Consider the following 1,153,433-nt stretch of genomic DNA (forward strand, 5'->3'; position numbering starts at 1 on the left):
TCAGGATGTGGATTCACCTCCCCGTATTACAATCTCTGCACAAGAACTAGAGGTCGTCCGTGATTTTGTGGACCTCGGCTCAACTATCTCTGACACTCTCTCTTTAGATACTGAGCTGAATAAACATATTGGTAAAGCGGCCACCACATTTTCCAGACTTACAAAGAGTATGGCTTAATAAGAAACTGACGGAACATACAAAGATCCAGGTCTATAGAGCCTGTGTCCTGAGCACACTCTTGTATTGCAGTGAGTCTTGGACCCTTTACGCATGGCAGGAGAGAAAGTTGAGCACCTTTCATATGCGCTGTCTCCAACGTATTTTTGGCATCACCTGGAAGGACAAAGTTCCAAATAGTGCAGTCTTGGAACGTGCTGGAATTTCTAGCATGTATACACTACTGATACAGCGACATCTACACTGGCTTGGGCATGTCATGAGAATGGCTGATGGTCAGATTCCGAAAGATCTCCTGTATGGAGAATTAGTGAAATGAAAACGCCTCAGAGGGAAACCACAGCTGCAATATAAGGATATCTGCAAGAGGAACCTAAAGGCCCTGGGAATGGACATTAACAACTGGGAAACCCTGACCTCTGATGGTTCAGTTTGGAGGCTAAAGACACAGCATGGCCTTCTCCAATTCAAAGAGACATTTGTTTGGCAGGCTGAGGCAAAGAGGCAGTCCCAGAACCAGCAAAATCTGGGAGCTGGGCAGGGAACAGAAATTGTTACAAAGAAGGAGGAAAGAAGGATGAAGGGAGAGAAAACTCTGACTCTGTAAACCGCTTAGAGAAGCACTGTGTAAAGCATTGTGAAGCGGTATATAAGTCTAACCGCTGTTGCTATCTTTAGAACCTAATCTCAAGCATAAACCCCAACATAATCAATCAAACAGGGAGGTATAGAGTGGTGGGAAGGAAGAAAAACTCAGATATAAAGAACCCAGGGCCAGCCATAAAGGACTCAGATGTCTATAAACTAATGCTCAAAGTTTGGGGAACCAACAGGGTGAACTTGAAGTACTAGTATATGAGGGCACTTACGATATAGTTGCCATTACTCAGTGGAATGAAACTCATGATTTTGGAATGTACTGCTGGAAGGGTATAAATTATTTAAAAGAAACAGGCCCAAAAAATAGGAGGTAGAGTTGCATTGTATGTGAAAAAAAATTACTACACTCTACCGAAATACATAAAACCAAGGATGAAAGCCTCCTTGAATACATATGGATTAAAAGAAAAAGAAAAAAGAATAACATTGCCATAAGTGTATACTACCAACCAAGCGGAAGAAATATATGAACTTTTTGCTAATCAGTTAACTAATGTACTGCATGTAGAAAACAGCACAGTGGTAATGGGGGACTTTAACTCCCCTGACATCAACTGGGAAACAAACTCTGCATCAAGTGGGAGATCAAACAGATTCCTTATGAGCCTAGCTGACAACTTTGTCATCCAAAAGATAGAGGAGGGAACTAGAGGATCAGCTATACTGGACTTAATTCTTACTAACAGAGATGAAATGATAGAGGGGGTTGAAGTTGCAGGAACGTTGAGGGAGAGTGACCATGTCATACTGGAAATCAATATACTGCAGACACAAGCAACAGAACAAAATCAAACTTGTATCTTAGACTTTAAAAGAGCTGATTGCACAAACTTAGAGAGAGCTTGGGAAGGATTCCATGGATGAAAATCTTACAGGGGAAAGCAGCTCAAGAAACTTGGGAAACTCTAAAATACATAATCGTAAAAGCCCAATCCAGCAGAATGAAGAAGAAAAATGAAATGAAAAAGAAAAATAAGAAATCCAAAAAGAAACCAGCATGAAACCACAAAGAACTCTCTGATAAACAGAAAGACAAAAAGGATAAATATAAAAAATGGAACACATAACTAAGACAGAATACCAGCCTATAGCCCAAATCTGCAAAGATAAAGTAAGGAAAACTAAAGCTCAGAATGAACTAAGACTTGCAACAAATGTCAATAATAATAATAATAATAATAATAATAATAACAATAATAATAATAATAATAATAATAATAACAACAACAACAACAACAACAATAATAATAATTTTTTAAAGTATAAAAAACAAGAAAAAGTCAAAAGGAAACAAACGGTCCACTAATGGGAGTAAATGGCAAGGAAGTGACAGGCAGCAGGCAGAAAGCAGAGCTGCTTAATTCTTTCCTTGCATCTGTCTTCACTCAGAAAGGAAGAATAGCCCAACCAACCAAAAACAGAGCCATAAAAAACAGACTAGAAATACAAATTAAAATAGGCAAGAAAATGGTAAGAGAACACCTGTCCATTCTAAAAGAGTTCAAATACCAGATCCTGATGCATTATGTCCCAGAGTTCTGAAGGAGCTGGCTGATATGATCTTGGAACCACTGAAGCATATCTCCCAAAGATCCTGGAGCACTGGGAAACTACCAGAGGCCTGGAAAACAGCTGATGTGATTCCCATCTTAAAAAGAGAGAGAGAGAGAGAGAGAGAGAGAGAGAGAGAGAGAGAGAGAGAGATACAGAAAACTACAGACCAATCAGGCTGACATCAATACCTGAGAAGATCCTGGAAAAGATAATCAAGTAACAGATTTGCGAGCATCCAGAGCAGGGATTTCAAACTCAATTTCATTGAGGGCTGCATCAGGGTTGTGTCTGGCCTTGGGGGGTGGTGGGGTGGCGTGGCTGGAGTGGCCATAGCCTGGGTGGGTGTGGCATTTGGGCTCTCTTCTATATGACACCCTTTCAGGTATTTCAGGAATGCTATCTTATACCCACCCCCAGTCCTTTTTTCTCAGAGTTGTAGATACCATCCCTTCTTCAATCTCTCTTTATATGATTTAGTTTCTAGTCTCTGATTGTCTTTGTTACCATCATCAGAAAATGTTCCAATTTCTCTGAATCCTGACAAGAAGAGGGGAAAAAAATACTTGACATTGGTTTGACTAAAGTAGCAGAGTTAAATTGCTTTCTGTGGTTTGGAAAACATACGATTGCATTTGCCTTTTTTGCAGCAGTATTATGCTGCAGGCTCCTATTCAATTAGATGGCCTCCTGAAGCTCCATTTTCACTGGCAGAGGCACCATGGGCCGGTCCTTCGCTATTTTCAGGGCTGCCCCATGGGCTAGATTTAAGCACCCTGTGGGCTGAAACTGGACCATGGGCTTTGAGTTTGACACCTCTGATCTAGAGGCAAAAAAGGTTATAGTCAGAAGCCAACATGGGTTTGTCACAAACCGATCATGGCAAACAAATCTTATTTCTTTGACAAAGTGACTAAATTAGTGGACCAGCGTAATGTTTCAGACATAGTATACTTGTATTTCAGTAAGGCATCTGACAAAGTAGACCACAATCTATTTCTTGGTATCCTAGAAAAATGTGGGATAGACAGCATCACCACAATATGGATTTGTAACTGGCTGAAAAACTGAATTCAACATGTAGTCTTTAATGGAATTATACTATATCTACATGGAAAGAAGTAAGCAGTGGGGTACCTCCAGGTTCTGTTTTAGGCCCAGTACTCTTCAATATCTTCATAAACTATTTAGATGAGGGAATAAGATGGAACACATCAAATTGGAAGACAATATCAAACTGGCAAGAAGAATCAACATCCCAGAAGATAGGCTCAAGATCCAGATGGATCTTGATAAACTTGAACCTTGGGCCCTATCTAGCAAAGTAAAATTCAGTGGAGAGAAAAGTAAGATTTTACATTTAGACAAGAAAAACCAAATGTACAGGTACAGATTAGGTGAAATTTAGCTCAATTGCAATAATTGCTAGAGGGATCTTGAAGTTCCAGTGGACAATCATTTAAATATGAGCCAGCAGTTACTGTAGTCACAAAAAAAGCCAATGCAATCCTTGGCTGCATTAACAGAGAGATAGAATCAAGATCTCGTGAAGTGTTAGTACTGCTTTATAATGCCTTGGTAAGACCACACTTGGAAAGCTACATCCAGTTTTGATCACCACAATGTAAAAAAAATGTTGAGACACTAGAAAGAGTACAGAAAAGAGCAACAAAGATGATTAGGAGGGCGGAGGCTAAAACATATGAAGAATGGTTGCACGAAATGGGTATTTATTTTATTTATTTTTTATTTGTCACAACAGTATATATATGCATAAGCATGAAAATAACTATATAATATATAAGCATATATATGAGTATGAGTATGTAATAACTATATTAATTGGATATAATGAAAGGAAACAATAGGACAGGAATGGTAGGCACGTTTGTGCTCTTATGCACGCCCCTTATAGTCCTCTTAGGAATGGGGTGAGGTCAATAGTAGAGAGTTTTTGGTTAAAGCTTTGAGGATTTTGAGAAGAGACCATAGAGTCAGGTAGTGTGTTCCAAGCACTAATAACTCTGTTACAGAAGTCATATTTTCTGCAATCAAGATTGAAATGATTAACATTGAGTTTAAATCTACTGTTTGCTCTTGTATTGTTATGATTGAAGCTGAAGTAGTCTATCTAGCCTAGTGAAAAGAGGGTGACAGGATAGCAGTGTTCCAATATTTGAGGAGGTGCCACAAAGAAGATGGGATCAAACAATTTTCCAAAGCAAGACAAGAAGCAATGGATGGGAAAATCAAGGAGAGAACCAACTTGGATCTGGGAAGAAATTTCCTGACAGAGCAATTAACCAGTGGAATGGCTTGCCTTCAGAAGTTGTGGTGCTCCATCACTGGAGGCTTTTAAGAAGAGGCTGGACAGCTGTTTGTCTGAAATGGTATAGGGTCTCTGGCTTCAGCAGGGGGTTGGACTAGAAGACTTCCAGGGTCCCTTCCAACTCTGTTATTTGGTTCTGTTCTTTTGATAGAAAGCATCCGAGTTCCTTCATCTGGTGTCTGGTGGCATCAAGCAAATGAAACCAGAGCTAAGAAGAACCTTAATAGCCAGAGTCTCAAATTAATTAAGCAAAGAAGTAATGATGTATTTACTAGAGCAGATTTCCAGTAACTGAGAAAAAGTTGTAAAAACAAATAACAGGAAACAGTTCAGTCTGATGATTTTACTTTTATTATCTAGCTCAGAAATATCCAACATGACTCTCAGTCAGACATGAAGGATTAATTTAGTGATTAATTAATTGGAAAAAAGTATATTTATCAAAAACCACTTCAGTTTTATTTCATAACTAATATAAGTATTATTTATCACATCACAAAAAAGATGTTGAGACTTCAGAAAAAGTGCAAAGAAATGAGGACAATTAACCAGTAGAACCATTTGCCTTCAGAAGTTGTAGGTGCTCCATCACTGGAGGTTTTTAAGAAAAGACTGGACAGCCTCCTGTCTGAAATGGAATAGGGTCTCCTGCTTGAGCAGGGGGTTGGACTACCTCCAAGGTTCCTTCCAGCTCTATTCTGATTTATTTATTTATTTATTTATTTATTTATTCGTACTTTTATACCGCCCTATCTCCCTAGGGACTCAGGGCGGTGTACAGCCATATAAAAACACATAAATATACAAAGTAAAACATTCATCTAAAAAACTTATTATATAGGCCAAAATTTAAAATAGACATATAAACAATAAAACCCAATTTAAAACCAAATCTAAAATTTAGACATTTAAAATTTTAAGAATTTTAAAAAATCTAGTCCAGTCCTGCGCAAATAAATAGATGTGTCTTGAGCTCGCGGCGGAAGGTCCGAAGGTCAGGAAGTTGACGAAGTCCTGGGGGAAGCTCGTTCCAGAGGGTGGGAGCCCCCACAGAAAAGGCCCTTCCCCTGGGCGTCGCCAGTTGGCACTGCCTGGCCGATGGCACCCTGAGGAGTCCCTCCCTGTGAGAGCGCACGGGCCGGTGGGAGGCATTCGGTGGCAGTAGACGGTCCCGTAAGTAACCCGGACCTATGCCATGGAGCGCTTTGAAGATCATTACCAAAACCTTGAAGCGCACCCGGAAAACCACAAGTAGCCAGTGCAGTCTGCGCAGGAGGGGTGTTACATGGGAGCCACGAGAGGCTCCCTCTATCACCCGCGCAGCCGCATTCTGAACTACCTGGAGTCTCCGGGTGCTCCTCAATGGGGAGCCCCATGTAGAGAGCATTGCAGTAGTCCAGGCAAGATGTCACGAGAGCATGAGTGACCGTGCATAAGGCATCCCGGTCCAGAAAGGGACGCAACTGGCGGACCAGGTGGACCTGGTGAAAGGCTCTCCTGGAGACGGCCGTCAAGTGATCTTCAAAAGACAGCCGTCCATCCAGGAGAATGCCCAAGTTGCGTACCCTCTCCATTGGGGCCAATGACTCGCCCCCAACAGTCAGCCGAGGCTGACTGATTGATTGAAGTCTCAATAAAGAAAAAAAATGTATTAACAATTTGGCTAGCTAGGTTATCACTATTAGGCAGTGGTGAAATCCAATTTTTTTTACTACCAGTTCTGTGGGTATGGCTTGGTGGGCGTGGCAGGGGAAGGATACTGTAAAATCCCCATTCCCTCCCCACTCCTGGGGGAAGAATATTGCAAAATCTCCATTCCCTCCCCACTCCATTCCCTCCCCACCCACAGGCCCTCTGTGGCTCAGACTGGTAAGACAGTCTGTTATTAACACAGCTGCCTGCAATTACTGCAGGTTCAAGTCCCACTAGGCCCAAGGTTGACTCAGCCTTCCATCCTTTATAAGGTAGGTAAAATGAGGACCCAGATTGTTGGGGGCAATAAGTTGACTTTATATATAAATATACAAATAGGATGAAGACTATTGCTAACATAGTGTAAGTCGCCCTGAGTCTTCAGAGAAGGGCGGGGATATAAATGCAAATAATAATAAAAAAAAAACTCGGGGGCCAGCCAGAGGTGGTATTTGCCGGTTCTCCGAACTGCTCAGAATTTCTGATACCAGTTCTCCAGAACCTGTCAGAACCTGCTGGATTTCACCCCTGCTATTAGGGTGCTTTTGAACTAGTTTTGTCCTGGCAACAACCTGGACAAATTTCTGCAGTTTTGGGAGCACTATTTTCAGCAGTGGTTTGTCCTTCTTTCCTTCCTAGGGTTGAGAGTGAGTGACTTACCCAAAATCACCCAGCTAGCTTTGTGCCCAAGGTAAGACCAGCATTCAGGATCCTGATGTCTAGCTTGGTGCTTAAACCACTACAGTGAAGTGGATCTCAGTACCAAGCTATGCATAATGACCTTGTTTTAATCTGGAAAAGATTTGTATTTTTCTATAAAGAAAACGATGAAAGGGAATCTTTGCTGCAGAAAGTTCTCTGAAATTTTGTGCATTTTAAGATGAACATATCCCAAGGAATTTTAAGAGGTACATTAGTTCTTCTACAGACATCTGGAACTGATAAAGTGAAACAGGGACACTTTAGAAAATTTTTAAAATATAGGTACAGTGAGATAGCTATAGTGCAAAGGCTTGTGTCTTAATGAGGTTGCTGTTGAATCCATACACTTGTGTGGGGCACGTCAAATTTTTCAATTTCCAATTTCCAAACATTAGGGTGCTCAAAAGTTGTGACATGCCTTGGGGATTGTAAAGATATTTTGGTTACTTTAATATAATTTAGATGTGCTTGGTAGGTAAATTTATGCTGCATAAATTTATGAGTAGTTAAACTGCAACAAATCTCTACATTGCCTTTAGCAAGAAATGTACCTCAGAAGTTAAAGCCAACAATTGTTTAATGGAAATATATATGGAAAGAATGTAATGTCTCCCGTGCTGTTTACACTTTTTCAGGAGTTGGTTTTTTTGGTCCCCAAAGTAGTTTTTGCCATACCTGGAGTGACTCCATTTTCATATTGTTGCTGTTGCAATATCTATTGTAATGTGCACTTCAGCCCCTACTGTTCTTGTACCACTTGTGATAAAAAAATAACTTGCCTGGAAGGAAAAACTTCTGGAACTGTTTTGCAGCAACTCAGAAAGTTAGTTACATCAACAAAATTATAGCAACCCTTAGATGTCTCCCAACCCAGGCAAACATTATTTATACCCCAACATTTGCTAGCCTAAAAATAAAAGTAACTTTAGTTTTAGAGGTTAAGCTTTCAGGTTTGCCTTTGTTTTCCATCTGTTCTCTTCTTTCTTCTTTCTGTCAGGTACTGACACATTGATGGCTGATTTATATATCTGTTGCTCATAGCTGGAATGTGATAGCTTTGAAGCCATCAGTCATAATTTAATAAGGCCCTTTGTCTTTAGTTTGAATCATTCTTCAGCACAGCTATCACCTCCAAAATTCCCATGGGAACACTAAAACAAGAGATAAAGGGAAAACAGCCTTCATAGAAGATTATGGTGTCAAAATAACATGCTGGGATACTGACATAGCTGAATGAAACTCTGGCATATTTAGGCAGACATCTGAGAAAATATGGGATTTATACCATCAGGCCTACAAATCCCATAAAATTGGCTGGCATGAGTTGTGATAGCGTAAGTGACAACAAAAACAAGGAGATGGTGTGACAAATCAGGAGTGCTTTTATTGTACTGTCTTCCTAGCTTGATTTCATTACAAATGAATGGTTGTGGATTTTCCCAGACTGCTGGTATCTTCTCCATAGGATGAAAAATTCATGTTCCCAACCATGGGCTTCTTCAGGTCAAAATGGGCCATCTCGTGAGGCTAACTTCCTTTTAATCTGATATTGACCTTGGAGAAGATGAGTTATTACCTGGTTTTGGGGTACATATCACTTCCTCTTGACTGGGATTAATTGGAGCTACTAATCTTTGCAGGAAGTAGGAATCCATTAAGATGACACACCAGATGGTGCTTGAGGGGTTTCCCAGAAATGTTGAGAGTACCTGTCTGGAATTATTTTCAGGGAAATGTAGTGCCTGAAACTCAAACAATCGTGTTGGTATTACGATTAACTTCATCTATTATGAGCTCGTGGAGTTTCCATGGTGCTTATGTTCAATATTGAACAGGGTTGCAAATTTGTCTTACCTTTTGGGTGATACCTCTTCATCTCCATTCATGCAAATCATGGGACTGAAGTAATTTGACATGTCCAATTATCAACGAACTGTGCAGTATAAAGAATTTGGTTACAAGAATGCTAGCTCTCCAAGCTTCTTACCTCAAAAAATAAATAAATAAATACCTGGAGTAGTTATAATAAATAGTTGAAGGAAGCTAGGGAAAATCTTTATGTGTTGTGTACCTCACCTTTTGAGGTGATTAGCAGTTTTTAAAATCTTTTTTTGATCTGACTGACCAGGAACTTCCTGTCGAAGACTACTTCAGCTTCAACCACAACAATACACAAGCACACAATAGATTTAAACTTAAAGTGAACTGCTCTTGATTGTAGAAAATATGACTTCAGTAACAGAGTTGTTAATGCCTGGAATCACTACCTGACTCTGTGGTCTCTTCCCAAAATCCCCAAAGCTTTAACCAAAGACTATCTACTATTGACCTCACCCCATTCCTAAGAGATCTGTAAGGGGCGTGCATAAGAGCACCAGCATGCCTACCGTTCCTGTCCTAATGTTCCCTTTGGTTGTATTCAATTTGTGTGGCTATTTCATGCTTATACTTATATATATTGTTGTGTTTGACAAAATAAATAAATAAAATAAATAAATAAAAACATGCTTGGTCTTGGTCTTACAAGCTTTGGTGGGGCTTGTAAGACACTGGTGAAAACGTGACAAAACTAGCTGGTATAGTGTCATGCGTGTGGTATGGATACAAGTGAGACTGGTAATCCAGGATAATCTTTCTTTCACTTATTAAAATGTGTTATGTGAAACTCATCTAGTAACAATAATGTTACTGGAAACTACACTACATTTTCTTTGCCTTGCAGCAAATTATTAAAAAAACTTCCCCAATATGCAGATTTAACCAATACATGTACCACCATATTATTTTTTTCAAAATATACATATGCGATCAGGTCAATTAAAGATACTGTAAGGTAAGATGTAAGTCTACTACAAAATCATGAAGAAATCCATCTACATGGTTGCTTAGAACTGTTACCAACTTGATGGCACATAATCATATTTAAAGCAGATGAAAATCAAGGATTTAAAAGAAACATTGATTTTCAACATAAGGATAAAGTCTTTTATTTTTTAAGGGATAAAATTGTTATTATTGCTATAAATAATAATATTTATAATAATATTATAAAACCTGAATGAGGATAGACTAAACTTGTGGAATGGATTGAAGTAAAGATATGGGATTAACCATGAACAAAAGGGCTAAAATGTGTATCAGAAAATATGAATTGGTTTCATTGAGATTGTTATGAGACCATATGAAAATAGAGGCTACTAGTTTGGTTCCAGAATATTTATTTATTTTTTAAATTTTGACTTATGGTTGTCACAACTGAGGAAACCTTAAGTGATTTACAGTGTGTCTACAAACAGTACAATAAAATATCCACATTATAATAATATAATATAATATAATATAATATAATATAATATAATATAATATAATATAATATAATATAATATAATATAATATAATATAATATAATATAATATAATATAATATAACAACAGAGTTGGAAGGGACCTTGGAGGCCTTCTAGTCCAGCCCCCTGCCCAGGCAGGATAAACAAAATAAAAATGACAGTATAAGAAAATCAGCAAAACATCCATAATACACAAAGTAAGATGAAGCAGTCGGCAGCTAACATATGAACAAATTTAGAACCAATAAAATCAATGATGAGATTGCATATCTGAAATGCTGTCTGCAAAAATAATTGGTCGTCAGGTGGGTCAACAGTCAGGTGGGAAATTTATTTGCTGATTTGATGAAAGATTGAAAGAATGAGGCACAGGATATGTGGTTCATGAGAAGTTCTCAATATGGGAACAAACCGCATGATTCGGTAATGTAAGGAATAGGCATGTGGGGGGAAGTAGACAAAGAATAAAAAAGGAAGAAGTGAAAGGAACTAGAATGAATATTTCAGGAAGAGAAAGTACAAGCTCTGTATGAAAAGCTGTTGGAAAATAATCTCCCAATAGAGTGAATGAATGGAAAACGGATGCCAGAAAAGAGGAAATGTGGAACAGAGTGTAATGTATTTTCTTACAAAGTGCCACAGAACACTACTGTCGTGTCCCACTCCTCCGCTGACGGCCGGGTCAGGGAAATCCGAATCAGGCTTGCCTCTGCAGCTCTGCCCAAAGTCCTAGCAAAGTCCTCAGAGCAGGCAGGAGACCAGTAAGTGACTTCAGCAAGATAAGTTCGACTTTGCCTGACTCAGAGACTGCCAGAAAGCAGATCCTTTATATAGGCCATGGGGTGTGGCTCCATGACTCAGCACTCATTAAGGCCTGCCCCTCCCTTCCTTCTGTTGCCTCCGCCTATCCAATCTTCTGATGCGAGGGTCACTCCAATCAGCTGTTGGAAGTAAACTTTCCTCAGGCTCACATGCTGTGGAGGAGGGGGAGGGGTCTAGCTGCTCTGTTTGCCTGGGCATGGAGCCAGGGCTGGGGCCGGGGGATGCTCCCTCCTCTGCAGCCTGCTTGGGCATGGAGCCAGGGCTGGGACCGGGAGGTGCCCCCTCCTCTGCAGCTTGTCTGGGCATGGAGCCAGGACTGGGGCCGGGAGGCATACATTCCTCCGTGTTCGGGAGCAGATAAGCAGACCCCGGCTGCGGTGAGAGCGGACAAGACACAACAACTACAGTAATAGCAAATATGAAAAGTTCGATGACGTATGAAATGAAAAAGACTATGGATAGTGGAACGAGAAAAAAAAATGCATGCAGACCAGTGGTGAAATCCATATTTTTTTTTTACTACCAGTTCTGAGGGGATGGCTCAGTGGGCATGGCAGGGAAAGGATACTGCAAAATCTCCAGTCTCACCCCACTCCAGGGAAAGGATATTGCAAAATCTCCATTCCCATCCCACTCTGGGGCCAGCCAGAGGTGGTATTTGCCGGTTCTCCAAAGTACTCAAAATTTCCGCTACCAGTTCTCCAGAACCTGTCAGAACCTGCTGGATTTCACCCCTGATGCAGACCAATGAGTGAAGCAAAAAAAATTAGATGAAGATATGATGTAGATCTCTATAGCACTTTGGATTTGAAAGCAAAAGCTGTATTGGAGAGATTGGGAATGTCCATGTAGGATCCATTTATAGGCTTTTTAAACCGAAATCATCTATAGATGATAGTTGCATCACTTCAGGAACACAATCATGATGATTTATTATTTATTTATTTATTTATTTATTCATATTTTTATACCGCCCTATCTCCCTAGGGACTCAGGGCGGTGTACAGCCATCTAAAAACAACATAAATATACACAGTAAAACATAATCTAAAAAACTTATTAAATAGGCCGAATATTTAAAATAGACATAAATAATAAAACCCCAAGTTAAAACCAAATCTAAAATTTAAACAATTAAAATTTAAGAATCTAGTTGCAGACTGATGTTACATGATGGGCAGACTGGCCAAGGTGAGCAACAATCTAATGGAAAAGTCGTGGAACATACGACTCCAAGCAGCTTGTCCATGTAATTGAGTACTGGAACTGAAATTCATTGTGACTAATTATATAAGAAGAATCTTACTCAGTGTCAAAAATGTCATCTACACAAGCCAAATTAAAAGAGATTTTATCTATAAACTGTTCAAGTGTTCTAACAAACCTCTTGAGGTCCTTGTCATAGAACTTGAGGAGGAGAAGGCAGGAGTACCAGTAGGCCTCCTCACATCCTTGCAGAGCATGAGTTGAGAAAATTAGCTCCTTTACATCTCACTATACTACAGTGTAAGCCTCCAAATGGATTTTAGTTGCTTACCTTGCTGCTTTAGTTTGGGTGGCTTATAATGCAAAACCTATACAAAAATTAAAATAATAAAAACATTTAAAAAACAATAACAACATTCACAATAAATATACCCAGCAGAAGTCAACCCAACTGCTTCTAAGGGCCCTCTTCAGTGTCAGAGATGGCCCCATGCTGTGCATATTTACTTGGCCAGTTAACAGTAAAGCCAGGAAACGAGGCCCTTAGCACCTTTAGCATTCCAGGCTCAGGAGCATAGACAGGTTTTTAAAGCTTTATAAAAGGCCAACAGGATTGGGGCCTTTCTAATCTCTGAGGGGAGTTCCTGTACTTTATCCATGTGCCATGGGATCACCTTTGAAACTGAAGAGGTCACTTAGAAGCAATTGGGCTGACTTCTTGATTGCTGAATTTACCTGCAGAATTAACCAACTCCTCTGTGGATAGAGGATGTCTGTTTTATTTGGGACAAGTTTGGCATTAACAAGAGAAAATTAAAGATTTTGAAGGGCTTAGAACCTTACTTCAAATCTGACATAGCGGGAGGGAAAGGGAATAATCTTTAATATTCTTATAACAGCTTGTTTGCTTGTCAACACTAAATTGATGTATACCTCCATCCCCATGTCTCAACGAGACAATTAAATGCTTTAAAATGATATCCTATATACATAGCAAATAAATCCCGCAGTCTGAAATCTGTCAAGGATCCTTCTTTCAGCATCTACCAGACAGATTGGGTATATCCTCTGAAAGAAAAATCACTTTGGGGTCATCATTGACCAAGTAAGGTTCTTCAAATGCATTTCTCCCAATGTGTAGCTACCAAACTTTCTCCAAGAAAGGCCCTCAGCTATTTCTGAGCTGGCAAACAATGAGGCTTCCATTTCAAGGTTGAATAGGCTTGGTTCCAATTTCTCCTTCTTTCTTGTGCATTTTTTTATTTTCTTGAAACACACAGGTAAGTATTTCTGTAGAGCTCAAGCTCCAGGCTTCCAGTTCCCTGGACTTTTCATTAAATTGCTCCCTCCCTCGCATCCCCAGTTATTGCCATTCTACATATCACAAGCAATTTTTGAAACACCTCCACTTCAGAACTAGCAGCCATGCAGGAAAAATATGAGGGGGGGAAAAAAAGCAAATTCCCATAAAAATCCCATGCAATTTGCTTGTTTAATTGGAAGCAAATCCCACTGTATGTTGGTGTGAGTTTCAAAGGACCACTTGCTTTAAATGAAGCATCAAGCTGAGCAGCCCCACTCCATCTCACTGGATAAAAAAAACGAAGAAACTGAACAGAAGGGGTGTGGTGGTTTGCTCATACAAAGTGGTTTTTGTGCATGATTACCCAACATCTTGATTTTGACATCTTCCTCTGTGTGTCCCACTGCCTCCCCCAGATGTGTCTTGAACTTGCATCTGATGCTACCTGTGGTGGGAGCATCCCAGTGGTGAAATCCAAATTTTTTTACTACCGGTTCTGTGGGCATGGCTTAGTGGGCATGGCAGGGGAAGGATAATGCAAAATCTCCATTCCCATCCCACTCCAGGAAAAGGATGCTGCAAAATCCCCATTCCCTCCCCACTCCTGGGGAAAGGATATTGCAAAATCTCTATTCCCACCCCACTCCGGGGGCAAGGATACTGCAAAATCCCCATTCCCTCCCCACTCCTGGGGGAAGGATACTGAAAAATCTTTATTCCTACCCCACTCCTGGGGGAAGGATATTGCAAAACCTCCATTCCTACCCCACTCTGGGGCCAGCCAGAAGTGGTATTTGCCGGTTCTCCAAACTGCTCATAATTTCCTCTTCCAGTTCTCCAGAACCTGACAGAACCTGCTGAATTTCACTCCTGGAGCATCCCATTTAAAGATTCCCCTGCTCTCAAAGAATTCACATGATGACATCATCTTATCCTGTGTTCCTCCCAGGTGAGGGAATCCATTCTTGGAAAAGTCACATTGTAATCTCCCTCTTTTTTCTCATTGTTGGACAAAAGATAAGGGTGCCTCTCTTTCATTAGCTGTTAATTGTTGGCTTTGGGGGACATTTCTTCTATGTTAATTTTAATCAGCATTTTAAACTTTTTAATACTGTTTGTGTTTTAAAATTTTAGTTAGCCACTTTGAATGTTCACCAAAGCAGAAAGGCCGATATTACTGAAATACTGTAAATGCACAGCAGCTGTTTCTTTGAGGCAAAGCTGCTGCTTTGTCCAGAAAAGCACTGAGCACAGTCTGCTTGTCTGCATGCCATGTGGCTCCTTCCCAGATCACTGAACACAGCAGTATTTACTTTTGAGTAAACATGGACAAGTTTGCACTGTAAAAAAAAAAAAATCTGCCTAGGAAACTAATTTCAGGGTTTTTTTCCTTGGCATCTTGGTTAGCGCTCTGCAGAAATCAGACTCAGACATATTTAGATTTTTAAAAAAATACACTGATTAAGAGCGAGTTGGCCAGCAACTCTGCTGTTCACGTGGTTTCCCAGATCAAATTTTGAAGAACATCCAGAGATCCTAGATTATTCCACTGCTATTCAGTAGCAAGATGGTTAGTTTTGATGCACATCCTTTTCTGTTTTAATTAATGACTAACAGTAGAGCTAGCTACTTAAGCAGCTACAGTATAGAATTAGCATTTACAGACTGAAAATAAATAAATCTAAGCTCTACCACATCCTCAAAAGGGATAAAATGTTTGGCCCCTAACATTTCCTGGTTCCTACTGAAATGATGGTTTAGGCGGTATTTCTAGAAAAAAAGAAGTGTTTTCAATGTTTCATATTTAATGAAAAGTTTGAACTGCCTACATACTTGGCTTTTCTTACATGCTTTTATGTGAATGGCATTTCAAGATATATATTTCCATGCATTATAAAATATTACACAGTTTATTAAGCTATATAATCAGACTGATAAAAACACCTGCAATGCTTTGTGTATAAAATAGTCACTGTAAAGAGAAGTATTTAATCACAATTAGGTATGGATATTTCATGCTGCTGTATGACTATAAATAAAAAGAATAGGAACTTTCCATGTTTATATTCATTGCCACAGAAATGGTTGCTGCCTCATTATAGTGAAAGCTGTCTCCTTGTTTTCTTCATAAATAACATAAGGTTGAATGAGACAGAGGGCTGATTTTCATATCAATATTGATTTCACCTGGATATCCAATGCATATATTATTCGTTCTGCAATTTCCCCCCCGGGATCAAAATGTAACATTCATGAATTTTTCCCATTCTTAATTTCAAGGGGAAGAAGTAAAAACGTATGAAACTTCAGCAAAAGATAGGTCGTTTGAAGATAACCTTATTTTAATGTACTGTAAATAACAAGCATTTGTGCAATAAACTTTGTAAAGTTTAAAACACATGAACAAACAAAACAAAATCTTGCTAATCATATTAGCAGAAAAGCAACAGTACAGGCCAATGAATATATTGACATATTATAGAAAAAAATATATTTTAAAGCTTATTACAAAATAAAGCTCAAAATAACACTGATGTTCCCAGACTTCAATCCTGAAGGATAATGTGCCCTAACATAGTTGAGTGGTTTTTTTTAATCATTAGCCGATGTAAATCATCCCAGCCAGTTTGCACATATGGAAAGGGAAGTTGAGGGTGGCCTTGGACTTATCCCCTACTACGAATCATCCCCTTTGCAGCTGCCAGTGGAACTTTTCCTACAATGAAGAGCTGCTATGGTGATCCAGTTCTCTCCTCTACAATGTTTAACCTAAAAAAAGAAGAGAGAGAGAGAGCGAGAGAGGGAGGGAGGGAGGGAGGGAGGAAGGGAGAGGGGGGGTTCCTACTGAGGGATGCACCTCTCTATGTAGTTTGGCATTGAACAGATGTATAATTCTAAAACAGACTGTTCAATTCGTGTTTCTGGGTTTGTGTGTATGTCCCTTCGAGTTAGCATTGACTCCTGTGGGGCTACCTGGACAACTCCCTGCAATTTTCTTGGCAAGATTTCAGAAGTGGTTTGCTCTTGCTGGCTTCCTACGGCTGAGAGACAGTGACTGGTCCAACGTCACTCAACTGGCTTTGAGCCTCAGGTGGGACTATAAGTCATGGTCTCCTGGTTTCTAACCTGGCGCCTTAATCACTAGACCAACTGGCTTTCACCTGAATCATACCCTCCAAATATGTTTCCAGAATTCCTAGTGGCTTTGAATTGTGCTGGCTAAGAATTCTAATTCACACATCATCTCTTGAGATATCATCAAGTTGGCAGCAGCAGTTTTAAAGCATGCTACAGTATAAAAGTTCTCAGTATGAATTTCCTACATTTCAAGTCATGTCAGAGCTATGAACATGTGCTGAAAAATATTTTCCTAAAAGATGAGAATATTTTAACTGGCAAAGTGCAGGGTGGAAACAGATTTGCTTTTCTAGGTTAAAAATAAATCTTTTATCAACAGCTAAGTTAGGAAAGCTTTGGATTCATTAGAGGCAAAATCTCAGCACTGCTGTGTCAACTAACAAACTTGGAAGATACCTGAATTAGTTTGCTTTAACTGAAAGCCTTGCCAGACTAGGAGAGAAAGTTAGAAAATTAAAGTTTGGACCCATAAGGAAAAATGTCATAGCAGAAGTGAAGGTGAGAAAGTAAAAACCATAGTAAAAACCAGAATAATAGTTACAAAACAGGTTCCTGTATCCGTGTATGTATAGATATAATGGTACATTTATCTTCAGCAGTTAACTCCAAGACAACAGCATGCAATTGTTAAACTAAGTTTCAAGTCTGGGACCTGGCACACAAAATATATACGACAGTAGTATTTATGGCACCAGAATGTGCTGCTGCTTCCTCTTTCAGCACATGCCTGACATCCATTCCAAGCCCATTGTTTTCTAAGTCTTGTTATCTAAAATAAACACCAAAATTTGGAAACTAGTGTGACTGAAAAAAAAGCCTAATCTCAGTCATAACCTAAGAATGTCTAATAAAACATTATTTTTGAGCGTGCTTGAATGTGAACCTCTTCTTTATAATGACTGTAAAGGCATTAAAGTAAGTGTTACCAGCACGGATGATGTTACATAGCTTGGGTAATGAAACATCTGTGAGACAAGAACCAAGCTGAGAGAGCACCAAGAGACCCCTCAAACTATTTTAGTTCAGTGGAAGAAATATTTGAGGCTGTCCAAGAGACTCATGGGAGGCATGACATGGACCACAAGGAATGCTGCATCATTTCCCACCAACATGGTACATCTTTTTCTGAATACTAATTTTCACACAGTACTTGAACAAAAGATACTTTTACAATGGAGTTAAAACTGCTATAGTTAACAATTAATTTTTGCTTTATTCATTTGGAATATCTTTTAGGCGGTGTCTGCTTCTAGCACAACAGTACTCTAGGCCTTTGATTTCATCACCCCAAAACCACACTTGTCCGCAAGAGGATCTATGTATCAATGGAAAGATATGGAAATGATTGGAAAGTTGCCCGTTTCAGAGGTTTTCATGCATGCTGCTGAGTTTCAGGGATCCCTTGGACATATCAGTGTTCAGAGTTGAAAGGGCAATGTTCTCATATAACTTTTGAGATTCAAAGCATCTGAGGTGATGGAGCATAACAACTGCATCTTTCTGAAAATTCTTGTTGAGGAATCCATAAAAGACGGGATTGACACATGTGGAGATCATGGCTATCAAATGGCACAAGGTAAAGACCACGTTGTGATGGCAATGCATCAAGGTTTCATAATTCCAGTCAAACACAATGTTAAATATGTGCAGAGGTAACCAGCAGGCGCCAAAGGTCACAACAATTGAAACTAAGATAACATTAATCCTTCTGCTTTCATTTAGCCTGCTCCCGTTCTCCCTTACCTTATCCACTTTACTGTACCGCCTCTGCAGGCACACAAATATTTTTAGGTAACAAATGAAAATGAACCCTAGTGGAAGGAAGTACTGGAAAATTAATATGGTGGTGGTGAAGCCCAGCTGCCCTTCAATGGACGGCCACACCTCAATGCAGACCATTTTGCTGATGTAGCCCTCGCCGTGGGAAGAGAGATTTTTTAGGGGGTCATCAGAGACCTGATAGAATATCAAGAACGGAGTAGATATTATTAGAGAAAATGCCCAAATGAAGACAATTCCCCAGAACGCATGTGAAACATTGGGCTTCCAACCACGGGGGTTCACGATTAACTGATGCCTCTCAATTGCAATTAACACAAGCGAAAATGTAGAAACCGAGACCGACATACTTTGTGCAAAAGAAGTTATTTTACACATTGCCTCCCCAAAAACCCAGTAATCCATCCAAGTATATGCAACCGTAAAAGGAATGCACATGACGCAAATGACGATGTCAGATATGGAAAGATTGGCAATCAAAACATTAGTCACATTTTGACTCTGTTTTTGTTTCTTGATGATGACAATTAGGCAAAGATTGCCCAGAAGTCCGACCAGCATGACCACAGCATACGCTATGATGAGCAACAAGAATGGAAGGAGAGATGGCTGGCAGGATTCAAAGTGCAATAACTGTGACTTACTGCTGTTTGCCACAGATGAATCCATGCTGGGTTCTGGAGTGGTTTTATCCATCACCAAGTACCTGTGAAACCACAACACAATTAAGAGTGAATCCATCCTTATTTTACCTTTATAGCTTTAGGAGCCCTCCCCTCTTCAGAATAAATGATTTAGAGAAGATTTTAAATTCAGATATTTAATATTTTTGAACTACCTGAATCCAATTTGGCTTAAAACAAGGAAACAAAAATCACCTACCGTATTTTTCGGAGTATAAGATGCTCCGGACTGTAAGACGCACCTACCTTTTTTGGTGAGGAAAACAAGAAAAAGAAATCTGCCTCTGCCTCCCAGCAATTTTTCCTCGTTGCAGCAAACAGCCTGCTTTACTTTCATTTTTGTTTTAGCGTAGCTTGAGTAGCACAAGAAAAAAATATCTGCTCCCAACAATTTACCTCTTTGCAGCAAGCAGTAGAAATCCAGGCAGCAATAGCAATCCCTGGCAGCCTGAAACAGCTGAGAGTCGGGAGGCCATCCAACTGACAATCAGCTTGTGCTAATTAGGCTGTGCTGAAGCAGAAATGGGCTGTTTCTTCTTGCTGCAAGGAGGTAAATTGCTGGGAGGCAGAGGCCAAAGGGTGGGGGCTAGTGGGTGGGAGTGGCTACATTCGGTATATAAGACGCACCGAAATTTTCACCTCCTTTTAGGGGGGAAAAAGGTACGTCTTATACTCCAAAAAATACGGTACTTAGACAGAAACTTTATGCAAATAATCAGTAGTAGCTCCAATGCATAGATTCTCATGTGAAATAACAGACTGCACATTCTTATAGTCAGATAACTGACATTGTCAAGGTGATGACAATGTCAAAGCGGTGTGCACAAACAGAATTCAGCAAAAAGAATCATATGTGTAGAGTCCAATACCAAAATTTGGCTCTGTGTTTTGAGTTACTGTACTATAAAAGATTAGGCAGATCCTATAGTTACTATCTTCTTTATATCTTTTGTTTTGTTTAAAATCATGGCTCATGTTAATATTTATGTATTTAGGAAAGTATAAGGCATTATTTGAAATGTGTTTTCTATCTTCTCTTTTCCTCATCTTGTAAAATTATTTCATTCCAGATTCATTTTGCAAAACAAACTGCAAAATTACACTTGTTCACTTTCTGCATTGGAAGAAAACATTGATACAGGCAAACATTACAGAAACCGTAATACAGAATGGAAATAACCAGTGGGATATAGTAATCTCTGCATATAACATCTAGAAAAGATAGTGGAACGATGGGCAGAAAAAAAATGCAATGGCTGAACTCCTTCGGCACAGAGCACAGAGCCTTGGATAAAGAGCTACACTTGAGAATTGAAGCATCTAACAGATGGAACAATGTGCTTGCACTATTCTCTAAGGGAGCCAACTTTACATATCTGACCTAACTACCCATGTATTCCCATGTCTATTCTTTAATTAATTGTTAGACATACCTTCTTATCCTAAGAGCTATAAGTTCTGGTCATTAAAAGGCTATTAGAAAGCTGAAAAAAATGCAAGCAATGCAAATGCAGAGCAAACAATATGATTAGAAAGATGTAGTATCTTCCTTAAGATGAAATAGTTCAGCAACTAGAGGTCTTTAGCTTGGATCAAAGAAATCTAAAGGTAAAGATGATGAAGGTATATCATGACAGAGATATTTGGATAGAAATCTTTTTCCCACATTCACAATATTAGAGCTCAGAATCATTTTCTTGAAATGAAATGCAAGGAAATTAGAGACTAATAGAAGGAAATCCTTCTTTTTTAACACAGAATATTTGTTAAACATTTCTCCTATGGAAATTTTATAATACATGCTGATCCTGACCCCACTGATGGCTTCTCCAGCATGCAGACTGCTTGGGAATTTGAACAAGCTTATATTTGATACTTGTAGCCTGAGAAGTTTGGGAGTGCAGCTGAAGCTATTTCAAAACCTTCCCTACAAGTAAGTTGCTCCCAAGGTTAAAAGTAGGCACCATGCTAAACTTGTGATTGCATTTGGGCATCTTTTTTTTTCTTAAAAAGAAAAATAACCTGGTTGTATTCTAGAATAAAGCTATGACATGGGGAAAAAAGGATTGATCTTTCCCTTATGGTAATCTGACAAGTTGTTTCACCAAACCTGCTATTTTTAAAAAGAGAACATTTGGTACTCTAATTGTTATTTAACCAGAAGCCTTCAAGTGAGTAGTTGTCTGCTGGAAGAAGAGTGGATTCTCTTCTTCTTGAGGATAGAAAAATGGCAGGATAGAAATAATTGTAGTAAAATTTTTTGTCGTGTTGGCTCTAGGGAAGACTCTGCATAGCCAAATGCCTTAGACCAGTATTTCTCAACATTGGCAACTTGTGTGGACTTCAACTCTCAGAAATCCCCTGCCAGCACTTGTTGGTTGGGGAATTCTGGGAGTTGAAGTCCACATATCTTCAAATTGCCAATGTTGAGAAACACTGCCTTAGATGGTTTTACATTGTTTTAAGTTCACATATGTCAGTTGCTTTATGATGTCTCCTTAGCAAAAGGTGTAGTAGTTAGGAGACTGACTAGTCTCTAGATTAGAAAACACTTGTTCTGAATGTGTAGTCTAGCTTTAATAAATTTCTTTACACTATCAGAAAATGAGGGTGAGTGCAGTGGTTGGTTTTTAAAATGCATCTAGGAAGAAATACAAGAGACTTTGCTGAGCAAAATTTGGGAAGTGTAATGTGGCTTTATCCTGGATTGTAGAGTTTAGATTTTTACTCTTCTGCAAGTCATTGAAAATTATGAATCTAAAAAAGAACATTTAATGGAAGTTAATTGATTTAGGGAATTGTATGATAAAGTGAATGGGTCTGAACTATGGAATGTGTTGCATGATATGGAGTTGCAAGTTGTTTGCTAACTGTGATAACAGTAGTGTATGAAGGAGGTAAACCTTACATGACAATAAATGGAAAGTTTAGTGAATAATTCAACAGTGAGTAGGAAGTAAGACAAGGATGTATAGATACCATCTTGGTTCAGTAATGTATTGTAGACAAATGCATTAAGACTGTAGCAATATTAGAATCTGAATGGTTTCCAGTGAATGTTAGGTAGATTGGATGATGGAAAGAGGAGACTGGATAAATGGATAAAAATTTGATACAAGACCACAGTTTGATAAAAAAATTTAGAAGAAAGAAGGAAAGGAAATCAAATACATGAATTTGTGAATCTTGGTAGACTGTTTAATAAAATTGCAAAAATTGTGAAATTTTAAGGAATGCAAATACCTTAAAGGGTAGTGGGGAATATGTGGTCTGTTGCAATGAATGAATCTTTGTTGAAAGACACAAAATAGTTATGCATAAGAGCATTCTTCTGCCCATTTTTACATGGAAGTGGGAACTTAATTATTAAGAAGTTTGTATGATAAAAAAGAAAAGAAAGTTTTAAGAGTGATCGGCTGCTGAATGAAAGTGGATTGAATAGAAAAGTAAATGACCCTATTAATTTCTTTGGTTTATGAATTCACACTAGTTGCGCTTTGTATAATACTTCTTACTTGAAAAAGGTATGATTGATATGTCTCTCTGTCTGTCTGTCTACTTGTATGTATCTCTCTTTCTCTGTGTGTATACAGGTATACTGTAAGACAACGGTCTCCAACCTTTGTGGCTTGGTGGCTCAGCTGGGGGTGGGGGAGAGGTGAACTGGGTTGCACAAATGGTGGCCCAGGGCATGCACAGCTTGACTTGCACAAACTATAGGCAGGTGCACACGCAGCTTGACTTGTGCAAGAAGCGGACCTGTGTGTGCATGCACACACAGCTCAACTTGTGCACGTTGAGCTGTATGTTTATGTGTGCTTATGCTGGCCTGCCGCTCATGTGGCCTAGTTCCGAATATGCCACATTAGTGGGCCACAGCCTAGGGATTGGGGACCCTTCCTGCAAAACACATTGATGGAAAAGACTTCATAAATTTACAGGTGTTGGAATTAATCAGTCTTGACACTTTCAGTAAGTATCATTATTAAAAATTAAAGCTAGGGTGAACAAACAAGCAAACGAAAATCTAAAAATTAAAAGGAAATACAAATTAAAATGATTATTCTCCTCTTTTCTTTGTTGGACAATTATTCATGGACTGCATTTTACATTATCAGTGTTAAGTGTCACAAATGTTTTTGCCTCTGCTGGGATTTTTTTTTCCAGAGCCCTTTTTCTTTGCATGGTGTGGGCAACAATAATTAGGGAGAACTGAAGACATAATATTGACACTATAATATATGGCATTCCAACATACATAGCTAGAAAAAGGTGAAGGGGAAATCCTATAACACAAAACACTGCAGGGTCATAGTCCTATGCTTTCAGCAGCCCTATAATTCTTCCCCCCTGTCCTTCACTAAATAGAACAAAGCTACAACCAAATTGGCTTCGCTTTTTCAATCGTTTGTTTTTTAAATATTATTTCCAATTCCCAGATGTACTCTGAAGCTTCTTACCTGCAAACCTGGTACCTGGGGTGACCTAATAGCTCATCAGCTGCCCTCCAGATGGATGACTCAACTCACCAGATACTCCAGGAGAGAATGCAGTCTCTTGATATTGTTCTCTGTCCTGCTTTCTCTCTTCCTCGCCAATGAAGTATAAATTTTCTTCCACCTAAACCTTCATTCTGAGTCTCTTTTTGTTTTTTTCTTCCTATCATATGTATTTGCATAGCCTGAGAGAGGTATATTAACCTCTGTTCAGATCATGAGTTTTCAGTGAAATAACCCAGCTCCTTTATCTGGCGATTGATTTTATTGAGATACTTTTAAATGGTGTTGTTGTGCTTTTCTTTGGCAACAAGATTGCCAAACTGGTTTAAATTCAACAGAAATCAAAATTCATTAAAGAAACAATTCAATTCAATAAAAAGGCCAAACATTTTAACCCTCTTCATGCCACTACTGTTTGGAACCAGAAGGCCCCAAAACCCCAGAGACACTCAGTGTGGTGGCCAGGATTCAGCTGAAGCCTGTGTTCCCCTTCTAAACACTTACAGCCACTGGGACAAGATGTCAGTCACATCTTACTTTGCCAGAGACAGAATCCAATCTGAAAGAAATCCAGATAATCTGCTTCATACAAGGCCCACTGAAGCTGCCTTGAAATGAAAATTGTCCAGTATGGTGAGATCCAGCCATGGCTTAAAAAAAGGAGCAAAGCAATACCTTCTTAAGTGGTGTGTGTGTGTGTGTGTGTGTGTGTGTGTGTGTGTAAAACAACCTCATCTCCCAAAGAAGAATGAACCATTTCTTGGATCCAGCCAAATACAGACAGACCTCTCCCTGGATAGCCTTAATTAGCCAGGAGATGCATGGATCTAAGCAGCAGGTGGATCTCAGTCATTAGGACCCTGTCCACTTCCTTAGGTGCAACAGATCAAAACTGATCCTAGAGAACTGGAAAAGACTACTCTGGTAGATCATCTGCCCGGGATGTGTACCAAAGTTGACATCCAACTTGGAAGGAATGCAAGTAATTTCATCTGACAGATTCTCTGCAAACTCCACTGCACAGTTTTGCACATAGACCTCCAAGTACCCATTCCATAAAAAAGGCCAGTGGTTGGCTATCTATGGACGTTGTAAGAGGAGAAAAATATTGCTATCCTTATTGCCACAAGGTAGTGTCAATAGTGGCTCTTATTCATGTTTGGTCAAGTTCATTCTTTGTTGTCCTCCAGCATTGGTCTAGACATCTATTTTTCTCATTTAATCTTTTTCAGTTTCTGTGTCAACCACAGGGAGTGGTGGGATCCATGAGAAGAGACAGATCCCGTGAGTGCAATCTGATCCAAACCTAAGCCGCTTTGTCAGTCCAAATGGCAGATAAGAGTTCGGTTAGATCATGCAGCAGACCATCAGGAATAACCTGCAGTTCCCTCTAGAAGTCATCAGTCCATCAGTCAACGGGGCAGACCAACCTAATAGATTTTGCCTCCCTGTGGCAGAGGGCAGCACCAGACAATCTCGTAGTCAAATGGTGTATTCTGACCAATAAGTGAGATGCATCAAGAACACCTCCAATTCCAGATCATGTTGCCACTGCTCCAACAAGAAAATCAAATCAGGGTATGACCACTGTCCCATGTCGAGTCCTGAATGATGACCATGAACTTTCAACCACCTCAGACTCCAACCCCCAAGGAAGGCAGATTGAAGAACCCCAGGATCAAAAGCCTGGGGAGCTCCATTGCCAATCTCAGACTGCGTCGAGGAATTTAGGCAGGAAGGTTGCTAACTCAGCAGGGAACTGGTACAGAAGCAATAATCCCAACTGATTGCCAACTAATATGCAGCTTGAAGTGATTCATTTTTGATGCCTCAACATGCAGGTGATCATTCAGTACAAATAATTAGCACAGTCAATGAGTGCTGAAGATGCATGCATTATCTAGCCTTATGAGTCAAGAGCATTTATTTTATTTATAGAATTTAGAGGCTGTCCAACCGCAAATGATTCTGGAGACATGTCTCCATAGTATTGTAAAACTGCACTACTTTTTAGATCATGATTGCCATGTCAAAGCTTATCTATTGAAGGCTAAACAGAAGGGAAAAATATGGTGGCTACTGCTCTATTCTCCTTTTATTTCCAAGGAACCAGATATAACACATATAAGTTTATATGTTTAAGACAGCTTTTTTCCTTAAGATTTATTGCTTGAGGAAGGATTAATATAGAATGGGGTGCATAATCCTTTCTACATTTAACTTCTCCAATATGGATGACAATACAGGAGAGAAGCAGCAGGCAGGGAACACGTTAGCCCTTTGGCATCTGGCTTCATCAGTCTACATGTTCATTAAAAATCATTTTATAATGTTCTGCTCAGGAATCCTACTTTTGACTGATGCTGCAGAAACAATTGTATTTTTGTCTTTCTTAATGTCGTATTAAAAATATTTCCCACAGTTTATATCAATCTCTTATTTCTAATATCCAGATACCACTGGTTGCAACAAGCTAAGAGTTTTTAGTTTTATCTTTCTTGTTATGCAATGATAATCCAGGTTATTGCAAACCAGATATAACAGCTCTATCCTCTTCTATATATCTGAGAAAGGACTTTCTGTGCATGTACAATGTAAAGGAGCATAACAATCTAATTCTTGGACAGCAAGAATTATTCTCCTTTCTAGTAGAATAAAAACAATTCCATAATCTTAAAGATAGGCATTGGATGGAATCAGGACAGGTTAAAGGGTAAAGTAGAGTTGATATCAGCAATCTTTTCCCCTTCTTCATATATGCACAGAGGTGTAGCTAATGTATTTGCAAACAAAATATTAAACCTCAGATTCTCTTCTTTGGACGTTGGTTTTGCTAGCCTCGATGCCAGCAAGAACATTAAAAATAATGGCATATAAATTAATTCATATCAGTGATTAAATAATGACTTTGGGGGAAGAAAGGGTGACGTATGATCAGCAAATAGAATGCAAATGAGAGCATTTGTTCAATTAAAAATTAGTTTTCATGGAGTTTTTATATTAGAATTTATGTAGTCAAACTTTTGCACTTTGCTTGCATTAATTTATAGCAAATTTTTGTTCTATTTTCTTGTTTACTTTTTATCATTGTTACATTTGAACAGTCTTTTTATTCCATTTTCTTATACACACGCACACATATTCATTATATATGTTTGTGTCTCTGTGTGTGTATGCATATGTTTCTCAACTTAATAGAATAGAATAGAATAAAACAGAATAGAATAGAATAGAATAAACAGAGTTGGAAGGGACCTTGGAGGTCTTCTAGTCCAACCCCTTGCCTAGGCAGGAAACCCTACACCATTCCAAACAAACGATTATCCAACATCTTCTTAAAAACTTCCAGTGTTGGAGCATTCACAACTTCTGGAGGCAAGTTGTTCCACCGCTTAATTGTTCTAATTGTCAGGAAACTTCTCCTTAGTTCTAAGTTGCTTCTCTCCTTGATTAGTTTCCACCCATTGCTTCTTGTTCTACCCTCGAGTGCTTTGGAGAATAGCCTGACTCCCCCTTCTTTGTGGCAGCCCCTCAGATATTGGGACACTGCTATCATGTCACCCCTAGTTCTTCTTTTCATTAAACTAGATATACCCAGTTCCTGCAACTGTTCTACATATGTTTTAGTCTCTGGTCCCCTAATAATCTTTATTGCTCTTCTCTGTACTCTTTCTAGAGTCTCAACATCTTTTTTACATCGTGGTGACCAAAACTGGATGCAGTATTTCAAGTGTGGCCTTACCAAGGCCACACTTATTATTTGTAATAAACTTTGAAAAAGAAAATGGTTGTCTGATTTTACATATAAATGTGCCTGTGAGTTGTCATTATCAATTACGATCTTGAAATTACTTACTTCAGAAGTAATGCTGAGATTCTGAAATTCCACTATAATTAGTTATCAGATATGTGTGACATCTTAGAGCCATCTTATTCAGTAGCAGCTGGAGACCAAAAAAAGAGAAGTTAAGCCATTAAAGAACGTAAGAAAGAGAGAAGCTCTGTTATAACTTCTTGCATCAAATATGAGGGGCATCAATTCCTTTCTCTGAGCCATGTTTTTCTAATATTTAAGAATTCTGATATGAACAAACACTACCATACTTTTGAAATACATTTCCCAAAATTAATTAGAAGAATCAATATTCCATTTTTAGAATACGGAGGATGGCATCAATTATAGTTTTTTTCACCTAGTGTTAAACCGATGAAGAATACAGAACAACTTGCTGGTAAGTTTGATATTAATGAAATTCCCATTTCTATATAGAACAATATTGGGTATATCTAATCCAGACAATAGTATTATATTGTACTATTATGCAAGATAAAAATATAGCATATAGCTTTCATTCAAACAGCTAAAAATTAATAATACCATCTCCCAAAAGAATCAATAATTTTCAAACGAAGCAATGAGAAGTTGTTAAATTTTAATCATTTCAGAATATGTATGCTTTACAATGCATATCTAACAAACTAGAAAGAAACAATTAATATTTAAGTCATTAAAAAACTTTCCATCTCCTTCTTTCACCTGTAACTTACATGACAGGAGCAATTCCATGAGGCTTGCCAGGGGGGAAGGAAATATCACAGCAGGATTGAACGTTGATCAAGACCCAGAGAAAAGCAAGACACGCATAACTTACCTCCCTGGAAGTTCAAATGGAATGTCTCCACTGGTTTGCTGGGTCTTTTCTTTTTTTCTTTCTTTTCATAATAAATATCAAAAACAGTATATTGGGGGTTAAAAGAGATCAGTGGTAATAAGGACCTTGCAAGATGCCAGAGGTGAAGTTTTCTCAGTTCTCCGCAAATTAATTGATTAAGACTTTCCAGTGAAAATTGAAATGCCCCACTGAGGAGAAGCTGAGCAATAAAGCAAGCTCTGGAGTCTGAGAGGAGGGGAAAGCCAAGGAGGAGGGCAGATGACAGAAGAGACCAGTAGTCATGGGGACCACATTTGTTATTAATGTTTTTCCAAACATCATCTTGCAACCTGATTTGGAGTTATCTATTTCATGGCACATTTGTTTACTTTAAAAAAACAAACAAATTATGCTGGATTGAAATGTGTAAATATTTGCAAATGGCTCACTGTTCATTATAGAATGTGACAGTGTTTAAATATGAACCTATACAGTAGACTGTTTATTTCGGCTCTTTTTTGAGGCACTTTTGGAGACATAATTGAAACCATAATGTTCCCTCCCTCCCACCCTCTTTATAGACTTATATATAAAGTGTTGAAATTGACTGGGTTTTGATCAAACTGACTTCTTAATCATGTAATATATTTCTACCATTTGTAGCCTACAAACATTCATTCATTCGTATGTTATACAATCCTTTGAATATCCATATCTGCTTTGTGTACATTATCTTAGCAAATTTTGTATTGGTGCTTTAATGGAAGAGAGTTATTATCTCTATGCTAAAAGAAAGTTGGTCATTTTTGTTATAAATTTGTTGGATGCGTTTTTTGTCGCTATTCCCTTTCCCCTTTCCTTATTTATTGGTTTTTATTTTCATGTATAATGTTGAAATTTAATAAACATATTATTTATAAGAAAAGGAAGTGAGTAACCCGTTCGTACCACAAAAAGCTATTTAATTATTCTGTCAATGTACGAAAAATTTGTGTACATATACATCATGGCTAAGCAATCCATAACTTGCAAGCTATATACACCCTGTCCAATGCTATCAGGCTAAGGTGTGGCCCCTTGGAACTCCTTTTACATTTGCCACCCAAAAACTTTGAGGGGTCCATGCTGCCCCATTTCCAAGTTGTTTGGTAACAGATGCTGTATAATAGGTTAAAAAATACCTGCACAAATTAATATATCAAACTTGTCCTAGATATGAACTCAAGACTCGGGATTGACATTTATATTACGTTAAACTCAGGAGTAGTTTAAATTGTTTGCTTGCGTTGCTTCCCCCCCCCCCCAATATTTCATTTAATGACAAAAAAGACTGAATTTTAATTCTGAACCGTTAATCATTTTACTTTAAAGGGAAAAAATGATAGCAAAGATAAATAACTTTTGCTTCCTTCGGTGGTTTTCTTTTGGATTTTTAAAAGAATTGTAATTGGCCAAGGGAACATTTATGCACACTAGTTATTTGTACATGTATGTGTGCTTATGTGTGAGAAAATGGGTGTGCATGTGAGATAGATAAAACAGTGTGTTTACATGTGTAAAACAGACATTGAGTTGAAAAAAACTATATCCCTGTTCTTTGGTTTTGAAGATACTATGTGTTGTGTTATCTGCCAAAATAGCACATAAGGCAATATATAAATGCTACTAACATCTCTGGAAAAATCAGTAACAGCTAGCTCAATAAGTCCTATTTCATCACATTCCTGGGCCAACAGCCACTTAAAAATACAGCCTATAAAAAGATATACCTTGTGATATTGAGTATCATTGTCTTACTCATTTTCTATTGAAAATAGCTTCCACAAATAGGTTTTTTTTCTCAGGGCTATATTGGTTCTTCCAGTTCTTGAGACAAGAAAAAAAGTATGCTTGAATACTAAGCCTTGTCCTGTCTTGGATAAAATACCATAATATGGTGTTGTCCATACACTTTTAATGTGGAAGAATTTAAGGGAAACAGTTTATAGATTTTCCCAACTTTGTTTGGTCTCCCACTAAATGTCATCAACCGGCCGAAAAAACATCCACCAGTCATTCTGTTTAAAGTGGGGTGGGAAGGAGATAAGTTGACAGATGGCCAGATCAGTGGGTTTAGCCACCTGTCAAACCATGCTCTGGTTGTCATCAGACTTCTTTTGATTTACCCCAAATTAATTTGAATTGTCTCGATGATTTTAATGCACCAGACTCTCTGCAGAAAACAGAAACAGTTTGCAAGTTGCTCTCTCCAAATAGCCATTTTTGTAACACTGGAAAATAACAAAAACATGGATGTTAATTTGAGGCAACCTACTTGTTGGCGTGTCAGAGCATTTATCTTTTAAAGTACCATCCAACTAAGCATTTTAGGTCCTTGGAGGATGTGTTTCAGAAGTAAAAATATGACCCACATTTCAACATAGATAGGCAAACGTTCTTTCCCATTTAAAACATGAAATCCTCTGCATGCCTATTTAGAGGTAAACTGAGACTAACGGAGGTTTCTCGTTTATTTTAAGAGGAATCTTTTAACATTGCTTCTTCCCTTTCACCCAGATGCCTCTGGAAGCAAAGTGTCTGATCTGTTCTGCAACCCAAACCACAATGCCCATGGAAAACAGTGCCAACCAAGTAAATGGAAGGGAGCAGTAGTCCCACTTCAGACTAAAGAGACCAATAGGAATTGGGAAAATCCCAACCTCTGGTTGCATCAGCAGCACTAGGAGAAGATTTTGTATGACAAGATTTGTGTCCCGACATAAAATTTGCTAAATTGAAAGTATGCTGCTTTCACAATGGAATAAAAATGTCATGAGGATGCAAACTTATACAGCAGTTAGTGAAGGATCTTGAAGCTATAGTTAGCAGGATACGAGGATTATCCTTTACCCATTTCTTCTACTGAATGGATTTAGAATAGAATAGAATAGAATAGAATTTTATTGGCCAAGTGTGATTGGACACACAAGGAATTTGTCTTGGTGCATATGCTCTCAGTGTACATAAAAGAAAAGATACGTTCATCAAGGTACAACATTTACAACACAATTGATGATCAATATATCAATATAAATCATAAGGATTGCCAGCAACAAGTTACAGTCATACAGTCGTAAGTGGAAAGAGATTGGTGATGGGAACTATGAAACGATTAATAGTAGTGCAGATTCAGTAAATAGTCTGACAGTGTTGAGGGAATTATTTGTTTAGCAGAGTGATGGCCTTCGGGAAAAAACTGTTCTTGTGTCTAGTTGTTCTGGTGTGCAGTGCTTTATAGCGTCATTTTGAGGGTAGGAGTTGAAACAGTTTATGTCCAGGATGCGAAGGATCTGCAAATATTTTCACGGCCCTCTTCTTGATTCGTGCAGTATACAGGTCCTCAATGGAAGGCAGGTTGGTAGCAATTATTTTTTCTGCAGTTCTAATTATCCTCTGAAGTCTGTGTCTTTCTTGTTGGGTTGCAGAACCGAACCAGACAGTTATAGAGGTGCAAATGACAGACTCAATAATTCCTCTGTAGAATTGGATCAGTAGCTCCTTGGGCAGTTTGAGCTTACTGAGTTGGCGCAGAAAGAACATTCTTTGTTGTCCTTTTTTAATGATGTTTTTGATGTTAGCTGTCCATCTGAGATCTTGCGATATGATAGAATCCAGAAATTTGAAGGTTTCTACTGTTGATACTGTGTTGTCAAGTATTGTGAGAGGTGGAAGTATGGAAGGGTTTACTTCTGAGGGGTGTATAATATATAATATATTTATGTTTTATTAATTAGATTGCTCTTGAGATGTCTTCTCATTGCCAATATTATTTTGTTCTCAGATAATTGTAACCATAAATAGCCAGCTCTGAAAATGGCCCAGGCAATAGGCCTTGTAGCTTTCTTAAAAAGCAGAAGAGGACAACCAAAACCAAGTCATAAAACATGCTCACCAATGTTCTCTACTTCCCAATCCATTAATTTAGATCAAAATGATTACATCAAGATTACATAGGCATCATAACTCAACTGATAATAATGGCACTTGTTATGTGACCTACGCCAAAAAGGATCGCTTTCAATTTATCATAGAAAAATCTAATCAATGTAGCTTCTGCCCAACATTTTTGATTAATCATCTGTGCATACCACGTAGCATTAATATTTTAAGGTACCCTATAAAATTAACATGTGTACTTGCAGCATTTTGAATATTTATTGATTCCCCCAAATAAGTAATTTTTCTGCTTAGTTTTATGAATGAGCAACCAGGTTAACAATGAAATTAGATAAGGATCTTTTAGAAGAGATGATTAATTTCTGAACTGCAGATTGTAATGCTATATACATTGTGCTTTTAAATGCTATTTCCTACAACCAAAATTAGAATATATACCTACTGTATATGTATAGATAAATCCCTAAAATATATGTAACATTAGCTATATGTTAACCATATGTAATTATGTCCTCCATACTCTCTACATGGATTATGTTTGCTAAAAAGGTTAATGAATAGCAGAATTATGTTTGCATTATTTGAATTTTCATGGTACGACACTTTTAATTGCTGAGTAAAAGTCGATGCAAGGGGCCTTTAGCACTAGGTAAACATTGATTAATTGCTGAATAGGAGTAAAGACTGTGGCTTTATTAGGGAGCTAATTTTATAATCACTGTAACACGATAAGAAAATATTGTGAGTATATTGTAGATAGTCTTGCAAAACAGAATGAATGCAATATGGTAGATAACAGGCTATTTACTTCTCTCAAATGACAGTAAAGGTGAATTTACATTTCAGAAACAGGAAAGATCTTCAGCATTGTCTGTGGATATTTTCAGTCATCTAGGTCATAGTTGTCTCAAAGGTTCTTTTTTAATCTTCAAAAGGAACCTGGACTGTTTTTTTTTCTTTATTTTCTTCTTTCCTCTCCTTTTTTTTTCTTCCTCAAAGAAAAAAAACCAGTCTGATTGCCTTTTGAAGAAAAAAAAAACACTTCAGCATTATGTTCTTAGTATTTCATTTCTACTTCACACAAATATGCACGTGGAATGTCCAAATTCAAAATGGTAATATATAATTTAATCAGACTTGTACCATAATTGTTTGTTTTTGGCACTAAACTGCCAGGTAAATACCTTAAGTAATGGAAGAGGCAGTTGTCAGCTTTTACTCTATTCCCTTTTTTAAGCACCTTTGTTAGAAATACTGTGTATTACACTGATGGAAACATTTGGAGATCTTCTTGTCAATAAAAATCTTATCCTAAATTTTCTTATCTAATGTTCATTTTATTCATACCATCCACAATGAAATAGTTGATAGTCACCCAGCTAACATCAAGGTTCATTTAGCATAATTTCCCAGAAGTGTACTTTTCAGAACAATGACTTAACTAGTAATTCATAAGCCATTATTTGCCAGAGCAGAAATTTCCAAATCACTGAGCTTTATTAGACTTTTAATCATATTGCTGGTGAAGTCCTCAAATCTTAGCTTCCGGCTGCTTTGAGAAGCATAGAAATCAAAATCTGGAATGGACTTCACTGAGCTTTTGTTTTTTAAGTTGAGCTTTGTTTTGCAGGTAATATTGATTGTAAAAAAAAAGAGCTAGGAACTGATAATAGTAAATAAACCTGTTACCAATTGTGGCATTACAGAATTAATCAATGTCACTTTTGTATGTTATCCTCATGATTATTTTAGGATTAGATATAAAATAATTATGAGTGTAACTGCTTTCTGAGTGTAAATTTTGAATATCATGATTTCTCCTACTGAAATCCATTGTCTCCATAAAGTTATTGTCATTCTTATAGTTAGTCCCTCTTAGTGGTTTTATACATATGGAAAATTATAGAATAAAAAGAACCATAACAATTATGAGCAGAGCAAAAATCCCCTATAATCATATTCTAGAACTATTTAAGTATGAATGGAACCTTGCAACATAATACTTCCATATCCTAACTTGGTATTCAATCCAGCAGGTGGTCAATGCTACCAAAGGTTCTCTTCATCTAGATAAGGCTGTCAAACTCGCGGCCGCTGGGCTGGATGCATCACATGCTGGCCACGCCCATGCCCGGTTTAGTGAAGGGGGGAAAAGTCCCGATACGTCACGTGACATCGCCATGATGGCGTGAGTTTGACACCCCCAACATAGATTATCCACCAGGGTAGTGACAACAGCTCTTTAATATAGGGTGAACCCAGCAACAGGCTGGGGAAAAACCTCTCCTTTTATATAGTTCTGTTGAGGTTTTGACCAATCAGCAACGTGCTGATTTCCCGCTCAAATATTTAAAGGTACAGCATTAATACATAACACTCCTCCCCTCCCAGAAAACACTTTGCCTCTATTTACATAAATATTTACATGTTATTTTTCGACGTAGTCACGCAAATAACCTGGGCGTCTCCTAGTCCTTTCTGACCTGCGCGGTTCAGTTCTGGGTGGTGTTTTGAGCTGGTCGGAGGGGCTGTTTTCTCCTCCCAGCACTTTCTCTGGGCCAACGGGCTCCGGATTATTGGCCGACTCTTTTTCTTGGTCATCGGGCCTTGGATTACTTTTTTCAATTTCCCTGCCGCTTCCCTCGGGAACCTGATGGCGTCGCTGGAACTCAGGGACCTCAGCTAAGTCTTGCGCCTCCCCCGGGTCATTGTTGGCTGTGGAATCAAATTGGTATTGATCATGATATGTTTCATTTGGTTCAGTTTGGTCGGTTATTCGTTTCCTTAACTGATCTATGTGGCGCCTCCACACTCGGTTGTCGGGTAGCTCTACCACGTATGATTTTGGGCCAGTTACTTTAATTATTTGTCCTGTGAGCCAACTAGGGCCGTCCCCATAGTTTCGAGCCCACACCGGGTCGCCTATGCTCATTTCCCTGGTCTTTTCTAGTTTTCCTTTGTAACCCTCTGGTGTGTAATGGGGATTCAAACGGTCCAGTGGGCACCGGAGTTTCCGTCCCATTAGCAATTCGGCTGGGCTTTTCCCGGTGGCCGTGCTTGGGGTTCTGTGCTGGATTGCTAGGAAAAAGTCTATTTTGCTTGCCAACTCTTCATTTTCCATTAAGTTCAACTTTTGTTTTTAAGTTGAGCTTTGTTTTGCAGGTAATATTGATTGTAAAAAAAAAGAGCTAGGAACTGATAATAGTAAATAAACCTGTTACCAATTGTGGCATTACAGAATTAATCAATGTCACTTTTGTATGTTATCCTCATGATTATTTTAGGATTAGATATAAAATAATTATGAGTGTAACTGCTTTCTGAGTGTAAATTTTGAATATCATGATTTCTCCTACTGAAATCCATTGTCTCCATAAAGTTATTGTCATTCTTATAGTTAGTCCCTCTTAGTGGTTTTATACATATGGAAAATTATAGAATAAAAAGAACCATAACAATTATGAGCAGAGCAAAAATCCCCTATAATCATATTCTAGAACTATTTAAGTATGAATGGAACCTTGCAACATAATACTTCCATATCCTAACTTGGTATTCAATCCAGCAGGTGGTCAATGCTACCAAAGGTTCTCTTCATCTAGATAAGGCTGTCAAACTCGCGGCCGCTGGGCTGGATGCATCACATGCTGGCCACGCCCATGCCCGGTTTAGTGAAGGGGGGAAAAGTCCCGATACGTCACGTGACATCGCCATGATGGCGTGAGTTTGACACCCCCAACATAGATTATCCACCAGGGTAGTTTCTGTTAAAAAATTAAAGCCACTCAATATCATATTATATTCAAGTCTCTTTATTGCTGCCGTTCCCTTTCTTTTCCATTTCACCCTCTCACTGCTTCTCCTTGGCATTCTTACTTTCACTGGTAGAGTCTAATTTTGCCCAGTCTGTTAAGTTCGGGAAGTAACGAGGCTGGAGACCAGGGTAGTGACAACAGCTCTTTAATATAGGGTGAACCCAGCAACAGGCTGGGCGAAAACCCTCTCCTTTTATATAGTTCTGTTGGAGGTTTTGACCAATCAGCAACGTGCTGATTTCCCGCTCAAATATTTAAAGGTACAGCATTAATACATAACACTCCTCCCCTCCCAGAAAACACTTTGCCTATATTTACATAAATATTTACATGTTATTTTTCGACGTAGTCACGCAAATAACCTGGGCGTCTCCTAGTCCTTTCTGACCTGCGCGGTTCAGTTCTGGGTGGTGTTTTGAGCTGGTCGGAGGGGCTGTTTTCTCCTCCCAGCACTTTCTCTGGGCCAACGGGCTCCGGATTATTGGCCGACTCTTTTTCTTGGTCATCGGGCCTTGGATTACTTTTTTCAATTTCCCTGCCGCTTCCCTCGGGAACCTGATGGCGTCGCTGGAACTCAGGGACCTCAGCTAAGTCTTGCGCCTCCCCCGGGTCATTGTTGGCTGTGGAATCAAATTGGTATTGATCATGATATGTTTCATTTGGTTCAGTTTGGTCGGTTATTCGTTTCCTTAACTGATCTATGTGGCGCCCACACTCTGTTGTCGGGTAGCTCTACCACGTATGATTTTGGGCCAGTTACTTTAATTATTTGTCCTGTGAGCCAACTAGGGCCGTCCCCATAGTTTCGAGCCCACACTGTGTCGCCTATGCTCATTTCCTGGTCTTTTCTAGTTTTCCTTGTAACCCTCTGGTGTGTAATGGGGATTCAAGCGGTCCAGTGGGCACGGAGTTTCCGTCCCATTAGCAATTCGGCTGGGCTTTTCCCGGTGGCCGTGCTTGGGGTTCTGTGCTGGATTGCTAGGAAAAAGTCTATTTTTGTTTGCCAGTCACCTGGCTTTAGCCTGGACAATGCCTCCTTAGCGCTCCGGACGGAACGCTCTGCAAGGCCATTCGACGCAGGGTGGAAAGGCGCAGAGAGGGCATGTCGGATGCCTTCCTCTGCCAGGTATTCTTCAAACTGGGCTGCCGTGAATTGCGGCCCATTGTCGGACACCAGAGTGTCCCGCAATCCGTGAGTTGCGGATAGGTGGCGCAGGGTTGCGATTACTGCTTGGCCGTAGTGGATTTCATGAGTATGACCTCCAACCATTTAGAAAATGCATCCACAACTATTAGGAATGTTTGGCGTGCAAAGGGCCAGCAAAATCAATGTGGATTCTTGACCAGGGCCCTTGGGGCTTTTCCCATTCTCTGACTGGGGCCGTTGGGGGTAGAGGTCTGGATTCTTGGCAAGCCTGACATTTCCCTACCCTTTCAGCAATCTCTGCGTCCATGAGTGGCCACCATACATAGCTTCTGGCTAACCCCTTCATCCTTACGATCCCTGGGTGACCCTCGTGGAGGTCCAATACCTTTCCCCTTAACTTTTCAGGAATTATTACACGATCACCCCATAACAGACACCCCCCTTGAGCTGAGAGCTCATCTCGTTTTTTGACAAATTCTTTGAACCTTTCGCCCGGCGCAGCGGGCCACCCTCTCTGTACCCAACCGAGTACAGTCCTTAACACAATGTCCCGGTATGATGCCCGAGCCACTTCCTTAGATGTGACTGGGCCAGAGTCCAAAGAGTCAATAAGTAGGATGGGTGTCCCTGGAGTGGGGTCTTCGGTCGCCCCAGGTAATGGGCATCGGCTTAATGCGTCTGCATGCCCCACTTCTTTTCCTGGTCGATGTTGCAGCTTGTACGAATAAGCGGCTAAGAATATAGTCCATCGGGTCAATCGCGGCGAAAGTGCCACAGGCGTTGGTGATCGCCAGCCAGTATTCCTAGTAGCGGTCTGTGGTCAGTCACGATTTCGAAATTCCGCCCAAATACATACTCGTGGAATTTCTTGACCCCTGATACAATGGCTAGTGCTTCTTTGTCTAACTGGCTGTAGTTCCTCTCTGGGGAGGACATCGTTCTCGAATAGAACGCTATAGGGGCTTCTGTACCGTTTGGAAGTCTATGGCTGAGTACAGCCCCCACCCCATAAGGGGAGGCGTCGCAAACTAACACTAGGGGTAATGAGTCGTGATATTGGATGAGCAGGCTATCACTTGAGAGCAGGTTCTTTACTGCTTCAAAAGCCCTATTTTCCGACTTTCCCCAAGACCAAACAGTATTTTTCCCTAAGAGCCTATGCAGCGGTTCCGCAACGGTTGCTTTGTTCTTTAAAAAGACCGCGTAAAATTAACCAATCCTAGGAATGCCTGCAGCTCTGCTTTGTTTTTGGGCGCTGGAGCCTTTCTAATTGCCTTAACCTTGCTCTCAGTAGGGTGAATTCCTTTCTTGTCTATCCGGTAGCCCAAGAAGTCGACGGATTCGACCCCGATCTGGCATTTGTTTGTCTTGACTTTTAACCCGGCTGTCCGGAAAATGCTCAAGACCTTTCTTAACCGCTCCCCCAGTTCCTCCATGTTTTCCCCTGAAATTAGGACATCATCGAAGTAAGGAACTACCCCTGGGAGCCCCTGCAGTAGTCGTTCCATCAGGTTTTGGAACAGCCCTGGTGCCACACTGACCCCAAATTGTAATCGGGTGCACTTGAAGGCACCCCTGTGCGTCACAATCGTTTGGGCTTCGGCTGTGCGGGCGTCTACTGGCAGTTGTTGGTAGGCCTGGGCCAAGTCTAACTTTGCAAAGACTTGCCCTTGCCCCAAAGAGTGCAATAAGTGTTGCACTACGGGAACCGGGTAAGCGCTTTTCTGTAAGGCTTTGTTAAGCGTCGCCTTGTAGTCAGCGCAAATTCTAATTGACCCGTCCGGTTTTATGGGGGTGACGATTGGCGTCTCCCACCTTGCGTGATCGACTGGCACCAAGATCCCTTGATTAATGAGCTTATCCAGCTCCTTATCAATTTTTGGTTTTAGGGCAAAGGACTCTCCTCGCCTTAAGCCTAATGGGGCTACCTGGGGTCTAAGTTGAAGGAAATAGGGGTCCCTTGTACTTGCCCAGGCAGTCCTTGAAGACATCTTGAACTCGTTAAAGAGAATGTCTTTCAGGTTACAGTCACTTCGGTAGATGCCAGTCACTCCCATGCCCAGGGCACGAAACCAGTCTAGTCCCAACAGACTGGGCAGAGTTCCTTCGACGATCGTGATGGGCAGGGTCTTTTTATGTGGACCATACTCGACTCGGACGGGGGTGGTCCTCGAACAGGGATGCGATTTCCCTGGTAGTCGTGCACTCGTAGCCGCTGTGCTTGCAGGTGGCGCTTCGCGACGGACGGCAGCGACTTCGCCAGAGTGTCCCAGGACATGATGGTGATCGCTGATCCCGTGTCTACTTCAAGCCTGCACCGTACTCCCTCGATCTTGGGCTTTGTGAAAATCTTCTTTTCCACTTTGGTTGAGGCGCGGCCTATAATGACAGTCGTTTGGTTGGACTTGCCGCCTTTCTTGTTTGAACCAATCGCGGGCCGCCTTTCCGGTTCCGCGTTTTGATTGGCCGATTTGAATTTTCGGCGGGAAGGTTGGGCCGCTCTGCAGACCTGAGCTAAGTGCCCTTTCTTCCCACACCGCCGGCATGTTGCGTCTTTAAACCTGCAGCGTTGGCGCTGATGCTGCCCTCCGCAGCTTCCGCACTCGTCACGGTCCTCAAAGTCGCGTTTCTCAGTCCGGCAGACCCCTTCCTCCTCCTCGCCCTCACCGTCGGATTCGGACTGAATCTCCTCCTGGTGTACTGGCGTTGGCTTTGAGCTCGCCTTGGATTGAAGAGGCTTTTGCAGGGTCTCTGCTGCTTTAGTAGACATTTCGTGTGCTCTGGCTTCGTCCAGAGCGTTGGCTAGTGTCAGGTTGCTCTTGGCTAGCAGCCGTCGCCGTAGACGGATGTCCTTGACCCCTCGGACGAGTTGCTCGAGTAGCACCTCGTCTAGGTCTCGGTATCCGCAGTCCTTGGACGCTCTTCTTAAAGCGGCCATGTAGTCACCGATGGATTCGCCCTCCATCTGTCTACGTTCTCCGAATTCAAACCGCTGCACGTATTTGGACGGCGTCGGCGCGAAATGGTTCTTCAGCAAAGTCTGCAGAGTCGGCCACGATACCGATTGTATCGGCGTTGGCTCTGCCAGGGCTTCCGCAATCTCGATGACCTCCGGCCCACAATGGCTTAAGAAGTAAGCCCGTTTGCGGTTATCCGGGATCCCCTGTAGTTCGTTGGCTTCTAGAAAGCTTTCGAAACGGGTCATATACGTTCCCCATTTCTCCTTGACCGGGTTGTACGGTGCGGGTGGCGTGTTTGCCATTTCCGCGTTTCTGCCCTGAGTTTGCTGGGTTCGGAACTATCGTGCTTCAGCTCGGTTCTGGTTCTCCTTAGCCTCGAGATCCCACCTTCGTCGCCAATGTTAAGTTCGGGAAGTAACGAGGCTGGAGACCAGGGTAGTGACAACAGCTCTTTAATATAGGGTGAACCCAGCAACAGGCTGGGCGAAAACCCTCTCCTTTTATATAGTTCTGTTGGAGGTTTTGACCAATCAGCAACGTGCTGATTTCCCGCTCAAATATTTAAAGGTACAGCATTAATACATAACACAGTCATTCCTTTTTCTCTCTACTTTTCTTGCTTAGGGTCTCCAGTCTGTTCTCTTCAATATCGCTTTCCCCAGTTCTCCAGATCTTTTCGTCTGATTCTCCTCTCCTTCCAGAGGAGCTGGACAAATTACAAACTAGTGTTGGCAACTCCAGTTGACTGAAAACCACCCCTTTTTTCAAAGACATTGGAATTTTTCTTAAAAGAGGATAAAAGGCAGTCTGTACCTTTTTAAAAGTGCATTTCGTTTGTTAACCATCTTCAAGAATACATACTATTTTTAATACTACTCTGCCACCATGTGGTTCTAAAAGTTTTATTTTTGTAAAATATAACAAGCAGAAAATGTTAACCTGTTTTAGATGCAAATTATTCAAAAAGTCAATGGAATGTGTTGCATCTTTATGTAAAATCATGTGGTAAAAGAATTTAGTTGAAGGGCTAATCAGAACGGGAGATACATCACATAACATCGTAATTCATAAGTATATATAATAAACATCAATATATTTGGAATGTTTGAAGTAACAAACTATGTCAACTATGTTTTGTTAAGCATTTGCAGATTTAGTATATAACTGGGCAACCTTAGGGTATATTTACAGTACATGTTATCATCAAAGAAGCAGATGGGATTAAAAAAGAAAAGAGTCAGGAAACTACATATTTAAAATATAGAAAATCGTTTAGAGCAGTACATGTAATATTACACACTATAACAATTAAGCAGGCATGTAACATTTGGGAGACAAAAATGAGCTATTCCGTCATAGGATTGTTGAAATATATTTAATGATATCACAAGTTAGAGGAAGGAGTAGGCAATTGGGAGGAGGGATTTTTTTCCTATTTGGTAAAACATACCTATATTTTAGTTTATTTTGAAAGTCAGTTGGGTTACATGTATTAGGTGGAACAGACAATTAAAATTCAAAAAGCTCCTGAGACATTTATTTTATACTTCTTTCATAAATGTCAGTGAAGAGCCAACTTAAAAGTTGATTCTTAGTTTAGAAATTTCTGCTACATCCTATTTTTTCCCATTATCCTCAAATGTTATTTGAAGCAGCTGATATTTTATTTATTTATCATATTTATATGGCTACCATATTACATAATGTGACTGCCTAATAGAGGATATGGGTATTGTAAAGTAATTTTTAGGAATGGATTTGGGAGGGAGACTAGCTCATAATTCCATTGAAGCAAAAATTGGGTTATTACAGTACTAGAGGTGAAAGACAAGCCCTAATGTGGGCAAAATATATTCAATCAATAGAGCAAACATTTGACTGGAAAATGGCATGTGTGGGAATCAAGTCAGGATGGAGTGGTAATTGAATTAATATAATGGCTTTTTGTGTTGAACAAAGCTAAGAATGTGTCTGGTATGTCCAGTGGAGGCATAGCGAACTAAACATATTTCCGACAGAGAAATGACAACGATCCTGGCAAAGACTGAAAAACTGGTCTGTAAACCAACCTCTTCTGTGTAAGGAAAGGACCGATCGGCCACAGAGTCTATGAATGGCTGCTTCTTGTGAAGACACAAGGACAAGCATCTCCTATGGATCTGATGCTGGGAGATGAAAAGATCGGCTGTGGTGAAGCTTTTTTAAGGAAACTGAATTTGCCAGCCTCACTTTCTAATCAGGTTTCCAAACAAGTTTAAAAAGTAACCTGGTGAGTTTACCTTCCTTTTTAAGCAAAAGAAAAATCAATTATAAGTTTAAGAATTTAACAAATTGGAAATAAATGGCAAAACGCTAAATAAACAAAATAAAATAAAAAAAAATAGGATTTTGACCTAATAAAGTTATGTGAATTAAATATTCAGAAAACTTTGGAATATTGAGACTTTTTTTGCTATAAAATTTTGGAAATAAAGAAAAAATAAAGCGCATTTCACTATCTTGACTATCTTGAGTTAAACAAGAGCTTGAGACTTTGATTTCAGAAACTGAAAGAAAAAAAAACGTTTAAACACCTTTGCTATTTGGTTACCATGGGAATTTACAAAATGGCACAAAATATTATAATACTATATAATTCAGGCAATTTTCAAAAAATGGATCTGTTGGAAGAAAAATCCATCTGGTTTAGTTCCAAGTCGGGAGAAAGGCACTGGAAATAAAATGAAGGCTGGAGGCTGATTAGAAAGAAAGGTTGGATTTATTGATGAAGCAAAACCGCCAACTAGTGATTTTGGGACAGCTGAAAAAATGGAGTTGAGAGTGGGTGGGTTTTTATACCTTCTTTTGGCTTTGTGCTTCCTGTTCTTATGCAAAAACATGTCCTTTACTATTCCATTGGCTGTTGTCAGATTCCTATGGAGTTGTCATGCTACAACATATAACTTTATATACTGTTGTTGCTCTCTAGCCCCATCTAGTGGCCAGAGAGACAAATATGCGGCAACTATATTGTTTGAAGCTGAACCCGCCCATTTACTCCTCAACCCACACTTTCAAATCAAGTACATGCTGGGAAGTCAGACTCCATTTCCTTTAGCATTTGAAGAAGGCAGAAGCACAAAGAAGCAGCCATTTTAATCTGTGGCATATGGTCATCCAAGGACAAACCCACATCCCGCACACAGAGCATCGCTGGTGAGATTCAAACTGCTTGTATTTATTAATTGTTATGTTCAGCAGTAACTTAATACTGTCTATCTTACATTTGATTCTCACGGTATGTATCCCTACTTTCCTGTTTCACCATATTCTGTTCTCCCAATAAAGCATTCAGATCTATGCACATGGTCCATTTTATTGGAGGATAGGTGGGTTTAGCTGCATGTTGAGCTGCACACAGACTAACGTGTAGTGGGGACAGAACAGTGAAACAGCGGCTACCCAGCAAGTGGGATCAAGGATAAGGACTATACTCTGCCACTCTGCCAACGCAGCTACCTACATATGGCCATACAGCAGTCTCTAGACAGTCAAGCACCACCGGAAGACACTATGTCACAGAACTGGGCGTCTTTACACGAGACAAGGTCTCAAGTCTCTAATTCTTCCAAATGGTCATTAGCGTGTGATGCATTAGCCATTGCCAGTGCAGAGGCCAAAGCAGCAAAAGCACGACCAGCTTTTGCTGAGCAAAAAATAGAAATAAAAAAAGAGAAAGCCCTGTTAGAAGCGAGCCTAGATAACGACAGAGAAAGAAGTCACAGCTGCCACAGCGGAAGTCAAAACCTTAGAGAGAGACGTATATTCTGACGATGAATGCAGTAAATGCAGCAATGTGAACCCCAAGATCCTCTAACACACTTCAGAGTACGTCTATCAGCACTTCAGGCCAAGCAGCAATGCCCACTTTGATAGGGAAGACAATCTTCAAGAAATAAGCCAAAGATCCTACTCAGCACCATTACAGGCTAATGACAAGCCCCGAGCTGACAAAACGAGAAAGCTTCAAGCAAAGCTGCACCTGTGTTAGCAGATCCCTCACACCCAAGGTACTTGATCCTGCAATTTATCCCACAGGATCAGCCTTCATGACAGAGCAGCATAGAAAGGACCAGCTGAAACCGGAGACTCCTAAAAGGTATGACTACTCCACACCTTTTCACCACAGCAATGCACAATCGGCTAATCAAGCCACCATAGACCTTGCCAAGTTCCTTGCATGATGTGAGCTAGTCACACAAGGACTTGAAAAGTTTAACGATCGTCGTGAAAGCTATAGAGCTTGGCGATCTTCCTTCCAAAATGCCATCAGAAGCTTAGATCTGTACTATAGTGCGGAGATAGATTTAATAATTAAATGGCTTGGAATTGAATCTGCTGAGCATGAAAAGCGAATCAGGACAATAAATATAAACTGCCCTGAAATAGACCTTAAAACAATCTGGGACAGACTTGATGAATGATATGGCTCAGCAGAAGCAGTGGATAATGCACTGTTCGAAAGACTAGATCGGTTTCCCAGAATACCTAACAAAGCCTATCAAAACCTTAGGGAACTTAGCAATTTACTAATGGAACTTCAAGTAGCTAAGTTGGAAGGGGACTTGCAAGGACTTGCATTCCTTGATGCATCCAGAGGTGTCAACCCTATTGTACAAAAGTTACCCTATAACTTATAAGAGCACATGGTTCCAAATACAAAAGAGAGCACAATGTTCCATTTCCCCCCTTCTCTGTTTTTATGGATTTTGTGTGCCAACAAACTAAAACAAGAAATGATCCTAGCTTTGACTTCACATTGTCATGTGCTGCACCTTCAGAACGTAATCCTCGTGAGCCTCCCTTAGCAGTCCACAAAACTAATGTGACTCTTCCAGATTCCCTTCACAGGTCTGCCAGCTCCTCTCACATAGAAACAGAGCTCAGAGATCCTGGTGAGCAGTGTCCTCTACACCAGAAGCCACATCATCTCCTAAAATGCAGAGCCTTCAGGGAGAAGTCCATAGAAGATCGCAAAGCTTGCTGAAAACGAACAACATCTGTTGCAAGTGCTGCTCATCAGTCTCCCACTTTGCCAATGACTGTAAGGTCAGTGTAAAATGTATGGAATGTGGCAGCACAGGTCACAACAAAGCCTGGGACAACACCATGGACTTTACAACACACTTACAGTGGCAGCGAGCATGGCATGGAGGATGAGCACACAGCTACAACCACAGCAGAAATCAACACAAAATGCACAGAAGTCTGCAAAAAGATTGCTCCAAAGTCTGTTTAATCAAAATCTACCCAGCAGACAAAAGAGACAAATCCATTAAGCTTTATGCCATTCTAGATGACCAAAGTAACTGTTCTGACCTAAGCTCCCTTAAAAAGCAGGAAGCAGAGACTTTGTCCTGGCCAAACCTCTTTTATTTACATGACTGTGAATTACTTTCATTCACAGTCAGCAAGGCTTGTCCAAACAGTTTTTCAAAGGAATATCTATCACATACCTTATCTCGGTTAGCAAGCTGCCATGTAACTTGTTTCCAAACACAGTATAAGGTAAAACTTGGCACAGAGTCTCTTAGAGTCACGAACAGAATTTTCATTCTTGAAACGACCGAATGAACAAATTGTTTTCTGCAAAAGCCCACTCCCCGTTCGCTCGTCTTTTGTTTCCTATGGGAGGGGCCAGTCATCTCTAAGGTGTGGCTCCCAAGTCGATCCTGCTTTCTGAGTTGTTCTTGCTTTCTGACAGCTCTGCACATGCGCACGCTGGGAACGAGCTCCAGCTGTTCCTCTGCCTCATTGCTGTCTAGCTCCCTCTCTGCCTCCGACACATAGCCCTTTTCCGAGCTTTCCCCAGCCCCAGCACTGGCCCATATTCCTTACCAACCTCCTCATTGTCCAACTCTGCTGCCAGCTCTGCTGGCCACCGGGGGGGGGGGGGGCACAACAGTAACATGTTTTTAGCCAGCCCAGCCTTCTTTGATGTTTTGGCATTAAAGGCCCCAGCACTCCATATTCCTTTTAAACTTGTGCAGGAATTGTGGAGACGGTGGGGAGAAGAGGATCTGGTTATCAAGTCGAGTCAGTAGATGGGAAAACATGTCTGACTTTACCAACTCTTATCGAATGCAACCAGATCCCTGACCATAGATCTGAAATCCCTACCCCAGATGCAGTGATTCATCACCCACATTTGAACCACATAGCGCATCTGATACCCAAGCTCGATCCTCAGACTCAGATACTCTTGCTCCTAGGGAGAGATATCTTACGAGTCTACAAGGTGAGAGCTTGTATCAATGGAGCCCACAATGTCCCCTATGCTCAGAAATTAGACCTAGGGTGGGTCATTATAGTAGATGTCTGTTTAGGAAGCATGCACAAACCAATCTCTGTTAGCAGCATGCGACAAGCACATTGGAGAATAGACATCCTTCTTTCAGCCATGCCACAACCAACTCCTCTTAAAGGAACCACTGCACATTACCCATTTGCCTTGCCCTTTCATAGAATCCTTTAGTGACAACCTTGCCTGTGGCAGTGACCAAGGTCCTTTGAAGCCGTACGGGTCTGGATGGGGAGAAACAGGCTCAAGCTCAATCCCTCCAAGACGGAGTGGCTGTGGATGCCGGCATCTCGATTCAGTCAGCTGCAGCTGCAGCTGCAGCTGCAGCTGCAGCTGCAGCTGCAGCTGCAGCTGCAGCTGCAGCTGCAGCTGCAGCTGCAGCTGCAGCTGCAGCTGCAGCTGCAGCTGCAGCTGCAGCTGCAGCTGCAGCTGCAGCTGCAGCTGCAGCTGCAGCTGCAGCTGCAGCTGCAGCTGCAGCTGCAGCTGCAGCTGCAGCTGCAGCTGCAGCTGCAGCTGCAGCTGCAGCTGCAGCTGCAGCTGCAGCTGCAGCTGCAGCTGCAGCTGCAGCTGCAGCTGCAGCTGCAGCTGCAGCTGCAGCTGCAGCTGCAGCTGCAGCTGCAGCTGCAGCTGCAGCTGCAGCTGCAGCTGCAGCTGCAGCTGCAGCTGCAGCTGCAGCTGCAGCTGCAGCTGCAGCTGCAGCTGCAGCTGCAGCTGCAGCTGCAGCTGCAGCTGCAGCTGCAGCTGCAGCTGCAGCTGCAGCTGCAGCTGCAGCTGCAGCTGCAGCTGCAGCTGCAGCTGCAGCTGCAGCTGCAGCTGCAGCTGCAGCTGCAGCTGCAGCTGCAGCTGCAGCTGCAGCTGCAGCTGCAGCTGCAGCTGCAGCTGCAGCTGCAGCTGCAGCTGCAGCTGCAGCTGCAGCTGCAGCTGCAGCTGCAGCTGCAGCTGCAGCTGCAGCTGCAGCTGCAGCTGCAGCTGCAGCTGCAGCTGCAGCTGCAGCTGCAGCTGCAGCTGCAGCTGCAGCTGCAGCTGCAGCTGCAGCTGCAGCTGCAGCTGCAGCTGCAGCTGCAGCTGCAGCTGCAGCTGCAGCTGCAGCTGCAGCTGCAGCTGCAGCTGCAGCTGCAGCTGCAGCTGCAGCTGCAGCTGCAGCTGCAGCTGCAGCTGCAGCTGCAGCTGCAGCTGCAGCTGCAGCTGCAGCTGCAGCTGCAGCTGCAGCTGCAGCTGCAGCTGCAGCTGCAGCTGCAGCTGCAGCTGCAGCTGCAGCTGCAGCTGCAGCTGCAGCTGCAGCTGCAGCTGCAGCTGCAGCTGCAGCTGCAGCTGCAGCTGCAGCTGCAGCTGCAGCTGCAGCTGCAGCTGCAGCTGCAGCTGCAGCTGCAGCTGCAGCTGCAGCTGCAGCTGCAGCTGCAGCTGCAGCTGCAGCTGCAGCTGCAGCTGCAGCTGCAGCTGCAGCTGCAGCTGCAGCTGCAGCTGCAGCTGCAGCTGCAGCTGCAGCTGCAGCTGCAGCTGCAGCTGCAGCTGCAGCTGCAGCTGCAGCTGCAGCTGCAGCTGCAGCTGCAGCTGCAGCTGCAGCTGCAGCTGCAGCTGCAGCTGCAGCTGCAGCTGCAGCTGCAGCTGCAGCTGCAGCTGCAGCTGCAGCTGCAGCTGCAGCTGCAGCTGCAGCTGCAGCTGCAGCTGCAGCTGCAGCTGCAGCTGCAGCTGCAGCTGCAGCTGCAGCTGCAGCTGCAGCTGCAGCTGCAGCTGCAGCTGCAGCTGCAGCTGCAGCTGCAGCTGCAGCTGCAGCTGCAGCTGCAGCTGCAGCTGCAGCTGCAGCTGCAGCTGCAGCTGCAGCTGCAGCTGCAGCTGCAGCTGCAGCTGCAGCTGCAGCTGCGCGGGTGATAGAGGGAGTGTCGCGTACCTCCCATGTAACACCCCTCCTGCGCAGACTGCACTGGCTACCTGTGGCTTTTCGGGTGCACTTTAAGGTTTTGGTTATGACCTTTAAAGCGCTCCATGGCTTAGGGCCTGGGTACTTACGGGACCGCCTACTGTTACCATATGCCTCCCACCGACCCGTACGCTCTCACAGAGAGGGACTTCTCAGGGTGCCGTCCGCCAAGCAATGTCGGCTGGCGGCCCCAGGAAGGTCCTTCTGTGGGGCTCCACACTCTGGAACGAACTTCCCCCGGGTTTATGCCAAATACCTGACCTTCGGACCTTTCGCCGCGAACTGAAGACACATCTTTTTATTCGTGCGGGGCTGGCTTAAATTTTATGGATTTTATAGTTTTTATTATTAATTTTAAACGGGGTTTTAATTTCTATATATTTTAAATTTTTTAGGCAAATTATAATAAGTTTTTTAATCTTGCACTTTATAAAATATTGTCTTATCTGTTTTTTATTTGCCTGTACACCGCCCTGAGTCCTTCGGGAGAAGGGCGGTATAAAAATCAAATAAATGAAATGAAATGAAATGAAATGAAGTGCACAGTCTTCCAAAAGACGGAAGATGGTAATCAGATGGCAGCATCTACTGAGGACAAGTTCCCTTTAGAAAAGACAGGGCAGGGATTAGCAAAAAAAGATAGTGACAACCGAGTCATCCATCTTCCCTTCAAACCACAGAGAAGACGCCTACCTAACAATATAGAACAAATGCTGAAGCGCTTCTCTTCCTTTAAACATAGTTTCCAAAGAAAGCCAGAAATGAGACCACTTCTTTTTCTTTATGGGGAAAAAACTCTGAGAATGGTCATGCAGAAATAGCTCACCTCTCAAAGACTATTAGGAACGCTGGTACCTACTACTATTTGGGGTATATCGCCCTAAAAAGCCAGGTTAGATTAGAATTGTATTTGACTCTAGTGCCAAATTTGAAGGTGTTTCCTTAAATGATGTGCTCCTGTCGGGTTCAGACCTCAATAATAAATTTTGCAGAGAAATAATAAATTTCGCAGAGAAATAATAAATTTTGCAGAGAAATAATAAATTTTGCAGAGAAATAATAAATTTTGCAGAGAAATAATAAATTTTGCAGAGAAATAATAAATTTTGCAGAGAAATAATAAATTTTGCAGAGAAATAATAAATTTTGCAGAGAAATAATAAATTTTGCAGAGAAATAATAAATTTTGCAGAGAAATAATAAATTTTGCAGAGAAATAATAAATTTTGCAGAGAAATAATAAATTTTGCAGAGAAATAATAAATTTTGCAGAGAAATAATAAATTTTGCAGAGAAATAATAAATTTTGCAGAGAAATAATAAATTTTGCAGAGAAATAATAAATTTTGCAGAGAAATAATAAATTTTGCAGAGAAATAATAAATTTTGCAGAGAAATAATAAATTTTGCAGAGAAATAATAAATTTTGCAGAGAAATAATAAATTTTGCAGAGAAATAATAAATTTTGCAGAGAAATAATAAATTTTGCAGAGAAATAATAAATTTTGCAGAGAAATAATAAATTTTGCAGAGAAATAATAAATTTTGCAGAGAAATAATAAATTTTGCAGAGAAATAATAAATTTTGCAGAGAAATAATAAATTTTGCAGAGAAATAATAAATTTTGCAGAGAAATAATAAATTTTGCAGAGAAATAATAAATTTTGCAGAGAAATAATAAATTTTGCAGAGAAATAATAAATTTTGCAGAGAAATAATAAATTTTGCAGAGAAATAATAAATTTTGCAGAGAAATAATAAATTTTGCAGAGAAATAATAAATTTTGCAGAGAAATAATAAATTTTGCAGAGAAATAATAAATTTTGCAGAGAAATAATAAATTTTGCAGAGAAATAATAAATTTTGCAGAGAAATAATAAATTTTGCAGAGAAATAATAAATTTTGCAGAGAAATAATAAATTTTGCAGAGAAATAATAAATTTTGCAGAGAAATAATAAATTTTGCAGAGAAATAATAAATTTTGCAGAGAAATAATAAATTTTGCAGAGAAATAATAAATTTTGCAGAGAAATAATAAATTTTGCAGAGAAATAATAAATTTCGCAGAGACTCTGTTGCCTTCATGGCTGACATCCGACAAATGTTCCATTGCTTCTTTGTCAGAGAGGAACACAGAAATTTCTTAAGATTTCTTTGGTTCAGGGACAACGATCCCTCCAAAGACATCATAGAGTACCATATGAAAGTATACATCTTTGGCAACAGCCCTTCCCCTGCAGTCGCTATCTATGGACTAAGATATTCTGCCAAAGAAGGTGAGACAGAGTATAGCTCCGATGCCAGACAATTCATAGAAAAGGACTTCTATGTAGATGATTGTTAAAAATCGATGCCTTCAAACGACACTGCAATCAGTCTCCTCAAAAGAGCACAGGAAATGCTTGCCTGTTCAAATCTCAGGCTTCATAAAATTGCTTTAAAAAGTTATGAAAGCCTTTCCTTCTCAATAATATTCTAACAATCTAAGAGGCTTAGATTTAGGGACAGATTCTCTACCAGTCCAACGCAGTCTTGGTCTTCTTTGGAACTTGAGAACTGGATTCCTTTACCTTCCAAGTAAGTACAGAAGAGAAACCTTTCACTCGTAGGGGTGTCTTGTCTGCAATAAATAGTCTGTATGACCCATTAGGATTTGCAGCCCCCATCACAATTCAAGGTAAAGTGTTACTCAGTGAAACATCTGATTGGGACGCTCCACTTCCTTCTGAAAAAAGGAACTCCTGGGCAGAATGGAAGAATTCCTTAACAGCTTTATCTGATCTTTGGGTCGGACATCCATATGCCTGTATACCTTCAACAGAGGTACAAAGGCAAAAACTGTATATTTGCTGATGTTTCTATCAAAGCCATAGCTGCTGTTGCCGTGATGTTATGCAACGCACGGTCCGTGGCCAATAAGGCCCCCCTAATACATGATCTGATTCAGGGGGGTGCCGCGGATATTATAGGCGTTACGGAGACCTGGTTGGGCACTGAAGGGGGTGTGCCCCTGGTCGAGATGTGCCCACCGGGTTTCCGTGCATTCCATCAGCCGAGGGCCCAGGGTAGGGGTGGAGGGGTGGCGGTTGCTATCAAAGAGAGTCTAGAGCCGAGGGAGACCACTGTACCTCAGATTGCCGGGTGTGAATCCCTCTTTGTGAGGTGGGGTCATCGATGTCAGATGGGCTTGCTGGTCGCGTACCTGGCTCCTTGCTGCGTGACAGCTGCCCTGCCCGAGCTCCTAGAGGTGCTTGCCGGGGTGGCAGTGGAGACCCCCAGACTTTTAGTCATGGGGGACTTTAACCTGCCATCTGCCGGCTCGTCATCGACGGTAGCTCGGGAGTTCTTGGCTTCCATGACGGCCTTGGACCTGACTCAAGTAGTGGATGGCCCCACTCACAACGGGGAGGCACACTGGACCTGATTTTTGTCTCTGGTCAGTGGTTGAGAGATCTGGACTTAAAGGAAATAGTCATTGAACCTTTGTCATGGTCAGATCACTCTCTCCTTCGCCTGGACTTTCTGACCGCTACCCAACACCGCAGGGAGACAGAACCATTACGTTGGTACCGTCCCAGGCGCCTGATGGACCCAGAGAGGTTTCGGACGGAGCTTGGGCCACTTCCTGAGGGTCTGGCTCACGGCACGGCAGAGGAACTAGCTGCAGCCTGGGAACGGGCTGCGGCTGGGGCTTTAGACCGTGTCGTGCCTTTGCGGCCTCTGACCCGGCGCAGATCCCAACCGGCTCCTTGGTTCTCCGAGGAGCTGAGGGGGATGAAACGCCGGAGAAGACGCCTAGAGAGTTCCTGGAGGTCCAGCCGTTCAGAGGCTGATCGGACACTAGTTAGATCCTATACTAGGACCTACCTAGTGGCACTGAGGGAAGCGAGGCGCTACGCCTCCTCCTCATTGCGCCGGCAGATAACCGCCCAGCTGCCCTGTTTGGGTGACCCGCCCTCCTTCGCCAGGGGAGCGGGATGACCCGTTGCAGGGACATGCTGAGGAGTTTAACGGTTATCTATACGATAAAATCGTTCAGCTTAGGGACGGTCTGGACCAAAATTGTGGCGATTCGGACGGGGCATCTGAGGGCGGTCTTGGTGATGTTGTTTGGGATGAGTTTGACCCTGTGACTCCCGAGGACATGGACAGGTTGCTGGGTAGATTGAATGCCACCACGTGTTTACTGGACCCGTGCCCCTCCTGGCTGGTGCTGGCCACTCAGGAGGTGACACGAGGCTGGCTCCAGGGATTACGAGTGCTTCCTTGTTGGAGGAGTCTTTCCGGCCGCCTTGAAAGAGGCGGTGGTGAGGCCCTCCTCAAGAAGCCTTCCTGACCCGCTGTTTTAGGTAATTATCGTCCGGTCTCCAACCCGCCGCGCGAAGGTTGTAGAGAGTATGGTGGCATATCAGTTTCCCCTGCACCTGGAGGAAACTGTCTATCTGGACCTGCTCCAGTCTGGCTTCCGCCCGGTTACAGCACTGAGACGGCTTTGGTCGCGTTGGTGGATGATCTCTGGAGGGCCAGGGATAGGGGTTATTCCTCTGCCCTGGTCCTATTAGACCTCTCAGCGGCTTTTGATACCATCGACCATGGTATCCTGCTGCGCCGGTTGGAGGGATTGGGAGTGGGAGGCACCGTTTATCGGTGGTTCTCCTCCTATCTCTCCGACCGTCGCAGACGGTGTTGACGGGCAGAGGTCACCCGCGCCTCACTTGTGGGGTGCCGCGGGGGCCGATTCTCTCGCCCCTTCTGTTCAACATCTATATGAAGCCGCTGGGTGAGATCATCAGTGGCTTCGGTGTGAGGTACCAGCTGTACGCTGATGACACCCAGCTGTACTTTTCCACACCGGGCCACCCCAATGAAGCTATCGAAGTGCTGTCCCGGTGTTTGGAAGCCGTACGGGTCTGGATGGGGAGAAACAGGCTCAAGCTCAATCCCTCCAAGACGGAGTGGCTGTGGATGCCGGCATCCCGGTACAGTCAGCTGAGTCCGCGGCTGACTGTCGGGAGCGAGTCATTGGCCCCGATGGAGAGGGTGCGCAATTTGGGCGTTCTCCTGGATGAACGGCTGTCTTTTGAAGACCACTTGACGGCCGTCTCCAGGAGAGCTTTCCACCAGGTCCGCCTGGTGCGCCAGTTGCGCCCCTTTCTAGACCGGGATGCCTTGTGCACAGTCACTCACGCCCTTGTGATGTCTCGTCTGGACTACTGCAATGCTCTCTACATGGGGCTCCCCTTGAGGGGCATCCGGAGGCTACAGTTAGTCCAGAATGCAGCTGCGCGGGTGATAGAGGGAGCCCCTCGTGGCTCCCGAGTGACACCTATCCTGCGCAGGCTGCACTGGCTACCTGTGGCCTTCCGGGTGCGCTTCAAGGTGTTGGTGAACGTCTTTAAAGCGCCCCATGGCATAGGGCCGGGTTACTTACGGGACCGCCTGCTGCTACCGAATACCTCTCACCGACCCGTGCGCTCTCACAGAGAGGGACTCCTCAGGGTGCCGTCGGCGCGACAGTGTCGTCTGGCGACACCCAGGGGAAGGGCCTTCTCTGTGGGGGCTCCCGCCCTCTGGAATGAACTCCCCCCAGGACTTCGTCAACTTCCGGACCTCCGAACCTTTCGCCGCGAGCTTAAAACCCACTTATTCATCTGCGCTGGACTGGGTTAGTTTTTTAAGTTTATGGGTTTTAATGGGTTTTAGTCCTAAATTTTAATCGTGGCCAATTTAATAAGTTTTTTAACTGTATTTTAATTGTATTTATAGTGTATTGTGTATTTTTACTTGGCTGTGAACCGCCCTGAGTCCTTCGGGAGAAGGGCGGTATACAAATTTAAATAATAAATAAATAAATAAATAAATAAAAACAATAGATGCTAAAGCACAGTGTCACATAGGATTTGTTATGGGCAAAGCAAAACTGATTCCATATCCTGAACATAGTATACCCAGACTAGAACTTTGGCCTGCAGTATTAGCTGTTGAGCTAGCTGAACTTATTTCATCAGAAATGGACATTGAACTTAAAGCTATCAAATTCTACACCAACAGCAAGGTAGTGCTAGGCTACATCTACAATGAGGCCAGGTGATTTTATGACTATGTTAACAAGAGTGGTAAGAATTAGGAGATCTAGCTGCCCTATATAGTGGCACCATGTACCTACTGACCACAACCCCGCAGATCACGCTACAAGAGCTGTTGCTGCAAGTCACCTTAAAGACACTACCTGGTTATTGGGGCCTACATTCTTGTGCAACACAGACTAGACTGTTTCTCATGTTGATACATTCAACCTGGTAGATGCAGACTCAGATGCTGAAGTCCGTCCTATAGTTCTTACTATACACTCTTTCGAACAGTGGCCTCGGAGGCTTGAATTGAATCACATAGATTTTGCAGATTCTTAGCCTGGAATTCAGTCATTCAGGTTATTATTTTCCTCACATAGCTCAGTCATTTAAAGGAGCCACATAGCAACTTCAAAGGCTGGCACAGTGACACCACTGCCAACACATATGTTTGGTAATAGAACATCAGCAATCTCAAAATATCATCATTTGCACTGTGCAGTATGAAACTCATGCACGATAAATTAACTGTATACTAAACAAAAGACTGAAGAAACTGTACCCGTTTCTTGATCAAAATGGCCTATTAAGAGAAGGTGGCTGCCTTAAGGAAGCAAAGGCAGAACCAGAGGAAAAAACCTCTGATAGTTCCTGGCAATCATCACAGTGCTTCTTTGATTGCGCTATACTATCACCACCAAGTTAAACATCAAGGACGACTATTTACAGAAGGAGCTATAAGAACTGCTGGTTTGTGTATAGTTGGTGCTAAAAGATGTGTGAATAGGGTAATCTTCAGGTGCATCACCTGTCGCTCCATGGTGGGTTGCAAATGCAGAAGAGGGCCAATCTTCCAGCCGACAGACTCAGCGCAAATCCTCCTTTCACTAATATGTGTTTTACTGGACATCTTTGGTCCTGGTCCCTGCACTAGAGGGTGTCAAGCAGGAGGTAAGCAGTGGGCCATCCTTTGCACCTCTATGATCATTAGAGTGATCCACATTGAAGTTATTGAGTCTATGGACACTTCTAGCTTCATAAATGCCCTCAGGAGTTTTATTGCTATCTAAGGTCCTGTAAAACACATACATTCAGACAGAGGCACCAACTTTTTTGGAGCAGGCAAAGAACTATGTGTTTCTTCAAATATTGACGCCAACAGCTTAGAATAGAATAGAATAGAATAAAATAGAATAGAATAGAATTTTAGAGAGATATCTAAGAGATATCTTAGATATATTTAGATATCTTAGATATATTTAGAGAGATATCTAAGAGGCCAAAGGGGCACATGGACCTTCAACCCACCTCACTTTTCTCAAATGGGAGGGGCCTGGGAAAGAATGATAGGCATAGCCTGCAGAACCCTTGGTTCTACCTTTCTAGAAGTAGGAGCTACTTCATAGGACTCACCTATGACACCCTGACAACCTTCATGGCAGAAGTATCAGCTATTATTAATGCCAGACCTCTAACTGCTGTCCCAAACGATGCAGAGACCCTTTCTTACTCACTCCAGCAACTCTCCTCACTCAGAAAACTGTAGCAGTCGGTGCTCCTTCTGGAGATTTTGGTAGCAAAGACCTATACTTGCACCAGTGGAGACAAGTACAGTCCTGCAAATATATTCTGGGACAGGTGGAAGAAACAGTGTATTTCCACCTTGCAGACTAGGAACAAATTGCAACTTGAGAGACCCAACTTGAAATCTGGTGATGTTATTCTTATAAAAGACTGCCAGTCCCAGAGGAATGAATGCCCCCCAGGCTGCATCATGAAAACTCTCCCAAGTAAGGATGGGAGAGTCAGGAAAGTGGAAGTTCGTAAAAAGAACAGAGCTTAGTTGTTCTGCGGACCAGTTTCTGAACTGGTTTTGCTGTTACCACCTGAAGACTCAAATAGGGAGCGTCATGCCACAACATATAACTTTATGTATTGTTTCTGCTCTCTAGCCCCTACTAGAGGCAGAGAGACAAATGTGCCCCAACTACATTGTTTGAAACTGAAGCCACCCATTTACCCATCAGCCTGCACTCTCGAACCAAGTGCACGCTGGGAAGCAAGACTCCATTTCCTTTAGAATTTGGAGAAGGAAACACAAAGAAGGAGCCATCTTAATCTGTGGCATATGGTCATCCAAGGACAAACACATTCCACACTGGTGAGATTCAAACTGTTTCACTGGTGAGATTCAAACTGCTTGTATTTATTAATTGTTATGTTCAGCAGTAACTTAATACTGTCTATCTTACATTTGATTCTTACTGTATGTATCCCAATTTTCCTCAATTTCACCATATTCTGTTCTCCCAGTAAAGCATTCAGATCTACACACATGGTCCCTTTTATTGGATTTAGCTGCATGTTGAGCTGCATACAGACTAACGTGTAATGGGGACAGAACAGGGGTCATGTAGGGCAGGGATGGGTTCCAAATTTTTTTACTACTGGTTCTGTGGGCATGGCTTATTTGGTGGGCGTGGCTTGGTGGTCATGTGACTGGGTGGGTGTGACCAACTTGAAGTCACTCAGGGCAAGATGGGGCGGTACCTTGCTGTGAGTGACATCAAGTTGGCCACACCCACTCAGTCACATGACCAATGCTGCAGAGACAGGGCGATTTCTCCTGGGGGACAGCCAGAGCTTTGCCGCCTCCTCTTTTCCTCAGAGGAGCTGCCTCCAAGTCATTGCGAAGGGACACACACACACACACAAAACACAACAGACTCACACACAATGTAAAAGCAGCCTGCACTTCACCCAAAATGGCCCCTGCAACAAGCAGGAACTTCACACAGCCACAAAAAGCTCAAAAACCAACTTTCACACTTTACACACAAACACCAAACTGACTCTCACACACACACACACACACACACACACACACACAATGCCATATACAGCTTTGTGAGATTTTGTGTGTTTGTGTAGTTAGAGTGAAACACTACAGAAACACACCAAATCTCAGAAAGCTGCACAAATATTTTATTTTATTATTTTATTTTATTTATATTTTTTAGATCAGGGGTCTCCAACATGTTTTTCTTTTAGCCAAGGTCGTTTCTTTTGGTATGCCAGAACTTGCCTTTTCAGCAACCACACAATAGAAAGAGTATTCTGAAAGTCCTTGACACTTGCAACTTTCAAGAAAGATATTAACCTAGCTAGGAAAAAATAATATAATCCATAAATTTATCACTTGCAGAATGCTATCAAGAAGCAACGTTTTCTATTATTCAAACATCACATGCAATCAATGTATTTTGTTTGATCATTTACTTACTGACATATCACATATACTGGAAGTTATGTATCATTTGTTTCTGTACCCTATAAAAAGACTTGAACTCCACTCCTCCCCAATAAATGTTTTTTGCTTTGTGTGAATTACTTGGCGATTCTTATTTTGAGGAAGCAAAGAAGCCCCTTTGAAATGGTAAAATTTTCTCTTCCCAAATTCAGGGAATTGATCTTCAGTTCCGTGCACCCTTGGGATGCCTGAATTTTGAGGCAGCACCAGGACTAAATTTATGGACTTGCATGTTGATATGGGATGAGTTATAGAAGAGATATTTCACCCTCATAAAGGGTGAAGTTATCAAATTTGTTTTTACTTTTTGTGATTAAGATTGGAAGTCACTTCTATACTGATATATATTTTTCTTTTTCTTACTTCTTTGCACTTTTTATTCTTTTTCTTTTTAAAAACTGATCTGCTTTATGACCTATCAGGAGAAAATGCTGGTGGCATCCCATTTTTGTGAAAGAAGACAGAGGCTAATTAGTATATATATTACTGTTGACCAGCTTTTCCTCAGAAGCTAGACTTTCATCTACTGCCTTGTTGAAACTGATTAAAAAGATGCCTAAAATCACTTTGTGCGAGATGGATGAATATATAAATTTGACGATAACATAAATAAAATGGAGTTCTCCTGCAGGATATTTAGGAATTGATCAGTTGATGCCATATACTCAATGCATATATTGAGTAATGAATAGTTTTCTTGTACTGGATTATTTTTTTGTTCCGATACTCCTTTGTAAATTTGAAACTACTATCCTTCCTTTGAAACTTCTAAGGTTTCAGTGTTGTAAGCTACTAAAGTGTCAGATTTGGCAGCACGCAACTAAAATAAAGTTCCTAATTGAGGGCATTGGAATTTTCTGCTTTATGCATGAATAGAAGATAAAATTGTAATTAATGTTGCAAACAAACTTCCTTCACTATAAATACAATCTTAATCTGAAATATAAACTAATCTAACAATTTAGATAAATAACAATTATCTAATAATTTAGATAAATTACGGATAGACAAGTGAAACATTTACTATCTTTATCTATATTTCTTGACATGACTGGAATAAATCTACAATACACAAGTATAAAAACTGTAGTAGAGAAACACTATTAGATAAGCTTTTATTAGCTTCAATATTCTGAAGTATTGCAAAGGAAGTATCTTTTTCAATATGTAATTTCCAGATAGACAAACTACTTTTTTCCTTTCTTTTCTCCCTCTAAATTTTGGGAGTCTTTCTTTACCCTAAATTTTGAGAGATTATTTCTTCACCCTTGGGAAGAGAATATGTATGCTTGTCAAATTCTACCACTCTAGTTGGGAAAGATCCAGCTGTATTCCTCCCGCCTCTTCCACCCCAAAGGAATTATTTTTTCCGAAAAACTGAACAATAGTTGTATGTTATGTATGTTTTAGCTGATCTAATACAGGCACGGCCTTAATATAGATTTTTTGGTCAATGCAGGTGCCTTCGCTTTCATTCGTGCTCAAGCTTGCTCTCATAAATCTTGCTCGGAAGGAGCCTAGGGAAATGCAGAACGCGACATCACATAACGGCCAAACGAGCTCAATCTTTCAAATAAGCCTCGTTATCTTCATTGCGCTATCAACCCCGCCCAAGGGAGAAGGGATCTCTCCAAGAGAAAGCGCGCGCTTACAAACGGGACAGCCTATTGGCTGAGTGCCTTTGGGCATGGGCTTATCGGAGTGGCTTTTGTCTCCTTTGGACTTCGGCTCAGTACGTAACCGCTTGTTTCATGCGCGGCTGCTTAAAAGCAGAAATGTGATAGGTTCCTTCTGGACGTCAATTAAAGGATTCGTTCCACCTCATACTTTTTAAAATGCGCCTCGTCGCTCGGACGGGAAAGTTGATTGGTTTTGGGATCTATCATTCAGTAGTAACGTAAGAGGGTAATGGCGGACGGTTGTTGGCTCAGTCGGTACTCCAGGAAAGGAGGTGTGTCTCGCACTGCCACGGAAGGCGGGCCCTTTGGCGTTTCCTTTGTGTGTGGGCACCAGTGGCTGGCTGCGAGCGCGCCTGAGGAGGAGTAGAAATCGCAGACGCCATTTTGTACGTTTCCTTTCCCCACCCCCTTTCCCCGTTCTCTGCCGGTGGACCTGGGCCGACCTGTCCCACGACCAACATTGCCTCGTAGGGCTTGACGATTTTTATCCGGCGGCAGCTGCCCCCTACCGGCAGCAACAGCAGCGAGGAGGAGGAGGCGTGTGACGGCCGCGGCTCCGGCATGGAAAACTCCCAGCTTTGTAAGCTGTTCATTGGCGGCCTGAATGTGCAGACGACGGAAGCTGGGCTGCGAGAATACTTCGAGGCCTACGGGACCCTAACCGACTGTGTGGTTGTGCTCAACCCGCAAACGAAGCGCTCCCGATGCTTCGGTTTTGTCACATATTCGGTTGTGGAAGAAGCCGATGCCGCCATGGCTGCCTCCCCGCACGCTGTCGACGGCAACGTGGTGGAGCTGAAGCGGGCCGTTTCCCGCGAGGATTCCGCCCGGCCTGGCGCCCACGCGAAAGTGAAGAAACTCTTCGTCGGAGGCCTCAAGGGGGATTTGGGGGAGAACGACCTAGTTGAGCACTTCAGTCAGTTCGGCCCCGTGGAAAAGGCCGAGATCATCTCCAACAAGCAGAGCGGCAAGAAGCGGGGCTTCGGCTTCGTCTACTTTCAGAATCACGACGCCGCTGACAAGGCGGCCGTGGTTAAATTCCACCCCATCCAGGGCCACCGGGTGGAGGTCAAGAAGGCCGTGCCGAGAGAAGACATTCAAGCAGGAGGCGGCGGCGGCGGCTCTTCCAGGTCGAGTTGGGGCGGACGGGGAAGAGGAAGAGGCGGAGGTGCCGGCAACCGGGACCACAACGGTCTCTCCAAAGGAGGTGGCGGTGGCTATAACAGTTACGGAGGCTACGGAGGAGGCGGCGGCGGCGGCTACGGCTCGTACGGTGGCGGCTCTTACGGCGGAGGTGGCAGCGGCGGCGACTATGGCAACGGGTACGGCGGCTTCGGCAGCTACAGCCAGCACCAGTCGTCCTACGGCCCTATGAAGAGCGGCGGTGCGGGTGGAGGCGGTGGCGGCAGCTGGGGCCCCCGCAGTAACAGTGGACCATACAGAGGCGGTTATGGCGGGGGAGGTTATGGAGGCGGCTCTTTCTAAGCGGGAATTCCCACCGATCCTTCTGGGGGACGTTAGTTTTGTCTGCATGGAGTATGCTCTCCGTTTGTACCGGGCCAGGCCAGGCTTTCAATACTTCCCCTACACTTCGCCTAAAGGCACCTTCATACAAAAAGGTTCCAGTGATGCGAAGCAGATCTCGAATGTTCCTGGTGGGGTCGCTCTGCTGCCTGTGTCACTTTCTTGAAGATGTACTGGGTCTTTTCACACAACGATTTTGTGTTAGTCATTGATGGACTCTATTTTTTTATTGCTTGGACATTAGTCGTTTTTTATACTAGGAACAAGATATTGTTTTAATTTTGGTTTATTTGGGGTTGGGAGGGAAAGTCATGATTCTGAAGTAAAACTTGGGAGGGAAAGGGATTAACTTTGTAAGGACTTGGAATATCTACACATTTTTTTCTACAATGATTCCATGGCTGTAAAAGGGGTTAAATCGTTTTTACATTTTTATTTTTTAAATAAATCATTGTGTTCATTGACCTTTACATGTCTTTTTTCCTAGGGTTCATTCAGTACATTTCAAACAAAAGTTTTTTAAGCCAGTAAAACTTACTGATGCTTGAGCTACATGTGTTAAAAAAAGATTGCTTTATTTCAAGAGCCCAGCTCTTGCTGCCTCACTACATTGGTTTTCTTACTGCTAAAGAGTTTGTGCCAGTTTTTGAAATATGTTGGTGGATGAAGTTGGTTAAAATACCTTATTTTACATCCACAGTTTTGCAGTTGGGCATTTGCCTTGCAAACACAGTTGCTCTGTTCTTTTATATAGGGAGTTATTCATAAAAATGTTCTAACACATTTAAAGCATGTGCTTTTTTTATATATACATGTTCAAAATGTCAGATTTCTTAGTTTCACATTGTGTTATTTATTGGCTTGTCTGTAACAATCCATTTTTAAAGGGGAGAATGATTTCCCTTATAAATATTTTGTTTGCATAGTGAAGTCATTTCAATTGGATACTATCTTAATTGTTCTTATTAAAAACGCGAAGTATTAAATAGAGTGCCATCTGCTGGCAGACTAGTTGACTTTTGTGTAAGTTTTATTAAAACAAATTGGCTCTCAGAATTGTAGACCATTAGATCTTTAGATGGCAAGGATTAAATTAACATGCCAATAAAATATATTGGCTGAAATGAAATATTAAAATACAAAACAGTAAAATTCTTGATTGACCAATTTAAGTATTCAATTTTTAAAATTTGTGCTCAGTGAACAATAAATGAGCCAATAACTTAGGCCAATTGTAAATCAAAATTTCTGTAGTCTGCTTGATGTATTTGTAGCCCTTTCACATAGTAGAATTAACGTTTGTTGTTCTATTAACAATGTTCTAGACAGAAACTGACTTCCTGAATAGAAATATAGAATAGTTATGAATATTGCAAATAAAAAATTGAATTCTTCACATGCTTCAGTGAGTATGTATGAAATGACTAAAATATTGATTTTTTATTAGGATTTCAACCAAAGTATTTTACTTGAGCTGCTTTATATTTCAACATTTGCTAAATCAAAATTTTACATAGAACTAAGGTGTTAAAGTCAAAACTAGGTTATATTTAAAAGTTTATTTGACCCAGTAGATTTTATTAAATAAGGTTTGGTAATTTTTAATAGGTGATAGTTAATGGTTGAAGATAGGAGATAGCTACTGAATGTCCTGATACATTTTTAGTGTCATTTACTCTGGAAGGTCAGTTATATTAAATTGAAACATAACAATAAACTGGCTTTATTTGATGCCCTACACTTTTTATGTGTGTAGTTATCCATTTGACTTCTACAGCAAATATTTGTTCAGTGTGATGTGGAATTCATTACATTATCTGCGGCTTTGTTCTGCATAACATTACATTATTTTTACATCGGGGGTATGTTTGCCTAAAAGAACAGAACTACACACAGCTCTCAATATATATTTGAATACTCCCCCTTAAGGGGTAAATTAAGCTGTATTAACAGATTTGCTAAAGATAATGCAGTGATGTTCTTAGAAATTGTTAGTTGCAGACCTTTGCAAGCTACTTTTTTGGACAGTAAAATTTAATTGCTGCTTATAATGCTTTTCTGTTTTCCAAAAGCACATCATGGTGATAAAACACTGTTTGTTATAATAGTAAAAACAGTTGTATATTGCCTATAATGATGTCCTCTCATTATGACCTTTCAAATCTTCTGTGAGGTAATAATCTCATATAATGAACTACAAACTTAATGCATGGTGATTCTTAAATAACAGGTGCTATACACCCACATGGAGGTTGGGTGTTTACTAGCGGGAAATACTTTTGAGTCTTGAATGTATAAAATCTATCTATATATTTGGAAATATGTACATGATTCAATCATACTGTTCATTACTGTTTGATTAGGTCAGAATATCTGGTTTGGTCTAGTTTTCGTATGACAGGCAGAATTTGCTAATTTTTATACATTATAGCTTGCTCTTGAATATTGCAAAGATTAACAAAGAGTAAAAAGTTTTAACAAAACAAATTTAATTTCCTCTATCTGAAACTTCAATGATGTATTTTATTGCACATACTCTAATTAAATAAACTTGCCTTTTGTATTGGGATGCAAGAAGCTGACTACCCTAACATTTTGTACTTTATGAAAGAATGAGTTAACATAGAACATTGAAGACCAGCATTTGGCATTAATAATGACAAGTCTAAGATTTGTAGCTAACTTGAAACTTTTTTTTAGTATGTGAACAGTATCATAGAATCCAATGACACTTCACTTAATTCTTTTGGCAAGTGTTTCAGGATAAGCTGTTTAGGCTGTTCATGTATCACAGTGTTCATTGCAATGAGGTCTGTGTCTTTATTGATCATAAATTTGAACTGTTATTCTTTTGGAAAATAAGCCTGGTGATATTGAAATAATTTGCCAATCAACCTTAATAATTCTATTTTTAGGCCTGTGACTGTTAATGTCTACCCAGTGAATTAAGAACAGCACTATGTTTTATTTATTATGTTTGCTTTCTCTGTATTTTATTTTAAAGCTGTGTTGAGAGAATATGCAGATCTTTTCACAATTTTGTACTCCAGATGTTGTGGACTTAAGCTCCAGTGATTTCACAAAGTCCAACATATCTGAAGGCAGAAGGTTAGGTAAGTCTGGACTGCAAGAATAAGTAAACTATAATGATACCAGATTGAAATCTCTTATATGTCTAAATTATATGAGTCTTTATAATCTCTGACCATAATGTTTCTTCAGTTTTGGACACATGTCTGTAGTAGCAGTAAAAGATCAGCCATGGAAGTACTGTTTTCTTCTAGTTTGAAACCCCAAATTTGTAATCTGCATGTCTGTATGTATGGGAGAGAAAGAGAGAGTGAGTGGAAGTTTCCTACCCAATGAATTATGCAGAAAAAGTTTTTATTAACAGTACATTGTGACACATTTCATACAAGATGATGTAATTTCAACATCCTGTCATGGCATCCTGAAAGAAAGGTACAGTTTAAGCTCAGAAATTACGTGAAAAATCTTATTTAAAACTTAACCTATGCATTATGTGATGTAAAGTTGTATCTTTGAATTATTTATTATGTCTGAGTAGCTTTTAATATTTTTAGACATTTTAATTTCAGATCTAATATAACCTGATGGCCTTACGAGAGCGTTCACAAGATTGGCAAGTTTAATTGCTCAAAATTCTATGAGTGCTTGTATATGTTATTGTGTTGAATTAAATACTTCTGCTTCTCAGAGGCTTGGTGAAATAGTCTGGTGCTTGTTCATATAGTTGCACTCTAAAATTCAGGCACCTTTTGATCACATTGTATGTTTCAATGACTCCCTAAGCGATAAGTGACACAGCTTCTAAATAGTACAAACAACAAACTTTTCTAAACAAGATGACAAATATCAATGAAGAAAATTGAAGCCCAAAAAATTCAGTAATAAATTACTTGAAGTATATATGGAAATAGCCATGAAATGGAAGAAAAAATAAATTCAGTCTGGGGAGATCTTAATATTTATAAGGGAAAGTGCTTCTGCAAGAAAGAATGAAAAATTCCAAAAGCCATTACAGAGAGACTTAAACGCAGTGACATCTGCATGTAAAGAGTATTTAACAAAAGTCAAGATCATTCCAGTGGGCCTATCAAAGCCCAGTATAAAATGCTGTATGTGTTGTGGTAAAGCATTAAGGTATGGTTTCATTTGTGTTGTGACTGACCGGGACTTTTATGTGTTTATATTCTTCCCTCCATCCTCCGGCATTGCATCTTAACTGGCTACCAGACATTTTTATTAGATTTTTATTCTGCTTTTTTTTCTTTTCTTTTTTTACTTTATAAGTAACTCAAGGTAGTGAGCATACCTAATACTCCTTCCTCCTATTTTCCCACAACAACCTTGAGAGGTTGATTGGTTGGACAAAGTCACTGGGCCAAAGTCACCCCAGCTGACTTCCATGCCTAAAGTGGGATTAGAATTTAGTCTTTCGGTTTCTTGAAGTTGTTATTTCTGCCAAAGGAAGGTGTTAGAGAGTATTGTCTGAAAGGATGTCCAAACCTTTGCACCTGACATACTGCTAATACTCTCAATACACTATTAAGTCTTCCAATTTGCAGAATGATTTAACTTGACTTCATAGAGCAGGGGTGACAAACTGGTGGCCCCATGGGCTGGATGCATCACATGCAGGCCATGTCCTCCCCAGATCTCTGAATGCGAAAATCGTCGCAAAACGTCATGTGATAGCAATGTGATGCTGAGAATTTGACACCCATGTCATAGAAATATCAGCCTCTTTTCAGTTAAGGATCACTGAAACAGGATTTTATGATGGTGCCTAAACTTTTGCCTGAAACTACATATGGAATAAAGTTACTTGATTCACTATCCAAGTGATTTATAAGGAATCTAAACCTGCAGGTAATGGGCATTTTAAAAGGAAGCAATATGGGCAATCTGAGGTCCCTATAAAGGAATTCATTTAAGTTGTTTTACTAAAAATGTAAAATGTATTCTAAAACTTACTAGACTGTATAAAAGCAACTCATTACACAGGATGGTTATTGACAAGTCTCCAACTACTTATATTAAATGCTGTGCTCGTATAACATTTTTAATGCTACATAATTTAACCATATTCTAATGCTAGAAGTTAGTATTACTAGACAATATTTATTTATATCCTGTCTTTATTATTTTTATGAGCATCTCAAGGCAGTGAACATATACAACACATCTTCCTCCACCTTCTTCCTCCAACAACCCTGTATAGTGGTTTGGGCTGAGAGAGTAACTGGCCCAAGATCACCTAACTGGCTTCCATAACTAAGGCAGAACTAGAACTCCATGTCTCCTGCTTTTCAGTTTGCTGCTTAACCATTAGACCAAACTGGCTGAATATGAGGACAATATCAGTAAATCTTGATTTCAGTTCTCTAGCAGTAGTAATGTATTTTAAAAAATCAATATTACACAGAAAAATGGATTAAATCAACATGACCTATAGCCTGTTCTGCTTTATAGATTTTATTATATGCTTGTATGGACCAAACTTCACTGGCAGCTCAACATTTCTACATCTGTAATCTAACTATTGGGCAGTTGCTAACAACAAACAGCTTGAAGATGCTTCTGCAGGAAGGACCAGAATATTATTTTAGAAAAAATATAGAATATGCTTCAATTTACATTACATTTAAATTTAATTTAAAAATGTGAAATTTGTAGGATTCTAAGATACCGTATATACTCGAGTATAAGCCGAGTTTTTCAGCACATTTTTTGTGCTGAAAAACGTCCCCTCGGCTTATACTCGGGTCTATACGGCTTATACTCGAGTTTTTTTTTTTTAAGCCCCTCGGCTTATACTCGAGTATATACGGCTTATACTCGAGTTTTTTTTTCTTTCTTTTTTTCACATTTTACCGGACGGAAGCCCTGCCGGTGCAGTGAGAGGGCGGGGCGGGGGAGCCGCCAGCCTTCTCAGCTGAGGGAGGGAGGCTTTCCCCAACCGGTAGGTTCCTCATTTCCCACCCTCGGCTTATACTCGAGTCCCCAGTTTACCCGTTTTTGGGGTAAAATTGGGGACCTCGGCTTATACTCGGATCGGCTTATATTCGAGTATATACGGTAGCTTTATTTTATCCAAATCTTCCCATTGGAACCAGTATGATAAAAGTAGGGCATATGTGTATTAAGCTTTTATTTTTCAAAGATTTGGGGTATTAGTAAATTCTATTGTTGAATTTTACTATAATGCATGTTTCTGCCCATGTGAAACATGTTAATGAAGATTTAAAAACACATAGGTCTGGTCAGGATCATATACTGAATAAAATTTGAATGAATATTCTGTGAACTACCAGGACCGATAATATTTTAATATTGGTACATATATATGTGACCTGTTTGTTGATGGTATCTGGTGATTGTGGCAAACTGTTACCAAAAATTTGGTGAGATTGCTCACTGCCACCCCACATTCCCTTTGTTTTTTGGGCAGTTGAGCACACAAAGCACTGGGTTGTACTCATCTTTTGTTATTTTTAAAGGGGATCTATAGGGTACACGCGCTCAGTGGCATAATAGCAAATGAAGATGCCAGAGGGTGATGCTTGGTTGCAGTATGTCACCTTTCCTTAGGAAAAGAATAATAGGACAGAACTTAGCAATTACTAAGGTTTATATTTATTTCTGTACTCAGTTATATATAAATACTGATTTTGGTTAATTCACTTGCTATGTTTCTAGAACGACATGATCCACATAAATGTAATTGTTAGAAGGCTAGAAAGCAGAAGATTGCAGAAATGCAAAATTCAGTAAATTTGCTTGGGAGACATAAGGTATAATTTCCTCCAGTTCTTATTCCTAACTAGTGAATAAGCAGCCCTACATGGTATGTATGGACTGTCATTAGTTGGAGAGAGCAACAGAAGATATTAGGCATGTAAAGGTCACATTTGTGTACAGGTAGTCCTCACTTAACAGACTGCAACTGGGACTGGGCACTTCATTGGTAGAACATGCAGTTGTAAAATGAAGCATCATTTGACCATGCCTAACTTACATTGTCACTTTCAGGTGTGGTCATTAATTGAATCACTGTTAAAGGCACTGTCACATGACCACAACTTGTGACTGCCTGTCAGCTTCCAGACTGAATTTGCCTGTTGGATACCAGCTGTGAAGGTTGCAAATGGTGATCACATGATTGGGATGCTGCTACCATTGTAAATGTGCGCTGGTTGTCAAATGCCTGAATCACTATTATGTGATTGCAGGAGGCTGCAACGTTTGCAGTTTCAAGGAGCCATCATAACTCATCCTTTTTCAGCACCACTGTGAATGGTCACTGAATAAGTAGTTGGTAAGGGAGGGCTACCTCTAATAGTTAAGGGATAGGCTGAAACTGGGAGGTGGTGCCTTCTGGTCCTGCCTTAGATACAAAACCAATTGTGTGACTCGGGACCACTCTTGGCCCCTGGAATAAGATAATGGCAATACACATTTGAAAATTGCCAGGGAATCTACAGCGGCTAATCTAGAAAACTACAAGAAGTCAAACTGACTTAAAGACAAAATAGAACAATGGGTAAAGCTGGTTTGTTTGGCTGGCTGCAAACTCCAAAGTCTAAAAGCATGCCCCATTATGCTTTTTTCCAATAGTGTATTGATGGAAGTCAACATGTTAATATAAATAAGGTCAATCAATATTTTGGTTCTGCACCCATATTTGAGTTGGTTGGTAACTAGTATATTTTCTAGTTTTATGATTGTTCAGCTAATACACTAATATATAATAACTGCATGAGATAGAATTATGAGTGATTATAACTCACTACATTGTGCTAATTCAGAGCTGTTTTTTTAAAAACCTGGGTTAGTGTGTCGATGTAAGAATTATAACAACAATTTTAAACAATAATTTCCATCTTTATATTTGATGCTGGCAATCTCTGCATTGAATATGAAAAGCATATATCAACTAGCAGTCTTGTTTATCATTTCTATGATCATTTCTATGATTCAGTAAACATTTAAACTATTTTTCAATCTCCATTCCATTGCTTTAAACCAGCCTGAAGTACAGCAAGACATCAATATAATTTCAGTTGAACATGTGGCATTTAATCTCTGCTATGCCATGTCACTTGGAGAGTAAAGGAATTAAATAGCCTATAAATCCTATTTTGATTCCACATCTTGGTGAGGCTGCACTTTAATTGAGCTTAAAATGCACACATTCAACTTTTTTCTTTACTCCTCAGACTCTATCTGAAAATATAAATTATGTGTATAGAGGATGAAAAAGATAGTTGGTACTTTACAATTGAAATAAGAGAATATGGTTTTTTTAAAGGAAGTCCCCTCCCTCCAAACCGTGCTCTATATTTAACAAGGTGTATACAGCGCTGACACTTTACAAACCGTTAAGCTGAAAACTGGCCCTACTAAGAAGGGAAAATGGATCGGTTTTTAAAACCAAAGAATCCCTTGTTAAGACAACCTTTAAACGTATGGGTTAAATAGATTGCCCTGCCTAGACCTTTGGAATAGGACGAGAACGAAAGCCAAATAAGGGCGATGCAAAGAGTGCGTTCCGAAGCACGCCTCCCCTTCCCTAGCCATAAACCGCGGGATCAAGACCAAAAAATCGCTCCCTTCCCTTTCCGCCCTGGCTGCATTTGCTTCGTTCCCTTGGTCGGTCTTTTTAAAACCGAGCAGAACCCCGCCAAAAAGATGCCTCGGGCAAATGCAGCAGCCGGGGTGGTGCAATGTACCTATCCGCACAGCTGGTGTTGCCAGGAGACCGAGTCGCATGCTCGGAGCGGGAGAAAGGAAGGCAGAAGGGAGTGGGCTGCCGAGGCTGGAGGCAGAGTAGCGGCAGCGGGGACCTCTGGGAAGGGAGTGTTCTGGCTGCTGCAAAGTTAACCTGCCGCTGTTGCTTTAGGCGTGAGAGGAAGCGGCGCAGGGGCGAGAAGGAAGGCGGCCAGCTGAGCGCAGCCAGATAAAGGGGGCGCCGAGCGGTTCGCTGCGGCAGCGCTGGAGAAGCGAGCGGGCAGGAGGCGAGAGCGCATGCAGCAAGGGCTCCGGCTCCGCTCCGGCGGCGCACAATGGACGACGAAAGGTTGGTGCGGTGCGGTGCGCTCGACGAACAGGGCAGGCGCCTTTTCTTTCTTTGCTTGCGTCGGGCGGCAGGGGTGGGCGCGTGGGCGCGGAAGCCTGGCGGAAGATGTCGCCGGCCGGATTCGCTAGCATCCCCCGAAAGTTGGCTGCGGTAACCTCCCAAGCGACGCCGTTTATTTGCGTCTGTTTCTGGGTTGCGGGCCCCGGAGGTTGCTCCGCCGCCGCCCCTCGTTGGAAGACGCTCCCTCTGGTGAATCTTCCCCCTTTATTAGGGGGGAGGCGGTGGCGTTTGCGCCGGGTGACTTTTTATTTATTTATTTATTTTTAAAAATCAAGGGTTCATTCATCGCGAATCTCTTTCATCAGTTTTCCAAATCCCCTTACACACGCACGCACACAAACACACACACTTCCTGTCTCCGGTGGCCCTTCTTTGAAAGTGCCTCCTTTTCTCCTTCCGTTCCTCTGGCGAGCCTCAATTTCTAGGCTCTGCTTCGAAAGCGGGAGTCATTTTGGCAAGCCGATTCCTTTTCGGCGGGGCAAACTTCGTGCTCCGAGTTTTAATTACGCTCGTCGGAAAGATGGTGAGGTGAGGAGTGTATGTGCGTGCGTGTTATGGGTGTGTTTGACCTGTGGGTGAACATCCCGGGCATTAAGAGACGAGAGCAGTGATTAGATTCGGTCCTGCCGATTCGTGCACGAACTCCGCTTTCTCTTTTGCCTCGGTTCCCCACCTCCACCCCACCCTGCTTTCCACCCTTCTGCAATTCGATTTTTAATCCACACATACAAGCCTGCTTAGTTGCTTGGCACGGCAATTAAACACAGGTGAAAAAGGTTAAATTGTTTGGGTTTTAATGAATCTCAAGCTGCAAGAAATATGTGTGAGTGGGTGCCTTTGCCGTTGCTATGGGAACATTTTTGTACAGCTACACCGGGGAGATTCACACAATCTGCTCTCTTAGTGTGGGATGCTGCTGCTCTTTGAGAGTTATGGTGGTAGTTGTTGACTAATAGCTCCGAAGTGGGGAGCAGTTTCGTATATTCGAATTTCTAAGAGGAGCTTCTGTATGATCCATTGGAGAGTCCCGAATATTTAACCATAATGACAAGTTATGACTAAAATACCTTATGTATCACAGTGAGAGTTCTTGCTTTGCACACTACTCAAGGATAGTAAATTATGCAATTCATTACATAAGTAAAAAAAAGCTGAACTCTGGTTTCCAGCTGAGTGCCAAATGATGTCTTCGAAAACATAGTAATTGTAATTTTTCTATTGTTTTTGATGTTTGGCATTTTTTGATGTTTATTTGTGATCTTTTTTAAGAAATCTGAGAAAAGTACAATTTTACAATTTTACAATGTTTTACAATGTTTACAAAGATATTATTGCAAACACAAAGCCGACACTAGTTATGACTTGTAAGAGCCAGGTGAAGATTAACATCTAATAAAAAGATGACTAACCTATATCAGAATGCATGAATTTTGGGGCCCAAGGCCAGAGTTATGAACTCAGAACTAAATCTAAAAGTTTGCCAGGGCCAGAACAATGACTAAATTTGATGTAATTTATGCTTACATTTAATTACAATTAAATTTAATGAAGAGCTGTTCTTATGATTCAAGCACTTCATTAAATTTATTTGCCTGTATTTAACGTGCCCTGTCACGTTGCACTTTTGGAGGATCTGAAGTCTGAAGGATCCATTTAAAACTTTTGGGTCTGTATGCAATTGTGGGAACTTATGTTACAATGCTATTAAATACTCAAGGTGTATGAAATAAGATGGGAAATTGTATTATTATTTCCTAGTAATCAAATTAGAAAAGTGCTTTCATCTCACTATGGGAGAATTCAGATTGATGACACAGTGGCCATTCCTAACCAATGCAAACTCAAATCTTGCTATCTTGGAAAAAACAGGATATGTCAAGCACTTCCTTTTTACATTGTAACCGGACTTGTTCTGGAAAAAACAACACACAGAGACCGCTGTACAGTAAGGTAGAACAGCAACTGCTTGCCTTTGCTGTTGTTAGTATGGGAAAGAGTGCTGCTATTCAAGTTATTTTAATGCTTGGGAATTAGCTCTATTAAAGTGGGTGAGACGTGCCCTCTTTTTCTCGCTTTCTGTGGCCTAGTTCACTAAGCCAAAAGGAGAGTGAAAGTGTTTTGGGTTCAGTATATTTTTCAAACCTAGACTTTTTTTTACTTCTAAAGTATAGTTTGTGACAAGGTACAGTGTGCAAACCCAATCAGTTGTGGTTTATTTGGCAAACTCTGATCTATAGTATTAAAACTATGGTTTGGCACAGGAGTAAGCAATATTTAGAAGCATATTTAGAATTTCAAAAGCACATAATTAGGATAGTTAATCCTTGACTTACAACCATTCATTTAGTGACAGTTTGAAGTTACAACAGCATTGAAAATGTAATTTATGACTAGTTTTCACATTTACAAGCATTGCAGCATCTCCTTGGTCACATGATCAAAATTCAGGTGCTTGGCAAACTGGCACGTATTTGTGATAGTTACACTGTCCCGGGATCATGTGCTCACCATTTGTAACCTTCTCAGCCAGCTTCTGACAAGCAAAGTCAGTGGGAAGCCAGGTTCGCTTAACAACAAAAAGGTGGTAAAATGGATCAGGCTCAATTATGGTCTTAATTTGTGGACTATCTGTATTTACGAGACAACTGTAGTCTATATAGTCCATCACAAAATTCCTATTTACCAGAAGAGCCAATGCAGTATATTGATGAAAGCACCAGGATAGAAACGGGGGAACTGAGGGCTAGTCTTTCCCTAGGCACCAAGCCAGCTGGGTGACCTTGTGTTAGTCCATCTCTCTCAGCCCGGGGAAGGAGGCAGCGACAAGCCACTTACAAAAAAAAAAAAAATTGCCAAGAAAGTGGCAGGGACTTGCTTAGGCAATTTCCAGGAGTCAAAATTGACTCAAGGGTGTGCGCGCACATACAGAAGGCAAACTGGCATCCTAAAGTGATCACTCTTAAGAGAACAATTAAACATTAAAATGAACGATCATAGATTGAACCATGCCTAAAAACCCCTAAAAGCTTTTGTGAAATGACAGGTTGAGGATTTCAGGTCCTGCTTCTGAGTGGGGAAGGGTGTTTATATTTATGGAATGGTCTTCTCTGGAAATCAGATTGACCACACACACTAGCTTTTCCTAAGCTTTTAAAAATCAAATTGTTTTGGAGATCCTAAGGAGGAAGAAATTATCCCACTGATTTGTTCCTTTGATTCATTTTATTTTATAATTTTAAATTTTATAGTGATTTTGTTACTTTAAGTTTATTGTATTGTTGATTTCACATGGCTTTTGTTAACTGCTGAAAGTCAAAATAGTGCCAGGGATAAATCTACCAATCTAGAACAAGCAGGGACCGCCTACTGCTACCAAATACCTCTCACCGACCCGTGCGCTCTCACAGAGAGGGACTCCTCAGGGTGCCGTCAGCTAGGCAGTGTCGTCTGGCGACGCCCAGGGGAAGGGCCTTCTCTGTGGGGGCTCCCACCCTCTGGAACGAACTCCCCCCAGGACTCCGTCAACTTCCGGATCTCCGAACCTTCCGTCGCGAGCTCAAGACACATTTATTCATCTGTGCAGGACTGGCTTAGATTTTTAAATTTATAGGGGTTTTAAATTGGTTTTAATATTTGTATTTATATTTTTTAATAATTTGGCATTAGAATAAGTTTTTTAATGATTATCTTAATTTGTATATAAATGTTTTATGTGCCTGTGAACCGCCCTGAGTCCTTCGGGAGATAGGGCGGTATACAAATATGAATAATAAATAAATAAATAAATTTGACAGTTATACCATAGTTAACTAAATATATAATTAACATGAAACAATAGGCATATGGGCACATAAATAAAAAGCAGTTCTCTACTTCTCCGTATAACCTCAAAATCAAATAGCTAAATGGATTGGTCATTTCAGTGATTAAAATAATCTTTTGCATTAGAATGATAACATTCATTTCTTTGAAAGTACAATATAGGATAATCGTGTTTTAATCTGATACTAAAAAACAGGTTCCTGTCAAATTCTGCTTAGGGTATCAGAACTGAATCTTATTGTTGTCCACTCATTTTTTTGTAGTTGATGGCACCTTGAATGTACCCCTTCCAAAACTGGCAGGAAGAGCTATTGTATATAAACGGGTAGCAAATCCTATACTCATTTGGGAATTAAAATGTTATCCTTATTTTTATGACTGGCAAGGTAAAATGATATAAACAGTCAGCAAACCTCTTACTTATTTACACTAATGATGTTACCTAGTTGGGCAATGAAAATGTCTGTAAGCAACAACCAAGCTGAGAGAGCACCTAGAATACCACAGTTCAACCCTGAGCTATAGATATTCTCTTCTCTTGAAGTTTAATACCCTGATCATTTGACATGGGTAGAAATTAAGAGTGTATTGGAAATGTCCTTGCTCTCTCCCCTCCCTCCCTCCCTCCCCCACATACTGATAACTCCTTCCCTCAAGAGCCTGTAGTTCATTTTCACCAACTGGCTTTTCTGGTTTTGGTGGAATTGCTTTCTTGTCCTGTCATTTACTCTACTGACTGAGGACAACAATTACTATAGCATGTTACACCTGATTTTATATTAGCCTGCAGGTAAGGATAGATGACTTGTCCTCTAGCATTCACATTTTAAAATTCAAATAGCATATTTTGTAGTAAAAAAGCATTCTTAGCATAGAAAAAATGGTTGCCCTGTCCTCTAGCATTCACATTTTAAAATTCAAATAGCATATTTTGTAGTAAAAAAGCATTCTTAGCATAGAAAAAATGGTTGCCCTGTAATATAGCTTGACCTAGATCAGGAGTCGGTAACTTTAAATACTCAAAAGAGCCACAAAGGTCCTAACCGGAAGTCCCCTGTACGGAGATCCGGTTCCCCCACCATAGTCTCCTCCTAGTGTGGCATCCTTTTTCCTATGCTGACTGGAAGTCTGGTTCCCCGCCCTCCCCAGTAGAGTCTCCTCCTAGCACGGTGTCCTTTTTCCTATACCTGTCCTAACTGAAAGCCCTATCAATTGTGGAGCTGACTGGTGACAGGGAGCCGCAGCAGAGGGATGAAAGAGCCACATGCGGCTCCAGAGCCGTGGATTGCTGACTCCTGACCTAGATGGACAAGTCCATGCAATTTTCATGGCAAGGTATGAAATGGCTTGACATTTGCTTTCTTCCAGGATCATCAGAAATGGGTGGTTGGTTTTATTTTTGTTTTTTACTCTAACAATTCTACTATCATTTTATTAATGGAACTTATTCTGGAGGGGAACAATTTCCATTTATAGATAATAAATAATAAATAAATAATATAAATCTACATTTAATCAGTTCATGGCAAGAATCCTGAGCTTGTAGAAGTGTAATCCACTCTGGCTTCTACCATTTCATGTTACTCTGATCTGACATTCCAGTGGAGTGTCTCTTCACATGGTTTATTCCAATAGAAGGTATGCATAGCATGTAGATTGTTTTAACGCATCTGCTATCCTTGGAATGTGCTTAATAGCCATACATGCATAGATTCTATCCTTTATTGAATTTTCCGTTGATTATGCATTATGTAGTACAAAGTATATTTTAATGTTGTCATAGATATTGGCAGCTTCCCTGATTTTCACTGTTGAAAGCAAGTTAATTTTGCTTCTGGCAGTTTGGAAAACTGACCAGTGCCTAAACTAAGATTTTTCCTTTTCTGGTAATTAATAATATATTGTGACAATTAGTGAATGCAGGAAAAAGAAGCAATAACCATAGCCTCCTCATTTTTAATGAAAGCATTTTAAAAATTTAATGTACTTTTAAATTTATTTGTTAGATGGGTATCCTGCCTTTTGTTCAGCAGCTCAGAGTGGCAAAAGTAGCACTGGGTGAAAGATCTTCGGATTCAGATTTTAAAAAATAATATCTTCTCTAAATCTTTTTTAATCTTATCTTTTTAACAGCTTTTTTTTGGTTTTGCAATCAGTTTTCAGTCTTTTTCTATGTTACTTGATTAGCAACTGATTAACTGAATTATACCAGTTAATCAGTTATATATTCCTATTAAAGGCAAAGTCATTAATATAACATGCATCGTTTACAGATTAATTCTATGATTTTAGCAAAATCTAGGACCTAGCCTATTAAGAATCTCTTAAGAGAATGCAAAGCACCTACTGGTAGAAGAAAATAAGCACATACTGCTTTTTCTACATATCCAAATAACACAACAGAGTACTCATAATTGTTAATTTCCTTTGATTGTTAGATTTGTTTACTAAAGCTTTCCAGTCTATGATTATCTAATGTCTGGGATATGTTTATTGTCATCCCACGTTAAAATATCTCCAAAAAACATGTTTTTCCATTGTTTTTTAGTCATGTTAGTTTGTTAAGGAGGAAGAAATCTGAAAAATTGTTGTAAGGTGGTATTTCTATTAGAGCTGATTAAATCATACAATACCAAGAAACCTTTCAAGTTATTCAGAAGCACATATAAAAGGAGAGGGGAGACAAATGCTATAGAAATCCCAGTTTTTCCATTGGAGTGCTCAGTTTCCTCTTGGTGCAATAAAATGTAGTTAAAAGACAAATCTTAAAAAATACTAACAAGAGAAAAGAGGGGGCGGGGAAGTTTGAGCCAGCCAAGCATATATTATTAGTAGTTGAGAAGTATTAAGTATTGTCCTTATGGTTTTAGACTGAAACAAAAAGAAGCAAAAAGAAGGAAGGATAGACTGTAAGACTCAAAAAAATCCAACTACCCCAAAGCAGAAAACTTTCTTTTGTGGCTCTTGGGAAAAAAAGTTTACTAAAATGTGTAAAAGCTTCTTGCCTTCATTCTGGATCTAATCATTTTAAATAAACAATACAATAAACCTTTGATTTAATGGACAATCTCTGCTAGGTTTTTTTTTTCCAGTCTGTAATACTATTCAAACAATGGACAAAGTTTGTTGTTTGGTGGATTGGAATAGATCGGGGTAGTCAACCTTTTTATACCTACCGCCCACTTTTGTATCTCTGTTAGTAGTAAAATTTTCTAACCGCCCACCGGTTCCACAGTAATGTGCCGTGTATCATCGTCTGTGCGTGCCTCTCGTGCATCGTAGATTGGGATTCGGGGGGGGGGGCGCCGGCTACCAGCTCTGCTTATCTGTTACAGCTAGGTGATGGGGGAGATGCTTTTAATGGTAATTTTATTGGGTATTTTATATGGTCAATTGACGGTTTTAATTTTGGCCTAGTATTGAATAAGCTTTTTAATTGTTATTTTAATATGTATATTAACTGTTTTAAATGAAGACTGTACACTGCCCTGAGTCCTTCGGGAGAAGGGCGGTATAGAAGTTTGATTAATAAATAAATAAATAAATAAAAGATGCACAAGCTATTCTGGGACGAGACTCTTTGGTCTGCGATCGCACTATAGCACCACTAGTTTTACTTATGTAACGTGAACTAAACTTATGCGCGGGCGATACAAATAGTATATTTTCAGAAATTTAAAATTGTCACGGGGAATTTTATGAAAACCTAATGAAAATGTTTTTAAATAATGCTATGAAATTTTTTAAAAAAGCCAATTAAATTAAAAAAAGGAAAGTGCTTCAGTATTGGACAAAACCCCTACCACCCACCATGAAAGCTGGAACGCCCACTAGAGGGCGGTAGGGACCAGGTTGACTACCACTGGTATAGATGGTGTGGTCTGTTTATTTTCAAAAAGTTATTAGTTTTTATCAGTAAAACAGGCTATTTCAGGTAAGAGCATGTTTTTGTCTTTAACAGGCATTTTAGTTTCTTTCCATTAGTCCATTATTATATTAGTGATTATTTCTGACTTTGGGAACTGAATGCTTCTCCTTGCTTTTTAAGTCCATTTCTAAAACAGCAATGGTTTTGATACACTAACTATAATTTTTAATTCAACTTATGGTTTTATTTTACTCCATTTCTTGCTGTGAGCCTTGAATGCACTGTTAGAAAAGTATTTAAAGTGTTTTGGTTCTTTGTTTTACTTGATTTGAAATTCACATGGACAGTATTTTGATTTGCTTGCTGCTATCATTTTTACATTTTCATAAAACATTTTGAGAAAAAAATAAATCCCAATTAAGCCTAGGTGCCTATAATCTCACAGCATATGGGGATTTTGCAGGAGATGAGATTGTCAGAATCTTGCAAGATCGGGGCTATTTTAAAACTGGGTTATAGGAGGATTGGTACTTGTTAACAGGAAAAATGTCTAACTGCTGTTGTAGGATATGGTAAGGCTAGGCAACTATTTTGTGGCAGTCATGAGCTATTCTTTTAGTATTTTTTTCTGCCTACATTGTGTTATGATGGAGTACATCATAAAAGAGTGTGAGGCTGATTTTTTTCAACTTTTTATATGATGTGTGTGGGAGTCTTGGTTCTTGTTTTTTAACAGTTGAAGCTTAAATCTTAAAATATTGGAATAATATTCAAATGATGGACCACCACGCTGCCAATTTTCAGTATTTTCTAGTTGCATTTCAATAGTGTTTGTGAGCTGCAGATTGATTGAGATTAAATGCTTCCACTCTAAAAAGAGGCATATTTCTATTTTAATACCCTTTGTAACATTGCTTCAAATAAGCCTTGAGGTGAAAAAGTGAATTGTACTGCAGTCGGCAATGGAACTGAGTATCCATTATGAATTCGGCAGTATAAACATTAGGGCTGTCTCCATTCTGCAACCAAAACAATCTGGAACTGAACACACTCAAAATCGTAGAAATGGTGGTAGACTTTAGGAAAAACCCTTCCATACTTCCACCTCCCACAATACTTGACAACACAGTATCAACAGTAGAAACCTTCAAATTTCTGGGTTCTATCATATCGCAAGATCTCAAATGGACAGCTAACATCAAAAACATCATTAAAAAAGGACAACAAAGAATGTTCTTTCTGCGCCAACTCAGTAAGCTCAAACTGCCCAAGGAGCTGCTGATCCAATTCTACAGAGGAATTATTGAGTCTGTCATTTGCACCTCTATAACTGTCTGGTTCGGTTCTGCAACCCAACAAGAAAAACACAGACTTCAGAGGATAATTAGAACTGCAGAAAAAATAATTGCTACCAACCTGCCTTCCATTGAGGACCTGTATACTGCACGAATCAAGAAGAGGGCCGTGAAAATATTTGCAGATCCCTCGCATCCTGGACATAAACTGTTTCAACTCCTACCCTCAAAACGACGCTATAGAGCACTGCACACCAGAACAACTAGACACAAGAACAGTTTTTTCCCAAAGGCCATCACTCTGCTAAACAAATAATTCCCTCAACACTGTCAGACTATTTACTGAATCTGCACTACTATTAATCGTTTCATAGTTCCCATCACCAATCTCTTTCCACTTATGACTGTATGACTAAAACTTGTTGCTGGCAATCCTTATGATTTATATTGATATATTGATCATCAATTGTGTTGTAAATGTTGTACCTTGATGAACGTATCTTTTCTTTTATGTACACTGAGAGCATATGCACCAAGACAAATTCCTTGTGTGTCCAATCACACTTGGCCAATAAAAAATTCTATTCTATTCTATTCTATTCCTGAGATTACAAATAGTAAAGTGTAATTTATTTATTATATTGTTTCTTTTTGTATTTTCTTCTTATTTTCGTATGTTGTGGATTCCTGCTGGGTAGATCATGGACGTAGGGTCAAGGCTTGGGTGGAGTCTATGAATTCCAATCCCACCAAAAAAAATCTCTTTGCTCTGGTAGGAAATGGTTATACTCTATAAATCATTTCTTTTTTACCCATTAGGTGCTACACTTTGATAGAAAATTATGGGCTCAGAAAATATGTTGCTATCGAAATAGAACAAACTGCTTCTCAATTAGTGTTCCAAAAAATTAAAAATATAACGTTCATATTGTACTTGGCATTTCTTATTTTAGAACTCATCCTCATTTGATTCCTTCCAATTAGTTCATCTGTTCAGTTCTTTTTCATTATATTCAGGGCCCAGGATGGAAGCTGTTCAGTTTGTTATGGACAAAGCAGCACACCTTTAAAGTATGTTTACATTTGCACCACATAAACTGGCAAAGTTCCTGCCATTGAAATGGTCACAATTAATTACAGGTAGTCCTTTACTTATGACCACAATTGAGCCCCAAATTTATGTTGCTAAGCAAGGCAGTTATTAAGTTTTGCCCCATGTTATGACCTTTCTTGATACAGTTGTTAAATGAATCACTGCAGTTGTTAAGTTAGTAACACGGTTGTTAAGTGAATCTGACTTTTCCCATTGACTTTGCTTGTCAGAAAGTTGCAAAATGGGATCATGTGGCCCCAGGATAGTGCAACCATTATAATTACATGCCAGTTGCCCAATGTCTGAATTTTGATCATGTAACCCTGCGGATGCTGCAATGGTCTTGAGTGTGAAAACCAGTTATAAATCATTTTTTTCAGTGCTTTTGTAACTTTGAACAATCACTAAACCGACTGTTGTAAGCCAAAGACTACCTGTAATGAGCAAACCTGTTGAGATCAGTTTGAAGAAAAAAGTTTTGTATGTTAGCTTTACTAAAATATTTGATCTAATTGGAAGGGTGTTTTACTTGCCCTTCAGGGAAGTGCCATAAATAATCTGAAAACACATAAACGTAACTTTAAAGCTTTCAAAACATGAATTGGGGGAAAGAGCTGTTTTTCTATTTCTTGGCTAAGTGATAACATTTTCCCCACTTTTCTGAACAAGCAAAACGTTCAAAATGTTTTTATGGGTTAGCAATACTGAAAGATGTCCCATTTCTTCTCATGCTTGGGTCTTGTGTATTAGTTGCTTTTGGGCCAATAGGTGTAATTTTGCTTTTAAAATTCTACTGAAATTTTGCACACAGCTCTTCGAACATCTTGTCTGCCTTCGTTATTGGTGTTGACTCACCAGCAAATAAGAGCCAGGTTGGTCTACTGATTATAAAGTGCTGGCCTAAAAACCACAAGGGTGTGAGTTGTAGTCCTGCCTTAGCAGTGGTGGGTTGCTACTGGTTTGCACCAGATCGGGCGAACTGGTAGCGGTGGTGGTGGTGGGAGGCTCCTCCCGGATGCTTCTGCACATGAGCATGTGTGCGTGCATGAGCAAACCAGTAGTGATGGGATTTGGAACCCGCCCTTGCGTTTTAGGCATGAAAAATCGGCTGGATGACCTTAGGCCAGTCACTGTGTCAGCCCAATTCGCTCCACAGGGTTGTTGTTGTGGGGAAAATAAGAAGAGGAAGGAATATTAGGTAACTTTGCTAGCTTAGATTACTTACCGTATATACTCGAATATAAGCCGATCCGAGTATAAGCCGAGGTCCCCAATTTTACCCCAAAAAACTGGGGTAAACTGGGGACTCGAGTATAAGCCGAGGGAGGGAAATGAGGCAGCTACCGGTCAGGGAAAGCCTCCCTCCCTCAGCCGAGAAGGCTGGCGGCTCCCCCGCCCCGCCCTCTCACTGCACCGGCAGGGCTTCCCCGCGGTAATGCAAAAGCCCGCCAAGTTTGCTCCATCCGGTATAATGTGAAAAAAAAAAAAAAAACTCGAGTATAAGCCGAGGTCCCCAATTTTACCCCAAAAACTGGGGTAAACTGGGGACCCGAGTATAAGCCGAGGGGACGTTTTTCAGCACAAAAAACGTGCTGAAAAACTCGGCTTATACTCGAGTATATACGGTATAAAAATAATAAAGGCGGGAAACAAACAAGCAAGCCAACAAATAAATGAATGCTTCTTTTCTAAAGTTTTGAATGTCCAGCTGCACTTTCTTTTTCCCTCTAATAAATCATGATTTTATTTGCCATTGCTTGCCATCCTTTTTTTCTCCAGTCTAAAACAATCATTCTAATCCTACCAGCCTAAGTATATAAAAACCACTTTTGATTGCTTTTCCCCCACCCACTGAAAAAAACCCCGTTGTTGGGCATTTTGCCCGGTAGCCTGTGCTAATGCATTGCACAAACCTAGGAAGGGTGAAGGGTGAGAGTTGGGAGATGCTATAGAAGTTACCTGATTGTCAAGACTGTTTTCTTTGATTAAGGAGAAGCCTTGAAGGGAATCTGGCTTCCCCATTGACTTTGCTTGTAAGAAGGTCGCAAAAGGGATCACATGACCCTTGGACACTGCAACTATGATGGTTATGAGTCAGTTGTCAAGCATCCAATATTTGATCACCTGACCATGAGGATGCTGCAGCGGTTGTATGTGTGAAAAAAACGGTCATAAATCACTTTTTCCGGCACTGCTGTAACTTTGAACAGTCAATAAATAAATAGTGTAAGTCAAGGACTAAATGTATTCAGTTCCCACAGGCTCAACAGAAAACCAGGCATTCACTTAGCAACCGTGTTACTAACTTAATAACTGCAGTGATTCACTTAACAACTGGCAAGAAAAGTCATAAAATGGGGCAAAATTCAACTAAGGAATGTTTCACTTAGCAACAGAAATTTTGGACGCAATTGTGGTCGTAAATTGAGTGGGATTATTTGCAGGGGAGACAAGTTTTGGAGAGTATATGAAGTTGTATCTGAAAGGATAAGCTGGATAAGAATGAAGGGAAGGAGCAATTGCTTTCCTTAAAAAAAAAAAAAAGCCAGAGGAGCAGCAGGAAGGGTTCCAGTATCTTGTATACAAAAGCAAAATCACCCAGTTCTCAGCCTCTGTTGATGGTGGCTAAAGGCCCAGTTTAAAAGTGAAAGCTGGCTTTGTGAGATGCTACGTGGGTAGGTTTGCTGCTTCCCCCGGCTCATGAGGCGTCTCTCTTTAGGGAATGGTTCAATTAGCCTTCTGTCTTTTCAGGAAGCGTTTACCTACAGCTGAATTGGCCAGCGCTGCCAGTGAATGTGTTTTTTGTTTTGTTTTGATGAAACTGGTTTGGCAAGATTCTGCGTTTGTTTCTGGCCTGAGTGTAAGTAGAAATGGCCTTGCCTTACAGTTATTAACAGATGCTTTTGGATTAGGTCGTACATTCATGCCAGTAGTCCTTTCCATTTGACCTTGAGAGTGCACTGAAATATTGGGAAACAACGTATGAACTGCTTTTTTTTATATCCATAAATAAAGTGCTGAATATTTTATTTCAGGTTGTGGCTGCAGAGTGATTGTTGTTAACTCTATTGCCATTAAAATTTAGGAATCCTGGTTTCATACACTGGATGTGGGTATTTCATGGGGGAAAAACAAAAACATTTCTGATAGTGTTTTTCCCCCAGATGCAATAAATAGATCAGTTGTAATTCCAGTGGTTCTGACTTTCTACTTTTTAATCCAGATGTCATACTGTATTTATCAAAAAGGATGATGACTTCATTTCCCCCAAGATTTAGATAGAAAAATCTGCCTAATGATCAGCCTTCATTACCTTATTCTTACTATATCTAAGAGTCAGAGAGTTAAATACATTACTTTCCATGCGAATATTTTTTTAATTTCAGATACATGTGCATAGTTCTTTAAAACCTCATGCGTGCTATTCACAAATGCTTGTGTGCAAACAATTTGCATGTGTTCTGAGCACATATTTCACATAGTTACATCAAAAGCATTCACTTTGGCACAGTTGAGATATTAAAATAGGATTCCAATTACACTAGGCAGACATGGTATGGACAGCTGGTTGTGCAAACTAAACACTTGCAATCACTTATAACATGTAACAACAAATGAGATGATGATTTCATGTTAAATTTTTAGGTCATATTTTATTTTGGATCTTGCAAATTAAAAGGGAATGTTTACTTGCTTTTCTTCTTTGCCTTCAGCATCAAGAGGTGCCCCCAACCACCTGAGGCAGATGGAGATAAGGATCAGCGGACAGTGACCATCAATCCTTGTCATATGGGAAAGGCATTCAAAGTCATGAATGAATTAAGGAGGTACTTCTTCATGTTCAGTTTGCCCCTCTGTGCAATTATTAAGCACTTGCTGGCTGGAATTGGAGGCATCTAACTTGTAGAACGCTTTGTTCAATTCAAGCATGATCTTCAAATCATTTGCTGTACATTGTATGAAGTTCTTCATTTGGATTGTCCAAATTGTATGGTGCTTCACAATAGAACACAATCACTAGTGCTGTTGTACAAAATAGCAGGATTGTTTAAGCAGTTTGTTGGACATTGTATCTTAGTAATATAGATATATTTATTTATTCTATTATAAAAAGTAGATTTGCTTGAGTCAACAGCCTAACTTTGGGAATCTACAAACCAGGACTTACTTCATTTTTACAGGGCCCTGCTAGCTGCCTGTGCCTTCCATCTCTGCTACTGGATTTTCTTCCTTCCCCACTTCCACCTCGCTAAATACATATTTGCTGCTTCTCTTTTCTCCCTGTAGCTAGTTTGATGTTGGTTGTAATAAACTACAGAACCCTAGCAAAAGGGGCAGGGAGATGCTCATCTAGAATGCAACATGATGGCAAGAACAGATTTCTCAGGTGCTGAAAGGATGTGGGGGCTGTTGTGGACAGCAGCAAGCACTGACTTGGCTCAGGAGTATCTCACATAGGTCTGACAGGAAAATTCAAACAGTAAGACATTTTTTAAAAAAATCAAACAAAGGACAGGTACTCTATACCACTTTTTTCCATTCCAAGGTAGTGCAGTTAAACTTCAATAGTGTGCAGTTGAAAAGAGCAGGCAAGACAGTTTGGCCAATAATGCCAAGATGCATACTCTGCAGCAATCACAGGTGTCTGCCTTTATAGTTAAGTGCCGTATTGTAGAATGGTACTAGCTGAGTTGGCGCATATTGTCCAAGAAAATGGCCAGGACATGGACCTAGTCCTTTCCAGAGGTACCTCTGTTGCATTCCTTGACTGTGTCACCCACGGAACCACTGACCTATGTATTCACATAAAAATCAGGAATCTAACTCCCATACTTTTTAATAAGACATTTTTTAAGAAATCTTGTTAGTAGGAAAAAGTATTACTGGGCTCCTGTTTTGTTTTTTTGACCCAAGAGACTAACATAGCTCTCTTCCTACAATGAGTTCACAGGCGTGTAGCTGAAATGTTGAACAGCTCATCATTGGCCATTACTTAGTGATACACAGACCTTGCTTTATAACACAACAGCCATGCCATGAACTCACGGAAAATCATTCACATGCCCTGTTTAGGAAGGCACCAGTCCTGAGTGAATTATTTTGCCCGTGTCCCTTGGTAGCAAGTAGCTTTTGCCTCTTCTTTGCTGGCATAGAACTTGAGAGGCTGGAATACTGTTGATCGTTTGGTACAAAGCAGATTAGTATGATAAAATACTAGATTATTCTATTTGTAACTTAATGCTATGGGGGATAATGGGAGAAGACTTATCAGCTTTCCTCTTAGAGGAACTAATAATATAGGCTGCCTGTGACGCCCTTCTAAACAAGTTACATTGCAGCTGCTCTGAAATCCCTCTCATTTCTTCCCTTTCCTGCTTACCACTGATTTATTCTCACTACTGTTGTTTCTGCTGCTGCTGCCGCCACTGCTAAGCCATTGCAGAACTAAGGTTTGGCATTTGTTGAATACTTTAAAGTGGTAGGTGACAGCTGATTGCCAATATGTAGAAAAGGTGTTGAGGGTCCACTGAATCAGTGTAGGGACAGGAAAAAAAGCCCATCTGCCTCCAGTAACATTCTTTAAGAAGGGGATATACTATACCCATGAAAAGAGGAAGAGTCTTAGCTGGCGAGACTTGATGCTACCATCTGACCATAGAGCTTGGGATTCCATAGTGCTGTGACATTAAAAGTCAGCTGCACTCTGGAGTCTTCCCTGTCAAGCGATCTAGTCCAAGAATGGATGGTTGATTTGACCTGCCATTTTGTTAGCTTTGGAGCTGGAAAATTCAGACATCATTAAATTATGTTTACTTATTGATTATTCTGATCTGTTAATGTTGGCTGATCCCCAGATGAGCCCACGCAAATGCATGTATATGAAACAGGTTTTTTTTTTAGTGAACACTTGAGTCTTTATGTAGCTAAATAAGAGGTTGAGTATTGGTGTCCTTGGGGTCATCCATTTTAGCTTGCAGCAATTATGCAATGCAAATTCAAAATTCAAATTCAAAATAATATTAAAAAGTGGATGTTAAATATATTGATGGTAGTACAGGTAGTCATTGACTTAGAACATTCCATTTAGTGACTGTTCAAAGTTACAATGGCGCTGAAAAATGTAGCTTATGACTGTTTTTCATCACATGATCATGGGGATGCTGACTTTTGCAGCATCCCCATGATCATGTGATCAGAATTCAGATGCTTGGCAACTGGTTCATCTTTATAATCTTTGCTGTGTTCCAGGGTCACTTTTTGTGACCTTCTGAACCTTGTTACTAACCTATCAGCTTCAGTGATTCGCTTAACAACTGCGGCAAGAAGAGTCGTAAAATGGGGCAAAATTCACTTAACAAATGTCTCACTTAACAATATAAATTTTGGGCTCAATTGTGATTGTAAATTGAGGACTACCTGTATCAGTTTAAGGAGGGAAGACCAGACAGTCACGGAGTTGGATAAGGTTGAAATTAGCTTCATCTTTAGTTTTGGCCAATTGTTCTGCTCTAAACTAAGCTTTAAAAACAAAACTGGTAACTAGAGGATTTTTAGAGACAGATGAGGGTGAGCTAGTGAAAAATTAGCCCAAAAAGACAGAGATTGTAGAGATTGGGAAACTACCTCTTTTGGAGTGAGTTTTATACCGTATTTTAATCTGGATTGTATTTCTGATGGGCCAAATACTGAGTTCTGGATTCAACACTAACTGGAAAGTCTAAGATACCAATGAAAGTTAAGAATGCTTTTTACCAGCTAAGATTGATTTTAGCTGTCCATAGTTTGTAGTACAGCCTTCTCCAACCTAAAGGTCTTTTGATGAATTGGAACTGCTGCATCACAAATTCTTTGTTGAAAAACTAGAATCTGAACATTTTAGGAATTGTTTTCAATAATTTTGAAAGTTTATCAACAATTTTTAAAGTTTACCAACTTGAGTAGGCTGCTCTGGGTTGTCATACTGTGATGTGCAGGTAGGTCTATCCCATTCTGAAAATTCAAATGTTGTGTCACATTATATCACTTTCAGATTCTGTGCAACCACTCTCCAGTCCACATTAAGTTACCCATATTTGTAAAGAGAGAAGCAGTTTGAGTTGAGAGATCAGTTGACCAATTTGCATGATAAATAGTTGGCACTGGAGGCCTGCTTTTGTAGCTCATTATTTGTTTCACCAGATTGAACAAGGGAGTACTATTTCTCAGTTGAGCCTTGCTTGGGGCATTGTTTTCTATGGGATGTTTGTTAGGCGTTATCTCTCTAGTCCTCTAAAAGCTTACATGACTACTTTAGCCTGTAATTGAAACTGAATTTGGGCAGGGGCGCTGCATACGTGACACTGACTCATTGGAATTGGGGATGGGTGGGTTATTGTATGATTGTTTTTCTTATTATTTTGTTATATTTTTGTAATTTTTATTATCTGGGAAGATTTATTTTAATAGGTGGCATATACTATAGAACCTAATAAAAATGTAAACAAGCATGGCAACTATAGCCTACATTTACTTAGCATTAATTTAATAGTTCTGTATTTGCCAGATTGGTTCTAAAACCATCACTGTTGATATGTTCACAGCAAGCGGCTTCTTTGCGACGTGGTAATTGTTGCTGAAGACATTGAAATCGAAGCCCACCGTATTGTCCTAGCAGCTTGCAGTCCATATTTCTGTGCAATGTTTACAGGTAACTTTGTTTTCCAAACAAATAACTATTCTTATTTAAGAAAGAGTAAAAAGAGAACGTTAACTTGGTGGTGTTACGTGGGATGCGGTTATATGGATGAGGGAAGTTAAATGGAGGTACGGCCTTCATTAAAAAGTGTTGTGCTGTGGAGCTTTATGTTGTGGATTTGATTGTGGAGATAGAGCAAGTTAAAATCAATATACTCCTCTTCCTGTAGGTTTTTTTTGGTCCTTTGCATAAAGGTTGCCTTTGGACTGGCTTTGATGGTAGAGCATAGATGTCCAACCTTCTGGCTTGCCTGGGCCACATTGACTGAAGAGGAATATATACAGGTAGTCCTTGACTTACAACAGTTTGTTCAACATTACAACGGCATTGAAAAAAGTCACTTATGACCATTTTTCACAGTTACGACCTTCGCAGCTTCCCCACGATCATGTGATCAAAATTCAGATGTTTGGCAACTGGCTCATATTTATGATTTGTTGCAGTGTCCCAAGGTCATGGGATCCCCTTTTGTGACCTTCTGACAAGCAAAGTCAATGGAAAAGCCAGATTCACTTAACCAACTCCAGTGATCCCCTTAACAACTGTGGCAAGAAAGGTCGCAAAATGGGGCAAAACTCACTTAACAAATCTCTCATTAACAGCAGAAATTTTGGGCTCAATTGTGGTTGTAAGTCGAGGACTACCTGTAGTTAATGTATATAAATCACATAATAGTATTAAAAATTTACAATCTGGGTTGTAAAGAGCCAGGGTGGCACAGTGGTTAGAATGCAGTACTGCAGGCTACTTCTGCTGCCTGCCGGCTGCCTGCAGTTCAACAGTTTGCGTCTCATTGGTTCAAGGTTGACTCAGCCTTCCATCCTTCTGAGGTGGGTAAAATGAGGACCCAGATTGTTGGGGGCAATATGCTGACTCTGGAAACTGCTTATAGAGGGCTGTAAAGCACCGTGAAGCAGTATATCAGTCTTAAGTGCTGTTGCTATTGCTATCTTGTGATACTGCATTACTAGATTTCTAGGGTTATGGGCTGGGCACACCTGTGATAGAGCATCAAGGTGATGTCCGGTACTCATCAATTTAGAACAAATACAAGCTCCATTAAGTTTTGTCTCCCTTCCCTTCCCCATTTTTTGCCTTACATTATCACCCTTTATAGAACTGGGGTTATGACTTTTAACCCCAAAAATAGAAAAAGTCATTTGAACTATAAATGTCACTCTTGGTGTGAATCCTCTGCAGATCACAATTCACTAAGTATCTTACTTGTGTTACTATGTTCCATCAGCATTATATTTTACAATTAATAATAAGCTCTTTTGACTTTTTGATCACAGTGATTAAAAAGGCATGGTTTCTTTTTGCTTGAGCAAATGAAGAAGTGGAAGTGTGCGTGTGCACATGTATGACCTTTAATAGACACAATCCAGACTTTTTAAACATTTTGTTCGTATGAAGCGATCTTTAAAACACTTAAGTATTCTTTAATGTTTGTAACATTGCGATTGTACAGACTGACTTGGTTGCCTGCAAAGCGCTAAATAAGAGACCAATCTCCATTTCTTCGTTGTTCGAAGTACATGAGTACACAAGTGTTAATTGATCTACTGCTAATTAATCCTACCTGCCCTATAAATTGTTACAGTGTTTTTCTACCAGTGGGGGGATATTTATGAAAGCAGATTATATTCTTGCTATTTTAAGACATATCCTAAATGATAATGCTTGTAATTCTTTCCAAATTGTATGCGCCAATTTTATAAGGTCTTTTAAAAAACAAACACTAGTTCTTTTTTGTGCATGTGCCCATAAAGGCTGTGCAGATTCAAAGGGAGAAAAAGCTCTGAAACATATTCAATGCTCTTGTTCATTTTATCAGCAACTCCTTAAAGTAGATGTGCCTTTTCCCTCCCGCCCATGTATATTCCCTATTGCCTTTTTCTCAAATCTACATGTGCCATCCTTTGAAAATGAAAAAGCCTCCCCAGATAATTACATAATACATTACCAATCTTCAGTTGTTGTTTTTTTTCCAGATAAGGCAATGTTGGCTGGATGTTGCTACACATTACAGGTGACATGGAACACAATAGTGAACAACAGGGATAGTTTCTGTGCTGAAATGCTTTGCTATGATAATGCAAAGTACTCCATGATAAGGCAGATTATACAACTGTATGGGCAAATATTTTACTACTCGGTGAAAAGCTAAGGATTTGCTACATATCTGAATGTGTGACAGAAAAAGAATAAAGTTCACATTTCATATATATTAATGATTTGGTAGAATATTTGCTGAGGAAATTCATTGCCAGTGATAGGTTGGAATTATGTTGTCCTCCATGATTAAAACTTACTAGTGATAAATCCAAAGGAATTATCTACTGCCTGGAATGCAGGGATTTTGTTTTATTCATGGCATTTGGCCTCGTTTTGAATAATAGACAAAATCGCTTTTGGTGTAGGAGAGACAAGAAAATATTTTCCTCCTTCCTAGGAACATCAAGCAAGAAATATATTTGGGAGAAAAAGGAAAACATTTGGGTAATGGATAAGTGCACTGACTTCTTTTTCAATTTGAGATGAGGACTGCAAATAATAAAACTCTTCATTTATGAACCAGAAATTACAGACCTTGGCAACCTTCATATATAGGGATAAGAATTTATAATGGAAAGACACAGGTTGGATTTTCAGATTTTATCATACTATCATCAGTTTTTTCACCTCTAGCTAATTAAAATCCATCCCAAAACATATATGGAATACATCCCCAAATGCTGTATTCTTGTCCACTCTGGCTTTACTTAGACTATTTGTTCTGAGGTTCGGATATAAAGGAATACAGAAACTGAAGAACTTTTCACTAGACAATCATATTCATTATGTTCTTAATCAGAGGATAAACAAAGTTACCTAGTTTTGCAGTAGACCCCCCCCCCCCACACCCAAGGAATAAAAACTGTGTTGAGGGCATTAAAAAATACTCCATTTATCATTTTCGAAAAGAAACAGAAACATGTTGGTTTTGTTTTGTTTTTGTACAAAATTAAGTAGAATACTACAGATTGTAAAGAGATGGAAGGGATTTGGGAGATTGCCTAGTCTTAACCTCTGACCATTCAGGCATTCTCAAAACAATAGGTCCCTAATAATTGGTTCAAAAAGAGATCTGGTCACTTTCCCAAATGTTTTTTGGCTATTCAAAAGGTTTGTTTTTAAAATGATGATAAACTGATGGAATCTAATGGGAACTCTCCCAGCTCAGACTCTAGACTGCCTCTTAAAACTGCCTTCCATTGAGGACCTGTATACTGCACGAATCAAGAAGAGGGCCGTGAAAATATTTACAGATCCCTCACATCCTGGACATAAACTGTTTCAACTCCTACCCTCAAAACAACGCTATAGAGCACTGCACACCAGAACAACTAGACACAAGAACAGTTTTTCCCCGAAGGCCATCACTCTGCTAAACAAATAATTCCCTCAACACTGTCAAACTATTTACTAAAGCTGCACTACTATTAATCTTCTCATCGTTCCCATCACCCATCTCCTCCCACTTATGACTGTATGACTGTAACTTTGTTGCTGGTAATCCTTATGATTTATATTGATATATTGACCATCATTTGTGTTGTAAATGTTGTACCTTGATGAACGTATCTTTTCTTTTATGTACACTGAGAGCATATGCACCAAGACAAATTCCTTGTGTGTCCAATCACACCTGGCCAATAAAAAAATTCTATTCTATTCTATTCTATTCTATTCTATTCTATTCTATTCTATTCTATTCTATTCTATTCTATTCTATTCTAAAATAATGTCTAAAATTGCATTTCAGGAGATATGACGGAAAGCAAAGCAAAGAAGATAGAGATCAAAGACGTTGATGGACTAACCTTAAGCAAACTAATTGATTATATCTACACAGCAGAGGTAGAGGTCACGGAAGAGAATGTCCAGGTGAGAGGGAAGCTCAGAAGAATCTCTGGGTTACTCTGTGGTTTTGGCAGATCCTTGAAGCTCCCTGCTTTGCAAATTATTTTTGAATCAGCTGTAGAATACCTTCTATCTTACAAGGCTTTTGATGATGATTTTCAGCTGATTCTTAATTTTATTATTTAACTAAAATAAACAATGTGTCAATATCTCCACAAGTATGAAATATGACAACATAAGAAATCACTGAAAACTATTTAAAAGTATAAAAACTTTGAAATCTTAAGAAATAGTGCCATTTTAAATTTCCATATTCAATATTACTGTGCAAAATAACAGGAAGCTTAGAGATAATATAGTTTCAATCTTACTGATATAACTAAAATGCAGAGATCAGTTTCAGTACTTTTAGTGCATTTTACTGTATTATCTTGTATATATCTCAGTCAAAAGATCCACTAATTTTCAGGACAATTTATCCAAGGTAGAGAAAAATATTACTGCTTTTCTTATGTAAGCCACTTTGGAAAGTTTTCATTTTTAATGATGGGCAGAAAAATAACAAAGTACAGGATACATTTTAGATTGAAATTTAGAATGAATCATTGCCATTTTATTTATTATAATATGTGCATGAATGTACACATACAAAGTTGGTATTGTCTTTTGAAATTGAGTATCTCTGAAGAGATTAAAAATACAGAATGTATTTTTGGAGCACTGCATTTGACATGACAATGAAAATATAATAGCTTCGTCTAGGTTGGTATCAAGATTTCAGTTCAGGCAGCATTTAATGAGGATAATGAAAGTTGAGAGGTAAAGATTTGAAATGAAATTTACAGTCCACTGCAGTATGATTATTGATGCCCAAAGGTTAGCGTTCAGTTCATATTGTCTGGTTTTGTGCATTCCACCACCTGGTGTTATATTCTAGTTGAGATCATTTTGAAACCCTCTACGGGCATTATAAAATAGGAAGAATGGATAGGAGCATGATAAGAAGACATCTCCATCTCTTCCTGCTCCCTTGAATTGGCAGGGAAAGTCTGTAACTGTCTCCATCTTCTCAGAGTCATTATTCACCAGAGAGTCAAGAACTCTCAGTTTAGGATTTCCAGTTCCATGAAAGATGATGAATAAGAGATGAAACACCTTTAAACCTTTCCTCTGTGAAGGGGTTTCCAAAGGATAAAGTCTTGGGAGTCTAGTTTGCCAACAAATTTTGAAAGTGCTGGCTCTTGTTTGCTGATAATCAAATAATTTAACCATTGAAATGCAACATGGATGTGGATGCTCCCATTCCTGGGAAGCGTGCTGTTAATTATATTTACATTTTGTCCTTCATTGTTTGTGGAGAATATTAAAACCTTGAAAAACTGATGTTAGCTGAATTAAACCAATTATTATTAGTTTCTCTTAACCAATTATTATTTAGTTTCTCTTTTCTAATCTATTCTAAGAATCAAAGTATATTATTGAGGCCTAGAGACTGATAGTTTAATTTTATTGATGCCTGTTGGGGTTAGTGCTCTCTAAAATAGTTACTGATTTGTAATATTCCCGTGTGATCCAGCTGGGTTGGATTGTTCTTGCTGGAATAAGAGAATGAATGCACCCCAGGGTATACTGCAGTTTTATTGTTCTGTTTGGCTGATGTATATTAAAGAAGTAGAGAAATATACTTCTTTTCTTGCTCAGGTTATAATATGGTTAGCCTTTAATACTTTTAAAAATCATGTTTCAATATTGTTTTTTTAGAGGAGCCAACATATGGGACTTCAGTTGCTAATTCTTTGTTGCCTTTTCTTTTTCAAATTTCAGGTTTTACTGCCAGCTGCCAGTTTGTTACAGCTAATGGATGTTCGACAGAACTGTTGTGACTTTCTTCAGTCTCAACTCCACCCCACAAATTGCCTTGGAATTCGCGCCTTTGCAGATGTGCACACGTGCACAGAATTATTGCAACAGGCCAATGCCTATGCAGGTGATTGTAACAGCCCTCAAGATGTTCCTGGCTTTAAAATATGAAAATATTGACGTCTTGGATACTAGTACACATCCTTCAAAACAACGAAGGGGAAGATAATTAATTTGCTGTGTAAGCTTGTAGGTGATCCTCTTGCGTAATAGAGGACTTTTAACATCTATAAAATGCTAATTCTTACCTGTGAAATTCCGATGAACTGAATGTATACATGATCTAAATCTAAATCCCTCAAGTGAAGAAAGGCAACATGGCATCTCCTACATATTTCAGGATGAATTTTCATAATTCTAGAATAATAATCATGTTGGAGGAAGTATATCAAAATTGTAGTTTGGTAGTCAGTATGTTTCATACTCCTAACCTAGAACAATCACCTCAACCTAGACCCTTTTCAGAAGTTGGACTTCAGCTGTCCAAATTCCTTAGCCAGCATGCTGAAATGTCTGGAGGGACAAACATTAGAAAAAGCTGCCATTAAGCTATTACCTAAATCTACATCTGGTATTTTAAATACACCTTTTCATGCTAGATGTTCCGAACAGACATAAGAATTACAAAATGCTTTCAACTTACAAGCAGGCAATTTTACAGAATCTTTTACAAAAAATATTATACCAATGTTTCGAAGCAGCAATGTTGAGTAAAATGACCATTGCATATTTAAGATATACTGAAACAACAATCAGCCTTATCCTTCCTAGTAGTAATTGTCTGCTTCCTAGCCAACTCTTAAGTTAATATATCATTAACTAAAAAAGAATATAGGGCAAGTTAGGTAGAATATTGAGGTTCTGCTTGGGCTTATATCTTTGCTCTCTTAGACATACCTTTCATTACAAGAGCACCACTGAATTTAAAAGTCAAGGAACATTTTATGTTTTGAACAGGAAGGTGGTGGAGTCAATAGGAAAGAAGCACCATGATGTGTTTTTAGGAAATGGCCTAAAAACTGAGAAGGTTAAGAGAGCTATGGAAGGAAGGAAGTTTATAAAAGTAACAGAAAGAGCAGATGTAAGTAGAGACAGCAAGCTACAATGAAGAGTTTATATCATGAATAAGCAGATATTGAAGGAGTTACAACAAAGAAGAGGTTTTTATCATGTGTAAGTGGTTGGTTGAGTAGAAGGAGTTGAATAGAAAAAGTATTAGGAAAATATAAAGTCAGGTTGAAGGACAAGTTTTTAGTGAAAATATACTCTTCTTTTTCTGCTGCAAACGTGTCTCAGGTATTTTGGAATTGAGAAGATAGTGGGAGAATAGGGAAGGGAAGTGGTTTTTGCCCCACTAGGTGCCTTTTAGTTGAGGTTACAACACTTGAAGCCGCTATACTCTGCAGTATAATATTAAAGACTTTGTACTCTATTTGCTGGAAGTGAGCATACAATATTAGAGAGAAGTTTTAAGAAGGTAGTCCTGTTCAGTTTCCAATTGGCAGGTTTCTGATATGGGGAGTACTTGAACCACATGGTCTTGTTACATGCTCTCAGAAGAATAAACAATTATAGAAAGTTATGAGTCAAATAGTGAAAAATACAGTAGTGAATCTTAAAGTATCCTCCCACTATTGTTATTTATAGGCCCTAAAGTCAAATACTTCAAGCAGATCTGCATAAAATGCTTTACACTGAAGCAAATTCTGTTTTTCTCCAAAGATTTCAGATATATTATGAATTGGTGCATTGGTTGACTGCTTATCAATAGGAATTCTTATTCTGGCTTCATTACATCAGTAACAAGACCTTACAAAAATGTATTCCCTAGTCACACCGTAGCTTTCATCATAATTGTACTTACCATGTAGTGCCTTACCTGAAGCTTTCCTTAAAGGAATGAAAGAGGTGTCCATATCAATGACACAGTCTTCTTTTTTGATGATGATAACAGTAGTACACCATAGGATGATTCTATATAGCTGCAGTTCCGTTTCTGTTCTCTTTGTCCAAAGAAAGTGGATTTGGCTGGTAAATAGGAAATTTTCAGTTTGAATCAAATTAATTTGCAAATCCAGGTGCACATCTTTTCAGCATGATTTAATTGATGAAATAAAGTGGGCATGTGCTAAGGAGACAGATGCTCTGATATAGAAAGAGACAATTTGCATATACCAGGATCTCTTGAAGACTGACTAAAAAGGAGGATTTTGCAACATGACAGATAGGTCTAGGCAAACATCGGTGCATTCTGTGATAAGTGTAGAAAACAAAAAGCAAATTCCAGGCTTAGGAAAGGAAGAATTGAAAATGAAATAGCTCATACAGGAGCTATCCCTTATTAGCACAATTTGTTATCTGCACTTTTGTATTGACATGGTCACTAAACAAACCAGATCTAAAGGTTTTTACATATCTGCAAAGTTGATCTTATATTTTGTTTCTTTACTTAAGCGCAGGCGACCTTTTTCACATGCATAAAATACATTTTTGTAAGGTCTTGTTACTGATGTAATGAAGTGAGAACAGAATCCCTATTGATAAAGAGTTCAGCCAATGCACCATTTCATAATTTATCTTTGGTGATACTGTTCTTAGAGCATGCATACAAGTTTTCATCAAACCTCAGCTAATTTGAGAGCTGGGAAAGATATAACCAAGGTCAGTTCAATATGATTATGGGGCTAGAGCAGCAGTTTTATGAAAACAAGCTACAGTGTTTAGATTTGTTAACTTGCAGCAAAGGCGGTTAAAAAGAGACCTGTTAAAATGGTGTTTTCAACCTGAGCAAATCCAGATCTTGTGGACTTTCAACTCACAGAATTCCCTATCCAGCAAGATCATTCCTGAGAATTTTGCGAATTGTTCACATATTTGGATTGTAGCTAGGCTGAAAAATACTATCTCTGAAGATAATAGGTATCTATTATCCAGGATAGTGGATAGTAAAATTGTTTATAGTATAAACCTGTGAGTAGGGAGAGGGTTTTTTTTTCCATTTGTTTCTTACAATGTCAGAATTGGGGATCATTTGATACAGTGAGGTTGAACCTAATATGGAGAGATTTAGGACCTGTAAAGAAAGCACTTGCTTAATAGCACTAGCAGTACCTTGTTTCCCTGAAAATTAGACCGTCTTATATTTTTTTTGAATCCTGAAATAAGCACTTGGCCTTATTGCCATGCACTCAAAAGCCTGATTGGGCTTATTATCAGGAGATGTCTTATTTTGGGGGGAAACAGGGTAGCACTTATATACCACTTCACAGTGCTTTTTAGCCCTCTCTAAGCAGTTTACAGAGTCAGCATATTGCCCCCAACAATTTGGGTCCTTGTTTTATCAATCTAGGAAGGACAGAAGGCTGAATCAACCTTGAGTTGGTCGGAATTGAACTGCTAGCGGTGGTGGGAATGCAGAGTCAACCTGCAATACTACATTCTAACCACTGAGCCCCCACAACTCCTTCAACCTTAGAACTGGTGATGATGGCTATCAGTTTTTTTTATGTTTATTTATTTGCATTTATATCCCACCCTTCTCCGAAGACTCAGGGCGGCTTACACTATGTCAAGCAATAGTCTTCATCCATTTGTATATTATATACAAAGTCAACTTATTGCCCCCGACAATCTGGGTCCTCATTTTACCTACCTTATAAAGGATGGAAGGCTGAGTCAACCTTGGGCCTGGGGGGACTTGAACCTGCAGTAATTGCAAGCAGCTGCTGTTAATAACAGACTGTTTTACCAGTCTGAGCCACAGAGGCTCAGTTTGGGTGGCTGTACAGGTAGTCCTTGACTTACAACCATCATTGAGACCAGGATTTTTATTGTTAAGCCAGGCGGTTTTTAAGTGAGTAGTACCCAATTTTATGACCTTTTTTTTTTTTTTTGGCCATAGCTGTTAAGCAAATCACTGTAGTTAAGTGAACCATGTGGCCTTTTAAGCAAATGCAGATTTGCCAGGTGACTTTGTTTGTTGGAAACTGGTTGGGAAGGTTGCAGATGGTGATCACATCATCCTGGGATGCTGCATGTGTTGCAAATACATGCCGGTTGCCAAGTGCTTGGATTTTGATCATGTGATTGTGGGGACGGTGAGTCGGTTGTAAGAGTGAGAACTGGTTGTAAAGTCTTTTACAGTGCCATTGTAACTTTGAACGATCGCTAAAGGAATGGTTGTAAATTGAGGACCAGTTGTAAAAGATTCCAGAGAAATTATGGGTTACCATTCATTGCCAACAAAGATGTTTGTTGCCACAAACCTGCCTTGAAAATCAGTGGCTAGGTTTAACATTTTTATTGAGTTATAAAATATTGTAAAATACAAAATAGAAAAGTAAATAGAAAAGCAGTCGGGGGCGGGGGGAGAGAAAGGGGAAAGAAAAATGAGGAAAGATAAGAAAAAAGAAAGAAAAAGAAGCACTGACTTCCAACTCTCTGTTACAGTAAAATAAGGCAGTAATATCAAATCATAACTTTTTGCTATTTCATAATAATTCAAACAAGCCATTTCTGTAAAAATCTATCAATCTACTCGGTAAAACCCAAAATCAAAGTTACATTCTTTTCCACATCAAGCACGAAGTTCAGAAGCTGTCTCCATGTGGAGACAAAAGTAGTTATATCCTTTTCTTTAATCAAAGTAGTCAATTTTGCCATTTCAGCCAACTCCCATCAAAATCAGCGGCTAAATGAAGCCTGTTGCTCTCTTGTCCAGTCCACATTTCCGAACTTGAATGTAGGGCATTCAGAGCTTTGCTTACTTTCTTATATCTGGGACAAATAATTACCTTTAAATGCTTGATTTTAAAAACCATTTAATCTTTAACCAGACCAGCACTGAACAACGTTTAATTTAAATCTGGTTTAATTGCAAGCTCTTGAGGTTTTGTTGCCCTTCATGAGGAATATATTACTTTAACATCCCCCTATGAAATGTTAATGAAAATATTCCAGAAATGCATTCAAGATTCCTTTGGCTATACATTAACTGTGTACAGTGAAATAATTTGCATTTTAAAGCAGCAGAAAGCAACCTATGAGCTCATTGAATACCTTCTTTAAGAAATGCCTAAAGCTGATAACTTGTGTTATCATTGTGATTTGTTTGATTTTGGTTTAGTGTGCTGTATGGTCTACAGTCTAGTTACCACTAGAGTGTAAATGTTTGGCTTCATACAATTTTAAATATTTCTTCAGAACATTACATTTTCATTTTAAAAATTGTTTCTGTAATAAGATATTGAATAACCTGCGATAGTTCATTATAATTATTAAAGTTGTGTTGAGATTTATGTTCTCAAGAGCCACCTGCTGGTGAACAGAAGTATTGTACAGAGCCACTTTAAAGAAATATTCAGAACTGATATTGTAAATGAAACGAGCTGAAAGTAATATTTATATTGCAGACATTCTGTATATATATATTAATATGATAGCAACAACTTCATTATCAGATTGCTTTTCAGATTGAAAAACAAGCTAGATTCCAATCTATTATGGAGTACTTGTCTAAAGAGAAATTCAGTTTCTTTGTGCAGTTTTCCACACTAGTACCAGAAGCTGTCTTCTTGGGCCTGCCCTCAGAAAACATTATTGTAGAGTTATTATTTTATATACCGGTATTTAAACAATCTTTACAATTACAGTTTTTACAAACTTTTTCCAACCAAGCACTTCCAAGATCTGTTGAAGTACAGTTATATTACCTACAGTCAGTGTAACAGATTGTACATTGGTTGATGGTTTCAGTTAAATGTTTCTTAGTACCACTAGTACCAGAAGCTGTCTTTCTTGGGCCTGCCCTCAGAAAACATTATTCTATCAATGTAGAGTTATTATTTTATATACCGGTATTTAAACAGTCTTTACAATTACAGTTTTTACAAGCTTTTTCCAACCAAGCAATTCACAGATCTGTTGAAGTACTGTTATATTACCTACAGTCAATGTAACAGATTGTACATTGGTTGATAGATGCTCCTGCAAGGTTTCAGTTAAATGTTTTGTCTTGTTGTTTTCTAAACATGATTGAACCTGAAACTCCTTGCATGCTGAGTATGTTCTAAGCCTGCAGACCCCCAGCCAGCACCTCTCCCCGGTTCTGTGGAGAGAGGTTTTGCCACGGACTGGAAGAGATGTGGTTTCATATACAGCTTGTATCCCGTGGATGGGACTTCCCTTGTTTGCACGGCTTGGTTTCTGGCATGTCGTGGCCCAGTGCCGGTCCATGGACCAGAGGTTGGGGACCCCTGTTCTAAGCTCTGGCTCTTCTACAATATGACTATGAATTTTAGAGTTTCACACACTCATAGCAGTAGGTGATACATTTCCTGATGTGACAGTAGAGTTCCTTTTCTTTATTGGTGTCACCTTTGAACACCAGTCAGTCTGGTTTTTTTTCTTCATACACTGTAATCCCATTGTTGTTCAAGTTATTGTTGCTAGTCCTTCGTGTTGAGTGAAAACTTGGATTTTCATTATAATCTTCCTTTTCTTAATTTCCAATTCTTTGGAACAGAGCAGCATTTTCCTGAAGTGATGCTTGGTGAAGAATTTCTTAGCCTAAGCTTGGACCAGGTTTGCAGCTTGATATCAAGTGACAAGCTCACAGTGTCATCAGAGGAAAAGGTATTCTTGATTTGTGTCTTCTGTACATGCTTGACTGCGTAGACAGAGGAGAAAAAGAAAGATCTGAGTGAGCATTCAGAGAAATTACAGCTTTTGCTAGCTGTCACATGGCTATGAAATAAATGCTCTTCTTTGAGAAGAGCCTCCCTTGAAGTTCCCAAGGCACAGATATACTGCCATAAATAGGAAATGATGTTTCTTTAGGTATTTGGATCCCAAGCTAATTAAAGTTTTAAAGATTGGCACAGTTGTGTTCAAAAGCATCTGCAAATGGTGCTGTCCAGAACTAAGAAACATTGGAATAAACTCCAGCAGGCTTTGAAATTCTCTAACTTAAAAAAAAAAAATCAGTGTGCCTAAAGGCAGAAGACTTCTATGATCCAGAAAGGGATACAACAAAATGGCCACTAATGAAGCTGAAAAAATAAGAAGGCATACAGATCAAGGCTTACAATTTAAAACATTGCTAAATGAGTATTTGATTAACCTTTTGTAGAAAGTATAACAAGCTGAATGGAATGCAATTAGTGACACTTGCAATTTAATGTCCCATCTCTAATTTATACTGGCTGAAGGATTTGGTTTTTTTAAGCAGCACAAGCATACAAATGTAAGAGCCATAATCACCTTTAATCTGGACGTCTCACTGGCGACTTTTTCCTACTGCACATTCATTAAATGAAGCTCCTTTTTTTCATTAACATTCTTTCTGATGCTGTCAGATGTTATTTAGATCTCCAGCCTGGAGGTTCCTTAGGTACAACTCCAGTATTGAAAGAAATTTGCAGTTGCTGGTGATTGGATGATTTCAACACAAACCAAGATCTGAGATGTACAATTGTTATAGATATGTGACTACATTTGTGAACTAGATTATTTGATTTTCTTTCCCTAACTCTCATAATCTATTCTAAACTAAAAAGTAGAATTTCCAATTGGTGATGTACATCTTTGTTCATTTCATAGAACTCAGTGATTTTTCCATGCCTTTTTTTGGGTAGCCTGCTGTCACATACTGTATACTCTAGTATCCTCTTTCCTGTTGTTTTTTAGAACACTATAGTCATGCAAAAGACTCAAAACAGGCAAATTAAGTACAATGTCCAAGCACATTTTTATTCTAGTGAATAAAATATACATATTACTTATGATCACAATTGAGCCCAAAATTTCCATTGCTAAGCAAGACAATTGTTAAGTGAGTTTGTCCCACGTTTCTTGCCACAGTGGTTAAGTGAAGCACTACAGTTGTTAAGTTAGTAATACGCTTGTTATGTGAATCTGGCTTCCCAATTAACTTTGCTTGTCAGAAGGTCACAAAAGGTGCTCACATAATGCTGGAACACTGCAGTCATCATACATATGAGCCAGTTGCCTAGTGTCCAGATTTTGGTTGCGTGACCACCGGGATGCTGCAATAGCCATAAGCGTGATAAAACGGTCACCTGTCACTTTTTCAGTACTGTTGTAACTTCAGACTGTCTTTAAACAAATAGCTGCTGTAAGTCAAGGACTACTTGTATTGCCCTTGAGGTTTTAAATTATATTCAGAATGCTAACAGTTATCATGTATACTTATTGCACAACTTGCAAACAAAATTGAGATCTCTCTGGACTGGAAGTGTGCTACACAATTTGAAGTCTAAAAGTGTGCAAGGTATGGCTTAAAGGACTGTATTTTCATCCTGCACATGATCACCTTTTTTCTGCATTTATAAATCTTATTATGTCACTATCCTCTGCCTTTTAAAAAGTGTTTAAGTCATTTCTGCAGACTTAACTGTTACATAATTTATGAAATCATTGCTTCCAAATGTTTGCATCCGTAATGACAAATTAGATTCCTTTTAGACAAAACAGATTTTGCTGTTCGCAGGTCTTTGAAGCTGTCATTTCGTGGATAAATTATGACAAAGAATCTCGCTTGGAACACATGGCAAAGCTGATGGAGCATGTTCGTCTTCCTCTCTTGCCCAGAGACTATCTTGTACAGGTTAGTAGTCATCAGATCTTTGCACAATTAAAAATAAGCTCCAGGTGCTTCTTTATGACTTGACATCCATTCATTTATCTCCCTTAGGAATCATAATCTTTGCAGCCTTCCAATGCTTTTTTCACATGAAGGCTCAGGGATTGCATTTATCTACAAATGGTGCAAGAAGGGCTGCCATTTGGTATTCTAACGATACATGAATTTGGAATTTTTAAGACCAACTTCACGTTGTACAGATTTTTTTTTACTGACGTAATCACTGAGAGATTATTTAGGGTAAAGCTGTAGCCATATGCTGATGATAATTATTTCTACATCTCCACCTCTGGCTGAAGAGGCTATCAAGATTCAGTTATAGGAAGCTGAAGTAGCTGTGGATTTAGAATTTTAGTATTGAATAGTTTGCAGTGGCTAAGACGCTGAGCTTGTTGATCGAAAGGTTGGCAGTTCAGCGGTTCGAATCCCTAGTGTCCTGTAACGGGGTGAGCTCCCGTTAATTGTCCCAGCTTCTGCCAACCTAGCAGTTTGAAAGCGTGTAAAAATGTAAATAGAAAAATAGGGACCACCTTTGGTGAGAAGGTAACAGCATTCAGTGTGCCTTTGGCATTGAGTCATGCTGGCCCCATGACCATGGAGACGTCTTCGGACAGTGCTGGCTCTTCGGGTTTGAAACAGAGTTGAGTACCGCCCCCTAGAGTCGGGACCGACCAGTACATATGTGTGAGGGAACCTTTACTTTTACCTTAGGGGTGTGCTCATGTTCAAAATTTACCCATAATCGGGGGGGGGGTGGTCCTCTTGGATTCATGGCTTTTTCTTGAAGAGCAGGTGGAGACCATGACTTAATTTCATCCTGTGAACCAATTGCAGCTATTTGTGGATTGAGATATTTTGAGGACTCTAGTCATTTCATATTTGGATTACCATACTTTGATTTAGATCAGGGATGTCAAACTCACGTGATATACAGTATCGGGACTTTCTTCTCCTTTGTTAAACCAGGCGCGGGCATGACCAGTGCGGGACGCATCCAGCCCACTGGAGTTTGACAGCCCTCATTTAGACGCCCCAGGATAGAAAGCGGAAGATGGTGAAGTCATCTGGTTAATCATGAAAGGCAGCTGGGTGACTTTGGGCCAGTCACACACACTCAGTCCAGCTCATCTGACAGGGTGGTGGTTGTGGGGAAAATAGGAGGAGAAAGATGTGTTAGATATGTCCGCTGTCTTGAGGCATTTGTAAAAATAATAAAAGTGGAATACAAATAAATAAATGCAGGAGCCTGAGTAGTAATGGGCACCACCTGATTGCCCTGGCCCTCCTTTAAGAGCTATACCTGTTGCCATCGGGCTTCTCAAAACCTTTTATGCCCTGGAATTTTCATATCTACTTTGTTCGAGTGGAAACTTCCTGTTCAATAAGACCAAGTTGGGGAACCTTGCTGTAGGTTCTGGCTCCAGTAGTGTACTGTTTTAGAGGGGCTCAAATACCTCTATGCATGTATATATGTATGAATGTATGAATGTACAGTATTGTTCTTGCTGCTGTTAGTTGCTTTTCAGAGAAAATTTTTCCAAGATAATGTATAGAATAAGATAATAGAGATTTCAATGTTAATAAAGAGCAACTTAATCTTTTCCCAAAATTTGAAACATTAAGCAAACGCTGTTAAAACAATTAAGATCATAAACTTCAAATTAAACTTTTAATCTTCCTAAAGAGGCACTGTTTGAGAAAGTTCCAATATAGGAGTACTGTAAAAAAAAAAAAATCCTCTGCCTTGTGCCTGCTATCTGGCTGCAGCTTACAATTTCATAGGTAGTCTTAGGATTTTGAAGGTAATTCAGAACTTTCCTATTGTGCACAATTTTTTTCCCCTTCTTTTGTCCAAAATCTCTTGTGTATCCTATTTCAGTGTTGCCCTTAGCAACTTTTAAGTTGTTTGGACATCAACTCCCAGAATTCCCCAGGGTGAGAGTTGAAATCCACACATCTTAAAAGTTGCTGAGGTTGGCAGACACTTAATGAGATAAGATTGTTGCACAATTTCATGCACAGAATATGCATCAGTGCTAACTTGAAAATAGAAGTAATATTGCAAGGAATGACACATGGGAATCGCTTAATGAACTAGATGTTGAACAGGCAGAATAGCCTATAGCTTCATACTGTTACATCTAAATCCTTCAGAACAGATCAGATCCAGCAAACATCTTTTGGCTCGTATTTTTTAATGTTCACTACCTATCCCAAAGGTGCTAATGTTCATCACCTATATTCATTAGTGAAATGCAGCCATTGCGCTAACCTGTTTTGACATTTAGACAGTTGAAGAAGAAGCTTTAATCAAGAATAATAACACATGTAAAGACTTCCTCATTGAAGCCATGAAATATCACTTACTTCCTCTGGATCAGAGACAGCTGATAAAAAATCCTAGAACCAAGCCAAGGACTCCAGTCAGTCTGCCAAAGGTAAATAATGTTTCCTTGTTGAAAAAATGCAATTTTTAGTTAAGTATTCTAGTATATACAACAAACACTGGCCGTGATTTTCCAGCCCAAGCGTAAAAATATGTTGGCATTTGTATTCCAGCAATTTTTTTTTTTACTTTTTTTTAAAAAAAAAATATTTTTGTTTTTTATTATTAAATTTTTTCCAACCTCAACTGAGACATTAGGTCATAAGTTACTATTAAAATACAATATTTCTTGTGGCTAACACTATTCCCAACCATATTTCTTTTTTTTTTTTTAATTTTTTTATTACTTTTTTGCAACAAACAAAAAAAAGAAAATACATTATTACACCCTTGTGCTATACATAAAAAAAGGAAGATTTGGGTTTTCGGATATATCCTCACGATCGCCAAAATCCACGTTCTCGAGGTACAGGTACCGAAGCGTCCAATGTTCCAAGCGCAAAGTCCACAAATGGTTTCCAAGTCTTCCAGAAAATATCTTCTTTATACACACCACTTCTAATTTTAATATTGTATTCCAGCAATTAACACTTTTTCTACCCAAATGTTTTTTCTATTTAGTATTGATATAATTTAGAATATATTTACCCTGTTATAGTACAGTGCAAAGAAAGCACAAAGGAGAGGATTAGATCTAGTCTTCCTGTAGATGTTAAAAGTTGGCATGTAATTGGATGGCCATGAATATCAATTCAGATTAGCCAATTTGTGGAGGAACTGTTTAGTTTTGGGCAAATGTGAATTTTTGAACTTTTTTGTTAGATATATTATTTATTCATTTATTTGATTTCCATAGTACCTATCTCAACAAGCGACTTACATAAGAATGTAAACAAATATTAAACATAGATTTAAAATGTGAAAATGCTTAAAAAGAAGGACTAGGGGAGACATGATAGCAGTGTTCCAATATCTCAGGGGTTGCCACAAAGAAGAGGGAGTCGGGCTGTTCTCCAAAGCACCTGAGGTTAGAACAAGAAGCAATGGGTGGAAACTGATCAAAGAAAGAAGCAACTTAGAACTAAGGAGAAATTTCCTGACAGTTAGAACAATTAATAAGTGGAACGACTTGCCTGCAGAAGTTGTGAATGCTCCAACACTGGAAATTTTTAAGAAAATGTTGGATAACCATCTGACTGAGATAGTGTAGGGTTTCCTGCCTGGGCAGGGGGTTGGACTAGAAGGCCTCCAAGGTCCCTTCCAACTCTGTTGTTATATTATATTATATTAACTTGATTTCATTCTGTCTTCTTTCACATTCTAAGTTCCTGTACTACTCCTCTTCTGATATTAATCACCATTGCCAGGCATTCATAGAATTGTCATATGTTTCCGGGCTGTTAACAAAAACCTTTGTTTTAGATTCTAAATTACTGGCCTTTTACAAAGCAATATAGTTTATTAAGCCAAAGTGCAGATGGCTCATCCAAAGATAACAGCAGCAAATTTCTGGCTGTACTTTAATTTTAATATTTTGCATATGTCAAATTGCCATGCTTCTATCATAAAATATCTTTTTCTGGAGCAATTTTTTTTACTCCATTTAATGCACTGAGTTATTTTGGGAGATAACACAGTTTAAGAATTCTTTCTCTAAAGGTGTACTTCTATTGAAAAGGTTGTGATTCTATGGGATTTTTAAAAAAATAATAATTTTTCTTTCTCACCAAGATAATGATTGTGGTGGGTGGGCAGGCACCAAAAGCCATTCGAAGTGTAGAGTGTTACGACTTTGAGGAGGAGCGATGGGATCAGATTGCTGAACTTCCTTCTCGGAGATGCAGAGCAGGTACGTTTTGTTCTTTATAATGGCCTCGATTGCTATTTCAATAGTATTTGTTCTATTATTTATATATTCTGCCATCTGTAAGTAGTTACGTAATATATCCATCACCTTACTGCCTTTCTGAGTAAGCAATATTATGCAAAGTACAAAAAAATGGTAAATTTTATAAGAAAAGAAATTGGACACGTGACAACAAGACAAACGGCTCATTCATTCTTGTTTACAACTGAACCATTTTAACCTGGTTCATTTGTTGTGGTCGCTCACTTTTTATACTTAGGCTGCCTTCAATCAATATTGATTCATTGGTTCATTCTATCTGTTTTACACACATACTTCTTAAATAAGGTTACCACCTTTAAAGCGCTCCATGGCTTAGGACCGGGATGCTTACGGGACTGTCTTCTGCTACCACATGCCTCCCACTGACCGGTGCGCTCCCATAGAGAGGGCCTCCTCAGGGTGCCGTCAGCCAAACAATGTCGGCTGGCGGCCCCCAGGGTGAGAGCCTTCTCTGTGGGGGCACCTGCCCTCTGGAATGAGCTTCCCCCAGGACTTCGTCAACTTCCGGACCTCCGGACCTTCCGCTGCGAGCTGAAGACTTATTTATTCTTTCGCGCGGGACTGGCATAAAATGGGTTTTATTTGGATTTTAATGGGGTTTTATATTGCTATGTATTTTATATTAATTATCAGCCAATTTGAATAAGTTTTTTAATTTTGATTTTATTGTATTATATTTTTGTATGCTATTTTTACCTGGCTGTAAACCGCCCTGAGTCCTTCGGGAGAAGGGTGGTATACAAATTAAATTATTATTATTAAATTATTATTATTATTATAAGCAATTCTTAGTGCATTCAGCTTCTATGTTGTTCATGACACATCTAGCTATTGTTTCTTTATCATAAAACTATTTGCTCTTACAGACAGCAATCTTATAGATTGCTTTTATCAACAATCTGCATAATACCTCCAGCTCAACCACTAAGATTTACACATCTTAAAATGCCTTTATTTATTTCCCCAGAATCAGCATGCGAGGTACACAGATTCATTTACTTACTGTAGTGTTTCATTTTTGACTTCATGTCCTCTGTTGAACACAGCTGTCTTGACATTTAGTTTCTTAATTTCTGAGGTTTATCAATCAGCCCCAGAGTGGAGGGAAAGTTCTCTGTTCCGGAACAGAACAGAACTCTGTTCATCCTCCATGGCTGAAAATCTTGCTTGGATTTCAGTAGGGAGTTTTTTCAGCCAGTCTCAGAGTCAAGCGGCTTCCCTGTTACCTTTGGGGGCTGGCTGAAAAAGCTGCTCATGGAGTCCAGGCTTCTTATCACAGCCACCTTTAACCCAGGGGTGAAATCCAGCAGGTTCTGGAGAACCGGTAGCGGAAATTTTGAGCAATTTGGAGAACCGGCAAATACCACTTCTGGCTGGTCCCAGAGTAGAGTGGGAATGGAGATTTTGCAATATCCTTCCACCAGGAGTGGAGATTTTGCAGTATCCTTCCCCTGCCAGGCCCATCAAGCTACACCACGCCCACTAAGCCACGCCCACAGAACTGGTAGTAAAAAAAATTTGGATTTCACCACTGCTTTAACAGTTTTATTTTACAAAAAGTCAAGTTGCAAAGCCAGACCCAGAGGTTCCAGACCATTCTTAAAAAATAAAACTAGTAGTGCTTTATCTATTTATTTAAAGAATGTATGTGACTGCTCACTTTAACCAAATAACTCTGAGCACACAATGAAACAAGTTCATAAATCACACATTTATGTGAAACGCTACAAAGCAATAGCAGTTAGACATATACCACCCCATGGTGCTTTTACAGTGATCTCTGAGTGATTTACAGTGTCAGCATATTGCCCCCAACAATCCGGGTCCTCGTTTTACCAACCTTGGAAAGATGGAAGAATGAGTCAACCTTGGGCCTGTCAGAATCGAACTCCAGGCTGTGGGCAGAGTTTTCTTGCAATACTGCATTCTTACCACTGCGCCACCAGGGCTTCTTAACCTAATTACCTAATTACAAATAACCTTATAGCACAGAACACAACAAAATGCGCATGCCAGGCTTCACTAACATCCTGGCCTCACTGCCTGAAGGAAAGCCAGATCTTCAGGGCCACCCAGATTTTGGTGGAAGGCAGTTCCATAGGACAGAGTGCTGTGACAGAATAGGCAAAGCCATTTGGGTCCCACTGGATGACATTGCTTCATAGAAGGGACACTGACCCTGCCGGGTCTGATGGGACAGGCAGAAACCAAGGGAAACTGGAATCTTGCGAGTAACTTTCCCCTGAGCCATGCAGGGCATTAAAGGAGAAAATCAGCGGTTTGAATTGTCTCTGGGAATCAGTGCAGTTCATTAGCCGTCGTGTTATGTGAGCATATTCATGTACCCCAGTGGTAAAGCCAGATTACACATGTTACTGCTTTCTGAACTAGTCCTGGATGATCATCTATTTGGTGAGGATATGATTTCCAAACTTGCCTGCTGCCCCCCCTCCCCCAATTTTGGGAACCACTGTAATGAACATCAATAATAATTAGAATTGAATTAGCTTCTGCTAATAAAGTCTCTAAATACATTGCAGCAGCTGCCAAAAGCTATTTAATACACTGCTAAAATCTTGTTGAGTGTAACCATCGAATATGCAATTGCAGACACTTGTACATCATTCAAAGAAAGTTCATCAGAAATTACAGGTGCTTGTTAAGACTACTTGGAGCCTAGTCCAGATTTATATCTGTATAATATTTGAAATAACTAATACTGGTTGTTATCAAAGGTATCTGTTGACTGGTGGATTATACCTATTGAATATAGATCATGTCAATGCTAAAAGCTGCCAGAAACTGATAACAGAAAAGATTAACATGGTGAATCATGCAATCAGAAGCTGTTAGATGAACAGACACTCTCTTTTATTTTATTTTTTTAATGATCCCTATCCTTGCATGTAAGAAGTTGGAATAGGAGTTTTGTGGTAGGCAAAGGTTGATTTGCTTAAAGCTTTGCTTTCTTTTCATTTATTTTGAACAGGGGTCGTATTCATGACAGGCAAAGTCTATGCAGTGGGAGGTTTCAATGGCTCTTTGCGGGTTCGGACGGTCGATGTGTATGATGCAGTGAAAGACCAGTGGACATCTATAGCTAGTATGCAAGAAAGACGAAGCACTTTAGGAGCTGCTGTGCTCAATGAGCTCCTGTACGCTGTTGGTGGATTTGATGGAAGTACTGGTAAGCTGATGCACAAAAGCCAGCCTCAACTCTTTATTCTTAAAGACTTTCTTCTGGAGTAAGTTTGGTTTGGCATTCTATACCTACTTGTGTGACACCCCCATTTATTTTAATAATGATCTCTCAGGAAAATGGATGGAGCTGGAGCCTAATTTTTAAGGGTGGTTAATTTTGGCATGCCCATGGGAAGAAAAACTAAATGTTTACTTAAGAAAATTCACGGCTTCCAATTGCCACCATAATGTAGTTAATCAGATCCTACAAAAACCCTTCATTGAACTTTTCTTCCCTGTTAGGGAGTGGTTTTAGAATGCCCTGTTAAGCATAGATCAATAATAAGAACTGGGATGTTATTCTCAGGGGTGACTTCTTATCGCAAAAAGCTCATGATGATTGCAATGGGATAGTGTTAATGCCCGAGAAAGAAACTTCCTGATTAGCAAAGGAGCGCTGGCTTGCCTCCTTCCCTTTGTTTGCCTGAAGGGAAATGATCATTATGAATTCTGTGAAAGGAAAACAGTGTTATGTGTGTTTCCCCTTTTCATGTTTTCAATCTAGGTCTGGCATCTGTGGAGGCTTATAATTACAAGGTCAATGAATGGTTTTTTGTGGCGCCTATGAACACAAGAAGAAGCAGTGTTGGAGTTGGAGTTGTAGAGGGTAAGAATTTTCTGTTTTGAAGTCACTCATATTTTATTTACGGCGGTGCACCATTGCAACTACTAGTATCACAAAATCACATCCAGCCAATTGAGCGAGTCAGAGGATGCTTGATGTTTTTTCTCTAAATACATCTCTGCCATTCTATAAGTAAAACTGTGTCTGAAAGCTTAGCTGGCCACGTTTTCCACGTTCTTATATTTTCTTCTTATTAAGAGTGGCCTGTGGTTCCCCCCCCCCCCCGTCCTGGAAAGAAATCAAGAAATTAGTGAAGGAAAAAGTTTCTGAACGGTTAATATGTGTCATGTAGGCAGTCCTCAACTTAAAACCATTTCATTCAGAAATTATTTAAAGTTACAATAGCACTGAATGAGGGGAGCTTAAGGTCCCTGAGTTTTGGCTGATTTTAAAGTGTCAGTAACTACTAATGCTTCCATTCTCTACTTTATAATAAGAAAAAAACAAACTCTGAAATGATTGCTGCTTGTAGCTAGAGCTTTTGAAAAGCTTCTTGCTTTATAAGAATTTCTCATTGCCTTGATATTTCATTGGAAATGCCCAATAGAAGCATATTATAACTACTACCACCAAATTTGTAGATATTCAACAAGCTTATGTCTATTATGTGATAATCAGATGAGCAGTGATTAAAAACTGGTTATTAAATATTTGCCATATATTTTCCATTAATTGATCCTGTGGATGGCTGATGCTAAAATTCTAGGTAAACTCTACGCTGTTGGTGGATATGATGGAGCATCACGCCAGTGCCTTAGTACTGTGGAGCAGTATAATCCATCTACAAATGAATGGTCTTACGTTTCTGATATGAGTACTCGGCGCAGTGGTGCAGGTATTCTATCCGAAATCATTATTATTTATTCACTTAAAGTGTTAGACTTCTGTAATGCACAGCAATATTTCCGTTTATGTTGTTGTTGTTTTCTCAGTTCTTTGTGTCAATCTCCTTATGGCCAGGTTGATAGGCATTCAGGTCAAAGCAGATAATCTCATAATGGGCTGGAGTAGATAAATATGGACCATCTAAAGAAAAATAGAATGTAGTATTGATTAGCAAGTTGGTATTTTCAATGGACTTAGTTCTATAAACATCTGTCATGATTATTGATGACTAGCTTGAAGTCTGCTTCAGATTGACAATTCAGTCTAGACAGTATTATGTTCCGGTAGTAGCCAAGATTGACATATTGACATTGGACGTGGAATATTTATAGCTACAGCAATTCCTTTTCACAAGTGCCCTTGCAGATGTCATGAACATGATTAGAACGTAGAAGTGACTGTCTACTTGCCTCATGGCTAAGGCTGCTTCTAGAGAATTGATTTTTTCCCCATATTATCTTCACTTTTCATGGTACACATAAGGAAATGGATTACTAAGGGAAAACCTGTAGTTGGCCACTCTAGGAAGCACAGCACTTACTGATCATAACATCTCTTAATGGTTAAAAATAGTTAAAAAAAAAATACAGGTTGTCGTGCTATTTCGCCTCTTATTTCCTCCCAGATTGGAAACATCAGCCCACTGTTGAGAGGGTTTGGGCAAGGGTTAAAGCTCCTACCTCATCCTTCCAAATGCCTAAAATGTCCCCACAAAGAAAGAAAAAAAAGGAAAAAAAGAGTCTAGAAAAATCAATTCCCAGAGGTTAGGGTTAAAAGGGTGCTTAGGTAGCCTCAGATTTTCTCCCCATTCTAGGCCAATTTTGTTATCCTTTCAAGGGGATCAGACTAAATGTCTATGGCACGGGTGTCAAACTCAATCACGTCACATGACGTATCGTGATGTATCACAGTGTTTTTTCCATATGCAGAGCTGGGGTGGGTGTTGCCTGTGTGTGATGGATCCGGCCCACGGGCCACCAATTTGACAGGTCTAGTCTCTGGAGATTCTCAATCATCCAGGTCATGGTTGTCCCAAAGGTGCTTTTTCAAGAGGAAACTGGACTTTCTGGTTGCCTCTTGAAAAAGTACCTTTGGGACGTGGACCAGACTAGAAAACCAAAGTTATGGATGCTAATGCTATTTTTATTATAAAAGTACAATTACAGAAACTTGCAAAACTTTATGTGCTTCCCTTTTCCTCCCTTTATTTTTATGAGAACTAGAGAGGGTTAAGTCAAATGCTTTCTCAGATTACATTTTTGCCCTGGACTCAGATTACTTTTTTCTGACCATTGTTTTGATTGTGGCTCTTCCTCCTGTTCCTCATGGTTATTCTTTTTGCCTTTTCCAAGCTCTTAATTTTGGGTAATAGCTACTCCGATGGATACTATAATGTTTACTGTTCTGTCAGGGCTATGCTCTTGGCACAGCGATTTATCATCCCTGACTAGAAGTTGATTTACAATAGATCCTGAAACTCCCTGTTTGGCTTTTTAGGGGTTGGTGTTCTTAGTGGCCAGCTATTTGCTACTGGAGGGCATGATGGTCCTTTGGTGAGGAAAAGCGTGGAAGTGTATGACCCTGGAACAAATACATGGAAACAAGTAGCAGATATGAATATGTGCAGAAGAAATGCAGGTATTTTCCTCCAAATTTCTCTATCACTATTCAGGTATAAACAAAGCAGTTGAGGGAAATATAAATACCAAGGATATACAATAATAAACATGTGAGTCTTTAAAGCACTATAGCACTTTTAGTTACTTTAGTAATAAAAAGGTCATGATGTCTTATTTTAAATTAATGTTTCATTAAGAGTATGTACTTTAAGTCCAGAAGATTTGAAAATATTTGTAAAAATAGTGTCAAATAAATGCAGGACATTTAATACCCTTTTAAATTACAGGTTTCTATATCTAGAATTTCTAAAGAAGTAGAAAAAATGCACACACAGAGAGAATATTAAAATATTTTAAAATCACATTTTACTTTTATAAATGTTAGGATAGTTTACAAGAGGTGCAACTGAAATAGTGGCAGAACTATGGAAATTACAGTAAAATGTAATTGAAAAGCGACATGTACAGAGTTTGGTAAGAGAAGGGATTAAGGAGAAATTTCCTGACAGTTAGAACAATTAATAAGTGGAACGACTTGCCTGCAGAAGTTGTGAATGCTCCAACACTGGAAATTTTTAAGAAAATGTTGGATAACCATCTGACTGAGATGGTGTAGGGTTTCCTGCCTGGGCAGGGGGTTGGACTAGAAGGCCTCCAAGGTCCCTTCCAACTCTGTTGTTATATAAGCTACAAGAATAAATATATTTATTTTAAAGGGTTTCTAGATATCTGAAATTTGACACTTTTTGTCCTGTAAATCTCATCACTTGCCAGGTCCCAGAACAAGCATTTTAAATAGGGTATTCTTGCTTATTTTTAATTAATTAAATGTCAAACATAAGGGGGATATAGTTCAATTCATATTTATTGCAGACTGGATGTCATGATTAAAGCATATAAATATCCTTTTTCATTTTTATTATTTTTCATTTTTATTAAGGATTACAAACACAACTATTGGTTGTCATCATTTGTTATTCAGGCAGGTGGGCTGGCTTTTCACAAATTATATCTTCTTAATGGTTAGAAAAAAAGCAAAAAAAAAAGTTACAAGCAGAAACCCACTAGTATGACTGACAAAATGTGTGTGATTTCAGTAAATAGTGAAATTACAGGTGTTAATAATAAAAATCAATGTTAAATTTGCCCTTCTGTCTTGCCATGACAGCAGCCGATAAAAATTAGGACTTCTACTATACTGTTTTTGTTCTCTGTAGGTGTGTGTTCAGTGAATGGACTTCTTTATGTAGTTGGGGGAGATGATGGTTCTTGCAATTTGGCCTCTGTAGAATACTATAATCCTGTCACTGACAAATGGACACTATTACCAAGCAACATGAGCACTGGAAGAAGTTATGCAGGTGAGCAGTGCATTGATATAGACTGGCATAGAATGACAGGCAAGTTGATTATATGTTGTTTAACTTCTTGCTATGGCTCTTGTTGAGTATTGCTTTTCTTAACTGAATCGGATAGGATTCCAGATCTTTGCTACATGTTTGTGTCTTCATTAGATTTACCCATTGGTGATTTAGCATTGTGCCATTGACATGTATGTAACTATGTAATCTCCACTAACAGGTATATTAAATTGTTCTGAGTAGTGTTAGAATGTATATACTTAAACTCTCAGTGACATGACTTTTAACTGGTTCGAATGAGACACCATGTGGCACCAATTTTTGAACCAAGGTACTTCAGATAGGCTAATTTACATAATGTGTCCAAATCTGGGACTCATGATTGCTAAGGGAATGAAATGTGGGTAAGCTATGGCTCCTTCAGTGCTACTGGCTGCTGCAGTCACATGATCTTCATTTTCAACATAAGTGACAGTTTCCCAGCCAGTCCTGCAATCCCTTTCTCCATCCCCCACACAGCAGCAGGCATTTATTTATCCACTAGGAAAAGGAAGAAGGGAGGAACAGTGAGGAAGGAAGATTTCCCGGCCCATGCCACCTTCTTGTGGACTTCCCCAACCTGTGCCAGCTCTGATTCACATCATCCCACACATCATTCCTGACTCACATGTGCCATGACCCACATGTATCCTCACAAACCCACTCCACCCCATGCCTGTCCTGTGTGCCTTCCCTGACCTATGCAGCACCTCTTGGGTACACCACACATCCTTTCCAAATCACATGGCACCTCTTGTGCACCCCCACATACCATGTCTTATTTGCCCACACCCCAGATGCTCCCTCCCTCCCTGAGCACCAGCCACTTACCTGCCTGCTGGCCTTTCACAGTCTCACCTGGTTCATATGGGAGATCTTGGAAATTCTATCTCTCAAAATAGATAAAAGGGAGAAACCATTAAGACAGGCTCTAGAAAATGCTTATGAAACTCAGGATAAAGTACATGATCTTTTGACCTTTCAAGTCCTAATGGCAATCGTTTTGGGAGAGGCCCTGTCAGAGCACATGACCTACAGTATATCATCTGACCTATAATTGTCCAATAATATTAATAAGAGCCCAGTTGAAGTCTACTAAATAAAATGACAAGCCAAACTATAGTTTTTGACTTTCAGCAGCTCAGTTTCTGTGTCAGAATGTATTAAGGACATATCTAGGAATATAATAAAAGACATCAGAAAAAGACTGCACTTTTTTCAAAGGAAATGAAGTTAGAATAAAGCCCAAAAAAAGAGATCTTAAAAAGGACTGATTACAGTTTTTCAAGGGGGATGAAGTTAAATAAAACTCTTAATTGTACCCCATGTGGTAATTACATGACGGCAGTTGGAATGAATAATAATTTGATGGCAGCTGGAATAAAATTCTCTCCTTGCATCCACTAAAACTGCTTGGGTGCTTTTGGGGTCATGGAGAAGGTGTAATTCATTGTAGAGGCTTGAAAAATATCTCCCACAATTTTTAAAACATCTTAACCTGCTCAATGAAGGTCTAGAATCATGTCCCATTCAGGTCTGTCACTAACACGTGGTGGAGATGTTTTCAGACCTTTACAATAAATTACAACTTCTCCATGATCCCCAAAGACCATATTTTTCTATTTTTATTAAAAATGCAAATTCTCAATTAAAACATAACTTTTTTTTTCTTAGCAGTAACAGTATAATAGAGTTGGCAGGGACTTTGGAAGTCTTGCAAAGCCAAGGTGCTGTCCCAGCCTAGTAGCATAGCACAGAGAGGATTTTTTGGTGCACCATATCTGTGGGGCTGCCAGAAGCCCCTGACCTGCAATGCAAAACCTAGTTCTGCCTAGTGCAAAGCTGCACCTGGCCCTGGAAACCACAGCTGCCACAGTCCCGCTGCAGTCACTCTTGCCACTCTACACTCAGGGGGCCCCTGCCGTCCTATACTTTGCCACCCCAGCTGACTTTCACAGTCTTTTTATTCCTTCTGCTGTCAAGGCTTGCCTGGCCTGGCCTTTCACAAGGCAACTCTGGCCATGTGAGGCCACCTTCTCCAGGTTTCTTAAGGAAATTGCTGTGAATGACCCGGGGAAAAAAGCCTCCTGTGGGCAGCAGCTGCCTCATGATAGGCCAGGCTGAGCAAAAAAATGGTGGCTTAAGGCAACGGGCTGAGAAGTGCAGGCACCCAAAAGGGCATAGATATGGGAGAGAGGTGGATAAGGGGAAGTTGAAGAATACAAATTTGTTGGGGAAAGGATTAGTGTAGATGGGCTTCCAAGCAGCTGAATTTTGATCACTGCAACAGCCAAAACTTCAGGGACTGGCTTGTTAGCACTAGCATAATTTTGGCCGATCACTGAACAAATGGTGATAAATCGAAGACTATCTGTATGGTTGTTTCTACTGTTTTTTGTTTACCATTTTATAACCAAACAGTGTATTTCTTAAAGGAAGTGAGTTAGCAATTTCTCATAGATTTTCTAGTAAATTACTGTATTTTTTGGACTATAAGATGTATCAGTGTATAAGGCGTACCAAGATTTCAAAGTGGTAAGTAAGAAAAAAAAAAGGTTTTTGTCCTCCCCAGCCCCCAGGAACACTCTGCAGGCCTCCCAAACCCTCTGCGCGTGGGGCCATTTTTCGCAAAAATGGGATGAGCGGGGTAGGGCTTCGGGAGGCCAAAAATGACTGTATTCGGTATATAAGACGCACCAACATTTCCACCCTCTTGGAGATGTGTGTATAAGTGTGCCTTATACTCTGAAAAATACGGTATCCAGTGATTAACAACTTTTGCTGATTACTTCAGGACAGGGTACAATATTATGCTTTCAGTCAATAATAACTTCCATCGGTGGTATACACGTGTCAGAATAATAAGCTTGTTTGGAATCTATCTGCTGTAACAATGATAAGCAAAGGAGACTTCATTTGTGAAAGACTCACTAGTTAAAGGCTCAAGAGCTTGAATGTTTCATTGAAGTGAAAATTGGTCTCTAAACAACTTGAATAGAATACATTGAGTACCCGTCTACTTTTCTCCCTTGCAGGTGTAGCTGTGATCCATAAACCATTGTGACACCTATCTGTGTGACTGCAACACAAGAAATGATGTCTGTCTAGTTGTGTTTTGGAAGACACTGGGGATTTTTCATTGCCATACTAACGCTGCACTACTAGCCTGACAAGCATATATAATAAGAGCATCCCTTTCTTCTCAACATGCCACTGCTGGGAACAAATTCCAGAAATAAGGTGTTGCTTATTTTGTGGGTGTTCTGTTCTGTTTTTGTGTGAGCTGTTTTATGTACAGCCAGGATTGAGATTGGAGTGAATTTCTCAAGAAAGAGGAAATGTTTCTCTACAGCTTGTGACTGGGAGAAACTTTTTTAAAAGGATTCTTTACTACTGACAGTGAATTAAGTATTAGACATAATTTTTTACTGGGTTATAAATACTTAATTACACTCACAGAAACTAGAAATTTACAAAATACCCATAAAAACTGTCTGGGAAGCCGACCAGAAGTTTATTTGCTGTATTGTATCCAATCTGTGTACATATCCTATTTGACTACTGTAAATGTATAATTTTTGGGTGCTGGAGGTATCCACTGTATGATTTTTCTCTTGTGGCAAAAATCCAGATTCATCAAATTGACTTGATGAGCCAAGTAGTGTGTTTCTCTGAACTTCAAATGCCCAAACACCAGAAACACCGTTGAAATGCAGTGTTCTGCTGCTTTTTGAACAGACTTTTTTTTCCCTCAAGGTTGACTTTGGTGGAGTGGAGTGATGGGGGAATGTAATGTATTCGTTGGCAACAATTGAAAAACTAATCAGAAAAAGCCAGCTGAACCTACAGTCTGTTTTTGGTACTGTGATATGGTATCATCTTCAACAGTGTAGAACAGCCCTGTCAAACAGGCGGCCTGTGGGCCAGATGCATCGCATGCAAGCCATGCCCACTCCAGTTCTGCAAAGGCAAAAAAATGTCACAATACATCAAGATGCAATCGAGTTTGACACCTGTGGTATAAAATGATGGAAATAGGCCACAAAGTTCCACACTGCAACTTTTATGATGATTTGGGGATTTCAGGTGGGACCATAAGTCACTTCAGGAACAGACGCAGTATTGTGCCAGGATGGTAAGAGCAGAGGGAATTTGGGGTGAGGTTTTCTGTGGAAAGGCATCTTCAGAAGACCAAAGGGGATATCAAGAAGACTGGAACAATCATCTAGGAAATCCCAGCTAAGCTTTGATTAGAAGGAACTGGATTCCTGCATATACCTCTCATGCATTTGACCATACATTATCGGTTGCCCAAGATATTTAGAACTTTTAAGTGTCTTTCACTTCATCATCGTTTAACTCTTCTAGCCAGAGCTCTCTTTCTAAATGTTATCCATACATTTGCTGTTCTATGTGTAAAAAAAAAGTTATTTGGAATTAATTTATTCTAAAAAAAGGAAAAGTAAGTGACTTCTCAGAATAGAAAAAATGTCCAGCTATACAACTTGATCTATCCCATTCTATCTATTTTTTTTTTAAATCAAAACTACCACTACATGGAAAATAATTCTGTTACTCAAAATATAGTCTTATTTACTTCCAATTTTTCAGTCAGGTAACATTCCTCAAAGCACCTATTTCCCTATTCTCCATTATCTTTTTCTTGAATATTTTTTCCGTTTTATTTTGATTTAAGAAAAGCATTTAAATCAGTTGTCTTGCTTTCAGTTTTTCTGTCACTTAAAGCAACTGAAACATTAGTGAAGCAGAAAATGAAATTGAACATAATTTTCAGTAAGTGTTTCTAAAGGCAAGACTTAAGATATTTCTTAAGGTATTTCTTTTTAAAAACAAACTCTTTACATCTTAATATTCTTTTTTGTATATTGGCAGAGAAGGTATAGTACCAAAGGGTAAGAATGCACATAGAACAATCCTATCTGCTGTTTAAAACTCTTTGAGCAGTAAACTGATTATTGTCTGTTTAACCCATACTTTAAGGTAAAATATATGGCATTTTCTTCATTTGTCTTTCTTTCTTTTTACTATTGTTGCCTGTCACTAAGGAATTGTTTTTCCAAAGCTGGGAACAATAAATACATTGCATCAATTGCATTTTCTATACTGAGTTTGAGGGTGAATACAGCTTTCTTTTCTCCACATAGAAGTTCCATCCAGAGCAGGTGTCTCCAAACTTAGCAACTTTAAGACTTTTGGACTTCAACTCCCGGAACTCTGGGAGTTGAAGTCCACAAGTCTTAAAGTTGCCAAGGTTGGAGACCCCTGATCCAGAGCATGGACCTCCTGTGGCAAATCTCTAGTCCTTCTGAGGAAGATTTGATAATGCCATGAAGATTTTAACAGGGCTTAGCCAGGCTTCGCTTGGATGTTATTGCTGAGCAATAAATGAGTTGAGTTGACATTTAGCTAAAAGCAAACAAGTCTCATCCTGCCTGAAAGTTAAATTTGAACTAGGGCTTTGTATGTGATGATAATAAATAACATTCACTACTTTATAAACAAGTAGACATGGAACAGGATTTAAACCTCATATTTTTCCCTCACTACCCACACAAACCTCCCTAGAAGATCTGGACACCATAGATTTTGCTCAAAAATCTCTAGGATGATGTCTGAGTATAAATCCTGTCATCCTCATTAGGGAATCATCTGGGTATGATTCTATTAATCCTACCTGTAGCACATGCGAATCACTCAACAGATGAAAAAATGCTTCCAGTAATCTGCACGTGAAGACCACAGTATGTAAATTGCAGGGTTTGCTTTATGAATTGTCTTTGAAATACGATGAGATTTTTTTTCTTTTTGCTCTGTGATGTTAATTGAGGAATTTGTGAAGTAGTAAGATGCCATGTTTACCTCATTTGATGATGCAAGTATTTCTACAAATGTATATGCACTAAAATCCAACTCCTTATCAAAGCTATATGCATGCTACATTCCACCACTGACAGGCAATGTATTTTGCTGTCTAGCTCTACTATAAAGTGGTCCTTAGATTCCCATGTGACAAGCTGGGGTGGGTGGGGGAATTAGAAACTTATATGCTGGCTGTTCATAAATGGCATTGGTTTCAGCTAAGAGCCACTTATCACTAGCAAATGGTATGTGTCACTTTTCTGTGGGTAAACTTGCAGGGTTAATGCAAGTCAAGTGACCTCATTTCTCAGCTATGCAATATTAATAATTGTGACACAACAACCAGCTGCAATTGCCCTTTCAAAGCGCTTTTGAAATAACTTTCATTTGCACCATGCCAATTTTGAGCCGCAGCTTTTCAAAGATTGCCTTTTTATAGGGCTTGGAAATACAGCTTTAGAGCTGACAAATTTAAATGTAATTATTTTTGTAAGATAATTCTTAATGAGTTCTTGGATCTCTTTTGATGTTGGTGGCAATTATGATTAGTGTCTAATCCTTACACCATGGGCCCAATTCTCACTAGCCATTTATTTATGATGGCTTATGAAAAGGACACAATCCTGCTCAATGTTAATTAACAGTGGTTTGTTACCTCTATATTAGTAAGATTCTGAACTAAGGCACGAAGCTATGACCACATGTTCATCTATTGGCTTTTTTTCCCCCCTTAAGAACATGGACATAATTTGGCTTCAACTTGTACATCAGGATTGCTTTATTTTTCTCTTTGGTTCTCTAGTAACAATATGCTCTGCAGCTCAGTGCTAAAGACAAATTTAGAAGCAGAGTCTCTTTCCAAGATGGCTTTGAGAGAGCTAATCTTGTTCAAATATTATTGACCGAAGCTGTTTTACAATCTCTTGTCCAAAAGCTGACTCATTTGATTGTGAAATGATGTTCCATAAATCCGGATTATAGATGCAAAAGTTAAAAACCATTGCGAAAGACTGTTTTTATGTCTGTGCTCAACATATGCTCCTAAACATAGTGCAGATTTTTCTTCTTGGAAGCTTCTGGCAGAGAATCCCGACCATCCCCCAACATTTTAAAGGAAATCTGTATGATGCCAACTAAATTAGGATGGATATACTATTAATTTTCTCATTTTCAGTTGCTGTTGTAGTTCATTAGACAGTACATAAGCGGGGTGCAAAAATCCAAAGTTTTCATGTGTCTCTGTTGCCATCTGCTTGCTGCCTGGATATTTTTTAAAAAACAGAGATCAATGAACAGCCCAACTCCATTGATATTTCAAACTTAAGAATTTCAGCAATTGAGGTTTGTAACCAGGCAGCTTATTGGACAAGCTTAACATAACATAACATAACAGCTTATATCTAGATATTAAAGCACAAAGTACTACTGTATTTAAAATGAATTCAGAACCAAGTGCTGTATTTATGTGGCATAAATGGGGCAAGGTTCTCTGCTCTAGTATTACAAATTAGCTGCTAGTTTATTTGAATTTGGGTATAAATTGGCTTAAATAAAGTTCAGACAGGTTAGCTGGATTTCATTTTGTATGTAACTAGCTTTAGCCAGCTTCTGTTTTATATATATCCAGTAGACCCTCAATAACACTGCATGATTAAGCAGTGAAAAGGGAATTATTTTTATTTTTTGCACTATATGTATATTGAAGACTTTGGATATTATATTATTTACCATTTCAATCAAACAAATGCATGTGTCCACTACTTAAATGGGCTTGTTTCCTGTTTATGGGTAGGAATCAAGAATTACTTGAAGGCACTGGGAAAAAAAAACCTTTTAAAAGAATTCACATTTAGAGCATAACTGAATTAACAGATTAGGGCCTTGATGGCGAACCTATGGAATGTGTGCCACAGGTGGCATGCAGAGCCTTATCTGTGGGCACTTGAGCGTTGCCCTAGCTCAGCTCCAGTGTGCATGCGCGTATGGCCCAGTTGATTTTTGGGTCTATTTCTGGCCTTCGGAGGGCCTCCGGGTGTGTGTGTGGAGAAGGCCGTTTTCTCCCTCCCCAGGATCCTAGAAACCTCTGGAGCCTGAGGAGGGAAAAAAACAGGCTTTCCGATCCCACCAGAAGTCAGGAAATGGACAATTTCTGGCCTCCAGATGGCCTCCGGGGGTGGGAAAGGCATTTTCGCCCTCCTCAGGCTTCAAGAAAGCCTCTGGAGCCTGAGGAGGGCGAAAAATGGGCCTACCAGGCCCACTGTGCCATTGCATGCCAAAAGCTGGGGGTCATGTGCACATGCGCATGCGGGGATGTGTGTGTGTGAGAGGCGCATTGAATTATGGGTGTGGACACGCACACACACAACCCCCCTGTGCTCCCCCTGCTTTTGGCACGTGACAGCAAAAAGGTTAGCCACCACTGGATTAGGGTAATATAAAGGGGCAGATTGCCAGTAGCTCTTGAACAATGTTTGTTTCTGAATACATGAAATGATTACTTTCGGTTGAATGTCAGGCATTTAGAGATTGTCTTTTGCAATTTAGTTTCCAACTGGATTCCATTGTTTGTTCCTAAATTATCACTTCAAGTTAGAGTTTAATCCTGGATTATGGATAGATGATGATTTGTTGCCATGCAAAATCAGAAGGGAGCCTGTAAGATGCTGCTGGTGCTTATAATGGTTTGGTTAAGGCTGACATCTGAATGTCCTCAATATGTGATAAGTATGTCATATGATAAGAATCCAAAATACTTTGTTTTCAATATCCTAAATTATTTTATTTTTCTGTGTGCTAGCAATAAACACTAAGAGAGTTAATTTATAAACATAATGTTTAAGATACAGTTTAAGACTAACAAAATTATAAAGGCTTTTGTTAAAAAATAAAATAAACTAGACTGAGATACTGTAGCTGTGATCCTGTACTATTTACAGCCTGATCCTCTGCATGTTTGCCTCTGCATACTCAGAAGCAAGTTTCACTTTAAACCCGGGCTGTTAAACTCTCGGCCCATGGGCTGGATGCGCCACACGCTGGCTACTCATGCCTGTTTTAGCGAAGGGGGGGAAGTCCCGATACATCACGTGACAACATGACGCTGTGAGTTGACACCCCTGCTTTAAACAATGGGAGTTAATTCTAAATAAAGCTGCACAAGATTGCAGCTGTAATAATTTTCATGACCCTTCAATCACATTGCCCATGATATTGATTTGATAACTCTTTATACCTGATTAATGCTGAAGGAGGAACTGTTTGGTAGTGCGATTCTATTTCCCCGCCTTTCTTTCAGCTTCAAGACTTCATAAAAATGTTCACTTGTCAACAGGAAGTTACATGTATTTTCTAGCACATCGAATTTTGGTTGAATAAAGTTGAGCAAATGAAACTGATCTTGCATTTCTTCTCATCCCGTCAAGGATTTCAGTGAGAGAAAATGTGTGGAAGTGTATTTTTTTTTCTCCCAATGATGAAGCTTCAATACTATCGCTTTCTGCAACTCATGCAGTTACAATACATGCACATTATAACTTAGCTGGGTGTATGATTAAAAAGTCAGCCTTTCCTATTCCTTCAGATGGCTAATAGAAACATCTTTTGGGGAAAATTATATTAAAGGCTTGGTAAGGTGCCTATTGAAGGGATGCGGTGGCTCAGGGGCTAAGACACTGAGCTTGTCGATCGAAAGGTCAGCAGTTCAGCGGTTCGAATCCTTAGTGCTGCCGTGTAAGGGGGGGAGCTCCCGTTACTTGTCCCAGCTTCTGCCAACCTAGCAGTTCGAAAGCACGTAAAAAATACAAGTAGAAAAAATAGGGACCACCTTTGGTTGGAAGGTAACAGCGTTCCGTGCGCCTTTGGTACTGAATCATGCCAGCCACATGACCACGGAAGACATCTTCGGACAGCTGGCTCTTGAGCTTTGAAACGGAGATGAGCACTGCCCCCTAGAGTCGGAACAACTAGCACGTATGTGCAAGAGGAACCTTTACCTTTAAGGTGCCTATTGTTTGGAATAAGTAAGAAAAGGCAATTAAAATGTTGGCTGAAGTGAATTCTGCCTGCAGGAGACATTCAGGAAAAACTGCTTAAAGTTGTATGGAAAGTAGCAAGCTGTAACTGCACTGCTGTGGGAATTAATGGTTGAAAAACATGGATACAAACAGCCTGAGAAAGTTTACAATCCAATCTCTTGAGAGCCGAAGTTGCTTCAAATTTCATTGCTTGTGCAACTTGATCTGCAGACTTCCACAATTCTCCTTTGGGTACATATTGAACTGCCTATGGCAATAAAAAGCAATTGTGTGAATTGAGCAGAATAACTTATATATTTACTCATAACTGATACCCATTCAATGGGTCTTATGCTCAGATGTGCATAGCACTGTAATCTACATACACAATTGTGGAAAATAACAGGTTGGGAAGTAATTGAGGTGATCTCATTCTGTATATACTAGTCCTCGACCTACAACAGTTTTTAATTTTTAAATTATCGGCCATTTATTAATAGTTTCTTTTAATTTCTTTTAATTGTATATACTCTGTATTTTATTTCGGCTGTACACCGCCCTGAGTCCTTCGGGAGAAGGGCGGTATAAAAATCTAATAAAACTAAACTAAACTAAACAGTTCATTTAGTGACTGTTCAAACTTAAAAGTGGTACTGAAAAATGACTTATGACCGTTTTTCACAGTTACGACCTTTGCAGCATTCCCATGATGATCATGTGATCAAAATTCACATGCTTGGCAATTGATTCATATTTATGACAGCTTGCGGTGTCCTGGGGTTGTGTGATCCCCTTTTATGAGAAGCCGGGTTACTAACTTAACAGCTACAGTGATTCATTTAACAACTGTGGCAAGAAAGGTCATAAAATGACAAGCAATATGTATACTAAACCAGGGGTCTCCAACCTTAGCAACTTTAAGACTTTTGGACTTCAACTCCCAGCAAAGCTGGCTGAGGAATTCTGGGAGTTGAAGTCCACAAATCTTAAAGTTGCCAAGGTTGGAGACCCCTGTAGTAAACAATATTCATTAGGGAGGGGCTCACAAAACTACCCCAGAAGAAATATCCAGAGGAATGTCCACCTGTTTGCAGCGATCTTGTTTCTTCTGTTGATTAAATTGAAGGTGGTTGTCTCAGAAAGATTGAAGGTATTGAAGATTGAAGAAAGATTGAAGATAAATGCCAAGACTACCACAGAGTTATGAATAAAATTCACCATTTAAAACATTTTATTTTAAAATCATTTTAAAAGAATTTTACAAAATGATTGGTTAAAAATAAAGATCCTTTACCAGAGGTAATTTGAAAACCAAAGGGCTAAGAGAGATTTATGTCCCTTAGTATTTTTAAAAACACATCATAATATATTAATCCAGTGAAAAAGTGACGTGTGCAATAGAATATACCTCCCTCTTCTTATTGAAATTACAGTTATGTAATATGATTCCTTGGAAATAATGTCAAAGGATAATTCAGTACAGTTTTTCACACAGAAGGGTGGTGCAGGTTCAAGTCAAATTCTTTGCCATTCTGTGAATCCAGGTTTGTGTATCTAATTTTAGAATTCAGAAGTTGTGTACCTAAACCTAATTTTGACAAGAAGTAACAATTAGAAGTCAACTGGACAGACGATCAATCAATCAAAAAATGGATCAAAAATAGCCTTTCCAATAAAAATAACATTCACTTTCTAGCATGACAGCCAGGAGAAGATTGCAGTACTGTAGTTTTAAGGAGAAAGAATTTGCAACCAGACACTAGAGGTCGCTAGAGTCAAATAGAAAAATATGAAGCTCAGTGTTTGCTAACTGCTTTCTCAAAATACCTTGGAGTTGGAATATAAGGTATTTGCAGAAATGTGATGCTCTGTAATTATGGGTTATCATAATAGCCTTGGTGTGAACTAGAATTATCATGTCCATGTTGGTTGCTGTGTCTGTTTTCTCCAGCTAGTTTAAATGCCAGCTAGTGAAAGTGTGAATTATGAAAGAAACGCTTGTTTGCATTCAGTTCTGTCTTCATTGCCAGTTTATAATTTTTCTAAAATTTCTGTCAGATCAATGGGTAGAAAACTTCTGTTTTCAATCATTTCACCTCTTTATTGGCAAATGAGTGATTGAAAGCCAGGGGTGTTGTCTCTTTAAAAGTCTTCTTGTATGTAGGCATGTATTTCATGTCACAAAGGGAAGAAGTCCTTTTATAAAATGTGATGCATGTCTGTACATAACATGGCAACATGTGGAATTATGAAAGAAGAAAAGATGGATGCCGCCTCTGTAGCCATCTCTCTATTAATTCTGCAAAGTGTTACATTATGCAACTAGGATGTCTTTGATTCTTTATGTGTAGTTTTCTCGTATTGAAATAGCACATAGCTTCCTGACCTATAAAAAAAGAAAAACACCAGCTAAATCAATAATTGGAAAAGTTTCAGATCCATTCAAAACTTTCTGACTTATGGTATTTTTTTTTTCAGCCGGAATATAAAACTTGGATGGAGCCTAGCTTGCCTTTAAGAAGGGTAGTGTTATACTATATTGAAAATAATTTTTCCTTGATAAGAGAGGAGATACGAATCCTTCTTGGCTGGCCACAGTTATTGAATTTTTTTTTTAACTGAATATTTTGCAATACTATGCCAGACTGAAATGACAGGCTTTTGGATTTCAATTACTGAATCCATACCCTGTTCCATCATGGGAAGTAACTTCATTGCTATCAATGCTAATGCTTGGACTTCTTTCTAATACAGGACAAAAAGCAGGAAAAGGGAGACAAACGAGCCAAGAAAGATAAATTATAACCTAAAGGGGAAAAAAGCGGTAGGTTTTTTTGGACTTTCATACTCTGACATCTTGCACTTTTTCTCCCAAATGTAGAAGGAGGTTGGAACCAGTGGGCAGATTTGTTTTTTTAAAAAATACATCTAACTTCTTTCTTCCAAATTGGGACTAATGGACTGCTTACTCTGATAAATGGACTAAATACAGGAGCTTGAAACCATGACTGCATCAGGGTTGTTGCTTTTTTTAATACAGTGGTTGGGTTGCAAACAAAAGGAGGGAAGTTACTCAATGGATCAACTCATCTGTTGCCCCCTCTAGGTATTGAAAATTCTGTTCTCAGGAAATTGTTTAGACTGGAGTGTGGTTGTATTAGGATTTTGTAATATAAATTTGAGAGCCAATTTGTGCAATGGTTAAGGCATCAGGTTAGGAACTGGGAGACTGAGTTCTAGTCTTCCTTAGGCACAAGGCCAGCTAGGTAACCTTGGGCCAGTCATTTTTCCTCAGTTCTCAAACCACTTTTGTAAGAAACCTTGCCAAGAAAACTGCAAGGATTTGTTCCAAGAAGTTTCCAAGAATCAGACACAGTTGAATGGAAGGAAACTATAACTCCTCCTTCCCTCTCTCTCTCTCTCTCTCCCCCTCCCTCCCTCCCTCTCTCTCTCCCCCTCTCCCTCCCTCCCTCCCTTCCTCTCTCCCTCTCTTCTATCTATTGCCAAGTTGGGCAAGATCCATAGATGCTGCTTTGGCACATTCAGTTTCATGGCCCTCAGAAGTCAGCTTCTTAATTTGTTTCTGTCAGCTGGTGAAGGCTAGGTAGATGAATTTTCATTTAAAAGCAAGTGTTTATATTTATTTGCAACATATTTATTTCAGAAGTCCTTTATATTTTGGCTTAGAAAAATCGATTATCTTTTAGTGCCATGTTACTCTTATAAGGTAACTACAGTAAATAGGTAGGAAGGTAAATATATCTATTACTAATCATCATGTTTCCTTTTACTGCAATTCACTTAAAGGGTGAGAGAAACTTCTCTCAGTCAGGAATATCTGCAGATTATTTCGGGGGTGGGGGGTGGGAGAAGAGACTCAAGGTAGCAGTCAGAAGGATACCATCAAAGCATCAGACCTCACGGGCTACCACCCTGCCTTTTTCTTTTTAACATGACAATATCTCTGGATTTCATGCATGGGTGAAGAAAAGAACTATTCTTTAAAAACAATAATGGAGGAACCTCTTAAAAAATGGAAAATGTGTCCGGTTGTCATGACTCAACCTTCACACAATTTTACCTGAGCATCTTTATGGAAATAACAGGGGAACTTATTTTGGGGAGCATAAGAAAAATCCCTAAACCTAAACCTACAAAGTTCCTTTGGCATCTGAAGACAACATGTACCATTTCAAGTGCAGCTTGAAGCAGCCTTCCAAGTAATTTTGGACTGTGCCTTCCTCCCTTTCTAAACATCGGTCACACTGACTAAGGCTCATGATCAGAATGTTTGTTCTCACTGAACAAAAGGAACATAAAGCTGCATTGCAGCAAATCTGCCCAGCAAGTAAAAGTATTTGGTGGCTCGTGTCATAAAGGATTTTATTCAAACATTTTGTCTGCCTCACCTTCTAGGGGGCTCCTATGTCTCCAACTGAGGGAACCTCAAATATTGTTTGGATCTATTAAATTTAATTGAAAAAGATGGTTTGAAATGATAGATGCTGTGTCCTAGAAATGTCTGCAGTTCTTGCACTTGAAAGAACTAATGACCGAGAAGCCACCAAGAGTGGATCGTTGTATCCTTTTTTAAAAAAAATCTATGAGTCTAGGAAACTCAGTATCTATCACCTTCTCAGGATACTTGTGACTGGGATAATTGAATATTGGTCCTGACCCTTTGCTTATCCATGGAGAACAACTTCAGAAATAATCTTACATTTCAGTCTGGTGTGTGTGTGTTTTAATATTCCATCACCAGAAACAAGTTCATGCCTCTGCAGTGCTACTGACTATTTCTTGTACTTTATAATGCAGAATTATTAGCTTGCCAGACCCTGGAAGCTGAATATTGCAAGAAATATCTCAGCATGTAAAATGAGTTCTAAACTGGCCCTGCTTTGATAGGGCTTTTTAAAAATGGCTTGACTAATTCTGTGCAGCCATTTCTACAGAGCTTGGAACCCACAGTGGTGCTGAAGAAGCACGGTCCTGTAAACATGTAAGCTACTTCCTTCCCAAAGATAGTCATGCTACTGAGGCCTTTGCGTCTTCTGAAAATTAGACCATATTCAGGCCTAGAGTTCCACTGCTGTCATGCTGTCAGTGAAATAAATTTTAGCTGTAGGTTGGACAGCTTAAAAGAAAGGATTTATTGTCCCTTTTCGAATACAGGTATTCTCAATTTATAACTGTTCATTTAGCAACCTTTCAAAGTTGAATGTCTATGGAAATACTCAGCCATCCAGGTCATGGTTGTCCCAAAGGTGCTTTTTCAAGAGGCAACTGGACTTTCTGTTTGTTTGTTTTTTTGTTTACATTTATACCCCGCCCTTCTCCGAAGACTCAGGGCGGCTTACAATGTATAAGGCAGTAGTCTCATTCTATTTGTATATTTTTTTTACAAAGTCAACTTATTGGTCCCCCAACAATCTGGGTCCTCATTTTACCTACCTTATAAAGGGTGGAAGGCTGAGTCAACCTTGGGCCGGGCTCGAACCTGCAGTAATTGCAGGCTCTGTGTTCTAATAACAGGCTTCTCTATAGCCTGAGCTATCCCTGAGCTATCCCGGCCTCTTTGAAGACGTTTTGCTTCTCATCCAACAAGATTCTTCATAGGAGAACAAACCCATCAGGACTAGATTCAGGAGTCCATCTGCATTTAAAAGACAAAGGCCATTCTGTCGAACACAGCAAAGTCCACATTTTGGGCAGAGAGGACTGCTAGTTTGAAAGAGCGATTAAAAGGGGCCATCTATGTCAAAATTGAACAACCCTCTCTCAACAGAGGGGGAGGGATATGACATCATCTATCTCCAATCTACAGCACAGTCCTTTCAACAGTTCCAGGAAGGCTCCACACCCATTTGCACCACTCAGGTGACCTCAATGACTCACTAAAAGAATGCAAATGACCAGTTGTCTGGAAGGAGTATATAAATCCTTCCATTGCCCACCATTCAGTCAAAGCTGAAGAAACTTCTTGATTGAGAAGCAAAGTATCTTCCAAGAAAGAGAAAAAAAATCCCAGAAAATCCAGTTGACTCTTAAAAAAGCACCTTTTGGGACTGAAAAAATTGATTTACAATCAGCCTTTGCACATACAAGTGATTGGTTGCTTGATCAGATGATCAAAATTTGGGTGTTTGGCAACCAGCCTGTATTTAGTGATGGTTGCGGTGACCCAGGGTAACTTGATCACTGTTTGCAACCAGTACCACTAACAGAGTTGGAAGGGACCTTGGAGGTCATCTAGTCCAACCCCTTGCTCATGCAGGAGACCTGTACTAGGGATTCGAACATGTGAACTGCCAACCTTTCTGATCCTTCCCAGCTGGTCAACCATGGCAAAAACAGTCATAAAATTGTGTCCAACTTATTTAACAACTGCCTTGCTTAGCAATAAAAATTCTGGTCCCAATTGTCATAAGTCAAGGACTACCAGTTTTTAGACATATTAAAAGCCTTGCACTTCATAGTTTTGCTTCCTGTTTCTGATAAAAGCTTTTATATTTTTGATAGTTGCATGATACATAGAGATTCAGTAGGTGAGGCCTCATACATTTAATTTATTCAGTTTGCTTTTCCTCAGGCCCAAAATTCCGTCACAAGCTTCTCAGCAGGCAGAGCAGCATAAAAAAAGTGAAGAAGGCAGCTGCGCTTGTGCAGTTAAAGCTCCACCCCTTTTTACACATGCAGGTAGTCCTCAACTTACAATAGTTCATTTAGTGACTGTTCAAAGTTACAACGGTATTGAAAAAAGCGACATGACTATTTTTCATACTTCCAACCATTGCAGCATCTCCACGACTACATGAACAAAATCCAGATGTTTGGCAACTGACTCATATTTATGATGGTTGCAGTGTCCTGGGGTCATATGATCATCTTTTGCGAACTTCTGACAAGCAAACTCAATGGGGAAACCAGCTTCACTTAACAATCATTAACTTAACAGCTGCAGTGATTCACTTAACTGTGGCAAGAGAGGTTGTAAAACGTGGCAACGTTCACTTAACAAATGTCTCGTTTAGCAACAGACATTTTGGGTTCAATTGTTTTACATGTAAAATGTAGATGGAATTTCAGTTGTGTTGCTATAGCCCCATGCTTGGTTTGACTTTCCATGGATATCCTTGCTCTCCCCTCTTAGAAACCATCTAAGATTACATTTTATTCTCTAGCTTTAACATCAAAATTGAACAAGAATGTTGAACAACTGGTAGATTTGACACACTTTTTAATAACAATCCCAAATTCAGAAAGAGCTAAAATAATTATCCTTTCCGCTTCTAGTACCACTGCATCATTACCACGTGCCCTGTAGCCTTTCAGAACAACACATATGAATACAAACTGCATTCACCATACTAGTAAATTGTGGTTGTAGGTCACAAAAGGTTGACTTAATCTTCTTGTAAAAGGCTGTAAGAACGATTTCTGTTCTTTGGATGCAATACAAATGGGTTGGCCAAAGTAATCTGTATAGAGAGGGTGCTCAATCTTCACCAAACAAAAGAAAACAAAAGAAATGTGTCTCCATAAGATGCCCTTGTCTTTAAAAGCTAACATTACAGGGGAGATTTTATTGTGATGTCATAATGACCCAGAGTTGATCTCTGCTCCTCTTGCCTTTAAAGACACAATTCTATAAAATAACCAATCTGATTAAAATACATAATTGGCTTGATAGCATATAGAATAGAATAGAATAGAATTTATTGGCTAAGTGTGATTGGACACACAAGGAATTTGTCTTGGTGCATATGCTCTCAGTGTACATAAATATAAACATAAGAAAGGCTATTAAACAGGAAAGAGTTTTATGATGAGCAGGAAATTAGCTTAATGCTCACCATTTACATGAAGTTGTGATTACCAGACTGCTGGGAGAAAGTGTATGGCTGCAAGGTAAGACCTAACAGCTGAGGAATGGAGAATTACTCTGGGGCATACAGCCTAGATGCCACAGGCAAGGAACCTTTGTGATAATGACAACTTCATCATCTGCAGATGTGACCGTTAATCTTTTAAGTAAATAACTATCCTACTACTCGAACAGCTTTGGTGGAAAAATGATTTGCCCTTCCGGTGACTCTTTCTATATTATCTCAATTTAGATTTCTAGATGGACTTCTTCCCATCTTCATATTTGGCAGAGGAAGCTAGTGCCATGACATCCAAGAATCTGGTAATGGTTAACGGTCCAAATGCAGATGACACATGTGGAAGCGAAGGGCAGTGAAGAAGGCAATCTGTTCAGGATATGGAAATTGGCAGGATAGAGTTGAAATTTTGCAAGCCTCATGGTCTGTAAATACCATTAAATATGTTTGGAGCAAGATGGCTGAATTTTAATACAGGAAAAGTAGTTTTGAATCTGGAAGTTAACCGCAGTGGGAATCAAATAATACTTTTGCTAGGAGACATTATTGATTCATTGTGATAAATCACAAGAGACATGAGCAGAATGCCTTTACCAGGGTTGAAATTTTACAAAGCATCAGGTATAGTAGGTATCTTTCTGGTTTTTGTTTTGTTTGAAATGAATATAATCATGGCCACAGGGTGGCTGCTATCTTATTTAAGCTTTGGTTGACAATTATAGACAAGCCTAAGAAAAACAACAACAAAATATTGACAGCTGGTATTATTGACATCATATCCCACCTTCAGCTACAATTACACATAATGCAGTTTGTTTCGTAAAAGGATCACAGAAGTCACAGATAATAACTTTACAGAGAGATCTCAGCAACCTTATTTGAAAGAAGCTTTCCTATTTATTAATGCAAATGTTCAGCCAAATGCTTTTATACCTCTATATTTTGCTGCATACATGTTAAATCCTTTGCAGCAGCTGATAAAGTGAGATTCTCGCAGATTCAGAGGAGACGGGATTATTGCAAAGCAAAACGAGTTCAGTTATAGAAACTTGGAAATTGGCTAAGTGTATTTTGGTCTATGTTACCAGTGAGTATGATAGAGTGGGGATTGTGTACAGATGGTTGTTGACTTACAATTAATCATTTAGTTCGACATTCCAGTGGCATTGAAAAAAATAACTTATGACCAGTCTTCCCATGATTCTCACAGCATCTCCGGGGACAAGCAAAGTCAATGGTGGAACTGGATTTGCTTAATGATTGTTTGATTCAATTAACAACTGCAGAGATTTGTTTAACAGCTGTGGCATAAAAGGTCCTAAAATTGGATACAACTCACTTAGCAACCACCTTGCTTAGCAGTGGAAACTCGGGTCCCAATTGTGGTTATAAGCTGAGGACTATCTGTACTGTCTTCTTTCCCCCCCACAGGCAGTCTTGATTTAACGAAGAAAATGCCAACTGCTGATTTCATGCTACAGAATATCCATCTGTCCCTGTTCTGCAATACTTTAAAACCGTCCATTCTTGTTCCACAGAAGCTGGTGTGGTTGGGGCTTTGATTATATTTTTCCTTTTAGAGAACATACTTTTTCCTTTTATCTTCATATAATAGCAATATTTCAGAACTTATTTTCTCACATACACACTAAGCTTTTAAATAGTGTTTGTTTCAGTTGACACTGTTGTTAGGATCTGTGTAAAAAATGCCTTGTTCTAAACCATTTTAAACCAGCAGATATTTGAAATTTTAAAACAAGATTCAGAAGCATAAGAAAGTTGAAATGAGAAGAACTTAAGATGCTGACAGGAATAAGATGTCCTTCACAGAACAAAATAAAAGATATCTTTAGGGTGAAAAACAAATTTAGATTATGAGTGTTGTTTTTTTCCTGGGCTGCACCACAGCATAATAGCTATGCATACAATGCTTTATTGTGGGTCACACTAACCAAAAACAGGCCCATTAATTCCATTCTTCTAGACTTTGCAAGTTGATGTTGCCTTGTAAATATAACTAATATATTTACATGGCAATTAATCAAGGAGAGAAGCAACCTAGAACAAAGAAGAAATTTCCTAACAGTGAGAACAATTAACCAGTGGAACGGCTTGCCTTCAGATGTTGTGGGTGCTCCATCATTGGAGGCTTTTAAAAAGAGATTGGACTGTCACTTATCTGGAATGGTATGGGGTTTTCTGCTTGAGCCAGGGGTTAGACTAGAAGACCTCCAAGGTCCCTTCCAACTCTGTTATTCTGTTAATACTCAGTCTCAATCTAAAGTGACATAAAACATTTGCCTCCCTCCAAAAGGTCCTGCATTTGTTTACATGAGGTACTGTCTCATTGTGGTTGGTCCTTTTCTGGTTGTTGCCAAGTTCCAGCTAAAGTCCTGAGCTTTGCTCTTAAGTGTGGTTGCTTTTGAACACTCCATCTTAACCTCCTAAGCCAAGCTCCAGGCAGGAATCCCACCCGGATTTAGATCTTACTGTAGCTTGTAGTTCTGGCAGTTGACTGATAGCTCTCTTGCCTGCGTGTAATAATTGTCAATCTCCAAAGTCACTTCTTGCTTCCCTATTTATTTGCTGTTTTCTTATATTATTTTCTTCTACACAACTTTACATGCACTGTCTTAGCGCTTGTTTTTATAACTCAGTAAGGTGAGGCTGCTTCTGGATGTCTGCACCTTCCTGAAAACATCAGGGTGTGGCTGAATTAGCCAGGCAGCTGGAATGATGGCAGGGATGTTTGTGAGTAGACTATGAGTAAGTGAATGAATGAGCCCATCTCTCAAATTTCTGGGTTGCAAATTTTTACAGCTCTTTTGGAAAAAAACACACCCCATGAGTTATGCTAAGTCTTGGGGCAGTGGGGGTGAGCAGCATCTCTGCCTGTCTGCCCTTGTTTTTTCCAAACACAGATAGCAATCCCAGCTTCACTTCCTCACAGAAACATACACAACATACACCATATAGCTCAGAAGCAGTACATTGGAGAAGACCCTGTATGTGGCCATTGGCAACAATCTGCACATGAATTGTCAGAGGGAGATTGCTGCTAGAAAGGGTAATATAATTCCTGGTTGCATCAGAAGAAGCATTATATCAAAGGTGTATGAAGTCCTTGTGGTTTTTTTTTACTCTGCACCCCCTGAGACTGCAGTGTTATATACAAATATAGGCACCACATTTCCAGAAGAATATTGACAAGTTCAGAACGAAGCAGCAAAGATGATGCAGGGACTTGAAGATGTGCATGCCTTCTGAAGACAGTTGAAAAGAACTGGGAATATTCAGTCTGGAGAAAAGAAGACCGTGGGGAGATATCAGTTTTCAGGTACATAACCAAGAGCCACATGGAAGATATGTGAAAAATAAGTGAGAACAGTTAACCAGTGGAACAGCTTGCCTTCAGAAGTTGTGGGTGCTCCATCATTGGAGGCTTTAAAGAAGAGACTGGACAGCCACTTGTCTGGAATCATATAAAGTCTCCTGCTTGAGCAGAGAGTAGACTAGAACAGGGCTCTCCAACCTTGGCAACTTTAAGCCTGGAGGACTTCAACTCCCAGAATACCCCAGCCAGCAAAGCTCTGGGAGTTTCTCATTCTGGGAGTTGAAGTCCACCAGGCTTAAAGTTGTCAAGGTTGGCGACCCCTGGACTAGAAGACTTCCAAGGTCCCTTCCAACTCTGTTATTCTGTTATAGTCATTGTCACAAACAAAAGAACAATAATGAGTGCAAATTGCAGCTACTTAAATTTGTATTTAAATATAAAGAACAACTGCTGGTAATATCTCCACCCCCCCTCTCCTTAAACAGTCTGCTCACAAAAGCTGTGGATTCTCCATTTCTGGAGCTTTTAAAGAAGAGGCTAGCCAGCCGCCTCTACAAGGACGATTTAATTGCTTTTTCTGCACATTTTGGAGAGTTGGACTAGATGATCCTTTTGCTCATCTCTTCTGTGATGCTGAAGAAGAAAACTCTTTTGTTGTCTGCTAGTAGAGCGGCATGTTTCAGAACTGCTTTGAAATCCTAGATGAGATTGCTGTATTGCTCCACTGGATCCTGTCCCCAGCAAGATTCAGACTTCCTCTTACAACCTAAAGTCAGGGGAAAAACTGTTGTAGGAAGGCATGTATTAGTTGCATCCTTCAGTGGTGTGCTGGATTTTTTCAAAGGTTCCCCATACAAAGGGGAAAGACCTCATTTGCTTCTGATCTTGACAGAAGCTCTGGGATGACAGGAGCTGCAGAGCAGGTTGAAAACTCACCGACTGCAGCTTTCTCATAAGGCTACGTCTGGTTGCCAGATGGCGATACAGCTGCCTTTGTTACAGCTCTGGATGGAGTGGTACTTTTGTCAGGGAAATTGGTAGGAACAAGGTTTACCCATTCTTTATTGGGAGGGTATATAAACTATATGTTCACAAGACTCAGTTAATGGAAACAACTGCTCTGCATCCAGTTTGCTGCCTGTTCCTTCTCTGTCATTTGGGCCACAGGCAATAAGAAACCCACAGAGAGAGGAGATAACATAACTATGTAAGTGTACATAAAATATTTTCATATGATAGAACAAAGCTCCTGGGTGGGTTTACTTTTGAAAAAAAAAACACTTTTGTACTGAAGCAAAATATACTTTAAAAAAAAATGACAATACTTTCAAGGTTTTCTTCGCAATGGCTAAAAACATGCCCTAAATTGTGTATTCTGTATATAGTTCCATAAATCACGTTTCATGAAGGCTTGGCATAGAGGCATGTTTTTCTTGGCCCCCTTGTTATGCTCAAGGATCAAGAACCCCCTTAATTTAAATCATGTTTTCTTTACTAACTCTGGAATTATGGCTTTGTCTTGTTTAAGAGGTTGGAAGATTTTATTAACCATTGTTAAATTAGAGTTCCTCTGTTCACATGGGAAAATCTGGCTTGATGCAAGCCAGGATCTCCACAGCAGAAATTAAAGGGAGGGAAACACATATGACCATACAAACCATGCACTTCACAGCCAGGTACAAATGTAAAATGAACACTCCTCTGAATGTAATTTTGATTACATTCTCATTGTTTATAACAGGGGTCCTCAAACTACAGCTTGTGGGCCACATATGGCCCGCCGAAGCCATTAATCCAGACCGTGCAAGACCACAAGGCTACCCCGCCCACATCGTCCTACCTACCCACTGGCCCCCATCCACCTTCTGGAGGCCAAGGAGGCCAAAAATGGAATGTGTGGAAGCCCCCAGAGGCCAAAGACAGGCCCATTTTTGGATAGCAGAGCAGTACTGGAGGCCAAGGTTGCCAAAAACAGGCCCGTGTTTGGCCTCCCTGGCCAAAAGAAAGAGAGAGGGAGGGAGCGAGACACATCACACAAACACACATACACACACAGATCCCGCAGCCACATCCCTTCATTATGCTCTTTTTAAGTTTAATTTGTGTGTATTGTTTAATGGACTGCTAAATTGGCCATGCCCATCCAGTCACATGACCACCTAGCCATGCCCACCCAGCCGTTCTGCCCCCACCCACCCCGACAGTCTGAGGGATCATGAATTGGCCCCCTGTTTAAAAAGTTTGAGGACCCTTGGTCTATAACATGATATGTAGAGAGATTTGTGAACAATTTCCACTTATTTGCCTTGTCTATAACGGCCAGTCAGCGTATTTTTTCAAAAAACACTTTACATAGGTGGATGTTTTAAACTTAGTCCTGAAAGTGAGAAGCCAGCCTCCAAAAGAGAATGACATTGAGCACATCTGAACATATTTCATGACTGAGAGAGCACAGCAAGCGGTGTTGTTTCTCAAGTGGAATATGTTCAGCCTTGGTGGACTCTTATAGCTTTTTAAAAAGCTTATGGGGTTCCTGTATTTGCTGAAAAATAAAAATCCAAATATCTTTTTGGTTTCTTAGAATTTGTTATAGTGTAGATTTTATGTAGCCAGCCAGTCAGCCAGTAATTTATGTGTTATCTCTATATGTTATGGTGTAGAACCTTGAAATATCATGAATGTGAATAGAAGAGCTCCTAGGTACTTGCTTTCAGGTATTTATTCTTATTGTCTGACAATTGCTATTATTTTCAGTCTGCCTCAGTATCAGTCCATCAAGAGGCGATATTATTGCTTCTGCTTCCTCACAGCATTTACTTCAAATGCAGAACATATTGCTTATATAAATGCTTCTCGCCTCATTTTGAATAGCTAACTAAAGGCATACTTTATCATGACTACAGAATTATGCACAGTATGTAGAAAAAGAGTTGATCATGTCTGGAAAAACAGTGCTGGGATAGATGTTCTTTTCAGTTCTGTCTTCGAGCAAAACAAATACAGGAAATCTACCCATTTTCTTAAGTGCTGCTGTCGGCCATTCCTGCTGTTTTACAAGTGAAAGTTGTGATTAATGAGTCACCAGTAATGAAGGTATAAATAGCAAAATGACTGGTACGGCTGCAGGCTGATCAAGCGTTTCAAATATGGTCATGGTCTACTCTGGGATTCAGATTTTCTCAGTGGCATTTTAAATACCCATGTACAATAAACTCAAATGGATCTGTAGGCAATTAATTAAACAAAACCTGGGTAAACCTTCATGAAGAAAGTCATATGTATATGTATATGTATATGTATATGTATATGTATATGTATATGTATATGTATATGTATATAAAAATTAGGAAAAGCATCTTTTATCACAATCATTGTATATGAAACCGATTTTCTTCTCCTATGTTGGATTATTATTAGCAGCCTCCTGATGGAGTAGATGAGACGGGTGCTACCATGGCTGAATTTTCCACATTTATCTTTGACATGCAATTTATCTTTGTCTCCTATGAATGAAGCAACCATCACAATAGCTGCCTTGTGAAAGGCAATACACATAATGCCGGTAGTTCTGCTCCAGGAGAAATCTTAGCCGTATGAGAAGGATATCTAATGATAGCGAATAAAAAATTCAGCTCAAGTGAAATGCACCCAAGGACAGCACTTACTGCCTATACGCATATTTTCCTTGGCTTCATTGAGCATGGAGTGAATCGGAATTGGTGACTTGTGTATATGAATGATCAAGTGCAATACAATAGGTGAAATGCGTATACCAGGGCTGTCAAACTCCCAGGGCCCGCGGGCTGAAGGCATCAAACATTGGACACGCCCACACCCTGTTTAGCAAAGATGAAAAAAGTCCTGATACGTCATGTGATGCCACTGTGATGACATGAGTTTGACATCCCTGGTATATACTGTTTTTTTTTTTTAATGAAAGCAATTCATAAGTTATATCAGGCTCCAAGAAAAACACATGGTGATTTTTTCCAAGCAAATTTCTTTATTTTTTCACATCTACAGACAGAAACATGCCAAACTGAAATACCCTACTATCTGCAACAAGCATATACTCTGACAATTATTACAGAGGGGCTGTCTTCACCCTGTTTCTTTCACATAAACTTTCTGAACTGAGCTGCCTCTTACTCAGAATAACAGAATAACAGAGCTGGGTGGGACCTTTGAGGTCTTCTAGTCCAATCCTCTGCTCAGGCAGGAAATCCTATACCATCTCAGACAAAAGGTTGCCCAGTCTCTGGAGCACACCCTCTCCCTCCTTGAAATCCAGACTACATATCCATCACAGATTGATGATTAAGTGATGATTAAATCAAGTGATATTTAAAAGTCACAAATTAAGAATTTAAGAGAACCCATACGAGATCAAACCCGAGCTGTAACTAGTTCAATGCTGTATTCCCATAGCAATGATTGTCTATGGAAAGGTCGCAAGTTAGACAGGAGCACTATGGTTCTCCTCCTCCATTTTCTGATATTTTATTTATTTATTTTCGTCAAGCATGTATTTTATGACAGATACAAGTGTAAACATAATTATAGATACACAGAGTTATTTTGGATTTATCTGGTAATCTTTATCTTGCATACTATCATAACCAACAAATTTCAGCCCACAGGGCTGAAGAACTCTCATCTATTAGAAGCATCTCTCATATAAAATATCATATCAAATTATATAAAATAATGCATGAACACACAATAGATACAAACTTAAGGTAAACTGCACCAAACTCGATTGCAGAAAATATGACATCAGCAACAGAGTGGTCAATGACTGGAATGCACTACTGACTCTGTGGTTTCATCCCCAAACCCCCAAAATTTTAACCTTAGACTGGCTACTGTTGATCTTACCCCATTCCTAAGAGGTCTGTAAGGGGCGTGCATAAGAGCACCAGCATGCCCACTATCCCTGTCCTAATGTTCCCTTTACTTGTATTCATTTTATGTATTCAGTTCATACTTATATATATTATCTAATATGTACTTGACAAATGAATAAAATAAATAAATAAATATATTAGAAGTATCTCTACTAACCCTCTTGCTGGAACTAGGTGTGTCTAGTTTGATGAAAAGAAGGACTAGAAGTGACATGATAGCAGTGTTCCAATATCTCAGGAGCTGCCACAAAGAAGAGGGAGTCAAGCTATTCTCCAAAGCACCTGAGGATAGAACAAGAAGCAATGGATGGAAACTAATCAAGGAGAGAAGCAACTTAGAGCTAAGAAGAAATTTCCTGACAGAACAATTAATCAGTGAAACAACTTGCATCTAGGAATTGTAAATGCTCTAACACTGGAAGTTTTAAAAAAGAGGTTGAATCAACATTTGTCTGAAATGGTATAGGGTTTCCTGCCTAAGCAGGGGGTTGGACTAGAAGACCTCCATGGTCCCTTCCCACTCTGTTATTCTATTTTATTCCAATGCTACCAATAGATTAAGAAAAAGCTAAAATGTCATAGTCTTTATAATATTATTTAGGGAATTCTTCTTCAAGTAGTCCTTGTTTAATGAATGCCTCATTTAGCAACCATTTGCACTTACAATGATGATGAAAAAGTAACTATCATCACTCCTCACATTTATGACTTTCATAGGTCTGTGAAGAAAGGAAAGCTGCAGTAAGATTATAAACACAGTCCCAGTTGTGGTTGCTAAATGAAGACTACCTGTATTTACATTCCTCTCTATTAGCACCTGTTTTCTATCCATACATGCACAAGAGGATCTTTTTTAAATATAAGACTACTAATTCTACTCTGAGGAATCCCTTCTGGATGTCTCCATATCCTCAATTGTTCACATCCATAGAACCAAAATTGACTAATGAAACTATTGCAGCACTACTACTTAATGCACCAAACCTAGTGCACAACACACAAATTTATTTTGGAAACTTCCCCATTTACTTCCATTTTGATGGACAAATACACAAACAGGTCAGAGGAACAGAAGTGGGATTGTCCATGTCAGGATTCTTAATAGACCTAGTGATGTAATGTGTTCTTTTTTTTTCTTTTGTCAATCTGATTCAATGGAAAACACTGTTGATGGTTTTCTAGGAGATGACCGGGCTTAGCCCAAGGGAGGGGTCAAATGCATTATCAGTCTTGAGTTCCTTTGTGCCCACAGGAGATCTAAGTCCAGCTTACCTTGAATTCCATTGACTTTTACCTATTGCCAATTTGCTACTGCCATTAATAGTTCAGTTTCATTTTGATTGCCATTGATTGCCATCACTCTGCTAAACAAATAATTCCCTCAACACTGTCAGACTATTTACTGAATCTGCACTACTATTAATCGTTTCATAGTTCCCATCACCAATCTCTTTCCACTTATGACTGTATGACTATAACTTGTTGCTGGCAATCCTTATGATTTACATTGATATATTGATCATCAATTGTGTTGTAAATGTTGTACCTTGATGAACGTATCTTTTCCTTTATGTACACTGAGAGCATATGCACCAAGACAAATTCCTTGTGTGTCCAATCACACTTGGCCAATAAAAATTCTATTCTATTCTATTCTATTCTATTCTATTCTATTCTATTCTATTTTATTCTATTCTATTCTATTCTATTCTATTGTACAGGAATAATTGTAGAATTAAATAATTTGGAATGGTGTAAGGTTGGGGCTGCTCAGCAAACACTCCAGAAGGGAAAGGGTAGGGAGAAAGGAGCAGAAGGAAGGAAGAATGTAGGTAGGTAGGTAGGTAGGAAAGAAGGGAGGGGGAAGAGAGGGTAAGAGGAGAAGAAGGAGGGGAAGAGAGAGGGTTAGAAAGGATGGAAGTGGGAAGGAGGAGAGGAAGTAGGAAAGTGAGGAGGAGGAAGGTTGGGGAAAGTAGAAGATGGTAGAGAAGGGTAGAAAGGATTGGGGAAGGTAGTGGTGGCTGAGCAGGCCCGATTGAGCATAATTTGTGTATAGGATTGATGGATGGATAAGAGATTGTACTGTACACTGGTCAAATTGTTGGAATTATTATGGAAAATAATTTTTTTTTGAAAAAAATAGTTCAGTTTCATAGAGAGCATAACCTTGCAATAAATCTTTATACTCATTCGAATTGCCTGGAACTTCTGATTTTTCCATGCTTGATAGGCTTATGTGTATATTCTAGTTGATTTTTATTTTGTTAATGATAAATTTGTCATTCACATAATGGAGCCGTATTTGGTTTGTAGCTATGGGAATACTGTTTTACCTGAACAGACATACATATCAGCAGGGAAAATAGCAAACTAGGAACCCAAGCGTACTGCAGAACAAATCATACTGATCGAGGTGTTTTAGTCTTCGTCAAATCAAGTAAATAATAAAAAAATTTAGAAGCCAACATTATAAAAGCTGTATTTTAGAAACATACTCTGTTAGTACGAGTTGGTCACTTGGCTAATAAAAACATACTTGATCTACTATACAATTAAATATCGCTCAAGTATTTAAAATATTAATTAAATAATACGTTTAGTATCCAGATTTGGGTTAATTAACTGAAGCTACAGTCCAAGCATAACTGTAGTCAATAATTGGCAGCAGCTAACAACATCCATATAAATGTAGATGAGGGTAGAAAAAGCAAAAAAAAAAGCTATAAATCTAAAATGAAATCAAATAATAACTCATATACTCATTTCCATTTTACCCTCTTTTTGGCAGCATTTGATCTCCCAGGCTCCTCTTACTTTGAGTTAAATACTATTGACTGTAAAAAGGCTTTCTTTAAGCAGAAGTGTATGTGTTTATATGTTGGTCTCTTGCCTCTCCACCACATGATGGCACCAGCATACAGGAGCTATACCTGCCATATGAGTAGAAGTCTATTTTTTTTTTATAAAGAAGAAAATTGAAATAGGCGATTTACTTATAGTATGGATTTCTCTGTAAAACTGGTTCCTGTCTCTGTTATTTTTAATGACATGTTTTCATTAAAGATGTTTTTTAAAAATCATATGATTGGTGTTTGTCAAAATAAAATGGGAGTGGACAATCTAAAGCACAGGTGTCAAACTCGGTGCATCACGTTGCTGTCACATGATGTATCATGATGTTTTTTCCCTTTGAGAAGCTGGGATGGTCTGTTCGTGACGCATCCGACCCATGGGCCACCAATTGGACACCCCTGGTCTAAGGAGTGTATGAAGACTCTTTTCTTTGAAACCTAGTACCCTGAATTTATAAATTCAGCAGCAAAAAAAAAAGAAAGCAGAAAACTTCAGTGATCTGGAAATTTTAAATGTGGGGTTAACGGCAAGATACCCCCTGCCATTCTCAGTCTTAAGGCCTCCAGCTGCCGAAATATGGGATCCCAGGCACATCTTTTGGGGTGAAGATATCATATCTTGACATAGGCAGCTGTGTCCTCACCTCTGGACTAGCTCATCCTACGATAGAATGCTATCTGCTTTGCAATAAAGACCAGTCATGCATTGTGGAATCACAACTAAGTGATATGAATTGATGGCTAGTCCTTCAATATTATTTCAATAATATGCTTTGGTATTGTTAAGATTGCTTCATAGTATGACACTAACACTTGCTTCAGCAGGAGCTTTTTCAAAATCATACTTGCTTGTGGACAGGTGATGACACTAGGCTGACAAGCAAGAGATTTTAGATTAATGAGGCTACAAAAGCCAAATTTTTATGTTTGTTTTTGAGAAAGTCACTAGTCAAAGAAGCAACTACCTTTTTTAAAAATCTTTCTTCAATCTTTATCCCAAGTGCTAAGGCTTTTTAGACCTTAGACTCAGGTCTCTCAGATTTCTTCCTAAAGATATTTTACTCTGGCTTCCTGGGTCAACATGTTATCCTCTAATCTTAAAGGGTATTATTATCTTGGAAATGGTAAGAATTGTTTTAAACTTGTTTTACAAAGCCAGATTCTTACTGTGATACTGTTCCCTGTAATTAATCCTGCAGATGCTGAGAATCCATGAGGCATATTTACTGATTATCATGCCTCAAAATGTTTAGGCAATTTTGTGTTCATGCCGCGAATGTAAATGTTTATTCATAAATATATGTACAGCATGGAGATAAGCTACTTTCATGGGCATGCTGTGCTTGCTTAATATGTCTATAAAAAGCTTAAAGAACAGCTTCTTGAAGTCTGTATGCTTATGTTTTATTTGCATTAAGGGTAAAGCTAATAGAATGTCTCTCGGCAAATACGAAGTATAAGATTATTCTTGAAAATAAAACACATCACACAATCCAGACATGTATAGGATAATAGGGTACCTTCTAAAGATGTCATTTCTCTTGCCCTCCCTCACTCCCCTGCCCACCACATGGTGATCCAGCTCTAACCATGAAGTTTATCATTTATTATGAAACGAATTCTCCTCTGGGTAAGGACACATCTGGTTAACCAAAGGAAACGTATAAAAGTCTCTCCTACCATGATTATGAGATAATTACTCAGTATCAGTTTTGGATCAAGGGGAACCTAAAATGCAAATCTCATCCCTCAGGAGGCGTGCAACCCCGGGGTGAAATGCTCCCAGTTCGGACCAGATCGCATGATCCGGTAGCGAAGGGGGGGGGTGTAGTTCGGAGAACCAGTAGCAAAAATCCCTGCCCCCCCCCTACCCACACCTCGGTGTTTCTCTTCTCTGTCCCTGAAGCTCTCGGTGATGATATAGCTGCAAACAACCTTAAATGACTGCTGCGGTGCTTCAAAGGGCCACTCTACAGCTGATCAGCGCTGTAGGCAGCTAGTAGACCGGTGCCTCTATTTTTAAAGAAGGTAGACCGGTGCGCTCCCCAAAAAAGGCAATTAATAGACCGGTGCCTCTATTTTTAAAGACATTTCTGAGATTTCTGTATTTCTGTAGTGTTTCACTCTAACTACACAAACACACAAAATCTCACAAAACTGTATGTGGCATTTTGTGTGTGTGTGTTCAGTTGTGTTGTTTTGTGTTGTGTGTGTGTAAAGTGTGAACGTTGGTTTTTGAGCTTTTTGTGGCTGTGTGAAGTGTATGAAGTGTGAAGTGCAGCTGCTTTTACATTGTGTGTGTCAGTTGTGTGTGTGTAAAGTGTGAAAGTTGGGTTTTGGTACCTCTTATTGTTTTGTATACTTTGTTTATTATTTTTATTATTTATTGTTACTGGCCACGCCCACCCATCTGACCACCAAGCCACACCCACAGAACCTGTAGGGAAAATTTTTAGATTTCACCCCTGGTGCAACCCCATTCAGGATAGCATATTCTCCAATTGCTGGACACCAGGCCATGGAAACAGCAATAACTCTGTTTGGCTGAATTCATCTTGCTCTGTCACCTCCATATTTGGTTCTTTACTTCCTGGAGGCCTAAACGTAAACTCCAAAGAAATGAGAATTGCAGCTGTGCAGCTGTGAGCATAACAAATAGTAAGTAACTCCAAACTTCAGAAAGACTTTTCCCAGCAGCTTCTTACAGGTGATGAATAACACGATAGAATGTTAGACATGATATAACCCACCAAGGCAATTCCCAAATAGATGCTTCTCTGAATCATCTCTTGTTCAGTCCAAAGAGAGAAGAAGACAAAACTGAAATGGGATTCCAAAAGAATACTGAGGTCAATATTTTCAAAAGCTGCTGAGAGTTATAAGAGTTTCTCTCATACCATTACAACGATTAAGACACAGGCAGACTCTTCGTCCTCATCTAATTGGTCAGAATACATACCTAAAAAAATAGGACGTTCCAAAGATGGAGCCTGGAAAGTGAGATAGCAATAGCACTTTGACTTATAGACCAGTTCACAGTGCTCTACAGCCCTCTCTAAGCAGTTTACATAGTCAGCATATTGACCCCAACAATCTGGGTCCTCATTTTACAGACCTTGGAAGGATGATGGACCCTTTATGGAACATTTGTATGGGGAAAAATAGTCATAGAGTAGAAAATCTCAAGGAATATAGACTGGCCTTAAAGTTTCTTGCCTTTCTTAAAGCATTACATCATTTCTCTTGGTTACAATTTTACACATCTTTTAAGCTAAAACACAAGTTTTAGATATTCAGATTTAAAATAGTTTATCAGAATTATTGTTCTTTTAAGATGACTAATGGTCCTTTTAGCAACATATCCCACAATTGATTGGCCCTTCTGGGTAACCTTAAATATTAAAGATTATTTTTAATAATATTTCAATAATTAATAATTATTTTATAATTAATTATAAATAATTAATTAATATAATAATTATATTATATTAATTATAAATAAATAATTAATAATTAATTTTAATAATTAAGATTATTCCCATAATCCTAAAAGCTTTAACCAAAAACTTTCTACTATTGACCTCACCCCATTCCTAAGAGGACCATAAGGGGCGTGCATAAGCGCACAAACGTGCCTACCATTCCTGTCCTATTGTTTTTCTTTTTCTTCTTCATATATATATATATATATGCTTATTCCTCCTAATATTTACTCATATATATGTTTATACACTATATAATCTTTTTGTATGATGCCTACATATATTGTTGTGACAAATAAATGAAATAAATAATAAATAAAAATAAATAAAGATTATGTTAAAATTTTCAAATTACACAAATTGCTTCCAAAATAACTCCTTATTGTTCTCACACTTAGCCTGTTTTGCAACAGAACAGGCAGAGAATATAGACTTCAATATATGCATTCATTAATTCAGACCATACATTGTTTGTAAAAAAAAAAATCAAATCAAATCAACTCACAACATTATCATTTGAACATTGGTTGCAGTCTGGTGTGCTCAAACTAATAAGCATTTCCTTCTCAGCCAGCAGCAGAACAGAATAATTGGCATCAGGAACAGCACTGCTGTGTACCTGTCAAAAGGCACAGGCTAACAGGTGATCCACCTGGTTCTGTTGCTGGCTAGAAAAGTATGGAGGAATACTGTAGGAAAGTATGGAGTATGAAGGTCCTCCAGCTGCCTTTGAATTATGACTCAGAAGCAGAATGTAGATGATGGCTTGGCCTTCCTGATGCTAGCATACCCCAAATGGTTAGAATTAGAACTAGAAATCATTGGGGACCTTGTAACCCCCATCCATTTTCCCTTTCCCCCTTAGATCTGTAATAATATAAAATACAGGATATGACCCATTTTTCAAAGTTATGAATTCATTAATGACTGTCAGTGAAACCGCAGAGATAGACAGGATACTTGTGATATGATCAAAACTGCTAGGGAGGATAATTTAGTTTTCCTGTAACTGTATGATTGCATTGGATATCCTGCTGAAGATGAAATTATCCAGAATTATAAGGAATTTGAGAATTTTTTTTTATCTAGTAAGAGGGGAAACCAATCCTCAAATTTAACTTTTCCTATATATTACAGTATTTTGTTGATTGCCCATTATGGCAAAATGGTGAGTTATTTATTCTGGAATAAGTGCAAAAATTAGAGAATTGGTAGATGCACGCATAAAATGCATGTCTTTGATTTGTAGGGCCAATGTTTAGCTTAACTAGCGAGTTTGGTTAAACTAACCAAGCTCTCTCCCATTCATCTGAATTCTGTGTATTTTTATCCAGCACTTATTGAATCTCAAGTACAGTTAGTCCTCAACTAACAACAATTTGTTTAATGACAATTTTTTAGACTTGCAACCATTGCAGCATCTTCATAGTCATGTGATCAAAATTTAGACACTTGGCAACTGACTAATATTTAGTCAGGGTCACAGGGTTATATGATTCATCTTATGCTATCTTCTGACAAGCGCAATGATTCACTTAAAAACTGTGTCCAAGAAAGATTGTAAAGATTGTAAAATGGGGCAAAATTCACTTAACAAATGGGTCACTTAGCAACAGAAATGTTGGGCCCAGTTGCGGTTGTAAGTCAAGGACTACCTGTATTGGACAAAGGCTTTATTTAAGGTTGATTATTTTTCGTCTCTTGTTGAGAGAGGAACATTCTCTTATCAAGAATGTTAATGATGTAAATTTTCTGTATCCTATATAACCTCTATACTCGTCAGAGTAGATTTGGAAGTTTCTTAACAATTTTTATTTTGTGAGAATTATCCTCCAGCATGCTAGAGCATGCTTTGCAACCATGGATCAAAAGTTTGATTAAGTCATACGCTCAAGTCATTCTAGAAGCCTTTTCTCTATTTTGTAGAATATCCATCTTCTAATATAATGCACAAATTTCTTCACATCCACTCAAACCATTCTCATCGCTTTGAAGTCAGCTGTCCCAAGTAAACAAATGTAGACAAACATAATTGTTTAAATAGGGATAGATGAGAGATATATTCTGTGTCCTTTCACCTACTTTGGGTTCAAGCTATTTGCTTTCCATTTTGGTGCAAATTTCCTGAATCATTTCAGCTCTGTCAGTATGTGGCAATTGAGTATGTAATTACATTGTTGGGAAACTATGTTTTTTCATATCATCTTAAATTGGGGTGGGGGGTGGGGGGAGGGCATGCATTGAAGATATACTGTACAGTACAGCCCTTTCTGGATCGTACCATTTCAAACCATGTTGGCAACGTCTCATATTTAAAGATTCTCAGAGAAAGCAAATCTTAATGGCCTTTTTAACCAAATGTAAAACTCTTAAATGACATTTCTAATCAAAGAAATGTTTATGGGACTACCTTAAACAATGCAGAAGGAAAGTATTATCTGTAAATTTTATGTCGGTGTATTCTAGATTGTCTAAAAACTAAGTGATGGTAAAAAAAAAAGGATTAAGTGGCTAGAACAGAAGCAAATAATCAATATAAAACCTTGCTGGGCACCTGAATCCAATTAAGAGTAGTGTTTTGATATTATATAAATTGATACTAGGTAACAGCATAGTCTGCTTTCTTAGCTCTGTATTCTGCCCTCTGAAAAATATCCTTTCCCATACTATTTCAATATGCATATGAACTGAAGTGATTTGATAGGAATGGATTTTAATTCTTCAGCATTTTCCCTCTCAGAGGTCTAAATGCATTTGCATTAACCGAAATGGGCATATATAATGGAGAGCAATGCTGTTAAATATAGCATTTTATAATAATAATATTGAAGAACATTGTATTTCATTCCAAAGCCAGCTCATTAATCCAGCAGTATCTTTTACATAAATTGTGAACTTATTTTTACCACCACGGGACTCACATGCCTATGTATTTGAGATAACAAAAAATAGTTTAATTGATTTAAAACCTTTAAATTTAATTCTTATATTTATTGTAACTTTTTGTGTGAACTTTATGCTTGAGTTGGTATATTTCTTCTTAAACTGATTTATAGGCAATGATTAAGAGCTGCTTTACACAGTCTGGTTTTCTTTTGTGGATAAGAAATTTCCATATAAGGAAAACATATTAAATGAAAAATAGGTTTCTGTCATTATGAACGCAGGGCAGTGGATAGATACGTAATTAGGAATTTGGTTTTTTCCGTATGTTAGGGCACTATAAGGCTCTTGTTTGAGGGAGTTGGGTAGTTTAAAAATATGAAATATAAATTACACACACACACACACACACACACACACACACACATCCCAGAAATTCAAGCCAGCTTCACTTATAGTAGAGACATTGTATGCCCACAACAGACAATGGTTAAGTGCCTTGATTTTTAGATAACACAATCTAAACTAACTTAAATACATCATATGAGTCATCTATTTTATGGAAAGTTTTTATGACATGCTGTTTGTACTAAAAAGCAAAACGATAAACCTTTATTTGGAAATAAAACTTCAGGTACATCTATGCATTTTTAAAACTTTACATAATGACTTTTGTCCTTTTTACTAGCAGAGTTTCCCTAAATCTCTCCTATGGCAGACATGGTACCTTAAATCATCATCTTCCATTTCTCTCCAATGAACCACATAAATCATTTACCAATCCGCTCCTGCATGGTCCAAATCATTTTCAAGTTTATTACTATTTCCTCTTAAATTGACAACGATTTGCCCCTCCAGTTTGTGCCATTATCATGTTCTTTATCACCTTCCTACATATTTTTTTCCAGACCAGTGATACAAAAAAAAAATGAATAAAACCTGCCTTGATAGTAATCTTTATAACATTTTCCAAAAGAGCAACTTCCATCCCCAAAATGCACTGAAATGAATGTCAGTGAAATGGATTCTGTCATACATTTAAAAAAATCTGTTTCATTGCCAACAACACATTAGCCTTAGGTTTTACATGGCAATGTCGCAGAAATTAGAATGACATAATATTAGAGACACTCACAAAAGGAAATGTGGACATACATCCATTTATATTTTCTAGTTAGGGTCAGTCTCTTCTGATCATAGATGATAATGAGTTCTCTTCTGTGGAGGACAGGGGAATTCTATGGACAATATGAATTCTGTTGCGAATAAAGATCAAAGAATCAAAAAAACCTCTAACAAGTAGAAAGCTGCACAATAATATTGCAATATGAGGGGTTACCCACTTCTGTCTACCCAGGTGGGGTTATCCTGCTAAACTTGCAGGGGTATCGAACTGGTGACCCGCAAGTGGGATGCATCATGCCTAGGCCACGCCCACATCAGCTCAGTGAATGGGAAAAACATCGTGAAAGGTCATGTGATGGCAACATGACGCGGTGAGTTGGACACCCATGTGCTAAAGGATAACACCACTTGGGACTTTGAGAATAAAATTGAAAATTTTATATAATGCAAGGAATTACAATAGATTTGGGAAATGAATTAATCTGTTGCAGATTAGTAGGGATTTGCCAGGCAAAAAGTTAGCTTGGTGAATATCCAGTAATCTGCACCAAATTCATTCAATTATATAAAAATATAACTGCAGAGGTCAGTATTAGAACTTGGAGGTATAGGAAAGAGATACTAAAATAAATAGGAAAGAAAGTTAAATAGATCAAAGGGAGGAAATAAGGCAGGACTTTATCAGTTTGTGTAAAGTCTGCAAGGCCATTAACATTTGGGAAACCCACAAGGGGCAGGGGATGTTGTCTTGAAGAACTGAGAAGAAAGAAATTAATTCAGGGTGGGGAGATAAAAGTTGTACAGCTGTAGGTGCAAGGTACCTCATTATATTTTGACCGACATATTGGAGAGAAAGAAGAGAAGCAAGCATTAACCGGGAAGCAATGGGTGCTAAAGGAAACCATTGGCCTAGAAGAAGAGACAGATTCAACACTCAAGGAGAGACAGAAAATCTTGTGACTAAGAGAGAAAAGAGAGAAGGCATGAGGGTTTTGTATATAACAAACTGGATTTTTCATCACTGAGAGCACCCTGGACTTGTCATCTGGGAGTGAATTGTGTCTGAAAGAGATGAAGAAGAAGTGGAGCGGACTTGATTTGAATGGACCAGCAGGGAGGAGGTTTCAAGAAGAATCTAAAAGAGGTGTGTAAGATATGATTCTGAGCGACATGGCAAGGGCACATGAATTAACAAGATGGGGTGGAGGATAAGTGAGAGTTGAATTTGTTTGGTTCTATAGTGTGCTCTTGAATTGTTCTGCCTCTTTACAAAATCTTTCTAGCCTATTGGCACCGGTGGGATTCAACCAGTTCGCACCACTTCGGCTGAACCGGTTGTTAAATTGCTGGCTGGTCCCGTCCCTCCATGCCCCTCCCCTTCCAGAAGTCCCCACACGCCTTGTTTTGGCTCCCATGTAAGTGCAGGGAGGCCTACTAGGCCCAAAATGGGGCATAGAGGGGTATGTGTGTCCCCCTGCGGCCTGTTTTTGCTCCTAGAGGGATGCAGTAGCCAAGTGCTGCTTGTCACCCCCCCGGCCACGCCCACCATGGCCATGCCCACCCAGCCAGTCATTAGGGCAGAGAACCAGTTGTTAAATTATTTGAATCCCACTACTGCCTCTTGGGTAAGAGAGAAACTGCTATCCCTGAAGCAACCACCTTAATGAATGGGTTTATCATTCATTCCCATTGAGTTCAATAGTTACTATTTGGTTAAAAAAAAATCCTAAATCCCTGTTCAACAGGCAAAACTGCAGTGATGAAAAACTAGGCTGCGTTCAAGTTAACATTTTGTTTGTTTTGCCTTTAGAGTCTCATGGAACCCACTCAATTTTTTGCAGTAAACCATAGGGTTCTTCGAAACACAAATTGAAAACTCTGATTTAAATAGACACCGTGGTAGATCTGTGATTTGAATTATATCTACCTTCCTTCTTCTTTTTTGAGACCCCCCACTTTTATTATGTTTATAAATAACTGAAAGTGGCAAACATACCTAATACTCCTTCCTCCTCCTATTTTCCTCACAAAAGCAATCCTGTGAGGTGTGTTGGGCTGAGAGAGAGAGAGAGATTGGTCCAAAGCTGGCTTTCATGCCAAAGGCAGGACTAGAATTCACCGTCTCCTGGTTTCCAGCCTGGTACTTTCACCACTAGACCAAACTGGCTCTCTAATAAATTTTGTTGTTTTGAGAAAACAATTTTCCAGGTGCTGCAATACCTGTCAAAGATATTCCATCATACATGGATAAAGAAAACAAATTATTAACTTTATGATTAAGAATCTGAGATTATGCTCTGCTGATTTCATGGATAAAAGATAAATACATTTTGCAATGGATAAATCATATCTAAAAATCCCCCACAAGTGTAATAAATATAATTTTGTTTTTATTAAATTTATATGCCTCCCATATCACCAACAAGCTACTCTGGGACTCTCTAATCTGGCCCATGGGCTGGATGCGTCATGCGCTGGCCATGCCTACCACCCGTTTAGCAAAGGGGAAAAAAGTTGTGATCCATCATGTGATGTCATGATGTCACAAGCTTGACACCTGTATTCTAATGCGATGGTTATAATGCAATCAGTGATTAAATAACACCAATTAGACTTTGTGAACTACTTTTTCATATGATATTATTCAAATTTATGACCAACTGCTGATGCAGTAGAAAAGGAATGGTCAATGTTATTGGTTAATTTCAGTGTGAAATAGACAGAACATGCATATACGATGTGTTAGTTGTATTGACTGGAATGCCAAAGTCTAAAATGCTGTAGAGAACAACTTAATTGGATGGCATAACCTTTAAAAGAGAATGTAAGCAGGATAATGGTTTGTTAGTTCTCCTGATAGGAAAGAGAAGAGGATGGCCAGTGGCAAGGTGAATGGACTAGATTACAATGGCAATAGTTCATTGTTGGGAGATCTGAAGGACCAACTTGGGGATAGAGCATCTTGGAGATCTATCTATATCAGGGGTGTCAAACTCACATTGTCATGGTGGCATCACATGACATATTGGGACTATTTTCCCCTTTGCTAAACAGGGTGTGGGCATGGCCAGTGCATGACGCATCTGGCTCGTGGTCTGCAAGTTTGACAGCCCTGATCTATATGGTTGTTAGGATTTATCCACAACTTGATAGCATAGATTTATTAAATTATTCTTATTTTGTTTGGGGGGGGGAGTGTTTTGTTATCACACAAGGGGAAAAATGGGGAACAGTAAGAAAAGGAAAAAAGGGGAATTAAATGTAAAAGAAAATACTAGCCTGTAGTGAACAACAAACCCATAGCTCGATATTCATCATTCTATACTTTATTTTCCATTCAGTCCTATATGATTGCACAATTTGATTGCACAATTAGCTGAGAGAACAATAGAACAAAGGATGCATTCACAAATTCAGTTCAGTATAATTGTAAGGTTGGCTGAAACAAAACCCAAATGAAATAAAGTAGCTCTGAATGAGAGCTGGCATATTGACCATGAATTTGGCTGGGAGAAAGTTTTATGATAAACTTATCGAAACTCAAAGTGAGTGCTAAAATAAAGTTTCAGGTAGTTTAATTGTTAGTTTAGAAATATTATTACATAGTGGGCTGATGTTGAGAATGAACATTTCCATCTCTGCAGCTAAACATAACATGCAAGTTAGATTTATTGGAATAATTTGCAGCAAGTTTGCAAAGCAGGTCATTGTTACCCCTTATTACATATCTGAAAGAGATATGTAATTCTGAAAGAAGTCATTCTGAACGAGAGTAATTTGCTGTGCCTTTATAATGCATGGTAGATCTCTCTAGGTAGATATTCTTCCACTAGTGAACCTGTGAGGTGACACCAATAGGCTACATTTAAAAGTACATTTTAAATTTTGAGTTCTTTCCAGGCCAAATCATGTTTTTCATTAAATGCTGTTTGGGAGTCTAGCGTGGTGTAGTGTAGACTGGCTGTAAGAGCTTTATTTATTTATTTATTGCATATGATATATATTAAAGCAAGGATTCCTACTGATGATGCCAATTGTTTTCAAGCTCTTTGAGACAGAGACTTGGGTTGTTAGCAGCTTTAGGGAAAGCTGAAGGATTTTCAGAATTGCATGTTAGGAGGTTTTGGGGTGTGTTTTAGAGAGAGACAGCTGTGAGGGTAAAATACAAAATGAGGCTAGAATATTTCATGAAGACATGAAACACTGATGGTTGGGGAAAATCTGTGGTACTGTTTAGAAAAGGAAGTGGAATGTAGAACTGGAACACTGGAAGAAGCGTATGACATTCTAAACTTTTGCTGCTGACCCCACGGACTTTTTACAACTGGTATCAGTCAAATATTAATGTTTGCTCAGCCCCCAATCTGTCCACCCTACTGTTATAAATAATTTTGCAGCTTTGCATGCCGAAAAGTTCTTTTTCAGTTTCTCAAGTGTGTTGATGCAACAAAAATGATAATGCATTCATTAGAGTCTATCTGAAGTTGGTAGATGTCCATCCATGTAGGACATTTATTATGTATGAAGTGGTACTAATTGAATTGAAATATGCCCTTATGTAAAGTGAAATTGCATTTATTCTGTAAATCAAGAATACTCATGTCTTTATAACGTTCTCATTTGTAACTACAGGAAGAAAAAAAGGTGGAAGTGGATTTGAATAATTCCCATTAAAGTTTCTTGCCTGGCTGTTCCTGTCAATATTGAAGCAGTTGTTTTTATGCCAGCTGAAAGATTCTGAATTCAGGATGCTGTAAATCCTAAACAATGCATTTGTTAAAAGAAGGGTATTTACATTTGTTTTAAAAAAATGTAAGATTTTCCCTGGCCTCATTCTATTTTTCTCCTTTTTCTTTGGTTGGAAAAAAATATTTTCTAACTCACTTCTTGAAAGAAAACAAAACCACAAAAAGATATTTCCTCTAATTTAAGCATTTTCTTCTGCTACGTAAACATCTTTTATAGCAATTCATGATCTGAAATGCATTTCAGCCATGCTACTGCTTAGGAAATAACATTTGCTTATAATGATAGTAAAAGGGATACAGTAAGCTTTGATATTTCATATAATGCTGAGCTAAGGAAACAGATTATAATTATTTTAGGAAAACAGGCTGTATGTATTATGAGAATAAGTTAAAAGAGGAAGCTAAAGGCTAAACATATTGAGTCAGGAGAACAACAAGTAACAAGAACCAAAACAATACAGATTTTTTTTTTTAAAAAAAATGTTTTATTTATATATCAAATTTAGAGATTGCCCATCTCATTCACAGAGTGACTTTGAGTAGTGCGTAATTATGTTAGTTATAAGAGATCTCGAAGAAATCTGGCAGTTGTTAGGTTCCTAGCCATATGTTCATTTTCAGAATGTATCTGACTCTTAGAATGGGGAAGTTGGTCGGTCCTAAGAGCATTACCACTTATAAAGAGTGAAAACTAAGAGATTGAGAACTCAGCCTTCCATCCTTTATAAGGTAGGTAAAATGAGGGCCCAGATTGTTGGGGGCAATAAGTTGACTTTGTATATAAATATACAAATAGAATGAAGACTATTGCTAGCATAGTGTAAGCCGCCCTGAGTCTTCGGAGAAGGGCGGGATATAAGTGTAAATAAAATAAAATAAAATAAATAAATAAATTGAGCAGAGGTAGCATAATTGTGTCATGCCTAAAAAGATCATTCTAAAAGGTAGCAAACAAAAGTTTAGGGATAGGCAAAATATTTCAAATTCATTTTGGGCTGGTTAGACTACTTTGAGATCAAAACACTATTGAGTTTGAAACTTTTCCAAAATGGATGAAACAATTATTTTCATCTGGAAATGATTGGAATTCAAAATGTTCACCCATTCCTAAATATTATACAAAAGAAACAGTAGAACACTGCATCCAGTTTTGTTCACTGCATTACAAAAAAGATGTTGAGACACTGGAAAAAGTGCGAAGAAGAACAACTAAGATGGTTAAGGGTCTGGAGAAAAACACATATGAAGATCAGTTACAGGAATAGGGTATAGAGAACAGAAGGACTGGGGGGATATGTTCCAGTATTTGAGGGACTGCCACAAAGAAGAGGGGGTCAACTTATTTTCCAAAGTATCAGAAGGCAAGACAAGAAACAATGGATGGAAACTAATCAAGGAGAGAAACAACCTGGAACTAAGGAAAAACTTCCTAACAGTAAGGACAATTAACCAATTGTCAATTAACAGTTTACCTTCAGAAGTTGTAGGTTGAACGTTTTTAAGAAAAGACTGAACAGCCACCAGTCTGAAATGATATAGGATCTCCTACTTGAGCAGAGAGTTGGACTAGAAGACCTCCAAGGTCCCTTCCAGCTCTATTCTGATTGATTCTTAATAACTATATTCTTCACTCCTTTGAATTCATCACCTATCACATGGCATTAGAAATTGTGTTTATATAAAGTACCACGCAGAGCAATAATAGAAAACAGGGAACTCTACTTAGAACAAAGAGCATAGAGCAGGGGTGTCAAACTCAGGTTGTCACAGTGGCATTATGTGACGTATTGGGACTTTTCCCCCCTTGGGTAAAATGGCGTGGGCCTGGCCAGCGTGTAATGCTTCCAGTACCTGGCCTGGGAATTTGACAGCCCTGGCATAGAGTATATACCATAGATTGAAACTTGTAAACACTGCTATCTACTGGCTGAATTCTACTGTACTTGTTGCATAAAAATGCATTCCAACAATGAATTCCAACAGACAGGTGGGCATAAAAGATTTGTTGTTCTTCATGAGGTCACAACTCTTCACAACCCCATAGACCATAGCACAGGACCCCTGTCCTCCTCTGTATCCTGGAGTTTGCCCAAATTCATCTTCATTGTGTTGATGACACTATCTAACCATCACATCTGCTGCTCTCTCCTTCTCTTTTGCCTTCAATCTCTCCCAACATCAGGGTCTTTTCCAATGGATGCTGTCTTGTCATTTGGTGGCCAAAGTATTTGAGCTTCACCTTCAGAATCTGCCCTTCCAAAGAGCAGTCAGGGTTAATTCCTTTAGGTTTGACTGATTTGATCTCCTTGCAATGCAAGGTACTCTCAAGAGTCTTCTCCAGCATCACAATTCAAAAGCATCAGTTCTTTAGCTCTTAGCCTTTTCCTTATGGTCCAATTCTCACATTACTACTTGGAAAACCATAGCTTTGACTAGATGGACCTTTGTCGGCAAGGTGATGTCGCTGCTTTTAAATATGCTGTTTAGGTTTTCTACAGCTTTCATTTTAAGGAGCAAGCATCTTTTAATTCCATGGCTCCAAGTTGCATAAAAGATTGCAGAGCAATATTAAAACATTTTGTTTATCTTTTTGCATGCATACTATAAGGTTATCGGTTAAATTACTTGGAAAGTATGCAAACATACATTGTTTGTCTGTTTATTTGTCTGAAAATCTTTTAGCCATCATGCTAAAAAGAAGACTGTTCAATCTTTTTATCTCCTAGCTTCTTAGCCTGGCCAGTACAGGGAAAACATAAACTATGGAGAATACAAAGAGAAAAATAGTATTTCACTATACGCTACAGATGGGTATCAGCCTCATGGGATCAGAACATTGTGGCTGGGAGGTATTACATGGAAACCCTCAAATACACATAAAGACTTTTTGACAGAGGCATCCAAATATTTGTGGGAGTAATGTTTTTTCCTCATTTTTCTCCTAGTCAATAATCTGCTTTAATATATCAAAGCTGACATATTTGCTTTAATATATCAAAGATGACACATTTATCAGGTTTAAAATTCTGATTTTTTGAAATTAAATATATCAAAAGCAGTATTCAGGAAGGTAATTATTTCAAGCACATGATGTAACTCATTAGTTACAAAAACTCTCCTGAAAATTGAGTGTTTCCATTTCTAAACTGAAAGGATCAATTACACCGCAGTGCAAAATGGATTCATATAAAATGTATTTCTGTTTCAGGAGTGCTATTATAGAAAACAATATGGCCTTAAGGCAGTATTATAAATTATCTAATGATAGTGCATAGTTCATATTTGCTAGTTTCTTTGTATAATACAATAATACTGTAATATAACAACACATACAATTCTAGGTGCATTTTCAAAGCATACTCTGTTATTACATTTTAATCCAAAATTCTTCTAATGTTGTCTGTAAGATAAATAAACCATTTTCAGGTCTTTCTTTATCTTCAGACCTGAACAGGAATGTCAAAGGGAGGGGAGGAATACTTACCTTGGAGATTGGCAGTGTTTATGAAGTACTACTACAATATTTGTAAAATGTGGGTTGGATCCAGACTTGGTTGATCGGATTGTAATAAGTCTTTCAAAAAGTCTTTAAATCTATTTCCATTCAATCTGCATATCTGCTGACTTACTAAGTGTGATTCCAAATTAGTTGTTCCATGGCAGAGAAAAGCACATGTGATCCATTGTTTTCACCAACAACTGAATCCCATAATCCAAAGTTCGCTCAGGTGAATCTTTGTATCAGGATGCTCTCAAAGTGAAGACATCAAATGGACAGAACACTAGCAATTTCCACATTCCTTTTATTCTGTCACCACAACACACACAAACATGTTGGGGGTCTAGAAAGAATGCAGAGAAGAGCAACAAATATGATCAGGAGTCTGGAGCAGGGGTGGGTTCCAATTTTTTTTACTACCGGTTCTGTGGGCGTGGTTTATTTGGTGGGTGTGGCTTGGTGATCATGTGACTGAGTGGGTGTGGCCAACTTGAAGTCACTCCGGGCAAGGTGGGGCAGCACCTTGCTGTGAGTGACATCAAGTTGGCCACGCCCACTCAGTCACATGACCAATGCTGCAGAGACAGGGCGATTTCTCTTGGGGGACAGCCAGAGCTTTGCCGCCTCCTCTTTTCCTCAGAGGAGCTCCCTCCTAGTTGTTGCGAAGGGACACACACACACACAAAACACAACACTACAGACTCACACACAATGTAAAAGCAGCTGCACTTCACCCAAAATGGCCCCTGCAACAAGCAGAAACCTCACATAGCCACAAAAAACTCAAAAACCAACTTTCACACTTTACGCACACACAACACAACACAACTGACTCTCACACACAAAATGCCACATACAGTTTTGTGAGATTTTGTGTGTTTGTGTAGTTAGAGTGAAACACTACAGAAACACACCAAATCTCAGAAAGCTGCACAACTATTTTATTATTTTATTTAATTTATATTTTTTAGATAAGGGGTCTCCAACCTTAGTAACTTTAAGGTTTGTGGACTTCAATTCCCAGAGTTCCTGAGCCAGCAAGGTGAGTTGCTCACTGAGCAAGGATTGCAGGTAGGCAGATTCAGTTGCTAGCTGATGCAACTGATGTAAAGCATGGCTTTGCCAGCCTGAAAGAAGCAGTAATGAGGTAAGTGAGGAGGGAGGATTGGGTGGGCCAGAGGAAAAAAAGATTTTAAAAGGCTCCTCTGACGATCCCAGCTGAAGTTGCTTAATCGCAGCCCAGAACCTCTTAACTCAGCTGGGATCGCCAGAGGAGCCTTTTAAAACCTTTTGTTTTAACAACCTCTTCGGCCGAAAAACCCAAAATCTCTGATGATCGGGGAACCAGTTCAGGGGCGTGGCCAGCCAGCCATTACTACCGGTTCTCCGAACGCCAGCAGATTTTTACTACCAGCTCTATAGAACCGGAGCGAACCAGGAGCAACCCACCACTGGTCTGGAGGCTAAACCATGCAAGGAATAGGTGCAGGAAGCAGATAGGTCTAATCAAAGAGAAGATTAAGAGTGACATGATCACAGTCTTCCAATACTTGAAGGGCTGCCACAAAGAAGGGGGGGGGTGTGAACTTATTCTCCAAAGCACTTGAGAGCAGGACAAGAACTAACAGATGGAAACTTATCAAGGAGAAATCCAACCTAGAATTAAGAAAAAATTCTGACTGTGAGAACTATAAATCATTGGAATGGCTTGCTTGCAGAAGTTGTGGGTGCTCTATCACTGGAGATTTTCAAGAAGAGATTGGAAACCCATTTATCTGGAATGCTATAGGGTCTCCTGCTTGAGCAAGGGGTTGGATTAGAAGGCCTACCAGGTCTCTTCCAACTCTGTTATTCTATGATTCCATTTTGACTTGGCAAAAAGTCCTGGTAATTGTATAATGTTGTTATTGTCCCTTGATTCTCAATACAAGATTACATTGAAACATCTTCAATGTATCTAATTTCTTTCCTTTACAACTCAATTAAAGATATGGTATGGAAGTATTGCATACAATAACATCAATATTCTTGTTAAAGTTCAGCAGTTTCCCCATCCAAAGGCTGTTTTTATTATCTGTTTTCATCTTTATTTCTATTCTTCGCAGGAATCCATCTCTTGATATGTGCTGGGTGAAGCTAAAGGGAAAAGTGAGGGCTTCACAAAGAGTACAATGTACAAAGTACAAATGGGGAACTCATCAAATTTGCAGATGACACCAAGCTGGCAGGAATAGCCAACACTCCAGAAGATAGGCTCAAGTTACAGAAAGATCTTGACAGACTTGAACATTGGGCGCTATCTAACAAAATGAAATTCAACAGTGAAAAAAGTAAGGTTCTACATTTAGGCCAAAAAAACAAAATGCACCAGTACCGTATATGTGGTACCTTGCTCAATAGTAGTACCTGTGAGAGGGATCTTGGAGTCCTAGTGGATAACCATCTAGATATGAGCCAGCAGTGTGCAGCAGCTGTTAAAAAAGCCAACACAGTTCTGGGCTGCATAAACAGAGGGATAGAATCAAGATCACGTGAAGTGCTAGTACCACTTTATAATGCCTTGGTAAGGCCACACTTGGAATATTGCATCCAGTTTTGGTCGCCACGATGTAAAAGATGTTGAGACTCTAGAAAGAGTGCAGAGAAGAGCAACAAAGATGATTAGGGACTGGAGGATAAAACATATGAAGAACGGTTGCAGGAACTGGGTATGTCTAGTTTAACAAAAAGAAGGACTAGGGGAGACATGATAGCAGTGTTCCAATATCTCAGGGGCTGCCACAGAGAAGTGGGAGTTGGGCTGTTCTCCAGAGCACCTGAGGGTAGAACAAGAAGCAATGGGTGGAAACTGATCAAGGAAAGAAGCAACTTAGAACTAAGGAGAAATTTCCTGACAGTTAGAACAATTAATAAGTGGAACGACTTGCCTTCAGAAGTTGTGAATGCTCCAACACTGGAAATTTTTAAGAAAATGTTGGATAACCATCTGACTGAGATGGTGTAGGGTTTCCTGCCTGGGCAGGGGGTTGGACTAGAAGGTCTCCAAGGTCCCTTCCAACTCTGATGTTATGTTATGTTAGTATATAGCCTGCATTGCCTTATGCAGCTTAATGCTAGCCATTGTGTGGCTTGTTCTGCTTCAGTATTGGCATAAACAATATACATACTGCACTGTCGACCTCAGGGAGAATCAGACTGCTGGAGGCTTGATAAAGATTTTATTTTCTCCAAAAACAGAACATATACAAGCCCTGGAGTAGTCCCCACAGATCTGAAGAGTATGGAATAAGCAACAGATGCTTGTGTAAAACTGAAATCTAATTAAGCCAAGAACAATCTAATATGCCAGAAAACACAAGATTCTGAATTGCCATAATCATGTGCTTTGGGTTTTAAAGTATGGAACACATGGTGTGTTTAGTGTTATTTTTAACTTAAGATGAAAATGCTGACCCTTTTTGACTTGTAGAACATAGACAAATGCCTTGCTTTATAAAACAGCTTCATTGCATTAACTTATTCTATCAAGTTTCATTTGAAGAGCAGATATATGTTGCAAGAATAGAGGCTGGTCTGCTTTGTTCAACAAATGTAAAAAAAATGCACTAAAAGAGAGCATGATTGTTCTGTTCCCCACCCCCCTCAGTCTGGGAGGCACGAGCGATGACTTAATTAGCCGGCAGTTCAGTCCACGGCAGCTATCAGCTCTGGCAGCAAACTAGCGAGCGTCTGCCAAGTTTCTCTGTTATCTTTTCTTGATGCCAGCGAGTCAACCAGGAAACCAGGAACAAACAGTACTTCAGCTCAAGTTCTCTCTAAGCAGTTGATTTGTTCACCACAGAGTAGTATAGCAGCCCCTGCTGCTTTTATACCCTGTGGGGTATGGCTCTGTGACTCAGCACTTCCTAGGCCTGCCCCACACCTGCTTCTGTTGTTCCCGCCTCTCCTGTCTACGAAACCTAGGGTCCAAAACTGATTGTCCTCAGCTGGGTGTGGGAGCATTGCCTGGATGGGGGGAGATACAGGAGACAGAGGCCTCATTATTTTTTTCACCTGGCCTGCCTCTGGCTCCTGGGGCAGAAGGGAGCCCTGACAGCCCTTCCCCCTCACTCTCTGAGTCACTCTCTGGCAGGGGGCCAGGCCCGGGGGGTGGGGCTGGAGCCACAACAATGATAAACAAAATTCTGAAATATTTTTGTAGAAAAGTTTACATTGATTTCTTTTAATGTGCAATTTCTTTCAGTTCTATTACTATCATCTACATTCTACCGCAACAACTGCATTTTTAAAATTCTGAAGTAGAGATTAATATGGCATTTCCATACCTCATTCCATTATACCTATATCTAGTTTTTTCAATTTGTATATAACCTACAAGCAAGTGAATTTGCTTCCTCTAGTTGAAAATAATCTGCTCACAACCTGAAGTGATGCTTTAGATCAGGGCTTTATGAATTTGGATTAGAAAACAAACATTACTTTTTTCACTAATTTCTTATTGAAATTTAATTTTCATTCAGTAATATAAAGCATGTAAGCAATGAAGTAATTTGTGGCTTCTTGGCTCCAAAAATGTTAGGTTTAATAATTCTCACTATCTAAAATTGTTATACCCTAACAAGAGCATTATTTTGTTATTGATTGAATAGATTAATAAAGAAGCACATATATTACTACAATGTCATATTTGATAGCAACTCAACTCTTTGATAGCAACTCAACTCTTTGATAGCACCCAATCTCACATTTCCAGGCATTGATTATTTCTAACCATCTGATCTGACATAATGGTTAAACAAGAGGAGTAACAGTGAAACATTGATAAACCCATTAGTGTAACTGCTAAGGGGACAACTACTCCTCTAGCATCCTTTTTGGAGAGCTGTTCCCAAAGATGCCACTGCAAAATTTCAACCAGGATGCTAGCAAGACGTCCCAACAGGAATACTGTGATTATTAATTTAAAGAACGATTAGGAGATTTATAGGAATCCATTCTCCTGTCTACGAAACCTAGGGTCCAAAACTGATTGTCCTCAGCTGGGTGTGGGAGCATTGCCTGGATGGGGGGAGATACAGGAGACAGAGGCCTCATTATTTCTTTCACCTGGCCTGCCTCTGGCTCCTGGGGCAGAAGGGAGCCCTGACAGCCCTTCCCCCTCACTCTCTGAGTCACTCTCTGAGTCACTCTCTGGCAGGGGCCAGGCCGGGGGTGGGGCTGGAGCCACAACAATGATAAACAAAATTCTGAAGTAGAGATTAATATGGCATTTCCATACCTCATTCCATTATACCTATATCTAGTTTTTTCAATTTGTATATAACCTACAAGCAAGTGAATTTGCTTCCTCTAGTTGAAAATAATCTGCTCACAACCTGAAGTGATGCTTTAGATCAGGGCTTTATGAATTTGGATTAGAAAACAAACATTACTTTTTTCACTAATTTCTTATTGAAATTTAATTTTCATTCAGTAATATAAAGCATGTAAGCAATGAAGTAATTTGTGGCTTCTTGGCTCCAAAAATGTTAGGTTTAATAATTCTCACTATCTAAAATTGTTATACCCTAACAAGAGCATTATTTTGTTATTGATTGAATAGATTAATAAAGAAGCACATATATTACTACAATGTCATATTTGATAGCAACTCAACTCTTTGATAGCACCCAATCTCACATTTCCAGGCATTGATTATTTCTAACCATCTGATCTGACATAATGGTTAAACAAGAGGAGTAACAGTGAAACATTGATAAACCCATCAGTGTAACTGCTAAGGGGACAACTACTCCTCTAGCATCCTTTTTGGAGAGCTGTTCCCAAAGATGCCACTGCAAAATTTCATCCAGGATGCTAGCAAGACGTCCCAACAGGAATACTGTGATTATTAATTTAAAGAACGATTAGGAGATTTATAGGAATCCATTCTCCTGTCTAAATTCTGGTTTAATCATCCAACAAAAGATCCAGTTTAGTAATCAATGCTGGGTTTAAACTCAGATTGGAAGCAGTAACCATGTATTCATGGTTATTTGTTCAGGATAGGGGATAACAGAGATTATCGTTTGGAGAGTGGCACATAATTTGATATCTTCACATTTCCAGAATTTCTCGGAGGAGAAATCTAATATGGAATTACATGGCATCAAAGGAATTGCACAGTACTAACAGAGGATCATCAACCAGAAAGTACAAATGACCAGGCTCATATTATCTTACTCTGGATACATTATGCAAAGACCTGTTAGCTCTCTGGAGAAAATTCTAATGCTGGGAAATGGGGAGGCAAAGAGAAGAAGAGGAAGAGCAGCAAGCTATGTGGACTCGGTTACAGTAGCAGTGAGTGTACTGTTGGAAGACCTAAAACAGGGCTGTCAAACTTGGGGCCCGCCAGCTGGATGTGTCATGTGCTGGCCACACCCATGCCCAATTTAGCAAAGAAGAAAAAAGTTCCCATATGTAGAGTGATGCCGCTGTGATGCCGCAAGTTAGACACCCTGACCTACAAGATCAGATTAGGAAGAGAGCATCATAGAGACAATCTATGTGTGAAGTTTCTGAAAGATGCCCTAATTAGTTCATGAGCCACAAGCCAAACTTCTGGCAATGCTCTGATGCAGTCAGAACTGACCTCACATAAATTTACGGTCCCCCATGACCCTGTCTCCCCCCTCCTCCCTGGGCATGTCACAAATCATATTCTCCAATTGATCACGTTGGTAGGCTGTGAAATCCACAGCCCTCCAGTTGACTCCCGTAACCTAGGACACAATCTATAGAAAGGCATTTGTGGAATGTAGTTTCAGTTAGGGCAATCAAGCAGCTCCGTCAGTTCTCTCCCCCCCCACCCCCCCTCCGCTTATGACAACTTGAAAGCTTTGCAAGTTGACATTATGCATGTGTTGCTAAGACTTGATAACAATTTGATTGTACATAATCAATCAACGGGCAAACAAAGGCTTGGAATCTCTAAGCATTTGTATGCTTTATTTATATCCTTTGATAGCAACTCAACTCTTTGATAGCAACTCAACTCTTTGATAGCAACTCAACTCTTTGATAGTTATTTTAATTGTATATAAATGTTTTATGTGCCTGTGAACCGCCCTGAGTCCTTCGGGAGATAGGGTGGTATACAAATTTGAATAAATAAATAAATAAATAAATAAATTACTACAATGTCATATTTGATAGCTGTATTTAAACATAATTGGTCTTACTTGTAATATAATATATAACTATGTATTCCATTTTATACATGTAAATCTACTTTGTAAGAAGAAATCCATAGGCTTAATCAGATCTTCAACGGGTCCATAGGGAAAAATGGTTAAGAATCCCTGTTATAGAATCCCTGTTGTGCACATAGATTTTGTATAACCTTGTACAGAAAACTGGAATGAGTTTGGTAGCATTCTAATTAATATATGGAATGACAGAATATATGCAACATTCCTGGCTTCAGATTGGAAGCAGTAACCATATATTCATGGTTATTTGTTCAGGATAGGGGATAACAGAGATTATCGTTTGGAGAGGGGCACATAATTTGATATCTTCACATTTCCAGAATTTCTCGGAGGAGAAATCTAATATGGAATTACATGGCATCAAAGGAATTGCACAGTACTAACAGAGGATCATCAACCAGAAAGTACAAATGACCAGGCTCATATTATCCTACTCTGGATACATTATGCAAAGACCTGTTAGCTCTCTGGAGAAAATTCTAATGCTGGGAAATGGGGAGGCAAAGAGAAGAAGAGGAAGAGCAGCAAGCTATGTGGACTCGGTTACAGTAGCAGTGAGTGTACTGTTGGAAGACCTAAAACAGGGCTGTCAAACTTGGGGCCCGCCAGCTGGATGTGTCATGTGCTGGCCACACCCATGCCCAATTTAGCAAAGAAGAAAAAAGTTCCCATATGTAGAGTGATGCCGCTGTGATGCCGCAAGTTAGACACCTGACCTACAAGTCCAGATTAGGAAGAGAGCATCATAGAGACAATCTATGTGTGAAGTTTCTGAAAGATGCCCTAATTAGTTCATGAGCCACAAGCCAAACTTCTGGCAATGCTCTGATGCAGTCAGAACTGACCTCACATAAATTTACGGTCCCCCATGACCCTGTCTCCCCCCTCCTCCCTGGGCATGTCACAAATCATATTCTCCAATTGATCACGTTGGTGGGCTGTGAAACCCACAGCCCTCCAGTTGACTCCCGTAACCTAGGACACAATCTATAGAAAGGCATTTGTGGAATGTAGTTTCAGTTAGGGCAATCAAGCAGCTCCGTCAGTTCTCTCCCCCCCCCCTCCGCTTATGACAACTTGAAAGCTTTGCAAGTTGACATTATGCATGTGTTGCTAAGACTTGATAACAATTTGATTGTACATAATCAATCAACGGGCAAACAAAGGCTTGGAATCTCTAAGCATTTGTATGCTTTATTTATATCCTTTGATAGCAACTCAACTCTTTGATAGCACCCAATCTCACATTTCCAGGCATTGATTATTTCTAACCATCTGATCTGACATAATGGTTAAACAAGAGGAGTAACAGTGAAACATTGATAAACCCATTAGTGTAACTGCTAAGGGGACAACTACTCCTCTAGCATCCTTTTTGGAGAGCTGTTCCCAAAGATGCCACTGCAAAATTTCAACCAGGATGCTAGCAAGACGTCCCAACAGGAATACTGTGATTATTAATTTAAAGAACGATTAGGAGATTTATAGGAATCCATTCTCCTGTCTAAATTCTGGTTTAATCATCCAACAAAAGATCCAGTTTAGTAATCAATGCTGGGTTTAAACTCAGATTGGAAATAATGCAAAATATGAGTATTGAATGGAAAAGAATTCAGATAAATAAGAGCTTCTGTTTGTATTTTTATCTTAGCAGATGGAACCATCTCTCTGATTTATTTAAGCTAATAGTTCATAGTTAAGGTGTTGTGGCCGATTATTGCTTGCATGAGAGACTGTAAGAAAATACCAAAGCTATATGCTAATCTGGGAAGCCAAAAAAGCAAAAGAAGCAGAACCAAACAAACCCCAAAACCATCTTGGAAGAAAGCAATAGCAAACGAATTTCTTCACTGATGCCAAGACAACTTCATGTCCATGTCCATAAGCCACCAGAAATCAATATTGACTCACAGAGTTGGGGTTTGGTTACTGAATATTTAACAAGGATGGTTGGCAAGTTTGAAAAAGCAGAAGTACAGATGGTTTCAGTCTAAACCAGATTAGCTATCTATTCTTTTTCATTGCCTTAGTTTCTTGGGTTTATTATCTCTTTTCTTTTCCACTGCTTTTTTTTAAGCACCAGTTCACATTGACCTTACTCTAGTGGATCTGCTGGCAGGACCCAGAGAGCTTTAAATTCCCCAAATAAAGTTATTGAGATAGTGTTCTTATCAGGAAGGACTATGCTGAGAACTGTAGTTCATTACTCAAGTAGACTTCACTGAATTGGGTTCCAGATGCAGATTCCTATCTAACAAATTATTTCCTTCTCTGCTACCATCAAATTATTCGAATTGTATTTCCTTCAATGGAATTGTGAGGTGAGCTATATTGAAGCTAGCTACTTTTTTCACAGATGCCATTAAAAGATGAATGAAAAAAAACTTTGTTTCTTGAGGCAAGTAGTTCTTACACTCATGGCTCAGAACCAGTGATGCAATCCAATTTTTATTTACTACTGGTTCTGTGGGTGTGGTTTGGTGGGCATGGTGTGGCCTGGTGGGCGTGGTAAAGAAGGATACTGCAAAATCTCCATTCTCACCCCACTCCTGGGGGAAGCGTATTGCAAAATCCCCATTTCCTCCCATTCCTGGGGAAAGGATATTGCAAAATCTCCATTCTCACCCACTCTAGGGCCAGCCAGAGGTGGTATTTGCCGGTTCTCTGAACTGCCCAAAATTTCCGCTACTGGTTCTCCAGAACCTGTCAGAACCTGCTAGATTTCACCCCTGCTCAGAACTGAGAACTAATTCGATCATCTAACTGGCTTGAGCTCTTTAATGAAACTACAGAATAATTACAGAATAGGGTAAAGCCATCAAATAAACTAATTAGTGAATCTATGAGCCAAGCAGTTCAAATTGATTGAGCTGACGAAGCAAATTCCTGTTTGCAAAGCAAGCCAGTAAGTCACAATTACTCATTCTGTTTTTCCTCAGCTGTGCAAAGCATATGTTGAATTGAAGTTGGTGAAATTCATTATTCCTATTAGCAAAATGAGAAAGAAAGCCAATATCATTGAAGAGAACTGGCTTACCTGGACAATTGTCTTTAAAATCATTCCCAGTAAAAGCTTCCTGACTTCTGGGACTTAAATGGCCAAAGGATTAATATCAACTCAATTCAATTAAACTTAAAAGATCAATATATAGTATATATAGAATGACCCCAAATTTCACTTCCTAAGTAAGAACTATTTTGGATATTATTCATTTTCTATATGGATGTTTTTAAATATATTTTTGAATTGAACTCTCTCTCCCACATGAATGCCAAAGTGATTTACAACTAGTAAAGGAAGTGCAAGACCTATTTCACAGACAAAAGCCAGGAAAAGCACCAGGGCCAGACAAGATAACTCCTTCTTGCTTAAAAGTCTGTGCTGACCAATTGGACCCCATCTTCACCCGAATCTTCAATAAATCACTAGAGAGGTGCAATGTTCCTTCTTGCTTCAAACGCTCTACCATCATCCCAGTGAGGAAGAAGCCCTCCATCAAGGAACTGAATGACTACAGACCAGTTGCTCTAACATCTGTAGTTATGAAAACTTTTGAAAGGCTAGTGATGTCCCACCTGAAAACTATCACAGATCTGCTGTTAGACCCCTGAAATTTGCATAGCAAGCAAATAGATCGACAGATGATGCAGTTAATATGTCTCTGCACTACATCCTACAACATGTCTCTGGTCAGTGGTTGAGAGATCTGGACTTGAAGGAAATAGTCATTGAACCTTTGTCATGGTCAGATCACTCTCTCCTTCGCCTGGACTTTCGGACCGCCATTCAACACCGCAGGGAGACGGAGCTGATATGTTGGTTCCGTCCCAGGCGCCTGATGGACCCGGAGAGGTTCCGGACGGAGCTTGGGCCACTTCCTGAGGGGCTGGCTCACGGCTCGGTTGAGGAACTTGTTGCGGCCTGGGAACGGGCCACGGCGGGGGCCTTAGACCGTGTCGTGCCTTTGCGGCCTCTGACCCGGCACAGGTCCCAACCGGCTCCTTGGTTCTCCGAGGAGCTGAGAGGGATGAAGCGCCGGAGAAGACGCCTAGAGAGTTCCTGGAGGTCTAGCCGTTCGGAAGCTGATCGGACACTAGTGAAGTCCTATAATAGGGCTTACCTAGTGGCACTGAGGGAAGCGAGGCGTAGCTACGCCTCCTCCCTCATTGCATCGGCAGATAACCGCCCAGCCGCCCTGTTTCGGGTGACTCGTTCCCTCCTTCACCAGGGGGAGCGGGATGACCCGTTGCAGGGACGTGCTGAGGAGTTTAACGGTTATCTATACGATAAAATCGTTCAGCTTCGGGATGGTCTGGACCAAACTTGCGGTGACTCAGGTGAGACGGCTGAGGGTGGTCTTGGTGACATTTTATGGGATGAGTTTGACCCTGTGGCTCCCAAGGACATGGACAGGTTATTGGGTAGGTTGAATGCCACCACGTGTTTACTGGATCCGTGCCCCTCCTGGCTGGTGCTGGCCACTCAGGAGGTGACACGAGGCTGGCTCCAGGCAATTACAAGTGCTTCCTTGGTGGAGGGAGTCTTTCCGGCTGCCTTGAAAGAGGCGGTGGTGAGACCCCTCCTCAAGAAGCCTTCCCTGGACCCGGCTGTTTTAGGTAATTATCGTCCGGTCTCCAACCTTCGCTTCGCGGCGAAGGTTGTAGAGAGTATGGTGGCATATCAGTTTCCCTTACACCTGGATGAAACTGTCTATCTAGACCCATTCCAGTCCGGTTTCCGGCCCGGTTACAGCACTGAGACGGCTTTGGTCGCGTTGGTGGATGATCTCTGGAGGGCTAGGGATAGGGGCTGTTCCTCTGCCCTGGTCCTATTAGACCTCTCAGCGGCTTTTGATACCATCGACCATGGTATCCTGCTGCGCGGGTTATAGAGGGAGCCCCTCGTGGCTCCCGTATGACACCTATCCTGCGCAGACTGCACTGGCTACCTGTGGCCTTCCGGGTGCGCTTCAAGGTTTTGGTAACCACCTTTAAAGCGCTCCATGGCATAGGGCCGGGTTACTTACGGGACCGCCTACTGCTACCGAATACCTCTCACTGACCCGTGCGCTCTCACAGAGAGGGACTCCTCAGGGTGCCGTCAGCTAGGCAATGTCGTCTGGCGACGCCCAGGGGAAGGGCCTTCTCTGTGGGGGCTCCCACCCTCTGGAACGAACTCCCCCCAGGACTCCGTCAACTTCCGGACCTCCGAACCTTCCGTCGCGAGCTTAAGACACATTTATTCATCGGTGCAGGACTGGACTAGATTTTAAATTTATAGGGGTTTTAATTGGTTTTAATATTTATATTATTTTTAAGAATCTGGCTTTAGAATAAGTTTTTTAATGGTTATTTTAATTTGTACATAAATGTTTTTTATTTGCCTGTGAACCGCCCTGAGTCCTTCGGGAGATAGGGCGGTATACAAATACGAATAATAAATAAATAAATAAAACATCTTGAATCTCCAAAGACCTATGCAAGGGTCCTCTTTGTAGATTTTAGTTCAGCATTCAATACCATCATTCCAGACATTCTTCTAACTAAACTAAACCAGCTAGCAGTACCTGATCACACTTGTAAGTGGATCATAAGCATCCTAACATACAGCTCTACAGAGGAATTACTGAGTCTGTCATCTGCACCTCTATAACTGTCTGGTTTGGTTCTGCAAACCAACAAGACAGACACAGACTTCAGAGGATAATTAGAATCGCAGAAAAAACAATTACTACCAACCTGCCTTCCATTGAGGACCTGTATACTGCACGAGTCAAGAAGAGGGCTGTGAAAATATTTACAGACCCCTCACATGCTGGTCATAAACTGTTTCAACTCCTACCCTCAAAACGATGCTATAGACTCAGAGCATTGCACACCAGAACAACTAGACACAAGAACAGTTTTTTCCCAAACACCATCACTCTGCTAAACAAATAATTCCCTCAACACTGTCAAACTATTCACTAAGGCTGCATTACTATTACTATTAATCTTCTCATTACTCCTATCACCCATCTCCTCCCACTTATGACTTTATGACTGTAACTTGTTGCTATATCCTTACGATTTATATTGATTGTTTACTAGTATGATTTGACTGCTTATTTGTACCTATGATTATCATTAAGTGTTGTACCTTATGATTCTTAATGAATGTATCTTTTCTTTTTATGTACACTGAGAGCATATGCACCAAAGACATATTCCTTATGTGTCCAGTCACATTTGGCCAATAAAGAATTCTAATCTAATCTAATCTGAAAAAAAACCCACCAGCAACATCTTGAAACAAACAAAGCACATTACAATAAATGGAGAACCCTTCTAAACTCCCAAGAGTTTACATTACATTTTCCCCCTAGCAATAATTCCATGGTCTGCTGCAGAGAAGGATTTTATTATATACTCCCAAACATGTCTGGGAATCAAATACAACAGGGACATACTTATTCAGCTAAGTTTGAAATCATGTATGTTATGTTTACAAAAGATAAATACATAGATTCTTGAAGGAATAGAATAGATTAAAAGCAAATTATTCTCTCTCTGGAAGAGGGGTAACTTCTCTCCTTCCAGTGGTGAAATCCAATTTTTTTTACTACCGGTTCTGTGGGTGTTGCTTGGTGGGCATGGTGTTGCTTGATGGGCGTGGCTTGGTAGGAATGGCAGGGGAAGGATATTGCAAAATCTTCATTCCTACCCCACTCTGGGGCCAGCCAGAGGTGGTATTTGCTGGTTCTCTGAACTACTCAAAATTTCCACTACCGGTTCTCCAGAACCTGCTAGATTTCACTCCTGCCTCCTCCCCAGAATTCATGCATGCCCAGATGGCCCCAGGATAGGGGCCTGTAGACCATAACTTACTCATCAGCTGAGAGGAAACCCATTTTTCATTGGTAAACATCTCACCCTTCTCAAACCATTGAAGTGAATAGAATAGAATAGAATAGAATAGAATAGAATAGAATAGAATTTTTTTTTTATTGGCCAAGTGTGATTGGACACACAAGGAATTTGTCTTGGTGTATATGCTCTCAGTGTACATAAAAGAAAAGATACCTTCATCAAGATATGATGACATTTACAACACAAATGATAGTCATAGGGTACAATTTAACACCTAATGATACAACACTTAATGATAAGCATAGGGTACAAATAAGCAATCAGGAATAATCAATATCAATAATCATAAGGATTACCAGCAACAAAGTTACAGTCATAGTGTCATATGTGGAAAGAGATTGGTGATGGAAACGATGAGAAGATTAATAGTAGTGAAGATTTAGTAAATAGTTTGACAGTATTGAGGGAATTATTTGTTTAGCAGAGTGATGGCCTTCAGGAAAAAACTGTTCTTGTGTCTAGTTGTTCTGGTGTGCAGTGCTCTATAGCGTCATTTTGAGGGTAGGAGTTGAAATAGTTTATGTCCAGGATGTGAGGGATAAAATGTCCAGAATAAAACATAATGTTAGGAATGTCAGGATAGCGGTAAGTTGATATAAACGAGCTTGGCATATTCTAAGTTTATTTTATTTTACCAACACTTGGACAACAAATAACTCATTTTTTGAGGGGGGGAAATACCCATGGGTTATTTATATTTCTCAGCATAGCATATATTGGAAGTACTTAAGAAAATGTGGTCTTCTTCACAATTTAGCAGATCTATGATTTAAAATAGGTTGTATAATGAAGAAACACATGCATATACATCTGCTATTGTTTGACATAGCATAGGCCGTGCTCTTTCATGCTTCACTGCAATCCTATAGATTGGTAGTTCAGTCCATCTGTGTTCCTTGGGGCTTAATGCCAGACTGCTGCCAGACAAGATTACAGTGAAACATTTAACAAAACTTTTTGAGCAAACTCCTTAGTGGATGCCCACATTCCTAGAGTGCGTATGGAGAGCTGAGCCATTTCTTTAACGTATGTTTAAGATGTCTACACTCAGTGAAATTAATTCATATTCCTTTTTTAAAAGATCACAACATCATAGAGTTGAAAGGGATCTTGGAGGTCTTCTAGTCCAACCCATTGCCCAAAGCAGGAGTCCTCATAATATCCCAAACAAATAGCTTTCTAACCTTTGCTTCAAAATCCCTAGGCATGGAGCCCCATGACTCTAAGAGGCAGGCTGTTTCATTGCTTAATTGCTTTCACAGTCAAGAAATTCCTCTTTGTTCAATTTTGGATTTCCCTCCCTCCCTCCCTCCCTCCCTCCCTCCCTCCCTCTCTCTCTCTCTCTTAAAATGTCCACCAATTGGTCCTTGCCTTATCCTTGGGTGCTCTGCAAAAGAACTTGATACTCTTTTCCCTGTGAGCATCCTTCAAATACTATTCTAAGTTGACTATGTGTTTCTAAACCTTTCAGTAGAGAGGAAGTTTGTGCAGCAAAAATAGTAAAGAAAAGTACTTTATTACTGTAGTGTAAATTAAAGAAAGAGTTAGAGCATGAAACAAGAGCTTCGTGCTCTAACTCTTTAACTTACAATATTAAAGTACTTTTAATATTTAGTATATGTATATTGGATTTTTATTGTTTTTAAGCTGCCCAGAATCACTGAGAACTTTTTATAATAGCTAAAGTAGAATGCAGTTCCTGATTAGAAATAGAACCAGTTCTTTTGTTTCTGTCCAAAGCTATAGCATTATAATTTATAAATAGCACTGAAGTTTGGTCACCATAGCATTGGCTTTCACAATTTGTGAAGATCAGAGCTTTGATTTATTTATTGGCTATAAATTTTAGGCAACACAAGTCACTTAGCTTTTGTTTTCTATTCCCCTTCATGTATTCACATTTGAGATGTATTGTAATCAGAATGTTGGCTTGCAAAATCTTTTTTCAGTAGAAAACAGCAGCTTTTAATAGCTTTTCTCCACTGAAGTCAGAATAAACAAAGGGTGCAATTCAGTACAAATGAATGACTAGGAATGGCCAATTCCTTTTTGACAAAGCCAAACTGAGACAGTCAAGGAACATAGCAAAGAATGAGAATTTTCTTTGCTGCCAGTAAATGATGGACTCGATTTTTGCAGCCCGTTTCTGATTGATCACATTTAACTCTTCATTTTGAAACCAGAAGAAGAATCCCACAGAACCTTTCCGTAACAAACTTGCAATTTGCAATAACAGAGAGAAACTTCTATAGCAAAGTAGCCAATGTATGAATGTCTAAACTTTCAATAATGGAAGCTATCACGCATGGAGTTGCTGTTAGTTTCCTGTCTCTACTGCCTATAAATTCAATTTTAGCTTCAAGGCTTTGTTGATCAGTGGATTGCTTCTCCTACACCATCAGTAATGGTGTTATAAGTATTCAAACATTTGCAAAGGCTGGCTGATGTCAAAGGACCTTCTGTTGATTGGTGTCTGTCATGTATCCTAATTTTTATGTAACATCTCATTATATGAGATTGTTTTGTAATCATGCTTAATTTTGGTTTACCCATGGTGGAGAAATCTAGCTGCAGGCTTTTATTTATGCTTCATAGTCTCTGACTCTGTTTAGAGTTCAACTCTTTTGCTCGCATAACATTTGATTTAGCATTTGTGCAACAGAATCTGGCATGGCATTGTGAAGGGCTTGCCCTCCATTAGATCTGTTGATCTTGAATAGAAAGAGGCAGAGATGAGAACTATGATCAAAAGCAGTGATCAGGATAAACATAGGATTATAAAGAAACAAACCTGGGTATTTGATCTGGGGCCAATTAGGGTTAATATTTGGAGTGGTATGGGATTGAAGCAAAGGTAAATTTTCTATGAGTTGATTACAAAAACAGTTTGTTAACAGAGGGTTCTGGATCTTCAATCTTGTCTTTCTCTTACTGTTCACAATTTTTATTACTTTTATATAATATGTTTATTGTTGTTGTTGTTGTTGGTTTTTTTTCCTTTTAACTATTTCATTATTAATATAGTTTATAGATGACAGGCTAATAATTTGTAAATAGATTTAGTAGCTTTAATAGTTTAAAATTCTTTTGGCCTGTTTCACAAGTGGTGGGAAACCAACGTTGCTGTATTATATTAGTCAGCATTTAACTAGAGAGGATGTTATGTGTATATGTGTTAGTCCTGTTTTCTTTTTTAAAATGATATTTTAAAATGTCTTCCTTGTGGGGTTTTAAAAAAAATTCTTTTATCCTTTTTTTAAAATATCTTGGCGTTTTGTATTTTAACCTTCTTTGAATAAGTTAAAAATTTCCCGGGGGAAAAAAAATGACTATAAGATAAGCACAAACACACTCTTTTTCATTATTGAATGAAAGGACAATATAAAGGTTTTACCCATACTCATTCCTCAGCATAAGCAAAAGTTTTAATCTATGTCCTTATAACATTCTGATTGCAACCTGTGAAAGTTTTGGGGGAAAAAATGATTTTTTAAATAGAGTTATATACCATGCATCGAAGGAGAGGGTGTGAGACAGGAAATATTGTATTCAGCGGCTGCCAGATCTATCTGTTATGCTGCTTATCCTCTGGAATAGTGCCCCCCCACCAGGATTTCTATGGCTGAAACCCTGCTGATGTTCCAGAAAGCATTAAAAATGCAATTATTCCCTCAGGTTTGGGGGAAGGATGGTGGCGAGCTCTTATAAGATTTAGTGTGTTTGCTACATTTTTTAAAAATGCACAACTCTTTATTCTCTTATGTGATTTTTCAGGCTTTTATAATGCTGTAAAGGACCCAGAGTCACTAGAAGTCAGATATTTCTTAAATTTATGTAAATTAATATATAAAGCGTAATCAGGTTAGAGTGACCACTGTGATCTGAACATTCTAATCAGCCCCTTGTGAAGAATTAGGTCTTCTTTTTTGAGAAAAACTTGTTTTGCACTTGCCAAATATTGTTTTTCCATTTCCATTTGGACTAGTTAGTTCAACTGTTCATTCTATACCAGCTCTACACATGGAAAAATTAAAGGCATTTATCCTAGGATCGGGGGTGGGGAGGGGAGGAAGTTCCAGTTTTCCAAATCCTATGTTTGATTTTCAGTGGAAAATTAATTGGACTTCCATCAAGCTCACTCTAAGCAAATCAATACTTTTTGGAATTCTGAATCTCTCTTCAGGCATTTCCAATGATTTCTGTACATAGTATCTTTGCCTGAAATTTATATTTTGTTATCAACTGTCAGTACATTTTGCATAAAATGATATAGATAAAACTAAGGACTTCCCAGCTATGTGTCTTCAGATTTTACCTCAATTTGGAAATTACTTCCAAAATGAATCCCAGAAATTCTTGAAAAAAAATAAAAACAAATACAATAAGCATCCTATAGTTTACGAACATAATTAATGAACATGAAATCCATAGAACTTTGACATAATACCAGATAATTTTTCCATTTATTTAAATCTGAATTCTGTATTAAGCAATTCATTTCCACAACAGAAAAGGTAGTATACCATGTGATGACTCAATTATTGCATTGCTTAGCAATGTAGCTTCTGGTTTAATTGTGGTCATAACAGCCATAGTGGCGCAGTGGTTAGAATGCAGTGTTGCAGGCTAATTCTGCTGACCGCCAACTGCCAGTTCAGTAGTTTGATTCTCATTGGTTCAGGATTGACTCAGCCTTCATCCTTCCGAGGTCAGTAAAATGAGGACCCTGATTATGGGGCAATATAATGACTTTGTAAACAGCTTAGAGAGGGCTGTAAAGCACCTCTCTAAGCCAGGGGTCACCAACCTTTTGGACCTCAGGGACCACTAAATTTATAATTTTAAATCCTGTGGATCACTAATATGATCTGCCTAATGACCAGCTGGGTGGGCACAGCTAGTGGTCATGTGACTGGATGGACGTGGCCAACTCAATGTCACTCACATTGAGGGGCACCTCGCCAACCTCTAACCACCTCTGCCCTGCCAGGCACTCCTTGCCTCCCCGCCCAGGCTCTTTAGGGACCCAATAGGAAGCAGTTGTTGGAGCTAAGCAGCCACCATGAGAAAAAGTTGGCAAAAGAGCTCAGTTCAAATTGGATCTGACCAAGAAGGAGGCTTAGTAGAAGCACCTCACTGAGGACTGTGAGCATAGGCTTTCCAAGCAGAGGGAAGACCTGCGGGAGTGCAAGGCCAGATACAGGTGCCTGGAGGCTCAGTGGGCTGAGATGGTCAGCCAGTTCCAGGCCATGATGCAGTCCCATTGGAATAAGGTCCTCTGGCTCTTCGCCACCAGCAGCACTTCCCAAAGCCCCACACCAGGAGGCTGAAGCAGACCCTAACCCACACAAAAAGACCCTTAAGGGGGAGACTCTCTGAAGCAACACGAGCGTTCATTGCAAGTATCCAGTCCAGGGGCCGTAGTTTGAGGACCCCTGATTTAGTGCAATATAAAAAATGCAAATAATTTTTCTGCACCACCAAAATTTTCTCACGGACCACCAGTGGTCCATGGACCACCAGTTGGTGACCGCTGCTCTTGACTATAGACATCGAATGCATGAATTAAATAAATGGAAAAATTATCTGGTATTATGTCACTGTTCTATGGATTTCATGTTCATTAATTCGTAAACTATAGGATGCTTATTGTATTTGTTTTTATTTTTTTTCAAGAATTTCTGGGATTCAGGAGTGCAAGGCCAGGTACAGGTGCCTGGAGGCTCAGTGGGCTGAGATGGTCAGCCAGTTCTAGGCCATGATGCAGTCCCACTGGAACAAGGCCCTCTGGCTTTTCTCTACCAGCGGCACTTCCCTCCAGCCTTTGCCCAAAGCCCCACACCAGGAGGCTGAAGCAAACCCCAAGTCAGAATTTCTGATCCCCTCCAACCCACAGAAAAAGACCCCGAAGCAACACAAATGTTCATTGCACATATCTGTCCCTGAGGCTGTAGTTTGAGGACTCCTGATTTAGTGCAATATAAAAAATGCAAAAAAAATTTCTGCGGACCACCAAAATTTTCTCATGAACCACCAATGGTCCATGGACCATCAGTTGGTGACCGTTGCTCTAAGCAGTATATAAGTCTAAGGGTTATTACTATTGCTATAAATCAAGGATTACCTGAGTAGCTTTTTTAATGTAGTTATGTTAGAATCCAGCTGATACCTATTAAATTCTTGGGTCAGAGGTAGTCATATTGTATTGTGTTCTGCTTAAAACCATAGATATGTGTGTCCATTATCATGAAAGGAGGAAGTACTCCTTTTCTCAGTTATTATTTTGGCAACATTATTTGCACAATGTTATGTGCACTGCTTTAGAAGTATGATGTGCAGGAACAAATAATATCCAACTATTATCCGATCTGAACTTGAAATCTACTACAAGACGTACATTTGTTTTCCTTCTCCATTGTTCACTCTCTCCTGGAAAGCAAGCTCTTCCTTTTCTTCTCTGACATTAACAAATTCCTTTAAAAAAACAGCTAAATAATTTAGAGCCCCCCAAATTCATTGGGGAGTGAAACTTTTAAAATAATCTTCTTAGAAACTTCACCCTTGGCTGCTACCACATGTAGTTACTTTTCCCATTAACTGTCATTGATTTTCCCTGATTTATGGGAATGATGCATCAGTGTTCTTCTCTGATGGACAAATTGCTGTCTTTCCAAAAATTCATTTTCAACATTTTTCTTTAGTGCCACAATCTTCTTTTCCCTCTTCCTCAATCTTTAATCAAACCCTTCTCAGTCTTGCACATAGACCTTTTACTAAACCTTTCCCCAAATTTCTTCTCATTTTGAATTTTATAGTCCAAGTCAACATCTCTTTCATCTACACAGATAGATCAACCTGGAATAGGTAACTGTGTGATTGTTGAGCACATTATTTTTTTCATATAGCTTTTCCCATTCTTGGACAATGCTATCAGTTCACTTTTCTTCAGTCCACTCTAATATGGGTCTTTGCTGATTGAGAATACTTTACAATGATAGATAGTTCCATCATAACTCCTACTTGCTTAAGGCCTGATAATATGCTTTAACATTTGACTCCAAAACATAATGTAGTGTAAGATAATTCTATTTTGTTATTGCTCCAGAGGATACATAAATCGTACATGTAGTCCATTTCTAACAGCCTGCTTTAAAAGTAGTGGTGATTTGCTTTACTGCAGCTAAAGCAGCCTATTAAGTTTGAAAGGGATGGAACATTGCAACTTTGTCTTATATGCAATTTTTCCACACACATCTAAACTTACTTTGAAACCATAAGAATAGGAAGTTAATGATGTTCGGTGGATTTTTGCACAAGAGGTATCAGAACTCTGTTTTTCATGAGAGATCTCACAACAGAGATATTATATTTGATTAAAGATTGAGGAAGAGGGAAAACAAGATTGTGGCACTAAAGAAAAATGTTGAAAATGAATTTTTGGAAAGATAGTTCGGTATGCCAGAAGTTGGACTCCGGTGCAAGAATAGTCAACCAAAAAATATGCTTTTTTCCAGCTGCTTCTAGGCAATTAAGTGAACATAATCAAATCTTTCAGAAGTGGGCCTGGATTGGGGAAAATGAATATGTACATTCCACATACCCCCATGATATTCGAATTTGGGGTAGCGTCAGTGGTGGGATTCAGCCAGTTCGCACCACTTCGGGAGAACCGGTTGTTAACTTTTTGAGCAGTTTGGCGAACTGGTTGTTGGAAGAAATCATTAGGGCAGAGAACCAGTTGTTAAATTACTTGAATCCCACCACTGGGTAGCATGATAAAATTGATTGAAAGAAGATTCAGGGCAATCAAAGGAAGGTATTTCATTATAGTCTACATAATATGATCAGGAGTGGGATTTTGTACTTAAATAAAATGAATGAATTAATGTATTTATAGAATTCCTTGAATGAGAATATAGTGTTACTATCTTATCAATCGAAAAAATCAATTTATGGAAGATAAATCTGCAACGATCATTTTGCTCCTGGGCTTTGTGGAAATATTTTGTTTACTTTTAAAAAGCGATTTAACTATCTATTATAGGGCACTTACTTGCAGTGTGGTATTTATTCAGCTACCTATTTCAGATTCAGAAACTTCTTTCACGTGGAGTCTAGCTATTATTTCAAAATCACCTGGAGCTACAGAAGAACAGAGCACATAAATCCTAATCACAGGTACAAATCTTCCTTCAGTATTTTCTGAGCACTAAATCAACTCGCTATCTTTTCCTTTATTATTTTTCAGACCAGACTCAGAAACTGAAAGCAAGACAGAAAGAGATAGGAATAGTCTGATACAATCTACTGTAAGCATATTTGTCCATTTAAAGATTAAAGTCTTGCCCGAAAAAAATGTCCTTAAAGTTTATCTGAACCTACCTTTTTCAAAACTTTAAAATGATTCAGAGGTGGCATTAAAGCCCTGAGGTCAAGATCAGGTTAATTTACATAATCTGGCCTCCATCTTTTTATCCTAATTAGACATAACCAAAATTTTCAATTAATAGGTATCTTTGATTTGGACTCATTTTTTATATTTGGGATAGAAATCAGCAATCAATGGAATCCTTAAGTCCACTGATACAAGATAAAATCTCTAGAACAATCCTACTTGGCCTGAAACTTCCATTTCCAGTCTTTTGACGCGCTCTAGAAGTTTGAACCAATCTCTAAGATGAAACAGCAACAATCACATAAGAGGGAAATATGTCTAGAAAAACAGGATAGATTATAGCAATAGCACTTAGACTTATATACTGCTTTACAGTGCTTTACAGCCCTCTTTAACCGGTTTTGCAGAGTCAGCATCTTGCCCTCCAAAATCTGGGTCCTCATTTCACTGACCTCGGAAGGATGGAAGGCTGAGTCAACCTTGAGCTGGTGAGGATCGAACTGCTGAACTGCAGGCAGCTGGCAGTCAGCAGAAGTAGCCTGCAGTACTGCACTCTAACCACTGCGCCACCACAGCTCATTATGGTAAACTGGCACCTACAATTTCTTCTTCTACAAACCTTCCATGGGTAGGTTTAGGGAATTTAATGGCAGTGAGATAAGTAGTGAGAATTGATACTCTTCCCTCTAACAGTCCTGAAGTTGAATCTATTGATGGTTAACTTGCATTCCTGTTTTTTATCTAGGTGATTTATAAGTTAAAAAAATCCTTTGTATCCAGATTCCCCCCTCCCCCACATGAACTAGGTGCTCAGTATGCCTTATTTCCCTTAAAACAGCAATATTGCTGACCAAGAAATGCATAAGTAATATATGCCCCTATCATGCTGATGGTTTCTCAGTCCACTAGTCCACTGAGGCTGACATAATTTGCTCGGGGCAAATTTTGACTATTCTATCCCAACTACTTTTTAATGCTGATTTTTCTCTCCTTTAAAATGGTAATTTTCTTATCTTGAATTCTGATTTATTGCTCGAAAAAGTTTTATATCTCAGAACTATGCCTTTTTCAACCAAAATGTTGAGAAAAATAATTATTTCTCTTTTTAAGTCAAATCTTTACTGAGGTCTTTGACTGACTTGAAAAGGCTTCAAAAAAGAATTTAAAAAAACCCAGTATTACTAAAAATCAGTTTAAAACTACAAGATTAAAATTAATCACACAGGACCATACCTACTGTAGAATAGAATACATGGAATAGAGAGCCATAAAAAGAACCAGTTTGGCCTGGTGCTTAAGGCATCACACTAGAAACCAGGAGACAGTGAATTCTAGTCCCACCTTAGAATGCTGGTTGCGACTTTGGGCAGTCAATCTCTCTCAGTCCAATCTACCTCACGGATTTGTTTTTGTGGGGGGAAATAGAGGAAGGTGTGTTAGGTATGTTTTGGTGCCTTGAATTGACCAAATATATTTTTGTTAAAAAAGGGATAAAAATCAAATAATAATAGTTTATTTATTTATTTTTATTTTATTTATTTATTTTGCCAATCATATATAAGATAACAGGTAAAAGTAAAACATAATTTGGAAACATGATAAGAGTAAGTAAAAAGGAATATTTGGACAGGGATGGTAGGCACGCAGGTGCACTTATGCATACCCCTTACAGACCTCTTAGGAATGGGGTGAGGTCAACAGTAGACAGTTTAAGCTTAAAGTTTTGGGGGTTTGGGGAAGAAACTACAGAGTCAAGTAGTGCATTGCAGGCATTGACCACTCTGTTACTGAAGTCATATTTTCTGCAATCAAGTTTGGAGCGGTTTACCTTGAGCTTGTATCTATCATTGTTGTGGTTGAAGCTGAAATAGTCATTGACAGGTAGGACATTGTGATAGATAATTTTATGTACTATGCTTAGGTCAGACTGAAGTCTGCATACTTCTAAATTGTCTAAGCCCAAAATTTGGAGTCTGGTGGCATAAGGTATTTTATTGTGAGCAGAGGAGTGGAGGACTCTTTTTGTGAAATATCTCTGGATTCTCTCAATTATATTTATGCCGATATGCAGTGTGGGTTCCAGACAGAGGAGCTGTATTCAGGAACGTTAATCCAGTTAGAGTATTTAGCTTGATACAGAACTCCTCAACCATATCAACCAGATGAACCACAAAGGGCTATCTACAGAACTATCCCCAAGAAGAGTCTCTGAGATAAAATCAGTTAAGAAACAGGAACTCCGATATAATCCTGCAGCGCAACAACTGGCTTCATTGCAAACTGAATTGGATTTTCCAAACTTTCATAAGGAGCAACCTCAAAAAAGTGTCAGCGAACCTTAGAGGACTAAAATTTTGTGAAATTTGCACATCAAGCAATGGAAACAGAGGTTCTGTATCTCTTTTTATTTATTTACTTCCAAAAGAGGAGACATTTTCTTAAAAGCTTGATGCGTTAAAGGAGAGTACCTAATTTTTTTGTCTTTTGTCAGTTGTTTGATTTTTTTTTTTTTGAATCTGTTTTGGACTAAATCTCATACTTATATTTTGCATGCAAAGGAGAGCTTCACAATTTACAGCTTTCTGGAATTAGACTAGTATTTAAACAATGGGGCAAAAAAAAATATTAGGCAATAAATTTAATAAAGGAGAAGGTTGTACATTATAATGATATTTCACCAATTCATGCTTCTCTTTGCCTTTGGCTCTCCATTGAAAGCTTTTCCAAACGGAAGCAAACCTTGGACATCTGAGTGGGGCTTTGAGTCTCATTAAGATGCAATAGAGGAGTCTCATTTAGAGGAATAGAAATCACATTTTCAGTATTTGTTTCAGCACTATGAATGAAACATTAACCACTTAGCAGGATACACATATTAAATTTGAAATTGCCTTGCATGGGCTGAATGGGCACAAAGCTTGGCAGAATACTTTGTTATACTGTACACTGTAATTGGTCATGGTTACTATAAGCATGTTGATGAATTTAGAAAGTGGCCCTCTAATGAAATTAGAGTCATTATTATAGCAGAGGTCACACTATATAACCATCTGAGAAAGCAGCCCAGCTTTATCCAGACCAAATTGCAGCCAGAGGAAAAAATACAGCATGCTCTGAAGAGAGGTTACACCATGGGTGTCAAACTTGATCATGTCACATGATATATTGTGACATATTGTGATATTTTTTGCCTTCACAGAGCCGGGGTGGGCATGGCCATGTGACATATCTGGCCCTTGGGCTGCCAGTTTGACACTCTTGGGCTACACCACTGATATAATATTCTCTCCGTTAGATTTCTACTGGTCACTAAGGTATGGCCACCTCCTCAGTCAAATGAAGACAACCAACAATTGCAGAGTATCCTGAAACCATGTTTGAAGACCTGAAGTAAGGACAACTTAGCGAAGAACATTTGATTTCATCTTGATGCAATGGTAGGAAAGACAACCTGGTTAGGGTTTTTATTCCCCAGACCTTCCTTTTGTATGCTGTAAATGAATTTTTTCAGCAATACTGAGACTATTCTGAATGATCTTTGGGTCCAGATGAATTATCAATAAAGGAAGAACTGAGAAAACAACACAAACATGAAGATATTGCATTTATTGCATTTAAGGAACAAAAAGGTTGCACAGAATTATATTTACTATAGCACAGATCTGCCTGGCCGTGATGTCCATTGCACTTCAGGAAGAATCTAGGGTTTTTTCTTATTGTACAGTGCGAAAAAGAATCAGAATCATACTTCCTAGTATGATTTGATTGCTTATTTGTACCCTATGACTATCATTAAGTGTTGTATCTGATGTTTCTTGACGAATGTATCTTGTCTTTTTATGTACACTGAGAGCATATATACCAAGAAAAAATCCTTGTGTGTCCAATCACACTTGGCCAATAAAGAATTCTATTCTATTCTATTCTATTCTATTCTATTCTATTCTATTCTATTCTATTCTATTCTATTCTATTCTATTCTATTTCAGTGCTTTTCTTTCCTTTTCCCTCTTCACCCTACATTTCTTTCTCTTACCTTTTCCCTCCCCCAAATGAACATTTTCATTTTCTTTTGTATTTGATATCATGATAAGCTTAATAACACTTTAGAAATAGCACTTGGACTTATATACTGCTTCATGGTGCTTTACAGCCCTGGATTGAAGCCTGCATTCTACCAAAGGAGCAATTTACAAACCTATTGATCTAGATCCAGCATATGCATACATAAGAAACCAGACCATTCGAATGACCAATCAACAAGAGAACCAATCAGCTGCTCAGAATTTCAGTATAGCTCCAAATGAACAACAATCAAATGACCACACTGGCACACAAGACATTTATAAGTTAAGGAGAATAGTACAAGGAAATCCTGCTGGTGATGTTACCTACTCTGGTAATGAAAAGTTCAGAAACTAAATTGAAACAAGCTTGGAGGGCAAACCACTGCCAAAATCTAAAACCTGAGCTATGTATTTTCTATTATTTCAAAGCTTTAGAGCCCTCTCAAGTGGTTTACAGAGCCAGCATATTGCCTCCAACAATTTGGGCCCTCATTTTACCAATCTCAGAAGGATAGAAGGCTGAGTCAACCTTGAACCAATAAGAATCGAACTGCTGAATTGCAGGCAGCCAGCAGTCAGCAGAAGTAGCCTGCAGTACTGCATTCTAACTACGGTGCTACCATGGCTCATAATACAATTATTATTATTTTTTTTAAAAAGAATCTAGAATCACTCAGGACTCTGGTTTAGAAGACAAGTCCCTTGATGTGCAATTAAAAATGAAATGAGTAACAAGTCAAAATCATAACGTTTGTCAACTGATGGATTTGTGTGTGAATACATCCTTAAGAAACCTTGAACTTTGAATGTGATGGATAGTTTTTAAAGTATTGAGCCCATTGAGCCCAAATTTTCATAATGTTTCTTATGAATATCAAAAATATAAAGCAATATATATGCAGCAGCATATTCATCTTCAGCAAGATCAGCTAACTCAGGTGCAGGAAAACTTATTTTGAGGCTTCTGTTTCTCTACAAATCAGAGCACAGGTAATAAAATGAATACAATTTGACTGATATCTTACATTATGCTGAAGTAGGAGTGGCATCTTCTATTTTTATGGGATCAACATTTAGTGGTTGAATAATGAACTGATATTGCCTGAAAAACACAATACAGCATATGCAGCTTTTACATGCCTGCATATATATTTGGTGTTTGGTAGAATAATTGTTTTCTCTAGATAAGGATGACAATATCCTTTGTGTTGTTATTCCATGCTCTCAGTGGATTGAAAGAAATTACTTTGTGATGTTGCATGCATATAATGACTCCTTTCCAGCATATGATCTGACTTGGTTGATCACTGTGATTTAGGACCCACTATTTTTGTTTGATGGAAATGGATTTAGGAGAAACAAGACTGAGTGGCAATGTTTCTTGTATCCTGTTTGCTAATGAGAATGATGTATCTGGGCCAATAGACTGTATGACTGTATGACATTCAAAGACTGTGAATGACAAAATTATGTGAATTAGAAAGAGGGCTTGTAACAGATCCCCTTGAGTAAACTTGAATGTTTAATTTGTAGTTATTTAAATAAAAGTAAATAAATCCTCTTATGTCATTGGTGCTGTACCAATTTGTGATCATGGCTTTTTCAACTGGGAACTCGAAACAGATTGTGTGATCTTTATCAGTAGTTTTATTTAACTTCACATTATACTAATTGCATACTTCTCCAAGTATGTAAATAGTAATAATAATTAATAATAAATGTATTAGTAATAAAATTAATGGAATAATATACACCAACTGCTTTTCAGTAAAGAGAGGAGAGGAGTAAAAGAGCCCTCTGTAATGTATTACTGTAAGTTTTGGCGGGAGTTTTAGGCGGGAAATATCTCGTTTCTGATTGGATGCAGCCTCAGGCTGAAGTGTATATAAGGAGAGGTTTTTCTCCAGAGTTTTGCTGGGTCACACTATATTAAAGAGCTGTTGTCACTAACCTGGTCTCCTGCCTCGTCAATACCCAAACATAACATTGGCGACGAGGATGGGATATTGAGGCAGAGCACCAGAACAGAGCTGAACTCACTACGAGAATCAAACCCAGCAAGGTGACGGCGAATGCAGCGATGACCGGCTACACGCCACCCACTCCGTTTGACCCTGCCCAGGAGACATGGGGAATATATATGACCCGTTTCGAAAGTTTCCTGGAGGCAACGAGCTACAGGAGTCTCCGACAACCGCAAACGGGCTTACTTCATAAGCCACTGTGGGTCAGCAGTCATCGCCGTCAGAAGCCCTAGCGGAGCCAACACCGCTACACTCCGTGTCGTGGCAGACCCTTCAGACCCTCCTGAAGAATCACTACGCACCAGCCCGTCCAAATACGTTCGACGGTACGAGTTTGGGGAGCGCAGGCAACAAGAAGGCGAGTCTATCAGCGACTACATGGCAGCCCTGAGACAAGCCTCCAAGCATTGGAGTACCGCGATCTGGACGAAGAGCTGCTGGAACAACTTATACGGGGGGTCAGAGACATCCGTTTGAGGAGACGGTTGCTAGCCAAGAGCAACCTGACATTGGCAAACGCTCTGGACGAAGCCAGAGCCCATGAGATGTCCAACCATGCAGCAGACACCTTACAAAAGCGACTCACGCCGATGGCGGGCGCAAAGCCGAGCACAGTCCACCACGAAGAAACCTATCGTGAGTCAACCAGCGAAGAGGAGGAAGAAGTCCACTACACCGGAAAATCGACAAGGAAGACCCGGAGGAATGCGGAAGTTGCGGGCGACATCAGCGCCAAAGATGTAAGTTCAGGGGCGCCATTTGCGGCGGTGTGAAAGGAAGGGCACCTGGCTCAAGTCTGCCGAGCACCCCAACCTTCCGCCGAAAATTCAAATCGGCCAATCAGAGCGGCTCTGAGTCAGAGATGCAAACCCCACATTCCGCGAAATTTCAAACCAGCCAATCAGGCGCGAGATCGGCGAGGCGACCCGCGATTGGCCAGGAAAGAAAGAGCGAAGTCAAACCGAATGACTGTTACCATAGACCACGCAGCTACCCGCATCAAGAAAAGATCTTCACAAACCCGACAATTGAAGGCGTACCGTGCCGACTGGAAGTAGACACAGGATCAGCTATCACAATCATGTCCTGGGACACTTTTGTGAAAGCCTTGCCGACATCGCAAAGCGCAAGCTACAGAAACAACGGCTCCGGGTGCAGGATTACCAGGGCAACCGCATCCCTGTTCGAGGGACAACGACCGTCGAGGTCAAATGGGACATACGAAAAGACCCTGCCCATCACGTTAGTCGAGGAACCTTGCCAAGCTTGCTGGGGCTAGACTGGTTCAGGCGTTGGGAATGGGGTGACTGGCGTCCACCGGAGCGGATGCAACCTGCAAAACGCCCTACTGGAGGAATTCGCAGACGATTCGAGGACCGTTTAGGCAAGTACAATGGGACCCCTATCTCCTTCAATTTAGACCCCCAAATAGCTCCCATTAGGTTAAAGGCAAGGAGGGTTCCTTTTGCACTCAAACCTAAAATCGACAAAGAGTTAGATAAATTAGTCAGCCAGGGGATACTAGTGCCAGTTGACCATGCCAAATGGGAGACGCCAATCGTCACCCTATAAAACCAGACGAGTCCATAAGAATTTGCGCTGATTACAAGGCTACCTTGAACAAAGCATTGCAAAAGAGCGCCTACCCAGTTCCAGTAGTGCAACACTTATTGCACTCACTAGGGCACGGACAAGTTTTCGCCAAATTAGACTTGGCACAAGCGTACCAACAGCTACCCGTAGATGCTAGCACAGCTGAGGCCCAGACCATTGTAACGCACCGGGGTGCCTTTAAGTGCACCCGGTTACAGTTCGGGTGAGTGTGGCCCGGGCTATTCAAAATTTGATGGAGCGGCTCCTACAAGGGTTACCGGGAGTCGTACCCTATTTCGATGATGTGTTGGTATCAGGGGAAGATTTAAGAGAACTGGGGAAGCGATTAAGGAAAGTTTTGGCCATTTTTAGGTCGGCAGGATTAAAAGTCAAAGCAAGCAAGTGTCAGATAGGGGTCGAATCTGTTGAATTTTGGGCTATAGAATAGACAAAAAGGATTCACCCACTGAGAGCAAAGTCAAGGCGATAAAGAGAGCCCCAGCACCCAAAAACAAGACAGAACTCCAGGCTTTCCTGGGTCTGGTAAACTTTACGCCGTGTTTTTAAAAGACAAGGCAACCGTTGCTGAACCGCTGCATAAATTGCTTGGAAAAAACACTGCTTGGTCGTGGGGAAAGTCAGAGAATAGGGCATTTGAGGCAGTAAAAAGTTTGCTATCAAGCGATAGCCTGTTAATACAATACAACAACAGACTGCCGTTAGTATTGGTTTGTGATGCGTCCCCCTATGGAGTAGGAGCTGTACTTAGCCACAGACTCCCAAACGGCACTGAAGCCCCTATAGCGTTCTATTCACGAACGATGTCCCGGCTGAGAGGAATTACAGCCAGCTAGATAGGAGGCTCTCGCAATAGTGTCAGGGTGAAAAATTTCACGAATCGTTTTTGGGCGAGATTTCGAAATTGTCACTGATCACAGACCGCTATTGGGGTTACTGGCTGGCGACCGCCCAACGCCAGTAGCACTCTCACCTAGACTGACCAGATGGACTATTTTTTTGACCGCATACTCCTACAAGCTGCAGCATCGGCCTGGAAAGGAGCTGGGGCATGCGGACGCATTGAGCAGATGCCCATTGCCAGGAAATCGAGGACCCCACCCGGGCACCCGTTCTACTAATTGACTCTTTGGACTCGGGGCCAGTCACATCGCAGGAAGTGGCTCGGGCCTCCTACCGGGACGTTGTTTTAAGGACTGTAATCAGTTGGGTTCAAGGGATGGCCCTGCGCCGAGCGAACGTTTTAAAGGAATTTGTAAAGAAAAAGGGAATTGTCTGTGCAAGGGGTGCCTGCTCTGGGGGATAGGGTGGTAGTCCCAGAGAAACTGAGGAAAAAAGTTCTGGAACTCCTGCATGAGGGTCACCCAGGAATTGTGAGGATGAAGGGTTTGGCTAGGAGCTATGTCTGGTGGCCCCTAATGGACAGGGAAATCAGTGACAGGGTTGGCCGATGCCAAGTATGTCAGGAATCCAGACCACTACCACCCACGGCCCCAGTTTTGGAGTGGGAGAAACCCCAAGGCCCTTGGTCCCGCATACACAATGATTTTGCCGGCCCTTCCACGGCCAAACATTTCTAATTGTGGTGGATGCATTCTCCAAATGGCTGGAGATCATCTAATGAAATCCACAACCGCTGGAGCTGTCATCTCAGCACTAAAACACCTTTTCGCCCCGCACGGGCTACCGGACACCCTCGTGCCCGATAACGGCCCACAGTTCACCGCAGCATTATTTGAAGGGTACCTGGCTGAAGAGGGCATCCGACATGCCCTCTCAGCGCCGTTCCACCCTGCGTCGAACGGCCTTGCTGAACGCTTTGTCCGGAGTGCGAAGAAGCGCTATCACGAAGCGGCCCGGCGATTGGCAGGCACAAATCGACGCATTCCTAACCGTCCAACACAGGACCCCTGTGTGGCCACCGCCGCAGCCCAGCCGAGCTATTAATGGGCGGAAGCTACGGTGCCCGCTAGACCGGCTACACCGAACTACGTACAGGACGGGTTCAAAACAAAACCAGATAGAATCCGAGAGTTAAACATAGGAGACTCGGTGTGGGCACATAATTACAGCGACGGCCCTAACTGGAAGAGGGGGATAGTCATAGACAAAACGGGCCCCAAATCTTATCTAGTGGAACTAGACGATGGCAGAATCTGGAGGCGCCACATAGATCAATTAAGAAACAGATTGAGCGATAAGGCAGAATTAGGCGAGAACAGCCCTGACTATGATTTAATTAACCCCACAGCTGACTGGAGCCGAGAACAAACAGAAAGCGTAAGCAAAGAACCAAACAGAGACTTATCTGAGTCAGGCGAGGTCCAGCGACACCCTCCGGTCCCTCTAGAGGACAGCAGGTCCGAGCCGGCGAATAATCCAGGGCCGGATGGCCGGGAGGAGGAGCTCAGAGGAACGAAAAGTCCCTCCGGCAAGCTCGACTCAACTCCAGAAAGTGAACTGCGCAGGTCCGGGAGAGTCAGGAGACGCCCCACGTACCTGCAGGACTACGTAGAGAAGTAATATGCAAATATTGGCAAAGTGCCTTCTGGGAGGGAAGGAGTGTAATGTATTACTGTAAGTTTTGGCGGGAGTTTTAGGCGGGAAATATCTCGTTTCTGATTGGATGCAGCCTCAGGCTGAAGTGTATATAAGGAGAGGTTTTTCTCCAGAGTTTTGCTGGGTCACACTATATTAAAGAGCTGTTGTCACTAACCTGGTCTCCTGCCTCGTCAATACCCAAACATAACACCCTCCCTGAAAAATTTAATTTGCATGACAATATTAGGAATCAAATAAGGAAACTAAGAAAAAGCACCTGTGTACAGAGACCAATGTAATGAAAAAGATTCTGGGGATAATATACATTTAGAGAGGAAGTTACAGAATAATTATTGAAGAAAACACCATACATATTCTAGCTATGGGGAACATTTTTTTCTTTGGTAAATCTATTTTGTAAATATGTAGTATATTCCAAAGATTTAACAGTAAAACATGTTCAGATTTAACAAAGAAGAAAGACAGTGTTATCTCAAGGAACCTGTTCATAAATATCTGTCAAATGTGAGACACGAACTCTTAAGTAAATATGAGATTAGGAGAAATGTAAATGGAAAACTCATGCGGAAACCACTTTAGTTACCCTAACTGGATATTTCAATTCCTTTTTATTCACACTTTAAATTGACTGTGTAAACAAGTCAGAATGAAACAAGGAAAAATAACATATGAAAAGGCGTTGTATGATTTTGTAAACCAGCTTCCATCAAAAGCCTTTATTTCTTTTCAACCCTTTTTTTTCCATTTGAGAATTCAAAGGACTCTGTGCAAAAACACCCAGTCAAGATCTTTTTGCTTTGTGGATTACTTCCTCAAGTAATTTGGGTTTTTGGGTTCAGGTAGAGGTAGCTTTTGGGGAAGTAGCATGGGAAAGACATTTTTCATTTTTCTTAATATATTTTAGTAAATTCACTCCACACACTAATCTCTAATAAAAAATATACAGTCTGCATCATTGCATGATATAAACTGGGGGTAGGGGAATAACTGTTTGAATACATCTGAAAGCCCATTGGGAATTGAATTGCTTTTCAAAAAAAATAAAAATACTAAAAGAAAATGTAAATCTGCTCCTCTCCACGTGTTCAGTCTTGCCACTCAGTCTTATTTCTACAGGGAAAGATTATCACACAAAGTTCCTCTTTCCTTGAGAGAACTCAGATTACCAAGATCGTTTTTATTTTCTTTGATAAAACGTGACTGTAACAAGCAAAGCATATTTAATCTAGATTCCCAAGCATGTTGCTATAAATAAAATGCGAGAGGTTTTATTTACAAAGCAATGCGACACTTTTACACTTGCTCGTTTTTTGTCTTAGCTGTGCTCTGCAGTTCTAACGGCTTTCCTAATTGAATTTTACTGGCGTTCTACTTATCATTGTGATTCATATTGTAACAGGGCCTGAGAATCTCCAGTATTAGAACAGCATCCATCAGTTTACACAACTGGCACTCCCACCATGTCCTAAGGCTAATTTTCTCAAAAATATGGTTAATAATGGGTTCAGGAAAGAAACTGCATTGTGCATCCGAAAAGGGTTACACGACCAATTCATAGGTCTTTCACCAGTTCCAAGTTAACACCAAAAGAGTGGTTTCTTTTTTCAGATATACACCCACTCACTGGATTTCTCTGAATGTGTATGTACGTGCTTTTTTATAGAGAGGCAGATGAATAAATTGGAGGTTTGAAGTGGACAATGGAATTCCTTAGCTATTTTCCACTTCATTGTGTTCAGCAGATGTAACTGTTGTAGTAAAAAATTTCAAGAGTTGCTTCATGAGGGAAGTTGATCTCTGTGTCATATGTAATGAGTACATTGGGAAAAATTGGAAATGGACTTTAATTCATATCAACGCACAACTCTTGGATAATAGGATAGGATAGGATAATATTTTGTAGTAACACCGGAGTCAAATCCAAAGTTTTATGTCTTGGGTCACATCAAGGAATATTACATCCCACATTTTTTTTACTAGTACTTGTTCCCCTAAGAACTGTGAAAATATAGTTTTCCTGAAGTACTGGATGGAAAGATGAGCACCATGATGCCTCTTCAGGCCCAGAACACTTTAAATAGCAAAACAGAGATCAATATACGTATCTTCCATTTATATTCTCCCACTGTGTTCCAGTAATGATGATATGAAGCTACTGATACTATATATATAAACCCAAATGGGAGATTCCACAGAAAGTCATGGAGAACATCAGAGCTAAGATCCTGTGGGACTTCCAGATTCAAATGAACAGGTAGGTACTAGCTGATCAACCAGACATCGTGGTGTTGGAAGAAATGTCCATCTGGGTTAAATTCCAAGTGGGGATAAAGATACTGGAAACATGGAGACTGCTTGGAAAGATGGTTTAATGGTGGTCAGGATCACATGGCTTGAGTTCCTGAACAGAAAAGAGGGGTGAGATCCTGTGCGCTCCCTGGCTTTATGCTTTCTCTGAGCTTTGAACTTCATGGGGCACAGGAAGAGTATCCTGATTGGTTGTCAGACTCCCAGGGGGTGCGGGTTTTAACTAGCTTTGCTGGCTGATGTAATCTTCCCAGGTGTCATGTGGCATGAGTTTCTGTTGCTAGATGGGTCCTATTGTGTTGCAGATGATGGACCATTGACAAAGGTGGAGGGGAGTGAGTTTTTGCCTCTGGCCCATTGACAAATGTGGGGGGAGACAGGAAGCTGCAAGGAGCTGCTTTGTCTTTAAAGCATGTTTCTCCATTTCTCATCCAGGGAAATATATTCTGCCTTTTAAATATTTCCTAAAATATTTCATTCTTCTAGGAGGGGGATGGGTGCTAACTTCCTACAGTGGTAATAGACAAGGACTAGAAGACAGCAGTGGTGACAGATGTAAAAGTTCCAAGGGCTCAACATCTGGAAGAAGGAGTATGAGAAGCTGGAGTAGTACCAGGATCTGAAGGAACATAGAGGAACACAGAGAGACTGGGGAAAGTAAAGGTCAAAGTAGTTTCAATGATGACAGAAGCAGACAAGGCTATGACTTCTAAGCTGGGAGGGTGGCTCCAATAGATCTCCCTCCCTCTACTCTTTCTTTCTCTCATCTATCTAATCTATCTATTTTCTCTCTCTCTCTGTCATCTATCTCTATCCATCTACCATCATCTATCCATCTATATGTCTCTGTCTATCCGTCTATCCATTTATCTGTCTGTCTATCCATTTATCATCTATCTATCATCTATCTGTCTGTCTGTCTGTCTATCATCTATCTATCTATCTATCTATCTATCTATCTATCTATCTATCTATCTATCTATCTATCTATCTATCCTCATCATCTATCTATCTATATCTCATAATCACATATATGTATATCTCCTAAAGCTTCTGAATGTTTCAAACCCTGACTGCAATAATAAGAAAAATCATATCAGGCCAAAGCCTATCTTATTCCAGAACTGTTTCTTATAGTGATCTTTCTGAGATGATTACAAACAAGAGATGGAGTCATATCCTTCTCCTGTCTTTATTGCCCTGTGAGTGTTATTTGGAGGCATGCCTCAGCTCTCCTCCATGAATGTATTCAATCCAGTTTTCAGATCATGAAGAACCTGTTAGATAAGTGAACAATTTATGACTTGAGATGCTTGTATTAAAATGATTGAAAATTTACAAATCGGTTTATAAACTCCTTGTGAATTTATTATATAAACAAATGATAAAGTCTTCCTAATTTTAGTAAGTTTCTAAACTTTTTTTGGGGGAAACTTCATCTTGACAATGGAATCAACCAACAAACCAATATATAGTAAGATTGCCCTCTCCATACTTCATCCCCTTTCCCTCCACCATCCCCAATGGTTTTGATTTTTAGTTTAAATCTGAATGTTTCTACATGCACATTTACAAAAATGCTTTTTTTATCCACCATAAAACTTTTAAAATATATTCTCTTCTATAACTGTCATCACATGGTAGCAACTAATTCTTGAATAAGCAAGTCTGGGTGAACTGGACAGCATAAAATCCATCAGTTCGTCAAGAAAATCAGCTGTATCCACCTTATTTCAAAGCCCTCTATAAACTTCTGAGGAAACTATATGAAAATGATATGCCCAGAACTAAGGAAGTCAAATTATTTTCTGTGCTTTGATAGCTATATATATTTTGCACTGTAGGATTCTTGTGAAATTTAGAAAGAAAAGCTAGAAGAATTGATAACTGCCGCTTAGATAATCAGAATGGTAGAAATGTCTCTTTGAACTCAGAATGTGTTTCTTCTTTTTTAAAAAAGAAATGGAGTTCTATTTATATGTTTACCATGAGGTATCTTTATAAAATGTACTTTTCACACAAAATACAATATGCAAAAGAAGAGTGGAAATAAATAAGTTCTTGGTATGCTTTTAGACTTGCTAAACCTTGGATCAGAGGCAGAAGTTTCCCATGTATTATTTTTTTCATCCTATAAAGGGGCTCAGGACAAAGGCACAGTTCTTTCCCCTTTTATCCTGGAAAGAATCCTGTGGAATAAGGTAAAGTTTCCCCTGCACATGCGTGCTAGTCATTTCCGTCTCTAGGAGGCAGTGCTCATCTCTGTTTCTAAGCTGAAGAGCCAGCGCTGTCCGAAGACGTCTCCGTGGTCATGTGGCCGGCATGACTAAATGCCAAAGGTGCACAGAACACTGTTACCTTCCCACCAAAGGTGATCCCTACTTTTCTACTTGCATTTTTTATGTGCTTTCGAACTGCAAGGTTGGCAGAAGCTGGGACAAGTAACAGGAGGTCACTCCGTTACACGGCACTAGGGATTTGAACCGCTGAACTGCCAACCTTCTGATTGACAAGCTTAACATCTTAGCTACTAAGCCACCACATCCCTTCCACTGAGCCATCGCGAAATAGCCAGCAACTAAAAGAGATTGATGTATCTCTCACTTTTTATTTTCATGGTTATTTTAAAATCTTCATGGGCTGTTTGTTCCTGAACTACTAAATGCTAAGAACAAGTATCTGGATCTTTTCAAATGATGGAGCTTTGGCTAGTTGAGCACATTTACTGCCATGTACAAATATGTTTATAATTGACTTGCTCCTCTCTTATAATCATGTTATTGTTTTTAGAAAAAGATGGAACCTTCCATCTTTTTTTTTTAAATGGTTTATGGGTGGGAAAGCTTTTGAAGATGTCACAGATACTTCAATTAGTGGAGAATATGTCTGAAAAATGGTTGAATACTTGATAGACTGATTCTAGGGCACCACACCAATTGTAAGAGAAGCTTGTTGGCAGTGTATTCATTTCTGAAACCAACTTCTGACTCAGTTTCTCTAATAACATAAATGGCAAAGAATCTGACTCCTTCATGGAGCATCTCTTTCTTTAGCAGTTAGTTCAGTAAGATCTATCCCTTCTCCACAATATCAATTTATTTTGCAACTATAAAACAAAAAGCTTTTTTCAGCATGGTGGAATTCCCTATCTTAACATGTGAAACGTTGTTATTAGAATTATCCAGAGTTTGGCTGCCAAAAATGCAGGTGACCACATGAGGACAGCAGAGTTAGCGTCTTTACCCCACTTGGCGGTACCTTCAGATTTTTGCTGCTCAAAACAGAGAGCTCTAATCTACATTAAGATGATAGATTTTCCTAATTACATTTTTGGTGCCATTCTGCAACATTTTTCTCTTCCCAAAATCCCCAAAGCTTTAACCAAAGACTATCTACTATTGACCTCACCCCAGGGGCATGCATAAGAGCACCAGCGTGCCTACAGTTCCTATCCTAATGTTCCCTTTCATTGTATCCAATTCATATAGTTATTTCATGCTTATGTTTATATATATATGCTTATATATCATATAGTTATTTCATGCTTATGCTTATATATACTGTTGTGACAAAATAAATAAATAAATAAATAAATAAATTTGCATCTTGGGGATGCCTTGTGATTTCTAGTTGCCACTCTTATTACCGTCATTAATCCTACTGCAGTCTGCTGTAAATCTTGCATTATTTATGTTTTGTAACACTTTGCCCTAAAATCCAAATAGGATGAAAGACAAGTACTGTATGTGAATGCATTAAATAATAAATACATGCAATTATAGTCCCTCAATTGGTCTGATAGTTCAACATTGTGAAATGTCTGAAAGAAGCACTGAATTTGTAAAGGATCTTTGAGTGTTGTTAAAAGTTTCCCACTACTATAGTGGTGTGTTTCCTGGATACCTCAGCTAACTGTTTTATAAAACGTTCATCTATATTCAAGGTCCTTTTGGGACCTGGATATATTTCAGAGACATTTTGGAAAATTATTGTCATGAAGCCTAAGAAATAAGCCACAAATGAAATTACTATGCCTGGATTTTTAAAGCTAAAATGGTGTGTCTTTTTTGGGGGGGCTGAACTTGGTAGCTCTTTCTCTTGGCCTTCAAGACCATCCCCTCCACCCTCTACAAAACCCAGTAGAGTCCATCAGGTATCTGGAGTGGACCAAGTGAATAGGGACCACCTTCCTGTGCCAGTGTGCAGCTTTATTTGCTCCAGAGCACTAACAAAGTATTCCACTTTTAATAGAATAACAGAATTGGAAGGGACTTCGGAGGTCTTCTGGTCCAACCCACTGCTCTGGCAGGAACCCTATTTCATTTCGGATGAATCATTGTTCAATCTCTTCTTTAAAATACTCCAATGTTGGAACATCCACAACTTCTGGTGGCAAGTTGTTCCACTGATTAATTGTTCTAAACTGTCAAGAAATTTCTCCTTAGTTCTAGGTTGCTTCTCTCCTTGATCAATTTCCATCCATTGCTTATTCTCATATATATTTTGCTTCCATCATACACCATTGTCACAGCATTCAGCAATCAACCATCCGTTTGACATAAGCCTATTCACTTTCACTTAGTTTTTCTCTAGAACAATATGGCACAATAAACTTTATTTCTCACATGTATACAATTCCCAATCACCTACTGAAGGCCAAACATCTGTTTGGTACACAAACACACTTATACCAGACAGTGTCACATAAGTGACACTGCATTTCCTATATTTGGCTTATTGTTTCTTTGCAGGATTCTGCCAAACATCTTCCCAGGTACATACATTTAACAAAGCAGTTCTCCCACAGTTTTTGCATGCACCCTTGGTACCTTTTTCTTTGTGTAGGAACAACAGCATTCTTCTAATTATCAGGCAAGATGTGCTTTCACACACACTCACTTAAACAAATCACACAGCTAATAATAATAAATAATACTATTATTATTCCAAAACTTATGCAGTTAAAGAGCTAAGACTTGAGTACAATGGCTGGTGATGGCTTAATTTATATCTAAAATTAGTCTCCTGGGATGTTAGAAGTAAGCTATTGTAATTAAGTCTTAGCTTCCTAAATGCACTGAGTTTTATGATAATAGGCTAATAGGACTTGCCAAAACTCTATTTTGCCAAAAAATCATTAACAATAGAGTTATTAGCGGATTCTTCTTTGACTCTGAATAAGAAAAGAGGAATCAAATGTTGCCTGCTCTCAAGAAACACGACTGAGACAAAGGTGTGTTTTTATTTTTCACAAATGGAAAAATGCTGTGGAAGTACTTGCCATTAAACAGGTGGACAAATTACAGGCAGGTGTTCTTTCTGTTCTTTGGTTCACATATGCTTGAACAATGCTTCCTTATTTGTGCCCTCCATGCCTTCCTTCCTTTCAGTGTTTGTGAATGTGGTAAATAATATTTAAAATAGACTGCTCTGTCCATCTTCCCAGACTCTACCAATCTCTGTACAATGTAGAGACATTGAAATTATGGCTGGCATTTGAATGGACTCCTAAGAGCCCAATCTAAAGCCTATGCTTTCACACTAAACCTACAAACCTGCCCTGTCCTGCATCTCAAGTGAAGATTTGTTTGCATGTACAGCTATAGCTTGTTCTCCTTTAAAATACTCTGGGTTTCTAAACAAGTGTCACATAACAAATCATCTCCCAACTGAGCTGTTCCAGCATTTTGGATGAAGCTTGCTCAAACCCACCTGCCGAATGCAAAAGCTTTTACTGAGCAAAGGCGGTCCAGAGAATTGTCAGGACAAATGAACATCAGATATGTTCAAAGACAGCATTCTTATTGGGGTCTTGCAAAAATGGTCTGTACCAACGTGGCGCAAGTTTGAAAAGGGAGAAGGAAGAAATTGTCTTCTGGGTGAGGGAAGGAGGGGAGACAGGTTGCAAGACTGAAAAAAATGATCACAATATTGTGGGGGGGAAAATGAATTTGCCATTCTGTTCCTTTGAGAAGAAGAATGAGGGTAGCTAACGTTTTGTCTTAAAAATCCGTGTTTAAAGAATGCTCGTTAATTCCTCTAGAGGAAAAAAAGAGATTGATTTAGGAGAAAGAAAACAATCCTTCTAGATCTGGTAATTTCTTCTCATCTCTATTAAGGAAAAAAGAGTTTTCTTCTTCTCCTCCAGACTTGAGCATTAGATGAAGTTCACTCATTCAGAGCCACAGTCATTTGTTAGTGGGAGTCAGCTTCAATAAAACCATTTGTTTCATTTGCTCCTTAATTTCTTCTGCCCAAGTAATTTCAGTCTGATATAATTTTTCTTTATTTTTATCCGACTATGTTTTTAGTGCTGAATAAGCAGCTGAAAACCCTGTACCCAGTGGTGGGATTCAGCCAGTTCGCACCAGTTCAGGAGAACTGGTTGTTAATTTACTGAACAGTTTGGCAAACTGGTTGTTGGAAGAAATTATTAGGGCAGAGAATTGGTTGTTAAATTACTTGAATCCCACCACTGTCTGTACCTAAGAAATGAATTGTGTAATGACTAGGTTGAAAGCCTCATGTATGGTACATTGGGAGTAAACCAATCTGTTCTACTAAGCTGCGGTATTGGCTCCATCCACACAGCTGGATCATAGTTCACCACTTCCTTCTCTTACAAGACTTGTTCAAGCATACAGGAAATACATAATGTACATCCCAGTCTAACCATCTACTATTTTACATGATACTGTAGGACAGGGATCATCAACCTACAGTCTGTGGGATGGATGTGGTCCACCATCCAAAATGGACACAAAATGCTCCACCATTTTGGTGAAGGCTTCTCCAGTTGCCTTGAGGTAGTGGAACAAAAATGATCCAGAAATGAGGATGGCAACAGCATGTCTCTGGCTTTTATGCAAGAGAAGGTTGTTAACCCCTACTGTAGAGGAGAGCTATGTTAGTCTATGCAGAATGATTTTATGTGTCATTACTTCCCTTTGGCTAATACCACTTTCTCAATAGTGTGGGGTATGATGAAAGCACCACCCTAGAAAACAGGAGACCAGGAGTTCTAGTCCTTCCTTTAGCACAGATCTAATTGGGTAATTTGGGCCTCTCTCGTTCTCTCTATCCTAAGAAGAACACAAGAGCCAACCAGTCTATCCACTAGGAATGATGGTGGAAGAGAGGAAGTTGCTCGATGTAACTTCCATGGGTTCCAGAATGAAAAGCAGGATACAAATCTAACATGAAAATCTAAATGAATACATGTATGGAAATTTAGCCCAAAGGTGTCATTTTCAAGGAAGGTGACATTTCTAGATTCAGGGCATTTTATACCCTATTTGGAAAAATAAATGAATATTTTTTAAATGTTTTTTAAGAATGTTCTTTAAAGAAAATCAATGTTTTTATTTTCTTCATTTTAACTGCATCATCTTGCTTCATTCACTACAATGAGTTTATTCACAGGAAAAAAGGCACAGATACTTGTTTCTTTCTGCGCTCACCAAAAGGATGTGTCCATTTCTTGCTTGAAAGTATACTAAGTCAGCTAAGTGCAATTGCTAATCAGTTCCCTGAGTTGACTAGAGAGCTGAAGCAAAATACGTCTTAGTATTCTTTCATACCAGCTGGGGAATTCTGGGAGTTGAGGTTTATACCTTTTAAAGTTAGGAAGACTCAAGGATTCTCACATTAGCTGTGGTAAAGCAATTGGGTCCAACAAGTCTATCGGTAGCTATGGGCAAATAAATAAGCACAGACTCTCACACTTTTTCCTTCTACTAATTAGTAATTAAACCTATTTTTTGAGGTAGGTTGAGTAATAATAAACCTATTATTAAACAGCTATTTTTTGAGGTAGGTTGAGTCTGGTTCAGAGTCACCCAGTGAAGCCTTGTAGCTGAGAGTGGATTCAATCTGGATTTCTCTCACCCAATCCAGCACATTCACCTCTACATCATATTTTAATTGCATTGCCGCCCATGTCTCAGAACATTGTGCTGGGAATTGGAGAAGAAAGGGTACCCTTACAAAATGTGGTGGAAAAGACTCAAGAAAAGCTGGCTTTTTCATGAGAATAATAGGATAAGTGTTATTTTTCATGCATTTATGCAACCAAGCCAGTTTCTGTATTTGTTGCAATTGTGAAATAATGATATATGTATAGTTCTGAATATTGAATATAGAGCATATACTCTCAGTGTACATAAAAGAAAAGATCATCATGAATACTTAATGATAGCCATGGGGTACAAATAAGCAATCAGAAAGCAATCAATGTCAATATAAATCGTAAGGATACAAGCAACAAAGTTACAGTCATACAGTCATAAGTGGAAGGAGATGGGTGATGGGAATGATGAGGAAATTAATAGTAGTGCAGATTTAGTAATACTTTGACAGTGTTGAGGGAATTATGTGTTTAGCAGAGTGATGGCGTTCGGGAAGAAACTGTTCATGTGTCTAGTTGTTCTGGTGTGCAGTGCTCTATAGTGTCATTTTGAGGGTAGGAGTTGAAACAGTTTATGTCCAGGATGTGAGGGATCTGTAAATATTTTCACAGCCCTTTTTTTGACTCATGCAGTATACAGGTCCTCAATGGAAGGCAGGTTGGTAGTAATTGTTTTTTCTGCAGTTCTAATTATCCTCTGAAGTCTGTGTCTTCTTGTTGGTTTGCAGAACCAAACCAGACAGTTATAGAGGTGCAGATGACAGACTCAATAATTCCTCTATAGAACTGTATCAGCAGCTCCTTGGGCAGTTTGAGCTTTCTGAGTTGGCGCAGAAAGAACATCCTTTGTTGTGCTTTTTTGACGACATTTTTGATGTTAGCTGTTCATTTTAGATCTTGCGATATGGTAGAACCTAGAAATTTGAAGGTCTCTACTGGTTTTTTTTTTTTTTATTGAAAGAGTTTTTAAAAAACAAAAACATTTCCCCCCCCCTTTTTTTTGTTTACATTTATACCCCGCCCTTCTCCGAAGACTCAGGGCGGCTTACAGTGTATAAGGCAATAGTCTCATTCTATTTGTATATTTTTACAAAGTCAACTTATTGCCCCCCCAACAATCTGGGTCCTCATTTTACCTACCTTATAAAGGATGGAAGGCTGAGTCAACCTTGGGCCGGGCTCGAACCTGCAGTAATTGCAGGCTACTGTGTTCTTAATAAGCCTTAATAACAGGCTTTACCAGCGTGAGCTAAACCGCCCTTTTTCCCCTCCTCGCAAAAACCCCTTCCCCCTCCCTCCCCTGGCTTCCCGGGTCAATCACAAGGTATTGTTATACATAAACCAAACATAGAATAAAATTTTCCCTTCCAATCCAAGTAACCACATCCAAAGCTTTTCATCTCCTGACCCCCTCCCCATTACATAAAATAACTTTCTAATTATTCAAAGGCAATCTGATATTTCTTAATCTGATATCTATTTTGTAGATAATCAATCCATTTTTTCCATTCAATTAAATATCTTTCCTGCGTATTGTCTTTTAAAAAAGCTGAGATTTTAGCCATCTCAGCCAAATTAATAACTTTCAGTATCCATTCTTCTATTGTAGGTATTTCTTCTTTCTTCCAGTATTGTCCAATCAACAGTCTTGCTGCTGTTATTAAATTCAGAATCAATTTAGTCTCAATCCCTGTACAATCCGTTATAATTCCCAAAAGGAAAAATTGTGGCAGGAACTTTATCTTCTTCTTCAGAAGGTCTCTACTGTTGATATTGTGCTGTCTAGTATTGTAAGAGGTGGGAGTATGGAAGGGTTTCTCCTAAAGCAGTGGTTCCCAACCAGTGTGCCGCGGCACTAAGGGGTGCCGTGAGATCTTTTGAGGGTGCCGGGAACTTTTGAGCTACGGAGATTTTAAATATCTATTTCCTTATAAGGGTGCCGGGAACTTTTGAAAGGCTTTCCAAGGGTGCCTCAAACAAGAAAAGGTTGTGCCTCAAACAAGAAAAGGTTGTGCCTCAAACAAGAAAAGGTTGGGAACCACTGTCCTAAAGTCTATCACCATTTCTATGGTTTTGAGTGTGTTCAGTTCCAGATTGTTCTGGTCGCACCACACAAGGCTAGTTGTTCAACCTCCCGTCTGTATGCGGATTCATCATTGTCTCGAATGAGACCGATCACTGTTGTGTCATCTGCAAACTTCAGTAGTTTAACAGATGGATCGTTAAAGTTGCAGTCATTGGTATACAGAGAGAAGAGAAGTGGGGAGAGCACACAGCCTTGGGGGGGTCCCTGTGCTAATTATACAGGTATTTGATGTGATTCTGCTTAGCTTCACCTGCTGCTTCCCGTTTGTTAGGAAGCTTATGATCCACTTACAAGTGTGTTCAGGTACCTGTAGCTGGTTTAGCTTAGTTAGAAGACTGGAATGATAGTATTGAATGCTGAACTAAAGTCTACAAAGAGGAACCTTGAGTAGGTCTTTAGTGATTCAAAATGTTGTAGGATGTAGTGCAGAGTCATATTAATTGCATTATCTGTTGATCTATTTGCTCAGTATGCAAATTGCAAGGGGCCTAACAGTAGATCTGTGATGGTTTTCAAGTGGGGCATCACTAGCCTTTCAAAGGTTTTCATGACTACAGATGTTAGAGCAACTGGTCTGTAGTCATTCAGTTCCTTGATAGTGGGCTTCTTCAGAACTGGGATTATAGTAGAGCATTTGAAGCAAGAAGGATAATAGCACATTACCTTACAGATGACCCCCACCCTGTTAAAGACCTTGGAGTTTTCATATCCAATGATCTAAGTGCCATTCTATTCTATTCAAAGCCCACTGCAACTACATCGCAAAAAAGGCTTTAAGAGTTGTAAACCTAATCTTATGTCGCTTCTTGTTCAGAAACACTACACTACTAACCAGAGCTTATAAAACATTTGCTAGACCAATTCTTGAATACAGCTCGCCTGTCTGGAACCCATACCACATTTCAGACATCAATACAATTGAACATGTCCAGAAATATTTTACAAGAAGAGTTCTCCATTCCTCTGAATACAACAAAATACCTTATGCCATCAGGCTTGAAATCTTGGGTTTAGAAAACTTAGAACTCCGCTGCCTTCGACAGGACCTGTGTTTAACTCATAGAATCATCTATTGCAATGTCCTTCCTGTAAAGACTACTTCAGCTTCAATCACAACAAGAGCAAACAATAGATTTAAACTTAATATTAACCGCTTCAATCTTGATTGCAGAAAATATGACTTCTGTAACAGAGTTATTAATACTTGGAACACATTACCTGACTCTGTGGTCTCTTCTCAAAATCCCCAAAGCTTTAACCAAAAACTGTCTACTATTGACCTCACCCCATTCCTAAGAGGTCTGTAAGGGGCGTGCATAAGAGCACAAACATGCCTACCGTTCCTGTCCTATTGTTTCCTTTCATTATATCCAATTAATATAGTTATTACATACTTATGCTTATATATATGCTTATATATTATATAGTTATTTCCATGCTTATGCTTATATATACTTTTGTGACAAAAATAAATAAATAAAAAATAAAAAATAAGATGGGGTCCAATTGGTCAGAAGAGACTTTTAAGCAAGAAGGAGTTATCTTGTCTGGGCCTGGCACTTTTCCTGGCTTTTGTCTGTGAAATAGTTCTTGCACTTCCTTTTCTGTGATCACTAGGGGTTGTGAACCCAATGGGACGGGGTCAGTTGTAGGAGGCTTGGCTGTTGTTGGTGTGTCTGATATGGGGGTTGTGGAGATAGGTGGCTGTAGTTTCCTTTCAAACCTGCAGTAAAACACGTTCAGGTCATCTGCCAGTTGCTGATTTCCTTCAGCCTGGGAATGAGGTTTGCCGTATCCAGTGATATAATATAATATAATATAATGAAAACTGTGCTGCTGCTGGTAATACTACTACTACACACATTAGAGAATAAGTTAAACTTAATAAGTGGTAGATATTTGGGAGGGGAAAGTCAAAATGTTTAATCATTGCAACTTTGCTCAGTCACTCATAAAGTTATACAATCAATCTATCCACTTATACCTAAGTACATATGTAAGAATGATCATTAATATTCGCTCATGTAGAATAATCCCACTACATTAGTTGCAGTCCTAAAATAATAATAATAATAATAATAATCACACTACATTAGTTGCAGTCCTATAAATACAGCCGGTTCTCCACACACATCACATGAATTATGGTCCCGTAAACAGATAGTCATTGATTTCTGTAATGCCCCTACACAAAAGACATTGCAATATAAAAGGAAAGTCCCAGCATTTTTCCTCCTCATGTCTGGTTATGGATACAGTCATATATATGAGTGCTGGTATATTAAGAGTGATTTTATTTAAGAAGCACCCATACATTTATATACAATGAGATTGATTTTTTTTATGTTGCTGGGTTTTAATATACTGAATCTTTGCACAGAGTTTGGAACATGGTGTTGAAAAATAAGTCCAAATAAATAAAATTCACAATTGCATGAATTGCATCTAAATTATTAGTTTATGCTTCACAATAATTCTCCTCAAGAAAAATGGCATCACTTTGGAATCACCCCCCTGCATTATATTTGTTTACCCTCTAAATATCCTGAATGCTTTGAAAACCAAATACATATAGGAATCAATTTGCAATAGCAACAGAAAAGCTTTGCAGAATTTGGAGGCTATAAAACCAGATTTCTCCTGAGATTTTATGGTGTTGTTTTCAAGAACCCAACCTACCTACTTATATCCTGCTGGTTCCCTGTGGTGTCCTTGTTTGTGTGTGATTAGAAAAATCAAAGTGGCAGATGTGACTGTGTGATTGTTGCCCATTTGTATGTGCATTGCAAATTTGAAAGAGTTGGAGTTTGCCGTATGATCTCACATGCTACTTTTGTCACCTTGATCAAAGTGTTTCAAAATACCCATGACTGCATTAAAGAACTGCTGGCCTTCTCATATAAAATAATGCACACACACTTACACACACCATAGCCCCCTGCCTTTTTATTATGTGCCATCAAGTCATACAAAGAATTTCTCCAGGATAATTTGACCCCAACCTGGTCCAAAAATCCTTCAACATTGTTCCCATCACTACTGTAACTGAGTCCATTCACCTTGTCCTTTAATTCTCCTTGCTTCCATCTTTCTCAGCAATATAGACTTCTCCAGAGAGCTAAGTCTTTGCAAAATACCATGTGAGTATAATAATTTGAGTCTGGTTATTTGTGCCTTGAATCAGTATTCTGGATTGATTTGTTCAATGATCTTTTTCCCCCCTGGCTACCCATGGTATTCTGAGGAGCCTTCTCCAACACTAGAGTCCAAAAACATCCTACTCTTTCCATTCCATTTCTTCAAGGTATACCTTACTTAAGAGGATATGCTGTATGTAGTACCTATAAAACAAATAAACTAAGTTTAGAAGTCCGTACTTATGCCCTTCATTGGAAAATGCCATCATGGAGTGATAGAGATAACTCCTGTGATAATTTTGTATCATTGCAACTATAGCATTCAATGTGGTTGTTGTCTGTTAGCTGTTATGCCAAGGTCCATAAAGACATGATATAGAATAGGGCAGGAGAATGCACAATCCTGCCAGTGTGAGATAGTGAACCAATTGGCTAATTCATCTCATTAAAAATATAGGACGGGAGAACTAATATAGTGTGAAATATTTTGCTGATTCAGAACACGGTCTGTTTGTGAACATGGTAGCAAATATTAATGATGATGTGAAAGAGTGTTTGAGCTAAATAGATAGTTTGAGAGATAGCAGAAAATAAGGGAAGAACCTATGTGACTATAGCCCCTTCCTCTTCTGATTGTCTGAGGCCTTTTCACAGATACACAGACATAGCCTACTAATATACTCCTAAGAAGGCAAGCTATTTTCAGACTTCTTTTGAAAGATAATAGTAGCCCAAGTCACCTTACTGAATTTGAGAAATATCTGAAGATTGAATAGTCATGTCAAAGTACAGGTAATGTTTGACTCAGAATAGAACCAGCTTTCCAGACCAGAACAAGCTATATTGTGCATGGCACAGAAAATTGATGTGCCTTCAGAAATGAATTTGGGAAAGTACAGTACTTCCAGAAATATGGGTCTATGCTTGCATAATACAATCTTCATTTGCCAGGTGAAGTTCAACTCCCTCCAGAGCAAAAGGTATCAGTGTTACTTACAGAACATGACACCTTTCTTCTTAATAATGAATAATGGTGGTGGCACCAGCATCAATAATTGTTTATACCTGCTTTTCTGCAAGCTGCTTTTTAAGATTAATGTATGTAGTAGAGCTTGTTCTTCAGAGCTCAAAGATAACTGAGCTCTGGTGAAAAGATGGTCACTTCAAACACTATTTTCCAGTAAGAAAAAGTAGTTTCTATAGGATTGAGTAATCATACAAGTAAAGCAAGTGGAGATCTTTAAAGATCTTACTTTGAAAAAGTGATTGAGAAGCTAGTTGTGCAACAGCTTCAGAGGATTTTGCCTGAAGCAGATTGATCTGGATCCTTATCAGTTGGAATTCAGGCCTGAGCATGGAAAGGAAACAGCGGTGATCGTACTTTTGGATAATCTCTGGCATGGATGGGATAGTGGGTGTGCATTCATCCTTCCTTTACTTGTCCTTTCAACTGTTTTTGATAGCATCAACCATGGTGTCCTTCTGCATCAACTCAGAAGATTGGATGTGGGTGGCTGGTTCTCCTCCTGTCTCTGGGATTGATTCCAGTTGGTGGTGATTTGGGAAGAGAGGTCCCACCCCAGCATTTACTATGCAGAGTGCCAGAGGAACTCTTTTCTTTCCTATTTAACATTTACATCAGTGGTGGGTTTCAATTTTTTTTACTACCGGTTCTGTGGGTGTGGCTTAGTAGGTGTGGCATGGCTTGATGGGCGTAGCAGGGGAAGGATACCGTAAAATCTCCATTTCCACCCCACTCCAGGGAAAGGTTACTGCAAAATCCCCATTTCCTCCCGATCAGCTGGACTTGGGAGGCAGAGAACAGATGGGGGCAAGGCCAGTCAGAATTTTTACTACCGGTTCTCCAAACTACTCAAAATTTCTGCTACCGGTTCTCCAATACTGGTTAGAACCTGCTGAAACCCACCTCTGATTTACATGAGATTGCTGGGTAAGTCAATCCATCACCATAGGGTGAGATCACCATCAGAATGCTGATGACACCCAACTGTATATCTCTGCCCCTGGCAAATTAAGTGAAGTTGTGTTGTCCTGGTGTTTGGAGGCTGTGAGGGTCTGGATGGAGAAAAATAAATCTCAAATGACCCCTGGTAAAACTGATTGGCTTTGGAATTTGAGGCCTTCTGGTTCTGTGACTATACTACCTTTCATGCCGGAGGGGTTGCATTGCTTCAAACATACCCTGTGCACAATCTGGGTGTCCTTCTGAACTCAGGACTCCTACTCAGTACGCAGGTGGAAATTGTTAGGAAGGCCTCTGCATAACTTTGCATTGTGTGCCATTTGCACCCATACCTAGAGTGCGGAGCTCTACTCATGGTCACTCATGCCTTGCTCTACATGGGGCTGCCCTTGAAGACTATTTAGTTTTTGAAGAATTATCCTACTGATCAGGAATGGTATTCCCTTACCTTTGCTACTGGTTCGAAAAGATGAATGCACACGCTACCTCTGTGCATGCACAGAGCATCAAAAATGGGACGTGATGACATCCGGGTGGGTGGGCAGAGCCTCCTGCGGCCGCCGCTACCGGTTTGCCCAAACTGGATAGTGGTACTGATAGACAAACTATCCTGAGACCTTTAGATTATTTTCTAACAAAACAATGCTAGGTTGGATAGAATAAAAAGAAGAAACCTTTTAGTGAAAACTATTTGTGACTTGTGATTTGTGATAAATATCTGTTATGTGTAAAACTCTGGTGTGTGTAAAACTCTGGTATGAGAGACTAAAAAAGCAACAGAGAATTCCACTCTATTCTTGGCATACAATTCTTGCTTCTCTTTTCTTGTCCTGCAGACCAATATTTGTAATGCCACATATAAAAATTCATTAACAATATTGACTTAGTTTCTTTTACCTATCTTTTTCAAAACCAAAAAATTAAACCAAAATTAATTGCTCCAGTAACTAAGGACCTTAGTTGGAACTGAGCAATGTTTCAACTTTCACAAATTTACTGTGCCTTAAATCTGGCTGTCATATTTTCTATAATTGGCACAATTTCTTAGATACAGGGCTGGGCAACAGAGCGAGACCAGACAACCTTTGAATAGTCAGGATTGCAGCCACTGAGTTTTCTATCTTTCTGAAGGGATTCAGCAGAGGCCACAGTTGCTGGAGGTCGACCTTCTTCTTTGTGCCATGTGATATTAGATTCCTGCTCTAAAGAAGAGGAAAGGATTAGTCCCAACTCCACCTGTTTAAAATTACATTGCTGAAACTTGGGCATTGGTCATCAGATTTCAGTGGTGCAATATAAGGGTGCTTGTGGGGTTGATAGGGTATAGTCCACTGAGATGTAGTAAAAACTGCTGATTTTAAGAGTTATTATGAATATTTTTTTTAAAATCCCATTTTCTCCCCTATGCTAAGATTTAACAACCTTAACAATGAAAATAGACTTTTGAAAACTCATGCCATGATTTATGTTTGATAATATTGAGGAATATTATTTATTCTTTACACATCTAGGCAAGGGCACAGGAAGAACTTCATCCATTACTGTAATAAGAGAAAGGTGGAAAATGTTCCTCCTGTCCCAAAGAGATTAATGTTTAGCCTCTTAGATACCATGGAGAGAAGACAAAAGTGCACGGATTTGACCCTTGATTTCACTACATTTTAAAATTGTATTTAATGCAGCTCCAAAACACGTGAACAAGGATATATGAAACAAACAGAAAGGAAGGAAGAATCTGAAGAATATAGAATAATTAAATTATGTAAACATTATTACAGTTTACTTTTTAAGCAAAAAATTGACTACAGGAATCATATTATCCATTTTTTCCATTACTCCAATGACAAGTGAATTCAGTTGCTGAGAAATGACACAATTCATCAAGCCAAACTTTGACACTGGGTACACAAGTATCTTATGATGATCTTTTTGGCAAGGTCCCAGGCACAATTGATCCAATTTTTTTCAGAGATACATTGCAAATTTGAAGGACATGCATTTAGCAATGTATGAATATCTCTAAATTTAGCCAGAGGGATGGAAGGTGTCAAGTCCAGATCCAGGATGACTCAAAGAGTGAGCAGACTTTAGGAGCCTTTTTATCCTCTAAGGCAGTGGTGGGTTTCTACCGGTTCACCCCGGTTCAGGCGAACCAGTAGTGGCAGCGGCAGGAGGCTCTGCCCACCCACCCAGACGTCATCGTGGATGTTCTGCACATGCGCAGAAGTGTCCTGCGCGCTCACAGTTCCGAATCGGTAGCGAAGGTAAGTGGAACCCACTACTGCTCTAAGGTTTTGTTGATTTACAAATCTGGTAGCTGTCAATAGGATTGGTGGCTTTTCTAAATGCTGAGCATCCAGCCTCCTTTGACTGTCTTCTGTTAACATTTATTCTTTCATCCTTAACAATTCATCCTTAACATCTTATCTATCTCCTTAAAGAACCTTTTTCAAAAGATTCCTGGTTTTTGCCTTCTTGGCATCCACGCCTGCTCCATTTTTAGGGTATGGCAACTTTAGCCTGGTCTCAACCCCAGGGCTGACTTATTTTTCATACCAAACTATGTTACAGCAACATTTCTGAGTTTAAATAAAAATAATTGGAATTCATAGAGATCCTAACATTTTCAAATTAGCTATGCTGTAGTCAGGGCTTCAATGAAAAATATAATTTGTAATTCTACGTACCACTAGAGGAAACAATTAGTTTATTCCTCAGTTTGGTGCTCTCCCTCTTCATCGTATCATAAGCTAGTAGGGAAAACATTTTGCCAGTCGTGAAGCTGCAGAGTCCGGTGTGGCTGCAGGATTGTGCCCATCATCTGCATATCCTTCACGCGTTCCTATTTTCCCATCTGACTATAACCCAAATTGCACACATTAAAAAAAATAATCAGTTTGAAATCATAAAGTGCTGAGTCACAAACAACCCTTTATTGTTCAATTCTTTCCCTTTTCTTTCATTTCTTTATTTAGGCACCAATATTGACTTTGAATTTTCTCCATGCCCTATCTGGGAGGCAATGCAATGGCAATGAGTGGTTTTTCCACTGTGTTGTTTTTTCGTGCTTGTGTTAAACCAATAGGGGCCACAGAATTCAAGCAGGTACTGCCAATTGAACAGAAGTGCTACTATGCAATTCTGGTAGACCATCTGTGCATCCAGCTCTTTGGAGATGCAGATTGGAAGCTAACAAGGCTGTTCAGGGACTAGAAGAGAAAAAGCATGTCGCATTAGTCTGAATGACCAATAAACTTTGCTCTGATCTCACCCAGCATTAGTCAGCTAGTTTGCCTCCAAAATAATATGTGGGTGAAACATAATTGTTTTTATTTATTGGGTGAATTGATATGCTGCCCATCTCACTCTGCAAAGAGATCTATATTGCAAGGGCCGGTTTAGCTCATGCTGGTAAAGCCTGTTATTAAGAACACAGTAGCCTGCAATTACTGCAGGTTCGAGCCCGGCCCAAGGTTGACTCAGCCTTCCATCCTTTATAAGGTAGGTAAAATGAGGACCCAGATTGTTGGGGGGGCAATAAGTTGACTTTGTAAAAATATACAAATAGAATGAGACTATTGCCTTATACACTGTAAGCCGCCCTGAGTCTTCGGAGAAGGGCGGGATATAAATGTAAACAAAAAAAAAAAACAACCTCTGTTTGGGTACGCTTGACTTAGATGGGAAGATACTCCTTTATTCATAGGACTCACGGGCTGAGAATAAGATAAGAGGATCTTAGAGGCATGGCAGAAAAAAGATTGTCAGAACACTTTGTACCATCGTTAGGTTATCAACGAAAATCCCATTCTCATTTATGCTATACCTCTGCTGATCCAAGACAATGTGAAAGACTAGGATATATGTGGTCTTCATCTGGAAGTCAAAGGTAGCATACAGAAGATTAAGTATTTTATTTATTTATTAAATTTATATGTGACCCATCTCACAGTTCAAGGCAGCTCTGGGTGCCATATAAATTTTTTTGGTACTATTTTAACAGAGATTAAATATATTTTATCAAAGTTAGTAAAATAAATGTCATAACATATTCATATTTTTCAATACAGAAAGAACTGCGTATCAATCAATCAGAATAGAACTGGAAGGGACCTTAGAGGTCTTCTGGTTCAACCCACTGCTCAAGCAGGAGACTCTATACCTGTGATGGCAAACCTATAGCACGGGTGCCAGAGGTGGCACACAGAGCTCTCTCTGTGGGCATGCATGCCATTGCCAGCTGTTCTTACTGGTTCCAGCAAGTGCATGTACGCCAGCCAGCTGGTCTTTGTATGAAGACCAGCTGGCTGACACACGTATGCACACACTGGAACCCAAAAGAAAGCAGCTGGCTGGGACGCATGTGTGCCGGACCAGCTGTCTGGTATGCATGTGTGCAACGGAACCCAGAAGAGCAGTTGGCCTCCACACACATGTGCACCATCCAGCTGTTCTCTTCCGGGGTCTGATGCACATGCTCCAGTTTCGGCACTCGGTGATGAAAAGGTTAACCATCACTGCCCTATACCATTTCAGATAGGCCACTGTCCCAGTGCCCAGTTCTTAAAAACTTCCAGTGATGAAGTGCCCACAATGTCTGAAGGCAAGCTGTTCCACTAGTTAATTGTCCTCACTGTTAGGAAGTTTCTCCTTAATTCCAGGTTGTTTTTCTCATTGATTAGTTTCCATCCATTGTTTCTTGTCTTACTTTCTGATGCTTTGGAAAATAACTTGACCCCCTCTTCTTTGTGGTAGCCCCTCAACTATTGGAATACTGCTATCATGTCCTCCTTAGTCCTTCTTTTTTCTACACTGGCCATAACCAATTCCTGCAACTGTTCTTCATATGCTTTTATCTCCAGGCCCTTAATCATCTTACTTGATCTTCTTTGCACTTTTTCCAAAGTCTCAACATCTTTTTTGTAATGTGTGACCAAACTCCAGGTGTAATCTTACTAAGGATTTATAAAGTGTACTGATAAGGTAATAATAAGGCAATAAATATATTCTATAGTGGGGGATCGGCTAAGATAAGAACTGAGACAGGCACGTAAGTGTTAAGCTTTGAACTAAATACTGTAGCTTTATGACCTTATTTTTATTTATTTATTATTTATTTTATTTGATTTTTATACTGCCCTTCTCCCGAAGGACTCAGGGCAGTGTACAGGCATAATAAAAAACCAGCAATACAATATACAAATTTAAAATACGATTTAAAAAACTTATTTAAATTAGCCCAATGATTAAAATTTACCATACTAAAACCCCGTTTAAAATTAATAAATTTAAGATTAAAATCCCAATTTAAGCCAGCCCCGCGCGAATAAAAAGGTGAGTCTTGAGTTCGCAACGAAATGTCCGAAGGTCAGGTATTTGGCGTAAACCCGGGGGAAGCTCGTTCCAGAGTGTGGGAGCCCCCACAGAGAAGGCCCTTCCCCTGGGGGCCGCCAGCCGACATTGTTTGGCGGACGGCACCCTAAGAAGTCCCTCTCTGTGGGAGCGTACGGGTCGGTGGGAGACGTATGGTAACAGCAGGCGGTCCCGTAAGTACCCAGGTCCTAAGCCATGGAGCGCTTTAAAGGTCATAACCAACACCTTAAAGTGCACCCGGAAGGCCACAGGCAGCCAGTGCAGTCTGCGCAGGAGCGGTGTTACATGGGAGCTACGTGTAGCTCCCTCTATCACCAGCAGCTGCATTCTGGACTAACTGAAGCCTCCGAGCGCACTTCAGGGGGAGCGCCATGTAGAGAGCATTACAGTAATCCAAGCGAGAGGTAACGAGCGCATGAGTGACTGTGCATAAGGCATCCCGATCAAGGAAGGGGCGCAACTGCCGAACCAGGCGAACCTGGTGGAAGGCCCTCCTGGAGACGGCCGTCAAATGGTCTTCAAACGACAGCCGATCATCCAGAAGGACACCCAAGTTGCGCACCCTATCCTTTGGGGCCAGTAACTCGCCTCCAACAGCCAGCCGCGGCTGCAGCTGACTGAATCGGGGTGCCGGCATCCACAGCCACTCCGTCTTGGAGGGATTAAGCTTGAGCCTGTTTCTCCCCATCCAGACCCGTACAGCCTCCAAACACCGGGACAGCACTTCAACAACTTCATTGGGGTGGTCCGGGGTGGAAAAGTACAGCTGGGTGTCGTCAGCGTACTGCTGGTATCTCACCCCGAAACCACTGGTCCATACATTGTGAATCATTTGCATTGAGTGCAAAATGAAAAATGTTACTCAGAACAAATCTTTTTTTTTTTTAAGGGAGAGAAGAGAGAAGAGAGCTGAAAACTAGAATCAGAAAATGTGACTGAAAGGGCAGAACCGGCATTGATAACAAGTATTTAGAGATAGGTTTTCCAAATCCCTATGATATTTTTTAGATCCATGCAAAAGATGCATTCTGCATTCAAGCTTCAAAAGCATGAAGGGCAGAAATCAAAACACAGGAACTTGCTGCCTGAGAATTTAATGGAGGTCAATATGAGGAGGCCTTATATACAGTTGAGGAGCCCTCATCAGTCTCTTCAAAAGCCAGTTTATGAACTCTGCGCCTCTCCTCAACATCAGTGCATATATTTATAATGCATGCAATCACATCTGTCAGCCTAAGGTTGGTCTTCCATCTTATGAGGGAAGCCATAAAAAGGAAGAATTCAAGCTGACAATAGCTGTACATCTGTCAAAGAAATGGTGATGGAAAGACGTGGGGGGAAGAAAATTACCATTTCTCCTTCATTAGAGTAGGCTGGCAGCTGCATTAAAGCGAGAGCCAGATGCCTCTTGGTATGAAACCAGGAGGTAAAAGGCAATGTACCTACAAGACTTCACCACATGAGTTTCACAAATTGGTAGTTGGTGCAGCCATAGGCTTCATTTACATTTTTATTGGTATTAGACCAATTTAGCTTTCTGTCAATCATTGAATGACTTATGGCCTTTTCTACATTCTCCTATTTCTTGTTATCGTAGAATCTAAAGTGACCTTCCTGGTGCGGTAGTCCTGAAGCAAAATTATGTTTTATAACAAGGAACTGCTACAATATATTTTGGAAAACACATCCTTGGACTGGAATACATACTTGTACATCTGCCAGTCTTGGAAGTTGACTTGATTATTTCTCCTTCAAGCCTAATTGTTTTATTCATTTGTGCTATATTTTGTGATGTGAAACCAAATAGGAATCCTTGCAAATTCTACTTAATTTTATGGAAATAAACTGATGAAGGGGTTCCAGATTCGATAAGAAGACTTGAGGCAATAACAGCATTTCAACAGGATAATTTCAAAAGGCTTAACAGTTCTTATTTTCCCCAAATGAAATTGTGTTTGGCACTTGATAAAAGCGGTCCTGTAAAGTTTAAAAAGTCTAAATGGAAAAAAGTGATTCCGGTGGCAAGTTGAGGCAAGTTGAGGCAAGTTATATTACAACTCTGAGATGGTTTCACCTCTTCTTTTCACTTAAGGTATGATAAGCTCATCAAATAGTTGCAGAGATGAAACTTCCAGTTTCTAGCCCAGCTTGGCCTATTTGGCTTTATTAAATCTTTTTGTTACGAGATTTCCGTTTCCAATTTTAAACTTCCTAAACCGTATTTTCAGAGGAATGTAGGTTCATAATAAGTTTCTGTGGCTAACTTTTCTAATGAGAGTAGAGAAATATTGACATTAGCTAAGCTTAGTTTTAAGTGATAAACAACAGTTATGGGATGGAGATAAATTAATAAATTAATAATTTAAGAAGAGACTAGACAGCCCCTTGTCTGAAATGGTTGAGGGTCTCCTGCTTGAGCAGGGGCTTTTTCTAAAACAGGGGTCTGCAACCTTGGTCCCTTTAAGACTTGTGGTCTTCAACTCCCAGAGTCCCTCAGCCAGCAGAGCTGGCTGAGGAACTCTGGGAATTGAAGTCCACAAGTCTTAAAGGGACCAAGGTTGGAGACCCCTGTTCTAAGAGACCTCCAAGGACCTTCCAACTCTATTCTGTATAATCACCAAGATACCTATAGATGATTGGAGTATCTTTCAGTCACTGGATATGAAAGCTGAGGAAATCTGATCAGTCACCATCTACCAGAAATGAACTTGCATTCATGGTGACGTGCCCTTGCACTAGCATTCCATCTAATCACAATCTTGCCTAACTGATCAACCCTGCTTTATCCCCTAGAAATCAGATGTGTGAAACAGTCATTCACTTTCATCAGAATGACACTATTCCTCAATTCTTTGTCTAAAAACACAGAGAATAATTCTGTGAAACATTCTAAAAACTCTAAAAATAAGTATTCGAAGGTGGCTTGTTTTGTTTTAAAGTTGGTACCAAGCCATGTTTAAACCATGGTTTGCTGAACAAATCCCAGTGGCTTTCTTAATATATAGAACTAAATCAAAAACTATAATTGATTATGGCTTGAGTCACACAAGCTCTCCAGCTAAACCCAACCCAATATAACATGGGTTAGTAAATTGAGTGAATTTTCATACTGAGATTGGAAGCTGACAGTTCATTATTTGTCATCTTTGCTATAGTCCATAGAAGAGGGCAGCTAGCTATGAATGTAAACCATCTCCTGGTTTACAGTGAGCACTGACTGAAGTTTATTGTTTATGTTCTCAACATCTTTTTTATGTTTGCCCTGGTGTCAACTCTTTTGTTCCTTTATTTTCATATTTTCAAAATTAGTACAATATTTACAGCTTAGTTAAATAAATACCTTCCCTCTCATTATTTCAGAGCACAAAGGCATCCAACAGTGCAGCCTTTCAAGAAATTTGAGGAAACATTTTCAAACATTTTCTGCTTTATTATCTAGTGATATTTTAAATTCCAGGTTGCTGCTTCAATCTTCCCTGAAGCAGTAATTTGCTCTGACCTATCGGTGCTCCTCATTTTCTTTCAAGCATTGATTTTCTTATGTTCCTAAGAGAGCTTGAAATTAACAAAGCTGAACTCATGATTAAAATACAAACAACCTTAGTTACTGCCTTAGTTAGAATTGGCAGCAACTATAGCAAAGCTATGATGACTCTCCTTCTGCCATGAAATCCTTGCAGAAAGGCTGCCACTATGCACTCAGAACACTGTCGTTATCCTGATGTTTGCTGCAAGCTGGTAACTTGGTTTTTTTTTTTTGCAGCATTTGCACTTTGATGGTTTGTCCATTTGTATCTTCATTCACACAATACTGAAGTCTATATGTATACCTTGTTAAACCTTTTGCCTGCATATATGTACATAATTAAGTAGGGCTGGGCTGAATAATTGTTCCAGGATTCCTTATCAGGCAAGTCTTTTTTTTTATTTTTTTTTATTTTTTAGAAACATACAAACATAAAAACATCTTCCATTCAAATTTCAAATACAATGTGTCCGAGTGTGGGTTACATTTTTTTGTGCAAACAACAATTACCTATCATTAATTTATTTAATCATCCATTTTATCATCTGACTGTAGTCAAATATTTTAATCACTTGATCCCTAATAGTAATTCTGGAACAATATTTTATCTTACCTTGTACCTTGTACCTTGATGAACGTATCTTTTCTTTTATGTACACTGAGAGCATATGCACCAAGACAAATTCCTTGTGTGTCCAATCACACTTGGCCAATAAAAAAATTCTATTCTATTCTTATTAGCCTATTTTATTCCATCATTTTAAAACGATTATCTCATTCAATAATTTTTACCTTATTAAAAACTCTAATCTTCTTTATCATAATTTTCCTTCTAACCATTGGTTCCATATCTTATAAAATTGCTTATCTTCCTGTTCTCTAATTTCAAACATCAATTTACTAATTTCTGCACAATCCATTATTTTCTAGGGCAGGTCTGTCAAACTCCCGTCCCAGGGGCCGGATGCATTACACACTGGCCACACCCACACCCGGTTTAGTGAAGGGAAAAAAAGTCCCGATATGTCATGTGATGAAGCTGTGATGACGTGAGTTTGACACCCCTGTTATAGGGTAACTCTTTGCACTTTGATAACTCCATTTTGTGGGAGGTCAAAACAGATGGGAGAGGGTCAGTTTGGAAGGAAGTTGTTTTAGAGAAAAGGAGCAGCAAATATCAAAAAAGAAGACTTCCCCACTTTCTCCATACCCTGGTTTGTAGTTAAACTGGGTATCTATGAAGAATTGAGGTTTTAGAGGTTAATGGAGACACACACTTGAACTGTTTTCTATCATGTGAAATCCATAGAAATCTGATGGGAGCTATGCTTCTGAAATAGTTTTAAGTGCAATGTGTATATATGAGTAACAACATCTCCCCTACATTGTGAAATGCCACTCTAGATGTTTCCAGAAAAGCATTTTATTGTGCAATTGTCCCATCTCTTTAATGATTTCCTTGCAGTGTCACAGAATTTTCTTTGTTTAGAATTGAAAGCAAGAGACTGAAAAAGCTGAAGATCAGAATGGAACAGAACAGAATAGAATAGAATAACGGAGTTGGAAGGGATTTTGGAGGTCTTCTTGTCCAACCCCCTGCTCAGACAGGAAACCCTACACCATTTCAGACAAATGGCTATCCAAGCTCTTCCTAAAAACTTCCAGTGTTGGAGCACTTACAACTTCTGGAAGCAAGTTGTTCCACTGATTGATCTAACTGTCAGGAAATTTCTCCTTAGTTCCAAGTTGCTTCTCTCCTTGATTAGTTTCCACCCATTGCTTCTTGTTCTACCCTCAGGTGCTTTGGAGAATAGTTTGACTCCCTCTTCTTTGTGGCAGTCTCTGAGATATCAGAACACAGCTATGATGTCTCCCCTGGTCCTTCTTTTCATAAGACTAGACATACCCAGTTCCAGCAACCGTTCTTTATGTGGTTTAGCCTTCAGTCCCCTAATCATCTTTGTTGCTCTTCTCTGCACTCTTTCTAGAGTCTCTACATCTTTTTTACATCGTGGCGACCAAAAATGGATGCAGTATTCCAAGTGTGGTCTTACCAAGGCATTATAAAGTGGCACTAATACTTCACGTGATCTTAATTCTATCCCTCTGTTTATGCAGCCCAGAACTGTGTTGGCTTTTTTGGCAGTTGCAGGATCACTTCCCTGCAAGATCAGATCCACAAATCTGAGTTGGACAAAACCTGAAGGGCCTACGGAAACCTAGGAAGCAAAGGTGTTTTAGGGAGCAAGTTCCAAAGTCCAGGGTAGATTTCAATAACAAATCTTTTTAGGATAAGGAATGCAACCCTATTTAAAAGAAGCAGTTTCATCAATGGCAGTTAAATAACTGGCAGTGGAATGGGTAGAAAATTTTGATGTTTCTTCCAGTCCTAGAAATAACATTTCTTCACCTTGTTGTCTTCACTTATCTCCTAATGGATACTCGGGTACTTGAGACAGTGATGACTTTGATATTGGTTCTTTGTTAACCACCTGCCTGAATTTCAGGGAAGGAACCTACTTTGCTGCTTCTGATATAAATTACTGCTCTTCTGTCTTTCTGAGTTAACAATTAGCTTGGAAATTTACACCCTAGCCAGGATATGTGGAACTTCACAGACAGCCCAGATGTTATTGTTGATTGGTATTTGCAATCTTTGCATTTTCTTTACTGTTGTTCCTATTTTTTATTTTGCAGCAACATCCATCAACGAGGAAACATTTTAATATTTTTGCAATTTATTCTGCTTGATAGCGGTAGAAGCCATCTGTTGGCAGTAGCCGTCTGCTGACTGATTCTAGAGAGACCATATTCAGGGCAAAACTGTTTTGAGTTTTCAGCATTGAGAGTTTTGGGTCAAGCTTTTTTGATTAGAAGCGACTAATCAAAGCTAAACACACAGGGCTGTCCTCATAATTCTCATTTGGCTCACAGTGAAGATCACATTTTGTAGTGATTGGACCTGCCTCCAGCTTTGGTGTGACATTAACCACTGGCAATAGTTATGCTAGGATCTTCCTGATATATTTGGCATAAATGTATGGATTGAGTAACGGGGCAGGAAAACTGGGCTGTCCATGCCATTGTAGCATCTTTCCTCAAAGGATCACAAGAGGTTAGTGCTTCCAAGGAAAGTCTTGAGTCAAAAGATACTACCCAGAATCCTTCCTTGCCGTGGTTCACCCAAGTTCATAATGCTCAGGCAAAAGCACTCCACCACATGGGGAGAAACCTAGAAAGGATAATGGGGTCACGAAGGTTAACTTGATGGAAATTTTGTATCTCTATCATTGTAACACAAAATATTCATTTGCTGGCATTTTGCTAATTAGCTTTGAGCAAAAGGATGGCTTTGAATCAAGCTGCTTTCAAGAGTTAACACTGTTTTCTTTCCCTTTACCCACTCAAGAGCGTTCATTGCTCAAATAATAATGTTTCTCTCCCCCTTGACATGGTGCAGTACATGAAATACCACCCCAGACAATCATAGTCATGTCTATTAGTTTCCAAGGCAACCATCTTGGATACATTTGTCTGAACCAATTTTGGAAGGCTGACTAAAAACCAAATAAGAAAATTAAAGTTTCTTCTGCTTTGCAAAATTGGGGAAGCCAGAAACCACCATTACACATTGTCTTCCTTAGCCCCACAGATTCTGATGGAAAAAGTGAGGGGAAGAGAAAATATACTTTCGTGCAAAGAATCCAAATGCAGGAGTGAAAGTGAAATAAATTATGTATGATAGCCAAGAATACAGAATGATGACTGAGCCAAGAGCAGATGAGCTGGTAAAATTGTTTATGGGTTGATAGACTGAAGGGGGTAGAGGTGAATTGCCTGAACTTTGCCCCATGAAATCTGTGGAGAAACACAGAAAACTAACGTATCTTGAAAAAGGCTGTATGGGTAGTGTTTGTTTAGATGTCCTTTGGTCTATGTTAGCTATCTTGGCGAATTTGTCTTACATCCATGAATACATTGATACATTCATAAACCAACCACCCTCATTCTAACTTGAACTAGCTGGTCTCTTCTCTTCTCTTCTCTTCTCTTCTCTTCTCTTCTCTTCTCTTCTCTTCTCTTCTCTTCTCTTCTCTTCTCTTCTCTTCTCTTTCCTTCCCTTCCCTTCCTTTCTTCTCCCCTCCCCCTCCCTCTTCTTTCTCCTTCTCTTCTCTTCTCTTCTCTTCTCTTCTCTTCTCTTCTCTTCTCTTCTCTTCTCTTCTCTTCTCTCCCCTTCCCTCCCTTCCCTTCCTTCAGTTCCCTTCCCCTCTCCCTCCTCCCTCTTGTCCTGTCTTGTCCTGTCCTGTCCTGTCTTGTCCTGTCCTGTCCTGTCCTGTCCTGTCCTGTCCTCTCCTCTCCTCTCCTCTCCTCTCCTCTCCTCTCCTCTCCTCTCCTCTCCTCTCCTCTCCTCTCCTCTTTTTTCTTCTCTGCCCTCCCCTCTTGTCTTCTCCCTCTCTTCTCCCTCTCCTCTCCTCTTTCCCTTCTTTCCCTTCTTGACTGGGAATAATAAAGTGCTGGAGCTAAAAAACTGGGTAAAAATATCCTGGGAAAGAATCCAGCTTGTGGAAGATAAGGCAATTAGGAGAATTATGACAGTAGTAAGTTTGAATTACGGTACCAAATGGGGAATAAAACAAGGCTCTGTTACTTGGCCACGTTTGCCATGTCTTACTGAGACCATTAACCTATGAATTTATTCCATGCCAGTGCTTTTTTGCCATCGCTTGTGCCTTTTGTATCTCAGTTAGAACAAGCTGAATCTGTTCTTTGTTCAAATACGCACACTCTTGCCTGGATTCCTGACCTAGCAACAACAAGACCATGTATAACTGTGCACCATATTGCTCAGCCAGAGGAGAAAATCCAGTGACATTACAAAGCATTAGCTTTAATTAGGTGGTGAGGCGAGAGATCGCTGGCGCAGTGTGGGAACTACTGAACGGCATGTTCAGCTTGTCCCAGTGAAGGTCACTGTGGCCCAAGTATTCCACTGATTTTAAGGCTGTACCTGATCAAGGCTAAAAAAATTTTACGCTCTGTGAAGTGAATGCTGATTTTTCTTGAAAGGAAATGCCGCTCAGCATCTCTTCATTCAGAAAGTGTTTCTTTTTCTTTGAGAACAGCAACTTTAAAAACAAAAAAGAAAGACAAAACAGAACTTGGCTACTTTAACTTCAGCCGCAATAACACAAGGGCTATCAATAGATACAAATGAAATGTATTCCATTCTAATCTTGATTGCAGAAAATACGACTTCAGCAAAAGACATAGTAAATGTCTGGAACACTCTACCTGATTCTGTTGTTAGTCCCTCTAACCCCCATACCTTTTAACTTAAACTGTCTACCGTGGACCTTACACATTTCTTAAGAGGTCCCTAAGGGGGCACGCATAAGCATATCAGCATGCCTACCATCCCTGTCCTACTGTCCCCATTTATATGTACTCATTTTATGAGTTTATGGCTAAGTTTTGCTTATTTATATCCATTTATTTGGATATATATGGCACAAATCCATTTATTTGTGCCATTTTTTCCATGTGTCCATGTCTATATGTATACTGATACTTGTTTCCTTGTACTTGTTGACAAAATAATTAAAATAAATAAATAAACTTAGGGATTGGATGTTCTATAACTTAACTTTTTAGGTTTTGGTGGATCTGCGAGACAGAGGATTTTATCAATAGTGATCAGATCCCTACTTGGAAGAGGTTCTGCTTCCTTAGGTTATTAGGCCCTTTCCCTGCTTTACTTTGTTTTGCCCCTATTTTCAGGAACAATGTCATGTTACCTACCAATGTATATTACATTTTATGTTACACTATACAGTCCTCAACTTACAAGAGTTCATTTAGTGATGGTTCAAAGTTACAACAGCACTGAAAAAAAGTGACTTATGACCAGTTTTCACATTTGCAACCTTTGTAGCATCCCCGCGGTCAGATGATCAAAAATTCGGATGCTTGGCAACTGATGCATATTTATGATGGTTGCAGTGTCTTGGGGATCATGTAATCCCCTTTTGTGACCTTCTGACAAGCTAAGACAATGGGGAAACCAGATTCACTTAACAATTGTGTTACTAACTTAATAACTGCAGTGATTCACTTAACAGCTGTGGCAAAAAAAGTCACAAAATGGAATAAAATTCACTTAACAAATGTTTCACTTAGCAACAGAAATGTTGAGCTCTATTGTGGTCGTAAATTGAGGACTACCTGTATTATATTGCATTGTATTGAATGTAGAAAGGTTGAATTAACAGATGTTTGTCACAGTAGGAATATTCATAGACTGGAATAGGCAATAGATCAGCCAATGGGGACTGTTTGGATAGACATGGTCAGCCAATGGGGACTGTTTGGTAACTGAAACTTAGTATTTGTTGTATGGGGCCATAAGAGACAGTTTGGAGGCTGGGCGTGGCTTAACTGTTCTGTATATAAGCTTGAGGGCACTAGCTTCTCTCTCCTCCATTTTTGCCTTCTCCATTTTGTGCTCTGTTTGTACTTGCTATTTCTCTTCTCTACAATGTGTAAAAACCTGCAAGGGTATTGTATGCCTTATGTGTTGTTAAGTATATAAAGACATGTTGAATCCTGCTTAATAGTCTGCTTATGTGTGCTGCAACAAACTCTGACAACGTTTAATTAGGAATATGAAGACTTATCCCCTTCCTTTCTAGCCTCCCAGAGCTATTCTTAGCTGGGTGGCACCAAAACAGAAATAAATAAAACAATCTTATAAATGACAACTGACATATTTTAAAATGGTACAATACACTACTTGTGGCACTCATGCAATTATATTTATTCTTTTATATAACATAAGGCTGCAAATATTTGCAATGTTCATTCAGAAAAATGCTGTTTTGCTTTTAGTGAATCCAACCAATTTAAGGGCTTTTCTCACTGTGCGGTCAATCTATTCCTAAAGCAATGCAAATAGACATATATGTTATTTTGGAGAATGTAAAGTAGCTGAGGCCAAATTAGATGTCATTGTTAATTGATTGAATGGTGTTTTTTTAAAAAATAAACACAAATAACAAGGCAGCCTAAGTAGCAGTGAGAATATCTCAGAGAAAGGGAGATGCCTTATGCATGGTCACTCATGCTCTCGTCACTTCTCGTCTGGATTATTGCAATGATCTCTACATGGGGTTACCCCTGAAGTGCACTCGGAGACTCCAGTTAGTCCAGAATGCAGCTGCGCGGGTGATTGAGGGAGCTCCACGTTGCTCCCGGGTAACACCACTCCTGCGCAGTCTGCACTGGCTACCTGTGGTCTTTCGGGTGCGCTTCAAGGTTCTGGTTACCACCTTTAAAGCGCTCCATGGCTTAGGGCCCGGGTACTTATGGGACCGCCTGCTGTTACCTTATGCCTCCCACCGACCCGTACGCTCTCACAGAGAGGGTCTTCTCAGGGTGCCGTCCGCCAAGCAATGTCGGCTGGCGGCCCCCAGGGGAAGGGCCTTCTCTGTTGGAGCACCTACCTCTGGAACAAACTTCCCCCCGGTTTGCGCCAACTATCTGACCTTCGGATCTTTCGCCGTGAATTAAAAACTTATTTATTTATCCAAGCGGGACTGGCTTGATTTTTAAATTTTCAAATTTTTAATTTTTAGTAATTTTATATGGGGTATTTTAGTCTGGGTCAATTTGACGGTTTTAATTTGGCCATTATTGAATATATATTTTAACTGATATTTTAATTTTGTATATTTAATTGTTTTAACTGTGGCTGTACACCGCCCTGAGTCCTTCGGGAGAAGGGCGGTATAAAAATTTAAATAAATAAATAAATAAATAAATGCTCATCCTTTGTTCCTTCATGTCTGAAAAAAGAACTGGTCTATTAGCAATATGTATCAGAAGTGATTCCCAGCTGGTATTGCATTTTTAAAAAACTGTTTGTATACAGACCTATAAATATTTCCCCTCCAAAGGGCTATTGCATTATTTAGCTCCAGTGTTAGCTCCTGATGATATCATCTGGAAACCTGGAGATTCCTTGTTTGTGGAATCAAATGAAAGGGTTAAACTCTTCTTTTCCATCTTCTTTTACCTAAGTATTGCCAAGGCTTCTCCTCAGCAGCTACTAACGAAATAAAAATGGTGTGTTGTTGCTCACTGGCATTAAGAAAATGAGCTGTAAGTTTTAAACTCTAAACTTAGCTCAGCTGTAAGCTCAATGCTGCATACTTTATGCAAGGCACCATCTGGTCTGGCTTCAGGTTTGAGAAGGCCCTCAATAAATTGCTTTCAGAGGCCTCATCAGTAATGTTGGCAGAGGTCCCCAAGTATGAATTTAAATCAGGGCAACAGGTAATGTATTTTGAGCAAGAATTATGAAACATTGATGGACCAATCAAGAATAGATGGGATCTGGAAAATTGGAGATTCAATATTAAGGGGTGAAATAGTGACCCCGTTCCTACACTTTCAACCTCCAGTCATCTGCAATAAAGGAATAATAAGCTTCAACAACTGCACTGGGTGCTTGGTGAAATTTTTGAAAATAATATGAGATATCACAGGTGTGTTTTATTCCTTGCCATTCCCTTTATAGAACACTTTACCCCACATTATTTTACTAAGAAACACTTTGAGGTGCTCACTACGATTTTTGTTTTTTAGAAGTGTATTTCCTATTCAGGGTACTTTTATTTTAAATTGTTTAAAATTACCTTCAATCAGTGTACCGAATAAGGTTGTATGAACCTAATAAATATAATTCCTTAGGAGAGCAAAAGCCTGATCCATAGCATAAGACCTAAGCTACGAATACTGAATGATGAATGTAGTTTTATTTTTTTTATTTTGAATGGCCCTTTGAATTTTTGAAGCAAAAGAGCAATGACCACCTGGACAGATGAGATAATTTAGAGGCTTCCCCCCCCCCCCCAGCCATTAAGTTTTATGACTCTTGTAAACTTTTGTGTTGTTTGGAGAAATTTTATTTTAATTAAAGCAACAGTCCAGCAGAGAGTGACATATAAACAGATACGGTTACAAAAGAGGAAAAATAAGGCTTAAGGGTTTGTCTACTGGAAAATAACAGCTTTGCCCACATCTCACATTCTGGCAAGCACAAGCAATAGCTTTGTTCCAGTATAATTATATACTTTCCCCACATGCTTTTCTTTCAATTAAGTTCAAGTGCATGGCCATTTGACTAGGTTTAACGTGTTCATTGATAGTGAGCTATTTCAGAAATCCAGAATTAGTGTGGCAAACCACTGTAATACTACATGGCTCGTGTGTCTGTATTACAATGCCCATAGCCTTGCTTTTTTTTTTTTTTTTGCTGTTGCCTCTTTTGAAAATCTGTAACAATGGAATATTTCTTTTCATAGCTTTATAAAGGAATTGGGGGGAAAGGAGTTGGCAGAATTGAATGCACAATGACCTTTTAGCGATAGGCAGAGATGTGTTAATATTGAAAGACAATTATCTGAAGTGCCTGTGGCTACCAGCTTCCTGCTGATAACCTGAAATGCTAATTACCTCTAAGAATCCAGGGCTGATGTTTGTGACTTGAATTAATTGGCACTCACAAAAAAGTATTTATTGTGGTCACTAGCAGAAAAGAATGTAAGAAAGAGAACATAATGCTTAGAGATACCATAGGCATTTTAGAATTCTGATCTTCTCGAATCTTGAGTAAGCTACAATGATAAAATTCATTTTAGTGGATTGAAATTACTGCTTCAAACATTACTTAGAAGAAAGGCTTGTGCAAGCCTAGGATCTCTTTGCTCTTCATCAAAGCAGAGCCTCAAAGAGGCCAGAAAGATGCTAGGCTTGAGTCAAATCCAAAGGACTTCTTCATTTTGCTACAGGCTGCATTATTTCAGTTTAGCTGTGATTCCTAATCCTTGAGGGTGGGATTTATTTATTTTTTCAGTTGGAAGAAAGGCTTAAAATGATGTGATAATCTTTTCCAAGATAGAAAGATGTGATTTCCCAATTAAAGAGGATGGTATTATAAGTCAGACTAAACAAAAGGAAGGCTGTAGAAACAATGCTGTTTTGTGGAATTTTTGACTTGTAAATAGGGGTCAGTGGAATTGGGTGTCAGCAGAGGGTTTTTTTTCCCTGACTTGTTTTTCTGGCTTTTACTGCAAGCAGCTGGGAATATTGTAGTGCTTCAGAATTTTAAAAAATGCAAATAAATGTATAGATCCGTGATGGCGAACCTATAGCATGCGTGCCACAGGTAGCACACGTAGCCATATCAGTGGACATGCGAGCTCAGCTCCGGCGCACATGTGCGCTCCAGCCAGCTGATTTTCCGGCCTTCTGGGCCCACCAGAAGTAGGGAAACAGGCTGTTTCCTGTCCCCTGGTGGGCCTGGGAGGGGAGGGAAGGCCCATTTTTCTCTCTCACCTGGCTCCAGAGCCTCTATAGGAGTCTGGGGAGGCTGAAAACGGCCAATTTGCCAACTTAGAGTTCCACCTGAAGTTGGCAAATGGGCATTTCTGGCATTCGGAGGACCTCTGTGGGTGGGGTGGGGAAGGCTATTTTCACCCTCCTCAGACTCCTAGAAAGGCTCTGGAGCCAGGTGAGAGAGAAAAACGGGCTTACAGGGACACCACATGCCAGGAGCAGGGGAGCGGGGGGTCAGGCACGCATGCGCAGGGGTAGGGCACATAGAATTATGAGTGAGGGCACATGCACATGTGACCCCCTCATCCCCTGGGACGCAGTGGCAAAAAGGTTAGCCATCACTGATATAGATCAATCAATCACAGATGTAAGCTTACGCAAGTTCAATGGAGCTATAGTAAGTAGAGTCTTGGAACTTTAAACAAACCTTACCAGGGGTTTTCACCTCCTTATTGCCCTAATAAAGGGAAGAGTGTGAAGAATGCCCTGCTAATCAAAATGAATTTCCATTTCAGTCGGAATATCCAGTATTTTCAGTATTTAATTTAATTTCAGTCTTTCTAAGTGGGGTTTAAAGAGGCATAATTAAAAGTAAAACTAGCTTAAGAAACAATGACAGAAAAGCCTAAAACAGCAACCAAAAAACCAAAAATCAATGCAACTGCAAATAAAATGGCAAATGAAAAACTATCCAACAGAGTTTTTAATAAGCCCAGTCATTGTAAAATTAGCAAACACAATCCAATAACACTAAATTAAACACCAATAGCCCAGGAAAACATGAATGTAATTTGCCTGGCACCTAAAATAAATAAGATTAGGTGCCAGTTATTTTGGTGGGGGAGAGGGAGAAGAATCCCACAAATGGGATCATGAAATAAAAGCCAGAACTTTTTTTAGTAGACAAATGGAAAGCCTGCAAGAAAAGTGCCGTACTACTTTAAATACAATTTCATCTAGTAATGACAAAATATTATAGAGAGTAAGGAATATGACCTTGATAGAAAGATGCAGGAACCATTGCCTAGAAGAGGTAAAAGATAAAAATCTTTAAAGTCCAAAGCATCAAGATAACATTCAGAAGCAATTCAGGATGCTGTTCCCTTGAATAACTGAAATAAAAAAATTGGTAAGACAGGCCAGCACAAACAGATTTGCTAGATTCTGTTAATGTAGTGAATTTCAATAAAAGTAGTTTTAATCTTCCTGTGGAATGAATGTTCTGGTCTGCTCTATTTAGTAGTTCTGATAAGTATTTTCTTATACATTATTAGTAGCAGGGGTGGGATTCTACTGGTTCAGACCGATCCGGGTGAACCAGTAGATGTGATAATCAGCTGAGAGCGAACCGGTTCGCCCTGATGTTTAGATGGGCCTACCCATCCACACTATTTTTTGACCTTTATCTTCTCAGCTGATTCATGCACTAGAGGAGATTGCTGCGTGAATCAGCTGTGTTACTCCTCCAAAGAAACCAGGAAGTGAAGATTTCTTGAAACTGCACACGCGCGCATAGCACGTGTCAGGTGCACGTGCGCGTGAAGCACGCACGAAGCACAAATCGCACAGTGCTTCGTGCGTGCCACTGATTAGTAGAATAAAAAGTGAAGAAAAGAAGGAGGAATCTTGAGAAAGAATCTGAACTACTTATAAGGAATCAAGATCATATATTGAGATGTACATACAAAGTGTTAAGAAATAGTACAAAGTGTTAAGAAATAGATCAGCGATAGAATGAAATAAAAATTGCATGCTACGTAAAATGAATGCAACATTTGAAAGATGTAATTACAATGAATAATGAGAAAAGCTATAAGAAAGAATCAATAACATTCCAACCAAGCTACAACTTGAATAAACATAGGTACAAATATTTTATAGATGGTACATAATGCCATCAATTGCTCAAGATGGTCAAATTGTACAATAACAAATGTTAGGAAAATCAGAATAAACAAGTAATATTCTACTACATGTGTTGGCTATGTAAACACACATTCACTCACTCACACACATACACATATATCTATACATGTATCTACATACACACATAGACATATACACATATATACACATAGCATATTGGAAAGAAATACACCGAAACAAGTAAAATTTCCTTCCTTCCTGCCTGCCTGCCTTCTCCATTATCAAATTCTGAGGCTGCTTCCATCTCGTCAAGACTGAATTTCAACTTGCTTGGTCCTTATTCCACACAAAACGCTCCACTAATTAAAATGATTGTACATCCATTTAATCTTTCCTTAAATGGATTTTTTTCTGGAAAAAAAAAAACATTGTGGGAAGGGATAGAAGGGTCACTAATGGAGAACAGGGTCATCTCATAATATTCTCTGAACAAGGCAAGGCTAATTGTACAGTCAAAGCCTTGTCAGGAAACATTTTTTCTGACATCAGAATGTGCTCAGAAAAGCCACTTTCTTATATGGTTCAGCAAGAAAAAAGAGTATATTGATGGTATCTTATTCAAAAACTCTGGAAGAGTGTTTCTCAACTTTGGTAATTTTAAGATGTGTGGGCTCCCAGAATTGCTCAGCCAGCTAGAGGACTTTTCAGAAAATATGGAGACTTGCAAAGCATGAAGAACAAAAAAACTCTCCAGTAGCTCCGTTTCATGAACCCTATGAGACACAACAAAATCACCTGATCTTCCCCCTGGATTTGATTTAATAGAAAGGAAGCAAAATCATGAGATCAGATGCTTTTTCCTCATACTCCTGATAGGATATCTGGAAAGAGCATCACCAATTTGGGAGAATCAACTACTGTATTTGATCGATACATGGGGAAATCAACAGATTATATCCATCTCCCTCTTAGTGAAATCTGTCAGACATGTAAGCCACAATCCTGCAGAAAGATGGATTGATAAAGAGCTAAAATTGTCAGAAGGCAGCAGGGAAGCACAGGTATGATTTAGGTAAAAGACCAACCACAGTCAGCTACCCTGGATCCTGGGAAAACAGTATGGAGGAAATTGATCTGACAGTTGAAAAGGAAGGTAGCTCATTTTCCTTTCTCTTGTTCCTATGAAGAAGTGTGTGAATCCAAACTTTGCTTAACAACAACAACAACAACAACAACAAGAAGAAGAAGTTGGAAGGGACCTTGGAGGTCTTCTAGTCCAACCCCCTGCCCAGGCAGGAAACCCTACACCATTTCAAATGGTTATCCAACATTTTCTTAAAAATTTCCAGTGTTGGAGCATTCACAACTTCTGCAGGCAAGTTGTTCCACTGATTAATTGTTCTAAATGTCAGGAAATTTCTCCTTAGTTCTAAGTTGCTTCTCTCCTTGATTAGTTTCCACCCATATCTTCTTGTTCTACCCTCAGGTGCTTTGGAGAATAGTTTGACTCCCTCTTCTTTATGGCAATCCCTGAGATATTGGAACACTGCTATCATGTCTCCCCTAGTCCTTCTTTTCATTAAACTAGGCATACCGAGCTCCTGCAACTGTTCTTCATATGTTTTAGCCTCCAGTCCCCTAATCATCTTCGTTGCTCTTCTCTGCACTCTTTTTAGAGTCTCAACATCTTTTTTACATCATGGCAACCAAAACTGAATGCAATATTCCAAGTGTGGCCTTACCAAGGCATTATAAAGTGGTATTAACACTTCATGTGATCTTGATTCTATCCCTCTGTTTATGCAGCCCAGAACTGTGTTGGCTTTTTTAGCAGCTGCTGCACACTGCTGGCTCATATCTAAATGGTTATCCACTAGGACTCCAAGATCCCTCTCACAGGTACTACTATTGAGCAAGGTACCACATATACGGTACCTGTGCATTTTGGGTTTTTTGCCTAAATGTAGAACCTTACTTTTTTCACTGTTGAATTTCATTTTGTTAGATAGCGCCCAATGTTCAAGTCTGTCAAGATCTTTCTGTATCTTGAGCCTATCTTCTGGAGTGTTGGCTATTCCTGCCAGCTTGGTGTCATCTGCAAATTTGATGAGTTCCCCATCTATCCCCTTGTCCAAGTCATTGATGAAGATGTTGAAGAGTACTGGGCCTAAAACAGAGCCTTGGGGTACTCCACTGCATACTTCCCTCCATGTGGATGTAGTTCCATTGAGGACTACACATTGAGTGCGGTTGGTCAGCCAGTTACGAATCCATCTGGTGGTGGTGCTGTCTAACCCACATTTTTCTACTTTATCTAGTAGTAGGTTATGGTCTACTTTATCAAATGCTTTGCTGAAGTCCAAGTAAATTATATCGACAGCATTCCTCTGGTCCACTGTTTTTGTCCACTTTGTCAAAGAATGCAATAAGATTAGTCTGGCATGATCTGTTTTTGACAAACCCATGTTGGCTTTTGGTTATTACTTTGTTTGCTTCTAAGTGTTCGGTGATTCGTTGCTTGATTATCTTTTCCAGAATCTTCCCCGGTATTGAGGTCAGGCTGATAGGTCTGTAGTTTCCTGGATCTGTTTTTTTCCCCCCTTTTTTGAAGATGGGAACTACATCAGCTCTTTTCCAGTCCTCTGGCAATTCCCCTGTGCTCCAGGATCTTTGAAAGATATAGTTCAGTGGTTCTGAGATTTTGTCTGCCAGTTCCTTCAGAACCCTGGGGTGTAATCCATCCGGTCCTGGTGATTTGAACTCATCTAGAGTAGACAGATGTTCACTTACCATTTCCCCCCCTATTTTAACTTGTGTTCCTAATCTGTTTTTTGTGGTACTGTTTTTGATAGGTTGGATTGTTTTTTATTTATTTATTATTTTTATTTATTATTTTTATTTTTATACCGCCCTTCTCCCGAAGGACTCAGGGCGGTGTACAGGCAAAAATAAAACAAGCAATACAATGTACAATTTAAAATGCAAATTAAAAAACTTATTTTATAATTAGCCTAAAAAGTTTAAAATATATAATAAACTAAAACCCCATTTAAAATTATTAATAAAAAATTTAAAATCAATAAAATTTAAGCCAGCCCCGCGCGAATGAAAAGATGTGTCTTCAGTTCGCGACGGAAGGTCCGAAGGTCAGGTATTTGGCGTAAACCTGGGGGAAGCTCGTTCCAGAGTGTGGGAGCCCCCACAGAGAAGGACCTTCCCCTGGGGGCCGCCAGCCGACATTGCTTGGCGGACGGCACCCTGAGAAGTCCCTCTCTGTGAGAGCGTACGGGTCGGTGGGAGGCATGCGGTAACAGCAGGTGGTCCCGTAAGTACCCAGGCCCTAAGCCATGGAGCGCTTTAAAGGTCGTAACCAAAACCTTAAAGTGCACTCGAAAGGCCACAGGTAGCCAGTGCAGTCTGCGCAGGAGCGGTGTTACGTGTTACATTTTTCCTTTTGTGTAAAGAGACTTGCAAAAAATGAGTTAAATAGTTGCTTGTCACCTTGTTGCCACTTTCTCCCAGCAATGGGCCAATTGTTTCCTTGACTTTTTTCTTGTTTTTAACATGGAAAGCTTCTTGGAAGAAGCTTTTTTTGTTATTTTTTACTTTTGTTGCTAGCCTTTGTTCATTGTGAGCCTTAGCTTTCCTCACTTCATCTTTACAGGCTCAGGCTATTTGCTGATATTCTGCCTTAGTTATTTGCCCCTCTTTCCACTTTTTATACTTGTCCTTTTTGTCTTTCAATTTGTCAGATAGTTTTTTATGCATCCATGCTGGTTTCTTTTGAGATCTGTTATTTTTCTTCTTCATTGGTATTGTGCTAGACTGGGCTTTTATAATCTCACTTTTCAAAATTTCCCAAGCTTCTTGAGTTGTTTTTCCCTTGAGGATTCTCATCCATGGAATCCTTCTCAAACTCTCTCTGAGTTTATTAAAATTAGCTCTCTTGAAGTCCAAGAGTTTCTAGTTTGACTTTGTTCTACTACTTGTGTTTGCATAATGTTGAATTCCAATATTGAGTGATCACTTGCCCCCAATTTGTGAGTAGATAATTTGTGAGTAGAGCTGATAAGGTAAAAAGTCAAAAAACATTTTAACTTAGGTGATAAATTCCAGTGAGAAAAGTGTATTTCTCAGTGGAATTTCACTGAGTATTTTTCTCAGAGAAAAGTTACATTGAATTGTCACTTTCCAAAGCAGGCTGTACTTTTTTAAGCACTACGTTGTTTTTCTAACAGAAGATAAGCAAACCTACATTATATCGGAAGGTGCATCTAGGTTTTGATTTGTATAAAAATGATTTTTTTAAACTTTTAAACACATACACAGTGCCATATGCCAAATAATAATAACCCACAGAGTAAAGATAATGTTAGTTGCAAATTTAGTTTGAAAGACAATTTAGAGTGAATCATTTTCCTATATCACATTTCTACATGTGGATTCAGCACCAATTTGAAAGCAGACCGGGAATCTGCTTTCCAGGTGTACAATTGCCTTGTACTATCCAAAAATATCTAGGGTTGGACTGTCAATTTCCTACCATAGCATCTACAGTATTTTCTTCTTCACCTATTATTAATACTGCACATTTCACACAACTGGGATTAGTGGAAAGAATTTATAAGTGGAAAGATGCTCCTTTCTTTTTGCTTTTGCTACACTCTGTGTATTACCTATAGAAAGTACTTAGAGCAGTTAAACACTAACATTCTGTGGTATTTGGGAAGGAGTGTAATGGCAAAAGAAAAAAAAAGAACAAGAAATCAACTGAAACTTCCCACACATATTTCAATTAGGATGAGTAATTGAGCACAAAGTTAACTACCTGAGTACTGGTCTACTTTCATCTTATTTAGAAAGCACCATTGCCTCAAAATACAAATAGGATAGGAGGCAAATCTTAATCCAGCAGATGACACTACCATTAATTCTTAATGGTTGTTAAAGAAAAACTGCTAGTCCTAGAAACTTTGCTGAGAACTTAATCCAGCAGATGACACTACCATTAATTCTTAATGGTTGTTAAAGAAAAACTGCTAGTCCTAGAAACTTTGCTGAGAACTGAGGCTGAGAAGCAGATGATAACTCTGTTCAAGCAATATGTGGGGTTTTTTCAACCCTAGAGAGCAGAGAGCTACTCATCTCTCTAAATTGTTGGTGGAGAACATGAGTTTGCTGTCCAGTCCTAGAAAGAAGAGAATTAAATATCGGGGGGGAAAAAAACAAAAGACACGTAATTAATCATGAAACAGTTGCAGAATGCAGAAAGGGCAACAATAACTTTCTTTGTACATATATGTTATATATTTAATGAAAAGAAGGACTAGGGGTGACATGATATCAGTGATCCAATATCTAAAGGTCTGTCACAAAGAAGAGGGGGGTCAACTTATTCTCCAAAGCACCTGAATGCAGTATAAGAAGCAATGGATGGAAACTAATAAAGGAGAAAACCAACCTAGAACTAATGAGAAATTTCTTGACAATTAGAAGAATTAATAAGTGGAATGGCTTGCCTCTAGAAGTTGTGGGCATTCCTTCACTGGAGTCCCAAAGGTGATTTTTCAAGAGGCAACTGGACTTTCTTGTTTTTCTTTCACCTGCTCATTTGCATTTCAAAGTTCCAAGTTCAGAAGTTCCAAGAAGGCTCCATATCCATTTGCACTGCTCAGACACAGATAAACCTCCAAGTGGGCTCAATGACTCTCTACAAGAATGCAAACAACCAGCTGTCTGCAAGGAGTATAAATCCTTCCATTCCCCACAGTCCAGTCAGACCTGAAGAAGCTTCTTGGATGAAAAACAAAATGTCTTCAAAGAAAAACAAGAAATCCCAGTTGCCTCTTGAAAAAGCACCTTTGGGACAACCATGACCTGGATGACTGAGAATCTCCATAGACATCCATCACTGGAGATTTTTAGGAAGAGATTGGACAACCATTTGTCTGAAATGGTATAGGATTTTCCGCTTGAGCAGAAAACTAGAAGATCTCCAAGATCCCTTCCAACACTGTGATTCTGTGATTTTGTAACTTGATATGTCTATCTTGAGAGATCCAATTTAGTGTAGTGGTTAAGGCATCAAGCTAGAAACATGGAGAGTTTGAGTTTTAGTACCACCTTAGGCATGAAGCTGGTTGGGTCACCTTGAGCTGGTCACTTGTAGCTTTAGGAAGAATGTAATGGCAAACCATTTCCTAAATCTTGTCAATTATACTAAGGGGACTTGTCCAAGCAATTGCCAGGAGGCAATATTGACTTGAAGACACAACAACAAAAGCTCCCTTTTGCTGCTTCTGCTGTCATTGTTACACATTTCATACTTTTTGTATTTTTATTACAATTTCTTCAGAACCCCAGATTAGATGATTTCACAACTGAATTATGGTTTGGCTCTGGCTTATTTGTCTCTCCTCACCAGTTTGATTAGTGGCCTGAAATCAGAACTCTGAACTTTATTACACTTTGACAGAAACTTCTCCAGAGACACTGTCAAATTAAAACCAACATTAAGCAATTAGATGTTTTCTACTTATCTGAAGAAATTGCACAGAGGACTGTATGGATATGAGGGAATTCATTTTGTTAACAGACTCTATCCTTCTGTTGTTGGAAGGACATTGGTGGGTACTTCCCTCTTTTACACGATATGTTTAAATTTAGCAAAAATAATTTTGGAAATTAATTTGAGAAATACTACAACAATATTTGTAAGAACAAAAGACACCACCACAAATCAGTATATAAATAAATCCAATTCACACACCTGCAATGCTTCATAGACATCAATAGTTTGTCTATATCTTCGAAGAAGGACCGTATCTCAGTTTGCAGATTGAGTATCTGAATGGAGAAGCTGAATCTAGGAATTAAGAATTTTATTTGGTTTGGGCAAAACAACAGTTCTGCTAACTGATGGCTTGTAGCCTCTGCCTGCCTCAATGAAAACAGAAAAAGAGAAAAAAAAGCAGTTTAACAAATGTAATTATCTTGGGTGGCAAGGGGAAGAACAGAAAACAGCATCAAAAGCAGGATTACATAGCAGGTTTGGCCAGATCACTGCTGTTTTGGACAGTTGAACTGGTTCCTGTGGTTCCTGTTTTAGCAAACTATTTAAAGGGATATTTAATTTTAATGAGCAAATTAAAACAATTTGGGTCATTAGCAAGATTAATAAACAAAAGACAAAAATGTTAACAAAAACAGAAGGAATGAATAAAACAGGTTTCAAGGCTGAGAAGGTATATAGGTAGAAATATTTGGGTATAATGGTGATAATTTTGAATGGTTTGTTATTTCAAAACAATTATGTTAAGACATGGAATGAAATTAAAAAAGATATGCCAAGACAGGATAAAGTACAATTATCACTGTTGGTGAAAAATTCTGTGATTAACATTTTGCCCAGAATGTTATTTTTGCTCCAGCTAATATTTGTTTTGACAACTGATGGGAGAAGGACATATCTAAATTTGTATAGCAAGGGAAAAAAAACCCTCTAACAGTTAATAGAATAGAATAGAATAGAGAGCATTTCACCGAGGCAGCCTTCGTCGGTGCCATCTTGGAATATAAGGATATGACAAGATGTGAAGGAAAGAGGGGGATTGAGTCTATCAGATTTGAAATTACATTGCTTGCTGTTTTGTTGGGACAAAAGAGTGGGTGTAGTTAAGAAATAGAATGTTACTGGATTTAGAAGATCATGATTTGAGATTTGAATGGCCTGGATATCTATGGTATGATAATGTTAAGGTGAATGTAGACTTTAAAATCATTGTGTTACTAAAAATACCAAGAATTAAATATTGCAAGATACCAAAGCAAGAGGTGGGCTAGGATAAGCTGATTTAAAATATTACTTTGCCCATTGTTGTCTGGTATGGATGAAAGGTTGGGTGAGTCTGAGGAATAAGAAGTTACTGCAACTGGAAGACTTATGATCTGAGATTTGGGTGGTATGGCTATTTATCAAATGACAAAGTAAAGCTCAATACAGGTTTTCAAAATCATTTTGTTAGGCATGTCATAATGATGATCTGGAATAGCTATAAAAGAAGACTGACTCCAAAATTCCTTTATAACCCCTAGAAGTTTTCTTTAGAAGAAAAATTATAGCTTCACAAGCATGATTACCCTATGCCGGGTTACTGACTTTCTTTGAAGGAAACCTAAATTAAAAACCAGAGGAAAACTGGAAAAGGAATGTTAATTCACCAATGGTTTACTTATGATCAATTGACAGATTCAAATTGAATAAGAATTTTGTTTTCATGAATGAGATAACTGATTTTGACTTAGATTTATGTACTAATGATGAGCATGTTATTGCTAAGATATATACAATACATTCTTATTGAAAATGAATACAGAAGATAAAGATGTTAAAGATTGTATGACTAAAGGGACAAAAACTTTGGTTAGATTTAAGATTAAGATTAAGATTTATTGGATTTTTATACCGCCCTTCTCCCGAAGGACTCAAGGTTACAACACAATACTTGAGTAAAGGGTCAACTTGTGGAGTAAGGGTTTGAAATGTAATACCAGATAAATTGTCAATGAGTGTGTCAAATATGTTGGAAATGTAACCAAATGTTGGAAATGTAACCAATATGAAGGTACTTTTTATTAACTTTGTGAACAATAAGAAAGCCAAAGAATCATTGCAACCAGATTTATATTTTAATTCTTAAAATAAATGTACAATTGACATTAGAAATTTTTTCTTTTAGATGTGATGGACAAACAGATTGAGATAAAAATGGGTCTATGTTTTGATATATGATAACAGCAATGAGATTTTATACGAAAATGCAAGGATGATGAATAATGAAAGGATGGGTGATAAAGTTAATGGCAAAGATGGTAAAATTAACTGCTTTGATTAAAGAAAATATTTTCTCTAGCTTTGTTTCAACCTGGAAACCAGTTTTGTGCTCTGCTTGAAATGGAAAGAAATGAAATTTTAAGTTTGGGATTTGGTGATTAGAATTGGTTATGATCAGTGGTGAAATCTGAACCAGTTTGCTACCGGTTTGCTGGCTGCACACGTGTGCTGCATGCCAAGCGTGCACTGAGCGTGTGGATGTGCAATTCGCACCAAACGCGTGCTACATGTGCATGCACACTTCGTGCCAAAAAGAGGCTTGGGAAGGTAAGAGGGGGAGAATCAGCTGTGGTGTGCGATCTTGGGAACCTTTTAAAAAACTTTTTAAAGCATTTTTAATGCTTCACACAAATATTAAATTAAACATTTAAACGATCACAGCTGTGCTGTGCGATTGTCAGAACCTTTTTTTTACTTTTTAAAGCATTTTTTTACTATCTATTCGCCCGAACCTGTAGTAAAAAATACTTTAAAAAGTTTTTTAAAAGGTTCCCAAAATCGCATGGCACAGCTATGATCTTGGGAAGCTTTTTTTAAAAAACCTTTTTAAAGCATTTTTTACTACAGATTCAGGCAAATAGGTAGTAAAAAAATGCTTTAAAAAAGTAAAAAAAAGGCTCTGATGATCACAGCTGTGCTGCACGATTGTCCGAGCCTTTAAAAATTTTTTAAAGCATTTTTTTACTACCTATTCACCTGAACTGTTAGTAAAAAAAATGCTTTCATAAGGTAAAAAAAAGGTTCCCAAGATCACAGCTATGCCACGTGATCTTGGGAACCTTTTTAAAAATCTTTTAAAAGCATTTTTTACTACCGGTTGTTGTGGTCTGCCAGCAGCCTGCGGAGCAAGGGCTATCTGGGAGTGATGTGTGGACTCTGGAGCCTCCAGAGGCGGACAGCAGAGTGGCAGAGGAACAGGAGGCGCCTGTTCCTAGTGCATGCATGTGAAGAGCTGCCAGAAGGCAAGAGCAACTAAAGCAAAAAGGATGATTCGGGAGTAAAGCCAGGAGATGATTGGCCACTCCCATAAGGCTTAAAAGAGCAGTAATGGCTCTTGGGCTCTTTGTAGGAAAGCAACATTGTTACATTTGTTTTGAGTCAGTATCCATTGTTTCTGAACTTCATGGGGCTTTGCCAAGAAAAGCCTTTGGCAGGGTACCAAAGAAGACAAAGGTTTGTGATAAGGCCGAAAGACGTTTTCTTGTTTTGGAATTAATTTGGACTAATTACTTCATTCCCAGCTGTTATTATAAAATAGGTTTGTTTAAGACTAAGTGTGTCTTTTATGCCTAAGTGAGTCTGGTTCTGGAAAACTGGTAGTAAAAAAACTGGTTCTGGAAAACTGGTAGTAAAAAAATGCTTAAAAAGTAAAAAAAAAAGTTCTGACGATCGCGCGTCGTTCAGCTGATCGTCGGAACTTTTTTTTAAACATTTTTTTACTGCCGGTTTGGTGAACCAGTAGCATTTCACTCCTGGTTATGATTATAGAAGTACCCTGTGTTATAGTTAATCTTAGAGCAAAAGGTTATTCTATTTTATACTTGTATCTGTACCAAGAAAATTGGAAGTTATTCTTTTCTATATTTTTCTTCCCTTTTCTTTTTGCAATCCCAATTTTGTTTTTTCTTCAAATCCCTCTCCCCCCCTTTAAACTTTTTTTTTCTGTTTCCTTGTATTTTATCTTCTTTTGAAATTTAATTAAATATTGGTAGAAAAATCATTAGCTTAGATGGGCTATGCTTAGAGTATGAAATAAATATAAACTTGGGTTTTGCCATAAGACACTTTTATGATTTTGAGCACAAGAAGCATTCATAGATGAAAAATATTATATAAACAGAAACTGTTAAGCTACCAATTTATTAGAATTTTCTCATGGACATTGTAAAATAAAATCAAGAGAAGACTCAATAACAAAAGAATATTCTTGTTAATGGTTTTCTTATATGTACTGTAATTAACAGAAAGGTTTAAAGTGGATAAAATATTTTATGGTTTTCAACAAAGTTAAGACTGAATTTGAAATCACATTAAGTACTAATGATGAACATGTTTATTTATTTAATTTCTATAGTTGCCCACTTAAATCAGAGACTCTGGGCAACTTTCAATTCAAAAACTATGCAATTAAATCAATAAAAACTTTTTAAAACAATAGAAACAATAGAAAACTAAATAATTTTTTAATGCAAAATAAATATGCATAACACCTGAGATGCTTGGCTAGTTAACAATAAAGCCAGGAAATGGGGCCCTTAGCACATTCAGCACCCCAGTCTTGGGACAACAGCCAGGTTTTTATGGCCTTACAAAAGACTAAAAGGGTTGGGACTATTCTAATCTCTGAGGGGAAGATATTCCACAGAGAAGGGGCTACTAGAGTAAAGGCCCATCTTCAAGTCCCTGACAGCAGACACTCTAATGAATGGGATCTGCAGCATGCCCAATTTGCTAGAGTGAGTTGGACAAAGGTGGTCCCAAGCCAGTTTTAGCTGTATTGTTAAAATTTGTAAATTTTTGTTGAAATATGAAACAGAAGAAGAACAAGAGAAAGAATAAATGATAAAATGGGCTAAAAGTTTTGGCTATAATATATAAATGGACCAATGGGAATACATGTGGTTGAAAGGATTGAAATTTTCATGATGTTCCAGCCTTTAAGAGAATTTTTAATAAAATTATATATCCTTGGTATTTCTCACCAAATAAATTGTCTAGCAATGTATAAAGGTATTTTTTAAATCTTTCCTGAAAACGTGAACAACATGAAGGGGTACTTTCATGTTTGATGAACATGTAAAAAGCCCAAAACATTTTGGATACAAATACATGGATTAATTCAGAAGATCTTAAAGGTTGAAGTGCAACTGAAGCCAAAGTCTTTGCTTTTGGGACTTCTGGATAAGTAAAAAAAAAAGTCACATAATTTTGTTTTTATTTTTATATATGACAACTGCAACAAGATTATTATATGCTCAAAAGTGGAAAGGTTTGATACTGCCTACATCAGAAGAATGGTTTGGTGAAGAAATGGAATTTGTGCAGATGGTTAAATTAGCTCTTTGATTAGAAAAACAGGAATATCTACATTTATTGTTGAGCAGAAATCTCTTATATGGGGAATAAGGAGAAGGAGAAAAAAGAAAGAAAGAAAATTTGGCTGATAAATAAAAAGAATGAAAAAAAATACCCAACAGGCTTAATGCAGAATCCCAGTAAAAAACTAATAATTTTTTCTTAGCTTTGCCCAATTGCCAAGTAACAACTATGCTAATCAGTTCTACTCTTGAATTGTTTTCCAAATTAATATTCCAAGACAGGAGTGGGAACAACATAGAACAACTTCCCAAATGATATAAGGTACCATTGTCTTGCCGATGCCCCCATTTTCCTCTATACTGCTTTTATTATCTAATATAAATTCATTTTGGGGTTGCCAAGTTGTGTGATCTGTTGTCATCACTATTCCAGTGCAATAGTCATTGTGTTGAGGAAATAAATTCAATTGTGTTGAGGACAGGGGTGTCAAACTCAATTTCATTGAGGGCCACATCAGAGTTGTGTTTGACCTTGAGGGTGGGGGTTAGGATGGGTGTGGCCAGCTTGATGTCACTTGTGTCAGGAGCACCTGTGGTGGCCTGAGTGTTCTGCCAGCAAAAACGGGCTTCCAAGCTCCATTTTTGCCTGCAACAGCTTCCTGCAACCCTCTGCCAGAGCTGCATGCAACCCTCCTGAGCTCCATTCTCGCTGGCAGAGGTGTTGTGGACTAGTCCTTTGCTGTTTACAGGGTGGCCCCATGGGCCATATCTAAGCACCCCACAGGCTACATCTGGCCCCTGGCCTTGAGTTTAACACCCCTGTCATAGGAGAAATGGCTGGTTTCTAGTTTAAGCCAGTATAATATAATGTGAAGGACTGAGTGTGGAACATCTCACTTTGGATATTGCGCTAAGGCAGGGGTGTTAAAGTTGCAGCATCACAGAGGCGTCACGTGATGTATCAGGACTTTTTTCCCTTTCACTAAACTGGACCGTGGGAGTGACCAGTGTGTGATGCATCTGGCTTGTGGGCTGCGAGTTTGACAGCCCTGTGCTAAGGTTATTAGCTGGCTACAGTGAGATCAGTGCCTGCTTAAAGGAACGAAGTCTATTTTAGTACACAGAGAGGGGGTACTTTGATTATAAGAATATTTTAATTCTAATGACTGTGGCTCAAACTGTATTTTTATACTGAGCAGCTATGCAGCTTCACAAAAGCAAATATGCAGAATGTCATTTTGATTGTGGCTTTAGCATGGAAATAGGGGACTTTAATTTTTGCCAGAGGTTGAAGTCCTAGTTTCCCAGGTCTAAAATCTGCATCTCCTGCCAAATTTTGTTGAAATAAATGAATCTATAGAACAAAGGGTGTTGTAACTGATAAATGCAGTTCAGTTTCTGGGTGAAAAAAAATCTTAGAAATGCAGTGTTTAATTGTGTTATCTCATACACATACACATTTAAGCAAATTGGAGATAAGAAAGGAACGTTTCCTGCAAAGATGGGCATGATAAAGGACCAAAATGGCAGGGACCTAAAGAGGCAGAAGAGATTAAGAAGAGGTGGCAAAATTACACAGAAGAACTATACAAGAATGAGCTTAACATCCCTGATAACCACGATGGGGTGGTCACTGACCTCGAGCCAAACATCCTAGAATGTGAGGTCAAATGGACTTTAGGAAATCTGAGCAACAACAAAGCTAGTGGAGATGATAGTATTCCAGCTGAGCTATTCAAAATCTTAAAAGACGATGCAGTAAAAGTGCTACACTCAATTTGCCAGCAAATTTGGAAAACTCAACAGTGGCCAGAGGATTGAAAAAGGTCAGTTTACATTCCAATTCCCAAAGAAAGACAATGCCAAAGAATGTTCAAACTATTGCACCATTGCACTCATTTCACATGGTAGTAAGGTTATACTTAAAATCCTACAAGCTAGGCTCCAGCAATATGTGGATCGAGAACTACCAGAAGTACAGGCAGGATTTCAAAGAGGCAGAGGAACTAGAGATCAAATTGCCAACATTTTGGAGAAAGCTAGGGAGTTCCAGAAAAACATCTACTTCTGCTTCATTGACTATGCTAAAGCCTTTGATTGTGTGGATCACAACAAATTGTGGCAAGTTCTTAAAGAGATGGGAGTACCAGACCATTTTATTTGTCTCTTGAGAAACCTATATATGGGTCAAGAAGCAACAGTGAGAACTGGACACGGAACCACTGATTGGTTCAAAATTCAAAAGATGCTTGCTCCTGGGGAGGAGAGCTATGGCAAATCTAGACAGCATACTAAAAAGCAGAGACATCACTCTGCCAACAAAAGTGAATAAAATCAAGGCTATGGCTTTCCCAGTTGCAATGTATGGCTGTGAAAGTTGGACCAAAAGAAAGGCTGAGTGCCAAAGAATTGAGGCCTTTGAATTACGATGCTGGAGAAGATTCCTGCGAGTCCCTTGGACTGCAAGTCGATCAAACTGGTCAGTCCTAGAGGAGATCAATCCTGACTGCTCTTTAGAAGGCCAGGTCCTGAAGATGAAACTCAAATACTTTTGCCACCTAATAAGAAAGAAGGACTCACTGGAGAAGAGCCTAATGTTGGGAAAGATTGAGGGCAAAAGAAGAAGGGGACAACAGAGAATGAGGTGGCTGGATGGAGTCACTGAAGCAGTAGAGTTTAAATGGACTCCAGAGGATGGTAGAGGACAGGAAAGCCTGGAGGAACATTGTCAATGGGGTCGCGAAGGGTTGGACATGACTTCACAACTAACAACAACAAATACACATATACTTATGAAGTCAGTATGAATACGTTCAACAGAAAGCTATATGGAAGAGAATATCTGCAATGCTCTCTACATGGGGATATCTGCAATGCTCTCTACATGGGGCTCCCCTTGAAGGGCATCCGGAGGCTGCAGTTAGTCCAGAATGCGGCTGCGCGGGTGATAGATGGAGCCCCCCGTGGCTCCCGTATAACACCCATCCTGCGCAGGCTGCACTGGCTACCTGTGGCTTTCCGGGTGCGCTTCAAGGTGTTGGTGACCACCTTTAAAGCGCTCCATGGCATCGGGCCGGGTTACTTACGGGACCGCCTACTGCTATCGAATAACTCTCACCGACCCGTGCGCTCTCACAGAGAGGGTCTCCTCAGGGTGCCGTCAGCGCGGCAATGTCGTCTGGCGACGCCCAGGGGAAGGGCCTTCTCTGTGGGGGCCCCCACCCTCTGGAATGAACTACCCCCCGGTCTTCGTCAGCTTTCGGACCTCCGGACCTTCCGCCGCGGGCTTAAAACATATTTATTTAATTGTGCAGGGCTGAGCTAAATTTTAAATTACTGGCTTTTAAATTGGCTTTTATTCTATATTTTTAATTTTAAATTAACAGGCTTTTAGAATAAGTTTTTTAACTGTTTTTATATTTTTTATATTGTATTTATGTGTTTTTAAATGCCTGTACACCGCCCTGAGTCCTTCGGGAGATAGGGCGGTATATAAATTTGATCAATAAATAAATAAATAAATAAATAAATAATCTTTCACAATTAATCCAGGATTAATTTCTAGATTGATAAATTGCCCATGACCTTAAGGAAAGAACAGACAAAAATGTAAAGATAGATAACTCCATTTTTTTCTTTTTAAATAAAATATCAGAAACAGTGTCCAAACTCATGGATTTTCCTAGATAGCTCATGAAATTATTGCCTTATAAAAGTAGCGACCCAATGTCCCTGAACTATTTGTTATCTGAATATCTTACATATCCCTGGGGGAAGTGAATAAATGAGGTTGTACCATAATTAAAATTTTACTAGATCAGTTATGCTTTCAGGTTACATGTGTGGCATATGCCAAAGTTAACTTGAAATTGAGAAGGATTTACAGTCCTTAGATTATATAGTCCCCAACTGCAAATAAATCCATCTGGACTCATTTTTACAGTTTATCCCTCACAACTGATGAGTATTAACCCTGCAGTTCTTAATTTGACTGTATTTTTATCATCTGCAAGTTAAGATTAGACAAGTTTAAATAGAGTAGTCACACTAATGTGTGTAAATATTTACTGTTGATGTTGTTACCCAGCCAAGTGTTTACATAGTCCTCCTCATTGGGGTACATACATTTGTTTCTCTCCCATGAACATCAATACCCATCTAAATGTGTGTCCTGAATATGAGCATTGGAATCAAGTTTGCCATTCATCTTGATTATTCTGCTGTCAATGAAATCAGATTCATAACTTTTCAAAGGTTAGATGGAGAAAATCTTTACATCTTGTTAGAGTGATTAATTGATTGGTTGACTGGCTGACTGATTGATTTAATACAGTCCAAGATCAGGGATATAACTGCTGGAAATAATTAATCCTGTCTCTTTAGTATTGTTATTTTTTTTACATTTTTACACTTTTACACTTCACTGCAAAAAATAACCGAGAAGCAAACTTATATTGAAACAATATTGAAACAATCATGAAGAAACCAGTTTTGTATAGAGAGAATATTTCAAGTTACCAGAAAAATGGTAAAGCTCAAAGGTGTCAAAGAAAGTCTTTGGATTGTTGTAGCCCGGGGTGTCCAAACTTGGCACCTTTAAGACTTGTGAACTTCAACTCCCAGAATTCCTCAGCCAGCTGGCTGAGGAATTCTGGGTGTTGAAGTCTACAAGTCTTAAAGTTGCCAAGTTTGGGCACCCCATTTGTAGCCCATTGTCCCTGAAAAAAACCAGGATACTGCAGGATGGCCAAGATTCTTAGATCTAATACAGATTGTGTTATCTGCATTCCACAGTACACAGCTATGCTATGCTGCTTCTCTACAAAGAAAACTTTGGTAAAAAGTCCTTGTGAAACTTGCACTGGAGCACAACAAGGCATTGGTGTATAACCCACATGGAAAGCTAATCTGCAGTCTCATCCAATGTGTATGCACAGGAGTGAAGTTGAACTTTAGAAGTCTTAAGCCTCTAAACTTCTAAAGTGTCTCTTTTGGCCTGTTTGTAAGCACAGGAAACAGAGGAAACAATCTTGGAAGGAAGGTTAGAGTAGGGTAGAGTAGAGTAGAGTAGAGTAGAATAGAGTAGAGTAGTGCAGAGCAGAATACAGCAGAATGCTTTATTTGGCTAAGTGTGATTAGACACACAAGCAAGTTGTCTCCAGTGCAGAAGCTCTCAGTGTATATGCAAAGCAACAGAGTAATCATAATCATCATAATAATCCCAATAAGAGGGGGTAGAAAGAAAATAAGGATAATAACAATAATGCTATAGCCATACAACATGGATAAATATACATAGATATTAGACAGTACTGTGAGAATTAGATGTTCAGCAGAATGATGTCATGAGAGACGAAACTGTCTCTGTGTCTAGTTGTTTTGGCATGCCGTGCCCTATAGCAGCTTTCCAAGCGAAGGAGTTGAAACAGTTTATGTTCAGGATGTGAGGGGTGTGTTTATCTGTAAATATTCTGTCAGCCCTCTTTCTGACCTGTGCAATACTTCTATGGAAGTCAAGATGGTTGCAATTGTTTTTTCCTTGGTCCTAACTATCCATTGGAGCAGGGATCTCCAACCTTGGCAATTTTAAGACTTGTGGACTTCAACTCCCAGAATTCCTCAGCCAGCTTTGCTGGCTGAGGAACTCTGGGAGTTGAAGTCCACAAATCTTAAAGTTGCCAAGGTTGGAGACCCCTGCATTGGAGTCTGTACCTGTTCTGTTTGGTTTCTGTACTAAGCCATACAGTTATAGAAGTACAAATGACAGACTCAATAATTCCTCTATCAAACTGTATCAGCAGCTCCTAGAGCAGTCTGAACTTTCTGAGTTGATACAGGAAGAACATTCTTTGTTGTGCTTTTTAAATGATGGTTCTAATGTTAGGTGCCAATTTCAAATCCTGGGAATTATAGAACCCCCAAACTTGAAGGATTCTATTGCTGATATTGTGCTGTATATATAGATATAGTAAGAGGTGGTAGAATAGAAAGGCTCCTCCTAAAATCCATTTTCGTCTGTACATTTTTTAAATTTTATTTTGTCACAACAGTATACACAAACATAATATATAAGCAAAAGTATGCAACAACTATATTAATCTGATATAATGAAAGGGAACAATAGGACAGGAACGGTAGGCATTTTTGTGCTCTTATGCATGCCCCTTATAGCCCTCTTAGGAACGGGGTGAGGTCAATAGTAGACAGTTTTTGCTCTACATGTGCCATGCCACAGAGTTTTTTTTTTTTTAATTTACATTTATATCCCGCCCTTCTCCGAAGACTCAGGGCGGCTTACAGCGTGTAAGGCAATAGTCTCATTCTATTTGTATATTTACAAAGTCAACTTATTGCCCCCCCAACAATCTGGGTCCTCATTTTACCTACCTTATAAAGGATGGAAGGCTGAGTCAACCTTGGACCTCATGGGTCTAGAACCTGCAGTAATTGCAGGCAGCTGTGTTTTAATAACAGGCTTCTTACAGCCTGAGCCACACCGCGGCCCAGTTATCACCATCTTGAATGAGACCACTGGCTGTTGTATCATCTGTTTTGTTTATTTCTTAAAAACAAACCTGAACAGAATCAGCCTGACAAACCTGACTGATTTCATTTGTTTTCTGTCTTCATGGCTGGTCTACCACGTGCTGGTTTCCAGAGTATTTCTTGATTGCTTGTTCTTTAGCCTTGATCTTAAAAGGCTTGTTTCTTATCATACATGTTATAGCTAGTTGACACCATTGCAGAATAGTGTCTATATTATTCCAGGTGGCTGATTTTGTTAACTTCTGATTCCTGCCTGAAAAGCTGAATAATTATTGTAGTTCAGTGATGGAAATGCATGCAGAACCACTCAGATGCAGGTCCTGTTCCTTCAGGAATGTCATGAAAAACCATTTAAGTCAGGGCTGTTCAACCTTGGCAACATTGTGGACTTCAACTCCCAGAATTCCTCAGCCAGCATGTGTTGAAGTTTACAGGTCTAAAAGTTGCCAAGGTTGGACACCCCTGATTTAAGTCGTAAACAGTTGAGTAGACAGTAGATATAGTCCAGGTTCTTAACTTGCTGTCAGTTTATTAGAAAACTATATACTGCATGGTAATGTATGATAAATATTAATAGAGCTGTCATGAAAAAGTGCCTAATTCTTGGCTTTGAAGAGGGTCCCGACTTTCCATTTGATTTTTTAAAATTAATGTTGGCTTTTTGGTTCATTTTCAGTGGAAATTTGTAGGGCCATTTTTCATTTTTTCCCCAATGCTTTGAGCATATAAATCCTTTGACTATGAGCAGTCATATGTGAACTCACAAAATAATAAATACTGGAGTGAAAAAGATTTAAGAAAATGAATGAGCTTTCAGTGGTAATAGGCCTAATGTGTTTTATTATTTTAAATACATTACCAGCAGAGGCTATTAGTGCCTTAGGACCCATCTTTGGGCCGAGATGTTGAATTTTGATATTTACCATGACATCTACAAAATAAATCCTTCATGTATCCATAAAATTGAATTTGCATTATGACAAAGTGAAATATTAGACCTTCAGAATCATTTAAGCAATGATTCCAAAAAGGTAGTAGATTATAGTATACACGGTGGACTATGAAGCAAATGTAAATGTATATATGAACGTACATTTGTAGAAACCTCCAGTTGATTTCAAAAGGAGGAGAACTGTTCTTGCAATTAGCCTTTGGTATTTGATTTACAAATAACACTTCTATGTTATTCTAATTGGTCATTTGTCCAACTTCTACTGCAAAGGTCTTGGTCAGCAGTAGAGTGCAACTCTGCATGCTTAAATAAGAGTGCCCATTGTCTCCCTTTCAGAATGAATTGTTACTTATTTGACACCAACAGATGGTTCCAAGTGACTAGCATCTGCAGAGCTTAGTAACAGAATGACAACATTGGTAATGATTGGTTTTGGCAACAGATGGCTTATAGACAGATTTCTGTGTAAACTGACAATGGTACATTTGAAATGAAGGCTCCAGTGAACCTGCACATTATTTCTATGATTACAGCATTGCTCGGATGTTGAAAAATTAAGTTATGCTTTAATGCCTTGTGTAATGTCTGAGATGAAAGGTTAAGAATGATTGATTTCATAATTATCAGTTTAACACATCTGTAGCATTTTCATATACACATTCCCTACCTCAATTGTTGCGATGATTGTTTGAACATTTATTAGGTGGATAGAAAAGCAGTGTGCTTGCCTTTTAAAATAAATGAATTTGTCTTTCAGCTTTAAAAGCCTTGGATAATAGAAATCTATCTCTTGTCAAAAGCTAAAACGTTGAAATGGACCATGTTAGGATGAATGACACATTGGAGACAATTTTGGAGCAGATATTCCAAATACAGTACAAGTAGGCCTTGCTTAATGACTAGTTGCCTAGTGACTGTTTGAAGTTATGGCAGAATCCAAAAAATTAAGACCTGACCTACCAGACCTGTGAAGCTGGCCTACCTTCACAGCCATTTGAAGTCTCCCAGGGTCATGTGACTACATTTTTTGCTTGAAACTAAAACTTTACTTCCAGTTTACAGCAAAAAATGCCAATTGTGAACAATGGCTTCATTTAATGACTATGATATTCACTTAATGACCACAGAATTTGTTTTTATGATTGTCAATTCACATTCACCACAAAAAAGTTGTAAAGTTGGGTAGGTCATGCAATGATCTGCTTAGCATGGCTTAGGAATGTAATTCCAGGCTCAATTATAGTTATAAGATGAACAAAACGTGTAGACTGAAAAATTGGCTTGTTACTACAGCCCACTATCTTGGAGCCCCAATTTCATAGTCAAATATCAGAGCATCAGTGTGCATTTTCTCCAGTGAACTCATAGTCTCAATTTCCAAATGGCTGCAACTGCATTGTACACACCTCACAGGCCTGGGTTATTGCTACCTGGAAGAGTTAGGATTACACATGTATATTAGTTTGAATAGGTCACCCATGACTGGCATTGATTGATTGCTCTTGCCTTATTGTTCTTCATGACTGAAAACTGTTACAAGCCATTTTCAGCTTGTTTCTAAACTCTTTTCATTGAGGTGTAATGATTTATGTGTAGTTTCCAAGGGATTAATCCATCTGATACCAGCTTGAAACTGAAACTGTAAAATACAGAAGTGAATTTCCACTGAGCATTGTTCTCTCTTTTGTCAAACTGCACAAAATAATTGCCCACTTCAAGAAAGGGAAACATTAAAATCTCAAATTCCCTTAAACCAACCACTCATATAAATATTGTTGGAAATGACAGGTTCTGTGGCCTTTGACTTCAAGGTTATATTTCTTGGAGAAGGCAATAACTATTGCTTTGTTGCAAGATGTATTGCTTGAAAATCGTTCTGCTCAGTTTTCATTTTTGTTAAACTGCTACCATTTACAGTACTGGAGTCTCTAGTACAGCAGGAAAGTTGCATAGTAAACATGTATCAAAATGCTAAGCCTAGTTAATTTTCATAAAATATTCAATTCACAGTTTATTTTGGATCAGTTTGCAACACAAATCATCTTTTTATAGATGCAGAGAGCTTTTATAATGATAGTGGAGGCTATTACAGCATCAGGTTTTCACAGTGCTCAAATTGTACAGTAAAAATGTCGTGTGTCTAACACTTGCTATAAAGACAACTGATTTATTCTTTTGCTTGTTTTGAAGAGAAAGTGAAATAAAGATCTTCTTTTTCTTCAACTGGATTTTTTTTTAAAATAAGGAATCTGATGTTTATTGGATAGAAATGATTTTAAATGCAAAGAATGAGAGATGTCAAAACTGCACGTTCGGGACTGAAAAGAACAAAGGAATTTAATGAATGTAATCCAGAGATTGTAGGATCTTGGATATGTATGGAATACATGCAAGTATTCTTCTGCATTTCAGGCACAAAAATGTTATTATGATAAAATATAGTTTTCAATAGAATTACTGAGTACCATTAATGTAATGTAACAGCATTCCATGTGCCTTTGGCGTTGAGTCATGCCAGCCACATGACCACGGAGACATCTTCGGACAGCGCTGGCTCTTCGGCTTTGAAACGGAGATGAGCACCGCCCCCTAGAGTCGGCAACGACTAGCACGTATGTGCGAGGGGAACCTTTACCTTTACCTTAATGTAATGGTACTAGATGGGACCATGACCACAGGGTGGATATAGGAACCTAGTCCTAAATCTCTCCAGTTGCCTTTAATTTTTTATAGAAAAATACTATTTCAATAATTGTATGGAAGACTTACAAACACCAAGTAACTCCGTATCCCTGTCCTTCATGTGCTCCCCTTGTGTTATGTTAGCTATAAATATGACAATAGATTGGGATTATTGTTTTCCCAGTCTAAGGTATCTGCAGCAGATTTTTATCTTCCCCTTGAATTTTATTTCAACATTTTGGTATCGTTCAGGATAAATTAATTTTAACATACATGTAATTGCATTAAAACTGGTAAGTAACAAGGAAGGGCATATTAAAATAGGCATGAAGGGGCTTACCTGGTATATCAGACCCTGTTAATAATGTCATAATGCAAAAATAAAATGCTAATGCCAAGGAATAGCAGCTGTGCACCTTATATTCTTTCTGGCAGAAGCAATCTGTTTTAATGCCTGTACAGCAAGAATAATTATAGCAAGGATATTACAGAAATAGTAGACTCTTCTGTAATATTACATTAGGTAGCCAAAGATAACTATCTTTTTGGTTCTGATTGAATGAACATGTGACAGAGTCCCAATCAAGTCATAAAACTGTAGCCAATCTTTGTTGGAAAATTATTGTGGGTAATTTTCAGTTCAGTTTGTGTCTCACATAATCCCAGCCAATTCAGATAACAGAGAGCTTACACATTACTTAGTTCAGCCTACAAAAAAAAGTTTATTGTTTATTTATTAATCATCAGCAAACATAAAACATAATCAATGTGACAAAAAGCAGGAAAAAGTATGGGGAGAAAGAAATGAAACCTAGGAAAGAATCTATCAATCATCTGTCTGTCTCTGTCTCTGTCTATCTATCATGTACTGTATCCAGGGGCAGGTTTCAAAACCTGTCGCTACTGGTTTGCTCGTGGGTGTGCATGCGTTCTTGTGTGATGCTTCTGTGCATGCGCTCGCACGTGATGCTTCTGTTCATGTGCAGAAGCATCCAGGCAGGTGAGCGGAGTCTTCCACCACTGCCGCTATTAGTTCTCCAGATCCGGGACGAACCGGTGGCAACTCACCACTGATTATCTATCATCTATGTATCTATTATTTCTATCTATTGCATCTATCTATCATATCTATTGTATCTATCATATCCATCCATCATCTATCTATCTATCTATCTATCTATCTATCTATCTATCTATCTATCTATCTATCTATCTATCTATCTCATCATTATTATTTAGCCTCCTCCTCCTCCTCCTCCTCCTCTATTTATTCCTATCACAGAATTTTCCAGAGTCAAGAGAAATGAGATTGTAGGCATGGAGACTTCCAAAAGGAGAGGTTGTTGATCATTGCAGCTTTAATCCTGTTATGCACATAATGACATAGAATAGATTTGGATGATGTATCCAACACCCTTGATAGCAATGGAGAAATGAACAAAGATTTTCTGGCAAGCAGTTCTGATTTAGGTCTTTACTCTCAACAACAGTTTAACATATGACTTCAATTGTGAATAATAAAACTGGTGATTTTCAGTTGGTGGTGCCTAACAACCATCAAAGACTATGTTAGGACTATTATATTAAAGAGCAACATGAGATTATCCTTGTAACTGTAGCAAAGGTCCATAGAGTGCCATAAAATCAAATCCAGCCTGTGACTGATATGAGGATGAGGAAATGTGCTGCATTTTTCTGTTGATGCAGAAAACTGCTGGATTGATAATGCCTACATGGAACGGTGTTTCTAATATAATGGTACTTCCAAATTCACGACTATTTGGGGAAATTGCCTTTCTGCCCAACGCATGGAGACTTTCCAAGACGAATTTGACCAATGGTTTTTAGTTTTCTAAGCACACTTTACTACAAATAAAATGTTTGATCTCAGTGGTGGTGACATTTGAATAAATATGCATGGGACTGGGCTGCTAGCTGGGCACGGTAACCCATAAGGAGCTTGATAAATGTCATAGCTTGTCAGTTTGTTGGGAACTGCCAAAAAATCCAGGACAGGCACTGTATGGATCCCAGTGCATTGTTAACAATGCCTGCTGTGATGCGACTAAACTGAAGTATTGATTTTATTTAGCTATTTAACTCTCATCCATCATTTTCAAAAGCAAAATGACTTGATTAAACTATTAAGCTATCCTATCCATTCTTTAATTCCTTATAGTCCTAATAATAATGGTTTTTCTTGGACTTTTAAATTTTACATGGACTCTTGACGCTATTTTGTTTTGCCTCATTGACTTGGGCTCTCCTCTCCCCCTTGAATATTTCAGGTCCATGATAGAGCAGCTGCTACTGTTTCCTTTTATGTTTTCCTAATCAGCGCAGACAATGGGATTCCATATGTGAAGTCAAACAAGTTGATCTTCTTTGTTTACAGGAGTTATACTGCATTGCACCAGAAATAATAATCCAAAATTTAGAGTGGGTAGTACACACCTTTACCTGAAAATCAATGGATTATCTGCTTAAATTTCAGCCAAAGTTCCATACATTTTGTCCACAGAAAATGAATGCTGTTGAATTGGAACGCAATAAAAATAGTAAACTTTATGTGACACAGATCAGGGAGGATGAAATTACAGCAGCCAGTAACCAAGTGAAATTTGTACCATAAATTTGGAGTTAAAAGCATTTTTATTTCATTTGACTAAAGTCACCAACACCCATGAAAGTGGAAATCACGAGAATACAAACTTTACAGCAGTTGAGATGACAGGCCAGGAACCAGTCTGCAAAGTGGTAAAAAAAAAATCCTATATTGGGTCTGTTGCTAAGACAATAAAAAAAAAGAAAACATTTAATTATAGTTTAGTTAGAACCTGTGGTCCTCATTTGTACACTACTACCACTAACAAAATATGGACTAGATTTCTCCGCCCCCCACATCATGGCTTGTTACAAGTAATACAAAACCATGAAATGGACTTCTACACTTTATGACTATATCAGAAAGAATGGTTTTAGGTCAGGCCACTACTAATATTGTAATTTTTTGTACTTACAGAACCGCAACTGTTTTGCACAGGAATATTTGGCTCTGTAATGTTTAATACTTTTAATACACCATTCTCATCTTATTAGTGGGCCTGCCTTTGAGAGAATTGGATCTGAAAAGAGCAAGCTGCTTGATTCCTGTTTTTGTAGGGTAAAATACGCCTATTTGGTTTGTAAGTATTACTTCAAGGGCAGTGAATGCTTTCTCATGCATTTTTCTTCTAGACAGAGAAAGCTAGTGTGTTACAAAGAAGGCTCGACTAGTACCTAGTCTGTACTCAGGAACGAATGTATTTTCATGTAGGCAAATATTCTATAAGGTAAGTTTCCACCTTTGCAATTAGAAATTAGACTTTGTTCCTAGTACTTCTAACCTTTAATACTTTAGAAAGAACTGAAAGAACATCCAACAGCCATCTCTCCTATTACTCCTACCCTCTGGAACATTTTGCCCCCCCCCTGTGAAGTTGACCCCAACCTTCTTATCAGTGGTGGGATTGAAATAATTTAACAACCGGTTCTCTGCTCTAATGACCGACTGGGTGGGCAAGGGGGTGTAACAGGCAGCACTTGGCCTCCTGCAGCTCCCTCGGAGCAAAAATGGGATGTGTGGGGGGATGCGCAGCAACCTGCCCCCCGTTTTGTGCCTACTAGACCTCCGTGCAGCTTCCTGGGAGCAAAAATAGGGTGCGTGGGGACTCCTGGAAGGGGAGGGGTGGGGCCAGCCAGCAATTTAACTACTGGTTCACCCAAACCGGCCTGAACCAGCTGAATGCCACCACTGCCTCTTATCCTTTCCTAAGGGCATAAAGACATGACTCTGCCAGTTGGCTCAGGACTCCAATGGGGGAATGGCAGAGTGGAGGTGGCTGATCTAGTAATAACCTCCCCCATTCTGCCCCGCTTGTCCTTAGATTTTAAACTTTGCTTTTTAATTTATTAACATTTTAATGTACATGTATAGACACATTTTTATGACAGTCAGCCGCCCAGAGTTACCCTATGGTAAGATGGGCTGCCAATAAATTTAATAAATGATTAAATAAATTTGTCATGCAGAGACTATATAGAATAACACATTGAGAATAACCATGTGTTAGCTCTACACCAATATTTTCACTACCAGTGATTCTTTCTCCAACGTTTCTCTATTAACTGAATATCCTTACAACCTTTCCTGGCATTTCCTGTGATTGAGAACCATTCATTTGACAAAGACTACACATTTTCAGATATTCTGCTAAATCCTGCGAAAATTGTATTGAGCTCCTTTGAAGAATTTTAAGTTAGCAACATGAAAACTAAGAACCTCAGTTGCAATAAGAGTTGTTTCTATTCAGTACGGTTATCATTATGCAATGAAAATAAACAGCTCCAGTTTCAACCTCACAAGCATAATATGGGGAATGATAGGAATACTTTCTAAGTTCAGTTTTAAATTATGGCTGATTAATAAAAATATCAATTTCACTTAATATTACATGGAACTCATCAATATTGTCCTTTATTTTCTCTTATATTAATTTGATGTTGGATCCCTTGGTCTGTCCTCATCAAGCAATTGAAGAACTTTCAATTAAAGTGGCTAGAGTTAAACACAATCTATTATATGCCAATGATATGTTGTTTTATGATACTCATAAATACTCTAAACGTTGAGAGAGCCTGTTTGATATAGTGGTTAAGGCATAAGGCTAGAAACTGGGAGACTGTGAGTTCTAGTCCTGTCTTACGCTCAAAGTCAGCTGGGTGACCTTGTGCAGTCACTTTCTCTCAGCCCTAAGAAGGAGGCAATGGCAAACCACTTATAAAAAACCTTGCCAAGAAAACTTCAGGAAGTCATCCAGAAAGTCTCCAGGAGACAACACTGATTCAAAGGTACACCTCCCCCTCAAAAAACCTCTTACAGGTACAGTACTAAAATATGATAAACTATTAAGCTATTCAATTTACTTAAAGGCCAAGTTATGGACAGGTTATCATGGAGAAAATCTATGTAGCTGCTAAAAGTTGAGTATGACTTGATGGCATACTCCTATTAGTATGCCATCATTATACACCTATACTAATGTCATCCTATCACTCCTATCCATTATTGGAATAGGATAATCCTAATAATCACAAACATGCCTTATTAAACTTAAACTCTATGTTAGTGATGAAGATCTCCAAGGCCCCTTCCAACTCTGTTATATCATATTTCTTGCTGTAGTAGAGGAAATAAGGAGGAAGTTGAATTAGAGGGATAGATCTGTTGAGATTTTTCCTTTAATGGAGGGTTTAGACAAATGTTTGGATTGCTGGGAAACACTCTATTCAATGAAAAGTGAGCTCTCTCTCCTTCCCTTCGTCCCTCCCTCCTTCCCTCCCTCCCTTTCTCTCTCTCCTTCCCTCCCTCTCTTTCCTTCCCTCCCTCCCTTTCCTTTCCTCCCTCCCTCTCCTTCCATCCCTCTCTCTCTCCTTCTCTCCTTCTCTCCATCCCTCCTTCTCTCCTTCCCTTCCTTCTTCCCTTCCTCTCCCTCCCACCCTCCATCTCTCTCTTTCCTTCCTTTCTCCCTCCCTCCCTCCCCCTCCTTCCCTCCCTCCCCCTTTTTCTCCCTCTCTCTCCACTGAGATTTGTCTTTGTTATGTCAAGCTATGCTAAGAACTTATTCTTCTGAGAAGTGATACCATTGCCTACTTTTACAACTTGCATGCATAGTACTTTGTGCATTAAGGAACACATGGAAAACTTGCTAGACCTTATGTGAATGGATAAATAGAGAAAGAGAGTGTAGTCAAAAGAAAAAAAAAAGACTCATTGTGACCGAACTCATCAATGTGAGCTACTTTTAAAGCAGCCTAATTTACATAGCCTTAAAACCACTGTATTTTATTTTAACAATGATAATTAGTGAGGAATTACAGGCAACAGAATTGCTTGGCTCCTTTGAAGTCATGGGGATAAGATAAAAACTTTCATAACTTTCATAGTATTTCATATATTCCTTCCTAAGCAGTATGGAAGAAGAATCAAATACTCATAAAAATTCAGCAAATGCTACTTTGTGGTTAAGACTGGAATTGATGTTGAGTGGATCATACTTTGAAAACTACAAACATTGGTCTGATGCTCTACAATTTTGGCTCTAATAAGTTGAGCAAAGGAAGCATTTCCTTATTCTGGAAGTTACTGTTTCTCTGGAGCCTAGAAGGTTATGTAAATCAAATGCTGTCAGGAATAGAAATTACTTCAAGACTCCAAAAATTTAAGAGAATTCTAAGAATCAAGAAAATCAGCATTCATCATTATTAAGCCAACTCCTTTTCCACTGCTATAGACACTGAGTGGGATTTGCTTTGTTATAATATCTTTTAGTCACATTTACATGAGATATTGCTATAAAGCGTAAAAATATCTTCAAGCTCTTGATGCAAATGAAATTTTTATCAGGGAAATCACACCCCATCGGCACATTTTTCACCATTAGGATTGTAATAAGATGCTACTGTTCACACTTTCTTAATTAATTTCACCTTTTCAGATCTTCAAGTGAACTTATCAGCTAAATAGGTTTTGTTAAACAGATAAAATACTCCATATATTATTTGACTCTATGTGTTTCCACTTATTACCTAGCCTGCCTCATCTCAGTTGTTTAGTTGTAAAGAATTTGCTGTATTGCTTCAAGCACTATACATTTATTTCTGTTACCTTCAAATACTGTTGGAGACAGTAACTTTATTGGGTTGAATTTTTATTTTTTATTTAATTTATTTTGTCAATCATGTATAAGATAACAGGTAAAAGTACAAACGTAATTTGGATACATGAAAAGAGTAAGTAAAAAGGAATATTAGGACAGGGACGGTAGGCACACAGGTGCACTTATGCACGCCCCTTACAGACCTCTTAGAAATGGGGTGAGGTCAACAGTAGACAGTTTAAGCTTAAAGTTTTGGGGTTTGGGGAAGAACCACAGAGTTCATTCCAGGCATTGACCATTCTGTTGCTGAAGTCATATTTTCTGCAATCAAGTTTGGAGTGGTTTACCTTGAGTTTGTATTTATTATTTGCTCGTGTATTGTTGTGGTTAAAGCTGAAGTAGTCATTGAGGTAGGACATTGTGGTAGATAATTTTATGTACTATGCTTAGGTAGACTGAAGTCGGCGTAGTTTTAAGTTGTCTAAGCCCAAATGGATATGAACTAAACTTTGATCAAGCAAGCTAAGGGTAAAGGTTCCCCTCACACATATGTGCTAGTCGTTGCCGACTCTAGGGGGCGGTGCTCATCTCTGTTTCAAAGCCGAAGAGCCAGCGCTGTCCGAAAGCGTCTCCGTGGTCATGTGGCCGGCATGACTCAACACCAAAGGCACACAGAACGCTGTTACCTTCCCACCAAAGGTGGTCCCTATTTTTTCTACTTGCATTTTTACGTGCTTTTGAAACTGCTAGGTTGGCAGAAGCTGGGACAAGTAATGGGAGCTCACCCCGTTACACGGCAGCACTAGGGATTCGAACCGCTGAGCTGCCGACCTTTCAATCGACAAGCTCAATGTCCTAGCCCCTGAGCCACTGCATCCACTTGATCAAGTAGTGGTAAGTAAAAAGCCATGGGTCAGCTTTCATTACACAAGGATGAGCATCTTTCAATTTTGTTTTTTTTTCTTTTGAAGTTAAAGTTTTTGGAAAAATCTTTGCCCTAAAAGAGTGGTAATTTGTCCAGGCTTTTCTTTTTTCAACAGATTTTGTTTTATTCTAAAGCTCAAATCAGAGTGGTTTTACATACATAAAAAGAGAAGAACCATGGTCGTGCACTCTTTTAGTCATGGTGGCTAAAAAGTGTTAAGATTAAATATTCATAGACATAGACTCTTGTTACATTCTTGAGCCTTCATTTAGATGCTTGACAATCTTTTCTTCTGAATTATTTTTTTCACAAAGAGAGCTGAAATAGCAATAGCACTTAGACTTAAGTGGTTTACAGAGTCAGCATATTGTCCCCAACAATCTGGGTCCTCATTTTACCAACCTTGGAAGGATGGAAAGCTGAGTCAACCTTGAGCCAGTGAGACTCGAACTGCTGAACTGCTGGTAGTCATCAGTCAGCAGATGTAGCTTGCAGTACTGCATTCTAACCACTGCACCACCACGGCTCTAATATTATCTTGCACAGATACTCAACTTACTGACCATTTGAAATTACAATGGCACTGAAAAAAAGTGACATGTCCATTTTCACAGTTATGACCTTGCGTCATTCCAATAGTCACACAATTAAAAATTCAGGTGCTTGGTAACTAGCATGTATTTTTGATGGTTACAATGTTGTGGAGTCATATGACCACTTTTTGCAAGCCTCTGACAAGCAAAGTCAATGGGGAAGCCAGATTCACTTAACAACCATGTTACTAACTTAACAACTGCCTTGGTTAGCAATGGAAATTTTGGGCAATTGTAAGTTGAGGAGTTCTTCCTGTAGCTGAAAAACAAGGCTTGGGAATTTCTGCATCTTCCACTTGATATTGTGGAGATGTTTTTTTGCAGTTTCCATTAGCAACAGGTCACTTTTCAACATACTGGTTGATCAAGGCTAACAGTGACACTGTTGTCCCAGGAACACAGAGTTCTTAGACTGGGGTGTCCACACCCAATCAGAACATATGAGATGTGCAGATCGTTTCCAAATTCATTCTGTACAGAAGAAAAGTATCCTTGGAAATATTCCACAAAGCAAATGCAGTGCTTGTCTCACAATTTATACATTGGTAGTCAGAGAATTTATACATTGTAGTCAGAGAAAAGCTGAAGTCTCATTGGTTCACAGAGATTATTATTATTTACTAAATTTATTTGCTGCCCATCTCACCACAAGGCAGCTGATATAATGTCATTGATTTGCAGAACTGATCCTGTTCACTCAAGATGATACTTATTTATCTGGTAATCTCTCCTTTTTTTTTAGGTGGGCAAAAGAAATCCCTTATTTGGTAAGGGTCATATGCAAATGGTGGGTCAAAAGATGGTAGGACAAAAGGTGGACAAGACAAATGATATTATAAGGTTAAGTAAGACCAGCAGGATGTTCTATTAGAGAGAAAATTAGAATCTTTAAAGTACATAATAAAAACAAAAAAAAAATGATCAAAGTCTCTAATAAATAGGAGGCAAATGAACGCTTTCCTTCTGTTGAAGCAGGATCATTGTAAAACAGTTATTTTCAAGAAAACAAGGCAAAGCCAGCTATGCTGGTTATAATTAAATTAACAGATCATTGTTAGCGTAGGTTGGGTACTTCTCAAGTCCATTGGGTTTATGATCCACAAGTGATCTCACTTGTCTTTCCCAAAAGGAAGGGTGGATGATACAAAATATTAAGGTAAATATGAATGCAATACTAATACCAGATACTAATACAAAATACAGTAGAAAATGACTGGATACTAATATGTAATACAAATATGAAATATCTAAAAGGAATATCTAAAGGAACTGAATGATTACAGACCAGTTGCTTTAACATCTGTAGTCATGAAAACCTTTGAAAGGCTAGTGCTCTCCTACTTGAAAACCATCACGGATCCGCTGTTAGACCCCTTGCAATTTGCATACCGAGCAAATAGATCAACAGATGATGCTGTTAATATGGCTCTGCACTACATCCTACAACATCTTGAGTCTCCAAAGACCTATGCAAGGGTCCTTTTTGTAGACTTTAGTTCAGCATTCAATACCATCATTCCAGACATTCTTCTAACTAAGCTAAACCAGCTACAGGTACCGGAACAGACTTGTAAGTGGATCACAAGCTTCCTAACATAGGTGAAGCTAAGCAAGATCACATCAAATACCTGTACAATTAGCACAGGGGCCCCCCAAGGCTGTGTGCTCTCCCCACTTCTCTCTGTATACCAATGACTGCATCTCCAACGATCCATCTGTTAAGCTACTGAAGTTCGCAGATGACACAACAGTGATTGGTCTCATTCGAGACAATGACGAATCCGCATATAGACGAGAGGTCGAACGACTAGCCTTGTGGTGCAACCAAAACAATCTGGAACTGAACACACTCAAAACCGTAGAAATGGTGGTAGACTTTAGGAGAAACCCTTCCATACTTCCACCTCTCACAATACTAGACAACACAGTATCAACAGTAGAAACCTTCAAATTTCTAGGTTCTATCATATCGCAAGATCTCAAATGGACAGCTAACATCAAAAACATCATTAAAAAAGGACAACAAAGAATGTTCTTTCTGCGCCAACTCAGTAAGCTCAAACTGCCCAAGGAGCTGCTGATCCAATTCTACAGAGGAATTATTGAGTCTGTCATTTGCACCTCTATAACTGTCTGGTTCGGTTCTGCAACCCAACAAGAAAAACACAGACTTCAGAGGATAATTAGAACTGCAGAAAAAATAATTGCTACCAACCTGCCTTCCATTGAGGACCTGTATACTGCACGAATCAAGAAGAGGGCCGTGAAAATATTTGCAGATCCCTCGCATCCTGGACATAAACTGTTTCAACTCCTACCCTCAAAACAACGCTATAGAGCACTGCACACCAGAACAACTAGACACAAGAACAGTTTTTTCCCGAAGGCCATCACTCTGCTAAACAAATAATTTCCTCAACACTGTCAAACTATTTACTGAATCTGCACTACTATTAATCTTCTCATAGTTCCCATCACCAATCTCTTTCCACTTATGACTGTATGACTATAACTTGTTGCTGGCAATCCTTATGATTTATATTGATATATTGATCATCAATTGTGTTGTAAATGTTGTACCTTGATGAACGTATCTTTTCTTTTATGTACACTGAGAGCATATGCACCAAGACAAATTCCTTGTGTGTCCAATCACACTTGGCCAATAAAAAAATTCTATTCTATTCTATTCTATTCTATTCTATTCTATTCTATTCTATTCTATTCTATTCTATTCTATTCTATTCTATTCTAAACCCTGGCTCATCAATAGCAACTATTGGCTGGAAGTAGGATGAATATAAACTCAAATCAACCACAGGTCTCATTATTTTTCAGGCTATGGATGGAAACTAATCAAGGAGAGAAGCAACCTAGAACTAAGGAGAAATTTCCTGACAGAACAATTAATCAGTGAAACCACTTGCCTCCAAAAGTTGTGGGGGCTCCAACACTGGAAGTTTTTAAGAAGAGATTAGACCACCATTTTTTTTTTGAAATAGTATAGGATTTCCTGCCTGAGCAGGGGGTTAGACTAGAAGACCTCCAAGGTCCCTTCCAAATCTGTGATTCTATTAAGGAGGGAGACATAAATATGCCAGATTTGCAACCTGCTGGTATTTGCCATAACTATGCTGGTGATGTCACTTCTGATCAACTTGTCAACATGTTGCAAATATTTCAGCAGTAGTCTTTCTCTTCTGATTTATCACGAGACACCAACAGCTGGAACAATCCTATTTTTCCTGAATCGTCTGTCAGCCTGGATGACTGCTAAGACTTAATACAGTTTTTCCTTATGGTGGTTTTTTTTAAAGGCTGAAGTTGACATAAGCCATAATTATTCATGTCCAATCAAGCTTCTATATTTTCTGAAACATTGGTCAGGAAACTAGGCACTGGTTCTGCCTTTTAGTACCTTAGATTATTATCCTAAAATGCTAACAAAGGAGGCAGGAGTTGCATTTGCAAATCCTATAGTAGAGAAGAGAGACAGGTGTGCAGCAGTATCAAGCTCTAGATATCTCTTTAATATGACAGTTGTAAACAAAATGTCCCAATTTCAGGTCTAAGGAATAGCTCATTCTTCTTTTTGGATACTATCTTCTTTTTCTTTCCTTCCCTAAACAAGATTAGAAAAGACTACTGCATTCTTTTCAGAAGCATAAGTGGTTGGCTTGCAGCAGACTTTTGAAAGGCTATATGAAAATAAAGAAATGGCCTTCTAAATCCTTATAAGTTGTCTATCCCTACCTCACAAACACATAGGTAGATCCTTCCTAGCATTACTATCAGATTTCACCCAATGAAGAACTCTCTTCAGTTGTCATGCTACTATGTCCTCTCACTACTAGTAGTCTAGGGTGATCATCCCAAGTAAGGGGTCCTGTTGAAAATATGCGTTATGCCAAAATTGACCATGTTGGCAAAGATGAAAAACATACCTAGGTCAATAAGAAAAAGTAAAAACAAATTCCTCTGAGTCTCCATGGTATGCTTATCTAGATATATGGCTTTTCAGAATGCTAATGGTAAAATAAAATGTTTTCAGTTTGCCTAGGATATATTGATATGAAGTAATTGTTAAACATTCCTACCCGGGCCTTCTATATTAAGACTCTAGAACAGTGTCTCTAGATCAAATATATTGAAGCCAGTGTAGTTGCTTCATTCATATCATTTTCTGTAATTAGTATGATTTGAGGCTCATCAGTTTCTTCCGTAGTTATGAAAAGACAAGCTCACATTGATGCCGCAGCGATTCTGTCATTTGCTATCCAACGTCAGCAGCATAATCCTGAATATTCAAAAAAGGTACTCGGGGCTGAATACCAAAATCTAAAAACACATTAAGCAAGCTATTGTTTGCTTTATCATGGTTTTACCAAATTAACTACAATTGGGTGAATTCCCACAACACATTTATCTATAAACCACATTATTGTTTTTTATAATATGTGAATCCAGTCAAAACAGAATTGGGTTGGTCACTAACCTACGCATGTGGTTTGTTTTGACTACATGTAATGTATGAATTCATCCATTATGTCTCACTGTTTGGTTAAACCAAACCACTAAAGCAGGGGTGTCAAACACATGGACTGCGGGCCAGATGGGTCACACACTGGCTACACCCACCCCCATTTTAGTGAAGGGGAAAAAAGTCACGATATGTGATGCTGTGAGTTTGACACCCCTGCGCTAAAGCATATTCAAAAACGTCTGCTTCAGAAACTTTAGATTAAGCATTAAGTGAATGTCATCAGTGAGTTGTATGGGAATTTCTTATTTTTCATCTGATGAATGACTGTCCAGCTTAATTCCATCCAGGTTTTGTTTGTTTCTTAGTTTTAGGGAAGTATTTTTATTGAAGTCTTATCTGAAAGTTGGCCAAATGTTAAGTAAGGCAAACAAGTTAGCCCAGAAGAGGGCTAAAAGTGTCATTTTCTGAAAGAGTCAGAAAAAATGTATGTTTATTTTTCTTAATTCTTGATTATTGTTCAGCTAAATATATAAAACACAGATCATGAATGTTACATATTATTTCCTAAACTAATAAAAATGAAGGTTAAAAAGGTATGATTATCTGAAAAATGGCACAAACTGATTCAAATGAACATGCTTTAATCACTAGAATTTTCAATTGTGGCATTATTGTTTTAAGAAACGGATTATTAGTGGGAAATTGATTTAAACCTCCATTGTCCTCGATTAAATCAGTGATTTTAATCTTCTTGATTTAAATCAAATGGAGAACTTGATTTAAACGTAAATCAATAGGAAACCTGATTTAAATCTCCTGGATGTGAATCAAATCTCCTTGACTTAAGTTATATAAATGAGGATGATCAGTGAAGTAGAAACCAAATTGTACAAAAAACAATTCAAGGTGCTGAGCTAGGGAAAGGAAAGGAAAGGAGAGGAGAGGAGAGGAGAGGAGAGGAGAGGAGAGGAGACAGGGGATATGACAATATTCTTCAAATCCCTGAAACAACATCAGTGAGAAGAAGTTCAAGACCTGTTCTTCAAGACTTACTTCAGAGGGTAGTTCATACAGTAATGGATTTAATATACAGGAAGACAGATTATGATTGCATATTGGATGGGAGACAGGGAAATAGCAAGTTGGGAGGGAGGAATGGCATAATTCAACAGAGGGAGATGGTGGGTTTCCTTGCACTGGATGTGTACTAGCTGAAGATAGACTGCTATCTATCAGGGATACTTTTCTGCATTTAACAAGAATTTTGCCTTCTACTCATGTGGTCTGTAAAATTATGAAATCTCCACTCTGTGTACATGTCCAGGATAGAAATAATATGCAATACTATGGAGGAGACTTTATTAATTCTAATGCTGTGAGTGATAGAACTAAGTAGAGTGAATAAGAGCCTCATATATTAAGGTGTATTAAATGTCCTCCAATCCAATGTAGAGTTTGTATATGATGGATTTGGAATGTAATGTAATGAACTTGGCATCATGGAACCGTGAGAGTTGATTAGCTATTTTGCAAGTAATTAAAGTAAGCTCTAAGCATTTTGTTCAGATCTACTTTGATGAATGACATAATACAAAAAAGATGGTTAAAATAAAAATGTAAAATCTCATGATTTAGATGAGAGTTTGTGTTTGGCAGGCATGATTACTCTTCCAATCCATTCATCACCATTACAAAATCTTAACCAAGAGAAAAATAATTACCAGTCAGGATCATACTCAACTACTATTCAGTTCTCTGTAATCCATATCTCACTATCATTTACAAAATGTGTAGCTTTTCTAGAACCAGATCTTCAAAGACAGGCTTATGTGTGTCATAACTAGACTATGATACCATAGAGAAAATACGTGTTCTCAGGTATTGAGTTCTTCTTTAAATAAAGACATTGTCCTTATGAGCTGGAATCTTTTATTTAGTCCTTACAAATTTACTTACTAAATAACATATTGGCTTGACAGGATTTAGTAACCTACTAATTCCAGGAGTTGATATCTTAAGAAAACCTTTGACAAAAATGCAACTAATCAAAACGTGTCCCCCATAACATAGCCTGTCTGGAATCACATGAGATATCTCAGGAATCTGCAATTCAAGAAGTGGCCATTATATTGTCTTGCAATTGGGATAGTATACTCTCAGTTCAAATGTGCCACTTTAGTACTTCTGAGTAGTTCTGCGCTCAGCTTTCCTGTATAGGAGGAACCAACTTTGTGTTCTGCATCATTGCTGGCTAAAGCTGTAAGATGTATGAAGCCCCCTAAAGAGACCTCTTTATGTTGGTGGGTGATCTAAATGCACTGTATGATGAACTGTGGCTTGGGGATGTCATGGGCAAGTGTGGTTTGATACCATGAACACTAATGAAATGCAGCTGTTCAGTTTTCTGATGTTAAACTTCTGGCCAATTGCCATAGCTTATTGAGGCACAAACCCATTCATCTATTCAGCCTGTATTCAGAAGCATTAACTGCTGCTTCTATGGCTAATTATTTCCCGAAAGGCAAGCACTGGAAGGGCAGTGTTAAGGATGACAGGGTGCTGAGCAGTACAGAAGTAGAGATTAGCCATCATCTGGTTTGGTACAAGATCAAATTGAAATTGAAAGCTGTGCCATGTTGCCATCCATCACTTTGACCTCATCTGAATTTATTGTAATCTCAAAAATTCCAAGCAGCATTTGATCTAGAACTCTAAAATGGAGTTGGGGTTGTGACCAAATGAAGGTGATGACAATTGGGAAGAAGCAGTGGTCTGAAGTCAGAGACAGCATCAACGAGGAACCAGAAACCATCTGTCCTCACTTAGAGAAATGACAACTGTAAAAACGAGTAACAGATGAGCCCCGGACTTGATCCAAGAAAGAAGCATAGCTAGGCTTGACAATGAGTTGTCAAAAGAAAATTGCAAAAAATAGTGAAAAATGAAAAGGAGACCTTTGGGGATGGCATAGTTGCAAAACACTCTTCAACCTTGAAAGTTGAGCACAACTCACCCAACACAAGCATCTATCAAGTGACAGGGCAAGTTGCTAAAGCCACAGCTGAATTGTTACAATGATGGAAGTAACATGTTGGTTTCCTTTTAATCAAAAGTAGAAAGCACCAACAGCCCTAGACTGGGAACTAGATTATCTAGGGCCACTTACTAACGTGCAAAGCTGAACCAAATAAATAAATAAATAGAGATTTAACATCCTGAACATGGCAAAACTGTAGGATTTGACCAAGCCATTGTGGAGGCACTGAAGGTAGGAGGGCCTGTTGTAGCTAATTACATCATATTCACAGCCTATTTTCAATGATATGAAGAGAGTGGGTCCCATTTGATAGGAAACTTGGTGGTATTGTCCCCAATTTAAAAGAGTGATAAAACACAATGTGAAATCTATGGTGAAATCAGCCTCCTCTACATAGGTGTAAAGGTTCCTATGCATATGTGCATAATCATCACTGTGACGGTAGATTGGATAATGGGAAAAGCTTGGCTGGGTACGCAGGAGGAGCTGAACTTCATAGGTGCAGCATAACCAGGGGTGAATTGCTCCCGGTTCCGACCGGATCACACAATCCAGTAGCGATGAGGGCGGGTAGTTCGGAGAACTGGTAGCAAAAATCCCTGAACACCCCCCCCCACTGCCCATGCCCATCCAATCACCCAGTCCCCACTTGCCTTCTTGGTAGCTTCCTGCTTCTTTCGGTCTCACTCACTATTCCGGCCTTGCTTTGGCTGCTGCAATCAATTGCATCAGCTAGCAACTGAATCTGCCTGCCTGCAATCCATCTCATCGGTGAGCAACTCAATCTGCCTGCCTTTTCCCTTGAATTAGGTAAGTGGGGGGGGGGAGCTTTAAAAAATAGTTAATTGGGTTTTTTTAGGAGGTTTTTTTTTTTAGACATAGCAATTTAAAGTTAAGGAAGTTTTAAAGTTAAGGAAATTTTAAAGTTAAGGAAGTTTTAAATTTAGCTGCTTTTATCTAAAAATATAAATAAAATAAAATAAAATAATAAAATACAATATTTGTGCAGCTTTCTGAGATTTGGTGTGTTTCTGTAGTGTTTCACTCTAATGACACAAACACACAAAATCTCAAAAAGCTGTATGTGGCATTTTGTGTGTGTGTGTGAGTCAGTTGTGTTGTGTTGTGTTGTGTGTGTGTGTAAAGTGTGAAAGTTGGTTTTTGAGCTTTTTGTGCCTGTGTGAGGTTCCTGCTTGTTGCAGGGGCCATTTTGGGTGAGGTGCAGGTGCTTTTACATTGTGTGTGAGTCAGTTTTTGGTACCGCTTCTTGTTTTGTGTACTTTATTATGTTTATTATTTATTGTTATTGACCACGCCCACCAATTAGGCCACACCCACAGAACTGGTAGGGAAAATTTTTAAATTTCACCCCTGAGCATAACCCTTGCTTTCCCAGAGGAATTGGAGTTGAAGGCACAGGAGCCATTAGATGCCATAAGTCTGGACTATAATTGGTGATTGCATGTTTTACCCTTTTGGTTGCAATATGACTCATGAGGTTTCAGATAAAACGCAATCACTTTGCAAACATCCTGACCTCTGTTTCTAATCCTTATCCTTCATTGCTGCATCAGATCTGGAAACCTCTCTGTTTTCTCGCAAAGCAAGCTCCATTGGGCCCTAGGCATGGACTGCTATTCTAATAGGACTCTCCCAGGATGGTGTATGCCTACCTGCCTTGCTAATAATAATTTGACACAGACTTTGGTTTGCATGCCGTGGGGTCCTTGGTGCTCTCTGAGCTTGGTTGTTTTCTTGCAGACATTTCATTAGCCAGCTAGGTAATGTCACCAGTTCACAAAAACAGTCTTATTTGCAAGAAAACAGCAAAGTTGAAAGAACACCAAGCCCCACCATCCAATACAAATATTCCCTTTTTACTGATAAATCTGCATGCTTGCAGCAAATTGTTTGGTTGGATTGCTTTTCTTTTTCTTTCAATGTCTTTCTGGATTGGAATCTCAGGGATCAACTCCTGACTGGATTTTAGATGGAACTGTCCCTTCCTTGTTCTCTGCTTGTTCAACATATAATTTCTTTTAATTATTTTATTCAGTGGGGTTCCCCTTTCAGTTTCAGTCCAACTGGGAAAAGTAATTCCTTTATTCCGAGAATTGTTTGCAAAAAAAAAACCAAAAACCAACCTGCTATCCAGAATATTGAACAGATGGGTTTTGGCTGCAGAAGGCCTTGGTAGAATTGGTAATTTGAGGAGCAGATTTTCAGAAAGCATTAGTAAAAACCTCCCACTGAGCAATGGAAAAGGCTGTCTTGAGGTAGCCCCCTCTGTCATGGAAGGATTTTCAGGAAAGGAAACTCTCTTCTGAACAATTCCTCTGTGTTCAAAGTCTCTTTTATCTTTATTTTTGTTAAGTAATTAGCTTAACACTTACCAGATAGGGTTTATTGAAGTAAATTGACAGACTTCCCTGGAGACTTGTCTCTTGAGATTTGAAACAGACATTACTTATCTTTAAATCATTCTTTGAGGCATTTCTCTCTTTTTACTAAAACATGTATCTGTGACTTGTTAGAAGTGGTGAAAAGATGTTATCTTAATCTCTCAGTTTAGGTGCTTCTGCTGCTTTCCTGTGTTGGTTAGATAGTTAGACACAATGCACACATGCGCACACACATATAGATATAAACAGATACACACACACACACACACACACACACACACACACACACGTACACAATTAGTGAAACTAAAATGTAAAGCTATAGATTCCATAGTTTCTCTACAATAGCATGAAAGATCATTTTAGGATTATCTTTTCATGCTATGACAAAATGTAAAGAAAATCTGCTTCGGTATTGTTAGGATTGTTAAGTAAAAAGTCACTGCTCTAAAATGGATCAGTATTCAAGTGCCAACCAGTACAGACTTTTCAGCAGTGGAAACCTGAGAAAGGAGGCTGATAAGCAATTCAAACCCTACATTCTGTAGGATTGCAGCTTCCGAACTCTTCCCACCATGCTTGGAGATCTGACACTGAATGGACTTTGTGACAGGGGTGAAATGCTCCTGGTTCAGACCGGATCTCGCAATCCGGTAGCGATGGGGGGGCGGGTAGTTCAGAGAACCGGTAGCAAAAATCCCTGCCTGCCCCCCCCCACCGCCCACATCTCGCTGTTTCTCTTCTCTGTCCCTGTAGCTCTCGGTGGTACTATAGCTGCAAATGGCCTTAAATGACTGCCGCGGCACTTCAAAGGGCTGCACTACAACTGATCAACGCTGTAGGCGGCTAGTAGACCAGTGCCTTTATTCTTAAAGAAGGTAGACTGGTGCCTCCGGAAAAAAAGGCAATTGGTAGATTGGTGCCTCTATTTTTAAAGATTCATTTTCAAACTGTGTGAAATACATAGATATAGTATTATAACTTACTCCATGTGCAGACAGTCCTTGATTCATGACCATAAGGGAACCTGCCCATTGCAATTGTAAATCACAATGGTCGTAAAGTGCTCTGTGTAACTGATAGAACAGTCTTTTCTTGTAATGGCTGATAAGCAAACACTACAGTTGATAAGTGAACCCATTGTACTGGATGTGGAAGCCAGTTTTCTGCAAGAATATTGTGAATCATGGTCACGTGACTGTAGGTCTCTGCAAAAAAGCCATAAATGCAGACAAGTTGGCAAGCACTCAAAATGCGATCATGTGATTGTGTTTGGGGAGGGGGCGGGGGGGGGGTTTTCTGAGATTGAAACTTTAGAATTGAGTCATAAGTATCTTTTTGGATGGTCTATCATAACTTCAAGTGATTACTAAGCAACCAGTCCAGAGCTGGGTTTCAGCAGGTTCTGACCAGTTCTGGAGAACCGGTAGTAAAAATTCTGACGGGCCCCACCCCCATCTATTTTCTGCCTCATGAGTCCCAGCTTATCAGGAAGAAATGGGGATTTTGCAATAACCTTCCCCTGAAGTGGGAGGGAATAGAGATTTTACAGTATTCTTCCCCTGCCACGCCCACCAAGTCATGCCATGCCCACCAAGCACACCCATAGAACCGATAGTAAAAAAATTTGAAACCCACCACTGAACCAGTCATAAGTCAAAGACTATCTGTATGGAGGTGCTCACTAATTTTCTGAATACTTCTACACAGAAGCTGTGTACTATTGTATACTATTGTGTACTATTGCTGTTTTCCAAATCCTTCCTGAAAATGGAAATATATGAAATGTATGCATGCAAAGCACATGTACTGGCTCTGACTTATGAATTTTCCTTGTCTATCAAGCTTTTTCTCCAGCTATTGAATCTTTCCCTTATACAAACCGTTCTGATTAAGAAGCATAGATGCTTCTCTTGTATCTGCATAAGAATTCCATCAAGGTTATTAGACTGAAAAACGTTAGTACATTCAGGCATTTATCTCTTAACTGTGAAGGCTGAAAACTCACTAAGGAGACAGCGTTATCTATGGTAGTCCCACAGTCTTATTCTTTTCTCTTAGCTGCCCCATGCTTTGTTCTTCCTGATATTCAGGTAGGAGGTCTAAAGACAAGCTATAATTATGTTCACAAGTGAGTACCATTTTTGGTGTGCTTAACCTCTCATTATTAATGTCCTAGATTGACTTCAATGCAAATGCAGCTCTCTGCACAATGCAAACATCTCTCTCCTTCAGTCTTTCTGAATTAATGCCCCTTTTTCTACCCAAATTCAAAGCTTCAGCAATTTGGGCAAATCAGTTAACAGTCCTATTTCTGTGCAAAGTTTGAAATAGGTTGCTGAAGTGGATTCCAAATTCTTATGTCCATAATACCTTATCTAGACTAGGCTAGTCTATATACCATTCAATGTTAATCAATAGGAGACTTTTCATGAAAGTGGTTTTTTATTCCATTCTGGCAAGGATGGAAGTCTTTTTCACTCTCTATAAAAGGTCTTAGTGAGTGAGAATGAAGGAAAATCGAGTGGAACATGATTGGAAAAGACTAATATTTAAGAAAAAGGCAGGCATAGAATTCAAACAGAAAGAGATATTATGAGGAGTGATGAATGATACGTTTCTCATAATGGTGTCTATTCTGAAAGTAGAAAAAGGTTCCTGGGTGTATAACAAATGTTTCTCTTATAAATAAGCCTAAATTATCACATTGGGGAGAAGCCATTTAAATGTGGAATGTGAAAAGGTTTTCATTCAGGGATAGAACTCAATTACCACCAACAAATTCACACCAAGGAAAAACTGATTAAGTGTTCTGAGTCTGGAATTAACTTCCATTGGATGGTGAGTTTGTTTAGAGAACAAAATCTGCACACAGCACAGAAATCATCTATGTCTAGTTTAATGAAAAGAAGGACTAGGGGTGACATGATAGCAGTGTTCTGATATCCCAGGGGTTACCACAAAGAAGAGGGAGTCAAACTATTCTCCAAGGCACCTGAGGGCATGACGAGAAGTGATGGATGTAAACTAATCAAGGAGACAAGCAACCTAGAACTAAGGAGAAATTTCCCGACCGTTAGAACAATTAATCAGTGGAGCAATTTGCCTCCAGAAGTTGTGAATGCTTCAACACTGGAAGTTTTTAAGAAGAGATTGGATAACCATTAGTATAGGGCTTCCTGCCTATGTAGGGGGTTGGACTAGAAGACCTCCAAGGTCCCTTCCAACTTTGCTATTCTATTCTATTCTATTCTATTCTATTCTATTCTATTCTATTCTATTCTATTCTATTCTATTCTATTCTACTCTACTCTACTCTAGTCTTTGTATATGTGCCTATATAACCTATTATATTTTACTGAATTGTCACATGAATATATCTACAAAAACATGAATTCCTCAACAGGACAGTAGTTTTTTTTTTAGCTTGTGCTTCAATGCATTTTTATATACTGTATGTCTGTGTATACACAAACACATACATATACATTATTGTTGGCTTTATGAGTCAACGATAATGAAATACAAGTGGATTTTTATAAGGTATAGTTCAAGCACTAAACAGACAGATACCCAAATAGTTTAAGATTGGAACTGTGATTGTTCCATTAACCTAGATGGCCTTCTGCACTTTTGCCAGTCTCCTTAAACTTTTGCCTGGAGTTTAACATGAAAACCTTCTGGCTTTCCAGGTGCCTATATCCTTACCTGAAAAAAAGTTTTGGAAGTTTAAGTCAACAACTATTCCCTGTTACCATGAAAAAGACCTGTTTCCTTCAGGCTTCTGATTTGCACTGCCTAAAGACAGGCCCTTTTCTCCCCGTAAGGCAAGAAATGTGGTCTCTGCTGGACAATCTGTTTAGTTTGTGAACTAATTTACTCAATTGGCTGAGAGTGAAGGTTACACCTGTGATGAGGAAAGCACTAAGAAAAGAAGTCCTGTATAACACCTCACCAAAGAATTCACCACCTGAAAGATAGTATTTAAATGTTCAGAGCAGAGATGGGATTTCAAACACCATGCAAACCATGATAAATTTACACATAGGGAAAACCATTTCCAGTGTCCCATACATTGGGAAAAAAAATTCAGATGCTGGAAGGACTTGGTTTCCCACCAAATAACTAGCACAGTAGAGAACCTATTAAATGCTTAGAGTGTGGAAAACACTTCCGTCACTCGTCAGACCTAATTAGGCACCAGAGAATTCACACCAGGGAGAAACTAATTAAGGGCTCAAAGTGTAGACTTGCAGAGAAAGCCTTATTGGCACAAGCGATCTCACACAGGAGATGGGAGAGGGGAGCCATGTTAGCCTAAACCAGCAAAAATCAAAAGGCATAACCTTCATGAGCTGCGCCTTCCTGCATCAGATCTATACACTTTCATGAGTTGCAGCCCACTTCAGATGCAGCTTACAAAAGCTGATTGTTTTATTTGTTTACTGGGAAAGATGTTACTAGACTTCTTCAGATTTGTGTTGCATTGAGGAGAAAAGCGGTATATGAACCTTGGATGTGGGGGTCAAAGACTTCATAAAAGGGAGAAGCCAGCCCTGGCAGCTCACAAGTCATAGGTCACAAATCAATCTGAAAATTCAACAGTGCAATGTCTCTCTGGCAGCTGGTAAATGGTAGACTGCTATCACTAGGTAAAGAGTACATGTGTCAACGCTGGAACTGACCTGATTGAGGCCATTTTGAGGCTTCCGGACTGGAACGAAGGGATGGGGGGGGGCGGAGTAGAGATAACTGGGGTTTGTAGCCAAAACAAAATACTTTCTCTTGGGAACCAAGGACATTTCAGCAGGTGCTTGGAAGGAGAGGACTGAAGTCACCTAGCAACTGGACTGTATCCTGATTGGACCATGTGACTGATTGTTTTGAGAAAGTGAAAAACTTTTACTTTTAATTAGGTGAAAACTGCAGGAACATTTAGAATTGGGTTTCACCAGCCTGTGCCAATATGGCATACCCAATAAAACTATTCTTTGAGGACTCTACCTGCCTTGGAGTTTTATTTGCTGTGAGTGTGTAACTTGGAGCCCTGGCAACACAACCGGTAACTCACTCTTCCATATTGCACAATGGGCTGTCAGTGTCTTTCTTAGATTCCTATTATTTATATTAGATCTTAGTCCTGGTAACTTCAGAAATATGTCTACATAATTTCCTTGGCACAAGGATGGAAATGGATGCACACTGTTTCATTCCAGAATATTTTTAAAAAGATATTATCTAGTGCGTCTGTGTGCAAGACAATGACAGGATGATGACTTATCAATCAGATGAATTTCAGTTAGAATCAATTTGTCAGTCAAACAAGCAGATTTAGGCGATTGCAATTTCTTGTGAATTTTACAGCTAGCTAAAACAAACATAAAAACTTGTTAATTTCTTCTAAAATTAAGTTGGCAATTTGGTTGGGGTGGGGGAAGAAAAAATGGTACAGCTAAAGCAGCCTCATTGAACAAAAGCTGTTATTTAGATTCACAAGTCCAAAACTGAAAATTGTAAGAGTCATAAAAGACTCTTTTCTGGGTTTTCCAGAACTCTATAAAGCTGTCTGTTATACAACGGGAAAAGAGCATTAAAACCTTATTTATTCTGATTTTGGATCTTGATTCTGGCTGATTATGACTAATGTTATCACTGATCAGAGAATCAGAATGGAAGAAAAATAGTAAAAAGCTTTCTAGCCACATCTAGAGATGCTAAAGCGAAGATTGGTTCTTTTTTATTTTTGCAATTATAAAAAGTTGCCAGTTATGTTCATTGCTATATAATTACATCAAAGTTTTTCTAACTGAAAATAAAACTGAAACACATTCTCTCTCTCTCTCTCTCTCTTCCCTCTCCCTCTTTTTGCTAAACGTTTCTACAGGTGGAACAGAAGAGAGAAAGTTCTAAGGAAGGGGAAAAAAAGGAATAAATACTAGAATGAAATAGTTTGGGATTACCATCTATTACCCTTGAAATGATTAGGCAGAATGAGTCTTAACTATTGTTCTTCATGACTATTTTGCTGAAAAGAAGAAATTTTCTACCCAGATGAATATCTGGGAATTTATCTCTGATCCATGTTCTCTAACTGAATCTGCTCAGAGAAAGGAACCCTACAAAGGCCCACCTTTTAGCCGGGATGCCTTGGGGAAGAACTTCAAAGGGATGGGATCTTATGTAGGGGTGAAGCCTTTAAAAAGGTCTTGACTGATTGAAGAGGGGCAGGAAACTATGCTGGCCAGGTGCAACTATGGGGATGCTTTCCCTGCCCTAGTTAAAACACACTACATTGATTTCTTTTGCAAGCCAATCAACAAAGTCTGTTTATGAAGAGAAGACAAGTTGTGTTGCTCATTCCTAATGTCAGTAAACTGGTTTTGTTTCTTGATTGGAAAGTGGACAAAGTGAAGGAGGCTTTTCAATGGCTAAAGGATGGAAAGAGCTTTTCTCAGATGCCTAGGAACTCATTGGGTAACTCACATAGCAGAGAAACTGTGCACCTACCTGGAAGACCTCTCATCAGGTTCTGGCTCAAATTGTTCAGCAATGCATTCATGCAATCAAGCAACCATCCATATATGTGAAATGTGGAACGAATTGGAGTCCTTGATCACAGCTGACTTGACATCCAACAATTCCCCCAGAAGAAAAGTAATATGCATGCTGACCGCATGGAAAGAATACAAATCTTCCTCTACATCAGATAAATAATGTACATGGGGGAAATGTGGAAAAAAAAATGGAAGAGCTGTCAGGCAGTTTCACTCACTTAGGACAGAAGCAACATATTTGCAGAGTGCTCAAACGATCATTCTTAATTCACAGGGGGATATGTCATTAGGAGAAGTTTTATTTTATAGAGATAAGTTCATACAACGGTATAACAGTGATTTACTGAGGTTGAGAAGAGCTTTTGTATGACTTATTCCTCTCCTCTACTATGTCATCTACCTGTGTCTGTCTGTCTATCATATATCTCTCATCTCTCTCTCATCTCTCTCTCATCTATCAATCATCTATCTATTAACTATCATCTACCTTCTCTGGACAGTAGTTGAGGGCCTCCTTCTTTAATTCTAAAGATATTTCCCTTTCCCAAGAATCCATGCACTAGTATATTAGTGATACTGTTCTTTGTCAGCATTTGAAATAGATTTTTTTAAAAAAAGGGCACTGTCAAATTTATTTTGGAATTAATCTGACTATAACATAATTTTCCATGACATTTTCTTTCTTTCTTTTTCATCTTTATATCATCATGACTATTAATATTGAGGTCACACTATACTAATACTGTTCTGTCTACTTATTAATTGGTTTAATAATAAGAATAAAATGAGAACATTTTCCCAGGATTCCAGTTGTTTCCATTTTCTGAGTCACAACCTAGAATGTTTTGGGGTTTTTAGGGGACTTCTTTTGAGGGACAGACTGGCTAACAGTCTGTCAAATCATGATATATTATGGTTAATGTAATACTGTACTGTGCATCAAAATTATACAATAACCTAATGACTCTAATAATGCCTATAGTAATTACAAATGAAGCAAAGTACTAAGTCTAAATAAATATGCCAGTTTAAATGTAAATGTACACACAGCATTGTGTATATTTGACCCTTTCAAAAGTATTGACAATTTGGAACTTTGGAATTGGAGAAGACTCCTGAGAATACTATTGCTAACAAAGAAAACAAACAAATGGATCCTCAAACAAATCGACTCAGTGTTCTCACTCAAGGCACAACTGACAAGATTCAAGTATGTACTTCAGGTACACTCTGCGAAGACCCAACTCTCTGGAAAAGGCTGTAATGCAGGGATTTTCCTTCCTTGCAATTGCACTTGTAATTGTGATGGCCTTCCTTACCCAAGATGTTTCATGAAAGACTGCCTCCAATGTTTAATTGTCACATGAAGCATAACAAAAGAAAAGGGAAAGCAGGAATACCTTCATTTCTGTTTCAAATGGCCACTTGAATCTCACCTCAAGGTGGAAAGGAAACCACTTTGTTGTATCTTTACAAGGCCTCAGAACTAAGCTGTTGCAGCTAATTTGGAACTAGAAATCACTGGGAACTGGAAATGTAACTAGATCTCCTTTTCTTAGTTGCTATGGTTTGGGTCTATCTTTCCAGTTTACTTCCATCTTGTTAAATTTGTTAAAGTTAAGCTTGTTAAGTTTTATTAAAAAACTTTTTATTATTTTTTTATTAAAAAACTGTATATGCTTATACCTCCTTATATTTACTCATATATGTGTTTATATATATAATCTATATAATCTTTTTGTATGATACCTACATATATTGTTGTGACAAAATAAAATAAATAAAATAAATAAATAAACTGGTTTACAGCAGTATTTTTGAAATTTGGCAAGTTTAAGATGTGTGCATTTTAACTTCCAGAATTTTCCAACTAGCAATTCTGGGAGCTGAAATTCACGCATCTTAAAGTTGCCAACACCGTTATAGAGAAAACAGACTGAACTGACTAGATACCACCACTTATTCAGGAGAATGAATGAGAAAATGCCATATCTCTATCCAGTGTTTCAATCCTTCAACTTTAATAGCAGCCACTCAGTTTGAAAGATTGCACTTAGTCTTGCTAATAATATATTTGGAAAACAAAAATATTTCTCTATTTCCCTTGCATTTTTCCATTCTTTCCAGATAGACAAAAGCAAATAATAATGGATTTATTTCTCACTTTAGAAACATCTCCTCCCACAATTTCTCTCTAAATAGCTAAGCAGCTTTGTACTGGTATAGACTCTTCAGGAATAAAAGAAGCTTACATACAGACAGGATTTGAAGCATTCTTCAACAATACCTGGAGGAGAACCTTTGTGGTGAAGAGAGAGACTTGAAACAAGCTTTAGTGACACATATTGTGCTTCGTAACCCTTTGAAGTCTTTCTTTCTTGCTCAGTATCTCAATGGTTACTTTTTCATTCTCAATTGGAAAGCCATCAAAGTTGGCTGGAAGGACCTGAGCTGTATGTAAAGCTGAACAAATAGTTTCTTTGATTTTATGTACAACAGTCATTTTGAAGATTCCCTCCCTCCCCCCCCCCCATGTTGTGCTTTATAAAGGCTCCAGGTTCATTGGAAAGGGTGCAGAACTCTTCGGTGAATATTGGAGAAAAGAAACCAGATTGCAAGTGCATTATATCATCAGAGATGTGTGACAATAGCTGGCCAAGATTCAGTACTTTTCATCCTGACCTTTGCGGGCTACCAGGTCTTGCAGTGGCTCTTTACTCCATGATATGAGGAAGGGACAGTTTCTGACGTAAATCTTGCCATTATTGCAAGCAAAGTCAGGCTTTGGCACAATATGTGTCCATGTGGATCCTATGCTAGTTCAAGGACAATTTCTCTGTCCTTTTGTTTATAAGTAATATCTCTTAAATATCTTTTGTTATTGTTGGAAGAAATGTCCATCTGGGTTCAGTTCCAAGTGGGCAAAAAGACACTGGAAACATGGAGACTGCTTGGAAAGATGGTTTAATGGTGGTCAGGAATCACATACTGTAGCCTGAGTTCCTGAACAGGAGCACATGGCTTGCATTCCTGAGTAGAAAAGGTGATCACATGTTTCAAGGTGTTGGGTGAAGAACCAGAGAGGAAAGGAGAAGAAGAGAAGAAAAGGAGAAGAGAAAGACAAGATGCTGAGTGCCTGAGTTTATACCCTCTGTGGGGCCCCACTTGGTGTTTCCTGTTCCTGTATAAGAAATGTACCCTGATTGGTTGTCAAACTCCAGGTGGTCTAGGGGTCTTAGCTAACTTTGTAGGTTGTCTCTCAAGCTTGCTTGAGCCTTGCCATGTGGTGAGTTTCTGTTGCTAGATGGATCCTATTGTGTTGCAGATGATGGTCCATTGACATAGGTGGGGGGAATGAGTGAGCTTGGCTGAGGCCCTAATGGCCCATTGACAAAGGTATGAGGAGGCAGGAAGCTGCTTTGTCTTTAAAACAGGTTTTTTCATTTCTCATCCAGGGAAACACAATACTCTGCTCTATTCAATATTCTCCAAAATATTTCATTCTTCTAGGAGAAGGGTGAGTGCTAACTTCCTACATTGTGTATAATAATTAAACGGTAGACTATATTATGTCTCAGTTTTACCCAAGTTAACAAATCTCTAAATTTAGAAGAACTTCTTGTCCCATAAAACTTTGGTGAGCTGTTAGTTTGGTAAACTTGAATGAAGCTAGGTAGCCTTTTTCCAAGAGCAATGAAATACAAGAAGCATATCATATTTTCAGATTATACTTAGGCAACAGAGCCTCCTGGTCAAAGAAAATGGTAATTTTCTGACAACCATACATCAATGTATGCTGTTACCTGTTACTGCATGCCTCCCACCGACCCGTACGCTCTCACAGAGAGGGACTTCTCAGGGTGCTGTCCGCTAAGCAATGCTGGCTGGCGGCCCCCAGGGGAAGGTCCTTCTCTGTGGGGGTTCCCACACTCTGGAACGAACTTCCCCCGGGTTTACGCCAAATACCTGACCTTCGGACCTTCCGCCGCGAACTGAAGACACATCTTTTTATTCGCGCGGGGCTGGCTTAAATTTTATTGATTTTTAAATTTTCTATTATTAATTTTAAGGGTTTTTAGTTTTTTTATATATTTTAAAGTTTTTTAGGCCAATTATAAAATAAGTTTTTTAATTTGTATTTTAAATTGTATATTGTATGGTTTGTTTTTACTTTGGCTGTACATCGCCCTGAGTCCTTCGGGAGAAGGGTGGTATAAAAATCGAATAAATAAATAAATAATAAATAAATAAATAAATAAATGGTCTTATTGTGGAATTATTGTTACTTCTGGATAAAACCTAATTGGGAGATACAATACAAAGTCATTACAAAAACTGCTACAAACTTGATTGCAGAAAATATGGCTTCAGTAACAGAGTGGTCAATGCCTGGAATGCACTAAGTGACTCTGTAGTTTCTTCCCCAAAACCCCAGTTTAAGCTTAAACTGTCTGCTGTTGACCTCACCCCATTCCTAAGAGGTCTGTAAGGGGCATGCCGGGATGAAATGTAAAATTTGTTACTACCGGTTCTGTGGGTGTGGCTTGGTGGGGTAATATGACTGGGTGGGCATGGCCAACTTTTTTTTTTATTTTTAAAAGCATTTTTTCTACAACCTCTTCGGCCGAAGAGCTTGTAAAAAAATGCTTTTAAAAGCCTATAATGATCAGGCAACTCAGCTGGGATCACCAGAGGAAAAAAAGCTTTTAAAGGGTTTTGACAATCCCAGCTGAATTGCCTGATCACCAGAATCTTTTAAAGATTTTCTTTACAACTTCTTCGGCAGAAGAGCTTGTAAAAAATGCTTTTAAAAGGTTATGGCGATCAGGCAACTCAGCTGGGATTGTCAGAGGAGCCTTTTAAAAACTTTTTAAAAAACATTTTAGATTTTTGAAGAAAAAATGCTTTTAAAGGGTTCTGATGATCCCAGCTGAGCCGCGCGATCATCAGAGGCTTTTTTTTTCTTTTAAAAGTATTTTTTCGGCTGAAGAAAAATGCTTTTAAAAGTAAAAAAAAACCCTCTAATGATCACGCGGCTCAGCTGGGGCGGGGGGGGGGGAGACACAGGGATTTTTGCTACCGGTTCTCCAAACCACCCACCGCCATTGCTACTGGATCAGGTGATCCGGTCTGAACCGGGAGCATTTCACCCCAGGGCATGCATAAGTACACCTGTGTGCCTACCGTCCCTATCCTAATATTCCTTTTTACTTACTCTTTTCATGTATCCAAATTATGTTTATACTTTTACGTGTTATCATATATATGACTGACAACTAAATAAATAAAATAAATTAAATAAATAAACCTACTATGTAATTCAAAAATATAATGGAGAACACTGGAAGGCATTGAGAAGACCAGAAAAACTAGAAGGATCAATAGAAAAGAATATTTTTAGCTTAGGGATGAATCCTTGGTGCTCTCTTTCTTGTAGACGTTTCATTTCCAAATTAGGTTACATCATCAGTGCTAGTAGGGAGTGGGATTTACTTTCATTTTATATACTAGTGTCTTGCCCTGTCGGTATTGAGGGGAATCAGGTCAGAGAGCACCAAAGACCCTAAACTAGAAGGACACAGATCCTTCTAGGTATCCATAGAAGTCTCCATTTTGAGTCCTGGCTGCGAACTCAGTATAAATGGCTCTAATTAATCAGGATCATTCATGTATGGGATTGACTAAACGATATCTACAACTTTTTCCTATTCTACAATTCAGGAGCAGGAGCCCTGGTAGTGCAGTGGTTAGAATGCAGTATTGCAGGCTAACTTTATCCACTGCCTGGAGTTTGATCCTGGCCTGCTCAGGGTTGACTCAGCCTTCCATTCTTCTAAGGTCAGTAAAATGAGGACCTAGATTGTTGGGAGCAATCTGCTGATATTTGTAAACCTCTTAGAGAGGGCTGTAAAGCACTATGAAGCAGTACGTAAGTCTAAGTGCTATTGCTATTGTTATTCAGCAAGCCAATTCAATGCAAAATCAATATGATGCACATCGGCAAGATATCCCATATATTTGTTTTGCTGTCAACTGACAATAAGCCGTTTTAAATCTCTGTTAAAACCCAGCATTAGAAGCAAATTATCCTCACCAAGAATATGTCCTGGTGATATAATTGATAAACAGACAATGTGGAGATATAATTGAAACAAATGAAAAAGAACTTAGTGGAGGAAAAAAAAAGAAAAATGGGAGAATAATGAGCTTTTGTAAATAAAACCCACAAACAATACATTCAAATTACGAAGTGACAAGCTGTAAATAATCGGTGTGACTTTGTTTAAGTAATGACATGGCTCTGCTTTAGGGAAATTCCATTTTAAAAAATGGGGAAAATGAGGAGAAAAAGAAGGGCTTTCCTTAACTGTGAGGTATAAGTCAAATGCCTGATTTAACCCTTGGTGGTTCGTATAGTAATAATAATAAAAGTTAATTATTGTGCCTATTTAAATTCAATCAATCCTTTATGCTACGTGCTGAATAAAAAGTGCCCAGTAGTGAAATAACTAAGGTTTTGACTAGTCTCAAATACAATTTGTTGAAGAGAATTGTTTGAGATGAATCAATCAGGCACAACTGAAGACAGAATGAGGTATTACTTAATACATGCAGGATAACATTTGCCCAGTAAGAACGTTTTTCCCCCCCCCCATGGAAACCTATGTGGTTGTCTGCAAAGTTGATCCTACACACATAGCTTGTATTGATTCCACAGAACTCCTACCCTTTATATAATTTAAAAAACTATACAGGTTGAAACATCTGCATGTGAGGATCAGGTGCACGTTTTGTTTGGATTGATTGAAACTATATATAATACTTTTAGTCATGTTTTTAGTTTACATTTAGTTTGTTTCACTCCTTCCTAAGTAGGCATTTCCAGCTATTGTGGACAGGAAAAGTGAATTTAACCATGACTATTCAAATATAAGAATCCAGAGAACTCGGTCCTCTTTCATATGTATTTTAACTCCTACATGAAGCCTCTGGGGAAAGTCATCAGTTGGTTTGGGATGGGATATTACTAAGTATAGTAACCGCACTTGGCTATACAGTACCACTCCAGGATGGATGAATGTGAGGAGGAGATCAAGATCTAGACGGGTCAAAACAAGCTTGGATGAAATTCTTGCAAGATGAAATTCGTGACTGATCTGCCTTGAGCTCAGTTCTAATGTTGCTGCTGAATAGGGTATCATTCCCTGGAGCCAGTTTATAATTTAGGTGTCAGGGTTCCAAGTAACATCCCTAACAAAAGAAGAGTCTGAGGCTTGAAGTTCTACAAAGTTCCATTTTATTAGAGATGTCATATTGACACACCTGGGAAAACCCGAATCTGAAAGCTTACAGGTTTTCCCCACTGAAATGAAAATCCAAATCCCTGCCCAGCACCCACATGTCCATCACATGGCCCAATCAATGCACTGTCCCAACTGGAGATGCCTCCCAGTCACACCCCTACAGGTGCAGGATGTCCTTGATTCCCAGAGAAAGAAATATTATTATGACTATATATCTTCCCAGCTCATATAATACCCCTTCCTAGTTTCCCAAAGCACTAAATGTGGCAGGCCTGAATGCCCAATGCAAAATATAGCTTCCAGGCCTGACATTGGGAGTTTCTGGGACTCTCAGCTCCTCTTAGATGCTGGGGCCAGGGATGCCATTGCTCATCTCCTACTGTTTGGTTAATTACAAGTTTTTTTTAATCCAAAATGCCTGGCAACACTAATGCCCACTAATCTTAATCTTGTGTATAGACTACTGTAATGTAATCTATACACAAGACTGTCCTGGAAGATGATTTGGAAGCTTCAATTAGTTGAAAATGGCGTGATCCCTCTGCTAATTGGAAATGGGAGATTCAGCAGAGTTGCACCCATTGAGTTATTACTTTGGCTACTGGTTTGCTTCTTGGTTCAGTTCATGGGACTTTGTTCCCAGATACCTAAAAAACTATCCAGAGTCAGCCCACCCTGTAAAATCATTGAGGGAAGAATCATGAGATTTCCTACTCCTCACCCATGAAGACACCAAAGCCATCTCCCTGTTCCTAACTGTTTTAGCCTGGTATTGTTGATTCAACATATATTATGGTGGTATAGTATTTTCTAGTTAATTTTGGCCCCTGGCAATTCTCGAGTCTCAGTAGCTACTTAATTATATCATCTAGACTTATTTTTAGTACTTGTAACTTTTTAAAAAAAAATAAATGTGCCATGGATGTACAGTACAAGTAATAAGAGAAAAATGTTATCTCATATTTTCCAATAAGAGCTTAAAGTAGTTTTGTCATGTAGGCAAAATGAATCAAATTATTTACACCATATACATAGGAAGAATGAAAGAGTCAAGAGGAAAGGGAAATCTAAGAAAGTTATGGTTGTGTAGAATGGATGAGCTCTTGACAAAGATGGGTGAGAAGTTTAAATAAAAGGGAACACACAGAGAGGTGAAGAGAAGTGAGGATACAAGGTTGTTTTGCAAGGATAGAGAAGTATTGTGAATGGTGTTGTTGATTGGATGTCAACTAATTTCACAATAATGTGAGATTAATAGTAACCTTTAATGCTGACCTGGAAAATATACAACAACATGATCTCTTTGCATTTTAATAATTAGTTTTATTCAGAACCTATTATTATGGCCCTTCCCTTCCTATATTGATCTTTTCTCTTCTTCAGAACAATCTCCTGAAGAGAGAATAGAGGTAAAAGGATAATTGCTCTTAGTTTGCTTGAAAGAAAAGCCCCATTCTACACACACCACCAACCAGGCATTCTGCATCTGGCAGAAACAGGGAGAGAAAGAGAGAGAGAAGGAAGAGTAGAAGTTATGTATGGCCACTATTTTTTTTTATGCTTCTGTATTCCTTCCTTTCTTTAGGAATGTAACAATAAGAACAATAGGGAGTAGTGCTAGCTTGAAGCACTGGAGACTTGGCTTCCCCGCCCTGCCCCACTCGAAGCTCTGGGATAGTAGAAGTTGACTGCACATTGAAAGCTTGACTTGGCACCAGTTTTTGTTCTTATGTCTTTGGTTTTAATAGTTTTAACATGGTTTTTATTTTATTTTCATTTCTGATTGGGAAGCACAGAGCTATTTGTAAGTTGGGCAGCTGTATAAATGTTATAAACGAATAAATAAATAAATAAATAAATAAATAAAATAAATGCCACCTAGGAAACTGACCATTCATTTAAATATAGGCTGCCTTCTTGTTTACACAGTTTTTCCCAATTTGATGAGCTTCAGATGTTTTGAGTTACAAATGGCATCCGTTGCAGTCTGCATGATCTATAAGAATTGGGACTTCTTCCACATACAACTATTTTTTCTACATTTATGCAAAATTAAGAGAGAGAAGGCTCACAGTGTCGTGACGACTGTTGTTTGAAAAGAAGGGCTCACAGAACAAATTCATAAACACCATAAATGTTCAGTCAGCCAATTTGACAGCTTGCTGATTTGGTCATATGCACTGGTACAAAAGGAATTAGCCACTCTAGGCCTGCAAACCTCGTCAAAAAAGACAAATTAGATAGGCAGTTTCATTAAACATTTACCATTTTATCCTCAGAGTCTAGACTGTAACATAACTATTTAGCAGTCTTGGTGAAGCCTGTATTATTCATAAACTTTATTCGCTAAGTATCTTGTTCCTCCTTTGCAGCACCAGGGCTTTTATTTGCTATATACATGGCTTTTCATGACAAGAGAAATATAAAGTAATCCTGGGTCATTTCCCATCTCTGGAATTTAGGATTCTTCATGCCGGTTTTAATCTGCACCCACCATATATGGTTTACAATAAACTGAGTGAGCACTAAATGGCAACCAAGAAATACTGAGGGTTGATCTCTCCGATGGATGCCTGCAGGGCTCTCTTAATGCATGGGCCTGATGGGCACTTGCCCGTGGGTCAGGGGTGTTATGCAGCAGGTTCTGACAGGTTCTGGAGAACCGGTAGTGGAAATTATGAGTAGTTCAGAGAACCGGCAAATACTACGTCTGGCTGGCCCCAGAGTGGGGTGGGAATGGAGATTTTGCAATATCCTTCCCCCGGAGTGGGGTGGGAATGGAGATTTTGCAGTATCCTTCCCCTGCCACACTTACCAAGCCAGACCACACCCACCAAGCCATGCCCACAGAACCAGTAGTAAAAAAAATTGAATTCCACCACTGCCGTGGGCCCCACAAGCATAGGGGCCCCATACTAATCTGTGTATGTTAATCCTTCAATGCACCTTGTATCATATAAATACAGCAACATATTTATTACGTTACCGCATTTTAAAATTAATACTAACATACAAATATATGTTTAATTTTATCGACCATTTAAATTTTTATTCCTGTGAGTAGGGGCTCCAGAACACTGCTTTGCCCAGGGCCCATAATGCTGTTAATACAGCCCTGGGTGCCTGGAGTTTTATATGCCAGACACAACAGCCCTATCCGCTTTTAAGATGTATGAGGCTGACAGTTAGAATATCTGCTTTAACAGAAGCATGACAGTAAGGTGGTTTGGATAAATGTCATCTTACTTCTTTAAAAATAATAATAATATGAATTAACAAGCTTTCAGCTTAAAAAGAAAAATGTGAAAACATCTATCTATCAAGGCATTCCTATCCTCAGACATTTTCATAAAATGTCTAATGAAATGAAAATATTAAATACAATATTAATAATTCTAGAATGGGTGAAGTGAAATAATACTTAAACGACTTATCTAGTCCACAAATCTTTTGTGCAAGGGGAAAGAGTGCATCAAGCATAAAGGGGAAGGTTAGCTTAAGGCGCCTCTCAGTTCTTACCTGGCTCCAGAGCAAAGAGACAAGGGCCTTTACTTCGCACAGCTTTTTTTTTTCTTTGCCACACAGTCTGAAGGAGATGGTTAAGAATTTCTTTGCAATGAAGGGGCTGGGATGCACTTCAAGATAATTTATTTATTTATTTGTCACTCCTATATAAGATAACAGGTAAAAGTATAAACACAATTTGGATACATGAAAAGAGTAAGTAAAAAGGAATATTAGAACAGGGCTGGTAGGCATGCAGGTGCACTTATGCATGCCCAATGACAGTGATATTTCTATCAATCAAGGAAGGTATCAAAACTCCAAAATCATTAAAATGCTAAATAAAATGAATAACACTTCTTGGAAAGAAAATGGGAATTCTGCCTGTTGCTTTTTAATGGTGGTGTGCCTTTCTCTCATACGTATTATCTCTCACACAGCTTCTCTCCCCAACTGCTTCATTCATTCATTCATTCATTCATTCATTCATTCATTCATTCATTCATTCATTCATTCATTCATTCATTCATTCATTCATGTCCTTAAATGGAAAAAGCAATAAAAACATTTACTAATAGTGTCATGACAGCCAAGTTATTCACAAGCAATTACACTGAAATGGGTAATGATCCTTTTAACTGTACTTTTCTATCTTTGTGTTCCATCCTTCTTGATCAACATTAGATTCAAGGTCACTTGATTCCTCATGTTTATATTTATTTTTTTTAAATTTATAATACCAGCCATCTTGACATTTACTGTCCCAAAATACTAGCATTAGGCATTGTCTACATGGATTGTTTCTACCTTACTGTATCAGTTTCGTAATCCTTTGGTTTTATGTTAAAATGCAAAGTGTTTTCATCTCTTTAGTTACTGCTAAGTAATTTATTGGCCCAGGATTTTAGTGAATGAAACCCAATCAATCAGAGTTTACTTGGTGAAGGGAACATTTAAAGGAATTAGAGACTAGAAGGGAATACTGTGTTTAAAGGCTTCACATGAAGCTTTTATCTGCTCCCAAAAATGACTTCTCCATGACTGTAGGAACCCTCCAACAAATTATTGGAGATTTTAATGGAAGACCATATAGCTAGTTCTCAAATGACAATCATAATTGAGCCACCAATCAAAATTACAGTCATAAGTTGTGGTGATTTTAAAGCAGGTCTCTGTGTGACCAGACCTGATTTTTATGACCTTTTGTGCTGCAGTTGTTAAGTAAAACACTACGATGATTAAATGAACTGTTTAAAATCATTGTTTGCTATAGGCTGGTTTTAAATACCAATACCAATAACACTTAGACTTATATACTACTTCCCAGTGGTTTACAGCCCTCTCCAGTCGGTTTACAGAATCAGCATATTGGCCCCAACAATCTGGGTCCTCATTTTACCGACCTCGGAAGGATGGAAGGCTGAGTCAACCTTGAGCCTGTGAGACTCAAACTCCTGGAGTGAGCAGTGAGTTAGCCCTGCAGTACTGCATTCTAACCACTGTGCCACCACACCTCTCATGTGACTGGTACATGAGTGACTGGCGCATACTGGTCATGTGACTGGCACATACTGAAAATGGCCATTAATGTGGGCCAGTTGCCAAATGTCGTACGATCAGGGAGGGTGATACTGAAACTTTGGAACTGGGTCATAAGTAGCTTTTGTCAGGCTGTGGTAACTTCAGAAGGTCACTAAATGACTAGTCATTTACTTCTATGGGCATTGTTCAGTACAGGTAGCCCTCGACCACAATTAAGCCCAACATTCCTTTTGCTAAGCAAGATAGTTGTTCAATGAGTTTTGCCCCATCTTATGATCTTTCTCACTATAGTTGTTAAGTTAGTAACATGCTTGTTAGGTGAATCGAGGTTCCTCATTGACTTTGCTTGTTAGAAAGTCGCAAAAGATGATCACATGACCCCCGGGACACTGTAAACTGTCATAAATACCTTGCCAGCAAAAACATCTGAGTTTTGATCACGTGATCATAGGGGTGCTTCAACGGCGGTAAGTGTGAAAAACAATCATAAGTCACTTTTTTCAGTGTTGTAACTTTGAATGGTCATTAAAGGAATGGTTGTAAATCAAGGACTACCTGTAGTGCATATATTCACATTTAAATAAATCCCAATGTATATTTGTTGAAATTCATAAACAATATTCAACAATAAAGTTATCTCAAGTGTGTTCCGGGGTAAAGGAATTGCTGCTATGTACTGCAATCCAAGTGTTGGTTGGAATATGCTTCTTTGCTATAGACCATCTCCTTTTGTGTATATTATACTATCTGCAAAAAAAAATATGCAGTTTTTTTGCTAGATTTTTTTTTTTTTAACCAATATAAAATCAGACACTAAGGCATCTCGGACAAATCAAAATTTATTAAGACAGACAAAAATGCAACTACTTAGGACTACAATTCAGCATTTACAATTAACCAAGGAAATCAGCAAAATATTCACATTCCTTTTAAGTTTTCATAGGGAAAAAGCATTCAAAATTGACTATACTACTCTAACCATGGTATTTGTACATTCCGTCTACAGTAGGGACATGAAACTGAAGCACTTAATATTTGGACCTCTCCTTAACAACGCTACACATTAAGCAGTAACAGATGTCAGCAGCATTGAGAAAAGTATAAGAAGACCAAGTACCATGCATGTAGAAAGGGCTCTTAGATGCTTATGATGCAGACGTTCTGTGTGGTTAAAGCAAATTGGATGACAGAAAGAAAGGAGAGGTGGGAAAGCAACAAACTTAGGAGGAAAAAAAAAGGTGAGATTTCAAATGCTTTGATGGCAGTGAGAATCCAGGATTCATTATGTATCATCAAGCTAAGGCTAAGTCTATTATTTGTAGGAGGAAAAAGGAAAAAAATGAACAAACCACCATACACTTAACTTTGCCATGTGCTAACAAGGTGTGAGTTATTTCTTATCGTTGGATTGTGCCCCCTGTCATTTGCTGCTTAAAGAATATGAAATCGTTAGCACTCAAATCTCTGGAACAAAAGTGAAACCAAAGAAACCAGTAAATGTATTATTCTATAGATGAGTCCTGTGTGGAAAATATAAACTATACGAATAAATATGAAACGGATAGTTTGGCAAAGAGGAGCAGTTTGCTCCTGCACAGGCTTACTTAAGAAGCTCATGAGACAAGCTTCTATGTGACAAGTTTCATCATGCATAGGCTCATCTCTTATGTATCTTCATACTGGATTTTGTCTCATGGTGGCAATACCAGCTTCCCTTCAGCATTTTCTCTCACCCTCAAGAGTTAACCTGAGCAGAAATTGGCTTTCCCTCTGCAATTCCCAGCTTATTCCTCCTATTCCCCAAGGAATCCCTCATCCTATTATAACAGTGGAAGAAAGCAACTGTCAAAATATCCTTGTCTATCATTTCAAAGACAGTCCTCATTTAGTGACAACTTGGTATTAAGCAATTCATTCACTAAGTAAAACTCTGACTGTGCTTATTATCTTACTGTGATCCTTGGTCATAAAGTTATTTTTTTCATTGTAATTCAAACAGCCACTAAATGAGGCAGTTGCTAAATAAGAATACCAATTTTGGCATCTAGGTTTTTCATCTTGGATACAACCTATTGCAGAATTTCAGAGGAGGCTGTGAACCAATGTATCAAAGCTCTATTTTGTGGGAACAGCATGTAAAATACAACGTGAAACCGTAATGATTCTTTTAGTAAAGATAATGTAACAAAATTAGGCAACAGCTCTAAAAGCTTCCATATTTCAAAATGGCTCCATTTACACAGGCTTAATAGGTTGGAGTATTTCTGGACTGCAATGGTTCTTTTTTTTATATATGGGAGTTGTCAGCTTTCTAATATTGGGAAGGTCAATGATTCGAAGAAAAATGTAATACTTTAAGGGAAATAGAAATTAAATGAAGCTGGGGGAAAGTTAAAAGGTTTTTGTCTCCCAATGGGAATTCGCTCTAGGGTGTAATATTGATGGCTCTACCCTATACAGAATTAAATAACTCATTTATTTATTATTTTAATGAACTAAAATCCTTTTTTGAAGTGTAGTTTCAAACAAGAGGGCAAAAGGCTACAGTAAGAGTTCTTATATCATGGCTTTAATGGAGCTTGTGTTAACCATTTAAAAAGTAGGTGTTAATTATGAACAAATAGAGTACTAATAATTCTAATAACCTGTGTTGATGGTATATTTAATACCTCATAAAATAATCCAATTAGATTATGAGATTTGCTTTCTATAAAGATTTTTTACTCTTAACTTTGCCAGATTTTTTTTTCCTGTCGCAAAAAATGGTGGTTTCTAAATATTGCTTCTGTACACATTAAAATAGCAGGTATAATCTTTGTTAACATGTGTCTCCATTATTATACTGAATTCCATTCTCGGCGTGTATGAACCCATTCATAAAACCAGTTCAGTAGATGGCAATTAACTTGGGTTAAAAATCATACTTTTGGCTTTAGAGTACCAAAATGGTCGTAATAATCTAACTATAACCTTAATAATGCAGATGCTGTTCTAAATATATATTTGTAAAAAACCATTTGCTTTCTTACATGATTAAGAGTTTACATGAATGTAAACATCATGCAACAATATATAACATTAATTGTCTATGGCCATAGTTTACATTTCATTGTAAATCTTAAGTGCCACTATTTAGGCAAGGTTTCTATCCATGCATCTGTTCTCCACTATATAATGTATGAGATTATATTACATCATGGTTTTTAAAAAATTATTCTGATAATAATCACTGGAAAATTGCAATTAAAACTGCACCATTTAGAAGGAAAATCTTGTCACAGTGCAAATCAAAAATCCAATATGATTAGTGGAAAAAAATATTTGGAATATCCTTGTGTTTTAAGTGTTGGTTGGAATAAGGGAAGGCCTAAAGTCACAACGCTTCTATTTAAGAAGCAGGCTCCCCAAAAACATCAATGTGATGTCAGAGCTTCTTTTATTTAGTTATGGTCCAGCAGGTGATGCCAATAGAAGAAGCTTCAGATGAAAGTAAGCAATATTCTAATATCTGAGATCTAGTAGTTAACTCTTCTTCCTCTTGTTCTTAGATGCTGTAGACTCTTAAGAGTAACGAATACCACCTATATACTTGCAATAGTTGCTCCCTCCCAAGCTCACATACTACAGATACAGATTTTGTAACCTGGTGCAATCAAATTCAGGACCATTTAGGTTATTAATCATTAGAATAGAAGACTGTGGCTCTCCAAATATGTCTAAAGTTAGTTGATTTTCAGTACTGGCCCTCTGTGTACATACACATTGAAGGAAATGGTTATATGCTGAGGTTAGAATTTCCTAGCTCGAAGGCAGAAAATATAAGAATTATTTGGGCAAACACGAATAGGGGTCCTGATGCAAAAATCCTGATAGGCAGCAACATGGAAGAGGTACAACTTTTGCAGATGAGAATCTTCCTGGTAAAATGATGGTACTTGGGCATTAACTTGTAACTGAGGTGAGTGGGATAGGATATATGAAATAGCAGTGGAAACTCCAATAGCTAATTGCAGGAAAAACTGATAGTATCAACAACAGGTTTAGCATGGATGAGAAACAATGGGAATATTAAAAGGGACAGTATAGATCTTCTAAAAAGATGATTCATAAAACAATGGAATGGAAGCTGCATGTTTAGAGACAAGTCCACAATATGGCTTGGTCTTCAACACAGATTGCTGTTGATTATAATCTCTTTGAACCAGCTGCTGGTTCATATCACTGTATCAAAATTGAATATAATGTAATACAAAATAACCCAATCTGTGTTTTGGTTATACACATAGCCAAACACCATTATTATCTTTTGTCCAGTAGCAGTTCAATCCATGAAAAGCTATAAAGTATTTTTTTTTTTTAGAGAGAAGCTAGGATAGGAGGCCTATTGTTGGCTTGGTAAGACAAAATAGTAGTTACTTTATTATTATTTTTTCCCTCAGCAGTTTAATGAGAAATGAATTGCTGCATTCTCTGGCTTGATAGGAAACTCAGAGATGCTGCCATGGCTTTGTGTTTGGACGTGTTCTAGTTTTGCACAGTTTTGCAGAGGAATAATAGGTTATAAGGCTTGCTTAGATTATCCTGTGTAGTTTTGCCCTTTCCCCAAAGCTTATGTTTACTGTTTTCTAATGAAGCAAAGTATTTCTCATGACAATGACTGGGAAATTACGCTGCCACTTTTCAGTTCCTCCAAAGGCACAGTTCTATTCTGTTTCTTTGGCTCTGCTTTCATGGGGCTACCAAGGCTTGGTACCAAGGCTTTCTTTTACATGCTCTTGATATATTGATATAATCATAGCTGTAGTTGTCCCTGCAAGTTTCCCACTTGAACTTACATAAATCCATGGTGGTTTATAACACATCCTTGAAATCTTACCCCCTTTCCAGGCTTAAAATGTTTTCTCAAACCAGGGGTGTCCAACCTCGGCAACTTTAAGATTCGTGAACTTCAACTCCCGGAATTCCTCAGCCAGCCATTCCATGAGACTTGAAGTCCAACAGTCTTGAGGTTCCCAAGGTTGGACAGCCCCTGCTCTAGACAAACAGGAAATCAGATGAGAGGAAATCACAAACAGGACAATGATTATAGTTTGTAGGTACAGACAAAATGAAGATGGACCAAGGCAAATCCTTAACAGTTTATTTTATATGTGTTCTTAAAACTAAGGAGGTTATCAGTTACATTTCATTTCTACTCAGCATACATGAAATGACTTTCTCCTTTATAATGTTCACATCTTTTGCCATGGTTTAGTGTAGGATATTATATTTCAGGGAAAACATTTCAAACACCTCTTCAACAAATTGTACACCACCATGTGTTGGCAACTTTGAATGCACAGCGGTTACCACATACAAACAAAAACTGTATTACCATAAGACTGTGGGATCAACAGATGGATTACAGATTTTGAAGAAACAAGAAGATAAACAAACTCTGTTTTTGTACAAGTCTATAATCAGACAAAATGTACTGTTAATATTACATTTAAACCCAACAAATCTCCCAATTTGGATTCCCCCCCCACAACTTTCGGATTAGGGCTGTTTTATTTATAAAAGTAATCAGTGGGAATTTTATTGTCGGATTTAAATAGAATTTCCTGTGAGTTGCAGAGGTGGGTGCTAGTGAAGTAGGAGAAATCACTGATTCAATATTCAGCAACAGGGGGACACCAAACAAACATGCACATACACATATGCAAACCCCCTCAAAAAAGCTTCTCCCATGTTACTGTTTGTGTTGAAAATGAAGCTAAATGTAAATTACTTTCCAGAGTGCGACAGACAGCATTTCATTGCAACTAAAGGGAAGATGATTTCTAGGAGCTTTATTAAGCAGAAACCTCACCTTTAATCAGTAGAATGAAAAGTAGGCATTATATTACAGCTTCCAACTGGCTTTCGACTTTTCTTTAATAGCTCTGCAGCCAAATCTAAAGACTGTAGCCAGTGCAATTCATATTGTACATTGCACTTAACATCACTTGTCTTTGGGAGCAAACCTCATTAATTTTACAGAACTTTAAGCAGGAGTCTGGGAAAAACATCCCACGGTTTGGTTTTCTAAAGTACCTTACAAGTGTGATATGTTATAGCACTTGGAGTGAGAAGGTGATATCAACATGTAACAGCTTTGCAAAGCTCCAAGGTTTGACCCAGTACCAGTTGCTGGATGTAGCCAGCAGCATAACTTTTACCATCAGCTGCTACTCGTTTCTGTTGCAGCTCTTCTGAACAAAATCAGTTTCATGGCTTCTTCTGTTTTTTTTTTTTTTGAAAGAGGGTTTGGGCTTGGTAAGAAAATCAGGTAACAGTTTATATTCCTTTGCTAGGGAGATCTGGACAAACCTCCAGTGTACATGAGTGGCTATAAGTAGAGGCCAAATGGCAATTAGGGCACAGCCCAATGGCTTCATTGTATGTCATATTAAATGTAACAACACACATCACAGTTTGGGTTGCTATAGATAAAGTGTTGCTTTTTTTTTTTTTAAAAAAGAAAGAAATCAAAGTTACTATATGAATTTCTTTATTGGGGCTCCGCAGTAGATGATAGATAGAAATTTGATTCCCGGGGAGTCAAATATCAAATAACTTTAGGAATCAAATATCAAAGCCAAACTGTGTATTAAGATATTAGAAATCTTTGTGGGGAAAAAATTCAGAAAACGTTGTGTCTGGGAAGCACCTTTTCCGCCGACCAATTAATTTGGATTGCTCTCTCTAGAAGGAGTTAAACAAGATGAAAACTGCAGTATTAAGCTCTCACGTTTGGTATTATTTTGAAAGATTCATTTTCAGGCCTTTTTTTTGTATAACTTTTGTTTAAAATAAACTTGGACTACATCGCACCAGAAATAAAAGGCATAAATAAGCCAAGTTCTAATAGAATAAGCAATGATCTATGGGTAGATGCCATTTTATAGTTATTTAGAAAAAGTATTAGAAATTTATACCAAAGAAGTAGCATCTTTAATATACACTTTTCTTTCTTTTTTTAATTTGCATTCGAATACAAATATTTTTGTATTTGTCTTTAGTGTTAAGACTGAGGATCAAAACAGACTAAAGTAGAGATGGCCCTTTTAAATTTTGCAAAATTTAAAAGACTTATGTAACAGTTGATTTTCTTGCATTTAATAAGAAAAAAAAAGATACTTGTTATAATGTCTGCAGTAGCACATTTATTTTCCCACAATGAATGGCAATTGAGCACAATAAGATGCTGCTATGGAGATAGAATAATTCAGGACCGTTTATGGGATAATTCTATTCCACACTCTTCTGGTTCATGAGTATAAGTTTCTCTTGTGATGTTAACTAGGAGTGATATTAACCATGGAAACAACTGCCTAAGGATGTTTTTCTTCTAAACTGGAGCAAATAAATACTAACAATTTTAAATAAAGGAAAGACAGCTTATTACTTTTGATGGTTAGTGCCTCTGACAGTTTCAGTGCTTCCCTATGAGGAATCATTAGACTAAATGGAAAAAAAAAGCATTTTCAGCAATCCAATGGTATGCTATTCCAGAAGCAGAGAGAAGCTTGCATAGCATTAGCACAAACTTGATTAAAACAAATTCGAGACTTGCAAGTCTGCAAAAAGTCTAACAAGAAGCAAAGAAATGGCTTTGCGAAGCATGACTTCCTCCTATGCATTGAAAAGAAGGTTCCTCTTTGTTAGAAGTCGAAAAGTGAGCATTGTGTGTAAGCATGCAAATCAACAATTTATTTTTAAAGTCAACATCATTTTCATTAACTTAAACTGAACTGAAATTGATTAATGGGCTGAAAGGTCAACTGAGATCTTGTTCTCTACACTCATAGTCAGTAGGGAGAACTTTAACCGAGTACTATTGGCATTCGGCTCTCCTTTTGCTAAACAACATCAGGCAAAGTGAGAAGGAGATAAAATGAAATAATTTGGCCAAGCCAGAATGCTAAAGCAATTTGATCTTTTCTAACAGGTTCTGCATAGCAAGACAAAAAGATCGCCTGCCTTAGCTGCTGAAAAGAAAGCAGAGTGGGTAGCTGACAGCAAATGTCACAATGAAAAAGGACCCGCTGTATGAAAGCCTCAGAAGCTATAGCATGAAAGACGTTTAGTATGGACTATCTCCCACTCCACCCTTCCGTGGTCTCTGTTTCATTCAAAATGATATGCTGCGTGAATGGGTTAATTATGGAAAAAAATGAAAAACAAATGAGAACAATCAATGAGTATAGTTATGCTGAAGAGAAGAAGAATTTGAGAGTGAAAGCGGTCTTCCAAATTAATACAAAGCATACAAAATTAAATCAAGTGGCGAGAGAGTTGTCCTTACTAGCGGCATGATGGCTGCAGGAACCCAAATGCACATGTGTGTATAAAGTTACCCCCTTTGTACAAGGTACACCACATACAAAAGGTCTTCCCAGTTCACGTTAGTGACAGATTCAGCGATGCATGCTGATCTCCAGTGTGCCTGTGGAGGTGAGGCTACCAGTAAAGTGAAAGGAAAGCCCAATTGGGAAGGAGATCAGTATGCATACTGGGAGGCCCGTACAGGTATTGACTAAACTTTGTGTGTGATGCCTGATGTTTCCATTATCTCTGCGGAGATACAAAATGATTTGTGACATTGTGCAAAACATGAGTCCTCAGAGTTATGGGAACTACCATATATACCCAATTTCATCATCCTTATCGTCATCTTCGTCTTCATCGTCCTCATTAGTTGCTCTTACATGTATCTTCTGTTTGTCCTTTTTTGCTGCTTCGTGTGCTTCTTCCAGGTCATCCAACAAGAGCACAGATCCACCACTACCAAAATCTCCTGAGGTTTCTTGCTCTTCTTCTGCAAAAGGGAAGAAGTCACAGCTATAATTTAAGCCCAGTTTTCTGCCTTGGCATGTCAACTGTTTTCTCCATTAAGTTATACTCATTCTTCTTGTCAGTTTTATTTTTAGACATTCCCCCCCCCCCAACAATGGACCATATAACAATGGGAACTCAAAAGTGCATACAGTCCTGGCAGAACCCGCCCCAAACCATGCGTTTTCAGGAGGAAGCAACAGCTGAAAACAGAACCTTACATTTCTAAATAGTTGGTTCAAATCCATTCCAGGTCAATGGTGACTGAAAGACATCACCATCTGATGAGTATTCGAAGGTATCTGAAATGAGTTGGTGGTCTCAGTACATTGCAAGCCTCAAAACACCTCCCCACAAGCATCATTAAACACTACTGTCAATCGTGATTTGGCATCTCAAGAAATATTATAATATACATGGAACAAGAAATATTCCAATTGTGATCCTATCTACCAAGTCAAATAAGAAGATAAAAGTCATTCGAAATAATTATGTGGTTTGCTTGTCGCTTTGGTTGTTGGGCTTCATGGTGTATACAGATTTGGCTTTCAACGTGTATGTGCCTTGAGAGCTGAGTGGATGTTCCTTGCAAAGATCAATAATAGCAGACAAACCTTCCTGACAGTCAGCCTATCTAGTATTCCTGGCTGGTTGCACTTTTCTTAATTGAAAGTGTGCCTTAATAAAACATAAATAAATCCAGAAGTTTCTGCAACACAGAATGTTCCCATTGCAAATGTGCAGGATGCAAAGAATATATTTGCAGCTGGGAAAAATGGAAAAGGGCTCTTGAAGTCTAAACTCCTCCACTTTCCTTGTATGTAGTCATCTTACAATTAAATAAACTCCAACTCTGTGACTACTCATGCTTTGATTTTAAAGAAGAAATTCCAGACTCAGACTTTCCATTTATACCATGGAATAATGCCTCTGGATAAAGAGTGCCTTACAAAAGTTTCAGGGTTGCATTTCTCAAAAGCTAAAATGTGCCCTTTTAATTTTCCTCACTTGAGTATGGAGTTGTAGAAACTGCACTTGGCCTGCTTTCTATCCATCCTCCAGGTGGTGCTTCTAGAGGAGTTTGTAGTGGCAATGTAGAAGACCATTATTATTTTGAGAGTTTAGTACCGTGTTACGATTTTTCTTCCATCTTTAGAAAAGTCTAGAAGTTTAGAGCTCATTGTGCACTAAACTGCTTGTTTTAAAACCTTGCATGCTGAAAAAAGGAAAAAGCAAGAGAATCCTCACACAGACTCTCCCTTTGCGTTCAAGAGTCATGTGCCAGCCAGCCAAGGTCAGGTCCTGCAGTCTCATGACCGCAGCAGAACTATGAAGACATGATGCCAGGTTTTGATAAAAACCATTTTGGTTATTGAGCCATGGTGGCGCAATGGTTAGAGTGCAGTACTGTAGGCTACTTCTGCCTGCAGTACTGCCTGCAATTTGGCAGTTCAAATCTTACCAGGCTCACGGTTGACTCAGCCTTCCATCCTTCCGAGGTCAGTAAAATGAGGACCCAGATTGTTGGAGGCAAAAGGCTGACTCTGTAAACAGCTTAGAGGGGGCTGTAAAGCACTGTAAAGCAGTATACAAGTCTAAGTGCTATTGCTATTGTTGCTTGTTGCTTGACTCTGCACAGAACCTAACACTGGGTAATGTGGAATCTGGTTGCCCTTGGGATATCTGCTATACTTATTAAGAAGCTTCAGCAGTTTATGAGAGATTTGGGTATTATGTTGCTTGATAGGTATACTTTTTATATTACGCTCTTAAATCTGTCTGCTTGAGTTAATAATACAGTAGAACCTCTGGTCATGAATGCTTCTGACCACAATGAACCAAATCAGGTTCCGACTGAATTTATTTCAATCCTTCACATTTATTTATTTTTTGCAGCCGGTTTCTCCTTCCATGCCATTTTTTTTGTACATGCCAATTTTCCAAAATTAGGTTCGGGTCACGACCAAATCGGTTTGCGACCAAAGTTATGGAACGAATTATGGTCTTGACCAGAAGTTCTACTGTATAGCTTTAAATCCTTTCATTCCCTGGTGTGCGTATTCCCTCTGTATCGAAGAGAACCAATTGCCTAGGTACCTGCTCACTGTCTTGGCACTTGGCAAACAGAATTCCTTTTTGGTGTTGTTTGCATCTCATTTGACAGAGAACGATTGAGGCAGAGGAGTGAAGAGGACATGGCCAGCAATGGTGGGCAGTGGTTTCTGGATTCTGCTCAAGGTCCAGATAGTGGGACTTGCAGTTTGAGATGTCACATTTGCAAAATGCAGCTAAGGACATGTGTGGTTGCAGTGTTAGCAGCAACCATTTTTATTAAACTTCTGTGACAACGACGCTTGTGCAATGCTTCAGTTGCAATTCCAAAATGTTCTTTGAATAGGACACTCAAAGGAAAAGATGTGGTTCCTTCAAAGCATCTTTTCTGAATGATTTCTGAAGCCTTGCTTAATCCTAAAGCAACTCTGATAAATTCCTTATTTATATGTGAATCCCCCCCCCCCGGTATGGAGTACATCATATTATTTTAAACCTCAAACAAAACATCCTACCCCCAATAATCACTCGATCGGAATATTTTACGTAAGTATAAACCACTCTTGTCTTTTAAGCTGACAGGCAAAGCAGACTGGATACTTTTACCAATCTTACATTGTCTTTCATGCTTAGAAAGAGATGTTTTTTGTGTGAGCGCATCTGTTTAATAAATACGAAAACATGAAGATGGTTATCCTAATATATTTATTCTACGTCATGTTGTGCTTTCCTAGCCAGCATTACAGAGTTAATTCCTATCTTCTTGCAGAAAGTCTGATGTTACTCACCACAGCTTACTGTCCCTTGCTTCCTAGAGCCAGCAATCTCATTTCCATACTTATCCACACACCAGCACTGGCCAGTACTTCCATGACACTGAGTTGCTTTGTAATAGCCTTCTTCATTGCAGCGGGGGATGAAGGCACCTGGAGGCAAGCAAAACAGAGACCAGGTCAGTCATAAGCCTGAGCCTGGCACTGATGTTCTAGATTTTCCTTTGGGATTCTACACAGCTAGATCAAAATCATCAGGACTCCTATTTATTCCCAAAGCAATACCTCTTAGGCAGTGGTGGGATTCAAATAATTTAACAACCGGTTCTCTGCCCTAATGACCAGCTGAGTAGGCGTGGCTCGGTGGTCATGTGACCGTGTGGGCGTGGCCAACTCAACATCACTCATGTTGATGGGCGCTTCGCCTTAGCTGTTACAATGTAATAAGAGTTAACCAGAGAGGCAGTTTGTGTAAGCGGGGCAATAAAGATTAGGCTAGAAACAATACCAGAATGTTTCCTTCCTGCCTTCCTTACAGGATTAGCCCTGTAAAGTGGAAAAAAACAAAATAAGATTTCTTCCAACACCCGGTTCTCTGAACTGCTTAGAAAGTTAACAACCGGTTCTCCCAAATAGGTGCGAACTGGCTGAATCCCACCACTGCTCTTAGGTAAATTAGATACTTTGATACAAGGCACATATTCAGTCTGAATGGAGGCCAAAGCTTACCTGGGATTATTTTAGTTTATGAAGGAGTAAAGTTTGCCCATCTTAAATACTCAGCCCAACTACTGGCAGTTCTCTCCCAATACTTGTCTAAATCAGTGCATTGGATACTGCAGGCGTGTATCTCACATTCGTTTTGCTGCATATACTTAAGCAAATATTATGTAATGGAATCTGTGCTAGTTACTCCAACATTAAACATTGCAATCACTAAAATGAACTTACATGCACACACACACACACACACACACTCACACTGTGTATTCCATTTCATTAGTAAACACAGCACAAATCAATGCAGTCTTTCTCAACCATAGATGTATGCAGTGCATGCTACCTTGAAAAGAATCAGAAAATTATTAAGTCTTTAGAACTACTGCTGGAATTATTCACAAGAATGTTTAGGATGTACAAGTTTTGTCTTAATGGAAGGGTATACCATATTAGACCCATCAAAGTAAATCATCCCAGAATGGCATGACATAGGGATGATCCTTCCTCCTTACAAAGTCCCACTTCGTTCTCCAGCCTCTCCACTGAAGGTTGGCCTCCCATGAATAGTTTATTTGCATTTGTGGTGCCTGGGAAAATCCTGGTTCTAGTATCGCTCCAGATGACTATTGGATCTCCATATAGTACTAAATTGACTCACCTCAGGGATGGAACAGTGTATTCACACTGAGTTTAGAAAACTATTTACTGGAAGATTATTCTTGCCTTAGACTTTTTGACTCAATCTGGCTTAAACTTGAGATTCTTGACACATCTCACTTCTCTACATCTGAAACATGTGCATGCTGGGTCTGTCACGAACCTTGTTCATAGTAGTATGTTGTATGATGAAAAATGTAGTATAATGTAGTATTTTTAGTGCTTGACATGGTATAAGACCTAGACTGACTTTAACCAGAATTCCTCTTAAGTCTTGTGAATATCTTGGGATGGTTGCTTTGGTACATTACCATTTCCTCTGGCGGTCTTGAAGCAACCTCTTAGTGTCTTTCAGGTTTCTTAGTATCATTAGAAATGCTTGATCTTAAATACAGTTGAGTAGTTAGCCATGAACTGTTTCAGTTTCATCAGTGTTTTGATTTCCCTAATTGTATCGGCTGCTGTCTGTTTACATTTATTTTTATTTTTATTTATTTATTTATTTTGTCAAACACAATGGTATATATAAGTACAAGCATGAAATAATCATACAAATTGGATACAGTCAAGGGGAACATTAGGACAGGAATGGTAGGCATGCTGGTGCTCTTATGTACGCCCCTTACAGACCTCTTAGGAATGGGGTGAGGTCAACAGTAGATAGTAGATATTAGTAGATACATCAGGAACATGTCATGCCCATTCTATGAGTGAAGGCTTTAAAGGAATCAGACATCTTTCACCATAGAGCCTTGAAATTTCTTCTAGGACTTTCAGGCATTGATTCTTGCAGGGATTTCACCATTTTTAGAAATAGTGCATAGTTGTCCATTTCATCTCAAGCCATTTCATAGGGTGACAAAGGGTTCAATTAATTTAACACATACATAAACTGATTTTTTGTCATACTGGCCAGTCTTTTCTCAAGAACCCACTTTAGAGGATAGGACCCTCTCTTTTCCTGTATTCTAGATTTTCCACAGGAACTTATGGAAGTGTGGATTGATTGCAGGATAATAATCCATTCTTTAGCCACTCATTTTCAGTTGAGAAACCTCTTATTCCAACACTGCTGGCTTTAATCTTTCCACTTGCTCCATTTCCAATGTTTAATGTTTCCCCTCCCTCTGCAATGCCATTTTTCTTAATTACAGCTTCTTAATTTAACTCAAGTGGGTCAATAGGTCCCATCACAGTGCTTAGTTCATTGTGTCCAGTTGTGCAGTTGAGTCATCTGCCCTTTCTTCAGGCACAAGACTCTTGGAATTTGGAACTTCAAGTTGTCTTTGATTAGCTGGGCCTAGATGTCCTCTTGCTTTTCCATAGTATATGAGAGACTTCCGTTCCTTGACATTAATCTAGCTATCCTGTCAAAGCCTGAAAACTCAAAATAAAAATAACTTTTGTGTTATTTTTTGTCACTTTATATCTCTGCTGAAAAAAACTGTGAAAAAGAAGAACATTTTTTCCTCCATCTACCTGGCCCAGTTAAGACTTCTTCCTGTGTATTAGGCACAAAACAATCATAGAATAGAATAGAATAGAATTTATTGGCCAAGTGTGATTGGACACACAAAGAATTTGTCTTGGTGCATATGCTCTCAGTGTACATAAAAGAAAAGATACGTTCATCAAGGTACGACATTTACAACACAATTGATGGTCAATATATCAATATAAATCATAAGGATTGCCAGCAACAAGTTATAGTCATACAGTCATAAGTGGAAAGAGATTGGTGATGGGAACTATAAAACGATTAATAGTAGTGCAGATTCAGTAAATAGTCTGACAGTGTTTATGGAATTATTTGTTTAGCAGAGTGATGGCCTTCGGGAAAAAACTGTTCTTGTGTCTAGTTGTTCTGGTGTGCAGTGCTCTATAGCGTCGTTTTGAGGGTAGGGGTTGAAACAGTTTATGTCCAGGATGTGAGGGATCTGTAAATATTTTCACGGCCCTCTTCTTGATTCGTGCAGTATACAGGTCCTCAATGGAAGGCAGGTTGGTAGCAATTGTTTTTTCTGCAGTTCTAATTATCCTCTGAAGTCTGTGTCTTTCTTGTTGGGTTGCAGAACCGAACCAGACAGTTATAGAGGTGCAAATGACAGACTCAATAATTCCTCTGTAGAATGATCATGCCCCCACCAGCGGTGAAATCCTCTGAAGCCTGCTACCAGTTCTGTGAGCCTGCTACCGAGTGCGCGCTTTGCGCGTATGCACGCCTGAGGCGCGCCCATGCAGCACTAAAAAAGGAACATTTTGAAGCCTTCCAAGTCTGCAAAGGCAAGTAGAACAGCGGGGGTGAGGGGTGGGTGGAATCCGCTGTGCCACACAATTTAGATTAGCTAGAAAGCAGGAAATCCAACGATTCTAGCTAATATAAATTACGCGTCACAGCAGATCATCGGAAATACCGGTTTTCCCAAACCAGTAGCATTTTTTACTACTGGTTCGGGGGAACTGGTCCAAACCAGTAGCATTTCACCCTTGGCCCCCACTCAAAATCTTGAAAGACATAGGGAGAGGAAAAAAATTATTTGAAGCATGAGGTTGGTTCTTAATGTCCTTTTTTTAAAAACTTACTGTAGTGGCAGGGTGGAAAAACTGTTCCCAGAGGTCCTTTGGGTCTACACACTCTAGCTCCATTTCCTGCCTTGATGCAGCATTTGGTGGTTCTTGCTGTCTCCATCTAAGGATCGGGAAAACCCCACATTTACTCTCCCTCTAGTCCTAGGGCGTGAGTGAGGCTAGGCTGCCATACCTCCTGCCTAATACTATGGAGAAACCTAACTAGTGAAATTCAGCCCTCCTTTCCTTGCTGCTTTGTGGAAGGTAGACCAAATAATTCACAAAACACAGAGAGAATAAAAATATTATTAAAAGGGAGGGGGGAGTATATAAAGTTCTTTTTAGCTTTAAAGCATCCAGTGCAGTGGTGGGTTGCCCCCGGTTCAGACCGGTTCTCAAGAACCGGTAGTAAAACTGGCAGGAGGCTCCGCCCACTGACCCGAATGTTATCAGGAAGCCCCATTGCAACCCAGTAGTAAAGGTAAATAGAACCCACCCCTGATCCAATGGATAAAATATTCAGTGGCTAAGGAGATGAAAATAGTGCTATTTTAATGACAGACAGCATCTGAAAAGAACCTCTGAGAGAAAAATTTCTAAGCTAATTCAAGGCTCTGGGCAAATTACATGATACTACAATATAGAAGCAACTCTAACAGAAAATGGTGCTCATTTGTATAAAGCAGACAAGGAATGAGACAATAAATTATTCTCAAACACCCACAGTCAAATTAACAGCAATCTAAGTCAATATTTCTATTTTAGCCATTTTTAAAATCTATATTATCATTTTTTCCCCTGAAACAGGTTTCCCCCTGAACTCTCCTCCCCAACTGTCAAGTCTGGGCAATACCCTGAATTCTCCCCCCCTTCACCAAATTCTGTCATTGTATCTAAAAGATAATATGTCTTCTGAAAGGAGAAGTTAATCTGACTTTGTATGTGATCAAGGTCATATCAGTGAAGATACATATCCTGTATCTTGAAATGGTTGAAGGTAAACTGAAACTCAGGTGTATCTAACAGGGAGAGGAGTTTGCTACATAAGCCTTTCTATGAAAGAAAAGACAATAATTTTTTAGGCATGGTTTCATTTTATAACAGGGTTGCCCAAAGTGTTTAATATTGACCCCCAAGAGTTGATAGGATTATCCAAGGGATTGATAAGTGGCTAAGGGTCAAAAATGATCAGTAAATGTAGGGTGGTTGATACCTGATAGAAGATCAATTGGGGTCAATTGATCTTGGTTGGTGTTAAGATCCACACTAGTCCCTAGTCCTGAAGTCAAGGTGGCCGGCAGTGAGACAGCATTCCCCAGGTTTGGATGGTCAACCATCAGCAAGGCTTGATGATTGAGTTGAATCTATTATTGTTGTTATTGTCCATAGTACTGTCAGTTAAAGTAGTATTTATTAAATTATTTTACACAATATTGGGGGCTGATGAACAATCTGAAACTCGATGAAGGGGTCAATGAGCTGAATAGTGTGGGGATGACTCCCTGATACAAGCTTGTTTTGTGTACAACTGAATAGACAATGCTGGAAACTGGCCAAAGTTGTTCATGAAGAGATGGGCCAATAAATCCAATAAATAAATAAATCCAATAAATAAATAACTGTTCAATTAATCGGTCCTGCCTTAAGAGAATTGGCTTATTTCTGTTGTCAGCTTCAGCAGATACAGCGATAATGCACTTCAAGGCATCCCTACAACCCCAGTTACTTTTCCCTGGAGATCAGTTAGATTCATTCCTCATGGATGCCTCTGTAGTAATTTCCATTCTCGGCTTCACTTCCAAGCACAGAGCAGCAGCTTTTATTATGTCCAATGATAACTGGGTGGTGGCGGTAGAGGAACCCTCACTCTTTTGTCAGATAGACGCTCCTTGATTTACTGGTAGTAATAATGAAAAAGGAGCTTCTTTCTATACACGGAGCGTGTCTGCAAAGTGTGAGTATATGTCAAAAGGCCTATTTTCACTCCACTTCCCATGGAAGGAAAAAATGAAGAAAATGCGTTACTTGAAATGCCATGCCATTACTTGCCTAAGAGACACAGAAATGAGAAATCGCTCTAATATTTCATACATTATAAATAAATGCATTTTCTATCTCGGCTATTGCAGATATTAAAGTGACTGTCCAATTTTTAAAAGTTACAAACACCATTTATAAATAGCTGTATATTAATCTTCCTATATCTGATCTGAGTCCAGCTTAGATAATAGTACCAAACCAACTTTTGGAGGTTCTTTAAAAGAAAAAAAAACCAATACGCTAAGCAGGGTTGGATGTAACCAGTTTGTGGATGGGAGATCACCAGGAAAAGCCAAAGTTTTGTAGGCTAGAATGGCAAGTTGAAAAATCATCCCAGAAGAAGCCAACAAAAAACCATTTCTGCCACGAAAATAACACAGATATCTCAAATTAATCGCCAGAGGTCACAATTAACTTAAAGAGTCTGTACTCTTTAAGTACAGAGTTTTTCTCTTGCCTAATTTTAAGCAGTTGTGAAAATAATATATATTTTTTCCTTTCCAAACACACTAAAGAGATCTTAATTTCATGAAACAAACTACTAATGTTAGTGGAAGTTGAGTATATAAGATTATGAAATTGAAATCCAGGATCCAATAGACATGGAATGTTTAATTCGTTTGTGCTCAAAGCTCTCCAGGCAAATTGTCATTTATTATCCTAAACCAGGTAGATGTTGCTTTTTATGGGAGGGCGGGGGAGCAGAACCAGAGGTGGGTTTCAGAAGGTTCTGACCAGTTCTGGAGATCCAATAGTGGAAAATTTGAGTAGTTCAGAGAACCGTAGTAAAAATTCTGATTGGCTCCACCCCCATCTATTCTCTGCCTCCCGAGTCCCAGCTGATCAGGAGGAAATGGGGATTTTGCAGTAACCTTCCCTTGCCACACCCACCAAGCCATGCCTTGCCCACCAAGCCATACCCACAGAACCAATAGTAAAAATTTTTTGAAACCCACCACTGAGCAGGACACAATTCATTTCTTTTAGTAAGTAGGGAAAAATTACATTTAACAGTCATATCATGATTTCACACCCATAAAAGAAAAGAAAAAAAAATCTCATTGTTTGTGGCAATGGCCATAGGAGTAGAGTTTGGGTTATTATTTTACCCAGAATACATGATGCTAATTGAATTATACTTTGCTTCCAAATGCACGGAAAGTTATTCTGGCCACTAATTCTGCCTCAATGGGTTCAACTGCTTTTCATGACAAACGTAATCTAGGTAATCTCACTTTGCAAAATTGCAGTTTAGAATGGCTGGAGTAGATTTTCTTTTTATGGTCCTGCTTTAGTTCTCACAGAAAACTGTGACGACTAGTAGCATGGACCTCATTGGCTCTTTACATATATAGGAAGTACTTGTGCAGAAAGGATTGTTTAGACACATTGCATGCAACTTGGAATGCTTTGCATTGCAAATTCCTCCACAAATGAGTTTAGGCTGTGTGGATTGCATGTTGTTAATCACTCTTGGCTGCTCCTTATCTGTATTCTTGCTTGTAACCATTTAGATAAAGAGGACAACATCAGTTCTTTAATCTAATAGCTGCCAAGGGAAAAGGAACAATAGCTGCCTAAGAACGATGTTTTCATTAACAAAGGGTCACATATCTGGATTTCCAAGGTCCTGATAAGGCATGGCATTAGACCATCCCCGGGTACTATCTGCTAGAGACCTTGTCTTCAATAAAAAAATATTTGTAGCAAGGGTTCTACTGTCTAAAGTTATGATCAAGTGCCTGATAAGGTATGCTATCAGATGCTTTTGATTATATGGCCTGACTGAGAAGATGCCCAAAGCTCCCACACTATTTAAACGTCAGTGTAGACCAGTGGTGGTATTCAACCGGTTCTATCCGGTTCAGGCAAACCAGTAGTGGCAGGTGCGCGAGGCTCCGCCCAACCGCCTGGATGTCATCACGTCCCATTTTTGATGCTCTGCACATGCGCAGAATGTAGAACCAAAGTCCTGAAGGCTGTTATGGAATTCCCAATTCCTGGGGAATCCTTCTGTCATGTGACCATTCTAGGGATCAGGATCCTGCTAAAGGGATATGGATTGAAATTTTTCTGTTTTTTTATATTCATTCTTATATTCATATCCTCTTTGGCATTTCCCTCCCGGGTTCCAGAGTATTGCCTTTGAATCCTAAAGAATGCATTGGATTCCAGTTAGCCAACAAACATCAATAACTGGTCTTCACAGATACAAATGGGGAAGGGGGAAGATACAGAAAGAAAAGTGTACAAAAGGGAATTGCAACCTGGTGGTACAGTGATTAAATACAGTACTGCAGGCAAACTCTGCCCACAGCCTGGGGATCAATCCTGACGGGACTCAACCTTTTCAACCTTCTGAGGTCAGTAAAATGAGGACCAGATTGTTGAGGGCAATATGCTAACATTTATAAACTTCTCAGAGAGTGTTGTAAAGCACTATGGAGTGGTATATAAGTCTAAGAGTGCTATTGCTTATCCAAAACTGTTTGGAAATGATAGCACACATTTTAAAGCAGTTTGACTCATCTCAATGAGTCCTGTTAATTCATAGTTTATCCAATCTCCAACAGTTCTAACAGAGGTTTATTGAAGGACCACTTATCTCCAGAGGTTTCTGCCTAGACATCCTAGTGAGCCAACCAAGTCCCTTCAATTAAACATTGTCACCTGTTGGGATGACTCTATTGTGCTGCCTGTCATTTGGAATGAGGTCCCCCTGAGCAGAGGTTGGCTTCAGCCAATTCAGACCGGTTTGGGCAAACCGGTTGTTAAGATTTTGCAGAGTTTGGAGAACTGGCTAATTGCACCACTGGCTGGCCCCCATCCACCCTGCCCCTCCCAGTCATTTCTTATCTCGTCTTGCCTACCTTGGCTGGTGCCTAGAGTCACGCCCAAGGCATAGTTGCTGCTGCTGCTGCTCTCTGGTTCCCTCACTTGCCACGAGGCCCAGCTGATCTCTGCCTGAGGAGTCTTCCTTCACTTTTTGCCCAGCTGCCTCCCACACGGTCCCCATGGCCCAGCTTGCCTACCTTCCCACATGGTCCTAGCAGCTCAGCCTACTTGCCTGCCTTCCCTGCGGCCTTCCACGTGGTCCCGGTGGGCCAGCTGCTTGCCTACCTTCCCTGCGGCCTCTCATGTGGTCCTGGTGGCCCAGCTTGCTTGCCTATCTGCCCACATGGTCCCAGCAGCTCAGCCTGCTTGCCTGCCTTCCCTGTGGTCTTCCATGTGGTCCCAGTGGCCCAGCTGCTTGCCTGCCTTCCCTGCAGCCTTCCACGTAGTACCAGTGGTCCAGCCTGCTTGCCGGCCTTCCCTGCAGCCTTCCACGCAGTACCAGTGGTCCAGCCTGCTTACCTGTCTTTTCACATGGTCCCACCAGCCCAGCCTGAGAGAAAGGGTATTCCTGACTCCCAGGCCGACTGGCTTTTTCCAGGCAGCTCTTGATCTTGGTATCAGCGGAGAAGACAAGCTTTTTGTGGGCAGAAGAGTTTTCCCCACCCACCACTGCACAGATGCCCTTGCTTTCCCCAAATTCTCCAACGATTTCTTTGCCTACCTGATTTCCAGCGCCATTGCATTTCTCACCATTGTATTTGGGGACATGAAATTCCAAATTCTCGTGAAAGAAAAAGTTCTTGTGAAGTTGGAATTGATTGAGTGAATTTTTTTAGTCCCACAAACTTTTCTTTCCCTGCACATGATGGCGAGAAATGCGATGGAGCTGGAAATCAGGTAGACAAATAAATGCTTGGGAGAAGCGAGGGCATCTGGGTGGTAGTGGGTGGGGAAAGCTCCGTGGTGCTGAGCTGCACTTGGGAAATGGAACGGCCGTCACAAGGTGAGGAGGCCACTTTCCCTCTCTTCTCCCTGCTCCTCCTTCTTCCCTCGTGCTGGCCACTCCATTTCCCGTTTCTACATTGCAGTTGGTGGCCATCGCACCTCCTCCTGCTGTCAAGCATGCCCAGCGTGGCCTTCCCTTTGCATGCACCATTTCCCACCATTTCCTGCTTGCCTGCGCTGTCCAGGAGACAGGCCACTAGCCCCCATGATTTTCCGCTGTTTCCCATTTGCCTGTGCTGTCCGGGAGGTAGGCCGCTGGCTCCTGCTGTTTCCCACTGTTTCCCACTTGCCTCTGAATGCTGGCTGAATGCTCTCCTCCCAGGCCCCTTCAGCTCCAGCAATGCCCTGTGATACTTGTCGATGGCTTCCCAGCACCATTTTATTTTATTTTATTTATTTATTTATTTACATTTATATCCCGCCCTTCTCCGAAGACTCAGGGCGGCTTACAGTGTGTAAGGCAATAGTCTCATTCTATTTGTATATTTACAAAGTCAACTTATTGCCCCCCCAACAATCTGGGTCCTCATTTTACCTACCTTATAAAGGATGGAAGGCTGAGTCAACCTTGGGCCTGGTGGGACTTGAACCTGCAGTAATTGCAGGCAGCTGTGTTTAATAACAGGCTTCTTACAGCCTGAGCCACACCGTGGCCCTTCTCCTTCTCCTTGGCTTTTGAAATCCAGTGCCACTTCTCTGGCTGCCGAGCCCAAGCAGCTGATCCAAGAGTGCTGGATTTCAAAAGCCAAGGAGCTCAGTGCTACAAGGGGAAGAAGTGCCAGGAAGCCATCGGAAAGTATCACAGGGCATTGCTGGAGCTGAAGGGGCTGTCGTGGAGAATAATAGGGCTAAGAATCTGTGGGAGTTCCGGATCCAGAAGGGCAGGCAGGCATTAGATAATAAATCAGACACTGTAATAGTAGACAAATTAATAGACAAAGACCAGAAGAGCTCAGGAAGTCAGGCAAGTGGAGCGAGGTGAGGCGCCCCTCAATGTAAGTGATGATGAGTTGGCCACACCCACCCAGTCACACCACCACCCAGCCATGCCCGCCCACCCAATCATCAGGGCAGAGAACCAGTTGTTAAATTATTTGAATTCCACCACTGCCCCTGAGATAGCAATAGCAAAAGCACTTAGACTTATATAACACTTTACAGCCCTCTCTAAGCAGTTTACAGAGTCAGCATATTGCCCCCAACAATTTGGGTTCTCATTTTAGCCACCTTGGAAGGATGGAAGGCTGAGTCAACTTGAGCCTGGTGAGATTTGAACTCCCAAATTGCAGGCAGCCGGCAATCAGCAGAAGTGGCTGGCTGTACTGCACTCCAACCACTGCACCACCATGGCTCATAATCAGATGATTTCCACTCTGCTGATATTCTGGAAGATCTTCAAGAGCTGACTGTTCTATCAGGCCTTGTGTTAAGTACCGTATATACTCGAATATAAGCCGATCCGAGTATAAGCCGAGGTCCCCAATTTTACCCCAAAAACTGGGGTAAACTGGGGACTCGAGTATAAGCCGAGGGTGGGAAATGAGGCACCTACCGGTTGGGGAAACCCTCCCTCCCTCAGCTGAGAAGGCTGGCGGCTCCCCCGCCCCGCCCTCCCACTGCACCGGCAGGGCTCCCCCGCGCCGTCCGGTAAAATGTGAAAAAAAGAAAAAAAAAAAAACTCGAGTATAAGCCGTATATACTCGAGTATAAGCCGAGGGGCTTAAAAAAAAAAAAAAAACTCGAGTATAAGCCGTATAGACCCGAGTATAAGCCGAGGGGACGTTTTTCAGCACAAAAAACGTGCTGAAAAACTCGGCTTATACTCGAGTATATACGGTAGCTGCATTTTGTATGTATTTATCTAAGTTATTGGTTGTTCATCATTTACTGATTATCTTAAAAAATCTTATTTTGTCATATAGTAATTGTCCAAAGTCAGTTTGGAGTTGGATGGTGCCAAAATCAAATCAAATAAATAAATAAGCAAGACCAAAGCTTTAAAAGGTTGGACTAGAACACTTCCAATTGTTTCAGTTATAGGGAGTGAGTTAATCAGAAATTAACTAAAGGGACTGTGTGTGGTTCCAAAATGATTAGGAAATTATTTCAACCACACATAAACACAGCATCTCTCTTCTATTCACTAAAGAAGTCCTTTTTTCTCAATTTCTTAAGGCAGCTGTTTTTTAAAAAATAAACTAGGTAGCTTTAAAGATATATACCAGAGAGATAATATGGTTGTGCAAGATCTAAAGTATTTCTTCTCAATTATTTACAAAGTGGCCATAGTGCTATTAACCATGCAATCCTATTTAAAAATAAATTCCATTGGCTTAAATAGGGCTTGGTCCCAAGATAGCATGCAAAATAATCAGTGAGATTAATCAATAAGCTGAAACAATGCAACAAAGGAAGGAAGGATTTCATGCCACTTTTATCTGACTCAATTAGTTTCAAATGATTTTCCTAACATATTACTTTATTTTAATCATGGATGATTAAATACAGAAGATAATGCAATTACAGATTTTAAATCTTCATTATTAGCATTAGTATCCTGCAATTTAACAGATGGATTCTTCAGTTTCCAAAGATGTTCCATCTATTAGTGTCTTGAATATTTCTATCATTATAATATAGTTAAAAAGTATAATTTAGTCTTTAAGGAAGAAAAAGAATAAGTACCATTTATGCATGTTGACTCAGGAAGGTCAACTGAATTTAGTAGGCCTATTTTAATGTTAGTATGATTGTGAATGTAGCTTTGGTTCGTTTCTTATGCTTTAGATTTCTAAATCAGTAAGATGAAAATATATCTAACTATATCCAATGTAAATTTAATTTAATGGACCAAATTTGAGATTTTGGCAAGACCGCAATGTCTTTTTGCTACAAAGAAGATGTCAAGTCAGGAATCACATATATTACTCTTCAGTTCTGTTTGTGATTTTATAAAGTGGAAAAAAAACAAGGACCGTTGCTATTTCAATAGGACCGGATTACATCATATGTTAGATCTGGGGTCCATCAATTAAAGAATGCCATCCTGTGAAACATAGGAACTGTGTCTTTTCTGACACAGTCCTGCCCTCTAGAACAGGGGTCTCCAACCTTGGCAACTTTAAGCCTGGCAGACTTCAACTCCCAGAATTCCCCAACCAATTTTGCCGTCCGTGTGATGGACAATATTGCAGCAGGTTCCCAGGAAGGAGGGAGCATGTTCCCAGGATGGGTAAGACAAAAAGCAGCCCAGTACAAAGTTGGATTGTGGGAAGAGGAAGAAATGTAGGATACCTGCCCTGTAGAATCTCCAGGATATATCAGTTGAGTTAGCACCTTATAGATTTAGTCTGGCAAGATCCTGTGTCACGAAATAAAGAACTGAACTTTGGCTAGATTAAAGTAAAGGTAAAGGTTCCCCTCGCACAAATGTGCTAGTCATTCCAGACTCTAGGGGGTAGTGCTCATCTCCGTTTCAAAGCCGAAGAGCCAGTGCTGTCCGAAGACATCTCTGTGGTCATGTGGCCGGCAGGACTCAACGCCAAAGGCGCACGGAACATTGTTACCTTCCCACCAAAGGTGGTCCCTATTTTTCTACTTGCATTTTTTATGTGTTTTCAAACTGCTAGATTGGCAGAAGCTGGGACAAGTAATGGGAGCTCACCCCGTTAGGTGGCACTAGGGATTTGAACTGCTGAACTGCTGAGCTTTCGATCGACAAGCTCAGTGTCTCTTACCCACTGAGTCTTGGGCTAAGTCTGATGTTGAGATCAGATTGGCTCCAACCGTCCTTGCCTTCTGAAAAGTTTGAAAAACCTGGTTGTTTGCCCAAGCGTCTGAATTACGTAGTCAGTTCAGCCCAAGTGGGTTGATATTATATTGCATGTTATATTTTTTAATTCTCTCTGATGTCTTCCTTTTGAATTCAATGTGTAGCATTTGTACACTTTTATGTTTTATATTGTTCTAGTTTAACTTGTTTGCTGATCGGATGAGAAAGCCGATCACATAAAAATAAATAAATTTATGGTGTTATAATAATAATAATGATTTATTTAATTTAATTAATGGATTGAGTGAGCGAGAGGCAAATTGCTAAACTTACCCATCAAGTTCTTCCCTTTGCCCATCTTTTGAATTCTGTTCATCTCATTCTGGCACGGGAGGCCTAAAACATAATTCACGAGAATGAGTTTCCAGATGGTGAGGGACAGACCCTCTAATGATTAGCTTCACAATTGACAGGCAGTGTAGTCTATTGCTCACCTGGGAATGAATGAACTACATATGCTTGTACAGTACAGCAGAACAAATGCACGACATTAGCCTTACTAATTAAAAAAGACACATCCTGCTATGCTTAAAAATAGTGTTTGGGGGCCATTTTATTGTTAAATACTTTTTCCCTCTTTCTCTTCATCAGCCTGATATAAACAGGATGCTAATTTACCACTGGCTCGTCAATTAATGTCCACATTTTAAGCAATTGCTTATGCTATAAACTAATAGCAGCTGAAGGAGTTCTGAAGATTTAATTGCAACTGATGACCAAGGATCTATATTTCTCCGGGTATTTACGGAGCATCCTGCTGCTTAATCAATGGAACAAAGTTCTTATGTGATAGAACACAGTGTGTTTTGTAATAGCAGACCATGCATGATTTACAAATTTGGTCCTACAGTGGAGAAGGACAGTCCTTTCTGCTGTGGGTATGTCAGATACATCATTCCTAAGCCTCCCATCCCTAACTGTACGCTGAATGTCTACGAAGACTGAAATTTTGTTAGATTGTTTGCAAAAATCTGTACGGGATACTTCAGATGGGAATAGTTCTCTATTTCTCTCAGAAGCAGCCCCAAAGCATCTGTTATTCCTGCTTAGACTATTACTGAAACAGATGGGATGGAGAAGGTGTCATGTTGATATAGAGCTGTTTTTGAGGATGTGGAAACAGATTCCCAGCCTTTGCAGAATACTCTAAACATTTCTAATTCCGTGTAACACTGAGTGGATGCCTTTTGCTTATGCAATAATAGCTTTGTTTATGCTTGTACAAATATGCAGTGTAGCAAGAAAAATATGGACAAAGTAAAGAATAGTAAATTGGAAAAATGTGGATGAAAACTGAATATTTTGTTCAAAATGAAATATTAGGATTCGAAACATATAAAACGTATTAACAGAGAGGAGAATGGCATGAAAAAGACTAATACATCATGAAATGGAAAAAAGAAAGATACAAAAGAATATATTAAATTTGATAAATTTATCCTTGAATGTATTATTAGAGACTGGCTGGCTGGTGTCTTTCTGAAGCCACCATTCAATCCTCCTTTGTTCTCTTTAAATGAAGAATGTAAATGAAACCGCCAAAGGAAAAGAGCAAAACACTTCCATATCTGAAATTATGTTTTTGGATAGGAAAAACCAGCTCCAAAACAGACATCATGGCACTTACTAGAAAATAATCTTAAATTACTATATTACACAAAACCTTTCTTTCATCTGGGAAAAAGCTGTTCCTTGATCTCAAACAGGCTCTGCATATCAATAAACGTTTTTGTTCTCCCTCTCAAAGGATACAGGTGGCAATAAGCAGATATGGGTAAGGGGAGAGTCAGGTGTCTTCTATTAATCCATTTTACTTTGGGGGAGCAAACAATGTTATAAGTCAAGTTAATGAAAGTATATTGATTATGGGACTAATTGTTATGCCAAAAGGTGGAGAAAAGGACTAAATGTTAATGCTGCATTCCACTTATAGTTTCTTTGAATTGGGCCAAGCTATAAATATTAACGATGCAAAGATCCAAAATGAATCTCCATTGAAAATTATTTGAAAATATGAACTAGGAACCTACAGGCAAAGGCTGATGCTTCTGTGCAGAATGGTTGGTTTTGTTGCTAACAGATTCTTTCAGCAACCCAAATGACAGCTATATAACCGGAATATATCCAAATGAACAACACAGTAATGGAATAGATTATATCTTATGTAGCAGCATATGGGAAAATTCTCTGCTGACTTGTAAAACACTGTAAGGTGCTGAATGTGGATCAGACTATTAGCTGCTAATCATAGAAATATGCTTTAGACTGAACAAGACTAGAAAGACTGATACCCACCTGTGGTCATTCTGTTTCTCACTTAGGTAAGGAAATACTGTATATCTGAACCATTGTCTAATACTGTTTAAAAAGGTGGAATGAATAAACGAACAAATTGTACAAGACAACCAACTTAGATAAGATTGTATTCAAGACAAAAGAAGTTTATGATAAATTGGTTGTGCTTGAGGAGAAAGTCAGATTATTATAAAATAACTATCACTTAGAAAACCCCCAGTTGTGTATAAAATTGCCATAGAGTGCTCAAATGAAACTGGTATTAAAAGGATATTATTTAGTATGGGAGAGATGGTATAAATGGTTGGAGGAAAAGGGGAACAAAAGAAAAGGAAAGATTAAATAACGGATAAACTAAGAGTAGAAATAGAAGAACAAATAGGAAGAAACAGAAATTGTAGGAAAGGAAATTGGGTACACGTGTATATCTAAGTATATATGTATATAAAATAATTAGAATAATATATTATAGTGATATACATATGATATATTAGAAATATATGTATAAAAGATACATTAGGATAAGAGAGAGAAAATGTTTAAGTATTGATCATCGACGCAGAACTGTTGGAAAGGAGAAAGTGTTAATATTTTGTTTTTGTTTTTGTTTTTGTCTTTTTTTAAAAAAAAATCTGTTTAATAAAAATAATTTTTTTTAAAAAGAAAGTGGAATTAGAGCAGTAAAGATTATGATAGCTCTTTGCTGACTAATATATAAAAAACATGGTCAAAAGACTGGAAAAGGCCAATCCCAATCCATAAAACAGGAGATTTAAAAGAATTACAGAATAACTTTTAATACCACACGCCAGCAACACATAGCTGAAAACCCTTCTGAAAAGATTAGCACTTTATATAGAGATAAGTGACAATTGAATAAGCAGATTTCAGAATCAACAATCTGATTCTTCTAATAAGATGTCTCTATAATGATCAGGATGCCACAATGAGAATGGAATTTAATTTCAACAAATGGTATCAAAATCAATAGAAGAAAATAAATGACTGGAGATAATTCTGAGGCAGAAACTGAAGAAGAACTAAGACTGATCATTACTCTAAAAGTAAAGCCCTGGTGGCACGGTGGTTAGGATCAGACTCCATTGCCAGGAGTCTGATCCTGACCGTCTCAAGGTTGACACAGCTTTACATTCTTCCAAAATTGGTAAAATGAGAACCCAGATTGTTGGGGGCAATATGCTGACATTGTAAACCGCTCAGAGAATGCTATAAAGCACTATGGAGCAGCATGTAAGTCCAAGTGCTGTTGCTATTGCTAAAGCAAGGGAATGAGAATGCCGGGCTTTCTTTGAATATCAAGAAAATAAAGATCATGTCTGCCGGAAAGTTAGAAGAATTTAAGATAAACAGTTAGATGATAGAAGTTCTAGGCTTCAAAGTTCTAGGCTCCAGAACTGATAAAATGAGGAGTATGTAAAAGAGAATCAGAGAATACTAATGATGAGTAAAAAGGTTTGGAGTCCTAGTACTCTCATGAAAAATCAGGACATTTCAATTGAATCAAAAGCTAGAATGGTCCACTCACTGGTCTTCTCTTTAATTAAGTACAGATGTGAGGGATGGCTTACCATGTGAGAGGAATATAATTCCTCTGACCTATGGCGGGGAAAGCACTGTTTTGCATTCCTTTGAGAGCCAAGAGAACCAATGTCTTAATACTTGAGTAAATCAAGCCCGAGTGTTCACTAGAAGTCAAATCGCAAGACAAAAGCTATAAAACTTTGGGTGCATCATGAGGGCTGATACGTCAATGGAAAAGAAGATAATATTCAATAAGAGAACGGGTGATCAAGAAAAGGCTGACAGAACATGAGGTAGAAAGCAGAAAAATATTTACTAGGATTGTCTAATGTGGTGAAAGACACAACAGTTTGAAGAGTTTTAACCCATAAAAGTCACCCAGAGTTGGTTTAACTTTATTAAGATGTAGCAATAAATATAATAATAAATAAAAACAAAATTAAAGAAATGAGAGGGCTCTGTACATTGTAGTGCACATGGGAAGGACATAACATTACTCCTTGCACTGTTCAGCAACAGCTGCTGTTCACTAGACTCAAATATTAGATATTTGGATTTTGGTCTCCTTAGGCCCTTAACATGTGAACACTGCTCTCTAGATCAAGGGTATCAAACTGGCGGCCTGCGGGCCGGATGCGTCACACATAGACCACATCCACCCCAGCTCTGCAAATGGGAAAAATCTCACGAAACATCATGTGTCGGCAACGTGACACGGCAAGTTTGACATCCATACTCTAGATGAATAGATAGATGAGGCATCAAATCATTTATGCATGAATATGAACATCAATACCATTCTTAAAGAATTAACTGCAGATTTTGCTTGTTTCTCCTATTAAATACCACATCAGTTGTATTGTGGAAATATGGTTATAAATACGATACAAAGCATCACAACTTCTTTTCCTCTTAATTTTATTGGAAGTAAAGTATAGAATACTGATTTGTAATCCATTTTTTTCTGAGGTTGAATTTGGTCAATTACCTCCAGGCTTCTGAAAACAGTAACACCACTCATTGTTGGAAAGCTTTCCATCTTTGAAGGAATCACAGGAGTTGAAGAGAGGCTTAATGCATGGCTCATACTTATCAAGGTAAATAGCATTGATCTCAGAGTGATCAAGGAGAAGGTCATAGTTCATATCCAGTTTGTTGAACATCCAGCCCAGTGAATCCTTACAGATAGGTAATATACTAGTATCGAATCCTGTAGAGGAAGGAACAAAAAAATTCTAGCTGAGAAGAAAATACAGATATCTAAAGAAATATTTAAAAATCTCACTCCAATTCATTGTATTCTCATGTTTTGCAAACAATGGTTGTAAAATTGGATTTCACATTGTCTTTTCCTTCCTGAGTTGCTAGAAAATAGAACATGATCTTAGTTCAGAACTAACTGAAAATCAAATGCATGGGTTGAAGCTATGGTAGATACAATCTTCAGAGTCTGCATCATAGCATTATGATTGTTTTATAAAGATGCACATAGCTCACAGTTAAATAAAGACTTTTTCAATCAGTTTAAATGTTCCTAAATGGAACACTCTTCAATAAATAAAGTGATTTTCTTATACTTAAGGAATGTTGGTTTTCAAAGAACCATATATTTCTACAGTGATTCAAAAAAATCATTAAATTATAGTGTATAATGCTGCTGGAATTGGCATTTATAATTGAAAGAGGAGTTATACACATTCTCCTCCCTCACAATTTTAATAGAAGTAGCACTAATACCTTCAAATTATCTAAAACTTGACAGCAAGAACTACCATTAAGGGCACCTTAATTTTCTGCATTACGTTCATTAATATCCATAATTTCACATTCCTTAAAAACATTTAATAATAATAATAATAATAATAATAATAATAATAATAATAATAATAATAATAATAATAATAATATCAGAGTTGGAAGGTACCTTGGAGGTCTTCTAGTCCAACCCCCTGCCCAGGCAGGAAACCCTACACCATTTCAGACAAATGGCTATCCAACATTTTCTTAAAAATTTCCATTGTTGGAGCATTTACAACTTCTGCAGGCAAATTGTTCCACTGATTAATTGTTCTAACTGTCAGGAAATTTCTCCTTAGTTCTAGGTTGCTTCTCTCCTTGATTAGTTTCCACCCATTGCTTCTTGTTCTACCCTCAGGTGCTTTGGAGAACAGCCCGACTCCCTCTTCTTTGTGGCAACCCCTGAGATATTGGAACACTGCTATCATGTCTCCCCGAGTCCTTCTTTTCATTAAACTAGGCATACCGAGTTCCTGCAACTGTGCTTCATATGTTTTAGCCTCCAGTCCCCTAATCATCTTTGTTGCTCTTCTCTGCACTCTTTCTAGAGTCTCAACATCCTTTTTACATCGTGGCGACCAAAACTGAATGCAATATTCCAAGTGTGGCCTTACCAAGGCATTATAAAGTGGTATTAACACTTCATGTGATCTTGATTCTATCCCTCTGTTTATGCAGCCCAGAACTGTGTTGGCTTTTTTAGCAGCTGTTGCACACTGCTGGCTCATATCTAAATGGCTATCCACTAGGACTCCAAGATCCCTCTCACAGTTACTACTATTGAGCAAGGTACCACATATCCTGTACCTGTGCATTTTGTTTTTTTGGCCTAAATGTAGAACCTTACTTTTTTCACTGTTGAATTTCATTTTGTTAGATAGCGCCCAATGTTCAAGTCTGTCAAGATCTGATTTCTGAAAACATTTGCTATGGAAGCAAAAAGCAGCATTCTACCTGCTAGTGAACACTTCTCTCTTTTTAAAAGGAAAGGATAAGTGGCATGCATATATTTTGGGGCAGAATCATTTTAATCATTTTAAAACCTCAGGTGTACATGGATGAGAATTAACTGTGAAAAAATGAGCCTGCATTTCTAGGAAAAGTATGCAATTACATTTTCTCTCTTTGAAACTTCTTAAGATTACAACTTCCAAATATGACAAGTTCCCCATCTTCCTTTCAAGACCAAAGTGCGCGCTAAAATTTCACTTTCTCTTGCATCTCTTTGCTTTTTCTTTCCGGGTTACTGATAAGAACGACACACAATTTATCAAACCGTTTACTGCGATAGTTACATATCTAGGTAGGTAGGACGTTTTGAACTCATGGTAACCAGGCAGTAGGTCATTTCTCAGAAAGTTCAATCAACAAGCTTTATTTTCTCATGACATATAAAAGAAAGAGTTGCATTGCCATTTGTAAATATTGTGTACAGTATCAGAATTTTCCATACGATGTTTCAGTAGTAAAGGTCATTCTTATCACTCGAAAGTAACCTGAAAACTCGAAAGTAACCTGAAGTAACCTGAAAACTAGAAAGGCTCTGTAATGTTCTCGCTATTCTAGATGTTAATTTTTAGAAACAAAAAGGCACCTCGCTAGAAGAATTAGTAGCAAACCCAGATGAGGATCATCACTGACATTGAAGAAGAACCATCAAAAGAGGCTTTGGCAGACACTAATGCTATTTTATAACAGGCTGCACTTAACAGATAAGCTAGAGAAGTGACGGATGATGTCTGAGCAACAGTTCCAGGATCCTCCGTTTTTTTGGCAGCATGTGATGTGGTTGAGCAAAAATATCTCAAACAGTGCAAATTTTTGTTAGCTAAATGAAGTTCAGTAACTTGGGAGAAAAAAAGGTCTGATTCACTATTGAAGATTAAACATTTTTTGAATCAGGTATAAGTGAGTCAAGAAATTGTTTATAAACTTATTATTAATTTTAGGCTGTTATCTGTTAGATATATCCAAAGCTCTATTTGTTTATTGACAAATATGCTTTATAATATCATGGAATACAAGCAGCAGAAGTGGTGGGAAGAAGGATGCTGAGCTGGCTAGTTTTTTGGGTGACTCCAACAGAGTTTTTGTTGTGCTTATTCCAAAAGGAATCATTTACAACCTGGTTCAGCCTGTAATGATATTTTATGCCTCAATGTAACTTCATACTTATGATGCACATTATACAATTCATTTCATTTATGTGATGGTCACAGTGCAGATGCCATTTGTCCCTTTTCGCTCCTCCTGAGGATGCCCATGGGCATGGGTCAACCATTATTATTTAATGCAATTTATTCCATAAAACAGAGAAGTCCTTTCTTATGATGATCTCATAAGAGCATTTTATTTCAATAAAGAGGCTTATATGATTTTCCTTTCCCCCCCTTTTTATGACCCTTTAATCCCTTTGTTTCGGGGTGGAGTTGGGGCAACTGAATGGAGCTGAGTGTTTACTGGCCGGATGCTTTCCTAACGCCTACATGGAGTTCGCAACAGATATTTTCTCCTTGACCCCTGATAGAAAAACATCTCGGATTGAATTCTCAACCTTCCAAGTGAGAGGAATCTCTTCACTTCTTTCTTTATATGCATATTACAGAATCATCCTAGAATTTGTCTGTAGAACTTTACATCCACTGATGTCAGCTGGAACATAGCATTTCTAAATGGGCATAATTTCAAGTAATCTAAATGGTCCAAAATGTGCAAAATAATTTCTATAACTAACATTTTAAACTTCAATAAAAATATTCTATTAATTTATGTTTTTAATTTATCTAAAATGAATGTGTTTACATGTCCTCTCTCTAGCTTTTTCTGCCAAAGGAGATATTTTGCATATTAAAAACAAGGTTATTACATATTCCAGGTCCAATATTAACCTTCCATCTCTCTCTCTATAATAATTCCACAGTGTACAAAGTGATGTCATTTCCATTTCCTGCTCATTTCTTCCCATAAATACACACTAAGGGGATTAATTCACTAATAAAATCTCTTTGATTGCTATTAAATTAATCAGCTGCTTTATTGGATAATAAAATCAATGGCTATTATATAAATAATTTTCAATGCTAAATTCTGTACACAGTTTATTGGTTTTCTAATATGCAAGAGATTTAATATAATTGTTGTATGGTGTGGCTAAGCTATGAGAGAAATCAGAAACCTAGGAAAATTGAGTAAGGATAAGACATAACAGCACATCTCTTAAATGCAGCCAAAGGCAATTTTATAGTCTAATCCAGTGTTTCTTTACTACAATACCTTTAAGATGTATGGACTTCAATTCCTAGAATTTTAGCTGAGTGGTCTAATCCATTGGAATATATATCAGCAAATCAAACTATTAAAAAAAATCTGTACTATTTATGTCTCCTTTATGTTGAAGTGAGTAGTTGCCTTTAAAACCAGTAAGAATAGCTGTGATTGCTACCATGAAATGTTTTTAAAGGGACTGAAATGGAAGGGATTTCCTTATTACAATGTGGGATAAGAAGAAAGATGATAAAGAAACGAGCAGAAATTAGCTATTTCTGTAAGACACAGTACATTCCATGTGAATAAAGCACCGCCCTTATCGACAATGTTTCAATATACATTTTAATGCATAGAATGGAAATATTGAGGTAAAAATGGGCATCATACAGGTAATCCTTGGTTTATGACAATTGAGCCCAACATTTATGTTGCTAAGCGAGATGGTTGGTAAGTGAATTTTACCCCGGTTTACAATATTTCTTGCCGTGGTTAAGTGAATCACTGCACTTGTTAAATTAGTAGCATGGTTGATGAGTGAATCTGGCTTCTCAGAAGGTCGCAAAAAGAATCACATGACCCCGAGACACTGCAACTATCATAAAAATGAGTTAGTTGTCAAGGGTCTGAATTCTGATCACATGACAGGGGATGCTGTAACAGTCATGTGAACAATGATCATAAGTCACTTTTTTCTGTTGTATCTTCAAACAGTCACTAAACAAACTCTTGTAAATTGAGGACTACCTGAAATTCTGTTACGATGCACTGCAAAGATCAGATATGGCACACAGATGTTCACTGTATTTTGGAAATACTAGTTTTAATACAATGTCTATTATGTATAATTACAAGTTTTTTTATACCTTCTAGAAAATTTACTTTATTTTGATTTATAGATATTTTGAAAAGAATTAAGGAAAAATAGCTGGATAAATGCACATTGCTGTTGAAAATGTAAATGCTAGGAAATGTTTTCAGGACTATAATCTACTGAGATACTTAAAATTGCAAGCGCATTAAAGTGGATTTTAATGTCAACATTAGGCAAGGTACAATTTCCTGTGCTTTCTAAATCACCAAGAACAAAAATGGTAAATATATCTTCTTGTTTCTTCCTAAACAACCTGAATTTTAAGTAAGCAATGAATTCTGCAGAAGATACATATTTATCTGAGCGTAAGCAATAGTAGGAATGTGATGCACCCAAAGAATAACTCACTTTATGTAAGTTCTATGCACTGTAGGAGAGGATTCTAAAAATTATTTTCTTGCCTATGATAACGAGAAATACTGCCCTAAAACTTACAGGCTTTGAAAAACTACCTCAATTGCTAGACATTGCTTCCTATTTCAGGAGCTAGGACTAATATAGAGAGCATTTTTTGCACTAAAAACATTGCAAGGTAATTTTAGATGAATAAAATCCAGTGGCAATTCTGCCTCATTTCATAGATCTTATAATGCAAATAGTAATTTAACTGACTATACTTCTTAATCATACAGACTAATAACAACAGCTTTTGCTCTTTTTTGCATAACATACAGGATGTAGTTTAACACAGGGGTCTCCAACCTTGGCAACTTTAAGACTTGTGGACTTCAACTCGGTTGAAATCCAATTTTTTTTTACTACCGGTTCTGTGGGTGTGGCTTGGTGGGCATGGTGTGGCTTGGTGGGCATGGCAGGGGAAGGATAGTGCAAAATCTCCATTCCCACTCTACTCTGGGGCCAGTCAGAGGTGGTATTTGCTGGTTCTCTGAACTGGTCAAAATTTCTGCTACTGGTTCTCCAGAACTTGTCAGAACCTGCTGGAATTCACCCCTGCTTCAACTCCCAGAATTCCTTAGCCAGCAAATTCTGGGAGTTCAAGTCCACAAGTCTTAAAGTTGCCAAGGTTGGAGACCCCTGGTTTAATGGAACAGTGGAACACTCCAACCAAAGATACAATGAAAAAGTCACATATTAGAGTTGTAGAATTTGTGGAATGTTGAAGCCTGGATTTTTTTTATAGTAAATACTTTTTCAAAATACTCCTAAAATTTACAATTACTTTCTTACTTTGGGGTATAGAGCTATGACTTGACAGGGTCATAAGATCATAATGTATGGTGTAAAAATTGTAAACTGTGTGTTTCATCAAAACTGTTTGGCAAGTGATTCAAGTTAGTAATGTCAATTATCGAAACAAATTATAGAAATAGACCAATAAAATGAAATGGAACATAATGTGCAGAAAAGGATTATTTTAGATTCTTTGCCTTGTTTTATTGTTTTAAATGTCAAGTTCACAGGGACAGAAGAGCCTTTTCTATCCATATATATATATATATATATATATATATATATATATATATATATATATATATATATATATATATATATATATATATTTTCTGAGGTTTTCACGGGTGTTTGTATATAGGTCTTTGGTTGTTGGGTTTCTCCGTGTAAAATTGGAAGTGTCTTGGCGGCGTTTCGTGAAGTCTCATTCGTCATCTTCAGGCTTCAGCTCCCAGAAGCACGGCTGAAGCCTGAAGATGACGAATGAGACTTCACGAAACATCGCCAAGACACTTCCAATTTTACACTATATATATATATATATATATATATATATATATATATATATATATATATATAAATATATATATTTATATATATATATATATAAATAAACCAGAGACATCACCCTGCCAACAAAAGTGCGTATAGTCAAAGCTATGGCTTTCTCAGTTGCAATGTATGGCTGTGAAAGTTGGACCATAATAAAGGCTGAGAGCCAAAGAATTGAGGCCTTTGAACTCTGGTGCTGGAGAAGACTCCTGCGAGTCCCTTGGACTGCAAGGTGAACAAACAAATCAGTCCTAGAGGAGATCAACCCTGACTGCTCTTTAGAAGGCCAGATCCTGAAGATGAAACTCAACTGCGCTACAATAACACCTTGACATTTTGACCGGCCTGGATGGACTACTGACCGTTTTGTACTTTATTTATTCATGCGAAGATTTTCAACCGCGGACCTTCTTGCCCTGCGAGACTCCCCTCTCTCGCAGGTCTGGCCCTCCACATTATCGAGGGCACATCTTGAGGACGGGTTTTGGAACCCCGAGAGATGGCATGCGAAATCTAGGAGGCTTAGGGGATTTTTAATGAACTCCTTTAGTCGTTTTTTATTGGGGGATTTTAAGAATTTTAAGGGGAGGGATTTTAAGGGAATTTTAAGGGGAGGGATAGGGCGGGTGATGGGGCAGCCCGTCGGGGAAACCAGTTCCAGCGCATGCTCGTGGCGACTATCAAATGGGTTCGGAGGTTAAGGGGAGTGTGTTCCTTTGTATGAGGGTGAGTCCATTTGCACGGTAAGTGGGAGGGGCAGATATGGCGGAAGGGGATCGCATCGGTTTAGGGGTCACGTTCGATGTATACAGGCGATCGCGTGCCCGATCCTGACTTCTCCCGTTCCCGGATGGTCAAGATCCTCAGAGCCTGGGCCTTCGCCTGATGTTATGCAACGCACGGTCCGTGGCCAATAAGGCCCCTAATACATGACCTGATTCAGGGGTGCCACGGATATTATAGGCGCACGGAGACCTGGTTGGGCACTGAAGGGGTGTCCCCTGGTTGAGATGTGCCCACCGGGTTTCCGTGCATTCCATCAGCCGAGGCCCAGGGTAGGGGTGGGGGTGGCGGTTGTTATTAAAGAGAGTCTAGAGCCGAAGGAGGCCACTGTACCTCAGATTGCGGTGTGAATCCCTCTTTGTGAGGTGGGGTCATAGATGTCAGATGGGCTTGCTGGTGGCGTACCTGGCTCCTTGCTGCGTGACAGCCGCCCTGCCCGAGCTTCTGGAGGTGCTTGCCGGGTGGCAGTGGAGACCCCAGACTTTTAGTCATGGGGACTTTAACTGCCATCTGCTGGCTCGTCATCGACAGTAGCTCGGGAGTTCATGGCCTCCATGACAGCCCTGGACCTGACTCAAGTAGTTGATGGCCCTACTCACATCGGGGAGGCACACTGGACCTGATTTTCATCTCTGGTCAGTGGTTGAAGGATCTGGACTTGAGAGATATAGTCACAGAACCTTTGTCATGGTCAGATCACTCCTCCTTCGCCTGGACTTTCTGACCGCTACCCAACACCGCAGGGAGGCGGAACCACTACGTTGGTACCGTCCCAGGCGCCTGATGGACCCAGAGAGGTTTCGGACGGAGCTTGGGCCATTCCTGAGGATCTGGCTCACGGCACGGCAGAGGAACTAGCCGCAGCCTGGGAGCGGGCTGCGGCTGGGGCTTTAGACGTGTCGTGCCTCTGCGACCTCTGACCGGCGCAGATCCCAACCGGCTCCTTGGTTCTCCGAGGAGCTGAGGGGGATGAAACGCCGGAGAAGACGCCTAGAGAGTTCTTGGAGGTCCAGCCGTTCAGAGGCTGATCGGACACTAGTTAGATCCTATACTAGGACCTACCTAGTGGCATTGAGGAAGCGGCGTTGCTCGCCTCCTCCCTCATTGCGTCGGCAGATAACCGCCCAGCTGCCCTGTTTCGGGTGACCCGCTCCCTCCTTCACCAGGGGGAGCGGGATGACCCGTTGCAGGGACGTGCTGAGGAGTTTAACGGTTATCTATACGATAAAATCGTTCAGCTTCGAGACGGTCTGGACCAGAATTGTGGCGATTCGGACGGGACGGCTGAGGCGGTCTTGGTGATATTGTCTGGGATGAATTTGACCCTGTGGCTCCCGAGGACATGGACAGGTTGCTGGGTAGATTGAATGCCACCACGTGTTTACTGGACCCGTGCCCCTCCTGGCTGGTGCTGGCCACTCAGGAGGTGACACGAGGCTGGCTCCAGGCTATTACGGCGCTTCCTTGTTGGAGGAGTCTTTCCGGCCGCCTTGAAAGAGGCGGTGGTGAGGCCCTCCTCAAGAAGCCTTCCTGGACCCGGCTGTTTTAGGTAATTATCGTCGGTCTCCAACCCGCCGCGGCGAAGGTTGTAGAGTATGGTGGCATATCAGTTTCCCCTGCACCTGGAGGAAACTGTCTATCTAGACCCGTTCCAGTCCGGCTTCCGGCCGGTTACAGCACTGAGACGGCTTTGGTCGCGTTGGTGGATGATCTCTGGAGGGCCAGGGATAGGGGTTGTTCCTCTGCCCTGGTCCTATTAGACCTCTCAGCGGCTTTCGATACCATCGACCATGGTATCCTGCTGCGCGGTTGGAGGATTGGGAGTGGGAGGCACCGTTTATCGGTGGTTCTCCTCCTATCTCCGACCGGTCGCAGACGGTGTTGGCGGGGGCAGAGGTCGACCCGCGGCGCCTCACTTGTGGGGTGCCGCGGGGTCGATTCTCTCGCCCTTCTGTTCAACATCTATATGAAGCCGCTGGGTGAGATCATCAGTGGCTTCGTGTGAGGTACCAGCTGTACGCTGATGACACCCAGCTGTACTTTTCACACGGGCCACCCCAATGAAGCTATCGAAGTGCTGTCCCGGTGCTTGGAAGCCGTACGGGTCTGGATGGGGAGAAACAGGCTCAAGCTCAATCCCTCCAAGACGGAGTGGCTGTGGATGCCGGCATCCCGGTACAGTCAGCTGAGTCCACGGCTGACTGTTGGGAGCGAGTCATTGGCCCCGATGGAGAGGGTGCGCATCTTGGGCGTTCTCCTGGATGTACGGCTGTCTTTTGAGGACCACCTGACGGCCGTCTCCAGGAGAGCTTTCCACCAGGTTCGCCTGGTGCGCCAGTTGCGCCTTTCTGAACCGGGATGCTTTGTGCACAGTCACTCACGCCCTTGTGACGTCTCGTCTGGATTACTGCAATGCTCTCTACATGGGGCTCCCTTGAGGGGCATCCGGAGGCTTCAGTTAGTCAGAATGCAGCTGCGCGGTGATAGAGGGAGCCCCTCGTGGCTCCCGTGTGACACCTATCCTGCGCAGGCTGCACTGGCTACCTGTGGCCTTCCGGGTGCGCTTCAAGGTGTTGGTGAACGTCTTCAAAGCGCTCCATGGCATAGGGCCGGGCTATTTACGGGACCGCCTGCTGCTACCGGATACCTCTCACCGACCCGTGCGCTCTCACAGAGGGCCCCCCCAGGGTGCCGTCGGCGCGACAGTGTCGTCTGGCGACGCCCAGGGGAAGGGCCTTCTCTGTGGGGGCCCCCGCCCTCTGGAACGAACTCCCCCCAGGACTCCGTCAACTTCCGGACCTCCGAACCTTTCGTCGCGAGCTTAAAACTCACTTATTCATCTGCGCTGGACTGGGTTAGTTTTAAATTTATGGGTTTTTTAATGGGTTTTTATTCTAAATTTTAATCTTGGCCAATTCAATAAGTTTTTTAACTGTATTTTAATTGTATTTATTGTATCATTGTGTATTTTAATTGGCTGTGAACCGCCCTGAGTCCTTCGGGAGAAGGGCGGTATAAAAATTTAAATAATAAATAAATAAATAAATAAATAAATACTTTGGCCACCTAATGAGAAGGAAGGACTTACTGGAGAAGAGCCTAATGCTGGGAAAGACTGAGGGCAAAAGAAGAAGGGGACGACAGAGAACGAGGTGGTTGGCTGGAGTCACTGAAGCAGTAGGCATGAGCTTAAATGGACTCCAGAGGATGGTAGAGGACAGGAAGGCTTGGAGGAAAGTTGTACATGGGGTCGGATATGACTTCCAACTAACAACAACAACAATATTCTTTGTGCAAGCACAATAGCTAGTTCCTGGTTTCTAATTTAGAAATAAATAAATGCTGCCTGCCTGCTCTTCTGCCTTTTCAGTTCTTTGTTTCCTAGCGAGGGTAGCTGAGGACAAGAAAAGTTCCTCCAACTTATACAAAAGTGCCCCAATATAGCACTAAAACAAGGAAGTGATTGATAACATCCTGAAAGCAGTAATGCATTTTTTTTTCCTGGCAAGCATCACCTACTAGGAATTATAGGACTTATAAGATTTATTGTGATCCTCTGTAGAAAATCTTCCTGTTACATAGCACCATTCCTTTTCTTGAAGAAAGAATTATGTAACCAAATTTAATTTTTCATTTTTTTCAGCTCTCAGGAAAAATGAAACAAAATTAAAAACAAGTATCTGGGGAGGAAGTACAAACTTATTGCTAATAATTCCTGTTTTGACATCATCGATTCAGATTAAAATAAATTTAAACAAACATGATTTGATGAAGATGAGATGTCAAAAACTTGCCTAGATGTATGGTGCTAGGCAATATAAAAGTTTATACCAGGAGACACTGTGAGAAAATTCCATGCAATGCCAGTATTGGTTCAGTCTAGGAATTATAAGAAAAACATGGACAAGAAAATTCTGGCTAGAACACAAAATTAATTTATTGATTTATTAATATCCTGCCTTTATTTTTTTTTATAAATAAGCAGTGAACATACCTAACACTCCTTCCTCTTCCTATTTTCCTGAGAGCAACAACCTGTGAAATGAGTTGGGCTGAGAAAGAATGACTGAGCCAAGGTCACCCAGCTGGCTTTCACGCCTAAGACAGGACTAGAACTCACAGTCTCTTGGTTTCTAGCCTAGTATCTTAACCACTACACACTTTCTATCTTCTCCTCCATCCCCACTGGAGAAATTAAAAAAAAACTTCTTCTGATGAGATAGGCAAGCAAGCAGGGTGAGATATTCTGATTGGGATAGAGTTGTACATTGGCCTCAAACTTAAAGGGCTTTTTTGCGGGGAGGGTCTATTTATCAAATCCATGTCTAATTAGAATATACCTGGGACTAGGCCCACCTGTCTCTTGGGAATATATGATTAGGATAGATATATTAAGCAATAGAGGAGGTAGTTGGGCATTGTTGGTGTTTTATATGTGTTGTGTGGACTGGAGGTGATGTATTAATCCAGGAATAATTAGACAGAAATCTGCAACTGAGGATCTTTCAGGAGCAAGCAGAGATCTATCTCCTGAGCAGTGGGACTGATAAAAAAGACTGCTGAGACTTAGCGGTGCAAAAGGTTTAGGAAAGAGTTATTTTCCCCTCTTTTCCTCCTCCTCTCCAGGTTAAACAAGCCCAAGACATACTGAAGCTACCTAAGAGAGTGAGTATACCAAAGTTGCAATTTTGAAATGCATGCTGTAGCTTTCCCTGTGTGGATTAGGGAAAGAATAAAGAATCAATTAAACTGTAAAATTTGTGTAGAAATGTATGCATAGGTTATTAAATTACATCTACTGAATACATAAGAGATAAACACAAATTATTGACTTGAAAAGGAACAATAAACCTTACTGTAATTCAGTGAATTATTGGTGTGCATCCGGAAAAGTTTTTTTCCCCTCCCAAGCCTCAAAAGGATTCTTGTGAATCAGCTCATCATAAATGAGTTGAACCATTATCTGGAATGAGGCCCACTCAAGATCACTCACTATTGAAGGCTATTCAAGGACAATAAGATAATTCTGGAGAAAATCATTTTAGAGGAGACAAATTCGGTATAGAACAGGATCTTCTACAGCATTCACAAGAAACAGATGTTAATTCTCATATTTCTAGTCCAATGACTCATGGAGACAAAAGTGGGTGGAGAAACACCTGATTTCTAAATCTGTAGAGAACAATTAGCACATTGAACTGCAGGGAATGAATCTCAGTGTGTTCATTACAACCTTCACCACAGGATAAAATCACTAAATGAGAACAATAGGGACTAAAAATAAAATAGTAATACAATGATGGATAAAACAGAATAGAAAACTTTTGACTATGGAATTTTAGACTCTGGACATATGTCTCACAAAACAGAACAAAGCTAAAGAAAGCAAATATTAGTAAATATACTACAATAACAGCAGAACAGAGACAAAAGGAATCTGAACTGATCTCACAACTAAATCTAGGAATGCTAGTTTAAGACATGACTTTGATTCTGCCAAGTAGTTGTCAGATTGTGCTACTTCTCTCTGGGTATCCAAAAATTGGCTTATATTCTTTTGATTGCAAAGAAAGAAAGGAGGTCTGTAAAGAAAGAAAGAAAGGTCTGTAAAAGAAGAAGGCTAGTACTTAAATCTTTGTCAATATTCCCATTTGAAGTTAGAATACTTTTACTTTTTTTGACTGTTTTAAATATTTACATTCATAGCAACATTTTAATATCTCATGTGATGCACCCAAAGAAGGTTAACCCATCATTTCCCATTATCCTTAAGTCACTTTAAAACTTTAATCCTCAATGTAGTATTCATGGTGCTTCCTTCTATGTCTCATTTTGTTAAAGAAGAAAAAAAAGTTTCTTTTACTGAGATTATTATTATTATTATTATCATTATCATTATCTGTTGCTTTGCATGTACATTTAGAGTTTCTGCACTAGAGACAAATTCCTTGTGTGTCTGATAACACTTGGCCAAATATCAATTCAATTCAGTTCAGTTCAGTTCAGTTCAACTTAACCCAACTCAACTCCTTTTTTTAAGAAAGGAAACAAAATATTGATCTCTAACTACATCTTTATTTCCAGTAATGTTTCCAGGTGTCACATGAGCCTCACAGACATTTTTAGAAAATAGAACTGATGGCTGACTGCAGTATTTTGCTTGGATATGTGACACATCTATGTAGAAAAATACAAATGTGACATGGATGGTGGTGGTAATAGAAAGCACTCTAGGAAATTAGAATATTCGGGAGCACATCCTCACCAATTTTTGATTTAAAAAATAGCATCTCTGTAACTTCTCATGCTCAGCAAGATGCTCCAGCTATTAATGATAATATCCATGACATACTCCCAACATTGTAAATGTCTGAACTTTGCTTGAAAACCATAAACAGTGGTGTGTTTCAATTTATTTTACTACCGGTTCTGTGGGTGAGGCTTAGTGGGCGTGGCATGGCTTGGTGGGCGTGGCTTGGTGGGCATGGCAGGGGAAGGATACTGTAAAATCTCCATTCCCCACCCACTCCAAAAGAAGGTTACTGCAAAATCCCCATTTCCTCTGATCAGCTGGGACTCGGGAGGCAGAGAATAGATGGGGGTGGGGCCAGTCAGAATTTTTACTACCGGTTGTCCGAACTATTCAAAATTTCCACTACTGGTTCTCCAGAACTGGTCATAAGCTGCTGAAACCCCGATCTGACCATAAAGCCATATAAACAACACTTTACGGGGCAGGGGGTTATATGCTTACTACAGCTTCATAAGCATATCCTGATAACTCATGTCAGGGAGGATTGTAAAAGAAAGCACAAGTTGATGCTAAACATAAGAAGAAAGTGCCTTATGCCTAGTTCATGTAGACATCACTGAGATAATAAATGTACTTCTAATTTGTATCACAAGTGATTGCCAATCAGTTCTTTCTGTTCATTCATATATATGTATGTATGTATGAAGAATCTATATACATCCAGCAGAATAAGTTGAAATTCTAAATAAAATTTTTATCCGTAGTCTGTATGTCCAGAGGAGACATAAAAGCCCTTTGATCTACATCTGAATCAAGTTGCCCTGACCTGTAATTCATGCATTAATGCATGGAATGGAATGCAGGTTTTATAACTGTACACATCTTGCACTGTCGCAAACCTACCAAAACTTGTGAAAAAATGTGTGTAAAATGTAAAAGTGTGCTTGTCTAAAATGATACTTTTTTCACAAGTTTTGGTATGTTTGCCACAGTGCAAAATGTGTACAATTATAAAACCTGTACACTGAATAATGTGATTCTGCTCCTTATAATATCAACTGAAAAAGTACAAAGTGTGTGGAAGGATCTGCTGAGTAAAAGGCTTGATATAGCTGTATGAATGTTTGAAGTTCAAGAATCACAAATGGAATTCTTTTCATCTGAACAATTACAGGTGTCCAAAAGCAGAGCAAGGTTTTATGGTACACATACTGTATAGGTTCTAGATTGGGTCACTGATTCAAGGGAGAAGCCAACTTTTCTCCAATGCTCATGATTCCACAAAAAGAAACGTGTTTTTTTTAAAAAAAATATCCTGCCTTTTTTCATTTGTACAGAGAAGACCTCAGAGATAATTTGCTCACAGAGATGGGCTTGCACGCTTCATAATAAATGTATGTTTAAAAATATATATTTTGCTAAGGTGATGTTTCCAATTGAGAATGTGTCAGGAACATATAGGTTTTTGTGATTTGAAGTCTATCATGAGTAGCTGGGAACTTGCTGACAGGTTCAGCAAAATTTGCTTCCCACTGCTGAAAGAAGGGAATATCAGACTGGCAGATTTATTTCTCTTCTTACTGACATCTACCAGGCTGGTGTGAGAAATAGCAGGGCTGCCAAAGGCCTTTTTATGTTGCCCTGTGCTTTGGTTCATAATCAGGGTTTTGTGGGTCTTTTGGCAGGTGATTATAATTAGAGCTTTACCTGCCCTTTCTTCAGCGCTCTTTGTTTATGTGTAATTATGCCTTATATTTTTCCAATGACATTTGCTGTTTTACTGAGTGCTATATGCCACCCAGAGTTGCTTCTTGTGAGTTGGGCAGCCATATAGATATGATTAATATTCTGTGGTATGAAACTTGGGCTTGTTATGTAGTGTACAGATTTGTCTTTATAAGGATGCCCTTATAAAATATTCAATTAAAGTTTTAAAGTTCCCAAAAAACAATATTCCATGTCATCGATGAAAATTCCCAGTTATCCAGGAAGAATTGTCAGGAAATTGAACCATGGCAATTGGATTTATTTTCTTGTTGGTTTGAGACATTTCACTGCTCATCCAAGCAGCTTCTTCAGTCTGAAAAAGTTTTAGTTTTAGGAGGAGACACATTCCAAGAACTCTCTGTCTACTTAGATTTCCCCTTAACCACCTGGTTCAGATTGAAGAAGCTGCTTGAATGGGCAGCAAAACATCTCAAACCAACAAGAAAATATCTCCAGTTGTCATGACTCAATTTTCAGGCAATAATCCATGTCCTTCACTCAACCTGCTCAGTGAGCTAGAATTTGACTGCATTTCTTTTGGAGCCCATATCAGACTTTGCTGTCTCAGATTTTGGCTGAAACAAATCCTTTGGGGTGAGTCTCTAGTTCATCTATTTCTAGCAATAGCTATGGCTCACAGAAACAGGATGATATATTCTTCTACAATTGTTTTTTACTTCTATGTTAAAGTTTGCATTTGTGTTTGATTGGGCTGGACTTCAATATTATTCTTCATATGCATTCCTTGCATTAGCTATAGCTTAATGTTTTTAGGGCCACAACTCTTGCTTTTCTTGAGTTATCTTGGTGCCTCATTTTCCTAGATATTTGCTCTGATTCCCACTGATAACATGAGTCCAAATCCTGGGCGTGTGAACTTTCTGTTTCCATTTTGTGTTCTCTTGGTGTAAACAGTATCTCTTGAATAACTATCTGGTTTAATGATCAGTGGTTCTGGGATAACACAGAAGATTTAGAAAAGTGTTTCTGAAAGTAGTGTTTCTCCTAGGATTCTTAGTAATTGCCATGCTGGTTGGAGAATTCTGGGAGTTGAAATTCACATATATTAAAATTCCTGAAAGTTCAGAAACACTGATTAACAACATTTAGTACAGGTAATCCTTGACTTATGCCCACAATTGAGCTCAAAATGTATATTGCTAAGCAAGACAAATTAAGTGAGTTTTGTCCCATTTATGACCTTTCTTGCAGTTGCTAAGCGAATCTGACTTCCCTGATGTCTTTGCTGGTCACAAAGTCGCAAAAGGTAACCAGGATATTACAACCATCATAAATATGAGCCATTTGCCAAGCATCCCAATTTTGACCATGGGGATGCTGCAACAATTGCAAGTGTGAAAAATGGCCATAAGTCATTTTTTTACAGTTCTGTTGTAGCTTCAAATGGTCATTAAATGAATGGTTATAAGTTGATGACTACCTATACTGTCAAAGCAGTTGAGCCAATCACACCAATTAGTCACCTTTTAATTCTGTTTTTATACCAAGTTCTGAACTTTTTTGTGGTGGCTAAATATCAGTTTAATCTCTTTATTAGAAGCTGTAGAAATGGTTGTTCAATACTCAATAGTTTTCGGAGACTGAGTAACTTGAGATATTTTGTCTCCTTAAAATTCAGAATCCAGTGTTCGGATGAGAGGATAGCCTGTGCAAATTCTGACTAACATAGTATGTATAGGTGAGACGTTGGCTATATAATTCCGTCAGGATGCCTTTGAATACAAGGGTTGGAGTAATGTTGCAATTAAATTGATGGAATATGGCTTGGGAAACCCAACTGAAATCTATCCTCAACCAAGGAAACTTAATGGTAATTTGAGTTTCACTTTCACTTAGTCCAGTAAACTCAAACACGTGTACTGATTTTTAAAAATATAAAGGATGCTGCACTTCAGTGGTTAGATGACCTAAACATTGATATTTGAATATAGATCTTTTTAGCATTTATATTTTATTATGTACTACTAATCTAGATGAAATGTTCATATATATTGCTAGGCCATATATGATATATCATATCCTAAATAAATAAATTGTGATAATAAAATAAAAGGAAAATCTCCATTCAGGAAAGATAATAAATATAACAAAGTAATGAACAATAGCATGGATAAACAATTCCTTGTGTCCATCTTGTAGTCTTTCTATATGTATTTCATTAGTTACAATGGGATCCATCAAGTCCCTTCTAATGCTTTTATGAGAAGGAGTCCAGTAACAGCCTGTAAATTCTTGTCAGAAACATCAACACCTAAGATTTTGAGCCTAATATCCTCCAGTATTTAACTTTTAGGGCTTGATACTGTAAACAAAGTTGTTTTCTGTTTTCTGTCCCTGCCCTACCAAATAACTCCCCATAACAGATTAAGAAAGAAGATTGGGGGAATTTTAGACATTGATCCATACCAAGACACAAAAGTATTATGAACTATACTTATGCATCTTCCCTAAAACTAAAACCTCAGTTCTCAAAACTATGTGAATTTGAAAGTAGATCTTAGATTAATTCATGCTTAGAAGGTTGAAAGTAACAAGTAGCAAGACAAGTTACTAAATGTTATACCATGAATTGATTGTCCTTCTGTTTTAGAATCCTTCCTCATTATTTGTTATAGTTTAATTTCTGTAAATTTCCAAGTTTAATTCAGCTTTCTCATTTAAGCCTAGAGGGTAAGAACCTGGAATCCCTAGGGGCTGAAAGAGAATACAATACCATTATACAAGAAACTATTTTATTTTCAAAATGTATTTAAAATGGCAATTCTGGCTACATGAACCCTGCTTCCCTACATAATGAAAAGAAGGAAAGGACTGGAAATATGTGCTAAGGCATTATTGGGTCACTTAAAAACATAGCTGTCATTGCTATTCTTGTTGAACTTGTGAATATATCTCAAATTGTATTCTCAGATTTGTCATCTTACTGCCTTGTGCTGAATCTGAGCTTGTTGGCTTGATGACACGATTTGCATCTTCATGAAGGCTGCCAAACCAGTCTTTTAGACGGGATGCAAGATTTCTCAGTTCCTTGTCTGTGCAAGCTGCAAAAAGAATGACAGCAATTACATGACAGATATCATCATAAACATAGCCTTATCAAAGATTATTTTTCTTTACTGCCTGAAGAATAAACTTTGATTCCAAGGCCACCGAATTCAAACAGAAATTGTACAGCAGGTCAAAGGGTAAAAGTGCATCAAGAACACACAAAGCAGCAACACAAGATTTATTATTATGCTTGAATTTTGGCTAAATGGGAGACCTAATTTATGATGTACAATCTGGACACAAATCCATCTTCTGTTGCTTCTCAGTGATGTGTGGGATTTTTCTATTTTGTTTTTTTGGTAATAGGTATCACCTTTTAGATCTTCCAAGAAAGGACATCAATCAAACAGCAGTAGGGAAAAATAGCACTGCTATTAGAACAAGACCCTGGATATAATTTATAACCTTGTTTGGTTTAGTTTAAAGTTATTGCTATGCCAGTAGGAAATCTTTTAATGTAAGGTTTCATTTTTCCAGTTCCATGGCATTTTTTAAATCCCTTCTCTATTGTTAAAGTTTATTTAAACATGTAGCAGGCACTAAAGCATTTCAAATATAAGTCATTATAAATAAAGAGGTAGAAAAGTATACAAAAGCATACACACACTGTTGTGCGTAAGTGTCTTTATGCATTTGTAATCTTTAATACTGAAACATTAAATAATTCTGTCCAAAATAAAATTTGTATAGATGGAAGTAATTCATTAGAAAGTGTGTTGTTGGTGTAATTAAAAAAAGAACAAGCATGAACAAAGCAACCTTAAATTAAATCATTCTTCATGTGATGTTAATTTTTCATCCAGTGCTGAGAAGCTAAACTTCAGTTTTCCAGCCAGCATTGTTATAGCAAAAATAGCAATTTACATCAGAAATTAAATTAATGTCTTATATTGCACCATTTTATATATCTTGGGAAAAATAAACAATAAGTTTACACTAACATCAATTATTAAATATTGTTTTTTAAGCCTTCCAGTTTTCTTAAGATCTATCAGTCAACATTAAGAACCACATGGTTACTACCAGCAGTTATAGAACATGTACTAATCTGACCATAATCCCCGCAATGCAATCAACACATTAAAATAAAACAATTCTAAGGAGGCGTTCCACCATTTATAATTAACTTTATAGTCAGTTCTTGATTTCTAAAATAAAAGGAATTTAAAAGGATTTTTACACCATAAAGAATTCCCTGTTGATTCCTACATCCAAATCCAATACATCCAAGTTGTCTTCCCATAATATTAAAATGTTTGTTGTAATTGATGCAGCACCCTACTAGGTGACAGTAACAACCTGCCCTTGAAAAACTAAGAAGTTGGGTAGATGTTGGATGGGAGACCTACCTGGAAATTGTAAACTGTAGCCAAGACAGGCAATTGGAGTGGGGGAATCCTAAAAGGCAAACTATTTCAATATTGTTTCCAAGAAAATTATATGGAATTGATCTCAACAGTTTACCATTTTATTCTAGATTTATGTAATACTGAATAAGAGTCTTTTGATTTTAGGGTATAAACTATTCTTCAAACAAAGTGTTTATTTCAGGTGTAATAAAATTAGTTTAAGACAAAAACTGATAACTGAGTTCTTAAACTCATATTAATTTTTAAAAAGCCAGAATTTACATAATTTGAATTTCTGGTTGATTTTTCTTTCAAATATATTTCACAGAAATAATTACGCTGAAATAGCACAGAAATAGTAAACACTGACTTCCCAATCAGGGGTCAAGTGTCTGTTTAATCCTTTAGTTCTCAATCATACAGTTTCTTGAACACATATTTTATTCAAGCCTTAAAACTTGGATGATTAAGAAAGGAGAGAAAAAAGGATCAATGATCAGAATTTTATTCCCTTTTCAAGTTCAAATTTCAAAAGGTAAGTTTTAAATAATAGGTTTGTGATGTCAATATGAATAACTAAACACCAGGGAGAAACTGCATCAGCTAGATGAAAATTTACTCAGTTAACGTGTACTACTAAATGTCTTTTGAATTTTGAATAAGATGAATTCATGCATTTTAAATGAAACACATGAAAGCAATTTGGTGCATCTGAATCCCTCCCATACTTTTGCTTATTATTTTAGCTTATCATTTGCTTGGTCCTAGTTTTTTTAATTAACTAGGAAAGTATGTATGTATGTATGCTCAAGTAGCTAATTTTTAGCTACATACAGCATGAAGTAATAGGACAAATGTAAGCATATGAAACAGGAATTAAGACTGTTGATTTAATAATTACCGTATATACTCGAATATAAGCCGATCCGAGTATAAGCCGAGGTCCCCAATTTTACCCCAAAAAACTGGGGTAAACTGGGGACTCGAGTATAAGCCGAGGGTGGGAAATGAGGCAGCTACCGGTCGGGGAAACCCTCCCTCCCTCAGCCGAGAAGGCTGGCGGCTCCCCCGCCCCGCCCTCTCACTGCACCGGCAGGGCTTCCCCGCGCTAATGCAAAAGCCCGCCAAGTTTGCGCCATCCGGTATAATGTGAAAAAAAGAAGAAAAAAAAACCTCGAGTATAAGCCGTATATACTCGAGTATAAGCCGAGGGGACGTTTTTCAGCACAAAAAACGTGCTGAAAAACTCAGCTTATACTCGAGTATATACGGTACATTAAATGCAGGTATTCTGCCAAGCAATAATAAAGGAAATGCTGTCATGTTAAATTCTTGGATTTTTCAGAATAGGATCACAATTACACTGTTTTATTTGGTGAAAGTCCTTTATAATAATTATCTCTCTGCAATCTCTTAATGGTTTTACTATTTTTTCATGACATCTAGATAAATCTACTATTCGTTTCTGTTATGCATGTTTATTGGAGAATATATAATTTTTTTGTTATAAATTTCTGCTAAGCGATTAGTGGCCAGCAGAATCCATTATTTATGAGAAAGGACAGAAAAGATGTTCCAGCTTTTCATTATCTTTAGTGATAGAATTCACATATTCAAGCCATTTTATTATTCTTCACATGAGTTCATTCAAAAAATTAAGTAACATTATTCAAATACAAAAGATGATTTTCCTCCATGTTTCACACAGTAATCCATGAATTAATGGACATGCTTCACATAATAACTTACAATGTAATATCTCTGTTCACTGCATATTCTAATATAGTCCCTGAACTATCTCTATACAGCCCAAGGAATGTCATTGTGTTGTACAAAGCTAGGAAATTGGATTTTTATTTAGTGCAAGACACTTTTAAAAATAGTTTAAAAACTGAGCAAGAAGGAGAGAAAGCATAGCAGAGGGCAGAAGTGGTAGTCACAAGGATTATATATCAAAATCAAAATCAAATTCAATTGCATGAGCCAATATAATTAAAAGATTGTATCAGAACATCCGGAAAAATGGACTTTAATGTAGGAACCCAAAGAATAATCTTAGCAGCCAAAGAGCAATCACGGCTGCCATACAATGTGTATGTGTGTGTGCACGCAAGTGTGTGTGTATGGCATGTGTGTATATATATATATATATATATATATATATATATATATATATATATATATATATATATATATATATATATATATATATATATATATATATATATATATATATGAATTGGGGCTGAAAGATGATAGGGAAGCAGTATGCTCCCTCCCATATTTGGATAGACCAGGTTGCTTCGATAGGAAAAAACCCACTTAATCTTTCCCCTGGTACAGCTGACAAAGTGAGGAGGAGACCCTGTGGTTTAGAGATTAATACATCTGCCTAATATGCAAGCAAGCCCAGGTTCGAATCCCAGAAGGGTATGGCTAGCTGATGAGAGCTAAATAGCTTGAAATAGAGCTATACTAGTCTCCCTTTATTTCTTAGTCAGTAAATATAAATTTAACACAAAATAGTTTGTCGTGTAAGCGACTGCCTGTGAGGGCTCCTGGATAGGGGTGGAAAGAAAGAGAGACATACAAGCACCTCACGGAATCCCAATCAGCTGGTGTCTACAATAATTCTGTTCTGCATTCTGTTTGCAAAATATCCTTACAAGATTTGTAATGAGCTACAAGATTTGTAATTTACTCTCTACTCAATGCACGGTCTGGACTGCAACCCCAGGATAAGTATTCATCAGCATTAACTGTTGATGTTCGGACCTCTGATTTAAACACCTCTAATGAACACATCTGTACAGGCACTAAGTTATGTTTACTCAGGAACATTTCTTTCTAATTCTTAACCAAAAAAGCAATTTTCAGCAAATGATTCCATTATTTTCAATAAGTATAGTTTCACTTGTTTCATCGGTCATGTTACATCCTTTAGATTATTTAAAAGAATATAATTGTATCTCTTTTAATTTTAAGACACATTAGTTCAAAACTGATTGCAATGATTTACGATGCAAATTGTGGTCTTACTTGTGGGCATAACTCATGGATTTCTTATGTTCGCTTTTCAGCAATAACCCTGCGCTATTATTTCATCTCTAGATAGTTGATATTAAGGCACTGGAACCATGTTTATGTTTATGTTTATTCAGATTTGTATACCGCCCTATCTTCCTAGGGACTCAGGGCGGTTCACAGGCAAATAAAATACATATAAATACAAGATAAAATGTCCGTTAAAAAACTTATTAAATATAGCCCGATAATTAAAACAATATATATAATAAAACCCATTTAAAATCTAAATTTAAAAAACCTAGTCCAGCCCTGCGCAGACGAATAGATGTGTTTTAAGCTCGCAGCGGAAGGTTCGGAGGTCCGGAAGTTGACGAAGTCCTGGGGGGAGTTCGTTCCAGAGGGTGGGAGCCCCCACAGAGAAGGCCCTTCCCCTGGGTGTCGCCAGACGGCACTGCCTAGCCGACGGCACCCTGAGGAGTCCCTCTCTGTGAGAGCGCACGGGTCGGTGAGAGGTATTTGGTAGCAGCAGGCGGTCCCGTAGATAGCCCGGCCCAATGCCATGGAGCGCTTTAAAGGTAGTTACCATATATACACAAGCCAGAATTTTTTTCATACTAAACTTGGTCCTTTGACTTGCTGTACCTAGATGTATATACAACTTTATATTAATTTGTAGGCACCTCATCATCCACTTTAGTACAGTACTCCAATTTCCCAAGATAATCTTTGAACTACTACTTCTGAATGTGAAACCTTGTACCCTATATATACTTTGTATGCTGTGTACAATATGTGTCACTGGAAGGCCAAGTACATACCTTGGATAATTTATTCTTTTATCCAAGTCATTTGTACAAATGTTTTAACTATTATAGACCTTAGGACAAACTGATCTTTCTTTACAGCTATCCCATCTGCTTAAGAGGGGGGAGTTCTGTCTCTATATATTAAATGATAGGTACGCTGCCTTTGGGAAGTAAACACATGCCTTTGATTAAAAGGCCAGAGTAGTTTCCAGAAATAATAATTTAGAAACATGTGGAATAAAGCTTCTTTGAAAGTATTTTTTGAGAAAAGATAAGGATTATTCATTATTCAGTCCCTTTATTAGAAATTATACAACCTTATATTTTATTTATTATATTCTACTCTTTTTTTTCAACAATAGAAATAAAAGACCTTAATTAAAGCATTTTCTATGGACACCAAGTCTTCCTTCCAAAGAATGGATAATGAAAAACTATTTTTCTATCCTCCATTACTTTATTTAACAGATTAAATAAGTATATGCTCCTGGAGCATATGAGGCTGTTGCACATTTATGGATATAAGTTCCACTGTTCAAGGATCTATGTTGAAAGATTGATGAGAAGGACATCTTCCATGAACTTCAGCTGGTTTATCTGCTATAGTTGCTGCTTTGGGACAAGGTGTTGCTGGCTCCTATTTATATGATTATCTACTAGGACTCCTAGATCCCTCTCATAGATACTGCTATTGAGCCAGGTTCTCTACCTGTACATTTGGTTTTTCTTCCTAAGTGTAAAAATGCTACTTTTTTCACCATTTAATTTCATTTTATTAGATAGGGCCCAGTATTCAAGTCTGTCAAGATCTTTCTGGATCTTGAGTCTATATCCTGCCAGCTTGCTGTTGTCTGCAAATTTGATGAGTTCCCCTTCTATTCCCTCAGCTAAACTGTTTATGAAACTATTGAAGAACACTGGGCCTCAGACAGAACCTTGGGGTACCCCAGTTGGCAACTGCACAATTCTGAAGGAAAAAGATGTAATTGTTTTCAGATGATGCTGAAAGTTTGTATTCCTTTGTGCTGCAAAGCACTTTTTTTTCTGAATCTAAAGTGCCTACCTCTACTTATCAAAATATCTATATTATCTTTTGATGCTTAAAAGAAATTGAAATTATAATTTCTGGCTCTGCTTTCATTGAGCATTTACAACTACAGAGCAATTAATGGAACATAAAGCAAAAGGCAAGACATTATTCTGCTGCTTTAATTTAATGCTAAAATTTGAGTCTGATGACAATTGAAGTTTTAGAAGATAGTTGGGACTAAGCTAAGGCTGCAGAGATGCCAATAAATTGTCCATCTCTTTTTGATAATATTTATGTAATTGTATAAATATTTATTGGCAGATCTGCCTCTCCGCAAAAAAAACACCTACCATTATTCATTTAGTGAAGTTAAAAGCATGACTTGTATCCTTAGGCGCGGTATGTTTCTGGTTCTTGAAAATAGCTTAGAAGGCCAAATGAGCAGTATCAAATCTGTTAAAACTGCCCGCCAGGTTCTGAATGCTTATCACCTTACCTGCATACTCAGTTTTCTTTTGGAAAGCTCAAGGCACTTTGGCACGCATATTAAATATTATAATGAAAAGTTGAAAGTTTGGAGAATTCAGATTGTTTTTCTCCATGCTGAACTGTTCATTAGTCTAAAGGAGAAAGTATGATAATCCAAGCTGTCTCAGCATGCATTTTAATTATAATAATGAGCAATATTTGAGCAATCTGATTCGGAGATCCAGATGAAATTCAAGCGACTTTAAACAATATGTTCCACATGTATAAGAAAAGGACTGCAAATCAATGTTGTAATTGTACCTAATTCAGAGACAGTGTATTTTTGCTATGTTATAGATCAGTGATGGTGATCCTGAGTGCGTGCATGCTCGTCTAGATCACAACTTGGAAGAGGAGCTGCCCAGGGTGCATGTGTGTGCCCCAAAATGAACTTTTGGTTTCCGGCGCGCGCATGCGCACTGGCCAGCTAGTCTTCCAGGTTTCTGGTGTGCATGATCACACAGGAAAATGGAAGACCAGCTCTTCTAGTTTCCGACACTGCCACACGCATGAAGGCAAGCTGATTGTCATGTGCGCATGTGCGCCAGAAACCCAGAAGAGGAACGGGTGAGATCGCGCATGTCAGGCAATATGGCTCCGCATGCCACTTCGGGCAAGTATGCCATAGGTTCACCATCATGGTGACAGATTCATGAGGTTGAAGGAAATGTTCTTTCAAACAGAGGCCCTTCTTTTCATAAAGGCTGGTAGTACTTCTTTGGAGAGACCCTGATGACTTCAACTCTGATAACATTCAGGACGCTAATGAAGATATGGAGCTTCTTTCAGGACTTGGAGCAGGTTGAGGGCAGAGCCCCTGTTGAAGGGATTTATTTTTGGTATATATCAGTGGTGGGTTTCAAATTTTTTTACTACCGGTTCTGTGGGTGTGGCTTGGTGAGTGTGGTGTGGCATGGCTTGGTGGGCATGGCAGGGGAACGATACAGCAAAATCCCCATTTCCTCCCAATCAGCTGGGACTTGGGAGGCAGAGAATAGATGGGGGCAGGGCCAGTCAGAGGTGGTATTTACTGGTTCTCCGAACTACTTAAAGTTTCTGCTACCGGTTCTCCAGAACTGGTCAGAACCTGCTGAAACCCACTTCTGGTATATATGCCTGTCTTACGGCTATAGATGAATATTTAAAAATAATGAGGATAAGAAGACTGAGATTGTTTTAAATTTTGCAAATATCATCTACGTGTGGCAACTAATTTTGATTTTGCAGAGTGCTGAAAGGAACCCCCAGGAGTCTTCAGACCATACTTTGAGAGATGCTATCTTAGACTAAATACACAGATCTGAAGCTTATATGAAAACTGAACTTTTAAAGAAACAAAGTGCTGGATGAAACAGCATGAAGATTGAGGGCTCAACTTTTAGAGCTGCATAGTTAGAAAGAACAGCAGTTTAGTCTTTTACATAATTCATGTCAGAAACTTTCAGTTAATTAATGCTATGAGAACTTTGAAAATATATAGCAATTTAATTTACTCAAATATCCCCAAATCTGAATGCTAATCCCAGGTTTACATCAACTACTGTAACATACTGGGCAGGCAGATTTATTTCTGTATATTATGCTACCTGCAAAGGTAGCAGATGTTCTTTTCCCCTGAGACAGTTTTACTTTCTACAACTGCAGTCCTACATCAGTGTGGCTTATGCATTTGTGGGAATTTTCTGCCTACAATTTTAAGAAAGGTGGAAAATGTGCTGCTGTGGGAAAATGTAGGATTGTTGCAAAGAGCTGTTCTGCCTGTTATTTTGGCAGGACTCCTGTGCCTTTAGTAATTTAGGGAGTGGTCTTAGGGTTCTTCTTCTTTTTTCCCACAGAGTGAGAAATATTTTACATGTCTGTGAGCAAACATGTAAGATATGAGGTATCAGACATCTTAGGGCAGACTGTCTATTCCATTCACCTCTAAACAAAATAGAGGTAGAATATTCTACTATTCTAGAATATTTAATATTTAATCTAGAATCTACTACACTAGAATATTTAATATTCTAAAATAGTATTTGTTCCATGTTAAAATATAAAGTAATTAGAGAAAAAGCAAGATAATAGTAAGAAACCCTGATATGTCGAAACTAAAAAACAACCTCCAGTAAAAAAAAGTAGAAAAAAAAAAGTACCCCTCAACTCCCCTTCCCTTAATTTCTGTTGTTACCCCATTTATTTTGCTTGTAGGAAGTTTGCACAGAGAAACTCAGTGCAGAAGTTGTCAGGAAGTTGCAAGTTCAAAGCTTCCCTCCCTCCTTCTTGTTTGTTTGCAACAAATTGCAAAATGGTGGTCATGGTGCAGAAACTAATTAAGAGTCTACATTTTATTTTACAAGAAATAAACACATTATGATTGTGAAAACATTTTTGTGAAAGTATAAACCCAATGTTCAAAAAACAAAAACATGATTGGGTAAAGCATACAGTTTTTATATTATTATCATCTCTTTTAGTCATTAAACGTGAAACTCAGTCAACTGAACATTTAAAAATGTGTCACAAATACCCTTGACTGGTGCTAAAGTCCTAGGTATCAACCAAGTATCTTCTTAAAATATATGATGTTACGAGTAGCGCAGTTTTTTGCAGTTCTGCTGGTGTTATTGCAGTAAGCTGCAATTTCTTGATGTGTTTTGTAAAATCTGCTGCCACCGACTGCCTCCCACTGACCCGTGCGCTCTCACAGGGAGGGACTCCTTGGGGTGCCGTCCGCCCGACAGTGCCGACTGGCGACACCCAGGGGAAGGGCCTTCTCTGTGGGGGCTCCCACCCTCTGGAACGAACTTCCCCTGGGACTCCGTCAACTTCCCGACCTTTGAACCTTTCGCCGCAAGCTTAAGACACATCTATTTATTTGCGCAGGACTGGGCTAGGATTTTAATTTTAATTTAGTTTTTAATGGGGTTTTAGTATTTTAATTATAATTTTAAATTCGGCCTTATTCAATAAGTTTTTTAATTAGTGTTTTATCTTGTATTTATATTTGTGTATTTGTGTTTTTAATAGGCTGTAAACCGCCCTGAGTCCCTTGGAAGATAGGGCGGTATAAAAATGTGATTAAATAAATAAATAAATAAATAAATAAAAATTCTTGGACATGGTACCAAGTGCCCCGATGACAATGGATATCACTGTTACATGTTTCATCCATAGCCATGTAGTTTCGATGGCGAGGATTATTATTGTTGTTGTTGTTGTCATTATCTATTATTTTATTAATGAATCGTTACACTAAGCAGTGGCTAACACAAATAGAGTAAAGTCAACAAACCATCCTTTTTCTGCATGACTGGGTGGTGGTGGGGTTATCAGAATTTGGTTCTCACTTATAAGATGCTTTTTTAAAAGCATGTTATATGTCTTACTTTAAAAGTAACATGTATTTATCCTCAATTCTTTCGTCTCTGAAATGGAAAAATTGTTGACAATAGCAGAGGTTCTTAATCCCCTCTTTTTTAAGTTACTATTGCAAAGTTATCAAAGTGATACAAATCCATAACTACCAATAAGGAATTCTTGGTATAGTCATTGGACTTCTTATTTTTTTATAAGTGCACCCCTATGCATACCTATTTGAAAGTAATTCTCACTAAAGTTAAGGAGACTGACTTTCAAATAAATTTGCATAGGACTGCAGCTTCAGTGCAGGAGTGCAGAAAATCATTTTGTACTGTTTTTCATTGAATGCAGTTAATGAAGTATTCTGGTGCTGTTTAAGAAGGATGAAATTGAAGAACATAACACAGGCAGCTCCACTCAAATGCATTTGACATCTGAAATTAATTAAATCCCTGCTGGTTATTGTTTTATTTTTTTTTAAAAAAAATGATATGTTTTCATAATTTCTCCACTTTATTACACACCCTGGGGAAACAGAAGTAAGGCCCCTTGTGAAAATCCCTTTATTTACTTAGTATGAAAGTACGCAAATAAGAAATTATTAACTACTTGCACAGATTCGAATGATTTATTTTAAGCTGAGCTGTTTCCTAAATGTAATCCTGTGTAAGATATTATGATATTATGATATTACGATGTAAAAAAGATGTTGAGACTCTAGAAAGAGTGCAGAGAAGAGCAACAAAGATGATTAGAGGACTGGAGGCTAAAACATATGAAGAACGGTTACAGGAACTGGGTATGTCTAGTTTAATAAAAAGAAGGACTAGGGGAGACATGATAGCTGTGTTCCAATATCTCAGGGGTTGCCACAAAGAAGAGGGAGTCGGGCTGTTCTCCAAAGCACCTGAGGGTAGAACAAGAAGCAATGGGTGGAAACTGATCAAAGAAAGAAGCAACTTAGAACTAAAGAGAAATTTCCTAACAGTTAGAACAATTAATAAGTGGAACGACTTGCCTGCAGAAGTTGTGAATGCTCCAACACTGGAAATTTTTAAGAAAATGTTGGATAACCATCTGAATGAGATGGTGTAGGGTTCCTGCCTAGGCAGGGGGTTGGACTAGAAGGCCTGCAAAGTCCCTTCCAACTCTGTTGTTATGTTATGTTATGTTACTCATGAGCTAGCTAGGTTGGCTTTCAGAACATTTCACCACTGTAAGGTGCATGTAATCTGATTGTTTTGTAAGAAGTCTTTCCGCTGTGCAGACAATACTTAAAAGGGAGAAACTGCAAGACAATACCCGTATTAGACACTAAAAAACTACCTTGTCTCTTCTCCCAGGGTAAAAAGATTGATACGCTTAATCTGGCTGAAAAAATGGCTTTTCCCAGAACCTATTGTAGGAAATGATGAGAAAAATTTGATTAACTGGAAGATGACAGTAGAGACCTTGATACTGTCTGACTTGGTTGTTGACTTACAGACGTTTCATTACTCAACTAGATAACATCATCATTGCCTGCCACGGATATCCACTGATGATAGTCTAGTAATGATACATCTGTAACCCAACAACCAAGTCAGACGGCATCAAGGACACTATGGTCCAATCCTGACATACATATATTCTCTTCTGTTAGAAAATGACTAACACTACTTTTGAAAGCTGGTACAAAATTCAATAAAAATAATTAAAACAGTTCTTTTTCCCTCAGGTCTATTATAATCAGTACCCCCCAGGCAGTCTATAAAGTGAGACTTCTGGTGAATATTTTTCCCCTTGGCCCTCCATATAAGGCAATTAAGTTTTCCAATTGCTGTTGGAAATGTTCTTAATTGCTCATCTTTTTGAACCATCAGGAGTTTCTCACTCTAGTACTCCGGACTGAAGACTATTCAAAATCTTTCACTCCAGGAAAGTGCCATCACTGCCATATGAGCATCAGTTAGGAAAAGCTCCACGTAACCCTTGTGGAAGCCTGGCAGAACAGGTAGAATCTGTGGTGAAATGAGAAACAACATCTGCATGTTATTCCTATTAAGGTTTGTTTTTCATCCTGTCCATCAGTGACATCAATGTGAATTTTATAGATGGAGAACAGTCAGCTCTTATCCAAACAGGGAAGTTCAGCTCAAATGGTGGAGGAAACCTCAAAACCTTCACGTTTTCACATAGGTAGAATTTTCCAAACTGCCACTGTATGAAAATCAGCATACTGTAAATATTGTCAGCATATACTGCAACACCCTGAATAACGAGATTCTTATTGCACTTTGGCTATACCATATGTATTAAAATTAAAATTCTTCTTGGTGCATCTAACACTTGGATAATACAAAATGGAGGATTATATCATGACTTTAAGAGAAAGCCAAATAATCTATCCGATAAATGGAATAATTTCAAACTAACCAACATTCTTTTTTTTTGCAATAATGCTACCACTAATTTTATTTCATTTTAGGTCTCAACAAGATGACATATTTTGGCTTATATAATCTACAAGGCTTGTAGATAATGTATTGTATATTTTGTTGTTGTAATATTTGTATAATGTCTTTTACTTCTGCTTGTCATCTTAAATGCAATAAACAATAAACGAACTCAGTTTTTCCTGGAAAACAAATGAACTGAGCATCCTTTTTAACATGGACAGTTTATTCATCTTGTACCCTTTGATATCTTGCCTCCTACCCTATTAGATTAAACAAGAATTCAATTGTATTCCATAGTATTCAGAAGAAATGGCCAAAAAAAATATATATATTCACATGCACTTCCGAACCGATAGGGAAGGTAAGTAGATTTCACCCCTGATTTAAACCGGTTTAACGGTGGTAAAATAATTTACCTTTACCTAACAGTGGTAAAATACTTTATAGATTGATGATATATAAACAAAATTCTTTTAAATGTGAAAAGAATAAGATAGTTTAAAGGGAAAAATGAGGTTTTAATGTTCATTTTAAATATTAATATGTTTTGGGAATATAAAATAAAATAAAAACCCCAAAAATGTCATTTAAATGACTTCACCATAAATTTTGCCTCATTGCATGATCTTCCACAGCCCTGTTCACTAAAGGCTTGGCACTAAGTTCCGTGATGATTGGAAAACTGAGGTGATTCATTTGGACTGTATGGTATTTCCCCCAACTTTTCAAAAAGACTCTTTGCAGAACTGACATAAATCTAATTCATTCTGGTTGCGGCAAGATGAAAATGTCACCTGCAAGTCAGCATTACATGCCTATGAATATCATTTTTTTCCTCCATTAATATATGTTTTTGTATGCCCAGCTGAGTTTGGTTTTAAATAATGTGTGTCCTCTGGGCCTTATCTCTATGTTTTCTCACTGAACGTTATCATGTCTTCTACCATGAGGGCTTCATTAAAGTAGAATGCTGTCATGCAAGGAATTAGTCTCAACTGTGAAAAACAGAGTGGCTTCAAAAGGAAAATTAGGTATCCTGGAGCACCAAGGATTGCTTGTATTCAGAGATGTCCCAGAGGATCATTTCTGCAATTTTCGGAAAACTTAAAAGAAAGATAATGACTGTGCAAATATGGAAAAACCCAGTTCCCCAGTGCATGGCAGTGGAAAAAGGTTCATGGAAAGAACAAAGCATCTTTCTATCCTGCTGTGTTGGCTAAATTAAAATGAACGAAACATGCTGGCTAGGTACTTTAAAGAATAATTTTTAACTAAGTGAAGTTCTGATTTATTTAATAATCAAGGCAGAACAGGCAAACTATGCCAAGAAGTTTGCAGTCAGATCAAGGTGCATTCAAAGAGGATAGAAGGGCTGCTGGTTCAGGCTGTCAACTTTTAATGCATAGAATTAATTCATACAGTGAGATGCCCTCTTACATATTATTGAAAAAAAATCAAATACAACTATTTTTGGGATGAAACCTTGCGTATTTCATGGCTGAATATTTCTTGCATTCTTGGAGACAAAGGAAATGCTGTCACATAGACATTCTTTCTATATGCATTTTCAGAGACTAGTTTAGATAGATATATGAAGTATCATGTAAGCCAAGGGTGTCAAACTCGATTTCACTGAGGGCTGCATCAGGGGTTGTGTTTGACCTTGGGGGGCCAGGATGGGCATGGCCAGCTTGATGTCACTCATGTTGGGGGCATCTGTGGTGGCCTGAGTGCTCTGCAAGTGAAAGCGGGTTCCCCAGCTCTGTTTTCAGCTGTGATGGCCTCCTGCAACCCTCTGCCAGCAAAAGCTGACCTCAGGAGGACTGCCTCCATTTTTGCTGGCAGAGACATCTCAGGCTGGTCCTTTGTTGTTTCCAGGGCAGTCCCATGGGCCAGATCTAAGCACTCCGCAAGCAAGATCCAGCCTCCGGACCTTGAGTTTGACACCCCTGATGTAAGCAATTTAGTTACCAGTAAAAGTCCAAAAAAATCTCTAGAACTCCGCACTAGTTCTATAAACACAGATTTCTTGCTTATTTATTGATTGATTTGAATTTATTATAGTTATAGTCACCCAAATCCAAAACATTCTTAAAATCTGTAAAATTTACTGAATACAAAACCACAAAGCCTAGACAAAAATGATCTAAAAAGCAACAGAAATGGAATGAAATGGTGGCCCTAAAATACATTAACTCTAGGCTTTTAATTTATATATCATACTGTAAAAATACAATGAAAGTACATTCCATTTTCAATGAAATACAACTCTCCTTGGTTAAAAAAAAGGCTTTTAAAAAGTTTGGAAAAGCACAAAAACGAGAATCACTTCTGCTTCTATTAAATAGATTTATAGCATTAAAAGAAGCATAAAAATATATAATTTTAATAATTAATATTCAACTGAGCCACAAAATAATACACTTCAGATGTAAATATAAAAACATAATTGAGGATAACTCAGTAAGCCAGCGTGTGCATCTAGCATTTAAGGTTAACTGTTAATTTGAAGACATTTTTATGATGTACACACTCTTCATTTTTCTATCTCTGATAAACAAGTGTTGATGCTTCTTATTCAAAAGAAACAAACCAATCAACACAAATCTTCCAACTCAAACGATGTAAAAAAACCCCACAACTCTTCTAAGCTGTTTGACCCAAAGTACAGAGAAACAAAATAGATGCCCTTATTACTAAAAGAAGCAAAACATCTGTCCAACCAGCTACCAGATTCCTCATTCTTACTGCCACAGTTTGTCACAGTTTGCTGGCATCAAGGGAATTTTTCATGCCACCAGTTCCTCATTGGGAAGCAAGGGGACTTTGCTCCAATACCCAGCCTGAACTCTTAGCCTTTCTTTGCTCTACTTTCTTTTTGTGGCAAGAAAAAGTCTGGACTGCAAAATCTTGAGCATTATTTTAGCAGCCCATGAAATAAGTGCTGTAAAAAAAGCCCCCAGCAGTTTGGACATTCTTTAGCACTGCCCCTTTTTAATACTGGAAATAAATGGATTTTTTCCAATTGTTTGGCCACCCCTATCTTTTTTTTAATTCCTGTTTACAAACCAACAGCAGCAGTTAATGTCAACATCTTGCAAGCTTTTAAATTGCTCTACTGAGATTTCATCCATCTTGCAGCTTCATATGTATCATGAACTCTAGGATCTTTTCAATACCGTACAGTTCTTCTGTACATTCATACAATCTAATCTTTAACCATTTTCTCTCTAGTTCAAGGATGTCAAACTCATGGCCTGCGGGCCAGATGTGGCACACGCTGGGCACCCCCAACCCCGTTTTAGCAAAGGGGAAAAAAATTGTCATGCATCACGTGATGACAGTGTGTCATCGTGAGTTTGACACCCCTGCTCTAGCTGATCTTTCCTTCTTTCTCTTTTATCATACACATCTTTGCATAAGTTTCCTTTTATTTCTGTAATTTTCTTAAATGTCTCTTATACTTCCCATTGTTATTGTTATTAATTTCTTTGCATTACATTGTAGATTTTTAGTTCCTTTGAAATCTTTCACCTGTTCCCCCACAGTATGTGCTGTGTTTGATCCACAATTTTTCTATTATTTCTTTGTAGAACTGTTGAGTTGAGGGTATAGGGAGGAACTACAGGCACAGTATAAGCTGTTTTCAGTCACTTCAATATGCTGAAATAGTGCAACGTATCAATTAAAACAAACAAATAAAATCCCATATAAAAAAGCACCTTTGCGATGACCTCAACCTGGATGACCTGGAATCTCCAGAGACATTTAGCTATGTACTTTTGCGATGAACATCCTTTGAACCGTGTGGGAATATGAATGGCTTTTCAGAAAAGAAAAAAAAAGACTACAGGAACCATTTGTGCTTCAATTTGAGATGCAGACGACACAGACTCATCACCCACAGCCTGCGCCTGTGTTCAACAGTGAAGGAACACAGGGTATAGAAAAACATTCTGCAGAAAGCACAGCTCCACAACACAGTCCTTTCAGCAGTTCCAAGAAGGCTCCACACCCATTTGCAATACTCAGGTGACTGAGGACACAGGCAAACTTCCAAGTGGCCACAATGACTCTATAAAAGAATGCAAATGACCAGCTGTCTGCAAGGAATATAAATCCTTCCATTCTCCATTATCCTGTCCGAGCTAAAGAAGCTTCTCGGTTGAGAAGGGAAATGTTTTCAAAGAGAAAACAAGAAAGTCCAGTTGCCTCTGGAAAAAGCACCTAAAAGTATAAGTAAAAGTATGAATATAATACTATAATGAAGAGAACAATAGGACAGGAACAGTAGGCACTTTTGTGCTCTTACGCACGCCCCTTATAGTCCTCTTAGGAATGGAGTGAGGTCAATAGTAGACAGTTTTTGGTTGAAGATTTTGGGGTTTTGAGTAGAGACTATAGAGTCAGGTACTGAGTTCCAAGAGTTTACAACTTTGTTACAAAAGTCATATTTTCTGCAATCAAGTTTGAAGCGGTTGCTTGCTCTTGTATTGTTGCAACTGAAGCTGAAGTAGTCTTTTACAGGAAGGATATTACAATAGATGATTCTGTGTGTTAAACACAAACCATGTTGGAGTCGGCGGAGTTCTAAGTTTTCTAAACCCAGGATTTCAAGCCTGGTGGTATAAGGTATTTTGTTGTTTTCGGAGGAGTGAAGAACTCTTCTAGTAAAATATTTCTGGACACATTCGATAGTATTAATGTCAGAGATGTGGTATGGGTTCCAGACAGATGAGCTGTATTCAAGAATAGGTCTGGCAAAAGTTTTGTATGTTTTGGTTAGTAGTGTAGAGTTTTTGGAAAAGAAGCTACGTAAAATTAAGTTTACAACTCTTAGAGCTTTTTTTGCTATGTAGTTGCAGTGGGCTTTGGCATTTAGGTCGTTTGATATGAAAACTCCAAGGTCTTTGACAGGTAGGGGGTCGTCAGTAAGGTAATGTCCATCAAGCTTGTACTTGATATTAGGGTTCTTTTTACCAATATGTAAGACTGAGCATTTGCTGGTTGATATTTGAAGTTGCCAAGTTTTAGACCAAACAGAAACAAAGTCAAGGTCATTTTGAAGAGTAGAAGTATTGTTAGTGGTATTGAATAGTTTGACATCATCAGCGAAGAGAACACAATAACTTGAGATGAGGTCACAGAGATCATTTATGTATAGTATGAAGAGCGTTGGTCCAAGTGCACTACCTTACGGAACGCCACTTTTGACAGGAACAGGATTTGATAGAGCATTGCCAATTTTGACCACTTGTTGTCTGTTTCATAGGAATATTGATAGGAATATTGATAGGAATATTGATAGGAATATTGAGAGGAATATTGAGACACTACAAAGAAAAGAAGCCTGAGTTTTGCAGGTTTTGATTTTTTCTAAATGTATCTGCATAGAATACCCCTTTGTCATTGATCTCTAGATTCCTGCCAAAACATCTGTAAAAGCCAATAGTAGCTATCAGAACTCTTTAATAAGAAAGATCCTGCTTTTTCTCGTAAGGAAAAGAACTGCGTATCTGTTTCTGTTTTCCTTCAATAATATTGTTATGCAATTTATATTAAAAAAAATAAAAACTTCTTATCATTGTGTTCCTCTCCCAGAAATGAAATATGAAATGTCACTCCGGCTATTTAATTAGGGTCCAGAATTTAGAAAACGATATCTATTTTCTGCTCATCGGGTTGTATGTCATAGGATGATTTTATAAGGTTAAAATAATCAATATACATTTTTGGCTACACCAATGTTATTGATGAAAACAGTGCATGTAATTGCCTGATTTCTTTGAAGACTCACAGGTCAACATATGTATTGATCTATGCTGAAATTTGCTCAGATAATAAAGTTATTGCCCCAGGATCAACGTGCAACTCTAGTGCAGCAAACAGAAACTGAAAATTAAAGGAATTATGCAGAGGAATAAAAATCAATATTGAATCTGACACTTAAGCAACTGGATTAGCAACCATATAGAAAGTTTCACTATGTCTCTAATCCCTTATGCCCCTTCTAGCTATACAGTAAAATAATGGTTTCCCCTGTTCCAGTTCTCCAATGGACCTCTATAATTGCCAATAAACAAACAGAATGAATGAAGTAAACCGCCTCAGATCCAAATTAGATTATGTGAAAAAGGGAGAAAATCAATCCAATTTTTAATTTTTTTAAATTTTTGGTAAAATTTAAATTTTTACCAATTCTGGAGTAAACTAAAGTTACCAAAAAGAAATGCAATTAGGGAGAAATATTCTGGAACAGGGGTCACCAACTGGTGGTCTGTGAGAAAATTTTGGTGGTCCGCAGAAAAATTATTTGCATTTTTTATATTGCACTAAACACTATTTATCTTTTTAAAAAATTCATATTAGTGGTCCACGGGATTTAAAATTATGAATTTAGTGGTTCCTGAGGTCTGAAAGGTTGGTGAGCCCTGTTCTGGAAGATGGCAGCAGCCTTCATTTATATTTAGATCTTATGCGGTTCATTCAAACCAGGCTCCTGTCTGTCTTCAGAGTACTGTTCTAAATAATTATTTCATCAGAATGACTATAGATGAATGCATTCAAAACGTTGGTAATTTAAAAAAAAGGTCCAGCCAGGCATTCTTTGCAACCAAGGATCTGAACTCTAGATAAAACTTCTATATTAAGCATACATTATCAGCATTACAGCAGAGACAATTTAATTGCTAACAGCTTACTGATATATACTATATGTACTTAACAGGTTTTTTTTAATAACATGAATAGACTTTTATAAATTCATTGTATGTCTAAATTGATGTTATGCCTGAACAGTTCCCGTTATCAAATTGATTCAAGACCTGATTAGGTTTCAGTTTTACATAATTTTCTCTATGTAAACTCTGATTTTATAATACCCTCAGCAGGAAGGGATATAACACAGGTCTAATGGAAAATGAGTCCCTATTGCTGCTCTAATAAAAAGCAAAATGGGCACAGATATGAAGATTTCAGGGATAGAAGAACTCTCTGTATTAAGATGTGACACAATAAGTTTCATAACAGGAACTTTGGACAACTTTGTAATCAACATTTGAATGCCAGTCTGTTTGCCAGCAACTGCAAGAAGTTAGACTTAAACATGATATTTATGGTACAACAATGCAAGGAAAATAAATAAGCTTACTTCAGAATCCATATTCCATGCCAACAAATCCAAGATCCAAGAATAAGAATTGAGAAAAATATTGTTTTCACATTGACAAAGGTCAATCAGAAAATCAGGTCCAGGATGAGAAAATCACCTGCCAATGGAAGTCTGATCACTTCTTTAAAGGCTTAAGTCAGGGATGCTGATTTTCCTAGTCACATTTTCTTCTTTTTGTGGAACATAATTGAATGTCTTTGTTCTACTCACGATCATTTTTGCAGGTACAAGACCTGTTCATCTATTCCTGCTCAAGCTCCAAATCAGGTGATTTAGATTAGCTTCTGTGTCAGGTGACTTAATCTACGGCTATGCATCTCCAACAAGTGGCTGATTACTTGATTGCTTTGGAACTGCAGGGTCATTCTTTAACAGTTCCTGCTTTTTCTGAATGTCATATATAAATATCTAAAAGCTCATCATCTCCTAAGTTACGAGGTCAAAGCCTATTAAGTCCTACTCTTCCATTCAGTGTCTGACTCATTAGACAGGCTCCTGACAGGCACACAAAGAATCCAAGCTATATCTAGCTAGAATTGAAGTGACTTGTAGCTTTGTAGCAATGCATACAAACACTAACTTTTTCAATTAAAAGTAGTAGTAACAGGAAAGACCCTAAAATGAAGGGAAAGTCATCAAGATTTCCTTGCAGTGACTGTCTTGTCACAGTGTTCCAATACTAAGGGGCTGCCATAAAGAAGAGGGGATCAACCAGTGGTGGGTTTCAAATTTTTTTACTACCGGTTCTGTGGGTGTGACTTGGTAGGCGTGACATGTCTTGGTGGGCATGTCTTGGGCATGGAAAGGGAAGGATACTGCAGAATCCTCATTTCCTCCCGATTAACTGGGACTTGGGAGGTAGAGAATAGATGGAGGGCGGGGCCAGTCAGAATTTTTACTACCAGTTCTCCGAACTACTCAAAATTTCTGCTACCGGTTCTCCAGAACTGGTCAGAAACTGCTGAATCCCACCTCTGGGGTCAACCTATTGTCCAAAGCATGTGAAGGCAGGACAAGCAGCAATGGATGGAAACTAATCATAGAAAGAACCAATTTAAAACTTAGAAGAAATTTCCTAATATTTACAGCAATTAATCACTGGAATGACTTGCCTCCAAAAGTTGTGGATGCTCCAGTACTGGAGGTTTTAAGAAGAGATTGGACAAATATTTGTCTGAAATTGTATAGGGCTTCCTGCCTGAGCAAGGGGTTGGACTAGAAGACTTCCAAGGTCCCTTCCAACTGTGTTATTCTAAGATAGCATGATAAATGACGTGAATGTCATCAGGAAATCAGTTTACTATTTCCGTGGTCAGGTCAGCTAGCTAGACAATTGGAAATGCAGGTAGTTTGGGAACTTTTGAGGAAGAAATGGTGAACTGAAGATGGCTCTGCTGAGAGCAGAGCTGACAACCACAAAAGAAGGAAGAGTGAGTAAACTGTCTCTTTGTAATTCCTCTCCAGACAAAGAGAGGATTTGGGATCACCCACAAGTGCTTCAAACAGTTGCTCCTCACAAGAGACCATAAGATAGTCATCATCATGGATTTAGAACTCTGGGATGTGAGAGAATGTCATCTTAGTCCAAACTGTAGTTGATGCCTTTCAAAAGAATGAAGGGTGATTAATAAGTTGATTTGGGAAATTACAACTGGACAACTAATCCAGATGGATTTGAAATGAGATTTTGAAATTAATTATAACAATCCTTCCCATGGTAAAAAGTGTTATTTTGAATTCTTAAAAGAAATAAAGTGGATCTTTGAATATTGGACACTAAAGGAAATGTGAACAAACTAAAGATTACAAGTAAAGAATTAAATTTATCTTACATATCATTTACAAATTCAGAATGGAGCAAAATACACTGGATGATAGGTGTGAACAATTGTATAGGTATACAAATGAAACTAGTAAAAGGGCTATACAAAGAACAAATCAAAATGTTATCTAAATAAGTCTTCTATATTGGATTTACAAAAATGTCTCGCTAAAGTTTTGTGAGAACAGATTTTTTAAAAATGCAAAGAAAACAAGTTCTAAGATATTATTTGAAGGGATCAAAGATCAAGATTGTTAAAAGTTTAACAAAGGAATAGAAAGTTGGTTTATTTGTTCAAGGTTAAAATATATACATTGTTAGCTCTAGTAACTTTTAATGGATTTACTGATCAGGATTGGACGATGAGATTTTAAGGATTTATTTATAGATAGGACATGAGTTATGGGAAGATGAGATCATTTGTTCCATTTCAAGAGAATGTAATAAGTTACTAAAATTATTTTTTGGGGGAAAGGGAAAAGTAAGATATTATACTTTTTTTTTGCTATGCTCTTATTTTTCTTTCTTTTGATTCCCCACCCTAGTTTTTTCTTTTCTGTACTTTTTATTTTTTCTCTTTACTCTTTACATTTGTGTTCTTTGACATTTCCAGACCCAGAGAGGAAGGGAAAACATATAAGGAAAGAGATGATTAAGGAATGAAGCTGGGTGAGATAGTTGCTAGCAGTTATTACACAGGGAAAAAAAACCTGTTATGTCAACATAGATCAAGTGCCTTCCAAAAGAATAGCCAAGCTTTAATGCCTCATTAAAATGGGAGGAAAAAAAAAAGCTATAGTTTAAATTCAGGAGCACAGATCTATCTAAGGATGTTGATTCCTATGTACTGCAGTGGCCCAATGCCTTGTGTTTATACGACTTGCTTCTTGCCTGCAACAGATATTAATTTTGCTGAGCCATGCTTGTGAGTCTTCTGTCACATAAGCTGAGAAAAGAAGTCCCTGGAGAGCTGAGATTTACTGCAGGACAGCTTGAAGCCTGCAAGCGATGAAATCAGCTAAACTGAGCGAATTTCCTGGAGTGGAAAGAAACAGGCATCTTTATCATTATTATTGGATTTTTGTCCTGCCTTTTTATACATTTTGATCAAGGGAAGGCAGCAAAGGCACCTAAATATTTCCCTCACAATGACAACCCTATGAGGTAGATTGGACTGAGAGAAAGTGACTGGCCCAAAGTTGTCACTCAGCCACCTTTCATGCCTAAGGGAAGCCTAGAAATAACCATGTCCTGGTTTCTAGGTTACCGCCTTGACTACTACACCAGCTGGCAATCATAATAATCACATCAGCTGCTAACATTTCATATATGAAATTAAAGAGCCATTCAGCATCTTGGAACTCACTGCTAGTTATACTTTATGGAAGACTTCAGGCATTCAAAGGATCATACGGGATAGAAATGTACTTCAGTACATTTTTCCTTCAGACAAAATGAGCACATTTGTGAAGAGAAGAGGCAGGTCCAGGAGGTGTGCTATTTCTTCACCTGCCCTGAAGCCCTTATACGCACTCAGGTGAAAGTTTGAGGAGGGCTTCTGTTATTTGATGTATGAAATAATTATTTAATTTGCATTCATTTAATTTCTGCAATGGTTTAAAAAACAACAACCCTCAAAAGTTGTTATAAGAAATGCACATTTCACTAGCATAGATAAAATTTAATATATTTTTGCTGCTTGAAAAAGGAACTTCCTTTCTGATTTAAAAGAAAAACTAGAAGGACAAGTAGTTCTAAAATAAACAATTTACTTGCTTATATAGCCATAGTGGTGCAGTGCTTAGAATGCAGTATTGCAGGCTGACTCTGCTCACTGCCAGGAGTTCGATCCTGACTGGTTCAAGATTGACTCAGCCTTCCATCCTTCCAAGGTCAATACAATAAGAACCCAGATTGTTGGGGGCAATATGTTGTGGCCCGCCAGCTACCAGCGGAGCTAGTAGCAAACTCAGACAATGAGGAGGTTGGAGAGGAATTTGGGCCAGTGCTGGAGTCTGGGGAAGGTTCTGATGGATGCACTGTGTTGGACACAGAGATAGAGCCAGGGAAATCCAACATTTCCCAGCCACCAGAGTGGCAGCTGCTTTTGGAGGCTGATATAAATGAGGAGGAAGAACAGCTGGGACCTGTTCCAGATGCATGTATGTTAGAAGAGGTGAGCAATGGAGGACAAGGAGTCGACTCAGAAAGCAAAGCACATGTGGACGCTGGCTGGGGAATAAATAGAAGGAAAGGGAAGTGGCTGTTGTAGGAGACAACAGTTCGTATTTCTGAAAATTTTGCTCATTGTGTTTTGTGCCATAACGACTGCTTGCCAGAATTTAATTTGCAACCTTTTGGCTGGGAGGTCACGGCCTTGCATTATCACAAGGAACTGATAAGGTCTGTACTGTAAAGTTAACTCCTTGAAGGATTATTGCCTGGACTTTTCAGTGGGTGAATGCAATTAATTCACAAGAAGTGAATAAAGAGGGGTTTTTTTTGTGACAAGGAGTCTGTTTCTTGTTTCTGCAAAGGCTGGGTCAGAACACAATACGCTGACTCTTGTAAACATCTTAGAGAGGGCTGTAAAGCACTGTAAAGCGGTATATAAGTCTAAGTGCTATAACCGGTAGTAAAAAAAATTGGATTTTACCATTGCTTTATAGCTTGCACTGATCTATCAAGTCAATTAAGCCTATTCTAGATTACGAAATTCTAGCAGCCTTTAATGTTTCTTTGATTAAAATAGTATTACTTCAGCCAAAGCAAAAGGTTTTTTTTCCAGAAATTGCACAGCATTTGTATTACATATTAGCTGAATAGCATTTTCTAGTACAGTAATCTATAATTTCTTGACTTGCTAAATGGGACACTAAATTATCCATTTCATTTTTCGTTAATGTCTAGGTAAAACAGTACATTTATTACTCTTAATGATAAAGATTGCTTTGATCATCAGTCACTGTGACTGACATGCCAGTTGAATTACGGTACACAGTAGAATTAGGCCCAGTATGATAACAAAACCACATGCTGTAGTCTAAAGAGGAAATGTGTGAATGATCCTGATTTCTCTCTTCTCTCTTTATCTGCCTCTGTTGTGTTCATAATGAACAGTAAAGGATATTTGTTCCATTTTACAGGTTAGAACTACCGTATATACTCGAGTATAAGCCGAGTTTTTCAGCACGTTTTTTGTGCTGAAAAACGTCCCCTCGGCTTATACTCGGGTCTATACGGCTTATACTCGAGTTGTTTTTTTTTTAAGCCCCTCGGCTTATACTCGAGTATATACGGCTTATACTCGAGTTTTTTTTTTTCCTTTTTTTCACATTTTACCGGACGGCGCGGGGAAGCCCTGCCGGTGCAGTGAGAGGGCGGGGCGGGGGAGCCGCCAGCCTTCTCAGCTGAGGGAGGGAGGGTTTCCCCAACCGGTAGGTGCCTCATTTCCCACCCTCGGCTTATACTCGAGTCCCCAGTTTACCCCAGTTTTTGGGGTAAAATTGGGGACCTCGGCTTATACTCGGATCGGCTTATATTCGAGTATATACGGTAATTATTCTTGCTCCATTAGGAATTCAAGCAAACACTAACTGGAACTCGGTGAGTATTGTTGAGGAAACAAGACCGGGGATCAAGCTTGAGACTATTTGTTAGAGATTAACAGAGATCTTGCTGTGTAATTAGTCATTCAGCTTTGTACTCCAGTCATCCTGAATTATGATTAAATTAGTATTTTGATATAATTATTTTCCAAATTGGATCATGTGTTGTTTGATGTTGTATCTGCAAATATTAGCTGCTTCTGCTCATTTGCACATTATCACTGTTAATGTAATAGGGTTCCTATTTATTATGATTGTATGAGTTTTTCCATTCTGGTGAAACACTAGGATAAAACCTTTTTAGATGTGCGTGTATGTATATTCTCTGTATATGTATGTATATTATAATCAAATTTGCTTTTTGCTTGAGCATCTCAGTAAAATCACTATAAAAATAACCTTGCAATTGTATATAAAAACATCATGTTTTTTTAAAAAATTTGCATTTATATCCCGCCCTTCTCTGAAGACTCAGGGCGGCTTACACTATGTTGACAATAGTCTTCATTCTATTTGTATATTTATATACAAAGTCAACTTATTGCCCCCAACAATCTGGGTCCTCATTTTACCTACCTTATAAAGGATGGAAGGCTGAGTCAACCTTGGGCCTGATGGGACTAGAACCTGCAGTAATTGCAGGCAGCTGCTGTTAATAACAGACTGCATTAGCAGCCTGAGCCACAGAGGCCCTGTGGCTCAGGCTGCTAATGTTATCTGTAATGTTTTGCCAATCATAATGTAAGTATGCGTAGGTGTGTGTGTGTGCATGTGAATCTGATTACAGATTGTGTTTTTTTCTTGCAGCTTTCTTGCTACTTATATGCATGTGTTCATCCATAATGTAAGGAGAGGGAAAATACAAAATGAGACTGTAAAGAATGTAAAATTTTAGGAAATGGGAATTTCCTAAATGGAATTCTTTGCAAATCCTTTGCCAGCAGTGGCCATGGAAGGCTTCTCTCGTTTTCCATGTAAATGTGTTATGTCTCTTTATGGGCTATATGTTTCTTCCCCTCATGTTGTGTATGTATTTATGGATATGTTTGCAATGAGAGGGCTGTATATGCTCCATTCAGGACAATGTGACAAGATGGGAGGTGGGTTTCAGAATGAGCAGTTGAGAACATTCCAAGCTGCTGATCAAGTGTCTTTCTCAATTCTTCTGTAATCCCAACCCACATTCAACTCAGTTTTGTTTCCGATCTTTTTTTGCTTGGCTTCCCTCACCACCAAGTACCAGATTTGGCCTTGTTCTAACATGGTTTTGGAAAACTGTCCTCTTGATGGCCAGAGCCCTGAACCTCTTACGTTTTCACCAACATTCTGCTGGGTTGGAAAGAATAAAAATCATTTAGTGGTCAGTTGGAAATATTATATGGTAAAAATCTGAAGAAAAGTTCAATGTTTTTTCTCCGGTGGGACCAGTCTATCAGGGCAACCTAGTCTACCCAATTATGGGTAGCATACTGCTTCTGTAAAACATAAATTTAACACAGAAACTGAGGAAAAGTTAGATTATTTTGGAAATATCCCTAGTATTTTTGTGTGTCTGCAACTATACTGTTGCAAGCCTTTGTGTGCGCTGACTATTACTCATGGCTTATAGAACTGTGAAACTTCACTGTATATTTTAAGAATAGTCTCATCATTGTGCTTATGGGTGGATTCATCCAGGATCTTCACACGTTTCTTTTTAAAAATGTTATTTCTCATGATTGAGTGTCTGTTCCAAATAGGTGGGCAGACAAATGAAGTTCTAGTTGTAAAGCCTTAATGGAAATCATTACTGTCGTACTGTCAGTTGCTGCCCAAATCTGACTTACTACATAATTAGTAAGAAGTCCAAGCCCACTCAATAGAATCTCTATCTAATTGACTTTCAAACTGAATCTGAAAATTGAATTACAAAATTGGATTTAACTAACCTGATTCAATGCTTTGCGCTAAAGTGCCAAATCAAACTGAACTTTCAAATGGTCAACCTGAAACTCAGATTTCGCTTGATCCATCATTGGCTGTAATTAAGCGAATATAAATGACTTTCTTAATGAACTATCATATTAGAAAGCATGGATCTATTTGTGGGAAAATAAAGTAGTAGTTTTCCTGAAAGCATGTTCATATCCAGTTTTCTCCCCCAGCATTGCTTTTTATTTGACATGAGCATTCTATTAAAAAATGGCAGATCATAGTGACGTTTTGACTTTTTTACCACAACCAGTACAATCCCTGATGAAAGCACTTTAGAAATACCTATCAACTTATAGGAGAAAGGAACAAGACAGAGATTAAATATTTTAAGACATTTTATTTGTCTACCATTCCTCAGATAATTTTAAGTTTTCTTCAGAAGCAAATGGATCGTCTATGTGCATTTTTTTTGCTACAGTACACACTGCAAACTCCCCCCCCCCTAATTTTAGCAATCCCATCACTTTGACTGCTATGCTTCACTGAGTGTAATGGGCATTAAAGGAGCAAAAATCCACAGATGTGCAATCTTATAAAGTGTAAAGGCCCTCAGAATATAATATACCTGATGACCAACATGGAAATTCCTCATTGCTCCTATATTGAACTAAGATTCTGATTGTGCTGATGGTGCAACACGTCGCTACCCTAAGTATCAGCATCTCCTACTTTAATTAGAAGTGGGGGAAAAAATCTCATTGAGAGTAAGTCAATCACTGTCAAGCAAAAATGGATCCACATTCTAAACAGAGAAACTACATATTTCAAATTAACGCCATTATCCTGACTTAATTCAAGACAGCTACTTGCTCTTCTGCAATAATACTTTATCATGGCCTGTCAATACAATTTTTGTCAGTCCTCCCTTTTAACTAAATATAATGGGATCTGTTCCTTCATGGAGAGCAAACTGTCATAAATGATTACTTTATGTGTGTGTTACATTCTTCGAGGGAAAAACGTTAAAGAAGTAATAGCCAGGTCAGAAGATCATAAATGGATGGTGTCAGCCCATCACCACACAGAACATGGATAGATAAATTACTCTGAATAACACAAAGGGCAATTTTAGACTTAGACTGCAGCTTAAGCTGCTTGTCTGTCATGCTGCTCTTAGACACTGCAATAGATTGGCAGTGGGACCAGGCTGCTACCTACACTGGATTGCTCCAACTGCAAGATTCAGTTAGTTGTTCCCCTGGTTTTTGCTCTTCCATAAAGGGAATGCAAAAATTACTGTTTGGTTCCTGCGTGGATCAATGTCCTTGCCCTTTATTTTTAGGGGTTATTCCTTCCTCAATAGCCCTCTGTCTTTCTTTTGGTTTCCAAGGTGTTTGCACACATGAATACCTTCACATCCCTTCCCACCTGTCACCTTCTATGTTTCTGCTTATGATACTATTTTATCATACAGTAATCAAAACAAAGGGGAACAATCATTCTTTGACTCCTATCTTCCTCTCTGGGTCCATGAAAACTCTATAGAAAAAAAGGAGAGTTCAGCTTGAAAGGAATGGAACGGCAGCACTTATGTTGCAACTTAAAGATATTAAAATAGTAATAATAATAAAAGGAAGAGAAGCTTTATAGGACTGTGGGTACATGGATAGGGGGAATCAGGAGGCGCATGCTTCCCCCAGTCTGGAGAGAAACAGAAAGCATTCCCACTGGGAGATATGAAGATTGGACTTAATGGGCCATCCTTAGATCAATCACAAGGCCATTAACAAACAAAACAAAAGAAATACCCATTGCCAACCAGCAGAGAAAACATCAGCAAATGATTGCCTAGGGCAGCAATCAGCTGCAGGAGGGCAGAGGGCACACCAAGCATTGCTATCAAGTTGAGCTAGGGCTCATCAATTGGCCTTTCTTTGCTAAATCTGTGGAAAGCATGTGCTCCTTCAGGTGTGATGTACACAGACTAGTAATAGTCAACAGATTTGAACACAAAAGGTTCAAAAGCTCTGGCTTTGGTGTGCATAAGAAGCCAGGCATCTATCTCTCCCTCTGGGCCTTCTCATTGTCTCTCATTAGGTAATCTTGGGGCAACTTTCTATTTCCCCATTGAAACACTGCCCCTTCTGACATACTTGGCTTGTGTTTTGCAAATCTCTGTTTAGTATGAGCAACTGTCATTTACCTGTTGTTTACCTCTGCTTACTTTTTCTCTACCTCTCAACCTTAAGGGACAATAATAATCTCAGAAGGAAGAACAACTAAATCATACTTAAGATATAGGGTAGCTCCCTATCCTTGGACTGCAAGGCGAACAAACAAGTCAATCAACCCTAACTGCTCTTTAGAAGGCCAGATCCTGAAGATGAAACTGAAATACTTTGGCCACCTAATGAGAAGGAAGGACTCACTGGAGAAGAGCCTAATGCTGGGAAAGATTGAGGGCAAAAGAAGAAGGGGACGACAGAGAACGAGGTGGCTGGATGGAGTCACTGAAGCAGTAGGCATGAGTTTAAATGGACTCCAGAGGATGGTAGAGGACAGGAAGGCCTGGAGGAACGTTGTCCATGGGTTGTGATGGGTCGGACACGACTTTGCAACTAACAACAAGCTCCCTATTCTAGAACCTGCATTAACAGGCAGCCTACAGCCAATCCATTGTAATAGTTAGGGGTTGTGTTGTGACCGGGGACTGCCATATGTAAGTTCCCACACATTCATAGAGGTCACTAGATGATGTGGGGCCAGGTTTTCTCTCTATTCAATTCAGATCACAGAATTGTTATAGGGAATAAAGCAACCATATAATATAATTCAGCAATAACAATTTGACTGGCAGAAACCAATTTTTGCTTTCCTTTTGCTACTGATGGCAGGAAACTAAAGCGGGTAATCATCTGGTAACTTAATTAGCAGAATCAATTGTTAGAGGATTGTAAGAGAAAAAGAGATATGGGGTATATTATGAACGTTATCTCTGTGTGAAGAGATGCATATAAATCTATGAAAATTACATGTGCAGTAACAATCGTGCTGGGAATAATGGTATTTTCCCCCCTAGTATCTAGTGTATTGGTTCTGAACGTAGAAACAGAGAAACTTAAATAAAATTGTATCATATTGACAGGCTGAGCTTCCTGGATCTGTAACAGGAACCTTGAGTGCACAATTAAAGTAAAAGTAGATTGAATAGGAGTTTAGGGCACCCACATCTGAGAGACCTTTCACTTACAGATCAACAAGTGAAAGATCATTCTAGCATTACATTTTTCCAGGTTTATGAAAGACAAGTAAGTGTATGTTCGTAGGACAAATTTATCTATCTATATACTACTAAATTCTCTTGTCCATTTGTCACCTTCAATTAGCCCAAAAAGTGAATCATAGTGCAAAAAAGTATTGAATCAAAGTACCTCATACCCAATAACTTAAAGAATGTGTACAGAATCGAGGTCTAATTACTCCCATGTAATTGAAATTTCAAGGATCTTCACACCAGTTGTATTCACAAAGATATGATTGTTACAGCATCACTATGATCATTGCAGTCATATGATCATGATTTCAGACATTCCCCATCAACTTTCCACAAGCAAAGTCAACAGGAAAACTGGCAGAAAGTTTATGGCCAATTGTAGAATTCTGCAACCATATGACCACAATTTATGATAGTATTATGATAATTTTTTGCCAGTTTCTGGTCTTTTTGGCTGGTTTCCAACAAAACACCCATAAGAATACATTGATTCACTTAATGACTGCAGCATTCACTTACTGACTTCGACTTACAACCATCATGACTTATGATGGAAATTCTGGACTCTATTACAATAATAAATTGAGGATTATCTGTACAAGATTGTAACATGGATTAATATTTAAATATGGATTAAATAAATTCAAGTTTCTAAAATGTAACTCAATACCCAGATATGGATTACAAATCTATTAGTGTCAATATTATCAGAACATATCATTTAGCCATTGTAATCGCCTTTATTTTCCTCTTTTCATCATTATTTGTACCCTATGACTATCATTAAGTGTTGTAAATGTTGTACCTTGATTAAGGTATCTTTTCTTTTATTTACACTGAGAGCATATGCACCAAGACAAATTCCTTGTGTGTCCAATCACACTTGGCCAATAAAAAATTCTATTCTATTCTATTCTATTCTATTCTATTCTATTCTATTGAAATTTCCTCTTGTGAAATTTCTGAAATTTGTTACAAAGTATCATTTGCAGGACATATTTTTAAATTTTTCTCAATATTTTACTAGTGAAATGTTTCTTATGAATTGAAAAATGATCAGAATATAAAATGAAACTGATGGGTTATTGGGTTGTGACTATGAGATTCTCAGTCATCTAGGTTATCACCCAAACTCACAACCCAATAGTCCCAAAGGTGCTTTTTCAAGAGGCAATTGGAGTTTCTGGTTTTTCTTTGAAGATGTTTCGCTTCTCATCCAAAGAAGCTTCAGAGCTGAAGAAGGTTCCTGGATGAGAAGCGAAATATCTTCAAAGAAAAAACAGAAAGTCCAGTTGCCTTTTGAAAAAGCACCTTTGGGACTATTCGGTTGTGAGTTTGGTGGATGAATACTTTAGCAACAGTTATATTTACACATCCAACAAAATATATTGAAAAGTTTAAAAGAAAATATAAACCAAAACGGATTCACTTTGTTGGCATGAGATGCAGTTCACTTTATTATTCCTCCCTTCAACCCTTTGCTTGCATTCATTTAAAAATGCATCCCGAATTTCTCAAGATTACACTCTGTGAACCAAGACTTTATTTAAATCACCACCTAAATTCCTCCTTTGTTTATCTTGCTTTCAAACACCAATTAGCACATCATTGTATGGGGAGTTTTGCTCAGCTGTTCAAGCAATTTCAATTTCAGGGTAAAGTGGAGTTATCACAGCCCCAAAGACTACATTTTGAAATTATTTGCATCAAAAGGTTTATCTGATGGCAAAGCATCTCTCCCAATGCTTTTCAAGAAAAGTGAATCTCTGAAATACGAACACAGGAGAGATGGCAATGGGAAGCAAGCTGGAGCTGCTGGACATTTAAGGAATATTGTCCATAAAAGCCAAGGGGAGGAGAAACCCAATTACTCTGGAATGACAGAGTTGGATAATTGAATCTCAGTGCCTTTTGCTGTCAGGAAAGCAGTAAAAGGGAGCAGCCGCTTCACATAGAATTAGATGTGTCTGTCTAAGTGGAAACAAGGGCCTGAGTCCCTATTTCAGTGATTGCCATTGCGTGCCAGGCTGGGGGGGGGGGAGGTTCACGCATGCGCAGCTGACACCCATAATTCTGTGCACCCCGTCCCATGCATGCAACCCCCTTCCCCCCCACCACTGGCACGCGATGGCCCGGTAGGCCTGTTTTTCTTTCTCACCTGGCTCCAGATTCTCTCTAAGCATCTGGAAAGGGAGAAAATCACCTTCCCCAGGCCCTCTGGAGGCCCAAAACGGCCCATTTCCCAACCTCCAGTTGGACAGGAAATGACTTTTTTGCTGTCCCAGCCTCCAGAGCCTCTCTGGGAGTCTCTGGAGGCTGGGGACAGCAAAAAAGTCACTCCCTGTCCAACCGGAAGTTGGGAAATGGGCCATTTTGGGCCCCCAGAGGGCCTGGGGAAGGATGTTTTTGCCCTCCCCAGATGCTTAGAGAAGATCTGGAGCCAGGTGAGAAAGAAAAACGGGCCTCCCCCACCCAGGCCCTCCAGAGGCAGGAAACAGCCTGCTTCCCCACCTCTGGTGGGCCCAGAAGGCCCGAAAATCAGATGGCTGGCGTGCCCATGTCCATCAGAGCTGAGCTGGCATGCCCACCGATAGGGCTACGTGTACCATCTGTGGCATGCGTGCCATAGGCTCGCCATCACGGCCCTATTTCATACAATCCCAGCACTAAGATTTGAAAAGAAGCTTTGGCAGCAAGCAGCCCTACCTTTTAATTCAGGCTAACAGGCCAGATTATTCTGAGCAAATAGCATTTTTTCCAATCTGTAAAACTTTCTACTCTGCTTTCTGTATTACTTTTTACCTTCCTTTGAAGGTATTTGGCACTGAATACCAAGACAAGCTGAAATATGACAGAGAGAAGTAATCTTGGAAGCATTACCTACTACTACTTTTATCACTTTTACTTTTATTTATAAGTGCCAAACAGTGCACTTATAAACAGATATTACAGCTAAATAATTGTTTAGTTATTCTGCACTTAAAGAACTGATACCCTGGGCAGGTCTTTGTTTGGCATAAAGCTGCTGGGAGAGGTCCTCCAGTAATGTGCACTGTTGGTATCACCAGTATGATTATGAAATTCAATTATACATCATTTATCCCTGGCCACCTGGGGCAAGCTACCATGTTTTCCCCAAAATAAGAACCTGTCTTATATTTTTTGAACCCTGAAATAAGTGCTTGGTCTTATTGCCATGCGCTCAAAAGCCCAATTGGGCTTATTATCAGAGGATGTCTTATTTTTGGGGAAACAGGGTATTAACATCTTGTTTAAAAGCTGTTAGGGTCTGAAAGAGATAAAAATGGATGGAATTTGTTTCTTCTCAGTTGGATTATTGCATCCCACTCTCTATCAGCTACCCACAAACTCCAGCTGATCCAGAATATAGCAGTTTGAGTAGTTTCATGCACACTTCATCTGGCTGGTGTGAAACCTCTGCTACAAGAGCTGCAACTAGCTACCAATCTGCTTCTGGGTGCAATTCAAGGTCCTGGTTGTCACCTTTAAAACCCTACATATTTTAAGACCTCAGTATTTTGCCTATTTCTAGTTAATAATAATAATAATAACAACAGAGTTGGAAGGGACCTTGGAGGCCTTCTAGTCCAACCCCCTGCCCAGGCAGGAAACCCTACACCATCTCAGACAGATGGTTATCCAACATTTTCTTAAAAATTTCCAGTGTTGGAGCATTCACAACTTCTGCAGACAAGTCGTTCCACTTATTAATTGTTCTAACTGTCGGGAAATTTCTCCTTAGTTCTAAGTTGCTTCTTTCCTTGATCAGTTTCTGCCTCTTCAACAAGATGTAGAATCTGTAGATCTGTATCTGCCTCTTCAACAAGATGTAGAAGGCATCACTTCAGATGTAGGAGGGCTCACTTCAGGTCCTTATTCTGAAGGAGTTTTGCCACCAAGGGTCACAGGAATGGGACTTCGTTATCACTGCCCCTTGTTTCTGGAACTCCGATAAAGGAGAATATTTGTAGCTCAGGGCTGAAATGAGGGATCCTTGGTGCTCTCTGAGCTTGCTTGTTTTCTTACGGATGCTTCATTATTGGTAATTTACCTAGTTAGGGTAATGAAACATCTGCAAGAAAACAAGAGCTCAGAGGGCACCAAGGATTCCACAATATTTCTCATTAGAGTATACTGACATTGACACTGCTGGGGGTTAGGAAAGCGATTAAGACATGGTTCTTCCAGAAGACCTTGGGAGCAAATAAGATTGAAATCTTTCTGGAAAGCTTCATGGAAAATGACTTTGTGCTTTGCATGCTACAATGGGAAAATTGTTATGTTCTACTATATTTATTGTTTTGATTTTTAACCCCGTTTGTAAATTGGGAATGTCAATTACTTAGAGCCATTAATAACTAGAATGGTCTATAAGCCTAAGCAAGCAAGCAAACAAACAAATAAATAGAAGTCCAGGAGGATGGAATTGCTGTTTGTACACTGAGATTCTCTTATGGCTTTGCTGTTTCTCAGTGGTGTGACACTTCTATTGAGAGAATGGATTTGCAATTTGATGGTACACCTGGAATCACAGCTAGTAGCTACAGCCCTACTGGAGTAATGGGACTTTACAGAATTACTTCATGCCATTATTGCTATGCAGTTGGACTACTACTGTGCATTACAAAGCAGTGTACCAAGTACTGCCTCTGAGGACCCATTGGAAACTTCAGCAAGCTCACAGAATACCTATGGCTTGTTTATTGCTTGGTGCATATCACCTCAAACACACCACATTGTGCTTCAGTTCCTGCATTGGCTTATTAGCTAGTTTTTAACCTTTAAGCCCCTATAGCTTGGTGATGAGGAACCCAGATGATCCCCTTCTACAAGCTGGAATTGATCCGTATGTCCTGGGGAGCTGCTTATGGGCCTCTCACTATGACACAGTGAAGGAGTCTGGGCATGTCTCATGGAACGACATCAGATTGTCAACACATTGTTGTTCTTCTGAAAAATGTTACAAATTGAATTGTTTCAGAAGGTGACAGAGATGACACTGATGTAACCTAGATGGTTCTTAGTATTTTATATCGGTGTATCATTTATTAGCCATTTTACGTATTTTTTACTTTGGCTGTCTTAATGCATTGTACTTATATGTTTCTTGGGGCTGAGATTCTGGTTGATTGCAATACAATAGATGCAAACCATATTAATACATATATAATAGGTAGGCATAATTAATAAAAGAAAGTACTTTTATCCGATCATAGGATGTATTGTTATAAAATAACTGTTACATCATGATTCACTTTCACAGCACAAGGCATTCTGATGTTGTTGTTTTTTTTACTTGCTAAATATTGACTGAGCCAAAATCACTTCTACTATGTTTCATCTTTACTTTTGTCCTGTAACAGATGCCAAAAAGTAACACCTTAGTCTGTTTAAGCTATGGTTTTATGAGATCGTGGGAAATGATGCAATGTAATGAAATATAAGGCCCTGTGTTCAAAAAGGCTGTCTACAACAAATCAGAAATAATACAAAAATGAAGCATGAGACATGCAGAGAGATTTGCAGAGAGACCCAGAAACACAAATCTCTGCAACCTTTATGGAATCTGTCAATTCCTCCCTCTGTCAGGTTATCTTTAACTGTTCCTATAGATTAGTTTCCTGGCTCCTTTAAGTAGCAAAAAAGCTGCATCAAGATTCAGTATTGATCCCCAGGTGATGTGCATCAACAAACATAACTGGCACATTCATAAGGAGGAGGAATTTAGCAGCAAAATCAAACAATGGAAGCCTAAAAGACAAATATGATTGATTACGGCTGCAGTTAAAGTATACTTATTTAGAAATGCATCCCCAGCGTATGCTATGTGACTCAAGTCCAAAGAAGAAATGTCTGGTAGTGGTTCTATTGCCTTTGCCAATAAAGGCTACATCAAACAAAGCTGGTCAGGCCTTTATTTTGGAAGACAAAATAAGACTTCTTGTTGTTGATTTTTTATTGGCTTGCCTTGGCTCCTGTTTCTTTTTATGCAAAATGCATTGCTCAGACCATCGCATCTTCCAGTTTGAATGTTATTCACTAAGTACTACTGCCCATCCAGGGTTTTAGGCAATAATCCTATCTGGGCCATTTGTGAAATGCCATAGGTTAAGTAAGCCCCAAATCTGTTACAAACAGATGACTTCGTAGTTCTGTGAAACTCTAGAGCAGCCCATTGGCATAATCCCTGCTTCTGCCAGTTTATCCTATCCCTTGACAGGAGATGATACAGATGAAAGACAGCAAATTCTGGGCAAGACTTCTAGAATGAGGGCAGGATAACACAAATTAGTCAGACAGACACAATAATCAGATGTTGTTATCTCTGACCTTGGAGAGACTGTAGGAGTGAAGAGGCATATGCAGTTAAAATGCGGTCTGTTCCTATCATGTTATTTTTGGGCAAGAAAATGGTTAAACATGGCTTAATTTTCCACTGCTTTAATTTAATATATGGCATTTTCTTGTTATACTGCCTAAAGTTGCAGTATTTTAGTTTCTCAATTTTTTATCAAGTTGCCTTAGTATCATTTCATCATTTCTCCATCTTACTTTTAAAATCCATCTCTCTTCTATAAATTGCCTGAAATGTTTTCTCTTTGTATTTGCTTTGCTTTCTTACCAAAAATAGTTAAAAATCTCTCTATAACTATATACATTTACTTCAAGTAAAACTTTATGATTGAAAACATCTGAATAACCTCCCAAGGGTTTTCTGTGGCTCTTTGCTATCACCTAGCATTATCCGGATTTATGGGCCCAATATAGTAGCCCTACAATATCTTTTACTTTTCAAAAATCTCCTTGGGTTTGTGTTATGTACCCCTCTTTTAAAGATAAGTTATAGAAAAGTTCATTCAAAATAACTTTACTGAATTTAAAGATGTTGAAGAAAACCTCCTATACTACCACCTCTTACAAAGTTAGAATACTAGACAACACAGTATCAACAATAAGGTCCTTCAAGTTTCTAGGTTCTATCATATCGCAAGACTTAAAATGGACACCTAACATCAAAAACATCATCAAAAAAGGTCAACAAAGAATGTTCTTTCTGCGCAAACTCAGAAAGCTCAAACTGCCCAAAGAGCTGCTGCTGATTCAGTTCTACTGAGGAATTATTGAGTCTGCCATCTGCACCTCCATAACTGTCTGATTTGGCTCTGCAACCAAACAAGACAAACACAGATTTTAACAGATAATTAGAACTGCAGAAAATTGCTACTAACCTGCCTTCCACTGAGGATCTGTATACTGCACGAATCACAAAGAGGGTTGTGAAAATATCTACAGACCTCTCACATCCTGGACATAAATTGTTTCAACTTCTACCCTCAAAAAGATGCAGTAGAGCACTGCACAACAGAACAGCTAGACACAAGGACAGTTTTTTCCCGAATGCCATCACTCTGCTTAACAACTAATTCCCACAATACTATCAAATAAATTTACTAAGACTGTATTACTATTATTCTTCTCTTCCTTACTAGTATTTATCTCTTCCCACTTATTACTATAACCATGTCGCTTTTATCTTTAAATTATAATGTTTTTATTTGTTTCCTTGTATGATTTGATAGCTTATTAGTAACTTTGACAATTACTAAGTGTTGTATCTTTTTATTCTTGATGAATGTATTTTATTCTCCTTATGTACATTGAGAGCATATACACCTAAGACAAATTCCCTGTGTGTCCAATCTCACTTGGCCAATAAAGAATTTTATTCTATGAAAAACAACTCTTCAATCAAGCCCACTGTGGTTTTGTTGATTATGAAAAGGGTATTATAAAATGGCCTGCTCATGAGGTACCTGCATTTAAGCCAGGCCTTTCATAGCCACTTCAGCATTTTACCTGGCAAATGATGTGTGTAGAACAACTTGTCAGTCCTGTTATCTTAAGTGATTTGCTTTCATTTTGTTTCCTATGTGAGTTATTTTTAGCTGAACAGTTAAAGGTAGCCAGAATAGATTTACATTTGGATATGGAAAAGATATAGCAAAGACAGGAAAGCTATCACATAAATTCTAGTTACCATGCAAATAAAGGCAATAAAAATCACTTAACCGTAGCATGATACATAATGAACAAACAGGCAATAATTATCTTTCATAACATGCTCTTGGCCTTCTTTAGCAATTGCACTTCTTTGTTGCTGTTTGTCACAAAAAGTTCTGCCAGTAGCTGCTCAGCCGTCATATAAACACTTTATGAATTTACTTCTACCACAAATGCAGCAGCAGTTTAGAAAATAGTATTTTTCCTCAAATTAGAAGTATGAGTTTTGTTAGTTAATTATTTAAAAAAGCTTGGAGAGAAAATCCCTTCCCTGATATGGTGACTTGCAGATGTCAAAAATCTCACAGACCTTTATTCTTACAGAATTCACCCTCTCAGAATGAAAAAAAAATGGCAGGGAAGGAAGGTGAGTGTCATTAATGGCTGATTTATTAGGCAGATTAATTCTACAAGTTTAAAATTCCATTACATATTTTTGTAAAAAATGTAAAACTTTTGTCTTTTGAAGTTCACGTCCTTGGATTCTCTACACTAAAGTTAAAGAAGTTAAGCTTATAAAATTAACTACAGTTGTTCAAAATTTCTTAAATCAGAGCTCTACTATACTGACTCTTTTATATAGAAGAGCTAACAAGCGGAAGCTGTATCTAACTATAGATTATTTCTTGTGATATTTTAGTGCACTTTAAAGGCTGCCTCTGCTCCTGTCACCCCATTCCAATATGGCCGGAAGTATTTATCAAATATTTAAATAGATTAACATATAATGCACATGAAAAATATTTTCACACCTTGTAGCGTGCTTTGGAAGATGCCAAGTACATGTGCGAATAATGGAACAAAGATTAAGAAAAAAGGAGCTTTCTTCAGAATAGGAAAAAAAAAAAAACCCGTCTACATCAGTGGCCCTTTTTTTCACCAGGGTTCTGTGGAGAGAGGTTTTTCCGTGGACCAGAGGGAACGTGGTTTCATGTGCTGCCTGCATCTCATGTATGGGGCTTCTCTCATTTGCACGGCCTGGTTTCTGGCATGCCACAGACCGGTGCCAGTCCATGGACTGGGGTTGGGGACCTCTACTCTACGTTAAATAATATATGGCCATCTCCACATATCTGCAATCACAAAAACACAAAGCCATGCACCCACCCACACTTAAAACACACTTTTTCCAACCAATTGGAAGCAATGATGAAGATTTTGAAATTGCAACAGTTTGTCTAATTAGCAGCTAAGATTTTTTCTGCTGCATTTTTTTGGCAAGAAAGCATAAAAAAAATGACCTCCTTCTCTTAATTTTGATGCTACATTCAACTACCACAAGGATCTGTTTACCTGCGCAAAGCAGACTAAAATCATATCCTTGTACGTCTTGTGATTACTTAAAAAACAAAGAATAGCACCAAATCCAAGAAGTACTGGCAACCACTCTGGCTCAAGTTCAATTCACAGAAAACTTTCCATTTTATTCAGTTCATATTGCCAAATATAAGGAACCGTGATCTCTTCTAGGAAGAAGATATGGACATTTCAATAAATGTGCCTTTGTTAAATGTGTCATTTCTTGGATGACTAAATTTAATTGAAAACAAGTCTTGCTTTGAATTTCATAGTGTGGTCAGTCTTCTACTTGCTCTTGTTTATTATAAAATACCTGACTATCCTCCTTGTGCCTTAGTCACAAACATTTTATCATCATTAAAAAATCTAATCACAGCAGTTCCACATGGCATGCTATAAATCAGTTGTCCTATTTATTTGTCAAACTTGTCTCCAGCATAAAATATGCTGGCATTTCATGAGAAAGTTACCCTTTATCTTACGCATCAGTCTATGAAATCAAAACAAGAAATAAACTGCTACATTCTTGCGGAGTGAAATATTAGCATCACATCTTTCATAACCATGACCAATTAGTGAATGGATTATAATGATAACTTGAAGGAACAAAAGCAATGGCTGAATCTCAGTGGTGCAAGGAGTGGATTAAAATAATAAACTGAAATTGCATGAGTAAGAATTGTTTAATCTTGAAAATGGGAAATCTTGAGAATGGGAAATCTGAATGTAATTCAACTGAAAATAGGAAACAAGAACAAATGTTAGAATATTTTGGATTGTTTATGCTAAATACCTGTAATTTATATGTACTTGTCTTCAGGTTCTTTTGTTTTCTTAAGGAACAATGATTTAGTGAATAATCAATTATTTTTCCTGCTGCTTTGTAAATTTCACCAAAATATTTTACTGAAAGTTTTTGTTTTGTTTTAGTGAGTCACTGAATGGCGATTGAAAGGATAGTATATTAATATGCTTTCATAGTATATTAATATGCTTTCATCTTTTCTGTGTCCATGGAAATGAGCATTGACTGGTATTGTCACAAAACACATCCTCCTTGTGTAATGTTCATGATAATCATCACAAACAGAAACCATTTTCTCTGGTCCCACATTTGCAGCACTTCTGCCCAGAGATTAAGGAAATGCCACAGTTAAATTTCATTTTGGTCCTAAACTTATTTAGTAGTCTTAGGCAGAACAGAATACAATAGCAGAGCTGGAAGAGAGACAAGCCAATATTATGTAGCTTCTGTTTTCCCCATCTATAATAACTCCAAATTATTTTACAGGGTTGATGCAAATATTATGAGTAATTCATGTGCACCAGCTGAATCCAAAAGTACCATGAGATTATTTATTATTACTTAACAACAACTGTCATCCGATTGTAATAGATTTATTTCCTTCAACCTCTCTATTGTTGATATATTCCAAGAGTTCTGCCTCGGATGAAATGCAGCATCAGTAGGGAAGTACTAATCTATAGCAATTTTTCTGCACTCTAGTCGTTGCTGATGTGGCTGTGTAAAAATACCGCCAGAGTCTGAATGAAGGGCTTTGATTTGGCCTTTGGCAGATTTGCAATAGCCCAGCATGCTAGTCAATTTTTGTCAACAAACTCCATAGAAATCCATGTAGCTTGGGGCCAATTTGCACCTGAACTTTCTATACTTAATGCAGGCTCCAGACAGAACTGCTTGTGATGGGGGGGGGGGGCAGGGGGAGGTATCTGCTAATAATAAGAAGGGAAATCTTCCATGTAGGCTCTATTGAGCTCTTGAAGGAAAGGAAGAGTGTAAATGTAACAATAATTATGTGAGAAAAGGTAAGCCAACTAGTGGCTTACCAGTCTTGAAGTGGTGCTTTTCAACAATAAAAAGAAATCTGTCTGAACTCTTGCTCTGTCTACAGGGATCTCCATTCAAACTGAGCTTAGTAAGCAGGCAAATTCCAAAACCCTGCTCTCCCCAGCAGCAGCAACCATAAAATAAACTGTCTGTAGGCCACCTGGTTTCTCATGATGGTGAACTATGCATTTCTATTAAAGTTTCAATATACAGATTGGAAAATTTCTTCCTTATGAACTGTTTTAACCACTAGGCCAAGCGGTAAGAGATAGATGGCTAAAAGGAAGGGTTTCCATATGGTATCTTTATGACTTCTACTCTCCTCTGGCCTACTGTTCAATTATTCTATAGAATAGAATAGAATAGAATAGAATAGAATAGAATAGAATGGAATGGAATGGAATAGAATTTATTTATTGGCCAAGTGTGATTGGACACACAAGGAGTTTGTTTTGGTGCATATGCTCTCAGTGTACATAAAAGAAAAAGAAAAAGAAAGAAAAAAAATACCTTCATCAAAGGTACAACATTTACAACACAAATGATGGTCATAGGTTGCAATTTAACCCTTAGTGATAGCAACAAAAAGTTACAGTCATACAGTCATAAGTGGAAAGAGATTGGTGATGAAAAATTAATTAATTTTTTTAAAATTAAATAAAATAAATAAAATAAAATAAAATAAAATTAATTAATTTAATTCTAAATAGCCAACCAGAAAGGCAGGTTTTCAATGGTTTCCAGAACCCTATGAGTTCTGGAAGGGTGTGTGTGTGTATCCTAATGACTGCTGCTCCAGAGTGTGGCAGTTGCAATAGAGGAGATTTCAGAGAGATTTCACATGACTTTTCCTTTCCTTTCCTTTCCTTTCCTTTCCTTTCCTTTCCTTTCCTTTCCTTTCCTTTCCTTTCCTTTCCTTTCCTTTCCTTTCCTTTCCTTTCCTCTCCCTTCTCATCCCTTCCCTTTGGTTAATGCACAGAGCTTTATAATTATTTATTAAACATCAGCTGTTCAATTTTCTATTCTTTTATTCAGCTAAGTAAAGAGATAACAAAAAAAAGGCTAAATCTGGTCTAATTCTTGAGCCTTACAAAAATAGCTAATTTAAAGAAATTTTAAAAGGGGTGTCTTTTGAATACTGTAGCCTGGCCTGAGAAGCAATGAAACATACGATGAATTGGGAACATATCTGGTAGAGATCTCCAAAACAAACACTTGAGATCAGTCTCCTTGGAGAAATTCCTATGAAGGTTTGGGGTCATAATTGATAAAAGACCTCTAAAAAATCCTCCGGTCAATTTTGATAGCTATGTTTTTAGGATTATAGAGATGACTTAAGGCTTTTAAGGTCCAGGCTTCTATATTTGGGAAACTCAAGAGTGTATTCCTTGGTTCTAGGTTGATTGACCATCTCAAGTATGAGATCCACAAATCATAAATGGTATGTGACTGGAAAGGAAAGCATATGTATATCCAACCCCAAAATAATAGCCATTTATGTGAGGCTTTGCTCCCCGCTTTGTTTCCCAACCAGCTGTAAAACATGTGGCATGAGTGATATCTGAGTAGCTCCCCTTTGTGGTATGAGCCCCTTGTTTCAGTTTTTTTTAACATGTCTTAAACTATAACTCCCAAAACCTGAAATAAAGTTATCTTCTTTTTCCCAACTAGTGATTGTTTTCCAGCAATCCCAAAGTTAGTCCCTGAAATGTGGAGGATTCTGGCAATTGTGCCAAAAGTTTTGTGCTCCTGGAAGAAATCCTTTTCCTTCCTTTCTCTTTGATTCAGTATATCACTTTGGCCTCCAGTTAATAGAAAACACTTGTTTTTGCATTCCTCTTTTATAGAGTTCCATCTTGTGAGAGAGTAAGAAATAAGTATCAAGACATTATACATCTGCTGCACCATGAACTCAGAGGGAATGAAATGCTTAGCATTACTTACTTGTTCCAAATTGGTGACATAAGCCATAATATTTTTTTCTCTCTTTGCCCATGTGGATTCATAAATCTTACATGTTCAGATGTATGAACATCAGTTATGAGTTTGCTGTGAGACTGATAAGAACTAACTTATGTAACTGGATTTAAATAATGTTTCAAGAGGATTTTTATGTAAAAAAGGTAACATTTACGCTGTTTTCTCCATACTTGTCACAATAATCAATTCATGTTGTGGTATTTTCATTCCCATAATGATCTTTGTCATGAGAGGTTTTTATTCTTTGCATAAATTCTGGAGAAGACAGATGCATAATATAGACTAAATGCATTATATATTTGATAATGTGACCTTTTCACAGTTCTAAAGTTTGACTGGTTAGTCACTCCAGTTTTTCCCCCTTTTTCTTTAAACACTCCTGGCAATCTGAGAAAACAGGTGGTAGAATGCATAATACACTAGCTCATTATGAAATTACCATTATAGCTGTACTTGTTTTATACCAACAATTCCCAGTCTGTAGTTGAGGACATAGCAGATAATACCTGATAGAGATGAAAACCTAATTCATTTTTTTAACTACCGATTCTATGGGTGTGGCTTGGTGGGCGTGGCAGGGGAAGGATACTGCAAAATCTCCATTCCTACCCAACTCCAAGGGAAGGTTACTGCAAAATCCCCATTCCCTCCCCACTCCTGGGAGAAGGATATTGCAAAATCTCCATTCCCATCCCACTCTGGGGCCAGCCAGAGGTGTTATTTGCCGGTTCTCCAAACTACTCAAAATTTCCGCTACTGGTTCTCCAGAACCTGCTGAATAGACCCCTATCCTATAATAAACTGAATGTTTTAATTTATTATTATTATTATTATTATTATTATTATTATTATTATTATTATTATTATTATTATTATTATTATTATTATTATTATTATAGTTGGTTGCATAGTCAGCAATATATTTAGACTAGATTTGCAATTTTTTCCACCTATAGAATCCTTTCCCAAGGATCTGAGTTAGGCAGATGTTACAATTTAACAATATTAAATGTTATCATCACAGAAGGTAAGCTGTTCAAATAAAGCTTCTCTAACACCATCAAATATCCACATCTGCCCATCCCAGGTCCTTGGGAAAGACTCGAAAGACAAAAATACCAAATCCAGTCTGAACGTTTCGCTGACTGTGCGACGAGCCATAATAATTAGAACCAATTAAAATAGGTGCCATGAGTACAATCCTAAAATATTTGGAATATCACTTGAATACCATTGGCATTGACAAAAATCACTGTCAATCAATTGCAAATAGTAGTTTTACTTGGAAGACCTTACATTATTCAATGATACATTTAATATTATCAAACAACATTTCTCTATCCGAAGTCCTTGGGAAGGACTTGATAGAAGGATAAAAATGCCAAATCTAATCTATACATCTGGCTGACTCTACAATGAATCATAATAATAGTTGAATAATAATAATAATAATGAGGAGGAGGAGGAGGAGAAATATTTATAAAGGTCAATACTAGCTAAAGAATTGGCATCTGTAACTTCATATTTTTTTAACAGATAATAACAGTTGTTATTATTATGTATAAAAAATGTGAGACCACAACTGCCAGTTCCTTAGTTGCTGTTGACCTTCATGCGCATCCAGTTCTTCCCAAAAATCTAGGATGTCAAAATGTATTGGCGTGCTATATCCAAGGAGTGTGATTTTTTGCAACTGATATAAGGAAAATCTGTTAATGTGTGTATTTTCTAAATATCATCCAAGATTTTTTGGGGTATGGCACTCAGTGTGCTAATAACCACTGAAACCTGGTTATTCCAGCTGGTTTATATCAGATTCATTCAATTTTGTTTTCAATTATTATTTAATTCCATGGTTCTGCATATTTTCTTAGAGTAATCCAATAAAGCTTTTGATAATAGAGAAGTGGATTGCATTGAGGATCACAATTCTTCAAGTCAATCTATTGTATATGTTAAGATGAAAACTCAAAAACCTTTTGAAACCAGGAGACAATTAAAGACATCTAAAATTAGGGGTGGGAAAGGGTTACTGGAAGCAGTTATTGATGAGGTACACCTACTGTAGGTACAAATCATTGGTAGTGACAGTAGTGGTTTCCTTCCCCTTTTTTCCTTTCTCCAAAACAGATGACAGTGATGAAACTCCTCTGAAGACCATCAAACTTCCTCACATCAACAATTTGCCAAAAATTACTGTGCCTTGTTTATAGGAGGAGATGGAAATCTAGATAGAGATATCATTTTACACAGTGATTGTGGAGATTACTACTAAAATAAAACATATCTGTTATGTTACTGTACACTGATTTAATAGCTATTGGTTGCTTTTTCAAGCTTCCCTTATTTTCTCAGGAACATATTCTTGGAACCAAAGGCAATTTGACTGCCGTTGCTTCTCTCTTTGTAAACAAGCAAATGCAGGAAAGCAGCAGCTAGAGTGCTTTTTTCTTTTTTGCTAGAAGCAGAACCCCTGTCATTTTGAAAAGTTTGTAAAAATGAGGAGACCGGCAGGAGTCCATGTTTTTTTTTTCTTGGTCAGCCTGCACAGAAAAGGACATTCTCCTTTCTCCTGTAACTACCCATGCAGATTATGTGGAGACAAAGATTTTATAAGGCAGGAAGGGAAGACACTCAAATGGAAGTTCATTTGCATGTCACCCAGGGGTGAATTCCAGCAGGTTCTGACAGGTTCTGGAGAACCAGTAGTGGAAATTTTGAATAGTTTGGAGAACCGATAGCAAAAATTTTGAGTAGTTTGGAGAATCAACAAATACTACCTCTGGCTGGCCCCAGAATGGGGAGGGAATGGGGATTTGCACTATCCTTCTCCTGGAGTGGGGTGGGAATGGAGATTTTGCAGTATCCTTCCCCTGCCATGCCCACCAAGCCACACCCACAGAACCAGTAGTAAAAAAAAAATTGAATTTCACCACTGATGACGTTGGAAGTCTTGCATACCTGAAATTACACTTGATTCAGAACTCTTAAAATAACAAGCTTCACATATTCTATGGAAGAAAAAGCAGGCTGTCCTTTCTCTTGTGTTCGCTTTCCCTCCTCCACTTGTTCATTTTAGCTTTTGCGTAGGCAAGTCTCTCATCCAGCATTTTGGGAAGTTGTCATTCATATGTGAGATAATACGAGGACTACAGTGGTAAAGTTCTACATTCATATGGACCTTTGGAGTTTGTCATTAAAATATGTGCCCTTTTAAAAATTTGTAGCAGTTTAAAATGGCTCACAATCTACCTTAATGAGAGGAAAATTAATAAGACAGACTGCTTTTGGGGTTGAGGAGTTAAGGATATTGTATGTCATTCGAATTCGCAAGGACAGCTATACTGAATTGTGGGTGCACATTAGAGCCATTGCAAGCCTCAAGGTTTTGAAAGAATTCTCAGATTGCCCTTAGCCTCTTTCAAGAATAATTAGGATGCTTCTCCTAAATTCCAGGTAATTAACATAACATAACAACAGAGTTGGAAGGGACCTTGGAGGCCTTCTAGTCTTACCCCCTGCCCAGGCAGGAAACCCTACACCATCTCAGTCAGATGGTTATCCAACATTTTCTTAAAAATTTCCAGTGTTGGAGCATTCACAACTTCTGAGGCAAGTCTCTCATCCAGCATTTTGGGAAGTTGTCATTCATATGTGAGATAATACGAGGACTACAGTGGTAAAGTTCTACATTCATATGGACCTTTGGAGTTTGTCATTAAAATATGTGCCCTTTTAAAAATTTGTAGCAGTTTAAAATGGCTCACAATCTACCTTAATGAGAGGAAAATTAATAAGACAGACTGCTTTTGGGGTTGAGGAGTTAAGGATATTGTATGTCATTCGAATTCGCAAGGACAGCTATACTGAATTGTGGGTGCACATTAGAGCCATTGCAAGCCTCAAGGTTTTGAAAGAATTCTCAGATTGCCCTTAGCCTCTTTCAAGAATAATTAGGATGCTTCTCCTAAATTCCAGGTAATTAACATAACATAACAACAGAGTTGGAAGGGACCTTGGAGGCCTTCTAGTCTTACCCCCTGCCCAGGCAGGAAACCCTACACCATCTCAGTCAGATGGTTATCCAACATTTTCTTAAAAATTTCCAGTGTTGGAGCATTCACAACTTCTGAAGGCAAGTCGTTCCACTTATTAATTATTATAACTGTCAGGAAATTTCTCCTTAGTTCTAAGTTGCTTCTTTCTTTGATCAGTTTCCACCCATTGCTTCTTGTTCTACCCTCAGGTGCTTTGGAGAACAGCCCGACTCCCTCTTCTTTGTGGCAACCCCTGAGATATTGGAACACAGCTATCATGTCTCCCCTAGTCCTTCTTTTTATTAAACTAGACATATCCAGTTCCTGCAACCGTTCTTCATATGTTTTAGCCTCCAGTCCCCTAATCATCTTTGTTGCTCTTCTCTGCACTCTTTCTAGAGTCTCAACATCTTTTTACATCGTGACCAAAACTGGATGCAATATTCCAAGTGTGGCCTTACCAAGGCATTATAAAGTGGTACTAACACTTCACGTGATCTTGATTCTATCCTCTGTTTATGCAGCCCAGAACTGTGTTGGCTTTTTAGCAGCTGCTGCACACTGCTGGCTCATATCTAAATGGTTATCCACTAGGACTCCAAGATCCCTCTCACAGGTACTACTATTGAGCAAGGTACCACATATACGGTACTGGTGCATTTTGTTTTTGGCCTAAATGTAGAACCTTACTTTTTCACTGTTGAATTTCATTTTGTTAGATAGCCCAATGTTCAAGTCTGTCAAGATCTTTCTGTAACTTGAGCCTATCTTCTGGAGTGTTGGCTATTCCTGCCAGCTTGGTGTCATCTGCAAATTTGATGAGTTCCCCATCTATCCCTCGTCCAAGTCATTGATGAAGATGTTGAAGAGTACTGGGCCTAAAACAGAGCCTTGGGGTACTCCACTGCATACTTCCCTCCTGTGGATGTAGTTCCGTTGAGGACTACACGTTGAGTGCGGTTGGTCAGCCAGTTACGAATCCATCTGGTGGTGGTGCTGTCTAACCCACATTTTTCTACTTTATCTAGTAGTAGGTTATGGTCTACTTTATCAAATGCTTTACTGAAGTCCAAGTAAATTATATCGACAGCATTCCTCTGGTCTACTAATTTTGTCATTTTGTCAAAGAATGCGATAAGATTAGTCTGGCATGATCTGTTTTTGACAAACCCATGTTGGCTTTTGGTTATTACTTTGTTTGCTTCTAGGTGTTCGGTGATTCGTTGCTTGATTATCTTTTCCAGAATCTTCCCCGGTATTGAGGTCAGGCTGATAGATCTGTAGTTTCCTGGATCTGTTTTTTTTCCTTTTTTGAAGATGGGAACTACATCAGCTCTTTTCCAGTCCTCTGGCAGCTCCCCTGTGCTCCAGGATCTTTGAAAGATATAGTTCAGTGGTTCTGAGATCACGTCTGCCAGTTCCTTCAGAACCTTGGGGTGTAATCCATCCGGTCCTGGTGATTTGAACTCGTCTAGGGTAGACAGGTGTTCACTTACCATTTTCTTCCCTATTTTAACTTGTGTTTCTAATCTGTTTTTTGTAGTGCTGTTTTTGATAGGTTGGATTGTTTTTTCCTTTTGTGTAAAGACAGATGCAAAATATGAGTTAAGTAGATCTGCTTTCTCCTTGCTTGTCATCTTCTTGCCACTTTCTCCCAGCAATGGGCCAATTGTTTCCTTGACTTTTTCTTGTTTTTAACATGTTGGAAGAAGCTTTTTGTTATTTTTACTTTTGTCGCTAGCCTTTGTTCATTGTGAGCCTTAGCTTTCCTCACTTCATCTTTAGAGGCTCGGCTATTTGCTGATATTCTGCCTTAGTTATTTGCCCCCTTTCCACTTTTTATATTTGTCCTTTTTGTCTTTCAATTTGTCAGATAGTTCTTTATGCATCCATGCTGGTTTCTTTTGAGATCTACTATTTTTCTTCTTCATTGGTATTGTGTTAGACTGTGCTTTTATAATCTCACTTTTCAAAATTTCCCAAGCTTCTTGAGTTGTTTTCCCCTTGAGGATTCTCACCCATGGAATCCTTCTCAAGCTCTCTCTAATTTTATTGAAATTAGCTCTTTGAAAGTCCAAGACTCTAGTTTGACTTTGTTCTACTACTTGTATTTGCTTAATGTCGAATTCCAATATTGCGTGGTCACTTGCCCCCAAGGTTCCTGTAGCTTCAACACCTTCTATCATTTCATCTCTGTTAGTGAGAATTAAGTCCAATATGGCTGATCCCCTTGTCGCCTTCTCTATTTTTTGGGAAACAAAGTTGTCTGCTAGGTTTGTTAGGAACCTGTTGGATCTTCCACTTGGTGCAGAGTTTGTTTCCCAGTTGATGTCAGGGTAGTTAAAATCCCCCATTACTACTGTGATGTGCTTCCTACATACCTTAGTTAGCTGACTAGCAAAAAGTTCATCTACTTCCTCTGTTTGGTTGGGTGGCCTATAGTATAGACCTATGGCAATATCGTTTTCACCCCTTTTATATTGACCCAAATACATTCAAGATGATTTTCATCATTGTTGTGCTCTATTGCAAGGGGTCAGCAGGGTTGGGATGAATAGTTTTGGTTGATGCCAAAAACACAAGAAAGAAATCATCTCAATCTCTATAAATCATCTGATGAACAAAATAGATAAGAAAATAACTTTTCCCCACTTGTCTTTATCTTTGCAAATTAAGTATACAAAGGTTAATTCACTAAATAAGTAGAGTAATATATATAGTATAGCCAATGAATCTGATTAAGTATCACTAATCCATTAATCACTGACTCTTAGAATGAGTGAAGACACCTTGTAGATCACTCCTTTATTTGATATAGGAATATACTAAGCCATCCTGACAAGTTGTCCATTCAGCCCTCATCTGAAAGTCTTCATGAAAATGAGTATCACTATAAAAAAACTGTTCAACTGCTTTTATCATCTGGAAATTCTTCAGACTAGTCAACCCAAATCCTTTTTCTACTTTCAGTCCATTGGTCCTTGTCTTGATCTTGGTTAAAACAGAGATCAATTTTTCCCTCTCTTCTTTATGACAATCTTTTTGTTATTTGTAGATTGTCAAAATATTCCCTTTTTGAAAGCTAAATATGCTGAAGATTTTAATTTGTATACTGGGACTTGGTTTCCAGACCCCTTATCATCCTCAATTTTAGTTCATTTCTGTATTTCTGCTCTACCAAGTGCTCTAGTAAGCACTTTATACAATGCAATTTTATCAGAAATCTTGGAGAAGAATTTTAATCCCACACAATTTTTTCCTTTTTCTTTCTTAAAGATTAACGCTACAGAATATTTTGATAGTGTTGTGAAAATATACCAAAGATTCAAATTTATTCTTACTTCTTTTCAAAATTTCAGTTGACAGTTTATATTCTGTGATGAAATACTAGAGAAGATAATAAGCCCAGAGACACCTACTTTCTGTGCTTATATATGACATCTTTTCAGAATGGATGTGAGTGTAAGATAGCACTCCATCTGCATGTCTACTCTATCTCATCCTAAAATGGGAGCCTGAGGATAAAAGCATGGTTCAGAACACTGTGAAAAAAGCTGTAGCAAAGAAGAGTGACAAGCTTACTCTTTTTTTGTCAACATATATTAGAAGAAGCTATATTGAAAGAAGATGAACATGGTTTTAAAACTGGAGTATAACCTGCAGCATTCTGAAACACCCTGCTAAAAATGCAAAAGATCTGCAAGCTCTACTAATAAAAGTTATGGAGCAAAATGAAGAAATGGACTAAAAGTAATTATAAAGAAAGCCAAAGTAACAATAACAGATAGAACAACCAACAGATAGAATTCACAATGAAGATAACAAAGTAGTGGATACATTCTTTTAGGATCAACCATCAACAGCAAAGGAACAAACAGTTAAGAAATGTCACAGACTAGTAGTTGGTAGAAGAGCCATGTAGGCTTTGGGAAAAATATTGAGATGTCATAATGTGTCTAAACCAACAAAGATCAGAATTACACAAGTCAGAGTATTTCCTATGATACTCTATGGAAGTGAAAGTTGAATCTGAAGAAGCAGAATAAGAAGAGTATTACAGTTGCTGTTGGAGACCTCTACTGAAAACAACATGGACAGGAATGGATCATCACAAAAAAGCACAATTTTTCCTATTTTAGTCACATTATGCAAAGAGCTAGCTCTGTAGAGAAGCCTTCTATGCTGGAAAAGATGGAAGGAATGAGAAAAAGATGATGGCTAGCAACAAACTGGAAAGAATCCGTTATAGAGGTATTAGGTGTACCATTCAAAGATCTAAAAACACAGGCTAGGGACAAATTGTTAAGGAGAAAAATCTATGTGGTCAATTTAATGGCACATAATCAATCAATCTGGCTTTGCTCTCTATCCTACTAGCCTCAAAAGGTTCCATGAATTGCTGCAAACAAGCTCAAAATTGTGAAGTGCTCTCTGAGCTTGCAGATGTTTCATAGACTAAGTAACATAATCAGTGCCAGTGAGTGTGGGTTATGTTCCTTGGTTATACACAGTAACTTGCTTTGTCAATGTTGGTGGGAATGTACATCTCGTCTTCTATTGCAAGCTCAGATTGTTAAAGTACAGAATGATAACAACCCCACTATGTGGCTGCATTCATCTACTGTTACTTCAATCTCTATAGTAGCCACAAAAAAGGCATCCATACCCAGGGGTGAAATCTAAAAATTTTCCCTACCAGTTCTGTGGGCGTGGCTTAATTGGTAGGCGTGGCTTGGTGGTCAGATGATTGGGTGGGCGTGGCCAATAACAATAAATAATAAAAATAAGAAACAAAATATACAAAACAATAAGAGGTGCCAAAAACCAACTTTCACACTTTACACACACAACACAACACAACTGACTCACACACAATGTAAAAGCAGCTGCACTTCACCCAAAATGGCCCTGCAATAAGCAGGAACCTCAAACTTTCACACTTTACACGCACACAACACAACTGACACACACACACACACACACACACACAAAATGCCACATACAGCTTTGTGAGATTTTGCATGTTTGTGTAGTTAGAGTGAAACACTACAGAAACACACCAAATCTCAGAAAGCTGCACAAATATTTTATTTTATTATTTTATTTTATTGTGGACTTCAACTCCCAGAGTTTCTCAGCCAGCAAAGCAGGAAGTCAAAGCAAGCTTTTTTTTTTTTCTTCAGTAGCTGAAAAAAACATGGCATTGCCAGCCCGAAAGAGCAGTAATTATAGGTAAGTGAGGAGGGGGAATTGGCTGGGCATGGGTGGGGGTTCTTGGAAGTGGGGGCTGTTAAAAAGTGAGTTTAAAAGCCTGTGAGGATCAGGAAACTCCTCTGGGATCTCTAGAGGAGGCTTTTAAAACCTTGGGTTTTTTTCCTCCCCCCCCCCTTTGGCTGAAGAGGGTTTTTTAAAGGGTTTTGATGATCTCTGCTCAGCCCCGCGATCATCAGAGGTTTTTTTTTTTACTTTTAAAGGCATGTTTTGGCTGAAGAAAAACTTTTAAAAGTAAAAAAAGAAACCTCTTTTCGTGTCCCACTCCTCCTCTGATGGCTGGGTCGGGGAAGTCTGTATTAAGTATGGCCACAAAGCCTCTGCAACTTTGCCAAAGTTCTGTCAGAGTTCTCAGGGCAGGCAGGAGTCCAAGATGTGACTTCAGCAATCCAAGTTAGACTTTGCCTGACTCAAAGAATGCCAGAAAGCAGATCCTTTATATAGGCCATGGGGTGTGGCTCCATGACTCAGCACTTATCCAGGCCTGCCCCTCCCTTCCTTTTGCTGACGTTGCCTCTCCATTCTCCGGAAGCGTGGATCCATCCACCCTCCAGCTGCTGGCAATTCCAGCTCGTGACTGGCTTCAGGCTCTTCATGTTCACATGCTGTGGGGGAGGGGTTTATTTGCTCAGTTTGTCCGGGCATGGTGCCAGGACTGGGAGCTGGAGGCATGCCAGGCCGTTCGTCTTCATTATCCGTCTCTGGCTGAGATAACAGGAGATGAGAGGGGCCTGGCTGCGGAGAGGGGGGCGAGCGAGGCACAACACCTCTGCTGATGGTGCGGCTCAGCAGAGGCAGGGGGGTGGGGCCAGGGATTTTTGCTACTGGTCCTCCGAACCAGCAGCTGCCATCACGACCTAATCAGGAGAGCCGGTGTGAACCAGGAGCATTTCACCCCTGATCCATACAACAGCTAACTGAATCTCTATGACATCCAGCTCTCTCTCTCTCACATTTCGTTTAGTTTACATTTCAGATCCTAAACAGATTATTTACACTATCAATATCTACATCAAAACCATTTAAGACAATACATTTCAGTGGCCTGCCTAGCGAAGCAGCAGGCATTATTATGGTCATGGCCACTTGAATCTGGCTAAGCAGCACTGCAATCTGTTTTATGAGCATATGACATTTAAAAGTTTCACAGCCCTAAATAAGAGAGGAAAATCCCCAGTCCTGTTTCCTGTAAATTTCTTCCGCTCATCCTCTTATCTACCTTTCCCACATTATAACCCATCACCGCCTCAATATCATTACAAGGGGTGGGGGCGGTTTGGTATCTCTGGGTGTCCATTATCTGTCTGTCTGTCTATATGAAGGCAAAGGACTAGGAATATATCAAGGCAGAAGCACAGGATCTGAGTGCTTTGCAATAGTCAAATCATTAAATACATAGACACAGTTATGTAGGATCAGGTCACTAATTGACAAGGAATGCTCACCCTCAGTCAAAGTAGAGACACATTGAAACATCATTATATATACATTTGTGTTGAGGGTTCTAATTGGCTATTACTCCTATACTACAAACTAATTCATTAAGGCTAAGATTTTCAAAGCAAAACGTGACCCAGTTTCCAAGAAATACGTAGCTCCTTTAAGCATCTTGGAAAGCTCAAAAACAGGTCTTCCGGCAATGTTCAATATTGCAGCCCCGGGTCTGCTTGATTTCTCCTGAGTATTTCTTTGTATCTTGACCTACTGCTAAGGGCATTTTTTATACTTCAGGCCCATGGTAAAGCCTCATTTAATCCTGTTAGAAGTTGGCACTCTAGGCTGGTAAGATAGAACCCTCTGGTTGCTTCCTCGGGGAAATAAGCATTTTAAAAAAATAAGTCTGGATTTGTAGAATGACTTAAACAAATACAAAAGACCTGGTTACTAGTGAGTCATTTCATTTTTTTTTCTGCCCACAAAGATTACTACAATAAAAATGACTAATAAAAGGGGGGAAAAAGCATGTGTTGTTCTATATGGGTCATTTGTGAGGTTTTTTTCCATCCCCATATTCTCCAGAAAGTCAATCCCCTCCCCCAATAGCAATAACTTGACAAACCCAAAGATCGAATTGGCAGCTGAAGTGACTTCAGCTTTCATTGCTACAATCACGCTTTCCCTCTGTAGAAAGTGAGCCACAGAAATAGTGAGACAGAAAGCCAATGCCAATTTTGCAAAGAGGCTGGATAAGAATATTGACCAAAATGCAAATTTGGAGTAAAGATATAAAGTTCAATAGACATGGCAAAACTGCAGAGAGAGTACTAAATTGACAGGGTTTTTAATATTTTTTAAAAAAATCTTTTAGGTACTATAAAATATCCAACATAGGACCCTGCCCCTCAAAAAGTAACATGACCAACTTTAAAAATACTGTAAGAATCAACCTCAATCTGTTATCTTAGAAAATTAGAATGCCGCTGAGTACTAATTGGCAGTCTGACACGGTTATAAAAAAGAAAAATATAATTTCAGGTTGCATCTATAGAAGTATTGTGTGCAAATTAAGGGAAGGGATAATTCGATTTTTTCTCTGCTGTTCAAACCCACTTCATATATAGCCCATGAGCACCTAGCCTTAAAGTCCTCAAGGATGAACATGGCTCTATAAGAAGGGTTCACAAAAATCAGAAAGGGTTCAGAGGAGGACAGCAAGGTTGATCAGAGCATTGGAAAATAAATCCTAGGAGGAAAGTCTGTAGGAACTGGATATGTTTAATTTTGCTTGAGCTTTAGAAAAAAAATCTAAGAAGAACGCACAGTTCTTGAAGGAATCCCAGAGGTGCTTTTTCAGGAGGCAACTGGAATTTCTTGTTTTTTCTTTGATGATGTTTTTCCCCCCTCATGCAAGAAGCCTCTTTTTTTTTTTTTTGGAAATCCATTCATACTCCCACACCAATCAAAGAGTGTTCATTCCAAACTACACTGCTAAAAGTCTATGGAGATTCTCAGTCATTTATTTTTATTTATTTATTAATCAAATTTCTAGACCGCCCTTCTCCCGAAGGACTCAGGGCGGTGTACAGCCATATTAAAATACATAGATAGACAATGAATTTAAAATAAATTTTAAAATGAAATATTTAGCCGGCCAATTGAACTAAAAATAATAAAACCAATTAAAATCAGTATAAAATTTAAAATTTAAAAGCTAAAAAATCTAATCCAGTCCTGCGCACCTGAATAAGTGTGTTTTAAGTTCACGACGGAAGGTTCTAAGGTCCGAGAGTTGGCGAAGTCCTGGGGGGAGCTCGTTCCAGAGGGCGGGAGCCCCCGCAGAGAAGGCCCTTCCCCTGGGTGTCGCCAGACGACACTGCCTAGCTGACGGCACCCTGAGGAGTCCCTCTCTGTGAGAGCGCACGGGTCGGTGAGAGGTATTCGGTAGCAGAAGGCGGTCCCGTAAATAGCCCGGCCCTATGCCATGGAGCGCTTTAAAGGTGGTCACCAACACCTTGAAGCGCACCCGGAAGGCCACAGGTAGCCAGTGCAGTCTGCGCAGGATAGGTGTCACCCGGGAGCCACGAGGGGCTCCTTCTATCACCCACGCAGCCGCATTCTGGACTAACTGCAGTCTCCGGATGCCCTTCAAGGGGAGCCCCATGTAGAGAGCATTGCAGTAATCTAGGCGAGATGTCACGAGGGCGTGAGTGACCGTGCATAGGGCATCCCGGTCTAGAAAGGGGCGCAACTGGCGCACCAGGCGAACCTGGTAAAAAGCTCTCCTGGAGACGGCCGCCAAATGATCTTCAAAGGACAGCCGTTCATCCAGGAGGACGCCCAAGTTGCGGACCCTCTCCATTGGGGCCAATGACTCGCCTCCAACAGTCAGCCGCGGCTGCAGCTGACTGTACCGGGATGCCGGCATCCACAGCCACTCTGTCTTGGAGGGATTGAGCCTGAGCCTGTTCCTCCCCATCCAGCCCCGTACGGCTTCCAGACACCGGGACAGCACTTCGATAGCTTCATTGGGGTGGCCCGGTGTGGAAAAGTACAGCTGGGTGTCATCAGCGTACAGCTGGTACCTCACACCGAAGCCACTGATGATCTCACCCAGCGGCTTCATATAGATGTTGAACAAGAGGGGTGAGAGAATCGACCCCTGCGGCACCCCACAAGTGAGGTGCCTCGGAGCCGACCTCTGCCCCCCCGTCAACACCGTCTGCGACCGATCGGAGAGATAGGAGGAGAACCACCGATAAATGGTGCCTCCCACTCCCAATCCCTCCAACCGGCGCAGCAGGATACCATGGTCGATGGTATCAAAAGCCGCTGAGCGGTCTAATAGGACCAGGGCAGAGGAACAACCCCTATCCCTGGCTCTCCAGAGATCATCCACCAATGCGACCAAAGCCGTCTCAGTGCTGTAACCGGGCCGGAAACCGGACTGGAACGGATCTAGATAGACAGTTTCATCCAGGTGCAAGGGAAACTGATATGCCACCATACTCTCTACAACCTTCGCCGTAAAGCGAAGGTTGGAGACCGGACGATAGTTACTTAAAACAGCCGGGTCCAAGGCAGGCTTCTTGAGGAGGGGTCTCACCACCGCCTCTTTCAAGGCGGCCGGGAAGACTCCCTCCACCAAGGAAGCACTCGTAATTGCCTGGAGCCAGCCTCGTGTCACCTCCTGGGTGGCCAGCACTAACCAGGAGGGGCACGGGTCCAGTAAACATGTGGTGGCATTCAACCTACCCAACAACCTGTCCATGTCCTCGGGAGCCACAGGGTCAAACTCATCCCATAAAATATCACCAAGACCACCCTCGGACGCCTCCCCTGAGTCACTGCAATTTTGGTCCAGACCGGCCCCGTGCCGAACCATTTTATCGTATAGATAACCGTTAAACTCCTCAGCACGTCCCTGCAACGGGTCATCCCGCTCCCCCTGGTGAAGGAGGGAACGAGTCACCCGAAACAGGGCGGCTGGGCGGTTATCTGCCGATACAATGAGGGAGGAGGCGTAGCAACGCCTCGCATCCCTCAATGCCACTAGGTAAGTCCTAGTATAGGACTTCACTAGTGTCCGATCAGCCTCGGAACGGCTAGACCTCCAAGAACTCTCCAGGCGTCTTCTCTGGCGCTTCATCCCCCTCAGCTCCTCGGAGAACCAAGGAGCCGGTTGGGACCTGCGCCGGGTCAGAGGCCGCAAAGGCACGACACGATCTAAGGCCCCCGCCGCGGCCCGTTCCCAGGCCGCAACCAGTTCCTCAGCCGTGTCGTGGGCCAGACCTTCAGGAAGTGGCCCAAGCTCCGTCCGGAACCTCTCCGGGTCCATCAGGTGCCTGGGACGGAACCAACGTAATGGCTCCGTCTCCCTGCGGTGTTGAATGGCGGTCAGAAAGTCCAGGCGAAGAAGAGAGTGATCTGACCATGACAAAGGTTCAATAGCTAATTCCTTCAAATCCAGATCTCTCAACCACTGACCAGAGATAAAAAAGAGATAAAAGTCATCCAGGTCATGATTGTCCCAAAGGTGCTTTTTCATGAGGCAACTGGACTTTCTTTGTTTTTTCTTTGAAAACATTTCACTTCTCATCCGAGAAGTTTCTTCAGCTGTGACTGGATGGTGGGGAAGGGGAGAATTTATATTCCTTGCAGATAATTGATCATTTGAATTCTTTTAGAGAGTCGTTGGGACCACTTGAAAGAATGTCATCCCTTATTGCAAAGTAATATTTTTAAGTTACAGGAAAGCAAGTTCCAACTGAATGTTTAGAAAGAATTTCTAGAAATGTAAGCAGTTCGACAATAGACGTAGATGCAGGGTGGAAAGAAAGTTCTCTAATAGGGTGAAAGAAAGTTTTCAAGCAGAGCTGAGGTACTTATTTATTAGGAATGCTTCAATTGCATCTACCTCAGGTAGGAGAAGATTGTCTCAGACTATGAGACTCTTCACATCATTTTCCAGGTGACAAGACTATGTTCTCTTCCATTCTCTTTATTATCAACCTAGCTTCCAAAATTAATGTTTTATTTTGGTTCTATTATTTTTATTTTTCTCCCATGAAGAAATGGGGGGCAGGAAAAGCTCTTTTATCACTCTGCACTGAATTATTGAAGTATAGCATGCATAAATGTGACTGATTCCCTCTTCAATTTATGTCCAGAAGTTCATAATGATGGTATGTGAGAATCCAGCAATCTCTCTGATTCTCAGGGTAGATTCTTCTACTAACATTAATACAGCCAAATCTAGGCTCTGTGATGACAGGTTAGCTGAATCTGAGACCTCTTCAATGGCACAACAGAAACACTGCCCCAGGCATGAAGTTCTGACAAACAGCAATTTGTCAATATGTCAAAGCAATAGAACTGCCCCATATCTAGTTGTATTAGCTGAAGTCTCTTCAACTTGAAGGAGAGCTTAACAAACCTTTGGAAAGTCTTTTTGTGCCTTTTGTGTTGCTGTCTTGGAGATTAGCAATAGTCACTCCTCCTTTCTTCTGCCCTAACTGAAGCAAAGTGATATTTTTGACAAAAGATCTGAAAAGAATGAGGATTCTTACTATTTTATGACATTGCACTATAAACATCCACAAATTCATAGTCCAGATGTTTGGTCAGAAGACCGGCTTGCGTTGAGAAAAAATGACAGTGCTTTTGATCTTATTGATATATGTTTACTCTGTACATTTACGTAATTACGTAATTATGTAATTATGTAACATTTACATTTACAAGAAGAGGGCCGTGAAAATATTTACAGACCCCTCGCATCCTGGACATAAACTGTTTCAACTACTACCCTCAAAACGACGCTATAGAGCATTGCACACCAGAACAACTAGACACAAGAACAGTTTTTCCCCGAAGGCCATCACTCTGCTAAACAAATAATTCCATCAACACTGTCAAACTATTTACTGAATCTGCACTACTATTAATCTTCCCATAGTTCCCATCACCAATCTCTTTCCATTTATGACTGTATGACTATAACTTGTTGCTGGCAATCCTTATGATTTATATTGATATACTGACCATCAATTGTGTTGTAAATGTTGTACCTTGATGAACGTATCTTTTCTTTTATGTACACTGAGAGCATATGCACCAAGACAAATTCCTTGTGTGTCCAATCACACTTGGCCAATAAAAATTCTATTCTATTCTATTCTAACAGATCAATAAATAATTTGGCTCTTATTTCTGGCAATCTGGTGCCAGACTGAAGTTATTTGCCATAATGCTGTGATGCGTGGTGAATTAGCTCCTAGAGATTTTTTTTGGCTTAAGTATTTTTCATGTGTTTTATTTTGCCCTTGTTATTTATTGTAACATATTATATGAAGAATAGTTTCAGGAACTGGGCCTAATGAAAGGAAAGACTCAGGGACTATTGACATGATAGCAATCTTTCAATATTTAAGGAAAGAAGAACACAAAGAAGAACATTCTCCAAAGCACCTGAAGACAGGACAAGACATAATGGATGGAAACTAATCAACCTAGAAATAAGGAGAAATTTCCTGACAGTCTAATCAATCAGTGGAACTGCTTGCTTTTAGAAGTTGTGGATGGATCATCACTGGAAGTTTTAAAGAAAATATTGGACAGCCGTTTGATTGAAATGGTATAGGGCTTTTTGCTTGAGCAGAGAGTTGGACTAGAAGACCTCCAAGGTTTGCATATTTTTATTGTTTTATTTAAACATGCACAAAAAGAAAGAAAAGAGGGGAAAAAAAGAATATATCTCTTATATTCATGTACTCTTATGCCTAGAGGCATGCCTGGCAGAATTTCTTCGCATAATTAAGTCCAAATCTATGCTCAAATCAGGAATCCACATTAAAATACAACAGTAGGCTGTTCAGCTTAAAGGCAATCCTCCCTGGACAATTGGTCCCACTGCTACATTGAACTTACAGTTGATATTCAAGTCTTGTTATACAATTAGATTATTAACATATAAAATCTGTGTACCTAAATAGTAGGAAACAAACAGAAACTAAGCATATGCATGAATGCTTGTAGTCTATATTTATATGCACATCTCCATTTGGGATTCTCAACAGTAAATTGCTTGTCTGATATATGAAAAGGCTGTATATCAAATGAAGAGTGAGTTTTGGGGGGAAAAATCATGGTAGTATTGCCACATAATGGCAATATATTGCCACATAATGGCAATTTCCTTTGTTCGTTTTGAAAAGCCCTGAAACTTAAATCTCCTTTTACCTGTTCTTCATTGTAGCCAATAAATGTGCTTACATACTGTATACGCACACAACCTATTTCAAAGATAATGCTAAGAACTTATACATGAATAGAGCCATTCACTTTCACAACTTCAAAAATTACAGCTTTAAACACTAAAATCCTGGAATCTATACCGATAGATACAATTTGCATTACTTTTGAGAACTTTACTAGATTTTGAATTGAAAATGATTGAAGGTTTACTATGAATGTATGTTATTACATAAATTTCACTTCCTTCAAAGTGGTATTCCGATATTTGCTGCCTGTGTAACTTTTTCCCCGACATTCTCCTTCCAAATTACAATTGAAATATTTAATAATGCAGTACATGGAGATTTTATTCAAAATATTATAGTGACGATCACTCCACCATTAAGGACCAGTGACAACAACTTCCTTCAGTTTCTCCTTATTTCCCTTGTGTCCCTTGAGTGGAGTATGACTTTGCCAGTAACAGCAATATCAGCAGCAACAGCAATAGAAAAATGAAAATATGACTGCTCCTTCCTGAAAGTCTTTGCCAGTCTTCTGGCCCATGGCAGAGATCTGGGTCTTCTGGTTTCATAGTTCACAATTCCCTTCTCTTAACTATCAAAACATTAACAGAGATGTTAAAAGCCAGTACATAATAAATTTGGCCCCTATCCTGCAAATCAATGATAAATCTTCTCAAAAACTCAGTTTAAGTGGTGCAAATATTTGAGTTTAATTGTTTTGACATATACTAAATCTCAGTGTCATGCAAGACCAAATCCTCATCCCGAAGCTAGAATAATTTCAACCAGTGCTGATTCAGTAAGTGTTGTCAGTAAATAATAATTTGAGCATTTGGTTATTCATTTATCATAATTTATGTGTTGTCCTATTGGGTGACTCTATATCAGAGGTGAAATCTAAAAATTTTCCCTACTGGTTCTGTGGGCGTGGCTTAATTGGTGGGCATGGCTTGGTGGTCAGATGACTGGGTGGGCCTGGCCAATAACAATAAATAATAAAAATAAGAAACAAAGTATACAAAACAATAAGAGGTGCCAAAAACCAACTTTCACACTTTACACACACAACACAACACAACTGACTCACACACAATGTAAAAGCAGCTGCACTTCACCCAAAATGGCCCCTGCAACAAGCAGGAACCTCACACTTTCATACTTTACACACACACAACACAACACAACTGACTTTCTCTCTCTCACACACACAAAATGCCACATACAGCTTTGTGAAATTTTGTGCGTTTGTGTAGTTAGAGTGAAATACTACAGAAACACACCAAATCTCAGAAAACTGCACAAATATTTTATTTTATTATTTTATTTATTTATTTTTTTAGATCAGGGTTCTCCAATCTTAGTAACTTTAAGATTTGTGGACTTCAACTCCCAGAGTTCCTCAGCCAGCAAAGCAGGCAGATTGAGTTGCTCACGAGGAGATGGATTTTAGGCAGGCAGAGTCAGTTGCTAGCTGATGCAACTGATTACAGTAGCTGAAGTAAAGTATGGCTTTGCAAGCCCGAAAAGAGCAGCAATTATAGGTAAGTGGGGGAGGGGGTGATTGGGTGGGCATGGGTGGGGACTGTTGTAAGAGGTTGTTAAAAATTGATTTTAAAAGACTATGATGATCAGGAAATTCATCTGAGATCGCCATAGGAAAAAAAGATTTTAAAAGGCTCCTCTGACGGTTCCAGGTGAAGTTCCCTCATCAGCCCAGAACCTCTTAAAAGGATTTTTTCTACAAGCTCTTCTACAAGAGGAACCTTTTAAAACCTTTTTTTTACAACCTCTTCGGCCGAAGAGGTTGTTAAAAAAAAGAGTTTAAAGGCTCTGACGATCCCAGCTGAGCCACGGGATCATCAAAGGCTTTTTTTTACTTTTAAAGGCATGTTTTTGGCTGAAGAAAAACTGTTTTTAAAAGTAAAAAAACCACAAACCCTCTGATGATCGAGCGGCTCAGCTGGGCATGGGCGGGGCCAGGGATTTTTGCTACCGGTTCTCCGAACCACCCACTGCCATCACTACCGGATTGGGCGAGCTGGTCCAAACTGGGAGCATTTCACCCCTCCTCTACATGGTTTCCAACTGAGAGCATAATATTTTGGGTCCTAATTTATGATTAGGAATATAGTCCCATCAATTACTATAATGAACATATATGTGTTAATAAGGCTCATGAAGAATAATTTTCCAACTGCTATCTAATATTCAAATATTTTACTTGAATAGTTCCCTCGCAATGGTTTTTCAATCTTACTTACATCTCTTAAAGCAATTTCCTTGAGTTTATATAGACTATTACATTCATTATGCTTCCTTCTTTCACATTAAAGACTGGGAGCCAAATGAGTTCTTTTCATATCTTTGTCCATCCCTTGGTTGTTTACATTTTTTATAAAACTGGCATTAACAGAATTTAAAAGTTTTAAACCAAAAGCGATTTTCCTTTTACATACAGTTGCATTGAACAGGAAGTTAAACAACTGAATTTTCTTATATTTTATTAGAAAAAAAAAGTCTCTAGTTTAAATTCTATATATACTTATCCTGGACTTAATGGCTTGTTAATTATATGCAGACCTCTATATGTGTATCAGTGTCCTTGAAACAAGGGAGCAGCTATTTCATAAAACTATCATGTGTCAGTAAAAGCCCTACTTTCTGTCATTTCAAAATTAAGATTAAAGAAAGGTAAAGCTATTTCTTAGATTTAAAAAAAGGGTGGGGGCGGGGGGGGGAAAACAGTCATTCCTACAGTTTTCTGTCAGTATGTGTCTTCATAAACATATACCCACTGGGGTTAGAATTAGATAAAATTCCTGAACAAAGATTCTGACCTAAGCAGGGTTCTTTGAAGTTAATGAAATATTGTTTTGAATATCTGCAATAATAATTCATTAAGGCAAAACTCTATGGATAATTCAACACTGTACACACTGCTTTGGTGTCCGTACTGTTCTTTAACTTTTCACTTTTGTCTGTCTCATGCATATAATTGTTTCGTCTTCAAACTCTTCTAAAAAAGAAAATTATCATTGCCTAGAAAATTGTTAGATACTGTATGGCAAGGCACAGCTCATCATTTGCCTCTCTTAAGCTTCTTAAATTTTATTTCTATTCAACCCGTATTTTCAGAGCCTGAGGCTGTCGAGTTGATGCACAAAATATTCCAAGGCCTGGGGAAAAGATCCAATTGCTGCAGTACTGCTTCAGTTGTTAAAACATCACAATTGAAATAAGCATCTCAATGAAGATCTGTGAAGTTGTATTAGGATATAAGATCCATTGATCTTCCATTTGACTACTGACAAATGAAGGAAACTAAGTTCTCCTCATTCCAGATGTCATGGAATTGGGAGATAAAAACTTGCCTTCCTGGCAGACTTATTAATTCTGCTCATCTGGTGGTGCAGTGATTAAAATGCAGTATTGTAGGCAAACTCTGCCCACAGCCTGGAGTTCAATCCTGAAGGGGCTCAAGGTTGACTCAGCCTTCCATCCTTCTGAGATTGGTAAAATGAGGACCCAGAATGTTGGGACCACTATGCAAATAATGCGTCTACATTATTTATTCGCCCATAGAGGTTTAGAGGTAAAGTGCTAAGGGGTAGTATATAAGCCTAAATGCTACTGCTTGCTATTTTTATTCTGTAAATCAGAATAGACTGCCTTCATATACTGATTCTAGCTTGAATGGTTTATATTTATACAGAGTTTTGGAGCTTCTTGCTCTCATAAACTTGGCTCATGAAATAGTCAACCACTGCAAGTTCTGGCTTTACCTTCCAAAAGCACAGAAGACACAAAATTTAGTGAAGTACTGTGAATGATCTGAAAGGTATAAAGGGCAATGATGATGCAGATGTCTTCTCCTCTCCAGGCATATGGGGAAAAAAATACTGTTTTTTAAAAAATCAAATTGAGTTAAATAATTTATTCAGAGAGAAAAGAGTTGAAGAAGCAATAGGACTTTGAAAAACATCACAAAAACATGACATTAAAAATGCAGTATTGCAGACAAACTCTGCCCAGAGCCTGGAGTTCAATCCTGAATGGGCTCAAGGTTGACTCAGCCTTCCATCCTTCTGAGATTGGTAAAATGAGGACCCAGAATGTTGGGACCACTATGCAAATAATGCGTCTACATTATTTATTCGCCATAGAGGTTTAGAGGTAAAGTGCTAAGGGGTAGTATATGTTTCAAATGCTACTGCTTGCTATTTTTATTCTGTAAATCAGAATAGACTGCCTTCATATACTGATTCTAGCTTGAATGGTTTATATTTATACAGAGTTTTGGAGCTTCTTGCTCTCATAAACTTGGCTCATGAAATAGTCAACCACTGCAAGTTCTGGCTTTACCTTCCAAAAGCACAGAAGACACAAAATTTAGTGAAGTACTGTGAATGATCTGAAAGGTATAAAGGGCAATGATGATGCAGATGTCTTCTCCTCTCCAGGCATATGGGGAAAAAAATACTGTTTTTTAAAAAATCAAATTGAGTTAAATAATTTATTCAGAGAGAAAAGAGTTGAAGAAGCAATAGGACTTTGAAAAACATCACAAAAACATGACATTAAAAATGCAATAAATTTAAATTGGTTATTCATAATAATTCAGTTCTCACAGCATGTTGAGTAGTATTATCTGCTAGAAAAATAATCTGAGTGTCAAAGGCTAATAGTTCCGAACAGCCAAGACTGAAGGTTCAGCTTCCCATATTTATAGGAAGCTGCCTGGAAACCGAAACGGATTGATGGATTATTGTTCTGTTTAGTGGTGACAAAAATTTCATGAGTAGATCAGATAGCCAATCACATTTTAGGTCCACATGATTTATCCACTTTTCATTACAGCTGATCCTGACTATCTTTGTTACTGTGGGGAAAAAAATGATCAACCTTAAAGGGCTTGAAATCTGAATGTTGCATCCATTCCTTTCCTACTTTCTTAATAAATTTTCTATTGAAAGAGGAAATATGGAAGAAATTATGGGAAAGCGTGTTAAGATTACATGAAAATATAGCATCTGAATTACGCGAAAAATTCCATATTGGAGGCCAAGAAACTACATACAGTACTGTAATAAAGCTGCATTTGAAAACCTCCAATTACTTTCCTCAGAGAAACTGGCTGAACTGTTCCCAGTTTAGTCTTGAATCCTGCAGATCCTACAGAATTTTGTACATGAATCCATTAATCAATGTTCCATAAAGTAATTTATATAAGTTTCATTGGGCAAATTCATTATTTAATAAACACAGAGCTGAAAATACATAGTGTTTGAAAGTGTATCGTTAAATAAGTTATATCAGAAGAAGAAATTGGTGACCTTAGGTGCCATACGGCCTTTGCATAATAATTACTGCTGTCAGGCAACAGCATACAATTTGTTTCTTCCCTGCTGCTTTTTGTTGTGGGTTTTGGTGCTATCACCCATACCTCCTTGACAGCTCAAGCACTCTCTATTCACAGAGCAAAGCAATTCATGCTGCCAGTCTGAGGTGACTAATTAATGATTATTAATACTTAATCCTCACGGTCTGCAAATATATAAAGCTGTTACATAGCTGGTTTAGGTGTAATCATCTGCTGAGTAGCAAACTTCCCAGAAATGCTATTTAAGTAACTTTGACTTCCACAATATGAAAAAGATATGTCTGCATAAACTGTTTGCGATATGAGCCAGATTGTTTGGCACCATGACGATGGTTACAATTCTTTGATTCTGTATCCATTTTGATTCTGGCCAGCTCAAGATTGACTCAGCCTTCCATCTTTCCAAAGTTGGTAAAATGAGGACCCAGATTGTTGGGGGGGCAATATGCTGACCCTTTACAGCCCTTAGAGAGGGCTGTAAAGCACAAGAAGCAGGATATAAATCTAAGTGCTATTGCTATTGCTATTGCTCTATGCCCAGAGTGTTAAACTTGCATCGTCACTGAGTCGTCACATGATGTATCATGACTTCCAACACAGTTCTGGGCTGCATAAACAGAGGGATAGAATCAAGATCACGTGAAGTGTTAGTACCACTTTATAATGCCTTGGTAAGGCCACACTTGGAATATTGCATCCAGTTTTGGTCGCCACGATGTAAAAAAGATGTTGAGACTCTAGAAAGAGTGCAGAGAAGAGCAACAAAGATGATTAGGGGACTGGAGGCTAAAACATATGAAGAACGGTTGCAGGAACTGGGTATGTCTAGTTTAATAAAAAGAAGGACTAGGGGAGACATGATAGCTGTGTTCCAATATCTCAGGGGTTGCCACAAAGAAGAGGGAGTTCTCCAAAGCACCTGAGGGTAGAACAAGAAGCAATGGGTGGAAACTGATCAAAGAAAGAAGCAACTTAGAACTAAGGAGAAATTTCCTGACAGTTAGAACAATTAATAAGTGGAACAACTTGCCTTCAGAAGTTGCGAATGCTCCAACACTGGAAATTTTTAAAAAAATGTTGGATAACCATCTGACTGAGAGGTATAGGGTTTCCTGCCTGGGCAGGGGGTTGGACTAGAAGGCCTCCAAGGTCCCTTCCAACTCTGTTGTTATGTTATGTTATGTTATGACTTTCCCCCCCTTCGCTAAACTGGGCATGGGCGTGGCCAGCACTTGACGCATCCGGCCCATGGGGCGTGAGTTGGACAGCCCTGCTCTATGCAGTTTTGTGAAAGTATCTCCTGCATGTGTATAGGTATATTAAGGAGATCAGGAAAGGGTTCCAATGCATCTGCAACGAGCCACCAAGATGTCAACTCTTGGAATGATTGCATAATCCTCACATATATTTAAAAAAAATATCCATTTGCCATTTGTTATGCAACATTTGTTAAGCTATACTTGAAAACCTACTTCCTGAGAAAGGAACCCCATTAAATATACTTCTCTGTATAGGATGGCACAGTTAGAAGAGTTCTGCTTAGGAAAAAGTTATGATATATTCTAATCTTATTAACAAAATTTGCTTGGGTAATCCAGTAAAATATATATATATATATATATATATATATATATATATATATATATATATATATATATATATATATATATATATATATATATATATATATATATATATATATTTGTTTTCTGAGGTTTTCACGGTGTTTGTATATAGGTCTTTGGTTGTTCGGGTTTTCTCCGTGTAAAATTGGAAGTGTCTTGGCGATGTTTCGACGAAGTCTCATTCGTCATCTTCAGGCTTCAGCCGTGCTTCTGGGAGCAATGTGTGATCGCAGCTATTTCTTCCTTTAACTGCTAGTGGGGTTTGAACTGATTGGGTGGGAGCTTGGCTGTGCTCTGATTGGCTGGGGTTTTTCTGTGCTCTGATTGGCTGGGGTGTGTCCTGTGTTGGTGGGGGCTTGGTTGTGCTCAGTCTAATCTGTGCTGCAGGGGGATTTGAGCTGGTGAGCTGCACTGCTGCTGTTTGGCTTCGTGTTCGTGGTCGCAAGCCCCCACCAACACAGGACACACCCCCAGCCAATCAGAGCACAGAAAAAACCCCATCCAATCAGAGCACAGCCAAGCTCCCACCCAATCAGTTCAAACCCCCACTAGCAGTTAAAAGGAAGAAACAGCTGCGATCACACATTGCTCCCAGAAGCACGAAGCTGAAGCCTGAAGATGACGAATGAGACTTCGTCAAACGTTACCAAGACATTTCTAATTTTACACGGAGAAAACCCAACAACCAAAGACCTATATATATATATATATATATATATATATATATATATATATATATATATATATATATATATATATATATATATATATATATATATATATATGTCTTTGGTTGTTCGGGTTTTCTCCGTGTAAAATTGGAAGTGTCTTGGCGATGTTTCGACGAAGTCTCATTCGTCATCTTCAGGCTTCAGCCGTGCTTCTGGGAGCAATGTGTGATCGCAGCTGTTTCTTCCTTTAACTGCTAGTGGGGTTTGAACTGATTGGCTGTGCTCTGATTGGATGGAGGTTTTTGTGCTCTGATTGGCTGGGGTGTGTCCTGTTTGGGTGGGGCTTGGTTGTGCTCAATTTAGTCTGTGTTGCAGGGGTCCCCACCCAAATTGAGCACAACCAAGCCCCCACCCAAACAGGACACACCCCCAGCCAATCAGAGCACAAAAAAACCTCCAGCCAATCAGAGCACAGCCAATCAGTTCAAACCCCCATTAGCAGTTAAAAGGAAGAAACAGCTGCGATCACACATTGCTCCCAGAAGCACGAAGCTGAAGCCTGAAGATGACGAATGAGACTTCGTCGAAACGTTACCAAGACATTTCTAATTTTACACGGGAGAAAACCCGAACAACCAAAGACCTACATATATATATATATACAGCAATGCAGCTCACCAGCTCAAATCCCCCTGCAACTCAGACTAATCTGAGCACAACCAAGCCCCCACCCAAACAGGACACACCCCCAGCCAATCAGAGCACAAAAAAACCACATCCAATCAGAGCACAGCCAAGCTCCCACCCAATCAGTTCAAACCCCCACTAGCAGTTAAAAAGGAAGAAACAGCTGCAATCACACATTGCTCCCAGAAGCACGAAGCTGAAGCCTGAAGATGACGATATATAAAATCAATGGTACCAAGCCCACTGAGAGATCTAATAGAACTAGAAGCTATGCACATTCCCCATCAGTCCTGATGAAACTAATCTTCTAATCTAATGCTGTTTCTATTCCCATTCAGGCCTGAATCCTGAATGAAAGGGATCTAGATAAATCTACGACCTCTAGTATATTAGTACAGCTAGATTAGTATCTGATCCTCAACTGCACTCTCATCAATCTTCTCCCCAAAAAGAAGTTTGGAACTTAGGTGGGAATTGTCAAATATGGCTAGATCTAGAAATACACCCCTCCTTTTCAAAGCTGGCATCTCATATTCTCTCAGACTTTAATGCCACAGAGGTCCAGGTGGTTGAGCTATGAAAAGCCCTATCTCAGGCTCCACACTCTCAAAGGAATCCCAGCTTGCTTGGATCTCCCAGTTGGTGGACCCATCCGGAATGAATGCGAGCAATTTTATGACAAAGAATCTAGAACAAACTTTATAGATCCCATTTATAAAGGGATCTTATCTTCCCCAGCCTTCATTCTCTAAAGGAATGAAATTCCATTCACAATAAAATGTAGAAATACAGATGTCTCCTTCCCCTTATAGTTTACTACATAGGCCCAAATGTGGGCATGTATCATTATTTGATCATGATCAGTTCTGGGGAGGGGAGGGGTTGAAAGAGGAGGACTAAGTAGCTTTAGCTAACTTTTCCCTAGTTTCATTATCTTCAGCTGTTCTGAAAACTAGGGAGTCACAAAGGATCAAGAACTGGAGAGAGGCTTCCTGGAGCAACTTGTCTAGAACCCTGAGTGACTCATTTGTCAGAATTATGAACATTTTGAATTACTTGAAATAAAAAAAAATGGTTTCAAAGCTATTAATAGATTTAAAACTTTGCATGAATACATGCTGAGGTTTATTTTTCCTGGATTTATTTAGTTTCACTTGTTTTAATTTGTTTCCTGTGAAACTGTGGTGTGACATTATAATTTTATTTATATTCCTCCCCTGTGCCAGCTGCCATTATGAAGTGGTTTTTTAATAATTATGTATATTGTTATAAAACCTAAATGGTAACTTGTTAAGAAATAGTCCATTTATAATCTTGCTTTTATTATGCCTTCAAGAAGATCAAGAGCTTTTCTCAAGGAAATTATTGTCTTAATGAGATACACAATTAATTTTAGACATGGGAGGTTATATCCTGAGAGTCTAACACAATCCTTAAGAAGGTAGTTGGCTGGTACAGTTAAGGACCAGTATTTTACTTGACTCAGGAGTCTTGTTACAATTAGACAATCCTGCATACATTTATTACCATACATTTTTGAAAACCAAGATAAACCCCATTTGACCATTTATGTGCTTTTTCAAATCATTTAAATGCTTTATAATTGTGAAGCAATTCTCTGTATAATATAAAGATCATTTTGTACATTATACAAAAGAAATCCTAAACCTGTCTTGGAAGTGGAGCAATCGCACATATGGAAGACATTGTTGTGTCTGCGCCCCCCCGAGCCGGGCCTGCTGCCAGAAAGTGACTTGGACAGTGATGGGGAAGGGCCATCAGGACTTACCTCGGGAGCACCGGCTTCCCTGGCTCAGCTCCAGGAGCCAGAAGCAGGCCAGGTGGAGGAGGGAACAACAGAAGCAGGGGTGGGGCAGGCCCAGGAAGTGCTGAGTCATGGAGCCACACCCCACAGGATATAAAAGACAGCAAGAGCTGCTGTGTCTCTTTGTAACAGGCAAATCCACTGATTAAGAGCTGAAGTTTGTTTCTGAGTGACTCACCAGCCTCGTGGAAGATAACAGAGGCTCTTAGCAGATGCTGGCTATTTTGCTGCCAGAGCTGATAGTGCTGGCTAATTAAGCCATCACTCGGACGGAGGCAAGGGAGGACACCACAGACATCTTTTGAAAGAAACATTTCCAAATTCCAGATATCTTAGTGCCCAGCCAAAAAGAAAACAAACAATTGCAATATTTTAATAATATGTGTACATTTCAGATTCTTTTTCATTGCATTATACATTGGTAAATTGCTATATTATTTTGTGGAAATTATGTAGACATTTTTGTCTTTTGTATGTCACCTAAAGCCACACAATTTGGGATGGGTGGCCATATAAATGCACAAATGAATAATATACATTTAAGCTACCTTTGTACCAGAACTAGTATGTGATAAAATATTTTTGTCCACTGCTGGGAAACAAGTATTTTAAAAAATTAGGATTATTTCAAAGTTTGTGCAGCAAACTTCTTAGGTCCTAGCTGTCCAGAATGAAATGCAATAAAATAGACTGAAACAGGATGGCATATCTACGTATGTTTAAAAAGACTCAAGTTGATAGTCCAACCATGAAATTGTCCCTTTTTACATGTACCACATAGGCATACACAATGCGTACAAAAAAGACTCAAGACTTTGATTATCCAATTGGGGCTACCATTCTGTCTTTTTTGACGTTTTCTGAGGATAACTTTTCTCTTAAGATTTTTCATTCAGTTTTGATCGCCACGATGTAAAAAAGATGTTGAGACTCTAGAAAGAGTGCAGAGAAGAGCAACAAAGATGATTAGGGGACTGGAGGCTAAAACATATGAAGGCTAAAACATATGAAGAACCGTTGCAGGAACTGGGTATGTCTGGTTTAATGAAAAGAAGGACTAGGGGAGACATGATAGCAGTGTTCCAGTATCTTAGGGGTTGCCACAAAGAAGAGAGAGTCAAGCTATTCTCCAAAGCACCTGAGGGTAGAACAAGAAGCAATGGATGGAAACTAATCAAGGAGAGAAGCAACCTAGAACTAAGGAGAAATTTCCTGACAGTTAGAACAATTAATCAGTGGAATATCTTGTCTCCAGAAGTTGTGAATGTTCCAACACTGGAAATTTTTAAGAAGATGTTGGATAATCATTTATCTGAAGTGGTGTAGGGTTTCCTGCCTAAGCAAGGGGTTAGACTAGAAGACCTCCAAGGTCCTTTCCAACTCTGTTATTCTATTTCTATTTCTTAAGGAAGCAGAATATTTGTTTTCTAATAAACATATTATCTGTTAACAACTTTTAGTATACCACTACTAAGTTTTACATCAGCCATGAAGTTATAGTTGCATGAAGAGTTGGGCAATGACATTAATAATATGGTAGATTTAAGAACTAGTGTTCATATTTTATGATTTTTAAAAATCCACTCTATTCATTCACTTAAAGAATTCTGGGCCTCTGAGATTTATTCTAAGCTCTTTGAAAAGTCACTAAAGATTACACTAAAGCATGAGGCCAAACAAAAATTTTGAAGGAAAGGATTGCAAAATTAAAAATTCATATTACTACATGGTCTATTCATGTGATTATTTCAGGGTTTGCAGCCCTGTTTCAACTAGAAAGCCGAACAATGCTGGAATGATCATACTAATGAGTTAAGATTTCACTGTATGTAACTTCAGGCATGATTATATGATGTTATTATTATTATTATTTTGGAAAGTTGCAATACTTCAGGTCACAGATATGCATAAGCTGGACTAACCATGATGTGACAGGAATAAAGACAAAATGACTTGTTGTTCTTCATGTAGCATGGCACAAAAAAGGGAAATAATCAAGAAACTACTAAGACTAAGGCATTGGAAGAGCTTCCTCATTTCTCTGCTTCTCTGTAATAAAGCTATTGCTTTAAAGGCTGCCATTATTTTCCAAGCAGAAATTTGGTTGTCTTGCGGTATTCTGGTTCATGACATTTCAATATTTTGCCTCTTTCTCTTTTGTCCTTAAACAGCACAGCCACCCCGTGCACTCTGGGTGTATTTTAGGCAAATGCTGCTGATTAAAAGATTTCCACGGAATTGAAAATTGCTTGGTTCATTAAATGTAACCATAGGTGGAAGCTCCACTTGACTGCGTAAGAGTTAACAAAGGAAAATTATCGGTGTGAGCTGTTGCTTATTTCTTACACACCGGTCAGGCTTCTGGAACAAAACACAAGAATGCAATACATTTAATATCTCCTGGAACGCCCAGGGCCCTCTTTTCTTCTAATCCCTGTCATATTTAAAAAAGGAGAAAATAGCACTGCAGGCACTTTTGCATGAACGGTACCACACTGAAAGCCTTGAGGCTGACCAAATAAATAGATGGGGGACTGACATGCTTCAAATTTGTAAAGAAGGGAACTGACACCTTCTAAATTTAAAACTATCAGTAGGTGGGGTGGCCTTTGCTTGTTTGGCAGCTTCTACCCACCTTGACGCATTCTCAGCCCAGAATTCTTTATGAAGGCAGCTGCCTTTGAAAAGCACAGCAAGGCAACACAAATGTGTGGTTGAGTTCACATATCACCATTTTAGGGGATTTTCTTGGGGGCGGGGGGGGGGGGAGGATTTTGTCTTCATATATGATGAGAGCCTAACCATTGTGATCTGTAAACTATAAGTAGTTTACAGATCACATGCTTTTTCGTTTCTTGCTTTTACAACCTGAATTAATACAAGCCATGGCTAGATGTTGTACAAATCCAGCTGTGGTTTTGCTATTAGATTTTTTGCCGCGATCCCCCCCCCCCCAACTGTGGCTTTGGCTCTAGCTGTCTTCATAAGAGTGCTACTATTAAAAGGAAGCAGGCTTCCCATTGTGGTAGGGGTGGGTTCTACTTACCTTTACTACTGGTTCGCAGAGAGATTGCATGCACACGCTTCCTGATGATGTCGAGGTTGGTGGGCGGAGCCTCCCTCAGTTTTACTACCGGTTTGCAAGAACCGGTCCGAACCAGGGGCAACCCACCACTGCATGGGGGTCAGCTGGGTTTCTTTCTTTCTTTCTTTTTTGGCCTCCCTCCATCTTAGTGCTAGGAATGGCCTTTCCTATTTTTTCTCTCCCCTGATGGTTCATTGCCTACAGGCATCAGGAAATGAGCTGGCTTGAGAACAAGCCTACTTTACAGCTTAGGACCTGGGCAAAAAGGAAGACCTGCTTCTATTGTCTGAAAGTGAGTGCTCTGAAAGTTTATGCAGTTCTTTGCAAGGGAGGATGGACATGGACCCTGGATTCAATACTGATAAATAATTGAATATGCTTTCTATTTCATAATGATTGATGTTACTGATAAAGTTGCTGAATATTTGTTAACTGACATTAACTAATCATATTCTTATTTGAATGTTGGTATGCTTTATATAATAATACTGAAACTAAGGTAGATTGCTAAATCCATATTTCTTATATTTAAATTGCACAAACCATCTTAAACACAATCTACATGGGGAAAAATGTAGTGTCCAAATAAATTGACTATTACTTGGTTTATTTATTATCCTGGCACCAACACATATCCCTGTCTGTCTCTTTCCAACACTTAATGGAGGCTTACATTTTTCACAGTATAGAATATTTTGCTGCCCTAAGAGTGCATATAAATGGATGCCATCAAAATTCAATATACTGATAAGAACAAGTAGACCTGAGGAAATTCACAAGGTTAATGCACATGCCAATGAGGTTTGTAGAGATGGTTGAGGAATTCAGTTTTTATGAATTCTTATATGATTGGCATTCGCTTCAAGGTTAAGTATCACTAAAATATTTTAAACCCAATTTGACACAAAATATGTACTAAATATCTAGCCTCTCTCTACATTCTGTACGATACATTACATGTTTCTGTATAAACTCCTTTGTTTTAATTATGTTTCCTGCTGTTTCTAAAACAGCAATGCCCAAATTATGTTAAAGACAGATGGATTGTACTGTGATACAGATTGGAAGGGGAAAGGTGATTTGGAGGGTAGGTGGATGCTCATACAGCACCTGTCAGCAACTCCTAAAAAACTATTTATTTAATTTACTTTTGTTAAAACATTTGTATAGCCACCTATCTTGAAACAATTATGGGTGGCTTACAACCAATAAAATGTAAAATCCAACACTGATAAAACTAAAAAGAGAAAATCTGGTGCGACAACCAGCCTTCCTTGATGCAATTCTCATCTCACATTGACCTCGCCCTATCTCAACACCTGGAAGAACAGCCAAGTTTTAAGTGTGCTCTGGAAGGATAGAAGGGTTGGGGTCTGTCACATCTCAGAGGAAGGGTATTCCATAGGGTGGGGGTTGCAATAGAAAAGGTGCATTTCCAAGGACCCACGAAAAAAATGAATACAAATAAAGGGGACATTAGGACAGGGAGGTAGGCATGCTGGAGCTCTTATGCATGCCCCTTACAGACCTCTTAGGAATGGGGTGAGGTCAACAGTAGACAGTCTTAGGTCAAAATTTTGGGGGTTTTGGGATGAAACCACAGAGTTATGGTGCATTCCAGGCATTGACCACTGAAGTTATATTTTCTGCAATCAAGTTTGGAGCAGTTCACTTTAAGTTTGTATCTATTGTGTGCTTCTGTATTGTTGTGGCTGAAGCTGAAGTAGTCATTGACAGGTAGGACATTGTAGCAGATAATTTTATGAGCTATGCTTAGGTCATACCTAAGGCGGTGAAGTTCTAAGTTTTCTAAGCCCAGAATTTCAAGTCTGGTGGCATAAGGTATTTTGTTGTGAGCAGAGAAATCGAGGACTCTTCTTGTGAAATATTTCTGGACAAGATGGCAGATGTCCTCTGTGGAATGGATAGATAGCCCAGGGGGAAAGTGGTCTTACAGGAAACCCAATTCAAAACCATATAAGACTTTTAAAGGTAATCACCTGCATCTTAAATTCCCCCTGGAGCTAGTGCAACTCATTTAACTGGGGTATAATGTGAGTATAAATCTAGGGATTTACATTGCTGCACTCTGGATCAGTTGTAATTTTTAAATGGTTTTCAAGGGCAGCCCCATGTTGTAATCCAAATGGGAAGTGATCAAAATGAGCCTCCCAATCCAGGAAGGATACAATTGCTGCAGAAGAGAATTTTGTACAATGTACAAAAGTTCCTGTAGCCATGGCTTCAACCTTCTCATCAAGCAGTAGCTGCAAGTCCAGGAGAACCTGCGCACTGTGTGCCAGCTCTTCCTGGGGACATGAAACCCCAGCCATGGTTCAAGATGACATGTCCCCACCACCAGCCATCAAAGCCCCCATTAGTGCTGAGTAAAAGTTAATTCCCTCCTATCTGGATTTTCATAAACTCCAGGCACTTGGTCAGTGTCATAACAGCATCACAAAGCAAAACGGCTGTTAAGTGAATCTGGTTTCCCCATTGACTTTGCTTAGTCAGAAGGTTGCAGAGGGTGATCACATGACCCTTGGACACTGCGACCATCATAAATATGAGTCAGTTGCCAAGCCTATGAATTTTGGTCACATGACTACATGTAGTTGCAATGGCTACAATGGCCGTAAGTGTAAAATAATGGTCACAAATCACTTTTTTCAGTGCTTTTGTAACTTTGAACAGTCACTAAACAAACATTTTTAAGTCAAGGACTACTTGTATGTGCGCATTCTCCAAATAATATTTCTTTAATAAATCTAGAAGAAACTTTTCTTCAATTTGGAGAAATGAAGCCATATTAGCAGTGCTTCAAAGGGAATGACTTTGCATGAGATGGAAAGCCCATTACTCTCTAGATCAGAGGTCTTCAAACTTGGCAGCTTTAAGACTTGTGGACTTCAACTCCCAGAATCCTCCAGCCAGCTATGCTTGGCAGCTATGCTGGCTGGAGAATTCTGGGAGTTAAAGTCCACAAGTCTTAAAGCTGCCAAGTTTGAAGATCTCTGAACTAGATGCTTTCTACTTGAAATCCCACCCACCCCAGTCAGTATGACAAATAGCCAAGAATGGTGGGAATTGTGAAAAAACAGCATCAGAGGATCATACATTTTTCATATATTTCCAAAAATCTCAACCATTACTCTCTACAGAAGCAAAGCTAGGCTTTTGCTGAAAAGCTCCCTCTTTATAATTTTATTTTGTTGTTTTTTTCACAGATACAAAATTTAGAAGAAGGAAGAACAGGTGGTGGTAGTATAATAATACAGATGAATAAGCATTGTTATGCTGGAATGCTCATATTCAGATTTCTGTGATTGAATTATTTCATGTATCCATGAAACTAAAACCCCGGTGAAATACAGAGAAAGAGAATAATACAATATGTGGAATTACAGCATACTGCTACCTAGAAAGCAAAATCAGAAGGACGGATTCAGCCACATTATTCTTGTCACAGTGGTGATCAAAGTGCATAAAGGTAGATTGTTGAATACTCTGTCATTTAACCATTCAACACTTGTCAAGGAATCTTTCTTTGAGAATATTAGCTTTGTATTTTTAAGAATCATTGTTTATGGAATTAAAAATAATTCTCTGGAGGAAGATGGATGGTTAATAAGTATGAAATTTAAATAAAATAAAATAAAACAAACTTCATAGAACTAGTGAAATGTCATTCAAAAGCATTCTCTTTCAAAACTTGGCACTTTGCTTGAACATAATATATAGTGGAGATACAAGTTGCCTACAATACTTTTTCAAAAATGCCTTTGAATCACTTCTGATTTCTGGGGACTGCCTGGGCAAGTCAATATTGTTTCCTTGGTAACGTTTTCAGAAGTGGTTTGTAATTGCCTTCTTTCTAGGGCTGAGAAAGAGGGACTGGCCCAAGGTCACCCAACTGGCTTTGTGGCTAAATCAGAACTAGGTTTCTAGATTCTAACTTACTAATCTTTACAATAAAAATTTCTGATAACATTTTTTGGTTCTGAAAAAAAATCAATAAAACAGGTAATGGAAGAACAACAGACTGCAATTGTGCCGCTTATTACTGTACTTTATTTCCAATTTAGCATTTATTTTATGATCCTACAAGACAAATATCTACTATTACTAATTGAAGTTATTTTGGTGTGTGTGTTATTATGACTATTTAAGTAGAAGCTATAAATATTAGCATAATGTTTATTTTGCATTGTCTCTTTCTTTCCAGTAATTCATATATTGTAACACTTGAATGAAATTCTTCTTCTTCTTCTTCTTCTTCTTCTTCTTCTTCTTCTTCTTCTTCTTCTTCTTCTTCTTCTTCTTCTTCTTCTTCTTCTTCTTCTTTTTGCTGAACAGTAAATGCTTTAGGGACACAGTTATTGTTGAAAAGGGCTGTGAGGATGAAGGACTTATGGGCTTCCACATTAAAGCAACTCCAAAACACTTATTCTCATATGAGTCCTTGAAACAATTTTTTGCTCTACTGCCATAATTATGTAGAAAGATGTGGTGGCACTGGCTTGGGAATTGATAATCAAGCAAACTGTGATTGATCCCCTTGGGCAAGCATTGCCCAACTCTAAAATAATAATAGTTTCTTGCTTCAGTCTTTGGGATTTTCTCTTCATTGCTGAAATACTTAATGTATTGGATTGATTTTAGAAAACAGCAGTCTGCTGGCTGAAAGGATAACATGTTTCCGTGCTGATTACAAATGGACATTTATCATTCAACATTTGTTTGGCATCATTACCAAATAGACAGTTGAGCCCATTGTTGTGAATAAAGAAGAATATTTTTATGAAGTTTAAGAATACCGGCACAAAAAGAAGATTCTCTCATTAAAAGGAGCTTCCTGTGGAATGACAAAACAATACTTATGTGAAGACATTAAGGGAGAAGCTTTGATTTTTTTTGTGGGGTGAAATGACAGCAACTTTATTAAATGCTGTTCATTATGTGGGATGTGATTGTGCGAAGACACCTTCCCTTCTTTCTTCTACATAGGGGATTAAAAATATTTTTTTTCATTTTTTTACTGTCTTCTAAATAATGGAAATAATAATACTGTGTTTCCCTCAAAATAAGACTGGGTCTTATATTAATTTTTGCTCCATAAGACGTATTATGGCTTATTTTCCGGTTAGGTCTTATTTTGGGGAAAATCCAGTACTAAATGCCTCCATCTGGTTGATGATCTTCATGGAGGCTTATTTTTGGGATAGGGCTTATATTACGAGCATCCTGAAAAAATCATGCTAGGGCTTATTTTCCAGTTGGGTCTTATTTTCAGGGAAACAGGATAATAACTGTGGTGGATAAGAAGAAAGTGGGAATAATGGATGTGGCAATACCAGGAACTAGTAGAAAGGGAAGACATTGAATAACAAGTTCTGAAAAGCAAAGATTATGGCATTAAGCAACTATGGTGATCTCAGTGGTTATTGACACGTAGAAAATCTGTGCAGCAGCACGAATAATCTACGCACAGAACTGGAAAAATAACAATACAACATCTGAAGACAATGTAATTAGAAAAATCATGGAATGTGCAGAAATGGATAAGCTTATGAAGGAGATACAAGAAAAAGAGGAAACAGAATATTATTTAGTATGGGAGAAATGGTATAAATGGTTGTAGGAAAAAGGGAAAAAATAAAACAAAAGTGCAAGGAAAGATTAAATAACGGATAAACTAGGAGTAGAAATAGAAGAACAAATAGGAAGAAACAGAAATTGTGGAAAGGAAATTGGGTACATGTCTATATCTAAGTATATATGTAAATAAAATAATTAGAATAATATATTATAATGATATACATATGATATATTAGAAATATATGTATAAAAGATACATTATGATAAGAGAGAGAAAATGCATAAGTATTGATCACCGACGCAAAACTGTTGAAAAGAAGAAAGTGTTAATATTTCTTTTTTGTTTTTGCTTTTTTTTAAAAAAAAAATCTGTTTAATAAAAATTATTAAAAAAAGAAAAGAAAATCTGTGCATTGACAAAATATCCAGCTGTCAATTGCAAAAGCCACACTGCTTTAGATCTGCAAATAAACTATGACGGTACATTACGACATCCTAAGATCTTGGGAAGAACTTGATGCATATGAAGGCCAACACCAGCTAAAAAACTAGAAGATGTGGCTTTGTTGCAAACAGATATTAATAATAACAACAGAGTAGAAGAGAAAGAACTGGGGGGGAAAAGCACAACATACAAAGACCTGCAAATAGAACAATTGTGGCTAAAGAAAATGAAGATAGTGCTAATAGTAATAGATGCCTAGGTTGCAATGACAAAACATCTGGGGCACCACTTGAACACTAAGTCAATTGCAAAGGGCAGCTTTCCTTGGAGCATCTTCTATACTGCCACAATATCTTTAACACCATCAAGCCTCTGCCTATCTTAGGTCCTTGGGAAGAACTTAATATATGGATTCAAACACTAAATCCAGTATAAACATCTGGTTGTCTGTGTGACAAATCATCATCATTATCACCACCACCACCACCATCCCTTTAACCCCATAAAACAAGAACATCTGCCTACCACAGGTCATTGAGAAGGCCTCAATGGGTAGTTAAAAAGGCCAAATCCAGTCTAAACTGGTTGATTATGTGACAAACCGTAATAATAATGTCATATTACAGAAGAAATGTGCATCTGATACACTTATGAGATAAGTTTAACATTTCTTTTTCTATGCACAGCACCAGCAGATAGCAATAAAGTATTCCCAATAGATATGCAGAGAGGATACCAAATCACTGGTCATGTAGTATTATATTCTGAAGAAAACATCATCAAATATCATGTCTAAAAATATGTATGTATCATTATGTTAATATACCACACTTGCATGTTAAGACATTGGAATGCAGATGTAGAAGAGTGAATAATGCATAAGTGCCTTCTTTGTCATTATTAGTTACTCTCGAGTAACTTTTGTCTGTATTTTGCCTTTATTGAGAAAGAGGTTGGAACAGGAAATTTTGCAAAGCTTGAATCACAATAATAGAATGGTAGTTTGGAAAGGAAGAATTATGTAGCAACTAGTAAGATTGATCCTTGTAATTATGGCAGAGAAGAATAACCAGTAGGAGGTATAGCATTAATGCTCATCCCGGTTGTTGCTGACCTATTTTGCTTCTTTCCAGTTAGGAAAAGAAATTGGTTTAAGATTTCTAGGTCAAAAATAGGAAACAATGGGGAAAAGTGCTGCTGTCCTTAATTGTGATATGACAAAAACTTGACATTCTCTTTGAAAATGGAAGATAAGTAGTCCTCATACAGATAGCAAATCTATTATAAATATTTACTGATTTGGATACAGTAACATAAGTACTAGAAATTCCATTTCAAAATGACCATTGCCTCAAACATCCAAAGACCAAGAAGTGTTCTTGTAATAGTCTAGAATGTGGTCATGTAGCAATCAAACCACGAAGAACTCTATTCTGCAGCATTAGCTGAAACCGAGATCCAGCCAAAACAAAAGATTGCCCTGCTGAATGCCTACATGCTGTCGAATTGAGTTTATCACCCTCACAGTTATTACAATTTATTCTGTTGTCTGAGCTTAAAATGTCACTGGGAATTTATTAATATGGTACTACTTCTGATAAGGGCATATTAAAGGTTATAGAAATAATATATTATCGGAGACTAAGCGTGTACATCACTCGACATGCATTCTTTATCAGTAATGGTTCATTTATGAAATATATATGATCATATTACCTCAATTGTTCCTTAAGAAGTGTGTATGTGTGCATACATACATATTTGTGAACATTCTGATGAACTTTGTGAATGGTGCATCCCAATTACATGTTGATTTTTATATCTGCAGCTGAAGAATGTAATTTTATTTGACCTGACAAAATGAATGAAGTAAACAATGTAAGTATTTCAAGAGAAAGGTCTCTCAAATCTTTTTATGGGCATAGTTTTTAAGGAATGTTAATTTTGAATCTTTAAGTCAATTCTTCCAAGGCTATCTGGCTGTGGGTGTTTGCACGACTCAGATCTGAGGATAATCCACCTTTGATCTTGGAACAGGGTAGCATTTCGTCATTTAATCTATTTAATGTGATCTTGGTGTCATCCTGGGTTTGTCAGTCACTCGTGTTTTAGTCAACTCATGGCTTGAGTACTATATTACTTGACTATTGTAACAACCTCTACATGGAGCGTCCCTTCAAGACCACTTGGTTCAGAATGTGGTGGTGGAAGCAGTAATGGGCATGTCCATGTAATACCTCTGCTTCACAAGCTGTGTCAGATGCCAGTTTGCTTCCTGGTGGGATTCAAGATGTTGATTGTTACCTATAAAGCCCTACACAGCATAGGATCCAGTTATTTCAGTGACCACCTTAACTTCCATAACATCTACCCAGCTAATTCAATCCTGCAGAATTGGCATGTTCTGGATTCCTTCAATTAAACAATAGCACTAGCACTTAGATTTATATACCACTTCACAGTGCTTTATACCGCTTTCTAAATGATTTACCGAGTCAGCATATTGCCTCCAACAATCTGGATCCTCATTTTATCGAACTCAGAAGGATGGAAGGCTGAGTCAACCTTGAGCCTGGTGAGATTCGAACTACCAAACTGCTGTCAGCCAGCAGTCAGCAGAAGTAGCCTGCAGTTCTGCATTCTAACCACTGAGCCACCACAGCTCTCAATCTTATCTATTGGGACTCTGGAAGCATACCCTCTCTGTAACAGTACCTGCCCTTTGGAATGAGGTTCCTCCCACATTGTAGATGCCCCCCCTTCTGTTGTTGTTTATAAGAACCACGAGGCCTTGGTTGTTCACCCTTTTTGGGTCTTCAATTTTCACATTTTTTCTGAATCTCTTCTAGTTCTGCATCCTTGAATATTTTATTTCTGGTAATAAATCTCTGTTGGTTTGCTAATTGTTGTTGAATAATATTTAAGTCTGGATGAATTATTTTCCAATGTTCAAGCATTCACTTTAAATATTCCTGTTGGTATATTTAACAACCAAAATATGTTGGTTCCAGTTTATAATAGGAGGCCATAATGGTGCAATTTTCAAGCACAGCATACTTTTATCTTGTTTGTGATTGTTTTTCATCCAATAATCATACAGGGCTAGGCCCTGCATACCCAGCCATATCTGCTGAGCCTTGCTACCCACTTGTTGACAGATACCCAGGAACTAACATCTGCTCTGACCCAGCCTTAGCAAGTAATGATAAGCTGCTTACTTGCAAGTACAAACAAACCCCTTTTCAAACAGAGTAGAGCAGTCTTTTATTCACGTGGATTAACAAAAATCAAATGTAATTAGTTCCAACAGACCTGGTCAAGAAATCTGAATTGCTTGCTGTACCCTAAAAGTTGAACAATTGTCTGCCATTCTCAAACCCTTACTATTTATTTCCCAGCCAAGGAGGGGCTGGCTAGCGTCCACATCTGCTTTTCCTTGAGAGCCAGCTTATTGATTTCCTTTGCTCTCCTCTTCTTTCCTCTCTGCGCATACGCGCATCTGGGATGGACCCCATCTGTTCCTTCCCCTCACTCCGTTCAGGCCCCAAAGAAAGCTGCCTCTCCACCTGGGGAAGGATGGAAGACCCCGGCTCTGCCTATGTTGCTGTTTATCAGAGCCTTCCAAAGGCTCCAAAGCTGCCCAGGCTGTCCCTCAACTTCCTCCTCATCTGACTTTGCAGCTAGCTCTGCTGGCAGCCAACGGGCCACAACAACATCTGATGCAGTCCTTGTTGACCTGGATTGTTAACCAATCCAGTATAAGTCTCTTTTTTGTGTGTGGTTTTTTTTCATATTAAATGGGTTGACACATATTGTACTAAAAGGGATTATGTGACTCTTCTAGTAGGATACAAAGTGCCAGCACAGTTCTCAACCTCATCAGATTATTATGGTCGGGGTGGCAATTTTATCTACCTATTGAGTTATCTTCAAAAAGCCCTTTCTTAGTTCCACCGTGAAGGAGGCATTTTAGGTTTAGGTTTTCTCTGTAATGAGTAGCTACTCTGGATTATAGGTCAGGCCAATTCTGAATAAGTCCTCCCAATACATATAATTGCAGGCTGAAATCTAGAGATAGGAATGGAGGTAGTGACAAGGGGTGAATTAACCCATCTAGGAGCATTTTGTTTTGGTCACTGTCTTACCAGTTCAGAAGTTTGGTGTAATCCCTGGCAGATAAAATCTATTTGACACGCTAACCAGAAATCCAAGATGGGGCTTTTGACCAAAAGTTTTCAAATATTTCATTAAAAAATCCAGAAATAAGCAGTTGTATTTTTCGTTCTCTATTGCCCACTTCTCAGTTTCTCACTAACAAGATAATGTACAAAGTATTGTCAAGTGCTTGTTCTGCACTGCTCTTAATATGAACTTGCATTATCATTTAACAAGTCAGCTGCAAGGCTTCAAGAGTGTGTCTGTATTTGTTGTTGAATCTGGAATGCTGCCTTGGTTAACAATCTTTTTTTTAAATTCCTCTTTCCTTAATTCCAACAAAAAGAACAATATGATTAACAACGTTTGTAACCCAAATATTCATTGTATTATCAACCCAATTCATAAATGGCAATCCTATTATTTTCTGGGAAATAATAGTGAGCTTAGTGGATCTCACTTTTTATTAAATATGCATAGGACTGGCCTGCTAGAATACTAGGATAGTAAAATTCATGAAGAAATCTGATATTAATGGGACAGATTAAACTCACCAGTTTTCTCAGTCTTGTGTTTTGGACTCTCTTGTCCTGGAAGGCATGGGCAAGGCCCTTCACATCGAGCTACAATGTTTTTGCCGGATGTGCAGGCATGAAATTCCAACTTGCACTGTAAACACAACAAAACAAACACAGTTTATTTGATGTAAAATTGGAATGGGGCACAGATATGAAAATAAACATTGTCATTTATTTTATTTATTCATTTGTCAATCATATATAAGATAACAGGTAAAAGTATAAATATAATTTGGATACATGAAAAGAGTAAGTAAAAAAAGGATATTAGGACAGGGATGGTAGGCACGTGGTGCACTTATGCATGCCCCTTACAGACCTCTTAGGAATGGGGTGAGGTCAACAGTAGACAGTTTAAGCTTAAAGTTTTTGGGGTTTGGGGAAGAAACTACAGAGTCAGGTAGTGCATTCCAGGCATTGACCACTCTGTTGCTGAAGTCATATTTTCTGCAATCCAGTTTGGAGCGGTTTATCTTGAGTTTGTATCTATTATTTGCTCATGTATTGTTGTGGTTGAAGCTGAAGTAGTCATTGACAGGTAGGACATTGTGGTAGATAATTTTATGAGGTATGCTTAGGTCATACCAAAGGTGGTGTAGTTCTAAGTTGTCTAAGCCCAAAATTTGGAGTCTGATGGCATAAGGTATTTTATTGCGAGCAGAGGAGTGGAGGACTCTTCTTGTGAAATATTTCTGGACTCTCTCGATTGTATTTATGTCCGATATGCAGTGCGGGTTCCAGACAATGAGCTGTATTCAAGGATTGCTCTAGCAAATATTTGTATGCTCTGGTTAGTAGTACAATATTTCCGAGAAGAATCTATTAGAATAGAATCTATTAGAATAGAATCTTTTTTTTTTAATAAAAAAGTTTTATTTCCATTTTCCAACAACCTATTCAATATACAGTCTCTTATTCAACATTAGTCATTAACTTTCATTTGTTACTTATTCGGACCTGCCCAGCTACCACTTCCTTCCTTAACAAACCTTTCCTCCTCCCTTCTCTACTTTCTTCTACTTTCTTCATCCTTCCTCTCCTTCGCTTTTCTACTTCCTCTCCTCCTTCCCCACTCTTCGCTTCCACCCTTTCTAACCCTCTCTCTTTCCCCTTTCTTCTTCCTCTCCTTTCCCCCTCTTCTACCTTTCTCTTTCCTACCTACTTTCTTCCTTCACTCTCCTCTCCCTTTCCATTCCCTTCTGAAATGGCAGCTGAGCAGCCCCGATTTCATTTCAAATTATTTCTATTTCTTAATTACATATCTTCAATCATTCCTTTACATTGATCCTTCATCTCCCCCCCTTCCCCTCCCTCCCCCCTCCCTCCCCCGAGACTTCCCAGAACAAAGTACAGGGTATAAAATTAACAATCATAAATTAAAATACAACATAATTCATAATCCATAGTCACTCCTCTCTCTAAGACCTTAACTCCCTTTCCAGAAACAAAAAAGTACATTCTTCTTCCAGTCCATTATATATCAGTCCATTCCACTCCTAAAATCTTCAGAATCTTCCAATTAAATTAGTATTTCCAGTTCACCAATAAAATACATAGTTTTTAATATCCAATCTTCATTGATTAACACCAAATATATATCAATCCATTCCACTCCTGAAGTCTTCAGAATCTTATAGTTTTTAATATCCAATCTTCATCGATCAAAACCAAGACGATATTCCATTTTCCAGTATTCATCAGAAATTCTTTTATAATATACCTTTCTTCCTTAAACAGTCTCCCAAATATAATTCATATTTCCAGCTTAAATTCTTAAATTTTTATCCAATCTCCAAAAATAAACAATATTCTATCTTCTCATATCTTTAATATCACTTACATAAATCAAATAACATTGCTAATATTAATATTTCTTCAATTTACCTTACATCTGTCAAATAACATTATTAAAATTATACTTATAACTTATATCCAAAATATATCAATTATAACAATTAAATTCTATTTAACCAAATACCAACATTACATCCATAAATTTTTCTATCTGTCCTCCAAAAGTTAAACAATATTCCATCTTCCCATTCCTTTATACCTCACATATATCAAATAGTAACACCTTATACCCAAAATAGATCAGTTATAAAAATTAAACCCTATATATATATATTAAAAAAAAATACCATCAAAATCACATCTTAAGCATTCTCCTTCCCCTTGTCTTCTATCTTACACATTTTCCACCATCTGCTCACCAATCAGCTTAACATCTGACAATAAAGAATTTCCAATCTTTAATATATTGGTGTAAAAATCTCTTGTTTAAAAACTTATTAAGAAAAGATAAGCCTCCAAAAGTTCCTATAAAAAAAAAATCCCATATTTGAACTGAAGAAGTTTCCAAGATTTTAGTAGTTAGTTCTGTTTGCTTAAGAACCATTTTTAAACTATAAAATCTACCAAAAAGAGAAAAAAAAATCAATAAACTTTTCTTCTTAAACATTGTGATAAAGAAAAAGGTAAAAAGAAAAAAAAATCATTAACAGTGCTTATTCATTCCATTTAAAAAGTAGCTTGTTATGTTCTTATAGATTCCACGCCAGCAGTTATAATAAGCATTTCCTTAACTTTCACTTCCAATATACAAAACGCCATTTGTTAAAATCTTCTTACAAGCAAATGCCAGCATACTCCAACACTTTTAAAAGCAGTTGTTTTTAATTGCTTAATTGCCATCTTCTTTTAAACTTTATTTCTTAAAATTAAAATTAGTAAAAAATCTTTTTAAATTTCTTTGCAACCACAGTCTTAAAATCTCTTCCTTTATCCTTTTGTAGTTTCACTTTTCTTTGTATATTGGAAACGCCATTTTAAATCCACTCAGGTTGAAAGTTAGTTCAAAGGAAAGCTATTTAAGAGCCGAATTTAAGATTTATTACTTGCAAATTCTTGCTAGTCCTCCTGCTTTGTTCTGTCTGTGTTGAGTTCTCTTTAAAAATAAATCTTGGCATAGAGATGGTCGTGGCTTCTCGTTCTGTATAAACAGAAGCACCCTGGGCACGGAGCTTCGTCAGGCTAAAGGGGAGCTCTCACCCTTCGATCCCCTGGTTAAATTCCAGGGGCTCCCGGGGAGCTCTGCCCAAACCTGACCACTCTTCCCTCCCCCTTCTCTCAGGGGAGAGAATTCCAAACCATTTGACAGCCCATTTACGCTGTCAGGGATGGTTTGACGAAACCCAGGGCAGACGATCCCAAAGGAACGGCCATGAAGCCTGCGTTGCCAGCGGAAGTCTCCAGGGAAACTATTAGAATAGAATCTTGAGAATAAGTTTTCATGGTCTGACTTTCAAGTTACTTGCGGTACTCATTGATGCTTCTTGCTATGCCCATGTAACGCCAATATTCTGAGAGTGCCATTGGCTCCCAATTGCATCTGAGTGCAGTACAAGGTGCCTAGTTATCTTCTCTAAGCCCTGCATGGTATAGAGTTTCATTACTTGAAAGGCCACTTTTTTCCCAGAGTATCTGCCCTCCCTGGTCTGATAGAGAAGGTTTACTCCAGGTCCTTCCATTGAAACAATTCATTTTGTGGGAACCAGGATGCGTGTCTTCTATCTTATAAAGCAACCTTCCCCTTGACATATAAAGACTGCCAAGACCTGGCTCTTTCCCTAGGAAATGGTGGTTTGGTATCCTGATTGATGATGGTGGTACTGCTGTTTGAATCGCCATCTACTTCTGTCATTACTGCTTGTAAGATATCCATTATAACGTAATATTCTTTTCATTAGGCTTTGTCACCTTGGTTGAGTTGGAGGGCTATATAAACATTTTAAGTAAGTAAATGAGTATGTAAATGAGTAAGCTTGGTTTTAAGAGATTATTCAAATTCACAATCCAAAATATATGCAAGGGACGGAATACACATACTTAGTAAAAATTTAAATAAATCTGAATTGAATTAATTACAATTAGCTAGATTTAATTAGTCTCTTCTTAAATAGTTAGAAATCACAGTCCAGCAACAAGTTTTGAAAGGATTCTTAAGGACTTGCTCACCTTGAATGACTGCATGAACTTCCCCGTTGTTGGTTTTACTCTTTTTCCCCGAGATAAAAACTTTGGACAAGCTGTCTATTATGAACCCCCACAACAAATGACATAATTTAGCCACTTGTAGAGAAAAAGCATAGGTTAGAAAACTATCTGCGAAAGTGAGTAATTTAGTAATCTTAAAGCATGTCTATTTGAATCCCTAAACAAGATTCTATACCTTAGTGATAGTGCTGAAGCCATGCTTACAACTGCCATGCAGTAACCAAAGCAAGGTAAGTACGTTAGATCAATCAATCATTAAGCACCCTGTGTTTTGCAAAATTATGTTTTTTGCTTTCTATTCTACTCTAAAAAAAAGTATTTCTATTCTTTCTTTAAAAAAGCAGAATGAATGAAGCAGAATGTTGCTGTGAGATTAATGCCTCCTACTTTGAAAATGCCAGAAATAGCTTGCTGTTGCTTGTGTGTATTTTTGTAAGCGAGTTCACCTCCCCAGGCTTAATCTAGTAGCGGGAGACCGTTTATTCTTTGACAACATTCTGTCCCAATGATATTATTCTCCTAGGTGCTTTCTGGATTTCAGAGGACTCTGAGGACTGAAAACTCCATATGCTATTCTGCTCTTCAGTTTTAGAATATTTATAGATACAGCCTGCTATCTCCTTGTGGATAAATTCAGAGCACCTTTGATGCTATTTTATTTTTCTACTCAGAGGTAAGAACCACATGTAAATCCCACAGGTGAATGTGGCACTGTGGATACTTGGATTATACTCAAAAAAGGACGATAATTCAAATTATAAAATGACAGTGGCTGACAAGGTAAAGAGCGGACAGAAAAACTCAAAACCAAATATAAGTTATCCAAAACAAAAAGATTGATATAAAATTCCTGAATAATAATAAAAAAGAAGAAAATGAAGATTCCTTCCCACTCTCACCTCTTTCCAGTCAGTCAGTTTCAGTTTCAAGATCACCAGTTTTTTTTAAAGTAAATTTTGTTGGAACAAAGTGTCAGTCATATATACATTTCAACTGCACAATTATACAAAGAATGGAATGGAATAAATTCTTTACTGGCCAAGTGTAATTGAACACACAAAGAATTTGTCTCTAGTGAATAAGTTCTCAGTGCACATACAAACAACAAAGTAATATAATCACAGGATACCAATAGGAGAAGGTAGTAAAAAAATGAGTGTCATAATAGTAATACAGCCCTACTACATAGATAAATATTGTTAAAAATTAGGAAGGTTATCAGCTAAAATACTCTAAAACAAGTTTTTAAGAATTAAATAAAAACGAGGTTCCAATGTTGAATGAATTTATGAATCGCACATGGTCTTTTGGTGGATACATTGTATGAGTATTTATTTTGATAACTGCTACTAAATGCAGCCTTTCTGTTCCATGAAATAGTAGCAAAAATATACAGAAAACTCTGCGGCCAGCTTGCAGTAGCCCAGAGTTTTTCAGTCCAGAAATGATATTTGGGTAGCTATTTGAGAACGATCTTAGATTTTGGAGAGATAATAATAGTTGTAGCTGCATGAGAAATAGAGCTTACATTATTCATCATTAATTATAATGATATGTTATTGAAACATATTTTCTTAGGAAACTTTGAAGTATATCTGACTTACAATTTTATGTCTATGAATATGGTTAAATAAATAGTTTGATCTGAAAAAAAAACCTCTTTGCTGAAAACAAATTAGACACTTCAGATATTCTGATAATGCTATGATTTATCTTTTTGGTTTGGCATGATCTTTTCTTGTTCTTGTTGCTATTAAAACTGCATATATTGTTTTATTAAGATATCAGTTGAAGTCTTTTTAATTGAAGCAGACTGGATCCACAGTAGAGGTCATATAATATCTTGACCTGCATTCTCTTTGATGTGCCAGTAAGCTTCTGTAGAAAACTACTGGCTCTGTATTTTTAAAATGGTCTGGATTTGCTTATTCTACAGTCATAGCTTCAGATAGTAACATGTACAGAGTTAATTCTAAATGTTCCTTTTTGCATGGAATGGCTAGTGGCACTTTATAAAAATCATTTCTGGAGGAAGAAAAAGTTTTCAAAGATTACACCTTCACGAGCTGCAGTTCCAAACAAACTTCCTACCCATACCACCCACAGCTTTGTCACCAGGAGCGAAAATTTCAGCCATTAGGCAGATGTTTCCAGGACTTATTCTGTTAGAACATCTTATTGAGCCATTATGAACACAAAACAAAAGGTCAGGGTCCTGGCTTGGTTTGTGTCTATTTTCAGAATACTAATTTGGTGCTAGCCAATTCTCAACCAAATTTAAAGTACTATAATAAAGTCAGATAATTATGTGGAAGGTGGATGTGTGGGCACCAGGTCTGATCTCATTGTTTTAATTCTCCATGGATATATCCATCGAACATGGTGTAAGCAAATACATTAGATTTTAATAGTTTGAACACCAACCACTGGAGTTTAGAATCCAGAAACACACCATTTTGTGGCTTACAGAGTCTCATTTAAATAAGTTCCAAAGTCATTTCCCCTGGAGGCAGCACTGGGACCATATAGCAAGTCATCCCAGCCACTTGCCCATATTGTCAGCCTTACAGGAGCTCATTTTTGCAGCCTTTACAGTGGCTCTTAGAGGTAACAAAAAAATTCTCTCACCTAATAAATGTACTCAATGTCTTTTGTAAAGATGTGGTCAATTTCCTTTATTATGGCAGCTTTCCTAATGTGTATTGTTTTCCTAGATGGTTGAATGCTGCTAGCCTGAAGCATAAATATGAACCGAGAAGGGAGTTTTTAATGTGTATTCATTTACACAATAGTCAATAATGGTCTTATGTGTCAATCAACATTTAGTTACTTATAAAGTTGGTATTTCTAGCCTAATCAGCAGTAAAATTCAGAAAGGCAAATAACACCCATTCCAGAAAACAAATGTAACACACACATTTCCCAGATGGCTAAACATATATTATATAGTAAACACTGAATGTCATTTAGGTGATCTTGGCCACCACTACTGGCAGATTTAATGTCAATTAATATTAATAACCATGATTCATATTCAGCCAGAGAATCCTGCTGTTCATTAGATCATTTATTAAAAAGGATAATTCTAGTTGTATGGGTTTCTCCTTTAATGAAATGACATGACGTTGACTGGCTAAATGTTTCTTTCCTTTGCAAAAAAGGTAATTTCAGCTTCATCAATAACAATGAGGAACCAAGAGCAAATAAATTGCTGAGATCAGTTTATTCACCCTATTTGCCAGTCATTACTCCACAAACATAATCAAGAAATCTGGACACAAGACAGTTAAAATTAACGAAACTATTATAGCAATAAAGTAGAAGGATATCAACTAAAAGCCCAGGATCAAGAAATTCAGTAAGAGAAGCATCAAACCCATATGTTTAAGGTTGTTTGCTACTCAAATAACTCATTTCTAAATTCATTTCTAAATCTTTTTGCTTTGAAATAGCAGGTAACACCTAAGTATAACAGCACTAGTTTTTTTAAAAAAAATATTCATCCTTGTGAGTATATTTTTAAAACACTTGTTTTTTTTAATTCTGCAGTTTGTTAAAAAGCTAGCTGTCTTGTTTCTGACAGTGCTGTATTCTATAAAAAAACCCAAACCACATTGAAAGTACAAACATCATAACAGGGAGATTTATAATGATAAGCTCATAGGATGTTGACAGACAATGCTTCAATACAAATCAACAAAATCTTCTTCTCTAAGGAATGCCTGAATCTCTAAATGATTAAGAGAAGAAAGGTTTAGAGAGAAAAACATCCAAACACTGTTATCCCTTATTTCAAAATATATATTTTTATTGATCAGATAAGAGGAAGCATCATTACTTTTTAAGAGAGGACAACTATAAAAAGCAGAAGTATATCCATAGAAACAAATTATGTATTCAGTGCAAAATTCTGAATATGAGATATTTTTCAAAAGTTGGTTATTACTGTATTGAAAAATAAAGTATGTTTGGTATCCTTGTGACATATCTTTTTGTTATGCTTCTTAACTAAATAAACTTAAAACTGAAATTCTACATTATAGTTTTAAAGAAATCTCCTAATGCCTTTTATTATTCATGTGAAACAATCCATTGCCCAACTACATGATACAGAAATATATTTAAGCAACCCACAATGGAGGGTGAAGATAGCAAAACTGCTTGGAGAAATGGCAAAACTGATTTGCTTGATTAGGATCGGAACAAGAACTACTTTTATAAAACATTGGAAATCTTATATGGACTTATTGCTGAAGATGGATGCCATAACCATCCCAAATGACTCTATTTTACTATGGAGAAGGTACCTCTTAAATAGGAGACTAATGCCTAGCGGGCAGTCCACTTTCAGCCCATCCAGAAAAAGGCAATGCTTGTTAATTAACCTTGGAAGCTTTACATTTACAGTCCACTCCAGACTTGGAAGACAATTTTATCCTCTAGACATTTCTTTGTGAACTCAGATGCTCACATCAAAAAAACAAACAAACTAACAATGACTACTTCAGCTTCAACCATAACAATACACAAGCAAATAATAGATACAAACTCAAGGTAAACTGCTCCAAACTTGATTGCAGAAAAACATGACTTCAGTAAGAGTAGTCAATGCCTGGAATGCACTACCTGACTCTGTAGTTTCTTCCCCAAATCCCCAAAACTTTAAGCTTAAACTGTCTACTGTTGACTTCACTCCATTCCTAAGAGGTCTGTAAGGGGTGTGCATAAGTGCATCTGCGTGCCTACCGTCCCTGTCCTAATATTCCTTTTTTACTTACTGGGTTCATGTATCCAAATTATGTTTATAATTTTACCTGTTATCTTATATATGATTGACAAAATAAATAAATAAAAAATAAAAAAAAATAATCATTTCCAGACCAAGCTATAGGTATACACTTCACTTTCTAAAACAGGGAAGGGGGGAGCCTCTTCCTTCTCCTGCCTACATTAAAAGAGTGACATCTCATCCAGGAGTGAAATCTACTTCCCTACCGGTTCAGAAGTACATACACTGTGCACGCCGACCCTCTGCGCATGCGCAAATCCCTCTGTGCATCCACAGAGGGTAAAAAACAGGTTACTTCCTGGTTAAAACCAGGAGGTAACAATGACCGGGCGGATGGGTGGAGCCTCGAGCTGCCATCACTACCGGTTCAGCCAAACCAGTCCGAACCTGGAGCATTTCAACCATGCTCTCATCCCCTTTAGACCACTAAGTAGATATATTGCAGCAGAATGGAAAATAGTGATCTCCCAGTAAAGAAATACCCAAGGATATGTCTGATTCTGTGGGTGAGAGGGGAAAAAAAATATTTTATTCTTTCTACCATAAGGAGATTAACTTTGCTTTTGCCATGCAAGTTAATTTTCTGACTTGTCTAGAAAGTGAGTTTTACAGCCATTCTTATGGAGAACCTGGTAATCTCGGGCAAAGAAGCAACAACAAAAGAGCACTGGCTAAAATTATTTAGAAGGATGTACACAAACCACAAATCCATATAGGTTACCTACTAATTTTTATTGCTCACCATTGCTTTATAAAGAAGTAATTACATTACAAAAATGTCTTCCCTCATCATTTTAATGAAAAACGGAACTATATCAGTGGATTAACCCTTAAGCCCACCAGTGCATTATATGAACATGTTTTGTTTTGTTTTATTTAATCAAACTGAAATATAGCAAATCAGTGGAATGTTTGAAGCTTAGGCGATTATTCTGTGTGAGAAAATGAAGAGCTTAAACTTTTCAGTGCTCCATTATAATTCTTTTTTTTTTTAAATTTCAAAGTTCATTTTAAGCAGAGCCAGACAAAATATTTAAAATCAATTTACGGATTTATTTCTATACCAGCATATTGCGAAGTACGTTTGTACCGCAACTAATCAGACTCAACATGTTTTTCTCGACACAGAAGATGTAGACAAAGCAGCCTAATTTAGCAAGGGGAACTTGCACAAAGGAACATTCACAAGCTGTAGAAAAACTTGGACAAGGAAGATGGGAAAACTAATATTGGCCTCCTATGCAATACTCTAAAACCCAAGGGTTGGCATACATCAGGAATGCCAAATTCTACAAGATTATCTCTAATAAGAATACCAAAATTATGTATTATATCTGTGATGTATGAATGCCAAAAATGAGAAAGCTTTCACTGTTCTTCTGGGATGTTGATGCTTGTTAGATATTGTGAAATTATAGTTTACTTATTTTGGGGTTTTTAAAACATTGACTAATTATCGAGTGACAAGATACAAATGGAGTACCTCTTCATATGCAATTGCATAAATATACTTTATGCTTCAATATTCCGATTAGCAGAATTGTGTTCCTAAGCCATGTTCACTTTAATACAACCAGAAAATCCTTTAAGACTTCCTATTTAATACAACTGTCTGTCACTCTCTCTCTCATATCAGATAGGGAAAGAGGCCAAACTTTTCATGGAAGAGTTGGATTACTGTTTTTAATATTTTTGTTGGTGCAACTGAGCTTTTGACATAAAGTTTAAAAAGCTAATTTTGATTCTAAAATATTTTTTTCCCTTTGGGAGGCTGTAGAGATTCTATTTACCATACTGTATCTTCTTTTTATGTCAGAATCTTCACAGATACTGTTCTTGTAGTTGAAGACACAACATGAGATTAATCAGAAAAAGGCATGCTTCTGTGCTGCTGTTCTTCTTCTCAAACTAATCTTCCTCCTGCTTGTCTATTTTATTGATTTTTCCCAAGCTATACTTTCACAAATGCGGGTGGTTGGCAGAAGCATTCAAAATTGAATTGGGGAAGAATACTGTACATGTTTCTGCCACTCTCTTCCAGGGCAAAAATAATAATTTCTGAAGTAACAATACATACGTTTGCTACAGCAATCTTCCCAATTTTCTTCACATTCATGCAGTCTTCAACAATAACTGAAACTACTGTAGTGCTTGGAAGCTGTTTTAACATACTGCACAAACATGGTTTGCTTAATCATGATTTAATACAGTATGATAATCATGCTACACCAGTTTGATGTGGTGGCTAAAGTGCTGGCCTAAAAACCAGGAGAATTGTACATTCTAAGCCTCCGTTATATATGAAAACTGGCTGGAGAAGTCTGGGCGAGTCACTCTCTCTCAGCTTAACCCACCTTGGTTGTGGTGGGGAAATAGGAGGCAGGAGTATTAGGTATGTTTGTAGGCTTCAGTTATATGTTAAAAGGCAGGATAAAAATTTTATAATAATAATCTGCCATTCATGGTTGGTCACACAGTCAGTTAGACGTTTAGGCAAGATTTGGCATTTTTGTTCACCTACTATGTCCTTCCCAAGAACATGTGGATAGGGAGATGTTGTTGGTCAATAATTTTAAAGTCACAGGTATCTGCCATTTAAAACTATAATTGGTGAACTGGATCCAGACATGTTTTCAAAATGTTATGGCCTAATGTAACGTACAAACCTAAATCAGGTTTCTAATTCTTATTAAGCCATGCTTTACTTTACAATAATTCATTAACCAATAGGTGGGTTCACATATACTAAACCTGAGATGGGCCACCTTTTATAGTCAAGAGCTCTACAATATTTTTTTAAGGAAGAAAACACCATTCCACATAGATTAATTATTTAAAAAGTGGGGCTATATCAGACAAGAGCTTCTGTATTTTGTTGGTGAAAGTTTATGATAATAATGCATATACTACAATTCTTGCATTTCCTTCCTCAAAACAGCAGGCCCTCAATCTGACCTTACTTAAACAAGCCCTTAAAGCTTGGTTATTGCTCTAGCCCTTGGCTAGACTGTATAGTGGATCCTTGTGGGATAATTAGTTGAATGGATGTTTTTATTTTTTTTCCTAACCCTTTTCCCCTGTTTATGTTATTGTTTTATGTTGTTTTTAAATTCTGCGCCATTCAGAATCATAATGGAATCAGGCCTATAACTCATATAAGAAAGATAGTAGGTAGGTAGGTTGGTTTATAGGAGAATATTAACTTTCTTTTTCTTGTCCCCATTTTGGCATGTACCTTCTTGCTTAATATCTATGGAAATTTTCAATTATTTAGATCATGGCTGACTCAAAGGTGCTTTTTCCAAAACTGGGCTTTCTTGTTTTGTTTTTTTGTCCCTTTGAAAAAGTTTTGCTTCTCATCCAAGACGCTTCTTCAGTTCTAACTGATTGGTGGAGAATGGAAGGGTTTATATTCTTTGCCGAAATCTGGTTGTTAGCACTCTGAGGGTAGGTCATTAACTCTCTCAAAGTCATTGAGGCCATTTGGGGTTTTATCTTTATCTTCAGAGTCACTTGAATCAGATTTCAAAGTGCAGAAGGTGTGGGATCTTCTTGAGACTGCTGAAAGGACTGTGTTGTAGACAAGAGATAGGTAGTGTCGTATTCCTCCCCTTCTGCTGAGAGAAGGCTGTTTTACCTCTCTTTCAAAAAGTCCATATTCAGTTGTCAACTTTGTCCAGAATATAGACTTTTCTGTCTTCAAAGGAATGATCTTTGTCTTTCAAATGCAGATTGACTGCTGAATCTTGTCCTGATGAGTTTGTACTCCTGTGTTGTGCCATGCCTTTGTGATGTGGTTATGTTTCCCCAATGTACAAGTCTGCACATGTTTCACTGCAATGCACTGCATATACCACATTGCTCTGTTTGTGTCTGAGTGTTCTGTCCTTGAAATGGACATGCTTCTGTCTTAATGTATTCCTGCATTTAAAGTATGAACATATGTTATGCTAGCTGAAAATCCTCCTGAGCTTTTCCCCTATTCTTGCAACATATGGAATGACTTGATTCCATATTGCTTGATTTGTTGTTCCTTTCTTTGTCTGTTATGGAGGAGCTCCTGCTGGATCTTTTTGTGGATTTGATGAAGGCCTAGTTAGGATACCCACAAGTTCTGAGGAATTCCTTGATGTGCCCCTCTTTGCTAGTAGGCAAGCCTTCAGCCCAATGGTATAGAGTTCAGATTACTCACAGTGTGCTCCTTTTCTTCCAAAGTTCTGTTTTTTTCAAACAATTTCCAAATCTCTAGCCTACAGCAGGGGGTTGAAAGAATTTGGAGGGGGAAGGGGGAGAATCATGCCTGAGAGAAGATGCTGATTTAAATGTCTGAGCCAGCATGAAAGGCTGGCAGGCAAGTTCTAAGAATGAAAATGGAGGTGGAATTTGCTTTTTATTTATTACTTGGGGGCTGAATATTATAACTGACTGCTAATCTCTATTCTAAATTGCTCATTTGAATACCTGCACTTTCTCCCAACCTACTCATTAGGACATAATGCATGGGGAATGCATTTTTAATTCTTTCAACTCATTTGTGATTACCAGACTCTGTTCTGTTCTAAATTAACATTTGTAACATACCAGTTCCAAGAAAGGAGGATCCTATATTGGTTATGTTCTTCGATGATAGCAATATGTTGCCATATTGTATATATAAAGATATCACAACCATCCTTAGATTTTAAAACTGTCTCAATGGAATAATTTGGGTTAAGCGAAAGGCAGACACGCTAATTGAAATGCCTACGAAGGATGTGGTCTATTGATGATTTAACTCTATGTTTTACTGCTCTTAAAATGATAAGAATCAGAACAGTAAAATCAATGGTTTAATCCCTAGCTATCTCCTTGGGCCATAAAGTTGTATTTTGAAGTGCTCTCAACTATATGGGAACAAATAATCTTTAAATAGAATCCAAGCAACTATGTGGGCGGAGCTCACAAGTCAAGTTTTATTAGTCAATTAGCACCCTCAACCCTCCTCACAGTGGAGTGATTATCTGAAGAAGAACAGTCCCTCCTGTTTTATGATATGGGATAGGTAAGAGATACATAAGTGGAAATTTGAGCAAACGACTCTCTACTTATCTAGCAATAAGGGATAAAAAGTGCCAGTTAAATCCTTAACTGAGACAAACAGGATAAACTTTGGGTAGGGGCACACACAAGTCACAATTTAGGAGATTTTTCAAGTTACCAATCTGTGTTTCTTTGGTCCAATCAAACCAGTGGAACCATCTCTGTGAATAAAAAGAATTACGAAGAAAAATAATGATAGCTGTCACATAGTCAAGCTTCAAAGCGTGAGGCTGGATTTTTCTAAATGTGTAAAAATGCAAAAAAGTCCTGCCCATATTTGAAGATTTTTAAAGTGTTCATGAAAAGTGACTGTATTTTTTTCACCATATCTTTAAAAGCACAGAGATTATTCAATATGTCTATTTGTATTTGTCAGTCAAATACATTTATGTCTGGTTTACATAAATAAGCAAGTATTTTATTCTCAGGATACCACTATGCTGCAGATCTCCTGGCAGCTATTGAAACAACATACACTGCAATAAAACTAAGATATAATTTATAGTTCATTAACCTATTAAAACTTCCTTTTTTTACAAAGTATCTTTTAAACACATCTCAGGCTGACACAACATTTAGATAAATGAGTACATTGTAACATACGCAAAAATGTCAGGACCTAATCCTCTTTGCCATATTCTTCTGCTTATGCCTTTTAATAAATCTGTGTTACATGCTATAACTTTAGTCATCATTTAATTAATGTAAATAGCTTGTTTTTCAGAGCAAGCTTGCTGCAAAGCCTCAGGATTTTTATTTATTTTAGGGTACAGAAGGCTAACAGAAATGCCATCTTATGCTCTTACTGTTAATTGTCATGGATGTCGGTAATGTCTTCCTAAAAAGTTTTCAGATAATTAGTAGCTAAAGCTACTGTCTATCTTCCATAGAATTATATTGTCATGGCATCATGTGTAAAAAAAAGAAAAATGATCCATAAGCAGGTGAGTTAAAAACAATTCCATAAAATACTGAAATTTGATGACAGGGGCTGTAGAAATGTCAGTTGCATAAAAAAAACCTTTGATTCTATGGTATTTGGGACAGTATGAAGAGATCCAATCTATATTGATTTTCTCATCCCCACCCCAATGACCTCACTGTTTTCTGTTAACATATGTAAAGTATTTGATCTCACATATTTGAATATTAATTACACTGAAGATGAAATTAAATATCCTTAACTTACCCATGCTTTTCTCCAGTATCTGTCATAAAAACACCAAAAGACAATTGTACATTTATTACAGTATTTTGTTTTGTTCAGGTAAACTAGCTACTAGGGAGCTTCCCATAAAATATAAGCATTTCTTTTATGTCAGTGAAGTATATAGCATTTACAACACTCTAAGGTCAAATTATATTACCTGTTTATATTATATTTATTTCTTGCTGTTGCTGTATGAGCTCATGGTGATGTACTTAGTTTTCCCTTTTTAGCCTCAAACAATTGTTTGAATTATGATAGTGAATGTGAATTTCAGATCCAACTGTGCATTTCATGGATGAATGATGATGTAAACTGTGGATTATCTATTTCTAATCCAATCACTCTATTGTGCTATACCAGTACGAGGGTAGGCAATTTAATTCCCTCATTTATGGACTTCAATTCCACCAGACCAGGCGCATGGTTAGATGATTGTGGTAGAGGATTGTTGGTTATATTCAAATTTGTAGTGATTGATTGCTTAGATCATTCAATAAATATGCTGAAAGGTTTACTTATTAAAATTGTAAAGGAAAATTCTATGAATGAGAAATTTTTATGTAATGGGTAATTGACAAGCACAAAGAGTGTGGAAAGGAAAGACAATATACAGATGTCTCTAGAGATTTACCTTTGAGACAAGGGTATACAGCAGTGGTGGTTTCAAATTTTTTTACTACCAGTTCTGTGGGTGTGGCTTGGTGGGCATGGCATGGGTTGGTGGGCGTGGGTTGGTGGGCATGGCAGGGGAAAAATACTGTAAAATCTCCATTCCTACCCCACTCCAGGGGAAAGATACTGTAAAATCTCCATTCACTCCCCAGTTCCCTCCCCAATTCACTCCAGGGGAAAGATACTGCAAAATAACAAAAAAAGCTTCTTCCAACATGTTAAAAACAAGAAAAAAGTCAAGGAAACAATTGGCCCATTGCTGGGAGAAAGTGGCAAGAAGATGACAAGCAACAGGGAGAAAGCAGATCTACTTAACTCATTTTTTGCATCTGTCTTTACACAAAAGGAAAAAACAATCCAACCTATCAAAAACAGCACTACAAAAAACAGATTAGAAACACAAGTTAAAATAGGGAAGAAAATGGTAAGTGAACACCTGTCTACCCTAGACGAGTTCAAATCACCAGGACCGGATGGATTACACCCCAAGGTTCTGAAGGAACTGGCAGACGTGATCTCAGAACCACTGAACTATATCTTTCAAAGATCCTGGAGCACTGGGGAGCTGCCAGAGGACTGGAAAAGAGTTGATGTAGTTCCCATCTTCAAAAAAGGAAAAAAAAAACAGATCCAGGAAACTACAGACCTATCAGCCTGACCTCAATACTGGGGAAGATTCTGGAAAAGATAATGAAGCAACGAATCACTGAACACCTAGAAGCAAACAAAGTAATAACCAAAAGCCAACATGGGTTTGTCAAAAGAAGATCATGCCAGACTAATCTTATTGCATTCTTTGACAAAATGACAAAATTAGTAGACCAGAGGAATGCTGTCAATATAATTTACTTGGATTTCAGTAAAGCATTTGATAAAGTAACCATAACCTACTACTAGATAAAATAGAAAAATGTGGGTTAGACAGCACCACCACCAGATGGATTCGTAACTGGCTGACCAACCGCACTCAACATGTAGTCCTCAACGGAATTACATCCACATGGAGGGAAGTATGCAGTGGAGTACCCCAAGGCTCTGTTTTAGGTCCAGTACTCTTCAACATCTTCATCAATGACTTGGACGAGGGGATAGATGGGGAACTCATCAAATTTACAGATGACACCAAGCTGGCAGGAATAGCCAACACTCCAGAAGATAGGCTCAAGTTACAGAAAGATCTTGACAGACTTGAACATTGGGCGCTATCTAACAAAATGAAATTCAACAGTGAAAAAAGTAAGGTTCTACATTTAGGCCAAAAAAACAAAATGCGCCAGTACCGTATATGTGGTACCTTGCTCAATAGTAGTACCTGTGAGAGGGATCTTGGAGTCCTAGTGGATAACCATTTAGATATGAGCCAGCAGTGTGCAGCAGCTGTTAAAAAGGCCAACACAGTTTTGGGCTGCATAAACAGAGGGATAGAATCAAGATCACGTGAAGTGTTAGTACCACTTTATAATGCCTTGGTAAGGCCACACTTGGAATATTGCATCCAGTTTTGGTCGCCACGATGTAAAAAAGATGTTGAGACTCTAGAAAGAGTGCAGAGGGGAGCAACAAAGATGATTAGGGACTGGAGGATAAAACATATGAAGAACGGTTGCAGGAACTGGGTATGTCTAGTTTAACAAAAAGAAGGACTAGGGGAGACATGATAGCTGTGTTCCAATATCTTAGGGGCTGCCACAAAGAAGAGGGAGTCAGGCTGTTCACCAAAGCACCTGAGGGTAGAACAAGAAGCAATGGGTGGAAACTGGTCAAAGAAAGAAGCAACTTAGAACTAAGGAGAAATTTCCTGACAGTTAGAACAATTAATAAGTGGAACGACTTGCCTTCAGAAGTTGTGAATGCTCCAACACTGGAAATTTTTAAGAAAATGTTGGATAACCATCTGACTGAGATGGTGTAGGGTTTCCTGCCTGGGCAGGGGGTTGGACTAGAAGGCCTCCAAGGTCCCTTCCAACTCTGATGTTATGTTATGTTATGTTATGTTAAATCCCCATTTCCTCCCGATCAGCTGGATTTGGGAGGCAAAGAATAGATGTGGGTGGGGCCAGTCAGAATTTATACCACCGGTTCTCCAAACTACTCAAAATTTCTACTACTGGTTCTACAGGGTAGATATGAAAGAGTGAGGGTCATCTATGAGGTCATATCCGCATAGCTTGTATTTTGTGTTCTGATTTTTTTTGCCAATGTGTAATACAAAGCGTTTGTTGGTTGAGATTTGGAGTTGCCAATTGTTTGACCATTCTGACACATAGTCAAGGTCTTTTTGAAGGGTAGTAGCATTGCTGGTGGTGTTGAGTTGAATAGAATAGAATAGAATAGAATAGAATTTTTTTATTGGCCAAGTTTGATTGGACACACAAGGAATTTGTCTTGGTGCATATGCTCTCAGTGTATATAAAGGAAAAGATATGTTAATTTAATATAATATAACAACAGAGTTGGAAGGGACTTCATCAAGAATTCTAAGGTACAACACTAAATGATAGTCATAGGGTATAAATAAGCAATCAGGAAACAATCAAATCAATATAAATCATAAGGATAAAAGCAACAAAGTTACAGTCATACAGTCATAAGTGGAAGGAGATGGGTGATGGGAAAGATGAGAAGATTAATAGTAGTGCAGATTTAGTAAATAGTTTGACAGCATTGAGATAATTATTTCGGGAAGAAACTGTTCTTGTGTCTAGTTGTTCTGGTGTGCAGTGCTCTGTAGCGTCGTTTTGAGGGTAGAGCTTTGAGAGCTTTGTTCCAGAACTAATAATGTGGTGTTTTTTTAATTTTAACTTTCAGTTAAATTGCTAGGTAAATATAATAGAGCTTCAATTCAAAAACTTGATCATATTCCATTAACATTATCAACTTGTATAAAAGAGCCATCCCATTTTTTAATATTTCACCATGATATTTAACTATTTTGTCAGTAAAAGATCTATTTTTTATAAAGATGACACATGAAAATTTTTAATTTCCTCCCTATAAATGGATATTCTCTGAGTTTAATGGTTGTTTCAGACAATTACAAGGAATATATGCATACTCATATTGCTACTGATGCTTCATGGAAATTTTAAATATATAAATTTTGGGGGGAAAACCTCAAGGAACTTCTAATTACTGTATGTTTATAAGATGACCTATGCTAGAATCATGTAATATATATATAAGTACATTACTAAACTGGAACTTAATTCCCTTTACATAGTTCAAACAGAGTATTCATCGAATTGTGTAAATGGAAGGTATTAAGAAAGAGATGAAAGATTCGGAAATTTATTAGTCTTGTTAAGCTGAAATTGTTACAATAAAGCAGTATTATGCAATATTATCTATACTATTAAAGATAGACAGGATAAAACATATAATAATTCTGAATCTATAAGGGAAATGCTTCAAATTTTTATCCCCAATAAAACTAAAGTCTAAAACTAAGACCTAAAATTATACATGCTCAGGTTGACTATTTAGCTGAATTTTTACATTTGCAAGAATTATAGACACCATTAAGTTTTTGAAAATAGGAAAAGCTGACAGGAAACTCCTTCTGGACCTTTTTTATAAAATGAATTTATGATTTATGATTTTGACGATTATATATGACAGATTATAAAAAGAAGAAAGTTGCAATGTAACTTTAGAGAAAGAGGTAAATCTATAATTGCACTTATAACTGCTCTATAGAAGATCAGAAGCTATCTTTTTTCTTTTTTGCTATTCCATTCTCTATTTTCCATTTCTATTCCTTTTCTTTATTTTATTTTCTATTTTTCTTATATCTTTTTTCTTTTATTTTTTTCTGTTTTCACTTTAGCTTTCTCTATTTTCTCCTTCTTTCCCTTCTTACTCTATTTAGTTTTGTATCAATTTTCACTTAAAATTTTCAATAAAATTAAGTCTTAAAACAAAGAAAATATAATAAGCTTCTGGTCTTGATAATTATCTAACTGAATGCAGTTGCATTTACAGTATAATTTACTACAATATTGTCAGCAGCCTATTTTTAAATAATAAGGCTGCATATTCTTATCTTATTGATTCAACATGCTGATGACTCTAATCCAATAGCCCCAAATGCAAAGAACCCACAATGTATAGTAATGAAATTCAAGGAGAAGAGTGAAAAAAATGATACTAGGATTAAATATAAAGAAGACCAAACTAATGACACAGGTAAACAGCCTTAGAATTGACAATGAAGATAATGAATTGGTGGATAGTTTCTGCCTTTGGGATCAATTATCAACAATAACGAAACCAGCAGTCTGAAAAATAGGCTGCAGACTTGCACTTAGTAGAATAACAAGAAAGTTTTGGAAAATATGCCAATCAAAATCATGAAAACAATGGTTTCCCCATGACAGTCTATAGGCAAAAAACTTGAATTTAAAGAAGCATGATAGAGTACTGACACTTTGGAACTTTGGTGTTGGAGAAGAGTCTCAAGAATAGTCAAGAAAATAGACCAATAGATAATTGAACAAATCTACCCAGGGTTATCACTTGAGGCTCAAATGACCAGGGTCAATAATTTCCATCTGTAAATTATAAAAAGCCACAGTGCTCGAATCCATGTATTTATTCCACCAATAGTTTACAACACTTTAGGTTCTTGAGAAAAGCTCAACGTGGATGAAAGTCAACAGCATCTAAAGAACTAGCAGCTGACATTTCAAACTGCTGTGCATTGGGAAAGATTCAGTGGATGGGTAAAAATACCAAATCCAATCTAAACACCTGGCTGACCGTGCAATGAACAAATGATTAATTAAAAGACCTGCAAACACAAGTGGAACAACAATGGCAAAAGAAAGCAAAGATAGTACCAATAGTGATAGATGCCTTTGATGCATTCCCAAAACAACTGCATCAGCATTGATAAAATCATGATCAGGCCATTGCAAAAGACAATTTTACATGGAACACTTACATCCTGCGAGAATACCTTTAATATTGTGAAACAACATCTGCCTATCCTAGATTTTTGGGAAGGATTCAACAGGTGGATAAAAATGCCAAACCCAGTATAAACATCTGACTGACTGTGTGACCAACCACAATAATAATAGCTATTGGTTCTTGATCAATCAAAGATACTCAAAGATCAGTTGGTCTTAGTATCTGCTGCAAAGGAGGTAATTGTAAATGATGACCAAAATCTAGAATGATGTATAAGTATGGCATAAATTATAGAAAACACAATATCATTACATCTGGTAGAACAGCAAAAATTGCCAGTTGTCATATTTGACAATAAAAATAGAAAAAAATGTGGAAAAAATGACTGGTTAGTGGAAAAACAGAGAAAGAAGAAAAATCAAAAGGACCAAAACATGATGCCACGGAGGTTACTTAAAATCCACAACACATGGACTTCAATTGGAAGATTTTCTACAATATAAGAAAGGGTCACCAAGGAAAAGTCTGGCATGGCTTTCTAATGAGGTCCAGGAACACTATTATTAAAAGTTAAGACGGTTTACGGTGTTTCAGGAAATAGAAATAGAAATAGTCTGTTATAATGAGAACAAAAAAGAACACAGATTCTGGCAGAAAAAGCATAAGGTGGTAATAAAAACATGGTTTAAAAAGAATGCACAGATATGGCTAAAAATAAATAAAGAATAAACAGTTGAAAAATGTATTTGAAGTAGAAAACTAGTCACAAAAGCAGCTGGATTGTTAGTCAGCAAAGGAAATTTTCTATGGAGGTTGTAGAAAAAATGAATGATTTTTTTTGCATCTATCTTCACTATAAAAGATACAGGAGAGTTACTTAAAGGAAAGAACTGAAAGAATTTAATACAAGTGAAGTCACAAAAGAAGATGTTCTCTTGACAAAAAAACTAAGAAATAATGGTCTTCCTGAAAAAATGCTTTTCATCTTCCTTCAGTTCTTGAAGCTGCTCCATATAGCTTAATTTACATAAGATAACTTCCCATGGCGTATTGCTTTAGTTAATATACTGTATGTTACCACACAGGATATCTCTTAACATAGATTACAGTTTCTGAACCAGTTTTAAGATGTGTGGATTTCAACTTCCAGAATTTCCCAGTCAGCATTGCTAACTGGGGAATTCTGGGAATTGAAGTCCACACATTTTAAAGATGCCAAGGTTGAGGAATACTGATCTACATTGTTTACATTCATAATAAAGCTGTTACCAAACCAGGTGTCCCTATATTGGGCCATTTCATTTTCCCCTCCTAAGTGAAGAACTTTATTATATTTTATTCTGTTATTTTATTTGATTTCATTTTAGATTATATTTCTGCCTTCCCAAATATTACCTACTTTTTCTTAAGTGAAGAATTTTGCAATTGTTTCCATTACATATTATTCTGCTATTTTCAGCTTATTTCATTTTCAATTGTATTTCTGTCTTCCCATATATTACCTACTCAAAGGGATAGCTTATCTGTAAAGTTCACATTTTATCTATATCACTGATGAAAGTAATAAAGGTCAGGACTCAACCCTACAGCGCTCCTCTTGAGAACTTGTTCTGGTTTATTTAGGAGCCCCAGTGAGGGTTTTCAGATTATGGTTTTTGAGGGAGCTGCAGATCCATTGAATATATATGCATTCAACAGATCCATTCAACTGACATCTAACTAGCCTGCAATCAGAACGATATCAGATACTTTATTCTTGAAAAATCCATGCTGACTCTAGTAATCAGTACTCTACTTTCAAGGTGCTTACAGATCAATAAATGTATAATGTACTTTAGAATCTCTCCAGGTATTGATGTCAGACTGACTGATTTGTAATTCACTGGATTCGATGTCCATGTTGAATATAGGAATATTTGCCCTCCTCCAGTTTTGTGGTAGTTCTCTAGGATTTCTAAAAGTTAATGAATAGTTTCAGTAAGTCCATCAATCTATGATACAATCAATCTGTCTCTGCAGATTTGAACTCATTCAGTGAGAACACATTCCTTGAATATGAGTCTATCAAACTCCTTATACCCACTCTTCACAGTTACCCAGTCAAGACCTATTCTTTTCTCAGGGGAGACCAAACCCTATTTTTTCCTTGTTACCTTCCTCATCCTACTTGTTTCATCTTAACAGACCAGCTATATATACCAATATACTCTGTGTGTGTTTGTCTCTTTGGTTCTCAGCATCCTTCACTAACCTCAGTATATGCTGAGCTTTTAGCTTTCATAATGCTTTTGCTACACCCCTGGCCTACTTAAATGAACCATCTTTACAAATATACATTATCTTTTCCCATCTCATATAAGTATCCTTTTTGTTTCTGAAATTGACTCCAGGCTCTTTGTGAAACAATATTGGCATCTTTTACTGTCCTGACCTCTTTTTTCCCCTCATAAGAATTGTTTGCAGTTGTGCTTTTAATATATGCTTGTTAAGGAATGCCTATCTTTTTTGCACTAGGCTCTCCTTTTAAGGGAGATGCATTCTTTACATATCATAGCCCTAAATATATTATTTTCTGCATTCTTGAAGTACAAGGGATGACTCTGACTATAATTAGTTTCTTTTATCAACAAGAATTCCAGAATTATACTGTTATTTTCCCAGAAATTCCCGCTACCTGCTCTTGGACTATTAATTTTCTTATTTCTTGCAGTCTAGTAATTTCCTCTCTTGTCTTCCTCTGTCTCTGAAGGAGAAAGTTATCAGCCATGCAAATCAGATATTTCCTAAAAGAACCAATGTTTGGCAGAGATATTCCCCAACAGATGTCAGAAAAATTAATTTCTCCCAAAATACTATTTCAGGACTTTTTTATAGAGCTGCTGTATACTATTGGAAAACACCATCCATATCTTCTTAATAGGTAGTCGTAATAGGCATCTGGAACAGAACTATCTTTATTTAATCTTCCACTTCATGCTCTTAGCTCTATCACCAAATTAATTATTTTGGATTTCTATGAAGGAGTGGACATGTCTATAATACAGAGAAATTCCTCATCCCTTTCTTTATTTTTGTTCTTTTGAGCAAATGGTATCTTTCAGTTGCTGTATTCCTATCATAAGAATCATCCTATTAGATGAGATCCAGTTTGGTGTAGTGGAAAAAATGCTGGACTAGAAACTAGAAAACCGAAAGTTCTAGTTTATTTATTTGTTTTTAATCATACACTTCTGATATTTTTATAAAAAAAATCAAGGTGGCGAACATATATAATACACTTTTCTCCTCCTATTTTCCCCACAACAATCCTGTGAAATGGGTTGGGAGTGATTGGCCCAAGGTCACCTAGTTATCTTTCCTGCCTAAGGCATGTCTAGAACTCCCATTCTCCTGGTTTCTAGATGAGTTGGGACAGTCACTCTCTCTCAGTCCAACTGATTTTACAGACTTTTTGTTGTTGGAAACTAAGAGGTGGGAGCATTATGTATATTGCCTTGAGTCATACAAAGTCTAAAAAAATACATATCATAAAAGCATAAAATACATATCTCAATAATACCTATTAAATTGTATTTGGTTTCCTGTATTAGAAGTTCAACTTTTTATATACTTTTCATACTCTGAGAACGGGTATATAAATAAAAGCCATTAATTTTACAAAGTCCCTGATTTTTCATTTAATAGTCTAATAGACCAAAGTATTCTGTCACTTACTTCTGTAAGATACAAGTTTATCTGAAGTTTTCCCTTATGGGTTTCCATCTCCAATTTTGATCTTCTACTTATTACTGATGAGGAAGACACATTTTCTCAATCTTTGTCAGCTACAACACTTTATGCAGGTAAAGCAATCCTCTTGTTGACACCATTTCTGAAATCATATTGTCCCCAAACTCATGATTTACAACGGAGAAAGTAAGGCTTTGTGAAGCCCCACAGTATTCTCTCAGTTAACAGAGGAGTAATTAATCAATGTTAATTTCTGACTCTTTCAAGTAGGAATGGATCTACTGTGATAGTTCAGATAGATTAAATCCCCATTTATACAATATCATGGTTGCCTATATAAAAAACTACAGAGTGCTGCTTCCAATTTTTCCCCTGTAGCTGGTAATTTGTTTAAACTGGAATAGGCAACCTATAAACAATAAGACACCCCTGTGCCCTAGCATTTCATTTGTGGCCCAAAAAACATCCCAAGCTGTCTTTCTGTCTATGGATCCTGAAAGAAGCCACATATTTTCCTGGGTTCACTTGTTAGTCCAGTATTATCCTGTCTATCAGGATAACAAATGACAGAAGGTATTGGGTGATCAAGTCTAATTCTGTCCTCAACTCAGCTTGAAGACTGAAAAAAGGCCAAGACATCAATAAAAGTCACAGTGGATTGCATATAGTAGATTGCAGCCAACTCTATTGAGGTTCGGCATGCTTGGTCCATAATATGCTTTTTTTAGACGACTGTCTTCATGTTCCTGATGTGACGTTGGAAGATAATGATTTTCTAAAGATTTCTAAAGGCTACCTCTTGGAGGAAAGATTTAAACTATTTTTCCTGCAGGCAGGATTGACTGTTAATCATTGTTCCAAAGTATTTTTCACAGAGATAACATAGTGATAGTAAATGGTCTAAAAATTTGTCAGAAAGAAATGTAGAACTGAAATGTAAAAGCAACTATTTTATAAAAGGGAGACAGCATAAGGAACTAAAGCATCTCAAAGCGCTCAGTGTTATTCTGGCGTAAAAATATATTGGTCTAATTCTGAGCACTGCTAAAGTAGAAAGCAAGGCACAGAAGTGATTAATAATGAATTCTGATTCTTTTAATTTCTCTGCTTATATGTTAGAAAGAAGGTTATGTAGTTCTGATGCTCTCATAATATTGTATACTTTTTGTAATTTGTATAGTGACTGCTTTTGAAGCACTTGTTTTATGGAGTAAATCTCAAGGGCCATTAAAGACCTTTTTACAGTTTGAGAAAAGGCTAACCCTTTAACTAGTAGTTAAATAATGTTCTCTCATGTTCTTTTTAAACCAAACACTTTGCTGTTCTATAGGAGAAAATAAATTAACGAATAAACACACTTGTACCTTATGTGATCTGGGCATCATAAAGGTGCTATGTTTTGCATTTTTTCTTTCTAATGATCTATTCTCTTTTTGTAAATCTTTTCCATACTGATTTCTGCTGCAAAAAAAGTAAAGATCTCTAAATTACTAAATTTCAATTACACAGGAGTAATGGGTTCTGGATTTTGTATGCATTCCTTATGATACCAATAACAATACCGTGTTTCCCTGAAAATAAGACCCTAACTTATATTTTTTTGAACCCTGAAATAAGCGCTTGGTATGCACTCAAAAGCCCGATTGGGCTTATTATCATAGGCTGTCTTATTTTGGGGGAAACAGGGTAGCACTTAAACTTATATACTGCTTCACTGTGCTTTACAGCCCTCTCTAAATGGTTTACAGAGTCAGCATATTGCTCCCAACAATCTAGGTCCTCATTTACCAACCTGTTGTGTCTTGCCCGCCCTCAGAGCAGCCGGGGCCTTCTTATCTGCTCCCGAACACGGAGGAATGTATGCCTCCCGGCCCAAGTCCTGGCTCCATGCCCACACAAACTGCAGAAGAAGGAGCATCTCCCGGCCCCAGCCCTGACTCCATGCCCAGGCAAACGGAGCAGCTAGACCCCTCCCCCTCCTCCACAGCATGTGAGCCTTAGGAGGGTTTATTCCCAACAGCTGCTGATTGGTGTGACCCTCGCATCAGAAGGCTGGATAGGCGGAGGCAACAGAAGGAAGGGAGGGGCAGGCCTTAATGAGTGCTGAGTCATGGAGCCACACCCCATGGCCTATATAAAGGATCTGCTTTCTGGCAGTCTCTGAGCCAGGCAAAGTCGAACTTATCTTGCTGAAGTCAGTTACTGGTCTCCTGCCTGGTCTGAGGACTTTGCTAGGACTTTGGGCAGAGCTGCAGAGGCAAGCCTGAGTCGGATTTCCCTGACCCGGCCGTCAGCGGAGGAGTGGGACACGACACAACCTTGGAAGGATGGAAGACTTGAGCCAGTAAGATTCAAACTGCCAGCTAGCAGTCAGCAGAAGTAGCCTGCAATATTGCATTCTAACCACTGCGCCACTGCGGCTATGATAATGGTTTAAGGTATTTTGATTCAAAAAGTTTTGCACTATGTACCATTTGGGCTAATTGGGCAACAAAAGACCAGGAGAGTTTTAGTAGTAAATAGATTTAAGGTTTTCAAATTTTGACCTACAAACCTAGTTTTATTTTTGATTAAATACAAGTTCATAACCCCATTATCTAGAAATAAGTTATATTCATTACTTCTGGGACCACAAGTAAGCTCCTTGTTCCATATTAGACACTTTGTTCAAAAAAGATAAAAGCTTTCTTTAGAAGGAAAGTACTGTGGAAATATATTTATCCCCACCCCCTTGCTAAGAGCAAGTACATCACTGGTCCTTAGTCAAGAAAATATTTTGAAATTTAATGATAGGGTTAAGTTGAGGCATCAGTAGCTCTATTTTGTGGAGGATTTCTATTAGTGTGTGTGTGTGTGTGTGTGTGGGGTGAATTTATACCGGTATTGGTGTGTGTGTGTGTGTGTGTGGTAATGTATTAGTCTGGACTATTCTCAGGTTGATTGGAGTACATGTGTTGATTTCAAGACTTTTCAAATAATTAATAATATACTTGTCATATAATGTATTTGTTCTGGAATAGAAATAGCCAAGGCAGGACACAAACAATGCCTTTGGTTAATAATCGTGTTTATTAGCAATTGTGCTATAAAAATAAACTTTGTAAATTGAACAGTGAGGTACATGGTTATTTACAGTATATTTCTATTACTTCTATACTTTTATCCTCTTATTTGCTATCTTGCTAAGTGCAGTTATTGTTATATTTGCACTTAATTCTGAGTCCTCTTCTTTACATATCTTATATACACGTTCTGCAGGTTCTACATAGTAATTCACCAACTCCCAACTAGTCTTTATCTTTTTCTTTATCTGACAGCAGCTTCTTAATCATTCCTGCCTAACTTTAGCTCACTTCCTTAGTCTGACAATTCTTTCTATGGTTTACATGTGCATTTATCTTAATTTAATGGAAGTGCAGTGGTTAGAATGCAGTATTTGCAGGCTAACTCTGCCCACTGCCAGGAGTTCGATCCTAACAGACTGGCTCAAAATTGATCCAGCCTTTCATCCTTCCAAGGACGGTAAAATGAGGACTCAGATTTTTTGGGAGCCATACGCTGATATTGTAAACCACCCAGAGGGTGCTCTAAAGCATTATGGGGTGGTATATAAGTCTAAGTGCTATTGCTATTATTTTATCCCCCTCCATCCTTATTCTATTATTATTTAGGTAATGCCATCAGGTCTATTCAACTGGTCTTTCTTGAAGTTGTTCTCTCTCTCTCTCTCAGCTGGCCAATAGCGATTGTCTTGGTAGCCTTCAGAGTATGTTTTGAATCCATTAGTGCTCTTCTTCTTTAACTGGCACTGCTCTCTGAAGCTCCGACCTCATCTGTAAACACAACTGGAAAGATGTCAGCTGCACTTTGATGTGGGGGGGGGAGGATAAGGGGAAAAAAACCCTATCCTTTTCTCTGCTTGTTTTATCCCCTCTTGGGTGCTAAGCTTCCTGTTCCTCCATGGCAGCTCTTCAAGGTTTCTTCTTGTTCTAGCACTACCTTTCACAATTCAATATCTGGGGATAATCCCAAGATTAGTCAGGAATAATTTCATAGGCTTTGTAGATACTCTGCTACAAATGGCTTTCCATCTAACTTATTTCTGCTCTTGATTTTTTTTTCTCCAGCCGTTCTTTTCTTTTATCTCCTTTTTCTGATCAGTCATCACGAAAGGCCCATATCTAAGTCTTAAGTACTCTCCCCTCTAATGTGGTGAAGCCCTGCAAATGACCTGAAAAACTGGGCAGAGAGCCTCAATGCCTCAGCTCCCTCCCCGATAATTCTACACACTTGTGTTAACCTTGAACATAGGACTTTGCTCTCTTATTATAATCCTATGTGGTGACAGGGCTTATTGCATACAAATATTGGAGTTCTCACAAATGACTTGTTCTCACAAATCTAGGATTTTATTTTTAGTGCTATTGTTTTTTACAAGAATCCCAGTGTGACTATTTCCAAATGCATATCTAAAAAGATGTATGATGGCATTGGAAGTATATTTCCCAAAAGGAGATATGAGTTGTAAGCAAGTTGAACTATGGCTTGTTTTAGTTCCCTATAGATGCCATCTGGATTATTGCACATTATTTTTTACATTATATTTTTAGACTTCTCATTAACCTCCTTTTCTCAAGGTTGTCTCAGACATGTTGCTAGTTTACTGTACGTCTCAGTGTTCCCTGAGCAATTTGACAGAGAAATGACAACTGAACAATGTTCGATGGGCTAAATGCCAGGAGTATTTTGTTTATTTTTTCAATAACTTTCAGTCTTCTTAATTTTAAATCTTCTTGTGATTTAATTCCAAGTGACAACCCTAAGGGATTCTTAGCAATAAAATAGTTGATTCTTCTCCTTCAAGCCCTCCTTCCAAATACCAGTTCTGAGAATCAAATGCTCTCCATGGTATATCTCCCTGGAACTGTCGTACTACCCAGAGAAAAGGGTGTATTAACTACACTCCTACCATGCAACTCTACTTTTTAACTTAGTTATTAATTCAATCATTGACATCCTCTCTGTTATCACTCATCTCATAATGGGAATGCAACATTGAGTAGGTATGCACTTATGAATACCTCACTTTTCTAAAGATAGTATTTTTTATATTTGGCTCTATATTATTACTACTATGTAACAATGTTTCCTTCTTACAGACCTTGTTCAGTTTTAATTAAGGCAGAGTTGAAAGCAAGTTTGGTGGTGGTTAAGGCACCAGGCCAGAAAGCAGAAGACCATGAATTCAAGTCCCATCTCAGTCATGGAAGCCAGCTGCATGACCTTGGGCTAATCACTCTTCTCTCAGTCCAAATCCATCTCACAGAGTTGTTGCGGTGAAAATAAGAGGAGGATACATTTGCTACCCTGAGTTATTTGTAAAAATAATAAAGACAGGAAACAAATAAATAAATTCCTCTCTCTGGAACTACTTCATAGTAGTTTTTTCCTCTGTTAATGTGTAGCACTCTTGCACCTTTTCCTGTGATGTTTTGCTTTGCTGGCCCTCTATACTATTTTTTTCTCTTTGAATTGTCTACTTGCTCTGAAGACAAAACACCTTCTTTCTTTTGATTTTGCAGATCTGTTTGCCCACTTGCTTGCAGACAAGCACCTGAAGGACTCTCAGACTGAGAGGAACAAACTCTAATCAGGCTTTCATGTGTTTTGCACTGAGGAGAGGCTTCCATCTAGCCACTCTTTTATAAAGTCCAGATTGGTGGATGGCTGTTGTGATGGCTGTCCTTCTGGAATTGTGTTCCATCTCCACACAAGGTCTCTGGAGCTCAGTCAGAGTGATCCTCAGGTTCTTGGTCACTTCTCTTCTTAAGGACCTTCTCCCCCGATTCCTTAGTTTGACCGGGTAACCAGCTCTTGGAAGAGTCCTGGTTGTGCCAAACTTCTTCCATTTGAGAATTATGGAGGCCATTGTGCTCTTAGGAACCTCTAGTGCAGGGGTCTCCAACCTTGGTCCCTTTAAGACTTGTGGACTTCAACTCCCAGAGTTCCTCAACCAGCTTTGCAGGTTGAGGGACTCTCAGAGTTGAAGTCCACAAGTCTTAAAGGGACCAAGGTTGGAGACCCCTGCTCTAGTGCAGCAGAAATTTTATTGTAGCCTTCCCCAGATCTGTGTCTTGCAATAATCCTGTTTCTGAACTCTGCAGACAGTTTCTTTGATCTCATGGCTTTTGCTCCGTTACAGTATGCATTGTCAGTTGTGATGTCTTCTACAGAGAGGTGTGCGCTTTTCCAAATCATGTCCAACCAATTTAATTTACCACAGGTGGACTCCATTCAAGGTGCAGAAACATGTCAGCAACAATCAAGAGAAATGGGAGGCACTAGAGCTAAATTTCATGTGTTGTTGCAAAGGGTCTGAATACTTATGCCAATGTGATATTTCAGTTTTTTCTTTTTAATAAATTTACAGACATTTCTAAAATTCTGCTTTCACTTTGTCATTATGGAGTACTGAATGTAGATTAATGAGGAAAAAAATGAATTTCAACAACTGTAGAATCAAGCTGCAACACAACAAAATTGACAAAAGTGAAGGAGGTCTGAATGCTTTCTGAATGCACTGTATGTCAAGTTTGTTGCTTTATTGGCAACTCTGCTGTGCTGAAGCTGAGGAACAGGCTCAAATGGGAAAGAAAGAGAGCAGTACTGGTGCCTGTAATTTTGCCAAGATGCCTCGTCTTCCTCATACATATTTTCTGGTAGAGTGAGTGCACCCCAAGACCCTTCTATTTAAACTTCATCAACTTCCAGACCTTGGGAAGCAACTCTTCTATGTTATGGTCTCCAACCTTCTTGAAAATCATTCACCCAGGATAAGAATTACATCCTTTATCCTAGGGCTCCAGAAAGTTCTTGAAACTTGGTTTTGGTCCCAGGCATGTGGTTGATATATTACTTTGGCCAAGCTGGATGCATTCCCTTCTTCTCCTATTGAATTCCTATTTGAATTGCTCAAATCTTTCCAGGCTGCCCAATTTTGCATGTTTATATTTAGACCCATTCTCTCATTCGATCTGGATTTTTTTTTAGTTTTATATAACATCATTGTAACTTGTGTTATTTGTACCTGACTGCTGGCTTTAGGACTGTAATAAATATTTGATTTGATTTGATTTCAATAGCAGCAATGTTTTGTCACTTATAGACTTTAGACTTTTTTTATTTCTTTGTGAAATATACTGTATCTTCTGCTCTCCAACAGGGCAAACAGATTTTAAGAATACATGGATTTGAACACCCAAGGTGTTGGAGAAAATGCAGACTGAGGAATTTGCAAATGATACTACCTCTACTAAGATGTTTAACAATATCAATATACTGTAACTGGTATATTTCTAAATTAAAGCCTTTTTGCAATTAATTTTTTTTCTGCCTTTCCTCTTACTGTGGGTCAAGGAACTAAATCTGTTAAGAGATTCAATATTTAATATTTTTAATGAAAAGCTATCACAATTATGGTATAGCATAAAATAACTGTGTGAATGACAGTTATCAAATGTACTTTAATCAGCTTTGTAGAATTGTATATATTCTAAAAACAATTCATGCTAATTTTTCCATATTAAAAGATGAACATTAATCAGCAGGTCTATTTACATATAACTGATATACTATATATAGTTCATTCTTGCTTGTTTTGAAAATATCATGCCTCCAGAGAGAGTCCTACAGTGCTTCGGTATTTATTTTATTTATGCAATTTTTAAACCACCCATCTCAAATCTGATTGATTTTGGGCAGCAGAATATCAAAGTTGCTTTACCCAATCTAATGTTCACCAGGTATATTGGATTACAAAGTTTAGAATTTTCAGACAGCATGTGTTATGAGTACTGGGGATTTTGGGAGTACTTCTCTAATAATCTGAGTGGTAGTCAGTTGGACAAGGCTCGTAGAAAGATCATCATAATAAAATAGACATGCAGGATATGTATCGTGTTTTCCCAAAACTAAGACATGTCCCGATAATAAGCCCAATTGGGCTTCTGAGCGCATGCACTAAAAATAAGCAAGGGGAGTCCCGTCTCGCTCCATGTGTCTCGCTTCTCTGTCGCCTCACCCCTCCCCACCCCCTCACCGGCTGAGATAGGCTAGCCAGGTTTGGGAAGTTGAACACGCTGCTGCCGCCCGGGAGAAGAATGTCAGAAATGGGTTCTCTCACAGCACTTCCTCTCTCTCTTCTTCTCCCGAGTGGCAGTGGTGTTTCTGGCTTGCCACTAAGAGAAGGGGCACACAAGCTAGGGTTTGCGGGAGCGGCCTTCGTGAGGCTATTCTGTGTGGATGGCAGGGTCACATGGGGCATGTTCCTCCTCCCTTTCCCCCCTCTCCAGCCTCGCCTCCTCACCTTGTGCTGTTTGCATGGGAAGTAACAAAAAAGCTGCCATGATTGCTGGAGGCAGTGGCCTGAGTGGCATTGGCTGAGTAGCCAGTCAGTGCTCTGGGGCCAAGGTTAAGGGATAAGATTCCTGATAATAAGGCCAAGGCCATATTTTGGGGGTCAAAAGAAAATAAGACCCTGTCTTATTTTTGGGGAAATGGTATTATTTTAGAAAAAAAAAAGAATCACCAAACAAAGTTACCACATAAGGGAAAGAAAATTACTCTTATTCCCACCATAGTCAGCTATTTGTTTATCGGCTCCTACCTCAATTAGAACCATTTTTTGCTGATTTCTCCAAATAGTTGACTTGAATTTTAAATTTGGAGAGTCAGCAACCTGATTAGATTGTCTTGAAATTGTGTCAGTAACAGACTGGGTTAATCAACCGATTTAGAAAAATAAGAGAATTGAATCCAAGAAGAGCAAGACACTGGCCAGGGAGAGGAATGTAATGAATACCGTAAGAAAAACAAAACAAAACTGAAGGGATAATGCATTTAGAATTTGCATATAAACTGGAATAAAGTGTTTTCTGGACATTTTGATTTAAAATATAGTTTTCATCTGATGTAATAAGCCATTGTTAAGTGGATTACATTGCTTTAATATACAGTAGGGACTATATATTAACTGAGAGAGTCAATATTGTGTATGAATCAGCAATGACAAAGATTTTCAATTTCCCTAAACTGTAAGTTATTAGTGTGCTTGCTGAAGTTAGTGTACATATATTTTTTTCTAATTTTTTTTGGAAAAACAGTCAAGAATTAGTAAAAAGTTATAAGATGCAATCCCTTCAGGAACTCCTTAGAAGTTTGAAAGTTTTTAATTGCAATAAGTTGTTTAGTGACTTCATGCATATTAATGGATGCTTTGAAGTGGAAAAGACCAGTTCTTCTAGTTTAGTTGAAACACTATATTACCAAATGTGAATGAAATAAGGCAAACAAACCCTCTTTTAAAAATATTTACTATCTAGAAAGCCCTATCACAAGAATGTGCAGAACACATTTGCATAGTCTCTAGTTGATAAGAAAAGTGGTCAAAGTCAAAGAAAACAAATATTGCAAAGACACACACACAAAATACAAGACAGCAGAAATGTAAAGATCAGCCTCAAGAAAAAAGAATTGCATTTCAATGTTTGTTAAAGATCAGCATGTCTAAATAATGTGTAGCATTATATATGCAAGAAAACATGCATTTATTCACTTATGAGAAATAAGACTGATTTAGATACTACAATATATCATGCAGTCATAATGAAATAATTTAATACCTACTGATTTTAATGGGGAAGATTCAAACAAGCATATGCAAAAATATGTTGTGGTGAAATAATGGACTCAAAAGTGCTTAATTTGGATTAATCATGTTAATCATGCATCATGTGATCGGACCATAATCTCAGAATATATCCACAGAACCATTGCAAAAAGGGCAGAGGAGTAGAAGGACAAAATATAATTCAGTGTCTTCCTTCCGCTTTTTAAAAGATAACCTGGCTACACTGTCTACACAGTGTCTACACTGGCTACACTGGCTACCAGTAGTCTTCCGGGTGCAATTCAAGGTTTTGGTTACCACCTTTAAAGCCCTCCATGGCTTAGGATCGGGTTACCTTCGAGACCGCCTTTTGCCGCCGATTGCCTCCCAACGACCTGTGCGCTCCCACAGAGTGGGCCTCCTCGGAGTGCCGTCGACCAAACAATGTAGGTTGGCGACCCCCAGAGGGAGGGCCTTCTCTGTGGCGGCACCAGCCCTGTGGAACGAGCTTCCTCCGGGATTATGACAACTCCCCGACCTCCGGACCTTCAGACGTAAACTGAAGACTCTATTATTTCAGCGTGCGGGACTAGCCTAAGAATAAAATGTTTTAGCTAAATTTTAATGGGGGTTTTACCGGTTTTTACTGTTTTAGTGATCAGGCCATGATAATATTTAGTTTTAACTGGGTTTTAACGTTTATTTATTATATTGTTTTTAATATGCCTGTGAACCGCCCTGAGTCCTCCGGGAGATGGTGCGGTATATAAGTTTGATAAATAAATAAATAAATAAATAAATAAAACCCTTAAAACAGGATCAGGTAGGAATAGCTATGGCAAGTAGAACAAAAACACATAGAAAACCATTTGTTTCTTTTGCTGACATTCTTCTACTTCTCTTATCCCTTGTCCAGGAGTCTGTCTGGTATATGATAGACACATTTGACAAAGGTGTGAATTGTTCACTTGCAAAAGCCTCAAAATCAGGCTGAGAAATGCTTGAAATTAGGCTTTGGGTCATATATGGCCCTCTAGCCACAGCTGTCCTATCTTTGCTTCAAATGGATTTTTCTCTGACATTCAAAAACTGACCAGTTTCTGATGGAAAATCACTATTTCTAAATCAACACATCAGTCTTTAGTTGATGACCTTGACTTTGATTTTTCGTGGAGCACCTTGAATGATCTGTTGTTCCCATTTGAAGCAGTACTCATTCTTGAAAGCACTATGTTCAGCCCAGCATGTCTGAATTAATCTTCTTAATAAATACTAAAGATCTATACAGAACCTTTGTGGCATCTTGAAAGGAATGAAAGGGTAAATATACAGTTATCAGTAAAAAGAAGCTATCACAGTTGGGGAGGCCTCTTTATGGTACAAAATCAAAGCTCCCAAAGCTCTTCCAGCAGTCAAGTTCTCTGGCCTCATTAATTAAAACCACATGAGGTCCTCAGCCTGACTCAGTCTCTTTCTTGTGCAATGACAAGGGCAGGGAAGCAAATTATTAGAGACAGTCATCTATTCATTCCAGGTGGAAAGGAGGAAATACTGGTGAGAATGGCAGGGAACTGCATGGTATCATATAGTTCTCATTCTTGCAAGACTTCTGATGTCGTTTGGAGTTCATGTGTCTCAACACAGGCATGAGATTCAGAAGTCCCAATTAAAGAGAAGCAAATAAAACAGAAGGACAACTCATTCACACTTGTTTACAGTGCTATTGTGTGATATGAATTTTATTTATTTGTCCTTTTAGTAAAATAAACACCTCTTGTAACATGGTTGTATGTCCCAAATTCTACTATTTGGGAAAAGGAAACAAGGAAAAATGTTTGCAATCAATGGCTAAGCTCATATCTTTAACCTTATTTTTTATGATTCATATATCACTATTTTATGGATCTATATTCAGCGCAGCAAGAAGGACTACTTCTCATCATATGAGTTGTGTTCCAAACAGATTCAGATGGCACACGGTAGCCCAGTTTTGTTTTGTCTGTGTGTGATTAAACACACTTTGAAGGCCCCAAATCAATGGTGAAATCAATTTTTTTTACTACCAGTTCTGTGGGCGTGGCTTGGTGGGCATGGCAGGGGAAGGATACTGCAAAATCCCCATTCCCTTCCCACTCCAGGGGAAGAATACTGCAAAATCTCCATTCCCTCTCCACTGGGGCCAGCCAGAGGTGGTATTTGCCAGTTCTCCAAACTGCTCAAAATTTCTGCTACCGGTTCTCCAGAACCTGTCAGAACCTGCTGGATTTCACCCCTGCCCCAAATTTATATCTTATTAGAGCTACTGATCTGTGAGTTACTTTCTTTTCTGTAATTGGAGACACCTGCTTAACTTCATCTTATATAATGGTCAAGAATCTGTAGCCTTCCAGAGTTGGACTTTAATGGCGAAAAATGATTGGAACTATAATTTTCAAATGTGGTAATCTCAGGCTTCTAATCTCTGCAATACTGCTAATTTTCAGATAACTGACATTATTGTCAGTCTGAGACTACTTGAGAGTACCACAGATTGTAGTATTCTTGATTATTGGAAATAGTGACAGATGCCAAACTGAAATTTGGCTGAATTTTCTGAGTGAAAACTATAAATCTATGAAACAGCCTGGAGTCATGGAGACTCCATCAGTAGAGGTTTTCAAGCACAGTTTAGGCAGTCATTTACCTGAAGTGGTATGAAGATTACCAGATTAGACAGTTATTTATCTGGGTGGTATGAAATCATCATACAACACAGAAGGCATGTTAAGATGCTAGGAACTACCAGATGCTAACTGGTAGAAGAAGAAAAAATGAAAGGTTTTACTACTTTTCAAAAGTTTATTAAATGTCAAACAATATAAAATACAAAAAGAGAAAAAAGTTTAAAAGAAAGGGAAAGGCCTAGGGAAAAGGACTATTGCAGAGTGGAAATAAAAGGGGGGAAAGCTTTATAAAAAAATGACTTCTGACTTTGATAGGATAAAAGTCTACAACATCAGTGACCCTTTGAACTAGAATAAACCATAACAAACAGCACTTCTATTACCATAAACAAATCTAATCATCAAAATCCAAGGTTAAAAATTCATTTCTTTCAGTTTTGAACAAAAAAAAAATCCAAGAAAGATTTCCAAGTAGAAACGAAGCTACATACAGCCTTTGTTTTTTTAAAAAAAAAAATCAAAGCAGTCAATTTCACTATCTCTGCCAACTCCATTAATGTCACCATTCATTTTTCCATTGCGGGTATATGTGAATTGTTCCATCTCTGAAAAGTTTTACTTGCGAAAGGATTATTAACGAGATCAAGGTCAGCTAACAGTTTGACTGAACTAAAGAAATAAGAAATCTTACCACTAATGCACATAAGCACTTTCTAAACTTTGGAGTTAAGATTAATAATTGAGGTAGAATTTAAAATAGAATATGTTATGCTGAGACTATAGTCTACATAGGTATACATGCTAAGGTTTGATCAGTGGTGAAAACTGAAGTTCAGGAAACAAAAAGCTTGCGCTCGTAATTTTGTACTGTCTTGTCCACAGGTACAAGACAGTTCAAAACTATTCACACTGGTTTGCAAAACGGTTAGAAAGTTGTAAAAGAAGTTTTATTAGCTATTTGAGTAAAAAGGGGCAAAATAGGAAGCATTGTTTTACCAATGCTTCTTTCAATAATATCCCTCAAATACTTACAAATACTTATTTGGTGACAGTGATTGTAGAAGACAACCATATTTCTCTCTATGTATTAAAGTACTATCTGATACATTTCTGTGTATTTCTGCTTTACCTTTGTATGACATCTCTGTGTATGCATGCAGTGCAAAGCTGACAGATTGGGTTTATGTCCAGTTACTATTAAAAAGACAAATGAACAAAGTCCCATGCCTTTTTATATAATTTCCTTTATTCTTTCTAATGGGTCGAAAAGAATAGAAAATAGAACCTTGATAAGCACACCTGTTCATAATATACAGTGATTTTTGAAGTTTAATTCTGATCAGAAGCAGCATTTTAAGCTTTTCTGTGAATCTTTGCTGTGAAATATTGATGTTCTGTTCGAAATGTGAAATTTGCTACAAAGTGACATTGCCAATTAATTTCATATAAGGAAGCTTCAGATAATCCTGACTGGGATCTTGAGTGCAGCTGTTGACAGGCATGCCCAGCTGATAGGAGGCACAGCTAAAAACCTAGTAAAGGCAATTTTCCTCAAGGCTAAAGAGGCAGTCTTTCTCAAGACCAGCCAGGAATAGGAACTTGTGTGTCTCTCTTCTTGTTCTGGGCCAGCCTTGAGAAAAATTTGTTTCTTTAGTCTTGAGGAAGATTGCCTTTGCTAGCTTTCTAATTCCATCTCGCATTGGCTGGGTGTTAACAGCTGCTTGGAAAGGGAAAAGTGAATGGACACAAGTGTGATGGGGCAGGGAGAAGGCCCAGGCCTCTTGAGAGTGGCAGAGGAGGAAGCAGGCCCACGTACATGTGGCTCCTGGCCCACAATTGCTTTTGGTGGAGTTGTACCGCTTCTCTTTGTAAGGGCGCACATGTTACCAGACACCGACATTTTGTTCTTGTGACAGTGGAGGTGCTGCTCAGAACTTCAGGCAGGAGTCGAAGTCCTGGTAATTTTGAACTGAATGAATGGTCATCAGTTAAGGACTACCTAAGGACCGAATCTGTATCAATATTAAGCTTCCATCAGCTCTTCTGCTCTTTAAAAATCTTCAACGACAACCTAGTGAGACAGAACTGTTATTTTTTTTCCCTTACATCTCACTCCATTCCCTTTTTTCTCAGTTAGCAAAAGTATTTTGAAATTCTATAGCTATTTTCACATTTTCAGCTGTTCTACTTCATGTAGCTTGTCAGGTTGGCTCCAAAATATCTGACCTGATCTGCCTTTTAAAAAGCTTGTAATAAGATATTTTATTACAGCTCAAGATATGACTATAATGGAGCCTGCACATTACAATCACATGTTGTAATGGTCATTAGGTGAAATATCTCACCTAATTTCAAAAAGTAAGGGCAATGGGTGATAAGCATGTGGGAGCAGGCCCAAGCATTACAGGTCCTGTCAAAATGGGATGGGAAAAAAGAGGAGAGAGGGCACTGTAGCATCCTAATAAAAAAAATTCTATTCTATTCTATTCTATTCTATTCTATTCTATTCTATTCTATTCTATTCTATTCTATTCTAGTGAGTCATAATGGCAAATGACTGTAGGGGCACTGCAGCAGTCACAACTTTGAAACAGGGTCATATATAATTTGGGGATATCTGTTGTAACTTTGAACATTCATTAAGTGAACTGTTGTATCTGGAGGATTATTTGTAGTTAGGAGAGTGTGCCAGGAACTCAACCCTTATTAAGATTATTACTAGAAATTATTAGAGCTGTAAATTGGCAGCCTTAGACTATCCACACACAAGACAGCTGGTGTAATCATCATGAACAGGAATTTGTGTAGCATTTTGGATATTCAAGAATACCATGTAAATGACTCATTTATTAATGACTACAATCCTTTGCATATTTAGCATGGGGATAAAAGACTAACAATGCAATTTTAGATATATCTTCCAAAATAAATTCCACTATGGCCAGTCAAGCTGACTTGCACTTTCCAAACTTGAGACTGCCAGTTATGCTGAATTTCAACTAATGTTATTCCCAACCAAGGATTGTAGTCAGTTGGGGAATACTAATATGTAAGACCACAGTGTAACTGCTTATAATCAATTTGATCAATTTCTATTATTACCACCACAATAACCATTATGAGGACCTTTAAAACAACACAGAGTTGCTTTATATAACCATAACCATTCTTTTTAAACTGCTTTTTTAAAACTGTTATGGCACCTGTGTATAAAATACTTCAGCATGTTTCTAACCAGCACGCAGTAGTATTAAAAGAAAAATGTTAAAAGTGGATTTCTGAAATTTGTTTGACAAGGTCAATAGCTCAGGTCAATGTAGAAACAAATTCTACAGAGGAGATACAGCCTTCCCCCACCTTAGTAAACCTGTGTTTAAATTGAAGGCTAAGCACAAGTATAGCTCTGCGATATTTGAGAGAAATGAAAATGAGCAGCATTTTTCTGTATAACCATTTTGTCTTGGTAATAACCCTGTCTGCTGCATACAACAACGTCTGTGCTTTCTGCAGCCAGCTCTGTCATTTGCAGAAAAGGCAATGGGTGCCAAGCTACATTAGCATGATGATATTTTAAAAGTTCATTTTAATTATTTTGCATTATGCGGTGTTTTTTTTAGCAAAGCAATGAAAAGAAGAGATAGGCAAAATGTATGATGAAGTTACAATATTGCCTTTAAACCAACTCGTTTACATAAAAATCTACGTATTAAAATACACAGAGGCAAATATTGACAGAAGGCATTTGCTTTTATAGCTTGTGAAGTAGAAAGTAATATGAGCTGAATAATTCTCTCCAGAAAGATTCTGGTTTGTGTAAAGAAAATCAAAAAAGAAAATTAGTTTCATAGAAGAGAACAAAATAAGAACTGTTTCGGAGAGCTCCATTAAAGAGTTAGTCATCCATTCTTGAACATAAGAATAAATTCCAAGTCCTTTTTGTTCAGGGATTCAATTTTTCTCCTTTGATAATGCTCCTTTGTATGTGGAAAATATTTTTGCTTATTTTAAATTGTTACGTTATTTAATGGGATTTCTATGCTGCACAATTCAGCAGGATTGATAAAGAAAATAACACATTAAAGGAGCAGGATTGTGACCACAAAGAATATAGATATAATTATTTTGTTAGCCAATCCTGATTTTTCTAGAAAATGGTATAGCACTAAGCAAAGAAACAAAGAACCCAAAAGGAAAATCATTTCTCTGAATCATTTCTGTGTGCACCATTCTGTTCTGCTTCCTTAACAGGAAGGAAGCAGAACAGAATGTGTTAAGGAAGCAGAACAGAATGGTGCAGCACAGAAACCTCCTGGAAGCAGCCACCATTTTTAGCATGCCAGCAATTCTCTGCAGTTTTGCCAAAATGGTGGCTGCTTCCGGGAGGCTGCCATGCAACTCAAGGACAGATTGCGCCAATCTGCTTCCCTAACATGGTCTGTGCAGTCCTGCAGAAAGCTCCAAACATCTTCAAAAGCTAAAATATGCAATGGAGTGGAGAGTCAACTCCTGGTGAGATCTGGTGGAGTGGGAAAAAGGCCTGTGGGGAATGGGGGCAAGAGAGGTGGTAAGCAGGTCCAGGGGCTATGGAGACCGCAAGACAGTGGTGGGTTTCATTTTTTTTACTATCGGTTCTGTGGGTGTGGCTTGGTGGGCGTGGCACGGGAAAGATACTGTAAAATCTCCATTCCCTCCCCAATCCAGGGGAAGGTTACCACAAAATCCCCATTTCCTCCCGATCAACTGGAACTTGGGAGGCAGAGAATAGATGGGGGCAGGGCCAGTCAGAATTTTTACTACCGGTTCTCCGAACTACTCAAAATTTCTGCTACCAGTTCTCCAGAACTGGTCAAAACCTGCTGAAACCCATCTCTGCCACAAGGAGTAGGAGGCATAGCATGGGCTGTCTCAGAGGAAGTGGGAGGCCTGAGGCCTTCACTAGCCCCCCCCCCCCCGAGCCTTTCCCACCCCTGCTCTGCTTAATTTTTTAATTTTTTTTTAATTTTATAGACAAACATACATTTAAAACATCAGCAATTCCTTCCGTGTGACATCTTGGTGTTTTCTTCCTGTTTTCTTCCAACATCGTTTGTTGTTTCTTCTTTCTTCACTTCAATTTAAACTATTACCATTTTTCCACAGATACATTATTATCAGTTTCTTACATATGCTCATCTATACCTTTCTTCTAACCAATGATAAAATTTATCCCATATCTTAAAATATTCTGATCCTCTTTTTCTTTAATCATCAAAGTTCATTTCTGCACAGTCTAAAATTTTTCTAATAATTTCTCCTTCCAGGGGTATTTTCTCTGCTTTCCAATTTTGTGCAAAAACAATTCTTGCTGCTCTAATCAAATAAATATTTTCTTTACTGATTTTCTCTGGTAGGATCCCCAATGAAACAACTCTGGTTTTGAATCAATAAGTTGTTGTGTCATTTCTTCTAACCAACCCTTTATTTTCTCACAATAGTTTTTGGCTTCCGGCATGTCCACCACATATGATAATAAGTTCCTGGTAACTGATGACATTTCCAACATTTAGCTGATTTATCTTTAAACATTTTTGCCAGTTTCTAAGTTGGCATATGCATCTATAAAACATTTTATATTGATTTTCTTTATATGCAGTGGACATTGTTAATTTATAATTCCTCTCCCATAGCTGTTGCCATTTGTCTAGGTCTCCTGCTCCGCTTAACGTCCACATCAGAGGAGCAGGGGGTTGGGAGATAATTAAACAAAGCTTTTTCAGTTAATGGTTGCCACACTTTGAAACCGTAATGGGCAAGCTTCATTATGGCCACAAGTTGAGGACTCCTATATGTACTAGTTGTTTTAGTATCTTTAAAACAGGGGTGTCAAACTCAAGGCCCAGGAGCAGGATCCGGCCTGTGGGGTGCTTAGATCTGGCCTGCGGGGCTGCCCTGGAAACAGCAAAGGACTGGCCCGCGGTGTCTCTGCTAGCAAAAATGGAGCTTGTGAGAGCTACAGGCAGCCCGCCTGAGCTCTGTTTTCACTGGCAGAGCGTCGCAGGAGGCCGTTATACCAATAAATGGAGCTCAGGAACCTGTTTTCGCTGGCAGAGTGCTCAGGCCACCACAGGTGCCCCGACATGAGTGACGTTGGGGTGGGCATGGCCAGTGTGGCCATGCCCACCCCAGTCCCCCAAGGTCAAACACAGTCTTGATGCAGCCCTCAAGTAAGTCGAGTTTGACGGCCCTGCTTTAAAACATCTATCTTACTTTCATGGATTATTTGCAAAGCATATGAATGGAAGATATATCAATATGAAGAAAGCAGAATGGAAGTCATGCCTACCAATTACATAGCAGTTCTCTAGAATAATGCTTACTTTGAAAACTAATAGAATGATAAAGTATTGCTTGACATAGTGTAAGCCGCCCTGAGTCTTCGGAGAAGGGCGGGATATAAATGCAAATAAAAAAAAAAGTTGAAAGTGGATATTTTGTCACAAATCCAACTTCCTGTATCCAATTTAAAGCATCGCCGACAAATGATTGGCTAGTTTCTGCCTGAAAATATCCAGTGAATGATATTTAATTCAACTTTCTCTTTTTTTCCTCCTAGGAAATCATGGTTCTCAACAACATTTCTCAGCTTTCCATATCTTAATCACTCAAAGAATCTGGGTCTCACTAAGGTAAAAATCAAATCCTATGTTTTCAAGGTCTACTATACATTTACAAATGCTCTGCTATTATATTTCTTAGTATCAGTAACCTTTAAGTACAGGAAAATTGCAGCAATAGCACTGACAACTTTTACTGCTAAATTGTATTAGCAGTACATAGTGATAATAGTGATAATTCAATCTTATTACTGAGAACTCTTTGGTTGCATTTCACTAAACCGCATTTTAGTAAGACAAAATTCAAATTGCACTTGGATAACACAGTACATTTGTCTCAGTCAAAAAGAAATCAGATCCCTACGAACTGGAATAATATAATACAATGACATTTGTGTTTGTCTCCATCAAAATAAAATTGCTACGCAGCTCTAACTTAATAACTTTCCTAAGATTGTGCCTTTCTCCAATAGCACCTTCTAAGTCTTATTCTCTCTCCAACATTTGTTTCTCTCTATGAAGCACCAAAAGATTCAGCTGCCAGTGATTGACTCTGTTTATTACAATTTAGTTTTCAGTACTTGTCAGTATTTTACTGCAGGCATGAAGGCCTGTGTAGGGAAAAGTCAGAACAGAGCAGAGTCAGAGATGGATAGAATCTGGTGAGAGATGGCAGCCATGAGGAGAATCCAGAGGTTTCTCAGTGTGTAGTCATTTGAAAAAGATCTTGATGGGGCTTTATTAATTAGCTTAATAACTAATTAATCTACTAATGGATTTCTGCCTTTGACTTACTTGGTATTGAGGAACAATTGATTGTTTAAACCAAAAACTCATTCAGTGGGTAGAGTAAATGAACTACACATAAATATGTATTCTGAAGCAGAGAGCAATGTCTGCCTTTCCCTCTGGGCCTTAATTATACTGGCTATTGCTTTTACACTCCAATCTCTGCTCCAGGGAGAATGAAGGAGGAATAAGCTATTCCTGATTTTTCCCTCTTAAATATTTGGGTATTTCTTTAATTTGGAATCAGTAATAAATATTAATGCATGAAAAAGACAACATGCAAGCTTTTCTACAGAGAGCTATTACAGCATTGACATTCTTCCTGGCCTTTTCACATAATTCTTACTTAATATGAATCATTTTTTTAGCAGAAACTGCCAGCTGTGCCAAATTGCATTCCATTACCCAGATAATGAAAAATAAAACTGGAGTCCTACCTTCTTCTGATGAGTTACTAGTAGGGCTATAAAATCTGGCTTATAAAAAAATGAAAAAACCACTAGATAAAGAACAAAAAAGCATAGAAAATTCCAACTCTTTGCTATCATCTAGTAATTAACCTGACTTTTGCAGCCCAATTTTAGTAGCTATCTAGTACCTATCTGTAAAACATATGGGGCTCTCTTCGGGCTGTTGATTGAATAATCAGCAGAAAATGTAATTTTTTTTCTTCATCTAATTTACAACACCCATGATACCCCAAAGTACTCAGAATGAAAGGGAGAGTTGCTTGAAATTTATTGGCTTTAGTTTTGATTAATACTGCAAATTAGGATGAAACCAGTTAGCCCCCCCCCCAATATTGCAACATATTTTTATGGTAGGGAACACATTTTCCTTGCAGAAAAAAATGGAACAATTACTAGTTTTTCCTGTAAAGGAATAGAAGTCACTTCTCTTATCCTGATCCAGAAGGGTCTGTGGGAAGAGGGAGTCAAGATGGTGACTGCATGACTGAAGCCCCAACTGTATTGTGTACATAATGTATCTGGAAAGAGTAGGACTTCAGTTGTGAAATCACTGCGGCATCTAGACTTTTTGTGTCCCCAGTGAACACCTTTGGCTCGATCTTTCTCACAGAATTGTTAATGTAGGGAAAAATGAAAGGAGGAAATTCTTTACACTGTGGCTTGAGCTCTGAAGAAAAAGTAACATATAACACAAAATTCAATCAAATCAACACATAATATACGGTATATATGAAGTAACATAACACAAGACAGATAACCAGCAATACAACAGATGCCTGTTAATAGTCTTTATATATACTGTAGAATCACATACTATATATAAATGTAAAATCAACTAAGGTTATATTTGGGGTATTTTTTCCTTCTCAAAGTGTAATTGTCTCGAAACATATTACTGCATTTTTCAGTCTATAAGACGCACTTCCCTTCCCCTCCAAAAAGTGGCTGGAAATGTCTGTGCGTCTTATAGAGCAAATGTTGCTGAAGCCCCACCCACGTTTTCAGCCTCTGGTGTCCATTTTCAACATGTTCCAGGCGGCAGGGATCACTGCCACCTATCACCACTGACATTCGCTGCTGGCAACAGCAAACGAATTGGTGGTGGCGGTGATAGGAAGTGGCAGTGACAGGGGATGGTGGCGGCCCCCCGCAGCCTGGAATGGGCTGAAAACGGGGTGTGTGGAGGCTAAAAATGGGGCACACGAAGGCTGAAAGTGGGGTGTGTGGAGGTGGCAACGACAATGGGCGGTGGCGATCCCCACAGCCTGGAACAGCTGATTGGCAGTATTCTGGGAGGCTGAGCCAACCACCAATCAGCCACTTGTGCTAAATCAGGCTGAGATAACATGCTGAAGCTGACCAGGTTGTTTGCTGTTTGCTGCAAGAACACTAGCCAGATGAATATTGATGGATGCTGGGAGGCAGAGGCAATTTTTTTTCTTGTTTTCCTCCCCAAAAGCTAGGTGTGTCTTATGGTCCAGAGCATCTTGTAATGTAAAAAAAATAGTAAATATTTATTTAGTATTTCAGGTTTTTTTTTCTATGCAAGCTGTATAATATTTCTTACCAACAATTAATTGTAATCTTGATTGAGATTATGTCTTGCAAGTAACTATTAAAATTAATGTGATTTATATTTATACATATAAAGCAGGACAAAACAATTGCCTATGAATACTTCAACCAGTTACTGGCCTGAATAACAATAAAGCAGAAAAATTTCAATAGCAGCTGTCCCTGAGATAGAAGATGAACTATAATATTTTGATTTCTGATTCCGGCTTTGTAAAGATATCAGTCCCTGAGATAGAAGATGAACTATAATATTTTGATTTCTGATTCCGGCTTTGTAAAGATATCAGTTATATATATATATATATTTACAAAGCCGGAATCAGAAATCAAAATATTATAGTTCATCTTCTATCTCAGGGACAGCTGCTATTGAAATTTTTCTGCTTTATTGTATATATATACACACACACACACATATGCACACACACAAAGGATCTCCAGCATGGGTTTTCCCTTTGATGCATGCTCGCTATCAGCTGCCATAGTAATGGGGGGGAGTGGGATGACATTGGGTTTAGGGAAGTGAGCTTGTGTGATGAAGGCTCATGTGGACTAAAAGGGAGGTTTGCTCTCAAGAATTACTGCGCTGCTGAATGGAGTTGTTTACCCCCAATCAAGGCCAATCGTCCTAGAATTCCAGATGGACAAAAGTACCTGAAGATGTGCTCCATATGATACTATCTGGGATGTGGATTGGACATTCAGCATGGATCCTTGGGGTGGGGGGGAGGGATTTGGGGAAACTTTCAATATTTAACTTTCATGCCTTTTGGATCAGATTTTTCTTTTCACCGTTATCATTTCAAACTCAGTAAAATTACCTCTTCTCTACTTCAATGGAGTCAGGGGGTTTCGTTCTTGGGTTTTGAATGGGTGCAGGTCTGACATTAAGCAGGATCTGCTTTATTGGCCAACCTGGAGACCTAGTCTACCAAGGGAGCTGAGCTCACAACCCACAGAAACGATCAGGAAGACTGGGGAGCCCTGGGGTTGATCTCCCCCCAGCTGCACCATTGCCAGGAGGAGACAGAGTGGCTGGATGAGCTGCAGCTCGAGGAGAAACCAGTCCAAGCCAGATGGTCATTGGGTGTAGGATACATGGAACACCCAGAGATGCACATCCTGAGGGTGACTGTTGCCAGATACCAATGGGGTGATGATGCCTTGCAGGATGCCAACAAAAAGGATCTCCTGCTGACCCATGCCCTGCACTCAAAAGTTGGAGAGCTCAGGAGGCCCTCACACAGAAACATGCCCTGCCAATGCGTGGAGAAGCTGGAGTGGCAGCGAGGGGAGCCGGCATCTCTGCAACCCCAGCTGTGATTCCTGTAGCTCAGCAGGGGCCAGCTCCAGCGGAAGCTGTCCTAGCCGCGCCACTATTTCAGCCCAGGTCCCCCCAATGGGGAAACACCGAATTCCAAAGGTTCCTCAGCTGGGAGTAAAATACAGAGGGGATCCCAAAGCCCTGGGATTATTTCTAGCTCAAGTCTGGAATCACATGCAGGAGTATGGGGAGGAAGCAGCCAAAGTGAGATGTGTCACCATGGCCCTAGAAGAGGCTGCAGCGACCTTTCAAAGTCCTCCCGTCTGAGAGATTACAACCAGTTTATGATGGTGCTCCATGCCAAATGCAAATTTTCTCCCTATAATACTCAGAGATTGGCCTCAAGTCACTCAAGCTTCTATGACTAAGTATAGATTTGAATCTGGGCCTCCTGGTCCCATCCTAATCACTTATCTTAAATTTAATAAAGCATTGGTTTATATAAAATTGATGTTGACCTTGTAGTGAACACATGGCTAAATCAGTGCAAAGGACACTGATTTTCCTTATTAAAATACAATAGCAATATAGGATGGACATCTTCCATTTGAAATGGGACACAAATGTCTACAAAATAGAGGTTTAGGTTGTTTTCATAAAGTAATATTGTGATTCCACAAGTTCATAGTGTAGCAACTCCATCTGAGGCAAGAGAGGAACACAGATTAAAATTGCCTGCCAGCTGCTGCTTTACCCCATTTTCCTGAACCAATGCCACATTGGCTGCCCATTTTCTAGGTTATCATCATCAGTTCTGTCTCTAGACTGGACTATGTGCCACCCACACAGTGCCAGGCTAATAGGCAAGAACCCCCTTTCTTGAATATTTCCCACAGGATGTTTACATCTGCTCAGCCAGCTCTGAACTACAATTTCTGATTAATTGAATTGCAACTTTCTCTGATGTATTTTTCAAGCCTTGAACAGGACACTATGGTGTCAGAGAATGGGCGTTGGCTTACCTGAACGCCCCTTCTTGGAGAAGTGGGAATGCTAGTCAGATACATGGGTTTTCCCTCCTGTCTCTGTGCAAGGACCAAGTCTGCTAGTTCATTTAGCTCTGCCTCTTCCTTTTCTTCTCCAGCTTTTCAGCAAAGGTGTGTAGCAGACTGTTGTGTCTACCTGAAATGAGAAACAGTTAGAAACCACCCACCCCGACATCCTTGACCTGGAAGGAACCTAGGGCGGGGCTGAATGGAATTCCCACTTCTCCAAGAAGGGACATTCAGGTAAGCCAATGCCCATTCTCCCTGTCAGTGGGAATGCCAGTCAGATGCATGGGACATACCAAAGCTGATGTCCTCTCTGGGTGGGAAGATGATGGTTCCTTCAATCTATTCAGCGATGACCTGCTGCAGCACCCTTCTATCAAATGCAGCAGCAGCGGATGCGTACGCATCTTGGCGGTAATGCCTAATAAAAAGTGTCGGTGTGGACCAGGTGGCCGCTTTGCAAATTTTCAGCAATGATGCTTGCGTGTTCCAGGCCGCAGAGGTCACCACACTCTTGGTGGAGTGGGCTGAAATGCATTGTGGGAGAGGAAGAGCCTGTTGGTTGTAGGCTGAGGCGATAGTAGCCCTAATCCACCTCGCCAGACAATGGGAGGAGGCCTTGGATCCCAAGGACGGAGGTTGAAAGGAAACAAACAAGGCCTCTGATTTTCGGAAAGAAGCCGTACGGGTGATGTATATCTTCAATGCCCTACGCACATCCAAGGTGTGCCAAAGGTGTTCTAAATGATGGATTGGGGATGGGCAGAAGTCCATGATTTCCTGAGCTCAGTGGAAAAAGGAATTGACCTTAGGAACAAAGGTCAGGTCCAGCCTGAGAACCACCCGATCCCTATGAAACACACAAAGGTCCTTCCTAATAGAGAGAGCTGCAAGCTCGGAGACGCGTCTGGCCAAGGTAATGGTGACGAGGAAGGAGACCTTGAGTGATAAGAGTCGTAGTGATGTTGAACGAAGAGGCTCAAAAAAGCTGTAAGAACGACATTTAAATGCCAAGTGGGGAAGGATTGAATTGTAGGAGGGCGTAGATTGGACGTCCCTCGCAGGAAGTGCCGGATGAGAGGATCTTTGGTTGCTGCTGTAAGGGACCTGCCAGGCAGAATGGAGGAGATGGCCGCCACTTGCCTCCTCAATGTGTTGGGGGCCAGTCCTGCCTCCAATCCATCCTGGAGGAAAAGGAGGATGTTGTACACGGAAGCCTCCAGTGGCACAACAGAATGGGACATGCACCATTTTGTGAAGGCGCGCCTGGTGGCCTCGTAAATACGGATAGTCAAACCCCGTCTAGAGGCCTGCAAGGTGACTATGATTCTGTGTGGAAGGTTAGAACTTCTTAGTAGATGCCGCTCAATCTCCACACGGTGAGGTGAAACCACTGTGGGTTGGGATGGTTGATGTAGCCCTGTGTGAGAATCACCTGATTGTTGGGAATTGTCCATGGTGGAGCCACCGACAGGCCCAGCAGATCGGCGTACCAAGGCCTCCTGGGCCATCGGGGAGCCACCAGAATCAACTCCGCCTTGTGCAGTAAGAGTTTCGATATGACCTTGGGAATGAGTGGGAGAGGGGGAAAAACATAGAGGAGGCCATGAAGCCAAGGAGATCGCAGGGCATCCACTGCCTCCACCCCTGGAGATGGGTACCGAGAGAAGAAGCGTGGGACCTGATGATTCTTCTGTGATGTGAAGAGGTCCACTGCCGGGAGGCCGAACCTGGCAGACAGCTGTTGGAATAGGCTGGGATGTAGTGACCATTCTGCCGGGTCAGTCTCTCGTGACTGAGGGCATCCGCTTGGAGATTCAGGTGACCTGAAATATGAGCTGCTGAAATGGATTTGAGATGTGCTTCTGCCCAGAGTCCCAGAAGAAGAGCTTCTGTCATGAGGGACTTGGAGTGAGTGCCCCCTAGACGGTTGACGTGCGCTTTTGCTATGGTGTTGTTTGTCATAACTAGCACGTGATGGTCCGCAACTAGATGGGCGAAGTTGCGCAGAGGAAGGTAGATTGCTCTTAGTTCCAGGATGTTGATGTTCAATTGTGACTCCTCGGGTGACCAACAACCCTGGATCATGTGGGTCCCCAGATGGGCACCCCAGCCGACGAGACTGGCATCTGTGGTGAGACTCACTGTGTGTTGATTCCTGAAGAGGCTGCCCTTGGCAATGGCGTTGGACGACCACCAATGTAGGGAGTCCCGAACGTCTTGCGGAATGGTGACCATCACTGAAGAAGAGCTGTGGTGCTTCTTTTGGTGTGGCAGGGGAAACCATTGTAGAAGCCTGCAATGTAGTTGGAACAATCCCAAAGTATGACACCATTTTGCCCAGTAATTGGGACAGCTGAAAAAGGGAAGACTTACTGTGGAGATGACAATGACTGGCTAAGGCTGACAGGCTGGCCAGTCGTTCCTGGGAAACGAACACCAAGGATAGGGAGGAATCTATCTCTGTGCCTAAATGTAAAATACGGGTGGATGGTGATAGAAGGCTCTTGTCCCAATTTATCGAGAAGCCATGTTCCTGTAATAGTGGTCCTAAGTGGTCCTAAGTGGTCCTAAGATCCTGTCTAGCTGATTGTAAGGAAGTAGATTGAATGAGAATGTCATCCAAATACGCTTGAAGCCTGATGGGACAGGAGCGTATATGAGCTATGAGAGCTGCTAGAATTTTAGTGAATACTCTCGGGGCCAAGGATAGGCCGAACAGTAAAGCCCTATACTGAAAATGTTTTCCAGGGTAAGCAAATCTAAGGAACTGTCGGTGGGAAGGGTGTATAGGAATGTGGAGGTAAGCTCCGTCAAATCTATGGACGACAAGAAATCCCCCATGCGGATGCTCTCCAAAATTGAGGTAAGTGAGTGCATTTTGAACCGGTGATAAGTGATATACCGGTTAAAGGATTTTAAATCTAAAATTGCCCACCCGCCCCCCGAGGATTTTCTTACTACAAAAAGTCTGGAGTAAAATTCCATTCGTCTCTGTTCCACAGGGACAGGTTCTATAGCGTTGATAGAATTGAGATGATTAGTGGCCGATTCTATCAGAGTCCTAGATGATTGAATGTAGGAAACAGGACAGCGAATGAAAAACCTCGGGGGTCTGGCAGAAAACTCTAGAGTGAGGCCATGTCGAACGGTGGATCTGACCCAGGAATCTGATGTTATGAGGTCCCAGTTGGGCGCAAAGTGGGCCAAACGAACTCCAATTGGTAGGGAAAGGAGGTTACTTGGAAAGCCTAAAGGGACGTCCTCTGCCCCTCTAAAGGACTTACGTGGGGGAAACCTAGTTCCCTGTCTGACCTGGTTGGTGTTTTGCTGGAAGCCGCTGGATGGGAAGTAACGTTGGTTACGTTGTTGGTTGGAAGCCGAATCTGAGGAACGAAGGGGCTGAGGTCTGGTGTATTGCTGAGTGCGGTAATCACTTCTTCTGGACATGGAAGGCAAGATTTTTCTTTTGTCCTTTGTCTCTATTAGGAGAGGGTCTAAAGCAGCTCCAAATAATTTTTCCCAGAATAAGGGGATGCGGCAAGACGCCACTTATTATGGGCATCAGCTTGCCATTGGCGGAGCCATAAAAGGCACCTCAAAGTGACAGAGGCTGCCACTGCTTTGGCCCCAAATCTGGTGGCATTCAGCATGGCATCCGCTGAGTACTCTAAAGAGGCCTTGATTTTGTTAATATCCTGGTGCGTGTGCACATCAGAGGTAGGAATGCGAGCCTGGAGCTATTTCAGCCACAGCAATGAAGCCCTGTCAAAAAAGGATGATGCTGTGGAAGCCCTGACCGCCCAGGTGGCCCCCTGGTGGCCTTTGATCAGAACCCTCTCTGCACGTTTATCCTCCGGCCGGAGCGATTCGTCAGGAGGACCTGTCTGCGGTGCAGAAGATGCCAGAGTGACTATGGGCGCATCTACCATAAGGACCTGTAAAATACTATCCAGATTATTAGCAACATTGTACAGTCTTTTATCCAGTCCATTCGGATTGGGACCCGACCCGGGAATCGCCCATTGGCATTGCACCACATCATGAAAAAGCTGAGGAGATAGAACAGTCTCAGTTTCAATGGAAGGTTCCTTAAAAGGAGCCGTGGCCGGATCCAAGTCAGATTGAGCTTCCTGAGAAGCACGAGAGGTCCCAAACCTGGTGGTGTTTTGGGCTTTAAACAACAAAGATCAAAACATATGTGGCTTGAAAAGGCCAATGAACGAGGGTTGATCTGGTTCCAAACCTTCATCATCTGACAAGGACTGTTCCCTGAGGATTTCCTCATCTGAGAAATGTCCCTCATCCTCTTATTCGTGATAAGTGCCAGATCCTTCTAGGTTAGTAGAAGGATGGAATTGCTCAGCCCTGTGAGAAGTATCCATTCTGGAAGGAGAATTGCTCTGATTAAGGCGCTGAGCCAGGCCTTACTTAATGGCTTCAGAAATCATCAGACCAAAGGCTTGAGGCACTTGGAATTTTGGTGCAAGAGAAACACCTTGACCCGAGATCGAAGGAGCCACAGGGGGGATTGCTTGAGCTATTGGCTGGGCTGCAATGGGCTGGATAGCTGGCTCAGGCACAGGCTGGAATAAAAGGTCTAGGCTCGATGGAGAATGTTGGTTGGATGAAGCCGTGCGATCTGGGGACCAGGCAGTGGAGGCTCCTTGGTTGGGTGAAGCCCTGGCTGGGCTGGGCTGTTACAGGAGAAACAGATAGATTTGTATGTGCTAGAGAGAAAGCAGGTCTGGAAGCAGCTTGAAGCTGCACTTTATTAATAATCCTCTCTAGGGCCTTGTGTCTGCGCTCCTCCACTTTGGATTGCTTGAAGGACTTTTCTTTGGGGGCTTTGGCCCTTGATTTAGTGGATTGGGCCGTAGACAAACCTTCCCCGGGGTCAGAGCAGTGCCTGAATCTCCCTCTGGAAAAGGAGGCTTCGTGTGAGTCAACGTCCGCCATTTTGGAAGGTGCTGACTTAAAATGGCCGAAATAGGCGCCAAAAACCGTTTCCCTTGATATGGGAAATAAGGGCTCTTATGCGTACTCACCAGCCCTCCTGCATGGCTGTGGCCACGATCTGAGATCCTCAGCTGAGTTGGGAAGACTGCAGAATCACTGGATTAAATGGCTCCTGATGAAGATTGGAGCTGGCGGCGCGGAATTCAAACCTCGCGCTTTAAACTGCAGAACTAAGGCTCTCTTTGCAGCAAAAATCGCCCTCCCAGCCAGGAAAATGAGCGCCCAGGGAGAGGAGGAGATCTCCTGCTGCAATCTCCCTTTCCGATCTGCCGGCCGGCAGATTGGAACCGCAGCTGCGGTCTTCGGCGGTTTCAGACAAAAGCCCTTTATTTAAGTCAGTGGTTCCCAACCTTTTCTTGTTTGAGGCACAACCTTTTCTTGTTTGAGGCACCCTTGGAAAGCCTTTCAAAAGTTCCCGGCACCCTTATAAGGAAATAGATATTTAAAATCTCCGTAGCTCAAAAGTTCCCGGCACCCTCAAAAGATCTCACGGCACCCCTTAGTGCCGCGGCACACTGGTTGGGAACCACTGATTTAAGTCTTTATTTAAGTCTTTAAGTCTCCTAAAAGGTGTTAAAAAGGAGCTGAAGAAAACCAATTAAGTAATTAAGCTCAGTCAGAGCAGGGTAGACGCGACTGTCCTCTGTGAGACCGAGTCGAAAAGCTGGAGAAGGAAAGGAAGAGGCGGAGCTAAATGAATTAGCAGACTCGGTCCTTGCACAGAGACAGGAGGGAAAACCCACGCATCTGACTGGTATTCCCACTGACAGGGAGAATATCGGGGAACATTAAAGAACAAGCTATAGTTTACTATGGACAGAAAAATAAATCTTCTTATACCGTGTTTCCCTGAAAATAAGACCCTGTCTTATATTTTTTTGAACCCTGAAATAAGCGCATGGTCTTATTGCCATGCACTCAAAAGCCCAATTGGGCTTATTATCAGGGGATGTATTATTTTGGGGAAACAGAGTATTTCTCCAATAAATCTTACATGTTTTAAGGATACTTCCTCTATTTGTTCATCTTAATTAATGTTACAATGAGGATAAACAAATTTAGCAAGATAGGAAATACACTAGCAGCATAACAAAAATGTTTACAATTTCATTTAAGAGCTGCAGGTGCTCTTTGTCCTTTTGAATTGCCTTGTATCTGTCAACATAGACTATTACAGCTGGACAATCCAGTGAACAGTTTTTATATTCTAATCTTGAGTTTATTAGGCATTTAACAACAATCCACTATACTACAAATCTATACCACAAGATTATTTTTCTACCCCACCCCCCGCCCCAAATCTTTATGGAAGTCTGGGACATCATATAGAAAACTTTGCTTCATGATTACATATAGCATTGGGTGGGATCAAATTCTAAACTCTACAGGTCTCTTTCAGAATGGGTATTTATAATATTTTCTGTACGTAATATAAAACTGATTGCCTCATGAGACAAAAACTACATCCCAGATGACAGTGAAGGGTTATTAATTAAGACTGATATGTATAGTTTACACTTACTTTGAAATACCTGCAATAATATTTTAATGTTCTTTTTCTAGCCTCTTCGCCCTCTCTGTATTAATTTATCTTCACTACTAAAGGTGATAAGCAGACTTTTAGGCGTTAGTAGTAGTGGTGATGATAATTCAACAATTTTTATTTATTTTTAGCAGAAGGTCATATATGCATTCCCCATTTGGTTTCTTTTGTGCATGTTTCAAATTCAGAGTAAAACAGCCATTTCAACTGACACTGAAACCCATGAAGATACTTAGGAGAATTATGCATAATATATTTAAAAAGATATAATATTAGCCTTAGTATCGGCAAAAAGTATCTACTTTCTAATACAGTTTCAGAATAAAACCCAACTTCCTAGCAAAAAATAACTTATAAATTTTTCATTCCTCTATTTCCAGGGTTTCGAGAGGTGCATTGAAATTTTGAACAGGAAGAAAAAAATACGCAGCTTTTCTTTTTGCATGATAAAAAATGTTAACATTATACCACCCCAATAATCTCATTTTCTACTTCCTCTTTGTTAAACTGCTGGTTGCAGCCAACTCATAATCATAACATGACAGGTCAAATTTTATTGTTTGTTCCATCCATCATTACTGACATGCTAATTCAAAGTAAGTATGGCACAGACTATTTGCTGCCACTTCTCCCTGTGCAACTACTGTAATTTTAATACAGAGGGTTATTAGGAAGCACATTTGCCTGCTGTCACTTAGAGACATACCTCTTCCATGCCTTTCCAGACTCTATATAATTATGCTTTCCCTCCCATGATATATTTAGTATTCCTTACAACTATCAGACAAATAACTCAGAGGCTAACACCAGTGACTGTCATGGGATGCAACCAGTAATAATGTACAGGACAGGTAGTCCTTGACTTACAACAGTTCATTTAATGACCGTTCAAAGTTACAATGGCACTGAAAAAAGTGACTTATAACTTTTTTCACATTTACGACCATTGCAGCATCTCCATAGTCATGTGATCAAGATTCAGACACTTGGGAACTGACCCATATTTATGACAATTGAAGTGTCCTGGGGTCATGTGATCACCTTTTGCTATTTTCTGACAAGCAAAGCCCATTATTAACACAGCTGCTTGCAATTACTGCAAGTTCGAGTCCCACCAGGCCCAAGGTTGACTCAGCCTTCCATCCTTTATAAGGTAGGTAAAATGAGGACCCAGATTGTTGGGGGCAATAAAAGTTGACTTTGTATATAATATACAAATGGATGAAGACTATTGCTTAACATAGTGTAAGCCGCCCTGAGTCTTCGGAGAAGGGCAGGATATAAATTCAAATAAAATAAAAAATAAAAAAATAAAAATAAATAAAATGGGAAAGCCAGATTCATTTAACAACCATGTTAATAACTTAACAACTGCAATGATTCCCTTAACAACTGTGGCAAGAAAGGTCTTAAATTGGGGCAAAGTTCACTTAACAAATGTCTTGCTTAGCAATAGAAATGTTGAGCTCAATTGTGGTCATAAGTTGAGAACCTGTATAGAGGAGAAGGATGGGTGTGTGGGAAACACAGAGAGGAAAGTATGACAGAAAATATAAAACTCACAGAGGTTCACATGCTAGTATGAGGATCAGAGGCTTTATGCCTCTGACCATCATTTAATGAACAGGCTCTAATCATGCCTTGATTAGAGTGAACAAACTCGAATAGGTCTTTAATCTGATCCAGAACCCTTTTAAAAACATTGTAATAGTGTTGTGCCAATTATTAACAATAAAATGCTAAACTAATAATACTAAGAGGTCCAAATTACATTGCCATATACTTTGTCCTCTCCCTGAGTTCATTCTGATTTTTAGTTTTCCAGATGACCATGTTTCTCCCTTTGTTTGCAACTATTTGTCCTTCTTCCAGTTCCTTCTGCAAAATTTCCTTGCTCGCCTTAATGGAATAACAGAGTTGGAAGAGATCTTGGAAGCCTCCTACAATTGACCCCATCCCATTGGGTTCACAACCCCTAGTGATCACAGAAAAGGAAGTGCAAGACCTATTTCACAGGAAAAGCTCCAAGCCCAGACAAGATAACTCCTTCTTGCTTAAAAGCCTATGCTGACCAATTGGCCCCCATCTTCACCCGTATCTTCAATAAATCACTACAGATGTGCTATGTTACTTCTTGCTTCAAACACTCTACTATCATCCCAGTGCCGAAGAAGCCCACCATCAAGGAACTGAACGATTACAGACCAGTTGCTTTAACATCTGTAGTCATGAAAACCTTTGAAAGGCTAGTGCTGTCCCACTTGAAAACCATCATGGATCCACTGTTAGACCCCTTGCAATTTGCATACTGAGCAAATAGATCAACAGATGATGCTGGTAATATGGTTCTGCACTACATCCTACAACATCTTGAATCTCCAAAGACCTATGCAATGGTCCTCTTTGTAGACTTTAGTTCAGCATTCAATACCATCATTCCAGACACTCTTCTAAGCAAGCTAAACCAGCTACAGGTACCTGAACAGACTTGTAAGTGGATCATAAGCTTCCTAACAAACAGAAAGCACAGGTGAAGCTAAGCAGAATCACATCAGATACCTATACAATTAGCACGGGGCCCCCCCAAGGCTGTGTGCTCTCCCCACTTCTTTTCTCTCTGTATACCAATGACTGCCTCTCTAACAATTCATCTGTTAAACTACTGAAGTTCGCAGATGACATAACAGTGATCGGTCTCATTTGAAACAATGATGAATTCACATACAGACGGGAGGTTGAACAACTAGCCTCGTGGTGCAACCGGAACAATCTGGAACTGAACACACTCAAAACCATAGAAATAGTGGTAGACTTTAGGAGAAATCCTTCCATACTTCCACTTCTCACAATACTAGATAACACAGTATCAACAATAGAGACCTTCAGATTTCTAGGTTCTACCGTATCGCAAGATCTAAAATGTTCTTTCTGCGCCAACTCAGAAAGCTCAAACTGCACAAGGAGCTGCTGATCCAGTTCTACAGAGGAATTATTGACATATTTATGTCAATAATATGAAGACATATTTATTCTTCCGTGCAGGACTGGCATAGGATGTTTTAGAATTTTATTATTGGGTTTTAAATTTTAATGGGTTTATGATTTTAATTGTAGTTTTAAATTAGGGCCAAATTGAATTAGTTTTTTAATTATTAATTTTACTTGTATTGTATTTATGTACTGGTTGTTTTACTTGGCTGTGAACCACCCTGAGTCCTTCGGGAGAAGGGCGGTATAAAAATTAAATAATAATAATAAATAATAATAATAAATAATAATAATAATAATTATTATTATTATTATTATTATTATTATTATTATTATTATTAAGTTTGTCATCTGCACCTCTATAACTGTCTGGTTTGGTTCTGTAACAGACAGACAGACACAGACTTCAGTGGATAATTAGAACTGCAGAAAAAACAATTGCTACCAACCTGTCTTCCACTGAGGACCTGTATACTGCACGAGTCAAAAAGAGGGAAAAATTTATATTGATATTGTTTCCTAATTGCTTATTTGTTCCCTATGACTATCATTAAGTGTTGTACCTTATGATTCCTGACTTTTATGTACATTGAGAGCATATGCACCAAGACAAATTCCTTGTGTGTCCAATCACACTTGGCCAATAAAAAATTCTATTCTATTCTATTCCAACTCCCTGCTCAAGGAGGAAACTATACCATTTCTGACAAATTGCTGTCCAATCTCTTCTTAAAAATCACCACAATTGTAGGAGCACCCACAATTTCTGGAGGCAAGTTGTCTCACTGATTAAGTGTTTTAACTGTTACGAAATTTCTCCTTAATTCTAGGTTGCTGCTCTCCTTGATTAGATTACATCCATTGCTTCTTGTCCTGCTCTCAGGTGCTTTGGAGAATAGTTGGATTCCATCTTCTTTGTGGCAGACTTTTACATATTGAAACACTGCTATCATGTCTCCCCTAGTTCTTCTTTTCATTAAACTAGACATACCCAATTCTTGCAACCATATGTTTTAGCCTCTGGTTCCCTAGTTTGTTGCTCTTCTCTGCACTCTTTCTGGAGTCTCAACATCTTTTTTATATCATGGCGACCAAACTGGATGCAATATTCCAAGTGTGGTCTTACCAAGGCATTATAAAGTGATATCAGCACTATGTCACCTCTTACGTATATATCCATACAATATGAATATACAGTATGGATTATATATCTACAATAGCAATGAATAAGTGTGTATGTTTGGATATATATATATTATTTTTGCCCGAGTGGGAAGGGGACACTATGCCTATGATTTAATATCATACATAGGAATGAACAAACACTTTTGTAGCTGGAGATAAACATGACCATTAATCTTAAAATTAAAATTAGAATGCAGTAAGTTTGCATACAGTGTTTCAGATCTGAAGAAAAAAAGATACTTTGGAGCATGTGTATCTTCTTAAACCAAGTATATATTTTGGGCAAAGAGATACATCTGAAAATGGCAGTTCATCCTAAAAACTTGGAACCCTTTGCCAAAAAGTGTATGGAGATGGCAGGCAGGGGAACTTATTAGCTAACAACATTTTCAGAGTCCATTTATTTTGTTCAACCTGCCATCTGTAACTTAACACTAATTTACAATTTGTTGCAAAATATGTGATGGACATGCTGTGGCCTCACATTTATAATTAAACCTAGATAATTTGTGTAAGTGCTTACTCTTAAAATAAAACTTTATGAGAAAGTAAGCATCCGTAAAATGAGAAAATATTTGAAAATATATCTAGAAATAAAAATCTATAATTTGGATTTTGATAATGTATTGCTAATACTAAAAATTAAAGAAGAAAATAGAAGAAAATGAGAACAATTGTGTTGGAGTTGGAAAAAGATACATATTTCCCTATATTGATGCTTTATTTGCTTCATTAGAATTTAACCTACAAGGCTAGATAAAGTTTCAGGTAGAATTTGTGACAAACCACATCCACATTTCCAATATAAGGTTTTCCAGCTTTATTGATCAAAATTCTATATTCTGAAGCTGCTGATGGGCAATGCTGGATGCACTCATTCACATATTTTACTCAAACATGTGTCAAACTAATCTGGTGAAACAGTGGAAGTAATGAAAAATAATATCACTTTGTTAAGCGAGCATGCAACATTAAACAGAATGGGAAAAAACCCAGAGCCTTGCAGAATAGATTTAGATTTACTGCAAATTCATAAAGCCAACAAACATTGCTCTTACATTCTTTAACACAGACTCCTGTGGCCAAAACTAACCATGTGAAAAATGTAACATCTGAACTGCAACCAGCCTGGGAATTTTTAGGGAATGATCTACGGAAATCAGCCATCATCTATTTGAAAATCCATCTGTGTTTTCAGTTTTAAAGAAATACTAAGTCAATGTGCAGTCTAGAGAATTTCTAGTGATAAATGTGTTAGAATCCCACCAAAAGCATTCTTGCTATACAAGCTGAGAAAATCAGCATTTTCACTTAGCCTGCAGTTTTGGACCATATAAAATAAACTATAATGGCACCTTAGTTCTCAACTGCTTTGAAATTTGTCAAATTTCGTACTCGATGCATTTTGACGTGAAAATTTTGACCCAGTACTCAAAGTTTGTTTGGTACTCGACATGCAAGAACTTGTTGATGTTTGTTTGCCTCACTACTAATACATTATTCCTTATGGGAAAATTTTGTTTGGTACTCGTCATTTTTGGTACTTGTTGCACCTTCTGGAACCAATTAATGTCCAGTACTGAGGTACCACTGTATTGTGGAATATTTTACTAATAGGCTAACAGGTTCATCAAATGAATATGATTAATGTCTCTGTATGCATGAACTGCTACATTTATAAAGGAAAAATGTAAGTAGCAAGGTAATTGGGATAGACTTGAGCTGCTCACCTGCTTAAAACTTTTAATTCTACATCCTGAAGTTTAATCAACTATTATTTTTATATACTCTTGTTTAAAAATCCATGGACATTTGATTAAACTCTTCTTTATGTTTGTCTACTTGACAGATTTAATAAATTATATAGTACAATACATATAAATCGCTAGTGTTTCCTGCTGGCATTTCTACACACACACGCACACTGTTGGTAGACAGCTATGCAGCGGAAGTAATGAAAAATAATATCACGTTGTTAAGCAAGCATGCAACATTAAACAGAAGCCCATAGAGTTTGAATTTAAAAAAATGTTTTCTGGCTTTTCTTTGAAAAGAAAACTATACCAAGAAGTGTTATTTTCAAAGATACGGAGACATTCTTCAGTCTGTGTGATGTGACCATATTAACAGAATTATCAGTGCTTGCTGGATAACATAGTATGAATAATAGAAAAGAAAAGGTACAGCTTTCTTCTGGGTGATGGATTGGTCAAAATTCTGTGCTAAATAGACTAATGTTGGTGTTCCAAAACTTAGTTTTCTTAAGATAATTGCTGTTTCATCTTTATTATCAAAATACTGAAATGGTATATTAAGCCAGAAATAATTCATATAATCTAGTTAATAGCTCTCTGGTACTGCTAAAAAATAATTTTTCTAAGGCCATATTCTTAGACTGTGTTCTCTTTGCCTTTTCATATACGGGACTAGCACAAGGTAGAGAATAGTTAAAGAACACAGATATAGTTTCAGAATTAATTCCAAGGCTTATTTTACTCCTATTTCAATAAACCATACAGAGTTAGAAACCAACTTGTCTTTTTATATTGCTTCTTTGAATGTTCAACTTTTTTCTGAACTCAGGGACATTTTTATTTTAAGAAATCCCTTTCCAGGACAAAATTCTTTTTTCCATTTTTAAACTTTTCTTCTGATTTGGATTGTTCCTGATGGACTTATATGATTTCTTTTCAACCTTGACCAGCACAGAAGAATGGTGCTTACTTTGCTTTGCCCTCATTGCTGATCAATATTATGCCTCAGCAATTTATCCAAGGACTGGTGCTATTTTCAAACATTAATGTGGATCACTTAAAGAAATAAATTAATAGGGTGATGGCAACCCTCCCCCCAGCTACTGATTTCCATGTGTGTTCGCACACATGGTAATATAGTTCTGTAGCCATCTGGATGTAAAAGAACTATCTCAACCCAGCTGTTAAGACAAAGTGCAGTCCTAGGCCACACTCTGGGAGGGGTAGAATCAAGATCATGTCAAGTGTTAGTACCCCTTAATAATGCCTTGATAAGACCACACTTGGAATATTGCATCCAGTTTTTGTTGTCACAATATAAAAAAGATGTTGAGACTCCAGAAAGAGTGTGGAGAAAAGGAACAAAGATGATTAGAGGACTAGAGATTAAAACATATGAAGAATGGTTGTAGGAATTGGGTATGTCTAATTTAATTAAAAGAAGCACTACAAAATACATAATAATAGAGTTGGAAGGGACCTTGGAGGTCTTCTAATCCAACCCCCTGCTCAGCCAGGAAGCCCTATACAAATGGTTATACAAACTCTTCTTAAAAACTTCCAGTGTTGGAGGATTCACAACATTTGGAGGCAAGTTGTTCCACCGATTAATTGTTTTTCAGGAAATTTCTCCTTAGTGCTAGGTTGCTTGTCTCCTTGATTAGTTTCCTATGGTGACATGATAGCAGTGTTCCAATATTTAAGGGGCTGCCCCAAAGAAGACAGGGTCAACCCAGGGTGAAATGCTCCTGGTTCGGACTGGATTGCCTGATCCAGTAGTGATGGCAGCAGGTGGTTCGGAGAACCGGTAGCAAAAATTCCTGCTCCCCCCACATGTCCAGCTGAGCTGTGCCATCATCAGAGGTTTTTTGTTTTACTTTTAAAAGCATTTTTTCTTTGGCTGAAAAAATGCTTTTAAAGGTAAAAAAAAGCCTCTGATGATTGTGCAGCTAAGCTGGGATCATCAGAGGCTTTTAAAAGCATTTTTTACAACCTCTTCGGCTGAAGAGGTTGTAGACAAAATGCTTTTAAAAGGCTCCTCTGGCGATCCCAGCTGAAAGAGGTTGTAGAAAAAATGCTTTTAAAAGTAAAAAAAAAAGAGTTGGCCACGCCCACCAAGTCACATTAACACCCCCCCCCCCAGCAAGCCACGTCCACAGAACGGCAGTAACAAATTTTTCATTTCACCCCTGGGTCAACCTATTTTCCAAAGCACCTGAGAGCAGGACAAGAAGCAATGGATGGAAACTAATCAAGGAGAGAAGCAAGCTAGAACTAAAGAGAAATTTCCTGACAGTTAAAACACTGAATCAGTGAAACAATTTGCCTCCAGAAGTTGTGGGTGCTGGAGGTTTTTAAGAAGAGATTAGGCATTTGTCTGAAATGGTAACTGACCATGATGGCAGACCTGTGGCACACAGAGCCCACTCTGTGGGCATGCGCATCGTCGCCAGCTGCTCTTCTGGTTTCCAGTGCGTGCATGCTGGTTTTCACGTGCGCCAGAGTACCGGAAACCCAAAGACCAGATGGCTGGTGTGCGCATGCGCATCAGCCAAGTGGTCTTTGGGTTTCTGGCGTTCCAACACATGCATGTATGCGCACCTTCTGGTTTGGGCACTCGGTGCCAAAAATATTCGCCATCACTGGTATAGGGTTTCCTGCTTGAACAGGGGATTGGACTAGAAGATTGCTTCCAAATCTGTTATTCTCTTATTCTGTTAAAATAAACATTTTATTGGGCAGTAAACTGGAAATTTTATACTACTGTATATCCAGTGCTTGAAGTGGATTAGCTTTTAATCTCTGCTTTTCCTATTTCCAAGTATTGCATATCCCATTTACCATATGAACACAATATCCCATCCTATTTTGCTAATAACATTTGCTATAATGAGGCCATTTGGAGGCATCTTATATTTGTCAGTCCAGTTAAATTTTGTCTTCATATGCTAACCAAAATTTTAAAAATTGGAATTGGTAAAATTTCTGGTATTAATTTGAATAGAATGGATATATGTGCTGTCCGGGGGCTAAAACTAAAAACGATGATATAGCTTTACTGTCCCTTTCTGAAATTTCCACACATCCATTGAGTTATGCTGAAAAAATGAGAAAATAATAAATACCACAATTCTAATTTGCAGCACATATTTTATTCTATGTGTAAATTGTCAGGGTTCAAATAACGTGCTGAGTTATATGTGAGAAATTTTTCTCCAGTATCAGTTTTGTCCTTTACCACCAAATATGACATTGCATAAATCCAGTAAGATACTGAAATATGATATTTGAAAAATGGGGATGAGTGCTTTATGAAGCCACAGGTTCTTATTTCTGAACTCAGTTAAAAGTAAGGATTTATAAACCATATATCTGGGTTCATGTAACACACTAAGCCAAAGCAGCTACTGTATTATAGGTTCCTTTTTTTTAAAAAAAATTACTGAATCCAACAAGATCTGTAAGAAAATGCAGAATAGCCAGATGTGATGATGCTATCATATATATGTCATCAATTGCATCCTTTCTCCTTCGTGTGGACTCCTACAATGGACTCAACCACAGAGCAGTATAGTACTAGTTCTTAGGCTATGGTCTGAAGGCAGAAATATATGTAATGGAGAAGATGCTCTGGGGAGCCTTATGCTTGGTGTCTTGAATTCTTTGGAAGCAGAAATGAAAGCTGTGTGATAAATAAGAGAAATATAGAAGGTATAGGTTTATCTAGCAGCAGTTGGTGCTTCAATTGTTTGTTGCTTGAGAAGAAATCGCTTCTAGCTTTTCCCTATTTGGGAGGATTAAACTGCTATCTATTACACGGGAGTGGGGGGATGGGGGGAGCTATTCCAGCTGAAATTCCCTCCATTCACTGTTAAAACTCTGAAGCCCCATTCACCTTTGCTTTTTAAATCAAAACAATCAATAATTGTGATCAAGGACAAACTGAGTTGCCTGTGTTATTTTGTGATATTTCTGTGTATTCACAAACTGTGACCACGGACAAAGCAAGGTCACTAGGTGAGTGTTATTCAGAAGAAAACAAAAGATTTCCATTCAAGGCTTCAACTTCTTTTCTTCCATATTGCTTAGTTTTTGAAAACCCTTTTTTTCCTTGTTTTTTTTTCTTGTCCAATTAATGACTGCTATAACTACTGACACTTTTTTGGTCCCTATTTTCAAACCAGAAAGTTGATAATTGGATTAATTTGTTTATAATGATTTAATTAAATTTGCTAAACAATGTACATACTTGCAAGCTAACACAATAATTATGTGTACCTTCCAATCACTGGAAGGGCTGTTAGTCACTAAGGAAGTATTTGGCAATTTAAGATTACCCCTATTTTCATTTTCTGATTAGTGAAGAACAGTCATTGTCATGTTCAGGTAATTGCTTTATTAACTACCTTAATTACACATCCTGTAAAACTGGCAGCTATGCAGTTACTCTGTTCAATGTGCTGCTGGAGAAAAAGTGTTAAATAATTGCTTGCAAAGTTTTTATAGGAGTAGAAGACTTACTGATTTAATTGTTTTCAAAGAAATGCTATGTGTTTTTAATTACAGAGAACGAGATTGTGTCCTATCAAACAGCCACACTGGTGTCTATTTAAATAGCTGTCCATCTTATGACCAATTCAGTGCGGCTCTCAATCAAAAGTTAAAACAAAGCCATATTAAAACTATAAAAACTATAAAAAGCATTAACAACAATAAAAACCTGGTGCCAAGTGAAACTTATAATGTCCAGTCATCTAATCTTATCCCAGCACTTGGTGAAAAGCCAGCTCTTCAAGGCTTTGTGGAAGGCAAGAACTTAGAGGCCTGCTGAAATTCAGGCAGCCGAGTGTTTCACAGATTAGGGGCTGCCATGGAATAGGCATCCTTCCTAGATGCCATAAGATGAGAGTCTGCATAGATATGATTTGATCCACTATCCCAGTCACCTACCCAAGCTGAAATGAGAGCCTCTGCTAAACCGTGTAACAGAGTTTTGGGAAAACCCCCAAGTGCCTTCTGAAACCGCATTGGGTCCCTCAGGTGCCTAGGGAGGCCCAGCTGAATAGGTTCCATTTCCCCGTGGTGGGGAGTGGCTGTGGAGAATTCAAGGGTCAAGAAAGAGTGGTCCATTCATAGAAGGAAATGTTAATATTCCCCAAATCCAGATCATGACACCACTTCTTGGAGGCAAACACCAGGTCTAATGTGTGACCCCCTCCCTGCGTGAGTAGATCCCTGATGAGTTGGTGTAGGTCTGTGGTACCATGGTAGCCATGCGCTGCCTCTGACCCTGGGCCCAAAGATGGCAGAAGGTCTACATGGGAGGTCAGAATAGCAAAAGTAGCAGTGTAATGCAGCCTTGCCTCTTTGTGTATACATCAAGATGCTGTATGCATGTACAAAATGGGCATAGCTTGCTTCCCTGGATTCCACTGGATAGATATATTTAATTTTTAAAAATTTGGCAGCCATATCATATAAAGTAAACAAATGGTTCTAATCTTGAAGCAGAGGGCAAAAGACCAGACTGGGGATTCTGGTGTTTACAATTTAACACATCTGGCAGGTATCAAGATAGGCACTTCTTGGATATAGATTACTAGGAATATTTATACAGAAGAATTGGTTGCCAGATGTGAGGCCTTGTTGTGCTTTTATATGATTTTATAAAGCAAAGGGAGAGATAAATATGGCACTGTTTCTGCATGTTGCTTACCTGATATAATTAATTATTACAGGATTACATGGAACTAACCTTAGTTACTCCAAATGTGCTTTTTTCAAGAGGCAACTGGACTTTCTGGTTTTTCTTTGAAGATATTTCCTTTCTCATCCAAGGAGCTTCTTAAGCTCTTCTTGGATGAGAAGCGAAACGTCTTCAAAGAGAAACCAGAAAGTCCAGTTGCCTCTTGAAAAAAAGCACCTTTGGGACAGCCATGACTGAGACTCTCCATAGACATAAAACTTTATTAAATACATTGATTTACAACCATAGCCTTTAGATTTTTAGCAAAATTTGTATACAATTGTGGCAGTCTATATCAGTTCAGTTCATCTCCCTAAAATTAATAACACTGCTTGTGAACATCTGCATTTGAATGTTCCTTGCAGTCATGCAAACAATACAATTTGTTTTCTCACATGTTTGTCTCATGTAACAAAAACATGAGAGCAATAAAAATGACAAATACCAACAGAACAAGGGCAAGGACAGGAGAACAGTTTTCAAGCAATCGGAAAAGCACTTAGATACCTATTCTCCCATTTTCAGCCCCTGTGTAATTAGCACCATCACTAATACCTATCTATCTGTATTTACAACAGGTAACTTCAGATTTTACTACTTCTTATCTTACTGCTCACTTTGATGAGATGTGCACATACTTTTCTTCCATATAGAAAAATTCTGAAAAATACCGTATTTTCGGAGTATAAGACACACTTTTTCCCCCAAAAAGAGGGTGAAAATCTCGGTGCGTCTTATACTCTGAATGTAGCCCCGCCCAGCTTCTCAAAGGGAGGTTTCAGAGACAGAAAAAAAAAGCAAAAAAAAAAAAAAAGAGCAAGGCACAGAGCTCACAACCAAGGAATCTATTGCTAAAATTCACCTCTGGAACAGTTGTTTGGGGGTATTCCGAGAGGCCAATCCACCTGCCAATCAGCATTTTTCTTATTTTCCTCCCCAAAAACTAAGGTGTGTCTTATATTCCGAAAAATATGGTAAGCAGATGGCCCTCTTGGTCACAATAGCCTAATATATCTATAGCTACAAATGTGATAGACTACAAAAATTCAAAGAAATGAATTTGGGGTATTTTGTTCTTTTGTACATTTTATAATATGTTTATAAATATTACTAAATAATAATTGTATGAAACAAATGATTTAATCTCTGGAATCCAAACCTTATTTTTGTTATTACAAAATTGGAAAATGTTTTATTTTTCATAAATCATCAAAAGCTAAAGCCTGATTACAAGTGCCCAGCAAGTTAAAATGTTCCCCAAACTACCTGAAGGCAGGACAAAAAGTAACAGATGGAAAATAACCAAGGAGAGAAGCAACCTAGAACTAAGGAGAAATTTCCTGACAGTTAGAACAATTAATTAGTGGAACGTCTTGCTTCCAGAAGTTGTAGGTGCTCCAACACTGAGGGCTTTAAAGAAGAGATTGGACAATCATCTGTTTGAAATGGCATAGGCTTTCATTCTTGAGCAGGGGGTTGGACTAGAAGACCTCTAAGCTCCCTTCCATCTCTATTATTTTATTCTGATATTCTGTAATTGTTGAGGTCATTTTGCAACAATAAAAGTGAGTGCAAACCATACAATCTGTCAATGCCAAGAATGTTAATGACATGAAAATGCATTGGACTGTAGTTGATTATTAGTGTTATTGTTATCACCATCAACCGTTTCTTTCACCCAGCTATTAACAGTTTAAATCAGAAATAGTGCAAGAAGTGCAGATGAAGTTGATCCGCCACCTGATTCTGATCAACATCCTTTAACAATTATTTAGGCTCTGTGGAAACTGGAAGGAGTCATTGTGGGAAGAGTGATAAGGGATAATCTTTTTTTTTACAGTGACTGAATAGTAAATGAAATGGTTGACTTGTTAAAATAAAAAATAGAGTACAAGAAGCCATGGTACAGGAGGAGAAACGTGTACAAGGGCCTCAGGTGGTATGTGAGAAAGAAGGGCTTCTTTGATGGCATAAAAAAGCACAACCAACACTGTTGTTAAATTGGAGTGGTGATGGAATTCTGCTTTAAATAAGTAATCGTTAGGATCGGGGTGAGGGGTAGGTGGGGAAGACAGAAATAGTTCAGGATACTGTCCTGTTATATTCTTTTTGGATAGAAATATCTGTAGGCCATTGCTATCACTTCTAACTTGTGTGACAGTATTCTCCTGCAGCATCCTAATTAGCAGGCTGGCCTCCAGTCTATCACTTATTGTGACAGCTTTTGCTAGAGCCTTCTCTGTTGATATTAGATCAATAAAGGTGAGATAAAGGGAGTGGGAATGTGCATATGTATTTTCTAAGCCCCAAACTTCAGAATAAAACAATGATTCATAGTTGATCTCGCCTCCCTAAAGGTTGCTTGTTTGTGGCATAGAGCTGTGTTATTTGACAGAATGCCTGTCTCCAATCACATCTACCTGTCCTATTAGGTCCAGCAAAAAGGGCATGTTGTGGGTCCTTTCCATTAAAAAATGTCATCTGACAGGATCTGAGAGGATAACTTTTTTTGTTGTGGCACCTACCTGATGAAACATCATTCCCCCTGAGGTCATGCAGGCCCTAATCTAGAAGACCTACAAGGTCCCTTCCAACTCTCACAATCTGATTTTACTGGCCTTCTGGAAGGGCCAGAAGACATGGCTTTTTCATCTGGCCTAGAGACCTAATAGTGGTGTTATGGAGCCTGCAAAATGGCTGTACTATTTAGTGCAACTGACTGTACTCTCCTGTAGATTTGTTTTTTTTTTAAATAGCTGTTATTGTTCATGTTGGAATAGTCTCATTATGGTTATTTATTTTTATTATTACTATTATTTTTGATTATAGGTTTTATGCGTGTTTAATCTTGTAAGCCAACCAAAATCATATTTATTTATTTATTTTATTTATTTTTCATATTTATATACCGCCCTATCTCCCTAGGGACTCAGGGCGGTTCACAGGCAATTAAAAATACATATAAATACAAACTAAAATGACAATTAAAAAACTTATTCTATAGCCGAATTATTAAAAAACAATATAAATACTAAAAAACCCATTTAAAACCAGTAAATTTAAAATCTAATCCAGTCCCGCGCAGATGAATAAGTATGTTTTAAGCTCGCGACGAAAGGTTCGGAGGTCCGGAAGTTGACGAAGTCCTGGAGGGAGTTCGTTCCAGAGGGTGGGAGCCCCCACAGAGAAGGCCCTTCCCCTGGGTGTTGCCAGACGACACTGCCTAGCTGACGGCACCCTGAGGAGTCCCTCTCTGTGAGCGCACGGGTCGGTGAGAGGTATTCGGTAGCAGTAGGCGGTCCCGTAAGTAACCCGGCCCTATGCCATGGAGCGCTTTAAAGATTGTCACCAACACCTTGAACCGCACCCGGAAGGCCACAGGTAGCCAGTGCAGTCTGTGCAGGATAGTGTCACGCGGGAGCCACGAGGGGCTCCCTCTATCACCCGCGCAGCCGCATTCTGGACTAACTGAAGCTTCCGGATGCCCCTCAAGGGGAGCCCCATGTAGAGAGCATTGCAATAATCCAGGCGAGACGTCACGAGGGCGTGAGTGACCGTGCATAAGGCATCCCGGTCTAGAAAGGGGCGCAACTGGCGCACCAGGCGAACCTGGTGGAAAGCTCTCCTGGAGACGGCCGTCAAATGGTCTTCAAAAGACAGCCGTTCATCCAGGAGGACGCCCAGGTTGCGCTCCCTCTCCATCGGGGCCAATGACTCGCCCCCAACAGTCAGCCGAGGACTCAGCTGACTGTACCGGGATGCCGGCATCCACAGCCACTCTGTCTTGGAGGGATTGAGCTTGAGCCTGTTTCTCCCCATCCAGACCCGTCCGGCTTCCAAACACCGGGACAGCACTTCGATAGCTTCATTGGGGTGGCCCGGTGTGGAAAAGTACAGCTGGGTGTCATCAGCGTACAGCTGGTACCTCACACCGAAGCCACTGATGATCTCACCCAGCGGCTTCATGTAGATGTTGAACAGAAGGGGCGAGAGAATGACCCTGCGCCACCCCACAAGTGAGGCGCCTCGGGGCCGACCTCTGCCCCTCTGTCAACACCGTCTGCGACCAGTCGGAGAGATAGGAGGAGAACCACCGGTAAACGGTGCCTCCCACTCCCAATCCCTCCAACCGGCGCAGCAGGATACCATGGTCGATGGTATCGAAAGCCGCTGAGAGGTCTAATAGGACCAGGGCAGAGGAACAACCCCTATCCCTGGCCCTCCAGAGATCATCCACCAACGCGACCAAAGCCGTCTCTGTGCTGTAGCCGGGCCGGAAACCGGACTGGAACGGGTCTAGATAGACAGTTTCATCCAGGTGCAGGGGAAACTGATATGCCACCATACTCTCTACAACCTTCGCCGCAAAGCGAAGGTTGGAGACCGGACGATAATTACCTAACACAGCCGGGTCCAGGGAGGGCTTCTTGAGGAGGGGCCTCACCACCGCCTCTTTCAAGGTGGCCAGAAAGACTCCCTCCAACAAGGAAGCACTCGTAATCGCCTGGAGCCAGCCTCGTGTCACATCCTGAGTGGCCAGCACCAACCAGGAGGGGCACGGGTCCAGTAAACACGTGGTGGCATTCAGCCTACCCAACAACCTGTCCATGTCCTCAGGAGCCACAGGGTCAAACTCATCCCAGACAATATCACCAAGACCACCCTCAGACGCCTCATCTGAATCACCGCAATTTTGGTCCAGACCGTCTCGAAGCTGAACGATTTTATCGTATAGATAACCGTTAAACTCCTCAGCACGTCCCTGCAACGGGTCATCCCGCTCCCCCTGGTGAAGGAGGGAACGGGTCACCCGAAACAGGGCGGCTGGGCGGTTATCTGCCGACGCAATGAGGGAGGAGGCGTAGCAATGCCTCGCTTCCCTCAGTGCCACTAGGTAGGTCCTAGTATAGGACCTAACTAGTGTCCAATCAGCCTCTAAACGGCTAGACCTCCAGGAGCTCTCTAGGTGTCTTCTCCGGCGTTTCATCCCCCTCAGCTCCTCGGAGAACCAGGGAGCCAGTTGGGATCTGCGCCGGGTCAGAGGCCGCAGAGGCACGACACGGTCTAAAGCCCCAGCCGCAGCCCGTTGCCAGGCTGCGGCTAGTTCCTCTGCCGTGCCGTGAGCCAGACCCTCAGGAAGTGGCCCAAGCTCCGTCCGGAACCTCTCCGGGTCCATCAGGCGCCTGGGACGGAACCAACGTAGTGGTTCCGTCTCCCTGCGGTGTTGAGTGGCGGTCAGAAAGTCCAGGCGAAGGAGAGAGTGATCTGACCATGACAAAGGTTCTGTGACTACATCTCTCAAATCCAGATCCTTCAACCACTGACCAGAGATAAAAATAAGGTCCAGTGTGCCACCCCCGATGTGAGTGGGGCCATCCACTACTTGAGTCAGGTCCAAGGCCATCATGGAAGCCATGAACTCCCGAGCCACTGTCGATGACGGGCCGGCAGATGGCAAGTTAAAGTCCCCCATGACTAAAAGTCTGGGGGTCTCCACTGCCACCCCGGCAAGCATCTCCAGGAGCTCAGGCAGGGCAGCTGTCACGCAGCAAGGAGCCAGGTACGTGACCAGCAAGCCCATCTGACACCTATGACCTCATCTCACAAAGAGGGATTCACATCCGGCAATCTGAGGTACAGTGGTCTCCCTCGGCTCTAGACTCTCTTTAATAACAACCGCCACCCCCCCACCCCTACCCTGGGCCCTCGGCTGATGGAATGCACGGAAACCCGGTGGGCACATTTCGACCAGGGGCACGCCCCCTTCAGTGCCCAACCAGGTCTCCGTAACGCCTATAAGATCCGCGGCGCCCCCCTGGATAAGATCATGTATTAGGGGGGCCTTATAAGTGAAAGATGGCTAAATTGATATGAAATTTCTCTTGTTCCACCTGATGAAGAGTTTATATCAAAAGAATAGTGTATGTGGTTTATTGGGAATAGAGGAAAATAACTGAGTTATAATTGAAAAGATCAGTGCTAGTGAACTTCTGGAGGAATGGAACAATGATAGAATAATTCTAGTTATTGGGCATATGAAAGAAGTTATTAATTTGGATAAACAAGGACACAAAGATTAGCCCACTAATCAAAATTTGATTATGTGCTATCAAGTTGGTGTTGACTCTTACAAAAGAACATAATTTTTCTATAATAATCTGTCCCTAATATGGCCTTTAAGGACTTCTGATTCCTGTGACTTACTCATCCATCTTCCTGATGGTTGTCGTCTTTTCTTTCCTTGCACCTTCCCCACATTAGAGCCTTCTTTCAATTAAGTCTTTGCATAATGTGTCCAAAGTAGAATAATTTCCATCTAGATAGGTAAAGGTTCCCCTCGCACAAATGTGCTAGTCGTTCCCAATTCTAGGGGGCGGTGCTCATCTCCGTTTCAAAGCCAAAGAGCCAGCGTTGTCCAAAGATGTCTCCGTGGTCATGTGGCCAAAGGTACACGGAACACTGTTACCTTCCCACAAAGGTGGTCCCTATTTTTTTTACTTGCATTTTTTATGTGCTTTTGAACTGCTAGGTTGGCAGAAGATTGGGACAAGTAATGGGAGCTCATCCCGCTATGCAGCACTAGGGATTTGAACCGTTGAACTGTGACGTTTCGATTGACAAGTTCAGCGTCTTAGCCACTGAGCCACTGCATCCCCTAGTTATTTGAGCCTAAATTCAAAAGCATTGATACTCTTCCTATCCTACTTCTTCAAGATTCAACTTTTGCTTCCATAGTGTGTCAGAAGGAATTTGGATATCTTTTCCATGGCTATTATTTTTTAACAATTTGATGGGTATCAAATCAGTAGCAGAGGCTTTTTAGCTGATCAATAAATTTGGCAATTTGTGACCAAGAATGTGGAGACCAAGGAGAAATACTGTCTAATGAGGTAGCTTGGAATGAAACATAGATAGGTTGAAGGGTTGATAAAACTGATTGTAAAACTTGTACCCATTTTTCTAGTGGAACCCTAGGTTCTGACTTATGGGATGAAGTGCTTGCAATTATCTTCCAGAAGACAGAAGGTTTTTTATTTCTTGTTGCTAGAAAAAGTCATACACACACACAACTCCAAATCTCAACCAGCAAATGCTCTGTCTTACACATTGGAAAAAAGAATCAGAACAAATACAAGCTTGATGGACATTACCTTGTAGATGACCCTCACTCCATCAAAGACCTTCGAGTTTTCGTATCAAACAATCTAAGTGCCAAAGCCCACTGCAATTACATCGCCAAAAAGGCTTTAAGAGTTGTAAACTTAATCTTGCATAGCTTCTCCTCCACAAAGATTACACTACTAACCAGAGCATACAAAACATTTGCTAGACAATTCTCGAATACAGCTCGCCTGTCTGGAACCCACACCTCATTTCAGACATTAATACAATTGAGCATGTCCAGAAATATTTTACAAGAGTTCTCCACTCCTCTGATCACAACAAAATACCTTATGCCACCAGACTTGAAATCCTGGATTTAGAAAATTTAGAACTATGCCGCCTTCGGCATGACCTGAGTATAACTCATAAAATCTACAATCTGCTACAATGTCCTTACTGTCAAAGACTACTTTAGCTTCAATCGCAACAATACATGAGCACACAATAAATTTAAACTTAATGTGAATCGCTCCAATCTTGATTGTAGAAAATATGACTTCAGTAACAGAGTTGTTAATGCCTGGAATGCACTACCTGACTCTGTGGTCTCTTCCCAAAATCCCCAGAGCTTTAACCAAAGACTATCTACTATTGACCTCACCCCATTCCTAAGAGGTCTGTAAGGGGCATGCATAAGAGCATCAGCGTGCCTACCATTCCTGTCCTAATGTTCCCTTTGATTGTATCCAATTCGTATGGTTCTTTCATGCTTATACTTATATATACTGTTGTGTTTGACAAATAAATAAATTAAAAAAAAAAAAAGATAGGCTCAAGATACAGAAGGCTCTTGACAGACTTGAACATTTGGCGCTATCTAGCAAAATTAAATTCAATGGTGAAAAAAGTAAGTTCTACAGTTGGGCAAGAAAAACAAAATGCACAGGTACAGTATATGTGGTACCTTGCTCAATAGTAGTAACTGTGAGAGGGATCTTGGAGTCTTAGTAGACAACCATTTAGATATGAGCCAGCAGTGTGCAGCAGCTGCTAAAAAAGCCAACAGGCTGCATAAACAGAGGGATAGAATCAAGATCATGTGAAGTCTTAATACCATTTTATAATGCCTTGGTAAGGCCACACTTGGAATACTGCATTCAGTTTTTGTCGCCACGATATAAAAAAGATGTGGAGACTCTAGAAAGAGTGCAGAGAAGAGCAACAAAGATGATTAGGGAACGGGAGGCTAAAACATATGAAGAACAGTTGCAGAAACTGGATATGTATAGTTTAATGAAAAGAAGGACTAGGGGTGGGTGACATGATAGCAGTGTCCAAATATCTCAGGGGCTGCCACAAAGAAGAGGGAGTCAAGCTATTCTCCAAAGTACTTGAGGGCAGGACAAGAAGCAATGGATGGAAACTAATCAAGGAAAGAAGCAACTTAGAACTAAGGAGAAATTTCCTGACAGGTAGAACAATTAATCAGTGGAACAATTTAGGTCCAGAAGTTGTGAATGCTCCAACACTGGAAGTTTTAAAGATGTTGGATAACCATTTGTCTGAAATGGTGTAGGGTTTCCTGCCTAAGCAGGGGGTTGGACTAGAAGATTTCCAAGATCCCTTCCAACTCTGTTATTCTATTCTATTCTATTCTATTCTGTTCTGTTCTGTTCTGTTCTGTTCTGTTCTGTTCTGTTCTGTTCCGTTCCGTTCCGTTGTATTCTTGCCACTAAATTTGCCATGGCTTATACATAGTCCTAATTTAAACCAGGGTTTTGGTTCATAGGATGCTGACATATTAATAATGACCTCTGAAATTTGTCTGTCAATAGGTTAGATGTAGTAAGATCTTCTGCAGAGTTTGAGCTCTCAATCAGGAGATACAGAGTTCCAAGGTCTGATCTTAGGCAAGATGTTAAGCTGATCTCACAATCTTGTCAGACAATCCAGTCCTTGGGGTGGCTGGGCCCATGTCATAATTTTAATGTTCTGAAAAGCTGGATAATGCCCGAAGCCCAAATGAAATTGTAGTGGGGAATGTTCTTCAGCCATAGTTCATAGTTCAACTGTAAAGAACATACCAAATTAAACGGAGCAATTAGAAATTAGTATATTAAATGTAAAATTGAGTTTACGTACTCCCCAGTAAAGTCATTGTCTATTCTGCCATTTAGTATGCAAAGCCTGAATTTTCTAGTACCAGTAATACCTTGTAGGTGTCATTTTGTAAGGCTGATGCCCTGATCCCTAGACTGATATAGTTGGCCTCTGTGATTCTGAGGTTGTAAATGGGAATTATGGTTATTAATTTGGGAGGAAAGGTTTTGTCATTGGTACCAAATCTGACATTTAGGTCAGTGAGAAATAGAATGCCAGGAATTGTGTCAGCCCAGGCAAATTGTGTCAAGTAATTCTCAAATTTATCCCAGGTGACATTTGTTGAGGAAACCAACCTGCAAGGAGGTCAGTAAATGTTTATAATTAGGATAGCATATTTTGTTAAGTCGGCCCTAGAGGCTAATGACATTTGCTCACATGTGTCCCAACTGAGAAACTGGAGACTACAGGTTACCTGCATTTTAAGATATTAAGATTCCTGATATCGGCGCTTTCAGGACCACAAACAATATTAAGGGAATATTCTGTACTATATAACCTTGCCACTGAAGCTGTAGAGTCCAGGTGTCTTGCAACAAAATGAAATCATATTTATAAATCAAGTCTAAAAAATATGGAATATTTTTGTTCCAAAAGAACCCCTTTTAGCTTTTATTCAGTCTGCAGACTGATTATTAAACTGTTCAGTTATTCTATTGGATAACTGTCTATCTGATGAAGATGGAGTTTATTGAACAATGTGATATTTGGTGAGGAAAGGGAGATATTCTTCATTGATAGGGGAGCATTGGGTTAGAAAGCTACCAGGATCTGGTTGAAGAAAAGAAGAAGTAGAAAAACCCAAATCATAATATGTCAGCTGAGAGGCCATGCTGAGATGGAAACATTAGTGTAGATCAGCTGGTGAATATTACCCAAAGGACCATTAATAAGGTCAGGTTGTAGGCTGAAGTGAATATCAATTTGTCCAGGTTTGTAATTTGCTATTGAGCATGCCTCATATATGATGAAATTATCTGTCATGCTTGACTGTAGCATATTTCCAATGTTATTGACATGTTCCGGGAGGGGGCATGCTAGTATTCTAAAATCTTCAGTAGGGGAGGGGTAAGCATCTTCTGTGATTGGAGGAGCAGGTTAGTGATATGCCCCCTGTGATATATATATATATATATATATATATATATATATATATATATATATATATATATATATATATATATATATATATATATATATATATATTTGTTTTCTGAGGTTTTCACGGTGTTTGTATATAGGTCTTTGGTTGTTCGGGTTTTCTCCGTAAAATTGGAAGTGTCTTGGCGACGTTTCGAAGTCTCATTCGTCATCTTCAGGCTTCAACCGTGCTTCTGGGAGCAATGTGTGATCGCAGCTATTTCTTCCTTTTAACTGCTAGTGGGGGTTTGAACTGATTGGGTGGGAGCTTGGCTGTGCTCTGATTGGCTGGGGTTTTTTCTGTGCTCTGATTGGCTGGGGGTGTGTCCTGTGTTGGTGGGGGCTTGGTTGTGCTCAGTCTAATCTGTGCTGCAGGGGGATTTGAGCTGGTGAGCTGCACTGCTGCTGTTTGGCTTCGTGTTCGTGCTACATCTTCGTAGTGGGTGTCAGTCTGCTGCATGTATGGATTGGAGAGGTTTGAAGTGGCTAATGTTGCAGCTGCGGTCTGGCTTCTGGTCCTTGGTCGTGCTTCCTGATCAGTGTGGGTTTGGGTGTGCTTTCTGGGTGGATGTGTGGTGGTGACATCCTGTGTGGACCTCGTGAGTGTGGGTCTGGTGTCATTCCTCGTGTTAGGGACACGTTTGTCAATAAGGGCAGGTTTCCAAATGGCTGGTAGGCGGAGGTATCATCTCGTTTGTTCATGCTGTGTGGGCGTTTTCTATCTCGATGGCTTCTCTGATTATTCTGTTGTTAAAGTGTTCAGTTTTGGCGATAGTTCTGGTCTTTTAAAGTCAATATCGTGTCCTGTGACTTTAAAGTGTTGGACCAGGGAAGAAGTTAGTTCCTCTTTTTGAATGAGTTCTTGTGTTCTTCAATCGTGCACTTATTCTTCTGTTGGTTTGTCCAATGTATGTGGTGGGGCAGGCGGTGCATGGGATTTCATATACTCCTTGATTTTCTAACTCAATTTTGTCTTTGGGGTTTCTTAGGATGGTGGATATTTTTGGTTTGTGCAGAATGCTGTCTTGATGTTATGTTTGTGGAGGATCTTGCTGATTCTGTCTGTGGTGCCTTTTATATATGGGAGGAGGGCTGTGCCATTTTCTTGCTCTCTGTCTTGGGTTTTAGTGGGGGTTCTTTTGGATTAGTTTGGTAATCTTATTTCTCTGGAATCCATTGGATGTTAGTACGTTTGTGAGAGTGTGTAGTTCGGTTTTAGGTGTTGTTCATCAGCTAAGCATTTTGTTCTAGAGATGAGTGTCTTGGCTACGGAGTTGATCTGTGCTGGGTGGTGGTGTGAGTGCATGCAGATAGCGGTTTGTGTGTGTTTTCTTCTGGTAGATGGTGTGTCCTAGGGAGCCATTGGGTTTCTTGTAGACTAAGACATCTAGGAAGGAAGTTGGTTGTTAACTTCTGTTTCCATGGTGAACTGTATTTTGGGGTGAAGGCTATTGAGGTGTGTGAGGAAGTTTCCAAGTTTTTCTTTCCGTGTGGCCAGATTATGAAGGTGTCGTCACGTATCTGAGCCAGAGTTTGGGTTTGTGATCAGATTTTCTAGTGCTTGGGTTTCAAAGTGTTCCATGTAGAGGTTGGCAATGACAGGTGAGAGGGTGATCCCATGGGTGCGCCTTCTATTTGTTTGTATTTTTGTCCGTTATAGATGAAGTATGTGTTGATAGGCAGTGGTTGGTCAGATCTAGTATGTGCTTGGGGGTTATATTTGTTTTGGATAGCTGTCAAGGCTTCTTTGATTGGCACTTGGGTGAAGAGGATATGACATCAAAGCTCACGAGTAGGTCGCTGGGCTGTAAGTTTTGTTTCTTTATGATCTCTATGAACTGGAATGAGTTTTTACGTGTGAGGCGATGGATTCTGCATAGGGCTGTAGTTGTTTGGCAGAAATTTGGCTAGGTTTTGTAGAGGTGAGCCTATGGAGCTGACTATGGGTCTGAGTGGGGTTCCTTCTTTGTGTATCTTGGGAGGCCGAGAGCTTAGGGCATCTGGATGATTTCTCTGGGAATGATTCTTTGTTGGATTTCTTCGCTGATGGGGAGGCTTTTATTTTGGATCTAGTGGTTTTTCTAGGTAGGTGGTGGGGTCTGTTTTAGGGGCTTGTATGCAGGGTCTTGGAGTAGGTTGGTTAATTTGGTTTGGTAGTCAGATGTGTTCATAACCACCGTGGCGTTGCCCTTGTCTGCTGGTAGGATTATTATGCTGGTATCTTTTTTCAGGTTAAGTAGTGCTGTCTGTTCCTCTTTGGGTAAGTTGCTTTTGGGTGGCTTGCTGCTGCAGAGGATGTTGGTGATTTCGAGTCTGATTTTGTTAGCGTCATCGGGGTTGATTTTGGTCAGGCTGGTTTCAACTCCGCATATAATGGTCTCAGTGGGGATGTGTTTGGGAGTGACTGCAAAGTTGAATCCTTTGGAAAGGACATCGGTTTCAGCTTTGGTGAGGATCCTATCTGAGATGTTATGCACTGTTTGTTTCATGTGTTGCTGTGAGGGTGGAGGGTTTGTTTTCTGGCGTTCTTGTAGTCTTGAGTTTGTTGGTGTGCGTGTCTGTCTTGAGGGTGGTCTGTGTTTGGCTCTCCAGGCGGCAAGTTGTTTGATTTGTCCCAAAGTGCGGGTGCATCTTGTTGCTGAGTTTGAGGTGAAGTGTGAGGAGATCTTTGTTGATTTGATCTAGGAGGAATCTTTTTGTGTGAAGTTCATTTCTGATTAAGGCCAATTCTGTTCTTTTTAGGATGCGTTTGGTGGCTGCAGAGTTGGAGTGGAATTTCAATTGGAAGCATTTGGGGATTAAATTTTCATCGCGGCAGTTTCAGAGAATGCGAGGTCACATAAAATGGAAGCTCTTTGGACTTCTAGTTTTTCATAGGTCCTGGTCAGATGGTGGATTTCCTCCCCGTAGAGGTGCAATATTTGTTTTCTGAGGTTTTCACGGGTGTTTGTATATAGGTCTTTGGTTGTTCGGGTTTTCTCCCGCGTAAGATTGGAAGTGTCTTGGCGACGTTTCGACGAAGTCTCATTCGTCATCTTCAGGCTTCAGCTTCGTGCTTCTGGGAGCAATGTGTGATCGCAGCTATTTCTTCCTTTTAACTGCTAGTGGGGGTTTGAACTGATTGGGTGGGAGCTTGGCTGTGCTCTGATTGGCTGGGGGTTTTTCTGTGCTCTGATTGGCTGGGGGTGTGTCCTGTGTTGGTGGGGCTTGGTTGTGCTCAGTCTAATCTGTGCTGCAGGGGATTTGAGCTGGTGAGCTGCACTGCTGCTGTTTGGCTTCGTGTTCGTGGTCGCTACATCTTCGTAGTGGGTGACAGTCTGCTGCATGTATGGATTGGAGAGGTTTGAAGTGGCTAATGTTGCAGCTGCGGTCTGGCTTCTGGTCCTTGGTCGTGCTTCCTGATCAGTGTGGGTTTGGGTGTGCTTTCTGGGTGGATGTGGTGGTGACATCCTGTGTGGACCTCGTGAGTGTGGGTCTGGTGTCATTCCTCGTGTTAGGGACACGTTTGTCAATAAGGGCAGGTTTCAAATGGCTGGTAGGCGGAGGTATCATCTCGTTTGTTCATGCTGTGTGGGCGTTTTCTATCTCGATGGCTTCTCTGATTATTCTGTTGTTAAAGTGTTCAGTTTTGGCGATAGTTCTGGTCTTTTTAAAGTCAATATCGTGTCCTGTGACTTTAAAGTGTTGGACCAGGAAGAAGTTGGTTCCTCTTTTTGAATGAGTTCTTGTGTTCTTCAATGCGTGCACTTATTCTTCTGTTGGTTTGTCCAATGTATGTGGTGGGGCAGGCGTGCATGGGATTTCATATACTCCTTGATTTTCTAACTCAATTTTGTCTTTGGGGTTTCTTAGGATGGTGGATATTTTTGGTTTGTGCAGAATGCTGTCTTGATGTTATGTTTGTGGAGGATCTTGCTGATTCTGTCTGTGGTGCCTTTTATATATGGGAGGAGGGCTGTGCCATTTTCTTGCTCTCTGTCTTGGGTTTTAGTGGGGGTTCTTTTGGATTAGTTTGGTAATTTTATTTCTCTGGAATCCATTGGATGTTAGTACGTTTGTGAGAGTGTGTAGTTCGGTTTTAGGTGTTGTTCATCAGCTAAGCATTTTGTTCTAGAGATGAGTGTCTTGGCTACGGAGTTGATCTGTGCTGGGTGGTGGTGTGAGAGTGCATGCAGATAGCGGTTTGTGTGTGTTTTCTTCTGGTAGATGGTGTGTCCTAGGGAGCCATTGGGTTTCTGGTAGACTAAGACATCTAGGAAGGAAGTTGGTTGTTAACTTCTGTTTCCATGGTGAACTGTATTTTGGGGTGTAGGCTATTGAGGTGTGTGAGGAAGTTTTCAAGTTTTTCTTTCCCGTGTGGCCAGATTATGAAGGTGTCGCTCACGATCTGAGCCAGAGTTTGGGTTTGTGATCAGATTTTTCTAGTGCTTGGGTTTCAAAGTGTTCCATGTAGAGGTTGGCAATGACAGGTGAGAGGGGTGATCCCATGGGTGCGCCTTCTATTTGTTTGTATTTTTGTCCGTTATAGATGAAGTATGTGTTGATAGGCAGCACCACCTACCTAGAAAAAACCACTAGATCCAAAATAAAAGCCTCCCCCATCAGCGAAGAAATCCAACAAAGAATCATTCCCAGAGAGAAATCATCCAGATGCAGAATCCATCGCTGGGCTGTAAGTTTTGTTTCTTTATGATCTCTATGAACTGGAATGAGTTTTTTACGTGTGAGGCGATGGATTCTGCATCTGGATGATTTCTCTCTGGGAATGATTCTTTGTTGGAATCAAAGATGGGGAGCTATTTTGGATCTAGTGGTTTTTCTAAGCACATACTAGATCTGACCAACCACTGCCTATCCAACACATACTTCATCTATAACGGACAAAATACAAACAAATAGAAGGCGCACCCATGGGATCACCCCTCTCACCTGTCATTGCCAACCTCTACATGGAACACTTTGAAACCCAAGCACTAGAAAAATCTGATCACAAACCCAAACTCTGGCTCAGATACGTAGACGACACCTTCATAATCTGGCCACACGGAAAGAAAACTTGAAAACTTCCTCACACACCTCAATAGCCTACACCCCAAAATACAGTTCACCATGGAAACAGAAGTTAACAACCAACTTCCTTCCTAGATGTCTTAGTCTACAAGAAACCCAATGGCTCCTAGGACACACCATCTACCAGAAGAAAACACACACAAACCGCTATCTGCATGCACTCTCACACCACCACCCAGCACAGATCAACTCCGTAGCCAAGACACTCATCTCTAGAACAAAATGCTTAGCTGATGAACAACACCTAAAAACCGAACTACACACTCTCACAAACGTACTAACATCCAATGGATTCCAGAGAAATAAAATTACCAAACTAATCCAAAAAGAACCCCCCACTAAAACCCAAGACAGAGAGCAAGAAAATGGCACAGCCCTCCTCCCATATATAAAAGGCACCACAGACAGAATCAGCAAGATCCTCCACAAACATAACATCAAGACAGCATTCTGCACACACCAAAAATTCTCCACCATCCTAAGAAACCCCAAAGACAAAATTGAGTTAGAAAATCAAGGAGTATATGAAATCCCATGCACCGCCTGCCCCACCACATACATTGGACAAACCAACAGAAGAATAAGTGCACGCATTGAAGAACACAAGAACTCATTCAAAAAGAGGAACTAACTTCTTCCTGGTCCAACACTTTAAAGTCACAGGACACAATATTGACTTTAAAAAGACCAGAACTATCGCCAAAAGTGAACACTTTAACAACAGAATAATCAGAGAAGCCATAGAGATAGAAAAACGCCCACACAGCATGAACAAACGAGATGATACCTCCGCCTACCAGCCATTTGGAAACCTGCCCTTATTGACAAACGTGTCCCTAACACGAGGAATGACACCAGACCCACACTCACGAGGTCCACACAGGATGTCACCACCACACATCCACCCAGAAAGCACACCCAAACCCACACTGATCAGGAAGCACGACCAAGGACCAGAAGCCAGACCGCAGCTGCAACATTAGCCACTTCAAACCTCTCCAATCCATACATGCAGCAGACTGACACCCACTACGAAGATGTAGCACGACCACGAACACGAAGCCAAACAGCAGCAGTGCAGCTCACCAGCTCAAATCCCCCTGCAGCACAGATTAGACTGAGCACAACCAAGCCCCCACCAACACAGGACACACCCCCAGCCAATCAGAGCACAGAAAAACCCCAGCCAATCAGAGCACAGCCAAGCTCCCACCCAATCAGTTCAAACCCCCACTAGCAGTTAAAAGGAAGAAATAGCTGCGATCACACATTGCACCCAGAAGCACGGTTGAAGCCTGAAGATGACGAATGAGACTTCGTCGAAACGTCGCCAAGACACTTCCAATTTTACACGGAGAAAACCCAACAACCAAAGACCTATATACAAACACCCGTGAAAACCTCAGAAAACAAATATTGCACCTCTACGGGGAGGAAATCCACCATCTGACCAGGACCTATGAAAAACTAGAAGTCCAAAGAGCTTCCATTTTATGTGACCTCGCATTCCTACGAAACTGCCGCGATGAAAATTTAAACCCCAAATGCTTCCAATTGAAATTCCACTCCAACTCTGCAGCCACCAAACGATCCTAAAAAGAACAGAATTGGCCTTAATCAGAAATGAACTTCACACAAAAGATTCCTCCTAGATCAAATCAACAAAGATCTCCTCACACTTCACCTCAAACTCAGCAACAAGATGCACCCGCACTTTGGGACAAATCCAAACAACTTGCCGCCTGAGAGCCAAACACAGACCACCCTCAAGACAGACACGCACACCAACAAACTCAAGACTACAAGAACGCCAGAAACAAACCCTCCACCCTCACAGCAACACATGAAACAAACAGTGCATAACATCTCAGATAGGATCCTCACCAAAGCTGAAACCGATGTCCTTTCCAAAGGATTCAACTTTGCAGTCACTCCCAAATACATCCCCACTGAGACCATTATATGCGGAGTTGAAACCAGCCTGACCAAAATCAACCCCGATGACGCTAACAAAATCAGACTCGAAATCACCAACATCCTCTGCAGCAGCAAGCCACCCAAAAGCAACTTACCCAAAGAGGAACAGACAGCACTACTTAACCTGAAAAAAGATACCAGCATAATAATCCTACCAGCAGACAAGGGCAACGCCACGGTGGTTATGAACACATCTGACTACCAAACCAAATTAACCAACCTACTCCAAGACCCTGCATACAAGCCCCTAAAACAGACCCCACCACCTACCTAGAAAACCACTAGATCCAAAATAAAAGCCTCCCCATCAGCGAAGAAATCCAACAAAGAATCATTCCCAGAGAGAAATCATCCAGATGCCCTAAGCTCTCGGCCTCCCAAGATACACAAAGAAGGAACCCCCACTCAGACCCATAGTCAGCTCCATAGGCTCACCTTTACAAAACCTAGCCAAATTTCTCGCCAAACAACTACAGCCCTATGCAGAATCCATCGCCTCACACGTAAAAACTCATTCCAGTTCATAGAGATCATAAAGAAACAAAACTTACAGCCCAGCGACCTACTCGTGAGCTTTGATGTCATATCCTCTTCACCCAAGTGCCAATCAAAGAAGCCTTGACAGCTATCCAAAACAAATATAACCCCCCCAAGCACATACTAGATCTGACCAACCACTGCCTATCCAACACATACTTCATCTATAACGGACAAAAATACAAACAAATAGAAGGCGCACCCATGGGATCACCCTCTCACCTGTCATTGCCAACCTCTACATGGAACACTTTGAAACCCAAGCACTAGAAAAATCTGATCACAAACCCAAACTCTGGCTCAGATACGTAGACGACACCTTCATAATCTGGCCACACGGGAAAGAAAAACTTGAAAACTTCCTCACACACCTCAATAGCCTACACCCCAAAATACAGTTCACCATGGAAACAGAAGTTAACAACCAACTTCCCTTCCTAGATGTCTTAGTCTACAAGAAACCCAATGGCTCCCTAGGACACACCATCTACCAGAAGAAAACACACACAAACCGCTATCTGCATGCACTCTCACACCACCACCCAGCACAGATCAACTCCGTAGCCAAGACACTCATCTCTAGAACAAAATGCTTAGCTGATGAACAACACCTAAAAACCGAACTACACACTCTCACAAACGTACTAACATCCAATGGATTCCAGAGAAATAAAATTACCAAACTAATCCAAAAAGAACCCCCCACTAAAACCCAAGACAGAGAGCAAGAAAATGGCACAGCCCTCCTCCCATATATAAAAGGCACCACAGACAGAATCAGCAAGATCCTCCACAAACATAACATCAAGACAGCATTCTGCACAAACCAAAAATATCCACCATCCTAAGAAACCCCAAAGACAAAATTGAGTTAGAAAATCAAGGAGTATATGAAATCCCATGCACCGCCTGCCCCACCACATACATTGGACAAACCAACAGAAGAATAAGTGCACGCATTGAAGAACACAAGAACTCATTCAAAAAAGAGGAACCAACTTCTTCCCTGGTCCAACACTTTAAAGTCACAGGACACGATATTGACTTTAAAAAGACCAGAACTATCGCCAAAACTGAACACTTTAACAACAGAATAATCAGAGAAGCCATCGAGATAGAAAAACGCCCACACAGCATGAACAAACGAGATGATACCTCCCGCCTACCAGCCATTTGGAAACCTGCCCTTATTGACAAACGTGTCCCTAACACGAGGAATGACACCAGACCCACACTCACGAGGTCCACACAGGATGTCACCACCACACATCCACCCAGAAAGCACACCCAAACCCACACTGATCAGGAAGCACGACCAAGGACCAGAAGCCAGACCGCAGCTGCAACATTAGCCACTTCAAACCCTCCAATCCATACATGCAGCAGACTGACACCCACTACGAAGATGTAGCACGACCACGAACACGAAGCCAAACAGCAGCAGTGCAGCTCACCAGCTCAAATCCCCCTGCAGCACAGATTAGACTGAGCACAACCAAGCCCCCACCAACACAGGACACACCCCCAGCCAATCAGAGCACAGAAAAACCCCAGCCAATCAGAGCACAGCCAAGCTCCCACCCAATCAGTTCAAACCCCCACTAGCAGTTAAAAGGAAGAAATAGCTGCGATCACACATTGCTCCCAGAAGCACGGTTGAAGCCTGAAGATGACGAATGAGACTTCGTCGAACGTCGGCAAGACACTTCCAATTTTACACGGGAGAAAACCCGAACAACCAAAGACCTATATATATATATATATATATATATATATATATATATATATATATATATATATATATATATATATATATATATATATATATATATATATATATATGAGTAAATCATAATTGTTCTTAATACTGAAATACCCACAATAGAAGAATGGATTGTGAAGAAAGTGGGAATTATGTAATATAACATTAAAGAGGGAGGAGGTAAGGAAGTAAAATAAGCTTGCTTATAAACTGTTGTAAAGAAAACCCAAAGTCATTGGTTGGTGAGCTTTTCTCTGATGTCTTTAGTTGTTTTCTATCATGGACAGGATTAATATCTATGCTTAAATTCTCTGAAGCAGGAAGAAAGCTTTGCTGTGTCTTGAATCACTTTCATTGCTTGTGCAAATCTTCCAGTTTTAGATAGAATCTTTGACTTTCCTCTTTGGCCTTTGAAGTATAAGAATTGGGTCATTTTCAAATGGGGCAAGAAATGTTTTCTTAATGTTGGTTGAGCATTTGAATGTACCCTTTGCTGCCAAGGATGAAGTTAAGACAGAAAAAGGGTAGCAATTGTTCAAATTAGACACAGTATTTTGGGGTGAGCTGTCACAAGGTCTCACAATTAAGATAATGAACACATAGGTAGGGGAAACTCCAAAATATTCCATTGATTATATTAATTGCTAAAAATAATCCTTTTTCTCCCACCATATTGGGGAGCTAATTAATATACAAATTAATATGTTTATAACATCAACAGAATAAGGCTGACAGTGGAGTAATTGGCTTAAAGAGAAACAAATGGAGTCTCTAGTAGCCTATCTTCCTTTTTTAATGTTATTAAAAACAGATAAAACTAGTTAGTCCTCATTTTAGCAATCACAATGGGAACTACCAACTTGGTCATTAAACAAAGTGGTTGCTAAGTGAAACCACAATTGTGCTTATGATCTTACGTCAGCCTTTTTTTGTTTTACAGACCTGCAAAGGTTATAAATGGGAAGATTTTGTTTATTAATATAATCAAATTTAGATGGCCACCCATCTCACAGAAAATGACTCTGGACAGCAGAAAATAAATAGGACTGGTTGCAAGGTACTTTTCCATTAGTATGTAACTGTGAGCAGTCACTAAATGAGGACTACCTGTTGTTGATTTTACTGATAAGTCAGAGAAAAATGGGCTTGCAGCAGCATTGAATTTGTTATTTTCTGACTATCTTCTGGCATGGGAATTTGCTTAAAGTGTTTTACTCTCTTTGTTTTTAATCTCTTGGGACAAATCTACACGAACATTAACCATTTTCTTCAAGTTACCAGTTTTACCAGTTTCAGGTTGTACAAAGTTTTAACAATCTGAAAAGTTAAGACAATACAGGTAGTTCTTGACTTACAACCACAATTAAACCCAACATTTCCAGTGCTAGACAGTTATTTTGTGAATTTTGTCTCATTTTACTATCTTTCTTGCCACAGTTAAGTGAATCACTGCAGTTATTAAGTTGGTAATATGCTTGTTAGGTGAATCTGGCTTCCCCATTGATTTTGCTTTGTCAGAAAGTTGCAAAAGGTGATCACATGACCCCAAGACACTGTAACCAATGGTGGGATTCAACCGGTTCGCACCACTTTCGCCGAACTGGTTGTTAAATTTCTGGCTGGCCCCTCCCCTCCCTGCCCCAACCCTTCCAGAAGTCCCCATGCGCCCCATTTTTGCTCCCAGAAGGTTGCAGGAAGGCCTACTAAGCCCAAAACGGGGCATGGTGGGTTGGCAGGCCCCCCTGCAGCCTGTTTTTGCTCCCAGGGGAGTACAGGAGGCCGAGTGCTGCCCGTCACACCCCCTGGCCATGCCCACCATGGCCATATCCACCCAGCCGGTCATTAGAGCAGAGAACCTGTTGTTAAATTATTTGAATCCCATCACTGACTGTAACCATCATAAATAATGCCAGTTGTCAACTGTTTTGATTACAATTATATGGCCATGGAGATATGTATGAAACGGCAAGTCACCTTTTCCAATGCTTTTGTAACTTTGAATAGTCACTAAGTAAAGTTGAGAACTAAAGTAAAAAAAAACTGAGTAAAGTTTTACATTTACATGCTTATTCAGCTCATTTGCTAGAACCTAATTAGACGTAATTATAGATACTATCTTCATAGTGGATGGCACTTTTACAGGAGCTGATGTTTTCCTGAAAGCCATTCCAAAGGAATCCATTGTGTTCATTTAGGAGAGAGGAGCCTGATAACAATGAATATATCATTTATGTCCAGCAAATCTAAATGACCGCAAAGTGTCTTGTCTGTCACTGTCATGCCAGCAGCCAACTGAAATTCTGATGTGGTAGTCTTATAATTAGGGCACGATATTGGGGGCCAAAATAACATGAGCTGTGATGTTGATATAAGAATGCCTTTGGTTATCATAAACATACTCCCTAGTGAGAATCTTTTTAGTATAAACAATGTACATGACATCAAAGAAATTTGAAATGTAATATTTGCAGGTGAATGATCACCAAAGAAAGTTTTTTTGAATGTGAATACTTCTATACCCATTTTGAGAATTTTTCACAGCTTATGTCAAGTTAGACAGATCTCTTATTTTTGGGTTACCTTCCTTTAATTTAAGTAATATCACTCAGAGCACAACATACAGTGTTACTTAACTTAAATTAGGAACAAACAAACCCACACACAGCCAGGAACCAAACACTGTTCCCAGCAACACCTCCCTCCACCTGCCATCATAAAAAGCTTTCTGGTGCAGCCTATCAAGATGGGCGAGGCCTTCTCCCGAGTAATCTGGCAGATCTCCATTGCTCTCGTCTTTTCTCTGCCCTGTGTGCTCTCAGATCCCACCACGGAAGTCAACTTCTCCTCCTCTTCACTGACTGTCCAGCCCTAAAAGCTGATCCCAGCCGAAGCCCCCTGTAAAACTTTTGGCCAGCTGTTCAGTCATTAATTAATCCACTTCCTGACATTCCAGGAATGAGCTTATCCTCCCTTGATCTGACTTCCAAAGAAGAATCTGAAGAGTCGTCCAAGGGAGATATCACAACTATCAGTGAAGTCATGTCTAAGCTGGGATTCTTAACCTTTTTTTTAAAAAAAAATATTTAGGCACAAAATCTAGCTAATCAGTGGAAACACTATTATAGTGCCAGTAACTCTCTAGTCCCTGGATTGTCAAAAACTCATTTTCTTCTATGAAGAGAAGTTTTGCCAGCATTGAAGAATCTATTTGTTGGTTTTATTCTCCTTGACAGATTAAAAAAAAATGCTTTGGGAGACATCTGACCATGCACAGAGCACCTTCCAGCAACCTCTTCAATCAAACAAGTCTTCACCTAAGATCAAGCTGGAATAATGAAGGGCAGCCTTATAATACCCTGGAAAGATACAGTTTGTTTAAGAAGTTGCTGACCAGACTTGCACATTTATATCCTGCCTTTTATCCAGGAACAGGAAAGGGATTTATATGTGGATTTCTCATTTTACCCTTAAAACAAACTTTTGAAGTACTTGGGACTGAGGGAAATAAGCTGGTTAAAAGTCACCAACAGGTTTCCATAGTTGAGGTGGACCTGATCCTGGATCACTTGGGTGTAATCCAGTGCTTTGATTACTATATCACACTGACTCACACATGAAGTACATGGGGAGTTCCTTATTTATAAGGAATTATGTGAACCCATGATATTAAAAACTACATGAAAGTTGATGGCCCAGATTAATTTTTGTTTTTGAATATGGAATCTGGAGAACTTTATGCAATATTTTATATAAGAAAAGATGAAATGAATATCGTATTTTATGACATCGTAGAAGAATTTCATTGTGACTCAAGAATTAATGGGGTTAAAAGACAATAAGAATATTTCCTCTTCTTAAGGTGGGCATTACAAATTTTAAAGTAAACCTAAGTTATATTAAACCTGTGGGACCTCTTCATATATACATTGTAAAAAGATCTATAAAAGATTCTGCACTAGAGTTCATATTAAAAATGCAAATACAATATTTTAAATCTTCTGATAAGATTAGACTCTGTGGGGCAACTAATTTTCAACACACCAGGTTTACATGGGAGCTACATTCACCGTTAATACTACAGTGTTATCTTCACCAGGTCAGATGCACTGCCTTTTCTGGGTTAGAATTCAAAACAGCAATAATCCATAAATGCCACTTCTACTGCTCTGAATTTTGTCAGGCTCATTAAGGTCTTCGTTCACTGAAGCTTAAAACATTCCCTGAAATTTTGGGCAGGCACTAGAATTACCTGATAATTACTTACAATCATCAACATTTTATTTGCTAGGACATTAAAACTTGACCTTTAGTTTCACAGCAGTTGTTTGAAACAATTTAGATTGCAGGGAAATAAAACCTTGTGTGAAGTCAAACAGCTGAAATAAATGCCAAACTCATAAAAGGTAGCAATTCTGAGGCTCACATGGGTAACTTCCAGGCGGGGGAGGCTGCATTTTCCTCATCAGCTTTTCATTTCTCCTGGTGCAATTTTCCCAAAATTGTTTCTCTTCAACTATGTGAGGTTTATAATCCTAGAATCCAAATTATCCCAGCTACAGGACATGCTGATTGGAAATTCTGCGAGTTGTAATCCAGTGGAAATTAGGTTGGCGAAAGTTGCCTTAAATACGGCCTTGAGTCCATTTACTAATGGATTCATTGCAATCTTCAAATGGCAAATGACAGTTTCTGAGACTTAATAGAATTTACTCACCCAGAAAATGGAGCAGTCATGCCAATGTATGCACAAGTCCTTAGTAACCAAGCAAGAATTTGATGTTTTGAGAGAACCTGATGCCACGTTTTAAAGTTCCTGTTCCTATGCACTGGATCATTGATAATCTATGTGAAACCAGGGGGAATTTACTGTTTTCATCTACTATTTTATGATCTAGGGAAAAGTACTAGAACATAATAATGACTCAAAAGTCAGAATATGGGAGAATCACAGTCATCCTTCTGGAAGTGGAGGTGGTCAGGGAATCAATCACCTGCTCTTGGGTTGCGTTTGGAAAATACTGATATTATGATGTGACACACATCTCTTATTGAGTGTGGAACTGAGGAACAAGCAAGTTTTGTATATGCTTCAGTCTACTGCAGTGTTTCTTAACTTTTGAAGTTTGTAGATGTGCGGACTTCAACTCCCCAAAAATTCCCCAGCCAGGATGGAAATTCTGGAAGCTGAGGTCCACACATTTTCAAACTGCCAAGGTGTCACAATCCATTTCCAAAGTCAATGGAGTGTTTTCAGTCCAGAACTCCTAATACCTTTAGAGCCAATACAGAATAGAGATCTACAATTTCTCCTTGGCAAACTGCACTTCCAATTTTTTTGCAGTTCCCTGGAGAACTGTACTCTTGTCCATTCACTGAAAAGGCATTGATGGCTCCTGGAAACATCAGTGTGTTCAGTGCTGATGCACACAGGGAGAAAACTTGTCTTGAATCAATGTATGTACAGCTACATGAATTAAGGTTTTCTTTTTGCAGATGCCTGCACGATGCATGCAGAGTTTGCAGATATTGACATTTCAGTGCTGTTGTCAATGCGCACTCAAATACATGCCTCAATTTAGGTTACAATTGAGCCATGAAATTTGGTCATGAGTTGTTGCAGTCGTAAACTGAGTTACTGGTTTTGTACAACTTGTTTACAACAGTTGTTAAAGAAGCCACTGAGGTTGTTAAATGAATTGCATGGTTGTAAATCAGAATCCAGGTTATCTGATGGGTGGTTTTTTTTTGCCAGGAAAAGGCAAAAAACAATTGCAAAACATGATCATGTGATTGCGAGCACCGTAACTGGGTAACAATGCGACTCAGTTGCCAAGTGCCTGAAATGCAGTCCCATGGCCTCAGAGATAGTGCAGTGGTCGTAACTTTGAGGATGAATCGTAGGTAAGTCTTTTCGAGTGCTCTGTAACTTTGAAAATTGAGACTACTGTTCATCATTAAGGTCCAGTTTGCATCATCTACAACCCATGTTAGAAAATTGTAGTAATCTTCAATTTATGACCACAACAGAGCCAGAAATTTCTGTTTCCAAGCAAGACAGTTGTTGAGTGAATCTTGCCCCTTTTTACGATCTTTTTTTGCCACTGCAGTTAATTGTTAATTGAATCATGAAACGTTAGGCGAATCTGGCTTTCTCGACTGACTTTGCTTGTGAGAAGTTGGTCACAAATGGTCAGGACATGACCCGGGAAGAGTGCAACTGTCATAAATACATGCCAGTTGCCAAGCAGCCAAGGTGTTGTTGTTTTGTTGTTACTGTTTCCCCCCGAAAATAAGCCCTCCCCTGAAAATAAGCCCTCCCCCCAAAATAAGCCCTCCCCCAAAATATTTAAATGCATGCGCAGTCAGTCCCCGCCATTTCCTTTGGTTAGGGTTAGGGAGACAGAGCTGGAAACCAGGTAAGACGGCAAAAGGATCCCTGTCTTGCTCCACACTCCCCAAAATAATAAGACCTCCCGAAAATAAGGCCAAGCGCTTATTTTGGGGTTCAAAAAAAATATAAGACGGGCTTATTTTTGGGGAAACATGGTATTATTTTTATTTTATAATTTTCTATTAAATACATTTTTAGTGCTTAATAAATATCGTGTTGTCTGGGTATTTAATTTACTTAATAATACAGATTACATTCTTAATTGCCACCCCTTTTTTCCAGCCATTGGTAAAATAAATTCCATGTTTGATAGTATTCTACATCCTCTTTCTGTTTAATTTTCAATGTCAATCTATCCATTTCTGGACAATCTAGTATCTTCTTAACCATTTTATAAAGTATTTAAAAGCACATTTTATCATTTGTGGTGGACTTATGACAAAGCAAAAAAATTGGGCAAAGATATACAGGTGGTTAGAAAAGATGATAGGGAAACATGTAGACTTTAAACCTGAACTGTTTTTATTAGGTATAACATCAGAAAATCTTGATAAGAAAAGTCTGTATTTAATATTACATGTCTTAACAGCAGCGAGAATTATTTTCACACAATATTGGAAAAATGAAGATATACCACGAGATAAAGAAATAGTTAAGAAGATACCAAGCAGCCCAGTTTTGATCACATGTACATAGGGATGCTACAAGGGTCATAAGTGAGAAAAATGATCATAAGTCACTTTTTTCAATGCAGTTGTATCTTCAGACTGTCACTAAATGAACAATTATTAATTGAGTTCCTATCTCTACAGGAACTCAGTTTACCATGAAATCTTTTTTGATGCATTTTTTAAAATGTTAACTGTTGGTAGCTGCAATTGAGATACCCATCAGGAGATTATTACTCATTACATACTCGTTACAATGAGGAGAAAAATTAAATCCAAATTCTGAGGGAAATTACTGCAGATGTGACACAGAAGGAAGAACAAGTAACAATGTAAGAATTCTGTGTCTCACTACATTGAAAGCAATAAAAAGTACAACTGGCTAACAGATGGGAAGTAATATAGGGTAATAATAAGGAAAATAAAGAGATTTATCCTTGCTTCAGTTGCAAACACTGGTAATAAAACAAATGTTTTACCAAGAGTTTCTTTACAATTTTCATGGTATCACAAATCACTGAAATGAAATTAACTGAATTATATACTGATACTGAAAACTCAGCTGTTTATACGTACCAAAGCCTAAAGCCCCAACCTTGTATTGTGATAGAAAGAGCATGCACATACTGGGATTTGCATTTGCTGGTCCCACTTATTTTGAAGACAGATATATTGCAAAGGAGGGACATGATGGCTCAGTGGCTAAGACACTGAGCTTGTCAATCGAAAGGTTGGCAGTTCAGTGGTTCGAATCCCTAGTGCTGCATAACAGGATGAGCTCCCATTACTTGTCCCAGCGTCTGCCAACCTAGCAATTTGAAAGCATGTAAAAAATGCAAGTAGGAAAACAGGGACCACCTTTGTGGGAAGGTAACAGCATTCTGTGCTCCTTTGGTATTTAGTCATGCCAGCCACATGACCACGGAGATGATTTTGGACAGTGCTGGGCTCTTCGGCTTTGAAACGGAAATGACCACCGCCCCCTAGAGTCAGAAAAGACTAGCACATATGTGCGAGGGGAACATTTACCTTTACCTATATTGCAAAGACATACAGAAAGAGCCTATAGACATGTAAAGCCAATAGGTGTAATGCTGACCTTCTGTTTCTACAATTATTCTATCAACATTTTCACCTTGCCAGGTAATATTCCCTACTTCAGTTACTAACATGCTAAATACAAAATAGGAGAAGAACATGAATTAATATATGCTTTATAATGATTACTGGATTCAAAGCTAAGCTGAAGAAACAATATCATTGATTCTGGATTTAAAAAAGGAATTAAACCCTATAGTAAATAATCAGAAGGCTTTCTGAAATACCTGGCATTCAGTCTGTTCAGTAAAGATCTCCTCAGCTTGTGAAACAGATTGCCTGAGTGCATAACAAAAGCTCTGGATTTATCAAGCCAGTCTCAACTTGTTTATATGATTATGGACTAAGTGGCTCTGAAGATAAGAGAGATAGTTAAGGAAGAATAGAAATCTATCTTTCATTCTATTTTTTATGTGGTTTGCTGGTGGGATTGCAAAAACACCTGCAATTTCTTTGGCAATTATGATTTATATGACAGTAATCAAAACTGATATGCCTTTCACAGTAGAGTAGCTATGATTTCTTTTTTTAAAACGGAGCTTTTTGAACCTGAAATTGGTACTGTATTGCCCAATAATGCAGATAAAAGAATAAAGTTTGGGGTAAAGAAAGTTGTTGACAAACGTCTGAAAAAAATACTTTAAAAATACTTTAAATAAGAAGTACAGGGCAGAAAATAATTTTCTGGCTCAGAAACTAATTCCTTAGACATATTAAGTGTTATCCTAAGCATATAAAGAAATGCTTGTATGTAAGAGAAGAAGGGTAAGAGGTTGATAAATAGGACCAAGGAAATCTAAACTGATGGGCCAATTTAACCAAATGTGTTAATCAGTTCTCCAAATTAAGGCTTATTTGATTCTCTGCTCAGATAGCTTAGCAATTTTTAATATGATGATTATACAGATGACTTGTTCTTTCAGGTCTTTATTTTTTTGTTTCTAACCAACAGAAAATTGCTCCACTCCTGTTTCCTAACAGCCTTAAAGTCAGGGGAGTCTGGTGTTGCAATTCAGCCTCCCAACCTTCTGGAGAGCTACAGACGGCAATGAGTGTAATATTATTACTTCAATGAAAAGTGTAGATTCTGTAATATTTACAAGGGATGAGGAGGTGGGAACTCAAAACAGGTAGCAAGCTGATTGTGGTATAGAATAGAATAGAATTTTTTATTGACCAAGTGTGATTGGACACATAAGGAATTTGTCTTGGTGCATATGCTCTCAGCTCTCACATAAAAGAACAGATACCTTCATCAAGGTACAATATTTAGAACACTTAATGATAGTCATAGAGTACAAATTTAACACTTAACATTACAACACTTAATGATAGTCATAGGCTACAAATAAGCAATCAGGAAACAATATCAGTATAAATTGTAAGGATACAAGCAACAAAGCTACAGTCATAAGTGGAAGGAGATGGGTGATGGGAATGATGAGAAGATTAATAGTAGTGCAGATTTAGTAACTAGTTTGACAGTGTTGTGGGAATTATTTGTTTAGCAGAGTGATGGCCTTTGGGGAAAACGTTGTTCTTGTGTCTAGTTCTGGTGTGCAGTGCTCTATAGCGTCGTTTTGAGGGTAGGAGTTGAAACAGTTTGTGTCCAGGATGTGAGGGGTCTGTAAATATTTTCACAGCCCTCTTTTTGACTCGTGCAGTATACAGGTCCTCAATGGAAAGCAGGTTGGTAGCAATTATTTTTTCTGCAGTTCTAATTATCCTCTGAAGCCTGTGTCTGTCTTGTTGGGTTGCAGAACCAAACCAGACAGTTACAGAGGTGCAGATGACAGGCTCAATAATTCCTCGGTAGAACTGGATCAGCAGCTCCTTGGGCAGTATCCCAATAGAACATAACTGCATTTGCACATGTTTCTGTGTCACACGTGTGTACAAAGAGGCAGAGCCTCAATTGTGCTCCAGTCACCAACTTGCCTGTTTTGCTTCTCCTCTGCAGACACTTCTGGGTGAATTAGTTTTTTGGGGGGCACGTATTAGATTTTTTCAGAGTGGGAGTAAAAACAGCAGGGAATTAAACTTTTGCTTGCCAAGCAAAAAGTTTTACCTCTTAGTTATGGCTCATTTCCCAACCTGGAGTTCACACAGAGACTTATGGTGTGATATATGTTCTGGAATTAATCTTTCAGACAACTGCTGATACTCAAAGATAGGGAGAAAGTAGTTTATGGAGGCATTCCGCATTGCTTGAGCTTACCCATTTTACTTTTAAATCTGTATTTTTATGGAATCCAAATTATTATTGCAAGGAACTGTGTACAACGAAAAGCTTTGTAAATGGGACAATCATACATATTACCTATTGAATAATTAATCCAATGTTAGATACAGGATCCAAAATTCCCTCTTGTAAATAACATACTAGTGCATGAATTACATATTACTAAGAAAATGATTTTCTTTTGCTCAATGAATACCTAAGACATGAATAATTTTGTTGTTTTTAAATAATCTGCTGGGCAATCTGTTTGTAGATATGAAATTCCTTAGTTGCTTAGCTATTTGTTGTATGCCTAACCGCAACTCTGATGTAACTCAAAACAGATACACGGTGTATACCAAATTGAATTTTACATTCACTATAAAGTTCATTTTTATTTATGTATCATATTTGTAAAGCTGCTCAACTCCATAGCAGCTCTGGCTGGTGTACAATATTAAAAACAAATTTACAACCACAATGAAAAAATTATGTAGACCACGTCGATATTAAACAGGAAAAGGGAGCCCTGTATCACATCACCCATTAGGGCCTCATGTCAATCTCTTTCCTGCTTCCATGACTGATAGTATTAAAATCCACTGAAAGAACAGGGATTATCAGGACAGTAAGATACCATCCTGGCTTTGCAAGAGGTCATCCATAAACTATCAACCATGATGCTATCTGTATACTATATCCTAACCTGAAATGAGGCTGAAACAGGCCTGAATAATCTGTTTCCCTCTGAAACTGCCTTCTTAGCAATTCTCCTAAGAAAAGGAAGGTTAGAGTGGGTGAAAATTGCCCACAACTATTGGATCCAGCAACAATCTCTTAAGGGAGAAGCATACCACTAGTGAACTAGGCCATCGTTCTAAAAAAGTGATATTACTGAATGGAATTTGAAGGCAGGACAAGAAGCAATAGATGGAAACTAATCAAAGAGAGATCCTAGAACTAAGGAGAAATATCCTGACAGAACAATTAATCAGTGGAATGACCTGCCTCCAGAAGTTGTTGGTGCTCTGACACTGGGGGTTTAACAAGAAGGTATTTGTCTGAAATGGTATAGGGTTTCCTGCTTGAGTAGGGGGTTGGACGAGAAGACTCCAGTGTGCCTTCCAACTCTGTTATTCTGTTATTTTGAAACAATTACACACCACCAGAAAGAACTTCACAAATCAAGAGGGCAACGACCAAACAAACAGGCAGTCAGGTTAACAGTCCTAGGAGTTTCACATTCAAACACATACCAGGTAACCACCTCATTTGTATTGGCTTAATGATAGTCCAATTCTAAGTGAATCTGAATGATTTTATCTACCAGATGTCTAGCATATTCAAGCCAAGACTTTGCCAAATACCCAATCCAAGTGACAACTAAGACCAAGTGACAACTAAGACATACCAGATCCATAAGAAATCCCAACTTTCTTATGGAACCCATTAGAGTACATTTGTTGCCTGGAGTGTAATAGGTCCTAACCCACTGAATGGATAGGGGGAATGCCAGTAAGCAGTACACTTATCAGAGACTGACTGAACAATGGCAAAGGACTGTTGGCTATGTTCTTCACTACCACATTATATTTATACTTCCAAGATTTTTAATCTCCAACAGCAATGCATATCGTCAAGATGAATGCAATACAGTATCATACCTATAAATGCATTCAGCTGTATCAGAAAGGTAACGAAATGTAGCACAAGACGAAGTTAAAGATTCCTGTAACTTGGACATTCAGTCAACTCTTCTTTCTTTGCATCAATATTATTCTTGTGGCATCAAATCTGATAGTTTCGCAAACTCTCCCCTCTCCTGCCCCACAAACCCCTTCCAGTTTAATGTTTCCACTAGAAACAATAAAAATAGTGTGAAATGTTGACTTCACTCAATGGTCTGGTAAAGGAGCAGTGGCAAGGTAAGTTTTTTCTTATCTCCAATCCTTAAAAAAAACAAATTATTCAAGTAGTTCAAGCCAAAAAGCTACATGCATATACTGTAAGTTTAAATTTCTCATGATACTTTCATGGATGAACTATCATGCTTTGTTGTCATTTGTTGTCATTAGTAAATGATGTTACCTTGGTGGTGTAAGTGTGTCCATCGGAACCACAAACAGAGCTGGCATGCGTCAGAGGGCATGGCTTGCATTTTACTAAATTTGATGATCCAGCCCAATGCCTCTGGGGTAGATTTCCTTTCTTTTGCCGAAGGCTGTGAAAGATATGCAGAAGAGAGATTAGAGACTGAAAATGCCTGTTTGAAGTATCAGGCTCTACATAACCCTACACATATTTTGTGTAGGGTAATGTTCATTTCAAATCCTGGCTCCTCTAAGTACATTTGAAAAAGAATTAAAGAGTAATCTGGTTGCTATCGTTAATGTAGCCACCCCCATGTTATTAATAATGTTTCTGAATGTAACAAGATGAGCTATCTAGACACATCACACAATATTCTATTTAGTATTATCAGGCTGACCTATTGGAGCAAAGATAAGAATTTAATTGTACTGTATGTGTCTAAATATGGATGAAACTCAATTTTATTTTTAATTTTGCTTATTACCATTTCAACAAGAGAGAGAATTGGAAAATATTGGTGGTGTAAGTAGAAGAGGTAGAGTTATACATAAGTTTTTATATCCTGCTAAGATGAAAGGAGACATGGGAATATCTTACATAATATATACCTAATTTGTCTTTATCTGTTATTTATTAATTTGATTTCAATGGTTGTGCATTTACAAAGCAAAAAGGTCCAAAAGCAGCTATCATTATAAAAAAGAAAATAAAAAAATGTTGCATTTAAATAAAAAAAATACTCTGATAGGGACAAATACATTCTGATTATACATTATCAGCGGTTCACACAGCACACTGTCCATCCATAAGGAAAGACCAGGTCTACAAATCTCCCAAAGGTTGGTATATTTAGAGCTACCTGGATCTTTGCTCCAAACAGAACAGAAGGTTAATTGTCTAGCTTATTTACTCCTTTTTCAGCAGAGATGCACAGAACATTTCATTCGTACTTCAGATTTTCCCATGATGTGATCAGGAAGGCAGTTCATGACATGTAGGTAAAAATTTTCTAAACAGGACACTATCTGAGATGTTCCTAGGGCCTGCTTGGAGCTGGAATAGCATGTTTGAGATTTAACAGTAATTTACTTTCAGAAACTGCTCAATGGAACTCATAATGACAGAGAATAGAGGAGGTTCACCTTGGTTGACAGAAGAAATGGAATATTCTAGACTTTTCCAGAATGTTCTGTTCTTATTCTTAATGTTTCATAAATGTAAAAGAAATGTGTGGCTGAGGAACTCCTTTAAACTCTTTTTATTGATAATTTATATAACTTATAAATAATTTATACATATAACTTGCACAAATCTATATCTTGGATTATGTATGAAATGTATTAAATTCCATCATAATCTTGTGCAATTAATTTTCTCCTTTTTCCAGATCTTGAAAAGAGAGTGTCTTTCAGTTGATCATAACTCTTAAAGCCAAGTAGTTTTCTAGGTAGCCATAGGGGAGTGTTAGGTCATTATGTCCTCCTGGAACATCCTTTTACCTTCCCAGTCACACCTAAAAGTTTAGGGGTCCAGGTAGCTCTCCATCTAGCTACTAAAAAGAACTTGCGATGACATGAATGATGAACTGATTGTCAACCCTTAAAAGGCAGTTAAATCAACAGTTACATTAAAATGCAGTAACCAGTGTTACTGGTAAAAAATTCAATTAATCAACTAATCAGTCAAATAAGCCACTATTTTATAATGAAAAATCAACTTTTAAAAAACATTTAAATGAAAAATAATGAGTTAATAATACATCATATAAGATTTGGATTTTCTTTTTTTTTTATTATTTTTTTTTTTAAATTTTTTTCAACAAACAAAAAAGAAAATACATTATTACACCCTTGTGCTATACACACGGGTGTGTGTCACCCTTGTGCTATACACACGGGTCTTCGGATATATCCTCATGATTGCCAAAATCCACGTTCTCGAGGTACAGGTACTGAAGCGTCCAATTTTCCAAGCGCATAGTCCACAAATGGTTTCCAAGTCTTCCAGAAAATATCTTCTTTATACACACCATTTCTAATTTTAATATCACATGTCAGTTTATCATTTAAGGCTAATTTCCACATTTCAGAATTCCACTCTTCTATTCTAAAAATCATATCTAATTTCCAATATCTAGCTATTATAATTCTGCCTATTATAATCATAATTCTAATCAATTCTTTTTCATATTTTGTTAATTCTATTTCCTTAATTACCAACAATAATATAGTTTCCACTCGCAATACGTATTTAAAATCCCCATTTTATTTGCTCCTCGACAGCGGTTGGGGTTAGTACTGTCTATTTTATCTCTGATTAAATTAAAATCCCCAGCCACAATTACTTTCCCTACACTTTCCTTCTCCAAAATTTTTGTTATTTTTTCAAGAAATTCTCTTTGTTTTTCATTCGGTAAATATAAATTAACAAGTGTCACTTTTTCCTCATTAAGATTTCCAACAATTATTACATATCTTCCATCCTCATCCAAAATTACCTGATGTTTTTCAAAATACACCCTATCTGATATCAGTGTTGCAACTCCTCTGGCTTTTGAAGTTCCAAATGCTTTTTCATATATTTGCATACCTTTTATATACATTCTATTTGAATCTTCAGATTTCTGATGGGTTTCTTGTAGAAATAAAATATCTGGTAAATCTCTTTTAATCTTAAATTCCAATCTTCTTCTTTTAATCTAATTCCTGTACCCTTCACATTCCATGACATTATTTTTATAACTCCCATTTAAAATATAAATTTTTAATCCTATCCCCGCATCTTCCTTTCTGTGCCCAAAACCCAACACCAAACTCCCACATAACCAACATTTAACATATAAAAAACAACAAGAAAACCAAAAAAAAACAAAAAACAAGACAAACAACAAAATACAAACAATCTTCTTCCCCCACATCCTCATCAATTTCGCCTCCATAAAGAGAATGGGGAGAGGGACGTGCCAATGTCCGGCCACTTCTTCGGGCTGTCTATTTAAATTCATCACTCAAAAAAGATAATGATGGCTCTCCGCATTCAACTTCATATTTTCCAAGACTCTTATCTGCTTCTTCTCCTACTGTATCCTCACGACTCTTCTTCTGTTCAACCAACACAGGTGATATTTCTTTCCTCTTTAACCCTTTAGAGTCTTGCCTCCAATAGCCCCTTTTTCTTCTTCTGGGGTTGATGTTTCCACGTGTGTTCCACCCATCTGAAGCATTTGATCTTTTATCTCCATTAAATCCTCCATCTCAATCAGTCCAAGCTCCGTAAATATAATAATGCATCTATATCTGGGGTGATTGTACGCATCCTTCCTTTATAAAAAATTTCAATTGTTGTGGTGGCCTCCAATTGTATTTAATTCCATTATCTCTCAAAACTTTTGTAATTGGTTTTAAAAAATCTCCATGCCCTTTCTTCTCTTGATATATCCGGGAAGACTTGAATAGTCTTCCTTCAAACTTCAAAGCATCTCCCATCTCTCTCACCTTGGCCATAATTTCCAGCTTATCACCAAGATTTGCGAACCTGACAAGCACATTCCTGTTAGAACCATTTTGCCTTCTATATCCAATTCTAAAACACTTGCCAGGTCTGCTATTGTGAACGTAAGTTGCGTATCCAAATCATTAATCCATTTCAAAACCCGCTGTTTCAATTTATCCTCCTTTTCTTCTGAAATCCTCTGATAACCAAATTATATTTCCTCATCTCTTCTTCCAAGAGACAAATTCTCTTATCTTGCTGCTCATTTTTATAATATATTTCACCAATTTGCCGATCTACTTTTACCTCATGTACATGGATCTGCTCCATTTCATCTTTAATAATTGTCATTTCCTCTCTTTGCTTTGCAAAATTTTCATTCATCTCTTGTTTCATATTTTTCATTTCCGATGTCATTTCCAGTCTCATATTGTCCATACGCTCTGATAGTCCTGCTATTTTTTCCCCAATTTTATTTAAAGCTGCAGCAAGTTGCTGCGTTTCTGAAAGTTGTTGAGTCATTTTAAATAATCTTAAAAAACTTTTTTCCAAGCTAGTATTTCAAACCAATTTTACAGAGGGTCTTAATGAAGATCAAGGGACGGCAGTCTTTTAATTGAAGCGAAGCGGCTTATTTGCACTCGTTATCTCTCAGTAGCTTGTGACTCATAATCACTCCACAAAGAAACACAGATACCTCCCAGCTTTTAAACAATAATCAGCGCCATTTTTTCTCCATGTCAGCAAAGGAGAAAGAAAAAAAAAGACCAACTTAAACTTCAAAACAAAGTCCTTTTTTTGTTTTCTGTGATATATACAAGCTATTAATTTCCTCTCAAAATAAAAAAAAAATTAAAAAAAATTATCCGCCCAGTGAAATCCTATTGCTGCCAGTCAGTCCAACACAAAAGATCGGTTTCTCTTCAGTTAAATTCTTCTCATTAACAAATTCAGTCTTTAATATTCACTCCTTAGCCTCAGCAATAAAAAATTTTTTTTTAACACAGAACACGATAGTTATAATAGGAAAAGCAAAAGACAACAATTTATTCCAAACTTATCGTGTCTGCCAGTCGGCTCGGTCACCCCCACGCTGTAAAAACTCCTTAATTCAAGCAGTTTCAGATGACCTACCAGTTTTAAATTCAGTCTGCTGGGCTATTAACACTTTCACTTCATGATTTATTAACTTTCATCCAAAACGGTGCGTTCCAAACAGCATAAATCCTCATAAATCTTCATTAATAAGCCCTGTGAAGTGAAGGAAAGGTCCTTACCCCACCACGGTCATGGCCACGCCCCTAAGATTTGGATTTTCCACATATGTTAGGGCAAAAGAGCAAAATTTTGCAAATTCCTTTGACACATATGGAAACTGATATAACTCATAAAGCCATAAAAATGTTTCTCTACTACTTGAATATATAATAATACATGTTTTTATTATATAACTGCAAAACCCCGTACAAAGTGCAAGATCTACTGTTTCAATTTCCAATCATCTACATCAACACATTTGATCTGTTCATGTTTTACCTTGATCTAATCTGTGCCTTGGTAAAGGCATGTAATACATAATAATTTAATTTTTGCTCATATATTTAATTGATAGAATTACAGTTTCTGATGGTGGAAAATTAAGTAATATATAAGGACGTGATGGCTCACGCTGACCTTTTCAGCTGGTAGCCCAGTTCAAGATCTGAGTGCTGTGTGACAGGGTAAGTTCCTGTTACTTGCCCCAGCTTCTGCCATATATGTATGTACACACACACACACACACACACACACACACACACACACACACTCCTTATGATATTGGAATACAGCATTTAACAATGGTTAATATAAACATCATAACAAGCATTTGGAGGGAAAAAAATCTCAGCAATAGCCCTAATACCTCATCAGAGTAATCTAGGATAGACAAATACTTTATTTTAAGGTAGCAGTAAACTATTTTATAATACATTAGAATATACTCAGAGGAAGGTTTTTAAAGCAAAATCACCTTGATTGGTAAGGTCCAAATCATACCTATAAAATTTGCCTAAATAAGTTAACATCGTATCCAGTGGCTGAAATAATCAAAATTCTAGTTTTTTTCTTTGTTCAGTCCAAGCTTTCCTCTATTCCAGCCTTTGTCATAGTGATAAAAAGCACCTTTAGAAGCTTGTGTCCATATATGAAACCATCTCACAATATCATAAGCTGCAGAAAGCACCCACTGCAATTAGAGCCATTTGCCATTTACTCTCTCAGTAGATGACACTAATAATCTTTTTTCTTCATAAACCATTATTAATGATGATGTGACTAACTTTGTGGGATGGATCTTGCCAGAACAAAAAATCAACATCATGTGTTAAATTCCAATCAAAATGATTTGTTGTTCAAGCCATAAACAAAAATCTAGTCAACTACCAGCACTAAATTGATGCTAGGTAAGAGTTAATAGAGTTCAAGCGGGTGCTAGACTTGGATCGCTTGTGGAAATGTAATGATTTCAGGCTGATTCTTGTCTTCACTCCACCTCCCCAGGTTCTGCCCCTTCTTCTACAGATCTAAAGTAAAGGAGTTTAGAGTGAGTTATTTTAAATCATTTTAGAATATATTTTCTCCCTGGAAATACCGATAAGGGATGCTTTTACAAATAATAAAAAAATAAAACCCATATTCTACTTGCAAGAGCATAAGTAGCTTTTCTGCTGAAAAAAAAAGTGTTTACAACCCATTTGTGCAGCTCACACACAGTTCCCAAATCTAACCTGAACATTCGGTTTTTATTCAAACCACAACTTTTTTTCCCTTTACAGTAAATGTTAGCTCCTTTGATCGCAGGGATGGAATGAGTAACAACCACAAAATATAATCAGGTGGTTAAAAAGTCGTACTCTCCAAATACTAGCAGAGCATTTTAGTTTTATGATGGAGTAATCTAGTTTCTTTCGAGGTGGGGGCAGGGAGAGTGTGCGAAAGGCAAGCAGTCAAATGCACCTTTTATCTGCAAGATGTTCCTAATCTCCGATTGCGTTCTTCATGAGTTGATTGAAAAGAAGAAGACTTTTATAGGTAGATCTTTGATAAACTAGTTGCATGTGTGCATACATTGATGTTCATCAGAATATGACCACATGTAGGGAAAATATTTGTTTCCAAACATGATTTAAAACTAGAAAAAACGCAATGGGTAGCCTCATATTAAAGAGATTAAAATCGAGTGCTTCTATCCCTTGAAATCCAGTTGTGAAGGATCCTGGCCCTCTACCTATATTGTCAATATAGGATTGATTGATTCTTACTGTGCACTATCCATCTCTTTCTCAGCATCACAATGGTTGCCATTACTTATATTGTCTGCTACTTATTCTCCAGTCTTTCCTTTAATCCATCATTTTTTATGTTAATGTGGCTCTCTGAATACCCAAGGATAATCAAAGAGGGATATTGTCATAGCATATCCTAGCTGAACCGGCAAGGAAATGAAGCCAAGTTGCGGTCTGGCTGCAGGAAAAGGGAAAACAGGATGAGTGGCACCCTGCTGGGGGACAATTTGCATAGCAGATGCTAATTATTCTGTGTGTGCTTGACTAGATAATCAAAATTTCTGTTTTATTAAGAACAAGTTTTTTTAAAAAAATAATTGAAGTAAAGCAAATGTTTTAGTATCATGGACTACATCCCCCATGCTGTAGGCGTTTTAATCCAAAGAGAAATCAGATGCAGAAATATAGCAAAAACCAGCTACAGTTGTCATACTAGCATGTCCCCTGAGTCTCTTCACCAGAAATGTTTCATAGCCTTCTAGTAGAAATCCATCTAATCTGAAATTAAATATTTAGATTAAGCATTTTTATGTTTCAACACAACCAATCCTGCAGTGCTTGTGGCAGAAGATCAGCTCTTGACTCCCAAGAAGCTTCAGGCTTAAAATAATAACCCATAAAGCATTGACTCAGCTTAAACTTTTGATAGAGCTTTCCTCAGTATTGTACTTTTTCCAGCTGTTAAACATTTTCTTGAGAAGCCATCTCAGTTCACTACCTTTTATCAAGGAAAAATATTGCAAATCTTTTAATTAAAAATGGCATTAATACCCTTTTCAACAAAACTTTCAGAACTGTAACAGCTGATTTAATGCAGCTCGTATTGTAAATGTTTTGTCTTTTCAGCTTGACAAAAATGTGTGCTCATTTTGCCTTTATCTTTCTGACTTGCTCGGTTATAGTAATGTAAGTGCTTTGAGTCAAAGTATGACCTGTCAAATCTGAAACCCAGGGAGAGAAAAGATATTTTTGTTCTTATTATCTTACTTCTGTCTGTCTGAATTTTATCACCTTTTCAGCATTCACCTTATCTTCCTGCTTTAAATTTTAGACTAGATTTTTAGATACCCATTGAAGGTTCCTACATGTTTTAACAAAAACTTAGCATTCAACTTATAGTTGCTCTTGAAAGTAAGCGGTAGTATTATTAGGAACATATGACCGACTAACACATATGACCAACTTGATGCCTTGAGAATGAGATATTGTGTAGCACTGAGATATGCTACACAAGAATCATCGGATTACAAAATGGAACTTGTTTTTTTTTAATTTTCAGTTCCTTAATGAAACCAGAAACTCCGCAGTGATGTCTTCTCCAACTATGTTTCCATTGTCATACTATTTGCCACTACGAGTACAGACTTTCAAATTATATTCAATTAAATGGGGGGAAATGGCTCAAGAATCTAAGAATACCAACAACATTAAGAAGCAAAAAGAGTTCTAACTGTTGAACATCAAAATAAGAAGCCCTGTTCTGAGCTTAAAACATTTCAAGTAGGTCAGAATAACCTGTTTCAAACTCTGCTCAACTGTTTCATATTAATAATGTTTCACATACCTCTACTAAAAATTAAAAGTTTGTAACAGACCTAATAAAAAGACTATATACATTTACAGCAAGTCTAAGGTTATCATAATTACCCAAATCAGACCTGGGTACTTATCTCTGAAGGAGGTGTTTTATGAAGACTTATGAGAGGTAACAATGTTTCCCCATCTTTAGGAAATTTTGAATTTGGACAAGCAATGAGACTCCCACTTTAAATCATGATATAATTCTTATTTAGAACTATGTTGACTTTTGACATTCTTCTCAAGTATCTCTAACATTAAATTGATGCTTATAGGTAATTATTTTAGCACTGGTAAAAAAAGTACTGCTCCAAGTTGTTCTAACTTCCAAACCTCTATCCCTGATGACTCACTAGCTTACTTTTCATACATGACTTATATGTTTGCCTAAGACTATTGTAATGGGATATGGTGGCTCAGTGGCTAGGACGCTGAGCTTGTCGATCGAAAGGTCAGAAGTTCAGCAGTTCGAATCCCTAGTGCTGTGTAACGGGGTGAGCTCCCGTTACTTGTCCCAGCTTCTGCCAACCTAGCAGTTTGAAAGCACGTAAAAAATGCAAGTAGAAAAATAGGGACCACCATTGGTGGGAAGGTAACAGCGTTCCATGCATCTTTGGCATTTAGTCATGCCGGCCACATGACCACGGAGACATCTTCAGACAGCGCTGGCTCTTCGGCTTTGAAACAGAGATGTGCACCGCCCCCTAGAGTCGGGAACGACTAGCACATTGTTATGGAGCTAAGCTATAATATGTTTTGTTTAGATTAGATCTAGTACATTGTGTGAACCCAGACAGTGTGGTTAAAAAATTATTGTTTATGTATGAATCCAAGCAAGAGTAGCTGATACAACAGATCATGATTAACAGTGGTTTAGAGTGACATATTAACTCAGCCACAATCTATGTAATTTACTGGACATAGTTTCAACATTCTATTACATCTCATAAAAGTCTCATAAAAAGACTTTTAAAAAATGAGCAAAACCCTATTTGAACCTAACTGAAATGATTTTGATTATTTCTACCAGTGATTTAATTAATCCTACACATCCTCCCCATACACCCTAATTTATAATTTATGCTCCATCTCGTTTATATTTCAGAAATTACTCTTAATAGATGAACTTTAATCTAATAACATTTTCTCTCCCCTGGATTTCTTATCATTTTGAAATACAATTGTAGGAGTCATCTGGAACCATTTGAACAGTTCGCTAAATTTGAAGATCTTTCTCAAGAAGAAAGAGTGAATAAAGAAGAATGAAGAATAAAGGTGGAGGTTGAAGAATAAAGTTGTTAGAAAGAACATTTAAGAATATAGAAGCACCAATATTACCAGCAGAATAGCTCATCTTGTAAGATGGTTAGGTCACATAAATTTTTATTAAAGAGGATTAGTAGGGACTCGCTAACAGGGACTAAAAATCTTGCTCTGCATTGCAAGGAAATGTTCCAAAGGAAGACACTGCCATGAGACAGAGGTAGAAAGTCTTGCTAGTTCTTAAGGAAGAGTGTTTGCAGTAAGTCAATATTTTGCTGGGCACATTGTGTGCAATTGATCCAGTCTCAACATTACCTCCATAGCCTAAAGAGATCAGACTTACTCTTCTCTTTTAAACGGATTTGAGGCATATTGTCTCTTTAAGCAACAGCACTTTTTTCGGACAGAAGTGGAAACAAAACTGGCACAGAGTTCTTTAAGCACTTATTTGACCAGAACAAGCCAGAAAGACCTTATTTAGGTAGAATAATCTAAAGTCATTTCTTTTTCTGCTTTGTTTCTTTTCTGTTTGAACTCCTGACTTATGAAGCTGTTTTTCTTCCAGATTTTGCTGAATCTCATCCGTTCAGTTTAGAACTGTCCATGGTCCTACTTCTTTCTTTGTGTCTACCTGGATAAATGTGACTTTTTGTTGCTCTTTTCCCAAACCCCATTAGGAAACCTGATAGCAGGAAGGTGGTGCCCAAAACGGATGCATCATCCAGATCATGAGTGCAAATGACAATCATGAACATGTGTTTGCATTATAAGGTGAACTGGATTTCAATATCATGCCACATATTTTTTTCATTTTTTATTAGTCATAATAAAATAAAACATTTTTATTTTAGCTTTATGAGGTTTAATATTCATGAATTAGGAAGGATCTGTAATTAGGAGGATGCAGTAGCTCAGTGGCTAAGACACTGAGCTTGTCGATTGAGAGGTTGGCAGTTCAGCCGTTTGAATCTCTAGTGCTGCATAACGGGGTGAGTTCCCGTTATTTGTCCCAGCTTCTGTCAACCTAGCAGTTTGAAAGCACATAAAAAATGTAAGTAGAAAAATAGGAAACACTTTGGTGGGAAGGTAACAGCGCTCCATGCGCCTTTGGCATTTAGTCATACCGGCCATATGATCATGGAGATGTCTTTGGACAGCGTTGCCTCTTCCGTTTTGAAACAGAGATGAACACTGCCCCCTAGAGTTGGGGACGACTAGGACATCTGTATGAGGGGAATCTTTACCTTTTATAATTGGCATGCCAAATACAAGATAGATTGCTTGAAATTTAGCCAATACATGGTGATTTACAAAGCTAGCTGCACTTTCAAATATTAACAACATTTTTTAAAGGAAATATATATTTAGTTTGCTTTTCAGTTAATGAAAGTTCTTATAAATGTTATTTATTATTATATAAATAATGCAAAATCACAGCTTCAGGTTCTTTAACTGCTGTTGGTCTTCATATGGATTGAATTTTTCCCAAGTACCTAAAATGTTATAATGTATCAGCATAGTATACTGTATGTGTGGATACAAGTAATGTGGCCTTTTGTCTATTAAAAAATGGACATTTTGTTAATGCATAGTTTTTTTAAGTGCTGTCCAAGGCTTTTTGGTATGGCACCCAGTGTGGTGATAACCATTGGGACAATCATGACCAATTTATGCCATAATCTTTCAACTTCAATTTTCATATGTTAATTCTTTGTGGTCTTCTCATTTATATATTTATTTACAATTTGTGTATTTATAGTTTACTATTATTCTTTCATGTAGAAACACTGAGTGGTTCACAAAAGGTAAATAAAAAAGACATTATCCTAGGGAACAATAAAAGAAGCTTCTCAAAAGTATAATGGCAGTTGAATTAGAAAAGATCCATTTTATCAGGAGTAAGTAATATTGGCCAGATGTAGGTGCACATGTATAGTTTACTATTATTCTTTCATGTAGAAACACTGAGTGGTTCACAAAAGGTAAATAAAAAAGACATTATCCTAGGGAACAATAAAAGAAGCTTCTCAAAAGTATAATGGCAGTTGAATTAGAAAAGATCCATTTTATCAGGAGTAAGTAATATTGGCCAGATGTAGGTGCACATGTTCAGATCATGTCTATGAAAGTAATCTGCACACAGCATTAAACAATTATTCTCCATAACACATCATATAAGCCATCTTTCTTTTAAGACAGAAGACGCAAGTGCGTGAAGAAGAGGAAAATGTTAAACTTCCTGCAATTTTTCTATAGTGAAAATGTACGTGAGAGAAAGAAAGTTACAGGGGCAAGCAGATCTCTTTACAATATATAAATTAATTCTGTTTATCTTGAAGGTTGCCTATTGACTTTAATGCAAGGTGGCAATTTTCTTGGAGCTGAAAGAAGACAACTGGAAAGTCATAGGACTTATCAATGAAATTTCCTGATATGATTTGGGGCCATGGAAGGGAGCGTTACCTCTCATTTCCATTTTTTTGAGTGGAGAAAGTATAAAATAAAATACAAGCTTATTATTTGTAAAAATATTTATTTTATTTTATTAAAAAATGTATTTTTAACAACAAATTGCAGGGTTCTAAGGAGGGTCAGGTAGAGAATTGGAGGCTGCATATGAACCACCCTATATCAGTGTATCTTGGATTTCATACACAACACTTGTTGAAGGTGATGTTATTTCATAGAAGAGCATTTAGAGCACGGGTGTCAAACTTGCTGAGTCACATTGCCGTCACGTGATGTTTCATGACATTTTCCCCCTTTGTGGAGCTGGGATGGACATGGGCTGCATGTGACACATCCGGCCCGCAGGCCCCAGTTTGACACCCCAGATAAAGAAACAGTCATAAAATGTGAATTTCATTCCAGTGGTAAGTTCAGTTGTAAATCCAGTTTTAGTGGACATATTTGGTCTGTATTTTACCTGGATTGAATTCCAGGTAAATATGTAGTTCATCTGGGCCATCTTCATGCTGAATGTTCAGTTTCTGTGGAATAGTCAGCTGGAATGCTGACTGGAAAAAGGGGGATAGGAAAAGACCCTCTCAAATACACCGACCCCTTATGAAGACATAGCCAATGATGGCAGTTTGAAACCAATCAACTGTGAAGAGGTCAAACACCAGCTTACTCATGAGAATGCTTCAGTCTCTTTAGCCACTTGCAAGAAGACCTTTAACAGAAAGCCAACTAATTTGTTGACAGCTGCTAACAACGCTGTTGAGGAACAAAAGGAAGGGGGAAATTAGCTATTATAGAATAGCTAATAGAGAAAAAGGAAGAAAGCTAGATATTAGCTTGTTGCAGGAAGAACCTCCTCTAGACTGGATGTGACAAGGCAAATACTGCTGTTATATTCAGAGTAGAGAAATTCTAGTCTGCCTGACTTTACTGGTAAAACCTCTCTCAGGTTGCTCCTGAAGAATCAGCCAAGCTCTCCTTAAGTCATAAAGTATCCTAGTTGGAATCATAAAATTAAGTTTGCTTTCTAAAAGGGAGCTGTAGAATTTTTCTAAACTAAAGAAGCTACTTTCCCCCTCTTTTTCATTCTTCTTGTTCTTCTATGATTCTCTACTTATAGCAGAGAACATTAAAAAGTTACCCAAACCTTGACAGTTGAACTTAAAGGACACAATCAAATAAAAAGCCATTTTCAACGTTATTCCTCTTTGTATGGCTTTGTAAGAACCCTTGCACCTATAAGCTGATCCATCACCTCTAGACAGGGAAAGGAGGCACCACTCTGAGCAGAAGGAACAAAGAAAAGGCAATGCTTCTATAATTATAGTACATGTTTAACACCACCATCACCAGAAATGATTTTTGTTAATCTTTTGCTAGAAACTGTCTATAAGGAAGTTACTGTATGTAACTGATTTATTTCTTTTTTGCATCTTTTTGTAAACAAGGAATGCTGGTAGTTGATATAATTAGGAACATTAACAGGCATAAATATAAACTCATGAAATACAATAAGAGCAAACTAGTATTCCATCTATAATAACTTCTTCTCTGTCTGCTTGTCTGTCTGTCTGTCTGTCTCTCTCTCATCTATCTATCTATCTATCTATCTATCTATCTATCTATCTATCTATCTATCTATCTATCTATCTATCTATCTAAAATTTCTGTTGATACATACTGACCTTTTTTCACAGTATCCCATAGAAAAGCAGAATATGTCATCATATGTCATCAGAATAAAGTTAATTTAGGAAGTCTCTGGAGGAAGTTGTTACTGACAAAAGACTGCTTCAGCATGCAAGGGAAATCGTTTCTCATCTTAACTAATTTATTTCAACTGAAGTCATATAGAGTTCAATTGCTTATCAACTAGAGGAGAGTTAGGGGAGTATTTAGTAATATAAAAAAAGGCAAATGTTCACTAATACTTATTTTAGGATTTTTTTTTTGAGATTCATTAGAATTTGACTACAATAATCTTGAACTTCTGTCATATTGGAAAACATAACTCAGTGATGCATACTTAAGGCGAGAATACTGAAATGAATATTAGTTTATTAGAATTCAATCTATTAAACCAGAATTGTAATATTTTTCTATACATTATTATATGTAATGAGCTAAAATTCTTTAGGGGAATTGGGAGTAGTTGCACAGTATTCCAAAGGGCAATGTTATTACTCCATATTTGCCATTAAGGTTTAATACATTTTATAGGACAAATTTATGACAAATTCTGAGAAGGCAATACTTGATCTCTCCATAATTCATACAGTACTTAGGAAAGTAAAATTTTAATTATGGATTTTAAACAGTTCACTAGAAAACTACTGAATGATACTGTTTCATTTTTTGACATTCTGAATGAACATTATGTATTGTATGTTCCATTCTATAGTGCTGGGATGTCAATTTGTGGTGAATTATGGAGAAAGACTTCAGGTGTAAGCCATTAATTATCAATTACGGGCTCATTCAATTACTTTTTTATGTTATTTCTAATGTCACAGTGCATCAGGCAGAAATTCATCACATGTATTTGTAAGAAATCATTGTTTTTCTAGGCCCAAGTTTTTGAAGTAAAGGTAAACCTTGGAAAACCTTGAGTATTGCCTGATTTTTAATTTTTTTTTCTAAATTTCATTAATTATATTATTTTAGAAAAGTGAAACTTGTTGAAATTAATGTGGTTTTTAGGTTGGGATCTATCAGATCTGGACTGAAATATACAGAAAAACAAACAAACGAAAACACCTGCCCACCCCAAACGTTGCTTGATAGTAGCAAGAAGTAAAGGAAGCTCTGTCTGCTGCCACCTATTTATTGGTTGCCCAGATTTCTGCAAACCAGGTAAGGCAAACTTATTTTAGTCAGATCAAAGACAAACGTGCCTACCGTTCCTGTCCTATTGTTTTTCTTTTCTTCTTCCTAAATATATATATGCTTATACTTCCTAATATTTACTCTTATATATGTTTATATACTATATAATCTTTTCGTATGATACTTATATATATTGTTGTGACAAAATAAATAAATAAATAAATAAATGTTTAGAAAGTCTGTTCTTTCTAGCATTAGACGTCAACATGTTGACCCTGCAAGCTGATTTAAGCAATTCAACATAGAATTTGAAATATGTTATTAACTGTTTAATATACAGCTTTGGTTGTTTTTTTTTTGACAGCAACCAAATACAGCACAGCCAAATGGTTTTTGAGTGGGAGCAAATTCATTGGGGTCCTGGCTATTGAATTTTCACAGAAAGGGAAATGGTGACCTCCCAGATACCATACTTCATGGCAGTGTTGACCCTCCCCCAAAATAAAGATGGTGGATCTGCAGATATGATGATAGAAGCAGCTGTTGAAAACAAAAGAATAAGCAAGAGGTGCAAATATGTGCAGACCCAAGTGATGAAATACAAGAATGGCTTTAAAGATTAACCCAAAGAGCAGTCTGATTGGAGAGCCAGCTTATGATAAATTTAGCTTCTTTGTAATGTCTAAAAACCACTTTAACTCCTTTTACTTTCTATATATCTCTTTCCCTCATTTCACTTTTATACATATAGTATGTGCTCCCTGCTGTCTCCTCCCTTCTTTCTTTTCCTAGTATAGCTACTTTTAATCCTTCCTTTATTTCCATCTCCCCCTTTCTTCTTCTTCTGCTATTTCTGCTAGAAAGGGAGGTGTGTGTGTGTGTGTGTGTGTGTGTGGTTGTGTATCTGTATGTGTGAATGGTTTCTATGAATTTATTCAATTTATCATCATAGACCAAATAATGCAAAAGTGAAAAAGCCAATATGCCCCACAGGTGGAGGATAGTGGAAAAGCCAGACAAAAAGAGAAACTCAAATTCTTATCCAGGAACTGACTATTTATGTTGCTAGGTCAGAATCTGACTTCTACTCTTGAAAGCAGCATAATAGAATTTGGCCACTGTGAAGGTTGTAGAATCATATGATTAAATATATGACTATTGGAATTCTGCCAAAACAGGTGCAATATACCTTTTACTAATATCTCTATACATGAGGCAATGTAATAAAACACCACTAAGGATTCCACTATTCCTACAAAGGCATAATTGATCATTATAAGAGACAGTTTTGAATTTTCTCTCCAGGACTAAAATAGACAAGGTGCAATACTGATACAGGGTGAGGAATCTTCTAATTTATTGTTACTGCCTCAATTATCTCTTTGGCTTCCACAAGAAAGCAGAGTTTTTAAAAGAAAGGTATTGGTTCTGTTGTATGCATGTTAGGAAGAATACAGTGTTTCCCCAAAAATAAGGCCCTATCTTATATATATTTTTTTGAACCTTGAAATAAACGCTTGGCCTTATTGCCATGCACTCAAAAGCCCAATTGGGCTTATTATCAGGAGATGTCTTATTTTGGGGAAAACAGGGTATTTACAATGGATTAATATATGCGGGTGGGTTTTGCAAATAATTCTCATAGACCTATAGATCTCAGGAATTTTGATTGAGCTGCTTCTAACACAGGGATAGCTTTGCACACATGTATGTACTGTATACATGACACATAGCAAACACTTTGAGATTTAAATAATGTGACTGCTCCAGGCACATAATTATTCCTTTACCATTTAAAAAACAACAGAAGCTTTTTAGGACTGCAGGGTATGGTTAGAAGCTCTGTGTTTCCAAAAGATACATAACTGAGTCACTGAAAGGTCTATTAATTTTATCACTAAAATATGACATTGACTTGACAATGCATAATCAATCAATCAAAGATAATTGCCAATAAATGTCTATATACTGGAAGTCTTTCATTGGTACAGTTTGGTTGCTGTTAATTTTCCAGGTATGACAGTGAATAGTGCACTCTCCTGGTAAAAAAAGAGTCGAGGTGGCACAGTGGTTAGAGTGCAATAGTGAAGGCTACTTCAGCTGACTGCTAGCTACAATTCAGCAGTTCAAATCTCACCGGCTCAAGGTTGACTCAGTCTTCCAGCCTTCCGAGGTCGGTAAAATGAGGACCCAGATTGTTGGGGGCAATAGGCTGACTCTGGAAACTGCTTAGAGAGGACTGTAAAGCACTGTAAAGCGGTATATAAGTCTAAGTGCTACTGCTATTGCTAAATACTGTCCATTTGGAGTTTGCTGGCCTGGTAGAATAGTCTTCATCTTGGTTGTTCTTGGCATTTAGATGGGGTAGCCAGACTGCCAGCATACATTAACATGGAGACTGGATTATGAGCCAGAGATGGAGGATGAAAATCTATTTTGGTGAGGGCCAGTATGATGTCATTAATATAGAAATGAAATATAGCAGAGAAGACAAACTTTTTTTTATGTTCCTGGGATCTAGGCAGCAATTTCTGGAGAAAGAAAAAACAAAACAAAACCCCAATGCCTCATACTAATTTTCTTTAGAGAAGAAGAACAGATGTCTTGAATTTTTTTGGATTCTTTTCAAGTATCCAGTCTCTTATAGCAATTCAAAATTCCAAACAAACAAATTAAGATCTAATCTGAAATGCCAGCTGCAATAATCTGGGACTGCAAATCTGTTCTCAATGGAAGGGCAAACACATGCTGTGAATCTACTTACGTATGCCACTCATGCTGCATATAAGCAAATGTACAGAAACATCACAGGGCATGGAAAATGAAGCTTTATTTTGCTGTAAATGAAACAGCCTGTAATCTTTACTTTAAAACCCACAAACTGAAGGGCCTACTGTCATTCATTAGGAAGCACAATGGTGACTACCAAACAGATCAAGGTATCAGTTCAGATTAATCTTCAGCAGGAAATGCTTGCAAATAAGCAGTGGATGAGCGGAAAAATTCTTTCAATAGCAACTAACAACTTCTGTGCGTTTATCTCTGGTCGATCTATTTTCAATTTTATCAATATTGGGAAAATGCATTACCCACTATTCAATATGAAAAATCTCATGAGTTTAAAAAGAAAACCAAGGCCATTGTATTCTTACTGCTTTCCTGCAGCATGAAATGGGATGAGATCATAGTACATTAGCTTCCCGCTTGAATCATTAAAAAGCCATAGCAGTTTTAGATTAGACAGAAAGTTTTGCTAATGGCTCATTCTGGCTCACATTCCACTGGCCACTATATTTAATTATTGAGGATTGACTCAATCTTAATAACGATTCTCAAATCACAAATGAATGTGCAACACTATTCTACTGTCATCTTAAAAGTTAATTTAATTTTATACAACTTCTGTGTCTCTTTTTTAGTTGTTTCCTTCTTGTCCTCATATACTCTTAGTGCTATCTTTCAAATATCTATTAAAGCATAAAGAAAAAGAAAAGATGAACAAAATTGGATGAAGGACTATGATGTCTTTTTTTAACTCTGGATGTGAGAATTGGAATGGCACAACGTTGTCCCAAGAACAGTCAGTAATCATGGTTGACAAGGGCAGCTGAAGGCCTTTTTAGGTTGTTTTTGCTCCTGTCAAGTTTGCTGTCTTTTATTTCTTTTTTATTATGTTGGGTTTTTTAAATTCTTTTTAATGTTGTTTACCTGTGAAATACCCAGAACTGCTAGAAATCGGGTAGCATAACATTTAATTAAATAATAACTAAATAATAAGAACCTGATGCATAGGAAGACCAACATCAGTTAAAGAACTAGCTGTTCTGATTTCACATTGCTATATATAGTAAGAATAATAACAACAAGCACAACAACAACAGATTCTATCTATCCAGCAGAATCTCCCGTCACTCATCTGTCATAATTATCTTCCATCAGAATCTTCTATGTAATTAAAATTATGTATTTATTCTGTGATGCTGAATTATTCTGATTCTTGGTAGCTTATCATAAAATCAAATGCAGTTAAAACATCCACCATAAGAAAACCAAACATAATGAAACCATAAGAAAAAGTAATAATATTAATAATAATCCATAGTCATCCTAATGCCCAAATCCAAAGCAGCTCAAACAACAGAAACCAATGGTCATAATAACGGTAGGAAACAAAGTAATAATAATAAGGCCAAATGAAGAATAGAAAACTGACATGGCAAGGCAAAGTATTACATGGCCAGAAAACACACACACACACACACACACAGAGAGAGAGAGAGAGAGAGAGAGAGAGAGAGAGAGAGAGAGAGAGAGAGAGGGAGGGAGAGAGAGAGCGCAAGCAAAGCAGATAGTTATAAGATCTGACAATGGCTAAGAGAAGGAAAGTTGAAGAAAGAGAGAGAGGGGCTAATTCTGACTGCACAAGATCAAGCTAAAGAACAAATACATACAGTATATTCTAGCCTCAGCCCCATCACTGCACAGTAACATCACCCAGGAGGGTCTCCTTGAAGGAATTTGGCAATCTTGTTGCCAAAGTCACAGACCATTCTGTGTCAAAATGGAAATGTACTGGACCCAAAAGAAAAAGATAAAAGAAAGGAGACAGAGAAGAGGAGTTTTATACTTGCTGTGGATCCCACCATGTTAAGTAGAAATATGATCTGTATAGGACAGAGGTGTCAAATTTGATTTTAATTGAGGGCTGCATCAGAGTTGTGTTTGACCTTGGGGGGCTGGGCGTGGCTAGCTCGACATCAGTCCTGTCAGGAATGCCTGTGGCAGCCCAAGCACTCCTGTCAGGAGCACCTATGGTGGCTGCATGCGGCCCTCCTGAGCTCCGTTTTTAATGGCAGAGGGATGCAGGAGGCCATGGCAGCCGGAAATGGATCTTGGAAGTCGGTTTTCGCTGGCAGAAGCACCACAGGCCGGTCCTTCACTGTTTCCAGGGTGGCCCCATGGGCCAGATCTAAGTACCCCATGGACTGGATTCGACTCCCAGGCCTTGAGTTTGACACCCCGGTATAGGACAAATGCTCTTTCCCTCAGACTCTACACATAGATGCTGCTGTGAATAGCATGTTGCAGGCAACAGGGAAAAGCTAAAGGAATCCATCCGCTACCTCCCCCCGTCAGTTAGCTCCCAAACCTAAGGATGAAACTGAACAGCATCTGAGTGAAAAATGAATACTTTTCAAATGTTCCATTAAAACTAGAAAGAGACAAATAAGCAAAGTACATACACAGCACACTGTGTATCACTTCAAAACTGCTGAAATATATCTGAGTGTATTTGTTCTGATGAGGATGGTATTTCTCCTATTATTCCCCAACCTTCTTTTAAGTTTTAATTTTCCATTTTTATCTCCTGAACTTTCCCTCCATAAATAAAAGCTTTGACATATATCTAAAATAAATGAAGGACTGTCTCAGCCTTGTGCAGATGTATGCCATTAATTTCCAATGAACTCAAAGGGAGGAAAGAAATAAAACTGCAAATTAAAATGGGAAGAACTGCAAGTTGACAAGGCATTGGAAAAGGTTGCTGCTTCAGCTCCATCTCCTAAAGATAGTTATACCAGCAATAATGTAAGTGTTTAATTTGGGGGAAAATGCTTACTATGTAACATGAGTCAATTATATTTTAAAAGGTGAATAATTTCATGCTCAATACAATGCTTCTGATCAATCAGAAAACAGAAATAGCAAATAATATCAAAAAAAATATTTTAATTTCCATTATTCCTTTCCACTTCTTGACTTCAAAATAGCCAAAATATCAACGAACCAGCAAATGCAGGGTTGTAAAAATGCAATTACATTAGCTTTTTTTTAAAAAAATAAATTGAATCTACCTTATAAAGAAACACATAAATGTTAATAAGCAAAAATGCACGTAATCTCAATATTTATAAATAAAGCATAAACTTTTAAAGTGGAAGGAAGTTATTGCAGTTGTCCTTAAGTATTTCTTTACTGAAGTAATCTAAATGTTTGAAACTTGAAACACTATCAGCAAAGAGATTCAGTTATACAAGCAGCAAAGTTTTAAATCATAACTCTATTGTTTGCGCAGACTGTATTCCTGCAAGGAAATATACTTCTCTAAGAAGGAGTATAAATCTTTCCATTCCCCACCATCCAGATGGAGTTGAAGAAGCTTCTTGGATGAGAAGCGAAAGGTCTTCAAAGAAAAACCAGAAAGTCCAGTTGCCTCTTGAAAAAGCATCTTTGGGACAACCATGACCTGGATGTCTGAGAATCTCCACAGACACTTCTCTAAGAACAAAACCAGCAGCCTAGACTGTTTCTACCTTGTATAAATGGTTTCCTATAATTATTTAAAAAGAAAATGATTGCTTTTGAACTTGCTAAAATAAATGTCAAAGCAATATTCTGTTGCTATATACATCACAAATTTACTGCATTGAGAGCACTTACTGGTGCAGATATTTTACATTCTTCTCTATTTTTAGCACAAGCAGCATAGATCCATGACTGCTATAAAGGCTTTCCCCTGAAATTTTATTTTATGAGGGGGGAAAAAGGATTTACAGCAATATTTTGATATTTATTTTAATGAAACACAAACACTTCATCTAAAGTGAATCTTACAATGTGAAGGGTACAAATCAGTCTTTACTTGGATTAAATATTAGCATTTATTAAAAAAAAGACTGGAAGGATTTAGTTTGGTTTTCCACATCATTCTAGACAATTTCCATGATTATTTGGGATAAACGAGTTTGCAAATTTAGAATGCTTTCAGGCAAATTTCACCCAACTTGTATTTTCTCCTAGCCGTGTCTAGCATAATAAACAGCATGCATATTAGTGGGTACATGAATTACTTCCAATAACTTAGAATGGTTTTAACCAGAGTAAATCACTGATTAGCACTGTGGTTGCTCTTTCTAAGACATGGCACACAGACCAAATGCATCTCTGCTGAAAGCTTACAAATGGGATTGAAATGACATGCTAGTCTAACATGAAGAGGATTATTCAGATGTCTCTCTAGCATATTTATTCAGCTTAACAGATAAGGGTAAGAGAAAGTCAAGCTTAGATAATAGCCTGAAGGAAAGATGAATATATTTAAGAAAGTTTTTTTAAAAAATCCAAATGAGAACACAGAAAAAGATGAGTAGGGTAGCCTTCCCTAGCATTATCCAATGGTGAGTGTCTTCTACTGTTCAACCATGAGGTCAAAGTTATATGAAGCATAGAGGAGGCAACTTTAAGATGTTTAGTTTAAAACTAAAGATGGAACTATGCACCTGTTGGTGGCCATATCACAAAATGCAATGATTTAATGTAAATGATAGGGCATAGAAGTCCAGCTTTCTTTCTTTCTTTCTACCCTTTCTGTACTGTAAGATGTGTGTAGCAGGCTATTGTATCCAAGGTCTTCTCCCAGTAATGTAAATAACAAACAAATACATAAACTCCATATCAGGTAGAATCTCTACAGGGTTTTTATGAGTCTTATTTTTAGTATATGTCAGATAAACTTGATTACATTTGCTTGGAATTGGATTCTGGCTCAGCAATCCAAAGACTGAGACTTTGATTATCTGGGAAGAGTTGAGCTTCTGCACTGAGGAAGTAGACAGAATCTTTGGGACTGTGAACCCTCCATTTTTGTTTTAGATCCATATCCCTGTATAGCAATAGCAATATCACTTAGACTTATAAATCACTTCACAGTGCTTTACAGCCCTCTCTACGAGGTTTACAGAGACAGCCTTTTGCCCCCAACAATCTAGGTCCTCATTTTACTGATCTCAGAAGGATGGGAATCTGAGTCAACCTTGTACCAGTGAGAATCAAACCCCTGGCAATCAGCAGAAGTAGCCTGCAGTACTGCATTCTAACCACTGCGCTCTGTCTGTCTGTCTGTCTCTCTCTCTCTCTCTCTTTGCATAATGAATCCATACTTAATTGCACTAATTGATTAGGTCTGCAGTGAACAAAACCAACAGTGCTGTGGAAGAGGGACAGTTCCCTCACCTGGTAGGATGGTGGCCAAGGCTGCCACCTGCCTGTGGAGGGTGTTCATGGATAATAGGTTCTCAAGTCCCACTTGCAGGAAGTCTAACATCCTCAGAACTGACGCCGATGTGGGAACTAAGTTCTCCTTAGCGCAGCAGTGAGAAAAGGACGTCCAGGTGGTCTCATATATCCTGTTCTTGGACGCACGACGCAAAGCTAGAATAATTGAAATCACTTTACCCAAAAAGTGTCCCTTCCTCAGGATCTCACTTTCAAGTGCCAAACGGCCAACTGAAGCCACTGAGGGTCTCTGTGTTACACAGCCCCTTGGCTGAAGGAGATCCTGTGAGGTGGTATCCTCCATGGATGAGATATGGAAAGTGTCACTAGGTCCACAAAACATGGGCATCATGGCCAGTGAGGAGCCACCGGCAGCACCTCTGCCTCCTCCTCCAAGTTTTTTCTGATGACCCTCAGTATGAGAGGAGTCGGAGGGAAGGCATATAACAGGCTTTGAGGCCACAAGCAGCAAAATGGTGCAGGCACTAACTGAAATGATTAAAATGATGCGTATATCACTTAAATTGGAATTAAATGAAATGATTTTAATGATGTGTGGAAAATCTAAGTCTGATGAACTAGAGACTGTGTTAGAACATACCCAAGTGGACAAAGAAGCCATGAATGAGAAGCAAGAAATTAGTACTAAAGACAAAGACATTGATTATGAAAAATTAAATGATTATGTTGGGAATAACAATGAAAAAAAGAGAGGAGTTAGGAGAAAATTAACTGAAAAAAGGAAACAAATAAAAGGAAGAAAAGGAAAGGGGAAAAGGTTAGAAATGAATGTGAACTTTAAAGATTACATTGGGATTAACAATGACAAAAATAGAGGGTTTGGAAAGAGACGAGGAGAGAAAGAAGAGGAGAAGAGACAAAATACAAAAAACTCAAATGATTACACTGGGATCAACAGTGGTAAAATAAGAAAGATGAAAAAAGGGGAAAGGAGGAGAGCAGATGGAAATACAAGGCAAATTAGGAGAGTAAGGGACTTTAAAATTGGAGGGGGAGGGAAAAAAGAAGAAAACAGGAAAATGGGAGAAAGGGAGAAAGAAATAGTTAATGGATCTATAATTATAAATGAATGGTAGTAAGTTTAATAGATGTGATAGTAATACTTGGAATGTCTTTGTAATAATGGGAATTTAGTTAAAGTATTTGAAATTACATTGTATTGTGAAGATGAAAATTGACTGCTTATTGTTTAATATGAAGAGATTGGAATTGAGATATAGAATTGAATGATTTTAATGTTATATACTTAAATGAATTGTAGTAATATACTTGATTGTAGTATTTGGAAAGGTGATAAAAAAGAAATGGAAAAAAGGGAAGGAAATGGGTTATATATGTAAAATTGTATGAATATTAATATTTAAAATCTAATAATGGAAGCTATGGAAAATATTTGAAATTATATTATATTGGGAAAAGGGAGCAACAGGAAATTTTTTTGAATAAGATGATTTATATGTATTTGAAAAAGGAATGGAAAATTGGGTTTATTTAAAAAAACAATTGGAATTGAGAAATAGAATTGAATGGTTTTTAATGTTATATACTTAAGCGAATTGTAATAATATATTTGATGGAAATCTGATAAAAAAGAAATGGAAAAAAGGGAAGGAAATGGGTTATATATGTAAAATTGTATGAATTAATATCTATAATTATAATAATGGAATCTAGGGAAAATATTTGAATATTGTGAAAAGGGAGTAATGGGAAAATATTTGAATAAGAGGATTTAGAGTTTGGGTTAGGTTTTAGAAAAATGATTGACTTTAATTTAAAGGGTTTCAATTTTTTTAAAAAGTAATGGGGGGGGGGAAATTGATCAAAATTGGAGATTACGGCAAACTGTAATATTATTTATATACCAGAAGAAACAGAAGGAAAGTAAAATAAAAAAAATTAGAGAGAAAGAATATTATGGCAAAAAGTGAAATATATTAATTTTGTTGGAAAAAACTAAAAGCGGTACAAATTTTGACTCAGCCAATACTCTGTTCAGAAAAAATATATTGTCTGTTTTCCTGTATGTGTATTTGTTTTGAAAAAATAAATAAAAAACTTTTCTAAAACAATAAGAGAGAGAAGAAGGAATCTGCTGTGGCTGATTGAATTGTAAGACACACCATGGCTGCCTGGTGTCTTATGGGCAGACAGCTCAACTTTCCTGTACTCTGACTTTAACCCTTCTGCAGTGTCCGAAGGTAGAATGGTCGCTGAAGCCAAGGTGGCCAGCGGGGCATCCATAGTTGGAATTTGCAGGAGCTCCTTGAGCTCTTGTTCTGCTATATACATTCTTTTATCCATCCCACTGGGGGCAGGGATGGAACCTGGCTGATCCCACTGCCTTTATATGACATCTACAAAGAACTTGGGGGAAGGAATTACTTCCTGTGCCATAATTTGTTTCGTAACGAGGCTGCCACAGGGATCCTGAGGATCAGTGGGAGTATCAGGTAGCCTTCCCGGTTATCCCCATATTGGACATTGTTTTGGCCTTAAATAAGTTCTTAAATAAATTAGGCTTAAAAAGCCCTAAATACATGGGAAGATACCTTTATCCTCTGATAATTTGGAGTCCCCCATTTCTTCATCCCCCACCAGTGAAGCCTCACTGTGCATTGAAAGGAGTGGGGAATGAGCTTCCCTAATATAGGTTGCAAATTAGGCTGCAGAACTCCCTGCCGGGCAGGACCTGATGTCAATGGGCCCAACCCTCTTTGGTGTAGGGCTGCATCAATACCTTGTGCGATGGTTTGAGCTATGATATGCAGTTCTACAGATAAACCATGATCTTGATTCTCCTCAGGGTGGAAGCCTGCCGCTGTAGGCATAAATGGGGCAGAAGGCCTGTTGTGAGCAACAGGTGCGAATCCAGCAGGTGACAGGCAAGAGCCATGAGCACAATCCTCCTCCTAAGATACTGTCTGAAATTCCTGCAGCACTGTTTAGAATAGAATAGAATAGAATAGAATAGAATAGAATAGGAATAGAATAGAATAGAATAGAATAGAATAGAATAGAATAGAATAGAATAGAATTTTATTGGCCAAGTGTGATTGGACACACAAGGAATTTGTTTTGATGCATATGCTCTCAGTGTACATAAAAGAAAACCAACAGGTGGCAAGAAAGTAGGGGCAGCACAGGTTATGTAGACAGGTTATGTAGACAATAAACACAAGGTCAATCCAAATGGACTCAAATGTCTATACACCAATGCACAGAGTATGAGGAATAAACAGGGTGAATTAAAAATTCAAGTAAATGAGGGCAGATATGATATTGTTGCCATTACGGAAACTTGGTGGGATGAAACTGACAAATGGAACATACAACTAGAGGGATATAAATTATTTAAAAGAAATAGACCAAATAAAAGAGGAGGAGGAGTTGCACTATATATAAGAAATAACTACATCTCTACAGAAATATTTATTTTATTTATTTATTAATTAGATTTCTAGACCGCCCTTCTCCCGAAGGACTCAGGGCGGTGTACAGCCTTATTAAAACACATAGGTACGCAATAAATTTAAAATACATTTAAAATGAAATATTTAACCGGCCAATTTAAAACTAAAAACGGTCAGACGACCGATATAAAACCCTAAACTATAAAATCACCATTAAAAACCCATAACTTAAAAAACTAACCCAGTCCAGCGCAGATAAATAAGTACGTTTTGAGCTCGCGGCGAAAGGTTCGGAGGTCCGGAAGTTGACGAAGTCCTGGGGGGAGCTCGTTCCAGAGGGCGGGAGCCCCCACAGAGAAGGCCCTTCCCCTGGGTGTCGCCAGACGACACTGTCGCTACCGACGGCACCCTGAGGAGTCCCTCCTGTGAGAGCGCACGGTCGGTGAGAGGTATTCGTAGCAGCAGGCGGTCCCGTGGCAACCCGCCCTATGCCATGGAGCGCTTTAAAGACGTTCACCAACACCTTGAAGCGCACCCGGAAGGCCACAGGTAGCCAGTGCAGCCTGCGCAGGATAGGTGTCACTCGGGAGCCACGAGGGGCTCCCTCTATCACCCGCGCAGCTGCATTCTGGACCAACTGCAGCCTCCGGATGCCCTTCAAGGGGAGCCCCATGTAGATAGCATTGCAGTAATCCAGACGAGACGATAGAGCACAACAATGATGAAAATCATCTTGAATGTATTTGGGTCAATATAAAAGGGGTGAAAAACGATATTGCCATAGGTCTATACTATAGGCCACCCAACCAAACAGAGGAAGTAGATGAACTTTTTGCTAGTCAGCTAACTAAGGTATGTAGGAAACACATCACAGTAGTAATGGGGGATTTTAACTACCCTGACATCAACTGGGAGACAAACTCTGCACCAAGCGGAAGATCCAACAGTTCCTAACCAACCTAGCAGACAACTTTGTTTCCCAAAAAATAGAGAAGGCGACAAGGGGATCAGCCATACTGGACTTAATTCTCACTAACAGAGATGAAATAATAGAAGGTGTAGATGCTACAGGAACCTTGGGGGCAAGTGACCACGCAATATTGGAATTCAACATTAAGCAAACACAAGTAGTAGAACAAAGTCAAACTAGAGTCTTGGACTTTAAGAGAGCTAATTTCAATAAACTTAGAGAGAGCTTGAGAAGGATTCCATGGATAAGAATCCTCAGGGGGAAAACAACTCAAGAAGCTTGGGAAATTTTGAAAAGTGAGATTATAAAAGCCCAGTCTAGCACAATACCAATGAAGAAGAAAAATAATAGATCTCAAAAGAAACCAGCATGGATGCATAAAGAATTCTCTGACAAATTGAAAGACAAAAAGGACAAATATAAAAAGTGGAAAGAGGGGCAAATAACTAAGGCAGAATATCAGCAAATAGCCCGAGCCTGTAAAGATGAAGTGAGGAAAGCTAAGGCTCACAATGAACAAAGGCTAGTGACAAAAGTAAAAAATAACAAAAAAAGCTTCTTCCAACATGTTAAAAACAAGAAAAAAGTCAAGGAAACAATTGGCCCATTGCTGGGAGAAAGTGGCAAGAAGATGACAAGCAACAGGGAGGAAGCAGATCTACTTAACTCATTTTTTGCATCTGTCTTTACACAAAAGGAAAAAAACAATCCAACCTATCAAAAACAGCACCACAAAAAACAGATTAGAAACACAAGTTAAAATAGGGAAGAAAATGGTAAGTGAACACTTGTCTACACTAGACGAGTTCAAATCACCAGGACCGGATGGATTACACCCCAGGGTTCTGAAGGAACTGGCAGACGAGATCTCAGAACCACTGAACTATATCTTTCAAAGATCCTGGAGCACAGGGGAGCTGCCAGAGGACTGGAAAAGAGCTGATGTAGTTCCCATCTTCAAAAAAGGGAAAAAAAACAGATCCAGGAAACTACAGACCTATCAGCCTGACTTCAATACCGGGGAAGATTCTGGAAAAGATAATCAAGCAACGAATCACTGAACACTTAGAAGCAAACAAAGTAATGACCAAAAGCCAGCATGGGTTTGTCAAAAACAGATCATGCCAGACTAATCTTATTGCATTCTTTGACAAAGTGACAAAATTAGTAGACCAAAGGAATGCTGTCGATATAATTTACTTGGACTTCAGTAAAACATTTGATAAAGTAGATCATAACCTACTACTAGATAAAGTAGAAAAATGTGGGTTAGACAGCACCACCACCAGATGGATCCGTAACTGGCTGACCAACCGCACTCAACGTGTAGTCCTCAACGGAACTACATCCACATGGAGGGAAGTATGCAGTGGAGTACCCCAAGGCTCTGTTTTAGGCCCAGTACTCTTCAACATCTTCATCAATGACTTGGACGAGGGGATAGATGGGGAACTCATCAAATTTGCAGATGACACCAAGCTGGCAGGAATAGCCAACACTCCAGAAGATAGGCTCAAATTACAGAACATTGGGCGCTATCTAACAAAATGAAATTCAACAGTGAAAAAAGTAAGGTTCTACATTTAGGCAAAAAAACCAAAATGCACAGGTACCGTATATGTGGTACCTTGCTCAATAGTAGTACCTGTGAGAGGGATCTTGGAGTCCTAGTGGACAACCATTTAGATATGAGCCAGCAGTGTGCAGCTGCTGCGAAAAAAGCCAACACAGTTCTGGGCTGCATAAACAGAGGGATAGAATCAAGATCACGTGAAGTGTTAGTGCCACTTTATAATGCCTTGGTAAGGCCACACTTGGAATACTGCATTCAGTTTTGGTCGCCATGATGTAAAAAAGATGCTGAGACTCTAGAAAGAGTGCAGAGAAGAGCAACAAAGATGATTAGGGGACTGGAGGCTAAAACATATGAAGAACGATTGCAGGAACTGGGTATGTCTAGTTTAATGAAAAGAAGGACTAGGGGAGACGTGATAGCAGTGTTCCAATATCTCAGGGGCTGCCACAGAGAAGTGGGAGTTGGCTGTTCTCCAAAGCACCTGAGGGTAGAACAAGAAGCAATGGGTGGAAACTGATCAAGGAAAGAAGCAACTTAGAACTAAGGAGAAATTTCCTGACAGTTAGAACAATTACTAAGTGGAACGACTTGCCTGCAGAAGTTGTGAATGCTCCAACACTGGAAATTTTTAAGAAAATATTGGGTAACCATCTGTCTGAGATGATGTAAGGTTTCCTGCCTGGGCAGGGGGTTGGACTAGAAGGCCTCCAAGGTCCCTTCCAACTCTGTTGTTATTATTATTATTATTAAAAAGGAAAGAAAAAAATACATCAAAGGTACAACATTTTAACCCTTAATGATAGCAACCAAAAGTTACCGTCATACAGTCATAAGTGGAAACAGATTGGTGATGAAAACGATGAGAAGATTAATAGTAGTGTAGATTTAGTAAATAGTTTGACAATGTTGATAACAATGTTATCATATCAGGAGATCAGTTTAACTGGTCTTCCTTCAGAGTTTGAGAAGGTAACTTTTTCCCCAAAAAACTGCCAGTTTGCATTGTGCTCCCAGGGATCCCTGGAACTCTAGCTGCCTCTGCCTGCTTTTGGGCCTTTGCAAACTGCTTTTCCAAGGCCTTCTGTCTTCTTTTGGCATCTTTCTCAGATGTTAAGGAGGTAGATCTTGATTGTTTGGCCTTAGCTCTAGTAGAAGGTCCTTTAGACACTTATCTCACCCTTCTGGGCTCAGAAGCCTCTGTGCTCTGTTGTCTGGGAGAAGAGGCATCTGAATTGCTGATAGAATTCCGCCATTTTAAAACTATACTGCTAGTGATAATTGAACGGCCAGGCAATACTAGTCCTGGAATAGGTCCCCTTTAATTAAAGGCCTTGAAATCTAACCGAGATTGGTGTACTCACTGCAAATTCCAGGCTGCACGTTTTTGGTGCTAAAACTGGCAACACGGTTTGTAAGTGCAAGAGAAACAGCAGCAGAAGCGGCAGAAGTCACAAAAGGCACGAAATCGGCAACATGGTTACAAGTGCCTTTCCAAGTAAAAATAGCGTGAAAACCAGCAATAAGCGCATGATCCGGCCACCTATCCTCACTTCTGACTGAAACCTTGGTCTTCTGAGGGCTGTGTTAAGCCTTCGAGCTCGCTGTGTGGCCGACTGGCCTGTATGGAGCAGCCGGCTTCAGGATTCACAATCCTCCCAGTTGTAATGGTGCCTATCCTGACTGAAAAATCAATTCCTTTCAAGGAGCAACTCAATTAGTGTCTCTCTTGGCTGACCGAGTTGAAAAAACTGAGGCTCGACCAGGAGAAAGAGGCATGGCCAAAGATTTTGCAACTCAATTTCTGGCCAATCAGACAAATAGAAAACCCATGCTTGGAGTCTCCAAGCAGCGCACAGGAGAAATTGTAGGATTTCACAGGTTAAAACAAAATAGTGGTGCATAAGTGCTGACTGCCTTGGGCAATTCTACTGCATAAGAAATTCCAGAGGCAGACCCAAAAGTTAAAAGTGAAGGCAAAGATATATTTGTGCTTTTTCCTCCTCTATTCAGATTATTTTAAAGACCCACTGACTGTCCCAATATCTCATCTTATGTTTTGCATCCCATTTTAAAAGAAAGGATTTTCAGATTCAAAGCCTCCTCCATCCCATTCCTAAAAACCCATTTTGTCCTTTACCCAAAGTGTAGCTCTGACACTGAGGCAGTCTAGAATGCAGATATTTCCTCAAATAACTACAGTGTGAGCTTTTCTGAGAGCATAGCAGACTTCAAAGGAAGAATACAAGTTATATTAGGAATTCAGGAACATTACCCAAGGAGCCCACAAATTTTCCAAATCTTTTTAGATTAAACAAACTAAAAGCCTCTGTTATTAGCAAAGAAAAAAAATAGGCATATTTGTATTTATATATATAATATAATATAACAACACAGTTGGAAGGGACCTTGGAGGCCTTCTAATTCAACCCCCTGCCCAGGCAGGAAACCCTACACCATCTCAGACAGATGGTTATCCAACATTTTCTTAAAAAATTCCAGTGTTGGAGCATTCACAACTTCTGCAGGCAAGTCATTCCACTTAGTAATTGTTCTAACTGTCAGGAAATTTCTCCTTAGTTCTAAGTTGCTTCTTTCCTTGATCAGTTTCCACCCATTGCTTCTTGTTCTACCCTCAGGTGCTTTGGAGAACAGCCCAACTCCCACTTCTCTGTGGCAGCCCCTGAGATATTGGAACACTGCTATCATGTCTCCCCTAGTCCTTCTTTTCATTAAACTAGACATACCCAGTTCCTGCAATCGTTCTTCATATGTTTTAGCCTCCAGTCCCCTAATCATCTTTGTTGCTCTTCTCTACACTCTTTCTAGAGTCTCAGCATCTTTTTTACATCATGGCGACCAAAACTGAATGCAGTATTCCAAGTGTGGCCTTACCAAGGCATTATAAAGTGGCACTAACACTTCACGTGATCTTGATTCTATCCCTCTGTTTATGCAGCCCAGAACTGTGTTGGCTTTTTTAGCAGCTGCTGCACACTGCTGGCTCATATCTAAATGGTTATCCACTAGGACTCCAAGATCCCTCTCACAGGTTACTACTATTGAGCAAGGTACCACATATACGGTACCGGTGCATTTTGGTTTTTTTACCTAAATGTAGAACCTTACTTTTTTCACTGTTGAATTTCATTTTGTTAGATACTGTTAGACACTGTGGAATTTCATTTTGTTAGATAGCGCCCAATGTTCAAGTCTATCAAGATATTTCTGTAATTTGAGCCTATCTTCTGGAGTGTTGGCTATTCCTTACAGCTTGGTGTCATCTGCAAATTTCTGAAGCTATCTTATAAAATCAACCCATTTCTTCCCATAATCAGCCCAACGTATCTGTCAATGTGAATGATAACTGCAACTGTTAATTTCCACAAAATTTTAATATAATTAATATAGATTTAACAGATGGCTACTTAACAAATGACTACTGTCATATTCTTCTACACCATACTTCTGGACTAATTTGTCTGTTATAATTGGTCTTCATAGCTACTTCTGTTAATCTAGTTATATTTCTGTCTCCTGGTCTAACAAAACATATATAAAATGTTTTTATTAAAAGGACTTTTACTTTGTTCAATTAAAATCTCAAGCATTTTTTTGGTTTATTGATCTGTAACTTTTAATGGATCAATTTATGCTCAGAAACTCAAAACCTTAAAAAGAGGTTAATTACTTTCTTCGCCCACACCAAATCTTGCCTTTTCATATCACTGTGGTCCATTAAATATGCAGCATGAATTCACAATTTTTTTGGAGCTCATATATATGTTTTCTTTTTATCGCAACTTTTACAGTAACATAAAAGAGAATTTCAAACACAAAACTATTGAAAAATACCACACAGAGTTACAATTTCAAAGGAAATTGAAAGATCGGAGAAATATTAATAATTAATGCTGAAATCTGTTTTAACTCCCCTTCTACAATAAATTCAAAAGACCATTCCATATCCATGGATGCATGCAAGGATATGAACCTATATTTTTCAACTTTCATGATAAAGGAGTGGCTGAGCAGATGGGAGGCACCAGCAGATATATGGCTGTATAGAAATCACTATGGACTGAAGGCAAATATATGTGTCCCTGGATAACATTGCAGCCTGGCTAGAGAGAAATTTCCTGAAGATGGGCTCCAGCATGAGTCTGAAAGGTGAGACTATAAAAGCTCTGGTATCTGGTGACTGACCCGGATTGGATCCAGCAGAAATCACTATATTTTATTTCTAAGAATAAAATCTTATCCATTCTTTCCTTGGCAACCAGAAAATAGATACATTTCCATTCTAATTCCTAACTAGTCTCCGTTGATAAGTTCTTATCACCTTGACTGGAAGGACTTAAGTTAAATATTATAAGCTGTGTAGAATGGTGGTTGTCTCTATTACTACATGCAAAATTTCATGACGTATTGGCAATATAATATAAGATTCCATGTGAGAACACTAACTTTTGAAAATTTTAACTTCTTAATGGGTGTCCTGCAATCTTATATAATACTGCTGAAATTCTACAAGATTTGGAAATCATGTGAGTAATTATTTGTATTGTAAATCAACTGTGCAGTTGCCATGTAGAGGTTCTAGTGTTCATCATAGTGCTTGACCAAATGTTTTAAGTATTTTGATCAAGAGGTATACTGATCTTGGTATTAAGGAATTATCAGTTAGATCAGGGGTGTCAAACACAAGGCCTGTGGGCCGTGATGTGGTTGGATCCAGGCTGCAAGGCCGTCCTAGAAAATGTAAGGGGCTGGCTCATGTCACTTCGGCCCGTTCTGCCCGGGTTGCTTCAGCCTGGTCTACCCGTGTTGCTTCTGCCCGGCCTATCTGCATCACTTCATCCCAGTCTACCCAATGTGAAGAGGAAACATTGGGCCAGCATGGCTTTTGCCCAGTCTACCAATCCAAAGATGAAACATTGGGCCAGTGTGGCTTCAGCCCGGTCTACCAAGTGCAACATGCCAGCAGTTTGGGGAGTGGTGTCAAGCTGGCCATGCCCACCCAGTTGGCCACATCCACCCACTCGGCCATGCCCGCCTAGGCCCCCAAGGTTAACCGTAGCCATGATGAGGCCCTCAATGAAATTGAATTTGACACCCCTGAGTTAGATGGTCCATAAATTTAATAAACTGAATGGCTTTTATCATACTTTCTGAATTCATATAGTCTGGCTTTTAAGAATGAATGCATCAGAACTATGATCCAGATCTTTATCTAAGTGTCTGAACTGATCCAGAATAAGGGTGTGTGATCTAATCTAGAGCTATACAAGTAGCTAAATCAAGCTCACGTCATGGATTCTTTTAGATGTTTTCAGATTGCATGAGGGATCAGGACTCCATTCTGTGATATTGCAATTTGGGGAAAACAAAGAACACTTGTAATGATTTATTTTTCATTGACTGAAATCAACAGAATAGACATTCACAAGAAGGCCACATTCCACAGAAAATGGTGCAGATGTTTTTGAGCTACATTCCTTTAAAAATGTTGTTCTTAAGTGGTTTAATTTCATTGTTTGGGAACAGAAGATGATGACATTTCCAAAAGGCCAATTGAATAGCTTTTGTGCAGAGAAAAGTAGTACTTAAAAGAAATTATAACGACCTTCCTGAAAGCAGTGGAACTGATTCTAAACCTTTCGGCCAAATTCAGGTTTAGTGCAATGGAGCTGATTGTCAGAGGCTGAGTGACTTTCCTAGATGCTGCTTTTAAGGGCAGTAATTGAATCCAGAGCTCCCCTTTCTTTCCATCCTCACACCATTGTGGCCTCGACAACAAAAGTGATTATTTAATTTTACTGCTTTTTCCTCTTCACCCTTTGTATCATACAAAACATCATATCAAGAAATCAGGACTGAAGTTCTGTGCAGCTAGAATAGAAAAAAATAGAAATAGAAATAGAAATAGAAATAGAATAGAATAGAATAGAATAGAATAGAATAGAATTCTTTATTGGCCAAGTGTGATTGGACACATAAGGAATTTATCTCTGTTGCGTATGCTCTCAGTGTACACAAACTTTGAATAAGCAGATTCAGACTAGAGAATGTGGGGTTTGGTTGAATCCAATGTACTGTATGCCTCTCCTAGGGATACTGGGAAAAATGTGTATTTGTTTTGTACTGTTTAGGAAATGTTACTGGTAGCATCTGTCCCTATGGCTGTTATGTCTCTTAATGAGGTTAATATGATTGCTACTGGAACACATTGCTAACAGTCTAAAATACTTTGTGCAAACATTTCCTATAAACTTTCCTATAAGTCCATTTCCTATAAACTTTATTTTTTTTTCTGTGAAGGAAGCAAAAGATTGAGATTTTTTTATCAACAAAGCACCATGAATTATGAACAAAGAAGATTTAAGAAGAGCTATGTATTTACTATTAATGATTGCTAACCAAGACATATTTTTTTCTTTTTAACAACCTTTTAATTTTGCATCGGAGTGGAGTTGGGGTGACTGAATGGAGCTGAGCATTTACTGGCCAGATGCCCTTCCTGATGCCTATGTACAGTTTGCAGCAGATATTTTCTCTTTGTGCCCAGAGAAAGAAATATCTGCTGCTATCTAGGATTGAACTCACAGCCTTTAAATGTGAGGTGAAAGATCCATCTCTAGGCCACCATGCCAAAACATATATAATGTGTTATAAAAGGAATGCTATCAATATGATTGCAATTGCTAACATTGATTGCCATTAACTGCTTCTTGTCTCCCCTCCCTTATTTCTTTAATTATAGGATTAAATGGATAGATTTTCTTGCCTAGTTCAATTTAGAAAATGAAAATTATTTTTAGTTACAGTATTTATTAGTTCAATTTATATAGCTTCTCAACTCACCAAACAAGCAACTCTGGGCAGCATACAACAAAGTGAAACAGTCAATAAATACCTAAAAACACTACCATTATTAATTATCTAAAAACATTAAAATCATAAGAAGGAGTATAGAAACAGTGCAAGAATTAAGAAATAGCAGATGAAAGGATGTTAATAATGGAGTTCATTCTTCTACTGACCAAACCAGGTCTTAAGAGACCTTTGAAAAGTCAGAAGTCATGAATCCAGCCTCACCTCAGGGGGAAGAAGATTTCACAGTGTCCTAACAGAAAAGACCCACCACACAAGACCTGCCAAATGTAGCTCAATAGGTTATAGCACTCATAACATGCCATCTATGCTAGATGGGTGGGATGGGTAACCCAGTCCATATATTATGATGGGCTTTAAGGTCAACATCAGTACCTTGAATTGGACCTGGAAACAAACTGGTAACAGTTTGAGAAGCAAAGTTGTAATGTGTGTTCTGCTTACATTGTTGCATTTTTCTCTATCTGAAGTTCACAGATACTTTTCAAGGGCAGCTCCAGGTAGAACACATTGCAGTAGTCCAACGAGGAGGTGACCAGGACATGATTGACCTGAGTAGGGTCCCTTGATTTAGGAACAGGTATGACTGATGCACAATATGGCCCTCCTAACCACAGCTACTACCTGCTCATCAAGCAGGCATTGGGAGTCCAGGAGAACCCCAAGATTCGCATATGGATTTATTGGGGCAGTGCAACCCCGCCCAGAACAAGAAATGGTACAATCCTAGAACCAGAACAGCTTCAAAATCCAAAGCCACTCAACTAGACTACAGTGAAGCCTGTTGTTTCCCTTCAGACCTTCATAATTTCCAAATACTGGATATAGGATGTCCATTACGCTGCTTAATTTGCAGGAGTGCAGATATACTTTTGAAATTTGGAATGAACATGTAGGAGTTTCTCATGCAATTCAGGTGGTGGATGGGTCATATTTATTCATTTATTTATAAGTTTTAAAGGCCACCTAACTCCAATGTGACAGGGAAGCTTACACTAAAAAAGGAAAAAAATAATAATAAAAAGATAAACTCAGATAAACACACTTATTATAAAATAAAACACAGTCAACAAGTATTTACAACTCTCTAATCTGCAGGTTGCCTGCTCCTATGTTGCAAAACACTACAGCAGGTTTTTCAACCTCAGCAACGTTAAAATATATGGACTTCAACTTCCACAATTCCCCTGTCAGATTTCAGGGAGTTGAAGTTCATATATCTTAAAGTTACTAAGATTGAGAAATACTGGTTTAGAGGCACTGCTCATTTGAGAAGCAAAAAAATCAAGACATGCCAAATGCTAGATTACAGGCCCTACACGTGATTCTCCATCAGAGGTTCAAATTATTAAATTAAAAATCCAGCCATTTAAGAATGAGATTTCATTCAATGAAGAGGCTTCCAATCAAACAAAAGATTGAGTTTAGATAGATGGCACAAGTATAAAATTCATCCAATTATATCCTGTTCCGTAATTCATTTTTTTTAATTAAACAGAACTCGAATGCCACTGGTTTAGAAATAATAAAGTATCATAATTTCAAAACATAACTGCAGAAACTATTTAAATTTACATCAGTTTCTATTATAATTACGTCTGCCATAATTCCATAGCCTATTATTTAGAACATTTATAAACATCATAAAACTAATCATGTTACATTGAAAGGAATCTGGTTTTTTGTAAAATGTAAAAAACACAAAATAATAATTTGCTAATTTTTGATAACCTTTTTAGTTGTTAAAGTATTAAAGGCTTTGGCGGAAAAAGATTGGCATAGTTATTTATTAGAAAACTGCTTTTTGCAATTTTCTGCATTTTTGTTACTGCATCCTTCCAGTATAGGTGACAATATGTTTGAAAGTATACTGAAATATTTTCTAAAATACAGCTACAGTATGGATTTCCCACAAAAATGATATGCAATAGATTTGATTTACACTTCAAAGAAAGTTGAGCCAACATTAATCCCAAAGGTCCTATTTTATTTTGCTTTAGGGTGTCATGTTTCTAGCAAACCTACGTATGAATCCTGACTATAAATTACTATAGCTTTGGGGAAAGGTTACACCTTCACCACTTGAGAATAGACGATGAAAATTTTAATGAGAATATTCCCCAATAACACAAAATTTCTATTCACAAAGTTAAACATTGTCAAACTATTAAACAGACTTTGACTTTGAAGTTAGGCATACCATGTCTTAATGCAGTATCATAACCATTTTATTATATGTGGCTACAGATGTCACTATAATTTTACAAATATTGTATCCTGTCAAAATATTATATTACCATATTTATGCACTCAGCATGTTGCTCTTTTTTAACAGCTTTCACATAGGCATACTTTGTTATACCAAAAAAAGCTATGAATTGGTGGTATATTTAGATAGAGTTTTCTAGTTTTCAGTACCACTTACTTCCAAAGATCCCTATTTTAATGAGGACTAATAAGGCATCATAGTGATAATAAATGGTAGACGCTATTGACTGGTCCTACACGCTTTGGAATGAGCCAGTCATCAACTGTAATGCATATCTCTCAATAATGAGGTACTTTTAGAGGACTTCCGGCTGACGTTGCAGCGAGATCGTATACGGAGTGTGGTGTTCTGACCTAGGCTTCACTAGAGTACGACACAGACTTCTTGTCCCGAAAAAAACCCTTTTTATTTGGCTAATGTGAATTCCTAGCATTCACATCCAGCAAAATCCTGGCAAATAGTCTTTCAAGGGTGAATTGCAAACACAGACCTTATCAGTCCTTGGATAGTTGCCAGGCTGATAGCTTCTTGATGCAACTCTGTGCAAGGAAATACTTGGCAAGAGGTCTCTGTGAGGCACACCTCAGATAAGCCAATCTTCACATGAATAATAAACTAATTGTCTCCTGCAAACATCACTCCCCTTTTGCTCTTATTTATTTCCTATGGGAGGGACCATTCAGTGTCCCCTTGTGTTTTTATTCCTGATTCGACCTCTGTTCCTTAATTGTTCCCTTCTCCTGACAGCTCTGCACATGGGCACATCAGGAACAGGCTCCAGCTGTTCTTCAGCCCATCTTATCTCCGACTCTGAAGGTAGCTGATAGGTAGTTGGACAGCCCTGGCCCCATCTCTGCTTCCAACTAGAGCACTCATCAGAGCCTTCCGCAGACTCCAGGACTGGCCCAAGTTCCTTCCCAACCTCCTCACTGTCCAAGTCTGCTGCCAGCTCTGCTAGCCATTGGCAGGCCACAACAAGTGGGTCTCCGCGCTTCCGTGCTAAGTTCTCTCCATCGGTGGACTCTGAAAGCTCACCAACCTTGGAAGAGCGGTGAAGCAAAGAGGGATGCCCTGCAAGGTCTCCGAGCGTTGAAGCTCTCCTGCCTGACCTGGGGCTTACTTTCTCTCTCAGCCACAACAAGAAGAGATAGCCTAAGATGGCTGCCATGAAGCTGGGACAGCCAAAAACTATCTAAGTTTTGAGCTGGATTGGACTTTGGTGAACAGTGTGGAACTAGGAGAGATAATTTTTCTTTACCCAAAAGTAAACCTCAAAAGAATAATCTAGGATTTACTCAGAACTATTTGTTAAAGTGGCGATCAAACACTTTGAGAAAATTACCAGACTGGAAGGAAAGGATTAAAGAGAGAAAAAAAACATGTTTTTTAAAAATGCAGGAAATTGGACTCTCATATTGGGAAGACGTGACATGGGGAAGGCAATTTAAAATGCTGGAATTAAAGATCTAATTAAAGTGACCCCTGAACATTAAGTTATATGACTGAATCTATAAAGGTTATTTAAAGAGGCTTGGATAACTCCCTGGACTAAATGGAAGTGACTGACTATTTATGGAACATAAAGAACTGTGATTGGTGTATACTTTGAAGAGTAACCTCAGGTTTGAATAAATGGTTCTTGGGCTATTGGCCAAAAGTAGAATTTATTAAAACAAGATAAGATGCAGTATAAGGAGGAAATGAGCAGAACTTTGAATGAGATGGACTTGATGTTTCAAAGCATAAAGGATATTATACAGAAAGAACATAAGGCGATTATGGAATTAATGGATGGCATAGATCAAAAATTGGAAAATATTATACAAAGGACTATGAGTAATGACCAAGATGCCAGGAAAGGAAGGAGCTAGCAGAAGGAATAGAGGGAAAAACAAAACTGAGTAATCAATGAAAAGAAGATAATGGGGATTCATCAATAAATTAATAATGTTTGTTGAATCAAACCAGGGGAAAAACATTCTAAGAAATCTGAAAAGAGAATGGGAGGAGCAGGAAGATACTTTGGGAAGGGAGACGGGGTCCAGGCTGATAATTTCAAAGCTAGACAGTGGAAGAGGGTAGGGATGGTAGAAAAACTTAGATTGATTAGGAAGGATGTAGACACAGATACAGACCAGAGATAAAGATTTAAGAGAAGAATATGGGAGGAAAGTTAAAAAAAGAATAAGAATTAAAGTATTGATGCAGGCAAGAGATGATGGATAGAAGTCGGAAGTCGAATTTTCTTTCCTTTTTTTATAATGGTGGCAGGAGGAGAAATTAGAACAGAGATAGGCAGTGGTGGGTTGCTACATGTTCTCCCCAGTTCTTACGAACCGGTAGCAAACATTTTGAGTAGTTTGGAGAACCGGTAAATGCCACCTCTGCCTGGCCCCGCCCCCAATCTATTGCTGCCTCCCGACTCCCAGCTGATTGGCTAGAAGGAAAAAATCAGGACTCACTTGACAAAGAAGAGAAAAAAAACAAGCCACTGTCGCTTTAAATTGAGAAGCCAAGAAGCCTCCCAACTGATTGGCTAGAATGAAAAAATCAGGATTCACTTCTCAGCCAAGAGATCACTTGGCAAAGAAGAAAGGGGAAAAAAAAGACGCTGTCGCTTTAAATTGACGCAGCTGCTGGAAGGATGATTTTACTTGCAAAAGCAGTTCGTTTCTGGGACAGCTGAACAACAAACTGGATAAGATGAGGAATTTTTATATGGTTTAATGTTTTTGAAGTTTTGGGGTTTGTGCGACATGGGCTTTGTGTTTCTAAAACGGTTTGGGCGATTTCAATTGTGAAATATCCTGTCTTGAATGAGTTTTCTGCCTGTTTGTAAATGGAGCCGAACTTCCGGCTTCCACTTTCTATTATCTCTAAGCACCGGTAGCTGTTTTCTGCTTACAAAGTTTCCTTTATGCAACTGGCAGGAATGTGGAATTCCAGGCAGGTTCCTTGTTAGCAGCTTGATTTTTCCTTGCTTATCTGGGAGCCTTTTCTTATGAGTAATATTTTATTTGGGAAATGAAGAGGGGGGAGTTTGATTCCTTCCCAGAGCAGATTAGTGGGGTGGGAGGGAATGGGGATTTTGAAGTAACCTTCCCTTGGAGTGGGGAGAGAATGGGGATTTTAGGCTTGCTGTCAAACATCAGCCATAATACTAATGACTGTTTTGAACAATATGCAGGTTGTATTACACGAACATCTATTTTATATGTGAAATTATGACTGAAACCTATATTGGTTCACACTGTCAGGAAGTTTGTCCTTAGTTTTAGGTTGCTTCTCTCTTCAGTTTCCATCCATTGCTTCTTGTTTTGCCTTCTGGTGCTTTGGAAAATACATTGCCCCCCTTCTTTCTGGCTGCCCCTTAAAAGCCTGTTGCCTATCACATTCTTGGGCAAAGCATGTGAGCCATTTCCTCCTTTCAGTGGTCCATGAAAGTGCATCTATAGTATGTAGGTAATAAAGTTGAAAAAAGGTGAACAACATTTTTGCAGAACTATAGATACGTTAAGGCTGGGTGTGACAAGGAATGGCTGGGAGGGGAGGGGCCAGGCGAGGCACCCCTTGATGTGAGTGACATTGAGTTGGCCATGCCTACCTAATCACATGACCATCAAGTCATGCCCACTGTCACATGACCATCAAGCCACGCCCACAAAATAAGCCACGCCCACAGAACCGGTAGTAAAAAAAATTAGAACCCACCCCTGGAGATAGGAATGTGTTCAATAAGAGATTGAGGGATTTTACTTGTACATATACCTTTACATGACGAAACAAAAATAACAATAAAATGGGAAAATTAGAGATTGAATGATGGTATTATTAAGTAAGCTTAAATAATATTGTGATTGGTAAATGCTGAGCAATTAAATAACGAAAAGAACATATTTTAATATAAACATGAGTATTAATACTAGAACTATGTAGATTGGATGAAAGAAAAGAATATGAATAGAGGTTTTTTATGTTTAAATAATATCGTGATTGGCATTAGAATAGTATATTGAAACACTGAATGAAGCATAGTATTTTAATATAAATAGATTCGAAGAGTGAAATAGGGGAAATATGAATAAAAACTAAGTATTAAAAAGGGGGAAATTAGATATTGAATAATGGTATTATTAAGTATGGTTAATTAATATGATTTGTAGTAGAATAATAAAGTGAAATAATAGTAATAAAATTATGAAAGAACATATTTTAATATAAACAGGTGTATTAATAGTGGAATCATATAGATTGGACGAATGTAAAAAATATGAATAGAATTAATTTGTATGTTTAAATAATATTTTGATTAGTATTAGAATTGTATATTTAAATATTAAACAATGAAATAATGAAGGATAGTATTGTAATACAAAGGGAACTTCTTTTAATACAATGGTCACCTGAATAAAAGTTAGAATAAAAACAGAAATATGAGAAGGGAAATATTAGCATACACATTTTTATAAAATAAGTACAATGATAAGAGGGGGGTTTAGAAACTGAACGGCAGTAGTATTATGTATAAACAATATGAAATAATGAAAGTTTATAATTTGATTTAAATGTGTATTACTACTAGAAATATATAAACTGGATGAATGTGATAACTATGATTAATAATATTATTTTATCTGTGCTGAAATGTATGTCATACTTTTCACTCATTGATATATTACATGTACATGTAATATAAAATAAAAAACTTGAGAAAAATAATAATAAGGAGGTACTTTTCAGAATCCAGAATTTTCTAGTTTTTGTATGCATCCACCAACCACAATAAAGTGTTCTTTCTTTCCCCAGGGGTAAAACTGAGACATTGTGTCCATGCTAAATCAATCACAAGGAAACTTTGTAGGAGATCACAGGAAAGGATCACAAGATGAAAGAACTCTCTTGGAAACGTCCATGGTATCAGAAGGAAGAGATCCCAGCACACCATAAATTATCCTTACTTTTCTTTTCATTTACTTCAGAAGCACCAGTATGAAATTGCATTCCAAAAATCCAAACAAAGGCAAACATATATTTTTTGAAAATTAAAATAATAATCTTGAGAATTCAAAAATACATTTAAGAAGACAGAATGTAAGTTCATCCATCCCATAGTAATGGTGTGGTGATATTCTTGGCTGGCTGTCATTGGAAGGCATCATAAAGATAGTTGGTCACTCTCAATAGTTAAAGAAAAAGAGTGACCGCACATTCAAAAGGCCCCAAAATATTATTTTTACCAGATTCACTGCTATTCTAGTTCTTGTTTTTTGTCTACCTGCAAGAACAACTCTCAAGGATATACCTGGCTACTAGCTACCCTTTTCTCTCCATTCATAGGGGAAAATATTATATTATATTCACCTTTATACAGTGGTGGTACTTCTTCTATGAAAATTGTCTTCCTGAAGCACATATAGTTTCAATCCTATTAGTAAATAATGGGACTATCTGAAATAATATTATCAAAAATGTCAGGAACATGTTTCAGGTTAAGCTTTATACTATTGGAATATCTTCTGTTGAAGACAATCTGGATTTCCCCACTGCAGCTCTAACTTCTGATATAGTAGTGTTTATACCTCTTCACAGGTAACTGATAACTCTCTGTGCTTATAGCCAATGTAAATTAATAGCCTTCAACATTATGAGAAACTTTAGGCATTGGGAAAGGAAACATGTGATAAAGAATATTGTTATCTTCAAAAGACATAACTGTATTCTGGAAGAATTTTATCTTTCACTGGATTTATGTGGTATTTTTTGTCCTCTTGTGTTTCTGATTCCTGTTTCTTTGATGGTCTTCCCGAATATGCTGTTTTATAACTCCTCATATCTGTAGATTCCCATTGCCATTGTATTTTAGTCATCTCAACAGTGATGAAGTATAACTTTTACACACCACGAACATTTCATATGCTTCAGTGACACATCAATACCTTTTTGACCAAGTGTTTAGTTCCATTTCCATTTTTGTTGTTGTCAATAGCTTCTTTCCATTCAGTTAGTTTTTGGTTTAAATTTTATTCATAATTTTATTTCTTTTTTGTTACAATTTTAAATAGATGGGGCTTTGAGGCACCTCAAGGACATTACTAATCTCTTCTAAATCTCCTCTTATGTTGGGTCATCAGGGAGGGCCCTACTTCAAATCTTTTATGATTCCTGAGCCCCAGAATGTAACATAGCAGGCTTTGACAATTGAAACCTCATTGGAACTTGCTGCTTAAAATTCCAGAGGCACTTCTAGATAAACAGTTCCTACGTCAATAAATCATTGCCATGTTTTTTCTACTAAAAGCAATAAGTAGAATGGCAATTTACTTTTTACCATATTCTAGGAACATTGTGTATTGTCAGACCGAAAATATTCTACTCTAGGTGCATTCATATCCCTATTGTTCCGCTTGGTAATGTCTAATTTTATTGTGATTTCATAACTTACAGTAAAAACATACATAACAATATATGAAATATATACAATAAAACTAATCTGAAACATGAAAATCACTCAGTTGCTAAGTTGTTTTCAATCTCTTCATAGTTCGGAAATGAAAGTGATTGAAAGCACACAGGAGGCATAGTTCAGACTTCTTGTAATTCTAACAAAATGAATTAGGAAAGCAGAAAGAATGGAAATGGAAAATCATTCAAAACTTCAACATTTCTAGCATATTCCTTTTGTATCTTTAAAATACTGAAGAATCCCAAAGAGTTCTTGTTTTATCAATGGAAAAATATAAATTACTTCTTAAGGAATCTATTTGGCATTCAACTCATTTGTCAAAAATGCAATTTCACAATAAATTTAATATCCTCATTTGCTTCTGAAGTTAATTAATCTCTGATAGTTGATTTTTAACTAATGTTACTAGTAATTACTCAGGCTACCTCAGTTAGGTTGCATGGTAATCAAAAGATGGAAGATAGAGGTCAAATCAATTAGCAGGACAACAATCCAAACTGTCATCCTAGCTACATAATGTATTTAATAGGTTTTTCATCTGACCATTATACTAATAAAGTTATGACAAGCTTACAAGACCAAAACTATCATGACTAATTATGCCCCCCTTTTAAAGAAAATTGCATTCCTTGCTAAAAATGACTTTAGGAATACAAAGGTGTATTCTATTATTCAAATGCAAGCTATATACAACATGGCTTGCATTTGTAGGTTATGCATTACAAAGTTCATGCACAGCATAAGTCATCCGCAAGACAGGTCATACAGTGACAACATGTACTGGAATGTGTCTGGTTTGCAGTGATTAGGACTAGCTCATAGTCTTCTTTACTGCCTTGTGTATGTAATGGAGCCAACACAGTGATTGGCATTTTGTTTCCTGACTACCACAAGTGAATGAACTGAAAGGAATAGAAGATGCACTCTTGATGAATGGATGGATGGATGGGAACTCATCAAATTTGCAGATGACACCAAGCTGGCAGGAATAGCCAACACTCCAGAAGATAGGCTCAAATTACAGAAAGATCTTGACAAACTTGAACATTGCGCGCTATCTAACAAAATGAAATTCAACAGTGAAAAAAGTAAGAGTCTACATTTAGGCAAAAAAAAAACAAAATGCACCAGTACCGTGTATATGGTACCTTGCTCAATAGTAGTAACTGTGAGAGGGATCTTGGAGTCCTAGTGGATAACCATTTAGATATGAGCCAGCAGTGTGCAGCAGCTGTTAAAAAAGCCAACACAGTTCTGGGCTGCATAAAGAGAGGGATAGAATCAAGATCACGTGAAGTGTTAGTACCACTTTATAATGCCTTGGTAAGGCCACACTTGGAATATTGCATCCAGTTTTGGTCGCCACGATGTAAAAAAGATGTTGAGACTCTAGAAAGAGTGCAGAGAAGAGCAACAAAGATGATTAGGGGACTGGAGGATAAAACATATGAAGAACGGTTGCAGGAACTGGGTATGTCTAGTTTAACAAAAAGAAGGACTAGGGGAGACATGATAGCTGTGTTCCAATATCTCAGGGGCTGCCACAAAGAAGAGGGAGTCGGGCTGTTCTCCAAAGCACCTGAGGGTAGAACAAGAAGCAATGGGTGGAAACTGATCAAAGAAAGAAGCAACTTAGAACTAAGGAGAAATTTCCTGACAGTTAGAACAATTAATAAGTGGAACGACTTGCCTTCAGAAGTTGTGAATGCTCCAACACTGGAAAAAATATGAAATAATAAAATATTATAATTTGATATAAATGTTTATTACTACTAGAAATATATAAGCCGGAGGAATGTGAAAACTATGATTAATAATATTATTTTATCTGTGCTGAAATGTATGTCATACTTTTTACATACATGTACATGTAATATAAAATAAAAAACTTGAGAAAAATAATAATAAGGAGGTACTTTTCAGAATCCAGAATTTTCTAGTTTTTGTATGCATCCACCAACCACAATAAAATGTTCCTTCTTTCCCCAGGGGTAAAACTGAGACATCGTGTCCATGCTAAATCAATCACAAGGAAACTTTGTAGGAGATCACAGGAAAAGATCACAAGATGAAAGAACTCTCTTGGAAACGTCCATGGTATCAGAAGGAAGAGATCCCAGCACACCATAAATTATCCTTACTTTTCTTTTCATTTACTTCAGAAGCACCAGTATGAAATTGCATTTACCGATGTTATTCCAAAAATCCAAACAAAGGCAAACATATATTTTTTGAAAATTAAAATAATAATCTTGAGAATTCAAAAATACAGGAGACTTCCGCTTGGCGCCACCTTTCTCGCTGGGTGCTAATTTATGGCACTCCGCACTGGATATGGTAAAAGTCGGTGTAAACAGCTACGAACAGCTGTTCCCGACTTAATTTTCCCTCTGTGGTTGAAAGAGCAGGGGAAAGAGCGGGGGGGGGGAGTGGTAGATTCCCCTAGGGGCTTTGTTTTTGTTATGCAAAGTCCCGAAAGGTTGAATCCCATTGAATTCCTCCTTATCTCCAGTATTTAGCGCGTCTCCTGCAAAAGCAGGAAAAGAGGAAGGTGTCCATTTCTGCTAACAATTGATTTTTTTCTTGTGGATCTCTATAAGCAGACGGAAGAAGCATGAGTGAACAATTACTGGTTTGCAAGTATTTTTAATTTTCTGACTTCCTCCTTTTTCAAAGAGAGAAAAAAAAATTTCCCCTTCTTTTAAAATGGCGTTTCAGAGTAACTGAAAGTAGACCGATAGCCTTGCTGCGAAATCGAAACTGAATGGAGATTTTATCTTACTGTGTTCGACTGTGGATTGTTGGATTATATTACGTTGTTTAAGTATTTTATAAGGGGATTTTCAGCAAGAACTTTGCCATGAAGGTTCTTTCAGAAGAATGGATTCGTGACTTTACACAGCATTACACAGAAAGAATGTATTTAATTATTCAAAAATATGAGCTGATAAAAAATGGGGACTTTTTGGATCAAGGCTTGGAGGAAATTAACCAGTGTGATCAGGACTTAGAAAATGGAATGGAGGAGATACAAACAAAAGTGGATAAATATGAAGATATGATCGTGAATAAACAAGTTGATGTAAAGAAGTTTCCTTTAAATAGTTTGGATGAAATGTCAGAATTTGTGCTACAGGAGGCTGTCTCCCGAACCGAAAATATTTACAGACTTAATGCTTTTCAAGACTTCTCTTTTTGGACTGATGGAATATACGGTAGTAATTTGTGGATTTTTGGACATAAGGAACTATTAGGAAATATTGTGACTGACTTTTCAAAAGGAGTAATGAAGGAAAGACAGAGATTAATGCATCAAAAAAAAAATGGCAAGAGACAAAAGTATTATCCTTGAAACAAGGTTGTTTTGAATTATTAACAGACAAAAATATTAGTGTCCCTGAAAGACAATATGTGAGGAAGATCTGGAAGAAATGGGTTGATTATATATTTTATATCTATCATAAAAGACTAGGTATTTGGATCTATACTGGATTTTGACGAGGAAGGACTAAATTTGAATAGATATTGTAATTTTCGGTATTGAAATTTCATAATGTGTTGTACTGTATTTTAAATAGAATATTCTTGAAAGATTTTATGTAAGAAAGACCTGGGGGAAAAATTATATGGTTATATAAGCTATAAGGGAGATATTCTTTGAATTGGATTGGATTTTTATGCTTTAGCTGGTTTTAAATACTTTAGGATTAATTTGTTCTATTGATTTATATATTTTATTACTGTTAATTGTTAATTTTTTTTTCCTGAATGATTTTGGTTATGTTAGGAGGAAGTCAGAGCTAGAGAGGGAAAATTGGTATAATAGTTTTGGAGAAAAATTTTCTTAGCATATGTCTGTTTTATTTTTAACTATACCTTGTGCTTCTTCCGGGAAGTCAGGGGGGAGGGGGGAGGGATCAGTGAAGGGAGGGGGGTTGGGGGAAAGGGGGGAATTTTTTTTTGTAAAACTGTTTGAATAAAAAAAAATACATTTAAGAAGACAGAATGCAAGTTCATCCATCCCATAGTAATGGTGTGGTGATATTATTGGCTGGCTGTCATTGGAAGGCATCATAAAGATAGTTGGTCACTCTCAATAGTTAAAGGAAAAGAGTGACCGCACATTCAAAAGGCCCCAAAATATTATTTTTACCAGATTCACTGCTATTCTAGTTCTTGTTTTTTTGTCTACCTGCAAGAACAACTCTCAAGGATATACCTGGCTACTAACTACCCTTTTCTCTCCATTCATAGGGGAAAATATTATATTATATTCTTTTATACAGTGGTGGTACTTCTTCTATGAAAATTGTCTTCCTGAAGCACAGAGAGTTCCAATCCTATTAGTAAATAATGGGACTATCTGAAATAATATTATCAAAAATGTCAGGAACATGCTTCAGGTTAAGCTTTATACTACTGGAATATCTTCTGTTGGAGACAATCTGGATTTACCCACTGCAGCTCTAACTTCTGATATAGTAGTGTTTATACCTCTTCACAGGTAACTGATAACTCTCTGTGCTTATAGCCAATGTAAATTAATAGCCTTCAACATTATGAGAAACTTTAGGCATTGGGAGAGGAAACATGTGATAAAGAATATTGTTATCTTCAAAAGACATAACTGTATTCTGGAAGAATTTTATCTTTCACTGGATTTATGTGGTATTTTTTTGTCCTCTTGTGTTTCTGATTCCTGTTTCTTTGATGATCTTCCGAATATGCTGTTTTATAACTCCTCATATCTGTAGATTCCCATTGCCATTATATTTTAGTCATCTCAACAGTGATGAAGTATAACTTTTACACACCACGAACATTTCATATGCTTCAGTGACACATCAATACCTTTTTGACCAAGTGTTTAGTTCCATTTCCATTTTTGTTGTTGTCAATAGCTTCTTTCCATTCAGTTAGTTTTTGGTTTAAATTTTATTCATAATTTTATTTCTTTTTTGTTACAATTTTAAATAGATGGGGCTTTGAGGCACCTCAAGGACATTACTAATCTCTTCTAAATCTCCTCTTATGTTGGGTCATCAGGGAGGGCCCTACTTCAAATCTTTTATGATTCCTGAGCCCCAGAATGTAACATAGCAGGCTTTGACAATTGAAACCTCATTGGAACTTGCTGCTTAAAATTCCAGAGGCACTTCTAGATAAACAGTTCCTACGTCAATAAATCATTGCCATGTTTTTTCTACTAAAAGCAATAAGTAGAATGGCAATTTACTTTTTACCATATTCTAGGAACATTGTGTATTGTCAGACCGAAAATATTCTACTCTAGGTGCATTCATATCCCTATTGTTCCGCTTGGTAATGTCTAATTTTATTGTGATTTCATAACTTACAGTAAAAACATACATAACAATATATGAAATATATACAATAAAACTAATCTGAAACATGAAAATCACTCAGTTGCTAAGTTGTTTTCAATCTCTTCATAGTTCGGAAATGAAAGTGATTGAAAGCACACAGGAGGCATCGTTCAGACTTCTTGTAATTCTAACAAAATGAATTAGGAAAGCAGAAAGAATGGAAATGGAAAATCATTCAAAACTTCAACATTTCTAGCATATTCCTTTTGTATCTTTAAAATACTGAAGAATCCCAAAGAGTTCTTGTTTTATCAATGGAAAAATATAAATTACTTCTTAAGGAATCTATTTGGCATTCAACTCATTTGTCAAAAATGCAATTTCACAATAAATTTAATATCCTCATTTGCTTCTGAAGTTAATTAATCTCTGATAGTTGATTTTTAACTAATGTTACTAGTAATTACTCAGGCTACCTCAGTTAGGTTGCATGGTAATCAAAAGATGGAAGATAGAGGTCAAATCAATTAGCAGGACAACAATCCAAACTGTCATCCTAGCTACATAATGTATTTAATAGGTTTTTCATCTGACCATTATACTAATAAAGTTATGACAAGCTTACAAGACTAAAACTATCATGACTAATTATGCCCCCCTTTTAAAGAAAATTGCATTCCTTGCTAAAAATGACTTTAGGAATACAAAGGTGTATTCTATTATTCAAATGCAAGCTATATACAACATGGCTTGCATTTGTAGGTTATGCATTACAAAGTTCATGCACAGCATAAGTCATCCGCAAGACAGGTCATACAGTGACAACATGTACTGGAATGTGTCTGGTTTGCAGTGATTAGGACTAGCTCATAGTCTTCTTTACTGCCTTGTGTATGTAATGGAGCCAACACAGTGATTGGCATTTTGTTTCCTGACTACCACAAGTGAATGAACTGAAAGGAATAGAAGATGCACTCTTGATGAATGGATGGATGGATGGATGGATGACTGGACAGACAAATTTGCTTTAAACATTTCTCACAAAGGACAGCCCATCACTTTTCAAGGCAGACTATTCCAATATTGAACAATTTCTACCATCAGAAAACTCTTCTTGTCCAACTGAAACCTTTCTCATTTTAAGAAACAACCCTGTTTCTTGTCTTATAACAGAATAACAGAATGGGAAGGGACCTTGGAGGTCTTCTAGTTCTATCCCCTGCTCAAGCAGGAAACTGTATATGAATAGTTATCCAGTCTCTTCTTAAAAATTTCCAATGTTGGAGTACCCACAACTTCTGGAGGAAAATTGTACCACTGTTTAATTGTTCTAAATTGTTCAGGAAATTTCTCCTTAGTTTTAGAAGTTAGCTTTTTTCCTTGATTAGAATAAAATAGAATTAATTAGTTTCCATCCATTCTTATAAGTATCCAATAAAAATTATTTATTTCTGATTCTAAATATATGATTTTTAAATCTTACATTAAAACCAGGGCCCCCTCCCCACTGGAAGCATCTACTCAAAAAAGGGGTTGAGCATCAACTGCACAGTACTCCAATTTGACTTTTGTGAATCTTCTTCCCATGGTGCCTCTGCTGCCTTAGATCCCACCAAGGCACCATGGTGACTCATTCCTAAGATTCATTCCTCAAAATAGAACATTGTGGAGAAGTTGGCTTGGGTATTGCCTAGGCTGCAACAGCATATAAAGCCTTCAAGAATACCTCATCAGTTACATTTCTCCAAGAAAGGATCCCTCTAATGTTCCTTTCTTAGACTGCAATTAATTCATTATTGAAAATTGGATTTTAACTTATAGACAACCCCAAATTGGGTTTCTGGCGTTCTGCCTTCTGCTCCTACATCTGATAACAAGTAGGAGTTTGTGGGTTGTCTAGTCTGTACTCAGGTTCATAGCTGCAAATGGTCAGAAGACAGAACTGCAATCCCCACTACTTCAGAGGCCAAATGGTTGAAAGAATATGTAATTTTGATTTATTTGACACAATTCGTATTCAACTTTGTTTTCCTTTTGCTCTTTTTCTCTTAAATGAGAACTGTCTTTGTTTGCCTAGGATTCAGAGTGGATTATTTGTCTTTAAAAAATAACATTTAACCAAATAATGCTGTATTAATCCATTTTTTAAAGCACTCTAATGAATCTTTACGTTAAATTTAGGCAAGCATTAGTGAGCCTGAAACAGGCTGTACTTATATGGCTGGTGCCCATAAATAATGTCATTCGTGGTTCATTGGTCAAATTAAGCTGATAGAAAATGACTAAATTGAAAATCTGTGGGTTGAACACTTGATGAGTTTTGGCAGAATGCTAAGCAGGCAACTGTAGACTTATTAACGGAAAAGGGGAAGAAGGATAGATTCTGAAAAATGAAAGCACTAGGAAGTGACAGATTAAGAAGGAATGAAATAAGATCACTTGCATTAAAAAAAAGAAAATGTTTATTACATCAAACCATTTGATTTTAATATAGACAACTCAACATTCTACCATCAGCTTTGTAATATTTGGTACCTCCCAAGTATTATTTTTCTAAGAATCACATTACATTATGAACATTCCCTTGGAACATTCCCTTGAAAAATAACTGTTGGAAAAGACCTTAAGCAATTTCTGGGGCCTGAATTTGGGGAAAGTGAATCAAAGACCCTGAGATCTGACAGGACCAAGGAAGATTTTATTTTTAAGGCTGACAAACAAGGTAAGTGCAGGAAAAAAAAACCTAAAGAAGATTTAACCCTGAGACTGCTATCAGGCTTTTTTTATCTGCAATGAAAACAACTTATCTGTATGAAACACGTCCTTGACTTTTCCCTACTAGTTCTGGAGTAAGCATTTGAGTTTTTGGGAAAACATTTATTGCTGAGCCCCCATAACCCCAAGCCATAAGCCTGCTTTGACACTAACCCAATTTTTGCTGATGAAGCCTTCCGAGAGGGCAGTCACAAAAATTAAGACTTCCATATCTTGCTTTACTATAATATGCACATTGCAGAAAGGCTAAAATGAGAAACTCCACCTCTCCTTTGTACGATTCCTTGGTCTAAATTACCCCATTTTATTCCACTCCTATCACTTGAAGACAACTGGACCAGGTGTACAGAATTTGATTTGTCTCTCCTTGTAAGTACTGATGACAAATTTCCTTTCTGCTTTGTGTATATTTGAATTTTTGATCTAGAATAAGGGCAAAATTAGAGATTGTTGCATACACCCTAATCGATATACCATAAGCACTTGGCCTTATTTTTGGGGAGGTCTTATTATTTTGGGGCACGTGGAGCAAGACAGGGCTTCTCTTGCTATTTTACCTGATTTCTAGCTCCACTGCGTTTCTCACCATTGTGTACAGGGACAAAAGTTGTACCATAAAAAACACTTCTTGCGAGTTCAATCAATTAATTCCAACTTCTCGAATGCCCATCCCTTCACTAGGTCTTATTTTTGGGAGAAGGCTTATTTTTGGGGGAGTGGGGGCTTATTTTCCGGGAAACAGGGTAGGTATGTTAGGCTTTTTCACCCTGTAAATGTGTGTGTGTATGTGTGTGTGGTTATGTGTATGTGTGTGATGATGTTTTGTTCTACTGGCTGAAGATTTTGTAAGCAATAATACATCTGAAAGGTATCAAGTTAAACATGATGTGATCTCTAGAATAAACAACAAAAAACAAACAAACAAACCCAGAAATTATCTATAAATGATAGACCATGATAATTTTAATGAAATTCCGATGACTTAAGCACCTACTTAAGTCAAATGAGAAATAATGAATATTAATAGGGTTAATGTATAATAATATAATCAGGTAATGAATTCAAATGAATGGGAGCATACGTCCTAAGGGTCCAATAACAATTTTTCACTTGGACAGCATCATATGAGATTTAAAAGATACTGTGTCACTTGAGACTAGAGTCACCTTCAACCCCCTGCCTCCTGGATGCTCAGCTTAATCCTCAGATGCAGCAAATTTTTTCCTGTTATATGCTTGTTTTGCCTTCCAATGCATTCAGACTTTGTTTTCATATTGTCCATACGTTTTACTTAAAGAAAACTTGGTCATACTTCTTTTTGAAAACATGTAATTTCCTTTTCCTTTTATGAACATTTTCATTAGTTCTTCCTTTGGGTTATATTATTGTGTGAGTCTAAGTGGCTCACACTCCCAGTTATAGTAAACAAGTTAAAAAAAAACAAAAATTCTAAGAAAATTGACAATACCCAAAGTAGGGTGTAGCTTCAAGAACTTCTGTAATATACAAGTTTTCATCTTGTTCCTGGACTGTAATAGAAGTGGAACTGATTTGATCTTGGGGGAAAGAATGGAGCAAAAAACAACAAGGAAGTCCAGTTACCTCCTGAAAAAGCACCATTGGGACAACCATGACATGGATGACTGAGAGTCTCTACAGACTTTTAGCCATGCAATTTGGGATGAACACCCTTTGAATGGTTTGGGAGTAGGAATGAATTTCCAGAGAAAAATTGCAGATTACAAGAACCAGGAGCATTACTCAGATGACCCTGAGGACACAGATAAACCTCCAAGTGCTTCAATGACCCTCTAAAAGGATGCAAGGAATAGAAATCCTTCCATTCCCCAGTATCCTGCCAGAGCTGAAGAAGCTTCTTGGATGAGAAGCGAAATGTTTATTTTTTATTTATTTATTTTATTTGCATTTATATCCCGCCCTTTTCCGAAGACTCAGGGCGGCTTACACTATGTTAGCAATAGTCTTCATCCTATTTGTATATTTATATACAAAGTCAACTTATTGCCCCCAACAATCTGGGTCCTCATTTTACCTACCTTATAAAGGATGGAAGGCTGAGTCAACCTTGGGCCTGGTGGGACTAGAACCTGCAGTAATTGCAGGCAGCTGTGTTAATAACAGACTGTCTTACCAGTCTGAGCCACAGAGGCCCATGTCTTCAAAGAAAAAACAAAAAAGTCCAATTCCCTCCTGAAAAAACACCATTGGGACAAAGGATGGAGCAGTGACAGAAAAGTCTGCATATAGACAATACCTTATATTCCCATAAGGCAACGACCTCCAAGAATGACAGAGGAACGTAGATAGCACTTATTGGAGAGACAGGTACCGGTAATAATTGGTAGTCTATGTAGATACCTCGGTCTTTGGGATTTACTTGCTATTGATTATTTTGCTGTAAATTGGGATCGCAAGGTATAAAATATTTAGGCCTTTTCTAGTTAAGATGAAATACACTGCCTAAAATGGCCCATCATAATATTAAATTGCCATTCTGAAGATCCCAGCCATATTATTTTGTTTAGAGTATTTTCCTTTTATATTTTGCTCAGAACAGCTCAGTGAAATCGAGTTTTGCCTTCATTTGATTATATTAACACTGAGAAGCACAAATGTCTTCTAAATATTAGTCGCTAAGGTATTTAATTAATAATAGTTGCGGGATTGCTGAAAGAATTTAATATACTAATCATTTCCAAATTAGCTTCAACCCTTTTAAAAAGATAATCTGAGAAAATGATATAAACTCTTTCAAGTTTATAATATACTCTATGATTGGAATTCATCCTATCCCTGTTAAAATTGCTATTTTACAAGGCTGCATATTTAACACTTTCTCCAAGTGAAATAGGGATACTAGAAACTGAAGAGAGAGTTTAATAAAACTTTTCCCCGAAAAACAAATTCTAGTACTATGAAAGCTTGAACTGTTATTAGTACTAAGGACATTTTCCTATTCCATGTTTATCTCCTACAGCCTTTACTCCAAATAGGATATTATTTTTAGTGTCTCTAGAATTAAACTATTCGGGACATGGTGGCTCAGTGGCTAAGACACTGAGCTTGTCGATTGAAAGGTTGGCAGTTCAGCAGTTCAAATCCCTAATGCCGCATAATGGGGTGAGCTCCTGTTACTTGCCCCAGCTTCTGCCAACCTAGCAGTTTGAAAGCACATAAAAATACAAGTAGAAAAATAGGGACCACCTTTGGTGGGAAGGTAACAGCGTTCCTTGCATCTTTGGCATTTAGTCATATTGGCCACATGAACACGCAGACGTCTTTGGACAGTGCTGGCTCTTCGGTATTGAAACGGAGATGAGTACCGCCCCCTAGGGTCAGGAATGACTAGCACATATGTGTGAGGGGAACAAATGATATAACCAATAATGAAAAATTATATTGCCAGTTCTTTAGCTGATGTTGGCTTCTTATGTATCGAGTCCTTCCCAAGAACTTAGTATCAGCATAGTATATGTATGGATCTAAGTGTTGTGACTTTTTGTAATTGACAGATGGAAATTTTATTAATGCAAAATTTTTCTAAGTGACACCTAAGATTTTTGGTGTGTCACCCAGGCATTTTATGCCATAAACTTTCAAACTGCAATTTTCAGATCTTGATACTCTCTGATCTTCTACAATTCATTAACTTCTATCCTACGGTCTCTTAGAATTGCCACATCAATTATTCACATTTTTTATGATTACATATTATGTTTATATACTGCCAGAGTCTTGATGACTATTTTGCATACATTACTATCCCACTTTCTGTAGTAAAAGTAGTGCTTATATTCATAAAGATATACTAACCAAGTTATAAATAAGATATTAAATCTTCATCAAACCATATCTAATAAAAACTCCTCAACATGCATTGATAAAATCAAACAGCATGTTAGATTTGGCAGCAAAACTTGTATGTATAAAAATATATTTGCTGTCAGGAACATAAGAAATGGTTCATCTTGGCAAGAAGATTCAGAGTCCTGTGAACAACTGGTGTGTCTCTGGCAAGTGTGTTGTTGGCTGAGGAAACAGCAAAAGCAACTCTTTTGATATCCTACCCTATCCTATATAAATTAACTTTATTTAATTAAATCATCTTAATTTTATTTGGGAAAAAGCCTGGCCTTAAGCTGCAATGGAGTTCAGAGATCAGAAACAGTACTTTGAACTGTGCCTGGAAGCAAACTATTGCAATGATACAGTGCTCTCTATAACTGTATCAATAGTCAAACTACATGATCCTGCACCAGGTGCAGTATTGCAAAGCTTTTCAAAGATGGAAATAGGTAAAATGAATTCAGATGAAGACTTAAGTTTGCACTGCTGTCAATCTTTTTTTTCCAATGCAAATTTAGATGCACTGCAGCCATCCAATCCCTGGATCAGGATTTTAATGAAGACAAAGACTAAGATCTATCTTTCTTCATGGACACCCAACCTAGCTGTAGATTGTGTGAGTGAGAAAAGTGAATGAGTGGGAAATGTTTATATATGAAGGATAGATGGAAGTAAATGATAAATAATATCCAAATCTATTTTTGAACACCTACTGCTAGCATATGGTATCTGATCAGGGGTGAAATGCTACCGGATCGGGCGAGTAGGTAGCGGAGATTGGTTCTGGTTCGCCGATCTGGTAGCAATTGCTGGCTGGCCATGCCCCCGAACCAGTCCATGGCTGCAGTCCAGCCTTCGCAAGCTGGACACCGGGACACCGGGAAGGCAGCTCGCCACCTGCTCGCCCTTAGGTCAGGGGCCGGGGCCCATTCCCCGAGGCCCTGGAGCCGCCGCCTGCCCCAACCGGGTCAGGGAATGCACCATTCTCTGACTCTGGCCTTTCCCCAGAGCCGCCGCCCGCTCTTCCTTCGCCCACTTGCTGCCCACTCGCCGCCTGTTCGCCCTTCGCCTTTGGTCAGGGCCCAGGAATACCTCATTCCCCTGAAACCCCGGAGCCACCCCCTGCTCGCCGCCTGCCTCAACTGGGTCAGGGAATGCACCATTCCCTGACACCAGCCTTGTCCCAGAGCCGCCGCCCGCTCTTCCTTCGCCACGCAGCGTATACTTACTTTCTTCCAGCGGCTGGCTGCCAGGAAAGGCAAGCGTCCAAAAGTTACTGGAGTCACTCTCCTTGAATATGCCGCCACCATTGCTGCTTGTTCCATGCATCAGCTGCGCAAGCGCACACCGTTTATTTCATTTATTTATCAGTGGCAGGTTGGGTGTGCGCTTGCGCAGCTGGCGCATAGAACAAGGCGGCATATTCAAGGAGAGCAACTCCGATAACTTTTGGATGCTTGCCTTTCCTGGCAGCCAGCCGCTGGAGGAAAGTAAGTATATGCCATGTGGTGAAGGAAGAGCGGGTGGCGGCTCCAGCTGGTATCGGGGAATGGTGCATTCCCCGACCCAGTTGAGGAGGCGGCGAGCAGGGGGCGACTCCGGGGCCTCAGGGAATGGGGCATCCCTGCGCCACGGCCCCTGACCAAAGGTGAAGGGTGAGCAGGTGGCGAGCAGGCGGTGAGTGGGGGGCAGCTCCGGAGAAAGGCCGGAGTGGGGAATGGTGCATTTCCCGACCCGGTTGAGGCAGGTGGCGGCTCCGGGGCCTCTGGGAATGGCACATCCCTGGGCCCCAGCCCCCGACCCAAGGTGAAAGGAGAACAGGTGGCGAGTGGGTGGCAAGCGGGTGGAGAGGCTGCAGCTGCAGGCATCTTGCAAAAAGGGAAAAGGCAGAATAGAAATTATTTTTTTCCCCTACAGGGTTCTGTGGGTGTGGCTTGGTGGGGGGGGGTTTGCGACTGAGTGGGCATGGCTGTGAGTGACATTGAGTAAGCCAGGCCCACTCAGTCATAGGACACACCCACCCACCAAGCCACACCCACAGAACAGGTAGCAAAAATTTTTAGATTTCACCCCTGTGTCTGATATATTAACTTCAAGGAAATTTGAATTTTGGTGGATGAGGACGTCTTCTACTCCCAATCCTAAACCATTAAACTCATTTAGAAATAATGTATTATAGCACTGGAACTTAGTAAGGTGGAGTTCAGTTCCTGAGTATTGTATGTAAAAATTATTGCTATTTCAAAGTCTTTTGAATAATAATCCACAGTTTTTCAAGGCCATTCAAATAACCTTCTTGAGACCATCCCCCAGCCCTCTTTTGAGGACAATAATGTTCACATTTTGGACAGGGAAGGTAGATGGTTTGAGTGAAAAGTGAAGAAATACATTTATGCCAAAGTGGAAAATCCTTCCCTTGATAGAGATGGAGGCCTCAGACATAATATGTCCCTGTCAGAGTGCGCACAGTGTGACTATTTTGTGACAGCCCAAGAGCAAAATACAGAGGTTTGTCTTTCAAATAGTGGTTTATCTACAAGGAATATATACATACATATACTAGGCAAAGTCAGGCAATCAATCGTCAACTATAGCACGGAAGCACACATAGAGAGAGAGAAGCACTCACAGGCCTCTCTTATATAGCCAGCCTCTTAAAGTGATAATCCTGCTGACTCATTCTTATTGCATCATCATTTCAGTTTACAGCCTTACAGCAGCTGGTCAACTATTAAATCATCATTACCCTGACACACCTCCCATTTAAAGCTCAATAGCTGAATGCTTTAATATATTCATGATGCTTTCTATTTCTATTATGTCCTCGCTTCCTGCTTTGGTTTCTACTCTCACTCTACAAACATTACTAGTACCATTACTACCACTGCTGCTGGAACCGCTACTTTCTTTTTCTATTGACTCTGTACACTCTGTCTCATTACTTTCTATTATATCATGCTCATCATGTCTCGGCTGAATTATTTCCCTTTCCCTTTTCACTAGCTTAATTTTTTCAGTTTGTGTCTGTCTGCTTGACATTCTCTTTAACTTCAGCTTCCTCCGTTTATCTTATTTTTCCTTAGGCATTGACCAGGACCACATCTCTTGGTACTGACAGGGTTCATAACGAACACCACATATTCTAACCTCATCTGCAGTGAATTGCTCAGGAGGTATACCTTTATTACACCTTTCAGGTCCTCCTAGGTATAACTCTTTGTTTGCTTTGAGCTTTTCTTACTTATAGGATACACCCTGGATTTTGCCTCCTTACAAACAGCGAAAATACACATTGCATTTCTTTATCCTAAGACCCTCAGCTAGGTCTGGCATCTTCTGCAATACCCTAAAACTTGCATGCCCCAATCCCCTATGCAATAAATGTACACAATTGTCCTGTGTGGGAGTGTTTGTAAGTGTTCGTGCACAACTATTCTTCAGCCTTCCTAGAATGTACAGACCATCCTTCTTAACCCCTCGTGCACGAATTCTTCCACCTTTCCTGATGGAGTACTGTCCTCCTGCAAACAGTATTTCATTATTATTATTATTTCTGTTGCTTTTGCTTCAGTCCCTAAGAAGATCAGGACCATTTCACAGGTTCACCAGGTGGGCATATTTACCTAGAAGGATTTAGGAGTAAAAGCCTATCCAAATTAGGTGAGAAATAAAACCTCCCTGGAGGACATATCTGGGCTCTGGGCTCCTCCTAACCAACTTGCTCAGACCGAAGAAGCTACTTGGATAAATAGTGAAACATTTCAAACCAAAAGAGTCCACTTGCCATGACTGAACCTTCCAGATATCTGTTGATGATCCCTCAATTGGGATATTGTCTATGTTTGATTGTTAGTATGGTATTAATCTGATGTTAATTTCTGTTTATCTGTGTGTTTATTGCTGATGCTGAGAACAATCAAGTGCTGGGACAACTTGCATGTTAGCCTGATCTTGATCCTTGATTTCAAGCCTTGAATGAATCACTGATCTGAACTTGAAACAAGACTTCTCTGCTCTAAGGACTCTGGGCTAATTTTTGCCCTTGAATTGTCTGATTACAACTTGCATAAGATTGCATGTACTGTGGGACAGAATAAAAAAAATCAAGTTAACATATTGAAGATGAGAATTCAAAAGTAATAATAATAAAAATTTCAAAGTAACTGTACCAGAAATCTTAAATGTTTTTGTTTTTTTCATTGATATCCTTGTAATTCTTGCAAATTTTGTTACTTCTTCTTTTCATCTTTTCCAGACCATGCTCTTACCTCAGATTAGCTACCAGCTGTCTTTTCATAGCCAATATGCAAAATACTGAAATTTGCACTACCATTAAAGCATTCATGAATGCATTCTCTGTAAATGGGGAGCTAAAATTCCATGCCTTAATGAGAATCACTTTCACTTGTTTACCCAGCATAACCTTTTTGCTAGTTTGTTTCTCATTTGCCCAGACTGAAAATATTACTTTTAAGCTTTTAATAGGCCTTCTACTGTTACATTACATGCTTAATGTTGCAATCTTTTCTTGTGCCATTTCCTCTTATTTGTTTTATTCTTTAATCCATTTTATATTACTTTGTATTTCTAAAATTAACCTCAATGAGTCATGCCTGTCCAGCCTAGCTAATAGCCAACACTTCAGAAGATAGGCTTCAGATACAGAAGGATCTTGACAGGCCCTTTCTAACAAAATTAAATTCAATTGTGAAAAAAGTAAGGTTCTACATTTAGGTAAGAAAAACAAAATGCACAGGTATGGAATAGGTTGTATCTGGCTCAATAGTAATAACTGAGAGAGAGATCTTGGAGTTCTAGTGGACAATCACTTAAAAATGAGCCAGCAGTGTGTTTTGCAGCTGCCAAAAAAAGCCAAAGCAATCCTAGGCTACATTAACATAGGGACAGACTCAAGAGCACATGAAGTGTTAGCATCCAGTTTTGGTCACCCTGATAGAAAAAAGATGTTGAGACTCTAGAAAGAATGCAGAGAAGAGTAACAAAGATGATTAGGTGGCTTAAGGCTAACACATATGAGGAACAGTTGCAGGAACTGGGTATGTCTAGTTTAATGAAAAGAAGGTCTAGGGGTGACATGATTGCAGTGTTTTAATATCTAAAGGGCTGCCACAAAGAAGAGGGAGTCAAACTATTTTCCAAAGAACCTGAAGGCAGGACAAGAAGCAATGGATGGAAGCTAATCAAGGAGAGAAGCAACCTAGAACTAGTAGAAATTTCCTGGCAGGGAGAACAATAAACCAGTGGAATGGCTTGTGGGTGCCCTATCTCTGGAGGTTTTCAAGAACAGATTGGACAGCCATTTGTCCAGAATGCCTGAGCAGGTGGTTGGACTAGAAGACCTCCAAGGTGCTTTCCAACTCTGCTGTTCTGTTATGTTTTTTAAGCAAGGTAGTACATATATAGGTATACAGATAGAGGGAGCCCCTCGTGGCTCCCGAGTGACACCCATCCTGCGCAGGCTGCACTGGCTACCTGTGGCCTTCCGGGTGCGCTTCAGGGTGTTGGTGAACGTCTTTAAAGCGCTCCATGGCATAGGGCCGGGTTACTTACGGGACCGCCTGCTGCTACCGAATACCTCTCACCGACCCTGGCGACACCCAAGCTTAAAACTTACTTATTTATCTGCGCTGGACTGTTATGGGTTTTTAATGGGTTTTATCTCCAAATTTTAATTGTGGCCAATTTAAATAAGTTTTAATTGTATTTTAATGGTATGTATAGTGTATTGTGTATGAGTCCTTCGGGAGAAATAAAATAATAAATAAATACTGGGAATAAATAAAATGTAAGATGCTATATTTCAGGATCAAATTTTGATTTGATTTGATTTGAAGCTTCAGGATTGTATTACAATGGTTTCAATATTTATCCTGGGAACTGATGTATGATGTTAATTTGATGATGATAATAGCAATTTTTTCAAACCATACAATAAGGAAATATGGAATTTTGTTCAAGATTTTATAACTCAATAAAACTTCTGTGTTTTTGCAGCAGTTGTAATCTTTATACCTTTTCTAAAACACAATGAATCTGCAAAATAATTTTAGTGTAAATTTAACAAAAAAAAAAAAGTTTTATTGTATTTTTGTAAAGTCTCACACTTTATTTGAAAAGAGACACTAATCCATGTTTCACCTGAAAGAGACTTACATGGGTTTTTCTTATTACCAAAACATGAAGTGAAAAAGGCAGAAAAGTACCAGGAACATCAGAATTATAGAATACATTTATAGAAGTTTAGATTTAGTTGATTAGAATGTGTTTTCAACTTGGGAAGCCATTTAAGTTGCTAAAAAAAATAAATGAAAGATTTATAAAAGATAAATAAATAAATAAAATAAAATAAATAAAAAAGTAAAATAAAATAAAATACATACATACATACATTTCTTGGTCATACTCTAGATAGGATTAATTAATTAATTTTAAAATAAAAAACTTGTCCAGCTCAATAAGCAAAAATATGTTAAAAGAACACTACATAATTCAACATTGTTGTGTACTTTCCATTGTCTTCACCCTTTTCTCTTACAGAAACTATCTGAACTGAGTTGTCTCTTGCTCCTCTGGAATGCACTCCTTCCGTCCTGGGAATCCAGATCAGATTCCATCACCATCTGTCTGAACATAAGTTCACCATATTTCATTTAACAGAACATTCCTCCTCCTACAAATGTACATAGATTCTTACTAGTACCCCGTTTTCCCAAAAGACATCCCCTGATAAAAGACATCCCCCAAAAGACATCCCCTGATAATAAGCCCAACCAAGCTTTTGAGCGCATGCGCTAAAATAAGCCTCCCCCCAAAAATAAGCCCTCCCTGAAAATATTTAAACGCAAAGCTGGAAATCAGGTAAGATGGCAAGAGGAGCCCCATCTTGCTCCATGTGCCCCAAAATAAGACCTCCCCGAAAATAAGGCCAAGCGCTTATTTCAGGGTTCAAAAATTATAAGACAGGGTCTTATTTTTGGGGAAACACGGTAGTATATGTTATCAGGTGACTATTTCTTTCTCATAAAATCTGAAACTCCAGTGATTGTAATAAATCACTTGGCTGTCTTGTAAAATAAGTGTATTTTACTCTAAAGGGATAATGTAAGTACATATAAGTATATCTAATGTATAAAGAATATACAAAACTTATACTAAAGATGAACAATCATATAATATAGCAAAAGTTATTATGTATTTAGATGTATAAAAAATTATATAATATATAAAATTATAGGCTATAAATGGAAAATATGTAATTAGAATTGATACCAATAACTAAAAGCTGTAAAAGTGGAAATGTGATTTTAAAACTAAAAAAAGTTGAATAAAGATCATTTTAAAAAAAATCACTTGGCTGTCTTGTAAAACAAGTGTATTTTACTTTAACACATTTGTGCTCTCTAAAGACTTTGTTGCCTTGATTTATTTATTTTTATAGAACCAGCAATGCATTTTTTTCCCTCTTCACTCCAAAACAAAGTTCTCTTGATCTTATAGAACAGCGCCCCCCAAGCTTTGGGGCAGCAGGGACTGGTTTTCCTGCAGATGAGAGAGTGTATGGTTTTGCATACTGCCTGCATCCCACGGATGAGGCTTTGCTTGTTTGCATGGGCTGGTTGCTGGCATGTCCACGGATCGAGAGTTGGGAACCCTTGATATATAACATATTAGGCTGCATTTGTTTTACTGATAATGAGTAACACAACATATTGTATAATATTGTATTTAAATTCTAATATTAACTGCAAGTATAAACTTTCACTGACTATTATATTAGTTGCATTAAATGTTAAATCAAATGGCAGATATATATCTTGTTGTGTATTTTGTCAATAAAAATATTTATGAGCTGGAATAGACAGGGCAACAGGTCAGCCAATGGGGACTGTTTGGAAACTGAAACATAGTATTTGTTTGTATGAGAGACAGTTTGGAGTCTGGCATGGCTTAGACTTGCTGTACTGTATATAGGAGTTGGTTTGGCCTCTGTAATAGGCGCCTCTGTACAATATATTAGCCTTTTTATCTCTCTACCCTGTAATGACTTGCTTCTATGAATATTGCTGCGTGTTCCTGATATTGTATGCTGAATTCTCCTGTATGGTATTGTATATAAAGAAGTTTCTTATGTAATTTGAATCCTTCTGAAGTTCATTTAATTGTGTCTGATTGTGTGTGCTGCAACAAACTTTGACATGTTTTGAATTTTAGAAGGATGATAGTAGGAGATTAAATAGAAGTGTCTTCTGTGACCATGATGTTATACCTTAAATCCACATAAAACCTGAAAATTCAGAAACAGTCTGGGACTGGTAAAGTAATGCCATAAAAACGATTATCTAGATTATTAGGGTTTAGAGAAAGCACTTCAGCGGAATTCAATTATTTTTCCCCCAAAATTTTATAACAGTAACCAAATTTTATTGCTGAACCACCCTTTCAACCTTTAATATTCATGGTGTTCTTAGATTCACACATTTTTATTTGTAGCTAATTCCCTTCCTGATGTTAACTTCTATTCACATGATCATGAACGATAATTAAATATATTCATTAATACCTGTTTAATACATTAAATTAATATAGCATTATGCATGGTGTAATGAAAATCCCCTGCCTCTCTGACATGTTTTAAAAACCAGAATTAATGAAATTATATGGAATGAGAATCTGAAATATTAAAGAAAGCATTTGAGTTGAATGCCTTCAAACAATGATTAGAAAATTTATGGGATTATAATTGCTAAAAATAATTATGTTTCCATAGAATGTTTGGGTTCACAGCATTATATCACTGGAAAACTATTGCTAGGAATTGAAAAAATGACAATAGAAGGATGCTGCTAGAGAGAGATATTAGTGGACTTCTTTAAGCCTCTGGTTGTCTGCTTTTAGATAATGAATATTAAATCAAATTGACCTTAATCAAACAGAGATTCATGCCAAAAGTCTTTAGTTATGTCCTTGACAAAGGAATTTCCAAAGTTCTTGGGCTTTCACACAAACACTTTTTGCTTTTCATCATTCTCCACTCTCCCCCTCCCATTTTTATCATCTAACACATTAATTATCATTCTCAAATGTTACAGCATCAAGAAAAGAATATAGGTTCTTGTCATATTTGAAGTAATAGTGGCATGCTACATATACTATTTAGAGAGGAGAAAAAAGAGTTGCTCAAGAATCATACTGCCTTTGATTTTGTCTTGGGTATAAATTTGCAAAAATCAGATACAGAACTTATTAAAAATTATCCTCAAATGAGTGATTGTATTCAACCCAACACTTAATGTTCCCACAAACTCTCCCTCTAAAAAGAGGGAGACATGGAAATATATAGGAGATAAAAAGTAGGTGAGTGATGCGTCACTCTATTTTATAGGCTTTATGGTAATGAATCTTAAAAGAAAATGCAATAGACTTTCTAACAAGAAAATTGAATGCATGGAAACACTAAATGAAAACATACATTTAAAATCTGATGCAGAAAAGGTATATACATATGGCTTTGTAATACACAAACTCTCAGTTTTTAAAAGCAGACAAGGACTAAAAATGAACTCAACATTGTACCCTGGTGATTTTTTTTTAAGATAGCCTGAAGATTAGGAGTGATGGAAATATTTTGCATGCTAACCAATTTTGCTTGCCATAGGAAAATAACAAGTAGAATGAGGGGAAAAAAATAGGATGCCACTTCTCTAGATAAATGTAGCTGTCAGTGTTGCTGGCTGTCCCATCATAGATTCCACAAAGAGAAGGAAATGATGACATGTCCACAAATCCCAAGAGTTATGTGCTTGCCTCTGACATAGGACAAAACAGAATACTTTATTTAGTCAAGTGTGATTAGGCACACAAAGAATTTGTCTCTGGCGCACACAGAAGTACATCAGGATACAAGTACAAAAAGCTGGATTTGTGTTATGAGGCTGCCACAAACATTGTGCCCTTTTCCCCTCCCATTGTTGAAGTTTCTAACAAACACCTACCTAGGTGTCATATGTAAACTGAAAGCTCTGATCTCTACTTTAGAGAGTAACAGATATTTTACCTGGGAACTTAGCCAAAGCTTTTAATATGCCTGTGTGTACAACGTGAATAAATAAACAGAACAACTCTTCAGTGAATTTGCCTTTTGGTCTCCAAGAAAGCTTCAGTTGTTTTGCATCAATATAGGGAATAGGAACTACAATGGAAGTTCATTTCTTGCAACCTCTGGCAAATCTCCCGTATTATGCCTAGAAGCCTCTTTCATTGAGAAAATGTGCTTTAAAACAAAACTGAGCCAGAAGCGATGACATTTCATCGACTCCTCTGCTTGCTGCAAATAGCACATTTCATTGGAAATCATTTGTTGAGGGCAGAAAAGTTCTCAACGCACAGCTCTACTCAATACCCAACTGTAGCTCCACTCCTAGGAAAATATTTTTCACCCTCCAAAAATGATGAGAAAACTTCAGCAGTGCTTAGCACTGTAGTACTTTTCACAAGGTAAATCAGTTTATAGTGACTGGGGAACATTCCTTTCTCCTCTCTCTTCCCCACATAATATTATCACTTAGAAATGTGAAATCTGGGATATTCTTCTGAACAAAGATACTTAATTGAAACCATAAATCACAGCTTCTTACCTGTGTACCAACTGTTTGCGGCTTACACAAGTGGCTGTCTTGTAGTCATGAGTGACACACACTTTGTGAGGGCTGCACTTTACCTTCAAACATGGGTCTTTAGATGGGTCAAGGGCTATTAGAAACAAGACACAAAGAAGTTGTTTAGAAGATTACCCCTTTTGTTCATTAGTCAAAATACTGAGTTAAAAATCAAAACCACTTCTCAGCTATTTTTGAAATGCTGTAAAAATATTTAACCCATTTGACTTCACAATTCTGTGCGATGAATGATATTCAGCTATTGTCAGCTGGTCAAGGTCATCCAATGAACTTTTAAACTAATTAATTTGGAGTTTAAGCTAGCCCTATGCTTTATATTGTGCTTTCAAGTCAGATTTTACTCCTAGCAACCTCACAGACAATTCCCTGTGAGCTTTTTTTTTGTGTGGCAAAAATGTTTGAAAGAGATTTACCACTGCATTCTTGCTATGGCTGAGAGAAAGAGACTGGTCCAAAGTCATCTAGCTGGTTTCATGTTCATGGCTAAAAAGCTACAATTTTAGTGTCTTCTAGCCTTTAGCCACTACACCAAACCTGCTCTCAGTTGTGGAGTTTAGTAACTGCAACATCCTAGCTACTGTCCTCCAAATTTTACTGTAGAGGAACAACCATGTGTAACTATTGCCAACACATGTGAAAGAACTATGATTCAATGGTTATCTAGATTGCAACTGACATGGACAAAGATGTATTAATTCTGGTGGATAGACAGGACAATGAAATACATTACATTTTAAAAAAATAAGAAGATAGAGTTGGCCTGAAGAAAAATTCTCTAATTTTATCATCAACCTCAGCCAAAATTGCAGGAAGCATTTTATCTGTTCCACTGTTCAATTTTCTAGGCTTCTGCATCCTAGAATTGCTTTTAACTAATTTTAATAAAGAAGAATGCTACATGGAATATCTCAAGCCTGTCATGCATAGAATATTGGTCTGCATGATTTTTTCCCATATCTGTTGAAATAACAATTACATGCCAAAGTATTAAGTAATTACTATTGTGTAATAGAATATACAGCAATTCCTGGGCCCTGGGTGAAGTTTAGCAATTTTGTGTTATTAAAATATATGCTTTTCCCTCTAGTGATCCCAAAAAACTCTCAAATGAACCAAAACATAACATTCCACTTTCGTTTAGTGCTAGAACCACACACAAGGAGTGGACATACTAGTCTTATTTGCAAATAATAAAAGTTACCTTCATTTGCAAATAAACTTTGAAACTTTTGTATATTTATATGCTCATGAATGATACTGCATTTATTGATAAAATACAACTAATTACTTTTGTGTTACAATACTATTTTTATGGTACATGCAGCAGTACATTGTTATTGGGTTTGTATAATTAACAGTATTGTTATATTGGCCTATTGTTTTAATTTTAGAGAAAGAAAAATAGCCACCAATTTGGATTTTTTCCAATACGTGGTAGTTAAAATTTTGTCACATCTGAGAAATATCATTTGAGGCTACCAGTAACCTACTGATGTTTTGCTAATATTATAATAACAGGTTTAATATAAAATGGTTCATTTAGCTTATGCTACACATTTAAAGCATAGAGTACAAACACAAACAACAGAAGCATGTCAGCAGGAAAGGGGCTGAAATGACAGGATACATTAACACCTTCTTGAAATATGTATTTATTTTTTTAAATAGGATAATGTCAAAGAATGGCAAAAGCAATAGATTTATACACCACTTCACAGTGCTTTACAGTCTTCTCTAAGCGGTTTACAGAGTCAGAATATTAGCCCAGGAAAAGATGCAATCGCTTTAAGAAGTTATACTTTCGTGCCATGAATGTCTCTGTGCACTCCAAAGCAATTTTTGTTCTTCTAATCCAAATATTGCACAGATCAACTGACATCAGGGATTATCTGGAAGACTTGGACACACAGAGGTTCAATTAAGGGGCGTGCATAAGCGCACAAACGTGCCTACCGTTCCTGTCCTATTGTTTTTTTCTTTTCTTTTCTTTTCTTCTTCCTATATATATATATATTGATGCTAATACCTCCTAATATTTACTCATATATATGTTTATATACTATATAATCCTTTTTATATGATGTTGTGACAAAAATAAATAAATAAAAAATAAAATTTTCAACCATGTACCGATGTGGAGCATGTCAGCCAGCAGGTAGCACTATTTTCCCCATGATGAGTTAAATGGATTCTAGTAGGATGAATTAATAAAAAGGATAACCTGGTTGCCATCCAAATTGTAATGCAAACAACTAGTCCAGATTGGGTAGCCTAAACTGTACCATTTTATATACATCAAAATAATCAGGTCTTTCAAATCAGGAATTACATGTAGCTTAATAGCTGCTGGATCAACATAGTAACGAAGGTCCTAAAATCTGCAATAAACAAATGTTCAAATTATCATTTAGACTAAATTCCAGTTTACTAATATTAGAAGTTAACTCGGAGGTCTAATAAACAAGAATAAACAAGGGAACTTGAATTTATGTATTTAATCATAAACGATTTCTATACTAATTCCATACCCCTTAGCAGCAGCAAAAGCAGCATTTAGAGGATAAGCTGCTCTCATGTGCAGTATAATACCACTGAAATAGTAAGATGAAATTTCTTAAAAATCAGCTAGCTCAACTTGCTGTGTTCCAGATGTGTTAGTTTTCTTGGTTCAGAATTCTGGGAGTTGTAGTCCCAACACATATGAAAGATAACAGATTGGGAAAACTTGAATTAACATAAATGAACTACAGATTCATTTAGTCCATTAGGCTACAACTGGGAATCACTATTAAGTTGTACACATTGCCAAGTCTGGCAGTTTTATACTTTAAAACACTTGTATTATTTAAGCAGGGTTAGGGTTAGGGTTATATCATCTATTATACATGACAAAACTTGGGGAGTTGTTAAAATTGATGCAGTACTGTATTCTGATCTGCATATTAGTGTAGGAAGTAATAATAAAAATGCATATGAAAGCCATTCAAATATTGTTAGCTCTTCTATGCTTGTAAAACTACATTCTGAATGTGATACTTACAAAAACAAAACAAGAAGAAGGAAGGCCAATGAAGACAATCTCAGAAGCCTTTTTCAGCTGGACTCTTCACTCTATGCCTGTTATGTCTAATGATAAGAATTCGGCAGCAATTCATAGACCCTGCTTTAAACAGATTCTAGGATCATACTTGAGTTAAGGATGGTGGGGTCCTTAGTGCTCTCTGAGCTTGGTTGTTATCTTGCAGACATTTCATTATCAAACTAGATAACATCATTAGTGCACTGATGATGTTACCTAGTTTGGTAATGAGAGGTCTGCAAGAAAACAACCAAGCTTGGAGAATATGAGGGACCCCACAGTTCAGCTACAAATATTCTCTTCTATCAGTGAGTTAAGGATCTCAGACACGCAACACAGCACAGGAAAATAACAAATTTCACTCCATGCTAGGATGAAGCCACTTCAGGCAGTTGCTGGTCAACATGAAAATGCAGCCACTTTTTTTACGCACTGCAGTTTAATTCTGGCATTTTTCTCCTCTGCACCTCCCATGACTCAATGGGATTTTTCTTGCAGTTTTGAGCCCTGAAGCTGGGCAATTATTGGTTGTTGACATAAAAGCCTGCCCTGAGAAACTCAGGCTTTCACAATATAACTCCACAGGACCGTTAGCTCAACTTCCTGTGGGATATATGGAACACCTCGCATCCTGGACATAAACTGTTTCAACTCCTACCCTCAAAACGACGCTATAGAGCACTGCACACCAGAACAACTAGACACAAGAACAGTTTTTTCCCGAAGGCCATCACTCTGCTAAACAAATAATTCCCTCAACACTGTCAAACTATTTACTGAACAGCCTTCCATCCTTTATAAGGTAGGTAAAATGAGGACCCAGATTGTTGGGGGAGCAATAAGTTGACTTTGTAAATATACAAATAGAATGAGACTATTGCCTTATACACTGTAAGCCGCCCTGAGTCTTCGGAAAAGGGCGGGATATAAATGTAAATTAAAAAAAAAATCTGCACCACTATTAATCTTCTCATAGTTCCTATCATCAATCTCTTTCCACTTATGACTGTATGAATGTAACTTGTTGCTGGCAATCCTTATGATTTATATTGATATATTGACCATCAATTGCGTTGTAAATGTTATACCTTGATGAACATATCTTTTCTTTTATGTAGATTGAGAGCATATGCACCAAGACAAATTCCTTGTGCGTCCAATCACACTTGGCCAATAAAAATTCTATTCTATTCTATTCAATGTTGCCCTTGCTGTTCTTATTTATGATTGTTGAAATTGATTGTAAAATGTTTTGATTAGATTTATATTACTGACAACGGAATATAAATAATTGTAAAATCACCATAGTGTTAAATTTACCATTATTGGCAAATGTAGTAATAATGAAGTTAAGAGTCCTTCAATGCCTGGTTGCATAATTAGTGGTTTCTAGGACTGAAAAGACTACATATCTTCTTCAGCACTCTTGTCTCAATCGACATGTATCCATATAACTTTGATAAATGCATAAGCCCTTCATTTATCTCTAGTATCCGGACTCTCCAGTGTTTAGTGTCAGAGTATATTATTGGTAAATAGTTTCCATATGAGCCACAGTGGGGAAGTGGTTAGAGTGCAGTACAGCAGGCTACTTCTGCTGATTGCCAGCTGCCTGCAATTTGGCAGTTCAAATCTCACCAGGCTCAAGATTGACTCAACCTTCTATTCTTCTGAGGTTGGTAAAATGAGGACCCAGATTGTTGGGGGCAATATGCTGACTCTGTAAATCGCTTAGAGAGGGCTGTAAAGCACTGTGAAGTGGTAAATAACTCTAAATGCTATTGCTATTCAATTGTTTAACTAATACATAACAAGAGCATATCTCCATAGGCTTTGGAGCCATTGAACATTTCTGTCGATTGCATGCTGGTTGGTACATGTTCTATTTGATTTTATTTTCTGATTCAAAAGCACTATATCAAATAGGCATTTTTCCCAGCAAAGCTACACTGTACAAAGAACTAGCTGCATATGGTGATGCAAGGCCTCCAAAGCAAGTCCATTTTTCTGGGATGTAAACCTTTCTATTGTATAATTCCTACCGGCAAGTCATAAGGAGGTGGGTAGGAAATAGAGCCATAACATTCACACCCATGTCTTCCAAAGAGTCAACTTGTCTCACCCTTCAGCTCAACTACCATGTCAAGTTAGTATCAAATTATATTATTGGTAAGTAGTTTCCATTGCATGTTGGTTGGTACATGTTCTATTGCATAAGTAACTATAAAAACTGATTTGCATAGCAAAGAACATAAACTTAAATTATATCTCCTTAGCCTGGGATATGCTTTGACAGAAGCCAAGAGTAATGTTCTACTTTTCATAGGATTGATAGTAACTGGTAGTTTACACCTTGAAGGTGTAGGACACAGATCTATAAAACAATAACTTATACCCTCTTCCCCATCTATGATGGAACATAAGATATATTTTCTGGAATATGCTAATGATAAATCACTCTCCATTAATCAGTTTCTCGGAGCAGATGTTCATCATCTGTTGGGAAAGAAGACCTATGGGAATAAGATGAAAGAGAAACAAATCCTGAATTTTGCTATCTTAGTTCTTATAACTGAAAACAGTGAGTGTGAAAGTTCTGACATGAACATTTGAAAATTTATATGCAGAGTAAGAAGTGGGAAAACAAAAGCTGAAACAATTATTCATGCAGGCCTTGCTCAGCAATGCAGATAAGTGCCATTATGAGATGGCATGGCAACCTATCCTGGGTATGATACATGGCTTGCTACAATTTCTTTACTATCTTTCACTCTTACCAGAAAAAAAAAAAGCTATCGCACACAAAAGAAATGCAATGCTTTAACATTGACTGGGATTTCATTAATTCATCTCTCCCACATCCGTAGAAGGTCCCCCTCCCCACTGATATGTATATTGCCTTTGAGGAGACCATCACCCTCTGTAAGGAAATTGTGTATGTTACCATTAGATTACATGATCAGTCAGATGCAGTCAGAACAGAACAGTTTTTTGATATCTGTAGACAAGCATTTATTTGCAAAATAAAGGAAAGCACAAGGCAAGATGGCTGAGAAATATTGCAAGTTTCAGTTCCAGCATATTCTAAGTGTGCATTCGGGAAGTGTGTCCAGGACATGGGACAGCCCACCCTCCACTTAATTAAATGCAGCCTGTTACAAGTAGGCCAATCCATACTAATTTTCATGCCAATTTTCATTTGTCTCAAATAAGCAAGAAGTTAGAGCACTTAATTACTTCCTCAATATGGCAGTGCCTTAAGACAAAAGTCCTTAGCTATACTATGTTCTCTATTCCAATATCAGACCTTAATTTATGACTGGCTTATTTCTGTTTAGTTTTCTCATTTCAGAACCCTAAGGGCCCAAAGACAACCCTGTACATGTATGGTACAGAAGACTTTAGGGACATGAAATAAATGTGCAAGATCAGGCCAACATACAACAGCAAAGCACAACAATATCCTACACTGCTCCTAGAAACTGATTTGTGAGAAATACTACCATAGTTTTATCCATCATGCCCAGTGCCCACCATCACTAGCCTTATTTTCATAAATTTTCATAAATTTAAAAATCAGTACCCATTGCCAACATCTTGAAGTAGCACATGATACAATTTAAGTATGTAGAACTCCATGTTTTGTTATTCCAACTACTTGTAAAGAATCTATTTTTCTGGTACTTTCTACACAGATATACAAGTTTCCATAATTATATTAACATTTTTCCTCATCTTTCTCCCCCCTCCCCTCAAAAGTAAGAAGGCCCAACATTTTGTGGTCTTTCCTCATGGGAGAACTGTTTCAGCTTTCTAAACTCTTTGGACGTCCTTGTCGGACCACTTAAGCAAATCACGGGGATATAACAAACATTTCATAGCTGGTTTTGTATATATCTTATACAAGGAGAACATCTGTGGTGTTAGCTATATACCCATCATTGCACCTATCTTTTAACCAATTTCTGCCTGTCACAACAAATAGGCTTCCCACAACTCCACTGTTATGGTCCATCAGCAGCCTACGGAGCTGAAGTGAGGCCAGGGCCATTGGGAAGTGAGGTGACTCCAGAGCCTCCAGAGACTGATAGTAGTGAGGCAGAGGAACAGGAGGAGCCTGTTCCTAATGCACGCATGAGAAAAGCTGCCAGAAGGCAAGAGCAGCTCAAGCAGAGAGGACAACTCAGGAGTAGGGCCAGAAGATGATTGGCCACTCCCATAAGAGTTAAAACACACCAGTACCGGCATTTCAGCTTTGCCAGAAAACAACGTTGTAGCTGCGTCTTCTGCTTCGTCTTCTGCTTCGTATACGTCTTTGTGTTGTGGCTTCTGGACGTTTGCCAGGAAGGGCCTTTGGCAGTTTGCCTAATTGGACTAAGGTTTGTGAGATAACTGAGGAATTTGTGTTGGGAGGCATTTGTTTTATTTGAGTTGAATGACGCTGGGAATGAAGTAATTCCCAGCTGTTCGAATGAAGTTTGTTTTTCCATGGACTAAGTTTATTACTACCTACTTGGGCCTGGGTCACAACATCCACTTCCATTCAGCAACTGTAGAGAAGTAATTCATAAAAGTTCACAATAAAACCGGTAGTTTCTCTCAGCTTGGCAAGTACTTTGATTTTCTTTTCTGAGTCAAACATAAGGCAGGTACTTTTCCCAGCAAAGCTATACTGTGCAAAGAACCAGCTGTATATGGTAATGCAAAGCCTCCAAAGCATCTCCATTTTGCTGGGATGTCAAAATTTCTGCTGTATAACTCCTACCAGAAAGTCATAAGGAGGTGGGTAGGAAATAGACCCACATTGTTTGCACCCATGTCTTTCAAAGAGTCAACTTGTCTCACCCTTCAGCTCAAATATACAGCTGTCATGTCAAGGAAATCTCACTGAATGCAACCAGATAAAGATCTAAAATGTTGTAACAGATGGCAGCCACCAGGGGAAAAAAATCACAAATATGTCAAGAATGGAAGCAAGATCAACAACTCACCGAAAAAAGTCTTTCTGTCTACCCAAACCTACTGACTGTTACCATTAGCTCAAAGACAAGAAAAGGTCAGCTATTTTGCATGTGTCAAATTTCTCTCTAAAGTCAATTTATTCAAATTTTCTGACTTCAACATTAAAATGTGAAATTCGCCCATTACTAGAGTGTTTCTTCTTCATTGTTTTCTAGTTGACCTTTTATTATTCATAGCTTCCTAAGCCTTTTATTAAACCTATAAATCCTCTTCAGTTCTTCCCAGAGCTCTTGAAATAACTGGGAAATAAAGACCAAGAAGTACATATTATCCTCAGCAGCACATGGAAATATGTATGTATGTGTATGTGTGTCTGCATGCACAATATACACCAGCTACATTACAAAACTGTCTTATGAATTCTTTTCCTATGAAGAGACAACAGACCATTTTGCTATGGGCAATCCAGATTTCTGTGTCCATTCTTCCTTGGGCATCACAAAAAGCTATAACTTCACAGAACTGAACTCTGTGAGAAAGAACTAATCATAGTGGTTGAGAAATTTTTCTGTTGTATTTCATACTTATGGATCAAGACCATGAAATAAGACATATGAAATGAGAGAAAAACTCTCAAATTCAAATGGCAAAAATCCATTGGATAGTTGGAACATTAGTCTTATACTGTAGCCATAGGTCATGCATTAAATGAATAATATAGCAAAATGTATTCTTTGTTCATGTGAAGGTGATAATAAATAAATACTCCCAAAGGCTTTCTGGTATGGATGTCAGCAGAACTTTATAATGTACTTTCAAGGTGAGTTATTTACTTGCTTTGGCTTCACAGCCACTGTTTTATTTATTTATTTTAAATCAGTGCAACCTCACAAACATTCAGTAAAGCTGCCACTTAAAAGGACTGTTAAAAATATTACAACATTATGTGAACACACTTCATTTTCAATACTGGGCTTAGTACGTACCATGAATATTCAAAACCAAACATATTTTTTTTTTTTTTTTTTTTTTTTATTCAAAAAGTTTTTATTAGTCAAAAAAGGTTTATACAAATACATATCAGGTATGGTAAATTTTCATTTTTCTTATCTAAAATAAGAATTTTACTCAAATTTTTTAACACATACAACAGCCATAAGGCAAGCAGGTGACACGAAGTAGCTAAGTTTGCAAATTTTAAATACGTAATAAAGAAGAGTCAAGAATAAACAGAATATCGTACAAAAGAGAATAAGGAAAACCAACACAATCCCAAATATCTTTATCACTTCCTAGTTTTGGATCTCAGAACTCTGGGTTCAGCCTGACCCAACTCCAGGGCAACAGCGGCAGCCGCTCAGCCCCATGATCTATAACCTCCCTTCTTCAATTCCTGGGTCATCTGATTCCAGGAAGGCTTTGTGTTCCTCCACATAGGCCGTAGCCTCCGCAATTGTACTGATTTTTTCGTAATGCCCTCCCGGAAAATCATCAATCCCTCTGGCATCAGCCATCTGAAGCCCACTCCTTCTGGTACAATTTGCTTGACAAAAAATAATATTTCTTTCTTTTTTCACGTACCTGTCTGGGAATCTGCCTCAGAATGGCTATCTCCCTGCCCCTGTAAATCAGTGCCCCACTCCTATGTTTTCTAAGAATTTCATCTCTCGTCTCTCTTCTCACAAATTTGACATGAACCTCTCTGGGAACTGCATGCGTGCGTGCATATTGAATTAACTCTATAAACTCGATCCACATCCCAATTCATGAAATCAACACCTCTCCCAAGAAATTCTCCCAACAATTTAGTCACAACATCTCTCAAGTCTTCTTGGTCCACTTCTTCCAAATTTTGAAACCTAAGGAAATAAGACATTTTATCCATCTGTAGTCCAAGCACAGCATTGCCTGTCGTCTCCTCTCTTTTCTGCACTGCCGCATCTCACCCTCAAACCTTCCACTTTCTGCTTGTTTTCTGCTGAAACTTGTTGAGTATCCTTTAAATCCTTTTGGATAGTCACAATTTCTGCTCTTATTTCATCAATTTCTTGTCCATATTAGATAACTTTTCCAAAATTCTCTCCATCTCTCCAGCAGTTGGTCTCTGACCTTTTGCCATTAAGGAAAAAAATACAAAATCCTCAGGCAGGCACAGTATCCTTGTAATTTCCTCCGGATCCACCAGGGGCACTCACAGGAGCAACGAGTCCAGAGTACAGTTAGTCAACCAGGAAGCCGAAGGAAGTGATGTCATCAAAATTCTCATAGTGAAGGCGGAAGCTGGGCGCCACCACTGTTCCCCAGAAGGAGGGGCCTCAAACCTTCCCTCCTAAATTTCTCCATCACCTCTTCTCTCCAGAGCTCCACAAAACCGGTAATCTTCTTATTTTAAGTTCTCCTCTCTCCAGAATAACTCGTGCTCCTTCCAACCGCAGGGGAGAAAAATCCCCCCCGCACTCCGGAGCAGTCCACTCACGTTTACCGATATTCCTTCCTTCTCCTCCTCAATTCTTCTCCGTGCCCTGTTCACCACCAGGCTGCTGCAGTTATAAATCCAATGCCCGGTGTCACGGGCACAGCGGCAGCGGCGACCAAAATAATGGCGGCCTGTGGCCTCGAACCCGCCGAGCCTAGGACGCGCCAGCATCGGTCCCCACAGTCCTGTATGTCGGCTGGGAGACCCCTGGCGAGCCGTCCGTGCGGCAGGTGTCCTTTTCGGAACACCTGGCCCCTGAGGGCCTCGGCGGCGGCCGGATTCGGGCGCTGGAGGCAGGAGAAGCCTTCCAGACGTCCGTTGCCGCTGGATACCGGAAGTCGTCTCAAAACCAAACATATTTTTATGTAGTATAAGAGTCTAATAAAATTGACCTCCCGGCAGAATTAATGTTTTCTTACAGGAGGCCAATTGGTTTTTAGAGACTAGAAATTGCACAGACACATTTTAGTTATTTACAAACATGTGACTATAGCACCGCATAGCATATTTAATTCTAGCAACTGCTAGAATTAAATATTGCAGATAGTCCTTGATTTATAAAATGATTGAGGCCAGAATTATGATCATAAGTTGTACCCACATGATCATCTTGCTTAACAACCACTATCGCAGTTCTCCCTACTATGGTAGTTAAGTGACTATTTATTTTATTTATTTATTTATTTTTATTTTATTTAAATTTTTATACCGCCCTTCTCCCGAAGGACTCAGGGCGGTGTACAGCCAAAAATAAAAACAGCAAGTATACAAAGTTAAAATATCAATTTAAAATACCTATTCCACAATGGCCGAATTAAAACCGTCAAATTGACCTAACCTAAAATACCCCATATAAAATTACAAAGAATTAAAACTTTAAAATTTAGAATTTAAGAAATCAGTCCAATCCCGCTTGAATAAATAAATGAGTTTTTAATTCCCGGCGAAAGGCCCGAAGGTCAGATATTTGGCGCAAACTGGGGGGAAGGTCGTTCCAGAGCGTAGGTGCTCCAACAGAGAAGGCCCTCCTGGGGCCAGCCGGCATTGCTTGGCGGACGGCACCTGAGGAGACCCTCTCTGTGAGGCGCACGGGTCGATGGGAGGCATAAGGTACCAGCAGGCGGTCCCGTAAGTACCCGGGCCCTAAGCCATGGAGCGCTTTAAAAGTGGTAACCAAAACCTTGAAGCGCACCCGAAAGACCACAGGTAGCCAGTGCAAACTGCGCAGGAGCGGTGTTACCCGGGAGCAACGAGGAGCTCCCTCGATCACCCGCGCAGCTGCATTTTGGACTAACTGGAGTCTCCGAGTGCACTTCAGGGGTAGCCCCATGTAGAGAGCATTGCAATAATCCAGGCGGGAAGTGACGAGAGCATGAGTGACCGTGCATAAGGCATCCCGGTCCAGAAAGGGACGCAACTGGCGGACCAGGCGAACCTGGTAAAAAGCTCTCCTGGAGACGGCCGCCAAATGATCTTCAAACGACAGCCGTCCATCCAGGAGAACACCCAAGTTGCGTACCCTCTCTGTTGGGGCCAGTGACTCGCCCCCAACAGACAGCTGCGGTTGCAGCTGACTGTACCGGGGTGCCGGGATCCACAGCCACTCTGTCTTGGATGGATTGAGTCTGAGTCTGTTTCTCCCCAACCAGACCCGTACGGCCTCCAGGCAACGAGACAGCAGTTCAACAGCTTCGTTGGGGTGGCCCGGGGTGGAAAAGTACAGCTGAGTGTCATCAGCGTACAGCTGATAACTCACCCCGAAGCCACTGATGACCTCGCACAACGGCTTCATGTAGATGTTGAACAGGAGAGGCGAGAGAATCGACCCCTGAGGCACCCCACAAGTAAGGCGCCTCGCGGTCGATCTCTGCCCCCCTGTCAACACCGTCTGCGTCCGGTCAGAGAGATAGGAGGAGAACCACCGATAAACGGTGCCTCCCACTCCCAATCTCTCCAGCCGGCGCAGCAGGATACCATGGTCGATGGTATCAAAAGCCGATGAAAGATCCAGCAGGACCAGGGCAGAGGAACAACCCCTATCCCTGGCCCTCCAGAGGTCATCCACCAACGCGACCAAAGCTGTCTCCGTGCTGTACCCGGACCGGAAGCCGGACTGGAACGGGTCCAGATAGACGGCTTCATCCAGGTACTGGGGAAGCTGCCATGCCACCACACTCTCTACAACCTTCGCCACAAAGCGAAGGTTGGAGACTGGACGGTAGTTACCCAAAATAGCTGGGTCCAGGGAAGGCTTCTTGAGGAGGGGTCTCACCACCGCCTCTTTCAAGGCAGCGGGGAAAACCCCTTCCAACAAAGAAGCATTTATAATTCCCCGGAGCCAGCCTCGTGTCACCTCCTGAGTGGCCAGCACCAGCCAGGAGGGACACGGGTCCAGTAAACATGTAGTGGCATGTAACCTCCCCAGCAGCCTGTCCACGTCCTCGGGAGCCACAGAATCAAACTCATCCCAAACAACATCAACAAGACGTGTCTCAGTCATCCCATCCGGATCATCACAATCTTGGTCCAAACTATCCCGAAGCTGAGCGATTTTATTGTATAGATAACCACTAAACTCCTCAGCACGTCCCTGCAAGGGGTCATCCCGTCCCCCTGGTGTAAAAGGGAACGGGTCACCCGAAACAGGGCAGCCGGGCGGTTATCTGCCGACGCAATGAGGGTGGAAACATAGGAACGCTTCGCAACCCTCATTGCCACTAGGTAGGCCTTCGAAAAAGACCTAACTAGTGTCCGATCAGCCTGACTATGCAAGTCATTAAGCAGAGTGGTGGGGGGATGTCTTCAGGGGATAAGGAAAGTCTTGGGAGGCTTAGTGGAGGCTCAGACTGTAGCACGTCCCCAACTGCCAGGACTTTCCTCACCCCAAGGTACCACTTGCACAGCTTCCAGCCCTCGGGCGCACATCCTTAAGCCTCCTTTCCCTGTCATGCCTTGTTCCACTTAACTTTTCCAAAAATCACTTTTCTCAAGGAGAAGCAGCTGATGTGTCATGCAGCCTGTCTACATAGAAACTTTATGGTGCCACCCTGGAAATGGTCATGATTCTTGCGATCCAAAACTTGTGTCCATTCCCAAAATAATCGCTGCTTCTAGAACGACACAAAGCAGCTTCTGAAGTGGAGGGCTGCTTCTCTTTGGGAAAGGTGATCTTTGGAAGACATAAATGGGGTGGGGGACTAAGGGAATGGGACCCAGTTGGATAGGAAGCAGGCCAAAGGCCTGTGGGAACCCCTGTTGGATGAGAAATAGACCCAAGAAAACTAGGTGAGCAAAATGGAGGAGGAAGAAGATGGGTGGTGGCAGCTGCAGTGTTCTTGTGGCTGTTTGTGAGGGTTTATGGACTGCTAAGCACCCAAAATTTGTTTATATGATTGTGAGGCCAATGCAGTGCCCAAAACTTTGAGTACAAGTTATACGTCTTTTCAGCATTGTAATAATTTTGAATGGTTGCTGAATGGTCATAAATCTGTATAGTCTCAGAAAAAAAAATACTTGCACACTAAAATGCTAGTTGTCTCTCTCCTCCTTCTATCTCGAAACACTTTTCCAAAACTTTAATATGCAGGCCTTAATAAGCCTCCTTTAACAGGAAAAGTGATGGCAAGTGAGAATTCATTTTTCCCAGATGGCTGTTGCATTTTAAACATAATCTTTGAATAGTTGCTAAACATTAAGCTCTCCTTGAGGAATCATCTGAGCAATTGGCCTTTTTCGCAACAAAAAGTGAAATTTGCTTAGCATTCTTGTCAGAAGCACAGAGATTCATGTATAAGCCATAAAATTGTAGTAAAAAGCAGTATGGAGATATAATTGTCCCTTATGTCAAGTAGAATAGAAAACTGTTTCTGACAATTTGCTACTCTATTTCTTATGGTGGATGAAAGTTATAATAGGCATGGAAATCATATAAGGGTTATTGTCACATCACATACATGGTATAATGATCTATTTGTTTTTCCAAGGGTTTTTTTTTTATGAAGAAAATTGGGTGTTATCTTTACTTTGTGAACTCTGTTCTAAGGTTTATCCTATTATTCCCTTTCAATTTTTACCTTTACAATTTGCTCAATCTTATATGGACTCTATAGCAAAAACATGTTATATGCTCACTAAATATTTTTGCTTTCCAGTCCTAAATACCTAAGTCAGATTGTCAACTGTAGTCCAAAACACCAAAATTAGATTGTTTTGCTTGATATACAACGAATTTATTTAAAACATTATATAGCCACTCATCTTATATCAAACTATGGGCACCACCTAATCAAGAATTACAACAGTATCAGTAATAAAACAAAACAACAACCATAATTATACCCTAAATATTAAAACAAAAACCTGGCAGCAAGGTAAGCTTCCAGCATGAAGTCATCTTATCCTATCCCAGTAAGTTTTGGAAGGTTAGGAGGGGAGAGGCCTGCCAAACTTCAGGGTAAAGGATATGCCATAAGGCAGGGGCTTATGGAAAAGGGAAGCTTCATAGCTCCCATAAAGTGGAAATCTTTAAGGGAAGTGACTAGGAGTTTGCCCACCCTATCTAATCTGATGGGACATGTTGAGATACCCTCTGCCATATAGGGCTTTAAAGGTAATGAGCAGCACTTTAAGTGCACCCAGAAGGAAACTAGAAACGAATGCACAACTGAGATGTTACATGGGTAAACCTAGGGGCACCCATCACTGCATGTACCACTGCATTCTAGACCAATTTTACTTTCTTCAAGGGTGGCCTAAATTTTGTATACTTATGTCTGTCCTGTGTTTTATCATACTATCCCTGTGTGTAACTGATGCAAATAAATGTGTAATGGATGAAGAGACATAATAGAAATGGAAAATTATGGCTAGTGAGGAAAAAAAGTTATAAAAGTTGAATTTAACAGCATTTAGCTCCATTTATTATTATGATATATGATTCAATAATATATTCATGATCCATGCAGATCCACCCTTCAGTCAATGTAGCTTTAAATTTCTTCATAGTTAAATTGTCATTTCTCTGATATATCATGATCCTTGAATACTGCATAAGTCAAAATACATGCATAAATCTGCTTATATTATATATTATATTAATCTGCTCCTAAAATAGCATAGACATCAATGCATCGCATTACATAAAAGACAATCCTTTTCAACAACTTGCTTTTATGTGAATGGATCCTATGAGAAAACTCAGTGTAGAGAATGTTGACATAAACCTACTTAGGAGTAAATACGTTTCTTAAAATATTAGCAATCTTAGAATCCTTGAAAGGATTGAAGTTTTAGGCCATCAAGTTCAACCCAGTGTTTGGTGCAAGAATCTGGATTAAGCTATCCCAGGCACAAATGGCTGTCCAGTTTCCACTTCAATATTTCCAGGAAATCTAATAAAACATCTGTATTTCTCAGTAACTGATCACATTGATAACTATTACTGTCATTAGGAAGTTTTTCCTAAAATTCAAAGTACAACCTTCCTATCTGTAACTGACACTATGTCCTGTACTTTAACACAGGCTCATGACCTTATTCAGTGAAGTTCCCACTGAGATACTTGAATATTTGAAAAGAACAATCACACACTCCTTCAGTCATCTTTTCTCAAGGCTAAACACATCCAGTTTCCTCTCCCTAAATCCCTTGAGTTCCTTTCCAAATATCTGAGCCACCTCATTTTGATTATATGCATCTGTTTGTATCTGCTTAATCTTTCTTAACATCTGGCACCCACCTGAGATGGATCTCACTAATACAAAGCATACTGGAATTATTACTTTCTATGGTTTGAAAATTACACTTCTGTTGGTGCACGATAATATGCATGTTGGAAAAAAAACTTATTTTAGACAAATCCATAGTGACTTCTACAGTCATTGCATTATTTTTAAGGTACTTATAGACTGATTTATTACTTACTCTGCAATCTTTCCATGTAGTAGTTCTCCAGATACTACTTCTCCCTATTTTGCAGATTAAGAGAATATTTTCTCTCCTCTAGACATCTGTTACAACATTCAGACTTTAGGATTTTTCATGGACTGTAAGCAATTTTCTTTAATACCTTGTACCATTTGTGCACTTTCACTCATTTCTTTCCTTTTTTTTTTTTGCTTGACAGAGTTGTTTGTGTTTACAATTTCAGTATCATGTACTTTTAGAAAATCCCAGTGGTCCTGAGTTCTTTCTCCCATGAGTTTTTCCTGCCACAAAATCTTGCCTTCCGCATTATTATCCTGAGATTAACATAAGATTTTTTGGGGGGAAACCAAGGTACATATTGTAAACACATTTTAGTTTCTCTTAAATTCAAGACTATAAACTAAAAGTTGACTTTCCACCACATAGCCTTTTTCGCAACAAAAAGTGAAATTTGCTTAGCATTCTTGTCAGAAGCACAGAGATTCATGTATAAGCCATAAAATTGTAGTAAAAAGCAGTATGGAGATATAATTGTCCCTTATGTCAAGTAGAATAGAAAACTGTTTCTGACAATTTGCTACTCTATTTCTTATGGTGGATGAAAGTTATAATAGGCATGGAAATCATATAAGGGTTATTGTCACATCACATACATGGTATAATGATCTATTTGTTTTTCCAAGGGTTTTTTTTTTATGAAGAAAATTGGGTGTTATCTTTACTTTGTGAACTCTGTTCTAAGGTTTATCCTATTATTCCCTTTCAATTTTTACCTTTACAATTTGCTCAATCTTATATGGACTCTATAGCAAAAACATGTTATATGCTCACTAAATAAGTCCAATACCTACATACTCATATACCGATCAGTATAAGCCGTCAATTTTAAAACTGAAACTGGGATCCAGTATCAAAGTGGAAATCACCTGTTAACCTTCCTCAGCTGAGAAGGCTGGCTCCCATTTATAAAGCAATTGTGTAAAATGTGAAAAAGCCTCGGTATCCGTTATACTGGAAAATGAAGCTTTAAAAAAACTCATATAAAGTTGAGTATAATAAGTTTTCCTTTAAAAACTGCTGAAAAACTGAAACTCTGTTGTGATCAGATTGTCAACTGTAGTCCAAAACACCAAAATTAGATTGTTTTGCTTGATATACAATTTATTTAAAACATTATATAGCCACTCATCTTATATCAAACTATGGGCACCACCTAATCAAGAATTACAACAGTATCAGTAATAAAACAAAACAACAACCATAATTATACCCTAAATATTAAAACAAAAACCTGGCAGCAAGGTAAGCTTCCAGCATGAAGTCATCTTATCCTATCCCAGTAAGTTTTGGAAGGTTAGGAGGGGAGAGGCCTGCCAAACTTCAGGGTAAAGGATATGCCATAAGGCAGGGGCTTATGGAAAAGGGAAGCTTCATAGCTCCCATAAAGTGGAAATCTTTAAGGGAAGTGACTAGGAGTTTGCCCACCCTATCTAATCTGATGGGACATGTTGAGATACCCTCTGCCATATAGGGCTTTAAAGGTAATGAGCAGCACTTTAAGTGCACCCAGAAGGAAACTAGAAACGAATGCACAACTGAGATGTTACATGGGTAAACCTAGGGGCACCCATCACTGCATGTACCACTGCATTCTAGACCAATTTACTTTCTTCAAGGGTGGCCTAAATTTTGTATACTTATGTCTGTCCTGTGTTTTATCATACTATCCCTGTGTGTAACTGATGCAAATAAATGTGTAATGGATGAAGAGACATAATAGAAATGGAAAATTATGGCTAGTGAGGAAAAAAAGTTATAAAAGTTGAATTTAACAGCATTTAGCTCCATGTATTATTATGATATATGATTCAATAATATATTCATGATCCATGCAGATCCACCCTTCAGTCAATGTAGCTTTAAATTTCTTCATAGTTAAATTGTCATTTCTCTGATATATCATGATCCTTGAATACTGCATAAGTCAAAATACATGCATAAATCTGCTTATATTATATATTATATTAATCTGCTCCTAAAATAGCATAGACATCAATGCATCGCATTACATAAAAGACAATCCTTTTCAACAACTTGCTTTTATGTGAATGGATCCTATGAGAAAACTCAGTGTAGAGAATGTTGACATAAACCTACTTAGGAGTAAATACGTTTCTTAAAATATTAGCAATCTTAGAATCCTTGAAAGGATTGAAGTTTTAGGCCATCAAGTTCAACCCAGTGTTTGGTGCAAGAATCTGGATTAAGCTATCCCAGGCACAAATGGCTGTCCAGTTTCCACTTCAATATTTCCAGGAAATCTAATAAAACATCTGTATTTCTCAGTAACTGATCACATTGATAACTATTACTGTCATTAGGAAGTTTTTCCTAAAATTCAAAGTGCAACCTTCCTATCTGTAACTGACACTATGTCCTGTACTTTAACACAGGCTCATGACCTTATTCAGTGAAGTTCCCACTGAGATACTTGAATATTTGAAAAGAACAATCACACACTCCTTCAGTCATCTTTTCTCAAGGCTAAACACATCCAGTTTCCTCTCCTAAATCCTTGAGTTCCTTTCCAAATATCTGAGCCACCTCATTTTGATTATATGCATCTGTTTGTATCTGCTTAATCTTTCTTAACATCTGGCACCCACCTGAGATGGATCTCACTAATACAAAGCATACTGGAATTATTACTTTCTATGGTTTGAAAATTACACTTCTGTTGGTGCACGATAATATGCATGTTGGAAAAAAAACTTATTTTAGACAAATCCATAGTGACTTCTACAGTCATTGCATTATTTTTAAGGTACTTATAGACTGATTTATTACTTACTCTGCAATCTTTCCATGTAGTAGTTCTCCAGATACTACTTCTCCCTATTTTGCAGATTAAGAGAATATTTTCTCTCCTCTAGACATCTGTTACAACATTCAGACTTTAGGATTTTTCATGGACTGTAAGCAATTTTCTTTAATACCTTGTACCATTTGTGCACTTTCACTCATTTCTTTCCTTTTTTTTTTTTTTGCTTGACAGAGTTGTTTGTGTTTACAATTTCAGTATCATGTACTTTTAGAAAATCCCAGTGGTCCTGAGTTCTTTCTCCCATGAGTTTTTCCTGCCACAAAATCTTGCCTTCCGCATTATTATCCTGAGATTAACATAAGATTTTTTGGGGGGAAACCAAGGTACATATTGTAAACACATTTTAGTTTCTCTTAAATTCAAGACTATAAACTAAAAGTTGACTTTCCACCACATAGCCTTTTTCTGCGCATGTCCAAGATGGCGCCGCCCTGCTGATCGGGGACGCGGCGACGGGCCTTCCGGGCTCTTTTTGGGTCTGGGGGGGGCCTTAATACCATCATAGGCCCCCGCCCTGATGGAGGAAGATCCAGCCACCCGTAAATAGGGTGGCTGGGCGCTGTCGACTCCGGGCGTTGGGAGAAGCCCGGAGTCACGAGATCACGGCGCCTCAGAGGTAATCCTGGCGGCCTAGCGGCCTGCCGAGCCGCCGCCAGCCTTTTGGCGATTTGGCGGCGGCGGCGGCGGCGGGGGGCGTTGGCAGCGCCCCTGGACCCCTGCCTGGAAGACTTGGCCAGTGGAAGTTGGGTTTGAGTTTGGGCGTCTCCGGTGGCGATGGGAGGCCCGGAGGCTGCGCCCAATGAAGATCTGGAGGGCCGCCCGGGCTCCATCGGCCTCTTTGAACCTGCGGTGGCGGGCGGCGGCCTGGCCCTTCCCTCTCCGTCGGCGTTGGCACCGGTGAGCCCTGGGTCTGCTGGCGGATTTGGCGGCGGGTGTCCCCTCTCATCTGGGGAGCTCCAGTGGCCTGCTCGCGGTGGCGATGGGGCGCCAGTGGCGGCGATGGCCTGGCGGAGGCGGTGGGCGGCCTGCCCGGTGCTGAAGTGGCGGATGGCCCGATAGGCCCAGGGTGGCTGTGACCTTGCCCTAGTGGCGCGGATATGTGGCAGCGCGGAGGAAGGCCAGCGGGTCCAGCGGACACCCTCCACTATTTACCATCTTTATAACATCTACCATCGTTCCTCTCCCTTCTTCCTTAGCCCACCCCAGGTCGTTTGTATGGGGTGGTGAACTGACTGAGTCAGCGGTTTTGTCATCTACCGCACATGGATTATCTCGAACTATTTCCCATCAGGACAGACTGGTCATGGTCATTTTATCATCTGTTATGACTTTTGCTGCCAACTTGACCAGCCCAGGATGGGCCTTGCCGGACCGTCTCAGTGATGCGAACATTTACTGCGGCTGACCTTCTTGCCCTGCGAGATGCCCTCTCTCGGGTCTGGCCCTCAGATTATCGAGGCCCACCTTGAGGACAGGCTTTGGAGTCCCGAGAGGTGGCATCACGAAAAATAGGAGGCTTAGGGGTTTTAATTGGCTGTTTTAATAGATTTTTAAGGGAGTTTTAAAGGGATTTTAAGGGGAGAAACCGGCGGGCTTGGGTTGGGGGTGGGAGGAAGGGGTGGGTGTTGGGGTAACCCGCCGGGGAGTCCAGTTCCTGCACATGCTCGTGGCGGGGGTTGGTGGGTCCGAGGTCATGGGGAGTCGGTGTTCCATTGGTGGAGGTGGTGCTATTTCCACGGTAAGGGAGGGGCAGATATGGCGGAAGTGGGGGCTCATATCGTGTTAGGGGTGCGCTCGATGCTTACAGGCGATCGCGCGCCCGAGCCTCAAACTTCTCCCGTTCCCGGATGGTCAGGATCCTCAGGGCCCTGGCCTTGGCTGATGTTATGCAATGCACGGTCCGTGGCCAATAAGGCCCCCTAATTCACGATCTTATTCAGGGGTGCCGCGGACCTTATGGGCATTACGGAGACCTGGTTGGGCCCAGAAGGGGCGTGCCTTGTTCAGATGTGCCCACCGGGTTTCCGAGCATTTCATCAGCCGAGGGCCAGGGTAGGGGTGGTGGGGTGGCGGTTGTGATTAGAGAGAGTCTAGAGCCGAGGGAGACCACTGTACCTCAGATTGCGGGTGCGAATCCCTCTTTGTGAGATGGGGTCATAGATGTCAGATGGGCTTGCTGGTGGCGTACCTGGCTCCTTGCTACGTGACAGCTGCCCTGCCCGAGCTCCTGGAGGTGCTTGCTGGGGTGGCAGTTGAGACCCCAGACTTTTAGTCGTGGGGACTTTAACTTGCCATCGTCCGCCTGCCATCGACGGTAGCTCGGGAGTTCATGGCTTCCATGACGGCCTTGGACCTGACCCAAGTAGTTGATGGCCCTACTCACGTTGGGGAGGCACTCTGGACCTGATTTTTGTCTCTGGTCAGTGGTTGAGAGATCTGGACTTAAAGGAAATAGTCATTGAACCTTTGTCATGGTCAGATCACTCTCTTCTTCGTCTGGACTTTCTGACCGCCATTCACCACCGCAGGGAGGCGGAGCCGACACGTTGGTTCCGTCCCAGGCGCCTGATGGACCCGGAGGGGTTCCGGACGGAGCTTGGGCCATTTCCTGAGGGTCTGGCTCACGGCTCGGCTGAGGAACTTGTTGCGGCCTGGGAACGGGCCGCGGCGGGGGCCTTAGACCGGGTCGTGCCTTTGCGGCCTCTGACCCGGCGCAGGTCCCAACCAGCTCCTTGGTTCTCCGAGGAGCTGAGAGGGATGAAGCGCCGGAGAAGACGCCTAGAGAGTTCCTGGAGGTCTAGCCGTTCAGAAGCTGATCGGACACTAGTGAAGTCCTATACTAGGGCTTACCTAGTGGCAATGAGGAAGCGAGGCCTCACGCCTCCTCCTCATTGCATCGGCAGATAACCGCCCAGCCGCCCTGTTTGGGTGACCCGCTCCCTCCTACACCAGGGGAGCGGGATGACCCGCTGCAGGGACGTGCTGAGGAGTTTAACGGTTATCTATACGATAAAATCGCTCAGCTTCGGGATGGTTTGGACCAAGATTGCGTGATACGGGTGAGACGGCTGAGGTGGTCTTGGTGACATTGTATGGGATGAGTTTGACCCTGTCGCTCCGAGGACATGGACAGGTTGTTGGGGAGGCTGAATGCCACCACATGTTTACTGGACCCGTGCCCTCCTGGTTGGTGCTGGCCACGCAGGAGGTGACACGAGGCTGGCTCCAGGCGATTACGAGCGCTTCTTTGGTGGAGGTGTCTTTCCGGCCGCCTTGAAAGAGGCGGTGGTGAGGCCCTCCTCAAGAAGCCTTCCTGACCCGCTGTTTTAGGTAATTATCGTCCGGTCTCCAACCCGCTCATGCAAGGTTGTAGAGAGTATGGTGGCATATCAGTTTCCCTTGCACCTGGATGAAACTGTCTATCTAGACCCGTTCCAGTCCGGTTTCCGACCCGGTTACAGCACGGAGACGGCTTTGGTCGCGTTGGTGGATGATCTCTGGAGGGCCAGGGATAGGGTTGTTCCTCTGCCCTGGTCCTATTAGACCTCTCAGCGGCTTTCGATACCATCGACCATGGTATCCTGCTGCGCGGTTGGAGGGATTGGGAGTGGGAGGCACCGTTTATCGGTGGTTCTCCTCCTATCTCTCCGACCGGTCGCAGTCGGTGTTGACAGGGGGGCAGAGGTCGGCCCCGAGGCGCCTCACTTGTGGGGTGCCGCCGGGGTCGATTCTCTCGCCCCTTCTGTTTAACATCTACATGAAGCCGCTGGGTGAGATCATCAGTGGTTTCGGTGTGAAGTACCAGCTGGATGCGGATGACACCCAGCTGTACTTTTCACACCGGACCACCCCAACGGTTATCAAGTGCTGTCCCGGTGTCTGGAGGCCGACGGGTCTGGATGGGGAGAACCAGGCTCAAGCTCAATCCCCCCAAGACAGAGTGGCTGTGGATGCCGGCATCCCGGTACAGTCAGCTAAATCCGCGGCTGACCATCGGTGGCGAGTCACTGGCCCCGATGGAGAGGGTGCGCAACTTAGGCGTCCTCCTGGATGAGCGGCTGTCTCTAGAAGATCATTTGACGGCCGTCTCCAGGAGAGCGTTCTACCAGGTTCGCCTGGTGCGCCAGTTGCGCCTTTCTGGACCGGGAGGCCCTATGCACGGTCACTCACGCCCTCGTGACGTCTCGCCTGGATTACTGCAACGCCTCACATGGGGCTCCTTGAAGGGCATCCGGAGGCTGCAGTTAGTCAGAATGCGGCTGCGCTGGTGATAGATGGAGCCCTCGTGGCTCCCGTGATAACACCCATCCTGCGCAGGCTGCACTGGCTACCTGTGGCCTTCCGGTGCGCTTCAAGGTTTTGGTGACCACCTTTAAAGCGCTCCATGGCATAGGGCCGGGTTATCTACGGGACCGCCTACTGCGACCAGATACCTCTCACCGACCGTGCGCTCTCACAGGAGGGACTCCTCAGGGTGCCGTCAGCTAGGCAGTGTCGTCTGGCGGCGCCCAGGAAGGGCCTTCTCTGTGGGGGCTCCCGCCCTCTGGAACGAGCTCCCCCCAGGACTCCGTCAACTTCCGGACCTTCGAACCTTCCGTCGCGAGCTCAAGACACATTTATTCATCTGTGCAGGACTGGCTTAGATTTTAAATTTTATAGGGGTTTTAAATTGATTTTTAATATTTATATTTCTATTTTTAATGATAGGGCATTGGAATAAGTTTTTTAAAGATTATTTTAATTTTGTATATTGATGTTTTATATGCCTGTGAACCGCCCTGAGTCCTTTGGGAGATAGGGCGGTATATAAATTTAAATAATAAATAAATAAAATAAATAAATTTCTTACTACTTCGATTTTGTTTGCTAATGCACCTTCTATATGTGGAGCCTAATAAGTACACTGACTGCCTTACATTCCTTTCAGAGTTTTTCAAAGAATATCTGCTTGTTACAGACTTGGCTTTACATAAAGTACAGCGTATGACAGTGACATAGAAGAATTGTACTAAGGAAAATGTACTTATTATCATTCACACTGGCACTTTTCAAAGTCAACATTCAAAGCTGAAATACAATACTAGTAGATATCCAACCACAAGACTATAAAATAACTGCCCTTCAGGTCTATATTATAATGATAACAAGTTGAATAATGGCAGCCTCCCTGACAAAGGTTTCTAGTTAAAATAAATAACATGAGAGAAGAAAAACCAGGCTGGTAAGAAATTAACTCATAATATGTAGTGACTCTGTGGCTATTATGAGTTATAACATACATAACATAACATAACATAACATCAGAGTTGGAAGGGACCTTGGAGGCCTTCTAGTCCAACCCCCTGCCCAGGCAGGAAACCCTACACCATCTCAGTCAGATGGTTATCCAACATTTTCTTAAAAATTTCCAGTGTTGGAGCATTCACAACTTCTGAAGGCAAGTCGTTCCACTTATTAATTGTTCTAACTGTCAGGAAATTTCTCCTTAGTTCTAAGTTGCTTCTTTCTTTGACCAGTTTCCACCCATTGCTTCTTGTTCTACCCTCAGGTGCTTTGGTGAACAGCCTGACTCCCTCTTCTTTGTGGCAGCCCCTAAGATATTGGAACACAGCTATCATGTCTCCCCTAGTCCTTCTTTTTGTTAAACTAGACATACCCAGTTCCTGCAACCGTTCTTCATATGTTTTATCCTCCAGTCCCCTAATCATCTTTGTTGCTCTTCTCTGCACTCTTTCTAGAGTCTCAACATCTTTTTTACATCGTGGCGACCAAAACTGGTTATGTTTTGGTGTTATTTTTATATTTAGAGTGATTGGGTTAATTTTTGTGGGGAATTGATGGTGTTGGTTATGGAAATTTTATATTACTATTTTAAACTACTGGGCATTTGAGTATGACCAGTATATAAAGCTAATTTATAAATCAAAAATAAATAAATTCAATTGTTCAACAGAACTTCTTTCCACCAGGGAGTAAATTTCTGCAGATTTAGATACATCAGACAGGTAATCATCAATTTACAACCATTTGTTTAGCAATAATTTGAAGTTACAACAGCACTGAAAAGAGTGACTTACAACTAGTCCTCATGGTTGCAACATTATAGCATCCCCACATTCACATGATCAAAATTTGGGTGTTTGGGAATGTATTTACAACAGTTGCAGCATCACAAGGTCATGTGATACCTATTTGCAACTTTCCCAGCCAGCTTCCAAGAAACAAACTCAACCAGATTCACTCAACAACTGCAGTGGTCTGCTGAATAACCACTGCAAAAAAGGTCATAAAATTGAGCACAGCTCAGTTAACAACTGCCTTGCTAAGCAACAGATATTCTGATCCCAATTGTGGTCGTAAGTAGAGGACTACCTATAATTATGTATCAGAAAGAGTAATTCTTGATCTTCTCTTATATGAAGAATGTTTTCTAGAAATTGGAATTGAACAGGTAGCCAAAGCCCGTTCATTGCATCTTGAAAAAATGTATTATATAATAATAAGTTTTATTAAGTTGATACCTTAATTTTACTATTACATTATATAATAACCACAATTAATATCATGGTAGCTGACAAAAATAACTTTGTAAAAATTTTAACATAATAGCCTAAAATGAGATAAGGTTATTTAGCCAACCCCAAGTACTAAATGAAAACATTTAACTAATGGATGCAAAGATTATTCTTTTTAGTAATAATCTATAATTTGACATCTGTAGCATTTGGATCCCTTAAGTCCTAGTTGCTGTCTGTAAGAGTCAATTTATTCTTGGATGCATCTCTCTTTCGCTCTCTGGTAGCTATTCCACATATTCTGATAAGCTCAAGGCCAAACTCTGTTTGAAACTAAATAGCTTTGAATCAAGGACAGTGGTAGGCTGTTTACTCAATTATTAACTCTAGGAGGAACCGAGAATACAAATGAGAAATGATTTAAACTATTGGATTTTGACTCTGCTTCTCAAGAGAACAATATTTATGCTACTCATATGTGTCATCTCAAAATGTATGTCTATTTTCCCATTTGCCATACATAGCCAATTACAAAACCAATTGTTTACCATAAAGAAAACAGAAGGGATTGCATCAAAGTCACAACTTTTTACTGCCTTTCCAAAACAAATATAGCTACCTACTAGTCTTTTTTTTTCCCCAAAGAATATCCATGGATTTTACGTGGGCCAAATAGAGGTGATACCAGAAGTTCATACCTCATTTCTGCACTGTTATCAGCTTTCATGATTCTTTTTTTTTAATCCAAAGAATCTTTAAAAATCCAGTGAGGAAACAAGCTTAGCATGATTCATTTCTGTTTACTACCAATGTGTATACTTCTGGGACTTTAAATATTCCTGTTTCTTTATTGTATGTAAAACTTATATCACAATTTGCTTAAAACTAAATATTTATAGAAATCACCAGTAGTTAAATGCAGCTACTTTGGCTGGAAGTTTCCTCTAAACTCTATTCTCCATAGAGACTATTCTGAGAAAACTTATTCCCTATGATTCTTATGTTTTTTCATGTTAACAAAACAGAAAATTTATATCAGAATGCTGCATATGAATCCTTTACTATTCTTGGGATCCTATACCATACAAAGCCATAATGAAGTATCTGTGAATTCAGATATTTTACAGCTTACACTATATGTGAATTGAAATATATTGATAAAAATACCTTAGCACAGTATCATTGCAGCCACTACAATTGGAATAAACTGCTATGCTTAGATAATTTCTAGCACTGTATAATGCTTTGAGTTTGATTTAGAAGTTCTGCTTTGTTTTTGAACAAGCAGATATCAAACAGTAATTGACATCAGCTCATTAAACCAGCCACATCTGTCTCCAGGACTGCACAGCTGTTGCAGACAGCTATTATATGCCACTTGGCAGTCTTTATTTACATTGTTATATCTCTTGAAAATATATGAACAATTTGAATATTTAATTTCTAGTCCTACAAGCAACCAATGACTCTTTAAAAAGTCCTTATTAATAACTCTGAGTCCATTATCATTTACTGAAAATTAAACAGCAGATTTATCAGGTTTAAGGATCTAAACTTCAGCAATAATTATTAAAACTAGTACCTGACGAATATTATCCTACCATAGATAATAACTACAAGCGTTTAAAATTGATCTTGCAAAATGCTGAGTCACACATATAGAATGAAAATGTATGGTGCACCAACATGTATAGAGGTTATTGTGGCTAAAATGTATATTCAAAAAATCAGTCACATGCAAGAAAAACGTACTGAATTTTACAAAAAGTAATTAGATATGATGATAAGTTGCATTATTAGCTACATGCATATTAACAGAAGGAACTCACTTACTTGTAAAATAATGAAATAAAATTGGTATGTAGTAGCAATTAACATGTTAAATCCATGCAAAACTTTCTATGGGATATCAGAATGATTTGTATGTATGTGTATGTGTGTGTGAAAGAGAGTCCTGGAAGCCGTCTTTTACTTTGGATCTTCAGGGCTGCCACATTTACTGCTGTGGGAAACTGGGAGGGAGGATTGTATGGAGTTGGGGAGATATCTAGCCATAATAACATTCTTTTCTTTGAGGGTCAAAGACATCTTGCCCTGCACCTGCAGGGGTGTGACTGGGAGGCATCTCCAGTTGGGACGGTGCATTGATTGGACCTATGTGATGGACATGTGGGTGCTGGAGCAGGAACTTGGATTTTATTTTGGATGGGGAAAATATGGAAGCTTTCAGATTTGGGTTTTCCCAAATATGATATGTCTAATAAGGAACTTGAAGCCTCGGAGACTTCTTTCATTGGGGGTGTTACTTGGAATCCTGAATTAACCCGAATCTCCTTTAAACTTCAATCAGCTCCCCAGATACTGGGTTGCTGTCTGGGGTCTTGAGCCCCAAACATCGACCCGAAACCAGGTGGTGTGAAGACTCAGAGAAGATGGAGGAAGACAAAGCGGCCACAGAGAGAGCCACAGGGGCTGGTTCTCAACATCGGCGAATGATGTTGAGACCATCTACCTGGAAGCGGAGAGGCTGCAGAAAGGTAATGCGAACTGGGTGCTTGGCCCAAAAAGGCGGTGCTTGAGCAAGCTGCCAACTGAATCTAACCCTATGGTGCGAAGCAGTGGGAGCTGCGCCACTCCAGGAGATGATAACTCAGGCAATGATGTCAGAACTGCAGATGCATGGAAGCAGAGCGGAGCAGATCCCAACCCTCGAGTAGAGGGTAGCAGGACAAGAGTGCTGCAAGCACTCCCAAGAATAGGGATTCCCTCTGCTGTCACGCAGCAAGTCGCTAGCCAGCCTCCCGGAGAAGTTCGGAAGTTCAGCCAACACAGCATGGGCTCAGTTCAACCCCTTGGGACCGAGCAGCCCAGATGGGTCCTGACTCAGCCTACATTCACCTTCCCGAGCCAGGAAGCCGCAGCACCACTGAGCACAACATCTACCTTCTTTCACTCAGCACAGAGCGATTCGTTCCATAACCCAGATGTGCCAATAGGCCATCTCTAATAAAATGGAATTTTGAGGAATTTTTATCCTTGGAGTCTTCTTTTGTTGGGGTGTTTCTTGGAACCCTGACAGTGTGTGTGTGTTTCTGGAGGAATGAGCAAAGAATTCTGGATGTGTACTGTATACCAAGGAATGTGGTGGCTCAGTGGCTAAGACGATGAGTTTGTCGATCAAAAGGTCAGCAGTTCAGTGGTTCGAATCCCCAGTGCTGCGTAATGGGTTGAGCTCCTGTTACTTGTCCCAGCTTCTGCCAACCTAGCAGTTCCAAAGCACGTAAAAAATGCAAGAAAAACGTACTGAATTTTACAAAAAGTAATTAGATATGATGATAAGTTGCATTATTAGCTACATGCATATTAACAGAAGGAACTCACTTACTTGTAAAATAATGAAATAAAATTGGTATGTAGTAGCAATTAACATGTTAAATCCATGCAAAACTTTCTATGGGATATCAGAATGATTTGTATGTATGTGTGTGTGTGTGAAAGAGAGTCCTGGAAGCCGTCTTTTACTTTGGATCTTCAGGGCTGCCACATTTACTGCTGTGGGAAATTGGGAGGGAGGATTGTATGGAGTTGGGGAGATATCTAGCCATAATAACATTCTTTTCTTTGAGGGTCAAAGACATCTTACCCTGCACCTGCAGGGGTGTGACTGGGAGGCATCTCCAGTTGGGACGGTGCATTGATTGGACCTATGTGATGGACATGTGGGTGCTGGAGCAGGAACTTGGATTTTATTTTGGATGGGGAAAATATGGAAGCTTTCAGATTTGGGTTTTCCCAAATATGATATGTCTAATAAGGAACTTGAAGCCTCGGAGACTTCTTTCGTTGGGGGGTGTTACTTGGAACCCTGACATTAACCCAAATCTCCTTTAAAATTCAGTCAGCTCCCTGGACTCTGGGTTGCTGTCTGGGGTCCTGAGTCCTGAACATTGATCTGAAACCAGGTGGTGTGAAGACTCAGGGAAGATGGAGGAAGACAAAGCGGCCACAGAGAGAGCCACAGGGGCTGGTTCGGCGAATGATGTTGAGACCATCTACCTGGAAGCGGAGAGGCTGCAGAAAGGTAATGCGAACTGGGTCTTGGCCCAAAAAGGTGGTGCTTGAGCAAGCTGCCAACTGAATCTAACCCTATGGTGCGAAGCAGTGGGAGCTGCGCCACTCCAGGAGATGATAACTCAGGCAATGATGTCAGAACTGCAGATGCATGGAAGCAGAGCGGAGCAGATCCCAACCCTCGAGTAGAGGGTAGCAGGACAAGAATGCTGCAAGCACTCCCAAGAATGGGGATTCCCTCTGCTGTCACACAGCAAGTCGCTAGCCAGCCTCCCGGAGAAGTTTGGAAGTTCAGCCAACACAGCATGGGCTCAGTTCAACCCTTGGGACCGAGCAGCCCAGATGGGTCCTGATTCAGCCTACATTCACCTTCCCGAGCCAGGAAGCCGCAGCACCACTGAGCACGACATCTACCTTCTTTCACTCAGCACAGAGCGATTCGTTCCATAACCCAGATGTTCCAATAGGCCATCTCTAATAAAATGGAATTTTGAGGAATTTTTATCCTTGGAGTCTTCTTTTGTTGGGGTGTTTCTTGGAACCCTGACAGTGTGTGTGTGTTTCTGGAGGAATGAGCAAAGAATTCTGGATGTGTACTGTATACCAAGGAATGTGGTGGCTCAGTGGCTAAGACGATGAGTTTGTCGATCAAAAGGTCAGCAGTTCAGTGGTTCGAATCCCCAGTGCTGCGTAATGGGTTGAGCTCCTGTTACTTGTCCCAGCTTCTGCCAACCTAGCAGTTCCAAAGCACGTAAAAAATGCAAGAAGAAAAATAGGGACCACTTTTGGTGGGAAGGTAATAGCCTTTGGCGTTTAGTCATGCCGGCCACATGACTATCGAGACATCTTCGGACAGAGCTGGCTCTTCAGCTTTGAAACGGAGATGAGCACCGTCCCCTAGAGTCAGGAATGACTAGCACATATCTGCAAGGGGAACTTTTACCTTTATACCAAGAATATATACTTCCAGAAAGGTCACACAGCTATCCAGCTAAAATGTACTAAAATATATTTATTTATTTATTTTATTTTATTTGTTAATTAAATTTATCCCCATCTTACAAGAAGTGACCCTGGGTGGCATACAATATTCAATAAAAATATATATATAGAAAAACAGGCATTTAAAAATATAAAAACCAGCATTAGAAATTGAGATAATTAAAACAAAAACCATATACTATAAACATATATCAATAATATATGAAGACGCTGGGGCCAGAAATCACTGTAGAAAATAGTGATTATTTCCTACTGTAGAAGATAATGGTAATCATTCCTGTATTTTACCAAGAAAACCACATAGTTAGAAAACATAATATGAGTGACACTACAGTGCTAGATGATAGGTCCTCTGGGTGAAATGGCATTCAGCATGCTGCTGAAGAAGAAATTAGGATGTTTTGAAGTTCTAAAGGGGTTTATGATATGGCTAGATTAAAGCCTTCAGGATATCTACTTGTTGGTTCTGCAATGCAGGAAAAGAAAATGTGAATCTGCAAAAACAATTGTAGTTGAAATATAGAGTACAACAAGCTCAATACAGAAAAGCTCAACACAGAGAAAGATAAAATCAATTAAATAGACATTGTCATCTTGGCATCAGTGAACTGATATGAACTGGAACTGAACATGAGATGAAAACTCATAAAATTATACTGTTTGCTATCCAGGAATGAAAAGTAACGAAACAACTACTATTGCTTTCCTAGTCAGGAAAGATACAGTAAGGACAATATCCCAATACAATGCAATCAATGATATTGTAATGCATAATATCTATTAGACTTTGTGGACAACTCTGTAATGTGATGTTATCCAAGTTTATCTAACCCATGATGCAGAAGAAGAGATGGTTGGCAATTTTTATGACCAAGGTCAATCTCATATTGATTGAACCTGCAAGGAAGATACACCATCTGTAGTTGGAGAGTAGAATGTCTAAGTTGAGAATAACAAATAACCCGTGACCCATTCCCTCCTGCATCAGGAGGTGCGGGATGATCCCTTGCAGGGCTGTGCTGAGGATTTCAGTAAGTATCTGCACGATAAAATCGCTCAGCTTTGGCATGGATTAGACCAAAATTGGGTAGATTCAGGTGAGACGGCGGAGGCAAGTCTTGTTGAGTCCATCTGGGATGAGTTTGATACTGTGGCTCCTGAGGACATGGACAGGATACTGGGAAAACTGAATGCCACCACATGTTTACTGGACCCGTGTCCCTCCTGGTTGGTGCTGGCCACAAGGGAGGTTACATGAGGCTGGCTCCAGAGGATTGATAACGCTTCTTTGATGGAGGGTGTCGTTCCTACCGCCTTGAAAGAGGCGGTTGTGAGGCCCCTCCTCAAGAAGCCCTCCCTGGACCCAGCTGTTTTGGGAAACTACCGTCCTGTCTCCAACCTTCGCTTTGTGGCACGACAGTGTGGTGGCACGACAGTTGCCCCAGTACCTGGATGAAACTGTCTATCTAGACCCGTTCCAGTCCGGCTTTCAGCCTGGGTACAGCACGGAGACCGCTTTGGTCGCGTTGGTTGATGATCTCTGGAGGGCTCGGGACAGGGGTTATTCCTCTGCCCTGGTCCTTTTAGATCTCTCAGAGGCTTTTGATACCATCGACCATGGTATCCTGCTGCGGCGGTTGGGGGGTTTAGGAGTGGGGGGGCACCGTCTTTTGGTGGTTCTCCTCCTACCTCTCTGACCGATCGCAGACGGTGTTGGCAGGGGGGCAGAGATTGACCGCAAGGCGCCTCATGTGTGGAGTGCCACAGGGGTCGGTTCTCTCGCCTCTCCTGTTCAACATCTATATGAAGCCGCTGGGTGAGATCATCAGTGGTTTTGGGGTGAGATACCAACTGTACGCTGATGATACGCAGCTGTACGTCTCCACCCCTAACCACCCCAACGAAGCTGTTGAAGTGTTGTCCCGATGTCTGGAGGCCGTGCGGGTCTGGATGGGGAGAAACAGGCTTAAGCTCAATCCCTCCAAGACGGAGTGGCTGTGAATGCCGGCATCCCGGTAAAGTCAGCTAAACCGCTGCTGACTGTTGGGGGTGAGTCATTGGCCCCAATGGAGAGGGTGCGCAACTTAGGCGTTCTCCTGGATGGACGGTTGTCTTTTGAGGAACACCTGACGACCGTCTCCAGGAGAGCTTTTTATCAGGTAAGCCTGATCCGCCAGTTGCGCCCCTTTCTAGACCGGGATTTCTTATGCACAGTCACTCATGCCCTCGTCACTTCTCGCCTGGACTATTGTAATGCTCTCTACATGGGGCTCCCCTTGAAGAGCACCCGGAGGCTCCAGTTGGTCCAGAATGCGGCTGCGCAAGTGATAGAGGGAGCCACTCGTGGCTCCCATATAACACCTCTCCTGCGCAAGCTGCACTGGCTGCCCGTGGTCTTTCAGGTGCACTTCAAGGTATTGGTTACTACCTTTAAAGCGCTCCATGGCTTAGGACCAGGTTATTTACGGGACCGCCTTCTGCTACCGTTTGCCTCCCACCGACCTGTGCGCTCCCATAGAGAGGGCCTCCTCAGGGTGCCATCAGCCAAACAATGCCAACTGGCGGCCCCCAGGGGGAGAGCCTTCTCTGTGGGGGCACCTACCCTCTGGAATGAGCTTCCCCCAGGACTTCGACAACTTCCTGACCTCCGGACCTTTCACCGCGAGCTGAAGATGTATTTATTCTTCCGTGCAAGACTGGCATAACAGGGAAATTTATTATTAATTTTATGGGGTTTTTATAGTTTTTGTAATGTATATTTTAACAAATGGGCCAAATTGAATAGGTTTCTTAAAATTGTTTTTAAATTGTATATTGTATTTACTTATTGTTGTTTTATCTGGCTGTAAACCGCCCTGAGTCCTTCGGGAGAAGGGCGGTATAAAAATTAAATTATTATTATTATTATTATTAAATAAGAAAAGATAGTTTGATTATAGTCCAGAAAAAGAAATGAAGCAGGATAATTACTATTAGTTTTGATAATCTTACAATGTCTTCATTGTTAAGTCTTTAAACAACCAAAACAACATTTATATTCATGGAGATCATTCAGTTATTACAGCTAAGATATGTTCATAGGCTGACTATGAAAGAAATCATGAACCGCTGATGTGCAAGTTCCAAATCAACTGAAAGCAGAGGAATGCCAACTGGTTTCCACAATATGATCTTAAGCATATACCTGTCAGTTTCAAGGAGAACATCAGGAATAACTTTGAGATCCTGAACTTCATTGAAGAAACCAATAGACAAAGGAATTAGCAGAAAGAAATCTAAGAAGTCATTAGGGAAGAATATGAAGAAACAGAAGAAAACAAACTGTCTGAAATTGCCCAGAAATGAAGAAAAAGTAAGCTCAGGAAGACAAAGTTCTCAGGCAGCTGTTTGAAGAGCTGTAAAGCACAGTTGCCATGACATCAGTAAAATTGAAAAACAAGGAAAATCTTTAAAAGATCCATGAACTCAGAAGAGATTCCAACTTCAGATTGGTAGGCTAAAAGATGCCAACGGACACAGAGTAACTAACTGAAAGATGATCAAACTTTAGTGATATACAAAAATGATTTTGGGAGACAAAGAGGGGGGAGGGGAAGAGAAGCTGTCTAGGGAAAAAGTATTGGCTTGATATCTAGAACAGAAAATAGGGACAATATTATATGTTATTTTTATTATTTTGACACTTTGGACTTGGCCTGCTAGGCTATGTAAATATTCTATTTTTCATTTTCATTTTTAGCAATCTTTTTTCTGTTTTTTTTAGCTTTCAAAACAGGAATAATAATAACTACTAGTAACTAATAACTACTTGTAGCTTATTTTTTCTCATATGGCACCATGCGTTGCCTGTCCCCATCTAAATTCTCAGAATCTAAATTCTGAGTTACTAAAATCAGATAAAGAAATTATACAGTGCAGCAGAAACACCCACAGAGCTCAAAGCTGAGATAATATCCACATTTCCAAAGAAATTTGTGGAGGCATTTTATTCCTCTATCAACAATTAAAAACTATTATGGCAATGTCTTCACAGAAAACACTATATGAAAAACTGATGTGGGGAATTTCAAAGACTAATCATGCTTCCATTTGTATAGCAACAGAGCACAGTTTCAAAATCTTAATGACTAAATAAATCATTCATATATCTCAATGTCTCTTTCTCTCCCTTCCTGTCTCTGAGTGCTTATAAATCCTTTCCAGAAAACCATGACCATTTATTTTGAAGGATGAGACTGAAAGTCTGTAGAGATGCAAATTATCTTTTCAGCTACATGCCAAAGTTATTTTCTAGAGCAGAAAAATCTCCTCTTTCCTTTTGTGAAGCAGGATACTAATATTGGAGTGCTAGTTTGATTTTGTCCATGCTTTAGTTTGGTGGATTTCAGATAAAACTTCAATGTATGAACTTCTAAAATATGGAAAATGAGCTGTAACTTTGAAAAAAAAATAGGTATTTCACTACTTGTTTTAAAACATGGAATGCAAAACAATCAAATAGCCATCTGTCATTTTTCAACTCCTCCCTATTGGACAGCATTATAGGATATTGCAGGCCAAAACAACTAGACCCAAGGACAGTTTTTCCCCTTGTGTCATTACTCTGCTGAGCATCTAATTCTTATAGTGCTGTCTAATGTCTATGTGTATATATCCATTATACCATGCCATTTCAGAGTAAGCTCTATTATGATTCTGGGGGAAAGATGTAAGAAATAGTAAGCCAAGAAATTAAAGGGATGAAATATGAAAGGAGGAAAAACCCATGGCAAAAACTAATTTATATAACACAATTTACTATACCTCTCTAGATCTTTCTAGCATTGCAAACTATCCACACTTCCACTACATGCATATACCACATACTCATATGTTGCCACTTAATCTTTAAATGGGACGCAGTGGCTTAGTGGATAAGACGCTGAGCTTGTCGATTGAAAAGGTTGGGAGTTCAGAGGTTCAAATCCCTAGTGCCGCATAACGGGTGAGCTCCCATTACTTGTCCCAGCTTCTGTCAACCTAGCAGTTCCAAAGCATGTAAAAAATGCAAGTAGAAAAATAGGGACCACCTTTGGTGGGAAGGTAAAGTGTTCCGTGTGCCTTTGGCATTTAATCATACCAGTCACATGACCACGGAGATGTCTTCGGACAGCGCTGGCTCTTCGGCTTTGAAATGGAGATGAGTACCGCCCCCAAGAGTTGGGAACGACTAGCACATATGTGGGAGGGGAATCTTTACCTTTACCTTTAATCTTTAAATTCTCACTTATCCTACTCAGAATATTAACTGTCTGCTCCTACAACTTCCTCTGTCCACCCAATACATTGTCTCTCTCACATGTTTATTTGTTTATTGCCTTGGTAACAGATCTTCCTTTTTGTCATCAAGGTCATTCTCTACACTCTGTTAATATTTTATTTTAAAGAGAGCTAGTTTTATATTTTATAAACATAATATATATCTCCATGAAAGAACTCCCAACATAGCTCATATTAAATAAAATCTCTATACAAAAACAATAATTCAATGAGTATGAATATTTTACTGTAGTTGTCCATACAGTACAGTTGTCATTTTCTTAAACAATTAAAACATTAGGCCTATTTGAGCAATAGTTTATACTATTAAATCTCAGGAAACAAATAAAATAGGTATTTAGTCATTTGTCTTTTATCTGATGCTTAATAATTTGGAACAGCTTATATAATGAAAACCACAAAAATACAATTGGAAACCCTGAAACATATTTTAAATAAATTATAAAAGCCAAAGCAAATGAAAACTGAAGTTAAACTGTGACAAAGAGAAGGTTTGTTTTAGTTCCAAATGCAGTTTATTCAATGGTGGGATTCAAATAATTTAACAACCGGTTCTCTCCCCTAATGATTTCTTCCAACAACCAGTTTGCCAAACTGCTCAGAAAGTTAACAACCGATTCTCCCGAAGTGGTGCAAACTGGCTGAATCCCATCACTGAGCTTATTCCACCATATGAACCATTCCTGGAGAAAGAATTAATCATAAATTGATTGACTGATTGTAACACATTAATGACACTTCAGTGTTGCACATTCCATACAGAAGTAAACATACAACAAGAACACTATTAAAACAATAATAACATCTCCAGTCTCTGGAAGATCATGGCTTATCTGACCTCTAGAGGCCAACTGTTCCATAGAAAGCAAGCCTCTTTTGCTAGTGGCTACAGAGCTCCAAAACACCTACCTCCCCACATACCTGTATCAAGGTTGCTGTTTTATTGGCAACTGTGCTGTACTGAAGCTGGGTGGAAGGCTCAAATGGGATGGAAAGAAGACAACACAGGTTATCTACAATTTTGCCAAACAGCCTGTCTTCCACACTAACCCTATCAGATCAAACGGGGGCTGATTGCTATGATTTCTATTTCTATCATAAAACAATGCCAAAAGTCTATTTCTAAGCAAAGGACTATCTGTTTGCCCATTGCAATAGGCCCGGTGGGAAGATACTTTGATGATTAACAGTCTTAGAACATCTCTACAGGCAGCCAGTTTCAAAAGGCTTTACTACAGCCTTTAAGAAATTTGAATAATAGGGATAGATGGAGTTTGCATTTTTGGTAAGAGTGAACTTCAGAGACGGCGAGTTAATACAATGCAAAATGACAACAGGAAACAATATGACAGCTGATGCAGGCCTCAGGCAAGGGTGAAACATCAGATCATTTCACAGGAATAACTGAAAATTCCTAAGGCAAATTTCCAATAAGAAACACAGAAAAGGGCTAATTAAACAGCACCAACATATGCCAAGTTATTTGTAAAGGATTTACAGCCTCAAAGACAGTTCTTTGCCAACCCCACTCTGAATCATTATTTCAAAGTGGGATGACAGAGATTAGTAGAAATCAGCAATTAAAAGAAAAAAGTAATTGACGTACAAAAAAATTAGAATACATGAATCCATTGTGGTGTGTGTAAAAGAAAGGTATAGCAACATCAGGGAGCACATATCTACACCTCCAATCCTGAGAAGGATAGGCTATCTACCCCATCCCATCCTCTGTCAAGGATGTCTGCTGTTGTCCCTCATTGCATTTTCATCCCTTGAGAATCACCATTCTGGCGCATGGATGAGAACACTTCCCAAATTTGGCAAATCAACTCCCAATTTCACCAGTTGCCTTCTGGATACAGTTCAAAGCTTTGGTTATCACTTTTGAAGCCCTACAGCAGGGGTGTCAAACTCACGTTGTCACTGTGGCATCACGTGACCTATTGAAAGTTTTTCCCCTTTGCTAAACCGAGTGTGGGTGTAGCCAATGCATGACGCATCCGGCCCGCGGACCAGGAGTTTGACAGCCCTGCCCTACAAGATTAGTCCTTTGATTGCCTCTGAGGGTTTCAGCCTGTCTCTCCAGATCCAATAGGGTGAACATACTCCAGATCCCTTTTATGTTTTGTCTTCTACAAAACATGCCTTCCATATTGCTGTACCTGCCCTATGAAACCTTTTTCTTACTGTGATCTGAGTTCCAACGCTCTTGGTCTTCCAGAAGGGCACCAAAATCTGCTTTTTCTCTCAAGCATTAAGTCCAGGATATTAATGGAGCCCAATATGTGGAATAGTTTATTATGAGTTAGTTACACAGTTCCTTCATGATTGTATTAAATTATTTTGAAGCTTTGGTTTTGTTTATATTTAGGGGTTTTATCACATTATTTTTCACTTCTATATTGATTGTAAGCTGCTCAAATTTACCTAATTAAGCTGGGTAACAATATATATATTCTAAAATAAACATAAATTCAATACATTTATTAGACTTCAGAATGGAAATTTTAGGAATGCAAATTTTTAAAAAATCCTTGGATACCTAAAAATTGATAGATTCAAATTCAGTTCCTTAAACTTATCAGGAATCTTAAATTTGAGGTTACTTAGGTCACATAAACATGGATTTTCTAAAGATGTAGGAATAACTTTCAAGGAAGTAGATTCAAACTGCTAAATTATACGTTAAAAATGATTCAAAAATGTCTCAGACCTTGTGCCCTGTTATTAATTAATGATTCCTGGCTTCCTTCAGGCTTATACAAAAGCCTAAACAGTTACCACTCCTTGAAGAATTGCAGTAATTCTTGATTCATTCAGTGGATTCCTTATAATTAAGAATGTCCACAATAGCCACCAAGGACCTGTTACAAACATTCACAAAACTAATGCAAAAACAAAATTCACAGAATACTTTCAACCAATAGTTTTTGCATTCGAGTGATACAAAGCCTTCATTTTGGTTGAAAGCATCTGAAGATAGAAAACTTTGCACTTAGGTATACTTACGATAATTTTAAAATAAAAAAATATATAAATCTGAATTATGATACAACAGAAACAATCTGAATCTATTTTATTCAATGGATGTTGAAAAGGAGAGGAGAAAGGTGTGAAGCCTGCAACAGACCACAAAATAGCGGTCGAGGGCTGGACATCTCATTCCCTAATTAAATAATATTCAGATATGCAAAGAAGCTCTATGTGGACAAATGACATGACTTTGTGGCAACGTAAAACACTGTAAGTACTTCATAAGTCTAAGTATATATACTTATATATAAGGTATATAAGTCTAAGTGCTATTGCTATATACTGCTTCTTGAAATTAACTATCTAAATTTTTAAACATTTAAACCAAAGCATTGCTAATCCAACACTATATCTTAAAATATATCTTAAATATATTTATATCTGAAATATACTTATATACTTAAGCTGCAATGCTTGACATAATTTTGAACTGGGGCTATCATGTACTTTTTGACATTTTAATTTTTAAAAATGCCATGCAAAGCTTCAAGTGTACTATTTTATAGCTAAATAATGGCCTTTTCACAAATGCTCATTTTTCCCCCCTTACTTTTGTCCTAGAACACATTTGCTTGCTTCAGTAATTTTATTCCCTTGTACCAGATAAATGTCTTGCCACAGTCGAAAACTACAGCTGAAAATGGCATATATTGAACAGATTCTTGTAGAAGTTTTAAAGTTTTAAATACTCTATATTAATGGCTGTTTCTCAAGAGATTTTCTTTCCCATTGCAGAAATGTGAGGATCATCAATATTAGTATGGATAGATTGAACAAGAGAAAAATCTGTTTTTCCCAATAAAGTATTGAACATTCTAGCACAATTTAATGTTGTTAATGAGTTCTATATCATTCTTTTTATAATTACTCACCTAGATGACATCGGTAGAATTAAATACAGCCTTCCTAGGCCCCAGCAATCTTTGGATAAGATGAAGAACAGCCATGCAGAAAATAATAAGAACTTCTGAATGACTATTCCATCACTTCACACTTAGTAGGACTCCACATACACTTCCAAACCTGATTGTTCTCTTCCTTTTCTGAATCCAATCAGATTGTTTAAAAATGATGTTATACTTCTTTAGGCTCATGATCTTCACAATTAGTAATAGGTAAAGTATCAGAAAATAATAATTTGCATTACAGGTAGTTCTCGACTTATGACTGTAACTAAATTCAAAATTAACAGTCGTAAGTCGTATGTCCAGCTGGTCTTTAAGCAGGTCACCCTGACTGATTTTACAACCTTTTTTTGCAACAATCATTAAGCAAAGGCTACTGAAATGCTAAATGAATAATTGTCTGCTGTGAACTCCACATGGAGGTCAGAAAGAGCATCTGGCCAGTAAATGTTCAGCTCTATTCAGTCACCCCAGCATTGGGAACAATGGCAACAGGGTGATTGACCAAGCTGGTGCAAATCATACATTTCTGTAACTTATTCACTCAGATGCAGCAATTAATTAATCAATCAAACAAACAAACAGTACAGATATTAAGGATGATAATTCAATTACTTTGCTCTGTGTATTACTTTTGGCTTGAGAATCAGCAGGGGCTCTCCTGTAGTATGATTCCACTAAGTGCTACCAGACTATATTTGGAAAATTTAGGATATGTGTCATACACCTAAAGTTGGTTAAAAAAAACAACAACTAACCTTATAGATTAGTTTTTTTTATCCTTTCCAACTTTATATTTATAAGAAGAGACACAACTATTTTGATAGCTGCTACCCACAGTGAATTCTATACAGAATTACCTCTTGATGTACTAAATAAAGGATGATTTTCTTTATTAATATAAATTGGATTCTATTCTTAATCAGCTCAGTTTCAGACTGAAAAAAGTCCAGAACGTTTTCATCTCTCACTGAAACTGTTCAATAAATTCATTCAGCCCCTCTTGAAAATCTACTCTTAATAATGTGGCATTATTCTCTGTAGTCAGGTTTTTGCTTTTCAGATATTATAAAAATGAATGAAAATATTAATTAAATACTAATTGATATTTGCAATGTGTCAAATTATGTTATAATTAAAAGGTGGAAATACAAAGGATTAATTTCAATCATGCATTTTTTTGCTAGGGGTGGTAAATACAATTTAATTTATTTTTACCATTGCATCACATTTTATTAATTGGATTTCAAAGCAGTAGAGCATCTTGATTCTTATTTATATCAACTGATGCTGAAACTTGATTGAGACCATTGACATTGCAGAAGTCACACAATGTATTAAACCAAATCTGTGTTAACAAAGCACAGATCTGTTCGCATAATGTGCTCAGCCTAATCAAATAAATCACATTATTTCTTAGTCAAAGAACTTAATAAGACAATGGCTAGGTTACCACATATTGGGTTATCCAATGCTATGTTTAGTCGACCATAGGGTTATTTATAAATCTAGCCATTATATTTCTACTTGGAGATGTAAGATTTTCAGATGTGTAGCCAGGGAACACAAATAGTTTCTTCCCAGAAATTTATGAACATTTGAAGAATGGAATTCCTTTATATCAGCAGTCCCCAACCTTTCCTGCTTGACAGACCAGAGGGGGAGGGAGAGAGGATGGTTCCACGCAAGCGATGGGTACACAAATGGAGTTTTGTGTGAGAGTGCCCACTGCTTGTGTAAGTGGAGCGGTGTGCATGCTTATCCACTGCTTGTGCAGCCCATGTCCAGTAGTGGGCCATGGCCTGGGGGTTGGGGACCCCTACTTTATATCTTTATAAACAGCATCAAGAAATGTGCAGTGTGAAATTATACAATCATTTATGGATTGTTGTAATTTACTCTATTGACGATTGCACAGGAAATGCAATTTGTTCAAAAATCAGTTACCTGTGTGTCTACTATTCATTCTTTATACTACGCTCTTCCCCATTGATGTGGGAGCTGCATAAGTTACTAATGTGTTTCTGTGTCAAATCATGATGCTGGTCACCATGTAAATTCCAACTCGTTTGGGACTTGCGTACTTAAGAGATCACCTTTCCCAAGTAGGTTCTACTCATCTTGATGAAAAAGTATCCTCTTCTATTACAAGGTGTGATTGAAGGCAGCAAAATGGCTATTGCTTAAGCTGGAAAACTGGAAAATACAGAAAGTCTAACCAGATGCCATGTAATTGCAGGTTAAAAAAAGTCTCTACTCCTTAGAAAACGGAAGGAGGCACATCAAACTTCTCAATTTACTTTTTAAAATTTCAACAAGCCTTTTCTGTAGCAGAATAAAAGTGATAAGATTTATTTAACAAGTTTGGAAAACCACATAAAGGATGGCTTCAAGATTTCCCCCACCAATTCCTTAATAATAGTATTGCTCTAGTGTCAAACTGCCAGCCAGCGGGCCAGATGTGTCACACGCAGGCCATGCCCACCCCAGCTCTGTGGATGGGAAAAATGTCATGAAATGTCACGTGACAGTAACGTGAAATCACGAGTTTGACACCCGTGCTCTAGATCATATAAATGGGAAGATAGGTTTTAGCAACGAGCTGAGCTGCTGCCCATCAACCTCCCTCATAGGGGTGCTCAGTTTAGGATTTATATAATTCTTTACAACAATCTGTTGTATTACAAAGAATAAGAATGATTCTTATTCTCTGATGCCAATTATCCTTTATGCTTAGTAGTACCTCAAAGCTATGCAGCTTTTAATATTGATGATGTTATTAAATTTATAAAATCTATTTCAGAAATTACATACCCCCGTTATATAACCTATAGCAGTTAAAGATTGGATGCTTTCCAATTTAATGAAATCTAAAAGGCAAATTTAAGAAGCTGAAACACCTGTGCTATTACATGCTAAAAAAATCTTTTCTTTCTTTTTTTAAAGTGGATTGCTGCTGGTAATGGAACTTTGTGACATACATAGATGAAATTATCTTAGACATTTAAAACAAAGGGATGCGGTGGCTCAGAGGTTAGAACGCTGAGTCTTAGACCGTTAAAGGTATAAAGGTGGCAGTTCAAGACATAAATGCCATGAGATGGAGTGAGCTCCCATCACTTCTCCCAACTTAGCAGTTTGAAAGCATGCAAATGCAAGTAGATGAATAGATAGGATATATAAGCATGCGGGAAGATAACAGAATTCCCTGTTTTGCTGTATAGTTAGTACTGTAGCATGATGCCATGCTGGCCAATGACCGTGGAAACATCTCCAGACAACGCTGGCTCTTTGGCTTAAGAAACAGGAGATGAGAGATAAATCTTATTTTAAACAATATTTTATCAGAGAAGGTGGATTCTAAACATCTTTAGCTACAGATAAATACTGATGTTTGATAGTGTATAACATGAAGTTATCTTAATTTGATCACATTAACAATAGTCAAGGTTTTCTTGCTATATCAAGCAGTTATCCATGAATAATAGAAAAGTAATCCTATCGGAAACTGGATATTGGCATTCTCAGTTTAACAAATTCTGAAACTATTATTGACAGAAGTTGAAAACATGAGGTGTCACTGGGCAAATATTTACTAAAGCAATTCCCGTGAAACTTACTGATAATAAAATAAACCTTGGAGGAGGAGAGGAAAATCAGGATAAGTTCAGCCAGGTTTCATATTAATATGCATTAGTTGATAAGTCAACAGTAAATATTAACAACATTTCCATGGTAGCTATCTTTGCTACCATGAAGTGAATCCAATTACGAAGTGGTTAGCAGCATTACTTTTGCAGTAGGGATGAGAAATGAATAGGAATTTCATATGCCTTGCAATCTAGATAACAATAGTAAGATGTTTTTTCTCGTGATTCAGGTTACTGTTATTAGTTGTGATTTAAAAAATGCATACAAAATTAATAACTAAGGTCAACTTAAAATGCATGGGGGAAAAAAAACCTTCCTAAGACTGAATCTGGCCATCTGTCTTGTATCTACCAACATTGGGTCCCATTGTCAGATAGGGAAAAATAAGTTTAAATAATAAATTACAAGTATGCTAATTAAAAGGATTCTAGTGTGGTATCATTCTATTATTTGCTACATGCCACTGCTGTTTTGTTACATTTTCCTTCTGCTTGCAGATATTAGAAAACAAACCTAAGATTTTGTTTTTATTTTTATTTTTTTGTATGGAGTTATGGGCCTTTTTATTTATTTATTTATTTATTTATTTATTTATTTATTTATTTATTTATTTGATCATATTTATATACCGCCCTATCTCCCGAAGGACTCAGGGCGGTTTACAGGCACTTAAAAAACACATAAATACAATATAAAAACAATTAAAAAACTTATTCTAAAAGCCCAATAATTAAAAATATAGAAATAAAACCCAATTTAAAACCCATAAATTAAAATCTAACTCAGTCCTGCGCAATTAAATAAGTATGTTTTAAGCTCGCGGCGGAAGGTCCGAAGGTCCGGAAGCTGACGAAGTCCGGGGGGTAGTTCGTTCCAGAGGGTGGGAGCCCCCACAGAGAAGGCCCTTCCCCTGGGCATCGCCAGACGACATTGCCTCGCTGACGGCACCCTGAGGAGTCCCTCTCTATGAGAGCGCACGGGTCGGTGAGAGGTATTCGGTAGCAGCAGGCGGTCCCGTAAATAACCCGGCCCTATGCCATGGAGCGCTTTAAAGGTGGTCACCAAAACCTTGAAGCGCACTCGGAAGGCCACAGGTAGCCAGTGCAGTCTGCGCAGGATAGGTGTTATGCGGGAGCCACGGGGGCTCCCTCTATCACCCGCGCAGCCGCATTCTGGACTAACTGTAGCCTCCGGATGCCCTTCAAGGGGAGCCCCATGTAGAGAGCATTGCAGTAATCCAGGCGAGACGTCACGAGTGCGTGAGTGACCGTGCATAGGGCATCCCGGTCCAGAAAGGGGCGCAACTGGCGTACCAGGCGAACCTGGTAGAACGCTCTCCTGGAGACGGCCGTCAGATGATCTTCTAGAGACAGCCGTTCATCCAGGAGGACGCCTAAGTTGCGCACCCTCTCCATCGGGGCCAATGACTCGCCACCGATGGTCAGCCGCGGATTTAGCTGACTGTACCGGGATGCCGGCATCCACAGCCACTCTGTCTTGGAGGGATTGAGCTTGAGCCTGTTTCTCCCCATCCAGACCCGTACGGCCTCCAGACACCGGGACAGCACTTCGATAGCTTTTTGCATGGACCTTGTACCTTTCTTTAGGAATTTTAAAAGAGAAGTTTACTCATAGCATTTCTCTTTATAAAAGATAACTATTTTGATAAGGAGAAGCCAAATGGTATTGGAAGGGTTACCTTCCAAGGTTTTTTTTACTACATTTATTACGTTTATTAAATTTTTTATTAACACTGGCTCTGGAATCATTGTATAGAGTGAGTTAGTATGATTTGTTTGACTTCATTTAATGTAATTGGTATGCAGCTGTGACCCTACTTAGAGAAATCAGAATGATTTGAATTATACAAGCATTACTGGATTAAAAATAATATATAAAATAATAAATTATTTTTGTTGAAGCAAGTCAGAAAATTCATCTATTGAACAATACAACTGCTCATGCCTTTCCTGAGCCAAATAGCCACCTTAATTTATCTTAACGTATCTAATACTATATTCTCTGCACTGGTGCCAGCATCTTTCAAGGCTTATATCAACAATTTTAATGTTAAGATAATAACACTAATATCTTTTTGAGCTGAGCCTGGAAGGTATTAGGAAACAGGAAGATTGGCCTATTATCAGTTGCTTTGAAATGTGTCTGCTTTTCAAAACTTTTCATCTTCTAATTGAAGAAGCTTGATATTCATCTCATGCTACATGCTGGAAATTTTAACTGAATTTTAATAGTTTGAATTAAGTGATTTTATAATTTAATACTAAAATTTGTTTGCCTCTACTGTCCAATTTGAGAGGTTGTTAAGACATATTAAATAAATAAATATATGAGAGATATATGCTTGACCACTGCACTATAATTTTCTATCTAAAACCATAGCAGAAAAGCTGACATTATGTATATAAATAAAGACCTTAATTAATGTAGTTTCAAAACTTGCTTAATTATAGTTTATGTCTTACCTCTCTACCCATATCACTTTTTCCATAATGAAAAGACAAGATATTGAATTCTCCAAGTTACAATACAATTTATTTTTATAGTCTTAGACCAGGAATTCTCCAAGTTGTCTTCCATCCGGGCAGAAATAATGTACAGCTCTACCTAGCCACCCCTAGCTAATTATACTTTATTTCAATTTAATATTAATATATAGTATGTTACTCAGTTTTTCTTTTGCAATTAACTGACTCAATAATTGGAGTCAATGTTGAATTTCTCTGTTTTGGTACAGTTCTTTACTTTAAATATTATGGGTTAATTTTTGCAACAAGACTTCTAAAGGACCGAGACTGGCTAAAACTGCTAATGCCCAGGGTCCCAGCATAATTTTATCAAGTGGGTAGAGATGAGTAGAGTTAGCAATAGCAATAGACTTGTAGACCGCTTCATAGTGCTTTACACTATAAACTGAGCTTTTGACTCAGTGGTACATGACAAACTTCTCCTAAAACTAAAATCCAACATCAACTCCAGACCCCTCCATAACTGGATAACAACGTTCCTGTCAAACAGACAACAAGTTGTCAAAATAGGCAGTGCCCTATCAAATCCCGCTCCTGTCAATAGCAGCATTCCCCAAGGTAGCATTCTGGGACCTACACTCTTCATATTATACATTAATGACCTCTGTGACCATATTATAAGTGATTATGTTCTCTTTGCTGATGAAGTTAAGCTATTTAACACTACCAACAATACGGCTACCCTCCAAAAAGACCTTGACTTTGTGTCGGAATGGTCAAAACCCTCTGGAACGAACTTCCCCCCGGTTTGCGCCAACTATCTGACCTTCGGACCTTTTGCCGGGAATTAAAAACTTATTTATTCATCCAAGCGGGACTGGCTTGATTTTTAAATTTTCAAATTTTAAATTTTTTGTAATTTTATATGGGGTATTTTAGGTTGGGTCAATTGACGGTTTTAATTTGGCCATTATTGAATATGTATTTTAATTGATATTTTAATTTTGTATATTTAATTGTTTTAACTTTGGCTGTACACCGCCCTGAGTCCTTCGGGAGAAGGGCGGTATAAAAATTTAAATAAATAAATAAATAATAAATAAATAAAAATTTGGCAACTCCAAATCTCGACCAGCAAATGCTCTGTCTTACACATTGGAAAAAAGAATCATAACACTAAATACAAACTCGATGGACATTACCTTGTAGAATGACCCCCACCCCGTTAAAGACCTTGGAGTTTTCATATCAAATGATCTAAGTGCCAAAGCCCACTGCAACTACATTGCCAAAAAGACTTTAAGAGTTGTAAACTTAATCTTGTGTAGCTTCTTCTCCAGAAACATTACACTACTAATCAAAGCATATAAAACATTTGCTAGACCAATTCTTGAATACAGCTCGCCTGTCTGGAACCCATACCTCATTTCAGACATTAATACAATTGAGTGAGTCCAAAAATATTTTACAAGAAGAGTTCTCCATTCCTCTGAATACAATAAAATACCTTATACCACCAGACTAGAAATACTGGGTTTAGAAAATTTAGAACTCCGCCGCCTTCGATATGACCTGAGTTTAACTCATAGAATCATCTATTACAATGTCCTTTGTGTCAAAGACTACTTCAGCTTCAATTACAACAATACACGAGCACACAATAGATTTAAGCTTAATGTTAACCACTCCAATCTTGATTGCAGAAAATATGACTTCAGTAACAGAGTTGTTAATGCTTGGAATACACTACCAGACTCTGTGGTCTCTTCCCAAAATCCCCAAAGCTTCAACCAAAAACTGTCTACTATTGACCTCACCCCATTCCTAAGAGGTCTGTAAGAGGCATGCATAAGAGCACAAGCGTGCCTACCATTCCTGTCCTAATGTTCCCTTTGATTGTATCCAATTTGTATAGTTTTTCTTTTTTATACTTATGCTTATATATATGCTTATATATTGTATAGTTATTTCATGCTTACGCTTACATATACAGAACGACTTGCTGCAGAAGTTGTGAATGCTCCAACACTGGAAATTTTTAAGAAAATGTTGGATAACCATCTGTCTGAGATGGTGTAGGGTTTCCTGCCTGGGCAGGGGGTTGGACTAGAAGGCCTCCAAGATCCCTTCCAACTCTGTTGTTATATTATATTATATTATATACTATTGTGACAAATAAATAAATAAATAAAATAAAAATATGTATGGAGGGCATTTCCTGCCTCTCATGATCAGGAATTCCACATGTGTTCCAAAGCCAATTCACAACTCTGAGACTGAATCCAGAGTTCTCAAAAAGGCTGAAACCTTCCAACAGGAAAAAAAAAAATGCAGGGTAGTTTATTTGTTGCTTCACACTGAGCTGAACCCAAGAATGGGGAACAAACCTTTGTACATTTACAAAGAGAGATGAATAATGTTGCAATTGTGACACAGTAAATGGTAAAGGAGGTGCTGACTGGATGCCTGAGATGAAAGCACCCTACTGATCAATTATAAAGATGTACTGTAAGGCAATTTCAAAGTGTGTCTTGCTCTGCCAGTCAAGCTGCAAATGTTACAGTATAACTCAGGCAGACTTGAATTAAAAGAAAACAAATGCACATAAACTACGTTAAAAGAATTCTTATAAAATTGTAGTACAATAAAAAGCTGTAATAAAATAATAGCATTGCCAAGTTTCCAAATTTACTCTGTATCCTCCCCATCCAAAGAAATGAGTAATTCCTTGAAAAGGGATGCGTGTTTTGCATTTGGGATATATTAACTTTTAAATTGATGCAGTAGATCACAACACCAGCATACTAAAATCACAAGAAAGCAACATGTATGAGATATGGGATATGAGATATGGTTTAACAGCAGAGACTGGTTAGGTAGCAATGATTTATAAATAAATTAACTTTATTTTTAAAAAATCAGATTAAAAAGCTAACATCCACTTCTATCCTACTTGCTTTTAACAGAATAATAGAGGACCTTGCAGGTCTTCTAGCACACATACCCCAGGAGACCCTACACCAGAGATGGCTAATCTTTTTGCCATTGCATGCCAGGAGGGGGGGCGGGGGGAGTCACACATGCACATACTCACACCCATAAATCTATGTGCCCCCGTGCATGCGTATGCGACTCTCCCACTTCTCCCCCACGCTCCTGGCACGTGATGGCCTGGTAGGCCCATTTTTCTCTCACACCTGGCTCCAGAGCCTCTTTATGAGTCTGGGGAGGGCGAGAACAGCCTTCCACACTCCCTGAAGGCCCTCCGGAGGCGAGAAACGGCCCATTTCCCAACTTCTGGTTGGACAGGAAGTAACATTTTTTTGCTGTACCCAACTTCCAGAGACTCCTAGAGAAGCTTGGGAAACACGAAAACAGAAACGGGAAAAGTTGGGAAATGGGGCATTTTTGGCCTCCAGAGGGCCTGAGGGGGTGGGGAAGGTGTTTTCACCCTTTCCAGACTCATAGAGAAGCTCTGGAGCCAGGTGAGAGAGAAAAACGGGCCTTCCCAACCACCACCCTGGCCCTCCAGAGGCAGGAAACACCTTGTTTCCCTATTTCTGGTGGGCCCAAAAAGCCCAAAAATCAGCTGGCTGGTGCACGCATGTGCGCCGAAGCTTAACTTGCATGCCCACTGATATGGCGATGCATTTGCCATAGGTTTGCCACACGGCCCTACACCATTCCAGACAAGTGGCTGTCCTGAATCTTCTTAAAAGCCTTCTGTGATGGAACACCTCTTGAGGTAAGTCGTTCCATTGATTAATTGTTCTAATTGACATGAAATTCTCCTTGGTTCTAGGTTGCTTCTCTCCTTGATTAGTTTCCATCAATTGTTTCTTGTCTTGCCTTCTGATGTTTTGAAAAATAGATTGACTCTCTCTTCTTTGCGGCACTCCCTCAAATATTGGAACACTGCTATCATGTCACCTCAGTCCTACTTTTCACTAGACTAGAGATACTCAATTCTTGCAACTGTTTTCCATGTGTTTTAATATCCAGCCCTTTAATCATCTTTGTTTCTCTTTTCTGTACTCTTTCCAGAGTCTCAACAACTTTTTATAAAGACTTTATATAATGCTTTTGTATAGCAACTTGCATTATCTGTGTAGAAATCCACACAAATGTAATCTACCTTTTGAAAGAGACACATTATTTTGCTATAAGCATTTTACTGATAATTTTCCAGAGCAACTCTCATTAACTGGCTTACACTATATAAGAAACCCTCATGGCAAGTACTGGAATAAAAATATACCAGACACATCTTTTACTATAAGAATGATTGTTCATTTTTGCATACTTTTTACTTACTTAATTTATATTTCAGTGCAAGCTAACACAATTCTCAGTAATATCTTACATTAGATGAGATACTTCTAGGACAAGTATTAAAATGAAAACAAACCAAATAGAAACCGACATGATAATAAAAACCAAGGTATACCAAGACGGAACAGAAGATGGCTAAGACTGGTCAAAGTTGACTTAGTCTCCCATCTTTCCAAGATCGGTCAAATGAGAACCTAGATTGTGGGAGCAATATGCTGATAGTGTAAACCACTTAGAGAGGACTGTCAAGTCATATGGAGCTGAATATAAGTCTAAATGCTATTGCTATTGCTATCATATGTTGTGGTAAAATGGGTGGCAGGAAAGACTGCTGCATTTGCTCAATAAATTAAAGACACTTATTAAATAAATTATTAAAAGCCTTTCATATTGTATATGATGCATACATGTTTTCACAGAAAAAAAACATAATTATCAAATCTGTTATATCCTAAAATATTCCTCCCACGTTAAATATGTTTTTAATATATTTAAGCCATGTTAAATATCTGTTTTAATGGAAACTATCTTGCAATGTTCTAAGAAATATAATTGTATTTCTACCTACACCTTGATCAGAGAACTGCAAATCAGGTTGTTTTCAAAGTACCTTGGATATATTTGCCATTTTAAACTTATTAAAAATATTTTAAACCTAGTTGTTGTGATCCTTTTTTCATGCAAAACATGTGCTTTACTACTTCATTAAAGACCTGATTGAGAAGCCATGCATTTCTAAAGACTGCAAGGACCTCTAAATCATAAAATACGCTACACTTCTAGAAGTCCATCTATGAATTCAGAGTATTATTTTATGATATTACTTTGCACCTGGATGTTCATTTACTCTGCATCTGAGAACCCACTCTTGAAATTAAATTGCTCATTCAGGGAACCCCTGTAATGTTTTGTTTGTCTTTTTTTGTTAACTTTTTGGCAAAATCAAATTAAACATGCCAAGCAAAAACAAACCCTTTCATATGACTAAGACTACCTCTTTTGGAACATTATTCTCCCTTTGTAAAAGAGCTCTGAAGTCAAACCTAGATTGTTTAAATGAGTTATGTTTGCAACTGCAATAGGCAATAGGCTAATTTAAATACAGAAAAAAATAAAAATATCACATAGATGAAATTCAAAATATTATAAGTTAAAATTAAGAACATAAAATTTGATTATTGATAATTTAAATATTACACATACCTTTCCCATCAATACATTCGTATTGCTCTAGACAAGAAATGTTATTAAATGCATATGGTATATGCATGGTCCTGCATCATTGTATGCATTTTCTTACTAGAGTTAGGATTCCTTTGTCTCCAAAATTCCATAAGCATTACAATTCAATCGAAAGATAAATGAAATTGATACAGTGGCGCAAAAAGAGGCAGAGGTTCTTGTTCTCTATGCTATTTTTAATATAGTCACCATCACTTTTATAATGATGATGGCAAGGAACACAGTTCTTTCAATTTTCTTTTCTCAATTCTTTTGGAAGCATGCAAAAAAAGTGGGATTCTGTTCTCTCTTCTGAGAAGCAAATAACATGAGCAGATGATCGCCACAGGAAACAGCATTTTTTGCTGACTAGCAAATAATCTCTATTTTGACACTAACCAACATGACTATGAAATATGTAAGCAGAAACAGCATACCCTTGACAAATTTTCTAAGATATTTAATTTCACTATATGGAACAAAGAACTGTTCCTTTTATAACCACAGCTATATTTCCTGTAGAAAACAATATTTAGCTCTCTCAGTATGTTTCTTCTCATATTTTCTTATAGCTGGCAGAGGCTTTCTTTTTTCCGCTTTATTGCTGCTTAGCAGTCAGTTATTTCAAATATTTCCATACTGCTTCCAAAAACCATAAAAACAAATTCCCCTCAAACTCTAGGATATGCATGGAACACCATATCTGCTGATTTTTTCTCTCTCTATTTTTGGATACATTTCAACAAATAAATGAAAATTCCATATTCAAATTAATTGCCTGCCTTCCTTTATCCCTATTTTTGAATGGCCCACTCGCAATGTTCTTTGCACCTGCTGCGAGGAATGGAAAGAGTCCCTCATCCCCCTTTCTTGCTATTCTTGCATTGTGTCAGCTGTTTCCAAACTGCTGAATTAACATGTTGCAAACTTTAACCACGTAACACAGTTTCCTAATTCTGCCAGGATGATCCACTGAAGCTGACTGACCTCTCTTTCTTTCATCTCAGTGGGGTAATAAAAAGCTGACATACGTAGACTTCTTATGTTAGTTCCTTATAATTTTCAGCTTCTGGATTTCTACTGGGAAATCTTTTCTTCACTGGAAATATTACTCTCCTAGACATATTAACTGCAGATAGTCCCTATCAGACCATGTATTAGATCTTGTTCTTACTTTTCAGCACCTCCCTTTCAATATATACTATACTTTTCATGTCCCAGTATTTTCATACTTTCCTCAGTATTTCTTCAAATTTTGCATTTTTACCAATGTTGCCAGACCCCTAAACTTATGAAAGGCTTTTAATTCTGTGGTGTTAAATACAGTGCTGCCAAACCAAGTCTAGGAATGGCCTATTCACATTAGCCACCCTAAGTCTGCAGCTGTATTTTTAGAACTGCCCAACTGAAAATAGAATAGAATAGAATAGAATAGAATAGAATAGAATAGAATAGAATTCTTTATTGGCCAAGTGTGATTGGACACACAAGGAATTTGTCTTGGTGCATATGGTCTCAGTGTACATAAAAGAAAATATACCTTCATCAAGGTACAACACTTACAACACTTAATGATGGTCATAGGGTAAATTTAATACCTAATGATACAACACTTAATGATAATAACACTTAATAAGCAATCAGGAAACAATCAATATCAATATAAATCATAAGGATTACCAGCAACAAAGTTACAGTCATACAGTCATAAGTGGAAGGAGATGGGTAATGGGAACGATGAGAAGATTAATAGTGCAGATTTATTCAATAGTTTGACTGTGTTGAGGGAATTATTTGTTTAACAGAGTGATGGCATTCGGGAAAAAACTGTTCTTGTGTCTAGTTGTTCTGGGGTGCAGTGCTCTATAGCATCGTTTTGAATAGGAAAGGGTAACTTGACTGTAAGTTGGTTACCTTTTTGATTGTAAGGTAAGAAACATATTTGCTACAAGGTGTGTGTGTGTGTGTGTGTGTGTGTGTGTGTGTGAGAGAGAGAGAGAGAGAGAGAGAGATGGAGGGAGGGAGGGAAGGAAGGAAGGAAGGAAGGAAAGAAAAATTATATCTGTAGTAGACCACTACATATACCTTGGACAACAGATATCAATGAAAGGTGATACAAAAAAGCAACTTGAATGGTGGGTTAAATGTGGTTGGCATGCATTTGGCAAATTAAGCATAATTTTCAAGAAAAACCTCCTCCTATGTTGAAGATAAAGTGTGTGTTACCTTCTCTAACATATGCCTGTGAAACATGGACACTAACCTCACAATCAATACAAAAGCCACGAGTGGTGCAAAGAGCCATAGAATGATATATGCTTGGCATTACAAGACAAGACAGAAAGACCTGCACATGGATTAGAGAACAAACAAAAGTATACAATATTATCAAGAGAGTAAAAGAATTGAAATGGAAATGGGCAAGAAATGGGCATAGCAAGAAAAACTGATGGGAGGTGGACCAAGGCAGTCATAGAATGGATCCCCCTTGATAAAAAGCATCTACGAAAAAGACATTAAAAAAAAACATATTTGCTACAAGTGCGTGTGTGTGTATGTGTGTCTGTGTGTAAGTGTGTGTAGAGAGAAATGCTTTTCTAAATAATGCTTACATGAATTTAGCAATCACTTCCAATATTTTAACCATTACAATTATGATTTATATCCTGTTTTTCTGTCCATGTTGTACAGAATTCTTGCAGCATTGTATAGTAGTGCAAATAACTATGATTAAAAACTATTTACCTACTGGTTCAATACATCTTAACATCAACCACAACATCTATCAATATCTTCAAAAATGCACTGTGTAACACTGAAATACAGAGCTATCCAGTCAATAAATAAGAACTCTGTAAAAAAAACTCTTTTTTGTAAGAAATGGGTTGAACTGTTAAACTAATTTTCTACAATTGAGCCTCAAAGTTATTAAGAAGAAACAAGGAATCACTTGTCATTATTTTGTGCAAATGAAAGCAAATAATTCCTAATTTTCTGTTTATATTTCACTTATTTTCACTTATAAAAGGTCTTTTCTCTCATAAATAAAGGGCACTACATTAAGTTTCTGTTACCAGGTGTTGCTATCAGTATGTGATCTTATTTTCTCACATCCACAGAGGATTTGTGTTTTGATTTGCAATTGCACATAGAATAAGTGTGTGTATCCATGTGTATATCCCCAGGGGCTGGCACAGATAATAGTTTGCAAATGAAATACCTGACACATAGTTTCTTCTTTTTTCCCTTTTAAGATAATTTAAATTTAATCAATAAAAACTTGCAAGCTTACAATCCAAAACTCAGAATTCTATTTAATTTTTTCAAATTTGACTTTTGACACAGAGATCAACAGATATTTAAAACTAGTTATCTTCAGTTCTAGTGACACACTGTAGCTACCAGGAAGCTCTGTTGGGGCTAGAGTTTCTTGATCTATTTATATGCCTATATTTTGTGGCTGACTACAAAATATTGACGGCACTGGAATCAGAAGTCTCAGAAGAAAGCAATACCAAACTACTTCCATAAAAAATAAAACCCTCATCAATGATGTTGAAAGGAGACAAGTTCAACTTTATGACATCTTTACCTTCTTTTTGAGGACAATCTCTTAAATTCAAGATCATCTTTATTTCAAGTAAATCCAGTAGATGTTTGTCAATGCATCTTTCTATCTCTGTGAATGTATATAAATGTATATAGGCATACATACATGCATATAGATATATGTGTGGGTGCTTTAGTGTAGGGGAATTAAAAACAGGTTTTCTCGCAGGCATTAAGGGTCAGCTGAAATCCCCTTTTGGTTGTTTTTTGTGGTACTTGGTCACCATTTGTCTCTAATATATTGCATTTGTTTTATTATTATATAATTTTAGGATTTCTTTTATTTTTGTATGCCATCCAAAATCAATTGTTCAAGTCAGGTGTCCTTATAAAGGTAATTTTATAAAATACATAACAGAGTGTTGTTGCAGAAAGACAAAGTGTTAACCTGACCAAGCAATGCTCTCATTGTGTCTGCAGATAGCAGATATATTTAAGATACCTCATTGTTTACTGGGGAGGAACAAGCCACAAGACCATCAGCAGGATCGCTGTGAAGAATATTGTAGGTATCTAAAACATAAAAGTCACTCAGATTTGCTTGGTGTTGGATTCTTATGGGAAAGTCTTATTGAAGGGACTGAGGAATGGTCTTATGTCATTAGCTAGAATGAATTTGAACCTATAGCTTCTAAGGAAGTGCTGATGGTCCTGATCACATGTATATTAGGTTATTAGGACTAGGTTACTGAGGGCCACATCTACATGACCCACCAGAGCATAGAGGCAAGGAATGTTGCAAGTCCCCTAGGGAGATACACCTGGTGGGACCCTGTCTCTGGAACATCATTCCCTCAGAGATTAGAATGGCCCCCCACTCTTCTGGAAGGCTCTGAAGACCTGGTTCTGCCAGTGGGCCTGGGGAACCCAGAGCAGGAGGAGGCCATTAAATGGCTCATGTAATGTGTTGTCACTGGGGTGAAGGGAGGGAGACTATTATAGTATTAATTTATTTGATTATTTTCTTTTATTAGGTTTTTTTTAATTTACATTTATATCCCGCCCTTTTCCGAAGACTCAGGGCGGCTTACAGTGTATAAGGCAATAGTATCATTCTATTTGTATATTTACAAAGTCAATTTATTGCCCCCCCAACAATCTGGGTCCTTTATTTTGTATATATGATGTTTTATATCTATGTAAATGTTCTAATAAGCAAACAAACAAACATTAGGTTCATTTCCTTACCGGCTGGTAATTACTGTTCTGGCGGTGACATGCTCTTTGCTGTAGTGTCAGTTTCTTCAAGAAAATTACACAAATTTTGAAAGATGTGGTAATGTGCCTCCTCTTCAAGAAGCCATTGCTAGATCCTACATTCCTGGAACAGCTTTATTCAGTTGAGAAGGTGGCCGAGTTGCAGCCTCAACTGTTAAGTCTTAGAAGAAATAGATTTTTTAAACCTTTTTCAATTAGGTTTCAAACTGAATGAAGCACAGTACTAAAAACATTGGTTGTGCTTGTTGCTGAGTTCTGGTAGAACTGGGATGGGGGAGGTACAACCATCATGACTGAGAAGGAAATCATGATCGATACTATCAAATATACCCACATGGTCTTATCAAGCCTGCCACCTGAATCAGATGTTGAAGGGAATCCTGATAGCACTCCAGCTTTTCCGCTCAAGCCATACTAATGGAAAAGGAGAGGAACACTGTCATACTCATTCCCATTTTGATCCATGTGTTCAAATCTATTTATCATTTAATAGAAAGTGAAGATTTGAGCTATAAAAAAATCCTTCAGTTTACTCTAGTCTATTGTTTCTATTAACGGTTTCTGTTTGCAGATGATACCATAGGCTGGCAGGCAGAAGGCATCCAAATGTTTTGTGTGACACAGAAAATGAGAAATGAAATATGAGAGAACTAGATGTGAGTGGACTTAGTATGTGCATGGGAACATAAGAGGAGTGACAATAGGGCATGTATGGACTTTTTTCTGCATTAAAAAATAGGTTATTATTAGTGGTGGGATTCAGCCAGTTCGCACCACTTCGGGAGAACCGGTTGTTAACTTTCTGAGCAGTTTGGTGAATTGGTTGTTGAAAGAAATCATTAGGGCAGAGAACCGGTTGTTAAATTATTGGAATCCTACCACTTGTTATGTATAGTAAACTGGTATTGTAAGAGCTGATAGGCAACATAAATGAAGAAAATAAATAGACCATTACAAAATAATTCAAGATTTTCATTCTCCATATTTTGCCTGAGGTTATCAAGCTATGCTGACTACAGATTCTTAGAATTCAAGTCCAGCATCCCTGGTCAACAATAGATAACAAAAACAAAAAACAAAACAGTTTTTATGGACAAGCTAGACATCAGCAGTGTATCAGGCAAAGAATCTAGTAGAAATATAGATAAATCTAAAGTGTGATTTTAACATTCCACTTTATTGAATAAACTCCAATAACCATGACTGTGGATTATGTTCACTGCTAAGTTAAAATTCTTCTTAAGTGTTGTGGATATGTAGGGCACAATTTAACTGAAAAAAAACCAAGTTCTTAACAAATTCCGCATATGTACTGCTATTATGAAAGAATGTGAGTTCAGTAAAAAAAAAACAGCTTTCAGCTTGAGGTGTGAGCACTCATGCTTCAAAAGCTAGAAAATTGGAAGCAAGCTGTCATATTCATCTTGTGCAAGAGAAACTGGGAAAAGACTGCTCAGCCTTTATATGCTCTAATCAGAGTCAGACCTCCTGTATCCACAGCTTATACTGGTCTTTCAGTTCATGTTCTATCCATCCAAATCGGTGTTGAACAACTGGGAAGTGGTTGCATTTTCATGGCTAAAAGTTCTATATTTGGAGCAATTAATATTACATGTAAGCAAAAATCTTCTATACTAGCCTACTTCTATACTTGGCTTTTGTTGCTGCTGCATACAAGGAGAAAAATCTCAAGAATATTTTGTAAGTCATGCCTGGGGAAATTATCACAGTGAATTAAAGATTACAAATATTCTATTTGAATAATACAACACTGTACATGCAATAACAAGTCAAATCCCAAAATTGTTCTTCTCAAGTTGTACCTTATATCCAAAATTGGAGTTTTTCAAACTCAAGAATTCAGGAGAAATAGCCAAAGCAAGTTAAGCAACCTTCTCACACTAAAACACGGCATTTCTCTATGGAAGAGATACTACTGTACTACCAGGAGGCAGCAGAAATAGACCACAACTGAAGTAGAGAATGATGTGCTTGAACCATCAACTCTAATTGTTTAAGTTACTCCAAGGAGTTACTCCAACCCTTGAACCAGACATACAAACAATGGTGGCTCCACAGTTGCTAATATCATTGGAGACACTAAGTGTTCCTGTTTGCATGATCCTACTTGCGAGGAAAAAAGCCATCATGATTTGCAAATATAACTTAGGTTTTTATCTTGATGGTGGTTGGGGGGAGGAATAAAATATTGATTATTGTTGTTTCTTTGATTAAACATGCTTGTAATCCTGTATTGTTGCTCAATAGCCTTGGGCTGCTTGTGTATATTGTGATTCTTGCATACTCCCATGAGGTTAGATCTTTTAGACGTGTTCTAAACAAAGAAGTTTAAAAATAAATTCCTGTCTTCTTGTTCAGAACTATATAACAAAAGGGTGCAACACATGTGATATGATCTGCTGAACTGAACAATTTGATTAGTCTATTAATTCAAAAGTAGAACAGGGAAGAAAGCTTGGATTTATTTTAAAATGAATACAGTTATTTCAAACCGCTTGATTCAAACAAAGGGAAAGAAAAGAAGAGATAAAGGATAATGTCTTTGTTAGAATTAATATACATAGTTCCTTGACTACTGTTTGTTAAAAGTAAAGAGTGAAATGCTCCCGGTTCAGACCAGATCAGCTGATCCGGTAGTGATAGCGGCGGGTGGTTTGGAGAACCGGTACCAAAAATCCCTGTTCCCCCGCCCATGCCCACCCAATCGCCTGGTCGCTCGCTTGCCGCTTCTTTCCGACTCGCTCGCTTTTTCTGCCTGAATGGTAGGAATAGGTTGTAAAAAGTGCTTTTAAAAGGTAAAAAAAAGGCTCTGATGATGACAGCTGAGCCGCGTGATCATCAGACCCCCCCCTTTTTACTTTTAAAAGCATTTTTTACAACCTATTCAGCTGTTTGGTGCACAGCGCACATGTGCAGCCAGCAAACCAGTAGTAAACCAGTTCAGATTTCACCACTGATTCATATTTATATGTTTTGAAACACAACCTTGAAAGACTCCCTTTATTCTAGATTAGGGCATGTTAACCTTGAAAAAAATAAAATGGAAAAAAAACTGAAGTCATGCTGACTTGTTATTATACCACTATCAATGTATGTAGCACTTTACAAAGCAATGAAAGGAAAAAAGCATTTCAGACCACAAAGAATTAATAATCTGAAATTTAATGAAGATAACCTGATTGGCCTTTGATAGGAGAGAATTTGGAGTCTCAAGAAAGATTCCTGAACTTTCTTAGATAAAAACTATTAAGTTAAAAAAAAATCAATTTCCCAAACAATTGTCTCAGAACTTTTATAAATTTGACTTAGATTAAGTTACATAACAGCATTGCTTGACATATTCTTTCCTTCCACTTTTTAACAACTCTCATATGAAGGATCAGATTGAAATAAATTTATGCTGATTATTTGGGGCAAGCTCTTCATAAGGATTTTCATACTGATTTCATAAATTCTACTAGTGGAGCTCCTGATTTATATTGATGAAGTCTTACGATGCAAAACAGATACATACCAGTGGTTAATAAACACCCTAAATCAGGGGTGTCAAACTGGCGGCCCGCAGGCCATGCCCACCCCAGATCCACGAAGGGAAAAAACATCGCAAAACATCACATGATGGCAATGTGATGCAGTGAGTTTGACACCCGTGCCCCAAGTCTATAACATGCTCATGATATTTCACCAGCCATAGCTTCTGAAGGGCTAGAAAATATTTTCCCCTTAAAAACTGAGGAATATTCACTGTTGGGTAAAATAACATTTGTCAGTCAGGGTATACAGAAAAAAAAATTCTACGATATATATAATTCTGCATCATCAGAAACCATTCCACAATTGGAATTTTTGGATGGAATTACATCGCTTTTTGCAACACAGTGTTAAGTGCTAACCGTAGCACAGCAGAAATCTCTCAGGCATCAGTTTTGATTCTGAACTTTGAGACAAGAGTCACTACCAGAAACAAAGAAAATTACAGCATCGGCAGCTCAGCAACATTCTGAAGCTTCTTTAATCACCAGCGTTCGTAACATCAAGCAAAACTGACATGTTGCCATCTCTCTGACAGCTCTGTAAGTATCCCTCCCTATTATCAGTGCTAAACAAGCTGTTCAGGAGAAGGTCAACCCTGAGAGCAAAAACAGAGTGCCAGTTCTGAATGCCCCGTAAACAAGGTCTCAAGCCATTCATCTCTCACTAACAAACGAAAGGAGTAACTAAAGTTGAGAACTATAAGCAATATCAACCTCTGTGTTTGCTATAGAATTATCTAACTGATTGGGGTCTAAGCAATTTGAAGAGGTTGCAGACATATGCAGCAGAAAGAGAGGGCAAGAATGGAAGTTTTAGAACTGGCAGTAACATCACAGACTATAGTTTATTGGATTTATTAATATCTTACCTTTCCCCCAAGAGCAAATATCTAGCACACCTCTCAATTATCCTCATAACAACCACCCCTAGGAAAAGGTTAAGCGGACGAATAATGACTTAGTGACCTTCTATGGCTACAGTTGATCTTAAACTATTAGATCAAGTTTCATCATCTTCTTTTAATGACTTCATAATCCTTTGCGGGGTGGAGTCTGGGCAATTGAATGGAGCTAGCAGAGTGTTTTAATGGCGGACATCCTTCTTGTTGCCAAACTATTAGACCAAGTTTGAATATTTTATATATTTTAAAAAGAAAACTGAGCATAAACATTGCAAGATAGGAAATCAGGTATTTATACCTTATTATGTTGTTTTAAAAAAACAACAACTTTGTTGCTATTGCCGTTAGTCCTAATAAAATATCTGGAAACTACTGTAGTCAAGATTCCAGTAACAACTTTTGTTTGTAATTTGTCCTGTTATGTTTTGCAAAAATTTTCTTAAATTTTTTTTTCTGATATACTCCACCCCCAACTCAACCCAAGTTAATTTTTCCATTGCAGCAATTTCCCCCGATGTTTGATAACAGAGATTTAGTAATGTAGCTCACCACAACCATTATGAATTGAATAGTTATTTTTAATTCATTGAGTTGCCTTATTAAATAACAACAGAAAATACATTTCAGGATTTTAACTAATTTTTCCAATACTTCTACTATAATCTCTTTAATAATTTCTGACCACAATCTTTGTACAACCTCCCAGGACCATCTTATATGCATATAGCTGACTTTTGTTTCATTACACTTACAATGTTTATATGGGACTTTTCCAATATTAGTTTCTGGTATGACTCAATTTTAAGTCATTTTCCCTGATTTTTCTGAATATTGATTGCAAAGTAGGGTTGTAACATTCATGATGATGCTGTCATTTTATGAATTATATCTTATGAATTACATTTTCATTCACTTGTAAACAATTAAGACTTAAACATATAATATAGCTTAATGGAGGGGATCATGGCTCAGTGGTTACAGATGCTGAGCTTGTCAACTGGAAACCTGCAGCCCAGGTTGATACCCGAGTACCACACAATGGGGTGAGCTCCCATTGTTTGCCCCAGCTCCTATCCATCTAGCAGTTTGAAAGCATGCAAATTGCAAGCAGATCAACAGGTACCTCTTTGGTGGGAAGCTAACAGCTTTCCTTGGCATATAGTTATGTTGGCCAAATGACCACAGAAATGTATTTGGACAACATTGGCTCCCTCAGCTAAGAAACGGAGATGAGCACCGCCCCCTAGAGTTGGACTTGAGTGGACAAGGGAAACGTTTATCTTTAAAGTTTAGTATCCTCAAATCTTTTGGGATTACAAATTTCAGCTTCACAGTAGTTATTTACTTACTTATTATTTGAACACTAAGGTTGCCTGACTTTATAGTGATTGTGGGCACTTTATGGATAAAAATTCAGAGAGAGAGAGAGAGAGAGAGATGGAGGGAGGGAGGAACAGAGAACATAGTTCTAGAAAAGACAAAGACAACTTTCCGGAGATCAAAACCCAAACAGCAAAACAAAAACAAAAACAACCCCCCCAAACAACAACTGATTAAAGGGACTCAAATCCCCCTACCCTATTTTAAGCATATGGCCAAACAATACAACCAGATTTTAACCAGTTTGCAGAAAATCAGAAAGAGGGACGCAATATGAATCTCTGGGAAAATATGTAGAAGAGGAGCCATCACCAAGAAGATGCCCTCCCTGGATCCTGCAAGATGACAATGGGAGGGGGTTTCTCCCCAACCCCTTCTATGTTCTTCCCAGGCCAAAATATCTATTCATTTCCCTCCCCATACACACATCACATACAATCAAACACCTACCACACCACTTAATAGAAAATCCGCAAATCCACTTTCCCTTCCCTTCTTTGGCCACAACTGCTTTCCAGCAGTTGGCATCCTACGGTTTCAAAGCTTTGCTGTCTGGTAGCTTCAGCCATATATACTTATTTACTAGGAAGTGGGGTTGAAACTGACAGTGAAGAATTAAAGTGTACTAGGGTAGCAAGAATAAATTTTTCATTAGGATAAAAATACTGGCTTTCAAATGGATGACTGTATCAGTCAATAAACCTATGAACTGCATGTTCATTCCTCTCTCATCTTCATAGATGTAACACATGTTTCAGTAACATTCTGAGGTCTATACTGGCCTTTTCTATTGGGCACCTATGATTGCATAGTTTAAAGGTACCAGTTTACTTTTAACATGGCAAAGGAAGAAAATCATCACAGAATTCTGCAAAGAAGCTTAGACTTGCTTTAAGAAATTTTTTAAAAAAATATTTAAAACCATTTTTATAAAGGCAATTGTTCAGGGATCTATGCCTTTTCATTTCTCCCAGAACAATCAGTGGAAAGGTGTTCATCATAGTTCATGAAATATAAACATGTCAGAGCTATAATTTTAAAAGTAATGGAGGTTTTGCCTTACTTGTATGAAGGTTTCCAATTAGGTTATTATTTTTATCAATACATAATGCATTGTTACTGAATTATTGATCTGTGGGTGGTTTTTGAGGTGGATTATTGAACTTTATGCAAATTATGTGTTTTTTTGTATTACTATTAAATAAATGTGGGTCATTCTATTCCTAGAATGTAATCATTCAACAAGCTGAAAATTAACTTTAATGGTATGTGCTAGAAATTCAGAGCCATATGTGCACCAATCAACCCATCTGTAGACCATGCTGTATGCTAGTAATTTTAGGCACAGTAAATTGGAAGAGGGACACATTAAATATCTGAATTTAATTAATAAACTTTTCCCCCCGTTCCTCTCTTCATTTAGGAAGGTTGCTGCTAAAGCAGCTGCCGATTTGGCATTAAATATAAATGGGCTGTGTTGATTTAAACACAGCCTTACAATCTAGTATTAAGAATTATTAGCTTAAAATGTGTTTTTATCCATTGCTTACCAACATGAAACTGGGGGGAGGGAGGTAAATATTCACAAAAGAGAGAACTATCCATTTCTGATGGCTAGATTTGCAGATCAAGAGTTTATAATCACTGAATTAAATCTCTTGGAAAAACACTGTGGCACTCAGTCAAATATAATAGTAATGTTTTCCTATCATCCAAATGAAATCTGGAGGGAGAAATGTGTAGTGGAATTGTCATAGGACAAATCTTAGAATTGTAAACTAATAACAGTCTCTCCTCAAACTGATTCTTTTTGTCAACATTTTTTTCTTTTCTCTAAGAAAAACAATGTTGTCCTGCCTCTCTCCATTTTTGTCCTCTTTTTTATTATTATTTTAAATATCTCCTATGACTCTGGTGCCGCATACTTGGTTTAAATTTCATATTCAACCACAATTCATTCTGTTAGGATTTGATTAGTAAACAAAACTAGTTCAGTTCCAATACTGTATTAAGTCATAAGCTTTGGTCATTAAACACAATGACTGGTTCAGAAAATATAAGAAGATAAAATTAACCACATTGTTGCTCAATCACTTTAATGTGATCTTGATCACTAAGAAGACAAAAGTCTTCCTGGGAGAGAATGTAACCTTAATCAAATAAGTTTTCTACACCAAACCACACTTGACCTTGGTTACTTTTCAACACTCCTAACCAGGAGCAACTTAAAATTCAAGACAGTCTTCTAAACAAAGGTAGAGAATGTAGTATACAATCTATAAATAATTTCCCATTGGTTGGTAATCCAATCTAACATGCCCTTGAGTGATTATTCATATTGAAAGGAGAAGTTTCCATTGCCTAGCTAGCAGAGTGGTGCAACAGAAGCAATGAAGCTGCCAAAGCCAGTTTTCAAACATTTAGTAGCATAAAACAGCTTCCAACCCTATTATTCTATGATTCTATTAATATAGTCTTCCCAGCAAACTTTGGAAGGGTCCGTTTCTGTTGCATAAATGTTTCAGCTTGAGTATCTGGAAAAAAATTCTATTTTATAAAAGAAAATAGTCCACTATTGTCAATTCTTTGGGATAAACCAGGTCAGGCAAAAGATACCATAGGAAATGTATTCCACTGATATGGACTCCAGTAGCAGAACCTTAAAAGCATAACATAACATAACATAACATAACATAACATAACATAACATAACATAACATAACATAACATAACATAACATAACAGAACAGAACAGAACAGAATAGAATAGAATAGAATTTTTTATTGGCCAAGTGTGATTGGATACACAAGGAATTTGTTCTGGTGCATATGCTCTCAATGTACATAAAAGAAAAGATACAACATTTACAACACAAATGATGGTCAATATATCAATATAAATCATAAATAAAGTCACAGTCATACAGTCATAAGTAGAAAGAGATTGGTGATGGGAACGATGAGAAGATTAATAGTAGTGCAGATTTAGTAAATAGTTTGACAGTGTTGAGGGAATTATTTGTTTAGCAGAGTGATGGCCTTCGGGAAAAAACTGTTCTTGTGTCTAGTTGTTCTGGTGTGCAGTGCTCTATAGAGTCGTTTTGAGGGTAGGAGTTGAAACAGTTTATATTCAGGATGCGAGGGGTCTGTAAATATTTTCACGGCCCTCTTCTTGATTCGTGCAGTATACAGGTCCTCAATGGAAGGCAGGTTGGTAGCAATTATTTTTTCTGCAGTTCTAATTATCCTCTGAAGTCTGTGTCTTTCTTTCTTGTTGGGTTGCAGAACCGAACCAGACAGTTATAGAGGTGCAAATGACAGACTCAATAATTCCTCTGTAGAACTGTAGAACTGAATCAGAAGCTCCTTGGGCAGTTTGAGCTTACTGAGTTGGCGCAGAAAGAACATTCTTTGTTATCCTTTTTTAATGATGTTTTTTATGTTAGCTGTCCATTTTAGATCTTGCGATATGATAGAACCTAGAAATTTAAAGGTTTCTACTGTTGATACTGTGTTGTCTAGTATTGTGAGATGTGGAAGTATGGAAGGGTTTCTCCTAAAGTCTACCACCATTTCTACGGTTTTGAGCGTGTTTCTTGTATCCAATAAAACTCTGACCAAAAAAAATCTGCTGTTGTACGTCAGAAGTAATTTTGCCTTCCAAAGTGGCATTGTAGATTTTGTTTTCATGTTTTCTCATTAAAAACTTACATTTTACAAAGCAAAAATTCCATTGTCCAATAGTTCATTAACAGTCAGCAGAAATGTTCATGTCTTTTTATTTTTTTCTGCAGAATAATTATTTGTATATATTGTTGAGCATCTGTCATCAACATATGAAAAATCCTTTTCCCCCTCCTGGAATCCGTTAAACTTGTTTAGATTAAGACTTTTTGAGTGGCAGCTGTCATACCTACATGTTACAAGTTTGCAAACTTAAGTGGGATAAGCAAGTTTCTGCTAGTGAATGTCATTCTGAGGAAAGGAATTATCTATAAAATTTCAGAAAACTGTGGAAATCGAATGCCAAATAGATTCTTTAAGCTTTCTTTTTTTGAAAACTGGTCCCATTTTGTAGCTCCCTTAGCGTTAGCTAACTAGCCTATATTTACCTTCTAATGCACCAATAGCAGATAACTATGAGAACTTTGGACATTTCTCCATATTATAATATAAATGTCACCATTCACACTCAATAGATTGGGTGACACTTGCAAATCTTCTTCTATTGTATGCTCAACATTGTTTTCTATAGAAATGTTTTTTTAAAAAACATTCTTTTCCTTGCTTTTTATTTAAGAAAAGAGAGTAACATTAGAATTTTCAATATGCCACACTTACCCAATATATTTATATACAAACACAAGAATCTCCACTTGCACTTCCTTTAGTGATTTTATATAATAGTTTTTTCCCTTAATCTCATTCATATATAATTCGTTTTAATGAAATGCTTCATTCAGAACTGTTGGGTTGATTAAATACATTTCTGTTGAACTTTGTTAAACTTTGTTATGCTTTGCTATTCTTTCACCAAAACATTTTTATTTATTGACAAGTGTTTGCTTTATTGTTGTATGTTTAATCATACATGCATGCAGTAGATAACATGCTGGCACAATATATATTTCATGCATGGCATAAGCTTTTAGAAGAAAAAAAAATTCCTACTTTTCCTACCAGATTCCTTGTAAAACCCCTAGGTAAACAACTGGATAACAACAGGTAAATAACATTTAATAGTGTATCTGTTCCTTATTAGGAACAAAGAGGTTTCTTACCTTAATTTCTAAATATTTATTCACTTAAAATACGTATATCTTACCCATCTTAATTAAAACTGGAACTCTGGGTGGCTCACAACCATAAAATAAAAGCAATATAATCCCCTCACACACAAACCAAATTAAAAGCAAAAATCCCAACAAAAACAGAAAAAGGAAAAACACAGCATCATGCCTAGGCTCCCTTGATGCAACCCAGAACATTCTATTTCAACTCCAGCGTTACCCTATCACAGTGTTTGGGGGCAGAGACAGCATTTCACAGCTTTCTAGAAGGTTAAAAGATTGGAGGCTGCTAGATCTCAAAAGAGAGTATATTCTATAGAGTGGAGACTGCCACAGAAAATGTGTGTATTGAGGTCTGGTCTCTTATCTTCTCTCTTTAAGAGAGAGACAGTATCCTTGAGGGCTACGTCTAATTTAATGCAGCTTACCAAGGACTCCAAAAAGTGGAAACCCCCTCAAAAAAAAATTAGAAGAGGCTGTAAACAAATCTATATTAAAATATATACTATGCAGAAAAAAACATTTTTATTTACTGAAACTTTTAATACAAAAAGGAAAAAGCATGTGATCACTCTTCATGAGAGTCATTTTAATGATTATGATGAAATAAGATTGCTCCCTTCTTAACATAAATTTTAATAATCACCCCTTTTATATCAACTTATTCCCAATTTCAGGCTATTAATAAGAAGTAAGAGTCATGGAGGCACTTTTTACTGACCTTCATTTGATTGTAGCCTGCAATTTGTGGGAACCTGAAGTGCCAAGAGACAGCCAATAATGAGGTGCTATGAAAAGTGTTGGCAGGTAATGCTGAGAATAATTTTAAACAGGGACTGAAATGAATGGAAATGTTATGACTTAGAAACATTGCAAAATAGTTGTTTGGAAGGCATTGGGAGGAATGAGGGAAAAAGTTTATTTATTTATTTATTTATTAATCATATTTATATACCGCCCTATCTCCCGAAGGACTCAGGGCGGTTTACAGGCACTTAAAAATACATAACACAAATACAATATAAAAACAATTAAAAAACTTATTCTAAAGCCCGTTATTAAAATATAAAAACAGAAACCAATTAAAACCCATAAATTTAAAATCTAGCTCAGTCCTGCACAATTAAATAGGTATGTTTTAAGCCCGCGGCGGAAGGTCCGGAGGTCCGAAAGCTGACGAAGTCCGGGGGGTAGTTCGTTCCAGAGGGTGGGAGCCCCACAGAAGGCCCTTCCTGGGCGTCGCCAGGCGACATTGCCTCGCTGACGGCACCCTGAGGAGACCCTCTCTGTGAGGCGCGCAGGTCGGTGAGAGGTATTCGGTAGCAGTAGGCGGTCCCGTAAATAACCCGGCCCAATGCCATGGAGCGCTTTAAAGGTGGTCACCAAAACCTTGAAGCGCACCGGAAGGCCACAGGTAGCCAGTGCAGTCTGCGCAGGATGGGTGTCATCACGGGAGCCACGAGGGCTCCATCTATCACCCGCAGCCGCATTCTGGACTAACTGCAGCCTCCGGATGCCCTTCAAGGAGCCCCATGTAGAGCATTGCAGTAATCCAGGCGAGGCGTCACGAGTGCGTGGTGACCGTGCATAGGGCATCCCGGTCCAGAAAGGGGCGCAACTGGCGTACCAGGCGAACCTGGTAAAACGCTCTCCTGGAGACGGCCGTCAAATGATCTTCTAGAGACAGCCGTTCATCCAGGAGGACGCCTAAGTTGCGAACCCTCTCCATCGGGGCCACTGACTCGCCACCGATGGTCAGCTGCGGATTTAGCTGACTGTACCGGGATGCCGGCATCCACAGCCACTCTGTCTTGGCGGGATTGAGCTTGAGCCTGTTTCTCCCCATCCAGACCCGTACGGCCTCCAGACACCGGGACAGCACTTCGATGGCTTCGTTGGGGTGGTCCGGTGTAGAGAAGTACAGCTGGGTGTCATCCGCATACAGCTGGTACTTCACACCGAAACCACTGATGATCTCACCCAGCGGCTTCATGTAGATGTTAAACAGTAGGCGAGAGGATCGACCCTGCGGCACCCACAAGTGAGGCGCCTCGGGGCCGACCTCTGCCCCCCTGTCAACACCGACTGCGACCGGTCGGAGAGATAGGAGGAGAACCACCGATAAACGGTGCCTCCACTCCCAATCCCTCCAACCGCGCAGCAGGATACCATGGTCGATGGTATCGAAAGCCGCTGAGAGGTCTAATAGGACCAGGGCAGAGGAACAACCCCTATCCCTGGCCTCCAGAGATCATCCACCAACGCGACCAAAGCCGTCTCCGTGCTGTAACCGGGCGGAAACCGGACTGGAGCAGGTCTAGATAGACAGTTTCATCCAGGTGTAAGGAAACTGATATGCCACCATACTCTCTACAACCTTCGCGGCGGGTTGGAGACCGGACGATAATTACCTAAAACAGCCGGGTCCAGGGAAGGCTTCTTAAGGAGGGGCCTCACCACCGCCTCTTTCAAGGCGGCCGGGAAGACGCCCTCCACCAAAGAAGCGATCGTAATCGCCTGGAGCCAGCCTCGTGTCACCTCCCGAGTGGCCAGCACCAGCCAGGAGGGGCACGGGTCCAGTAAACACGTGGTGGCATTCAGCCTACCCAACAACCTGTCCATGTCCTCGGGAGCCACAGGGTCAAACTCATCCCAGACAATATCGCCAAGACCACCCTCGAACATCTCACCCACGTCACCGCAATCTTGGTCCAGACCATCCCGAAGCTGAACGATTTTATCGTATAGATAACCGTTAAACTCCTCAACACGTCCCTGCAACGGGTCATCCCGCTCCCCCTGGTGTAGGAGGGAGCGAGTCACCCGAAACAGGGCGGCTGGGCGGTTATCAGCCGATGCAATGAGGGAGGAGGCGAGTCACCCAAACAGGGCGGCTGGGCGGTTATCTGCCGATGCAATGAGGAGGCGTACCTACGCCCCGCTTCCCTCAATGCCACTAGGTAAGTCCTAGTATAGGACTTCACTAGTGTCCGATCAGCTTCCGGCTAGACCTCCAGGAACTCTCTAGGCGTCTTCTCCGGCGCTTCATCCCTCTCAGCTCCTCGGAGAACCAAGGAGCCGGTTGGGACCTGCGCCGGGTCAGAGGCCGCAAAGGCACGACACGGTCTAAGGCCCCCGGCGCGGCCCGTTCCCAGGCCGCAACAAGTTCCTCAACCGAGCCGTGAGCCAGACCCTCAGGAAATGGCCCAAGCTCCGTCCGGAACCCATCCGGGTCCATCAGGCGCCTGGGACGGAACCAACGTATCGGCTCCGTCTCCCTGCGGTGGTGAATGGCGGTCAGAAAGTCCAGGCGAAGAAGAGAGTGATCTGACCATGACAAAGGTTCAATGACTATTTCCTTTAAGTCCAGATCTCTCAACCACTGACCAGAGACAAAAATCAGGTCCAGAGTGCCACCCCCAATGTGAGTAGGGCCATCAACTACTTGGGTCAGGTCCAAGGCCGTCATGGAAGCCATGAACTCCCGAGCTGCCGTCGATGACGAGCCGGAAGATGGCAAGTTAAAGTCCCCCATGACTAAAAGTCTGGGGGTCTCAACTGCCACCCCAGCCAGCACCTCCAGGAGCTCGGGCAGGGCGGCTGTCACGCAGCAAGGAGCCAGGTACGTGACCAGCAAGCCCAGAAGATAGTTAGAAAAGCATGGAGTAGATGAATAGCACAAGAAAACGACTTGCCTGCAGAAGTTGTGAATGCTCCAACACTGGAAATTTTTAAGAAAATGTTGGATAACCATCTGTCTGAGATGATGTAGGGTTTCCTGCCTGGGCAGGGGGTTGGACTAGAAGGCCTCCAAGGTCCCTTCCAACTCTGTTGTTGTTATTATTATTATTAAAAGACACAGAGATACAACTGCAGAAGACAGACACAACTGCAAAAGGCACACAAAGAAAAAAGGACATGTTAGAAAGATTAGAAAAGTATGCAAGAAGAATCAGTTCAGTTTTGAGAAGTTTTGGTGACCATGATATAAAAAAGATGTTGAGACTCTAGAAAGAGTGCAGAGAAGAGCAACAAAGATGATTAGGAGACTGGAGGCTAAATCATATGAAGAATGATTGCAGGAACTGAGCATGGTTATTTAATGAAAAGGATGTGTTCCAAGTGTTCTAAGTGTTCCAATATCTAAGGGGTGGCCACAAAGAAGAATGGGTCAATCTATTCTCCAAAGCACCTCAAGGCAGGACAAGAAGTAACAGATGGAAACTAAACAAGGAAAGAAGCAAATTTCCTGTCAGTTAGAACAATGAATCAATGGAATGATTTGCCTCCAGAAGTTGTGGATGCTCCAACACTGGAGATTATTAAGAAGAGATTGGACAACTATTTGGTATAGGGTTTCCTGTTTGAGCAGGGGGTTGGACTAGAAAACTTCTAAGGTCCCTTCCAACTCTGTTACTCTGTTAAGAATGCATTACATACAAAATAGAGATAAAAATTCAGAAAGCACAAGTCTAATGCAATGAGACAGATTAGTTGAAAAGTTACAAAGATGGGAAAAAAAAGTGAAGACAAGCAGTGGATCAGGTAAAGCAGCAACTAGATGGAGAAGATTGTGGGAGAAACAAGGAAAGATCACTTTTTACCCTATTTCATATGGCCTAAAGACCACATTTTTGTACTACTGCATTACTAGTTCTTTAGAGTCCTTTAAGGAAATTTAATTAGCATACTTTATTATGCTATTAATCATAAGGGCTGATGCTTCCAAATGCTCAGGAGTGCATATAAAATTCCTCTCTTTGAATTATTCAGTCTCTTCTCTTTGAACCAATCTCTCCGAATCTTATTCTAGCTCCTATGTGATGCTTCATAAATTGTGCCTGGCCTTTCCCACATGTATGTGCATGCACAACCATTATACAATATGATGGGTGTGTCATCAGTTTCCCTAGACAGCATCAAAAGAACAGACTTTTAACAACGATTGAGCAATAAAGATTGAGAGCAAATATTTGTTACTCTAAAGAGCATTAAGAATTTCTTGACTATGCACATAAACATTGCGTTCACAAGAAAATCAATTGTACTCCCTCCACCAACCAAACATTATAAAGGATCTTTGTTGTATGGAACCCTTTCTGAATTAACACATTTTCTTGCTAGAATACAACATTTCTTCCAATAGGAATGTTAATACAGTATTTCCCTTGTCAATATACAAAGCTTACAGACAAATTATTTCATGGTTTCCACTTTAGCATGCTGTACAGAAATATAATTTATCACCTGACAATTGTAAAAATAGCATCAAGTTGACAATGCATTATCTCTATCTATTTATATTTTCTCGGCACAATAGGCATCAGGCTCATAAAATTCCATCTCGGATGAGAGGTAAATTTTTGAAACTGCTATATTTGCCTCTGACAGTATCAGTAACAAAGCTGAAGAAAAATTGCTGGCTTCCGCCTCTTAAATGCTCGTGCAATGCAGAGGGAGATATGAAGAAGTGGTATCTTGTATCTCAGGTATTAGCCTCATTCATTCCCACCAGATGCACCTTTGGTCCCAGCAGGTGATCAGTGCTGTACTAGAGAGTTGTGTCTCTCCTTTCTCAAACCATTTTCTTGAATGAGGATTTGAATTAAATTTGTCCTTTCCCCCTTGGAATCACTATGATTGTTTTAGAATTAATCTAAGGCACAGTAAGGAGGCAGAGAAGAAGTATGTTTAGCTGGTGTTCTTGACTGGGCTTTTGTATTTTTGGTTGATTGTACCTTTGCGGAGTCAAGACTGCTGAAGTGGGATAGCCATATAAATACTTTGAATCAGCAAACAAAGCTTTAAAAAGTCATGCAACTAGTGAGAACTTATTGGAATTTTTAGGGCAAAAGGCATTTCCTCTACTTGTATAGAAGTTGAAGTATAATCCAATTTTATGTAATTTGTAACATCAAACAATTTTCAATTTTTCAAAATTTCAAATATCAAAAGTCAGGGGGAGACTCTCCTCTCTAAAGAGTAAGCTTTCTGATTATCTAAGAGTTTAAAGATATGGTAAAAGCTCATTGAAAATTCTAAGTGTGCATAGCCAGTAGGTGGTGAACTTTCATATCAATCGTAAATTATTATGAAAGAGGTCTTTTAAACATTGTAATTCTCAGTGGGTGAAATAAAAACATTGTCCTATATATATAAAAAATAAATTGAAATACAAAATTGTACAAAGTTTCTGTTTCCCACAATGCATTATTAATAATGGTATAAGTAAGCGTTATAGTTAGGGAGCTGGTTCAGAGAAAGGAGACATATCGTACATGAAACACATGCTGGTTTGAGGGAGGGAGCACTTAAACCACAATTCTGTAGATTGTGTATCATGCTAGGCATAGAAGAGCAAAATGGAAGATCAAACTCATGGTTCATTTATATGCAAATCATGGTTTACTACTGCATCTGAACAGGGTCTCTCTCTAAACTTAATTCAAAGATTAACAAACAGCTAAAGGGATGACTTCCATCTGAATTGAAATCTTAGAGAAGAATTATGGCAGCGGCTTACTTATTACTTTGGGACAAATATGCAGAAAAATACAATGTTTACAGGCTGAATAATGGAAAAATGTAAAGAAATATCAAGTATGCTTCACTAATGCATACACAAACAGGGCTAAGAATAAGATAACTTGATATAAGCTCAAAATAAAGGATCTATGAATATTGATGAATTGTAAACCTTTAAAACTTGCTGGACAAGTAGTTTAAAAGAAATAAATCCACTAATCTGGATATGTTTGTTTTAGGAGCCTCATCTATATGCAGTAAGGAGATGTTTAATCAGCTAATCAAAGCTCTTAAGTAATTGAATGTTGATTATCTAACGCACTGAGGGGAAAGCCAGCTCTTCAACCCTGGCTGAAGATGATTGCCAAATAACTAATATTATTTTCTTGTAGTAAAAGATTAACCTCCTGAAAATATTATTCTCATTTATTCTTGGTTCATCAATTAACCTTCACAACCCATCCATCTCCACAATATTAATGTTTTAATGGTTCAGAAATCATGGCTGTATTTTGGTTACTTGAAAAACTTTTACCCAGAAGGGTATGTCAAGAAATTTTAAATGTTTTGGTCCAATTGACCTGCTTCCAGGAAATAGGACTGTTTATAAATTTGGGGTAACTGAATTTTTGAATCTTTCTCTACTCTATTTCTACTCTTTCAGATCTTTATTCCTGAAACAAAGCATAGAGTTTATATGAAACTGCTATAGCATAGAGGGTCATATTATTTTATGATCTATTGAAAACCTCTACTTTCCTCCAAGCTTTATAGAATGATAGCTTGTTCTTTTCTTTACTGTGATGGTCAGGGGATAGGAAGACTGAAGCAATCAATTGTTTTGCAGTCCAAAACCTTTATTTTATTTCAAACTTGAGGCAAGAGTGCAACCACTGGCATGGGCAACATCATTTTTCTCTCATTGTTTGGTGAATTCAAAATGGAAAGGGGTGTTTTAAGCCTTGTAGAGGATTCTAACAGCCATTGTATTCCCCCTTGTTTTTTACACAAAATACACTGGCAACAATCCATGGCTCATCTATTGGATTGCAGAGACATTTTGACCATGCCTATTGTTTGAAGGACTACAAAACAGGGCTTAAGGGAATCAGCTTGAATGGCTTCTTACAAGTGGTGGGTTGCCCCCAGTTCGGTCTGGTTCTTGTGAACCGGTAGTAAAACTGGGGTGAGGCTCTGCCCACCCACCCGAACGTTATCATAGACGATCTGCACATGCGCAGAATGAGGTTTTCTCTGACATCCAGATGGCTCTCATTTTGCTGGTGTTTAGAAGAAAGGAAAGTGAAACCCCTTGATTCATTCCATACGTCTGTCAAACTTGCCATCTTTTGATTGTATTGAAATTTCTCTGTTTTACCATCAGGATCCATCAGGACGAAGCTTACAGGTATCTGGGCATTTTAAAGTTGAATAACATGGACACAATGTGATTAGTAAAGAATACATCCAAAGGATATGAAAACTATTAAAGACAAAATTGAATGGTAGAAACCCCATCAAAGACATTGATGGCTAGTATACATATGTCTATAACATACAGCCCTGAAATTATTAACTGGACATAAGTTTGGACCAAAAATATGGACTTACTAATGTACAAAAACATGAATATATAAATAAAGTAATAAAAACACAAACAGAATGCTGGCAAGGAAAAACATTACTATACATGGTCAATTTCTAAAAAAGATTGAGGTGAAAGTGGATAAAGATAAAACCTGGCAATGGCTTATAACAGAAACATTAAAAAAGAAGAACTTGAGCAAACTAATGCAATTAAGGTTAAAACTTAAAAATCATCAAGCAATCCAAAGAGCACAATTAAACAACAACATAACACAGTCACCAAAATGACTCACCATAGCATCTTTTAAAAGTTACCATGTGCCGGTAGTGAAAAATGAGTGGGAACACAGAATTGAAAAAGTAATGAAAAATATTTAATGCATTTAGAAAAACTGCACATTGTCAAAAAGCCACACTGCTTGGATCAACACAAATACTACGTTCATACCTTACAGTATACTATTTCTTGGGAAGAACTTGATATGAATGAAAGCCAACAGAAGCTAAAGAACTGGTAGCTGTGATTTCAAGTTGATGTTTGATATTAATAATAATAATAATAATAATAATAATAATAATAATAATAATAATAGTAATAGTAATAGTAATAGTAATAGTAATAGTAATAGTAATAAATTATTATTATTAATAATAATAATAATAATAATAATAATAATAATAATAATAATATAGAAGAAAATAATGTGGACAAGAAAAAAGTGTGGATTGTTGTCGACATTGCCATATCTGGTGACAGCAGAATCGACGAGAAACAACTTGAAAAAGTCACCAAATATCAGGACTTGAAAATTGAATTGCAGAGACTCTGGCATAAACCAGTGCAGGTGTTTCCAGTGGTACTCGGCACACTGGGAGCTGTGCTTAAAGACCTAGGCAAGCACTTAAAAACGATTGGCGCTGACAAGACCACCATTGGTCAGCTGCAGAAAGCCACCTTACTGGGATCTGCTCGCATAATCTGCCGATACATCATGCAGTCTTAAACGCTTGGGAAGTGTTCGACTAGTGATTAGTGATACGAAATCCAGCATAGTTATCTCATTTGCTGTGTATACTGTCATTTTGTGTAAATAAAATAATAATAATATAGAAGAAAATAATGTGGACAAGAAAAAGTGTGGATTGTTGTCGACATTGCTATACCTGGTGACAGCAGAATCGATGAGAAACAACTTGAAAAAGTCACCAGATATCAAGATTTGAGAATTGAATTGCAGAGAGTCTGGCATAAACCAGTGCCGGTGGTTCCAGTGGTACTCGGCACACTGATAGATGTGCCTAAAGACCTAGGCAAGCACTTAAAAACAATTGGCGCTGACAAGATCACCATTGGTCGGCTGCAGAAGGCCACCTTACTGGGATCTGCTCGCATAATTTGCCGATACATCACGCAGTATTAAACGCTTGGGAAGTGTTCGACTAGTGATCTGTGATACGAAATCCAGCATAGTTATCTCATTTGCTGTGTATACTGTCATTTTGTGTAAATAAGATAATAATAATATAGAAGAAAATAATGTGGACAAGAAAAAGTGTGGATTGTTGTCGACATTGCCATATCTGGTGACAGCAGAATCGACGAGAAACAACTTGAAAAAGTCACCAAATATCAGGACTTGAAAATTGAATTGCAGAGACTCTGGCATAAACCAGTGCAGGTGTTTCCAGTGGTACTCGGCACACTGGGAGCTGTGCTTAAAGACCTAGGCAAGCACTTAAAAACGATTGGCGCTGACAAGACCACCATTGGTCAGCTGCAGAAAGCCACCTTACTGGGATCTGCTCGCATAATCTGCCGATACATCATGCAGTCTTAAACGCTTGGGAAGTGTTCGACTAGTGATTAGTGATACGAAATCCAGCATAGTTATCTCATTTGCTGTGTATACTGTCATTTTGTGTAAATAAAATAATAATAACATTTTAAAAAGCTACTTGGTTGATACTAGAATGCTAGCAGCAACTCGTATCAACCATTAGCACCTTCAATCATATGTGTGACACCTTTTTAAATGTTCAGTTGACTGAGTTTCATGTTTAATGAATAAACAAGATAATCATAATGACAATTACAATGACAAACAGTAGTAGTAGTAGTCAGTCTTGAAGAACAACTTGAATGTAGCTTGGATTGATTACAAAAAGGCATTTAACTCTCTGCCACATGATAGAATAGAATAGAATAGAATAGAATTTTATTGGCCAAGTGTGATTGGACACACAAGGAATTTGTCTTGGTGCATATGCTCTCAGTGGACATAAAAGAAAAGATACGTTCATCAAGGTATTCATCAATGATTGGATAATCAAGTGCCTAGAAATAAGAGGTGTCAGTAGAAACATCAGAAACTTTGTGCAAAGATCAGTAGCACAAGACACAGTTTCGCATCAATAGTCATAGACTGGGAAAGGTTAATATCAGAAGAGGAATCTTTCAAGGAGATTTTGTATCACCTTTATTTTTTGTCAGTGCACCGATTCCTCTGACAACAATATTGAACAAGTCAGACCTTGGCTTTGATACATACGCCAGGCTAGACCTGGGAGATGTCACTTTTGGTCACTGACTAAAGAAGCTGGAATGTGACCAACTATATCTTGAAAATTCTTCCCAAACGTGGAATTATTAGCAATCAAATGACAAATTTAACATTGCTTTTGTCTCTGATTTCACAGGAACTGGTTCAAACATTCACTAACAAGGATTTTCTTTTTTAAGTAGAAGAAAAGTTCCGTGTTGGCAGCAGAAATAAATATATGTTGGAGCTAGGTCTCCAAGCCAGGCAAGGAAGGAGAAGCTGTAGCATTCTAGATGTTGTGAGACCTTTCAAATGTTATTCTCAGAAATCCTCACCGTAATTTTGGCGGGTCACTACTTACGTATAGAGAAAAACAAACAAATTAAATGAACCAAATCTACAGTGTCCCCTGGCAGTTACATGATCACTGAGCCAAACAAAATTGTAAATTACAGAAAAGCTTATTAGCTAGTACAAGTTACATTATGCTGCCTGATTTATTCTAAACTGAGGAAAGAATTCCTCAACTTACAACAGTTTCTTTAGTGACAGTTCAGAGTTATGAAGACACTGAAAAAAGTGACAAACCATTTTTCACAGTTATGAACTGTCCATCGTCCCTGTGGTTATGTGATCAAAATTCAGATGCTTGGCAACTGGATCACACTTATGACCATTGCTGTGGCCCAAGGTCATGTGATCCAATTTTGCAACCTTCTGACAAGCAAAGTCAAAGGGAAAGTTGGATTCACTTAACAACCGGGTTACTTAGTTATCAATTGCAGAGATTCACTTAACAACTAAGGCAAGAAAGGTCGTAAAATGGGAAAAAATTCATTTAACAACTGTCTCACTTAACAACAGACATTTTGGACTCAATTGTTGTCATAAGTCAAGGACTACCTGTACATGGAGAAATTACTATGGCCTTTATTTGTGAACTAATCAAGGTTATACAAGGTTTAGTCTTGGAATTTTGAAGTGTAATACAAATGATTCATTAAAGATATATGAAAAATGTGAATCCTTCATCTAATCCAAAGTGGTACATAATACACAAGATATATGCACAACTCAGTGTCACAAGTTTCCACCTTTTTTTATATAGTTATCTGTTATTTCCCTCTGAGCAATGCTTACTTTTTGTCCCTTGTGTAGCCAAGTGTTTACTCAAATTTAATGTATAAAATAAAAAGCTGAAAAAGTTTTTCCAGTTCTTACATGATTTTTATACCCATATTTCACAGGAATGAAATAAAAATATCTTATGAGCATTATGATTCACTGACTAGAGCTCTTGAATGGAATACAAATTCCATCTGTAATAAAAATAATAGTATTAATACTTGTAAAAGTACATTTACAGCAAAAGGTTGAGTAAACACCAAAGCACTCTCATATTGTAATGCCTCTCCCATATCTAATAAAAAGTACACATCCAAGAAATTTGACCATGCCTATTGTTTGAAGGACTACAAAACAGGGCTTAAGGGAATCAGCTTGAATGGCTTCTTACAAGTGGTGGGTTGCCCCCAGTTCGGTCTGGTTCTTGTGAACCGGTAGTAAAACTGGGGTGAGGCTCTGCCCACCCACCCGAATGTTATCATAGACGATCTGCACATGCGCCGAATGAGGTTTTCCCTGACATCCAGATGGCTCTCATTTTGCTGGTGTTTAGAAGAAAGGAAAGTGAAACCCCTTGATTCATTCCATACGTCTGTCAAACTTGCCATCTTTTGATTGTATTGAAATTTCTCTGTTTTACCATCAGGATCCATCAGGATGAAGCTTACAGGTATCTGGGCATTTTAAAGTTGAATAACATGGACACAATGTGATTAGTAAAGAATACATCCAAAGGATATGAAAACTATTAAAGACAAAATTGAATGGTAGAAACCCCATCAAAGACATTGATGGCTAGTATACATATGTCTATAACATACAGCCCTGAAATTATTAACTGGACATAAGTTTGGACCAAAAATATGGACTTACTAATATACAAAAACATGAATATATAAATAAAGTAATAAAAACACAAACAGAATGCTGGCAAGGAAAAGCATTACTATACATGGTCAATTTCTAAAAAAGATTGAGGTGAAAGTGGATAAAGATAAAACCTGGCAATGGCTTATAACAGAAACATTAAAAAAAAGAAGAAACTTGAGCAAACTAATGCAATTAAGGTTAAAACTTAAAAATCATCAAGCAATCCAAAGAGCACAATTAAACAACAACATAACACAGTCACCAAAATGACTCACCATAGCATCTTTTAAAAGTTACCATGTGCCGGTAGTGAAAAATGAGTGGGAACACAGAATTGAAAAAGTAATGAAAAATATTTAATGCATTTAGAAAAACTGCACATTGTCAAAAAGCCACACTGCTTGGATCAACACAAATACTACGTTCATACCTTACAGTATACTATTTCTTGGGAAGAACTTGATATGAATGAAAGCCAACAGAAGCTAAAGAACTGGTAGCTGTGATTTCAAGTTGATGTCTGATATTATTATTATTAATAATAATAATAATAATAATAATAATAATAATAATAATAATAATAATAATAATATAGAAGAAAATAATGTGGACAAGAAAAAAGTGTGGATTGTTGTCGACATTGCCATATCTGGTGACAGCAGAATCGACGAGAAACAACTTGAAAAAGTCACCAAATATCAGGACTTGAAAATTGAATTGCAGAGACTCTGGCATAAACCAGTGCAGGTGTTTCCAGTGGTACTCGGCACACTGGGAGCTGTGCTTAAAGACCTAGGCAAGCACTTAAAAATGATTGGCGCTGACAAGACCACCATTGGTCAGCTGCAGAAGGCCACCTTACTGGGATCTGCTCGCATAATCTGCCAATACATCATGCAGTCTTAAACGCTTGGGAAGTGTTCGACTAGTGATTAGTGATACGAAATCCAGGATAGTTATCTCATTTGTGTATACTGTCATTTTGTGTAAATAAAATAATAATAACATTTTAAAAAGCTACTTGGTTGATACTAGAATGCTAGCAGCAACTCGTATCAACCATTAGCACCGTCAATCATATGTGTGACACCTTTTTAAATGTTCAGTTGACTGAGTTTCATGTTTAATGAATAAACAAGATAATCATAATGACAATTACAATGACAAACAGTAGTAGTAGTAGTCAGTCTTGAAGAACAACTTGAATGTAGCTTGGATTGATTACAAAAAGGCATTTAACTCTCTGCCACATGATAGAATAGAATAGAATAGAATAGAATTTTATTGGCCAAGTGTGATTGGACACACAAGGAATTTGTCTTGGTGCATATGCTCTCAGTGGACATAAAAGAAAAGATACGTTCATCAAGGTATTCATCAATGATTGGATAATCAAGTGCCTAGAAATAAGAGGTGTCAGTAGAAACATCAGAAACTTTGTGCAAAGATCAATAGCACAAGACACAGTTTCTCATCAATAGTCATAGACTGGGAAAGGTTAATATCAGAAGAGGAATCTTTCAAGGAGATTTTGTATCACCTTTATTTTTTGTCAATGCACCGATTCCTCTGACAACAATATTGAACAAGTCAGACCTTGGCTTTGATACATACGCCAGGCTAGACCTGGGAGATGTCACTTTTGGTCACTGACTAAAGAAGCTGGAATGTGACCAACTATATCTTGAAAATTCTTCCCAAACGTGGAATTATTAGCAATCAAATGACAAATTTAACATTGCTTTTATCTCTGATTTCACAGGAACTGGTTCAAACATTCACTAACAAGGATTTTCTTTTTTAAGTAGAAGAAAAGTTCCGTGTTGGCAGCAGAAATAAATATATGTTGGAGCTAGGTCTCCAAGCCAGGCAAAGAAGGGGAAGCTGTAGCATTCTAGATGTTGTGAGACCTTTCAAATGTTATTCTCAGAAATCCTCACCGTAATTTTGGCGGGTCACTACTTACGTATAGAGAAAAACAAACAAATTAAATGAACCAAATCTACAGTGTCCCCTGGCAGTTACATGATCACTGAGCCAAACAAAATTGTAAATTACAGAAAAGCTTATTAGCTAGTACAAGTTACATTATGCTGCCTGATTTATTCTAAACTGAGGAAAGAATTCCTCAACTTACAACAGTTTCTTTAGTGACAGTTCAGAGTTATGACGACACTGAAAAAAGTGACAAACCATTTTTCACAGTTATGAACTGTCCATCGTCCCTGTGGTCATGTGATCAAAATTCAGATGCTTGGCAACTGGATCACACTTATGACCATTGCTGTGGCCCAAGGTCATGTGATCCAATTTTGCAACCTTCTGACAAGCAAAGTCAAAGGGAAAGTTGGATTCACTTAACAACTGGGTTACTTAGTTATCAATTGCAGAGATTCACTTAACAACTAAGGCAAGAAAGGTCGTAAAATGGGAAAAAATTCATTTAACAACTGTCTCACTTAACAACAGACATTTTGGACTCAATTGTTGTCATAAGTCAAGGACTACCTGTACATGGAGAAATTACTATGGCCTTTATTTGTGAACTAATCAAGGTTATACAAGGTTTAGTCTTGGAATTTTGAAGTGTAATACAAATGATCCATTAAAGATATATGGAAAATGTGAATTCTTCATCTAATCCAAAGTGGTACATAATACACAAGATATATGCACAACTCAGTGTCACAAGTTTCCACCTTTTTTTATATAGTTATCTGTTATTTCCCTCTGAGCAATGCTTACTTTTTGTCCCTTGTGTAGCCAAGTGTTTACTCAAATTTAATGTATAAAATAAAAAGCTGAAAAAGTTTTTCCAGTTCTTACATGATTTTTATACCCATATTTCACAGGAATGAAATAAAAATATCTTATGAGCATTATGATTCACTGACTAGAGCTCTTGAATGGAATACAAATTCCATCTGTAATAAAAATAATAGTATTAATACTTGTAAAAGTACATTTACAGCAAAAGGTTGAGTAAACACCAAAGCACTCTCATATTGTAATGCCTCTCCCATATCTAATAAAAAGTACACATCCAAGAAATTTGCAGCTTCCCTGGAGCAATTAATTTCCTTTGTATGATTGTATACAATTCCAAGGCTCGTTATTTCATTGCAATTATTTCTTTCCTATCCTGCTCTCAACTACCTAAAAATATTGCTATCACAGAAATGACATTATTTTTTCCTCTTGATTTATTTATCAAAATTATATGGCTACTCATCTTACAAATGTGACTCTGGGTGGCATACAATAAAACTAACAATTAAAACATTCTTTAAGAATATTGAAAACAATTAGACATTAATGGGAAGAAGATCTCTAATGATAAACCCACAAGTGGCCTTCTCAGAGAGCTAACAACCGATCTTCAGAATGCTAATGATCAGATGAGTGCAAACAATATAAATCCTTCCATTCCTCACCATTTAGTCAGAACTGAAGAAGCTTCTGGGATAGAAGTGAAATGTCTTCAAGGAAAAAACGAAGACAGTTCAAGAAAGTTTTGAAAAGCATGTTTAGGACAATTGATAACTTAATTAGCATATCCAAGATTGGACTTGATAAATTAAAAAGTTTAAATAAAACCAGTCATTAATATATACACTTATATTAAATACATATAAATACAACATTGACAAAGTCTACTGAAGCAATGAATAGTTTCTTACTTCACGTGATTTGTTAATAAGTTGGTGTGCATGTGTGCTTGTGCATGTGGCTCTAAGAACCAAAGAATATATTATTCATATTTTTAAAATTTTGAACCAGGTTTCAGCTTTCTAAAACTGATATAATAATAATAATAATAATAATAATAATAATAATAATAATAATAATAATAATAATAATAATAATAACAACAACAACAACAACAACAACAACAACAACAACAACAACAACAACAACAGAGTTGGAAGGGATCTCGGAGGCCTTCTAGTCCAACCCCCTGCCCAGGCAGGAAACCCTACACCATCTCAGACAGATGGTGTAGATCCAACATTTTCTTTAAAATTTCCAGTATTGGAGCATAGAATATAGAAGTTCTATGAAATCTCTCAAAACCAATAAATAAATGATTAAAACAGTGCTTATATTTTTCAGCCATCTCTTACAAATGGGTTTACATAATATTATTAAACTACTCCTTTCTTCTTTAAAAACAAAAGCAGAATAAAACAAGAAAACCTGTGAGTCATTAACTGAACATGGGGAAGAAAGCTAATTGGAAAAAGGCATTTCCAAGTTATATTAAATTCTGAAAGATTATATATATTTATGAATGATACACAGCTCAAACTTTTTTTTGAAAAAGACATGTTTTTTTCTTGATTGTTATTTATATGCAAATCATATTTTCCTCGTTTCATTGCTCCAAAGATAAGCATATGGAGTTAGTTGTTTCTCTAACCATCACAAATATGATTAAGGAAATTTCCTCAGATATATTTGGGCCATTTGAAAGAATGTATAAGGCAGTTCCTGAAACACTGACTTTAGATGAAATCTAAATTTAGAACAGATTAATGGGTCTTAAATAGTCATGGTAGGTTCCATTTTAAAACATTTATAAATCTTCTCTAAGTATGAATTTTATCTACTATACAAAATTTCTTACTTACATGCAGTGGCTTTAGATAAAAAAAAATCTCATATAAAAGAAAACTAAGAAAGTTATTGTAATAAGCTTCCCTTCCACAAGATGATCATTATTAAAGTATATATAAGTAAGGTAAAGGTAAAGGTACCCCTCGTACATACATGCTAGTCATTGCCAACTGTAGGGGGCAGTGCTTATCTCCGTTTCAAAGCCGAAGAGCCAGCGCTGTCCGAAGATGACTCTGTGGTCATGTGGCTGGCATGACTCAACACCAAAGGCGCACGGAACACTGTTACTTTCCCACCTTCGGTCTGACCTATGCTGACCTATAAAAAATTATCTGCTACAACGTCCTACCTGTCAATGACTACTACAGCTTCAACCGCAATAATACATGAGCACAAAATAGATACAAACTCAAGGTAAACCACTCCAAACTCGATTGCAGAAAATACGACTTCACCAATAGAGTGGTCAATGCCTGGAATGCACTACCTGACTCTGTGATTATATCCCCAAACCCCTATAAATTTAACCTTAGACTGTCTACTGTTGACCTCACCCCATTCCTAGAGGTCTGTAAGGGGCATGCATAAGTGCACTAATGTGCCTACCGTCCCTGTCCTACTGTCCCCATTTATTTATATCCTTATCCTGTATTCATAATCATGTTTATACTTATATCTGTTATCTTATGCATGTTTGACAAACTAAATAAATAAATATATTGTATATCTCATATATCATACTCTTAAAAAAGCAGCAGCAATCTAAAGACATTTTGTTTCAAAATCTTTTAGCATCAGGGTAAACAACTAGCGGGGGCACAGTATGTCAGAAAAACCCATTATCATTTACATTTGTCTATGGTCCTTTGTGTCAGATGTATTTAAATTGTTATTTCAGGTTTCTCACCATAACCCAAACTGTGGTTTGCAAACTCTTCTCTCACATAGGCATATATAATCATCCACTTATATGCCCTTCTCTCACTGCAGGTAAAACACTGATGGGTTAAGGGGAAGGGGCAGTTGCAGGGGGAAGAGTAGAGAAAGAGAGAAATATAAAGCATGATAAGGGGAGGGAAAGATAATGTAAGTGGGTTCATTCTACTAGAGACATGAACATCAGAATAGAGATGGAAAGGACCTTCCATTTAATCTAACCACCGCTCAAGCAGTAAACCCTATATAATTTCAGACAAGACTATCCAGTCTTTTCTTAAAAACCTCCAGTGATGGAGCACCCATGTCTGACTGCAAGCTGTTCCACTGGTTAATTGTCTTCATTGTCAGGCAGTTTCGCCTTAATTCCAGTTTGCTTCTCTCCTTGATTAGTTTCTATCCATTGTTTCTTGTCCTGACCTTTGGCACTTTACAAAATATGTTGCTCCCCCCTCCCTTCTTTGTGGCAATCTCTCAAATACTGGAATACTGCTCTCATATCACCCCTAGTCCTTCTTTTCTCTAGACTACCTATACCCAAATCTTGCAACTGTTTTGTCTCCAGGCCCTTAATTATCTTAGTTGCTCTTCTTTGCACTTTTTTCCAAAGTCTCAACATTTATTTTGTAACGTAGTGACCAAAACTGGATGCAGTGTTTCAGGTGTGGCCTTACTAAGGCTTTATAGAGCAGTACTAATACTTCATGTAATTTTGATTCTATGCCTTTGTTTATACAACCAAGTAGTGTATTAGCTTTTTTTGACTGCTGCCACATATTGCTGGCTCATGTTTAAGTGATTGTCCACTAGGACTCAAAGGTCCCTCTCACAGTTTCTGTTTTTGCACCAAGTTTGACCTAATCTGTACTTGTACCTTTGGTATGTATGTATGTATGTCCCTTTACCTTTTTATGTATGTATGTATGTATGTACGTATTTGTCAAGAATGTATTGGGTAATAAGTATAAACATGGATTGGATACATGAAATAGATACAAATAGAGGAAACATTAGGACAGCGATGATAGGCATGCTGGTGCTCTTATGCACACCCCTTACAGACCTCTTAGGAATGGGGTGCGGTCCACAGTAGACAGTCTTAGGTTAAAATTTTGGGGGTTTGGGGATGAAATCACAAAGTAAAGTAGCGCATTCCAGGCATTGACCACTCTGTTGCTGAAGTCATATTTTCTGCAATCGAGTTTGGAGCAGTTTACTTTGAGTTTGTATCTATTGTGTGCTCGTGTATTGTGTGCTCGTGTATTGTTGTGGTTGAAGCTGAAGTAGTCATTGACAGGTAGGACATTATAGCAGATAATTTTATGAGCTACGCTTAGGTCATACCGAAGGCAGCGTAGTTCTAAGTTTTCTAAGCCCAGAATTTCAAGTCTGGTGGCATAACGTATTCTGTTGTGAGCAGAGGAGTGGAGGACTCTTCTTGTGAAATATTTCTAGACATGTTCAATTGTATTAATGTCTGATATGTAGTTCAGGTTCCAGACAGATGAGCTGTATTTGAGATTTGGTCTAGCAAATGTTTTGTATGCTCTGGTTAGTGTGATATTACCAGAGAAGAAGCTACGCAAGATTAGGCTTAAAACTCTTAATGCCTTTTTGGCAATGTAGTTACAGTGGGCTTTGGCACTTAGATCATTAGATATGAGTATTCCAAGATCCTTGACAGAGCGAGGGTCATCTACACAGTCATGTCCAATCAGCTTGTATTTTGTGTTCTGGTTCTTTTTGCCAATGTGTAAGACAGAGCATTTGTTGGTTGAGATTTGGCGTTGCCAATTGTTTGACCATTACAACACAAAGCCAAGATCTTTTTGAAGGGTAGCAGCATTGTCTGTGGTGTTAAATATTTTTACATCATCGGCAAAGAGAATGCAGTTGCTTATAATATGATTGCAAAGGTCATTTATGTATAGTATGAAGAGTGTTGGTCCTAGAACGCTGCCTTGGGGGACACCACTATTAACAGGTGCAGGGTTTGATAAGGCACTCCCTATTGTGAGCACTTGTTGTCTGTTTGACAGGAACGCAGCTATCCAATTATGTAGGGGTCCAGAGATGCCATAGGATTTTAGTTTTAGAAGTAGTTTGTCATGTACCACTGAATCAAAGGCTTTACAGAAGTCTATGTAAATTATGTCTATTCCTTTGCCCTGCTCGAGATTTGTAGTCCATATGTTCTTTCACTGTAGAAGTTGTAGATTATTTTTTTTCTGAAACCAAATTGTTTATTAGATTAAATTTCATTTTGTTAGATAGAGCCCATTGTTCAAGTCTGTCAAAATCTTTTAGAATCCTGAGCTTGTCTTCTGGGGTGTTGACTATTCCTGCCAGCTTACTGTCATCTGCATATTTGATGAGTTCCCCTTCTATTCCTTATCTAAGTCATTTATGAAGATATTAAAAGAGTACTGGGCCTAAGTCAGAACATTATACTACCCCAATGCTTACTTCCCTCCATGTAGATGTAGTACCATTAAGGAAGACACATTGAGTATGGTTTGTCATCCAGCTGAAAATCCATATTGTGGTGATGTTGTCTATTCCACATTTTTCTACCTTACCAAGAAGTAGGTTGTGTTTTACATTGTCGAATGCTTTGCTGAAGACTAAATATACTACATCCACAGCATTTCACTGATCTACTAATTTAGTCACTTCGTCAAAGAATGAAATAAGATTGGTTTGGCATGCTGGTTTTTATTTATAAATTTATTTGTTTCTAGATGTTTGCAGATCTGTTTTTTGATTATCTTTTCCAGTATCTTCCTAGGTATTGATGCAAGGCTGATTGGTTTGTAGTTTCCTGGGTCTGTTTTGTTTTTATCTTTGTTGATGGATGGCAAAATGGTGGGAAAAGAAATGTCTTGTCTTTGACTAATCATTTATAAATGAAATATTTTCACTAGAATATAAACTAAAGCACCTCTCCTGCTTTTGATTTCAAAAGAATAGATAAATGTCTCCCTCTAATTGAGCACTTTTATTCTGCCATGGAATTGGATAGTGGTATGAACTTAGTAGCAGAACATTAAAGTTAAAATTAAGATTATTGATGGAGTTACTTTTAATTCAAGCATTTAAAATTTAAAATAGTTTTGTTAAACATTTTTATAGAATTTTGACATTATAATATTTTATTTGAGCATTTACACTTTTATTAAGACTCAGAAATCACGTTTTCATTTGCTTAAGATTTCTTGGTCTTACACTTTATTGTTCACAAAACTTAAAAATAGTTTATTAAGGGAACAAGATAAAGTATACATTCCAAGGGTAGATTCTCTGAAGGCTTAGAGGCAAGATGGATGGAAGGAAAGGAGGGAGGAAAGAAGTTAGTTCTTATATGTAATGATGTGAGGAGGGAAACAGATTTGTAGTAAAGGGCTAGTATTGTAAAGTAGGGGCTGATTGTAATGTATATAAGGTGTAGAGGGTTTTTCTGGCTACCCACCTAACAGCTTGCTGTCATCTCTCTTAGTGAAGAATAGACAACTTAATTTCATGCAACTGCCTGATTTTTTTTGGTCACAGCTCAAAAATAAACTTGATAAGGAATAGATATTCCAACAGTTTCATGTGAAACAATAGAAAAACTCACTGTAAATACCTTCATTGGAAAGTCTTAATTATAGTTAAAATTTGACTCAATACAAAATAAGCTACTTTAGAGCAACATTTTGTAATCATGTGTTCTTCATCTGGCTTAGACTCCATTTCCCATCAGCCTTACTTCCTGGAGAGAAAATAGATTTAAAATCATGTATGTTCAGAATATATCCAATAGAGTTTGGATATATTCCAGACTTTAGCATAAAGAGACTATTTCCAATTATTTTCACAAAAGGTTTCATGAAGTACACATAGTGGGTACATTTACTAGCTCAGTCATTTTAGAATAATTATAGCAATAGCACTTAGACTTATATAGTGCTCTTAGACTTCATAGTACTTTTACAGCCCTCTCTAGGCGGTTTACAGAGTCAGCATATTTCCCCCAACAATCTGGGTCCTCATTTTACCCACCTCGGAAGGATGGAAGGCTGAGTCAACCTTGAGCCTTAAGATTTGAACTGCCAAACTGCAGCTAGAAGTCAGCTGAAGTAGCTTGCAGTACTGCACTCTAACCACTGTGCCACCTCAGCTCATTTTATAATGTAACTGATGCCATTTTGAAATTATATGTAGTAACTTTATTAAATGATATGAGAAAAGGTGTTATCCTATTCTAATAACAGTTAATCAAAACTTAATTTAAAACACCTCAAAAATATTTGATAATACCTGGTCAGAATAGCATATTTTTTGAAACAATCTACTGTACAATTTATTGTAAAAATGACTGACAATGTATACAAATACAAGGGAAAAAAAATGCAAGGGAAGAATTAATTAAATTCTGGACTGAACAAATGTAGGATTGAAAAGAATTTATCATTCCAAGGCTATCACTGATCGCACACATTTCTGTTCTATTATGCCACTTATACTTCAGAGCTAATATAATTCTGCAAAAAAGCTTATTCATTGTGACTGATGGACATGCTTCATGCTAATTCTTCCTACTGTTAGTAAGCCTTTGTGTTCTTTGTCAAGGAAACAAAATGAAGAGAAGGAACCAGGCAGATAAACAACTGCACGTTTCAGAACATCAGAATGTTGCAGAGTAAATTAAAATGTTTGATGTACACATACAGACATATAATAGGGCCTCCACGTTTCTATCAGTTGAGCTACATTGATAACACAGAGAACTTATTTATCCGGAATAATAAAATGCATGCCAATACTGAATGCTGAAGAGGCTACATTTCTGGTGGAAAAAAATATACCTTAGTTTCATTATGTCAGATGACAAGAAGCTAAAACATGAGGGAAAGGTTAAGTTGAAAGAAATATCTCTATGCATATCTATATCAACATGTTAAATTTTACACCAGAGGACTGGAAGCAAGTGGGATTATGGACAATATTTGTTATTTAGCATTCAAATTAACATGCTCAGAACCTTATAAAATCATATGCATGAGTTGTAAATGAAAGTTTGGGGAAAACAGACTAATTCTACCAGTAGTGTTCATTACTAGGAAATTAAAAAAGCACAATATTCATGATTTTCCTTATTTGAAACAAACTCAAAACTGCCTTCTGTAATGAACTTAAATGTTATGTTATTATATATATATTCTATATTGACATATAAACCTGGTTTCCTTCAGAGTTTTGGACTTTATCCCACACAATTCCCAAATGTTATTGCCAATTGCGATGGATTAGGGGAACTACGCTCCATAATATTTAAAGGTATTTAGACTAGGAAAGGCTGCTGTATAACACACATAAATCTTACTAATAAAATGATAAATTGCATTTGTTTATGTAATGAAGTACTTTTACTTACCTATTTTGGGAAGAGGCGAAAGAAAGAAAACTAAGGGATAGGGTCATGAGCAGAGGAGGAAAGTAATATAACCCAATGCAAGGTGTGTGAATATTTAATGAAAACTGAACAATCTTGCCCAAAGAGGCAATGAAAAAGTTGTTTGGGGTGGGAGGCAGAGCTCATATTTTAAAAAATAACAAAAAAAGCTTCTTCCAACATGTTAAAAACAAGAAAAAAGTCAATGAAACAATTGGCCCATTGCTGGGAGAAAGTGGCAAGAAGATGACAAGCAACAGGGAGAAAGCAGATCTACTTAACTCATATTTTGCATCTGTCTTTACACAAAAGGAAAAAACAATTCAACCTATCAAAAACAGCACTACAAAAAACAGATTAGAAACACAAGTTAAAATAGGGAAGAAAATGGTAAGTGAACGCCTGTCTACCCTAGACGAGTTCAAATCACCAGGACCGGATGGATTACACCCCAAGGTTCTGAAGGAACTGGCAGACATGATCTCAGAACCACTGAACTATATCTTTCAAAGATCCTGGAGCACAGGGGAGCTGCCAGAGGACTGGAAAAGAGCTGATGTAGTTCCCATCTTCAAAAAGGAAAAAACAGATCCAGGAAACTACAGACCTATCAGTCTGACCTCAATACCGGGGAAGATTCTGGAAAAGATAATCAAGCAACGAATCACCGAACACCTAGAAGCAAACAAAGTAATAACCAAAAGCCAACATGGGTTTGTCAAAAACAGATCATGCCAGACTAATCTTATCGCATTCTTTGACAAAATGACAAAAGTAGTAGACCAGAGGAATGCTGTCGACATAATTTACTTGGACTTCAGTAAAGCATTTGATAAAGTAGACCATAACCTACTACTAGATAAAGTAGAAAAATGTGGGTTAGACAGCATCACCACCAGATGGATTCGTAACTGGCTGACCAACCGCACTCAACGTGTAGTCCTCAACGGAACTACATCCACATGGAGGGAAGTATGCAGTGGATTACCCCAAGGCTCTGTTTTAGGCCTAGTACTCTTCAACATCTTCATCAATGACTTGGACGAGGGGATAGATGGGGAACTCATCAAATTTGCAGATGACACCAAGCTGGCAGGAATAGCCAACACTCCAGAAGATAGGCTCAAGATACAGAAAGATCTTGACAGACTTGAACATTGGGCGCTATCTAACAAAATGAAATTCAACAGTGAAAAAAGTAAGGTTCTACCTTTAGGCCAAAAAAACAAAATGCACCAGTACCGTATATGTGGTACCTTGCTCAATAATAGTACCTGTGAGAGGGATCTTGGAGTCCTAGTGGATAACCATTTAGATATGAGCCAGCAGTGTGCAGTAGCTGTTAAAAAAGCCAACACAGTTCTGGGCTGCATAAACAGAGGGATAGAATCAAGATCACGTGAAGTGTTAGTACCACTTTATAATGCCTTAGTAAGGCCACACTTGGAATATTGCATCCAGTTTTGGTCGCCACGATGTAAAAAAGATGTTGAGACTCTAGAAAGAGTGCAGAGAAGAGCAACAAAGATGATTAGGGGACTGGAGGATAAAACATATGAAGAACGTTTGCAGGAACTGGGTATGTCTAGTTTAACAAAAAGAAGGACTAGGGGAGACATGATAGCTGTGTTCCAATATCTTAGGGGCTGCCACAAAGAAGAGGGAGTCAGGCTGTTCACCAAAGCACCTGAGGGTAGAACAAGAAGCAATGGGTGGAAACTGGTCAAAGAAAGAAGCAACTTAGAACTAAGGAGAAATTTCCTGACAGTTAGAACAATTAATAAGTGGAACGACTTGCCTTCAGAAGTTGTGAATGCTCCAACACTGGAAATTTTTAAGAAAATGTTGGATAACCATCTGACTGAGATGGTGTAAGGTTTCCTGCCTGGGCAGGGGGTTGGACTAGAAGGCCTCCAAGGTCCCTTCCAACTCTGATGTTATGTTATGTAAATATACAGCTTTGAATAGTCACTTCATAAATGTTGGATTAAATTTTACAAGATATTCCATGTAATTGCTCAAGATTATTTATAACCAATTTTCTTTCAATTTTCTTCTACAAAAATGTACAATACACTCCAAAAATAGGAGGTAGATTATTCCATTAATTTCATTTATAATTTGAAAAGCACTTATCAAACTGCAGCGCCTAACTAAATTTCTAAGATTCCTATCTATATTGGTAGGATCAAAACAGATATGGTTGTTTTTATGGGATTTATTTACATAGAATGAAATGCATGGCATGTCCTGAAATTCATTCTGAATGGAAATTGGAGGCATGAAATATATATAATGATCAGTGACTTTCCTATATGACGTATTGATTACATAATGGCCATTTAGTTTATAGTAAAGTTCACAAAGTATTGGTTGGTCTAGGCTTATGTTGATGGTGGAGTGAAAATAACTGAAGATGAAATTTTGCAAGAAGCAGCTGCAATTTTGTTTGTAAATCCATTATGCTGGATGATTACAAAAATATAAAAAATACAGATTGCTTTGTATCAAATTTGGCTTTATAAATGGTTCAGAGAACGAACGAAAGAAAAAAAAACTTAGGGGAAATTTTCTAAGTGTCTCATTTTAGAAATGAAATAACATATTAAAACAGGCATTTTTACCACAGTCCTATTCATTATTATAAATGAATAAATATAAGGCTGATTGGGAGCATGAACATTCCCTTCGGGAAACTCTGAAAAGGCATAAATTAGATAAAATTGCTCTTGTCATTGTGTTTGAATACAGAAGCAACAAAAAGTAATTTTGGTTCAGAGATGCTTAAGGTAAACAATTGTAATATTGGGTTTCATTTTCATTTCAATGTGTCCCCTCATTGGTGGCATCCTTTTAATTGCTTTTCTAGGTATCTAGTGGAGCATAACTGTGTGATAATATTCAAGCTATTTCACTTTGTTTTATTAGTTTCAAGGGGAGCCTGTTCCACTCCAGCTTGCAAAGTAATGTGTAATATCCAACACCAAATAACAAAAGGCTAATGTACTACTGCACTAGATAAAATTGTCTTCTAACTATGTTAATTACTGGGGCTTTTTTTATATTGTCAGCCATCCCAATTTGACAAGTTCCAATATGATTTAACATCACCATGATCTTGAATAGTACATAGTTGTCTGTATTGTCTGCAACACTTCATATGCTACTGAGAGAAGAGAACCAGCTAAAAACCAGCTGATTCCCTCCCCCTCTCCCCATCCTGTAGCCATCAGAAGTCTTTACAACATTGTTCCCAAAATAATCGTATCAAGCCCCTTTCTAATTTCTTGAGTTCAAGTCTTGATTTGACCATTTGGGTGATAGGGTTCTCTGTTCCACTTTTGGACTAGGACTGTCTTATTGGAGTCCAAACTTACTTAAGACATCTTCTACTGGTTTCCCATGCCTCAATGGTATAAAGCAGGGGGGGCTCCAATCTTGGCATCTTTAAGCCTGGTATACTTCAACTCCCAGAATTCCCCAGCCAGCTTTGCTGGGATGGGAATTCTGGGAGTTGAAGTCCTCCAGGCTTAAAATTGCCAAGATTGGAGACTCTTGGTATAAAGGAGAGCATTGCTTCTAACACCAATCTATTTATTCTATCAAACCTGGAAACTAGAAAGAAACCTAATTTTTGTATTTTATGCTAAAAAGAATTTAGGGAGAAAAAAGAATAAAACAAAGGGTCCATGTGTGTGAATGGTCTGTCTACCTATGGATGACCAGACACAAACAATCATTTCTGTAAATAGACAGAAAACTTGAAAAGAAAAAAAAGGTTGCCCTCTAGTGTCTACTTATCCCACTGTTAATACAATATAGAAGACAGCTATTCCAATAAGATAGAAGATTAGAGGTCTCAAACTTTCCTTCCCAGAGTCCGACGTGATCCAGAGCATGGATCTCTCCCTCATGAGAATGTGTACTGTGGATATCAGAATCTCAGGAAAAGATACTTTATTTACAACAATCCCAATTACAACAATGTTCATTATTAACAATTGTCTCTGGTATGGCAGGACTCACCTGTAAAAGTTAAGCTCATTGAAATTGCTGAGTTCAGATGGTAAACCGAACAATTTCTGTGGCTATTAATCTCTTATCACCAAGTAATACACCTACACTGGTACTATACCATCATCTGCTAATATTGAAAAACAGTGTAAGATCATTTTAAAAAAGCAGTTTAAGCTGCAACATTCAGATGAAGTAAACCCATGGAGAAAATACAAAAGACATGAAAAAGACAGAATTAAAGTGAGCCAACTCATATACAGAATATAAATGTAAGCTATAAGCATCGTTCCTATGCCTGCTTACTGTAAGGGTCTCAGACTGTAACACAGAAGATTTAAACAGTGCTAATATAGTATGCCATTGAAACAGCTTGCAGGAGACTGTTTGCCCAGCTCAATTTCTACATACCACCATGCCTGTTGTTTGAAAGATGCCTGAAAATCATTTGATGCATCTCACTGCCAAGACATTCAGGAAAACTGAACAGTCAGACAAAATGTAAGGCAGTAAATTTATCTAGTTCAAAGCTCTCAAGGTGTCCAATGTAAGGCAATCCTAATAGATACGTAAATATTGTAGCATCTTAAAGTTTCGAGCCACTGGATTTCAAAATAATGCTCCTCCTTCTCTTACTTCTCTTTTTGGAAATAATATAGTTTTCTTCAGAAATTTAAGGCAATTTGTCCTCTGGCTACTCATTTATGAAGAAATGCATTCTGACCTTTGGTATTCAAATATTCTAGATCAGAGCTACATCAAATGGAGGATTTGTGGTGTTAGAAGAATATAGATTGCAGCAGAGCTGTGCTTTTAAATTAAAAAAAATGTTTCGATATATGCTAATTTAAAGGAACGACATTATTTTCCAACCTATTATTTTCAAAGTAAAAGGAAATCTAATTTTACATTATATTTTGTAGACTATTATTCTCTTTTCATAGCGATGGTTGTGTTTATAAAACTACAGTTCACATTTAAAAATATTATGATTTAATGCACTGATAGTGACGCCGATTAAATTTTCACCCTGCATAAATATTTTTAAAATCTTTATAATAGCAAAAGAAAGTTGATCCTCAGTAACCAGAACTAATGATTGATAACAACGACTAATATTCTGTCATTGAGAAAGAGCTCAATCAGATATCATGTATTATAGCATGCCATTGTATATGCATCAATTAGTAAAAAACATTTACTAAGATAAGATCTATTAGCAGTAAACAGGATTAAAGGATTATTTTATCAGACAGGAGTCATGAGGCTGAGATTATTTGAAACGATCTGGGAATTGCTTACTGAAAGATGAAGGTTACACATCCTTACATCAATTATTATTTTGTAGTAGTGAAAGGGCTTGTGCAGCATTCCAATGATATTGTGAGCTATTTCACTGGGAAGATATATCCCCAGATGGGTCACTTATGATAGGCAGGTTTAGATGTGGGATCAGACTAAATATGATCCACAAAAAAAGATAATGACAAACAATTCCTGTATTCTTCCAAGAAAAACAAATGGACTCTATAAACAGGACAATGTCTATGTCAAGGATTCTTAACTTCTTTAGTGTCATTGATCCCTTTGAGAATTTTAGGAAACCTATGGACATGAGAGTCTCTAATAAAGTCAGTGCTTGGATGGAACCTTCTAAATAACAAAAAATCTTGGTTGAAATAAAAAATAAGCCTTTCGGTTTCACAATGATCCAATCAACCACAGAGTCAGAGGAAGCTGATACTGAAAAATTCTATGTCAAGTAACAAAACTGTATTGATAAAAAACACAACAAAAATCAGACTCATCATTGGTGACCATGGAATACCAAAGTTGGAAATAAAATGCAATCTTGAGTAACAAAATAAACTGAACCTTGATATATGAAACAAAACAGATAACAGAGTATACAATTCTGCAAGAAAATATTTAATGAATAATAGGTTAACATCAATAGATTTGCAAGGAAAACCCAATTTTAATCCAGGCTCCCATATTATTCATTTTCTTAATGAGAAAGAGAATACTTTTATTCATGTTAAATGAAGTACATGACTTTCAGTCTGCAGCAGTTAAACATATAATACATAAACAGATTTGGTTTTAAACAATCACAATAATAACGATCCATTTAGAAAAGAGATGCTTTAATTTCACCGGTTTTACTAAACTACTGTACTCATCCATCATATACATATTCATATACTGAATATGAGACAAAAGCAAGCTTGCTATATTCAGATAATGAAGTTATATTTCTTAACTGTGGTGAAGAGTGGGAACATATTCTCTTTTTCCCACCTTTTCCCCAGAGGAAATTATACACTAATATGTGAAGCTAGTTAAGCATCCTGATGGAACAGAGAACGTGGACAGACTTATCCAACATTAAATTTTTGTCAAGGAGTCATTCACTGATGGGCTGCATAGATGTGGAGGCAAAGGAAGTAATGCTTCAATTAACTCAGTCTTTTGACTGTACGGTAGTTAAGCGATGACCTTTCCCATAGATGAAGTAGCTCATATTCGAAGAACTTTAGTAACTTAAAAATGATTAGTTCAATTTTAAGTCTTAGATTTATACTTAATTTTTTAAAGTTCCACTGATTTTTACTTTTTGTGAGAACTTTTTGGTAGGGAGGTATGGTATACACATTTCTAAAATAAAATAAGCAGTTGTAGCTCAAGTGTTGATGAGAGATTCAATATGATTGTGTCCTCCTCCTCCTATGCAGTGAAATGCCAGTGGACACTATGGAAATTAAAATGAGAGCTCACTGCCTAGCCATCTGACCCTGGTAAAAGGAGGTCAGGTTGGCTTTTGTGCATAGAGTGGTTTGTTAAGCAGTAGCAATAACGAAAGCAGCATAGAGAAGCCATGCAGTATGTGTACAGTCCTCTACTTAGTTCTTCTGAATGCCAATTTTATTTCAGAACATTACTTAGAGAAAGAATATTTACTCCAATTGAGCACAGGACTATGCCACAGTGATAGGAAATATCTAGAATATTTTAATAGTTTGTACAACATGTATCCTTTTAGTATTATCTCCTTGAATCTTACTATTCTCTCTATATTCTTCTACTACTAACTCATCAGAAACTGAATAAAGGGAAGAGTGAAAGCTTGAAGAATACAAAAGTGTATGGAGATTCTCAGTCATCCAGGTCATGATTGTCCCAAAGGTACTTTTTCAGGAGGCAACTGGACTTCCTTGTTTTTTTCTTTTAAGATGTGGCACTTCTCATCCAAGCAGCTTCTTCAGCTCTGACTGGATGGTGGGGAATGGAAAGATTTAAGTGGCCTCAATGACTCTCTAAAACAGGGATGTCAAACTTAATTTCACTGAGGGCCACATCAGGTTTGTGTTTGAACTCAGGGGGCTGGGGGACATGGCAGGGTGCATGGCCAGGGTGCACGTGGTAGGCTTGACATCACTCATCAAGGCTCCATTTTTGGCCACGACAGCCTCCTGCATCCATCTGCCAGAGAAAACGGAGCTCAGGGAGGCTGCACGCAGGCCTGCCAGGCTCCATTTTCACTGGCAGACGGCTGCAGGAGGCCATCACAGCCAAAAACATAGCATGCGTGGGATGTGCGTGGCCCTCCCAAGATCAGTTTTTGCTGGCAGAGGCACTGGGGGACGGTCCTTTGCTGTTTCCAAGGCAGGCCCACAGGCCAGATCTAAGCACACCATGAGCTGGATCCTGCCCCTGTGCCTTGAGTTTGACCCCCCCTACTTTAAAAGAATGCAAATGACCAGCGGTCTGCAAGGAATATAAATCCTTCCATTCCCCACCATCCAGTCAGAGCTGAAGAAGCTTCTTGGATAAGAAGCAAAACATCTCCAAAGGGATAAAAAAAAAACCCAGAAAGTCCAGTTGCCTCCTGAAGAATAAACCATATCCTGGCACCAGTTAGAGCTGATAAATGGAAACAAAGTAAAAGAAAATCTATATGCCTTAATGACTGGCATATCATGAATGGCTGATACATCAAAGAAAGAAAGGAAAAGGTAAAAGGACAGAACAAAGTGTAAAAAGTTGTTGTGAGAACAAGCACAGATATCAAATCTCTGTATACTGCTTTACACTTATATTTTAAATTAAAGATTGTTAATACACACAGACAACAGTCTTTAGTTTTGCAAAAAAAGGAAAAGGAAAAAGGCCGGTTTAGCTCAGGCTGGTAAAGCCTGTTATTAAGAACACAGAGCCTGCAATTACTGCAGGTTCAAGCCCGGCCCAAGGTTGACTCAGCCTTCCATCCTTTATAAGGTAGGTAAAATGAGGACCCAGATTGTTGGGTGGGCAATAAGTTGACTTTGTAAAAATATACAAATAGAATGAGACTATTGCCTTATACACTGTAAGCCGCCCTGAGTCTTCGGAGAAGGGCGGGGTATAAATGTAAAACAAACAAAAAAAAAGGAAAAGGAAAAGGAAAAAAGAAATAGAGGACTATTTTAGCAGCTAAACAATCCTCCAGTGAGTGCTTTTCAAAGAACTCTACATCCATCAGCCAGATAATATACATTTCTCTGAATCTAGTACTTTAATATCTAAAATAGTTGGTTCCTATTTTGCATAAATGATAGCCATTTGGAGAAATAGTTCATGGGCAGATACGAATTCTTGAATTCCCAAGGAGGTTAATCTTATAATACCCACTTAATTGTGATGCATTTCAGTGAGAACAGACATAATCCTGTTTACTTGGCAAATGAAATGGAGTCACATAACCACAATTGAAAAACAAATAAAATATGGTTAAATTGTATTGCATGCTATTAGCGTTTAGGAAAAGGAAGATGAATGAGTGATGCATTTTTTCAAAATATCATGTCAGGAGGAGATTGTAATCTGTGAGGTAGTGAAGAATCCGAAGTGTTAGAACTCAATTAACTTATTTGTGTAAATCACATCCTGCTTTTAAGTGGTATATGTTATTTACTTGCCTTGGCAATTCTATGAGAACAAATATCAGTGTAAAACTACATTATTCTACATTGCTAGCTTCCCGGTGCACTCAAGCATGAGGTGTTTTAATAGCAATAGCACTTAAGACTTATATACTGCTCCATACGACTTTACAGCCCGCTCTAAGTAGTTTACAATGTTAGCATATTGTCCCCAACAATCTGAATCCTCATTTTACTGACCTCGAAAGGATGGAAGGCTGAGTCAGCCTTGAGACACTCAGACTCAAACTCCTGGAGTGAGCAGTGAGTTAGCCTGCAATTCTGCATTCTAACCACTGTGCCACCATGGGTCTAAGAATGAATATTCTTTACAATAGACAACCTAATAGAACTGGACTATTTGTTAAAAACAGTATAATGAAACAACGTATTTCCAATCAGCTATTATTTACCAAAATCTTAGATTAATGTTGGCAGGATGGTGCCTATAGCAGAGAGTATCCTGAAAGTATCTCTAGTTTTGATTTTGGAAAATAGGTGTTTGGTGACAGGCTATGCCCATCATAAGAGCTTTTTGCAAGTAAGCAAGTCTCACATAAGAATACATTTATGAGTGTATTCATCACATTTTCCCAAATTTCCCAATGTGCCCCCAGCTTTAAAAGTTTGCCTATCCCTGCGTAGGTGGTATGGCAGCTACAGATAGTTTTGGGGAACCCAAATTTTCCCTAAAAACAGTGAAACAAAATTCAGAACTGTTAAAAAACAACAAACACTAAATTTAGGCAACCATTAACAGTACCTGGTTTTTTAAAAGAACAACAAACCTTCATAATATATTGTGTTATTCAGCATATATTAAAACTAGATAGGTTCAAATTAATGACTTGTGATTAATTTATTCCCACAATTTTAAATTGAAGCTTTAGTTTAATTCACAGTGAAAATAACTGTCTTTTCTTTTAATTCAAAATCCAGCTGAAGTATCAAACATTTCACAGATTTTGCTGACAGAGAATATTACTTTAGAATCAGGCTGGCTGAAAAGGGAAAATATTTTTTGTATCAATTCTTATTGTGGTCATCTATCTTATGCACTTGATGCAATCAGTTTATGAATGAATCTCCCTCTTAATCTTTTGTTCCCACTGGACGCATTGCTTAATGTATCTTCCCACCTTTGCCTAAGTGATAAAAAGTCAATTTTCATGTGAAATAAAAGAGCGGAATCTATCAAAAGTTAATCTCTTTTTTGAACTATGCAATCTATGTAGGCCATACATTTTTGGTAACAGTTTCATATATCAAGCATGGCTTTTAGAAAATTTAGCCTAGAAAAAACATTTAGCAGTCTAGATGCAAGTGCTTATTTGTAAAGAATAAATCAATGCCCAGAGAGATGGCAGAAATACACACATCAAAATACAATTTTCACTATTTATTTTGTCAATGGATTATATTAATGAGTATGAATGATATTGGAGATAATCATGCTCACATTCGAGGTAACTGCCTAAACCAATGTGTTTCCAATAGATTGCTCTTCTACTTTAGGTTAGCATTCTAAATTCTGTATTTCCCAGGCATCAAGATTTGTAACTCCAGATCTCAGATTAAATCAACTACTTGGCATAAGAAGGGGGCTATCTGAATGTCATAAAAATGTATTTGATAGTTTGCATTCTCTTATAATTGCCCTATCTCCTCTTATAGTGACCTTTACATCGATTGTAGAGAAGACTATAAAAAGACCTTTTCACTACAGTTTTATGGTGCAGATATGGGAGAAGTCAATTCTTTAGGCATCTGGTGTGTACTTATAACCAAGTAAAATACAATCAATAAATAAAACACAGTACAGATAATCCTCGAATTATTACCACAATTGAGCCCAACAATTCTGTTAAGTGAGACATATGTTAAGTGAGTTTTGCCCCATTTTACAATCTTCCTTGCCACTGTTGTTAAGTGAAAGCCTTTTGCATTTCAAAAGGCTGCAGAAGGCTGCAAAAGATGATCAGGTGATCTTGGGACACAACAATAATGGTAACCAGTTGCCAAGCACCTGAATTTTGATCACGTGAGCATGGGGCTGCTACAAAGGTCGTAAGTGTGAAAAATGGTCAAAAGTCATTTTTTAGGTGCCACTGTAACTTTGAAGGGTCATTACACGAACTGTTGTAAGTCAAAGGCTACCTATATCAACCAATATTAGCAATAAAACAAAGGAAGATGTTTTTGACTACCAATGTAATGATAATATAAATATATGCAGAGTAATGAGAAAGAACGTTCATATGGTTTTATTAAGAGTCTGGATAGAAGCACTATAAAGACCTTTTTAAATGTCAAAAGATCACACATAATTTAAGGGAAAATTTATTCCAAAGGGAAGGAACAGTATAGCACAATGCCCTAAAATGTGATTTTATTGTATGCACTTGATGCAATCTATTATACTTGACAAAAAAATCTACATAATTACAGATATACCTTTTTTTAAAGAATATCCATAATTATATGGAGACATAAGTTTATTCAGCATGAATGAATCTCCCTTTTAATCTTTTGTTCCCACTGGATGCATTGCTTAATGTATCTTCCTACCTTAATGTATCTTCCCACCCAGCAACTTAAACTGATAAAGGACCAAAGGACCAATAAATATGATAATTCATGCAAAAAGGAAATAGGGGTGAACTGAAAGAAATCTAGGACCACATGAACCACACTATTCTGAAGCTGGAGCATAAGATAGTAAGTAGACAGGAAGGTCTCTCAACTACCTAGTAGTAGTCAATGTGCGACATTACTAAGGCAGGAGTGAAATCCAGCACGTTGTGACAGGTTATGGAGAACCGGTAGTGGAAATTTTGAGCAGTTTGAAGAACCGGCAGCAGAAATTTCAAAGGACCAGCAAATACCACCTTTGGCTGGCCCCAGAGTGCGGAGGGAATGGAGATTTTGCAATATCCTTCCCCAGGAGTGGGGGAGGGAATGGAGATTTTGCAGTATCCTCCCCCTGCCACGCCCACCAAGCCATACCCACAGAACCAGTAATAAAAAAAAATACATTTCACCACTGTACTAAGGCATAAATTAGGTTCCATTTCTAACGTGACCAAATTCTCCAAATATTCAGTAGCTGAGCTTTATCAGTAAAAGGCTTTAAAGAAAGTTTCTCATCAATTAAGAATTCTTAAAAATGTACACTAGAAGGTACTGCAACGAGACAGTAAACCATATACTATTTTTCTTAGCTGGGCAGCTATATAGTCTTTGGTGATCAAAATATTGCCATCCTTGATGCTTCATGTATCTCCTACTCATATTCCAATCATCACTCAAGACTTCAGAATTTATAATATATTGTTATAAAATTTGTAGTATGTTGTTAGATCAACCCTATACAGTAGTTCCAAAGGGGCACTTATTAAAATATATTTAATAATATTTAATATATTTAAATATATTTTATATATAAAATGATCTTATACTTTTGTTGTGGCTATATTTTCTATTAGCACAACCTGGTTTGCCAGTTGCACCCTTTACAGAAAATCTTTGCCATGGTAATTCATCTTCAAGTTATGAACTTGATTATTTACTTATAGCTGTACAGGTAGTCCTCAACTTATGACCATAATTGAGTCCAAAATTTCTGTTGCTAAGTGAGACAGTGAATTTTGCCCCATTTTACTACTTATCTTGCAACAGTTAAGTGAATTGCTGCAGCTGTTAAGTTAGTAACATGGTTTTTAAGTGAATCTAACTTTCCCATTGACTTTGGCTGTCAGAAGGTCAAAAAAGGTGATCACCTACAACTATCATAAATATGAATCAGTTGCTAAGTGTTTTGATCACATGAACATAGGGATGCTGCAAGGAAAAGGTCTGAGAAAAGGTCATAAGTCACTTTTTTCAGTAGTGTTGCAAACTGAACAGTCAGTAAATAAACTGTTGTAAATTGAGGACTATCTGTAGATTAATCTTCTAATAATCTAATTATTGGTCATGCTGAATTTTCAAGGCCAATAGTTCTTAATATGAAACTTTCTTAAAAGACATCTAAAAACATTAAATTTTAGCTAATGCGCCAGCTGGGTTGCATTTTTTTAAAAAAATAAAAAATAAAGTAGTTTATCATTTTAGGATAAATTCAAATATTTTACTACTAGGGGCCTTAACATGGCTTAGGGACCTAAGAACAGGGGTGAAATACTACTGGATCATGTTATCCGATAGCGATCATGGCCAGTAATTCGGCAATCCGGTAGCTATGACAGAGCAAAGCTCCACCCACTCACCCGGGTGTCATTACTTCCTGATTTTAACCAGGAAGTAATGAGTTTTTTTACTTTCTGTGCATGTGTAGGTTTTGCGCATGCGCAGGTCTGCATGTGCATGTGGTGCGTGCACTTCCAAGCCGGTAAGGAAGGTAAGTAGATTTCACTCCTGCCTAAGAGCACCCCCTGAATCAGTATGGCAGTGTTGTCAGGTCTTAGCAGGTCTTGTCTGTCACCCCCATTGACAGAAAAAGTACATGTACATGATTTGAAGTAAGATTTCTTTCTAAATAGGAAATGGCCAAAATATGTCACTAAATGTATTGACATTAAGCCAACTGACTATTTTTAGTAATTGTGTTGATCTATTGTAATGAATACAGGGGGATCCATGCTTTGCCTTTTTGTTAATAAATGAATGAAATTTAATGAAATTTTACTAATATTTTATTACTGATCATTTAACATTGTTATTATGTACCCTAGGAATTTTTTTTAAAAAAAGAAGTATATAGTAGTGACACTGATTAAAGTAAAAAACACATCAGTCAATTTCATCTTGCCATAGATTAAACTCTGAAAGTCCTAACAATAGTGTCTTATACCTGTCATGGATTAAAGGTAAAGGTAAAGGTTCCCCTCGCACATATGTGCTAGTCGTTTCCAACTCTAGGAGGCGGTGCTCATCTCTGTTTCAAAGCCGAAGAGTCAGCGCTGTCCGAAGATGTCTCTGTAGTCATGTGGCCGGCATGACTAAACACCAAAGGCGCATGGAACGCTTTTACCTTCCCACCAAAGGTGGTCCCTATTTTTCTACTCGCATTTTTTACGTGCTTTCGAAATGCTAGGTTGGCAGAAGCTGGGACAAGTAACGGGAGCTCACCCGTTACGTGGCACTAGGGATTTGAACCCTGAGCTGCCGACCTTTCGATCAACAAGCTCAGAGTGTTAGCCAACTGAGCCACCACATCCCTCTAATTATGGATTACACAATTAAAAAAACAGTGAAATATTCTTTTAAAGATTCCTTATATTCCTTACTGTTTAGAAAGTGTTGCGGGGTGTATATTGTTTGAGTCAGAGAAAATTATCTGTGGGGAGAGAAGAGCTATATAGCAATACACAAAACCAAACAAGGACATTGAAACTGCAGTTATAAAAGCTGACCTCTGATCCTGAAACATAAATCTGTTCTGTCATCTGTTCATTGTATTCAATCATAAATCCTCCCTAAACACTTATCAGCACCTTCAAGCCCATTCTAGATCATCACAAAGGTCATAATTCCATTTTCCCCCTCAGAATTTTATTTTACCGTTGTCTACTTTTGATGGAAAGGTAGATGGATGGCAACAGAAAAGAACTAAAATGGTAGGGAATTTTTCTTTAATAAAAATGACTAAAAGTGATTGGAAGTACATTTTATATCCCGGTGATAATACACATATTGGTCCTTGCAGTCTGTTATATTGTACCCTTGCTGAATTTGTCTCTGAGAAGTAGAAAGAATATAAGGAAAAGCAATTTATTTATTTATTTGTCTAATAAAATGCTATTTAAACAAAGCACAAGTAATTTATTTTTCTTACTACGTTAAGATTATAAATAAAAGACTTCCGGTTTGGCACCGTAGGTGATGGCGGTGATCTTTACGATCACCAACCTCTGGATTATGTGGAATCGCTAGGACAGCTTAAATCTGCTGTCCAGCGGTTCGGAAAACCCCCTCTTCGGGAGAAGGAGAAGGGGTGAGCTGAGGGCAGAGGTTGAATTTCCCTAAAGCCCCTGAGAAAAAAGGGGTTTGAAGGGTTAAGTTCCCTCCAGTAACCCGAAGTGCTCCAGATCCGAGGATTCTTCTGCTTTGGCGGAACCAATCACCACGACCAAACGCCGAGATTTATTTTGGACAATAAAGGATTATACCGGACAGAACGAAAGTGGGAGAACTTTAAGCAAGGAGCCAAGCCGATTCCCCGATACTTTGTAACAAGCTTGAAAACAGCAAGAAAATGGAGGCGAATTGTTAACAAGTTAACGAGTGGAAAGCGAAAGTGATACTTTCAGCGTGTGCCTCTGCAGTTGGTAATTTGCATGTTACTTGCTGCTTTAACTCTTTGCTGCCTGCTGATAGAATCTAGGAGATTTTTAAATACTGCTTTAAAAGACTGTGTTTTCAGAAGTTAAGAAGATTTAAAGTGAATATTAAGTTGGAAATAAATAAATAAATAATTTTATAGAAGATGGCAGCCAAACAATTAAAGTCTACTGTAACAAAGAGCTCTGGAACTTTATCAGCTGGTGCCTCTCCAGCTCATACAGCAGAGACTAGAACATTGAATTTAGAGGCGTTACAAGAGAACTTAAAAGGCTTTATAGAAGAAAATTTAAAGTTATAACTGATGAGATGTCTGAAATGAAAGAGCAGATATCAGAAATTCAAGTGGGAAATAAAGAAGTTAAAGAAGGATTTGTAATGGCAGTACAAAGTTTGGCAACGAATGTGATTTTATTAGAAGAGGAGGTTGAAGTAATTAAGCAATGTAATTTAAAATTAGAAAATAAAATGGAGGCGAATTGTTAACAAGTTAACGAGTGGAAAGCGAAAGTGATACTTTCAGCGTGTGCCTCTGCAGTTGGTAATTTGCATGTTACTTGCTGCTTTAACTCTTTGCTGCCTGCTGATAGAATCTAGGAGATTTTTAAATACTGCTTTAAAAGACTGTGTTTTCAGAAGTTAAGAAGATTTAAAGTGAATATTAAGTTGGAAATAAATAAATAAATAATTTTATAGAAGATGGCAGCCAAACAATTAAAGTCTACTGTAACAAAGAGCTCTGGAACTTTATCAGCTGGTGCCTCTCCAGCTCATACAGCAGAGACTAGAACATTGAATTTAGAGGCGTTACAAGAGAACTTAAAAGGCTTTATAGAAGAAAATTTAAAGTTATAACTGATGAGATGTCTGAAATGAAAGAGCAGATATCAGAAATTCAAGTGGGAAATAAAGAAGTTAAAGAAGGATTTGTAATGGCAGTACAAAGTTTGGCAACGAATGTGATTTTATTAGAAGAGGAGGTTGAAGTAATTAAGCAATGTAATTTAAAATTAGAAAATAAAATGGATGAATTTCAAAGTAAAATGGAAAAGACAGAGGATGAAATAGTTTTGATACAATACAGAAATATGGAATTTGTTCTAAGAATTCGTGGGCTGAAAGAGAATAAAGAAGAGGATTTAAGGAAATTTTTCTGAAGTATTTGCTGAGATATTAGCAGCTCGTCCAGCAGATGTGGCTTATCAAATTGAAAAAATATATCGTGTGAATTCTTGGATAGCAAGGCAAAAAAAGTTGCCAAGGGATGTTGTTATTTATTTTACAAATAGAACAGTGAGAAATCAGATTTTGCAAGCCTCATATAAGGGGGAGAAGATTCAGATTGCTGGTCAGGATATTTTAATATTAAAGGAAATTCCACCAAAAATGTTAAGAGCTAGAAAGGAATTTGCCTTCCTGGTGAATGAACTTAAAAAACATCAGATTGAATATAGATGGGATATTCCAACTGGTATAATAGTATATTATGCAGGGAAAGTACATCGTCTCAATACAGTTGGAAAAGCGAGAGAATTTTATGTTGAGGCATTAAAAGTTGGAAGTCTTCCCCATTGGAAGCTAGAAGAAGGAGGCTGAAGTGAAGGAAGAGAAGTGAAGCAGGTACAAGAACAGATTGTGATGGAAGAAGATTTATTACAAGTGTTGGAAATACCTATGACGGGTCCAGATTCAAAAGAACAAAGGCTGACAAGAGCTGCTGCTAAACGCAAGGAACAAGAGATGAAGGCACAACAACAACTGGCAACTACTACAACGGAAACAGTGGAGGAGCAAGGCCTAAAGCAAAATGTGATTTATGGCTAGTGTTCCAAAAGTTTCCTTTGGCCGATAATGGCAATTAAACTATTATCTTGGAATGTTAATGGTTTGAATTCACCGCAGAAGAGAAGGAAAGTATTTCATTATTTGAAACAATTTAAAATGACATTACTTGTTTACAAGAAACACATATTAGATCTTTAGACCAGAAATATTTGATAAATTCAAAACTGGGAGTACATTTTGTTGCCTCCTCTTTGGAGAAAAAATGGTTTAGTTATATATATAAAGAAGGATATATCAGCAAAATTAATTGAGGTGGATAAGCAAGGAAGATACATTGCTATTGAACTCTTGTTGGAGGGAAAGAAGACATTATTAATAGGAGTTTATGCTCCAAATCAACAACAAGAAAATTTTTTCAAGTTTTTACATAAAAGAATAGTATTTTGGGATTATAAATCATATATATTAATGGGTGATTGGAATGGTGTGTTGGATACTCAAAAGACAAAAAGCTTAAGGAAGATATCAAGCAAATTACCAAAGGCTTTTTGATATGATGGAGGACTTGGAATTAAGAGATATTTGGAGAACATAATACAGAAGAGAGGGATTTTACCTTCTTTTCTGATAGGCACCAATCATTTTCGAGGATTGATTTTATTTTGATTACTAATGACTTGTATTCTAGAGTGAAGAAGAAAGTATCAAATCTGGCAGAAATGGCAAAAATTTCTGCTTACTTGAAAGACTATACACAAGAAAAATATATTTTAGAATGGAAAATGTGGATTGATTATATTCAAAATAAGTATCAGATAAAAAAATATCAAATAGCATATGAGTAAATTTAGGAAATAATTTGTATTAGATATATTTTTGAAGGAGAGGGGAATTGAGAGTGTGAATAAGCGTGGAGAGACTAGAGATTATAATTTAGGAATTATCTTAGATTATGATTGTTAGTTTTGATACCCTGCATTTTGTTCTGGGAAGTCGGGGTGGGGGTGGGGGTAAAGGGAAGGGAATTGGGGGTTGAGGTTAGTGATGGAGTGATGGTTAATGTACAGGGATTATTGAAGATGTATAAATATAATTAATGTAGGGTCGGGTCTGACCAGTTGCCATTTTAGAACGGTGGGAGGGAAAAAGAGAGAGTAGGAGGTAGGAAAGAGGAGAAGAGGAAGGAAGAGGGTAGAAGAGGAGAAGAGTGTAGGGTGGAGGGAGGAGAGGAGGTAGATAAGAGAAGGAGAGGAAGGTTTGGAAAGTAAAAGAAGGTAGAAGAGGGAAGAAGGTTAAAAAGGGGGGTGGTGACTGGGCAGGCCCGACTAATTGTATATAACTGTACATTGGATGAATTATTTGATAAGATTGTAAAAATAAAACTTTTTTATATAAAAAAAAAAAGATTATAAATAAAATGAATTTATATTCTAAACACAAGTTTAAACAATATTATAACAAAGCCTTGTTATAAACACAATAGCGATATCAATTACCTATTTTTTGTAAAAAAAATAGATAATTGATATCGCTATTGTGTTTATAACAAGGTTTTGTTATAACATTGTTTATGAAATATATGAATCTGCAAACTAAAACACCTTATGGAATTAAAAGAATGTCTCTACTACGTATCTATTCCCTATTTATTTTTTAGTGATTAGCTTTGTTTCCATTATTAAAAACAAAAACAAAAAAAACCCCAAAATAGCAATCCATGGTTATATAAGGTCGCACAACTTAAGCTTAATATAAAAGCAAAAGGGAGGAAGACCTTGTAATAGAGCAGAATATAGAAGGCATGAGACAATCATGTCAAAGTATTTATTTATTTATTTATTTATTTATTTATTTATTTATTTATTTATTTATTTATTTATTTATTTATTTATTATTCATACTTTTATACCGCCCTATCTCCCTAGGGACTCAGGGCGGTGTACAGCCATATAAAAACACATAAATATACAAAGTAAAACATTAATCTAAAAAACTTATTATATAGGCCAAATATTTAAAATGGAAATATAAATAATAAAACCCAATTTAAAACCAAATCTAAAATTTAGACATTTAAAATTTAAAAAATCTAGTCCAGTCCTGCGCAGATAAATAGATGTGTCTTAAGCTCGCGGCGGAAGGTCCGAAGGTCCGGAAGTTGACGAAGTCCTGGGGGAAGCTCGTTCCAGAGGGTGGGAGCCCCCACAGAAAAGGCCCTTCCCCTGGGCGTCGCCAGTCAGCACTGCCTGGCCGACGGCACCCTGAGGAGTCCCTCCCTGTGAGAGCGCATGGGCCGGTGGGAGGCATTCGGTGGCAGCAGACGGTCCCGTAAGTAACCCGGCCCTATGCCATGGAGCGCTTTGAAGATCATTACCAAAACCTTGAAGCGCACCCGGAAAACCACAGGCAGCCAGTGCAGTCTGCGCAGGAGAGGTGTTACATGGGAGCCACGAGGGGCTCCCTCTATCACCCGCACAGCCGCATTCTGAACTACCTGGAGTCTCCGGGTGCTCCTCAAGGGGAGCCCCATGTAGAGAGCATTGCAGTAGTCCAGACGAGATGTCACGAGAGCATGAGTGACCGTGCATAGGGCATCCCGGTATAGAAAGGGGCGCAACTGGCGAACCAGGCGAACCTGGTGAAAAGCTCTCCTGGAGACGGCCGTCAAATGGTCTTCGAAAGACAGCCGTCCATCCAGGAGAACGCCCAAGTTGCATACCCTCTCCATTGGGGCCAATGACTTGCCCCCAACAGTCAGCCGAGGCTGCAGCTGACTGTACCGGGATGCCGACATCCACAGCCACTCCGTCTTGGAGGGATTGAGCTTGAGCCTGTTTCTCCCCATCCAGACCCGTACGGCTTCCAGACACCGGGACAACACTTCGATAGCTTCGTTGGGCTGGTCCGGTGTGGAAAAATACAGCTGAGTGTCGTCAGCGTACAGCTGGTACCTCACACCGAAACCACTGATGATCTCACCCAGCGGCTTCATATAGATGTTGAACAGAAGGGGCGAGAGAATCGACCCCTGCGGCACCCCACAAGTGAGGCGTCTCGGGGCCGACCTCTGCCCCCCCGTCAACACTATCTGCGACCGATCGGAGAGATAGGAGGAGAACCACTGATAAACGGTGCCTCCCAATCCCAATCCCTCCAACCGGTGCAGCAGGATACCATGGTCGATGGTATCAAAAGCCACTGAGAGGTCTAATAGGACCAAGGCAGAGGAATAACCCCTATCCCTGGCCCTCCAGAGATCATCCACCAACGCGACCAAAGCCGTCTCAGTGCTGTAACCGGGCTGGAAACCGGACTGGAACGGGTCTAGATAGACGGTTTCCTCCAGGTACCGGGGTAGCTGACATGCCACCACACTCTCTACAACCTTCGCCGCGAAGCGAAGGTTGGAGACTGGACGATAATTACCTAACACAGCTGGGTCCAGGGAAGGCTTCTTGAGGAGAGGCCTCACCACCGCCTCTTTCAAGGCGGCCGGAAAGACCCCCTCCAACAAAGAAGCATTTGTAAGCCCCTGGAGCCAGCCTCGTGTCACATCCTGTGCGGCCAGCACCAACCAGGAGGGACACGGGTCCAGTAAACATGTGGTGGCATTCAACATACCCAGTAACCTGTCCATGTCCTCGGGAGCCACAGGGTCAAACTCATCCCAAACAATCTCAACAAGACGGCTCTCAGACATCCCACCTGGATCTACCCAATTTTGGTCCAGACCCTCCCGAAGCTGAACGATTTTGTCGTATAGATAACCACTAAACTCCTCAGCACGTCCCTGCAAGGGGTTATCCCGCTCTCCCTGTTGAAGGAGAGAGCGAGTTACCCGAAACAGGGCGGCCGGGCGGTTATCTGCCGACGCAATGAGGGAGGAGACGTAGCAACGTGTCGCTTCCCCCATTGCCACTAGGTAGGTCCTAGTATAGGACCTAACTAGTGTCCGATTAGCCTCCGAACGACTGGACCTCCAGGAACTCTCTAGGCGTCTTCTCCGGCATTTCATCTCCCTCAGCTCCTCGGAGTACCAGGGAGCTGGTTGAGACCTACGCCGGGTCAGAGGCCGCAAAGGCACGACACAATCCAAGGCCCCCGCCGCGGCTCATTCCCAAGCCGTGACAAGTTCCTCGGCCGTGCCCTGAGCCAGACCCTCAGGAAACGGCCCAAGCTCCGTCTGGAACCTCTCCGAGTCCATCAGGCGCCTGGGACGGAACCAACGTATTGGTTCCGTCTCCCTGCGGTGTTGAGTGGCGGTCAGAAAGTCTAGGCGAAGGAGAGAGCGAGTTACCCAAACAGGGCGGCCGGGCGGTTATCTGCCGACGCAATGAGGGAGGAGACGTAGCAACATCTCGCTTCATTGCCACTAGGTAGGTCCTAGTATAGGACCTAACTAGTGTCCGATCAGCCTCCGAACGACTGGACCACCAGGAACTCTCTAGGCGTCTTCTCCGGCATTTCATCTCCCTCAGCTCCTCGGAGTACCAGGGAGCTGGTTGAGACCTATGCCGGGTCAGAGGCCGCAAAGGCACGACACAATCCAAGGCCCCCGCCGCGGCTCATTCCCAAGCCGCGACAAGTTCCTCGGCCGTGCCGTGAGCCAGACCCTCAGGAAATGGCCCAAGCTCCGTCTGGAACCTCTCCGGGTCCATCAGGCGCCTGGGACGGAAACAACGTATTGGTTCCGTCTCCCTGCGGTGTTGAGTGGCAGTCAGAAAGTCTAGGCGAAGGAGAAAGTGATCTGACCATGACAAAGGCTCAATGACTAAATCCCTCAAGTCCAGATCCTTCAACCACTGACCAGAGATGAAAATCAAATCCAGAGTGCCACCCCCACTGTGAGTAGGGCCATCAACTACTTGAGTCAGGTCCAAGGCCATCATGGAAGCCGTGAACTCCCGAGCAGCTGAAGATGACATGCTGGTTGATGGCAAGTTAAAGTCCCCCATGACAATAAGTCTGGGGGTCTCCACCGCCACTCCAGCAAGCACCTCCAGGAGCTCAGGCAGGGCTGCTGCCACGCCGCAAGGAGCCAGGTACGTGACAAACAAGCCCATCTGACATCTATGACCCCACCTCACAAAGAGGGATTCACACCCGGCAATCTTAATAGTCATTTATTTAAATGATAAATAACAATGATGTATTGATATGATAAATAAACAAATAATACTGACACGTGTACCACTGAAATCTCTAAGAGTCAAGACTGCAATTTTAATTGAATTATGACAGTATTATGTAATTGAAAACATCTGATGGTAACATTGTACTGGATGTTTATGGTCACTAATATATCTTTATATTAAAACTGTGTTAGAATTATAACCCATTACTTGGAAATAAACCTTAGAAAAAAGATTTAATTCTCAGTAAACAAATCTGCTACTTTATACTACTACATTCTGGCACCTAGAGTTGCTCTGGCAATTGAAGAATCTAATAAATTTCTAAAATAAAATTAATACTCATAAAAATTAAATATGAGTTAAAGATATAACCTATGATATAAGTCTTCAATTAATTCTAATAGCTAAAAATATATTTAAAAAGTTTGACATTTACCAATAAATCTTCAAATTAACCATGGGGATTTGGCTAATGACAAACTGCCTTCATTATTACATGAATAGTGATCCACATAATTTAAAAAGAAGTCAGTTGAAAAAGCTGGTATTAGCGGTGAAATGCACTTAACTTCGCTACTGATTTGGGAATGTGAGCGTGTGCATCCGTGCGCTTGCTATGCTCATGCCTCTTCTGCACATGTCACTAATTACCATGTCACTAACTTAACAACTGCAGTGATTCATTTAACAACTGTGGCAAAAAAGGTAAAGTGAAGAACAACTAACTTAACAACCGACTCAACAGAACCATAGCAACAGAAATTTTGGGTTCAATTGTGATCATAGGATGAGGACTACCTTATTATATCAATTTATATGTAAATCTATTTCATAGTCAGGATTCCAGTACAGTAGCAAATAACATAGTAGCAAACAAAAAAACAAAAAACCCGAAATATAAATAAGAACACAATAAGAACACAGTGGCACCTGAGGGAAGTCATTTTAATCACATAAACACAATAATGCCAAAGAAAACCATAATTACAGGCTTACCCAACCTGTGGGCCTGATGTTTCTCTTTGGGTAAAGCCTAGGGGGGAATATATAATAGCAAATACCTGACTGGTTGATAACACAGAAAAAAAGTCAAACATGCTCTTATTCCAGAATACAGGGCATAGAATAAGGGATTTTAGTTACATAAATGCTAAGCCAAAATGAATTTCATAAGAAGATTCCTAACAATAGAAGCATTTGGATCCTGAAACTGCAAATATCCAACTAGGAGTTGGGTATTCTTCAAATTGAGACTTGTCAACTCTATAGGTAGTCCTCAATTTATGACCCCAGTTGAGTCCAAAGTTTCATTGCTAAACAAGACAGTTTTAAGAGTTTTGCCCCATGTTACAACCTTTCTTACCACAGTTTTTAAGTGAATCATTGCAGTTGTTAAGTTAGTAACGTGATTGTTAAGTGAATCTGGTTTCCCTATTGACTTTGGCTGTCAGAAGATCGTAAAAGGTGGTCACATGACCCCTGGACAGTGCAGCTATCATAAATATGAACCAGCTGCCAAGCATTTGAATTTTGGATCCATGTGGATGCTGCAACAGTCGTAAAGTTGAAAAATGGTCATAAGTCACTTTTTCAGTGCCGCTGTAATTTCAAATAGTCATGAAATGAAAAGTTGCAAGTCAACTTACTTACATACATACATAGAGGAGGTTTTTGTATTGTACTGGACAAAGGGTTAGACTTGATAGCCTAAATGACACTCCCCATCTTTTAATATTCTATTATTGTATCCATTTCCAGTCATGAATTGAACTTTGACTTCCCCTGACAAAAAAAAGCAAACTATTGCACCCCTAATTATACTATATTTTGCAATTTTATAATCCCCAACTTAGAGACTCTAAGGAAATTGCAGATAATCATATACTGGGCCCATTTTCTTTTAATACTAGATCCATCTGCTTGCTTAATAGAAATAATAATAGATGTTCAGTAGGACCAGTATTTTATAATTCAAAACATATATTTCTACAGTCAAACAGCATCTCATTACTTCCCACGTTTCTGTCTTTTGGGTAGTGATGATTTTAAAAGTGCCAGATGGCAAACAAATTATAAACTCTTCTAAACTGGTTCGCTGAATTTAAGAACTACCAGTGTTTATTCTTTATCGGTGCACATTAACATAAAGTTTAACGACATCTGTTTGTATTGAAAATTTGCAAATCTGTTAGGAATGGTGATGGGTCTTTTTTGCAACTGCGCATGAGATTTCTTGTGCTTGATTAGGTAAGTTCATTTAACTGAACAGTTCAAATGTTAATTTATTGCATTCTTATCAATAATTAATCTAGTGGTTTCTGCTGGTGGGTTACCCAGGTAGCATTTGCATGCTATTGTTGAAAGCAGCGGTGCTCTTGATGTGTCTCCACAGCCCTGCTGAGATGGAGCTGATTTTTCCCAGGTGAACTGTGTTGGGATTTCACTGTCATGCTGAGCACCAAAAGCATAAATGCAGCCGCCATCCTTCCCTCAATATTCTTCCCTTCCCTGTTCCACATTCCCTTCCCAGTATGCCTAGCCTCCCCGCTTAGTCAGTGTCACATTCACAGGGCAATCTCAGAACAGCATTTGAATCTGAGATGCTCTCTGGTGAGCCACGCTACTTTCTTCTGCTGGAATGAATGGCAGTTATTTTCCACACGAGAGAATATTTTTGCAACACCACTGAATGAGAGGCAATGTAACATTTGGATAATAAAGGAATAAAAGTGCTATTTACAAAAAGTTAAGCCTGGATCACAGAATCCTAAAATATACAAGTAATCCTCGACATGACCGCAGCTGAGCTCAAAATTTCTATTGCTAAGCAACAATTGTTAAGTCTTGCCCCATTTTATGACCTTTCTTGTCACAGTTATGGCTTTATGACCATCATTTGTGTTGTAAATGTTGTACCTTGATGAAGGTATCTTTTCTTTTATGTACATGAGAGCATATGCACCAAGACAAATTCCTTGTGTGTCCAATCACACTTGGCCAATAAAAAATTCTATTCTATTCTATTCTATTCTATTCTATTCTATTCTATTCTATTCTATTCTATTCCAGTTGTTAAGTGAATCACTGCAATTGTTAAGTTAGTAACAACGTTGTTACGTGAATCTGGTTTCCCCACTGATTTGGGGAAGTGCCAAAAGGTGATCACATGACCCCACTCACTGTCATAAATACATGCCAGTTGCTCAGCATCTGAATTTTGGTCATGTGACCATGAGGATCCTGCAATGGTCGTAAATGTGAAAAAAACGATCGCAAGTCATTTATTTCAGTGCTGTTGTAACTCTGAAAGGTCACTAAACGAATGGTTGTAAATCTAGAACTACCTGCAGTGTATTTAGACTATTCTAGGGTTCTACAAATATCAAAATATTACAAGAATAATTAGCTGTTACATTAAAATAATTTGTGGTGTTTTCTGTTTCCATCTACTCTAAGAACCCTTGCAAATAAATAGAAAATAAGGAATGCATATGCTTTCTGTCAACTGAAGTAATTGGAAAACACACATACACATTTTATTGATTAAGTAAGCAATATATCTACAGTATTATGAATTGTAATATTACAGGAGAGAATTGGACTGAATATGTTACAATTTGGTACTCTCAAGATATATGGTCTTTAATATTTAATTAGTATATTATAATAATATGCAACCAAAACCGGGGGTGGGGTGTCATTTAATGTCATACAATTCTAGAAGCCAGTTAAAATTGTTATTACCTTCTTATAAATTTGTGCAATTTTCTTGTATGGGCTAAGTAAATATCTGGTTCTTCTGGTTCTTTACTTTGAAAAATTGAATAATTTTTCAGTTCTGGCCTTTTTTGCATTTGTTTGAATAGCTTGCTCTTTCACAACAAAAATCAAGCATTTGTTGTTGTTTTTATTATTCCAGTAATAAGCCATTGCCAGTTTTGCATTTATCCACTTTCTCCTTGACCTTTTGTAAAACTGACCTAAGAAAGAACTGCAACTTACCATCTCTTGGTTTATAGCCTTAACTACTAGACCAAATTGACTTTATTAACATTATTAACATAACATAACATAACATCAGAGTTGGAAGGGACCTTGGAGGCCTTCTAGTCCAACCCCCTGCCCAGGCAGGAAACCCTATACCATCTCAGTCAGATGGTTATCCAACATTTTCTTAAAAATTTCCAGTGTTGGAGCATTCACAACTTCTGAAGGCAAGTCGTTCCACTTATTAATTGTTCTAACTGTCAGGAAATTTCTCCTTAGTTCTAAGTTGCTTCTTTCTTTGACCAGTTTCCACCCATTGCTTCTTGTTCTACCCTCAGGTGCTTTGGTGAACAGCCTGACTCCCTCTTCTTATTATTTCATTTAAAATAGCCATCCAGTATAGCCTCTTATTTTGCACAATTGATCTCAAAAAATCTGTAATAAACAATAAAAAAAAATAACTCAAGGGTAGAAAAAATTTTTTTTCTGGAATAGAATGAAGTTAATACCTCCTTAGAACCTGTACTAGGGGAAGAAAATTAACAAAGTGAGAGGTTGTAAGTATAAACATATTTTCTTTACTGTATTTACCTGAAATTAAGACTAATTCCCCTGACATAATTATTTTTACCATGTGAAGTTCAACTTGGGTTCTATGAGTCCCCTATTTTTCAGAGTATAAGATGCACCGGAGTATAAGATGCACCCTAGTTTTGGGGGAGGAAAATAAGAAAAAAGCTGATTGGCAGGTGGATTGGCCTCCAGGAATACTCCAATCAGTTGTTCCCAGAGGTGAATTTTAGCAACAGATTCCTTGGTTGTGAGCTCTGTGCCTTGCTTTTTTTAGCTTTTTTTTCCCTGCCTCTGAAATTCTGTTTCAGAAAAAACTTTTTTTTGCCTCTGAAAGCCTTCAAAACAGAGCTTCAGAAAAAAAGCCCATGAAGCTCTGTTTGGGAGCTTCTTTTCTGAAGCTCTTATTTGGGGGCTTTTTTTCTGAAGCTCCATTTGGGGCTTTTTTTTTTAAACTCCGTGAAGCTCCATTTGGGGCTTTTTTTCTGAAACTCCGTTTCTGATGCTTTTTTCAGCCTCTGAAACCTCCATTTGAGAAGCTGGGCGGGGCTACATTCGGAGTATAAGACTCATCCAGATTTTCACCCTCTTTTTTTGGGGAAAAAGGTGCGTCTTATACTCTGAAAAATATGGTATATTGTACTAACAAATATGAATGTTACTCTCTGTTTACTTCTGCAGGGCATGGAGCAATCTTAACAACAGGACTGTCTTCCCTCTCCATGAATTATGGCACTTTAAAAGCATCTCATCTAAAAGACAAGGTTCATAAGACAATCCCAAATTCTGCACATAACCTTTTGGAATGTACTGCTAGAAGTTGTCCAGAACAGATTAAATTGGTCTTTTTACATCCTAATTTCCTTTCATACAAGAGAAATCCAGAATGCCTTATATTTTCTGTGTCACACAAAATATTCATATTCTTACAGAGCAAATGTAAAAACTTCAAATTTAATGAAGAAATATAACAAAACAAGGAGCATAGGGAAATTGCTTTTCTCATGTTCCCTATTCCAAATTATTAGAAAGTATCTTTATTCACAGCAGAAAAATCCATTGATAATTACTTCAGACAAGTACAAAAATTAAAACCAAGGCCATGTTCAATTCTACAAATGTCATGTTCAGGAACAAAATACCATACAATGTTTTGGTTCATCAACTTCCAAATCTTTTTCCTTTTTTCTTCCTCCTAAATGCAATTGTAAATCTACAAAGCTAAGAAAGGAATAACGATACCTTTTCATCAGTGGTGGGATTCAGCCAGTTCGCACCACTTCGGGAGAACCGGTTGTTAACTTTCTGAGCAGTTTGGTGAACTGGTTGTTGGAAGAAATCATTAAGGCAGAGAACCGGTTGTTAAATTATTTAAATCCCACCAATGCTTTTCATTCTTCTTTCTTTCGCCTCTGTCCTTGTTTGTTTATTCAAAGCCTTAGGTCTAGAGCAAGGGTATCAAAATGGCAGCCTGAGGGCCAGATGCATCACATGCAAGCCACGCCTACCCCAGTTCCGCAATGGCCAAAAGTGCTGTGATACATCATGTGACATCACGTGATGCGAATACTTTTGACACCCATGTTCTAGGGGGGAAAAAACCCTCCTAACATGAAAGCTAAGATAATAAAAGGTAAAGGAGTCCCTGCAGATTTTACTCTGCTAGTCGTTGCCAACCACAGCGGCTGGTGCTCATTTCCATTTCAAGGCCATTGAGCCAGCTCTGCCCAAAGACATTTCTGCAGTCATATGGCCAGCATGATGTCATGGACCACTGTTACCTTCCTGTCAAAGTAATTCCTATTTATCTACTCGCATTTGGATGCTTTTTTTTTTTTCAGGGCAAAATTTTTTATTTTTCCTAATAATTCCCACAATTTGACCAGTGTACAATACAATCACTTATCCAATAATCGATCCTATACTCAAATTATACTCAATCAGGGCTGCTCGACCGCCACTCCCTCCCTTAATCCTTTCTACCCTTCTCATCCTTCTTCGACTTTCCCCACCATCCTTCTCCTCGCTTTCCTACTTCCCCACCTCTTTCCCACTTCTCACTACCATCCTTTCTAACCCTCTATCTTCTCCTTCTTCTTCTCCTCCTATCCTTTCTTCTCCCTCCCTTCTTTCCTACCTACCTGCCTACCTACTTTCTTCCTTCTTTACTCCTCTTTCCTTACCCTTTCCCTTCAGGAGTGGTTACCGAGCAGTCCTGACTTTGCACCATTCCAACTTGTTTAATTCTACCATTATTCCTGTACAATGGCAATCAATCAATTTATAATCATTTGGAAAGCGTTTGGATGCTTTCAAATTGCTAGTTGGCAGGAGCCAGGGTGATGACGAAAACTCGTCTTATTGCGTGGCGATCAGGTTTTGAAACTGGACTCCCAGTTTTACAGCTGACAAGCCCAGTGTGAGCCACCATACTGCCCCAATAATTAAATGATAAATGATCAAAATAAAACACTGTAAAATTATTGTAATTTTAATAATGCAATTATTGGCCATATAATTTACCAATTCTATTTGATGCCAAAGCTACCCCTTATATATATATATTTAGGTATATGTATAGGAAGAAGGCTCTAAGTTACATATTGCCAGGGCAGTTGTTGATCCTGTTTTACCCTCACAATTAGCACTAAAGCATTATACACATTTTCCAGAACTAAAATGTGTCTGGTTTATACAATTAGCAGCATTATGTAGAACATTTTCTCTCATCAGAGCCTTGATGAATGCAGCAAAAAAAATGGATTGGGAATGAAAAGCAAATGTTTCTGACTGGATTCACATATCCCAGTAAGCTATATTTTAGTGTTGTGCGCTATGAATAAATGGAGGATATAGTTCTTGATGTAATCTCTATAATTTCGGTGCTTTAATATTTTACAATCTTTTTACGTTTCTGGTAGACCAATCCAATATATATTAACTCACATATAAATATTATTGATGGGAACCTACTGGTAAATGAATAGACAGAATGGAAATCAAGAACAGAATTTCTTTTCATTTTTTACATAACTTAACATATTAGGTAAATCTAAAACTATTTTATCTAAAATACAAAATAAATTTGACAGTGTGATTTTGATGGCTGAATTCCAGTTTAATTTTAATGACTAAATTTAAATGAAAATTGAACACATAGAGTCCCTAATTTACTTCTTTAGAGCAGCCTTACTCCATGTAAATCCCTAACGTACACTGATAAGTTGGGAGCTTTATGCTGAAATTATTTCCCTAACAGTAAGAGTGAAAAGAAAGATAACTTCATGCTGCATTGTATCAATAACACCATCATTTTTCTAGTTACAAAATGAATATACTAATTCAATTATCTTATGATAAGTACCCAGTTTATGAGGTTCCTTTTATGTACAGTCTAATCAATAATTTTAAACAAGTCACTTTTTATATACTAGTATATATTCAATATATGTGCTGAGTAGCTTCTGAAGACCTACACACACACACACATTCACACAGAGGGAATGCAGGCTGATTATAACAGCAGAGTGATTAGCATCTTGAAATTAAGGCAATTCTAACATGAAAGACAGAGAAAGAGAATTGGCATCATTAGGATGCAAATAGCACAAGAACATTAGCAACCCCCTAAATGCAAGTAATAAAAATAAGCAGCTAACACAAAATTAGAGTCAATAGTTCCCCTTAATAAAAAAAAAATCACAGTTACATAAAGAATTGAATTAACTGTTAATGTATTCTTTCAGGGTGAAATGTTTGAGATTAAGTACTGAACAGAAAATTGTTAATTGCAATAATATCTAACTGTGCACCTTAACATGATATTATGTACTAACAAATATGCATTAAAAATACCAAATCTCATCTGCCAAATTACAAATTATAGCCAGCATATAAACTGTGGGGATAGGAATGGTTGTGAAGTACTGAAAAGATGGCTTGAAATTGTACACAAAAAAATTATCTTGAGCTTCTAATACAAGCAGAGATATATTTTAATTATATTCCAATACAAAATCTGAACCTGATATTACTGACTGTGTGAAATCCTAGTTTAAATCTAGAAAGACAGACACTTTCCAGAGAACACAGGAGCCTAGCATTTTTATCTTACTCTTTTTCTTAATATATGACTTGCTTAGTTATAGGGTCCACTTGTTTTTGTATTGTGTTTGCCAAGTTCTTACACCGAAGCTCGTCCAAGCATATTATGACGATGGGTTTTTGTTTTTCAGTCAGTTTGTTCTAGAGCAAGGGTCTCCAACCTTGGCAACTTTAAGACTTGTGGACTTCAACTCCCAGAATTCTGGGACTCTGGGAGTTGAAGTCCACAAGTTTTAAATTTACCAAGGTTGGAGACCCCTGTTCTACAGCTTGGTGTTGATTTGTGCTGAGAAGGAGTATCTATGCCACTCCTTCTCAATTGGCTTCAGTATCTATGGAAAGCTACAACCAAAGTCTTTCTCATCCTAGCCCAGAGCCTTAATTACACCACCATACTGGCTCTCAAACCTAGCATTTTTCTAATAACAAAAATAAATAAATACATTAAAAATAAAACAAAAAGAAACAAACAAAAAAAATCAAAGACCAGACTCAATGGATCACTGGGTGTTTTTCTGACACCAGTTTTCTACATTTTTATGTTTCAGAGGAAGAGAATACAACTTTCAGTATGAAGCATGCCATAAGTTTAAATCAGTTTTACAATCTGCAGGTTTTCTAATTGATGTAGTCTCTCTACTTTTTAATGAATAAGCAAAAAGTATTAAACCTGAAGGATCATGTACACAACTACAACAAAGTTGATAACATGCCTGGTTATAATTACTATGATTTTGAAAGAATTCTGCTGATCGTTCTGTTCAAGTATATGTTGCTTCCTAGGGGAAGACAGATGTACTTAGATAAACTGCATAACTTTTCACAGAAGTACAGCATGCAATTTCTTTTTTCTCCCATCATCCTTAAGATTTCAGGATCAGATTTGTCAAATCAGTTCCTTGATTGAAGCAATAATAACCAGCATTTACATTACTGTGAGAAATGGTCTCTGCATGTTCACTTGCCAAAAAAAAAAAAAAATCCTTTAGCAACAGATTTGGCATGAACAAAAGAGCTAGAACAAGTTTTAAATAAGTTCAAAATGTTTTGAACATGCTTCTATAGTTTCTATGGAAATACCAGTTGTTACCAAAGAGACTATACAAAGTTATAGCTGAGAGCACTGTGTTAGCTAGAGCAATATTGCAGAACTTGTCAAATTACTTTCTTGTCATAATTATAGATCCTATGTTTTCAGGACTTCCAGTTCTGAATCGAAGTGGTAACTGTGATGTACAATTACTAAGGCCAATAGGATATGTATTATCATGTTAACCTGTGCACCTTTTTCTAGTTTACCTTCTTTTTGCCAGAAGAATTCCTAGAGCTAAGTTGTATTTCTCATTAGTATTTCCAGCGTTTGACTGTCAATATAACTCTCACTCTTTTATATGTACTGTATATGACACAAACATTTCTAGCATATTGTTGTTTAGATCCACTGAGAGGTATATCATTAATCATGGGAGATTCTTGAACTCACAGTGAAACAAAAATACATTTATCAACATTATCTTTCATTGCTGCCATTATTGACCTTTGGAGAAATCAAGACTAATCCTAGTCAGTAAATTATTTTAGTTCTAAGTTTGCACATCTGCAGCCCTACAGCACATTTTTATCCCATTAAACTTAGCAAATAATACCAATATGTTCTAATCTAAATTTGTTCAAGAAACTGGAACTGAATATTAAAGAGTCAAACCATATATATATATATCTCCATTCCCAGGTCCTGGATAATTAACTCAATGTTATATTTCAAAACAGGATCCTAATTAAAATTCATGTTGGTGATGAAATTTAAAAACGTAAGAACAGGCAACTCTTGTTATATGAAAAAATGTCTAAAATGTCTAAATTAAAAGATTTAAAAAATTGATATGCTAAGTGTTTCTCAGACAGGAAAAAATAGCTTGATGTACACAACATAAAACAATTTCAGTCCAATATTTATTTTACCTTGATCAAAAGGCTTGTTTGGATTCCAGTTTCTGAAATAATCATCCTAAATGAAAAAAGATGGATATAATTAAATTACATTTTAAGCATTCTTTTACTCATACGCATGCCTGAACACATGATCTAATGCAGGGCTATCAAACTCGTGGTCACACCCATGCGAAAGGGGAAAAAGTCCCGATACGTCACGAGACGATGCTGTGATGACACAAGTTTGACACACCTTATCTAATGTGTATATATTTATTTATTTATTTATTTATTTATTTTGTCACAACATCATACAAAAAGATTATATAGTATATACACATATAAACATATATAGGAAGAAGAAAAGAAAAACAATAGGACAGGAACGGTAGGCACGTTTGTGCGCTTATGCACGCCCCTTATGGTCCTCTTAGGAATGGGGTGAGGTCAATAGTAGAAAGTTTTTGGTTAAAGCTATTAGGATTATGGGAAGAGACCACAGAGTCAGGTAAAGTATTCCAAGCACTGATGATTCTGTTGCAGAAGTCATATTTTCTGCAATCTAGATTAAAGCGGTTTACATTAAGTTTAAATCTATTGGTTGCCCTTGTATTATTGCAATTAAAGCTGAAGTAGTCTTTGACAGGAAGGACATTACAATAGATGATTCTGTGAGTTAAACTTAGGTCTTGTGGAAGGCGACGGAGTTCCAGGTTTTCTAAGCCTAGGATTTCAAGTCTGGTGGGATAAGGTATTTTGTTGTTTTCAGAGGAATGGAGAACTCTTCTTGTAAAATATTTCTGGACACGTTCAATTGTATTGATGTCAGAGATGTGGTGAGGGTTCCAAACAGGTGAGCTGTATTCTAGAATTGGTCTAGCAAATGTTTTATATGCTCTGGTTAGTAGTGTGGTGTTTTGGAAAAGAAGCTACGCAAAATTAGGTTTACAACTCTTAGAGCTTTTTTTGCTATGTAGTTGCAGTGGGCTTTGGCACTTAGATCATTTGACATGAAAACTCCAAGGTCTTTAACGGGATGGGGGTCGTCTGTAAGGTAATGTCCATCTAGTATGTACTTAGTTTTAGAGTTCTTTTTTCCTATATGTAAGACTGAGCATTTGCTGGTTGAAATTTGGAGCTGCCAATTTTTAGACCAAGCGGTTAGATGGTCAAGGTCGTTTTGAATGATAGAAGTGTTGTCTGTGGTGTTAAATAGTTTGACATCGTCAGCAAAGAGAACACAATTACTTGAGATATGGTCACAAAGATCATTAATGTATAGAATAAAGAGTGTTGGTCCAAGGACGCTGCCTTGAGGAACGCCACTCTTGACAGGAACAGGATTTGATAAAGCATTGCCAATTTTGACCACTTGTTGTCTGTTAGACAGAAAAGCAGATATCCATATATGCAAAACCATTAACATATCCTCTTAACAAAGAACTATTTATTAGATTTTATCAAATTTTGCCCTTCTAATGGGCAGCACCTGAATGTTCTTTCAAACTATTCCATAACAAACTTTAAATGATTAAAAGGCATGTATTGAGTTATGAACAATAGTACTCTCCTATGAAGGGATGAATCTGTTCTCATTTGAACTTTACATCATTGAGCCAATATAAGCATTAGCCATTTCCATTAAGGGTATTATTAACTTTTTATTATTCTTAGTCATTACAGTATTTATCAGATGTGATCATGTTTGATTTTCCCTGACATAATTACTTGGGGAAATAGGGATAGAGGTATGCCATTTTACGTTTCTTAAGAATAGAAGATAATTAAAAGGAGAAAATGGCTGCCAACACTACAATGGATGTGTTGGATATAAGATTAGATAACATGAGCTGACTTTGGAAGAACAGGGTTTTTAACCTTGCTGATTGTTTCATTAAATTTAATTTTTGTAATTCCTAAATTGGATTTCACTCTTTCCTATCCCTGACTTTCAGGTAAATCCTTCTTTTCCCTTGAAATCATCCTGGGTTTTTTCTCCCCCTCATTTTTCCTTCCTGGCCTGGAGCATTCCTTCTGTTTTTTTGTTGAATCTACTTTAGAAACAGTATGGAAAGCCTGTAATTGTATAAACTGTGCATTTCTGTCTATGGGAGAAAGAATGCTTGCTATATATAGGTCAATTCACTTTATAAAGGGCTCACCTTATTTTATTAGCAATGAATTTAATTATGTTTAAATTTTTGTTTTTGGTTTTTGCTCTGCCATTACTCAGGGGTATGATGATAGATATATGATCTGGATAGGCATATACATATATATTTATTGGAGATAATTGTCCAAGTCAGTCTTAAGCCAAAGTTAAAGTTGGCAGTTCTATATAGAAAACTGGAGAATCTGAATTTTGCCCAGAAAACAGTTTTCATCCATAGGAATGAAGAAATACAGTATGTATTAAAAATGTATTTGACAATTTAAATATTAGAAAAGGAATACAAAATCTACTATGATAGAAAGGTGTGAAATAGTTTTAATTGACAAGGAGGCAATTACAGTGAAGACTATGCAGCTCATGCAAGTAGTTTACTCACACTGAGCAGTAAAGCTACCGAGCCTTGAGTTCATCTTGCCATTTTCTAATTAAAGGACAAAATGAAAGAGTGATCTTAAAAAGGTTAGTCATCATAAAGTTTTACAATGCAAGAGAATAAATTACTTGCATGACCATACCAAAAATATTATCAAGAATAACTCTAATAAGCTCTAATTTCTCCTCCATAAATTAAAATTATACATATTTATTACATCTTTTATTGTGTAAACTATCCATTTCTTAAATCATCTAAACTGAGAATTGTAAAGGAACAAAAAAGCTTCAGGTTTTTATGGTTTCAGAGCATATGGAAGCTTATACATTTTAGGAACACAGAAACAATGAATATTTCACCAGCCAAAGAACTGTAGTTTTTTTCCCCTGAAGATTCATGCATACTAACTCTAACATAAAGATTTTATTTATTTATTTATTTATTTATTTATTTATTTGATTTCTATACCGCCCTTCTCCCGAAGGACTCAGGGCGGTGTACAGGCAAGAATAAAACAGACGGTACAATATACAAATTTAAAATGCAGTTAAAAAACTTATTTTAAAATTGGCCTGAGAAGTAAAATATATAATAAGCTAAAAAAACTATTTAAAATTAATTTCTAAGAATTTAAAAATTTGTTAAAATCAATTTAAGTCAGCCCCGCGCGAATAAAAAGATGTGTCTTCAGTTCGCGACGGAATGTCCGAAGGTCAGGTATTTGGCGTAAACCCGGGGGAAGTTCGTTCCAGAGGGTGGGAGCCCCTACAGAGAAGGACCTTCCCCTGGGGGCCGCCAGCCGACATTGCTTGGTGGACGGCACCCTGAGAAGTCCCTCTCTGTGAGAGCGTACGGGTCGGTGGGAGGCATGTGGTAACAGCAAGCGGTCCCGTAAGTACCCAGGCCCTAAGCCTGGTTCTCTGAAGATAACTTCAGAGAAGTATGATTTCATGACAAATTTGAAAAGAACGTCATAACACAGAAAAAATTGGCATAGCAATAAAATATTCATTATTGATTTTTTTTCCAAAACACAAATATTATTTGTGCTGACAATGAGAGAAATTACAGATGAGAATTAAATCATAGTAATAGGAAACATAGAGAATACAATAAAGATAAAATCATGTCAAATATATAGCATTTAACTATTATATTATACAGTATCATATATTCCTGCAAAATGATTTAGTACAGCATCATTTATAAGCTCAGTTCTCAGTATGATCAGTGAATTGATTCTATATGTATTTGAATACTATTATGATAGAAAATGCTTATTCACAGTTGGGCCGTGTCCAAATATTTCAGATTAGGAACATATGAATGCTATAAATGAATTCCTTCTTTCCATCACAATCTCCAATCTATGGAAATGGAACTTGACTGAATTTTTTTCAGCTGAATATTCCTATACTAAATATGATTAAATTAATATAGCTAAATCAGCATCCAAAATTACAGGGGAGAATTCTATAAAGATTCAGTTGTATAGGTGTTTACTCAAATTGTGAACTCAATCATTTTTGCAAATCAAATTGGGTGTTTGATTCAAAACATTGAATCTGATGATTTGATCTTGTTACAGTTCCAAAAAAATTTTTTTTTGAAGTTAGATGGGCTGCAATTTAAAAAAATAATTATAACAATAATAAAAATTGCTTATTCAATACCTTGAATTATTAATCCAAATCCAATTATGATTTTTTTTAAAACCAGAACACCTCTTAAGTTGAAACCATGAAAATCTCACAACTACTTAACCATTTCATTCAAATCATAGCTGGTGACACATCCTTAGCTTAAATGTATTTCAGAGAAGCATGTTTCTGGATGTGAGAAACTTTCCTTGCAAAAAAGAAATGAGCATAGACAACTAATGTATAGCAAGTGTCACTGAGAAAGGTCAAAGGACCGTTGATAAAGATAACAGGATTGCTCATTAAGTTATCTGGCATTATATGTCCAGACGCCGGGTTAAGTTTCCTGAAAACTTACCTAAGCTAGATTCTGGCATTTTTCTGAACTATGCAGTGCCCAAAGATTCACAAAATCTCTGACTTCTCTCTAAAATAAAGTTAGCATCCTCTAGGAACATGAACTTTACATTTAGAGTCCAGAGTTTAATTAAAAATATACACAATTTAAAGTAATCCAAAGCATACAGACATGCAATAGTTTCTAAAAGTATGAATTAAATGTAGCAGATCTTAATTAGATGAGATTTTTTTCAGGGGAATTCAGCTTGGTTGCTGAGTTACTGAATTTTGGGTTGAGCTACTGTATTAAACATGATCGACATAATAAGTTATGCATGATTAATCACGTGTAATCTTATTTCTGCAGAAGAGTTGAAAACATTAATTTGTCTTTTAAAAATATATAATAAGTATATAACTTTATCAGAAATGAGAATGCAAGTTTAAATAAATAACAGCTCAATGTCACATATGCAGTCATCATTTCATAAAAGGCACAGACAGGTGGGAGATAACAAATTAAACATTTTAGGATACCAAAAAGTAGAATAGAATGAAATATTCAACACAATGTAGGATATTTTTTTTTTAAAAAAATGGTTCAGTATTTATATAAATAAGAAAACATACCTCAACCTCCTGATCACGTAAGCATAATAAATAAGAGGAAACAAAAGAATTATATTAAATTATGTGAAACTTTCAGCTTTTTATCTAGCAATAATACACGAGCAGATATATTCCATGCAATGGATAATTTGAAATCTGAAGATGTAAGTGTATTTAGATATACAGTACATTTAATACACAAATTTAATACATACACATTCTTCTTCAGTAAACCTTCTACACCAATCGAAAATATATGCTAGCTTCCAAATTCATGGCAAATATTGCATTAGGTGCAAGAAATCTGGAGTCAAGATTAAGTCCAAAAAAAGTAGAAGTTTATTCCATGTTACTTCTGTAAAACAATCTGAACTACTAATAATCAAGGCAAATTGGGAGTAGATAAGAGTCAACGGAATTCCAGCAGGGCTGGAATTCAATCTCTTGTGGGTGTGAAGGGACTCCAAACTGATGACATGCTTGACCCCTCCCTTGGGCTCAACCTGGTCATATCCTACTTCTTGTAAATTCTGTTCCAAGCCATCTAATAAGGTTCTATTTTAAGGTGCTATTATCCAAGCATATATACTGTATATTCATATTCCTAAGCAAAATTATGTTGAACTATCACACACAACTTTTAAAAGACCATAGAACAACATAGTTGAAAAGCTTAGAAAATAGCAAAACTGAACAATTATTTCACATAGTCAAAAATAATAAAAGTTAGAAAGAGCCCTCTAGACCCTCCGATCCAATCCTCTACTCAGTACAAATCCAAATTTTCTAGACAGAGGTCTTTGCTTGAACTCATAAGCATTCTAGGTAAATTGTTCATTTATTTATCAAATTAATATAGCTGCACATCTCACTGAAGGTGACTCTGGGCAGTGCACAACAAATGGGTAAATACACAAATAAAAACCACAGATACAAATATATAAAAATTGCATTAACAATAAATATACAAATCCTAAGTGAAAAGGGGTAAAAAATAAAAACATAGCCAGATCAGCAATAGAACTAGCTAAACATGGAGCCCCTGGGAGTTCTAAGCCTGATAACATACCCAGGTAGAGATATATAATTAGTTATTATCCACATACTGATGATAACTCACACAATGGCAAGGATGAGTTCACTCAGTTGCCTCATGTAGATATTTAAAAGGAGAGGAGAAAGCAGTGAACACTGTGGCAAACTGCAAAGTAGGAACCAAGGGTGAGACCTCTTCTCCCCAGATATCATTGGCTGGAACTGACCCCAAAGGAAGGAGGCAGAGCAAATAACACAATGCACCCACCTGAAAATCTCTGAGCCAATCCATAAATATAACATGGTCAATTGTATCAAAAGCTGAAGAGAGGTGAAGTAGGACAAGGGTAGATACAAAACCCCCATTCCATCCATATCAGATGTCATCCAAAAGTGTGACCAATTTTCATCCCATAGTTAGGTCTGAATCCTAACTGAAAGGATTCAAATAATCCATTTCCTCCACAGTCCTCTGAAGCTAATGTGCAATAACTTTATCACCTTCCCCAAAAGGGAGGTGAAATATTGGATCAAAATTGTTTAGTATAGCAGGATTCAGTGGCTTCTTGAGGACTGGGGGACGAATGAAGGTTTTTTTAAGAATGGAATACCCTTCCGTTTAAAGAATTAATCATTGTCAGAATCCACTAACCCTGGCAGAACATGGCTCTAAAGAGCAGGTGGCTGAGCTCACAGTTCTGAGGACCAAGTCAACATTCTCAGATCAAACAGGTTCCAACCAATCCCAAATAACCGGGCAAAACTTTACCACAGGCATCTCCTCTGGACCTCTAACAAGGCCAGTATCCAATTGGGAATAAATCTGAGAAATGTTTTCTGACAGATGCTGCAGAAATTCTTTCACATGTCCCATAAGAGATTCTCCACACCCACTTTATTCAAGAGAGTTCATATTGCTTGCTGAGTGCCAATAATCCACTTGTTATTTTTCTCCCATTTCATCTCCTTAAAGTTTTCAGTAAACCAGGGGTGAAATGCTACCAGATCGGGCGAGTAGGTAGCGGAGATTGGGGCTGGTTCAGAGAGCCGGTAGCAATTTCTGGCTGGCCACACCCCCGAACCAATCTGCAGCCCGCAGCCATGTGTGAAGGCAGGCAAGTAGAAGCCCATGTGGAAGGCAGAAACTGAGGAAAGCATGGCAGGGCTGCAGGGAGAGGATCTACAAGGTAAGCCAATGCTGGAAGTGGGGGGGAGGGAGACTCACTGTGCTCAGCCTCGGGGGGGGGGACCTGCAAAGGCTCGCTTGCCTTTTGGGCATGGCGCACTCAGCTTTTGCACTTGGCTTCTGTGGGGCCTTTGGGTGGCTGCCATCCACTTGCCTCCCCCCTCCCCCGCATCCAGCCCATGGAGAACGCGCTGCTTCTGGGCCAAGCCACCCATCTTCGGGTCCCTGAAAGGCAGAGTGTGCTCTGCCGCTGCTGCTCTGTTGGCACCGTGGCCGCACAGGAAAATTCCCCAGCGCAGCGCAGTTCTGGGATGGCAGGGGAGCCCAGGCAAGCTCTGCCGCCGCCACTGCTGCTGGGAGCATCCATGTGCACAGCACAGTTCCAGGATGGCAGGAGAACCCAGGCAAGCTCTGCCGCACCGCGCTGCTGCCGGGATCATCCACATGGGGAAAACTCCCCAGCAGAGCGCAATTCTGGGATGGCGAGGGAGGCCAGGCAAGCTCTGCTGCTGCTGCCGCTGCCACTGTTGCTGCTTCCAGGAGCGTCCAAGCAAGAAAACTCCCCGGGAAGGCTCTGTTTAGACCAGGTTGTGCGTGTGAGTGTGTGTGTGTGTTTGCATGTGTGAAAGAGAGTGAGAGACAGAGAGAAAGAGAGACAGTAGAAAGAAAAAGGAAGGGAGAGAAAGAGACAAGAGAAAGAAAGAAAGAAAGAAAGAAAGAAAGAAAGAAAGAAAGAAAGAAAGAAAGAAAGAAAGAATGCTAGCTAGCTTATGACCACAATTGTGCCCCAAATTTTGGTTGCTAAGCAAGTTTCACCACATTTTACCATTTGGCCACACCCACCATGTCACACCACCACCAAGCCACACCCACCAAGCCACACCCACAGGACCGGTAGCAAAAAAAAAAATAGATTTCACCCCTGCTGTAAACCATAGAGAGTGACAGGATACATGAGAAAAAAGAGATTGCATTGTTGCAATCTGATCCAAAGCCTCAACTGCCACCTTATTCCAAATGACAATCAAGTTTTTCAATGGACCATATCACAGGTCCATTAGACAGGAATAACCTCTATCTCCTTCTGAAGCTGCTCTGGGATCACCAGTCAACAGAGGTAGACCAATCTAATACTTCCAGCGTTCTTGCAATAGATGGTGGCAATAGATAATCCTACAGAAATCAGGGCATGATATGACTGTGACAAAGGAGGCATCAAAAGGTTCCTCATTTTAGATCACATTGCCACTGCCCTGATAGGAAGAAAAAATCCAGACTATGATCACTGTGTCAAGTAGTGCTCTGGATAATTTAGGATAGGTTCATTGCTCCAATGGGAACACCTAAGCTATCTCAGATCCCATTCCTAGGGAAGTTAAATTAAAGTCCTCCACCGTCAACCCCAAAATGGTGTCAAGTAACTTAGGCAGGGATGTTGCTGTGTAGCAGAAAGATTGGTAACAATCCCAAATGCTCTCTAGAGTCCACCTTAATGAATAGGCTTTCACAAATGGGGACCTATAGGGCAGGGCCCCTGAAAGTTCTAAGACATTGTCTGACTAGAATTTTTAAATTTTAACTTTGGTTTTAACGGGGTTTTTATTATTTTTATTGCAATTTTTAATATTTGGCCTTATTTAATAAGTTTTTTAAATTGGTGTTTTATTTTGTATTTATATGTATGTTTTTATTAGGCTGTAAACCGCCCTGAGTCCCTCGGGAGATAGGGCGGTATAAAAATATGATTAAATAAATAAATAAATAAATAAATGATAACAATCACCACACCTCTGCTCCCTGACCTGAAGTCTCGGCTGATGCCATACTAAAAAACATGGCTGGGCAAATTTCAGCAACTTCCCATATCCAGTTCTCACTAATATATGCTAGGTTGGCTTTCTCATCCATGTTCAAATCATGAATGAGGGAAGCTTTGCTACAGACTGACCTGGCATTCAAAAGCAGCAGCCAGATGTCAGGACCATTGAAGATTAATTCAACTTTCAGGACTGATATCAAGAAGCTGGAACATGAGGCCATTTCCAGACAGCAGTCCCTCTGTCTCTAGGAGTGGCCCACTCCTTCTCCCCCTCCACTCATAATTCCATGCCTGAACTGTTCTTCCTGCTAGGAATCTGTTTTCCTGTAACTTCAATTTATTATTCCACATGCTGCACTCAGGGACCAAACAGTTCTTGACTTTCTTCTGTGTCACATACATTCAGATATCTGAATAGTCCTATCAAATCCTCCTGTGTCTTCTCAATGCTAGACAGCTCCTTAAATTTATCTTTGTAAGACTTCTATTTCTAATAGTGTGATTATCCCCTTTGGCATTTGATAATCCTGTTTCAGTTGATATAACTTGTTCTTGAATATGAGGTCCAGAACAACACATAGGACTCAAGTCTGAATTTTACAAAAGCAGATTAAAATAAAACTATTATTTCCTGTGATTTGGAAACTATAGGTTTATTGTAATGGGTTTTTTTGTAGCAGTAACACACTTTTTCATTTGCATTACTACCAAGCACATATTCCCCATCCTAGACCAGTGCTTTTAATTTCTCTTTTCTAACTAAAGAACATTGCTTTTGTTAATTTTCTCAGACATGTCATGTTCTCAATTTTAAAAGCTGTTGTACAATTGTCTCTTGTTCTCAGCAACAACATAAACCTGAACCTTTGTAGTACTAAATCCTATACTCCATTCAAGATTTATTCTTGAATGAGGATTGCTGTTTTTGTTATCAACACGACCTTGCTAGATAGCCTGAACTAATCACTTTATGCATATATACAGAGTCCATTATGGAATAAAGAAAAGCCAATGAATTTTCCACTGTCGTCTTTTCTGGACTACAGTAAAGAAAATACATTGATCCTTATGGATCTTATTCTTAAGGGCACACATTCCTTTTAGTCACCTACAGTAGGACTGGTTTAGGGAGCCAAAACAACCTTTTGACTTATTTATTTATTTTATTTATTTATTTATTAGATTTTTATACCGCCCTTCTCCCGAAGGACTCAGGGCGGTGTACAGCCAGAATAAGAACAAAATATATACAATTTAAAACAACATTTAAAAAGAGCAAATTTTAAAGGCTGATTATTAAAATTTAGATTTAAAATTTAAAAAATATTAAGAATACCCAATTAAAATTCATCAATAATTATGCCAGTCCCGCTTTAATGAATAAATATGTTTTGAGCTCACGACGGAAGGTCCGAAGATCAGGCACTTGACGCAGGCCAGGGGGAAGTTCGTTCCAGAGCGTCACTGCCCCCACAGAGAAGGCCCTACTCCTGGGGGCCGCCAGCCGACACTGTTTGGCGGATGGCACCCTGAGGAGACCCTCTCTGTGAGAGCGTACGGGTCGGTGGGAGGCAAAGGGTAACAGCAGGCGGTCTCGTAAGTACCCGGGTCCTAAGCCATGGAGCGCTTTAAAGATAGTTACCAGAATCTTGAAGCGCACCCGAAAGACCACAGGAAGCCAGTGCAAGCTACGGAGCAGCGATGTCACGTGGGAGCCACGAACGGCTCCCGTTACTACTCGCGCAGCCGCATTCTGGACTAACTGCAGCCTCCGGGTGCACCTCAAGGGCAGCCCCATGTAGAGAGCATGTAGAGAGCATTGCAATAATCCAGCCTAGACATAACCAGAGCGTGAGTGACCGTGCATAACTTCTGCTAAACTGTAAGAGACCATAGTAAGATCATAAGGAGGACATAATTAACCTCTCCGTTTTTCACCTGAGGAAGCCAGAGTTGTCCAAAAGCATTTCCATGGTCATGTGGCCAGCATACACCAAGGCACCTGGAATGCTATTACCTTCCAACTGAATTTTACCTATTTATGTACTCACATTTGCATGTTTTCAGACTGCTAAGTAGGCAGGAGCTGGGGCAGAAACACTCCGCCTTCCGGGGGCATCTTACTCCCATTCCCACTGATCTTGAGCTGCTAGGGACTGTAACTGTAGAACTAGGGCCAGATGAAAACTTTTGCATTAGAGGAAAAGAGCAGGAAATAAATAAAAAGTAATAAATAAAAGGTTAAAAATCAAAAACACCCCTCCTGCCATTTTCATTATTTCAGAGGAACTCTGGTCATTCTCACCACCATCATAATAACACAAAATCAATTTTTTGTCTAGCCTAAGAATAAAATATTTTAGTTAAATTTTAATCGGTTTTTAATCGGTTTTTTACCGTTTTAGTGATTCGGCTATGAGAATATTTAGTTTTAATTGGGTTTTATATTGCTTATTTATTAGATTGTCTTATTTTAATATGCCTGTGAACCGCTCTGAGTCCTATGGGAGATGGTGCAGTATAAAAGTATGATTAATAAATAAATAAAATAAAAAAAATTGATAAAAATCAATACTCTTGTATTATATAATGTTACCTGAAACTGAAAGCACAACAGTTCAATAGTGTTCTTAATACTCTTTCCTCTCCCTACATTTCAAATTTAGCTCATTAAGATTTAGTCACTAGAGGGCTTCTGGGTGGCGCCATCTTTCTCGCTGGGTGCCAATTTATGGCACTCCGCATTGAATACCGTAAAAGCCGGATTTAACAACTGATCCCGGCTTCATTTCTCTCTGGTTGAAAGAGAGAGACAGAGCAAGGGGAGGAATTGGGTAGATTCCCTAGGGCTTTGTTTTTGTAATACAAAGTCCTGAACGGTGAATCCCCTTATTTACCCCTCCCCCACCTCCAGTATTCTCTGCGCTCCTGAAAAAGCAGGAAAAGAGGAAGATGTCCACTTCTGCTAGCAATTGATTTTTTTTGTGGATACGAAAAGCAGGCGGAACGAATGTGAGGAGCAATTATTGGTTTGCAAGTATTTTTGATTTTCTGACTTCCTCCCCCCCTTCAGTTTCGTTTTAGAGAAACTGAAAGCAGAGCGATACATCAAAGGGAGCTTTGCTGTTGAATCGAAACTGAATGGAGATTTTATCTTATTGTGTTTGACTGTGGACTGTTGGATTATATTACGCTGTTTAAGTACGTTACAAGGGGATTCTCAGCAGGAATTTTGTTATGGAGGTTCTTTCAGAAGAATGGGTTCGGGACGTTATACAGGACTACACAGAAAGAATGTATTTAATTATTCAAAAATACAAATTGATAAAAAATGGGGACGTTTTGGATGAGAGTTTGGAGCAAATTAACCAGTGCAATTATTCGGAAAATGGAATGGAGGATATACAAATAAAAGTGGATAAATATGAAGATTTGATCGTGAAGAAACAAGGTGATCTAAAGAAGTTTTCTTTAAATAGTTTGGATGAGCTGCCTGAATTTGTGCTACAGGAGATTGTCCCTCAAATGGAAAAGACTCACAAGCTTAATGTTTCCCAAGAGTTCTCTTTTTGGACTGATGGAATATACGGCAGTAATTTTTGGATTTCTGGACATAAGGAATTACTAGGAAATATTGTGATTGACTTTTTAAAAGGAGCAACGAAGGAAAGACAGAGATTAATGCACCAAAAAAAATGGCAAGAGACAATAGTATTATTTTTGAAACAAGGTTTTTTTAAAATATTAATAGACAAAAATATTTGTGTCCCCGAAAGAATTATATGGTTATATGGTTATAGAAGCTATAAGGGAGATATTCTCTGAATTGGATTGGATTTTTACGTTTTAGCTGGTTTTAAATATTTTAGGATTAATTTGTTCTACTGATTTATATATTTTATTATTGTTTATTGTAAATTTTTTGAAGGATTTGGTTATGTAAGGAGGAAGTCAGAGCTAGAGAGGGAGAATTGGTATAATAGTTTTGGGAAAAAAATTTTTTTTTTTTTAGCATATGCTTGTTTTATTTTTAACTATACCTTGTGTTTGTTCCGGGAAGCCAGGGGGGGAGGGGGAGGGGGTTTGTGAAGGGAAAGGGGTTGGGGGGAAAGGGGGAAAAAATTTTTTGTAAAACTTTTTGAATAAAAAAAAAAAAAAAGATTTAGTCACTAGATTAATGATGGGTAGCAGACAGACAGGCAGGCAGGCAGACAGACAGACAGACAGACCCAGTAGATGATAGATTGATAGATAGATCGATTGATCGATAGATAGATAGATAGGATAAGCAGACAGACACTAATACATGATATTGTTGACCATACTTTTCCAGTTTAAGGTAAAGGTAAAGGTCTGACTCTAGTGGGTGATGCTCATCTCCGTTTCAAAGCCAGAGCTATCCGAAGACGTCACCATTGTCATGCAGACGGCATGACTAAACACCAAAGGTGCACAGAATACTTCCCACCAAAAGTGGTCCCTATTTTTCTACTTGCATTTTTTACGTGCTTTGGAACTGCTAGGTTGGCAGAAGCTTGGACAAGTAATGGGAGCTCATCCCATTACGCAGCACTAGGAATTAGAACCGCTGAATTGCTGGCCTTTCGATCAACAAGCTTAGCATCTTAGCCCCTGAGCCACCACATCCCTTCTTTTCCAGTTTAGCTATATACTAAAAAAAAACTATTTACTACAAAATACCCCTAACATTGGTCTCATTTGGGGAGGGACGGGTACATAACATTCAAACAGTGCCTTGACTCAATTTGGAACATAATATTTTTACTTTTTACTTTTTTATATACAAATGAATCAATTCATTAATAATTTATGGGATAGGATAACTTTCAGGACCATGTCTACTATGAACATCAATGACTGTGATAAGAAGCTGTGTGCTTGATACTGCATAAGGCTTATACAAGGAGTGTGACCGGATTTCGCTAAACTTTGAATTATGAATCAAAGTGACTAATCTGGGTTGAAACAAACATTATGCAAAGTGAAGCCAAGTCTCCATCAAATAACCAAACCTCAAGTGGTAAATTTTGTACATGATTTTGCTTTTACATCTCCTTAAAATGCGAGGAGGGAGAGAGAAAATAAAGAGTAAAGTAATTTGACAGTTTGGTTTTTTAATCTTATCTTTTTCTCAGTACCCATTCTGGACCTGTAATCTCTTGTCCATTATTTTATTGCCCCGTGTTGATATTACAGTAAAGTGTTCTGTAATTAATATACTATATTACCTTAATGAATGACTCAACTATCTGTCTGTCTATCATCTCCATTTCTGGTAAATTAAGTGATACTGTGGACATCCTATCTCAGGATCTTGAGGCTCTGAGGATCGGGATAAAGAACAACAGGTTTCAGCTGAACCTGGCAAAAATCAGTGACTTTGGGTTTGGGGTCCTTTTGGTTTTGGGACTATACCATCTCTGATGCTAGATGAGTTGCATCTATTGTTTATTACTCTTGCTTTAGCTGCTTTTATTTATTTTTTCAATATTTGTTAAGGTAATTTTTTTAAAAAACGTGTTCTTGTATGTGAGATGGGCAGCTATATAAATTAGATAGACAGATAGAGAAAAATTCTATATACTACCTTAGTACTCCTTAATAAAGGTTTGGAATTTCTCTATAATCTGCAATTTTTTAGAGTTTATCTTAACTTTATCCAGGTTCAATCCTACCTGGGGTTTTCAATCAAAGTACTTGGGAGGAGGATGCTAAATGTTAAGTGTATTAAAATGAACACAGATTAATGGTTTATTGCAATGCTTGATTTCCTTCACATCATTTACCCACTTCTGATGATCCTGTTTGCCAATCACTGGCTTCTGATTCAGGAATCTGTCAACTTCTAAAGTGATTGTTGGACACAATAGGAAGCTAAGGCAGTTTATCTAATTTGACCATGAGGGAAATTAATAAATCATTTATTTTGTTTTTATAAATGACAATCAGTAAATCGGTTTTTAACCGATTTCTAACTCATCTCAGCTCATCCTTTTTAAATCTGATACATCAGATTTGTGTTGTAAATGTTGTACCTTGATGAACGTATCTTTTCTTTTATGTACACTGAGAGCATATGCACCAAGACAAATTCCTTGTGTGTCCAATCACACTTGGCCAATAAAAAATTCTATTCTATCAGTTACCCTTATAGTTATCCTTGCAGGAGGAGGAATCATGTTTGATTATTATTAAATATTAAAATGATATTTAAGGCAGTTGTCCCACAAATATCAGAATATAAAGGAGCTTAATCGCAATTTTTTTGCATCTTATTTTTCTAAATGGTTATAATTTTAAGAGGAAAAAGAAAAAAAAGGAGAAAGAGAGAAAAGAAGAAAATTAAAAAATAGCTGAAAATACATTAAAACGGTTTAAAGATTAATAATAGAATTTGAAAGCACAAAAAATAGCTGAAAATGTATTAAATGGCTTAAATGTTAGTAATGAAATTTGAAATTACAAAAAAGTGTTTAAATGTAACTATGGAATTTATCTCAAGCATTAAAAATGATACTATGAAGATAAATTGAATTTTCTTTTTTTTCTTTTATGACTATGGTTAATATTATATGAATTGCTATTGAATTGCAAATATAAAAATGATTCTGATGTTTGATAAGTAGTATTTCTGGACCGGGAGGCCCTATGCACGGTCACTCACGCCCTCGTGACGTCTCGCCTGGATTACTGTAACGCTCTCTACATGGGGCTCCCCTTGAAGGGCATCCGGAGGCTACAGTTAGTCCAGAATGCAGCTGCTGGTGATAGAGGAGCCCTCGTGGCTCCCGAGTGACACTATCCTGCGCAGGCTGCACTGGCTACCTGTGGCCTTCGGGTGCGCTTCAAGGTGTTGGTGAACATCTTTAAAGCGCTCCATGGCATAGGGCGGGTTACTTACGGGACCGCCTGCTGCTACGAATACCTCTCACCGACCCGTGCGCTCTCACAGAGGGACTCCTCAGGGTGCCGTCGGTAGCGACAGTGTCGTCTGGCGACACCAGGGAAGGGCCTTCTCTGTGGGGCTCCGCTCTGGAGCGAACTCCCCAGGACTTCGTCAACTTCCGGACCTCAACCTTTCGCATGAGCTCAAAACTTACTTATTTATCTGCGCTGGACTGGGTTAGTTTTTAAGTTATGGGTTTTAATGGGTTTTATCTCTAAATTTTAATTGTATTATTCAAATAAGTTTTTACTAGTATTTTAATTGTATTTATAATGTATTTTCATTTTTACTTGGCTGTGAACCGCCCTGAGTCCTTTGGGAGATAGGGCGGTATATAAATTCAAACAATAAATAAATAAAATAAATAAAAGTATATATAAAAGATTACAAATACTAACTGGGAAATAAAGGGTTTAATCTAAAGCGAGTAAGGAGTGGGGGGAAGATAGAAGTTGATAAATGATTAGAATTTAGGGCAAAGGGTAAGATTAGATACGCAACATAACTAAAAGAAGGAAAATAAAAATGAGAGAAAATATATTAATGTAAGCATATAAAATGTGTTGGAAAAGAACTAAAATTTGTATGAATTTGACCTGGCCAATATTCTGTTCAGAAAAAAATGCATTGTATGTTGATGTGTGTGTGTTAAAAAAAATAAAAATTAAAAAAAATTAGGAAAAAAAAATCAACCAACAGTTGATTAGACTATAGATAGATTTTTCCAGGATGATCTATCCTTAAAATGTCCTCCTGACTTCCAAAGTTCTATTCTACTTTATTGCCACTGAAATGGAATCAAACCACTGTGCCACTTATCATCCTCTTCTCTTTCCTTTCAGCATATAAAGTAGTTGTCTCCTGATTGTAAATTTATTTATTTATTTATTTATTTATTTTTATTTTTATTTAATCATATTTTTATACCGCCCTATCTCCCAAGGGACTCAGCCAAGTAAAAATACACATAAATTGAAAGAGGCGGTGGTGAGGCCCCTCCTCAAGAAGCCTTCCTGGGTGTCGCCAGCTGGCACTGCCTGGTTGACGGCACCCTGAGGAGTCCCTCCTTGTGAGAGCGTACGGGTCGGTGGGAGGCAATCGGTGGCAGTAGACGGTCCCGTAAGTATCCTGGCCCAATGCCATGGAGCGCTTTAAAGATAATTACCAAAACCTTGAAGCGCACCTGAAAGGCCACAGGTAGCCAGTGCAGTCTGCGTAGGAGAGGTGTCACATGGGAGCCACGAGGGGCTCCCTCTATCACCCGCACAGCCGCATTCTGGACCAACTGAAGCCTCCGGGTGCTCTTCAAGGGGAGCCCCATGTAGAGAACATTGCAATAATCCAGACAAGATGTCACAAGGGCATGAGTGACCGTGCATAGGGCATCCCGGTACAGTCAGCTGAGTCCGCGGCTGACTGTCGGGAGGCGAGTCATTGGCCCGATGGAGAGGTGCGCAATTTGGGTGTTCTCCTGGATGCGGCTGTCTTTTGAAGATCATTTGACGTCTCCAGGAGAGCTTTCCACCAGGTTCGCCTGGTGCGCCAGTTCGCCTTTCTGACCGGGATGCCTTGTGCACAGTCACTCACGCCCTTGTGCGTCTCGTCTGGACTACTGCAATGCTCTCTACATGGGGCTCCCCTTGAAGGGCATCCGGAGGCTGCAGTTGGTCCAGAATGCAGTGCTGGTGATAGAGGAGCCCTCGTGGCTCCCGAGTGACACTATCCTGCGCAGGCTGCACTGGCTACCTGTGGCCTTCGGGTGCGCTTCAAGGTGTTGGTGAACATCTTTAAAGCGCTCCATGGCATAGGGCGGGTTACTTACGGGACCGCCTGCTGCTACGAATACCTCTCACCGACCCGTGCGCTCTCACAGAGGGACTCCTCAGGGTGCCGTCGGTAGCGACAGTGTCGTCTGGCGACACCAGGGAAGGGCCTTCTCTGTGGGGCTCCGCTCTGGACGAACTCCCCAGGACTTCGTCAACTTCCGGACCTCGAACCTTTCGCCGCGAGCTCAAAACTTACTTATTTATCTGCGCTGGACTGGGTTAGTTTTTTAAGTTATGGGTTTTAATGGGTTTTATCTCTAAATTTTAATCGGTTTTTAATCGGTTTTTTACCGTTTTAGTGATTCGGCTATGAGAATATTTAGTTTTAATTGGGTTTTATATTGCTTATTTATTAGATTGTCTTATTTTAATATGCCTGTGAACCGCTCTGAGTCCTATGGGAGATGGTGCAGTATAAAAGTATGATAAATAAATAAATAAAATAAAAAAAATTGATAAAAATCAATACTCTTGTATTGTATAATGTTACCTGAAACTGAAAGCACAACAGTTCAATAGTGTTCTTAATACTCTTTCCTCTCCCTACATTTCAAATTTAGCTCATTAAGATTTAGTCACTAGAGGGCTTCTGGGTGGCGCCATCTTTCTCGCTGGGTGCCAATTTATGGCACTCCGCATTGAATACCGTAAAAGCCGGATTTAACAACTGATCCCGGCTTCATTTCTCTCTCTGGTTGAAAGAGAGAGACAGAGCAAGGGGGAGGAATTGGGTAGATTCCCTAGGGCTTTGTTTTGTAATACAAAGTCCTGAACGGTGAATCCTTATTTACCCCTCCCCACCTCCAGTATTCTCTGCGCTCCTGAAAAGCAGGAAAGAGGAAGATGTCCACTTCTGCTAGCAATTGATTTTTGTGGATACGAAAAGCAGGCGGAGAACGAATGTGAGGAGCAATTATTGGTTTGCAAGTATTTTTGATTTTCTGACTTCCTCCCCTTCAGTTTCGTTTAGAGAAACTGAAAGCAGAGCGATACATCAAAGGGAGCTTTGCTGTTGAATCGAAACTGAATGGAGATTTTATCTTATTGTGTTTGACTGTGGACTGTTGGATTATATTACGCTGTTTAAGTACGTTACAAGGGGATTCTCAGCAGGAATTTTGTTATGGAGGTTCTTTCAGAAGAATGGGTTCGGGACGTTATACAGAACTACACAGAAAGAATGTATTTAATTATTCAAAAATACAAATTGATAAAAAATGGGGACGTTTTGGATGAGAGTTTGGAGCAAATTAACCAGTGCAATTATTCGGAAAATGGAATGGAGGATATACAAATAAAAGTGGATAAATATGAAGATTTGATCGTGAAGAAACAAGGTGATCTAAAGAAGTTTTCTTTAAATAGTTTGGATGAGCTGCCTGAATTTGTGCTACAGGAGATTGTCCCTCAAATGGAAAAGACTCACAAGCTTAATGTTTCCCAAGAGTTCTCTTTTTGGACTGATGGAATATACGGTAGTAATTTTTGGATTTCTGGACATAAGGAATTACTAGGAAATATTGTGATTGACTTTTAAAAGGAGCAACGAAGGAAAGACAGAGATTAATGCACCAAAAAATGGCAAGAGACAATAGTATTATTTTTGAAACAAGGTTTTTTTAAAATATTAATAGACAAAAATATTTGTGTCCCCGAAAGAATTATATGGTTATATGGTTATAGAAGCTATAAGGGAGATATTCTCTGAATTGGATTGGATTTTTACGTTTTAGCTGGTTTTAAATATTTTAGGATTAATTTGTTCTACTGATTTATATATTTTATTATTGTTTATTGTTAATTTTTTGAAGGATTTGGTTATGTAAGGAGGAAGTCAGAGCTAGAGAGGGAGAATTGGTATAATAGTTTTGGGAAAAAAATTTTTTTTTAGCATATGTTTGTTTTATTTTTAACTATACCTTGTGTTTGTTCCGGGAAGCCAGGGGGGGAGGGGGAGGGGGTTTGTGAAGGGAAAGGGGTTGGGGGGAAAGGGGAAAAAATTTTTGTAAAACTTTTTGAATAAAAAAAAAAAAGATTTAGTCACTAGATTAATGATGGGTAGCAGACAGACAGGCAGACAGACAGACAGGCAGACAGACAGGCAGACAGACAGACAGACCCAGTAGATGATAGATTGATAGATAGATCGATCGATCGATCGATCGATCGATAGATAGATAGATAGGATAAGCAGACAGACACTAATACATGATATTGTTGACCATACTTTTCCAGTTTAAGGTAAAGGTAAAGGTCTGACTCTAGTGGGTGATGCTCATCTCCGTTTCAAAGCCAGAGCTATCCGAAGACGTCACCGTTGTCATGAAGACGGCATGACTAAACACCAAAGGTGCACAGAACACTTCCCACCAAAAGTGGTCCCTATTTTTCTACTTGCATTTTTTACGTGCTTTGGAACTGCTAGGTTGGCAGAAGCTTGGACAAGTAATGGGAGCTCATCCCGTTACGCAGCACTAGGAATTAGAACCGCTGAATTGCTGGCCTTTCGATCAACAAGCTTAGCATCTTAGCCCCTGAGCCACCACATCCCTTCTTTTCCAGTTTAGCTATATACTAAAAAAAAACTATTTACTACAAAATACCCTAACATTGGTCTCATTTGGGAGGGACGGTACATAACATTCAAACAGTGCCTTGAGTCAATTTGGAACATAATATTTTACTTTTTACTTTTTTATATACAAATGAATCAATTCATTAATAATTTATGGGATAGGATAACTTTCAGGACCATGTCTACTATGAACATCAATGACTGTGATAAGAAGCTGTGTGCTTGATACTGCATAAGGCTTATACAAGGAGTGTGACCGGATTTCGCTAAACTTTGAATTATGAATCAAAGTGACTAATCTGGGTTGAAACAAACATTATGCAAAGTGAAGCCAAGTCTCCATCAAATAACCAAACCTCAAGTGGTAAATTTTGTACATGATTTTGCTTTTACATCTCCTTAAAATGCGAGGAGGGAGAGAGAAAATAAAGAGTAAAGTAATTTGACAGTTTGGTTTTTTAATCTTATCTTTTTCTCAGTACCCATTCTGGACCTGTAATCTCTTGTCCATTATTTTATTGCCCCGTGTTGATATTAGAGTAAAGTGTTCTGTAATTAATATACTATATTACCTTAATGAATGACTCAACTATCTGTCTGTCTATCATCTCCATTTCTGGTAAATTAAGTGATACTGTGGACATCCTATCTCAGGATCTTGAGGCTCTGAGGATCGGGATAAAGAACAACAGGTTGCAGCTGAACCTGGCAAAAATCAGTAACTTTGGGTTTGGGGTCCTTTTGGTTTTGGGACTATACCATCTCTGATGCTAGATGAGTTGCATCTATTGTTTATTACTCTTGCTTTAGCTGCTTTTATTTATTTTTTCAATATTTGTTAAGGTAATTTTTTTAAAAAACGTGTTCTTGTATGTGAGATGGGCAGCTATATAAATTAGATAGACAGATAGAGAAAAATTCTATATACTACCTTAGTACTCCTTAATAAAGGTTTGGAATTTCTCTATAATCTGCAATTTTTTAGAGTTTATCTTAACTTTATCCAGGTTCAATCCTACCTGGGGTTTTCAATCAAAGTACTTGGGAGGAGGATGCTAAATGTTAAGTGTATTAAAATGAACACAGATTAATGGTTTATTGCAATGCTTGATTTCCTTCACATCATTTACCCACTTCTGATGATCCTGTTTGCCAATCACTGGCTTCCGATTCAGGAATCTGTCAACTTCTAAAGTGATTGTTGGACACAATAGGAAGCTAAGGCAGTTTATCTAATTTGACCATGAGGGGAATTAATAAATCATTTATTTTGTTTTTATAAATGACAATCAGTAAATCGGTTTTTAACTGATTTCTAACTCATCTCAGCTCATCCTTTTTAAATCTGATACATCAGATTTGTGTTGTAAATGTTGTACCTTGATGAACGTATCTTTTCTTTTATGTACACTGAGAGCATATGCACCAAGACAAATTCCTTGTGTGTCCAATCACACTTGGCCAATAAAAAATTCTATTCTATCAGTTACCCTTATAGTTATCCTTGCAGGAGGAGGAATCATGTTTGATTATTATTAAATATTAAAATGATATTTAAGGCAGTTGTCCCACAAATATCAGAATATAAAGGAGCTTAATCGCAATTTTCTGCATCTTATTTTTCTAAATGGTTATAATTTTAAGAGGAAAAAGAAAAAAAAGGAGAAAGAGAGAAAAGAAGAAAATTAAAAAATAGCTGAAAATACATTAAAACGGTTTAAAGATTAATAATAGAATTTGAAAGCACAAAAAATAGCTGAAAATGTATTAAATGGCTTAAATGTTAGTAATGAAATTTGAAATTACAAAAAAGTGTTTAAATGTAACTATGGAATTTATCTCAAGCATTAAAAATGATACTATGAAGATAAATTGAGTTTTCTTTTTTTTCTTTTATGACTATGGTTAATATTATATGAATTGCTATTGAATTGCAAATATAAAAATGATTCTGATGTTTGATAAGTAGTATATATAAAAGATTACAAATACTAACTGGGAAATAAAGGGTTTAATCTAAAGCGAGTAAGGAGTGGGGGGAAGATAGAAGTTGATAAATGATTAGAATTTAGGGCAAAGGGTAAGATTAGATACACAACATAACTAAAAGAAGAAAAATAAAAATGAGAGAAAATATATTAATGTAAGCATATAAAATGTGTTGGAAAAGAACTAAAATTTGTATGAATTTGACCTGGCCAATATTCTGTTCAGAAAAAAATGCATTGTATGTTGATGTGTGTGTGTTAAAAAAAATAAAAATTAAAAAAAATTAGGAAAAAAAAATCAACCAACAGTTGATTAGACTATAGATAGATTTTTCCAGGATGATCTATCCTTAAAATGTCCTCCTGACTTCCAAAGTTCTATTCTACTTTATTGCCACTGAAATGGAATCAAACCACTGTGCCACTTATCATCCTCTTCTCTTTCCTTTCAGCATATAAAGTAGTTGTCTCCTGATTGTAAATTTATTTATTTATTTATTTATTTATTTATTTTTATTTAATCATATTTTTATACCGCCCTATCTCCCAAGGGACTCAGCCAAGTAAAAATACACATAAATACAAGTTAAAACTCTATTTAAAAAACTTATTAAATACGGCCGAATATTAAAACTCCAATAAAATAGTAAAAACCCCATTAAAACCAAATTTAAAATTTAAAATTCTAATCCAGTCCTGCGCAGATAAAAAGATGTGTCTTAAGCTTGCGGCGAAAGGTTTGAAGGTCAGGAAGTTGGCGGAGTCCTGGGGGAAGTTCGTTCCAGAGGGCGGGAGCCCCCACAGAAAAGGCCCTTCCCCTGGGTGTCGCCAGCTGGCACTGCCTGGTTGACGGCACCCTGAGGAGTCCCTCCTTGTGAGAGCGTACGGGTCGGTGGGAGGCAATCGGTGGCAGTAGACGGTCCCGTAAGTATCCTGGCCCAATGCCATGGAGCGCTTTAAAGATAATTACCAAAACCTTGAAGCGCACCTGAAAGGCCACAGGTAGCCAGTGCAGTCTGCGCAGGAGAGGTGTCACATGGGAGCCACGAGGGGCCCCCTCTATCACCCGCACAGCCGCATTCTGGACCAACTGAAGCCTCCGGGTGCTCTTCAAGGGGAGCCCCATGTAGAGAGCATTGCAGTAATCCAGACAAGATGTCACAAGGGCATGAGTGACCGTGCATAGGGCATCCCGGTCTAGAAAGGGGCGCAACTGGCGAACCAGGTGAACCTGGTAAAAAGCTCACCTGGAGACGGCCGTCAAGTGGTCTTCAAAAGACAGCCGACCATCCAGGAGAACGCCCAAGTTGCGTACCCTCTCCATTGGGGCCAATGACTCGCCCCCAACAGTCAGCCGCGGTTGCAGCTGACTGTACCGGGGTGCCGGCATCCACAGCCACTCTGTCTTGAAGGGATTGAGCTTGTGCCTGTTTCTACCCATCCAGACCCGTACGGCTTCCAGACATCGGGACAGCACTTCGATAGCTTCATTGGGGTGGCCCGGTGTGGAAAACTACAGCTGAGTATCATCAGCGTACAGTTGATACCTCACACCGAAACCACTGATGATCTCACCCAACGGCTTCATATAGATGTTGAACAGGAGGGGTGAGAGAATCGACCCCTGCAGCACCCCACAAGTGAGGCGCCTCGGGGACGACCTCTGCCCTTCCGTCAACACCATCTGCAACCGATCAGAGAGATAGGAGGAGAACCACCGATAAACGGTGCCTCCCACTCCCAATCCCTCCAACCGGTGCAGCAAGATACCATGGTTGATGGTATCAAAAGCCGCTGATAGTTAGATGCATTAGATGTAGAGAGTTAAATGCGTTAGATGGAGCTTCATCGAGGTTCTGTCTTCCTGGCGTGAGTGAACAATAAGTCACACTGGAAAAGGAAGGCAACTTTCAGCTGTTTATTTCTGCAGAAATGGAAAGCTTCATGCTTAGGTAAAAAAAGTTAAAGGTTTTCCCTGTCCAGTCGCGTCTGACTCTAGGAGATGGTGCTCATCTCCGTTTCTTAGCTGAGGGAGCTAGCATTGTCCAAAGATGCTTCTGTGGCCATGTGGACAGCTGACTATACACTGAGGACAGTGGTGGGTTTCTAAATTTTTTACTACCGGTTCTGTGGGTGTGGCTTGGTGGGTGTGGCATGGCTAGGTGGGCGTGGCTTGGTGGGCATGGCAGGGGAAGGATACTGTAAAATCTCCATTCCCTCCCCACTCCAGGGGAAGGTTACTACAAAATCCCCATTCCCTTCCGATCAGGTGGGACTTGGGAAGCAGAGAATAGATGGGGGCGGGGCCAGTCAGAATTTTTACTACCAGTTCTCCGAACTACTCAAAATTTTCACTACGGTTCTCCAGAACTGGTCAGAACCTGCTGAAACCCACCTCTGACTGAGGTGCATCGAATACTATTACATATTTATTTAATTGCATTTGTATGCTTTTGAACTGTTTAGGTTGGCAGGAGCTGGGGCAGGAAAGGGAGCTCACCCCATCACACGGTACTTGGGTTTTGAACTAGTACAAGATAGCAAACCTTCCTAATCCTATCATTGTCAGGAGTTTCCTGCTGGATGTCTGTGTCAGTTTTGCAAGAAAGCTGGCAGAGAAAGAAGAAACTTAAACAGTCTGATGGGTAATTTAATCAGTTCTAATATTTGACTTGTTTCTACATAATTTGATTAATTTCTCACTGGTGTGACGTTGAAAATGTTATTTAAGAATTTTTCTTATAGAAGGTATCACTTTTGCTATTGCTCCTTCTAGGTTTTAAAGGGGACTTTCCTTATATGAAGGATGCCATTTTATATTTTCTATTCATTATTATATATTCTTAAATTGTCATCAAACTATCAAATATAACTGCTTCTTTTGCAGGCTCGTACAGCTCTTCAGAAAAGCTCTTCAGAAAAGGGACGCGGTGGCTCAGGGGCTAGGATGTTGAGCTTGTCGATCAAAAAGTCGGCAGCTCAGCGGTTCGAATCCCTAGAGCTGCCCTGTAACGGGGTGAGCTCCTGTTACTTGTCCCAGCTTCTGCCAACCTAGCAGTTTCGAAAGCACGTAAAAATGCAAATAGAAAAAATAGGGACCACTTTTCGCGGGAAGGTAACAGCGTTCTGTGCGCCTTTGGAATTGAGTCATGCCGGCCACATGACCACGGAGACGTCTTCGGACAGCGCTGGCTCTTTGGCTTTGAAACGGAGATGAGCACCGCCCCCTAAAGTCGGCAACAACTAGCACGTATGTGCAAGGGGAACCTTTCCCTTAACCTTTTAGAGCTCTTCAGAACCTGTTCCTCATTGTTTTCATAGTCTCTTTGCTGGTTAAAAAAAAAGATTTCATATTTGCTTGCAAAGATTTTAAAATGACTCTTTCCAAGGATTTGCATAGCCCTATTGTTTTCTTTTACAGTAAGATAATGTAAGAATTAATTTTTTCTGTTGTTACTCTTTCTAGGTCTAATATGTAGCTAATATTTCTCAGCTACATCTTTAGCAGCATCAAACAAAATCTCATTAAATGATACTTACCAGACCTCACAAGATTGAACAGACCATGACTTGAACAGTCTCATAGCTGTTTATTGCTCCCTGTAGTACTATTAGGATCAAAACTTTTGTATCTTTTCTTATGTCATACTGACATGAGAGTTCTATGGGACTGAGATAAGTTATAAGTGTCATAAATTAATTAATTAGTAACTAACGTATATGAGATACCACCATATTACATTGAAGCCCCAAGGAGAGCTTGGTGTCACATAGTTTGATAGTATCTGATCCAAGATGGCACCGACGAAGGCTGCCTCGGTGAAATGCTCTGCACTACATCCTACAACATCTTGAGTCTCCAAAGACCTATGCAACGGTCCTCTTTGTAGACTTTAGTTCAGCATTCAATACCATCATTCCAGACATTCTTCTAACTAAGCTAAACCAGCTACAGGTACTGGAACAGACTTGTAAGTGGATCACAAGCTTCCTAACAAACAGGAAGCAGCAGGTGAAGCTAAGCAAGATCACATCAAATACCTGTACAATTAGCACAGGGCCCCCCCAAGGCTGTGTGCTCTCCCCACTTCTCTTCTCTCTGTATACCAATGACTGCATCTCCAATGATCCATCTGTTAAGCTATTGAAGTTCGCAGATGACACAACAGTGATTGGTCTCATTCAAGACAATGACGAATCCGCATATAGACGAGAGGTCGAACGACTAGCCTTGTGGTGCAACCAAAACAATCTGGAACTGAACACACTCAAAACCGTAGAAATGGTGGTAGACTTTAGGAAAAACCCTTCCATACTTCCACCTCTCACAATACTTGACAACACAGTATCAACAGTAGAAACCTTCAAATTTCTGGGTTCTATCATATCGCAAGATCTCAAATGGACAGCTAACATCAAAAACATCATTAAAAAAGGACAACAAAGAATGTTCTTTCTGCGCCAACTCAGTAAGCTCAAACTGCCCAAGGAGCTGCTGATCCAATTCTACAGAGGAATTATTGAGTCTGTCATTTGCACCTCTATAACTGTCTGGTTCGGTTCTGCAACCCAACAAGAAAAACACAGACTTCAGAGGATAATTAGAACTGCAGAAAAAATAATTGCTACCAACCTGCCTTCCATTGAGGACCTGTATACTGCATGAATCAAGAAGAGGGCCGTGAAAATATTTGCAGATCCCTCGCATCCTGGACATAAACTGTTTCAACTCCTACCCTCAAAATGACTCTATAGAGCACTGCACACCAGAACAACTAGACACAAGAACAGTTTTTTCCCGAAGGCCATCACTCTGCTAAACAAATAATTCCCTCAACACTGTCAGACTATTTACTGAATCTGCACTACTATTAATCGTTTCATAGTTCCCATCACCAATCTCTTTCCACTTATGACTGTATGACTATAACTTGTTGCTGGCAATCCTTATGATTTATATTGATATATTGATCATCAATTGTGTTGTAAATGTTGTACCTTGATGAACGTATCTTTTCTTTTATGTACACTGAGAGCATATGCACCAAGACAAATTCCTTGTGTGTCCAATCACACTTGGCCAATAAAAATTCTATTCTATTCTATAAGCGAGAGGTAGTCAACCTTTTTATATCTACCGCCCACTTTTGTATATCTGTTAGTAGTAAAATTTTCTAACTGCCCACCAGTTCCACAGTAATGCGCTGTGTATCGTTGCATGCCTCTCGCGCATTGTGGATTGGGTTTGGGGGGGCGCTGGCTACCAGCTCTGCTTGTCTGTTAGAGCTGGGTGGTGTGGGGGGAGATGGGTGAGCTATTCTGGGACAAGGCTCTTTTGTTTGCGGTCGCACTATAGCGCCATTTAGTTTCACTTACGTAACGTGAACTAAACTTATGCGCGGGTGATACAAATAGTATATTTTCAGAAATTTAAATTGTCATGGGGAATTTTATGAAAACCTAATGAAAATGTTTTTAAATAATGCTACAAAATTTTTTAAAAAGTCAATTAAATTAAAAAAAAGGAAAGTGCTTCAGTATCGGACAAAACCCCTACCACCCACCATGAAAGCTGGAACGCCCACTAGTGGGCGGTAGGGACCAGGTTGACTACCACTCATATAAGCACTGAACTTCTTCGTGTCAATGCAATGAAGAAAAGCTTTGACAAGCAATGGTGGAATTAAAAAAAAATCAGATGTGAGAATTAATAGAAAAGGAGAGTTGGAGATAATATGCTTAGCTTAGAGGTTTGAAAGAATCTGATTAACCATGGAACGAAACAAATGGGGAAAGACTTAGAATAAGCAGGAAATCAAATTGTTAAGTCATAGAAAACCGGAAAGAAAGAAAGTTAAAGAGGAAATAATATTAATTGCTTAAAGCCTCAATTAGATAAGGAACTAATAGAATTTGCTATAATTATATGTGCAAGCAGTATATTTCTGGTGGAATATATTATTACCTCAGATAATTATCATCTCCTTATATTCAATGTAGAGTGCTAGTAGCTGAAAATTACACATTGGAATTCTGAATAGTAAGTACATCTCTCACTATCTTGCTATCAGAGGAAGAAGGGAGTCCTACATCAAAGGAAAGCACTATCTAAACAGGTCTAGGTGTGAATAAAAACAGGTGGTTCCTGGAAGTAAATTTAAATGATAACGCAGGTACAGTCAGTTATGAGGGGGAAGCAAATTCCAGAAAAAAGTGGGATTTAATTCATGACTAGCTAAACATCCATGGATGAAACTTAGGGAGTTGCTTGAAGTTAAATGAAGTTAAGCACTCAGTATTGCTTCATTACCAGATGCGCAGCAAATAAATGTAATAAATAAATAAATAATCCTCTTCCTAGTGCTTTTCTTGCAAATGCAGAGTCTGCTTTTCAGGTCAACAAACACTATCTTGCATGATTAAATGCAGTATCTGAGTCCACCTGGACATTTTTCATGTCCGCATTTATAATATCTTGCTTTGGCCTTCCACATGGGTTTTTGCCATCTGTATTAAAGTGGAAGATGATGTAGGCAATGGTGTGGGGTTGCTCCTGCATTTTCTCTGATATTCGTGCGGTGCACATTTTCTCCCAAACTGTGTCATTGCTGATATGGTCAGGGAGAAAAATGTCTAATGACCAATGAAGCACGTGCACATAAATAACTGAAACAGTCTTCCATCTACTGCATGTCTCTACACTGTCTGGAAGCAATTCTTCAGAGTTTTATAAGATGCCATCTGAGGATGACAAAAGTAAAATTTGGATTCAGCTCCATGACTAATATTTGACCTATTACTTAGTTATGACCACCTCTTAAGTAATCCATTTTTAAAAAAAATAATAATTACCAAAATAGACCCATCTTTTCATAATTGGCAAAGTGCTATCAGAAAACCCTATTGCCAACTGTACAGTTTTTGAAAATAAATTTGTTTGTGCAAAATGCAGCCATGCAGGCAATTATGTGTACTTTTACAAATAAATAAATAAATTTAATGAATGAATGAATGAATAAATGAATGATTCATTCATTCATTCATTCATAGGAAGGATTAGCTTTCCACTTTCATTTCCTCTTGTAATATTGGAGTTTAATCCAATATCAAGGCAATATGAGAGCAGCAACTGCTGTTTGTAGTGTTTGCTAATACTAATCCAGACCATAATACAACATTCCCCCAAGGCTAAATGCCTAGTGAAATAAATTGTAATGTCAGCAAATTATACATTTTTTAATGCAAATATAGATTTCCCAGTTGTAATGATAGACCTGTTTTGTTAAAAAGCATAGTTTTTCAACCGTCTATGAACAATGTAATTTTTCTAGCAATCTTTTTCTATTTGGTTTCTTGGGAAATGTGGAATATTCATTCAATTAGTCTGACTTCCACAGTGAATGGATAGTAGGTAGCAAGGGAATATTCCTTTCTCTCTTTTTTTTCTGATGGCAGAAGGAACCCTTGAAGACATCTTGATATATTTCCCAAGATGGGTAGAATTCAGGAGATATTACTTTTGCACATGACAAGACAAATGGATAGAATATAAAAATTGAATGTTTTAAGTATCAGCAAGGTGGAAGCCTTCAACCTAGTATGGAACGCTGACACAAGGTTGGAGTGGCAGGTAGACTTATGGGAATTAGGTGGTTTCTAAGTCACTACAACTCAACTGCTAATGAAATTAAATGAAGTGTTCTGCTTTGGAAAAAATTACTTGGTTTGTAAACAATGAATATAAATTTAACTCTTCCTACAAAATACGCCAGGAATTTTTTTTCTATTTGGTCATTTCTCTCCTTTAACTCATAGTTTTTCCACGTTTGTTTAAAGTTTCGAGGGTTTTTTTTTTTATTTCTCATAGAATGAAAACTTTCCTCACTTTATTCATGACAAAGCTGACACAGACTACTATTTCTGCTTGTAAAGATAAAATGGTGGATTCTACTAAAATGGAAAATCCGTCAAACCAAACTCACATAAGTAGTAACTTTCAATAAGTGCAAGATTCTTTGCACTGTCACAAAACTAGATTGTCTATCTCCCTGGTGTGTTTTTTTTCCCTTGCTACATTTGGATGTCTGTATCCGATAGCACAATATAATATGAAATCTTCCCCAAATAGAGCTCAACATCTAGGGGTTTATGAATGCATCCGTTAAACAATAGAGAAGTAGTCTGCTGTTGTTTTCTTCTGGAATTTTTTAATATCCCAGTCTAGTTTATAGAGGTATTTCATTGAAGCATTAGCCAGGTATGAGTTTGCTTAGCTTCCAAGCCCAATGAAGTTGTTAGGTCCTCTGTCAAGTATATTCAGAAAGCCACTCATAAATAACAACAACCCTGAGGCAAAATTCATCCCTTTCGTGTGGTTTTTAAAAAATCCTGTCGTTTGAGTGCCTAAATGCCTCAGAGCCAAGGCTTGAGTACTTGATTTTGAATGAAAGCACCTAGTATAAATGGAAACTTGGTAGAATGGATGGAACATACTGCATAATGTCATATCTAAAAACAAAAGACAGGAAAGAATATATTGGGAATGTCATACTATACTACAAATAAGAACTATCCACAGGAATTGGGAGGTAGTATCAGATCTCTAGGGTTCTCTTCAATTAAAAATAAAATAAATGTAAATAGAACAGGGTTTTAGTAATGGATAGATTCAATTACCCCCCTCACAGAATAATATAAAAGGGCAGGGTGGGTTGTTTTTTTTTTTACAACTAAGTGTTTAAATATTAGATCTTATAACAACTGCACTCTAGAGAATAGCCTCAAAATGGGAGGTCATATGTCTAGTTGTTCAAAATATCCAGTATCAAGAGAGAAGTGGGTAAATATTTAAGTTGAAAAATAGAAATGATTCCAAACCATTCATGTTTAACTTCAGGTTAAAAAAAGCATTTGAAGAATGAGGGAATCGGTAATTGAAAACTGAAAAGGAGAGTAAACAAGTAAAATAAATGTGGCACCATTTATCAACTTTACATTCATCACAATCAAAGCAAACTTTCAGCAAACTATAGTAGCTACAGCAACCTGAATTGAGGCATACAAATTTAAACATTTAAGAAACAATGAGATAAAATAATTAATTAATCTCATGTGCTGTATGTCCAGCTGGTATGAATCAGCAGTGCTATCTTGTGGGACATAGGAAAAGTGTGTTCTGTGTCATGGTGGCTGCCCTTTAGACTGAGATATGGCTGGCTCCCATCCTGATCATGTTCCAGAAGACTATTAAACACCTGACTCTTCTTTCAGATTAAGGAAGTTGGGTCCCGTTGTTGAATGTTTTATATATTGTGGTGTTGTCAGATGGGTTTGGCAATTTGTTGCAATTTATTATTATTTTCTATTTTCTTCTGTCTCGATTGCAAGCCACCCATAGTCAAACTGAGTTGGCTGGTGGGCAATTTTAATAAACTTCGTGTCATTTCTCATAGGTCCTCCTGAATAGCTCAATTTTCAAAAGTCGCCAGATGTGGGTGTAGGGCATGATTTCCACTGGGAGGCTATTTCTTCAGATTTTGTCTCAGCAGTATTTCTTCTACTGCATGGTAAAAGTCTACTTTTCCTAATGCCTTTTATCACATTGCCTGGAATTTCTTGTTGAATATATAGATATCATAGAAATCAAATGAATAAATGAACAAACAAAACAATACCTTTCATGACAAATCTTCAGCCTACAGATTTCTAACTTCATTTTCTAGATTTTACCTCAAAATATGAAGTATAATTAAAAATTTATTTTTAAAGTACTAAAATATCCCAAACAAATATCAAGGGAAATAATTACTAGTAATCAAACAATTATAGCTTTTGCTTTGTATTATAAAAACAAAGGATTATTTTTATTGTCTTAATTTTTAAATTAGTAATTTTTAAATGAGTAACTGGAATCAAACTGATACTGTAAATATGACTATTACATTATTAATCATAAATATTATCACTGGAAGGCAAAGTCACAAAATTCTGCCTTGCTTATTTTGATCATATTATGCAATCAATGCCACTGGAAAAGACAGTTGTGTTTGGAACAGTCATCAGTAAAAGGAAACAAGATTGCCAAAAACACATAATTGAATAGATAGCATCATCAGGTCCTGACACTGTTGGCAGGCATTAAAAAGACAAGATTTTGTCATCTGGATGTGTGGCAGAGACCATGGCATGATTCTGTTGATTTGTTGTGATTTTTTTTAACTTTGGCTACTGATTACATGTGTGTCTGTTATATTGTTATATGTTGCTGTGATGTTTTTAACTTTTATTAGCTACCTAGATTTATGAATCTGACATGGGCGGCCATATAAATTGATATAATACATAAAATTATGTATAAATATACATTTTAGAATTCTCCAAAGACAGTATCAAGACCTTTAGAGCTGGAAAGTACTATATTTTTGTAACATCTGATAATATTGCTATTCATTTCTAGCTGGAAATGTCTTTGAATAACAGGACTAAAAATCAGAAGGGTTGATTGACTGCCATGTTATAAAATATCCTATTTGTGGCACATCTTGAAAAATAAAATAAAAGCTTCTTAATAAGAATCTTTGCAACATGCAACATAAACATTTTTGTGAGTTTCTCCTCTCCTGGAGTTTTCAGGGACTACAAGAGGTTCTGGGACTTCAAGATGTATACCTCTTTTCTAATATTTGGTAATGATACCAGTAATTTCTCTAGTGAGTCTGTCTATTTCCATCCATAAATTACATTCCTATATTGTGCCTGTGCCATTCTCATTTGATTTACGACTTCAAATTCATAGAGATGGAATGAAATGTCATTTCCCAGTCATTCTTTCTGACAAGATGGAAGCATCATTTTTCTGAGCAAAACTGATTCTCAATTTCCCAGCAAAAAGAATAAATTAAGCAGATGGTTAAAGTATCAGTACAAATGGTTTTCACTTTGTTACCATCAACCTTGGCTATACATCTATTTGATTGTAATAAAAGGGCAAGATTAGATAAAGTCCTGATCAACAGGGATCTCCAGATCTAGCTCAGAAATAGTATACCTCACTGCTTAGCTCCTTTATTAACTAAATGTCAAATTCACCTTAGCATTGCTAAGGGCCCCTCGGCCTCCAGAAGCTACTTTCTTCTTCGACAAATCAGGCATGACATTAATTGTAGCAAGGTAGTCATGATTGGTTGCGCAAAGAGCAGCCGCAGGAAAGGCTATGCAATACGAAGGTTTTCTCCAGATGTGAGAGAAGTTTTAGTTTTGAAAGCAAATGTTGATCTAGCTTTGAGAAGGAGGAAGAAGGCACTTAATTCATCATAGGAGAAAAGATTTTCCTTAGTCTAAGAAGTAAACTCCTCTTAATTTTGTTTGTTAAAGGGAGGGGGGATTAAGAGAAAGTCTGACATATTTTCATGATCTTGTTATATTTTCTTACAAAAATGAAGAGCATTCCTGTAATACCATGATGCTGCTATGTCTTGATCTTGCCTATTTCAAAGAGCTGGGTACCATTCTGTATTACCTCAGCCAAGTTTACCTTCTTTGAAATGGAAGTAGCAGCTTCAGAAGTCATAGATATATAAGACATTAATCCTATGAGTTGCATTTCTATACTTACAGCCTCTATTTCAATTTCAATATGAGTTTAGATACATAAATGCCGATTTTCATCTTGTACATATGGTATGTAGATACAAGAAAATAGCTTGATAAGGTTTTAATCACCAACATCATCATAATTAACTTCCCACATCAGAAATGGCTTTGCATTTAAGGGATTTGGGAAACAAAATTGGGAAACAAAAGTGACAAAATTAGTAGACCAGAGGAATGCTGTTGATATAATTTACTTGGACTTCAGTAAAGCATTTGATAAAGTAGACCATAACCTACTACTAAATAAAGTAGAAAAATGTGGGTTAGACACCACCAGATGGATTTGTAACAGGCTGACCAACTGCACTCAATGTGTAGTCCTCAATGGAACTACGTCCACATGGAGGGAAGTATGCAGTGGAGTACCCCAAGGCTCTGTTTTAGGCCCAGTACTCTTCAACATCTTTATCAATGACTTGGACAAGGGGATAGATGGGGAATTCATCAAATTTGCAGATGACACCAAGCTGGTAGGAATAGCCAACACTCCAGAAGATAGGCTCAAGATACAGAAGGATCTTGACAGACTTGAATATTGGGTGCTAGCTAATAAAATGAAATTCAACAGTGAAAAAAGTAAGGTTCTACATTTAGGCAAAAAAACAAAACAAAACAAAATGCACAGGTACTGTATATGTGGTACCTTGCTCAATAGTAGTACCTGTGAGAGGAATCTTGGAGTCCTAGTGGACAACCATTTAGATATGAGCCAGCAGTGTGCAGCAGCTGCTAAAAAAGGCAACACAGTTCTGGGCTTCATAAACAGAGCGATAGAATCAAGATCACGTGAAGTATTAATACCATTTTATAATGCCTTGGTAAGACCACACTTGGAATACTGTATTCAGTTTTGGTCGCCACGATGTAAAAAAGATGCTGAGACTCTAGAAACAGTGCAGAGAAGAGCAACAAAGATGATTAGGGGACTGGAGGCTAAAACATATGAAGAACGGTTGCAGGAACTGGGTATGTCTAGTTTAATGAAAAGAAGGACTAGGGGAGACAGGATAGCAGTGTTCCAATATCTCAGGGGTTGCCACATAGAAGAGGGAGTCGGGCTGTTCTCCAAAGCACCTGAGGGTAGAACAAGAAGCAATGAGTGGAAACTAATCAAGGAAAGAAGCAACTTAGAACTAAGGAGAAATTTCCTGACAGTTAAGAACAATCAGTAAGTGGAACAACTTGCCTGCAGAAGTTGTAAATGCTCCAACACTGGAAATTTTTAAGAAAATGTTGGATAACCATCTGTCTGAGATGGTGTAGGATTTCCTGCCTGGGCAGGGGGTTGGATTAGAAGGCTTCCAAGGTCCCTTCCAACTCTGTTGTTGTTATTATTATTATTAAACATGTTTTTCACCCTTTGGTATGTACAGAAAGACATGTAAATACATTAAAGCTACAAATGTATTATAGGTCAGCCAAATATAGTTTCTAATGCAAACATGAAAGCAAATGTATCCTTTATTCTGGATAAACAAGATATGAAAGTGTGCTTTGTAGTTGCATTCTTATTGCTTGCCATTATGTGGCACTTTTATCTTGTACTGAAACAACCATTTCAACCATGGATCAACTAATGGAAAAAGTATATTTCTTCTTTTTAGCACTTTTCCCTATAGCAAACTCAAGTAATTAAAATAGGGGAAACTCTTTCTTGATTCATGTTCGTATCAACTTCACCCTGGATTTGAAAATGTGGGGGGAAGGTTGAAGATAGAATGTAAATTTAGTTCCATTTCATTTCATATACTGCACTCATGTATTATTTTCTATCAATTTTTTAAAACTCCATCCCTTCCTTGTAGAAATCCCTCTCTTGATCCCTTGGAGATTTGAAGCATGAGCCAATTCAAATGCTTCTGGGTTCACAGATCATATTATGTATATTATAAGGTCCCAACAGGAACAAGATACTTGAAGGATTTAAAACAATAACGATGTTCTAGTCCCAGAATGCAGTTCTACTTAAATCCTTAATAATATTGTCTTATGATTTATGTTTAGCTTGCCATTATCTTATTCCTTCCAAAATGAATTGTACTACAAATTACCATCCTTTGTTGTAATTGATGAAGAAGCCAAGAAGCACAGCAAAAATCCATATAGCTTATAGGATCTAACACGAGATATGTGAATTAAATGAAGTGGTCTTCAAATATTTAAGAATATCTTTAGACATGTCAGATACATGTCTAGGTATTCAAATACTAAAATAGGAAATAACTAACATTACATTAGCAGCAACTGTTAGTGCAGCTATGTGAGAAGACTGACAATGAATGAGAAAATGTTATAAGCCACAAAATTGCATGCTGTCACCCGCTTGAGGTGATAATGTTTCCAAGATAAACTTTCCGTAAGCTTGAACAGCATTTGAATTTGAAAGAGCTTGTTAGCGTAGTCAATAAAAAATAAAAATATAAATAGGATAAGTATGATAAAAACACAATATACTAGTTTGGTGGAGGCACTACTAATCAACAATAATAGATGCAGTGAGTCAAGGACTGCAAAGTCAGTTAATGTCTACAGAGAATATCCATTAATTCAATTTTGTCATAACAGGGGGAGGAGAGGGGGGAAGAGCATAAACTAAAATATTACTGTCTATTTTTACCACAGACTATTCCTCATAAGTACTCTTTGATATACTTATCAATCTTTTTAATTGTGTTTATAAAATGACAATCTAATTTGAGTTCAACGTGAAGAAGCCTGCTTAACTGTCCTATTGATGCTGTTGACAGAGATTTGCTAAGTTTTCAAATAAGGACCATTGCATTTTCTTTTTTGCTAAGATATATGAACAAACTTCTTGAAATTTGTCATGTTGCACACAACAATGCAATAAGGATACAGTCAATTTATTAGCAGAATATGACGATTGTCAGCAATGACAACTGTTCTCAACTTTTACAATAATGGTAAGATTAAGAAACAGAGATGTATTCATAGAACCATTTTGGTGCAGTGATTAAGGCAAAGATATGGAGAATCATGAGTTCTAGTCCCACTTTAGCCACGATCCTGCAGGTTAACCTTGAGTCAGTTACTCTCTCTCAGATCTAGAAAGTCGGCAATGGCAAACCACTTCCAAGACCATTTCAGGGACTTGCAAGAATCAAAAACTGATTTAAAGGCACCAAATATCCATATCCATATCCAGAAGCATGCATAGACAATAGGATGTTTCACAATCCATAAATAACTAACTATATAGTTGTTGATAGGAAGGGTAATGCATTAAGGAATGAAACATTTCAACTTAATTTGAATATCCAAATTATCCAAAAGATATGTTAATGCAGAATAGCATAGAAAGTTACAGCTAATTATGCCATTTTCCCATTAGTTAATATTTATTTGCTAAATTGATATGCTACCAAACAGAGGATTAAACAGAACTGATTAAAAATGGGTTTTAAAATTAAGAGAAAAAAGCAAAACATATTGTTTTTTATTAAGAATTATGTAATTAAAACTGTGTTATGAATAGAATAGAATAGAATAGAATAGAATAGAATAGAATAGAATAGAATAGAATAGAATACAATACAATACAATAGAATAGAATTTTTTATTGGCCAAGTGTGATTGGACACACAAGGAATTTGTCTTGGTGCATATGCTCTCAGTGTACATAAAAGAAAAGATACGTTCATCAAGAATCATAAGGTACAACACTTAATGATAGTCATAGGGCAGTGGTGAAGTCTAAATTTCTTTACTACCGGTTCTGTGGGCGTGGCTTGGTGGGCATGTCTTGGTGGAGGAGACATGTGGCTGGGTGGGCGTGGCTATGTAACCATGTGATTGGGGGATCAAAAGAGAGAAACTCACTAACAATATCCTGCTGGAGCAGGGTTGGACTAGATTACTTCCAGGTCCCTTCCAGCCCTGGATTATCCTCTGAAGCTGCGTCTAGTGCCAGGTTTGTAGTCTGTCTCCCTTCCTTCCTTCCTTCCTTCCTTCCTTCCTTCCTTCCTTCCTTCCTTCCTTCCTTCCTTCCTTCCTTCCCTCCCATCCTATCTCTCTCTCTCTCTCTCTCTCTCTCTCTCTCTCAAAAACAAAAACAAAAACACCTCCTGTTTTTTGCCTAGCAGGCTTCTGGGACACCTCCACCCCTAAAAAAAAGGCTCCAACAATCGCGCACCACAGCTGTGATCATCAGAGCCTTTTTTTTACCTTTTAAAAGCACTTTTTTACTACTGATTCGGGTGAATAGGTTGTAATAAATTCTTTTAAAAGTAAAAACAAAGGCTCTGATGATTGTGCGCCACAGCTGTGATCTTCGGAGTCTTTTTTTACTTTTAAAATCACAACTGTGACGAGCGATCATCAGAGCCTTTTTTTTACCTTTTAAAAGCAGGACGTAATGACACCTGGGCGGGTGGGTGGAGCCTCATGCTGCCATCGCTACCGGTTCTCCGAATCACCTGCCACAATTCCTACTGGATCATTCGATCCGGTCAAAACCGGGAGCATTTCACCCCCGTCATAGGCTACAAATAAGCAATCAAATCATATTAGGAAACAGTCAATATAAATCGGATACAAGCAACAAAGTTATAGTCATACAGTCATGAGTGGAAGGAGATGGGTGATGGGAACAATGAGAAGATTAATAATAGTGCAGACTTAGTAAATAGCTTGACAGTGTTGAGGGAATTATTTATTTAGAAGAGCGATGGCGTTTGGGAAAAAAATGTTCTTGTGTCTAATTTTTCTGGTGGGCAGTGCTCTATAGCGTCATTTTGAGGGTAGAAGTTGAAACAGTTTATGTCCAGAATATTTTTACAGCCCTCTTTTTGACTGGTGTAGTATACAGGTCCTCAATGGAAGGCAGGTTGGCAGCAATTGTTTTTTCCCCAGTTCTAATTATCCTCTGAAGTCTGTGTCTGTCTTGTTTGGTTGCAGAACCAAACCAGACAGTTATAGAGGTGCAGAAGATAGACTCAATAATGCCTCTGTAGAACTGTATCAGCAGCTCCTTGGGCAGTTTGAGCTTTCTGAGTTGGTGAAGAAAGAACATTCTTTGTTTTGCTTTTTTGATGACATTTTTGATGTTATGTGTCCATTTTAGATCTTGTGATATGGTGGAACCTAGAAATTTAAAGGTCTCTACTGTTGGTATTTTCCTGTTTAGCATTGTAGGGGGTGGAAGTATGGAAGGGTTTCTCCTAAAATCTACCACCATTTTTATGGTTTTGAGTATGTTCAGTTCCAGATTGTTCCGGTCACACCATGAGGCTAGTTGTTCAACCTCCCATCTGTACGCGGATTCATCATTGTCTTGAATTAATGACATTGAATGAAATTAAAAGGACATTGTAGAGTGGAAGAAGTTACAATTGTCATTTTGGGGAGAATTTCTGTGATAAAGATGAATATTTTGCCTGGCCTACAATAATGTTCTGTTTTAGACCACACCCGTTTTGGCAAGTGATGCAGCATTTAAACAGTGGTAAAAAGATGTATCTAAGTTTGTATGACAAGGGAACAAGCCACAAGTCATAAATAAGGTGTTACAAGATGCAGACGAAAGAAAATTTACCTTATCTGAAATTGTATTTTGATGTTTGTTTAATTAATTGGATGAAAGAGTGGATGCTGCTTAGAAATACAAGACTTTTAGAATTAGAAAGATATGACCTGAAATTTGGGGGGATGGACAAGATAACTTGGTACAAGATAACCAAGGTTAAGTGGATTTCAAAAAACAGCATGCTTGGCTTGCCACATTGAGAATATCTAGGTTGTGCCCAAACCTTGTGGCTCTCAGCACAAGAATCATTTTATAGATGAGAAATAATAGGCAAACACAAATGATTACATTACACAATGTGAGATACTAGAACTCTTTCAAGGGGAATACAGAATAAAATCAAAATAACTGATGGGAAAGGAACACAGTTGTTAATGGTTTTCCTTTTTATAGTTATCAGAAAGATTCAAACTAGAGAAATGAATGTATGGTATGGAATACTGTAAGACTGACTTTGAAATGGAATTGTATACAAATATGATTGCTAAAATGTATAAACTTTATTGAAATTTGAAAAAAAAGAAAAGAGACAGTATACATACTGAAGTGGACTAAATTTTTGGTTATAAAATATAGATGGAACAAAGCAAAATATGTGGTTGAAAGGACTGCAATTAACACTATTATAATATGAAAAAGAAATAAATAAAATAATGTATCATTGGTACATTACACTAGAAATATTATCTAGAATGTTACCCAAGAAGGGCAATTTTATTATGTTTTGTATTGTGTAAAAAAGCTAGAAAATAACAGTATCTATGTTTACCGGGACTTTTTGGGTTTGTAACTTTTTGTTTAAAAAAAGAAAATGTATGATTTATGCTTTTAATGATTAGGTAGGATAGATTATAGGAAAATTTTTAGAGAATGAGATAAATTTATAATTGTAATTATTAATATTTAAAGAAGACTGAGTCACTTTAAATCTTTTTTTTTCTTCTTTTCTATTTTTCTGCTACTCTTTTTCTTTTCTTTTTTTGCACATTTAGTTTTTTCTTTCATTTTCTCCTTCCCCTTTTCTTTTTTGATCTATTTCAGTTTGTATTAGTCTTATTCTTGTGTTTAAAATTTTCAATATTATTATAAACCCCAGCTTTCCAAAAATGATTAAAGTAAACTAAGGGTCCCAAAAAGGCATTTATCTTGAATCAAGGAAAGGCAAGCAATAACATGTGAAGTAAGGCAAAAGTTGTAATAGTTCAACTTGCCAAAACACATCACTATGTGTTTCAGTGATAAAAGGTCAGTATTTCCTTTTTTCTCACCTGGGACAGGAAGACCAATGACACAAGGAAACTGGATTAAACAAAACATTATTTCATATTGTTTGGTGTTCTTCAGCTATGGCTCGAGAGATTATTAAGCTTTCCAATCTTCCAGAAACAATTTTCAGCTAGGTGAAAATAAACAAAAGTATCTTCTTGGCTTTGAGAATTATTGCTACTACCTTTTATCGGCAGAAAATCATAAAAGGTTCCAGAAGCAAAAAATAATTGATTGGAAGCATCTAAATGAGAGAATGTAATACTTAAATGATTGTATTACACAGCAGGGGACTAGAATTCAGGTGCGCAGGACTGGATTAGATTTTTTAGTTTTTTAAATTTTAAATTTTAAATTTTGTACTGATTTTAATTGGTTTTGTTATTTTTAGTTAAATTGGCCGGTTAAATATTTCATTTTAAAATTATTTTAAATTTATTGTCTATCTATGTATTTTAATAAGGCTGTACACCGCCCTGAGTCCTTCGGGAGAAGGGCGGTCTAGAAATTTAATTAATAAAATAAATAAAAATAATAAATTTTGATCTGTTTAGGTGCTTCAAATATATTGTTCTCTTTTCTTTTTACTAATTTATATACTGTCTACATGCAATGATGGGCAACTGTCATGCTGTCTAAGTTCATAATACTGTAAATTTAAAACACACATGGATAAATCATTTTATAGCAAGAAATTTGCATTAAAAATTATATTTTAGGCATAATATTTCAAAAATCCCCATCATGGATTACTGCCTTGTCGTGGCGAAGGGGCTTGCGTAGCTCAATGAAGCTATGAGCTATGCCGTGCAGGGACAGCCAAGATGGACAGGTCATAGCAGAGAGTTCTGACAAAACATAACCCACTGGAGAAGGAAATGGCAACCCACTCCAGTATCTTTGCCATGAAAACCCATGGACAGTACAAAAAGGAAAAAAGATATGATGCCGGAAGATGAACCCCTCAGGTCGGAAGGTGTCCAATATGCTACTGGGGAAGAGCGGAGGGCTAGTACTAGTAGCGCCAGAAAGAATGAAGCGACTGGGCCAAAGCAGAAAGGATGCACAGCTGTGGATGTATCTGGTGGTGAAAGGAAAGTCCAATGCTGTAAAGATTTTTTCTCCATAGGAACCTGGAATGTAAGATCCATGATCAAGGCAAGCTGGATGTGGTCAAACAAGAGATGACAAAACTGAACACTGACATCTTAGGAATCAGCGAACTAAAGTGACAGGAATGGGCGAATTTAATTCAGATGACCATCAGGTATACTATTGTGGGCAAGAATCCCTCAGAAGAAATGGAGTAGCCTTCATAATCAATAAAAGAGTAGGAAAAGCAATACTGGGATACAATCCCCAAAATGACAGAATGATCTCAGTCCAAATCCAAGGAAAACCATTCAATATCACAATAGTTCAAGTCTATGCCCCAACCACTGGTTCTGAAGAAGATGAAATTGACCGGTTCTATGAAGCCCTACAGCACCTGATAGAATTAACACCAAAAAAATGATGTCCTTATCATCATAGGAGATTGGAATGCTAAAGTAGAAAGCCAAAAGATAATCGGAATAACAGGCAAGTTTGGCCTTGGAATACAAAATGAAGCAGGGCACACAGGCTGATAGAATTCTGTCAAGATAATACAATGGTCATAGCAAACACTCTTTTCCAACAACCTAAGACATGACTCTACACATGGACATCACCAGATGGTCAACACAGAAATCAGATTGACTATGTGCTCTGCAGCCAAAGATGGAGAAGCTGTATACAGTCAGTAAAAACAAGACCAGGAGCTGGCTGTGGCTCAGACCATGAGCTTCTTCTTGCAAAATTTAGGTTTAAACTGAAGAAAGTAGGGAAAAGCACCAGGCCACTCAGGTATGAACTAAATCATATCCCTGATGAATATACAGTAGAGGCGACAAATAGATTTAAAGAATTAGATCTAATAGACAGAGTGCCTGATGAACTATGGACAGAGGTTTGCAACATTGTACAAGAGGTAGCAACTAAAACCATTCCAAAGAAAAAGAAATGCAAGAAAGCAAAATGGCTGTCTGAGGAAGCTCTGCAAATAGCTGAGGAAAGAAGGGAAGCGAAAGGCAAGGGAGAAAGATATACCCAGTTGAATGCAGAATTCCAGAGAATAGCTAGAAGAGATAACGCATTCTTAAATGAACAGTGCAAAGAAATAGAAGAAAACAATAGAATAGGGAGGACCAGATATCTATTCAAGAAAATTGGAGATATGAAGGGAATGTTTCATGCAAAGATGGGCGTGATAAAGGACCAAAACAGCAGGGACCTAACATTGGCAGAAGAGATTAGGAAGAGGTGGCAAAATTACACAGAAGAACTATACAAGAATGATCTTAACATCCCTGATAACCACGATGGAGTAGTCACTGACCTTGAGCCAGACATCCTTGAATGTGAAGTCAAATGGACTTTAGGAAATCTGAGCAACAACAAAGCTAGTGGAGGAGATAGTATTCCAGCTGAGCTATTCAAAATCTTAAAAGACGATGCAGTAAAAGTGCTACACCCAATTTGTCAGCAAATTTGGAAAACTCAACAATGGCCACAGGATTGGAAAAGGTCAGTTTACATTTCAATTCCAAAGAAAGGCAATGCCAAAGAATGTTCAAACTATCGCACCATTGCACTCATTTCACATGCTAGTAAGGTTATGCTTAAAATCCTACAAGCTAGGCTCCAACAGTATGTGGATCAGGAACTACCAGAAGTACAATCAGGATTTAGAAGAGGCAGAGGAACTAGAGATCAAATTGCCAACATATGCTGGATCATGGAGAAAGCTAGGGAGTTCCAGAAAAACATCTACTTCTGCTTCATTGACTATGCTAAAGCCTTTGATTGTGTGGATCACAACAAATTGTGGCAAGTTCTTAAAGAGATGGGAGTACCAGACCATCTCATTTGTCTCTTGAGAAACCTGTATGCGGGTCAAAAAGCAACAGTGAGAACTGGACACGGAATCACTGATTGGTTCAAAATTGGGAAAGGAGTCCTGCAAGGCTGTATACTATCACCCTGCCTATTTAACTTATATGCAGAACACATCATGAGAAAGGCGGGGCTAGATGAATCAGAAATTGGAATTAAGATTGCCGGAAGAAATATCAACAACCTCAGATATGCAGATGATACCACTCTAATGGCAGAAAGTGAAGAGGAACTAAAGAGCCTCTTGATGCGGGTGAAGGAGGAGAGTGCAAAAGTTGGCTTGAAACTCAACATTAAGAAAACTAAAATCATGGCATCCGGCCCTCTCAATTCCTGGTAGATAGATGGGGAATAATACCTCTCACCGACCCGTGCGCTCTCACAGAGAGGGACTCCTCAGGGTGCCGTCAGCTAGGCAGTGTCGTCTGGTGACGCCCAGGGGAAGGGCCTTCTCTGTGGGGGCTCCCACCCTCTGGAACGAACTCCCCCCAGGACTCCGTCAACTTCCGGACCTCCGAACCTTCCGTCGCGAGCTCAAGACGCATTTATTCATCTGTGCAGGACTGGCTTAGATTTTAAATTCGTAGATTTTAAATTTATAGGGGTTTTAAATTTGGTTTTAAGATTGATATTTATATTTTTAATATTTGGCATTAGAATAAGTTTTTTAATAGTTATTTTAATTGTATATACATGTTTTATGTGCCTGTGAACCGCCCTTAGTCCTTCGGGAGATAGGGCGGTATATAAATTTGAATAAATAAATAAATAAATAAATGGAGGTAGTGACAGATTTTATTTCCCTGGGCAATGTATGGCTGTGAAGGTTGGACCATAAGAAAGACTGAGCGCCAAAGAATTGAGGCCTTTGAACTCTGGTGCTGGAGAAGACTCCTGCGAGTCCCTTGGACTGCAAGGCGAACAAACAAGTCAGTTCTAGAGGAGATCAACCCTGACTGCTCTTTAGAAGGCCAAATCCTGAAGATGAAACTGAAATACTTTGGCCACCTAATGAGAAGGAAGGACTCCCTGGAGAAGAGCTTAATGCTGGGAAAGATTGAGGGCAAAAGAAGAAGGGGACGACAGAGAACGAGGTGGCTGGATGGAGTCACTGAAGCAGTAGGCAGGAGTTTAAATGGTCTCCAGAGGATGGTAGAGGACAGGAAGGCCTGGAGGAACGTTGTCCATGGGGTCACGATAGGTCGGACACGACTTCGCAACTAACAACAACAACTTCAAAAATGGTGAATTCACAAACAATTTTTTCTGATATATTGCAGGCTTAATATTCATAAATATTTAAATTTGTATGGATGATTAGAGATATTTGATAGAAACTTCAAAGTCATGCTGTATAATCAGTACATATGCAAATTTCTGGTCTGCAATCCTATCATCATGAACAATTTTCTCCCATTAGCAACTACATAAGGATTAACTGATGGGGGAATTTGATTTGATGATAATAAATTGAAAATCTGGAAATGAATTTGTATATATTATTTTGACATATCCCTCTCCCAAGGCTTCCTTCTGAAAAAGTGAAGCAAACAATACAACTGCATTTCACACACTTTTCAAAACGAAAAATTTAGCAAATAATATCAATATTTCTTAATTTTATTTTAAAAAGTTTTTCCTCTATTGTAGAGAAAGCCAGCAGATCATAACAGATATATGACCCTCTTATGGAATTATGAAATGACCTTTGGAATTAGTGTAGGGTAGCTTTCCATTCTCCATGTTTTATTTGTGCTTCTATGTGAGCTTGGAGCACATAGAATAACTGAAGCAGTTCACATCTCAAATTATTATGTAGAAATCACTATTTACATCACTCGCCCACGCATTTTGTCATTCTATCCCAGTCTTTAAGGTCATAATTTTACAGCTAAAGTTTCAGGAACCTACAGAATGTTCAAAGGTAAAAATGTGCTTCAGTTCAGATTTAACAAGTTTAAAGCTGATCCAAGCGATCTTCTCGTTGTCGTGTCAGAACTGTGATATGCATTAATCAAATCTACCTAAAGGCTTACAAGAAAAGTCTGATCTCACAGCTGCCAGCAACCCATTAGTTGAAATGTCCCATCAGATGTGACACTGTAAGATGTAGCTGCCTGTAATGCATGAAAATATTTAAATTGCAAATAACACTGTGTGGATTGGCATACGGAAAGGCTTAAAATGTGAACAGATTTGGAAAGGCAGTTTCCTTCTTCTGTCAAACTTCATTTCTTTCTTTTTCATATAATACTTCTTTATTAGTAATTCAGCTTCTATTACTCCGATCAGTATCTATTTTCTCAGTGTTATTTGCTCTGTTCTAATTCACTGGAGTATAAAGAGAAAAGAGAAATTCAGCTACGTTTTCAATATTGATATCAGCCCTTTCAGGCAGGCAAGGTCAGGAAATACCAGTTTCTTGTCATAGGCCAGGGGTGTCAAACTCAAGGCCCGCAGGCCAGATGCAGCCAATGGGATGCATAGATCTGGCCCGTGGGGCCACCTTAGAAACTGAAGGATCAGCCCGCAGTGCTTCTGGCAGAGAAAACGGGCTCCCAAGCTCCGTTTTTGGCTGTGATGGCCTCCTGCAACCCTCTGCCAATGAAAATGGAGCTCGGGAAGGCCCTCCCGAGTTCTATTTTAACTGGCACAGGGCTGCATGATGCCATCGCAGCCAAAAACAGAGCTTGGAGCCCGTTTTCTCTGGCAGAACGCTCAGGCCACCACAAGCGCCAACACAAGTGACGTTGAGCTGGCCATGCTCACCCTGGCCAGACCCACCCCAAAGTCAAACACAACCCTGATGCAGTCCTCAGTGAAATCGAATTTGACATCCCTGACATAGACTGTTGAAACAGAATTTTGAAAGAATCTGATTGTTTTCTCTTCTTTCCCACTTACATTAAAATAGCTTAGGGGAGAGCCCATTGTAGCTTCTCTTTTAACAACTTTGCTGCTTTCTGGGTTTAAAGCATGTTTTACTTTGGTAATCATTTCAGCATAGTTTCTCCAAGGTCACCTCCATGACTAGGCTGCCACTGGGGTAATTGCAACAATTCTATCAGCTGAGGCATGGGTGAAATGCTCCCAGTTTGGACTGGATCAGCTGATCCAGTAGCGATGGCGGTGGGTGGTTTTGAGAACCGGCAGCAAAAATCCTTGGACCCCCCGCCCACGCACAGCTGAGCTGCATGATCGTCAGAGCCTTTTTTTACCTTTTAAAAGCATTTTTTTTACAACCTCTTCCAACGAAAAGGTTGTAAAAAATGCTTTTAAAAGGTTAAAAAAGACTCTGACGATCTCAGCTCAGCTGCCTGATCGTCAGAGGCTTTTTTTTACTTTTAAAAACATTTTTTCTACAACCTCTTTGGCCAAAATGTTTATTAAAAAAATGCTTTTGAAAGGTAAAAAAAGAGGCTCTGATGATCACAGCTGAGTTGTGCAATCGTCAGAGCCTTTTTTTTTTTACTTTTAAAAGCATTTTTTTACAACCTCTTCGGCCGAATAGGTTGTATAAAAAATGCTTTTAAAAGTAAAAAAAAGATTGCCCGCCACAGCTGCCCCCCCCAGTGTGCTCTGCCCTACTTACCCTATGCCTCCTTTTGGTGTGCACTGAGCACACATGCACCTTGCATTTGGTGCATGGTGCGCATTGCGCATGCGCACACAGCGTGCAGGCGCAGCCAATGAACTGGTAGAAAACTGGTTCAGATTTCACCACTGAGCTGAGGCACTGTGAGGAAGAAGCCAATGGAAGCTACTTCATGTATGCTCAGAATACTCGTGGACAGAAACTCAACATAAAAGAACTTCAGATGGGTGAAGGATGAGACTTCCAGATTTGGAAGTAATTACCTGGTTATTAGAGAAGAGCAAAGAGGTTTATCAAGTAGATCCAGGCAGGATAGTATGATTGGATCAACAAATGAAAGAAAACCTCTGAGAGAATTGAAGACATTTTGAATGGGAATGTCTACAGTATGAAGGAAGGAAACATGGGCACTGTAAAGCTAGATTATAATAAAAACAATATAGTTTATGTTGCTTCAAATGACTCCATTTTACATGGGTCAGGTCTTGCTATTTTTTGAAATCATATATTATAAACTCTAGAATAAAAATTGGTAAGAATATGCCAGCAGCAATAGCCAAAGAATATCCATTATATGGTACTATTGTAACTGATGTAAATTGAAGATTAAATCAATTGTAGGGGTAGACATCTAAATCAGTTGCAGTGATTTACCACCTTTAAGTCACTGAGCTAGAATTTGCTAATGAAAAAGTGAGTTTTTAACGCTTCACTTTGTCAAAATGTTACTGTACAATTTCAGCTGTCTGGGGCTGGAAAATTGTAAGAAGAGAACAATGCAGAGTCAATTTAGTTGGAAAGAAGTGGCAATAAAAATTATCTCTTGATTTGCCATAATAATGGATCAGAGATAATTGTCATCTCAAACAAGTTATTTCTTAATAGGAGTTCTAAAAATGTGACCTAAAATGAGAAACAAAATGGTTAGCTAAATGTCTATGGAGATTGTCAATCATCCAGGTAATGGTTGTCCCAAAGGCGCTTTTTCAAGAGGCAACTGGACTTTTTGGTTTTTCTTTGAAGACGTTTCGCTTCTCATCTAAGAAACTTCTTAAGCTTATTCAGAGCTGAATAAGCACCTCTTGAAAAAGCACCTTTGGGACAAACAAAATGGTTGTTTACTAGAATCGGGAATGCTAGTTTTTGCAAGTTCATATAACTAGTGGGATAGTTAAATAACTCCCCTAAAATTATTGTTAGCCTGAAAAAAGAGTCAGTGAGTAGACTGGTACTTCATAATTCCTTTTCAGAGAAAACACGAGATCACCCACAAGTGCTTTGGACAGTTGCTTCTCACAAGGAATCAAAATTTAGCAATCTGAGAATATTTAAGATAAAACTTGATAAAAAAACAAGATATTTGATTTTGCACATTCTAACAACGGCAAGGATTGCGTTCGCACAATATTGGAAACTCAGTAACACACCACCAGAGAGTCTGATTATCCAAAAAGTATATGATTGCACAGAAATGGATAGGCTTACCATAGAAGAAATGGATAGGCTTACCATTACAAGAAAAGGAAGATTCAGAATACTATGCAGTCTGGGAAAATTGGTACACATGGACAATCAATAGGAATAGAAAACAAAATATATATATAAGGCTATTGATGATTAGATGTATATAAGGTATATAGAAATTATATGGAAGTAGATCTGAAATATACAATAATGTCATGGCTCTGTTGAATATGTACAATTGTTATGAAAAAAAATCATAATAAAAATAAAATTAAAAAACCCAAAAAAAACAACAACAAAATTTAGCAATCTCCAGCAAGTTTAGAGCTCTGGGAGACAAGGGGATAGCAATCTAGCTGTAATGCCTTTAAGGACCATTCACATACTTCCTTTTCTAATTACTTTAACATTCTACACATTGAAGGATATTTTTGAGCAAGGGACCCAGAAGTTAATTTTCAGAGTGCCTACTTCTTCATATAGACTGTATCAAAGATGTTATAAAAGAGGAACAGGATTTACCAGACAAAACTGATCTGAAAGTAGATTTAAAAATGACAAGCTACCGAAAGAAAAGATGCTACAATGGACATACAAAGAAACCAGCTGATGTATTAATAATTACAAATTACATATACAAATAACAGCCAAGACAATGAATCTTGCTATCTTGGATTTAAAAAAGAGCTTTATTAAAGCTTTGAAGACTTTTGTGAGAAGGAAAAAAATACAAATAAATCAATTTTATGACATGATTTGAAGGGACTAAAGACCAATAAAAGGATTGATAATAAAATTATGTAATGAAGTTTTAGGGAAAATATGATTGCAGTCTTATCCATAGCTCTATATAGAAAATAATTCAGATTGTATATGAGGTCACATTTTCCTGTAATATACATTTTCCTTCATACAATCCTGTATGTTTTCATTAACATAGTTACAATTGTAGGATTGATGTCTTACAGAAATAAAGGGTAGTTAGGACATCTTTACATCCCTACCGTGTAGTATGGACACAGTGGCTCAGGGGCTAGGACATTGAGCTTGTCAATCGAAAGGTCGGCAGCTCAGCGGTTCAAATCCCTAGTACTGCCGTGTAATGGAGTGAGCTCCCATTACTTGTCCCAGCTTCTGCCAACCTAGCAGTTTCGAAAGCACGTAAAAATGCAAGTAGAAAAAATAGGGACCACCTTTGGTGGGAAGGTAACAGTGTTCCGTGCGCCTTTGGCATTGAGTCATGCCAGCCACATGACCATGGAGACGTCTTCGGACAGCGCTGGCTCTTCGGCTTTGAAACGGAGATGAGAACCACCCCCTAGAGTCGGCAACGACTAGCACGTATGTGCGAGGGGAACCTTTACCTTTTAGGACATCTTTAGCATGTTAGTAGTTCACAATCTCAAATCAAATGTATTGGTTTGGCATTAGCTTTTTTATTCCTTCTGTCTTTTGTACAATTCATTGATAGTAACCAATGTATCTAAACCCAGAGAAAATTTCTTTTGACTGTTCTTTTGACAGCATTTACAGAGAGACAAGAAAAATAAAATTCTCTATTAAAAAAATACCAAATTAATGTTATAAAATTAGTTAAATGAGAAACTCAGGTTCACTGAAAAGTAGCATTTATCAGTCCATTTATAAACTTTGATTAACAGTAATACAAATTCAATAATAATGTGAATTACAGCAAAAAAAGGCCTTCAACATTATGATTTTTTTGCTTCTTTTTACCTAAAGTGATATATTTTTAATTCATCTCAGAACTTTCTGAGTAATAAGAGCAACTGAAAGCCAGTCTGCCATGAAAGAAAATTGTAGGCTTGTCTGCATGTGAAATGAAATGGAGAAGAAAAGATTTAACTAAGTTATTAAAAGATCAGATTGATATGCTTGGTTACATTATTTTATCTCATAGACTATGGGAGGATTACTGAATTTCCCTATGCAATCAGTTTGCAGGCTCACAAAGAAAAACCCAATTAAGACAATTACAAATTTAAAAATGAAATTCTGTTGCCTGCTCTCAATACGAAGTCTATATCTACCTAGACACATATACACATGCCATATACCTACATAAATCTATTTCTGCACCATACATACATATATATATATATTAATCACTGTCCATTTTGAATACATAACAGAAAGAGGAAACTTGAGAGTTCACAAGGTTGATGCTATATAGAACAAAACTGTGACTGAATCTCGAAGTTAAGTCTGCTTCAGATACCGCAAAGCCCCCTCCCAGAAGGTAACAAGGAAAACAGGTCATGAAGAGGATGAGTAGCGTGCCAGACAATAAGCATCGCTTATATGCTATGTCCTGGATAGAAGGAAGTGAACTACTGATGATCTTTTCTGCCATTTTCACCACTCTATGCACCTCCTTCCTGTCTGAAGCAGTAATGCTTCCAAACCAGATAGTAATGCCATATGACAGGATGCTCTCAATTCTCCATCTATAGAAAGTGGTAAGGACAGGGGAAGGAAGATCCAGCAATGTCACTGTCAAATGTCAGTGTAAGCTTTCCTTGAGTTTGAAAACTGATTACTGAAAGGATATTCTAGACATTATTCAGAAAGCAAACTAGGAAGGGATGGAAATTAACAGGATTTTTCCCAAACTACTATAGAAATAGGTCACCCATAGATTCAAATCTGGATGCTGGCAGGCTTGTCAAAATGCTGTGATTCACTGTTTAAAGTTATTCAGTCCTTCAGTTTCTGAATTCTGAAATTCAACATTGTGTAAATATTGTGTATCTCCCCACATTGTAAATTGCTGAGTGCAAAACAATTCCAAGAGATCTGAGGGAGGAAATGAGCTTGGTGTTTTGAATCAAATATAAAGAATTGCTGTAGATTATAGCTCAGATTTAGTGTAAAGAATTCCATTGTCTAAAAATCAAATTTTTGAAAGCTAACAAAATGCTTTATGTGGAAAAACATCCTACTTCTATACTTTGTACTCATTTTTCTGCATGGCTTTGTCAATAATAGGTCAGATTAAAAAAATCCCATTTCCTTCTTTGACAAGATAATGAGGGGAATGGTTGAATATATAGCCTACCACAATTTCAAAAGTTTCCATGTGAAATTCCCACTGAGAAGACACTTGAATGACAGTATCCATAACTGTTTAGCTAATTGTGTTCTGGGAATCAGCTTTGGTAGTTCTACTGGTATTACAGAGCAGTAGCCATTGTTATCTTGTAGGGATGTGCCTTGGGCCAAAATTATTCAACATTTTTATCTATGACCTGGATAACTGGATTGATGAGCTACTTACTACTTTTTGGTATAATCCAAAACTGGGAGATTTGACCCACACCCAAGATGATGCATTAAGACTTCAGTTTAATTTTTACAAATTGGAAGACTTAGTTTAGACGAACAAAATACCTATTAACAGGGGAAAAAAATGTAAATTATTACATTTAAGAAGAGAAATCTAGGGCATACAAGTTTTTAGTTCCCAAAAAAATACTGCTAACTTAGGATATGTACAAAAATAGTGATAGAGATGGTACAGGAATTATACATATGCCTCCGGAGGAGAGGTTGGCAAAACCTGTAATATTCAATCTGGATAAAAGAAAACTGAGGGGAGACATGATATCACTGTTCAGAGTTGTTAATTCCAGGCATTAACAGAATTGTGCACTACCTGACTCTGTGGTCTCTTCCCAAAATCCCCAAAGCTTTAACCAAAGACTATCTACTGTTGACCTCACCCAGTGGTGGGATTCTAGTTATTTAACAACCGGTTCTCTGCCCTAATGATTTCTTCCGACAATCAGTTTGCTAAACTGCTCAGAAAGTTAACAACCGATTCTCCCGAAGTGGTGCAAACTGGCTGAATCCCACCACTGACCTCATCCCATTCCTAAGAGGTCTGTAAGGGACGTGCATAAGAGCACCAGCGTGCCTACCGTTCCTGTCCTAATGTTCCTTTTGGTTGTATCCAATTTGTATGGTTATTTCATGCTTATATTTATATATATTGTTGTGTTTGATAAATAAATAAATAAATAAATAAATAAATAAATAAATAAAAATAAAATAAAATAAAATAAAATAAAAAATAAATATGCATGTGTGTCTGTGTATGTGTCTCTGTGTGTCTGTATGTATTCTTTATTTATACAATGCAAAATGCCTGTAAATTAAGCATAGCACCTTCAGCAGGATTATCATTATTATTCAAAAATAGAAGATTTTTTTAGGTTTCCTACACATACATTAGAAGCCCCATGAGACTGCTTTCATTTACTCAAAAGTTTTGTTGAGGAGCCACTTAAACTATGGATCTGGTGATTTTTCTTTACACTATGCCCTTTAAAAAAATAATTTCTGATGAGAAACTGCCAGAAAGGCTATCAAATGGTCATTTGTATGCAAACATACAACCACATTAAAAAAAAAATCATCTAGGCATCTAGCAACCAATCAAAGGGAGAAAATTAAGCTTGCTATGACTTAGTTCCCAGATATTTCTTTCGCCTTCAAAAAATGTAAGGCCTTTGAGGACCTGGGAAATGAAGTTTTCTGTTATATTTGTTATTCAGAAAGTGAATAGTAGGGGCATTCATAAACTAAATTTTTTTTTCTGCGTTAAGTCTTTGCATTTTTCATATAAGTACAAACTTTTTCTAGATTAATTTTAATGACAATTCAAGCAGGGTATTTACATTGTCTTGTTTCTCCAAGGCTTTACATTCATAGACAGTCCCCAGAATAATCCTATGTGAATATTTCAATGTTAATCAGAGGATAAACTATTTCTTTTCCCCCATTCCCACATAACTCCTTCATGCCACATTCAAATCAAAATATTTTATTCAGTTTGCAAATTGTTGATAAAGGGCTTTTGCTGAAGGATTAGAAAAATTAAAATTAAAATGACTATCATAATTGAATGGCAGACATCTTCCTCTACATTTGTACTAATAGTAAGAGAACTGCTGTATAATAATATGTACAATTAAGAACCCCCCTATATCTTTTAAATTTATTATACCGACTCATTTGTTAATACATTTTATCTTTATCTTTAACAATAATATCCAGTGTTCTTGATAACAGGATCCCACTAATTTAACCTATGGTAATTTATTTATTTAAAAGTATCATTAGCCCATAAACATTGTTACATCAATGTTACATCAATGAAGTTATTCATTATAACGGCACACACCACATTTTAATGACAATGTGGTTAAAAAAAAAGTTATGTATCCCTGAGTGCACACAAGTGTCCATATTAAAGACCTTGTTCATTTATTTTAATACACTCAACATAACCTTTACTTATAATAGTAGTCATCATTAACTAAAGATATGGCTGAATGAAATTATTGCTATTCTATCATGATGCACAAAGGTGAAAATGTAACCAGATAATAGTAAAATATGATATTCGCATTAGGTTTTATTTACTAATATAAAGCTGTATTAAATAAATACCCATGTGACAAGGATAGATTAAGCACCGGCAAGTTTACACAGTTTAAGTATGTACTGAGTTTGACCCTTCCCTGCCCCACAAAATAATTCCAACACTTTTCATTAACTGATATTATGATTTACTGCTGTAGCATCAAGATTTTTATAATGTGGCAACAACTTTGAACATCCTAGTCAGTCATACGATTTAAAAGTGGAATTTTAAAAAGGTCACAAAAGCCGCAATCCTACTCATGCATACTTGCTGGGCAGCTATTAAGACTAAAAAGACGTGAAAGCAGAGTGGTTGTAGCATGAATAAAATCCAATTTTAAAAGATCTCAATTTGAAACACTGGTTCCATAAAATATTAAAAGATATTTTCTATATTTTTTAACTTTAACACAGAAGGTTACAATTTGCCAATTAATATGTATTATTTATACATTTTTTAATGTACAATTATTCCTATAAATATATATTTTTAAATCTTGGCTTTTATGTGTTTCAAATACTGGAATGGTAAAAGGTTGTGGCTATTTGATATTTGTTAAACAGAGCAGAATAAAGATACTGCTTTAAGCAAATTAACATATTATATGATTTTAAAGGTCATATTTCTACATTGTTTCCAGCAATTTTAATAAGCTGTTATGATAAAACAGTTTATTACTTCTGAGAAGGACAACAATGGTTTATACAAAATGCAAAAATTATTATTTTTATATGTATTGTGTCTATTTTCTTATAATTTTCTTTTCATATTATATAGACCACTGAATTAGTATATTAATAAAATTTCAATATTTCACATTATTTTACTTCATGTTTGGAATCAAGAAATACACATACACACTTCTTTTTTTATTATTGCATTTTTCTCTTTACATATCTATTAGATATTTAACAGATCTGTGACATTATTCATACAACTAGAATCAATATTCAATGCATTATATACATTATATACATTCTATGTACATTTCCATTCCTTATTTCTATTATCTATCCATTCATATCATTTCTTCCATACCGGATAATAACCCGAGTCATTCTTTTCCTTTAGCTCTAGCGTGAGTTTATCTGTTTTCGCGCAATGAATTTTTTTTTTCAGGACAATTTTTTTTATTTTCCATAATAATTCCCACAATTTGACTAGTGTACAATACAATCACTTATCCGATCCTATACTCAAATTATGCTCAATCAGGACTGCTCGACCGCCACTCCCTCCCTTAATCCTTTCTACCCTTCTTATCCTTCTTCTACTTTCCCCACCATCCTTCTCCTCGCTTTCCTACTTCCCCTCCTCTTCTAATTCTATGTTGTGTCTTATATTTTTGGCCCATGCAATCATGGGGTCTTTTACACCTCCTCCGCCCTATCAAATTCTAGCAAATAATTATATAATTTGGTTATTAGTTTTTCCTCTGGACCTATCAACAGTTTATCTAATTGTTGTGGTTCAATATCCAATTTCTTCTGCATCCTTTTTATATCTAGATTGTAACTGTAGATATGGCCACCAGTTTATAAATATTCCCTGTTCCTTTAACTCCTGATTATTTTTGAGCTTCCCTTGATTGTCTAAAATTTTGTTATATCTGAGCATTTTGCCTCCCTCTAGTGTATTGAGGGGATCATTGCCTCCATGGTAGATAGCCACCCCGGGATCTTCATATAATATTTTTTTCTTTATGTCTTCCCACATTTGTAACAATGCATCCCTTATTTTATGTCTGTAGAAATACGAGTGTGCCTTATATCCCCTGTCCTGCAGAGAAGCGTGCCACCCCTTTTGTAAATCATGCCCTTCCAATGTTAAAATTCTTCTATTTTTTAAGTTTATCCAATTTCACCCATACACCCTTCTGATACCTGTCAAGCAAGGACATCCATAATTTATTCTATTTCATTTCATTTCATTTTGTGAGATACGCCGGCACTTCATATCAGCCATATTTTACTTAATTAAGTCACTGTAATTTCCTATCAGATGTAATTACCAATTAAATTGTTCTGCACATTTGCTTCCTTTTATTTACTATGCCTAATGAAAACAAATACAAGACACATATGCTTTAAAGTAGCTTTCATATGCTAACATATGCTAGTAAATCCATAATTATAATAGGTATGTTAACATTCTTAATGCCATTCTTTGAATCACATTCTGATTATAGAAGTTGTGTGAAGAAATTGCTGAATGCAAGTTAATCCAACAATATCCCATGTACTGTATGAATTGGAAGATGGTTCTTATGCACAATACCCCAAAACTAATGAGATTTGGGTCAGGAAAGACTGGAAAAGATGCTTGGCAGATCCTGACTGTAGCACTGTTGTAAAGCAGTATCACTGGCTGACTGCCAATTCACATTGAGAAAAATATGCACAAATGTAAAACTTGCCTCTAAAACAATGATGGCAAATCTTTTGGGTTGGTGTGTCAAAAATTTGGAAAATGCTTCACTGTGAATGTGTTATGTCACTTTTTGAACAAAAGAGTACAGGTAGTCCTTGACTTATGACCACAATTGAGTCCAAAATTTATGTTGCTAAGTGAGAAATTTGCTAAGGGAGTTTTGCCCCATTTTATGAATTTTCATAATTAATTATGAATTATGATTGAATTATGATTGAAGGGGATTAATTTCATAATTAATCTCCTGCATGGATTATTGCCTTGTCGTGGCAAAGGGGCTTGCATAGCTCAATGAAGCTATGAGCTATGCAGTGCAGGGACACCAAGACGGACAGGCCATAGCGGAGAGTTCTGACAAAACGTGATCCACTGGAGAAGGAAATGGCAACCCACTCCAGTATCTTTGCCATGACACCGGAAGATGAACCCCTCAGGTCGGAAGGTGTCCAATATGCTACTGGGGAAGAGCGGAGAACTAGTACTAGTAGCGCCAGAAAGAATGAAGCGACTGGGCCAAAGCCGAAAGGACGCTCAGCTGTGGATGTATCTGGTGGTGAAAGGAAAGTCCGATGCGGTAAAGATTTTTTCTCCATAGGAACCTGGAATGTAAGATCCATGAATCAAGGCAAGCTGGATGTGGTCAAACAAGAAATGACAAGACTGAACATCGACATCTTAGGAATCAGCGAACTAAAGTGGACAGGAATGGGTGAATTTAATTCAGATAACCATCAGATATACTACTGTGGGCAAGAATCCCTTAGAAGAAATGGAGTAGCTTTCATAATCAATAAAAGAGTAGGAAAAGCAATACTGGGATACAATCCCCAAAATGACAGAATGATCTCAGTTCGAATCCAAGGCAAACCATTCAATATCACAGTAGTTCAACCACTGGTGCTAAAGAGGATGAAATTGACCGGTTCTATGAAGCCCTACAGTACCTGATAGAATTAACACCAAAAAATGATGTCCTTATCATCATGGGAGATTGGAATGCTAAAGTAGGAAGCCAAAAGATTACCGGAATAACAGGCAAGTTTGGCCTTGGAGTACAAAATGAAGCAGGGCACACAGGCTGATAGAATTCTGTCAAGATAATACAATGGTCATAGCAAACACTCTTTTCCAACAACCTAAGACACGACTCTACACATGGACATCACCAGATGGTCAACACAGAAATCAGATTGACTATGTGCTCTGCAGCCAAGATGGAGAACCTGTATACAGTCAGTAAAAACAAGACCAGGAGCTGACTGTGGCCCAGACCATGAGCTTCTTCTTGCAAATTTTAGGTTTAAACTGAAGAAAGTAGGGAAAAGCACCAGGCCACTCAGGTATGAACTAAATCATATCCCTGATGAATATACAGTAGAGGCGACAAATAGATTTAAAGAATTAGATCCAATAGACAGAGTGCCTGATGAACTATGGACAGAGGTTTGCAACATTGTACAAGAGGTAGCAACTAAAACCATTCCAAAGAAAAAGAAATGCAAGAAAGCAAAATGGCTGTCTGAGGAAGCTTTGCAAATACCTGAGGAAAGAAGGGAAGTGAAAGGCAAGGGAGAAAGATACATCCAATTAAATGCAGAATTCCAGAGAATAGCTAGAAGAGATAAGAATGCTTTCTTAAATGAACAATGCAAAGAAATAGAAGAAAACAATAGAATAGGGAGGACCAGAGATGTCTTCAAGAAAATTGGAGATCTGAAGGGAACGTTTTATGCAAAGATGGGCATGATAAAGGACCAGAATGGCAGGGATCTAATAGAGGCAGAAGAGATAAAGAAGAGGTGGCAAAATTACACAGAAGAACTATACAAGAATGAGCTTAAAATCACTGATAACCACAATGGAGTAGTCACTGACTGTCGTGTCCCACTCCTTCGCTGACGGCCGGGTCAGGGAAATCCGAATCAGGCTTGCCTCTGCAGCTCTGCCCAAAGTCCTAGCAAAGTCCTCAGAGCAGGCAGGAGACCAGTAAGTGACTTCAGCAAGATAAGTTCAACTTTGCCTGACTCAGAGACTGCCAGAAAGCAGATCCTTTATATAGGCCATGGGGTGTGGCTCCATGACTCAGCACTCATTAAGGCCTGTCCCTCCCTTCCTTCTGTTGCCTCCGCCTATCCAGTCTTCTGATGCGAGGGTCACTCCAATCAGCAGCTGTTTGAAGTAAACTTTCTTCAGGCTCATATGCTGTGGAGGAGGGGGAGGGGTCTAGCTGCTCCGTTTGCCTGGGCATGGAGCCAGGGCTGGGGCCGGAGGATGCTCCCTCCTCTGCAGCCTGCTTGGGCATGGAGCCAGGGCTGGGACCGGGAGGTGCCCCCTCCTCTGCAGCTTGTCTGGGCATGGAGCCAGGACTGGGGCCGGGAGGCATACATTCCTCCGTGTTCGGGAGATAAGCAGACCCCGGCTGCGGTGAGAGCGGACAAGACACAACACTGACCTTGAGCCAGATATCTTAAAATGTGAAGTCAAATGGGCCTTAGGAAATCTGAGCAACAACAAAGCTAGTGGAGGAGACAGTATTCCAGCTGAGCTATTCAAAATCTTAAAAGACGATGCAGTAAAAGTGCTACACCCAATTTGCCAGCAAATTTGGAAAACTCAACAATGGCCACAGGATTGGAAAAGGTCAGTTTACATTCCAATTCCAAAGAAAGGCAATGCCAAAGAATGTTAAACTATCGCACCATTGCACTCATTTCACATGTTATTAAGGTTATGCTTAAAATCCTACAAGCTAGGCTCCAGCAGTATGTGGATCGGGAACTACCAGAAGTACAGGCAGAATTTCGTAGAGGCAGAGGAACTAGAGATCAAATTGCCAACATACGCTGGATCATGGAGAAAGCTAGGGAGGTTCCAGAAAAACATCTACTTCTGTTTCATTGACTATGCTAAAGCCTTTGATTGTGTGGATCACAACAAATTGTGGCAAGTTCTTAAAGAGATGGGAGTACCAGACCATCTCATTTGTCTCTTGAGAAACCTATATGCGGGTCAAGAAGCAATAGTGAGAACTGGACACGGAACCACTGATTGGTTCAAAATTGGGAAAGGAGTCCGGTAAGGCTGTATACTATCACCCTGTCTATTTAACTTATATGCAGAGCACATCATGAGAAAGGCGGGGCTAGATGAATCAAAAATTGGAATTAAGATTGCCGGAGGAAATATCAACAACCTCAGATACGCAGATGATACCACTCTAATGGCCGAAAGCGAAGAGGAACTAAACAGCCTCTTGATGTGGGTGAAGGAGGAGAGTGCAAAAGTTGGCTTGAAACTCAACATTAAGAAAACTAAAATCATGGCATCCAGCCCTCTCAATTCCTGGTAGATAGATGGGGAAGAAATGGAGGTAGTGACAGATTTTATTTCCCTGGGCAATGTATGGCTGTGAAGATTGAACCATAAGAAAGACTGAGCACCAAAGAATTGAGGCCTTTGAACTCTGGTGCTGGAGAAGACTCCTGCGAGTCCCTTGGACTGCAAGGCGAACAAACAAGTCAGTTCTAGAGGAGATCAACCCTGACTGCTCTTTAGAAGGCCAGATCCTGAAGATGAAACTGAAATACTTTGGCCACCTAATGAGAAGGTAGGACTCACTGGAGAAGAGCATAATGTTGGGAAAGATTGAGGGCAAAAGAAGAAGGGGATGACAGAGAACAAGGTGGCTGGATGGAGTCACTGAAGCAGTAGGCATGAGTTTAAATGGACTCCAGAGGATGGTAGAGGACAGGAAGCCCTGGGGTCACAATGGGTCGGACATGACTTCGCAACTAACAACAACAACAACAACATGAATTTTCTTGCCACATTTGTTAAGTGAATCACTGCAGTTGTTACATTAATAGCAGAGTTGTTAAATAAATCTGGTTTCTGCACTGACTTTGCTTGTCAGCAGGCCACAAAAGGGGATCACATGTTCCTGGGACACTGCAACCATCATAAATGCGAGTCAGTTGCCAAGCATCAGAATTTTGATCATGTGACTGTGGGGACGCTGCAATGGTCATAAGGGTGAAAAATGGTCATAAGTCACTTTTTTCAGTGCTGTTGTTACTTTGAACAGTCACAAAATGAACTAATATAAGTCAAGGACTACCTGTAAAAAATTATCTATCTCCACCATGTAGGCCATCCTATACCATGTAGGCCATCCTGCACTCAGTGCAGCACCAAGGCTGGGCCTGAAGCTGAGACCTAAGCCTTGACTTAAGTCCTCGTGACATTTCCCAAGGTGTAGGATCCTTGGGGAATTGCACCATTGCTCCCATGGCCCAGCCCTCCTCAGGATCTGCCATATGCCACTTATTTTTGTTCTCTTTCTATTGACAGTAGCCTTCAGTCTACTTGAGGTTGCTACAGTCACAAGGCCTTTGTTCTTGAAGTGGCTTCCAAGAATGGTCTTCTGTGGCATCTGCCACTTCCAAAGACCACACAAACCACATCCTGTTCTGGTACGATTTTTGGAAACTATGTAAGAGCATAGTCCATTCTTGTGACTTCCAGATGGTCCAGAAGCTGCACAACAATCCACCCAGTTCCTCCTCACACTTCAAAGTCATGTGAGCACAGATCATGCTTTCAAGATTAATTGTTGGATGTTGGTAAAAACTGGCATGTCACTGAAAACATTGTGGCATGTACTAGGTTTCACCAGACTGTTCTAGATAAAACTGTCAGTCAGCAATCTACTGAGATTATGGCAGAGGCAACATCTGGCTCTTCCTCTTATAGTTCAATATCATTTCTAATAACAAATGATACATGTTGACAGGAGAGCATTATGAAACAAGGAGATGTACTAGCAGAATCTGATAGCACAGTACCACAGAGACAATAAGAAACAGAGCAACCTTCTTCTCAATGGAATACTGATACTTAAATATATTTAGTAACCAGTAATGGGAAAAGAAATTATACAATTGTAAGCAATGAAGGAAAAAATGGAGCATCATGGATAAGAGCTTGTTGGCTTTCTTGAAGTTTGAATGAAAGCATTCTTATCAGATGGTAAAAACATACTGCTCACACTGCTACATTTTGATGAAGTGTGTGTGTGAGAGAGAGAGAGAGAGGGAGGGAGGGAGGGAGGGAAGGAGGGAGAATAAATAATATTTATTGTAAGAGCTGAAATGAAAAATTCATGTTCAAAAACTATCGCACTAATAATTAGTCTATGAATTAATTACATTAGGGTTTTTTTCTTTATTTCCAACCTGATCCTATATTACTTTACATATTGACCAATAATATCAAAATGAATGTAGTTTAGTCCAGGACTGTGCTCTTTTCAAAACTTTAATGAAAATAGAGAATAGGCCACAGCTCCAAAGTATTTCTCACCAGAAATTGGAAAAACAACATTTTTGAATGTAAAATGTAAATGTTTTTACCCTGTTAGTTTACTATTGGCACAGATTTTAAAGAAAATCAGAACTGCTTTGATCATTCCAAAATGAAAACAGGTATATAAAACAATTGTATCATATCTTCCCTTGCATTGGTTTTTGCAGAAAAGTATAAAATATATACATTTTATAAAAAATGTACATAAAATAAAAAATCATATTTGGAGTTTTGAAAAAAAAATTTTTAAAGGATGCCTATGTCACATGGGGGCAACATATAAAGTAGAAAAAACATATGATTGCTGGAACTCACTGGTAAGTCAGGTTTTTTTAAAAAAAGTTCTGCATATATCTTCACTAAATATTAGAAATGGAATTCACATCAATCATACAGTTATTTGGAGATTTCATTTTGACTGCACTGCCAGAAGAATCACTTTTTTATTTGACTGAATAAAATCTTCCCCGACCATGAGAAAATGATGTATGGAAGAAAGCAATATTACCACATAACCACTATAACTAAATTTAATTCCCAGAAAAATAAGAAAAGGAAAGCTCTGAGGATGCAGAGAGTTGATAAATGAATTTATAAAGAACTGACTTCCTGTAACAATACAGTAGTCTGTTACCTACTAGAATGTTCATAAAGTCTTTGGAAGACCATAAAATAACAGTGAAGAATGTTTCATTCTGAAGAACTTGAAAAACTTAATGCTGCTATAGTTTACTACTTAGAAAGTAGTATTATTTTGTAAAAGCAACTTTTAAGCCAAAGCAATTCACTCCTATAGACAAGAACATTGCAAGATTTATATACATAGAAGCGTGCACAGTGCACAACTGATCTTTCTTGCCAACTCTAATATAAAAGCTAATGCCACCTTCAACTTCATTATAAAACCTAGTTTCTTTGTCTGAAAAATTTCTGTTAAACTGTACATTCCAAGAACAGAATGCGCAGTAAAACCAGACATTTTTGTAAAAAGAAAAAAAAAAGAATATGTTCAAATTTGATTTCTCTTGGCAATTTGTAATCATTTCCAGATAAACTACATCTTATAAAATACAGTTTTCTTTCAGCTTCTTCTAGTGCTGATTCAAAGGATCAAAAAGCAGGGTAAATACTGCTTGAACACCCTTGAATAATATTTTTGCACCACTTAAAGGTAATGCTTAAGCAGCAACATCAAAACAAAAAAGCCATTATATATTTCTTTTATATGTAAGCCTTTCTTCTCTCTCTTTCTTTTTTTGTAAACTTTGTTGTTCCAATTAGAGCTAGATATATTATCCTTTTTTTTAAGACACTATATTTGTTATTTATACCATAGTTGCAGGATAGGGAAAATGTGATATATTTTTTCTATTATGTAACCAATACATATTTATGATGGTCTTGCATGTGTAGTGCTAAGGAAGGGATGGGCAACTATGGCTAGCTTATGATCTGTGGACTTCCAGAATACCTGAGCCAGAAGTCCACAGGTTGTAAAGTTGCCCTTTTTAAGGAAAAGGAAAGCTTCGTGCCATTGTCACTTTATCAATCCTCAATTTTCTCTGCTCTTCTTTCCCATTATCTGATACCACCTTCCCCACTGATCCTTCCTTCGTAGTTGGTTTAAACAAATAGTGCGATGCAGCCATCCAATCTGTATCATACCAATCACTCATGTGCATTTCCCCCAGCAGAAGAACTGGGCATAAAAAAACAATCATGCATTGTATTTTTCTGTGTGTTTGTGTGGCATTGACTCAGCCAAATTGAAGAAGAAGGGACAGTGAGATGGCGCTTAAGTTATACTTTAAGTGCCTTCAAAAGCAGAAAACCTAATTTTTCAGGACTTTCTAACGCTACTGAAACTTTTACTGGTGGGTCAGTACATTGATGTATCACTATCACTAATCAGTGGTAATTAACTGTTCCCTGAACTGTTGCAGTGGACTAGTGTAAACCTAGCAATGCTACATAATCAAGATTTCTATAAGTGGTCTAGACCAGGGGGTCTGCAAACTTAGCTCTTTTAAGACTTGTGGACTTCAAGCAAAGCTGGCTGAGGAACTCTGGAAGTTGAAGTCCACAAGTCTTAAAAGAGCCAAGTTTGCAGACTCCTGGTCTAGACTATGGTAATCTGTAACATGTATTTTTAAAAAGAGAAACAGAATGATGGGGTCTAGGAAATTATTGGCCAGTTGGCTTAATATGTGTTCTGAATAAATCGATGAAAAACATTTCTAAACATGAATAGGGAGATGACTGTGTTTCCTAATAACATTTTTTTTTAATGTAAACTCTTTTAAAAAGTGAAAAATACTAAAAGGAAGGACAAGTTCTTCATGAGCCAATAATATAAAATAGCTGCTAGAAGGGCAGATGCAACTCTGGGCTCCATTTGAAAAAGTAGTGTTGTCAAAGATATGTGAAGTCCTTGTACTCTGTTCTGCACAGATGAGACTACACCCGGTATACTGTGTACATTTTCAGAGGAGGTCTGATAATTTGGAAGAAGACTAGAGAACAGTGCCAAAGATGGTACAGGGACCCATTATATGCCTGATGAGACAAGATGGAGAAACCGGTGATATTCAATCTAAATAAAAGAAGGGATATCAATATCAGTATTCAGAATTGTAAAAGGATGACATAAAGGAGATAGCCAGGAATTATTTTCTACTGCCACAGAAACTAGAACCAGCAATAAGGGATTCAAGTAACAGTTATTTAGATTTCCTTTAAATATAAAGAAAAATTTCCCAATGTAATATCCGTAGAACAGTGGAAGTGTCACCATGTGGACGTTATGTATTCTATATCTCTGGAAGTTTAATAAGAGCTAGATGGTCATTTCCCAGAATGGTTTAAAGGTCCACGTTTTCTCGGACAGGGGTAAACTAGATGAACTTTGTGGTCTTTTCCATCTCCACAGCTCTGATTTCACAAACTATTCTGCAGTTTTCTCTGAGAAAATTCAGTGGTATCCTCAACTTTTACATTATTTTGTGACTTTGATTTGATTTATGAATCTAAACTTGTTTATATAATTGTGTCGTTCCTGTATGAATATTATAGTCCTAATTGAATTTTTTTGAAAAATTTGTGTTTTTGAAAAATTAGGGAACAAACCCATACTGAAATTATTTGCCTGGGTGGGTCATGCTTCTCCCAAGTTTAAAGATAGAAACTGAGATCTGTAATAAATTACAGTATTCTATTATATGATGTAGAAGCAAAATATTGTTTACTAAGTCCTGAAATTAATGTATTGAATTCTGATCATACTTGAGAAAGTGCAGACAAGGCCAGCAAATTTACTGAGATATAAAAAAAAATCTTCTGTGGATAGATCTTAAAAAAATTAAAAATTAATTTGTTAGGATATAATAAAAATTATTAGATATAAACTTTTAAGAAAAATAACATAAAGATGACTAGTTACTTTAACCATCTTAATAGGAAAAGAAGCAATCATTAAAGGTTAGTGTGAAAAAATATTTAACATAGGAGATTTGCCAGCCAGTGGTTGTAATAGATGCTTATTTCCCATATAAAACAAAAGAACTTTTAATTGGATTTTTATAATGTTGTATATTTTTCCACTTCATTTTATCAGAACTGGTGGTTCTTTAAATGGTCTGTGAACCTGTTCTGGATTCCATTAAGAATTCTTGTCTACATCAATAATAACCTGAAAATAAAGGCTACACTTGAAGATCAAATCTGCAGGCAGCATGTGAAGTGGGCATTATGCATTTCCTTTAGGAGTACCTCTGGAAAAAATTAGCTCCACTTTGTACTCAGTGAATCGCTCAGAATTATTTCTAAAGTTGCTAATATGAACCTGTCATATTTTCATATTTTTGCTCTCTGCTATGTCAGGAATCAGAAAGTTTTGCTTATAAAAAGTTTATGGGATTGATGATCTTTGAATAGTCCAAGCTGGAAAAATTTATAGTTTTGTGTTTGGATTCCTTCCTCTCGCAACATATATTTGTTACACCCTAACCTAGGAGCAATATTAAAATTTTGTGTGATACACTGGTATTATAACTTCCTCATCACATATCCATACTTTTCTGCAGCCACCCAACAAATGCTTTGTGCTGTTTTTAATGTTTTAGTATTGCTGAGAAAAGCAAACAGTGATAGTTTGGGTCTCATAGGCAAGATTCTTGGAGAAGAAAAAGGAAAGCGCACAAGTGGGCTGACTTAGAGACAGAGTTTAAAAATAATCAGGAAGGAAAATGAAAATGATTTCACCTGCATTTTCTGCATCGCATGAGAAAAGTACATCTTCCCCTTCCTTATCACTTTCTATAGAGGGATGATCAAGAGCATCCTGTCATATGGCATTACTATCTGGTTTAGAAGCATTACTGTTTCAGACAGGAAGGCAGTGCAGACAGTGATGAGGATGGCAAAAAAGATTATTGGCAGTTCACTCCCTTCTATCCAGGAGACAGCATATAAGCTCGTGATGGCGAACCAATGGCATGCAGTGCCCTCTCTGTGGGCACATGAGCCGTCGCCCCAATTGAGCTCCGACGTGAATGCATGCGTACCTCCCGCCAGCCAGCTGATCTTTGGGTCTCTGCTGTGCGTGTGCAGGGGGTGCACACATGCATGGGGGCAGGTTCAGGGATGAAATGCTCCCAGTTTGGACCAGATCACCCGATCCAGTAGCGATGGCAGCGGGTGGTTCGGAGAACCGGTAGCAAAAACCCCTGCCCCAGCTAAGCTGCACGATCATCAGAGGGTTTTGTTTTTTTTACTTTTAAAAGCATTTTTTTCTTTGGCTGAAAAAATGATTTTAAAAGTAAAAAAAAAGCCTCTGATGATCGCGCAGCTCAGCTGAGATCATCAGAACCCTTTAAAAGCTTTTTTCCCCTCTGGCGATCCCAGCTGAATTGCCATATACAGCTTTGTGAGATTTTGTGTGTTTGTGTAGAGTGAAACATTACAGAAACATACCAACTCTCAGAAAGCTGCCAAATATTTTATTTTATTATTTTATTTTATTTATATTTTTAGATAAAAACAGCTAAATTTAAAACTTCCTTAACTTTAAATTGCTGTCTAAAAAAAAAACTCCTTAAAAAAACCCCAATTAACTATTTTTTAAAGCTCCCCCCCAGTTACTTACCTTAAAAATATAAATGAAATAAAATAATAAAATGAAATATTTGTGCAGCTTTCTAAGATTTGGTGTGTTTCTGTAGCGTTTCACTCTAACTACAGAAACACACAAAATCTCACAAAGCTATATATGGCATTTTGTGTGTGTGTGTGTGCGTCAGTTGTGTTCTGTTGTGTGTGTGTAAAATGTAAAGTTGGTTTTTGGTACCTCTTATTATTTTGTGTACTTTGTTTATTATTTTTATTATATATTGTTATTGGCCATGCCCACCTGATCACCTGATCACCAAGCCATGCCCACCAATTAAGCCATGCCCACAGAACCGGTAGGGAAAATTTTTAGATTTCACCCCAGGTGGGTTGCATGCATGGGGGCAGGGCACATGCAGAGGTCTGTGTGCACATTGCATTTTGGAGGTTCAGGTGTGTGTATATTCGCACATGCGTGCTTTGGGCACTCGGTCCGCAAAAAGGTTAGCCATAAAAGCGATGTTTGAGCAGGGTCTGCAGTATTATCTGGGACACTACACATCCTCTTCACGACTTGTTTTCTTTGTTACATTCTGGAAGGAGGCTCCCTGTTATCCGAATCAGAACATCCAGATTCAGCCACAGTTTTGCTCCATACAGTATCAACCTTATGCACTCTCAAGCTTCCTCTTTCTGCTGTGTACTCAAGATGGACAGTGATTAATATTGATATGTATTTATATGTTAGGGTGTAGGTATATACATATGTATGTATGTAGCATATAATATAACAACAGAGTTGGAAGGGACCTTGGAGGCCTTCTAGTCCAACCCTCTGCCCAGGCAGAAAACCCTACTCCGTCTCAGACACATGATTATCCAACATTTTCTTAAAAATTTCCAGTGTTGGAGCATTCACAACTTCTGCAGGCAAGTTGTTCCACTTATTAATTGTTCTAACTGTCAGGAAATTTCTCCTTAGTTCTAAGTTGCTTCTTTCCTTGATCAGTCTCCACCCATTGCTTCTTGTTCTACCCTCAGGTGCTTTGGAGAACAGCCTGACTCCCTCTTCTTTGTGGCAGTCCCTGAGATATTGGAACACTGCTATCATGTCTCCCCTAGTCCTTCTTTTTATTAAACTAGAAATACCCAGTTCCTGCAACTGTTCTTCATATGTTTTAGCCTCCAGTCCTCTAATCATTTTTTTTGCTCTTCTCTGCACTCTTTCTAGAGTGTCAGCATCTTTTTTACATCGCGGCGACCAAAACTGAATGCAATATTCCAAGTGTGGCCTTACCATAGGCATTATAAAGTGGCACTAACACTTCACATGATCTTTATTCTATCCCTCTGTTTATGCAGCCCAGAACTGTGTTGGCTTTTTTAACAGCTGCTGCACACTGCTGGCTCATATCTAAATGGTTATCCACTAGGACTCCAAGATCCCTCTCACAGGTACTACTATTGAGCAAGGTACCACATATACGGTACTGGTGCATTTTGTTTTTTTGGCCTAAATGTAGAACCTTACTTTTTTCACTGTTGAATTTCATTTTGTTAGATAGCGCCCAATGTTCAAGTCTGTCAAGATCTTTCTGTAACTTGAGCCTATCTTCTGGAGTGTTGGCTATTTCTGCCAGCTTGGTGTCATCTGCAAATTTGATGAGTTCCCCATCTATCCCCTTGTCCAAGTCATTGATGAAGATGTTGAAGAGTACTGGGCCTAAAACAGAGCCTTGGGGTATTCCATTGCATACTTCCTGCACACATATATCTATATGTGTGTTATGTATGTGTATACTTTTGAGAGGAGGCAACAGAATTTCAATTTTAATGTGTGCCAGTGTGCCCACAGAAAAAAATGGCAATAAAGGTTCTGTTCTCTTCTGTTCTCTTCTGTTCTCTTCTCATCTTATTAGGGATGGAGGAAGAACTGAAATGAAGGGATGGACAATTATTAGACTGGCTCTTGAAGATCTTTAGATTTAATTGGAGCCAGAGTTGAACTGGACAGTGTTTACCTGACTGAAAGTTTGTTAGTTCAAGGACAAATTCAGAGAAATGTGCTGAAGAGAGTTGTTGGGCATAATGTGGAGAAGAATGCTGAAAACCCAAAGAGGAAGCACCATCATGGTATAATAATAGAATAGAATTTTATTTTAGAATAGAATAGAAATGTTCTATTCTAAAAATATAGAATATATTTTTAAAATATTTTTAAAATATAGAATATATTTTTATATCTAGAAATATAAATAAGCTACCCCAAGTACATGATTCCCTGATATTGAAGGGCAGGGTTGAAAAATGGACTACCCAAAGAAGAGCCATCTGCCAGTCCGGCTAGACTCTAGTCTTGTTCTCAACTTTAACTCTTAAAAAGTAAGTTTGGAGAACCACATCCACATATATACTTAGAATTGCTTTAGGTTGAAGTCTTGAGTACAGAAAAAAAAGTTATTGCTTTGTAATTTAAAAGACAAATGGCCTCATTGCCGTTATCAAAGCTTCGAAGGAGGGAGCAATCTGCAACAGAATGCAGTGCAATTAGTTTTGTTTGTCAAGCGAGAGGAGGAAAATGGAACTGTTTCTGCTGTTCAGTTTATTACATTTTTAAATAAAAATATAAAAACATGTGGAGTCGTGCACTACATTTTTTATCCTAGGCTAGAATCTACCTCCTGTAGTGTCTGGCCAGCCAAATTGAGCTGACAGGGTTAGTGCGCTCCGGTTCCTTTGATTAAACAATGTCATCCATCAGGCTGGCTTCTCTGCCTTCTCTGTTGTAGTGCCTGCCCTCTGGGATGAAGTTTTGCCTACAATCCAGATGGCTTCCACTCTGTTGGTGTTCTGAAGAGCTGCAGACCTGGCTGTTCTCCCAGGTCTTGGCTGGGGTGGTGGATGCCCCTTTATGGAATGCCAATTGCTGGTGGGATGTTTTGTGGTTTGCCATATGCTCTTCTTTCTCTCTTTCTTTTTTGCCCTAGTCTAAATTGGTGTTGTTTATCTTGTCATATTGTTTTTACAGTACGTTGTTTTAGTGTTTAGCTGCCCACAGATGTTTCAAAGTGAAATGAAATAAAAATCAAAGGATGGTCGGGTCACAAATTTTTAACAATACTATAGGATTTTTACTATTTTACTACCAATAATTAAACTTTCCACTCAGAACCACAAATTTGTCTCTGATCACTGCTTGACTTTATCTCATATTTAAAGTCAAGGACTGTTGTACTTGTTTTAGTAGCAGCATAAACACCATTACTCTTTTTATTTTTCAACAGACTAAAACAGCTAAATATTCACCATTATATATAATTAATATAACAATTAGTTGAATTTTAGCTGACAATGCTGAGAGAACATTGAAATAGAAGAAGTGGTTTGCATCCTGCAATATCAGCAACAAGCCACAAAAATAGGATGGTTTATATACAGCAGAGGTCTTCAATCTTGGCAGCTTTAAGACTTGTGAACTTCTACTCCCAGAATTCTGGCAGTTGAGGTCCACAAGTCTTAAAGCTGCCAAGTTTGGGGACCCCTAATATACAGCATCTTCAAGCACTTCTAGTTCAAACTTCTATTCCAATGACAAGATATCATTAAGATTGTTTAACAAGAAGACTACAGACGCACACATTTTTTTTGAAAATACGGCATCACTAGCAATAAATGAGAATAAAACAGAAATATACAATAAATTCTTCATCTATTATTGAGAAGAAAATGCAGAATGAATTGATTACTCTTCAAAATGTAAGTTCTGTTTATGTATTTGGCGTGTTCCCTGAGGAAATAAGTGTCCTGTAGTGAATATCTTATGAGAAGAAAAATAAAGCATGCTTCTGTTCAACCTCAAAGACTGAGGGAATGCTTTAAAAGTTTTTATTTTTCTCTCTTTCCTATTTTTTTCCCCAAGAAGAGCTGTTACTTTATTTTGCAACTCATAATTCACTTTTAGTGATAAGCCCTTCTCTCTCTGACAGCAAATCTACTGTCTTCATGACTTACTCTAAACCAACTTCAGATTTCTCCTGAATGATTTATCCTCCCTTAATAGAAGGCAACCATCCTTATCAGGGTAACCTAGAAATGCACAGTTCAAATAATTTGTATCTGAATCTCACCAAAGCAAGCTACGATTACATCTGGTTATTTTTAATGCTTCTTGCAGCACTTTGAGATTAAACAATAAACCTGTACAAATCAAATGGGAAAGAAGATTTATCCTTTAAAGCAATTCTATTACTTTAGCACCACAATTCATAAAAAATATACTGCTAAAACTGAGCTAAATCCCAGCCTTTCTGATCCTTCCAGAAAGCAGCTCAGGCTTTGAAACTTCACTCTTTCCACTTATGACTGTATGACTGTAACTTTGTTGCTGGCAATCCTTATGATTTATATTGATATATTGACCATCATTTGTTTTGTAAATGTTGTACCTTGATGAACGTATCTTTTCTTTTATGTACACTGAGAGCATATGCACCAAGACAAATTCCTTGTGTGCCCAATCACATTTGGCCAATTTTTTTTTAAAAAAATCTAAATTCTCTATGTTCTCAAAAAGCCTCAACTCAAGAGGCTTTGATATGAATAATCAGCAATCCAAATTCACTACTACTCCACACCTCCATAAGTTCCTAACTATGATTGGGGACCTCTTTTAGCTGAAAAATCACTCTGCAATGAAAAATGAACATTGTTTGCCATAACACATAACTTTTATGTACACTGAGAGCATAATAAAGCTCCCCTGATCTGCGATCTTATTCAGGGGGAGTCCGTGGACCTCATGGGCATTACGGAGACCTGGTTGGGCCCAGAGGGGGGGGTTCCCTTGTTGAGATGTGCCCTCCAGGTTTCCGAGCATTTCATCAGCCGAGGGCCCAAGGTAGGGGTGGGGGGGTGGCGGTTGTCATTAGGAAGATCTAGAGCCGAGGAAGGCCACTGTTCCTCAGATTGCCGGCTGTGAATCCCTCTATGTGCGGTGGGGCCATAGGAATCAGTTGAGCTTGTTGATCGCGTACCTGGCTCCTTGCTGCGTGACCACAGCCCTGCCTGAGCTGTTGGAGGTACTTGCCACTGTGGCAGTTGAGACCCCCAGACTTCTAGTCATGGGGGATTTCAACCTGCCATCGGCTGGCTTGTTATCGACGGCAGCTCGGGAGTTCCAGGCTTCCATGACAGCCTTGGACCTGATTCGAATAAATGATGGCCCTACGCACATGGGGGGAGGCACGCTGGATGTCATTTATATCTCTGGACAGTGGTTAAATGATCTGGAATTAGATAATTTAGTAACAGAACCAATGTCATGGTCCGATCATTTTCTCCTTCACCTAGACTTCCGTACCGCCACTCACCATCGCAGGGAGACGGAACCTATACGTTGGTTCCGTCCCAGGCGCCTGATGGACCCCGAGAGGTTCCTGACAGAGCTTGGGCCATTTCCTGAGGATCTGGCCCACGGCACGACTGAGGAACTAGTCGTGGCCTGGGAACAGGCCGCGGCTGGGGCCTTGGACCGTGTCACGCCTTTGCGGCCTCTGACCCGGCGCAGATCTCGTCCGGCCCCTTGGTTCTCCGAGGGGCTGAGGGAGATGAAACGCCGGAGAAGACGCCTAGAGAGCACCTGGAGGTCCAGTCGTTCCGAAGCTGATCGGACACTAGTTAGGTCCTATTCTAGGACCTACCTAGTGGCACTGAGGGAGGCGAGGCGCTCCTACGCCTCCACCCTCATTGCGTCGGCAGATAACCGCCCGGCCGCCCTGTTTGGTGACCGCTCCTCCTTCACCAGGAGGTGCGGGATGACCCTTGCAGGGACGAGCCGAGGAGTTTAGTGGTTATCTATACGATAAAATCGCTCAGCTCCGGGGCGGTCTGGACGAAATTGGGATGATCCAAGCGAGGGAGAGGAGGCACGTCTTGTTGAGTCTGTTTGGGATGAGTTTGACCCTGTGGCTCCCGAGGACGTGGACAGGTTGTTGGGGAGGCTTCACGCCACGACATGTTTACTGGACCCGTGTCCTTCCTGGCTGGTACTGGCCACTCAGGAGGTGACACGAGGCTGGCTCCAGAGGATTATCAACGCTTCTTTGTTGGAAGGGGTTTTCCCTGCCGCCTTGAAAGAGGCGGTGGTGAGACCCCTCCTCAAGAAGCCCTCCCTGGACCCAGCTATTTTGGGTAATTATCGTCCAGTCTCCAACCTTCCCTTTGTGACCGAGGTTGTAGAGGGTGCTGTGGCGACACCTACCCCAATACCTGGATGAAGATGTCTATCTAGACCCGTTCCAGTCCGGCTTCCGACCCGGATACAGCACGGAGACAGCTTTGGTCGCATTGGTGGATGATCTCTGGAGGGCCAGGGACAGGGGTTATTCCTCTGCCCTGGTCCTATTAGACCTCTCAGCGGCTTTTGATACCATCGACCATGGTATCTTGCTTCGCCGGTTGGGGGGATTGGGAGTGGGAGGCACCGTGTACCGGTGGTTCTCCTCCTATCTCTCCGACCGATCGCAGACGGTGCTGACAGGGGGGCAGAGGTCGACCGCGAGGTGCCTCACTTGTGGGGTACCGCCAGGGGTCGATTCTCTCGCCCCTGCTGTTCAACATCTATATGAAGCTGTTGGGTGAGATCATCAGTGGCTTCGGGGTGAGATACCAGCAGTACGCTGATGACACTCAGCTGTACTTTTCCACCCCGGGCCACCCCAATGAAGTTGTTGAAGTGCTGTCCCGGTGTCTGGAAGCCGTACGGGTCTGGATGGGGAGAAACAGGCTCAAGCTTAATCCCTCCAAGACGGAGTGGCTGTGGATGCCGGCATCCCGATTCAGTCAGCTGCAGCCGCGGCTGACTGTTGGAGGCGAGTTACTGGCCCCAAAGGATAGGGTGCGCAACTTAGGTGTCCTCCTGGATGATCGGCTGTCGTTTGAAGATCATTTGACGGCCGTCTCCAGGAGGGCCTTCCACCAGGTTCGCCTGGTTCGGCAGTTGCGCCCCTTCCTTGATCGGGATGCTTGTGCACAGTCACTCATGCGCTCGTTACCTCTCGCTTGGATTATTGTAATGCTCTCTACATGGGGCTCCCCTTGAAGTGCACTTGGAGGCTTCAGCTAGTCCAGAATGCAGCTGCACGGATGATAGAGGGAGCTACACGTAGCTCCCACATAACACCGCTCCTGCGCAGACTGCACTGGCTACCTGTGGCCTTTCGAGTGCACTTTAAGGTGTTGGTTATGACCTTTAAAGCACTCCATGGCTTAGGGCCTGGGTACTTACGGGACCGCCTGCTGTTACCGCATGCCTCCCACCGACCCGTACGCTCTCACAGAGAGGGACTTCTCAGGGTGCCGTCCGCCAAACAATGTCGGCTGGTGGCCCCCAGGGGAAGGGCCTTCTCTGTGGGGGCTCCCACACTCTGGAACGAGCTTCCCCTGGGTTTACGCCAAATACCTGACCTTCGGACCTTTCGCCGTGAACTGAAGACACATCTTTTCATTCGCGCGGGGCTGGCTTGAATTGAATTTTATTAATTTTAAATTTTTATTAATTAATTTTAAATGGGGTTTTTTAGTCTAGTATATTTTAACCTATCAGGCTAATTTTAAAATAAGTTTTTTAATCTGCTTTTTAAATTGTATATTGTATTATCTGTTTTATTTTTGCCTGTACACCGCCCTGTGTCCTTCGGGAGAAGGGCGATATAAAAATCAAATAAATAAATAAATAAAATAAATAAATATGCACCAAGACAAATTCCTTGTGTCCAATCACACTTGGCCAATAAAAAATTCTATTCTATTCTATTCTATTCTATTCTATTCTATTCTATTCTATTCTATTCTATTCTATTCTATTCTATTCTATAACATAAATGACTAATAATCCCTGAAGATGTGCAGAAAGTTGACAATAATAAAACAAATATTGGGACTGGGAGAAAAACCACCAATCAAGACTGAATTTTGTGAACACCTAATCTTGACTGACATAACACTGAACCACGTAATAGGTGTTCATTTGAAACATGAACAGAAAATGAACAAAAGCTGGCTTGGAAAATGAGTTATGTATGCAGGTCTTCTCCCTGATCTTCTGAATCCTGGTTGTTCTGAAGAACACTTATCCTGGAGTTTATTTGAATTCAAGTCCACTTTTTTAGTTGAATTAGAGCCCCTTAACAAAATAACCCCCAACTATGTGAATGGTTGTTCATGTAATTATGAGTACAGCTCTCCTTCAGACCTTGGTTGAACAAGTGAAGCTCAGGAAAACAAGCAGATGGACCCCTGTGTAGACTGCCCTATTTCTACCTTATCTGAATCTTCCTTGTGTTCAGCTGAACATTGAAGAAGAAGTGGATGAAAAAGTAATTGGATGAAAAAGTAATTGGAATGGAATGTTGTGAGTAGAAAGCAGAAGCATGGAGCACTGAGGCAAACTGTCCTCACAAGTTGATTAATGCTCCTGTTTTATTCTGTGTAAGTCATTTAAGCTGTGTAAGCTGAGGACTATATCTAGTTCTAAGCAGCATCCTTGACAAAGGATGAAATTAAAATGGACATTTTTTTATGGAAAACATCCAACAGGTATATGAAAAAAAGCTCTATAAAAATCAAACCCCTTAAAATGGATATATTTAGCCTCCCAAAAGGAAAGCATGCAGTCGCAATGCTATTTTTTTTTAACGTGGAAGTTATCAAACACAAAAAAGGTAAAGGTTTATTCCTTTGTTTTCCTTCAGAAAGTAAATTTTGGTATAAACTGGATAACTTTTTAAAGATATTGCTCTTACACTGGAATTTCTTGCATCAAGGGGGGTATTGGATGAATATACTAGAATTTTCATATACAGTAGAAACACAACAATATTTCATTGCTAGCTGTGGAGTTTCTCCCCCCCCCCAAAAAAGGGGGAGTACTATACAATAGCTACTGCCACACTTACTATGAAAACACATTATTGTACAGTGCAGAGATCAAACAGATACTCCACTACCTTGGTTTTCTTAATGCACGCTGTGCGCTCCCACAGGGAGGGCCTCCTTAGGGTGCCGTCAGTCAAACAATGTCGACTGGCAGCCCCCAGGGGGAGGTCCTTCTCTGTGGGGGCTCTACCCTTTGGAATTAGCTGCCTCCGGGGTTGCGTCAACTCCCCGACCTCTGGACCTTTAAACGCGAGCTTAAGACTTTTTTATTCCATCATGCGGGGCTAGCCTAATGAAATTTTAGTGGGGGTTTTATGAAGTTTTTAGGATTGTTTTAATTTGTTGGGCCAAATTTTAAAATTAATTTTTAATTATGTTTTAATTCTTTGTGTATATTCATGTTGTTTTAAATCGGCTGTAAACCGCCCTGAGTCCTTCGGGAGAAGGGCGCTATAGAAATTGAAACAAACAAACAAACAAACAAACAAATAAATAAATAAATAAACTCTTGATCATATGCTGATATTTAAAAGAATAGTTTGTTTAGACATACAACATTACAGTCTTGCCAAGAAATAAGGTGTTTACAAATCTAATTCTTGTGTTATTTTGAATGCTGATTTAATATTCAATGGCCCATATTAAGAGTTATCCTGGCAAAAGTTTCAAGTTCTTAATTATCGTCACTGCTACAAAGTAGTAATTTTATTGATACTTTTGAAAGGAGTCAACCCAAATTCTATTGAAATCGATACCTGCTTTTCATTTAATTAATTTTATAAAATCCAAAGTCCACATTCCTGTACCTATAACCCAATATTAAATATATTGCCTCTCTATTTGTATATAATCACAACTAACTGAAATATTGCTTATGAACAAGTCAATTCTCATTCTAGTCACATGAGAACTATTAAGCATATTTATTTAGAAATAAACTTTACCAATTGATAGGTTCTCCTTATGAAAAAAATGGAGACTCAAATACATTTGAGAATGCCTGATCATGTTGCTTTGAAGAGTGCTTAAGAATGCTGATGTGGATACTTTCAAAGTGTGTTAGCGTGTCAGATTTTAGGAGGCCGTATCATTAACATTTGCAACAAAATATATTATTGATGTTTTGTGATGGGCAAGGTAATGGATTCAGCATAAATCTTTCTCAACAGTTAATAATACCAACCTGGCTAATTGTTAAGACTGGTGATTTCAATATAATTGAATGGAAAGAATGTAGTTAAGCATTTAAGACTTCAATAACCTTCCAGGAAAAAAAATCAATATTTCTTTTAAACTAGCCTCCAGGGCCTAAGGTTTTACAAGCACATCAATAAAACTGAAAGCATTGCACTGCCCAGCTCGGCATGTTTGTTCCTTTGCACAGATCATTTACAGAATGAAAAAGAAAAGTTGCTGGGGTATCTTTATAAAACTCTTCAAACCCAGTCAGAATCAATACTTCTCTAGGGAACAGACTATTGGATATTGTAACTGCTAGTTTGCATATGTATAACTGTCAGCATATGACTAAATATTGTGTGTCTTTTGATAAATATCAATGTCATCTTTACAAAATAACTAAAAACTCAAAAGACATTTAATCCAAATAATTTATTGTACTGTTTTAATTCCTGTCTGATAGAGGACTATAGAATTGCCCTATGCAGGTGTGTTTTACACGCAAACACTTTATCACTCCTTTGTCAATTCCCATATGAAAGTCTAGGTGAAATATAAGAAGTTTTCTGAATGGAGATGAAAGGAGTTGGGCTGCTCACAAGATATAGAACTCAAACCTTTTGAAGTATTTTATTTGCAAAAAGAGGGGAGAAATTACAAGTTCATATACTAATTAAAGCTACTGATGTATTCAATCATGTTACATTTAAATTAGTTTTGGTTAATAAAATGGAAAATATGGAAAATTAATAAAGCTACAGTATGTATACAGACCTAATTCCCTAACAGTCCTTCAACCAGAATTTCCCACAATATTGTTTAAATATAAAAATAAGAGCATTACATAATTGAGACACGATGGATATTCTTCTCATGTTGTATCATGTAATATTTATTTCCATTGTCTTCCTGCTAATTTTAAAAATAACCCATACATCTATAAAGATCTGAGTGTTTCAGAAGAAAATTAATATGAGAAACAACTTTTGTCCAAAAGAAAGATTCAAGAGTATGAAAACTCTTCATATAAATCAAAGTTGAATGCTGATTCTTCTAAAGAATCACCTGAACCCATAAATCCTTCCTACAAAGAAGGGTAAATAACCAACAAGGGTAAAATAATATCTTCTATTAAATTAACTGAGTTTAAATTTATACAAATATAAGTTTATATTTATTTAAATTATAAGGCACTGATGCCAAAATAGTCTTCCCTTTATATTTACATATTGGACACTCAATTTCTTATTCCATGCTTTTCAAACATCCAGGTTAATAACAACAATTTATAAATTATTATAGGATTATTATTTTGCAAATAACAGGTGAATCTTATACTACGAGAAGACGCTTTGAAACAAATAAGGCTGGTAGCCTATCACTACTCAATGTCATCTCAAACTGTAAGATGAATAGCATATAAATTTGATCAATAAAATGAATAAATAAATATCTGGATGTCAAACATACCATCACCTTGCACTTTTCAGTAAATGATACTCACGTAGCGACTCAAAAACACTCTTCCCAATTATCTCTTAATTGATCAAAAAGCAACGTTCTATCTTGAACTAGTTCCCAATGCGCAAAAGTCATATAAGACAAATGCTTACAATATCTCTTCTGTAGTAGGATTACTGCAACTATGTGAAATATCACACAGACACATATATTGAGCTTTCTACACTGTGACGAAATACAACAGCTTGTGTATCAAGCTCTGTTAACTTGGGAAAAGAGAGCTGTATGTGTCTGAACATAAAATTATCCTGAACCATGATTACTTTTTGAGAATTTCTCCTCAACATTCACAGACATCAGTAAAGATTTTATTTTATCATATTTTATTTATATGCCATGCATCTTGCAGTTCGAGGTGACTCTGAGTGGCCGGCAATATAATAAAATGGACATTGGTCTTACCGTGATACGTCCTTTCTCATAGGGGCGATGGGAGGCGCCATTTGGGTTATTCCAGTCTCTAGCTCTATGGTCTCTGAGTTGAAAGAAAAAACTGCTGAAGCTCCGCCTCCCTGGTGATGTTCCCCAGCATTTGACAACGAAGCCGAAGCAATCCAGCTGAAATTAGAAAAACAGGAAACACCCCCACACCCCCACGGGAGTCGGACCTGACCGAAACAGGGTGGGACTGGCGTCTCCCATCGCCCCTATGAGAAAGGACGTATCACGGTAAGACCAACGTCTATTCTCCATAGTGTGGTGATGGGAGGCACCATTTGGGGATATACCAAAGACTGATGAGCACTACGGGCGGGAACTGGTCTGGGCCGACGACCCTGACTCTTCGTGGACCTTCTGCAAGACCCTCCGCCCAAAGGCAGCCTCTGCCGAAGCATACGCATCCAGTCTATAGTGACATATGAAGGGAGATGGAGAAATCCATGTAGCTGCCCTACAAATCTCCTCAACCGAAGCCTGGGTAGCTCATGCTGCCATTGTAGCTGCACTGCGAGTAGAATGGGCCGTTATCCCCTGAGGCACCGGAAGAGCTTGAAGCTCGTAAGCACATGCTATACATGACCTAAGCCAACGCCCCACTGTGGACGATGTCACCCTTGGCCAAGAGTTGATGGTTGATAGGAAACAAACAGGGATTCAGTCTTCCGAAATGAAGAGGTCCGTGAGATATAAATACGGAGGGCCCGCCTAACATCCAACGTATGCCAGGTCTGCTCCAAGGCATGGCGAGGCCTTGGACAGAAATCCGGCAGGACCAACTCCTGTGCTCGGTGAAACAAGGAGTTGACTTTTGGTAAAGGCAGGACCACCCTGTTGGAGTGAAAGATACACAGGTCCTTCCTCACCGATAAAGCCGCCAACTCTGATATCTGTCGGGCAGATGTGATGGCCACAAGGAAAACAACCTTACATGATAGAAGTCGGAGACTGGCTTCCTTCAATGGTTCAAACGGGGCCTTGGTCAATGCCTGCAAAACCTTAGCAAGGTCCCAAGTTGGATAACGGTGCAGCGTAGGAGGGCGAAGATTAGAAGCCCCACGCAGAAAGGTACGCACCCTTGGATGATGAGCGAGGGAGCCCCAGTCCCCAAATGGCAAAACGGAACCCAGTGCAGCCATCTGCCTCCTCAAAGTATTAGGAGAAAGCCCCCGCTCAAGGCCATTCTGTAAAGACTCTATCACCTCCGCCACTGAGGCCGACATAGGATCCCAATTTCTTGCACTACACCACTCTGCAAAGGTGGTCCATGTGGCATTGTAAATGCGCATGGTCGAAGGCCGCCTGGCCACCTGCATTGTAGGGATGGCCCTAGAAGAAAACCCCTCCCGCTTCAAGAGCCTCCGCTCAATCGCCAAACGGTCAACTGGAGCCACTGGGGCTCGGGATGAAGCACCGGTCCTTGACTGAGGGAGACAATGTCCGGGGGAATCCTCCAGGGCTTGGCCACTGACAGGCCAACCAAGACAGCGAACCAGGGCCTCCTGGGCCAATGAGGAGCTACCAATAGTATCTCTGCCCTCTCCAACAGCACCTTCCTGATGACAGCCAGGATCAATGGTAGAGGAGGGAAAGCATACAAGAGGCCCCTGGGCCATGGGGTCCTCAGAGCGTCCACTCCCTCTGCTCCCGGGGCTGGGAATCGTGACAGGAACCAGGGAAGGTGAGTGTTCGTTGGAGATGTGAAAAGATCAATTACCGGTTGGCTGAACCGGTCGACGAGGGCTGCGAATAGGCTGGGATGGAGCCTCCACTCTGATGGATCCACTGAGGCCCGACTAAGCCAGTCTGCCCTGATGTTGTCCGTCCCGGCAATATAGTCCGCTGTCAGGGACAACAGATGAGTCTCTGCCCATTGGCAAAGTGCTTCTGCCTCCAGCATCAGTGAACGTGATCGAGTCCCGCCTTGCCTGTTGACATGAGCCTTCGTTGTTGTATTGTCTGTGAGAAGAAGAGCATGTCTCCCCCTCAGCAGTGGCAGAAAAGCCTGAAGAGACAGACGCGCAGCCTGCAGCTCCAGCCAGTTGATCTGTTGATCGAGCTCCAGCCGAGTCCAATGTCCCTGGGCCACCTGGGACCCGCAATGTCCTCCCCAGCCGAAGAGGCTGGTGTCCGATGTCACCGTTACTCTGCAAGGTTCCCTGAAAAAACATCCCCTCCTGATGGCTTCCGACTCCCACCAAGAGAGAGAGAGCAGCACTTGTGGAGGCACCCTGACCCGAGCCTTCGAGGAACTGGTGCCCGCCCTCTGAAAGGGAAGCAAGAACCACTGGAGTGGTCGAGCATGGAACCTTGCCCAAGGAACTATGGCCAAGCAGGAGATCATTTTGCCTAACAGTTGTGACAATCGGGCAACTGGTACCGTCTGGTTCTGCCGAATCAGCTGAATTAAAGTCTGTATGCTCTCCTGCTGCTCCTGGGATAGGAACACCTGACCTGCCCGAGTGTCTATCAGGGCCCCCAGGTGCACTAACCTCGTAGAAGGTATGACCTGACATTTTTTCAAATTCACGGAGAATCCATGATCCCTCAGAGCACCTAAGGTTGTAGCTAAGTCTTGTTCTGCTAGCTGCTGGGACGATGCCTGGATGAGAAGGTCGTCCAGGTAACACTGAATCCTGATAGGGATGGACCTGAGGTATGCTGCCAGGACAGATAAAATCTTGGTAAACGTCTGGGGGGCCGAGGCCAATCCGAATGGAAGGGCCCTGTATTGGAAATGCCAGCCGGCATAACAAAACCTCAGGTACTGCCGATGGTCTGGACTGATAGGTACATGGAGGTACGCTTCTGTGAGATCTATGGAAGCTAGGAAGTCTCCCTCCCTGATCCCCGCTAAGATAGAATGCAGGGAGTGCATTTTGAACCTCCTGTACCTGATGTAATAGTTCAGTCCCTTCAAATTGAGAATTGGTCTCCACCCCCCCACCCCCCCCAAGTCCTTTGGAATGATGAACAATATTGAATAAAATCCCCGCCCCCGTTGCTCCAGCGGAACCGGCTGAATGGCCCAAATATCCAGCAAATGCTGAATAGCCAACTCCATGAGTCCCCGTTTGACTGGGTCTCGAGAAAGTGGGCAACGGAGGAAAAGCCTCGGAGGAGGGAGAGAAATTCGAGGGAGAGCCCTGCTCGCACTGTCTCCCTGATCCAGGTATCTGTTGTTAGGTCGTCCCAACGGTCCGCAAACAGACCCAGCCTGCCCCCAATAGGAGCCTGGAGCCAGTCGTCACTTGGAACGACGAGCTCCTCTCCCACTGTTGCCCCTGAAGGGCTGGCTTGATTGTAGTTGTCTACCTCTGGCAAAGGAAGATCTCTCGGTCTGGTAACCTGACCGTGACTGAAAGGGCCGTTGTTGTCGGGGAAATCTAGGCCCAGCCCCCAATGGAAGGAGGGCCGCCTATAGTAGGGTGACTGACGGAAATCGCCCCACCTACTCTGAGATGGAAGCACCTTCCTCTTGTCTCTGGTTTCAATTAATAAAGAATCCAGAGACTGGCCAAATAAATGTTCCCCTTCAAATGGGGCAGAAGCCAGTTTCCATTTATGCTTAGCGTCCATGCGCCAGTGTCATAGCCAAAGCAGACGTCTAGCCGTGACAGATGCCGCCATGGCCCTGGCAGAAAATTTGGCAGAGGCCAAGGTTGCGTCCGCGGTGTACTCTGCAGCAGCTAAAATCTTGGAGAGATCCTGATGAGCACCTATATCATCCGGCGCTAAGTGAGACTGAAGTTGTCGCAACCATCGAACTGACACTCTAGTAAGGAAGGAAGCCGCTGTAGAGGCTCTAATAGCCCAGGATTCTGCCAGGTGAGCCCTGCGCAGGGCCGTCTCCTCTCTCTTTTCCTCTGCCCTCAAGGCGTCCTCGGCATCAGGTGGCAAAACAGAAGAAGAGATCAGAGCATCCACCGGAGCATCCACCTTGGGAATGTCCAGTAACTTCAGTAAGGCTGCCTCCACTCCAAAAAGTTGATTCTCCAACCCAGTGGGCCTGGAAGCTGTAGCCAGTGAGGTCCACTGCCTTTGTATTAAGTCCAAAAACATCTTAGGGATAGGAATGGTATCTGCCTCCACCGTCTGCTCAGTGAACAGGATATCATCCTGTTCCCCGCTATCTAAAGTGGACCCAGAAGCTGCAGGTGCCTGATCCATACGTGCTGTAGCCCGAGCCTTTGCTAACAAAGGTTTTAGAAAGGCAGGATTGAATAGACCCTTGAAGGGAGGTTTTGGTCGGGCATCTTGCTCTGGTACAGAAAAATCCTCTTCACCTTGCCACTCCCCACCATAATAACTAATTTCAGAGGGAGCAGGAGACACAGGTTCCTGGTACTCCATCACTGGAGACAAAAGTCTCCGAGAGGCCTCTCCCTGCCCCAAAGAATACAAGTGGGCAGTTGGTTGAGACTGCTGGCGCCTTTCCTCAGCAATGCCTCGCTTAATGGCCTGCTCAAGCCACCTCTTCATAAACTGTGGCATGTCTTGTTCTCCCACTTCCCCTTGGTGGAGTCCCACAGTGGTGGGAGTCCACGTTGCCGCAGGGGCCCTAAGTGGTGCCCCAGAAGACCCAGGCCAAGGGAGAGGGTCAGTGAGGGTATCAGGTGACCAGGGCCTGGTAGCTGCAGGTTGAAATGGTATGTTCAGATCCTGCTGAGGAGGCAAATCTGGGGTTGGAGAAGCCATCTGATGATCAGAAATGGCAGAGTCTGAAGGGACCTGAGGTAAAAACTCTGCTGAAGCCTTGGCAAACTCTCTATCCATGGCTTTCTGTCGTGCCCGGTCAGTCTTTTCTTCAGCCTTGGATGTGCTAGCATGGACATTGGTCCTGGTACAAATCTTAGCAGTTGCAGCAAGGCTGGCTGTTCTAGGCTTGACTGGTGCTCTGCCCCTCTCCAACAGCACCTTCCTGATGACAGCCAGGATCAATGGTAGAGGAGGGAAAGCATACAAGAGGCCCCTGGGCCATGGGGTCCTCAGAGCGTCCACTCCCTCTGCTCCCGGGGCTGGGAATCGTGACAGGAACCAGGGAAGGTGAGTGTTCGTTGGAGATGTGAAAAGATCAATTACCGGTTGGCTGAACCGGTCGACGAGGGCTGCGAATAGGCTGGGATGGAGCCTCCACTCTGATGGATCCACTGAGGCCCGACTAAGCCAGTCTGCCCTGATGTTGTCCGTCCCGGCAATATAGTCTGTTGTCAGGGACAACAGATGAGTCTCTGCCCATTGGCAAAGTGCTTCTGCCTCCAGCATCAGTGAACGTGATCGAGTCCTGCCTTGCCTGTTGACATGGGCCTTCGTTGTTGTATTGTCTGTGAGAAGAAGAACATGTCTCCCCCTCACCAGTGGCAGAAAAGCCTGAAGAGACAGACGCGCAGCCTGCAGCTCCAGCCAGTTGATCTGTTGATCGAGCTCCAGCCGAGTCCAACATCCCTGGGCCACCTGGGACCCGCAATGTCCTCCCCAGCCAAAGAGGCTGGCATCCGATGTCACCGTTACTCTGCAAGGTTCCCTGAAAAAACATCCCCTCCTGATGGCTTCCGACTCCCACCAAGAGAGAGAGAGCAGCACTCGTGGAGGCATCCTGACCCGAGCCTTCGAGGAACTGGTGCCCACCCTCTGAAAGGGAAGCAAGAACCATTGGAGTGGTCGAGCATGGAACCTTGCCCAAGGAACTATGGCCAAGCAGGAGATCATTTTCCCTAACAGTTGTGACAATCGGGCCACTGGTACCGTCTGGTTCTGCCGAATCAGCTGAATTAAAGTCTATATGCTCTCCTGCTGCTCCTGGGATAGAAACACCTGACTCGCTGGAGTGTCTATCAGGGCCCCCAGGTGCACTAACCTCGTAGAAGGTATGACCTGACATTTTTTCAAATTCACAGAGAATCCATGATCCCTCAGAGCACCTAAGGTTGTAGCTAAGTCTTGTTCTGCTTGCTGGTGGGACGATGCCTGGATGAGAAGCTCGTCCAGGTAACACTGGATCCTGATAGGGATGGACCTGAGGTATGCCGCCAGGACAGATAAAATCTTGGTAAATGTCCGGGGGGCCAAGGCCAATCCGAACGGAAGGGCCCTGTATTGGAAATGCCGGCCACCATAACAAAACCTCAGGTACTGCCGATGGTCTGGACTGATAGGTACATGGAGGTACGCTTCTGTGAGATCTATGGAAGCTAGGAAGTCTCCCTCCCTGATCCCCGCTAAGATAGAATGCAGGGAGTGCATTTTGAACCTCCTGTACCTGATGTAATAGTTCAGTCCCTTCAAATTGAGAATTGGTCTCCACCCCCCCACCCCCCAAGGCCTTTGGAATGATGAACAATATTGAATAAAACCCCCGCCCCCGTTGCTCCAGCGGAACCGGCTGAATGGCCCAAATATCCAGCAAATGCTGAATAGCCGACTCCATGAGTCCCCGTTTGACTGGGTCTCGAGAAAGTGGGCAACAGAGGAAAAGCCTCGGAGGAGGGAAGAAAAATTCGAGGGAGAGCCCTGCTCGCACTGTCTCCCTGATCCAGGTATCTGTTGTTAGGTCGTCCCAACGGTCCGCAAACAGACCCAGCCTGCCCCCAATAGGAGCCTGGAGCCAGTCGTCACTTGGAACGACGAGCTCCTCTCCCACTGTTGCCCCTGAAGGGCTGGCTTGATTGCAGTTGTCTACCTCTGGCAAAGGAAGATCTCTCGGTCTGGTAACCTGACCGTGACTGAAAGGGCCGTTGTTGTCGGGGAAATCTAGGCCCAGCCCCCAATGGAAGGAGGGCCGCCTATAGTAGGGTGACTGACGGAAATCGCCCCACCTACTCTGAGATGGAAGCACCTTCCTCTTGTCTCTGGTTTCAATTAATAAAGAATCCAGAGACTGGCCAAATAAATGTTCCCCTTCAAATGGGGCAGAAGCCAGTTTCCATTTATGCTTAGCGTCCATGCGCCAGTGTCATAGCCAAAGCAGACGTCTAGCCATGACAGATGCCGCCATGGCCCTGGCAGAAAATTTGGCAGAGGCCAAGGTTGCGTCCGCAGTGTACTCTGCAGCAGCTAAAATCTTGGAGAGATCCTGATGAGCACCTATATCATCCGGCGCTAAGTGAGACTGAAGTTGTCGCAACCATCGAACTGACACTCTAGTAAGGAAGGAAGCCGCTGTAGAGGCTCTAATAGCCCAGGAATCTGCCAGGTGAGCCCTGCGCAGGGCAGTCTCTTCTCTCTTTTCCTCTGCCCTCAAGGCGTCCTCGGCATCAGGTGGCAAAACAGAAGAAGAGGTCAGAGCAGCCACAGGAGCAGCCACCTTGGGAATGTCCAGTAACTTCAATAAGGCTGCCTCCACTCCAAAAAGTTGATTCTCCAACCCAGTGGGCCTGGAAGCTGTAGCCGGTGAGGACTTTGTATTAAGTCCAAAAACATCTTAGGGATAGGGATGGTATCTGCCTCCACTGTCTGCTCAGTGAACAGGAAATCATCCTGTTCCCCGCTATCTAAAGTGGACCCAGCAGCTGAAGGTGCCTGATCCATACGTGCTGTAGCTCGAGCTTTTGCTAACAAAGGTTTTAGAAAGGCAGGATTGAATAGACCCTTGAAGGGAGGTTTTGGTCGGACATCTTGCTCTGGTACAGAAAAATCCTCTTCACCTTGCCACTCCCCATCGTAATAACTAATTTTAGAGGGAGCAGGAGACATAGGTTCCTGGTACTCCATCACTGGAGACAAAAGTCTTCGAGAGGCCTCTCTCTGCCCCAAAGAATACAAGTGGGCAGTTGGTTGAGACTGCTGGCGCCTTTCCTAGGCAATGCCTCGCTTAATGGCCTGCTCAAGCCACCTCTTCATAAACTTTGGCATGTCTTGTTCTCCCACTTCCCCTTGGTGGAGTCCCGCAGTGGTGGGAGTCCACGTTGCCTCAGGGGCCCTAAGTGATGCCCCAGAAGACCCAGGCCGAGGGACAGGGTCAGTGAGGGCATCAGGTGACCAGGGCCTGGTAGCTGCAGGTTGAAATGGTATGTTCAGATCCTGCTGAGGAGGCAAATCTGGGGTTGGAGAAGCCATCTGATGATCAGAAATGGCAGAGTCTGAAGGGGCCTGAGGTAAAAACTCTGCTGAAGCCTTGGCAAACTCTCTATCCATGGCTTTCTGTCATGCCCGGTCAATCTTTTCTTCAGCCTTGGATGTGCCAGCACGGACATTGGTCCTGGTACAAATCTTAGCAGTTGTAGCAAGGCTGGCTGTTCTAGGCTTGACTGGTGTTCTGCCCCCTTTATCTGGCTGAGGTGACCAAGAACCCTCTGCAGAAAATGCAGCCTGCCTATCAGAGTCTCCCATGGTAAGTTAGATATTAGGCCAGAAGCCTCTGTAATCTATAAAGGCAGGACAAACTATTTGCCAAATGACCAACTCCCAAGTTCAGTTTCTCTTTCTATTTGCAAACAGACAGGATAGAAAATAAAATATACAAGCCTGATCTCCACGATGCAGACAAACTGGAATCTTGCAGATCACTTTGTAGCTATCAGGCTCTTCCTGCAAAGTTAGCCCGCAGGCACCAAACAAAGGGCTGGGAGATTACCAGGGCTCCCATCCCCCAATGCAGATAGCCCTGCCAGCCCTGTGGCCACAAAGCAATGCCGGGGAAACAAAGCCGCCCGGACAGGAAGCCGCATTTGTAAAGCGCGGGAGAAAAGGAGGCGCTCAATTAACTCTTTCCTTCCCAGGGCTGCATTAGGTTAAGAAAGGCTAGGGCAGCCCAGCAGCTCTGCCACAGTTCTTTTCTGGACAAAAATCCAGGAAAACAATAAAACGGCTCAAGCCTAGGCTGCAAGAGGCTGGCGTGGCCGACAAACTTGAAACAGCCCCCAGCTGCAAGCAACAAACATGCTCCACAGTTGATTGGCGCCGAAAAAACTCCTGAGTAAAATGCAGCCGCGCCAAGGCTCTTAGAGGCTAGCGCGGCTCCAGCAGTTTTTAGCAGGTCGCTCCAAGATAATGGAAGCCAGCTGCAACCTTTGGGGTGAAAGCAAACCCCTGCAGCACCCCCCAGAATTACCTCCCTCTGAGAGGAAAGGGGAGGGTGGGAGGCATCAGAAAGGACAACCCCCCAGCTCCAATCCATATCAATGGAGAGCCCTCCCTAGCTGCAAGCAACAATCATAGATCCAAGAAAAATCAAGATAAAAGAAACAACCTTTACCTGAAAGGAACGAAATGAGAACCAAAATCCAAAATAAGAAAAGGATATCCAGGGAATAATATAATTCAACTCTAAAGCTCTGGAGATAAAAATTCATCGACCATAGCTGAGGCTGAGTTGAAAAAAGCTGGGGAACGTCACCAGGGAGGCGGAGCCTCAGCAGTTTTTTCTTTCAACTCAGAGACCATAGAGCTAGAGACTGGAATAACCCAAATGGCGCCTCCCATCACCACACTATGGAGAACATACAGATATGAAAGCAATTATAAATATAAAAATAACTGCAATTACAAAAGAATAAAATAAATTTTATTTTTATTATTAAGGATACTTTCATGAAAAAGTACAATTTATAGAATCTTATAATTCAACCATTTTCCAGATAGTTATACAAATAGGATCAAACTGTCCACAGTACAGTTATTGGCTATTTATAACAAGCCTTACATTGGCTTTAGAATGTTACTAAGGCAATATTACTAGCAAGATGTATTAAGACTCAATGCCTTACTTATTATTGTTCTCTTCACCAGAGCTATCCTTTTCTCTACTATAATTCTATCTTTTTTCAACAGAGACTCTCTGACTTGACTTTCCTATCTTGTCCCTACCTATTTGCATAGTATGACTCACCTTTTTCTAACATAGATCTAGCATCAGTAATTTTATCTAAGAAGCAAACACAGTCATAGAATTATTTATCAAGACCTTGGCTTATTTTAGCCACATATATGTAAAATTCTCTTCAGATTTTTGTTTCATGATTAACATTAATTATCATGTAATCTAGTCAATACCAGTGAGGTTTTTATTGCATTTATAAGCATTTCACAATTGTTATATATTTGCCTTCACATATCTAATAGTTATTATTATGTGACAATACTTGGGCTATCATCACATACATTCTAATGTTAGGACAAGTCAAAAACTGTGTGTGTGTGTGTGTGTGTGTGTGTGTAGGTCTTGGCATATTCGGATCTTTTCCTGTGTAAGGTTGAGAGTATCTTGGCGACCTGTTTGCAGATTGGTCGGCTGCAAACACCCATTCCATCTACCAATCAAGATGCAACCACACAGCCAACCAACCCACTTACACCAACACTCCCCACCTCCCCACCAGTATTTATAGAGAGACGGCAGCTCCGACCACGCTTTGCTCACAGAAGCACGAAGCCGAAAGCACCAGCCTGAAGATGATGAGTGAGAAGATGATGAGTGAGACCTCTTCAAAACTTTGCCAAGATACTCTCAACCTTACACGGGAAAAGACCCAAATATGCCAAGACCTACATACCTATACCCCTGAAAACCTACAAAAACAAATACACACACACACAAACACACACACACACACACACATGCACACACACACGTATGTTTATGTGTATGTATTGGGCTTTTGAGTGTGTGGCAATAAGGCAATAAGAAAATATGATTTCTGTAACAGAATCATCAGTGCTTGGAATACTTTACCTGACTCTGTGGTCTCTTCTCATAATCCTAAAAGCTTTAACCAAAAACTTTCTACTATTGACTTCACCCCATTCCTAAGAGGACCATAAGGGGCGTGCACAAGCGCACAAACGTGCCTACTGTTCCTGTCCTATTGTTTTTCTTTTCTTCTTCATATATATATATGAAGAAGATTATATATATATATATATATATATATATATATATGATATATATTTTCTTCTTCATATATATATTGCTCCCAGAAGCACGAGCCGAAAGCACCAGCCTGAAGATGATGAATGAGACCTCTTCAAAACTTTGCCAAGATACTCTCAACCTTACACGGAAAAACCCGAACAACCAAAGACATATACATATACATACATACATACATACATACATACATACATACATACATACATACATACATACATATATATATATATATATATATATATATATATATGTATATATATGTATGTATATTCTTTTCTTCTTCATATATATATATACTATTTATATACTATATAACCTTTCTGTATGATAGTTACATATATTGTTGTGACAAAATAAATAAATAAATAAGGCCAAGTGCTTATTTCAGGGTTCAAAAAATATAAGATAGGGCCTTATTTTCGGGGAAACATGATATATACATATACATATACATACACACACACCCACACACACACACACAGACAGAGAGAGACATATAGTTTTAAAATACAGAAAAAGAAAGGAGAAAAATTTTAGAACCCAATTGTTATTTATGCCCTACTTTTAAAAGTACTATCTCTGGCAGAACAAGGTCAACAGCACAGTTTAAATAGTCAGCTGAATGCAATGAAGCAGGTGATATAAGGACTTGCAAGTCAGTGTAGAAAAGTTGACATTTTTTAAACCAGAAACCTATCTAATCTATATTCTACTGGAGATCCACTGAAGAGTGTGTTTATTCTATAGACCCTTCTTCCCAGAATGCTGGAAATGAAGACTGAAAAGTTCTGCTTGGATAAATTCTCAGCTACACCTTGATTTAGCCAGCAATATTGGTGCAACTGAACTTTTGTTAGTTTTGATTCTTTTTAGCTTGAAGATCATGAAGATGAGAAGTACCTGAAGATAAAAAGGCTGTTTACTTGACCCTTGCTCTCTCTTACTAAGCTGACTAAGTCAAGACAGAACTAGTCCTATCTGTGGTTAAACGGATATTTTCTTGAGGCAATGATGTACTCCATTTTACTAAAAGGAAGAAATTGTGAGACTTTTCTTAATCCAGCCAGTCAAATTAAGGGGCTTGAATTAAGGTGATCAGTAAGAGAGTGGTCTAACCAGCCCATCTGAAAGTAAGGATCATTTAAACTCATTTCGATCAAGCTTTTAGCTATATTAACATAATAGCTCTTGTTCCTCTTGAAATTAACAAAACAAGATACAGCAAGGATAACCTCATATCTTTATGGGTAGCTGTTCCTATACACAAATGTTGCCTATTTTTCTGCTAAGAAAGGAAAAAGTATGCTTGCATGGGTTTAGGGACCTCTCAAGATAGAACCAGACCATCAGCTAAACATTGATACATATTGATTTCTGGAATCAGAATTAGACTGCGACTTATTCATTATAGCTCCATAATTGTTCTGAAGAGTAGGAGAGAGACATCAATACTTACTAATCTAGATAATGGATATATGTAAATTTTGTAGGAGAACCTGTCTGTGTAGCATAAACACTATTGATACCATCAAACAGGGGCTTTTGCACTGGCCTTATCAATAAAGTCGACAAAATTTCACTCTCCTCATTTTAACATATTATAGATCATAATGAAACTCTTGATTTTCTCATTTTTGCACATGATGTTAGATTGCATGGGAACAATTAAAATTCACAAACTTTTTGTGGCCTTCAGAGTCCATCCACCTTTAATCTATAATAAGAATCTTACAAAGATTTTAGTGTTTTAATATTACAGTTAGCAACCTTAGTTTTTGATGAACTTTTATCTTAAGTGTGACTATGATTGAAATGGGTGTAATTTTTCTTGAAAGTTTTTTACACTGGTCTGTGACTGAAATAAAGATTTGACTGATTGGCTGAGAACTGCAGGGAACAGCATCACCTACCCACAGGGAAAACAGATAAGAAAGAGTCAAAACTGAAAAACATAGTGCTCAACAAAGGAAAAAACCTTCTAGGTGACTGGCAATGAGACTAGGGAAAAATCCAAAGAGTTTTATTTTCATAAACTTCAGTTTCTAACAGCCAGAACTAGAAAAATGTTTCTGTAGTGGTACTGGACCTATCCTCATTTCTCTTTGTAGGAAGTCCTTCTTCATCTTGTTCGTTCTTGACCCAACATCCTTCACTCAACTTCTAACAGTATTGAGTATGCTTGTTTTTAGTCATCTGAGCTAAAGCTTGCTCTTGACCGAATGAGCTGGTGCTTCTGAGCCAGGACAACCCTTAAATAGAACACCAGCATGCAAAGTAAATGTTGCTGAGAGAGGAAATTCTTTTATGCACACTGAGAGCATATGCACCAAGACAAATTCCTTGTGTGTCCAATCACACTTGGCCAATAAAAAATAATTCTATTCTATTCTATTCTATTCTACTCTATTCTATTCTATTCTAAATGAGAGTTATTGGCCTATTAAGACAAGATCTTGTAAAGCTGTGTAGTAGGTCTCTCTGAATTATGTGTCAGCCTGAGAAAACATCTGATCCTAACATCTTATAGTAAGAAAACAAGCAAAACTGCAGAGTTATTTTGAATAACAACTTGCTATGTTACTCTGGACCTTAGACTCAAGTTTTAAGGTTTGTATACTTACGTGCCCACAAAAATAACATCAACATTTTAGCCTATTTACTGAGCATAAGATGCTGAGGGCTAGTCCTAATTCAAAATGACTTAAACTAAGGCTAAGTATAGCTAAAGGCTATGAATTGATCTTCAGGGATAGTGTTTCCATTCATAAAGCTTAAAAGAAATCAACATTCCTTGAAGTGTCTCACTGAGACCAAGCTACAGTATACTCTCTGCTGGAGGAATGATTTCTGGCAGCCTAACAAAGCAACTGGTTCTAACAGTGTGTGCATATCACATCACATCAAAGGCCCTTTTGTTAACCAAGGTGAGCAACTAATGCCCACCTTCAGTATGTTGTTAATGCAGATGATGCATCTTGAGAATGACCTGCCTCCATGAAATGAAGAGCTTCATCAAGGAGTATTGCTGCTGATCCACTCTTATTTTCAGCTATATAGATCAAGGGACAAGCTTAAACATGATTGCTAGATTTTTTTTCCCCTTCTTGAAATTATAGTCTGGTGATTTGAACAAATGTGGGCTGTTCTGTGAAATGCTTAAATTGTAGCATTCCTCTACTATATTACAAATGGTTTCATATTTCATTTTAATATCCTGCCTTTCCTCTAGGAGTTCAACACACTTTTTACATATGGTTCTCTCTTCATGCATTCCTACAACATTAAATCATAATAAGTCAAGTTAAAAATAGTGGCCAACCCCAAATCATCCCATGAGTTTCCATGATTGAGGGTGAGCTTATTGAGACTTAGAAAGTGAATATATCTTGTAAGAACTGTTCCCATAATTCAATCATTGTTTTCAAGACTATCCCTGCGCTTTCCTGCTGGAATGGGAGAGGCAGACGACTGCTAATACTACAAATGCGGCTTTTGGAAGCTCTGTGTTGCACTCTATATAATATCAGATATGTTTATCCTAAAGTTCACTTTGTATATGAAGAATATTCTGCACCTTCCCTTCTATGCATAGACCTTGGAAGAATACAATCTGCTGACCTCTCACTTCTTTTTAATAATTTACTTAGTATAGTTAAAAATATCAGGATTTGTAAGAATTCTTGACACCAGAGGATATACTGTATGTGCAAAGCAGAAAAATGTAAGATATTCAAGCAAGGGTTTGTCAATCTTTGTAATGCTCCATAAAGTGACAAAATGTATTTGAAAGACCCTCCCCTATAAATTTTATTAAGTTTAAGGTGAGGAAGAAATAAATGTATGACTTATTTTAATTGTATTTTGTTCTGCAAGTCAAAAATGACAAAATCTTACAACTTAATAAAAAAAATTGAGAATAAGCAAAAAACAACAACTTTAACTCATATTTTTATTCATAAATATGAGCTTGTTTACTTGTGCATGATTCCTGAAAACTGAATTTCAATCTGATAACATCTACTGCAATCACTAAACAAAGAACAAGAAACTGATTTGCTTTATATCAGCTTGCTTAAACTATCTTGCAAAACAATGCCATAAATTTGACATCTCTCTCCTAAATTTAGTTGCCCTGAGATAAAGGTTATGGTCCTCACCCACCTTCCCTCGTATCATAACTCCCTCGCATGATAAACACCAGGGCTTTGAACAGAACCTTTGTGCCCTCTAAGATGATTAAAAGGCCAGCTTGGCTATAGTGGTTGTTGTTTTAAATATGTAGTCTCTATTAAAGTTTTGGAATGTTTTTTTTCAGAAAAAAATTGTCTTGTAACCTACAACTTCTCCACTGCAAAAACATATGGACTACCAACCTTGATCAAGGAAAAGCAATAGATGCAATCTACATAGGCTTCTGCAAAGCTTTTGATTCAGTAGTACATGATAAACTACTCCTCAAACTAAAATCCTACGGCATTTCGGGATCTCTTCACAATTGGATAAATGCCTTCCTGTCAAACAGACAACAAGTGGTCAAAATTGGCAACGCTATATCAAATCCTGTTCCTGTCAAAAGTGGCGTTCCCCAAGGTAGTGTTCTTGGACCAACACTCTTCATACTATACATAAATGATCTCTGTGACCTCATCTCAAGTTATTGTGTTCTCTTTGCTGACGATGTCAAACTATTTAATACCACTAATAATACTTCTATCCTTCAAGAAGACCTCGACTTAATTTCTGATTGGTCTAAAACGTGGCAACTCCAAATCTCAACCAGCAAATGCTCAGTCTTACATATTGGAAAAAAGAACTCTAACATCAAGTACAAACTTGATGGAAATTATCTAACTGATGATCCCCACCCTGTCAAAGATCTTGGAGTTCTCATATCAAATGACCTTAATGCCAAAGCCCACTGCAACTACATAGCAAAAAAGGCCCTAAGAGTTGTAAACCTAATTTTACGCAGCTTCTTTTTTAAAAATACAAAACATTTGCCAGACCTATTCTTGAATACAGCTCGTCTGTCTGGAACCCATACCACATCTCTGACATAAACACAATAGAACGAGTCCAGAAATATTTTACTAGAAGAGTTCTTCACTCCTCCGAAAACAACAAAATACCTTATACCAATCCTGGGATTAGAAAATTTACAACTCCGTCGACTTTGACATGACCTGTGTTTAACACACAAAATTATCTATTGCAATATCCTTCCTATAAAAGACTACTTCAGCTTCAATCGCAATATTACAAGAGCAAAAAATAGATTCAAGCTAAATGTCAACAGCTTCAAACTTGATTGCAGAAAATATGACTTTTGTAACAGAGTTGTTAATGCTTGGAACTCATTACCTGACTCCATAGTCTCTACTCAAAGTCCCAAAATCTTCAACCAAAAACTGTCTACTATTGACCTCACCCCATTCCTAAGAGGACTATAAGGGGCGTGCATAAGAGCACAATAGTGCCTACCTTCCTGTCCTATTGTTTCCTTCATTATATCAAATTAATATAGTTGATGCATATTTTTTTACTTATATATATATATATTCTTCAAGATATGTTGTTTTATCTATGACAATTGTTTGTGTATACTGTTGTGACAAAAACAAATAAAAAAAATGTTGCACAGCTTTACATTCAATAGACTTTGGAGAAATTATTGATAATAATTCTTTTTTATTTATTTATTTACATTTATATCCCGCCCTTCTCCGAAGACTCAGGGCGGCTTACATTGTGTAATGCAATAGTCTCATTCTATTTATATATTTACAAAGTCAACTTATTGCCCCCCCAACAATCTGGGTCCTCATTTTACCTACCTTATAAAGGATGGAAGGCTGAGTCAACCTTGGGCCTAGTGGGACTCGAGCCTGCAGTAATTGCAAGCAGCTGTGTTTTAATAAAAGGCTATCTTACAGCCTGAGCCACCCACGGCCCATAATAATTCTTCAAGTTTTGTGAATTTCTTCTATACAGCTTAGACTAGAGTAATTTGGCATAAACTAGATCAGTTATATTTCCTTTTCTTTTTATTATCATTTATTACCTTGATTGCTCAATTTCTGTATTTTGCATAATGTTCCTCAAAAGTGGTGGCATGCACATAATCTATGTATGTATAATCAGTAGTCTACTATCCATTTCTTTAACTAAGACTTTTATCAAGTTTCTTACAGTGTAAGTCTAGGAAAGATTTTACCAAATTGTACAGATAAGTTTTGCACCTAATTTTTCATAATGCAGCTGAGGAATTCAGTATGGAGAATGATAGTGGACTTAAAGAGATAAAGGGGTTTTTTTCCTACATAGTTTCCCACTCTGGGAATGAATGTGAATTGGCAGGAGAAGAGATCCTGTGAGATCTTAAGTCGTAGAGTAAACTAGATTATTTGTGGCTGAAAACTAAACTGGATTTAGGAAATATTGGTCGCTAAAGATTCACCATTCCAGCATTGGTGAAATACTCTTAAAAAGACATTACAAGTGTGATGGTAAGATAAATGAGTATGAGAGAGGACTTTGCCTTGAGTAATTGTATCCACTTGACTAGAAATAGAGAAAAGGATCAAAAGACAGAAAACCTGTCTGCAATGTTAGGAACTCATGAGTCTGTAGCTAGTGTAGCTGGTGGCAATTTCAGTGTGATTTCCAAACTTCACAATATGTCCGTTAAAATTTATTTTGTTTTTTTCTTTTGTCACCAGGCAGATTCTCTGTGACCAGACTAAATGATGTCTGAGGTTTTCTCCAATCCTATGTCTCTATCAGTTAGTTTTATATACTTCTAAATTAAACAATGAAATAATAGACTTTTAGACGGCTGCAATAATGATACCTAAAAATGCTCATTAATGGCTCTACTTCAGAATGGAGTAGTATTGAATGGATTGTCATAGGGTTGTCTGCTTAGCTCTGTGCTATCAATGACTTGGATAAGGGGGTTGAGGGACAAATGCAAAATTTGCATTTGACACAAAGTTCAGCAAATTCAGGTATACACAGGCATATGAACAGTATCTTCTAAATTCTAGCTGAGAACCTTCATTTCTAAATTCCACCACCACCATCACTATCATAACATCTTCATCCTCATTTCTCTTTCTCATCTATCTATTATCTATCCACTCATCCACCCATCTCACAAATTAATCAGAAATTGCACTATTATATACATATCTACCCTTTCAAAGAGTAATTTGCATTTATCTTATTTGACTAAAGCTGTCAAATTCCATATTCAGAAAGAATAAACCTTAACTGTTCTTCTGGAAGGATTATTTAATAAATTTTGACTAACAATAGCCCTCTTGAAATTTTTACCCACATTTGAACAAAACATTCTTCATTATCGCCCTATTTGTTAAACATCTGTAAGATCAAATAGATTAGTAATGATTAATATTTGGTGGCATTAACCCATGACAAAATATTTCACAAGAAGAGTCTACAGAAGTGACAGTAGCCCAAATTAGATCTGGAAAGATCATAACTCAAAGGAGCTTCCACTCTTAAAACAAGCAAATAAAAATAATTAATTGCTCTTATTCTGTCCACAGTTTTAACTCTATTTGATAACCAGTAATTGGTGGGTTCATTCTTTTTCTTTTTTCAGTTGGCCACTTCACTTCCACACGTCATCTTTCATATATGCTACTTCATGTTTAACCATTTATTATACAAATCTCCAAACTAATTTACTCAAAAGTAAATGTCAATAAGTCAAATGCTGTCTAGTCCAACCAATGAACCTAGCTTTAATGAATAATTCTGCCTATGAGCATAGAATATAAATATTTAGACAGACACACATGCATACACAAAACACTCTCATGCTTATAGAAAAGTCAGTCCAGTCAGATGTCCTAGATTACTTTTCATCTCAAAGAACATAAGAAATGTATTCATGCCCAGAGTTCACATTCATGCCCAGTTTGTCCTTTTACAGATCATAAACCAAACTTCAAGTTAACAAATAGGAGTGCTGCATTAGGAACATGTTCAATCATGGAATCTCTGACTAATGTCAAAAAGAGAAGTCCAGTTGGCAGACTAATTATAAAATAGGTTTTTAGTTTCTCCATGTATTTAATTTGCCTTTCACATCAAAATCATGTTGGCTTAAGGCCATTTTGGCAACTGAAACAATCCTTTTCTTTAATTTTGTAATCATTATTGAAAAATCAGATTTTTTTTATTCAAATGGAATAAAATTATGTGAAATGCTTTGGATATCAAAGTGACACTATGGAATAACTTGTTTCACATTAGTTGATACCAGTAACTATATATATATATAAAAGCGAAAACCACTCATGCTGTAATCACGAAATCTCCAGAACTGAAAAGCCTACAAACTTGAATTTGCCACATATGCTCCTCTTGGCTTCTAGGTGCTCACTAAGAAAGGATTTTTCGAAATGACCATCAGAGCATTAGTATTTCCTGTATTATTGTTAACACACTCTGATGCTAAGAAATTCTAGTCCTCCTTCCCACCTGAAAAGAAATCTGTTCCAAATGCAAAACACAAGCAGAGGAGTTTCATTTTCAGTTTTACTTTCACAGCAGGAAGCAGCTTCAGTACAGAACATTTGAGCTAAGCCATTGCCAGGCTTAGTCTGTCTCCTTCTTGCTCACACAGCAAATACTGTTTTACTTTCCAAATGGCCCTCTGATGCTAAGGAGTTCCACTCCCCCTCCCCACCTGAAAAGAAATCTGTTCCATGCTCTGATGCTAAGGAGTTCTACTTCCTCTCCCCACCTCAAAAGAAATCTGTTCCAAATGCAAAACACAAGCAGAGGAAAGGAGTTGCAGTTTTACTTTCACAGCAGCAACTAGGGGATAGGATAGGGGAGGCTTCTGTGGGGCAATCCTGAGGGAGAGAAGGGGATAGGAGACATTTCTGTGGGGCAAGGCTGAGAGAGAGGAAGGGAGAGGCTGATCATAACTACTCATTAATTTTCAAGCTGTAAGTGTCAATTTATTAAGCCCCATTATATAGTTTCATAGCAAAGCACGGGTATCCAGCTAGTATATTCTAATCTTAAGGGTAACTTTGATAATAAAATTAGTTGAATTTTATATATGAGTACAATATATAAATCTGAAAGTAATGAAAACAGTTAAGAAAACAGTTTATTTTGTACAAGGTATTAAACATCCTTTTGGTTAGAATTCTTGTTTTAATTACTCATTTCATGAGACTACAGTAATCTGTTCAATATTGAAAATTATAGGGTTAAAAAATTAAGCCACTGCAGGTACAGAATTTGTAATATATTTTTTATATTCTTACATACCAAACTTAAATACATTTTTGTAACTGCTTTCACAAAACTGTGCCAAATTAGACTAATAAGAATGAAGAAGATCTGTCTCTATGTTATTGATCTAGATTTTTCAGAGTGTTACAGGATCCAATCAAGTATCTTTCCACCTTGAACTTCAATCTAATAGATACTCTTGAGATATTCCATAATTCCATACTAAATGGAATTATTTTTTTTTGTAAAGCACAGACAATAGAGAAGTGCTGTTAGAGATATAATGTGGGGACTGGGGATAGTTAAAAAATTCTATTATAGGCAGTTAGATTCTTATGAATACTATTTAAAGTTCATTAACTAGAAAAATGATGGCATGAAATCTATATTAGAAGCAGTCCTTGGAGAGAAATGGAGGTAAAAAAGTTATATTAAATGGAACAAGCAATTTCAAGGCATTTGGCAGTTAAAATTTCATGTGTTATTACCTTAAAGAAACTTCTATTGACCTTCATGTAAATTACTTCTTAATATTTTTGTTATCTGTTACCTGTCATTTCTAAACAGGCATGAAGAACTTAAAACTTAAAGAAACTGCTTCAACTCAGTTTCAATAGTATAAACCAATTAATAAGTATCATATAATAGGTTATAGAAAGCACAAATTGAGTCATTGGCATAAGTAGTCTTAAATTCTAACTTTAAGAAACTGTACAAATAGTGCTAAAAATGCAACTTCAATTTTCCCTCAAAGAATTGTGCTTCCTTTAAGTTGCCGCAACATATAGATATAAAGGAGAAATTGATTTTTTCTTCCTTTCTCTGTTTTTTTGTTTCATATCTCTTATGATTTTGTTTTTTCTTTTCTTTTCTGCAATTGTTCCTATTGCTTCTGCCAAAGGAATGAAAAAAAAAACTGCAAGACAAAATGGCAGTGACGGCCAAAGCAGTCAAGGCAAACAGAGAAGTTTCTGATTGGTAGAGAGAGAGATGGAAAATTATTTATTAGGTTATCTGATTCCACTGGATTTGAATGGTGTATAATATTAAAATTATTTCAAACACAGACTTGGGTGGGGGAGCGGGAAGCCATATAGCACACCAAGGGAAGTGTTACCCACACTAACCGAAGGCCTGGAAGAGGAGCCAAAGATGAAGGTCTCTTTTAAAGAAATTAAGGGTGAAGGTCAAACAAATCCCTGGGAGAATGTTTTACCAGAGCAGAGGTGCTGGATAAGAGTAGACATATTTTCTGGGTCAGTGACATTGACTTGTAGTATGGTAACCTTTCAGAAACTTCAGAAGATAAATTGTCCTTCAAATAACCAAGCAAAATGCCACAGAGGGTTTTATGTGTAGTTAACACAAACTATGAATTGCATTCAAAAACCTACAAGTAACCATTGCAGCTCACAAAGCAGATGAGTTACATTGGCATGACATGGCATGCTGCATTCTGGACCAGCTGCATTTAAATGGTTTTCAAGGGCAGCCCATGTAGAGCACACTGCAAGAATCCCTACATGTCTTTGCCAGCAGATGTTATCTTCCTGTTCGTACAATGAACAGGAATTGGCAATCATGATGATAATGAAGTTTCATCAATTTGTTATAATGTCAGTTGCAGACCCTATGAGAACAACCTTCATTCAGGAGCAGATAGCATACCCACTCCAACTGCTGTCTTGCTCCCTCCAGTACTTTGAAATCCACAAACAATTTCACTACCATCCATCTTCTCTTTGCTTTCGTTTCTGCTAAGCAGTAAAGCTCAGATGAGCTTCATCACAAATCATTCCCAGAATCGTCTTTTTCCTGGCACCTCTCTTTGCAGGACAACCTCTGCCTTGAATCTCCATGTCAAATATAATTAAAAGACACTTCACTCTTTTCCTATCCTCTTGTTAATTTCTTGCACAGAACATTTCATTATAGTCATAAGATAAAAATTTTTAACAAACAGTTCTTGGAAATTTCCCTTATTTTTGTTCAGTTTCCCATCACTTTTTAAAATCCAGAAGAAATCATAGCCAACTGCAAAATTATCTAGCCTCCCCAAGGAGGGGCTTAAGGACTGAAATCAACACCGCAAATTTATTTATTTATCTATTTTTATTTTATTTATTTGTCACAACAGGAGATATAAGTATAAGCATGAAATAACTGTACAAATTGGATACAATCAAAGGGAACATTAGGACAGGAATGGTAGGCACATTGGTGTTCTTATGCACGCCCCTTACAGACCTTTTAGGAATGGGGTGAGGTCAATAGTAGATAGTCTTTGGTTAAAGATTTGGGGATTTTGGGAAGAGACCACGAAGTCAGGTAGTGCATTCCAGGCATTAATAACTATTACTGAAGTCATATTTTCTACAATCAAGATTCATGGGAAACAAGAATAGATGAAAGCCTAATTGACTATGCTGTGTGGCTCTCTCTTTTACTTTCTGTATCAGGGGATGTTCCTGGGTTTCAGGAAATGTAAAATACAAGACTGAGGAGTAAATTGCTGAGCTTCTCCCAATGGAACTTTTATGTTACTAACAACTACAAAACAGTCATCTCCTTGTCAACACGTGAACGAGGGACCGGGTTGATAATAAACTAGGCATATTTTGCATCTTCTGTTTCAAAGATTATATCTGTACAATTATAGGAATTTCTTTTGTTTAGGTCTAGATTCCAGCATGTAGAACAATATGCTTTTCAGTCTCTTTGCAAGCACAGTATATATTTTTATGTATAATGCCTTTTCTCCCAAAATAGCCCCTTATCTCTATTGACAGTAGCAAAAGGGAAGTATGAACCAACAATCAATCCAACAACATGTAACCTCATCCATAATTATGATGGTAGCTTGGAGACAATCCTCTCAGATCAGAGCCACTGGTGTTGGTGAAATTTTCAGCAGAAGGAAGAATAAACATATGCATGTTTTGATTATATGGATATCCAATATTCCAGATATAGGTTTGACTTTAAGGCCTGTGTTTGTGTTTTAATGATTAAGACACATTACAATTGATGTTCAAGAACATCTGTCTCGGCTTTTATTACACTCTGCTCTAGGGATTTCATTGGCAGTTGTGAATTTCACCCGTATATCAATTTCAGCTGATCATTTCAACCTGTTTTAGGAAAACTATGGTTACTTCTGAATCCACAAGGCATTCTACAGCTGCACTGTTCGTGAGTGAGTACCTGCCAAATACTTTGTTTTGAAGCTTTCCATTTTAGCTCATTGGCAGCCATCTGGCTTCTTAAATTTGGCTTTATGACCTTCATTTTGTTCCTGTTGAGTTCTTCCCTGCTAATATGCCCAAGCTATGTACAGTACAATTCAAAACCCTCCCTTGAGAGTTCATTGGCAAGCCTTTTTGAAATGGACACCAAAAAACTTCCCTTTCCTCTCCAAGAATTAGTCCGAAAATTTCCGCTTCCTTCACAACCATGTGTGCAATTTTTGTATTGAAAGCACTATAAATTGAGGCTATAGTTTGCATGAGCACAGTTACCTCTGCTGTAATCTTCTTTCCTAAGTTAAAGGTAGGGTTACATGAGATGATGTTTATGCTTCTTCTACCTAATCACCTGTAAACTGAAGCAAGTGTGATAAATAATTAGAGAGTGCTCCTTCATTGCCATGGATACTATATAGTGAAATAAATCTTCTTAAATGAATGAAATTAAACTGTCTCCTCTATAAGTGAAAGTCTTTGTCATGTCCTCTTTAAAATTTGGATAACTTGTTTTTTTAAGCCATAAAGAACTTTAATATGTATTCCCCAGATTCTTTGATCACAGAACTCTTAACTTGTTTCCATATGAATAGCTTGTTACCATAGGAAACTTGGCTGTCAACGATAGCATTAGCCAGGTACAATTTATTAGTATTTGTACCTAAATTGTTCAACAGTTGCATTACGTTCTACGTTTGTCTTGAAGCTCTACTATTTTCTAAAATCTTTGACAATTCTTTCATTTATATCTTCTCTGTGATGTCAAATGTAAATTAAAGCCGGAAGTTTATTTAAATGTTAAAAGGATTTTCTACTAGCAATAAGCCACTCTACTGCTAGTTCACAGGGACTCTCAAACACTCAATTTTTCAGAAATGTAGAATGAAATCTATGTCTCTCCCAGGCAGAAGCATTCATTCAAGAACAGATGGCTGTTGTTCTGTACCTTGTCAGTTGTCCTAGCCCTTCTCCACTCCAAAATCCACAAATTCACTGCTGTCCATCTTTTCTCAGCAATTTTTCACAGAAAGTAGCATTAAGCTACAATACAGAATACCACAAAACACTTTTTTCCCCAGGGAGAAATCCAGCAAACATAATTAAAGGCAATTGTATCATTTTACAAATATATAGTTAATGTGAACACTCTGGTTAGACACCCTATCTTCATTTATAATATAACAATGATTCAGATTTAAATCAATTAGCCAAAACATTTTCAGAAGTTAGCATATTTTTAGATCAGTAAACTATATCTTTATCATAAAATTATTCAATATAAATTATGTATTTTTAACAATGTCCTATAAAATCTATTCTTACTAGGAATAATGTACCATGTTATCCAACAATGAACCGAATCTGGCCTCATTATCTTAAGCACAGAGAACTATAAAGAAGGATTGCTGGAATTGGATATGTCTAGTTTAATGAAAAGAAGGACTAAGGGTGACATGATAGCAGTGTTCCAATATCTCAGGGGTTGCTAAAAAGAAGAGGGAGTCAAGCGATTCTCCAAAGCAACTGAGGGCAGGACAACAATCAATGGGTGGAAATTAATCAAGGAGAGAAGTAACCTAGAACTAAGACAGTACAATTAAGCAGTGGAACAACTTGCCTCCAGAACTTCCAACGCTGGAAGTTTTTAAGAAGCGATTGGGCAACCATTTGTCTGAAACAGTATAGAATTTTCTGCCTGAGCTAGGAGGATGGACTAGAAGACCTCCAATGTCCCTTCCAACTCTGTTATTCTAATTTTAATTCTAAGCACATTCTTATATGGTAAAACAATAAGTTACATATCTCCTGTAATATTTTTTTTCTTTTGTCTTTAAATTTGAGTGAAAAAATTAGCTATCATTAGGAAACTTATTCACTAAATTTTTCATTTTATTAATCTCTGTCAAAATGTGCATTTACATTTCTCAACAAGCCAATCCAATTTGGTAGCAATCCACAAATGATAACCTACAGTGCTGCTAGATCTTCTAATATGGTTTTTTTTTTTTAAAAATTGAAAGTAAGCAATGTAGATAATATAAAGTTTCTCTTTGAACAAACCCATTTAAAGTATATATTGATATCTCTGGGAAAGTGAGACATCTTAAGTAAAAATTGAGGGGGGGGGGAACCCATAGCATAAGTAAAAGGGGAAGGCCTGGCTATAAAGTTGAATTTATGAATGGAAAATAGGGAAGGGTAACAATAAAACATACAAACTGCACTCACAATTCCTCTTAACATGCCATGGTTAAAAAGACTATCACATTCTCTTCTTCTGGAACTTATGAAATTATGCACAAAAAATATATGATGTGCTAGTTGTATTAGAGTTACTGCCAAGTTGATTAGCTGGGATTAATTGGAGTTATTCATTTGCAACGTGACTGTTCACACAAAATGCATAGTATTTTTTTCCACTTGCTTACACCAATGATGTTCCCTATAGAGCTAGGGGAGACATTTGAAATGTTAAAAACAGAATGCTAAATGCCATCATTCCTTCTCTCCTACCCACATCCCCCAAAACTCCCACCTCTATTTTCTTTTATCGTTTGTCTAGGTCAGGTGAGCCTATTTTAAAACTAAGAACTAAAATCTTGTCAATTTAGTTTGGGAAGAAAACATCTTAGACCCTTTCCAAGCTCAGTGCTTCTTAAAAATAAAAATAAAATCACACTGAAGGGTTGGAGAATAGCTTTGCTGCATATCAGCTTCCTCACTTTTTAAATTAATGTATTTTCAACCTAAAAGGTCAGGCTGCATATTATTGCCCTGGATACCATGTTGAGAACTTGAGGGTTAAATATTCAGTATCAGAATATGTTTGATTGAGAGATAAACTCAAAAATTTAGAAATGAAAAAGACACAGAATCTGAACTAGCATTTTACTTCTCTCCTGACAGGTCAAAAGGTTTGAGGTCAGGGCAAAAATAATGCATGTAATTATAGCTGAGAATAGAGTACAGGAAAAGATACTGAAAGAAGGAAGAACAACAGCTCTACATTTAGAACATTGAGCAATAAAAAGGGCAGAATAGTGCCATGCAATAGATTAATACAGGAAAAGGTAAAATATGGAACTGCTTTATAAATATTATCTGCATTTCAAACATGCAGTTTAATCTTGTGGTTAAGGCATTAGGCTAGAAAGCAGGAGACCTTAAGTTCAATTCCTGCCTTAGCCATGAAAGTCAGTTGGGTGATTTCAGGCCAGTTATTCTCTCTTAGTCCAAATCCTCCACACAGGATTGTTGTAGTAGTAGGGAAAATAATAGGAGGAAGATGTATTGGTTATGTTTGCCGCCTTGAGTTATTTATAAAAAAAATAATAGAAGTAGGATATAAAATAAATAAATAAAAATAATACAGAATAGGTTTAATTGAATGCATTGTTTTTTCTTCACTTATGAATGTCAGCTAAAGATTATAATATTTTTCAGGTGTAATGTCATTCTACTGTATATTATACTAAAAACTGCTGTAGAGGAAAAGGAAAGAGGGTCAAAAGCAAATGGAGCTGAATATGCATATTTGGAATATGGTTCTTCTTTCCCAAAGCATTTTAGCTAAATTTATCAGATTACTAGCTGAATACCCGTGCTCTGTCACGAAACTATGTGATCAGGCTTGATAAATCAACACTTAAGAGTTTGAAAATTAATGAGTCGACTGGAAGCATTGCAGCAAGACAGTCAGGGAAGAGCGAGCTCTGCCGAGCTTCGCAAACTCCCGGGCTGACAAATCGCTGTCAAGAGGTCTTCGGATCGGATCTGTCCTGTAGGGACAGAAGAGACAGAGAGGCACCTCGGATGACCAAGAGGAACCAGCAAGTTCCTCGGCGGTCAGAAGAAACTCTTCACCTTGGTGGTGGGGGTGGGGGCCATAGCGGCCATCATTAAGCTATGGTTAATGATGGCAACCGGACCAAGATTTTGAGCAGGAGTGGTGATTTGGACGGAATATTGAAGCTGGGTGAGTGAACACCAACTCACAAGATTAATTATAATTTCCTCAGGCTTGCCCCATAGATCCTCTTCTCCCCTTCTCTTCCTCAGGTTGGCCCCACAAAAGCCTTTTTTCTCCCCTTCTCTCCCTCAGGCTAGCCCCATAGAAGCCTCTCCACTCTATCCCCTTCTCTTCCTCAGGCTTGCCCCACAGAAATGTCTCCTATCCTCCCCCCTTCTCTCCCTCAGGCTTTTTAGCCCCTTCTCTCCATGAGGCTTGCCCCATAGAAGCCTGTCCTATACTATACCATTCTCTCCAGAGTTATTTTCAAGTTGGGAGGGGGAGTAGAATATCTAACTAATTAGCATCAGAGCGTGTTATAATAATATAGGAAATACTAATGCTCTGATGGTCATTTCGAAAAATCCTTTCTTAGTGAGCACCTAGAAGCCAAGAGGAACATACATGGCAAATTTCAAGTTTGTAGACTTTACGGTTCTGGAGATTTCATGATTAATGTGTGAGTGGTTTTCACTTTTATATGTAGAGATTATATTGACATTTCAAGCCTCATCTACACAGAGAGTCCAGAATACAAAAGACACTTAGTACTCTCCACAACTGTAAATTATAACTTTACAGTCCTTAAATCATTGGAAGTTATCTTTTCTGACAGTTAGAACAATTAATCAGTGGAACAACTTGCCTCCAGAAGTTGTGAATGCTCCAACACTGGAAGTTTTTAAGAAGATGTTGAATAACCATTTGTCTGAAGTGGTGTAGGGTTTCCTGCCTAAGCAGGGGGTTGGACTAGAAGACCTCTAAGGTCCCTCCCAACTCTGTTATTCTATTCTAAATCAGCTACATACGGGGATCCTCTAGTGATGTGGTATCCAGTTGTCCTTCCACTGGTGTAACTGTCTGAAGGCCTTTTGTGGGTATAGGACAAAAAATATAGGTTTTTAAACTCAACTCTTTGAAGAATGTTTATGTCACAGCAAGACAGAATAACCCTTTGTCTTCAAGGCTGCATAATGGCTTTCTAGGTTTGGCTGCTGAGTTGCAAATGGATTTTAATTTGTTTATGAGTACTGGGATACACGCCTGATCAATACTGGATAGAACTCACTAGCATGATGCAGTAAATCTGAAGAAATGTCAATGAAGCCAAGAAAATATTCTGGATCAGCAAAAATAAAATATGAAATGCCATTTGGTGAATGGGCACAAATCTTTAATGATATAAAGAATAAAAGAATATTGTCATTTTTTCAAAAAAGTCAATGAAACTACACTGACGTCAGAATAACTAAACACAAGTGTTGTTCCTAGTGCCTTTTAAAGACTTCTCAGTACCTGGCTTTATATAAAAAATAGCTAATATTTTTGTAACATGGAGTTTTATTTGATTTTGGTGGAGACGAGGGACACCATGGGCAAAATGGACGGGATTGCACTGTACATGTGGCCAGGGACAATTTTTTCCATGTATTTATCTGGGTAGTTTTGTGAGTGTGGTTTTGTTTTTAAACATTATGAAATCTTTTCTTAAGGATTACACCATACTTGCTGTATTTTTCTCCAACAACCATGAAGCTAAAATTTGTCAATGGGATCAGAAGGATTGCATGAGGTTGTGTCTTATTACATCAATGGTTCCCTTATTGTATAATCCAAGCAGTCCTCTGTGCTGTAATATTTAAGCTGGGAAGCCACAGAAATCTGTCTCTTTCTCCTTTCTCTCTCTCCTCTTCTCCTCTGAAGCATCAATTTTCTTGCTTAAACAGAGGAATATAGTTTCCTCTTCTTCATAAATCACACAAGATCATGTTTGCCTGTCATTTTAGACTTCACATCCCTTGGCATATCAAATTTATATTCCTTGGCATAGACTTTACATCCTTTGGCATATCAAATTGCACAAATATAAAAATTGAAGTCCATGAACATGTTAGCTAGAAGAAAAAGAAGAGTCTGGGAAGCCACTAGCCATACTTTTATTCTGCAATCATCATGCTTTCACTCACTACATTCGCTATCTAATATTTATAAGATTCTCGTGTTTTATTTCTGCTTCTTTCATGTGTTTTTTCTTTTCACAAAAAAAATAGTGGGAGTAGAAAAAAAGATAGGACAACTGCTCTAAGAATTTTTATTGCTAGCAATAGGACCTCTCCATCTGAAAGTACACTAAAAAAAAGAGGGAAAAATCTCCTTCGTTGATGCTGAATTTCTTTTTGTATTACATCAGACCTTGACTTTGTATCTGAATGGTTTAAAACTTGGCAACTCCAAATCTCAACCAGCAAATGCTCAGTCTTACATATTGGAACAAAGAACCTAAACACTAAGTATAAGCTTGATGGACATTACCTTACAGATGACCCCCACCCTGTTAAAGACTTTGGAGTTTTCATATCAAATGATCTAAGTGCCAAAGCCCACTGTAACTACATCACAAAAAAGGCCTTAAGAGTTGTAAACCTAACCTTGCGGAGCTTCTTTTCCAAAAACACTACACTACTAACCAGAGCATATAAAACATTTGCTAGACCAATTCTTGAATACAGCTCTGGAACTTATACCACATTTCTGACATCAATACAATCGAACATGTCCAGAAATATTTTACAAGAAGAGTTCTCCACTCCTCTGAATACAACAAAATACCTTATGCCACCAGACTTGAAATCCTGGGTCTAGAAAATTTAAAATTATGTCACCTTCGACATGACCTGAGTTTAACTCATAGAATCATCTATTACAATGTCCTTCCTGTCAAAGACTACTTCAGCTTCAATTGCAACAATACAGGAGCACACAATAGATTTAAGCTTAATGTTAACTGCTCCAATCTTGATTGCAGAAAATAGGGCCGTGAAAATATTTACAGATCACTCACATCCTGGACATAAACTGTTTCAACCCCTACCCTCAAAACGACGCTATAGAGCACTGCACACCAGAACAACTAGACACAAGAACAGTTTTTTCCCGAAGGCCATCACTCTGCTAAACAAATAATTCCATCAACATTGTCAGACTATTTACTGAATCTGAACTACTATTAATCGTTTCATAATTCCCATCACCAATCTCTTTCCACTTATGACTGTATGACTATAATGTTGCTGGCAATCCTTATGATTTATATTGATATATTGACCATCAATTGTGTTGTAAATGTTGTACCTTGATGAACATATCTTTTTTTTTATGTACACTGAGAGCATATGCACCAAGACAAATTCCTTGTGTGTCCAATCACACTTGGCCAATAAATTCTATTCTATTCTATTCTATTCTATTCTATTCTATTCTATTCTATTCTATTCTATTCTATTCTATTCTATTCTATATGACTTCAATAACAGAGTTGTTAATGCCTGGAATAAACTACCTGACTCTGTGGTCTCTTCCCAAAATCCCCAAAGCTTCAATCAAAAACTATCTACTATTGACCTCATCCCATTCCTAAGAGGTCTGTAAGGGGCGTGCATAAGAGCACAAGCGTGCCTACCGTTCCTGTCCTAATGTTCCCTTTGATTGTATCCAATTCGTATGGTTATTACATACTCATACTTATATATATGCTTATATACTGTATAATTATTTCATGCTTATGCTTATATATACTGTGTGACAAAATAAAATAAATAAATAAAATAAATCACCTGTTTCATTTACAACCCAGCAATAGTTATGTAATTAATTTTAGATTAGTAATATAACTAAGCATATACATTGTCATTCATGCAATTTAAATATTTTTTCTGCATCAATTCATTCAACTTTCTAAACAACGCTATAGCTGTGCTGATTAAATACGATGCGGCACCTCTATACGTTCATTCCAAACTATATCCCCATAAGCTGGACTTTCAAATAGTGCTTGGAAAGCATGAATCAGTACTAATTGCTTCACATTTGGCAGTTGAAAATATCACAACATGGGCAAAGTTCTCCAACGAACATCTGTGTAGGTCTCTCTGTGATGTAAGTTAGTCACTCAAACAATTTTAAAAAGCAGGAACTGGAAATGGAAAAGTCACCAAGAAGGAAAGCAATAGCTCTTTTCTATCTACACAAAATGTATAAAATACAGATCATAGTGTGTCCCAAAATGAAGAAGAAGAAAAAAAACCCAACACCAAAATGTAAGTACCGGTAATACAGTGAATCTATCTATTCAAACTAGGCTGTGCATGAGGCTAGTATCCATATTTATTTTTAAGGCAGGAATTCTTGTTTGTAATTGCTGTAATATTTGGACAGCTAAAATGTTCAACAAAATTTTATTGAACTGTTACAAAGTTATGTTGCTCCTCTGTTGCTGTTGCTGCTTTACTTGCAGCCCGAAAAGAGCTTGTTGTGATGCCTATTGCTTCCATCAATCCTATAGAAATTTAAATTCTGACATGCGTAGTTATAGGAAAGGATTTATATTTACTTCTACTATTTTATTATTCATTTGTTTAATCTATATCAAGAAAGCTTATAGTACAGAAATAACAGAATATACTTTAATATAAAGAATTCTGAAAGTAGCGATCTACATAATATTAGTGTCTGGGAACTAAGCTGGTCTCCTTCGTTTCTACTTTTAAAGTGGCATCAATTTTAATACAGCTGTCATGTCTTTTCCAAGTGAGAAAAATCCTTAACTATTAAAAAAATTCCTTATGTTGCCTGTGGGATCAGTTGTTTCTTGCTCAGCATGGAATCCAATAGATGCAGGATGGGGGCATCACTGAGAATAATCTATATCTAGCACCACCTAACTGAGCAAATGGGCAAGAGCTTGTTCCTATGCATATATCAAATCAAATCTCTATTAGGGTCCCAGACCAGCATAAGGAGTGTGTGGTTCAATTAATTAAAAAGCACAGACGTTACCAGTAGCAATAGCACTTAAATACTACTTCATGGTGCTTTACAGTCCTGTCTATGGGTTTCACAGAGTACACATATTGCCCCCCAACAATCTGGGTCCTCATTTTACTGACCTCAGAAGGATGGAAGGCTGAGTCAACCTTGAGCCAGTGTGAATCGAACCCCTGGCAGCTGGCAGAATTAGCCTGCAATACTGCATTCTAACCACTGTACCACCACAGCTCTGAAACATCAATTATGAAAAACCAAAACAGAAAATATACTAAAACATTTATTAGAATCTAAAAGAAGGGGTAGAAACATTAGGGATAGGGGAATATAAAACATTAATATGTGGGAGACTATATTATAATTACAGAACATTCTAATATGGCAAACTAGGTGCTCATTAAACCTAGTTTATGGCACAGATCATCCATCTGATGTATTCTGAGTGCTGCTGCATTGAACCTGTCAATACTGTATGTTGTAACAAGGGTGGGATCTGAAAACAGAAGAGAGATATTTGTGTGCCCTGGGTAATTATGCAGTAATGATATCATGGGCTAGTGTGGATGTCTCTGTAAGAAAGACACTGGAAAAGCAAATGCTTTGTTATTTATGTTTTTCTAGAGTCACGGGTACATTCTCTCTCCAGGTAAGGAATTTTCCTGTATTGGCCATCAGGGACAGCTGAGGGGATTGTGTCAGAGTAAAGATCCTCTAGTATTTAATTAAGTATGCCATAGGTGATATACCTGTTGAATTCATGGGTGATAAAAGTTTGGTGTCTTAGCTGGATCTAACTGATAATCTGTGTCTGTTTCATGCTGTTTAATGAATTCTTACAAGAATAAAATAGGCACACTAATTCTAATGGTTCAAAATGTTACTGTTCAATAGAAGCTTTGAATCATGACAGCAAAAAAATAACATTTTTGAACAAGAAGTACATCTAGGTGGCATTTTTGCCATTTTTCATCAGAAACTGCTGCTCTGAAAGAAAAACTAGCACATCCACCTTAATTCAGAATTTAACTGAATTAACTCTAACCCTGAGGGATAATAAGTTATCTTGTTTTGGTGTTTCTACCATTACTAATTAGAGGCAAATGTAGGAACACAACCATTAATCAAAATTGTCCAGGTGGCTTATTTTGGTTTCTCGGATTACAGAATGAACAGATGACTGAACATTTAAATATTTAATATTTTCATTTTTCTCTTCATTAATCCTTTATTACATGCTGATTTTTCGGTAAATGATTAATTTTTGAAGTTTGGTGTTTCCGTGAGTAGTTTTTATTTTCTCTGAAGTTTAAAATTCATCCAGGGTTGCTTAAAATTTGAAAAGTAAAAAGAGGGTAAGAGGCAATACTGTGTTATAATGTGAACTATTTCCAAATAGCCCAATATTTAATAGCCATTGTAACTACTTGAATTTATTATATTGATGTGTTTACAGGCACACATCTTCAAATCAGTCTTGAATCCTGCTAACTATGAAGTCACATCCATGCAGATATCCACAAGTACAAGTAAAGATATCCACAAGTACAAGTAAATGTAATAGAAGGGCGTCCCTGTATCAATTATGCAAATGACTTCAGATAAGAAGTGTTTATTTAAGAGTGTAAAAAATCAAACATCTGAGCAATCAACCAGAAAACTTCATAGGAAGGTATCTCTGAGGGAAGAAGGGCTTTTCCTAGTTCAAAAAATATATAAACTGAAATAGTGTTCAAATGTTAAGTTTTAACATGAACCAGAAAGTAAAAAAGGCCATGAAACAATAAAAAGGAGATAGAGTGAGGGGAGCAGCAAAAAGAAACTTGTAAAAAATTAAACAACTTCATTCTGAAACTTTTTCTTCTCTTCAGCAAAAGGTATATATGCAACACGTGCAGCAGTAATATAGATACAAATTCATAACATGCATCTTTTTTACATTTAACTGGTATGGTAAACTCATTTAAGCATTAAGATCAAAAGACACTGCATTTTTCCATTATGGATAAACCCATTATGTTCTATTTTGCAGTAATGAAATTTCTTCCATTATCATTTTTTCTTCTAAAAATATAATATCAACAGATGGATTGTTCCCTAGAAGAGTCATGCCAGCTAAGATATCACCTGAATTAATAAGGACCACATCAGATATTGGGGAACCAGAACAATTTAATGATAAGTAGGCTACTGGGATAAACCATACGTGGACAGGGCAAGAGCATGGAATTGATGGAATGCTACTAGAACAGCAACCTAATTTGAAGCGATATATGAAAGTTATGATGGAATTATGGATGGACAGATGACCTGCATAGACACTAGTTAAAAACTAGTGTTAGAAAGTTACCCAATGCTTCAACAAGTGAAAAAGAAGCTGCTCTCATAACTTAAGGTAGACCAACTGTACATTACATCCCATACTGAAGAAGACCCAGAACAACAACTAGATATGCAGCAACACCTGAAACTAGAACAACACTACCATCCTCTCCATTACAGAACACAGCTATTGACATAAGGTGTAAGATCATAGATAAACTAGCAACTGTCAATCCCCAAGGCTCAAAGGAGGAGTACCATCAGATAGTATGCTAGAACATACCAATAGAGCCCTAATTACAATCTTTACTACCACTACCACTATAACTCAAACAAATGAACTGGTACATGCTACAGCCACTGTAATCCTTGAGATGCTTGGCTACACAATCAAGAACAGCAGTACATAGTGCTGGAAAAATGAGGTTAGAAGCTATGAAGTATTAACAAGAGAATCTTGTTAAATAGGGAGATAACAATTACGGAATTAAAAGAAGCAATTAAAAGACAAAAAAATAATAAGACTCTGGGACCAGATGGTCTGCCAGGGGAATTTTATAAAAACACGGGGGAAATAATAGAACCAATACTTTTGATGGAAGCAAAAATGCCTGTTTCGTGGAGGGAAGCATATATCACGGTGATTATGAAAGAAGGCACCAATTCAAATAAATCCAAAATTATAGGCCAATTTCACTCTTGAATGCTGATTATAAGATTTTCATGACTATCATAGCAGGAAGGATAAAAAAATACTAAATTAGATTATTCACCCTGACCAAGATGGTTTTCTGCCATTGAGAAAATTAGAGATAAATAAGAATGGTATTAAACATATTAGAATATTATGCTATCCATCCAGAGAAACAAGCAGCGCTTGTTTTTCTGGATGCTCAGAAAGCATTTGTCAATTTAAATTGGCATTACATGATCCAACAAATTAGAGAAATTAAATTTAGAGACAAATTTGAATAAATGATTGAAGCAGTATATTCTTCCCAAAAAGCAAGTATTATAATAAATGGAGATATTACAAGTTCATTCAAAATAATGAAAGGAGTTCCCCAAGGATGCCCACTGTCACCTCTGCTCTTCATTTTAACATTAGAGTCGTTATTAATGAAAATCAGAGCAAATTCAGAGATTAAAGGAACCAAAATCAGGAAGGAAGAGTATAAAATACAGGTGTTTGCAGATGACATGGTATTTTTTAATGAGGACCCAAAGGAGAAAGGACCTATCCTAATATGGGAAATAGAGAAATGTGGAGAAGTATCAGACCTTAAAATCAATAAAACAAAAACAAAAATGATAGTTAAAATGTAACATCAAAACAGAAAAGTGAATTAGAGGAAGAATTAGGACTACAGAGTACGAAAAAAATTAAATACTTAGGAATTTGGCTGACAGCGAGATCTTCCTCGATTAAAGAAGACAATTATGTGAAATTAATACAAATAAAATTGGATTTGAAAAGATGGGGGGCATTACAGCTATCTATGCTAGGTCGAATTGCAACCTTCAAGATGAATATTCTGCCAAAATTACTCTACCTTTTTCAAACTATACCCATAAAATTGGAGAAGAAATTTTTTACAGATTTGAATAGAATCACAACGAAGTTTATATGGGCAAGTAAAAAAAGCAAGAATAAAATTAATAGATCTCCGGGATAGAATCAGAGGTGGCTTTGGGCTTCCAGATTGGCAACTGTATTATAAAGTGGCAAGTTTAGTAAGGGTCAGGGAGTGGATTAACTTGAGAAACAGAAGATTACTTACGCTAGAAGGCCATGACCTACAAAAAGGATGGCATGCCTTCTTATGGGACAAGGAGAATAAATCTCATTTATATTTTTTAGACGTAAAATAAGGGAAGCTCTGATACAAATATGGCAAGAGACTAAAAGAAAACATTATATGAAAGTCCCCACCTGGTTATCGACAATGGAAGCAATGATACACCCTAACACTCTAGATATAGATAAAATGATTAAATGCAATGAAATTTTAGACAGCCAGGGGAATCTAAAAAATAGGCAGGAATTGGAAGAACAGGGTATAATTATAGATTGGTGGCCTTATTTGCAACTTAAATCACAGTACAAAAAAGACAAAGATGAATATGGAATTGAGATGGTGCCACAGCAATTGGACAAATTATTGATTGGCCCAGATGAAAAATTGATAATAAAAATTTATAATTACTTATTAGAATTTGATAGAGTTGAAGATAGAGTGTAGGAAGTTATGATAGCATGGGCAAAAATGTTGGGCATGGTATTGAATTGGAGGATTGGGAGGAAATTTGGAATAGAAATTATAAGATAACTAAATTGGCAAAATACAAAGAGAACCAATATAAAATGTTCTATCGCTGGCACTTGGCACCTTCTAAACTAGCGAAGATATATCCAAATTTAAGCCCAAACTGTTGAATAAGGTACTTTTTATCGTACATGGTGGTTGTGCCCTGAAATGAAGAAATACTGGAAGAAAATACATAGATGGTTATAGGAACTAACAGGACATCAGATAGAATTTACCCGGAACTCTTTCTTCTAGGGAAAGCTAAAAGGAAATACTATAAAAGAATAATATATTTCATTTTACATATAATAACTGCAGCAAGGTTAGTTTTCGTACAGTTTTTGTTTGTGTTTGGAGAAACACAAACATACCTTCAGAAGGTTTAGTAATTAAAAAAGTATTTGTGCTGAAATGGATAAATTAACAATTGAATTGAAAGAGCAAATAGATTTGGAATACTATGCAATATTGGATAACTGGATTGAGAACAGAAAAAAAGAAACATAGATAAATAGAAGTAGAATTAAAATGTATATTTTACATTTTACATTTACATTTACATGTATATTTTAATGCAGTGTATTTGAATTGGAATGTTATGGTATCTAAATGGTCGCAGTTCTGCATAAGTAAGATGTATTTATCTGTAAAAACGCGATAAAAATATTAATAATAAAAAGAAGCTAAGATCAAGGCAACTTGAGAGACTTATGCCAGTGGTAGAATTACAGAAAGATATAAAGATTAGGGATAAAATTCAGCTGCTGAAAAAAATACAAGGGCCGATTCCATCTGAATCTGCTCACAACACTGCCAAAAGAAGACACCTAATACCAGTGGAAAATGGTTGTAGGACCTGAGAGCAGGCCACAAGTTCTGAGCAATCTCTCAGAACAAGAAACAGTTACCTTCACAGTGGCAGACATCCAGCAGCTTGTCAAGAACATGGTGAAATCACAGAGCTTGGCCCAGACATTTTCCACACCTGCTGGCTTAAAAAACAAACAACCACTAACAGCAGTGCATGCACTCTCAGCAATAACAGGCTCCCATCCCTAGATAACATCAACTTGTATGGCAAGAATGAGCAATTCATTGACTTGCTGATCCACCTGACACAGATCTACTGTGAGGACACTGGGATGTCATTTGAACTAGAAACATATGGCCAGTTGGCAGTCAAGAGTGGAAAAGTAGTTGACATTGATGGGGTGGAACTACCATGGGGAAATATAGCAAACATACAGACTAATTATAACTTCCTTGAAATCCCACAATCACATGGAAACCGATGAGGAAGCAAGGAATTCAGCAATATCCAAGTACCATCAAAGGATAAGGCAAGAGCCAGCTCAAAGGGAAGAATAAGACACCATCAACACATATGATCTGTCAGTCATAAGATATTCTGCTGGTATGAGGAGCTGGCCAAGGGAGGACGTAGAGCCTATCGATGTGAAGGTCTGGAAAATCCTTACAATTTTTAGAGGTTTCCATTCCAAATCCAACACCCTAAGATTGTACACTAGCCAGAAAGACGGCAGGCAGGGTCTGGAAAATGTCAAAGCCGCTGTCCAGAATGAAACCCAGAGCATCCAGGATTATATCAGAAAGGTGGCACCCAAAGATGAGTATTGAGAGAATGCCTGAAGCAGCTGCAGACTAGATTAAGCAGAGTAAATGCCAGTGTAAGACAATATCTTACATGGGGTATACCATTAACAGACAGCTGAGCTGGCAGATACTGGGAAATCCTACCAATGGCTGGAAAGTACTGTACTGTACCGAATAGGCACTAAGGACCAGATCCACAGAAATAGAGTTCAAAAGTCCAAGAAAATACTTTTTCTAGTTAAATTCCCCATTGCAATCTCTGGGGGGGAAATTCATCAGCTGTTAGGATATCGTGAAAATCTCCCCCTCTCTCTCTCCCTCTCTCCCTCTCTCTCTCTCCCCCTCCCTCCCTCCCTCCGTCTCTCCCTCTCTCTATATATATAGATATACATGTGTATGTGTGGTTCTGTGTGTATCTCTGTGTTACTTTGACGTCTTATTAGATTATCTCATTTTCCTAATATACAGAAATCATTTTCAATTTTAGTTCTTATAGAATATGAGGTATGCCACTCAATTTTCTATTATCTGCAAATATAAAAGCCATTGCTTTCATCTCTTGTCTAAGTAATTAATGAAAATGTTGCAAGACGCAGAATTCACTTTTGCCATTTCACTTGGTATTTCACTTCAGTTTGAAGAGTAACATAATTCAGGAGCACTCTCTGAATAGGATTTTCAAGCAAGCTATGTATCCATGCACAATACTTTTAATGCCATCCACCCAACACTTAAGTAGTTTGCTAATCTGAATGTCATGGGGTTATTCTGTCAAATTCCTTGCTGAAATGAAGAGATATTACGTCTACAGCACTGCACAATCTACAAAAGAAATTACCCAATTAAAAAAGGAGATAAACATTCTGGTAAGACTAAATCTTCACAAATCCATGCTGACTTTTGGAAGAAATCACACTGTTTTCAAAATGCTTTCAGACTGATCTCTTTATGATGTGCCCTAGAATCTTCCCAAGTATTTACATCACACTGTGTGGTCTGTAGTTCTCTGAATCTTCCTTTTGAAGATAGAATTATTCGCCTTTCCCTAGTCCACTGGCATTTTCTTAGTTCTTCAGGGTTTTTGAAAATTGTACATATAGTAAGGCACTTAAAACCACTATGATTGAGTGGCACAAAAGTATAAGAGAGAGAAAGACAGACAGCCAGAGAGAGAAAGAAAGATATGGGTGGTTCAATAAGGCCATAGTTATGTTCCTATGGTATCCTAAAATGGACATTTAAATTATTCAAAGAAAATGTTTCTATCGATATTAAATTTCAATCCTGACTCTTCTGCTCTTCACAGTTGCCACTGAAACATCTAACCTCTTATTGGAATGGGCCATGTCTGACACTGTAGGTATTATATAATCCTCTCTAGACAATTAATTCAGCACTTGATTGATTTCTCTTCATAGAATATACTTAGGAACAATTTGGCCACAACTGAAGCCTTAAACCCAACAGTTTATTACCTCTGGTAGTGTAAGAAGTCAATAGAAGAAGTATCTATTTAAATTCCCCCTTACCACCACCCTTTTGAATTAACAGACATTTGTCTGTTATGACTTTGGAAGGAAAGCTTTAAACTGATTTATGTGGAGGAATCAAAATAGCATAGAACTCCGGTGATATTCACATTATAAAACAATATGGGAATAAGGCTATTAAGTGGCTTGGGCGACATCAGAAAAACACTGCCTTTTTCTTGACTTCTGGAGGACAGAATGGTGGACTGAAGACACATCCTAAAAAATGAAGTTAACAATGGCAGTGAAGAACAAAGGGCTAAGAATATACTGGCTTTTCAAACTTCTCCGGATAAAGGAGAGGAACTAGATTACATACAAGTGCTCCAGACAGTTGCTCCTTGCAAGGAGGGCATAAGACAGCTATCTCCAGAGGTTTTAAGCATTGGGAGATGAAGGAATAGTCAGATTGCGCAAACCGCAGTTGGCGCATTTGAAAGGATATTAAGTTAGTATACTTTTATAATCACATTTTTAAATTGCTTATTAGAAACCTTTAGATCCACAACTCGGAAAAAACTAGGTGAATCTAAACAGCAAAAGGTTGGTTAAAATTTAGATTTTTGAAAGCTACAAATAGATTAAGGATCCATATACATTTGGAATAAGATTTTGGAATTAATTATAAAAAAATCCTTCCCATGGGAAAATGCTTTTGTTTTGATTTTTTTAAAAAAAGAATTTAAAAACTGAACACTAGAAGGGAACTAAAGATTTCAGTTAACGGAAAACAACACATAAACTTGATCAATAGTTCCAGAATGGTGCAAAATATTCAAATATTTGAAATATTGAGGTATACTTTGGAAAAATTGAATCAGAAATTAATATTAACAATGTAAACAAGAATGCCTGCGTTTATGGATAGACTGTGTTTAATAATGTTATGGAACACATTTTGCCTGACAAGACAGAGAAAAATAATGTATTTTTCCTAATGTTTTGAATATTATTATTATTATTATTATTTATTCGATTTTTATACTGCCCTTCTCCCGAAGGACTCAGGGCGATGTACAGCCAAAAGTAAAAAACAGACAATACAATATACAATTTAAAATACAAGTTAAAAAACTTATTTTATAATTGGCCTAAAAAACTTTAAAATATATAAAACTAAAACCCCATTAAAATTAATAATAGAAAATTTAAAATCGATAAAATTTAAGCCAGCCCCGCGCAAGTGAAAAGATGTGTCTTCAGTTCGCGGCGGAAGGTCCGAAGGTCAGGTATTTGGCGTAAACCCGGGGGAAGCTCGTTCCAGAGTGTGGGAGCCCCCACAGAGAAGGACCTTCCCCTGGGGGCCGCCAGCCGACATTGCTTGGCGGACGGCACCCTGACGGCACCCTCTCTGTGAGAGCGTACGGGTCGGTGGGAGGCATGCGGTAACAGCAGGCGGTCCCGTAAGTACCCAGGCCCTAAGCCATGGAATATGGAAAATAAGTAACACAAATTTGAATGTCTAGTACAGGAAGCAAAATATATTTTTAGGTATAATAAAGCCTGGGCAGTGAATTTCCATAGTTGTATTATAATGATTGAAAGTTACAATTTGTTAAAAAAACAAAACGAAACAGAAGTAATAGAAAGGGAAAATGAGTTGTGGTATATGTAACATAACTGCTCAGCATTTTAAATGAATCCAGTGTGGCTCAACCTGTAGTTCAAAATTATTGACACTAAAGTACACAATTGGTTATTTACATAAACTAAGGATGATTGATAGAACTTTATTTCATCTTTCAATTTCCTATTAAGTTTTGATCTGGAAAAATTTGATTTACTTTTTTTTTCTGGGGTGAGAGAAACTGTTCCATTTTTATATGAAATAACATCATTATTCACATCAATATAAGGTAAATTATTATTTAAATATAATAAAACAGGGTAATACTTATTTTGATACAATCTTTTCCTATAAAAATGGAAAGTTAATGCAATGGGCTTCTCAGAACCTGGATATAGGATGGTACTAGCCAAATATTATCGGCATACAATAAATCTGCAAATTCTTTCCTTATCAGAAAAATGGACAGCCACCTCTTCAGTGTGTTTTGCTAATAATAGCAAAAGCTTAAGAAAGATTTGCCTAAGTACCTTAGAGATAAATTGGGTGCTAAAGAAAACATAGCCAATATCTAAGATTTCTGTAACTTTATTTTACCATCCTATTCAATAAATGTGGTTAAAGAAAACTGTGATAACTTTGTTTTTTGGTTGTAAATGGCTGCAAAGATCATAGACTGAACTGAATATTGCATTTGATACATACATGAATAGCTGATGGATTGGACAAAATAATAATAAATCATGTCAAGTACAATAAGAATCTCAGCAAAAATTGAAATGCAAAATGACAATCTGGAATAATAAGATCATCAATTTCCTCTCCAATCAATTATGATGATTTCTGAAGAGGAAATTTTGACTTTAATATGACTGAAAATGCATTTTGTGGATGTTCTTCTATTAAAAGTTATTTCATCTATCATAGCAATAAATGAATTCCCGTGTTCCCAGCATATATGGGCAGACACTTTTATGCAACTCTCCCCTGCCCCAATGAATAGTGTCCAATTCCTGGAAAATGTATGAATAAGTCCCTACAGTTTTCTTGATAAGGTTTTACAGAAGTGGTTTGCCATTGCGTCCTTCCTAGGGCTGAGAAAAAGAGAGTAGTCCAACATCTCCTAGCTAGTCTGTGCCTAAATTGGAACTAGAATTCATGGTTTCTATTCTAGCCTGATCCTTCATCCAGTGGTCCCCAACCGTTTGGGCACCAGGGACTGGTTCTGTGGAGAAAGGATGTTCTGCGAACTGGAAAGAGTGTGGTTTTGTGTACTGCTTGCACCCCGTGGATGGAGTTTTGCTTAATTGTACAGCACAGTTTCTGGCATGCCATGAACCACTGCCGGTCCACGGACCAAGGCTTGGGGACCACTGCCTTAACCACTGCACCAAATTAAAGAGTTTGACTCCCAGGCATATTTGTTTTTTAGTATCAGACTAGTCAACTCATGGTAGAAACACATCTGTTTCCGATAAAATAGCAGTTTTATATCTCTGACATTGATACCTTAAAAAGAGCCTTAAAAGGTATTGTAATATTTACTTTTTGAATTACAGTCAATATACATGGGCACAATTGGAGTTGTAGAACCAAGGTTATTTTTCTCTTCAGCACCTCATAACTACTGATATACAGAGCCAATAGAATAGGACAGAGCTGGAAGGGACCTTGGAAGTCTTCTAGTCCAACCCCCTGCTCAAGCAGGAGACCCCATACCATTTCAGACAAGTGTCTGTCTAGTCTCTTCTGCAAAGACAGCAAAGATACAACAAACATCCAGTGATGAAGCATCCATAATATCTGAAGGCAAGCTGTTCAATTGGTTAATTGTTCTCACTGTTAGGAAGCTTCTCCTCAGTTCTAGGCTGGTTCTCTCCTTGATCAGTTTCCACCCATTGTTTCTTGTCCTGCCCTCTGATGGCAGCCCCTTAAATACTGGAGTACTGCTATCATGCCACTCCTAATTCTTCTGTTCTCTAGACTGGCCATATCCAATTCCTGCAGCGTTCTTCATATGTTTTTGTCTCCAGGCTCTTAATCATCTTAGTTGCTCTTCTTTGCACTTTTTCCAAAGTCTCAACATGTTTTTTTATAATGTGGTGACTAAAACTGGATGCAGTATTCAAGGTGTGGTCTTACTAAGGATTTATAAAGAAGCACTAATACTTCACGTGATTTTGATTCTATGCCTCTGTTTATACAATCAAGGATTGAATTAACTTTTTTTGGCTACTGCTGCACACTACTGGCTCATATTTAAATGATCATCCACTAGGACACCAAGGTCCCTCTCACAGTTACTGATTTTGAGCCAGGTTTCACCTCATCTAAAAGTAGAGAATTAAGGATTTATTTCGTGACTCCCCTTTGTCTTTTGCTCTGCCTACCCTTTGCCTTAGTGACTGCTATCTGGGATCTTTTTGCCATCCTTCCAATCATAAGCTCATACAGGACATGCTATTTGACTTTTATCCTAGTAAGAAGTAGTTAGCTATCCCTAAACTGTACTTCTGTAAATAAATTTCCTTTTTACAAGCATAAAACCTTGCTTCAACATTCATTGCTGAAATGAGATTTCCATCTCAGGAAAATTCACATGCACATGCAGAACACTTCAATCATGCACCAGTCATAAATAGCTTGGTAGTATCAGCTGTTTCATCAGAGTAAGGATACAACAAACATTGAGAGATTTTCATTATGTTAAACAATTGTTAAAAGATAAAGCAGAACAGAGAGATTCATCATCTCAAAGAATTCTCTGGATTCTCTGAGTGTTCTGTTAAAGGCTTCAACATTCAATCCAAAAGCATCAATTAAAATATCTTTATAAGGACATTTTTGTAAAGATTGTCTCAAAGGGCAAAATACATTAGTATGCAAGAGCTGCAAGATTTTAAAAAAGCTTTTAGTCAGTAACAATTGAAAATAAAGAAATTGTTTCAGCATGTGCTTAATTGTTATTTAATGATGATACCAATCTATCCATCCTTTATCATTTATGCCAGGCGTGTCCAACCCTCAGGCCATGGACGGGTACTGGTCCATGACCTTTTAGGAATTGGGTCACACAGCTGGAGATGAGAGGCAGGTGAGTGAACAAGCAAAGCTTCATCTGTATTTGCAGCCACTCCCCAGCACTAGCATCAGTGCCTCAGCTCCGCCTCAGATCATCATGCATTAGATTTTCATAGAAGCGTTAACCTACTGTAAACTGCGCACATGATGAATCTAGATTATGTGCTCCTTCCCATCCCACTTCCTCCCGGTCCATACAAAACTTCGACAAAACCAGTCCCTGATGCCAAAAAAGGTTGGGGACTCCAGATTTATGCTAAGAGATGCTAATAAATTTAACTAACCCTAAAACTTAAGTATGGTAGCAGAAATACTAAGCATTATTATTGTTCCTCAAGAAGATTTGCCTTCTGAATTAGTTTGTATTGTAATGGATAAATAAAGTGATGGATAGGACAGTGGTGGGATTCAAATAATTTAACAACCAGTTAACCCAGGGTCAGGTTGGCTGTTATGGGAAATGTAGTCCATTCCCATCCTCCAGCTCTGCTGAACATGTGGGATGATCCTCCCGTGATGGCCAACCTGACCCTGGGCAAACCAGTTATTAAATTTGCACCCTTTGCCAAAAGGCTATTTCCGAGGGTGCTTGTCTGCATTTTGGTCTCACGGTTGTTTCAGCCTTCTGGTGAGGTTTCTGAGGAATGAGGAGAGGGGTCATCATAGAGACAAGGAATTGATCCTCCTGAGAGCCTGCATGGGAAAGGGAAGAATTGGGGGGAAGTGGAGGGAGGTATTACCCCCTCCTCATGGACCTCCGTGCAGGGGTTGTTGGTCAGTCTGCGGGCAAAAGTGAGTGGGGCAAGGAATTAAATTGGCAGCATGATCAAAGCTGGGCCTAATATAGGGGAGACTGTGGGCTTAGTTTAGCCATGCAAATTATTACAAACACACCACTATCAAAGTGGATCCTGGGAGCTACAATGGAGAAATGGACAATGGAGCAGCCAGCACAAAGAAAGGAGGAGGAGCAAGGAGAAGAAAGAGAGAAAGCGGCTTTCTCCTTTCCTCGCACCAGCTGCTCCATTGCCTGTTTCTCCATTGCAGCTCAGTGAATTACTCTACATCCACTTTAATAGCGGGGGTGGGTAATTTAACAATTGGTTCACTCAAACCAGTGCGAACTGGCTGATGATTAGAAAGTGATCAAACAAACAAACTAAAAGAAACTATGGAAAGAAGTGTGGAGAGACTAGAGATTATAATTTAGGAATTATTTTAGATTATGATTGTTAGTTTTGATACCCTGCATTTTGTTCTGGGAAGTCGGGGTGGGGGGTGGGGGGTAAGGGGGAGGGGAATTGGGGGGTTGAGGCTAGAGATGGAGTGATGGTTAATGTACAGGGATTATTGAAGATGTATAAATATAATTAATGTAGGGTCGGGTCTGCCCAGTTACCATTTTAGAACGGTGGGGAGGGAGAAAAGAGAGAGTAGATGGTAGGAAAGAGGAGAAGAGGAAGGAAGAGGGGTAGAAGAGGGAGAAGGAAGGTGTAGGGTGGAGGGAGGAGAGGATGTAGATAAGAGAAGGAGAGGAAGGTCTGGAAAGTAAAAGAAGGTAGAAGAGGGAAGAGTGTTAAAAAGTGGGGTGGTGACTGGGCAGGCCCGACTAACTGTATATAACTGTACATTGAATGAGTTGTTTGACATGATTGTAAAAATAAAACTTTTTTATGAAAAAAAAAAGAAACTATGGAAAGAATGAAATTATGTTTTAACATAATTAGAGAGAGGATAAAATATAAATGTTATCTATATCTATCTATTTTGACAGACTTGAACAACGGGTCCTAGCTGGGCCATTTGCAGAACTCATAGGATTTCTACCAAAGCTGTCCGCAGCTGACTTTCCTTCTTTATACATGAGCAGCTCCTTCAACTGAGGACTAGTTTTCAAAGTATACTATGGAAAAGCAATGACAAACCTCTTATTGTCAAGGAAGCCACAAGAACATAATGACTATGTCCTCATCCAGGAATTAAACTCAATTCATTTATTAATAATAACCCCTACTAAAAGTTAAAATTACAAAGATAAAAAATTAATACAAACTAATGAGAATATAAACAAGGAAAAAGTAAGTGTGTGTGTGTGTGTGTGTGTGTGTGTTGTTAGTCACAAAGTTGTTTATTCATATATTTACAGTTAAAGAGCAGAAAGGCCAAGACAGGATACCCAGACCGTAAAGTCTAAATAATATAGCTAATTTATAGCAACATTTGATGATTATTGAATCATCATTCCATATGTAAAGCATGCAGCATTGTAAGTAGCACCAGAGCATTAGTCTGGCTTTGGCACAAGGATCTGCCAGCACCAGTTTCTCTTATCTACTTGCCAAGGCCAACATTGGAACACATACTACAATAGCTACAGCTGTTATCTGGAAACTGAACACCTCTCGCCTGAAATGCAATGCAAAATAAAATAATCCATTATAACAAGTGCATTGCTTATTCTACACAAATAGCACCATTTTATAGATATTCATGTTTTCCATGGAACATTTTATTGTGATTTTGCCTTTTATCTGATTCCTAGACAAATCCATGCATGCAGAGATAAGTAAGGAAAGAAATGTAAAAGAACTATCAATCTTTGTTTTAATGAGCAGATGGAGAAAGCAAAAGGAAAACTAAACAAATGGTGAGAATTCAAGCTGACAAAGTAGGAAATAATCCTGGGATCAGATAGGCCTTTTGTGTAAAAGGCAGATATAAAAATGGGTTGATAGTCTATGAGAAAACAAATTGTACCAGTCCATTACAAATGGGTCAGATGAAAAAAAAAATGATTTAATCCCTGAGGCCATACAAATATACACAGAACCAAATTCATCATCTCATAGAAACTAGAAGAAATACTGCTAAGGCTGGAAGCAACATCGATATAATGTAAATTTGCTTCAAATGTGTGCACACATACAATGACCACATTTCAAATTACTAAAATCAATCGATCAATCAAAATAGAGCTCGAAGGGACCTTGGAGGTTTTCTAGTCCAACCATCTGCTCAAGTAGGAGACCCTATACCGATGATGGTGAACCTATGACATGCATGCCAGAGATGGCACGCAGAGCCCTCTCTGTGGGCACATGCGCCATCACAAGCTGCTTTTCTGGTTTTTGGCGTATGCATGTGCACCAGCCAACTGGTCTTCGTGTGTGCCGGAGTACCGGAAACCCAAAGACCAGCTGGCTGGTGAGCATATGCACACCGGCCAGCTGGTCTTTGGCCTGCAGATGCGTGCTGGCCAGCTAGTCTTTACACATGCCAAAGTGCCGGAAACCCAAAGACCAGCTGGCCGGTGCACACCTGTGCACACGGGTTCCAATTTGGACACTCGGTGCTGAAAAAGTTTGCCATTACTGCCCTATACCATTTTAGACAGGTTACTATCCAGTCTTTTCTTAAAAATCTCTACTGATGAAGCACCCATAACTTCTGAAGGCCAGCTGTTCCACTGGTTAATTGTCCTCAGTGTTAAAAGTTTCTCCTTAATTCCAGGTTGCTTCTCTCTTTGGTTAGTTTCCAACCATTGTTTCTTGTCCTGCCCTCTGGTGCTTTGGAGAATAATTTGACCCACTCTTCTTTGTGGCAGCCCCTCAAATACTGGAATACTGCCTTCATGTCACCCCTAATCCTTATTTTCTCTAGTCATACCCAATTCCTGCAACTGTCCATATGTTTTTGTCTCTAGCCCTTAATCATCTTGGTTCTCGTCTTTGCATTTTTTCCAAAATCTCAACATCTTTTTTGTAACATGGTGACCGAAACTGGATGCAATATATATCAGGTGTGGTCTTACTAAGGATTTCTAAAGCGGTACTAATACTTCACATGATTTTGATTCTATGCCTCTGTTTATGCAACTAAGTATTAGCTTTTTAAAGAATTAATTAATTATACACATAATTTGTATTATAAAGTTAATGCATATACATATATTAATTTTAAATAAACTTTAAATAAGTAATTTTCATAATTCTTTTCTATATTTTACAAAATATCTTGTCATTTTTAATAAAACTTTTTCCTTTCTTATTCATATCTATAAACAAATCTTTATATCCTCACCTTTCAACTATAATCAAGAGGTACTAAAAATAACAAATTGAAAATATTAAATTAAATGCTGATGATCCATAAATTAATTTTTTATCTTCTTTTCAATTTCTTATATTCAATTATAATATCATAGCTTATCACTTTCTCTAAAAATGCAACAAAACTGCTTCTTCCCATATCTTATACATAAATAAAGCTTTAAAGCCTTATCATTTAGATCTAGTAAAAAAAAACATTCAAGCTATTAGAAAAGAGGGTTATATAACCTTGATCCACTATCCATTAGGTCCACTACCCAAACCATTTTAAAGGTTCTTTTTTCTTCTTAGACTCCTTTTTTTAGGAGTCTTGTTTGTTCCTTTTAGGTAATGTCCCAAGAGCTGATTTTTCTCTCTCTCTTTTGCTCTTCTCAAAAATTCCTTCATAGGTATAACACATCTCTTTGTGAATCCAAAATAAAAGGCATCCACAGGCACATAGAGATAAACAACATCTACATACTGTCCAAAAGAGGCAATCAGAAAGCCAAAATGGAAACAAAAAGAGTAAAACACCTCTATTCTAGCAATCAGTACCAAGATAAGTAGACATTAACACCAAGATTAATACTTATTCTATAGTATTAACACCAAGAGCAACAATCAAGCCGTAAACAATACCTAGTCCAATAACTATCAAGTCAGACAAATAAGCTGATAGTAAATAACAGCCTAATCAAGGAACTACTAAGAACACTCCCACCAACGCAGACAAGTGAAGCCACCTGTGTATAAACAGAGAGCAAACCTCTGAAATCTCAGCCCATTTCATTTGTTGGTCTTGTGTAACATCTTTGTCAATATCATTCCTACAGCCTGTCAATTTTAAATCTTTAGACAAAACAGGCTGATTTTCAGCAACATTCTCTTCTATCTCTTCTTTTAGGCACATTTTTATCGTATCAGACAGTTTAAGGAGTAAATTTTCAATACATTTTTGCAAAATATCTTTAAAATCCTTTGGAGTTAAAAAAATTATTCTCCATTCTTTATTAGTGGGAATTCTTTTATTGTAATCTTTAATCTTTCTGGTTGCCTCTAGTAACCAGCCTTCAAGGTCCCCTCTTATCATCTTTACCTCTCATCCACAGCATATTCAAGGAACAGATTTGTTAAACTCAGATCCTCATATATACAGTATTTTAATGGGATTTTAAATAAACAAGTAATATTCTTATAACTTTTTCAAAGTCCTCTTTCCAGTCTGGCTCCTTAGTACATTTAAAATCTTTCCAAAACCAATAATCTAATCACAATTCTGCTGCATATTTCCAATTTAAAAATGTTTTTCTTTAAATCTTAAACTTACAAAAAGCTTCTTTCACTGCACCAGTATAATAATAAAGCTTGACTTTTTGAAGGTTCTTAATGTCCAAAAAGCAATTGATAAGCCATTTTCAGAATCAGTGATCAAAAAGGAAGGTGGGCGAACCCAATTTCCTCATGAAGGAGTCCAATCATTGTTTGGCCAGTGCTGTTTCTTACAACTGCTGAAGTTCTAAAACCCATTGGAGATTGCTACTTTACAATCCAGCCATGGGGAACATACAATTACTCTCTGGCAAAGGTGGGCTGCAAATTTTGTAACAACTGGTTCTCTGCCCTAATGACTGGCTGGGTGGGCGTGGCAAACTCAATGTCACTTACGTCGAAGTGTCCTTCGTCTCATGACCGTGGGGATGCTGAAACAGTCATAAGTGTGAAAACAGTCATAAATCACTTTTTTCAATGCCCTTGTAACTTTAAATGGTCACTAAATGAGCTGTTGTAAATCAAGGATTACCTGTACAAAAAAATACAAAAAGCTTCTTTGCTTGCAAAAATCTTCCCTAAATACGGGTCATTAGATTAGAGATAGGGAAATACACATTGAAGATCAATGAGTTACAGCCGTCATGGAAACCTAAACCATTCTGTTTGAATACCTTCCTTTTCCTCAGCAATACCTGCAACCCGGAGTTACAAATCAGGCAGGTTTGGCTGATAGGGCCGCGGTGTGGCTCAGGCTGTAAGAAGACTGTTATTAAACACAGCTGCCTGCAATTACTGCAGGTTCTAGTCCCAACAGGCCTAAGGTTGACTCAGCCTTCCATCCTTTATAAGGTAGGTAAAATGAGGACCCAGATTGTTGGGGGGGCAATAAGTTGACTTTGTATATAAATATACAAATAGAATGAGACTATTGCCTTACACAATGTAAGCCGCCCTGAGACTTCGGAGAAGGGCGAGATATAAATGTAAATTAAAAAAAAAAGGTTGCCAGAGCACATTGAAGAATTAAAATAGTTAAGATACAAGGATAACTATCAGCAGCCAACTTAGTCTTACTCATAAAGTGAAACCCTTTGGAAGAGAGGTCATTTAAGCTCTCCAGAAAGCGGGTGGGCATATTTGGGTTACAAAATGCTGAGCTAAAGAGACAAATTAAGAAATTAACATCTTGAGTGAGGGTTAAACCCAATCTGCCTTTGTTCAGACCTTACTGCAGGGAATTTTTGTCTATGAATATAGCTATCTATCTCTTTATTTCCTAAGTGCTGACATCTTCTGTGGGCTATTAAGGAAGGTGGGGGTTGCTTTCTCCCACTAAGAAAACATGTTTTCTTAGAGGCTCATAAAACATTTCTCATTAAGGGAAATATATTCTTCCTTTTTTAATATTTCTCAAAATATTTCATTCTTCTAGGAGAGGGGTGGGTGCTAACTTTCTACAATTGGTGCCATGTTACAATGCCATATGAGAGAAAACTAAAACAAATTGGAAGAAGGATCCAATTATTATCAGTAAGCAATCATGCACCTTGCCCACTCCGAAGCAATGCAAGAGACTCCTGTCCCAAAGATGCTTTTTCAAGAGGAAACTGGACTTTCTGGAAACTAATAAAGTCCATTTGCCTCTTGTAAAAAGCACCTTTGGGACAACCATGATCTGGATGACTGAAGAATTCCCATAAACAAGAAATGCCTATGCTCAGTGAACTGACAAAACACAGTTTCCCACCCAGGAGAAGCAATCATTAGATCCAATTGCACCACTTAAAGATACCAGCTGGTCTCACTCCTCTCACAAGATATCCTTAGGTAATCATCCAGATTTAAGGAAAGATCACATGCCCCAAGAAAGGCAGTAAAAAAATCAGACAGAATATCAAGCTTGCATCCTGCCTCTCAGCCATTTCTTCTATGGCTATGCCAACCCTTCTGTAAACAGCTGTTCCAGCCATGTTGGAAGTATACTCCAAAAAGCTTAAAACAACCCTGTAACAATCTTTAAGAAACTCAAGCCCCAGGAATAAAAGTACCACAAAAAACTCCGGGTGGGGGGGACTCCGGAGAAGCTCAGTCTACAGACAGAAAGACTAGGCGTAAAGCTTGCAATGTAACACGCTTAACCCAGAGGCAGTTTCTGAAAACACTTAAAGCAACAGGGCAATTAAGATAAGGATTAGGATAGAAATACAGGCATACCAGAATGTTTCCTTCCTGCCTCCCTTGCAGGATTAGCCCTGTAAAGTGGGAAAATATTTCTTCCAACAACCAGTTCTCTGAACTGCTCAGAAAATTAACATACAGTTCAGGAAAACCGGTGCGAACCAGTAGCAGCCCACCCTGCTCTCTGATGATCTCAAGTCCTCTCCTTCTCTGGGCAATAATTCAAGGAGCCACTTTCTTCACTATTCCATGTTCTATCACAATCATTAGTTACAATAAAGTGAAGCCATCTTAGTTTGCCATTCCTCCCCGGAAGTCAAACTCAAGTCATAAAAAAAAACTGACCTTACGAATGACTTCATTAATATATATTTCCCCCCAAAAATGGGGGGGATGAAGCATGACTGAGTTTTAAAAGGTAGAGAAAAGTATGAAGCCAAAAGACAAATTACTCTGAAGTAGCCTTCAGCAACAAATATCTTTTTAAGTAAAAGAGTTACTACAAAGAGTCTACAAATAGCAATAAATTCAAAAGCACATTTTTTTCTCATGAAAACTAAATGCAGTTTGCATTTGACAGAAGAGAATATTAGTCAATGAGCAAAAGTATAAAAAAACTGCTTATAAACTATACCATACAGGATTTTAAGTATTATTACATGTCCTCATATTTACACAGTCCTATTCAGTGTTATAATATAATAACATTCAGCTTTTCAACTATGTATTGATCAGTACAATTGACATTGCTTTATGTACCATATCAAGCAGAAGTCAATACATTATAACTAAAAGAAATGCTTTGAGATGTTCTTAAAGTTCATAATTATGTATTTGAAATAGAAATTTCTACAATACGCAAAATGGATTACAAGTTGCATGTCATTACTCAAATACTCTTTCTACATTAAAACTATAAAACAGAATTTTGTTTAAGTCAATTTTAAAGATCAAGAACTAAGCAATCATTGTAAAAATGATTACTCAGAATTTTAGGCACATCCAGAAGCTGTAACTTTCTTTACTTTCCTACATTGACAGAAAATTCAATACTGCTTTTCCTACATTTTCTTCCAGTTCAAAATTAAATCTATCCCTTGCTTAGTCTGAAAATGCTTGAAAACTGCATTAACTCAAACTTTTCAAGAAACACTGGCAAATATTCCAACCCCCCCCCCCAAAAAAAACCCTCATATCCTCACCCAGCCATAGATCTATTATTTTCCAGGCTTTCTGGTCTAATAAAGAATCTAGAGAGAATTAGATAAAATTACAGTAAGAGAATACACTAACCTAATCAAGTGCCTAATGGAATTTGGAGAAGGAAAGTGTGATACAAAGTTTGTGCAAACTTTGGGAAGCGTACTCTCCAAAGTTGCTGAATATGTCTGCAGAAAACAAGCAAGCTGTTCTCTTAAATAAAATTTATCAGTGGACCACTTTTGTTTTTATTATTTTATTTTTTGCCAAAAGGATAGATGAAATCATCATCATCATCATCTCAACTAATAAATGCTCTGTCCTACACATTGGCAATAAAAATCAGAATACCAAATACAAGTTTTTTTTGTTATCTGTCCTGCTTTTTTTAAAATTTCTTTTGTCACAACAGTATACACAAACATGTCATAGATAAAACAACATGTCTTGAAGAAAATATCTAAGTAAAAAAATATGCCTCAACTATATTAATTTGATATAATGAAGGGAACAATAGGACAGGAACGGTAGGCACTATTGTGCTCTTATGCACGCCCCTTATGAAAACTTGGGAGGAATCAACCTCGTAGACGACCCTAAACTGCTCCAAACTTGATTGCAGAAAATATGACTTCAGCAACAGAGTGGTCAATGCCTGGAATGCTCTACCCTACTCTGTTGTTACATCCCCAAACCCTCACAGCTTCAGCCTTAAATTGTCTACCATGGACCTGACCACACTCCTAAGAGGTCCATAAAGGGGGCATGCATAAACGCACCAGCATGCCTACCGTCCCTGTCCTACTGTCCCCATTTATTTGTATTCATTTCCTTCATTCATGTCCATGTTCATATTCATACCTGCTATCTTGTTCATGTTTGACAAACAAATAAATAAAACAAATAAATAAATATTTTACTACAGGTACATCTATGCACGGATTTAATCTCATTGTTATCTAAACTATGTTCTTTCTACAATATTTGTTATGAAGTCAAATATTTTTCCTCTATAGGCAAATTTCAATTTGGAAAGATTGCTATCAGAAAATACTCATGCAATGTCATGCCTTAAAATTAACAATTAAATCCTATGTATGTCTAATCACTAATCACAAAAACTATTTAGTTTTCTGAATCAGTGGACAATTTTTAAATTAGGGGTTTTAAATGGGGTTTTAAATTGTATTTAAAATTTTTAGGCCATTATCGAATCAGTTTTTTAAATAGTTTTTAATTTGTATTGTATGTATTTTGTCTTTTTTACTGGCTATGAACCGCCCTGAGTCCTTCGAGAGAAGGGCGGTATACAAATATAATAAATAAATAAAATTTAAAAAAATTGTTTTGTTCATACAACTATTGAAGTTAGATGAGGTGCTCCTTCATTTCTTAAAAGATTTGACTTTTTCAATCTCAATTCAGAAATGCCATGTATTCATGATGGTTGCAGCATTCTGGGATCATATGATATCATTTGTGACCTTTCTAGGGAGCTTCTGACAAGCAAATTCAATGGGGAAAGCTAAATTTGCTTAACGACTGTATGACTGATTTAACAGCAGCAATGATTCATTTAACAACCATGGGGGGAAAAATCACTTAATCAGCTTGCTTAGCAATAGAAATTCTGGTCTCAGTTGTGATCATAAATTGCGGACTATCTGTATATCAGAATATGCATCTTGGGGAAATAACAAAGCTTTTTTGTTTTTCTTTTCTATTTCAAAGTGATAATCTATTCCTATAAAAAAGTATATAAAATATGTACTGGAAATATGGATTCTTATCAGAAATCCATTGAATTCTGTAGCTACTTTATGCCAATCCTTAGGAGAATTATTCTTCTGACTCCTGATCCAACAAATTAAATATTAATAAAAGTCTGTTTGCAAACATAAACCTTAGATGTTAGTTCATTTTATACGTTTGTGAACCCAAGTCTTTTTTATCAACAACTGAAGTGCTTTATTTCATTAGGAATCAATAAGAAATTCCATATATTCACAATTTTAAAATATAAGCATATAAATGAAGAATACATAAGTGACATAATATTGTTTATAAAACAAGCAAAGTTTTGGAAGAGAAATTTAGCCATTGCTTTTCATCAGTGCATCTTTGAAACAGGAGGATTATAGGTTTTACTCTTCCCTTATATTAATCAGCCTTTTGAACAAATTGAAAGATATAAAACAAACAATGACCAATAAAAGTGATTCTCTACTGCTAAATATTTTCAAGCAAATGAATAATGTAAAACCTCCACTGGTCTGAAAGTTAGTTAGCCTTCTAGAGGCCAGACGGTCTCTGTAAGTAGTCTCCCTTTCCTAAGCCTTACCTATCAATAGTAATTATTGGAGGAAAACACCAAATCTTTCCTTCCTAAATCAAACAGATCTGTATCTCTGCATCCACAAGGAAAGAAAATGTTCAGAAGATTGAAGATATGTAACCTAGAGTACTCAGGAGAAAAAAGAGTCTTCTCAACAAGCCAAAGAAAACTCAAAACATGTAAGTTTTCATTCACCAATGTTACATCCCTTAGGCAAAAATATTTTTTTCACAGCAAAAGTTTCTGCATCTGGCTGCCATCAGCCACTAATGACTTACAACAATATAGCACAGGGGTCTCCAACCTTGGTCCCTTTAAGACTTGTGGACTTCAACTCCCAGAGTCCCTCAGCCAGCAAAGCTCATATGAAAGACCATTCATATTTACAGATGGTCAAAGCCTGTGCATTTTTGGCAAAAAGAAATGTTTTAATTTTTTTACTTGCTAGCTTGCTTGGTTTCCTTTAATCCAGTCTGATCTATGATGGGGTAGAGCAAGTTGATTAAAACAAAGCATCTCTAGCAGGGGTGAAATCCTACCGGGTTAGACTGGTTCGGGTGAACCGCTAGGGATTATGGGCATCAGTTCACTGAACTTGTAGTAATTACTCCTCCTTGGCCCCACCCACCCACGCCCGGCCAGTCACGGCTCACCTCTTCTGGCTGCTCGATATTCCACAGAATTCAATGCAGCAGAGAGAATGCTAATTTTTCTCCCTCCATTCAGAATGGAGCTGCTGCAGCATGACCCTTTAAGGTAGTCCCCAGGAGGGAGTGGGCCAGGAGGGAACCATAAAGGGAGCAGCAGCTCCGTTATGAATGGAGGGAGAAAAGTTAGCATTCTCTCTGCCACAGAATTCAATGTTAAATGCAGCAGAGAGAATGCCAACTTTTCTCCCTCCATTCACAACAGAGCTGCTGCATCCTGTCCCTTTTAAGGTAGTCCCCAGGGATGTGGGGGGGGAACAGCTGGAATGGAACCGTTTTTTGTGAAAGGTAGGAAAATAGGGAAGGGGATTTTCCTGCCTGTCATCCATTCCTCAATCTCAGCACAGACTGAGGGATGGATGATAGGCAGGAATATTCCCCTCCCCGTTTTCCTGCCATTCGTGACAAGGGTGGCTGGGAGGGGAGGGGCCAGTGAGGAGCCCCTCAATGTGAGTGATGTCGAGTTGGCCATGCCCACCCAGTCACATGATCTCCCTCCCAACAAGCCACAGAACCGATAGGGGAATTTTTTTAATTTCACCCCTGATCTCTGGCCTATTTAGGAAGGACAAAATAAGATTAAAACTTTTCAATTGCCCTGAGCCTTTATATGAAAAACATCCTTTTCATATGATTTTATTATTTCGTATTGATCCCAGGCTGGGGATTAACAGGCTTTCGATTAAAAGAGAAGGAGGAGGAATAGGAGAAGGAGGAACTAAGAGTTCAGTACAGAATTCTCACTAGGTAAACACACACTTTTCTTCGAAAAGATATAGCAAAAAGTTAATTGGGGAGGAGCATTTGATTAAGGAATTCCCAAAGCCATCTCTACATGGGCATATGCACTGATGTTGAAAGATAACTTTGTAATGATCCCACAGGACCAAGGAGGCTAATGAATCCAACCTGGCCAAGGTGACGGTCCAGTGAAATTTCAGAAATGGAATGGAGGAAAGACAGAATGAAGCACATGCCCATTTGGGGGGGAAAAATTCCACGGACTGTGGAATTGTGGATTTAACGACCACTTGTTAAATGACTGGCCAAACTTGCAATGGTATTGAAGAAGTGATAGTTATGCCTGCATCTTTGTACTTATGTCACTGACAGCATATCCACAGTCATGGCTCGCAGTTACAACAATGCAAAATCCCATGGTCATATGAGATTTGCTTACAACCTTCTTCCTAGAAGCAAAGTCAAGGAGGAAGCCAGCAAGAGATCATAAACAACAGTCACATAATGTCCTTCCTTAAGAACCTGTGGTGATTCACTTAATAACAACAACCAGAAGTGCTGGAATTTGCATCTCTAAGCATTGCAGTCACACAACTGTGTTCATTAGTGAAGGAAACTCCATTCCCAACTGCCACTCTTAAGAGAAGCTACCTATACTAGCTTAGACTGGATTAGAAACCAATGTTCCACATTTGCTGCTTAAGCTGATTCCTGGCATTTTCACACTCTGATGGGCAGAGATTCTCCTAAGAGAGACGCTGCATTAATTACAAAGAGGTGCATATGTAAGGATGCCTCTTTGTAAGACGCCTTGAGTCGCCATGTGCAAGTAGGTAGCAATATAAATTTTCCAAATAAATAAATAAATAAAATGTACATGTGTTCAGTCTCAGTTTTTCATTCAATTAACTTTGATACTATTGTCCAATTTTTTAAAATATATAATTGCAATAATTCCTTTTACTGTCACATCCAACATTTCTCAAATATCTTCATTTGGTACATAGGTTTTCAATGAAAAAACCCAATAATGAAATTCAAAGCCTTACAAAATCTGAAGGATAAATATTTCAATCCCCACAGAAGTCCTCAAAGAATAGATTCATTTTAAATTCAGACAAAACAAACTTGAATTCCCCAATCAAATATTGTTGCTCTCACGGCTGATAAACTGAGAATAAAAGGAAAAAGAAATGTCTGGAGACCTTTACCCATGCTTGGAGAAGTGCAAAGCTTGAGATACATATCTGTTTGTCTGAAACTTTCCCATTGCCATCACTGTGTCCCTGGCCATTGCTCTATGAAACACTTACACGTCTCTATATCTCACACAGGAAGGTATCTGTGCCAGACCTCTATACAAACTAAATCACCTCATTTCTCAGTTCTCCAGATCTTATTAAATATGCATTGAAAGACTTTAGACTACACTACAGGTTCCTTCTTTTTTATTTATTTTTTTCCTTTTATCATCCTGTTACAATTCTTCATACACTGATATTTATATACAGGTAGTCCTCAACTCAAAACCATTTGTTTTGTAACCAAAGTTATGACACACTGTTGAAAGTTATATTGGCACTGAAAAAAGTGACTTTTGACCATTTTTCATACTTACGATCATTGTAGCATCCCATGGTCATGTGACCAAAATTTGGACACTTGACATCTGGCTCATATTTATGACTGTTTCAGTGTTCAAGGGTCATGTGATCACTTTTTTTGACTCAATGGGGAAGCCAGATTCACTTAACAACCATCTTACTAATTTAACAACTGCAGTGACTCGCTTAAGAACTGTGGCAAGAAAGATGGGCCACATTATAAAATGGGGCTAAACTCACTTAACAACTGTCTTGCTAGCAACAGAAATGTAGGCTCAATTGTGGTTGTATGTCAAGGGCTATCTGTAATGTGATCGAAAATTATTATCTTAATATTATTTAGATAGCTGGGAGCATTAAGCTGGGAGGTTCTGTGAGTCGAAATCCATACATCCTGAACCTGAAAAACACTGACTTAGAATAATGAGAATGGAGAAGGAAAAATACTAGTTATAATTAGACTGTCAATATTACAGCATTAAACTGATTACTTAATTATTCTACTGGCTCATTCTGACTGTTTTTGCTCTACTTGATACTACCCCAAACTATACATACAGCAGATGTACCATAATTTAAAAAGTAATTACCACTACTACATGATGTCCAGACCTTAACTTCTATAATAAACCCTTAATTTAAAAAAGGTATCAGGTAAATCAGAAAGTCTATTTAATCTGAATAAGAGTTTTGCAATGCATATATTTTATTTACATAAAATGGCAAATGGTATTTTATACATTTTTAGAAACAAAGGTATAGATAATTGTTTTTCCACTGCATCAAAACTCTGTTAAAACAATATCTATTAAAACAAAGGGTTACCATATATGTACATATAGGATACAAAACAACTCTGTTACTACTAGTCAAGTGAATCCATGAAATCTGTCAAATTTGGTAGAAGATTTGGTGCGCGTGCAGATTTCCCCCTTATTTTTCCTAACTGTCCTACATTCAGCTGGAGGACTTAAAAGAAAAGGTAGCTAAATTTGTTTCATATGACTTCAGCACCAGGGGTTCCCAATCCCCGGGCTGCTGCACAAAACCAGGATGTGGCCTGTTTGGAACCGGGCCACACAAATGTGTGGAAGTGCATGAAGCTCTCCTCCTGCTACTCGCACAAAGGAGCTATGCATGCAAGCGTGCATCCACCTGCCACTCACAGAGAACTATTCCTTCTCCCTCCTCCTAGGCCACCAAGCTTGATAGCTGGGACCACTGCTCTACATGATCCAAAACCTAATAAAAAGGGTTCCATATTAATTTTTATGTACTATATTTATCACCTATTTATTAAACACATTTATATGACCACCCATCTCACTAAACATGACTCTGAGTAATATACAACCAATAGTTAAACAATATCACAATTATTAAAACAATAAATAAAAACAAAATAAATAAAATAAATAAAAACAAGGTTGTAGGAGAACATCCATCTAATGTGATGGTATATGAGAAACACCTTGAGAAATGGGGGGAACAGAGAGAGGGCATAACCCACAGCTGCAGAACGGGTGGAGAAAGAGGCTCAGAAGGAAACCCTCCCTAACTTTTCCCGCTGTAAAAGAGGCAGCAGGAGATTTAGAATAACAGAGACCTCCTAGGGACCTTGGAGGTCTTCTAGTCCAACCCCATGCTTAGGCAGGAAACCCTAAACCACTTCAGACAAATGGTTATCCAACATCTTCTTAAAAACTTCCAGTGTTGGCACATTCCCAACTTCTGGAAGCAAGTTGTTCCACTGATAAATTGTTCTGTCAGGAAATTGCTCCTTAATTCTAGGTTGCTTCTCCCCTTGATTAGTTTCCACCCACTGCTTCTTTTTCTACCCTCAGGTGCTTTGGAGAATAGCTTGACTCCCTCTTCTTTGTGGCAGCCCCTGAGATATTGGAACACTGATTTCTGATTTGTGCTTTCTGATTTGTACACGTCCATTGAAACAAATGCAACTTTCTCAAAGCCTAGAAATCAGTGATTTAATGGAAGGACCCAGTTCTCCAGTTAGTTTAACCTTTCCATATCATCAACCAAATGGCTGAACTGGCGTCTTGGATTCTTGGGCCTATGTTGCAGCCCATTTCACCACAACCCCAATACATTTATTATATAACCAAAAATAATGAACAAAATATAAGGTATAGAATGTTCCTTCAACAGATTCTAATCAAAGCTTGATGCAACAGACAAAAAGAAAATAGATAAATGTAATGCAACTATTCTAGACTGCTATGCAAATTAAGTAATAAGAATTGATTACATTGACTTTCTCTAAAAAGAGAAGAGAGTCTGGATGTTTATTGTGGAGAAATGGGAACAAGGCTATTTAATCTTTCTAAAACCAATCGGTACATTTGCAATTCAGGAAAAAGAAGCTAACTGTTAACAGAGGGGAACTTTCATTATTTCAGATTATTAGGGACGCTGATTAGAGACAGGCCTCCAGGATTCCATTGTCTAATTACAAAACTTCTGACATAAGAGGACTTGTGCCCATTGACCTCTTTCTCCAATCTGCTCTGATACTCTAGTAGATTTTTTTCTGAAACATTTGAGAGGTGTAAAAGCTAGAGAAAAACTTGTCTTTTACTGTCTGATGCTGCTGTATTAGTGCAAGAACATCACTGAAAGCAGCATAAGACAACAACTATTCACACTGTGAACAAAACACTATAGACAGATGGTTTCTCCCTGACTGAAAGAAATAAAATTAGATATAGCCCAAAAATACCATTTGGATCAAAGATCTTATGTTTTCAAAATTCAGATAAACAAGTGAGCATTCAGATCAGATACCTGAAAAATGTATCTTATGTTTAATGTATTTATTAACTGGCTATAACTTAAGATAATGTTATACTATAATCTCATCAACATACATTATTGGAAATAATGGGATTTTTGTCTACTAATCATATCACAATACACTGCATTTACTTGAGAAACTTGGTAGATATATATTTATTTTATCTAAAAATTCAATTTATGGACTAATTATGTATTCCTTGCAAGAAGATTTACAGTTCTAACAACTTATGTTCTATCCAAATGACCATTTTTTATAAAATTTCTGATTATGGAAAAAGCATTCTTTTGCTAGGTTTCAATGAATACCTTCTAGAAATATTCTTTATTTATTAAAAACTTATAATCTAACCCTTTACTATTTTATTTCATAACATTCATACATCCCCCTATTATCTGTTTACTCTTCCTTGATGAAAGAAATTAGAGAAAATGTTTTTTAATTAAATAGATAGTAATTGGTTAGTTTGTCAAATATAGCCTTTGTTTTAAAGAATTACAACATCTTGAAGTTGTCAAACGTATATTCCAAAGTTCTTAAAACTACTGAATTTTGCTTATATTAAGGCAAATAGAACCAAAATTACAACTTAAATAAAATATTATCAAATTGAATTATCCCCAGTAAGAACTTGGCATCTATTAAGCAGAATCTGGTGACATTGTAAGAATTTAAATCACAGCTAATTGGTAATTAACATAAAAAAGAGTCAATGCACTCTTAGAATTTGAGGTAATAAAGATCTAATAAATTTATGTCACAATTTGTGGAAGATTGACAATAGAGTAATCCATGGGCCATTGTTTCAATTGCTGACGAACATGTTGATTGTATGAGATTTTCTGGAATCTCCCTTCAGAATATCTAAGCATGCAGGTATTAGAACTCTTTGAAATGTTGGCATAGCAATTTGATTGAGATATCAATGTTATAATTTATGGCTGGTGGCTTGATCATCTAAATAGATATCAGTAGAGATTAAGCTGCTTTTAACTTGTTGCTTTGTACCAAAACACACTTGTTCTTCCAGGATACACCAATATGGTCAAACCAATGGTGAAATCCATTTTTTTTACTACCGGTTCTGTGGAAGTGGTTTGGTGGGCATGGCTTGGTGGGCGTGGCAGGAGAAGGATACTGCAAAATCTCCATTCCCACTCCTCTCTGGGGCTAGTTACAGGTGGTATTTGTCAGTTCTCCGAACTACTCAAAATTTCTGCTACCGGTTCTCCAGAACCTATCAGAACCTGCTGGATTTCACCCCGGGTCAAACTATGAAGGGAATAATGCAGTTTCCCCAGCTCCTTTTTTCTATTTTGTAATCATGTGGGACTAAGCCTATAGAAGAAAGTATATCATTTCAAAAACATTGATTTATAGATTTATTCAGCATGAAATTTGAAGGGCTCTCAATCTTAAGCATCTCCTTGACAAAGTAAAGATGCTTCAAGTTCTCCAGCCTATGCAGCAGAATAGCCCACCAACCACATACAGAATGGTACTCCAAACTAAGTAGTTACAGTGAGAGTGAAGGGCATCATTTTGCACCACTCATTTTATCCTTTGGCAAAAGCAGAACAGAAATCTTTCATTCTAGTTGGCATCGTGCAACTTGGAATTGCTCTTCTATTGACTGTTGGAAAGCAAGTGCCACAAAACAATGAAAAGAATGTATCCACACAGCACTATGGGAGGAAGTGAGAAAAGGAATTAGCAACAATTCAAAGCATGCAGCTTCTAACATTCTCAGTATCTTCTGAAAGTTTTGCAACTATGCAGTTTTATTAAACATCACAGGCAATGCCCAACCTAGAATTTTTTTGGGATGCTCTTGGCAAGGCTGAGACAGTCTTCCCATAGAATACTGGGCCAAAGTTATTTGAGACCTTTAATATTGTTTCATTGAGTTGAATCATGTGGCCTCTTCATTTCACTGAAGGAAGAGAAGTGGTCTCCAGAACACAGATCACTGCACAAGCAAATTTGTCACATCAAATGGGGAAAAATGTAAGAGCACTCTAGGGTTATGAATTCGTAACTGCCTATAATAATTCCTAAAAATTAATTAGTATTTGATTTTCCATAGTATTAAAGAACTACAGAAATGTTGACATGAATATTTTAGCAAGAACATGTGCTGAGTGATAAGGATGAAGGGACACATTTGAAAAAAGCTCTGCAGACAAAGTAATCTGAATAAGAGAAATGTTATGCAAACCCAGGCCTATTGAGGCAAATAAATAGTTCCTGGGCAACTAATCTGAAGATAGCTTGCATGGACACAGTGTAATCATAATTGTGATTCTTGGTATCTTGTGGGAGGGAGATGCTTCAAGATTCTAGAAGATACAAAAACATGGGAAACAGAGAAGAGGCCAACTACCAACTTCCTAGCTCTAGAATTTAGAAGCATTACTGCAATTTCTTTCAGGCTTTCAGCTAAGCTACGGTAATGAATTTGCTGTGATCGGCTTTGTAGATAACCCACACCAGAAATGAGATGTGGTGAACATAGCCTTACTGTATTCTGTAACTCTCCGTAGGTTTCACTACCATTAATCATGTTACCCTTCAGGACTGTTTATTAGAATTAAGCCTTGGGAACAAAACTTTTGCTGTATCCTTCATGTCAGCAAAATATAGATAATATCATAGAAGATACAGTACAATACCTATGATGCCCTACAGTGTTTTCATCTGATCTTCCTATTCAACATTTGCATGAAACCGTGCTCCTTCACTTTCAAGAAAGTCATCCTTATCACAATAATAAAGTAATTAGTTATAAGACAGTTAGTATCACCCAGGGGTGAAAGGAACATTTGCTTACCTGAAGGTTCCTTCTATATACGCTGTGTGAGAGTCCAAAGCAATGGGTTGTTAACTTCAGCTGATTGGCCAGAGACTGAGTTGAATTTGTTTAAACACGCCTCCTCTTCCTGCTTAGCTCCAGTTTATTAACGAAGAACCAGTACTTGAGAAGACGAACTCAATTGGGAACTGGAAACGGACCAAGAACCTCCAGACCCCTGCATAGAACAAGGAAAACAATAAAGGAACATAGGGCGGGGTTGGACTCTCACGCAGCGTACATAGAAGGAACCTTCAGGTAAGCCAATGTTCCTTCTCCTGTACGCTGCTTAGAGAGTCCAAAGCAATGGGATATACCCAAGCTAAATATCCCTAGGGTGGGGAACAGAGGAATCCAAATTGTCAGCGGCAGGAAGAACTCGCTGCAGGACCCTCCGTCCGAATGAGGCCTCGGCTGAGGCAAATTGGTCCATCTTGTAGTTTTTGATAAAGGGCGAGGGAGAAGCCCATGTGGCCGCAGTGCAGATGTCCAAGATAGAGGCTTGAGTGGCCCAGGCGGCTGTGGTAGCTGCACTGTGGGTGGAATGAGCCGTGATGCGGCCTGGAAGATGATGTTTCTGCTAGTCGTAGGCCATGGAAATACAGGCTTTTATCCACCTGCCTATGGTGGATGGAGATACTTTGGTGCCCAGAACCCTTGGTTGAAATGAAACAAACAAGGATTCTGTCTTCCTAAACGGAGCTGTTCTGTCGAGGTAGATACGTAAGGCCCTGCGTACATCCAGCGTGTGCCATCGACGCTCTGAAGGATGTTTGGGATGAGGGCAGAAGTCCGGCAAGATGACCTCCTGAGACGTATGGAACCACGTGTTTATTTTTGGAAGGAATGTAGGGTCTAAACGGAGAATGACTCTGTTAGGGTGAAAAATGCATAAGTCCTTCCTGACTGATAGAGCAGCCATTTCGGAGATCCTGCGGGCGGAGGTTATGGCTATGAGAAAAGCTACTTTAAAGGTTAAGAGCTTGAGGCTGGAGGAGCTCAAGGGTTCAAAAGGGGATGAAGTAAGCATCTGAAGGACCAGGGTTAGATCCCAGGTCGGATACCTGTGGACCAGAGGGGGACGCAGATTGTAGGCTCCCCTTAAGAAACGGCGGATACGGGGATGTTGAGAAAGTGTGGAGGTCCCATCACAGAAAAGGACAGCGGCAAGAGCTGCAACCTGCCGACGGATAGTGTTGGTGGCCAAGCCTTTGTCCAATCCATCCTGGAGGAACTGCAGGATCTGCTGAATAAAAGCATAAGTGGGGACTATTTGATGTCTAAGACACCAGCGGTGGAAGGATGACTACGTGGCCTCATAAATGCACATTGTGGATGGGCGTCTAGAAGCCAGGAGGGTGGAGATGACCCCCGCGGAATGCTTTTCCTTCCTTAGGATCTCCCGGTCAAGTGCCAGACTCTGGATGAAGAATGGCTCCTTGGCGTAGTGAAATCTGATCTGGTGGAATTCGCCAATGTGAAGTGATGGATAGGCTCATCAGATTCGCAAACCAACTCCAACGAGGCCAGTAAGGGGCTATGAGGAGGACTTCTGCCTTCTGTTCCAAGATCTTCTGAATGACCCTTGGCAGAAGAGGGGTCGGAGGAAAGGCGTAAAGAAGACCCCGGGGCCACTGACATTGTAGGGCATCTGTTCCTTCTGCTCCTGGGGTGTGGAACCTGGAGAAGAATCTGGGCAGTTGGTTGTTGGTCAGGCTGGCAAAAAGATCTATTATGGGCAGGCTGAATTTGTTCGTGATGGAAAGAAACAGATCCGGATTTAGTTGCCACTCTGATTGGTCGATGGTGGTCCTGCTCAGCCAATCCGCCTGTGTGTTGGCGACTCCGGATATGTGTGCTGCCTGTAGTGATAGAAGATGCCTTTCTGCCCACAGGCCCATCGCTGCTGCCTCGTTCATCAGGAGGCGAGAGCGGGTTCCCCCCTGACAGTTTACATGAACCTTTGTGGTTATGTTGTCCGTCAATAACAACACATGATGGCCCGCTAACTGTGCTCGGAAGTGTCTTAGAGCCAGATGGGCTTCCCTCAGTTCCAAACAATTTATGTCGTTTTTGAGGTTGTTGGGAGTCCAGCGACCCTGGGTCATCTGATCTAGGAGATGAGCACCCCAGCCGTAGAGACTTGCGTCCGTGGTAAGGACGAGGCGGTGATGTTCCAGAAACGAGCAGCCTTTTGCTAGGTCTGGGGACATCCACAATTGCAGGGATTTCCTGACCTTTGGTTTGCAGAAGTAACCATTGTAAGGGTCGTGAGTGGAGGCATGCCTAGGGAACGATTGCAAGACAAGACACCATCTTTCCCAGTAACTGGGATAGCAACGATAGTGGGACCCGTCTGAGTGCCCTTACCTTCTTTATCGTGTCTCTGATGTTGTTGAAACAGTCTTGAGAGAGGAAAACCTGGCAAGATCTGGTGTTGATGCTCGCCCCCAGATGGACTATGTCGAGTGATGGACCAGATGGCTCTTTTCTCTGTTCACAGAGAATCCGTGACCCTGTAGGGTTTGAATCGTTACCTGTTAGTCCAGTAGCGCCTGTTGGAAGGAAAACGACTGGATTAATATATCATCCAGGTAACACTGTATTCGGATGGGAATTGACCGTAGGTGGGCCGCCACTGCATCCAGAATCTTGGTGAAGGTGCAAGGAGCAGATGAGAGGCCGAAGGGAAGAGCCCTGTATTGAAAATGGGCCCCTGCATAGCTGAACCTGAGAAAGTGTCTGTGGGCTGGCCTGATAGGCACATGTAAATAGGCCTCTTTGAGGTCGATGGATGTTAGATAATCTCCCTTTCTGATGCTTCCCAAAATTGAACTGAGGGAGTGCATCTTGAATCTGCGATACTTGATGTGCAAATTTAGTTGTTTTAGGTCCAGGATGGCTCTGCTTCCTCCTGATTTCTTCTTTACTAAGAATAGAATGGAATAGAAGCCGGTCCCCTGATGAGGTAGGGGTACCGGTTCTATGGCCCTGATGGACAGCAGGTGCTGAATCTCTGCTTCCATTTGAGCCCTTTTGGTGGACTCCTTGGGAATGGAGCACTGGATGAACCTCCTTGGGGGTTCAGAGTTGAATTCGAGAGTTAGGCCTAGTGTGAGTATCTGGAGCACCCAGGCGTCGGTGGTCGTGTTGTGCAAAATGGAAACAAATTTGGCGAGGCAGCCGCCGATGGGATCCTGATTGGTATAGTAATTTGTTTCTGCGATAAGGCCAGAAACCGGATCCACGGAAGGGGCGTCTGGCCTGTGGTTGTCTGGACCTGTCTCGGAAAGACTGCCTGTCAGGTGCTCTATCGGGGGGCGACTGGAAGGATCGTTGGTAAGCCGGGGATTGAAATCCGGGATCCTGGGAACGAAAGGGCTGCCTGCGATAGGGGAGAGGAGCCCGTCTGTCGAATCTTCTGGACATATAAGGGAGGACCTTCCGCTTGTCCTTCCCTTCGACTAAAATTGGGTCTAGGGCCTCCCCAAAGAGGAAACCGCCTTTGAATGGGGCAGCTGCCAACCACCACTTGGTTTTCATGTCGGCTTGCCATTGTCTGAGCCAAAGCAATCTTCTGGAAGTGATGCTGGAGGCAAGGGCTCGAGATGCAAATTTTGCCGAATTAAGGGTGGCATCAGCAGTGAATTCAGCAGCTGCTACCAATTTATTTATGTCCTGATGCAATCTGGAATCCTCTTGAGGAATCCTTGCTTGCATTTGCCTAAGCCAGAGTAAAGAGGTCCTTGCGAAGAATGAGGCTGCTGTGGCTGATCTAATGGCTCATGCAGCCGCTTGGTGCATCTTATGGGTGGAGAGTTCCGCCCTGCGATCCTCGGTTCGAAGTCCCTCTGCTGCATCTGAAGGAATTATGTTGGAGGAGGAGGCCAAGGTGGCTACGGGGGTATCTTGGAACCTTAAGAACCTTGATCTGTTGTGTACATTTTCTTGTCTGAACCACTAGGGGTGGGAATGGTACCTGGGTGACCCCATTGACCCTGAATGATGTCTAAGAAGAGCTTAGGTGATGGAATTACCATTGCTCTGAAACTGGTTCAGTGAAAAGGAATTTGGTGGGGTCAGATGTATCTGAAACACCTTCCAATTGGCGTGAAGCAACCCCCATGTTGGCTGTGATTTTGGCCTTGTGTAATAAGGTATAAAAAAGTTCATGGCGAAAAAGCCCAGTGGGGGCAGGCTTGTCTGGGGCAGATTCCTCATCCTCTGATAAGTTAAAATCTGCCATGTCTTCTTTTTCCCCCCAAAAAGGAATCCTCACTGTGGTGGGAAGGGGTGGGAGAACGTGTGCGTTGAACGCGTTGTCTGGTATGATGGCTTTCAGAGTGGGATCTCTGGCCTGAAGATCCAGTTGGAAAAGGGGCTGGAAAACCTCTCTGAGTAAAGGCTGAATCAATGCCTTGAGAAATAGTTTGAATAATAAGATGGCGTATGTCCTGAGGAATACTAGGATTGCTGTCCTCTCTCTGAAGGGTCCCCGCTGCTGTGGGGGAAGAAGGTGCCTGATGAGGTGGTTCTGGCACGGGTCTGGAAGTGTCCCCAAATACTGCAGTGACTGTCTCCTGGCTTTCTCCTGAACCACTTGGGAGAGTGGGGTACCATCCAGGTTGGTTTAACAGGGGCTGATGAGAAGCCTCAGTCTGCTGAGGTGAGGTAGAGTCTCGGATGCCCACTGGGGGGACAGGATCTTCCCTGCAATCCTCTGCTAATTTTTGTTTGGCCTTATCAAGTTGCCTATCCAGGGCACACTGCCTTCTTAAGGCATCCCTTTCTGCAGCAGCAGAGGTATGATGAGAGGCAAAAGATTTGGATCTGGTAGAGGGTACCCTAGATTTGGATCTGCTTCTATGAGGGGCTGGGGCCACGTTAGAATGGTGTCCCTGGGAGGGTGAGGAAGAAGCCTGGGAAGAAGACCTGCTGCGGTCAGCCATCTTGGAATAGAGGCCTGGAGTCAGTGGAAGCCTCAAATAAATTTTCAAGTCACTATAGGCCCGATTCAAGAATCCTGGAATGAGATGAGAGGAAAAGGGCTGATTACCACCAAGCCGACACCACGGCTTGAAAAGTGCCTTTAATCTGCGTGGAGGGGTGCAAGGGGGGGGGGTCCCCAAATTTATGGCGCGAAGCAGACACCACTGCTTCTCAGGGACCTAGTCACTGCAGCATTGGCAGAGGGAGCTTGCATCCGACAACACGGATCTTTCTCCACCCCTGCAAGCACGAAGCCGACACCACGGCTTCTCCTGCGCTCCGCTGGCTGCAACTCACGATTTTGAAGGTCCAGCAATGTCCCAGGCAGTCCGGACGATCCTGCGAGGCTTGGATTCGGCAAAATGACCAAAAAAAATGGCCGCCGTTGCTCTAGCAGCTCAGCTCATTTCAGGCTCCCAGCAGCAAGGAATAATAAAGAAAAGGGGTGAATTTTTTTGTTGTTGTTTTTTTTTGGGGAGAGGTTTGAGAATTTTTTTCTTTTAATTTAAGATCCAAATATGCTGATTGAAGAGTCAAAGCAATGGAGCTAAAGGAGGTAGTCTCTCTATGGCCGACTGAGTTAATAAACTGGAGCTAAGCAGGAAGAGGAGGCGTGTTTAAACAAATTCAACTCAGTCTCTGGCCAATTAGCTGAAGTTAACAACCCATTGCTTTGGACTCTCTAAGCAGCGTACAGGAGAATCTTTCCCTACGGTTCTGTGGGTGTGGCTTAATTGGTGGGCATAGCTTGGTGGTCAGATGACTGGGTGGGCGTGGTCAATAACAATAAATATTAAAAATAATAAACAAAGTATAAAAAACAATAAGAGGTACCAAAAACCAACTCTCACACTTTATACACACACAACACAACTGACACACACACACACACAAAATGCCACATACAGCTTTCTGAGATTTTGTGTGTTTGTGTAGTTAAGAGTGAAACACTACAGAAACACACCAAATCTCAGAAAGCTGCACAAATATTTTATTTTATTTTATTGTGACTTCAATTCCCAGAGTTCCTCAGCCAGCAAAGTCAGCCAGCATTAGTTGATCCCTGAGGAAATAGATTAGCTAAGCAATTGATTCTGTCTGGCTGAAAGTGAAACTGGGGCTTTCGGGCTGGAAAAAAAGCCATGTGTTCATCAGTAATCAGGTAAGTGCCTTAGAATCTCTACTCTTATTGTAGAAAACATGTTTTCTACAAGTAAGAGTACAAGTAAGGTTCTGCTGATGAGGATCCCGCCCCTCAGGTGAGATCGCCAGAGGAGACTTTAATTTTTTTTTTAAAGTTTAAAGGCTCTGCCAATCTCAGCTGAGGGGCGGGATCCTCAAAGGCTTTTTTTTACTTTTAAAGGCATGTTTCGGCTGAAGAAAAACCGGCTTTTAAAAGTAAAAAAAACCAAAAACCCTCTGCTGATGGTGCGGCTCAGCAGAGGCAGGGGAGGCCAGAGAGTTTTGCTACTGGTCCTCCGAACCAGCAGCCACCATCGCTACCGAATCGCGCGAGCCGGTCCAAACCAGGAGCTTTTCACCCCTGGTATCACCACAATCCTTCGAAAAGATGTTGTGTCGTGTCCCACTCCTCCGCTGACGGCCGGGTCAGGGAAATCCGGATCAGGCGTGCCTCTGCAGCTCTGCCAAAGTCCTAGCCAAGTCCTCAGGGCAGGCAGGAGACCAGAAAGTGACTTCAGCAAGATATGTTTAGACTTTGCCTGACTCAGAGAATGCCAGAAAGCAGGTCCTTTATATAGGCCATGGGGTGTGGCTCTATGACTCAGCACTTATCCAGGCCTGCCCCTCCCTTCCTTCTATTGCCTCCGTCTATCAAGTCTTCTGACGCGAGGGTCACTCCAGTCTGCAGCTGTTGGCAACTGACCTCCCTCAGGCTCACATGCTGTGGAGGAGGGGGAGGGGTCTAGTTGCTCCGTTTGCCTGGGCATGGAGCCAGAGCTGGGAGCTGGAGATACTTCCTCCTCTTCAGCCTGTCTGGGCATGGAGCCAGGGCTGGGGCTGGGAGGCATACTAGGACATTCCTCCGTGTTCGGAAGCAGATAAGAAGGCCCCGGCTGTGGTGAGATCGGACGAGGCACAACATGTTGCTTATTTCTTCTGTCAAAATTTCCTAGATTTGTAGGGGTGTAGTATATTCCATTCACCAGTAGATGGCGCATCAACAGAGGTTTCAGCATTGTTTCAAACATGATAAATTAAAATTCAAACTTAATTCAGTTTATAGAGACAAAATTAGATACATGAATCGATTCAGGTACATAGTTCCAACATATTATAATGCCTTTCTATAACAACACTTACCCAGTTTAAAATCCAATTTTCTTCGATTAAAAGATCTTTAGCTTTTATCCCCTCAGTTCCTTTCACTCAGGTCTAGGATTTTTCTCTCTATATAGTTATTTGCCATTTTATAAAAGGTAATTCTAAGACTCTCTTTTCTTCTCTGGATTTTCTTCTTTTTTCCTTTAAATTTAGATACTAAATGCAAAAAAAGGGATCTTCTCACCCAGCTCCAATCACAGTTCACTAACTCTGCTCCAGCACCAGTTTTAGTGCTGGAGTTTTAGGTGTTCCTCAGCGGCCCCAGCTTTGTGGCAGCCATGTTTAAGCTGCCTCTTCTCCTTGTCATGACTAAGAGGGAAAGAAAAAACCCCTGGTCAGGCAGGAGAGTTGCGACTCTCCACGACCATGCAGGTCATCCCTCTTTGCTTCACCTCCTCTACAGGGAGGCTTTATCTCCTCTCGGAGCCCACCAATGGGGAGGATTTGGCACAGGAGCGCAGAGACCCACTCCTCGTATCCTATCTTGCCGCGACATCAACCAAAAGTCAATAACTGTTGCTAACAGTCAAGAAATATCAGAGATGCTATACAAATATAGAATTGTACCAGTCCGCTACCATGAAAGCTAAAAAAGGTGAGTATTCCTAATAATAATTTGAGCCTTTATACTGCAGGCATGAATCTTACCTCATAACATCTGAATCAGAATAATTAAGTTTACAAAAAAAAAAAAGAATTGCCACTTTTCTAAAGTGATGAAGTATGAAGGATTTCTCTTCATTTCTATATAAGTAGTAGCCATTATGTCTAGAGTGTATGCTAAAGGCTCTGAGTGCTGTATGTTGTGTTTTGCTCCTGGGTTTATCTCATAATACTAGTTACGCTGACTAAACTCTGACAGATTATGGGCCCAGTCCCACAGTGAAGGCCAGAGTGATTAGTGACTAGTGAACCTAGAGAGAAGAGAATCCCAGTGTGAGCTTACACCAGAGTAAGTGGTTTAAATCATGGTTATCAGGTAGCATCGGCTCCATCGGTGTAATGGGAGGAAGTTTCCTGGTTCTCAGATGAACGAGACTAATTACCTTTCCTGGAATGTAAAGATTCAGATGTACCTGTGGAGGGAGAAGTTGTGGACAATTGTTACTAATCCACCAGTCCTGGATGATGGGATCAGAGGAAAAATGAAAAGGCATTAGCCAGCATAATCCTTGTCTTGGAAGATAGCTAATAATATGAAGGGTATCCAGTCTGCAAAAGAGCGCTGGGAGATGTTGTGCAGTATGTATGTGAGAGAGACTGCATGCAGTAAAGTATTGCTGACTTGGAGGCTGTATAAGGCACAGCTGAAGCCAGGAGAGTATGTGTCCACACATTTGCAGAACATGAGACAGTGATTCCTTGAATTGGAAGAAAAGGGAATGACATATACGGAGGCACACAAAGTGTTTGTAGTGCTTAGTTCCTTGGAGAGTTCATGGGACATTCTTGTGAACAGCCTTGAGTCCATGCAAAAACAGGACTTAACGATGGTGTACTTGACTGGTAGGTTGTTGGAGGAGGAGCAGAAATGGCTGGAGAGGAGACCAGGAGAGGGAAGAGAGAGCGTTCAGCACAAGCCAGCATCTGCAATAGTCCAGGATGCCGGCAGAGCAGCTGAAAGAGTTAACTTTGCAAAGAGATGCTACACATGTGGTTCTACTGAACATCTCCAGAGATGCTGTCCTGAGAGGAAGAACAGAGAGGCAGCAAGACAAGGGAGCAGAATTAATCAGCGAACGTGGAGCAGTTCTCCAGTGCCATTTTCTCTGGCAGCATCAACGATTGAACACAACAAGAATATGTGGTTGTTGGACAGTGGGGTAAGCCAGCATATTGTTAATGATCCACAGTTGTTTTCTGGTTTGAAACCAGCAAGAAAAACATGGGTTAGTCTGGCTGATGGACAGAAAGCTGCTGTAAAAGGGGAAGGTAATGTGTATGTACCAGAAATAGATGCTACATTGTACAACGTGTTATACGTACCTGCTTTAGAGCATAATTTATTAAGTATATCTATGTTAGACAGACAGGGGTATGAAATGATATTTGCTGGGGGACAATATACAGTTAAGAAGAATGGGCAGATTATGTGCACCATCCTTAAAAAGGATGGTCTGTATGTTCTGGAAATACAAGAACATAATTGTGCACGTGTACTTAAAAATGTTTCTACACGTGACAACTATTTACACCTGTGACATAGAAGATTAGGGCATGCAAGTGTTAACGTGTTGAGGAAAATGCCGGACATAACTGAGGGGCTGAAATTAAAGAAATGTGATGCATATTTAGATTGTTCTGTTTGTAAAGAATCCAAAACTAAAATGTATCCTGCAAATAAGAAAAACCCGAGGCAAACAAACAGAGATATACGTAGGAGGCCTGAAGGGTATCATAAAGGTTTACTTCCTGAGAGGTTCAAAGCTGGTGGGGTTAGAGCAGGCGGCATTCAGAAGGAACCCTGTCAATACCAAGAGACAGGATCATGGTTAGTGCCTAAGGAACAACGAGATGAATGGAGGAAGGCGAAGATAATGATAGGCAGGCAGATCAATCAAAGTGAGGAAACTGAGCTAGGGGAAAGAGAAAGTAAAGGTATCCAGCCAAGGGATGATAAACAGGATGTAATGGAGATTACTGAGAGAGAGTGCACAGATAATGACCATAGGAGTAGGTCCAACTATAGTAATGGCATGTGTAGCAATGAGAGTAGGAACCGAAGCAGGAGGCACGTTTCCATGGAAACAGAGCAGAGTGAATATGTTAAAGCATTCAGCTGTACAAATGGGAGGAGTGTAGATTTAATAGCTGTAAGCTGATGGGAGGTTGTAAGCGGAGGTAAGCGGAAACTGATGCAATGGGAATGAGGCAGCAGGATTACTGCCACTTTAAGAGGCTGGGTAAGAAGCTGCCTATATAAGGGAAGCCATAAGAGGGTGTTTCTTCTCCTCATCTGTTCTCCTCATGTTCTCTCTTGTCATGTATCTCATTGCTGTCCTTGTGTCACTAGCTGTATGATAAGGTATTTAACCACATATAAGTCTGTATATATTTAGCTGTATATAAACCACTGTTATTTATCTAAAGGCTCTGAGTGCTGTGTGCTGTGTTTTGGGATGAGACCATGGAGTCAGATAGTGCATTCCAGACATTAACAACTCTGTTACTGAAGTCATATTTTCTACAATCAAGATTGGAGTGGTTCACTTTAAGTTTGAATTTATTGTGCGCTCGTGTATTGTTGTGGTTGAAGCTGAAGTATTCTTCGACAGGAAGGACATTGTAATAGATGATTCTATGAGTTAAACTCAGGTCATGTCGAAGGCAGCGTAGTTCTAAATTTTCTAAACCCAGGATTTCAAGTCTGGTGGCATAAGGTATTTTGTTGTATTCAGAGGAGTGGAGAACTCTTCTTGTAAAATATTTCTGGACACGTTCAATTGTATTGATGTCAGAAATGTGGTATGAGTTCCAGAGCTGTATTCAAGAATTGGTCTAGCAAATGTTTTATATGCTCTGGTTAGTAGTGTAGTGTTTTTGGAGAAGAAGCTACGCAAGATTAGGTTTACAACTCTAAATTTTCTAAATCCAGAATTTCAAGTCTGGTGGCATAAGGTATTTTGTTGCGATCAGAGGAGTGGAGGATTCTTCTTGTAAAATATTTATGGACACGCTCAATTGTATTAATGTCCGAAATGCAGTGTGGGTTCCAGACAGGCGAGCTGTAATAAGAGAATTGGTCTAGCAAATGCTCCTTTATCTCATAATACTAGTTATGCTGCCTAAAGTCTGACAGAATCTGGCTGTCCCATTGACTTTGCTCATCAGAAGGTCTCAAAAGGTGATCACATGACTTCAGGGCACTGCAATCGTCACAACAATTGCTAAGCATCCAATTTTTGATCATGTAGCATGGAGATGCTACAATGGTCATAAGACACTTTTTTCAGTGCTGTTCCAACAGTCACTAAAGGAATTCTCGGGGTTGAAGTCCACAAGCCTTAAAATTGCCAAGTTTGGACACCTCAGCTCTAGATAATTTTGAACATGGGGAGAAAGATATTGTCGGGATTCCAAGTTTATCCATTGAAAATGAAAGGGCAGGTCCAGAATAGGTTTATTAATGTCAGGCCTACCTATGTTGGCAGACGTAGAGCACAAGCTTCTTACTCACACAAGGAACAAAATTTGTAGTCCTTCCTGGACAAATGCCACAGGCACAGTATATATTGTTCCAGAAAGAAACATAAGATTCCAACTGCATTTGTGCAATATTAAACTAAAATAATGGAGGGGGGGAGAAATATTCTTTCTCATACCAATAGCTTAAACAGGTAGTTAATGAACAATTCGTTAACAAATTCTAATGCAAATTATCAATTTCTCCCATCTCCACTATAAAAAATATTCTTCATAAATTCTACTTTATACAGAGAACTATCCTATACAGAGTGTTCCTCAGTGAATCTAAAGTGAAAGGAGGCAGGAATTCTGGAGCAGATCTTTGTTTTACATGCAGAAGCACTCAAATTTAATCCACAAAGCAGTTACAGAGTTATAATGGATCAGATAGAGATAAAGGATTCAGGCAGAGGTGGACAATTATGGTGTCAGCTTTGGAAGCTGGAAGCTTCCGTGCTGCCATTTTCTCATGGGTGGGAAAGTAGGAGGAGGGATTTAGTAGAGGGGTTGTCTTTAGACATAATAGCATTCTTCCTGTCGGTCAACGTCAGGCCAATCCTGCATCTGGAGAAAGAGTGGTCAGAGTGCTGTCTCGAGATGGGAAGGTTGGCGATTGGAGCATGTGATCGACTGAGGAATGAGGGGATGGTTTTAATTTACTGAGGGAAAACCCAGACCTCTCAGATTCGGGTTTTCCCAGATGTGCCAGTTTCTCTATCCTAGTAAATAGACCTTTGAAAGATGGTTGCTTCAAAGTTTTTACTTGGAGTTGTGTTGGTTTTTTTCTGGAACACTAACATAGGCCCCTTTACAACCTGTGATGTTCAACTCCCAGAATTCTTGAGCTAGCCATGCTGGCTCAGAAATTCTAGGAGTTGAAGTCCACATGTTGTAAGGGGGTGGGGTCATAGTTGCCAACCTCAGGATTAGGGGTGTAATTTAGCATAAGGAACTTTTCACATTTCAATTATAGAATATGACACTTTTCCCTGACCAATCATATGAAGCTTTCAAATTTATGAAATTTATGAAAATATTGATGAAAACCATTTCCTAACAAGGAAAACCAGAACAGTAAATTGTGGTAGCAGGCTATGCATGAACATTATAATCACATGCTATTCTGCAGATTTCTGCTTCCTGTCAGCACAACTTTATTGCTATAAACTTCACAGCTGCTTTTTCATTACAGCAACACTACAATTTCTTAGCAAAATAGCCTGAGTCTACTGAGAAAGCTTCTCAGATACAATTTAGAAATTAATGCCACCTAGAAGAATGCAATTTTTGGTATCTTAAATGATACAGACATTATACCCTAAACAGTAATCTTAATTCTTTCAAAGCTTCTGTAGAGAGATAAAATTAATGAAGGAGAGGGAAGAAATGACTGTATGGCATTAGATATTGTAAGGTACTGCATTTCTTACATTAGCAACACTTTGCTGGGAAATAATTATTGTTTCCAAGTAACAGCCTGCAATTGCTAAAAAAAAAAAGTTAACCATTGAACTGAGACTTAAATAATACTACTGATGAAATGCATAGAAGAAAACTGTTTTAAACTTCAACAGGCTTACAAATTACCTTTACAAAAGGTACTATTTTAATGTTTTATTTTTTTTTCACCATGTTACAGAAGTGGTACATTATGACGATAAGTTTATTGCTGTACCTACAGGTCATAACATAAAATACATTATAAAATACAACAAAGTAACAGTCAAATAGTACGATTATAAAATAAAGTAAGAAAAACAGGATTAGATGCAAAAATGTGACAGCAAGAGAAAGTCAAAGCTACAACTATGAACTTAAGTATATTTTTCTACATTTAAGTGACAGGAGAGCAAAAGTAGCAACTTGGTTGCTGACAGATGAGAACACGTCTACAAGACAGTTCAGTTTTTTGACATCCGAGCCCTTGAGTTCCCATACCATCAATAATTTACCCCTAATCTCATTATAAACGGGGAGGTGGAAGACATGATGAATTATGTCCTCCACTTGACCAACACCTCAAAACAGAGATGTCGTTTGACAGGGAGCTTGCAATCTCTCCCTTTGAGGGAGGTGGTGTGGTCTCCAGGTAAAGGGATGTCAAAGTCCTTCTCAGTGAAGCATTGGAAATATTAATCAAGTCTGGGGAGTGGGGTTTCTATGCTTTTTATAATAATGGTAACAAGATGAAAAGTTGGGCAACTGTACAACAGTGGCATCTTTATTGGCATCCCTTTAATCTCTAATCAATTATGTCTGTTCATATTCTTTTTACAAACTATGTACAGTGGGGTATCATATTTTATTAAGGCCAATAGTAATGCTTAATGTAAGCTTATGCATCCGTAGAACTTATGTATTGATTGGTCTATATTGCTTTTTTCTGACTGATACATTCTATTCAACATTTCATTTTGGTGTACTGCAACGGATTTGTTCACCCAGGAGACTTTCATTTATTACTAATGTTTTTATTGATCTGGATTTTGTTATTTGTTGCAATCCTATGTAAGTTCTCACCAGAGCAAAATTGATCAACATGAATGTGCCAGAAAAAAATCCAACATCAACCTTCATGCAGCATATCTTATCAAATGATTAAGTCAATTTTGTCTTTTAATATGAATCACCAAGAAAGAGAACGTAATTTAAGTTTTAGATGTTTAGTTCATTTTTGATAACCACTTTAAAGGTATCCACTTTAAGAGATGTGTCACAATAATCATTTGTTTTTAGCTTGTGTGGGAAAAGGCTCATACACTAAACTAATATCAATGTCAAATTTACATAAATAGTTGCTTCAAAAAGTAAACTTCTTTTATGATTGGAAGAATAGAAGATTCAAGTTAATTTGAAATGATTTTGCCCCTATTAAAATTTACTTTTATCATTTCTCCTTTTACCCAAACATACAAAATAATATTATTCACAAGTGCAAAAAGTCCAATCCAATTCCTTTTCCCCAGATTTGAAGTCAGATCCCCCTAACTTTCACTGTCCTAAGATATAGTGGCAGTTACTTTAAAAATTCTCCAAAAGCATCATTTATCCAACATAGATTTGGAATAAAATAAAATCTATAAGTCAGGGGTGTCAACTCGATTTCTTTGAGGGCAGGATCAGAATTGGGGGGGGGAGATGGGATGAATGCCTCCTGCTGCATCCTGCCAGCCAAAATGGAATGCAGGGGGCCACAAACAGCCCCTCCTGCACCCCGTTTTGGCTGCCAGAGGCACCAAAAATTTTGCTATTCCCAGGTGAGCCCCACAGGCCACATTTAAGCACCTTGAGTTTGACACCCCTGCTAGAAGTCTTTCCTGCTAGAAGTCTTTCATTAATACCAGTATGTTGTGGAATATTTATTGACTCAGGTTCACATGTCAAAATCATTAAGAAAAAGTGTTTATTTTGCTCATCTCTTTCCCTGCATATATCTTTCTGTTTGTTCCAATCTTATTGCAAAGTTTTACATAAATCCTATTTGGAGAAAATCCATAGTGCAACAAAATGGGCTATGTTCTTGATTGTTTTAGTCTACAGTATATCAATTTCTTTTTTATCTTCAGACATGTCCTTCTTTTATATCCTGAAAACTTCCTCTGCGGGAATCTACATGTGCCAAACATATTGAACTTAATAATTTTATGATGGTGGAGACCATGCAAGAATTTTTTTCTAAGTGGAACAAGAAGGTGGTGCTGATGCTAGAAGTCAATTGTTAAGGCTGAAACATGCTAGGTTTCTACAAAATACCGTATTTGTACTACCACCTGAGACTCACTCCCTTGTCAAGAGGAGTTAAATACCAGCTCTCTGTTTTGCCTTTTGTGGGTCACTTTGTACTGCTGTATATATACTGTTTTTTATTCCTAATAACCAGAAATTCAACTTAGAACACACCGTATTTGCAAATTAGAAGGTTTGCTCTTCAAGATAAACAAAAGAGGCAGAGTGACAATTTATTCTATTTATAAAATTGTATATGCCGCCTACTCATTAGATTCTCGCTAGTTTACAAAAATAAAAATATAAAACAGTATAAAGGAAAAAAAATGTAAAATCACAATTATTGCTCATCTCAGCCAGAAGAGACATACAATTACCACATGCAAATGAAAATGTAGATTAGTTGGATTACTATACAGTGCTTTTATCTCCACAAATGCAAATTCATTAGCCTATACAACAAAAAAAAACAAAACAATCTTCTACCATGGGAAGTTTTTAACTCACTGTACATATTATTTGATTATGTGCCATCAAGTCAATTTGACTCTTAGTGTTCATAGAGATAGATTTTCTCAATCATTTTATCTCTGATACATTGGTGATGGAATTCAGATTTCAGTCCTTTAAATTTTGTATCCATCACCAACGTAATTGAGTCTTTCCTCTTTGCTAATTCTTCTCTTTCCTTCCTTCTCTTTCTTTCACCTTTCCCAGCAATACACTTTTCTCCAGAGAGGCAGGTGTTTGAAAAATGTATCCAAAGTATGATAACTTAAGTCTGGTCATTTGTGTCTCAAATGAGAACTCTGGGTTGATTTGTTCAGTGATCCATTTGTTTGTTTTCTTGCTGATATTCCCAGTAGACTTCTCCAACATCAAAGTTCAAAATATCAATGCTCTTTCTATCCTGCCTCTTCAAAATCCAATTTCTCTTTCATAGAATGTCACAGGGAATACCACTGCTTGCACTGCTCTGATCTTTATAGGTACAGACATATCACAGGATCTGAATATCTTTTCCAAGACCTTAATGGCTGGCCTACCAAGTGGGAGTCTCTGCAATGTTTTTCTTGACTTGTTCCTTTGCTGTTCATAGTAAAACCTAAAAAGCAGACGCTATCTACCACTTTGATATCTTCACTATCAAATTCTAAAGCTGGTAGTACCACCTGTTAACTTTTTATTTATTTATTATTTATTAAATTTCTGTGCCAATTTCTCAATAAAACAGTGACTATAACAATAGTTTGGTCTTCTTTATATTTAATTTTAGTCCAATTTTTTCAGTGTGCTCCTTGACTTTTTTTTTTATCAGAACTGGTAGAACCTTTTCATGTTTAGGTATTAAAGTAATGGTATTATCATACCACAGGTTATTGATGTTTTACCTTCCAATTTAGAAAGCATACTCATTGTAATCATGTTTCCCTAAATATATACATTAATCAGAATATACATTCAATAAATAAGGGCATAGTATATAACTTTGTCTCATTTCATTGCCAACGTGGAGACAGACTGCCTTGCTTTGTGTGTCACTACTATGATTTCATGACCTTATACATTGTAATATACTGTTTATCATATTTGCAGGAAACCAATACTGTATATTCTAGGGATTAATATAACATTTAATTATTATGTGTTTATATAAAAAGTTTTGTTTTTCCTATGTTTGCTAAATATCTTAATGTTCCAAATCCTTTTATCAGTGGTTTTCAGGACCAGCAACCCTAAAATTAAAAGTAACACAACCATTAAACCAACTTTTGAACAGTGGTTTTTTTTTTAATTGCCTCAGGCAATTACCCTTAGACTTTTGTATACAAGTAACCATATACATTGGTTTATCGCACAGTTTCTTTTCTTAGCTGAGACACAACCATTATAAACTACATACCTACTTTACTAAACTTTTAAATTTATCTATTAAAACCATTATTGTATCAAAAATGATAACTTTTTGTAATGTGTTTTGACTATACATTCCATGGATCAGGGTTTGAAGAATACTTTAAGTTCTTAAGAGTATACAAGGAAATCTATTAACATATGGCAATGAATTATCAGCTGTTGGTTATCCACTGATGTTATTTTATTTTAATTTATTTATTTATTTATTTTTGTCACAACAATATATGTAAGTATCATACAGAAAGGTTATATAGTATATAAAGGTATAAGCATATATATATATATATAGGAAGAAAAAAAGAAAAACAATAGGACAGGAATGGTAGGCACGTTTGTGCGCTTATGCATGCCCCTTAATATCTTAATGTTAATATCTTAATGTTAATATCTATAATTGCACTGAGCTATTTCTGTAGTGTCTTTCATAGAATGACTGAAATATATCATGACGATGATATGATCATCATCACCCCTACCCACCAATTAATGGTATAATTATTAATTAATTAATTATATAGGGTTTCCTGCTTGAGCAAGGGGTTGAACCAGAAGACCTCCAAGGTCCCTTCCAACTCTGTTATTCTGTTAATAAAGATAAGCAGCACAAGTATTCTTTAAAAATCAAAAGTTATAGCTGTATCAAAATGTGTAAGTGAACCATCATTTCTACAACAAAATTCTCTGATCCATTCCAGAGTCTCTCAAGCCCTTAGCAAAGTTGTAAGACTACAAAAAAGAAAAACATCCATTCTTTGATGGACAGAGTCGGTGAATGCTAATGTATATTGCACACTGTATGCAAAAATGACACCTATAGTGAATGAGAAAAAAAGTAACCATAAGTGCCACGTTTCATTCTGAATTATAAATATGCACAAGCAGTATAAAATAGAACATCAATGTTATTTTCTTATGAGTCGACAGTATACTTTTTGAGACTTTTCAAACTAGCATGAATCAATGGTTAAGGTAAAGATTAATTTTCAAAAATGTATGGTGACTATACTGAGTTTCCTTGTCAACACTATGGAGCGTGGCTTGCTACTGCCTTCTGTGATTTGGGGGGATTGAGATGAGGGTATGGACAACTCAATAAGGACCACAGTCCTTGTGTTCTCATAGTAGTTTCCCATCCATGTACTAACCAGATCGCCCTATTTAGCTTTAAAGATTACCAAGAGTCTTTATGATATTTCAACAGAACATGAAATGTGGGTAAGCAATTTAGGACATTTTTTCCCAAAGGAGGGCTATCGTTCTATACTTGACATCCTCAGAAAGGTCTTGTTGAAATCCTTGAGAAAGAACAATGTAGGGGATAATTGTTAACATGTGATATTGTTAACTCCAATTATGCATTGGATTTTAATTCCAGTTATGCAAGCAAAATGACCAACTGAACAGTGAATTCTTTTCCCCACAATAGTAAATGGACCATTTTAACTGCATAAATTACTCTGAAAGCCAAGATCTTAATTACATTCCTGTTAAAGGCAGTTGGTTAAGTTTCTGTTAAGTAGCAGAGGAATAACCCAAAGTGAAAGCAACCATATAGCTAGGACCTGAAACAGCAATATAGCAGTAACTACTTTAAAACAGGGTAAAATAGCAAAGTATAATACAAATGGAAACTGAAAAAAAATAAAGTAAAATAAAATAAAGCCAATGTAATTATATAGAATTGTTTGTAATTTCTAATAGCTGTAAGTGAGGAAACAATTCACGACAAATTCCAATTATAAAAAGAAATTATCTGTTCTGCAACAGCAATTTTAGTGACATTTTTAATATAGAGAAATCATGAACCTTAATTATTGGAATTTACTTGTGCTACAGATGCGCTACTGAAATCTAATTAAATAGATCTGATAGTACTTCCAGAGAGAAGGCTTTAAATGGGAAATTTGCTGATCCATGTATTGGCTTAAATACCAATTTTTGATAACATCTGAAACAAAGGAAAAGCCACTTTATTCAAAATCTTCAGTCTGAATGGGGGGGGGGGGGAAATGATATCTTAAATTTAAGAGGCCCAACATAAAAATCATTTCACTTGTTTGGATATTGTATTCTCCATAGATTTATCAGTGTCCCTCTACTTTCATGGTTAGTTAGTTAAATATTAACAGCAGCTTAAACTAATTTTTTTTAATTCTTACTGTGATGTTCAATGAGCATCACAGTGTCTTTCAATCCATTTCTTTTTCTGTTCTGAAAAATACTGAGTGAATTACATTTATTCTACCAATCAATTCTTCACCAGACTGTAACATTGGGACTGGATAGAATTCCTTATGGCTTGGTTTATAACAGAACCTAAACAATTCTGAATGGCTTTGCCTTTTCCCCAATAGTGCCCTAACTCCTTGGCCAAAAGTAGAGTATATTTTCATCAGGACTGAAAGTTCTACTACAGCACTAAAGAAAAGAACACAAAAAGAAACTTAGAATGCAACTTCTTACATCTTTCTCTTATTATGTAACTACAAAGAAAAACTGGAAGAAAGAGGAAAGAGGGGAACTTGCAATGAGAAGACAGTATATCTGTATGAATATCGATATATGTATATGTAGATTCAGAATTACTTTTGAATATACAAATATATACAAAAAAAAAAGAGGGGACTTGCAATGAGAAGACAGTATATCTGTACGAATATACAAATATGAAATATGTAGATTCAAAATTACTTTTGTTGTAGAGTACCCTGACAGAAAAATCTTTTGCACATGCTCATTGGGCCTAGAGTTTCCCCAAACAACAAGATCACTATTATAGGTGTTGCAGATTTTTTTTTACATGGACCCAAAAAGACATTTTGCTCACATCTCATCAAATGATCTGCATAATCCTAGTTTTTATGTTCAGGTTTGCTTTTACATACCATTGCCTAAAATTTTTGCATTACTGCCTAAAAGCGAGTTAAAATATACTAATTTAGAACACGGTACCACTACTACAAGTTGTACATTTTGAATCATTGACACCCTTTAAAATGGGAACCCTCTACAGATGCTGATATTCAGTCAGTCACACCATGATCAGGGATAGAGGCATCACATCTGTATTCCTGAGGCTGACAGCTTTAGCCGTTAGTTGATATAAAAAAAGTCCAACTGCCTAATTTCAAATTCCACTTGAATATAATTATATTTAAATAAATGTTATAATGAATATTCATTCCCTAACTTGTTCTGATAGCACAAAAGGTGCTATAAGTTATCCAAACTCCATTAAAAATGAATCTGACTTTAGGTGTGTTTCTAAGATTTTCAGATGCCTATTCTCTGTGTTTGATTTAAAAGTTATAATACATTTTTAAAAATTACTAAAAATAATTATAAGTAAACAAAACATCAGGTTGTCTTCTTAAAGGTATAATTCACTATTAGGTTTTTTTTGGAAGCATGGCCGTTAGGCTTCTAAGAATTTATTGTGAAAGAACATAATGAATTTAATACAGATACAGATTCCAAAACAGAAAAATTCTATAATAATAATACACACACACACACACACACACACACACATAATAATAAAAATAATAATAAAAAAAAAAAATAAAAAAAAATATTATTATTATTATTATTATTATTATTATTATTATTATTATTATTATTATTATTATTATTATTATTATTATTATTATTACCAAATTGCACTACTTTTAGATATATTTATAACCATGAAACCTGAACCAAGATCCTCTCAAATTCAGAGATTTAAAAAAATGATCCAGAACTCGGATCAAGACTCTTTTAAATTGCAAATCCAGAATTTTCTTTATAGGACTGTGGAACAACAATAATCTCTGGCTGCTGTAAGTCTTGGTAGTTTTGCTTGCTTCTAGATATTGTGAACCATGGTAGAATTCTGCTCACCTCTGACTATTGCAATACTGCATCAGTAATGTGTTTTATCTGATAAACTGTCTTGTTTAACTTATTTTTCTGCCAACTATTTTGATTGCTATGAAAATTACTGAAATGCAATTTTATTGCATAGGCAGCAAAATAAAAATCTGAAATCAGTCATATACAGACTGCATTTGTCTGCATGCTAAATTACATGCTGATGGGGAAAATTACAGGCCATAATCACTGTTAATCTATGTGGCTTTAAGAGTCAATTTTCTCCTATGATGACTGGCAAAAAATACAGAAGGTGCTTTTTCTGAAATGTTTAATATTGGAATCATGCACTAAGGTCTGGAGCTTTAAACATCTGTGTAACTCCAAGCATTGGAGGCAGTATTGGAAATCAATTTTGTAGGCTTTGTACCAAACGACGGAAGCCAGTAGGCAATCTGCCTTTAGTTTCAATAGAACAGTTAAAACCTAAGGTCAAGCCTTAAGTCTTTTAAGATGATAACCATGTCTTTTCAAGACTCTACCAAACAAAGAGACAAGGAGCTATATTAACTTACATAAGTGGAAAGGTGGGCTAATATGCACCTTTGCACTTCAAGGAAAATAAATAGGAATGGTAAAATTGTCACTGACAGTTTTTCCTTTGATCTAGGTATATAAAGCAATAACACACACACACATTATACACACACATGAGAGATAGAGAGAGGAGGGGGGAGGGAGGGAGGGAGGGAGGGAGATTTTTTAAATTTATTTTTTATTTTATTTATTTATTTGTTGAGTATGTATTAGATAATATATATATGAGTTTGGTGTGGTTTACCTTAAGTTTGTATCTATTGTGTGCTGGTGTATTGTTGTGGTATCTTCTAAATATATCCTAACAACTAAGGATTCCCCCCCAACCCCGAGATCTCAATGAGGAATTTAACTGGAAAAAGTATTTTCCTGGACTTCTGTTGAGGATTCATGGTAAACTAGCCATCCTCTCAAAGCGGAGATGACACTGTAGTGGAGTTTAGTAGCCAGTCAGCAAATTCTAGCCATCAAAGTGTCTCCAGAAAAAATAGAGATCATATGATCAGTCACTTGTACAAGGACCCAGAAGTTAACTTTGAGAATGTCTGCCATTATAGATTATCTTTAAACTATGTTATGGAAGAGGAACAAGTCATACTGGATCAAAATAAGTTTGATTTGAAAGTGTATTTAAAATTACAGGCTACAATAATTATATAGAAAAAGATGCTACACTGATCATACATACATATGAAATGGGCTGATGTCTTAATAATTAAAAGGGTTATACAAATAACAAACCAAAAATGTGGTCTGGATAACTTTGCTATATTGGATTTACAAAATAAACTTTTAAAACTTTTGAAGGTTTTTCTGAAAAAGGACAAAGAAAACATGAAAAAGAAACAAAGCTATAGTACATTATTTTAAGAGGTTAAGGAACAAGATGTAAAGTAAAAAGAAGGAATGTGAAGTTACTTTATTTGATCAAGGTTAAAATAGCATATTGTTAAGATTAAGATTAACCTCAGCATATCTATATTACAAAACTGATTTACATCTTAGCAATAACATATTCATCATTAGTACACAAATCTAGTTCAATTTGTGTACTAATGATGAATATGTTATTGCTAAGATGTAGAAACTTTTATTGAGAATAACTATGGAATGTGAATATATTGAAGATCAAATGGGCACAATATTTTGCATATAATATAATGCTTGACCAATGGGAGAATATGTGGTGCAAAGGATTGAAATTTACATTGAATTATAATTTGAAAGAGAATTTCTATAAGATGAGGGACCATTGATATATAAGAACTGAAAACTTGTCACAGATGTATAAGGGAATGTCAAACATATGTTGGAAAGGCAATCAATGTGAAGGAGGGTTGTTTTTTTTACCATTTTAGGTGAACATGTAATAAAGCTAAGAAATGCTGAGACAGATATGTATCTTGATCCAGAGAATTCTTAAGATAAATATACAACTGAAAAAGAGGTTTTCCTTCTAGGTTTGATGGATATATAGATTGAAAGGAAATATTGTGTCTAGTTTCTCTATATCACTGTGAGACTCTTGTATGCACAGAGATGGAATGATGTACACAGTCTACAATGGAAGAATAGTAAAACTAGTGGAATTTGCTAAGATGTCAAAACTGACTACTCTGATTAAAGACAAAACTTTGGCTAATTTTGTTTTTACTTTGAAACCATTGTTGGAATTCTTGCTAGAAACTGAAGGAAATAAATATTTAATTTTGGGATTGGCTATTAGAATTGTTTATCATTATAGAAATATTGTGTCTTATTGTCAATTTTAGAGTAAGAAGTTAATCTATTTATATCTGTACAGAAGAAAGTTAGAAGTTATTCTTTTTTTCCCCTTGCCATTTTTTCCATTTTTTTCGTTCCTTTTACACTCCTGATTTTGTGTTCTTTAACCTCTCTTTCCCTTAAACCCTCTGTTTTTGCCTTTCTGTATTTTATCCTTTCCTGAAACTCCCCCCCCCCAAAAAACCAGTTATAAGTATTACTGGTAACCCTTAATGGACTTTTACTGAGCAGGACTAAACAACAAGTCTTTAAGGATTCATTTGTAGATAAGAGATGGAATATAGGAAGGAGATAATTTGTTGTGTTTTAAGGGAATAGACTACAACTATTTATTCTTCTTGCGATGAAGGGAGAAATCATTTCTTTATATTTCTTTTCTTCACTATTTCTATTTTCTCTTTCTTGTTTTTCTATTTTTCTTCTTTTCTGCACTTTCTATTTTTACTTTTTTTTACTTTGTACTAGTTTTTATCTTTTTAATTGTAACATTGAATACAATTATTACATAAAATAAGAAAAAAAAGTATTTCTCCTTTGCAGAATTTATGAATTTTCAATGTAAAGAGATTTATCCAAAGGTGGTACTCAGCAGGTTCTGATCAGTTCTGGAGAACCAGTAGCGGAAATTTTGAGTTGTTTGGAGAACCAGTAAATACCATCTCTGACTGGCCCCACCCCCATCTATTCTCTGCTTCCCAAGTCCCAGCTGATTGGGAGAAAATGGGGATTTTGCAGTATCCTTCCCCTGGAGTGGGGAGAGAATGGAGATTTTAAAGAATCCTTCCCCTGCCATGCCCACCAAACCACACCCACAGAACCGGTAGTAAAAAAATTTGAATCCCACCACTGGATTTATCCAATCCATCCATCCAAATGATAAACTCTCCATTTAACTAGAAAATTAAATATTAAATAGTGACCATCTGCTTTAATTGCTATTGTACCTATGGGATCACTGAAAATAGGGAAAGCATTATTCCCTTCAATTGGGAATTCCAGCTTTTCCCAAGGCACTAAAATAATATTCACCTTTAACAAAAGCTAACCCTGTATGCAAGGTCAGGGGCAAATTAGATGAACTCACTCTGCTGATCATTGGCTAGGAAAATGTTTCTCTTCAAAACTTAATACTACTCCAGCTGCCACAACTATTATGAGTTTCAGCCTCAGTGCACATTGTACCTTTTTTTTAATTAGACATTGATACAAAGCCAGCAGAGTATCTTAAAAAGTAGAATATGAATTATACATGGCAAAGCAAATACGAAACACTTTCTTAAGCATTTTCCTCCGTAACACCTCACTCAAGAGCACTTAACCAAAGGTTATAAAAAAGCCTTTGGATGTTTTGCTTTTTGTTTTAACCATCTTTCATTACATAGCACCATATAATTACACAAGGTGTAACAGCACATTATTAATCACACCTGACAGCAAGTTATTTTCACTGTCATGAAGGATAATTCATCAGCAAACGCCACATAGTATTCTTCGTATCAAAAGAAAAATCCATAGGAGTTCTTCAAATGAAGCCAAATGTTCCCTTGTAAATGATACTCCAGAACTGTGTAATGGAAAATGTCACTCATGTCACCTCATCTTTAGCTGTTATCTGTTTACACCAAGAAACAAGCTCACTACACACTTGAATGACCAAGGATGACTGTATATCAAATCAGCTGCCAACAAGAACAAAAAAAATGCATTGCCGGGTGAAACAAGAAATGGAAGTACATCTTTAAAAAACTGGGCAGTGAGTACTATTCTTAGTTAATGCCACTCTTGCTGCTAACACTTGGCAAAAACCAGCCCATTTTTCATTATTGTACTATAATTCAATCATAAATATATGATTGAATTACTTCTGTTCCTTATCTCTGAAGTCTGGAGCCTGCATTCAGCGGGGCATTAGCTCTTTGAAGTATGCCATTAGTTCTGATTTCTATTTATCAGATTCATAATATTCAGGTTGAATTGTGTTCAAAGCAGCAAAGCAGCTGCTTTTTGCTTCATCTAGTGCCTTGGTGGCACATTCTCTTCCCATGTTTCTGCAACCACAGATAGCTTTGCATTTTGCATAGGGATGCAGGAAGATAATCTAACCATCATTCCTTCCTTTTCTTTCAGAATTGAAAGATAAGATTGAGAGCAGACAAGTATAAGGAGATGAGCAGTAGAATCTGCCTTCTATATATCAGATCTTTTTTTTCAATTGCAGGGCACATCAGCTTTGTTTATGTATGATGCATTAGACAACAAGACAGAACAAACACTTCTGTAGGTGGGAATGTTGTTTCTGCTTTAGCTGAATAATCTCATGCTAGTTTGGGGCCCAAGAAATCATTCAGATGATGATGGCTACTTTGCTAGCCAAACATAACATCAAGACCCTTTATCAGAAATATAGACCAGGGTATAACTATCATGCCTTTAAGAATATTACTTTGTATAATAACTGGGAACAGTCAATTCACAACTTGTATGACTGTCTACTTGCAAGCAGAAATAGAAAGGGTAAAGAGGTGCAGTAAAAAAAATCCAGGGAAATCTCATATGATTAGTGGTCAAATAACCTTCGATACTGTCTCAGCTCTGAACCCAATGTAGAGTTATCACGCAAAGCAAACCAATTAAATGTAAAACTGAGAGCAGACTGCATTTTCCTTCTACTTTTTAAGATCTCCTGTGGAGCACATAAAAGCTCCACGCTGTCTTGTCTGCAATTAGGCCAATGATAACCATCAAGATAACCATCAATTAACTTGTGCTTCTTAAGAGATAAAATTATATTATGTACTGTTTTAATAAGCTGCTACGTTTGTGTTATGCTAACAGTGAGCGCAGCCTAATCTTGTTGCATAGGATAATGTAACATGCAGTACATTTAAAGCTCCAGGGAAAGACTTTCTCTGTACACAGAAAAGGAACTAATTATAGAGATTCCTTGGAGAAAAACTGGAAATACAGAAATGAAGCTTGCTGGAAGGTCCTTCACTGTTTGATCATATTTTCTATAAGAACAAAAACTGAGATATGTTTTTGGGTAACCCATATAAACATCCTTTGCAATCCCACTCCCCAAAAGAAAAAAAAAGGATAAATTACAACCACAGCTTTCATCATTTTAAATGTGCTACTTTGCACATTTCAGAAATAACAACAATAATACCAACAAAATCCTTTGGGTTTCACTGAGGGGAAAAAACCAAAAACCAAAACAAGGTCACGCAATACAGCTTTCAAAACATTCCAATGATTCTAAACGAAAGCATTGTGTGAGATGTTTAGAAAAACCCATATCCCTATTTTCTTTTTTCTGTCTCTCATCTTTTTATTTCCAACTAAATGTGAAAATCATGCAATTAAATAGAGCAGAGCTACAGCAAAGAAGTACAATTTCAAAGTCAAACAGGTGATCCTGTTCTTTCCCAGCAACCTTTCAACAGACGAAATAGAACTTCAAATAGAACTTCTGGATCAAATGGAAGCAATGCCACAAAGCATCTCAGAATGTTCATATACCTTTAATTGTACACTGCTGGCAGATTTATTTTTTTTCCCCCATTATGAAATATCTCCCCTATTTTCAATAAGATTTTGCTGGGCTTGCATTATACTATATAAATTTCCCCACCCAAGGATTCAGTGAAGATTTTACTACTGTAATGAGATACAGACAGAAGTTGTGGTGCATTTATAATGGAACTGGGTAAATGGTGAAACTGTCATTCAGCGGCATTACTTTGTCAGTACAGAACTCAGCACTAGATTAACTTGTTTTCTTTCATCGTGTAAATTAGATAAGCACCTCTTCTTTTCTTTCTAGATTTTGCTAAGCGAGGTAGCAGCAGCTTCAGTCAATAAACTAAGGACTCTGTTAGAGAAGGCTGTAAAGCACTATGAAGCAGCATATAAATCTAAGTGATATTGTTATTGCTATTCTGCAACTGTGGAATGAGATTTCCTGGGGGTTCATGAACAAATCTGAAGGCAAACAGATTAGGTTCCATTCTGCTTGGGTGTAGCTGACCTTTATTGCAGTGCCAATGTAAAGAGCTAGGCCCTGGAGCTATCCTTACAGAGCCTTTCTACTTGCATCAATGTGTCCCATAAGACTGGTTCTAAGCCTGCATGTTTGTTCCAAGCATAGTGGCCTCTCATCCACAAGACAGTGTCCTCTTACAAGAAGTAGTAGATGCATAGATCTTGGGCTGCCTGAAGCAGCAATATAGTCTTCTTAAGAAGAAACTTGGGAAGGGGGAGCGGTGACTGGGAAGTCTGCCTTGAATCAGGCCAGACTACAATAGTTACACTGCAATAACATTGGACAGCACTCAGGAGCAGGCTGTAATAGCAAACATTGTCATCAGAAGAGTGTCTTACCTCTGAAAGAAAGTTCTGACAGCAATCCAGCTTTGGGTATGGAACTCTAGCTTTCCAGTTTATCCAAAGACAGTAAGAACTCTAAATGAATCTAATATCTAAAAACCACCTTGAAGTTTCTTTTGATTTCTAAAGATGAAATTCCAAGAACTTTGCCCTGGTGCAGCCAAAATACAGCTTCAAAAACTCCAAAGTCATTAGATTTGATGATTTAAGACCTACAATTTCCTTTGAGACTGACATCAGCTACTGTACTCTCTCTGTCTAGGTACTCAGCACAATCCATGCATTTGATCCAGACTTTGCTTGATCTCCAAAGCCATCTCTCACAATTCTAACTGTACATTTCTCCCACCAAGCATTCTTTCTCCCCCTCCACACCGCTTTCCTTGCTGTATAAATTGCCTCATGAAATCCATGCACTTAGAAAAAAATGTATCAAGTTGCAGTGCTCAACAATCCAAAACTAATTACAAATATAGCTTGGCATAACCTCTGACTTTCTGTTTGTGGTATCTTGCAAAGAGAGATAGCCAAATTTATGTTTATCCGTTCCTGGCAAGCTAGGCCATGGAGGTTTGCATAAAAATAAATAGCATTAAACAGCAGGTAACCTCAGTTAAAATGGCATCAATAAAATAAATAAATAGTATGAGAATGAAGGTATACATAAAAAATAAGACTTTGTAAGATTAGGGAATGCTTGCTTATACAGGCAAGTATTTACATATGTATTAAAACCAGCCACTGAGGACATCAACTCCACCAGGGATAGAGAATTTCACAAATTTATTGTCTTCCCTAAAAAGGCCCTGGACCTTGTTGCTTTAGCTGCACCTAGAGGATAAACAAAGCTCATATTTGATTACACGACTGGGAAGTCATTCCTTTAGATAATAAATATTTCACTTATAAACTTCCTGTAATTTAAGCATGATTTTTAAAATATTTCTTTGCTAACTGCATTGTCAATGAAAACAAGACCTGTTTTCTGTGGAATAAAGAATCAACATAGAATTTGTTACTGATTGCTTAAAAAAAGAGAGATAGAAATCACCATCAGCTGCTATCTTTATCTATCTATCTATCTATCTATCTATCTATCTATCTATCTATCTATCTATCTATCCATCCATCCATCCATCCATCCACCCACCCACCCACCCATTCATCCATTTAAATAAATCCCATTCTGATATATACCACACAGAATTTTGAGCTAAATTACATTTTAAACATTTCAACAAAGATGAAACATACCTATGTAAAGTTTTTCCTATTTTAGAAATTATTTCTCCATTTACAGTAAACGTGAATGTGTGGGTGCAGGTGTATATTTCCGCTTGTCCGTTTCAAATGCAGCAATATATGATTTCAAATAAGCTATCAGCAAAGGAGCTACCATGCTACCTAGCTCCCATAGGGTGGCAATGTTTAAGAGAAGAGGTTAGGAGCATGCCCGCCCAATCTAATACGATAGGATGTGTAGATATTTTTAGGAATAGTATAACGATCTACATTTCCAAAATAGCAAAGCAGATGTATAGCAGAAATTAAAGGGACGAAAAGTGATTCAAGACTACTTTGGGTATTTTAAAAAACATGTATATGTAGAAACCCTAGACGTTAGACCAGAGGGCTTAGACAAAGGAGAATTTTGTGGCAAATGAGCAGTGCCTCAATCACCAGGATCTTTCCCTCTAGAACTAAGATGTCAAACTCATAGCCCACGGGCCGGATGTGTCATGTGCTGGCCACCCCCACCCCCAGTTTAGCAAAGGGGGGAAAAGTTGCAATGAGTCACGTGAGGACAACATGTCGTCACAAGTTTGAACTCCCTGCTCTAGAAGGATTCAAAGGCTTACTACTGCCATTAACTGATTTACCTTATATGCCTACACAGACACACAGACACACACACACGATGCACGTATATTGATTTCATTTCCAGCTCTCCATTATAGTATTTAATAGGATTCATATAATAATATTTTTGATGAGAGTTATATTGCACTGAGTTATATTATTAATAACTAAAGCTTAAAAAAGCACTAGTTTTATAAATTTTAAAATAGCTATTAACAATTTAAAATTCAAATACTTGAAAAAATACCAGTACATTTTCAAGAGAATCACAACAGGATAAAAAACCATTTTTTTAAAAAACATTCTAAAACATTCTTAAGTTTTTAACTGCCTGAGGTTTAAAAGGAAATTGCAAAGAAATAATTAGAATAAAATTGCTCTTTTACATTATAGGCATTTTACATTATAGAACAAAATATATATATATCACAAAGACAATTGCTATACTGCCTCACAAACAATGTTGAAACTACAATGAAAAGAACTTGTTTACTAGGTAGTTTTATAACTAGCCGCAGTCATGCATGAGCTTGGCTTGCCCTGACATGTATTAAGGAGGGAGAAACTAAATTAAAAGAATACTGAAAGAAGAAAAATTGAAGAGGAAAGACATGTTCTAAAAATGATATTCTTAGTAGTCAGATATAAACCATCTTGTAGCCTTTACCAAAGGGTTATTTTGTTCACAAACATGCTGAAATAATAATAAGCACACTGAGATCAATATAAAGGTCATGACAATGACAAATCCTCATATTGTTGCTGATTGTAAAGTATAATGTTGGTGATGTGGGAACTAGAGGTTCCCAGGCTAAAGAGAGATGTTATTGTAAACATTTACCAGCTGTCTCTCACTACCACCAAGATATTGGCCAAATATGGTGGCAGGAAAAACCCTAGAATTTAATTCTGTTGCACAGATATAAATGAAGACATTGATTTCTTTGCACTGCACTGAGCAAATCATTTGTATGTATCTCCAGCTTCATTCTTAGGTGCAACAGAGCCTAATTTAGCTGAGATGTATCTGAGAGTTTTCTGTCAAGTGCCACATAAGAGGTTAAGTGTATAGAGAGCAAGATTTACCGCTAGTTTTGATGTGAACCCTGGCATTTTAAATATTAAATATAATATTGTTTACAAGAAACTTGGGATCGGGGATTCATATAATAATATTTTGATGAGAGTTATATTGCACTGAGTTATATTATTAATAACTAAAGCTTAAAAAGCACTAGTTTTATAAATTTTAAAATAGCTATTAACAATTTAAAATTCAAATACTTGAAAAAATACCAGTACATTTTCAAGAGAATCACAACAGGATAAAAACCATTTTAAAAACATTCTAAAACATTCTTAAGTTTTTAACTGCCTGAGGTTTAAAAGGAAATTGCAAAGAAATAATTAGAATAAAATTGCTCTTTTACATTATAGGCATTTTACATTATAGAACAAAAAATATATATATCACAAAGACAATTGCTATACTGCCTCACAAACAATGTTGAAACTACAATGAAAAGAACTTGTTTACTAGGTAGTTTTATAACTAGCATGATCATGCATGAGCTTGCCTTGCCCTGACATGTATTAAGGAGGGAGAAACTAAATAAAAAGAATACTGAAAGAAGAAAAATTGAAGAGGAAAGACATGTTCTAAAAATGATATTCTTAGTAGTCAGATATAAACCATCTTGTAGCCTTTACCAAAGGGTTATTTTGTTCACAAACATGCTGAAATAATAATAAGCACACTGAGATCAATATAAAGGTCATGACAATGACAAATCCTCATATTGTTGCTGACTGTAAAGTATAATGTTGGTGATGTGGGAACTAGAGGTTCCCAGGCTAAAGAGAGATGTTATTGTAAACATTTACCAGCTGTCTCTCACTACCACCAAGATATTGGCCAAATATGGTGGCAGGAAAAACCCTAGAATTTAAATTCTGTTGCACAGATATAAATGAAGACATTGATTTCTTTGCACTGCACTGAGCAAATCATTTGTATGTATCTCCAGCTTCATTCTTAGGTGCAACAGAGCCTAATTTAGCTGAGATGTATCTGAGAGTTTTCTGTCAAGTGCCACATAAGAGGTTAAGTGTATAGAGAGCAAGATTTACCGCTAGTTTTGATGTGAACCCTGGCATTTTAAATATTAAATATAATATTGTTTACAAGAAACTTGGGATCGGGGATTCATATGATAAAAGTTTCTTCCCAATTTATTTATTTATTTTTACATTCTGGATGTGTTTCTACAAGAGCAGAATTTTACAAGAAGCCTTATTTTATGCAGTAATGAAAGGAAATATTGGAGTCAATACTCCCAAAGGCTAAACTGATTAAGTATTCCAGACTGAGAATTCTAAAACAGTTCTTGTTTGCAAATAGTTTGAGACATTTATTATTAGGCTGAGAAATTTAGCTGATAAGAATGCTGTACTACAGCCTGGTACTTTTTAGTCAAATCCATTCTATTTTAAGGTTCCTTCACAGATAATTACAAGTGTAACTGGGACCAGTAGCTACGTCACTAAGCACCATGGTCATAAGGCAAAAAAAAAATCACCTGATTATGCTGACTTACAATAGCAATTCTGGTAAAACTGGTTGTAGTTGTTAAGTGTGATGTCACGCAATGGCAACTTGCAACTTTCTATCTGCTTCCCCACAGACTTTGTCAGAAGCTGGCAATGAAGGTCACCAATGGCAATCAAGTGACTTGGGATGCTGTGACTCATAAATTTGTGCTGGTTACCAAGTGCCCAAATCATGTTTATATGACCTTGGGGATGCAATGGCTACAATTTAGAGGACCATCCCTAACTCTCCTCATTTAGCATTGTCATAACTTTGAACAGTCACTACACCAGTGGTCATTAACTGAGGATTATCCATATTTATTTTGCTTTCTTTTTTTCAAAATTAAAACCAAAATTCCATTAAACCAAGAATATTTCTAAAATATTTGTTGATTTTGCCACCCTCCTCAAACATTTTCCTGATACGGTAATTCTTTGTTATTTGTTTCTATTTTCCTCTATCTACTTCATTTCTATATATGAGGCAGTGTAATGTATTACTGTAAGTTTTGGCGGGAGTTTTAGGCGGGAAATATCTCGTTCCTGATTGGTTGCAGCCTCAGGCTGAAGTGTATATAAGGAGAGGTTTTTCTCCAGAGTTTTGCTGGGTCACACTATATTAAAGAGCTGTTGTCACTAACCTGGTCTCCTGCCTCGTCAATACCCGAACTTAACATTGGCGACGAAGGTGGGATCTTGAGGCAGAGCACCAGAACAGAGCTGAACTCACTACGAGAATCAAACCCAGCAAGGTGATAGCGAATGCAGCGATGACCGGCTACACGCCACCCACTCCGTTTGACCCTGCCCAGGAAACATGGGGAATATATATGACCCGTTTCGAAAGTTTCCTGGAGGCAAACGAGTTACAGGAGTCTCCGACAACCGCAAACGGGCTTACTTCATAAGCCACTGTGGGTCCGCAGTCATCGCCGTCGCAGAAGCCCTGGCGGAGCCAACACCGCTACACTCCGTGTCGTGGCAGACCCTTCAGACCCTCCTGAAGAATCACTCGCACCAGCCCGTCCAAATACGCTCGACGGTGCGAGTTTGGGGAGCGCAGGCAACAAGAAGGCGAGTCTATCAGCGACTACATGGCAGCCCTGAGACAAGCCTCCAAGCATTGCAGTACCGCGATCTGGACGAAGAGCTGCTGGAACAACTTATACGGGGGTCAGAGACATCCGTTTGAGGAGACGGTTGCTAGCCAAGAGCAACCTGACATTGGCAAACGCCTGGACGAAGCCAGAGCCCATGAGATGTCCAACCATGCAGCAGACACCTTACAAAGCGACTCACGCCGATGGCGGGCGCAAAGCCGAGCACAGTCCACCACGAAGAAACCTATCGTGAGTCAACCAGCGAAGAGGAGGAAGAAGTCCACTACACCGGAAAATCGACAAGGGAAGACCCGGAGGAATGCGGAAGCTGCGGGGGGCGACATCAGCGCCAAAGATGTAAGTTCAGGGACGCCATTTGCGGCGGTGTGAAAGGAAGGGCACCTGGCTCAAGTCTGCCGAGCACCCCAACCTTCCGCCGAAAATTCAAATCGGCCAATCAGAGCGGCTCTGAGTCAGAGATGCAAACCCCACATTCCCGCCGAAATTTCAAACCAGCCAATCAGAGCGCGAAATCGGCAAGGCGACCCGCGATTGGCCAGGAAAGAAAGAGCGCGAAGTCAAACCGAATGACTGTTACCATAGACCACGCAGCTACCCGCATCGAAGAAAAGATCTTCACAAACCCGACAATTGAAGGCGTACCGTGCCGACTGGAAGTAGACACAGGATCAGCAATCACAATCATGTCCTGGGACACTTTTGTGAAAGCCTTGCCGCACATCGCAAAGCGCAAGCTACAGAAACAACGGCCCGGGTGCAGGATTACCAGGGCAACCGCATCCCTGTTCGAGGGACAACGACCGTCGAGGTCAAGTACGGAACATACGAAAAGACCCTGCCCATCACGTTAGTCGAGGAACCTTGCCAAGCTTGCTGGGGCTAGACTGGTTCCGGGCGTTGGGAATGGGGTGACTGGCGTCCACCGGAGCGGATGCAACCTGCAAAACGCCCTAATGGAGGAATTCGCAGACGATTCGAGGACCGTTTAGGCAAGTATAAGGGACCCCTATCTCCTTCAATTTAGACCCCCAAATAGCTCCCATTAGGTTAAAGGCAAGGAGGGTTCCTTTTGCACTCAAACCTAAAATCGACAAAGAGTTAGATAAATTAGTCAGCCAGGGGATACTAGTGCCAGTTGACCATGCCAAATGGGAGACGCCAATCGTCACCCTATAAAACCAGACGGGTCCATAAGAATTTGCGCTGATTACAAGGCTACCTTGAACAAAGCATTGCAAAAGAGCGCCTACCCAGTTCCAGTAGTGCAACACTTATTGCACTCACTAGGGCACGGACAAGTTTTCGCCAAATTAGACTTGGCACAAGCGTACCAACAGCTACCCGTAGATGCTAGCACAGCTGAAGCCCAGACCATTGTAACGCACCGGGTGCCTTTAAGTGCACCCGGTTACAGTTTGGGGTGAGTGTGGCCCGGGCTATTCCAAAATTTGATGGGCGGCTCCTACAAGGGTTACCGGAGTCGTGCCCTATTTCGATGATGTGTTGGTATCAGGGAAGATTTAAGAGAACTGGGAAGCGATTAAGGAAAGTTTTGGCCATTTTAGGTCGGCAGGATTAAAAGTTAAAGCAAGCAAGTGTCAGATAGGGGTCGAATCTGTTGAATTTTTGGGTTATAGAATAGACAAAAAGGATTCACCCACTGAGAGCAAAGTCAAGGCGATAAAGAGAGCCCCAGCACCCAAAAACAAGACAGAACTCCAGGCTTTCCTGGGTCTGGTAAACTTTTACGCCGTGTTTTTAAAAGACAAGGCAACCGTTGCTGAACCGCTGCATAAATTGCTTGGAAAAACACAGTTTGGTCGTGGGGAAGTCAGAGAATAGGGCATTTGAGGCAGTAAAAGTTTGCTATCAAGCGATAGCCTGTTAATACAATACAATAACAGGCTGCCGTTAGTATTGGTTTGTGATCGTCCCCTATGGAGTAGGAGCTGTACTTAGCCACAGACTCCCAAACGGCACTGAAGCCCCTATAGCGTTCTATTCACGAACGATGTCCCCGGCTGAGAGAATTACAGCCAGCTAGATAGGGAGGCTCTCGCAATAGTGTCAGGGTGAAAAATTTCACGAATACGTTTTGGGAGAGACTTTGACATTATCACTGACCACAGACCACTATTGGGCTTACTGGCTGGCGACCGCCCAACGCCAGTGGCACTATCACCCGGCTGACCAGATGGACTATCTTTTGGCCGCCTACTCTTACAAACTGCAGCATCGACCTGGAAAGAGCTGGGGCATGCGGACGCACTGAGCAGATGCCCATTGCCGGGAAATCGAGGACCCTACTCCGGGCACCCCGTTCTACTAATTGACTCTTGGGACTCTGGGCCAGTCACATCGCAGGAAGTGGCTCGGGCCTCCTACCGGACGTTGTCTTAAGAACTGTAATCGGTTGGGTTCAAGGGATGGCCGCTCGCCGGGCGACGTTTAGAGAATTTGTAAAGAAAAGAGGGAATTGTCTGTGCAAGGGGTGCCTGCTCTGGGGGATAGGGTGGTAGTTCCAGAGAAGCTGAGGAAAAAGTCCTGGAACTACTGCATGAGGGTCACCCAGGAATTGTAAGGATGAAGGGCTAGCCAGGAGCTATGTCTGGTGGCCCCTAATGGACAGGAAATCGGTGACAGGGTTGGCCGATGCCAGGTATGTCAGGAATCCAGACCACTACCACCCACGGCCCCAGTGTTGGAGTGGGAGAAACCCCAAGGCCCTTGGTCCCGCATTCACATTGATTTTGCCGCCCTTCCACGGCCAAACATTTCTAATTGTGGTGGATGCATTCTCCAAATGGCTGGAGATCATCCTAATGAAATCCACAACCGCGGGAGCTGTCATTTCAGCACTAAAACACCTATTCGCCACGCACGGGCTACCGGACACCCTCGTGTCCGATAACGGCCCACAGTTCACTGCAGCATTATTTGGAGGGTACCTGGCTGGAGTGGGGATCCGACATGCTCTCTCAGCGCCGTTCCACCCTGGGTCGAACGGCCTTGCTGAACGCTTTGTTCGGAGTGCAAAGAAGCGCTATCACGGCAGCCCCGGAGACTGGCAGGCACAAATCGACGATTCCTAACCGTCCAACACAGGACCCCTGTGTGGCCACCGCCGCAGCCCAGCCGAGCTATTAATGGGGCGGAAGCTAAGGTGCCCGCTAGACCGGCTACACCGAACTACGTGCAGGACGGGTTCAAAACAAAACCAGATAGAATCCGAATTAAACATAGGAGACTCAGTGTGGGCACATAATTACAGCGACGGCCCAAACTGGAAGAGGGGATAGTCATAGACAAACGGGCCCCAAATCTTATCTAGTGGAAATAGACGATGGCAGAGTTTGGAGGCGCCACATAGATCAATTAAGAAACAGATTGAGCGATAAGGCAGAATTAGGCGAGACGAGCCCTGACTATGATTTAATTAACCCCACAGCTGACTGGAGCCGAGAACAAACAGAAAGCATAGAACCAAACAGAGACTTATCTGAGTCAGGCGAGGTCCAGCGACACCCTCAGGCCCTCTAGAGGACAGCAGGTCCGAGCCGGCGAATAATCCAGGGCCGGATGGCGGGAGGAGGAGCTCAGAGGAACGAAAAGTCCCTCCGGCAAGCTCGACTCAACTCCAGAAAGTGAACTGCGCAGGTCCGGGAGAGTCAGGAGACGCCCCACGTACCTGCAGGACTACGTAGAGAAGTAATATGCAAATATTGGCAAAGTGCCTTCTGGGAGGGAAGGAGTGTAATGTATTACTGTAAGTTTTTGCGGGAGTTTTAGGCGGGAAATATCTCGTTCCTGATTGGTTGCAGCCTCAGGCTGAAGTGTATATAAGGAGAGGTTTTTCTCCAGAGTTTTGCTGGGTCACACTATATTAAAGAGCTGTTGTCACTAACCTGGTCTCCTGCCTCGTCAATACCCGAACTTAACAGGCAGGATGACTAAATGAAATATACAGTAGGAAACATAGGGTTACACATCACTCCCACTCTCTTAGCAGGAATCAAATCAAGTTTTAGTAAATAATTTAAAATGGGCTACAAATAGATTTTCTTAATATTTCAAGGCATCTATAGGCTATAAATTTTTGCTTTCTAACATGAAAGATGCAGCCAGATACTCATATCTCTAACAGATCTCTAGAGCTAAGCCTCTGGGCTTTCTTCAGGCTCATCCTCCCACCCATGCTACCCAACTCTCAGAATATAAACAAGGAAAAATACCCTGCATGTTTGATTACCAGTTCTAATGCCTAGTGATCAACTGCATTCTCATATTGACACAAAGCTCAGCCAGATTGTTATAAAATATTTCAAAGCTATTAACCTAAATGATGCATCCTTATTTTAGCCTCGCTATTTAGTTACCAATTTTTAACAACCTAGGCAATATTTACCTATACTAACTATCTTTTCACGTATAGCAGTGTCATGTTGAAATTAATTGGGAAAATTTTGTTTGTTTGTTTTTTTATTCATTCATCAATTTTCTTAGCCATATGATTCCTGAATGACTCTGGGCAGCTAATTAGCAAACCTAGTGGAGCTTCTTTGAGGGTATCAATGTGATGAAAGAACACCCACTGATGGTTACAACATTCATACAAAGACACAGCTATATGAATAATGTTCCTCTGCATTGTATATGGGATAGAGAGAAAGAAGGAGATAAAATACAGAGAGAAAGAGAAATTCCTAACGATCACAGGAACTGGAAAATGGAACCTAATACATGGAGACATATTAGAATCTGTCTCAGTTGTTGTGTTCAGGAAAAGGCTGGACAACCACCTCTAACGGATGCTTTAAGTTGGATTCTTGCAAAGATACTAATCGAATTGTCCCTTCCCACTTCTTAATTCTATGATATTAAGTACAAGACAGAATCTCCTGATGGCAGAATCTTTCTTCCTAAACCTAAACATTTCTATAGCTCTTACATTTTTGCAGTCTTTTGTTCTGTTTCTTACAACTCCTATTGGGAAAATATATAGCATTTCAGGTAGCATGCAGAAGATACAGTTTGCAAAATAGCATAGAGGTGCACAGTTTGACATGCAGAAAAGAAAGATACGCTATAAAAGATTGAATAATTTGAGGTTACTGATGCCATGTTAAATAAACAGAATACTCTTAGAAGTTATAACAATATGGTTGCACACAGTTAGAAATATCACCTATTTGATTAGAACTTTCCCCTCTCTATATGTACTTCAAAGTCCAAGAAATTAAAATACAATATTAAAAATGGTTGAATTATCTAACATGGCATAGTATTCATTGTGGTGTTAAGATAAATATAAGCCACCTCACGTACATAAGCATCCAAAATATTACGTACATTCTTTTTTAAACCGGCTCAACCTAAACCAAGAAGAAATTGGAAAACTGAAACCGACTGATCCAGACAATATAAGACTAGATGCAATAATCCATTCCAGCCTCTTCGGGATACAAAAATAATATATCTGTTAGATTAAAGGAATAAAGTGCTCTAGAGTGTTTTCAGGCACTTGAGGAAAAAGCAAAAGTTCCCTTTTTTCATTTAGAATTGTGGAAAGGATCACTTCATAACTAATTACCAGTCAGGTTTTGTATCTAAAATCTTATAGTGCTGAAGAGCTCACACAGACCTTAGCAACAGTGCCTCCAGGGCAACAAACTGCTTTCCTAGGTAGATTACACGGACCAAAGAAACTATTTTGTTTTGCCCTCTAGCTTCCTATGTACAATTTGTGTCATGGTGAAATGCAGACAAAATCTTCTTCACTTCCTGACTTTGAAAAGTTAATGTGAAACTGGAAATAGAAGAAAAGAATAAACTTCTTTTTTGTCAAAGGGGAATGTGCAAATATTTTAAACCATTTTAAAACCAAAGAGGCGAAGCCAAAAGCTTTTTTCTATACTCAGGTACTTCATTAATTTTTCACTTTTAACAAACAGCACTGAATGTTATTATGCTATGGATGTTTAGAGTAAATTTAAATGAAACATTCACATGGACATACTACCTACTTTTAATTAAACAAGTGAAAGAATACCATACTCTTATAATAAAATTTCTCCAAGACTTCTACACCTGCAGAATACTTTGTATCTCTGAAACTGTTTAAACACAAAAATCCCAAACACAGCTTGATTTGTCCAAAGACATTTCACTTCACATCCTAAATCTATGCAAATAAAATAAACTAATAACCTTTTTATTCTCAATTTCTTCCCATTTCTCACAATGCTTCTCAAATATTAAATGTCTAAATATTTTTCAGTTTCTTTTACATAGCTGAACAATTAGATTTACAAATCTTCAATATAAACCTAATAAAAGAAACTAAATACAGTTAAATATTAGTTGTAATGTTTTAAAATTAGGTCTGTGCCATATGTTCCATCTGTGATTATGAATGCAACAAACATTTCATATTAGCTCAGCAAAATTGGAAACTAAATTAGTTATGTGTACTTTTTCAGCAAACTAACCTATAGTTCTTTCAAATGAAATTGATACTCAAGACACACAACACAATAGTATAAATATCAAAATTAAAATTGACCTACTCCTGCTTTATTAGACAAAATTTGCTTTTTAAAAAGTGAAGCTATTCTAGTAAGTGCCTTTAATAAAAGTATGCTTGTCTCTCTCCTAATTATTAACTTTAATTTTGTAACAATGTTCGTGATCTTTATCTACTTTACTACTTTCAGCACAGAAGTTTTTATCATTTAAAATTATCTCTGCATACATAAAAAATATGTAACAAATTTTCAATGGAAGGGTATCAAGTTAAGGTTGCATAGATACAGGTAGTCTTTTAATTAATTAATTAATTAATTAATTTAATTTTGTCATAACAATATATACAAGCATAACACAAAAGATTATATAATATATAAACATATATATGAGGAGAAACAAGGTAGTATAAGCATATATATATAGGGGAAGAAACAATAGGACAGGAACGGTAGGCACATTTGTGCTCTTATGCACGCCCCTTAGAGTCCTCTTAGGAATGTGGTGAGGTCAACAGTGGATAGATTTTGAATAAAGCTTTTGGGGTTATGAGAAGAGACCACAGAGTCAGGTAATGCATTCCAAGCATAGATAATTCTGTTACAGAAATTGTGTTTTCTGCAATCTAAACTGGAGCGGTTGACATTAAGTTTAAATCTGTTGGTAGCTCTTGTGTTATTGTAGTTAATGACTGTTCAATGTTACAACCGTTTTGGAAAGGATGTATTACAGCCCATAAATACTTCCAGCCACAGTAAACATCATGGCATTGCTCCACTCATGGTCATGAGATGATGGTGTGTTTGATAACTGTTTTAGTTATGACCAGTTGCCAAGCACTCATGATCATGTAACCACCATTTGCAATCTTCTCTGCTCGTTTCCCCATTGAGTCAATGGGGAGACGACAAGGAAGAGTGCAAGCTGCTGAGAGGACTCTTTCTCATCTCTGGGCACTGGCTGAAAAAGCTACCTGCTAAAGGAGCTAAACTTCTTTGACACGGTAGAGAAAAGAGTGTTCAGATTTTCAGATGCTTCTGCACCCTGATAAAGACATTCCCTGCTACATGCAGAGGGGAGCTGAAATTCTTTGGTAGGCTGGAGAAATGAAGCATTTACAACTAAGACTAGCATTAAGACTTTTAACATACTTCACCTCTATCTGTTTAATATGCCATAGTTGGATTTTCAGATCTTTTTCCTTTAGAGTAAAATGCCACTTAATCTATTTTTTCCATCTGGAGTAGCCCCTCCATATATAAACTTTAGCCAAATTTAACCCAGTAGCTAAATATTGTGGCCTACCAAGAGCTTGATAAACATATTGTTTTTGTTGTTTTCAGGCAGATACCAAACTAAACACTTTATGATTTCCATTGATAGTCAAAAAAAAAAAAAATAGCACAAGACCTACCTGGATAATCACTAAATAAGAGCCTGAGAAATGTGAGAGGGCAAAAGAGGTAAACTGAAGTCCCATGTGTCCAATTAAATTAAAAGTGAAGAAAAATAAGGAAGAGTAAGATAATTACATGAGTAATTGTCAGATGTCCAATATAACTGGGAAGGAAATCTGACCTGGGATAAAATATGTGAGGTGGAATACCTGATCTCAACTAAGAAATATGATTTTCCACATCAAAACAATGATGCTTTATACTAAAAGTGGATACCAATTGTCAAAGGAACAACAGTAGTATTAGGAAAAACTTCTAACTGAAACTCTGGAGCACTGCTTCTTTTTTTTTTTATTTCTTTTTGTCACAACAGTATACACAAACAAATGTCATAGATAAAACAGCATATCTTGAAGAAAATATATATATATATAATTAAAAATATGCATCAACTATATTAATTGGATATAATAAAGGGAACAATAGGACAGGAACGGTAGGCACTTTTGTGCTCTTATGCACGCCCCTTAGAGTCCTCTTAGGAATGTGGTGAGGTCAACAGTGGATAGATTTTGAATAAAGCTTTTGGGGTTATGAGAAGAGACCACAGAGTCAGGTAATGCATTCCAAGCATAGATAATTCTGTTACAGAAATTGTGTTTTCTGCAATCTAAACTGGAGCGGTTGACATTAAGTTTAAATCTGTTGGTAGCTCTTGTGTTATTGTAGTTAATGACTGTTCAATGTTACAACCGTTTTGGAAAGGATGCATTACAGCCCATAAATACTTCCAGCCACAGTAAACATCATGGCATTGCTCCACTCATGGTCATGAGATGATGGTGTGTTTGATAACTGTTTTAGTTATGACCAGTTGCCAAGCACTCATGATCATGTAACCACCATTTGCAATCTTCTCTGCTCATTTCCCCATTGAGTCAAGGAGACGACAAGGAAGAGTGCAAGCTGCTGAGAGGACTCTTTCTCATTTCTGGGCACTGGCTGAAAAAGCTACCTGCTAAAGGAGCTAAACTTCTTTGACACGGTAGAGAAAAGAGTGTTCAGATTTTCAGATGTTTCTGCACCCTGATAAAGACATTCCCTGCTACATGCAGAGGGGAGCTGAAATTCTTTGGTAGGCTGGAGAAATGAAGCATTTACAACTAAGACTAGCGTTAAGACTTTTAACATACTTCACCTCTATCTGTTTAATATGCCATAGTTGGATTTTCAGATCTTTTTCCTTTAGAGTAAAATGCCACTTAATCTATTTTTTCCATCTGGAGTAGCCCCTCCATATATAAACTTTAGCCAAATTTAACCCATTAGCTAAATATTGTGGCCTACCAAGAGCTTGATAAACATATTGTTTTTGTTGTTTTCAGGCAGATACCAAACTAAACACTTTATGATTTCCATTGATAGTCAAAAAAAAAAAAAAATAGCACAAGACCTACCTGGATAATCACTAAATAAGAGCCTGAGAAATGTGAGAGGGCAAAAGAGGTAAACTGAAGTCCCATGTGTCCAATTAAATTAAAAGTGAAGAAAAATAAGGAAGAGTAAGATAATTACATGAGTAATTGTCAGATGTCCAATATAACTGGGAAGGAAATCTGACCTGGGATAAAATATGTGAGGTGGAATACCTGATCTCAACTAAGAAATATGATTTTCCACATCAAAACAATGATGGTTTGTACTAAAAGTGGATACCAATTGTCAAAGGAACAACAGTAGTATTAGGAAAAACTTCTAACTGAAACTCTGGAGCACTGCTTCTTTTTTTTTTTATTTCTTTTTGTCACAACAGTATACACAAACAAATGTCATAGATAAAACAGCATATCTTGAAGAAAATATATATATATATAATTAAAAATATGCATCAACTATATTAATTGGATATAATAAAGGGAACAATAGGACAGGAACGGTAGGCACTTTTGTGCTCTTATGCACGCCCCTTATATATGCTTCTTAAAGTAGACATGTTGAATGAGGTCTAAAGCTACTTCCAACAGTGTATCTCTGCTACTATTCATATAAAGGTAACAAGAAAAGAACTATTTTAAGTCTGTAAACTGTGGTCACATTTTGAATACTTGAGAGTGTGCTATGTGGATCAAAATCTAAAACTATTTGAAAATAGTTTCTTTCTTTCTTCTAGTCTTTCTTCTTGAATCATTTTTAAGATTTACCATAATCTGTCCATATAGAGACAGCACCGCAAATAAATGTTAATTTAATATAGAAATAAAAGCTTTCCATTTCCTTCTTACAACTGCAATGAAGGGGATGGGATGAAGAAGCCAGGAAAAACACTAGAAATAATTAAGTATTAAATCTTAGCATAATTGTTTGTTCCCTGGTGATAAAAAGAGGAAATGATTTCCAGAAAATACTAATAATAAATGGACACTGGTTTACTCTTTATAAGAATAAAATCCAAGCTCCAGAAACTCATATCAAGGTGTGTATGATCAAGTTTGATTACTAAGATTTCCCAAAAGTTGCAAAAAATATACATGTGCTGTATTCCTCAAATATGAACTACTATCATAGGAACTGCAATTAGTTGCTTCATTAAGTTATGCATGCCTGGCATCATGCAAAACTGGATTAACTCTCACTCACCTTGGCTAGAGAACACACCTTCTGGGTGCAAGTGTCAGGCAGAAGTTCTCCTGTTCCATTTGAGGGGACTATAAGGGAAATTCTTCACGTACATATGCCATTCATTTGCCAGTTCTAATGAAGCTTTCACTAAAACACTTGAGATGAAAGACCTGAGGATTAATCCTTACAAGGGCATGGAGACAGCAACCAAGACAATATTGGCAACATTAGGAAGAGCTCTGCTACGAAATCTGAAGGTATCAGTAGCATAACCTAATAAAAGCTTTGTCTTTTCTTAGAAACCAAGTGAGTCTTGGAAAAAGAAAAGTTGTTGAGAGAATCAGTAAATGTCTTTACCAAGAATGAAGCTACACATGTGAGGAAGGAAGTGGACCACTCTAATACATTCCCACATTATTTGTTAGCTGGCAAATCTGCATCATCATTTATCATCAGTTCATGCTTGAAAAGGATAGCAATAGCACTTAGACTTATATACCTCTCCATAGTAAGGATACAAGCAACAAAGTTACAGTCATACAGTCATTAGTAGAAGGAAATAGGTGATAGGAATGATGACAAGATTAATAGTAGTGCAGATTTAGTAAATAGTAAAGGAAAAAAATCAGCAAGACATACTAATAAATAAAATAATGAGTCAGAAAAATTAAAAATGGGAAGATGGTGGATGTATCGCAAATCCTGTAAGAAAGCAAGAAAATAGGAGGCTCATTTTCTGGCACATTTCTGGGAGTTCTACAACCGTGAGGTAAAGTATATTCTTTGCATGCAATAAGGCTGCCTCTCAACTCATCCATACGATTTTTTTCCAAACAGATTTCCAGTTCAGTTCAGTTAACAAAGCTACATGACAACTTTAAGGAGATGTTTCAGATCATTAATAACTGGCCTGAACTGCAATTCTGAACTTTTAAAATAATGTTTATTATTAAATTATATTTCATATTTAACATCCCATTCCTACAGTGCTGCAGCCAATTCATCCTTGTTTTCTTAGAAGCCAGTGGGGTACCAAACACTTAGTTGTAAGAAAACTAATGATGCTGCAGTGATCCTGGCAATTATTTACGGTATGCTATAAGAATCACAGTTTTCAAGATTCCTATAACATTTTTACCTATCTATGGTATCCTTGCTTTGGCCATATCAGAAAAGACTTTTATCTACCAATACCATGCAGCTGAGCAATGACATAACACTTAGCCAACTATTAATACACATAGGTTAGAGCTAGGTGAAGGGTTTATTTTAAGACTTAGGTAAAACCATTATTTGAAGCTCTTTTACAAATGTGGTGACCACATGGTTTAATGATTAAATTCTGCATCATGTTGAATTCTAGATCATTGTTCTGGCATAAACAGAACTCTTCCTATTGGTTGCTACTATTAACGCATATCAAACTGCCTCATCAGGATGAAGCCTGCTGCCTCCATAGAATAAAATGTTAAAATGCTTCAGGAATACAAAGTGTAATCCTTTCACATATGTTACATCTAATCCTCCATGGCATTTGGCATCTACATGGAACTGCTAGGAGGCTAACCAGAATTTTGGTGTGCAATGTCATTTGTCCATTCAAACAGAACCACAGAGTCTTATTGGTAAATTAATTCACAGTATCCTAGAAACGGAATAACCAACATTCTAGCAGCCATGGGCAAGTGAAATTTGTTAAGGTGAAGTCTCTGAGAACTGTTTGATTGTCTTTTTCTCAGAATGCAAGACCAAGGACAAGACCCAATCCCTTTTCTAGAGGTGACTAGAAAATGTTCATCTCCTGATTGTTAACTATGTTTTGAGGTACTTTTTCCCCCCCCCTCTCTCCTCCAAGATCTCTTTTATACTATATGCTATTGACATCTAGCTCTATTTCTCTATGCTGCCTTTTCAACCCCAGTACCCAACTGTCTCTGCACTGATTTGTTCTTATCACCATTCCACAGGGAAGCAAAAAGAAGTTTTTGAAATCTAAAATAATTATTTCTGAAAAGAAGGGGCAGAAAGGAGAGAGAGATCACTCAGTATTTTATACTGAAAATGTTACTTTAAATGTCATCAGAACGCTGTTTTGCCTTGTATGTACAAAACATATTTTTCTGGGTTTTATGATTAATACTGGTTGCGCATGAAAATGTTTCATAGAACAGTGAATCAGCTTTGCGAAGCTTCATCAAAATCAAATAACCCATGTACTTCATCCTTCTGCATATGACAGCACTAGAAAATAATAGAATTCTTCTACAAGTCAGGCTGTTCACAGTATAACAAGCTTAGAAATGTGAACTATCACTATGCACAAACAAATTATCAGTCCTATTTGAACAGGGATTATTTGTGTGCTACCACTGGGAAAAATGCCACTATAGCTTGTTTTCTTTTTATAAGAGTATTTATTTGGGGTTTTTTTTTATTTCAGTTCTCCACCAAGTGTGCAAGCATACACGACAGGCATTTCCCTCCCCCCCCCATTATATCTGCACAACCGCAATCTCCTCAGGTAGGCTGGACTGTGAGAGTGACAGGCCTAAAACCTCACTGCATTTCAATGGCCAGACTGTCCCTGATCCTAACCTTAATCTCTACACCATACAGAACATAAAAGCCTGTTCATCTGTGATGCTCGCTATATTCAGACAGCAAGCTAATCAAGGTGCGTATCAAGATATGATTTTTCAAGTGTCTGCAAAGTAACATTCTGCCAAAGTTATTTAAATCTAAATTATTATTTTATTATCCCATTAAATATTGAGCATACTCAGAGGCAGAAGGGAAAGGCAGAATTGCACAAAATTCAGTACTATCACCAAGGACATAAGGAAAATCAGCAAAAAATATGGGAAGAAGTCACTAACTTTACAAAACATCTAGATAATATTTTTTTTAATGAAAAGGGGGTGGTATAATAGTAACTATTGGAATAAATTGAACAGTTTCTTGCTTAGAGAAATTGACATTTTAAATATACAGATTATCAGTCTCTCTGCTAGCACATAAACCAGTGGTGAAATCCAGCCGGATCTATCTGGCTCATGCGATCCAGTAGGGTTGGTGATGGGAGGCTCCGTCCATCCGCCCGTACATCATGACATCTCGTTTTTGACCCTCTGTGCATGCACAGAAGGCTCTGCACATGCGTGGAGGAGGCACGCACGCTCACATATGCGATCCGGTAGCGAAGGCAAGTGCATTTTACCACTGATATAAACCCTGTTTGACTCTACAGGACTTTCAACACTGTAAAATGTTTTCTCACACTCTTGAACATGCAGATGTGATTGGACTCAAATGTGGGAATTCCAAGTTTAATAACTCAGAAGATGATCATTAATTAAATATGCTGAAATTATGGACTTGACTGATAATTGTTTGTAAATCTCTCACTGCAATATAACCGTATGGGAGACCAGCTAAATGACAATTAGCCTCTGTGGCTCAGGCTGCTAAGACAGTCTGTTATTAACACAGCTGCTTGCAATTACTGCACGTTCTAGTCCCACCAGGCCCAAGGTTGACTCAGCCTTCCATCCTTTATAAGGTAGGTAAAATGAGGACCTAGATTGTTGGGGGCAATAAGTTGACTTTGTATATAAATATACAAATAGGATGAAGACTATTGCTAACATAGTGTAAGCCGCCCTGAGTCTTCGGAGAAGGGCGGGATATAAATGCAAATAATAAAAAAAAAGGATCGGTGCATTTTTGCATTACTGGTTGAATCATCCATATAAAAAAGAAGCAGACAGTTTGGAAAAGTGACAGAGAGTAGGAGAAGGGTGGCCATGAAAAATAATTGGTATTGCTGTAACATATACAATTTGAACCTGGTAATGCATCCTCTGCATCCACTGAAAATTCTGAAATTATGGTATCCCCTTGTATAATTGTGTGTGTGTGTGTGTGTGTGTGTGTGTGTGTGTATAAAATTTTTAACAAGCTTGATTCCAGCAATTTTCTACTAGTTGAAGTATTCCCTGAATATAATTCTGCTTGGCATATTTTGGGTTATAGGAGATGAAAAACAATCTTTGCCAATTTTCTCTTCTTTTACTATGCTATATCCCATCTTGTTCTAGTGGATATACCAAATTTGCAGAGTAGATGTTTTTGGGTTTTTTAGCAGGAGGGAGGGAGGAAGAGGACTTGCAGAAGGAACAGATCAAAGTTTCTCTTCTCTTTGATCCATAGTGCAAATGCTCTCTGCTGGATCACCCAAGCCACACAGATGGAAGGAGCCTTTCTATTTTTACAAAACATATCATCAAATTCTTATATGTTGAATAAAAGCACTATTCTCTTTGTTTTTAGAGGTTTCTATGATGGTTTCATGAGCTCCTTCTTCTAGTGGAAAACACTTGTGCAGCTATTTTTCTACAGTGCTTGGAACTTTCCAGTTCAACTGATTACCTTTTGACTCTGCTGTGACACAGAAAATAGACTTCAAGTACAGAGACCAGTATGGAAGGGTGTTTGTGGCATTAAAGACTTGGTTCAAATCAACTCTCAATTATGAAACTCACTGAGTGCCTTTGGGTCAGCTACTTTCTCTCAGCCCAATTACTCAACATGTCTCTTTTAAGAGAAGAAAAGAAATAGAGAAATCCTATGAACAGTATAAATACGTATAACCCTACAAAAACTTATTTATATTTCCTATTTCTAAACCACCCATCTCCCTCAGAGATTGTGGCTGGACTGTGCAGGATGTAGATTCCCATAGTCCAAAACCTTTGTCTTCGTTCTATTTGATTCTTCTCCAGTCCAGCTAAAGTCAAGGTAGTTGGGAACTAGATGGCATAAGTTTATTAACTAAAGAGTGCCATGTCCCAGTCATTTTTATTTTGAGCAGTTCACTTTTCCTTTTGCAAAAGTTAAATTGCATCTTTCCCTATTTCTCCATGTTTTTTTAAAAATGGATTGATCGAGATTTTTTCTCCCTCACTATGAAAACAAAGCAAGGCAATGTTGAGGATTGGCTGAAAACTGGCTTTTTAGATTTCCTTTGTTCAAGAGAGAACATTGATCAATTCATGGGGAGCATTGTTAACTGCAAAAACGGCAACAATAAGGACCCTGGCGGAGTACTTCTGAGGTTTGATGGGATGGAAACAGTGGCTATGTTGAGGCAGCCTCTTGCTAAATTGGGATACTAAATAAAGCTCCAACTTCCCTCCTACAAGTAACTGCAGCACATGAGTGATGAGATCCAGGCTGGCCCATGGACTTCCTAATTCCAAAAAGCAAAAACATCTGCAATGGGGTATAGTAGTGAATGGAAGACACTACCATCAATCAAAGCCCCTTTGTATATATGGGTTGGACACTGCAGCCGCTTTTTTGTTGAGTGGTGGATGGCTCTGGATGAAGCACATGCTTTTAGAAACATGGTTTCATTTTGCTTTATAATTTTTCCCCAAGGATTTCAATGTCAAGATGTAGTTTTCCATTTACCTCTATCCATCTTTAAAGGCTTATCTCTTCCATGTAAAGAGTGAGCTGGCACATTTTATTTGTCAATTCAAAAGCCAAAGTATTTTCCTTTTGTTCAATTGAAATAAGTTCAAATATTATAAATATTTCAATTTATAAAAAAGCTGGATTATTGGAACTCATTCCAGAGATCTAAACTCTTAAAACTATGTTCATTAAGACACAGGAAAGTCACAGCAAAAGGCTTTAGCATTGTACAGGTATTGGAATAGCTGTGTAATGGTTACTTCCAATAGGAAGCCATATTCCACTGAGACTAGGAGAAGAGTTGTTTCAAAAAAACTAAGTAAAATCAGATCTACTTTACAATTGGAAGGCAGAACATTGTGAAATCCAAGGGAAAAAAACTGATCTGGGAGGTCAAAAATATTCTGAAAGCAATGAAAAACTACACTTGTTCAGGTGGTCACCAGATGATGAGTTACATGACTAAGTGAAAACACACAAGTGATGGAATGTCAGAATGAGGGGCTAATTAAAAAAAAATACCTCAGACCTGGGAAAGTAGAAAGCATGAGAAACAAGCTCCAAACAATTCTATTTTGATTGGATTAAGTGCAAATTGAAATAGGGAGTAGCTTTGACAGGCTTTCAAAGCTTCTGTTACAGCACCCCAACCATACTCAAGTATTTTCCAAGATATTTAGAGATCTGGTATCTTTTACCTCAAAGGGCTAACAACAGCTTAGCCAAAAGTTCTGTTAATCCTAAAACAAATGGGACTGCTCCCATCTTGGTTTGCTTTGTATCCTTGATGTGTTTCATGTTCAGATAAGAATATAGGTAATCCTCAATTTATGAACATAATTGGACCAGAATTGTTAAGTGAGTCATGCCCAATTTTACACTCTTTTTGCCATGATTGTTAATAAAAACACTGTTTAATTACAAATGGAATGAATCAAATGGTCATTAAATGAATCCGGCTTCCCCCACTGACTTTGCTCATTAGAAGTCAGCTAGGAAGGTTGCAATGCCGATCACATGACCCCCAAGAGGCTGGATGCCACTGGCCAAGTGCCAACATTTTGATCACATGACTGTGAGGATGTTGCAACAGTCATATGTGTGATGACTGGTTGTAAGTCACTTTCTGCAGTGCCATTGTGATTCTGAGCAGTCACCAAATGAATCATTGTAAGTTAAGGAATACCTGTATTCACAAGAACATGTCCAAGCTCAAATTTTCCATCTCATTCTACAGTTGAGATAAAATGTCATTTAACAATGGGATCAATGTTGTAAGGATATTTGGTACATAAGCCCCAGTGAAATGAGTTGGGATTGCTCAAACTATTGTTCATTTAATTAGCCAGAAGTCATTACATTTTCCAGGAGATAATGTCTCTGTTATTCTTTCCAACCCCAAAAGAAAAATTGCTTCTGCAACCACAAGAAAAATAATATCCAGCTTTGCTAGTATGCTGTACAATTCTAGAAGAAGCAGTTGAGACTACAGCTAACAGTAAGCACTGTTCAGTATATTAGCGTATTCTTTGTATGCATAATAGTTAATTCTTTTCCATAAACTATGCAGACCGTTTTACTGAAAGAAATAGAGTGGCTTATACTGTACCCATTTTTAAGTATGCTTTGAAAAAGCACCTTTCCTTGGTACCATTTCAGACAAGCAATCTATGCCACTGCAATCTGGAAGCCTCTCTCCCAAATTTATAGTGTCTGGTTGGTTTATACAGATGGCAAAGCAGGCTTATGAAACCATCTCAGAATCTTTATTTTACCAATTAACCTCATGCAGGTTTACTTTTTGATCTGGAACTGGAAAGATGCAAAAGGGTTTGCAAACTAGAAGAAAACTGAACTTGTTTATTCATGTTGTTTAGGATAAAGATAAGCATTCATGAACAGATAAATTATGAACTGATTACTGAAAAATAATATAGTAGTGGAAAGTTTTATTTACTCTTTTCCCATATTTACCTCAACATACTTTTACATGTCTGCATCCTGAGAAAAGCTTAAAAAGATTGAAGTATGTTGAACCTACCCCTGAAGTTATCTTCTTGTTGACTCTCTCTATATATTTGTTTTCCAGGTTATTTTATTTATTTATGACTAAGTAATCATAGGCTGAAGAGAATTGTATCATTGAAAACTATATGAGATTCGATCAATGACTCCTTTGCAACTTTCAAAAATAACAATTTTGGTGAAAAGATATCCCTATATTGTTTTAAAGCTTCTTTCAATGTCATCATGTTGTCACATAGTAGACATTTGATTGTATGTTTCAACTTATTACAGTTATTTCAAAGATGGACATCAAAGGATACCATCATTTTCTACGCTATTTCTAAATTCAGTTTTGCTCAAGGATTAAGGCTGCAATTTATTCCTCATGGACTTTACAAAGAGTGTTCATGTCTGACTTTATGGACTGCGCTTGATACTTTTATCCCTAATACATCCTGAAATTTATCATACATTTAATATATACCCAAACTGAAAATATATGGCCAGGGGAGACTCAATTATAGCTCAATTCAATTGATAATTTTACAGACTTTTAAAAGCAGAACTAGAAAAGTTGACTCCATTTTAATATTTTGACTGGGCCTCTGCACGAGGTCTTGTATGAAACAGATAAGTGAAACACCTAACTATTGCAATCCTACACAATCCTTATAGTTGTCAGAACACTCTGTGATGAACAAGTTAGCTCAAGTACTATTCTGTGGTTCATCTGACAAACCATCTCACCTATACTAGATATACAACATTACAGACTTGACTCTTCTAGGAAATTATAAGTGGTTAAAATCAAACTGTTGTTCATGGATAGGCAATACAAACAAAACCCGTCCCATTTCATTCTCTTCCCAGACTGATGAATGGCACAGATATTTCCTTTTCCCCTAAAGTTTCACTATGAAGATCTTTTGCTGCCCTGCCACAAAATGATATGCTCTCACAACATAACCTATAAATGAAGATATATTTGAAAGTGTTCCTGAATTATGATCATACTTAATTTGAAATATATACACGTATGAAAAAATTTGAACCCTTTCACAACTGCCCGGAACAGCATGCTTCTGGTTTCCCTACCACCACCCAAGCAATAGAAAGCTTCACCAAGATGGGAGTTCTGTTAGTAAATAGTTATGTAGGTAACTGGCAGGGATTAATTTTGCAAACCAGCAAAGTTCCTGGAAGTCTTAAATGAAAATGGAAGACCAAGAAAACTAATCATTTATCCGAAAGCATACCATAGTGCTTGTGCTTGTGTGCATGAGCACGCACGCAAGCAAGCACATACACACACACAAAGTAAATAAATAAATAAAACCCAGGGGATTTTATAAAGGGCAGTCAACCTCTTTCCAACCCTACAGTGGCAGCCACAGCAGATGTAACCATGTCCTCTCCTGGGAAGAGCCCCTCGCAGAGAGAGAGAGAGAGAGAGAGAGAGAATTATCCCAGGATACGTTTTGAGCAAGGCACACAGTGTACCTATAGGCATAGGAATACAACTTACATCTCTGAATTTGTTCCAGTATTTATCTTTGTCATATTGAGAAACGGTGCTCAGCCATTTGTCATTGTCCAAAAAATTGCCATTGTTGCTGCTACTGCTGCTACTGCTGCTGCTACGAAGGGTGGTCTCTGGATGCCTGCCCTCTGCTTGCAGAAAACACCAAAGCGCTACGGCTAATATCCTGTACATCTGGCAAAAGAGGAAGAAAGGATGAGTGGAAGGATGCAGAGAAAGGAAGACGAATATCTACACACACATACACACACACACACACACACACCACACACACCGGGCTCAGTCAGCCACTTTTTAAAAAAACCACCCAAACAAGTGTTTCAAAAACGCAGCGGGGAGAGTAACCATAGGAGGGACAACGTGGGTTAGGTCAGGTACGTTGGGCAACGGAGCTGTCTCTCTCACACCAGCCCACACCGTTGCGCAAAGCGCCGAGGGCCACCGAGCGCTGGGAATCTAAGTGGCAAGCAAGCGGCAGCCGCCGAGAGCCCACCAGCGGCTGGATTCTCGGCAAAGTTTGAGGCGACCAGGTGGGATTCCTCCTCCCGATCCCCCGCCCTGTCCCCCCGGCCAAAAAGCTCGAAGCAGCCGCTCCCCCCTCGCCCCCGTCAAGTGTGAGAACGTGACCAAAGCGAAGCGGGCGCGCGATGCCCCATCCGCCGGCCGAAGCCACCTGCAAGTTTTCCAGCCGGGATGCTCTAGTTCTAGACTCACCTTCAGCCGAAATGCTTCGCAGTCAGGGGCTGCGTCTCTCTTTTCCGGCTGCCTCGGCATAAACCGAGTCACCCTTTACCGCCGGTCCCCTTTCTCTCCGGCTCGGCTCGGAATATTAAAAAAAAAAAAAAAACAACCACCACCACCGAAAAGCCCTCTCTAAAGCTTCGCCCAGCTGCTTTGTGCGTGCTTGTCGAAGTGTCGGGCTTGGGGTTTTGTGTGTGTGTGTGTGTGAGCGCGCGAGTTTCTGACGAGCTCGGCGCGAAGCGTCGAAATCTAGCGCCACTTAGCGACCGAGTTACGGCACTGCAGCTGCTTGGAGCAGAAAGCCAGCGGGCTCCTTTCCCCGTCTCTTCCTGGGACTGGCTGGCTTTGCCTTAGGAGGCCAGTTTTTTTTTGTTTGTTTGTTTGTTTTTTGGAACTGCTGGGAACGTTTGGCCGCGGATGATGTGCTTTTTCATCCTCGGGTCCGGTTTCTAGGATTCCCGAAGCCGTGGCTTGGTTATACTGTTGCTTTATTGAATAGGTTGCAGTTCACTGGGCTCATATGCTGCGCTATAATATAAACCATCCTTTGCAGAGCACCATAGCTGGTTTTGTATATAAAAATAAATGATTGAGCAAAGTGTATAAACCTGGCCTGTGTCTAACATTCAGGTCATACTGTATTACTGCTTAAATAGAATCTAAATACCAATTTTAGGTATCTGTTAGAAGCCCTTACGATGTCATAAAAATGATAAAATGATAAAATTATGCATTTGCATCATGGCATCTAACTATAAGTAGATAAGGAGATATGTAGTATGTAGTAAGTAGTTAGAATAGTATACTATCTATATTGTATTACATCATTTGCTTGATTATGTCGTCTGGCCCCCTTTCCCTTCCTCTATGGATGCTAGTGGTACCAATTATCTTTCAGGCTGGATTCACATATTCTGTAATGTGACTAATTTGATTTTGATTTTGTGCAGTGTTTGAACTGTGCAATCTATTATGGCTCGGACTTGCAAATGAAACAGGCCACCAAGCTTGTTCCATAAAACACAATAAAAATTCTTTGCTTAGGGAGTATATGAATTCAGCCAATATAAAGCCCTGTCTGGAACAGTCCTCTTCTGATTGCAGTAAACCACCATGTGATTTATTTTGTGATTTTAGAGTTCAAATGTGAGTTAATTGTCAAAACTGGGGGTAAAAAACACATTTGGCAAAATTCTTTAATTAAAAAAAGTAGTAAATCGCCTTGTTGCATTTACATTTGTTTACATTACCATGCAGTCCATTGAGTTCAGCAGCTACTTATATGCAGATGTGATTTCTCTATAGCAGATGTCCCCAGTTTGATGATCTTCAGAAATGTTTGAGTTCAACTTCCATAAATCACACCTGCCATGATTGACATATTGAAAACGTGGCATTAAGGGCCCTGTTACTTGGCTTTATTATTAGCTAATAATAATAATTCATCACAGCTGCTCTTTCTACTTACTTATTTTGTGAATCTTTTAAATGGTTTTTAATTGTTTTATAATTTGTAACTCAGAGTTACTTGGTTGACTTAGGTGACTATAGAAAATGGATGGATGGATGGAAGAAAAAAGAAAGAAAGAAGGAAGGAAGGAAAGAAAGAAAATTGCCTACCCCAGGTCCCTGGAAAGGACTTGATAGGTGGGCAAAAATGCCAAATCCAGTCTCTAAATATCCAGCTGACTATGTGATGAATAATAACAATAATAACAATAATAATAGTCAACAAGCATGAACAAATTAAAAATGTGTTAGTTTAGTCCAACTTCTGGTTACATCCAAAGAGTTAGAAAATGGCTGAAGAGAAATTTGAACAGTGGAAACATCAAAACCATCAAAATCTGGGCCATGCCTGTGATATAATACTGACTGTGAGACTAACCATAATAACTTTACACTGTGTCATGAACTTTAAGTATTTAAATAGATTATTTCGACTGTGCAACATTTTGGATTTGATTCAAAAATGTACTTCAAAGACATGAGTGCTTTAAAGAGCTGCAGAAAAGTTCTTTGTTTCTGCTCCTCTAAATGCAGATACACCTTTTTCATACTGAAGATTACTGGTTTTAGGGTTGATGTACTTATATCCTATCTTGAGAATAACTCAACACTAGGTGTCCTCTGAAGTTCCCTCCAATTCTAAATAATATGAGTATAGCATAATTCTAAGCTGGAGTAACAACTTCTCAACCAAGAACTTTAATTTCAGAGTCAAGATTGTTGCCCAGGTGATTCATTATTTGATTATTTGCGGTGCTGAGAGTTTTGTGCACTTTAGTGTTTTCCATGCTAACTGCATGTCAAAAAAATTATGAAAATTGATTGAAAGGTAGCTTCACATTACAGTATTTTGATCATTACTTAGTGTTATTGTACACACAGAGCTATATTGGTCCAGAATTCCTATCTTTACTTTTAGTATAAATGCCAAAGGTCTATGACATTCATAGATAAAACATGTAAAACTTTTTTTAAAAGGTACTCTAGTACATCTTCAATGTAGCAATAACTATAAGGTTATACTGCTATTAAATCTATTTTCCAAGAAGACATTTTAGTTGTTTATTCTAGATACTGTGGATAATGTTTGCAGAAGACAGTTTTTTGTGTATTTTTGTGTTTACCCAATTATGACATAATTCCATATTTCAAATACTACTAATCCCTTCTGATCCTACTCAGCCTGAGATCTAAGTTTAATCTTTGACGTTGATTCACATACTTCAGCAGCTGCAGAACATCACAGCTATTTATCATTCACAGTAGTACTAAAACATTTTTGCCTGTAAATGTAAAAATGGATTTATTTCCAACAACTGTGTCTAATTCCAGTGCTGAGATTTGAGCAGAGTAAGATCATCTGATATATAAGGGAGTTGCATTATTAAACCAGTACAGATCCTAGAAATGTTTGACTTCCGCTGTCCCTGTGGGTGCTGTTGAATTATATTGTCAGCAAATTGATAGGTGCAACAAAGAGCTCGGTATTAGTGAGAATCTTTTTGACGGCAAAAATGTGGGATTGCTTCAACAAGTGGCAAATTTTAAGGCTGCAGTATGATAATGACTGAAGTTGCTTCTTGGTAGATCCAAGATATTCACTTGCTTTTTTTTAGGTTAGCAATATACAGATTTCCAGGTTGAAGCTTCCGTAGGCTGTTCATACTTTTCTGGTAACTGTTTATAAGGAGAAAAAGAATAGAAGAGCAAAGTTAATATGTTAAAAACAATGAAAAAATAACCACTGTTATTATGGAGTCAAAAGTTCATGCTTACTCATTAGTTATGTGTAGTAAAAGTTTATGAAATATGATTAGATTGTGGTAATCTGATGAAAAGTTAAATAATTTACTCAGTTATAATACTACATATGACCACAGAATCACAGACTGTCAGTCATGGCCACCAAACATCTTTCCCTGCTGAAGGCAATTTTATCCATCACCTTTATCCACTAGCCACGTAGCTTTTACAAATGGCTCCCCTTTTTTTTTTCTTCTAACCAGCATTGCTGGAGATGATATCCGAATCTTAAATTTGGTATGATCAAAAATATTATTTTGTCTCCTTTCTACAACAGTGTAGCCACGGTTTGAGTCTTGGACTGAAGTCCAATTTGCATAGCCCAGAAGTATCAAAGTATCATCCAGGGTTCAGTAATAAATCTTTCTCTAGAAACTTCTCAAAACCTAATTTTGCGTAGCTTCTTTTCCAAAAACACCACACTACTAACCAGAGCATATAAAACATTTGCTAGACCAATTCTAGAATACAGCTCACCTGTTTGGAACCCTCACCACATCTCTGACATCAATACAATTGAACGTGTCCAGAAATATTTTACAAGAAGAGTTCTCCATTCCTCTGAAAACAACAAAATACCTTATCCCACCAGACTTGAAATCCTAGGCTTAGAAAACTTGGAACTCCGTCGCCTTCGACAAGACCTAAGTTTAACTCACAGAATCATCTATTGTAATGTCCTTCCTGTCAAAGACTACTTCAGCTTTAATTGCAATAATACAAGGGCAACCAATAGATTTAAACTTAATGTAAACTGCTTTAATCTAGATTGCAGAAAATATGACTTCTGCAACAGAATCATCAGTGCTTGGAATACTTTACCTGACTCTGTGGTCTCTTCCCATAATCCTAATAGCTTTAACCAAAAACTTTCTACTATTGACCTCACCCCATTCCTAAGAGGACCATAAGGGGCGTGCATAAGCGCACAAACATGCCTACCGTTCCTGTCCTATTGTTTTTCTTTTCTTCTTCCTATATATGTTTATATGTGTATATACTATATAATCTTTTTGTATGATGTGACAAAATAAATAAATAAATAAAATAAATAAACTTAAACCTATGATAGCGGCAGATTTAAGGGCTTGGCCTAAATAAGTTGCGTTTGTTGCCAAAACAAAAAAACAAAAACAAAAATAACAGTAACAAAGATTGGCTACTACAGAATGAAGCAGAATCATGCTCCAAGGTTTTAAAGCAGGGAACTTCAAACTTTTTAGCTCATCAGCTTCTTCATGACATTTCAGACTAACCCCCAAATATTTGTATATGAAAATAATTTAAAACATACAGTACAAATAGTAACTGATTATTTGAATATTAGTTACTATTTGTACTGTATGTTTTAAATTATTTTCATTTGGGGGTCAATGTTGACCAGTTTGGGAAACCCTGATTTAAATTATGTGATGAAGACAGTGTGAAAACAAGTCAGGGGTTAATATATGTGAGCTGGCTCTGAACAAAGTTGATATAGCTTTCAATACCACAGTTTCATATTTTTATAAACGTTTTGTTGCTTGTAAATGTGATTCCATATTCCTATCTAATCATTACTACTTTAAATAGGGATGTTTCCCAAGTAAATGGGCATAAAGCATAAAGTAAAAAGCAAAATTTTAACCTTACAATCTTTATGGTGCTATGGTTTAACGGAGTACAAATGTGAAATTGTACAGCCTCAGGAGTAATATAGCACACCACATTGGCATGCAATACTATGCATGATTTGTATTCTGTGTGTGTGTGTGTTCAATAAAGTCTCTAGAGTAATGCATACTCTATATGTATCCTTCTGTTATATTCTGTCTGAATCCTATCATGCTTTAAGTGTATCCTCCCATTACTTGCTGACTAGGAAAAAAAATGAGGGAAAGGATGGGAAGGGTGAACAAGAGGAAAGAAAGCTGAAGAATACAGATTAAAGCATCAACTGGGACCATTAAGAACTGATAAATGCAAACAAACTCAACATCTCTCTTTCGTTATTTAATGACAGGTACGAGTAAACAAGGGTTTTATTTCCTGGAGAAGAGAATGGACATCAAGAAAGAAAGAAAGAAAGAAAGAAAGAAAGAAAGAAAGAAAGAAAGAAAGAAAGAAAGAAAGAAAGAAAGAAAGAAAGAAAGAAAGGAAGGAAGGTCTGAAGCCCAGACAAATGTGAAATCCTATTGTGAGACTCAGCACAGATACCATGACCTGTGTAGGCTATAAAAGATGCAAGCATGGTGCTGGAAAAGCTGAGTTTCTCCCACAAAGAATTCTTTGAAATCTTCCAATTCCTTTTCATCCACCTGGCCAGTAGAGGAGGAGAGCATTTTCTCTTTATCTCTTTCTGACTTCTTTTCTACATTTTGGGTGTGTGCATTCTTTATGGGAATGGGAATGTGTCCACGCTTGCAGAAGAAATTTTAATGAAGTGGCTATAAAATGATTGATTGTGCTCCTGACTTGTTTGGGAACTTCTGCTGTCTGTTCTCAGATACTCAAAAAAGATCTCTAGAAGCTTTGTAACAGCATCAGAACTGGCAAACAGCATGCCCACTCCCCATCCCCCCCCCCAAATAGTAATATGAAAATATACGTATGTCATGGATTGGTGCAGATGGAGAGGGAAAAGTTGTTATGTAGATAAATGAAGGCTGTATCTTCCCTCCCAGCAAAAAAACCCCTATGATTTAAGTCCAAGATATAAAATTATGTAGCAGAACCGGTGCCTCTATCCTAAAATGCTCACTTCTGAAAAACAATTTTGTGCAAGCAAGCTGACTTTCCTTCATTCCTTCCTTCCTTCTTTTCTTTCTTTCTTTCTTTCTTTCTTTCTTTCTTTCTTTCTTTCTTTCTCTTTCTTTCTTTTCTTCCTTTCTTTTTCCTTTCTTCATTAAAACAGAATAGTATTGCAAAAACCAATTAGTTCAGAAATTATCCTAACACTTTTTTTTACACTAGTAAGGAAAACAAGTTTACTACTAGCTGGATTAACAGACCTAGAATGGTGTGTCATCCAGCCAAACCAAGAAAGCCACATGATATGCCAAATAAATCCATTTTTTTTCTATGTTTCTTCAGATAAAATATATGGGTGGCCGCTACAAAAACAAACTTTAAACTTTAATTGTGAATTGACATATTATCTTCCTATGAGAAAAATAAAAACAAATAGATAGTTAAAACGCAATAGAACAGTTTCAATGATGAATATTTTTTTATTTTATGTTTTTTAATATAAAAGAAGTGGATAGGATAGTCTATCTTACCAGAATTCCACAATTCAACTCATACATTTCCCTTTCCTCCTCTGTTAGCCATTTCCCAAGACTAGTTAGGAGGCATTTTTTGAAAATTCTTCTCCAAATGTTTAGTTTGTTTCTAATTGATTTTTGCACAGCATCTTGAAAGAACCAGGAAAGAAAAATCTGCTTAACAAAATTCTAAGTTTCCACAATTTCAGGAGCCTGCTTGAAATCTAAATTTTAGCTAAAAAGCAATTTACATGGAACAGTTATTGTAAAAGAAGAAAGTAGGAATAAAAACAGGAAATAAAAGGAAGGATTTCTAAAGCACCACCATTCATTCAACAAGAGTCCCTGAAATGGATGTAATTGAACTCAAAAAAACCCAAGTGTAATTCACCAAGCTGCTCTGTTGAGCTCTTCAGGATACTGAATGGACTGGTATATATTTGTCTCAGGTAGGACATTCTGTATTAATTCGAGGGATTCTATTACTGAAGGAAAGAAAAAGAGGAACAAATTTAATTGAAAGAAGAGATTGTGAAAGTACTGTAGAGAAGGCATTCAGGTACACAGCTGCAGTTTCATCTACTGTTCCATTGTATCTTTTCCACTTCAGAGAATAAGTGGATACAGTTTTCTATTTAAAAGCAGTTTTTTTTCTTCACTAGTAGAAATGCTTCAGAAATAAACGTAAATGAAGATCTGGCTGGCTGAATACTGGAACATGTATGTTCTCATTCAGAATACTCACAAGATCAGATTTATTAAACTGATTATAGTTTGTTCCTTCTCTGCATTCCTTAGATTTCTAAGGCTGTTGCTCTGGCATTCCTAGCTGTGCCGTAGAATAATGGAGAACACTTTATTTATCCACTGGAAATGATTTTCTGCTTAGAAAGAGGTTTCTTAGCTAGTCTTCCACATTTTACTGAATGGCAATTCTTTCCTTATCTTTCTTTTGCTCAGAGGCAAGAAGAGCGTGTTAAGCAAAGAAACAGCGAGTATGACCTGAACTCTTAATTCATAGCTTCCATATTATTAAGGCAAGCCTTCTTCCAGCTCCACAGAGTTGTGCAAGGATATTTTACAACCAAAAGGGTTGAAGAATGCTGGCCCCACCTGCTCTATATTCCATAATTAAAACAAAACAAAATTCTAAGTTTCCACAATTTCAGGAGCCTGCTTGAAATCTAAATTTTAGCTAAAAAGCAATTTACATGGAACAGTTATTGTAAAAGAAGAAAGTAGGAATAAAAACAGGAAATAAAAGGAAGGATTTCTAAAGCACCACCATTCATTCAACATGAGTCCCTGAAATGGATGTAATTGAACTCAAAATAACCCAAGTGTAATTCACCAAGCTGCTCTGTTGAGCTCTTCAGGATACTGAATGGACTGGTATATATTTGTCTCAGGTAGGACATTCTGTATTAATTCGAGGGATTCTATTACTGAAGGAAAGAAAAATCTGCTTAACAAAATTCTAAGTTTCCACAATTTCAGGAGCCTGCTTGAAATCTAAATTTTAGCTAAAAAGCAATTTACATGGAACAGTTATTGTAAAAGAAGAAAGTAGGAATAAAAACAGGAAATAAAAGGAAGGATTTCTAAAGCACCACCATTCATTCAACAAGAGTCCCTGAAATGGATGTAATTGAACTCAAAAAAAACCAAGTGTAATTCACCAAGCTGCTCTGTTGAGCTCTTCAGGATACTGAATGGACTGGTATATATTTGTCTCAGGTAGGACGTTCTGTATTAATTCGAGGGATTCTATTACTGAAGGAAAGAAAAATCTGCTTAACAAAATTCTAAGTTTCCACAATTTCAGGAGCCTGCTTGAAATCTAAATTTTAGCTAAAAAGCAATTTACATGGAACAGTTATTGTAAAAGAAGAAAGTAGGAATAAAAACAGGAAATAAAAGGAAGGATTTCTAAAGCACCACCATTCATTCAACAAGAGTCCCTGAAATGGATGTAATTGAACTCAAAAAAACCAAGTGTAATTCACCAAGCTGCTCTGTTGAGCTCTTCAGGATACTGAATGGACTGGTATATATTTGTCTCAGGTAGGACATTCTGTATTAATTCGAGGGATTCTATTACTGAAGGAAAGAAAAAGAGGAACAAATTTAATTGAAAGAAGAGATTGTGAAAGTACTGTAGAGAAGGCATTCAGGTACACAGCTGCAGTTTCATCTACTGTTCCATTGTATCTTTTCCACTTCAGAGAATAAGTGGATACAGTTTTCTATTTAAAAGCAGTTTTTTTTCTTCACTAGTAGAAATGCTTCAGAAATAAACGTAAATGAAGATCTGGCTGGCTGAATACTGGAACATGTATGTTCTCATTCAGAATACTCACAAGATCAGATTTATTAAACTGATTATAGTTTGTTCCTTCTCTGCATTCCTTAGATTTCTAAGGCTGTTGCTCTGGCATTCCTAGCTGTGCCGTAGAATAATGGAGAACACTTTATTTATCCACTGGAAATGATTTTCTGCTTAGAAAGAGGTTTCTTAGCTAGTCTTCCACATTTTACTGAATGGCAATTCTTTCCTTATCTTTCTTTTGCTCAGAGGCAAGAAGAGCGTGTTAAGCAAAGAAACAGCGAGTATGACCTGAACTCTTAATTCATAGCTTCCATATTATTAAGGCAAGCCTTCTTCCAGCTCCACAGAGTTGTGCAAGGATATTTTACAACCAAAAGGGTTGAAGAATGCTGGCCCCACCTGCTCTATATTCCATAATTAAAACAAAACAAAATTAAATAAAAATGGATACTCAACACAAGGATTTAATGCACAGGTAAAACAGAGCAGCACAGACTGTATTTCATATGTTTCAGATTTTTGAGTAAGATTACCTTCTTACTGAGCAGTAAAGGTAATCTTATGCTGAAATTGCATAATCCCAATGCCAGGTGGGAAAAATCTTTCTGACTTCAAAAGGAGTAGAAAAATAGGACTCAACAAAATTAGCAGATTCTGCAAGCAGTTCATTAGTCTTAATGAATTATAATAACCTGAGTTTTTTTAAAAAGAGTCAATTTAATTAATTAATTATTGATCATCAGTTGTGTTGTAAATGTTGTACCTTGATGAACGTATCTTTTCTTTTATGTACACTGAGAGCATATGCACCAAGACAAATTCCTTGTGTGTCCAATCACACTTGGCCAATAAAATTCTATTCTATTCTATTCTATTTAAGGTTTTACTATAGCTGTCAAGCTTAACGTTAACACAGGTGCAGGGTAGATAAAGTACTTTGGGTGGGGTGGGGAGTGCTAGAATTGAAAATCAAACTCAAGGTCTTCCATATTAATGTAATTTCTCCTCCTCCTTGGGATTTTTTTGTTTTGCTATGCCCACAATATTCATTTTGTTCCCGAGATGTTGAGATTGATACAGACCTAAATCCCATTAGTTATTACAGAATTACAATACTATTTACCCTGCTTTTCTAACACTAACCAGTGACTGGAAAAGAGGCAGGAAACATTTTAAATTTTTAAAAAAGTTTATTATAGCATATCAGAATATAAAATGCAAAGAAAATGAAAATAATGAAAAACTACGGGAGGAAAAAAGGAAACGGAGAAAGTGTGGGGTAGAAGGGGAAAAAGAGAAACAAGACATTGACTCCCAACTTTTTTTTAGCACAGTAGAAGATAATAACATCACAGCCTCAACCTTTTTACTGTTGCACAATAACATACAATAGTCATTTCTCTACCAACAAATCTATCTAATCAGCAAAACCGAAAGCAAAATTTGATTGGAAGTGGTTTCCAAATGGAAACAAAATTAGATACGTTCTTTTCTTTGACTAAAGCAATCAGTTTAACCATCTCTACTTTTTTACAGACAGCCATTTCAAGTGGGCATTGTTTTCTAATGACTAAAGTACTGTCATTCTTTTGTCTGGCATTATTAAATGAAGGCACTTCAAACTAGGATTCTAAAATTAGTTTACTCAGATGCAATTTAGCTGGCATGGATGCCTTATTGAAGACAACACTGATGCCAATTAGAACAAGATATCTGTCTTTGGTAGCAGGCACAACTAAGGGACAGAAGGGATAGCTGCAATCTGTATTCCAGAATCTAAAGTCTAGGTCATATATTCTAAAGAAACAGACTTCAATCTAAACGCAAAAGTGGACAATATCAACCCCCAAGGATCAAAGGGACTATCTAATAGTCTTGTTACTGCTATTACTATTCATAGTACTATTAAAGTAGTATTAAAGTACTATTAAAGTACTATTAAAGTACTATTAAAGTACTATTAAAGTACTATTCATAGTACTATTAAAGTAGTATTAAATTATTTCCATATAATAAATGTTTGTGAGTCAAGTGGTTGAAAAGTTTGGGAGCCTTGTTTTAAACAAACATTGCATTGTCATTCAATAATTATTCTGTATTCTCTCACTACATTCCTAACTATCCTTTTAAGTACATAGCAATATTGTTTCTCTGATCTCTTTCACTCAGATTGTTGCCTCCCAGAGTCACTTGATAGGGAGGTGGGGAGCATAAAAATATGATAAATAAATAAAATAAAATGTTGCACAGATTTTTCCAAAACTCATCTTTGGTTATTCTAGTATGCAATTGTCACCAAACTATGGATAGCTAGTTTCATATACAGCTGTAACAATGTAGGTAATACCCAGAGGTGAAATGTTACCAGTTGACCATGCTAAGTGGGAGACCCTATAGTCACCCCAGTCAAACCGGACGGGTCGGTCCGGATTTGCGCTGACTATAAGGCAACGCTTAACAAAGCGTTGCAAAGAGTGCTTACCCGTCCGGTGGTACAGCACTTACTGCACTCAATGGGGCAAGGGCAGGTTTTGCCAAGCTAGACTTGGCCCAAGCCTATCAACAGCTGCCTGTAGATAGCAGCACAGCCAAGCGCAGACAATTGTGACTCACAGAGGGGCTTTTAAGTGTACCCGGTTACAGTTTGGGGTTAGTGTGGCTCCAGGGTTATTTCAGAACCTAATGGAGCGGCTATTGCAGGGACTACCAGGGTGGTACCATACTTTGACGATGTACTGGTATCCGCTGAGAATCTAGAGGAATTAGGGTAAGGCTGCGAAAAGTTTTGGGCATTTTCCGGTCTGCCGGTCTCAAAGTTAAACTGAACAAATGCCAGATCGGGGTTGAATCTGTGGAATTCCTGGGCTACGGATAGACAGGAAGGATTCACCCCACTGAAGCAAGGTACGGGCCATCAGGAAGGCCCCGGTTCCAAAGAACAAAACGGAGTTGCAGGCATTCTTAGGTCTGGTCAATTTCACGCGGTATTTTTAAGAAATAAGGCAACAGTAGCCGAGCCGCTGCATAAATTACTAGCAAAGACGGCTGCATGGTCTTGGGGAAAGGCGGAAGCTAGGGCATTCAAGGGTAAAGAATCTCCTATCGAGTGATAGCCTCCTTATCCAATACAATGGCACGCTGCCATTAGTGTTAAGCTGCGATGCATCTCCCTATGGGGTGGGGCTGTGCTCAGCCACAGGTTGCCAAATGGCACAGAAGCCCCTATTGCATATTACTCCCGAACCATGTCATCAGCTGAAAGGAATTATAGCCAGCTTGATAAGGAAGCCTTGGCTATAGTCTCCGGAGTAAAGAAATTCCATGAATATGTATTTGGTCGTGATTTGAAATCATCACGGACCATAGACCTTGCTAGGCCTGTTGGCAGGCGATCGCCCAACGCCCGTGGCACTTTCGCCCAGACTGACCAGATGGACTATCTTCCTAGCGGCGTATTCTTACAAACTACTACACCGGCCAGGAAGGAATTAGGCATGCAGACGCCCTGAGCAGATGCCCGTTACCAGAGACTATCGAAGACCCCACTCCCGGGACACCAGTTCTGCTAATTGACTCTTTGGACTCTGGCCCAGTCACATCCAAAGAGGTGGCTCGGGCTTCGTACAAGGACATTACAATAAGGACTGGAATTGGTTGGGTACAAGAGGTTGGCCCGCTGCGGGCGGCGTTTTAAAGAATTTGTAAAAAACGGGGAACTCTCAGCTCAAGGGGGGTGCCTGCTATGGGGGGATCGAGTGGTGATCCCGGAGAAATTGAGAGAAAAGGTATTGGAGCTCCTTCACGAGGGCCACCCAGGGATCGTGAGAAAGAAGGGTCTAGCGAGAAGCTATGTGTGGTGGCCCTTAATGGACACGGAAATTGCTGAAAGGGTAGGAAATGCCAGGCCTGCCAGGAGTCCAGACCGCTACCCCAACGGCCCCGATTCGGGAATGGAGAGACCCCAGGGCCCTTGGTCTAGGATCCATATCGATTTTGCCGGCCCTTCCACGGCCAAACCTTTCTGGTAGTAGTCGATGCCTACTCCAAATGGCTGGAAATCATTCTCATGAGATCCATGACAGCCGAGGCCGTGATTTCAGTCCTACGGCACCTATTTGTAACCCATGGGTTGCCCGACACTTTAGTCTCCGATAACGGCCCGCAATTCACGGCAACCCAGTTTGAGGGGTACTTGGCAGAGGAGGGCATCCGGCATGTCCTCTCGGCGCCTTTCCACCCTGCGACGAACGGCCTTGCAGAACGTTTCGTTCGGAGCGCAAAGGAAGCATTGTCCAGAATCAGGCCAGGCGATTGGCAAACAAAAATCGATACATTCCTAGCAGTCCAATACAGAACTCCCTGTGTAACAACTGGCCGCAGCCCAGCAGAGCTATTAATGGGTCGGAAGCTTAGGTGCCCACTAGACCGTTTAAACCCAAACTACACACCAGACGGTTACAAAGGGGCACACGGTAAAACAAGAGGGATGGCAGTAGGCGACCTAGTGTGGGCACACAACTACAGCGAGGGCCCGACCTGGTTAGCAGGAAAAATCCTAGAGATAACAGGACCAAAATCATATCTAGTAGAGATAGAGGATGGCCGGGTATGGAAGCGCCACATAGACCAAATAAGGAAACGCATAACCGGTAAATCAGAATCAGACGAAACAGGCCCTGACTATCCAATGTTTGAATCCACAGCTGACTCAAACCCGGGGCAAACGCGGGACTTATCTGAGTCCCAGGAGGCCCAGCGACGCCAACCGGTTCCTCCTGAAGACAGCAGGGACGACTCTGCAAATAATCCAGGGCCGGATGGCCTAGAGGAGGAGCTGAGAGGAACAAACAGTCCCTCCGGTCAGCTCGACTCACTCCCAGAAAAATTATTTGCATTTTTTATATTGCACTAAATCAGGGGTCCTCAAACTACGGCCCCTGGACTGGATACTTGCAATGAACGCTTGTGTTGCTGCAGAGAGTCTCCCCCTTAAGGGTCTTTTTGTGTGGGTTAGGGTTTGCTTCAGCCTCCTGGTGGGGCTTTGGGCGAAGGCTGGAGGGAAGTGCTGCTGGTGGCAAAGAGCCAGAGGACCTTATTCCAGTGGGACTGCATCATGGCCTGGAACTGGCTGACAATCTCAGCCCGCCAAACCTCCAAGCGCTGGTACCTGGCCTTGCACTCCTGCAGGTCTTCCCTCTGCTTGAAAAGCCTATGCTCTTAGTCCTCAGTGAGGTGCTTCTGCTGAGCTTCCTTCTCAGTCAGATCCAATTTGAACTGAGCTGTTTTGTCAACTCTTTCTTGGGGTGGCTGCTTAGCTCCAACAACTGCTTCTTGTTGGGGCCCTAAGGAGCCTGGGCAGGCAGGGGATGAGTGGCTAGGAGGGAGGGAGGGGCCTGGCGAGGCACCCTTTGACATAAGAGACATTGAATTGGCCATGCCCACTCAGTCACATGACCACCAAGCCATGCCCACCCAGTCACATGCCCACCTAGCCACACCCACCCAGTCAGCAGGGTGGTATGTTGTGGACCTCATCAGTCAAAGAATTTTGACTGTTCAGAAAGAGAGCCTTCTCTGCTGTTGTCCCCGCCCTTTGGAATATCCTCCCCCTAGAAGTGAGGCAGACTTCCAGTCTACTGTCCTTTCAGAAACTTTTGAAAACCTGGATCTTGCTTGGGGCTCATAGAGAAGCATACAGGTGTAGTTAGTGCCTTGAAGGCCAGCCCCCTGCCTTTTTAACACTTTAATTTCAATTATTGTATTCTTATTTTAACAAGAATAATTGCTTCCAAAGACAGTATTTAAAAACAATTCGTATGTTTTAATTGTATGCTTCCCAGAGTCACTCTCTGAGTGGGACGGGCAATTTCTAAATTTGATATACTGTATAAATACCAAAAATTAAAAATAAATTGTAGATTTGTTCTATAGAGCTGTGAGCTTTCATACACATCAGATGTTAGAGATAAGAAAATATAAGTCCTAGAGGTTGATCATCATGCTTTATTACAATTAAATATTACAGCTGTTTATTTAGTTATTCCTTGTCTATCTTAGCTTCCTTTGATTTGAATGTTTCTGTTCTAAATATAAATATATCGGACTATTTCTAGAATTAAATCCCTTTATTTTGGAACAAGCCAATACCATAATTTCTTCTAAAACGTAATTAGAGCATTCTGTGTGGAGTTTGAAATTAGTTTAATCTCATTAAAAGAAATAAAGTGCAAGCAGGCAATCTACATTTGGAGTCTTTTTCTCCATTTAGTGGTCCCTGAGGTCCAAAAGGTTGGGGACCCCTGGTCAAGAGCAAAAATATGTGTGTGTTTATTTTGTACATCAGGTTGTATAAGTCCAGCTTAATATGCTATTCCTGGTATGTGATGTTTTGTATACATACAGAGAAAGAAGCACTCTTGTGCTCTTTGACTTTTAGGCTTGCTGTTAAACATCAGCCATAGTACTAATTACTGTTTTGAACAATATGCAGCTTGTATTACACGAATGGCTATTTTATATGTGAAATTATGACTGAAATATTTCTGCACCTATATTGGTTCTCACTGTCAGGAAGTTTCTCCTTAGTGTTAGGTTTGTTCAGTTTCCATCCATTGCTTCTCATTTTGCCTTCCGATGCTTTGGAAAATAAATTGTAGATTTGTTCTATAGAGCTGTGAGCTTTCATACACATCAGATGTTAGAGATAAGAAAATATAAGTCCTAGAGGTTGATCATCATGCTTTATTACAATTAAATATTACAGCTGTTTATTTAGTTATTCCTTGTCTATCTTAGCTTCCTTTGATTTGAATGTTTCTGTTCTAAATATAAATATATCGGACTATTTCTAGAATTAAATCCCTTTATTTTGGAACAAGCCAATACCATAATTTCTTCTAAAACGTAATTAGAGCATTCTGTGTGGAGTTTGAAATTAGTTTAATCTCATTAAAAGAAATAAAGTGCAAGCAGGCAATCTACATTTGGAGTCTTTTTCTCCATTTAGTGGTCCCTGAGGTCCAAAAGGTTGGGGACCCCTGGTCAAGAGCATAAATATGTGTGTGTTTATTTTGTACATCAGGTTGTATAAGTCCAGCTTAATATGCTATTCCTGGTATGTGATGTTTTGAGAAACCTTCAGGGACTGACTTGAAGACACCAAAAAAGAGATCATGTTACTACTCTTGAGCAAAGCATGTGAGCCATTTCCTCCTTTCAGTGGTCCATGAAAGTACATGTATAGTATGTAGATAATAAAGCTGAAAAAAGGTGAACAACATTTTACAGAACTATAGATACGTTGAGGCTGGGTGTGACAAGGAATGGCTGGGAGGGGAGGGGCCTGGCGAGGCACCCTTTGACATAAGAGACATTGAATTGGCCATGCCCACTCAGTCACATGACTACCAAGCCACACCCACCCAGTCACATATCCACCAAGCCATGCCCACCAAGCAAGCCACACTCACAGAACCGGTAGTAAAAAAATTTGAAACCTACCCCTGGCATAGGGCCAAGTTAGCTGCTGAACAATCTTCACCCCATTACATCAGCTTGTCCCACCCAGTCAGCAGGGTGGTATGTTGTGGACCTCATCAGTCAAAGAATTTTGACTGTTCAGAAAGAGAGCCTTCTCTGCTGTTGTCCCCGCCCTTTGGAATATCCTCCCCCTAGAAGTGAGGCAGACTTCCAGTCTACTGTCCTTTCAGAAACTTTTGAAAACCTGGATCTTGCTTGGGGCTCATAGAGAAGCATACAGGTGTAGTTAGTGCCTTGAAGGCCAGCCCCCTGCCTTTTTAACACTTTAATTTCAATTATTGTATTCTTATTTTAACAAGAATAATTGCTTCCAAAGACAGTATTTAAAAACAATTCGTATGTTTTAATTGTATGCTTCCCAGAGTCACTCTCTGAGTGGGACGGGCAATTTCTAAATTTGATATACTGTATAAATACCAAAAATTAAAAATAAATTGTAGACTTGTTCTATAGAGCTGTGAGCTTTCATACACATCAGATGTTAGAGATAAGGAAATATAAGTCCTAGAGGTTGATCATCATGCTTTATTACAATTAAATATTACAGCTGTTTATTTAGTTATTCCTTGTCTATCTTAGCTTCCTTTGATTTGAATGTTTCTGTTCTAAATATAAATATATCGGACTATTTCTAGAATTAAATCCCTTTATTTTGGAACAAGCCAATACCATAATTTCTTCTAAAACGTAATTAGAGCATTCTGTGTGGAGTTTGAAATTAGTTTAATCTCATTAAAAGAAATAAAGTGCAAGCAGGCAATCTACATTTGGAGTCTTTTTCTCCATTTAGTGGTCCTGAGACATACATAGAAATATGCAGATCTTGTCTGTATGGAGACATACAATGCTAATTAAAGTTCTAAAAATACTACAGGACCTTGGAGAGAATATGTAAAAAATATAATGTTTAGAAAAGAGATATAGCTGATTTTAGAAGTCATTTTGTGACACATAGCAATAAATGTGGCCTGAATTGCTTTTCCTTCTCAACTTCCTTCTGAGATAGCCTATCAAATTATTTTCATTATTTTCAGCTATCACTTACTATTTCCCAGTGTTCTCTCAAATAATTTATTGTTCCTTCAGTATGTCAGACAGAATGAATTAAGATCGTTCTCTTAGCAGGTGCAACGCTTATGAAAAACATAAATAAAATGTTTTAAATTTTTCAGTATTCCTTTCTAAAGGTCCTGGCTATTTTTATTCATTGTCTCCTAACCAACAGCATAATCACTTCTCTCTTTTTTTTAACGTTTTAGAATTATTGCTTCACTTTCTTGCCATGATCAGAGGCACTTGCTGAATTTCACTTACTAAATTTCAGGATATCCTTCCATTTTTAAATGAAGATTATTAATGTATGCATAGGAGAGGTATATATAATCCCAAATTTCCACTAGCAGTTAAAAAGGAAGAAACAGCTGCAATCACACATTGCTCCCAGAAGCACGAAGCTGAAGCCTGAAGATGACGAATGAAACTTCGTTGAAACGTTGCCAAGACACTTCCAATTTTACGCGGGAGAAAACCCGAATAACCAAAGACCTACATACAAACACCCGCGAAAACCTCAGAAAACATGTATATATATGTATATATATATATGTATATATGTATATATAGACAAAGAAAAAAAGATGCCGTAACAAAAAAGTGAAAAAAGTATGACAAAGAAAAAAGAAAATGCAATATGTCATTATAATAATTAATAGTCACAATTCTATATATACTAGTCCAATAAGAATATTCAAATACATATAATTTCTAATACATTTATACAACTATCTTTCTTTAACCTACTGTATTCTGTATAAATGAGTCCCAATAAAGGAGAATTTTTGTAGCTCATGGTTGAAATGAGGGGTCTTGGATGCTCTATGAGCTTGCTTGTTTTCTTGCAGATGTTTCATTACCTAAACTAGTAACCAATTACTCAATTAGTCCAGCACTGATGATGTTATCTAGTTTGGATAATGAAACGTCTACAAGAAAATAAGCACACTCAAAGAGCACCCAGGACCCCTCATAAAGAGTTCCTTATTTCATTATACCTGTCACTCAGCTCATAAGGGGCAAGTGCAATCAAACCTTAAATCTATTGAATAAATGGAGCCAAGCATTTCTTTCCAATGCTATACTTTCAGTCTTAGCTATAGTAAGTGCATTGTTGTTGTTGTTAGTTGTGAAGTCGTGCCCAATCCATTGCGACCCCATGGTAAGTGCATGGAGAATCCATTTATTTTGTCCAATTGTCAAATTCCATGTACTAGGTACATAATTCAAAAGAATATTATTTGAAAATGTTAGCCTTTATTAGTTCATAGAATATATTTCATATAATCTACTACCACTTCTCCCAAAACTTGGTAAGTACAGAACTTTGTAGAAACATATATTTCCAAGCAGCATTATCCTTATTGCATCTCCAACTGGTCAAAGACATTTCTTTTCTACATAAACAATCAATTTGATACTCAAATTTTTTTCTTAGTGCCAAAGAACCAGAGGTGGGTTTCAGCAGGTTCTGATCAGTTCTGGGGAACTGGTAGCAGAAATTTTGAGTAGTTCAGAAAACTGGTAGTAAAAATTCTGACTGGCACCACCACCATCTATTCTCTGCCTCCTGAGTCCCAGCTGATCAGGAGGAAATGGGGAGTTTGCAGTAACCTTCCCTTAGATTGGGGAAGGAACGGAGATTTTACAGTATCCTGCCCCTAGAGTGGGGAGGGAATGGAGATTTTATAGTATCCTTCCCCTGCCATGCCCACCAAACCATGCAACTCCCACCAAGCCACACCCACAGAACTGGTAGTAAAAAAATTTGAAACCCATCACTGCAAAGAACATATCAGTTTAAAGATGTACCTCATAATTATATATTTTTGTTTGTTAAAATAAATAAGTAAAATGAGACATCTGGATTGGGATCTTTCATGGGAATCAGTAAAACAGACATATTCCCAATACTTGCCATTTGGGGAATTTGGGGAGTTGAAGCCACCCATCTTAAGGTTGCCAAGTTTGAGAAAACTAAGACTGAAGTCTCATTTTGCCTTGACTAAGGCAAAGAGAGACTTCAGAACTTCCCCAAAGCACGCCCTTCTTTCTTTAATGATCTTCCACCACTTCTCTTTTTCTGAAAGGATCTTTTTAAGGATCTTGATTTATTTTCATTTTCAGAGAGCTGTTTGAAATTTGAATAGCCATGGGTCTTTCTACTTCCATACTTCCACCTCTCACAATACTAGACAACACAGTATCAACAGTAGAAACCTTCAAATTTCTAGGTTCTATCATATCGCAAGATCTAAAATGGACAGCTAACATCAAAAACATCATTAAAAAAGGACAGCAAAGAATGTTCTTTCTGCGCCAACTCAGTAAGCTCAAACTGCCCAAGGAGCTGCTGATTCAGTTCTACAGAGGAATTATTGAGTCTGTCATTTGCACCTCTATAACTGTCTGGTTCGGTTCTGCAACCCAACAAGAAAAACATAGACTTCAGAGGATAATTAGAACTGCAGAAAAAATAATTGCTACCAACCTGCCTTCCATTGAGGACCTGTATACTGCACGAATCAAGAAGAGGGCCGTGAAAATATTTACAGACTCCTCGCATCCAGGACATAAACTGTTTCAACTCCTACCCTCAAAACGACGCTATAGAGCACTGCACACCAGAACAACTAGACACAAGAACAGTTTTTTCCCGAAGGCCATCACTCTGCTAAACAAATAATTCCCATCAACACTGTCAAACTATTTACTGAATCTGCACTACTATTAATCTTCTCATAGTTCCCATCACCAATCTCTTTCCACTTATGACTGTATGACTATAACTTGTTGCTGGCAATCCTTATGATTTATATTGATATATTGACCATCAATTGTGTTGTAAATGTTGTACCTTGATGAACGTATCTTTTTTTTTATGTACACTGAGAGCATATACACCAAGACAAATTCCTTGTGTGTCCAATCACACTTGGCCAATAAAAATTCTATTCTATTCTATTCTATTCTACTTTGTTGTTTAATGGCATTCAGGGCAACAATTATAGCAGCCTCTCTTCTTTTTTTTTCAACCCTAAGGTAAAGATATGGTAAAGATGTATGGCTGTGAAAGTTGGACCATAAGAAAGACTGAACACCAAAGAATTGAGGCCTTTGAACTCTGGTGCTGGAGAAGACTCCTGCGAGTCTCTTGGACTGCAAAGTGATCAAACAGGTCAGTCCTAGAGGAGATCAACACTGACTGCTCTTTAGAAGGCCAAATCCTGAAGATGAAATTCAAATACTTTGGCCACCTAATGAGAAGGAAGGACTCACTGGAGAAGAGCCTAATGCTGGGAAAGATTGAGTGCAAAAGAAGAAGGGGATGACAGAGAATGAGGTGGCTGGATGGAGTCACTGAAGCAGTAGGCATGAGCTTAAATGGACTTCAGAGGATGGTAGAGGACAGGAAGGCCTGCAGGAACGTTGTCCATGGGGTCGTGATGGGTCGGACATGACTTCACAACTAACACTAACAACATCCTGATTTGCACAGAGATGACTTCATACATACCATTACCACTCTTTAACAACACCACATCAGTACCTTCCCTTTTAGTCACCAACAAAGATTGGGTTAAGAATGTCAACTGATGATCTTCCATGGCTGAGGCTGGACTTGAAACAAGGTCTGCCTAGTGTTACAGTACTCTCTTTTATTCTATGTTCTGCTTTGAGATCAACGTTAAGAAAGGTGATGAATAAATGCTGTATGTATGAATAAATAAATAAATAAATATATCTTGATACTATATAGATGCCACGCCAAGCCACCTGCACTGTAGGCATTCAAAACACATTTGCAAAAACAAAAAATTATCATTGCAAGTTTAAGTTCCTTTCATCTGAAGCTCAATAAGCACCGTAAAACCTTTTGTTATTTTTATACTCAGCAGTGCTGATATTGTGATAAAGTCCTCCCCGTAGGCACAATCAAGATCAGAATGCAACAGTATTGTGATTACTAAAGCCACTTCCAACTGCAGTTTTGCCTCTTATGACTGAAGCTTTAACCACGGAGGACTACACAAAAACAAAGACAATTGAAAGAAAGTCAAAGAATATAGATGAGCCAATCAAAATCCCATAAACAAATCTGAAGAACTCCAAGGCTAGAACACTTAATTTACTGACAGCATGGAGATCAGTGTGCATCATTTGTTATTTTACAGAAAGGCATGATTAGAAGGCATTTTTAAAAATACTAAATCCAGATAATAGTTAGATAAGCAGGCATAAGAAAAAAAAATTAAATACATGGAAGGCTGAGGAAACAATGACTGAAAAATAAAAACTTGAAAAGCTGAAAATTCACGAGTCCCCTTTTTAAAATCTTAAACAATAATATTCATTTACTTGTCCTAAGAATTAAGGGTGCTTTTTCTATTCCTGAGGGTAAAAAATTTTTCTGCGTGTTAATGAATGCTAATCTCTTAGGCATTTGGCAGTGGATTTGCAGAACAGGGTTCTCTGAGGTTATAAGAGGCCTTTGTGGAAAGTCTGGAGCCCCAAAATAACACTTGTATGCCAAGATTGGGATGTTCTCCAGTGTTCTCAGGCAAATTATTTGAGCTCACTGCCTGTTTGAGCTATGTTCAAAATGTGGAAGGGAAGGGAAATATTTCACTAGGGGAATTATACTACCTGGGTGTACAAGATAGTAGATTTTATAGATGCATGCAAAGGAAACAATTTCCTAACGAGATTAATTAAAATGTAATATGTAAATAAAATGAAAGATGGACTTCAAGAGCAAGCTGTAAATTATTTAGATTGACTTAAAATGGAATAGTAAGAAAAGAAACACGTCTTTGGGTTGCTTGAAACTAATGTGCTATCTGGCGGAAGGATGAAATGAAAGACATATGCAAGAGCATGATTGCTGCCAAGTATGACGGACAGACAAATATCTAGGGCGCACAAAGGGAAAAAAGAATGGAGTCAAAGAACGTAAGGGATGGTTAAAGTTAAAAGATATAGAGAAAATGCAAAGCAATTTGAAGGAACTGAAAATGCATTGTTTGGAAGAGAATGAAAAGGGAGCCTTCAGCACAGTGAATGGAATTCAAAATGAAAGCAGCATATGATTTGGGATGAAACTGATGTGAGAAGAACTATTTTACAGATCCGTAAGGGAATGATAGTGGAATTCATACATGTGCTATAAATATTAAAGCCCAAAAAGATGTATGAAAAGAAGTAATTAACACTGTCCAAATGGTCAGCAAGGTAACCGAAGGAATGTTAAAGTGTGGAAATACTTTGCTTGTAATATGGGTCAGCATTTTGTTAAACATCTGTGTGTGAACACTGGATCAGTGCCGCACAACTAGAAGAATTCCTTTACTGTTTCTGCATATCAACCAAAGAGGTTTCAATAGTAAATTGCAAAAAGTGAAGCAAGATCAGTTTATTAATATGCCTGCGAAGAAGTTTGGTAGATTTTTTTATTGAAAAAGAGATACTTGTATAGGAAATACAAGAAAGAGTACATGTCGTGTCCCACTCCTCCTCTGACGGCCGGGTCGGGGAAGTCCGTATCAAGCGTGGCTGCAAAGCCTCTGCAGCTTTGCCAAAGTTCTATCAGAGTCTTCAGGGTAGGCAGGAGACCAGGATGTGACTTCAGCAATCCAAGTTAGACTTTGCCTGACTCAGAGAATGCCAGAAAGCAGATCCTTTATAAAGGCCATGGGGTGTGGCTCCATGACTCAGCACTTATTCAGGCCTGCCCCTCCCTTCCTTTTGCTGACGTCACCTCTCTATTTTCCGGAAGCGAGGATCTCTCCAGCCTCCAGCTGTTGGTTATCTTAGCACATGACTGGCGTCACATTCTTCAGGCTCAGATGCTGTGAGGGAGGGGTCTAGTTGCTCCGTTTGTCTGGGAATGATGCCAGGACTGGGGGCTGGAGGCACGTCAGGCCATTCTTCTTGCTTGGCCTGTCCAGGCATGGTGCCAGGGCTGGGGGCTGGAGCCATCCAGGACATTCTCCTGTACTATCAGCATCCGGCAGGAGATAAGAGGGGCCCGGCTGCGGCGGGGGGAGCGAGCGAGGCACAACAGTACATGAGCAAAATTCAAATAGTACAGCAATCGTTTTTTTCATGTTGACCAGATGATGGGAAGGTTAGATTTTTGCTCTTGAGCAAATCATTCATTGAGAAATATAAATGTGAATTGCATGATAGTTGTACGTGAATGTCAAAACAACTGAGGATTTTTTTAGATCCTACTTAAAGCAATATTAGTAAAAGGTTTTCCATTTTATTTTCCCCATCCTTCCCTACATTTTCTCCTTTTGTGTTCTGTAGAAAAGCATGATTATTTTTTCAATTTGATTAAAATTAAAAAGGAACTTGGTCAATTACTATCCTGTCCTAAAATATCTAAGAATTAGCAGTTGATATGATTAATAAGGATGTAGCATTGGAAGTATATTTTTTAGAAAAGTTCCGAATGAATGAATCTTATCTTGGTTTGTTTAGTAATAAATAGGAATATTATTTGTTATACATTACGGATACACAATAATTGATTCAGGTAGCAATAAATGATTTCTATTATCTATCATTGCCTATCTATGTAGTTTCATAAAAATATCTCAAAAGAATAAAGCTGTAACTCAAAAAAGACACCTACCCTCTATCCTACACTTACATAGTTGCTTTTAAGAGAGAATCATCTGCTTTGCTGCATGATTCACAAGACTGAAAAGGTGTTTTTTTTTTGTAATAAGGCGAATTAAAGAAGAAATGCATGATCAGAATTGCATTCTTTAAAAGATATGTTTCAATTCACTTTGCTTAGTCAAAAAGAATGCAAACCCATGGGCCTGATTTCTATTTTTAAAGTCATTCTGTCCCATAATGTTAAAAAAAGTAGACTGAAAGCAAACAGACTATTTCAATCCTGAATATACATTCAAAGGAAAATGTAGCTTTTGTATATCACTAAAAGGAAAATTCTCTATAGTTCCCTATATGGGCTTATAAAAATTAACCATTGATTTCAAAGAAAAACAATGAATTATTCCATTCTTCATGGGAAATAGTTACCTATAAATGCACTTAAATGTCTCTTATAAAGTAATTAGAACTGAATCAACTTCCATCATTTATTTTATTTTTATTTATTTATTTTGTCACAACAATATATATAAGTATTATACAGAAAAGATTATATAGTGTATAAACATATATATGAGTAAATAATAGGAGGAATAAGCATATATATATATATATATAAGAAGAAGAAAAGAAAAACAATAGGACAGGAACGGTAGGCACGTTTGTGCGCTTATGCACGCCCCTTATGGTCCTCTTAGGAATGGGGTGAGGTCAATAGTAGAAAGTTTTTGGTTAAAGCTTTTGGGATTATGGGAAGAGACCACAGAGTCAGAGTCAACGCCTTTAAAAAAAGAGGAAAATGGGGGGGTGGGGGAGAACAGCTGAAACGTTATAGCCTTTCTTTCTGTAATTTTTGTTATTCAAAGTTTGGATATTGAACTTTGTCCAAAGTTCAGGAGAACCTAAACCATTTCAGATAAATGACTGTCTAGTCTCTTCTTAAAAATCTCCAGTGATGGAGCACCCACAATTTGTGGAGGCAAGCTGTTCCACTGGTTAATTGTCCTCACTGTTAGGATGTTTCTCCTTAATTCCAGGTTGCTTCTCTCTTTGGTTAGTTTCCAACCACAGTTTCTTGTCCTGCCTTCTGGTGCTTTGGAGAATAATTTGACCCCCTCTTCTTCGTGGCAGCCTCTCAAATACTGGAATATTGCTATCATGTTGCCCCTAATTCTTCTTTTCTTTAGACTAGCCAAACCCAAATCCTGCAGCCATTCTTCATATGTTTTGGTCTCCAGGCCTTTGATCATCTCAGTTGTTCTTCTTGGAACTTTTCCTAAAGCCTCAATATCTTTTTTGTAGTATGGTGACCAAAATTGATTTTAAGGTTTTACAAAGTGATACTAATACTTCACATGATCTTGATTCTATGCCTGTTTACACAACCCAGGATTGTATTAGCTTTGATACAACTTTAATATTATATTCAGTGATACACTGTGACAGATCAGTTCTATTTTCATTAAATCCTGATGGTAAAATACACAATTTTAAAATCAATATCAGGACCCAATTAATTTTGTGTAGCAGCTTAAACTGCAATGCTGTTTAACAATGTTATTTATAAACATCCTGAACAAGTATGTTTATAAAGATAAATATAAAAGAAAAAGAACACCATGAAACGTTCTTGCTAAATAGTTATATAATCACTCAATTAATTAAGTCTCCTTGAATGCAATGTCATCAACTTTGCCTAAAAGCGTGGAAATTTTCCTATACTATTGTGGCCTAAGTTGATCCTCGGTTACAGTTTTGTCCATCTTTTTTATCTATTTAGTTTGCTTGCTTGGATGTATGTATGTCTCTCATCCATTTTGGGCTCAGATTGTAGAGAACACGAAATTAATCAAACCAATCCAAATTCACCATAAAATGATAGTTTCAGAAAAATTGAAAAAATACATACAAAAATACATGTTCATGAAGACAGGCACCATCTGGGAAAAAGCCAAGATAGGAAGTAATTCACATATTCTAGTTTAGAGACTTGAAGACACTGGCCAGCATTTTGTCCAACATGCTATATTTCTTCAGTTTTCAGAACCTGAATCATGTGCTCTGATTTCTTTCACTAAATATAATTTTTTTTTATTGACTGGGAAGAAAATGTGGCTTTATCTCAGACTTTTTTTTATTTCTTTCACTCTAGTCAGGCAGATATTGAAACTAGGAGACAAGGATGTTCACATTTTTATCATAATGAAACATATTTTTTTTAACATGGAAATTCTCTAAGTGTAGATAACTGGATGCTCTTACTGAATCTTTGCAGATCTTTTGATCTGAATTGCAAAGATTTAGTGGATAGCTGAATATGAGGGGATAGATATTTAGTGGTGGATGCTAAATTGGGGGGATATGACCTTTATGCTTATATCCCCCCAACTTAATTTAAGTGAATAGACAGAGGGCAACTTGTAACTTCTGAAATTAAATCCACTAATCTCTAAAGATCATCAGAGTGAACATCTAATTATCCAGTTTTCAGCACTCATTGGAGCTCTTAATTTGTGCTTTGTCACCTCAGTTCTTGCTAGTGAAAAGCTATCAAAAACAGAAAATCTGAAAGTGGACTGAAATGAATAAGATGCAATTTAACAAGAAGAAATATAAATGTATGTGTCTGATGGAAAAGGCAAAAATAAAGGATGGGGAAAACCTGATTTGGCAGAAATACATGTGAAAGTAATCTGAGTATCTTCATTGCCCCAAGTTAAGCCTGAGCCAGGAGTGTACTGCTGCTGCCAAAAAGACAAGTGTTCTCCTGGGGTTCATTAATGTAAGATCATGGGAGGTTTCTAGTATATTCAATTTTAACTTGCCCAGGTCAGACTCCATTTGGAATACAGTATTCACTTCTGAGCACTACAGTTCACAAATGACAATGTTGAAGTACACCATATTCTCAAGGAAACTACCAAGAAGATGAAGTATATAATGTGGAGAAGATGATGGATCAGTAATGGGGTATGGTAAGGACACAGAACTCCTTAATTCCTAGTTTATATTTGTCTTCTTCCAAAGGAAATGGTTAATCAGAAGGGAAATGCAGCTTAGAAGAAAGGGTAAGAGAGAAGTCAGGTAATTAAAAGTTGTAGGTCTCCTAGTTCTTCCATCTTTATTTGTTGTGATTTACTTGTTTTTAAATAATTTGTAAAATGACCAGAGGATATAAATCATCATCATCATCATAAACATCATCATCATGCAAACTTCAAACTGTAAAAGCAAGGACTTGAGAAACATGATCTATGCACAATCTTGGGAAAAAATAAAAAGGAGATTTCCAATGAAGAAAAAACTGATCCCACATAACTTAATGGATATTCAAATTCAAGAAGGAACCAAAAGAAAATATGGGCAGAATTAGAGAAAAGATAATAAGAAATAGAGCCTGTTTAGTTCTTGTAAAGGCCTATCTTGAAGTTACCACATGTCTTTCTTTTACTTAAGTTGGCTTCTGGAAGTTACAAGGCAGAGAATGTAGTTAAACTCAATAGCCCTATAACAGGATTGTTTCCAGAAAAAATGGCAAGAACAGGCCATTTTTACAACATATGTTTAATAGCAAACTTTGTGATTTACAAATCCCTAAACTTATTGGTTTTGGAGATCAATCGGACTTTAAATCTACCCTGCTCTTATTATGCAGTACATTGTTCCAATTAATTATTCTTTTTTAATACCAGTAAAAGGGCTATATCTCATACGCAGCTCTAGCCGGTATACATGATTGGAATGTGCTGCAGCTAAAGATCAATATTCTTGGTGACTAGTGCAACTATACTGTTAAATTACCTGCACTGGACAAATGTCGCTTTATGCGGCAAAGCAATTTGAAGCAATTATCTTTTGGACATCTTGAACGATTAAGTAGACAAGCTGGAGACCTTAATTTGCCCAACTTCTATTGGAGAGTGTAGGACCTCTATTTCAAAGAATGATCCTTTAGCTTGATTAGAAGCTGATACAAACAACTGTCAGCTGAAAGTCTTACATCTATGGGCATAAATCCATATTCAGGATACTTGATTCTCAATTTTATTCTGAAAAATTAATGAAAGGACCATGAAATAAATTTTCCTGTTTCATATGGTTTGAGTATCTTATGCAGGACATTTCTGAATAATGAATATTTCTTTTATGTATACTATATTCCCATTCTAGGAGTGCTCCAGAATCCCTAGCCAATATGACTCATAGACATGCTGCTAGGAATTGTAACTTCATGCATAGAAAGCCAATGCATTGGAGAGGGTTTAAGAAGATGGCCTTCATTTATTTTATGAAGACTGAAGTGCTGTTGTGATTATTATTATTTTTTCTTCTCTGCCTTTTGTCTGTAGAAAAGCACTAACATGAAACCCTTGACAATATTAACAGTAAAAATAACTCTTTAAAATAAAAGATCATATGTTACCCTATAGTTGCATGTTGCCCCCAATGCTAAGTTATATTGCGGTGACTAGGATGCAAAGGAGTGTATTTGATAAATTAAACATTGTTTAATTTTCAGTTAAGAGGATATATATAATTAATAAAATAAAAGTGCCATTGCTTTGGAAATCCCAAAGGTGCTTTTTCAAGAGGCAACTGGACTTCCTTGTTTTTCTTTGAAGATGTTTCACTTCTCATCCAAGAAGTTTCTTCAGCTCTGACTGGATGCTGGGGAATGGAAGGATTTATACTCCTTGCAGACAGCTGGTTATTTGCATTCTTTTAGAGAATTATTGAAGCTACATGGGGGTTTGTCTTTGCCCTCAGAGTCACCTGAATAGTGCAAATGGGTGTGGCGCCTTCTTGGAACTGCTGAAAGGATTGTGATGTGGAGCTGTGCTTTCTGCAGAATGTTTTCTGCCCTGTATCCCTTCACAGTTGAATACAGGTACTGAACACAGGTGGGGATGAGTCTGTGTTGTCTGCATCTCAAATTGAAGTGCAAATGGTTCCTGTAATCTGCTATTTTTCTGGAAATCTGTTCATACTTCTGTACCAATCAAAGGGTGTTCATCCCAAAGTGCATAGCTAAATGTCTATGGAGATTCCTCAGTCATCCAAGTCATGGTTGTCCCAAAGGTGCTTTTGTAAGAGCACCTTGTTTTTCTTTGAAGATGTTTTACTTCTCATCTGAGAAAGTCACCTGAGGAGTACAATAGGCTCATATTTAAATGAATGTCCACTAGGATTCCAAGATCCCTCTCACAATTACTGGTATTGAACCAAGATTCACCTAGTCTGTATCTGTACAATTAGTTGCTCTTGCCTAAGTGTAAAACCTTACATTTATTTACATTGAATTTATTTTGTACCATGACATATGCTTAAATTTTATCTAATAATAAAATGTTATTAAAATAAAATGTAATAATGTTATATCTTATCAAACTATGCAGTTTTTGAAGATACAGTGAACTGACACAGTATCTATTAACAACTGCAAGGATTTGGTATGCCTTTTTCTGGAAAAAGATTGTTGATTGCTTCTTTGGAAGAATAGCTTAACAAACTGGGTGGATGCTCAATGGTTTTTTTTTTGGTTTTTTTTAAAATTTGAATTTATATCCCGCCCTTCTCTGAAAACTCAGGGCGGCTTACATTGTGTAAGGCAATAGTCTCATCCATTTGTATATTATATACAAAGTCAACTTGTATTGCCCCCCCCAACAATCTGGGTCCTCATTTTACCTACCTTATAAAGGATGGAAGACTGAGTCAACCTTGGGCCTTGTGGGACTCGAACCTGCAGTAATTATATGTAATTGCAGGCAGCTGTGTTAATAACAGACTGCATTAGCCTGTTGAGCCACAAGAGGCCTATGTCTAAAATAAAATAACTTCATTTTAAAAATGAAATTTGAATGAGGCTATAATCCAAACTAAAACACTTCCTGGATCATAATCTCATGCATAAAAGTGTGCTGCCTATAAAATTTGGTTTCTTGAGCTCATATTTTAATATTCTGTAACATTGCTGCTTGTAGTTTCTCTTAATGATTTTTACAAAGTTAATTACGTTTTTTGGTTTAAAGTTCAGTAGAGGATGATTGGATTTTTTCCCTATAAAACATATTATGAATTATCTCATAAATTTCTAATGATGTATTAAACATACTAGTTTCATTTTTGATAGATAGATAGATAGATAGATAGATAGATAGATAGATAGATAGATAGATAGATAGATGGGGGAGGGAATTGGAGAAAAAATTATTTTTCAGAAAATTCATCCAAACAGGACAACCTCTTCTGCTGGCCTGATACAAATATTCTCAACAAATTTACAAGTTTTCTATTCTAATTTGGTATATTCTATAATTTGAATTTATTGGGTCTTTACAAGTCACACTACATGATATGCATTCCTTCAGACACTTTAAGACTGTTTCATACCTCACAGTCTCATATCTGCTCCCCTTTCCAGAAAATTGCCTATTGTAATTAGGAGATTAAGTTTTCCAACTTTCACATGGAAAACATGTACCATCACTGTAACGTATGCCTCATCTTCAAAAGAATGCTCAGGATGATATTAAACTTCATTTGAAATTATATTATTCAACTGCAGTAACAAAGCTCACTGATTATAAAAGCTGCTGTACTTCAAAGTATCTTTAGTTATAGACTGGTTATAGGCAATATACTTTCTTATTACTGTTTGATCACCTCAGGTGTGGTGTCCTTGGAATAACTACATTCAAATGGCTTTTTATTGAACATTCAATGGGACTAGTGGGAGAATTTATTTAAGAATGACCAGATGCTGCCTGTAAAATTACATTCCTATTTATACTTCCTTGGGAGTACTGGAATCATAGACTTGCGTAGGTTAGTTGATAGGGTGGAATGGAAAAAAAAGTACCCTTCAGATGTTGTTGGACTCCTAATAACTAGACCAAATTAACACTGTCAGTAGTCACAAACAGTAGACCAACAATATCTTTAAAGCTAAATATTCTTTAGCCTTTCTCCACAGCTTTTTAAAATGAAGATGCAGAATTGAGACCCAATTAAACTGATGCCCATGACACATGCTGTATGAACTAACTTTTCATATTGAATCATATATGCAGCTAGCTTTTACTCACATGCCTTCCTCAACTTTGGATGTTCCTGACCGATAACACTCATAGATCCATAATATATCCATTATTCAGCTGACTTCTGAAAAATGGGAAGTCTATCAAAGAAGGAAAGGAAGGAACAAAGATTAGTCTCAGTGGGCTAAAATATTTTAGGAAATTGTAAAAAATAAATTATACTTCATTATTTATATAACAAATAGATGCTTGTAAAGGCTAAGGACAATATACCAAGCTAAGGACTATTCAACCAACTCTTTAGACTGTATTTGCATGTCAAATTCAATGGAAGACTTCAATAGACTTCTTGCTTTGCAATGACTCTGTATACAGTATAGTCCATGAAGGATCTGGTATCAGATGGTTCCCAAAAGCTTTTGTCTGAGGTACTCAAAAATTCACAAGGAAGAGGAGAGTTCAGCACTCCCATCTCTGTTTGGCCTCCCAACTATGCTAGTTCTTTAAGTTACTTCAGGAGGCTATGGAGAGGAAAACCCAGATATTTTCTTCTCTATTTAGGCAAAATCCCAGGAATTTTAAAACGTGTCTGCATATTATGGGTTGTTCAGAGGAACTTCTGTGTCATTCCTTGGCCAGAAGCAAATTCACTCTAGGCTATCTAATTCTGATTTTCATTAAAGCATGTTGACATCTTCTTGTTGAATTCACACTGGTCAGGATTTATGGGTTCTATGATCCAATCTATCTTTCAATAGAATACAATACCTATTTGTTCTATTTGCCCACAGCAAAGTATTTACCATTTAAACAGCACTGAAACTGAGTAAAGTGTCCATTTGTAATATTCCTCATAAGCATTGTTTTTAGTAATCTGGAATCTTCCAATATTTGCCATGTTCTGAAAGGCGCTCCTATATAGACCTAAAATGGTGTAGTAAAAGGATTTCATTGGTGAAAGTATCTTAGAATAAACTGAACGGAAGACAGTTTGAGATAAAATTGGAGAGAGTATGTTCTGCACTTTTCAGGAGGTCCTACGATTTTACTCTCAAGAAATAAAGAAAAATACAAGAATCCTTCTCTTTGTCTTCTTTTAGGTAGCTGAATTTGGATTCTTTACCTAACTCAATTTAGATGTTATGAACACTAAGAAACATGAACAGTTTAAATCTATTGCCACATCATATGTCTGCTAATTATAACTAGGTACCAGTTAACAATTGCTACATAAAATTATTTGCTATTAAATTCTGTTGAACAGAAATATTTGTTTCCATATAACAAGTATAGTAATAATTTACACAGGAATTAGCAAAGCAAACAAGGAGGGACAAAAATGTTCCTCCAGATATTGATCTAGATCTCCAGACTTACCAGCACATCCGAAAAATACCACTCAACAGAATTTGGAAAATCTCAGCATGCCAGTTTTTGAATTTCATTTTTTTCTAGATTTTCTTTCTTTTTGCTTTGCTTTATTTTTTTCCACAAGGGGCGGGGGGAAGACCCAATAAAAATCCAATTTCACCCAATAAATGGGGAAAATAAAGGCCCAACAGTCCAGAATCCCAAAAGGGGGGTAGGGTCTGTTCGTCTGAGGTTCAGAGAGGAAATCTGTCGAAATCTGGGTGGGAGACTATTCAGAGAAGGATCTGCTTGACTCTCTTCTTCCCTCCCCCTAAGATTCCCCGCTCCTGACTTTCTTCCCTAGCCTCATTTTAAGGTGAGGGGGAAGCAAGGTGGGAGATAAAAGGCTGTGAAGGGAGAGCAGATAGAACACCCCCTCCATTGTATCAACCGGCTTTTTGCCTCCCCATGGAAAATGCTACGAAGCGGGTGGATTCTACATTTGATGATTCTACAAACAAGCCAGAAATAAGTTCATAAATTGTTTCTATCCATTAAGGAATGGTAGCTTTTGAAAGTAGGCCAGGTCAGGTTAATAGGTACCAAATGGATTAAATGCTGCTAGTTTATTGTTGTAGAATTCAATAATTGAATCTTGAAAGCTTGTCAAAGTTTCCCTTGTCCCTCTTATATCAGACAGAAACAATAATTATTTTGAGTTTCTCTCACATATTTTTCACTCTTCCAGGACTCACTAGTTCCTTACAATTATTGTTGTTGAAGAGGATATTGTTATTTGTCCCCCAACAACTGCTGCATACATTAGTCAAGATTATCTCCACATCCTCTGCAGTGGTCTTTGTTTATTATTTGCTGTGTGGACAATAGCTGGTTTTCCCAGTGATTCTATCAAAACATTGTAGCTCTTTGACAATCAGCCCAGCTAAAGCTTTCCAAGGAGACTTTTCTACATATAACCAGATAATAAACAAATTTATTCAGAGGTAAGTTTTACTAAGAGCTTTATATGTTGTTTTTATGATAATTATCATAAATTTTATGATAAAAAGCAAAGAAATAATTAATACAAACTAAGAAAAATATTAAAAAATAAAAAATGCAAAGTGAAAAAAGGAAGAAATATATTTTTTGTTGTTAATTGCGAAGTTGTGTCTGACCCATCATGACCCCATGGACAACTTTCCTCCAGGTCTTCCTGTCCTCTACCATCCCCCGGAGACCATTTAAGCTCAAAAACAGCTCAAAAACTATATACATATAAATAAAAAAAAATAGAAATTATTCCCTCTTCATCAAGACAAGTACAAACAATTTCATTAATGTAATTCCTCTTCTAACATTTCAAAAAAGTCTATCCCAGATCTCATATTTTATCTACTAGCAAATAATAAAGCATCATTCTTCAGTCTTAATAATAAAGCATCATTCTTCAGTCTTAATCAGCAAAAATTCATTATTTCAATTTTCAGAAATAACGCAATATATATAATAATTTTGAACAAATCGCAATATATATAATAATTTTGAACAAATCAAATTTGTATTTCTTTTCTTACTTTACACAGTACCTTATCATTTTCTCCAAAAATACAAAGAAAAAATATTCTCATGTCTTATTCCATATCTATAAAAAAATCTTCAACATACAAGCTTAACAAAAACAAGTTGATTAGAAGCTACTAAAGATAGCAACATATTAAAATTTTAATCTTTAATTCTTTTAAATAATGTCACACAAATTAATCTGTTACTTTCTCTTCATCTCCTCTAAATGTTAATACCATAGCTTATAATTTTCTCTAAAAATGCAATATAACCTCTCTTCTTCTTTTATCTTACCTATCAACAAATCTTTAAAGTTTCATTACCCAGTCCAAGTCAAGAAAAATCCATTTAAAGCTGCTAAAAAAATCATACATTTTAACTTTGATCAAATAAGTCAACTTTGTAAACCCTTTTTTTACTTTTAATGGTTTTGATATTTATACATTTTAAGAAAAATCCCCAAAGTTTATTTCTCTCTCTCTCTTTATCTTTCCTCAGGAAAAATTGTAACACATCAATATTGTACATGTCAACTTTTCGGAAACAAAATCCACGCACCCAAGTCACCCCTCTGGTTTATTATTTGTTTGTCCCTTTTAACTATGAAATCCTCACCAGTTTTACTTGTAGGTTCTGTATAATATTTTTGACAGTATCATTCTTATATCCTTTCAATTTTAAATCCACATCTAAAACAGTGGTATGCCCTTCTATCTCCTCTTTTAAACTCATTTTTATAGTATTCTAAAGAAAAGTTCTGAATATATTGTTGCCAAATATTCTTGAATTCTTCCAGAGTTAAAATACTTTTCTCCATTCTTTATTAGCAATAGTTCTCTTTTAATTAAAACATTTAATACTTTCTGGTAGCCTCTGTAACCAGCCTTCAAGATCTCTTAGAATGTGTTTCCCTAATCCACATTTTCCCAGAGAAAGATTTCTTACTTTTAAATTCAAAATTTTCATATATTTAATAATATTTTAAGCAAACTATGAGAAGTATTCTTATAGTTATTTCAAAATCTTATTCCCAGTCAATCTGCCCTTTTACTCCATTTAAAATCTTTCCAAAACCAACCTGTTACCCGCCCCTTTGCTGCTTATTTCCAAATAAAAAAAGTTTTTCTTTAAAGTTTAAATTTACATTAACTTCTTTCATTGTGGGCTGAAGGAAAAGCTTTTCCCTTTGAAGGTTCTTAATATCCAAAAAGCAATTTACAATCCATTTCCAGTGTGTTCATAAGAAAGGAAGTGGTTCAGACCAGGACCCATTTGAAGGTTTCAGCAAAGCTGATTCTCTTGGCTGCCAGAGCTCTGAAGCTCAATGGGAACCATATTTTTACAAACTCATCATGGGGAGAATCTACCATATTTTTCTGTGTATAAGATGCCTCCATGTTTCATGTAGTTTCTTATAGTAAGCACACTATAGGCCATCATTGTGCAGAAGCCATCTTGTTAGAGTGAGTAATAAAACAAGAATCAGAAATGCATCACAGGAACAATAGAGATGAAACCTAAACTGGCAATGTGATCAAATCAAACCTTTATTGTCAATGCGTACAATGAAATTTATACAGGAAACAACTATAATAGAGAGGAAAGAAAGAGCTGCATATAAGGTAGAGGCTCATCCAGCATGTGTGGCCTTCTTCTTGACCTCCTGTGCATAAGACGCACCTCAATTTTCAAGTAAACGTTTTAAAGAAAAAGTAGCATCTTTTACATGGAAAAATATGGTATATAGAGCCCTATGGACAATCCCAAGTCCTATCCTTCCTTCAGAGAGCAATTCTGGGTGCTTAATTCTTTCAGCAGCTTGTCTGTCCACCACAGTCTTTGCTCCGTAACAGCGAAGTTGTCTTAGTTCACCATTACTTTTCCAGAAGTCTGAGAGCTTTATTTATTGTTAATCATTTTTAGTAGGCTAGAATGGCCAATCAGATAATAGATTTTTTTTTCAATTAGCATATTGAGGAATAAGGCAAAGATCACATAGAGCACATTATTTCTCTAATATAAAATAATAAAATTCTAGATAGCAAATTCTAATGATTGTATTATTTCACTGTGATTTTTGGAACTGTTTATGGGTATACATTACAGGTTTTATATTTTAAGCTTTCTCAGAAATGTTACAGCCTTTAAGAAGAACCTAAGAATTTAAATCAAGGCAGCCAACATAATATGCCTTCTCCCTTGCCCCAATATATGACCAATACTACAGGTTACTATACATAAGCATTGTACACAATGGTTAAGAATTATGAACGTTGATATCTATGAATTCCTGGAGAGAGTGGGAATTCCCTACAGGACAAATAAAATACACTTCCAAATAATCTAATACAGGATTCTGTAGTATAAATGAGGTGTTCCTTACCTGAAATAACCTCTTGTGTGAAATCTAAGAAGCTCTTATATTTTAAATCAAGCTGTAACTGAAAATAGCCTTTGTAGTCTAGATTGGGATCTGATAAAAATTCATCATGAATATAAATTACCAGGATTCTTAGATAAATATATTCATAGATCTTAATGCTGGAAAAAAGCCATCATTCTGTTTGACCTCATTTCTAATAGAGGCCTAACACATTCACTTAGTAATTTCTACATCCTAACCAGAAAAATCTGATTTTAGAAAGTGCATGCTCAGAATATATATTTCAATAGCAATTCTCTTTAATATTTCATAGGTAGTTACTGTATATCTACCTGACTAGCTAATTCCAGTATTATGAATGTGGTTAAGACATTTGCAGAGGGGAATTAAATTAGTCCTTTTAAAGTACTGAATTTTAAGTCCAGAAATAATTTTAAATATTGAGATGCATTTCCATGATGTCACTTCACGAATAAGCAAAATGATCTTTTGCTCCACAACTGTAGTAATCATAATTGTGATTACTAGCAAGCAAACATGTTTCAAATTCTCAGTCTTAAAATCAGTAGATTAAGTTCTTTTTTAAACTTTCCATTTCTTTTAGTAGTTTAATCTTTAACTGTCAGAAAAAGATGCTTTAGAGTTAGTCCCACCAGCAAGTTGTTTTTGTTTTCGCAACTGATGTATCATTCTAACAATGGCAGAAGCATATATCTAAATTTGTGTGGAAGGGTAAAAAAAACTTGAGTTAAATGTAGACTACTACAAGATACAGAGGAAAAAGCTTGATGAACTGCGAGATGGGTGGCAAATAAAACAAACCAAATAATAAACAAATAAATAGACGGACGGACGGATGGACGGATGACGGATGGACGGACAGACGGATGGATTAGCTTACCAGATTTGAAACTGGGTTTGGCTGCCTATAATTTAGACAATGAAAGAATGGGCGGGTTGTTAAGAAATAGAAAGTTATTGGATTAGAAGAATATATCTGAGATTTGGTGGCAGGACTATCTACGGTACGACAAAGCTAATGTGGATTTCAAAAATCATTATAGCAGGTGGGCCATTCTTAGAGTATGTAATAAACATAAATTTAGGTTGTGCTTAAAAACAACTTTATGGTTTTCAGCACAAGAAACAGTTTATAGATAAGAAATAAGAAATAAACATAAATTGTTAACTTAATGTGATATACTAGAATTTTTTAAGGGGATTGTAAAATAAATTAAAAAGAAGATTTGACAACAGAAGGATATACTTGTCAATGGTTTTCTTATGTACAATTATCAGAAATGTTTAAAGTGGATAAAAGATTGCATGGGGTTGAACAATTTAAGACAGGGTTTGAACCAGAACTATGTTCTATTGATGAACATGTTATTGCTAAAATATAAAAACTTTTGTTGAAATATTATATAGAAGAAAATGAAATGAAAGAATATATGATAAAATGGAGTAAAATTCTGGTTACAATATACAGATGTTGGATTTGTTGCCAGAAAAATTGTCTTGAATGCGTAGACAATATTCTACTTTGAATATTTGCTGGAAATATGAATATCAAGGGATATTTTAATATGTTTGGTAGATGTGTAAAAAAGTAAAAAAATGGATATAAATACATACATACATACATTAATTCAGAATATTTTAAAGATTAAAGTTGAATTTGAATTGAAACTTGGGGCTTTTGCAGAGGGACAGGCAGCTAGAAAAAAAATAATGGAGCTTTATTTTTATGTAGGAAAAATGCTGTAGTAGTTAAGGTGGAAAGGTTTGGCACTACCCACACTGGAGGAATGGTTGGTGAAGATGATTGAAATTGCAGAGATGGCGACATTAACTTGGATTAAAGGTAATATCTGCATGGTGACTACAAATACTTTGTAGACTTTTTGCATGAAACAGAAATAAATGTATTTATAGTATTAATGTTTAGAAACAAATTGTATATATAAAAAAGTGAGCTTTTTTGTAATCATAAATTAAGAAAACCCTTCGTAATCGTGCTGCTATTTTCTGCAAAGGAGATCAGAGCTTCTTCTTTCTATCCTTTCTTTCTGAATCATTTTTCTCTCTCTCTTAGTTTTCTTTATTCTGTATTAATTTGTGTGTGTGCGTGTGTGTGCATGTGTGTTCAAGCATCATGAGATTTCATAGTTAATCATGCTTGACTGAACAATAGGCAAGGCATTGCTGGTTGCATCTTATTATAGGAAAATTCACTTAACTAAAAGAATTTTATTCATCTCAGACGATTTTATTCCAAATGCTGACTATCATAGTCTTTTACCTTATCATTAAGATAATGGCTTCAGACAATGTTTATGAGATAAAGCAACATCAAACAATTTGCTTTATGTTTTACAGATGAACAAGCATTTAATTGTTAATAGTCTGCCCTTGAAAAATATTAATTAGACTGATACATTAGACATTTATATAAAGGGATTTTGGTATGGGATTGTGATTCTAAAAGCAGTAACATACGAAAATGAACCAATAGAAAAGAATTGTGTCCATATGCACACATGCTTACAAACAAAGAGAACTGTTCTACTAATGGAGAACTTTTCACTGAATAGCGTTTTAACTATTTTTTAAATTAATAATAATATTCTTTTTCAGCAAATAGGAGACTCTCAAAATATGTCAGTCTCATGACTTAATAGCAACATTTGATTCACCCTGAAGCAATTAAGATAATATAGAACGGTAACTGTATGCATGTAAACATGATATGTTGGGACATAATAAGAATGCTTCAGTGCTTTTTGTAAAAAAAGGCCCTGGCTCCAATATCTGTATTATACTCTTAGGTGACCACCTTGCAAAAACCTATTAAAGGTTAGTCTTACCAACTTAATTAGCGTGAAAACAACTCCAACTTGTTTCCACATAATACTGTGCCTATGTTTTTATTAATCTTCTACAACACTTCAATTACAGGTCTATATCACCTTAGTAACAAATGTGTTAGTTTAGGCAATATACAGACCAGAGGTGGGTTGCCCCTGGTTCAGACCGCTTCTATAGAACCGGTAGCAAAACCAGTGGGAGGCTCCGCCCACTGACCTGGATGTCATCATAGACGATCTGCACATGCAGGCGTGCAATCCTGTTGCGAAACGGTAGTAAAGGGAAGTAGAAGCCACCCCTGATACAGACCATAGACTTACATTCAAATTCCACAAAATTCAGTATAGTTTAATTCTGCCTATTATCTGTGATCCTTCATCTTTATGTGACTGGACATCTGGCTATTTTATGTAATATAAGAAGTAGATATAAATATTAAGTAAAGGAGGATGACTGGAGTACTGAGGTGGCTCCCCAACCTTTGACATCCATCTATTATTCTTTTTTTAGGTTGTTTTTTATAGTTTTTAATGCCTTTATTAATTTTATTTTTAGCTCTGTTGTACACAATCTGGAGTCACTTGTTTGGGAGATGGGTGGCTATAAATTGGTTGAATAAATAAATGTAATAAAAGTACTCTCAGATACTTAAACATACATTTGGCTTTGAAGTGGAACAAAATAGTAAATTTGAAATAAAATGGCATAGCATATACTTGAGACCAATGTTTTTACACTAGCAGAGATCTATTTATGTCTGTTCTCCCTACGCCTATCCACTTCCGTTCTGTCTGCTACAACTGTATCTATTACTCCTGCACTAAATTACTAATATTACAACACCTTCCCATCCCACTTAAGGATAGGAGAAATATATTATCCACTAATCAGCATGTTTAAAATCTCTAGATTTCTAGATATAATAAGAAATAGTTCTGAGAAGATACTAATACTGTATTGCAATTTAAACCTAAATATATTGAAAATATTTAATTTGATAGAATCAGCAAGATATTTTGGGAACGTTTATCATCAAAATTTATGCAAAACATAAATAAGGAGACACTCTCCATGCCTCTCTCTAGGATTCTGTGATAAAAAACATCCTAGCAGATGTATTATTATTTTTTAAGCTGATAAATAGAATTCCAACAGCAAGAGACATATTGTCCCATCAACAATAACTTTCCCATAGGATGATGGGAGTACAGCTGGCAGAGAGATAGGTGGAAATTGAACATATAAAGAAATCTAGGAAGAAGGGAGGAGAGATGAAAGTGTAATGAATCTAGACAATATTTAGTGCTGAAGGATTGTTATTTCCAAGAAAGAATAAGAATCTCTCACAAGCAGCTTGGGAAGCCCAGAACAAGATCCATTGAGAAATAAAGGAGATCACTAACAATCAAAATGTACCCTTTGCAGATAGCTTTTGGGGAAATCTGACCTTAGAATGAAAAAGATGAACTGAATATTAGGGCATGGGACACCCTGTAATCTCTTTCTCTCCTGCTTAATATCTGGCTGCCTAGTATAGGCTCCTGCTTAATATCTATGTGCCTAGTATAGGTAAGGGAATGGGTTCATAGATGAGGGAATAATTATGCCCATATTTGAATTTGATCCTACCAGTTCCTTATGCGCAGCTTCTGACATCACTCCAGGATGATGTCTATATTAATCTTTTATGGATTGTTGTGAATAAGATGAAAACACGTTTTTAATGAGTATTTCTTTTTCTAACTGAGCCAGCTATTTCGTTTGGTTAATTATTGCACAAATAATGACTCTTGCCACTCATTTATATCTACAAATCCACCTTTTATTTCCAGGTTAAGTGGGTATTTCCACCCACCCAGTGACCTTGTCTCTTCTCTGCCGCACTTTGATGCCATCACACAAGTCTCTTCACTGTTGTTCCCTGGGGCTACACAGGATGAGGAAGTGGAAGGATAGAAAGACCATCCATGCACCTGGCTAGTGAAGTAAAATAGTGGTGAAGTAGTGGAAAAAATCAATGCTCCCTCCTTTCCTGCATCTTCCCTGTTCCCTTAATGCAGTGGTAGTCAACCTAGTCCCTACCGCCCACTAGTGGGCGTTCCAGCTTTCATGGTGGGCGATAGGGGTTTTGTCCGATATTGAAGCACTTTCCTTTTTTTAATTTAATTGACTTTTTTTAAAAAAGTCATAGCATTATTTAAAAACATTTTCATTAGGTTTTCACAAAATTCCCCGTGACAATTTAAATTTCTGAAAATATACTATTTGTATTGCCCATGCATAAGTTTAGTTCATGTTACGTAAGTGAAACTACATGGCGCTATAGTGCGACCGCAAACAAAAGAGCCTCATCCCAGAATAGCTTGCGCATCTCCCCCCATACCACCCAGCTGTAACAGACAAGGAGAGCTGGTAGCCGGTGCCCCCCCAACCCAATCCACGATGTGTGAGAGACATGCACAGATGACGATACACGGCGCATTACTGTGGAACCAGTGGGCAGTTAGAAAATGTTACTACTAACAGAGATACAAAAGTGGGCGGTCGGTATAAAAAGGTTGACTATCCCTGCCTTAATGCATAAATTCCTGCTAATGAGAAATAATTACTCTGCAGTATTAGAGCAAATGCTGCAAACCTACTGGATTTTCTTCTGAGCAGCATTTGAGCCAAAAGTTAATTTGCTCAGATTGCAAAATCCTCCAAAAGTCCCGTAGGATCATGGGAGGCACAGATGACACAGATCATGAGTCAGTCCAGGATTTGTGTGCTGAAGGAGCAAGACTATACATATAAAGAGCCCTCCATGAGGACTAGTGTAGGGTTAGGGTTAGGGTTCAAATTAATCTAATTACAATTCCCAGCAGACAATGCTATCATGTACTGTATATATATCAATAAATGTTAAATTGTATACAAGCTGAAGGAACTGCAGTTTAAAGCTTGACATTATATGGGGGCTCTGAATATAAAATATGGCTGAATTTTAAGTTTTACACACCTGGAGAAAAAATACAATTTGAGAATATAAAGTTTAATTTACAATGATTTTCCAGAAGTGTTGTTTTAGGAAATGATGTTAGATTTAGGAAGGGGCTGCCAGTCAACCAGTGCTGGTTACAGAAGGCTGTAAAATGCTCAATAGGTTGAAACAACAGAGAGGCTAAGAGTTTGTAATCTGGAACTCTGATAAAGTATCTATAAAAGAAGACAATTAGCACACAATCTGGTATGAAGAGGATTGAAGTTCTGTGTGTTTCATTCAAGGATATAGGAAGGTTGAAATGGGAGAGGACAGAGAGAGGAACATTTTTGGTACAAGTAGAATAGAATAGAATAACAGAGTTGGAAGGGACCTTGGAGGTCTTCTAGTCCAATGCCCCTGCTTAGGCAGGAAACCCTACACCACTTCAGACAAATGGTTATCCAACATCTTCTTAAAAACTTCCAGTGTTGGAGCATTTACAACTTTTGTAAATGTTCCACTGATTAAATGTTCCACTGATTAAATGTTCTAACTTTCAGGAAATTTCTCCTTAGTTCTAAGTTGCTTATCTCCTTGATTAGTTTCCATCCATTGCTTCTTGTCCTGCCTTCAGGTGCTTTGGAGCATAGCTTGACTCCATCTTCTTTGTGGCAGCCTCTGAGATATTGGAACATTTCTATCATGTCACCCCAGTCCTCGTTTTCATCAGACTAGACATATCCAGTTCCAGCAACTGTTCTTTATATGTTTTAGCCTCCAGTCCCCTAATCATCTTTGTTGCTCTTCTCTGCACTCTTTCTAGAGTCTTGACATCTTTTTCCATCATGGTGACCAAAACTGGATGCAGTATTCCAAGTATTGCCTTACCAAGAAATCATAAAGTGGTACTATCACGTGGTCTTGATAGCAGTCCTCAACTTACAACCATAATGTAAGGCGGAATTTCTGTTGTATTTCATGATGATCGTAAGTCAAGCCATCCATGTGATTGACCAGATTTTATATTTTTTGGTGATCATTAAGCAAGTACTGTACAGTGGTTGTAAAGCAAACCACTGCAATGAGTGTTTTTTTGCTGGAAAATAGAAGTCAGCACTGGTTTCTGTCAAAAAAAGTTGCGAATTGTGGTCACTTGACAGTGACACAAATGCAACAAACACCTTAAATTCAGGTGAGCTTTTGACTGCCCAAAATGCAATTGTGCGACCATGTAGGAATGGGCAGCTCTCAGAACTTCAAATCCTTTTGGTCGATTGTAACTCCAAACAGTTTCTAAATAATTAGTTGAGGATTACCTGTATTCCCTTTCATTCAAGTATGATGCAAGTAATGTCATGGATTTGCTATACTATGATCAATAAATCTGATTTACTTACTTGTCCCTGAGATAGGAGGGAAGAATCAAATGCTGCCTATTTTGCAGCTAGTGAAGGGGGCTTGTGGTTGCAGAGATAATTGTTCAGTTATGATTACTTCCCAGCTATGTATATCCCAGGTAGTACTGGGATACTATTACAACAGTGTGATTTTTAACAACAGCAATAGTAATAGCATTTAGACTTATATACCACTTCACAATGCTTTACAGCCATCTCTAAGCGATTTATAGAGTCAACATCCTGCCTCCAACAGTCTGGGTCCTCATTTTACTGACCTTGGAAGGATAAAAGGCTGAGTCAACTTTGAATGACTTATTGTTTTCAAATAATTTCCAGATTAGCAAATTTTGGTCCAGTTGCCATGATTTAATCTGTTTAGATACTTTTGGCCTGGGTAATTGAATCTTTATTGACATATTGAAATGCATTTTGGGTAGAATTCCCTTCAGTTGATTTGGCAAGAGATAGTACATTCCAATGACTCTGCCTAACTAATTTTTTATTTTGACTGATGAAGTTACTTGGATAAGTAATGAAATATCTTAGATTAACAAACTTTGGTCCAGTTGCCACGATTACTCTTTTTAAATACTTTTGGCCTGGATTATTGAGTCTTTATTGACATATTTTCCAGATAAATTATTGTAATTATTTGAAATGAAGAGGAATTTTTGAAAGTGGATGTTACAAAACATATATACACCAAACCAAACAGGAGAACAGAATTGATATTTACTTCTCTGGAGTAGACAGTAGTAGTTTCTCAGAATAATCAGCCAGGCTCACTCACTCACAGACATCTGCCTGTCCTTGTACTAAGGATTATACAGATGTGAATATGACTTCTAGACAGGAGAAAATTACAGAGCTGAAATCCCAGCAGAAGCAAATAAATATCCAAAGTCAGTCAAGGACCCTAAGTCTCTGGGGTGTCTTGATTGAAAAAGGGATTTCATTTGGATGGAAATGGGCCCCCAGAGTGTCAGTGCTTAGGATGGCCTATTAAAAGCATGCATTCAAAAACCAAATTAGATATTCATAAAAATGGTCTGTTTCATTCGACAAAATGCAGGGAAGAAAAATATAATAAGGAGTGGCCAATATACTTTTCCTGCCTACAGCTGATCCTGTTTATTCCTTTTCCAGCATCTTTATCATAGAATATAATTTTATTGGCCAAGTGTGATTGGACACACAAGGAATTTGCCTTGGTGCATATGCTCTCAGTGTACATTTACATCTACTACATGTGAGAAGAATTGGGTAATTTGGACGATCAAAAATGAAACTGTATTTATGGCCCACTCCGTAATTTACTCCGTTTTATACTCACACATTTTATTTTACCTATTGGAATTTAGGACTGTGTATTTGTTGCTAAAGTGGTGTCTGTATACAGGCATTTGAAGGTCTGGTGAAATGAGACGTTTCCATGTTTAAATAGAAAGATCAATATTTTTTTTCAATTACTACGTCTAGGAATGAATTCCTAGTTAAAACTTCCTATTGAAATTTTGCATACATTTGCCAGGAGGGTTAGAATTAATGCTCATTCTACATTTTACTGCTTGTGACAGAAATCAGTTAGATGGAGGAAAGAGATAATACTAGGATATGGAGACTGTTAACAGTTATACTAGGAAGGGATGGTAAGAGATCCTGCTTTGACAAAATGTCATCATCAGATAGCAAATGATGACATCATGCTTGTCATCATAGGATTGTTTTTTTTACAATGGTTGAAAAGTTGGGTTCAATGGATGAATAGCCATTCAGAAGGTCCATTCGTACAAAAGAAGTCATAGCACAGGTATGTAACCAACCGGATCTTGGAAGTAGGGAGCTCTAGAATTTAGCCAGGACTTTGGGGCAAATAAAAAGCACAAAGAGAAGAATCTTATCATGCATCTTTTTCTTCAACCTTTTTCAACAACATTCTCTTGCTTCCAACTTCTAATCATTTTTTATCTCAGAAGGTGAGGGCTGGTTCAGTTCAAACTCTTCTGATACCTGCTTCTAAAGTCATCCTTGCTACTTTGATCACTCTGAATTAACAATTGAACAGAAGCTTTAGAGTAATTATATCTTATGTTCTAAAGAATTATATTTCGTTATATGTGATACATGAGTTAGAATTAGGAAAATGGGAGGGAAATCACAGGATTTACTGTGTCTACCATATTCCCATGATCAACTAAACTGATCATTCTATTAAGATCAAGTTGGTTTGATATGATATGCTGATAAACCCATATGTTGGTTTTTTCTACAGAGATGGGTTGTTTCCTAAATGCTTGCAAATTGATGCTTAATAATACTTCCAAGATTTTGGCCTGGTATCAACAGCAAGTTTCTCTTTGGGTAGCGACTGCACTTAGAAATTAAAAAGTAGGTTAAAATAATATCTGGAAATCAATTCCTGGAGATATGTTCATACATTCCTTATTCTTAGAATATAAGTATTTGCATGTATGTGTGTGTGTAATATATACAGGTGTCTCTACACACACAAACACACAGTATGTTTTTGCCTTTCGATCTTTCCAAGAAATCTGCTCTGAGTTTTGTAGTTTTGCTGTTTTCTTATTAAAATGTTCTAGTTATAGATTTATCATTGGCTTAGTCTGTGATTTGAGCCAAATGGATTTTTAAAATTCTACTTCAGATCTATCAACTGTAGCAAGAGAAGCAGAGGGATCATTTACCAAGGAATTCAAGTGCTGCTTCGTCCAACCGCAGCTAGAGCTTCCTTCCACATTTGGTTCTGCCAGTTATGTAAATGTACAGCTGTGCCTAATAACCCAAGGTGCTTTTTTTCTATGTAATAGAAAACTTTCATTCTCACTTGTGTCACTGAAGCACTGCAATGGGATTTTAAAAGGGTGTATTTAATTCGAGAGCGCAGGTAGGGAAAACGTGAAGAAAAATGTTACTTGAACAGTATGATAAAAATAACGTGATACAAGAATCAGTGCCAGTACTGTTGTTTAATCAGATCAGAGGCTACTCAGAAAGCAGTGCACTTCATTCTTAATTGGTTCTTTAATTAAGTTCCAGTACATTTGCATTGAGGCAGAACTAATTGGTGGTTACAATTTTGTTTGCTACCACATATTTTCCAGAAGCCTATGGCAGGGTTTGAATGGGTTGGTGGTGGTGTATCTTTTCTTTTATCTACACAATTCCAAAAGAGAGTGGCAGTCTCCAAGTCAGTCGAAGAGTTTTCATGGTAAAGGAGGGATTTGAAACTGGATCTTGTAATCCTAGCCTACTAACCAGAGGTAGTATTCACGCAAACAGGTACCAGGAGCAATCCCATCCTATATCCCTGTGTTTTTGACACCGTACGCATGTGTGGACGGCATGTGCACTCACATTTTCTGTGCTGGGTGAAGCGGTTGCTAAAATATGTGAAACCCACCTCCACTACTAACTAAAGTATTATGTCACACTGGCTATAAAGTGTCTTGCTTGTGTTGAAAATCCAAACTGGTGGGAATTATTGATGTGATCAAAAAGCATCACAATCACACTTCAGGTTCTTCAGTGACAATGTTTAATGTATTTACAGTATTTGTAGATTTTCCAAGTTATGAGACAATGGATGGTGTACAATACTGCAAAAAGGAGCAAAAGCAACAGTTTAGAGCCTTACAATATGTACAGTAAATAACACAATAAATATCTACTTGCTTATTGATGTCATGCTTATCAACACTTATATTTTGGAAATCATGTAACCATGATTATTTATATGATATTTATACAAACTTTTTCTTTATTTTTAAATAAATTTATTTATTTTCTAAAACATTTATGTAGCCACCATCTTATAACAAAACTCTGGGAAGCTATCTAATTAAACAAAAATCAAAACATGATCAAAAACATTTTAAAAGTAAAAAAAAAAACAAATTCTTTCAAAACAAAAATTTGGTGCCAAGTCCAGCAGTCACCCATCTTATTTTAGTGCTTGGGGGTAAAAACTTTTGTGGAAAGCTAGGAGGAGAGAGGTCTGCCAAATTTCAGGGGGCAGAATATTCCATAGGGCAGGGGCTGTCATGGAAAAACATGCTTCCTAGATCCCGTAAGATAGCAATATTTAAGGGAAGATATTAGTAGTGTCCATTTTTATCTCACCTGGTAGGATGAGTAGATGTCCTTACGGAAAGGTGGTCCCACAGGTAACCTGCCCCGTGCCATGCAGGACTTCAAAGATCATGACCAACACCTTGGATTGCACCTGGAAAGAAACTGGAAGCAAGTGCAGCTGACATATTCAGATCTGACAAGAAGAAGCAAGTATTGTAATTGGTACCTCTTGTAACCAGGTGCTGTGAAGTGTAGCACCAGAGTGCAGTAATCATCATTCATTTCACAAGAAGTCCCAGCTCATTCACTTGACTATTCCAAGAGAAAAATGCTCTAGTAATTAGAATAAAGAGAGGATGCTAAGAAGGCAATAATTAAGTAGGGGAAGAAAAAGAGAAATAGAAAGAAGTTTTGTTTTAGCCGATCCAGAGAAGTGTTTAAATAAATATTTCATTCACTCCCCTAAGTATCCTATTGTATTCGATAACATTCCCCTCAAAAAAAAAAAAAAGATTTAAATTGTAAATTATGGACTTTCACATTAGTCCATAAATTCCCTTAGTTTGCAACTGTCATAAATGAGGTTAATGTGGGTTTAATTCTATACTGCTAAAGACCTCTTGCTTTTAGCAACATTTCCAAAATTATAGTGTGAAATGTAATTTTTCCCCTTCCTAACCCATTTTTATGAGAGACCAGTTAAATAATAAAAAAAAAAGTTGCTCAATTTCAAGCTTTTTACACAGAGTCTATTACCATATTTAGGAATAATTGCTCTCCATAGACGTGACTGAATATACAAATACCTGCAGCCTGGCAGAAAGTCTCATAGCTTGTATTTCAAGCAGAAAGAACCAGAAAAGCAATGCAGCAGCCAAGAAAAGGCAAAAAAACAACAACAACAAGCTAAGACATGTAAAATGCTATATTCTCACTATTTTAATAAAATAATGTACTTAAATTTTATCACACTGTGAGGTGTTAATTTAAAAACAAATAGTATATCTGACTTTTAAATTGTATTTAGTAAAGATTTATGAGGTTAGTTAATTTGTATTATTATTTGGTACCATAATAAAATTATGAGTCACATAATGTAAGCAACACATAAATATTATAAATAAATAAAATGAATCAATTCACAGAAATTTGCCATTCCATTTATTAGTGACCTATGCATTATGCAGCTGTCTATGACTACGCAGGTAGTTTTCTAGTGCAATACCTTCATACTCGTTTTAAATAAAATGTTAGGCAGGATCTTAATAAGACATTTCTTTTAAAATGGCTTATAATTAATAATTATTCTACAATTTAGAGAATAAGAAGCTCTAGATTAATTCTAGCTTTATGTTAGGGCCCCAATGTTGTTGGAAGTTTCATTTTCTGCTTCCAAGATGAAAGTGAAAATGCAATTGCTCCAATGCCAACTTTCTTCCTTCGTCATCCATTTCTCTTTGTGTACAATGACTGAGCCAAAGAAATGGAATAGTAATGTGGCACAAGAAAGCAAAGCTAGTACCAATAGTAATAGGTGCCTTGAGTGCAATCCCAAAACAACTGGAGCACCATTTGAATATCTTTAACATTGACAAATTCAGTCAATTGCAAAAAGGCAGCTTTACTCAGAACAGCTTACATTCTGTGACAATACTTATAACACCATAAAACATCAACATCTGTCTATCCCAGGTCCTTGATAAGGACTTGATAAATAGATTAAAATGCCAAATCCAGTCTAAACATCTGGATGGCTATGTGATGAGCCACAGTAATCCAATGAATGCTTTTCTAGAAGATTAGGACACACTAAGATGTACTGATGATTTGCAGTAAGTAGAACCACGCTGTCAGGCTGTCTCTGATTATATTTAGGAAAGAATACACCTTGACTTCATTTGAAAATAAAGAAAAGTACTTTTACTAAATACATCCGGACTACAGTTGTTCAAAGTTGGATCTGAGACAGAATATGGCTAACATCCCATATCCCCTCGTTAGTCCTTCCTTCCCACAAAAGGTTAGGCAGGTCTGGTCCAATGCCAGCTCCTTCTCGCCCCCTGTGGTAATCTTCTTCCAAAGGTCTCTGGCAGTTTATTATCTCAGGAATGCAGGGTTCGTTGGAAAGTCCGCGCGTCTGGCGTTTATGCTGATTTAAACATTTGCTGCCCCCTCCCCTCCTTTTATGTCAGACGACACTCTTAAAGGGCCCTCTTCTGTTAATCTGAATAGGATAGTATACATCTTAGGTTCATGGCTATTTTACATTAACATACTGACACTGCAATCTAACTACTGAATACAAATTGCGCACATATAACACAAATAGAGTGAAGCTTGGAGTGGAGGCTGACACACGCTGCAGACAATTTCCACAATAGTACCTTTTGTTCTACCCTGATGATTTTGTCTTGTTAATTCTACTGGAGGGTTTTTGTTTTTTTTATAATTCTCTAGCAACCCAGCTGTCCAGGTTATTATTCATTCGTCACAGAGTAAAGAACAAAATTCTAAGGCATAGGCATGGATAATTAAAAGAAAAAGCTGGCTTCTTACTTGCAATTATATATATATCTAATCAAATAGGTTATACAATTTGTCATTATATAAGCAGATAAAGTGAGTCATTCTCAGTAAAAGACTATGACAGTTCTAAGCTAATGAACTCAAAGGTAGGCTCCAAAAACAATGGGCAAACATGTTTTAGCTGTAAAACATTACTGATAACTTTGAAAAGTTGGAACCTCTGCCCAAAAAAAAGAAAAAAAGAAATCATGCATCATTTTAAGGCGCGTGACTGGCATATTACAAGATTTTGTATGACTTTCAATGTCGTAGAAAGTAGCCCAGCTGAAAAGTTTTTATACTACCAACCCTTATTTAAATTTAAATTAAAATAAACTCATTGACATTAATTAATGCTGCAATACAAGTGATAAACAATACTTTCCTGAATAGATCATAGCAGAAGAAGTGGACATTACAAAGATTACTTTGCCTTCAGAAGTTGTGGGAGCTTCATCACTGGAAGTTTTCAAGAGGAGACTGGATGGCCATTTCAGAAATGGTGTAGGCTGTAGGGTCTCCTGCTTGGGTGGGGGATTGGACTGGAAGACCTACAAAGTCCTTTCCAACTTTGTTAAACTGTTAAATCTGTTACTATCACCATCAGAATTGGTGCCATAGAGGAAGCATGGGCTTCTCCTAGCCTTACTGTCATTCTTGTTCATAACATAGACCACTTCTTGTGCAGTCCAATTAGCTTGCCTCTAAATTCTGGGCCTATAAATAATACACCTGCAGTTTATGAACTAGTCTTCCCCTTTTGGATTTTCTGAATCTTTGCATATCTTTGGCAGTGACTGTTATCAGAGCTTCATGTGGTTTCTATTTATATATAAAAGAAGCTGAATGAAAAAAAAATCTACATTTGGCAAATGTCTCGTTTATTTCATAAACCAAATAATTCACTATGCAATTAGTGCTAAAAAAGTAATCACGTACTAGTTCAACTGGTTCAAGAATAACTTTGGGTAGCTCTGTAAGTACTTATTAAACATTCAGGGCCAATTTGGGCCAGCCCCATGCTTATGCATATTGACTGTAAACTCAAAAATATACAGATTTTACAGGTACCTAAAGACTTTTGATAAAATAACCTGGCTATTCTTAGAGCTCTGCAGTGGACTGATTTACAGTCAAAAATATTACCTTGAAATGTAGAAGAATTGGAACAATTGCAACAATGGCCATCTAGTCAAAATCACTCAAATAACATAGTAAAATCACTCATGAAGTCATATAGCACTCTAGAACACACTTCTGAGATCATGAAAGTTTTTTTTTTCTGTTGGCTAAAGTCAACGAATCAGTGCTGGGAGGTTGGGCCAGTGACTGTGCATTATCATTGACAGTGACAAATGTATGGTCCTATTCACTCAGTGAATTGAAGAACTGTTTAGCCTCCTAATAATGGATTGCCTATAGACCTACATTTTGTATGCACAGGTACAATGAAATATGGAACTTATTCATGCAAAATATAACAGATTATAAAAGAGTAATAGTTACATAAATATATTAGAAATCTATCTATCTATCTATATTTGTTTTCTGAGGTTTTTGCGGGTGTTTGTATGTAGGTCTTTGGTTATTTGGGTTTTCTCCCGCGTAAAATTGGAAGTGTCTTGGCGATGTTTCGACGAAGTCTCATTCGTCATCTTCAGGCTTTAGCTTCGTGCTTCTGGGAGCAATGTGTGATTGCAGCTGTTTCTTTCTTTTTAACTGCTAGTGGGGGTTTGAACTGATTGGGTGGGAGCTTGGCTGAGCTCTGATTGGATGGGGTTTTTTTGTGCTCTGATTGGCTGGGGGTGTGTCCTGTTTGGGTGGGAGCACAACCAAGCCCCCACCCAAACACTTCCAATTTTACGCGGGAGAATACCCGAATAACCAAAGACCTACATACAAACACCCGCGAAAACCTCAGAAAACAAACAAATATATATATATATATATATATATATATATATATATATATATATATATATATATATATATATATATATATATGTCTTTGGTTATTCGGGTTTTCTCCCGCGTAAAATTGGAAGTGTCTTGGCGATGTTTCGACGAAGTCTCATTCGTCATCTTCAGGCTTCAGTTTCGTGCTTCTGGGAGCAATGTGTGATTGCAGCTGTTTCTTCCTTTTTAACTGCTAGTGGGGGTTTGAACTGATTGGGTGGGAGCTTGGCGGAGCTCTGATTGGATGGGGTTTTTTTGTGCTCTGATTGGCTGGGGGTGTGTCCTGTTTGGGTGGGAGCACAACCAAGCCCCCACCCAAACACTTCCAATTTTACGCGGGAGAATACCCGAATAACCAAAGACCTACATACAAACACCATGAAAACCTCAGAAAACAAACAAATATATATATATATATATATATATATATATATATATATATATATATATATATATATATATATATATATATGTAGGTCTTTGGTTATTCGGGTTTTCTCCAGCGTAAAATTGGAAGTGTCTTGGCGATGTTTGACGAAGTCTCATTCGTCATCTTCAGGCTTCAACCCGTGCTTCTGGGAGCACCCAGAATTGCTCCCAGAAGCAGAAGCTGAAGCCTGAAGATGACGAATGAGACTTCGTCAAACGCCGCCAAGACACTTCCAATTTCTGGGAGAATACCCGAATAACCAAGACCTATATATATATATATGATTAATGATTTAATATGATTAATATTTACATTCAATTAATATATATAGAATTGTAACTATAATGCTATATTGCTATAGTGATATTACACTTTATTTCTTTTGGTTTTTGTTGTATTTTTTTCACTTTTAAAAGCTTTAAAAGCTTTCTTTCTGTGTAGTTTTTTTCATGTTATTTGCATTATAATGACCTTTGTTTTGTTTCTTGTCTTCTTTTCTTTTTTAACTGCTAGTGGGGTTTTGAACTGATTGGTTGGGAGCTTGGCTGAGCTCTGATTGGATGGGGTTTTTTTGTGCTCTGATTGGCTGGGGGTGTGTCCTGTTTGGGTGGGAGCACAACCAAGCCCCCACCCAAACACTTCCAATTTTACGCGGGAGAATACCCGAATAACCAAAGACCTACATACAAACACCCGCAAAAACCTCAGAAAACAAACAAATATATATATATATATATATATATATATATATATATATATATATATATATATATATATATATATATATATATATGTAGGTCTTTGGTTATTCGGGTTTTCTCAGCGTAAAATTGGAAGTGTCTTGGCGGCGTTTGACGAAGTCTCATTCGTCATCTTCAGGCTTCAACCCGTGCTTCTGGGAGCACCCAGAATTGCTCCCAGAAGCACGAAGCTGAAGCCTGAAGATGACGAATGAGACTTCGTCGAAACGTCGCCAAGACACTTCCAATTTTACGCGGGAGAAAACCCGAATAACCAAAGACCTACATACAAACACCCGCGAAAACCTCAGAAAACATATATATATATATATATGATTAATGATTTAATATGATTAATATTTACATTCAATTAATATATATAGAATTGTAACTATAATGCTATATTGCTATAGTGATATTACACTTTATTTCTTTTGGTTTTTGTTGTATTTTTTTCACTTTTAAAAGCTTTAAAAGCTTTCTTTCTGTGTAGTTTTTTTCATGTTATTTGCATTATAATGACCTTTGTTTTGTTTCTTGTCTTCTTTTTCTTTTTTTAAATACAAAAATAAATAAATAAAGACTATATAGATCGATGAGTTAAAAAAGGAAATTTGCAAGCTCTATGGATGTTGCTCTGGTGAAAAACAAACTGAATTTGCTTCTTTAAGAATCTGATACTTAGGGTCATGACTTGGGAATGCTTTGCTGTAAAATAATCTGCCATTATTGAAAGAAATGTGAACATTTTTTTGTATCAAATTTTACAGAAAAATATCAGGCTACTTGTCTGTGATTCTGAAGCTGAAGAGTAACTGGGTCATGCAGCAAGGCTGTGTTCCCAAATATAGAAGCAAGTCCTCAAGGTAATGAAAAAGAGCAAATTTAGTGTTTTTGAATGGTCAAGTCAAATCCAGATCAAAAGTCCATAGCAATGTTGTGCTAGAACCTGATTCAACAGTTCATGCTGAAAAATCCTTAAATGCAATAGGTTGAAGAGGTTTGTTATTGAGGAATGAGCCAAAATCCCCTGCAGCTAAAAGTGGTGCAACTGATTCCTGAAAAGAAGTAGGCAATTGTGTGTGTGTGTGTGTGTGTGTGTGTGTGTGTGTTTTTAACATTGGTGCAACACAGGTTGGATGTTTTCATTTATGAAATAAAAGAAACATGCAGCAAATCTCCAAATTTTCACTGAGTCCCTTTATATATTATTAGTATTTCCTGAAGCTCTGCTAAGTATAGAATAATATGCGAAAATAAAATAAAAATCAGAAAATCCCAAAAGGAGTGTGTTTCACAGAAAAGTTTCAGTAAATGAAACTTTTTCCTAATTGTGTCATGGACAGAGATGCTCTTTGGCCAGTGCATTTTACTCATAGGAAGATTGTGTCACACACAATATATGCACATTACCATCATAATACCACCTGAAAAAAAATACATTTGTGTTCTATGCAATTTGGACAGAATGCTACAGCTACAACACATCAAATCTATTTAATTGATTCTTTCCTTACCATCTAAACATCTTTCCCGTACAATTTTAATTTGAATGTGAATACCAGTTTCCAGGAGGTCTCAGTCTTTTTTTATTCTTCATCAAACTTCACGGCTTCACAATTAAGACCCTCCAGATACATTCATCCTTGGAATTCTCTCCCCTGTATCATTTATTAATAAGGATGATTTCTTGGTTCTGCATGAAGGTTTTTCCTAACAATTTCATGGTACCTTAGAAACTACATAACGCATGATGGAGTGGAGGGGGGGACAGACCAAACCATGAAATACATTTTCTCAGGAGTCCTGCTCCCTCCCACACATCCCGCCCCCTGCTATTAGGAAAGGTGTTTTTTTTTGGGGGGGGGTGTCTGATGTTTTCAATTTGTGCTCCTTTGATTGTAATGATCTGCATGGCTGTTAACTGCTTTGAGTTCCCATGGGCTGCATGATGGGATACAAATCAGAATCATCCTGTGCCTCTTGTGTTGCCTCATTAAATCTTCTTTGTGGCTGTGGCTTCAAGGAATCAATATAAGCATCAACTGTTCTGGCAATTATTGCAAAATAGTTATTTCTATTAGAAATGTGTGTTTGTGCGCATGTATTGTATTGTACACACACACACACACACACACACACACACTCTTGTCAGAGCTTAATCGAGACGTATAAGCAGCAATAATTAAGTAGGAAATTAAGTAGGAAATTTATACCAAGTCAAAGCTGTGGACAATCTTACTCATTTTCACTATCTACAATGGCAGCGGATTTCCAGGTTTTTAGGCAAAGCTCTTTTTCAGGTCTATCTGAAATTGCCAGGGACTGAATCAGTGGCTTTCAGGATATAAGATGGATTCTCTGTAACTTCAATTATAACTTTTATTGAAAGGTAAATTGTACTAATCTTCTACCCACTAGTACTCTCTGATCCAATGGTGATAAAACTAGATGGGATGACAGCTTTTGGTGACTTCCACCTAATACCTAGACTACAGAAAAACTGAGCAACGTTTTATTTTAAAAATAAAATTAGAAATTAGAAACAATTAAGCCATCTTTTCTTCACATTCTGGTGCAAATACCCAGTAAGCTTAACACCACTTTTGTATATAACAATGCTGGTGGGACTATGATATATATTGAGATAATTTTTTACAGTCTTTTCCATCTTCAGGCTTATGGCATTCTTTGCTGAAATTCAGAACAATGTGCTGGTATTCCCAAACTCATTGATGGAATTCAAATAATTTAACAACTGGTTCTCTGCCCTAATGACCAACTGGGTAGGCATAGCTGGGTGGTCATGTGACTGGGTGGGTGTGACCAACTCAACGTCACTCACCACACTCAGCCCCACCTCCCGGCTGCTCACCTCAAAGGCCTCAATAAGATACAATTTTCCTCTCTATTTATTTACTACTACTGTACTACTGTAAACATCACTTAACAACGGTGGCAAGGAAAATCACAAAATGGAGCAAAACACACTTAAATCTTGCTTAGCAATGGATATTTTGGCTCAGTTGTGGCCATTAGTCTAGGACTATCCTAATGAGAATGTAGGATAAGGAGCCTACTTTGATTACCCCTTTGGGATGACTTTCAAGAAACATTTCAAGACTTGAAAGATTTTGGGCGCAGGTGGTGGAGGTATCGCCAAAGCAGGTTTGCTTCTCTCCTCAGTTGGTAGAGCAGCCGCGCTTGGCTGAGAGCCACCGGAGGGAGGTGGAGAATCTGAACGAGGGTGGTGCTCCTGTCAAGAAGGCCCTTCACACGAGGAGACGTGATGCTATAAAACCTCTGCAGCCTCGTATGGTGCTACCAGGCTGCCTCGGAGCAAGGGGAAATAAAGAGGCCAGCCAGCAGGCCAAAGGTTCACTCACTCACTCTCTTGCTTTGCTCACCTACCTCCACTCTTTCAAGTTGCACTGTCTTTTCTCTTCCCGCATGGCCCTCCCAATTTTTCAGACTGCAGCTACCTAAATGGGAAAGCTATCTGCAAGAGGAAGAGAAGCCAGGTGAGCTGGACCCAGACACTTCCTGTGTCCTCTCGTCCCAGAAGCAGCAGCCTCGCATTCTCCCCTCTCTGCTAGCAGCCACCCCCTTCTACACAAGGGATCGCCCAGCAATGGGGAGGGAGAGGGAGAGGGAGAAGGGGGCAGCCCTAGCACAGAGGGGAGAATACAAGATTGCTGCTTCTGGGATGAGGGGACCCAGGAGGCCTCTGGGTCCAGCTCACCTGGCTTCTCTTCCTCTCACATCCAGCTTTCCCATTTAGGGAGCTGCAGTCTCAAAGATCGGGAGGGCCGTGCAGGAAGAGAAAAATCAGTGAAACTTGTAAGAGGAGAGGCAGGAGAGCAAATCAAGCAAGTGAGTGAACCTTTGGCTTGCCAGCTGGCCTCTTTATTCTCCTCTCGCTCCCAAGACAGCCCTCTGGAATGGCAGTGGCAGCACATGTGGCTCTGACAGGAAGAGGCTCCCCTCGTCCCAGAAGCAGCAACCTTACACTCTGTCCTCTCTGCTAGCGATTTCCCCCTTCGCATGGCAGTGGGGACGGACGGACAGCATTTAGGAGCTCCAAACTTAAATGCAAAAAGTGCCATACCACAGGCGGGAGACCTGGTCTGCAACCTACTGGTTTGGCTGAAGGGCCACCTCAGGGGCGACATGGCAAGGCTTTGCCTTCTTTTGGGCCTGGCTCTCGGCTGCACCCCCTTCACCCTCCCCTCCACCTCAAGTCCTGTATCCAATCCATGACAGGAGCACTCGCTGCTTCTGGGTGGCAGGCAAGTGGGCAGGTGACCCTCGGGGGAGAACACTGCGCTGGGGTGCTGTGTGCCCAGACCTGGCGCTTTCTCTTGGGCCTCCCTCTTGGAGCCAGGCCCGAAAGATGGCCAAGCCTCACCATTTCCCCCCCAGGCGGACCTTTGTGGGTCCCGGAATTGATCTCCCTCCCTCCTTCTCAGGCCAGATGAGGAGTAGCTGGGAGGGGCTCCCACCTGCAGGATGCCACCCACAAAGAGGACACCACAGTAGCCACGCAGTGCCAACAGCAGCTTGTGGATCATGGTGCCATGCAGGGCCCGGGCCTGCCTGAGCCCCTCTTCTCAGGAGCCCCAACGATGCCCCTGGCCTCCTTAGGGCAGAGTCAGATCAGTGTTCTAGATTAGTCCCCTGTGAAGCCTGTTATCTGCTGAAGAGCCCAGCTGAGGCCTTGCTCACCACCCATTAAGGTGCCTGGACACCACATGACAGAGGGGTCCTTCAGGCACTTAGCTTGGCCACCTGTTTAGTAGCTGTAGCCCCTCCCTCCGAGTGCCTTTGTCAGAGCTGCCTTCGAGTTTTGCCTTGCTTGTTTTGAGGGGGGCAGAGAGCCAGTTAGAGGAGCGCCAAGATGCCAAAATGGCCTCAGGATAAGCCGGCCGAGGCAAGGAGTGCCTGGGAGGGGAGGGGTGAGGGGTGGGGAGGGGCCACCAGTGGTGGGATCAGCTGGTTCTCCAAACTGCCCACAAAGTTAACAACTGGTTTGGCCAAACTGGGCCAAACTGGCTGAATCCCACCTCTGGGCAAACTGTAACCAATAACCAGAGGTTGAAGTTGAATGTCCTGAGGAGCAGCTTTCAGCCATGCTCAAAATGGACATGCTAATGTGCCATGAGGGAGAGCTCTACCACCTTAGTCTGAAGCCACAATCACTTGTATTGGGCTGTGCAGGACAGCATATCCAAGCAGCTACAGGAGCACATATTGCTCAGTCTTGCCCCATTCTGATCATTGTGTGATGAAGGCAATGTAACCCTCATAAATATATTGATTATGTGCCATCAAGTTGGCATTGACTCTTAGTAAATCCTTTTCCTCTGGGTTATGATGTGCCCACTTCTATGTTGGGGCTGCTAGAAGCATCAATTATGGAGTTGGGTTTAGGTAGAGATAGCTCCCCTATCTCTTGATTTTCAGCTCCAGACAGAAAAGAAAGAAATGGACTGCCTGGACCCATGATAAGCACTATGACATATTTTATTTGTACTTGGCCTGCACCAAGTTCTGTTTTAGTGGGAATGACAGTCCATAGGTCAGCGGGGTGCGTCAGATTTGATCTCTCAATGATGCTTTAGGGCCAGAGGAACACAAACAGAACATCTGTCAGCAATATCTTAAAACGGCTGCACAACCCTTTCAATTGGTGGTATCACAGCATGCTACATACTTTCCCCCAGCGTGCTATCCAACTAGAAAAGGATTCATAAAGGCAAACTCTGATTTAAAACAAAAGGGTTCAATTAATATGTATATGTGCAGCCTTTTAGAAAGAGTACAAACAGATGTTGGAAAGAATTAATCTTCCCCGATAAGCAAAAAAAGCCTATTTCTGGGACAGGGCAATTTTGTTTAGTGGAAAGGGAAAATGTTCTGTTCATTTTAAAAGCGATAAAACGAAACAAAATGGAGAAGGTGGACTGTCTGTTTGTGTGTGCTCTCTAATTGAGTACAGGTCACTGTGCTGTGTTCAAACTAAAACTAAAGCACACACATATAACCACCCTCCTAAAATGACCTTAGGGAATGTGGGAATTTCCTGAAGCAAGCAACTAAATAGATGAAGTAAAACTCTGGTATCAATAACAGTTCAGTCACAGTCAATTTCATTCAGTTTTGGTCCTCTCTCTCCAGTAGCAGAAACTGAAATGGTTATTCAGGACCTAAGACACATCCTTAAATAACTGCTGCTTTCTCTGGAATCCATTTCTCAATTCACCCAGCGTAAGCCAACAGTAGCAGGAATGTTCCTGCTTTTACGCTGGGGGAAAGTGTGTAGGGGAGAGGTATAAACTATAAAACAGGCTAGTCACAGGGCTCAGAACTTGATGGAAAACTGAAACAACCAAAGAAATATTTGAAACTCAAAATATTTTTCAAAACGCATTATGGATGAAATGTACTATTACAGTTTCAAAAGTGTTGGTGTGTTGCTTCCATATTGTTATAAAGTTTATTAGAAAATTATATATCTTGGCAGTAGAAAGACCATGTCAGTTTAAAGGAACCGATGCCAGTGCTTTTCAGAAATATATGGATACTAAGGAGGAATTAACTGATATTCTGCTTATTTTATTTAGTTTTCAGAGATCACACAAGATATACACAGTAAGCCCACCTGTTAACATCACCACCAACAGGAGCAGAAAATTGTACTATTTAGGCACAGTAAACTTTAATTATTTTCTACCTGCTGTAATCCATAGAAAATCACAATTAAAAGAGTTACAGTACTAATTTCGGAACAGCATGCAATTTACCCTCCTGCGATTTAGAAAACGATTAAATAGAGAAAATCACTAGAGGAACATGAACCATTTCAAAATAAATAGTTAAGCTATGATTTAAAAAAACCTAAATCGAACAATTATGATATATTCTTGCATTATACTGGCCCCCAAACTGTGTGATCTCCTAACCATATGAGCAATTTCTTGTATAAGATATCTCTCCTGCTGATCACACAGATGAATAATTTCCTTTTCATATGGTTTTTTATAATGGGAAGCCTACAACAAAATCTCCACACAAATCTCTTCTGATATGGGCATCTGTTTTATGACATTGTCTGTATAAATACCAGTTTATATAAGGACAAGATTTCTTTATCAAGTATAAGGACATTATAATAAGAAACTAACAACAGATTGAAGTCATTTCACCTTTATATTTCATATGTAGTACTGGTTAGGAATGGAGAAAACATAGGCAATTTTACAAGGGAAGGAAACTAGAAGATCGGATACCACCATTGTTCACCCTGATGTTTTTTTCTATTTTTCCCAAAAAAAGTATACCAGATACAGAATTTGCTTTATGTGGCAGATTTATTGATCAGACTCAATTGTTTTCCTCCTGGTGGCTTTTTCCACCATATGAAAAGGCTAGCTGGTAGAATTTTATGAAAAGCACACATTTTAAGCATCTGAAAAAAAATTCAGATCTACATATAATTCTATTCATGGAAAGAAAGTTAAGATTTAAGCCAATCTTTTACAACCTGGTGCCTTCCAGTTACACCTCGCTACAATTCTCATGCCAACCAGAGTTAACTAGAGATATAACTTTGGAAAAGGCTGATCTGAGGCAATTGTGGAATAATTTCCTGAAAGAATTCAAAACTCTGTTTAATAGTTTGCACTTTTAAATGTTATATTAGGCTTTATTATTGTTTTAAACTAAGGAACAGTCACAATAAATGACGATAATGTTAAACTTTAAAGATAGCAACCGCAATAGCACTTATATACTGCTTTATAGTGCTTTACAGCCCTCTCTAAGCCAGGGGTCACCAACCTTTCAGACCTCAGGGACCACTAAATTCATAATTTTAAATCCTGAGGACCACTAATATGATTTTTAAAAAAGATAAATAGTATTTAGTGCAATATAAAAAATGCAAATAATTTTTCTGCGGACCACCAAAATTTTCTTGCGGACCACCAGTGGTCCACGGACCACTGGTTGATGACCACTGCTCTAAGCAGTTTACTGAGTCAGGCTATTGCCCCCAACAATTTGGGCCCTCATTTTACCCACTTCAGAAGGATGGAAGGTTGAGTCAACCTTGAGCCTGGTGAGATTTGAATTGCCAAATTGCAGGCAGCCAGCAGGCAGCAGAAGTAGCCTGCAGTACTGCACTCTAGCCACTATGTCTCATAATAATCAAGAAAGATCAAGAAATGTTAAAAGTTTTGTAAACATTTTGCTAAGAGAGGGGAGAGGGAAGGAAGAAATGAAGGAGGAGAGAAGAAGAGGCACAATATGTGTTTGAAAAAGAGATAGTGGTTAAGGTGGTGGACTTGAAATTGAAAAGTCTAGATTCTGACCCTTATTATTTTTGAAGTAAACCCTAAGTGCCATCTCATGGCTTACCTCAACAGAAAAGTTTAATGCTATGTGGAAATTAGAAAAGTATAAATAAGAAAAATCATTAAGTATCTACTTTCGGTGCATCTGCTAGATCTTCACAGAATTAACAGAGTCATTTGCAAATTAATACTGAGCATGTGGTACATGGATGAATCCATCACCTTGGGACATGATTGGACGCAAAAATATGTTGCTTTCTTCCTGATCAGTACAAAGAGAGAAAACCACAAAGTAATGAGACACATTTCTATTAAAGCATTGTTTCTATCCACCAAAAGTCCTTCATACTGATGAAGTCTTTAGGGATTAATATTAAGACATGAACAGCATGAAATGTTAAGTCTGCTTTGCTATGGTCATCCACCTCAATACATTTTTTGACAATTTGATTATGATTCTTTACATTGTTTACCTGTCAGATGAAAATTGTGCATGGCAGTTTTCATAACAGTAGATGTTTCAGGTCTCATTCCTTTCACACTCTCACAGTGTTTACAACAGGGCTGTCAAACTCATGGCCCACAGGCCAGATGCATCACATACTGACCATGCCCATCCCCATTTTAGTGAAGGGGGGGAAGTTGCGATACGTCACATGATGACAATGTGAAGCCACGAGTTTGACATCCCTGGTTTACAACAATAATGGAATCTTCTTAAATTTGCACTTTTTGGAGTTTTAAAGTGATTTTTATTCTAATTAAAGCCTTTTGGGGGGGGGGAATCTTCCAACATTTTATTTTTTATAAGAAAGGATTCCTTTAATTATGCATCTCTTGTATTTTGTATAGCCTATGACCTATATGACATCACTTATTAGCTGTTGACTCTCTAATAGATGGGTTTTATTAAAAGTGCTCATTACAAAAATGACTAGGATGTCTATGTGGAAAATATAAGGGCTGAGATTTCCATTTTATTTCCAGCTGCAACCATGATGTTCACGCATCGGCTTTAGAGAGCTCAGAGAAGATGGTAGGATGCAAATCAAAATTTTACGGCATTTTTCCTTTTTTTTTGTAGCAACTAATTTATGGTTTTTTTCCCCCAGAAATTGAAAACATTGTGAACTGTCTCTCATCCATTTAAACAGCAAACTCTGAGGGTACCAAAATGATGAGCCATGTGCAGTGATGAAATCACACAAAGACACACTTAGTCAGAATGATGACTCAAACACGTAAGTAAGACATTTGCATTTTATGTCAATGATATCCCATAACAATCACACTAACTGTGTCAACAGTTGCTTTACCTGCTTTCTTCACTGCATTCCTAGCCCCTTCTCACTGATCAGGCAACATCAATAGGCTTGACTTGAGCTGTGTAGCCAATCTTTAAGAGTCATGTTCTTTGTTGCCAAGCCTTAAAAGTGGGTTCTTTAAAGGGCAGTTTTATATTTCGGTACCTCCTTTTCTCCTGTTCTTTTACTCAAAGGACTAAGAATGCAAAACGGGCAACTGGGATTAATTGTTCCAACAACCAGGCTTTCTGGGTCAAGTTAATTTTACTCTGTGCATGCCTAGGTCTGTTCTGAAGTAGATGCAATCTCTTTGAGTTACTTCACCAAGTCAATTAACCAATTTTTGTTGATCCCATAGTGCCCTAATTATACCATTGACCCAATTAGGCATGATATGATAACAGGTCACAGAGATATTTTCCCCCCATTTAAAAACATATAGAGGGTTGCACTGAATCTAAATCAACTTCATTTAGAGAGAACTTGCATTTTTAAAATATCAAATTGTGATACTTTTCTGCCTGTGTACTGTATATTATTATTGTATATTCCTTCTCTCTTTCTCTCGCCCCCCTCCCCCCAGTCAGATTGTGCTAGCATGATCAAGAAATGAAAACAGATCGATGCTATGTGAATAAAAAATAGTGGATTAACTAAGTAGGGAACATAGTTGTGTGTGTGTGTGCACGGGTGTGCACACCTAGAATAGCACTGATGATGTTACCTAGTTAGAGTAATGAAACATCTGCAAGAAAACAAGCAAGCTAAGAGAGCACCAAGGACCCTGCACCTAGAATAGTTTCCCTAACTTGATGTGCATCAATTTGATCAACAAATACCAATTCTGAAAATTTTAATACTAAAATATGTGAAGGGATCCAGATTGGAGAAGGTTGCTGCTCAGCTGATGGGAAAAATGTTGTTTTAATTGATTTTGAAATTTCCTATCAACTAAATAATTATTCATTAATTTATCAGGTGAAAGTAAAACACTGCTCATTTATGTAATGAGTGTCAAATTTGTTGCATCCCAACAGTATGATCTAGGTCTTTGACCTTAACAGATTGACCTTAACAAATTGCACATTCATGTATATCTATGCAAGTGCATAGTTTCCCTCAGTGATCATTACACTATATAAAACCATCCTTTATGCTTTCTATAAATTTAATGACATTTTTTTCTAATACACAATAAATTTCAGGTCTTTGGTAATGTATTTTACCCAACCAATCCAAATTTCAAGTAAATTTCACTAGGGATGCGTAAACTTGCATAGAGATATTTTAGCTAATTCTATAAAAATTCTTATTCTTTATTTTGGAAAACTTTACTTACAGATCCTAGTTTAAGCAAATTTCTCTGCCCTTTATTTTTTTAAAAGATAGTAAATAATTTCTGTTGCCTAATAAAAGCATTGTGGAATTACAGCTGTTGGCATTTTTCTTATGAACTCTTTTTCCTTTCTAATTTCTCATAACCAGTAAGATTTGTTCCTTATTAGATGATGTGTTGTGCTTCACTGCAATATTCCAGGAAATGGCAAATCTCACTTTTTACTGTATAATACTTTGGTGTGACTTGCATTGGCGTGAGTTCTCAGGCCCTTGAAGCAACATGTTTTTCCACATCAAGGAAAAACGCAAACACAATTGTCTTCAATAAACTTTTTACCTCAACCATCAGTTCCAGTAGTCAGTTAGGGGCCTGACTAGCAGGAATGGAAAAGGATGCTGCACACAGAATGGGACAATTCACCACAGCCAACTTGGCGCAACCAACTAGGTGTGGCCAATTTGCCTTGGCCAACTTGCCATGGGACAACTTGCAAGACAATTCAACAATTCAATTTAAGTATTTAAAAGAATTAAAAACTCATTTTAATTTTTGCCATTCACATTTCACTTTGTCCCTCCCTTTGCATCCTTTCTTTAATGATTCTACTCCACCTTTTCTTTGATATTAGTGTAACTTATTGTTGTCCCGTGGCAAGTTGGCCATGGCAAGTTGACTGGGCCGAATTATTCTAGATCCTGCTGCACATGTGCAATTAATAGATAGATTCCTTTTCTAATTGTTCTAATTGTTCTAACATCCTATTGTAAGGTACTATAGTGAATAAATACGACTATTTATTATGCTTCATTGTCTCTTTCATTGAAACCCATGCCCCCTTGAAGACATTTATAGATGTACCACAACGCTGATTTCCACTATGCATCTGGAAAACAGCTTTCTAGCAAATTGCAGGATAACCCTTTGACCTGTGTTAACTCTCAACTTTTCATTTTGTAGTCCTGACAATGAAGTGGGAACAAAATTGAAAGCACAACTTTTCAAGCTTTTCACATCAAATTTAAGTTTGGATTTGATTCAAAATTACTTTGAAGTTTGCACTGCAGTTTTATCCACATCACTGTGCTAGTTTAATAGCACACCGCATAGCTTGGAGTAGTTTCTTCCACTTAATTCAGATAAATGATGGGACTGATTCATTTCAGTCATCTTTGCGTCTATTTAATAAATGAGTAAAAAATTTCACTAATATTATTAAATGATACCGTATTCTGGATCGTTCTCTCTGTAGGCAATTATTGCATCCCTTAACTGTCCTCTGCCTTGTTTACTTTCTGACATTGAAAGTCAATTAGTTTCTGGCATGGTATGAAATGTCATAAAAGCAATAAATATTGCAGGTGGTAGTTTAGGTAGTGTTGTGCACAGCATGAAATGCAGTAAACATAAAAATTTACCAGGCGCAAAACTTGCACAGAAGGTCTGAATGAAACTGACCAAATAATGTTACTGTTATTAGTCTCATTATTGCTGCATAAAATTACATTATTTGATATTCCAAAAGGGACAATAACAATCCATTCCCTCCATCACAATAATCAAAGTAAGACATATTTTTATGGTACTAAGCGAGTATTTTTCACAGTGGAGGCTTTGTTCTTTTTTTAAAAAAACACTAACAAATATTGGCACATTTATTATTCTTTTTCCTTTTCATTCTCATTTTTCATTTTTCACACAGTGATAAACTCCCAGTCTAATGTATGTATTAAAAATAACAGGCTCACTTCCTATATGATCACTTGCTCTGAAGTCCTTGGTGAAAGTAAAAAAATTCAGATGTGAACAAATAAAAATGCTGAAGCAGGGACAAGCAGAAAAAGAACATATACTGAACTATTCGGGGCATTTTGATGAGCAAATGTTGAACTAAAATATATAACTACTGACCTTTAATTCATAACTAATTGTAGATGGCAGCAAACTATACAATGTGTAATTTAAACACTATACAATAATTTATTGAATGAGGTGAAAGGAAGACATGGTTCCTCCTGAATATTCTCTTCATACTTTTTTTTAAAAAAAATATGATTTAAATTTCAAAAGCATAAATAAAAAGAAAACAAGCAAGAAAAAAGAAAGTAAAAAAAGAAACAGAAAAAAGTAAGATAAATGTGCCAAAAAGAAGCCAAAGAAAGAAAGAAAAGAAAAGAAGGTTTAGATTAAAAAAACATCCAATTCTTACTGTAAAGTTAATAAGTCTATATTCATTCTGTAATCCCATATCAAACAAATCCCAAAATCAAACATTTATTTCTGTCAGTTTCTTTTTCAAATGAAATGGAATCAGTTTCTCTTTCAAAACTTCTGTTAAAAGATATAAGCTTCTCTTTTACGCAAAATCTTGATAGAATCTCTTTTAAAACAATTATGGTAGCATTGTGTATCTTAAATCTTGAACTAAGTGACATTGCAATATTTGGTCCCTCAGTCTCTTCCTCAAAAAAATGAGCTAAAATATTCCTTGGAATATGTTGTACTGCAGCATAATATGAGTTTATCCAACATACTTTGTCTAATTTCTGACCCATTTTATCTTTCTCCCATCTCAATAAGGCAGCCAATACCTCAACAAGTGTTTTCCTTATGTCTGCATGAGGGCTCTCAGGAATAGCCTTAAAGCACAGATGAAATTCTTTCTCCCAGAACTCCAATATAGTAAAATTGTCCACCCCTCAATCTAAATCCAAATCTGTAGCTTCTGATTTATTTTATGAAAAAGTCCATCCTATTACTACTTAGATGGCTCAGTGGCTAAGACGTTGAGCTTGTCAATTGAAAGGTCGGCAGTTTAGCAGCTCAAATCCCTAGTGCTGCGTAATGGGATGGTCTCCTGTTACTTGTCCCAGCTTCTGCCAACCTAGCAGTTTGAAAATACGTAAAAAATGCAAGTAGAAAAATAGGGACCACCTTTGGTGGGAAGGTAACAGTGTTCCATGCGCATTTGGTGCTTAGTCATGCCGTGGAGATGTCTTCAGACATACCCCCTAGTACCGGGAACAACTAGCACATATGTGCGAGGGGAGCCTTTACCTTTATCTTTATTACTAACTTTATAACTTTATTTATTACTAACTTTATAACTTGTTTGATTTCATCTGAAATCTCATCCAGTTTTTCATCCAATCTTTTCTCCAAAGTTACAAATTGAAATTCTAAATATTGTGCCATTTTTTTACCCAGGTCATCAAACAATATTTTGAAAATGATTAGAGAGACAGGTCAACTCCAGACAGGTCTCATACCTTTATGTGCAGCCATGGTGTAAAGCACACTTTTCTGGTAGAAGATATAATTAGAAGCAGTGAATCAAAATGAAATCCTTTGTTTTATAAATCCATCCAATCGCTAGATAAAAATGAAAAATATTCACATAAAAATTTCAGTCCAAAACTTCACACTGTAATATCACAATACAGATTCATTAAAAAAATTAATTTTCACTTCTCAAAAATTACTTAAAAACAAAGAATGTTTCTTCCATTTAAATATTTTGGTCCCTTTAGCATTAATTTTTTTGTGAGGCAAGCCAAAATCAGTAAAGTTCTTAGATGTTTCTAAAGGTTTTAATCACCAAAGAGAAGGACTTACAGTATCTATATCCTATGAAAATCTCTCTTTAACTGAAAGGGTATTTGTAATCCATAAAGTGTGTTAGAAATGATGAATGTTGGTTATAATGTCCACAAAATTAGCTGTATTAGAGCTGCAATCTATATGGATGATCTCACCTCCCTGTCCCACAATTTGTAAGCTGATTGAGACAATCTCTGTTTCCACAACCTACTTGTGATGGATGACAATACAGAGAGGAAATGGGTTGATTTTAAGCTTTCTCCTTGAACCCAGAGGAAGAAATAAGTCCCCTTAGATTGCTTGGGCCAAAACAAATTGCAACACTGTTTGGAGATCATTAAACCATCATTTTCCCCACTGGAAGCTGGAATTTCTTCATATTTCTATCTGTTGCAGAGCATTTGGATATCTCCCAATTTAATAGAATATATAATTGGTCTGGAAACTTTAGAAGGCATCTGCATCCCTCTAAACTTCAATGCCCAAAGATCACAAATTCCTAAGAAAGAAATCTGTTTCCTTTTTACTAAAAAAAAAAAAAGAGAAGGCTTTCTCAGAATGGTTAATAAATATCAGTAACTTGGAAAGGAAATTTATACAGAGTTCAAAGTGATAAATTGACTCAGATCTAAGATCCTTTTTGCATACTAGTAAATTATCAAGATATTTGTTGTATTTAATATACAGTTTTCTATACCGTTGGGGGGAAAAACTGATTTTAAAAGAAGCAGATGCGTAACATTTTTCATAACCAACAAAACTGATCTGATAAGTTGAATTAATTATACTACTGAGTTACATAGTTGGACTTCTTTTGTGGAGGTGGCAGTTTCCATTGCCTTACAAAGATACTTGCACATTTTTCTTTCGATAAACACAGAAATAAATCTAAAAGCATATTAAAATTTAAAATAATTACTGTATTTTTCAGCGTATAAGATGCACCTACTGTCAGGCCTGGAAACCATATTAAACTTTTTTGGTGAGAAAAACAATTTAAAAAAATCTGCCTCTCCCATCAATTTTGCCTCCTTGCAGCAAACAGCAAACAGCCTCTTTTACTTTCATTTTCGTTTTCAGCATAGTATGATTAGCACAAGAAAAAAAATCTGCTCCCAGCAATTTACCTCCTTGCAGCAAGCAGCAGAGGTCCACGCAGCAATAGGCAATGGCAATCCTTGCAGCCTGAAACAGCTGAGAGTCGGGGACAATTAGTTTGTGCTAATTAAGCTGACCTGAAGCTGAAATGGGCTGTTTCTTCTTGCTGCTTGCTGCAAGGAGGTAAATTGCTGAGAGGCAGAGGCCAAAGGGTGGGGGCCAGTGGGTGAGAGGGGCTACATTTGGTGTATAAGACACACCCAAATTTTCACCCCCTTTTAGGTGGGAAAAAGGTGCATCTTATATTTCGAAAAATATGGTAACAATTCAAATCTTGTTCAAAGAGACCTGTTTTAAGACCTTTGAAAAAGCTGGCAAAGAAGTTAGTTACCCCAATTCAAAAGAGCATATTCCAGGAAAAAAAAAACTTGACCCCGGGCTACTGCAAATGGAGCTGTGGCAACATTAGGTCAATTTCCTCAGATGACCTCAATGAGCAGGAAAAATTGTGTAGAAAAAGGCCTGATCTCAATTAACCTGGACCCGAGTGGCACAATGTGCTAATAAAAAAAGTATTCTACATCTTGTTCAGAAACAAATTGGCAGCCAGCACAGGTATGAGATCATTTCTTTTCATCCTTTAAGAGATCAACTTGGCTGTAAGTAATTGAAGTGTTCTGTCTAGGCCCAAAGGCCATTCTGTGCAGTTTTCCCATGAAGACATAATTGGCATAAGTTGAATGAAACCTGCTCCTGAGGCTTGGCATATTTTTTGAAATCTGGAAGACTTCCACATCCAATAAAGCCCTCAAACTGCATACTTGTTCTTCTGGAAGAGTGTTACTATATCCAGAACAAAGTGGTTTTTCAAAATTATAATTCATAGCGAACATCACCATAAATGTAGTTTCACAAGGATTTTATCTTATTAAGACCATTAATATTTGCAGGGAGACATTCAGGGAAGCCCTCCATTACTTAAACATGTTGTAAATAAATAGACTTGAATGTCATCAATATAACAATAGCAGCAACAAATCTGATGACCCCACCCCACCCATTTACTCCTTTTAATAATGCTTTTGAAGAGCATTAAAGACAAAATGAAACTGTGAAAACCCCATATAATAAGTCTCATTTTAAGGAACAGATAGTCAACTAACACCATTAGGAATATGCTTGTTTGGGCAACAAAATAAATACAAACCGGTGTCTAATGAAATATATATTATATTTATATAATATATTATATTATAAAATATAATACTAAAGAAGGCATTTCTAATAAATTCTAATTTTCCTGTCCATCAAGGTGCATAGCTAATCTTCTCCAATCTTGGAAAGCTAACCATATTTGTCTTTGCTTAGCAATTGGATAGAAGAACCCTAGGAAACACCAGCCCTGTACTTTAGACAAAAAATGAATGTGGTAATAATAATCCCTAAAATAATCCCAGAAAAAGGAATCCATATAAACAGCAAGAAAACCAGAAGATATTTGTTCCATATTTATGCTAGAAGTTGTAACTTTAGAAAAATATGGAGATAACCTCAACAAAGAAATGCAAGTGAAGTTGCATAAATGTCAGCTAAGCTTTGAAATAGGAGAAAGGTTGAGAAAGAAACTCAAAACCATGCACTGGTTTATTCCTCCAATTAACAAATCAGTTTTCAATTGTTTCTTTTCTTTTCTATAGTCAGCCTTCATCTTTATTGTTTTTAAGAACTTTCCTTGATCGACTTCCTTCAGCAAGGATTCTTGACTTTTCTTAATCCCTGCTGTTCTTCCCTTGTAGTTTGTTTCCCCCGTAGTAGACCTCTATTCCCTTCGCCAATACAGCCAATCAATATCACATTTTGGGTGCAAATCATGGTGCACTGTCATTAGTTTTCTTGCCTTCCAATACAACTTATTGAGTTCCAGCTGGGTACACTCAACTATCAATAAAGGAGAATATTTGTAGCTCAGAGTTGAAATGAGGGGTCTTTGGTGTTCTCTGAACTTACTTGTTTTCTTATAGATGTTTCATTACCCAAATTAGGTAACATCATCAATGAATAGAATAGAATAGAATTTTATTGGCCAAGTGTGATTGGACACACAAGGAATTTGTCTTGGTGCATATGCTCTCAGTGTACATAAAAGAAAAGATACGTTCATCAAGGTACAACATTTACAACACAATTGATGATCAATATATCAATATAAATCATAAGGATTGCCAGCAACAAGTTATAGTCATACAGTCATAAGTGGAAAGAGATTGGCGATGGGAACTATGAAACGATTAATAGTAGTGCAGATTCAGTAAATAGTCTGACAGTGTTGAGGGAATTATTTGTTTAGCAGAGTGATGGCCTTCAGGAAAAACTGTTCCTGTGTCTAGTTCTTCTGGCGCGCAGTGCTCTATAGCGTCGTTTTGAGGTAGGAGTTGAAACAGTTTATGTCCAGGATGCGAGGATCTGCAAATATTTTCACGGCCCTCTTCTTGATTCGTGCAGTATACAGGTCCTCAATGGAAGGCAAGTTGGTAGCAATTATTTTTCTGCAATCGAGATTGGAGCAGTTCACTTTAAGTTTGAATCTATTGTGTGCTCATGTATTGTTGTGGTTGAAGCTGAAATAGTCATTGACAGGAAGGACATTGTAGCAGATGATTTTATGAGCAATGCTCAGGTCATATTGAAGGCTGAGTAATTCTAAATTTTCTAAACCCAGAATTTCAAGTCTGGTGGCATAAGATATTTTCTTGCGAGCAAAGGAGTGGAGGACTCTTCTTGTGAAATATTTCTGGACACGCTCAATTGTATAAAGGATACTGTGTGATCCTTTACAATTCCAATAAATGATGAGAACTAAGCTTTACGACCAAGTATCTTAGCAACTACCTAACTATCTTAGAACTACCAAAATACTTTCAGCATGTCAATTGTCCCACCAGAGGCAAGAATACTCTAGACCACTGCTACACAACACTAAAAGATGCCTATCGGTCTTTACCACGTGCAGCTGTAGGACACTCTGATCATTGCATGATTCACCTTGTACCTGCTTACAGGCAAAGACTTAAAGCCATAAAACCAATAATTAAATCAGTGAAAACCTGGACGGAGGAATCAGAATTAAAGCTACAGGCATGTTTTGACTGCACTGATTGGAATATTTTAAAGATACCTCTGCAGACCTGGATGAACTCACAGATACTGTAACATCATATGTCAGCTTCTGTGAAGACCTATGTGTATACAAGGAACTATGAACGATTAATAGTAGTGCAGATTCAGTAAATAGTCTGACAGTGTTGGTGGGGATGGTCTTAGAGTTACTTTGGTTAGGCTGTTTACAGTTGGCTCTTCGGCAGTTTCTTAATTGGGGCATTGCTCACTTGATTATTGGTCTAATGTTAACCTTGGAGTTAGTCTATGCTGATCTGGGTGTTAATTGCTGGTGGAATGATGCTTGGGTCATTTTGTTCCTTTTCGGGCTGGTTGATTGTCTCTTTTGCATAATCTATAGATGTTATTTATGTCATTGAGTATTTTGATGGCTAATTTGTCAGTGTTCCAGACTTTTTTGGACTTAGTGTTTTTTGACTTGGCCTGGTCTAGGATTGTCACCATTTCCCAGTTAAAATTATGGATAAATCCGTTTATATGTTGTGAAATTAAAGAATTTTTATCATGTCTTCTGACTGCTAGTTGGTAGTCAAGAACTAGCAACTAGTTCAATTGATATTCATAGTTTTTGCCCTGTTCAAAATTGTTGTCATTGGGGCCATTAATGGCATAAAAGTGATAAGTTACCTTGGCAAATTCCATGTTTGATTCTTCTAACTCTTCCCATTAGCCATTATTATATTTCCTGTCTAACAAATTCCTTGCTTCCTGGATTGCTATACTGGAATAAACTCTGGCTTTAGATTGCTAGATAGAACCTTGATATTTGTGATTTGAAAGCTGCTACTTACTTTATTTATTTATTTATTTATTTATTTATTTATGTCAAATACATATTGAATAATATATATATAAGTATAAGCATGAATTGAATACATAAAATGAATACAACTAAAGGGAACATTAGGACAGGGACGGTAGGCATGCTGGTGTTTTATGCACGCCTTACAGGCCTCTTAGGAATGGGGTGGAGTCTGGTAGTGCATTCTAGGCATTAACAACTCTGTTACTGAAGTCATATTTTCTGCAGTTCTAATTATCCTCTGAAGTCTGTGTTTTTCTTGTTGGGTTGCAGAACCGAACCAGACAGTTATAGAGGTGCAAATGACAGACTCAATAATTCCTCTGTAGAATTGGATCAGCAGCTCCTTGGGCAATGCTAATAAGGAGTGCAGTTTGCTTCAGTTTATATTCCAGTAGCTTGCCCTGCCAGTGTTGGTGGGGATGGTCTTAGAGTTACTTTGGTTAGGCTGTTTACAGTTGGCTCTTCGGCAGTTTCTTAATTGGGGCATTGCTCACTTGATTATTGGTCTAATGTTAACCTTGGAGTTAGTCTATGCTGATCTGGGTGCTAATTGCTGGTGGAGTGATGCTTGGGTCATTTTGTTCCTTTTCGGGCTGGTTGATTGTCTCTTTTGCATAATCTATAGATGTTATTTATGTCATTGAGTATTTTGATGGCTAATTTGTCAGTGTTCCAGACTTTTTTGGACTTAGTGTTTTTTGACTTGGCCTGGTCTAGGATTGTCACCATTTCCCAGTTAAAATTATGGCTAAATCCGTTTATATGTTGTGAAATTAAAGAATTTTTATCATGTCTTCTGACTGCTAGTTGGTAGTCAAGAACTAGCAACTAGTTCAACTGATATTCATAGTTTTTGCCCTGTTCAAAATTGTTGTCATTGGGGCCATTAATGGCATAAAAGTGATGTTACCTTGGCAAATTCCATGTTTGATTCTTCTAACTCTTCCCATTAGCCATTATTATATTTCCTGTCTAACAAATTCCTTGCTTCCTGGATTGCTATACTGGAATAAACTCTGGCTTTAGATTGCTAGATAGAACCTTGATATTTGTGATTTGAAAGCTGCTACTTACTTACTTTATTTATTTATTTATTTATTTATTTATTTATTTATGTCAAATACATATTGAATAATATATATATAAGTATAAGCATGAATTGAATACATAAAATGAATACAACTAAAGGGAACATTAGGACAGGGACGGTAGGCATGCTGGTGCTCTTATGCACGCCCCTTACAGGCCTCTTAGGAATGGGGTGGAGTCTGGTAGTGCATTCTAGGCATTAACAACTCTGTTACTGAAGTCATATTTTCTGCAGTCGAGATTGGAGCAGTTCACTTTAAGTTTGAATCTATTGTGTGCTCATGTATTGTTGTGGTTGAAGCTGAAATAGTCATTGACAGGAAGGACATTGTAGCAGATGATTTTATGAGCAATGCTCAGGTCATATTGAAGGCTGAGTAATTCTACATTTTCTAAACCCAGAATTTCAAGTCTGGTGGCATAAGATATTTTCTTGCGAGCAAAGGAGTGGAGGACTCTTCTTGTAAAATATTTCTGGACACGCTCAATTGTATAAAGGATACTGTGTGATCCTTTACAATTCCAATAAATGATGAGAACTAAGCTTTATGACCAAGTATCTTAGCAACTACCTAACTATCTTAGAACTACCAAAATACTTTCAGCATGTCAATTGTCCCACCAGAGGCAAGAATACTCTAGACCACTGCTACACAACACTAAAAGATGCCTATCGGTCTTTACCACGTGCAGCTGTAGGACACTCTGATCATTGCATGATTCACCTTGTACCTGCTTACAGGCAAAGACTTAAAGCCATAAAACCAATAATTAAATCAGTGAAAACCTGGACGGAGGAATCAGAATTAAAGCTACAGGCATGTTTTGACTGCACTGATTGGAATATTTTTAAAGATACCTCTGCAGACCTGGATGAACTCACAGATACTGTAACATCATATGTCAGCTTCTGTGAAGACCTATGTGTACCTACAAGGAACTTGCGAATACACAGTAATAACAAACCTTGGTTTACACCTAAACTTAAGCAGCTACGACATTCCAAAGAGGAAGCCTACAGAAAAGGTGATAAAATGCTGTACAATCAGGCCAGAAATGCACTAACAAGGAGATAAGAGCAGCAAAAAGAAGCTACTCTGAAAAGCTAAAGAATCAATTTTCAGCAAATGAACCAGCAAACATGTGGAAAACTCTTAAAAATATCACCGGCTATGGCAAACCTCCTTCCCAGGCTGAAGGTAATCAACAACTGGCAGATGACCTGAATGAGTTTTACTGCAGGTTTGAAAGGAAACTACAGCCACCTATCTCCACAACCCCCATCTCAGACACACCAACAACAGCCAAGCCTCCTACAACTGACCCCATTTCATTGGGTTCACAACCCCTAGTGATCACAGAAAAGGAAGTGCAGGACCTATTTCACAGACAAAAGCCAGGAAAAGCTCCAGGCCCAGACAAGATAACTCCTTCTTGCTTAAAAGTCTGTGCTGACCAATTGGCCCCCATCTTCACCCATATTTTCAATAAATCACTAGAGATGTGCTATGTTCCTTCTTGCTTCAAACGCCTACCATCATCCCAGTGCCAAGAAGCCCACCATCAAGGAACTGAATGACTACAGACCAGTTGCTCTAACATCTGTAGTCATGAAAACCTTTGAAAGGCTAGTGCTTTCCTACCTGAAAACCATCACGAATCCGCTTTTAGACCCTTGCAATTTGCATACCGAGCAAATAGATCAACAGATGATGCTGTTAATATGGCTCTGCACTACATCCTACAACATCTTGAGTCTCCAAAGACCTATGCAAGGGTCCTTTTTGTAGACTTTAGTTCAGCATTCAATACCATCATTCCAGACATTCTTCTAACTAAGCTAAACCAGCTACAGGTACCGGAACAGACTTGTAAGTGGATCACAAGCTTCCTAACAAACAGGAAGCAGCAGGTGAAGCTAAGCAAGATCACATCAAATACCTGTACAATTAGCACAGGGGCCCCCAAGGCTGTGTGCTCTCCCCACTTCTCTTCTCTCTGTATACCAATGACTGCATCTCCAATGATCCATTTGTTAAGCTACTGAAGTTCGCAGATGACACAACAGTGATTGGTCTCATTCGAGACAATGACGAATCCGCATATAGACGAGAGGTCGAACGACTAGCCTTGTGGTGCAACCAAAACAATCTGGAACTGAACACACTCAAAACCGTAGAAATGGTGGTAGATTTTAGGAAAAACCCTTCCATACTTCCACCTCTCACAATACTTGACAACACAGTATCAACAGTAGAAACCTTCAAATTTCTGGGTTCTATCATATCGCAAGATCTCAAATGGACAGCTAACATCAAAACATCATTAAAAAAGGACAACAAAGAATGTTCTTTCTGCGCCAACTCAGTAAGCTCAAACTGCCCAAGGAGCTGCTGATCCAATTCTACAGAGGAATTATTGAGTCTGTCATTTGCACCTCTATAACTGTCTGGTTCGGTTCTGCAACCCAACAAGAAAAACACAGACTTCAGAGGATAATTAGAACTGCAGAAAAAATAATTGCTACCAACTTGCCTTCCATTGAGGACCTGTATACTGCACGAATCAAGAAGAGGGCCGTGAAAATATTTGCAGATCCCTCGCATCCTGGACATAAACTGTTTCAACTCCTACCCTCAAAACGACGCTATAGAGCACTGCACACCAGAACAACTAGACACAAGAACAGTTTTTTCCCGAAGGCCATCACTCTGCTAAACAAATAATTCCCTCAACACTGTCAGACTATTTACTGAATCTGCAGTAATTAATTTAATTTAATTAATCGTTTCATAGTTCCCATCACCAATCTCTTTCCACTTATGACTGTATGACTATAACTTGTTGCTGGCAATCCTTATGATTTATAATGATATATTATCATCAATTGTGTTGTAAATGTTGTACCTTGATGAACGTATCTTTTCTTTTATGTACACTGAGAGCATATGCACCAAGACAAATTCCTTGTGTGTCCAATCACACTTGGCCAATAAAATTCTATTCTATTCTATTCTATTCTATTCAAATGGACTTAATTTATGATTAATGTATTCCCTGCTGAGACATTATCAAGCTGTAAAAAAACCTCTCACTTCATAGGGTTCCAAGAGAATAGGCTGTAGGAACAGAGTTACCAATATGCATTTCAGTTGAATGTTGGGTTTTAAAACCATTTCACCTATCTCCTCACCCCCACCACCAATCTCTGGTGATCTTTGAAAAAGATGTGTGAAGTCTATTTCGTAGACAAAACAGCAGAAAAGCACCAGACCCAGGCAGAATAACTCCTTCCTGCTTGAAAGCCTATGCTGAACAACTGATCCTATCTTCACCTGCATCTTTAATAAACCGCTAGAGATGTGTATGCCCCTTCTTGCTTCAAACATACTACTATAATCTCAGTTCCCAATAAACCTCCATCAAGGATCTGAATAACTACTTATCGGTTGCTCTGACATTTGGACCTCTATAACTGTCTGGTTCGGTTCTGCAACCCAACAAGAAAACACAGACTTCAGAGGATAATTAGAACTGCAGAAAAATAATTGCTACCAACTTGCCTTCCATTGAGGACCTGTATACTGCACGAATCAAGAAGAGGGCCGTGAAAATATTTGCAGATCCCTCGCATCCTGGACATAAACTGTTTCAACTCCTACCCTCAAAACGACGCTATAGAGCACTGCACACCAGAACAACTAGACACAAGAACAGTTTTTTCCCGAAGGCCATCACTCTGCTAAACAAATAATTCCCTCAACACTGTCAGACTATTTACTGAATCTGCACTACTATTAATCATAGTTCCCATCACCAATCTCTTTCCACTTATGACTGTATGACTATAACTTGTTGCTGGCAATCCTTATGATTTATATTGATATATTGATCATCAATTGTGTTGTAAATGTTGTACCTTGATGAACGTATCTTTTCTTTTATGTACACTGAGAGCATATGCACCAAGACAAATTCCTTGTGTGTCCAATCACACTTGGCCAATAAAATTCTATTCTATTCTATTCTATTCTATTCAAATGGACTTAATTTATGATTAATGTATTCCCTGCTGAGACATTATCAAGCTGTAAAAAAACCTCTCACTTCATAGGGTTCCAAGAGAATAGGCTGTAGGAACAGAGTTACCAATATGCATTTCAGTTGAATGTTGGGTTTTAAAACCATTTCACCTATCTCCTCACCCCCACCACCAATCTCTGGTGATCTTTGAAAAAGATGTGTGAAGTCTATTTCGTAGACAAAACAGCAGAAAAGCACCAGACCCAGGCAGAATAACTCCTTCCTGCTTGAAAGCCTATGCTGAACAACTGATCCTATCTTCACCTGCATCTTTAATAAACCGCTAGAGATGTGTATGCCCCTTCTTGCTTCAAACATACTACTATAATCTCAGTTCCCAATAAACCCTCCATCAAGGATCTGAATAACTACTTATCGGTTGCTCTGACATTTGGAGTTATGAAGATATTGGAGAGGATAGTGCTGGCCCATCAGAAAATCTTCATGGATCCATTGTTAGAGTCTTTGCAGTTTGCCTACCGAGCAAATAGATTGGCAGATGAAGCTGTCAATATGGTACTGCACTACATCTTGCAATATCTTGCATCTCCAGGGACAATTTGATTTTTCACAATAAATGCTTTATAACATACTAGATTGCTTATGTTAAATAACAGAATAATATCACTGGCATACTAAGAGCTTACAAACAACACAACTAACATAGGCAGGAAAGAACAATTTAGTCTCCAACATAAACTGTTTGCATTTATTTATTTCGTTGATGTGATTACTGTTTGCTGTTTTTGAATGTTTTGTGATTGTATGACTGTGAGTGGCCCAGAGTCACTTGGTTGAGCTGGGCAGCTATAAAAATTGAATAAATAAAATAAGTAAAAATAAAGTCCCTAGAAATGATTGACTAACCAATTCAGTTTTATGCTGCTGTATTGCTATTTTGACTTTCATGTAATAACGGTGAGTGAGATTCTTGAATGGCAAACTTGTTTTTGCAAATGCAGTATAGGAATTGATTCTTTCTTAAGGCAACTGCTGCATTATATTTTGCAAAGCAAAGCTGGATACAAATTTTCCTTTCTGTTACACTTTAAAATCTAATTCTCCAGACTACTCATTTAATTCACTGTTCATATTCTAAACATATCTCATACTGTAGTTCAAATTGATTTTATTGCATCCTCTGCAAGGCTTGGTGTGCTGCTGAGGACAGTATTGAAAATTTACTTAAAAGGATATCAATTTTTAATTGTTCAGTGTATATTTCCTAGTAAAATACAACTTCAATTAAAGGCCTTTATGCAGGTTTTGTTGAGAAAACCTATTACCAATCTTGGCATCTGCTGGAATGCTATTGATCATCTCTACATCATGTCAAAATAATTTTAGAATATTTTATGGATGTGAATGATTTTTGTGAATATTTCCAAGTTGTAAAATGTGACCATGGGTTTCAGACCAGTGCACATAAAACTGGAAATACATTTTCTGCAAGGCTAGTATTTTTTATACTTAAGTAGATTTTTTTTTACTTTATAACCTACTATGATACAATATATCATATTCTTTCTAAGGAATATAGATGGCTAAAATCCTTCTCCTGTACTGATATTGTATTGGGAGAGGGGAGAATGAGGTACATCAGTATGATACTGGTAAATAAAGTTGTTGCATCCCATGACTGCAAAAGCCAAAATTGAAGGGCACCCATAAAATAAATGTGCAGAGAAAAATATGACTGCTGCAAAAGCACATCCATGCAAATCAGAAGCCGAACTGAAAAGATGGCCTATATGAATCTGAATAAGCCTGCAGCTCAGGTCAAGTTAGAGACCACATCACCTGAAATAAGAATACAGAGAGCACTGGATATTCATCAGATACAGATAAAGGAACTATGGTCCAAAATATATATACTCTAAGGATCATTGGTTGCATCTTCACGAACGTGGAGCAAACTTGGTATGTACAAAGTTGCAGTACAGGTAGTCCTTGATTTATGACTAGTCCATTATGGTAGTAAGGTGAGGACTATCTGCAGAATACCTAAAAGGGTATATGGTATGTTCTGTACAAACTTACTCTCTAGTGATGATAATACCCACATAAAACAATATCTCCACTTTCATGCAAAAAAGAGTCATCAACATGAAATAAAAAGAAGCTAAGTGCATGAGAAATACAGATTAACAAAGTATACAGTTCAATTTAAACAGGGAGTTCTACCGTCCTTCAAAAACACTAAGACATAATTTATTGAAAAATTTGCAATACTTTTACAAGATCCAGGAAATCTAATAAAGTTGGAAAAGCATCTAATTCTGTGCTTACGCAATCCTATGCTTAAATTGATAGTGGCATGAAAGAGGTAGGATAAGAGCAGACAAATAAACACAGGGAATTAACAGGATGAACTATCAACCATAACCACATAAGACAAGATGGAAAAAAAAACATATGTATCACTGTGTAAGCATGAAAAACAGTGGGATGATTGGCTACCTTTCTCACCCTTCCTTCAGCCCAGTTGCCTTTCTATTAGCCTCTACAGTTGCAACAGGTTCTGGACATATGACTCTACCTGGTCATCTCTGCCTCCTAATTTTGCCACACTGTTCCATCACTGATCTTATCAGCTGCCTGTTGTACCTAATTCACACATACAATCCTATATAAAAGCTCTTTAGGGTATGAATACCATAGGAATTACATTCACATTTTCTCTTTAGCTCAGTTTCCCACCTTTGTTTGATGGCTACCAAAGCATTAACATATCTGAGACTGATGCATGTTGCATTTCTATATCCTGGTGGAGGGTATCCACAAAGATGCTAAATTTTTAGGACTATGTTCAGGCCTGAAAGCCATCTGAAAGGGATCCAGACAGTTTCTTTCATTCAGGAGCTGAAGTCTGAACCTTATCCAGAACATTTTCCCCCAAAGTTTTTGGGCTAAAATAGTCTCTTCAAGAAGGGAGTAAACATGAAAAATAGTGGGATGATTGGCTACCTTTCTCACCCTTCCTTCAGCCCAGTTGCCTTTCTATTAGCCTCTACAGTTGCAACAGGTAAAAGCAGTTCCATCAAGGCAAAAGCCCAACAGAAAAGTGAAAAACACTTACTCTCTCTCAAATCCAATTGCACTGCCTCAAATCCTATTTCATTGCCTCAAAGAGCCAGCCAACTCATAGGGTGACAGAGTTCATAACTACTAAGAATTCTCTTCACATAATCAGAATTCACATGATCAAAAGAATGTCAGATAACCCTAGACATTGCTTTACGTTTTCCTGTTAATGTGGAATCTAAAATCAATTATAAGTGATTTGGCCAGCAAAATACCTTGCAAATATGTCAGAAGACTATGATTTAGGATTATCCTGCCATCCCTCATCTATAAAGTCTAAGCCATCTTGAGCAGTGCTGCTGGCTGAAATTCTGCCAATGCAAAGAGAACAGAGGAAGATTGACATTTCATTGCTCTTACTGCCACGGTGTAGGCCCAAATGTGAGCTCATACTTGTACTAATCCCTTATCTTCTTTCACTTCCCATTCCAGAACTTTCCAGTAAACCACAAAGCTCTCTGTGATATGTGGTTCAAGAGAGGTCATGTGAGTACAAGAAGGTCAAGCACATTTGTCTCCACATTCCAGATATGCCTAAAATGCACATAGAATTCATAGGAAAATATCATAGCCTCCTAAAAATGACTGGATCAATCGAATAACTGGAGTAGGTCATTTTAATTGATCTGTCACCCTTGCAGTGTTAAGAAATATCAATGAGCAATAAGCTGACAAGTAAATAATTTGACCATAATAAAAGACTGATCACAATGTGCTTCTCCATCAGTTCACAAGCTAACTGCTTGAGGTGAACTTTTGATCAAATAAGTGATCACCTCTATGCATTGGAGTCATAGTTTTCATGGTGTCCATAAACTGCAGAGTCACTCCAAATCCTGTCCCCAGAGTATGGAGTCAAGGAGAATCCAATATTAGCCCCGCAGTGAGACTGAAAAATTCAAGGAAGACACCTACTGGACAGCAGTATGAATATTCTTAGCTTTTCTCAACAATCTCGGATAGAAACACTTGGAGCCAGAGGCCTGTGGAATAGATTACAGGAACATCTTGAAGATGAAGTTGCTGTAATTCCCAAAACCCAAGTGGCAGGATCATTGATAAGACTGTATCCACCCTCCTCACTGCCCCAGGCATGCCAGGTTCTTCCATACAACCAAGAACTTAGTACAAGAAGATCTATTCACTAGTACCGACCTGATGCCAAGGAACCACTCATAATCAATTTAAATTGGTGATCTGGAAAAGGAATCTTGCATCAAATTTATGATCCCTCTTCTTCTAAAATAGCTGGTTCAGTGCTTCCCATTATATTTCTTATGTTGGTTACTGGGATAATCTTTTACAGCTCCCATTATTCCCTACAATATAGAATAGAATAGAATAGAATAGAATAGAATAGAATAGAATAGAATAGAATAGAATAGAATAGAATAGAATAGAATAACTTTATTGTCACTTTAAATGTACACTAATCAGTATATATTGAAATGAAATTTCATTGCATACAGCTCTCAAAGGTCACCAACTCCAATATAGATTACATAAACATGACAAAAATTATGCATATACCCACATACCCACATATATTCTATGACACAGAGAAACAACACAGTCTAGTTTGGATGTATACATGTACATATTTCAAACCTGTTCAAAACACATTCAGATTCTGAGATGTCTTTCCAATTATCACTATTAACCAGAACTACCACAGAATTTGGCCTAGCTGATGGGTCTAGTGACTTCTTTTGCCCACTAATATTACTTCTCCACCCCTTAGAAAAATTAGGGCAAGAAATTCAAATCTGCTTCTCCCATTCCTCACAACAGTGCTGTCCTCTGCATTTTCATGTCGTTCCACAACGTCAACCTTATGAGGTAGACCAGACAAGAAATACAATCAGACAGCTAATTGTATTTTTAAGGTTTCATCAATAGAATCTTGTAAGTCTGAATGTACTTCTCTTCCCCTATACCTTTTACAATCCCAAAGCTAGGGAGGGTGTTTTCTGAAGTTCTTGCCCTGCCCATATCACTGCTGCAGATTAAGCTGTCTTTTACCTGATGATTCCCTTGGTTCTGTCTCACTGCCCTGTCTCTCAAGGCCTTTCACACATACTACAACACAAAATTATTTTAGGTAAAGTGTTGTTCTATGTCAGGAGTGTCAAACTCGTGTTGTCAGAACAGCATCACGTGATGTATTGGGACTTTTTTCCCCTTCGCTAAACTGGGCATGGGCATGGCCAATGCATGATGCATGATGCATCCAGCCTGCGGGCTGCGAGTTTGACAGTCCTGTTCTATGTTATAGGTACATAGGTGCATACTATCTTAACAATAAGAGGACCTCATCTCATTTGTAATGCGTAAGGGAGTCTTTTTTTTATTTGCATTTATATCCCGCCCTTCTCCGAAGACTCAGGGCGGCTTACATTATGTCAAGCAATAGTCTTCATCCATTTGTATATTATATATAAAGTCAACTTATTGCCCCCAACAATCTGGGTTCTCATTTTACCTACCTTATAAAGGATGGAAGGCTGAGTCAACCTTGGGCCTGGTGGGACTTGAACCTGCAGTAATTGCAAGCAGCTGCTGTTAATAACAGACTGTCTTAGCAGTCTGAGCCACCAGAGGTCCAGAGGTCTTACAGCCATGATCCTACGAAGTTAGAGTCTATTATTTTTGAAGTGATTTATACCTGGGTATCTATCAGATATGGGGATAGGGTATACATTTCTTTGATTCCATTGTTATCTGGCAGCTTGGTTTTAGAAGGTAATATAATTAAGGAATCTCTTCTATGTGAGGTTTATGTAGTTACATTCCGTAATAATTGCTGTCATGAGGACTACATCTTTAACGTAGTGATATCTACCGTTTGCAGATTATAGGTTTCAGACAAATGTTAAACAGCATGGAAGATAACACTATTTTTTATGGAATGTCACTACACAGATCCCATAAAAGAATGATTCCTTAATCCTTGTGGAGATTATCCAAGGATATGTTGTGAGGAAAAAGCTGCCAATCCTAAACATGATTTATCAACATAGCCATAACATGGGTTTATGGAAGAAATTGAAAAAGTGATCGGAACTATTTTCTGCTGAGTAGCATCAGCATATTCCAATGTGTGCTGTATATTTTTCCATTTCTTAAATTATTTCTTCACTCAATTGCCTGCTCAGTGGGACATTTTACCAAATCAGTTTGTGGCCTAGTATCATAATGAAACATTGGCTGCTCAGTTAGGGATGAACTAAATTAAACAGAGGAAAATTAATGGGCTCATCCTAGAATCCAGTAAAGCATTTGACATCATGAAACAGAGCTGCCAAAGCTGAGCAATGGGTGTTGTCCTGCAGCTTTTATTTCTATATATGCAAATCAACTGTCAAACGATCTAGTTTTCTGTCTGTAGATATTTGGCACCATTTGCCGGATGGCTCTTCTAAGATTGAATCAAGAGGGATAGTTGCCATGAGTTTTCATAATCACATGCTCTCGTATATTCAACTATAATCTGATGAGTTGTGAAATGTGTAGCTGCCTTTGGCAGAAAACTCTGCCATATGGGATGAATTTGCAGTGACATCTATAATGTCATTTTGTGAATGTTTCAGAATCATAAGATCTAATGCAGTGAAGATCTTAATGAATCACTCCTCTTTGAATCGGAGCCTCTTGATGATTGATCATCTACTCCTTACTTTAAAAAAATCAAAACAAAGCATCACATCTTCATTTGTTGGACATGTGAGCAGAATACTGCCAAAAAGGAGGTTTTATATTCTAGGATGGATCTTTATGCACTAAAACTCTAAAGTTTGGCTCAATGAAATACACAAAATCTATAATTCTGAACTGCTTTTGAATCAAGAAAGAGGCAAGATTGGACAATATGATTCCAATATGGTCTATAGATTACTTACTTAAAAATGAAATTGTACCTACTCATATAAATCTATTATGTTGATATTGCAGTAAAATCAATTGCATTGTATTGTTAGGATTTCTTATTTAAGCACTCTTTATTTATTTATTGTCTTCCTTTTTTCATCGTAGATGATGATGATAGTGATGATTTCAATTTATTATAACTGCTCACTCCAAAAAAACTTTGGATAGTTTCCATTGATAAATTAAGAGGTTGGTAAAGCCTGGTGTTTCCATGACTTTGATGCTGATGGATAATTTATAGCCACATCTGTGCAAAAGAACACTTGACAGGGGAGAAGGAATAGAAAACAAATTCTCTGTTCTAATTCTGTACATTGGATGATAATGTGATGGATATAGAAAACATTTCTCTATAACTGTTTAGGACAGTTCTCATAGTAGAAGGAGCAGCAGATGCAGGATTGGGAAAGGGTGAGGGTGAGCTTTAAAAATCATCCAAGCTGGTATATTAAGATCAGAGACAAGACTGATGATAAAAAGCTGAATAATGAAAATTTGGATTAGCAGATATAACTACTAACACAGGCAATGTCAGCAGCTCTTGAAGCTAGACTGTCGGTCCATTTGTATCTATCCAGAATAAGGTTAAATTTGCAAATCCAAAATGGACTCAGCAGTTTATACTAATAAGGATTTTTGGATGTTAGACAAGACCAGCAGAAGACTTGCCAAAGGAATGAAGGCATGATCTTGAGAAAAAGAGTGCTGGAAAGCATTCCATATGTTGCAGGAATATCTGAAAAGCTCAGGCGGATTTTCAACCAACACAATATACCTATACACTTTAAACCCCAAAATACACTAGGGCAGAAGCTTGTCCATCCCAAGAATAAAAACCCAGGCACAAACTGAGCAGTGTGATATATGCAGTGACATGTGTTCATTGGAGAAACAAAACAATCCCTTCACAAATGCATTGCACAACATAGGAGAATAAACCCCGATGGACACGTTTCAACAGTTCATCTGCATTTGAAAGACAAAGGTCATTCTTTTGAACAAGTCCACATTCTGGACAGAGAGGAATGCTGATTTGAAAGAGAGGTCAAAGAGACCATCTACATTAATACTGAGTAGCCATCTCTCAACAGAATGAGAGGGATACGGCATCACCAGTCTCCTGTTTACAACACACTACTTTTCAGCAGTTCCAAGAAGGTTCCACATCCATTTGCACCCATTTATTCAGGTGATCGACTCTCAGAAGGAGTGTTAACAATCAGATGACTACAAGAAATAGAAATCCTTCCCTCCTCCACCATTCAGTAAGAACTAAAGGAGCTTCTTGAATGAGAAGCAAAATGTCTTCAAGGAGAAACAAAGTCCTGTTGCCTTTAGAAAACATACCTTGGGGCCATGAGACCGTTGTAGAGGTAAGTAAGCAAGAGGATAGATGAAAAGCAGTGATTTACCAGCCAGAGGATATCAATCAAGCACACGTCAACTCTTCAATTTGAGAGTGGACGATAAAATGCTGATTTCAGAAACCCTTTCTTCACACTTAGATGGATAAAGAGAACTAATTAGCACAAAACGATGCTTACATACTGGGAATGCATGTGTATTTTTGTCACAACATATTAAGATGGGTTTAAAATGTTATTCAGAAACAAAATGTCTATGTTAAAAAAAAATGGGTAAAGTATAAAGTATTTTGCTATGCTGTACTTGGTTAGAGAGGAAGAACAAAAACTGCCCACCTAGAGGAATACAAACCCCATTAGCAGTGCTGAAGCTGGAAAGTGAAAGTGCTTGTCTGCACTAATAAGGCTCAGACTGCTTCTTCTTGTCTTTATCCACTGAATTAAAAGAAAGAGAAAAGGCTTGGAAGGCCTCTCTGTTTCAATCAGATCCTTGAACCCCTATATGTGTACCCCCTCATGGGGAGGGGGATATCTTTAAAAAAAACATAAGCCTGGTTTAGGGTTTTTATTACAATTATTGTTTTCCATCTCAAAATCAAAAGTATAACATATTACCAACTCTCAACAGCTGTGGTCAGAGGTACTTACAAAATTGGGGCTCAAGAATTATGTGTAGCCTCAGGTTGCTCTATTGCCATATTTATAAAGTAAATTAAACTTCATGCTAGTAGTAGATTTTGTAAGTTGTGGTTTAATGTTAGGTTCCATTCTGTATTTAATTTGCAAAGTAAAACACAATTTCTTGAAGCCGAAGTAAAAGTAGTAGCAAGAATGGAAGTATAAATGCTCTTAGACATTTGTAACAGGAAATTGTTCTATTGTTGCCATGTTTTTTCTTTTTTTGCCCTTAAAGGACAATTAAAGCAGAAACACAAAGTGTTTGATTAATGTATGCTAGGCGATGGCCACTACCGATTCTCAGGAGTTTTGGAAAGCAAGATAATATGCCCATCTGCATTATGAGATTTTGCTTTTAATTACAGTGATGTAATTATGGTGAGAGTACAGCCCTCAGTCAGTTTCAAGCCATTCCATTTTATATCCATGTGAAAAAGTATATATAGATTTAGAAGTGATATGTTCAGTTCCCTTAACTAATTAAAGCAAAAAGAATTGATCTTCATTTTTCTGAATGATCAATAAGGAATCAGGTATTTCTATGCTAGGGCAAGCCAGAGGTTTATTAGCAGAGTGACACTTCTCTACAATTTTGATAGATGATAGCTTATTTATGGGTCCAGAAGGCTATTAATGAATAACCAGCTCCCACTGAAACCCTTCCAAAATGCAAAAGACAGAGGTAAATTACATGCTTTTTTTTTTTTAAAGAATAATTGGGCTACTACTTTAATTAAGCTTTACTTTTTTTAAAGAAGTTTTTAATAAGATGATAAGATGTGTTCTTCTATCATTCTGAATCATTGATCATCTGTTTCTTCATTGTTCTCACTAAAGGGAAAAGTAAAATATGTCAAGCTAAGGAAAGCTGTGAAAGTGTCATTTAATTTTCGAACTTAAAATTTGGTTTTATACTGAAAGTAAATGTGAATTCTGTACTTTGTGGAACCAGCTTTGTTTACTTGATTAGTAAAATAGTAATTATATCATGTTTTTGCCATACATATATGACACAAGAAATATTTGGTGTGATTATATATGCATTATATTATTATTATATGTGAGCTGTGGTGGTGCTCTGGTTGGAGTGCAGTACTGCAGGCTACTTCTGCTGACTGCTGGCTGCCTGCAATTTGGCAGTTCAAATCTCATGAGGCTCAAGGCTGACTCAGCCTTCCATCCTTCCGAGGTGGGTAAAATGAGGACCCAAATTGTTGGGGGCACTATGCTGACTCTGTAAACCACTTAGAGGGGGCTGTAAAGCACTGTAAAGTGATATATAAGTCTAAGTGCTATTGCTACTATTTATTTATTTTGCACTTAATTTAACATTTAAGGGATCCTAAATCAATCGCCTGAAATAAATCTAATGTTGATGACATTAGAGGTGACATTAAAGGTGACACACACACACACAAAAGGGAAATGGAAGGGGAAAAAAACACTCTAGTGCTTAAGTTACAGAATTCAGCAGATTTCAACAAACCACAGACATGTATATATTGAAATCAAAGAACTTGTGGTTTGAATGGGAATTGGAAGTTAAAGTATTCACAGTTATGATTTCTTTAATTATCTGAGCTCTCCTGCAATACAGGAATTCAGAGTGAAGTGGTCTCAACACATCTCAACATTTAAAAAATATCATGAGTTGACTGTACAATATAATGAAGTGCATTGATTATAGCTGAAACTTTATATTCAGTAGACCATCTTTTGCATTACTGTGGTAAGCATCTGAGCTATTTCAAGGGAAAATTGGTAACCTGAATAGAAATGTCTCTTTATGTTTTAAAATTGCCATGAATTAATCAAGTAGGGGAAATGGGTAAATTTCTGTTTGAGCATGGTATGGCATGAAGAATTTCAGGAAAATGTCATGATTCTCAATTCATGTTGCCAGTGATGTACAGTATCAAGTTACAGCATCTGATTTAAAAATAGAGTCAGGTTGTAATCCCCATTTAGCCATAAAACACTCTTGATTGTGATTGCCTTCTTTAATCATTATCAGCTTAGATTAGAGTGGTAGCAGAAGTCTGGTATAATATCTTTTCTGCTGGAATCAATAAGCAAGGTTATAGATTGTTTAACGGTTGCTGTCTCCTTGTATTGATCCAAAGATTTTACTCATACTTCTACTAGTGGAGTCTTGTGAGAATTCAATAAGGGGGTGGATATGCTGTTTAAGCTCCTTGAAGAAGAAGAAAAGAATAACAAGTAAGCATGTAGTAAGTAAATAAATATGCCATCAATCTTTATTTTAAGCATACCCACAGAGATGGAAAATCAGTTCAAAAGGACATGCATTATCAATGGAGTTTGAAAACCGCCAAACAAACAAATTTCAGTTTGAACGTAAATGCTTTACAAAGTAGGATTTAGTATATTTCCATATTTATATCTAGGATGTATTTCCAGCTCTCATGTTCATCTTTACCTAGCAGAGTGGATTAGACTCAGTTAGAAAATATTGCTGTGATGATAAATTTGGACAGCAGTGTGCAGTGCATAACATTTAATGAGAAGGGAAGGGTTTCCTGTTTGGCGGAAACTGCAACAGACTCATTTCAAAAGAAAGACTTCATGTGGTTTGGTTAGAAGCACCATTTTCTAGGATGTAAGGAAGGTCTTGAGGAATCATATATAAAAATGATACACATAATGTACATAATACTTACATGATATACTTACATGCCATATCTATGCATACTATCATTTTCATTACGTGACTTAATTAGATTAATTGTGATTAATCTAATTCATGCTGATGTTAATAGAATTATTCTAAGCATGATTAAATCTACATTTAACCTATATTAATTCTTTTTTCCCCTCTGTATATCTATGTAATGAAGTAATTATCACAGAAAATTAACAGTCATATAGAATAGAAAGTGGGGCAGACTGAACTAATGAAAGAATATAAAGAGGGGAAAAAAGAAATATGCTCATCCTATGTCCTGTTAATAAAAGTATATATGCACCTATGCAAATTCATACCATTGCAAAATTGATACACAGGACACTCAATTTGAGCTACAAAATTAATACAACAGTTGATTTGGTGATTCATTTCAAAATAGTGATTTGGCTGAATTTCTGTTAAATCAAATACGTGGAACAAACTTGGAACAGATTTGACAGACACTTTAGGACTTCCAATTTCCCTTCCTCCATCAAAGCCCATCAAAGTTATCCCAGATTTTTTGCATGTCAGTGATAATGGCATAAATATGATGGATTAGTATGTTCTGTTTTCAGTTCAGCATCGTGACTGCTCTCACCTCTCTTGATGCTGAGAATGGAATAGGAAATTTTTGTTGCTGCAGGCTATAGTAATGCAACCAGCTGCTTCAACACTGTTCTTCATTTTTTGATCTTACAAGTATTGCTAATGGAGCAATAGCTATGACCATCTTTTCTCCCAGTTCTCTTTCTTATGCTAGTCTCAATAACCAGCTCTAGCCCAGCTGCTACACGAAACATAATCACATGCATAACCAAACAGGCTTACAAGGAGAGGGATGGTAATGATAAGTAAATGATTTATGTGTGGCAAAATAAGCTCCCTAGGAAATACCGTAGTGTGCATTACAAAATGCAAACCGTATTCTTCCTTGCCATGATCCAAACCTAGTAGCATCTTATTAATTACTTTATGCTTCAAGCGTTCCTGAAATAGTACTAATGCCAGCCTGTGTCCACTTTCTTCTATGAATAGAAAACAGAAATAGAAAAAATATTGAATAATATTCAAAGTTTTAATGATTCCACTGGGAAATGAAGAGACGTAAAAGAATCCAATATGGAAAGCTCCGGTTTATTTTCTGTGCAGTACAACAATAGAGAACAGCTAATGGACAAAATTCACGTTTCACTTTTTCTCTGTTCTTTTACTGAAAGACAACCTGCAGCTTCTCCATTTCTTCTGCACACTTAAGAATAACCTGGGGTGAGACCTGATAATTAAATAATTTAAAGGCAGTGAGAATGTAGGAGGATCAATTACTGTCCAACTGGTTTTATTGACTAACTCTCTTGCTATAAACTTTTGGCAAGGTTTTTATTGCATAAATGTGTTTTAATATGTTGCCATCATTTATATGCTTTTAACATATGTTGGTAGGACATAGACATATAATTTTTGTGACTACATATGGAAGTGATTTGCCACTCTCTTCTAGGCTGCTTCTTCAACTTTCCCATCTATTTTATGCCCTAGGGATTTACTGATTCCCATCCAAATAACTTCTGCTTAAATTTAACTCCAGTGTGTTTGCAGGGGTTATATTTCCATTTTAGGACATGGAGCAAAGATAGAGATAGTGTTGAAAAGTTGATTGGCTGGCAGATTTCATCAGTGCTGACCACCATAAAGGAAGGAAGAAGGGGATAATTCCCTCAACACTGTCAAACTATTTACGAAATATGCACTACTATTAATCTTCTCATCGTTCCCATCACCCATCTCCTTCCACTTATGAATGTATGACTGTAACTTTGTTGTTTGTATCCTTATGATTTATATTGATATTGATTATTTCCTGATTGCTTATTTGTACCCTATGATTATCATTAAGTGTTGTACCTTATGATTCTTGATGAATGTATCTTCTCTTTTATGTACACTGAGAGCGTATGCACCAAGACAAATTCCTTGTGTGTCCAATCACACTTGGCCAATAAAAAATTCTATTCTATTCTATTCTATTCTATTCTATTCTATTCTATTCTATTCTATTCTATTCTATTCTATTACAAATCTGAAAAACAACCAGAACTGGAAAGTGTTTGGTGAATTGCCTCCCTTTGAGTAGATCACCATAAAAGTTCTGACATTTTAGCCAACCAGAAAGAGAGAGAGAGAAGAAAAGACACCATTTTGATTTTCATTCCATTTTCAGCTGAAACCATTCAAGGGCAGAACTGGACAGTCATTTCTGAACTATTCCCTTTCTTTTGAGTGATTGCCTAGCCCCAAAAGAAATTTCTTTTGGAACATCTGAAGTCAGATCTCTTTATTGGACTGTAATTGAGCACAATGTGCTAGAAATCTACTGAACGTCTCTCCTGAATTGAACATACCAATACAGGACCCTAGGAGGCTGTTAGACCTTCCGATACATTTCTTGACTTAATCCTTTCAATCCATTGCCTTATTAAATCTCAGAAACAGAAGTCTTCTCTTAAGCAGCCCCTACTGAGTTGGATTTCATGGCCTGGAAGAGCTAACTAGCTTTGCTTGATCAGACCAGTTAAAATCAGAGAAGAAGAAGCTATATACTACTGCCTCAGTATGCCCAACTCCAGGAGATCTGTACCTTGAGAAACTGAGCTGAGTTCAATGCATCAAACTGATTCAGTCAAACAACATAGAGCAGAAACTCCTACAAGGATTTTTTTTTACTCCCCCCACCCCCACCATGAGGCTGTTTACCAATAGTCCTCAAAATGTGAGACCAAAGCACTTCAGTTCTTCTTCAACTCTTTCTCCTCTTCTCCTCTTCCTGTTATCTGTGCATATTTGCTGGCCTCCCTGCCTGCCTCATTTATTTGTTGACTCTATGCTGTTTTAATGTCCCTTTCCTTCTCTTTCTCTCTCACATTAAGTTCCTGATTCCTCAAAAGTCTGCTCTCTGTTCAAAATACTGGCCGGTACAAGAGCTTCCAAAGGGTTGTTTATCGCTATTAGCTCAGTATTGTTTAAATGTCTTTCAGTCATACAGTTCTGTGATTGTTGCTTTCCATTTCTATTTCCCATTGACACACGAATGAGTGTCTCATTGTAATCCACCCACTTTCTCTGAAGCATTTGCAGTTATTGATTTTGAAGTCCATATACACTCTGGCATATTTAAATACTCTTTATTTAAAGGATTGCAATCTGGCCCCTGCAATAATAATAATAATAATAATAATAATAATAATAATAATAATAATAATAATAATAATAATAATAATAATAATAATAAAAAAATAAAAAAATAAAAAAATAAAAAAAACCCGACAGCATGGCAATTTCAAAATCCACTGTGTTTCATGCATATTCATTTCCTTTCTGTTCCTGAAAGTAGGAAGTTGGCTTGCTGTTGCACAATCTCCCGGTTCCCCCCCCCCCATCTGGTAAAAATCTTTTAACTCTTTCTTCTTTTAAACTCTGCTGCTCTCTGGTGATCAAAAGAAATCTCCTTAATAATTTTAAGTTAAAGCCTTATACATTGAAACAAAATCTCAAACAGGGACCTGATCTTATCTCAGGACACTAATCTTTTAAGATGCTACAGTCCTCTGCTCATTCAATTTGGGTCTAAGGTCGTTTAAGAAAAACCTGTCCAAAATGAAGCACTGGCAACAGGTTGCATGTACTGCTAGCTAACATCTCCTCCCATTGGATGCTTCCTCTACTACTCTGCCCTTTCACCTTTCTCTACTCATAAAGCTGTTGCCGATCACATTCCTTTCTGTGGAAGGTGCTTCCTGTGTATCAGTAGTGGGTTCCACTTTGCTACCGGTTCAGAACTGTGAGTGTGCACATGCGGGCTTGCTTCACTTGCACGCAGTGCTTCTGCGCATGCGCAAAACCTGTGCAGAGTGTCCATGATGATGTCTGGGCAGGTGGGCAAAGCCTTCCATTGCTGCCACTACCAGTTCACCTGAAACGGGGCAAACTGGTAGAAACCCACCACTGCTGTATACGTCTGGGTGTCTATCTGTCTATTGTCTGTCTATTCTGTGCATTGCGCATCTATTTTGACATGCAACAAAATATAGCACAGGTAGTCTTCGACTTACAACCATTCATTTAGTGACTGTTCTAAGTTACAATGGAAGTGGAAAAAGAGACTTATAACCTTTTTTAACACGTACAACCATTGCAGCAGATGCTTGGCAACTGGTTAATATATATGATGGTTGCAGTGTCCTAGTGTCATGGGATCACCTGTCTGACAAGCAAAGTCAATGGTGAAGCCAGTTTCACTTAACAAACATAACATAACTGTAGTGATTCACTTAACAACTGTTGCAAGCAAGGTCGTAAAAGGAGGCAGAACTAACTTAATAATTGTCTTGCTAAGCAACAGGAATTTGTGATCATAAGTCACTTTTTTCACTTGTACATGGTAGGTACAACAATCCATTTTTCCCACTATGCACTTAGTTTATATTTCACTTATTGAACCATGCTGAAAGATCAGAATAGTTTCTCTCCTTTTTTATTACAATTTTTCTTTTCTTGATTACAATTACATCATTTTCCTCTGGCTTTTTAAAAAAAGTAAATTCAGAAGTTTACCATTTTTACCAGTCACCTAAGGTGGAAAAGTTTCACTTTCAGGTCTTTTGTGGTGCAAATGAATCCCAGCATATCAGAGACAAAAGGTGAGTTAAAATTGTAGGTAGAAGTGGTATTAAACATAGTCAGTTGAGCATGAACTATTGATTAATGTAGCAAGTCAAAACACTAATAGGCAGCCTTTGACAGCAGAAGACACTCTTTAAAGTGAACTGACTGACAATGAGCAGAATCATGTGGAGCAAATAAAATTCCATAAGCAACCTCTTGATCCCGTTGACAGGATCAGTTGATCCTGTCCATCTGATTGCTAAGTACAGTTTATTTTTGTTTGCAGTGTCTTCACGGACACTGAAGTCCTATACTCTCTTCATTTCCTTTTCACCCTTATAATAAATTTACCATGCCCAAATCTCCAGAAACACAAATTAGATATTTGTGAAGAACCTGTTCTGGACCAAATTTTGCCTGTGCTTGATTTGAAGTTCCTTTATACCTATAATCTTTAGGAGGCATTATTAGCACTAAAACAATTTTCTCTTGCAAAACAAAATGTAGCTTAAGGGATATGAATTTGATTTTCTTTCAGCTTTCAACAATGAAGAAGGGATTAACTACCTTCTACTGTAACATCACCCAAAATCAAACAAAGAATTTATTGCCAGTTACTTTGGAAAAGAGCAAGAAAAGGCATATGCAAAAAACACATTTAATGTAATGCATATTCTACATAGTTAAACAGAATAGAAGATGAGTTATTAATGTTGTTGGGACAGATTGGACTATAGAAATGTTGAAGTAGGAGTTTCACTTCCCCAGGACAAGACATTGCCAATTGAAAGACCAGGGAGAAACAGCAAAGGAAAATTTTAATCCATTATCAGTATAATAGCAATTATATTATCCACTGGAGTTAGGTGGCTATAATAAATTTGAATAAAGACAAACAAATGCCATTTCAACATGAATCAACACTTGTAATTTTGTTTTTATCCGCAGGAAATCTGAATGACACAAGGCTGTTTCACAGTTGTATATCAGATAGTTATACAAGGGGGAAAAGATACGCACATAGCTATCCTGATTTTCCTAGACTTCAAGATCACCACAGATGGGGAATGCAGCCAAGAAATTAAAAGATGCTTGCTCCAGGGGAGGTAAGCTATGGCAAATCCAGACAGCATACTAAAAAGCAGAGATATCACCCTGCCAACAAAAGTGCATATAGTCAAGGCTATGGTTTTCCCAGTTGCAATGTATGGTTGTGATAGTTGGACCATAAGGAAGGCTGGAGAAGACTCCTGCGAGTCCCTTGGATTGCAGGGCGATCAAACTGGTCAGTCCTAGAGGAGATCAACCCTGACTGCTCTTTAGAAGGCCAGATCCTGAAGATGAAACTCAAATACTTTGGCCATCTAATGAGAAGGAAGGACTCACTGGAGAAGAGTCTAATGCTGGGAACAATTGAGGGCAAAAGAAGAACAGGACAACAGAGAACGAAATGGCTGGATGGAGTCATTGAAGCAGTAGGCGTGATCTTAAATGGTTTTCCAGGGGATGGTAGAAGACAGGAAGGCTTGGAGGAAAGTTGCCCATGGGGTTGCAATGGGTCGGACACAACTTCGCAACTAACAACAACGACATCCTGATTTGCACAGAGATGGACTTCATACATACCATTACCACTCTTTAACAATACCACACCAATATGTGAACCTTCCTTTTTAGTGAGCCAATAGCAACTCTATATCTATACCAACCTATGCCAATCAGGTATGATTGGCTTCTACAGCCATTATCCCTCAGACAGAATGATTCTGCATGTAAACATGCAACACCTAATGTATTTCTGTTGTTCACCTCTTATTATTTTTGAAGTTCTACTGGCAAATTGTCATAGTATTATGCCTCAAATCAAGCCATCATGCTCCAATATCAGTAGTGGTGTTTCTTAGTTGTTCTCTCATACTCTTTCACCCTTTTCTTATACTTCTGAAATAGGAAGGAAGCCTAAAAATATTTGAGATTTCCATATCAATTTTTCCCAGCCCAGAAACAGCCTTTCTTTCAGTGCTCTAAATCAAGTACACATAGAAATCCAATCAAGAAATGGAAAAGCTCCAGTGGCTTCTATTTGCTGCCTTATATCTTATCAGAAAGTACTTCCACTTCCAGAATCCTTAATACTTCCTAAGGTCATTGACTTACACGTTAGCTTTAGCACTGAAGTTATTTTGTTTCTTCTTTTGAAAAGAAGTGATATGCAAATAAATAAATAATCTAATGAAAACTGCAGTCAGTTTTCGCTTGCTGCATAATTATATTTTAATCTGATTCTATGTTTTGGTATAAAAATGTAAATTCTTTAAGGCTGATTTAGATCCAAACTTGATTTCAGCATTCAAGTTGTCACTCCAGCTTCTTTAAAGTATCCCTTAGGAAGGTGAAATCATGAATTCTCAGACAGATTTGGAAGGTCAAAAAGGATGGTTGGATTGCAGAATTTTCACTAGCCATCATGGCAAACTAGGATAAGATCAAAACAATGACATGCATACGTTGACATAATCACACAAAAATGTCACAATTTCAAACTTGGATCAGAATATCTCACTCAAATACTTAATTGACAGCATTTATAGGATTTACATAAACCTGCTTGTTGTCATTTGCCTGTCTTTTCAATAAATACCCATGAGATTTTTTATATGAAGTCTGCTTTACCTATATAAACCACCTGAAGATCCATAGAAAGCCAGCCATTGTTTTCTCACTGTCAATGAATACACAAAGAAAACCATTGTTTTAATGTAAAAGCAATGTGAATTTAACAGAGAAAAATGTGATTCCTATACTAGTGAGAAAATTCCTCAAATATCATTTAACAGAACTGATTCCCAGCCAAATAGAAAGAGTGCCCTCTGCTGTTTTGTTCCGTTAGATTTTCCTCTTTAGAATATATCACTATGGAATCGTTCAGTGTCCTTTTACTTCATATAAGATGATTATGTATTAATTCACAATTCATACATCTTTAAAAATAAAAACATGGTAACATTGGAATGTGAACATTGTCACAGTTAATATGGAAAACAGATTAGGTTTCTCCAGACTTGGTGCCCAATGAATTTAAATTAAAAATATTAAATGTAGGAAATTGAAATGAGAGTGTAACCAACTCTAAACTTGCAGGTTTTCTAAGATAAGCTCTAAAAAACCTTTAACTGAACTGGTATTTATTCATGGAATTAAGTTAATTAACATTCTTGCAATCAACCCTGACCAATTTAAATAAAATGAAAGGGCAATGACGTCTTCAGGCAAGGGATTTTCATAACTAAACAATAACTTGCCCAGACATAATTTAGGTTGCCATATTCAACTTCATTTGTTAAAAAGATAGCAGTCTGGCATGGATTACTTAGAAGAGGTTCTTCCTTCCCACGTTCCTTTGTTTCTTTGAGGTTTCAAAGTGCTTCTCAAATTCAGATAACGTACCAAAGATAATAGCTGCCTGTATAGTAAATTCTAAAGACAATTGAAATAATCTGACCAGTAGGTCAAAAAAGCTTAAAAATTTGTGGTCACCCTATTAAAATCTTTCAGCAGACCAACTAAAATGTCTCCTACAACAGAAAAAGTGGGGGGGGGGAAAGAGAGAAAGAAAACATACTATTTAAGACTAAACAGATCTGAACTGCAAAAATACGGATTATTAGTAGGTGATACTACCAAGGTGATATAGAAAATACTAATTCTTTTCTGCCATCTATTGGTCATCAGGATTCCTGCAGTTCAGACCCTAACACAGTGATGGATAACCTTTTTGCCATCGCGTGCCAGGAGAGGGTGGGTGGGTGGGATTGTGCATGTGCATGCTCACATCCATAAGTCTATGTACCCCACCCCCGCACATGTGCATGTGACTTTTTTAAAATTTCATTTTGTCACAACAGTATACACAAACATTGTCATAAGTAAAAAAAACATATCATGAAGAAAATATATATATATATAAGTAAAAAAATATGCATTAGCTATATTAATTTGATATAATAAAGGGAACAATAGGACAGGAACGGTAGGCACTTTTGTGCTCTTATGCACCCCCCTTATAGTCCTCTTAGGAATGGGGTGAGGTCAATAGTAGAAAGTTTTTGGTTTGCCCGCTTCCCTCATTCCTGACACGCAATGGCCCAGTAGGCCCATTTTTCTCTCTCACGTGGCTTTCTAGATGTCTGTGGGAGAACAGCTCCCCCCCCCCGGAGGTCCTCCAGAGACTGAAAATGACCTATTTGCCAATTCCAGAGGGACAGCAAAAAATGGGCCTTCCGGTCCCACCAGAAGTTGGCAAATGGGCCATTTTCGGCTTCTGGAGGACCTCCGGGGGGATGGGAAAGGCCATTTTCGCCCCCCCGTCTCCTAGAGAGGGTCTGGACTGGGTGAGAGAGAGAAACGGCCCTTCCCCACCCTTACCTGAGGCCCTCTGGAGGCAAGAAACAGCCTTTTTCCCTATTTCTGGTGGGACCAGAAGGCCTGAAAATCAGCTGGCCGGTACATGCATGCGCACTGGACCTGAGCTTGCATGCCCACTAATATGGCTATGCATGCCATGTGTGGCATGTGTGTCATAGGTTTGCCATCACAGCCCTAATACATACATATCAAGGTGCACCATGTTGACATTGACACTGATTTATTATTTTACTATACCTATAATAAGCCACAGAAGGAACATTTTATTACATAGAATGGTGAGTTACACTTTGATTTGATAAATCTATTCTTGTTCCTTGACATGATCTTTTTGGTTAAGCTTCCAACTAGTTCTCAGCTACCATTGATTAAATTGCAGATTAATAAACTTGTCTGGTTTGCATGATCAGTTTTGTTGGACAAGGAGAAGAAGAATCAGTCTGACCCATTTGTCTCCTGTCCTGAAATTTCCAAGGCCTTCATCATAGAAGATTCTCTTGAATCTCATTGATTCAAGAATTTCATCCATTCTCTTAGTAGGATACACTGGGCAATGAGAAGAAAAAGTATGCATACATAGCATTAACATATAATGCAACAGTATAATTGTTATTTACAAAATCTACAGATAGTCAAAAGCACAAAAGTCAGTAAGATACTTGAACACTTCCTAAGTATCCTTCCTAAGGATCTAGGACAGCTAAAGATATTGTTCTAATATGTACATTATTACAAGTTTACAACAACAATAAGTAAATAAAAATAGGAAAAGGGAAGTAGAAAAATATTAAATGCCATTTTGATTCATTTCCTTGCCTGAAATAATACAGATATTCAATTTTCTTTCCTGAAGGAAGAGATGCAGTGTTGACTATCTGAATTGTTGCAGTCAACAATGATTGTGGGATGCATTTGCAGCAGTCCTAGATGAAAATGGCAAAGAATGGGAACAGCAAAGAATAGCATATTTCACCTGGTGGGAAAGGATGAGTTATCAACACAAAGAAATGAGCTTGTATAGTAAAAGTGATTGTGGAAACAATTCCACATAAGAAAGATAGTCAGAAGAACAAACCCAATAGATGAGAGTAACAATCAGAAGCAAGATACTAAGATATTATTCTCTGCTGCTAGAATTTAAGCTTTGAGGCCCTGCAGAGGGTTTAGAGGTAGAAAAAGAGACACTGCAAACCAATCAATGAGACCCTTAAAGCACAACAGGTTATAACTGTGCTCTATAAAGAGACAACAAGAAGAGTCACAATTCACTACTATGGTGAATCAATTCCTACTACTTCAAGAACTACTGAGTCAGTAGCAGAGGATTTCTTGAATGACTTTATGGAGGCACTTCATATGTGTGTTCAAATGACAAAGGTCAAAGAGACAGTCTTCCAGTTGGTATCTGATGAAAATGGCAAATGCAGCTGATGTATCTAGATGTGTGCGTTGACGAAAATATGATTTAATGAAAGCTTAGAAATAACATTGGCTCATAAAGTTCATGACATTCATTGTTTACAATGAGAAAAATGCTCAGAGCATTGACAACTAAAAAAAATTAGCTTGAGCACAGAAAGAAAAATATAATTAAGTAAATATAAAGGAAACCTGTTATAATGATTCCTATGACTAAAATAGAATGTTTTCAAAAGGAGCAGAAGCAGTAGAAAAATGACATTCCAAATGAGTGAACTTAATAATAAAAGGTAAAGGTAAAGGTTCCCCTCACATATATGTGCTAGCTGTTCCCGACTCTAGGGGGCAGTGCTCATCTCCATTTCAAAGCTGAAGAGCAAGTACTGTCTGAAGACATTTCCATGGTCATGTGGCCAACATGACTAAATGCCGAAGGCACACGGAACACTGTTACCTTTCTACCAAAGGCGGTCCCTATTTTTCTACTTGCATTTTTACATGCTTTCAAACTGCTAGGTTGGCAGAAGCTGGGAGAAGTAACGGGAGCTCACGCCGTTACACGGCACTAGGGATTTGAACCGCTGAACTGCCGACCTGTCGATCGACAAGCTCAGCATCTTAGCCACTGAGCTACAGCATCCCTCGAACTTAATAATACACCTGGGTTAAAGTAAGTTGAAGACAACTAAAAGAAATAATGTGACTGGTCTCTCCTTTAATGTAACCAGCTAATGAGAAGAATGATGTTTTAATGGATGCTTTTGAACAGGGGTCTCCAACCTTGACAACTTTAAGACTTGTGGACTTCAACTCCAGAATTCTGGGAGTTGAAGTCCACAAGTCTTAAAGTTGTCAAGGTTGGATACTCCTGCTTTTGAAGGTTAGATGCCTTTGGGACTTCTAAATTTAACTCTTTTTGCAATGACTCAGCAGGGTTTTCTCTCTTTTTTTCCTTTTTGCCTGTTCCTCTGCCCTCCTCTTCCCTCCCCTCACCTCCCCTCTCAATTTCTCCATGTTCTTCTTCCCCTTCTTCTTCCCTTTCCCTCTCTGCCCACCCAATCCATCTGCCCATCTCTTGCCACTTATTCTATCTTCATTCTATTTTTAGTTCTTTTTTACTATTTATTGACGAAAGAGGAAGACCTTTCTCTCTCTCTGTGTGTGTGTGTGTGTGTGTGTGTGTTTGTGTTTGTGTGTGTGTGTCTTCCCACGTGGGTGTGCATGCATCTGCATATGTGTTTCTGTGTGGGGAAGTGGCTTGTATATGTGACAGACAATGGTTACTCTATGACAATGGAAGTCACATAAAATTTCCATCTAAAAGGGTAAGTAGATTGAGAGTGGAGCCTATTATTACCAATGTTCCTTAAACTAAAATGTATGCCGTCTGTAGAAATGTCATTATACCAATGATGCAAACCATGTCATTTGCATCATTCTGTACCATTTATCCCATTATGTAAACTAAGGTAAATGCAACAAAATTTCATATACTGCATAGAAACATCTGCCAAATTGAAGTTTCACTTGTAATTCTATGTGCAAAGTTGGAATTAGTTTTCATTAAATTCACAGAGACTTTCATTCCAGCTTATTTTAACTCTAGCTAAATAAATAATGCTATTATGTCAATGGGCAAAGCATTTCACAATTTTGTATGGGCTTAATTCACATCTCACATAATACCATGTGACTTCCTCAAGGCTTTATAGTGAGTGTATAATTGGGATGGTGTTTGAATCCAAGCTTTTCAAATATCTATCATAGCTTCATATTTCTCACTAAGGGATTTGTTTTCCCAATAATGCTAGAATAGATTGGCATTTTCAAATCAGGAATTTCTTCACATTCGAAGTGATTGAAGATACTTGAGGTTTTCTATCCCTGTGAAAAATTAAACTTTAATTTGAAGACAATGAAATTGTGTGAAGAGTGCAACCTATGAACAGCAATTGTTCTGCAGCTTAAACAGTAAAATATTAAAGCTTAATTTGTCTGACTAGCCCATTGCAGAAGTACTTAATTACCAATACTTTTAATTTATCTTAAGTGCTAACTTCTTGGAAGCCAAGAAGATCAGCCCAGTTATTTAATGGCTGCAACAGCATTGCCATTAACAGTGATTGAGAAAAAGGAATGTTTCAAGGATGTGTTATACTTCCATTAATGTAGTGACCATGTGTTGTTTAAAGGAAGAGATATTTTAATTGTTGGCCTGATAACTGTACTGGCTGGCCTTCTCACTACTGGAGAATGATTACTTAGGAGAAGAGTTACACTACTCTATTCCAGTGATAAGATAAAGATAATAGTCTAACTGAATGATTTGTATATGGGGTGGGGAGAGCTAATGGTTTATTTATTTATTTAATCAAATTTTTATACCGCCCTATCTCCCGAAGGACTCAGGGCAGTTTACAGCCCGATAAAAATACAAATATAATACAAGGTAAAAACACTAAATTAAAAAACTTATTTAAATAGGCCAAAATTTTAAATTACAATTAAAATGATACAAACCCCATTAAAATTAAATTTGAAATTAAAATTCTAGTCCAGTCCTGCACAAATAAATAGATGTGTTTTAAGCTCGCGGCGGAAGGTTCGAAGGTCAGGAAGTTGGCGGAGTCCTGGGGGAAGTTCATTCCAGAGGGTGGGAGCCCCCACAGAGAAGGCCCTTCCCCTGGGTGTCGCCAGTCGGCACTGCCTGGCGGACGGCACCCTAAGGAGTCCCTCCCTGTGAGAGCGCATGGGTTGGTGGGAGGCAATCGGTGGCAGTAGACTTTATCCCAAAGTCGTCATCTTTTCCAATATATTGAAGAATATCTATGATATGTATCTGCTATACATGGAGATATAGAGAGGTGAAAATGTGTTCATCTCTGGCAGTATTGTAAATAGTTAAGTGGTCTCCCACATATGTAAGTGATTCTTACATGTTTTAAGGAGCACAACTACAGTATACATGGCATATAGTTAATTTTGATTAAGCTTATATATTTGATCTGGACACAGACCCAAACACATGTTTTTGAATACAGATGTTCCAAGATTGGAGAAACAGAACACCATCAACAGAACACATCAATGGTAGCAGCTAAAGCAAGATGAAGCTCTGGAAAGGTGCAAGGAGGGAGAAGCAGATGAACCAGTTGGGTTCATTAAGGAAGAGATGCAGATGAAGACAGGACCAACAATCTTGCTGTACTCAACCTGTAAGACTCCTCTATAACATCCAATAACTACAATAACCAAGAAGCTCCAGTGTTCAGATTTGCTGATCCATGATCTAAGTGTTGGCTGAATTCTAAGCCATAATGTATTTGTTCTATGTCCAGATGAAAATACATTTTCCATATCATACAAAGGTCTGGACTATATTGAATAGTAATAAAATTGTGTAATGGCTTTCTTAAAATTTTATGAGCACTTTTTAAAAATTTAGAAAGTTATTAGTTTTTATAAGTGGCAATTCTATCTAATTTGATTCAATAAAATAAAATAAACTATTTACAGTCCATATAATTTAAAGAAAAAGTGTGGGGGAAGGGCTCTTAGAATAGTTTACTGACCATAGTTGAAATTCAATTCAATTTTAGCAGAAACAAGAGGATACCAGATCTGGACTGCAAAAGTCTGGATAAACACTAAGCTTTAAATCTTTGGTGTCATCTACTATTATGTGGTCCAGATCTGGTAGCCCTCATGTTGAATCAAGAGAAAGTTTGGATGACCTTTCTATCCTTCCATATATCATAACAATCTGTTCTGAAAAACTGTCTTTAGGGGTGTGTGTGGCAGCAGTGTAGATGATGAGAATTGGACTTTTATAATTGAAGTAGAGACCCCTCAAACAAAAAAAGGGGGGGAAAAACGGAGCCCCTAATTAAAGCCGGAAATCTGGACAATTTGGAAACCTATAAAGCTGACTATAGACTACAAAAAGGAAAAAAGGGAAAAATGGAGGATTTAAAACTGCAATGCAGTGGAATATCTATGATTTTCTTTTTCCTCCATAGCCTGTAATTAAATAAATTTGAACATGGATTTTAAACGGGACTAATTGGGAAAAATAAAAAGTTAAACAAAATAAGGTGCGGCTCTAAACAAAGGAAACAAAATGGATACTTTTGCAAATCATGAATTCGAACTGTGGATTTAAAAGTGACATCTAAAGGTGGAGCAGAAAACTACAGGGATTAATGGCCATTGTTGGAAAATTTTTCTATAACAGTGATAAGACTGGTGAGAACTGAAAGGGAGGACTTTGTCAACAGACTGTTCGATGGTGATAAGAACAAGAATTGTAATTCTAAAAAGAATACAGAGAATAATTGAAATGATGACAAATATGCATATGATTTTTAAATAAGAATTAAAAGAAATGACTACAAGATTGGACTGAAAACAAGATAAAAAAGCAGGAGCTGCTTCAGAACCGACAGCAACTAAAGAATCTATGATGCAATAACATAAAGTTAAAGGATTATATAGGGATTAACAGAGAGGAATAAAAATGGGGGAAGAGGAAAAAAGGAGACGGGATAGAAATATAGGTAAAGAAAAGAAAGCAAGGAATTTTAAGATTAAAATTGAAATATTAATGAGATGGGAATACATATATACTTGATTTTTTTGAAATAATGGAAATGTTTGCTTGTTTCTTTACCTTCTTTACAAGATTAAGAATAGGAATTTTAAAATGTTTATCGAAATTTAAAGTGATGATTGATGCTGATGTTATGGAGAGTGAAAAGAAAGAAACTACTAGAAAACAAGGAACTTTAAGATTAAGATCAAAACATTAATGAGGCAGAAATACTAGATTATTTTGAAATAATGGAAATGATTGCTTGTTTTTCTTTAAATTTCTTTATAAGATTAAGAATAATAACTTTAAAATGTCTATTGAAAGGTAATGAGATGATTGACGTTGATGTTATAGAGATTGAAAAGAAGAAATTTATTAAACGGGAATATTGGGGTGTAACATAAATGGGAAAAGACAAAGGGGGAGAAAAGGCGATAGATTTGATTAAAGATTTAAATCGGGGATGGAGGGTTAGATTAGAATTTTTGAAGAGAAATGCAAAAAGGGAAATTAAAAAAGGGGAAGGAAAATATATTGATAAAAACATATAAGAGATGTTGGGGGAAATTAAACTGGATGTGACTATGTACCTGGTTGATATTTTGTTCAAAAAAGATATACTGTGTGTTGTTGTCTATTTGAAAAAAATAGACACCCCCCCCCAAAAAAAAGAAAGAAAATGCATACATTTTATCAGCAATAACTCTGTGCTGTCCATTGTTTGGTTAATGAATTAAAATAAAAATAAAGTTTAATATTCACGTTTTCAAAGGAAGAAAACCAAAATAACCCCAAGCATTCCTGACAAACAAATACACAACATTTTTCAAACAAGGGATTAAATTTGTCCTTTAGATGAGCTGTCTGCTTTTCATTCCAGCAACAGATGAGAACAAAACCTAGGCAGCATCAGGATAATAACTACTCTGATTTAATTGACATATCATTTAAATAATTATATAGTTAAAAGGATTCCTCCCAGTAAATCTGATATTTTTTCTTCCATCACATTAAAACTTATGATTATTTTGGAATTGCTCTTGGGTCTCTAAGATTGTATCCTTTGTCTTTGATACTGCTTTGCATGTTCCAAATATGCCTAATATAAATATAAATTAAACCATCCTGCAATACCATTACTAATACTTTGAACTTAATATTTGCATTCTGCTTCAATTTAAACTTATAAATTAAGTTAATTTTTCTGGTTTTTCATTTTCTATCTTATTCAATGTAGCCTGAAAGCTTGTTTTCTTGCAGTAATATATAGTGATTTTGACAGCTGAAGCAAAAGAATCACTTTTAATTAGTTTTAAAACTACAAGAATTCTTGTTTCTGTACAAGTCAGGCAGAAGTGGTGCTTATGCTTGTTCCAATTATTCCTATAGCTAAAAAGAGTGAAACTGGATCAAAAGCCATTACAAGAGTTCATTTAGTGATTGTTCGAAGTTATACCAGCACTGAAAAAAAGTGATTTATGACCGTTTTCACATTTGCGGCCACTGCAGCATCCCCATGGTCATGTGATTAAAATTCAGTCCCTTGGCAACCGATTCATATTTATGACAGTTGCTATGTCCCAAGGTCATGTGATCAGGTTTTGTGACTTCTGACAAGCAAAGTCAATGGGGATGCCAGATTCACTTTACAACTCTCATAAGGTCATAAAATGGGGCAAAACTCATTTAACAAATATATCACTTAGCAACAGAACTTTTGGGCTCAATTGTGATTGTAAGACGAGGACTATCTGTATTAACAAAGCAGCGAGGTACTAAACATCTCAGAGAAACACCCCCATAATTCACGGGACAATTAGAAATGGAGGTAGCAAAGCATAATCAGACTTGCAAGATTCTGTTTTCTTACTTCTGCAGTTCGGCAAGCAATTTCCTCTGGATTAAAGAAGGTAAAGGAAAGGGAACAGCAGTTGCCACAGCCATAATTTCATTTAATTCTTTGAAGTCATTTTCCCAAAGTAATAGAATGCTGTAAATATGCAAATAGCGCAGTAGAACAGTGGCAAATGGAGAGCTTCAAGTATTTTCAACAAATGCCTACAGAAAAAAATATATTTAGTCCGAATTATCATCAGAGCTGTTGTTAACATTAGAGGGCAGCAAATACACATGTTATACTTCCGGAAGGCTTATTAGGGGGAAAAAAAATCTTTTCATTTATTGCAGGGAAATGAAAGTCACAAACTCCAATCAAAATGCTTTTCAATGCTACCTTTTTAATGCTGCAAATTGAAGATCGAAATGCATAAAATATTGGCCACTTAAAATTCATAAATGGTGATTCTATCAATGCAATTATAATCATGTTTGTGAAAATAAAAACTAGTATGCATTGCCTCTCTTTCTCTCAAGAGTTTTCTCCAATTTAACAGAATACTTTGACTAGTCCTATTCATTTTTATATACCTTGTCTAATACCACTAGCAGTAAATATCTATTACCTTATTTCTTATTGTCACTATAGGTGATTTCCCCACTATTACTTAAAAGATAAGAGGAGAAGAGAAGGGACCTGAGGACAGCTAATTAAATACTCCTGCAATGATTTTTTTTTAAAAAGGATTATCTCCAAAATGTCCAGTTGTCCATGTGAATAACTGCTGTGAGTGATTGGGCCCTTTGAGAAAAATATATAGTGATTTTGACAGCTGAAGCAAAAGAATCACTTTTAATTAGTTTTAAAACTACAAGAATTCTTGTTTCTGTACAAGTCAGGCAGAAGTGGTGCTTATGCTTGTTCCAATTATTCCTATAGCTAAAAAGAGTGAAACTGGATCAAAAGCCATTACAAGAGTTCATTTAGTGATTGTTCGAAGTTATACCAGCACTGAAAAAAAGTGATTTATGACCGTTTTCACATTTGCGGCCACTGCAGCATCCCCATGGTCATGTGATTAAAATTCAGTCCCTTGGCAACCGATTCATATTTATGACAGTTGCTATGTCCCAAGGTCATGTGATCAGGTTTTGTGACTTCTGACAAGCAAAGTCAATGGGGATGCCAGATTCACTTTACAACTCTCATAAGGTCATAAAATGGGGCAAAACTCATTTAACAAATATATCACTTAGCAACAGAACTTTTGGGCTCAATTGTGATTGTAAGACGAGGACTATCTGTATTAACAAAGCAGCGAGGTACTAAACATCTCAGAGAAACACCCCCATAATTCACGGGACAATTAGAAATGGAGGTAGCAAAGCATAATCAGACTTGCAAGATTCTGTTTTCTTACTTCTGCAGTTCGGCAAGCAATTTCCTCTGGATTAAAGAAGGTAAAGGAAAGGGAACAGCAGTTGCCACAGCCATAATTTCATTTAATTCTTTGAAGTCATTTTCCCAAAGTAATAGAATGCTGTAAATATGCAAATAGCGCAGTAGAACAGTGGCAAATGGAGAGCTTCAAGTATTTTCAACAAATGCCTACAGAAAAAATATATTTAGTCCGAATTATCATCAGAGCTGTTGTTAACATTAGAGGGCAGCAAATACACATGTTATACTTCCGGAAGGCTTATTAGGGGGAAAAAAATCTTTTCATTTATTGCAGGGAAATGAAAGTCACAAACTCCAATCAAAATGCTTTTCAATGCTACCTTTTTAATGCTACAAATTGAAGATCGAAATGCATAAAATATTGGCCACTTAAAATTCATAAATGGTGATTCTATCAATGCAATTATAATCATGTTTGTGAAAATAAAAACTAGTATGCATTGACTCTCTTTCTCTCAAGAGTTTTCTCCAATTTAACAGAATACTTTGACTAGTCCTATTCATTTTTATATACCTTGTCTAATACCACTAGCAGTAAATATCTATTACCTTATTTCTTATTGTCACTATAGGTGATTTCCCCACTATTACTTAAAAGATAAGAGGAGAAGAGAAGGGACCTGAGGACAGCTAATTAAATACTCCTGCAATGATATTTTTTTAAAAAGAGGATTATCTCCAAAACGTCCAGTTGTCCATGTGAATAACTGCTGTGAGTGATTGGGCCCTTTGAGAAAAAAATATAGTGCTCTTTCCTTTCCTTTCCTTTCCTTTCCTTTCCTTTCCTTTCCTTTCCTTTCCTTTCCTTTCCTTTCCTTTCCTTTCCTTTCCTTTCCTTTCCTTTCCTCTCCTCTCCTCTCCCCTCCCCTCCCCTCTCCTCTTCTCTCCTCTCCTGTCCCTGGGAGAAAATAAAAAAGATTGTTAACATTGGGCTCCCCAAGTCTTGGAAATAAATAATACTATTTTGGCTGCATATGAATTAGCCTTAACACTGGAAACAGAGATAATCGTACAAAAGAGATTGGTTTCATTTAATTACAGATGTTGTCAACAGTACTATTTTACCACTGTATGTTATTGACCAACCAGCTTGATGTTATATTGAGCAATTTTATATGCACCTTCAGAACATATCCAGGCTTCTGGATGGCTCCTGGATAGCTTGCATTTTGATCGATGAAACAGGCTGAAGATAATCCTGCTTCATTTTTTCATAGGTCCCCCTTGTATACTTTGAATCTTGAAGTGATGAGATTAGCATGCATACACTTTTGTGCACCATGCAATATTCAATACTGGTTTCATCTAAGGTGATAAAACTGAGTAACAGGAGCAAAATCAGGGATGAAATGTTCCTGGTTCGAACCGGATCAGCTGATCTGGTAGCAATGGCAGCGGGTGGTTCGGAGAACCGGAATCAAAAATCCCTGCCCCCCGCCAATGCCCAGCTGAGCCTCGTGATCATCAGGGCCTTTTTTTTTTACTTTTAAAAGCATTTTTTAACAACCTCTTTGGCCGATACAAACGCTTCACAAAAGCATTTGTAAAAAACAAATGTTTTTAAAGGGTTAAAACAAGGCTCTGACGATCCCAGCTGAGGTGCCTGATGTCAGAGGCTTTTTTTTAACTTTTAAAAGCATTATTTAAAAGGTAAAAAAGCTGAAGCCTGCTAGGCAAAAAATGGGGGTGTAGACAAAAAATGGGGGGGATAGGGTGTTCGTTTTAGAGAGAGAGAGAGAGAGAGAAAGAAAGAAAAGAAAGAAAGAAAGAAAGAAAGAAAAAGAAATAGAGAGAGAGAAAGAAAGAAAAAGAGAGGGAGGCAGGGAGGGAGGGAAAAGGAGAGGAAGGAAGGGCTACAAACCTGGCACTAGACGCAGGATAATCTAGGGCTGGAAGGGACCTGGAGATCATCTAGTCCAACCCTGCTCCAGGAGGACATTGTTAGTGAGTTTCTGTCTTTTGATCCCCCAATCACATAGCTACGCCCACCCAGTCACATGACCCCCACCAAGCCACACCCACCAAGCCACACCCACAGAACCAGTAGGAAATAAATTTAGATTTCACCACTGAGTAAAACTGAGTAAAAACAGAACATAATTATATGGAAATCAAAGAGGATTTAGGTATCAGCTTTGTCTGTAAAATACTTTTTTTAGAAATATCCTCTGATTTTCTGATACATGCAATTTGTTGCTATGCATGGGGTATATAATATTACAGGAAAGAATAATTAACTCCTCCATGCTGATGCAAAATAAAATTGCTATTGGGAACCTAGCTCATTGTGCAGATGTTCCTATATGCCATTTGGGGGTGCTGGAAGACCTTGTTTTGCTCCTTCATTTAAAGTTCAGCTAGCTAGCACTGTTGCTTTGCATTAACTTCAGATATCTTAATACCTACCTGAGCAACAGTATACATGTATTTACTCATGTATGTGTGTGTTACATTACATCACTTCACATTATCTTGATGAACGTATCTTTTCTTTTATGTACACTGAGAGCATATGCACCAAGACAAATTCCTTGTGTGTCCAATCACACTTGGCCAATAAAAAAATCTATTCTATTCTATTACATTATTTCTGGACTTGTGCTAGTTTTGACATATGACTAAAACTGCCTTCTAGATTAAAATATTTTGTTAAGCTATAATGAGGTTGATTTTTGTTGTGATTTGTGAAACCAGTTGTTATGGTTTGCAATTTATTGTTTATGGCTTGGATTACTATGAAAAGTTTGTGGTTTTATTTAAACAAACTATGATTAAATAAACAAGAACCTTATGCAATATGCAAACTTCCACAAAGGAAATGCAAATTAAAAATAAAATATTTAAAAACTCTTACCCACAATGCCAATAAAGAAAGTCTATCAAAAGTGCAAAATCAAAGAAAGAGAGAAGAAAAGAAAGAAAGAAAGAAAGAAAGAAAGAAAAAGAAATAGAGAGAGAGAAAGAGAGAAAGAGAGAAAGAAAAAGAGAGGGAGGCAGGGAGGGAGGGAAAAGGAGAGGAAGGAAGGGCTACAAACCTGGCACTAGACGCAGGATAATCTAGGGCTGGAAGGGACCTGGAGATCATCTAGTCCAACCCTGCTCCAGGAGGACATTGTTAGTGAGTTTCTGTCTTTTGATCCCCCAATCACATAGTTACGCCCACCCAGTCACATGACCCCCACCAAGCCACACCCACCAAGCCACGCCCACAGAACCAGTAGGAAATAAATTTAGATTTCACCACTGAGTAAAACTGAGTAAAAACAGAACATAATTATATGGAAATCAAAGAGGATTTAGGTATCAGCTTTGTCCGTAAAATACTTTTTTTAGAAATATCCTCTGATTTTCTGATACATGCAATTTGTAGCTATGCATGGGGTATATAATATTACAGGAAAGAATAATTAACTCCTCCATGCTGATGCAAAATAAAATTGCTATTGGGAACCTAGCTCATTGTGCAGATGTTCCTATATGCCATTTGGGGGTGCTGGAAGACCTTGTTTTGCTCCTTCATTTAAAGTTTAGCTAGCTAGCACTGTTGCTTTGCATTAACTTCAGATATCTTAATACCTACCTGAGCAACAGTATACATGTATTTACTCATGTATGTGTGTGTTACATTACATCACTTCACATTACCTTGATGAACGTATCTTTTCTTTTATGTACACTGGGAGCATATGCACCAAGACAAATTCCTTGTGTGTCCAATCACACTTGGCCAATAAAAAATTCTATTCTATTCCATTACATTATTTCTGGACTTGTGCTAGTTTTGACATATGACTAAAACTGCCTTCTAATTAAAATATTTTGTTAAGCTATAATGAGGTTGATTTTTGTTGTGTTTTGTGAAATCAGTTGTTATGGTTTGCAATTTATTGTTTATGGCTTGGATTACTATGAAAAGTTTGTGGTTTTATTTAAACAAACTATGATTAAATAAACAAGAACCTTATGCAATATGCAAACTTCCACAAAGGAAATGCAAATTAAAAATAAAATATTTAAAAACTCTTACCCACAATGCCAATAAAGAAAGTCTATCAAAAGTGCAAAATCAAAGAAAGAGAGAAGAAAAGAAAGATTATTTGCTTTAAAAGAAGTATTTGTAAATCAAAGGAAACTGAACTTCTCACTTCACAGGTACCTGTGAGGTAATATTTTCACCTATTAGAATCTGAGGCAATTTATATGGATAAGAAATAAAATTCAATACTTCACTGACAAATTGAAAACAAATTACTCACTAGGCACAAATAGTTACCCAACCAAGAATTTTTGAAGAATTCAGCTATGAAACTAATAAATTTATAATAAAATTAATTTTATTTTTATAATAAAATTTTCATAGAAGATTAGAAAGAAGCTGGTGTAATCCCATTTAAATATACATACATACATACATACATACATACATACATACATACATACATACATACATATATATATAGAGAGAGAGAGACAAGAAATTATCATTTAAATCATTTAATGTCTATTATAGATAAATTGATTCAAAACATCATTAACGATAAATAGGAAGAAATTGGATCAAAGCAATAATAAACTGATCAAACATTGTAGATGCACTAAGATTAAGTCCTTGCCTATAGCTCCTGAACAAATTTAGCAGTTATCAGAGACATGAGCAGCTTCTTAGGTGTAACTTCCATAATCCTCTACTATTTGCCAAAATGAATAAGGATCTGGAATTCAGCAACATCTGAAATGCAACAGACTGCCTATTCTTAGTTTAAAAGGCAACATCTTTGTAAGGAAAGTTTAAAGAACAGAAAGCCAAGAATAAGAATAAACACAAAATATGGCTGCCAATTTGAATGTTGAGACTCTGATTGGTGTACAATGGACGCGAAACTTTAAATATTTTTTTACAAAATCTAAAATCTAAAGCATTAATAGGTGACCTGGAACTCAAGGTCATACCCCTCTCTATTTATCCTGGCCTTAAAACCTTAGGACAAAGCTAAGTTTTTGCTGTCTTTTTGAAAGCCAATAGAGTCAGGGTCATATTATAGGGGAAGGGAACAGAGAACATTCCAAGGCATTCATCACAATAGAAAAGTTACACCTCTTTGGTGGTCCCACCGGAATATGTGGATGTCCTTGGGGAAAGAAGGAAAGAGAAGTTGCCCAGGAAACAATCAGGCAAGAGAGGCAGACATCCCCAGGAGTTTAACTGTTATGGGGGGGAAAAAACTTAGGAATGATCCGCCCTAATGAATCGAGCAGTTAAAAGTACTGAGAAGGTTATGCTTTCAGACTTGCAGGATTCTGTTAATGTATTCATACAATAAAGTAGAATTGGTTCATCTACTTCTGTTTCTCGCCTGGTTTACTCAGGGCTGAGAGATCGCAAGTGTTGTACTTTATTGCAGAATGAGGGATGGATAGCTATTGTTTGAGAAACATAATACTAGAGATAATCTGGTCCTGGGCTATCAGTGTTTCATGTGTGATAACAGGACCTTTAATTGCATCCAGAAACTGAAAGAACCCAGTGCAGTTTATGAAATAATGGTGTTACATGAGGTGGCCATACAAGTACAGTTGCATTCTGGAATAATTGTGCCTTCCAGTTGGTTTTCAGAGCCAAATCCACGTAGAGTGTGTTGCAGGAGGCCAGTCAGGTGGTGACTAAGGGATGAGGGTATCATTGGGCTTCATAATCATTAATACAAGGATCTCCAGTCTTTCCAGCTTTGTGGGCCAGTGGGGGTGGGGGGGGGTAGGAGAGGGGATTGTTCTGTGCAAGCAGCAGAGGCATGCACTCATGAATGCAGCTCCATTTATACAAGTGGCATGGCTGTTTGCCCACCGCTTGCACAAATGGAGCATCATGTGCAAGCATGAGTGTCCGCTACTTATGCAAATGGAGCAGCACATGCTTGATCGCCACTTGCATGGCCCATTCTGAATGGGCTACTACCCAATATTGTGCTGTGGCCTCAAGTGTTGGGAACCCCTACACTAATGGGGACAACTGGTGGACAAGAAAAAATATATACAAAGAGTCTCCTAACCTCAGCTGCCATTTATTCTTTAAGCAGAAGCTGTGAGTCCAAGGGACTCCCAGATTGACTACTAGGTTAGAGCAGGAGAATTAGGGTATAGAGGATACAACTGCATTCAGAACTAAAGTTGGAATTCTTCTGCCCTGGGGATCCAAAGCCGAAAGCTATTTGGTTTATATTTCATGTTATCCACAAATAAGCATTTTCTATAGTAGCCCAGGTAGTTCTCGGGTCATGACTATTTGTTTAGCGATCATTCAAAATTATGACAGCACTGAACTACGGGGATTTATGACTATACTCAAGATTTCAGCCATGATTGCAACCTGGGTGCTTGGCAACTGGTTAGCAGTTACAAAGGTTGCAGCATCCTGTGGTCACATGTTTGCCATCTGTGACCTTTCCCAGAAGCAACGTCAATGGGGAAGCCAGTAGGAGGTTGCAAGTTGCTCCTGCAAGTCATTCCTGCTTTTGCCATTTTTTTCCTTCCAAGGAGCCTCCAAACAGCATCTCACAGTTCATAATGCCCACCAGTCTGCGTTCAGCAATGTGCACCCATGGAATACATTCACTTGCATTCCATAATTCCTGTCTGTAGCACCTCTCCATCCATCTGCACCCTGTTGTGCCTGCTTGGAGCTGTGGTGACTTACTGGTTAGAATGCAATACTGTAGGCTACTTCTGCTGACTGCTGGTTGCCTGCAATTTGGCAGTTCGAATCTCACCAAGCTCAGGGTTGACTCAGCCTTCCATCCTTCCAAGGTCAGTAAAATGAGGACCCAAATTGTTGGGGACAATATGCTGACTCTGTAAACTGCTTAGAGGGGCCTGTAAAGCACTGTGAAGTGGTATGTGTAAGTGCTATGACTATGCACCCAACCTTACTTCAAAGGCCTGCCAGCCTGCTTGCCTAGGATACAGTTTCAGTGCCTTTTCCTACATTGAAGTCACAGAAGTTCCTTTCTGAACAACCTGCAAGTTCTTTGTTTAACAAGGGCAATGGGGACTTCTGGGAATGCTATTCTTAGGTGATACGATCATGTGTTGTCACATTTTATGACTGCACTTTTAATTATGGAAATTCTAGTTCCAACAGCTATCATAACCTAAGGACTATCTATAAATGCATTAATACACTATAAAAACTTCTTTCCAATGTAGTGAAATAGTTATTGTTCCTATAAGGCTCATTTAAGCTATCTTTTTCATATATTTGGCAATATTGTTTGTTTAATTGATTGATTTATACAGCCACTCATCTTTCAAACACAAATCTGGGCAGCTGACAAACTTGAAAAATGAAATGTATTATGGCAACGAAGGAAACCATATTAAAAGTCCAGTTTTCTGTTTCACTCTGCAGCAGAAATATATAAACTCCAGGCACAATACAACATTATGGAAAAAAGAAGCATTTCCATGATTCATTTCTATATATGATTGGAAAAAGTGACTGTAATCATTCTGTTTACATCCAATTGTGCTAAGTACTTTTAGTACTCCCAATGAGAAAAAAAAAATCACATTTTCTTCCAATGCTAGATAACAATTACCTCTACTATTATACAAACTGACCAGTGGTGAAATCTGGACCGGTTTACTACTGGTTTGCTGGCTGCACATGTGCGCTACCAAATGCAAGGTGCACACGCATGCATGCAGTGCACGCCAAAAGGAGGCGTGGGGTAAGTAGAACAGCGCGCCGGTGGCGGGGGGTGATCTGTTGTAGCACACGATTATTTTTTTTACTTTTAAAAGCATTTTTTTTTACAACCTATTCAGCCAAATGGGTTGTTAAAAAAATGCTTTTAAAAGTTAAAAAAAAAGGCTCTGACGATCAGGCAGCTCAACTGGGATCGTCAGAGCCTCTTTATTTACCTTTTAAAAGCATTTTTTAAAAGAAGCAGCAAGTGGGGAAGTGGGCATTGGGTGGGCATGGGTGGAGGGGCAGGGATTTTTGCTACCGGTTCTCCGAATCACCGGCCACCATCGCTACTGGATCGGCCGATCCAGTCCGAACCGAGAGCATTTCACTCCTGAAACTGACCCAGTGTGGCAGATGCATCAATTTCATATTTTTTCTGTCCGTCTTCCCTAAAACTCATATTATCCCAAATCAGAATTGACAATGATGTCGTAACTGGTGAAAGATGAAGGATGTGGTCCAAAGCATGTGGTAGGTATCAAACTGGAGAATGTCATTCTGTATATTCTCATTGAATATATTGGAAAAAACACCACACCCTGGCAAGATAAATTGTTATTATTAAATAGAATAAACCCTAAGCTAATTAAATTTCAATGGGAATGTGATTTTCCTATGAATGTTACATTGGTTTGAAAATATTCCCAAAGGAAAGCATCTCACCCACACTGCCCTTAGAGAACATATACGAATATAATAATTCTGAAGTAAGTTCTCTGAACTTACACCAAGGAAGCATAATTCTAACAATAACCTTAACCCTGATGATAACCCCAATTCTAACCCCAACACAAACCTTAAACTAACACTAGCAAAAGCCCTAACTCTAACCCTAACACTAGTTTAATTTTCATTGCCAATTGAATTTTAACTTGAATGTTATTGTGTTCAATCAAAAAGCTCAAACTTATATACTGCTTCACAATTCTTTACAACTCTGTGCTGTAAAGCAGCGGCCCCTGACCTTTTGGGCACCAGAGAGCAGTTCTGTGGAGAGAGGTTTTTCCATGGACCAGAGGGGTGTGGTTTTGCATGCCACCTGTATCCTACAGATTGCGTGGCCCAGTTTGCGTGGCAAGCTGTGGCTTAGTGCCAGTCCAAGGGACGGGAGTTGGGGACCCCTGCTGTAAAGCCAAACAAAAAACGAAGCCTTATGTCAATTTCCAGCCCTGATGTCAAGGAAGCCAAACTCTAACTCTACTCTCATTTTAATTTAATTTTCAATGGGAATGGAATTTACCATGCATTTTAAATTCCAAGCTGAAATTGCTAAAGTGGCCATCTTAATAAAATTATCAAATAATTACCATTCACTTTCATTCTTAGTAATTGAAATTGTGTATAACTATTCATTTATTTCACCTAGTGGAACAGCTAAAGAACAACAGTCTGATATAATGTTTAGTCCTTGTATTCACATTAAACAGTTCTTTCACTTCCCTGTCAATATTCAGATCTGTAAGACCAGACTAATTTCATTGAGATGTAGTACTTCATTCTTTTTGTACTAATTTAGCCTGCGTATCACATATATTTCATTTGTTAGTTCATACTTTTTCTCATTTGTTTCTCTTACTTTTCAAGTTACAATTTTCTATAAGCTGTGGTTATTGTCAGATGGCTTATTGATAGTGCTCATCATGGAATTGGACAATTTAAAATTTTACATCATCTTTTCAGGAAAATAGCAATAGCAATAGCACTAAGACTTATATACTGCTTCACAGAGCTTTACAGCCTTCTCTAAGCAGTTTACAGAATTAGCATATTGCCTCCAACAGTTTGGATCCTCATTTTACTGGCCTCAGAAGGATAGAAGGTTGAATCAAACTTGAGCCAGTAAAAATTGAACTGCCGAACTGAAAAGATAAACTAGGTTACCAATTTTAGTTATTTCTACTAAGAAATTGGTGGCTGGATGGAGTCACTGAAGCAGCCAGTGTGAGTTTAAACGGTCTCTGGGGATGGTAGAAAACAGGAAGGTCTGGAGGAATGTTGTCCATGGGGTCATGATGGGTCGGACACGACTTTGCAACTAACAACAACTAACTAAGAAATTAACTCATGGACCTTTTCACTACAGAGAAATATATGCAATACATTACCTAAGTTTTTTTTTAAAAAAAAATGTATTAAAAAAATTGGAAGTATCTGCTATCTATAAAAATCACCTTCCAAGAATCTAAGAATCTGGAGCTCTCTACAAGGCATGCATTTCCCAAAGAGAGAGAGAGAGAGAGATGGCTTGGTCATGCAGATAGAATGAATGCAAGTTTTAAAAGAAAGTTCATTATTGGTTCTGACAATAGGGAGAAGTATTGGATGAAGTCCTGAAACACCCCAGAAATAACAGTTCTTCCTACTACAGATGGAGAAGAAACAGGTGCTCTAATCTTTCTCTTGTACTCATTTACATAGAAATAAGTCTCATTACATTTAGTCAAGGATATCTCTAAGGGGACATAGAGAGGTTTGTACTGCTAGGGAGAACGAGCTGCACAATTTTAATTGCATAATGTGGGATGACAATCCTGAACAAGAATAAGAAAATAGCAATCATAAAGCCTCTCTGCAAATGAGACAAGACAGCATGTGTAGGAAAATGTTGCCAGGCCAATCTGAGTATGAGTTTTCTAAAAAAATAATAATAAAAACTGAGTATTTTTAATGTCAACTACAAAATTGATGCTTGAAACAGAAAAAGTAAATTATATTTAAAAAGTAAACCAATAAAACCTTATTGATATTCTACCTCTTTTTTTCCCCAGTAAGTTTTTTTTAAAATTTTATTCACATTAAAATACAAATGCTGAAAAGGCGGGGGGGAAACAATACAAGAACAGAGCAAAACTAAACAAGACATAGAAATAAAATGTGGATAAAGAAACCCCCCCCCCACATACAGATAGATTGTCCCCCTAGCTGAATAATGATAAATATATTTCAAGGATAATAGTTTCCTCCCCCATGCGAAACAGGGCCATATCTGTGAACTTCTACAACTCTGTTTACTTAACTAATTTGACTGGAACCTTTAAACATTAATAAAATATAAAATCACTGTAGTAAAAATATGACGTAAATGTAAATCACATCAGATTCCTTTCATTATGCAGGAAATCAGCATCAACTTCCATACTCAAAAAACAAAAATGATTATTTCGCAGCTCCAAAATAAAACAGTAAAAAGATGCAAAAAATTCACATTAAAATCCAGCAAGGGGTTATGCTGATTTATTGCAAGGCAATAAAACAGCGTTCAACCAGTCAATTAACAATTAAAGATAAACATCAAAATGAAAAAAAGAAACTGCAAAATGTGCAGTTAAAACCAAGGCATACTTAAAACAAGCAAATAGTTGAAAGGAAAACATGGAGACCCAAATCTCCAGTTGCTCCTACCAAAAATTGCAACTGTTGAGATTCCTGTTTCCAGATAGGTACACAGTCATCTCATTTTGGGTCATTCCTAGTTGTCCTTGTAAAAATCTGGGGAGCATGCCACCAAAGAACCAGCTTTGGTGGCAAAATCAGCTGTTTGTTGACAGGAGAAAAAGATTGCCCCACCGCTTAGCATACCAATTTCGGAGGAGTCCAATATTCTACCTCTTTAAAAAGCTACCACCTTTTTAGTACTTCATTCAGTTAAGAGTTGTTAACCTAATCTTGCATAATCTTGCATAATCTTGCATAACCTTGTGTAGCTTCTTCTCTGGTAATATTGAACTGCAAACTAGGGCATACAACACTTTTGCCAGACCAATTCTTAAATACAGCTCATCTGTCTGGAATCCACACTGCATATTGGACATTAATACAATTGAATGAGTCTAGAGATATTTCACAAGAAGAGTTGTCCACTTCTCTGCTCGCAACAAAATACCTTATGCCACCAGACTTGAAATTTTGGGCTTAGACAATTTAGAACTTCACCGTCTTCGGTCTGATCTAAGCCTAGTACATAAAATCATCTGCTACAATGTCCTACCAGCCAATGAATACCTCAGCTTCAAACAAAACAGTACAAGAGCACACAATAGATACAAACTCATGGTAAACCAATCCAAACTAGACTTCAGAAAATATGACTTCAGTAACAGAGTTATCAACACCTGGAATGCACTACCTGGCTCTGTGGTTTCTTCCCCAAATCCCCAAAACTTTAAATTTAGACTGTCTACTGTAGACCTCACCCCATTCCTAAGAGGTCTGTAAGGGGCATGCATAAGAACAAATAAATAAATAAATAAATTCTATTTTAACTTCTATTTTGTTTTTGCTAATACTTATTCTTACTAGAAAATGATGCAAATACAACCCTGGGACATCAGGGACAATTTTTGAAATATTTAAAATGTTGATCAGAGCTATGCTGCATAATATTTCAATAGACCTCTGAATGAAATTTATAGCCCCATTGTCCTCTCTTCTTTTTATCCATTATATATTCTCATTCTTGTCCCACTCTCTAAATTTTATGGAAGCCCAGGCAAAATGATAATATGGTATATATCAAGTGTAATTATAATCCAGAGTTGGTTTCTAGTTCTTTTATGTAATAAAACATTGGAATCTGATCTCATATTAACCATCATTATTGTATTAATAAGGTCACATAATGACTAGAGTGAAATAAAAGGACAAATGCGTCTTTGACATTTTTAGTTAACATACTTTGAACTTGCATTTTGATGTTCAAACTATCCCACCCACCTATCTTCTATGCAAATTGACATTCAGTGTAGCATAAAAAATTCCATCCCTTTTATATACCTTTGGATAACAAAGAATCAGAGAAAAGAAATGAGTAAAGTATATTTATATACTTTACCACATGCAGTCCCTTTTTTATATATATAATTTAAGTAGTACCGTATATACTCGAGTATAAGCCGATCCGAATATAAGCCGAGGTACCTAATTTTACCACAAAAACTGGGAAAAACTATTGACTCGAGTATAAGCCGAGGGTGGGAAATGAGGCAGCTACTGGTCAATGTAAAAAATAAAGATAGAGCCAAGTAAAATAACATGAATATTTATTTGAACGAAAAACAATAAAAGTGCAAAAGGGGGTCCCCAAAAAGAATATGGTATCAAAAATACAGTATCTTTAAAAGTAACAGCAACCAAGCTAACGAGAGCTAAAATCCCTCAAAACTGGAGTTCTCCTCCTCATCATCTGTTTGTCCAAACAGAGCTTCAGCTACTTCAGCTTCTGTGATGTTATCCGCATATACGTTGTCGTCATCACTGAGTTCACAGTCATCATCATCACTGCTGTCACTCTCATACAATGCGCTGTCTTCACTGCCATCCATAGCATTACTAATGCCACATTTCTTGAAGGCACGTTGCACCATGTCCTCTGGAATATCTTCCCATGCATCACGAACCCACTGTGCTATTAGTTCTATGTCTGGCTTTCTCAGATTTCCAACTTTTGTCAGACGAGCTTGACCAGATGTCATCCATTCATGCCACATCCTTCGCACATGGTCCTTGAAAGGTTTATTTAAACTGACATCTAGGGGCTGCAATACAGATGTAAGCCCACCTGGAATAACGGCCAAAGTGACTTGAGATGACTTTGCCAATTTTTTTATGTCATCAGATGTGTGGGCTCTGAACATATCCCAAACTAACAGTGATCTTCTAGTCCAGTCCCCACTCCTCAAGCAAGAGATCCTATACTGTTTCAGACAAAGGATTGTCCAGTCTGTTCTTTAAAAACCCTCCAGGAATGAAGTGTCCAATAAGGTTCAAATTGCAAGTACCGGTAGTCCTCAATTTAAGACTGCAATTGAGCCCAAAACATTGTTTTGTTATTTTCCCTAACTGTATGTATCCCCCTGCCCCCCATTTTACGTCAGGCTGCCATCAAAGCGAAGCACGGCTGAATATTATTATTATTATTATTATTATTATTATTATTATTATTATTATTATTATTATTATCATTATCATTATCATCATCATCATCATCATCATCATCATTATTATTATTATTATTATCATTATCATTATTATCATTATCATCATCATCATCATTATTATTATTATTATCATTATCATTATCATTATCATCATCATCATTATTATTATTATTATCATTATCATTATTATCATTATCATCATCATCATCATTATTATTATTATTATCATTATCATTATTATCATTATCATCATCATTATTATTATTATTATTATTATCATTATTATTATTATTATTATTATATGATGATGATGATTTTTTTGCATTGGACAGAGCGAGCTTCAGTTTACCAAACTTTGTATCTTTTAATGAAACGTGTTAGTCTGGAAGGGACTGTTTGAACTCACAAAACACTTGCAACTTTTAGTTCCGTGCTGAGGATTTTTGGAAAGCAGCCCAGCAATATTTATTTATTGCTCGGACTGCTCTTATTTTCACTCCCCCTTTTCTTTTCTTTTCCTTCCTCCTCCTCCTTCTCTGCCTCTCTTTCGTCCCCCACCTCCCGGGATCCTTGCGGGTCGAAGGTTCTGCCCTGCCTTACACCAGCCGCCCACCTATGCCAAGGTCTCCTGGCTCTTTCGCTCTCTGTAAGCAGCGGCTTCTCGGCAGCGTCGCCCCCTCCCTCCATGGATCGGCTCCTTCCCCAGCACTGAAGGCATCCTTAGGAATACACCTCCACCTCCAGGAAAATAAAAGAGGCAGAGAAGGTAAATCGCCCGCCCGTTCGGAAAGGAAGGAGAGGACTCCAATGGAAGAAGGAGAGGAGAATTACCAATAACAAACACAAAGCGCTGGGTTAGAGGTGCCTTGTCATGTACAAGGAGATCAGAGAGGGCAACCACCATGAAACAATAATCAGACTCAAAACGGGCTGCTTATTTGCCATTTGCTCTGGGTAGAACGGGTTTTTAAAAAATTGGTTTGGAGAAGGAAAGCTAATTTGCTGATCTGCGAGGTCTGTTTCTTTTGCCTCCTTCTTCTTCCTCCTCCTTCTTCCCACCCTAGCTTGCAATGCCCCATCTCTCCTCCTCCTCCTCCTCCTGCCCCCCTCTCGGGGAGAAATTGTTTGTTCTTGCCGTATTTCTCTGCTTTTCCAAGAGGCTTTTCTTTTCACCTCTTTCTCCCCACCTCCCCAATTTCCATAGGGAAAAAAACCCTGGGGAAAACTTGGCAAAAATAAAATAAAATAAAAAGTACTGAGTGCAAATGTTTTTTTATACTGTAGTTGGAGTTTTCCACGTTTCTTTTCACATTCAAGGCAGCATTCTCCCCATCCTCGCTGCTTTTCCAAAACATGCTTTGAAACCTTTGCATTTTATTGGGATGTATTCGTGACAACGCCCCTCCGCCCCTCCGAGGCGAGAGGAGGGCAGTAAGAGGAGGCGAGTGACAAACAAATAAAAGAGAGTTCTTCTCGCCTTGGCGTTTGACACACTCGCCGTCCTCTCCGAAAAGCCGAAATTGAGTGCGAAGCGGCAGTGGGGGTGGGTGGGTGGGTGGGGGGAGGCCGCCGTGAAGTGCCGGCTGGGGGAGCCCGGGATTGAAGTGCCGGCATGCTTTGCCAGCTCGGCCGGCTCGTTTTGGGGCGGCGGCTGGCCTCCGGCGTTTTCTTCCGCCGCTTTTTGATGGCGGCGGCGGCGGTGGTCGGCGGAGGGGGCGGAGGGGGCGTTCGACATTTTCGCCCCCTCTCACTCGTCCTCCTCTTGCCCGCGGTGGGGGCGGAGGCGTTGTCACTCGCCCTCCTCTCCAGCGAAATTGAGTGCGGCGGCAGGGAGGCCGCCGTGAAGTGCCGGCTGGGGGCCAGGGCCAATCCCGGGCTCCCCAGCCGGCACTTCACGCGGCCTCCCCACCCACCACTGCCGCCGCACTCAATTTCGGCTTTCGAGAGGAGGCGAGTGACAAACACCAAGGCGAAGAACTCTATTTGTTTGTCACTCTGCCCGGGCGTTGTCACTCGCCTCCTCTCCGAAAGCCGAAATTGAATGCGGCGGCAGGGGAGGCCGCCGTGAAGTGCCGGCTGGGGGCCGGGATTGGCTCCGGGCTCCCCAGCTGGCACTTCACGCGGCCTCCCCACCCACCCACCCCACTGCCGCCGCACTCAATTTCGGCTTTCGAGAGGAGGCGAGTGACAAACACCAAGGCGAGAAGAACTCTATTTGTTTGTCACTCTCGCCCTCCTCTCGAAAGCCGAAATTGAGTGCGGCGGCAGTGGGGGTGGGGGAGGCCGCCGTGAAGTGCCGGCTGGGGAGCCGGATTGAAGTGCCGGCATGCTTTGCCAGCTCGGCCGGCTCGTTTGGCGGCGGCTGGCCTCGGCGTTTTCTTCCGCCGCTTTTGATGGCGGCGGCGGTGGTCGGCGGAGGGGCGGAGGGGCGTTGACATTTCGCCCCTCTCACTCGTCCTCCTCTTGCCCGCGGTGGGGGCGGAGGCGTTGTCACCTCGCCCTCCTCTCCAGCGAAATTGAGTGCGGCGGCAGGGAGGCCGCCGTGAAGTGCCGGCTGGGGGCCAGGGCCAATCCCGGGCTCCCCAGCCGGCACTTCACGCGGCCTCCCCACCCACCACTGCCGCCGCACTCAATTTCGGCTTTCGAGAGGAGGCGAGTGACAAACACCAAGGCGAAGAACTCTATTTGTTTGTCACTCTGCCCGGGCGTTGTCACTCGCCTCCTCTCCGGCCGAAATTGAATGCGGGCGGCAGGGGAGGCCGCCGTGAAGTGCCGGCTGGGGGCCGGGATTGGCTCCGGGCTCCCCAGCTGGCACTTCACGCGGCCTCCCCACCCACCCACCCACTGCCGCCGCACTCAATTTCGGCTTTCGAGAGGAGGCGAGTGACAAACACCAAGGCGAGAAGAACTCTATTTGTTTGTCACTCTCGCCCTCCTCTCGAAAGCCGAAATTGAGTGCGGCGGCAGGGGAGGCCGCCGTGAAGTGCCGGCTGGGGAGCCGGGATTGGCTCCGGGCTCCCCAGCCGGCACTTCACGCGGCCTCCCCACCCACCCACCCCACTGCCGCCGCACTCAATTTCGGCTGGAGAGGAGGGCGAGGGTGACAACGCCTCCGCCCCACCGCGGGCAAGAGGAGGACGAGTGAGAGGGGCGAAATGTGACGCCCCTCCGCCCCGCCCCTCCGCCGACCACCGCCGCCGCCGCCATCAAAAAGCGGCGGAAGAAAACGCCGGAGGCCAGCCGCCGCCCCAAAACGAGCCAGCCGAGCTGGCAAAGCATGCCGGCAGCATTTGGGCTCGTCCTGCCGGCCCAGCTGTTCCCGAGGGCAAAAAACCCTCTCCCTGGGTCGGCTCTGCAAGGGTAGACTCGAGTATAAGCCGAGGGGGCGTTTTTCAGCACAAAAAACGTGCCGAAAAACTCGGCTTATACTCGAGTATATACGGTAAGTGGAAAGCAGTAGAAACTGCTTCCCTTTTTATTTTTACTTTTATTTTAACAATAATTAAAATGATTAAAACAATGTCCCTTATTTTGCGAAATGAAAATGAGAGAATTTAGAACAGAAACCAGAACACTAGAATTCCATTTACATTCTCAGCCTCCACTGAGGAGGTTCCATTTAACTGCAGGTTCCATTTAAATATGGAAGTCTGTTGAACGTACATATAAATATTAAATTTTCACAATGGCTACAATGCTTGACAGTGTTCAGCATTCATTGACACTGATTGCAACACAATGTATTGGCATAATTCTCAATTAATTGCTCCTTTTTAAAAAAAATATCACCCTTTTATTTTATTTACTTTTTTACAGTGTGGGATCTGTCATCCCATGAAGAAATTGAGATTTAAAATATAGAAAGCTTGTCCAAGAAGAGAAGGTAATTGGCTTCAATTGCCAATTGATATCATGCCCCTCCATTTTCTCTATTTGGGTTTAAACAAGCCAAACCAAACCAAAACACCTTTTTATTGTTAATTCAAGCAATGACTGTGAGCTTGAATCCAACATAGCAATAAATTGATGGTATTTTAAAATTTATGGGTGATTTCGAAAATAGGACCCAGCATTTATTTCTGCTTAGCAATTGAAAATCTGAGGGGCTATCATCAGAAACAAAATGCATGGAGTAGGACAGACAGCCAAAGTAAAAAGCTAGCAAGAAAGCTGTAAGGAGTAATTGGTACACCTGCATTTTGCTCAGCTTGTTCATTGTATTTTAAGATGCCAATTAAGGGAAATAACATGAATAACATGCATACACACAGACTCCTCAAGAGGCAGGTTAGATTTTTGTCTTCCTGGGTGTAGTTGAAGGTTCTTCATAAAGTTCTAGGGATTAGCAATTTTCAGGTATGTTTCTTGAAAGACTTTGGAACAGAAAGGGGAACAAAATTCAGAAAACTTTTTTTAAAAAAATGCTTGGTAGTTCTTGTTATAGACAACTGGATCTAATTGGAATCAGGTTTGTGGAATAACAATCATTCATGAAGGGGCATTCATCCTTGACTCCTAAGAAATAGTATTTGTGAAGGCATGTTTAAAAGCAATCTTCTGATGTGTCAACTATATTACCTTTTCCTTTTCTTTGTTTGATAGAAGGGAGAGATAAATTGGACACTTTTAAGTTTCTTTTACAGATTCTTTGTTGAAAATCCCATTTTCTTTATCAAGAATTGTCTACCATGCAAATATTCTTCAGGAAACTGAGTCTAGGGCAAAGGAGACAGAAAATGAATGCACAAACTTCAGTTCAGAAATCAGACAGATAGTTTCTGAGACACAAGAGGGAAATGAAAGGGCAATATTTTGAGTTTGAGGATAATGAGAAATCCAGCAATAAAGATGTAATGTAGCTGGAACATGGAAATCACATTTGTACTATGAATTATTATTTTATTGCCATGGACTTGTGAATGGTTCAGAATGCTTTTGTTATATATGTGTAATATATATTATATATATGTTATATATATAATATATATTATATATATGTTATATATGTTATATATATGTTATATATGTTATATATATATGTGAAAATATTTACAGATCCCTCACATTCAGGACATAAACTGTTTCAACTCCTACCCTCAAAACGACGCTATAGAGCACTGCACAACAGAACAACTAGACACAAGAACAGTTTTTTCCCGAAGGCCATCACTCTGCTAAACAAATAATTCCCTCAACACTGTCAAACTAGTTACTAAATCTGCACTACTATTAATCTTCTCATAGTTCCATCACCAATCTCTTTCCACTTATGACTGTATGACTGTTTGATTGTTGCTGGCAATCCTTATGATTTATATTGATATATTGACCATCAATTGTGTTGTAAGTGTTGTACCTTGATGAACGTATCTTTTCTTTTATGTACACTGAGAGTATATGCACCAAGACAAATTCCTTGTGTGTCCAATCACACTTGGCCAATAAAAATTCTATTCTATTCTATTGTAGGTAGAAAGCACCATCTTTATCCTCATAATTTATTGTGTTGCAAGATCAATACAATACAATATAATGCAATTCTAGTACAGTCCAAAAATATAACGGCATGATAAGAGTTTAATATATATTGTACTTCTATTAACAAGTATGGATATGATGTAGCCTTATGGCTAAAGCATGAAACTTAGCGATTAAAAAGCCATTTCAGGACACCTGTCATTTAAAGAAATTTCTAGAAAACATTGATTAGGGCAGACAGGCAATCTTTCCATTAGAGGGTAAATTAGTTGAGAGTGCAATTCCTCATAGAATTTACACCTTTAAAAACATGTTTTAGAATTTCAAGTTCACTGGAGGCCAAAGAGCATTCATTGCCGGAGCACACCAGAGTTCCTTAATAGCTGCCATCCACAGTTGGAGAAAAGAGGGCATTAAAATGTGCTTTGGCAAAAGCCCATCAGTGATGGGTATAAAATAATTTAAATAGATAATGTACAAGTTTCCTTGAATTTATACTGAGTTCAATTGCATGACATAGAGAAGCTGTGCGGCTAATTTTGCAACTAATAAGTTAACAGGTTCAGGTATACTGCATGTAATGTATTTGAATTTTAGGAGGGAAATTTGAGCGGGAAAAATGCACGTTGCTGATTGGCTGATGCCTCAGCCAAATTACTATTTAAAAAGGGGTTTTTGCCTGTTGGCTTTTGCTGGGATCACAATAAACTAAAGAGCTGTTGTCACTTGTATCGTCTCCTGCCTCTTCATTGCCCGAACGTAACAATGGCGACGAAGGTGGGATATTGAAGGCAGTGAGACTAGGAAAAGAGCTGAAGGAGCAACGTAACTTCAAACCCAGCCAGTATCAAGGGCGGATACATAGCGATGTCTAGCTATACACTGCCAGTGCCATTCGACCCAGCCAAGGAGAAATGGGAGTCGTACATGGCTCGTTTCGAGTGTTTCCTCGAAGCTAACGAACTGCAAGGAGTATCGGATAATCGGAAGCGAGCCTACTTCCTGAGCCACTGTGGGCCAGAAGTCTTCGATACCGCCGAATCGCTGTCGGAACCAACGCCGGTACAGTCGGTGCCATGGCAAACGCTACAGACGACACTACGAGCACACTACGCGCCGGTGCCATCGAAGTTTGTACAACGGTTCGAGTTGAGGCAAAGAGTTCAGCGAGAGGGCGAATCGATAAGCGTGTACATGGCCGCATTAAGGAAAGCCGCAAACCACTGTGAGTATAGAGACTTGGAGGACTCTTTATTAGAACAACTCATTTGTGGGGTCAGGGACATCCGACTACAGAGGCGGCTGCTGTCAAAAAGCAACCTAACCCTGGCGATAGTCCTGGATGAGGCCAGGGCACACGAGATGTCCACCAAAGCAGTGGAAACCTTACAAAAGCCGAACACGCCAAATGCCGCGGCGAAAGCAACGCCAGTCCACAGCGAAGAAATCCAGGCCGAATCGGACAGTGAAGGAGAGGAAGAGGTTTTCCACACCGGGAGGCTGGAGAGAGGTGACCGGGATGAGTGCATGAGTTGCGGAGGCCAACACCAACGACAGAATTGCAGGTTCAAAGACGCGATTTGTCGGCGGTGTGAAAAGAAAGGACACATAGCTCAGGCCTGTCGAGCCTCCCAACCTTCCCGCCAAAAATTCAAACTGGCCAATCAACAGGGCGCCAGTTCAGCGAAGCGGCCAGGGATTGGCCAGTTCAAAAAAGGTGCGAAGTCGAATCACACCACTGTGCGAGTGGGCCACGCATCGACACGACTAGAAAAGAAAATATTCACTAAGACCTACATCGAAGGAGTGCAGTGTAAAATGGAGGTGGATACCGGCTCATCAATCACGATTACGTCCTGGGGCACAGTCGCACGGGACCTGCCAGAAGTCGCGAAACGACAGCTGCAACCCCAAAAGCTGAGAGTGCAAGACTACCAGGGAAACTGGATCCCCATTAAAGGAGCCACAACGGTCAGAGTAAGATACAGACAATTCAAGAAAACCCTGCCGATCACCATCATTGACGGAAACCTGCCCAGTTTACTGGGACTGGACTGGTTTCAAGCCCTAGGAATGGGCATAACCGGGATCCACAGCAATGGAGTCAACCTGAAGGATGAATTGTTGAAGGAATTCGAGGACGTTTTTCAAGACAGCCTGGGCAAGTACGTGGGGACCCCCATATCATTCAGTTTAGACCCCCAGGTAGCTCCCATTAGATTAAAAACTAGGAGAGTTCCGTTCGCTCTCAAACCCAAGATAGACAGGGAATTAGACAAACTAGTAAACCAAGGAATACTAGTCCCCATCAACCATGCAAAATGGGAGACACCGATAGTGACACCAGTCAAACCGGACAGATCGGTCCGGATTTGTGCTGACTATAAGGCAACGCTTAACAGGGCATTGCAGAAGAGTGCTTACCCCGTCCCCATAGTCCCGTTAGGACAGGGACAGGTTTTTGCCAAACTAGACCTGGCTCAAGCATACCAACAACTACCAGTTGACAACGAAACAGCCGAAGCACAGATGATTGTCACACACCGGGGCGCTTTTAAATGCACTCGACTTCAGTTCGGAGTTAGTGTAGCCCCCAGGTTATTCCAAAACCTAATGGAACGGCTCCTACAAGGTCTACCAGGAGTAGTTCCATATTTCGACGATGTACTGGTATCAGCAGAAAACTTGGAAGAATTAGGGGTCAAATTGCGGAAGGTTTTGGGCATTTTCAGGTCTGCGGGGCTTAAGGTTAAACTCAACAAATGCCAGATAGGAGTTGAATCTATAGAATTCTTGGGTTACCGGATAGACAAGGAAGGCATCCAACCAACTGAGAGCAAAGTGTGAGCAATTAGAAAGGCTCCAACCCCAAAAAACAAAACAGAATTACAAGCATTTTTGGGGCTTGTAAACTTCTATGCGGTAATTTTAAAAAATAAGGCAACGGTAGCCGAACTGCTACATAAACTGCCAGCGAAAAAATCTGTTTGGACTTGGGGCAGGGTTGAGGCTAAAACATTTGAAGGCGTTAAGAATCTTTTGTCTAGCGATAGCCTTTTAATTCAGTACAATGGGACGTTGCCACTAGTACTAGTTTGTGATGCATCACCCTACGGGGTAGGGGCTGTCCTCAGCCACAGATTACCGAACGGTTCAGAAGCCCCTATCGCATATTTTTCCCGCACGATGTCCGCAGCGAAAAGGAACTATAGTGTTGTGTCTTGCCCGCTCTCACAGCAGCCGGGGCCTTCTTATCTGCTCCCGAACACGGAGGAATGTATGCCTCCCGGCCCCAGTCCTGGCTCCATGCCCAGACAAGCTGAAGAGGAGGGGGCACCTCCAGGTCCCAGCCCTGGCTCCATGCCCAAGCAGGCTGCAGAGGAGGGAGCATCCCCTGGCCCCAGCCCTGGCTCCATGCCCAGGCAAACGGAGCAGCTAGACCCCTCCCCCTCCTCCACAGCATGTGAGCCTGAGGAAAGTTTATTTCCAACAGCTGCTGATTGGAGTGACCCTCGCATCAGAAGACTGGATAGGCGGAGGCAACAGAAGGAAGGGAGGGGCAGGCCTTAATGAGTGCTGAGTCATGGAGCCACACCCCATGGCCTATATAAAGGATCTGCTTTCTGGCAGTCTCTGAGTCGGGCAAAGTCGAACTTATCTTGCTGAAGTCACTTTCTGGTCTCCTGCCTGCTCTGAGGACTTTGCTAGGACTTTGGGCAGAGCTGCAGAGGCAAGCCTGATTCGGATTTCCCTGACCCGGCCATCAGCGGAGGAGTGGGACACGACATATAGCCAACTAGACCGGGAAGCCCTGGCTATAGTCTCTGGGGTTAAAAAATTCCACGAGTACCTGTTTGGGTGGCAATTTGAAATAGTCACAGACCACAGACCTTTATTGGGACTTTTGGCGGGGGACCGTCCAACACCAGTTACGTTATCACCCAGGCTGACCCGTTGGACTATTTTCCTGGCAGCATATTTGTACCAACTGTCTCACCGACCGGGCAAGGATTTGGGACATGTGGACGCTTTAAGTAGATGCCCGTTGCCAGAGACTATTGAAGACCCGACCCCAGGGACGCCTGTCTTGTTAATTGACTCTTTGGACTCTGGCCCAGTCACATCCACGGAAGTGACTAGGGCATCTTACAAAGATATTATTGTGAGAACTGTGATCGGTTGGGTGCAGAGGGGATGGCCCACTGCACCGGGGGATCATTTCAAAGAGTTTACAAAGAAGCGTTCAGAACTGTCGGTACAAGGGGGTTGTCTGTTATGGGGGGATAGAGTGGTTATTCCGGAGAAATTATGAGGGCATGTGTTGGAGCTATTGCATGTGGGCCACCCAGGGATTGTGAGGATGAAAAGCCTAGCAAGAAGTTATGCGTAGTGGCCACAAATGGATAAAAATATTAGCGACCGGGTAGGGGAAATGCCAAGCTTGTCAGGAATCAAGACCACTACCTCCAACAGCCCCCGTCAGGGAATGGGAGAAACCCGAGGGTCCTTGGTCCAGGATCCACATAGATTTTGCTGGGCCGTTCCATGGGCAGACCTTCTTAATTGTGGTAGATGCCTACTCGAAGTGGTTAGAAATTTTACTCATGAAAACCACAACAGCGGAAGCCATAATCACAGTCTTGAGGCATCTTTTTGTGACACACGGGTTGCCCGACACTCTAGTGTCTGATAACGGCCCACAATTCATGGCCACCCAGTTTGAGGGGTACTTGGCAGGAGAGGGCATCCGACATGTCCTCTCGGCACCTTTCCACCCGGCGACGAACGGACTTGCAGAACGTTTCATACACAGTGCCAAGGAAACGCTATCTAGAATTAGCCCAGGAGATTGGCAATCCAAAATTGATACCTTCCTGGCAGTCCAACATAGAATTCCCTGTGTAACCACCGGCCGCAGCCCATCTGAGTTATTAATGGGTAGAAGACTCCAGTGCCCCCTAGATCGGTTAAACCCAACATACTCCCCTGATGGGTACCAAAGCATGAAGGGAAAAACCAGAACAATGATAACAGGTGACCCGGTATGGGCACATAACTATAGTGAGGGGCCAGCGTGGCTAAGGGGAACAATTGTAGGAGTGACGGGCCCAAAGTCATACTTAGTGGACATGAGGGATGGCAGAGTGTGGAGATGCCACATAGATCAATTACGAAAAAGAATACAAAACGATCCAGAAACCAAACAGCCAGACCCTGACTACCAAATACTTGAACCAACAGCTAGCTCAACCCCGAGGCGATCGGAGGACTTAGCTGAGTCTGAAGAAGTCCAGCGACGCCAACTGGTTCCTCCAGAGGACAGCAGGCACGACTTTGCAAATAATCTAGGGCCGGAGGGCCCAGAGGAGGAGCTGGGAGGAACAAACAGTCCCTCCGACCAGCTCGACTCACTCCCAGGGAATGAATTGTGCAGGTCAGAAAGAGTTAGGAGACGCCCTGTCTACCTGCATGACTACGTGGAGAAATAACATGCAAATATTATGTAAATATGGTAAAAAGTGTTCTGGGAGGGGAGGAGTGTAATGTATTTGAATTTTAGGAGGGAAATTTGAGCAGGAAAAATGCACGTTGCTGATTGGCTGATGCCTCAGCCAAATTACTATTTAAAGAGGGGTTTTTGCCTGTTGGCTTTTGCTGGGATCACAATAAACTAAAGAGCTGTTGTCACTTGTATCGTCTCCTGCCTCTTCATTGCCCGAACTTAACACTGCATAACACTGACCCTAGGCCTACAAAAATTTAAGCTGGCCACCCTATTTCGAGCCATAATGGCACAGTGGTTAGAATGCATTACTGCAGTTTTAACTCACTGCTCACTGGAGGAGTTCAATTCTGAGCTGTTCAAGGTTGACTCAGCCTTCCATCCTTCTGAGGTCAGTAAAGTGAGGACCCAGATTGTTGGGCCAATATGCTGATTCTGTAAACTGCTTAGAGAGGGCTGTAAAGCACTATGAAGTGATATCTAAGTCTAAGTGCTATTGCTATTTTTCTGAGCTTAGTTGCAATGTTTCTATGCCAGGTTTTCCAAATATTTGACTTTGTGTTGCTTTCAAGAGGTTTGAAAAAAGAAAATACCTGAAATATTTAAAGCAACTAACCTGTTTCATTGGCTATCTAGAATACATATTGTCTGGCAAAGATCACAATGCTTACTTCTAAACCAGTGATTATTTGATTTTTATTTCTAGTGATTTTTTTTTCTAATATAAAAAGCTATCTTTAACTTTTGCTTAGACTATTTATTTGTTGCTTTCTTTGTTTGAAATTTGTTCAGAGCAGGTTAGATTACTCTGTTTTGCTCTTTGGGGTATGATTGTTAGTAGGGGTGGGTTCTACTTACCTTTACTACCGGTTTGCATTGTGCCCCCGCACGTGTTCTTCTGCATGTACAGATTGCTTTTGATGACGTTCAGGTCAGTGGACAGAGCCTCCTGCCAGTTTTACTACCGGTTCTATAAAACCGGTCCGAAGCAGGGGCAACCCACCACAGATTGTTAGGAATGTAGGCATTAATGTTAGGTGGTTAGTTAGGTGGCCAGTTGCCAACATTATTTAGCACAACATTTCTCACACTTAGCAACTTTAAGATTTGTACAGCTGGGAATTTTGGAAGTTGAAGTCCATATATCTTGAAGTTGCCAAGGTTGAGAAACCCTGGTTTAGCATTTCTCATATCTCTTAACTAAGAAAAGACATCATGTTCTTCTGGCTTTATATGGTGCGTAGAAATTTCTGGACTGAGTTAGTCCATTGTCCATTTGATTCGATACTGATTCTTACAGTTTGGAATGTTTGCCAAAATAGTTTTTTTTTTTCCAGAATTAGTAGTGACCAATAAGTCAAGATGTCAAAAATGAATGTAGTATCTTTTTTCTCTATTATTAACTTGAAGCAAAGTTCCTACATTTTAAGTTTTAAGTTTTGACTTTGAAGGGCATTTATGTCTTGCCTGTCCTCCTCAAAGGACTTACTGTACACTGATAAAATGCTTTAGAAACCTGTCTCATAGGACAAATAAACCTCTCTTTCTATTTACAATTTGTGAAGATATTGCCTTACTTTCTATAGGGATTGCACAGCTAAAAGCTTTTGTCACATTTTGCTGCTATGTTCTGGTTCTGGGTTTTTTTTTTTGTTTTTTTTTGTTTTTGGTAGTTTGGCTACATTTTCTTGTACCTAATCCATATTGGCTTTTAGTTGGCACAATGTAGCATCAGAAGTTCAAAATCTTACTTAAAACATAAAAAGTAAACATTACTGGCAAAATTAGTTCATGACTCTCTTTATTAACACGTGGAATTTCAAGTCATTAAAGGTGGCTATGTAGGAGAATACTTCTTTTGTGTCCATGCAAATTGAGTAGTTTGGCACACTGGCCTAATTTTGATGTCATTTGTTTAACAATTTAATAGAATAAAGGAGTATAAAATAAGGAAATGGGAATTAGAATGGAATTTAGTTAAAACAGAGGTAAATGGGGGGAGGGAAAATATGTGCATGGAGAACAAGCAAAAACAAATGTTTACAATCCCATATACTCATCCAGAAATAATATTTACTTTAATACATGACTAAGGTAAGGCTGTCTTTCTGTAACACTCATTCATGATGACATCTTATTGACCAGAAACTAATGCAATAATGCTAATACTCGCATTTGATAAACATTTCTCTTAAAATAGTCCTGAATGCCCACAACTACTCAAGCTGAATAAGATTTAGCAAGATTTAGCTCTAATATATGAATTCAGAAAGTTTTCTTACCACTAGTTTTATTCCAGTTGAGGAATGGGGCCAGTGGTGAAATCCTCCATGGGTTGCCACAGGTTCACTGCCTGCGTATGTGTGCCAAATGCATGCAGATGTGCAGTATGTGCCAAATGCAAATTTCATGCATGCTCAGTGCACACCAAACGTGCACTTCACATGGAAAAAGGAGCATTTTGAAGGTAAGTATAACAGCAGGGGGGGGGGAAACAGCTGTGCCGTGTGATTTAGATTCTCTAGAAAGCAGGATTTCCTGCTTTCTAGAGAATATAAATTGTGCAGCACAGCTGATTGTCGGAAATCGTGGTTTGGATGAACTGGTAGCTTTTTTTAAAATTGCTGGTTCGCTTGAATGGGAAGCTTTTATTACTACTAGTTCACCTGAACCAGTGTGAACCCATAGCATTTCTCCCCTGAGTGGGGCTGAACTTTCTGGACTTTTTTATTGTGGATAAGAGTATTAGGAAATCTTCAGCATCATCACTCCTTTTAACTCGCCCAGAACAACAAGAACAAAAGCCAAAAATAACAATTAAGCAATTTTCATGAGGAATTTCAGCTTCATAATCTTGGAGTGGGGTCAGAGGTGGGTTTCAGCAGGTTCTGACCAGTTCTGGAAAACCGGTAGCAGAAATTTTGAGTAGTTTGGAGAACCTGTATAAAAATTCTGACTGGCCCCACCCCCATCTATTCTCTGCCTCCCAAGTCCCAGCTGATCGGGAGGAAATGGGGATTTTGCAATAACCTTCCCCTGGATTGGGGAGAGATTTTACAGTATCTTTCCCTTGCCATGCCCACGAAGCCACACCTACCAAGGCACACCCACAGAACCAGTAGTAAAAAAATTTGAAACCTACCACTGGGTGGGGTGATTACAATGAAGAGTTGAAGCCTGCATGCGATCTTTCAGCTCTGGATTGTCTATCCAATACTACATCTTCAAGGGACTGCAGGAGGAAAGGGTTAAAGCCAAAAGTAGGAGGAGTCAATACAACCATTATCATTACTCACCTACAGTACTTCCTATGCTAGGTTCATGCAGGTCCACCCATTTGCTTACATACAATGTGCAGCAAATTGACCTCATTGCAAGAAACAGTACTAAGGGGAAAAGGAAGTTTGTATTACAAAGTGGTTTGGGATGCAGAGAATCAGAAGATCCATGAAATGGAAGGCTGGGGCAGCTTAAAGTTTCTATCCCCAAATTATTTCCTATTTGCAAGTATATTTCGAAAAGTTTCCCCAATGGTTTATGAGCGCATAGAATAGGGCTAGGTCTTTGATTAAATCTTGGGATTTTTTTTTTTTTACCCTGCTTTGGGAACAGCCATGTTTCAGGAAGAGTCTTTCTCTAAACATAATTGGTATGTTCTGCCTCATTTCTGGGGATCACTTCAGTTGTATAGCCTACTCAAGTTCTCCACTCTGAAAACCAACATTTCCCATTAGCACTGTAATGTCTTTGTTTGTGTTATGTGCGAGATTAGAAATATGGTAGGCAAAGAAAGAATACATGAGCAGATGTGGATCAATAGGCAGGTTTATAAATTTAGAATAAATATAACAGTGCATTTCTGTGTGTTATACAGAAGCACTCTTTCTGTATTCCTAGGAACAATAGAAAATTAGATGTAAGGCTGCAGGTCACAGAAGCAGAATGCTTGCAGTTCAGCAGAGTGGAATTGATGTTCAATATCTCAAAATCTCTGCTGCCCTGAATATCAAGGAGGGAGCTATTTCTGAATGCAGCTTCCTCAAATGCCAACTGGGATCTATAATTCCCCAAGTGTTCAATAGGGAATGATACTGCCAAGTGACTGAAAATACTGCTTTGATTTAACCAACTATTTAATTGAAACGCCTTAAAACTTGTGCTAAAAGGTATTGCGATTGCAATGATGATAATAGCATGTCCTTTAAGACAGTCCTGCTGAATTAGTCCCTTGTGTGTCTGTCTCATGAATAAGGATATATATATATATATGTGCCTGTGTGTGCGTGCATGAGTGTGTTTGTGTGTGTGTATAGGTCTTGGTATTTTCGGGTCTTTTCCCATGTAAGGTTGAGATATATATATATATATATATCATCCATTATGGAGATTGGAATATATTACAGAAGTAATCAACTAAAAGCTTAGCTCCAGATTTGAGTGTTGCTTTTTAACTTTGGGTGACTTTTGTGAAGCATCAGGTTAGAAATCATATGCCAAAGTCAGAGAGATGAAATTACATATTTATATCCAGCAGCAGGTTGAATATTATGCCCTTGTGGCCAATCACATTTTTATTTATTTATTTATCACAACAGTATATATAAGCATAAGCATGAAAGTAATTATATAATATATTTATTTATTTTTATTTTATTTTTCAAATTTATATACCGCCCTATCTCCCTAAGGACTCAGGGCGGTTCACAGGCAGTTAAAATACATATAAATACAAATTAAAAAACAACAATTAAAAAACTTATTCTATTGCCTAATTTAAAAACAATATAAATAATAAAAAACCCCTTAAAACCAATAACTTTAAAATCTAATCCAGTCCCTCGCGGCTGAATAAGTGCGTTTAAGCTCGACGAAAGGTTCGGAGGTCCGGAAGTTGACGAAGTCCTGGGGAGTTCGTTCCAGAGGGTGGGAGCCCCCACCGAGAAGGCCCTTCCCCTGGGTGTCGCCAGACGGCACTGCCTAGCTGACGGCACCCTGAGGAGTCCCTCTCTGTGGGAGCGCACGGGTCGGTGAGAGGTATGCCATGGAGCGCTTTAAAGATTGTCACCAACACCTTGAAGCGCACCCGGAAGGCCACAGGTAGCCAGTGCAGTCTGCGCAGGATAGGTGTAACACGGGAGCCCCGAGGGGCTCCCTCTATCACCCGCGCAGCCGCGTTCTGGACCAACTGAAGCCCCCGGATGCCCCTCAAGGGGAGCCCCATGTAGAGAGCATTGCAGTAATCCAGGCGAGACGTCACGAGGGCGTGAGTGACCGTGCATAAGGCATCCCGGTCTAGAAAGGGGCGCAACTGGCGCACCAGGCGAACCTGGTGAAAAGCCCTCCTGGAGACGGCTGTCAAATGGGCTTCAAAAGACAGCCGCTCATCCAGGAGAACGCCCAGATGCGCACCCTCTCCATCGGGGCCAATGACTCGCCCCCAACAGTCAGCCGAGGACTCAGCTGACTGTACCGGGATGCCGCATCCACAGCCACTCAGTCTTGGAGGATTGAGCTTGAGCCTGTTTCTCCCCATCCAGACCCGTACGGCCTCCAAACACCGGGACAGCACTTCGATAGCTTCATTGGGGTGGGCCGGTGTGGAAAAGTACAGCTGGGTGTCATCAGCGTACCGCTGGTACCTCACACCGCAGCCACTGATGATCTCACCCAGCGGTTCATAGATGTTGAACAGAAGGCGAGAGAATCGACCCCGCGGCACCCCACAAGTGAGGCGCCCGGGCCGACCTCTGCCCCTGTCAACACCGTCTGCGACGGTCGGAGAGATAGGAGGAGAACCACCGATAAACGGTGCCTCCCACTCCCAATCCCCCCAACCGGCGCAGCAAGATACCATGGTCGATGGTATCGAAAGCCGCTGAGAGGTCTAATAGGACCAGGGCAGAGGAACAACCCCTATCCCTGGCCCTCCAGAGATCATCCACCAACGCGACCAAAGCCGTCTCCGTGCTGTAACCGGGCCGGAAACCGGACTGGAACGGGTCTAGATAGACAGTTTCATCCAGGTGCAGAGGAAACTGATATGCCACCATACTCTCTACAACCTTCGCGAGCGGGTTGGAGACCGGACGATAATTACCTAAGACAGCCGGGTCCAGGGAAGGCTTCTTGAGGAGGGGCCTCACCACCGCCTCTTTCAAGGCGGCCGGAAAGACTCCCTCCAACAAGGAGGCACTCGTAATCGCCTGGAGCCAGCCTCGTGTCACCTCCTGAGTGGCCAGCACCAGCCAGGAGGGGCACGGGTCCAGTAAACACGTGGTGGCATTCAGCCTACCCAACAACCTGTCCATGTCCTCGGGAGCCACAGGGTCAAACTCATCCCAACAAATGTCACCAAGACCACCCTCAGACGCCTCATCTGAATCGCCGCAATTTTGGTCTAGACCGTCTCGAAGCTGAACGATTTTATCGTATAGATAACCGTTAAACTCCTCAGCACGTCCCTGCAACGGGTCATCCCGCTCCCCCTGGTGAAGGAGGGAACGGGTCACCCAAAACAGGGCGGCTGGGCGGTTATCTGTCGACGCAATGAGGGAGGAGGCGAGCAACGCCTCGCTTCCCTCAGTGCCACTAGGTAGGTCCTAGTATAGGACCCAACTAGTGTCCGATCAGCTTCTAAACGGCTAGACCTCCAGGAGCTCTCTAGGCGCCTTCTCCGGCGTTTCATCCCCTCAGCTCCTCGGAGAACCAAGGAGCCGGTTGGGATCTGCGCGGGTCAGAGGTCGCAGAGGCACGACACGGTCTATAGCCCCAGCCGCAGCCCGTTGCCAGGCTGCGGCTAGTTCCTCTGCCGTGCCGTGAGCCAGACCCTCAGGAAGTGGCCCAAGCTCCGTCCGGAACCTCTCCGGGTCCATCAGGCGCCTGGGACGGAACCACAACGTTGGTTCCGTCTCCCTGCGGTGTTGAGTGGCGGTCAGAAAGTCCAGGCGAAGGAGAGAGTGATCTGACCATGACAAAGGTTCTATGACTACATCTCTCAAATCCAGATCCTTCAACCACTGACCAGAGATAAAAATAAGATCCAGAGTGCCACCCCCGATGTGAGTGGGGCCATCAACTACTTGAGTCAGGTCCAAGGCCGTCATGGAAGCCATGAACTCCCGAGCCACTGTCGATGATGAGCCGGCAGATGGCAAGTTAAAGTCCCCCATGACTAAAAGTTTGGGGGTCTCCACTGCCACCCCGGCAAGCACCTCCAGGAGCTCAGGCAGGGCAGCTGTCACGCAGCAAGGAGCCAGGTACGTGACCAGCAAGCCCATCTGACACCTATGACCCCATCTCACAAAGAGGGATTCACACCCGGCAATCTGAGGTACAGTGGTCTCCCTCGGCTCTAGACTCTCTTTAATAGCAACCGCCACCCCCCCACCCCTACCCTGGGCCCTCGGCTGATGGAATGCACGGAAACCCGGTGGGCACATTTCGACCAGGGGCACGCCCCCTTCAGTGCCCAACCAGGTCTCCGTAACGCCTATAAGATCCGCGGCGCCCCCCTGGATAAGATCGTGTATTAGGGGGGCCTTATTGGCCACGGACCGTGCGTTGCATAACATAAGACGAAGGCCCAGGCTCTGAGGGTCTTGACCATCCGGGGAACGGGAAAAGTCAGAGGGATCGGGGCACGCGATATAAGCATAATATCGGGGCACGCGATATAAGCATAATATATGAGCAAAAGTATGTGATAACTATATTAATTGGATATAATGAAAGGAAACAATAGGACAGGAATGGTAGGCACGTTTGTGCTCTTATGTACGCCCCTTATAGACCTCTTAGGAATGGGGTGAGGTCAATAGTAGAGAGTTTTTGGTTAAAGCCTTGCGCAAGATAATCCACTGATTAAGAGGAGCTCTTCCCGGTACTTCTGCAAAATCTTTTCAACTGCCTTGCTTGGACCCTAAAATACTGTATCATTATCCAGGGAAAACTTTGGAAAATCACCAGATTGCTAAATATGAATGCTAGATGAACAAGTAACAATTAAGTGCTCTTATCACCTGGTGTAAGAAAATCTGAATTGGTACATAAATATAGCTGAAATCGGCAGGACTGGCGCCAATTTCTACGTCCTTGTTATTATATTTGCGGTTATTATTAGGCTTCTGGATTTCAAGATCTGTCCTAATAACTGGCAGCCACAATTGCTGTCTAGTTTTTGGAACTAGAGTTTGATTTGGGGGTTGGGATTGCAGAACAGTAATTCAACCTTTAATAAAAAGAACAACTGGATTCTCTGGCACAATTTTTGCAAGCATATTAGAAGTGCATATTTGGCTATGGTCCAAGAGGAACTGTTAGTATGCTATGTGTGTTTTGTGTTTTTGATTTTACTCTTTTGCATAATTGTATTTCTGTCTGAAGATTGATTGTTCTACTTAAATGTTTATTTTTTCCCCACAAGCAAGCCTCCTAAAACCTGCTCTCAGAGATGATGTTACTATTCATTAGAGGCACTAGAGAGAAAGCCTTCTGCTACTCTGAGCTCTATTTCCTTCCTTGCTTCCTTCCTTCCTCTGTAGAGCACTGAAAGATTAGAAAAAGGATCGATGAAACGAAAGTATATCAGATGGAGGTATGGCCTGCTCTGATGAAGAAAGGAAGGTGTTGCTAAAGTTCAGCATTCAATACCATCATCCCAGATACTCTTCTAACTAAGCTAAACCAGCTACAGGTACCTGAACAGACTTGTAAGTGTTTTTCTATCAAAAATTTTGATATTGCTTTTCTATCAAACAGACAACAAGTGGTCAAAATTGGCAATGCTCTATCAAACCCTGTTCCTGTTAAAAGTGGCGTTCCCCAAGGCAGCGTTCTTGGACCAACACTCTTCATATTATACATTAATGATCTCTGTGACCATATTACAAGTAATTGTGTTCTCTTTGCTGACGATGTCAAACCATTTAACACCACCAACAATACAGCTATCCTCCAAAAAGACCTTGACTTCTTATCTGAATGGTCTAAAACTTGTCAACTTCAAATCTCAACCAGCAAATGCTCAGTCTTACATATTGGAAAAAAGAACCCAAACACTAAGTACAAGCTTGATGGACATTACCTTACTGATGACCCCCACCCTGTTAAAGATCTTGGAGTTTTCATATCAAATGATCTAAGTGCCAAAGCCCACTGCAAATACATCGCAAAAAAGGCTTTAAGAATTGTAAACCTAATATTGCGTAGCTTCTTCTCCAAAAACACTACACTACTAACCAGAGCATATAAAACATTTGCTAGACCAATTCTTGAATACAGCTCGACTGCTTGGAACCCATACCACATTTCTGACATCAATACAATTGAACGTGTCCAGAAATACTTTACAAGAAGAGTTCTCGACTCCTCCGAATACAACAAAATACCTTATGCCACCAGACTTGAAATCCTGGGTTTCGAAAATTTAGAACTACGCCGCCTTCGACATGACCTGAGTTTAACTCATAGAATCATCTATTACAATGTCCTTCCTGTCGAAGACTACTTCAGCTTCAATTGCAACAATACACGAGCACACAACAGATTTAAGCTTAATGTTAACCGCTCCAATCTTGATTGCAGAAAATATGACTTCAGTAACAGAGTTGTTAATGCTTGGAATACACTACCTGACTCTGTGGTCTCTTCCCAAAATCCCAAAAGCTTCAACCAAAAACTGTCTACCATTGACCTCACCCCATTCCTAAGAGGTCTGTAAGGGGCATGCATAAGAGCACAAGCATGCCTACCGTTCCTGTCCTATTGTTTTCCTTCGTTATATCCAATTAATATAGTTATTACATACTCATACTCATATATATGCTTACATATTGTATAATTATTTTATGCTTATGCTTATATATACTTATATATATGTGACAAAAATAAATAAATAAAAATAAAAAAAGTGGATCACAAGCTTCCTAACAAAGAGGAAGCAGCAGGTGAAGCTAAGTAGGATCACATCAGATACCTGTACAATTAGCACAGGGGCCCCCAAGGCTGTGTGCTCTCCCCACTTCTCTTCTCTCTATATACCAATTACTGCATCTCCAACGATCCATCTGTTAAACTTATTCGAGACAATGATGAATCCGCATACAGACAGGAGGTCGAACAAGTAGCCTCGTGGTGCGACCGGAACAATCTGGAACTGAACACACTCAAAACCGTAGAAATGGTGGTAGACTTTAGGAAAAATCCTTCCGTACTTCCACCCCTCACAATACTAGACAACACAGTATCAACAGTAGAAACCTTCAAATTTCTAGGTTCTACCATATCGCAAGATCTAAAATGGACAGCTAACATCAAAAACATCATCAAAAAAGGACAACAAAGAATTTATTTATTATTTATTAATTAGATTTTTATACCGCCCTTCTCCCAAAGGACTCAGAAAGCTGCGCCAACTCAGAAAGCTCAAACTGCCCAAGGAGCTGATGATCCAGTTCTACAGAGGCATTATTGAGTCTGTCATTTGCATCTCTATAACTGTCTGGTTTGGTTCTCAACCCAACAAGACAGACACAAACTTCAGAGGATAATTAGAACTGCAGAAAAAATAATTGCTACCAACCTGCCTTCCATTGAGGACCTATATACTGCACGAATTAAGAAGAGGGCCATGAAAATACTTACAGATCCCTCACATCCTGGATATAAATTGTTTTAACTCCTACCCTCAAAATGACGCTATACAGCACTGCACACCAATACAATTAGACACAAGAACAGTTTTTCCCCAAACGCCATCACTCTGCTAAACAAATAATTCCCTCAACACTGTCAAACTATTTACTAAATTTGCACTAAATCTTCTCATCGTTTCCATCACCCATATCCTTCCACTGTATGACTGTAACTTTGTTGCTTGTACCCTTACGATTAATATTGATATTGTTTCCTGATTGCTTATTTGCATTCTATGACTATCATTAAGTGTTGTATCATTAAGTGTTAAATTTGTGCCCTATGACTATCATTAATTGTTGTAAGTGTTGTACCTTGATGAAGGTATCTTTTCTTTTATGTACTCTGAGAGCATATGCACCAAGACAAATTCCTTGTGTGTCCAATCACACTTGGCCAATAAAATTCTATTCTATTCTATTCTATTCTATTCTATTCTATTCTATTCTATTCTATTCTATTCTATTCTATTCTATTCTATTCTACTTCACTCTATTTACTAAACTATTTACTAAATCTGCACTATTAATCTTCTCATCGTTCCCAACACCCTTCTCCTTCCATTTATGACTGTATGACTAACTTTGTTGCTGGTAATCCTTATGATTTATATTGATATTGATTGTTTCCTGATTGCTTATTTGTACCCTATGACTATCATTAAGTGTTGTATCATTAAGTGTTGTGCCTTGATGAAGGTATCTTTTCTTTTATGTACACTGAGAGCATATGCACCAAGACAAATTTCTTGTGTCGCCAATCACACTTGGCCAATAAAATTCTATTCTATTCTATTCTATTCTATTCTATTCTATTCTATTCTATTCTATTCTATTCGATTCTATTCGATTCGATTCGATTCGATCCTATTCAACTTTACTCTGCAAGGCTGCCCACAATGGAGGGATGAGATACTTCTAGCATCTAATTTACTTTCCTGTCCAGCCTTAGACAGCAAGGTGTTTTTTTTTTAACATATTAGGAAGAGAATTGCTAGAAGCAGTATTGCTCTATTGCATCAAAGGAAAACTCTGTAAAAGCAGTCTCTTTCACAAAGTATAGAATATGTCTTATAGCATATTGTTAAAGGAAAGGTTGGAAATGATGTGCCATGCAATCCCATATATTTCTGCTCAAGGAAGAAGAAATAACCTTGATGCATCCTATCTTAGTCTTAGAGCTGTGGCTATCTGCCCACATCCCCCCCCCATTTCTTGAATTTCTTAGGACATTAGAAAGAAATAGATCATTTCTACTCTCTCTAGTTGCCTAATTCTAATTTCTTTGGCTCAATGTTTCACAGCTGACACAAGCTAAGTTCTATTTCTTCAATTCTCCAATGTTGGAACAAATAAGCTTTTGGCAAGGTGGCCAACATGGGCATCCTTCCAAACTAATGTATGCTATTGTGTTTTCTATTAATGCACTTTGTCTTATTTAGACCCATAAAATGTCTTGGAAATTTTTTTTTTCTACTATAGATTTAGTGCTAAGTGTAAAACAATATATAAAACAACCTTAAACCCCAAGAATTGCTTTCTGTCAGAAGATATTAGATATTAGCCTAAAGCTAACCTCAGAAAATCTTTTTTTTTAAAGCTACATACTAAGCAAGGTCAGACCTTGTTAGTACTTGGATGGTCAACTATCTCATCACCATGGACCTCAAGGTTAAAGTACAGACCAGTTTAAAAAATAAATTCTCAAAAAAAAGCAATGATAAATCACTTCCACAGTCACCAAGAGACCAACACAGACAGATCCTTGTAGCCAATGTGAGTCAAGCACAGATGAAAGAAACTTTACTTTTAGAAGAAGTTGGTTTCCCTGAAAAATGTCATAAAATGTATTATTTCAGTAGGTTAATATTAAAAAGGACAATAAAATTAATCAATGGCGATGATGCATATATCGCTTTGATAATTGGGAAAATTTGCCAGTTATTGTCACCCTCTTCCTATAACTCTGCATGCTAAAGTGACAATTCCCCTAATGTTTTGACTGGTAGAAAAGTTTGGAACTGTAGTCCCAATATATCAAAAGGACTCCAGGTAATTTCTCCACTTTTTCAAAGCATTTCATTTATCTAACCAATTTTTTTTTTTGAGATGTAATTATTCTAAAGCACTTTTTTCATGAAATCTTATTCTTGCATTTAAATTTTCCTATATCGTTCGTCCTTATTCTTTATGATATAATTTAACTTTCAGATTTATATGTGCAATGTCTTGCCATGGCTGAATCTGATTAGATACTTATTCAAGTGAATCAAAGGGCACATTTTTCCCTAGAGTTGACTAGAGTTGAAATGAGGACCCAGATTGTTGGGGGCAATAAAAGTTGACTTTGTATATAATATACAAATGGATGAAGACTATTGTTTAACACTTTGTAAGCCGCCCTGAGTCTGCAGAGAAGGGCTGGATATAAATTCAAATTAAAAAAAAGGGGGGGCACATTTTTCCCTAGAGCTGTTGGATGGCTTTCTTGCTAGGTTGAACTACTCATATCGAGTAGTTATTTTTATTTTTCTTAATGCAAATACTATCATAATGCTATTTGTTAGGCCAAGAGCTTGTTCATATGTATTATATTTTTCCTGGTGTAAATTTCTTTTTATGGGACATATTTGCCATCTGCCATGCCTTAGGGATTCCTCCTTATTATTACTCCAATATTTCCTACAGCAGATATACAGCCTCTTACAATCCAAAGCAATAATTGTCTCTTTGGATAGCAACCCAAAAGTAAAGAAGAGTAATGTGTTTATGAGCAATAGGTAATTTAATGATGTACACAGCACCTTAGGCTAACATTTCCAGGCTATCTTAAAGTAATCAAAATTGGCATCCAAGTAAAGTCAGTGAAATAATTTCCTGAAATAAATTATTTTAAAATCTCAAATGGATTATTTTAAATAGAGGTTGTTAAAGTTTGTTAAAGCAGGGATAACTTTAAAAATACATGTGCACACTTAGATAACATATAAAAACATTCCTTTTTAAAAAAGTGATTTCATTTAAAAAATGACATTACAAAATAAAAATAATACAAACTAATAAAAAATAGAATGGACACAAAAGAAAAAATAGAAAGAAAAATAGAAAATAAAAAAATATAATAAAGAAAACTAAAAAATATAGAAAGAAAAGACTTGCCCCTCTTTGCAACAAATATGAACAATTGTCATAACTTACTACTTTCTCTCAAAATGCAACAGATTATCTCTTCTTCTCATATACCATCTCTTACCTATAAATAAAGCGTCATTCTGATTAGCAAAAGTCCATTGAGAGTTACCACAGATGACAACATATCTATTTTAACCTTGATCAAATAAACCAATATTATATTCCTTCCTTTTACTTAAAAAATCTTGATTGTTAATCTTGTCAAATAATATCCTCGAATTTCATTTCTTTCTGGTTCCTTTTAGTGTCCAACCTTCAATGATTCACCCTATCATTTTTTAAACAGAATTCAAAACAAGAGCATCTCCCCACAGGACAAATTCTTATAATTAGCTGCCAAACCTTATTTCAAATCCATCTGGGTCATTTGTAACTTTTCAAAGTTCTTTTCTTTATTTAAAAAAAGTCAAATTTATATTTATATTTAAAAGGTTTTTCCTTAAGAATTGAAAGAAAAATACCTGTAAAACTTGTCGAATAAAGAAAAATGAATAAAAATATAAATATAAATAAATAAATATATATAAATATAAATAAATAAATTAACAATAGACTTGTATTTGTGAGTTCTCCCTTTAACATTCAATGAATACAATTCAATTGTTCTGGATAATAAGGTAACTGATCTAGGTCAGACATTGTAAACAGCAGATTAGTAGCAGTAGGAAGAAAAGCTAGAGAAAATAGCCAAAAGACAATTATTCTCAACTCCATCTTCTTATCAAAGTCTTCCCGGCAAAATGTGTGAAGGAGTTAATCTATCACTATTCTACTTTTTTCATTGCCACAGGACAATGATAATGACAGTTCCCTTGAATTTCAGTTTGTATCTGAGACTGGGATGGGCTCTGAAGCTCTTTCAACTCTATACCATTGTTTTCATTTTTCATTCTTATAGTAATGACTTTTAAAATGAATTGTTCTGACTGGAGGTTATTGTATGCATATGCTATTACGAAACTCTTTTGTATTCATTGAATTTTAAAAGGAGAACTCACAAGTACAAGTGTATAGTTAATCTATTTATATTTTTTATTATGGCATATCTTCTTCTGAACTGCTTGGAGAATAACAGTTACTGAAAAACAAAATACCCAAAGTGATTAGAACATCCTTCCTTGCATTATGTTTAATTTCACTAATATATAACATTGTTCTGCATTTTTATTATATTACAATATAAGCTTATTGGAATGGATTGGAGAAAATTCTTATCCCAAAAATTATTCATATGTTCTATTTCTCCAGGAAAGATAAATAAGAGAAGAAACTGCTTGCTGGCACCTGATTAGCTTATTTGGTTACCACTAAGGAATATGTTCGAGAAGGGACTTGGTGGCTTAGTGGGTAAGACACTGAGTTTGCCGATCAAAAGGTCGGCAGTTCAGTGGTTCAAATCCCAAGTGCCGCGTAATGGGGTGAGCTCCCGTTACTTGTCCCAGCTTCTGCCAACCTAGCAGTTCAAAAGCATGTAAAAAATGCAAGTAGAAAACTAGGGACCACCTTTGGTGGGAAGGTAACAGCGTTCCATGCGCCGTTGGCATTTAGTCATGCCAGCCACATGACCATGAAGAAGTCTTCGGACAGCACTGGCTCTTCGGCTTTGAAACAGCCGCCTCCTAGAGTCAGGAGTGACTAGCACGTATGTGTGAGGGGAACCTTTACCTTTATCTTTAGCTTTACCTTTAAGGAATATGTTCAGAATGAACATTTCTCCAAGATTATACCTGAGCAACATAGGGATCAAACAAGAGATGAGGTTCTTTATGGGAAAACCTCTGGCAACCAGATGTTAACATATCTGTCTGCTCTGGATTTCCTCTTAGCCCACTCAAATTAATCTTAAATCAGTTCTGACTTGATTATAAGTAGATAGAACTGCTTGATTGGATCCTTATGCAAACATATCTCTGCTACCTGAAGCTATCATGAACCATCAAATATTCATTAATTCAAAAATGTGTGCTTAAAGATTTTAAATGCTAGATATATGGAAGTTCTGCCTTCTATGGACTGTTGTAAGCAATCAAATGCTTATGTTCAACCTTTGTTATGTCTGCAACAAAAATTCTAAAGTAGCTAAACTATATCTGGGTGTCTTTTGCCAAGTCTAGTCAAACGCTGAACTAAGTATTGAGTGTCTGCAAATATGTGATTTATTGCACATTCCTGGTGTGAAGTTTGTCAGTAGGGATTCTTCCAGTAACTCTAACAATTCATGACAGGGAAAGAAGATGACTAAAGTGTTACCCTTTAGGTAATACTGGAATAGAAGCAAATAAAAACTGACTTTCATATTATAGAATAGAATAGAATAGAATTTTTTATTGGCCAAGTGTGATTGGACACACAAGGAATTTGTCTTGGTGCAAATGTTTTCAGAGTACATAAAAAAAAAGATATGTTCATCAAAGTACAACACTTACAATACTTAATGATAGTCATAGGACACAAATTTAACACTTAATGATACAACACAACGATAGTCATAGGGTGAAAATAAGCAATCAGGAAACAATATCAATATTAATCGTAAGGGTATAAGCGACAAAGTTACAGTCATACAGTCATAAGTGGAAGGAGATGGGTGATGGAACCGATGAGAAGATTTAGTGCAGATTTAGTAAATAGCTTGACAGTGTTTAGGGAATTATTTGTTTAGCAGAGTGATGGCGTTCAGGAAAAAACTGTTCTTTTGTATAGTTGTTCTGGTGTGCAGTGCTCTGGTGTGCAGTGTTTTGAGGGTAGGAGTTGAAATAATTTATGTCCAGGATGTGAGGGATCTGTAAATACTTTCACAGCCCTTTCTTGATTCGTGCAGTATCCAGGTCCTCAATGGAAGGCAGGTTGGTAGTAATTGTTTTTCTCAGTTCTAATTATCCTCTGAAGTCTATGTCTATTTTGTTGGGTTGCAGAACCAAACCAGACAGTTATAGAGATGCTGATGACAGACTAAATATTCCACCATACTTTAGGTTCAAAGACCCTCAAATAATGCTCTTTCTTTTTTCCTTTTTTTTAAATAAAGACATTTGTGCTCTTATGCATAACAGAAGAAGCAAAGGTTTGGTCCAGGGGAAAGGACTGCAAAGGAACTCAGTTGTTAATACTGATTAGTATTAACTATTAGTATTAGACTAATAGTTCTTATAATGAAGGTGATGGATCATGATGCTCAAATGATACCATCAGCTGTAGAAAAGATAATCCATTCACTCAATGCAAGAATGTCTACTACAGGGCAGCTGCTAATAAGAAAGAAGAGGAACTATGAGTCCAATTTGATAAGCAACTGCAGTGAACAGACTCAATGTTTCTTTTTGTCAGCTTCCTCTCTTTCTCACATGATGGTTTACGGATGTTATGAATAATGATGGGTTAAGACCAGTGGTGGGATTCAGCCAGTTCGCACCACTTCAGGAGAACCGGTTATTAACTTTCTGAGCAGTTTGGCAAACTGGTTGTTGGGAAGAAATTATTAGGGCAGAGAACTGGTTGTTAAATTACTTGAATCCCACCACTGGTTAAGACATGCTAACAATAGCACTTAGACTTATATACCGCTTCACAGTGCTTCACAGCCCTCTCTAAGTGGTTTATAATGTTAGCATATTGCCCCCAACAATCTGGGTCCTCATTTTATTGATCTCAGAAGGATGGAAGGCTGAGTCAACCTTTAGCTGCTCAGAATCAAACTCCTGGAGTGAGCAGTGAGTTAGCCTGCAATTCTGCATTCTGATCACCACACCACCATGGCTCTTAATTAGTTGGCTTATCTTGCCTTTGCATTCAGAAGTTCAAAATAGCATGTATAGCAGGTCTTGTTACTAGCTTAGCCCACAGTAACAATCCTCTCAGGGTTGGGAATAACTAATATAGTAACACTCAGTGAGCTAGTACAATCCATGTATTTGATTAAAAGGCTACACAAGTTGCCTATCAAATTCAGCATGTTTGTCTATGTATAAGCAGGAAATCTTTGTACAAGAATAACATTTTGGGAGACAACAGGGAGTGTTTGATTTTTAGGACTAAGATAATATAGTTATCTTAGTTATCTTAAGTCCTTTTTTTAAAAGAACTTATATAATTTTAGCAGCCTATGTTGTTTAAAGTAGATACTCTAGGCACATGTTAAACAAGATGTTGAATCCAAATTACTCTTACTAGGTTTATTTATTTATTTATTTATTTTATTGATCACATTTGTATACCGCCCTATCTCCCGAGGGACTCAGGGCGGTTAACAGGCATATAAAAAGGACATATAAATACAGATTAAAACACAAATAAAAAACTTATTCTAACCAGCCTGATTACCAAAACCAATTAAAATCAATATAAAATTTAAAATTTCAAAAATTTAAAAATCTAAAAACCTAGTCCAGTCCTGCACCTAAATAAGTGTGTTTTAAGCTCACGACGGAAGGTTCTAAGGTCGCGAGTTGGCGAAGTCCTGGGGAGCTCGTTCCAGAGGCGGGAGCCCCACAGAGAAGGCCCTTCCCCTGGGTGGCGCCAGACGGCACTGCCTAGCTGACGGCACCCTGAGGAGTCCCTCTCTGTGAGAGCGCACGGGTCGGTGAGAGGTATTCGGTAGCAGAAGGCGGTCCCGTAAATAGCCCGGCCCTATGCCATGGAGCGCTTTAAAGGTGGTCACCAACACCTTGGAGCGCACCCGGAAGGCCACAGGTAGCCAGTGCAGTCTGCGCAGGATAGGTGTCACCCGGGAGCCACGAGGGCTCCTTCTATCACCCGCAGCCGCATTCTGGACTAACTGCAGTCTCCGGATGCCCTTCAAGGGAGCCCCATGTAGAGAGCATTGCAGTAATCCAGGCGAGGCGTCACGAGGCGTGAGTGACCGTGCATAGGGCATCCCGGTCCAGAAAGGCGCAACTGGCGTACCAGGCGAACCTGGTAAAAGCTCTCCTGGAGCGGCCGCCAAATGATCTTCAAAGGACAGCCGTTCATCCAGGAGGACGCCCAAGTTACGCACCCTCTCCGTGGGGCCAATGACTCGCTTCAACAGTCAGCCGCGTTGCAGCTGACTGTACCGGGATGCCGGCATCCACAGCCACTCTGTCTTGGAGGGATTGAGCTTGAGCCTGTTTCTCCCCATCCAGACCCGTCGGCTTCCAGACACGGGACAGCACTTCAATAGCTTCATTGGGGTGGCCCGGTGAAAAGTACAGCTGGGTGTCATCAGCGTACAGCTGGTACCTCACACGAAGCCACTGATGATCTCACCCAGCGGCTTCATATAGATGTTGAACAAAAGGCGAGAGAATCGGCCCTGCGGCACCCACAAGTGAGGCGCCTCGGGCCGACCTCTGCCCCCGTCACCACCGTCTGCGACCGATCGGAGAGATAGGAGGAGAACCACCGATAAACGGTGCCTCCCACTCCCAATCCCTCCAACCGGCGCAGCAGGATACCATGGTCGATGGTATCAAAAGCCGCTGAGAGGTCTAATAGGACCAGGGCAGAGGAACACCCCCTATCCCTGGCCCTCCAGAGATCATCCACCAACGCGACCAAAGCCGTCTCCGTGCTGTAACCGGGCCGGAAACCGGACTGGAACGGGTCTAGATAGACAGTTTCTATAGACAGGTGTCAAGGTTCTGGATCAGGGCTATCATATCAGGGTGATCAGGCATTTGGTGTTAATATTTTCTGCCGACTGAAAGAAGTATTTTTCAAAAAAGTTGCTTGCTATTCATAATAGGAGAAAACACATTATAGATCTAACGCACATACAGAGACATACAGACACAAATTGATGTAGTACAAATGTAGAAATCAACTGACAAAATCCAATCTACTAGTCTGTGGGGGAAGAAAGAGCTGACAATTCATGTCAAGATGCTGCAGTCAGTCGTCAAATTTAAGCTTTCATGAGTAAGCCTTTCCTCCCCTTTCTACATCAAAATCACCACAGACATATCCTCAGATCTATTTATTCTTGTGTATCAAGTTTGAGATCAATCCACAGAGCTGTTGTCTATCTTCTTTTAATAAAAACAGGGGGAAATAGTTTTTCTGTCTTGCCTTTAACATAGAACCAAAGCCACAATTATTAGTTCATGTAAAGGAAAATCCTGTGCTTCAAGGGAATGTGATCATATACTGATGGATGTTGTGAACTTTTCTCTTACATCAGAAGAGAGACGTCCATGAGTTGAAGACTCCACAGGGTATCATGCCATGTACTGCCGATTGGTGGCTCTGGGTGGGGAGACTGAAAACAAAGTATCTGAGGAAAACATCTGAGGAAAGCATTTATTGATGAGTGTCTTGATGTTTAAGAACTACTTATTGCTTGGAACAGGCCCAGATAGACAGAAAAACTATGTTAAAGGTGGACCTGGGAGATTTATATGCCTTCTCCTTGGTGTCGGTAACATCTGAATGGTAAGTGATTATTACACCAAGTTAAAAAGAGATGGTTTGTCCATCCCAAAGTCTTCCATCCTTCCTTGTTTGGAAGATCACAACAATTCCTGCACTAGAAATTCTCTCCCCACAATCTACTTCAAATTTGACTTAATCAATTTGTCTGCCTTCTTTCTTCTATGTTTTAGACATTGCTGTAATAGCCTCTTAGAAATTAGACATCCGGGGAATACATTTTTCTTACACTACTTCGGTCTTTAGAAGCTTAAAATATATTTAATTATATAAATTATATATAATTATGTAAATTATTATAATTTACATAATTATTTACATGATTATTATTTATTAATAATATTAATAATTATAAAAATAATAATATTAATAATTAATAATTAATAATTATTAATTATGTAAATTATGTATTTATTTATGTATTTATTTTATTTTATTTATTTTATTTATTTTATTTATTTGCATTTATATCCCGCCCTTCTCCAAAGACTCAGGGCAGCTTACACTTAGACTCAGGGCGACTCAGGGCGGCTTAGCAATAGTCTTCATCCTATTTGTATATTTATATACAAAGTCAACTTATTGTCCCCAACAATCTGGGTCCTCATTTTACCTACCTTATAAAGGATGGAAGGCTGAGTCAACCTTGGGCCTGGTGGACTAGAACCTGCAGTAATTGCAGGCAGCTGTGTTAATAACAGACTGTCTTACCAGTCTGAGCCACATAATTATTATAATTATGTAAATATAATTATTTACAGATATTTAAAAGCTTCAAGATGGCGACCAGCAAGGATGCCCTGGAGGAATGCTCTCTGTAAAAGAGCGAAAGCTCTTGAGGAGGGCTGCCTCCAAGGCTGCTAAAGAACCTTGCGTCCATCGCCGACACAATCTCTGGAGCTACCGAGGTGACTTGGACCGCCAACAAACCACCGCAGCATAGATTGCTGCTGAGGCGATCGCCACCTCCGAGACCGCAGCTAAAGCGACGGGGAAGCCAAATCCACCACTGCTGCCAGAGCCAGAGCTGGAGCTCGCCAGAGCCAGAGCTCGCTAGAGCCGGAGCTGCCTCCAGAGCTGCATCTGATGCCAGGATGCCGGAATGCCAGAGCTGCATTGGCTGCCACCGAGCCGCTGAATCTGCTGGGGTTGCCTTCCCTGCTCTGCCGAGACTGGAGAGTACAGATCCGCTTTTGAAATTCCCACCGCTGAGGCCACACTGTGGATGCTGAAGAGAGCCGCTGGCGAGACTCAGACTTCAATCCATCGCACAAATTGCTAAACTGGGTGAGTCACAACCACACCTTCGGCCCTGGCCTTTCAACCACCTCCATCCATCCACCCTTCGATTGCTGAGAGAGATAAAGAGACTCATCCTCATCCTCCATCCTCCATCTTACATCCTCTATCCATCCTCCATCTTCCCAACACTGCCATCTTGTGGGAAAGAGAGAGAGAATCTAAAATCTTACCTTACCATCTATTAACATTAGTCTAATTACAGTCAAATTAACTGTAAAATACAAACAGAACATCAATCATGCCAGGCAGAAATTCCAATAAAAATACTAAACGCTCTCGATCAATAGATGCCACTGCAAATAATGACCAATATAAATAAAAAATGTGCCATAATTGTAATAATCCTATATTATGCCATAATTGTAATAATCCTATATCAAAAAACATAAATTGCATATCTGATAGTACACAAACCATGGATACAACTATAAAATCTCATCAAAATATCATTGAATCCATTCAAGCTAACTTAGAAAAAACTATCACTAACTCCATTCTAACAAACCTAGAAAAAACTATCATTAACTCCATTCAAATAAACCTAGAAAAAACTATCATTAACTCCATTCAAACAAACTTAGAAAAAAGATTATTAGCATATTTTGATACACGTTTCACAAATCTTGAAAAAAAAAATTACAGCACAATTAAATGGAAATGCAACTGATCAAAAACATTTCCCAATTCAACAAACATTGCCTTTTACACAAACTAAACCACAAACATCTACCAATCAACCAAACAATGTAGCAATGTAGTAAAAGATACCATTGAGAGAGAACAAAAGCGTCAAAATGCTATATTTTATCAACCAGATATTGATAAAATACGTAACATCATTTCAAATTACAAATTATCAACCTTCAACCCTAGTGAAATAACCGAAGTCTCCAGAGATGGACCCGAATTCAAAAACAGTGATGGTTCAGTGGCGCCTAAGTTCTGTAGAGTCATATGCAAAAATGAAACCAGCAAACGAAATTTCATCTATACTATAAACACAATTGCCAGAAACAACCTCAGCCTCAGCAAACTTAGAGCTAGACCTGACCTATCATTCCTACAACGTATTAGATCCCGTGAACTTCGTTCAGAGCTCAAACGATGGCAAGAAGAAGGTGAAACCAACCTTTACATTGATTACCATGCTGACTGCATAAAAAGAAAATCCTATAATCAAATAGCCATCACTCAACCACACTTCAATCAAAACATCCAACCATCCACCAATCAAGGCATCCATCCATCTGACAATCGAAACATCCATCCACCCGTTCAATCAACTGTTGATCAACCAACTAACCTCCAACCACCCGTATAAAACCTCCAACCATCCAATGATCAACCACTCATTGTTCAACCAACCTTCCTTCAACCACCTGTTGTACATAAACCTCAATCAACTATCAATCAAAACTAGGTATGTAAGCCCCTCACCTCTTCTACACCAAAACTACAGGTCTTAAATGTAAATTAATAAATGCAAGAAGTATTGTAAACAAATTACCTGAATTTATCCTCTTGTTAAACAATGGTACATTTGATATTATATTTGTTTGTGAAACATGGCTGAACTCATCCCTTCCTGACTCCATTATTTCAAACAAAGAGTATCAAGTTTTTTGATCAGATCATGAAAACCGCAGAGGTGGTGGAGTGGCTATCTTTTACAAAAAATCACTGAACCTAAAAAATATTCAAGTTGCACATAAACTTTCTCTTCCTGAAACTATTGTATGCGACCTGTCCATTAACACTACATTTCGATTCTTACTATGCTACAGAGCCCCTGACTACGACATCGCTCATGCAGATATGTTAACGACACTGCTAACATGGGCTACCTCTTGCCCATATCCTCTCATCTTCCTGGGTGACCTAAATCTACCTTTTATTAACTGGATAACAAACGAATGTACAACTGAAGCAATCCATAGTACACTATACAACGCCGTTACAAACCTAGGTCTTGAACAACTAGTAACTAACAATACAAGACTCAACAAATGCCTTGACCACATCTTTTGCAATAACACTAACTCAATTTATGGACTACAAATAAAAGAACCCTTTTCCAACAGTGACCACTGCATGATAGATTTTTGTCTCAATATACGCCCTCAAATAAATCGTCATAATAATAGTACTCCTTTCAATTTCAAAAAAGCCAACTATGACCTTATAAACAACGACCTCTCATCTCTTGTCTGGCAAAATCTGTACTCAACCTGTATCACTGCCGAAGACCACTGTAGAGTTTTCCTACTTGAAATCAATAGAATCATCAAACTATACGTACCACAAATCACCACCAAAATAAAAAAAAGCAAATTACCCATATCAATAAAAAAGCTTCAATCCAAAAAAAAATCCCTCTTGAGAAGAAACAAAAAGGGCCATGTAGCAAACTTCAAAAACCGCTACAGAAATATTTACAACCAAATAAAAACTGAATGCCCCATTTACTACACCAAGCAAGAAGAAGACCTTCTGTGCACAAATTCCAATCATGCTTTTTATAATTTTGTGAACAATAAACTTAAAGAATCAAGATCCATCCCACCACTAAAGGAATCTAACGGCAAAGAATGTAACGATGAAACAGTTAAATCAAACCTCTTTAACACATTCTTTGGCTCAGTCTTTGTTAACAGTGATGGCTCATATCCGACATTCCCCAATCATACCAACAATGAGTACAACGACTTAACACATATAGACTTCACTGAAGTCAATGTTGAAAAAGCTCTTCACAAACTGAAACCATCTTTATCTATTGGGCCCGATGGACTATGTGCATACTTCTTAAAAAAACTTTCAATTAATATAGCAGAACCCCTAAGCATAATCTTTGATAAAGCTTTCACGACTAGTTCCCTTCCCAAACTTTGGTCTCTAGCTACAGTCATTCCTATCTTCAAAAAAGGAGATCCCAGCCTAACTGAAAATTACAGACCAATCTCTCTATGCTGCGTCATCTGCAAAGTAATGGACTCTATCATCAACCAATCCATTACCCTCCACCTAGAAACAAACAACCTACTCTCTAATAAACAATTTGGTTTCAGAAAAAAAATATCATGTAACTTACAACTTCTCAATTGCAAAAACATATGGACTACTAATCTTGATCAAGGCAAAGCAATAGATGCAATCTACATAGACTTCTGCAAAGCTTTGACTCAGTAGTACACAATAAACTTCTCCTAAAACTAAAATCCTACAGCATTTCAGGACCTCTTCACAGTTGGATAACTGCTTTCCTGTAAAACAGACAACAAGTGGTCAAAATTGGCAATGCTCTCAGACTAGGGAGTTAGCAGCTAAATCATAGCTGCTTCTTCACGAAGCGGAGCCAAAACCGGAAGTCTGTAAGCTGTCAGGACATCGTAAATCTGAGTCTGACAGCTTGGATTCTTTCCTTCGGGCAAAGGAGGAAAGTTGAGCAATTAGGTTTGAGGTAGAGATGCCCTAATAAGCTTTTAAAGCTTGTGGGAAGTTCTCCTTCTATAACCTGATAAGCTCCTGGCTAGGAGAGGCTTTTGCCTTTATGGCAAACAAACGAAGCGTCCAATTTCCATGACAGGAATTGCTTTAATGATGGATTGGAACGTGGACGGAGCAGAAACTGGCGTTCTAGCACCTGTTTGTAAGAAGACTGTGTGCCCCTGAGGATTTATTTGCTGCGAAGATAGGAGAGAAGAAAGCAAATGGCGGTTTTGTGGAATGTGTGTTCTGAAAACGAAAGTAGAAATGCTTACTAACGGCTAGTGTTGAAATAGAAGAAAGAAGATACACAGAAACATACTGACTAAACGGAAGATATGATAATTTTATGATTTATATTTTTTCTTTTTCTTTGGGATTATACTGATTTAGAAGAAAGGTTTTTTGAAATTTTTTCTTTTCTAAATATTTTTTCTTTTCTCTTGACCTGTTATTAAGTTATTTATTTATTTATTTATTTATTATTTTATTTATTATTTAAATTTTTATACCGCCCTTCTCCCGAAGGACTCAGGGCGGTTTACAGGCAGATAAAATAAACAATACTATTACAAGATAAATACTATTAAAATACCACTAAAAAACTTATTCAATTTGGCCGCAATTAAAATTTAGCAAATAATAAAACTCATTAAAAACCCATTAAAAACCCATTTAAAACCCTTAAAACCCAAATTTAAAACTAATCCAGTCCTGCGCAGATGAATAAATGTGTTTTAAGCTCATGACGGAAGGTTGAGGTCCGAAGTTGGACGAAATCCTGGGGAGTTCGTTCCAGAGGGTGGGAGCCCCACAGAGAAGGCCTTCCTGGGTGTCGCCAGACGACACTGTCTCCAGCGGCACCCTGAGGAGTCCCTCTCTGTGAGAGCGCACGGTCGGTGAGAGGTATCCGTAGCAGTAGGCGGTCCCGTAAGTAACCCGCCCCTATGCCATGGAGCGCTTTGAAGATGTTCACCAAAACTTGAAGCGCACCCGAAGGCCACAGGCAGCCAGTGCAGTCTGCGCAGGATAGGTGTCACACGGGAGCCACGAGGGCTCCCTCTATCTGCAGCTGCATTCTGGACTAACTGAAGCCTCCGGATGCCCTTCAAGGGGAGCCCCAAGTAGAGAGCGTTGCAGTAATCCAGGCGAGACGTCACGAGGGCGTGAGTGACCGTGCACAGGGCATCCCGGTCTAGAAAGGGGCGCAACTGGCGCACCAGGCGAACCTGGTAAAGCTCTCCTGGAGACGGCCGTCAAGTGATCTTCAAAAGACAGCCGTTCATCCAGGAGGACGCCCAGGTTGCTGCCCGTTCCATCGGGGCCAATGACTCGCTTCCGACAGTCAGCCGAGGACTCAGCTGACTGTACCGAGATGGCATCCACAGCCACTCTGTCTTGGAGGGATTGAGCCTGAGCCTGTTTCTCCCATCCAGACCGACGGCTTCCAAGCACCGGGACAACACGATAGCTTCGTTGGGGTGGCCCGTGTGAAAAGCTGGGTGTCATCAGCGACAGCTGGTACCTCACAAACTGAAACCATCTTTATCTATTGGGCCTGATGGACTATGTGCATACTTCTTAAAAACTTTCAATTAATATAGCAGAACCCTAAGCATAATCTTTGATAAAGCTTTCACGACTAGTTCCTTCCCAAACTTTGGTCTCTAGCCACAGTCATCCCTATCTTCAAAAAGGAAGTAAGAAATTTTTACAGGAGTTTTGGAGAGTCACTTTTAGAAATAGATCAAAATTTGACAAAATAGAGTACCTAGGGATGTGGTTATTTATTTTACAACTAAAAGGTTAGGTATGAAATTTTGCAAGCCTTTGCACAGATAAAGGGTGTGGAGCCAGAAGATTTTGAGACTAATATTGAAAGAATTTATCGTGTTAATTCTTGGTGGGCAAGACAAAATAGAGTACCTAGGGATGTGGTTATTTATTTTATTTATTATTTATATTTTAAAAAAAAAGGCTTTTAAGCAAATAGTGCTAAAAGTGTGTTGAAAAAGAAGATATATAGGAAGATACTGACTAATTGGAAGAAATGAGAATCTTATGATTTATATTTTTTCTTCTTCCTTGGGATTATAGTGATTTAGAAGATAAGTTTTTTGAAACTTTCTTTTATAATTTTTTTTTCTTTCTTTTTCTTGGTCTATTATTAAGTTATCCTTTTTTTAAAAATGGCTTTTAAGCAAATAGTGCCAAAAGTTATTAAAAACTTTGAAATTTCTTCAGCTCAGATTCAAAAATTAAAAGAAGAAATCAAAAAGGAAGTAAGAAATTTTTTACAGGAGTTTTTGGAGAGTCACTTTTTAGAAATAGATCAAAAATTTGACAAAATAGAGAAAGAGATGTTGGATTTCAAGGAAGTGGTGGAAGAGCAGAAGAGGGAAATGAAAATGGTAAAGGATGCAATTGCGCAAATATTAAGTTCTTGTATTCAGATGCAGGATGATCTTGCAGAATTTAATAAAGCTAATTTAGAGCTGCAAAGGAAAATAGAAGAAATTCAAAAAGATCAAAATAATTGGAACTTAGATAATAAGATGGAAGATATAAAGGTAAAGGTAGATAGGGCAGATGAAGAAAGAGTAATATTACAATATAGATTAATGGAATATAGATTAATGGAAACAAAATAGGAAGGAAAACTTAAGGAGAGATTTTTACGCAAGCCTTTGCACAGATAAAGGGTGTGGAGCCAGAAGATTTTGAGACTAATATTGAAAGAATTTATCGTGTTAATTCTTGGTGGGCAAGACAAAATAGAGTACCTAGGGATGTGGTTATTTATTTTACAACTAAAAAGGTTAGGTATGAAATTTTGCAAGCCTTTTATAAAAATAAATTTCAGATATTGGGACAAGATATAAAAATGATGAAGGAAATTCCTCCTAAAATGTTAAGAAACAGAAGAGAATTTGCTTTTTTGGTGGATGAGCTTAAGAAATATCAGATACATTTTAGATGGGAAGTCCCAATGGGTTTGTCAGTGAATTTTAGAGGTAGAAAGTATTTTCTTAATTCTGTTATGAAAGCGAGACATTTTTATATTAATGTTTTAAAGAGTGGGAATCCTTTGTTGTTAGATGCTAAGTTAACTGGTTTGGAAATGATGGAAAATAGAATGGGAGAGGGGAGGAATGTTTAAGATGTGAATAGGATGATTATGGTTAATTTTTGGAATTGATCTGTTTAGGATATAAATTATAGGATTTGTGTTATTTGCTATTTGTATGGTATAAATCTATAGGATGATATTACTCAATTGTGAAGGTTGGAAAGTGAAATTTATGAATTCAGATAATGTGGATGTAATGATTTTAATTGTTTACTGTTATATTGTGGATGTAGTCTAAATGATTATTTGCTTGATATTTGATTGATGGAGTAGTATTGGAAGATTGAATATTAAATCTTGAAAACCTGAATTTGAGAAGCTGGATTGTAATTTAAGAAATGGATTTATGAAATCTGAAGGAATATACAAGTGGGAAAAGAAAAAATTGAATTTGAGAAGATGGACTAATTTTAAATTGGATTATAAGACTATAAGAAGAATGGACATTAAATGTTATGGCAATTGAAGAAATATATAAGTGATAAAATTTGAGTTCGAGAAGATGGACTGTAATTTGAGAAATGGACTTATGAAATTTGAAGGAATATACAAGTGGGAAAAGAAAAAAATTGAATTTGAGAAGATGGATTAATTTTAAAAAATGGACTGTAAGAAGAAGCAATATGTGAAGTTGGTATTGTTTCTTTTCTTTTTTTATTATTCTTTCCTATCTTTTTTATTTTTATTGTGAGGGGATCTATAGTTTTAAATTTTTTTAAGGTGGGAGGTTATGTATATTTTGTATACTTTAGCTTGTGATTGTTGGTTATAATACCCGGTATTTGCTCTGGGAAGTCTGGGGGGGGGAAAGGGGGGGAAAATGAATCAACAAGTGATACATGGACTGATTATTAATGTACAGTAATTTTTGAAGATATGAAATTAAAAAATTTAAAATGATATTGGGGATGCTCGACTGCCATTTCGGGAAGAAAAGGAGAGAGGAGTAGAAGGAGGGAAGAAAGTAGATAGGAAAGTGTAGAGAAGGAGAAGGGGAATAAGAGGGTTAGATAGGGTGGAAGAAGGGAGGAGTGGAGAAGGAGGAGAGGAAGTAGTAAAGTGAAGGAGATGAAGGATAAGGGAAAGTAGTAGAGGGTAGAGAGGGAAGTTGTGTAGAAAGGAAGTGGCAGTCGGGCAGGCCTGAATTAGTAATAAATAAAAATTAATGATTAATGATGGATAATAGTTTGTACATAAATATGATGTTGAAAAATGGAAATAAAAAATTATTTATTGAGAAAGTAAAAAAAAAATAAAATTTTTTTTGGCAATGCTCTATCAAATCCTGTTCCTGTCAAAAGTGGCGTTCCTCAAGGCAGCGTTCTTGGACCAACTCTTCATACTATACATAAATGATCTCTGTGACCTTATCTCACGTTATTGTGTTCTCTTTGCTGACGATGTCAAACTATTTAACACCACCAAAAATACTATTATCCTTCAAAAAGACCTTGACTTTGTATCCGATTGGTCTAAAACTTGGCAACTCCAAATCTCAACCAGCAAATGCTCAGTCTTATATATTGGAAAAAAGAACCCAAACACTAAGTACAAGCTTGGTGGACATTACCTTACAGATGACCCCCACCCTGTTAAAGACCTTGGAGTTTTCATATCAAATGATCTAAGTGCCAAAGCCCACTGCAACTACATAGCAAAAAAAGCTCTAAGAATTGTAAACCTAATATTGCGTAGCTTCTTTTCCAAAAACTCTACACCACTAAGCAGAGCATACAAAACATTTGCTAGACCTATTCTTGAATACAGCTCACCTGTCTGGAACCCATACCAAATCTCTGACATTAATACAATTGAACGAGTCCAGAAATATTTTACAAGAAGAGTTCTCCGCTCCTCTGAAAACAACAAAATACCTTATACCACCAGACTTTAAATCCTGGGTTTAGAAAACTTAGAACTCCGCCGACCCTGACAAGACCTGTGTTTAACACATAGAATCATCTATTCCAATGTCCTTCCTGTTAAAGACTACTTCAGCTTCAATCACAATAATACAAGAGCAAACAATAGATTCAAACTTAATGTTAACCGCCTCAATCTTGATTGCAGAAAATATGACTTTTGTAACAGAGTTGTTAATGCTTGGAACACACTACCTGACTCTATGGTCTCTTCTCAAAATCCCAAAAGCTTTAACCAAAACCTGTCTACTATTGACCTCACTCCATTCCTAAGAGGCCTGTAAGGGGCGTGCATTAGAGCACAAAAGTGCCTACTGTTCCTGTCCTATTGTTTCCTTTCATTATATCAAATTAATATAGTTATTGCATACTTTTGCTCATATGATGTGTTGTTGTTTTAGGTTGATGCTTGTGTATACTGTTGTGACAAAATAAAAAAAAATCTGTTGCTCATCAGCATTACAAAGACAAGACTTGATTTATGCCTTTCTTTTTGACCATCAGCATCCTTTAAAAGGTTTAAAATGTGGAGGTAAAGAGCAGTGGTGGGTTTCAATTTTTTTTACAACCAGTTCTGTGGGTGTGGCTTGGTGGGCGTGGCATGGCTTGGTGGGTGTGGCAGGGCAAGATTAATGCAAAATCCCCATTTTCTCCCGATCAGCTGGGACTTCGGAGGCAGAAAATAGATGGGGGCGGGGCCAGTCAGAATTTTTACTACCAGTTCTCCGAACTACTCAAAGATTCCGCTACTGGTTTTCCAGAACTGGTCAGAAACTGCTGAAACCCACCTCTGGTAAAGAGAAATAAACAGAAGCCATAATTTTCTGCTATCTTCTGGATAGAATAGTTGGGATATAAGCAAAGCTAAAAATCTCTTTAGATAATTTAAAGATGGACACAGTGGTGGGTTACTACTGATTTGCCCTGGATCGGGTGAACTAGTAGTGGCAGCAGCGGGAGGTTCTGCCCACCCGCCCAGAAATTTCTGCGCATGCGCACACGAGCGAACCAGTAGCAACAGGTTTTGATGGATGGATTTTCCAAGGCCAGTTGTAAATTGAGTTATGGGGAACATATATATCGCTATTGCAAAAGGCCCTTTGATACTTGATTTTAAAAATGAATAAATATTTGCATGAAAATATAATAATACTGTACAATAACAATGGATAGAAACTCATATATTTCTGTTTAATAACTATAATTGTCTACAAAGCAATACATTTTTCATATTTTCTCTGTAAAACTTTCATCGTAAACTTCTGTGTATCTAAATGAAAAAGAAAGAATACAATGGATAGAAACTCATATATTTCTGTTTAATAACTATAATTGTCTACAAAGCAATACATTTTTCATATTTTCTCTGTAAAACTTTCATCGTAAACTTCTGTGTATCTAAATGAAAAAGAAAGAAGTTAATGATTTTCTTAGACTTTTCTGTTTAGAAGTAGAAAAATACTTATCCCTTGATATTTGTTCAAACGCTTTTTCAGCCTTGTATTGAGACATTTATTGTTACAAATTTCATTCTTTTTTCTTCTTTCACTTTTTTTTTTCTAGGACATAGGGTGATAGTTCGGTGGCAAATTCACTAAGGTGATTTAAGAACATCCATTTGGAAACCTAGATTTTTTTTTTCTTGTTTTAGTTTTAGTCTTACGACTATGTTGTGGTTTTTGCTTGTTTCTTATCAAAAAAAAATAATCAATTTTTTTTTTTGGTGTAATGGAAGTTTGGTTCTATGAATATATTTACGTGCATATGGGTGGGTGCGTTTGTGCTGGTTCATATATTTTTGAAATTCATTTCTTTTACTTTGAATTTAAACTGCTATGGCCACCCAATCATACATATCTCTGGATGAATAAACTAGGTTTTAGTCCATTATGATATTCAATATGACAGCTCCATGTTTAGAAGTAATATACTAATCAGATTGGTCAATCTGAAACCTGAAGTTGCTTTTAGCTGGTTTTCTTTTAATGAAACCCCCAAATATACTTTCATAAGAAAAAGATTCAAAGATGCTTTTCAAATGGCAACTGGACTTCCTTGGTTTTTTTCCTTGAACACGTTTTGCTTCTTATCCAAGAAGGTTCTTCAGTTCTTGCCTTTGAAAAACATCTTTGAGACAACATTTTGATAATTTGACTTTTTTTTTTTTTTACTAAACTGAATGTCCCATATATTTTTCTATAGATGTTAATTTTTCCATAGAAAAAAAAAGGCTGAATTTGTTGAAGACTTCTTGAATTCTTTGAAATTCAAGAGAAGAATAATTCTAAGGAAATCTTTATTTATCGATGTAAATATATCATTTTTTTAAAAAAATGGTTAAAATCTCACTGAGACAGGACAAATGCTTTAAAATGATTACTACTTCAAGTTTGCTTTATTAACTTAACAGATATTCCTATGCTAGTATATTTATTTTGAACACATAGTTAAGTAATTAAAAATGTCTTATGGAAAGTGTTTACCTCCTATTTTTTTAATTTAAATTATGATTATTATGCAATGATAGGGGATTAATTTTCTTTATTTTTAATTTTGTTTCATTTGGAATATATATTGACCTCATTTTCTTAACACATGAAAATGCAATGAAAACAGTATAGCACAATTTGAATGTTATTACATGGTTCCTCTGATATTATGAAAGAGAATTGGCTCTACTTTTTCCAATAGTTCTGCTATATTTCCTGCCTTGAAAGCTAGAAGACATTTTTTTGAAGATGGAGCAGAAATATAATTCAATTTTTATTCACATGATGAATCTTTGGAATCTCCTTCAACAGGGAGAGCGGGATGACCCGCTGCAGGGACGTGCTGAGGAGTTTAGTGGTTATCTATACGACAAAATCGTTCAGCTTCGGGACGGTCTGGACCAAAATTGGGTAGATCTGGGTGGGATGTCTGAGAGCCGTCTTGTTGAGATTGTTTGGGATGAGTTTGACCCTGTGGCTCCCGAGGACATGGACAGGTTGCTGGGTAGGTTGAATGCCACCACCGATCGGTCGCAGACGGTGTTGACGGGGGGGCAGAGGTCGGCCCCGAGGCGCCTCACTTGTGGGGTGCCTCAGGGGTCGATTCTCTCGCCCCTCTTGTTCAACATCTGTATGAAGCCGCTGGGTGAGATCATCAGTGGTTTCGGTGTGAGGTACCAGCTGTACGCTAACGACACTCAGCTGTACTTTTCCACACCGGACCACCCCAACGAAGCTATCGAGGTGTTGTCCAGGTGTCTGGAGGCCGTACGGGTCTGGATGGGGAGAAACAGGCTCAAGCTCAATCCCTCCAAGACGGAGTGGCTGTGGATGCCAGCATCCCGGTACAGTCAGCTGCAGCCTCAGCTGACTATTGGGGGCGAGTCATTGGCCCCAATGGAGAGGGTGCGCAACTTGGGCGTTCTCCTGGATGGACGGTTGTCTTTTGAAGACCACTTGACGGCCGTCTCCAGGAGAGCCTTTCACCAGGTTCGCCTGGTTCGCCAGTTGCGCCCCTTTCTAGACCGGGATGCCTTGTGCACGGTCACTCATGCTCTTGTGACATCTCGTCTGGACTACTGCAATGCTCTCTACATGGGGCTCCCCTTGAGGAGCACCCGGAGACTCCAGGTAGTTCAGAATGCAGCTGCGCGGGTGATAGAGGGAGCCCCTCGTGGCTCCCATGTAACACCTCTCCTGCGCAGACTGCACTGGCTACCTGTGGTTTTCCGGGTGCACTTCAAGGTTTTGGTAATGATCTTCAAAGCGCTCCATGGCATAGGGCCGGGTTACTTACGGGACCGTCTGCTGCCACCGAATGCCTCCCACTGACCCATGCGCTCTCACAGGGAGGGACTCCTCAGGGTGCCGTCGGCCAGGCAGTGCCGACTGGCGACGCCCAGGGGAAGGGCCTTTTCTGTGGGGGCTCCCACCCTCTGGAACGAGCTTCCCACAGGACTTCGTCAACTTCCTGACCTTCGGACCTTCCGCCGCGAGCTTAAGACACATCTATTCATCTGCGCAAGACTGGACTAGGGTTTTAAATTTTTAAATGTCTAAATTTTAGATTTGGTTTTAAATTGGGTTTTATTATTTATATGTCTATTTTAAATAGTTGGCCTTTATAATAAGTTTTTTAGATGAATGTTTTACTTTGTATATTTATGTGTTTTTTTTATATGGCTGTACACCACCCTGAGTCCCTAGGGAGATAGGGCGGTATAAAAGTACGAATAAATAAATAAATAAATAAATAAATAAACCCTGTTATTGTAGAACTCAGAGTCAGGTAAGATATCAATACTTCACATCAAGTTTTAAAATCACCTGCATTATTGCAAGAATTTGGACTGCATAAAATTGATTCTCCTAATTCCAAAATTTGGGCAAAATGAATTAGCAGCAAACAGAAAAACCACACATGATTGAGTTATCATCACTATTGGAATGTATTCTTAGTAATCTATATTTTTGAAAAACAAAAGTTTTGATAGACTTTCATGAAGTTGGACATTAGTTATTTTCAAAAGCTTCAGAATAAAAATAATGGAATATCTCACATTAACAGATTAAAGGATAGTTTTTAAAGAATATAAAGTATACTATAATTATTAATATTTTAAAATTTTAACTTAACTTTTTTTCTTTCATGTTTACTGAAATTTTTTTTAAAGGAATGATTGTCAACTTCATGACATTGGCAATATAAAAAGGAAGAAGGAAATTCCAACTACTGTCCCATTTTAGTTTGATATTAAAATATAGAGTTAGGCTTTCCTTGTTAGTATTTTTTTCCCCCGCATATCTTTTTTTCCCAGTCTTATAAATTTATGGTCTAACTAAATTAAATTAAATTTATTGTCTAACTAAACTAAATGGCTTAGGACCGGGGTACTTACGGGACCGCCTACTGCCATCAGTAGCCTCATACCGACCAGTGTGCTCTCACAGAGAGGACCTCCTCCGGATACCGTCAGCCAAACAATGTTGGCTGGCGACCTCCAGGGGGAGGGCCTTCTCTGTGGGGGCTCCCGCCCTCTGGAACGAGCTGCCTCCGGGGCTTTGTCAACTCCCCGACCTCCGGACCTTCCGCCGCGAGCTGAAGACGCTGTTGTTTCGACGTGCAGGACTAGCTTGAACATAGTTTTAAATTGGGGTTTTGAATTAGGGGTTTTAAACGGGGTTTTAATTGTATTTAAAAAATTTTAGGCCATTAATCGAATCAGTTTTTTATATTGTTTTTAATTTGTATTATATGTATTTTGTTTTTACTGGCTGTGAACCGCCCTGAGTCCTTCAGGAGAAGGGTGGTATACAAATATAATAAATAAAATAAAATAAATAAATAAATAAATAAATTACCTATTTCATTCTCGGTAATATTCTGGCATAATTCTATCACAAATAATTTGTTCCACTTTTTAGTAGTTTTATGTTTTGTCTAATATTAGTCTCCAATTATACCACAAAATGACCAGCAATTGTTTGGAAGATTGCTATAATATGCAGATTATGATATGCACTTCATAATTTTATTATAATCTGATTCTGACTTGAGGCATAAAAACAAAACCATCATTTTTCCTCATGAGAAAACAACCAATTTTCCTCTCTTTTGTAAAAGGCAGCTTTGCTGTTTTGGGTTGTTATTTAAACACATTGCTTTGTTGTTTTGGGTTGTTATTTAAAGTTAAACCTGCCAGGGGAAAAAAATATCCTAAAGGCTAAGCCATTTGTTTTCCTTCCAATTTCCTTTCCTTCCCAATTATCTTATTACAGAAAAGACTCTAAAATTCTGGTGCACATTACGTTCACTATTTAATTTAAAAAGTGCTAAGGAAGATTAGTTTGGGGAAAAGTCAGAGATTTTCAGGAACTTCGCTAACAATATTGAGCGACACTATAGGTAGTCCTTGATTTACAACAATTCATTTAGTGACTATTCAGTTACAATGGCACTGAAACAAAGTTGACTTATTACCGTTTTTCATACATATGATCATTGAAGCATACCATGGTCATGTGATTAAAATTCAGACACTTGGCAACTGATTCCTATTTATGATGGTTGCCTTGTTCTGGGTCATGTGATCCCCTTTTGTGACCTTCTGACAAGCAAAATCAATGAGGAAGCCAGATTCATTTAATAACCATGTTACTATTAACAACTGCAGTGATTCATTTGTGGCAAGGATGGCCATAAAATAGGGCACAACTGGAATTAGTAAGATTTTAAAATTCTTCCTGTAAAGTACAGGTAGTCCTGACTGTAATTATATATCTTTAGAGCCATAGCGGCCTAATGGTTAACACACTGGGCTAGAAACAAGGAGGCTGGAGTTCTAGTCCCACCTTAACCATGAAAGCTGATTGGGTGACTTTAGGCTCTCTCTCAGCCCAACCCATCTCACAGGGTTGTCGTTGTGGGGAAAATAGGAGGAGAAAGGAATATTAATTATGTTCACCATATTAAATTACTTATAAAAGTGATAAAGGTGGAATAAAAAAAATCTAACAAATAATAAAATATATTTGTATGTATGTGTCCTGTATATGTAACACACACAGATACAGCTATGTACCTATCAATGTATCTAGTATTCTAAATATAGATACAGATGATTAACAGCCATTAAACTGCCTTCATATCACCCTTTCTCCATCCTGTGGAGGAATGTTCTGCCTGAGGCCAGACATACACCACCCCTAATTCACAAGAATCTTTACTTATGCTTTAAAAGTACTAATAGCGTAATAGTATTTATTTATTTATTTTATTTGTCAACAAATACAAGAAAACAAGTAACAGAGTAGACACAGACATGGACACATGAAAATTTTTTGGCACCAAAAAAAGAAGGGTATAAATTGGCAAAACATAGCCATAAACACATAGAATGGTTACATATATAGGACAGGGATGGTAGGCACACTGGTGCATTTATGCACGCCCCCTTAGGGACCTCTTAAGAAACATGAAAAATCCACGGTAGACAGTTTACGGTAAAAGGTATGGGGATTAGAGAGACGAACAACAGGATCAGATAGATTGTTCCAGACATGTACTACTCTATTGCAAAAGTCATATTTCCTACAATTAAGAGAGTGAATTATATTGAGTTTAAATCTATTAATGGCCCTTGTAGTATTATGGTTGAAATTCAAGTATTCATTTACAGGTAGAACATTTTGGTAAATAATCTTATGAACTAACCATAAGTCGAAACATAGACAACGTACTTCGAGGCTTTCTAGACTTAAGATTTCAAGCCTGGTGGTATAGGAAATTTTATTTCAAGCAGAAGATTTGCAAACTTTCCTAGTAAAATATCTCTGGACCCTTTCTAACGTTATACAGTGAGGGTTCCAGGCAAATGAACAATAATAAAGTATAGGTCTGGCAAAGGTTTTATATGACCTAGTTTGGAGTACAGCATTACCAGAGAGAAAACTTTGTAAAATAAGATTTACAACTCTTAAAGCCTTTTTTGCAATGATGTTACAGTGAGCTCTGGGGCTTAGATCTTTACAAATGAGTACTCCTAGGTCCCTGACAGCGTATGAGTCAACTTTTAGATTGTTTCCAGCCAGCAAATATTTGACGTTCTTATTTCTACTGCCAATGTGCAGGACTGAACATTTGTTAGCAGAGATTTGGAGTTGCCAATTGTTAGAGCATTCTGATACATAGACAAGGTCATTTTGAAGGGTAGCAAGTATACATTTAATAGTAGATTTTATAGTACATCCCCCAGAATAACTTCATGTGAAATGGGCAGCCAAATAGAACTGACAAATAAAATAGCAGCAGGAAGGACATGTGTACAAATACACACAGAGAAGCAAAGTCCCTAAAAAGCTTGCCTGCAGTGAGTTCCAGTGCAGGCAGAAGCATAATTGATCATGAAGCATAATCCAAATGTGGCTAATCAGCTAGCCTTGGTTCCAAGGAGTGGGCTTTCCGCAGACAACAGATTCAGAAATCAAATGGACACAGAGCAGATGTTCCTTCTAGGCAGTGATGGCTCTTAATTGAAGTATGGGTCAGATGCAAGCAATTAAGGTTTGGAGCATCCTTGTCAAGCAAGAAACTATATAGCTGTCCTGTGTTCAGCTTTCTATGGTGCAGAGCTGGGAGGAGGTCCCAGATGAGGTTCCTCATCTTCTGCTGTCACCACCTGTCTCAAATTTGATTGGCCAAGTCAACTGTATGTAGCTGGTTGCTAGGGTTCCCTTGAGACTGGTATTCATCTAGGGTATTTTGAACAGCTTCATTTATCTCAGACTCTTCCGAGTTTGAACCAGGCACTAGAATAAATATACTGAGCTTTGGACTTATTGGCTGAGGGCTTTCGGGAGCTATACTTCTGGCACAATTGGAAAGCAATGGGTCATGGAAAATAGATATAACTTGACATTTCTCAGATAAAACTAAAAGAGCAGAAAAAACTCATAGTTTCCAGCAGTAAAATCTTTCTGATTATATATTGCATAGGCACATATAAAAGATTCAGAGTTCCTAAACACAAAAAGACAAAGCAATAAATAGCTAGGTATGCACACACAGGTGTATTTTTCTCTGTCAGGCATAAAAATGCAATCATAATAAATTTTTAGAAATGTTATTTGCAATCCTTTTTTGAGAGCTCAAAAACGCTGCCTAACCTATGCTAGTTTACATGGTATTAGGCTGGCTGAAACTTAATTCAGTAAGTAATTGCATGTATCACTGGAAAAAATACACAGAATATACATATTTACTAATCTTACCTTCAATAATTATGCAAACTTCCAAAGTAATGAAGAGATATCAGAAATGTGCAAATCAAATCATATCCACCCTGGATCTTTCTGACTCACATTTGCAATCTGATTTGAAAAGAATATTTTTGTTTTGTTTTTAAGCACAGATGTCTGAATCACATGCCTTTTTTGGCAGTATCTGTCTTGAATTGATAATTTTCATTGACTTGCCAATTCAGTTCAGAAATCTAATTCAAATTAAACATCTAACCATATTGCCATTGCCTTGAATTTTATTGTCTCTTTTGAGTGGTGTGGAAATGTGGTTTACCTCTCTATGTCTGTTGACAACTGATTTTTTCCCCCCTATGCCTGTGGTGGAACATAGTTCAGATTCCCAGAAGTGAGGCAGTGCTTTCCAGAGGAACAAGAAACAGCAAAACCTAGGTACAATAGTTTGATTGGGAAGAAGAGGGTCAAGAGGTTCTCTAGAAATTCTCAGAGTATATCTTTAATGACACAAGTACTTTGCTTTAGTTTAGCAAGATTTCTTTCTATAGGTGAGGAACAATAAAGGAAATTGCTTAGAAAAAACTCTTCTAAGTCTTTTTTGGTCTTTGAGCATGACAATGAAAAGCTTCCAAGAATTCCTAACATTTTTGAATTTAGCTTGACTAGGATACTTACTCAAAGTAAGTCTACATTCATTATGCTAAGTATATATTGTGTAGGAAAATTATTTTGGTAGGCTTTCAGCGTTCAGGATTCTTTTACATTATACAGTCCCATCTCTCCTTACTTTCTGCGAGGCTGTTAAGATATTTTGATCCCATTGCCTTTAACCCAATCTCTTTGCCAATGTTCATTTTAGTATAGTATGTAAAATTATTTTATGTTTATGTTATTATTATTATTTGTGGTTCTTTTTTCTTGTTGTACACTGTTCAGAACGTCATAACTGAGTTGGTTTTAAAATAATGTTTAAATAAACAATAAAAATCTTGTATCAGTGTAAGATGGGAAAACATCACAGATGATTAGTCATGCATGAATTTTAAATTGGTTTTGTTACGAAGAAAGGCTTTGAAAATGTTAGCTAAGCTAATTTCATTTATTTATTTTCCTTAGTAATTGGAGTTGAAATACAAATGAAATAAAAAATAGGTACCCTATTTCTGAACATTAGAAGTAATGATAATTTCCTATGAACTTATGTTCATTTTCCAAATGAACATGAAACTTGAAAAACAGTGATTCTTCCTTATATACATACTGGCCCTGTAGTCCAGTTCTATGTTCTTAAAAAAAAGTTGCATATAAAATATATTGGAGAAAAACATTTAACATTTAATTCTCTTTCTCTTTCCTATAGATAAATTATATTATGATAAATATATTTTGTTTTGACTGACTTGTTTCTTTTTTTAAAAAAAATCTTAATTTGTTTTAAATTCAAGAGATGTCCAGAGCTTTGATTAGGAAAGAGCTGCTGACAAAATACTAAGATTTGAAAAATATCAAATGGTATGTCACTTGTGGTTAGTAGCATATGCTATCCAATGATTCGACTGAAAATAATTTCTTATTGTCTGTACAACTGTGAAATGAAAGTGAGAAGGGTAGCTATAACCAGTAATACATTTTAAAATTATTTTTTTTAAAAAAATTAACCTTAAAATGTGGGTTTTTTTAAAAAAAAGTTACTTTTAGATTCATTTCCAAATGAAAAATAATCCTCAAAGATATTCTAATGTTAGCCTTAGTATCACCATTACACTGGTTTCTAGCTGCCTTTGGTGTTCTGGTCATAACACTTCTCAGATGAACAATAAGTGCTAGAAAGATTCCCAACATTTAGGAAGGCACATATTATATAAATTTATATAATTTGTATAAAATTTGTGTAAAATTACAATAGATTAGTTTCTTGCTAGGAAAGAAGAACATGATAGAAGGACTAGCAGTGTTCTGATATCTCAAGTGTTGCTACAAAGAAAAGACAGTCAAGCTATTTGCCAAAGCACCTGAGGACAGGACAAGAAGCAACGGATGGAAACTAATCAAGAGAGGAGCAATTTAGAACTAAGGAGAAATTTCCTGACAGTTGAAACAATTAATCAATGGAACAACTTGCCTCCAGAAGGCAAGTGTGAATTCAGTGTTGTGAATGTTCCAACACTGGAAATTTTTAAGAGGAGATTGGACAACCATTTGTCTGAAATGGTATAGGGTTTCCTGCCTAAGCAAGGGGTTAGACTAAAAGACCTTTAAGGACTCTTCTGTTATTCTATTCTATTTAGTAATAATTAAATTTTGAATCTTTGAATAAATGCTTCAATAAACTTGACCAATGTTTTTCAACTTCAGAACCTTTAAGATGCATGGACTGCAACTTCCAGAATTCCCCAGCCAGCATGCTCTAGTCCACAAATTGAAGTCCACACATCTGAAAGTTGCTGAGATTGAGAAACACCAGTCTAGATTGAGTGTTCCACTGTGTGAAATTGAGGTGGAAACCTGTCTCTTCCAAATAACCCTGAACTTCCATTTCTGAAATCACTTTGTAGCAGTTATAGATAAAATGGTGAACACAATTCAGTGATGGATTGCTACTGGTTTGCCTTGGTTCGGGGGGACTGGTAGCAGCGGTGGCAGGAGGCTCCGCCCACCCACCCGAACATCATCAAATGTGCTCTGCGCATGTGCAGAAGTGAGCAAATCAGTAGCAAAGGTAAGTGAAACCCAGCACTGACACAATTAGAATCCCCAACCATTTTTGTTGTTTGTTTGTTTGTTTGTTTGTTTTACAGAAAATAAAGAAATGGATGGAATGACTTGATTTATCCTATACTTTGGCTACTTTATTCTTCTTTATGTTTCTCTAGAGGACAACAAAAATGTTTTATTTCAAGAAGCAATAGTTTGCTCCAGGGAAAGCTATACACCTTTGAATCCAATGTTCTCTGTTATAAGAGAGTACAATGGTCTTGGGCAATTATCTGGGAATCTGGAGTTATCAGTACATTGCTGTCTGGTCAGTAATGTTATCACTCCCTTCTTATAAGAAATAATCTGTGATTTAGATCCTTTGGACTCCGGGATGACACCATTGGATGTCATAAATCCTGAATCATAGCAAGGAGCTCAATTTATACCGAAGTAAGGAGCTGAAGATAACTTGTTTTGAGGATCCTTCTTCTATTTTAGTAAATATAGGATGCTATTAATCCCTCAGAGAATTGCTATCTAGTTATTTGCAAACCATTCTGTCTCTAGAGATGGAACCTTAGGACTACAATAATTTGATACTTTTCTGAAAATAAACTCAGAAGACAAAGCAGTATGTGAAAATAGTTTGATAGTGAACTACTATCAGATCACTCCCAGTATGGCCAAATCAGAATGGTTTGGAAAAGGGAAGAAACGAATATTTGAAGATTCCTAGAATGCTCCATATTGGAATATGAAATATTTTGCAGAAGTTACTTTCCAACTCTTCCAGAGGCCAAAGGAAGATGCAATCCCAATTCTTGCAGCCAAAAAGGAAATGAACATTCACTTCAATAATATCTTCCTCAGACTTCTGAATCCAATTTAGAGTACTGTTTGGGAAAATAAAAAAAAATCTCCATGGATTCAAGGTACCTTAAGGACAGTCATCCATGCCCAGGACCCTCCATATTAGCCTTCTGGAAGGAAAGAGTGAGTGAATGAGTGACTGAGGAAAGAGGGAAGGAAGGCAGGAGGAATAAAGGAAGGAAGGAAGGAGAGAAGGAAGGAAGGAAGGAGAGAAGGAAGGAAGGAAGGATTCACTGAGATCAATGAGGCTTATTTTAAAATAAATGTATATGGAACTGCATCTTATCTGGATTTATAATACTGTAGTTAAAAATGATCATGTATCATGTATTCCTTCAGACATTCTGAAGTTTGTCTAATGATGCATGTTAGTAGAAAATAAGCCCCCCCCCTCAACCCTTAAGAAGCAAGGTATATAGAATTGGCAATGCTTTTTTTAAATTATTTCCCTTTATGCTTTTATCTGTAAATTTTGTCCCCATATGAAACCTTACAAAACTATTATGTGTGTCTACCTAAGCACAAAATTAGTTTTTATAGCTAATATGTTCTCACCCAACAAAGCCATTACAGATCTACTTCCCATGTATCAAAATTTCCATTGCTTTTTAAAATCACAATATTCTGCAGCAAGAGTGGAAAAGTCTGATTAATACCCACAATGGAGGACTGTTTGGTGAAGACAATGGAACATGAAGAGATGGCTAAATTAAAGTTGTTACTTAGAGAGAAAACAACAGCTACATTTATGACTGACTGGAAACCCCTCATAGATTTTTTTTTGCATAAAATGGAATAAAAATACTTACAATTTTTAGTTTTGATAATAGGGGGAAAACCCTGGGTAATAGAAAAGAATGAGCTTTTCTTTTGTAACCATAGAATAGAATAGAATAGAATAGAATAGAATAGAATAGAATAGAATAGAATAGAATAGAATAGAATTTTTATTGGCCAAGTGTGATTGGACACACAAGGAATTTGTCTTGGTGCATATGCTCTCAGTGTACATAAAAGAAAAGATACATTCATCAAGGTACAACATTTACAACACAATTGATGATCAATATATCAATATAAATCATAAGGATTGCCAGCAACAAGTCATACAGTCATAAGTGGAAAGAGATTGATGATGGGAACTATGAAACGATTAATAGTAGTGCAGATTCAGTAAATAGTCTGACAGTGTTGAGGGAATTATTTGTTTAGCAGAGTGATGGCCTTCGGGAAAAAACTGTTCTTGTGTCTAGTTGTTCTGGTGTGCAGTGCTCTATAGCGTCATTTTGAGGGTAGGAGTTGAAACAGTTTATGTCCAGGATGCGAGGGATCTGCAAATATTTTCACGGCCCTCTTCTTGATTCGTGCAGTATACAGGTCCTCAATGGAAGGCAAGTTGGTAGCAATTATTTTTTCTGCAGTTCTAATTATCCTCTGAAGTCTGTGTTTTTCTTGTTGGGTTGCAGAACCGAACCAGACAGTTATAGAGGTGCAAATGACAGACTCAATAATTCCTCTGTAGAATTGGATCAGCAGCTCCTTGGGCAGTTTGAGCTTACTGAGTTGGCGCAGAAAGAACATTCTTTGTTGTCCTTTTTAATGATGTTTTGATGTTAGCTGTCCATTTGAGATCTTGCGATATGATAGAACCCAGAAATTTGAAGGTTTCTACTGTTGATACTGTGTTGTCAAGTATTGTGAGAGGTGGAAGTATGGAAGGGTTTTCCTAAAGTCTACCACCATTTCTACGGTTTTGAGTGTGTTCAGTTCCAGATTGTTTTGGTTGCACCACAAGGCTAGTCGTTCGACCTCTCGTCTATATGCGGATTGTCATTGTCTCGAATGAGACCAATCACTGTTGTGTCATCTGCGAACTTCAGTAGCTTAACTGATGGATCATTGGAGATGCAGTCATTGGTATACAGAGAGAAGAGAAGTGGGGAGAGCACACAGCCTTGGGGGGGCCCTGTGCTAATTGTACAGGTATTTGATGTGATCTTGCTTAGCTTCACCTGCTGCTTCCTGTTTGTTAGGAAGCTTGTGATCCACTTACAAGTCTGTTCCGGTACCTGTAGCTGGTTTAGCTTAGTTAGAAGAATGTCTGGAATGATGGTATTGAATGCTGAACTAAAGTCTACAAAAAGGACCCTTGCATAGGTCTTTGGAGACTCAAGATGTTGTAGGATGTAGTGCAGAGCCATATTAACAGCATCATCTGTTGATCTATTTGCTCGGTATGCAAATTGCAAGGGGTCTAACAGCGGATCCGTGATGGTTTTCAGGTAGGAAAGCACTAGCCTTTCAAAGGTTTTCATGACTACAGATGTTAAAGCAACTGGTCTGTAGTCATTCAGTTCCTTGATGGTGGGCTTCTTCGGCACTGGGATGATGGTAGAGCGTTTGAAGCAAGAAGGAACATAACACATCTCTAGTGATTTATTGAAAATATGGGTGAAGATGGGGGCCAATTGGTCAGCACAGACTTTTAAGCAAGAAGGAGTTATCTTGTCTGGGCCTGGAGCTTTTCCTGGCTTTTGTCTGTGAAGAGATAATTTTGTACTTGTATTTATATTTAGTACAAAGTAAATCAGATGATTCTTCTATTGTTTTTTCTTTCTGAACCCTCTTCTTCTTTCTTCCTTTTTTCTTTTTTTTTCTTTTTATTAGTTTGTGTTAGTTTTTATTTATTATTTATTAAATTTATAATTTATTATATAAATGTATTTTAAAAAATCACTATATCTTGTCTTCCACTATTTTTAATCCATAGAATAAACTTCTGGTGGCATAGGTAATCAAACAGAGATGTCTTTTGTTGCTTTTTCTGAATAAAGGGATATCTAGGAACCATTATTTCTGAGATCAGTTCAATTTAACTATACTTCAACATATAATCTTTTTGTTCTTTGAAAGATACTTATGCTAATGATACTGCGGAAGTTTCTTTTTTACAAAAATTAATGCTAACTGAAACTTTTTACAAACCAGATCCTGAACCAAGTTTTTAAACTTTTCAAAATTTGTCCCTGAGTTTCTTTGGTACATTATTCTATTAATAGATTCAGGTTCATCTAGGGACCGACAATTGTAAATTTCTTGAATTTGCATGACCAAAATTACTTTAGGAAATTACATTACCAACATTCAGCAGTGTTTCCACATGAGATTTCTCCAGTCTGCATCAGGGAAAAATGACAATGATATGAAAGCTATAAAATTTGGCATGTTTCATTATAGCCATTTTTATCTCTCTGGAAGCCATATGAATTTAGTTATGGTTCTCTGATGACAATAAACCTGCACATTAAACCTGCATGTAATTGCTCCAGTAAATGTAATTTGCATTTGTACTGCCGGGATACCTCTAAGAAGATATTGTTTGTATTAACTAAAAGAAACAGAGAAAAATAGCAAAACTAGAACTAGAAAGCTCAATGATTGGATTACCTTTCAAACAGTATCTGAATGAATTACAGTTGAGATAGGACATTTTTTTGCATAGGATCCATGCAAGCTTGGCCATTTACTAGAGAATTTGGAGGCTGTTCTGCTGTCATTTTTGTGACATTTTTGTGGTGAAACCCACCAGAGGAAACTAATCCCAGTTAAATCCTCTGAAGTATCTACCATTCCTACTTTTTTTATTCATTTCAAACATACACAAAAAGTTGTGCATTCATTTTGATACTTCCCCATTATACCTTGTGGGTGACATCTTTTTTTAACAAATGTAATCTCAGTCTTGAAGATGCTCAAATCATTTTACTCTCACATCTTACTCACAAAAACTTGAATTAAATTGTGCGTTCTTTGAATCTTGTCTCTCCAAGTTAAATTGAATGAAGGTCAATTTTTCACAAGCCTAATAGGAGCCACTTATACATAAAACATAAATGATTTTCCAAACCAAGGAATGAATAAAGGATAGAAAAGATGCTTTACAACGAGAGAAATAACATTGGGGAAAAGCAAAAAACAAGAAAGGCAGTGTATAAAATTTGAAAGAAATAAACCCTGGCTATCTAGAAATCTTTCACATGCAACATGCTACATAATTTGATAAATGAATAATTTTATATTTAAAACCATATGTCATCCATCTATTGAAAGAAGAGGAGGCAACCTCTGACCCATACACTTAAGCTGGTCCACTAAATTTATCCAGTTTATAAGACTTTGTGTGAGTCTATTAACTTTTCATAATGGTTTTATCACTACTATTGTCCTGATTTTCCCACCTTCTTGTATTTTTCATTTGAGAGTAATGATAGAGTGTGGACAAAACTAGTTGGAACTGTACCTTCTCACACTTCCTCTTGAGAGAAATTGATGTTTTCATGATCTGTGACTAAACTGGGGCTACTAGCTAATTTGTGTCTTTCTTCCAACTGGGGAACTAAATGCCTCTTCAGATTATAGCTTCCATGTCTCTTCCCAGCTCTTCCTTTTCTACCAGGGCCACAAGGTCAGGCTCTTCACATGTTCTGTGCATTGTGGCAGTGCAAATGAACACCATCTTAATCAGGCTTTGATCAGCCTTTGACTTCAGAGTCCCAATGTGTTACAGCTATGTACAATGCTGTTTATCAACTTACTATCCTTTCCCAGTACCGGGGGGGGGGGAAGCAGGCACAAGGGCTGTGATAAACTGGGATGGGGGCAGGATGGGAGGGAGATAACCAGAGTGTCAGCGTTCCAGAAAAAAAACCCCAACCCCAAGTAAAAACTCTGAAGCAAGCATCTTTCAAAGTTCTATTTACTAGGACAGGTAAACTGGCACAATTGGGAAAACTCTAACCTGAGAGGTCCGGGTTTTCCCTCAGTAAATCAAAACCCCCAAAACCATCTCCTCACTCCTCAGTTGATTACATGCTCCAATCACCAACCGTCCCATCTCAAGACATCACTCTGACCACTCCTTCTCCAGATGCAGGATCGGCCTGACCTTGACCGACAGAAAGAATGCTATTATGTCTAAAGAAACTCCCCCCCACTAAATCCCCCCTCCTACTTTCCAACACATGAGAAAGTGGCAGCATGGAAGCTTCCAGCCTAATATGGTTTCCAAAGCTGACACAGTGGACACTACAGCATCCCTGCAGTTGGTCATAAGAGCAAATGCAGCAGCTGTAACTTTGAAACTGGGTCATAAGTAGGTTTTTTTTTTTGAGGGATGAGTCCATGGTAACCAACAACTACCTTCAAACTACTAATCAATTACTTCCCAAGTCTTGGGGGGGGGTAAGGGGGAGGGGAATTAAGGGGGGGACTAGGGTAGAAAATGAAATGATGGTTAATATACAGGGATTATTGAAGATGTATAAATATAATTAATGTAAGGTCGGGTCTGCCTAGCTACCATTTTAGAATGGTGGAAAGGGAGAAAAGAGGAGAGAGTAGGAGGTAGGAAAGAGGAGAGGAGGAAGAAAGAGGGATAGAAGAGGGGGAAGGCAGGTGTAGGGGGGAGGGAGGAGAGGATGTAGATAAGAGAAGGGGAGGAAGGTGTGGAAAGCAAAAGAAGGTAGAAGAGGGAAGAGTTAAAAGGAGAGGGTGGTGACTGGACAAGCCCGACTAATTGTACATGACTGTACATTAAATATGTTATTGGATATGAATGTAAAAATAAAACTTTTTTATAAAAAAAACCCTACTAATCAATTACTGATCATAAATCAATTACTACTCACAATTGATACACAATATCCTGAACTGATGCTATATAGTTGCAACAAAGGAGAAGTATCCTATAACTTGTAATTGACTATATTTTCAACTGCACTTTGACTATATTTGTTTGCAATAAACATTTATTTGTCTGGATTGTGGGTGAAATCCAAAATAGATATTTGAATTTCTGCCTAACTCTTTTTATTAGGCACTTTGGTTACTTCCACAAAGATGCTCTTTTTAATACCTGGCCAGGCAGTTTGGGCACTTTCATTCAAATACTAGTTGGAATTTAACATTTTTTTTTCTCCAACATTTTTTAACAAAAAGGCAGTGAGACTTAAAATATTGCTACTGTCTGTCACTCCATCAGCATGCCACTGATGTCCTTGGAAAGGTACCAGGAAATAAAGCGGCAGCTGCTAATGGATCCTACTGACATTTATATGCACAACATGTGCTTTGACAGCAGTGATCAATTCACGTGGGAAAGGCTTTACTCCAAAGCTCATGACCCACAAACTGCATTCAGCTGAAATATTTCAACTACTTTCTTTATTGTAAGACTAGATAGCCTAGAGCTCAACAACAACAACAAAAAAGATTTTCACCAATGGGATTTTGATGATAAGATTTTTGTTTTAGGCATGCAGTTTTGAAAAGTCTTTTATGAAAAAAAAAGCTTTGTGTTGGTAAATTGCAACTCCATGCATTAGTGATAAAAACATTTTAGTTTAGATTTGTTACTGGAGAATTTGATCGTATAAATGGCAAGATTATGTATATTGACATTTCTCAGTTTTTAAGAATGCTGCAAAAATAAGCAGAGTGCATGTCATCTACCATATTGACTGCATCTCCTCGGGAGCCGTGGTGATAATTCAGTGTTTCTGTGAAAGCACCACAAGGATACTGCAGAGTTTTGAAGTGCTTTAAAATGTTTTAAACTGGGGGCCCTCAGAGAACCTGCTGCTTAATAGTATGAACAAGCTGTTAAGGCACAATAAGTAATGTCAAGGAGCAATAATTTTAAGCATCTTGAAAAAAAAAAACTTGCACATCTGCAAAGTCTTTGCATACTTCGTAGTTTGTGCAACTAGATGCTATTAGTAGTGATGTGCTGTTCTTTGGATCGGGTTGATTGAAAAGGGGCTCAGGAATAGGTATGAGCAAACACATTGTACCTGCATCTTTTCTTGGGCTTATATGGTAGCCATTTACAAGCCCCGAAAAATACATGTACAAATTAAGGTACACATATCCACACCCACCCTAAATTACCTTGTTACATGCTTTTTGTACTTTGTTAAGTCAAACGTGAATATTCCTTTGTCAAACTGAGTGTGGATCCTTCTTTTTTTTATTGTAGTGATCATATTTCAGGTTTTACTTGGATTTAATTCAGGAAATTAAATTTGATCGTTTAACCAATTTAAACAATTGGAGGAGAAGTTATGATTTGCATGACAGGAATTTAGAGACCAAATGCAAATGTCTGAGGCCCAACTTCCCTGCCTCTTTATCAAATGGACATTTAAAAATGCTTTAAAAGGTAGGAAGGTACTTAAGAGTTGGCACTGAATGGGAGGATGGAGACATTACACTGAGTCATTCATTTTTTGCATACTTTGCAAAAGAGTCGTGGTGGCGCAGTGGTTAGAATTACAGGCTAATTCTGGATTCCACTGCCAGCAGTTCGATCCTGACAAGCTCAAGGTTAACTCAGCCTTCCATCCTTCCGAGGTCGGTAAAATGAGAACCCAGATTGTTGGGGGCAATATGCTGACTCTGTAAACTGCTTAGAGAGAGTTGTCAAAATCACAGCCCGCGGGCCAGATGCATCACATGCTGGCTACACCCATGCCCAGTTTAGCAAAGGAGAAAAAAATCCCGATACAGTCACATGATGCCGTGATGCATCATGCATCACGGCATCATGTGCAAAGTTTGACACCTTTGGCTTGGAGACTGCTGTAAAGCACTATGAAGTGATATATAAGTCTAAGTGCTATTGCTATTTTTTAATATATAGAGAGAATAGAGTGGCATATAGAGTCCAGCCATATATTATCCCTTTGTATTCTCACTGCTTTTGGCAACACATTCAGCACTAAATAACTGGTGTTTTCATCAATCTCAATATTTCTCATGAATAATGGAACTGTTCATATTAATTTCCTCTCCCTTTTATATTCATTCCTTTTAATCAAGCTTTCAATAGCAAATACATGATAAAACAATGAGCATGCTGAACTAGGAAACAATTATGGCACTTAAGAAAACCAGAACAATTTTTTTGGGGTGGGGTTTATATTCAAGAAAATGGGAAATGAGACACAGCAGGCTTCTCAGGATAGGTTAGCCTCACGTCCATAGCTGTTGAAAATCATTTTATGCTATTCAACCAGAAATTGGTTTTGTCGGCTAGCGGTATCTGGCTGAAAATAAAGGAACAAAATTGGCCTTTTGAGAGAAAGGACCAGCGCTGACCTTCAAACTATAAGGGAAGTGATCACTGACAGAATTTTTTTTAATGAATGTGAAATTTTAAAAAACCTCATTTTTTACATTTTTATTTTCTTCTATCATATTGTTTTTTAATCATGCTTACAGTCAAAAATCACTTATATGAGGTCATATAAGCAAACAAATAAAATGTTTGAAACTTGAACAGTTTGGAATTTGGACTTTAAAAATGGAATTAAATAAAGTGGGATTTTCTCCTGCATAAATAATATACCAGCTCTTGTTTGTAATTACTCAGCAGAGTTATAAATGATCCCAAATATTCTGTTATTAAAATTCCTGAATTCTAATAACTATTATATGTACATTTAGCCTATGTTTGTTTGTGTGTGTGTGTGTGTGTATGAAGAACACATTAAATAATAAATGGTGTACTGTATAATACTTGATTAAGTGTTAAACATTATTTGCAAGAAATAACATACATACTAATCCATTAACAGCAATGAATCATTCTGGCCAATTTTCTTCAATTAATTTGTGTCAGGACTATCAAACAGAATTGGAGGCCAAGAGAACAACTGGTTTTCTATACTCATTGTCAGTAAATTGAGCTGAGAATGGATGACTCATCTCCTTCCACTTATGACTGTATGACTGTAACTTTGTTGCTTGTATCCTTATGATTTTTTTTTTATTATTTACATTTATATCCCGCCCTTCTCTGAAGACTCAGGGCGGCTTACAGTGTGTAAGGCAATAGTTTCATTCTATTTGTATATTTACAAAGTCAACTTATTGCCCCCCCAACAATCTGGGTCCTCATTTTACCTACCTTATAAAGGATGGAAGGCTGAGTCAACCTTGGACCTGGTGGGATTAGAACCTGCAGTAATTGCAGGCTGCTGTGTTCTAATAACAGGCTTCTAACAGCCTGAGCTATCACGGCCCTTTATATTGATATTGTTTCCCAATTGCTTATTTGTACCCTATGACTATTAAGTGTTGTATCTTAGAATTCTTGATGAACGTATCTTTTATTTTATGTACACTGAGCGCATATGCACCAAGACAAATTCCTTGGGTATCCAAGCATACTTGGCCAATAAAAAATTCTATTCTATTCTATTCTATTCTATTCTATTCTATTCTATTCTATTCTATAATTGTACCAAAGTTGAGTTGGTCTCCCCATTTCTAATCTATTTATCCCTACATCTCAAACTCCTATTAATTCCTTTTTTATCTGGCCAATAAATGTTAATTTTAAATGTGCTTAAAGTTTGAGCAGAAGAAGTAATATTATATCAATAAGGAAGAAATCACGGTTTGCATGAATGCTTGAGCTCATAAAAAGATTTGTCTGAAATAAATTACATAGATAAGCAGATAAATAGTGTTTCTTTGAGGATACATATGAAAAGGAGTTTCCATCTACCTTTATTACAGGCTTCATTTTCCCATATCTTCCATATTATCCACTTCTGAGTGAATAGGAACAACAATGTCTGGTTCAACCTAATTTTTGGCATTCTTTTTTGTAGAACGTGGGAACATAAAGTAATATAAATGGGTAAGATCTTAAGCAAATTAATTTTGGGAGAATTTGTACATATTATTCATAGTTTCAAATATATAAATATTAATCTCATAAACAGAACTATCCAATAGCTATCCACTATTATCCATTAACTCTGGATAAAATCATCAAATCACAACTGATCAAAGTGATGCTGTGGCTTCCCTTTCACAGTGCCAGGAGGATGTAGAGGTCTGGGCAGGAGACAACAGGCTTCAACTGGTAAGGCAGAGTATCTATGGATCTGGTTGTTTATTAGTTATGAACTACCCCAGACAGATCCAGGGCAGAGCTTGAGAGCTCTCCTAGACTCACAACTACTGCTCAAAGAGCAGGTGGTTGTTGTAACTAGGAAGGCCTTTGCACAATTTCATGTTGTGTGCCCTCTTTATCTGGATCGCATGGCATGCATAATTCTTGAGGCCCCTAGGGTGGCACATAAGCACCACTTTAGGGCAAATTGCATTGGTTACCAGCTTGTGTTCAGATCCAATTCAAAGTGTTGGCTATTATTTTTTCTATTAAAGAGTTTTACAAATAATTTTTTCAATACATCCCACTCCCCCCCCCCCATCTTCACCCACCCACCCCCCGGACTTCCCAGAGCAAAATACAGTATATAAGATCTAACAATCATAAGCTAAAATATGCTAGTTAAGGTTATATGGCAGGGATGGGAATTTATGGATAATTATCCATAAATTCCCATCCCTCCCATATAACCTCAACTCTCCTTCTCCATAATAAAGAAAAAAAAAGGAAATGTTCATTCATAAGATATTTGATATTTCTTCATCCAATAATTGTTCTAATTGTAGTCAACCCATCTTATTCATTCCAGTATATTTTCTTGTGGGTATTCATTCAGGTACACTGAAATTTCCACCGCTTCCAACAGTTCAGTATTTTTAGCATCCATACCCAATAACATCAATTACTAAATAAACATTATCTTCTTCTAGATTTTTTTTATATAATCAACCAAACTTTAATGTTTTATAACATTATTAACTTTTTAACTTATATTCGCTTAACATTTAACCCAATTTTTCTCTCCCCCATATTTCCATATCAATGAATTACCAAATATTTTATAACCATTTTGTCACCAAATTCCAACCAATTCCATTTCTTTTTTAAAAAATTTTTTTCCCAACACTTTAGATGATCCAACATCAGTTTTTGTCCAACATAACTAAATCCACCATATATAACAAAATAACATCAATATAATATATCTCCCACATTTAAATTACAGATTAAGACATATACACCCCGATTTAATTTCCAAATACCATCTATATAGCATTTTATTTTATAGGAAAAAATTTTTCCTGAGTTTTATACTTATCTAATTAACTACTTACTAAAGCCAATTATAAATTATCCTTTCTACTTTTTATATCCAAAAATTTTGTTTGTGATTTACTCTTTCCCATAAAAAGAAGCTCTTTTCTTTTGAAATTGTTGCTTCTTTACTCCTTATTCTTTATATTTAGTAATTACAATCATTCTTTGCTCTTCCCCTGCTGCTTTCAACCTTTTTTCCTTAATCACAGCCTCTACTTTAGATTGTATTTGCTTTGCTACCTTCTGACACTTTTTAACCACATCCACTTCTCTTCCCATTTTAACTTCTAGCAGTGGTGGAGTTCCAGCCTTCAATACGTTAGTATAAAAATCTTTTGCTTTAAACACCGTATTATGTCGATATTTCTCTCCTGCATAATTTACTGTTAGTCCAGCTGGAAAGTCCCATCTAAACCGTATCTGATGATTTCTAAATTCGTCCACTAAAGAGCAAACTCTTTTCTGTTTCTTAAAATTTTTGAGAGAATTTCTTTTAACACTAATACCTCTTGTGCTAATATTTGAGTTTTATTTTTATAAGAAGCTTGTAAAATCTCAGTCCTAATCTTCCTAGTTGTAAAATAAATCACTACATCTCTTGGTAACTGTCTTTCTTTTGCAACCCATGAATTAACACGATAGATTTTTTCAGTTTGCGTTTTAAGATCTACAGGTTTCTGTCCAATCATCTGTGCAAAAATCTTTGCAAAGACATCTTTTAAATTCTCTTGCTTATTTTCTTTCAAACCTCTCACTCTCAATGCAGATTCCATTATTCTATATTGCAACAAAACTCGTTCTTCGTCTGCAGTGTCTACCTTAGTCTGAAGCTCCTCTATTTTATTTTTTAAGTCCAAATTAATGATTAACTTCTTCAACTGTTTCATCCAGCTGATTTGTGTATTCAAGAAAACTTTTAAATGCTGCCACCATATCTTCTTTTATTTCTTCATCCTGAGCTTCAAGAGTATCTTTAACTTTCATTAATTTCTCTTCAATTTCCTTGAACTTTTGGTCTATAGCAAAAATTTGAGCCTTTAGAAATTCCTTCAACTCTTTTTGTAATTTATATATTTGAACTAATGAGGCACCAGTTTCCTTAAAAACAGCAGGCTTTAATTGCACAGAAGCCATTTTACTTAAACCTTATACTTTGCAACAAAGTCAAATCTGTTCAAAACTCCATGTTGGTTATTATTTTTAAAGCCCTATTTGGACAAGTCCAGGATATCTAAGGGGTCAACTCTCCCCAATGGAACAAGCCTTCCCCACCTGTTCCACTGAAAAAGGCCAGCTGCAGACCTCGGATTTTTGTTTAGAAAGCACACATTTGTAGCTTTTAAAATTTTTAAAAGCTGTGATTACAAACCTTTGTAGCTTTCAAAACTTTCAAAATTTAAATTGTGTTCGTATTTATCTTTTTACTCTTTGTAAGCCACCCAGAGGCACTTTTTTAGGGGCTGGGCAGCAGGGGTGGGTTGCTACCGTCCCAGATTGGGCAAATTGGTAGTGGTGGCAGTGGGAGGCTCCAACCACCCACCCAGATGCTTCTGCACATGGGCAAAAGCGTTGCACATGTGTGTGAATGCATGTGCGCCCATGAGTGAACCGGTAGCAACCAGTCTTGAAACCCATCCCTGATGGGCAGCATATAAATTTAATAAATAAATAAAATGCTAATGGTAGCTAAGTCCTTTGAACAGTAATAGAATGTGGTTTACTATATTTTCTAAGAGGAGAATGATCAAAAATTTAAATCTGTCTTTGCTTTAAAAGGAAGAATTCTCATTTAATCTAGGACAATCCTACCAATTTAAAGATGAATTGTTTCAGAAAAAAAGCCTAATCTTTGTTTCAAGCAAATACAATACTTATGATGGAAAGAAATCCATAATATAAGAAAGGAATAATACTCTTTCTTGAAATAAGCAATTGATTGAAGTAGAAATGTGTTAACTTGAACCCAGAGCATTTTCTTTCTTTCCAAACAAATGTTCTGTTATCACTGCTGTAAAAGCTTATCAAAAAGGATAGAATTGGAAATAAATTCTCTTATTTCATTATGCTGTCATATCAACAGCAGAATGGATATTACACAGGCATGACAAATTCAAATATTCATCTTTGAAGTGTAAAGTGATTACATAGCTTATTAAAGAAGCTAGTGACAGTCAAATTTAATACAGCTACTTTTTCCAGAGATCACTGAGACAAAGTAGATTTTTTTTCGTTGTTCATTTCAAGGATGCCGGTGGTGATAGGTTGCAAAAGAATATGTAGTGAACAGGGCAAGAAGATCTATTATATATAATGTTGCTACTTGTTTACATCACATTAATTCATTCATTTGATTTACCACCTGTATCAACTATCCATGGTGTGCCTCAAAATAAATTAAAATAGAGATAATGAACCCATATAATTAAATTCAAGAAAACAGTTGTATTAAAAACAACAGGTTAAAAATAGCAGGGTCTAAAATCATGGAAAACATAAAGAAGAGAGAAAGTAGAAAAAAGATTATTAGCAGATCTATTTCCAATCCTATACTAACTGAATATTACAATTTTAATTTTATTATTTATTCTCTAAAATAAATGTATACAATTAAATGCTCTCCTATGGTTAAAGAAATGTTCAAATTTTCTTGCAATTTAAACCTATTAAAATTAACAGTTAAATACAATGTCTTAGCAGCATCTTCTCACTCTTGCAAAATTTCTACTTGTAAGGCATTTTCTCCAATAAAGAGCAAATTATTTATTTATTATTGTTTATATTTATATTTATATTTATTGTTTATATTTATATACCGCCCTATCTCCCAAAGGACTCAGGGCGGTTTTACACCAAAATACTTTGAAAGGGAATGCTATTTAGTGTTTATTTTAACCAGCCCATAGAAATAAATAAAAATACTGAATAGGAAGAAGTCAGAAAAGTCTTCTATGAAAACATATTTTAAAAAACAGATCAAAAACCCAAACAAGAAAAGACAAGATGCTTCTGATACATGGTGGCATTATTATCATCATCCAAGGAAGGATTATTTATTTATTCACTCACTTTATTAGCATTTTCAATTCTTGGAGTGAGTCAATAATCATGATAATTTATTAAACCTGCATGTCACCCATTCTTAATAACTCTGGGCCACTCACAACAACCAAAGAAATTAGAATAAAAAAATTAAAAATTAAAAATGGCAAGTGCAATGAAGTGAGAGGTCTGACTCTCCCTTAACAAAGACCTGAGTGATGAGCCAGGTTTTCACAGTATTTCTAAACAAAAACAACAGAGTGGGAGTCATCCAACTCTTGTGGAGGTACCGGAGAACCGCATTCCAGAGGCCAGGTATTACTACAGAGAAGATGCACTTTTCCAAACTCTATAGATCGGGGTGTCAAATTGGTATCATCACGGTGGTGTCACGTGACATATTGGGACTTTTTCCCCCTTCGCTAAACCAGGCGTGGGTGTGGCCAGCATGTGACACATCGGGCCCGTGGGCCATGAGTTTGGCAGCCCTGCTAGAGATGATATGATCTAATTGAATGAACTCAGAGCACGCCAATCCCACAAGATCAAATTGGTCAGGCAGATGTTATGGGAGACAGGAAGCACCTCCTCAAGGAACCAGGATCTATGCCACAATAATATATATATATATTACATTAATAATGCACAATATATATAAATAAAGTAATGAGAGGATGGAATGCATCATTTTAATGTATTTCAATAGATAAGTTTTTTGTCCCAAACAAAGCTAGCATAGTCCCCTTCTGACTTTATTGCAGCTGAAACATTAAAGACATGAGTATCCTCATTAAATCCCTGAATACCATATTCACAAAAATTGCCATGAGAACAGCTATATTGGCAGGGGTTAGCATAACATCAATGAAACTCATTAGTAGAGTCTTCAAGCTACAATCAATGTTTAAAACTGTTTATGCCGTCTCCTGATGAATATTTGCCTGGAAATAATTCACGTTCACCTTGTTTTGTATAGTCCAATTTACTACATGCTGTAAAAGGCTGTATAATTTATTGGCCACCTTACATTAGAGACTTTAGGTGGATGCCTTATAAAATAACCACACAAAGGATGTGGTGGCTTAGTGGGTAAGATGTTGAGCTTGTCAATCAAAAGGTTGGCAGTTCAGCGGTTCAAATCCCTAGTGCCGCATAACGGGGTGAGCTCCTGTTACTTGTCCCAGCTTCTGCCAACCTAGCAGTTTGAAAGCATGTAAAAAATGCAAGTAGAAAAATAGGGACCACCTTTGGTGGGAAGGTAACAGTGTTCCATGCGCCTTTGGCACTTAATTATGCCAGCCACATGACCACGGAGATGTGTTCTGACAGTGCTGGCTCTTCAGCTTTGAAATGAAGATGAGCACCACCCCCTAGAGTTGGGAACAACTAGCATGTGTGTGCAAGGGAAACCTTTACCTTTACCTAAAATAACCCCAGTAATACAATAAAATGTGTATATTAATCAACATTTATTAGGATACAGATGTTAAATTATTTATTAGGATACAGATGTTAAAGTCATCGGCTTGGATAGTTTCAGAAAGACTGAGCCAATAACTAAAGAGATCATTTATAACTTCCTTATAAATGATCTCTTTCACTTTAAATCATGTACATAGAAGCAGGGGTGAAATGCTACTGGGCTGGGTCAACTGGTAGTAAAAAATGCTTTAAAAAGTTCTGACAGTCAGCTGTGTGACAATCAGCTGTGACACAATCAGCTGTGACACATGATCATTGGATCTTTTTTTTTTACTTTTTTAAAGCATTTTTTTACTACCTATTCGTCTGAACCGATAGTAAAAAAATGCTAAAAAGGTTTTTTTAAAAAATGTTCCGACGATCAGCTGTGCGACAATTAACTGTACCTGATTGTTTGTGAGATTCCTGCTTGTTGCAGGGGCCATTTTATGTGAAGTCCAGCTGCTTTTGCATTGTGTGTGAGTCAGTTGTGCAGATTTTGTGTTATTTTTGTGTAAAGTGTAATTGTTTTTGAGCTCTCTGTGACTCTGTGAGGTTCCTGCTTGTTGCAGGGGCCATTTTGTGTGAAGTCCAGCTGCTTTTACATTGTGTATGAGTCAGTTGTGCAGCCATACCCACCCTGTCCCATGACCACCAAGCCACGCCCACCTGGTCACATGACCACCAAGCCACATCCACCAAGCCACGCCCACAGAACCGGTAGGGAAAATTTTTGAATTTCACCACTGCATAGAAGTCTATGTACTATTGTTAGAATTTAGAATCTACTCATGTATGCTGAAGTTGCCTTAAACACAATTTGCAAGTAAATAAAAACCATTCTTCATATCAAAGTGAATCCTCTTGGCATTCCTGAGATTGTCCTTTAGATTATTTTTTTCTTGCTTCTTTCTCACAGGGAATCATTTTTTTCTTTTTAATATCTGGCCAGTTTCAACCAAGATCAATCCAAAGGTAAGGTAGTTTACATGGGCTCATTTGAGAAATGTTCACTGGACAGTTTTTAAATCAATTTGCTTAATAGCATTTAAACTCATTTGGAATTGTCAATGCCATGTGCCAGCTGATACAAGCAGAACATAGATCAGGCACTAGAGGATTCAATTACCTTTCATTGCTGTAACAGCACACCAGATAATTTTTCACTATGGACTTTTTTTTTTAGCAGTGTTATGTTCAATCAGCTGCTCCTTAATTTAGTTTATTTTTAAAAAATCAGACAGACAGGATGCCCTGTTAATGGCCCCAGGATAACCCTTCAGTCCAGCTATTGACCCCTATTTACTGCTGCCCCAACCCCTACACGATCATTTGGGCCTCCTTTTGATTGCAAAGTCCTGGACCTACATTCTCGGCTTTCATCTAAACTACACCCTGGCCTCTCTAATTACCAAAAATAACCACTGTAGCATTTCAAGCCATGGACTGCTGTACTTTTCCCTCAAACATATCATTCTTTCGTTTTACTCCCCTTTGGTAACAATAGTAATGAACGAAAGATGAAGGGGAGAAGAAACTCCTTTGCCACAAGGAGCCTTCAGATGTGAGCCCGCAGCGTATTATGAACATAGGCTGCAGCATCCAGATGTGTCGAAATAATTCTAGCACAGCAGCAGCTAGACTTGTTGAAAAAGCCTAGTCCCAGCTTCCTTGCACTCTAGATACTGTTGTGCATGTTAGCTGCAGTCATCAAGCTTCAGTAATAAGCTGTTTAACTTCTGCAAAGTAGTAGTAGAAGGAGAAGCAATTATATTAGGTGTATTTTTGTAACACATGCAAATGAAAACAATAATATATAGCTGTTCCAGAGTTTGATATAAAATGGGTGGCTATATAAATGTTTTAAATAAATAGTACTATTAAAATAATATGTCAGCATAAGTGAATATTAACAATGAAACAATAGACTAATCAATATGGGATATTTTCTAATATTTTGTTGTTGTTAGTTGCGAAGTCGTGTCCGCCTCATCGTGACCCCATGGACAACATTCTTCCAGGCCTTCCTGTCCTCTACCATCCTCTGGAGTCCATTTAAACTCATGCCTACTGCTTCAGTGACTCCATCCAGCCACCTCGTTCTCTGTCGTCCCCTTCTTCTTTTGCCCTCAATCTTTCCCAGCATTAGGCTCTTCTCCAGTAAGTCCTTCTTTCTCATTAGGTGGCCAAAGTATTTCAGTTTCATCTTCAGGATCTGGCCTTCTAAAGAGCAGTCAGGGTTGATCTCCTTTAGAACTGACTTGTTTGTTCGCCTTGCAGTCCAAGGGACTCGCAGGAGTCTTCTCCAGCACCAGAGTTCAAAGGCCTCAATTCTTTGGCGATCAGCCTTTCTTATGGTCCAACCTTCATAGCCATACCTTGCAACTGGGAAAACCATAGCTTTGACTATACGCACTTTTGTTGGCAGGGTGATGTCTCTGCTTTTCAGTACGCTGTCTAGATTTGCCATAGCTTTCCTCCCCAGGAACAAGTGTCTTGGCTGCAGTCCCCATCTGCGGTGATCTTGGAGCCCAGGAAAATAAAATCTGTCACTACCTCCATTTCTTCCCCATCTTCTGCCAGGAATTGAAAGGGACGGATGCTATGATTTTAGTTTTCTTAATGTTGAGTTTCAAGCCAACTTTTGCACTCTCCTCCTTCACCCGCATCAAGAGACTCTTTAGTTCCTCTTCACTTTCTGCCATTAGAGTGGTATAATATTACTAATATAATATTATAATATAATATAATATAATATAATATAATATAATATAATATAATATAATATAATATAATATAATATAATATAATATAAAATAAAATAATATAATATAATATAATATAATATAATATAATATAATATAATAAATATAATATAATATAATATTCTAATATTACCATAATTAAAAAAACTCATAGAGCCGTGATGGCGAACCTATGGCACACATGCCCGAAGTGGCACAGGGAGCATGTCACTGGCACATATGGGGTCGCCTGTTCCTCTTCCAGATTTCTGGTGTGCATGTGCGCATGACGATTAGCTGGCCTTTTGTGTGTGGCAGTGCCGGAAACTGAAAGAGCTGGTCTTCTGTTTTCCTGCATGAGCATGCGCACCCGCCAGCTGATTGTCATGCATGCATGCACACCAGAAACCCAAAGGACTAGCTGGCTGGTGCGCATGCACATGCCAGAAACCAGAAGTTCATTTTTGGATGCACACATATGCCCTGGGCAGTTCTTCTTCCGGATTGCAGCCCTGAAGAGCACACGCACACTCCCTTTTTGGCACTCAGTTCACCATCACTGCCATAGAGGGTGGTTCCAGCTTCAGAAAAGTTATCTGAAAAGAAGTGTTTTAAAATCTTAAATTTCTACGGACTAGACTAAGATTAAATTTGAGAGGAAATTAATTCTGCAATGTGAGACTGATGGGAAAAAGCCTTAACCCATGATATGGCCATTTAAATACAAGGAATAAGTAACCAACTAATCAATTTTGATTGTTGAACTGAGTGCATAGAAATATGAAGTATAATCAAATAATTATTTAAATAATTGAAAAATAATGACATGTTCCAAAATGCATAGACCAAAAGGTCAGCAACAGGAACTGAAATGAACGGCACACCTTTCGGTATTCTTTATCAATGTCTCATCTGAATTCCAAGTTCATTCACTGTTTTATTATGGTTTTAAAAGTTACCAAATGTAATGGCTGTAGATGTTTGCCTGTATGAGCAATAGTGGGCTGCTGCTGGTTCGGACCAATTCAGGCAAACCAGTAGTTCCAACCAGTGGCTGGACCCACCCACCTACCCTGGTGTTATCACGTCCTATATAATCGCTGTTTTTTTGATGCCATGCACATGTGGAAGGCATGTGTGCTTACATTTTCGGTTCCAGGCAAACCAGTATGAGGGAAGATTGAAAACTGAAACAGTTCAATTCAGAATCAGCCTAAACTCATTCTGGAGTTGAGCAGATGTTCATGTCTCAATTTTTACTAAATCAGTGTGAAAATTTAGGGAACCTGATTGTTTCTCCCGTTTTCAAAACCTAATCAGCCATTCCTTAGTATTGCTCTATTAGCTGTTTTCCCCAAGGCACAATTTCCACTGATTATTATTTTCTCCAATTGAATGATATTATCTAGCTAATACGTTACAGCTTTTCTCAATGTTTCACAGATTGTGGAGGTGGATATTTCATATGGAATTCCTAATGAATACTGTACGGTAAACATTTCCTGTTGTATATGTGAATGTATAAATTTAATAATTAAATGTGGAGCATTTAGCATCCGAAATTTCTATTGTAAAGACTGGGGACTGCCTTGTTACTTTAAAATGTTAAGAAAATTGATGTTCCTGAAGAAATAAATATATTACTTTTTTGTTTTGTCTTTCCATTCTTCCCTTTAAAATGTTTTTAAGCTTTCCCATTTAAAATATTTTACAGTTTTTGTATGTTAGAAGGTATGTATTATATTACCTCTTCTAATTTACAAAATTGCTGGCATGAATTTTGCTGGCAAAATTGCTGGCATGAATAATGAAATTTTACGGAGCAGAAGAAAGGGGCAAATTTATTTATTATATCATCAATGTAAGCCTCTAACCTTTTCTGCCATTTTGTGTACTATTTTATTTTTTCCAGTTGTGATGGAATTTGCATCTGCAGGGTTAGCGAGGGAGAATTTGGGCAACATGCAGCTTTCCCAGAGAGAGGCCTGGGTTAAAAGACTGCAAGGTACTGAATTGAATGTGGGAGAGGGGAAGAAGTTCAGGGGAACCACACCCTAGTATCTCTCAAGATCAATCTAGTTCTAGTAGGTTAGAAAGTGACAGATTTAGTTTGGCAAGATTCTGTCCACTAGGTGTAAGTAGATAAGGAATAAAACTCACTTGGATTTTGTTGTGTTGTCACTAGTTTTGGGCCTAACATCCAACTTAAAGTTTAAAATAGGTTTCTAAACCATGTAAAGGAAATGTTATTTCCTTCATTAAATTCAGTGATTTTGCTTAAATAAAAAAATTAAACAACCAAAGATGTCAAGCTAAATCATAATCTGTCAAACCTTTGTAAACATAGCAGTAACTGGAATTTAATTAACTCCCAAAGAAAGCATCAATAATTGCATCAATCTTTTCATGTTCTAAGTACGTGAGCAGCATCTTTTGTATTGTTATTGTTTTAAAAAAAGAAAGAATTGGAGCTTCATAAAAAAAAAAGATAGCTATACATGTTTGGCTAGGAGGTTTAAGGCAGTTATTTAAAAACTAGCTGCTTTTTATTGATGATTTTCTTCCAGTATAAAGATGTAATAAATTATAGACTTGCCAATTAATTGTCTAATCTTGGAGGACCTTTTATCATGTGTTTCTGTTTCAATATTTTAATGATTGAAAAACCACAAAAGAACACAAAAGGATCTGGCATGTACCGTGGCCTGCGTGTGACACATTCAGCCCGTGGACCACCAGTTTGACACCTGTAATCTAGACGATCACATGGCAGGTTACAATCCATTAAAGGTAAAGGTAAAGGTTCCCTTGCACATATGTGCCAGTCGCTTCCAACTCTAGGGGGCGGTGCTCATCTCCGTTTCAAAGCCAAAGAGCCAGCACTGTCTGTCCAAAGACATCTCTATGATCATGTGGCCGGCATGACTAAATGCCAAAGGTGCACAGAACACTGTTACCTTCCCACCAAAGGTGGTCCTATTTTTCTACTTGCATTTTTTACGTGCTTTCGAACTGCTAGATTGGCAGAAGCTGGGACAAGTAATGGGAGCTCACTCCATTACATGGCACTAGAGATTCGAACCGCTGAACTGCCGACCTTTCTATTGACAAGCTCAGCATCTTAGCCTCTGAGCCACAATCCATTAGAAAGAAATTAAAACACTTTCAATATTTTCAAAGAAAATAAAAAAATAAAGATGTTTTTATCAGTGTAAGCTTACCTTTAGGAATGATTTTTTTTTCCTTTGTGATTTTGTGGAAAATTAATTTAAGTTGTAAGGTATTTTTTAATCTTTTACTGTTATACTTCATTAATAAAAATTCTGTTTAAACATTTTCATTGCCAATTTCCATCAAGCTACCTAATTTTAGAAATATCTCATTGAATAGTGTGAATTTGAATAATGTATCCAACACAATGGATACATTGTGGAAGACCTTGGAGACAGGAGGAAGAGACACAATGAGGGGAAAGCTTAGCCCTCAAAAGGACTGTTTCGTGGCAGACTGTCAGAGGGGACCCTAGTTTCTTGGGCTGTAAAGGAGATAGCAGGTAAATGGACTTTCAGGCTTACAAGATTTTATTAATGTAACCTTATAGTAAAATAGAATTAGTTGATCTGAATGTGCTTCCTATCCGGTCTTCCTCATAAGGCTGATAAAATTTGTGGGATTAGTGATTATCAGCACTAATCAAGACTTACCTATATTGAGAGCTACAGGGCTAATTGATTTGTTTCTGGGCAATTGTTTTCAAAAAACGAAGTAATGTTCTAACTGGTGTTGCAATATTCTTGCACAGATAGTACCCATTTCATTTCTCAGAAAAATGCAAGTTTTAGAAATAATTTTTCATTGATTGTAATTGAGTCCTCTTGGTGCGTCCTGGTATCAAAATACGAAAACAACTTTATGGTCATTTTAATTACTTTTTAGACATCTCCTTTCTTTATAACGGCTCACTATATTGATTCATTTAAAGTCCCGTGTTTAAGATTATAAAAGCAGGGTTAAAAAAAAATAATAGCCAGATCTGTAGAAAAAAACATGCTAAATAAAAAGGAAACATTTTGATTTGCACTCCTCTTTGTTATGAAAACAATAACAATTAATAGTTCATTTTCAAGGGAAATAAACTATGTAAAAGTATTAACTCATGAATTATACATAATTTTCTCACATTACATACGTTAGCCAAATTAGTCAGAGTGTGGGACTCCTAAAAAGGTATGCAAAAAGGTAAATTTGCCGATTATTGTACACTATTGTACAATTATGCACTAGAAATTTTTGCTGACATTGCTGCTCATTCCATCTGTCTTTTCTTTACTCTTCTTCTGCATCTCCATCTGGCTTTCTAGGGCTTCTTTAATGCTCTTTCGTATGCTTTCAACAGAAATCACGAGAGAGAAATAGAGGCCATATTTATTTCTTATATTTTAATCTACATTGATTTAAGAGCACAATAAGCACAATTCAAAAAGCATATGGCCGATTAAGTTACATGATGCAATATAATGGAGACGGGATTTGTCCTAAGAATTTGATTCAAATTGAAAATTCTACTTCATTAGAGTTTATTTTAGGCCAATCTAATGTATAATAATAATAATAATAATAATAGTTGTTGTTGTTGTTGTTACAAGGTGGAGTACAAAACAAAGAGTCAGTAATTACAAATCAATTTAATAAAGTTAGCTCAGAACTTCATAAATAATACAGCTGTCAGATTCTAACACTAAAGCCATTTATTTTGAACTTCCAAGAGACAGGAAAATTTGGACATTATAATATTGTGTAATCCAGGTTCAATTCCTTAAAATGGTTTTGTTACAATTTCTTGCAACCATTTGTAACTGATTTGTTTTATGATTTTTAGTGTTTTTTCCTTTCTCGTTTCTTTTTTATTGATTTTGCCTTGTTAATTTGTATTGCATTTTAAAAATATATAATAGTAACAGCTGAAAGAAAAGGAAGTTTATTACTTTTGCTCTTAATCATACCTACTTGTAGAGCATTTATATTATTATCTGTGTTGCCGATATCATTAATCAGCATTGGTTTCAAAATACAGTGAAAATTGCTCTCTGAATAGAATAGAATAGAATAGAATAGAATAGAATAGAATAGAATAGAATAGAATAGAATAGAATAGAATAGAATTATTATTGGCCAAGTGTGATTGAACACACAAGGAATTTGTCTTGGTGCATATGCTCTCAGTGTACATAAAAGGAAAGATACCTTCATCAAGGTTCAACATTTATAACACTTAATGATAGTCATAGGGTACAAATTTAACACTTAATGATACAACACTTAAAGATAATCATAGGGTACAAATAAGCAATCAGGAAACAATCAATATCAATATAAATCATAAGGATTACCAGCAACAAAGTTACAGTCATACAGTCATAATTGGAAGGAGATGGGTGATGGGAATGATGAGAAGATTAATAGTAGTGCAGATTTAATAAATAGTTTGACAGTGTTGAGGGAATTATTTGTTTAGCAGAGTGATGGCCTTCGGGAAAAAACTGTTCTTGTGTCTAGTTATTCTGGTGTGCAGTGTTCTATAGCGTCATTTTGAGGGTAGGAGTTAAAACAGTTTATATCCAGGATGTGAGGGATCTGTAAGTATTTTCATGGCCCTCTTCTTAATTCGTGCAGTATACAGGTCAGGTCCTCAATGGAAGGCAGGTTGGTAGCAATTATTTTTTCTGCAGTTCTAATTATCCTCTGAAGTCTGTGTCTTTCTTGTTGGGTTGAAGAACCAAACCAGATAGTTATAGAGGTGCAAATGACAGACTCAGTAATTCCTCTGCAGAACTGGATCAGCAGCTCCTTGGGCAGTTTGAGCTTACTGAGTTGATGCAGAAAGAACATTCTTTGTTGTCCTTTTTTGATGATGTTTTTGATGTTAGCTGTCCATTTTAGATCTTGTGATATGATAGAACCTAGAAATTTAAAGGTTTCTACTGTTGATACTGTTGTCAAGTATTGTGAGAGGTGGAAATATGGAAGGGTTTCTCCTAAAGTCTACCACCATTTCTATGGTTTTGAGTGTGTTCAGTTCCAGATTGTTTCGGTCACACCACAAGGCTAGTTGTTCGACCGCCCGTCTATATGCGGATTCATCATTGTTTCAAATGAGACCAATCACTGTTGTGTCATCTGCGAACTTCAGTAGTTTAACAGATGGATCATTGGAGATGCAGTCATTGGTATACAGAGAGAAGAGAAGTGGGGAGAGCACACAGCCGTAGGGGGGACCCTGTGCTAATTGTACAGGTATCTGATGTGATCCTGTTTAGTTTCACCTGCTACTTCCTGTTTGTTAGGAAGCTTGTGATCCACTCAAAAGTCTTTTCAGGTACCCGTAGCTGGTTTAGCTTAGTTAGAAGAGTGTCTGGAATGATAGTATTGAATGCTGAGCTAAAGTCTACTAAGAGGACCCTTGCATAGGTCTTTGGAGATTCAAGAAGTTGTAGGATGTAGTGCAGAGCCATATTAACAGCATCATCTGTTGATCTAATTGCTCGGTATGCAAACTGCAAGGGGTCTAACAGCAGATCCATGATGGTTTTCAAGTAGGAAAGCACTAGCCTTTCAAAGGCTTTCATGACTACAGATGTTAAAGCAACTGGTCTGTAGTCATTCAGTTCCTTGATGGTGGGCTTCTTCGGCACTGGGATGATGGTAGAGCATTTGAAGCAAGAAGGAACATAGCACTTCTCTAGTGATTTATTGAAGATATGGGTGAAGATGGGGGCCAATTGGTCAGCACAGACTTTTAAGCAAGAAGGAGTTATCTTGTCTGGGCCTGGAGCTTTTCCTGGCTTTTGTCTGTGAAATAGGTCCTGTACTTCCTTTTCTGTGATCACTAGGGGTTGTGAACCCAATGGGATGGGATCAGTTGTAGGAGGCTTGGCTGTTGTTGGTGTGTCTGAGATGGGGGTTGTAGAGATAGGTGGCTGTAGTTTCCTTTCAAACCTGCAGTAAAACTCATTCAGGTCATCTGCCAGTTGTTGATTTCCTTCAGCCTGGGAAGGAGGAAATGCATCTCTTTTAATGCATTTCTTTTAAGAAAATTAAATTTCTTTTAAAAAAATGCATCTCTTTTATAGGCAGTTTAGTCTTTTTTTGTGGAGGGGAACCTCATTCTTACTAAAAGAAACATCATTTCATGCCATTTTTGTATTATTGCATATCAACACATTGCTTCATTGACTAGATTAAAGTTATTTATCTACACAAACCAGACTAAACTATGATAATATTGCAGTTTTATCTCTTTTTATTTTTCTTAAAAGAAAAAAACAAACAGTTTTGGCCTCTCTTTATTTGTTTCATCCTCAAGTATCTTTTTATCTTTTTAGGCAGGGACGCTTAGAGCTGAATCATAATTTCCTAAGATACTTATGCTTCACTTATTTATAATGCTCTCTTGCTAAGCAGGCATGTGTGATACAAAGATCAATTCACATTTGAAACTGCTCCAAGTGACTTCAGAGAACATTTTCTTAAAAACCCTGATGTAATTATCTTTGCATACCTGATTAGTTCAAGGCATCCCTGTGAAATACATATTGTAAGAGACATTTACTGAAAGAGAAAGAACCTGGGAAATCAGTTATATAGCAGAAAATTATGCAGATCATTCTTTACACTTTGAACACAAGTGATTTAACTTTAGCAAGTGACGGAACATGACAGACCACTAGACCTTCAGGAATCCTACCCATTTTTGCCCATCAATCAATTGGGTGGTAGAAGACAATAGAAAATCTTTAGCTTTCTCCTTTCTGGCAGTCATCATAGAGTGGAGTTGCCCTTTCTCAGGGCCGTTCGCAACTGTCTTGATCTATTTTTTATTTATTTATTTTGTCACACAGTATATATAAGCATAAGCATGAAATAATTATACAATATATAAGCATATATATGAGTATGAGTATTTAATAACTATATTAGGGAAGTAATAGGATCATTAATACTTAACCAGAATATTAACTGATATTCCCCTACTTTGTTGTTTAATTATATTAATTAATTAATTATATTAATTGGATGGGGTGAGGTCAATGGTAGATAGTTTTTGGTTGAAGCTTTGGGGATTTTGGGAAGAAACCACAGAGTCAGGTAGTGTATTCCAAGCATTAACAACTCTGTTACTGAAGTCATATTTTCTGCAATCAAGATTGGAGCAGTTAACATTAAGCTTAAATCTATTGTGTGCTCGTGTATTGTTGCAATTGAAGCTGAAGTAGTCTTTGAGAGGAAGGACATTGTAATAGATGATTCTATGAGTTAAACTCAGGTCATGTCGAAGGTGGCGTAGTTCTAAATTTTCTAAACCCAGGATTTGAAGTCTGGTGGTATAAAGTATTTTGTTGTATTCAGAGGAGTGGAGAACTCTTCTTGTAAAGTATTTCTGGACACGTTCAATTGTATTGATATCAGAAATGTGGTATGGGTTCCAAACAGGCAAGCTGTATTTAAGAATTGGTCTAGCAAATTAGCAAATTGGTCTAGCAAATTAGCAAATAGCAAATATTGGCAACCAAACAGGATTACTATGGCAAAAAGACTTTAGTCCTCACCTGTATTCACAGTTATGAATACTATTTCAAGGCTTAGGTTAATAGGAAAGGCATTTTGTCCTTCCGTCTTTAAGTCCCTTCTCAGGTCCATCATGATATTTCCACCTTGCCAGTCAGCAAGTGAGTTTAAAGAAGCACTCTACTGTTGCATTGAAAAGAAATGGTCAGGTGCAGGAAACCAGGAGCTGGGATAGTGTTCAAAGATACTACGAGTTTATTTCATGTTACCTATACACAAAACTATGATCTATTAACCATCAAGGAAAATTGGAGCTAGATAAAAGTCAACAGGATTCATGGGAGACTGGACTTAGGTCTCTTGAAGAAGCATACTGACTCCAAATCAATGACACATTTGACCATCACCTTGGGTTCAGACTGGTCTGGTCATCTCCTACATCAATATCATTTTTGCCACTCTCACCAAGTAGTAAGAACAAATTCAGTGACTGACAAACTTAATACAGTAACATCTAAACTGTCAGAGTATGGTATGACTAACCTTATTGCTTTGTTGGCTTCCTTCTTTTCCCATTCTGCTTCTCAGGTGGACATTGATTTTGCCAACAGATGTAACAGGGAGCTCAGCTGAAGATCTAATTGTCTAACAACAACATAATGAGCAGGTTTCATTATTGTCTATGAAGATTCTCAATCATCCAGGTCATGACTGTCCCAAAGGTGCTTTTTCAAGAGGCAACTGGACTTTCTGTTTTTTCTTTGAAGATATTTAAAAGAGGGGTCAAAGAGGCCATCTCTGTCAACATTGAGCAGCCCACTCTGAACAGATGGGAAGGGATACATCATCTATCTCCAGTTTACAACACAGTCCTTTCTGCAGTTCCAAGAAGGCTCCACAACCATTTGCAATAGACATAGATAAACCTCCAGGTTACTTTAATGACTTGCTAAAAGAATGCAAATGACCAGCTGTCTGCAAGGAATATAAATCCTTCTATTTCCCACCATCCAGTTAGAACTGAAGAAGCTTCTTGGATGAGAAGAGAAATGTCTTCAAAGAAAAACCAGAAAGTCCAGTTGCCTCTTTAAAAAGGTTTCATTATTGTTGGAACTCGAGTATTACCTGTACTTGTGGCCTTGAAGTCAAAAACCATATTTATATAACAGCCTTCTCCAGCCTGAGAACCACTGCTTCCCACCTTACAATCCTCACCTCTTGTGAGAATTAATGCAACTGATTACAAAGCCTGTCAGGCTCACCTAAAAGACTGCTTTTGTGTTAACCTGACTCTTATTTAACTGGAGTTTAAATAGAGCCTAGAGATGAATAGACAATTGTTTGAGACTGTTGAGTATTTGCTATTGCAGTTATATGACTTATCTTTTAACAAAATGCATGGTTTAAATTGTATTTTTTTTTTAAAAAAATTATTACTTGTTAAACTATCTTTATAAAAAGGAAGCATATTCCTGTGTTTTAGCAATGAAAATGCAGAATATTGATTTTATTAAATAAATATATCTGCTCTGGGCAGATCTAATATAGCAATAAGAAATGGTTTGATCGCCAGGACTTGCACTTAATACTTTTTGGAGACCCAAGAGTCACAGTTGACCTGTCTATTGATAGGAGTTCTTAAACAATAATACAGGTGGCCTGGGTTCGTTTAATGACCATTTGATTCATTCCATTTGTAGTTAAACAGTGTTTTTCTTAACAATCATGGCAAAAATGGTATAAAATTGGGCATGGCTCACTTAACAATCACTTTGCTTAGTAGCAGAAATTCTGGTCCAATTGTGTTCATAAGTTCTTAAAAATTAATACAGGTGGCCCTTGAATTACAATCATAATGCAGCTTATTTGGAAAGGAGGTTTCACTGAAACAATCACGGCCTCTGAAGCAATCCCCACTTACCACCATTAAGTTGAACACATTAAGTTCAAGTCTGCTGCTTTTCTATTTTGGGTTAAGATTATTTTTGAAGAAGTATAACAGAGTGAGTGGTTAGAGAGAAGAAAGAAAGAGAAAGTTTCCCCTCTTGCAATCGCCACTGGTCAATAAACTCCTGTCAAGTTTAAACACTGTTTTCTTCTTCTCCCGTTCATCCGCAAAACAGTACATCATCGTATTGACTTGAGGGAAGTAATAGGATCATTAATACTTAACCAGAATATTAACTGATATTCCCCTACTTTGTTGTTTAATTAGTATTTAAAACTTAAGTACAATCAAAAATTATCTGTAACCACTACAAACTGACCTCTTCTGGGTAGCGGTAGGGTAAATCCTTGATTTGTTATAAGGCTTATCAGATAACTTGAGAAGAATGCAGATTTCAACCTTTGTCTTGTGGTGCAGGCTAGCATCAGGAATACAATTCTTTCCTCAGTGAAGAAGTCCCATTGCTATAATTAGGTAGGTAGGAAAGCAAGCAGGCAGGATGTTTCTGTTCACAGCTTTTGTAAAAGTAACTGAACAGCAAGCAACTTGACTGTATCAATAGCTATGCTAGAATGATGCCATATTGATTCTCAGCTAGCTGCTTCTTCTCATCTTTTTGCATTGCCCTGTGGTTATTGTTTAGTCCCAGAAGAACCACTGCCTATAACTATTTTTTTCACAGAATCCCATCTTTAATCTTTCACAGGTGGTAAGCTTTTCCACTATCATTCTTGTGTCCTTCTGTTCTGCAAATGTTTAGAATAGAATAGAATAGAATTCTTTCTAGAATTCTATATTGGCTAAGTGTGATTGGACACACAAGGAATTTGTCTTTTGTGCATATGGTCTCAGTGTACATAAAAAGAAAAGATACATTCGTCAAGAATCATAAGGTACAACACTTAATGAAAGTCATAGGGTACAGATAAGCAATCAAATCATACTAGGAAACAATCAATATAAATCGTAAGGATACAAGCAACAAAATTACAGTCATACAGTCATAAGTGGGAGGAGATGGGTGATAGGAACGATGAGAAGACTGATAGTAATGCAGACTTAGTGAATAGTTTGACAGTGTTGAGGGAATTATTTGTTCAGCAGAGTGATGGCATTCGGGAAAAAACTGTTCTTGTGTCTAGTTGTTCTGTTTTACAGTGCTCTATAGTGTCATTTTGAGGGTGCTGCTGGAATCAAGAACCAGAAGAAAAATTTTCTACTGAGAAAGGGAATTGATTTGTCTTAGGCTCACCCTTCATCTGCTAGCAGAAAGAGAAGATTCCGCTAAGTAGAATATAATATATGCATGGATAAATAAAACAAATCAACATTATTTTAAAAAGAATCACACCAAAGGGCACTGGATATTGATGATTAGGTGGCTGGGGAGAATGAGTCTTCCCCATGAAGACTTCTAGGATATTGATTGCTTTCTGGGCTCTGTCTTCAGGAAGATTTCCAGCAGAACAATTGGTGGTAATGCATAATGTAGAGGTTTCAGTTAAACAGACATCAGGGCTGGCCTTCACCTGTCCTTCTCCCTCTCTCTTCAGGAATCATTCTCTTCAATCAGAGAACAGAGTGATCTATTCTCAGCCTGGTCTTGTTCCAGAATAGCACTGAACTTAAATGATTCCCAGGAAACTTTAATAGACAGCAGTCTCCTCAGATGGGGAATACTTTTGTTAATATATAGCCAGAAGGTATTAGAGTAATCCAACTGAAAAATATTGGCTGAAATCAACCCTGCTGTTTTCACAGCTGATTTCATAGCACTTGCTTGAGGAACATCTCATGCTAATTAGCTGATCAATGTTGATGTTTTATTAAAATATTGAGATACAAACTAAGAAAGCATTATTAATTTTTTTTTTAAAAAAACCATCTCTGAAGTACTGGCTTTAAACAACAAATCATAGAGAAAATTATACATCATCTATTATATTTAAATTTTAACTATATGTCTAGTATTGTTGGTTATTAAATAATATAAATTGATCCTATGTTTACTTAAGAAAGAAGCTGTTAAATGACTGACATCTAAAATTCTGGTGAAAAATTGGCCAGCTATTATATTCATAATCTAAATATTTTAATCTAATAAATTTTGTGCAGAACATATTCACACTGTGCCGTAAGCTTTGGTCTCTTAGAAATTACGATATGAAAATATATGACCAATCATATTTATGTAAATTTCAACAATTAAATATTTAAAATCACAATGTGACTATCCATTTCATACAATGCATTTTCTATGTTAGGCTTCCAGAATTGAAATACATTATGATTCTGACCTGCAGTCATTTCCATTTCTCTGGTAAATGGTATATTTGAGATAGTACGCTTCTCCTGATTCATTCTGTCTGCTGTAGAGGTAGCATGCATCTATTCCCGTGATGGCGAACCTATGACACATGTGCCAGAGGTGGCACGCAGAGCCCTCTCTGTGGGCAAGCGTGCCATCGCCTCAGCTCAGCCAGTCGATTGTTGAGTTTCTGGTGCTCTGGTGCACGCACACACCTTCTGGTTTGGGCACTCTGTGCCTAAAAAGTTTGCCATCAAGTGCTTCACAGCATTCTAAATCATCCAAATTCATTCAACTTTTCTATGACCAATATCCCTATCAGAAAGTTAAACAATGTGGCAAACTGTTTTAGCATCTACATTCCACTAAAGTCAGCTGCTGTGTTTGGGGTGGCTGCGCAAATGGAAAGAGATGCATTGCAAAGCTTATAGTGGTGATAAAAGCATGGCTCCTCAAATTCTTAGAGCTGGTGTATGCTCAGCAAGGGTCATGTAGCAGTCTTGAAACTTTTTCTGGATGTGTTTGTGTGCTTGGTGTGGATTGTTGTATGCACTATCATATGCATTTTTGCAATATTGATATTTCCTAACAAGTAAGAAGATGTTGGTTACCATTACTCTGAAATGGTGTAAGGTTTCCTGCCTGGGCAGGGGGTTGGACTAGAAGACCTCCAAGGTCCCTTCCAACTCTGTTGTTGTTGTTGTTGTTGTTGTTGTTGTTGTTATTATTATTATTATTATTAGTAGTAGTAGTAGTAGTAGTAATAGTAGTACATATTTTCCCCTAGTTCCCCAGATAAAAATACTGCTGGGACAAAAATTTAAAAGATTTAGTTTACTTAAAGTTACACTAAATTCTCGTTACATTTAACCATTTAGAATATGATTATTCTTTACATGATGAAATAATACCTAAGAATGTGCCAGTAACTTTTTGGTTGTTGTTGTAAGGGAGATTGTGATGACATTTTCAGCAAGAATCCAGTGGAAGGAATATTAGTAATCCATTTCAGACCTAGATTGAGGAGGGATAATGTAAAATGATCAGTGGTGGCAAGAATAACTTCTTCCTTCCTGAATATAGTGCTATTATAAGGGGACTGGAACTGAAAAAATGTGCAGATGAATTAGCACTTCATTTTCTCTTTTTTGTGTGGAAGTATTGACCGTGGGAGAGAGAGAATTTGAGTGTTACCACCTCTTAATATTATACTATGAGTTCCCAGCATGCTTTTCTGTGTTTTTTTAGTTATTTAAAATTAAATATCTCTATATAACCTTGATTTCTTGTGACTCAGTGTGGTTTACATGAAATAAATATTAAAACAATTAAAAATTACACACATAACCTGGGACAACTGGATGCACCAATAGCTCATGGGAAAAGTGAATTTTCACAATTTTTGAATGGGGTAGTCACACAGCTAGAAAATGGAAACAGGTTTCTCCATTCATTTAGATATGAATTATTTTGCTATTAAGTGTGAACAGAACAGGTAGGTCAGCTTTGAAATTGCCCACCAAAACTAAATTTCCAGAAGTATGTCTAAAGATCAGAATATAAGTATATATGCAAGAGAAATAGGGCTATAACTGGTTCCTACTCTCAATTTTCTCAATTTTAGATACATATAAAATATGCGTGTTCCCATTTTACATACATATTATGAGTTTTGCTAGACTGAACTTGAAAGTCCTCATAAATGTCTACAGAGATTCTCAGTCATCCAGGTCATGGTTGTCCACAAGGAATATAAATCCTTCCATTCGCCACCAAAGCTGAAGAAGCTTCTTGGATGAGAAGTGAAACATCTTCAAAAGAAAAACCAGAAAGTCCAGCTGTCTCTTGAAAAAGCACCTTTGGGGAAGTCCTCATAAGTTTTCAATTCTGCTCATTTCAACACAAATAGTTCCCTTTGCATAAACTGGGCCTTAATTTATCAAGGTTCCTAATCGTGTAGGTCTCTATTCACTTTCAATTAATGAAATTCTCTTGTTGCTTGATTTGAGATTTGCTTATTTAAGTATACTTGGAGTTCAATTATTAAAGCTAATTTATTACAAATTGCTTCATCCAGGGTTATACCAAATACTTGAGAATATTTAAATGTTCTTTGGAGATAACTGCATAAAATAGGCAAGATCAATTTATACTTCACAGACAGCAGAAATAATTGTTAAAAGAGATCTAACAAGGCCTTGTGAGATCCAAAAAGGAACAAGACAGGGAGGCCCATTATATCCTCACCTGTTTATTTTAGTCCTAGAAATATTGAATAAATATATAAAACAAAATGACAAAATTGTGGGAGTAAAGATTTAAAAATAAACTTCTAAGTTACGGGCTTTGATAGATGACTTGGTGTTGGTTTTGTTAAATCATTTAAATGAAATTGAAATGTTAATGGAAAAACTAAGGTTTTGGTACAATCGCAGGTTTTAAGATTAAGAAACTGAAATGAGTATGTCAATTAAAAAAAACTATGAAAATAGAGGAATAAGCAGAACTGATGAATAAGCTAAGATTGAGAAGAAAATAAAATATATAGGTATTACTATGACAAACATGAATTGTAAGTTATTACAATACCTAGCTATGTTAGGACATGGAATGAAGTTAAAACATGTGTTAAGACAGGAGAAACTACAATTGTCATTGCTGAGAAGAATTTCTGTGATAAAAATGAATGTCTTGCTCTGAATGATATTTTTGTTTCAGACAATACCTATTTTGATAACTGATACACCATTTAAACAGTGGCAAAAGGTTATTTCCAAGTTTGTGTAGCAAGGGAAAATAATGAATATAAGGTGTTACAAGGTGCAAAGGCAAGAAGAAGATTGGGTTTGATGTGAAATTGTATTTTCAGTTTACGGTTTGGTTTGGATGAAAGAGTGGATGTTGCTGAGAAATAGAAGATTTTTTTTAAAGCTAGGACCAGAGATTTGTATGGCATGGATATTTATGGTACAAGAAAGTCAAAGTTAATGTGGATTTTTAAAACCAACCATATTGAGAATACGGGACAGATACAAACCCAGGTTGTGCCCAAAAACAAGGATATAGTTGCCAATCATTTTCTTATTTACAGTTATCAGAAAGATTTAAAGTAGACAAAAGAGTTTATGGTATCGTTACAAAGGTATAGAATAGAATAGAATAGAATAGAATAGAATAGAATAGAATAGAATAGAATAGAATAGAATTCTTTATTGGCCAAGTGTGATTGGACACACAAGGAATTTGTCTTGGTGCATATGCTCTCAGTGTACATAAAAGAAAAGATACATTCATCAAGAATCATAAGGTACAACACTTAATGATAGTCATAGGGAAAAAAATAAGCAATCAAATCATATTAGGAAACTGTCACTATAAATTTTAAGGATACCAGCAACAAGGTTGCAGTCATACAGTTATAAGTGGGAGGAGATTGAGTGTTAGAAAAATACCTTCCTAGCAATAAGATCAGTTCAACAATGACAAAGACCGTCCATTGTATTGGTAATAGGTTCTCTTTACACAGAGTAGGTTCAAGAGGAAGCCAATACCTCCTGTTTTGACTGTTGCCTTTTACCCTTGCTCTGCCGCTAGATAGCATCTGATATGATTGGTTTATAAATGGCTCATCACACAAAGATGACCACAAACTCCTGTAGAACTCACATTCTCCTGCAGATGAGAATTTCCAGAAGAAAAACTTCTCAGCTCAGTCAAATCTTCCACTTTAGAACAGCTTTTAGAGAGGTGAATTTTAACTCATTCAAAGGATGAGACATCTGGAGCACTCAAATACGTAGGATGAATCCTGAGAGGGCTGCCATTGTTTAAATAAATCACATTCTCAATCATCAGTCATTGCTTCAGAACAGAAACAAACCATGCTGTGACCCAAGCTCGTTTTATCTTAAAAAAAGGGTTAGGACAGTGAAACATCATTTCAGGCTGGCAGCAGCTGCATAATAAAAGATTTCCAAAGGCAATGTCCTGGAATGTGTGGTAGATTTTTTTATCTTACCTCGTTATAAGCAATCTGTTTTTCTATCTAACTCAAAGCAAAATGGACCACCATGACATTTAGCTCTAGCTATGGAAATGAGGCCTACAAAAGCTTTTTGCCAGCAGAAAAAGAGAGAAAAAGAAGACTTGTTCCGAATAGAGGACACACATATTTTAAATTCATGTGCTAAAATCGTTGTATTTTATTTTCTCTGTCTTGTATGCCACTCCATCCCTGAATAGTCTCTGCAGTTTCACCCAACATCCTAAATTAAAACATGAAAATTAATAATATAATATAGTGCAAACAATACAAAGAACCTCGGCTACAAAATCTTCAGGCATCCTTAAATGTTTCTCTGAATAAAACATGGTTTGATATGTCTTTGAAAATATAGTAAGGATGGTCCAAACATCTGCGATAAGATCTCCAGAACTGAGGATCCATTACTTAGAATATTCAAGCACAGGAAACTGGTAAATTACATTTGACAGATTGTCATTTGTGATAGATTTCACAAATGGGCAGATCAAGTTAAGGAAGGTGGTCTAAAGATATCCAGACACTAAGACATGTAGGCCTGTGAAAATGATAATCATCATGTTAAATTGTACCCAGAAACAACAAGCAGTCTGAGAGCTCCCATGAAGCATATGTCAACTCAGTTGCACCTGTTAAGCTGCCACATCCCTGAGCATATGTGAGCAATTTTATCCTCTAGGATGCTGTGTGATTTCTATTGTACCAACCCAGTAGGTGATCTTCTGGTCTCGTTTTCCCTAATAGAGATTATCACCTGAAATGTTTTGCCCAGGTAAAATAAGAATGAAGAAAGCATGTTTTACCACTTACCATTACAGAATGCAAGCTCTCAGCTATGTTTGGGCACATTCACTTTTAGTTTTAATGCCAACTATTCTAGTTACCAAAGAAATGTTTAAAACGCTAATTGATTACTTTATACAGCATATACATGCTGAATTGCAGCTCTTGGATGTACTGGTAGTTCATGATGGTGATCATGAACTGGCAGTTGATGATGGTGATGATGATAATTTCCACAATAATAAACAAAATAAACCAAGGCTAATAAACTTGTTACTTCATGAAAATTCTCAATCAATCTTCTTCCAATATTTAATTATAATAACATGAAAGTCTCAAAGTTTTCCCTTTCATTAACATTCCAAAATGATTCAATGCCTTGGCAGAAAGATATAAAAGCACACGTTCTGAGCAAGCAGTCATACCAATGATATGCAGAATTTTTAACAGCATATAAAAGGACAAATGCTTGCCATGTGTGGTTTGTAAGTTAATATTTAACATGACTGCTCTTTGGGCAAGGCAGAATTTAAGTAATAAAAAGACAAAAACACTAATGCACGGGTGTCAAACTCGATCACATCATGGGTGTGATTGTGACGTATCATGACTGTTTGCCTTTGTGGAGCTGGGGTGGGCATGGCTTGTGCATGACATATCCGGCCTGCAGGCTGCCAGCTTTATAGCACTACTGGATGGGGACAGAAGGCGCAAACAGGGAAATAATGTATACCATACATACTTGCAGATAACTCCATCTGTTGATAAACCAACCCTTTTTTCACATTTTCATTCTCTCAATTAGCTTATCTACAGGTGGCACATTTTTTAAAATCAGATTTTAGTAAAAAAAAAATATGGGGGAGGGGGAGTCAACTTATCCGTAGATGAGCTTGTACACAACTATATATGGCAATCATTTCAATCACTGGTCTAGTTAAGTTGTGGCTAGGGTCACCTGCAGGGATGGGGGATGTCAAGAAAGTAAAGATGATGGCCATGACTATGCATTGAAAGTCCTGTTCCTGTTATAGTAATTTATTAACAGTTCCTTTATTTTGTTATAAATAGTATGTTAACATAGGTATGAAACTTTTAGTTAACTTAATCTATGTATGTCTACTGAAAAATAATGTCATTCAGTGAAGCACATTGATTACAGCCTGAATGGACTTTTCCAGAAGTATTTCTTCACTATCTTTTTGACCAAATTTATGTTTGAGTCAAACTTGCTCCTTTAGTAAGGTTTTTTTGTGTGTGTGTGTTGAACTTATTTTATTACATCTTAAAACATTTTTATTGAAGCAGGAATATATGTATTAGATTGCCTTATTCAATACTGCTGCGCTCAGTTTAATTTCAAAAGATAAGGCTCATAACTTCAGCTGGCATAAAATTGTGTCAGCAGGGCATTTTCTCTCTTAACTGAAAATCTGATACAAGGGGAATGGAACAAACATTCTCCTCCATTCAAGTTAATTATTTTGTATCTTCCATTTGTTGTTGGATGAAACATGACATTTACTTGCCTCCTTTCAATCACTATTAATCTTCATTATCAGAAGAAAGCAAAATGTTTGAAATCTAGCAAAAGGTGAAATGCGTTCAGTGCTCTTTTGTCTTAAGAAAATAAAAAGGAAAAGCACAGTAAAGATTAATAAAATTTGTACTATGTGTGAAAGAAAGAGATAAGAATGCTTCCATTTTCATAATATCTCTATAACAGAGTGACCCTGCAAAAAAACAAAAGGAAAAGAAATCATCACATATAAAAATTCTTTCTCAAAAGAAAATGTGTTTGTTCAGGTTATGAACACATGAAGAACAACTTATCTTGAATGTGCTTTGAATTGCATATGATGAGATTGGCTTGATATTTCCCATTATGTATTCATAATGTATCCATGAACAAATTCATGAATTTATTATGATGCTTTGACTTTAGATTTTACTGATTAGATCAGGGTGCCCACCCCAGCTCCGCGAAGGGAAAAAAACATCATGAAACATCACGTGATGGTGCGAGTTTGACAGCCGTGGATTAGATAGATCCGTTATTATGGAAATAGCTAGTTTATACTATTTTGTAAAAGTAAAAAGTTGAGGTCTGAAGTTACTAACTTATTCTACTGCACCAAACGAAGTTGGATGCCTGTGCCTTTTCTTTCTTTTTCCCTTCTTTGCTACACTTTTCTCTTCCCTTTTCCCACCCCTATTTTCCCTATTATTTGTTTTTGTATATTATATTATAAACTAATAAAAGGTGATAAATTCATGACATATTCATGAATTTATCATGGATAATTTTTGAGCAAGTGAAAGTGCCAGATCAAAGCTGTGAAATTATGCAATGTCAAGTATGCTCAGTAGCAGCTGCATCCATACTTTTCTGTAAAGTTTTTGGGTTGAAACAGCTGAGTCATAATTAATCAATCTAATCACTCATTGAAGCTATGTATAGATTGGCTTTCAAATAAACTTTCCACAGAGAGCTAGGTTTTAGCACATGCTTCACACTGGTACTTTATAAATAACAATAGACCTGGAAACTACATAACAAACAAGCAAGAGTTATTTTGAACATGTTACTTTTAAAAGTTCCCTTTGGTCTCACCATTTCTTTTGCCTCAACAAATGTGTAGTAGTTATTCTGATCCTTCTTTTTCACTGAAAATTGTCTCACAAATTGAATTTTTACTTCAGACTTAAAATGTTATGAATTTGCTTGGTCTTCTGTTCAGCTTGCTGAGGTTTAATTTTCTACAACTTCAAAGTATTGTGACTGGACCAAAGAAAGAGGCGGGGGGAGGGGAAGAGGACTTTTATCCTCTTGGGAACGAAAGAAAATTAATTAACATTATCAAGACTTTAATAATTAAAATGATTAAAATGAGTAATGACTGACTCTGGATAGGGCTTTATCATTTTAAACACAAAACCTCCCCACTTTTTAATCCTTGCTGTCCCCCTCCCCCATTAGGAAAATGTTCAGGGATCCTTAATATTCTGTATAATCTCTCCCTACCTATTTTATTTGCTGCATAGATTGTTCATTCATCTTGCTTTGGTTCTTTTTGTATTACCACTTATCTTTTAGTCTGGTGCTGTTTTCTGTTCCTTATATGCCATCTCTCATTTTTACACCTTAATCCCTTTTCTCACTCTTTTCTACAGCCTGCTGTGTGTACACCTCATTAATAAATAGTCCATGCATCAGCCTTCCCTACAATTCAGCTTCCTCTCATTCTCTTTAAAACCATTAATTATTTTCCTTTGGCTACTTATTATTCATAGCAATTCCATGCCAGAACAATGAAAACAGACTCTCTAACCCAGGACTGCTTTGAATCTGGAACAAAGGGATTCCCAAGATAAAAACACATTATATCAACATGTTGCATTCCAACTGTGACTGGACCAAAGAAAGGGGGGAAAAAGGGTGGGGGAAGAGAACCTTTATCCTCTTGAAAAGCACTACAGAATTCACATTTGGGGTTTTTTGCAAACACTGCTTAGAAGAGGACAGTTGAAATGCCATCGGAAAAAATCTACCTGTTCCTTCCTTTCTTATCAGCTGAAACTAATTAATATTCTGAAATATTATTCATTCCAGTAGGAAATTGCTTAGCTGTTTTTCACTTGTAATGTTGAATAGATGTTCTTTAGAAGCTCTTCATTTCCATCACTGTTGTAACTTGACCCTGGATGCATTCTGTAGGGATGAGGATTTGAATTTTGCATGAATAGAGAATCTAAATTACACAAATTAAAAAGAAACATTTTGCCATATTAATGATGCACAGTTTTTGAACGATCAAATTATTTTACTTCCATCTGGAATACAAGTTTCTGGTATAAAAAGAGATAGTTTTTAAGCTTTTACTGTCTCATAACTTCATCTAATTAAGTTTTGCGTAAAAATGTTGTAGTGTCTGTTTTATAATATATATTTATTTTAATTATAACAGACAAGGAACTTTGTAGTAATATAAATTAATATTAGTGCCACTTTATAATGCCTTGGTAAGGCCACACTTGAAATATTGCATTCAGTTTTGGTCGCCGCGATGTAAAAAAGATGCTGAGACCCTAGAAAGAGTGCAGAGAAGAGCAACAAAGATGATTAGGGGACTGGAGGCTAAAACTTATGAAGAACGGTTGCAGGAACTGAGTACGTCTAGTTTAATAAAAAGAAGGACTAGGGGAGACATGATAACAGTGTTCCAATATCCCAGGGATTGCCACAAAGAAGAGGGAGTCAAACTATTCTCCAAAGCACCTGAGGGTAGAACAAGAAGCAATGGGTGGAAACTAATCAAGGAGAGAAGCAACTTAGAACTAAGGAGGAATTTCCTGACAGTTAGAACAATCGATAAGTGGAACAACTTGCCTGCAGAAGTTGTTTCCTGCCTGGGCAGGGGGTTGGACTAGAAGGCCTCCAAGGTCCCTTCCAACTCTCTTGTTATTATTATTATTAAATTAGAATGAGGTGATTCTGATTTTCAGTGGTCTTTAATTTAATGATGCACATAATAAATCAATAGATCAGATACTTGTTCTTGTATATGAAAAGAAATACACTGCCACTATGATGATCTGAATAGTTTACATTGAAGTCATTGGGTAACATTTATAAAGGTTAGTTTTGGTCAACTTATATCTAGTTTCTATTACCAAATAAAGTAAAATGATGATTCCACCACTGGGATATGAAATGTGCCCCTCCCACTGAAAAGTGTCATCTATCAGTGTGTTTTTATTTCATTAAAACTTTTCAAGATGGAAAATCTGAATATTACTGTCTTCTTAGTCTGTATTATAAACTATTTATATTTTAGGTTCCAGAGCCATAGTAACACTTTTATTTACACTAATTTAATATAAATTAGTTCTGTATACTTGAAATTTATAATTTTAGTTGTAAAACTGTATGTTGCATTGGTCAGGGACCAAAATAAAGGCTACTCTGATTCAGAGTGTAATCTGTTTTTTTAAAAAATTCCTATGTGCATGATTTTATATTACAACTTATTGTGCATTTGTGCACTGGGGAGGTGCCGTGATTAGAATGCAGTACTGCAGGCTACTTCTGCTGACTGTCATCTCCCTACAATTTGGCAGTTCGAATCTCACCAGGCTCAAGGTTGACTCAGCCTTCCATCCCTCCGAGGTGGGGAAAATGAGGACCTAGATTGTTGGGGGCAATATACTGACTCTGTAAACCACTTAGAGAGGGCTGGAAAGGAAGGTACTAATTGAGTAAAAGAAAAACACGAAGTAAATGAGTGGTTGCTTCAGCATCTGATCTACCTTGTGTGTGATGCTTTCTTGGCTGATGCAATTGGATCACCCTTGTCTGGGCTCCAAATTTAACAACTAGAACCTGTAATGTCTTGAATACCCTTCAAGTCATACCTGGGTTGTGAGTTAGACTAGATAGTGAAAGGAAAATGGAATCCTTAAGAAGGCAATGACAAATCATTTCTTCAATGCTGCCAAGAAAATTATAGAGATTTTTCATAAATTCAATGAGAGTCAAGCTCAGTTTTAAAAACAGTTCAGCTTTATGTTCTTTTACCGATTGGAACTTGAAGGAAGAGCTAACAAGGTATGGTATAGGACAGCTTTGAATGGCTGATAGATTTATTTGAATATTATCTCTGAAAAATTTGTACTATGATTCCTATAGCTGGAATTTCTATCTTCCTGTTTTTTAAAGGAGTCCTTCTAAATTTATGTTTGGCCCTTCCCTACCAGTGATGTCGTAGTTAGTGATATTGGGACCAAGTCACAATTGCCTAAGGATTACCGTTTTCAAACTTGAATAATAATACTTTAATCTAAACTTGATTGCTCTTAATTTAGAATCACCTATCATTTATCATACTTTATGTCATTCGCTTAATTGCTTAAATTTGATTATTTTCCTTGACATAAATCAAAGAGATAATAAGACGTCATTTAACAAGGCACTGTAAACAAGATGGCACAGTAGGAATGGATTAGCAATATGCTAGCTATAAAGCCTTAGCCTATTCTAAAATTCTCAAAATGTTTTTCAAGATTCAAGAAGCTTCTTAGAAAAGAAATTTCTAAGTTGGTCTTTTTTATAAACTTACTATAGTAGTTATCTGAGTTTCCCTTTCTCAAATAACATATGTTATTTGAAAAAGGGAAACTATGTTATTTGAGAAATAACTATGTTATTTGAGAAAGGGAAACTACTATATGTTGCTAATCCCTTGGTCATGTTAAGCTATTAGGGATCAGTTGCAACAAGACTTGATAATGACTACTTAAAGGCAAATTAAACATTGAAACATTTTGTAAATCATGCTTCAATGCTTATAAGATTCAGCCTGAAAGTAAACAATCCAGAATAGGTTCTTTTTTTTTTTTTTTGGACTAGGTTAGGTATTTGGATTACATAATACATAAAGAAGGATAACTTCAGGTTATCATAGAGGAATTGTCTCTGTATTCATTCTTAACATAGTATTATTCACAGTTTATTCTTAAAATCATCATAAGGAAATGCTTTTATAAATTACTGGTTCAAAGAAAAGCTTGGCTTGATTCCCAGTTCTTCAGGAAGCATTTCAGTGAGATCTCACCACTGCCACCTTTTTGGAGCACTTGAATTTTTCTGTTACGATTCTTCTAATCTATATAATATGTGCTCATTTGTCAATTCATGTCTTAAATATTTTTAGCTTATGCATTTTGACTGTGGTGCTGGTTTTCTATAGATAAGGTTTCATGTTCAAACATACATTTCACATAATACATCAAAACGTGTAAATTTCAGGTAATGTACACTATCAAAATGTGTTTAGGGAAACATTATTTTGCGAAGCAAGAAGCCTTCTAATGCAACATGCATTCTCCAGCTGGAACTGAACATATAATTCAGCCAAAGAGAATTGACCAGCTCTGATGATATGAAACCTGGTTGCACAAAGGAAAATGAGAATTGCTGTTTGAGTGATCCAGAATAGTAATTCTTGATACTCAGAATAAGAAGTAACTTCCTGATCATAACCAATATCAAAAATACAGGTAGCCCTCAACTTACAACAGTTCATTTAGGGACCGTTCAAAGTTATAACAGCACTGAAAAAAGTGACTTATGAACATTTTTCACACTTATGCCCATTGTAGCATCCCCATGGTCATGTGATTTATATTTGGATGCTTGACAACTGGCTCACATTTCTGACGGTTGCAATGTCCCAGAATCTTATGATCCCCTTTTGAGACCTTCTGACATGCAAAATCAATGGAGAACCCAGATTCACTTAGTGTTACTAATTTAAGAATGCAGTGATTCACTTAACAAATGTGACAAGAAAATGCTTAACAAATTTCTCACTTAGCAACATAAATTTTGGGTTCAATTATGGTAATAGGTTGAGGACTATTTATAATAAGGAATTTCTTGAATGTGCAAGCCATTAAACCAGTGTTTCCCAATCTTGCCAACTTTAAGATGTGTGAACCTGAACTCCCAGAATTCTGGGAATTGAAGTCCACATATCTTAAAGTTGGCATCGTTTGGCATTGCATTAAGCAGTGAAACTCTCTGTCTTGTGTAGCTGTGAGGGATCCATCCAGCAAAGGCAGGTCTACCATTTGACTGGGATAGCATGAGGATATCTGCTCTGGGAAAGACTGCCAAGATCCATTCCAACTCTCTGGATTAGCCACCTGTTTTTTATGTTCCTTGGCATAAATCAATTGGCAACTTTAAGATAAGTGGAGTTCAATTCTGAGTTTTCTCCCACCAATTTGGCAATCTGTCATATACTTTTTCAAGTAATGGGAAAGAACAAAAGGTACATTGCCTGTTGCTGAGAAATTTAGTTTCTAACCGGCAAACTCCCTGTCAATCCCTATGTTCTGTTTCCCTTCCCCCAATACTCCCAGCAAAGAGTCCGTCAGAGGCCTTCCTTTTTTTTCCCTTTTATTTACATAGATACATGTCCTGGCCACGTCTACCCACGGGCCTGCCAAGTTTCTGGAGATAACGAGGAAATTATAGATAAGGCCAGAATTACTCACGAATATATTCTTCCCTCCATGAATTAGCTTGCGCCAAATTCATTGCTTTGTCCGAGACAAAAAACCAGGAAGTCCCGCCTCCTATTTATAGTCTCTGCAGATGTCACTGCATGACAATTATGACTTGGCTTTGTCCCAACTCTTCCGCTGCTGCGCCGATCAAGCCTTCGTAATCTTGCGTCCCTCCAAAACTGTTCTTGGGCGTTGCCAAATCAGAAGAAGGCCGGAGAATCAGGCCTTGCCGGCCCCTCCCTTTGAGTGGGTGCCAGGGAGGAGAGGGCTCAAGAGAAGCAGGGCTTGCCAGGTCTTCTCCTCATTTTCTGAATCATCCGAGTCCAGGAGTCTGGGTCCAGGAACCTGGGTCACAACACTATCCTCACCGCAGGGCCCTTCCCGGGGCTGACGATCGGGATGCGGTCGGGCTGGGCTCTGCTCATGGAAGGCCTGCACCAGGTCAGGGGCATGATCGTCGGAGGCATCTACCCAGGAGTAATCAGTCCCGTATCCCTTCCACGCGATCAAATATTGGAAACAACCCTTTAGCCAGCGAGAGTCTCAGACGCTGTGGACTTCAGATTCCTCCGGTCCGTCCTCAGCGACAGTGACGGGTGCTGTTGGGCACCGAAGGGGACTCGGTGTGGCCTCAGGAACCAGAAGGGACTGGTGAAAAACGGGGTGGATCCGCATGGATCGTGGCAGGGTCAGTCGGTAGGCTACTGGGTTGATGACTGCCTCGACAGGGAATGGGCCGATGAATCGGTGGTCCAACTTTTTTACCGGGCGGTCGGACAGGAGGTGTTTGGTGGAGAGCCACCCCGGGCCCCCAACTGCCAGCGGGGGCGTTGCCCGTCGGGAGCGGTCGGCGGACCGTTTGTAGTCCTCCTTTGCCCGATTCAGCTGCTGACGTACCAACTGTTGGACCGCATGCAATTCCGTCAGGAAGGTCTGCGTTTCGGGAACAGGAGAGTCCGGTGGTGCCAGAGGGAAGAGCCGCGGATGGTACCCCACATTGGCAAAGAACGGGGTCATCTGAGTAGAGGTGTGCTGAGAGTTGTTAAAAGCAAACTCCGCCAGAGACAGGTAGTCGGCCCAGTTGTCCTGTTGCTGGTTGATGAAGCAACGGAGATACTGTTCCAGTATACCGATGACCTTCTCTGTACCCCCGTCGGTCTCCGGATGGTGCGATGACGACAGACATACCTGCACCTCCAACGCGCCATCAGGCTCTTCCAGAAGCGGGCTGTGAACTGAACTCCAGCGGTCCGAAACCACCCTGTCCGGTAGACCATGGAGGCGGAAGATGTGCTGCAGAAAGAGGGGGGCCGTTTGTGCGGCTGTGGGCAGTCCGCGGCATGGGATGAAGTGTGCCATCTTGGTGAGCATGTCCACCACCACCAGCACCGTGGTGAACCCAGAGGACGGCGGCAGGTCTGTCAGGAAATCCATAGAGATCGCCCCAGGGTCTGTCGGGTGTCGGCAAGGGTTGGAGGAGCCGGGAGGGGCCCCGTGGCGGTCTTGGCTTGCCGGCACGGTACGCAGGATGTCACGTAGGCATGTATATCATGCCGCACTCGGGGCCACCAAAAGGTCCGTGTCACCAGGTGGAGGGTCTTGAAGAACCCAAAATGTCCTGCTGCAGGGTTGTCGTGGCACTGGGTCATGACGAGAGCTCGGAGTGGTCCTGTGGGCACATATAATCGCCCCCAAAACTTGAGTAAGCCCTCCTCCAAGGTCCAAGGAGACGTGGGGCCCACCTCCTTTCTTGCGACCAGGCGTCCTGGCGCTGCGCCTCTCGCACCTGGGCCCGCAAGTCCACTGGCTCCCGTGCTGCGGCCAAGGCTTCTGCCGGCAGCACTGTCCATGGAGGAAGGGGGTCCTTGGCGCAGAGGTACTCTGGCTTGCGGGACAGGGCATCCGCCCTCCGGTTGTGACCGCTGGGAATGTAGGTCACGCGGAAGTTGAACCGGGCAAAACAACGACCACCGGATCTGCCGCTGGTTTAACTTCCGAGCTGTGGTGAGGTGCTCGAGATTCCGATGGTCCGCTCGACCTCCACCTGATGTCGGGCCCTCCAGATGGTGTCGCCAAGCCTCGAATGCAGCCTTGATAGCCAGCAACTCTTTTCCCAGATAGTGTAGTTGCGCTCGGAAGGGTTGAGTTTCCGGGAGTAGTAAGCGCAGGAAAAGTGTGCCACCATTCGCCGGAGCCTGTAGCAGCACCGCTCCCAGAGCCACATTGGACGCGTCCGTTTCCACCACAAAAGGCCGGAGCGGGTCGGGATGCCTCAGGACGGGTTCCGTGACGAAGGCTTTCTTGAGGGCTGTGAATGCTTCTTGCTGCGGGGACCCCACCGAATGCAACCTTCTTCCTGAGGAGCTGGGTAAGTGGAGCTGTCAGTGTGGCGAAGCCGGGATGAAGGTCCGGTAGTAGTTGGCGGCCCAGTAGGCGCTGAACATCCTTCACCCGACGAGGGCTTCCCAGCTACACAAAGCTTCTACTTTACATGGGTCCATGGCTATGCCTCGGGCGAGATGATATGCCCGAGGAATTCTATGGAAGTCCGGAAGAAGACGCATTTCTCCAGCCGCATTGAGTTGTTGCTCCATAGCGTTGCAGAACCAGACTGACGTGTCGAAGGTGGCTTTCCTGGACCGGGAGTAAATCAGGATGTCGTCGAGGTAGATAACCACGAACCGATCCAACATGTCTCGGAACACGTCGTTCATGAAGTGCTGAAAACGGCGGAGCATTGGTCAACCCAAATGGCATGACAGTGTATTCGTAGTGTCCGTATCGGGTGCCGAATGCCGTCTTCCATTCGTCTCCTTCTCGTATCCGCACCAGGTTGTAGGCCCCCCGGAGATCGAGCTTGGTGAAGATCGTGGCCTCCGCAACCTTTCCAGTAGCTCCGGGATGAGCGGCAGGGGTAGCGATTCCGCACCGTAATGGCGTTTAGCCGGCGGTAATCACAGCATAGGCGCAAGTCCCTGTCTTCTTCTTCACAAAGAGGACCGGGGCCGAGAGAGGGACTTTGAAGGCGGATGAACCCTCGGGCCAGGTTTTTGTCCAGGAAGTCCCTGAGGCGGCCAACTCGGCCCGACATGGAATACAGGCGTCCCACAGGCAGTGGTGCGTTGGGCAGAAGGTCCACGGGCAATCGTAGGGCCGATGCGGGTAGTCGGTCCGCCTCCTTCTCGCTGAACACGCCGGGCGAAGTCCGTCAGCTCAGGAGGCAAGGTGATGGCAGCGGTGGGGACGTTCTGGCCGGCACAGGTGTGGCGGATGTGATCGACGCACTGCAGACTCGGGAAAGAGATGGCGTTCCGCGACCAGGCCACCTGAGGATCGTGGGTCCGAAGCCAGGCCAACCCAAGGACCAAGGGAAAATGAAGGTCCGCCGTGACATAAAACTGGATCGCCTCCTCATGGTCCCCAATAGCCAGGCGCAAAGGCTGGGTGGCGAATTTAATGGGGCCGGACACCAGTTCTCCATCAATTGTCTCTACCCGCATCGGAGGGTCCACCGGAACCACGGGGACCGCAAACTGGGTCACAAAGGCCTGGTCCATAAAGTTTGTTGTGGCCCCTGAGTCCACCAGCGCATGCGCCTGGAGCCCGTCCGACTGGTTCCCCAACCATATCCGTGTGTCCAGAATCAGATGCCGAGGGGGCCCAGAGTCTACTTCCGCAACGTCCAGTGGGGGCTTAGTACGTGCCCGACCTAGGGTTTCCCCGAGGTCGGCCCTGCTCCGTTTCCCGATTGGTCACGCTGTGATTCGGGGACTGGCGTGCGTGCCCCACTTCGCTTTCTGGGGCAAGAAGCGGCGAAGTGGCCGGGCTCCCCACAGTACAGGCACAATCCCCCTTGGCGCCTCCGGTTCCGCTCCTGGGCTGTTAGGCGGGGTCTGGCCGCTCCCAACTCCATGGGCTCTTCCACAGCGGTTACAAAATGTGGGGCGACCCTGGGTGCTGGTGGTGCAGGAAGTGGGGGTGCAGATGTCGACGGAGGGTCCCGGGGGGTGCGACGGGACGGTCGCCGTTGCAGACGGGCATCGAGGCGGAGACAAAGGGGCACCAAGTTGTCGAGGGTCCGCGGCGCCTCCACGCGGGCCAGCTCGTCTTGCAATTCCTCTGAGAGTCCCTCCTGAACGCTGGCCCACCAGCGCTGCATCATTCCAGTCAGAGTCCTGGCACAAAAGACGAAATTCGGCGATGTACTCCTGCAGGCGTTTCCCTTGACGGAGTTCCTTAAGGCGCCTGGTTGCCGCCAGCATTCGAACGGGTCCTCATACATGGTGCGAGGTGCTGCCAAAACGCTGTTGGTCCGCCAGCAGGGGCTGTCCTGGAGCAAGAGGGCGTGGCCCATCGAGCAGCCGAGCCGGAAAGAAGGTTAATCACGAAGGCCACCTTAGCCCGGTCGTCTGGGAAATCCTCTGGCCTCATAGCCATGTAGAGCTGGCACTGTCCCAAGAAGGTCGGGAACATCTCAGGCTGCCCAGAAAACTTATCCGCACGGTTATCGGGCACTTGCGACGAGGAGGAGGAGTGGGAGGATGGGGGCTGCAGGCACATTCCTGGCAGCAAGTTGGCCTGCCAAGTGAGCCACTTGCTGCTGGAGCTGTTGATTAGCCGCTGTAGCTGCTCTAACTGCTGCTGTACCTGCTGCTGATCCATCTTTGGTGGAAGATGTTTTAGTCAGGTCTTGGACAAAATGTTCTGTTTCCTTCCCCAATACTCCCAGCAAAGAGTCCGTCAGAGGCCTTCCTTTTTTCCTTTTATTTACATAGATACATGTCCTGGCCACGCCTACCCACGGGCCTGCCAAGTTTCTGGAGATAACGAGGAAATTATAGATAAGGCCAGAATTACTCACGAATATATTCTTCCCTCCATGAATTAGCTTGCGCCAAATTCATTGCTTTGTCCGAGACAAAAAACCAGGAAGTCCCGCCTCCTATTTATAGTCTCTGCAGATGTCACTGCATGACAATTATGACTTGGCTTTGTCCCAACTCTTCCGCTGCTGCGCACGCCGATCAAGCCTTCGTAATCTTGCGTCCCTCCAAAACTGTTCTTGGGGCGTTGCCAAATCAGAAGAAGGCCCGGGAGAATCAGGCCTTGCCGGCCCCTCCCTTTGAGTGGGTGCCAGGGAGGGAGAGGGCTCAAGAGAAGCAGGGCTTGCCAGGTCTTCTCCCTCATTTTCTGAATCATCCGAGTCCAGGAGTCTGGGTCCAGGAACCTGGGTCACAACACCCTATCTCTAGATCAGAGCAAACACACTACTCACACACTCACCTTACTGAGTTAATGTATGAAAAATGTAGCTTGATGTTTATTTATTAGGTATAAAAACAAGGAAAAAGTCATGAGGTACTTAATAATAAACATCTACATTCTCATATCTATATCTATCAGAAGAATTTTCCAGAGACACCGGAAACAATACTATGACTAATTAGAACAGGGGTCCTCAAACTACACCTCATGGATTGGATATGGCCCGTTGAAGCCATTAATCCAGCCTGCACAGGACCACAAGGCTGCCCCGCCCACATCACCCTGCCCTACCCATTGGCTCCCACCTGCCTTCTGGAGGCTGGGGAGCCCAAAAATGGGACATGCTGAAGCCTCTGGAGGCCAAAAACAGGCCCATTTTTTGCCTCCCCGGCCTCCAGAGAAAAAGAGAGAGAGAGAGACACCCATACCCATACCTACCTACACACACAAACACACACACAAGCAGAAGTCCCTCATACACACCCCAAGGCAGCCACATCCCTTCACTAACCTGCTTTCCACCACCAGGAGATAACAAATTAAAGTTTAATTTGTGTGTATTGTTGGGACTGCTAAATTGGCCATGCCCACCCAATCACATGACCACCTAGCCATGACCACCCAGCTTGTCTGCCCCCCAACAGTCTGAGGGACCATGAATTGGCCGCCTGTTTAAAAAGTTTGAGGACCCTTGAATTAGAGTCTCAAAGACAGGAGTGCTTCGTCATTGACTTTTATGTACATAATAGCAACACAATAGAGATGGAAAGTAGGAAATAAGTGATGCCTGCTCTGTTCTGAACCATAAAGAGAATAAAGTGATGGATAGAGATGATGAATCCAAGAACCATAATGGATAAGTGTTAAGCAGCCTGAGATGTCCATTCAAGCCATATTCCACAGCACAAAAGATGTACACCAACATTTTGATAAGAAGCTGCCCACCATTTCTCCTGTTTCAGAGGTTGACAAAAGGAACAGGTAAAGATCTCCTTTGATGATCCAATGTTTCAATGTAGAGACCATTATTTTGTAAACCAAGGAGTGCTGTTGCTGTTGATGCTGGAAAAAATAATTAATTGACACATGAAGCAAGCCGTACCGAAAGGTTTCTCTGCTTTACAGCATTGATAATCAAACTAGAAAAAGGGCAGGGAAAGGCTTTCTGGGGATGTAATTATAGAGAAAATGAAATTAGGCTTTGTTTAAAGTTGTAAATAGTCAGATGATTTGGCAATGTTGTCCTGACTTATTGATACCAAGTTTAATCAAAACTGTTTAATTTGATCAGTTCCACTTCTAAATTTATCCCTAGATTAGTGCCAGTCTTCTAATAGTTTTAAATAGTGTATTTCTAAAACATTTGCAGCTGTAGTGCATTTTTATAATCGGTAAAGGGATCCAGAGAAAGACAAGCTGCTAATTTAATTGAAGTGTCAACCTACTGTGTGCCCGTGGAATTTGTGAAGGATTTTTCACACCAAGCTCTTCTTCAGAAAGTATTCCTGCTGGGTGAAATATGCTGACAGGCCCTCATCAAGAGAGTAGATTCGACAAGACACTTAGTTTAATGTGGTGGTTAAGGCATCAGCCTAGAAATCAGGAGTTCTAGTCTCACTTAAGATGCCAAAACCAGCTGAATAACCTTGAGTTAGTCACTCTTTCTAAGGGCAAGGGCAAAACCTGCAGCCTCTGGAAGAAAATTGCAGGGACTTGTCAAATAAAAACTAAAATTAAAAGAGAAGTGGTCATAAATTGCATATTTGGGGAAACTTTTGTCATTGTATTTTTATTTTATTTTTAAATATGAATATTGTCTGTGGAGCATGATTAAAATATTCATACATTATCAATGTGGTTTTGCCTGCATTAATTATTTTTTTTTCCTCTGTAGAATTTGATTTTTGATAGAGAATCTATTATAAAGGAACAAGGAATGTAAGTCAAAGGATTATATTAAAAGTTTCAGGGTTTTAGTCAATTAACTAAAGACCTTTTAGTTTAGACAAACACTTGACATGCTTTATTTATATTAAGGTAAGAGTAGAGGTATATTACTTCCTGTGCTTCTCCCAGTGTGACAATAAAACCATATCGTATAGACTCAGTAAAACATTGAAAGTTTATTTAAAACAATAGCTTTTTTGCATCATTTTTCACGCTATCAAACTATGAAGCATTAATAATTTAACAGTCAATTTACTAATTTAATAGGCTTTTTGTATTTTATGATTCAGCTACCATGCGGTAGTACAGTGCTATTAATTAGGAAGCTTTGGTTTCTGCATTGTGGGTTGTTAAAAGATATACAGTACTTCAGTGGGGGTTAAAAACTGGAGGGGGGAGTACTTCTGGCCTATACTACAGTTCTCTGTAACAAGGTCAAAATGAAGATGTAGGATGTAGAACATTAAAAAGGCTGCGGTTGGGGAGAAAATTGCATTTTTGTATCTCAGCTATGATGACAGAAATATCATGTGGGTCTCATACTTCTTCCTGATACTGTCAACTATAAATCCTGCTAATAACTGACTATGAATAAGAATCTGTTAATTAAAAAATGATTGCTCAACTGATCCAATGGAATTAGCCTTGTAATCCTAACAGATGGAGGCATGTGTCTTTTTTTAAAAAAAAAATTCTAAGTTTTAATTATTTGCATCTTACTTATTATTTATATCTTAATTATTTGCATCTTACTTATGAGGAAATCTGGGGGATTGTAGTAAATTTCTTTGTAAATAAACAACAACTTCCATATTTATCTATGCAAGTATTCCTAGCATTAAGAGGATAATAGTATATTTGCTTGGCATGTAAAAATTGGAAGGGAGGGAGGGAGGGAGAGAGGGAGGGAGGGAGGATTTCCACTGGAAGTGATTCAAACTTTCATATTTAAGAGCGAAATCAATGCCATTTGATTTTCTCCCAAGTCCTATCCTATCTAATAGTGAAGAAAAGAGAATTTTAATAGGTTCTCTTCAATCAGAATCAAATCAATCTGAATTCTCCTATCTATCCTTTTGCAGCACGCTGGTAAGATATCAGACCAGAGGCAATTTTACCTTTAGCTCAAGATATAGATAATTTCAGGCAAGCTGGTTATGTAGAACCATATACAATGCCATGGATTTTTGCATTTGCGGTAGTCTTTGGTTAATGCTCAAGTGTGGTTGCTTTTAGGAAGCAAACCTAGTAATTCAAAGTCCTCCCCCCCTCCAACCCATTCCTCCTTTCTAGGAAAGCTTGACTTGATTATCTGAAAACAGCCAATTTAGTGGCACTGTGCAAAGGTTGGTATGTGTTTTCCCAGGTGTAAGAGCAGCTGAGTCTGACAAATGAGGAAAGGTCATTACAATTTGTCAAAATGTATGGCACTTTGCCCAGGACTTGCTTTTGTTTCGTTCCCCACTTTTTCTAAATTAAGGCAGTTAATTTCATGGATACAGAAGAAGAAGATCTATGAAGAATTCCTGTTGTGGTGGACCATTTGATTTTGTGCTCTAAGGTTGCATTTCCTAGAACTGCCTTTTCCTATTTTTATTATGTTTGTCACATAAAGAGCAGGTATTTGTCACCAGCACAACCATAAAACTTTCTGAGGATTCCCCCCCCCCAAAGTTTTGTGTTTTAAAAAAAATAGTTATGAGAATTATTCTTGGATGAGCAGTATAAAATATTTGCTTTATTCGTTATGTTGAAAATGCTTGTGCACATGATCTTTAAACTGGTAACTCTTGAATACCAAAAATTCCTTTAAATTTGATTTATGTTGAGTGTGTTTATGCATGCAAGCACTTCTGTGGAACAGAAAGGGTTGGGATGAACAAAGACTTAGTCAAGTTACCTGACACTAATGATTCTGGATGATGAAAATCCATACAGATTGTGCAGAATCATTGGAGAAATGAGATTCAGTATATACATATATATAAAACCTTGAACTTTGGAGAAAGGCAATCAATGTCACAGATGGACTTTGATAATTTCCCAGCAAAGGATTAGATTATTATTTCACTTTTCATCTTTCTGCTTATTGGAAATTTCAAGTGTAACAAGAGTGAATACTAACAAGCAATTTTAGATGAAGGATTTTTATCATATGATAATATTCTTCAAGGAGCTGTTGATCTTAAAATACTAAAGGTATCTCTTGGTCAGTGATGAATTAGGAAGTTAACCCCAGACACTTATCACTTTCAAAGTAGCAAGGTGGCTGACACATTCAACACTATGTAAATCCACAGCTGTTTATATAGATATGAATTAGGGGATCCTATAGGGATGCTAGCATTCCCTATAGAGCCTTGCTAGCAAGTCAGCAGTTACTTGCCCTAACAGTCCTGTTACTATCTACTAAAAGAACCTGCTAGATTGAAAAAGGGAAAGCTCTGGTATCTTCTTGCCATGTGCATGGATTTCCTGCCCACTTTTAGGAACAGATGCTAGAGGACCACATGAACCTTTTCTCTGATCCAAGTGGATTTTTTTGATGCTATCACTTTTACTTAAATTGCTAGAGCTATTGGCAATTAACTGACTAATGGTCTGAAGAAACTCACATTTCATGAAATAAACTATCACTGATATACATTATTATGACTTGTTTGCTGGTACTTGGTGGTACATCTTTTCTGCACAATTACTCTTGACTGTCCTTGGTTTGTTGACAAATAACAGGATTAATTAGAGTTTGTAGAATGAAACTGACTTGTCACAGGTCTCACAACAGTAATATGAAGAGATATTCTGTGACATGACTGGGTTCCCTAAATGTATTGAAAATTGAGATCCAGATATCTTTTATTTTATTTATCTGACAATCCTTAAACAATCTGTAGAAATGGAACAGACATTTTCAAGCTATTTGTATTGACATACCTTAATGAACTACAACATCAACTTCTTTAGCATTTAATCTTAGATATTCTTTTGATTATTTACTGTTCAGCACTCAGCTGTTAGCTGCGGCTGACATAATAAAAATATAGAAAATATTAAATATTAAAATATTAAAGTAGGAGTCTTTTAAAGTTAATATGCAATATAAAGGCTACAGTACTAGCTGACAACATTTATCCACAAAGTTTGGAGAAGCTTATGTAAATTTTACAGTTTGGGAAGGAAATTCTTCAAAAGGTTGACAGTAAAAGAAATGATCATAAATAATGTTTTATCATTATATTGAAATCTGAAACATTCATTCATATTTAGAATCTTTTTTTCTGTTCTAAAAATTTAATGATTCAGAAATATTTAACTGAGCAATACAGAACGTAAGAAAAAAATCAACAAAAAAGATTTGTGTCATATTTATGCTGCAAATAAACTATAAATAAACTCTGGGATGGAACATTAAATTTGTGTTATTAAACTGACACAGAAAACTCAGTGGTTAGGGCTTAGGTCATATCTAACTTTAAATGCTTTACTAGGATTTTTTTTTAAAGTATAAAACCAATGAAACCATGAAGGAAAGATGAACAACAGTAATATTAATAAACAAACTATAACTGGACATTTGACATATTAAATTCTTTCTCAGGGATAATTATTTCAATACCATTACATAAAGAAAATAATCTCATGTTCAAATGGTTTCCTTTACAGTATGGACTGAAGTTTTTGTTGTCTCTTTCTCTTGCTTTGGATGTTGTACTCCATTGTGAAAAAGTATGAAACCACAGTGCACAATTGTGCACATAAAGCACAATGTTGTGATGGCGCAGAGGTTAGAATGCAGTATTTCAGGCTAATTCTGCTGACTGCCAGGACTTCAAACCTGACCAGCTCAAGGCTGGCTCAGCTTTCCATCCTTCCAAGGTCAGTAAAATGAGAATCTAGATTGTTGGGGACAATATGACTCTGTAAAGGACTTAGGGCTGTAAAGCACTATGAAGCAGTATATAAATCTAAGTGCTCTTGCTCTTGCTTTTTACCCAAAGCTAAGACCATGGATTGCATCCAAGCATAATCTGGAGACACAATGTGTTCTGTCAGCAGCCTGATTTGCTCCTTGCCCGGCCTCCTGCTACTTACGAATCTCTGTCCCTAGGGAATTGAAAGGACCAATGGGAACTATAAGAGACAAACTGGCACAGATCGGCTGCAGAAGTAGAATAGCCACACAATGTTTAATTATACATAGCTTAAAATTGGTTTTATAATGTGTTGCGCTCTGGAAATTTGATTAGTTTGTTTCAAATGATTTCACAGAGGTTGATTGAGGTGGAGAGTCAGATTTCATGGTCATTTAGCTCTTATTAAAGTTGTTGCTAAGTCTGGCCATCTTTAAATTCAGATGCAGTTGAAGTTTATGTATTGAAAGATTGTTGATAACAGAGCTTTGATTTACTGATATATTGAGAAGACCATAAAAAGATAGGTCATTCAATATATGTATTAAGGGAGGTAATAAGAGAGCCTCTTTATTTTAGCAACAACAAGCTGTAGTGCATTCCTTTCGTGTATTATTACACTATACTCTGAAATATATATTAGATCAGAGAAATTATTTTTTCAAGGAATCCTAGACTGTTTATTGGAGTAATGCGGATATTGGAATGAGTAGTTTTACAGGCCTTGCAATAGTTGCAGAGTCCTAAGAGGCTTCATGTTATAGAATATAATTCAACCAAAAGAACTTCATAAGGTACAATAACATATTTTTGGGAAATATCAAAAGCACTCCACATATCTTATTTAGTGTGCATATACGTGAAGGACTGTTTTTTACAAAGTTTATGGTAGCAAAGTTCCCTGGAAAAGAATGGCAGATGTCGCCATGAAAGTAAAAGCAATGACTATGGTGAAGAATGAACTGATGAGTAAATCAGCTCTTCTCAGTATCATCAGTGAAGGAGAGGATGGGAGATCAACCAATGTGCTCCAGATGGCTGCTCCTTGTGAAGATACCCCAAGACAGCAGTCTTCTGCAAATTTGACCATTGAAAAACAATGGAAATAGAAATCTTGCTTGCAACTGTAGTTTTGATCACAATTTGAAGGACCCTTAAATTTCCTAGTCTTACTTTCTAATAACTTTTAGAAATTGCTTATCAAATAGTTTAAGCTATTAGAGATCTTTAGAATCAACCAAAATTGGAAATGCTTTGAAGGAGAATATTTATAGCTTACCGTTGAAATGAGGGGTCCTTGATGCTCTCTGACCTTGGTTGTTTTCTTTGCAGATGTTTCATTATTCAAACTAGATAACATCATCAGTGCTAGTGGATTGAGCACCAAGAACCTACTTTTGTATTAAGTTAACTGGAACATAAATATGATTAAAAATTGTAAACATTAAAGCTACTAAAGGAGACCTTTGAAGAATGGAATCAGAAATAGCCACAACAGTGTCAGTAATGATATCTGTTACTATGGATAGTATGTATAGTAGTATGGATCTTTGGAGGATGGAATATGACCAAATCTATTATCTAACAAGTTAGAAGTAGTACTAGAAATGGATTTACAAATGATAGACCACAAGAACAACTTAGAAAAGTACGTCTCACTGGATATACAAAAGAAACTGGCTGATGTTTTAAAAAATAAAAAGGGAAATACAAATAATAAACTAAGAAAATGACCTGAATAATGTTTTTCTTATTGGATTTACTAAAAAAGGCTTTTTAAAGACTCAAAGAACTCTGTGTGATGGAATGAAGAAGAAATGAAGACAAATGAAATCCTATGACAATATTTGAACGAACTGAAAATTAAGACCATTAGAAGTAGTAGGAAATTATATAAACTTGTTTAATTGATTAAGATATATCTACCAACCCTTTAGGACTTTCTACTGATACCAGGTCTGAAAACATGATGTTTTATGTATCTGCCTATAAATAAGGAATGGAATATGGGATGTAGAGATAATTGCTTGTATACTATGAAGTGCCCTCTACAAATATTAACATCTGAAACAATTGTTCTTGGTATTTAAGAGTTGCCTTTTGTAATTTTTGAAGTTCAGAAAATATGAACTTAGGAGCAGAATGTACTTTTTAATACTCTAAAGTTACAGCATAAATAGTGAGATGTGTTGACTTACATAGAATTGAATCTATATTTAAATAGTGGTTTTTAAGTGTAGTACTTCATAAATACAAGTCATAAATGTAAGATTATGTCAAGATACATTTGCCCTTTAAACATAATACAACCTTACTGAACCTTACTCTACTCTGTGAACTATATGGCTATTGTTTAATGTCTGTAATGAATGATTCATCTGTGTATCAAGATTCCAATTGCTAAATCAGCTTTCCACAATTTGATCCCTTCCAGATGGTCCAGGACAGTATAACTGGATTCTGGAATTCTGACATGCAGCCCTAGCCAGGCTCAGAATAAGTATAGTTAAAACTGTCTGTGGGCAACAGATGCTGATAAGACTATGATGGAATATATGAAATACGAACTGAATTCTACGAAGTAATTTTGATGCTGTATAAACCCATACTCATTTCTTTCCTAATATGCTTAACCCCATGCATTTTCATATTAAGCTCATATTGGTTTTATCCCATTTGTTCACTAAAATATTACAGCTAGTAAGATGTAGTAATTAAGGTTTCGATTGGATGACAGCAATGTCTACAATATTGTATCTTTAAGATTCACTTTTTTGAGCTCTGCATGCAGTGCTGTGATCCATCTAAAAATGAGTGGGAAACTGCAGTACTAGGACACTGCTTTGACCTTCTGCCCACTCATAAACACTGCTGAAAGGAGATATAAATTTAAGTCTACCACTAACTATAGAATCAACAGAGGACTTACCTGTAGAACCTACCTTTCCAGTGGCTGAAATTTTTCTTTGTCGATGGAATAGTTCTCATGCACTTATGCATTCATTGTTTATCTATCCTTATAAAGAACATAGCATTACCTTAATAATTAGGTAACTAACCTTTTACCACTCTTTCACGATGCCTGTTTCCTCCCTCCCTAATGATAGCTTGATCTCAACCTGTCCAGTCCCCATATCTAAAGGCTACAGCTGCCTCCCCTTTCTGTGGGAGTCCATGCCCCAGCACGCATACCACTGGAAGGAAATAAATGGTTTCTTTTTCAAATCAGCAAGCTGATATGCAAACCCTGTGATGAGTCCGCGAAAAATGGATAATACTAGGATATTATTGTTCCATTGCATGAAATATTTTAGCTTGATTTGAATCACTGAAATTTATGTGTCATGTTTTTATTTAATTTTGAACCTTTTGTGGAAATTGTTTCCCCTCATAATGTATGCCTTGAGAAGCTATAAATTTAGGATTTAGCATGCACAATAAATAAGCAAACCTAGCATAAAGGATCAAAATGATAGTTATTCGGGTCTGTTAAAACAGCACAGCATGTTCACCTTAGGAGATGCATTGTGGTAATAATGCTGTTTAATAGCCTTCCCATCAAGAAAGAGGTACTTAATCATCACATTCACACTGTGAACTTCACAAATGGGTATTCCAGGTTAATGCCTTTCAATCAGAATAATGCTGGTTTGCCTAACACTTGTATAAACCATTTTTTTTCTTTTATATAAAAGAACAATGAAAATTAAAAACTCATACTTTTTCAGAATCAAGAATATCAGTAAAATCTGATGATGACCTATAATACAAACATGCATACATGTGAACGTCCAAGGCTATTTGGTCACATAAGCAACTTTTTATTGTCTTAGCCAAACAATAAGAATACATAATAATGATTGTATTATTTCTGGGATCCTCAGTTATAACATGAACACAATGCAATAATAAAACCTCCAGGAAAATGCAGAATTTTCACAAATTATGGTTTTATTATAACAACTTGGACAAGACTTATACTTGGATTCATATAACTATAAAAATAGAGAGAGAAAAAGTTCTAAGGAAAAAAAAACCAGTCTGGATTACTACAGATTCTGAGACATTTGAAGGCTTAGGAAAACTGAGAGAAGGTCCTAGAGCATTTCAATAATATTGTCCTTCTACAGAGCTCATTTGGCATATTAATCTAGTTTTTTTAATATTTGCCAAAGAATCGGTTCTGAGATTAGGGCTGATTACTATTTTGCTTTTTCAATTTAATTTTGAGTGTTGTTTTGTTAATGATTACAGGAAAATGAAAAGGACAAGCAACATGCTGGAAACTGCATTATCTCCTTGCATCTAGGACAGGGGTCTCCAACCTTGGTCCCTAGATCCAACCTGATCTAGGAAATATTTCGGCCACTAAGGCAAATGGAGAGAGATCAGAGGAAGGGTCTTCAAGGTGGTGCCATGCGGGTGCAGTCAAAGCTCCCCAACATGCATCCAAGAGCAAGTACAGCTTTAATTATGCCATTGTGGCTACCAAATTGACTGTTTTGATCACACCTGGGACTTCTCCAGTCTTTGTACATTGTCCTTGCATCTATTTCAATCTGGGCTATTGTTAAAATAATCTCCCTTTTTTTAAAAAAAGAAAAAAAAACCCAAGGACCTTTGTGTTTTTTCATTCTCTTTCTCAAATGTAGTTTAGTAGAAATAAGGATTTTCTATTCAATGGGTTTCTTAAGAAATCTACCTTTTATTTTAAATATAAAGAAATAGGCAGCAATATAAATTTTCCAAATAAACAAGGGATTTCTAGGTAACTTTTGCCTTTTATTTTCAATAATAAGCCAGCCTTTTGCTGTTTTTACTTAAATTAAATTTCTGAAACAGTCGGTATATTCTTAAGTAATATTAAAATAAGTTTAATTGTGTGCTACAAGATGTGTGTAAACAAAACCACACTTGAATAACCATCACTTAATGATGGGTTTCAGGTAAGTAATTCATGTCGAGAATAAAAACTGTGGAAAAGAATCATATGATGGAGGCATTGCAGAAAAAAAATGAATATTTTATGCAGATCTGTATAAATAGCTATGAATGAAATAGCTATTTTATTTCCATGCATTTTCTTAAAATAAGTGTGGTCTGGTCTTCAAAGAGATTATCAAAGAGGTTTATCTTTATCTGAGGTAAATCTGACATCCTTCAAAAAGCAATTTATAAAAAACAATCTCCAGTATTACAATTTCAAAGTACTATCAAATTGCACTTCTTATTGATTTTATTTTTTAAAAAAAAAAACCTGTTTAGATGGTTGTGCAAATAAATATGTCATTGAAATCTCATGACTATTAATTTACCAATTCTTGTCAGTCATTTAGAGAAAGAATGCAGAAATTATCAGAATCCAGTGCAGCCTTATGTGTTGCTGGAATTATAGTTTCCTTGAATGGAAAACTCCCCAGAATCATGAAGCTATCAACTAGACTAGGAATAGTATGTATGTATGGATGGATGGATGTGGTTGTGGATGTAGATGTGGATGTGGATGTGGATGTGGATGTGGATAGATAGATAGATAGATAGATAGATAGATAGATAGATAGATAGATAGATAGATAGATAGATATAGATAGGCATAGGTTTAGGTATAGGTATAAGTAGATAGCTATATCTATCTATCTATCATTTGTCTGTCTGTCTGTCTGTCTGTCTGTCTGTCTGTCTGTCTGTCTGTCTCTCTCTCTCTCTCTCTCTCTCTCTCTCTCTCTCTCTCTCCCATCCTCCCTCCTGGAAGAAGATAATGAGAAATAATGTTTTTACTGTTGCTAAGAAAAGCAAGATGGACATAGCCATGAAATCTCCAGGAAATGTACTTGAGTTTTATGAGTTTTTCAGTAAATCTTGAATGTATTTCTTCAGTGTGCTCATCTCTGCAAAGGTTTCCCATGATACACTGTTACAAGCAACTATGGTGAATAATAATTAAACACAGTGACACACTTTATTGAAGGTCACTTTATTGACCTATGAGGCATCATTGTACAAAAAGATTTTTGCCACCAGAGTATAAACTGAGGCAGCTTTAGTTACTGGTTCTTCATTCTCCCTTTTCTTCTAAAATGTATGCATAGACCGGCAAAATAGGTAACTGAATGGACTTCTTATATCAAACTGGCATCTCCAATGTAATACTGAGTTACTATCATTTCCATCGTTTGGCATCCCCTATGACATGGCACCTTTGTGCAGCGCACAACTTACACACCCCAGTTTATGGCAGCCCTGACATTATTGTTTGTGCAAAGAGTGAATTTGTTTATCTTTGATTTGATTTGATATCTTTCAATTGTGTTGTAAATGTTGTACCTTGATGAACGTATCTTTTCTTTTATGTACACTGAGAGCATATGCACCAAGACAAATTCCTTGTGTGTCCAATCACACTTGGCCAATAAAAAAAATTCTATTGATTCTGTGCCACTATTTGTTCTTTTAGTTTATCTACAATTCAAGTTCAGTACAGATTTGGGTGATTGCCACTGTTATCTGTATTGCTGTTACTATATCAATTTATTTATTTCATTTATGTCCACTTTTAGTTTCATTCATAACTAGGTTTATACATTTTTATTGCTGAATTGCCTGGCCTATAATAAAAGTTTTGATTTGTAGTTTCAAGCAAGCCATCTCTTAATAATGTTGCAAAGTTATGTGACTCCTTTCTTTTAGAATAGAATAGAATAGAATAGAATAGAATAGAATAGAATAGAATAGAATAGAATAGAATAGAATAGAATAGAATAGAATTTTTTATTGGCCAAGTGTGATTGGACACACAAGGAATTTGTCTTGGTGCATACGCTCTCAGTATACATAAAAGAAAAGATACATTTGTTGTGAATCATAAGTTACAACACTTAATGATAGTCATAGGGTACAAATAAGCAATCAGAAAACAATATCACTATAAAGCTTAAGGATACAAGCAACAAAGTTACAATCATACAGTCATAAGTGGAAGGAGATGGGTGGTGGGAATGATGAGAAGATTAATAGTAGTGCAGACTTAGTAAATAGTTTTACAGTACAAACCTGTCTTCTTGCTTCTTGGACCTCCTTTGCCATTACTAATAGCCACATGCGATCAAGGAAATGACTCATATCATCATTATATCTCAACAAGATATACCACCTGCATGACATAAAGCAATTCGGCAAAGTGGGTAGCATCTCTTTTGTAATGCGAGGCACCATGCAGAGATCATGAAACAATCATTTTGAATTCCAAGTAATTGAAAATACACAGCTATCAAAGCAAATGCTCAGGATTAGTTATGCAATCTCTGAAGAATATTTTACCTAATTCTGTACACTTAAAAGCTCTCTAAGCTTTGCATTTTTGCATATTTCAATTTGAATTTTCCCTCCCTTGCTAAGGCCTGTTCCAGGGGTAGGCAGCCTTTGTGAGAGTGGGACAGCATCTCAAGTCTTTTAGAGGGGACCTCAGTGAGCACAACGCAAAATAATTTGGATAGGTTATAGAAACAAGATGGGACCCCCCCTCTTTTAAATTCCTTTGAATGGTTTGTCTTTTGTTCTAACTGTTGAATTATGTTGGGCAGAATGCAATGGTGTGCACTAAAGGTTTGGGAGAGATACACAATGCCTGTTGTGCTGCTAATTTTCATGGGTAAGTTAGAGAGGAGTCTTATTGCTATAGCATAAAATTTCTGGCTATTGTGGGCACCATAATCCATCATTGGTTTTTTAAAAGCTAGTCAAATATTCTGCCAATTTTCAACATGGAGCAAAAGCATTTCTAAGTATAAAGCCTCAGATTTGTTTAAAATGTCCTTTTTTAAAAAAAAAAAATCCCACAGCTAAAACTAAATTTCAGAAAATCCCAATCTTAACATTTATATGATGACATTCTGCCTTTTACAGTCACTGGTTGCATTGGAAATACCAAAAAGTCTTAAGGCACAAATCACAGCTTCTGTTTCCAGTGATTTTTTTCCTTGTGTTAACCAGGCTGACGACTTAATCCAGTGAGCACATACTTTGACTACTAAGAAAGACTTCCAATATTCTGAATTTCTCTAGGGCAAGCAACAGCAGCTGGCTTTTATGCATTTTTATTTATTTATTTATTTATTAATCATAAATTAAATTAATTTATTTATTAATATACCGCCCTATCTCCCAAGGGACTCATTTTCAATATGTTTGTGATTCTGAAATGCATTCAGGACCATGACAACAATATTAATCTAAAATTCTTGGATGTTTATAGTTGCTGTGAAGTTTCCCACTTTTAGTATACAAATTAAGCTTTAAAAAATTAATAATTTAATTTCAAAAATTAATGACAAATTATCCATCCATCCATTTCCTTTTTTTTCTTTTAATTAAGGGTAATAGGTTCCTAATTGAGTGTTCTTAGATAGTTACACTTTTGTTATAGCATTACTAGAAAAAAGGGTGATGGAAAATTGGCTGCACAGAATCTAAAAAAATATATTAATATTCAAAGTTGATACATGTTTACCTGTATAAACTTTGCAGATAATGTGTGCACTTTTTCACTTTAGGATTTTTCTTTTTCTTTTTGCAAATTAAAAAAATGCTAGAAGCTTGTATGATGACTTTTAAAATTATTTATTTCCCAAATTTATGTTCATTACGCAAACGTTTGAGTGGAAAATAACAGGTAGTTAGTGCTGCCCCTCTATCTCATTGACCTGAGTCTGTTTGGGTGGATTGTACCATGTCACATAATTTCACTCCCATTCAAATATGTATCAGGCTGGCAGCTAGGGTCATTGACAAAAGGATATAATATAAATTGTATATCAGATAGTAGGTTTGGCAGATAATATATATTGAAAATATATTGAAAATGTAATAAAAGCTAGGGAAGCAACTTTCAACAATCTTGGATTTGATTTTTGTTGGCCATTTTAGGATGAGGTTCAATTTGTGATCTTTTGGCAATTTGTGATCCTAGGAAGATGACATTTCAGAATTTGATCATTATGAATAAAACTAAATCAAATTAAAATCAAATTCTGGATAGTACCTTGAAGAATTATCTGTATAATTTCTTCTGAAATGTATTGACATATAGAATATCTCTGAAACTGAGAACTTTTCCCTTTTCTATGTGAAAAACTTTGGTTTCACCATCTTCCAAAACTGGTGACTTTGTAAGTAGAGGCTTAGATGTGACGTTCAAACCAGAAAATGGCAGAATGACCTCAGGTAGTAATATGGGCTTCTGATGAATTCTTAATCCTTTGGCCATGATGGTCAATCTGGCATTGGTTATGGCTGTGGAATGCCTTTATTCATACATTTTTTCATGTTCACCATGAGGTTGTGCAATCTCTATTTTGAACAGTTTCTTTTAAACAGGTTTTCAAAGAGACCAGAAGTAGAGGTGCAGGTATTACTAGCAAAAATAACATCAGAGCATGAAATAGTGGGATAAATTCTTGTAGAGGCTAACAAGAATGTAATGATGTAATGATGAAACAGTTAAAGCAAACCTCTTTAACACATTCTTTGGCTCAGTCTTTGCTAACAGTAATGGCTCATACCCAACATTGCCCAGTCGTACCAACAATGATTACAACAATCTGACACAAATAGATTTCACAGAAGATAATGTTGAAAAGGCACTTTGCAGAATGAAACCATCTCTATCTATTGGGCCTGATGGTCTATGTGAATAGACAAACCCCTAAGCATAATCTTTGAAAAATCTTTCAGGACCAGCTCCCTTCCCAAACTATGGTCACTAGCACGGTCATCCCTGTCTTCAAAAAAGGAGACCCCAGCCTAGTTGAAAATTACAGACCAATTTCCTTATGCTGTATCACCTGCAAAGTAATGGAATCAATCATCAACCAATCCATCACCTTCCACCTAGAAACAAACAACCTACTCTCTAATAAACAATTTAGTTTCAGAAAAAAATTATCCTGTAATTTACAACTTCTTCACTGCAAAAACATATGGACTACAACTCTTGATCAGGGCAAAGCAATAGATGCAATTTACATAGACTTCTGTAAAGCTTTTGACTCAGTGGTACACGACAAACTTCTTCTAAAACTAAAATCCTACGGCATCTCCGGACCACTCCATAATTGGATAACAGAGTTCCTGTCAAACAGACAACAAGTGGTCAAAATAGGCAGTGCCCTATCAAATCCTGCTCCTGTCAATAGCGGTGTCCCCCAAGGCAGTGTTCAAGGATCAACACTCTTCATGTTATACATTAACAACCTCTGTGACCATATTATAAGTAACTGTGTTCTCTTCGCCGATGATGTTAAACTATTTAACACTACCAACAATGCTGCTACCCTTCAAAAAGACCTTGACTTTGTGTCAGAATGGTCAAAAATTTGGCAACTCCAAATCTCAACCAACTAATGCTCTGTCTTACACATTGGAAAAAAGAATCAGAACACTAAATACAAGCTTGATGAACATTACCTTGTAGATGACCCTCACCCCGTCAAAGACCTTGGAGTTTTCATATCGAACAATCTAAGTGCCAAAGCCCACTGCAACTACATCGCCAAAAAAGCTTTAAGAGTTGTAAACCTAATCTTGCATAGCTTCTTCTCCAGAAAGATTACACTACTAACCAGAGTATATAAAACATTTGCTAGACCAATTCTCGATTACAGCTCACCTGTCTGGAACCCACAACTCATTTTGGACATTAATACAATTGAGCGTGTCCAGAAATATTTTACAAAAAGAGTTCTCCATTCCTCTGATCACAACAAAATACCTTATGCCACCAGACTTGAAATCCTGGGTTTAGAAAATTTAGAACTCTACCGCCTTCAGCATGACCTGAGTATAACTTATAAAATCATCTGCTACAATGTCCTTCCTGTTGAAGACTACTTCAGCTTCAACCACAACAATACTCGAGCATACAATAGGTACAAACTTAAAGTGAACCGCTCCAATCTTGATTGTAGAAAATATGACTTCAGTAACAGAGTTGTTAATGCCTGGAATGCACTATCTGTGGTCTCTTCCCAAAATCTCCAAAGCTTTAACCAAACTTTAAACTTTAAAGTTAACCAACTTTATCTACTGTTGACCTCACCCCATTCCTAAGAGGCCTGAAGGGGTGTGCATAAGAGTACCAGTGTGCCTACCATTCCTGTCCTAATGTTCCCTTTGGTTGTATCCAGTGGTGGGATTCAGCCAGTTCGCACCACTTTGGGAGAACCGGTTGTTAACTTTCTGAGCCGTTTGGCAAACTGGTTGTTGGAAGAAATCACTAGGGCAGAGAACTAGTTGTTAAATTACTTGAATCCCACCACACACACACACACACACACACACACACACACACACACACACACACACACACACACACACATATATATATATATATATATATATATATATATATATATATATATATATATATAGTTGTGTTTGAAAATAAA

The 1,153,433-nt window shown here is 38.5% G+C and overlaps 4 protein-coding genes and 1 long non-coding RNA gene across 11 annotated transcripts; 3 read left to right on the forward strand and 2 right to left on the reverse strand.

Moving 5' to 3' along the window:
- Nucleotides 1-18,289: 18,289 nt before the first annotated feature.
- Nucleotides 18,290-27,813, reverse strand: LOC131189984 (neuropeptide Y receptor type 6-like). Its single transcript, XM_058166720.1, has 2 exons — nucleotides 27,745-27,813; nucleotides 18,290-19,412 (listed from the first exon to the last, which is right to left on the reverse strand). The coding sequence occupies exon 2, from the start codon at nucleotides 19,400-19,402 to the stop codon at nucleotides 18,290-18,292; it is 1,113 nt and encodes a 370-aa protein (XP_058022703.1). The 5' UTR covers nucleotides 19,403-19,412; nucleotides 27,745-27,813.
- Nucleotides 27,814-43,517: 15,704 nt separating this feature from the next.
- On the forward strand, nucleotides 43,518-45,618 carry LOC131189988 (uncharacterized). The gene is made up of 3 exons (XR_009153189.1): nucleotides 43,518-43,593; nucleotides 44,476-44,536; nucleotides 45,276-45,618. It is a non-coding gene; the product is annotated as an uncharacterized LOC131189988 (long non-coding RNA).
- Nucleotides 45,619-59,948: 14,330 nt separating this feature from the next.
- Nucleotides 59,949-62,639, forward strand: HNRNPA0 (heterogeneous nuclear ribonucleoprotein A0). The gene has a single exon (XM_058166721.1). It carries the CDS (start codon nucleotides 60,283-60,285, stop codon nucleotides 61,204-61,206), a length of 924 nt encoding a protein of 307 aa, XP_058022704.1. The 5' UTR covers nucleotides 59,949-60,282; the 3' UTR covers nucleotides 61,207-62,639.
- Nucleotides 62,640-69,993: 7,354 nt separating this feature from the next.
- Nucleotides 69,994-124,044, forward strand: KLHL3 (kelch like family member 3). 5 transcript variants are annotated; one of them, XM_058167832.1, is made up of 15 exons: nucleotides 69,994-70,348; nucleotides 84,200-84,313; nucleotides 88,067-88,173; nucleotides 92,030-92,151; nucleotides 93,952-94,114; nucleotides 100,571-100,680; nucleotides 102,557-102,673; nucleotides 104,998-105,147; nucleotides 106,827-106,944; nucleotides 109,994-110,191; nucleotides 110,750-110,851; nucleotides 111,576-111,704; nucleotides 113,252-113,392; nucleotides 114,591-114,734; nucleotides 117,809-124,044. In XM_058167832.1, exons 1-15 carry the CDS (start codon nucleotides 70,335-70,337, stop codon nucleotides 117,835-117,837), a joined length of 1,758 nt encoding a protein of 585 aa, XP_058023815.1. In that variant the 5' UTR covers nucleotides 69,994-70,334; the 3' UTR covers nucleotides 117,838-124,044. The 5 variants fall into 5 exon arrangements, with proteins under 5 accessions (XP_058023815.1, XP_058023817.1, XP_058023816.1 ...); XM_058167833.1 differs by lacking the exon at nucleotides 69,994-70,348 and adding an exon at nucleotides 70,444-70,936; XM_058167831.1 differs by lacking the exon at nucleotides 69,994-70,348 and adding an exon at nucleotides 74,109-75,565.
- A 169,839-nt stretch (nucleotides 124,045-293,883) lies between these two features.
- On the reverse strand, nucleotides 293,884-911,467 carry SPOCK1 (SPARC (osteonectin), cwcv and kazal like domains proteoglycan 1). Of its 3 annotated transcripts, XM_058170295.1 has the most exons (12): nucleotides 911,278-911,467; nucleotides 910,549-910,737; nucleotides 713,795-713,840; nucleotides 589,945-590,059; nucleotides 522,712-522,844; nucleotides 423,718-423,832; nucleotides 338,541-338,657; nucleotides 320,103-320,324; nucleotides 315,551-315,613; nucleotides 301,636-301,773; nucleotides 299,017-299,097; nucleotides 298,656-298,778 (listed from the first exon to the last, which is right to left on the reverse strand). In XM_058170295.1, the coding sequence occupies exons 1-11, from the start codon at nucleotides 911,335-911,337 to the stop codon at nucleotides 299,021-299,023; spliced, it is 1,275 nt and encodes a 424-aa protein (XP_058026278.1). In that variant the 5' UTR covers nucleotides 911,338-911,467; the 3' UTR covers nucleotides 298,656-298,778; nucleotides 299,017-299,020. The 3 variants fall into 3 exon arrangements, with proteins under 3 accessions (XP_058026276.1, XP_058026277.1, XP_058026278.1); XM_058170293.1 differs by lacking the exon at nucleotides 299,017-299,097 and having other exon boundaries at nucleotides 293,884-298,778; XM_058170294.1 differs by lacking the exons at nucleotides 299,017-299,097; nucleotides 315,551-315,613 and having other exon boundaries at nucleotides 293,884-298,778.
- Nucleotides 911,468-1,153,433: the final 241,966 nt, after the last annotated feature.

The sequence above is a fragment of the Ahaetulla prasina genome, chromosome 2, assembly GCF_028640845.1.
Source record: "Ahaetulla prasina isolate Xishuangbanna chromosome 2, ASM2864084v1, whole genome shotgun sequence".
Taxonomy (NCBI): domain Eukaryota; kingdom Metazoa; phylum Chordata; class Lepidosauria; order Squamata; family Colubridae; genus Ahaetulla; species Ahaetulla prasina.

Excerpts from the sequence above, each read along its gene's own strand:
- LOC131189984 (XM_058166720.1), bottom strand. The coding sequence starts at position 19,402 with ATGGATAAAACCACTCCAGAACCCAGCATGGATTCATCTGTGGCAAAC.
- HNRNPA0 (XM_058166721.1), top strand. The coding sequence starts at position 60,283 with ATGGAAAACTCCCAGCTTTGTAAGCTGTTCATTGGCGGCCTGAATGTG.
- KLHL3 (XM_058167831.1), top strand. The coding sequence starts at position 75,495 with ATGCGGCTCCAGAGCCGTGGATTGCTGACTCCTGACCTAGATGGACAA. Across the intron at positions 100,681-102,556 it reads CAGTGTCATCAGAGGAAAAG|GTCTTTGAAGCTGTCATTTC; the intron begins GTATTCTTGATT and ends TGCTGTTCGCAG. Across the intron at positions 110,852-111,575 it reads TGGAGTTGGAGTTGTAGAGG|GTAAACTCTACGCTGTTGGT; the intron begins GTAAGAATTTTC and ends CTAAAATTCTAG.
- SPOCK1 (XM_058170293.1), bottom strand. The coding sequence starts at position 911,337 with ATGCCGAGGCAGCCGGAAAAGAGAGACGCAGCCCCTGACTGCGAAGCA. Across the intron at positions 522,845-589,944 it reads CGCAAACAGTTGGTACACAG|CCTTCGGCAAAAGAAAGGAA; the intron begins GTAAGAAGCTGT and ends TATCTTTCACAG. Across the intron at positions 315,614-320,102 it reads CTGTTTTCAGAAGCCTGGAG|GCCTCCCGTGCCAGAATGAG; the intron begins GTAATTGACCAA and ends ATTATGTTTTAG.